Here is a 1140215-nt window from a genome sequence, read left to right as displayed (position 1 = left end):
AATTGCAGCGATTGAGCTTGAGAAAGTGCTGTTGCAAGGCTGGGACTTTAGTCTGTATCACATGGATATCATATCACAGGATGAAGCGTGAGTTTGAAACTGACCTTACTAGAGATTGCATACACCTCAGCTTCTACGTAAAGCAGTATAAGGAAGACGTAAAAGTAGGAAAGTTAAATTTTACACCAAACTACCATTAAATGATTTGATGTAAAACTGCTTAAGGGAAGTTGCCTGACGAGGGTCCATGAAGAAGAACTGGAAGAATCTTCCATATTGGAAGGATTGGAACAGCGCTTCCCACACTTCCTTTGACAAAGTGCCCTAACTCTACGTCTAATGGATTACCGAGAGAGAAAAGATCAGGAAGAAAGAACTAAATGTTTGAAACACATAACGGAGTATCTTTGGGACAGATCAGCCTCAGTACAAAACCCCCCATCTTTTACGGATGATGAGCTAAGGAACTTTACAATTGCTTCACAGAAACTAGGGAAGGTTGAGCAGCTTACTTCCTGCAAGGTCGGTCAATAATTTTTCTGTTGCAATTGCAGATCTGTACCAGACACAATGATGCCTTACCGTATCCTGTTGACGTAGTCTTACCCAGTGTCTTATTTCAACACAGGCCAAATCACGAACATCACCTAGTGAGGGCTTGTGGTTCTTTCCCCCTTCATATGCCAAATTCAGGAGTATGGTTCAGGGATGAAAAGTTTTGTTTCGGATAGCCTCTGGATTCAAAATGAAGTGTACCTCTTTTGCAGGTTTAACAGTACATACTTGCGCAGTCACCTTGAAAAAAAGCCAAACCCCAAGAAACTAATTCTTCCTCGACCTTCATTTACACACCTTACATCATCAAAAAGTTAGAGACCTCAAGAGAATGTCGACAAAGCCTTAGGAGCACAAAACCAAGGAAGCACTTAAACAGAGTAATAACTTAAATACCTAACAACAAACCTCAAGTCATTCACAGGCTATTGGTGAAAGAATCCTATCCTAGCAGGGGTATAGTTTCATCTAAATGCAAGAGTGAAGTGCTTATTCTGCTCACTTCCATAAGAAAATTATTTGCATACAATTTCTTAAGAAATTACTTTATTTTATAGTCAATTAAGTGGCCTAGTTGCAGTTTGTCTGTGGTGTCTCTGTTTTACCAGAAAAAAAATCCCACAACAGCTGATTTGTTTAAAAGCCACCCTATGACGCTGATGTCTTCTACTAGACGAAGCACCAAAGAACTTCATTGCTGTTAAAATAAACATCACTGGCAGGAACTCTGTATGGAGCCCACACTTGGTTGAATACCCCAAATCAGTTTAGTACTCATCTCAGGTCTTAAAAGGCTAGATAGAACATTTGTGACCAGCTCTTGGAAAAGATTATTGCTTATTTGAAGGTTAGCTGTTATCTGTTATCCTGAACATTGAATTACTATTAGCCACAAAAATCTTTTCAATAACTTTGGAAATAATAAGCACAGATATAGGGGTTTGCTTGGTTGGTTGGTTTGGTTTGGTTGGTTGTTTGTTTTAAATACAAGCAAAGCAGCTTAGTCTGAAGAAACGGTACAAGAGCCCAGAAGATCTATAAACTGGAAAAAAAATAAAATGAAGTCCAGATCCTTAGGGCTATCAACATCTCAGAAATCTAAGGGAATCTAAGGGTAAAGGGTCGGCAGCCATTTTAAAATTGCTGTTTATTTTTCTAATAGAAATTGCTAAAGTGGTCTGCTCAAATTTATTTTATCCCTGGTTGCACGCAACCTTCTTCAGCAACTTATTTTAAGCTTGCCTTTTTCATACCTCATTTCAGCAGAGAAAAATACTTTTATTTTATTCAAAGCTTGTGGAAATTGAGTTGGATTATTCTGGAAAGTGTGTATACTCTCAGATATGAGTACTTCACAGACTGAAGTAGGTGTTATGGACACGGACCTCAAAAACAGTAGAAATTGGGGTCTTCATCCTTAGTTTGTCAGGAAGATCTGATGCCCTTTACCCTAACCAAGGACTAACTAACACACTAACTACCAAGGACTAACCACACTAACACTAGCTAACTACATTCCTACTCATTAATATCTACGTGAAACCTGCTAGTTACATCTGAGTTTGTCCTGCTTCCCCTATCTGGGACCAGAGCTAAACAGAGGAGGCCTCAACTTTAACAAGAGCATCATCAAGGTGAGAAATGTAAACTACTTCTCTTCTTCTTCCCAAGTTCAGCTAGGTGAGGGTATGGAGGTAGGTCCTCATTTCAGACAAAGACTTCTCCAACTCCTGGCTGTAGCTGCAGTGCTGACCAGCATCCCTGGTTTAGCACAAACATGAGAATAACCACTTTGGCTTTTGACCCACAGACAGAAAAATGTGGGTTTGCTTTATCTGGGCAAAGATAGGTTCTAGTTTCCCCACTTGAGATCACGTTAACAGGTAAAATGATACTGTCTTGTGTTAGATCCTGTTGCCACCTAAGCATACACTACTCACATTAGGAAAGAGCTAAAAATGTTACAGGCTTTGCAAGTTTAACATCTATCTTCTAGAGAGGTTCACTGCCTCTAGGGAAATCTGGGGTTCACATCATATCCAGCGGTCCAAAACAAAACGTCTTGTTCTCCTGGGGCACACTGTTAGCAAAGGCACTCTTAACCAGGATGAAGATCTAGTCAAAGAACATCTCAAGAAGCAAGTGAGGAAATTCAGGTAGGCGAGGACTAGATCACGTTGTAAAATCCTTTCCATTCTAGCTGTTCGCCATGCTCATGGGACAACCCTCTGTGCAAGAAAGAGGCCCTGCAACTCTCAAATTTCACAGCCTGTGTGAAACGCCCTTCAGTCTTTCTCCAAGCAAATGGAAAAAAGACATTGTGATAATATTTCTGGTTTTATGCTTGCTCAAGAAAGTAAGCTTTATCAGAGTAATGAATATGTTGGTGTTCACAAGGAATGATTCATAACGTTGTTATGAAATTTTTTTCCTAAGGGCATTTGATGCTTAATTTTATGGCCTCTCTTTTAGTTAAAAGGACTCATTTAACAGTTTCAAACTTATGCAATGAGTGACATTTTGAAAATACCCTTTAAGAAAATTCTGTGTCAGTCTTTACCTTGTGCTTCCATCAATGTGAGTTTTAATGCCACCTTCCTCTCTCACGTCCAAATGATTTTATTCAAAGTCTCTTGAGTAAAACAGAACATGGAGAATAACTTGGAGGTAGGGGCAGGTCCAGCCACTGCTCCTGAAGTGTGTCCATGTGTGGCAGGGTGTCCGTTATCTTTTTAGGCCAGAACCTTACCCGGTGCTAATCAATATAGCTCTGCTGGTTCCCTCTTACTGGCTTATTAGAGAAAGGAGGAAGAAAGGCAGCTGGCAAGACATTCACAGTATAAAAACACAATTTACAGAAACTGGTGCTGCCATCATAATCATACAGTTGCTGAAGCAAGACCATCTCCTGCAATGCACATGTGCAATCCCTCATGTACACACCGTTCAGCACGGCCTCGTTAGGTTCGCAACTGAGTTCTTCCACCTGACTGCAGAGAATCTTTTTAACCAAATGCTTAAAAGCCCATGTCTGCAATATTTATTTCAAACTCGGTTTTCGAGCCATGATTTACATAAATCACATAGTTTATTGCCAGCTTAGAAAACTACAGCTACTGTAGTAGCACTGCCTGGTTTTGAGATTGAATTTCTGACTAAAGAACCTCAAGAGAGTACGTCAAGGTCTCAGATAGGGTTGTTCCACGTGCACTATCCAGATGCTGATGAGCTCAAGAAGCAATAACAATCTGTCTGAAGTCTTGTGGGAGTGTATAGGAAACTAGTGTTACATGCTTTTTTGGGATAAGATGGACAAGGTGAACAGCATGAGAAGAATACGGAGTCAAAACATCTGGAGTTTCCTCTGAAGAGAACTCTCGTGTTACAGGTTCTCAAAACGTGTTACAGGTGGGAAACTCATGTTACAGGTTCTCAAAACTCACTTTTGAGCATCATTTTTTTTGTTGTTTTGTTTTCACTTTATTAAAAGATAAGCTTTCTTTGGCTTCTTCACAGACATCAGTGTTTCTCTGAATTCTCGCCAATGAGGGCGATTCAATCTTTGTGAGGTACTACAAGCAAAGCAATCATTTTCCATGAGGCATCCAGAGGGGAAAAGAAATATAACAGAAAGCATAAAAAAATAATTAACCTTGTTTTTTCCCCCAGAAATTTCTACCTGTAGCTTTAAAAAGTTTCAGCTTGACCTATCATATTTATGTTGATTCAGGATTGAAGTTGCCCTGTTACCACTGCAATACAGAAAGGGAACTTCTGAGAGGAGCTGATTTTAGGTGATATATAATTTTACACTTATCTTTCACTTGCATTTTGATAATATAATGCTTATTCAGATGAAGATTCTGAACGGCAGCTAGCAGGATCACCTGCTCCAAGAGCACATGTATAAAACAGGCTGCAGAGCAGCACAGAGATAGTTTAGCTGCCATGAAAAACCTAACTGTGGGTGGAGGCTTATGGGAATTAAAAAAAAATTGAAAAAAAAAATCAAAGACAAAACCTGTTAAGTTTATTTTAAGCCCCGTGTGATTAAAAAAACTTTCACCCAGACACTCACCCCTACTGATGGCTGCCCAGCTTCATTGATCTGAGGGACTGGATTGAAATGTCTTTTACATAATGCTTATTTAGCAACCAAATGTTAAATGAATACCTGCTATGTCTTTCTATTGTGAGCTACTACCTACTATGACCGCCTCCCTACGGCTTCCAGTAGACAGTTCTGATATTTCTGACTTAGCATGTCAGCTTGCCCCCTAATCTTTTCTTCAATACGGTAGTTACTCTGGATTTAGAAAGTGTGTATCTCCTGCCACTTTTGTAAGACCCATGGTTGCAACATGGCCAGTGTGCACACACATTACACAAAACTTTCATCCCATCAGTATTTAGAGTGCTATTAATACCATTTTTATTAGGTTAGTTGTGATCAGTGTTGCTGCGCGATGGCACTAACGAAGTAAAATGAAGCAAATAAAACTTGATTTGGGACTTGTTCACCTGAATTTCTGCTTTGTCTGTGAGGAAGGCTGAAAGCACACTCATGGAGTTGCCCTCACAGAGCTTCCAGAGTGGTCTTCTGTCTAGGCTGTGGGGACTTCAGCCAACTTGTCCTCACACAAACTGGATTGTGGCTATGCTTCGGTTCTGCTGTTGTGACAGCAGTCACACAGACACACAACCCCTCTTTCCTACCCACGCTGACCATGCCGAGCCAGGATATGTCAGCTAATCTTCAAAGTTCGTGTACCCATCACTATACCCCACCTAATACCCATCTCTATACCCCACCCCACCTTTATGGTTGGAATCGATGATCTTAAACGTCTTTTTCAACAAAAATGCTTCTATGATTCTATAATATACACCATGTGAGTGAAGCAAACTGAAACGTAATGAAAGATATGTTTTTCGAATCATCTTTTAGACAAATCCTAAAATTCTGATTAATGGAGTAACAGAAAAATATTACATGAGTCCAACTCCAAACAGAAGGTAATTGTCTCACATTACAAAAAAGTTTTAAAAAATCGTTTTTCTATTGATATGTGTTCTTTTTTTTTCCTTGAGGGAGGGAATTAATTAATTTAAGTAATGTTGCTTTTGTTTTCTTAATACAAGGAATCCCCATTTTGCAGTTTTACTTTTTTTCCAACAATTTATTAGCCTTCACCCAAGGTACAGATGAAGATTAGGGACTCTTCAAAGAAGCTTAAAAATTAAGCCTACAATTAATGTTTGAAAGTAAGAAGATGATATTAACAGTTCTTGTCACCTGTCAGCCTGACTGAATTTAATTCAAACTTGGTGTTTATGATGAAGGAGAATCATAGCTATGCAATGGAAAGCTGCCAAGAGACTTTGGACAGGTTAATTTCTTAAATAACAATAATCTTACTCATTTACAACTTCCTCATGTGGTCATAATACCTGAGGAGATAGAGAAAATGCCAAGTTGTTGAGTGCAAATAAAAAAAAAAGTCAAATGTTGATTTTATAAAAAGAATCCCACTAGTGCGAGAACTGCAGTGCACAGAATTTTAAAGGTTAAAAAGTATCAAGGAAATCAGAAATTTGAAAAGGTCAAGCTAATGTGCCATGATACATTGCTACTGGCCACACTATTTCTGATACAAACCAGGATGCTGTTGGCCTTCTTGGCCACCTGGGCACACTCCTGGCTCATATTCAGCCGGCAGTCGACCAGCACCCCCAGGTCCTTTTCCTCCAGGCAGCTCTCCAGACAGTCCTCCCCAGGCCTGTAGTGTTGCGTGGGGTTGTTGTGACCCAAGTGCAGGACTTGGCACTTGGATCTTCCCCCTGTACTCGGCACTCGTGAGGCCACACCACGAGTACTGTGTTCAGTTTTGGGCCCTTCACAACAAGAAAGACATTGAGATTCTGGAGCGAGTCCAGAGAAGGGCAATGCAATGGGTGAGGGGTCTGGAGAACAAGTGTTATGAGGAGTGGCTGGGGGAACTGGGATTGTTTAACCTGGAAAACAAGAGGCTGAGGGGAGACCTGATCGCATCCTGAAAGGAAGTTGTGGCAAGGTGGGTGTTGGTCACTTTTCCCAAGTAGCAAGTGTAGGACAAGAGGAAACAGCCTCAAATTGCACCAGGGGAGATTTAGATTGGATATTAGGAACACTTTTTTCCCCAAAAGGGTTATAAACCGTTGGAAGAGGCTGGTCAGGGAAGTGGCTGAGTCACTATCCCTGGAGGTATTTAAAAGATGTGTAGACATGGCACTTAGGGACATGTTTAGTGGTGGACTTGGCAGTGCGAGGTTAATGGTTGGATTCGATGGTCTTAAAGGTCTTTTTCCAACCTAAATGATTCTGTGATTCTATGATTTAAAATTAGCCACTGTCTTTCATCGATTCAGTGTCAGCGCTGAATACTGAATAACTGTCAGTGAAACGTCATAGCGCTGCAAAGAATTAATAAAATACCTAATGTTTTCAGGTCAAATTATGCCTAAACAAAATAACGTTCTTTGCATGTCTGAAGTGCCTTACATCACAAAATGTCAAGCCAATTCTCATGGAGTGATTCATGTCAGCCAGAAATAGGGTCCTTGTCACATGAGCCTTAATCCTGATTTTTTAAACATAGACCTTACAATGTTTGTACTGTAATTTTTCAGCTTTTTAGTAGGGGACCAAAGGTGGCATCGGTTACTTCCTGATCAGCTGATCTGTAAATCTGTTAATCTCCAGGTGACAGACACATGTTAGCAGTTTTATGCTTTAACATATTTCTTATTATTTACCCAAATTATTTTGATTTTACATCCAAAACAGTATGATCTGGAACTCAGATTAATACGGCATAGAAATATGAGTTGACAACACCCCAATATTTTCTATATTTCAGAAATAAAACTGAGCTTCAAAAGCCTTAAAGAAGTCAAGGCAAAAATCAGTTCTGGGGTATGCTTTTATAAGGCTTTCTCATTTTATTGGATTTTCCCATCCCTGAATACAGTTAGGTGCATATTACAGGAATAAAGTTACCATGAGAGGACACCTAGTGGTATTTTGCAGAACATCAGAGACGTATACTAGATTTTCTGAAGGCACTCGGTTCTTTGTATATATATATAGAGATCATGCTGTTCATTAATCCCCATGGATGTCTAGGTTATGATGCGGAGTACCAGATATTCCTTGAGAATACTAGAGAAAGTGTCAGATACTTGGCAACTAGTCTAAAGGAAACACAAACCCTGTTTACTACAGAATATTGTAGCATTCTGTCTGCACCTTTGGGGATGAAGCATTATTCCATAATAAAAGGGCTTAGTGAGTGCGGCCGCTATGCACCGGCAAACAAGACCGAGACCATCTGTGAGAAAACCACACAGAGCAAAGGCAAGACAGTCTAACCTGCGGTGAGCTACTCTGTGCACTTCATAGTTCCAGATTTGGAAGAGCAACAGTGATGAAGCTGAAGGCAACTGTGCAGCAGTGCCAAATTTAGACAAGGAGGTCTTGGGCTGTGATGGCGCCATCACCCACTTCAATGCAGTGGTGTCTAGATAAGCTAGATATATGAACAACCCAGAGAATCAAATAAAGGAAGCCAACAGCAAGGTGCAACAGCACAAACAAGTAGATTATAGCCCAGTAAGCATACTGGCATCAAATCCATGAGGCCTAGCAGGCCATGCAAGATGATTTGAAAGCCCCTTCTCAGTTATTTGTAATATTTGTAATGCCATTGTAAAACAAGGGACAAACAAGAGTAAATACTAGCACAAAAGACAGTTAAAGTGAATTGCAAAAAGATAAGATATAGCAGATGTCTTGCTTGAAGCTTGCCAAGAAAAACAAGTCTGGTGGAACTACCAGGGAGTGAGTCAGTAGGAACATCGTTCAAGGGCTAACTGCTCTTGCACATTTGAAGTATTTCTGCTAGCAAAGATACAAATGAGTATTAAAAAATCCAGATCCATATGAGAAATGCAGAGTTCTACTACAATTTTGTACACAAACGAGAAAGTATTTAACACATTCATTAATCTGATTTCCTGGTTCCCGTTTCTATGTCTCATTTAGTAGCATTAATTTCTTACATGCGCAGATGTTTTGTCTTCATGCAGTTTGATAGCACAGGATCTCCTTCAAATATATTCTGTTCCCTACTGACATTTCGTCCTGAGGTAATCCTTGCCATAAACTGTCTTGGCATGAGTAGGGAGTTTCAGTGTATCAGCAAAAGGATTTAAAGTGTGACAAACACCTAGTAAACAACAAGAAGCAGGGTTAAAACCCAATTATCCAGTAAATGCTATTAATTATTAGGCTTCAAAACACCTATAAAGTTCCAGAACAAATGACTGTTGCGTGATCTGCAGTACAGGGGCTCACATATCCCTGACCATTATCCCCCTTCTGAGAAGCACAGGCTCTATGATCTTGGCAAGCTTTGAAAAAGAATTTTTTTGTTGAGCTGTAGAAGAATATCCCATACAAGATATATGAACATATATCATGTTCATGATATATGAACACTTTGGTCATATAGTGAAATTGAGACAGTGATAATGACTCAAGAGGAGAAATAACAACAGGGAAAGTGTCAGACCTCAAGATAAAACATCATAAAGTTAAAAGGCAGCTCAGCAAGAATAAGGATGATCCCGTTTAAATAGCAGAGGCCAACAGTTTCCTACTGGATTGTCAGCTGCTTGGCCAGCAGACTCAAGAACTACCTGCATGGGAGTGGTAGACACACTAGAGCTTAGCCTAGTATCACATTAATTCTAGCTATCTAATATGAATATTAGCCAATAAATAGTTGACGTGTACTTAAAAGTATAATCCTGCTTGCAGGGACTCTGAACATACAAAAAGATGCTCAAATAAAAGCAACCAGTCGTCAAAGGTTACAGCAGGGTTGTGTTACAGAGAAAACAAATTTGTTGTTCTTCCTGTGGTCAAAAATGGCGATAAACTTGATGAACAAAGGACTGAAATAGGAAAGTTTCTGTTCCGGTTTCACAGATTCTAGTTTTGTGGCTTTGATTCTCTAGCAGCCTTCTTGAGAAGATTTATGTGATTCCTTTGGTTCTGTAGATGTCTATTCCCAACATTTGCCCAATTTCATTCTTCAGTAAGAAGAAACAGAGAAAGGAACATGTTCAAGACCACCATTTTTTTGTTATCAACCGAAACAATCACCTAAATTGATGAAAAGGTGTATGTGTTTTAAGGAACACCCTGAAGAAGCATTGCTCACCATTTACTTTTCTTTAATGGGACAGTCACAATTGCTAGCTTAAATCACATTCTACCCATCCCAATGTTCAAATCCTTGGGCTGCCTGAAGAACTTGACTAAATAAAATCCTTTAATAACGAATGACTGAACCTAAGTGGTCAGATTTTCAGGCAGCTTAAATTGCTCTGATGAGCTTCCTTCATTCATGGTTTTCATTGCAGTAAAATATCCAGTCCTTGTGCTGATCACAGTAAACACAGGTGAACCAAGACAGACACAGTTTAACAAAAACGAACCTTAAATTACTAATTGTGCAGTACTGCAGGAATAATTTGTCAGAAAAAAAAATTGAGATCAAGGGGTTTTCAGCTTTCAATTTTTCAGAGTCCAATGAGCCTCTCAGCTATTTTGGCTGTTCTCTTTCAAAGTGCTCTGCTTTTGAACTGGCAAAAATGAAAATAAGATTACCAGAACAAGAGGGAGAAACCGTATCCAATCAACTGTGCAACTGAGACAAAGGTCAGAAAGCTCAAGTACCAGCAGTAATTTGGATAGTTGGACTAAGATGTTGGAGAGATGACTGCATGGTTTTGTTTTGTCTTTTTAATTATGACTCAACAGCAACACAGTGAGACAAAGTATATACATGTGTAAACATTTTAATCCTACAAAGTACATCAAGACATGACCTTCTCAGTTTAATGGGATAATAGCTACAGTTATTAAAAACCCCAGGAAATGCTGTTTGCGTGGGAAGTAGGAAAGGCAAAGGTTTAAGACATGCAGGTGCTTTGGTAAAACAAAAGTATTGTTGATTTTTACTGCAACAGCAGCCAAAGACCTCAGTGATGGGTCAAGGCTTTACTGGGTGAGGCACTGGACAAAGCAAGAGGAGAGTCTTTGCCCCATTAATCTCGTAGTCCCCTGGAAGACAGACTCTCTGCAGTAGTAAAATGGTGAAGTGGATTGCTAGCTTGGTGCATGGTGATATTCACAGAGTTTACAGCATTAAAGCCATATGAAATTTTATTGGGTGTAGGTGGCAAAGTTTTGGTAGCAGGGGGACTTCAGGGGTGGCCTCTGTGAGAAAAGACCAGGGGCTGTGCTATGACCAGACACAGCCTGTCACAGCTGGCTCCAGTGGACTGTGACCATAGATAGGATCATAGAATCACAGAACTGTCTAGGTTGGAAGGGCCCTTTCAGACCAGAGTCCAACTATCAACCTAACACTGACAAAAACACCACTAAACCATATCCCTCAGCACCACGTCTACCCGTCTTTTAAATACCTCCAGGGATGGCGGCTCCACCACTTCCCTGGGCAGCCTGTTCCAATGCTTGATAACCCTTTTTGATGAAGAAAGTTTTCCTAATATCCAATCTAAACCTCCTCTGGCACAACTTGAGGCCATTTCCTCTTGTCCTACCACTTATTACTTGGGAAAAGAGACCAACCCCCACCTCGCTACAACCTCCTTTCAGGTGGTTGTAGAGAGCGATAAGGTCTCCCCTCAGCCTCCTTTTCTCCAGGCTAAACAATCCCAGCTCCCTCAGCTGCTCCTCATAAGACTTGTGCTCCAGACCCCTCACCAGCTTCGTTGCCCTTCTCTGGACCCACTCCAGCACTTCAGTGTATTTCCTGTAGTGAGGGGCCCAAAACTGAACACAGTACTCGAGGTGGGGCCTCACCAGTGCCGAATACAAGGAGACAATCACTTCCCTGATCCTACTCACCACACTATTCCCCATACAGGCCAGGATGCTGTTGTCTTCTTGGCCACCCGGGCACATTGCTGGCTCATATTCAGCCGGCAGTTGACCACCACCCCCAGGTCCTTTTCTGCCGGCAGCTGTCCAGCTACTCCTCCCCAAGCTTGTAACGCTGCATGGGGTTGTTGTGAACACAATATGAAGGAGCCTTCATCACAGCCATGCTTATTTCTCAGCTTTTCTGCTGTTCTTTGCCTACCCCTACTCTGAGCTTAGAACTTGCTCTGCCCTGCAGCGGGGGGCATGCTTCCCCTTACCAGGCTCTAGATCAACCCAAATGGCCTATGTTTTAGACTGCCCATCCTCCAGTGGGCATTCTAGTAAGAGTCTAACTTTCTCTTGCATCAACTTGGCTTCCAACTCCAGCCACGTTCTGCCCTACGTGAGAGCATGGTCTGTACTCTGACCTCGCCTGTCCCAACTCATTAAGCATGTAACTCTTTGGGACCTCTTCCAGAAAGCATGATCAAAGCTACTCTTCAGTGTTCCCTCATTTGAGACCTTGTCAGATGTGTATGTCTGCTCTCAGTGTGCTTTAGACCCAAGCTGAACACTTCTATAAATCTCTCCATGCCTAAACCAACAGATTCTGCTGGACAACCCCACTTTGCTGCTATTGAGAGAGGGGAGACACTGTGCTAGCTTACCTTGTGTTGCGGGAGAGCACTGAAGAAAGCTGTTTGAGGAAAAGCGTCTCTCTTTTGGGTATTTTGAACAGAGAGATAGAAAGTGGTCCAGCATCACAGCACAGTGAACCTGTCCCAGCATGAGGCAGGGGATGTTTAGCACAGGGGCAAAGGTTTCTGTTTTGAGAGTGAAGTTTAACATTTGCAACTGACGCTACTGCTTCATTTAAAGTATATAAACATTGATTATTTAAGGTAATATGGTGCCTCCGTTAGATAGTTTTTTATAGCATTACGATGTATAAAAAGGTGTCAGGAGGATTTCAAGAAACATTCTCTACTGCCTTCCAAAGTTTTGAATCTAAACTTATGCTTCTTCCCAGTTTAGCACTGAACATCCAACAGCTGCCAGTGGCCGTGAGTAGGTTTCAGTTGCGAGAGCAAAATAGCCGATGTTCTAAAGGGCTGTGTCCAAAGGAGTTTTGTTCTGCCTAATGGCCAAGGGGAAGATTTTCAAAGGCCAGTATGTAAGCTGAAATTTAACAGGAATCAAGATACCACTACAGGTTTACTTTGGAGGGGGGAGAGGCTGAAGAGACCCATAGAAGCTGTTAGACCCCACTTGGGATGGCATTATCTGACATGGGCAGAGTGCCCCATCTCTATCCACTCCTTGTTCAGACCACAATTAGGTCTAGATTTCCAATATATGGCTTAGAAATCGCGTGTGTCCCCCCCGCCCTTAAAATCTGCAGTGCAAAAGGCCAAGCGCTCTCCTTCCTGAAGGTAAGGGGTCTGATGCAAAAAGGAGGGTCATTTATCATCCAGCTTTGAAAGCTGTTTAGTTGCCGAGAGCAGTTTTGGTCTGAAGGCAAAGAGGCTGAAGTACTGAACAAGAGAAAAAGATGGTTCTGAGCAGCCTCGCGTGCCAATAACAGGGTATTCTTTAAACCTTTCTTGTAACAGTGGGGCGAAGAGCAGGGGATATGAGTATTCGGACACATCCCACGTTTATTAGACCTCCAAAGTATTGAAAAAGCATTGTTTGAATGCTCCTCACCATTAAGCAGAAAGGAAGGGAAGTCCTAATGGAGGCAGGATGACAGCTTTCCACTCTAAAGGGGAAATTTACTTGGCAACAGTAGCCACTCTTTTCCTGGACGCCTCACAATCCTCATCCCTACCAGTCATCTGGCACAGGCTTTGAAACATCAAGTCATCGTTATTCACTGTATTCCTAGCGTGACATTTTCTTCAGCAGAATTTCATATGGTTTCTGCGGCATTTTGTTATTGTTTCTTTTATGAATGTTAATAAGATTTTCTTAAAGGGAACTGGGGGAAAAAAAAAAAAGAAATAAGAAATTGAACTTCTGAGGTAAACAGAATGGAATAAAACAAAAAAAAAAGGAAAAAATAAATCAATAAAGAAAAATATCTCTAGATTTTATATTAAAAATATCTAGCTTCATCTACTTAGAACTAATATATGAAAAGATTATCCTAGCATCTTGTGCATGAAATGTTCATATGGAAGAGCAGACAATTAGTATCACGTTGACAGTGTAAGAGATATGAATAACTGAAAGGTTGTTAAAATGTTTAAAATTAAATTTGCCTTTCTTCATTCATACTACTTTCAAAATTGAATTCACATGCATGAAATCATACAGCTGCTAAACACTTATCATCACTATTGCTTCAGCAAAAATGTGAGCGTTCAGAGTACACCTGTGAAATGCTTCAGGCCAAGGAGGAAAGGAAGGAAAATCTAACTTAATGCTCCTGAGACTTCTGAGGGAAGAAAAAAAGAGCACTCCTGCCATGACTTTAAATGAGAGTGAAAATGTATGCCTTCTCTATTCATGAATTCAAAGTTCAAAGCCATATGAAAAAGGAATCTAAAACCTTCTGTATATAATAAGTATATACAAAACCAACATATAGTATATAGTCAATATATACAAAAACAACATTTTACATCATACTACAGAAAAGCGAAAATGCATATACGCAACAGCGGTTTGCAAGCATACATTAGGTAATGATACCATGCAGCATTAAATATGTTTAGTAAGGATTCAGCTGGTGTCAGTTCACTGGGAGATGTACTTCTCAAGCTTTCTTCCCTTTCCAAACCAGGATTTCTTGCATTTTTCTGGTGATGTGCTGTCAGGGTTTGGGGCTGCAAAGCAATATTATCTTTGTGCTGTGATGAAAACATGCCCTTGGGGTTAGCATGCTCACATAATGAATTGCTTCTAATATACCTTGTCTGACTATTATCCGCAGCTTTGATCATTCTTGAGCACAGAAGGTGAACTTTTTATATGGTGAGTGGGGAGGCAAAGTATCTGGTTGTTAGTTTTGACTTTTCTACTTCTACTATGTTCTCTTCACTTTGTTTTATTTAAACATCATTTCCTCCCCCGGGAAAATGAATATAATAAAATATATCATCCTCCTAAGCGTGACAGAATGTTTAATCAATCTACTTTTACAAAAATCCTTGAATGGAATGTGAGAGAACAGGAAATTTTGAAATTGTTTACTTCCAGAAATATTTCTCCTCTTCAGCTGCCTATCATTTTCAAATATGTTGCTCCAGCCTTTAAGGAAGTTTTTTTTTTTAAGCTGCAGATAATTTAAAGCAGAGGAAAATTCCAAAAATACTCTCAATGTGTGAATATAGTCCTCCAAGTTTATTTTCTTAGCTGTATTTACTAAAGCCAGAGCACTTTGGAAATGATGTAAAAATACACATGAAACATTGCAGACATTTTTCTGACATACAGTTTTCCTGACAAACAAAAGCTGTGAACCTTTACAAGTGTATTAGCTAAAAGTGTACAGCTAAGTACAAGTTCACGTGGATTGAAAGATCTGTTGGATCAGGCCTAAATTTTTTTTGAAAACATAGGTTGCTATAAATAAGCAGCATTACTTCCATTTTGTAAGAATAAAATCTGTACATACACCCAAACAAGCAGATGTCCGGCATTTGCAAAAAGTGTGAAAAATCCTGTTCGCATCATTCTTTCTAAAATTCAAAGGAATTTACACAGGAGACACAGTATACATGTAGGGACATGCGTGTCCCAGCAGGACTCTAAGGAAAGATAGGTAAAAATTATGATTTCAGTGGAAATATTAACAAAAGGTAAACCTTGGGCATGTTTTTCGGAACCGAGACTTTAAAATCATGTTTAGTGGTAGCTATGGCAGCTCGGAAAAGGAGACAGGTCAACACAGAACTCAAAAAACCTGCCCCAAACTCATTATTAAATGGATTAAGACAAAAAAAAAAAAGGCTTGAAAAAGCCTCATCGGACACAAGATGCCCAAATGTCTTGGTAACAGACTCCAAAAGGAAATACCAAATACAGATAGTGTTTCGGTTCTTGCTGTGAGTTCAAGGGAACAGTTAACAGTTAATGGAGCGATTTAAATACACCACTGTCAGTGATGAGGTTTAGGCATACGTTTTGGCGACCTCCGGCTACCAAAAACCACATCACATTCTCAGAGTCAAATTTAATATCTTGGGCTGGGGCATCTTCTGCCCTTGGAGCCCCATTCTTCCAGATTCTGTAAGGAAGGCGCTTTTCTTATCTAGATTAATACTTAAACGGATTTTTTCAGTTGTTCCGCTTGTTGTTGTGAATTAGGTTGCCTGGAAGCAGAGCTTTTGTGACTCACTCATTTGTATATTCTTAGAGGAGATGGGGAGAGTGGAAGGAAGTAGCATGAATAAAATATAAAAATAAAATGCATTGCTTTGTCTGACCTGCTTGAAATGCCAGATTAACGTCTGCTTGATTTAGTTCTTTTTTTTTCCCTTGCCCATCTAACAAATAGTTTCATAGCACTGTGTTGAACACAGTTTATTTTTACCACTAAAGCCTTGGACCCCAGTAGGGGTTATTAGTACTATGGCATGAGTTCTAATAGCTCAATACCGTGAACACAAATCTTTTTAACGAGGAAAGATTTCATGCGCATCGCTCCTGAATATATTTGACTCTAAAGCACCTTCTCTAAGTTGGAATATGTTTCCTATTCGTTTCTTGAGCCACTGTGTTTAAATAAAATCTTCCTCATGGTCCATTTAGTTTTACTACCTGTACTTTAACCACTAGATCAAAAAACACAAAGACTTGGAAGTCATGATGCCTGCTTTTTGTACTCGGCTCTACCATTCACCTAGCGATCCCTGCTGTTTCAGTTTCCTCAGCATAAAGGGAGAGGGTGATAAAACTTTCAGATATTTAAAGCAATTTATACGAAGTTTGTGGTTGTTATTAAATTCCAAAAGGTTGGCTCGTATTTTATATCTCATCATACCAAATTCCAGCGCAGGTTTCAGGACATTTTACAAGTGATAAGTTTATTGCAGGCCTTCTGTGAGAAAAAAGCCAGGAGGGATCACATGAACTAGCTGTACAATGGAGAGCTCTCCAGAGATTCATTAGTAGAGCTGACTGAAATTTGGATTTCTACTTTCTGATTAAGTATTGAAATTTATCTTTTGTTCAAATTGGGAATGCAAACCAGTTTGTGGAACCAGTTTTCCTTTGGTTTTGTTTTGCAGAGGTCAAAGAATGTTATTGACGAAAATGTCTTTAGGGAATTTGCCATTTTTAAAAGCGCAGTTTGAAAGATGAAGTGTCAACCAGAACATTACATTTTAAAAAAAGTATTATTATTTAATGATTGTTCGGTAGTACCAATAACAACATTAGACCAATAGTACTGGTGATGACCTAACTTCATGTGAAATAAACCAGCAGAGGTTTATTAAGCATTATGGGCAGTTGTCTCTTAATGATGATTGAGATATCTTCTTCTGTAAATCAAATAATAGTATATTAGACCAGTTGTTACTAGTATTACTAAAGCATAATTGTGCAAGGGTCTAAACAGAAAAATAAAAAGGATTACACGTGGTACTAATTAGCTACTCTATTTAATTATCTTATGAAGAAAAGGAGTATTCCAATATTATAAAAAGACATTGAAATGATGCAATACATCATCGAGATACAAATCATGCAAAAATAAAAACCCATTCATAAACAACAAAGCTATTCCTGGACTGATGTTAGACAATTCTTTTGAAATATACATTTTCCCTCTTTATCTGCTTTGTTTAATCCTCCTCTCAAACCATTCCATTCATTCTTCCCTTCCACTCCTCGCTTAGAAAGTTTTCTCGGGTGGGGTGCATGGCGTTCTTATCCAGATTCCCACATGTAATTGTGAAATATATCTTTCTAAGCAGGAAAGTAATAACCCAAGATGTCATCCAATCCTCAGCCTGCAGCCACCTAATCTCATCTCTGAATCTCCATTCAGCCTTTCTTGATGTCTCTTACCGTACTGACTTTGTATGGAGACAAATATGTCACACTACAGAGCACTGAGGAAATAGCAAGGTCACCTTTAACTACACGTGGTTCAGGAAGACTTGATAAATGCTTAATATATGTTGTAAAACATAAGTAGTCAAGAAAACCTCTTATCTAAGTGATTACGGTGTCCCATGTCTGATCTAATTAAGGCCAAATGAAAGAGAAAACAAACAAATAAGAAAAACAAAGGAGGATAAACCTCCTCTCCCCCCTCCAATATTTATGCAAATCATTGCATAAATAAAAATTTGCATTTAGATAATCTGTAAGCAAGTTGTTCCTTTTCAGGATAGGAGAGGGATGGGGCTGGGTAGTAGCACGTATGCCTGCGTTAAATTTCTGTGAAGTGCAGATCATGATGAGAGGGAACGATTAGGATAGTAAATGATATATTTAGTCATCTTCCCCCCCCTCCCCCCCGGCAATGGGTAGCTTCAGACAGAGCAGACCTGTCTTCACATAGCCCTTCTACAGGTAAGGAAAAGAGGGAGGCTCCTGCAGAGGCTGACCCAGTGCATCAGTTCAGTCCTGAATGTCACGCTAGAGCAACTTCTCTCATTTTCCTCAACTGTAAAGCAATAATCTCATCCTGTGAACCATGGATACTTCTAAGGGTGCTGTAAAGCATACCTAAGAGCAGCAAACCTTTTCACGATATATTTGAGTTCAGTTTACAGGGCTTTGCACCTGCATTGAATAATTGTTAAAGGACTGCAACTAAACGAAATCAGCTAGCTGCTGTGAGAAAGCCTTATGTACTGTTTTTCATTTTCAAATCTGTACAAACATATAAGATTTAATCAACTGAATTAACTCTGTTTGTTAGATGAAAATTTAGATCATCCTGCAGCATTGCACTGCACGGTCTGATGCACTTACGTAGCAGTTCTAGGATGCTCTCAGTTACCAATGACTCCTTTTATACACTGGTTTCAGCTCATTACCCTGCCATGCCTTGGCAGACTGTCTCTCTCCTTTTATTTTTCCTCTTAAAAGGATTCTTTGCTGCCATCTACTTGGCACAGTCAATTACAGCAGCACAGAGTAGTAGCATCTAACCTTCACTTGAATAAGGTGCAAAGCAACGGTACAGAATGTTTTTCTCTTTTCTACTTCTTGTCTTGATCTCCTTTTAACTACAGTCAAATTCACTCAGCAGAGCACCGAGGCGACTATACTGCTGCTGTATAGTTCATCAAAAGCTGTTTTCGGTAGTGTTGGAGCAGGGTACACCTCCTTTGAAATCCGTGATAGTTTACAGTTGCTTTGTGCATTTTGGTTCGGGGAGATTAATTTTCCATTTTGGTTTGCTACTTTTTCAAAGCAAGGTACAATAAGCTGCACTGCGACCTGTTTGCTTAGATTTTATCCCAGTCAGAAGGCTCAGTGCTTAAACCTCCCAAGCAACTTTTTGGTGAGGATATACTGCTGAGCCACAGTACCTGTCCCTTTGCGCATGCAAGCATGCAACCCAGTAGTATGGTAAATCCAGGAGAACATCTGTGCATGTATGAAGAGCTATTTCTTCCTAAAGCTAAGGAGGATACATCAGAGGGGTTAATTCACCTTGTTCACCAGCACAGAGGAGTGTAGCCACAGCATGCAAAGGATTCACCAGTGAAGGACTTTCTCCATCATGTGGCCTTAAGGAGGCACCTAGGAAATGCTAATGAGGGATGAGAAGGGTGATAACAACTCCCTTGGTCTGTCTAGTTAACTCAGTCCCAGCCCAGACAGATCACTAACCTTCTAGCTCCCTCATCCGTCATCAGCACAGCTGGCTCTGCCAGTTTTTGCTGTGAGGTCCAATTAAACTGTTCATAACAAAATACATTAGTCAAGGAAACCGAGGGATCCTTCCCCTGGCTGGGTCTATGTTTGCAACACACAGGGCATGTCAGAACAGCCCTGCCTGATGTCTGTGGCTTGTTCTGCGGACACAAGAGGATGAGTGAAATGTGGTGTTTCAGAGTATGGCTACCTTGCAAACCAAACCAAACCGAACAAAAAAATCAAGCCCAAACAACAAAAAAGGAGGTGGTCACGTTAGATAGATAACTTACTAGCCAACTCATGTTAAACGACAGTGATAAGGCAACTCTTGTTTTATCTAGGGTTAGAAGCTTGAGCTGGCACAATTAATTTGATGTGTTTGATGGGCAGGGGTGGTGAGAGAAGAGGTTGTGCAGCCTCTTCCCTGTCTTGTGACACACAGCACGCATCCCACCAAATTATCACAATGGAATAGAGGGAGCTAACATAGCTTTTTCACATACACACTTTGTAGCTAACCTTTCCATAAAAGCAGTTGCCTTTCAACAGGAAGACAGGACTCAAACACGTCATGTAAGTAAGGAAATTACTTAGGGGTCTTTTGGGATTCATGCAAGTGCAGAATGTCATCAGTCCTCTAAAATGATGTTCAGAAGACTGCTATTTTTCAACAATAACATTTAGCTGAAAGAAGAGGAATAGCAAGAGAGCAGTGTCACACGTGCTGCCTGTATTGCCATTACCTATTATATGCATTACTAGGAGTGGATTTGCTGAGTGCCATGAGTAAATAGCACCAATGACAAGTAACCATTTTAGGGATGTTTTGACTATCCAGGAACTCGAGGAGTTAAGACAGTCTTTTACCAAGGGATGTAAAGTGTGCTGCCCCTTCCAACTTTTTTTTCTTTCTTAATTTATGCAAATAAGTTTAGGGACTTTCCTATTCTGAGATCAGCAGTTTCAGTTTATCTGGTCTTTTCCTTTATTAGCGGGGACATTTTGTGAGAAGAGGATGCTTGTCATTATCAAAACCTGTTGTATCACACTGGCCCGGTGATACCATACAATAGTCTCTGGAGAGTGTTCTAGAAACCAAGCTTTCAGACATCTCAGTAGACCTCTGAACACTGCCTGGTAGCCCCACATTTTAACTTTCCTGGTTTGAGCTTGGTACCTACAGCATATGAGAAGTCAGATGTGACCAGCTTCTTTACAGGATTTGTGTGTGAGGGGTATGAGAGGAGGAAAGAGAGAGTGACGAAACCTCCATGAACAATAAAGACAGAAAAGCCCTACAAAGCATCCAGAAGAGCCCTCAGTGAAACAGAAGAAGTGAACACAGTTAACAAGCATGAATTGCCCAATGACAGACAGGAGAGGGGTGTTGGACAGCATACAGACTCCATGTAACTTGTGAAGGAAAAGCTGACATACAAGAAATGGTTGTCTATAAGGGTTGTGCTCTCTCCTCCTCTCTTCTCCTGCATCAGTTCACATCATAGGTAGCTTACTTAAGCACAAGGGCTACCATCAGATCTCCTTAGACCTCCATACCTCACCGTAGTACCTCCCCTTTGTCCCTGGGTTTCCCTAGAGCCACAGGGGTTCCCTAGCTCTTCTCCAGAGCCGCCTTTGGAGCCCAGGGCTCAGGAGGGGTGTGGCATGGGCCAGCTTGACAAAAGGTCAGAAGATGGGCCAGATGAGCAATTCCAATGTTAAACACACAGCCAGCTCCAGGCCAGATCCCAGCAGTGTCTCATAGATACCCTACAGTGCCCTTGTCCTGTGGAGAACGTAGCATCCTGATGTCTCTGCATAACTCTAAGGTGTTCACTCATTGACACGGGACCACTGGAAAGCCAAGAGAGTATTTTCATATGGCCACTATCTCCGAGCTGTGGAGGGACTGGAAAAACACAAGAGGATCGTGATCCACAGCAGTTCTGGGGCAGCAGGAATAGAGGTCTGAACTTGGGATTCCTTGCAGGTGCTTTATACTGAGCTCCAGCTAGGCATGCATGTATGTGGTGTGAATCTTTAGAAGTTCACGTCCGCGACAGCTTACCTTGTTACCTGTGCCAATGTGTGAAGTCCCATGTGCTCTCTCTCATGTGACCAGCAATCGCACTATGGGAACACGTATATGGAATTATGCTACATGCATTCCAAATACCTGCAGCCTTCCAGGCCATGTGAAGTTGAAGAAGCTGCAGCAGTATGCTGCTCCAAAGAAACTGTCTTCCAGTGAGGTACTGCTAGAAATACTGCTGAGTGAATCTTGATGCTCAGGGCCTGCCTGACCTTCAAGCTAGGTGGACTAACGAAGAAAACAGCCTTGAAGAAAATCAGCTTGCGCCCCAGGTTAATATACACTTCCCCTGCACAACCTCAGTGCAACGGCTGAAATAAAACTATATTTGCAGCAGTCAGCTAATGTTTTCATCTGCAAGGCTGAAGGATGCCAGGTCTGCTCACTTGGCATGAGCATTAGGGTTCCTAGTACACAACAACTTCCATATCTGCGTAGGTATATATGGAACCTTGTTCTTAAAGGGAGACTGATAAGTTTGCCTTTTGAGCCACAATAAAAAAAAGATGTGCTTTTTTGATGGAAATTAGTTGCATCCTTTACTGTACTAGCTTCTCTGTTAAGTTTATAGATACACAGAGGACAAAATAAAATCTTATGCTACTGAATAGTATTGAAAGAAACATATTTGAGGATAAAAGTGAGGTTTTAACTCATTAGCCTCATAATTAGAAGGCTCTATTATTTATCTGCATACTTTTGGGAAGATTAGAAAAACAGTGTAAGCTGGTACAGCAGAGAAACATTTGACACTTAGGGGTTTGTGTACAGTAAAAGATGTACATTAAACAAAGACAGACATTATTTTTTACCATTTTTTTTAATGAAAAGACCAAGCCTCAGTATTAATTGAAAGAAACTGGAGAAGTAATGAAACTTTAGTGACAGACAAGTCTCTCCTTTTAGATAACACACCTCCCACGGGCTGTCCCCATATAACAAGAGATGCTCAACATGAATAACAGGCACCATACCTTTCAGTAACCACTTGTAAAACACCCTGGAAGTGAAACAAAAACAATTATGTCAGTGAAAATTTGCACATCCCTTGTGGATGCTAATGGACAAGCCCTGACACAGAGCCCAAAGCTAAAAAGCGCCAGCTGCTCTCAACATAGCTTCAGCAGGAGTCTCGTTGGAAACGTACCCAGAAACAACCTTCCTCTTGCAAGGGATAAGTAGTTCTGAAATGGAAATGCCAGGGCAAGCACAAAGGAGTCGTGCTGAAGGTTGGACACATCCCCTGCCAGACAAGCAAGGGGAAAAAAAAAGAACATGGAAGTGGGAGTAAACAAAATGCTGCGAAATGAATGGAATGGAATGGAAAGCCACTTTTCTGCTTCAGTTATCCTTGCCTTGGTAAAATCATCTCAGTGTTTCCTAGCCACTGGCAATCAGAGTCTGTTTATTCAAACAATTCTATAAATGGAAATGGAAAACTAAATCCCTTAAGACTGTAAATAACTAGGGTGCTGCATCCTGAAACATATGAAATATTAAACAACACACTACCATTTCCTGGAAAAAAAAAGATCATGGAAATTCTAATTTGAGAATGAAATTATTCCTTTTAGAATTGCTTAAAATGTAATCCTTGGGTGAGATACTATTACTTAAATGTATTTTTAAGTGGAAGAAGAGTCCTGGCCCTCATGCCTCGAGGAGGTACGAAAATAATAAATGTTAAATAATAGTCAGAATCTGCATAAACAAGTACATCTGTCATTAATTAATAGCCTGGCAATGCCATTTGGAAAAAAAAAAAAAAAAAGAGGAAAAGACTAAGACATGAAACAAAACAAGAGAGAGAACAAGATGCCACAAAAAAATGATGAAAACCATATGTTCAGCCTGAGATTTTTACAGTCTCTTCACATCACAAACAGGCATTGTATGGGGTAAGCCAACACAACAGCAGCGCTGTCAACTAAAAAAAAAAAGGCAAAAAGAGAAAAAAAAGAGAATAGGTCCCTGTATCTGTATTTATGTTGAATGTTTAAGTGCCTCTTCCTCAGAGGCCTTTTTGCTCTGAAGTTGTCTTTCATTCCAGGGGCACTGGGGTAGAAGCGTGCATCCAGCTCAGTAAAGACATGCTCTTAAGACAGTATGAGCAGAGACTCAACTCTGACTTCCAGCGTTCACCAGGAGCACCCAGTTTGCCCAAGAAACCTGATGCTCTTATGCTAGATACAAGGTTATTGTCACAAATGCACACCGGACAGCAAATCTCTCCCACAGCCTTTACAAAAAGTGATCATAATCATCCAGAAGTGAGGGCCCAGGGACTGACTCGTCTGTCTGCCTTCGCTTAGTCGGATTAAGTGGAGGTGGTCAGACCTCCCCCAGAATCACCTAAGCATGGCACATCACAGGAAAAAGGCAGGTAATTGCTTTCTACCAACACAAATTAAAAACTGCTACTGCTAACTCCTCCAAGCACCTTAACAAAAGGAATTAACTTAGGATCAAAGGCTGCTATGTCCCATGTCTCCCACCTAAAACTCCACAGAGATGTGGCATTCAGCACCACACCAGGGGTCTGTGTCTGCATCTGCAACAGCTCCAGCTCCAGCTTCAACCTCAACCTCAAGCCCAACCCCAACCCACAGAGGAGAGGCTTAGAGAGGGGCAAAAGCAGAGAATAAGCAATGCAGTAGGCAGTGCTTCATGTGATGTGGCTAACATTATTATTACTAGCTAATTACTGGCGAGGAGGCTCCTAAGGAGGCTGCGGTTTTGGTTGTTTTTTGTTTGTTTGTTTTTTAAAATCCATTAGTTTTCATGGTACTTAAAAGAAACACATTATGCTGTCTTCTACTAAGGAAATTTCTCAGCTCAGGATTAGGATCTAGCATGTACTTGTAGCTGACATCTCATAAGGATTTCTCTGTTTTAACTAGCACGATAGGTAGCTAACTGAATATTCTTTGAGACGGCCAAGCCCCTGAAGTTTGCAATTTAAACTTTGAAGTATGATACCAAGTAGCTTACAGCTTACTACGAGGGAGATCAACTCTTAACTTGAGTACTTCTGCTGGGCATTGCTAGACAACCTCTTCTTTAGGATGCAAAAGATTTCAAGCGAAGAATAACTCAGCTTTGGAGCTCAAACCTCATTTAAGTTAGGAATACCACAGGCTGTTACAGGCCCCATTTTGTGAAAAATCTGTGTTAAATTTGTGGCTTGCTTCCAGATATTTTACAGAATGATTGCAAACAGCATTGGTTTTCACTTCCTATCCAGAGCTTATATGCCAGGTAAGCGGCAGGAGAAGTGCTTTGTTAACACCTTCATACACCGTATGGAGGAAAAGAGGGGGGAGGGTACTTACCTTTAGGGCTGCATTACCTCCTGCATTCATGTTCTCCAGCTGATACAAGTTCCTCATGTGCTGTCTCATGCCTTGACATTTCCCCAGCTGTACCCATGGGTCAATGCGGCTGCTTTACTTTGTTTTTTGGGACAGACACAACATGGATCTGACAGGTCAGTTAGTGACTGGTGTGGAGCCACAGGGACCAGGGCCAGGACACACTGGCTTCCTCTGATCTTGAAAGCTAAGGAAGCTCAGGCAAAGCTAATACCCAACAGACATCATCTGGGAATCTCAGTTAACATAGGTACCAAGTAAGGAGACGAGGTTCAGCACAATCAGCCTCACTTCTGTGCCCGGTAAGATCATGGGGCAGATCCTCTTGGGAGATATGCTGAAACATACAGAAGATAGAGAGGTGATTAGAAACAGCCAACATGGCTTCACCAAGGGCAAATTGTGCATGACTAACCTAGTGGCCTTCTACAGCAGAGTGATTGCATCAGTGGACAAGGGAAGATCTATGGGTGTCATCTACCTGGACTTCTGTAAAGCCTTTGATTTAGTTCCCCACAACATTCTTACCTCTAAATTGGAGAGATATGGGTCTGATGGATGGACTGTTAAGTGGATAAAGAATAGGTCTGATGCCCACATCCACAGAGTTACAGTGAATAACTCAATGTCCTAGTCGAAACCAGTAACAAGTGGTGCCCTTCAAGGGTCTGTATTGGGACCAATACTATTTAATATCTTCATCAATAACATAGACAGTAGGATTGAATTTACTGTCATCAAGTTTGCAGATGACACCAGGCTGAGTGGTGTAGCTGATTTACTAGAGGGAAAAGATGCCATCCAGAGGAACCTGATTGGGCTTGAGGAGTTTGCCCATACAAACCTCATAAAGTTCAACAAGACCAAGTTCAAGGTCCTGCACCTGGGTCAGTGTAATCGCCAGTATCACTACAGACTGAGGGATGAATTGATTGAGAGCAGCCCTGCAGAGAAAGACTTGGGGGTACTGGTGGATGAGAAGCTCAACATGAGTTGGCAATGTGCACTTGCAGCCCAGAAAGCCAACCGTATCCTGGGCTGCACCAAAAGTGTGGCCAGCAGGTCGAGGGAGGTGACTCTGCCTCTCTACTCCACTCTGGTGAGACCCCACCTGGAGTACTGCGTCCAGCTCTGGGGTTCCCAGCACAAGAAAGGCATGGAACTTTAGAGTAGGTCCAGAGAAGGGCCACAAAAATGGTTAGAGGGCTGGAACACCTCTCCTATGAGGACAGGCTGAGAGAGTTGGGGTTTTTCATCCTGGAGAAGAATAGGGCTCCAGGGAGACCCTATTCTGGCCTTTCAGTACTTAAAGCGTGCTTACAAGAAACACACAGAGAGACTCTTTACCGAGGCCTGTACTGACAGGACAAAGGGCAATGGTTTTAAACTGAAAGAGGGTAGATTTAGATTGGACATAAGGAAAAAAAGATTTATGATGAGAGTTGTGACACTGGAACAGGTTGCCCAGAGAAGCTGTGGATGGCCCACCACTGAAAATATTCAAAGTCAGGTTGGATGGGCTGTAGGGCCTGAGAAGACTTAGGCATAGTAACCCAGGATAATTCATCTCCCCCATCCACGTCTGTAGAGTCCCAAGCGTATCTTATCTTGTTGTCAAGGTAACCCAGGATAGTTCATTTTCCCCCCATCTTCACATATCCTTGCAAGGGTGCCAATGTGATGTCCAGCTGCAGACCTTGGAATTCCGACAACAGCACCTGCATCATATCAGTGAGTTTGCTAATGAGCAAAACAAGACATCGCATATGTAAGATATGTTAATCAGTACACATTTTATTATGCATCCCTGTGATGCTTTCCCTTGAGTTTCACCCTCAAGAAGGGCTCCACTGCAATGGGTCAACATTTTTACTAGCATTGGTGTCCCGGGGCTACCACTGTGGTAATGCTATCCTTTCAATAAAGCCAAAGCTTTCACCCACTGAGTGTCATGCCTTGTCCCCGAGGGACCTGCACCTGCTTTTTGCTCGTAATGTGAGTCTTTGAGCAGCCCAGTCTAGTGAATGACAGGGGGCTTGGACTAGATGACCTTCAATGTCACTTCCAAGCCAAACCATTCTGTGATTGTATGACAAGGGGATTTTGTTGGAACTATAGTCAGAGTTTGGGAACTAAGGAAATGTGGACACAATAGTTTGGGGAAAGATGAAGAGTCTGAAGAAAGCACATTTTTCTCTATCAGGCACACACATTAATTTTCTGAATGGCTAAATTGAGAGAAGTGCTTCACTGATAGCTCCTTTAAGATGCAGCCAGATTTGTTGAGGTTACCCAAGAATATGGAAAACAGAAACTGCTTCTACTTTTTGTTCCCATGTTGTGCCAACAATGGGACACTTTATATTATTCCTTGCATGGAACAATGCCTTTTGTATGAAACAGAATTATGCTTAGTGGGAAGATAGCAATAGTTTCTCTTTATGACAGACTCTCTGTCAAACGTCATTGTAACTGCTATCTTCTAGAAAAATCAGTGCGTTTCACAAACTCATATTCTTTTCCTCATTGAACATCTCTTCCATTTTTGCAGCAGTCACCCAGGGACTGCTGCCTCTGCCAACAGGCTGTCATGGTTTGCTGATTTGTCACTGTTGCTCCATCCCTTCAAGACTTCTCTGGACGCCCTTTTGTAGACCCTTTGCCCTTGTCTGTTTTCAGACAAATCTACATCTTTTCTGCTGACCCGCAACTTCAATGTCACTGAAAAAAAGTAAAAATATCCAGGTTCCTTCATGAAGGACAGAACTAATGAAATGTGGTTTCCTATACCTCTAGTTTCAGAGTTGGGTTCGCTGGTGTTATCAGAGTGCAAAATTTGAAGCTTATTTTAGAGGGGGGGGTGTGTGTCCCATGCTGATTCTCTAAGTTCTCACAGGAATTCACAGCTGTTCTTTCAGTGCGTTCCCAAGAGGCTGTCCTCACTCTTCCCAGCCATTTATTTCCACAGATTGCAGGCTCTTACTCCTCTGTCAGATTTGGTTGACACAAACAGTATGATCACCTCATTTTCCTGATTTTTTTTATTTGTTTGTTGTTTGTTTGTTTGTTTTTTTAAATCTCCACCTTTGTCGGTGTACTTTTTCAGAGGCACATATTTTTATGAGTATAATAATAGTTACAGGGTGATTTTGTGCAGAGGGGTTTTAAATTCAGTGTATGGCAGCATTCTGTTTGGGGTGGGGAGGCAAGAGGGCAAGTCAGGGATCTAAAAAACATTGATTTGAACAAGAAATGTGTTTTTCCTGTTGAAAGTTAGGGAAAAAATTGAATTGCTCATACTATTTTTATTGCAAATAGTATTTTACTTTTAGGTTTTATTGCTTTAGAAAGCCTAACAGAACAAACATGAGATCTTTTGGGATGAACGTCTTTGTACTAAGCACTCTATACAGACACAATTGTTCCATTTTATATTTCTGTTGAATAACTGCTCCATATAAACTGAAAATTTCTGGCCAACTCCTTCCCTCCGCCTCCCCAAAAGATAGTTAAGTAAAATCCAGGGCAGGAACCTAATCACTAAGTTGTTTATGCTGAAATACATACCTAATCCTAATGTTGCTTCAGGAGTGGCTGCTTGTTAGTTATCCCTTTTTCTTTGGTTGTGGAATTTAATGTGCTGCACTCTGTAATTCTCATATGGTATTGCAAATAAATACCTTGTTGCAAATATTAAGGAGTAATTAGAAGATGAGAATGCTAGACTGGATTGCAGATGAGCGCAGTGACTACTAGCACATGGTGACTTGTCTGATCATGTGGGAGCTTTTGAAACCTTTGTTCCAGGATTAAAATTTCTTAGCCAAATTGTTGGAAAAACTTTGCAGAATTTGTACATCTTTTTTTTTTATGGAAGATATTTGCACCTCTTACTGTAGAAACAGAGTACACATAAGCAATGGCATATCAACAACACCCTCAAAATGATCCAGAATTGTTATCAAAGGAGTACTGGTCCTGGAAAAGGATAGCATATAACTAGTAGGGCCTGCTCCCTGAACTGCCTGCAGATAAATTCTGTGAAAGCTGTATCCACAGAATGACTGCATCACAAATACCCTCATTCCACAGGCCATAAAATATTTTAACACTAAGCCAAGCAATTCATTACAAAAGATCCAAATCCACCAAAATATTGTTTCATGTAGAGGGAGCAAGAGACATTTTGGGTGGTGCAATGGCCCTCAGTCCTTTTAATACCATGTAGTTTTCCTAGGTGAAGATGTCCATCCGGATGATGTCAATACTATCTCCCATAATATCCTCATGAGCAAACAGTGTTGTGCAATTTGGTATACTACCCATATAGAACTTGTTTAGTATAACTCACTTAGCATTAGTAGCTAAATTTGCTGAAGCCTCAGGCTGCAAGCTGTGAACTTTTACACAGGTACGCCAAACTTTTACCTGGCTAAGTGAAAGAAGGCCCCAGAGACAGTTTGAGCTGGAAGATACAGAAGGCCACTACAATCACCATCCGACGCAGCAGCCTTAAAGATAAGAGAAGAAACAGCTCACATAGAGACGATGAAGGGAATCAAAGAAGAACGGGAAGACCCCAGACACTAGTATTACTACTGGCCAGAAGTGTTGCGTGAGGCGTGGGGAATTTAGATTGCAAGGGTATAATTGCCCAGAGATTTCTTCTTTCGGGGTCCCTCTTTGGAGGCACCCAGTTGAAGCTGCTCCACATGTCAGATAAATAAACCACTTATTTACTCTGTGGATTGGTGACTCAACTCCTTCAAGCAGGAATCTAGGGCTGAGCCCTGTTGACAGTGGCGTAATTCCTGCAGGAGGCATAATTCCCTCAACATGGATCAAGTGAAAGGAAGAAGGAAGTTTACAATAAGTGGAAGAAGGGACTGACCCCTTGGGAGGATTACAAGAATGCTGCCAGAGCGTGCAGGGATGAAACAAGGAAAGCCAAGGCCGCCTTGGAATTAAACCTGGCTAGGTATGTCAAGCTCAACAGGAAGGGCTTCTACAAGTATATTGGAAGCAAAAGGAAGACCAGAGAAGTTGTGCGCCCACTGTTGAATGAGACAGGAGCCATGGTGAAGGAGGATGTGGAGAAGGCGGAGTTACTGAATGCCTTCTTTGCTTCGGTCTTTACTGCTCGGCCCAGCCCTCAGGAGTCCCAGGCATTGGGGGAAGTAACGGGGAAAGAAGAAGACTTCCCTTCAGTTGAGGAGGATCGAGTGAGGGATCAATTAGATCAATTAGATATTCACAAGTCCATGGGCCCTGATGGGATGCACCCAAGAGTGCTGAGGGAGCTGGGAGAAGTGATTGCTGGGCCGCTCACCATCATCTTTGAAAGGTCCTGGAGAACAGGCGAGGTGCCTGAGGACTGGAGGAAAGCCAAAGTCACTCCAGTCTTCAAAAAAGGTAAGAAGGAGGAGCCGGGGAACTACAGGCCGGTCAGCCTCACCTCCATCCCTGGAAAGATGATGGAACAACTCATTCTGGACGTCATCTCAAGGCATGTGGAGGAAAAGAAAGCTATCAGAAGTACTCAACATGGATTCACCAAGGGGAGATCATGTCTGACTAATCTGATAGCCTTCTATGATGGCATGACTGGATGGATAGATGAGGGGAGGGCAGTAGATGTGGTCTACCTTGACTTGAGCAAGGCATTTGACATGGTCTCCCACAGCATCCTTATAGGGAAGCTTAGAAAGAGTGGGCTTGATGAATGGACAGTAAGGTGGATAGATAACTGGTTGAAAGACAGAGCTCAGAGGGTAGTGATTAGGGGCACAGGGTCTAGTTGGAGGTCAGTGACGAGTGGTGTTCCCCAGGGGTCAGTACTGGGTCCAGTCCTCTTCAATATATTCATCAATGACCTGGATGAGGGGATAGAGTGGATCCTCAGCAAGTTTGCTGATGACAAAAAGCTGGGGGGAGTGGCTGACACACCACAAGGCTGTGCCGCCGTACAGAGACACCTGGACAGGCTGGAGATCTGGGCAAAGAGGAACCTTGTGAAATTCAACAAGGGCAAGTGTAGGGTGCTGCACCTGGGGAGGAATAACCCCATGCACCAGTGCAGGTTGGGGGCTGACCTGCTGGAGAGCAGCTCTGTGGAAAGAGACCTGGGAGTCCTGGTGGACAACAGGATGACCATGAGCCAGCAATGTGCCCTCGTGGCCAAGAAGGCCAATGGCATCCTGGGGTGCATCAAGAAGAGTGTGGCCAGCAGGTCGAGGGAGGTCATCCTCCCCCTCTACTCTGCCTTGGTGAGGCCGCACGTGGACCACTGTGTCCAGTTCTGGGCTCCCCGGTTCAAGAGGGACAGGGAACTGCTGGAGAGGGTGCAGCAAAGGGCTACCAAGACGATTAGGGGACTGGAACACCTCTCTTATGAAGAAAGGCTGAGGGATTTGTGTCCCTTCAGTCTGGAAAAAAGACGGCTGAGGGGGGACCTTATCAACACTTATAAATACTTAAAGGGTGGGTGTCAGGAGGATGGGGCCAGGCTCTTCTCAGTGGTGCCCAGCAACAGGACAAGAGGTAACGGGCACAAACTGGAACACAGGAAGTTCCACCTAAACATGAGGAGGAACTTCTTTACTTTGAGGGTGGCAGAGCACTGGAACAGGCTGCCCAGAGAGGTGGTGGAGTCTCCATCTCTGGAGACATTCAAAACCCACCTGGACGCGTTCCTGTGCAACTTGCTCTAGGTGACCCTGCTCTGGCAGGGGGGTTGGACTAGATGATCTCCAGAGGTCCCTTCCAACCCTATGATTCTATGATTCTATGATTCTATGAAGTGTGTTGATGGTGACATAATTCCTGGCAGATGGCATAATTTCCTCAACAAAGAGGTTAGGTCAGTAGACAGTGAAGTGGATTAAAAACTGATGAACTACTGAGCTCAAAGTGTTTTGGTCAGTGGCTCAAAGTCCACCTGGAGGCCAGTCACTAATGATGCAATATGGAGGTTTATACTGGGTCCAGTACTATTCAACATCTTAATTAATGGCCTGGATGATGGGGCAGAGTACGGCCTCAGCAAGTGTGCAGATGTTGCAAAACTGGGAGTAGTGGCTGATACACTAAATGATTGTGCAAACCTCCAGAGGGACCTTAACATGCTGGAGAAGTGGGCTGACAAGAATGTTTAACAAAAGGAATTGCAAAGTCCTGCACCTGAGGAGGTATGACCCCATACACCAGTTCAGGCTGCGGACTGACCAAGTGGAAAGCAGCTTTGCAGAAAAGGACTAGAAGGTCATGCTTGACAAGTTGAACATGAGCCAGCAATGTGCACTTGCAGCAACAGAGGGTAACGATATCCTGGGCTGCGTTAGGAGGAGTCTTGCCAGCTGGTCAAGAGAGGTGATCTGTTGCCTCTACTCGGCACTGGTGAGGGCACATGTGGAGTGCTGTACCCAGTGCTTGGCTCCATGTCACAAAAGAGACATGGACGTATTGGAGCAAGTCCAGCAGAGGGCCATGAAGATGATTAAGAGACCGGAGTATCTGTCACACAAGTAGAGGCTGAGAGAGCTGGGTGTTTAGCCTGAACAAGAGCAGGCTCTGGGGGTAGAAATACCTGGTAGGGGAATTAGAGGAGGTGGAACCAGGCTCTTCTCAGGGGTGTCCAGTGATAGGCAAGAGTCAATAGCCACAAGCGGCAATATAAAAACAAAAACATTTTTCCTGTGAGAGTGATGAGAGGCACAGATTTCCCAGAGAGGTTATGGAGTCTCCATCCTTGGGAATATACAAAACATGACTCAACATGTTCCTGGGCAACCTGGTCCAGCTGACGGTGCTTTGAGCAGGGTGTTGGACTAGATGATCTCCAGAGGTCCCTCCCAGTATCATTAGTTCTGTGATTATATGATTTAGATATACCTTGCAGGTAGGTAAAGTTTATGTAAGTGATTTTATGCACTGATAAAAATAAAGAGATATGGAGTATGCTTTGCTGGGTAAAAAACTGTATGGCTTGCAGGGTCCAGAGAGTTGTGGTGAATAGAGTTAAATCCAGTTGGTGGCCAGTCACAGGTGGTGTTCCCCAGGGCTCAGTATTGGCATTGAAAGGCATTCAAGACATTTCTGCCTTGAAAATTATGAGGTTTGGGTAAGAGTGGTCCCTACTCCATGTGCACATGGTCTGCTTGATGCAATAGGCATGCCAGATGTTCATTAGTTTACCTAGAATAATTCTGATCAGCCTCCAGGTTGTCTGGAAATGCTGGCTAAATGTCACAACTTCCCAAATTCCTGTCAGACATGATAAAACTTCAAGTGAACTAAAACATTTCCAGGACACTTGCCTGTCCCCATCTTTGATTTACATACCAAAACACAAATAGATGAGTGAAAATGGTGAGCAGAGACACCGCTATGACTTATTTTCACCTTTGCTTACCAGTGTTTGCCATTGTATCATCCCTGCTGTATTAAATGAAAGAGAAAATTGTGGGTAAGGGAAAAAAAATCTGTCTGCAGCGAAGTCCAGAAGAACATCTGCCCAAGTAATTTTTATGTGTGTCTCCTTCCTTAAATAGAGAAAACATCTGCTTGGTTGTAAATGGAAAATGAAAATGAAAAAAAAAAAAGAAAAAGAGAAAAAATTCTTTTTATTGAATTGTATCAAAAAAGTTAAAGGTGGTTAAAGAAATGCAAATAATGAACATCAGAGTCCAGATCTGGGTCTGCAGTATTTAGTCACTTAATTGCTTCATTTTGAAGTCAATGTGAATTAGCTGTCTGCTTTATATTTAGAGACCTGGACTCCAGCTCTGGTTTTCCTGCCATACCACTGCCTACCTTTCACTCTAGCAGACTGCTTAGCACCAGACCGGTGGTGAGGCTGGAAGTGCTTCACAGACGGTGTCCTGACCTAAAAGCGCAGACCCTGGGTTCTGTTTAATTAGTCACCACATGGCCTCTCCTGTACAAATACCTCTAGCCCCACTCTCCAGCCACAACCTGCTGTGCCTTGAGATGGAAATGTGACACTTAAACCAAAAGTCCAGCTAGTCCACTGACCTGTTTCTGACAGTGCCCCACAGTAAAAAAGTCTTAGACCAGAGCAAGGATGGAGATAAGCCTTACCCTGCCAAACTTTTGCAGACTAGAGCAGGAGTTATTTTAAGGACTTCCTCAGTAGAAGGTTAAAGCTGGAGCACCCCAATTAAATTACTCTTTAGGGGTCTACTTTTCATGAACTTCTCTAGTTTCATTTTTAACTGTACTTTTGGTCTTCACAATGTCCTGTGTCCATGCATTGCACAATTTATGGTCTTTGTAAAGGAGCATTTCCTTCTGTTCACTTTGGCCCTTGGGCCTGGTAATTCCCTTAGGTGTTCCCTACTTCTCGTACCATGAGAAATAGCAAATAATAATTTCTGAATTATCTCCTTTTCTGCCACCATTAGAAAAGGTATTTGTCCTCCACCTCCTTTCCCATTATCTCTTTTCCAGGCTGAAAAAATCTATTCTGTACAGTTTCTACGTCCTGTGTTTTACGTCTTTCTGTCATGACAACTGGAAGGCCATCATGTGACAGCCAGATATAACAGGCATTCCTTCTCATGGTACAATTGCAGCTTTTCCTGTAAAACTCAACCACAGAGAGTGTTCATGGGAAGGTGTACAGAATGGCTAAAGGAGGAAAGATACACAATAGTCCAAATAGGCCCGGTGGCCATGGAGGTCACATCCAGGTTTTTGACCATCTTTCCTGCCACAGGCCAAACCCTCCAAGCAGCTTGCTCTGTCCTCCCTCCATGCAGCTAGGAACTTACACCCACCTCTCCACGTTCCCCTCCTCTGCTGCAGCCCCGACATCCTGCGCTTTCCAGATGGTGATATCATGAGCATGGAGGGAGAGACATAGACAGAAACTGCAAGACAGTACTGATACGAGTTATGCATATTGTGAGGATGCTGCTGTCAAGGGCATCCAAATGTTACTTGGAGGGAGAAGTTCTTTTTGTCCCCTGACAGCTGATGCCCATGTATTTTATTCTTTTTTATTCCCCTAGTGGCTCTAACTCAGCACTTCCCTATGTATAGAAATTGCTCCTCCATGGCTTTTTCAGCAGTTACTTGGGAACATTGGTCCGCTCGCATTTCTGTTTGGGAGTCAAAGCTACTCAGTTAGATCTTAGCACTAGCTGATGGGTAATCTTAGCAGTATCCAGTAGCTGCTGTTAAAGTTTTCTTGGAAGGAAGGACAGTGTCATCCCCTGCTTTGCCTGGCTCTGCATACTTCCCCCCCAGCTGGGGACCCTACCTGTGCACCACAAACTACTCCTTAAATAAGAATATAACCAGAATTGCAAGCTTTTCCACAGGAATTTTGGCTACATCACATTTATAAGGCCTCCATGAGGTCTGGGTGAAATATATTTTCGCTATGGACCTAGACAAGTGCCATAAGAGCAGCGCTGCCCTACAGTCTAGCTGGATTTTTCAGACGAGCCATCTGTCAGTGCTGTATAAATAAAGGACACTGGATTCTAGTATTTAAGTGGACTACAGAATTTTTTGAGTGATGTCCACCCAGTATTATTATATGTACCTTCTCTCTGTGGACACAGATGCTAATATTTATGTTAGCTGGTTTAAATTTTCTACTACCATTCATCAGGAAGTGAGCACTAAGCTGAATTTGGGAGCAGTTCCAAATTCAGCCAAGGCAGTTTATTTTCCAAAGAAAACAGAGTTGACAATAGATTTAGGATTTAGAGACCTCATCTTCCAAACACACAGACAGATTCAAAAGTTGCTGCCCTAAAATATGGAGCAAGTACACTAATTGGCCTCTACACGCCATCCTAACACAGTCTCTGTGTATTTGTGTATATTAGACTGTACGTTTTCTGGTGCTTTTGAAAAAGACTTGAGGCGAGGGATTTCAGCAGTTCACAAGGTTTAATGTTGCATGGCACCATCTGATTTTTGCAGGTTTATATTGGCCAATATTTATTGAATTTTATTGAAGAACTGTATTTTGTTTACATTCTGGCTGGGATTTTGAGATCCCTTCGCCAGACACCCACAAATGCCTTAACTACTTCTAAAAGTACAGGTTGTACAAAGAGAAGCAATATGCAGCCTGTCAAAACCACCTTAAAGGGAACAGGCTGTTACTGAAGCTCAGAAAGATCCACGGAGCTCCCCAACATTGCGATTTCGATGGCACTGAGGGGCTCTGAAGTATCTGTTCAGCTGCGGTAATTTAGCACGGACTGTAGGAGAAAGATTGTTCAGCTTTCTGAAGTCTCCGGGAGCACTGGGGAAAGAGAAGGAAGGACAAGAAGGAGAAGGAAGGACAAGGCTATAGCCAGGGCGAGACACCTCCTTGCCACAACAGCAGTGCTTGCTGTACGTATACGCTCGATACCCAACTTGTGGAGAACGGCAAAGAGCCATTCCTACCTTGGAATCTCTCAAGGAGCGAAATCACCGCAAAGCAACAATGGGAAAAGAGCCTTGAAAACTTTTTCTTATTTCTTAAAACAGCTCTCCCCCGTATGCCCGCTCCCCCAACCCTCCTCCCCGTTTTTGGCAGGGAGCTAGCTGTAGCAAGTAATTAAAGAGGGACTTTCACACTGGGACAAACATGCAGGAACGAAAACATTTTACATTTTTCTTTGCCAGTACGTACATTTCTGAGTAAATATTATTACAGATACTTGCATGAGCAACAGAGCTTCTTCTCTTGGAAGCCAAATGACTTTTTCTGGTTTCATTCTGCAGTTAACAAGGTCATGTCTGATCACAGTTATACAAACGGAGTAATTATTCCCTGATAAAATTACAAGGCAAGGCTTTGTTTTACAATTATCCATGAAAGGTGGGAAGGAGGTGATATTGTATAAATCAGAAAGAGCATTTGTCAAATGTCAGTCACTGCAACGTATTGCATGGAAGGGAAAACTGGCTTCCACTTTTTTTAAGACTTGGCCTCGGCATTTTCATTTTTCAATTTAATTTTATTTTCACAGTTTTAGAAGACTTTTTAACACAGCATATATGGCAAAAATCCTTTCCAGAAATAATTTTGCCTGGACAAGGGAATCAGGACCATTCCTGGTTGGACGTACGCCAAACCCCTTCAGAATCATTAGTCTCCTCGAAGGATTTCCTTTATTTCCATAATGTTACAGCACATCCCAATCTTCCACTTTAATTTACTGCTTTTTTTGTGATGGGAAATTGTCCTTACACAACAGCACCATCAGCCCTAATTTCTTAAATATCAATCTGCATAATCAAGGTTTATGTTTATAAAAATATTGATACTTCCTCCTCTCTGTTAGGAGAGGAAAATTATGTTTTATAATTAGGCAGTGGCAACAAAGAAGATGTGTAATTATGTTATTAGCATGTGTGAATTCAGAATAGGAAGCCCTGTGCAACTTTGCTTGGGAAAAAAATGTCCTGGGCTTGCACAGTAGGTAACTGTTAACTTGCCAGCTGTTGCCAGTCTCAAAATACCAGGACTTACCATATTAGTTCACTATGGGTCAGATTCATTCCTCAGCAGCGGACACTTAAGCGTTAGCTAAGTTTCACTGAAGCCTCTGACAGTGAAACATCGGTGATCCCTAGGCCTTTCCCATGTGGTGTCCTCGTGCGTATCTCTCCCAGATATGTTTGCATAAGAGCAAAGCATGGCATAAAGGAAGACAAAATGAACTATAATTAAACAAAACAAGCACTAGAGATATTCTTATTTATGTATCTGTACATATGTATTTGTGCATGTGTTTATCCACAACAAGGCAAAATCTTACCTTCACTGATCTTCACAATGAGCTTTAGTAAAGATGCGAATTCGTTAACCCAGAGAGATTAAAATATCCTCCAAAACATTTCTTTATGTCTGAATTAAATTTTATATCCGTTAACACAGCACCTAAGATTAGAGAAACAGTTCTACTTAATTGTCATCATTTAGTGCTGCATGCCAAAATTAGGGTTTCTATCCATTTGTCTGATGGGGTCAGGTGTCCAGGGTGTAAGGGAACGCGGCAGTGCCAAGCCATGCAAGATGCCTCAAGCTTCTGCAGCTGCAACTCACAGAAGACCATTGTGGCTAATGACACCACAAGGAACATGGACAAAACCTCGGTTTATCACAATAAAAGGCTATCGTTCTGCAATAGAAGGCGGCCTTATGTTATCATATTAAATAGAAGATTAAAATCTGGGATCATGTGACCCTCGGTCGGTCAAAGCATTTAAACCTTCACTTTAAATCTTCCTTCTATTCCCGTCACCAACACACTTTGCACATGTCTAGAGTTAGACAGACATTTAAATTGTTTGCCGTGGCCTCCTAAGATAATTAATCAATCCCCACATGGATCTGATCACCACATAATAGGCACTTGGCTGGTAGTATACTGATCTAATCAAAGACTTTCTTCAGGCACCCTGCCTTGATGGCCATCTGACTGGCCCACATTGAGTCAAGGAGTCAGAAAGCCTGTTAGCTCTAGGAGGAATGCTTAGGTATCCCAAACAAAATATTCAAGAATTTTAATAATTTTGAAAAGAATTAGGATTTTGACTTTTTTATCCTAGCATGCAAAATATTTGAAAATCTGACATTTTATATGGCCTAGAAACTTCTATATAGCCATATTTCAGAGATGGCATTGATTTAAGAAGGGAAATGGTATGAATTCCCATTATTTCAGCATTTTAGAGATAGCTAGTTTACTCCAGATTCCTTTCTTGGCCTTAGAAAACGCTTTAGCAAGTGTCCATAGGCTGTCTTCTTAGTCTTTGTAAGTGCACATAAAATATTCTTATATGTAAAAATATTGCTGTTAGCAAATGTAGCAAATACTAGGCCATAGCAACTTCTGTTAAAAAAAAAAGCAATCCGTTGTAAATATGGCATAATGAACCTTACTACCAGGAAGACACATGAGAAACCGGAGGGTGTCAGCCTCTGCTGTAAAATGAGTGCATTGAAAAAAATGCATTCAGGCTGGAGAAGAGAAGGCTTTGGAGAGACATAATAGCAGCCTTCCAGTACCTAAAGGGGCCCACGGGAGAGATGGGGAGGGACTCTTTATCAGGCAGGGTAGTGACCGGGCAAGGGACAACGGTTTTAAACTGAAAGAGTGTAGATTTAGATTGGTCATAAGGAAGAAATTCTTTACTGTGAGGGTGGTGAGAGACTGGAACAGGTTGCCCAGGGAAGCTGTGGATGCCCCATCCCTGGAAGTGTTCAAGGCCAGGCTGGATGGGGCTTTGAGCAGCCTGGTCTAGTGGGAGGTGTCCCTGCCCAAGGCCGAGGGGTTGGAACCAGATGACCTTTAGGTCCCTTCCAAGCCGAACCATTCTGTGATTCTAAAAGCTACAATAGACAATAAAAAAGACATTCATCTGGTAACAGAAGTAGTGATCAATACTTTTGATCCCGTTTATGCTATTATATGGCTTTGTTCCATAAAGATCATTGGTCACTTAAATCATCATCATCATCCCCGTTCTTATTTCAAGCATCTAAGATAAAAGCAGGTCCTTCACATTAAAATTCCTGGACACAGCCTCTTACACAATAATTACACTGAGGTTCAGTCCTTTGGATGCTGCTACTTTGAATAAGCAAACTCAAGTTTGTTTAAGCTTTACCTTAACCAAGTGAGTTTCAGAACATGGTCTGGAACCTGCATAAAAGTGGGTGCTGGTTAACCAGTGCGTACATTTGCAGTATGTGGCAATATGTGTCACTTCTGTTCAAAAGGCTTCTTGTTTGTTCATTAAAACTTAACGGTTTTGTAACTTTGGAGATAAATATTCCAAAATTCCTGTCTTTTCTGACTTTAGAGAGATGCTTTTGAAGTCTTCCTCATAGTGAATTATCAATAATTAATAAATGTCTGTTTCAGTTAAAACACATTGTTGTTAATAGGATACAACCATCACAGTAGTTTGTCCATACCAATACAGGCATGAAGCCACCATCCTTAGAGAGTGGATTCGTGACCAGCTCATGCGGTTTTAAATGCGCGGTGCTCCCAAAAGGGTTAGTCCTGCCCTCTCTCCTTTCACAAATACTGAGAAAACAGTACTTATTGTGGGATATTCTTTTAGGATTCCCACAATTCTTATTGTGGGATTATTCTTCTGTACCCTCAGCTGACAAATAAGATCCACCTGAGGTGGCCAGAGGTGTAGGTCTCCAGTGCAAACCAAAGAGGCAGACAGTAACACCAGGACCTGTGACAAAAACAGCCACTGTGGACTCAGCAGAGAATGAAGCACCCAAGAGCTCCTCGTCCGATCGCTCTGCGCAGTTTGATGGGTAGTTATCCCATCTGCAAATCCAGTGACCGCGGAGTGAACTGGGTGGGTGGGTGGGTGGCAATCCCTGAACCCCAAAGAGGGGCTTTGGCTCTATCTGCAGTCCTTTGCCATGTGTGACCATGAGGTCCCCTCATGGAGGGAGCTGCCAGATGGCGTTAACCACTGCTGGTGGCACTCACCCTGTGTGCTCTCTTGTAACTTCTCAGCCTGATCTGCAAATTCACCACCAGCAATGTGGGATCGCTTCAGGCCCAGTCAGGCCATCTGGCTCTTTTAAATTCTTCATATAAGTCCTGTAAGTCATGTGTCAGCTTCAGGCCAGACTTCTGTGCAGGGGTAACTTCATGAATAGCATTCAGCCTTCCTCTGCTGGCTGGTTCACCTTGACACTCCGGGTGCACAGGGAATATGCCTTACCCTCAAACCTTTCAAATAAACAGGAGCAGTGGCTCTGAGCTTGCAGACAGCCTGTCAGACCCCCACAGGTGCAAATGGCTTCAATGTTCAGGTTGAGCTTAATTTGCTGAGTTGTCATGGGGTTGGTCAGGTTAAATTTTGTGATCCGCCCAACACAAGCAATGTGTGGTTGGCTTGCCCACTAACATTTAGTAGCTGTGTATACATGCACGCTCACACAGATACAGGTTTCTTCTATTGCTATGTTGCTGTCTACTTGGACTTCAACACATTTCTGGTGACTGTTTTATCCTGGTGAAAAACATACTTCTAAAGAACTACCACAGGAGGGCTCCCACGTTTAAGCTTTCCAGATATGAATGTCCGCGCATGTTGGCAACACGGGTGAGGGGCTTTATTTCCCCTACTCTTCCCTTTAGTATTAGTGACATCTTGCTCACACAAGTCAGGGGGCAAACAGTTGTACTTGGAGCCACTCATAGTGGCTTCTATGAGCAATTAATATGCTAGGTCACCTTGAAGGTTGCCCTCCATGTCTTTCCCATCATATCATCGTTCTCCTGACCTACAGGATTTCCAGACATTTCCAGGCTTGAAATTCTTGGGAGGTAAGTTGGATGGTGTTCTTAAAGAAGTGCACGATGGAGGCCTGTAAAATATGTTTGCCTAATTCATGTTCACTGGCCCAAACAATATCTCTGCCCCAGACAAATCAAATGCTAGTGCTTTATCACCCCTGCCTCCCCATCACATAGGACTAACCGTGCTGATCACTCCGAAGCAGCCGAATGAAGCAGAAAGGAGTTTCAGAAATGCCACAGCCCATTCTGTTCAGTATGTCCATAAGATGAGAGAGCTCAGTCCTGCCGAAGGCTCGGGCCCAGGACCCCCATGGTAGGGGTTAGCTCCACAGAGTGAGTTCACGAAACATTTTCTTGTCCAAAGATGTAAACACTAAATACCTTCTTTGGAAAAGGCCCGTTTGTTTAAAGACTAGAAGACAAAAAGCAGAAAAAAGAGATCTGGAAATGTGAACTTTTGCCTTTTTTTTTTTCTTTTTATTTTTTAATTTTTTTTAATTTTTTTTTTCTTTATGAAAACTTCTAGCACATCTTAAAACTTATAACACAAGAGCTTTTTCATTTCTTTCTCACTAAGTCAGTTTTTCTCTAGACTCAGCAAAACAAGCTCTGTTTATTAATGTGAGCTTGTCCCAAGATCTGGTTTTGCCAAGTCTTGAGCATTAGAAATCCCCTAAAAATCCTTTCCTTCTCATCCATCCTCCTAGCCTTCCTCTCCCACAACATACACAAGACGCATCCTTCAGGTTTGCTCTGAGATCAGAGTTTCCTCAGGATGTTCAGCCTCAAAGCTTGAGAAACACTGCAACGCATTAGTCACCTCCGTCACCACAGTTCCCAAATACACCAGCAAGCCAGACTTCCAGCTGATGCAATTCGTCAGCATTGCCCTGTCAAGTTTCACTGGAGACCTGATCCACGGTGTCCACCGCAGCAAACGACTACACCTCAGCCACTCGCTGGCCTCATTTTGTGGGTAACTTGAGAGGCACCATGATCAAAACAAAAGTGTGGGAAACTCATCCCTTATGTTTAGGGTCATCTGAATATTAAAATCTTGCTCAGAGTCAGCTAGAGATAAAAGGAGGGGGACATGTATGCCTGTTATGGAGATTTGTAGAAATGTAAACAAATTAGATCTTCCTATAGAATAATACTACCTGCCTCTTGCGTCCCTCATTACCTAACAATAACATAAGCATGTGCACAAAAAGTCAACCCAGGGACCACATACCTAATAATATTTTCTTTTTCATAATCATGTGTAAGAGCTCCGCATGAGATGTAATTCACACAAGAGGATTTGTTATTTTTTTTTCTCATGCCTTCTCTGGATTTCCAGATTTTGAATGACACTTGCAACAGGACAGCTTGCTCGGCAGACCTGTGGTGTCACAAAGCAGGGCAGCTCCTACTCCTCGTGGCACAGGCCAAAGGATAGGGACTGTACGTGTTGCTTACGCAGTGATGATACTCACATTCCTCTAAATAACAACACATTCGCATTCACAGTACAAGCCAAAAGATAACTACAATGCCGTGGTAAAATAATATCTAACCCCATTGTCACCTAAATCAGTACAAGTGAACAGTGAAATCAGGAGAGGTACATCAGCATAAACCTAGTATGAGTGAAAGGGGAAATTTGTCCTTCAAGTCTTCTAATCAGCTTCCTAATCGAAGCACAGCTGTGTTTTCTGCTCCTGTTTTCCTCACTGGATGTGGAGGTTAATATATTTCTAAATAATTTTCCAGAGAAGTTTTGTTTTGTTTTCCACTGTCACAGAATGGTCGAATGGATTTTCGTCAGACTTTCTCCCAGAAGCCATTGGCTGAGCTCAGTGATGGAAAATTTCAGCCTAGAAATTAGAACCTTTCAGAAACTCAGGAGCAAGGGAAAACACTGGACTTGGAGCAAAAACTGTTTTGCAGCCTTAACTACAATACTATGTCAGCTTCCATGTGGGTGCTATGATACAGACATAGCACTGATTTACACACGCAATTTTTGAAACTGAGGCAATCAGCGTTAGTTATTTTATTGACCAATAACACAAGAAAAACAGAAGATGCACACAGCTGGGATATGCTACTGGCCTGATTTGACTCACCAGACTTTCTCAGGAAATGCTTGAGCATGTTTCATTCAGTAGGTGTAGCCGGCATGCCTGGACATAGCGCACCTCTTCTGTTTGATGTGGCTTCCTAGGGCTTGCACATCCTTTGTATCACATAGGCCTGTGGGCGCTCAGGGCAAAATGAAATTGGATGATGATTAAATGGCAAGCATATGCAGTGGCACCCTTCGAAAGTCCTCTGATACTATAAGAACACACAAATCAGAGCCCCCGTGGCAAACTCATTTCTCCCAGTTGTTAGCCTCCTGCAACCACGCGATGGCACAGAGGATGAGCAAGAGCAAGTCCAAGGCAAGAAACTTCATAAACACTCTTGGAATTTATTTCTCTTCAGGGACACCATCATTCATTTTCTGTATGAGAATCAGCAGAGATCTAGCCTGTAGGGGCAGGCAGCAAAATCATTGGAAGACCTCCTAGTTGTGTGACATACCCTTTCTGGTTTGCTTTTCACAGTCTGTGAAACACTTCTGTTGATATGTAAGACAGGGCTTGCTAACATAGCCGTAGCAATTTGATTCCAGCTCACACTGAGCAGCTATGCTGGTTTGTATGAAAGAACTCTTTAGACTAATTGTGCAAGAATAAGTGCCCACAGAGTAGCAATTACTGTGTCCTCCCATGCCAACTATTGCTCCCTTAGAGCACCAGCAGCAGCTCAGGAGAAGCGAGTTTGCTGCTATGTAGTTTGCAGCAAGAAAAGTAGCGAACCTAAACAGAAGCAACCTAAAGGTCAGCTTGTGCATCTGGACTGTGCCTCCTCAGCAGCCAGAGCTCCTGTGCTAGCCTACAGCAGGGACCAGAAGATGCTATTTAGCCTTTCAGATTGGTGAAATGTTTTTGGATTCTGAGTAGGAAGTGGTTATTTTTTGTAAGCTTTGATCTGCAGTGAAGTTTTTTTTTTTCTCCGTTTTACATTAAAAAGGAAGAATAGCTAACCATTCCTTTGAGAATAGGAGATAAATTAATTCTTGCACCAAGTTTAGCAGAAATACTCAGAGAAGGGAAAATGTATGTTCCCTACTGTAGGTGCCTGTGGTTGCTCTTTTCTTATCGTTTCCATTAGAGGGTGCTCTTGTTTCAAAAATTCCCAACCGAGGGTTTCTACCATCAAAGAGTTGCCTTTAAAGCAGGTCTTCAAGTTAGGTGGTCCAGTCCAGTTACTAAATGCTAAGCAAGGTAGGAGACAGCATGATTAAACAAGATAGCATTACTTATTTTCCCTGCTGAACAAGTCAGGAGCACTGCAGACATTAAAGATCAAGAGGCAGCAGCTGTGTAGAAACTGTTCTCCTTGGAGTGTCTCATTACATAGACCCTGCACAGAGCCTCACTAACAGGCTAAAAACACTTTTCAGTTTCGTTCTTTCACTCCTTTAAAAGGGAAGAGGCAAAAGGACTGTTTACATTTGCATTTTAAAGTCCATTTATACAAAATCCTTCCACTTTGTGCAGGAGATTGGAAAGAAGCTGAATCTGATATTTATAGGATTTTACAAGTAGGTGCATTCTAAACAACTCCAATAAAGAACAAACAAGCACAGAAGGTTTTTCTACTGTCACATTGGCAACGATGACTCAGTGCAAGCTATTCTCTGCTGGAAGAGGAGATGCTTGATCTCCGCAGCTGTCCCTCCCGAGAGCTCGCATACGATAGCCTACTTCCCACAGAACCTTCCATCTAGAAGGCAGCAGGACATTACTTGGGGAGATGCTCGTGCTTGCACAAAAGGCACAACACAGCCACTTGGCATAAACTTCTTGTGGTGACTCATTTCCATTCCTCTCTTCACTTCTACTCTTCCCTTCACTGTTTCTGGAGATCATGAAAATTGCCCTCAACTGTCCTCAATAGCTGGCCTTCCTCTTCACCCCAGCACGTGGTGTCGCGAAGCCTGTAGTCCAGCTCCATCCTGAGTTTTATAAGTGCTCAGACTTGAATGATTTTGAAAGATAGCAACAATAACAACAGGTTCCTGGAAGTAGAGTGTTGGCTGAGCACTGTCAATATTTGAGAATCTTACAGCTAAACATGTCTGCATCTGCTTCAGAGAAGAGACAGTTGACCCTTCAGGCGCTGGGGAAGGCTCCCCCCGCTCACACGATCCAGCTGCAGACTAAGGAGAAACAAAACTCTCCCACCACTTCAGTTGCAGGCAATTTACAACTGACACTGCTGGCTATGATTTCTACTAGCGTTTAGCAGCAGCTGTGCCCCCAGCTGGGAGCTTTCACTTTCTATTTTTAAAATCAGTGAAATCAAGAGCATATGGGGCCTATAATTTACCATGTATTTTTAATAATAAAATCCACTCAGCAGCGTATCAGACTGTAATTCTACCCTGGAGATGATTTGCTCCCTAGGAGACCCTTTATCAGGGTTTAATATACCTGATTATATTGGGTGTGTGACATTCTCGGCAATTTGCTATCATCAAAGTGTGCAGTATATCACACAAAAGCCTATGCCCTACAGTGTTTGTTCCCCAGCTCCAAGCGCAGAAGCAAATCAGTGACAATAACTTCTCACTTCGGTGCAATATTGGAAATTGTGCATGACGGCCAGTTACCTCCAAAATACCTTCTTATTCCTGTGTTATGACAATAGTTAGTGAATACAATGTATTTGGATTCATAGCACATTTGTGCATCTAAGTGGTTTGTGCCTTTAAGTGCCTATATATTTTAAGCAAAGCTATATTTTCAGGCTGCAACTATTTCCAGCTAGGAGACAAAACTAAATAGGAGAGCAAGAAAGAGAAAGAATGAAGGAGTGAGAAGAAAACTAATGGATGGCAAAGGAATAATGCAGGTGATCTAGTTTTTGCTTGGCATAAACAAGAAGACAAGTCTTTCGGAATTACAGAGCCAATGAACATTGTTCTGTTTTCCCCTTGCCCCTTAAAACCAAGACCACTTTTCTTCATTTCATTAGGTCTAAAGCTAAATGCCCTACAGCCTAATCTGGATGTCCATCAGAACTAGGCGTACTCCTGATTTAGGCTACTCTAATCCGTGCATTGAAAGGTTTTGCGATTTTTTTTTTTTTTGAAGTCAGGAGAGTTACACTGACATGTAGCTGGTAAGAAATGCTAGAATGGCACAAATCACACAGGTCTTGAAAGAAAAACAGCAGTTTCACAAATGTGGTTTTCAAGCATCTGTACGTAAGCTGGTAAGCATTAACTATACAGCAACCCTTCTGGCGTTCCCATGTAAGCAAAGTTTTTATTTTTTGTCAAAGGACATTTTAATGTCAATTGCCTTCCATGTGTGAGCTTACAAGGCCACCCAGACCTTTCTACATTCTGTCCCACAGATGCTTAGAAGGCCTAAGTAGCTTACAACATTTTGTTTATAGATGATCTCTGACTTTCCAGGAGCACCCATTTCTCATCCATTTTACCTTATTATCACCTGGTAAAATCAGGCAACCCTTCAAGGTTTCCTTCAACAACTATCCATTATGCTTTGAAGTACCAACATAGGCTTCTCTGACATTCTCCCTGTATTTGCTGTTGGACTAAGCCATCAGCCTAACAGGTTTTCCTCTTCCTGGAGATATGTAAACTAAAACCTGGTGAGGTCTCCACCACTGGTGTACCTGATGGTCTCCTTCTTATCACCAATAAAATGAAGCTCATCTACAGTTGGTGGTGATCTACTTTAACGACCAATGAAGTTTATAGTAAGTTTCTCAGTAGTGTTTATATTGCACTACTAAACTACATTACAACTCTTGTTGTTGCTGACTGGGATGGAGAGTGGAGAAAGGGGTAGGAAAATCCTGCCTGTGGAAGTTATTACTTGTCATATCCCATTTATAATATCATATATACATTGCAGGTGACAAGAACAAACGTTCAGAATGATCATTTTAGGGACTTAAATCTAAGGATCTGCAAAATGATCTCTTTGACTTAGTGGGTTGAGAATGAATGAGACGGGCAATGAGTTCCGTGCTTAGGACTGAAATGTCCTAGCAGGACTGGCCAGGGAAGCTTGCTGAGCTGCTGTCTAGCTCATAGGTATAAAGAGAAGACAGAAAAGCCAGCATCTTTCAACAGCTCTAAATTCATGTGAAATAAAATGATGTCAAAAACAAAAGCCTGGATCCTGTTGGCAAACACCAGGAATGGAACAAAACCAATGAGAACAATGTGGACAAAGCTACTGAGATGAATGCCCCTAGACCTTGGAGCCAGAATTGTTTTCCTAGTGCAATCTTCTGCTGTGAAGCTTCTATGAATGCAATTGCTGATTGGTTTAACCCAAAGGTTAATTGGTGTGAAATAAACAAATCCTCTTAGCATCATATTTGACTTCTGCTCAGTCATCAAGTTCTGTTTGTGTCTTATTCGCTTCTCCTCTCAAACCATTTCCAACTTCATTGTCTTCGTTTTTTATTACTCAGCCAGTTATCTCTAAAACTTACCACTAATAGCTATCCCTGTTTGGGGTGACACCTATTTACAAGGGCAGTGCTCACCATCCACAGCCATCTTGTCAGCTGAACTTAATATAAAAGGCTCTGGAGAACCAAGCAAATGCTTTAGCTTTTAGATCATTAGACTGTTCTCCTCTAGCACTATCTGATGTAGATACAATTGACTCACTGAGAAGACCAAACTGGAAACTGAAAAGTAGCTTGGCTAATAATGTTCCATACTTGAACCTGCTTTGGCAGTAGGATAGATAACATTACTTAACAGGGCTTTTCCATCTCTGATTTCTAAATTCCCCATTGATTGAAGGAAATGGTGAGTCAATAGGTTAGCAGACACTTCTGTTTGTCTGTTTTGCTGGCTCCTTTATTTACTCTATATCTCTTGGTTACTCCGGGAATAAAAAAAAACCCACATGCAAGTAGGGAGACACAGAGGTCAAAGCCAAATGAGGTTAAATAAAAATTTCTTAAAACATGGCTCAGAAGGTAATGACTCTTGAGCTGCATTTCAGGTTGTGTGGGGGATCTGGCTCAAAAATTATTTCTTCTTCCTGAACTGGGCGCATGGTTCAGAGAGTTTTCACCCATGTCAAACGCCTTCCGTATCAAGACTGGCTTTCAGACCACAAAGGCAGCATCCCGCCCATAGCTGGACATGCATGAGGATTGCCTGATTTTTATTAGTTAGGACAGGAAAGCGAAGGATTAGCAGTTGGAGTAAGAGTTAGTCAAAGTCCTGGGATAGTTTGTGTACAGAGATACACACAACCTTGCCAATGTAGGAGAAGCTTTCTTGTGGTGTTTGAAGCCTGCAGCTTTCCTACACAGAGGTTACAAACTGGTTTCATTTCTCTGACTAACACAAACCTGCTAGGAGCTAAGAAGAAAATAACTTAGTCATTTTTACTTTTTGACCTGAGGTAGAAGTTCAGCTCATGTTCCTGGCATCAAACCAGTCTCAAAGCAGCCATCTCCTGTGTCACATTTATAGAGACGTTCCAAGAACAAAAAAAAAGACAAAAGAGCCCACCCATCTCATAAAACATGACTTCGAGGTGATTAAACTGTCTGGTAAAACAGAGAAAGATGAATTGAGGTTGAACATTGGGACACAGGCTTCCAAATACCAGAATTGCTGATACTAAAGAAAGAAACTGGACCAACGCACCCCTTTCTTATCTCCTTCTGTGCCAGGAGAGGCTACCACTCTGATGAAGCAGTGGAAGGGCAGAGGTATTGAAGAGACTCTGAGCAAAACTCTGAATGCAGATGTCAGCAGCAGGCAAGGCAGCACACGGCTGAAGGCACCAAGACGCTCCTGTCAAGCTGGCACATCCACATGGCACAAAGCCTTTCTGTGATACTAGATCAGGTCCAGAAGTAGAGCTCAGCAGCCTTACCTCTCCTGCTCGTTCCATGGCGCAGTGAAAATAAACCCATTGTACCACTGAGGCTGAAATGCTGAGCCATTATTTTTCTTTCATAATGTCTGTTTCCAAGCTGGCTATGTTGCTGTGCCAGGGATAATGTGGGTAACATTCACTGTGAAACACTGGCAGCAGGTGGTTTTCTAGGAGGCTTCTCTGCTCATTGGCAAAGAGAGAATACCTCCTTCACACCACCACGCATGCCCTACCAGAGGAACAAAGAACAGAGCAGTGCCTTCTCCAGACATCCAGTTGCCAGGTCAGTCCTTTAAAGGGCCTGTAAGTCCCCAGGAGCACCCGAAGGACTGCCTTGAACACCACATATATCCTAGCTTACGAGATGTATCTGTGCATGGATGCGCAGTCCTCCCACCAAGACTGTGTGCCTGCAGCCTCTACTGAGCCCCTGTCCCAGGAGGAAACTTCTCCTGGGCTGCACATTGAACAGAAGCCCTGAATAACACAGCATGACCTCACCAGGGAACACCGAAAATGTCACTGACTGGTTGTAAACTGTGAAACTGGAAAGCAGTGTCCCTCTTTCTTCACATTACCTCTTCCACCCCTGGCTTGACCATGGTATCATCTGCTCAGAAGCTGGTCAGGGGAGCTCTGCATAACAGAGGCTGAGGAGAGAGGGACATGCTCTGCATTAAGCCTGATTAGAAAGATTAGAGAGTAAGGAATATTAGGACATTTCCTACCTCCCTTTATGCAAGTAAATGAGGTCTAAATGGCTCCTGAGAGGAGACAGAAGACCTCAAGTTAAGCGCTTTCCAGAAAGTAAGCAAGGAAGCAAGCCCCCCTACCCGGTCCCCTCCCCAAGCCTGCCTGTTAATGTAAATTTTCAGGAATTATCCTTTTAAGAGATAAAGGGGAGAGAAGGAACAGAGAATATGATTGTGCCTTGCAGCCAATTTGAGAGGCGAGCTGAGCTGGGTTTGGCATAATGCCAATTTGCTGGCTCAAATTTCACCTGTAAAAGCCCTGTAGACATTAAAAAAGCATTCATTATCCACCCAGACACAAAAAACTCATTATGCTCTATTTTTCCAATCCTGCTAACTATGCATGAACTGTTCCTGCTGAAGGACAGTATTACCTGCTTCCTTCAGATTACTTGCCGATCACAGCAGCTCATGGGGTTTTGCTTTTAATGAGATGGAAGGTTCTTTGACTGAACTTCTCCCAAATGACCATGGACCTACATGTGTGGATTCCTGGTTCCTCTTTAAAGGGCTCAGCTACAAGCATGAGCCCAATGCTGCTCATCTCTCCCACTTCTTGGGACATTGACATACAACAATCAAGTAACTTGTTGCTTGTAGCCATATGAGCTTAATGAGGATGTCGTAGCCCGAGTGAGGCATTTTCCGCCATTTCTGTGTATAACAAACCTTGTGCTGACTATTAAAGGATACTAAATTTCTTCCATAATGTATTTAGGCATTTTTATACAAATTTGCTTTCTGCATGCTACAGAAAGGTCTATCTTGAATTTAATGATGAATGTAGACATCCGTATTGAAAGGCTTCACTGAACCCTATGGTTAGATTTATTTCAGTTCTACATATACTTTTATTAGCACTTCGGCTTCAAGAGGAAATGTGTTGTAGCTACCCTTAGCCATGACATCACAGCTGCTAGCACAGCAATAACCTCTAAGCACCACAGTTAGCACTTTTCCAAGTGAAGGCAACTGTTGTATCTGGTGGTCAGACGCTAAGATAAACTTTGGCAGTGAATTAGCAGGCTGCAGAGCACAGGTGCTACGCTGGGTGTGTTCCCTGCCAGTTACTTACAAGCTGAAACCAGGATCCCTGCGATCTGAAGGCTGCAAGGCCATCAGATAACCCAAAGGAATGCTTATGCAGGACCTTATCTCAGCTAACACCTGGCTTTATTTTGGTCAGATGACTAGTAAGAAATTTCCACCCAAGTTAACAGTATTGCAAAATGCCACCAGTTGTTCTGTGACTGCTATGCAAAACCCTTACACCAGAGTCACACTAATAGGAGAGGAGTAAGTGTGTGGTATGTGGCAGTGAATTTGCTCTGGGGCCAGGGTTCCCAAGGAGTTGGTGTGTTATTATTCTGTGAGCAGCCAAGTGCCTCCTGTGCTCATGCATATATGTGACAGCGGCTGCCTATTTTAATACCACAGCCAAGTGCTTTTGGGAACCCTTGCTCTAAGGCATGTTACAGCTTTTCCCTCAAGACCCAAAGGTAATTTGGGACCCTATTTTTTTTCCTAAGGAAGGTTACTTCAGCTTGCATACACTCTTCTGTGCAGCCCTGTTTTCACAATAGCAGGTACTGGCAGCAAGCACAATAGCAGGTACTGGCAGCAAGCAATTCTTAACAGAACGCTACCCAGGTTCCTGCAAAGTGAGTGCGCAACAGAAACAGAGGGGTAGGGCAGGCTTTTCTTGCCATGGCTAAAGGCATCCTGCACTGAAGGGTTTTTTCTCTATGCAGATTCCTTGGAAGAGACTAAGATGGTAGAGTCAGAGGGACACAGTCTTGGTAGATGAATCACATCTTATTTGGAAACCCAGGTCCCAGACTGGACGGTTGGCAGACCAGTTGGCTCCATCCGGTATAAGAGGGTCCTGGAGCCAGAGAGCAGTTGTGATGTGATGCTAAGTGAAGTGCCAGCCCTACAATGAGGGGCTGTGAGACAGGAGCCAGCTGAGTGAATCTTCAACCAGCAACTATGAGACTTGGCAGGTCTGGGATTGGCACTGCAAAATGGTTGCAAAACTAGCCTGAGGTGACAGCAGGGCGTATGAAGAATCTTGTATTCCTCGTACTTACAAAGACTACAGAGAAACCACCAGCCTCAGGCTTTCTTCAGCTCTATGGTCACTTGAAAACTGTAGCAAAGCTGTATTTTGAAGCAAAGACAAAAACCTAATAAAATGAATGGAGAAGATCTGATTGTTTTTCTGCAGCTTTTGGTTTATGCCTCTCCAACTAGGTGGCTGAATTCTTGTTTAAGAAATAGCATGGCAAATGTTTGCAAGTACATGCATCACGTGTGAGGATTAATACAAATGCTCTTCAATCCCATGTTTATTTCTCTGAAGGGCATGGAGGGAAACGGCAAGAAAAGTCTTGAACAGTGAGAAGTATTTGGAGCTGAATCCCCTGCAGACACTTCCAAAGGTTCTTTCCCTCCATAGCTGCTGCCTTCTCCCACACTTGCCCTTTATCTGTTTTTCCTCTTGACCCCTAGTAGGTTTTTTCACACAAGTTCCCATGCTGTACGCTTACAATGCTACAATTGAAGACTAGGAGAAGAGAATTCCTATTTTTAGTTCCAGCATATAAAATGTTATCTAGGGACAGGTCATTTTGTCCTAAGTGATCAAGCAGAAAAAGGATATGGCAACAAATAAAACCTTAGAAAAGATATTCATGTGGTTAAGGCATTAGCCTGTTAATTCTGGAGTTTTGTATTCCTTTTCTCTCCTACAGTCTCCTTAGGCCCCTCATGGGTTAATTTCTGTTCCTCACTTCTCTTCCTGTAATATGGGGATAATTCTAACCTATCTAACAGCTTGTTGCAATGATGAATTAATTACTATGTGACAGATTTCCAAACACATTAGTGCTTACTGCCATAACAAAGTCTTTTATGTAAACAAATACCCCTGGGAAAACAGGAAGCTTGTTTTAAAGGTTGCTTTTGAGGTAAATTCCTATGCCAGCACTCCCACCATGGGCGCACACCCACACCAAAGGAAAAAAATAGGACAAATGTATGGTGTCATGCTTTAAAGATCTTGAAAATCAGCCAAATCTGTAAAATGCTAAGGAGACTTAAAGCAATACTTATACATCCTGGGGCTAATTCTCAGGAATGCTGAGTACCCTCTGCTCCCCACTGACTCTGAGTTGTGGGCACTCAGCAAATTCAGATGTAAAATAATAATTTAGTGAACAAAAGGCATTTGAGTGAAGCCTTATTCCTCAGCCTGCGTATTTTAACAAATGCAAACACACTTACCATAAGAAGTTCCACCAAGCTCAACTGCTGTAGCATCTGCATGCTAGGTGCAAAACTGGGAGATCTGTAGCTTAAAATACAAAAAAACTAGTGATTATCTCTTTTCTCCTTAACTGACTGTTCCCCCAACCCATGAAAATGTCCTTGTGTGTCTCCCAAGAATGCAGACAGGAAGGAAAAAAGGGTGAGGATTTTGCCATTACTTTCTCCAGTCTCTAGGATGGCCTCAGGACTCCCCTGACCTCTCCTATACATCCCTGAGTCCCAAGACCTTCAGCACCATGTGAGCAAACTCCAAAAAGCACTGGCAGACGGGAATCCTTCTCTGTTGCACCAGTTTTTCTTCGTAAGGTGCTGGGTGAAGAGTGTTATTTTCCACCTGGTCAAAAACCACACGACAGCTTTGAGTGGAGGAAGCATTTCGTCCTTTCTCAGAAAAGCAGCTGGTTTGTTTCTACTTGAAAATGGAGCTTAATTCCTCTCTGGGCTGAGACAGCTTTTAAAACCTGATTAACAATAACACCTGGCTTTTGGGGATGTGATCGCACCAATGCTTCCCTGTCTGAAAACACTTAGCCTTTGAGGAAGTTAACATCCAGACCTGTGCTCGGTGTTTAACCGTAGTTAAATGCTTCCTTTGAGGGTGTGTGGAAGTTGGTTTTTATAGGTGCAGAAGAGGCACCAAGGTGCCATGGTGTGAACTGCTAGCCGGGGGAAGCGGTGTGGGACCGGGCCTGGCCACACAGCAGCTGGCAAGCCAGAAGTCCAGCGTGACAACACCGCCAGGTTCGATGTGTCACCACTCCCCTCGCCGGCAACATGTCCAGCCAAGCCCGGGAGGATCAAAACCTGAAAAACAAATCAAAGTAAATTCCAGCCTAAAAGGCACACAAAGCTCGTGCCCAGTACGCGAGCCCCCCATCCTTCATCCACGCATCATGGAACATTTGCTGGTAGCAGCGCGCACCGAGCGCGCAGAGCACTGGAAGGGAAATACCGGAGGGGCAGTCAACACTGCGGTCCCTGTTTGCCAACCGGGGCACGCTCCTTCGGGCTTGGCCGCGTCACCGCTCCTTGCTGGTGACCAGCTTTGCCTCAGACCCACCTCAGAGCTCTCTGTTTTTTTTGGCGGGGCCTGCGACCCTGGGCAACCCAGCCTGGTGTTTGAGCCTTGCCCGGCGCGTTACAGAACGGAGAACACATGTTTTTTTGTTTCAAAGATATTGCTTAAAATAACTCCATCTCTAGAAAGTTGAAGTTGGACACCAGCCCCCCCATCCCTTTCCTCTCGCTCTCCCCTCTTTGTACAGCTGTGGCTCCCATGAGGACCCAAAGACAGATGTGCCATGAGGATCTGGTTATCATTCCTCCATCCCACCCCCCACCAAAACAAGAAATATATATATATTTCTTTCTCCGAGCTGCTGGACAACAGCAGGCATCTGTGAGAAGAAGGGGGGAAGGAAAGCACTAGCTGAAAAACATCCCCTGAGCCCTCTCCCCCCTCCCTGTCGTCCTGTGCTCTCTTCAAACACGTTTCTAAACATACCAGTTTTGGTCTGGTTTCCTGGATGGCACATCTTCATGTCTAGCTGGGCTCCATCCATTACCTCATGAGACAGGGTAGGACCAAGGTGACAAGATTGATGAAACGTTTTGAGCGAGGGGAATGGGTGAGGAAACCTTCCAGGACAGCAGTGGAAATGGGGCAAGGGGTACTTGAATATGTTAAAGTCATCGAACAAATCTGTTTCGGGAGGTAGAAGGTAATTTATATTCTAGAGAGATAATTTGGCATTCCCTCTTTGTTTGTCCTACCAAAATGATGAACTGACTAATCTAATTTAATTTTATTTATTTTTTATTTTAAATTCAGTACCTGAATTTGCCTATGTTTCTTTTTTTTTTTTTTTTTGCGGTTTGGAGGGGGGTAAATTAAAATGCCTGCCTTACCTAGAGTTCAGAACTAACCAAGTTACTTCCACTTCTGGAGGGTCCTATATTTTATTCCAAATTGGCACAAGATCTGTTCAGTTATTCTTAGCCTTGCTGACACCTTTTTGCTTTTGTTACATTAAAGCATGGATGTGAAGAGGGAAGGGACTCTGAATTCTGGATCCTTTTCCACTGAGCTGCTAATTCACATTAAGAAAGGTTAAGTCTAATAGAGCACTGCCTTATGTTGAGGCCAAGAGGAAAAGGAATTCATCTGAAAACTCACTTTCCAGGTGTATTAACCTCTTCAAGTGCCATTAGGCTGCATATGTGTCACAGCAGCAGCTCTTTTATGGAGGAGCCCAGATAAACTGCCTTATTACTCAGCTTTCAACTCCAGTTCTCTATAGCTCAGATCATAGCTCTGCTATGGTTGCTACTGCTGCTTAATCTCACCTTAATCTCACCAATCTCAGGCTGTTGCCTGCTAGGAGTAAAGACACTCCTGTCTACAGTTTGTACAGTTTGTGTACAGTTTTTACACAGGGTGCACCATTTGTACACATCTGTTTATATATGAGGACATTCTATACAGAGTGAAGAAAGGCGGCAAAACCAACTATATGGGATCATTTAATCAAAACTTTTGGGTTTTTGTAGGCAAATGCAAAGGTACCCTCACAGTTGAAGGAGAAGACTCTTGCTTCTTGGGGAAAGCTAGAAGGGTGAGGAGCTACTGTGTTGAGGGAGTTGATCTTTGCTACTTGTATTCCAGCATGAAGTGCAGTAAAGGACCTGAGTAGCCTAGAGGTACTGGCTTCTGGGGAGTGTCTGCCTGAAACCCTGCATACGTAGTTGCCAAATATGAAGAGGAAAGAGAGAGGAAGGCTAGATGGCTGCTCAGAAGGTGCTCAGGGAGTTGGAAACAAAGATTACTGTTTGCCAGCTGATGGACAGAAACACATCTGTTTGTCTTCAGCAGGGGTAAGAGGTACAGTGAGTGGAAGAAAATTTGGTTTTGTTAAAACAGAGAAATACAGATCATGGTGTTTGGCCACATCAGAAAACCTGAAGTTCATTTGAACACTTTAAGGAAACAAAACTCTGGGCTCAGCCTCAAGGGAAAGAGCAAACAATTTACTTTTCACTCTGTCTCAGTTCAGACCAAGTTAAGAAACCCTTTCCTATGAAAGGGACAGAACACGATGATCAAAACAAAGCAAAGTCATCACTACCAGAGTCCGGGTAGTTCTACGCAGAGCTTGGTATTGATCTGACTTCTGCAAGGGGAGAGTCCTGGGCAGTCTAGTGAATGCAGATGCACAGCCAACATTGGCTTGCAGTGCCCAAATTAACTTGTTAAAATGCAAAAAGGCTGCAAAAGGAAATGAAAACAAAACAAGAGAGATATCTGTGTATATTCTGCTCTTTCAGGATGTCTACTTTTAAAGGGAATCTTTTTCATTAACCTCTAAACAGTTCATTTTCCTATCTTCTTTTTTGAAGAGGAGATACTTTAGCGGTGGATTTTTCTTCTAAACATGCAAAGTTTAATTTGTATCCCCAGTGAGACTACATGTGTGACATAGGCCAAATTTTTAATGTATCTTTCCATGCACGTGGAAACGTAACAGTTCCTGAAACATTTAATGAAAGCTGTGTATGATCTCTTCTAAAGCTTCTCGGGACAGTGTCAATCTCAAATACAGTATAAAGCTAGCACTAGCATTGACACAGTACACCAGAAAAGCTGTGCCTTTCTTCATGAGCAAGGGCAGGAGAGAAACCACACTGACCAGGTGATAGGACAGAAGACAGAGGTGGTGTTGCGGAGGTGTCACTGGAGAGCAAAGGGATGAATCCCCAGCCGGCAGCACATGGTGCTCTCAGTTGGCGCTGCCCTTATCCAGGCACTCTGACGCCCCGTGAGGCTGGCAAGCACCCTCCCTCCAGGAGGGGAACTCCCTCAACGTTGGCTGGGAGAAGAAATTCAAGTCTTTGCCCTGTGTCCTTTGAGAAAACAAGAATCTCTCAGTTTGCGTTTATGAGAAGATTTCACATTTCATTCCAGCTGGAGGAAAAGAGAGAGAAAAAACACACCCTTTTCATAGCCAGGCTGGAGGTTGTCTTCACATACAATCTGGGACTGTAGGTTATTCCACAATGGTTTGAGTGTACCCTACTTCCCACCCCTGACGAGAAAGTCTCAGTCCCAGGGGAAAGCAGAGCATCCTGCAGTGTAAAGGCCTCAGGGGCAGGCAAAGCGTGATGTCTGGCTGAGGCAGGCTTAGTGCTGCTCCATTTGGCACAGCTAATGATAAGGTTCCCCTTTGGCTTGCCAAGAGGGGCTGTTGCCTGCAGAACACCTTTGGCGTGTGGCTCAGCTGTGACAATATGTATATGCGGAAAGGCTGTTCGGGTCCTTTGTCACCGGTTATTATTTACAAGTAGGCCAAGGCATTTTTGCGCAGAATCAGAAATCCTAGAAAGAATCCCAAAGCACGAAGTTATTTAAGATCTGAACTATTTCTGGGGGAAGAGGTTGAGTTCAGGCCATTACAGACTAAGGATGCCAAGTCTGGATCCAGACACAGCTTTCTGGGAAGGATGCTCTGGTCTGGGACTGCAATATGTTCCCCGAAGGAAATAAGGGTGAGATACACAGTTCAAATTTTGCCACACCTTGCGTGTTTGTAGATGTGAAGCTCCAGGTGAGACCTCTTTGCTTAAATCAACCAGGGACTCCTCGGGTGCAGGAACAGGGCAAGAGCCAGTGGTCCAGCTGCCTTCGCAGCCCTCTCTAGCTTTGAAGGGCGGGATCTCCTTTGGCGATGAGTGGAAACCAAGATGGGAACCAAAGTAAGCACTGGCTGTGTGGGACTGGGAGAAAGCAGGAGGGTCCAATAAATGTCCTGAAGTCACAGTTCTCCCTAACTGCCCTTGATGTGCTGCTGTGAGTAAAATACCTGAAAACGGCATTTTGTGTCACTCCTCTCCCTTCCCCCGCTCTCCCCCCCGGCCTCCCCCGCCACCCCTACATCCCTCTTGGGTAAGAAGAGAGCGTCTGTTACAGCAGTCTGGTCTGCACTAGTGGGTGGGTAAGTGGTTTCATGCAACACCAGCTGTGGGCTCCAGCAGGATTATGTTTAAACTCCAATACGCTATTTTCTCTACCTTCTGTTGTTATCCTACATTCTGTCTGGGGCCTGCGGCAAGGGCGGGGAGGAGGGCAGGACAATTAGATTCAGAGCAATAATGATCGTGATAAGAAGAAGAACTGATGCTGAATGCAATTCCCATTTCTCATTACTATGCTACTGTAGCTATGGTTTGGCTCTCCTCCTGGCCTTGGCAAACGCGATCCACTTCATCTCCTGCTTCTCCTGTTGGCCGGGCTCCCATCCTCCTCTTGGCTCCTGCAGCCAAACTCCTGGCTGGCTGCAGTAATCCCACATAATATTTCACGCAAATTTATATGAAGCCCGTTACAAAGCTCAGCAAGGAGACACTGTTTCTTTTTCTTGATACAATTAATCATTTGTAGCTCTGCTCCAAAGACCAGCCTGTCTCCCATGTAACTGCTCCTTTCTGTCAAAAGGGCTTGAGAAAGCCCAGTACCCAGGGAGAGGAGGCAGAAACCCATCTCTCCCTCCCTCTCCCACACAACCCCAGGTGAAATCACGCCGACTCTTGCGAAGCTCCCCCTGCCTCCCTCCGACCTGTCTCCCCCGGTGCCTTGGTCCGAGTGGCACCGAAGCAAGGTCTCACAGGGAGCCCCCCTGTCCCGCTGCCCACCCCACCCTCCACGCAGCTCAGGCCTGGCCGCCTGGGTTGCCCCTCTGCCCGCACGGCGGCGGCTTGGGGAATGCGCTCCAGCTGCTCCTGTTTCTCACCCCGCCGCTGGGAATACTGTATGGGATCGCTCTTGCCTCCTTCAGTTCCTGTTGCTTTGTAGCATCTAGTTGATCTTTTGGTACAACTCCCTCTTCTCTCTTCCTCTCCTCTCCCCCCGCCCCATCTTTTGAAGTATTTCTAGTGTTGTGGCTGTTTTTTGGAAAAACAGAACGCTAACCCACAGTATAATGTTTCTGTGGCTAAACAGAAGGCCCAAGTTTCTGGGCTTGTCAATCCAGGACCTCACACTAGTACTGAAATTCAGAGACGCAGAAAAAGGGGATCTCTTTTCTGCTTGTAACTGTGGGTGTCCACCTCTTCACTTAGTATTTCCTTGCTTGAGTCCATCTGGCATATCACCCAATTTCTTCTCTTCCTCCTAATCTCAAGTATATCATCAAGAAGGTAATTAAGAAACATATGCTTAACAAAAACCTATATCCCCCTTTTTAGCATTAAGCACAGAAAAAGATTGAAAACTGCGATCTGTTTCAGTATCTTTTTTCTGCTACTCCTACAAAATATATGGTAGTCTGGTTCAAGAAGAGATAGTAAAGGAGAAGGTAGTTTAATTATGTGTTTAATAATTCTTAAGACAAATGCTAGAAGAACTGGTTTTATTTATTTTTTAAGCTAAGTATCCAGAAGTTCCCATTTTCCTGCCCAGAGCAAACTCAGGCCATGTGTGGTAAAAGAAGGAAACTAAGTAAGAAATTGGCCTTTTTCTTTTCTTTCCCACCCCGCAGTTTCATTATGGGAGTATGCTGTATTTTCTGAAGCGCAACCACTGATTGCTGTTAAGTGAATTACTCTTGCCCAATAGCTGCAGTTACTCTGTTCGAAGCATATTTCCCAGTTCCTAAGGAATTTGCGGAACGAATTGTATATCTATTATACTCCAGAAATCTTTTCCAGTTGTCATGGGCTTACCTGCCAGATAAGTATTTCATCTCAGCAGATAGTTATCTTTCACTAGCTCTCCAAGTTGATACATTTCAGGATCCTATTTGCCATCTGAGACTGGAACTGTAATCAAAACGTCAAGAAGTGAGGTTGCAGTCATGCCTCCAAGGTAATGGCATTTCTGGAGGTCAAACTTGCATGACAGCTTTCTCATACCATTTTTGTGATACAGTCTTTTTCTTCTAAATTGGTTCAATATCTGAATGGCTGAACAATGGCAGCAATGGTTGGTAGCATTTCCTTACAAATTGTGGCATCATGGTGGATGTAAGGTAGACAGAACAAGCTCTGGAAGAAAGCCCTGGTATGAATCTGATATTTAGTATCACCTCACCCTCTGGTAAGGAAATCTCTGAACTGTTGATTGCCAGAAGATGCGAAGGGAAAGGTTACACTTGGAAAAAACATGCACCGTTTCTTATACCTTTTTGTAAGTAGATACTACTGTCCACTGCCAGAGAGAAGACACCGGGACCGAGGGACCCTTTTGGCCAGTCTCATTTTCTTATTGTCAAAGCTACAAAATCCTTGAGAGGAGAGGCGTGTGTGTTTCATTTTTTGTTTTGTTTTGCTTCTTTGTTTGTTTGGGATTTGGGGTTTGGGTTTGTTTTGGTTTTTTTTGGTTGGTTTTCTTTTTGTTTCTGTTTGGTTTTGTTCTGTTTTGTTTTGGTTTTTTTTCAGTCAGCAGCAATATACTTTTCTGACAGTTGTATCTTTTTAGTAATTAAGCATATATTTCTCTCACATCATTTTCAAGTTTTGCAATTTTTTTTTTTTTAAAAAAGCGATCACTACTTTTCAGCTTCTATCATGTCTTTGTAGAGCACATTTGCCACCTTCAGGAATGGCCTACACTAGGTACTTCTGTTTGAACAACTGAAGTAGAGAAGTGAATTTTCAGGTCAGCTTTGATGAAAGGAGAAGGAATTAAAACTAAGTTACATACTGTGCTATATATTTTCCCCAACATGTTTTTGGAGGATAGCAATTTCTTACCACTCTTTTAGTAAAAAATACCACAATATTTTACTTTAGACTAAGACCTGACCAAAGTTAAGGTTAAACTGGTTTTGACAGGACCCTGAATCAAGCAGAAATTTGAGGGAGACTTGCTTGTATATTTTCCTTAAGGCAAGAATCCCACCAGAACAACAGAAGGAATTTCAAAACTCTCATGCTGGGATTTATGAGAACCTAAAGTAGGTATCTTTTTACAATGTAGAGAAATAAGACCTTCAGGTTAACTTGAGCAAAAATAAAGGAATTCTTCCTGAATTCTCCCTGACGGTTGTGCAAGGTGATCGTTTCCCCCAGATTTGCTCGTAGCACAACATCATTTTGATGTGCAACATCTGCTTCCTGGGATACAGCAGATCTGCACGGACATTTTGGGGTCCCTTTCTTTCCATCACCTGGGAGACCTGGCTCTGTGTCTGCTCTCTTGTCTTCTCAACAGTCCACAATTTTCTCCCCCACTCAGAGTTGATGCCTGCAGTCCCCCTGTGCCAGGATGCATCTGTGCGGATACTCTCAGGGAAGGGTCAGTCTTCCCATTTTGTCTCTTGTCCAGCAGTCAGGACAAGGAAAAGAGGCAGTTCTCCTTTCTACTGCCCAACCACTCCATCTTAAAGGTGTATTCCAAGGAAGACTGTCTTATACTCAGAAATAATAAGTTGCCAGCAGATAAAACAGAAACTTCCTGTCACAGGATAGAAAAAGTCCTCACTTTTAATTTTTTTTAAAATAGTATACCCTATATAGAACCCAGTCTAGTGTCCCCTTTTCCCTTCAGCTTCTAAACAAATCTTACTGTATCCTACTCCAAATATTCAGATCTTTGCAAGATAACTTGCCTGTTTTATATACCAGGAAGTTCTTTGAGTGAGAAAACTTCACCGGTGTCTGTGTCGTCCTGTCCAATGTCAGATGAAAAATTGCAATGACATGTTCTGGCATGCTGCTTTCCTGCGCCTAGGCTCTGGATCCTGCCTCATACTCTCTCAAGGGTGATTCACAAGATGTCTGATCTTCAGGAAAGGTTTTTAAGGATATTGTTATGATATTTGACATTTTTTCTTCTTGTGTGGTAAAGAGAAAGATTGCATTGTGCAAGAAGCTGGTGATCTCTCAGCTGGGAAGGAGCAGTAATTGTCTTTGATCGCCACGGTTGGGGCTCCTTATTCCTGGAGAGTGAATGTTGCCAGATGTGCTTGACCTGGACGATGTACAGAAAAACTGAGGAGGGGCTCCTGAATGTAAACCAGCCAGTACAGCGTGAGAGGAAGTAGTTAGCCCAGCCTCTATTTCTGAGCCAACTGCATGTGATTTCAGGGCTACCTGGAGATTTAGCTTAAGTGCTGTCTTCCGTACATCAAAGATATGAGTCCTGCCTGAATGATATAGATAGCCATTGCCTGCAATATGATATACACATCCACTTCAGACATGCCAGGAAGCCCATCTGTTTACTTAACTTTTTATGAAAGCAGTTGGGAGGAAGAGCTTCTATTTGACTGGGGAGTTATTTTATTCATTTATTTGCTCATATTCATAAATATAAGTACAAATTATGTGAAAGAAAAATCACTCTTCTTGTAACAGAGGCTATGAAAATAGTCTTTCAAAGAGCAGCGTATAGCAATAGTAGTGACAGTGACACTACTAAGAACTCACAGCAAAACATGACACACTATTTGTTTCTAAGGAATTACCTTCAGAAATTGCACTTTCTCCTTCTTTTGCCCTCTTCCTTCCCTGAGGCCATCTTTATCCCAAGACACAAGCTAAGGTTTGCCAGGCTTCCAGGATGCTCATAGACAGGATACTGGGGAAGACTGGAAGCAGGAACACACAGCGTCTCTCCAAGCAGAGGAAAGCAGAGGAAAGCACATCAGATAGCCGCATGTCACAGGCTGTATCTGATGTCAAGTCATTTAATGGTGAGGGACCATGTAGTTCAGAAGGTGGAGGGGAGGTTCAGGGAACAGACTGGCTGTAGAGCAAGCTTCTGGCAGGACTTCTCTCAGTACAAAGTACTTGCTAGGGCAGCACATCACCAGCTGCAGTGCTGTGCTACCCCCTTTTCAATATTCTGGGCTCTGTTTGTGCCTTTGAGCAGTTCGCTTAATGCTACAATGTTTTAACATCCCATCTGTCTCTGAACGCTGACAGAAAAGTCCTCTGGGAGTAAGTGCTGGCAATTAGAGATGTTACTTCTCCCAGGGATGACCCATCCCATCGTGGGGCATCGCTGCTCTGTGGCAGAGGTAAAAGAATGGGCTACAAGTTCTTGCCTTGCATCATCTTAATTAGCAATCTATTGTACTACAGAAGAAGGAAAACTTGCACTAATATTTTGGACCCTGAAATGAGTAGTGTGAGCCATGGACATATGTCTCATCCCACCACTCCCTCTACTTGGCAGCAAAGTCTGCCAGATGGCCCTGGCATGCTGAAGCCATCAGTGCATGCGAGTCTGTGCCTTGAATAACCAAGCGGTGGCAGATGGCTACTGCACTGAATACACCACGACAGTAATAAAACTTTTAAGGGAACAACACACTTTTCTTTATATCAGAACTGTTTTGAATAGCTTTTAGGGAAAAGTAAAAAAGGTTATTGCCATCGTTCCAGTAAGAAGAAAGGACGTTCATTTGTTGACATGTAACAGAATTTTGGCCAGAAAAGAGGCTGTAGCTATTTGCACAATTTTACTTGTACAGACACCCAGGTACAGATGCTTTCATGGAAACTCTGGCTACATAACACTATTAATTTTGGCTGAGTCCTGAGACTATTTTCAGCTTTCAGAAATTTACAGGAAGTACCTTTCCTTTTCATTTATGTACTGTGTTATTGTTATTTTTATGTATTAAACAAATAAACAGAGATACTTTTACTTTGCATCTACTAGATGTCATGCTAAGAAGATTTCATGCTAAGAAAGGAGATGTGGTGGAGGGGAGAAAAATCTTGGCTTAACTAGTTCAAAAACAAGGCTCATGGCAACCCAAAAGTTGAATGCTCTTTCTAGAAAACCTGATCTTAAGAGCAGTGGTCTCCTCTGAGACCTCCTGGGCTACTGCTTGTGTCGTGGCAAAATAAACAAACAAACAGAGCAAAGTAAAGATGAGAGGGTCCACTGAGATTTGGGTCTTTCACTGTCTCTTTCATGAATAATGAATGGGGGACCGCACAGACTTGGAAAGACCTGCAATGCTTGAATCTGCTGCTGACTTTCAAGCAGGCAGAGTGCAGGATTATATGGGATTCTCTGGCAGTATTAGGGAGTCAATTAGAGGGGCTTCAGGCTAAACGAGGAGTTTTTATTACTCACACACAGGGGAAAATAATTTAATGGCTGGTCTTTACTCTCACTGGTGGTATGTAAGCAGAAACTTGAATTATACAAGAGTCCTAAGAAACTCCTGGAAAGGGCATATCTCCAGGTTGGGTGTCCAGATATGCTGTCTTGAGACCCTTTTATGAGTATGAATTCAATTCTAAGCAACAGTAGGGTAATTCCTGTTCATCATGCCCGCTTGAAGTGACCATATATCCCAAGGTACTTTCCCGTTCACCTGGGTGGTCTCAGCCCCCTGAAAGGAAGAATCTTTGTACTGAGAAATGGCAAGTGAGGTAGATGGAGCACAGAAGGCCAACAGCATCTTGGCCTGTATGGGGAATAGTGTGGTGAGTAGGACCAGGGAAGCGATTGTCTCCCTGTACTCGGTACTGGTGAGGCCCCACCTCAAGTAATGTGTTCAGTTTTGGGCCCCTCACTACAGGAAAGACATTGAGGTGCTGGAGTGGGTCCAGAGAAGGGCAACAAGGCTGGTGCGGGGTCTGGAGAACAAGTCTTATGAGGAGCAGCTGAGGGAGCTGGGATTGTTTAGCCTGGAGAAAAGGAAGCTGAGGGGAGACCTTATCGCTGTCTACAACCACCGAAAGGAGGTTGTAGCCAGGTGGGGGTTGGTCTCTTTTCCCAAGTAATAAGTGGTAGGACAAGAGGAAATGGCCTCAAGTTGCACCAGGGAAGGTCTAGATTGGATATTAGGAAAACTTTCTTCATCAAAAAGGGTTATCAAGCATTGGAACAGGCTGCCCAGGGAAGTGTTGGAGTCACCATCCCTGGAGGTATTTAAAAGACGGGTAAACGTGATGCTGAGGGATATGGCTTAGTGGTGTTTTTGTCAGTGTTAGGTTGATGGTTGGACTCAGTGATCTGAAAGGTCCCTTCCAAACTAGACAGTTCTATGACTTTATGATTCTACGTTGGCCAGTATAAAAGAAGGTCTCCAAACATAAACATGCCGTTTTATACTGATCATACCTCTTTATTCTGTTCTCTCCTTGAGTTCTCTCAGCCTATTCTCAGAGTTCTGCAATTAAGGTTTTATGGCCTTACTGGAGCAAGGAAAATGGGGACTTTCTTCCAAGATCCAGATGGAGTAATGGGAAGAGCTATTTACTAGGCAAAGGACATTTAGTCCTGTCCTCTATGCCTACCACTGAGGACAAGACAAATGTTTTTGAATGCATTTTGTGTCTACGGCACTGGTTCCCCCTTTGCTGCTGCCAAATTACTTGGGTAGGGCCTCTGTTTCCCTATTTAAGTTCCTTCTTTTCTGCTTCATTGCCTCCCCTGAGAGGGTATCAGCAAAACTTTAAACATCATGCACGGACTTTGAATGTTTCTCTGTAATGAATCAAGACCTTCACACACTCTGATCATGAAGGTAAAGATACTGTCTTAGTACATGAACGATTACACAGTATTTGAGGTAGTTGTGAAGATGGAAAAATTTGTAGAAGTGCCTTGTGCTGTAGAATTCAAGTAGGTACTCTAAGGATAGCAGAAAGAGAAGATTTCTGTCTCCAGTGCTGTCATGGTCTGGTACCTTTCATGAGCAGCAAATACATTTTTCAAACCAGTATAAAGAATAAAAAGTCAAAGCTGATAAACATTTTAAAATATACTATGAAAGAAGGCCAGCTTTAGAAATATACCATGAAAACAATCCAGTTCCCTTTGAAGCAGGCAATAGTATCATAAAGAGGGAAAAGTATAAGAAAAATAGAGAAAACTAAATCAAGAAATTAATGACTAAAAGAAAACCCAACCCTCGACCTGAAAAAAAAAAGGAGGCTGCATGCTGAAAACTGTATTAAGAGGAATTAAAAACCAAACAATAACTTTGCAGTCTTCTCTACTAGCACAGAGCTTGTCCTGACCGCAGTGCTCTGTGCCTGGTGGGAATGCAGGATGAGTTAGAACAATGGAGGGCTTTGAAGATTAATGGTTGTTAAAGTCAGAAGGGACTTGTTGGACTTCCCACAGAAAAGAAATTATGGATCCTCAGCCAGTAAGAGGCCACAAAATGTCACTCAGAATCAAGCCTAAAATATAAAGACTGAGGCCTTAGATTTGTTTTTTTTCGACTAACTATAGGTTTCTCGAAGGAAACTAGATAGCTAGATATCGGAAATTTACAATAACTAGGACTGCTATTTATGAAGTGAATCATAATGACTAATCCTGAATCCATTAGGCTGGCCTTAGTCTTTTTTTCCCAATTGCAAATGGAAAGGATGTTTTTTGTTTTGTTTTGGGTTTTTTTGTGGTCAGAAATATTTGGCATTCAGAAGAAAATCAAAGTTGCAGACGGTCATAAAATTTTGAAACCAGATTTATTTTGTTGAAGACCACATCGTATTAGAGGATAGTTTTTTGAACAGATTCACCTCACTAACTGCTGAGCTCAGATGAATATCAGCTAAACCTCTTGATACCTTAGAGATAGCTAATTATTCATGCCTGCTGTGAAAGTAACAAGACATAGTAGATCTTTGCATTACTGTTTCATGTTGCCATCAGGAACTGAACATCTCTAACTGTAGAACAAGGTGATGGAATTACAAACATGCTTTCAGCTCCCAAGAGTTTGGGAGAGAAAGAGAGTTTGCTCATAATAAATCTGAGGAAAGAGAAAAATAGCCAGCTTGTTCAGCTTAATCCAAACCTATTCCCCTGAGGAAGGCCAGTAGAAGTCCTATATGAAACACTGAGGAAATTATGAGCAGTATAGGCACCATGATGTGACTCTGAGCCACAGGTCCTCCCAGTCTTGCCCCTTCTTTGTCCTGATAGAGGCGTGGGCTTTAGGGTGCTGGCAATACTGAGCTGTAGATGGAGATGGCCACAGCAGCAGGTTACCTGCTGGGTGATAACGAACAACCGTTAATTTTTGGGTGCTCTGGAGGATGAGGACCAAGCATAACTGTGGCAGGCTTTCTTCCTTGAATGAAGTGCTGACATTCACCATTAGAAAGAGGCCGAAATGCTACCATCTCTGTTGCTAATCAAAGATACAGTACACAGCAGAGTCACTTTTTGCTACAGTGTTTCTGTGACTTCCTGCTCTCTGAACTGGCTGGATTCAGAAAAAGAATGTTTTATGTTATCTGGCATACATCCATTGTCTGCTTCCAAGAGACCATCTCAGGTGTGGATGATTTTCTCTGAAAAGTGGGATGTAAGTTTTATCCCGAATCAAATGCACAAGGCTAGTGTCCATAATACACAATATTCCTGCAAATTGGAAAAGAAACCAGCTTTTATTTTTCAGAGCTTGCTGACTGCCATAACATCTTGACTTGTTCCACATGTTTCCTACACTGTACACAGACCCCTGAGTAACCTGATGCAGTGTCACAAATTTAAACAAGAAATACTACTTTAATTAAAACACTGGAGTGAATTTGCTCAGTAATTAGCAGTTGCATTTGTCAGGAAGGTGGTAGGGTCTGCTGTGTATGTTCAGAAAGGAATCACAGGCTAACATATACACTATCTTCCTTGACGGCATGAAGTAAATTGATTAAACAGTGCCACAGGTCACGCTAAGATTTATAGCTAAGGTCTCTAATGTGTTTTTTGAATGAAAGAGTAATACCCCTATGGTTTTCACTTCAAAATTTTGGCAAGTTCCCTATTAGCTCCACTCACAAACCAGCATGGTGGGCAGTACTGGGAGGGTACTTTATTCTAAGGTACTAAAATCTGTGATTAGGCAATGATTTATGGCTTTCCTTAAACTCTGAAGTGACTTTTTTTTTAATAGCAGTATTTTTGGCTGGGCTAATTGAAGTAAAAGTTGACTGATTTATGATTTAATTTACAAAACCTTTTGCCACACCTTTAATGATGAAACCTCCTTTTTTTTTTTTTTCCCCCACTGAGACATATTTTCCATTACTGCTAAGCCAGTATGGCATTAGAAAAGCAGTTGCCATCTCAAACATCACTGAAAGACTCCATTTCTTCTTGGAAGCTGTTTAAATTATACATTGAAACTCCTCTTTCCTCACCTCCCTCTCCCCAAACTGTGAAAAAAAAAATATTCCTAGAGCATTTTAAAAGCTTGCATGAAGCCTTACATTCTGTCTTGCATAGAGAATCTCAGTGAGATTAGGGCTTATTTTATTATTTTCTTTATAGAATATGTGAACTTCTTATGCTCTGGTACATACACCAAAGGAGGTTAAATCTTATGAGCAATGTCTTTAATAAATCACTTCAAGCTGCAGAACAAAACTCTTTCTTCTCCAAAGCCAGTTTAGCATGGTAGTGACTATGCTATTGTCATTTAGTGATTCTGGGAGTGAGAGGAAGGTATATGCATGACATCAGGCTGAAATCTGCCAGTTCCTTTGGCCTACAAATGAAGCTCTTGAAAGTCAGTCTTGATGTGACAAGTGTTCTACTGGAGAGTGACAGTAACTCATCCCTTACTGCCCCTTTTCCTGGAACCTGAAGTGGAGGATAACATGGAATAGCGGATGCAAAGATTGAAATCTCCTACTCCCCTCTTTGAGTTGTGTCAAGTCCATTTTTTTTGAAAATCTGCCCAAACCTTTTGGAAACCTACCCAGTTTTAACCATGCTACAAGACATTTCAGATGCCATGGAATGCTGTTCTACTGTTTTGCAAACTTTTCACAGTTTAGTTCTTACTGTTTATCATCATTTCTGCTGTAGCCTTTTACATTCACCATTCAACCAAGCAACCACAGGGATCTACATGTTTCAGCGACTCTGGCCTAAATTTGTTAGTTTTTCTTTGCAAAAAGATGTTTTGCGCTCCCGGTAAGCTTAGGATATGAAGCAGATTTCAGTGTTGGGTAGTACGTAATATCAGCAGTATCTGAATAATTGAAGAATGGAGACATTCTGGTCAAGTCAGACTCTCTAAGGTACGTGCAGAACAACTGGTAATATTTTGAACAGCACCTTAGTCTATATCTGTAAACAAAAGATGCCAATTGTAGAGAGACCCTTGGATGATCTGATTTTTGGCAGTAATTATTTTTGTGGCACTTGCTGTTTTCAGTAGTTTATGGCTATTTTGTTACAGAACAGTATTAAAGACATGAGAAGGGGAATCACAAGCAAAACGGTTTAAAAACAAAACTATAAAACATGTTTTTTGACTTGTCTAAGGAAATCTCCAAAGCTGTAATAAATGGGCCTGGGGGAGTGTTGAAAACAGAGATTTATGGCAGAGTGCCTTGCAGAGCTTGTCAGAAATCACAAAAATCAATAAATAGAGCTGTGACATACATCAGAGTCCAAGACAATGATGAGTATTTGGAGAAAGACAAGAGAACTCTGACAGATTTGACTCTGAAAGGTTCACATTAGTCAGACAAATTTTTCATAGCCAGAATGGACCGTGAGTCTGCAAATGAAATTAATTTCTTTTTTAATCGACCAGACAGGAAGCCATTCCACCTTTATTGCAAAATAAAGCTACAAGGTAACAGAAATTAAATAGGTGGAATTATAGGCTAACCCACACTGAAGAATAAAATCTACTAAAAGTAAGTAACTTCATGGAAAAAACACCATTTCTAATATTGCTTGGCAAAAAAAACCAAAAACAAACCAAAAAACAAACCAAAAAAGAATGATGACTTATTAAAAAAAAAGATATGACAAGGCTTTTTTTTTTTTTTTGTTTGTGCGTGTATGTGAATTTACTGAAGCAGGACATGGAAGATTTTCTTTGAAGAGCGTAGACAAGAAAGGACTCAGGTGTCCCACATTATGTCCTTTGTGCCTGTAAAGGCAATATAAGAAAGATACTGTTGCAGGTAAGGTCATTTTCTGGGAATCAGAGAAGTAATGGAAGAATCTACAGATCTAATACATAACCTGGTAGAAAAGAACAGAAACCTGAATTTATGTACGGGTACAAATAACCTAAGAATGCAGCCCTCTGTATGGAGCTGTGTCTTTGGAGAAAAGTCTGGCACTAAATATTTTTCTACCTATCTTCTGTGCACTTCTATGCTAGCTACAGTTCTTTGGAAAACAGAGCACTCACCTGCGTGCACATTAAGTTCCACTTTTGGGCAGCACTATTGAGGCACTGTGTCATTAAAACACAAAAGCAGTACTGCCTGTGAATGTTTCCAGAGTTGAACAGCTCACACACAATTAGTAGATTTACTAATTGCTTTTGCAGGACAAAGGTGATACTGGTATTTCAGGGAGACCTGGAGACATACACAACAATGCAAGGTACTGCAGGAACTTCACGAAGCAGTGCTGGCTGGCTACTTACTTGACTGGATATAAATATCTGGGAAGTCATATAATGTTAATTTTAATTGGAAATCACTGGTTTTATCACGTTTGGCCTGGAAAGGAGTATGTGAGGACACTGCACCTTCACAAAGCATGGGTTTGAAGTTTTTGGAAGCAGCTATGGGAGGCTCCTAGCACACAAGAACAGCTACAGCTCAGACACCGATTGAGACTCACTGAAAACCAACTGAACTGAACAACATAAATACTTATCATCTGGCTCATCAGTGTTAGTGAGATTTTAAAATCAGATTGTGTGGAAAGAGTAGTCTCAATTACTACACAATTATGTGAGAAAACAAAGTCAACAAAATCTTCAACACCTATATCCCTTAATTAACATCCTCAGAAAATGCATCAAGGATAAAGAATAGAAATGTCTTACTGTGTGCATTCAGATAATTATCTTTAACTCTCTTAATATGATAATAGCGGAACCATCTTCTCAAATTTGGTGTTATTTACAAAACCAGACTTTAGGAAGCAACATACCTTGAAGATTTTTACTTTAACCAATTTTAAGCTTCTTCACAGAGAAAGGATGGTCTCTTCTCTACACTTTTTTGTGTAAGAATACAAGAATGAGGGGATGGAAAAACATTTCTTTGTGGCATAAATTTTTAAAATTTCAGTGTCAGAGAAGAAAGTTGTAAGCATCTGAAAATATTAGAATGGATTTTGGAACTTAACTAGAGCGGATGTTGCCTTCACCTGTTGTATTTAACAAAAAAAGATTTACTTTTAAAGTATTGTATTTACCTGTTGCTTCTATTTAGAGATTATTCTGTGTCATTGTAGATGTAGGATGTTGGAGAAAAAGGAAAGTATAGAACAGCAGCATTGGAGGTGTGAGTCAAAAAAGGGACCACATAGCTCAGGATACTTTGGGGACAAGAAAATGTCTACTTTTGGGTAGAAAACCTTAAGCTTGCTCTTTGAGAATTCAGTGGCAGAATTCCCATTAACTTTGATGCCGTTATGACTTCACTTCTTTCTAGTCAACAGTTATGCTTAGGTCTCAGTTTTTCAGCACAACTTTTGCCCCAGTTTGGTTTGGTAATTTTGAAAGCCAATGTCTTGCTTATACAGCAGTCATAGTTTGCTGGTTCCAGAGGAATAAAGATACATCTTTTTCCTTTCCTTTTTTTTTTTTTTTTTAAACAAAACCCCTACTTGTTATAAGTCCTAAATAAAAGTTATATTTTCATCAGCTGTTTTCTGTGTCTTACTAAGGATATCGGAAAGACTGCATAAAGGGAGAAAAAAGGGATAATTCCAATTATAAGATTTTTTTACTGGCGATGGGGAGGGCTGATGATCAGTCAGTATTTTCATAGGGCTTTACCTCCAGTGAGTGGAACAAATCACATATTTTCCACCCAAGCAATTCAGTTTCAGCTTTTAGGGAAAACTTTATGTCAAGTAAATGAAAGTGTTCATCAGAAAGTCGTATTACTTTTTTTTAAATACAATTTTTTTGGAATAGTACTCCAAGAAACGAAAGCTTCTGAGATAATTGTTGAAAAACAATAAAATCTTCAGAGAAAACAAAAAGAATATGTTTCTTTTGTCTGCACTTTTCACAAGAGTCATCTCCAGTAAGAGGCTTTTTGGGCATTCATGCAGGTACAGTGGCGTACATCCCCAACACGTACATGTGGGCAGGTACAGGCAGATATAGCCTTGGGCAAGACACACATTCATATCAGAGGACCACAAGAATGCACAGAGCACCGGGTAGTGCTGTAGAGCAAGAATTACAGTTCCTACAGTCTCTGTGGGTAAATTCACAGCAGGGCTGTTTCACACACTGTGGTGTTTGATGACACTTTTGCTGATAAACCTTATCAGTACTGTGTTTACCTTAGAAACTTCCTCCAGGATACCTACAAGCCTGTGGTTACAGCGGATAGAGATTTCTTTCTCGTCTAGACTTTCACTGGTCCTTGGAGTGCATTGCCTCTAATTTTTTCTTTCTTCTTTTTTCCATGGGTCTTACTTGCCTTGTTGAAAAGAGTGTGCCCAGATGCTGTGAAGCAGATGTGCAGTGATGGGAGAAATCAAACAGATAGTCACACGACAGCAAAGGCATCTCTATGTACTCGCAAGCAAGTGAAGTCTATATGAAAGCTTCTTTGTAGGCAGCTCTTCTGTAAAGGCTTTTATGGTTTTCCATGAGAGGACTAATTCAACGATAGCTTTTATTCCCGTTGCTTTGATGCCTTATCTGTGTTTGATATGAGAATTTGCTCGAAATCTAGAACCTGCTTTAAGCATTTTAGCTGAATACTATTTATTAAAAGGTCCTCCTGCTGAGAAAGCTCGAAGATGCGTTCCCTGTTGATTTGTTAATACTATTAGCAGTTCTGAGGACTGTAGCCAGCAAGGCAGGCCCAAACAAGGCAATTTAGCAATCTAGCAATTTTAACATGCTGTAATTCATTCAAGGTCCATTTGTCACAGGCGATGAATGGTCTGAGGTGTACCTGGTTTTGTATTTAAACAGGGACAACTAACTTCCCAGCTCTAAGCAGATGGGACTCAGAAAAGAGGAAGGGGAATGGTCTCAGGAATAGGCAAGAGGTTAAGCGGGGAATGGTTCAATACAGAAATTTCCAGTTCAAACAGGAAGGATGCCATGGTGAGAAATGCGTTCTTGTTCCACAAACACATCCTCAGAACCAATTCCCTGTGCAATTCTTACTCTTACTTAGCAAAGCATCAGGTCATGTACATCACTGTTAGCCTTCATGGGTGGTTTTCACTGTCATATGAAATATTCTTGCAGCTGAAGAAGTGAGAGACTTTTTAGTTACAAAGATGAACACATTGGCATAATTGTATGGAGATTAACTAAAAATAAATGTAGAATAAAAGCACTCTGTGATGGTCCAAGTATGACAGAGAACACGCTTGATACAAGATCTCTCCATCCCAACCCATTATTAGAAGTCTCAGTGAGCTTTCTCATTTAATTTCTGCATCATCGTCCCCACACTCTGAAGAAAGAATTATGATTCCTATTTTCTAGCTGTGAGAAAGGAGAACATCCTCTAAAGAGATGCAGACTGAATTTTGGATAGGATCTTTCAGAAGAGCCCAGCTTCAAAAGTTAGATAGATAGGCATCTTTGAAAATGTTTCTGGGAAGCCCGTGCATATTTATGTGACTGGATATCATAAATAAACTTGGCTTGAAATGAATTGACTACCATTGTGCAGAAAATCTTTCCCAGGACAAGGCAAAGAAAATAGGGAATCTCTCAAGTTCACAGCCAGTCGTCTTCCTTCCTGACATTGTATTTGACAAAAAATCAGGACATTTAAAAACTTGTGTATATGTGTATCTATATGTCTATATCTGTCTATGTCAGTAACCTAGATTTATAAAGTCTTGTTCAGAAAATACTGAACCAAACACATCCCTGCTATACTTTATGGATCTGGCAGAGGTTGCACAAGGAATTAATCAGACCCAATATGCTTCAAAAGCACGTATTTTATTATAGTTTTAAGCTTGTTTTTTTTTTTCTCCAGATTTTAATACAGTCTGGAGATGCGTCAGCTTCTTGCATTTGTGCAATTTAAAAAACGAAAAATTTTCTAGGATTAGCGGGACACTCCCAGCTAGGGCAGAGCATGTTATTATGTGTCAAAGTCTGAAGCAGCGAGGAGCAGTAATTGCTGAGCTTTGACTGCATCCTGTCTACGCTCTGGGCGGTTGAGGGTGTGTATACGTGTATTTGTTTTATGCATGTCTGTCATAACTTGCTTTAGGGATTCAACCAACCATTTGTCTGCAGCCTGGCTTAGTAATAACTAAGACAGAGGAAGGAGGGGGACCGGGGGCCGGGGGCGGGAGGGGGAGGCATAGGTAAGACTCTACAGAAGCTTGAAAAATATAAACACTAGAAGGGAAAGAAATCACTTAGAGGGTTTACACTGTGGAGTAATATGATTATATTCAGCTGGGAAAAATTGATGAGAAATCAGGAAAGTACTCCTGTCACTAAAATGACATTTACAAACTGCTCCAGACAAAAGTATTAGCAAATGTACAGTATGAAGCCAGTTTAAATAGATTGCCTGATTTTCTTATACAGCCTTTATTACAATTATGGAGATCTATGTTGAAACAGAGAGATTCAAGGCCTCTTTCTTTCTCACAGTCAAACTACTGTCCTGCAGTTGTGCAATTGCTACCTCGTCCAGCTTTGCTTCATCATCCAGCCTTTACACATGGCGTATTTGCCTGTCAATCCATCTATGGAAAAACACTGGCTAGCATCCATCTCTTACCTCACACAAAAATGGCTCTGTGGTCTAGGTATTTTCGAACATGTGGGAGACATGGAGTAAGTGCCCTGCAGTATTGCTCTTCTGCTTGCCCCAGGCTTGCCTGAGGGTTTTGTTATCCATCTACCTGTGCCACAGCCCCTTTTCAGCTAGGCAGCTGTGCTGTTGCTGCTGCAATGGCTGCCACTGTTCCTTTTTTAGCCCTTCTGGAAGAGCAGACTAAGGGTCTCAGGGGACAAGTAGAAGGCATCTGTGTCCTATTTCGTAAACATATAGTGATGAATATCATGGTGGACAGGGTGGTCTACCCCTTTGTTTATTACTGTATGCAATATCAAAATAAACAAAGAGTTTCTAGTGGAGTTTAAAATCTGGGTGAACAAAAGAGCAGGCACAGCAGCTCAGCCAACTGGCCCGATATCTTGTCTCAACCAGCAGTCAAACTGGATGCCTAAGGAAGAGTATAATAGCACAAATACAGTGACACTTCCTTGGAATACTCTCCCAAGTCTCCAGCAATTTGTGGCACAGAGGTTCCCTGGGCCAGAGGCAGTGGGGAATGCAGGAGCTCACAGCTTCTCTTGGAGAGACTTCCAGCAGAAGTGACAGTGGTGCACCACAACTCCTCAGGCACTCTAACGGAAACGAGCACTGAGTGAAGTAAGGAAGAGAAAACAGATGTCTTTCCTCACAGCATGCAAAATAAATAAAATTTGGGGAGGTAGATGAGGGGAAAAGATGTGAGATACGGTTGAGCCTATTTGCATTCCATATTTCTACCATGAGATGTTTAAAATTTTAGCATATTCACGCATACAGCAATTGATTCTTTCTATAATTATTCTGGGTTCTATGCTATCTTTCCTGTACCTTCACACATAAGAGCAAGCATACTCACAAATTTTAAGCACATATGGATTACATTTCATTCTTCCTGCTTAAACAGTGCTTTATCTGCATCATGTTTTCCCCTCTATTTCACAATATTAAAGAACAGTAAGAAATTTTTATTGTCTTTTGCAAATAATACAATGTGCTTGTATGAAGACTATCCAAAAACAAGCGAAGGATCACTCAGGGGAATTACAAAGTAGAACCTCCTTCAACTATAAACAGTTGGCTCCATGTAGAATCATAGAATCATAGAGTCTTCATGGTTGAAAAGGACCTTTGACATCATTGAGTCCAACCAAACACACACAACCCCCATCCCCCAATCTCTGTCACTAGAGCATGCCCTGAAGTGCCAAATCTAGATGTTTCTTAAATACATCTAGGGATGGTGACCCAACCACCTCCCTGGGCAGGCTGTTCCAGTGCCTGACCACTCTTTCAGTAAAGTAATTCTTCCTAATATCTAATGTAAACCTCCCCTGACACAACTTCAGACCATTTCCTCTGGTCCTGTCATTCTTCACCTGGGAGAAGAGGCCAACCCCCACCTCTCTACAACCTCCTTTCAGGTAGTTGTAGAGGGCAATGAGGTGTCCCCTCAGCCTCCTCTTCTCCAAGCTAAACATGCCCAGCTCCCTCAGCCTCTCCTGATATGACCTGGTCTCCAGACGCCTCACCAGCCTGGTAGCTCTCCTCTGGACCCGCTCCAGCACTTCAATGTCCCTCTTGTACAGAGGGGCCCAGAACTGAACACAGCACTCGAGGTGAGGCCTCACCAGTGCCGAGTACAGAGGCACGATCACTTCCCTACTCCTGCTGGCCACGCTATTCCTGATACAAGCCAGAATGCTGCTGGCTGCCTTGGCCACCTGGGCACACTGCTGGCTCACGTTAAGGTGGCCGTCCACCAGCACCCCCAGGTGCTTTGCTGCTGGGCAGCTTTCCAGCCACTCTTCCCCAAGCCTGTAGCGTTGCTTGGGGTTGTTGTGACTGCAATGCAGGACCCGGCACTTGGCCTTATTAAACCTCAGACAATTGGCCTTGGCCCATCGATCCAGCCTGTCCAGGTCCCTCTCTAGATCCTTTCTATCCTTAAGCAGGTCGACACTCCCACCTAGTTTGGTGTCATCTGCAAACTTACTGAGCTTGCACTCAATCCCCTCATCCAGATCATCAATAAAGATATTAAACAAAACTGGACCCAAAACTGAGCCCTGAGGGACACCACTGGTGACCACAGATGTAACAAAAGCAGTCATGGAAAAGTTCAAATCTAGGTGATATTCAGGCTGCCTGAATGATCCAGGGCAAAACTCTACCTCTAACTCACTGATTATGTGAGAAAGGTGTTTCATGTCCCAAGCTGCACTTGTTGCCTGTCTATATCAAAACAGAAAAATTCAATATCTAGAGTAAAACTCTTGTAAACTAATGGGAATAACCACAAGTACCTGAGAAATGCTGCTAGCATCATTCTATCATAGGTCATGGGACTCATCTATTTGTTAAGTCAGTAGACTGCGTGCCGAGCTCAGAAGTTCAGCCAGCTGTCACTAGAAAAAGCAGAAGAGAAACCAGCAAAAGTTTTAGCTACCCCTCAATAGTTTCAATAAATTGTTAAGTCCCCCCCTTGTTTATTCTGCAGCCTTGGTCAGGCAGGTTGTTCCTAATTTTCAGATATTTGCAAACGCTTAATTTAAAACTATATAGAGACTATTTTCTGCACTTGGGTAAGCATTTGACAGCATGAGAAGTGGCAGGTGAGTATCGCTGAGGAGGAGAACTAGGTATTCTCCTATAGATATGCTTGATGGGGAGAAAATTCCCCATAAAAGCAGACTGCAGCAGCTTAAAACTTAGAATACTTGAGGTGAAGCCAACATCTGATCAGGGGGTGAGCTGTTTTCAGGGCCTGGCTGAGGTGGCTGTCAAGCATGGGGCAAAAGTTTTAGCAAGGTGAGCAGCAGAAAAGCTAACACTTCAGTCTAGAATGCAGAGTCAGATTTAATATAGAGTTTAATTCTACCCACAACTTTACTCAAAACATTTTAATATATCAATTGCTGAAGTAAGAAAAAGGAACGGACAAACTTATTATCACTTGTTTCTGTCTACATTGGCTTCTTTGGGAGGGCGCATTCAACCTCCAGTCATACTGAGTCATTTCCTAGGAACTTTACACCAAGCATAAATAGATCCAGATGGTAGGTTTAAGGAGGGCAAGGGCAATGTCTTCTTATTCCTACTGTGCCAAGAATACTTTGGCTCCTACCGCCCAATAAGTAAAATGATACCTAACAGTATCTTAGGTTTCCCAACAGGCAGTTGTAGGAACCTGGATACGCACTAACCTTTGCTGCTGTTCTATGTGGCATGGCTCACCTTGATACAACACCTTAAGATGACATTGCCTGAATGGCCAAACTCTCTGTGAGCAGCTGGTTCGTTGGTTGGATCCCAGCTTTTACTCAAGCCAAGTTAAATACGAGTCAATCATCACTGCAAGTATCTTTTCACTGTCTTTAAACTCATAGACATACATGTCATGACACAACAATGGCTATATCAGTCCCACTAAGAGTTACCCCCTAAAAGTTGTTGTTTTCTTTAAATTTTTATCAAAAAGAAAAGTTAAGAAATTAGGAAACATCAGCGAATCAGTGAGGTTTCCTTATCTGTTGTTTAAGCCAGAAGTTAAGACCTAAATCATCATTTACTATCTATTCTGCCCTCTTGTTTTAGGAGTTGGGCGTATCACTGCCATGCAATGTGTCTTCTTTCCATAAAATTACTTAGCCAGATAAAGAGGCAACATTATTAAAGTCTTCCATATAATAAGCTTATTACAGGCTGTTGTTTCTAATCTGCAGTGTATGATGATGAACTTTCCGAAGTTCAGATAATTTATTGGTGCCTCCTCCCATACCCAGATGAATAAGTAAGCAATTTTGCTATTGAAGAGTAAAGCAAAATTCACCAAACCTCCTGCATTATATACATCCTAGATTATTCAGAGCTCTTTAAATCAAAACTCAGATATCCAGAATTGGGTACCTCGTCATAAGCATTAAATGATTCTGTCTGCACTGTATCATTTCTTACATTGCACCAATTAAACTTTTAAAGACCTGCCCAAGCATGCTTTGAACTTAATTAGTAGAAAACTTGAGAGGAATTCTCTTGAGGGGCAATCATTATTTTGGCTCTTTCAAAGTCACATTCAGGAATTAGAAGGGGATATATTGTGAGCATTGTGCTTAGAATAGGAAATAACGATGTAATACCAACTGGCAACCTATTTCAGAGGCACAGCCATGGTGTGGGAATGGGGAGACAGAAGATAAGCAAGCTAATATGAATTACCTTCTACCATTCCAGCTATAGTGTCACATAACGTTGATGGCTCTCTTGGGCTTCAGTACAATGAACCAATTTGCAAAGAGTTCTGTAGAGCTGGCTGTTGATTTTCCTTTTTTATTTCTTTGGTAGGAAAAGAAGGAAGAAGATGGGGGGAGAAAGCCAAAAAATGCAGTTAATGCAAAATGGAATACTTCTTTAGGAAAATGCCTGATTTATTATAAGTTCTATCTTTATGCTGATACCACTTTTTATAGTTCAAGGGACATGAAACATTGACAGCACAACGAAGCCTTTTAAGACTGGTTCCACAGCTAGGCAAGCAATGAAGGCCAAGTACCATGCGTCCAACTGGTAAATTCTTTGCTGCTGTACATGTTAAAATACCCGATATGCCACTGGCACAGGCGAAGCAGGTTTGATAGCATCCGCAGGAAGGAGGCCACTTATTTTTTCATGCGTAATTTATCACCACAGGTATTTTTGCCTACCTATGTGTCCTCTGCTTAAACTCATGGTAGCACGTACATTTGCAGCCGGACGTGCTGTTGCTGTAGCAATCATGCTCCACCCTTCAGCTCTCTGGCAGATCCTGAAACAGGATGTCAGCATGAGGTGCCTCTCTGCAGAGCTACTGTCTATCAGAAAAAGACAGTCTTGAGACACCCTGTGGGGCACTTTTTTAGAGGAACATGGGTAATTACTTCGGATATTTAAGTATAACATTAAATATTTACTTCTCCTGAGAAAACATTTAAAGTGGCAGTACTTTATACGATTCCTGCAAATGCGAACTCAGAAGCTTGGCCAGGACATTTGTCTCTCATAAAGTAAAGTTCCACCTCTTATTTCACATATATCTACATTTTTAAAGTTTATTGCTTTTTACTAGCCACCTTAAAAAATTACACTTTTTGTATAGCAAAGAGAACAGTTCTGAAGCCCTCTTTTCATCCCAGACTTGAACCTGCTTATCACACCTCTGCAGGCTTTAAGGAGTTTTTCTTCTGATCCACACGACAAGCTTTTCATTCTCTGTGCTTTAGATGTAGGTGCATGAACCCTACAGCTATTGCTGTGCAACTGCTTTTGCCTTGCTTCACTGATTTTGCCTTGCCTTATCATGAAGGTCATGGGATGAAGTCATAAAGATCACCCTAAAGAAGATGTGACGCATCTGAAACACAACTTGTAGCTCCAAGTACATGTGTATGTGCATACACCCCTTTGCTGCAGACATAACTCACTGTTCTTTACAAGTCTAACCAATACTCACTACGTCACTACAGTATCTTCCCACACGCCCTAAGTACTTCCAGTTTGACACGTTACCTATTACAGCTTCAGTTGTGAACAACAAAAAAACCCACCTTGTATTATAGACTTTAATAACTGATGTCTGTTGTGACAGGGAGCTGACAAGGAAGAATGTCATAAAACACATCTATTATGTACCTTTCTCCACCTAGGAAGATTTTCGTCCATCTATTTTTTTGGTGACTTGGCTTGTGCGGGAAGATTTAGGGAGTGTTGAGACATGGAAAGTTAAATCTCCAATTATCCAGAGGTCATGACAGTCAGCCAAATGGTGTGCTTCCCTTTCCACCTCTACACCCACTATGCTGTCCTGCCGCTGACCCTGAAATGGAAAGACCACCCTCCTTCGAAATGAAATCAAATGCTCAGAACTTGCTCATCCTTGGGCGTCTCCCAAAGGCTCGTGCTGCCAAACATGCCTAATTCAGCAGTAGTTTCATAACCTGGTGGGCTTCTACTCTCTTGCGACCTGAGCTGAGGTCATTGCATTCATTTCCATTTACGAAGTTGTCTTGCGTTTAAATCCATGTTGTCCCAGAGGCAAATGTGTGTCTGGGTTTTTCCCACTGCGTATGCGCTGCCCTCCTCACACAGATGAGGTTTTTCTGGCAGCCTTCTGTCATGTTGTTATGCTGTGAATAATTATTTTTTTAAAACTTCTCCAGTCCAAAGTTCACTTTTTTCCCTTCTCTCATGCTCTTCTCCCCCTCCTTTTTGACTCCATCACCATTCTCAACCCCTCCGATTTATCTCTATGTTATTCTTGGCCTTTCTAGGTGCCGGTTGGGAGCTAAGTTAATTTAGGTGCTTGTCTGCTTGCCTGTCAAGTTCTATCAAGAGTAAAAAGAATGGCGAGTTAATAAATTCAAAATTATGTCTGGCATGAAGCAGACTCTTATCCCATGCTGTTTATCTGGCAGCAGGTGAAAAAAAGACCAATAAAAGAGAAGAAATACGGCCTTTCACACACATACACACACAGAGACACACACATGCACACATTTTGAAAGGAAGGTGAATGGCTGTGCGTTACTGTCAGGTGGCCAGCAAAAAATTAGCTGGTGGTCTCAGGCCAGACCTTATGGGGCAGGTGTCCATGTTACAGAAACCACAAGCACCATTCACAGGCTTCTTGGCAGCTGCAGCGCAAGGACTGACGTGCACTCTCACCCATTCAGGAGAGTCACTTGGTGAGAATTCGCGGATGGAAGTGGGCAGGAGAACAGGGCAACTTTGTTGTGCTGTTGATCAGGCACCATTTGCACCATTAATAAAAGCTGCGGCCTCCGTATACAACAGCCTGCCATCTGCTAGGAAAATGGGACCCATGGAGTTGGCCTAGTCCTTAGAAGAGTGTGTTGTGGATTCATGATATTTGGAGTGAGCACTGTTGTACTAGAAAGAAAAGCCTCAAAGAACTCTATACAAATTGAGCCTCTGGCATCCTGGGGATTTTGTTCAGTTTCCTTATGAAAGTTAAAGTTAAGCTTCATTAGTATATTTTAGATAGTTCAGAACAGTATACATTGGGACTAATTGTAGAAAAGATGCTCTAGGATGGCAATGTTTAGGAATGAGATGTGTTTGGAAATGTCTAGAAATCTGCCCAGATTCAGAAGCAAACAACACAGAATCACCTGAACGGGAGGAGGAGAAATCATCCCTCACTTTCCTTTTGGTTTGTTTTAGTGAGCTTCACATATGTAATCTCCCTTTCTCTTCACTGCGAGAAGCCTAATGTCATGCCTTCTAGGCTTCAGGGCATGGTATTTCTGAGGAAGAACTTCCTTCCTTCCTAAAACGTGTTATTAGTTTCTTTTCACTCACACCCTCTTTCCCTACATTTGCTCCTGGAAGAAAATGGAAGCTGTGTCTTTCCTCACAGCTTTGGACGAAGTTCTCAACATGATCTTGAATGAGGTTATCACTCCTACACAAGGAAAAAGGTATGACTTCAGAATACCAAAAAAGTAGTGTATTTTTTTTTGCTGTTACATTCTTTTCCCCTTCCAATGTTTTCCTATTTATCTGCAGTTATCCTAGGCAATGGACTTATAAAGTCATAGCCTTGCAACTGAGAACATCTTAGTGATATCACTGCCAATGCATCCAACTTTTAAGGACTAAAATGCTGAACTGCATCAACAATCCAAATTTCCAGTGGACTTAACTGAATGTAAGATCAGCATTTAACAGCTGAGTAGTTACTGAAAAGTTAAAGCCTTAGTATATGAGAAGACTTCAGAGGTTTGGCATCAGTAGTAGGTGGCAAAGCATACATAATTAAATCATAGATCACACCACGCCTTTCAGCAACAGTGAATAATATGTTAGATTTTGTATTTTATCTGTGTTTTTATGTGTATTTATAACTAGATAAATTAGAATCCGAGAATGGTTACAGTTGGAAGGGACCTTAAAGGTCATCTAGTTCCAATCCCCCTGCCATGGACAGGGACACCTCCCACTAGAACAGGTTGCTCAAAGCCCCATCCAGCCTGGCCTTGAACACTTCCAGGGATGGGGCCTCCACAGCTTCCCTGGGCAACCTGTTCCAGTGTCTCACCACCCTCACAGTAAAGAATTTCTTCCCAATATCTAATCTAAATCCACTCCCTTTTAGTTTAAAACTGTTACCCTTCCTCCTGTTGCTACAGTCCCTGATAAAGAGTCCCTCTTCGTCTTTCCTGTGGACCCTCTTTAGGTACTGGAAGGCTGCTGTACGGTCTTCTCGGAGCCTTCTCTTCTCCAGGCTGAACAATCCCAACTCCCTCAGCCTGTCTTCATAGGAGAGGTGCTCCAGCCTTCTGATCATCTCCGTGGCCCTCCTCTGGATATGGAGAAGGCCGAGGTTCTCAATGACTTCTTTTCCTCACTCTTCACTGGCAAGGGCTCCAGCCACACTCCCAGAGTCACAGAAGATAATGGCAGGGGTTGGACAGAACTGCCCATCGTAAGTAAAGATCAGGTTCGTGACCATCTGATGAACCTGAAAGTGAACAAGTCCATGGGACCTGATGGGATACACCCACGGGTACTGAAGGAACTGGCGGATGAGGTTGCTAAACCACTCTCTATTATATTCCAAAAGTCATGGCAGTCTGGTGAGGTCTCCACTGACTGGAAAAGGGAAACATAATCCCCATTTTCAAAAAGGGAAAGAAGGATGAACCAGGGAACTATAGGCCTGTCAGTCTCACCTCCTTGCCTGGTAAGATTATGGAGCAGATCCTCCTGGAGGCACTGCTGAGGCAGAAGAATAACAAAGAGGTGATTGGGCACAATCAACACGGTTTTACCAAGGGCAAATTGTGCCTTACAAACCTGGTGGCCTGGTTTGGCAGTGCCTTACAAACCTGGTGGCCAGTCTGGGCAGTGACTGGCTTGAGAGCAGCCCTGAAGAAAAGGACTTGGGGGTGCTGGTGGACAAGAGGCTCAACATGAGCTGTCAGTGTGCACTAGCAGCCCAGAAAGCCAATCGTACCCTGGGCTGCATCAGGAGAAGTGTGGCCAGCAGGTTGAGGGAGGTGATTCTCCCCCTCTACTCCACTTTCATGAGACCCCACCTGGAGTACTGCGTCCAATTCTGGAGCCCCTCCTACAAGAGAGATATGGACGTGCTGGAACGTGTCCAGAGAAGGGCCACGAGGATGATTAGAGGGCTGGAGCACCTCTCCTATGAGGACAGACTGAGAGAGTTGGGGTTGTTCAGTCTGGAGAAAAGAAGGCTCCGTGGAGACCTTCTAGTGGCCTACCAGTATCTTAAGGGGGCCTACAAGAAAGCTGGTGAGGGACTTTTTAGGATGTCGGGTAATGGTAGGACTAGAGGGAATGGATTAAAACTAGAGATGGGTCGATTCAGATTGGACGTTAGGAAGCAGTTCTTCACCGTGAGGGTGGTGAGACACTGGAACAGGTTGCCCAGAGAGGTGGTGGAAGCCGCATCCTTGGAAGTTCTTAAGGCCAGGCTGGATGGGGCTCTGAGCAACCTGATCTAGTGGGAGGTGTCCCTGCCCATGGCAGGGGGTTGGAACTAGATGATCTTTAAGGTCCCTTCCAACCCTGATAATTCTATGATTCTATGATTCTTATGGACATGGCCCCAGAGCTGGATGCAGTATTCCAGGTGAGTAGAGGGGTAGAATCACCTCTCTTGAACTGCTGGCCATGCTTCTTTTAATGCAGCCCAGGATGCCATTGGCTTTCTGGGCTGTAAGCGCACACCAGCTCATGTTGAACTAACACCCCCAAGCCCTTCTCCTCAGGGCCGCTCTCAAGCCATTCTCCACCCAGCCTGTATTTCTGTTTGGGATTGCCCCAACCCACCTGCAGGACATTTCACTTGGCCTTGTTGAATTTCGTGAGGTTTGCAAGGGCCCACCTCTCAAGCCTGTACAAGGGATGGCATCCCTTCCCTCCAGCATGTCAACCACACCACATAGCTTGGTGTCATCAGCAAACTTGTTGAGGGTGCACTCAATCTCACTGTCCATGTCACCTAAAAAGATGCTAAACAGTGCTAGTCCCAGTACCAACCCCTGAGGAATGCCAGTCGTCACTGGTTGCCGCTTGGACATTAAGCTGTTGACTGCAACTCTTTGAGTGCAACCATACAGCCAATTCCTTACCCACATTAGACATGTATAATTAGAAATATATATTAAAAATTGGACATGTATAATTATGTATAATTACATACTTATTTTTTACAGACGTGACTAGGAGTTTCCCATAACCACTGCTACACTCTTGAAGTCACACACTAATGGCTAAAGATATAAAAGCTCCAATACCATCTGGAAGTTTATACAGAATATCTTTGATTTAGACAGCAGAGACACCCACTGAAAACATTACAAATGTATTCAGTGTGCAGTGGACAACTGCATGCAAAGCATGAAAAAAATGTACATTTGGGGTTTATATATATTAAGCTCCTAGTTATTATTAATATTCTCATTAATATTTAAAACCAGTCCAAGTGACAGGTGGCCAATAACAGCCCCAAGGGGTAAAACACAGTCTAAAGAATTCAATGTTGTCTTTATGTTTATGCTTGTTTTAACTTCTTTTGATTTGACTTCCTTATCCTTAGTGATTTTTCTTTCCATTTCCCCAGCAATGTCCTATCTGGTGATGCTGATCCTTGCTTTTACCTGCACCATAACTTAAAAGTGAAGAAATGGAGTTCCTAAAATCCTCCCCATTCCAAGTATCGCTGTTCACTGTGACTACATATTTCACACGCTTCCATTAATAATACCTGCCTTGTGAAACAGGCAGTTGATAAGATGACAAAATTTGCTCCAAAGGCAAAAGTGATGGGACAACTACAGCGAAGACCGTCTTAGCTGAAGAATACAAACTAGCCTGGTTGTCTAAGGAAATGGGACTTCTTTGGTCATGATACCTATTTGACCATCTGCATCTTTCTAATAACCTTCGAACCCACGGGCTGAATCCATCAAGTAAACCTGACAGAGGAATAGTGATCTCAAAGACAGCAAGCTGCTATTACTTGTGAAAAATGATGTCTCAGGGGCAGAAGGAAGGAAGACACTCTGGCAGAGCCCTGAAGGAAGGGTTCAACCTTTACTTGCTGCCTTTGATGTCCGTAACAAGTGAGAAGTAGAGTCAGTCAAGCAATTGGGAAAGCCATAGTCTGAAACTCACACAGTACTGCCCATCTCCTGAGCTATCGAGGCTCCAAATGGTAAATAGGAGGTGAAAAGGGATGAAGATATCATGGGAGTGGGTGGTCTGGGCAAGGTGGAACACATTACTGTCACATTTGGGACATTTTGTATTCATAAGAAACTAGGTTTCATCAGTCCTAGTGCTCATAGCCCAACTTCTGTTTTCAAGCTGCTGGGCCCCAGTTCATCTCAGCACTATGGTGGCTGATTAGCTTTATGCAACTTAATGACAATAGTGGAAACAGTGGGACTGCTTCACTGCTTAACAGGCTTTGTGCTGAGCACTGTTGGATTCTGGCCATAAATGACCACAACAAAGAGCTGCAATGTGTCCCACAGATAAAAGACATCAGTTCAACATGTGTAACCAAGCATAGTGTCTCTTGCATTGAATTCCACTCTTATTCAACATATCATTTACAGCAACAGACCTCATCCCTGTGGAGCAATTTCTTTCCCACTTGGTCTGCTTCTGATTAGTGTAAGAGAATGACGTATAGAAATGACACTGTAATAAAGATGATGGATAGTCAGTGAAGCAGCTGCAGATTAAGAGAAAAGGAAGCTGACTACTGAAGTTTGGCTTAGAAAAATAAAACCCCCCAAAACAACATAAACAACAATACAAGGTTCTAACTGTGCATGTAGAAGCTACTTGAAATTCTCCTACTGGTGTTCTCGCTGGTATGCCACTCATAGCATGTAGAACAGTAATTTTCCAGTGGAAGCAAAGTATTCAAATGCACGTTAGGGAACTAAATGCCTTTTAGATCTGGCCTTTAGATCAAGCACTTACCCTGAAACGCCTTCATCTCCACTAAAATTCATACTTCACAGGGAATAGGAAAAAAAGATGAAACAGTTTTGAAAGAACCAAACATTCTCCTTAGATAAAGTTTTAGACTAGGGTGCTAGTAAGTCTGTGGCTTCCTTAAGCTCATACATGGATTTTACAGACCAGGCTGAGTCAGCCCAGCGTGGGATGACTGGATGACTTTATATCCTTAATCAGACTTTGAGTGAATAGTTATTTTCCTTCCGTTTGCACCTGAGGAAAAGCTTACAAGTGTTTGCACCACCTTCTAAGCAAACAAAATGAATTGGGCAACAGTAGCCTCGAATACTTCATAGTACTTCTGATTCCATGGGGATTTTGACCACTTTCACTGTGTTTTAATTGGAGATAACCTTTCAATTTAGAACATGGTTCAGAGTGCCATTTTGGAAATGGGTGAGTGGAGTAGAAGAGAGGAAGAGACTGGGGGGGGGGGGGGGCACAGAATTTTTTACTTAATGAGTCAAATAGCTCATCTGTCCAAAAATTTCCCTAAAGACATTCACTTCTCATGTCTGTGTGACCTCCTACAGAAAAGAATGGAATGTGCCATAGTTTTCCATAAAATGCTCCAAACAGAGGATTAATGTACTGCTCTATGAGGTGTTTCTCCTCTGGCTACAGTAGACTATACTACTTAAAGGCCATGGCCTATTTATTGAGTTTCTTGAATCTGATATATTTTCATAAATGGATTTGATATTATGTTGTTCTGTGACAGAACTGGCGAAGATGGTAGCTCAGTTGAGTTCTATTGCTCTTTTTAAACCTTTTCACTGTGCTAGACTAACACAAGATCAATCTCATTCTGCAGTCTCTGGAAGTATTGAAGAAGCAAGTGTGTCTGACCATGCAAAGCAAAGAACTACATGCCACATTCAAAGGGAGGACGCGTGAAAGGGATAGGAAGTGTCAAATTATTTTAAATAGATCTTTTTCAAGAAAGTCGTTTAGTACTTGATAAAGAAGCTGGATTGATGGCCCAATGATGGGCATCTGATTGACAGAGCAAGGTATCAGGCATTAATTTTTCAACCGCGTCACGAGGGATGCTGCTGGCCAATTTATCTCCTCTGTGAGCAGCGAGTCTGCCTCCAATGCTGAGACTCTAGCTAAGATATCATCTATTTATTCTTGCACTTTTTCCTTAGATTTCTTATGACTGTGCAATCTGTTGTACAAATGATATTAATGCTAAAGAAGAAGCCTGCCTTTAAGGTGATTATGCCAACATTTACTTCAGATAGTTTACTGGACAACCATCACAGATTGCTGGTTTTGAGTCATTAGTTTATCTGAACTTAATTAAGACATGGTAATTTAAGTCCCTTCAGTTCAACTAGTTGACTCCTAGTCCCACAGCTGTAATAAATTTTGACATTCTAGTGGGGTTTTGTGTAGTTTACAAATTTTCTGTAATTTCTAATTATACACTCTAAATAGTTGAGGCATTGCTTTAAGGTTGTTAGTGGTTTCTCTGTTATGACTTTTAAATCAAAACCAGTGCCAGCCAATGTGTCATGTATCTCAGCACATGTAACCAGTCCCTAAATCAAATTGATCTTCACACTCTAGCACACATGAACAGTGTTAAAACAGCCTTTGAACAGCATGTCAGCTGGGACCAACTCACTATTTCTGGAGCAACACTTCAAAGAGAGACTAACATATATGTCCTATTGAAACAGAAATATATTCATAATACACAGATTTTTCAGTTTCAGGATTCCCAAGGGAAGTTATAGAGCAGCTGAGGGTGAAAATAATCATCAACTGTTTCATCAAGAGTAAATAAAAAAATCTTTTAATTATTCCATTATTCTATACATGATTAATGAGTGAAAGTTTTGTAGCCAAAACATCACCAGCATTCATGGAACTTCACCTCATGATGCTGGCTGATGCAATTTTGCAGGCATTATTACTGATTTTGTTCAGACTCAGAAGTGGTCAAAAGTGAAAAGAGCAGCCTACACTAACTTCTAATTTAAAAATAGTTTTTGCACTACCCAGACACCAAACACACTTTTATTGTTTCTTTTTCCCCCTTATCGGATGGTTGTAAAAGGTCTCCGGGATGAGGAGCAGTTTTCTGCTGTATTTCATTCTGGGAAAGTCTGAAATAAAGGGGAAGTGTATGAAGTTGGCAGACAGAAGTGTGAAACTTTGTTTAAGTTAAAGGTCAAGGGCCTATTGACTTTACTGGACCCCAGATTTTGCCCCATGACCTAGATCATACCCCTCTGAAGTCCTTCAAGGACTTTATATCTCAGTGACCACACATCGAGTTTTCAATACGTACTTTTTGAGAAGACAAAATTACATTTTCTAGTTGTAGACAGATGCTCTCCTAACTGGAGCAGAACAAATGGGAGAGTGAAGAATGTTGAACCAAACCTGATATGCATTCTCTTTCAGGAAGTTTGGGTTATAGCCTTCCACCACTTCTTTGCTCCTTATCCCAGCCTATTTTTGAAAGTTGAGAGAAGAAGAAAGTTTGAAGATTATTCTGGAGTAGCTACAGCAGAATCTGATCCTAAACTCACAAGGAACTTTATTCCCATAAACCATCCCACTCAGTTCTGCAGAACCAGAAAGGCTGAAAGCCTTGAATAAACCGTGAAGTTGTTGAAACAAATGTTTCGGTGGCTCTTTAAGCCGTACCTCTAAATCTTTGTCAGGTCATTCATTATCACTGCTTACCCACTTACAAGAACAGGATGAAACGGATCCCAATGGCTCAGTGAAAATTACTTAAGCCTCAGTGACACGTTCTGTCCCATTTTCCTTCAGGGTATATTGAATGTATCACTGGATAAGCCATGAATACACCATGATTTTGGAAAGTAAACAGGAGTGCCTCAGATTTTCTCTGTACCATAATAACATTAAAATTTTACTCTGCCCCTCCTGTACAGATTTACTGTGGTTGAAAACAGGGTGCACTTATTTTTAAAAAATACCACACTACCTCTCTGTAAGGAAAGTCAAAGGTTGCGTTAAGGCCACCAGTTTGAAGTTTTCAAAGAGAAAGAACCTGACAGTGAGGTACTCGACCTGTACCAATACCTACCTACCACCTTATCGTTAAGGTGCCAAGTACTTGACAGCTTTGAGGTCACCAGCAGCTGCTTGAGAACCAACCTGTTTGATAGTATAGAAGGTGCTTTAATGTTTTAGGCATAATCCTATGCTTCACATTTTTTAAAACCTTGGATGATGGCTATTGGCAAAAAATGCTATGCTTTCAGGAAGGGAGGCGGAAAGGGTCATAATTTGGTCATCAACATTTGATGCATCCCAGAAAAGGACAAAAAAAGGTCTCACGCTAGGAGTGATGTGTTGTTGTTGGCTGTCCTTGTCGCCATCTGTGATTGAAATGGATTCAGCATTTTAGGAGTGAGGATAAAAAAGTAAATGGTTCAGTCCCCTAGCTGATTTCTGCTTGGTTTTAAAAATTATGTACTATTGTGATTTTCAGTCTGCAGACACTTTTGCCTGTTTGATCACTTCAAATATTTTCCAGTGAGATTTCTTTCAGTGGGAAAAAGACCATGGCAAATGTTCTATTTTACATATTTAGATTTAAATGCAAAGTAAAATAAGAAACCGCTCTGCCATTCCAGACTCCATGGTACTCTCCATCTAGAAGTAACTCGTGGGCAGCAGGGCAGACAAGAATCTAAAGCAGCAAAACATAATCCGTCCTTCCCTCATCTTCTAAAGCCTGACCTTCCCCAAAGTTCTTCACCTTTCCTGTCTCCACAGTGCTATTTAAGTAGTATGTAAAACAGAAAGCCTTGTTTTCCATTTGTGTCCAGTTTCCTTCCTAGATGTCTTTTTAGATTTAATGTGCTATTAATACATTATTGATGAAAGATGCCAAGTCAGGAGTGATGGACAGGCAGGCCAGCTCTCTAGAAAGACCAAGTCTAGTTTTTACATTTTAGGATGACTGTCTGAAAACATAGCCTGGCGATATCGCCCTTCTCTCATCCTCCTCCACGTAAATCCTTTTAGCTTTTCCGTCCCATCAGCAAATAAGGCCTGAAAAGGGGCAGACAACCTTGTCACAGCTGAACCTAACTCTCAGATTACAACCTTGCTGTACGCATCCCAAAAGATATGCACCTCTTCTTTGAAGAAGAGGATTGATCATTCCTCTGATTTCTTCAACTGAAGCCATGCATGACAGTGGCTTGAAGGAAACTGCATCTGTTCAAAACTAGCTCGAGGTCACCAATTAGTTTCACATAGACCAGACAAACAATACTTCAGACAGACCAGTTGTCATATCGTCAGTAACATTTCACAGAATCACGGAATCACGGAATTTTTCAGAGTTGGAAGGGACCTCTAGGAATCTTCTAGTCCCACTCCCCTGCTAAAGGATGCCTAGAGCACATTACTCAGGACTTCATCCAGGCGGGTCTTGAAAGTCTCCAGAGAAGGGGACTCCACAACCTCCCCGGGCAGCCTGTTCCAGTGCTCTGTCACCCTCACCGTAAAGAAGTTTTTTCTCATATTTGATCGGAACTTCCTATGTTCCAGCTTGTGCCTGTTACCACTCGTCCTGTTACTGTTACTTTGAACAATCATCTAAGCAGGACCTCAAGTAAGCAGGACCTTTTCAAGGGTGAAATGTGGAAATCTTGGTTCCCTGACTAGCCCAGTTGTAAGTATGCTACAGGATAGCTGGGATTGTGTGGACTGGTAAAGTCACAGGGGTAAGAGCTCAGTTGTGGCAAGAAATTGATTTATCTCAATTATTTGGAGTTAATGCAGAGTAGAAATGTGATTCATAAATCCTCAGGAACTAGAAGAGTATAAGAAGAGGCAAAAGCCTGTTTCGGGATGGCCACAGGTCTAAAAGATGATAGTTATAACTTTTCAGAAGGGTGTGAGTTCATTTACTCCTTGAAATATTCAATTGACTGTTGGCTCCGCAGATTCATTTATCTATGTCTGGGGAGCAGGAAGGAGTATGCAAAATGGTTAAACCCCCCTATCCTGGATTGCATTGTCTTGCACATGTTGCCTTTCCTTCTGAGGGATCCTACAGTGATCTATGGTATAAAATTTCAGGTGAAATCACTTGGTCCAGTCTCTGTGATTGACTGGAGCACAAAGCTGTTTCTGTATAGGTAAAATTTTACCATCACACATGATGGCATAAATGCTGTCAAATCTATACAATTCTTAAAGGTTTCCTCCTATTTAAATTTTTGCAGCAGAGAAGTGAGCTCAATGGGACTACATGCACTACAGAAAACTAGCTCAGAAACTTCAGAACAACCCAAGTTAGGATAAAACTTCGAGTGAGCTCTAGGTAGACAAATTACAGTTACAATGGTAATCTTTTAAACTCATAAGTCTCTCTCTCTCTCTTCCTTCTCTCCCAGAGGGAGAGCATCTGTTGTTCGTTTCAGTGGCCAGTACAGCCCAAACCATGACAGCAAGACATGTTCAAAATAGAATAAAGCAGCAGGAATCAGTGGCAACACTAGATATCTTGCTGCCTATCTGTCTGCCTCTGCAAGCATTCACTTTGCCTCCTGGACAAAGCCAGGCAAAGGATGGTCCAACAGCTCAAAGAATGTCCTTGGAAAGGAGAGTCACAGCAAAAGACAATGGGACGCAGACTGAAAATGTGTCTGTGCATCGTCACTGTGATGCTTCTGAGCAGAAGGCAATGGTGAAGCCCAAATATGTCCACAAAGCAAGAGAGAATTCTTCAGTGAAGACAGAGCTTGACGAGGATAAATGCATGAAACTCCAGCTCTTCTCAAGATGGCTATCAATTTCTGCAAGATTAGGATAACTCATCTTTAAAACTGAAATGAAAAGGTTGTAGTTGGTGTCATCTAAGATTACTGCCATTTTCAGTCTCTTCTGACTTTCCCATCTCCTTTCAGTAGCTTGCCTGTTTGAGGAATACAAAGACCTTAAAAAATCAGCTGCAAGTAATTTCTCCATATTAAAAACAAACAGAAATTCTGAAATTAATCCCAAGGCAGCAGCAGGCTATGAACTTAGATCTAGTTCAAAGCCGGATCTCTATCTGCTAATACAGCCAGTTCAGCCAAAATAAATCTTTATTTTTACCAGATGCCACATGTGGCTTAAGTAGTCTCACACATCTGCATTAGAATAATTTTCAGAAAGAAGATAAATCCTTCCCTGGACAATATAAATGTACCTTTTGTGAGCTGGTTTTAAGATGATCCTTGATTTTCCACCCTTTACACAGTCCTCTCACCTTTCAGGGATTAGTCCATTCAACAAAGGCTGGGTCATCTACTAGACAGAGTTGACTGTTGTGCCCAAATGAGTGCTAATCATGATCCAGACAGGTTACACTGCCAGCTAACGTTCACAAGTACAGTTGAGTGATGCAATGTGACAGAACTAAGACTAATCATTTTGGTGTGTTAGTCACATTTTTTTGAATTGTTTCATGTGTTGAAACTTCTAAATTGTTCTTATTTTGTCTGTAGAAAAAAGAAGACTCTGACTTCAAAAACGCCTGGGGATATGGTTGAAAGAGATGGTGGAGGAGATAGTTACCCAAGAAGTGTAGTGCCCTGGTAAATCAAAGTGAAGGAGAAATCATAGCCAAACCTTGTAGCTCTCGTGAAACTCCATATTCGTAGAACATTTACTTAAAGGCCCAGTCCTCAGCAGTCCGTTTTCTCGTTATGATCTTAAACTGAATTGAGAGCAGTTCTCTTCAAGCCATCACAACGTAATAAAGAAAAACTAGAGAAAGCCTGGAGGCATCCTTGATTTACTCAAAACCTTAAAAGATTAGTTCTCAAAATAGATCTTCTTTAAATCACCAGCTTTGTAAGAAAGAAATTTTTCTTGCAGGACAGCGGGAATAAGGTGAGAACCTGGGAAAAAGAGTATTACTTCTTATATCAGGAGAGGGAAAGCTGGAATAGGATTCAGATGTATTAAATAAGAATAAGCAAGACTTCCTGTCCATTTTGATCTGCCCTACTAGTCCAGGACCTTCCTTTCCAAGATGGCAACAGGATGTTGGTGTTTGCTGCTTCAGCCCAAATTTAAGTATGTTAGCACTTATCTGCCTTAGGAGTATGATAAAGAAGACAATGATCTCTAATTACATGTGGAAGGCAAGAAATCACCAAGAAAACTGAAGGTGAGATTAGAAAGACCCGATTGCTGTGAGGGGAGGTGTTAGTATCAGAGAGACTGCACAGAAGAAAGACAGTGTTTAAATGACAGGAGCTTTGTCACCAACTTTAATTCTGTGTATGGAGATGGGAAGATAGACTTTAGAGACAATCTGAAGAAAAAAAAGAAAACCACCAATTTTTACTGACAGCTTTAGTGGTGAATGAAAATCCCAACCCTTCTGTGAGATGTGGTGACTGGAAAAAGTAAATGTTAATGGAAAAGTTAGAAAGAAGGACTTTAGGGAAAAGAGGTGGTTGTCATCCATCCAAAATGTCTGTCGAGTACTCTGAAAATGCAAGTTTCAGAGTCCCCAGGCAAGACTTCCAAGCCTCTGGAACGGCCCAAGCCACATGAATGTTAGGGAAGTGTACAAAACCACTGCTTTCCTTTGGCCCATTCACCTAGAGTTGTTAGAGTTTCCTGCCTAGAGAAAAAGAATCTGCTACAGGGAATTCAGGAAAAATAGCTGCCTGGAACCACTATCGTTTTTTTCCTAAAACTATAATGATGCCCAGTTCACCAAAAAATAACCAAAATATTTTAATCAACAGCATTGGATTTCACACCAGCCAACACAAAAATACTGAACTTACTAAGAATGCTTCGTAAATAAAAAAAAAGATACTTCCCCACAACAACAATGAAATGGAAATGAACATTTAATTCTACCTTTCACGCTTGTAAAATGTCATCCTTCTATCAATCACTCTTCCTGCCTCTGTTTTGTACTTTGCCATGCCTAGATACGAGGCCGCATCCTCACAAATGTGTCTCAATTAAAAAATGGAAGTAAAAAGGGGTAAGGAAGAGTAGAGGGAAGACAGACTGCAAGGAAATAAAGTACCAAACCCTGCATTTTTAGTGAACATACGTATCTGCAAAAAGTTTTTCACACCAACTTAGTATTCAAGAAGACAGGGCAGGAGTCTTGGTCATGAAACCTGTTCGTAAATTACCACAAGCAAAACAGAGGATGTCTACTCAGGTTTGCTAAATCTGTTTTGTCCTGTGCAGTATTTACAGCATTCATTCTTCCCCTTATCCAGATGGAGTTCAGTGAAAACAGGGAATGAAGGTAATCATCTGCATTTTCAGATTGCTTTTTTGCATAAGCTTCAGTTTGTGATCCTTATTCCCTCGTCCTCATTGGATGGTTAGCTTACATGGATCCTCTATCCTCTATTCCCTGCCCCATCCCATCTACCCCCCTGAAGCTTTCACTTTATTTGATTTCTATAACAATTTCCTTTTCCATCTCCTCTACCGTTCTCCCACTCCTGCCTTCCTGAGGGTACATGGCTTATACTCTGGCTTGTGCTTCAGGCAGGCTAGAAACTACTTTGGAAATATCCTTCTAGCCCCTCTCCCACAAGGAGTTAAACATAATGCTAAAGGGAACACATTGATTTTAAATTTAAAATTCTGTGGCATTCTGTCTTCTTCAGCCAAAGCTTCTGAAAGAAAAAGTTTGTTCAGAGGATGAGAGGTAGCATGTGATAGTTTTTGATTTCTTACTGGAGAATGCATAAACTAGGGCTGAAACGGAAAGCTACAAAAACGTGGCAGCAAAAATGCACCTCTGCAAAAATCTTGTGTTCATTGAAGAGGAAGTGAAGAGATTGCCAGGAGGTCCCAACCGCCTATTGATACGCCGTCAAACTTTTCACCCTCGCCGTTCCACCACACCCTATTTTAAATCCCAGCTCAGATTATTTTTATTTTTTTAAAAAAGCTCATGATTTCGTTGGGCCTGCAGCTCACAGAGATTGTGTTGCCACTAAAAACACATAGCTAAACACAAGTGGGTAGAATTCAAAGGAATGAAGCAGATATATTTATTTATAATTTATTAAAAAGCTCTGAATACAGATTAATGTTCCTTACTCAATACTTTTTTTATTGTTTCACCTGCTATACAGTGGGAATTGAAAAGGCTGACCGGTCATCTAATCTGGCTGTAGCTGCTTGAAGTGTCTGAGGATCCTCTGAGGAAATATAAACTAAGAAACCACCCACAGTAATACCTCCCAGCTGCCCTCCCAAGGTCAAGGCTCCTCGTGAGAGAGCTCCAGTCTCTCTCAAGTCACAAGTAATCAGCTTTCTGTGCACCCAATGTCACTCACCCCTTCAGCGAGCGTTTGCCTGGTTTGATCAGAGAAGAAGGCACAGACATGTCCTGCCATTCATGTAATGAGCCAGAAGTCTTACTCCACACTCCCCGTAATTGTCCTTCAAAGTACTCACTGTATTTTTATACACAGGTTTATTTTTGGACGTTCTGATGAATCTTCTTGCCATTCTCTGTGCCGTGAACCTGCCCCGAGAACTGACCATCTGGAGGCCAGAAGCAGCAAGCTCAAATAGGGCATTTTCACTCATCCTAGCAGGCACATGCAGCATATAGTGCAATATTTACTGAAACTCAACCGGTGGGCCTTGTTTAGAGCTCTTTGTTATGTTCTTGCATCTTTCCTCCAGGGTCTCTTGCTTTTTCTTAGGTCTGTCCCACGTAGTCAGCTGATGATGGCTCCTCTATGGCTTCTTTCTTTTTCTAAGACTTTAGTTAATTTTATTTTTGTCTTTTCTGGGACTTTTCTTGATGCTCAAAGCCTATGTTGCAGTATTCCTAAAGCCAAAGGACCCAGAATGAGACGTACTGGTTTTGGTAGGGGATTCTTATTTTTAGTGTAATATTAAAAGGTGCTGCATGCAGCAATTGTTTTGCTTCTGTGAACTCTGGTTGTGTAGAAAAAGTCAGATTAGTATTTCACTCCACGGTGACCTCTGCATTTCCTCCACCAAAAACAACCTGCAGACTCATTGCCCATTGTGCACACATGAAGACTGTATGCTATTTTTGTCTCCTGGTTTCAAGTGCCAGCTGCCACCTAGTAGCTGACCTTGAGGTTGGCTGAGCATTCTTGGCTTTGTCTGGAGAAGAATCATTCATGTCATGATCAGGCTTCCAACAGTGAAGAGTATTTCTTAATTACAGTAAGGAAGTGTCAGCAATTAAAATCATCAAACCTCATTCCACTAAAGAAAAAGAACGGCTGGTAGAATTACATGTTGCATACCTCATGCTAGCAAAGCCAGGATTTTTTGTTAGAAGAAAGCAATCCCCTTTTCCTCTTGCACTGGGGCTGTTGAGTCTTACATTAGGCAAATGAGTTATGCAGAAAAAGATTTAAAACTGTAGCACAAAAACTAATGGAATGTCACTTTTGGGTTCAACATGTTCTGTAACAACAAATTTAATCTATGGAGTGTCCTGCCCAACTGGGAAATTATTTATTTATTTATTTTTAATACAACAGAAATAAGTCTCTTGTGAACTTTTGAACCTTTAAACTTTTTTTCAACAAAATATCTAACTTAACAGGGGAAAAATAAAGTTTCTAAATAAAGTCTTCCCCTAGGACGGCATTTTTGTCTTGCCAAATTAAACTAACCAAAACTTTTGTTTCTCTAGCAATTTAGCTTCCCAAGAAAAATACACCTGCAGCTATCAGGAGCTTTGCTTGAGCACGCGGGCCTTCTATTTCATGAACAACATTAGAGGGCACTTCTGCATTGTGGTAGGCTTAAGCCAAAGAAAGGGACAAGCCTGACCTTCCCAGCTGAATTGTGCTTGAATTCAGAGGCAACCTGAGATCTGCTCCAGCCTTACCCGGATTAATAACTTATTCTGCAGGCAGCCTCTTTGATCTCATCAAAGCTGATCCTGGAGTAAGGCATGACCTGCTGTGAGGGGAGGTGGGACCTGGTGCTTGATAAGTAGGTCAGTGGTCAGGGAGGTGAGGCTGAGACGCGGGCTCCTGACCTGCCCCGAATTCCTGTGTCCCTTCACCAAAGTGGCTCTGCCCTTGTGAGCTCCTGTCCAGGGCTGGGGGTGCTGGATCAAAGGCAGGTGTGAGACTGAAATGTGGGGTGCAACAGGCAGGTGGTACAGTTTTGACATCTTCACCGGTTTTGTTCTGAGCCTTTCTGCTTTTGATGCTTTTACAGCTTCAGTTGACAAAGGCACGTGACTAAGTTATACTCTCTGCTTTCACGGAAAAAAAAATAAAACCACCCAAAAAACCTTTCCAACCTGTGTTATTAAAGAGGAAAGCTTGAAAAGGAGATCTAAAAACTTAAAAATCAGAAGGTCATTGGGAGGGAAAGTAAAAACTCAAGCGATATTTATTTATTTATTTTAGAAATGCTGTAATTTTAAAACTAATTTCCTTATTTTGAGGGTGCTGACTAACATTTCATGAAAGTTTCAGGTTAGCCATGCTGACATAAGCAAACAAAAATCATCAATGTAATTAAATAGCTCTAGTTTATCTGAAAGGCTCTAAGCAGCCTTTTCAATATGTGCTTTTCTTCAACGACATGATCTCTTCGAAAGGGTTGCATAAAATTGTCAGCACATGCACAGAGCACTCACTTGGGCTTATTTTCATGTTTACTGTTTTTCAAGGCCAGTGAAACGCAGTTACAATTTTTCCTACGCCTCTATCCCCATTAGGAGGCAGGATTTCACAATATGTCTCAAGAGCAATCTTCAGTGTTTATTATTGTACAGACTAACTAGGCAAAGCCTGCTTGGTTTAGGCATCAAATTCCCCTCTTTGCTTTGAACCTCCCATTTCTCGCTCATAATGCCAGGGGAAGGTTGTAGGAACTGTTGAGCGTTTTCTCCCGATCTCACCTCAGGGGCGAGGAAGTGATAAAAGACAGAGCATCAGCAGGCATTATGAAAACATCAGTCCTTCCTTTCTGGAGCGAGTGATGATGACCCCTCCACAGACAACTCAAAATTTAGACCTAAAATTCAGTTTGCACAGTCCTATCCAAGAATAAGCAGCTTCTCACTGGAAGTTATTTGTTCATCATTCAAGCCAAACTTAACACTTAGCCTTCTCTCCAACACTGCAGGTACGCCTAGAAATCAGGAGCCTGCAAAGACTCCCAAGCAGGTTGTGTTTTCTTGGGTGCTGCTTCATTTGCTGTTGGGGGCTGCATCCCACCTTGCGCCACTTGTGCTGCATCCATGGCATTAACAGAGAGCACAACTTGGTGTGGCAGCTACCCGAAACAGTTACTTTTCCTGGGCAGAAGTCCAAGCTTCGTTATGGCAAGAGTGATTCAGATTTAAGATTTTTCTTGTCCTTGTCTTGAAGCCATCGTTCCACATGTAGCAAAATTTGGAAAGCACAGTGAAGGGCAGGTATGAAATCTCTTGTAGAAAGATGTCAGCTTTGAAGACCTTGCTGTCTAGCTGATGCCTGCATTCACCCATGAGACACGAGCAGCAGTCCTACAAAAGAAAGACACGAGCAGCAGTCCTACAAAAGAACGGGGACCTGTTTTGGCCAAGCTCAGAAGTTAACAACAGCCTTGTAGTTGTGTCACTAAGGTTCCTGGTACAATGCACACGCCTCTGAGGGAGTGCAAACACTTGTGCATCTGTTCATCTCCTCCCCCCGTTCAGGAACGTGTCTGCCCCTCATCTTGGCAGTCTCTTCAAGTTTCAACCATCTGATTCACGCAGCAAAAAGTCTCCCCACAGAAAACATACTGCCTGAACCACTTTGTTTTTCCTAGAGCAGTGCAAACAGTTATTGCAAGGGGAATTTTAGGAAGATTGTGCCTGGCAAGGAAAACTTACTAAATAAATACATGATGTTAATTATCCTTTGCCTATTTCAAGTGAGCGTTTCAAAGTGCTTTGCAAACCATTAATTAAGCTGCAATTTAGTACCATGAGGTAGTTAAATATTAACACTGTTTTCTGCAGGTGGGAGACTATGACACAGAGGGTGAAATGACCTGGATGAAGTCTGTCAGCAGCAGACCTGAGCCCCAAACCTACAAATTTCAGCTTCACCAGCTCCCTGCTTCATTAGACCTTTGTATCATGAAAAGACAAGGTTACCTGGTGGAGCAGGACGAAAGCATGTGAAAACGTGAACAACAGATCCAGAAACCATGTAGCGTGTCATCCACATGATAGAAGCATGGGCAGCAGGAGGAGCGATTCCCTGGACTGTGATGCTAACACGGCCTTCTGTTGTGTGTCCCCCAGACCCTAGAGCAGGTTTGATTTTTTGGTGAGTTGCTGCCTCTGAAGTTAATTACAGCCTTGATTCTGATTTGCCCAGATAGTCTGTTGCTGACACCTCTGGTGCCAGATTTCACAGACAAGTCAGGCATTTAAGCCAGCTTTGTGCTTCTGACAAATTTTTGGATCTAGTGTTTCTTTGAAAAGGCTCTACCTGATTCAAGTGCCTCACACAGCCTTTCCCCTCCTGCTTCCAGTTAACTCCTCCTACTGAATAAGTGGCAGTGGTGAAGTATCTCAGCTGAAATGCTCACTGAGTGCCAGAAGCCAAGGCACCGAGGGCTGGCACTGAGAGATGCTCCCAGGACTGCCTGTGTTGACCTGCAAGTCCCAGCTGAAGGAGATGAAGTCCAAAGCTGATGACCAACTCTTCAGAAAGAGGTGCCAAACATCGCTTCCCAAAAGCAGGAATTTGGCTGTGGGTTTTTTTCACCAACTTCTCATAAGACCTATGTTTCATTATCTGTTTTTAAGTCCTGCCTTAGACACCACATCTCCCATCGGATGCCCCACCAGTTCCTATATTCTCACACGATCATAGCCGATCACCTTCCTTTGTTTAACCACCTTAAGCCTATTCTCAATGGAAACTCTAAATTAATGAAAGAATAAAAGAACAAGAAAAGTTAAGAAAGAAGCATTCAGCTTTGAGCGATCACCTTTGGTGTGGACATTTGCAGCAAAGTCAAAGTGCAAAAGCTGGGGGGGCTACTTCCACATTCAGCTGTCCTTCTTTTCACCTGCTGGTACGCGTTATACCATTTTGGTACATACTAACTTTCACTCCTTTTAAGAGATACATAATCCTTGTGGCCCACATCTACTGGATGTGAGCTTTTCTGAAAAGTCAGCTCCTTTTTGAGGCAAGTCTATGCAGCAGCGGTGCAGAGGGCCTCTGAGCTGCCAGCCCAGCCGGCTGGCTCTGAGGCAGACCCAGCTGGTGACAGCACTTCCCAAGCAGCCTGGACATGTGCCCAATATGTACACCCAGGGGATGGCATTTTCCTTATAGACTATGCTACCTTGGCAATAACCCTCCCTTACTGCCGCAGGGCAAGTTTGTTGTCTGTGCACGGCAGCTGCCAGTCACCTAAAAAATGCCTAAGTGGTGCTAAACAGGTTTGGAAATCTGCCCTATTCTGTATGCAGGCGGGTGAAGATACGCATTTGCTTATGTGAGTTTTTACACATAGGTGTACCTCTATTTACAGGTTTCTCATTCAGGTGCATACGTAGATAGGCAATATGGCAGATGCACAGATGTAGAGAGCCACTAGATGGGGCTACAGGAGGAAGAAGATAGATGTGGGATTATAGGCAATCCATCAAGATCAAACCAAGTTGCGTGTTTAGTATCCTGGCCTGTGTGGGATCTTTATTGAAAAAGATCAACCATAATAGCAGCGTGCAGCACCTGTAATCTCACCGCGGGAAAGGAAGCAAGCATGCTTTTCAAGCCAAAATGCACAGTATTTTACCAGGAAAAAAAAAACATTGTATCCCTTCAATTGTAAACTCCGGGTGAATGTGCTTATACATTCAGAACATGAGGCAGATGGTAACAAACCACATGCTTGTGGATTATTCCACTTTTTCCACATTTGCATTCTCAAAACCACTTTTGGTGCCCGTGGTTTAACCTCTGTTTCCCTAACTCCTGTTTATGAGTTGAGTGGTCACATGTCATCATGTTGAGTGGGAAAGTGTGTACAGGGGATAAGGAGGTAGAAGTGGTTCCATATGGTGAAAGAATCGACCATGCCAAAGTATTAAAAAAATATAGAAAGAGGGAAAAGCAAGAGTAAAATCTTTTGAGGAGATGGGGAATCTAAAATGCTTGTGACCTCATATGAAGAAAACAGTTGTCTGCATGTGAAAGGGAAACATGAATTGAAATGCTGATAATATAGGTTTTGGTGTTTGGAGCATGGGTGAAGGTTAGGCAGATTTACCTTCTTCTGCTCTACGCACGATTCAGGCTGGAGGCTGACAGACTCCAGTTGGAGGATGGGAGGCCACTGAGAGACCATGAAACTGCTGTCTTCGGTTCTTCCAATTTTAAACTGTTGATCAGAATGAAAAAAAAAATACATCAAAAAACATTTTAGCTCTGTTCACAATGTATTATGAAGTTGCTGGCGCAGTACTAGGTATGTGCTTGTGGTTTCTTGAGACAATTCATCTAGCAAAGTCGGAGTCCTTGCGCTTCAGGGAAAGGCGAATGAAACACAACAGACGCCCTTTATTCAGAGTGGGTAGCAAGGGTCAAATTTATTATAATAGTAGATAATAAATGAAATACCACAAAATTATGAAAAAAAAAACAATGATGAGAAATGGTCCTTTGTATCCCAGGTTTGAATAAAAAGCAGACAATGACAAACATCCATTATTTCTGGGGGGAAATGTAGTGTTCTCTGTGCTGGCAAACCCAGCTGACAGAACCACTTTTCCCACCACAATCAGTTATCGCTCCTGGTAGTTTTATTTAGAAAGATCAACCAAAGAAAGATGAATGGGAATTCAACACCAAAGTATACTTCTATGGTGTAAGCATTCATTGGTGTTGTGTGCTGTAAAAAATTGATAAATGAAAGGATGTTTCAGTCACCAAAAGGGACTGAGCTATCGATTTTTTTTTAGTATATAACATGAAACAATTTGAGAAGTCAAGATTTTCAGATGCAGGGACCTTTCTGAAAACCAGGTGTGTCTGTCAGATTTTGACGACAGACATCCAAAATGCAATAAATTTCTGAATATTTAGGTCAAAGGTCTTTGGTTTTGAGAGTCAATTATGTAAGCCTAAGCCAGTCCCAAAATGGGGTTCCAAGACCAGCTTAAATAGCACTCATACAGTTCACTATTGGTGGTCCTGAGGATTGCAGACTTGAGTTGGGGCTGGTTTCAGAAGTGAGACCGAGAAAAGCTGCATGCGGTTCAAAACCACTTAGCTGTGCCTTCAAGGGGAAGCAGAATTTGTGATAATCCTTGCCAATACAGCAGATAATGCATAGACAGCATGGTGAAGGTCCAACTTCTCTTTGCCATCAGCTTCAGTGTGGCCAGGGTTTAAATCCAGTTGTTTTAGGGACACATCCAATACTCATTTTAGCAACTCAAAGACTCCCATTGACTTAAATGGGAGATGGATCGTACTCTCACAAGTCAGTTTACTCATAATCACAGCTCAGGAAAAGTGCTCCACTTCATTATTTCAGAAGTGGAAGTAGAATGGATTGGACTGGAGGGGGGAGAAAACAGAATGTAAGTCACGGACCAAGACTACTCCAGCTAGCACCAGGGTGGAAAAAACAAGCCTGTTTCATCCCTGTGAAAGAGAATTGGATTTCTCCTAGCAGGTCTGAAACTTTTTCTGAGGCAGGTTTAAACCTGCAAATTGTACAAAAACACTTTCCATCCGGCTAGACATCCTATTACAAACCTGTTCTATATTCTGTAAAGCTGACGGTGGGTGGCTTTCAGTTGACTTCCTCCCCACACACACACTCACTGCCCTTTGCTGCCAAGTCAGAAAGATGAAAAATCATATATACTTGCATTCACCAAGTGATCTCCAAAGCAACTTAATACTGGTTCAAGTCTTCCTTGTCTTATAAATCGGATTCTTTCTGTAGATTGTTTATCTACCACTTCTAGTGTGTCTCCAATAAATTAAAATCTGCTGAAGTGGTAAAATGTACGAAAGATATAGTGAAAGGTCTGCAGACTGTACAGTGGAGCCATTATTCTAAGAGGAAGTAGGAAAGGCAATCATAAAATTTTGAAAAATTATGCAATAACTTTGTAGTTATTGCCCATCTGTATTCATTACAATGATCTACTTCACAGGCATATAAATAGAACTGGCAAGTAAAAGATGTGCTGTTTGCCTCCAGACGTGGCACTAGGCTTCAGCAAATGGAATTCAATTAATGACTTCAGAAAAAGTGTTCTAAGTGTTCATCAACAGATGGAATCTAATGACCTCCCTCTCCCACCCCCCATTTTACATACCCCCATGCTTGCCCTTACCCCTGTCCAGGACACCTTTGGAAAAAAAGATGACAAAATTTAATTGCTTCATTTGTAGGGCAACCCTGATACACTACATGACTTCATTCTCACAAGGCAACAAGTCCCATAAATCACACCTACTGAGTGCACCCATTAGAGCTCCAGTATGACAACTTTATGCCTAATACTCTCCAAAGAAGGACCACACAAAACCAAGACTGTAAAATTGCCGTTGACTCACAGCGGCTTTTACAGCATGCACTCTGCTCAAAAAGACTTAACTTATATGGTTTTTAATCATGTTTGGGCATAGGAGACCTCTTACTGATTCAAGACAACATATGTTAAAAAAAGAAGGAAAAGCAGAATATATTTGGCAGAGGTCTTTCCCTTGAAGTTCCCACAGATAAATATGTCAGTATAATGGAAAAAAGATTGTTTAATTTTGTAAAGAAAGGGGATCCTGAGAAGTGTTTCTTCCTAAAATTAATAAAAAATGGTATTTTGGGTATTTTGTCTGTGACCGTGGGGAGGGAAAGGGGTAGGAAAGGCGGTATTTCAGGGTTAGATCCTCAACTCATGTATATCTGCACAAAGCCACAGAAGCAGCTAGAGCTACACACAGTTGTGTGGGAGTCACAATGCTGCAAAGGTCCCAGTGCTGCTGCTACTGCCTCCAAGAATATTTGCACCACCAGACCAGGGAGCAGTCTACACTGTAATGGCCCCACTCGTGCCGAATGCAAGCACAGGCACAATTTCATTGTCAAGCTGCAGCAGCGTGCTAACACCAGAGAGCAGTGAGCCCCAGTTGAGGACCTGACTGATGCTGGTCACAGAGTTAGATAGACAGCTGGCATGAAGCACTGGGTATTCAAAAATATCCCGGCTGAACGGGCCTGCGAAGCTGAGAACCTCTGGTGCGGAGGCTCCTGCTGCAGGCTCCTGCGTGAGCAAAGGGTGCAGAAAGAGCTCGCGAGTGGATCCAAAGATTTTCATGTGCTTCAGACCAGGGGTCCCATTGCTTCCCTCCAACAATGTGACACGCATCACCAAGTTTTCTGAGAATGTCTTATTTCTTCACACAATAGCTTTTTTTTTTCCCCCACCCTCCCTGCAGCTACAAATGAGACCGAGGGGGTGAATCTTACATGCTGCCTAACAGACTTCCTTGCATCTGGAAGGCAAAAACAAGGGGTTTATATAATCAGGCTAACATGCAAAGGAATTGAAATTACAATGGTATGTTAGAGTATATTCCTTAAGTATTCAAACCACAGCAAAAAAAAAAATCCCCTCCACTAAACTATAAGGGGCTGACTGGAACCCACAAAAGCCGGGAAACACGGTAAAGTCTGACTGAAAGCCTGTCCTTACTTCACCTCTGAGGAAAAGAGTAGAGCGTATAGATAATACTGGCTGCTTTTCATTGGGCCCCAAATACACAGCAGAGGTGCTAAGTCCCACAAACTAAATAGGAGGCATGCAATGATATACTCTCTCCCATTCCCTCTAATTAGACCTCTAATTCACATGTTTGCAGGGCAGCTGCTTTCTTTCTGTCCAGGACCTTCACTGCCACAGGTGCCAGTCTTGGCTCTGCTTCCCTGTTGTATAAGTTTTAAGTTAGCACCTGCCATGCTTTTCTCTCTCCTTGTCTTTGCCCCCACAAAAAGGGGCTTTGATAGCACCAACACAAGAGAAAACAACACCAAAAAAAGTGAGCATAACAGCTCTGGATGTCTGGTTTCCTATGGATTCGTGCCCTGTCCCCTGTTCCCATATTCCCCATTCCCATAATCTTTAACACATCCACAACATCTCCCCTTCTTCCCCTCTCCATGGATGCATGCGGTACGCCTTAGCAGTCGGCCAGGGCAGTAGTCCCAGCTGTTTTAGGGCATTGCTCAGCTGCTTGCTACTTTTTCAGGTGGATGAGGAACTAAGTTTTATTTCCCTTTTCCTCAGCGAATGCACTTATCTGAATCTTCTTCCTCTACCCAGATGCTGCTTTTCATCAAAATTCACAGGCACTTGTCTTCACTTCTACCCCACTGACAAATTGAACTGAAATGGACTACTGAGTTCAAAAGTTATTACGAAGGATGGATGGACAGACTGTATGTGCACAGAAACATTATTTCTTTAGAAAATCAGCCTAAAAATAACCCAATCACAGAAGCCTTTAAGACCAGTAGTAAATGAATCAAAACTATAGAGTTGACCACAGATGCACTGATAAGCCAACACTGCAGATATGGTGGGTTTCGTTTTCACCTAAGATTCACGTAACTAAAGTTACTTGCCTGTTTAAAGCTCATCTAAGTTTCTCTGAGTCCTCTGAGGTGGCTGCCAGGATGATCAGTGAAGAAGCGTTTAGATTCCTCTGGGTTTCACATCTAAAAATACATTAATGTATACACACATACACCTCATGTAGGTGCCCATGTAGGACCCTCCATCCCTATTTCTGCATAATTGCAGGTTCCAAGCTCTTCACCACCTTTCATGTGTTTTCTATAAACCATATTTTCTACTCTCTAAGTGGGAACTTACTTAGTTACTACGTTATTCCTGTCAGAAAGTAATTTTATTTCTGTTTTTCAGGTGAAGAGCTGAAGACTCTCGAAGATGAGGATCCTAGTAAAGTATCCAGTTTCTGTGGTTTTCAGGAGTATTTAACTACTTACGTACATCTGAGAAATTTGGAACACAGGATTCAAGTAAGGACTTACCAGAAGTTCATGGAAAAGAAAGGAGCTGAATGTAGTTTCAAATCCCAGACTAATTCCCTAGTTCCAACCTCTTCCATCTATCCCTTAATGACCTATAAGGTAATTAGTTGAGGGTGAAAAAAAACCCCAAAACCAACAAACCCAAATATATGGGGAAAAGAGATAAAATAAATAAATATTTCAAATTTTCTTGTACACTTTTCCAGTCCTGTGTTACATATAGTGTAGACTCAACTGTATGCTGAGGACACGTTAAGTCACCCTAGTAAATTAGAGACGTTTTGAAGAAGGCTTAATTTCTTTTTGCCTCCTCATCACCTCCCTAGCTACCACTATTTAAAAGATACTTTGCTTTAATGAGAACCAGCTTCAAAAAAACCCCAGATTAACACTATGAGAATATATTTTCTATAATGCTATTTTATGTAGGGGAAGCAGCATGCTATAAGGATGGAAGCAGCTTCAAACTCTGCTTGAAGCTGGGAAAAAAAAAGTTTCTCTGCAAACAAAGAAACATAAATTAAATTTAAAAAGCAATGTTTCACATTCTTTATGGGTTGACATGAGCCTGCAGGCTGATGGTTTGGGATACTAAAGCCATGGGTGCACCCCATGAAAGACAAACCAAAAGTTTTGACACTGAAGCATAATGGTTAGGGCTATTCAAATATTCCATCTGCTTTGCTCTGATTTTAAATGAGTACATTTGAAATACTTGGGGGTTTTTGTTGGGTTTTTTTTCCCCTCAAACCAAGAGAGGGTATTGTTTAGCTGTTAGACAACAGAACTGGGCAACCTGAGGACAGATGGAACAAATAATGAAGAAATTGGTCTAAAGCCACTTATATCACATGTGGTCTTATCTGTAATTGGTTCTGCCTCAGCAAAGATATCAGATAGTTTCCAGGTTTGGAAAATTAGTGAAAAAGAAAGGATTTCTTCACTTTAGAGAAGAAGTAAATAACAAGGGACAAGAGGAGTATACAATATCACAGATGCTCTGAAAAGGGAGAATAGTCACATTCAGGGAAGTTAAAAGGTAAGACACTTAAATATGGTGAAAGTAAACATTTGTTAGCAGAACATACAATTGGTCATTGCTACAGGATGTGCTTGAAACAAAGAATTTAGCAAGATGTAAACAAGGTTTATATATGTATATGAATAACAACCCTGTCACTATTATTTATTGATACAACGGTTAATGATATCATTTTGGGGTTGGAGAGCTGGATAAACCTGATTGGATTTCCACACAGTTAGAAAACCTAAAAGTCACAAGAGACCACTGAATCATCTCCTGTATAGTGTTGCTTATTAAGCGTCACCCAAATCCTGTCATAATAAACCCAGACACTTGAGCTGAAAAGTTTCTGTTCCCAAGAGACCAGTCTGAACATCACGAGTGGAGATCAGGAGAGACTGAATTGTCACCAGTGCCTGAGGCCCTTGCAAACACAAGGAACTGAGGAGTGAAACTGTATAAAGGTGTGGCTGAAGCTCTAAACTACAAGACTGGAGCGAGTCAGTGGGTACCTTCTCGTTGGGTGTTTGCCCTTCAAAAATGTTCAAGTAAAGTGGTCTGGGGAAAGATATGTATCAGCAATATATCCTTTACTAAAAAATCAGTGTTGATTAGGATCTTAGGAGACCTCTCAAGATAAATACATTCTCTGCAGGGATTTGATGCTGACTATTGTTTGTGTACTGTGCCCATAGCTTCTGGAAGATGAGAAACAGGACTTAATGTGAAACTTGCTTAAGACCCCACTTCTAACCCCCACCCTGCCCTGCTCTTTGAATATGTTCCCCTGTAGCCTCAACTTCTGTGTTTAACTCTGCCGTTAAGAGCTACACTCTTTAGCAACCCTTGTAGGCAAAATGGGAAGGAAAAAGGAGACAGAACACTTAGTGAGGAGGAAGCACCCCAGCTTGCTATGTATCAGTGGATAGCATAGGTCTACAATGACAACTCTTGGCTACTGAAGAACTTCCTACCAAAAAAAGAGCAATTTGAGCACTCTCTTTAAGTCAGTCTTCATTGCTTCTTCTTCTTCTGTACTGGTGCAAAAGGGGCTTAGTGAAGACTCAAAACTGAGCTCTATTCATCCTGGGTGCCTTTACCACTACGTTACAGCGTATCAGTCCAAAGACTGACTTGTATGTCTATGTTAATTTACCGTACTAAGGCAAATTTATACCTAAGAGCCATGGAAGAAGTGATGTACCTCCATGCATTGATTTGTGCCAGTTCAGCTATACCACCTGTAAAACTTCTGTCTCAACTGAATCAGGGTTGTTCTTACAATCTAGCAAGTATGCAAAACCTAGATCCAATAAAGAACAAAGTGTCTAAGCTATAGCATCTTGACTCCTAAAGGGAAACACAGGTGTTTTTGTTAGCCACCTAGGCCTCCACAAGACTGAATGAAGAGAATTAGGCATCTCCACATAAGAAGAGAAGATTGCATGCTGGTGGGGACCTACCTAGAGATTCTAGAAAAGAAATGCTGAGTACGGGCTGTGTATTGAAGTTTCTCTCTTACCAGAATTTAGGTGCACGACTTTGCAGCCTACAGTTAAAGTCCTCACCTTGAGAAATAAATATCCTAGGTTCTGCAAGCCACTTGTCTACTCCGTATTCTAAAAAAGATAAAAACAGACAAAAAATCCACAAATTTTAGTTAAAGTAATAAAAGAAAAAGAGAGAGATCAAAGAAGCTCTCCTTTTCACAGATTTACCACCAAAGTATTTCTAAGCTTTGGTCAAGTTGCAGTGCTTCTGTGTGTGTCACCAGAGGAATTCCATCCAGAAACCTTATCCAAATAAAGCATTCTCTGTGGCTGTTCTTCCTGTTTGACACCAGTTGATGAGTGCATAGAATATTTTTTTCTTTCTACATCTTCATTGCACAGGGTTTACAAATATTTAAGATGATGTCAACATGATTAAATTTACCCAGGAAGAACCGCCTTCCTAGAGGATTTTAGAGATCTCAGCCTTCGCACTTTTATATGGAATTTCACAATAAAATATTTCTCTCACTCATAGGTTTGGGGACACTTGTCATTTTCTGTCTTTTACTTTTTTTTTTTTAAGGAAACTTTGATATGGTTCAAAACTTGAGAGGCATAAAAAAGGAACAAGCCTTCACCACGTAAGAAAACTTGATTTGAAGAAAACCTCAATGCTTTAAGAAGACTTGACGTACTATATGGAAACATTTAGGGATAGCAATACCAAGACCTCATTACACATAACTCTTCAAATCCCACTCCTAACAAGAATGCCTGCAGGGGGAATAATTGTATATGAAAGACTCGAGCCCTCTGGTTTCATAAAGGAAATGTCTATACATATATACCTTAATTTGTTCTCTGTAAGTGCCTTACAGCTGCATGCACATGTAAAGGTCTCTAGTTCCCTTGAAGTCCAGTACAGCATGTAAATTCCCATTTATCCATAAAATACTGGCTGCTAGATCCCAGCACTTCACCATTTATCAGTGTCCTAGGGGAGAAGAGGGAATGCAGCCTCGCCAAGCTAGTTGAGGACAATCAATATAGTCCTCAGGCAGAGCTGTCATTCAGCAGGAAAGTGCGCTGGACAAGTTGAAGAAATGGGCTGACAGGAACCTTATGAAACTCAAGAGGGACAATTGCAAAGGCCGGCACATGAGATCGACAAACCCCATGTAACTGTACAGCCAGAGGACTGATCGGATGTGTAGAAGTTCTGCTGAAAAGACCCCAGAAGTCCTGGGGTCCTGGTGGACAGAAGGCTGGACAGGAGTCAGCATTGCACTCTGGCAGCAATGAAGGCTAACAGTGTTCTGACTGATAGCAACAGGAACATAGCCAGTTGATTGAGGGAAGTGATTATTTCCCTGTACTCAGCACATGTTTGGCCACATCCGAAATACGCCATCCAGATTTATCCCCACATGTCTCTACCCCGTCAAACAAGAAAGAGAGTTATAAACTTGAGCAGGTCTAGTTGAAGGCCAGCAAGATAGTCACAGAGTTGACACTCATCAACTAAGAGCAGAGGCTAAGGGAGCATGGCTTATTTGGCCCAGAGAAGAGAAGGCTTGGTGGGAGGAGGGGGGGACGTAATAACTTCCCACATCTACAAGGAAGTTATTCAGAAAATGGATCCAAGACTTTAGGAAGGTGATCATGAACTGAAACAACTGAGGTTTCTGTTGTGTGTAAGGAAAAAAAAATCACTGTAAGAACAACTAACCACTGGAACAGCTGCCCAGAGATATTGTGGAATATCTGTCCTTGGAGGTTTTCAAACAAAGTCTTAAGCAGGTTCACCTGAACTCAGTGTTGATTTCACTTTGAGCAGGAGGTTGGATTAGGTGACCCCCTTTCCAGTCCAGTATGAACAATTCTGTAATTGTGACTGCAATGCACAAATGGAACAGGCAAAGTCACAAGTTGTAAGCAGAAACATCTAAGTCTGTCTTCACAACTAAGATGGCCATTGTATCCAACATCTGAAAAAGAAATCATTCCAACAGTTTTCGAGCATACATTGTCCAAATTCTTGACTCAAACTTCCACTTAAATTTCCAGTTTTTTTAAACCATTTTTGTTTTTTTTTTTTTGCTTTCTGAAGTAGAGCACCTATTTCTGGAGTAGAACGTGAAATGATACTTTTGCTGGAAGAAAATCTGTAGCCAGAGAGGAACTCTCCAAAACTGTTCACTCACAGAAAGAGAGGAATGGGAAAAGTCTAGTGCAAGGCTAGGAAAAAGGGACAACAAGATTCTTTTTTCTTATTCTGTAGTTCTGTCATTTCATGTTCCATGGAAATTTAAGCATTTTGCATATAGTAGTTTCCCATCCCTCTTTCCCTCCCAGGCTTGGCATAGGTGGGAAATTCAAGTTCTTGAAAATAGCAATCACACGGACCAGCCATCCACTTATGCCCCTGACCAGAACTGGGACAACCGGTGCCATCCTTCAGAACCTGGGATAAGGCCCAGCTGTCTCTCACAGGCAGGGAAATGCTTTTAAGTACCATGGTCCCATACTAATCTAATCTATGATCTGCAAAACTGCTGAAGATTATTTTTTTGCTCTGGGTAAAAAAATAAGCCCCTTTGTATGGCATTTTTATATCCTCGATCCCTCTTCCATTTTAAAAAAATACTCTCAAGAAGAGTTTACAGTGAAGAAAACAGTGAGGGGAACTGGATTGTTAGTACTAGAGCATTTTAGCCATCTGAATGAGTTTTGTATGCATCATTGCAACCATGCTAAGATGCAACTCAAGATGATGTATCAAAAGCTGTGTCCAGGTAGGCATAGAACGGTCTGTGTTGGAAGGGACCTTGAAATATCATCTAGTCCAAACACCCGCTGTGGGGAGGGACATCTTCCACTAGATTAGATTGCCAGAGTACACACCTCAGAGAAGAAAGCATAGCTATGACAAAAAAAGGTGTTATGTTTACTATCAGCAACAGCCTAAGATGGACTGGATCTGAGTTACTGATTATTTGTATGCTTTTAGTCCAAGAATGGCAAATAAATTCTGTACAGTCCCACAAAAATAGTATTTTTATGGAACTGTTTCTTCCTCCAAGCATACAAATGAAAAATCTCACTTTGAAGACGTCACTTTGTCTGAACAAAATTTATTCTATACATTGGTCTCGAAGTTTATATAATAGTGAGTCATGATTTATTAATCTGCCTTTATTTCAAAATAGAGTTTTGGTAACATTAGTAATTGTTCTTAACCTTGAAACTACAAACAAGGTTAGGGAGTGGTTTGCAAGCAAATGAATGTATGAATGTGTTGGGAGGTGCCATGCCACTGTTGCTGATGCCAAAGGTTAACAGTATTGAGCCAGACTCCTAAATCCCAAGCCTGGCTGAAAAACAGTTAGTTCCCCAAAATTCTTTTACTGGTATTTTGGGGTTCAACATTACTGCTTTTTCTATTTGAGCCTTCTGAATTCATTTTATTAAGCTATTTTTTGGATGACGAAAATTAAATACGTACTCATTTATATAGTTATATGCAAAAAAATTCCCCGAGAACAAAACAAAATAAAAAGCAGATGATGCTGGAAGTAGTATTCTTGCCTAATTCCTCTAAAATGGGAACTACTTTGTGAATGTCCAGTGCTGTGCTGTCTTCTTCAGAAAGTGAAGCCCTCCTCATCCATCAAGGATTACATCAAAAAAGCAAAGAAGATACTAATTTGTCACAGTACATCCTCTTGAAAAGATTTTTTTTTCTACTTAAACCACTTTCTATTAAAAACTCTTGATATTTAAAATTTAAAACAGATTTCAATTTAAACTTTTTGAAAATGAAAAAATAAAATTAACATTAACAATATCCTTTATAACCTGGTAAATTCTAGGCAATTCTACGTTTTTTTATATAACATATTTTTGTTGTGTTTTGAATGCTCAGTTTATCAGCTACTTATATTTTGATGAAAACTCATGATCAGCATTTGCTGGAAAGAAATCTTGGTGAACACATCTTGTGTGTGAAACAACTTCAGTGATGGGTCTTAACAGTAAGGAAAACAAATTTTCCACTTCATTTATAATACCAGAGTTGTACACAAACAAGTCTTAGTGTATATAGGTGGCAACAAGTGATTTTCCTAATATCTTTGATCTCAAACCTCTGTTCTGAAGAAGCTAGAAGTTCTTTATAAGAAAAGAACTCTCTCCTAAATTCAGTATGTGTACACATACACGTGTATACAAACCCAGTACGATTTCTGCAAGTTGGACAGAAAACTGTCACATAATTTACACTCATTTTTATTAAGTCAGGCATGTAAACGCCCCAAGTGTATTTGAAAAATGCATTCAGACTTTAAATTCAAGACCTGAAGGCGTAGTTCCCATTGTTTGGTATGGAATATTTCAAGTCACACGAGTGTGGATAGCTATGGCCTCATAATCTGGGGTTATAAGAAGAGATTTCAAGAATAATTACTGAAAAGTGCTATATAATTAGAACAATATTCAATTCATTAGAAAATCTCATCTAAAGTGGAAGAAAATAATAGTGAATATTTGTTAAAACACTTGCACAAAATTCTTATAAATGGGAAGGAGAAAATAATAAAACCACATGATTTGCAGGCTGACTCAATGGACTGTACAGAATATGTTCTTTCTGAAGAGGATGGCATGCTTTTAACTACGTTGCCTAGAACTGTTTTCTCCGAGCACGTCTTTACAGCTAGCAATATAAATGAATTATGCGAGAGCCAAAATTTATTAGCAGATAAGAGTGAAAAAGTGTCAGCTTCAGCCATAGATACATGGTTTTCCTGTTTGAACCATTTTCTCTGTGTTTTCAACATCCCTAACGTGATGCTCAGAGCCATGTCACAGTGTGGGAAGGGATACTGTTACCCCATTGTGTAGAATAAGAGGTTTTCAGCAAGATTTACCCATTTTTCCCCTTGACATACATTATGACTTCATGACATTCAATGACCCTTCTCTGAGACTCTGACTGACCACTTTTGCAGTATACAAGGGTTGTGTTGTTCCCCTTGAAATGCTGTTGGGCAGTCTAGTAATGAGCTGTGGATAGGGCCCCTTAGCACTTCCGTCTTCTAGACAGCTTGAAAATACCCCTTATTTCTGACACACCCCACCCACATCACCTGCCTTAGCTTTGTCAGCTCTTCCATCTGGCTTTCCTTTGGTGGCCACTAGAGAGTCAGAGAGTCGCAAGATGGGACAGAGCCACAAGTCAGAAGTGCTTACTGGAAAGCTAGGAACTCCATCTGCTTGTAGAAAGTTTTGCCTTTGTCTTGACCCTAGTGCTGTGAGAATCATCCTTCGAAGTCTAAAAGGGAGTGCCTGAGGAAGGGAAGCAGTTTTGGCAGACATGGTTCAGGTATGGGGGAGTCTGTAAAACCTCATGAATGGCCCTGAGACATTTTATACCCTTTGGCTATGAAAATGAACCTTCTGCATATTAGACGGTAAAGAATCTCCACCTCCTGTTTAACACCACACTGAGATACCACCCTTCCTGTGGGATACTGGAACAACAGATGAAAACCCTGTACCTGTTTAAATTCTAGTCCATGCAGTTTGCTATAGGGATACTTTCTGATACCTCTGACTGCATTCCACCTTTCATACTAAGGGTGAGATTCTTTTCATCACGTTTTAAAAGCAAGGTGCCTAGTCAAAACACCATACCTTTTTGTCAACAGACATGTACATCCCAAAGCCCTCTTATCCCAGACGTGTATTCTAAGAACAGTCTTGAGACTTACCATTTCTCCTCAATGAGCACAGAAAGACTCTAGACAACTACTCTAGAAAAGATCCCTAACATAAAAATGGTAAAAGTTAGATCATAGGACCCACACCTTTAAAATGTAGTGTTGTTTGTGCATTATATATTACAATACAGCTCATCCCCTGGTAGAAGAGGCTGTGGTATTTTTTGCACAACCATCATTTCTTTCTAGGTGGATTTTATGTTGCCAAGAGAGCACTATCAAGATCTGCCTTCTGCCAGAGCACCTCTGACCAGAGTGTAGAGGGACCAGCTGTACAGGGCACAGCATGACAACACTCACCAAAGTTAATTATTCAATAGTGCCTGACAAGTATTGCCTCACCTCTGATGCAGCAAAGGTCCCTCCAATGGAAGGAGGAAACTAATGTGTGGAAATAGCAACCTTGCAACTGCCTCTGGAAGGTGTTTGCCAGTGCCCCTGATTTAAGGAGACGGGCTTTCTAAGCGTGTGGATTTAGTGGGCATCAGTACCCCTACAATGTTCTGCACAGTCACGCCGACTTGAGGACTGGTGCAGAGTGCAGCGAGTGCCCCACTGGGAACTCTGATGACTTTTCATCCAATAAGCCTTTCATCTTAAGGTACGAGTCAGTTCGACTCGCCTGCTGTCATAGTAACCAGCTCAGTAGCCAGGCTGATGAAGGATTAAAAAGAGCACAGGTAACTGAAAAAACATTTGCAGTATACAGCTACCAAATTTTGAAAAAATCCAAATACTTATGAGACTGGTAGTCATCTTTTCTTCTCAGTCAAATCAGCGGGAGTAAGGGCTGCAGGATCTGGCCCAACATGGGTAATAGCCTTTTTAATTTCCAGTTTCTTTTTAGAGGGATTAATAGATTGGTCTTTCTCTCCCTGTGTAAAACCATGATTCATCCATCATGTCAATAGCATCATATTCATAAATATACCACCGTGTCTGGTGTTTTCCACCGAAATTGGCAAACGTACTTAGAAAGAAGTGAAATGAAAATTTCAGGAATTTCCAATTGAGCTTAGCAAGTTGTTAAAGAAGAGTGATGACTGCTATCGATGTAAAGAGTTATGAGCTGCCTGGTTCTTCTGTTTTATGGAACAGCTTAGCCATAGAGCATGCCTACTTCACTGCCCCTGTGGCCTGGTCCTGGCTGTGGCCTTAATTTTTCTGAGGATGTTATTCATAAATGTTCTCTTAATCAAGCTCAGGCCCAGAATTTTACTGTAGAGGCCAAACTAATTGCCAGGATACATAAGATGCCAAACCCTAGAAGGTAAAGCTAAAATTTGTGTTCCTGGCTCAGAGAACCACTATGTTTCAAACCTGAAATAAAAAGTGGGTTTTTACATTTTTTAAATAGTTGATTTTTCCATTCCAACAATTAGAACTCTGTGCTTCTCAAAGAATTTACACTGTGAATAAGTACATCTCCTTCATTTTTTTAATTTGACCAAAACAAAAATCTTTCTCTCTTCTTAAAGTATTTATTTTGTTTTTTTCAAGAGAAAGAAGTAAGGATTTATTCCAAAATTATCCCTGGCTAGTGTGCATAGTTACCACGCAGAAACAGACAGCAGTTTTCTGGGTGAAATGGCATTGCCCCGGGTGCCAAGACCCACATGGAAGATATGCCAAGGACTGTGAAGATTTTTATGTCTCTCCAGCCATCATAAATAGGAATGTTATATCTTTCAACTGGGCAACTGGCACGTTCCCCATTGATTACACCCTTTTATTGAGAAAGGGAGAGATGAATGATTTCCTTTATCCTTTTCACATGTAAAAGCTTCTACAGGATTAGTAGTCTACCGGCTCTTGATCAAAACACAGGCTTCAACACAAAATGTTGTGAGATCTCATGTTAATATTATGTTCATAATATCATAAAAATCTCATACTGGAATAATCTCACACCTGATTAAGGAACTGAAATGTTATTCAATAAGCAATATAATAAAAATGCTGGGGCTTTTAAGTTCAAAGTCTGCTAGCCCTCACTTCTGTGACTGCAGGAAACATTTCACTTTGCCGTTCTCAATTACACGAAGTGAGGTGAGATGAGGTGACGTGAGATGCAGTGTGTGGACAGAAAAGCTGATGAACCCGAAAGCCTTTACACTTTTTCTCTTTGTGCCATCACTTGGTTTGATAAAAGAAGGCCACGGCTCCCAGCAAACCATGTGTCGGGTCCCTGAGTGCATCTCTCCAACCCGAAGACATTTGCTGCCTGCACGCACAGCCAGCTCTCTGAGATAGCACAGTCACGTTATCCACCGTTTCAGACAGCAGCAGAAGGGCTGCTTTGGAGAGTTGTCTGCACTTCTGTAGCTCTGCCCCTCCTTTGCTCAGGGGCCACTTTTATGGCCAGGCCCTTGCCACTCACCTGAGTTATGTTGCTGGTACACCTGTACCTAACTAACACCTTCCTAATTTTGGCCCTTACCCCAGCCCACTGATTTGACTTTCTGGTTTGATCTCAGACCTGCCTCGTCACTATGGACTTTTTGATCAGTACTGTTGGCTGGCTGTGGTTACTGTCACTGGACCTGTTTGGGTACGGTGGGGCAGCTCCCTTGCTGGTGAGGTCACCTTGTTGTGACTCTTGGCTCCTTAAAAAGCAGCCTGTCTTTGCTGCTCCATGATGCCTTGCAAGACTTCATCCTTTGATCACCATGGTTATAAAATACTGCTATGAGACTGTGTGGGATTCTGTGACCTTGAATAAATGCATATTACTGATTCACTAGGAATCCTATCATCAGGAAAAATTCACAACCCAGCAATCTATTAGGCAGATGCATTAGATGATAGTTATCTTCATCCTAAAGGAATTACTCCTACCCACCCCATTCCTCTACTTGAAATATTTCACTTGTTCTCTGGAGCCCTGAAGAAGACTCTTTTGTGCTGAGCAGATAGTTCAGGATTCTGAAGTCTGGGTCAGATGAGGCAAAGCTGGAAGAGCTTAGTCAATGAAGGAAAAATCTGTAAAAAAAAAAAACCGACACGAAAACCCAGCAGAGAACAACGAAAAACACTAGTTCTATTTCCTTTAATATCAAAGCCAAAAGGAAATTTGCCATAGGCTTGACTAAGAACTGTTGAATGCAGAAGTATGTTCTCGTCAGCAAATCTTAATTTATCCTTGCCTGTATTCCAGAGTAGACATCTAACATTTTGACAGTAGGTGCAGGATTGGATATGACTGGGTACCATGAGCCATTTGCAGCAACTGTGAGTCAGAAGCAGACCATGTCTGCGTTGGATCCAATGCAATTATACTGAAGGTTACGTTCTTCTACAAAAAAGTCCACTCAATGCAGTATTGCTTTTCACTGCCCTCTTTATCTTGAAAAGTGGTGTCCAAACCTAAAATGTAAGTTTAGTGGTGATTTTATATAGATGAATATTAAAATTGCACCTACCCTTCTCACAAAGGGTCTAGAAGTGACCACAGATTAGTTCTAGTGCCTTAAACCATTGTCACATCAGACTGGTCTCAATAGCAAAGCCAGACTCTTGTTCAGCTCTACTTCACTCTTTTTCTTTCTGCCCTAATGCTGCCACCTCAAACTCACCCTCCCACTGCTGCAGAGTCATAATGAAACTGAGGAACTAAATTAAGGAAAAGCTGCAGATTGAAAAGAATCCATTGGGGAAACAGAGAGTTGACTGAAAAGGATGAATCAAGAAAGTCCACAAGTAATTTTGCCAGGACAATTGAGAGGGCAGTCAGGGAGTGGCAATGAGCAGCTGGTGTTGAGGAACAGCTTAAATTGATTTTGTCACCGAGAAAAATGCCCCTGGAACTGTGACACAAGAGCCTAAGCATCATTGACTTCTTCAAGGCTTGCAACTTCAGGCATTGTTTTCAAGACAAAGCTACAGCTCCTTGTTTTCTTAAGGGGCTCAGAAATGTTACTCTTTTGTTGCAGAAATAAAAGTATACATTTGAGGTCAACACACAAACTGCAATAAACACTTTAAACAGTCAATTTCCCTCTTTCCATTTTTCAAGATGCCTGAGAACAGCTTACAAAGTCCTCATCTCTGCTTTAATTCAAAATATTTGTGAATATAATCAGTAGACTGATACTGCTATAGAGTGTTGCATGCAACACACACCATTTCCATGTACAGTTGCATAGCTAATTAGTGACATTAGACACTATAAACTGCATGGTTGAACATAAAATTGAAAAATCACATTGCTTTTCACTATGCAATTAAAAATTCTAGTGGACAGTTCAAAATTCAAACTACGATAAAAATAATGCATTTTTCATGAGGATTGGGCCGGCCGCTGCGCACCGGGCCGGCCGCTGTGCACCCAGCACGCAGGCAGCTGGGCGGTGTCACCCTGGCGAGAGCAGTCATATAGGACGAAGCTCTTTGAACAGTAAGTTACTGGAAGCCTCTCGACCTGACCAGGACGTCATGGTAAGAACTCGGCAGAAGGCCATGCTATCGCTGAGCTCTGCACCGAGCAGCTCCGATGTGGCCACTCAGACGGAGCTTGCATGGGAACATGGTATCCATGAGCCAGCAGTGCGCCCTTGTCACCAAGAAGGCCAATGGCATCCTGGGCTGCATAGGGAAGACTGTGGCCAGTAGGTCGAGGGAGGTCATTCTTCCCCTCTACTCTGCACTGGTGAGGCCACAACTGGAGTACTGTGTCCAGTTCTGGGCTCCCCAGTTCAAGAGGGACAGGGAACTACTGGAGCGAGTCCAGCGAAGGGCAACCAAGATGATTGTGGGACTGGAGCACCTCCCTTATGAGGAAAGGCTGAAAGAGCTGGGACTCTTTAGCCTGGAGAAGAGAAGGTTGAGGGGGGACCTGATTAATGTTTACAAGTACCTAAAGGGTGGGTTTAAGGAGGACGGAGCCAGGCTCTTTTCAATGGTTCCCAGCGACAGGACAAGGGGCAATGGGCACAAGCTAGAACATAGGAAGTTCCATTCAAATACACGGAAAAACTTCTTTACAGTGAGGGTGACAGAGCACTGGAACAGGCTGCCCAGGGAGGTTGTGGAGTCCCCTTCTCTGGAGATTTTCAAGACCCGCTTGGATGCAGCCCTGAGGGGTGTGCTTTAGGCAACCCTGCTCTAGCAGGGGAGTTGGACTAGATGATCTCTAGAGGTCCCTTCCAACTCTGAAGATTCCGTGATTCCGTGATTCCGTGACACCAGGCCTGCTGGCAACAGACGGCAAAAGCCTGTCTCAGAGGGGGAAAAGGGTTTTAGGGCAAGAGTTGGCAGGGCTCATTGACAGGGCTTTAAACTAGATTTGAAGGGGGATGGGGATAGATCCAAGCTTGCTAGCAAAAAGCCTGAAGGTGGCATGCTGGCACTAGACTTGGAAAAGATAGGGGGCATAACCAGGCTCCTTAGGAATAAGTCTGGGGGTGGCAGAATTTCGGCTCCCGCCAGTAAAAAGGAGAAAGGACCTATAGCCCAGATGAAGTGCTTATACACTAATGCATGTAGCATGGGCAACAAACAGGAGGAGCTGGAAGCCATTGTGCAGCAGGATAATTATGATGTAGTCGCCATCACAGAAACGTGGTGGGATGACTCACATAGCTATAGTGCTGCCATGGATGCCTATAGGCTCTTCAGGAAGGATAGGCAAGCAAGGAGAGGCGGGGGTGTGGCCCTGTATGTTAAGGAGTGTTATGAATGCTTTGAACTTAATGATGGTGATAAAGAGACTGAGTGTTTATGGGTAAGATTCAGGGGCAGGGCTAACAAGGCAGATATCGTAGTAGGAGTCTGTTATAGACCGCCCAATCAGGATGAGGAAGCAGATGAAATATTCTATAAACGGCTGGGAGAAGTCTCAAGATCGCGAGCTCTTGTCCTCGTGGGGGACTTCAATTTGCCGGACATCTGCTGGGAATACAATACAGCAGGGAGGGAACAGTCTAGAAGGTTCCTGGAATGTGCAGGGGATAACTTCCTGACACAGCTAGTGAGAGAGCCAACTAGGGAAGGTGCCCTGCTGGATCTGTTGTTTGTAAACAGGGAAGGTCTTGTGGGGGATGTGAAGGTTGGAGGCTGTCTTGGGAACAGTGACCATGAAATGATAGAGTTTTCGATTCTGCGAGAAGCAAGGAGAGGGGTCAGTAGAACTGCTACCTTGGACTTCCGGAGGGCGGACTTTGGGCTTTTCAGGAGCCTGGTTGACAAAGTCCCCTGGGAGGCAGTCCTCCAGGGCAAAGGAGCCCAGGAAGCCTGGATGATTTTCAAGAAGGAAGTCTTAAAGGCGCAGGAGCAGGCTGTCCCCATGTGCCAGAACACAAGCCGTCGGGGAAAAAGGCCGGCCTGGCTAAACAGGGAGCTAGTGTTACAACTTAGGGAAAAAAAGAGGATCTATGGCCTCTGGAAGGAAGGGCAGGCCACTCAAGACGACTACAAAGAGGTAGTTAAGCTATGTAGGGAAAAAATCAGGAGGGCCAAAGCCCAGCTAGAGCTAAACCTGGCTTCTGTTGTCAAGGACAACAAAAAAAGTTTCTATAAATATATTAGCAATAAGAAGAGGACTAAGGATTATCTCTGTCCTCTAGTAGATAGGGCCAGCAACATAGTGACCAAGGATGAGGAAAAGGCTGAGGTACTTAATGAAGTCTTTGCCTCAGTCTTCAGCAGTAGGGACAGTTGTTCCCTGAGCACCCAGACCCCTGAACTAGAAGACAGGGATGGGGAGCAGAATGAAGCCCCCGTAATCCAAAGGGAAATGGTGAGGGACCTGCTTCAGCACCTGGAGGTGAACAAATCTATGGGGCCGGATGGGATCCACCCAAGGGTATTGAAAGAGCTGGCGGAGGTGCTCGCCAGGCCACTTGGTATCATTTATGAGCAGTCCTGGACAACCGGGGAGGTCCCAGCTGACTGGAGGTTAGCAAATGTGACACCCATCCACAAGAAGGGCCGGAAGGAGGATCCAGGGAACTACAGGCCAGTCAGTCTGACCTCGGTGCCTGGGAAGGTCATGGAACAGATCCTCCTCAGTGCCATTACACGGCACGTGCAGGAGAACAGGGTGATCAGGCCCAGTCAGCATGGGTTTGTGAAGGGCAGGTCATGCCTATCAAACCTAATATCCTTCTATGATAAGGTGACCCACTTAGTGGATGAGGGAAAAGCTGTGGATGTTATCTACTTGGATTTTTGCAAAGCTTTTGACACTGTTTCCCACAGCATTCTCCTAGAGAAACTGGCTGCTCATGGCCTGGACAGGTATACTCTTCGCTGGGTAAAAAACTGGCTGGATGGCCATGCCCAGAGAGTGGTGGTAAATGGAGTTAAATCCAGTTGGTGTCCAGTCACAAGTGGTGTCCCCCAGGGCTCGGTGCTGGGGCTGGTTCTCTTTAATATCTTTATCAATGATCTGGATGAAGGGATCGAATGCACCCTCAGTAAGTTCGCAGATGACACTAAACTGGGCGGGCGTGTTGATCTGCTTGAGGGTAGGTTGGCTCTGCAGAGGGATCTGGACAGGCTGGACCGATGGGCTGAAGACCAATGGTATGAGGTTCAACAAGGCCAAATGCCGGGTCCTGCACTTGGGTCACAACAACCCCATGCAGCGCTACAGGATTGGGGCAGAGTGGCTCGAAAGCAGCCCAACAGAAGAGGACTTGGGAGTGTTGGTTGATAGCCGGCTGAATATGAGCCAGCAGTGTGCCCAGGTGGCCAAGAAGGCCAACAGCATCCTAGCCTGTTATCAGGAATAGTGTGGTGAGCCGGACTAGGGAAGTGATCATCCCCCTGTACTCGGCACTGGTGAGGCCCCACCTCGAGTACTGCGTTCAGTTTTGGGTCCCTCGCTACAAGAGGGACATTGAGGTGTTGGAGTGTGTCCAGAGAAGGGCTACAAAGCTGGTGAGGGGTCTGGAGGACAAATCTTATGAAGAACGACTGAGGGAGCTGGGGTTGTTTAGCCTGGAGAAGAGGAGGCTGAGGGGAGACCTTATCGCTCTCTACAACTACCTGAAAGGAGGTTGTAGAGAGATGGGGGCTGACCTCTTCTCCCTGGTGACAAGTGATAGGACGAGGGGAAACGGGTTCAAGTTACGTCAGGGGAGGTTTAGATTAGATATTAGGAAACATTTCTTCACTGAAAGGGTTATTAAACATTGGAATAGGCTGCCCAGGGAGGTGGTGGATTCACCATCCCTGGAGGTGTTTAAAAAAAGGGTAGATGGGGCACTTAGGGACATGGTTTAGAAGTGGCTCTTGTCAGGGTAGGCTAAAGGTTGGACTCGATGATCTTAAAGGTCCCTTCCAACCTCAACAATTCTATGATTCTATGATTCTATGATTCTGATAGCCAAGCTCAAACATATAAGTACATAAAAGTGTACAGTGAGGGAACTGAAACACACTTTTGAAGTTAAATGAATAGCTATATGACAGATAACTTTGTTTTATTTACTCAAGTCTGTAAACATACATGATATTATCATAATGGATATAATAATAATAATGAAAAACACTGTATTGTTATTCTGGATAAGCACCCAGAACTGTCAGTTCTTGCACAAGTTATCTGTATCACTTGAGCATGGAAAAACTGGGTGGGGAATTATATGAGATCAGGGAAGAAAAAAGGAAATCTCATGAGAATAGAGCTACGAGGGTTGCTGCTGATGATATTTTGGCAGTTTCTCAACCCAGAAGCACACAGCAAATGAAAAACAGCAATAACAAACTCCAGATACTGTTGGGAATTAACTGAACCGCCAAGAACATGGCAGTTTCTGGGACCCTACGCACAGATAGAGAGGGCTTGTGGCATGCCACCCTCCAGTCAGCTGCTCACAACGTTATACAGAGTTGGTGTTTACTGCTGAGTCATGCTGGCAGACAGACCTTATTTATTGCAAACATGATATAAGAGGATTTGGAGTGTGTTTTTGGAACAGTGGAAACTGGCAGCTGCAACAGAGGAATCCCCCAGAGAAAGCTCCAAGAACAGTTAAGCTTGAGAAGAATAGTTGGGCTCTGTCCTCACTGTGGCTATTGAAAAGCCAGAAGCCAGTGAGTGCCTCAACCTGCAGCACGTAGAGTTTGTTTAAAAAAGGGTGGTAGTTTTCTCTGCTTGCATACGCTTTCCTGACCCGTATATACTCATGTCTAACAAACAGATGAATCATTTGCAAAAGAAGAGTCTGCTTGTTTATTGTGTACTCTAACACTCTGCATCATGCCAGCACTGATTTTATTAGCTTCAGTTGCTCTCCCTCTGATGCAATCTCTTATAATGCTGGAAAGGGAACTTTGAATGCACGCACACATTTATATTGTTTTACACTTGTCCTGCATTGAGTACAAATTATTACAACAACTACGGTTCAAGGAGACTCAGAGTCCAAAGGTATCCCCTGGCAACCTAGTAAACTTGCAGTCTGGTCTTCAGATTCTGCTCTCTCGATAAGTATCCTTCTCAGAAGGAGCTGACATAAAAGGAATTTGTCCTTACATTGGGTCATATTCTTAAGTGGCACAGGTTGGCACAGCCCCAATAACCCTAATGGAGCTACCTGATTTACACCAGGCGTGCAGGAACCCGGTGGCTATTCAAGGAGTACATGAAAGAAAAACCTCCCACTAACAGCGTGAGATCATATGTTGGCATAGTCTCAGAACATAAAAGATCTAAAAGACCAAGCTGACATGTTACACCATGTTACAATGAATAATAGAACTCTCTATGTAGCACATAGCTAGTAAATGCATACAAAAAAACTCAAAAACTGGACAGGACTCCACCACCCCGCTGTGTGCTCTTCTGCCTCTGCTACCAAACTCCCAGCAGAGTCAGAGCTCTTTGTTTCAGGGATCAGCAAGACCGGGGCTGCTCTTCAAGGGAGAACAAGCCTGGCGCCAGGGATAACCCCAGCACAGGCAGTGATGGCGCCCTCACCAACCAGGGCACAGTTCCAGAGCATCTGAATAAATAAGTCAAAGCAGGGTGCTGATATCAGGGTCCATCAACAGCCTAAGGTAAGGCAAGACAAGGTGATGAGTCAGGTCTGTCCATCCATCCCCAGTCGAAAATAGCAAGATAAGGCCTGAAGCAGGAGTGCAGATGAAGCTACCTACAGCATTCACCTAGAGTCCTTCAAGAAAGTCCCATGAGTAAGCAAGTACAGACAGAATTGGATACAAAACGGGGCTAGGAGTTTAAATAGAGCTGCTGCGGCAATGGGCAGCAGGAAGGTAGGTAGAGGGCCCAGGTGAGGGTGCTCAGGGAAATTAGGGCCTTTTGTTGCCCTCGGGGCACGGAAACTTGGGTTACGATAGTAGACAAATCATAGAATGGCTTGGGTTGGAATCTTAATATGAAACTGTGACACAAACCTAAAGCAAGCCAGAAAAAATACACTTCTAAAAACTTGTCTTTCTCTAGAAAGGGCAAGATTTTCTGCTCCTTAAGTTGTTGTAAGATTGACAGTTTAGAAAAACTTGACACAAAAAAAATGGTTAATTTGAAAATTGTAGACACAGCTAAAACCACATTAGTTTTAGGCTATGCACCACATTCAATCAGCAAGTAAATGGCATGGAGCAGCAGGCAGGGACTGTATGCTTTTAGTCCGAACTTCTAATGTTTGGTACTTTTTTCCTTTTATAAAAGTAAAATCAAGTGCAACTTAATGAAATAGTTATTTGTAGAAACTTGACTACCGTTTCTATTATTTGGATCTAAAATGAAACTTTTCTTATGCCTATGAACAGGCATTACAATTTCTTTTGATGACAAAACAATGGGCTGCACCTTCATTACCATTATTTTTAGATGCACAGTAAGTTAATTTATTATTAATGCTATCTCATAACTATAAACTTTCAGAGTTGCTTGGATTTGAATGAAAAAGATTCTTCTCCTTGTCCTTCAGAGACAAAATTGTCACAACATGTATTTCAAGCAAATAGACACTGTCATACAAGCACCTGCTAGCAAGTGACGGCAGTACTTTCAAGTAAAGACATCTAAAACAAAGTGCAAGGAGAGGGAGAGGAATAATCTCTCTAGCTGTTATTGCTTTATATATTGATACAAGATTATTGAAGGCATAACTCAGAAGAGCTAAATTAAAGGATATACATTGCCTTCAAGAGTGCACTGTGTAAGAAGCAAATCTGAAGACACTTGATCAAGAATAGCAGGTTTTACTTCCATGTGTAGCTCCTGGAAAGGATTATATGAACCAGAACAGACAATTTAAGGACAGGAACAGAGAAGTGTGCAGCTGGAGCTGGAGCCTGGCCTTGACATAAAATGCCCTTGAAATATTTATTTTAGGTTGGCTGGAAGGAATGATGTTTCACCTTGCTGAAGTGGGTCATAGTTTGTCAGCAGGTGTCTACATTATCTGGAACACCATATTTTAATGAGATTTAAAGCAACACAAGACGCGTGACTCTTGACTGAACTCATGACTAGAAGACAAAAGACAAAGAGCTGCTCTTGGAAAGAGACAGGCCCCCGAAATCTCCTCTCAGAGATACGTGAACAGAATTAGCAAGGAATTTGGCAATTAAGCACTTTTTTGTTACAAATATCTACACATTCAAACAATATGAACTTTGGTGAAAATTTTCACATATTCTAGAATAGAATTTTTGTCCAAAATAACTAAGTGAAAAAAAACAGCCAATATTTAGGAGGTGCAAGACCAGATTCAGGTTCTGTTTTCAAGCAAGAATATAATGCCAGACTCCAACGCCAAAAAAGATCCCCTAAATTACAGGGATGCAGGGAATCAACTGCAGTCTACCACATCTTGGGTGAAATCATTCTCTCCAACAGACTACAAAGTCCTCCTCTCCATTGCAGTAATTTCTACATTTACTTAGGTAAATGGCTGGCATGTCAGTCTTAACCCCAAATTTTTATGGCTTATGTAGAATTGTAACACAACTTTTATGTGAGATCAAGAGGTTTGGGAGAGTAGAGTTAAAGGTATTTTTTTAGTACTTAATTTCTTTCTTTTTCTTGGCATGGGAGGGATCTAGTAATAGAAAGAAAGAGCTTGGGATTCAGGTCACATTCCTGATACTGACTTTACATAAAAGATGGAGCACCTTGTGATGTTAGCGGATTATTTTAGGTGCTCGGTCTCTGTTTATGTTTTCCTCTGTGTTCTTAAGAGTTTAGAGCATCAACTGAGATTGTGCTTTGTGCTGCATTCTGTAATTTGACCTGAGGTTATTATACTCCAGGTCATGCTCACCTCTCTGCATGAGGACCATTATTAAAACTTTTTGTCTTTTCTTGCAAAATAAGCAGTTCTGAGCCCCTCCTGGTGGGTGCCAAGATAACTTATTCCTTCTCATGGCCACAATACAATCGTCAATTGTAACATTCAGGCCCCCAAAATACCAAAACTAATTTACAGCTTTAATCTTAATGAGAGGAGGATCAGCCTCGTCTTAGAGTGCCTATCAGTCTTTTCGTGCATTTCAGCACATTCCTCAGATAGTTCTGATGACTTTGGAAAGAATATGGGAAGTCTCAGAAATGGATTAACACAGGACTTCCTTTTAAAATTTGCATTATTAGTATGCTATTGGTTTTATGGCATTATGGTAAACACTAGTTAAAGCTTTCAACTTCTGAAATCAAATCAGAATATGGGAAGAGTGTTAGAAAGATTCTATTAAGAGCTTGTGTAGAGTAGAAACTATCTGCCACTCACTATTGGCATCAAAATGAACACAGCTGACAGCTGGCTGCTGTCTGGATGAAAGTGTTGATGAGAATAAAACATATTTACAACTGTGTTCTGGGATAAATATTGCATATGGCTTGCCTTTGCCTATGCTTGCAGTGAAATTATCTTCACTATTGCTTGTGATGTAATTTTCCAACGCAGGCAAAATTGAGAAAGATAGGTAGTAAATAATGGTGAAAAAAACCTGGTACACATCCAAGAAACTACACTAAAGAAGTACTCACGCTATTTTCATTTTTACCTTTGATACTTTTGTGGGAAAGTAACACACAGTATTGTAGCCAACCTAGTCTTTTAATCCATTTCTCACATATTTCTTCCACAGAAACAAATGGAGTAAGAGTATGAAGAAGTGGTTGTAGAATTTGACCCGTATTTAGGTCTTCTCCCTTGTTCCCAAAATGCCCGGTGCTCTAACTCACAACACAGCTCTTAAAGGAATATTTTCAGTGATGACCTACAGTTACAGATTATTTACACGAAGAGGAAAACCTGAATCATTTAAAGTCTTACTGCTGACATAAACAAAGAAGTCTCATTTACAGAGGAAAATTAGCCAGCTATCGTGACAGCAAATATTCCATAATATCAGAATATCTTAAAGTACATGGCATTCTGAAATGAAAGACACTTGCATCCCAGAATAATTGATATACTTCTAAAATGGAGTAATTATTTGAAAGAAAAGACGTCTAAGCCAGAATGGCTCAGAAACGGTCACCTTGTGTAGTTATTCCAGCCGAAGTCCTATGAAGATAAGCTCTTCAGTAAATAAGAGTAGTGTCTCCACTATTCAATATAGGCAGAGATCTTTGTTTCTGACTTTCTTGGCCTGATTTGTTGTTATGTTGCAATAGTGTGGTTGTAGAAACTCAGGGTAGGGTTCCTGTGATCTAAAAGCAATAAAACAGAATAACAGAGGTACGTCAGAGAGTGTAACATCTTTGGGGCAAGAGTCTTGTCATTGTCTAATGTTGTACAGTAGTGGGGAATAGAAGCTTTTGGACTGTAATAAAACAATGTGGTAATTGAAACCTGAAGCAAGTAGTATTTGTGCAGATAAAATGATTTGTGTTGGGTGTTGTGCTGCCCACTTTTGTTCCCTTCACACGCGTATGCATATAAACACAATTTGCTGCCGGGAACATTGTCAGTAAATTTTAAGGAACTCTGTTGTCAGTAAATTTTAAGGAACTCTAAGAGAGTATTCATAAGAAGCAAACTCCTAATTCAGACAGACTGAACAAATTCAGAATGAATTCAGAATGCTTATTCAGTACAGACCTACTTGAGACCTAACAATGCCATGTGACTTAGGCATCCAATTAAAATTGGACAAGAAAGATCAAATTTCAACCTTTAACAGGGAGCAGCCGGCCATTTATAGATGTGGCTTTACAGAACAACTAAGCAATGAACGAATCAAAGAACATTCAAAGTTTCTCACGGAAGTCCCACAAACATTAAGAGAGACTAAATTAGGTCATTAGGGATTGTTCACAAAGGAATAATAAAACACTTTACAGCAAGCTGTTGATTCAGACGAATAGGACAATTAGAGGTGGAGAAAAAGGTAGATCTGTATAGACTGATACAATGAAAGCTTTGCTTCCGGCTGCCTTTTTTCTCATGATTGAATTCCTTGGTGTTTAAACAAGGAGGAACTCATAATGTATCCCTTTACTCCAAGAATCTTTTTCTAACCGTTGTCAGGAAACTTAGTGCAAAATCCTTGTGTTTAAGACTGCTACTCCGTGTCTATGTTCAGCTGATGATTTCTTGTCTGAATTAAAAGAGTGCTGGGAATGCAATGGAGGCAAACAAGCACACACTTTTGAAACGGGACTCGGATGCACCAATGAATAGTGCAAAGCATTGGAGAGACTTGATATTGTGCCCAGGGGTGCTTAGGGTCAAGGCAGACTTCAGCTGCCCTGCATTTGCTTGACTTAGTTCTCATTTGTGCTGACACACAGTAATCCATGAACCCTCCATGTTAGTTAAATTTCTTTTTGAGAAGTACACCTCACTCTAAGAAAGAGCTGAATTAAGGCGTAAAAAATGTGTATTTCAAATGGATAAATTTATGGATCTGAACTCTGAGCTGGCATGACCACAAGTCTGGGAATGAGATATTACTGCTTTTGGGAGAGAGAGAGCGTTGATTTTCTGTTGGGTATTTCTAAGCATTAATGTTCCAGGCAGGAGAGTCTTTCACAGTTATTCATCAGGTTGGTTGCTTCTTGGGAGGGCGGTTAATCCCTCCCTCACTTCCATATTCTCTCTCTTCCTCTCAGCCTCCCATAGAGCTGTCTCCAGCCAGCCAGGATGCTCTGGCTCACAGAATTCATCCACATACTTTCCTGTAAAAGTGTAGAGAAGAGCGGGCATCATGGAAATGTTGCAAGATTACAGCTCTAGAGAGGGAGAGGCGTGCTGGAGCTGTTTTGCTCATGGTGGTGGTTAGAATCCTGTTTTCTACCACCTACCAGAGTCATGCCGGGTATCCTGTTGGACAGGTTCCATTTTCTTTAATATGTGCTTCCATAACAGATTTATAAGGCCACCAGAGGCCTGTTAGCTAGAAACAAATCTCAAATCATTATGATGCTACAGCTATTTGCTCTTTATTATGGACATAAATCAAAAGCAGGCTTTCAGCAAAAAAACCATGGCTGGAATAACCACTGCTGGGTTCCTGAAGATGCCAATGCCCCAATGTCTTTAGCATTTCAGTGTATGTTTTGGCCACTGGAGGCTCAGTTTTTCAATTAAGGATCAAAAAAACAGCTTCAGGTAAATTTCCCAACCTAGACAATGAGATTCTTGTTCTTCATGAAAAATTGTATTTATTTAAGCTTTAAATTTGTGTCCTTATTTACTTTTAAAGAGCACAGTGGTGCTGGAACTGAGCTGTATCATGTTTAAAAAAAAAAAATTCTGGGACCCTGACTGAAAACGGAGCAAGAGACTAACGTGAAGGTGCTGACAGTTGTGTATCACATGACAAGTAGCCTGAGGGAGAGGGGAAGTTAAACTCAGCTGGAAGTGAGGGCTTTTTTGCTTTTCTGCTGTCTTGTTTGCTGGGCGAAGGCAACACATTCCTTGATCTACTCCAGTCGCTGTCTCTGTACAGCCTATGGGGAATGCTTTGTCTCCCATCCGTTGCCAAATAGAGAAAAAAATTGGGAGGTGGGTTTTGGTTTTTTTTGCAGCAGGTAATGGGGCAAGGGGAATAGTCACCCTAGCAGTCAGAAAAGTAAGTATTTTCAGGAAGTAAGCAGATTCATAAATCCACATTAGAACAGATCTTCAGCCTCATATGCTGCATTCAGGAATAGAAAGGATTCCCTGCAATATACGTAGTTGCCAGTGAGGCAAACCAGGTTTTAGTTACCTCTGCTGTAATGAGTGCTGGCCACCTCCCTTTATAGGAATGTTAATAGTGCACTAGGAACTGCAAGCCATTTAGCTGATTTTGACGCGTTTTCAGGATGGCTCTTCCAGTTTATGGAAAAACCTCTGGTTCCCCCCTAAGTCTTTAACAACCTGCAGCAGTTGAACTAGTCATCTCCCTTTTTTCATTTTTTGTGTAAAAGTATTTTTTCCAGTCATTTTCCAGCAAGAACTGGAAAACTGCAATGCCAAGGGAACACTGTCTCGCACAGTGGTCAAAAGTGGAAGCGGTAGGAGGTAATTAATTTACAAATATTATGACAGCCCGTGATATCAGTGGGTGCAATACAGCAGAATTAGGAAAGAATATTTTCACCTCCACTTTAAACTCAAGAAATCTGAGATGCCTTCCAGAACCAAATAAAAACATATAAAAAATTCTGTACTGGCTAATCCTAAGATTAATCAAAGTCCATTACCCCTTTCCTATGCTCAAATATTGAGCCTGCTTATAAAAAAAATACTTTGCTCAGCTTTGGTAGCAAATATGGTGAGATTCCACTCATATGGGATTTCAACCTCTGCCTCTTGAAGCAATTACTGATATCGCAAATATCTTAACACATAAAGTATAGTTCTCATTTGTAGGCACTCAGGAATTCCAGGTTCTTTACATACTTTCCACTATCCATGTGAAATATTCCAGTATCCTTATAAAATAAATAAAGAGATTGTTGCTGTGGAGAAGTCAGTGTTGAGTGACTAGAAGTAGATAGTTAGCCTATATTTAATACCTGGCACCGAAAGAAAATATCTGATTATCTGCGTCATTGATTGTACATTGTCTAACTACTATAGTTAATGAGGCAGGCAGGTTAATGTGTACCTTGCTACACTTAAAGAAACAAGAGCCTCATGAAGAGATGCTAATGAGACTGGAACATTGAAGAGGCTAAAACATGAGCAAGAAAGGTTGGAGGTTGGACTATACAGACAAGCTTCTTTTCAATTCAGATTTTTTCAAGGGGGAAGGAGCTTGCTAAAGTTTTATATTCTTTAGTACGGAATATTGAACATGCTGAAAAATACTTTTTTCAGAATACTGGAATAAAAATTGTGCCTTTCAAAACTGTCTGCTAGACAGAAGCAGAATACTCAGATCTGTACAATATGCGTATTCAATGATGAGGTAATTCCCTTCTCTACTTACAGTGTATCTCACTTTCCAAATCATCCTAGTTTTACTCAGCTTTTTCAGAACAGCAGATCATTTACTAGGAAAAAAAAAGTTTCTATGCTACAACGAAGGACGAACAATATCCATAGTGTGACTTTCAATATAACAACTGAGCAAGGGGAAAGAAATATTTTTGTTGTATTACAGTGCAATTACCTGCATTTAAAAAGCCTACAGCCATAGTCTCAATACAGCTTTGATGGATCTTCTTAACAGAAGTGATGGCAAGCATGAATTTGCAGTCAATGTGGATATGAAAGTCAGCATTAAACAGACTCTTAGTTTCTAAGAATCTTTTCTTAGTTTTACATTTTCTTGATATATTCTGCCTGAATTTTTTCCAAGTTTTCTACAGGGTTGATTCCAAATAGTTTAACCTTATTTTTGAAATTTTAAAGTTTTATTTATATCGTATGTACTGTAAAGAATTATCACATACTGACTACTTTATCCTCTCCTCTTTTGCTTGCATTTCCTAAATATAAACTGAAGTAATTTATTTAGATATAATTGTTATTTCCATCATAGTCTCTTGATTCTTGATGATTTAAATCCCACCACTTTTACAGATGCTTAATATTCTTACTTATTGCTATAAATCACTACTCTGTTTGTTGAGTGAATTAACATTCACTCTGCATTAGATGTTTACTGGTTATTTAATGAGAAGAAGCCTCAAGGAAACAGATACATTTTATTTCTGAGGGGTAAATGATTTAAGAATGAGTTCAATGCTAGGTTATTTTCTAGTCATGGTCCTGATTTAAATATGTAAGCATTCGGATTGCAAACAGCATTGTAAGATTTGCTGTTAAGCTACTTTTTTTCCTCCATCTGACTCATGTAGCTTCATATTAGATATCTTGGAAATAAGGAAGAAACGATAAGAAAAGTAAGGAAATACCTGACATTCTTAAAAAAAGGAGATAGTGGTAAATGTAACACTAGATGCAAACACTACAGCTGTTTGTGTTTGCTTTGTTCTTTCGCAATTATCACAGAAAGGTGATTGGCAAAGAAGCAAACTACAAAACAGAAAGCATATTTCATGCACTTCATTATAAAATTCACAGACCTGTTCCTCATATATGACAAGTCTCTAACACTTCTGCAACCAACCAGGATGCCTAAGAGGCTGGAGCACTGCTGTTTTTTACTTGGAATCTCACGGATTCAGTTTGTGGTTTCCATCACTTCTCGAATCCCTCCATTTGAAAGGACAGAGAAATAAACCAGGAAAGATTGAAAGACCAAGTTAGCTGAAAATTTACAGTTTAACTCTGGAGTCCAACAAATCACTAGGCAAAATTTCAGTTGCTTTACACAAACAAACAAAAAAATTACAACATAAAATAAACCTAAAGTAACAAAACACATATTAAAAAAGGTTGGAATTGGACAGCTAGGTGATGCAGTTCACAATATAATAATTTTTTTTATTGTGTTTATTGGGGGTAGTAATAGTATAAGCAGTGGTAATATTTTGATTATGTGTTATAAAAAGGGGCTAACCAGTATGAGAATGTCATCGTGTAACATACTGTACAAACAGGGAGGGACGCCATAGTATACTGCCTCGTGCTACTTACACTGGCCAAGAAAAATTATTTCTATGCTTTGCTGTCTTCTGAAAAAGTGCTGCTGACTGCAAATGGCTGATACCATGTGCTGGCTCTTCAAACTGAGGCACGGATTTCCATAGCAGTATAAACCTGAACCCAATAAATTATGTGAGTCCGCGTTCTACTTGTTTTCTAAGTATAATGTGTTGACGGAGCACTAAAATACATTTTAAGAATAGAAATGAAGTGATTGTGTTGCTCAGTTTTACACATATTAATTTTGTGTCACAGGCATGGATAAATAGGTCCTTAGAGCTCATATTTTTGACTTGTGGCTGAAGCTGATGAATATACAGTGGTGCCTGATTTTATGATGCACTAAGCTCCTGCAGCCGTGGGAGATTTTTTGGTGATTATTGTATTGCAACCCCTGGTCCCCTTCCCTGTCATTTGAAGGTATTAATACTAAAGGTCAAAGAGCCAAAAGACAAATAAAAGAATGGTAAAACCTTTTTTTAAGCTCATGTTTCATAACTCTATCTTATGACTCTGTGAGGATGGACTTCTGATTTTTCAGACATTTAGATTTGGCCACGCTGAGAATAAGAAAGAGTGTCTGTATGTTTCCATATGGAATTACATTATGTCGGGATGGGACACCACATCTGTCCACAGGCTGGAACTTATGCTGCTAAAATGCCACAGATGCCTGAAGGGACTCTGCACCCCTTGATCAATGCCTAGAGCTAGCTAATTATGAGAAAGAAAGCAAGCAAGCATGCATCTGTCTGTAATTATAACAGTGCATGCAGAAGCAAATAGGTGCATAGGGTATGAAAGGGAAATCCATTGGGCACCCGGTTTCTCTTCAAAATGTGCCTGGAGGAACAGTAGAGGTAACTGGATCATCTAACTAAATAGATGTGAATGGTAGACCTTATAATCTGGAAGGAGAGGAAGGCTTTCTGGCTATCTGTTACCCACTGATTACAGAAGACTGGAAGAAAGCCATCTACAAGAAGAGTTTAAAGGAGAATCCAGGAAATCGTAGGCACATCGTTTTTACTTCAATCCCCGCATTATGGAATGAATCTTCCTGGGGGCTCTCACAAGTCAAATGAAGCACAAGATTGGGAAAAGCCAGTGCAGATTCACCAAGGGGAAATTGTGCTTGACAAACCTTATCACCTTCTACGACAAGGTAACCCGCTTGGTTGGTGAGGGGCAAGCGATGGACATTGTCTACCTGAATTTCTCCAGGGCTTTTGACACGATTCCCCACAGCCTCCTCCTAGAGAAACTGATGCGTTACCATCTAGATAAGTGGTCTGTGCGGTGGGTGGGGAACTGGTTAACAGGCCGCACCCAGAGGGTGTTGGTAAATAGCTCCTTTTCAACCTGACAACCTGTCACAAGTGGGGTTCCCCAGGGATTAATACTGAGCCCAACACTGCTTAATGTCTTCATAAGTGATCTGGATGATGGGATCGAGTGTACTCTGACAAAGTTTGCTGATGACACCAAACTGAGTGGGGAAGTGGACACTTTGGAAAGCAGTGCCACGCTGCAGGAAGAGCTGGATAGGCTGGAAGAGTGGGCTAACAAGAACCTTATGAAGTTCAACGAGGACAAGTGCACAGTCTTACACCTGGGAAAATATAACCCAGGACTGCAGCACAGACTGGGATCTACCTGGATGGGGAGCAGCTCTGTGGAAAGGGACCTTGCTGTCCTGGTGGACAGCAAATTCAACATGAGTGAACAGTGTGCTATTGTGGCAAAGAAAGTCAACGGAGTGCTGGGTTGATGCAAACAGCATCAACAAGGGCATCACCAGCAGAAATAAAGAAGTCATTACCCCACTCCACTCAGTGCTTGTCAGGCCACACCTGGAATACTGTGTGCAGCAGTTCTGCTTTTTCCAAACATGAAGGTTTTTGCTTGGTGAGCTCTACTGCCAGCAGACTGAGGGCCAGGTGACTGGGCTTTTAAGAAATAGAGCTGTGTTTTGGACTGGACATCGGATATGAACTATGGACTCTCCTGGTTATCCTGGTAGTCTGGCAGGTCATGGTTACAGAAGCAGCTTCTTTCCAAAGAAGGCAGTTTGTCCTCTATGTTTTTCTGGTGCTGCTCCATGTATTGCTAAGAATCTTTGAGACCCAGAACACTCTGAAAGCCTTTTTGGGGAAAGAAGAGTGATAACATATCAAGGACTATTAATCCAGCTATTAAATAAATAATCAATTTTGTTTCAACCAATTCAAAGTTCGTTCATTCAGGTTTCATTGTGGACTGACTGCACACTGACCAACTGGAACAACTGGAAGCTGTTGGCCCCAAAACATGACCAAAAAATAGAAGGTTTTTTTTAAGATTTTTTTCCCTGCAAAGCTAATAGAGTATTTTTGTTATTTTGACTTTATTCCAATAGTTGTTAAAAAAAAATAATTGCTTTACAATATCTGAAATCCAGACCTTGTAGCAATCAAAGTGAAATGGCCTCAAGCTATTACAAAACTAACTGCGTTGATCTTTTTCACTCAAATCTATGCAGACAGAAAAAAGAAGAAAAATCTCAGGTAAAAAAACCCAACAAAGCAGTCTTTTAGATGGCCATGTTGACTAATTTAAGTAGCTACTCTGATAAACACAGATGCGTTTTCATTGTGTGTTTTGTATGGCTTTGAACACAGAAAGTAAGGGTCAAGCCACAGTGACACGAGCCCTGCTCCTTCCGTGTTCTGCTCAACTTAAGATTAGTGTCTATGACTTATGATACCTCTTACCCATTCACATTGTAAACAGGACATAAATTCTAGCTTTGGTAACAAAAAAATGAAATTAACTCTGAGTTTTGCATGGATTTGTGCTAAGTGCGTTATCTTTTTATTTAGCCTGACACCAGGCCAAGACAGACATGAAGATGTCTGTTTTGTGCTCCAAGCAGGGATGGGCTAGCTTGGATCAGGGATGTTCACATTTCACACCTCTGAGAAGAAAAAAATAGTTGTTTACCGAAAATGGGAGATATTTGTAATTCAGAAGAACTACCATTTGTCCCAATAGTTTAGACTCAGGCAAGCAATACTGCACCTCACCAAGTAGGCCATAATATGAACAGTAGATCAAGCACACTTTTCTAGCTTTCTCTTGTACATATAGGTTATCAGCTGTATTAATGAAATGTTTGACAATGCATAGTACATAAACAAAATAAGCCTCCATATTTCTCTGCTAATAGCCCCCTGCCTATGCCTTTTCATGAAAAATAACATCCTCTCCAGACAAAGAATGATATAGAATCATAGAATGGTTTGAATTGGAAGGGACCTTAAAGATCATCTAGTTCCAACCCCCCTGCCATGGGCAGAGACACCTCCCACTAGACCAGGCTGCTCAAAGCCCCATCCAGCACGGCCTTGAACACTTCCAGGGATGGGGCATCCACAACTTCCCTGGGCAACCTGTTCCCGTGTCTCACCACCCTCACAGTAAAGAATTTCTTCCTAATATCTAATCTAAATCTCCCCTCTTCCAGTTTAAAACCGTTACCCCGTGTTCTATTGCTCTACTGCCTGATAAAGAGTCCTTCCCCATCTTTCCTGTAGGTCCTCTTTAGGTACTGGAAGGCTGCTATAAGGTCTCCTCGGAACCTTCTCTTCTCCAGGCTGAACAACCCCAACTCTCTCAGCCTGTCTTCATAGGAGAGTTGCTCCAGCCCTCTGAGCATCTTCATGGCCCTCCACTGGACCCGTTCCAACAGGTCCACGTCCTTCTTGTGCTGAGGACTCCAGAGCTGGATGCAGTACTCCAAGTGGTGTCTCACCAGAGCAGAGTAGAGGGGCAGAATCACCTACCTTGACCTGCTGGCGATACTTCTTTTGATGCAGTGTAGGATGTGGTTGGCTTTCTGGGCTGCAAATATAGCACACGCGTCCTCTAGATCCCATCTGTGCCATGCTTTAAGTAGTTCTCTGTATTGAGTTTTCATTGCTACAGAGCAATATAGAGCATTCTGCCTCACTCCCAGCAGACATCAAGTACTACATATCACAAGCATTGCCTATCACATTTGCATGAGGTTGTTTGGGTACTCATATATAGGAATGATATCCTTGTTACAGGGGGTATAAAATTTCCAGACAAAAAGTTTCCTTATTCCAGCTAGCAACTATGCAATAATTACTTGTCTATTGAAGTGAAACAACTTCTGGGGTGGGATGGCAACAAATAAGCAAACAAAGAGATGACAGATTATCTGTATTAGCTGGTAAAATTTTTGACACAGACACTGCGACAAAGTCATCGGTGTACCAAGATTTTTAATCCCTGTATAGATTATTATTGGATATTTGCTCTCTGTACTTCAGTAAAAAAAAAAATTATTCGGACTATGTGGCCAAATGAATGGATCACTTCTCTCATTTTCTCTCTCACTCTTTAAAAGATGAAATGTTGAGACAACCCTCGTGGGATTGGCACCTATTTCTTCCAAGCAACCTTTTATTTTGAAGTGGTTGCTTAGAGAACTAAAGTCAACCCTTTAAGTGTACAGTTTGGGTTATCTTACATGATCTCCTAGGAAACCGACTCTCATTCTACAACCATCGGCACGCAGCCTCAAAATTTTACTTATACGCTTGGAAACATGTGGGTTATTCCTGGAACTATCCTTCTCAACCTCCTCTGCTCCCACTTTCGGTATAATTGCTCTTGAGAAACAGAATAATTTTTAAAGTGACCCAATCCTTCGCTGAACTTCTAGCCAATTCAGTCTGGCAGCAAGATGCGTAGTTCAAGTCAGAATTGTACAAATGTGAATACTGAATTCAGAAGTGTTTTTTTTCAGAGCTGATTTTTTAGTTGTGTATATTTAAAAAAAAATAATTTGGCTGTGAACACAATGAATAAGTTCTTTAGAGTTTTTCTAAACTAATCATATTTTTATAGAGAAAAGAGTCAGCCCTATAGACATTCAGAACTGTATCTCTAGATGTTCCTGCTCATGGAACACACTGTAATGGGTCTCTTTCCTTGGACAGAGAGCCACAGCGTGACACAAAGCAGACCTTCTTTTTGCAACCTAGAGGGACATGTTAATTTTTTATATCTTTCCCTAGTGGACCACCACCATGGTCAAGCTATGAACCAACCTGTGAAAACACCATTGACTCATATTAAACTCATGTTTAGACAGTGGAAGATGTAATTTTAATAAGCCTTACCCTGTCTGTGTTTTTATTTATTAATGTCACTTTAGTAGCCATAAGTCTATCGCTTGGAGCTGTAGAAGTTGTGGTCTGTGTAACTTCAAGTGAAACACTGCCTCCACTATCTGCATTTCTAAAACTCAATTTTTTGAAATAATAAAGTATTTCCAAGAAAATACAAAACACAGTTGGATATCATCTAAAAAAGGCCTTCCCTCTGGATTTATGGCTTATTCTGAGCATGAAATGGTGCTGGCACAGGCAGCCTGTAAGAGAAGGGCAGGATGTGAAAAATCTCCCTTTCATTACAAATGGACTTGTCTGTCTTCTAGCTGTGGAATGCCAACAATGAGAACAATCGGGGTCCCTCTGGCCAGTTTTCAGACAGGGACAGATGAATGGAAGCAGCAAAGAATTTCCTGAGTGAGGAAGAATGAATTCATAGCTGTCAGAAACAGGGTGCCTGAATATGGAAGTTGGAACTATGACCTAAACACCTGTTTTCAAGCCCAAATCTCATTAAGAATGGAAGCTGGATGGAAGAGATGCAATAAATGGAGAGAAATTCCTGTTCACTGCATGACTTTCAAAGACAAGACTAGGATGGCAAAACTGTCTAAGTAGAACTTTGGCTCAGATGAGGTCAAACAGTAAAAATCTCCTGAACTTCACTCCTGGAATATTGCCCCACTTGGACAATTCTAGGACTGTAAGAGCTGGAACAAGGCACGCTGAGTAAAACTTAGGCAGAAGCCTCAAAAATTTCACTATAATAAAGTGATATTAGCTTCATGACTCTAGCGTGCCTACGTCAAAGTAATTTTGAATTAATTTGCCTTGCTTACAGTAAAACCAATGCATTTCAGTGGAGAATTCCCTGCCCTTCCTGCAGCTGGTGTGACAAAGCAACTTTTCAAAATGGGGCACATGCTGTAAAGGCCTGGGTGGCAGAGATTACAGAGAGAGACTGCTGCCTACTGGCCCTTGGATTTGGTTAAAAGAAAGCCATCTTGTTTTACTCAGTGTAGATGAGAAAAAGTGCATCAGTTTGGTTAATACAAGTATAGGCCTGAACCTTAGCCTAGAAGTTAGACTCCATAACACTGTCATATCTCTGAATTTCCAGGCTGAAGCAGGAAGCCAAAGTGCAAAGCTCCCAGACAAAGCCCTTCTTTGGAAAGATCTTCTTGTTGAAAGCCCAGTGAGAGTGAGCAATACCATAAGTTTGCCACTCAATTAAGGTGCTCTTGAGTGATCTCTTGACATATTTTTAGAAATGTGTCCTGGCTTTTGTTGGGATGGAGTTAGTTTTCTTCCTAGCAGCCCATATGGTGCTGTGTTTTAGATTGGTGATCAAAACAGTTTTGATAACACACCAGTGTTTTAGGTGTTGCTGAACAGCCCTTGCACAGCATCAAGGGTCATCTCTCTTTCTCACTCTCCAACCCCAGTGAGGAGGTTGGGGGGTGGGCAAGAGCCTGGAAGAGGACATGGCCAGAACAGGTGACCCAAGTTGACCGAAGGGATAATCCATACTATATGACATTAAGCTCAACAACAAAACAGGGGGAAAGTTTTCCCAAAGCAGCCGCTGCTCCGAGACTGGCTGGGCATCATTCTGTTGGTGATAAGTGACTGCTTTTGCACCAGTTGTTTCCTTTTCCACTTTTTCCCCCCTTTCACTTATTAAACTGCTTTTCTCTCAACCCACAAGGTTTTTTTCTCACTTTTGCCCTTCTAATTCTCTCCCTCATCCTGCTGTGGAGGAGTGAGAGAGCGACTGGGTGGGGGCTTATGTACCAGCCAGAATCAACCCACCACAAAAGGGAAAGTTCATAAAAACTTTTTTAAATGATACTGAATGGGTTGGGTGCATAAAACCTTGTTTATCTGGCTCCTTATTGATTTAAGGCCAGGTTAGGTGGTGAGCTAAATTGCACAGACCTTACGGTAAGAAGTGCTTTAGCAGTACCTGTAGTCATTTCATCAGAGGTTCATCTGCCTGTGGGTTTTTGAGGATGACTGGGAGTGATTTACATAGATGTCATTAATGCTGTTATTGCTATGCGGCTAGATGACCTCAAGGGATGACTCATGAATGACAATATTCAGTGCAGAAATCTTCCTTTCATCATAAATTTAAAACAGTGACAATTCCGTTGCTGAGTTCAGAAAAGGTCTTTTGATTTGAATATACACCTTGCTGAACTGGACAGCCAAGTCCTTCTCTTACCGACAGAAATGACAAAGCAGGGATAACACTTGTGCAAGTCATCTCTTGTTTCAATACCTTTCACTGATGACGTGAATGGAGACATTTCAAAGCTTTCAGCCCCATTCATCAGATGGAAGCAACCTTCAGTTACTCTCGCCCAAACCAGATTTAAACCAGGCAGCCTAGAGATGGCAAGTTCCTCACCTCATGGCCAGCCTCGTAACTTGTGTGATCCCATTCTCTTTTCATGCCTTTGATATTAGAAACATCAACAACAATGTCCCGTCTTTAAATTAGAATAAAAACTTTTATTTTAACTTATTTTTATTTTTTATTTTTTTTTAGTTTTAAGAACAACAAAGAACACGTGCCAGCAGTGGATAAGACACGGGCCAAAGTCTACAGGCTTCTGGCACTACGGTTCTGTTTCTTCCAGCTGAGGAGTAATAATTTGACACCTCTGAAGCAGCAGGACCTCATACCCTGACAACTGCAGCCTTGTTCTACAGTTCTAAGCCATTCAAACACATAACAAAAATCACAGTCAGCAACATCCATAGTGGATTTTTTTCCCACCTTAGCAGTTCTTTCTGTCTTCTGATGTGGGCTTGGAGATATGCTCTGCGGTATCACTGTTAAGCTTTTCATTTATTTTTCCACGCTTACCTACACAGAATGAAACACTCCCTTTTAGACGCCAGTCCAAATTATTCAAGAATACTTTTGACAGCTGCCAAGTAATTTAGAACGATACCTTCTTAACACCTTCTCAAAACAGACCTGACAACACAGAAGAGTAAAGCTCCCATCTGCTTTTAACCATTCTGTGCATGCTGAATTTACCAAGGCTATTAATTTCCTTGAAGCACATTTTTTTTTCTTCTTAGTTGGGTGAAGGGGCTTCGTGTTACTCTGGGCTAGAATGCACATTGCCATTTAAAATTACTATAGTTTTCCTCCACTTGTCACCACAAAAATCCACACTTCGGTTGATAAGACCTTAAAAGAAAGTGAGTATTTTAAAGGATGTAATTACTTTCAAGAGGATGACCCATTAAAATTCTTGATGGGTTCTGCAAGAAGCATACCAGTTACTGAACTGGTCAAACTGAAGTCTTGCTTTCAAGGGCCTGATTGTACCACTTTTACTTTTACAGTACAGCAAATAAGAAATCACCTGATCAGTTTAATTCACCTGCCTATCTGGGTTGCCCCTCTCTTTAGGAATCAATCCAGAATAATCTACCAGAAAATAAGTCATGATGCCAGCTGACTCCTTTTGCAATACTGAGAAGCAGTCCGTGAGCAGAGCAGGAAACACCTGGCACATGTTCAGAATGATGGTTGTCACAGAGGGTGGCTCACTATCATTAAGTATTAATAAAACATGTAACTTCAAATGGAGCTCTCATGATGATCCCGTTAGAGGGCATATAGCCAGAAATGCTTTTAGATATGTGGCCACCTTTTAGTGCATGTGGCCATGAGCAGAAACCCTTGGGACATGGATATTTGATTCAGGAAACTCTCCCAAATGGGGGCCGGCGCGGGGAGGAAAGCTGCATCACTTACCTAAAACAATGTTTCCCTGTGAAATGCACGGATATATAATACCTAGGCAGCATAAACCATGTATTCATCATTATGGATAAATACATCTTTCAGCAGTAGACATTTTAGAAAGTAGATTAAAAAAGAAAGCCCTGAGCAGTGTTAAAAAAAAAATCTAAAACAAAACAAAGCAAAAAGCAGGAAGGACCTGTCATTGCTGCAGCAATTAACCCTTCTACCTTATCCTTCACTCCTAAGCTCCTGTTGACTATGAGTCCAAGAAGTAAAAAAATAAAAAATAAAAAATTATAGTAATGAGGAGCAGGGCCAGTCAGGCTTAGGTTTAATTTTTGGCATAGTCGTTACTGAGTGCTTGCTCCCTGAAAGAAGCTGATAGTTGATATGGAGGGGTTGGAAGAGTGAGGCAGTAGCTTGCTTGCTCCTCAGGCCAGGTCTCCAGAACCTCAGATCCCATTCTCAAACAGGAACACAAGTCTTCATTATTGTGAAGGGTGTTACGACCAGAAATGAACTCCAAATTGACCAGTACTCCCAGACTACTAGTAATGACCACTATAGAAAGTCCAGAGACAGATAGGAAACTTTGCTCGCTCCATTTGAACAGATGTGACAGATCTCTGGGATCTGCTGATGGCCAGTTCCCCTTCCCTGCTCTCTATGTGGTGTAGCTGTTAGAAATTATGGGTTTCCTTCTGTTTCAAGCATTCAGCATGACACCGGGACCATTTTAAGAGCTCTGCAGCATAGTTGGACTAGGCTAGTACTTGACCTTCAGGAAACAAATGAGTCAAGGTGAGGCAAGGAGTAGGGTTAGCCATTCAGCAGGTGGCACCCTTCCCCTCCTTATTCAGTCCTCAACCACCATTCCAGCATGGCACTTGTAGGCACGTGCTGTCAGCCTACAAGGCATGGTGTTGACAGATGTTTTAAAGGCACACAGAGATCATGAATATTAGCCTCCCTTTCTAATCTCACTCACAGATAAAGTTCTAATACCTATTTTGATTGCTCCTCTCACTCAGGAACCCAGAGAGCCTGTCTGAAGAGGCTCTTCGCTGTCACAGTCTCCTAGGAATGTTGCCTGCTTTTCCAGTAACTACTGAAGTGACAAAAGCCAATCCAGGCCTCTTATTCTTTCATTATGTCAAATATTTTGTGTTTCTTTCATTTTCAAGCTGCGAATATGAAATCTCGACAGTACACTCTTTGGAAAAGCAAAATTTTTGTTGTTGCTGCCTTTGGCCAATGGTAGCTCACTCTTCCTATCTACAGACACGTGCCTAGTCTATGGCTACATGCCTTTAGATGTACTTGCCTTGACTTGGCTGCATCACAGCTTGCTTTTAACTGCATAAGATGTTCTTTGCTATATGCTTCCAGATGCTGCATTCACATTGACTGCAATTGGGTAGACTCTTCATGAAAACCCACCGATTTCAGTAATATAATGCATCAATTATATTTTACATACTTTCTTATTCTTCCTATAGCAGCAATTCCTCACTACTGCTACACACATACACGCCAAAACCTGACACAAGGTGGTGGTGGAGAGAAGGGAAAGAGGAGGGTGAAAGAATTTAGAAGTGTTGTATGTCACCTGTTTTCCCTGTGGAATGCTCACAGCAGACTGGAAATTAAGACTCCAGCAATATGACTAAGGAAAGTGATCTGTGACTATTAAACGATGGTGAAAATCTTGAAAAGTTTGAACTCGAAAAAATGCATTGACTAAGGAATAGAGTGGGAATCAATGTTCTGGACATTCCCAAGAAGTGACTTCGGGATAGGATGAGAAGTATCACAGAGAACTAGGAAATGAAAACTGAATCCTTATGGCCACAACTGGAATAAGAACTCCATGATTCTAAAGGTGGAATACCTTCGATAAAGAACATGAAGGAGAAAAGGGGGGGAGAGAGGGGAAAGAACATGCCATCCCCAGCAGACGGGCAGTGTCTCAGCAGTACTCTGAGAAGCTTTCCCAAATTAGTCAGTGCCTTGGAACGGCTACATGCTGCCTAAAGCCAGTGCAAATGTGACAATTCGAAGCACATCATCTTCACAGAAATCCAGGTAAATCTGTGTGAAAAAGAAACCTTTTGTATTTATGCAACCAAAGAATGAGTTAGGGAATAGGGATACCTGAGGTCGAGGGTACATTTCCTAGGCTTCTAAAAAAAGAAAATCTGACAGGGGCTGACATCATCCTGTGCAAGGCAATGGGGAAGAAGTCCTCCTGAAGAGCATTACCCAGTGCTCCTCTAGCAAGGAACACTCAAAGCTGAAATAATTTATGGACTTTCTATCATTTTGTTTTCAATGCAGAGATGCTGTTAGAGAAGTAAGATGAAAGCAGGGGACTTTGCACTTCAACTAGGATACAATGAAGTTAATCACTTTCTTCAGGTTCAACTGATGATTAATTCACTGGCTTGGGGTAAATTCCAAGAAATCTCCATCACTTGCTTAAACCAGCTATTTCTGAGCAGAACTGCTGAGCAGGTGCTACCAGAATTGCTTCTGATATAGGTGTAAGCTAGCTATAACTAGTTAGCTTGAGAACAGCTAGTCATGTAGTCCTGGCACATCAGAACTGCTGATGAGCTATCCGCAGATTATTTAAACAAAATGGGTTGTTTCTTTTTGTGTTTTGTTTTGTTGTGTTTTTTTTTTTAACTTTGCTCAGCCTGCGCGACAATCCTTTCACTGCAGATGCCCTGGCAGAAGCTGGCATGCTGACTATTTAAAGGTAATTAAAGCGCATCTAAAATAAGTACATTATTTGAAGCGAACATTGTTTAGCTGGTCCCTTAGATGTTCATCTCTTTAAATATGATGCAAATGTACAGGAAGCCCCAAGAATAGGTAACAGGCTTGAGCAACTCACCGTAGCCAGTTGCCATGGAGAGTCAGTACTGCTTTCTGTGATAGTTTTCATTCGGGGAGTGATAGACATGTGGAACTCCTTGTCAAAGAGGGCTGTTGATGCAAAGAGTTCAAATGAACTCAAAGTTCATGGGTTCAGAAGAAGACTGGACAAGCATACAGAGAACTTTGTAACTAACTGGACAAAGTGCATCAGACTCAGCAGATATTTTAAGCTGGAAATAGTCAGAGACTGGGAGGGCATTTGGAGAAAGTATCATACAGTTTGGCATCTCTTTATGGCGACTGTTGGAGATTAGGACCTTTCTAGACTGTCTCAGATGACCTTTAGTACAATCATACTTGTTATTGAAGTACAACGGACGAACTTGAAAAGCAACTTGGATTCTCTGGAAAGGAAGATGTGACGTTACTGTATAGGTAATGCTCAGGGACATGCAATCAGGCTTGAGACGGAATGAAGTTCATGCAGGAACAGTCCTCAGATTGTGTAAGTCTGCAGGATCTCACTGGCATCAAGGAGCTTCACTAGTTTACCACAGCCCTGTGCAAAACAGATAAAAATATGCTGCTTAAAACACTTAATGTCCTCAACTGCAATAAGCAGATTTAATAGATGATTTGATTCATGGCTTTGGCATCCCCAATAAACATTTAAAATGGTTAATGGAAGTGCTTTTTACTTCTGGATAAAAACTACTAAAAGGGCTGACTCTGAAATATTTGAGAAGTTTGGTTTGTGTTAATGTTTAAAGATTGGATTCTTATCCCAAACTTTTGGCATATTTTTGGGCAGTGAATTGTATGTGAACAAGGTTTCCCGTGTGGTTTGTAGGCCTTGTGCTTGGCAGTGTTAAAATTACCACAGGAAGAGCTTTTTCTCATGGCATTTTGGCTTCCGGTCACAAGCATAGCCTGGAAGTCAAGAGGCGTGGGAAATTAAAATAAGAGGGGAAACAATTAAGCAGAATTCTGTGAAAAGGCTTTGGATTCACTGAAAATTATGGGAAGGACAATCCTTTTTGTATCCAGATCAATTCTCCCATGCCTAATAAATTACAGGATTAGGTCAACCATGTTAGACATATAAAGAGACGCTAAAATGTCTCGAGTCTTTCTGTTTGCCAGCTGAAGACTTTTCTCCCACTCTGTAGCCTCTAAATTAGGTGAGACAAATTGTTAATCTCCCAGTTAATAGAATCCTGATTATTTCTCTTGGGAAACCATGTCATAACTAATAGTTCATGGTGCCTTGATGCTTTTTTCCCTGGTATTTAGCAATATTAGTTAACTTCATTATCGTTTAATCTAGTTACTCCTCTAAACTCCTGATTTTATGCATTTAGCCTATTACATCTCTCTACAGTAGGAGAACATAACTAAAGCCCATTTACAAAATGGAATAAAATGAATATACAACATGCCATAGACCATACACAGAATCCAAGCCAGATCAGGCAATAGAAGCCAGTTTCCGAGTTTTTGGACAAGTATTTTTACTCCAAGTTTACTCACATTCTGTTGGAAATGGAGTGGTCCAGTTTGGTCCGAACAGTTGTTCAAAATCACATCTGATTTGGAAGTCAGGGTCTCAGAGATGAGGTGTACTGCTGCATCCCCAGTGTATCCTCAGAGCAGCAGCAGTTCTTTCCACTCTGCTGCCCCCTCAGGCCCTGAGCACCCTGGGTGGAGGTAGACAGACCCTGGTACTTCATCAGCCCTGTCCCGCTCTCACCATCCTCTGACAAGTTGATAGTCCCTCGAGAGTGCACCCTGCAATTCTACACGTTTTCCTGCGAGATGCTGGTTCTCTTGGTATATTCAAAGATTGCCACAGAGTAGCTTTTTCATCAGGACTCAGGTCGTTCTGTGTCTTCACTTTATCATCCCCTGTCGGGTCTGCTGTCTCTCAATCGCGGCAATCCCCTACCTCTGCCTTTTATTGAGAAGGAAAACAATCTAACGCTAGAAAGAGAGACACAGAGGTAGCTCACCATTCAAGTTTAATTGAAACTTGAAATAAAAAGTGTGAAAGCTTCAGTCACATAATCCAGGTCACTTGACAAATTTGAGTTTTCACTCTGAGGCAGGAGGCCATATCAGAAGGGATTTGTACGTTAGGTTGTCTGTTCGTCAGCACCCCTGGTCCTACCCATTTCAGTAAAATCAGTCACCTGAGGAAGCGACATATCTCTTTTCGTATGGAGGGAGTTAATTTTTAAGAAGTGGATTTTAGGTTTGCAAAACATAGGTTTGATTTAGATGCCTATTTACTGCCACAAATAGGTAATCTGAAAGGCCAGCAAAGAACAGTTGATTTCACTTTCAAACATTATCATCAATTTTATTCTGCAGAGGGAAATGCTTTATTAGTATTTGGAAAAGGAAGAGGCCAACTGAGTGAGTGATATAGTCAGTATTTTTCTCTTCTGCAAAAATATATTACATTTTATGTTAGGGAGAGGTAACTGATGTGAAATATTCAAATGCCACAAAACTGGTTCAAATATAGTGAGTCCATCTCATATATGAGTTGAAAGAGAGTGAAAACCGAAGGAGCATTTCAGTAGTGCTGACCAGATTTCGGTCTGTGTCCAAGGGTTTTTGTTCAGCATAATGAGTTAGTCAGATCCCATTCAGCCCTGTTCTTCTCCACATGAGACACAGCATCTTTCTGTTACATCCCCAAGCTGTTGAAATCAGCACAAGTTCCTGACTGTGAGCTTCATTGGCCCAGAAGAAAGGGACGTGGTAGTACAGTATTATGCAATGACTATTTTGCTTGGGAAATCTTTAGTCCTTTTGATTCAGACCCGTTAGTATTTGTCTGTCTCCTGGATTTATTGCAACTGCCATCTTTCAAGAAAGATTTTCAGGGTGATGGGATATTGCTCACAGGATACAGGTGAGATAAGTGGGTCTTCTCTGTTGGGGAGAAGGTGAGGGAGAGGGAGGGTTTGCTATATGGTTTGTTTTGTACTAGTGACCCATGGCAGCTGGAAGTATTGGTGTGCGGGGAGCATTGTTTAAATGAAATTTTAATCTTTGCCATGGCTTTGGCAGTTTGGGAGAGGCACCCTTTTAAACTAATTTGTTATAAATCAAATATCTGTATATGGAAATAGTATTTGATTAGAAACTGTCTAATTTTCTTCAGCAGACATATGGGCTCCGATTTCAGAGCATCTGTCTTAATATGTTTATCTTCACAGACATCCAGAAAGTTTTACCACAGGAAACTGATATGCAGAGATTAAATGACTTTCCCAAAGTCATATAGGAAGTCTGTGGCAGAGCAAGGAAATGAATCCACATCTCCTGAATCTTTGGCTAGTACCTGAGACACTTTTTTTTTTTTTTTTTCCCCCTGCAAAACAAATCTTATGTTAGAATTGAAATTTCTGGGTGTACTTCAAGTCTCACTGGGAGTCCAGCTCCATACATTTAGTAGGGCCACTGTGAATTTTCTCTAAAGATCTTCTGACTCAGAAAATGGAAAAATAAAGTAAATCTTTTATGTAACTGTGTCAAGAGGCAACTTAGACAGCAGCCAAGCCTTTCAAGGAAAGTGGATTTCCCTTGTGTGTTCTGGCTTATAAATCCTGTCTCTTTTATTTTAGGAATATAATTGTTGCACCTTCCAAAACAACACACAAGCAGCCAACTGCAATAGTCAGTGTCTTGTGTGCCTGTGAATGACCTTGGCCAAAGCAAGGGAAAGAGGAGCTGGTATCAAATTAATGAAAAGGAAAGGCAGAAAAACCAGAACAAATAGGTTTAATGAATACAAATAACTCACTTTTGGCACAAAAATCATCTATCGGGCATACATAAATGAGTCGTTTTATCTCTATGATCTCTCTAATCAAAGAGGAGAATTGGACCCTTCCAGACACTGATTCAGTCCTCCTGAGATAGGTTTCTAAAACAAGTGTGATGAATCATTTTCTAGCAGCTCCTGTCTCCCTTCACTGACTGCAGAGGAACTTACAGTAGATACATGACTTTGACAGGAGAGAAACCCCAAACATTATCTCTCAATGTGCCAGTTACATGGCTTTTCCTAAGACATAGATAAAGCATTTAAGGCATCTTCCTATTTCTTTTCTCTGATTCATTCCAATCACATGTTCATCTGTACATATTGCCTGAGATTTGCAAAAAAAAAAAGATCATGAAGGAGCTTCCAAAAACCTTAAAGTATGCAGGAGACATTTTCCTATACATAAATATAATTTCTTGAATCCACGTACACTTAAAATTCTCATAAAAATAAAAACTTTTGAGTCAGTTGTATTTCTTCTTCAGTCAGCTAATGAAGGAAACTGGTAAACATGAAGTAAAATCAGAATCTTCCTTGAAAAGACACTGTGTCATAGAATCTTTTCCTTCTCCAGAAATTCCTGTTTGTCACTTGTCAATACAGAGAAAGAACAACAAAACTTGAAAATAGATGAGGTGTTGCATCCTTTTGCCAGGACATCAGTGTCCAACTGCTTCTGCTGCCTAATTTAAAAGAGTTCTTTTAGGCAAATGAAAGGAAGCAGTTGCCTCTAATTTCCTTTCACTTTCCAACAGTTTCTTTTATCCTCAGGTTGGCTTTCACCCAACATCATCTTTTTCAAGATATCCATTCAGGACATTTTTCACTTCAGATTCATTTTTCAGCTGTGTGATTAAAGAAAGAATATTTCACCATTATACTGTTTAATGTCTAGCACAACAGCACCTGGATATTTCTGAGGGCTACCTTTAAATAATTTACTAAAATAAAAACACAGAAGAACCAGGCTACGAGTATACAAGCTTCATGTACCAGCACACGTGTGCACATGTAGCAAAAGAATAAGAAAGTTTACAGACATAAAGCAAATGACAAACCTAACTGATAATAGTACCTGCGATGCAAAAGCCTAACTCTTGCAACATCAGAAAACAATTTCTATCCTGTGACACCAGGACTCTCATTCCTGCATTGAAAGTCGGCGTGCTTTTGTAGGGATCTAATATTAAATTAATCTTTGAGGAAACTTCTGCAGAAATGCGCTGAGGAAGAAAGTGATTCTTCCAGTTTAAATTCTAGGAAGAACTTAAAAAATCATACTTCTTCCACAACGAGTGTGTAACTGTAGAATAATCACACTGTTCTTTGCTACTAGTTGTTTGTTTTGCAAGAAACCTATTCTCCAACAGAGCTCTTTCTGCCTACTTTTAACATTGCTTACATTTTTTTACTTCCTTTCTTAACTGGTCTGCTGGGCTCGTGCATGTTCTTGCACGTGAGCAGCACTGGGAGCCATTGGCCTATCCGCGCTGCCTCTGATGAACTCCCCGGTCAAGCTGTTGGCCCCAAAACATTCCTCAGCCTCGGGATTCCCTTCTGGCAGTGCAAAAGTTGAGCTCACATCATTGGGCAAAGACAAAACAGGAACCCTGCTTAAAATAGTAGATGATGGCATATAGATTGTCTGGATTTTATTTTTAACTAGGTCAATCTTGTGCCTGTGAAAGAGATGGCTGAGATGTCAAATTAAAGTCATAAAGTGATTCGGTCCTGCTGATGAGGATCATCTCCCTCCAGGCTATGCAAGGATAGCCCAGCCCAGAGCTCCTTCAGACTCTGACCTTCCATTCTTTCTTTAATACCTCTCCATAGGTTACTTTGATGGTAACTGCTATTTCCTTTGCAGCATACTTCAGCCCCAGCTCATCTCTTCTGTCTGCTGTTTCTGTCCTGGCTGTCTCCCAGATCCCATCTACCTCCAGATAATTCAGCATAGCACTCTCATATGACTATATGAAGGCACTTTCTACTCTATTACGGGGTCATTTGGAGAAAATAAACACAGTTATTTGGTCTACAGCATTGTGGGTCACTCAGAGATGAAACAAATGTTCTAATGCTGAATGGGGCTGGTAAATTGTCAAGCCTGGTGAAGAAAAAGCAGCTGTGTACAATACATACTATGCACCTGGTTTTTCTTCATTAGAAAAGCAACAGGCTCACGTAGTTCTCTTTTTCAATGAAAATATAGTATGTGCCATTTCTTTAGACAGCAAACATTAAACTGTGGCGATTAAAACAGACCATATTTTTTTTTACTTGCAGGAACAGATAATTTGCACCTAAGAATATTAAAATAATTGTCCAAGGAGATCTCAGAAGCATTAGTAACGTTGATTTTTAAGAAAGACTAAAACATGAAGAAATTCTAGAGGTGTGATAAGAAACAACCACTGATAATAGTTAAGAATTCAGTTGGGGGAATCAGGGCAAGTACAAGATGAGCCTGACACCGGTTTTAGGCAAAATCACAGACAGACTGCTATGCAACACTATCCAAAAGGAACGAAGAAATTGTAACATCAAGATGAAAGATATGCTGTCATAAAAGGCTAATGTTTGCTTACTGATTATGCGGACTAAGAGAGTAGAAGAGTTAGATGGGGAAGGTGCCCCAATGGATTGTTTAAACTCACCATATCTGTGGCAGACCTGAACGAGGTTTTAATGTACATTAAAATTATTCTGTAGGCAGTTATATACTGTGAAGCCAAAACGTTTCCTTTCCTCCACCTCCCCCTCCCAAGCCCTCAGGCTTTCATTTACAGTAGAAAAATGGAGCCAGTAAATCTATACTGTTCTATAAACAGGGCAGCACAATGTCTGTTAAAATTCTGGGCAATTTCTTGTAATCATATATACTTAAGTAAAATTTACATGATCATTACGGGCTGCTCTTGGGCAATGGCTCTTTGTCAGCCTATAGTGATTAGCACATCAGTGCTGCCAGGACAAAATTCTGTCAGCACCACAAGAAGCAATTTCATCAGGTTTCTTTTTACACAGACTTGCAGCTCACACTGGCCCTGCAGCTTACTAGGCTTTTTTTTTTTTTTTTTCTTTTTTCCCCCTAGCCATGCAGTCTGACTCTTCAGATGGAAATTAAAACAATTTCAAGAATGAAGAGTTCTACCCTGTTTCTAAAAATAGCCCCGATCTTCAGCAGGGGATGCGATTCCTTAGCCATGTGCAACAAAGATGACCTCTTTGTCAGGTCTAGCCTGCAGCAGGAGGTGTCTGCTCCTGGTCTACTTTTACGTTGGTTCAAAAATAAACAGCAAGTTCCTCTGGCTGGCCTCCCTTGCCAAAGGCAGGCAAGGAACATTCTGTACAAGAAAGCAGTCACAATCATTCGAGGGGCCAACTCTAATGAAGTTAATCGATGCATCGACTATGTGTGTTGAGCATTAATGCTTTATTAAGACGTTCATGGGTTGCACAGCTACATATTATATTAGTGCACAGTAAACATAGTACCGTACATTTGGGATAGCCTACAGACGTGAGTTGAAAGAGAATGCATTTATTTTTGCAAAATGGAGTCTTTGTGCTCAGATCTGAAACTTATGTAACATGCCAGGGACACCAGAATATATCACCTACTTTTCTAAAAACAGTTGAATAAACTAGAAATGTGTGTGATATTTTACAGAAAGAAAAAAATCCTAATTAAGAAAAGGTCACTCGAGTCCTATATGAATTACATCTTTTAGAAAAACAAAACAGGGAAAGGAAAAATTTAAAGTTGAAGCAACATGAAAGTCATTGCAATATGAGCATGATGGAAAATTAACCCCTCTTTTAACCATCTTTAGTATCCAGGAATTAGAAAACTACACTACAGTGCTGGCACATTGGGAGAGTGTAATTTGAGGTAAAGAACAGGGTCCCAGTGCCCCATTCCAGCCAAGCAAAAGATTTAGATGGGGTAAAACAAAAATGTATACCAAAACATGTTTTCATTGGGAGAGAGTTGTGCAGTGCTGTTAGAACAAGGACCTGGACGTATGTCTTTGACCTTGAAGCAGCACATACACCCGGGGAAACAAGTGAAGTGCAAACACTGTACACTTTGCCCTGTCCCAGCTGTATCACCGTGTTGTGATTAATGAATTCAGAGACATGGAATAACACTGCTGATAACGTCGGGGCTGGGGAGCCATCATTTGGGTTTAGGAGAGAAACATCAGAGGAGAGACGGTGCCGTGTCTCTCCGTAATGGCCTTCCCCTGGCACCAGTTATCAGCAGTTTAGCTACATACAGTACCATGGCCTCCATAACACTGGGCAAAGAGACAAAGTTGCTTGAGAGACAGACCAAGGTCTAAAGTCCCAGAAGAGTATCACACGTTAGAGCCATTGTCTCCTTGAAAGTGAGATGTAACACTGGAAATGTTTTATTCCCGTTGTTGGCTGCTGTGGTAAAAGCTCATCTCCACACACACGGAGGCACACAATGAGGCAAAGGCAGGTAGGGGAACCTAGCCAATGCCCTGATACGGCCACTATCCCAGGGGTCATCAGCCCATCAGAGGCTCATCTCCACATACTTGAAGGAGCAGAAAGGCACAACAGCAAGTGGGGGCACCCAAAAAACCTAGTCAGAGAAATGAGCCCCTCCCAGGGCTGCCACAGGGGAGCATCAGCCCCATGGTCCACCAGTGGCACCCATGAAAATGAATCACCAGGAACATCTCGCTGGGTCACCACACAGACTGAGAGTGTTACAGCCCCGGGGTATGGGACACTTGACAGGTTGTAGGGGGAGTTCGTTTTGGCATTGTACAAAGTTTACTATGGGATGTTTAGTGGAGGAAATGAAAGCTGGGAAAGGGAGAGATCAAGGTGGTTTGGGAAGGAAGAAGTGTGGAAACCAGGGACAAAAGGGGCTGATGATGTGTAAACTGTTTCTTGTCAGTACACATGTCTGGCCATGCCCCCTGCCTCATCAGCCCAGTCTGTCCTGTCTTCCAAATATACGCTACTTCTGGGTGACAGGATCTCTATTCTGTGTGCACGTGTGTGTAAGAAGGTCGAAGTGGCAACCCCTGAGAGGAGACCATGGGTCAGAGGGCCCGGGTCAGAGGGCCTGTGTATCCATGGTTCTGGCAAGCGCAGCAAGTCAGGGTGTGCATGCCAGTGTGCAATGGCTAGTGAATATCACAAGCTGGACTAGGCAGTGAGTGGGTGAAGTGGCCTGAGAGCCAGGTGTGCGTGTGTCTCTGAGTGGAGCAGGAGGAGGCATCTCGAGGAGCTAGCTATCAGGGAATCCCTTGTGTCTGTCTGTCTGTCTGTCTGTCTGTGTGCACATGCATGCCTCTGAGCAGAAGGCAACAGGGGAGGCGAAGGATCCAGGACCAGCTTCTGGGTGGACTATGAGAGAGGCTGGTCTAAGGAGAAGGTCTGTAAAGATAGGGTAGGTACACATGTGCACAGTCAAAGACTAAATGGGCAAAAATAATGTCGATCAGTTCTCAGAATACAGGGACAAAACGACATCCATTGAATACGAAAAGAAACCTTTTGCTGTTAAATAGAACACACATCCTTGGGGACCTCAGAGGCACAGTGTATTACTGAGGATAAGCAGCTACCAAAGAACCAAAAAGAAAGGGAACAAATTATTATGACTATGGAGTTTCAGTCCTCAAGGTGTAAAAGTCAACCTTTAACTACGTCAAGTCAGAAAAAATATTTTCTCTCTCAGTGTGGTACACTATAATTCCCCATGATGGACTTGACTAGCTCTCAGGACTGCTAGGTACTTCTTATGGTGAGAGGCAAGGTCTACTTTCCCTGTGTGTGTCAAGCTATCTTTTCTTCAACAGTGTTAAAATCTAATATAAATCAGTCCAGTATTTTCTGCAGTAATGATTAAGTGAAGAACTTGACCATGGACTTTAATCGAAGACTGCAAGAAGAGATGTGGAGAAGTACCCAGAAGAATGTTAGTGTAGGTGCATTATTCATTGATCTGCTGGGTCTTGCTAAGTACATTTTTCTAAAAAAAACCCCAAACCACCAGATTCTGGATGATGAACGTTACTAGGCAATCTGAACACTACCAAGTGGCTCCTAAAATGAAAGAACTGCAACCAGGTCACCTGTCCCTCTTGAGGCCAACATTGGGCCTACCATATGAAAAGCATTTAGCAATAAAGGCTAATGGCATCATCATTCAGACATCTGTACAGAGAGACGGGCAAAGCGAGTCCCTCCTCTGCACCAGTCTTCTAGTGTGACCTTAGATCTGCTGTTTAATTTCCACACACTGTGGTTTTCCCATTTGCAAAGAGGAGATGTTTCAGCCTGTCCTTAACATAAGTGGTGGCTTTTTGAGCCTAAAAATGGTATGGTGAGGTGTTAAAAGCTATGTCACTAAGAATGACCCAAGAGGGTAGGTAAAATAACAGTCTACATGGCAGGCAAATTCTTTACTAGTGAATTTTGCAGAGGAAGGTGCTTGGACAGATTGGACAGATAGAAAACTAGTTTCTTCATTGTTTATTATTATTTCATAGATTTTCTTACCACTTTTTCCATTTAGGGGTTCTATTTATCTCCATGTTTCCTGCCTTCTCCTTCCCATTTGTTCTGGCATTGAAGCCACCACTAGACAGGCATTTGAGCCAGAGAATCCCAGATCTAAACTTCTTCAAAGGCTGGAAGATGGGGGATGAAAACAGAGTTTTGGCTCCTAAAATGTAAGTTCAGCTGGGGATTCAAATTCCACCTAGTTTGGGGTTGGGTGATTGTGAGATTCCAGTTCAAGCTCATCTCTCCAGTCATAAGGTGGAATTCACCACATTAAAATTCTTTCCACAGCACGAAGGGGATGTCATCGTAAACACTGCATTATGACTTCCCTACAGGTTGCTGCAGAAGAATAAATTAACCCAGGAACAGCAGAGACCTTTAAAAAACACCATGACCTTTCAGTAACAGAAAACATGGGAAAATCTAAGTCTTAAACTCATTTGATTCTGGCTTGGCACTCTGTGCAAATCCCTGCATACAGAGAAGTTTAGGACAGGGATTTCTATGATGCCTCCTTAACTGCAGCCACAGTTTTGCATGTAAATATTCTAAGCCTGAGATCTTGGTGTATCCTAAACCAGGCACTGATGCTTCTGAAGTGTAGGGATTAATTATGAGAGTGTCATTGTGAGAAAGGCAACCACAGTAACATCCAAGCTCTGAATCTGGACATGGAAAAAATAACAAAGCAGAAACAAAAACAAAGAAAAGAAACAGAGTCCGTGTTGGAGCCTTTCTAAAAATCATATGCAAGAATCCAGATGGAGAGAGTTCTGGATGCTGTTCATGCCTAACATGATCAGCAGATAGATGAGTGGCTTGGAGACATGAGAAGTGAGCTAGAGAAAGTGCCAGACTGCTTGTTGGGATTTCAAGGAGTGTTTGTGGTAAACCACACTTCAGATCTTTTTATACTGCGGCCTGAGTGCTGTCTTAGAGACCATGAATGGAAACTTAAGGACCAAATATTTTGGGGTTGGTCATGATTTCATGATAGCGATCCCATTTTCCAACCTGTAAGCCATTTTCCGCTTAAGACTTGTGAGCACCATTGGATCAAAAAAACAAGCCAGTCTCACTTCACCAAAAGGTTCATAGCATGCAGACCACAGTATTAATAAAGGAAAGGGCTATACAGGTATTCTCCTCTCCCCAAGCTTTAGATGTTGCAATTATCTTTCATTTCTCCTCCAGCCTTAACCACTCCAGTTTTTGTGCTGGGGGAAGCTCTCTTTCTCTTTGCATCTCCCTCTTTTCCCCCCTCGTTGCTGCTCCTGACAACACCCTCAGCCTCCCATCTTTTTGTCCAAGTGGACATTTTATGTTTCAACGGTCACTTTCAGTCTGTGAGATTCAGCCCGGGCTTGTCCAAATGGTTTAGACTCCTTCCTTTTCCCTTTCGCCACTGCTGTTAAGAAGGCAGCGTGTGCCGCTTCCCTGAAAGACAAACCCTGCAAAATTCCTGCTGCGAGCATGTGTGGTCGGGCTTTTGTGGATAAAAGTGGTGGTTTCCTATTCTCAGAGTTGCTGGAGTGCAGAGTAAAAAGGACGAAAGCCCAAAATGACACGCAGTGTTTATGCTAGGCAAACTATCTCAGCCGTTTTGTTGGTGTCAGGTGCATTGACTCAGCAACAGACCTTTTTTTCTTATTTGCTCGAGCAGATAAACTGCAATTACCCTCTGAAAGATAATAATTAGGTCTCCCTTTCTTTCTCTGTTCTCTGGAACACCCAATACTGCTCCCTTCGACCATAAAAGACCTAACTTACCTGTCACTTGCTACACAGTCTGTCCCAGTTTCTTAGCACGAGAATAAGATCTGGAAAGAGTTATTTGATGTTCTGATTTGCAGCAGAACCTAAACTAACCCAGAGAGTGAGTATCCAATTGGCCTGCAGCTTATGCTTTTTAATCTGTTAAAAAGCATATATCAAATGGGAAGCACCAGGAAAGGGAAGGTTCCCAGATGTTGGAATGGTGTTCCACAGCCTTAGGGAAAAAGGGTGATTAAGACCTGAGTACGTACTGCAGATGTCAGGTTGTTTTATAGGCTTATTCAAAGCCTATTAAAGTCAAAGAGAATCTTTATCTTTGATGGGTTTTGGATGAGGCCTATGGATATTGAGGGGTCTTAAGTGACAAGTAGTCTGAGCAGGACTGATGGAAAGTCATTAGAAAGTTACTATCATGTAAAGGGATTTTCAAGCAGAATACCCACGGAGTACTTCTGCCTCTATACTCACGCCGTAGGTTAATATGTAAGCTACTCCAGAATACTGCCCGTCACTCTGTGCCTCTTACTGCTCCAGCACAAGCTACAAGCTGGATAGGGAGAAAAGCCCTTTTCCGGTTGGGTTTCCCCTTTAGCACAGCTTTATGTGCTTGTATAATATGAAACAGCCTTTTCTATTTCTGTTCAAGCTCTGGAGGCTTGGATTTCCCCCAGAATTTTTGATTAACAGCTGAGCCTAAATCAGAGCTGCCTGGGGTCTCCTTTGCCTTACTGACACATCGTAATATCCTTTCATCTGCTATTCCGAGCCAGTTCCTTGTTCTGTCAAGCTGCTCACTCCCTCTGAGAGAGAGCACGTCAATCCCTCTCTCTTTCTAAGACTTTACCGAGCTGTTTCAAAGAAGGACTTCCACCACAATGCGTAAAAACTCTTTGTTTGACTGACTAAGGACCAGACTGCAAAGGTCACTGGATTATGGACTGCAGCCCACAAGATGGATTTTGTTAAAGGTGGTCATCTTCTGTATGCTCAGGTCCACTTCAGACTTTACCTGGGTGGTTCAGGGGCCAAATCGGTAAAGCCACACTTCTCACAACATCTCATGTAAATTAAAGCACTCTGACAACACCAGCTAGGATCTGTACATTACTCCTTGCCGTTGATCCTACAGAGAAAAGCCCTCTCTATGACTTGGCTGATGAATAGATTCAGTTCCTGAAGGTGGAGGAGGCAAGGCTAAAACCAATAAAACTAATTTACAGTTTTAAATGGGCTGCCATTTAACCATCCCTGAATTAAATGAATCACAGCAGGCTTTTTTCTTCTATTTCTGGAGATTAATTTGGCTTGATAGCACTGGTAATATAAACAGCAAAAATTATAAATGCTAAATGGCAAAATGGTAAGCTTACACATGCCATGTCTGCATGAGCTACATGAGTAGGAATGCAGTCAGGCCAAAACCAAAGGTCAGCTGGAGTTAAAACTAGCAAGGAAGGTAAAAATCAGCAGTTTCTGTATGTACGTTGGTATAAGAAAGGCCAAAGACAGTGTGCTGAGTGGGTTAAGGGACCTACAGACAAGTTATAGGGAAAAAGATTAATTTTGCAGCTCATATTTCACATGTAAGACTTGTCCCTAGGCCTCCCAGATTTCTAAGACTCCTAATATAGTCTGTGGGTATGAAGCAGTACCCACAGGAAAGAGAGCTGGGAATCATTTCATCTAACTAGATGTGCATGAGACCATCAGACCAGATAGGGAGCATCCGAGGTTGCTAAAGGAGCTGGCTGATGTAATTGAGGGGCTAATTTCTGTCACCTTTGAAAGTTTATGGCAACTGGGGAAGAGTCCTCATGCCTGGAAAAAGGCAGATGTTTCACCAACCCCAAAAAGGCTAAGAAGGACCCAGGGAACTTGCATCTGGTCATCATAATCTCAGTCCTTGGGAAGGCTGTGGAGCAAATGTTCTTAGAAGCCACTTCAAAACACATAAAGGACAAGAAGGTGACTAGAGGGAACCAGCATGGCTTTTCCAAGGGAAGATGATGCCTGCCCGACTTCATGGCTTTCTATGATGAGGTGCTTGACATTGTGGACGAAGGGAGGGAGAGGGATGCTGAATGCCTTGATTTCCATAAGGCCTGTCACACAGTCTCCTGTAGTCTCCTAATCATCATCACTGGTGAGAAATCCAGATGAGCTAGATCAGTGGGGTGAAAAATTGGCTGGATTGTCAGGCTCCAAGAGTTGTGATCAGTGATGCAAAGTCCAGGTGGCTGTCAGTAACTAGAGACATCCCTAAGGGATCAGTACTGGGGGCATATTTAGTGTCTTTATTAATGATCTGGGTGATGGGATGGAGTGTACTCTCGGCAAGTTTGCAGGCAACACCAAATTGGTTGTAGCAGATCATATCCTGGTGGGCAGGACCGCAATTCAAAGGGACCGGAATAACACGAACAGGCTGAAGAAATGGGCTGAAAAAAAGCTGATGAGGTTCAGCAAGAATAACCGCAAGGTCTGACATCTTGGATAGAATATTGTTATGCAATGATGCAGACTGGTGGGTGACTGTTATGAAACAGCTCTGCAGAAAAGCATCCAGGGGTCGGTCATAGCAGACAGCAGGTTGTACATGAAGGACCACTGTGTCTTTGGGGCAAAGAAAGTCAGCAGCATCTTGGTCCAGAGAAATCCTTTCCCTCTATTTGACTCTTATAAGACCATATCTGGATTACTGTCCACTTTTGGGATCCCCAGTATAAGAAGGATATTGACATATGACCTTAAGTTTAGTGGGGGGACACAAAGTTGGCACAGGGCTGGGGGAAGTGGTGTACAAGGAGAAGCTGAGACAGCTGGGTCTGTCCAGCCTGGAGAATAAAAGGGAAGAAGCGACCTTATTTGCTGTCTGCAACTATCTGATCACAGGGTTTAAAGAAGATGGAGACACTTTTCTTGGAGGAACATGGTGATAAGACGAGGGAAATGGACACAAGTTGGAATGTGGGAAATTCCAAACAGATGTTAGAAAACACTATTTTTACCATAAAAGTGGTCAAATAGTGACATGTAATTTCCTAGTATTTCCTAGTAATTTCCTGAATTTATTTCAAGCAAAATGGAAAGAAGGCTTTGAAATCTAACTGCCAGGTTTCACCCCACATTGATTTCAGAATAAGGGTGTGTAATGCTCTAACTGGATGTTTGCACCCTGCTGATGTTTTCAGGAGATTCTCAAACCTTCCAGTAACAACACTGTTTAATCAGACCGAACAAAGACTTGAGTCCTCTATAAAAACCAGAAAAATTTGCAAGCTTCACACCCCCTTTACTGTTGCTATGGGTAAATTTAGGGTTCTTCCTCCACACCCACACCCTCTTTCAAAAAAACCCACGAGAATACCTCTCCACAGCAATTGCTGAAAAATATCTCCTGGATTTTAAAAGTTCTACTCTCAGAGAATCTCCAGGAGTGACAAATTTTCAAACAAAACCTAGGAAGAGAGATGCAATGAAGCAGGGAATGGCTTTAGAAACTGTTTCATAGCCTTACAATTGTGTTCACCACTGAAAACTTCAGATAAAAGTTGAAGCTGAAAACATGTTTATACAAAGGAGGCAGATGTTTTAGTAGGCAGTTTTTGGGCACGATTCCATAATATTCCAAATTCCATGGCCTGTCATATTTGCACTTTCTGTCTTTGTTTGGGCGATTGCATCATTTTTAACCTGGATAAAAATCTATACACTGCAGAAAAAGCCCTTAGAATCAAACTTGTTATTTAATTGTTCTCTGTAAATGAGAGTATATTTTGTCTAATTCTGAAATCTCCTAATTTCTTCTCATGCAGAGAAGATCAGAGATTAAAGCCTGTTCCCTAGGAGTGGTAGATCCACCATTGTCTTAATTTTTTTCTACCTCAGTATCTTGCATCCTAAGTATTTTCTCTCTGCTTCCAACAGTGGTTTACTCCCTTGCCCATGCAACTGCCTCAACCATTTTATCTCTTGCCACAATTTTTGGGCAACTGTCAGCCCTTTGTTTCCCTACTTTCTACAGCATAAGGGCAAGGAGTTTTCATGCACTTTCTCTGGTCCTTCAAACAAACACCTGCCCACGGTTTGGGAACCATTAGTCAAAGAGATCTGAAATTGTCTCTGGACATGAGATTGTTCTTTAGATTCCCATCTTAAAATCCAGTGATACAAACATACAAACAATGAGTTATGGACATATTTGTGAGATACAGCCAAATAAGAAACTTAAGTAAGATTTTACTATTACTCTTTACCCTTGCTGATTTCAAACTCAGCATACCAGACCTTGAACCATTCCCTAAACGACATACAAGAACAGTCCCTTTTCACTTTTCCCCATTGTGGGACAAGATGGACAGTCCTTGCTCTAAGGAAAGCTAAGACTTTCCCAAACACAAAGCTGTTAATAGGGTACCTATTGAACCTGCCACCTAGATGGAGTCAAGTGGAGACATCAGTGGATGAGACTAGAAACAGAAGAGCATTAAAGTGCCCTGCCCTCTGATTATCCTCAGCAAAGACACCAGTTCAAAAGTGTATTTTGGCCAGAATAGTTTAACAAAGTGTTTATTTAAGCCTCTGGAAATGTCACTCAAACTCATTCCTACCTCCAAGTAAGCACCAGTTAAAGCTGGGGGGACATAACAAAGAAGGAGACCCACCTTCTTCTCACTCTAACCAAGCCTGCAAGCTGTTATACCCATTGCATATTCTTCCAGAATGTCCGATTTATGCTTCAGATGATGCTGCCCACGTTTTCTGACATTTTTGCCTAAGTATACACAAGATGGTAAGTAACCCTGCAGCATGCGTAGGATGCATCTTTCCATCCTGCCTGCTAATGACTCTTGGAAGCTTCGGATGTTTCATTAATAAATCTGTAATTTACAATTATGCTGCTGCTTTTACACAAAAAAGGACAATGAGGTAACTGACTTCAAACATGATCTAGCTCAAATTAACTGGAATGTAAGCAACAGAGACATGGGACAAAACTATGGAAAGGAAAAGAGGAATACGGCATTACTGTAGTGTTACATTTTGTCTGGGTATATAAACATAAATAAGGTTTTTTTAAGAAAAAATTTGACTTCTCATTTCCTATTTAATACTTCCATTACATAACATAAATATGTCAAAACATCTCCAGATTCCTTCATGCTGAAAATCAGGTTATACTTAAACAAAGTTTGTGTGTGTCCTTCTTTGGCAGCTACCAATTAAATGTCACTGTTTTAAACACCATTTTTAGAACTGGCTTTTGTACATTGCCAGATGAGGTCACAACTGCTTCCTGTTAATTGCTAGACATTTTACTAAAACGCAGACTTCACAGCACACATGCTTTCTGTTGTTTGCTTGATTGTTTGATTTAAAAAGAGGTAAGTGTGTGCGGGAGAGGGGGAGGTGGGGGGACGTTGGTCGAGAGATTGGGAAACGTTCATCCTCTAAGCAGTTCCTCCAGCACAAGACAATTTCAGCCACTCCATCCTCCCAAGCAGACAATGGTTTCACTTCAGGTGTGGATTTTTCAGGATGTAAGGATGCTTTATCACCGATGACAGCCCTTGCCACAGCGTAGGCTTCACACAAGTTCTTCGCCCAGTAACAGACTCTATAATTTCCAACTTTATGCCCAGAGGCAAAGTACCAGAGAAAGGTTGTAGTCCTGTGCTGCAAGTATGGCCTCACAGCGTGACCCTGGGATACTGCCAGGGGACTCATATCTCCCCTTCCAACAAGACCAGAGCACCCCATTACTCTCAGGGCGGACGGCAGGAAAGATCCCAGCATTTTCCCACTGACACTTTCTGGGATCTTTTCACGTGAGGACCTTCTGTTTATTCTCCAGGGTCCCTGTGTAAACCAACACTAACTCATGATCTCCTGTAATGCAGGCAGCTCATAACTCTAACAGGCCTCGGAGTGAACAGTATGAGAGCTTTTGCCAGTTGAATCAGCTGATAGCCCCCATCAAGCCCACGTTGTAACTCTGACAGACTAGGTTAAGTGTGATATTGGCATCCGCTACACCTGCAAAGGCTGACACAGTGCTTTAAATTATCTGAGCCATCAAGATGAGATCCTAGTCAACAGCATAAAAAAATAGCATTTTTAAAAGACACAAGAAAGATTAATCCCTTAGAGCAATTTAAATCGTATTCCCTGGGAAAGGGAACATTTTCTCCCCTATCTGAAGAGGGCAGTTAACCAATCACAACTCCTGGTATAAAGCACAAAACAGCTTCTCTGAAAGCAAGGATTATCAGATCAATTCTGTACGCAAAATCATAGACTGATTTAGGTTGGAAAAATAACCTGAAATAACCTCTAGTGAAAGCTGCTTAAGCCAACAAGTGAATGGAAATAGCACAAACTAATTTGGTGACCACCTGATCCAAATCAGTCCCCAAACCCTCTGCCTCTGCAATAGCATCCCCCCCAGATGAGATTTTGGGGGATGCTATTGCAGAGGCAGAGGGTTTCCTGTCTGGTCTCTTTGCAGCTATAGCATATAATCTTGAAAAAAAATCTTTGCAGTATCATTGCTCAGCAGCATCTACCTTTGGGCAGGAAAGCTTAGATCACATTTTTCCTTCATTCCTTCCATAATGGTGGTCTTTGCAAGAACAAAGCTGAGGAGCTTTCTAAGAAATCAGAGGAATCAAGTGCTATTTATGCCATGAGGAATAGCAAAGAAGTACATTCCCTCAGAGACCCCTGCACACTTTGCAGACAATTAATCTTGTTCCCAAAACAGCTATCTGCCCCAACTCCATACACTGAAGAAGAGATCCTGAATCCAACCTCACTCCAAAGGCAGAAATAACAGAGGTCTGGTAGGACTACAACAGCCAGCTCTTCAGTGCTAAAGCCTGTTTAGCAGGCAGTGAGGTATCTTTACCGGAGGAGTCCGAGTATCAGAAGCTGCCGGCTAACTCAGGATGATACCTATCTCTGTGTTTGTCAAAGAACATCTCAGGTCTCGATGCCTCCCGCGCTGCTGGAGCTCTTCTCTTCCTCAGTTCAAACAGGCACTGTGCACCAGCACAAGGCCCAGTTCACTGCCACTTACTGAAAGGATTTGGCAGTGCACGTATTCTGAAGTTTTAGGTCAAACACACCAGCCCCATGTTCCTTCCAACTCCCCTTCGGCTTCAGGCTGCAAGGAGTTTGTGGTAGGAGTACATGGGCGGTGTGAGGACCACAGTGGATGGCTGTGTAAAGATCTAGCAAGTGATAAATCACATAGAGCCTCCTTTGCCTAAGACACATACCAGGCTTCTCCAAAACTCTACTAAAACGTGTTTACACTTCATGAATCTGGGATTTTGGGACTATCAGGGGTTGTTATGTCAAGGCTCTTCACTCACTGACTTCCACAACAACATCTCCTGAATGGATCTGGACCTCTCACTCCCTTCCTGTGACCAGTCAGCAGAAACGTTGATCCTTTCACTTTTTCACAGGCTCTTTGGTTGCGCTGGAAATATTTTTTATTGTGAATATACTTGACTTTAATTTGCCTTTCTGCTCACTTCAGTCGCTTTTATATCTGGACCTGAATTCACCTTGGAAGCATATGCAGGGACAGGGTGACTGAAGGAAACAGCCCTGCTTGTCTGAACATCTGTGAGATGTGAGCAAAAAAACAGAGCAAGTTCAAATTACCCCTCCTAAAAAAGTGACAGATGTGAGTAAGAGGTACCGCTCATGAGACACCTCTGTGGAGTAAACATTTTGGAATAATATTCCAGGCAGCAACTACAGAGGCTCTAACAACAGATTGGCCAGCCATCTATTACATTTCAAACAAAGTGACTCAAAGGAAAATGTTCCAAACAGGCACCACTGGGCATTTGACTCAGCCCAAGCAATGTTTTAACTATTGCTTTGCCACAAAGCATACACGTGACTTCTGTAAACCGTGCCCTGGTAGCCACTTTTGTATAACTGCATAGCACACACGACTGTTTTTTCCACCAACTTTCTAAAGCAAGTAGCCATCACAGAGTGCTGTTGTTTCCTCTCAGTGTGTGATGCCAGGTTCAAATTAATTATTTAGCTATTTTAAACCTTTTTTCTCCCCTTCCCTCCTCCTTAAATAACATCAGTGTTCTGGGTTAGCTGAAGGCCTAAAAGCTGGTTTTAATTTAAATATAAATAATACCCAGAGTGACTGTGTGATTGTACTAAAAATAGATTGTTTTCTGTTCTGAATGTTTCACTGATCTTAAAATTGGGGAAGGAGGGGGACAAGACAGGATTTCCAGGCCTTTTTTAGTCTGAGAGTGCCCCAGATCTGTGACATTCTCTCTCTAGAGAAGTGGGTCATTTCTGAGATACCATTAGTTTATCTGGAAATGTATTTACCACACCTTACCAACACATCTATTCAGTATGTGGTTCAGAAATCATGAGGGGAAATCACACACTGTTAAGCCTAAGCATTCTTGAGCGAGCCTCAGTTATGGCAAGTTCAGCAGCAGAAAAAGAAGCTGTGGTGAGTGCAGTTACTGAAATTTTCCAAATAAATAAAGCAAACAAGTTGCTCCAGGAAGAAACTCATACCTATATGATTTATAATAGTGGGAGTTAGTCCATGAAGGCAAGATGAACCCAGTGAACCAGCAGTCACAGGCCACCCATGGGCTGCAGTGTTGCCTGCAGTGCCTTCGCTCCTCGTAACCGGTCTGTGACAACTGGGGCGGACCTCATCTGTTCTGAGGTGTGTGTGGCTTCTAGCAACGCTCAGCAACTTCTATTGGCTTAAAGGTTGCTGATGAGCTCCAATGTGGGTTAGTATCAACGGGGAAAAACATAGGGATCCTATTTACAGCCTGCTGGCAGCAGACAGGTAAAAAAAATAAAAAAACTCTTCTCCAAAATCAATGTTTGCTTTACTGAGGGCCTCCTTAGGTGTACATTGGAAACAATTCTGTCTGTCTTCCACCACAGTTAAGTCACCCTACAGTTTGGCGTGCCAGCCAGTAGTAGTTAGCAGTCCAGAATCAACAGGTTTCTGATGTTGAGCAGTACCAGATCATATTGGCCAAAAGCAGATGGAAAATATGAAATGTGGCATGGCACCTGATGAATGGTGATAAAGAACAAAAAGTATAGTGGGGACTGGTGGGCGTCTTGGCTCCTTTTCACCCTATTTGTGACATGAGATAATAGCCAGGACCACTGATGAGAGGAGTGTTTTAAGCAGCAGGACTTCTCCCCTCCAGCATGACCCTCCTCTCGCTCCTTCTCATCACCCACTCTCAGCTCAAAGGAGGTCATGTCTCAGGCTTGATTCTCTAGTCTAGTCACTGACATCCTCTACATTCACTTCATCCTGGGCAAAGCCACTGTAAAATGAGAACTCTCCATTCATCTCCTTTGATAGGAGGAACCGTTTATCAAAACCGTGGCTGGCCATCCCATGCACAAAGCAATAAGCAGGAAGTGCAGCCTCTGAAGGCAAGCTGAAGGCAGGACCCATGTACTTTTGTTGCTTTCTGATTATCCTGTCTACACATAGTTCTCAGTGCCTTCATCTCTGCACACGAATTTTTCACTGTGAGGGGCTGCCAGATAAAGAAATGGTGTTTTACTAACTCCTGACATTCTGATTTAAGACCAAAATCGTTCCTTTTCTCTTTACCACTTTCTGTCAAGTGATGGGGTTCAAGTCTTACATATTCCGTGTCCATTTTGACCTCATTCTTATGGATTCTCCTTGCTAATGGAAAGGTATCATTAAAGTCCTTGCTATGGGGTATCTGGTTTTTCTCATCAAGTCAGTGGAGTGACACTTCCAGGATCATTAACTCTGTCATGTCAGATTTGCTGTCTGGCTTTCCAAGTGGCAGATAGATAATGTTCCTCAGACATTCTGCATTCTGTAACAAAGCATTTCAGGCAGGCACCGCAATCCCAGTGGCTAACACAACATTAAACCAGCAAAGCGCCTGAGAACCAAACAGCTCTGACACTGCTGGAGATGCTGCACAATGGCATGGTGAGGCTACCTGGTATGATTAGCTAGATGTATACATGGAATGAAACAAGTGATGGATTTCTGTAGCAGATTATGAAGCCAACAGCCCTTGGCAGTGAAGGCAAGTATGGATTTTGATTGACATGATTTCATTAAAAGAGGAAGGTAAAACACATACTTGCTACCTAAAAGTTATTTGCCAGCATTAGCTCCCCAGCCCGACTGCCTTCTCTGGGGCTAGTGGATATTCGTGCCGTCTTAGACACCGAGTGAAGTCAATGGGACTCTACTGCAGCACAAATCTGTCCTCAGGCAGAGCCCATTGCAAGATCACGCCAAAAGCGTGGTAGGGTGTTTATGCCAGTGGACTTTCAGTGCAGGAGGTCGGAACTTAGGTGCCTCAAGCAAGGAACAATCCAAGCAATGCGAGTTGCCTATTAGCAGCAGATTCCTCCTCTGTACTTGGAAAAACTCCTTCCTTACGATGTACCACCAAAGAAGTAAAAATGCACTCCTGTGGACAGGGATGCTGTATTGCTTAAATAGTTATTTCATCTTCAGCTAACTGGTGGCACTGCACCCACCGTTCCCTTGGTCTCCTGCTAGAGCTTCTGCTAACAAAAAACACACACTTCAGGGCTTGACCTTCTGCAGGCTTGCCAGTTCTGCCAGGGTTTCATTTACGCACTTGGCACATACTTCAATGAGCCATACCGGAGCAGGCAGCTAAAGTAGGCTTTTTTCTCCTCAAAAACAGAAGAAAGGGTTTATTGCAAATCATTCCAATACTATCAGAACCCCTTCTCCCACCCACCCCCAAATCTTACTAAAAAGAATGTGCATAGTTATAATAGTGATTCCACGTTGTCGTAATTACAACCTGAAAAGAGTGTGAAATGTGCTTTTCCACAAAATTTACTGTTTTTCTGTGATTCATGAAACCTCTTCTCACATGAATAATTGGTCACTTCTTGTTTATGTATCACCATGGTACATAGCTCCTAGCAGGCCACAAAAAAAAGACACAAAGCTAACATTTAATCATGACATCCATGCACTACCTACACCCCCCCCCACCTCCGAACACCATGCTTTTTACCTCCCCCTATAAAAAGAAGGCACAGAATTTTTGATAGAGTAAATGTTTCCTAAAAAAGATTCTGACAGTTTTACCTTTCTTAGCGCTCATTTGCAATTTTTTTTTTGCTTCATGCTTGTTTCATGCTTCACATTTTCCAGTGTAAAGAAAACAACCAACACGTCCCTTACAAATACACTGAGACGATGGAGAAGGAGGAATGTTCTGAGTACATGGCTGCTGGGAGTGGCAGCTTTCCTAATACTAATTTGTTTATTTCTGAGGCAAGATACAGTCAAAATGATGCTTATCAACAGTCACCTGAATTAAAAAGCACTTCAACATATTCTTGGAATATTGTTTCAACTTCCAAAGAATTTAGTGACACTTTATTTTTACAGTGCAGTAAACTGAGGCACACATTATTTTGTTTACAACGACTGCTCAGTGAGTCACTGCTCAAGCAACTCTGCAGTCGAGTTTTGATTTGCAAGACTCCTCTGTCTTCAACTGCACCTTCCTAAATGGGCGGCGCGATTAGCTCAATGTGACAACGCCTGTGATGGATGAATGTTTATCTCTGTATGCGTGTGTGTGTGTATTCCTGCCTTTAAAGCTGAGGGCCACCCTGTGAAGTATTTTGACAGCAGATGAAAAAAAACCAAATAGACAATTATATTTCTGCTCGACAGCATCATACCATGGCAATCCAAAAACACGTCAGAAAACAGAAGTCAGCAGGAACACTTAAGAACATAGGAAAAAACATGTTGGCTTCAGACCAGCCATCAATCTAGTCCAGTAGGCTGTGTGGTTCCGCAGAATCAATGCAAGAACGGAATGCAAAATAAATTAAAATGTTTGTTATTGGGAATACACGAGGACATTAATCTCCTTTTTACCACAAATACAAAGCAACATCAGGCTTTAAGACTGGGGGAAAAAAAAAAAAAAAGCTGAGTGGTTTTTACCTCATATAGACATGAGTCAAAACCAAAGCCTCAAAATCTGATCTTATTAAAAAAAATGAGGGTGAGCTGCGAGGTTTTTGTTTTCCTTTTTTTTGGCAGCAAGGTAGAGATGGGAGGGAGTGAAACTTTGGCAAGTGGTGGGGGTTAGGACATGGGAGGAGAGAATAGGACAAAGGAGAGAGAAAAACAACTCTTTGGAGTCTAATCTTCTGATTCAAATACACCTTAGCAGCACTGGTTGGAAAGCAGACTCAGAAGTGGAAAGAATTTCTGGATCCAGAACAAGACAGCAGAAATATCTTAATTTTGCTGGGCCACAATCTCCTGAGAAGGTTTGTGAGAATTTGATCCTGTCATTCCCAAACTAGAATCTTAAAACTGATTTGGACCAGAACTAAAGTTGGTTTGAAGAGGCTATTACTTCTTCCTGTGGAAAAAAAAGAAAAGAAACAAAAATGGAAAAAAATTCAGCCAAACCCAAAGTGCATGGACTCATTACAAGCTCAGGAAATCAACTCTATTTAAATCTCTTTCAGCACCACTCTCCAACTTTAATAGTGCGTGTGTGGAAGCAAATATTACTCAGAAGTTCATCCTCCCCTCCTGGTCCCCCACCTCCCTGCCCTCATCCCAACCCAGGCTCTACATCTGAATGGTCACTATTTGTTTTTTTCTTTCAGATTAGTTTTGTCAAGACTTTCTCTCACTAACCACCATTTTCATTCTTTTCAGCATTGCTCACTCCAATATCTCCGTTTGTGATCTTCATTATCGCACCCTTGCACTCTTGTGTTTAGCTCAGTCCCAGCTTTGCTGAATTCTCTGGCGCCAGCTCCCAATGCTACTCATTCCTCTCTTGTCAGCTGCCTTGCTGTTCCCTTATTTTATCTTCTCTCATTCCGTCTTCTAACCTTCAGGACGGAGTATCTCAATGCTAGTTGAATTCACACAACTTTCTGTTTGCCATTGTCTCACAGTGCCGGGACTCTCATAAGCAAATGCGTGCTTAGGAAGGAAGGACCCTCTCCGTCCTGAGAGCAGCCTCTCCTCACCACTGGCACTGCAGGCCAGCCACTTCCTCTAGACTATGCTCTTTCTCCTTCTTTCCCCTGTTCTTATGCTTCCAGCTGTTGCTGACAATGCAACAACGTTGTGAGATGAGGAAAGACCGATGAGACACTCGCATTGGTTTTCCGGCCCCGTTGACATGACTGGAGGAGGTATCCACGTAAGCAAGTTGCCACCGCGGCTCCAATGTCAGTGCACATCTGGTGGGTTGACCTTGGCTGGCTGCCAGATTTCTACCCAGACGCTCTCTCACTCCCCTCCCTCAACAGGACAGGGAGAAAAAAAAATAAGATGAAAAAGATCATGGGTCGAGGTACATACAGGGAGATCATTTTATTGTCAACAGGTGAAAGAGACTCAACTTGGGGAAAGCAGATTTAATTTATTGCCGATTAAAATTGAGTTGGATGCTGGAAAATAAAGACAAAAATTAAAACATCTTCTTCCTCTCCTATTTTTTTTCCTAAGCTCAACTTCACTCCTTCATTCCAAACTCTTCTACCCCTTCCCTGTCAAGCAGTGCAGGAGGATAAGGTCAGTCCATAACAACTCCTCTCTGCCGCTCTTTCTTCCTCACACGTTTCCCCTGCTCCAGGGTGGGTCCTATTCATGAGCTGCAGTCCTTCAAGATAAACCTGCTCCAATGTTGGCTCTCCACAGGACACACACAATTCCTTCAGGAAATATCTATCTACTCCAGTATGGGGGGTCCTCCTTGGGCTGCAGTGTGGATATCTGCTTCTGCGTGGCCCTCTCCACGGGCTGCAGGGAAATACCTGCTCCACCATAGACCCTTCATAGGCTGCAGGTGGATCTCTGCTCCAGCGCCTGGAGCTTCTCCTCCCCTCCTTCTTCTGACCTTGGTGCCTGCAGGGCTGTTTCTCACATTTCTTCTCCTCACTCCTCCCTGCCTGTGCAGCATTTTGTCCTTCCTCAAATATGTTTTCCCCAAGGTGACACCATCTTGTTGGAGGGGCTCAGCTTTGCCCTATGGTAGGTTGGTCAGAGCCGGCTGTGTCCAGGACAGGGCAGCCCCTGCACAGCTGCCTCCTCACAGAGGCTGCCCTTGCATCGCTCCTTCACCAAAACCATGACACCAACTCCCCAAAAGTACGCATTTGCTATTATTCTATTAATACAAAGTTCCAGTAGCTGGAAGTTCACCTTTTTTCTGAATCACCAGCTGTATCTTCTGCAGGTGGATTTTCTGATCTATTTCTCTGAGTGTTGCTAAAAAGGTTGAGGAGAATTTGAAGAATTGAGGAGAATTTTCAGAATTGAGAAATATTGAGGGCTTTTTGGAAGCCTAGCAGTGTGTTTCTTATCTAGGCTACAATCGACTAGACTTGCTATTTTTATTTCACATTTATTGCAAAGAGTTTTGGCCTGTGCCATTTGTTTGGTCTTGGATTGTCTTTATGTCTAGGCAGATTTTTTCTTGGATGGTCTTCATTTCTCTTTACTGATCAATATTACTTTCTTGCGGGAAATAAGTGCAGTTTTCACCAGCCCTGAGAGTGCACCCTGTACATTGATAACTCACCACCACTCTTTGCAATCACTGCATTTTGCCTTGCTTACCAGGTAACCCTCAGGCACCGAATTCACTTTGAATTAAGTGGACCTCATAAATGTGCAAAATTCACCCAGCTCTGAATTATCACACTGGTCCATGGTCTGATCTGGAAGTGGTGAAGACAGGCCTTTCCCAGGAGACACTGATAGCCTGGTTGTTCTGAGCAAGTTTATCTAGTTTTTTTTTTAATGCCCCTGTAAGATCACTAATGATGATGGGCCATTTGCTCCACCTTCTCTCTGCAATGCTGCTTCCCTTGGGAAAGGCATGGCAGCAGCGCTATTTGACATGAGAATAAAAATGACCCTACAGCATTGCCATTTATTCATTTGCAATGCCTTACATGTCAAACATCATAGGGTTGAAAAAAAGACTCTCTATGCTTAATATTATTAACTCAGTTTTATTCCAGTATTAAATCATTATTTATTTACAGTACTGAGAACTTCATACAATATTGATGGACCATTATTCTTCCGCAGATTTTCCCCTTTTTCCATGCACAGACATAAGCTGACTTTTAGTCTTGATTTGTACAATGAGAACCAGTCATTTTCTACTAGTTTTCCAGACAATTGAGGGAAGGACACTGTATTCAGTGTGCTCTAATGGGTCAAAGTCCATTGCATTGTCTTTGCTTTAATGAACTTCTGTGAGGACCCAACATGCTTTAAGAATTTCTCTCTCTGCTGAGAACCTGTGATTAGTCACTTTTGTTTATGATGTTCTTTATTTTTAACCTTAGTTTAGATACATCCACAGAGTAATCAATAGGGAAAAGAATTACTACCTTTCCTCAGTAGTACCAAGCTCTCCCTACTCGTTAGCAATCATATTTAAAGTACAATTGCTGCAAATATATGTTTTGATCATACCAGCTCTGCACATTTTACCATGTTTTATTGTGTATCAGAATGAGGTAAGACTTGGACTTTCTAATGTGAAGAAATTTTCCTATAAACAGGATCACTGACAGAATTTTGACACACAGAGCAGTTGTCGGTTTCCACATTTTTGCCTTATCTGTATCCAAGCTGCCTAGCAGCTTGTCAGTTTGGTATGTAATAAGCCAAACAATGTGGGAGTGATTAATTCAAGGTCTGCATGATTTTATTCACATTTGTGGCAGCCTGTCAAGAAGAACTAGTGAGGTATCCATACTCTATTTAAACACAGGGGCTACTGCTCCGGTAACTGCATCAGGAGCAGTCTACCGACTCAGATTGCATTGGGATTTACAATTTTTTACACAAATTTAAGTCCCTCTGCTTTCTAGTGTATCCTACAGCAGGGAAATTTGTTTAAGGAAGAAGAGAGATCCTTTTTCTCCTGAATAATCTAAATAAAAAATGTTTGCCAAGAGTTTCGAGGTTGTGTGTTGTAGGATAACCCGACAGAATGACACGATGCTTATGTTTTCTCATTAGTAAGAGAAGACTGTAAGACCACAAATGAAGACAGCATCAGCGTGAAGTAAAGCCAACCTGCAAACTAAGCCCAAACCTTCATCCTGAAGGGCAAGTGAAGTTATGACCATGTAACTGAGGTTAACAGCAAGACGGGAGAACCAGGGCAGAAGCGTGACATGCTCCTTTGGGTGAACCATTGACCTATCCCACGCATGGCTGCTCCCCTGGTGATTTTCTCATAGGTTTTACAATATTTGATGTTTTCCTTAACAGCTTACCTCCTGGGATTCTGTAAATCTTAGATCTCCTAAAGGGGAAAAAAGGCTTTTTAGCACTTACATTTCCAGGGGAAAGCTTGAATGTTAAGGAGTGGAAAACTGTAAGACACACTAAAAGACCATAATTGTTTATTATTAAAATGACTAAAAAATACTCTGTGACTTTCAAAAATATCTCAAGATCTTGGAATATTTGATGATAATGTTTGACTATTTAGGTTTTTGTAGCATTGTCAAGCATATACGTATCGGGGCACTAGTTTACTGTCCATTTAATGAGATGTAAACATAAGGGTCAAAAGTAGTCAATTCCTCAAAGAGGTCAAAAGAACTGCATGCATCACCTCTCTATCAAAGCTGAACCTAAAACTGAATGATACATGATGCCATTTCTGCAAGATACGCTGATACGTGCTAGAAAAAAGTGACTGAAGCTTGTTAGTGATGACAACAACTCATATTTAGCTCATTTGCAGGTACACACGGGTACCTTGTTAGCATCCTTTTCCGTGTTTGTAGGGGCCTGGAACAATATGGCATGGGAAAGAGTGAAAGGAGGAGAACTGGGTGATATAGGGATTGCGTTCTATCTGCCTATGCCAAAGTGAGCGAAGGCCCTTGATTTGCTTACTGTCACGGGTCAGGATAAAACTCCTCAGGACTTAGGAGATCCTCAGGACTTAAAAGATCCTCAGGACTTCCATGAGGAAAGGAATGAGACTACTTCACTATCTCCTCTGTGTGAATCGTATGTGTTATTTGTTCTTTTTAACAGGTACTTGTTTCACCTGCTTTAGAGGTAATCAAACTTGCCTTTGAAATGAAATAAATCCCCAAATTGAGGTAGGAAGAGGATGAAAACCAGTCTTCTGAGTAATTCTGTCTCATCAGCCAATTTTAGGTGCTAAGGGCACTGGACCCTTGCTTGAAGACACATGGTAAAATACATGCAATATCCTTCATTAAAAGAATACTGAAAGCCTTCCTGTACCACCAATCTCCTCCTCTTTGCAAAGAAATATCAGCAGTTTTCACTAATGAAAAAGAAAACAAAATTCAAGCTCTTTTCATACAGCCAGTTTCCTTTCAGTATAGTACCTGAAGTGTCTTTAATACAGTGCACAACAGGCAGCTATGTAAAATTCAACATTAAAAGGCCAATACAGTAGCACAGCATGTCAGGAACCACTGCCGAGTACAAGATGTATTGTCTCTGTGAAAGTGTGATAGAACATTTCCCTCCAAGACTCAGAACACATTATAATCTATGCAAGTGGGGGAGTTCTCCCTGCAAAATTTGAGTAGGCTGATGTATTTGGTGAGAGAAATTGGCAGGATGACATCTTTGGAGATGGAAGCACCATGTTCCCAGCTGGACTCCAGGCTGGAATGCTTTTCAGTGTTTCTCTCTTTTCTCAGAAAGCCCTTTTTGAGGGTGGTAAGCTGATTTTCCCTCAATGCTCCATTGTCAAGAAGGCAAGACATTAGCTAGAAACAATGAGTAAAATCCTGGCCTCGTTGATTAACAGCAGGAGTAAAATCCACTAAGAAACTTTGATTTGCAAGTCAGCAAAGAATACATCTGTTGTAGTTGATTTCTGGACTTTTCATAATAATATGTATTTTTCAGAGCACTATTAAAAACATTACTGACCAACAGGCTTTCTTAATAAAACCAAGCAAATTTGGCACCCCAGTTTTGTCTTCTTTAAAGGAAAACAGTATCCGTTTCACTGAGCTCAACAACAGAAAGTCTAGAAAGTGTGAATCAACTCTGACTATAATGTAGAAAACCTTTTTAAAAGTTGTTAATTGACATTTCTGAGCTTTGTCCTGGAGGCAGCCATAATTAAATTATTCATGACACCAGCGGTATAAAAGGCACATAAAAGACTAATCCACTTAATGGATTGATTTATTGAAGCTTAACCAACAGAAAAATATGATTAAAACATCTAATTGGTACAGACAATTGTGCTATATGATTGCTATGGGAAAACCAGAATGCACTTCTGGATGCTTATGCATTAGGATAGGTATTAGCGTTTGGCCCCAACATACAATAAACCAATCACCCATCCATTTGGATCCTTCTTAAAAACAGGGGAGGATGACCTCGTCATCCCCTCCTTCAACTCACTTGTCCTTTGAAGAATTTGTGGAAGACAAATCGTCTTGAAAACTGTGCATACACATGATGATTATGATATTTATATTACATGTTCACATAATCAAATTGAGTGCAATTTGATGTTGATCCTGCTTGTAGTTATTTGTATTCTTCTGAATAGTCTTGTCATTCATGAACTGTGTATCTGTCGGTAGAGCTTCTCCACTGCTGTCTTGAGCTTACAGAAAATTTTATTCCAATCTCTGCAAATGAAAAATTATTTTGTCTGAGACCTAAACACATTTCTTATTTCCAAGAAGATGAATAGATGACATATTATCTTTGAACACAACATCTGTATCCCTTTCCATTTTATTTGGCAGACTTTTAAAGAATTCTCCATTGTGTATATAACTTTGTTTTTAATATTAGTGTAACAATCAAGCAAGAATATGTTCATCATCCTGAGGCAGTAGTATCCCCAGCAAAGCTCTGAAAAGTTTCTGTCAAGGATGCCCAGGAATCTCTATTGACCTTTGTCAGACCAACATATTTGGGTTTCAACATGTCAGCCTTGCAATGCTTTTAAGCTTTACAAAGCATAAACTTTTATTTTATTTTACTTTGAGATTTTGGATGTTGTTTTGAAGTACAGATTGTCATGTAGTACTATTTTCTGGAAGATGAGACATTCTAGTTAAATGGTCTAGGTCCTGACCGAAACCACTGTTAAGCTTGAGTTCTGCATCCTGAAACCAATTACTCTTTAAACAGGAAATACATGAATCTTCACCTTTCTTTTTTCGTGACTCCTTTTGCTGTTTACGTCTGAGAAGCTTGCAGATTTAGATGAGTGTCTTCTACAGGATTCAGAACCTTCTGTCTGCACTTCTCATTTGAACCTGTCATCCTTCTGTCTTCTGTCACCCTTCTCTCTTTTCATTCTCTTACTATACCACAAATTTTACATTATAAAAGAATACCTTTTTGTCTCTTCTTCCGCACCAAGTCCCTCTAAATTCACAAACCACAATTCTATTATTTTTGTTTTTCTGCATCTAGAGAACTGCTGTTCTTTCAAATAACCTTGCCTTCACTACCAAAATAGCATGGAGAAAAGAAATTCCACCTAGCTTACAACTCCTCCTTTTGATTCACCATCATGCTCATAAACATTTATGAATAACACTGTTTATTTCGCCCTAGGGCAAAGAACATGTGAAAAACATGCAAAAAAACCTTAAAGACACGAGAGCTGTAAAATTGCATATGGACAGTTTTCTGAAATAACCTTGCTTTCCAGTGTCAATGTTATTGTTTCAAACAGACCAAATGCAGTTCTGTTTTATTCAGGCAACCACTGAAATCCTTGGCCATTGACGCTCCAGGACACATTTTGACTCATTCTAACACCAATCCATAATAAAGGCAAGTTGTTCTCTTTCACCCTGACAAACTTCATCCAGTAGTTACATCAAACTACTATCCAGCTGTAAACTTCATCAGGCAGTTGAATTTGCAGGGGATGACCCCATTTTCTTTGTCAAGTAAAACTAGTAGTCAAAGGGATATGTAACAAAGGGTAGCACCTTCCATTTACCATCGTGTTTCCACCACTGTCAAGCCTGATAAGAAAACAGACTGATTTATATCTTTGTGATAGCAATTTTGTTGATATAACCAAATGTGGTTTTTCTAGGCATTTCAGTAGGGAATACTACAGAGTCGCTATTAGTTCTGACGGATCAAAGGAGAAGCAACTTATTTCAAGGAGAATATGGAAATGCACTCTTTCTAGCAGTATTAGAGCAATAATGAGACACGTATCCCCTCACCAAGGTCTCAGCCAACAGCTTAACGCCCTTCTCCACTATACCATGAACCAAACAAATGCTGACATTTTCTTCAAAGAACCAATCATGAAACCCGCTCTTGCAATAACTTCTCAGTACATTTACAGAACTGTACAATGACAAAACTGTTTGCGTTATATTCATTGTAGTCACAATTGCAAAAAATGTGAGGAAGGATGAAATTTTGAGCTGAAAATAAACAACAGCAGAATTCCTGCTGACTTCCTGGGGGCTGGAAACTTCACAATCACTCTCTAAATATGTAATCTGTTGTCACAATAAAAGAGTGGGGTGTTTAAATAATGAAATTCTTAAAATTATTGCCACAAAAATAGAGACTGGCCATGTATCATCATGACCAGCTATCTTTCAGAAAAATTACGTAGCAAGATCAACGTGAAGTCGTAACTGATGCCCTAATTTGGTAGTAATACAAGAACGGGAACAGTCTACAAAGTTCACTCAGCAAAAACAGTTGTTTCTCCCTTTGCTAAAGGGCCTCCCTTCATTACACTGTAGCGTGGATCCGTCAAGACAAGCTTCTTTTTAAACTCAGAGAGGTGCAAATCCCTTTGGCTTTTGTGAGAAGAAAAAATATTTTAACTTGAAGAAAGAGAATGAACATCGTTCACTTGTCATCTGATGGTGATCTACATCTATTGATACAGACTTAATACCAAATTCCTCCCCCCTCAAAAGATAAATTTGAAGCATTTGACTGATAATTGTATTTTTAGGATATGTGCATTAATAAGCGTCTAATTTTTTTACTAGTATTCACTGTCAAACTCTTTAAAAATTACATCTGAAAAGAGTAGAAGAGTCTGAGTGTTTATTCAATAACACTTTCTTTGTGTACCGCATTATCCCTGCTGGACAATGGAAAGCATTTAAAAAATACTGGTTTTGTAAGTCTGAAATGTGAGGAATCACAGGCAATATAAACAAACATGAATCTCTGACGCATATTAAAATTGCTATAATTACACAGCATGTAAGATGTGGATAAAATACTGACACCACATCTATCACAGGAAATTATTGTTATTGTTATTAACACAGGATAATAATAATTATTATTATGATCAAAGGAATGTCATATCACTTAAAGGTGATACAAGTTTAAAATACACACCATACAATAAACAAGATCAATAAAAAAAAAAAAGTAATCATCTTTATTTTGTGTTGCTAAATACCGTGCTGTCACCAGCACCTACAGTTGACTCTCACCACTTTCAGGCCATTTCTATAGGTCTTTATAATATAGCGCTAGCAATGCTTCCCACAGAAGTGTAAACACCAAAACCTACCATGTGCCATGTGGCAAACGGCATAAAGCAAGACTGACCTTTTGCTCCATGTATGAGGGAGCCTGATGAAGGCATTTTTAGCCACTACATCACCGTGGCAAGTGAACTGCTTAGGTAATGTCTACAAGGAGGAGTCTACACATCTCAGTGCCTTCCTTTAACTAAGGAAGCATACGCTTTCAAAGGCAAATACAAACTTGAGCCAAACAGAGTGCAACTCAGACGGTTTCCCCATCACGTTCAACTGTTCAACTGTGACCCTCATTCAGCAACTGTATTATTAGCTTTACATAGGCTTAAAAATTACTGAAGAAATTTGTGCTTAAGCTATACTAGCAGGTAAGCCATTGATTCTTCAAGCCTTAGAGGAACAATATTCTTGGACAGACCACAGAAAAGAAAACATTTGTTTCATCAGTTCCTGCAAATACATTGAATTGAATTGAATTGAAGGCCCAAATTATACCCATGTAAAAAAATGTTTTCCAGACCAATGTTTCTTTGGCACATTTATAACCCATTGCTGAAAAAGGAATGTCACGTACGTCATAAAAGCTTTCTAGACAGTATTTAGAATGGCCATGTAAAAATTTTTAAAACGAACTTGTACACAGGTTAGTCACTCCTGCAACTGAGTTTACAGTACCTAGATTAGTTGAAGAAACTATGTATTTCAGGTAGCTCGGTGTAGGCTGCGATGCAGCTGGGGAAGCAGTAAGATGTATATGGCTAGTTAGACCACGCTGTGCTCTATGTTTTAACTCCTACACATCTGGCATCAAGAAAGCTAACTAGCTGCAATACAGATTGGGTGTGCCCCAGTCTAGCTCATTTTACATTTGCACTAAGTCTATTTGATAACTGCACTGACGCTATACGTGATCTGAAAGCGACGATAAATTCTATCTGTCCCCTTGATGAACAATTTTTACCAGTGGCTATTCCTGCTAGGAAACAAGATGAAATCTTATCACATGTTCCCTCTATCGAAGGGGTAGGAAAAAATCTGCAAACTCAAATATGTGGACAGTGGAAGAGCAGGATCTAGAGTTTCAGTATGAACAGGAATTAGGCTCTTTAAGGTCATGTCTACATATATCACAGAATCACAGAATGACAGTGGTTGGAAGGGACCTCTGGAGATCATGTAGACCAACCCCCCTGCCAGAGCAGGGTCACCTAGAGCAGGCTGCACAGGAACGCGTCCAGGCGGGTTTTGAATGTCTCCAGAGACGGAGACTCCACCACCTCTCTGGGCAGCCCGTTCCAGTGCTCTGCCACCCTCAGAGTAAAGAAGTTCCTCCTCATGTTTGGATGGAACTTCCTATGTTCAAATTTGTGCCCGTTACTTCTTGTCCTGTCACTGGCCACCACTGAAAAGAGCCTGGCCCCATCCTCCTGACACCCACCCTTTAAGTATTTATAAGCATTGACAAGATCCCCTCTCAGTCGTCTTTTTTCCAGACTGAAAAGACCCAAGTCCCTCAGCCTTTCTGCATAAAGAAAGATGTTCCAGTCCCCAAAACATCTTTGCTGTACCCCTAGCCCTTTGCCCCACTAGCCCTTTGCTGCACCCTCTCCAGCAGTTCCCTGTCCCTCTTGAACCAGGGAGCCCAGAACTGGACACAGTGGTCCAGGTGCGGCCTCACCAAGGCAGAGTAGAGGGGGAGGATGACCTCCCTCGACCTGCTGGCCGCACTCTTCTTGGTGCATCCCATCATGCCATTGGCCTTCTTGGCCACGACGGCACATTGCTGGCTCATGGTCATCCTGTTGTCCACCAGGACTCCCAGGTCTCTTTCCACAGAGCTGCTCTCCAGCAGGTCAGCCCCCAACCTGCACTGGTGCATGGGGTTATTCCTCCCCAGGTGCAGCACCCTACACTTGCCCTTGTTGAATTTCATAAGGTTCCTCTTTGCCCAAATCTCCAGCCTGTCCAGGTCTCTCTGCATGGCGGCACAGCCTTCTGGTGTGTCAGCCCCCCCGCCCCCAGCTTTGTGTCATCAGCAAACTTGCTGAGGATCCACTCTATCCCCTCATCCAGGTCATTGATGGATATATTGAAGAGGACTGGACCCAGTACTGACCCCTGGGGAACACCACTCGTCACTGACCTCCAACTAGACTCTGTGCCCCTAATCACGACCCTCTGAGCTCTGTCTTTCAACCAGTTATCTATCCACCTTACTGTCCATTCATCTAACCCACACTTCCTAAGCTTCCCTATGAGGATGCTGTGAGAGACCATGTTGAACACCTTGCTCAAGTCAAGGTAGACCACATCTACTGCCCTCATCTATCCATCCAGTCATGCCATCGTAGAAGGCTATCAGATTAGTCAGACGTGATTTCCCCTTGGTGAATCCGTGTCAAATAGAATTAACATTGTCATTTACTGAGCTGGCAGGACATGAGGCAACATTTAATCAGGCACCAATGTAAAGATGCACAAAAATCTCAAAACACTAATGCAATCTCAGCCTCTGGAATGACTACTGCTTTTCCTTTGTTCTGCCTGCTTATGATGGAGTGAAGGAGTTAAATGCTTCAAGGAATTCAAGTGTCATTTGTCAATGAGATTCTTAGAGCAAGGCAAAAATTAAAATATTCCCATATTTCAGCTACAGACTCCATACAAAATGTGTGTAGCAAATGATGTCTTATTTGTTAACTTAGTCTCAGAGCTAATCTAGAATTTGGTAATGGAAGCAGATACGGAGCCAACAGTAACATACAGAAATACATTACAAACGTGTAGGACTGTACGATAGCACAATATTTAGTATTAATTTAGTAAACTATGAGTTACAAATCCCACTGTTCTGATCTTCTCTGTTCCAGACCATCAGTAGAAGTGTTAAAAGAGAATGGGCCTGACTGACACCAATGAAGGACACCATTACCTAAATTGGATCTACTGTTACTCCATCTTTTAGGTAACTTTTAATACACAAAACTGATTGTTTAAAACACATCTTTACATAACAATATTTATGGTTTGTTTGTAATATAAAGGATATAATCACATATATATTAAACGTATATTATATGAGCCTTGGGGATGTTCTAGACTGCAGACTCAGTAGCTTGAACATTTTAGTTCTTGCAATTTGATTCTGAGGATTAGTTCTAGGGCTTCTTGTTCCTCCCATTACATATAATAACATAAAGAGAATGATTAATATTACATATACTCTCAGTACATAAATGGGTTTAGTCGTGGGGTGGGTACTTGTGATGACTGCTTGGGACAGTGCGAAATCACTGGGTAGTAAAGAGTAACTTGTGTCACTATTATTTTTATTGTTGTTGTTGTTGTTATTATTATAATTATTATTATTATTATTTTCCTTTTCTGCTATTGTTCTATTAAACTATCTCAGCCCACGAGTTTTTTTCCTTTCCTCTCCTTTTCTCCCTCTTTTCCCTCCCCTTCCTAGGGAAGAACGGGGGGATGAGTGAGCTGCCCACTGGGGTTAAACCATGGACACAACATCTATGTCATCTTTGGTGCAGCTGACAAGGATAAGAATTTCACTGGCTTAGGAATGATAAGTAAGTGGCTCATTTACACTATTTTTTTCTGTCTGCTATAAGAAATGGAAATTGATCAGTCAATCAAGAAATACCGAAAAGAAGACTATATTTTCATCTACTTTCATCTAGGGGGAGGCCATCATCTGGCAAAACCAGCATTATTTACTTCTTCAGTGAAATTTTGCATACAGAAGAAAAAACCCTTGGCTTTGATTCCAAAAACAAAGCACAGAAAAATATTTAAATAAAATGCTGAACTCTCTGCAATACATATTTCACAGTGCCAAAGACATATGCAACCATTTGCTGTTCCCTTATTGCTATAAAAAAGCAATTTATGAAAAATGACTGCTGATGCAAAAAACCAGCCAAATAAAAAAACCCAACCACCACTGAATAACAAGAACTACGCTAAAAAATGCCCAAAAGTCCCCCACTGAATCACAAGCTCACCATAAAAGATATTCTCGGTTTATTTACATTTCTAAGCATGAACATTGATTTTCTTTATTTCATTCAGAACTTTTTTATAACTAAGGCCCCAAATCTACAATCAATAGAGTGCGGGCACAGAAATTCCACTCCACGCTACCGTTAGCAAGACTAGAAAGACCTATGACTTGATCCAAAGCCCAATAATATCATTGGGGAGTTTTTCTGCTTCCTTCAATGAGTTTAGAGAGGGCATCCGAGGTCAGCAAGCTGCACTCTTTCTTCTGTCAGAAATTCCACTGAAGCAGTGCAGTATCAGTCTCCACATAATTACATACATCTTCTTCCTGGAACTGAGGTCAGTCACATTAATCGTATTTTCATGAGAAAACAACTTTTGGAATCAAGCTGCCTTCTAAAACAGAAACAAAATACATACTATACATTGGTTATGGCAATGTTTTGCACTACTCTAAAAAGATGCACTGTTTAGTTTTTAAACTTTTCTATTACTAGAGACAGAGTTTATGAAAATGCTTGTCAATTCTCATGTATCAGTTCTGATTCTTTTGTTATACATCAAAGTAGCAAAAAATAATAACGTCCTCAGGCTCACCTGAGGCAATGCACTTGGGCATACACTTTGGAAATAGAGACGGATTTATATCTATAGTCAATTAAGTGTTTTTCTCTGGTTTTTAAAAGATCAAAAATATTGATAAATGACATCAACACATGATGCTGCATTTAAAACAGGCATAACAGGGAAACATTTTCATCACTGCTGCAATCATCTAGAACTTCGATCATGGGCTACTAGAAAATATAACGAAAGAAAAATCATAAATAAAAACATTTTTTTCCAGGGCTTTTTTTTGCTTCCCGTATTTGTATTCTGATAACAGTAATAAAATAAATAAATAAATAAAAGAACATCATCAACAAATACTTCCACCAAGCACAGTAGCCAGTCAATCTTGAATCAATGATACAATCCCAATATTAGAATATATTCAGCATTTGTCGATTGAGATTTGCGGCTTCACAAATCACACTGTATCAGCAGCATTGAGAATGTCACTCTCTCTCTTTTCCTCTGTAGTGGTTGGCTCTTCCTTTAATAAAACACTTAATTGCTTCTGTGCACATGAGAGGAAAAGTTCCAAACTATATAGGTTTCTCTGACGGACAACTTGATCAAGCTGTTGAAAAAAAAATAAAAAAAATAGATCACTTTAAAACCCGGAAATAAATGCCAGGGCTTGTCAGCAAAAACTCAACCATATTCAACAAAAAAATTAAACAACCGAATGTGACAACAACAAAAGAATCTAAGTAACTTCCATGCGTGCAATCTATTAAAACCTTTTTAATGAAGTATTTGAGTTTCTTCAAAATAAATTGTACATAAGGCTAGAAGTAACTTTCCAACAGCTGTCAAATTCTACACAAGTAATTTGAAAAAGCTGAAGTCTAGTTGCCACCCTAGATAAATCCTCACAGCATCTTTCAAAATTGCAGCTGTTCCTTTTATAAAAGATACTGCTTCTGCTTTAAAATGAACACCACATACTATTGCATATTCAAAAATTCAAAGTGTATGGCTAATTTACGTGGCAGCATGTTTAAATAGCTCCCAGAGGAAAAGTGGTAATATTTTCTGCCGACTTTGTTTATTCCAATGTTTTATTGGAGTCCCCTACTGTCAGACAACGTGATCTATATACTTACTTGCAGTAAAGACAATGGCCCTTTTTTCCCCACCGGAAAAGATAAGAACACAATAACAAGACTTGGTAGGTTACGTCATATAAGTGATACAAAAATACAGTTTGCCAAAAGATATTTGAGTTTTCTTAATATCATAACGTTAACAAATAAAATGCACTGCAGAATTCCTTTTATTTGAATTTTGAAGTTCAAATGTCAAACAAAAAACGTCACAATTGAGAGATGTTCTCAACTGGACTATCCTTCAATCAGCCACAAATTCAACTAAATACAGACGTAACGATGACATAGGGTGAGACTGAAAGGTAGTGGTACAAGGCTAATAAGACACAGAAGTTATGCCACTCGAGAGAAAGGAAGTAACGGAATTTGGAAGAAGTCCAGCTCCGCATTTCTGTCAAACTGTTGTGCACGAGTCCATAAGCAACATCTCAAACTCTGTAACACCGGCAAAAATGCTAATGTGAGGCCACATGGGCCTAGCAGACGAGAGCAACTAGTCTAGGAGACTGCTGGCAATCATCTGACGTTTTTTCAAAAAACATATCGTACCTCCTATGTCTGGCACTCACAGCTTTAATTATAGCTTGCAACAAAAACTCTGATGCTATGGTATCTCTCTGCACGTATATGCTCATCATTCAGCAGTCCAGTTAGCTGCGCTAAAAATCACTTGAATGGACATATTGTTTTATTACAGATAAATTTTTTAAAAAATATCAATACAGACTGCAAGGCAAAGTTCGAGATACCTTCCCGCTTGACTTTGAAAATGTGCTCAGGGTGTAGCTGCAGTGCTGTGACTGAGTACGCAAACATTTTTATGACCCTGTGCTTTGCTGCTCTCTAAGTTCCTCTAATGTGCAAAACCAGGCTCTGACAGTTTGAATATTTTGACATTTTGTTTCAACAGAGTTGAATGTGTAAAGTCTAGTCACAAGGAGAATACACACGTATTTTTACTAGAAGCCACACAATTATAAAACTCTCCTTCAGTAATATGTCTGCTTGCACTTCTTTTTGCCCTGCAAATTTCAACCTGTTGGGCAAATCTTTGCGTCTTTTAGCAAAAGCAGAGATTACTACACCACACATTGCCTGATGTGAACCTAGCCCACTGAGCTACTACACATTTTAAAGCAGATCTAGTTCAAAAAAAAAGTCTGAAAAGTCTGCCCTGGGTATATTTAAGTACAGCTGCTACTAACAAGAAAATGCAAGATTTACAAACATGAAACTAAGCTCTGAAGAAGCTGTATGTAGAAAAGACAGCCTAGAAGAAATGAACAACATAAACACACTGTTGTGATCGTGCATTTCTTCTGATTTGAAAGAAGCCTCCTTCCTCATCTCTGGTCCAAAATATAAAGACCATTTTGCACGGGGAAGCTTGCAGATGTTTTTGTGCTGTGACCCGTATTTCTCTGGGGAACGGGCAGATATAGTGCAATTCACATAAAATCATCTGTTACGTCTTAAGAAAGAACACGAGAAACCTCTTTCTCTAAACATATTATGTCATCAAATTCTGCTGCTTCTGGTAGACCTATCAGTTGGAGAAGCTTAGCGTGAAACTGATTTTCAATGGTTTCTTTTTATTGCCGATTATACCATCCATACTCCTAGATAGTTCTTTATTGAGCTTTACCCAAGAGCTTTGGCTAAACTCTCCATTCTCTTCTCTTGCAGATTCTACTTTAAAGGGATCAAAGTAGCTCACCAGATGTGTGTTCTGATATACTGCTGTTAACTTTCTTTACCAAGGCAGCAATCTCAAATTGTATACTGTTAAATTTATTTCACCAAGTACTAATGTAAATGTTTAACATGTGCAGTGATTGGCTGCAATACGAAGAAAACAGAATTTTTTCAGGCTTGAGAAAGATTTTATAAGTCTCAAACGAATTAAGTACACATTTGGGGAGTCTTTGTTGAACTCAAGTGGTTAGCTGGCAGTCTCCCTTTGTCCATAAGAAAAGTTTATTGCTTGTATAAGGTTTATGTGAATTCAATAACATAAAAGTTCAGAATTCAGTTGCCCCTTTTCTCCTCAGTTTCTGTATAAGCTTTACCTTGAGCAGTACTTTTTAAAATTCTTCCATGCTACAGTAAGTGACAAAACACTCTGAAAAGACTTGGGATCTTCACGTAATGCAAAACAAGGAGCCGTGAAATTATGCTGGCTTTGAAAATGGTACACTTGAATGTATTCAGAAGGAGAACGTTCCCATTAATGGAGAAATTGACTGGGAAATAGAAACAAATCCAATTAAGCTTCGTTATATAATATATTGTTTAATGAAGTGTTAGCAACAGACACATTTTTTTGAACGGTCCTTCAACATTGCTGTGCTTCTGCTTGCATAATATACCATGAGATGTGAAAATATAGAAGTAATGCTTTTTAAATTTTGTTTTTCTAAACAGTCTTCCCTCTATATTTTTAGACCCTGTTCACTTCATGGAATGATGTCATTGTTTAAACAGACAGAAACGGACATCTGGCAAATTCAAACTGAACGTGACTCATACGCAAACGTCATCAGGATGAATATATTAGGGATGGAGCACAACCAACCCAACCCAACTGTTCTAACTCTGGAGGGTCTGAAAAATACACCATGTTGGTTCAGATCTACCCCACGGGAGGGCAATTTTCTACATCACACCATCACTGTTGTTAGTACTAATCAATGTTTCTCTTCCACCATACAAAATGTATCCAGTTCAAAGTTCCCAATTCTGTACAGTGTGTCCTATTGGCACAGCTTTAATTAGCTCAAAAACCTAATATTCCTGAACTTCATTATTTTAAGTTAGTCAACAGTATCTTTTTAACTCTGTACAAATCTTTTTTTTTTTTTTTTTTTAAGAGCCACAGGTTGATTCTCTATGTTCTCGTCTATAACCTACTGAGGAACTGGCTATATAAGATTTGCAAAAGCAGTTCCTGAACTCCATAGGGTCTACACCACTCCCAAAATTCTCACAGTCACTGAGAGACATTCATTTTCCAAAAATGAGCTGAGTCTTGCAGGACATTCTAACACATTCACTGATGCTTTTTCCCTTCTGTTTAATCCTTCAGTCCACTTTTGAGGTCTAAGTGTGATTCCACCATCCTTCTGGCCAAAGATGACAGCATGAGGCTCCCTGTGGGGTCCCGCCTCAGTCATATCCTTAGACCACCCAGAATGATGTGCCTTTGAGCCACACAAGGCATGCCCTGAAGGGAGGCATAGGCCTCAGCAGAACTCCTGTCACTGGATGCAAGAATTTGACTTGGGAAATAAAAAGAAAGGCTCACACATAACTGTGCAGAATACTGCCACCAGGTGACTACTTTCATCCCAGGCTCCTCTGTTTTACTTTAAGTTGATCCATCTTCCCCTGCATCGCTTCATAAACCCATAGCTCAAACCAAAGTTAACAATTATTCTTAGCTCTACATTTTCTTAGCTTTTATCATACAGCTCAAATTTTCTGCAAAATGGAATGGAAGTCTACATGGCCAATGTCTAAAGTAGAAAATAGTTTCTTACACAAATAACCGAGCATGCACATCCTCTATATTCTACCCTTACAATATCTACCTGCAAATAGATATATTTTCATGGCACACGTGCTTACCTTCCTCTATTGACTATTCTCCAACCCATTAAACATTTCAAAGTGCTATAAGAGAAACACAGTAAGAATTCTATGAATAACTACTACATGTCAGAATTATATTACCCATTACTAGTAACTAATAAAATATCTTATGGAAAATATAATTTTAGGTTTAGCACTGAAGATTTAAGGATGAAATTCTGATCTCCCCATAGTAAAGATATGTTTCGTTATTAATCTCACTGTGGCCTGAAGTTCACACAGAAAAGAGAAGAAAGCAAAATTAATGTTAAATACGGTTCTTCAGTTTTCCCTTTTGTATAAACTTTAAGATGTTTAAAAGTTTATTTTTCAAAACTGTTTCTCAGACAATACCGTTTTCCAATACCAAAAATATTTGTAGCTGTAGAAAATGGTAGCTTCATTTATACAAATACACATTGAACAATTTAACTGTTACTTCAAATGACAGTATGATGATTAATGATCAAAGTATTCAAATGCAGTTAAGCTCACTACTCTAGGCCTGTAGCACTAACAGAAGTAAAAGTTGCAATCCTTTTATTATGAGATTCAACAAATACAACGACCAGAGATTAAAAAAAACCAAAGATGTTGAGTAAAACGTTTTTAATTTTACTTTTACTACTGGTATTTTTTGTAGTTGTTCACACATATGTGCAGTGTAGAATAAATAAAAAATAATCATGCCATTATAATTTAATGAAGCAGAGCTATTTCCCTTAAAGATTGTAAAATAAGAAATCACCTTTTGAGCCCTGCTGATTTCTTGCGAAACTCATGCAAAGTACACCAAGAAAAAATTCTAGCAGAGTGATACATATGTTTGTATTTGTTCATAATGGGTGGGGGTTGAGAGGAAGATTTAAAATCCTGAAAAGCATCCTTGTCACTCAGTCAAAGAAAATCATGTTCATGCAAAGACAGCAAATTTCAAATACAAAATGAATGTTTTGGGGAATTGAAAACACAGAGATTGATGTGATGTAAGAGAACATGTTCTGAAGATTGAGTTTGGCAGGTCTAGATTAGTGAGGCTGATGTAAAGGTTTTCTATTTATTTAGTGTTTATAACTAGGTGCTTGTTAGCTGCTGAATAGGATTCATTGCTAAGGTAATTCTTTGAAGTTGAATATTGATTCGCCACAAGTCATTATTCACAGACATCATCATTGCATCATTAGAATTTTTTCCAAGGGACTAGTAATATGAGCAATCCAACATACTTCCTATCTCCTTTCTAAGTAATGTTCAGTAGAAAGGGGACCTTTTAATGTTGTAGGTAAAAGCAATCAAGATTTTGCTGTAATATTTGTCAAAGTTTATCTTCTTTTTTTTAAGACTTCATTTCCTTATGTATTTTCATTATCGATAAATGTACCAAAGCTTTTTCTATTCACTGTTTGCAAACTAATTTCTATTTCTTATTTTTCTATATGGTTTTGTATTATATGAATTTACTAACTAAAGCCTTTTTTTCTAAATAACCCAGTAAAAATAAATTAAAGAATGATGATAAACCTACTTCAGATTATGATTTTTTCATAAGTTCATTAAATGTCCTCATCTTTGCAGAAAACTAATATAAGCCTAAATTAACAATAAAGTCAACTTACATGAAAAGACTCTGAAATGATTTTTCATTTTATTCTATAGTTCTAACTTAGCACTTTTTGATCAACGCTTAGATGGATGTGCCCGTGGAAAATAGAATACTAGTCAGACTGCTTTCCTAAATATTTGTGTACTTAAGGACAAGGGGAAAAAAAATTCAAGTCCTTTTAAAAACAGTGGAATCAGGAATACACTTTAGTTAAGTATAAGGAAGAATTTATTATGACTCTTAATTTGTTCATAAATGTAAATGATTCACTAAAAATTCTGTCGGTGGCACTCTTTCCTCTTTGCAGGGACTCATCCCACATAGCCAATATGATGTTAAAAATATACTGGGCTGCTCATGGAGCAGTTAATCAAGATGTAAAACAACTGCTTGCTCAGAGTCGACCACTGGTGTTGCAATTGAATTCACATTTAGGTATTTCTGTTTGGCCTAATTATACGTACATCTGTAATAATACGTAATATTTTCTTTCAAACATTTTAGCAGGTCTGCCTTATAAAATACAGTTATGGTCATTCTGAACAATTGTTTGAACCTCGGTGCTAAGTGGGCAAATGCGTGCATTTTAAACCTGTAGCCACTTTTGAAACATTTTTAAAGAAAAACTATTTCTGAAAAATTATGGGTTTTCTCATATGATTAAAATCTTAGTTTTTGCAGACTCCTCCTGTCCCCATTCATGGTGCGCGATAATCCATTGAAATGGAGCACTGCAACTTTGTGTGAGGATTCTTTGCGTATACTGTACTGCATGTTGGCTAACAAACTCGGTGCTCAGCAGAGCATTACAGTGTAATTACAGACTCATAAGCATCTTCTCATATTTTGATCGGTAGATGTCCCTCTTTGAGGAAAAGTCAAAGATGAGGGGTTTGTTTTCTACAATTTTTATGACGTGCAGGGTTTTTTTCAGTTTGCCCCCCCCAAATAATTCACACTAGTGAATAAGCCTGACACGATTCTGAAAAATCTTGTATTTGCAGAGGTTCAGCTATGTGATTATATTTTCTAGTAAAACTATGGGTTTAGAAAGCTTTCCCAGTGCACTAACATGAACTTCTCCCCACAGATTCAACAGAAGGCTTTAAAAAATTCCCTAGCACATTAAATAGGCCATATAAAAAAAATATTGCCTCGAGGAACCTGCAAATCCGAGAGTTGGATGAGGAAACAATGAACTACTTCCTCTCATTTCTATAATGGATGAGAAGGAAAACAGATCCATATGGTGCATATGTGTAGCAGAGCTTATTTTAGACTTAATCCCAGAACAGGACATTTTTGTCTGTCCACCTGTGAATTTCTACTATTGATAACACTTACTAAGTATATAAAAACAAGCTTCTTCATGGCTGTAATTTACACAGTATCTGCTACACATTAGAAAGCCATCAGTGTTCAAGACTGAACCTCTAGGAAAGAGTGATGTTTAATAAATTATATTGCCATGTGAAAATGTTTCTTTCTCCTTAAATAAATAATGCTGCAACTTCTAAACCTTAAGGATTTTATGCTCTGAACTTGATCAGTGAAACCATTAAAATAATACCATATGTTGGACACATCTTTAAAACAGATTTGCCTAGTCTGCTGAAGGTGGTGGGAAAACTCCCTGTCAACCCTCCCAGAATCTCCACTGTCTCCCAGTTGGACACAGGAATGTAAGAAAATACTAACCTTCCTTCATATAAATAAGAGAAGGAAATTTGCTTTCAATCAAGGAAACTCTATTGAGTGCATAAAGGAACTAAAAATGGTTGCAGCACCTGCTCAGACTACTGCAGAAGGTGAAAAATGGGCATTATTTAAACCCGCAAAAATAATAATGGAAATATTTAAGTGTAGAAACACATGAGCAATTTCTGGGCTGACCTATATACTTAACAGATTGGGAACATAGGATTCCTCAACCAAGTTATTTATGGCAATAACTTGGTCTGTTGCCATACACTAAATATATGGAGTTACCACAACGGCTACTATAATTGTTGATTGATCTAGCAATCAGATTCAACATAGTTAAGACACACATACATATATATATGTAAACAGTATTTAAGCATCTTATATAGTGAAATGCACTTGTCCAATCTTACAAATTGACGCCCTGAAGCTGCAAACTTTTGGATGCAGATAAAACTTTGACCACAGTAGGGCCTCTCCCACTATTAAAGGCACCCGTGTATATTATGTGGACAGAAATCTCACTGATTTTTAAAGGTTTCCAAAACAAGAGCTTTTGAAAAAACTTGTTTAACTAGTAGAAAAGTGTCTTCCTCATGGCTTAATACAAGATGCATGGAAAATGCTGATTAAATTAAAGGCGGAAGTCAGAATTTTTTGATACTGATCCCTTCCTCCTCACTGTTGAGGAGTAACATTCTACTGTGCGTCTGTTGATACTTTGACTGTTCTTTCCAAGGTCACAGGATTTTATAATGCTAACATGAAAGCTACAGGGAATTGCGAAGTTGTTAAAATTCACTTCTATTTACAGGCATTGAAAGAAAGTGCAGTCTGCCATTTCTGGTTCCCCCTTGTGAGGAAATTTCTACTAAAACACACACACTATCTTCAGTGTCAATACGTCCCGCTTCTCTTTCTAAATAAAAAACTCAAACAACATATATCACCACCTTGTATCCTTCTCTTGTTTAATGATTGAAGGTAGATTACTTAAAAAATTAGGAAAGCAAAAATCAGTTCCACTACTAAAATAAACAACAAAGCAATTAAATTTGGTACCTGTACATTAAAGGAAAAATGCATATATTTGAATTAATAAAAGTAGAGCAGGGAATTATTTTGCAGGCTGCTTGTAATGATTTATAGAGTACAGGCTGAGTAACGCTGGCTTAGACTGGGCTGGTTTCAAATAAACCCAACTTCCCACGTGTTATGCCACACAGGACAATTCATATTTTCCTCTAGGCAAGGTATTTTCTACTGGTTGTGAGAATGAAAAAAAAAAAAAAAAAGCAAGACATTATTTAAGCCGGACACAAATCATAGAGATACTGATCATCCCCTATTTATTCAAAATACGTTTATGTTATCCCTGTTGATACTCAGCATCTTAACTCTCATTATACGTCTGTGAATGCTATTATGATTGTTTTACAAATGAAGCCATGTGAGTGTATCTACACTGCATGTCTCCCTGAGCAAGATCTGAGGGAGACTGCAAGATTGCAAGATCCGCAAGTGCCTAGCGCAGAACTCACCATTGTCTGGAAAATCTCTGAATGATAATTGGTTAGCGTTTGGTTTTGGTAAGCGTCTCTATAGCTTCTGATACACATTAGATTACAGTCCCCACAAGGTAAGTGCAAAGCAGAAGACTAATTACAATGTAACTAAGGGCCATATTAATTAGAGCACCACTTCTGATATGGAAGAAGGAACCAGAGATATACAACAGCACCTAAATAAAGGATTTGTAAGCGACTCGGACTGCTTTCTATCCAGGCTTGTCAGATTCTTAGGCCTCCTAGAGGGCAGAAGTCCTTGCTAGCTCTTCTTTGATCTTGAACTGTTTTAAGTATCCAAGTCAGTCACAGACACCATCACATGCTGTTTTTAATACGGCTACAAATGACTTGGCAGAGAATGCACGGGGCTTCTGTGGAGCTTCATAACTGTAAACTACCATCTCCCCAGGAAAGTCCATAAAGACTATTCAACTGTGCTTCTGGAAGAGCCCTCAGTGCAGGGATGGGTGCTGGATTTGGTAGCAAAAATCTGCTTCAGCAATCTTCCTACATATAAAAATTGTTATTGTTACCAAACCAAATAAAAACATCTTATCTGACGGGCTCATGGTGAGTCATGCTCACAGAATTGCCTTGCAGTATTAAGATGGTATCTACAGCACTGGATTAATTAAGCCTAACTGAAAAGTAAACAGCAAATAAAGGCACTGATAAGAACAATATTTTTTATTACTGTCAGAGCGTATTTTACACTGTAGGGAATAGGTATGTAAAATAAAAATAATCATTGCATTGTAAGTGTTTGCAGTGGATACAAACTGAAAAAACTACACTAATAATGGGCACGACTGGGTAACCATAGGGTAAATCTTTCCACAGTTGTATAACTGGTATTCCATTGCTATGAGTTCTCTCTAAATAACTATATCTAATATGATTCCTCACTAATAGGAGTTTCACCATGAGCACAGTTTCCTTGCCTCTAAGAAGAAATAACATGTGGTTAATAATACACATCACAGAGAATCACCGTTTTAGACTGGGAGGTGAAAAACAATGTTATATACAAAGCTGAAACTACGTATAACATAAGGAGTCAAACTGTAGTTATTCTATTTAGATATCAAGGAGACTGCAGTTATATAATAATTATCTGAAAGTTCTTGTAAAATTGTGATACTATTATGTCACTAGCTATCTCTAAAGCAAAGTGTCCTCTAACAACACACGGGAGTCTGGTACATACTGAAGTAGCATGAGAAAAATCCTACCTCAGCTTTGAGGAACACTTTTCTGTTTCCATGTTTTTCTGTCACATTTTCTGTTTTCATTTTAATGAAACTTTAATTATAAGATGTGACAGGATGAAACAGTATATACTTGAAGGCATAGGCAAAGATGGTATCACATGAAATACAGATATCTTTCTAAAATTACTATTGTAGATTAAAGATGATGGATTCACATGAAGAAATTCAACAAGGAAAACCATTCTGCAATGAATCTGTGAAAAATTCAGTGTTAAGTCAGTGGTAAGCATATATATATATGCACTTGCTTAGCTTTAATTAATCCAAGTTGATCATATTGAACTGATTAAACTTTGCATCTAGTACAAAGTAACGCGGATTACACTAACTTAAAGAAAATTTACAACTTCTGCTGTGTTACCAAAACACCTAAATAAACAAACTCAAAAATTCTGAATTAAGAAATGTCAGTGAAATACAAATCATTGGAATACAAATTTTACCACAAGCATATAGATGAATTTGAAAGAATAAGACAGAAAATGAATAAAAGTTTTATTCTATCAGGAATGACAAAATCTTCACGAAGTCTTCATCCTCAAATCATTAACTTATTTAGTCTAATAGACTATTAAATGTCTAACGTCCAAAATTCAGCTGACCTGCCTAAATTTCCCTCTAGGATGGTAAAATAAGGGTATTCGTGTTCATTCATACACACGGATCCACAGTTTTTTTCTATTTTTTTTTTTTATTATCTTCTCTTAATCAATATAAAGCTCTCAAGAAAATGCCCATAGGCAAGAGTCACGAGTTGCAGTAATGACGAGTAATCCCACACATTTAATTGAGAACTTTCTTTTTTTTTTCTCTACTTAATCTCAAAACAGATTTTGAAAAGCTGTACAGAATGCAAAATAACCGATCTCAAAACAAATGGTCTGGTTATAATTCTCAGATTTCCAGAAGCACAGTATAAAATACTGCTCAATTGTAACACTGAAGCATGTATCAGGAATGATCCAGGAGAGCCTCACTTACAGGGGACAGGAGGTGCGTAAAGATTCATTGCTTCCTCCTGTCACATACAGCTTTCCTAATGGACAACAGGAAGAAATATGGAAGTCTCTTCTGTTTCCTTATTAAATACTTGCAGAACAGAGGGACCCCGGATGACAAATGTTACATTTCCTTGGACCTCAGGTGTTGCTGAATCACCCGATGATGTGAAAAACAACACCACGATCCACTGACGGATACATCTGTGTGTCATTAGTACAGCGTACACTGCAAACGTTTATCAATGTGAACAGTCTATATCCACAGAGCAAGTTGACTGATTATGTGATTGCAGACCAAATCCAAAGTTGACACACCTCTTACAGTCATTATAATGATGCACACTGGATCCAAAACATGATACATCTAAATCACAGGAATAGTTCTGAAATAGTGTAGTAACCAGTCATCACACTGTTGAACATTATAATTCAACCTGCTATTTTTTTCCCCTTTTGGCTTTGATAGCACAATATTTTCTCAGCAATAACATCATTTGATTTCAGTTTCAACTGGCATCTCGCCTGACTAGAGGCATAATCTCAGTCTTTGTAGATTTACACAGTGAGGCACAAAAGGCTATGTGAACCAGTTTTAACTTCAGTAAAGAATTTCAAGCTCTGGCAATTTTACTCTAACGTAATTGCAAAAAACATTCAACAGGTTATGTATGTAGTTTCAACTAAATTGCTTTCATCAGCATAATGATTACACAAGGAGTTTGAAAATTATAATTTTAGTTATTTAACAATTTCCTTTGGATTTTAATGAACTTAAGTAAATGGCAGCGAACTGTATTTTTTCCCCTTTCCATTTTTCAAGGAAGAGAACTAAAATTTCCAGGAAATTAAAAATTCTCTTAAATGCATGATATTTCAGTACTGAAAAGTGGCAGAAAAATGCCGTTAAGACCCTCTGAAGAAAAACGTCCAGTAGGATCTATAGATTGAAATACTACACTCCTCCATCAGAAACTACTATTTCATTTTAATATTTGGAAAGAATAACTTCAAAGTTTATGAAGACTTAACAGTTCAGGAGAAAACATCAGGCTCACTTCTGTATCACATGCAGTGCACTGCTTCAGTATGCCTTATTCACAGAGGAGAAAAAGGAGAGCCAGGTGCACCAACTCATCTTACACTACAACTTTACATAAATCCCGTACTTAATCCTTTGGATTTATACCGCTCTTTGAGTCGGGTAAAGCAGCAGTGTGAAAATGCTCCTAAAGCCTCAATGTAAATGTTTCTTTAATCCTATTAAAGCCACAAAACAGGCCCAGCTGAAGGAGCGGGAAACTGAGCTAAGGAACTCTCAATGACCCCACCACTACTGTCTCTCTTGGCACTGACCTGTTGGTCACGAGTTCATCCTAGGCATGGCACAGATGTTCTGACATCAGTTTGATTCAGGACATCAGTCTGTGGACCCCTATAACACATACATACAGACCAGATGGTGGTGTTTTTTGTAGTAACATGAAATCTTGCATTGGTAACTTAAAGCTGAATTATTAAAATAGTTGATACAGAAATAGAAGACAGGATTATATGTTTTTAAATGCGACTTTGTTGCATTACACAGAACTTTGTGTTCCCCAAACATGACATTGAATTCAGCCAAAAATGATACAGCTTTATTGCTTTTCTTATAAAGTCAGAAGAAGGGGAAAAAGTTAAAAGAAAAATACTCAAGGTGACACCACACTTTAAAAACTGGGAAACTGGTCTGTTAAAATGTGTTGGTGGTAACATTTAGGGTTTGGACTCTCATTAATGTGGCCCCAGGGAAAATATAAACACTCTTTCTGAAATTAAACCTTGAGTTTGCCCACCGCAGTCTTGTTTTCAGCTTCGGCTGCTGGCACTTCAGCCTGCAATTGAGGCCTTGCATCAAATGCCAAGCTAAACATTCAGGAACAAGAATGGTAACGACACCCTATTTTGTTCTAAGTCATATTAAAATATAGCAAGTATTAAAAAAATCACTCATTTGAGATTATGAACTTAAAAGAAACTGATTTTCATAACCTCTCCCACTTGCACTTGTCTTCAAATAATAAACTTTCAGAAGAAAGCTACGCTGGACGCTTGAAATCAAGCACACTTGCAAAACAATAACATATATCAAAATTCTGATAATAACTGGCTAACATTGAAGGGCATAATTTTTACCTGCAGGAATTGAAAAATAAATATTCTGGTTTTGATGCATGATTTTGCAAGTGACAACACAAATAGATCAACAAATGAAAGTCATCAATCTGTAACACAAGTTTTTCAAGAAGAGTACTTCCTATTTACGGTGATAAGATATACTGATATCAGAACCCTGCTACTGAAACATTTCATACCAGCATTTTTTTAAGTTCTCTCTCATTCCCACACACTGCATTCAAGGTGAGAGTTTGCTGGACCAGCTATTAGTTTTTCCCTCTCTCTCTATTCTGAGACTCTAGCAGTAGCCTTCTGTAATCTCACAATGTAGATGGATTGAGAGCACCAGATAAAATGTTAAGATACATCTTCTGCCCCAGGTAAGGAACTGGGATCTCTTGCCCAAGAAGGGAATGGTCAGCCCTGGCTATCCCACCCCCAGTTTCTGTAATGTCACATGACGCTTAGGTACTACCCCCTATACGGGAAACTGCAGCCTGGATCTATATGGGATGTATGGAGCATATTACATAATCACTGCTCCAACACAATTCTCCCAGATGGGAATCTGGGTTGCAAATTAATCTGACTCAAAGAGTAGACTGTAACTGTGACTCAAAGCAGTGATTAAAGATAGCTTATCTGCCACTGGAGAAATAGTAAATTTGAAGAATGTGAAGTTACCGGTATAGCAAGGAGACAGAGGAAAGGGTGTGCTAGGACTTCAAACAGGTCTCCTGAGGAAATGTTCCACTACTAATGCACAGTGGTCACTTGAAGAATATGAGATTATGATATACACTAGACTTCTACACAATATACCGAGTGAATTCCAAGCTTTTTTTTGCCTTTATTTTGAAAAGTAATCATTAAAATCAGCTCCGCAACATGAATGACAATGTGTGACCAAGGAGGTGCCAATTCATGGCCTAGCTTACATCACTGTGTCGAAACCTCCCGCTTTTATTTGCGGACTTGTTAGATTTTGGTCTGAAAGCATTAGATAAGCAGACACTGTGTGCTTGTCATGCCTCTTCTGAAGCAATCAGAAAAAAAGCGGAGTACTGGATTCTTAATACTGCTCTAAGCTATGACTGAAAAGGTTAACAGCAAACACCTTTTAACCATGCAAGCACATCAGTACTCAACATGAACTACATCAGCACTCTTCTTGGGACCATAAAGTCAACTATATATTTTAAAAACCTGCAGATTATACATGTACAGTCTAGTTACTATACACTGAAGATATCATACTAGCTTCTGGTAACAGTTATTTTGTGTTCAATCTAAGACATTAGTAGGTATTTCAGAAGCCTTTCAAAGCATAACATTTTGCATTCACATGCAGGACATTTCTGAAAGGCAAGTAAAGGGTTTCTATTACTTCCACTCACGATCATGCCAGTTAGTTGGATAAATACATACTTTATTAGAAATAGTGAATAATTTTGCAAGTTTACTTAAGGAAAAAAACAAACAACAAAACAAACCTGGACAGGCACAGTTGAGAAGTTTAGGAAATATAAATAAAGAATTAATTTATAATCTAAATATGATTAGCATCCCAAGAATCTGACCTCTTATAGTTTAATTATGGATTTAAAGCTACATTAGGATTCAAGTTCCAAGAGAAGATTTTGCGGAGTTGTAATGGTTACTGCCAATAGATGCATCACAAAAGTAGGTACCATCATGCATGTATAGAAGCACAGGAAGGAAAGCAAAGGTGCAGTCAATGAGAGAAGGTGAAGGAATTGTCAGCTAAACAAAGCTGAGAGCTCTTACTTGTATAATAAATGTCTAGAAGGCAACCAATTTAATAATTTCAGAACAGACAAAATATAGATAAGCAATAGCCGAACTCTATGTCAACTCTCAGATAGAAAGCCAAAATGCTATAAAAATCGCTTTAATTGCAATGTGCCACAATTACGGTAATAAGCTTGAAGACTGATGTATGGGTAAAATGAAAATGGTTCCAGTCTTGTGACATTTCCTCAGTGTCAGAAACACCAATTACATATACAGGTTTTTCCACAGTGATAATGTCACCTTCGAAAGTAGAAAATTAAAAACCATTAACAGAAATAGCAAGAAAAAAACCACAGACTTTTATCTGTCTGATAACAGAGGCCAGTAAGCCATTGCAATTTTCTATTTAAGTGATGTTTGGAGGTGTTTTCTGGTAATAATACTGTTTTCAAATGACTTTTTACAATCACAGCCAGTTTCAGCTACTGGACAGACATCTTATTTCTCTTCTACTGTGCTGATCTTCCCCATTAGTTTGACCTAATCCTTAATATAAAAAGGGTTATAAACAAGGTCGTTATGACGACTATATGACCTATAAGTGAACTATGATATTTTTGCCAATATTGTAAAGATCTAAAGTGTTATTTTAACTGCAGCACTAAAATACGTAAAGGGAGAACTTTTAGTCTGATTTGTTTAAGAAAAACTTCATTGACCATTTTCTGGGATAGTTCTGATGGATGAAAAGCAGGACAACTATGTAGAGGTACACATATCTTCTCACATGGTCAGCCTTTAGGAGTGAATTGCAGACAGCTCCTCAGAAGTCTGAACAAACCAGAGGAATTTGTTGCCTCTCCTCAACAGGGTGGATAAGACTAATTAAAGTGAACATTCACCCTGCACTTCAAGCCTTCTTTTGCAGTCTTTACCTTGAATAATTTAATGCAAGATATTAGTTTTCATCACAAAATGTTCTCTTGAAATATTAAAGAATGATGAAGCTTGTAGACAGAGGCATCTTTCTCCACGTCTTCCAAAACTATCTCTTTCTGAAAAAGTTTTGAGATGTCTTGTCAAAAAATGTTGCCATCACTACTATCTCAAATTATTATTTTTTTAAACTGATGAATATTATTTCAAAAAACAGCTTAGCCCTTAGAATATTCCCTAACAAATTCTCGCCTGTGCCAGTATCAGTAAAATGTGCTGATAAGGAAGACCCACTCTTCCCCAGGGAATATGAACTGAGAAGGTAAGCAAATCTGAAAATCTAAATGGAGAATGAGTGGGCATTTATATTTAATGCCTCTAAAGATTATTTTGGGAGTGATTTTTATGTAAGGTATTATTTGGTTAGTATCAGTAGAAATACCAGCACTTCTTTTCAGTTTTAAGTCCTTTAATTACCTTTTTCCATTTCCAATATTTTACTTTACTAAGAAAAGTGAATTAACATTGCTTAATTCTTTGTTCTTGAATCTAAACAAAGCTAAAAATGCAAAATCAGAATTATTGAAAATATCTGTAACAATTTGTTTCATAGTAAAAAGGAACCCCAAAGATATGCAAATTTTACATAATAAAGGCACAAAAATACTCACTGCCCTGCTTTGTTGGACAAGTTCACAATTGTTAATTAAAAGCTAGATACAGTAATCCCAACCCACACAGTAAGTTACTTTTTGCAGCAGAAGTCAGAAGCATAAACCTAAACCAAGATTATGTTTGACATAACCATGACAATATCTGGCCATTCATATTAGACTTCAGAGACTTTATATGTTCTTTAGCACATCACTACCCTTAATAGGCCACGCTTTTCTGAACTGACTGATGATTCAGGATACCAACCAACAACACCTTTAAAAAAAAAAAAAAAAAAAAAAGCCTGATTTTGTTTTGTTAACTGAACATTTAATAAAGTAAAATGTTTCAGTTTCTAAAGTCAGAAACTGAAGTCTCAACTGGAAATCTTGGTCTAAACACTAAATACATGATAACTTCTCTGCATGGAATGTTTACCCTTGTCCATTTGTATGGTTTTTATTGCTCTTAGTAAGCCTGTTTTCTTTACTGCTTTTGTAAAGAAATCCTCTTCCTTCTTGTTCACTCTCCTTTCTGCACTGTTAGACAATTTTATTTATTGGGGAAATTCTGTGTGCTAAGCAGTAAAAATAAGGCTTTTAGTTCCAGACACATTATTAATAGAATCACCTGCCTATAATTACTTTACTCAGATTTTAGAAGAGTTATGCGATGCTGACAGTACACATGAAGAATCATTAATAGAAACGTAACTGATCCTTCATTTTACGTTTGGTTTTGTTGTGGTTTTTTTTTTTTGGTTGGCTGGTTTTATTTTTTTTATAGAATACTTCAGTTTTGTTTTGAAAATACTAGATACTTCTCAATACTAGACTCCTCTAGAACTCTAGGTCTTTTAAATTTTTTCTGGTCTACAAACAATAAAAACAATTATCTGTGGTGCCAGTAAACAAGTATTGAACATAAACTACTATTACACTCTCTTTTGTAAGCATATGACTCAAATAATAGCCAGCTGATGGGATTTGAGAAGGCAGATAGCTTTGAAGAATATCCAGCCACCCGTGTATTTCTGTTTTGAAAGAATACAATAAAGACGTTTTCTGTGAACACTGCAAAGAAAATTCTTCATATATTAGGAAAAAATCTACATAGACAACAAGGCTTATAGCAATCATAACACAGATCATCTTCCACAATCTATATTTGTAAAGGTGCTTTCAATATATATTTTATAGGCTTTATAGCTGAACTACAAAATCAAAAGTAAAAAAAAAAATCAGTTCTAGAAGTGCATTCATGATAAATCAAATCTGTATGAATATACGTAATTATGAAATGTAACACATGGAACTTCAAAGAAACTGAAATGGGATTCTGTACCATAACCAAACCCAAAAAATAGCGTACAAGATAGAAGAATCTATCTAAGGCCAAAACAAAGTCTAGTTGTTTTCTTCAGACAAAATAAACGTACAAAATACACTCCACAAATCTAGTACATTACTAAAAATAACCCTGATACAGAAGAATGGCCATGCAAAAAATTAGGTGTGTTAATCTGATTTACTCCTAGATGTTTCCTGCTGTCCTGGGTATAACTTGATCACTATTTTTCTTCCCTTAAAAAGCCCTGAGACGCCAATTCATCTGTGCACAGAATGAAATGCACCGTTCCCTTTCCAACGTTACATTTTGTTTCTTTCCAGAATAATTCCACTGAAACTGGGAAAGTGTATGACTTGCACTTTAAAGTACAGCCCAAGATGAGCTGACCCTCTATAAATGTGTGTTAATAGGGTAAACTCTCGTATTTTCCAAATATTCCAAGTCTTTTCCAGAAAAGAGCAAAAATATTTCCACTTCTTCTAGTTACATGGTAAATAGCTAGGCTGACTGTCCCAGCACATACCAAGACCCCATAGAGGTAACCTCCCACGCATCTCGCTGGCTGGACAAAACTGCACAGAAAGCACCTGGTCAGGGAGGCAGGAAATGGCCCTGAAATTCTAGTTTCCAAAAGTAATTGTATTATTACCAAATTAAAGGAATAATTTCTCTATACCAAGCCAGGAGACAAGCTTGCCAGCTTTCTCTTCACTTTACAGTAAGGCAGACGTAGCTTATACCAGCTTGCCAGTGTTTCTTAAATATAAATAAAATACTGTTGTTGAAATAGGTCCTTAGTTTCCATAATATGGAAAAATATGATCTATTAAATACTAAACCCAAAAAATATCTCATTTGGATATTTGCAATTCTGAAGTGTGCACTTATATTTTGGTAAATATTAGTCAGAGAAACGCAATGTTTAGTTATGCTTTCTTCTAAAGGTTATGAAGCACAGCTGCACAAATCATATGGGAACACACAGTAGTACGCTGAATTTCATTACAATGGTTACATCTTTGCTCGCAGCTTCTGGGAATACGGGAGTAAGTTTGTGACAAGTGTCTTTCAGGGAAACACGGGCTGCATAAAAACAAGTCTCTCATTCAAACGATTACTTCAGTCCTAACATGTAAGCTTTCCCCTGTAGGCCAAAATATGCCCTTTAAAGTTCATGAGAGCTGTGGACAATGTAGCAGACAAAATCTGACTGCTTAATACAATTAGTTTTTTTGTCAGAAAACAAGCAGTAAATTTTCCTGAAGGAAGATGAATGTCAATGTAAATAGGAAAAACTAAAATTTGCTTGCTGGCTGCTAGTAGTTCAGGAGCTACAAATATAAGAAATGCTTACTCTAAGTACTTATCTCATGAAGTAAGTCTTTGTCATTTTGAAAATGTCTTCAAATAGCCTATTCAGCACAAGATTTATTTGGTAGAAAACATTCTCTCTTGTGGCTTACTTTCCCCTGTGTATGCCAACTACAAGAATTCATTTTTTTCTCTGTACAGCTAATGGTCACAAAAAGTAAAAAGTACATAAATAATAGGCACAACATTACAGTACTGCATTTTTGTCTGCTATAAACATGCAAATGGTAACATATTGAATTAATGTTTTTTGAAGCACTAGATAGCAATGAATAGGCAGTAAATTACTCAACTACGAGATTTATAAACAACTTTCAATCTGTAGCACTGACAATAAAAATACTGTAATTGTACAACAGAATACTTTTGTAGACCTCCATTCCACAAAAATTCCTAACATTTGTGTGATTTTAAGAGTTAACAATGCCTAGTTTTTACCAAAAGGCAAATGACATTTGCAGATTATGTAGAAGAAGTCTGAACACTGTCCAAGTCTGAATAAATACGAAGCAGAGCAAAGAATTTCCTGACCTTTCTAACAACAAATAACTGAAAACAGATCTTAGTTTGAAGTACAGTAGCAACCAATTAACTGCTTTGATCATTAGAATTTTTATAAGACACCTGGAAATATTTTGGTTTTTACTTTTATTGACTTCAGCTTTACTCAGTTTCTGGATAGTTTACAAGGACAGCGTCAACATGAAAAATCACATTTCTGTCTGAAAGTTTCATATCTACTTGTAAATAACCCCTAAGGTGACTCAAAGTGAAATGCATTTGTAAAAACAACTCAAAACACTGTGCTACTTCTCTCAGTTTGCCTACTTTTCACTTCCTGAACATAAGTGAAGGCACAACAGGAGACTGGAAGGTGACTTGTCGGACTTTCCTCAGTTCAGCGTCGGTCAAGAGAGTGGCTAACTGCTGCACAATATACGAGCTGAATTCTTCCATTCCCAGCTCTACATCTCCACTGATGAGGCAAGTATTTTAGAAGTTGCGAGGCCTTACCTACCCTGAGGTAGCCACCGGCAGAGAAGCAAGCACACAGAGAACGGGTGGGAAGCAAGTATGATGGTGATATTCTTGAACTTTCTCATGCAAGAATGGTAGACATTAGGAGGAACTAAAACTCAGCCTGCACTCTCTGGGTGGCATTCTAGTTTACATAGGTATCTCGTCCAACAAACAGACATATACTTGCTTAATTCAATACTTCACAGCAGCCTGAAACTGGTAACATGTAAATGATCTGATGTCCTGCGTTAGGAGCCTAGAACAGATTCTTTGACCGCTCTCCAGGGGGAAGAAATCCTTTGACAGCATAAATATGCCTTGAGTCCACCTCCTGCTGTCTTGCTGTCATAATAAAACAATTTTTTTTTTCTTTTTTTCTTGTTCTTCCTAAGGAAAGCTCAATGCAGAACTGTATATTTTCCTCTGAGTAAGGCTGCCTTCTGTCCAACTTTTGCATCTCAGAAAGGAACAGTATTTTTTCAGTTGTGGCACTAAGAACATAATGAAAGTAATTTTGAAAATGGCTCCTGGGAGGTACTTTTTATCCTAAAAAAATCCTCATTATTTTCCACCAAAAAAAATGGTGTAACACATGACAGCTACATCGCCTGTGGGACCCACAGCATGGGCAGCATGAAAAGGGAATCAAAGAGGAATAACTACAGCAAGGTCTACTTGTTGCCGCCGCTGCTGACGATAGAAGAAGAGAGCAGTGAGGCTAATAACTTGGAATAATACTAAGTGCATTTATTCATCTAATCTTGCTATGGCTCTGTATCTTCCACAGAAAATACACAGAGTATAAAGAGAGTAAGATTACTGAATTCATAGGAACACCTATGTTAACCCTCCCAAACACAGGTTCATAGAGTTCATCAGAGATGTTATCTTCTTTTTCTAAGTAAATCTCATTTACATTGCCTAACAAGATGTATGTTTCATGAAAAAACGCATTCCAGGGAAATACAATATCTAAAACAGGCTGTCAAACTGATAAGCTTTTTCCATCATTATTTGTTTTCATTCCTAAAAGTGTTTACAGAAATGCATTGAAGTAACATTTGACTCTCCCGGACTGGATGATCTGCATATTACAAGTAGTTTTTACTTTCAAGTACCAGGTTTTAATTTCATAATTTCATTTAAAAAAAATTCTTAATGAAGCCCATGTACATACGAAAGCATAATGGATTTATTAAGAGCTCGGTTCTCCAAGATTCCTGAGAAAATTAAAAGCAGAAATATTTTTAATTAGACCTTGAATCACAATTTAATTTTTAGCATCCTACCACTTTCCACAAATCTTTTTTTTTTTTTTTTTCTTCTTTTCTGGTAGACAGAGAAGAGTTGATTCCCTATATGCCAAAATAAGAACTCAAATCAGAAATGTCTATATTTAGTACTGAGGCAACAAATAGTACATGAACCACAGGGAGGTCCTACAAATACGGTAGCTGCTGCTATTACACCGTCCCCTTGAGGAAATGGAAAACAACCAAGTGCCTCCTTTTGTACATCCCCCATGATGGAGCACACAGCCACTGGATTTGGCATTTCTTACAGACATTACCTTGTTTGTTTTTTTTTTTTAAGATGTAATGTAAATTATTTTTACTCTCTATTAACTTTGTTTTCATAACAAGAAAGTAAGAACAGGTTGTATGCCACATGTCGGTACATGTCAGACCAATGTCCATCTAGTGCAGCATCCATGTTTACCAGAGGCAAACAGCAAGCACCCAGAAAAGAGCGTAACAGGAGAAGCATGCACTCACACAGCTACTACCACAGGCAGAGCAAAATATGTATGCATTTAAAAAATGCTCCTGATTGGAATCTTCTTCCAAAAAATTTGTCTTTTTTTTTTTTTAAATAATCATTTCCGTGTTAAGCATCTACAACATCTGGTGGCAAGGAGTTCCATATTACGGGAAGAAGTATATCTACCTGCTTGTTTTGCAGGTGACATCTAACTGTATTTACCAGACCCCTTTATATGACGTTATAAATGCCATATTTGAAGTATTGTTAATTGCTGGATTTAATGAATTTATGGTATGTTCGAATGCAAAAATGTGTTTGCATGCAAACAGAATGAACTGTGTGATCGGAAGACTCATTTGTATTGACCAAGTTTGAAGATAGCACTTTTGAGGCTTCCAGTGAAATAAGATCATACGAACCTCTTGGAACAGACATAATGCAGCACTTAGCTTAAGAGAGAAACATTTCTGAATGTTTGCATTTTTCCTTTGTTTTTATAAAGAATACTTTTACAATATGATAGCTAAACAAAAATCATCAACATGATAAAGCAAAATTCTACCACGTCCACATAGCAAGTAAAAAAAAAAAAGTATAACTTATGTGTTTCAACTGCACAAAAGATCAGGTCAAATACAAAGTACGGAGTAAACCCAAAATATGCTCTTGTGTACTGCTTCATCCTGAAATATGCAAAAAACAAAATCATATGACGATACATTTTTTTAATAAGAAATTCCAATACAATTGAAATGAACGGAAAATATTAACTTGCATCTTTGCATGTGTCAAAGATCTATTTCAGAGAGACCCCCTCTTAGGTATTTAAACAATGTCTTTCAATTAAGATGACAAAAAGTTATAAAAGTACCAAGAAAGTAGGAAGAGTTACGAGTTATCAATACAACAATGGTGATTTTAATAGTGTATCTTTAAATGTAAAAGTAAATATCAAGCAATAATTGCTTTATTAATACTTTATAAAGAAACTGAGACATACCTAGTACTTCCGTACTTTAAGAAACAGAAGTGGTAGTAATTAATTTTCAACCTATCTTAAAAATAAATAATTCATATTCTAGTTTCAGTGATTTTTTTTTTTTTTTGTACTGCACCCCTCATGTTTGTGTTTATTCTGCTCTGCAGCAGCCACGTTGATTCAAATGATCCGACAGGTACAAAAATAAAGCAAATGAGAATTTGAACGTATTGAATGTTAAATACAACTAAATCAAGTTCCTCTTGCGACCTAGAAAAGGAGGAAATAGATCAAAACATCCAAAACAAAGATACGCTGCAAATTTGTAAGTAATACTAAGTTCCTTAATATAAGGTTGGTATGTTGAAGGCAAGGAAGAGATTAAAAATCATTCACAGTTAACTTAATGCTAAAATGTAATTTAGAGAATTTTCTACTTGAACCTTCTCTGAAAAGCAGCTTTATCCATTAAATTGGGGACTGAAATTGTTGAAGGACTAAATGATGGGGACTAAACAACTGTTGAGGACTAAAATTAACTGAAGGACAGGATCTGTTACTATTTTTGAGATTGTCTTCGGTTACCTTAAATATTTATCATTGTTGCTCTAGTTCAGTGTTTATAAAACTAGCTCTATATGGTTCTGGCAAAATATTGATAATTTAAAGATTAATCGCTTGCATTTTAAATCTTAACCACAAAGAACCAAATATCAGTCAAAGGTTAAAAAACATAGTTGTAAAAACAAAAAAAGGTGTGAAGCAGTGACCTACAGAAAGGACTACGTGGCTCCTACTGAAAGATCCTTTTTTAAACATTAAAGAATTAAAACAGATAATGATGTGTAACTAGAAATAAAAAAAAATAAAAGGGCATTTCAGACGACGTGTGGACAATAAATTTTAATTTACTTTCAATATAAAAAAGAAAAAAAAAAATCAAGCAAGATGTACTCTCACCTCAACAGAACTGAGATGAAACTAAGCATGTGACTGACGGATACTCAGTGCAACACATCTTCATGTTCCTACTTCTACTTATTTCAACCTTTATTCTCTAAGACAGTAGATCCAGTAGATCTATATACCCATTCTAATTAGTCAAATTTCTCTCACCAAGTTTTCCTACAAAATTTATTGGAAACAGATAATATTGGAGCAGAAAATTCTAGGCTAAATATAGTTTTTTTTCAGTAGTTTTCCAGTGTTTTGGAAGCAGGAAGAATATTAATTAAATCTCCTACTCCGCTTAATAAAAAAAAAGTTTTATACACTTTATACATTAAAGGTTGTTAGAATATATATCACTAAAGAAATTCAGAAAACTACAGGAAATAAAAATTTCTGCACCAAGATATTATTTCAGATCACCCTGGATCTAATCTATTCCAAATTAGTGTGAAGTCACCCTTTCAGAACCCAGTTCAATTATTTGACATTATTGGAAATAATTATTTTAAAATACAAAATGCACAGTACTGTAGACATTAAAAAGTTAACCACAGGAATGGAAAAAAATATTAAGCACAAAAAGAAAACAGCGCATAAATGTCTAGTACAAAATCTAGTATGAATAATTAACCATAAAGAGAAAAAAAAAATCAAGTAATTAAAAATTTAAAATGTCAAACAACCTCACAGTAAAAACCCCAAAATGGATAACTGAAAGAGTAAGAATTACTGTAAAATAACTAGGAAAATTCAATTCAAGTTCTAGGTTCCAGGATAAAGCCAACATTTTTGGCACACTTGTATTCCCATTAAAACCAAATGGGACTTCTACTGTTTATTTAAAGGAGTACTTGATAAAAGCTCCCTAAGCAAAAAGGATCATAAAACTCTTCATTGATGATTACAGAAAGAATTTCCAAACAATTCCATATGCAAAAATAATGAACAATTACACTAAGGCCACATTACAGAAGAGAACCAAACCTAGAAGGGCAAAAACCTCTCAACTTTGTGACCACATTTTAATTGCTCTGTATGGATGCAAAACAAACTAACAGAAAATTATTACTACAGTATTTGTTTGCCTCCTAAGGCTTTTTTACAGATATATACAATGGACAGGAACACCAACTATTGGGAAAGTAATAACGGCACTGCTAGGACTCAGTGATCCTCTACTGAAGAAAGCAGTAAGGAAGCAGAAGTTAGAAGTGGTTAACCTTGTTACCAGAAGACTAGGCTAGAAAACACGTGAGGCAAAAAAAAGGCCCACACTGCCAAGGATCATTCTAGCCCCTACAGTATCTCCATCTGAACAATAAATTCATGAACGGACTGATTCCTAATACAGCTCATGCCATGAATTGGAAAAAGATTACTCTAAGTGCTTCAAAATGACACTTCTATGACCATTTGGGAAAGGAATTACATACAACAGCACAAGATTGGTTTGATAACCCAAAAAGTCCATTCCAGTCTTATAACCTTTCTATTCTAGAAAATCTAGTTATAAGTAAAAGTACTTTCAAGAAGCCAATGTGCAAAATGAGAGAATCTGACACAGAATGAACAGAACCCCCAGAACCATCACTGCATGTTTTTCAAACAAACCCCGGACTTGTGAAATATCATATTTTAGTCAGTAATTCCTAAATTGCTGGGGCAATTTTTGTGATGTATGGCTAGGCTATGCATTCTTGCTTCAGTTCTCACTGATAAAAGACTAATGAGAGACGATGATAGAAACTTTAAATTCTCTTTTGAATCCCGAGACGCAGTAGGATACACAGTTTCAGAACATGTACTTCATAACTGTCAGAATAAAGACAATTTGAATTTGACCTTAAAAATCAAGCTTCATATTTCCTACTGTTCCTCCACTCCCCTACAAGATTTTAAGTTTACTAATCTTCATCAGCAATGTGTAGTAAAAAAAAAAAAAATTAAACCAAAAAAAATTAGTAGACTTCTACTCGCAACAGCTTTACCACGTATTTTTTCAGTGGACTCATTTGGTACTTTCTGATTTTGAGAAACAACTAAATTGGTCTTGTTTGCTTTTTAAATACACAATACTGACAGAAAAATGAAACCTGCTTGCATTTCAGTTGTCAATCTTAAAATGTAATACACCCTCCTTAGAATTAACAAATTTAACAATAATTGCAACATACCTGCATACAAAACCAAAACTGGTCCTTGCTTGGAATTCACCAAGTTTACATTTGCAGTTTGAAACTTGAACTGAAAGTAGCAATTTAAACATTAACTATATAGCAGTGAATTGAGCGTGAGACCACTTCCACATTTTCCTTGACTGATACTGACATCATTTTTATGGCAAAATTGTACATTTCATGCCATCTGAAGTAAACAGGATCAATTACAGTGCATAAAATAAAGTATGCAAACTTATTTTTGCAGGATCAGGTCTACAAGGATATTTTCCACTGGATAGTCCATTTTGACAACTGGATCAAAAGGTAATAGGTAATTTACTTTTCTTTCATATTTATTGCAGGGGAATTTTTTGCCTAACTACTGTACAGCAGACCTTTGGCTCACAATAAGTTTAATGATACTAGCATATGCAACCAACAGGACAGAAAAACAAAAAATACACAAAAGCTAATTAAGTACAAATATTAATAATATACCGAATGCCCATCTTTTTCTTTATTCTATATGCAGTTATGGTATATAAAGCCTCACAGAGATTAGTAAAGGAATGTATAGGCAGTTGGACTAGAGGCAGTTGGACTAAATGGTCATTGTAGGTCCCTTCCAACTGAAGTATTCCATTCTACTGTATAATTCATATGGAAATATTAACTTCCCAGTATGTTTTAGTGCTGCAATGCTATTGGATCCAAGCACCATTTCACCTGCCAGAAACACAAAATGTCGTTTGACTACCTAGCTAAAATTTTTTTTAAGAAATTAAAAAATAATCCCCACTAATTAGTCGTTGGCATTGAAGATCTCAACTATGTCATTTGAAAACCCGGAACAGATGAAAATTCACTGAACTCAATCTTTTTACACTTTTTGAATTATTTAAAAATTGTTTTTATTAAGTTGCTTTTCTTGCTTTCTATCTGCAAATTAATTAAAAATAATCATCTCAGCCAGGCATATAAAATGCAAATATCTTTCAGGAATTGTCTTCATAGAACAGCAGGTACTAAACTCAACTGCATAAAAAGAAAAATCTGTAGCTCCACACAGTGAATACAAAGAAAAAGCCAAAACATGACCTTTAGGAATGCTTTCATTACTTTAAAATAAGATTCAGCAGCAGGGCAGATTAATATACTGCAATACTGACTTTATTTTATTCAGGTACTACCTTCCCTGTTATTTTACATTTTATTTTCAAGCTTATATCCTATGCAGAAATTAACCGTTACTCCTGTAAATCAGCTGGCTTGGCTTCTCTCAGACCAATGGATTCTGATAATTTACCTTTACTACCTTATAACAATTCCTGTCTTCCATTCTACAGCTTCAAGGACTGATGCATCTGGTACAGGCTGCACCTTGATTTCTTCACATCTTGGATCAGTGAAAGGAGACAGAGTGTGAGCAAACGACTCGGGCGAAGGTGTTGTCCAAATATTACTTTACACAGGAAAGTAACATGCCTCTCTCGTTCTTCCATTCACTTATTTGGAATACTTTTAACATACCTACAAAATTTCAGTCAATCTCGTAATTCCATTGCACACAGGAGCAAACAACAAATGTGAAAGTTCCTTGGAACTCTGGGTCAAAGCTATGTTTATAGTCACTTGATTCAGCGCTAGCAAGCTGAAGCAGAGTGTTCAGTGAATAGGCCAAAGCCCCACACGAAGCTCACATGAACGGGAGCAGGGACGGGCCCAGCCTGTCTTTATATTCCTAGGAAAGCATCATTAACCCATTAATCGAGTCTTTAACCAAAGATATTACAAAAGCAATACAGTTCTACAGACCGGTGGTAGGGGACTGCTATGCCTCTGGCTCACAGTCCAGGGATCACAGTTTGGGAATTGTAATACTAGGCCATAGCTTACATGCCATTACACTCTACTTCTTGTCCTGATCTCCAGCAAATGCATGCTACCACATCAGCATGATGTATTAGCAAAACAAAACCATTAACCCTTAAAAAAACCCAGAGCTAATAATGTGGAACCCCTTCATGCACACTCAGTATAAGAACAAACACTAGAATTTTTAAAGAATTCATGCAAAGAGCTGGTAAGTGCTTCCCAGTCCAATCAGTAACACAGGCACAGTGAGCCTCAACGGCTGGACTATCTCATCTATTGTATCTTGGGCACTTCACGTGCCGGGGCCTGTCACAGTACTGCACATTTTCAGAGCGATCAGATGACCGAAGAACAAAATGCAGGGCCAGAGGTTATAGGATTATGAACTTCAGGCAACAAAAGACAAGACTGACAAATGAGTTCGTGAATCTTGAGCTTATATCAAAAACGGACAGACTTGGGATACTCATGGACAAGTGCTTCCTTACTCTTTACTCAACTCACTCTAAGCAAACTCAAAGATTTTGCTTCCCCCTACATCCATGTCTCATGGATATAGGTGGCACACATTACTGTGCAGTATCCATGCACTGGATACAAACCAAGAATAAAATTTATTTTTATGACAAAAGTGAAAGTAGTGGATTGACATTTAATCGTACTTCATTGCCTATCTCCCGTTCACCTGTGTGCTACAATTCACCTCTCTCCTCTCATTTCCCACCCCACTTGCAGGAAGGTTTGCATATAAGTATCAGCATTCCTGATATTTACATGTAAACGAGGATGTATCAATACTACGAAGTCAAATACATATTCAGCAATTAATAAAGATATTTTTCTGGACATAATGTTGATTTTACCTTTGCTGGAGAAAGCAAGTCTGGCTAAGAGTTGTAGCAAGTGTATTCAAATTTGACTCAGAAGAGTTCTTCAAGGTGTTATGAATGTTTATATAAGCCTCCACAGGTTTGATAGCTACAGGTGTCTTTGAACAGATATGACAACCTTATTCTATTTCAGTTTTGAAGCTTGCTCCAGCATGGTGGTTGTTATGAAATAATTACGAAAAAATAAAGAGTCAAATTCCTGACTGAAATTTCCTTCACATCTTAGCTATCCAAATTCTTAAGTTGCGATGTATGGCAACATAAAAAAAAAATATAATAATCTAGTACAAAATTTTAATTTAATACAGCACAGAGAAAACAAAACTAAGATTACAGTGCAGTGCTATGTATCTTTAAAAAATTGGGATGATATTTGGAATATGAAAAAGGCATAATTGCAATGTATTGCCCATCTTTCATTTATTGTGTGAAAATATATGTTACCATCACAGCTTCTTTTTATTTATTGTTTTAGCTTGCAGTGTCCTTTAATCAAAGGTGGAGAATTGCCAACAAATTCTCCACTAGCTTTAGCAACTTTGTTTGGCTTGAATACAGAGCAACTTGCATTTGTTCTTGTCTTATGTTTGGCATTTTAGCATGATGATATTGTTGCATTACTTTCCATTTCCTCCTCTTAATTTTATTCTTACTAACCACTCATTTTTACTATTAAAAAAACGCATTAAACTACGCTTGTTTGTGCCTAAGAAAATATGAACAAAGAGACTGTAAATCACTTTTTGTTTGACTGATACTGAATGTGTCTCATTTGTAGGTAACAATGTCAAAACGTGTAAAACTAGTTTAACTCTGAGCTATTTATCTGTGAAAGGCTTTGAAACATAATGGATCTATAAACACCCTAGGAATGGAAAAAAATTATGCTTATGACATTAAATTACTTAGATAATAACTTTATCAAAGGCAGGAAATCTGGCTTCCTCAGCTCTAAAGAATACCCATTGAGGATTTTGTTTCTTTGAAGATGATATTTTCATTGGGGTTTTTTTGAAAAACAAAACAAAACAAATTTAATTTGTTTTTTTTTTTGATTTGTGAAAACTTCACAAGGACAAGACAAACTAACAGTAGCCAGACAATGCAATAACAGTAATGACCTCCAATTGTGTGTCGGTGGAAAGAAAATGGAATAAAGTCTCCATTCCTGATGCAAATGTAAATCTGAGAGATTAAAGTCAGACGAATTGCTACTGAAGTGCCTGCAGGAAATTACTGGCAATTCAAAATGGTGCGATCTAGCCGTCAACAGTGAGGAGCCTGCATTATATAGACTAGATGGTCTGGACTAGTAGTCCTATTGACCATTTTATTTATGATACAATCTATTTTAAAACAATAGACCTATTTTCAGTTTCCCCACAGCTTATCCTTTGTAAATGACAAACTTCAGATACAAATAAGCTTAAACTTCCTTATGCATCATGTTTTCCCCAGACATCTGTTTAAATGTTTGCCAATACGACCCACACTGCTAAACGTAAAACTTCTCCACACACAGTATAATGGAAGAGAACTCATCCAACACTAATCTTAACTAATAGTAGAGAGAAATTTTTGAAGTTAAATCCTATTTCCCATAATACTATTCAGACCATAAAAGCAGGAAATAGAAGAAGCCAAACACATTCTTTCTACTTCCTTCTCAGGACAACATTACCAATTAGGTTCAAGATCAGTGATTTTGCAGAAAACTGAAATAAATTAATTTGATCTCGTCCGCTACCGCCAATATGAGAGAGGATTTCTTTAATTATTTTTTTGGTTTTATTTTTATAAAGAGCCTCAAAGGGGAGAATTGTTTTAATTTTTTTTCCTCGTACCGCAAGCAAACTAAACTGTCTTTTAAGTTACATTTTACTGTTTATATACAGCATTAAACTGCAAGTATATAGCATTAACAGAACGCCTGAAACCAAGTTTCAGAACATTCTGACACTTCATAACAAGACCAGTGCACTGCCTATAAAATCATGCTCAATAGAATACCAATACATTTTCAGGCTGTCATATAATACGGGTCGAGAGGAGAAGTTAATAACCTTTGCGTGCATGCTAACTGCACAATAAAGTTAATTTATAAGCATAAAATAGCATCTGTTATTGATAATGAAATGCTTTCCATGAACCGAACTCAGATCACAATTTGAATTTGAGAGACTCCATTTATGCCCCATCTTTAAGTTACTGTAATAAGAAATACTATAAGTTTTAACTAATGTATTCTTTTCTGCTTTTAGGCTTGTGATAAACTTAAAATTCTATAAATATACATGAAGAAGTATATCATAGTAACAAATTGTTTGAAAAAAGCGCTGACAAATCTGAAGACATATCTCCTTTCTTTCTGTTTTCTTGCGCATTTTAAGACAGGTTTCAGGACTAATAAGCTTCACCGATTTCTCACTGCGTGTCCTGAAACCCATTAACCACTGGTAACTCACCCTTTTCTGCTCTTTAATATATTCCATCAGTTCCTCTCTTGTCCTTTTCACTGCTTCTTCAATTGCCTTTTCATTTCGTTTTTGCTCCTCCATTAATGCTTCCTTGACAATTTCCTTTTAAAAAAAGGAAAACATGTAACTTGTTAAAAGTAGTTCACAAATGTAATACAGGTCATCCCTTCCTTTCTTAATAAAATTTTATCATGACGACGCTCCTTTCGCAATTATAGTTATCCTAAATGTATGCAATACCTTTACAAACATTTATAAATTCAGTACTTTAATCACTAAAGGGTCTAAAGAAGAGTGAAATAATCACCTCAAATCTGTAGTAATAAATACATAATGTTCCCTGAGAGCAGAAGGAAGAAATAGAGGTATTATATTCCAACAGAACCAGGGATGTACTAGTTGCTATAAGTAGAGTAGAGTAGTTCCAGTTGGAAGGGGCCTACAACAATCACATGGTCCAACTGCCTGAGCAGTTGGGCTCACCAAAAGTTAAAGCACGTTGTTAAGGGCATTGTCCGAATGCCTCTGAAACACTGACAGGCTTGGGGCATCGACCACCTCTCTAGGAAGCCTGTTCCAGTGTTTGACCATCCTCTCGGTAAAGAAATGCTTCCCAATGTCCAGTCTGAACCTCCCCTGAAGCAGCTTTGAACCATTCCCACATGTCCTGATACTGGATCCCAGGGAGAAGAGATCAGCACGTCTGTCTCCACTTCCCCTCCTCAGGAAGCTTGTAGAGAGCAATGAGGTCGCCTCTCAGCCTCCTTTTCTCCATATTGCATGGATGTTCAGAACTTACATGAGGACTTTTCCAACATCACAATAACCAGAGTCCTTATGACAATAAATTTGTTTCCAAACCTTGGGAAATGCCAGGGTAATTCTGTACACAGCAGTAAAAAGCAACAATGGACACTCACCCACTGCCCAAATTAGAATTGCCCGATATCAAATCTGATTCAGTACTAGAAATGCATCACAGTAGAGAAAGCTAGAAACCACTTCTCAAAACACCTCTATCACCGCCAATACAACTTATCTGTGTAAGTTATCTGCTCAGGAAACAACTTCCTGTACCAAAGTTAATGTCAGAGAATCATAGAGTGATCTGGGGTAGAAGAGACCTTAAAGATCACCTAGTTCCATCCCCCTGCCATGGGCAGAGATACCTCCCACTAGACCAGGCTGCTCAAAGCCCCATCCAGCCTGGCCTTGAACACTTCCAGGGATGGAGCACCCTTCTCTGGGCAACAGTGTCTCACTGCCCTCACAGTAAATAATCTCTTCCTAATATCTAATCTAAATCTCCCCTCCTTCAGTTTAAAACCATTACCCCTCATCCTGTCGCTCCACTCCCTGATGAAGAGTCCCTCCCCATCTTTCCTGTAGGCCCCCTTTAGGTACTGGAAGGCTGCTATAAGGTCTCCCCAGAGCCTTCTCTTCTCCAGGCTGAACAACCCCAACTCTCTCAGCCTGTCTTCATAGGAGAGGTGCTCCAGCCCTCTGATCATCTTTGTGGCCCTCCTCTGGACCCATTCCAACAGGTCCGTGTCCTTCTTATGTGGGGGACTCCAGAGCTGGATGCAGGACTTCAAGTGAAGTCTCATGACAGCAGAGTAGAGGGGCAGAATCACCTCCTTTGAGCTGTTGCACACACTTCTTTTGATGCAGCCCAGGATGTTGTTGGATTTCTGCGCTGCGAGCACACGTTGCCGACTCACGTTGAGCTTTTCATCCACCAATACCCACAAGTCCTTCTCCTCAGGGCTGCTCTCAAGCCATTCTCCGCCCAGCCTGTATTTGTGCTTGGGATTGCTGTGACCCAGGTGTAGGACCTTGCACTTGGCCTGGTTGAACTTCATGAGGTTTGCACAGGCCCACCTCTCAAGCCTGTCCAGGTCTGTCTGGATGGCATCCCTTCCCTCCAGCGTGTCGACCATGCCGCACAGCTTGGTGTCATCTGCAAACTTGCTGAGGGTGCACTCAATCTCACTGTCCATGTCACCGACAAAGATGTTAAACAGCACTGGTCCCAGTACTGACTCCTAAAACTTAAGTGCCAGCATGTCCTAAAACTTAAGTCCCAGCATCCCAAAGCCACTCGTGCAATAAGTAGTAACGTTATTTAGCCAAGTGGTTTGTTTCCAAAATTCAGGAAAATGAAGTCACAAACCTAAGATTACTGAAAACAAACCATAGAACAATGTAACATTTTCAGAAAACTACAAAACATCCAGTAAAAATAATCACACAATGTTAAATGATTTGCAGGGGTGAGAGGGAGACAGAGTGTGTCTCAGAAATCAGGTAATGGACTTTGCAATTCTTATGCTTTTGTGCTAGACATTCAGAAGTGGAAGTGGCAGATACACTAGTGATGCGCCTGCAGAATGAAGCAGGGATTTGTGACACACACATCTATTAACAATATCACCAAGCATACTTAGTGCATTCATATTTCGCATAAATGGTAAACGGTAATCAGTGGGTCCAGAGAAGGGCAACGAAGCTGGTGAGGGGTCTAGAGCACAAGTCTTATGAGGAGCAGCTGAGGGAAACTGGGATTGTTTAGTCTGGAGAAAAGGAGGCTGAGGGGAGACCTCATTGCTCTCTCCAACTACCTGAAAGGAGGTTGTAGCGAGGTGGGTGTCAGCCTCTTTTTCAAGTAACAAGTGACAAGATGAGAGGAAATGTCCTCAAGTTGCGCCAAAGGAGGTTTAGATTGGATATTAGGAAAAATTTCTTTACGTAAAAGGTTATCAAGCATTGCAACAGTCTGCCCAGGGAAGTGACTGAGTCACCATCCCTGGAGGTATTTAAAAGGTGTGTAGATGTGGCACTTAAGGACGTGGTTTAGTAGTGGACTTGTCAGTGCTAGGTTAACAGTTGGACTCTGTGATCTTAAAAGACTTTTCAAACCTAAACAATTTTATGATTCACCTACCGTGTTCTAGTTAACCAAAAGAAGTACTGATGTATCTTCCAAATAAATAAACATTTATCACTTCATAACACAAAATTAATATAGGGTACATAATGAAACCAAAATGGAAATCTCACTCTTTCAGTTACAGATTGACTTCACTTATCATCTGAAAATGACCTCAACAGTCACAGTCTGCTATGACAACGGTAATTCAAAAGACAGATCATGTAGCCATCAGAGTGGACAACCTCATACGATTGTAGACATGTACTTTAGTGCTCTTAATCCCAACATTTGTATTTACCAGACTCCTGGTAATAGTCCAGAACACTTCTTATTTTTGGCGATTAAACTTCATCAACCATACTCTAAGAGGAATCATATGGTTCTATTTGTCTGTGATTTGAATGCCTGTTTCTCAACTGAGTTTAAACATTATCCTGCTTGCTAAATTCAGGAGACATGAAACAGTACAAAAAAACACACAGTGTTCTTCCCAGGCTTATGTCTTAAAAAACAGACATTACAACCACTAACAATATTACTGAAGCGGCTGATTTAGTTTGCACTGTCCCTTACTTGCAGCTCACAATGGCCAAACATAGAATTCTGTGTAACAATGACAGACCACTCAAGACTATCAAAAGACAGCTTTGCTGTGGTATTATCAATGAACTGGGAAGAAAATTCTTCTATCCTTTCCATCCAGTTTTCAGAAGGCTTCAAAGAGCAAACATCATATGACACCCAGTCCCCTAGCCAACTCAGTCATGTATTTTTCCCCCGTCCTTCAAATTAATCAGTGATATCAGTTTTTCCTTCTGTGAAATAATCTTCACTCCTCCTTCTATATGACCTTTCACAAAGTGCTCTCCTCTAAATTCTCAAAGTCACTGGCTGTCTTCGCTCTATTTTTGTCAGTCATTACAGGAAATTATGAACTGATATGAAGATTATTTAAATTCTGATATTACCTATCACTACTATTTAACAAAGTCTTCGCTGCATGTGCATCATGTACTTTTCCTTCATCTCTTTCTTCTCTCTTTCCCATTACGCTATATCTACCTTTAGATTTTATCCTAATTTAAATTTTGGTTGCAAAGGTAAAAATAGGCCCTTATTTCATCTTTAACTAAAAAGGGTACAGCACTATTTGAAGCTCTTAGCGTTACTGTAACAGATTCAAGAAAATGGGAAAACCCAGGTTCCTGTAAGAAGCTGACGAAGAGCTCTCCACAAATTGCACTTGAGGTGCAACTCTTCCCCCCCTTCTCCCTCTTTTTTTCCTAAATATCTGATCAGAGGCTGGAGCACTACATTACAGTCACCGAGTTAGCTTCTTTTACAGGACTCTAAATACGTGTGCTTGACACCAGTTATAAGATTTGAATACTAAATAAAAAAAAATAAAATGAAGTCATTAATGTACTCAATTGGCAAATCATATTCAACCATATATTAGGAATCACAATCACGTAATCATAATATATATATCTGCTGGAAGACAGAAAGAAAAAAGTGTACTGTATATACCAGAGAACTCCAGCCAGTATTTAAAAAAAAAAAAACCAACACACAAAACACAGCCATATGATGGTTTGCAATTTTATAGGAAAATTCTTTTGTTTCCACACAAGGATCAGGTGGCAGTACTAAATTTTATCTAGGAAATGCAACCACAGACTGCAATGTTAGTGGTTTCTCAGAAAATAGTAACCCTCAAATTATAACGTCTGTGGTTATAAACTACTACAAACTACATCTGAAGTCAGACATGGTTAAAGTCTGCATGCAGTGGCATATTTGTCTTCCAGACTTTGCAAGCATATTAAAAAAAAACCTGATCTAATGGCAGGAATCTCTTTCCACGCAGTGCTACTAAGTTGTGTGCTTCCTCACACAATCAAGATTATAAAACTTTTCTTTTCCCCCATGAAAAATGCTTTTCTGTATCCTTACAGAATCACCATGGTCTCCATAAACACTGGACATACTAATATTTCTGCAAGAAGGTGGAAAAGCAAGAAGAAAGTGAAACTGAAAATATTGGTTGGATATCATCTTGAGAGAAATGTAAGCAAACACTCCCGCTGAAAGTTGAACAATATAGTAAAGACAACAGAAATTGGAGACATCCTTTGAAGAGCAAGTTCTTCTCCAGGACATTACACGATACTATATTATCAATAGCCTATTTGGGTAGGAATCATGACACTGCGAAAAAAAACCCCAACAGCTTCTTGTATGAATCCACAAGATGTTGAACATGAACAACAACGTTATGATAGTCCAAGCCTGTTGCTGAAAAAATATCTTTTTTTCTTCCAAAGATTAACACTCTCCCACGCAATCAAAATTCTACAAAGTCTAACAAAATTTTTCCTGGAATTCGAATACCAAATATGCCATTTTGCTGGGAACTTCAGAAACCCAGAATATATGAAGTATTTCAAACCCTGCCTTCCCTTTAGGATTCCGTAACCTATGTATAAGTTGAAACAAAAAAGAAATGGAGAAAGAAAGACTGACAAACTGATACTATTTTGTATTCCCTTAACTGACAACACACTCAATGCTTTGTCTATCATAGATGAGAAGTTTTGAGGATGTATTTAAGGAAATGAAATTAATATTATATGTCATGTGGAAGTCCTCCCAAGTACAAAAATATGATAAAAGAAGGGAAAGCAATGCCAATATCACGAACGTTTTATAGGTAAAAGTTGATCTAACAACAAATACTATAAATAGAGGGTAAAGGGCTGGAAAATGATCACTATGTCAGTATTCTGAAAGAAGAAACTGTAACTATTAGGACAGGGAAAAAAAAGATGCATTAATAAAAATACAGGAAAAGTGAGAGCTTAGGTGGAGATTGTACCTATGATGCCTAAATAATAGAATCATGGAATGGTTAGAGTTGGAAAGGAACTTAAAGATCATCTAGTTCCAACCCCCCTGCCCTTCCACTAGACCAGCAACCTGTAAACAATTATATTTACAATTAGATCTGAAACAAAAACACGATACAGTCCAGAGTAACAAGCAGCACGTTTGGTCCTGAAGGCACCAGAAAGTATTTGGAGAGTGGGAAAGAAGAAAAGAAAGATTAAGAGGCCTATTGAACTATATGCATTCATAAAGTGATATCAAAGATATCTATCAGTGTTTTTAGTGTAGACAGAAATAGCACTCACAATAGGCATGGTGGAAAAAGCGAGTTAGGCTTCCAAATTTGATATGAGCCAAGAGGCAACCTTGCACAGGAAGCATAAAACAACTATCTAAACCCAGGGAGGCAATAGTTCCTGATCCTGCTAAAGCAGCATATCATGGAGTATCACAGAAAACTACTGCCAAGCAGCTACGTAGTGGTATCCTGCCTCTCCACAAAATGGGGGTTCCCAAACTAGCCTGTCTCCTGCCTTGCCCAAATTACCAGATCACCTGTTATATCACACAGAAACAAGCTGCAAGTTCTGCAAGTTACAGGAGGCACAGATCACTGGAAACCAACTCTGTCTTAAAAACAGGATGATGATTTCATAATAAAATTTTAGGGAATACCGTGTACCACATCACTTAAAGTGGTAAAAGAAGAAACACATTTTTGCATCATCATCACGGGAACAACAGTTGAATGAATGTTTACAAATAAGCAGTTCAGGAGAAAGTGCATGTATGAAAGAGATGAACAGACAGGATAGAAAGAAATTACAGATCAACTGAGGGAAGTTCTGCAAGAACAACCCTGAAAAATACTGTGTACAACAAACAAAGAAGAGAAAGACACATAAGTGGATTCACAATATGAAATTAATTCACAGATTTCAAAATTAGGAAAAAGGCATGTACTTGCACTCTTCCCTAATTTTTTAAGGTAAGGAAACTGTGGTGCCAATAAACAAAATCCCATAGTTTTGACACTTAAAAAGACATGTCGGGGAATCTATCTGCAAAAGTAGCCTTATTGGACAATAAAAAGATAAGACAAATGTATAATTCCCATATATTTTCTTTTTTCCTCATACTATCATCTAAAATATTCATTATACACTTACTGATTTGACACATGAGAAAAAAAAAAGATGTGTTTTTTACAGATTAAAGGGGTAAGAAATGGCCATTCTACAGCTAATAAAACTGACTGAAAGCTAGAGTGGGAAATAACTTTTTAGATAAACTTTTTTATTTATTAGTTCTTCCAACCTTCTCAAATACAGACCAGTGAGAAAAAAATATTTAGAAAAAATATTAATTTTCAACAAAAAATTAACAGTTAAGTTAAGCAATAGTAGAAAAGAAAAAAAAGCCAGTATACAGCCAACGCCTTCATGCTTTAACTTACATATCTTTTGTTCACTTACATATGACTGGGATTCAGGCTTGCCAAAACTATCAACAGAAGCACTCGCTCAAGCAGATGAGCATGAATACCAAAAAATTTTTATTAATATAGCAGTTAAGTAGCCATTCATTTTTGGGATTAAGTACCACGTGTTCTAGACATTTTGTTTTTACCTTCTAAGCAATGGCATATACTGGTATTCATAAACTTATGGAAGAACATTAAAGATACTTTAAAGCCCATACAGTATAAAAGAATCATATTTTTTTCAACTATTTAGATGTTTGCCAGTAAAATTACATTAATACATTCCAAGATAAGAAACTACAAATTTATTGTTCTGCAAAGAACACCACAATATGAACCCTCAGGAGTGTCAACATGTTCATTTGTCTTGAATGCCTAGAGATTTACTCAACAAAGACTATTGGGAAGGTCACTTTTTTTTTTTTTTTTTTTTTTTTTTTTTTTTTTTTTTTTTACATAAGCCTTTTAGTTAACTTGTCTTACAAAAATATTTTTTCTTTGTATAGATCAGTTATGGCTTGGCTGAATGAAACACTGCAGCTTCAGTTTTCCTGAAATACTTTCCCATCAGTAAGATCATTTTGCCTTAATGCTTTTGCTCATGTCCAAGAGGAAGCAGAGTTTATGTTTGTTCTTTTAATAAATTAAAAGCTAGGTTTTTTTCTTATTATTTGCAGCCTTCAGAACATTGGAGCCTCTAACATATCTGCTGTGTGGCTAATGGCAACGATGAACTCAGGCTCTTTTTCCTTTGAGAATTCAGGTAAACTACAGTAGATTATACACAGTATTTTAAATTTAAGCCTCCAGGAAATGACAAAGGTTATTCTTTACTCTGAGTGCCTTAGAAGAGTTATTAATTTCAAGCTATGACATGGACCTAAATTTTCCAGGGTTCACCCTGCAGCTGACAGCTTTCATTTTACTTTTAATGAATTTTCTTTAAAACAGAAATTGTGGTGCATAAATTCTCTTTAGCTTCTTTTGCTACTTTTCTCCTCTTCCTACACCCCTAACGCCTCCCCACCTCCTCCCCCATGTGATTTCACCTCATTTATGTAACTGAGTATTTAGCTTTGTCAATTGATAACAACTACCATGCAGAGAGCTCTGTGCACAACAGCATTATAGCTATGGTGGCTACTGCTCTAGCTACTCTGCATTGCCCACTATTTATAAATGCAATATATCATTCCTCTATTTTATCCAAAATTGTATGGGTCTCATCATCCTATATCCTCAAAGAATTTTTGGATTTTATTTTTTTCAAAGAGTAAAAATAGGCGGAAAGAAGATGACAAAGGAGAGCACGGTCCGCTGTTTTTTCACTGAAGTTTATCGTTGTACCCCAGGAGCTTCATTGCAATTTTGAATTCTGGGGAAAAGGCTTCTGCTTCAGTCAAATTACCTGTTATCTTTCTCCTTACCTAGGAGGCAACCACTTTGTTATTTAAACAGGCATTCTAGAAAAAACATCCTAGTGGAAGAATTTCACCAAGCACTCTTAACACTGACAACTACCAGTCATATTAAGCTCTACTTGCAGGGAAGTTGCCACTGTAAAAAATGCCATACAATGTATCAAAAAGAGGAAAAAAATAAATACTGGAGACATGCCAAGCTACATCTAGCCTGCTCAATACATGAGTTCCTCGTCTATAATGACTTTTCAATGTGTTCTAAAAGGATCATGAGGTTACTGTGCAAATGAACATTGTCTTTAATCGAAAGACTACTCAAGAAGAGCTTATTCTCCCTGATTTAAAATGCAAGCTCACCCTCCCCAAAACTAGGAATCCTCTTCTCAATAAAAAAAAAAAAAAAATCTCTTTCATAAAAGCACTAAGCACCTGGATAACACATGTATAAAACCTGAAGACGCTGCCAGTCTCAACCAAAAGAAAAGGCTTTTGGACTTCTAATACCTTACAGCCCCTTGAGACAGTGCTCTAGAAAAAACCACTTCCTTGGTGATGTAATACGTCTCACTTACCCCTTCAGTGTTATAAGGCTTCAATGAATAATATCTTCAACTTAATTAAAAATTCCATGTCTCTAAGTAAAGACCCCAAGACACTGGAACAGTCAAAGCTTTCATGAAAACAAATGAAATACTCATGTTACTTTAATCCTCTAATTTATTTTAAAAAAAGGAGAAGGTGGTACGTCAAGATTGCTCCATAAAGTCGAAACATTAATTCAGTATGTCTTAGTTCGTACTTTCACTGTAAGTTCTTCTTTACTCTGCTGTTTCATATTTGGTAACAAAATATTTTATATTAATCATGAGGTATTTATTAAACTGTCCCCAAGTTCCCAGATTTTTCTCTGAAAATGTTAAATTAATAAAATAAATCTTCTATGGAAGTAGCATCTCCTTATTTGCAAGCTCAACATCTATCTGACTGAGGACAAACAATTTGTTAGGAAAAAGTTTTATCAAGCATGAATATCTAACAAGTAGAAGCAATCTGCGTAAAGCTTCCAGATTTGCATGCACTATGGCTCTCCTTCCTGGCCACTCCACAACAACAAAAGTCTAAAAAAATACCTGTGTCATTCCTGCACAGTAAACATTCATCCTTTCTCCTTTTAAACAACTTATTTAGAAGATGAAGGGAAGTCTCACCACCTGATCCAGCAGAACTGTGATCTTCAAAGCTTTACTGCTCTTATGTGAAAATTGTCTGACTGAAGAAACATTAACTAGCATACTTTAAGGTTTTTTACAATTGCTTTCTCTTATATAACCAAGTTCTACAAGGTTCTTCTAGTGCATGTGTTTAAAGTCTTGTGAAAAAAATAACATCTTTTATTTTATAAACAAAATTAGTGGACAGTAAATTCCTTCTTTAAAACAAAGAATCAAAACTCCTAAAATAATTTCTGGTCTATAAGGCAAAGGAGAAGCCAACAAAATCGTACCATTATGACATGGAAATTTATTTTTCCTCATTTTTGTCGTTGAAACATTTTACAGATACACAATGATGTTGCAGTTTTTAAAATATGTCTTTCCCATTTAGTTTATCAACTTTTGTCCTTTTGCCTAATGGCTTGTCAAGTTTTACTTTCCAATTTTTTACATTGATGTGCATCTTCTCTTTTCTTAACTTACAGCCATTTAGCAGAAATTCTTTTGAGGATGGATATTAGAAGTTTCTTCACAGAGAGGGTTTTCAAGCTTTGAAACAGGCTGCCCAGAGAAGTGGTTGCATCACCATCCCTGGAGGTATTTAAAAGATGGGTAGACGTGGTGGTGCTCAGGGATATGGTTTAGTGGTGGACTTGGCAGTTTTAGATTAATAGTTGGACTCGATGATCTTAAAGGTCCTTTTCAACCTAGATGATTCTAGGATTCTCTGAAATTATTCTCAGCTTGAATTTAGCTTTGAAGTCAGCTACTTATCTTTTTGTTGTAAAGAAGAGCTTGAATGCCTGGAGGCTTATTGGTACAGTAAAATTGAAAACTGACATCTTACCACTTGATACCTTTACATTCAAAAGAAGTAAACAACCTATATACAAAGTAAAATCATTCTATTTACACTAGAAATGTAAGCAACACAGTGAATAATAATGGCTTAACATCAAAAAACCAACTTTCTGTGTATCTGAAAGGGAAACAGGGTTTGTTTCCAAAGAATTGATTTCTAAACTTCCGTGATATGCTATTTTACTTCAAATTCTAAAGGTTTTTTGTTGTTGTTGCCTTTTTTTTTTTTGCTACTCAGGACATAAAAAAATACAGTAATATCAAATTCCAAGTATGCCACCAAGAAATTAGTGAACTTACAAAGTTCCCCAAAAATACTTCCAGCACCAGAGACTACAAAATTCAACTTTTGGGAGAGTAATTTAACTGCTATTATAACATATTTAATTTGTAATTCCTACAATTGTTAAATGCAATGTTGAGAATGACCCTCTCAACTTGTCTTAAGAGACGTACAATTATCCTTACAGAAGCACCTCTCTAAAAAGTAACTCTGGTTCATTACAGGTTTAGGTTTCCAATTTTCACAACCCTCTATTTTTTTAACAATTCAACTTTTTGTCTTAGAAAAATATCTTTCTGCTAAGAAAGACAATGGAATTCCAGCATAATAAGGAACAAATATAACACCTTTTCTCTTCCACAGGTATAAAAAAAAGTCACCTACACTGTCTACAACATAAATGCCAGCAGCTGAGCTAGTCATCTTGGACTCCTTTTGAAGTCAGTGGACAAAAACAGGCACTTAAAGGGCATGATTCATCTCGTTTCAATATATGTACCTGAAAAGGTCACAGGAATTTTGTTCTGAATGTACCAACTTCTCTCCATACACATAATCTAGATGAAGATAAACTAACAAGATAGCTGTGCATTGCAAGTATCCATTAGGCATAGTGATAAATGCTAGATGTCATAAGAAAATCTACTACAACATTAGGAAGATGTTCAAAAGAAAAAATAAAATACATAAAGCAGGTCCGCGGAAGGGTAAAATATACTCACTTGATTATGCTTTCTTTGATCTTCCATTGCTTCCCAAACAGCCTGGGCAATCTTCTCTTTATGTCTGTCACGTTCTGCTTCCCACATTTTTCTTTCTTCTGCATGGATCTTCTCCATATTTCTCCTCTCCTCCTCTACTGCTTTCAGTACAGCCTCCCGCACTACTTCTCTCTCAACCTTTGAAACAAATCAAGCACAAACAAGTGACCAAAATACCCAATATGAGTGCCTAACTCACACATATTGCTTCTTCTAATGAGATCTACGAGCTGACAAAACATGGGATATGAATATTTTCACTTCTGAACTATGAGCTTAAATTTATTTTTTGGTGCAACTAAAGCAGGTATTGCCACCGAGCAATGACTTTGTAGTTACAGAAAGAAAAAGGAAGTTAAAAGCAAGAACCATATATTGTGTTTTAAGTAGGCGGGAATTCATCACAACTAGTTTGCTTAATGCCAACACAACAAACATGCAGCAGGAGCCATGTAAGACTAGGTAGATCATGGGCCTCCCTACACTGATTGGTATTCCCATACATGAGATATTCCTGCTCTTATCTACAGATATCTAAATCCAAACCCAGTCTGAGCGCTTTCTGTGGAAAGGTAGCCAACACATACTTAAAACAACTGTGTCTTCCCTCCCAAAGCTCCTTAGCGATGCATTCTATGAGAAGTTCTGTTTAATCTTTTTTTCTCCCCAATGTCTATATTCAACCATTACATGAAATCATCAGAAGACACACACTGAATTTGAAGTAACAAGGACAGCTTTACACATGCTGAGCCACATAAATATATTTAGCAGCAAGACAATCATTGCATAATATCTATGAATAAATAATGGCAGGCTGAAATTCAAAATAAACAAACATGGCCTGACAACCTGCCCTCCGAGTTTCAATAAGCTTACCAGTCATCCCAATGCCCTTTGGTGGTGATTATGGAACTGGTCAAACTGAAGTTACAAATGGCAAAAAATACTGGCTTCCTCAAATACCTACACTTATAAATAAAGCTGTTTCTTGCAATTCATTGGGACTTGTTTTTTTTATTTAGACATTTATAAAAGATAATAAAAATATAAGTTAAAAAAGTGCCCTATTAAATTATTTTACTATATACACAGTTTCCCCTAGATATCAACCACATAACTGATGTTTCTTGTGTAACTGAACGATATTCAGAGACATGCTCAGCCAGTGTGCACATACTACATATGAAGATATACAGGAAATGATAATATAGCCTAACCAACTGTGCAAAGTAACATACATCACTAGTTTTCCCAGATCATTACACGCAACTGAAATTTTGTACTGGATTCTACATCAGTATTAGAAATGAAAGATAGCTTAACATTTACAAAATTACTGTTCTAACCCCAATGCACTAAATAACGAAACAGACTGAAGAAATCATCTTTAAAAAAGTAAATACTCACTTTTAGTCAAATATCAACTTACATAAAATAATTGAAAACCTGTTAAAATACCCAAATTTTTATATGACTTATAAAATAGTTCTGTCCTCATTGAAAATAACCATATTTAACAAAAGTCAAATAAGACACAATGCTGTCTTATTAAGATCATTAGTTGACCCTGCTACCTATCTCTTCAAATCAAGATGTACTGATGTTGTTAACTGAAAAACCACAAAACCAGATATTTAGATAACACCAACAACTGAACTGCAAAATTGTTTTTATAAACTAATTCAGAGGTTATCTTAGATATAAATAGGTTACATACACTATCTGTATCAAGGCATAGGATATAGCAGATATGTTCATGAACTAGCTTCTTTTAAACAAAGATGAGAACATAGATTGACCAATTTAGTTATGAAATAAGAACGAGCTGGTGAACTCGGCATTTGCAATGACACACACAGAATCCACATTGCATGTCTACTACTTAACAAGAGATACCTTTGCAGCAGCTGCCACAGCCTCCTTACTTCTTTGTCTTTCTTCATCCAAACATTTGTCAAGCACTTCCTGTAAATGGAAAATGAAACCGCAATACACAATCAAGGAGTGGCTAAAACAGTCAACGTGCTTTAGAAAGCTTCCTCTTCCTGTCAATGATTGTGACAGGATCATTCCCAATGAACTCCACAGTGAAGATCAGATCCCCCCTTTTTTTTCTTTTTAATAAATAAAAACAATACCTTGTGTTTTTTTGACTGCTGCATCAAAGCTTCTTCTATTTTTTCTGATAACACTTCCTTCTCTTCTTCCAAAATGTTGAGAAGTCGCTGATGCTATTGAGAGAAAACATCCATATTATTGTAAACCCTGTCCGCTAATAAAACAGACAAAAAGAACTCATCCAGGACACTTTTCGTCAGTTGTTTACAAAATGACTTAAAATGTAGATTCAGTTAAATGACATCTAAAGGACTCCTTTAATTGATTTCATGACATGAAAAAAAATTTCCAGTAATAAGAAATGTTTAGCTTCCTGACTATCTAATATTTCCCCTGATTCTGAAAAGTATTAGGAAATAAGTTAAAAAAAAAAAAGAAATCACCATATAAAAGCAACAATTATAAAATTTATAAAGATGATCTAAGTAACACCACACTTTAAACACTTCATTTAAACAGCTGCAGAATTTAAATTATATTACTTCTGAGTTATATGTATAGAGGGCAGAAGGCAAATGTATTGTTTTCAACCGTTTGTGACACTATGAACTTTGAAAGCCAGGAAACAACAACAAAAGAGAATGCTGCTTTCTTCTAATTTTCTCGTAATCCAAAACATTTTTTCAGGGAGAAAATGAACATTGAAATAAAGTGACCAATAGTCTATATGTAGATGCATAATCCACCACTGTTCTTAATCATAACCCATTTATCTGGTTTTCCCTAAACCAAGTAAAGCATTTGAAAGATGTGGGTTTTACCTGTAAGAGCTAAGCTGCTTTCCAAAACTAAAACCTGTTACTGGAAATTACTGATGTAGGGTATTTGTCATGAGATAATTGCTAGCAAATCAGTACACTTTTTAACATGTTATTTAAGAGATGATATATTGTAACCTTAAAGTATAGTATCAGTACCTAATAATATTCTACAAGATCACCAAAAGAAAAGTATAACAGTAGAGTTTTATATTAATAAAAATGTTTATAACGAATATAAAATTTTTACACAAACGTGTATGCAGGCAAATACTCCTTTCACAAGCATTTCTAAGAAACAGTCATCTGTTACACGAATTTTATTATGTTTTAAATATAAATGTCTCTAATGGCAGCTAGAAACACATTACCAAATTGCAATACTATGTTATGAAAAATATTTTTTCATTTGAAGAATATAATAGAAAACTTCTAGACTGCTTTATAAAATAAAACACCTATCTGCCTTTCCAGGATAAACATGTAAAGAGGCATTTCCTTGTGAATTTACTTAAAATAGGTCTGAATGGAGCAGACATATTCTAATGGAAAACACCTGTGGAAGGAGTGGTGAAATTCACATCATGGTTATACTTAATGATGTGTAACTAACTTTTCTTGTGGCCTCGGTATTTTCAGACATCAGCTTTAACTATCAGGGCACTTACAGAAATTATTTTTTCCCAGTAACTCAAGGGTGAAACAATAAATGGATTTTATTAGTTAAATGATCTCCATGACTCTTCACCTGACTGACTGCACAGACTACCAATCTGTTATTTCACTTTCATTTGAAAGAATGACACAATAGAAGACAAACATATGCAAATATTTTATCAGACATATGCCACAAATCAAAGCCTAGTACCGTCAATTAAGAGACTGAAACTTTATTTGCTTCAGTCAAGAATCAGCGAGGGGCTTTCTAAAGAGAGCTAGTTAGAGAAAATCACCTCTATTTTTAAAACACCTACAATAGAATGGCAGTCAACTTGTTCAGCAAGATTAGAAAGACTTGCAGGCATTTAATTCTAGTTTGACTCTGACAATCAGATTCCTAAGTTAGACATGAAGACTGTGTACGCGTACTTCAAGTTGCCTTAATGGGCCAGCTACCAGATGTATTTTACAACATTCTCCATGGGACTACAATTTTCAGCCTTTAAACTTCAGGGCAGTTTTAGAAATTTGATTTTACATATACATATATGACGGCATTCAAAGCCCATCCTGGAAGTCTTGAAACAATGCAGACACTTGCATTAATACAATATAGAATGTGGATGCATGGCCAATGGAGACAAGTAATGTCTGTTCTCGCTGCAGACAAAATACTTTCATGACTATAGCCTTCTGCATGACCCCAACCACACAACACAGCGGTTTACTTTTCAAAAATCTGCCGCTGACTTAGAATCCTGAAAAATACAGATATTGGGACCAAAACTTTTTTATCATACGGAAACCTGAAAAGTTCTGAACTTTAATACAGTTCTGAAGCAAAATATATATCTCCTTCATACAAAGAAGAGTGCACAACTAAATCCAGAGAGCAACTCTTTGTACAAAACAACACCTGGACGTATCAGTCCCATGGAGATAGAGCATACCAAACAAATGGAAATATAGACAGCAGTATAAAAGAAATTAGTTTACTACTTCTGGAAGCGGAAAGGGAAATCTTTAAAATACAACATACTGCTTTTGCTTGCCACTTTAACTACAAAAAAAGGTTGCTTAATAAGTAAACAATTACCATAAAAATGAAGGCTGCTGTGATTGCCATTTGCAGTATGATTACTTTAATTGAGCTTAGGATCTCCTGTTTCCTTGGTAGATTAGAAAATCTATATGATATTACATGTTAAGTTTTATGGAATTCACAGAAATTCAGTAAGATCTGTATTGAGAATTGTATCCGTGTATAAAAACACACTAGTTCCTATTTTTCAAGATACTAGAGATAACTATTTGTGAGCACACTTAGAATGCTTTCAAAATAAAAGCTAATGACCTCTGACATATTTCAATGCAACTTCTATTACATTACATAGCATCTCTATTTCTCATGGAAATGTAAAATTTATAATTTCAAGACTGTAAGTCTCTTGTGAATAGCTTGGCATGTCCTTTACTATTATAATGTAAATGTTTATTCATGTGGAATAATCCTCCCATAAATAGTTACCTTCATATCTGAACTTCCAAAAGTTCATATATCATCACAAATGTTGCAACAGCTGTCCATACAACCCAGTAAAGCAAATTCTCTTGTACTAGTCCTAGAGAAATAACTTGAAGAACTGTTTATTTGGCTTCAGAATTTATATTTGGCAAAACAGTTTTCTTTTTCAGAAAGAAACATACCTTAAGCTATTAAATTACCTAAATTGTATGGAAAGAAATAAGTAACTGGAAATAGACAAAGCAGAATAAGATAGTACGTGAACTGCTACTCCCTGAAACAGGTCTTGAGTCCAGAAAGGCCGTATTGCATTAGCATAGATACAGCAAAAAAGGATGAAAGCTTCCATTCCGCATGTACTTAATAAGCAATTTAATTACTTATCAAGAACTTGTATTTTTTCCAAGGTAATGTGTCCCAGAGTACTAGTAGCCCTCATATGGATCCATGGAATCTCCTTGAAAGCTGTGCTTATTAAAATGATGTAAAGAGAGCTCAGTGGTATTATTAATCTATTTTATAGAAAAGAATGCACCACCTTGTCATCTGAATTCCTTTTTACAGAAGCACAGATCTTTCAAAGGCATACTCACATATCTAGGTAATGCATAACACATGAGCAGAAAATGTGAGAAGTTATGGATAGTAAAGGTTTCAGTTCATTCCCTCTTCTGACAATGATCGAGGAAACATTAGCCATTTCTATTTTATGACAGCATTCTGACAGATTTTCAAAAAAAAAAAAAAAAAAGCAGTAATGCAAAGGAAAGGATTTATAAATGTATGAATAGATTTCCAAGCTGTTAGTTTAAACGGCAGCAAGCTATTTTAACTCCTCTGGAACTAGTCTTCAAATTAGGGCAACTAGCTTTGTGCTTCAGATTTAAAAATAATCCATATACCTTCTAAGTAGAAGTTATTACATAGAAGAATTAGGTACATTAATTTTCTAGACATATATAGGATGACTTCGGACTCTGGTACTAAACAGCCATGATGAACTTTCTATACGGTCAGTGCTTCCTCAGTTGGTCTTTTAAATGAAGTTATTAAAGGGAGTTGAAGGTTAAAACATAAAAACATATAAAAGGTGACAGTTTCACTTCAGCACTTACACATTTGAGAGCTTTCAAGTGCTCTTGTATTTTCAGCAAACAGGAAATAACAGCATGTTTTAGGTTCGTTTACTTGGTCGGTAGATTTTTGTTCAACTGTAGTAAAGGTCTCTTATAAATACAGACCATTGCTGAATCAAAGATCACATATGCCGTGATAAATGCCTACGGCTAAGCAAAATGATTTCATAAGCCCCTCCCCTTCTCAGCAGGAATAAAAGCTATAGTAAGGAGGTGAGCCGAATGAATCCTATTCAGCATTTCCAGTCTCCACAGGTAAGAATTATGAACGTGTTCCTCTCTCTGTTAGACAGTATTAAAGGAATAAAGGAAGAACGTTGAGACTTAAGGCACCATTCTGAGCTATCTACACAATGAATGTTGATTCCCAAGCATTGTAGAGACCACCTTCTCTTAGGCTTATGTGGACGTCAAAGCTGGAGGCCTCCTGGCAATATCCAGTCAAGAGGATATTGCCCACTCTTCAGCAAGTAAACCTAAAAAAGCGTTCAAGAAAGAGTGATCAGCCTCCTGTATGCAGGCTAATGAGTTCATCAGACCAAACAGTCCTATGAAAAATAATCAAGTCTATTCCGCTTTTCCCGTAAAAGTTATGATGGAGACCTCCTTTTGGAGCATTGTATTTGGAAAAAAGCACCTAAGCTGTGTAGACTATAAGACATTGTCCAAGAAGTTTTTAAATGGAAATTGAAGATTTCCTTTAATAATCAACAATCCAAGAACCAGACAACAGGTAAGAAAATTCTAAACGTGTTGGAGCTTTGAATCTGTTATTACACAATATACCTTACTAACTCTCTCGACTAAAGTGCAAAAATGGAAACTGATGAAAAGTTTTTTTTTAAGATTATCTGTAGTCATAAAACAAAACCACAACAAAAAATTTCCTGAATTGGAAATATGGTGGGTGTATCAGTGTGAGGCCAAAATAAATCTCAGTGAAAACTCCACTTCAGTGCAACAAAAATTATTTCAGCCAGTGTAAGTTTGCTAGGCGCACGTTCACATTGCACATGTTATCTATAAGGCACAGTAGACAGTAGAACACTATGGAGAGATACTCAGACAGATCTAAAAACCTTAAGATTAGGTACAACAAATAGTACAGCTCTTTAATGCTTCACTTTGCCTGAAGTGACTTCCACAGCCCAGCACCCCCACCTAACCCTCTTTCTGACAAATCTATGATTTGCTTCCTTTTATTCCTTAGACAGGGTAAGAGTGCAAAATTCTGATGTGTAAAAATTCTGAAGAGCAAATTGTAGTGGGATGTGATGGCCCAATGTGAACACAACAAAGTATCTTTCAACAAATGAAAAAACCCAAAACTTTTTAGAAAAGTGGTATCCCAAAGTGGAGAGAAATACTAGTATTTCTACCCTACTCTCTGGAAAGTAGCAAGAGAGGGTCAAATAGAGTCTTCTGAAAATCAACTTAAAACAAAAGGCATTCAAAAATAGGTTATAATGTTTTCCTCCCTGCAAGTTCTCTAGGCAATGGTTCCAAATGAAAATCGTTTGATGTAGATTCAAATATAAATACAGAGGTTCTGTGGTTTTTCTTGATTCCTGTAAAAAAGAAATCAAAAAAATCTTTCTTTTTTTCCTGGAATGTGAGTCACAGAAGAGATTGTAAACAGATTTAATCACAATAGCAACTAGTCAGTCTTTTTTGTTATTTTTATATATTAAATTTATTTCTGAGGAATCATGACATTTTTCTTTCAGGTAAGCATCTTTTGAAGGATTACATAGCATATATTAATAAGTCATAGACTGAATGAAATAATTCAGGATATGAGCTATTTTACAGCTAACACACTGTATTACAGCTATTAATAAACAATTCTAATTCAGTACAGTTGTAATTCCTTGCACGTTCCTATTAATCCTAATCCGCAAATTCAAAGAAAAACAGAAAACAGGGTGTCTTACATGAACTGAAATGCTTTTTAAAAATATATAGTTTCTTCCTGGGCCCTGTACTATTTCATTTAAAAGGAAAGTACATTAAAGTAAATTAAAAGTACAGGATTTAATCCACAACTGAGGATCCGATTCTTTTGCTATAACTAACAGGCATGCATTTTATGTTTCTGCTGATTGGTTCCTTCACAATACTGAGTAAATCATCATGTACGGATGACCGAATTCAGTACGGATAAATTAATTTTGTTAGCTGCTATTCATAACTTATGTAAAAGTAGTCAGTTAGATAATCATTCAGAAAAAAACCACCAAACATTACAGAACAACCACAGTTAATGTAAATATCATAATACTAAACGGAAAAAAAAAAAGCTTGCATTATTTGCAGTATCACTGCAACAAAATAATGATATTTCAAACTTTCACAAATATTTAATCTGAGCAAAGAATTTTCACACACACTAATGAAGTTACACTTGGAACATTCTTTTAATAGCACCATTCTGAAAAACAGTACATTAAGACATATGTATGTCTAATTCACCTTCAGTGAATGACCAATTTATCTTGTAACAAAAAACTACTGAATTTTTTATTCTTATGAAACTGCACTGTACGTAGTAGTTTAACAGAAAAAACACCAGCATAATAAGACTTTATCTCTCATCTCCAATGTAAATACATGGTTTTTGTACCTTCATTACATATGGACATAGAACAATCCCTGTCCCTTGAGATTTGGAAAAAATTACCTTCATAAAGCTTTAGCAAATGTTTCAGTACCACATTCATCAGCAGGAATAATAAAACACTGGATTGGGCTTTTTAAGAATGCACCAATTCAAATTTATTCACCCATTTTAACAAGCAACATTCTTAACCCACGAAGGTCTACTTTTATTTCTGTCTCTCATGAAGGAATCTAACAGTAGGAAGAAAACACAGGTCGTGGGAAATGTTATCTCTATGATGGAGATGACATAGCAAAGATAAACAGTTACAGCATCATCATTTTGTAATGTTATCAAAATATGCCCGTTTCTACATCCTATTCTAAATATTATCCTGAGGAAAAAGGCAACCTTATTAAAACACTAATAATAGTTTTCTGCTCCTGTAGAAAGGCTAGCTATATTTAACAGCATATTCTTTCATACTGTACCTTTTCTTCACCACCACTAAACTACGCTCAAGTCAAATGACAAGATCTGGTAGTCATAACTGGTTTCCTACACTGTCCTCACTATCTGTGGCATCTGACTGTTTGGCAGCGCAAGGTGGAAAATCTGTCTGAAGAATTCCAACATCTGTTACATATTCCCACTTCCTCAAATTATAACTTATTACTGCATGGTTGAACTGTATCTTTTTGCCAGTTTGAGGTCCAAGTGGCTAACAAAGCAGGAAAACTTTTCTAAGAGAAAGCTCAGGAATCAGCAGAACATTATTGAACCAGAAAAGTTAAAACGATGAAAATATAAAGAAAAATTATAATAGTGGTGATAAAATAACTAAGCCTAAACTTCTCCTCAGCAGTATACAGACAGTATGTAAACTGTATACTATGAGGCACATCGGAGGCTGAAAATTAAGCTTATGTGCTTTATTGTTTATAAATAAAGTAAGAAGCCAAAGTCATCTAATAATGAAAATACTTTTCTCAGAAAGCATACACAGTAGTAGAGTCTATTAAAAGACCCCGCAAACTTTGAGGTCTTAAGGATACAGAGATAAGGAACTTCAGTAAAAATATGAAGGAAAAAAAATGAAGTATTGATTATCCCTTCTGGTTCTGTGATCTGATTTATTGCCCAGTCTGTATGAGCCCTCACAGAATTGCTCCATCTATCAGGAAAAATGAAAGGAAATGAACTCCTAAAATATGAGCAATATAAAGAGCAAAATGTGCAGTAGCAGAAGACAGCAAAACGGAGGAAAAAATTTTTTTTCTGTTGAAAAGCTAACAGAAAAATAATTGAGGAGAAAAATCATAGTATATTACTTAGTTGTTCAGTATTGACGAGAGCTGACGATATGCATTCACAACATGTAATTAAGATTTTAAGGAAACTTGATATACAAGCAAAAGGCAGAAAGAAAAAAAATCACACCAAAAAACTACTTTCAAGTGGAACTTGACAAATTCAAGGAAGCAACTGCAATTTCTGAATAAGATTTTTGGTTGATACTCTGAAAGTATCCTGGCTGAATTAACAGTGCAAAGGGACTGCAAAATCATCCTCTAACTAGCTTGTGACAGTATGCAAATTGAAATGAAGTTAGAAGACTCTGGTAAGGATTTACATTTTTTCAAAAAAATAGATATGCCTTTTTGGATCTTAGCAATGTAACTTTTACTTTGTGAGGTAAATACTAAGCAATACTGGATACAAAGTCAACACATACAAAACCAAAATGCAGAGTGAGGATAAATCAAACTTTTTCAGGATTTAAGGAAAAAAAACCACCCCAACCAACAAAAAAAAGCAAGCCTTTCCAGCACAGGAATAGCTGATTCTTGGTCTTTTCACTCTAATTGTCTCTACACATGCAGAAATCATGGAAGCATTATGAGTTTATGAATAAATGGCTCAGATTGGCAATTCTAATATATACTTTTTTCCCCCTTTACATAGTCAGGAACTACCAGAGAATAAAGAATTTTTAAGAATGTCTAACTTCGCTTTTGGCAGAAGAGCGACAGACCTGAAACGCCACATCTAGATGAACTATGTTTAAGGATTAGAGGTTAGATGCAAAGTGAATTAGATGAAAATGTAATGGGAATGACTAACAGGAAGTACTTAGTTTTGGAGGCAATGAACAAACAATTATTCCCACAGCAGTAAACTGCAATATTTCTGAGAACTGAGAGGAAATGCCAAAAAAGGGGACATAGCAGCATTTCCAAACCTATCATAATTGGAATTAATGAACTAGAAAGGTTACGTCCACTGCATTCTTCATTTTTTCAGTCTGCAAATCTTCAGGATTATTCAATTAATTCAATTACCTACTACTCTCACTGCAAAAATTGGCTAATATCTCCTAAAATGCAAATATTTAAAATTCTCTTAAGAAACTGGTTTGCATATGCTCCCTTCTAGAGCAGGCATTAAATAGATTTCACAATTACTATCATTAGATGGGAAAAACACAGAATCTCTTGTTTACAAGAGGGGACAAATTAAAAAAATCAAAGTTAAGAAAATAAGCATTATTATATAAACATGCTGCAAATTATGAGTAGATGTAAAAACAAGATTTAAAATAATAGAAGACTGTACTCCCTGACTGTGAAACTAAGTTGCTGAATGAAATAAACATTTTCTCTAGCAAACAAACAATCGCTTGCTATATAAGACAAGTACTTTGTACATTTGACATTTTGGGAATTGTTGGGGAACTTACTAATACTCTTCACAGAAAGCTATGCAAAAGACATCAAAATGCATCATCCAAATACTGGAGAAGGTATCTATCACATTCCAGCAGCCCATTACTATTGTCACATCAGTTTCCTGCTTCTCCATAAGCTGTTCTTGGAAGCATCATACACGCCAAAAAAACTGAGTTCTAGCAAATGGAACTTCTATTCTGACTGACCTTTAAGCAAATTGTTTTCAAATTGAAGGTACGCCAGTACTTTTTTGAGCATGTCTCAAAAAAAGGCCACAAGATTTCATGCACCATCCAACAGATTTTGAACTACTATTTATCATACATGACAACCAAGACCATGATAAAGTGGAGTGGAAAAAGAACTAAGGACATGGGGCTAATTCTGCTTATCTTAAATGTTGTTCCATCTACAAATGCAAGATTTGTTTCATAGCTTCACATAAAATCATCATGAAAAATAATAACATGTCAAAGTGCAGATGAAGCATTTAACTGAGTTCTTTCCTTTTTGTGTGACACTTGTGTACTGTTCTCTCTCAGCAATTATACTAGCAGCTCTTTTGGCTTCTTAAAACTATGGAAAAAATTCAGCATAATATTCTCTATACAAAGGAAAACTGCATGCTACACGTCCTTATGGCACATCCTCAAGGGTTCACTGAGTAGAAGAAAAGAAGACCAGCCCAGGAAAGGAATATGCATGCAACTGAACTACAGAATTAAAGACTTCTATTCCGTGTCTTTCTTTATTCTTCTTTTACATGAATCAAAATGGAAAATATGCAGACTAACATAATTAAGGACCACAGTAAAACATATCCCCTTTAACTACATCCAAGCATGAAAACAGTACACAAAATGTCCAGTTGTATCTCTTTGATTGATAGTGTTTCCTCAGGAAGACAAAGAGAAAAAGAGGAATAATGTCAAGTCATAATTTAGAGAGGGAAATGTGTGATCTGAACCTTGCTTCACATATATTTTAATCCCCCCCATCCAAGAATGCACGTTTCACACTGTTTAGAAGACAGCGAGGAAGGAGACCATCAAGATAAGGGACGAAAAGTGCAATATAAATAAAGAGAGGGGAAATGACTTCTCATAAGCGAGAAGTGATTTGCTGCAGGTATTTAAGATTTTATTTTACCTTAATACACAGACCATTGACTGTTTTAAAAAGAATATAAAAAATCAACCTCAATATAGTCTACCTTTTTGACACCACCTGTTTTGATTGAATAGTGAGAGAAATTTCTTATACATCATAATTTCTAGGGCTTCCAGTGAGAACAGGTAATTCCTTTTTTATATTATCAGGGGCGTGATCTAGCAACCTTAATGAGAAAATCCCTTAGAATATCCTAGTCCTACATAGTAAGTACTTTTAAAAAATAGATGCTTGCTTACTTACTCCATCTTTTTACAGTGCCTTTTACGGTCCGTGCTTTTTAAAGTTGCTGAAGTCTCTATGTCTCCTCTGTGTTCAGAAGAAAAACCTACTTTGATGTTTGAACAGACTACTTCTGTTTCTAACACTGGAAAAGAGAGAAAGCTGAAAGACACTCTATTCCACGTACTGAAGTATGGAACAGCAGAATATTGCCAGTGATACCTGCCTCTGTTAGCTGCATCCAGCATCCAGCCCAGGCAACTGCTTAGTTAAGAGGTCTCAGCAATGAAACCATATTTTTCCATAAGTATGACACATACTAAATGAATTTAAATTTTACATATATATATTGCTGCTCTTTGACGCTAAAAATTGAAGTATGCATAGCCTGTAGACCTTTTCCATGACTCATTTGTCATAAAAGATTGTTAGCACTTACTAGAGAAGGTAGAACTATGATCAAAATTTGTCAGTTATCTCACTGAGAGATAAATTTTACTGTCAGATGTCTGGTTTGGTTTGGGGTTTTGTTTGAATTTGGTTTTGGTTTTTAATATTAATAATAATATTTAAGATACATATTGTTCTACACCATGAGGCATCTCACTTCTAGCACTGACCAATATCTGACCATACTGAAGAAGTTTTATTAACTTACTGTTATATGTGCCTTCATCTTCTGAGTATTAAAAATTTATATTTGAAAATTTGTTAATCATGTTTTTCAATATGTATTTTCATATAGCACATGAATAAAACCACAAGATCTCAAAGTTGTTGTTCATTATCAGAAGGCAACATCAAATATTTGTGTCTCGGAAAGAGATAAGGATGAAATTTGTGATTTTCCAACTTGTAATAAACTGATGTGTTTTCCAATGACATTTTCTCTGATATTCTCAAATGCTAGAAACATACAACTGACATGCATTGCTTTCCTAAATATTCACTATATGACGTGACTGATTTCTGTCATAGAGAAGACTTCTCATTGTCCTGTTCATTGGTGAAGGACACCATGACCCTGGTGCCCCTGAATATGCCATGAGAATGCCTGGTTTGCTTTTTGAAATGTTGATATGAGAGTGTACTTCCTTAAAAAAAGAAAACAAAGCAGCAGCCCTAGAGATTGTTCCCCAGGAAGCATCCATTACAGTGGTCACAAATTTCTTTGAGGGGACTGGTCCTTTCAACATATTCCAGGAAAGGGGGAAGGTGACCCATAAGCTCCAGACCTCAGGGACATTTGAGATTGGATATTCAAAACAAGTGACATTAATGGACTAAGAAAAGGGTAGATGTAGAAATACCTAGCATCTGCGGGCAGTAACTGAATAGTAACTGATATCACCAGCTCATCTCTCAAGCGTTTGTTTCAAAGGCAATGGATAGTAATAATGATTAATACAGAGGAACTCTTTACTAAGAGGCAATTCAGCAGAGTATCTCAGAGAGTATATTGAACTTCAAGCAAATGAAGGTAAACTAGAAAATAAGACCAGAACTTTCTTACTTTAGGAAAGGTGGGGAAGACATCTGTCAGAAGGGCCAGAATAAAAAATGTCTCAGAATTTTACTTTGGAGAAGTTTCTGCAATTTTAGCAATGTCCTAAACTGCAGACCTATGGAGTTAGATTTCAAGGAGTACAGTGAAAAGGTAGGTGACAGACCTGAAACAAGATACAGAACTGAAGACAACTTGTGTTGATGAGCTGATTGTTCCCTCCTCTGGATGATGATTATGTTACCTACAGCTAGCCGACATGCTGCAAAACCTCACATGTAATAATCAAAGATGAATTGCGGAAATTTGTCCAGCAGGAAACTGAGATACAACCATAAAACTACGCCTTTCACATCTTCCCCTACCCTGCAAGATACAGCCTTGCACACTGACCGTTATCAGCAGTATGGTACCTGTCTAGACAGACTTTTAACATGAATCTCCATCACAGGCAAAACACCTTGATAAAATACAGTTTCAGAATCAGAAACTTAAATAAACTCTAACAATAGATTAAAAACAATGAGAGAAAAACAGCCTGTCCTTCTTTTTAAAGAGACATTTTTGAGGGGCAGGGGTACCGGAATTTAGAAGGAAAATGGGATTAGGATAAAGCATGAGGAAGGAGTTATTACATGAGAATCTTGATTTTATGGAACTGGAAATAAAACAGCAGAAAATTGAGAAGGAATGGCAAATAAGGACATAAAATTATCTGGGCTGACAAAGTTTTATGTGGGCTTAAAAGTTTGAAGGCAAAATACTGCTTGTAAGGCAAGAATATCAGAACGGAACAAAAAAAAAAAAAAAAAGTAGCTGTATTTGTATTCAGAACATCCTTGCACTGTGTGATTAATAATGTGCAAAAAAATTCTTTACAGTGATATAGATACTCACAACTCTCCATGTAAAGGTGGATATGCATATACAATCCCATAACATAGAATACTAATCAACTTGTTATATAATCATGAGTAATCATTTCAGCAATCTTAACAGCACAGAACAAAACCATTTGAATAAAAACAAATGTTAAAACAAACACCAAAGCATACATTTAAGAATAGCTGTATTCAAAAAGAATAAAAACATACTACACTTTTCTCAGACCTCTTCCAACAAAGATTTATGAGCAAACAAAATTTGCCAGTATAAATCTTATTTTCTTAAACCCGCTAGTTCTACTTGATTAGGCTTCAAAATCCCAGTTTTATACTACAATTAAAGGTGGTAAACCTCAACTGAGTTGAGTGAGAAATGACTTGGAAGTTTGTAAACAAAAGGTATAACTTTTCTGGGATTCAAAGGGGGTGTTAAATGTAGATACGATGTGAACTGGGCACTGTTATGTCCTAAGTACTCTCCTGTCCTACGACCAAGAATAGGTCCCTTACATTGTTGGGTTCTCCCCAGGTAACTGAAACTCTTGAACATGTTTCCACATTTCTGTCCCCACCTTTGGGTTTGCGATGCAAGTGTAACAGATCACAGGAGCAATATTTTTGTAATATTTTCTGTAAGTACACCCTCAAAAAATCTTCCTACAATGCTTCCAGATTTTATGAGATTCACTCCTTTTTAACATTCAGAAAATGATATTAAGTCAGTAAACAATATGTTCATTTCAGAAACAAAAATATTTTCTTAAAAATTCATTTTTACTTGCTTTTTAGAGCTTTATGGTAAACATTAAATAACTGTAGTTCAGTGCAATAAACTCATTCATGATGGAACAGATTTCTCAGAAGTATGACATCTTTCCTTCATACTGTTTATACAGATGCTTATATACTTAATACATGTTTGCATTAAGTGTTAATTGATACAGTCAGAACAGTGAAATGGTCATAAAACACTGTTGGAAATGGTGGAATACTTCAAGTGGACTTTTGATGTACTTAGATCTAGTTTACCCCAAGAAAATTAAATAAACTATTATCCTTTGTATTCTTAGTAAACCATTGCTAACAGTACTTAAAAGGTAACTGCTAATACTATTAACTGCAATGTAAACAACTGCAGGATGCTATTAGCAAATTAGCTTTTTCTCTTTATAAACTTATATACTGATCATTATTATTTTGATTCAAGAGCTGTGCTTAAGTCAAACCAAGATATTTTCAATAATAAACCAGGTTTACACTGTTCAGATACTCATCAATAACTGATGTGATTCCAAATACTTGCTATGCAGTGTGCTTTTACTCGTCACATTAAATGAGCCAATAGAGGCCTATTTATGTATATATATTTCTGAGTATTATGTAATTCCTCATAGCTAGGTTTGGAGTTTTTTTATGTAAGATTTCTATGAAATAACAATGGTTTGGACAACAGATGTTTGTGTCTACCACCTAAGAAGCATCAAAAAATTTGGACCAAAAGCTTGTGCATATCCCATACAATCAAATCCTGCATTTAACTACATAAATTAAAAATAATTGCATGTTTTCTCCAAGACTACAGAAAACGGCAGCTGTTAAAGGAGTAAGTATTAAGTTGCTCTGAGACTTTTTCTCAGTACTACACTCCTCTTGAATTTGTTCTAAGCGGGTTTAAATGTTATAAAACAACTTTGATCCCAACAAATGAAGAGTCATTATTTATTTTGCATTTTTAAATACTTGTGTTTACTGTTATGCTGAGAATATGACATGAAAAATTGATTATTTTCTTTGGTGATCATATATGTTAGTATTTTTTCAAACAGAAGAGAGTTGAAACTACAAGAAAATCATGAAGATTTTTGTATCTGCACATCCATACCTGAGCGTTAAGAAGTTCTTCACATTTGTGAGAATGTTTTTCAATTGCTAGTATATACTGTTTTTCAATAGCTGCTTCTTGCTGTTGAACTGTAGATTGTAGCAGTGCCTGCAAAAAGAAAGCACAGAATATTCAAGAAAGATATAACTGGTATGTTTATTGGTAACTGCAGATCTACTAATACTTGTGTATTACCAGAATGTGGAATGCTGTTATAAATTTGGAATGCGCAACTATTAAAGTACCTTTCTGTGTAACACTACCTTGTTCTCAGTCAGGACTGAAATTTTTTCGATCTCGGATTACTTATACATAGTCTGCTTAAAAGACAGCAGCACACAGAAGATAGAGAGGGAGAGTATTTCTGTTAAATATACTCAGTTTGGTGGGACCACACAAGAAGAGAAGCATATGAAAGCTCCTGAAGAAAAAAAAAAAAAAAAAAGCCAGACATATTTCCCTGGCTGACAAAACTCCACATCCTCTCGGCACAGTGTAAGATCCCATGGGCCAAGCATGATCTTCACAACCACAAGTCAAGTAAAAGCAGATGGAAATTCTGAGTAATTTAAAACATAAAAGAACGCCCCCCCCAGGAAGTTCACACTCAAATGTGAAGCAGTGGAAGTCAAAGTACCAGGACAGTAACAAAAAGATGATAAAATTAGGAACTCTCTGTGTATGAGCACGTATGCATGCACATGTCTATATTCACATGCACTTGACTGAACTCAGCAGAATTTCCAGCATCTGAATGCAGAAAGAGAAATAAAAAATTCAGGTACGTGAGAAACCAAATTACCATTTGAGCAATTACACTCAGGGCTTCCTTAAACAATGATGGTATTTTAATGCAGGATTTACTTAACTCATGCTATGCAAGTCTTTTTCCCTAATATTATAAAATATTTATGTCACTTTCCAAATACTCATTGGCCTATTTATACACAACGTAGCAAACTATTTTTAACTAGAAATCAATATAGTGAAGTAGCTGAAATTACTATGTAAGTTAAAACAGACGTAAGTTTTATAGAAAACAGACCTTTGGCCCAAATGAAGACAAAGAAAAAAAAATACCATCTTTCAAATAATTTTTATTTTAGAGATATATTTACTTCGTGGAACTTAACATACACATATTAAATACAATTTTGAACACTTTTTTTTAAAAAAAGTATACAAAAAACCCCACCTGACAATTTTTGAACTACCTTTCCAAATATTACACTAATTAATGTCTTATGCCAAAATCAGTGTTCTTCAGTAATGCTATAGTATGGTAGTAGTTTTCAGCACAGGTTCAGAAAGATTTAAAACGTAAAAAATGGTACTTAACATATATTTTAATCAAAGGGTAAGAATACGTTTGCTGGTGTTTGCAGGGGATTTAGCAAGCTATAAGCTTACTTTCATAAAAGTCAATTTATTTCCAACTAAATTTACTTCTTTTATTGATATAAATTCAGGCAATCACAAAAACTTAACTCTCAAAGAAGTATAACTTCTGTATGTGAAACTTCATATGCTAAATCCTACTGTGTATAAACTAGAATTGCCACATATCGCCGGCCAAAATTAAGTCTGTACTTTGGGGTATGGAGTTTTTTGCCCATTGTGACCAAGAATTGTTTCACATAACTGGCACAAGAGAAAAAAAATTCAAATTCTGATCTTAGGGAAAACAGTAAACAGAATGGTCATCAAGTTGAAATGCTGTTTCTCAGATAGATTCTTGCTCATGCCAAGGGCTGAGTCACTTTATGCACTATGCAAACTTAACTTGTGACTGTTAAATTCCTATGAAATATTATAAAGAACTTTCAGTATTCAAGGAAATAATTATTATTCATTGTATGGCATGTACAGGTTGTTAAATTTTTAACTTAATTTTCTTCTTATTATTTTCTTTAGAAAATACATGAAATTCCACATTCAGAAATAAAAGCCTTCCTTTTCTATCATACACACTACTAACAAAGTTTAAGTAGTACCACAGAATTGATTCTGTATTTGACTATTCCACTAGGTGGCCAAGTAAGGAGACAGAGAAAAATTCCCCTATGTGGCACAGTACTTCAACAGTAGCTTCCATGTTGTGCCATAAAAAATTCTCCAGACAAAAATCTTTATTTTCTACGGAGAGATACAGCAGACCAGCCAGTCAAACAGGCCTTTAAAATACAGTATAATTTATTTATGTCAAGGACTAAATCTTTTCAAGTCACTTAAAAGAAGATGAGGTGTGTCACACAATACCCTAAAATATCAATTACTCCTTAATACAAGATTTTTCATTTCCAAGAGGAATCTGAAGATTCTCAGAACCTTATTGTTTTAAGATATGCTTACAATCAAAATAGAATGCTGAGCTCCAATTTGTTCTGCAGTGTAGAATGCTCTTATTCTTCTGAGAAAATTTTTATGCTCAGGACTTAACATTATTGTCAGTACTGTCAGATAAGGCACTTCTATAAAACAGAAAGTATACTCTTCTGAAGTATGAACAGAAAAGTGTCATAGATTGGCATGACTAGACAAATGTATCTTGCCCTTTAAATTAAGGCTTTCATTATTCTTAATTTATCATTGAAATCACGTCCCATATTTAATAAGTTATCAGAAACAAGATGATTTTTAAAATAAAAGGCAAACTTGACAATTTCCTTTAATTCTAATCTAACATGCAGTTGTTGCCTAGGACACTACTTTTTTCACCGTGTATATCCTACAACTGCCTGGCTCCGGCTGACTACAAAAAGTAAATATGAACATAAAGATGTCATAAAACAATGTCTTTTCAAGATTTAAAAAAAACTACACACACAAAAAAGAAAACAGAAAACATGGAGTTAAAAAATGATGTCATTTTCTTCGTCTGATCACAACCACCATTTAAGGATTCTTAATAAGATAAATACAACAGAGATGCATGATATCCATACAGTGCTTTTGCAATTTTCAAGATAATCAACTACTTTATTAAAATAAACCATACATTCAGCTATCTGACAACAGGCATCTTTCACTTATAGTTACATACTTCCTTCAGTACAATGACACTAAAAGTCTTTTGACTAATTGCTATTCTGGCAACTACTTATTGCTGCTGAAACATCACCTTCTTCCTTAATTAATTACATAACTATCCTGGCGGACTGATGTTCCATAAATGTGTGTCCACTAACCCAATATCAAGCTGTCAGTCTTGAAGCAGTCTCCTTGAAATAGGTCATTGAATCATTTCAAAGAAGGTTACAGTAGAATGTACCCTACAGCATCTGTTGCGTGAAGTCAAAGGGTAGGATTTCAATATGGGCGCTCTTGGTAATTCATTTCTCCTTCTATATATTGTGCAATGAACTTCCTTGACACAGGGTGGCTAGGATCATCCTGTACTAATAGCCAGTTTCAGAACTGTGACAGCAAGAGGAATCAGTCTTGTTGTGGATCTCTTTCTACACTTCTATCATGTTTGTTGCCTCAGTCTACATTTGTTATAGTCATAGTCATATTTTCAAGATTTCTTTACATTTATCAGCTAGTCCTTACTGCTTCTTGGCTTTTTGTTTTTTTCTCCTTCCTTCTTCAGCCCAACAGACTTCACAAGCCCTAACTATATCTGCTTTTAACCAAAAGTGAGGTCGCCTTTTAGGACTTTGCTAGAGCCAAATAAAGTCATTCTTTTCCCATTTGCAATTTCCTGGGCTTTCAAAAATCCCCTGCCTCCCAACCTCTTATGTAAATCATTGTATCAGGGAACAGTTTAAAGGACTGTGGTACCTTAGATAAACTATTACTTAAAGCAGTTTGCTTAAAATTCAAACAAAGCCATGCATGAATATAAGAAAGAACCATAGTTATCATAAGTACATCATCATTCGAACTGATGCTTTTCCACTAATCAAAGAAAGACACAATTTACAAGGCTTATGTATTAAATAATCAAAGTAAATTTAGGTACAATAAAATAAGAATAGTAACATCTTTCCTCTGACTTCTGAAAAGAAAGCAAACAATATCACCACAGCTCCAGAATCAGAAAAACATTTATATGTTGCCTTTTAACATTTCCTGTATCTCATATTACACTTTTACCATTACCAAACTGGACAAAAAAATAGATTAACTGAGTAAAACAAGAATTAATGTCTACACTGACATTGTTTTACTAGGTTTGGTTCAGTTATAATTCTTTTTCAACTTGGCATAATCGTAGCTAACCAAAGCTAAAATTCAGTCAAGTTTTAAGCCTCAAACTTTATAGCCAAAATCATCACAGAAACAATTATTTTCTCAAACAATTATCAAAACCTTTATACGTTTAAATGACCGTACAAAACATTTTTTAATTACTTTGCAGAAAGATTAAAAGTTAATTCATCTTAATTTTATAAACTGTAATTTTACCAAAACAAAATAAAACTTTAAGTAAATTAGTCCAAACTCCTGTTTGAGCTCAGATAAAGAGCTAATCTTAGCTTTAAATTTCATACATGAGAGTAATTTTGGAAGACCCCAAGTTAAAACTATATCCAAACATCATAATAAGAACTTTATCCATAATGACCTTGGGGTGTCCTTAAGGGAACACACATCTTTATTATATGCCTTAGCAATGGTCAGAGAATTAAGTAGTGCTGGAATGTAATTGACAATGCACTACATGTACGGGGGGAACACCAGGGAACTGCACCACTGCGTACAGACCAGAGACTGAAAGACTGTACTGTACCGAATCTGACAAGAAAAGTTTAAAGATCAGAAAAATACAAGGGATCACAAAATTTTATCCTGTATTCATACAGGTTGTGTTATGTATAGAGTACTAGATGCTTTCTAAAATTTGTCCTCACCCTTGGAAAGGCAAAAGTGCGATCATTAAGATTTTGCCAAAACCACAGCACAGACACTCCAGCCCACTTTTAATACAAACCTATTTGCCCAGCGCTAGTGCATATTTTCTTAATTCTACCGGCAATAGAAACCACAGCTGCTTGTCCAGAACAGGATTTATTGTATGCCCAAAAGCTAGAATTTATGAGAATCTTTCTCAAATTATATAGACAAAATATAGATTGTTACCCCCAAATTCATCCCAAATTCCCTAACCGTAACAAATTGCCAAATCTCTGCGAACTCCTTCTTTTTATAGGGCGAAAAAACTAGTCAGAAAAAAAAAAAAAAAAGGCAGGAGGAAAAAAAGCAAAGTTTATTATCCCCTCTCATCTCTTCTGAAAAAACAGTATAAAAGCAATTCCAATCCATGCAAAAACCAGACTTCTCAGATGTGAGAAGTGTTTGAAAACATTAAACTCGCATGAAACATCAGTATGAAACATGCATCATGATACACAGGCTGCTGCATTATATTCTACAAAGTTACTTAAAAGCACTGCACCAAAACCCTTAGTCAATTGAAGAAAAAAAAAATCCTCTCTGGTTTCTTTTCCCTGCTCAAGCATCATTAACTAACTACAAGCCAGTCCATCAAATACCTTCTGTACTTCAAAAATTTCTGAGTCAGTATATTCAAAACAAGTAATCTTTAAAAATAAAGTGACCTAGTGAAAAGTAAAGTTACCATTCTACCTTAAACATACAAACTATATTACATACCAGCATTAATTTCAGCAATAGTACATAAGAATTTCTGTGCTTCAGAGCATTAGACAATGATTCAGCTTATTCAACATCCTATCTCCACCACTAATTCATTTCTACCACTTCATTTAAGAGCAAAATACAAGTAACCAATTGTTGAATGATAAAACAGAGAAGAGAACAGCATCAAAAAATCTTTTCTGACCCTTGGAGAAGATACATTAACTCAATAAAACATACTGCTTGTGTTATAACTCAGTTATTATCTGGTAAACATACTATATAAATAAAACTATCTAAAAGATTTTTGAAAATGTCTTTTTCAACAGAATCCAACCTATCCGCCTCAAGACCAAGATACAGCATATTTTTATGATCGGGCTATTTTCAGGTGAGCCTCCCTTTAAGTGAAAATGAAACATTTACATTTAGGTGCTATGGAATACAGAGGTTTTTTAGTACAAGTGAGTATTAACCAAATGAAAGCAATTAAACTCCTGCTTAGGTCAGAGTCAACTTGTAGTTTACAATGAAGTAGGTTCTAAGTGAAATAAAACTAAACGTTGAGTTCAGTTTCCTGAATTGTTTCCACTCATAGTCATAGTGTGCTACCAAAGCTTTAAACAGAGGTCGTACTGTGAAATTTCACATATCAAGTCACAAAGTATTTCCTGTGGAAAATTCTTCTCACAAGTTATTCTTTACAAAAGGTCAACACATTTTGATGTGCATCAGGGTATGAGGAAGATTCATGGTTTCTCCAGCCACTGTCCTGTTTGCAGCGTGAACTGGAATTTAGTCAGGTGTTTCAAAGACATAACATAAGAGACATGTGAATCAAATACAATAATAGGGCAACATGGTTTTTGTAAAGTGGTATAACAACTTCAGTTTCATTTTCAGCTGCTTTTGGTATACCAGTAAGGATCAACAATTTACAGTTTGCATACTATGCTCAGTCTACCTAGATACGTCAGTTTTACTGGCATGTGAGTTTAAGTGATTTATTTTCCACAAAACAGTGTTCCCGCAGACTCCTCCCAGAAAGAAACTGCAAACTCACTCTTAATCAAACTTTTCAATTATTATATATAACAATCTATTTTTTGTTTTATAGTCAGAACCACATATAAAAAGTCATTCTTACTAAAAAGGGAGAGAGAGATATCTTGTAATTTTTACAATTACTTTTAAAATACTAAGATGCTTTAATCAATAATAAAATATTTTTGATAGCCAGATCTTCAGAAGATTGAGACTTGACTGTACCTTGCTTTTATTGGAATTCTGTAGAAAGATTTTTACAGTGGCATCACTGTTGTACATGAGTACTCCTATACAGTAAAAATGACAAGGAATCTCTCCTTTTCCAGCCATCATCTTTTCATCACAAAAAACAATATTGTATTATATTCAAGGCCCACTTGAATTCTAGTGCAACTTAAGTGCAGACAAGGATAGAAGTTGGAAGTGAAATGCAAGCCCTTGCAAGAACTTTTGAATTTATCCTTTTATTGGTACGTCAGACTTTCCTGAGCCAGTCTGTCATCTTGGGAACTTAATAAGCTAAGCTGGTATTCTAAAGAACTGAGAACTGGCCACATTTCAAGAGTTTTCCCTCCTCACTACGGATAAACTATGTTAAAAAAAAAAAAAGATATCATGATTCTAGGTAATGAATGAAATATTTTAAATTTTTGCAATGAAATCTTTTAAATTTTCCTTTGTTTATTTGAGAGAAACCTTTCAGTTCAGAGGTCTGTTGTTGACACAAGAAGTTTTTAAAGACAATCTGACGGCCCCCACATACCCTGTACTTTGCAAACCTGTCTGTTCTTACATTCTGGAACACTGAAAAAAACCCGACCACCTAAAACCAAAAACTTATAGACAAAAATCTCACTATAGAAAGGGCTGGAAAGGACTTTGCATCTTGAAGCTAATTTCCATAAAAGGAAACACACATCTGATTCATGCAAGCCATCTTTTAGAAGACCAATAATTGCATAAAATAATCTAAGTATATAAATACCACCAAAAATACACCTGCCTGTAACTTCATATTCTTTAAAGCTTACGTTAGAGGATATTTTATATGGTGAGAAATATAAACAAAACAGATTAAAATTCTTAACTCGTCTATTTACAGAACTATGACAATTTCAGAACAAAAGCTTGATTAAACAAGCAGAAGAAAAATCCTTATGTTGCTTGTGGTAAATATCTTAAAATGTGACACGATCCCACAAGCATCATTTCCAAGATCTACATTTACTTTTCTTTACTGTAGTTAATTACCAGGGATAAGAGTTTAAAAAAATAATGACATGAAAGACAGAAATTAAACAAAATTAGGTAAACATGAGAAGGGGAAACTTGGCCTACACAGAACACTAAGTTCATTTTTAATTTGCTTTCCCATGTTTTTTAACACAAATTTCATGACTATGTTGTAGATGGTTTATTTGTTGAAAAGAAGATAAGAATGTGAGATGCTTAACAATGGCCAAGGTTTTTGATGGTTTCTGCTACAAAGTGTCTAACGGTCTCTGTTAATGGATTTCCCAGCATGTTTGGCAAGCTAATATTCCAAAGACAACTGAAATAATTCTAAGGGCTTTGGTATATTCAGATCCTTGAAAATAAATCATTATTTGACTTCTCTATAAGCTCCATTTTCAACACTGTTGCCATATTAAAAAGGACCAGTCACAACAAGTGTAGGAATTGAGAAGGTTTGGTCTTAAACTTGAGTGTCTGGTCTACCTAGGTATTAATGAAAGATCAGCGTGGAGAAATATTGTCTGTTTACAACAAATAATTCCCTGAAATACAGGGGAGTGATTATCAGAAAATGTAACCCATTTTCACACATAAAAAGACAGAACAACAGCAAGTCTGCTGCAGTAAGTCTGCAAAGAGTAATAATTAGCTCTAAATGTAAGAAAAATGTGAGCTTTTTGTTACTAACTTGGCAACCTTACAGACAGAAGCAAAAAAGTGGCAACTCTCTTTTCCTTTGTATGCCAAAAGAAAGGCACTTTCACAAATCTACCAGTAGGAAAGACTTATCTATGCCTGGAATGCAGAGAAGGCAAGTAGTCAACCCTTTTCCATTGTTGTTCAATCCAGAGTTTCAATACCTAAATTAGAGGATTTGGGTCTTGAGGGATTTGGGGATTATTTTCTGGGGTTAATGATGAATGGTTCATATTTTTTACACAGCTATCCTTAAACAACCAATTACATTACACCAGGATACATTACATTCACCATGCCACAACTCTGCTTGGAGCGGCATTACAAAATTATAATTGTCTGGTATCAGACACAATTAGTCATAATTCCAACACCCATGACTGCAACAGAACCTAATTTGGGCCATAAACAAGCACTTGATTGCAATAATCTGCATCAGTTTGTTTTATTAACACCCAAGGAATGCAAAATAGGACAGTATTCATCATAAGAAAGATTTTTCCTTCCTACACCTTTTAAACAATTCAGTAGACTTGCTTAGGTGAATTTCCACACTCAAGGTAATTTGGGGATCAGCCAACAAGTCTGATAAATATAATAAATTCCCGAAGATATGAGCAGTTATGAAGTCCCCAAAATGTTAAATATTACTTTTGTAACTACAAAAACACATTTGACTCATTTACTTAAAGAAAAAAAAAATCTTAACCCTGTTCGATATTGAAATATTAACCATTAACTAACATTTTAAAAGAATCCATGAGATTATTTCCTCTAACAAAACTTCAGAACAGTTTATGCCTTCACTGAATTCTCTGATGATTCACTGTTATTCCCTTTTTATTTTTTTAAGTACATGGCAAAGCACTACTGAAAAAGTATTTAAGCTATAAACAAACAACGAAAAAAAGCTTGATTTTTTTTTTTTTTTTTTAAAACCTAACAAGTTGGTTGCAGTATTTTACTCAGGCTGGCTGCAGTATTTTACTCAGAGGCTGGCATATCTGATGTTATTTCTCCTCAGAGTAGTGTGATCTCATTGACCAAAATATGGCAACTAACCATGTGAGGCAACAGGAAGACCTGTATGAAGTACATTCATGCCATGGTTCCCTGGTATTAAAGAATGTCTTTATATAACTTGAATATAAATAGTCTATGAGAAATAATATGCTAAATATAAATATTGCTTAGAATCACAGTGTTCAATTAAATCCCTAATCTTTTGTGCCAAATCATAGAAACTGATAAACGTAAATCTTCTTTTCCAGAAGGCATATCAGATCTTCCCAGCTGCTGTTGACTGGTAAAATAGTTTTCAAAAATCAATACGGCACATGGGCATGTTCCTTTACCCAACTATACATGAAGAAATTATTCCTGAAAAGGGACAATATCATCCATGAAAAACTCTCCTTTAGCTCACACAAAAGCATTTATATGGTGAAAAACTGTATCTAAAAAACATACAGAACTTTCATGCTATACTATAAAATAGTTGCATTTCACAAATTGTTTATATTTTCAGAAATAAAAAGGAGGAAACATAAGTTCAGCAATTATCAATAGCTCACTGGGGTTTTTAAAATATAAGTTCAAACAGAAACAGCCAGATATTTTATACAAATCTAGCACAAAACAGAAATGAAAAATGCTGACATGCAACATGTTCAGTGGCCCATCTAAAGTGTGACAGTGTGAAGAAAATTCCCATTTGAGATCCTCCACCGCAAAGTGGTCCCAAAAAAAGTACAGGAAAAGAAACACAGTAATTCTCCAGAAGTGAAATAAGGGAGGTATGGAGAAATGGGACATCACCAGTGGCCATGCTTAGCTTTTCTCAGGAATGGAAACTTTTGAAAATTTTTCCTGGATAGGTTCCCTGTAGGTGAAATTAGTATAAGTTGTACTGATGGAGACAGACATATTTCTATAGATAGTCCAATTTCAACATTAGCTAGAACACTAAGAGTTATTAGCAAAATTATTAAAAGGCTTATTATGAGTTGCTACAAACATGTATGATGACTAAAATTACTTTCTACTTTTCTGCAGTCTATGACATGGGCTGTCTTCAAGCAAAGGGTTCTAAAAGCATCATCAGGTCCCCTACAGAATGGTGCTCTCTCAGACTTGGAGCTTAGTAGGCCTACTTAACATGTGATTAACGGAGTCACACTCCTTGAGGCAAATTAAACATGTTTGTGCTTGTCCTGGTTTGAGGTAAGACAGAACCAATTTTCTGTTCTGTAATTTTACTTTTTAGCTGGGCCTCTTCTAACTGACTAAACTCTGAAATTTACAGCATATTGTTCAGAAACTGTTCGCTCTCAGAGTGATAAGACCTGATTATACCAAGGAATGGTACGCACAGAGGCTCTTGCTTATACTTATTGCTATAACAACCAAGGTCAGCTTCAAGTTATTTGCCCCATTAGAGGGTCGGAAGTGGAAAAGCATAGAGGGGTCCCACCTGCAGGGAGGAGCAGACAGGACAGGTGACCCAACACTGACCAACAGGGTATTCCATCCCATCTGCATCACGCTCAGTATAAAAGCTGAGGGATCAAAAGGTCAAGTCTCTTTCTTCAATGGCAGACATCCGAGGAGGACCATGTCTGTTCGTCTGCCTTTGATCCCGATCTGAGCGTTCCTGACTCCAGATCCGGAATTCAGCTCCTGTCTGTCGCTGACTCCAACGTGGGACTTTCCCTATGTCTGCTGGTGACGTGACTGTCACCCTGGGACCTGGATACAGTTTTGTATATATTGTATACTTTTAAAAAATATTTTATTATTATTATTTCATTATTTGTTAATATTTTCATTAAAGTAGTTTAGTTCTTTTTCTAAACTCGTAAGTCTCCTTATCTCTTCCTCTCCTCTCTTTGGGCGGAGGAGGGGCATCTGTCACTCTGATTGCCCAATCCGGCCAAACCACAACAGTGCTTAAAAATAAAAAGGTTTCATTAACAATGGATTGGATGGTTCTACCTCCATAAGCAGCTCTACAAGAAGTCTGCAAAGACACAACATGATACAATTCCCTATACACACTTGCACCAGCACTGATCATGTGAGCATCAAGAGGTAATTGGCACAAACTTGAGCATAGGAAGTTCCATCCAAACATGAGGAGGAACTTCTTTCCTTTGAGGGTGGCAGAGCACTGGCACAGGCTGCCCAGAGAGGTGGTGGAGTCTCCAACTCTGGAGACATTCAAAACCCGCCTGGACACGTTCCTGTGCAACCTGCTCTAGGTGACCCTGCTCTGGCAGGAGGGGTTGGACTAGATGATCTGCAGAGGTCCCTTTCATGATTCTATGATTAGCATGAGGCATTTTAGCCTAGTGTTCAGTTCATGCCGCAGCATCAGCTCTGTTTACCAAAAGTGGTCCCTGAGCACTAACATTCCAGGATGGATTGCTGCAAGACAATGCTGTGACATTTCTTATTTCATCACCAAGGGAAACTCCCTAACGCGGAGTCCTTCTGTCTCTGGCATTCCTCCTTCCAGAAAGTTTAAGCCACTCTGCAGTTGGGCCTCCTTGCCCTCCATGCTAGATCATTCCTTGGTCATGAATTACTGTTGCTGAGCAGTTATAATTTGAATTTCCCCTTCACTACCTACATGGTCAGATTTGTGTTCCCAGTTCACATTTGTCCACCAAGTCATTTTTTTTCCCTCCTGTCAGATCTTTTTTACCTCTTTAAGTCTAATTAGAATTCTTAGCTTTACCTACTACTTCTCCTAACTTGATTCAGTTTTTGTCCTTTTACTAGAAAGTTTCCACAATAGTACAAAAGACACAGGTTTATCCTCCATGGTAACAGCCAGTTCTTTCATCTTACCAACTGAGAGGAACTAGGAAGAACATGAGAGAAAAGTTACAGATTCAGCCTTATTTCATCCTTAACTCCTTCTTTTACTGATAAAAACCTGCTGAATTGCTCTGTGAGGCTGCTTTCGTGCAAGTGCAGTTTGTTGAGACTGAGGAGGTCCAAGATGTGGATATGTGATAAATAATCAAACCTGAAGTTTACCACGATTGACTGAACATTTTTGTTCTGTTCTGGTTTTAAGTTTCATTACCGAAAACGGCTAACCTACTTTATTTGAACTTTCACAAAGTGCAGAGTGAGAAAATATGTCATGCAAAATGTCAGGCCAAAGAGTCCAAATTGGAAGCAACACAAGAGACAGTGTTAAAATGAAAGAGGCTGAGCAACCAAAAAAAAAAAATAGTACCAAAGATGACTGTCTGTAGTACATACTTATTATATACAGTTACAATAATATTATTTGGAAATTGTGTTGTCTTGACAACTCATTTACCTTGAATTCTTCAACGATAATACTCAAGGCTTCATGTCCAGTTTTTCTCATGTCTTCTAACTCCTGCTTATGCTTTTCCTGTACAAAAACGTGGAAAGATTATACACAACACAGGCATCCAACGTAACGTTTTTAATTAGGAAAGTAAAAGACCAATTATTTCCTCATTTTGGTATCTTTCATGAAGAAATGCACACATCTTGTCTCTTTACATATATGCTTACTTCAAGTTGGTCCTAATATTAAACTTATTTTTCTGTATTTCATAATTTTACTTTATTAGTCCCCAGATAATTCTAAATGGTTCTCAAAATGTCTTTAATATTTTCTTTGTTAGTCTAATTTTTCTGGTTTCTTGGCACCTGTAGATGGCACAACTTCCAAATCATTCTCTTAGTAAATACTATTTACTGCCTATATTCATAAAAATGTTAAAATGGACTCGTATCAGATTCAGTTTCCTCAGAAGAGCACACCCTCCTCCTACTCAGTGCATAGCTCCTTTTTAATCTTTTTTTTATTCTTAATGTTCTCAGGAAAAGTGTTCTTGCATAAGATAACCTGAATATGCTTTTCAAATAAAGCTCTACTGTTTACTATTTTTTTACTCACAGTATTATGTAAAAATAACACAGATAGGAACATTCTAATATTTTTGCCTTTACATAAAAATGCTTGCCTGTGGTTTGCTATCTGAGTCTGCAATGTGAACACCTCATTAGATTCTCACCAGCATTTCATGCTTATCAATGAGCAGCACCACTTTTTCAAATCACCAATTATAAGAAGATGAAAAACTTTCCCTCCTGCCACATTTGTTGCTTCAGGGATCTGTTCTTAAATCCACTAGTACAGCAGGTCATAGATGTTTTAATCACCTCAGCAAAATGGTGCAGAAAGCAGAAAACCATTCATCACAAACATTAGCTTGCAGTGATTACATGGCAAAACCATCCACAACTTACACTACGCATTTATTGCCTTTTGGATGGAATTCAAGTTGAAATTTATTAATACAATTCTATGTTTTTTAAGATCTGTATGTTTGAAGTAAGCAAAACCTAGTGTCTAAACAAAGCACATTCAATTTTACTATGAAAGGCTATATAACACCATGAAAAAGAAATTGATCAGTCTTGAACTCTATATTTGACTAGAGGTTGCTCCTCTGCCATTCAGTTTCTTTCTCCTGAAAGGGCCATCTTACCAAAAAGTTTGAAATTATAGCTATACAAGCTTCTTATTGTTCATCCAAATATAATGAGACATTCGTATTCTCTTGAATAGAACTGTTTGGGTTGTTTCTCTGAAGCTCTGCAAGAACAACTGATATGAAGCAGAAGAATCCAAGACGGAAATATTTTGACATGTAAATAAACTACTACATCAGATAACAATGCACAGCATTTACGTACAACAGTTCAATCACATTGTGATACACAGGTATTGCTGATACCACGAACTAGTTAAACTCAGATGTTATACAAGTAAAAAAAAAATAAATAATAAAACAAGCCAAAACAACCGCTGAGCTAGAAGTATTTTTATAATACAAAACTACAGAATCGGTATAAGGAGGAAAAATATGATCCAGTGCTTAACTCCAAAACTTCACAAATCATTAACAAATATACTCTCTGTGAAAAGTGAACATGGGGGGCGGGGGGCAGGAATGAGGGAAATGTAATTACTACAGTAGCATATCCTGGATTCACAAATATGAAAAAAAGAATTATATAGAAAGAGGAAGTTAACGGTCATTAATTATTCTAGCTGAAAAAAAAACCCCACCAAAACAACAAAACCAAAACTGATGAGAAAGCACTCCATGTTGAGAGAAGCCTTTAAATGAGAAGATTTAAACCAGTAAGATTTCCATCTAAGATCTATGAGAATTACCTTGAATGTGACAATGAGACATAGCAGATCACGTGTGTTGACCAAGGAAGTAAGGTATTTCGTTCTGGTTAAAAGTAGAGTGCCTCTCACTAGCACCACCAGGCAAGTCAAGTGACAAAGCAAAAAATGCCTCAAGTTTTTCTGAATTAGTGACTTGTTCAAAGTCACGTACTAAATGCAAACCAGTAACACAAGTTGAAGCATCAACACCAAGGTATAACTACCAACACGAAGATGCCATCCAACACACTTTAGACTACTTAATTTTCTTAAAATATTTCCTAAAGTACAGGGAAAAAGTCATCAGTACAGAACTAATAGTAAGGCATCAGTTTGCTTGGGTCAGGTCTAGCAATCAGTTTCCACAACAGGGGTAGAAGAGAGAATGAAAGGCCATTATTACAAGCACACAGACAAAAACGCCCCCTCCAAGTAAGGTCTTCATCCAATCTGATGAACACTACACTGCCTTTTTTCTGTGTCTATTTGCAAGATTTTTCAGCTAAGACAGCAGGCCTGTAAGTTTATTTCTTTTAACTTGTAAAAGGGCATTTCAATTCTTTTGAGGATGGCTGGCCTTTTCTTCTGAAAGTCTGTAAAATACAGTTTCAAAATCTTCCAGATACATCACTCAAAGGAATGTGTGCTTGCTTGGTCCTTGTAATACAACCCAATAAGGAGAAGAATCAAAGTCACTTTGAGTAACACATTTTGGAAGTGTGTACTTTGATTTACTGCCTAACAGTGAGGATATATTAAAGTTCCCGAGTTCCTTGATTTGGCTACGAACACCACAGAAACACTCCAAGTAGAGAAGCATACTCATTTGATGAACAATGGTCATGCCAGTTCTTCATAAATCTTCAATAAAATGTGTACTTTCCACAGGAAAATTAGTTTAATGAATTGACATAACTACTCTTAGAATTATTGCTCTGCTTGTAAGAAAGAAAAGGGAAGCTCTATGAAAATTTCTGAATGGTGTAGAATTGAAATTAAAATGTAATATTCAGATTTCCTACAAAAGAGCAAAGAATTTTGTGTTTTCTGGCTCTTGTAGAATTCTCCTGCATGGTTTGCATGACTTTGGAGAGGTTTTTAAAGAACGTTGTTGTTCCCTTCTTTTATTTAATAAATGCTTTTCAGAAAGGAATCAAACATGAGCTGAGAAGTTTGAAAATTAAGTAAAATCATCTCCAGAGGACTTTTACCCCCTTCCCCTTGTACTTTGTGATGGACAGAATCTCACATCAGAATGATGACAGTAATTAAACATAATCTTGGAACGCATTTTATTTTGTGATCAAAATCTTGACGATCACCCCAGAGAGCACGAGGAATTCTGTGTGGACACAGTATGAAAGTAACAGGTAACTCATTGCTCAATGGTTATCGATACTTCAATTTTTTCCATTTTGTGACTCATATAAAGAAATATATCATTGCGAACGATTTACGCATAAGAACACAGGCTTTAACGCTACAAAATGTACATGCCTTCAGAAATTCAAACAAAACTTGAATGATAAGGATGAGAAAATGAGACTGAACTTTGAAAGTTTTCTTACAATCTAAAAGCCAAGTGAACCCAGACTCTCTTTTTTTTTGATGTTAGGCCCCTATGAATCAAACCACTGTAGAGGCAAATGGATCCAAAAGCCTGGTGAGCTTCTGAGAGGTGTGGTTCCCAAGGACACCGCTGGGCAGAGAAGGCTTCCGAAGTGGCTGTGACAGGAGGAATTGCTACTGACCACCCGCCATCCATCTGCTTGTCACTGCCTGCAGATTACATTACCACTTCTTTTAGATCTTTTAGCTGAATTGCTTCCTAAATCATTTCAGTCTAAGTGAACCATTGTTAGCATAAACAATTTAAGCAGGGTTCTTTGTTAACATCCAACATTTCGACAGAAATGTTGGGCATGTGTTTGAGAGGTGTTACCCTTACACTTCCCAGTAAGCGCAGAGTACTACGTAAGATACGCAATAAGAGGATTTGTGAGATCTGATGGGGTAAGAAGGGAAAGTAAAGACCTCAAGCTTATTTTATTTCATTATATTTACTTACCCTTAAGTTGATATATTTTTCTGCTGACTTTTTAAGAGGCAGACAGTCTTGAATTGTTGGGGAAAAGCTTGTGCCACCCATAGACTCTGCACAGATTCCCTACTAACCTTCCACTCTGGCATGCCTGCACGTCACACATATTGTAACAGCAATAAGTGATCAAATATTGTGTGTCAGTACTCCTAGACCGTATCAAAAACGGCATCAAAAAAAGAGACTTGATACTGCAAATTAGGGCCATGAAACACAGCCACCTGAAAAGGAAGCAAACGGCTAAGTATCAAAGTATCTTTTGATAATAATTAGCACACATCAGTAAACACCATAATATTTTCACAATCCCATTTCTATAGCGGGCATAACTAACACCAAAAAACCCAAAGTTTTTAGAATAACGGAAGAAACTGATTTACATCATGCCTATTGAATTTATACATTTTCTCCACAGGTATTTTTTTCGCCACTGATTTTTCTGATCAGAGCAAAAGAAAATTTCATTTAATTCTCCCCCTTTTTTTATTAGGTTATCAATAATCACAACTTATAATAAAGATCAGAGCAGTAATACACAGATAAAGCAAAAGCCAGTACTGCAAAGAAGCACTATGAGATCACATATATATATGTGGGAAAAAATTATAGAAGAAATAAAATCAATTCAGGAGAAGATTCTAAATTTTTGCCCACTTTCACAAATAGCCAAACGTGATCCATAAAATAAAATCCTGTATTTTGGGGTCGACTGATATTATATGATTTTTACATTTTATATTACTTATTCATAAACTCTGTTAAAAAAAAAAATCGGGAAAAACATGTCAACAAAATAGTAAGTTAACACAAAGCACCCAGATTTTAACTGTATAAATGTTTCTGTAACACCTGTTAAGAGTCTTATATTACATGCAAGCCAGTGATATGAGTTGATGTTGACTGCCTATGTTCTGTAAGGCTGTGGTATCTTCATAATTAGCTGCAAGTCCGAGTCAACATCTTAGAAAGTGATATACTCTCTTCCCTCCTAATTTCTTTACTAATGCAAAAAGGCAAACTGTAGTTCACTGTAGGCAACTAAATTAAGAGCCAAATTTCAAATCCATCTTACGCAGTTTTGCTGTACGCAATTACATCATTAAGACTTTTCATAATGGACTCAATTCCTCCATTACATCAAGATTTTCCTCTCCACAAAAATTATCAGCTCTTTTCTTTCTTTCAAAGCATCATTTTAAAAAATAATAAATAACATTTAGTATCATGATTCTGTTAGGAAACTCATAACTTCTCATTTGAAGATACACATTTCCTCCAATTCACCCAAGTGTAGAGAAAAAAAATGATTGTACTGAATACAACCAGTAAATGACTGGTTTATCAGTGAACGAAATCACTGAAAAGTCGAGTTAAACATGATAAGAATCAGTCCATAATGGCTAATTAATATACACACTAGAGTGTGCTATTGTATATAAAATACAGATTGGTCACTATTTCTGTTCATGTGAAATAGTGTGAGCTCTCCAGAACTAAGACACAGGATTACCTCCAGGTCTATAACAAGGCAAGTATTTTCACTTTGGTCACATCATCAATATCCTAGTGAAAGATATGGCTGAGAACCTAAAGGACAAACATTTTTATAGGGAGGAAAGAAAGATTTCGGATTTCCTATATATATATATATCTATATATAGATAACCAAAAGAATATACAGTACGCACAACCCTAAGTCCAACACAGGAACCAAGGAGATGCTATGATTTATTTTATACAAGTAAATATCATTGCTACCAGGAGTATATAACAACAGAAGACTTTGAAGTGAATAATGAAGTGAGGTAGCAAACAAACTTTCATGAGCAACTTCCTAATATAGTGGCGAGGACATTTCCTGCTGAGTTCGAACTGAGCCGAGCCAGACCTGAGTGAGTGTGAATGGACCAGTCTGCCGGGAGATGCTATGCCTGATTCAATGTGAAAAACTATGTAAAGGAAATAATATGGAAGAGCCTGTACATGCCCAAAACTGAAATGTAATTATAGTTCCCATACAGCATGTAACTAAACTCTTCAAGTATTTGCAGTGTATAACATGGATCTCTGCCCTGTCACATTAAGATACTAATATTGTGTGAAAAACAACTACAATTTATATCTGCTCATTTCTTCTACAGGATGTAAATACAGACACTCTCCACTGAGGAGGACATTAAACAAGAAAAACAAGAGCTAACTCACATGCTGAACAACCTGTTAATTAATGCTAAGTGTTCTCAGTATTAATAAACATTTTGCTAGCAAAACAGTATGATATAGTAAATTGCACAGTACATTTGGCTCAGGAAGCCTTCTCTGACTGCCTTTCGTTTCTAAAAGATTATATAGATAGTTACTTCTTTGGGACAGAGCTACAACTGAGCCAGGGCATCTTATGCCACTGATACTTTCCTACTTCCCCATGTAATCTAAATGATGGGACATAGCAGCAAGAGAAAGCAAAGAAGAAAGAGCAAACAGGAGAACAATCCCAGGGAAGCCGACAAAAGAGAATATTTCTATTAAACAACGCGGTAAGCATGAAAGGAATTCTTATCTTCATTAGGACATTCTCACGTCTTTTATCTCAAGAGCATCAGTCTTCAGATTAAATTAAATTCCACAATTGTTCATAAAGAACTAAATATTAACTTGGAAAGGGTTGCTACCTGTCACCAATAGCTACTGTTACTGTAGGTATAATACTCAAAACAATTTTATATACCACATGCATTTATAAATAGATTAGTATTTATTTATTACTTTACTATAGTATATTACTATATAAATATGTATGAAAAAACTACACAAGGAGAGTTTTCCTTTTTTCTCTAGATAGGAAACTGACCTGCAGACTGCAAAGGAACAAAAAAGACTGCAGAACATTAGATTAACCAATGAATCACAGAATCATAGAATTGCCTAGGTTGGAAGGGACCTTTCAGATCATCAAGTCCGACCATCAACCTAACACTGACAAAATACTTCAATAAACCATATCTCTAGGCACTGTCTACCCATCTTTTAAATACCTCCAGGGATGACAATTTCACCACTTCCCTGGGCAGCCTGTTCCAATGCTTAATAACCTTTCCAGTGTAAAAATTTTTCCTGATATCTAATCTAAACCTCCCCTGGTGCAACTTGAGGCCATTTCCTCTTGTCCTATCACCTGTTACTTGGGAGAAGAGACTGACCCCCACCTCACTACAACCTCCTTTCAGGTAGTTGTAGAGAGCGATAAGGTCTCCCCTCAGCCCCCTTTTCTCCAGGCTAAACAACCCCAGTTCCCCCAGCTCCTCATAAGACTTGTTCTCTAGACCCCTCACCAGCTTCGTTGCCCTTCTCTGGACATGCTCCAGCACCTCAATGTCTTTCTTGTAGTGAGGGGCCCCAAACTGGACACAGTACCCAAGCTGGGGCCTCACCAGTACCAAGTACAGGGAGGGGGACGATCACTTCCCTAGTCCTACTCACCGCAGTATTTCTGATACAGGCCAGGATGCTGTTGGTCATCTTGGCCACCTGGGCACATTGCTGGCTCATATTCAGATGGCAGTTGAACACTCCCAGTGTAGGAAGTCAAGCAAAACTACCAGGAGGCCTGCATGGATGAACAAGGAGCTCCTGGCAAAACTCAAAAACAAACATCAAACATACAGAGGTTGGAACAAGGATGTGTAACCTGTGAGGAATACAGAGACATTGTCTGAGTATGCAGGGATGAGGTTAGGAAAGCCAAAGCCCAGTTGGAATTGAATTTGGCAAGGAATGTCAAAGACAACAAGAAGTGCTTGTATAAGTAGAGATGACAAATGGAAGGCTAGGGAAAATGTGGTCCTGTGCTGAAGGAGATGGTGGACCTGGTCACAGAGGGCACAGAAAAGGCTGAGGTACTGAATGCCTTTACTAGGAAGACCAGCCCTCAGGAATGCCAGAGACCAGGTCTGGAACAAGGACAACTTACCCTTAGTGGAAGAGGATCAGGTCAGGAAATACTTAAGCAAACTGGACATAATTAAGTCCATTAGGCCTGAGGGGATGCACCCGCAAGTGCTGAGGGAGCTGGCTGATGCAAGGCCCCTAGCAATACTTTTACACTGATCATGGTGACTGGGAGAAGTGCCCAAGGGCTGCAGGTAAGAAAGTGTCACTTCTATCTTCAAAAAGGGCAGGAAGAAAAAAACAAGGAACTACAGGCTGGTCAGCCTCACCTCAACACCTGGGAAGGTGATGGAGCAGTCAATCCTGGAAACTATCTCCAGGCACAGGAAGGACAAGAAAGTCACCAAGAGTGACAGCATAAGTCATGCTTGACCAACTTGATCACCTTCTATGATGAAATGACTGGCTTGCTAGACAAGGGGAGAACAATGGATATTGTCTACCCAAACTCCAGTAAGGCCTTTGATACTGTGTCCCTTAAGATCCTCACTGAGAAGCTGCTGACTTGTGGGCTGGATAAGCAGAAAGTGAGGTGGACTGAAAACTGGCTGAAGCACGAGGCCCAGAGGATGGCAATCAGTGGGCTGAAGTCTACAGCTGGAGGGCAGAAACTAGCGGTATACCCTAGGGGTAAATGCTGGGCCTGATCCTGCTTAATATCTTCATTAATGATCTGGATGATGGGGCAGAGTGTACCCTCAGCAAATTTGCAGACAACACAAAACTGTGAGAAGTGACGGATATGCCACAGGGTGAAGCTGACATCCAGAGGGACTTGGCAGGCTGGAGAAACAGCCTAGCAGAAACTTTGTGAAATTCAGTAAGGGAAATTGCAAAGTCCTGCACCTGGTAAGGAACAACTCCATGCACCAGTATATGCTAGGGGCCACCCATTTGGAAAGCAGCTTTGCAGAAAAGGACCTGAGGGGTCTCAGTGGACAAGAAGTTGAACACGAGCCAGCAACGTGCCTTTGCTGCAAAGAAGGTCAACGGTATCCTGGGCTGCACTGCCCCCAGGCTGAGGAAGCTGAGAGAGGTGATACCCCTTTACTCAGCACTGATGAGGCCACACCACGAGTACTGCCTCAAGCTCTGGGCTCCCCAGTACAAAAGACACATGGACATACTGGAGAGAGTCCAAAAAACCATCACAAGGATGATGACAGGACTAGAGTATCTTTCACGCGAGGAGAGACTTAGAGAGCTGGGATTGTTTAGCCTGGAGAAGAGAAGGCTTAGAAGCAGTCTTATCGAGGTATATAAATAACTGAAGGCAGGGTGCAAAGAGCACAGAGCCAGGTTCTCGTCAGTGGTGCAAGTGTCAGGACAAGAGGGACAAACTGAAACACAGGAGGCTCCATCTGAACATCAGGAAACACTTTTTTACTATGAAGTTGATCAAGCAGTGGCACAGGTTGCCCAGAGAGGTGGTGGAGTCTCCCTTTTTGGAGACATTCAAAAGCTATCTGGACACAGTCCTCGGCAACTGGTAGCCCAGCTTGAGCAGGGGGATTGGAGTAGATGACCTCCAGAGGTCCCTTCCAACCTCAACCATTCTGTGATCCACAATCATATTTACCAAGCCCTAATCTACTAGGTATTAATCACGAGGCTACTTATTTTTTCCCCTCAAAGCTTTTCCACAGAAAATACTTAAAAGAACTTGCTATTGTATTACAAAGCAAACAGTGAAGTGCTGCATATTTATGGACCTATCACAGGTGAACTCTTCCAAAAGACCCACTGCCTGCAGTTCACTACAGCATATATGCTGTTTTCCAATATTTATACTGGATATAACCTTTTATTCCTAGTTTCAAAAATACGAAACTTCAAAACCACCATTTACATTAACAAAACTATAATTGAACTAAAGATACCTCCAGCACCAAAAATTGGTAACATTTCCATTTAACCTTTCAGAAGTCACCAACATGTTTTGGAAACATAACTATTTGAAATAATGCATATTGAATTTTCACAGAGTTATACTATTCATAACACATAATGATGTTCATAGCACATTCCTGGAGAATAGCTTTAGTCTTTTCATGTATGTTTAAAAACCCAAGACGACTACAAAGAAACTTGACACTCAGTCCAATAGTTTCAAAAGCACTCAGGCAGAAATTCCACTTAAGCATGAATAAAAACTTCCTCAGATTTAATTCCAGAAGATATAAAGTAACAACTCATGGCAACATGGTATGTAAAGACTCTAAGATTAACATATCATTGAAATTTTTCCAAGGTAATAAAAGAACAAATTGTTTTCTTCCTTCCTTGTTTTTTCAGTATAGAAAATAAGTTGAAATATAATGCAAACAAACCTATTTACCACAAAATCAACAGCAGAAGAAGTTACATCTTTATATTTGAATCTCCTTTTCATTTTCAGCATCTTAGCTATTTCCTTTGGCCACGTGTGGATACAAAGCTTAGGAAGCAAACAATAGTGATAATATTTACCTCTTCTTCCAATCTTGACTCATTTTCTGATTTGTAAATATATTTTGGAACAGTAAAAACATTCCAAATCAGACAGGCTATCTGAAAACCAGCTGATAACACCTATTTTGCCATCAAAATGCAAGCAAAGCAGCTACAACACAAAGTGGCTGCTGTGTTTATTCAGAGCTACAAATGCTTTTTTGTTTGTTTGTTTGTTTCCTGGAGACAATGCATGAAGGGTATGATGTGCAAGTTGAACAAAAATGACAGAGCTTGCTGGAGAACCAGAGAGACAAATCATCAGCTTTCAATCAAGCTGCTATATTAGTTCCATTAGAAAGGTAACAAGAATTTAGGTCAAAAGATGAAATAAACAACAGTTTGGGAAACCGAGCATCAAATCAAAGAGTTTGGGATAATCCAAATGCCAAGAAAAATGGGTACTGAAGATGACAGCAAAGCCTGCAAAGATGAAGACAAGTACCCAAAGTTGGGTACTGAAAAGATGACAGTAAAGATCTGCAAGCCAAGCTTCTTTTGGCCTTGTTGTTCATGAGAAAAGAGGTTTATGAAATAAAAATCAAAAATGTGTCAGTTATGCCATACTGCCCAGCCCACAATACAAACTGCATCTGCAACTTACTCCACCATTTTCCCTGCATCCAGAGAACTGCTATCAAATTTTTAACTTCTAGATTAAATTGTTGATTATTTGTTTTACATACCTGACAAATTCATAAATAATCTAAGCATGCAGGAAAAACAAACAAACAAAAACCCCCCACAATCCAAAGAGACACAAGTTACATCTTTGCCAGAGACAACAAAAGACTAAATCAAGAAAGCAAGAGAACTAACTTCTTATCCTTTATTTTAAGATTCAATATGGTTTCTGAAGGAAAAGGTTTGTTGTCCAACATCAGAAAAACTCCAATTAGGAAGTATCTCACACAGTCCAGAAAAAGGTACCCAAATCACAGATACACAGATTTTATAAGACGACCTTCTCTTGTTATCGTGTATTTTAGGGAACTAGTCATGCAGTTCCACATTCTGAATGACTATATTTTGCTTACCGTAAAACCTCACACAGAACATAGCTAGGTTGCATAGTACTAGCTCCTATTCTAACAAAGCAGATATATTTAAAACCACCAAAAATGTTATATTCCATACAACAGTGATTTAAGTTTACAGTAACTGATATTCTAATTAGTGTAACATTTCAAATACTGCATTAATCAGATTTTTGGTTCAGGCTTTCCTGACCCTGCCCTTAATTGCTAATGTCTTTTTGCTGGCAATGAGGTAGGCCAGACTGCAGTAAAATATTCCAAATAATTCAGTCTGGGGAGTATCCCCTGGATTTGAGTTATGACCTTAGTGACTGGGAGTGGGCTATTTATTTTTCTCAGTTTATGACCAAAGTATTAAACCACAAAATCACACAATCATTCAGATTGGAAGGGATCTCTGGAGGTCATTTAGTTGAACCTCCTGCTGAAAGCAAGATCAACACTGAATTCAGACCAGATTGTTCAGATTCTTGTCCAGTCAGATCTTGACATCCTCCAAGGACAGAGATTTCACAACCTTGCTGGCTAAAACATCCCAATGCTTATCTTCATCAGAAAAATATCTTTTTCCTTATACCAAGTTGCAACTTCCCATGTTTCAATTTATGACAATTTCCACTCGTCCCCCTGCTATGCAGAGCCTGCCTGGCTCCATTTTTCTGACAACCTTGGACATCCGCTATTAGGTTCTCCAAGTTGAGGTCAAGATATACAATGTCCCTTGCATTCCTCTCATCCATAGTCTGGGTGTTTCATCACAGAAAGCAATCAGGTTGGTCAGGCATAATTTATCTTCTGATAAATCGATGTTGGGTATTCCCAATCACCTTCTTCATGTGCTCAAAAACAGCTGCCAAGAGCACTTGCGCCATGATTTTCCCAAAGACCAAAAGGCTGGCAAGCCTGTAGATCCATATATCATCCTTCTTGTCTTTCTTCAATAATCAGAGACTTTCCTCAGTCTCTGAGTTGATAAAGAACTCTCTCATAGTGACAGCCAGCTCTCTCATCACCTAACTAAACCAGTGTGCTCTCCTGAACTCTGTGGTCTGAAGCTGCTCATTTTTATAAATAACAACCTCACCTCTTCTTCTTCCCTGCCTTTCTAATGAGCTCCTATCCAACATCCATACTAAAGATCCAGCCACACAAAGTACCCCAACACATCACAGTTATTTCAACAATGTCATAGTTCATCCTCTGCACATGACGCTCTAGCTCCTCCTGCTTGTTTCCCAGATTGCATGTATCTATGCATGTTGCATATGCACATCTGACATGGGTCCCTGAAAATTAGTTCAAGTTTTGTGTTGCTTGATGAGTGGGAGTCTGGTTTTGGTTATTTCTTTTACCACTTCTCACCTCTGAGGCAATTAAACTCACACTTCTTAATAATAAATAGATGGTAAACTCAAACATGAGAGAAGAAAGATAGTCTTGCTTCCCTTCTTTGCAAGCAACACGTAAAATAGACAAAAACAGATGACCGTATTTTGTTCCTAAGTCTGTGTTTCGTAACTTTAGCCCGATCAGCAAAGATGATCACAACCTCTAGTTGCATGTCATCAAGGAAGTTCCAGCTGTAAAGTATTTGGAACAAAAAACCTCCAAACTCCACCACCAAAAAAAAACCCACAAAAACCCCCTCAGACTTTGGAGCCTAGGTACAGACCTAGACATCTAAGGAGCATTCCCATGTGAAAACTGTAACATGTATTTATTTATTTTTTAACTTGTGAGCTAATGGAAGGAGATACAAACCAAAGAAGAAAGGGATTTCTCTATTTTACTTACTGTGAAACACTGATGTCATAGAAATAAACGCAAAAATACTTACTCTAGGGGAGAAAAGTTACATTTCTGGGGGTGTGTGGAAAATCTAATCAATCTATTAAAAGGATGATATATTTAATCTATTCTCCTTCTCTAAGCAAAGGGGTCTCTTGAATCATCAAAAAACAACTTTTTTTTTTTTTTTAAGCTGGAACACATCAGATGTAAGCTTCTGAAAATGTCAGCAATGATTGATACCACATTGTTACTTATAGGTAACTAAAAGCTATTATAATGTTGGGGTTTAAGTGTTTTTTGGGTTTTTTTGTTTTGTGGGTTTTTTAATTGCAAATTGAGAAACACTTAGATCTGCTAGATTTTCAAGTCATCAAGATCATTAAGCTACATCATAGAGTTGATTTTTAAATAAATGTTACTGCTGTAGAAATTGACTACAAATGGATTCATATAGATAAATATTCAAAATCATAAATATATAGTGAAAACAGACATATACCAGTGCTTTTCAAAGATACTCTAAGAGGAATAAATCTCAAGATTCCGACAGTGATGTGGCTATTTATTTTACACATTCCATTTACTTCTTGATCTCAACACTTAAAAAAAGAAATTGTGAGAAAGATTCTTTGAGAAACAATACCATTTCTTTTCTAACAGAAGACAGTCTTTTTGAAAATAAAAGAGCAGAATATTAATTGAAGGATGAACATGAAGTTGGGGACAGTGCTAGAAAAAAAACATTTAAGTCAAATCTGGCCTTCAGCTGAAATTTTTCTTTACTTCAGTTGAAGCTGCATGTGGATATACAAAGAACTCCTCTCCCACTATAGAAAGCCTTCAATAAGGAAAGGACAGACAAAAACCAAAAAAATCTGCCTAGCAACTTGTCTCCTGCACAAAAAAAGGAACAGAGATAAAGTGACATGAACAGAATGAAGATGATCAGATGCTATCAGGACAGGCCGAGAGAGCTGGGGTTGTTCAGCCTGGAGAAGAGAAGGCTCCGAGGAGACCTTATAGCAGCCTTCCAGTACCTAAAGGGGGCCTACAGGAAGGATGGGGAGGGACTCTTTATCAGGGAGTGTAGTGATAGGACGAGGGGTAACGCCCTCAAACTGAAAGAAGGGAGATTTAGATTGGATATCAGGAAGAAATTCTTTACTGTGAGGGTGGTGAGACACTGGAACAGGTTGTCCAGGGAAGCTGTGGATGCCCCATCCCTGGAAGTGTTCAAGGCCAGGCTGGATGGGGCTTTGAGCAGCCTGGTCTAGTGGGAGGTGTCCTGGCCCACGGCAGGGGGGTTGGAACTAGGTGATCTTTAAGATCCCTTCCAACCCAAACCATTCAGTGATTCTGTAATTAACATGGATAAAATTTAGTTTTTGTCTTCTTAGAGTTTTCCCTTTTCCCATTGTCTCACTATGAGAACTGCACTCCCATCCATGTCTTGCACATGCATACCTTTGAGGCAGTGACTGACTCTTCCATTACTGTATCTAACGCTCATTCACTCTCTAGGTCTTTTTCACTTTGCCATTATATTGTTTCTAGAATACATTCTTCCCCCCAACTCTCTCCTTCCCTACAATGATGGTAAAAACCATGGTTCTCATCTTTGAATTATTTTTTTTTGGACAACATTAACTCTCTCCACAGTTCCCTTCTTTAATCTATTCAATATGCTGCAGATTAAAACGAAAAAAGCAAAACCAAAAACCACCAAAAAACCCCACAGAAAAAAAAAAATAGAACAGAAATCACACTTTTCTCCAAAGAAATCTAGAGTAGGACAGAATAATAACAGCAAGAACCCTCCTGTTGCTGACAAAGGGATTCCAATTTGGACACAAATATCACTTCTTCTAACTGTACAAAATAAGACAATACATACGCCGCCCCCTTAAAGAGTCCCTCAGTTCTGTTCTACAAGCCAGCTGGCAGCAGTGCAGAAACGAGCTCACGCTTTCTTTGTTGTATAAGACAAATTAAAATGTAAACAGATTTTAAAAGTCTGTAGCATTAGGAATGAATTTGACAGCTTTAGCTGCATTCTAACTTTGAAAATTCTTGGTATTTTACAATATGTCAGACCTCCCAGAAATTGGCTAATGCAGATGAGAAAAACCATGATTAAGACACGTTCTTGTTCTGATCAGCTCCCCTCTTCAGAGGGGTACAAACATTGCTTACAGTAAGGCTCTTGGCTAAAAGCCTTTTCAAAAAGTGAAAGCAAACCCTGATGGAATATAGCCTCCCTCAACTGGATACACACAGATTTATTAAGCATATGTAAAGGTACTTAAAAGACTGGAGGTCACATTCAACAACCTAAAGTAGTGCAGCAGAGATTAAAAACACAATATTAAAAAAGGAATAAAAAACTGTTTCTTCGATAAAAAAATACTACGGTGTTTCTATTGTGCAATGGAAAATTCATCAGCTATGGCAGTGATTGGTATCTGATAAGATAATTTAATTGGTGGTGACAGAACAGGAATGTGTTGAAAGTTTATGAAATATTGTCATGGGAATTGCAACATGTCTCAAAGAGCTGCTATTTTTATTTAATAAATATTCATTTCTCAAAAGAATGTGCAAGTAAAGACAGACAACCTTGATGTAAGAACGGGGGCAAGTGCCACTAGACCCTCACCCATGTGAGAACTATCTCATGAAAATATTACGTGAAATATGAGATATCTTCAGACTGCTCCTGTAGTCTTTGTTACAGGATAGCTACAATATCCTCTTTTCTCCTTGCATGCGAGATGTCCACTGTATTTTTGGCTGAATACCATAAAGCCCTGAATAATTTTCCTCAGATAACACAGTCACCATATTTTTAGTAAATAACAGCCATATACGATAGGATATCTAAGACCTGCTTAATCTAGTTTAAAACAATAACCTTGATTGCGGTCAAGTGACACATGGCTAAAAGGAATCTTTATAAGCAGCAAGTCCAAGTCTCATTCACTGAAGCAACTTCTCACCACTCCAGCTGCATGCAGCTGCTTTCTGGCTGGTCATCAGGGGATTCCGTGCAGGTAATGGAATTCCCAGGTGGCAGAGATATGATCAGACTCCATAGAAACCCAGGAATTGTTCTCCTCTAGTGACCAAAATTACATTTGCCTCTGTTTTACAAGAGGGAAGTTCCCACACGAGGCAGATCCAATGGAAGGGATTGCAATATTGAAAAGTATCTGATAAACACCAGAAGACTCAAGACAGAAGAAAGGAGAGCAAAACCTCCCTAGAAGCAGCTAATTTCATCATAATCTAGTCCAGATTTTCTTGTGTTTAAGACAGAATGTTTAGCGCAACTCACAATTAAAACCGTCAATGAAAATTGCAACTGTTACATAAAAACAAAAAGCATGAGATTAAATACTCCTCAATGGAAACAAGCATCATGTGTCTTCTTACTTAGAAAAGTAATTACAAAAATTACACTATCAGAGTACTGTAATAATATCTTCTCAGTAGTTTTAAATAGTACGTATTAAATAGCACAAAGAGCTTTTTCTGGTTTGGGGGGTTTTTGGGGTTGTGTTGGTGTTTTTTCCTTTTTACACAAAATATTTCACAAAACAGTGCCACAAAAGCAGGCAAATTGAGACACTGACGGAAATGTGGCTTAGTTAACGAAGATGGACATGGGTATTTCCTTTTCTTCTTTATCACTAACAAGAAGGCTCTTCAATCTAAAAATTACTTTTCCAGTTACAGTTTGAATACAAGGTAAGTCCAGAATATTTTTCATTACTTCTTGCTTAGGAGCTCAAACTATGTTTTTCCTTCTTAGCTTCCCTGAAGTGAACTGAAATTTATTTTTCAATGACACACTCACTTCTCTCTATACACTTATCTCAAAACTCAGAGTATACTATCAGCCCTTTGAAAGCCTAGCACAGGTACTTGGAATGTTCTCCCTGCATAAAAAGGAACTACATAAAGTGCAGAATTACTAGCTGAAATTATTCTAAATATAAAGAAAAATCTTACAATATATGAAGAAATTCAAAATTGCTCTCAGTCCTTTATCACAGTGTCTTGGATTATTTTTTAAGCATTAAAATATGAAAATGCAAGTCTGATTAAGTTAAATTTCATTATGGTATTCATTGTTGATCATCCTAAACAATTTTTTCCTTGAGGATGCTTAGATTTCTAATGTATATCCAAAATCAAAATATTGTCTGTCTAGCAAAACATTCAAGTAGTAGGTTTATTTTTAAGGACTGGCATAGGACTAGGAATGTCTGTTTTATCTCAACATCTTCAGGTTTAAGAACAGATGTTCTAGTTTTCATTAGTATCAGTTTTCTTTAAATGATAAAACTTTAGCCAAGAAAAGTAAGAAAGTGTTCTCAGTAGTTTAAGTACATGATTATTTTAAGTGTCACATGCTGTTCTGGACCTTTTAAACCTTTAATGAGGAAAAAAATTATACAAGTCTCAGCAGCAAAACTTTTTTTGAGAACAGTAACAGTGAAGTAACTAAAAGTAATAGCATCACTATGGTTATCTATAAGCAGAATCAAAAATAATCAGTGTAAGAACATACACTAGAAAACTGCTTTGACCTCATAAACACATATTTTTATTTTAAGAAAAATAAATAAAGATGGAACAGCAATCTACTCATGCTGATATATAATTAGAGCTGACTTTTACCCTCCCTTATCTCCTCCAGCTCCCAAGCATTAATTTTATCCTTTAAAGTTTCCCATAATCAGATGGTAGTTTTAAAACCTTGATGATACGAAGTAGTTGTATTTATAATCTATTGTGATCACTGCAAGAACTAATACTTTGCCACTGTAACTGCTTTCCCAGTGTCAGGAGCTATATAGAAATGACATGATACACACCTTTGCAGTAGTTTACAACACTAGTTATTTGTTGAAATTAGGACGCTAAGCATTTTGCCTTTGTATGTGGGCAATGTAAGTCTTTGACATGTAAGTCACGTGTTTTTCTTCATTATGTACTAACTTCCAGTGTATTAGTAAGTTAGATTAGAATACTGTTATAGAAATAAAGTGTTTAATATTTACAAATTACACATTTCAACTGATCAAACTGCTCCAACACGAAGTGTGTACAATATATAAATAAAATTTAATACAGATTGAAGAAGTAAGCTTAAAGGTGTTTAAATAATAGCTTAATTAGGCAATAGTTCATAGTTTATTAATGAACTATGAACCAAATAAGATGATTTAGCAATTAAAGGGCAATGAAGGGATAATTTTTTCAAAACTGTTCCCAAAATACCATCCTAATATTTCCTATGCAGTTTATTTCTCCCAAGTAGATAAACATGAAATACAAAAATGCTGTTAAAAGTATTGACTCATTTTGACTAATATTGGCTAATATTTAGCATTTTGATAGTGAGCAATGGTCAAGTACTAACAATACACTGTTTTAGATGCTTTACATTGAGCACAAACAGGACCAAGTGGATCCAGAGACGTGCAGTTGCTTTGGTACTGTTCCCCACATTTTTTAAGAAAGTGCATGCCAAGCAACAGATAACTGACCTAGAAGCAATGCCTTAACAATACAATTATGCAAGTTCTGCTCTACGTGGGTTTCTTAATTTTGAGTACGTTTTGCACATTTCCATTTTTCCCCCAATAATCCAAAAGGATACTACTTCTACAAAAGCTAGATTTGGTGAAGAACTTAACGAAACAAGCTTGCTGGTAAAGAACTCCACTTTACCAGTGTTAAACATACTTGGACATTTCACAACCATCTCTATTAAAATTTCCACATTAAACAGAAAAAATAAAAAGATGAAACATCCTGAACACACTCACTGTGAATGCACATATGGAGATGTGCAGTAGTTGTGATGGACTTGTGACACACTGAACGTAAATTAGTCAATGGATTCAAATAAATCTAGGATATGCTGGCATAAAACAGGTCAGGCCAGTTAGAATGCAGTCAGGACAGGAATTATTTTTCAAAAGAGTTTTTTACTTCCACATACTTACACACTAGAATAAGTTAGACAGTTGTCCAAACACAATTTCTTGCGTATCTTTAAAATCAGAGAGCCAAAGGAGGCACATGACTATAAAGGAATAAATGTTAGGCATGTTATATGGCTATAACTGTACAAGGCAACTGTACAGTACAATGCAAGTTAGGCATTCAAAACTGCTAAGTAATAGTACAATAGCGTAATAGAGCTATATTTAAACACAGCATATTTTAAAACAAAATTAGCATGCTTAGTCTAGTCTTATATCCGCTCTTCTAACTAACCATTCTGAAACAAGACAATAAAATAATCCATAAAAAAGAATTTAAGACCAAAACATCAAGTCAAAGGAGCACAATCTTTTCCTAACAGAAACAAAAAGTCATTTTTCCTCATACTGTGGAAAAATAATTTAGAGGAAAGACAACATCAAAACTGGGGGAAAAAAACAGGCCAAGAGATAAACAGCTCTGAAATTACTAATAAAATAGAGACTTTGAATAAAAATGAGTGTCTGAAAGAAGAGTACATAGAGTAACATTAAAAAAAATTTAAAAGGTGAAGAAATAAACGTGAGGGATTTGGCACACACTTGAAACAGAGGTGGGCAAGGGATTGTTGCCATATCCATAAATACCTTTAAAAGTTCAGCAAAACGATGCATTGCTACCTGTGAGAGTGTCTTTTCTGAAATCCCCCATTTTCAGTGTTCCATAATTTTAAACTCTACTATGACCTGTGAAATTTCCTAGAATCTCATTTATAAATTTAGTTGCAGGTACAGTAGATAACTTTCTTTTCACACCTATTTTTCATTATTAGCATTCTGTCTCCTCTATGTCTGCACCTAAAACTAACCTAAATATTTTCTTAGAAGATGGTATTTAACAGGATGTAAGTTATATATTAGTTTTGTAAAAAACCATACATTTTCTAGTACTCCAGCCACAAAAAGCACCTACCTCCAAGACCCGTTTCCAATCTCTTGCAGAACACCTTTTCCACAATCATAAATGGACCCTTCTGGAAGGAAAGGCCAGAAAGGTGACAACAGGAGGTTGCCTTAGGAGTTGGAATGCATGGAGCTCTGTTTTGGGCTAGGTGATCAGGCAAGTACTTATGGGGCAGGATTAGCAGGCAGACCAGTACAGCAGACATTGCTGCGTCTGTAGACCAGACGGTCTACAGGAAGATGATGTAGATGAGGCCTTCTTCAGACAATGGGAAGAAGCCTCCCATTCACAGGCCCTGGTCCTCACGAGGGATGTTATTGACTCCAGTATTTGCTAGAGAAACAACACAGTAGGGCACAAGCAATCGAGGAGATTCCTGAGACATACTGATAACAATTTCCTAACACAGGTGACTGAGGAACAATCTCTGAGGCACTCTGTTGGATCTGATACTTAAAAACATGGAAGGACTCTCGCGGAATGTGAAGATCAGTGGCAGCCTGCCTTGGCTGCAGTGACCATGAGATGTTGGAGTTCAGAGGAGGGGAAGGAACGGGGCAAAAAGCAGGATCACAATACTGGTCTTCAGGAGAGACGACTTTGGTCTCTTTGGGGGTCTGCTTGGAAGAATCTTATGGAATACAACCCTAGAAAGAGGGTTGGTATTCAAGGATTATCTCCTCCAAGCTCAAGAATGGTCCATCGTAACAAGTAAGAGACAAGTAAGTAATCAAGCAAAGGCAGCAGGGGGCCTGCATGGATGATCAAGAAGCTCCTCACTAAACTCTATCATAAAAAGGAAGTGTACAGGAGGTGGACGCAGGAACAGGTGACCCAGGAGGAACACAGACAGAGTTGCTTTCCAAGCATGTAGGGATGGAGTTAGGAAAACCAAAGCCCACCTGATTTTGAATCTGGCTAGGGACATGGAGGGCTACAAGGACTCCATAAGTGTATTAACAGCTGAAGGAAGATGGGAAAACGCAAACCCGCTGCTGAGTGGGGCAGGGGCCCTTGTGACAAAGGACATGAAAAATGCCTTCTTTGCCTCAGTTTTAAATGGTAAGACTGGCCTTCAGGAACCGCAGGCCCCTGAGACCCAAGGGAAAGTCTGAAGCAAGGAAGACTTAAACAAAGTGGTCTTAAACAGTCCATGGTGCCTTAGCAGGATGCAGCCACAAGCGCTGAGGGAGGCCACTCAATGATCTTTGAAAGATCATGGTGATCAGGTGAGGTTCCGAAGGACTGGAATAAAGCAAATGTCATACCTGTCCTCAAGAAGGACAGGAAAAAGGATCTGAGGAACTCCAGGCCCATCAGCCTCACCTCAGTCCCCAGAAAGATGATGGAGCGACTGATCCTTGAAACCATTTCCAGACACATTAAGTATGAGAAGATGTAGTCAGCATGGATTTACTGAGGGAAAAAACATGCTAAATCAACTTGACAGCCTTCTATGATGAGTGGCGGATGATGTTTATGTCTACTTTAGCATGGCTTTTGACACCATCTCCCACAACATCCTTATAGACAAGCTCACAAAGTTAGGGTTAGACAAGTGGACAGTGAGGTGAACTTCAAATTGGCTGAACACCTGCATCCAGAGGGTCCAGAGTGGCAGAAAGTCCACCTGGTGACAAGCTGTGTACCCCATAGGTCGATACTGGGGCCAGTACTATCTAACCTCTTCTTTAATGACCTGGATTGATGAGGCAGAATGCACCGTCAGCAAGTTTGCAGATGATACAAAACTGTGAGGAGTTGGTGATACACCTGATCAGCCAGACATTCAGTGGGTCCTTAACAGGCTGGAGTTTAACAAAAGGAAATGCTAAGTCCTGCATCTGGGCAGGAATAACCCCGTGCACTAGAACACACTGAGGGTCAAATGGCAGGAAAGCAGCTTTGCAACGAAGAACCTGTGTGCAATAGTGGGCAATTAGTCCACTAATGTACTGACTATACCACTCAGCTTGGTGTCAACTGCAAGCTTGCTGAGGGTGTACTCAATCCCACTATGTCATTAATGAAGATATTAAATAGTTTTGGTCCTAGTATGGACCCTTGCGGGGCAGCGACTTGTTACTGTTTTCCACTTGGACATTGAGCTGCTGACTGTTACTCTTTGGGTACAGCCATCCAGCCATTTCCTCCTAATAGTCCATCCTTCAAATCCATATCTCTTCAAATTAGAGGCAAGAATGTCCTGGGAAACTGTATCTCAAGAGGTTCCTTTCAACTGCAATGATTCTGTGAATGAAATGTTTTAGATGGAATTTCTCTACTTTATCACAGTTATTTTTAGAACAGTATTTTTCAAACTAAGAACTGATATATAGGGGAAGCAAAGAGCTCACTATAAAGTATCATAGCAAAAACGTAACATTGACATAACTGTCAAATATCATCAGATGTTTTCTGTGAGTCACTAACCTTTTGACTGATACTTATTAATTAAACAAAGTAGCACTAAGCTTTCATACGTGCTTGACTGCTAACGTTGCAATCAAAAGCAGCAGTCAGCCACAGCAATACTCCAGATATAATTTACTCCAGGCCAAGACTCTGAATCAACTGTAAGTCTCCAGTTTCCATTAAGAAATACAAGACATTCAAATATGACAGATTTATGAAGATTCTTATGTGAATTAATTAATCAATTCCCATTTAAAATCCCATTAAAATTGCCTACGTTACTTCTAGTGTCCATGTGTGGCAAAACTGAATAGTCATTAAATTGGTCCAACACAGCTAGTGTGCAAGCACAGAAGCAGTTACATTTAACCTTTTTCAATAGCTGAGAAACACAAATAGGAAAGACAGCAAAACAGTATGGTATTTTTGCTGTTTATGCTATCCAGATACATCAGTCATCCCTAAATCTCCAGAGCCAACTCAAGAAGAGAAAACCTTTTTCACAACCTACGGTTGAGTCCATATTTTTAACCCTCCTTCCCCAGTCTGAAGTTAAAGTGAAATTATTTGAAATCTATTTGAAACCACAGCACAAAATAGGCTACAGCTATGCTTCTTTTGCAACAAGCATTCTTATACACTATCACGTTTCAGTAAAGGAAAACAATAACTTTTCTCTTAAACTCATATAGAGATGTTGGGTGGGAAATATCTCAGAAAAGCATAAACAATTTCTTCCTTTCAATGACCAAGTTCACAGATTGATTTGTTGTAATAAACACATCAAGGTATACTTAGCTTGCAAACAGAAGTAAATCTATCAACCCCTGCTGCATCAATTTCTCTGGAATGGAGATAACCTTCGCAGTCAAAATAATACAAAATTCATTTCAAAGGTGAACTGCAGTTTGAAGGAAGAGCACGATTACTCATGCTGTACTTTATGTTCAGTATAATGGCAACACACAGATTCTCGGATGTTATCTTCCATCACTATCATTACTTTTTTTTCCCCCAAGACCTATCCCCCCAAATAGAAAAATTGTTCGCTTTATCAAAAGAGGATAAAGACATATCTGTTTGGATGGGGGTACACTATATTAACTAGAGTGTAAACACACAAGGAATACTTCCTCCAGAGAAAGTTATCTCTTCCAATACTGCATACAAATTTTATTCATCATATGACCAACCAGTATTAGGAAACATGACCATTTCACCCTGTCACTTCAACAGCAAGTGCTTCCAAGAGCTTTTTGTTGCTGTACATCCAACTGCAAGATTGCTTTTTGAAATTACTTTAGGAAATGAATGTTCATACAAGGCCAAGACTGATTATGTACATTAAAAGCACAACACAGGGGTCTTCCAGAACAGGAAGCTTTCTCTCTGGGATCATCTGTGTTCATTCCAAATACGCAAATTTTGATACCTTCCTACTGTCAACATGAACAGGCCAATTATTCAAGGAAGATGTGCATTTCAGATTTCTCTCATGTGTCCTCAGGTTTCAGCCACTGAGACTCTCGCAATACGGACAGCTGATGGATCACGTATCACAGGTCTAGCACTGGCTAGAAATGGACGGCATTCCTGTTTACCTCAAACCAGGACACAACAACAAATCAGAGGCTGAGGAAGTTAGAGAGCCCAGTTTGTTCTCTCAAATGCTGGCAAGTACTCATATTAGAGGCAATGTTATACTCCCCAGTCGTAAACGCTGGATAAGAAAGGAAGAGGTGAAGGCAGATGGAAGGCACAAAAGGGCTGAGTTTATTCATTAAGTAAGGGCAGAAACAAGTGGAGAAACAGAAGAAGGAATAAAAATAGAGAAACAGGAGGAGGCAAAAATCCAATAATGCAGGGAACTGGGAAGGAAGAGGTGCCTTAGGAAAGATGCAAACCAGAAGAGTTACCCTTAACTCACAGTCATCTGTGCCCTATGCACACCAGCCATCCTGTGTCCAGATAAGCACCACATGGCATCACTCTCATAGGGAGAAGGTCCCTTAGAAAAAGTACTAGCCCTTGGACATGATCATACTGGGAGCAGTGAGGAGGGGTGATATCTAGAATTAACTTCCCACTCCTCAATCCCCCTTTTTGAGATAGTACTTTCTATTCACTTTTAACTGCTGTCCTCCTCCGTTTCTTGCAACACCACTGAACTTTCAGCACTCAAAACCACAGTTCTCCAAAGCTGCTTAACCCTTCTCAGCAACCAACATCCCTACTTAATTCTGGAACACCTTCTGACGTCACCTCAAAACTGATTTTTGCCATCATCAAGACAAAATTAGTTACCTTGTTTCTTGTTCTTGGAATTGCAAAAGTGTAATGCCAACTCTCCACAAGAAATTCTTTTCATTATAGGAAGTTTAGCATGTAACCACTAGAGATGGTATTTACTTATTCAGACACGTATTTAATTAAAATTGAGATTACTATGACATTATTGGAATCTAAAATCAAAGATTTTAAGATACATTATGAAGCTTAATTCAATTCTGAAAACAAGAATCTCCATGAAGTGTGGTGGTGGGGCAACAGTTAAGACACATTATTTTAAATACTAAAAGAAAGAGGGGAAAAAAAAATCAAAAGGATCCATACACATAAAGTCAGGCATCATCACATTAAGCCGTATTATTTAACATTCCTTTTTCAACACCTTATGAAAACAAGCAAATTTTTACATGTATTAGGTTTAATTTTTGAGATTCATATTGTGCTCAGTACTAAATTATATCAAAATCACTGTTTGTACAATTCTGATTAATTTAAAAGCAAAATTGTATGATGAATCTAGCATTAGAGTTTTAATTCTTATATACCTTACAAACTATTTTAAAGTTTTGAAGCATCATGTCCAGAAACAAGGAGACAGACATAACGAAGTATGCATTTCTATTTTACATGAATGGATTTGATATATAGGTCCAATATATATAAAAAAAAATAAATTTAACAGACAATACTAATCAGAATAAAACTAAACTCATCTCTCAGAATTAGGAGGGAAGAAACTAGCCCAAAATCTCAACTTCATGTTTTCTTGTCTTTCCTGAATTGCATGTAAAGTCTTTTCCTCATAATGTGAAGCTTTATAATTTAATGTGACATTTACACAGGTACTCAAATGAAAAATTCACCAAACATCAACAGTTACAGAAATAAATAAATGAAACAACATCTAATACCAGCAATGACTGGACTTAGGTTACTATGCCATTTAATTCCAGCTAAGCATTACTGCATGACCTATCAGTACAAGCTTCCTTTCTTACCTTTCTAAAGCATCATTTAAACAGGGAGTCTATCTGACCCGCTTTTTTTTTTTTTTTTTTTTTACACACAAAAATATTATTAAAAATTAAATTATAGTATTAAGCTAGTCCATTTTTAAACATGACTTTTTGCAACAACAGAAGTATTGCTAAATAAAATAAGCACATTGAAGTCACTTTTTCAATAAAAATTTAAAAGACAATCCCTAAAAAGAGGCAGAACAGAAACAAAGGATTCCAAAAGAAAACATTTTTGGTGCTTTCAAAACAACTATCGATTTGTTAAGGTAGAAGAATAGATGTCAGTTGCCAAAAGAAAAAAGAATCTATTTCAAAAAGAAGGATCGCACCGCATCAACTATATTGTTCTTTAAAAAACCAGCCTGCTTAACTTCCAGAAGGGTTGATGATGGGAAAAAAATGCGTATAACCGCAACTAGAATTTTCCATCAGCAATGCAGTATTACTTCAAGTGCGACTGTGTGGTAAATCAAAGAAAAGAAATAGCAAGGGAAAAGTATGATCCAGTTCCTAGTGAATCATCAAAACCAGTTGTCTGTAGATAGACCAAACATCCGAAGTCTTATCAGCTATGCAATCTGTCCAAAGAATTCAGTTCCTATTCAAAGGCACTATTTTCTCCCCTCAAATTAAACTTTCCTTCTCCAATTCGCAAATAAGAGAACATCACCTACTAAACAGGAGTATTCATTTCGCTATTGATGGTTTTTCACTATATTACAAATTGGGGTTTGGTATCTTAAAATGCAGCATTTATTCATTTCTACAACATATTGCAATGGGGCTGCAGCAAAATTTTAGATTTATAGGATTAAAATGGCCACTAATTCTGCCTTATAGTCAAAAGCATGTATTACCTACTCGCACTAAATGTCTTGAAAATATGCAGCCCCTCACATTAGAGAAGAGCTGAGGTGTTAAAGAGCTGAGATGAATATATATGACTATGTGATTAAAAAAAAGGAAAAAAAAAAAAGACTGACACACCACCAAAAAAAAAAAAAAAGGAGAGAGATACTTTTGAACTTATTTCCTTTCTGTCTAAATAAGCAAGGAATTATAAAGCTAAAGTTGCATAAATGCTATTGTGTGCACTTATGCAATTTTATGGTTGCAACACTGCATACAAGTCAAGAAAACTAAAATTACACTTCCCACAGCAATTTTAACTCTGATACATTTTGTATGCAAAGAAGTTAGAATTACAATATGTTATTCTGCCTTTTAAATACTACAAACACCAACGCAGTAATTTGGGAATCATAACTCTAATTTTACCAGCTTGTATGAATTCAAGATCTCAAAGAGACCATTGTATTAAATATCTAAAAACTCTAGAGCACTAGTTAATACCAATTTGTTTATTCTATTTATAAACCCACTGCTGCCTCTTTACTGTCTCTGGTTGTTGTAGTAACACATAGAAACAACACTAAGAATGTGAAAATACTACAAGCTCTGTTCAATCTTGATTTTTTTTAAAGCTAATTTTATTTAGACGAAACACAGAACTTTTTACTTTTCTCTTTTACACAGGCATAGATGTGGCAACGTTCCATTGTCATTCATTGGTTAAATGCTAACACTACACCAAAGACTTTGAATTCTGCTCCCCCCAATTAGGAGCAGTGATTATCACTCCCCTTCAGTTCTTCCATTTTCAGTACTACCAAATTAAGTACAAGGTTTTTTTTCACACCTACGATGAAGAAAGTTCGAGACTAGTCCAGAACACAATTCACTTCATCAGCATGCTAACCTAACTCAGAAAACATGTTTCATATGCTTTATGTTCCTACATTGGCTTTCAAATTCATTTATTTTTTTAATATCAAAAAATCTGAAAGCGTATTTTATTGAAACAATTTTGTGACAACAAAACTGTGGTAACATAACTGTCACCCTTGAATGAGGCAGAAATCAACAGTAAAAAATGGAAAAAAAAGAATTACTGGCTTAGTCGACACAGATTAATGAAATCTCTCAGAACTAAGCACAATAACTTAACCAAAAAAGAAGAGTCTAATCTGAGTATCACCTTGTTAAAGATCTAACTGATCGGCTCTATTACCTCCAAACCAGCTTTTGAGAATTCCCTACGTCACAAACACTGGAAGTCAGTTAATTAGTAAATATAAAGGTGCATGAAATAATCCACGTTCATGTAAAAAGCAGTTAGAACCATCTCATGAGGCATTTTTTTTTTTACATATTATATTCAAATATTCACATAGAAATTTAATTTAAGAGGAATTAAGTCAATGCACACCTACAGCTCAGGATGCCAGAATCAGTTCAGTTGGAAGTCTTATCCTGAGACTTCCCAACGCTCTGCCAGAGTCACCACTACAGTCTGCTTTTAAGCTTTTCAAGTCAACAGCACTAATAACCAGCTGTTTCTACTGGAAAAAGAAATTCTAGCGAGACAGACATCTGTACTGTGTAGCTGCCAGATTTACTCAGTGTGTGGCCACAGGTGTTGACCCTAGTGTTGTAGGAGCCAATGGAGAAAGACAAAAAGAACTGGCATTAAAAGCTGTACTAACAGAAGGCATCCAATATTCAAGTTTCATGAAAGTAATTTTAACTGTCAGCTCTTAGAAGCATGACTCACTATTCTTTTCTGATTTGATTCTGGCTATATCCAGAAGACAACAAGAGCAAGTAGATGAGTTTTTCTACAAAGTAAATTAAAGGTTATGACCCTTTCATTGCTGCTCTTGAAAACTGTAGTACCTGACTCAAAGAGGTATGATATAGACAGACTGATAATTGCAAACCCCAGTAACATTTCCACTACTTAAACACTTCTGCTTGAAGAGCATCATGAAAGTACTAAAAAATAAAATCCACTAATTTTATTGTCAAGAGTATATGTGGATCATTAACTTTAGCTGGTATGATACTCCATAAATCAAGAGGTTTTCAAGCAAAACTTATTTTTATGACATAGCTAAGCAAACATTTTTTTCACTGAGTAGGATGTTACACACAAACAAGAAAAAAAAATTAGATGATTATATTACCATAAGTTCTAGGCAGCACTGCAGCCATGAATTCAAATAAATTACTACAGAAACTCTTAAGTGCACGTGGGAAACAATGCAGTAGCTACTTTAAAAAACATCCACAGCAGCAAAAGCATTAAGTGAAGCTGAATTTCCAAGAAGGAACCTTTGAAATGTTTTAAGTCTATAATATTTAGTTTGTCATGCTATAACACTGGAAGAAGACCGAGAACTTCAATGAAAAATTTGTCTTATGTGTGAGACTTCACACATGTATTTAATGAACGATGTTGATTTTTGCCATGAAAGCAATATTAATTCCATTGTCTAGCATCTAATTACACTTCATAGATTTTTATTATGCAACACTAACTATTCCATATTCAAGTGAACTAATACTTTACAAAGAATTGGCTATGGCAACTCTAGAACATGCAAAGTCATACTGTTAAAAACACATCTACTGCGCAAAGTGTTTTTCTTTTCATCTGCTCTATGAAGTGGATCATAATAAGCATGAGTGATCCAAGTTACAATAATGTACTTATGCAAGTCAGGCTTAGACCTAAAGACCTTAGAAATTCTTTACATGCAAAAGGCTTTGAAGCAGACCTGTAGATACTTAACAGAGTATTTGCTGGACATAAATACACTCTATACAAAATCCTCCTGAAAAAATCAAGTAATACAAGAAAGAAATTACCTGGAGCGTCTTGTAATGATCTTGATGTGAAATTACTTTCTCTTTTTTTTCCTTCAAGAAATCCATTTCAAGAATACTATGTTTTTCCAGTAAATATTCTAATTCCTATAAAGTTTACAAAATAAAGTACATGAAGTTACAAACATTTGCAAATTGTGAAAATACAGATTCAGTTAATCATTCCGACTAATTTCATTTCTGAAGACTATGACATTTGCTATCATAATATACACATAGATAAAGAGTTGTGCAAGGAAATTCTGACTGCAGTTCTTGAATTGAGATAATATTTTAAAGTACTTAAAATCAAAGGTGCCTGGAAGGCGTGTCCTATAAGGAGCGTCTGAGGACTCTGGGTTTGCCTAGTTTGGAGGCTGATGTGTGACCTCATTGCTCTCTACAGCTTCCTGAGGAGGGAAAGTGGAGAAGGAGGTGCTGATCTTTTCCCCCTGGGATCCAGTGACAGGATGCGTGGGAATGGTTCAAAGCTGTGACAGGGAAAGTTTAGAATGGACAACAGGAAGCATTTCTTTACCGAGAGGATGGTCAAACACTGGAACAGGCTTCCTAGAGAGGTGGTCAATGCCCCAAGCCTGTCAGTGTTTCACAGGCATTTGGACAATGCCCTTAACAACGTGCTTTAACTTTTGGTGAGCCCAACTGCTCAGGCAGCTGGACCATGTGATTGTTGTAGGCCCCTTCCAACTGGAACTATTCTATTCTAATTATTTCCATATTTTTAATAGCTTGTTCTGTCTTTCTGCATTTGAAAAGCAGCATACTAAATGTACTTTTAGCAAATGGTTTCACTACAAAGGCAGAAATCCCATTACATACAGCCCTAATGATCTCTACCTACAACTCCAAAAATGAGTAAGATTTTAAAATATTCTGTCATCTTGCAGAGACCCCCGAGAAGCCTGCCCAACATGAACCAATAGAGGGGAAGGAGAATGACACTACTGACAATAAACTTCAAAATTATTTGCTACACAAAGAGCTAAAGATTTTTATTTTTTCTTAATGCAGCTGTTGCTCCTACCAAACTCATTCCCTACTATATGTAAGCTGTTGGCACCCTTTCAGTTGCTTAAGAACAACTATTTCTGCAGCCACACAGGAAGCCAGTATAGAAACAAATGACCTGCCAGATCACTGTACAGCTATTCAAACAAAGGCACAACTGAGAGGGTCATAAGGAGGACAGAAAGAGCAATTCTGCTTAGTTCAATCCTGGTTTTGGACAAAATATAAAAACAGTTCCTGAGATTCAAAGCTTTGATTCAACTGCAGAGACAGAAACTGATTGTGCAACACTTCAATTCAGAGCCTAGCTCTCAACCTATCTCCTCTTATAGTCAGTATTCATGCTTCCCTTCCAGCCCTACTCTAGATACTTAATTCCTAGCAAAATCAATCCATTTCAGACCTCCTCATCTTTGGCTCTAGTTACTTATCCTCATTTTCATTTACAATAATACATTTCCTCCTTCCTGAGCACACCTTGATAGCTATCAAAGATCAGTATTAAGAATAGTTGAAATTAAACCTACTCTCCCATGCGTCTGTGACCTTTCACTAAATCAGATGCATAATTACAGGCGCAGCCCTGCTTGGTACTCTATCATATTCAGGTCAGAAGGAATATGAAGAATTTAGCTAGCAGAGCTCCCGGGGGGGGGGGGGGGGGGGGGAAATAATTGTTATGTGTTATGTTCATAAAGATAGTCAAACACACTTTCAACTTCAGTGACCACACACTCACCCACAAAACACAGGGGGAATCACTATACCTTCTAACCACATGGCTCAATGCTAAGAAAACTTGTCTTTTTTCTTTTCCTGAAATTTTATAAAAATTCAGCCTAAAATAGACACTAGACATGAAAAAAAAAAAGTCTTTTGGCTAAATATGGCCAATTTCTCTGGAATTTGGCTAATTTCTAGAAAAAATTCATTACAAATCTTTGCCAGCTCCAATGACATTCAAATCCTACATAAATGCCAAACATTTTCATTAAAAAACCTATTCATACCTTTTTAATTTTTAATTTTTCTTCTTCAGCAGTACAAAGCTTGATTTCTAGGTTTGCAACAGCTTGTTGAAGGTAGCTCTTTGTTTCATTTGTTCTCTGAGTCTCAGCATCAACCAAAGCAATGGCTGATGTAACTAAAGTCTTGTCTTCAATTACATTCAAAGAGGAAACTGGAATATCTGCTTGAATCTAATTCATAAGAGAAACAAAACAGTAAAGGGAATTTAACATTCCAGTCAAGTCAAATTTCATTTCCAGATGACATTACAAAACTTAAGAACTGTAAATACTAAGGTTACTTTTTTGAAACCACACTTCTCTGAAATTGGCCATGCACACACTCATTTGTAGTGTAGGATGTGCTAGCCAAAAAGGAAGCTCCAACAATGGAACAGTAGCTAGTAATTCTAGATGGATTCACATCAGTCCTTCAAATCTCCTCAACTGCTTTTCAAGAACACTTTAGGAGAAGGCTTTAAGACGGAGGATGGCACAGAAACCTCAGTTTCCAATGAGGTCAAAACACTCAGAAGAGGTGAGAAGAGACAGAAGTAAAACCAAATCATCTGTCTCAAAGCATCAGACTTACAGGGAAATAAACTCCCCTTGGATTAGCCACTGCATGTTTTCACCCAATGCAGACTGCAAACAGTAGCCACGGAAAGGGAATACAAATTTTTTGCGCTAAAATAAATATGTCATCTTGACGCTAGACCAACAGAACAAGAGTAATTGGGACATGTCTACAACATTTAGTTAATGCTATTTCAGTGAACTGTAAAAGTACAAAACTGAAATGGAGGCTTCTAGAGTAGACAACCCAAAACAGATGACAACACTGATAATATGCCCATATTTTCAGCAAAGCATAAAAATAAATTAGGTGAGGTTTAAAATATTTGGTACAATTAACAAAAGCCAAAGCTTCCCCCCCCCGCCCTTTTAAAGAAAAAAGGCAAAAACTTGTTTATATCACAGCAAAGAAACTTCAAAGGAAAAAGCTGGTAAATTAATTTCAGCTGCCACTTTTTCAACAACCATTTGGAAGCCAAGAGCACTTGAGATTTGGGAAGGGGTGGTGAAAGGAACATCTCACTGTGTTTATTAAGGGAGGTTTGATTGACCTGATTTAATCCATTCCCTTAACACCTTTTATTCGAAACAGACACTCAAATAATAGATTGACTTTTCAATCAGTAAGTATCTCTCAAAGGATTCAAAGAAAGAAACAAACAAAAATAGCTGAGATCTTGACAGTACATGGATACATAGATCCATGACAAAAACGCATCAAAAAAAAAAAAAACCCAGAAAGGAAACTGCAGTTTGTGCTCTGAATTCCTCTTCTGTAAGAAGCAAAGAGAAGCTAGATAAGCTAATTCTACTTCTCAGTACTACTCAAGATTAGAGTCTGTCACTGCCAAAAATTGTGATGTTGGAACCTGAAACACTGAAGTTTTTTTAACCTGAAACCTCGAGAGGCTCTGGAGATACAATTATAGAATCATAGAATTGTCAGGGTTGGATGGGACCTTAAAGATCATCTAGTTCCAACCTCCCTGCCATGGGCAGGGACACCTCCCACTAGATCAGGTTGCTCAGAGCCCCATCCAGCCTGGCCTTAAAAGCATACAGTTCTCCTAACAGCCTCCTCCAAAAGGTGTAAGAATACTTTATTATAGTTTTATGCCTGCCATTTTCCTTAGTTTTATCCAAAGGCACAGTCTGATCTCCATTTCAAAATGTTAACGGTCCCTCTAGTAACACTTGCTAATGTTGTATTCTTTATTTTGTACTATTTGCTGCATTAAAAAGAGAGTTTATGGAACCATGGGTCTGTCAGTAGTTGACCAGAAAAAGATGAGAAAAATTGAAATATAGCCTACAACTAGAATTTCCACACAAAATTATTCACAAGTAACAAAGTGTATTTCTTATTTTTAGTAAGACAACCTAACCAAATGACTTTTTCTTTTTAAGAAATACACTTAAGCTTTAGTATTCTGAAATATCCAATGTGCTCTTTTCAGAGAACACACAAGCCAAAGTTGCTGGCTAGTTCAAATAAGAAAGGATACAGGTTATTCACATTTCACTGTTAGCCAAAATCAAAAAGGGTAGGATCTGTTGTGGCTAAAGAAAAGCACATTTTGATCATTCTGACAGTAATAGGAATTTACTTATCAAAACATTGTCAGAGAGGCAGATGAAGAGCTTTCAACAGAGAAAATTACCCTGGCTGGCATCAGTGAAAAAAGAAAACAAACACTCCCCCCTCCCAAGAAAAAAACCCTCGACTTTTGGATTTCTAAGAAAATTTCTTCAGTATTATTTGCTTCTGGGCACATCTCTCCTTCCCTTTTTATAGACTTTCCCCGGAACATCAGGTTGGGAACAAATACAGAACAGTAACTAAGTCGTTAGTAAGACTGAACTGTTGGAGCTGTACTAGCCACAGTCTTCCTGGAAGTATGAACATACAGATACTGCTCAAAGGAAAAGCACTAAGAGTCAGTTTAATCAAAACAAGTATTTTGTACACGTTGTTTAAATATCTCTAGAGAAATGCTTTTAAACGGTCAGATTATGGAAATCTGACCTAATCATGAAATTAAACTTTCATCATGAGTAGCCCTAGGACTTGATGGGACTACTAGAAAAATAAGAAACCCAGTAAGCACTGAAAACAGGAGAGTCACAAGCTAGCCCAAAATGTTGACTGGTTCAGAGAAAGCCAAGAGTACTTTCCTATTCAAGTAAATACCACTATGCATCCTGAAACAAGGAACTTTACAATCAATAAACTTGTTCAAATAGGTGTCACCACAAACAATGGCAATAAAAATTCACCTGGGCAGGTAAATCTATTTAATTCTTGTCCTCAGCAACCTAGCATTCTCGTGCTAGTCTCTAGGCAGAAATTTTTTTCCCCCCTCCCTCGCTCATCTAATTGTTTAGTTAAAAACTAAAAGGAAGCTAAGATCAGTTCTCAGCAGCATTGCGGTCACAAGAAGAGATCAAGATCACACAACTAGGACTGTGCCATATTACCAAAAATAAAAAGTACAAAAAAATCAACTTTAGAAGTAATGGGGGAGGAAAAATAAAGTAAAATATAATAAAATAAAAAATAAAACTAAAATTAATTATAATTAAGTAAAGATTAAACATCAATTCTCTAATTCTAAAACAACTTGAGAAAACATAAAAGCATGACATATACATAGAGACAAAATATTTACAGCTTTAACAGTAACAAATTTTTTTTAGAGAACCTTCCTGCTACTGTTTCCTACTTTCCTGTCTAGCACTATCAGCATGGCTTTAACTTTTAATAACTCTTTAACACACTTATCTCTCTTGCAGACCACACCAAAGCAGTATGGTGTCTCCCAGTTACAAGATTTAAACATAATTTAGAAATTATTTTGCTTCAAAGTCTGTATCATAGAAATCCAAGGACCTTTTACTCTTAAAAGGCAATTTAATCTAAATTTGCACACAAAATATACAATTCTAAGATATTTAATACATCAAGCTCCCATACTGAAACCTAAAAATTGTGAGTTTACCTGTTCTTCAATAACAGCTGGCTTTATAACATTGTTGGCTGTTTGAATAGCTGTTGCCACGTTATCACCTGATAAACTGAATGAGTCAGAAGAAACCAGGCAGGAAGAAGGCACAGAGTGCTCCAGAAGAACATCAGGAGATATACGGACTTCAGACACTAATACAAAAAAAAAAAAAAAACAGAAAATATACACACTTTATGAAGAAGCATTCAAACGCTAATTCTGTTTCTGAAATCTATACCTAGCAAAACCTGTCACACTAGCAACAAGTATCATCATACGTCAATCGTAAGGTTATATACCTCTTACAATCTAATTGCATTGAAGCGTAATTCCATACAAAGTTCCTCTATTTTTGAGTACTATCAACTTAGGGGCGCTCAAAATCATAGGTCATACTGAATTTAGACTTATACACAGGTTTCATAAGACAATGACGATCAAAGGCAGCAGTTTTAGGTTTTTCTCTTTCCACTCGCATAATTTTTCAGCTTCAGCAAGATCTTTAATAAGTTTAAGTCAACTGTAAAACCATACTTAAAATCTCCTAAATTTTATAAATTTTAAAGGTAAAAAAATCCTCAACTGTCTCAGAAGACATATAAAACAGCTTACGAAGACACATGATAGAAGCAGTTTTACATTTTATAAGAGATCAAAAGATAACAAAGTAAATAACTCTAGCTAATAAAACTTAAGTGTAATTTATACTGGAATGAGAGATCTCCCCTAACAATTTCCAGTTATGCCATAAAAATCCTGAACAGTGGATCATCGTTATCAACTCAGCACAATAGAAACTTGAGCACCTTTAAGGAAAATTCAGACATAAACTAAATAAAAAGAAAGGAGAAGAGATAGCCTTTTTTAATTTAACAGCAAAGTGCTCCAAACTTTGATATGGTTAGCTACAGGTATGCCTTTGCAGTAGACAAAAAAGTATAGAAAAAGCAGCTCACATTATCATTACAAATCTGGTAAAACGTGAAAGATGCCACCAGCCCAGAGTAAGGTTCAGTCTCTCAATATCACTGTTTAATACTGTACAAGTATGCATACACAGCGCAAACAACTGCGTATATTGGCCTAAAGACATTCAAAAGGACACACTAGTCCTTAAACCTAGGCACTCTGTGTCCCATCTTCTTTACCTCCAAGTTCTGGGTTTCAGGTTAACATAGAGGAACATACAAACCTCATCTAACAAAAAGAAGAAACAAAATAGACCACAAGACAGAAGAATATCAGGATGCTAATTGCAGCAACAGCAGATTTGGACATGTGGGGAAAAAAAAAACCAATGAAAACTCCCCAGCCTAGTGTAAAATGGAAACTTGGATGAAAAGCCTAGAGGTTAGCACTTCAGCAAACAGAACAAGAATCAATTTAGGTAACCAGGACAAAACAAAGGACTGGGACACAACTGCATCTTTAACAGTAAACTCTCCTCCAGAATTGGAAATGGGACTTTTAAGGCTTCCTTTATGTACCATATTTGTGAAACACCCCTCCCCTTCCATATATCTGCTTACAAAGGCAGCTTCCTATAACCAATACCTACTAAGATGACAGATAATACGACCTTTTTGCTTCTAAAAAACCAGTGAAGTCTCTGTTTTATGCTATCACTTAATACCCTGAATTTCAGTTTGACATAAATTTCCAGCAGATGGAAAACCAACTAAAATTCTGAGTAGACGAGCTGTTTCTCTTACTAAACAGTCAAGTAAGAAGGAAAAACCTAGCATGACACTGATCCTTGTGGTGTTAGCGTTCAACCTTTGGTGATGTTAGCGTTCATCCTTTGGTGATCTTCACCATAGTATAATCATAGTTCACATAAATAATTCGTCACAAAAGTAAATACCAAAACTGAGTTTGGATACCAATGAGGAATGGACACTCAGAGATTAAAGCTTAAGGTATTCTTATATTTTGGGATATACAATACTAGACATAAGACTTAATTTTTCAAATAATACAGTTTTATGTGGAACCTTCTAAAATCAAATCGAGCTTTCAGTGATTCCAGTTATAGTAATGAATGCTTAGAATTTGAGAGGCACAAAAAAAACAGAAACAAAAACCCCACCTCTTAAGTTGTCAAAATAAAGCCTAGGAAATGAGGAGAAACAACTGGTGACCACCTCTGAACACTGTGGTTTAAAATTATTCAACTAAATACATGACGTTGCAGAAGACAAGAAGAGGCAGCAATTCTCCAAGGTATCACTCAAACTTCTTTTTTTACAAAAACACTTGTTAAGAGATTCATAAACTGAACATTCCTAGAATTACATGTGCTATGTCTGTAATTCAAGCCTCTTAATTCATTCCTCTTGTGTACCTACTGGTGAAATTACATTAGCATTTTAGTTCAACTCAAAATTCACTTACGAAGATGACCCCTCAATCATTCCTGCCTACCATGCCTTGGCTATCATAATGGAACAATTTCAGAACCTCTGAAACAAAAACTTGCCTCTGATAAAGCTATCTAACTGGACTCCAACAGCTAATGGATGATCAAGTCCACAGGACCAGGTTAATGCTAGTCTGAAGGTAAAACTCCGGAATTCCATCTAGTATGGATATATTAGCTTTTCAGCACCACTTTACATATCCTCTCCTCTTCAGCTGCTGCACCACCTGCTATGATACACAGCCATTCTGATAATAATGACAAAATATTCTTCCACAGTATCCTGCCCTGATGCAACCTATCTCTAACTTCTTCAGTAAGCAAGGCAGGAGTCTGACAGGCCTGATGACTTTCCAACAAAAATGTTATTGCTCATCGATCTGCTGCAGTGTTATAAAGAAAAGCAGGTATATCAAAAGTCATATGTCCGAGAAGGCTGAAATAAGATGCAGATATAAGTTATTGCCAGAACTGTACGTTAAAAAAAAAAATCTGATAGTTTCTGAACCCTTGACTTCCCAATATTCTGTCATAGGTTTGTATGTAAGAACTGACAAAACCATGCAGTTTGTTAATAGAAGCAGAGATCAGTAACAGTCTGCCATCCTGCTCATGCAAGAAAAACTCTATTACCTTTATCTTACCAATGAAGCTCAAACAATTATTAAAATCACTGGGGGATCAGAAATTCTGAAAACAAAATCAAGTGGATGAACACGAACTGTTAAATCAACATTCTCTAGGAGTTGTATACTCAACTGTATATATTGAGTATATATATACACTCAGTATACTCAGATAGATATATATAGAGATATATATATACACACACACATATATATAACTTCAGTATACTCAGTTGTATACTGAAGCTCATACTGAGCTTCAGAATGAAGACATTAGATATCAAATACACCACTGAAAAAAATAAGCAAAAGTAACATTTACTAGTTGGATGTTATTTATATCCAGCAATTAAGACATCATATGTCAGCAGGGCTCTGAGGAAAAGACCATATAATAATTTTTGGCATACTTTTGTAGAACGTTGCAAACTACTTGCAGGTTAGTTCCCCCACATGTAGGTTTCACATGTTAAAAATAAAAAACCCAAGAAACAAAAACCAAATTTCCATCCTCAACTACCCATTTCTTCAATGATACAATTCAATGACCCTTTAAGTTATACTGTATACACCACAAACTGTATCACTGAACATTTTCAGTTAAAAGTAACAGACAGAAAGTTTAAGACTATGCGTGTGCAAATTTCGGTGATCTGCTTAAATCCCAGCCTCACATATGGTTGCTCAAGCACAGCTGTAAGAGACAGGAAATTGTATTCCACGAGGCAGGAATGTCTGTCAACTCTAACATCAGAGCTAGAACACAGGGTTCTACAGCCTTCATAATGCTTAATAAGCATCTTCGGGAAAAATAAACTGAAAACTACTGTACTGACAGACATCAACCAATTTACATTTGCCAATACACAGCAAGCTAGCACACAACAGAATACGTCAAATGAATTCTAAAATACATAAGTAACAAACACCCAATAAAGTTGTCATTGAAAACCAACTTAATTTATGAGAGAACAGAATCTGTTAAAAAAAAAATAATAATCTTTCCTGCAAAACAAAAAGCGAAAACTAATAAATTTAATTCAAAATAGAAAATTATTTCCTGTACTTACACAACTTTTAGTTCAATGTAAATGGACAACTATTAGTAAGGGCTGAATTGCTTAAAGAATGAGTTTAGGGATACATTAATAGGTATCAATTGACACCCAATATACCCATAACAAATGCTGTATGCGTCTCCAATGTCATGTTAGCATTCTGCAGAAAAACAAAGTGTATTATGAAAAAAAACAACTGAAAACAACCATTTGAACACAATAGCTGCAAACAGCACCCTTCGAGCCATGCAGATGTCTGCTTACATGTCTGCACACTAGTACAGATCACCTCATCTCATATTGAATACACTTCAAAACATCTGTTATTTCTATGCCACAAATAAGACTGCACTTCCAACCCATTGTAAGATGGGGATTCTGTCTTAATTTCACAGAAAAAAGCATCTCTCACCCTCTTATGTTTTGCATTTTTTTTTTTAGATAAAAACAGGTTTTGTTTTACTTAGAACAATCCACGACAGATAGATTCATGAGGCTCCATCACAGCCAAAACAGTCCTCCTTTAGTGACTATCTGCTTAGTTTTTTCATCTGCTCCACCACACGAGCTCCTTATAATGTCCAGAGATGAACTCCTCCGAAAATGAAACACTGTCACAGCATGGAGAGACCCAGATCCTGTTCCTGCTATTCACTATAAGCAACAGACGTATTATTCATAACCTTAGAAAAGCAGAGATAAGACCAGAATCTGTTGACATGCAAGCACAGCACTAAATTTTAAGATCCTCTTTACAGGCACATAAGGATACAGAATATAAAAAACCCATAGTTTTTGGGAAAATACAGTTTCCTTATTATTTGTTTTCCTTTATTTCAATCACAAATAAAACTAATTATTCTGTAATGGATGAAAGACAGTAGCACCATAAATAAATAAAAACATTTGAAGAACATGGAGAGCTCATACTGAGACAAATCCTCGTCTTATATTTAAAACTATAATTAGTTTACATAATTTATTCAGCATAATATAATAACAGGCATAAATCTTTAGTTCCTGACCAAAGAATATAATGTGGGTTGTTTTTTTTTTCCTTATGCTGCTAAAATGATGTTTCTTTTTGTGAAAGCTATGAAATCTAGACTAAATTCCCACAACAAAATCACTTGTCAAACAGCAACACCTCCTTAATCTTCTAGTTCTACAGATATTGTACATTTGTCCGCTATCAATAAACTTTCATTTCTTAAAATCCAGACAGGCACCAGGCATTTGTATAAATTAATAAAAGTAGTTACACAATGTTTCAGCCTCTGCTTGAGATAAAGGATGCATATTTATTTTCTAACTTTAAAAACTGCTTAAGTAAAAGAGATCATCCTCCCCAAAGCAACTAAAAAACTTTATCACAGTCAAAAAAAATCTAAGAGAGGAAGAAAATAGGTCTTGAATATGTTGCAAGTTTCTTTTTGCATGTTTTCCCATCATTTACAACAGAACTTCCATACTCAAAAGAAAAAATATCCTTTGAGTGAAGAAGCTCCATTTCTTCTTCCCTTGAGATGACAAACAACCTTTAAACTGGATAAACTCTACTTCACTTTCATTCATCAAGAAAGTTTAACTTTGAGAAGGGCAGCTTCCCAAAATAATTACTCAGGAACATTCTTATGCTAGGTTTTCACTACTGCTTATTTTTTTATTGTGTACGAACATCCTCTGGATATTACTGTGTATGAACAACTAATACTGACAGTGAATACAGAAGGACAGCAATATATTATTAAGAATTTTTATAGCAATATTATCAATACCTGTAGGAAATGCTGCCCAAGCAATAGCAGGGGATGTAGTCTGCTTTTCACCATTTCCGAACTCATAACTCTCTGCTGCCTAGAAAATGAAAAAATTATTGTTACATATTTTACAAAATGCTATAAATTCCTATGAAAACAGTTGAAAATAACATACCTCAAACCCTCCAAAGTCATCGTCGTCCATCTTTCAACCGGTACTGGAATATAGCAGAAATCTTGATTTAAAAACAAAACAAAAAACACCCCACTAAAATGTTATATCCCCTTTACTCATAAAATAGCAATAAAAGCTTTGTAAAACCAAAGGTACAGTGTTCATTTTAAAGGACAGACTTGTGTAGGACAAGTCACTGTGGTCAAACCCTAAAAGCCCAGCAGCAGAAGTAATACAATGCTCTTCAATCCAGGAAAGTGGGTATATTTCATTGGCCAGTCTTATAAGAGAAATGTGCTGATTTTATGATCAACTAGGAGTCAAAAGACAAAATTAGTCATGTATTTATACTTCAGTTACATGGCAGATGAGTAGAGACTTTCCCTCGGATACAACTGCTACCTAGCTTATCTACATGCTCTTCAAAAACCTCATCACATTCTCCTTTAGAAATGAGTATTCCGTCTTTCATCCAAGTACCCATTTCCACAGGTTAACTGAAGTCTTCCATACTTGTAAGTTCTACAAAAGATTAAGGGATCTAAATAAGAACTTTTTCACAGAAAGGATGTATGGGTTGGAACTGCAAGATCTCTCTTAAGAAGCACTTTTTTATTGATCAAGACAAAGAAAATGGGTATTTTACAATGGAATTTGAGTGTCTTCAAGGGAAAAGACAAGCACTGCCCATCAATATTGTCAAACATCTTTTGAAAGCAAGAATATAGAAAAAGCATTCCAAGATAGGAAAACAGAAAGATGATACTCTAAAAGCTGTATCTATTGCTCTTAATTATAGCAGGCAAGTCTCAAGTACCTCAACAAATGGTACTGAAAACAGTAAACAACCTGGTCTGGATATATATTAAAAAAAAAAAAAAAGGCCATAAGTAGGATTCCTGACCATCAGATTCCAAAAGAAAGAACTTTCTCCATTAATAATGAAGATCATCCAATTAAATGCAATCATGATCTACCATGTACTTCACAGTTTTGTGTTTATGATTTAAAATATGAAAATATTTTTCATTGTTAAGTTGCTTTTCCAAATCAGCTCTGTGATTAAATCCAAAAAGATTTCCTGCTTTCCCCATCTCTTCTTAGCTGTTTGGCAACATCAGCACAAACTACAACTTAGAAAAAGACTGTGGTGAATTTCTGGAAATTTTTCTGCTACCACAGAGGTCCTTCGCTAGGTTTCATGGAGGGGCTGATTTAGATCTTACAAACTGATCAGCATTTTTGAGCCATAGCCCTGAATTCTGTGGCATTTTGATATATTTATAGTTAAATTGCAATTCCTTTCACAAAAATGCAGAATAAGTTACTGAGCTAATGAAAGTAACTCAAGATATATATGGCTGTTCAAGAAGGGTATTATATGTATTCAAAAAAAATAAATCATTCTGATACGTGAATGAAGAATTATCCAAAAAAACCTTTTGGGTCTTTACAGAATAGGAAAATATTTGAAGAGTTAATTGACTTCAGTTAAAATAGACTGTAGGCTGGAGAAACTTTTATTACTGTGAAAGCACACGCTCAGAAACAGAAGAATTCAAAGGGTTTGGAGGAAGTCTCTGAATTAAAGTATTAGAATGTCAGAAGGAGACACCTTCATTTTATATCCGCTGCTGAAAATTACTACCAAAAAAAGACTTCAATTCAAACACACATCTTCCAGAGTTTAACAAATCAATTTCCAAGTTCTTATTGATGAACTGAGTTTAAAACACCACTATCACAGTGCAAGCACACAGATTCAGTTACATTAAAGAAGAGTATTGTCCAATATTCCCATGTGTTATAAGAACTAAATATCTTTTTAGGGACTGCAGGATTGCAAGGGGTTTTGTTGGTTTTGCGTTGGTTGGAGTTTTGTGCTGTTTTATTTTTAAGAGAGAAAGAAGGTAGTTGGGTATTTTTCCCAACAGTGTTAACCTTAACCAGTCACACATTCACGCGTTGCATTAACATTCAGAGCTTTAATATATAACTGAAAAAAATAACACGCACACACAAATAGCAGCGATGGAAGTTGTATAGATAGAACATCACTGCTGAAGCAGACAGCAATGCACAAACAGCTCAACGTATTCATGCTACCTACTATTAAACAGACTGGTGATTTATATAAGTAGTGCAAAATGCAACATTCAAGAAGCAATCAGAGCAGTCAGTTGGAGAAAGAGAGGCTTTAGAAAGGCACATAGGTATTTTACCCATGCACAATATGTCACATAGTCCTCCAGGCTCTACGCAAAGTTACTTTAGAGGACCACAGCAGATTTTCTCCTCCAAGAGCAAGAGACATTATTCCTCTCGTCACAGATCGGGTTATGCCTCAACTGGGGAAAGTACATTCCATACTCAGCTCTGTGTTTTACAAAGACAAACTGGAACAAGTTCAGAGGAGTGCAACAGGAATTAAAGCAATTTTGGAAAGGCACACTAAAATTTAGACGCTTTTTTTTTAAAAAAAAAAAGGCAAACAAAAATAGCTATAAAGTATAAAAAATAATGTTCTAAGAAGTGATTAACTACTTTCATGTATCACCAAATGTAGCACTGACACGAGGTAATAAAGGACAGAAGCCTCTGTAGGCAAAATGTGTATTAAATACTAGCGAGGCTTTCCAGGAACGCAACATAAACCCCTACAAGAAAATGCGTAAGAACCTGTGTATACATAAAACAGAAGTAACGTTTGATAGAGAAAAAGGATGTAGAGCAGAAGAAAAAAAAAAAAGAGACCAACTTGTTATTGAATCCATCATCTCTGTTATTACATTTCATATACAGTTTTCGTAAGCCTGGTAATGATCACAAGACTATTTTGACCTAAGATTACCTTACTCCACAAATTTTAACACAGACATTTCATGGCTGTAACCACCTGATTAATCTATGAATTATTCCACACATCATTTAAACGGAATAAAGGAGAAACAGATGCCAAGCAAGTCTCAGTAGTATCAATGGTGTTTTCATGCCTAAATGTGAATCATCCAATAAGAGTTCTTTGGAGATCCCACAGGAATTCTACGCTAAGTGATTCTCAACCAGTTAGGAAGGACTGTTTGCTATTTGTCCTTGTATAATGTATGCTCATACATGTACACGCACCTCCGTTTTCAAAAACAAAGCTAAGTTTTTAGTCCATCAAAAAGAAATCATGATTTGTTTATGTGCTTTGCTGTATCCAACAAAGAAAAAAACCAAAATCAGAATGAAACTGGCAAATTTAGCATATATCACAAGTAAGCAGGAAGCAAATTAGGATAGAAAGAGTGAATTAATTCTTGAGGGATGCTGGCATAATGCACTTCAAAAACTCAAAGGCTGAGGTGCTCTTTTCAAAGAGTGCTAGTGCAAGAGCTCTTACTAGGAGAGGTCTTTCCAAAAAGATGTTTTTTCTTGCATATAAAGAAAGGGGTGCCTTCTGCAAGAACGGAACAGGGCCAAACCAATGCTTTAGGAACTGTTTGGAAAAAAATTAAATCAAGCCTATTTTTAGCTAGGAGTCCTCAAAAGTATACATGCATTTAGCTCTAAAAAAAAAATGTTTAAAATGTTAAAATAATTCGTTATAAGCTTAATCGATAACAATGCTGAAAATATGACCAAATACACAATTTCTCAATTCCACCCCTTATTCTGGTGATGGAAATGCATTTCTGGTATAAATAAACAGCAGAACTATCCTAACACTTCACACAGAACTGAAACAATTTTGGGAGCAGCATTTTTTAATCAATCATGTATTCCAAAATGGGTAATCAGACTTTTCTTTTCTCACAGACTAGGAACATTATTTGTGGCACCGGAATAGGAAAGAATACATTAAGTCCTGACAATCTGCAGAACGATTTAAAAAATAACACAAAAAACCTAAACAACCCACACAGTCTTACCATGACTAAATGTGGTCTCTTAAAATATGTCTGATACTGGAATTAAGTAACTGTAAAATTGGGCAACAAGAAGTCAACCTCAGAATTACAGATTCATAGAAATTATGGTTGGAAAAGACACAGTAGGTCATCCAGCCCAGGCCATTTCCAAAACATTACAGTTCTCAAGACAGTCATGTCCTAAAAGGCTTGAGAAGCTCTCCAGCACACTCCTGTGAAAAGAAGGAAACTTTTCACGGACCACGAGTACATAAGTCACTGCTTTTCCAGCAGTTTTTATTCCTCAAATCATACAATAATTTAGGCCAGAACTCAGACCAGCAGGTCATACAACCCAAGCTCCTGCTCAAAGCAGGGTCAACACTGCATTCGGATCAGGTTGCCCAAGACTTCCTTCTCTATGACTGATCACAATGCATGATGAATATATTCAAACACAGACACTGAGATCCTTGCAAGCTTTCCTACATAAAATGCAGTCACCAAAGCCTGACCATCAGCTTAACATAGGTCATGAGAACTTTGGGAAATGCACTTAACTGACAGACGTACCAAAATCATGGTTTTATACTCAGGAAGACCAAGAGTCATTCATAAGGAATAAGACAGAAAAACGTACACTGGGAAAAAAAGCCTCTCTTCCCCGTTCCAACAGTTAGGAGGAGGAGGAATGGTGTAATCCCACCAGAAATCCCTGCATTCTTCACATCCAAAAGGCAAAAATGGTAGAGAGACCACGCACTGAATTAAGAAGTATTCTTCATCCACTTAAAAGTCCACCTCAGGATAGTAAGAATTCAAATTAATCAAGTCCCAATCTATTACTTGATAAATCAAATATAAATTTGCCTCAGTAGCAAAAACAACTAATTTTGCCAGGTACATTCAACTGGACAATATACTGCCTGCAATTTTGTGTAAGTAGCTAACTTACTTGCAGAACTTTGTACATTTTAAAGGAACAACTTACAGGGCATATTGCTGTCTGTTTTGTCAGAGCAGTATATGTGGAGGTGGCTGAGGGTGGGGCTGCTGTATTTGTATTTCTGGCAAACACTGTCAGTGGTTAACCCCTACCTATGACAACGTATGGGTTTTACTTGCATGGTTATGCTTACTAAATGACTCATTCAGTTTGTTCAATCTAGGACAGGCTTATTAGCTGTTTCTTCACCGGACATAACGCAGACTGCATTATTTGAAGAATAAGTCTTTGGTCGAAACTGCAGGCTCCAAAAAGCCTATCCAAAATAAATATGAGATTAAAAAAACCCAAAAACAATAAAATGAAAAAGTAGTCATTTAGAAAGCATATATACTGGCAATACCTTTGTGATAAAGAGCAAAACGGATGATAAATTTCTGTATCACGAAGTTCTAATCAGCTCACGTGTACTTTTCCTCATGGCTCTTCTGCCAAAGCTCCAAGCACCTTTTAGCAAGTTTAAAACACAAACTTTCTTCTTTTTACCCAGCTGATACAGACTTTTCTCCTGATCTACACCAACTGCAGCTGCAGGACAAACATGTGGCCTCTTAACAACTTATAATTAGAAATTTTTGATTACAGAATACACATATCCCAAAGGATACATAGCCCAAGAAAAAACAGAGTATGGATGTACAACATAATCAAAACTAACTTTAGAGCATCTGTAAAATTTTCTTAAAAAAAATAATCTTACTTTTCTCACTTCACTCCTGCTTGAGATCTCAGCACTAAAAGTAATTTGTTTAATAACACTTAGACCATAAGCAGATGAATACTTCTCATTTATTATGGCCAGGAATTCAGTGGCATGAAAAACAATATAAACATTACCAAAGACCACTGTCAAAACTAAAATTGAACAATAGCTACTGGCAGAGGTTTTGGGGGTTTTTTGTTTGGTTTTTTTTTGGTTTTGTTTTTCGGGTTTTTTTTGGTTTGTTTTTTTTTTTTTTGGTTTTTTTTTTGGTTTTTTTTTTTTTTTTGCGATTGAGATTGTATTTTTTGAGATTGTATTCTAACTTCCCTTCCTAGCAGTAAAGCTAAATTCTTTTAGTTTATCTGTCAGGTATCAATTTCTAAAAATGGTAGCTGTAATCAGGTACTGAAATCCAGGTGATTTGTCCTTTTTTTCTTCAAAAAGAATGAAACAATATGATGCAGTAATTCTGAATCCTTCAAATCAATGGAGAGTTCAATCCTTTTAGTGTTTTATTTTTATAACTTCCAATTCTGTAATTTACCTCAGCAATATCTTGTTTGCAATGAAAAGCTTCTCCAGACTTTTTTCCCTCCCGTATTAAGTAGCTGACTATACAGTAAAATTGAATGGAAAAATTTCCTACAGAGATAGCATGATCCATGTGGTTAACTTTCACTTAATGGTTTGTTATTTAATGAATAGAATTCATAGTCTTGTTACAGAAAAAGAGTATTCTGTATTGGTTTTAACCAGAAAGCTCTTAACAGCTCCTAAATTCTGCATTAAATTTTCAGTATTTATCATCTGCATCTAACAAGGAAAGTATACAATTGAGCAGGGGCTAACATCACAAGACCATGAGGACATGAGACCAGAGGGAGATTTCGGACTGTCTTTCAATTTGGAAAGTTAGACTGCATTCATAATTACAATGCACATGATTTTAAAAAATCTTGGAAGTAACAAAATTAACACAAGATTTACATAAGAAACTAAGAGTTTGTGCCAAAAATATAACAAACTAGTTACACAAGAAGAAATTAGGCTAATTATTTCCTCGGAGATACTTGAAATTCTTTGACTGTTAAGCAATATGATTGAATTAATGAATTTTGGATAAGCTATAATTTTTCAATGAGATATCTATAAGACTTCTGTCTAGAACCAAAGTTAAACATTAGGAAGACGTTATAAGAAGAAATAGAAATATAAACTTTCTATCGTTTCAGACAATGAAATGGCCAAATAAACTTGGAAATCCAATTAAGTTTTCTACTTTTTTAAAAGTGGGGGGGTTTATGGTTCTCAATTTTTGGTTTGGGTTGTTTTGGGGGTTTTTTAAGTCATTTTAAACCACAACACAAGGCAAACACAGCTTCAAAATTTTAAGTAAAAGGAGAAAATCAACTACTTTGGAAAGTATCATTTAATATTATTTGAACCAATGAACTGTTGCCAAATGCATATAGCATCCACATCTCTATATTAAGAGATGCAAAATTTGATTTCATGCTACATTAGAAAAAGAAAGCCTACTTCTCTCTCTTTTTTTTTTTTTCCTTGAAGTAAAGCATCTAAATCCCTGTAGGTATGCAAACTTATGTCTGTCTGTACATACAAGTTGTTAAGCTGGTTAGATGAGGGGACTGAGAACCTGTAACATCTAAGATCCAAGGCTGAGACTGAAACAAGAGTATTTCTCTTCTTCACTCAAACAATTGCCTTTTTATCTTTCAATCAAACAGACAATACCAAGGCTGTATGCCCTACCCCTATCATGAGATAGTGAAAATCAGGTATCAGCAAGACGCCAGTGTTCTCCATCATGTTACAGTGTATACTTAGTCATATAATGGGATATGTAGAAAATCCCCACCATCATGAAGCATTACACCTATAAGCTCCACAATGAAAGGCACAACAACATCACAGTAATTACCTGTATTTGAACATACAACAGAAGCATGCCCAATCTCATATTAAAAGGAAGAGACTTCAAGGTTATGGGGAAAAAGAAAGAGACGACAACACAGAACACATCACAGCAATTTTCTCCTGGGAAGTGAGGCTGGTTCATTTCAATCCCAGTACTGCCTTAATAAACACTCATAAATAAAATATCTTTTTAATTAAAAAAAAAAAAAAAAAAAACAACAAAGCAAGCAGATGCAAAACATCACCTATTTTACAGTAGCAGTTGCTTATATTACAATTGATTCAACTGAAATCTATAGGACTTCTAAGATAAATGCAAGTCTGGCCTTTTGTAGCTAATTCTTTTCCACAGCGCAAGTAAATCAATACAATTGAATATATTCAAGGAATCACTGAACAAATTTAGTTTGGAATCATCTCAGGAGGACACCTGATGCAACCCACCTGAAATCAAGGCCACCTTAGACACTATATCAGGTTGTTTAAGGCCACATACAGTCAAGTTTAGAATTCCTGCAAGGACTCCAGTCTAACAAGGTGACAGCAGTCAAACACTACAGCAGATACGCAGAGACTTTTCTTTTCCTATTCATGTTTGTCGTCTATTAATTTATCCATTTATTCCAAAGAGTCTCCAGAAAGTTTAAACACTTAGAGATGAGAAGAGCACATTAAGGAATGTGACAATAAAAGTCAAGGATTGATTTACACAAAACAGAATATGTAAAATAAATAAACAGCTAAAACTTTTCTATCAATTCCTACGGTGAATTTAAGAATTAATAAAACAAACAAACAAAACACAAAACCAAACCACAACCACCCCCCAAAACAACCAATAACAAAATTTGTTTTACCGCTTAGTCCTTTTCTCAGGAGATACCCCCTGGACCACTTTTATTTAAAAAAAAAAAAAAAGGCATTTTTAGAATAACAAACCACACCATGTGATTAAAAACCAATAAATATAGCTTTTATAAGCATCATAAGGGTGGCAAAATTCTCAACAACTGCATAAAAATCACAAAAAAAACCCAAAACTTCTCCTTTTGATGGATAAAGCCCTTATTAAAGAAATTACAATAAAAATATTCTTTACAAATCACATTCTCATCTGAAAGGTACTGAGCTAATATGAGCAAAAAACTGAAATTCCACAAAAATAGGTATAATCTGGAAAATCAGTTCCACAAAAATTTGTGGTTTAGAACTTGTGGGTCCTCTTCTTCAGCATACACTTTTGGCTTTTTTAAACAGTGCTTAAGGCAGGAAAAAGCAACAAAGTGCAAATGCCAAGTCCATTTCACTTCCCTAGATCAGATACAGCTTCACAAGAAAGAAAGTGAGAGTTCCATTTTTACCCACAAGAACAAAAAGGGCTCTGATAGCTCCTACTGAGAAGGTAAGTACTGGTTTTCAAATTAACCTAAGACATAGGAGAGGAAAAAAACACCACAGCCTTGTGTGGAAAATGCATTCAAGGACTGGCAATTCCTCAGACATATCCTACAAGAAACTAACATCAGAAAACTTCCGAAACCATGTTCTGTGAAATCTGCTCTCTGAAAAGCTATTAAGAAATGTATTTGTAAAAGGTATGGTGTACTGAAGTAATTTAGAATGCTATTCTGTGAGTAACAAAAAACAAAAGGATACAAACTGTGAGCAAAAGAAACTACTAGTGGGGAAAAAAGGTGCAATATATAGATAGAAACTGCATGACTTTCACTCATGGTTCCTGAAATCTACATATATATAGAATCACCAAATACATGGTGTGCATTTATGTATAGGAAAGAACGAATATAAATTGGGAGAGAAGTGCTTTCTCCTAGATCAATAAAAAGGTGCGAACCCTAGGCCAACATCTAAAATACTACTCTGCTTGTGATTCAGAAATAATTGCTGAGGTTGACTTTAGAGTATTTCCTGAGGTAGAGGTCTACCACATGCATGTAGCATTTTTGTTTCTATACCAGACCACAACCCAGGGACCACATGGGGATTCCATGTGTAACCATAAGTACTCAGAGGATAGCATCATTCAGAAGAAAAAACTTTGCAAGTATCATAGTGGTTGTTTTTAGCACATATTTTCAAATAAAAGGCTGAAGAGAGAAAAGGTCTGTATACTTTGGCTTCCAAATGTCTCGGTCACTGAGATCTATCTACGGCCAGGAAGAAAAAAAACAACAAATTGCTAACAAACCAAATATGGATTTCATTCCAAAGGGCTACCTATTGACATGAGTAATTATAGTAACACATGTGCTTCTTGACTGAGGATCTTTTTTACATTTTTGCCCATGATTCCTTGCCAGCTTGTCCCAACTTTAAGAATTTTCCACTTAGAATATACCAACTTTTTCATTCTAGATATCCAAAGATAAGTTCAAAAAAAAAAAAAATCTTATCGACTCCAGCAGAAGTATCATATTACCATATTATTCACCTTATTTCTTTGTCTCCAGAATCTATAGCCATTTTCCCAAGACTTAATTCTAACAACTTCAATAACTCAAGATTTTATAAAAAGTCCTTCTGAGGTCTTTATTCTTCATCATAATTGGTTTCTTGTCACCAGAACATGACAAGACTGTTGTTTTGTTTCATCAAAAAAATAACGAATCACACAGCTAATTTTTCAATTTCTCTAATGTCCTTCTATAAACTTCCTCTATCACAAATATCTTTTTCCTTCAAAAGCCACACACTTTTACAAAATGTACATAAACTGCTGTGGTAAGTCTGACAAAGCTGATACAATTCAAGCATATTGTGTTTTCTGAAGGAAAAACCTCTCCCCTCACCAAGCCTTCTCCCCATCTGCCCTCAAAAAACTCTCAAAAAGTAGCTTGAATTAGACTGGAATGAACATTTCTGTTATGCAAATCGAGGCAATAGAATATATCTATAATTAATCAACATCAAGTCCAGATCAACAATCTCTGTAACCCTTATTCAGAATAATGATAATCAGAAGCCCTGGAAATTAGTTTGTACTCTGCAAAAAAAGGTAAGAAAAATGTGACTTGTCATCTGCTAACTAGGTCACAAAGATCACACATCAACGGCCCTGCAAATGCCTAAGCAAAAGTGACCACAGTAGGCTAAAAACTAACTCCCATATATAAAGTATTCTTACTGTACTAGCAACCATAAAATTGGACACAGTTCTCTAAAAGACAAAGCCAGGGTGTTTTCAGAGTGGCAGAGGGATCTAGGACAAGATCTATAGGACAAAAGTCAGAATAGTGAAAATTCTGACCAGATATTGTCACAGGCTGCCCACAGACACTGTGGACTCTTCCTCCCTAAAGATATTCAGAACTCAACTGAACCGGGCTCTGAGCCACCTGCTCTAACCAGACCTGCTTTAAGCAGGGGTTTAGACTAGAAAACCTCCAGATGTCACTTCCGTGTATGGTCTATGATTCAATGCTTTCAGTTTTATCCAGAATAGCATCGTTTAAAAATAAACAAGTAAAAAAAAAATCCAAAATCACAGTAGCACAGAAGTAGAGACTGTAAAAAAAGTGAATCCATCTTTGAGACTGTTCTTCAGTTGAACTGTACTACCAACCCGGGATCATTTTAGGACCGGATTTGCTAATGACAAATGAACCAACTTCAAGAAAGGTGCATCCAAGAAAGAGTACCTCTAGAAGTCTTCACTATTGTAGGAGGGACAAAAGTAGCAAAAACCCAATGAAATATTTTCATCATGAGTTCAAAGAAAACATGTCTTACATAAATCTCTGTACTCAACAGAGATGTTTCTTGAAGAAGGCTGAAGGAAACATAGCATGCTCGATAAACTTAAGAAACAGAGGGTTTAAAAGTAAAATAGAAGGCTCATAGGTATTTCAAATGCATTTCCCCTTAAAATATTAGCAAGCTTCAAGAACTTAGACTAACAATTTAAATACTTTCGCTTCTCTGTTCTTTTCTGTTAATATCCAATATTCCTAAATGCAATTGATTCTTTTTACTTTTAAATCACACTAATGTGTTTTACTAGAACTTAGAAAGAGGCATCTGTACGATGAAGGGACAAGCATTCCAAGGGTAAAAACCACCAAGTTCTGCCTCAAGGGAACTTTGTCACAGAATTCGATGTCTGAAAATAGAAGGTTTGACACAATCTTAGTAAGACTTAGAGCATCATAGCAACAATTTAATATTGCAACACATCAAGTGAAAACATAAGTCTTTGAATACATGCTGTTATGGATGTGCAGTAACTTGTACAAATAAACATCATTAATGTTAATAAAAGAGTGCTCAAGACCCTACATTTTAAGAAAGAATACACCCTTTACAGAAAAAAAAAAAAAGGCGGGTGGGTATTTTTTTGATTGGTTTTTTTTTTTTTTTAATCCAAGAAACAGGATAGGACTAGGTTTTTGGCATGATCCACTGCCTAAGAAAATTCAGTGCTGAGTGAATCACTGATTCTAAAAAACACCACTACTTCCACCAGAAAAAGAATCTTTCATGTAAAAAACAAAGCTTAACAATTCAGTAGATCACCTTGAAATGTAGTTAAAATGCAACTTTCTCCCCTAATTAAAAATAAAATAAAATAGTAAAGGTCAAAATAGAAAGGATGCTCAGTAAAACTGATAATTAAATATTATGAAAAGGATATTGTTTTCCTTTAACTTGTATATAGACAGTTTGCAAAAACCACAAAATTTCAGAGTCTACAGAATATTATTCTATCTTTATGTTAGAAAAGCTGACAGGTGACCACGGTAAACGAAAAAAAGATCTCTAGCACATGGTAACTCTATTATGAAAAGCAGGTCGTGATACCAATTATACTAAATAAAAATAAATAGCATTCCTTTATAATTACTGAACATCTCCTAATAGACAGAAAGACACGCTTTTCCAATTAATAAAACTCCTTCCCTCAGCTTCCTCCACACCCTGAAAGTACAGTAGTTCTCATAGGTACATAGTATTAATTTGAGGCAAGAAAAATATATTAACCCATTTCTCTGACATGAGATGATATTATCAAAAAGAATAAAAATTATGTCTCAGATTTTCAAGTCTTGGTGATCTTACATGCCTCAGCTGGTAGTCTTGAAAGAGAACACCTTAAATAACCATAATAATATTCTTCCCCCTCCTCACCCGCAACCACCTACTGGAAATTCAGATTCTATGTAAGTTTAATCTAAACAGTGAAATAAAACATGACTGGTCATTCTGAAAACTTTTAATCCTTTGTTTTACAAGCTCTGGATATACTGTTAGAAGCAGAAAAGACCAGGCATTATTCCCTTCCACATGGAAAGAAGAGCGCATCATCATTGCACCTTTTTCTCCCTTTACTAATACTTGAAAAGAAGATTTGATGAATTTTTGTTCACACATGAAGCAGACGAATTTGACTTTTCATACTCTCCTAAAGAGAAGGCTCCAGTCATGGAGAAACAACACAAGATGTAGTTTTAAATTCATTTTCATGACCCTCATAAAGCAACCTCAAAAGGTTTCACATTGTGCAAGTCCCAACCCTTGAACAAGTAAAGCAAAAATGCTAATTTTCTTTCCAACAGAAAACACAGCTGCCAGAATGTCTGTGCACATGATCTCTCCTTTTTTTCTTCTTAATTTTTGGTCTACTCCTAAGCATGTAACACAACACTTTCATCACATGACCTTTGGCCAAATGGATATTATCATAATTGTACGTTCTCTGTTGCAATCAAGAAAAATGTGTTTACTTCTCAAGGAAAACGCTGATTGCCACTGATGCTTTTGTAATATGATGAGGAAGCTGGGAGCAGAGATCACAGATCAGGCCAGAATGAAAATGGGATTAGGGCTCAACACCTAAATCCTTTTCAATCAGAACACAACGCTTTGATATAATTTCTTTCTCCAACTTGATTCTTTATACCAACTACACATTTCTAGAATACTCTTCTTCTCCAGTCTCAAAGCTTTTGACAAAGATGGTCAGGCACTACTGTGCCCATTTCAGAAAGACTTTTTCTAAGAGGTCCCATATCCAGCAAGTTACCGGGACATTTAAGTAATTAAAGTACCAAGTATGTGATGAGAGCATTGATATCAAGAATATTACTCATCAGTTAACAGTTAAGCAAAAATTATTTCTCATTCAAGAAGAGATAACCCCCCCGCCCCCAAACAAACAGACAACAAGATACCAGCCAGATTCTCCACCCATCCTATAATCCATTCAATTTTGTCTCCTTCCCTTGCTAGCCTACAAAGCTAGGCAGGGAGCATGCCAGGCACGCCCTATAAGCACAAACCAAATGATTTTTCTTTTCCAAGATCCGCACAACTTCTCCTCAATTCTGTTAGCAGCTAAAATATCATCATATATCAAGGCTTAGCATGCAGATCCTTCCAGAAGTAGAAAAAAAAACCATATTCTGCTATGCCACTAGGCAGACGTTGATCACCTTCAAAATGCCTCTGCCTTCTACAATACTTCTCTTTGCAGCAATGATGGCATTCATGGTAATGTGGTATTAGAGCAGTAAGGTATATCCCTCCCTGTATTACACTAGCATGCATACACACAAAACCAGATAATTCATAAAACATACATTGCCTCACCGCTGAGATGCGGAATAAATTGGATGCACAATGTTTATGAAGTATAAGCAATATATACAGACAAGCCTCCATTCATCACAGTGCGCCTAATTCAAAATGCTCCACGTCTTCCCAGACTAAGAGAAATAATTGTTCTTTCTACCATGTAATTTATTTCAAATCACAATTTTGTATATCCTCAAAGACCTTTCCTAAACTGTAAATAAATGCATGCCCTTGGAAATAAATTCATACCTAACAGATATTCATCCTAAAGTATAAATATACGATGCATATAGAATACATATACAAGAACAAAATAATAACAAACTGCCGTGAACTTATATATAATATACTTGAGAATTCATTGAATTATTTAAGTTAACAAGGACCTTATATATTCACAGAGCTTAATAGCTTTTGAAACCAGCACTGTTTAAAGAGAACTACTGAAATTTATCCAAAAATTACTATGCAAAAGCGATCCCTTCTGGCAACACTGAGAAAACAGGCAGAACATTCAGGTTCCAAAGACTAAACTACATGTAGAGTGATATCTTTTAACTACATTAATTACTGCGCAATTACATAGTCTTTAGTCAGCAAAATTCCCAATGAAGACAAGTTTTGCTTGAATAAAGTCAGCAAGTAAAAGCTTGACTATTTTAACAATAACCATTAATACTGCATATTTACACTCAATAATAATAATAAAAACAATGCATTTAACAATTAAAAGTTCCAGGTAATTGCTATAATTTTCTTTAGAGACTTGAAGAAAAAAATGTATGTAAATGGGCAACTTCAGCTAACACAGACATTTTCTAAAATATCAGACTGATAAAGAAATATTAACAGAAAAATCTGTTTTCCCTCACTCACACGTACACTAGGCTACTTCTGTAATCAAACCACTATTTTCCCAGGACAAATATTGCTGAGTGCACAACTTCTATGGAAAATTATTATCATAAACATATCACTAAATAAGAACAAAGAAAAATCCTTTTTTTAATCCAAAATGCCAAAATAATTTTAAGAAATTCAAGCCTAGTGCATTTAATGAGAGCAGCTCAGAACACAGTCTGGCTGTCTCTCACCAGGATAGTGAATGGGAGGTGCAGTCTGCCAGAAGACTATAACTAAATTCAACTCTGCAAACTCTTGGTCTTCTTTCACTCTTCCCTCACTTTTTTATTTAGCATGTGGTTCTATAATTCAAACCTAATGGAGGAATCAGGATTGGATTAATAAGCAAGAACTATACAGTAGCCTCTGCTGTAACAATGATACTGCCAGTGTTCTGTCCTTCATCAGTTTTACCAACTCCAGATGTTCCATAGTCATTTATAGTTTAACCAGGTTAAATACAGATGTGTGCATTTTTCCATGGGATCCAATGCTGACATACAATTAAATGTATTTTGACTTTTTAAAAATAAAAACTCTTATTTATTATCTAGACTTATAAACTAGACACTGTAATCAAATCATACTGTATTTTACGCTATGAGATTTGAACAATTTAACCATAATTGCCACCTGAAGACCATTTAAAATAAAAATGTGTTGGTTTTGCAACAACTTTGTTAACCTCTTTTTTTAAGAACTCAGATATGTTAGAAAGATAATCAATTTCTGAGTATGTTCTACATATACCATGTAGATCAACAGTAATAAAAAGTGACTTAACTTTTTTATAACTATTTTTTGAGCACTCTTGCTACTCAGTATTCTTTATTCAACTTTGATATCCATCCATTTTACTGAAACGTGTCTTTAATACAATTCACATCACAATAACTGGATAAATTAACTTCCAAAATCCTTCTTAACCAGAGTCTGGAATACATTAAGGCAATCCAGCAGGTCAGTATCTTTACCCTTGTAAAAACATTTTGAAACCTTCTACTGATAAATTAATTTTCTAACAGTTTCACCTTGTCCCCTTTCAAATGGATGACAAAGCTGATTTACTTCTGAAAATATGCACTGAAAATATCAAGGATTTATATTGCATACTTTGTGCTTGCTATAATTAAAAAAAAAAAACCAACAACAAAAACAACCAAAAAAAAAGCCCACAAAAAACCAAATCATAACTCCTCAGCTGTGCGCATACCACTGGGGCAACATATGTGTCTGTGTGTGTGTGTATATATATATATATATATAAAAAGAGATAGTGCGCACTTATTTTCAGAAAGTAAAACAAAAAGTATCTATGTACAAAGTCTTCAGGACATACAGTCAAATTAAATTTAATAGTTTCCAAAAACAAATATAATTTGCCTCTATTTTGAAATTTTCCAGCACATTAATTCCTGTCTCTTCTCTTAAAGAAAATGTGGTTCTTGAACCAATATTGCTCTTTCAACCCCAACAAAGGACAAGTCAGGCCTCTTCGTAAACATTAAAGGCAGTTCATGCATGCATTTATAAGGATAACTACACCAAATCTCAAGTCCCTTCAACAGCAATAGTTAGTTAGCTATATCATACACTTTTTAAGCACTCACTAAGTAGAAAAAAGTATTCATAAAAATCCTAAAACAGAAACTATTTTTTATCTTCTAATAATAAAATGAATCTGATCCTGGAGTATCAATATCTCATTTCACCATTCATCATAAAGTAATTAATATTAAATTTCTGTATGAATTGTTTTTAAATGGACTGTAACTTTTAAACAAAAGTGTTTTTAAATTCGGTTTCTGAGACCCTTTCAACAGCCATTTTACAATGTTACTAGACATGAGTGCTAATCAAGTGTGCAAGAACTTGACCAGCGGGGAAAAAAAAAAAAAAGAAAAAAAAAGTAGTAAATCACACTGGTTAAAGTTTCACATGTAATATGAGAAAAACTTGAGAACCCAGCAGCCAAACATATCACAGGCCACAAGACTTGACTGAAAAGCAGCATTTCAAACTAATTACAACTTTTCCTCAATCTATAGTTGATCAGGCCAAGACACCGATTTTCACTCCGGCAGCTTATAAACTAAAAGCAAGTTGACTGTGCCATGTATATCACATGGAAACCTCTTTGGAAGCTCTGCATTATTTCAAAAGTTGCACCCCATGGAAAGTCCTTTTAAAAGCTTAACTGGCAAGTGTATGCTAAAATATTTTGTTTTCCATCTAAAACGACACTGAATTCCAATCCTCAGAGACAGGATTTCCAGTTTATTTCTCTCTATACACACACACTAAACTCAAGAACTGTAACATAGGAAAGTGTTGTTAAAGTTTTGAAAAAAGAGTAAGCCTAGTCCAAATAAGTTGACTGTAAGTCTCTTTTCCTCAGAAATTAAAAAAAAAAAAAAAAAAAAAATCACTGGCCTGTGTTCTGCGATAAATAAAAGATATTTAACTGAAAACTTAGTATGTAATATAAAGGATACTAAACCAAATTCAAATTAATGCAATTCAAATCTTTCCCTCAAGCCCCATCTCAAGATAAACGAAATCAATTCTAGCAGTGTGTTCTGGCAAAGTATTTAATGAGAAAAAATTCAACTGTAAAGAACTACAAGACCAGGTTTTGGCAACACTACATAGAATATCGGATAGCTTTTACCTACATTCACATTATTCAAAAACCTTGAGACATGGAATGAACTTATAATTATTTAGTACCTTATTTAGTATATTTCTTTATAAGCTAACAGAACTTCAGAATCACGTACAGAAAGAACTGTAAACAACAAAATCTTCTCATGGTACTAGTTGACAGGTTTCAAACAGATGTAACTCTATAATCAATACTTTCCTGATTACTTTGTATATAAATTATTGGTGCCCCCCAATCTATAAAGATTTCAACTGTAATTAAAGCAACAAGAGATGGTTCTTTCTTATTCATTTCCTTACAATTTTTTGTGTTCAAAACTAATTTACAGACAAATAATTCTTCTGATTAGAAGCAGGATCTTGCATTGGCAGCACGGTTCAACACCACCTTATTATTTCCCAAACAATCAATTCTGTGCAAGAAATTACACTATAGCAAAATCTAAAGCAAATACACCCAAGAACAAGCACAGCATTAAGTAGTCTGCTGACTTTTTTGGCTCTGAAACATATGAAAATACACCATTCCATAGGACCTCTAATGGAAAGCAGAAGAGGAACGGCTTAAGGGTGAATTTAGAATTTGTCTTTACTTGTCAAGGGCATCTATACATACTTACATAGACAGCAAGACTATTTCAAATGTATATTGTTAGTATGGACTTCTAAATCAATGTTCAAAGCACTTCAGTTTTGGTTTAGCAGTTTGTACGTCAATCTGACTAAGTCTGCCATTACCACTGCAAACTGAGCTAAGGACTCGTCACATCCCCTAAATAAACTCTAGATGCAAAATGCCTCAGAAGTTTTTCAGAAATATTAACAGAAAAGCACAGCCTGTACTATTTTCCTTTGTATAAAAGCCTGCCTTTTTGCTAGTCTGGAAGAGAAAAGAATTGACTAGCAATAAGTAAGTACTATTCACACGTGCCCTATTTGAGTTCAAATTAGTTTGGTCCCTCAACTATCTACAACCACCTAGCATCACACACCCTTTTCCAAACCCTTGGAAGTTTTGTATTTTGAATCTTTAAATATTACCTGCAGCCTAGCTCAATTACTGTCATCTGTTACTATTATTACCTACAGTCTCACACGTTAAATCTCACAGATTACACTTACTTAGCATCCAAATTCGCTTACTTCTCTGATCTAGATGGTACTCTGAATATAAATTTCACCAACTATTATACCAAGGGATGTCTTCTAGCAAACATAATCAGAACTGTTTATCTCTTCAGCACCTAAAAAATTTTTCTATCACTCAGTAACAGTGTCTTTTAAATCCAAGCTACACTTCTTGCAGCAAGGCATGGCTTTCATGTGCCTTTCAATGGACTGTGATCAGACACAAACACCTGTAGGAAGTAGATGGTAAAGCATGATACACACATACTTCACATCTCATACTTTGCAGATACCATCACAACCAGAAGCATATTAAACCAGCCACCTTTTAGTCCCTTCCTCCCCCCTCCCCCGGCAGGGGCCAGCAGTCAGAAAAATAATATACACATATTCAGCCTGAATACACAGAACTAAAAATGGAAAAGAAGTTTGCTTCTTGGACAAACTCCTCAAAGGAGAAAAGCATAAGAAAAAAAGTCTGCAGCACTGATACTACCTGTTAACCAATGTCACCTGTCCAGGCCTAATGACACAACAATCTGCTGCCTAACTTAGCACAGACACACATCAACTAAAAACACTGACAGTTCCTTACATAAACCATCAGGAAAATTCTGTAAAGAAACATAACATGTAAACAAATGCGCTAAAAAAAAAAAAATAATAAAATTCTGAGTGGTTCATCTATGTCACCCCTCACCCCCAGTTTAGGTCACCAGCTATCTATTTCCACCATACGCAGTTTTGGTTTATTTTATTTTCCTAACAGGTCTACTATCATGCAATGTATTTAGATTCTTATGTTTCACACATTATAGCCAAAACCATAGGCAGAAGATTAGGCTAGTTTTCTTACATCTCCTTTTCCCTTAACTTTACATCCCAGTAGAAAACAAAAAACTAAACAATGCACCAGTGCAACAAAGACTGTTTTATCTTGAATTATTTCAATTGAATATAATCCCTGGGAAGGAGACAAGAAAAATGCTTAAAAATTCTAATTTTAAGGCTTGTAACAGTAACACTGTAATAGAGAATCTCTTCATAATCTTGTATATTGAGCTCAAATTGTTTATGAAGTTGCTGCAATGGGTTGTTAGTTTCTGCTTCCTCAGATGAAGGGATTTTACTTGTTTGGTTTTTAAGTGTGAAGTAATTTTCAGGGCTAGGTTAAGCAACCTGTTTTGGTCTGCATTTAAATGGAGTAGGGGATTATATTCACTTTTCTCAATTGGCTTAAGAGAGTAGACACCATTAGCTGAAACGGAAGTTTGCTGCTGCTTAGAGAGTAAAAGGCATAAAACACATTTCAGAGCGGCACCAATTGTCCTCGTAGTTTTCTCCGGTCAGAGAAGCCTATGCAATGTATTTGTTCCCTCACTTCTTAATTTAAGATGTTTGAGAACACAGGATCTTTATCTCACTAAAAAAAAAAAAAAATCATTCAAAATAACTCCCACTACCTTCCTTTTCTTTGTTAGCAGTTTCAGTTGCTTTTAGATTGCAAGTACTACATCAGGTGTGCCTGGAGTTCTTCACCAAAGATATACATAAAAAGACAGTAAAAATACAGTCTTAGTTGCAGCTGCCATATCACATCTGCCCAAGTAAATGTGTACTCAACTCTGAGACCTTGGCCATAAGGAAGTACCTACTTCAAATTACGCCCCACAACCCCCTTCCCCCCCCACCTCCAAAAAACCACAAAAAAATCCACACCAAACCAACACAGAGATAAAAAACACAGAACAGCCAGTCCTGAAATTTATCTTACAGTTATTGACCAAGCAGCAGTTTGATCTTAACACAAATTAAAATTATAGGTGTGTTATGACCTGGTCAACTCCCCAGCTCATTTTACACAAAATAATTTGTCTGCTAACAAGATGGACTGAATTTGGACCACTGGTTTTAACATGATAGATCTGGACACCCATCATTACATCCCCAAGGCTTTCTGATATGCCCTACCCTTACTCCTTAAGAATGTAATTATAAACTTATTTAGTAAAAGCTATACAAGCTGCAACACTTCTAGAAAACTTCAGATGGACACCAAGTAAAAATTAGTGGTTTGTGCTAACAGGTCAGAACACGTGTAGTCTGGTTTGTCTTTTTTTTTTTTTTTTTTTTAAATAAGGAACTGTATGTTCATTACCACTTACAGATTTTGCCTTAAAACAAAAAAATAAGCAGCTGTCAGCAATGAAAATATTTTCTAAAGTCATTACTGTTTTAGAAAACGCTTCTCCCTGAAGTCAGTCTGTAACTCCTCTAGAAGTGAGGCACAGAAAGTTTTCCCTACCACACAAAAGATTATTTTTTTAACAGAACTCTGATTGGCCACAAGCTCCTACTACATCACAGATCAAACCCTTTCCATTTTCTTACTACTATTCATGCAGTAATCACAAACCTAATGTGGAAAAGGAATGAAAACTGACTTTCAAAGACCTTAGGTAAACACACTGCCTTTCTGAAATCCAGGCATTCCAAACAAGGGCTGCTGTCCCAAACAAGGCAAAAGGTATACCTACAAGAAGATAAAGACCTATTTCAACAACAGATACAACCCAATCTGGAAACCTAATTATAAAATAGTATTATAATCTGTTCTCATCTTTGAATAAAATACACGCACAAAATTCCAATATAAAATTATCTACTCCATTTGGGTTCCAAAAGAACTTCCATTTGATAGAGAGATAATTATACTTCGTGCAGTAACATTTATCTGGTTTTAAATATCGAAAACATTTTCATCACAACCATATTATAAAAACTCAATAAGCATCAGAAACACCAAAAAAAAAAAAAAATCAACACCAGAGACTCTTAGAAAGACTTGAGTCCCTTAGCTATTTTTCAGAACAAGACCTGCAGAAGCGCAATGACATGATCCTACAAATGCTTTTTTTCACGGACTGTTAAATGCATACTGCAGTCCATATCCTGTGCCTCTCTAACATAAGTGGTCATGTAAGTTTTAATGAGTTTGTCAATTGGCAAAACAGTTTTAATTTTTTTTTTTTTTTTCATTTAGTTAAAAAAAAAATTATTCTACAAAAATAAACTGAAATCCACCAGACTCTCAGGGAACAACTACTAAATCTGTGGGACTCCATAAGCCATTTCTAAAATGGAGTCTGCTCATCTCAGAATGAATTTGGGGGAAAAAAAAAATAAATACTTAAATATATTTCGCTTCCTTTACATTTTTCCTAATGCTTTGCCATATAACGCGAATCAAACTGGGATCAGTTTATATAATCATACACCGCAGAATCACATTGCCCTGATGTTCCCATTCCCTTTAGATGCTGACCTAAAGCCAGAAGAAACCCCATTTATCCATTGAAATTTCCAAAGCTTTAAGCTTTCTCCAGCATTAGAGAAGGTATGTCTCATGTAAATATGTGCACAGAGAATTCAGCAGCCCAATTCTTCATTTGTAGGAGGCACCTACACACCATAATCTTCAAGAATATACTTCGCCCAATGAAGGCACAGGGCAATCCCTGAGAAATTTCCAGTACTGTAAAAATAGCCTTTACAGATTGTAACGGTAATTCTCTGCAGCCACGCTCAAGAGGTATTACCTGACAGAGACACCTCTGGACATTATGAAAAGCCCCAAGTAGTATCAGGGAAACACGGACCCCCATCTCAGCAAGGATTAATGATGAGATTTTCCCAGAAAACAGGTACCCATTCTGGGTACGTAACATCAGATGAAGCCTCTCTAAACCTGTTCACCTTCTTACAGATTTTTCCGACTTTCATTCAGTGTACCCAAAAGAACATCCGCCACAGCAAGTATGTCTACAGCAGTTCTTTTCTTGAAAAGTCCGTAGCTTACAGCAAATACTTGTCATCCCTTTCAGCTCACATTTATTCAGTATCCTCACCCAGGGCTGCATCTCTTCCCCAGAGTATTCATAGAATAGAATAGAATATTTCAGTTGGAAGGGACCTACAACAACCACATGGTCCAACTGCCTGACCAATTCAGGGCTGATCAAAAGTTAAAGCACGCTGTTAAGGGCATTGTCCGAATGTCTCAAACACTGATAGGCTTGGGGCATTGACCACCTCTCTAAAAAACCTGTTCCAGTCTTTGACCACCCTTTCAGTAAATAAATGCTTCCTAATCTCCAGTCTAAGCCTTCCCAGCAGTTTGGAACCATTCCCACACATCCTGTCACTGGATACCTAAGAGAAAAGATCAGCACCTCTGTCTCCACTTCCCCTTCTCAGGATCCTGTACAGAGCACTGAGGTGGCCCCTCAGCATCCCCTTCTCCAACCTAACCATGCCCAAAGTCCTTAGCCGCTCCTCATAGGACACACCTTCCAGCTCATATTATTCCTATTGAAGTAAGTATGAAATTTTCATTACATTTTCATACACGTTTATCATCACTTGAAACAGATTATTGCAAAATGTATATTTTTCTTCTTCTATTCAGATCAAGACTACAGTGTCTTGGCATGGTTGTGTTGTCACACAACAGCTCTTAAGTATGCAATACTTCATAATCAGAGTACAATTCTTCAATACATGCAAAAACTGAAACAGAACCAATAAGTATACTCAAACATTGACATTCTCTGCGGTAATGTCACTGTGAACTACTTTTATAGAAGTAACACGTCACATTAAATCCCTTTTTAAGTCCTTTGTTGAAGTAAAAGCAACAGCTCTAGTAATAGATTCAGGGCTACAGCCTTGAAATTAGTAGTTTTCCAACTGGAAGAATTTGGGTTTGGATGGTTTGTACCTTAACATGCGTTTGCACACCCTATATCCTTTGTTTCCAAATAAAATAGTTTTTAATATTGTCAGCTGTTAGTGCCAGTTTCCAGCTGGCATGTTGATGTATTCCATGAACTACAAGCAATCTGCTCTCCAGTACAGATTGCTTTGCCCTGTACAGTATCTGTTACAGCCTTATAATCCAACAGGAAGATGAAAAGCGGCAAGAGCCACAATTTGGAATCACCCCTGCTACCAGTTTAATTATAACTACTTTTTTCTAAAACAAACAATCAAAAAGCACCGTTATTGTTCCATAGTCACTTAAATTTAGTTTACATATGTGCACAAAAACCTGCCACCTTTTCCAGAAGGAACACAATAAAATAAGAGATCTTGTAAGGATATTTAAGCGTCAGAAACTGCACAAATGGACAACAGCAGATTACAAAACACACAAGCAATCAGACCATTGCAGACTGAAACAACTGCCTTGTGAACGTGAATGGACTCAAATGAACATAGGCAAGAAGGTATTGTGAATTTTAAATGTAAAGCTTGACAAAAAGCTTGTTTCCGTCATACCACAAACTTTTTTCCATTTGGTGTTGCAAGCTTTCCTGGAAGTTAGTTTTCAGTAAGCCAGGAGGAATCAAGCCAACTGCTCAGATACACACCATACTTAGATGTCTTAGCAGTTCTGTAAACATTTAGAGAATGCCAGTTATTGTCCTTAAGACTGCGATACAGTGCTTCCTCTGGACCAGAAATATGCATTATAGCAGAATCGTATTTTGGCACCTATAAATCTATGTAGCTGTCATCATCCTGAATGTCAGCCTGACACCACATAAGCAGCTAACATTGTCTAGACAACATACTCTTCACCAAGCTCTGGCAGTAGTTGTGTCACTTGGAAAGAAAACACAAAGGAGCTGGTCTAACAGTTTATGGTGTTTGAAGACATGCAGAAAACAATCAAGCAGCATGCAATTAAATGCAGAAGTACTTAAAATGCATTGAGAGCTCTAGTGAGGCACTGACCAGTATGTCTCAAAACCCTTGGGGAGGTTTACGAACATCACAGATATGAATGTGTCACCAGGTATACTCAGTTTTCAATCATATCTATCTCTAGATAGAATTAAACTGGAAGGAAACCTTGAACTTAATTATAGCAATGGTCAGAATAAAGATTATCTACTATTCATTGGAGCATCCAGGCACAACCTGTTTGAACACTGCTGTGATTTTTTTCTTTCAAATCCTATTGGCATGGAGTTCACTACTGCACTCATTAACAGAAATTGCCTACCCTGCAAACTTTGTTTGAAAATGGTCATCAGTCCGTTTCCTGTATTAGTGACTGAGAAACTGACATCCCCAAAGAAAAAACAAGTACTAGAACACTAGCACCAACAGTTACTTAGACATTCAAGCCATTGATATGGAGGCACTCGGAACAAAGTCATAAGCTTAAGAAATGTATGCAGAAGAGCAAAATCTGAAGACTTAGGAGAAAACAAAACAGCCAAAAAGCACTGAGAAAAAAACCTAAACAAGCCTACAGAAACAGGTGTTCAAGCACTGTGACAAAAACTACCCAAAGCTCCACTAAAATGCTGCAGTAAGATGGCAGAAAATGCATTCACAATGTGCAGCTGGTAGGCAAAAAGAATTGCTAAAACAGGAAAGGAAATTTGCTTATAAGATAAACTACAGTCTCCTGAGAATAACCAAGGCTGAAGAGAGAGTTCATCAAGGGAGTATCCCAGAGCAACAGGTTAAGCTCAGTTGCTGAGGTATCAAGAGTATATAGCTAACCCTATTCTATGTATAAGAAGCCTCAAAACCTAAAATGTTTAAAGACCAGATTTATAGAAAATGTTTTAGATGCCTGAAGATTCAGACAGATTTTCAGAAATAGTTCAGCATCTAACTCCATTTATAGTAAAAAATATTAGGCACACAAGCACCTCTGAAAAAATCAGGCTAGATATTTCGCCACAATTTCAGATTCCGGACAATGTTTGAAAATTTGGCCATACACAGTTTGGCCTCAGAAGCAGAGAAGTCATAGCCAAGATTTCCAAAGCCCTGGGCTAGAGAACTACTCACAAGGCTCTCCTTCCTGTTGACAGGGGTATCAATTTTCTGGTGGAGGAAAGGAAGGCTCCTGTTGTTCCTCTAAACTACTTTTAAGATACCCTTTTGTGGAAGCCCTGAAGTCACATCACAAAGAGCACCCACCACAGCACACGGATACCAACACTGGTGGGCCGCAGCTGTGGCACTGGTAGGGCCCGCACCTGGGGGCAGCACCGGAGGAGGAGTCAGGCCGATGAAGGCAGGCCTCACAGAGACAGTCACCTGCAGCAGCCCTGCTCTACCACCGCCGGCACCAGGCCAGATTCCGTGCCCCGGAACTCCGCTGAGGGGAGGCCGGTGAACGGGCTGGGAACAGCACCGGCCTCCCACCCTGTGCTACGCCCACGGGGCGCGGGTGAACAGCCTCCACAGAGGAGAGCGGGCGGCTCCTTTTACCCTTCACTCAGCCCGCCCCGGCACTTCAGCTGCCGTTCCGAGCCCGCCGCCACCGCCATCATCCCTCCCCACGTCCCCGCCACGGGAAAACCGCCCCCGCGCGCGAGCCCCGGCCAGCGCGGCCTCACCCGGATGTGGATGCCGGGCCGCTCCCTCCCTCTCCCCCCGCCAACCCCTTCCCCGGCACCCCGACAGTCACGTGGTGTCGGCCCCGCGCGCGCGCGGGGAGCCGGCGGTCGCTGATTGGCTGCCGACGGGGTGCGGGCGCCACCGCCTGAGGCGGGAGGAGGCGCGCTGCCGGTGCCGGGCCGCGGTAACGGCCGTAACCGCCGGCTCGGGGCGCCGGCGGGTGCCTGCGGGAAGTGGCTGGTCATCCTTGGACGGCTCCCTGGTCTTATCCTTACTTACCGGGCTGGTCACGGAAGCCCGACGCCACTGGAATCACCGACTGATGCCGGTCTCGGAGCAGCGCCGAGGGTGGAGCCTTTGCCTCTTGGCCTTTGGTTCTGCAGGCCGAATGAGGTCGCTCGCCCTGCCTGCGTGGTGACCTTGGGCTCGGTGCCTCAGGCTGTGTCCTCAAAACACCAGCAGCGGCATGTTTAGTTGGCACCACTTGCCAGTCTTCTGCATCATCACAGAAAATGAATCGAGAACTGACTGGACAGTGAAAATCTAACCGCTCCCAGGTCTGGATAGGAGGAGAAGATAAGCTTTTGGGCAGTCCGCTCTGCAGTTGCTGTAAGGTGCTGAGAAGACATGGTGTAAAGTGGCAAAAACTAAGGCGGAGCATCCAGGTTGTGAATGACATACTATAGTGTGATGAACTGGGGAAACTTAACTGGTTATTTTCACTACTAAACATATTCTGTGGACAAAACAGTTTCAGTATCTAATAGAATAGATACTTATTTAATGAACAGTGCATTAAAAGGCACAGAATGAAAAAGTTTTAGCATTATGGCACTGGAAAGTACACCAGTAATTTTCATATTCCATACTACATGAAGAAACAGAAAATATGATGGTTTAGGCTATATGTCCCATTACAACTGACTCCAAAGGTGGCGATAGAATATGACTTTTTTTGTAAATAACATATGTACCTTTATCAGTCCTTTTACAAGTTATGCCGTGCATTAGAGCAACAAAGATGCACAGGGCTACAAAGATGATCAAGGGAATGGAGCACCTCTCCTATGAAGAAAGGCTGAAAAACATGGGTGTCTGTTTAGCCTGACAAGAGAAGACTGAGGGGGGTCTCATCAATGCATATAAATATCTAAAGGCAGGTGTCAAGAGGATGGGGCCAGACTCTTTTTCAGTGGTGCCCAGCAACAGGACAAGGGGCAACAGGCACAAACTGGAACAGAGGAAATTTTGTCTCAGCATAAGGCAAAACTTCTTTACTTTGAAGGTGGCAGAGCATTGGAACAGGCTGCCCAGAGAGGTTTTGGAGCCTCCTCTGGAGGTATTCAAAACTCGCCTGGATGCATTCTTGTGCAACCTGCTCTAGGTGAACCTGCTTTAGCAGGGAGTTGGACTAGATGATGTCCAAAGGTCCTTTCCAACCCTACCGTTCTGTGATTGGGAAAAAAAAAAAGGCTAAAAGGCTTGTGCCTGAATCACTGTAAAAGTTGAAAGTTTGATGGACGTTTCTGAGACGTTCAACCTCAGCAGACAAAACCAGCAATTCTAAGGGCTCTTGTTTTCTGCATTAGCTAATCTTCCACTGCAGTATTACCCCAGCTGTAGACCATTATGTAGGTCAGTCAGATGGTAGAGTTTCTTCTTGGATGTACAAGGGGAAAAAATATCTTCTTAAGAGAACCTTTTGAATATTTCGTATTAATATGTTGACATTCAAAAAGTTCTACAAAGTTTTAGTCAGTAGTTATCTCACTGATTTCTATAAAACTAAAAGTGAAAATTCAGATTCTCAGGACTTCGGGAGATCCTTTCCACAATGGTGTTCAAACCTGGCTCTCAGGCCAGGACTGCCTGCCCCTGTTTTGTCAATAAAATTTTTTTACTATCAAGGTATTATTCTCTTTGTACAGATTAATGTGAATTTCTATTACTGATTACTGAAGGCAGCAATCCTTAAGTATGTTATATTTATAATGAATGTGTTCTCTGCAACATGTTCCTTTTCTTTTTTAGAGTTTGCCATAGTGTTTTTTGCAGAAGAAATAAGCATATTCTGGGCAAAAAGCCAAGAAAAAGTAGCTTTTACCAAGCTAAATTAGGTAATTACGTTTTCTCTGTGTTTTTAAAGCACAGCTGTATCTTTTGGGTTATGAGAATTAGTATATAATATACTTAATTTTATACTTTTCTTGTTATGTAACGGAAAATGTCCCTTCAAAATGCCCACTTGTTTAATTAGCTCATTTTCTCCATTTTGAAAATCAGTAAAAGTAAATGCATTGCTTATTAGAATTTAAATATTTTTTATTTTTCCTGAGTTTAATGTTTTATAGTGACCATTATCATATGCCTGTTAGTTTTTTCTGTGTCAGAACTTGGTGATGAGAAAAAAATTAAATCACTTTTGTTACGGTTTTCCACTAAAGTGATTACATTAATATTGTATCTCAATACTTTTCAATACTATTTTAATGACAGGTAATATGTGTCAATGAAAGATGACAAACAGTTACTTGGTTTTCTCTGTGATAACAAAATGACACTGCTAATGCCATTCTCTCCGTAACTGAAGAAGACTGATAAAAATTATGCTGTGGTTTTTTTAAGTAGATACACAGTAAGATTACAATATCTTTCAGATTTCCTTGAAGCCTACAATTTACATAATCACTAATATTCTAAGACTTTTTTAGCATCTGTAAAAATTGGGTATGCAACTTCTGTGTACATGTATCGTAAATTAATACTGGTCTAGAAAACAAATTAATAAACTATTAGATGTATGTTTCCTTAATTCAAAGTGTTCAAAAATTTCTTGAATCAGTATGCAAAAGTGTATTCTGTCCTTAATTCTTGTATCAGCATCACAAGAGAGGAAAGTGTCCCTAGTATATTAAAACAGTTCGAAAAAGAAATCAAATACTAAGGGTTTTCATGAACAATAATGTTTAGCTTGTCCAAAAATCAATTTCAACATCAATTCTGCACAACTTAGATTTTTGTAACACAAGCCTCTGTCTCTGGTTGTTTGGTTTTTTTTCCCAAATTAACTCAAGTGGGAAAAGTCCTTAAAATCTATAATTTTCTAAATATCTGTATTTATGGTTTTCTTGGGGTCTGATGTGGTTTTGTTTTGATAATCATCTTCCCTGCTGAGTTGCCACACTGTAGCCCTTGAAATATGCTGTTATTGGTGAATCTACTTCAACTTTTACTTCAGCTGACCTGTCTCAAGGCACTCATCAATTAATTTTGAAAATCTCCCTGGATAATGCCTCTAATATTTTAGGAGTATTTCCTATTGTAATGCATCCCAATGAAATAAAACAAAAATTTTCTTACTGTCTAACACTGCAGTTCATTGAATACCCCGATTTGGACAGACCATCGGTATAAATTTTTGGCATTCTTCCAAAGTAGTACCGGTTCTTGACAGCCACCATATTTTGGGAAACTAAAGGATGAAGAAACAAAAGGAAACAAGAAAATCCATTTGTCGCACTCTCAGACCCATTCCCTGAAGCCTGAAATGGACAATTTAATAAATGTAAATTCAGCACTTAAAGAAAAAGCAAGAGGAAAAAACACATTGCAAGCTATACACTGATTATGGTTTTTAAAAGGAATCAGGAAGTAGAAGCTGTACGGGAGGCTTATATTTTGACTTAAGATTGAATGCAGCAATTAGCAAAAAGTTGATTGTTTATGTTTGATAGCTGTATTCAGCTTTAAACTATGTTTCTCTCCAGAGTTTTATAAAATACGAAAAAAGACCTTTCATAATACTTAGATTACTTAAAAACAGAAAGTCCAGTATAATTACACCCAAAATAGTTTGAACCAATCTAAGACCAAAAACTTCTTAATTTGGGCTGAATGTTATTGTTATGTCTCCTAGAGAGCAAAGTTTATAGAGATTCCTGTCAGTTCTGGAACTTTTTTTTTTAATTGGTTCAGCCTTACATGGTAACATTAGGTGGTTATAAATAAGTGGGTAATACCACCCTTCAGTATAGCAGTTTGTGTGGTATGAAGCCAGTCATATTTGTGGGTCTTCCAAATCAAACAATGTTTGTAATGTTATTGGACTGGATGCTTTTTTAAATCTTTGTAGAGAAATAAGAAAAACTCTGTTGAACAAGCACAATTTATAAAGTAGGTAGGAATTGATTTACCACTATTAAATGCCATCAAAGACCTGACTTCCTTACTGAGGGAAATTGGTGATATAACTTACAACAAAATGAAGTATTTACTTTTCTTATTCTGAAGCAGATTGAGACAATGGGGTGTAGGACAGTGAGCTGCTTTGTATGAAAGATTACCACTGTTTTAATACTGTGCCATTCGACCATTTTCGAACACAGGCAAGTCTTATAGCATCTGAAGTCTTTATGAAGTTGTTTGGTGATCAGCAGGAAAGAATGGACCAAGTTCAGCTTGTTAGCAAGCTATTGTTTCCATGATAACACCAGACATACTCTCTCGTTCTTCTCGTCAATACTAGGAGCAAGATCCAAACAGTTAACCAGTTTGAATGGGCAGGACAAGAAAATACTGCGTCAACCCTGAAACTAGCCATCATGTGTAGAATAATTTAGTCTGTTTCATCAACTTAAATCTCTGGTTTTTCCCATATTGAGGTCACTACTCCCATCACCACCTAGTTCAGTCCTCATTGGTATTACCACAATTGGCAATAAAGCAAAAAGCATATTTGTTGCTAGACCACAATCTGCCTGCTTAGAAAAACTGTCACCCTTTTCCACCCAGTAAAACAACCCACAGTCAAAGCATACTATACTTGTTTGCCTTTTAAGGTTTTATAGGAAAAATCATGGTATAGAAATCATTGCGATTTCCTTTCAAGAAAATTTACTGAAAAGGAGACACTTAAAACTCCTGCTGTTAAACAAAAAGCTTAGAGTAACTTTCCCAACCTATTGTAATATATTTCTCCTTTTGGATGACAGTAGCAGAACCCAAAGGCAAAGTTCTAAAGTATTTTTTCCCATTTATAGACTCTGTCTATTGGCAAACTATTTAGGCAATTATAGGCAGAAATGTAAAGTTTTCTCCAGGTTCATCAAGTAGGATTTCCAATAAACTATTGTACTGTATCTGTCATGTCAAGTCATGCAATCCTGTGCGTGCAGTGAATTAGTAGTATCCACTTTACTAACCTTCTGTAATTGTTACAGTTTTTATGCATCTAAATAGACACTGTGCTAGGCAACGTGGTGTTTTCCTGAACTGGGTGTTTTTGTTTTAAATAGTTGGTCCTGCTGTTTTCTAAATCGTATGGAAGTACTTTTGAATTTGCAATCAGTGATCTATTTTTCAGCTACCTTTTTCCAGGTTTAATTGATTTGTATGTTAAGTGCATTTGTGTAAGCAGCAATGCTACACTGGAGACTTCTTTGTGAAATCAAGTTAAAAGGTTTAAGACAGATTTTTGATTCACAAGAGCAACTCTTTTAAAATCAGTTTTTGCATACATCTGCAAGAGCAATTTATAAACAGTGCTCTTACTTCAAGTGGTATTTTCCTACAGTATTTTAGTTTCCTTTATTTAATGTTAAAATAAATAAATATTTGAGTTCATAGAAATTCAAAAGAAAACAATATTGCACAAAGAAATCACCTAGTTAATCATGTAAAACTGCACAAGTGCTGGAAGTTTAGTTAAGCTGTGAGGGAAATGTCCAAGTAGTCCTTTTTAAAGCCATTACAAGCATACTTGCAGCACTTTAAATCAGTCAAACCTCGTCAACGAGAACTAGGGCTGTATTCTTCAGCTGGTAGCTTATGTACACAAATTTTGTGGGGATTTGAAAGAGTGGACAAACAAGGTCCATAAATTCTCTCAACACCAAGTTCAAGAACTCTGAACTTCACCCAAAACAAGTTTCTGAGGACAAAAGTATTGCCATTTGAAAATAATTCTATTTTTCCACTTGGCTTTCTTAGAACTTCAGTATTCAAGATTTCTATGGACCGTTCTGAAACATGATTTTATTTCTAATGTAATCAGTACCTTCTCCGCAATGTTGCCACAGTATGTAAAGCGTATGTTGTGGGTTAACCCCAGGAGGAGATAAATTCAATGGGGCAAAAGTTTTCCTAAAGCTTGTGGTCTTCTTCCTAAGCTTTTGCTGTGATTTTGTTTTTCTGTATTTATTTTTATTTTTAATAAATATATAAAAAGAAAAGGACAAGTTTTGCAGCACTACTGGATTTATCCCATCAACGTGGTTTTGTGGAGACTACCTCAAGGAATGACAGAGCAGTTAAATCATGCCACTTCACTTACTTTTAGTACCTCTACCCGGAGTGCCAATATTTGAAAGGCAGAGCTTTATCATAAGGATTTTGTTTATTTATTTATATTTTGCTAAAGTTACTGAAAAAATTTATATTAAGCTTGCTGTACTAATAGCAATGACTTGATACAGATGTTAAGTAACCTAGGAAGTCATGCAGTCAGTCCTAAACTTCCCTTAAGCAGGAACCGGCACAGTTCTCGCTAAGCTGTGGAAATCCAGGGCTGACAGTGTAAACACGTAAGCCCTAGGAGGCACCCGGGAGACTTAGATGTGCGTGCAGTTTTACCATAGGTTCAAATTCTGGCCTTAGGACTGAAGAATATGAAAAAATACAGCCTTCAGAATCATTCACATAACATGGTACAAGTATTCCTTTACAATATCAAGCACTTTGTTAAGTGATGCGCAGTAACGTGTGTGCATCTAGCCTATAATCATTGACATATTAGACTCTGGCAAGATTTGGTATCTCACTGCTCCCCTAACATAGAAACGGTTTGCAAAATTATAATCCATAGAATTGCAGAAATCTCAGGTAGGTAGTCAAACAACTAAAAAGCTAGGCGCAGAATTTTCCATATAACTTGAGTGAGCAACTGTCCCAACTGCTGAGTCAGGAGTGAGCTGGAAGGCTACAAGTGAACAAAGACAGGATTCTGTAAACAAGATCATCATCTGAGCACCAAAGAAGGACAAATACTGTTGGTTTGGAACAGCTCCTTGGAATTGTGTGTAGTGCAAAGCATGACTTTAGTACAGTAGTTGAACCAGATGCAGTACCACATTAGTCAGTCTTGGAATCCTCTCTCACCAGATTTGCTGGAACCAGGTATTGCATCAGATTGGTCAGCATGTTAGCATATCATTCCTTATGAGTAATTTAATATCCACTCTTAAAAATAGCTTGCAGTGAGGCCTAATTGTATTGCAGATGAACTCCAAAAATTATTCCGAGAAAGTTCGTTACTATCTCACATTAAAATCTTCAGACTAGCCTCTCCACAATCCTAGGGTTATTTATACTTGACTACGACTTTGCTATATTTGAGACAGATGCAGGCAAACAGCCAGAAATGTTCTGGAATAAAAATTCCTCATTTGTTTCTCTTTGTAAAAAGTGAGCATCCTTTTCTGAGTCCTGGACTTTGTCAGCAATGGTGGCTGCACCAGTTATTGTTGGACAGCTATTACACAGGGAATGGCATTCTTTCCACCGGCAGTCAGAGGGGAATGACCATTCCTTTCTTCAGCAGTAATCCAACATGTCAGACAATTGCACCAAACGGGAGCCCTGATGGAATTTCAGTCTGGTTTTATGTATCCGTGTATAGATATAGTCAAAGATCAAAGATTTGAAATTTGAAATTACAATACTAAAAGGAATACAGATTTCTCTTCCACTTCTCCTTCCTGAATGAAGACATTTTTTTGCTGTCTCTTCACGCTAAAGTTGAGGGTCAATGATCTGTCTCTGGAATTAGAAGCGATCAATCATTTTTGCTGGTTGAACACTTGCAAAAGAACTACAGTAGGGATTCATTTATATTGGAGTTCAGAATAATTTATTTTAAAATGCAGACAGCTGAAATTTAACAATGGACAATTACATTTCTCTTTCAGTCCTAGGTAAATGAATCTCTATTTTATTATTTAAAGTGGCTTTAATGCTGCTAATTGAAGTGCTTTACTGCTTTATCCAAGAACTCATGTAACCCATGTAGTCATGTTTCATTATGGAAGGAAAAAAAATTGTGGAATGAACACCTGAAATAAATAATAAGTATTTCTTATATTACTGTCTGATACAGAAAAATCATGACATGCCCATAGCAAATGTTTTGTATAAATTGCATCTTCTCATTGTGCAACCACGTGATAAGCCCTTTGGGACAGCATTGTAGTAATAATCATCAAGCAAATAGGCGATTACTATCCAAATCCTGATTATTTATCCATCTTCGGGAGCTTGTTTTTCCATTAGAAGCACTCCCAAGTAATCCGGCTGCTATGCAAAAATTTAATTAAAAACATAAAATGATAGTTTGACTAGATATTTTTATTGGAAATAGATAAAGCATCAAATGTTTGCTAATGTGAAAGTGTAGCAAAGAAACTGCCTGACAAGCACAGGAATGCAAGTAGCATTGAAGACTTTTGACATTCATAAAATACATTATCACCTTGGGGAAATTATTACAATTAAATTATTTTCTTTTAAATAAAAAAGGTCATTTCTTTTAAACAAAAAAGGGCCTGGGAAGTTGATGACCAGGTTATAAGTGCTCCCAGCTCTTACTTCTTTCAGTGGAACAACTGTTAAACACATTAAGATCTGGTATTGTCCTAGGTTTAATATTCTTATATTGGTTTGCCCCTTTTTACTCAAATCAAAGAATAGAGTCATAGAATAGTTTGGTTTGGAAAGGACCTTAAAGATCATCTAGTTCCAACCCCCCTGCCGTGGGCAAGGACACCTCCCACTAGACCAGTGGCCCAAAGCCCCATCCAGCCTGGCCTTGAACACCTCCAGGGATGGGGCATCCACAACTTCTCTGGGCAACCTGTTCCAGCACCCCACCACCCTCACTGTAAAGAATTTCTTCTTAATATCTGATCTAAATCTCCCCTCTTTCAGCTTAAAGCTGTTACTCCTCATCCTGTTGCTATGCTCCCTCATAAAGAGTCCCTCCCCATTTTTCCTATAGCCCCACTTTAGGTACTGGAAGGCTGCTATAAGGTCTCCCCAGAGCCTTCTCTCCTCCAGGCTGAACAACCCCAACCCCCTCAGCCTATCTTCACAGGAGAGGTGCTCCAGCCCTCTGACCATCTTCATGGCCCTCTTCTGGACTGGCTCCAACATGTCCATGTCCTTCTTATGTTGGAGGCCCCAGCGCTGAACACCGTACTCCAGGTGTGGTCTCACAAGAACTGAGTAGAGGGGGAGAATCACCTCCCTCAACTTGCTAACCACACTTTTTTTGATGCAGCTAGCAAGCTATTGCCATTCCAAAAAAACCTGTTGACCATTTATCAAGTATTTTAATTACAAAGACAAGATAAAATGTTTATTACACTATAAACTAAGAATACTTGCATCTTATCCTAAAAAATGCCAATATAATGTTAGAAATAAATCTCTACTTCTAATCTGCCAATGGTACTTTAAAGGTTTGGCAATTATTTTTACCAAAACAAGCAGTTAAAAAAATGTACTCTTGGCTTTCTGATGAGATGTTTCAGTTGGCGAATTTGATGGCCACTACTGTTGGTGATTTTCATTAACCAACATTTTCATTTCATTAATAAGCAAAGGAACGTTCACACTGCAAATACATTCACAGCACCAGAAAGCTATGTCCCAATATTTTGTATTATTGTACCCATTAAAATGCCAATATTGGTTGCATAAAATTACTTTAGGCAATCAAGGAACTTAGGAGAAAGTGCTGAATACTTCATATGACCTGAAATGTTACAGACTCTGAGAGTTTACTTGCAAGATGTTTGTGAAACAACTTATGCATGTATACAAAATTTGCGTTTCTCAGTTGCATGAACTAATATTCAACCTTTAAAGTAGTGGAAACATCTGTCTTTTGAAAATATGTATTAAGAAATATGTCCGTATGTTGAAAAAATCAGATGAATATTCGCAAAATTATTCAGGAAGATTTTGACCTTAATCCCTTGATCCACATTTTGGTACACTATATACATTAAAAATAACATTATTTATTAGCGTATTGTACTGGAATATCACAACAGTATATTATTTGCATGAATGAAAAAAACAAAAACATAATTCCAAAACTGAAGATTTTCTGATTTATTGTGAGTTACTATGTATGAGGGAGAGTAATTGGTTTTACATTTAAACAATTTAGACAAATACGTACATTTCTTGAACACAGAAAAATTCAGCCTGTATTGACTTTCTTTTCCAGATTGCATTATTTGTTTAGAAATGAATTTCTGCTTCGTAGAACAGTAAACTGACTTTAATATTCAATGTAAATAATGTAAAAACTTTGAAAAACTAATTTATATACTACAAGTATCTTTTTAAGATACTCATTTTGGAAAAACACAAATAACAAAAGTACTTGGAGGACTGTACTTGTTAAAGTAAATTTACATAGTCTCAATACAACATGACAGATTATTATGGCAAAGATTAAAAGGAAATTAGTTTTCAGTTTTCTAAATTTTGTGTATTTTCTGGACTTGATAGAATTCCATACTTAATCATTTCTGTTATCCTCAGTCATTCGCCTTGCTGTTTGCAGGGCTCTTTTACATAATGACCACCAAAGAAATATTTGTACAAAGTCTGGAAGAACTGGTAAACACGCTAAATTACATTTGTAACTCATTTTTAATCCATTTCATTGGCCAGACATCAGGATTTAAGATGACTGCTCCTGAATGATATTTTTCTCTTTTTGACAGATTAAGACACTGTATTGACGTATCTTCTTTTCATGGCCTTCACGCAGATAGCTAGAATAGGAAAGTTCTAAACTATGGTCTGGTGATAACTGGCGTCATCCAATGCTGATTCAAATCAATCCAGTTGTTTTAAAATCAATTAAATCCTTTCCGTATGCTTCAGTGCACATGGAAATAACCTTAAACTGGAATATTTTATTTATTTTATTAAAATGTAATAATTTAGGTGGAAGATCTTGGAAAGCGTTTTAAATTATGTGATAGACTGTATCATAGATGTATTAAAGGAAGTTGTTGTGTACATTAGGTACAAAAATTATCCCTTTGCTTCTTTCTGACAAGCTCTCTACAACTACTTGAAAGGCATTTGTAACGAGGTGGGTATTGGTCTCTTTTCCCAATTAGCAAGTGATAGGACGAGAGAAAACGGCCTAAAGTTGTGCCAGGGGAGATTTAGAACCCCTTCACAGAAAGGGTTATCAAGTATTGGAACAGGCTGCCCAAGGAAGTGGTTAAGTCGCCTTCCCTGGAGTTATTTAAAGGCATGTAGATGTGCTCTTAGGGACATGGTTTAGTGGTGGACTTGGCAGTGCTAGGTTTATGGTTGAACTCGATGATCTTACAGGTCTTTTCCAACCTAAAAGATTTTATGCTTCTATTCTATGACATGGTTTTCAAAGATGAAATAATAAACTGAGGTGAAAAGAGTTTTCTAACCACTTCTTGGACCAAAAGTAGCAGATTAGTCTTGGACTGACACCTTTTATGAACAGTTGGAACAAGCACAAAGAATCTAGTAAAATTCTATGTAATCTCTCTCTTGCTGTGTTGAGGAAATTGTTTGGCCAAGACAGTTTCCTACAATGTGGTAGGTACACACCCAAGATAGCAGCACAAAATATTTTTAAATGTTTGAGTAATAAAATGAATATGTTAAGATTTTAGGGGGATGAGTCTCATGTGTTGCCAAAACCTAATTACTGGAAGTATTTTATGAATTTAACAATATAAAATATTTTAAGCAATTATCACATTTTGTATTTATCTGTAGGGAAACCAAAATAACATGTGTAAGTAAGACGAAAATGCTTGTCGATAGGACTCAAAAAAATTAACTCTAATTCCAGTTTAACTGAAAAAGTAATGAATCCTAAACAATCCAAGTAGCGTCAAGTAATTTAGTTCTAAAACATTTTCAGTTTTGATCAATTCAAAGTCCCTGTAGTACAGATAAGGAAGGGTTTTTTGAGACATTATTTTGAGACAAATCTTGATAATGTCGTCTTCATTTAATAAGCAAAGACAGACCAACAGTTACCATAGCTGGAAAACTAGACCAGCTACACAGTAGGTAATATAGGAATCTTCTCACAAGTGTAGGTCATATACAGACATCATCTTTCGAACACATTTGTCAAAATGTCACTGAACAAACCATGGCAGCTGTCACACCATGTAGATTTCAGCCAGACCATGTTGCTACATGTCTTTTGTATTTGTATTTAATGCTTATACTTTTTAAATATTGCATTTTGTGTAATTTATTTATGTGACTAATTATTAGATGAGGTGCACAGACAAGTGGGAATCATATGTACAAAGTATGTGCTCAGCAACTTGTTTAATATCTGAAAATAGTTTCAGTGTTTTCCCATCTGAATTTCGATTCTTTACCCACAGAGAGTGTAGCAGAGCATGAGCAAAACACCCTTCAGTGGCTACCGTGGGTTTTAAATCTCTCTCAATTTTCTATCAGTTCGTCTTGGCTGTTATTCTGTACTGTGGACCATTACTGTATCATTGCATAGCCTCAGGGGAAAAAGAACACATCATTTTATGCATCTGTGGTCCAGTCAAGAGTCATTCTTGTTACTGCACAACTTTGTAGCGAGGCTTATTGTCATCAATATCATAGTCCCACTACTATCAATACATCATTCTAAATTGTCTACAAAGCTGGCCTCTGTGGTACTATGTGGGGAAAACTAACTTACAGAAACTTTAGGAATTTTGCCTCATTTATTATCAGAATAATTGAGGTTGGAGAGGACCTCAGGAGATCACCTAGTCCAACCTTCTGCTCAGGTCAGGATTAACATCCATTTCAGAGGAAGTAGCTCAGAGTTTTATCAAATCTGACCTTGAAAACCTCCAAGGACAGAGATTGTCAACATGTTCCAATGCTTATCTGTCCTCTCGTTTTCTACTGTTCTGCTGTAAAGCTCCGGAAAAGCGTTTTCTCTTTTATTCTCATCTGTCTTGAAAATTACAGTCTTGAAAGCAGAAATCCTGCTGGAGCAGATGGGCTCTTAAAAGACATGCACCAGAGAAGATAAAATTATAAAGCAGCTGAGGTAGAGCATTAGAACATAATGAACTGAGCTGCAGTCTCAGTTTTCTCCCTCTAGTGCAGTCTAAGATTAGTACATGTGACTCATTACCTAGGAGAACAGAGAGAGTCCAATCTGATATATACTATGCCAAATCACAGCCTTCTTATGTAATGCCACATCACCAAAGATTTTTTTTGCTCCTGTGAGTACTGTAGAGCATCCTTCTTACCCAAGAACATGCAGGCAAGAGTAGGGGGAAGAAGCAGGAGGGGAGCCAGGAGTATACTGCACAAAAAAACTGAGGGGAAAGCAATGGAGCATTATGCAGGGATGTCACTCATGTTCTGAAACAGCAAAGTAGATTGACCACAAAATTCAAGAAGTCTTCTTCTCACTACACAATGGCATTAATCTGAGGACAAATTTGCTTGCTGTGCATTTTCCCTGCTACATCTCAAACGCAGGTGCAACAACCACTCTTCAAATACCAGTTTCCTTCAGGTTTTGTATTTCTCTTAGATTCTTTTATTCTTCTCTCAGGATCCTTGCTCTTTTCTATTGTTTGATATTACTGTTATTTAAAGTTTTTGATCTCCATAACCAGATATTTCTGTAGGAGTGGGCTTCAGTATTGGCAGATGACCTATACATATAAAAAATGCAAGTGCATGAGGCACAGGTAATGGTGACACAGTGACATCCTCAAGACTTCTAGAATGCTGAGGTGGAAGGGCAGGCTAAGAACTTCAGGATTCTCCCAGTATCACCTATGTATTGGTTAAACAGCTATATATTGGTTAAACAGCTTCTGTATCTCATACAAAACCATGTCTAAGACTGCCCCCTATTAGTGAGATTGCTTCAAGGGAATCAGTGCTGCTTACTGTAGTACTAGTTTATGCAATACGGACTTCCAGAACACTAGTGACCATTCTGTTAACAATGGTTCTGTCAGCATTTTCAAATTATATGTTAAGTGACTGGAAAAAGGGAAGCATTGCACACATTCCAGCTCTGGGTCCCCCAGCATAAGAAAGACATGGAACTGTTCCAGAGGAGAGCCACAAAGATGATCAGATGGATGGAACACCTCTCCTATGTGGACAGGTTGAGAGAGTTTGGGTTGTTAAACCTGGAGAAGAGAAGGCTCTGGGAACACCTTGTTGCAGACTTTCAGCACTTAAAGGGGGCCTACAAGAAAGGTGGGGAGGGACTGTTTAGTAGGGCCTGTAGTGGTAGAACAAGGGGTGATGATTTTAAACTAAACAAGGGTAGATTCAGACTAGATATAAGGAAGATTTTTTTTGTTATGAGGTTGGTGAGGCACTGGAACAGATTGGTTTACATCTAAACCAGAGAGGTTTAGATACCCCATCCCTGTAAGCATTCGAGGTCAGGTTGGACGGGCTCTGAGCAACCTGATCTAGTTGAAGATGTCTCTGCTCATTGCAGGGATGTTGGACTAGATGACCTTTAAAGATCCCTTCCAACCCAAGCCATTCTATGATTCTGTGCTTCTAAGTACTGATGCTGTTGATACCTTGTGCAGAAGCCCATCAGTCATGGTACTTTAAACAGCTTTAGAGTCACCAGATTCTTATTTAGATTACTAAGATCCAGAATCTTTCTCTTGCCACTTCTCTGACTTGAATGGATTTTAGAGTTCTATCATTACAGAGATAGGTCCTTTACTAGGGACAAAAATCATTGGGGTCTTCCATACCAAGCTCTGAGAACCTATTCATGCTTTTCAGGCCTTAATGAGTCTCATGGAGTGTATTTCAAGCATACCGGTTTGCTTCTAGCACCTGGTCAAGATCATAGGATTTCCATTCCCTTAAGATTCTGGGAAGGATCCTATAAGTGTGTTGTGTCCATATTAGCATTTTAGTTTAAATCAGTAGTGGGCTTTTGAAATTAATATCTCAATTGTCCCCATTTACAGCACTTCAAGTCACATCATGAAATAGTCTTGGAACACATGAGCTGAATACCTTTTGAATGAAACTAAACTGGAAGATGCCTGCGAGGTAGTGTACCTAATGTTCCCAGCTGTTAATAATTGTGTGTTGTGTAAGACCAGATAGAGCTAGTCGTAGAATCACAGAATTATTTAAGTTGGATAAGACCCTTAAGATCATGGAGTTCAACCATAAACCTAGCACTGCCAGATCCAACACTAAACCATGTCCCTCAGTGCCACATTTACATGGCATTTAAATACCTCCAGGGACAGCGTCTCAACCACTTCCTGTTCCAATGCTTTATAACCCTTTCAGTGAAGAAACTTTTCCTAATAACCAATCTAAACCGCCCTGGCAAAACTTGAGGTTGTTTCCTCTTGTCCTATCACTTGTAACTTGGGAAAAGAGACCAACAGGTAGTTGTAAATGTGATAAGGTCTCCCCACAGCCTCCTTTTCTCCAGACTAAACAACTGCAGTTCCCACAGCCACTCCTCGTAAGACTTGTTGTCTAGACCCTTCACCAGCTTCGTTGCTCTTCCTTGGATGCTCTCCAGCACAAACACCCTGGTAGTAGTCTGGAAAAAAGAAATTATCATGGTTTTGCACTTCTTGACTCTACTCTTAAACAAGAATCTCACAGAAGCAGTTGTGCTGAAAAGGACCCGTGAGTTCTGGTGGACAACAAATTAAACATAAGCCAGCAGTAGGCTCTTGTGGGGAAAAAGGCCGGCTGTGTACCAGGCTGTATTAGCAGGCGTGTAGCTGGTAGATTGGGGCATACTTTTATACATATCTGATTTTATTAATTGGGATTAATGGAATCACTGAGAAGTTTCATATAATAGTGAACTCAGACCATGAAAAGGCTATGCTACCTGCCACTGCTGACATTCAGTAGATAGTTTTCTCTTAAACAGATTACGAGCTAAGTATTAGGCCAGCCCTAAAGTTTTCTTCATTGTGACAAAATGGCTCCACTAGTTTTTGCAGCTGTGGGTGGAAGATTTCTTTTTCCAATGCCCCTGAGCAAGTAATACAGCATAGTGGTTTTACGGCCTATAGCTGAGATGGAAACAGGACTTGAGTCTTAAGTACAACAGAATCAGATCTTGTAACACATAATCACCTCAAATATTTAGTTACTATCAAATGTCTGTGTATTGCTAAAGGAAGGGGATTTCTGCTCATTTGTTAGAGAATGAATGAATGACTCTTTTGTTAATTAGAATCAGATTGCAAAAAGTGTTTGCATTTGTATGAAGAAACTTCAAATTGAAAAGTCACTGTTCAGTCTTGCCCACAGTTGTGTGCACATACTTTCTAAAATCAGCAAGTGTTGGCTAGCATTGTAGCAGATAAATGACACAGACACATGTGTCTAAGGGCAAGATTGACCCCACAGGCTGTAAGACTTGCCACCACCTAACTTTTCACATTCCACAGACATGGTGTGGATAAAACTAATTCACACTAATAAGCATGCCTGTACATTTTAAAATTCTGATAACATTATTATCAATGTTCTTCTACATAGTTTAAACACCTATGTATAAAGCAAAATGTGAATTCCATTTCTGTGTACACTTTCCATTCACTCAGATTTACTTTGTGAGGCTTTTTATTTAATAATGGTATTCTAGCCAGAATTGTAGAAAATTCATTTTCAGGCATATGTCAGCAGAATTAACAAAGGTATGTAAGATAGGAATTTTCATCAGATAGTCGTTTAAATACCCATTTTCTATACTATGATACCTATTCTCTTGTACTTCACCCTTCTAATATGTCTATATTTTTGCATGTTTCTCAGAGATATGAAGGATCTGCAAAGGTACAACCTCTGGAGTTGTACAGAGGCTGCCCCGATAGCTTATGTTTAGACTTATCCTTGGCTCAAAAGTTAGACAATTTTCACAGTAGGAGCTTGGACTTGCCAGTTATTCCATATGTGCTGTGCCTTTCATGACAGACCCTCCAACTTTGCTTACCACTGCAAACATCTACATTGTGCCCATGTAGTCAGCCCGATTTGACCTACAAGACCTTCAGTAATGATCTGCAACTGAAGCATGTATAAGATACACACCTGCGGCAAAGGGATTTCCAAAATCAACCTTCTGTCCGGCAGGTTAGAGGCTGATGCCCTGTGGCCTCACGCTTTGAATGCATCATGGAGGCAGTGGCCTAACTTACCTGTTTCACTTGCAGTCCTGCAAGTGAAGCACAGGTGCTCAAGAATTACGTCATGTAGATTACATCCAGTCTGCTTGTCATGGAGCAGGTAAGTGTGTCCCTGCAGGTCTAGATGAGGTTCCATATGTACAAGTATAAATTCTTTGGTTTTTAATCTTGTAGTTGTATTCTCCTGTTGCATTCGGATCAGAGTCATATTCCTTCTTTGGCCTTCTTTGCATGCTGGTTAGAGACTTGTTAGAAGAAAATATTTTCTTCCTTTAACTCTTTCCAAAAGTTTTATTTTTCTCCTAGGCCCATATAGTTCCCTTCTATATTGTTATTTACTAATCCGCTTCGGGTAATAGCTACTTAATTATATAAAGACGCCCCCAGGAAGCAAAGTCTGTTTCATGCCTAACAGATTTTTAGTAGAACACTGAGATTATGTTGATATTGAGTCATGGAGGAAGAACATAGCAAGCTAATACACTTTTGGAGGACTGGAGCCAGGACAACTTAATTCAGCCATGCCCATTAGCTTCCATAACAATAGAGCTGAAGCATAAGTCAGTTCTCAATTCTTTGTTCTTGTTCCTTCTCCAGCACAGAGTTTCTCTGCCAGTGAGCAAGCTGGCATATGCTAATGTTGAGTTTGAACTTGTGTTAACATGTAGGTAATAGAGGTGTTAGAGGAACTAAATTTTAAACTTGAGATTGTGCAAACATGACAGTGCAGATGTATCCTGAGGAACCAGGATGCTACTGACAGAAAACTTCCTTTATTTAGGGGATGACTGTCATTCTGAAGTCCACTGACACATTTCAGGTCTATTGCTTTGTTATAGCAGATATTGTAAGAAGCCACGAGAGTAATTATGTGGTATTGATAGAATCTACCCAGCTTCAGGAACACAGGACCAAACCTGTTCTTAGTTTTGGGAAGGGATTCATTCTCAGGGATTCCATTTTGTTTAGGGTGGGTTGGTTTTGGCTTTTCTCCAATAAATATCGTGAGGTTTGACTGAAGTTTCTCTTCAGTCAAAATTTAGGTTTAAAAAAAAAGGGTATTCATTAAGCACATTCTTTTGAAACAAATTATAAGGCTACATCAACACTGCCGGTTATGATTCTTTGGTGAACGAAAAGACAAAATGAGAGTAGAAAACATCCATGAATCATGTGTAAGTGTAGACAGTGTCTGGTTGTGAAAGATGGTCAGTGGTAATCATGGCTCCTTGATAAGGGCTTTGAAAGGAGGGTAAATATCAAGTTGTGATAGCCCTACTGTGGACATTCCCAGATACCTGTCAAAGGCATAAGGCAGGGGTTTTTTAGTGAGAAATTGCATACGATTTCCAGAAATGGGTAATAATGTGACTCTACTGAAATGGAAGATTCTTTGAATTACTAATCTTCTGTATTGTTTGCACTACTTATCTACAATTTAATTATTTTTTTTTTAAAGATTCTAGTTGGCAGTTGAAAGAGGCCTTTGCCTTTACAGGAAAGTAAATAACCTGCCCACAATCCTTCAAAAGATGCACTTCTTCTATGTGAGACTTATAGATAGGGTAAAACATTTGTAAGACAGACAAGTGGTGGTTAATTATATTAGAACTACTGGTTTTCTATAATTAGTTTGTCTTTACAGCATGTAACCCAGATAACGTTAATTGTGATTAATTAGTGACCAGCTGATTATGCCGCCCTGATCAACTTGAACTGTCAGTGGTTTAGCAACAAATAACGTAGTGCTGTAATAATGATTGTATCTACCTACACTTCAAAATGTGTGTTTACTGTTAGATATGTTTCCCTTAGAAATTACTTTAAAGGAGTGCTATTCTCCTAACCAGCTAGACAAGCAAACATTGAGTGTGAGTGTGCCATAATAAAGATATTTTATGTTATTAGACCATTCTCTAGCTAAACTCTAGGGGTTTTGAGCTTAATTAAAATAGATAATAAAATATGCTGCGGCAACACTAGTAAAATAACTTCACTTTTTCAAAGGGAAGGGAAAGGCTATTATACTAAAGAGGTATACTGTTATTCATAATGCCTTTAATGTTCATTTGTATGCAATTACTTTCTTTGATTGCTTCTACAAGTCTTTCAGGGAGCAGTAAAAGAGAAAAACTCTAACAAAACATGGTTATGAATCACTATATTTAACTACTAGGATTTCAAGTTCATTTTAGAAGCACATGGATTTCATTGGGTTTTGCAAATGGCACATTTAGCTTTGTGTTTCTCCTGGAAAACGAAATGATCAGGCAGTTTATGAGATGTTTTAAAATAAATCTGAATTGCAGTTTCCTTTTCTGAACCTGCTTTATACTTTCAGTGGGTGTGTTAATCAAGTTACATTTCATTTTGGATGCATGAAAACAATTTTAGCAACTACTTCCTACCAAAATAAACAGCAGTAGAGATAATTTGCCACGGAATTATCTACTTAGCCCACCCTGTTGTCTGTGTAGAAGATGTGTCTGAATGGCTTCTGTAGAGCTTGAGAATGCAGCATTTGTCTGCAAATATTTTAGTTGAGGTTTTAATTGAATATAAACATGAACTGCATGAACTTTGGCACTTGAAGTACTCCTGAGAAAAAGCTATCACTAGTAATATAGGACTGTAAGTACTCATATATTGTGCGGATATTGCATCAAAGCTGTCACTTGGTAAGCATATCAGCCTTTCACTTCTGTCTTAGAAACCAACAGGATGCTATCTAAATGTGTTTAGCCAGCTGAAAGCTATCAGAGAGTTCCTCCAAACAAACATTGTTTGAATTAATATGTTATTTCCAAACAAGTTACATTGGCAAGGTATAAGGTAACATGTGGTTTAGAAAAATAAACCTAAATAAAATGAAAACAGAAGCAGCAGAAACTCTGTTTGAGTCCTGTATGAGCTCTATGTGGATTTTATCTATATGGTAAATTACTGAAAATTAGAAATAATATTCTAAGGAGAAAAGGTCAAGACACAAAGGAAAAATTTGAATATAGCAGAAGCACCCATTAAATCTTAGTTAAGCATGGAAGCGAACATTTGGTAACAAGTCAGTGAAATTGCTATACCTTATTATATAGGTATTATTCAGTTCTGATAGTACTGCTGGCATCTGTTTAAACAAATCTCCTTGTAAGACCTGATCCAAAGGCCAACAATGTCAATGGGCTAGTTGTCAATTCTGTGATTTCTAAACAGACAAAGGTGAAGATTGGAGAAGCTGGGAGTATTAGCTGATGACCAAGAATGACTGACTGAAGAGCTCATGGAAGAAAGCAAACCAAGCATTGCTGCACTCTAGTCTCCTGCATTCTCTGCAGATTCTCCAGTCCTGCCTTTTCCAGTTTTATTTGATACATGGTATTCTCTGATAAAGCGCTTGTTGATCAGAGACTACCCATGTTGGTAGCTTTGAGATATGAATAAAACAGGACTGTGATGATAACACGAAATTGCTTAGGTACAGATCAGAGATTCTTTGTTTTTCAGAAAGCTCATCATCATGGGATCTGATCGTGTTCAAGATGTATTCTGAGAACATTCTGTAAGTTAAGAAAATGTTGCATGTATTTTTCAAATGAAGTGATAAGGCTCGTGAAAAAAGAGGAGAGGATGCCGATAGGTGAGGTTTAGGCATAACTGGGGAATGAACCTACAAGTCCACATCTCCTTCAAAGCATTTATTCTATGCAAGTGCAACTAATTTAGAAAGACTTTGAGCTCTACTCTTGAGCTGCAACTTGTAGAATCAAATCAGTAAGTAATGCAAGAAGTATAGGAGATGAAAAGTATGACATGTCTCCCTTTCTTATATAAAAAAGCATTAATGTAGAAGAGGTTAATGAAATGAGAAATTTCAGTGGACTTAACTGATTTTCTGTTTACTTGTGAACACACACTGATGCTAAACATTCATTTTTAAAACCTATACAAATACTTAAATTTTGAAAGGTTCACTGAAAATCATTTAGGTTCTCTGAATGTCACTGCTCACTTCTTTTTAAGAAAATTGTATTATTTACTATTTTTCATTTGGTGGAAACTATTGGTCAATGGCTAGACATTTTTAGCATTCAATATACATGCAGTGTTCAGTTGCTGATAAACACATAAAAGCATGTTTGTCAAGAACAAGACACAGCAACGGTCTTCAGGACCTTTTTGGATTTTAATTATATTTAGTAAGACATGAAGTTTTCCTCTTCTCCATTTCTTTATGAATTACATTTTTTCATGGCCATGAAAGTAGACAATGCAAATGCATCTTCAAAATTATCTGTAAGAAACCATCTGTTTAAAAAAAAAATAAAATTAAAAAGTGTTTGGTTTTCTTAATTCACAAACCCATACAGACCAAATGGATATTTGTCCTTTTTTGAAACACCTTTGATCTTCTACACATAGCATCTCCTACCACAAATAGATGAAACTTACATACAAAGCTGTTTCCAGAAATGATTAGGATTCCTGGATGAGAAATTGTGTTCTAACATTCTTAAGCTATTAAAATCTATTGTAATCTGTTTAATTTGTTGATTAAAAATTGCTTCTTTCCTCTGTCTAGAAATCAAATCAGTGAAAGTATGTTTTATTTTGATTTGATTTGTTTTTTAAATAATATTCTTCCCTGTTTTGAAATTCCACAAACTGGTAAAGGATTAGTCAAAAAAGGTTGAGAGAGCAAGTTAAAATAAATAAAGAAGAAAGAGGTGTAAGGTTGTGTAACCCAATTTCCTTGAAGTTGTTTAAAAGCTGTTTAGGGCTATTTGAAGTTATGCAGCAGGTACGAGAGAGAATTGACCCCCCAACTTCTGATTTACACTAACATTTAGTCTAAACTAAAGTCTAGAGGTATCCCAAGTTTTGTTCAGACATTCCCTTGGTTGACCTTATCTGTATTTATCTAAAGAATATCTCGTTGTCCAAGTTATAGCCATGCCACTTCCTTTCCCTGCAACATTTTTCCCCCATGAAATCTTAGGTGCTCAAATTCACTGGATAGAAATGTAGGGTCACTAATTTTTCAGCAAAACTGGGAACAATCTTAATATAAATTACTATCAGAGGGATAAGATAACAGGTTTCCAGTGTCCCCTTCTCCTACCAGATAGTATCTTCATTAGTTTTTATACTTTCAGTCATAAAATATCTCTCTCATGTACAGGCTAGATAGCCGTGATCCAACTACTGAAGAAGCCAATTAAATACTTCAAAAGCTGAGAAAACACTATAGTTTCAGGTAATGACAAATAAAGTTGTTCTATGCCAATGCTATAATTATTTATCCAACCTTTATAGACATGATTGTATGTCCACACGAATTTTACATACCACTATTTTTCATACCATCTGTAACTTAAGAATTCTCTGGTAACTAATTGTAAACTGTTTATCAAGCATGGCATGTTTATAACATCTTCTTACATTCTAGTTCATATTTCGTATTCATTTACTTTCATCAGCTGTTAAAGAACAAATTTTGGAGACATTTAGGTCATCCAGGTAAATATTATTAAAATTTCCGGCATCTTTTCACTCTAGGTCATCTACCTCGCTTTAATACTGTTGCACATTATAGTTTCCCTTCAGTTACTGTGGAAGGGGAAGTGCACAGGAAATTCTATGGCATCTAGTACATGTATAGTGGTAACAATGTGCATCTAATATTGAAGAAATAAAATGATTAGTGCTTTCCTGCATGTGCACGACTCCCCTGAAGATCTCTGGGAATTGCATATATGTAAGGCAAATTTTGATGTTAAATGCTTATATCCCCACTTCAAGAGGTAAAAATGGCCTTGGAATGAATAACCAGAGTCATTGGAATTGTACTCAGTAACTAAAATTGTAGCTGATTTTTATTTTGTAACCAAAAATTCGGAAAGCTTCAGTTTGAACATGATATTTGACTGCTGCAAGTCTTACTCTTCAGAACACTTGTTTAAGTCATACCTTTCTTTTTTAGGCAAGTTAAAAAAAAATTGCGTATTGGAATCCACGTATTTAAGCATATTGCTGCCATCATATGGTTATATACTTATTTGACAGAATGGTACAATAAAAGCAATTCTCCATTTTAAAAGAAACATTGTTAGGTAAGGAAGTATAAAGTTGCACAGTGAAGTAGTAATGAGCGTAATAAAGTTTTTAATCCTTTTTCATGTTTAGGCTGTAACAGCTCTGCCTGTCTCCAACTCTGAAACATACTGTCTCCTGAAGCTAAATGAGTAAGATGATGTTCTGTGTGATCCATACAAGACAACATAAGGACAATGTACTTAAATGTTAGTCAGAAAAAATACCGTGGGAGAGAAGTTAGTGGGAGTTTTGCCTGGCTAAGGAGTGAATAAAAACCAGGAAAAGCTGTCAGAACGTATCCCGGGTGGTTACAAAAGTAATCATGTCAGTGTATTACAGTATGTTAAATCAAATTCAGTCTTACTCATTTTGTCTGTGATCATCTACTTTTTAAAGGAGCTTCTCATGCAACGTTCATAAATTACTATGTTGGCTGTCCTTGCCTGATTTTTAAAAATGACATAAATTGCCTTTTCAATCTTGGGCTTATATTTGTGCTGGCAGGCATCAGTCATGTTGAAGCAAATGCTCTTTCCTTTCTGCTCATTTGTCCCATAGAGATCATAAGCCTAGCCAGTAACGCACAGTAGCAATGTGGCTAGTAAGAAAAAAAAAAAAGAAAGATCGGGATAGAAAAGGAAGAATATACCCATATAAATATATTATTTAAAAACCGTACTTGGGTGGAGAATACTAGTGCTAAAATTAATGCAATTTTTGAACATTTTTGGAAATAGGAACCATCAGTATGATGAAAACTGTCAGTATTTGAAGACAAAATTGCTTTTTTCTTTTTGACTTTTGGTAGTATAAAATCTCACATGATCAGGCCTGTTCGATTTACCTCAGATCATTCAGCCTGTGTTAATTTCTACAACATATTATTTACTTTGAAATGATTCTACAGGAAGTGACAAATCTGTACTTAAACATTTTTACAAGGTTAACTTAGGGTTAAAATAGCTGATTCATAGTTTTGTAGGAAATATAGTTAAGACAGCTTACTCAGACACCATAAAATGTATTCTGACCCTATAATCATAATGGAGGAAAACAGCATAAGAAAAAGGGGTAGAAAGGATGATTCTTGTCAATGTAATGAACTTTACTAAGTTCAAAAAGTTGTGTGTCTTCCTCAGCTGTAAAACAAGGATGTATCATTTCCAGGTGAGCTTCATTGTATTGGTCCAGAATTTCAGAGCAGATGAGCAAAACAGTATATTTAATAGAGATTTTAATCCTAAGTAAAATTGCCAGACTGCACTAGACAACAAAGATAAACCTAGTTTTCATATGTATTGGAAACAGATGTTAAAGGGATGTAACAGTTTTATAAACATGAGTTTGGAATTACTACATTGCTCATAAGTGATGAAATAACAAGTGCAAGTTCTCATAACTATGCAGGGTTTTATTGATCCAAAGGAAGAAGTGAGAGAAGCAAAAAAAACCCTCTACAGTGGTGTTATCTCCCTGTAGAGGGATTTCTTTCACTTTTTTTTTTTTTTTTTTTAATCCATGGGGTTGCACTACGAAAATGGTTTTGCACCTTCCATTACCCGAGGATGCTCATGTAGTGGCACAGGCCAGAAGTCTGTTTCACAGGTATCTTTAACATATGCGTTTAATAAGACATAGAACAGCAGAAGAGGAAAACTCTAAAGTCTCTTGCTATCCCTGCCATATATTATACAAATAAAAGTGAAGTCCCAAACCTCCCTCAAAATTCCGCTCCTGTAGCAGCCAGCTGCATACTACTTCTAGCATACAATGGACATCAGTAGAAGAAGAAAATAGGTCATTCCAAAGGTGAAGCTTGCTAACAGAAGACACTGGTGGCTAGCCTTCTGTCTTTCAAGTCAAGAAGGATTTAATTAGAGTATTTGCATTGAGACAATCTTTAGTGACTTGGCACAAAGAGACAATACATTTAGTCAGGCCACAAGAACCCAGGCACTCGGGGCTCACTACCGATACCTTAAAGCCAAACCCAATTTCGTATTTTTCAGTTAGGAACCTTTCCGCAGCAAGGAATACCAGGGACATATGTGGCTGCTAACAACAGCAGCTCTTCTTTTGGTATTCTGTGTTTTGTAGGATTTTGTATTGCACCCTGTGTAGTTCACTTTGAAGTAATCCAGTCCTGAAGTAAGAAAGCAAGAATCCTAACAGCAAATTTCATGGTCAAAGGTAATATTTCAAGCACAGACAATAAAGCATTTTGGTAGCTTCTGCTACATGATCAGAGAGCAGCTGGTGTCCAACATAACTGCAGATTTGCTGTTTGCAGTAAATAAGAAAGAAAATAGTGAAACAATGAAGGATTTAGTGGTTTTACAATTCAGTTACTATGCCCAACCATGCCCTCAGTTTAATCCCAGTTGCACTGGATGAATCAACAAGATTTCATCCTTCTGCAGTTTCCCCGACTTCTGGCAAGACACTACTGCACTGATTGTTAGAAGAGTCATAAAACTGTGATAACATCCTAGAAACAATACCTGGATCCTATTACTCCCACTCACCCAACAGTCTCAAATGCACATTGAACAGCAAAGATGACAAGGCAGATCTCCAATGTAGTCCCCCATCACAGTGCCTTAAGGGGAAGGAAGTGAATTTCACAGAAGACATTCTGGGAAAAGCAAGCTAGGAGAGAAAACAGCAATTCAAAAGCAGTGTTCATGTCTGTTGTGTAATACGAAAGTCAGCAAAACTTGGAAGAGAACTCTAGCAGTATTACCATAGACATACAGTCGTAATTCATTCTCAGATGGATGGAAACAGTGCAATTTCTGTCCCATACCCATGCAAATAAAGGGACTAAGAGGGATGAAGGAGCTCTGAGAGAAGTAGATCTTTGGGAATTTTCTTTTCCACAAGCTCTGCTGTGATTTTAATGAAAAATAGAATGGAAATAATAGGTTGTTAGTTAATCAAGTCACTCAGCATCAAGTGTCCATTGTTCTTTGTTACAAACACCCAGTTATTACATATATCTCACACATGTAAAATTGACTTAAAAGGCCTAAAAGATCATGTAGGATTGTGAAATCATAAAGTACTCAAACTAAGGGACTGAGAGAATTTTGGGTCGCCTTTTGTATATCCGTTGAGATCATGAGATTAAAGACCATATTGTTTGTTGTCTTCTCCAGGGGGGAATCTCTGTTTCAGTGAGTGCACAGGGTGCACAGTCTTCAGTTAATGAACGAGCATGGAGCATCTATAATAGGGATCTTTTTCAGTATGTGATGCCCTGATTGTTGCAAACTGATGTGTCTATAATGTAAAAACAGAATTGCTCATTTCTCTCTGGTTTTTTGTTTAATATTCCCGTCTACAGTTTATGAATGCTTCACAAATATTCATGGTATTATTTTCACAAGACAATCTCAGGGAACACAGTATTATCAGGAGAAAACAGAAGCACAAAGGTGTCAAAGTCAAAAGTTTTCACTGATTGTGTCAGTCAGACCTTGCATGCCTGTGAATAGATCTTTTCAGAACGTACAGAATTATCTATCCCTTAACATGTCAAATATGGTCCTGAGCTTTAGGCGTTTCTATAAATCAGGCCTAAGGCAGACACCTCAAAAATGGAGAATATGCTTACCGATGATCTGGGAAAGACAGATTTAAGTCAGCTGTCTGTTCTTACACAGCAAGTTGAGTCTAGAAGAAAATCCTCCAAGTCGGTATCTGGTAGCTGTGAGGACATTCTTTCTCTTACACTGTGTTCCCTGCCTTATGACTCCCTTTGCCTTGGACTTCTGCTACAGCTAAAGTTTTCTTCATTATACTGAAAAAAACTGGGATCTTGTGTATAAATAACTCTTTGACTCTGTAATTAAAGAAGATATTATGACTATGTATGTGGTGGCCAAATTAAGGTTGCATAAATAATTCTAGTTTGGGCTTCCCATAAATGTTAACATTTGACTTTATGACCGTAATGCATAATTCTCATGTAATGTTTTATTTCTTCTTAGCTTTTTAAGGAATTAACTGGAAAAAAAGTACTGTATTCTGGCAGCAAGTGAAATGTCAGCAGGATTGAAATTTAGATCCACTGCACTGCTTTGCCCTACATAAGCTGACAGAGTAATTGATTGCAGAATGACTAACCATTGTCTAGGTGAACCAGCACAACCAGAAATAATGCATTTTTCAACCAAAGGAACAACATGATGCCTGGTAATTCCTGGTTCCTCTCAGGACTGCATTCTGCAGTTTCCTCTTTCCAGGCTCAGTCTCTTTGCATTCCCCTGGGACTTTTTTATCCCAGACTTAGTTTCCTTGTACGACTACTGAAATGCCCAGCTGATATTCACTAGGCAGTCGTCCATCTCTTCTTTCTCCCCTCACTCTTGCTTGTCTACATGCAGGACAGGCAATGTCTAAGCCCAGCTTTCCTGCTAAGCGCTTTAGTTGTAGCTTCAGGCAATTCCAGTTACAAGTTGTTGAGAATGACTGCTTATCAATTTCTTCTTCTATGCCCAGACCTCACCAATATCTCCCAGTCTCTCTTTACTTCCTGTCAAAGGCCACTTCAATTCTACTCCTTCCTCCAACCTCTCCCAACTTAACCCCTGTTCTTCTCCTCCCCATATATTCAAACATCCTCTTTCCTTCTCCCTGCCTTTCCTTGCTAAAGGGACAAAATATTTCAGAGTGCCTCTCCAGACAGATACCTAAACCTGACCTGTATGGCTAGTACAAATGAAAGAATCTGGACACTGGTTTTCTTTCCAGTGCATCTCTGTTTTCCCACAAGATCTGTAAATAGATAATCGTAGGTTTGGGGTGGTTTTTTCCCACCTATGCATTCTGATCATCTGCTTTCTTGTTTTACCACAGTTCAGCACTATTTTCATTTGTTTGTTTTCATATACATATACAGAACACTTACTATGCTTGAAGTGGATTATGTAAGGAATAAAAATGCATTCTCAACTAGATATAATCAATGCTTGATTTCTGCCTCATGCTGTAAGTTTCAGCAAGGCTGGTTCTATCATTCTTCTGGTCCCCACCCTGTATCACTTTACTGCAAAGAGAATAAGATTTTACATGCTGAATAATAGTGTGTTAAGTTAGAGGCAAAGGAATGTTTTGCCATTATGGGATTATGTTTATACAGAGTTGCAAGGAACTCCCACACACAAAACCTGGTGATTAATTGGGTATTGTGGGTGCTTGATGTTTTTAATTTAGGCTTTTAGAGATTAGTAAGCCCTGCCGCCCTGTGGTAAATAATCTTTCTTCATCACAAAATAGTAAGTATTCCTAGATTTTGAGACGATATACTGCTTAATTATGGATTCATTTGAGAATTAAAACAAAAGAAGTGTTAGTCACTGTAATTGGAAGCATTAGCCATTGCATTTAGACCAATTTTCAACACAATTGAACTGAATAACTAACCCTCCTTAGCAGATTTTAAAAATTTTTTTATTTTTAAGTGAACGTAATGTTATTCATCTGTTTTGAAGTGCTGTATGTTGTTAAATGACTACATTTCAGTGGGCTTGCTTAGTGAACTCAGTTTCTTTTCAATAGGAAAAGTCTATGAACAGCTGGTTCTCAGCAGCAGGAAGGCCTTTTGGAGAAAGCTGGGGGCAGAGAACGGAAAGCGATGTCAAAGGTACTCAACACTCTCCTCTCCTCCAGGGCACCAGCCAACTCATCCTAGAAATTGCGCAGCAGAGTGAGAAAGTGTACTGATTCACTGCACATCCTGGGCAGTCTTGGCCAGAGCAGGTTCTGTGGGACCCCACCCCTTTCTTTATTCGTGGTAGCATTTCATTCGCTTTTGATTGCCTTTCCACATTAAGCAGATGTTTTTGTTAAGCGCTCCAAGGTGACACACAGGTCATTTTCTGGGGTGGTTACTGTTAATTCAAAATGCAACAATGTGTATTAGTAATATCCTTCCAACACACCTTATTTTGGATTTTCCATCGTGAACTTCCTCTGCCATTGTACTGCATAATTGCCTAGGTTTGTCTTGACTAACTGAAATAACTGCTCAGTTAATTAATTGTTACTTGTTAAAAAAATAATTCCATGGCAGATCTTGCCATCATGCTGATTAAGCCCTTTTCCAGAACATTAATGAATATAGTGAAGCTTTGTTAGTCTTACAGTGTTCTGCCGCTAAACACTGCCATATTGAAAACTGACCATTTAATTCTATTCTGTTTTCTTTTAGACGTTTTTTGATCAAAACACAACTATACCTCCCACCTTACAATTTCTTAGCTTCCTTACTAGCCTCTTGTGAGGTATGCTGTCAAAAGTGCTTTAAAAATCCAAATAATTTATGTTAACAAAAGAAATATTGTTCCTCGTCCAGCTGAATTCTGTCAAATAGTCTCTGAAAACTCTCAGAATATACTAATTTAATTCAGAAAAAAAAGAATCAGGAATACCAGTAAATTGTGTTTGATTTGTTTTCAGTAGTTGGCAATAATTGTATTGAAGCTGTGTCTGGCCCTACGCCATTTGTAGTCATGTCAGAAAAATTAGTAGCGTTAATTGTTACTCTGGGATTCCAATGAATTCCAACAGTTTCTGGTACCAAGGGGAGGCAAAAAGCTCTCATTGCACACCTGGTCTGTCTGGGAACTGTGTGTTCAGAAGTTCTGGGCAGTAGTAGCAATGGAGGTGCTGGGCTGGAGGTCAGAGAGCACTTTTAGAAACTGGATGAGGTCAAAACTCTGTGTGAAGTGAGTCCCATCACATCCCACAGTGTCTGCCTTCCTGCTGCCAGAAAGCTTTAATTGATTCCATGGAAATCCTCTCACAGCTGACCTAACCTCATCGCTGCCGGTTTTGTATGTCTGGGGGACAGGAAATATTTTTGGCAAGGAGAAGACAGAGAACACGCTGAAGGTAGTAGAGAGAAAGCACAATCACAAAGGGCTGAAATTATTTTATTGGAGTTTGTAAATTAACTAGGGGGCAGGGGAAGTAACCTGATTCTGCAAAAGATAACATGCTAGATAAAGATGATCTTTATTGCGAAGAGATACAGTAATCTTTATGGAAAATGCCTCTTACTGTCTACAGGATTAAGTTCCATTCAGCCTGTCAGCTTCCAGTATTATTGACGTTGCACATCTCACCTCAAGGATCTGGCCTGGAATACCAGCATCATATCAAAGTGATCTGAAGAAACAGTCACAGTTTTTTTATCTTAAGATTTCGTTGTCACCCCTCAGTATGCACATTTGCTTAATAAACTTTCCTAGCAAATACACCAAACACAGACATTCTAAGCAAACCTCAAAAGGGAATAACTTAATGTCATGGAAATAATTACCAGCAAGTCATGTTATGCTTCCTGCCAATTCACAAGAATCCTTTTTTCCAAAATGTGAATGTTATATTGCTGCTTAATAGAGTCTAAACTTCAAAAGAAGCAGTGAAAATCTCTCTTTTGTCTTGGCAGAGATGAACAGCAGCACTGCCATACTCCCAAGCTACAATCTAGAAATGCTTTAAACTGAAGTGTATGATCCAAACACTGTTAAAAACTGTAAAGTGAAAACTGGCCAGACTGGGAACCTCATTTCATATATCTGTAATTTTGGTGATACCAGGAAACACCTGCTCTCACATTTCATAAGTTTGCAGATCATATTAAGTAAATTTCCCTGCAGATGGAAAATTATCTTTTATTTAAAGTAAATTTGGATGATACGCTAGTCAAGTTTCATCTCTCGGTTTCGTCTATCACATCACTGAATGGCTCATGGAAGCAGTTTAAAACGTGTGGGTTAAGGCCTGGCCTCATTTATGCTAAGGGGAATTGCACCATCGGTTTCTTTTGAAACAGTATTTATCAGGGGATCAGACTTTGAGTGATTCTTCTGCGATGATGTCAAGCAGGAGCAACTCCACTGAAGTTCTTAAAATAATGCCAAAGCAAAGTGAATGAAAACCACTGTAAAGCACAGCTGTTGACTCAGTGGCATTTCTTTTTTTGACTAAGGCATCTGTAGCTTTGTCAATAAGAAGCAGGATAAATTAGCATTTGTTGAAATATTTGTTTCTCTATGTTACACATTGCTGGCACAGAAACTGGAGTGCCACTAGTTCTTACAGCCAGGCAGTTTAAAACCAGCTTGGGAACATCTATGTCATGCTGCAAGCAATGTTTATGACGGATTGTCGAATGTTCTTTATCTCTTTTATTCTTGTTTTAACATAGACATATTTCATAGAACGCATGGCCCACAGATGGCACCTGAAAGTACAGTATCTGTTCCAAAAGAAATTCCAGGCTCCTCTTTTTTGCCTCATCTTCTTCCAAGAGAAAAAACACGCATACTTTTTGTGTGTTATGGCCTTATGTAGGACACCACCCACAACCTCACCCTTTTTTCCCCTTCCATGGATAATCTTTTCACAGGGTGGAGAGGGGATGGGATGGGATGGGAAAAAAAGAGTTGCTTTCATGTTTTCTAGCAATGATTTTGTCTACAACTATTTCCTTCTTGACTTCTTACTCACTGTTTATGAAATTTCCCTGTACTTTAACAATAGCATTGTTGCCACAGCTGCACTGATTATATTTCCCTAACTTCTCTCATTTTGGGGCTTGGAATCAGTGTGGTTTGTTTTCATACATGGTAACTTGGAACAGGCTATAATAACATTACAGAAAGCCTTGATAATATAATTGTAATGTGCACACACACTACTTTCTCTGCTCTTTTGTCTCCATGATCAAATACCTAATTTGTTGGGTTTTTTTTTTTAATACTCTGTGTACAACAAAAAGTGAAGAGCTGATTCCAGATAGGAATATCACAAAATGTAGATCTTTAATAAACATATTAATAAAGGGCCAGTGAGCATTTTAAGTATTTCACTGCACAGGCATGTATCTCTACCTGTTTGGGGGGTTTTTAACCTGCTGTATCCATTCTCCTCTTTAAAGTAAAACAAAAGTATCAAGAAAACAATTCAAAAAGTGTAGTTTTATTTTAGGTTATCAAAAATCTTGCGCCCTTCTCAGCTGATACTCAAAATAAACATTTGGTTCTTATTTATGCTAAAGCCTGTGTGAGAATTTTTGCAAGGCAAAGGATCCTGACAGTTCAAGGTTCATCCCCACTCTGCTGAAGTTCACCCTTTGAACTTCAGGGCAAGTCCCCCTTGGCTGGAACACTACTCCCTATTCTTGGTGTCCTTAAATAAGAAGTATGTGTGTCAGTTTAAAAAGTCCTTCATTTGCTGGATTGTCACCTGGAGACATATCGGTGTTTATAATGAACAGATAATGCAATCGGCAGTTCCCCAGCATAAAAATATGGGTTGTGGGACATTCATTTAGATATATTAGGTAATGCAACAGGACTGTCTCACATTTAGATTGCATCAGATACCTGTGCAAGTCTTAACACACTGTATACTTTCCATTGTTTCCAGGGCTGATTAGTGCTGACAAAAGATGGCTCACTGACAGTCAGGGACACAAAAATTCCCTTAACCTGCAAAACCCAGACGGGATGAAATGTGGAAGTCAGGACATCACCCTCCTGTCCTGCTTTGCTGCACAGATACTCTCGGTGAGTTTTAAGGTGTTGGGGCAGGGCATAAGTGATAGTGCACATGTTCTGGGTTGCCCTGCTGCTGCAAGCCAGCCACTGAGAGATGCACTCTGTGACAAAAATCTCGACCAAGCTGGGCAGGCCCCTTGGTGACTATAAGCAAGACAGAAGAAAACATCTTCCAGTGTTGTCCTCCAATAAAAAGTTCTCTGGTCAAAGACCTGTACACTAATGTCACATAGAAAAGTAAAAGGAATTGGACGCTAATTGTATTCCATTGTTACCACTAAATCAACCAGTCTCAAATATCTTAGAAGCAAAGCAGACTGTGGGATTTTTTTTTTTAATTATTCCATTAATTATTCCATTCCTTATGTTCTACATAATCCATCCCAATTACAATATTTTTCCTAGCATGTGGGATATTAATAAGGTAGTTATTAAATCCAGAGCTGATGAACAGCCTTGGCTGTTTGCTTGGCACCGTTTGCTTTTATAGATGTTCCTTATATGACGACTTCTAATGAACTAGAATTGCAGCATTCACGGTTTCTTTTTCTCATATCACTGCATATATTTAACTGATAAGAAGCAGGAGGCAGCATGCTCAGATTCCTAATACATTAAAGAAGAAAGTGAATTTAAAATCCAAAATGCGAGGTTTTTTGCAGCTCCCTAGTAATTACTTTTTGGCAAATTATGTTTGAAAAGAGAGCCAAAACCCCTTTAGAACCAAGCCTGGGAACCAGATTATATGTTTCAAGGTTAATCAATGCTCTCATCATCAAATGCTCTCATGCATTGTCTAGCAGATGCAAAAAAACCTTAGCACAATTAAAAAGCAGGGTTGTCTGCACAGGCCACAATAGATTTTTCTCTCAAATAAGTAGATGGTTAAAAAAATAAGTGTCTGATGTTGAAAGAAAGTGTTTGCACCAAACAAATTAGAGAGGTCATCAGTCAAGACTGTTTAATACTAGTCAAAACAGCACCCTTGCAATAAAGTGGCAAATTGAACAACAGTTTAAGTTATCTTTTGTTGTAAGCATACAAGTTATATATGCCTAAGGGAGTCTGTTGAAACTTGCATGTACTTAAATCAGTTTAAGATGATGTTTTCATTTTATTTTATGAACAGAGTTTTCTATTTCTCTTCTTTTCACAGATTAGATTGCCTCTTACCTTACTGAATACATTTGTAAGCTACCAGTTGCAGGTCTGAAAAAAAAAAGCCGCGCTGGTGACTGTGAGCTAAGGCCAAATGATAAACCTCTTGAGAAACCGGTGCAATTTTAAGGTATGCCTTATACAAGCTGCTCAGTTTTTATTGAGGTCAAAAGCTTTCTCTTAATATGGCATCAATTTTTTCAACTGTCCTTTGACTGCACTAGTATTTGTACTCCAGTAGAAAAAATCCCGAGAGCCACATGCGTGTTCAACTTGTAATTTGAGTATCAACCAATTGTCATGAGGTTTGAGCACAATTCTCCTATGAGCTCTGAGCAATTCATTTCCATATTTCTCTTGTTGATCCATGCTTCCTGGTTTCATTTAATATTAGAAGCAGAAATACTGAAACATCTCAGAGGAAATCATACAGGTTTGTTTGAAAATATTACTTTTTTTTTTTTCTCTAAAATTTCAAAGCTGCGTGCCCAAGAAATATGGGAAATGTGTACTTGCTTAAGTACTTTCATGAACCTAAACTACCAAACTCTCTGATATTGACCAAATGGAATACTGTAAGAGAATTCATCGAGTAGAGAAGTTCTTGCAGAGGTTAATATTTAGGTCAAGGGGCACGAAGATCTCATTCCTGTTTCTTCCTCTTCTGATGAACTGAAGAGAAAACCATGTGACCTCTCTAGGCTATGTTCTATAACCCTCACGTTGAGAAGTCAAGGGAACTATTGCAAAATCAGGTATGGCTCAGTGTGGATTAGAGGGCATCAGGAAGTTTCTCTTTACCACTACATTTTTAAAGGCATTCCAACGCTTTGATTCAGTGGAAGTTAGGTACCTTGGTCCCTTTTGTACTCCCCAGCGTGTGTCTCTGAATTTTGGGGTAATTACACCACTTGAAAGAAAACGCTGATATCTTAGATTTGGGGCTGTAAATATTTCTGCATGTGCTCAACTTTTTGATTCATTTATGTTACTTGATCCCAGATCTAGCAACTTAGAAGTTTATGCAAAGATATAAATATTTACTGATCAGGAGTCTTATTTTCCCAAAATCAAATAATATTTGAGGGATTGGGGGGGGGGGAAGTTATGGATTAATTTGCAGCCTTCTTAAAGTGTGGTGTGATCCTCACACACAGAAGCAATATTATTTGGTGCAGCTCTTACAAACAGGGTTCAAATTGGAGCTCAAAGGTTCTATGTAAAAAGATAACAATTCCTGCTATTCCGTGCTTCTGCTTAATGATAGGCAATTAGTTTTATTAGTTTTTATCTGTAAGAGGTCACTTGATGAGGAATAACCTGCTTGCTAGTCAGCCTAAAAGGAATACCCTCCATATTTGTCTCTTTTGACAATCGAACGTATTAAAGTAGTTACCACATGATAACAGGATTGCTGGTTTTAGAATGAAAATGTCTACTATAAGGCAAGGAAAAAACGTCTTTTTAAATCTATATTAGTGCTGAGTCAGTCTAATCTATGACACAAGATGGCTCTTATGCTCACATAAGTGACTTGGCTAAGGAAATATCTTCCCCCTCACATTACAAATGTCTATCAACAAGAAAAGAAAAGGTTACCTAAAATGTCATTCAAAGATCAAGTCAAGAGGTTCCAAGTATTTTGGTTTTTTCCACTGAAAAGGGATTCTGAGTTACTAGATCCTTATCTCTTCCTACGTTGTTTTGGCATTCTATCCAACATTAAATGTACATATTGTTTTCTTCATAAAAATACATTAATAAATGTTAAATCTCTTTTCTTTATAGCTGTAAAAATTGCACAATTTGGCTTTGCAAAACACTGAATTAGCACTTTGCATCTTTTAGTGCTTCACCTCCATACCTGAAGATATCCTTAGGAAAGACAATTGTGCAGTCTACATTCCGGCAATTACCGTATATTACATTTAATTGGAAAGAAGCAATCTACTGCTTATTTAAAGTAGACATAACACATTTTGACAGATTATTTTGAAGCACAGACACAGAGAGGTTGTAATTTTTTTTGCAAATTGTGAAGACAGAGAATGGCATTTTCATTAAAAGATAGGTTTAAATTTCCTAGGAGGACTGTGAAATGTGAAAATTGCTAAAACCTTTAGCCTTAAGAAATAGTCACAGCAATCAACATGTCTTTTGCTTCGCAAAACACAGGGAAGCAGGTGACGTTCACACAACTTAGCAAAGAGGAATTAAAAGTGGAACATCCCTCTGTGAGAGAGGAGAATTGCATTTTAGAGAAGTTGGTGCAAAGAAAAGAAAGATCTGAACTGACTTTGTTGTATGCTTTTGGGAGGATACTAAAGCTACTGCTGGCAGGCTATGGGAAGCTTGACAGTCACCTTAATCAACGTTCCTCTGTATTTCACCATTCAGGCATCCGGGCTTCGTCAGGAGAATGTTATGACTCCTTTGCTCCATCGTTACCATTTACCTTTGCCAGACTTTCCTCTATCAAACTATCTGTCTTCTATTTTACACTGAAGGAAGACAAAAGCCAGAGATGAGTCTAGTCACTAGAAATCTATCTTATTAATCTCTAGCTTGTTTGAACAGGAATCTGCTTTCCAATAATGTTACCACTGGGTCTGTTTTTTTCATGTCACTTATCTTGCCTGTAGCAAAGAATATACTAGAATTTAGACATACCACAGAGGTAGGTCTCTCAGAGCAGCTTGCAACACACTAAGGCACAAAATAATCTTGAGTGATTACTTTAGAGCACGCTTCTTTTTGGAGAAAAGCATCATTCATCTGTGCTGTCATTATCAAGCTAAGGACTGTAGAGGCTACTCATGTTTTGATAGCTATATTTTTTCCTTCTTGGTCTAAAACAATGTGATTAATAGTTCCACCTTTCTCCTGTCTTTCCTTCACTGATGATAAAAGAGCACTGGGGATTCTAGGGTGGTCAGACAGGGCAGTGATTATATTTTCATATGCCATCAATAAGCATTAGCTCTTTTTCTGGAAAAAGAAAGATGGTGAAAATTGGAGGTGTGAAGAAAACTTAAACAGTTTTGTAGAACAGAAAGTCTCCTCAGACACACCCCACATTGGATATAAAAAAAATATGGAGAGAGGGCATTACTCAGCCCAAACATTGCCAGACTGTCTGCTGCCTTGCAGAGGACTAGCTCACAATCAGTAAGTGAGGGCTTACCTTTCTTCTGAAGTCGTCAGTTGCTATTACATATGAACATGAATGTAAATTAGTAAATGGGTTTATCTATTTTTTTTCCTACCTGAAGAAATATATATTAAGAAGAATAAGTTTCTTTGAGAATTTATGGCACCTACCCCAAATAAGTCTGACAAGAACCATTGAGAGAACAGAACTCTTCCACATGCACATCCTTTCTATTTCATGTCTGGTAGAGATCTCTCCTTGTCCACATCAGGTAGATGTAAGATGCAAGAAGGTTCAAGATTGTATCTCCTTCACTGATTATTTGTCTTCTAGTCTTACTGGCTACCCCAATGAAAGGATGACTTGCAGAAAAGCCATGAGCACGGGCCTTCTCCAGGTCTTGGCTATTTTCCAGCTACATGGCTACCTCACAGAGAGCCACCATCAGTAGGCAAATTAATGTATTTGTGTATTTGGACATGGGATATACAAAGGGGTCTCACATGCTCTAGAGGACTTGCTTTGGACATACCTAAGGCTGTGATTTCAAGTGGGAAATAATGAATAGGTGATTTTTAGTTTGAGGAACAAGATTTTCTTAAGAAGCAATGCAAGCAATGCAGTGCGGTGGTTTCATTTTTTTTTTATTTTTAACTCCAGATCTAGTTCAGATATATTTATAATAGTGATGGAGTAGGATGATATCTGGGTAAGAGACTCATGTTTGTTTCCACATCTCCTGGCATGGATCAGGTTTTCAAGAGTTCCTGTTCCAGCACTGTCAACATTGGTCTCATCTTTAAGGTTTTTTTTGTCCTTGTTTTCCTTTCATTGTGATCATGGAATATACTACTTGCTTTATATTAGCTCTGTGTGAGGAAGGGTGAAATCAGAACAATAAAGTCTAAAGAGATATAGTAACAGAGACATAATGCTAGGATAGAGTGAGGAGAAAAAGTAGAGCAAATGTTGGATGCAAGAAACCTTCACAGTAGAGTGGAAAGGTCTGTGGAGTCACAGGAAAGAACTTCAAAAATAAATTAATTTGGAATTTTCGAAGACATAACAAATTATATTGTAATGATTAACCTAACAAGGCCCAAATGGGGAAAAAAACCCACAACACCAAAACCAAAAAACCCACACTCCCCTCCCCCACCAAAAGAAAGGCAAGGACCAATAACGCAGTGAGAGTAGGTTATTTGTAGCTGTCATGCCAAGTAAGTCATGCTGCATACCTTAATTTGCATTTCATATTCAAGGAATAGCGCTAGTCACTAACCCACAACAATTTCCTCCTTTTCTTGGAGGGAGTGAGTGTTGTATGGCCACTTATCACCTAAGATCTGAATACTTTCTGAACAGAATCAAAAGCAATCGTGAAATTCAGAGATTTTCTGACATTTGCTTAGAGTCCTGAGGTAACCTAAACCACTTTTTTTGGGGGTAGAAGTTTTACTTTTCCCACACAACTTCTAAATTTAAGTGAGGAGAATAACATCCCTTATAATCATCAAATCACAGAATGACCTTCAAGATCATCTAGTTCCAACCCCCCTGCCATGGGCAGGGACACCTTCCACTAGACCTCACCTCCTTTTTTGCTTGCAGATATTATTATTATTCATTAGTTATTCTATTACAGCAGCTCTCTGGTGGCCCTTTCTGTGAGATACTTCATGAACATAGAGCCCTTGTCCTAGACAGCTTCCAGTCACTGGATATTTGGACTAACCCCAAGTAACAAGGAAATAAAACCACCACTTAGAACATTGGTGAAATTCAGGGTGGAAGCATTGGTATAGAGTCATTATTAGATTTTGGCCCCCAAGCCTGCACACGTCTCCACGGTTACATTTAAATACTTTTAAATGAGATAAACTTTTATGAAATAAAATCAGGCAGAAGCTTTTTTCAAATGGAATTGGGAACCATCCAGTAGTGAAACGTCTAGCATCTCTGTATCTTGACAAGCCTTCTTTCATGATTGGTGTACAAAAAAAGAGCTTTAATGTTACTCAGAGCATCTTAAATGGGAGGGACATCAGAAAATAATAGTAGACTTGTTCATATTAGGGCAGAATATATAAACCACAGTATCTCTATGAGGAAATAGACTTCCTGTCTGCTGGTTTTTGTGTCTAATTAAGTGCAGATTTTTTGGCTACTAAAACATTTTTCCAGAGCTACCAAGAAATAAAACCTAAGCAAGTCAAGTAAAGCCATGAATGCATAAGTACTGTGGTACTCTTTCACAGTAAACCTGGAAACCTCCCTATGCAGGTAAGCCCAGCTCTTCTAACATGTCTATTTTTCAGCCATGCTATTTCTAACAAGCTCTTACTTAGCTGTCCTGGAAAGATCATCTCTAAGCCAGTGTTGTTTTCACTTTCATGTGCTCAAGAAAATGACTGTAATTCACCTTTTGATCTTGTAACTGGCTCCATTTAAAAAGAAATGTACCAAGCAGACGAACACGCAAGTGTCTCCCGAGCCACCTAGCTGCTAAAAATGACAGAAGGGATAGAAAAGAGGAAGACAGAATGAATGGAGCAGAGAGCTGGGATCCACAGTACTGAAGACTGAGGTTCTGCCCCCACTTTGTGAATTCCCAGACAGGGCTCTATGACAGCAACTAGACTCAAGTTTGTCTCTTAAATTGGCTGACATCACATGGTAGGCTGTGCTCTATGACTCCTACAAAGAGCTATGAAGCGTGAAATGTTGCCTGGTAGATCCACACAAGTTCCTGTGCACTTTTGACAGTGGGACTTCCACTGCACACCACATTCCCGCAGCACTTCTGCACATATATTTTGATCCATAAGTAAGGAGGATCACATAACTTACAGCAGAATTTTCTGCAAGTCTGCTCCTTCCCTGGAGCTTTGCCTATGGCCCTCTAGGCACATCTGACTTACAGATGAAGCTGGGGAATATATGCAGAGATTTTCAGTGAAGAGGAAACAACAGTGTTTCTTCACGGAGATGTGGGAAGCAGTGGGGTTTCCAAGAGGGCATGCTATGTACTAATGGCTTACATAAATTGTAGGAAACAATTTACACGCGTTTTAATGGTACTGTAAAACCTGGGAACTCTGCTACCAATCCTGACCACCATCTACTGGCAACTTATCTATTTCATTTGTATAGACATAGAGTACTCATGCAACACACAGAGGCTCTTTTTCTGGCTAACAAGTAACCACCTTCATTCCCTTCAAAATGTTTGAAATGCTTTTTTTATGATTTTCCTTGCCCTCACGCTGTGCAACGAGGACATCCTAAGGTAACAAAAACTCAGTGAATAGGTGTCCAGAAGCTGATTATCACCATTGGCTGATGGAATTATTTCTTATGGAAGGAAATGAAGCAGCACACTGGCTCAGAAAACATCTGAACTGACCAGTACCTTTTCCAGGAACTCACACAGAACCCTAAGCAAAAAAGCTTAAAATACTGGAAATGGCAGTAGAAAGCAAATCTTGCAAGATTCTCACTGACATTTCTGAAGAGAGTTACCAGTGAGGCTGGACTTGGTTTTGCAGAGGAATGTGTGAAGTGAAACATACAGAACCTCAGACAGGAGACAGATTTTTTTAATCCAAACGATATAATGACTATTTTGAGAGTTTATGCAAACTGGCAGGTCAGGAAGACACTTAGTGCTTATGTTAAGAAATCAAAGGATGCCATCATAGAGAGGGAAATGATAGCAAGGTCCTTTTCTTGCCGGTTAACCACCTTGCAATGTTCTGGGACATCCTTGCAGACCTTGCTACAGCAGTGGAGGGCTTTGTCCTGTTACACAGTTTTGCAAGCGTCAGTTCCTACTGTTGCTCCTTAATGAAATGTATTAAGTAGCTGCTTCTTCACTCTTCCATTTCCAAATCCAATTTCTTTAGAATATAATGTGCTTCTGAGGCAACGAGGCAACTTCTAACTTTTACAAGACTTTCACAACTGGCTAGAAAACAAGTTATTAGATGAAGGTTTGCCTTGCTTGCTCTATCGATGGACTGAGAACTTCATCCTATCTACAGCTCTCAGTTTTTACAAATAGCAAAACTGTAAATAAATACCTTATCCTGAAATTTGGAATTTATCTATTCTGCATCCAGACAACATAAATAAGAGAGTAGTCATAACAGTCAAGCTACTAATTTCATTTTCAGATAGGAGTAAGTTGAGAAGCTGGATACAAAAACATGGCATTTTGAATATGTGTGGTTAGTGCAACAGTGAAGTAAGATGAAAGGTTCATCTTATTCATCTTAATAAACACAGGGAAAGCCACAAGTAGTATTCTCATATTCTTTTATTTTTGAGCCACGGGTCTGGAGGGTATTTTTAACGCAGAGGAACTAAATCATGCTTGTCCGATGTATTTTCCATCAGCTTGAAGTTATATATCACTGTCCACATTTACATGTATTGAATCTTTCTGCAATCTTTATGGCTGATAGCCACTGGGCTTAATGGAATGTGTGAAATACCAGAGAAACTGTGTAGGTTGAATCCCTTAAAACAAAAGCTAGAAAGCAGGGTGGTCCTCTGAGTTTAGTTTTCACTTAATCTACTGAGTCATTTGGTGACCTTGGACAAGCAATCTGACCTTCTGGCACTTTGGTGAGGCCAACTGTAAAGCAGTGTAAAACCAAACATGGGAGATTAATTGCTGCAAAAAGAACTGAGGTAGGATATTACCCGCTAAGCACTCCCTCTGCTCATCAGAAAAATCCTAGATAAGGCAATACGCTAATATGTGTTTGCTTGTGTCTGTAGTGATCAAACTTGGAAGAATAGTTATTCTTTGAAGATATTTGCCAAGCCTTACTGAGCTACTTCCTCTCTCTGCAGTGTTTCTTTTGTAGACTTCTCCATTGCCAGATTGAGTTATAGGCTCAATGAAAAAAAATACATATCTGCCACCAGGCCTTTCAGTGATTCCAATTCCAATAAGCTTGGGAATCAGAAAAGCTATTTCAGAGGAAGCTAATCACTAGGTTCTGAGCCTATTCTGAAAGCAAAATTTTGAGGTTTGAAGGGTCCCTCTGGTTTCACTTTTTTTTTTGTTTTTTTTTTTTAATGTCTGTGAGGTGAGCCCAAGGCCAGACTGGGGATTGCATCAGGAAAATGGAAAGATGAAGAGAAGAGAAGAGAGAAAGAATGGCCTCAGCCCTAAAATAGCACTGTAAAGGGCGTTTTACTTGGAACTTTCTTTCAGCTGACATCAGTCAGGGTAAGAAAAAGATTTTAGTTCAAAAGTGTAAAACTAAAACAGAGCATTTAAGGCCGGATGTAACACTCAGATCTATTTGGTGTCTTGAAAAAAAATGAAGTTCCACCTGGACCAGAAGTTTAATGTTTTTTTCAACTTCAGAAACATTTGATTTGTTTTGATGTCTTTGACCTTGGGTAAGACAAAAGCAGCACACAACTCAAGACACACTCAGAAAAATAAAAGGAACTGAAGTGCAAGAGCAGCTACTGGGTTCTTTTATTCCCAGTGAGTTGGAAATTTCAGGAAAAGCTAGTTCACAAGCATGGGGTTTTAAGCCAGGCTTCTGATAATCTCTGATGTCCAAAGCCAACACCACTGGGAATTTTCTAGCAAAGCCAAAAACGCTGAAATTTTTAAGTATAATGTATAGGAAAGAGACCATCCCCTTTTTGTCCAAAAGGTACAGTTTCATCAATGGAGCTTGAAAAACAAAGTAGGTTTTTATGTGTATTTTTGCTAAGTGCGACAACATAGCAAGCCTTGAAGCCACGTAACTATGGCTATGCCCTTCAGTAGGAAATACATTTGTCTGAATCAGTGCTTGCAATGATGCATCTTACGTCTACCCTGTGCTCAGAAATTTCAGTGAAACTATTATGTTACTCAGACCAAATAATCCCCTTTTTTCCACCAAATTGTCTGTCATGGGTACAGACTGTAGTACATAAAATTGACAGTAAGGAACTTGCAGATGAAATTTTACCTAAACTTCAAAAGTGAATATCCGTCTGCCAAATGCAGACGTGGGTGGGGAAAACAATGCCAGTATCAAGTACATAATGGGACGAATATAAGTAGGATCTTGGGCCAAGTGATAAGACCACTCAGTGATGAGGAACAGGAGAATTTTTTACTTATTCATTCCAGTTGTGTGTGTTTCTCATACGCTTTTATGCAACTAGAGGTGTTTTTCAGCTCTAAATAACTCTCCCATAGACTAACTAGCATTCAGGAATGCTGAAACAAGTGTTCTCAAAACAGTATCAGACATATACCACAGTTCCTTATAAAAATTAATATTATCTCCAAGAGATCGGCTTCTTTAATTAAGATGACTTGTGTGGATGAAGTGGTCCACTGGCAAGTGAACAGACTGATGATCTGCTAATCACTTTCCTAATTCATAATTCCAACCACTATGCTACTTAAACCGTGTTTCATCTCTGTACTAGCATTAAATAGAAAAGAAGGGGTGAGGGAAAAGGAAAAACAAGTCTTTTCATGAGGCAGGTTTGTACATGCTTAGCCAGCTCTTCTGTTCTGGTTTTAAAGCAGAAGAAAAAAAACACTGAAACATAAAGCAGTGTGGATTGTATGGAAAACTTGACTCAGATCAAGTGCCTGGCCAACACCACAAAATGGACTGGAGACAAATCTGATAATTAGAAAAAGCAGTGAATAACAAAATATTTTTGACTCATGCCATATCAGGCAGACTCCGAAAATTCTCTGAGGCAACAAAACAGGATTTCATTCCCCACAGCTTACTACAGTTTTGTACTAGAGCAATGCCACTGATTTCAGAGGCACTATAGTGGTGCTATACTGGAGTCAGGGGTTAAGCCCAAGCTCACCTTATTCGTCCATGGCAGTTCATTTTCACAGCTATTTACTCAAATTGCACAAATAACCAGGTAAACCAGGAGTGACCACACAATTTTGTACAACTGACAGAAACAAGATTAGAAACACTCCTATTGTATTAATCTGATTTACAGTGCCTGGGGTTTGTTTATGTTTTCTTTTTAGACCAACTGGCCAGGGTAAACACATATGCTGACCAGTCCACAGCAAGAGTGGGATAAACATCATGAGCATCACAGAAGGGATACCATATAGGGGTAAGTATGTCTGATGCCTGGTTTTCATCTACTTCTGCTGCTGCCACTGCCAAGCTGAGCAGGTAGGGGAGGCTGGAAGGCACAGTGATAAAGGCTGGAAAAGAAAAAAGATTTGCCAGAAAGTAGTCAAATAAGAGCAAGAGAAGAATAATGCCTATGAAGGAGCCAGAGCACAAACCAAGGACAATACCAGGTAAAAGAACCCAGGAAACAGCTGTACCAAGAAGTAAAGTGCAGAGATGAGGAAAGATTCAAGAAGAAGCCAGAGCTGAAAAGAGATGAAGCAGGAAGTGGTATGAAAGTGGAAAACAAGTACCTGAACAAGAATATGAAATGAGGTAAGAGGATGCACAACCTCTTGTCACAGCTGTTGCTTAGTATATTTAACTCCATTCAGAGAAGCAAGATGACAGTAGTCATAATGAGTATAAATACCTTCACTTTTCTTACCTGGATGCTTTAAATGGCTACAGAAGATTAAGATTTCTTTAGAATGCAGTTCTGTTACACGCTTTTTACACATAGCATGATTGCTGTTTCTGCTTAAAGAGAGTCTGAGGACTTATCGGAAACATCCAGTGTGGTCTTACATGGCTCCATTTTACATGGCTCCATTTTTTCTTTGGAGGTATATGAGGTGTGTCAGTTGAGCAGAGATTCGGGGCGTGCTGTCCCTCTCCCAAGAATGTTTAATTCTTGTGGGATTTTCAACTAAATTTTCTCATTTTCCTGAATATTAATGAACAGCAAAGATGGTTCATGTAACAATTCTGGCTGGAAGTTTCTCCGGCTGTGACAGTGTATAATGAACACCCTCTCAAAGGTCTCTGTTGGCTTATGCCTTCCTGCCCCTCTCCTTCTGGTACTTCACTTGTAGAGCAATACATGAGTGATCCAGAGGATCGGAGAAGTGCACTGTGAAGGTGAATTGTAACCTCTGGCTTAGAAGGAAGCTTCCCACTTGTAACTTGCAAGGAGGAAAAACTGGGGCTGAGTGAGAAACTCCACCTTTTCTAAGCTACAGGGAGCTTTCCTTGTCTCTATAATTGCATTGGGTTTACATGGCAAGAATTTGGCAACAGGGGAGGTGCAGGAGAGGTCTCTGTGGGAAGAGACCATGGGCTACCTGCCACAGTACACAGCTGAGCACACCAGTCAAGCTGGCGGCACCTCTGTGAAAACATATTTTAAAAAGGCCAAAATTCACTCACAGCAGCGAGAGGAGTAAGGAAAATAAGTGTGAGATGCAACCCTGTGAATATCAAGGTCGGAAAAGAAGGAGGAGGAGGAGCTCTAGGCATCAAAGCAGAGATCCACTATAGCCTGTGGAAGAGACCACAGTGGAGCGGATATTACCTTGCTGCCGATGCAGAGGACCACGTCAGAGTAACTTCCACACTGCAGCCTGTGGAGGATGCCATGCTGGTGCAGGTTTATCCTGAAGGTTGACAGCCTCTGGAGAGGACTTACAGGGGAATATTGTGAGGAGGAAGGAGCAGCAGAGAGGAACTGTTATGGATTGGCCCCATAACCCCGCAGTCCCCAATCCCTTTGCAACACCCTGGGGGGTGAGGGGGAGGATGTAGAGGAGCTGGGCCTGAAGGAGTGAAGTTGAGCCTGGGATAAAAAAGGGAGGTAGAGGATGTGTTTTATTTTTTTTCTTTGTTTCTCACCATCCAACTTGATTTTTATTTGCAATAAATTAAATTCATTTTCTCCAAGTTGAGTCCGTTTTGCCTATTGACAATAACTGAGAAGTGCTTTCTCTGTATTTATCTCAACCCACAAGCTTTTTCATCTTATTTACTCCCCCGTCTGCTGAGGATGAGTGGTGAGAGAGTGGCTGGGTGGGCATCTGGCAGCCAGCCAAGGTCAACCCACCACAATAATACACATTTTTATTTTGCCACTCCCTTCTTCACCTCATTTCCTTTAACTTCCTCCCTCTCTAGGGGTACTAGTGCCCAATAAATAAAAAAAGGTACCTCATGATGTCATCCACAATGACACTGCTCTAAGCAGCTGGTTAGCTGAACCAAATACCCCAGTATGTAAAAGCTAATGGAGATTTTGAAGAAGAGGAACAACATCAAAAATAAAACATAAAGCAGAAAATGAGGAACACCAAATAAAACTTTTTTCCCTTTGTGATTCATGTGCTGCAGTTGCTGGATAAAAGGGAAAGTCTTGTTTACAAATGAGCCATAACTAAACAGTTACCTGCAAAGAGCTAAGTACTTACTAGTTGTGTATGCTTATTTGCATAGCAAATTAAGCAGATGTAGCAATGCTCTCAACTTTCAAACTTTCATGTGCTATTCTGCCACCTGCATCATACATAGAAGGAGCAATGCTAAATTTGAATAGAGTTTTGGCTCAGAATTAAAAAAAAAAAAAGAATAGAAACCTTTGTATGGAATTCAGCAGCGTGGCATTGGAGCCTTTTGAAGCTCTACCTTAGCTGCCAGCACTGAAGTCTTTCTATGACCAGTCTTCTCTTGAAAGCATCAGTAGTGCTGAGAAAGTACCCACAGGAATCACTAAATTCTCTCCTTTTAAACTCTTTGGTTGTTGGATTTCTCCATGGCACTGAAGCTGCTGTCAGAGGCCCAGTCCACTGAAGGCATCCAGAGGATGACTCTAGGATCAACCCTGTGGGAGCTTCATTTGTCCTACATATTCAGATTCTGATCCATGACTCTTTCAAGATTTCAGTTCAGAGAGTGATAGGCCTACAGACATGTTAGGTTTCTTCTACCTGCAGTACCCTAAAGTAGGTATTTCTACCAACTTAACTAATGACTGAATGGTTACATTTTAAAAAACCCAACATTTTTTAGCATCTTTTTTTTTAAAGGATATCAGAAATGTATTCTTATTCCTACTTCCAATTATTCTTTGTTGGATGACAATGCTGCTGTAACTATTTTGCTGCTGTAGGATCTCTAATAATAATTAAGGTAATGACTACAGAACACTGAACTAATTTAATTTTAATTCTCTCAACTGAATTGAGAGAATTAAAACCATTCAGACCTCCATTTATGAAGATCCTTCCCATTTCTTGCTGATACTATCATCTACTAACTTTCTTAAATTGCACAAGGACTTATGGCTGAAAAACTGATTACCAGAACAAGCCTATGGTTCCTTATTGCTAGAAAGACCTCCTCAAATGTAGTAAGCGTTTTCTGAAATCTTTACTGTCCAGAAGCTGTACGAAGGCAGGCATATTCTAAAATAACATTTTTTTCATGCCAGTCTGTGTAACTAGAGAGTTCACTTAGAAATGCTTAACAAGCTAGAAGAATTTGCATCTGCAAAAGACACACTGTTTATTAAAATACCTTTAACAACTAAAATAATTTGAAAACTGTTTAGCAAACAGTTTAGCTATTCTGTTTAAATAAAATCAATTAACTCCAAAATTAATCTGGAGTTTTGTCCTTATTTGTGCTTCTGCCCTTTTTTGAATCTTTATTAACTCTTCTATAATAGATTATCAAAATAAGTAAATTTAAATTAACATCAATAAATCTAATGATCACATGCTTGCATTCTCTATAATTTTGATGTAGAAATTTATATGTATTTACACACATATTCCTATAGAAGAATTATATATACACAGTATTAAAAAATACAGCTTTCATCTGTGAGTGAAATGCAATGTCTTACAAAAAATAGGGAAACTATGGAGCCATAATTTTAATCTCTCCAGTGTCTGAATCTTGGATTACATTGGTTTCTTGACATGTATTAGTTCTACACAGCAGACTAACAAATACTATTAGTGTCATGAAATTGTCAAAGCTGTTTGACTTTATTCTGATTTGGATCAGAAACTAAATGTGAAAATTCTACATGAAACAGAAACAGCTACAAAAACAATTACTGGAAAAAGGTAAAGTCTGAAATCTAAAAACGCTCTCTGAATGAAAGCTGTCCAGATTTGTGCAATGAACGTTACTCATGTAACATCCAAAACTTGCTGAAGTCACTGAAATGGTGGGAGTTTTTTCACTTATGTCACTAAAATTTGGATGACACCCATAACACTCTATTAGCGTCTATAAAATGCTATAAAAATAGATGATGTAAGGAAAATGGTCAATTATGGAGCTTTTTTCCCTCATTCTTTGTGTCAGAAGCAAAGAATGTATATCTATGTCAAGAAGTGTTTTATTAACATATGTGAGGGGTAGATGGAAGCAAAGGTTTTAAAAAGCAAAGACATTGTACTATTCTAGAATCAAGGATCACAATACAGAAAGTGGTTTCTTTGTGACTGGATGCACAAGTTGTACTAAATGGCATAAATAAGGTCCATTTCACTATGAAGAACAGTAGCAAAATTAGATAATTACCATTTGTGATTTGGCACTATGGCACATTTCAGGATCATATGAGCTTCTGAAAGAGGAAGCATTTTGCAAATATTACTCTACTATTCAGATTCTTGAAATATTACAGCCTTTTATATGTTAGGTGGTGTATTCCCAATGCAGGAAGAGAACTTTGAATATACAGGTGCTGGTAGGTCAAAGGTAAACCAGAAGGTAGAAAAAGATGGCTTTTGTAGACCACTGAGCCTCAGAAATCCACAGCTTTCCGCTATGCATCTAAATGCTGAAAGGCAGGCATCTAAATACCTGCAAAAGAGTTTCTCTGGATTTAAAGCCAACAAAGAGGCTAGCAGAAATACTGAAGACCTTTCCTTGTCCTCGGCTCCTGATTTCTTCCTTTGTCAGCTTTCATCCTCAATATAGCTGTCTGTCAGCCAGTGAAGTATTTCATCCAGTCTGTGAGCCCCTTGTATCAGCTACTGGCTAGATACACTACAATGTCAGCCCACATTCTAGGGTAGATAGTACTTCTTGATCCTGGTCATATGGTCACCGAAACTGAAACACAGTGTTTATAATAACCTCTACAGTAATTGCTTTAAATAAACTAAGAAAAATGAAATCAGTAATCCTGCCCGAACCTACACTTAATATAGAGTTAACACTTAAATAATATAAAGCATACACTTAAATAGAGTCAAGACTTTTCAGAAACTTTATTCTTGGGGCAGTTTTATGCCGTGAAGGTTTTCAGTGCTTTTTAGAGATCAGATTTAATAAGGTCAAGAATATTTTTGCTTTTGAAGATCTGTCTAGTATATAAAGAAGCTGCTGAATTCTGATCTGTGACACTTCTGCTATTCTAATCTTTCATCCTCACATGGCTTTGCTAGAGCATTGTAATTTTACCCAGCAGATACATTAGCTGCCATCGAAGAGTCAGATACCACCCATGGATTCTCAGATGGCTCTTCCTTACATCATAAAGCAAAACCATGCACATAGCACAAACCATGCCACTCATGTTGTTACTGCTTTTTTCCACGCTTTTTTTTTGGGGCTGATTCCTGCCATTTGGGTTATGATTCAGTGAACTGCTTTAAGTGGATGTTTTCACGTGCCCAGCTGTGGCTCGACTAATCTCTGCAGAGCTTTGTGTTGCCACGAAGACCTGTCCATCTAGATCATCTTAGTGGAGATGGGGCTGAGAAGTATGCAATCACTTTGCAAGAAAATGTATCTTTTCCCAGCAGTTTGTAAAACACATAGCAAGTTGACATCCTAGTTCTGCAGGGCTTCTTTGGAAGCTGCAAAACCCAAGGGTAATGGAAATGGAACCATATATCTGTCCAAATAGTTAAAATTATTGGGCATGATTTTATTTTATTTTTTAATACTAGATGTTTGCGGAACGTCAAAACAAAACACTTTCCTAAAAAAATTGGCAATTGTCAACTTTCAAAAAGTTGCCAGAAGGTGGAGACATGGAAAAAAACACTCTAAGCTCTGTGTCACCTGAGACAGGGAGATTTGTGAGAGTAAGATAATAGAGTCAAGATGTTCCAAGTTCACCTTTCTCACTCCTTTAGCTACCATTCTATTTCACGAATGCCCAGCATTAACAGAATATGTTAGAAATGTTTTCTAATTACATCATACAAAACCTTGACATTGTTTACATTGCATTGTTTACAGATGGTAACTTGACTGGAAAGGACAGTTATGATGATGTATAAAACCAAAGCTAGTAAAATGAGAAATGAAAAGCTGAAAGTTTTTGATATATGTTTGCACAACCTCTCTTCCTACCAGTTGTTTCCAAGTTCTGGTTAAAGCACCTATTTTTATTTCAGCTTAAGACTGGCCTTTTTTTTTTTTCTGTACAGAGATTGCCAAATGTGACAAACCATAAACTGTTTGTCAGCAATTTAGAGCGTGGTGAACACAGTGCTCCATGCTGAGTTTATGGATGAGTTATGCTGACTGCTCTATTAAAGAAGTCTGTATTTAATCATTTAATCAATTGAAAAGAGAAACACTTTCAATTTTCATGTGATCAAGCCCACAGTTATGTCAGACTGACAGCAGTATTTGGCAAGTAACTGTTCCTTCTCTTTGGAGAACTGTAAAGGAAAAATGAAGTAAGTTAAAGAGCAGGGGTTTTTTCATTGTCAGTGAACAATGGAAAAACAAGGGTGAATTCCACGTCTGAGATACAAGAAAGACCACAAGGGAGCTCTAGATAAAGATACTCTGCTTGCCTCAGCTAAGATTGGAAATGAATTCTTAAATAATAGATTAAAAATCTATTTCTGCCATAGGGCATAGCGAGATCACAGGAGATGCCATTCATAAAGGATCACCCTGCAGTTTTTATAATGACACTGTTGGGACAGGTCTCTAGTCGCAGTTTGTGACCACTTGGCACAGACACTATCAGTGGCATTTAGACCTCAAATCTTTGGGTGCTGGTTTAAGAAAACTTTCCCAACTACTACCATGCAAACAGCCTCAGTTCCTTTACTGATACAATACTGTAGCCTGCTCGATTGCGTAAGTAAGTACAGATGTTTTACTGTAAAGCAAAAAAAAGTCTGGAAAAGTCTTGGAATAAAACACCCTGGAGCTGAAAATCTTTCATAGGTTAGCAGTAATATTTTATACTGATATTTTTAAATTTTTTTTGTTTACCTATCCAGTTCTTCACACTACTCCAGAATACCCTTGCAATTGACTTTCATTTTATGTTTCCAGTTATACTTTGAGGTCAGAGTCTGATTTATTAGCTTGTCCTAAATATAAATTGAAAACGTTTGGTGGCTGGAGCCTTTCGTATTTACGCTTCACGATTATGGAATCAGCTTCTTATTTATATTTGGAAATCAGAATCCAGTTTGGTTTTTGAATCAAAACTGAAGAGGCATAGTTTGATGCTGGTTTTAATTAGGTCAGATCTGTGAAGTTTACTGGAACTTTTTCTGAATGATGATGTAGAAAAACTGTTATGAAAGATTATTACCTTCTTTTAATGATCAGTGCATTGTCAGCCCTTTGAAAACACACAGCAATCCAGAAATCTCAAGCCTTTATTTGCATAAAGCTTATTTTATGCGGGAGGAGGTAGTGAAATGAGATACAAGAACTCTAATACATAAAAATTGCATGAAATATAGCCCCTTAGTACATAGATGGAAAAGTCTCTGTAATTCTGGGTCATTCTGACACAAAATTAGCCTGTCTTTACAAATAAAACCAATATATCAAACCTTAGCAAAACCTTGCCCTAGATTCTTATCTTCTTGTTAGGTACCTCCGCCCCTACTGACTTCTCTCGCTTCAGAAGATTTCCCGGCCTCTTGTTTTTCTCCTCAACTTTCCTGTTTTTCTGTTGGTACAGAAATTGAATATCATTTCTGTTGGTACAGAATTGAATTGTATTCAAAGTCTGGCATGTGAACCTAATCTGCTCCAGTGCTGACTTGTAATTTCAGCATAAATTTTTTATCTTAGAATTTAGTACACATGTCATTAGGGTTAACTTTCTTTTTCCTGAGAATTACGCTGTCCTTACTGGTTGATGATCCTATGTGTGGGAGTTGGTGGGCTTTCAGGGGCACAGAAAAGAGAGAAAGAACAGTGGCAACTCACATGACCCCAACGCTACTTCATGCCATTGGGGAGAAACTGAGTTGTAAAATAGATGTCCAAAAGCTAATTAAAAAGGCTCAAGTAATGACAGTGAATAATTGCTCATTCTGCTGTGGAAGGGAATCCCCACCCAACTTTGCAACTGGTGCCAGGGACTTGCCTCAAGCTTTCTGCCTTCTTGTAAGAGAGGAAGCGGAGAGGCTAATGACTAATTCCAATAAGGTATTTACCTCCATTTCTGCTACCCCATTTCCAGGCATTAAAGCCAAAACAAAATTTGCTTTCAGGGTAATATACTTCTCTCTAGCTCTTTTCCAATGCAGTTTTTTTTTAGCCTGGAGAATAAATTCTTTAGCCCCTTTCAGAAAGTAGCCCCTCAAAAGAAAAGAGTGATTAGACCTGACAGAAAGCAATGTTAAATAGAAATGTAACATATAAAAGAAGAGATGATGAAAGAAACAGCTGTCACTGGGCTAGACTAACTAAGCCCTTGCAAAATGGCCCCAGGCAGGCATTACTGGGAGTATATGAGGGTATAAACTCATCTCGCTGAATTCTCTGAATTTCCCTTTCCTTCTTCCTGAGAAGGTGTAATTACCCGTTGCAATCATCATCCGACGGCAGCTAGTGGTAGCAGCGGGGAAGAGGCAGAATGGGGAAGGAGCTCCTTCAGAGGGTGCATGATGTACTTTGCTAAGATCAAGACTTCAATTTTTCACCCCAGTGCTTTTTTTTTAAAGCTGAAGAGAATAAACCTCATTGTTCCCAGGCTCTTGTTTAGGTTTGGTGTAACTCAAAGACTGAAATTTGTGTTTTCAGAGAATATTCAAAGTGTGTTCTGTAGACTGTGAAATAAAAAGTGACCCTTGAACGCTGATGTCCTCTCCTTACGTAGAAGGTAATTGCTACATACGCAACAGAAATCTAGCCAGGACTGAAAACAGGGGAGAAGAAATCTCTTACATCTTACTACAAATTTCCAAGACATCCATTCACCCACCAGAAGTATGTTTATTTTCACCCTCCTGTCTCAACAAGACCTATAGGAAAAAGCTGCATGAGACCATAGGAATGCTGAAAACGTTTACTCATGGAAGAACATTGTCGGTAACAGTTCCCAAAGAGAAAATAAAAAGAAAAGAGCCCAAGGGAAATGCTCTAGACTGAACTGTGTTTTGGTTTTGCTAAGCTCTGCATGCAGTTAGACCCTTCTGATAAGGTCAGAGAACCAAATGGTGTGCCGCGTTGTTCCAAGATGCCAAGAGCAATGACAAAAGTACATTTTCCTCCTAAGAAGCCATGACAGACGGGTGTTTATGAAAGATCTTTGGGTGCAACGTGTACGCCCTGTTTCTTAATAGCTTAGTGCTGCCAGTCGCTCAAGTACAGCAAAGAGGTCAGTGAAAGGGCAACGACGTCTTTTCAGAAAAGTCTACTGAGCTTTGTCTTCCTTGCTATCATTTTGTGACATAAGCTTTTGGGAAGGAAACAGGCAGCTTTCTCCAGCAGCTTACTTGCAGCAATGGCAACTCACTTCCTTGCAGTCATATGGCAGTGTTCCTTTTAACAACCAGTCACACGTCTGAGATATGCAAACAATGTTGAAACCATGGAAGTTAGTATGTATATATCGCTTCTATATGTGTGTGTATAACTCTGTAAATATATGTAATAATTACATACTTAAATGTATATTAAAACTACTGACACTGAAATCATGGACTGGAGTGAGCTGTGGCAAAAAGCAGAGATCCAAAAAGCAGGAGGCAGGTCTTTGATTTGGCCTCTTGAGGAAGGAGACAACACAGTACTTAATCCCTTTGCCCCTTCTTGCCCTGAGCTCACTGCAGTCAGAAGGGTGTGCAGAATCAGGCATGTTATGATTCATTCTGTATGTGTCATCTGGTAGAACTTAGCTGTAAATGCAGCAGTCCAAATTACCATAGTTTATAATATGGCCTAAAATGCTGATCTCTACTATTCTTGCTCCCTTCTTTTCCTGCTTACGGCATGTTGTAGAAGTTCTCAGGAGTCTGAGGAAGACAGATGATCATTAAGCCTATCGGAAGTAGGTATGCAACCTAAGGTAAGGTATTATCCCACTCGTGACTTCCTGACAAAGGCTCAGTTTGTTTCCCATCAAGGCCAACTAAGATATAAAACCAGATCAAAGATTTCTCAAAGGAACAAATGAATGCCCAGCCCTAATTAATCACACGAAAATTACCCTGTCTAATACTTACTTCCTTTCACTCGGTTTCTCAAGATCTTTGAAAAACAGCAGCAGTCAGTCTGCCAAAGTAGAGGATGTACCCGTAGGATAAGAAAGAAAATGATTCATGATCACCCAACAAACTGAGCTCCTAAAGCCCTCATGAATCTGATCCAAAGTCCATGGAAAGGAACAAAATCCTTTCCATGACTTGCTGGATGGGGAGCACTGAACTGGTATTCACATTCTCTTCAAGATCTGGTTCTTAGCGGAGAAACAGAAGAGCAAAATACTCGAACAGAATACTGCACCAAAGCACAGTGCAACTGTCTAGCCATCGACTCAGCCTCTCAAATTCTGCAGTTTGCCTCAAATGCTGGATTAAGCTATGCCTTTAAACTAGGAGCCTGCTCTACTGTGCCTGGCTTTCAGGTATCTGAGTTTGGCCTCATTTCTCACTAGCTGGGGTTCATTAGCCAGGATCAAAGAACTGCTCTTTTCAGCTTGAGGTTTGGTAACCACAGCCTAACCACAGGTAACATATGGAGCAGCCCACATTGTTCCCTAGCTAGCTGGTACTTCAAGCCTTCATCTGTAGCTTTTGGCTCCTCACATACTTTCAGACTTTTTCTTTTGACACCAGACTTAGGTGCTTTCTGATTCCTGCTTAATTTTTTCCATTTCCTTTTTCTGCTTTGACTCTAACCCTAAATACTGCAAATTAAAGGGTTCTTCTTCCTTTCAGGACTTACTTCTGCTGTCTTTCTTTCAGGTGACATCAGTATGCAAGGGTTTTAATATTTCAAATCCAGTTCTTCAGTGTTTGCCAGGAGCCTTGGAAAAGAACTCCATTTCAGTAGTAGAAGACTTTTCATTAACAACGGGCTGAAGCACGCTGGCACAGCAGTGGCAACAGGCTCAGGCGATGTTTTTATTGATTGACAGATACCCCTCGAGCAGAGAAACAGTGGGAGATTGCCTCAGAGTGCCTTGGGAGAATCTTTCAGCAATACTATTTGCTTTAGGGAGCAGAGATTGGCAATTTAAGCACTGATATTTCCATGGTTTTCTCTAAAGAAAAATGAAGCTGATTCCCAGTTAAAGAAGATAATCTGGGAAGTCCCAATAGTGAACATATCTATTTGTTCACAGGAGGTGTGTGAGATGGGGAGCAGAAGCACACGCTCCCTCACCATTATTTTGACAATGCACCTGAAATTTACCATGACAGACCACATCCAAAGATTAAAAGAGTCATTTATTCCCCTGGCTCATTAAATCATTGTTTTCTCTGAGGCTGCCTGTGGAGAAACTAGCCAGCTTCAGCATGGATCATTTTATCTATGGTACAGACAGCCATGTACTGGAACTTTAATAACTTATTGCAAGCTCCGAAACAGTTGTGAAGCAGTGCTTGATGTGAGAAAGTAAGCATCAAAACAGAGGTGAAAGCTCTCTGATCTTTTGATAGATGTAATAATCCATCATTTTCTAATAGGGGCCTTTAAATGTTGTTTTAGATTCCTTTCTTCCTTGAATTTCCAATCCCACTGCTGTTTTTTTAAATTGGATTGATTTCTAAATCGGATTGTCCAAATCTGATATCTTCTTTAAGTCTGCAGTACTCAGCGTCTTTGCAATGGTTTCATGAGCTTCTAGAAAACTGATTTGAATCGGTTGCCTGCCTTTATTTACCTTTATTTAAGGAAAGAAAAGTCAAGTTGTTTACAATAAGTAAGTAATGGCCAAGCGCTAGTGTAACTGGTCTGCAGCTAGTTAGATCTGTCTGCGCTTCAATGTGACATGAACTTGAGCATTGTCATTTACAAGGTACAATTCAGAGTTTATAAAAATGCTGGTTCAAAAGGGTAACAATGGAAAATCCTCCTTGCTTTATCTTGACGTGTGATCTTTTAGACATATGGCTTCAGAGAGAAGTGAGGCACACTCATTCTTGAAAAATTGATGCTTATGTTCATTCCAACAGGGGGAAATCGGGGATGACATACATCTCCAGAAGCTGTGGTAAAAGCTTTTGACTGGTAGGAGTAACTGCAACTTTGTAAACAGAAGGTGTTCTTTCCTCTCTCATAAAACCTATTATTCTTCCATTCCCTCTCAAACCGTAGTATATAGCAAACCTGGTATTTCTGATTGCACACATAAATTTGCCCTTCCCTATTAAATTTTTCTGTTGACTCTCTGCATAGATTTTTGCAGCGGTATTTATTAAGGATTCTGTATAAAACGAAAATGTATTTTTTTTGTATTCTTAGCTTTAACCTCAAATCATTCCGTAATGTTATTATGGGTTAACGTGAATAAGCAAATCCAGTCATAATTGTTTCTGCTGTTGACGATAGTGTGTAGTTTATACATCCTGAAATAAAATGGTATATATTGTTTCAAGGACTCATGCCAAAGACAAAAGTAAATTGTGTCACCCCTTTATCAACAGTGGTTCCAAGAAAGCACTTTTATGGATTTAAGTTATGTGTCTAATTACCAGAAAAGGGCCCTGAAGGCCTGTGTGTTTAATAAAACCCAACCATTCTGTTTCAAAACTAAGAGTACCATAAAAATGGAACAATATCCCATGCCTAGCATAGATTGTACTTAAAGAATTATTTCGTTTACGCTTATTTCATATTAGGAACCTACCTTGCGCAAAATAATTAAAAAAAATCACTGATATTTCTTTCAAAGTAAAAGTCCTTAAAGGTCTATTAAGTTTCACATACATTAAAGGTTTATGGGTAGGTCTTGCTCCCGAAAACCTCTGCCCATGGGTAGTACTACTCAACCACAGAAATTCACTAAGGTAAAAAGAGCAGATCCAGCAGCAAGTTAAATCATCAATTTCCACATTATAAGCACAGACATAATTCCTTGAAATTCCCACAAATGATGACACAGTGAAAAGAAGTGTGGGCAATAACAGCAAAAGTTGTTTAGAGGACTCCATTAGGTGCTGCCTTACTAGCCTGGGATGGGGATTCCTTCCCAAGTTTCCAGGCACACATGGGAATGACAAGTTCACTGCTCTGACTGATCTTTGCATGCAGCTTATTTGTCAAACTATAACAGGAGTAGCACTGCAAAGTGACTCAAAAGACAAGCCTGATCAGAGCCACCTCTCTTCTGACCTTCTCTGACTTTCCCGCAAGGATATTAATTCCTCACATAGCAGTCTTGCATTGATTACATCCTTTACAGCAACCTCCTTCCTTCCACACAAAAAACCGAAACACAATCTGGTCCATGTATCTACATTATTTTCTGAAAGATTAAAAAAACTATATAGACTGCAGGACTGGGTGAAGTGTTGGTGTAGTAACAGTCTATGAATAGCTAGAAATTTGTGAGTAAGGTCAAAGATATAGCTCCCATTTCTAGAATCTGAATGGTGCATGACTTCTAATCTCTTGACTTGTATTTGCCCTCTCCAAATGTGACGTTGTTTTCATTGGGAGAGAGGGGAGACAGGAAGATTCCAAATTTGGGAAATATGAAGATAAGGAAGAGAAGATAGGGAAATGCCCAAAGAATTGTGTGGCAGTAACCCATGTCCACTTCCATAGAGACATAGGACAGTTGAGATTGGAAAGAACCTCTGGAAGCCTGTAGACTAACCTCCTGCTCAAAGCAGGGCCTGTTTTGAAGATAGATCCAGTTGCTCAGGACCTCGTCTGACTGAGTTTTAAAAATTTAAGGAAATCAAGCAGCCTCTGTGGGTACCTTTTCCAGTAGTGTGCTTCTCTCAAGTGAATACATTTTTCTTATTTCTAACCAGAACATCCTTTGCTGAGATCCATTGCGTTTCACTGCACAAGTTTGAGAAGAGTCTAGTTTTGTTTTCTCTATAATCCTCTTTTGGGTAATTGAAGAAAAAAATGAGGTTCCTTCCTGTCCTCCACTTAACCTTTTCTTCTCCAAGGTCAAAAAATCCAGCTCTCATAGTCCCTCTCATACATCATGTGCTCCACAGACTAACTGCAATATGCCAACATTTTTCTTGCATGGGAAGCCCATAATGGGACACGGTACTGCAGAAGCAGCCTCATAGGGGCAAGGCAGAAGAGAGGAATCACTTCTGTTGGCCCACTAGCAATACTCTTGCTAATACAGCCCTGGTTGTGTTTGGCCTTCATCAACACAAGGACACACTGTTGACTCAGGTTCAACTTACTCACCACCAGGACATCTCAGACTTTTTCTGGAGAGCAGCTTCCAGTCAATTGGGTCCCAGCCTGTGCTGACGCATGGAGTTATCCTGTCCCACGTGCAAGTGTCTGCATTTGTCTTTGTTGGGCTTCATCAGGTTTCTGTCTGCCATTTTCTCCAGCCTGTTGACATGGTGCTGAGTGGCAGGCCTCCCCTCCAGCATGTTACCCACTCCTCCAGTTTGGTGCTATCTGTGGACTTTCGGTGGGCACATTCCGTCCTGTAAGCCTGATTGTTGATGAAGATGTGGAACAATATCAGTCCTAGTAATAAGCCACCACTTGATCTTCAAACCTCCCACCACTGCCCTTCAAGCGTAACAGTCCAGGCAGATTTTCACCCATGTTCTAGTCGCTGTATCCAGTCCCTTCTGCTGAGTTTACTAACAAGCCTGCTATGGGAGGCTGTATGGAAAGCCTTGCTGAATTCAGGGTTTCACCTTTTGTTGTTTCAGTGTTTTTGAGTTCCCTGTGGGAACTCAACCACAGCAATACCACCCAAAATTTGGTATGGAGGTGGGAGGAAGTGGTTAGATACCTAGTATGAGATAAACATTTGACTATTCTATTGTTTAGAAAATTTTAGACATGAAGAATAACTAACAGCAGCATTGTTACCTTTCTCTTGTATGGCAGAAATATCAATTTTGTCAATCAAGCCAAACTGTACAGCAATGAAGACAGATGCCTTCTCTGCACACACGTAGGCATGTCTTTCTTCTGAGACAGAGGTTCCTCTCCAGTCTTAGGAGGTAACAGTTAAATTCATTAATTCCCTGCATGAGTTCCCTTTCCCCCATCCAGCTGCATCTGAATTATTTGTGCCGAGTCTGATTATTCCATCCAAGTGTAAACCTTAAATTAGAATAACTGAAACTCAGGAAGGATGATTATCTCAGGCCACAAAAATAAACATTTCCAGCTTTTTTGTTTTCAAACTTACTCTAAGCTTTTTAAACACAAACACAATAGCCCTGAGAGGCCATATCTGACCTATAAACTAAAGGCTGTAGTGAATTAAGTGTATTTGCTTTGTTCTGCAGATGTTAGAAGAATTGCCCACAAAATATGACAGGTTCAGTTAATTTTATCTTAGACAAACGTAATGAGCATCTGTTTTGATTTTTCTCAGTCATTGATACGATTTCCTTTTAAACTTGATACCAGCTGGTTTATACAAGTGTGCAAAAGTTGTAAACAGCCAAAGATGAAGCTATTCCAATGCCAAGGAAAATTTATTCATTGCACTGTTGTCTTTATACTAATAATGCCAAGAACGTCAGGAGTATTTCAAAACACAGCAGGATATTTATGTATAAATATGTTCCTATTTACAGAAGTATTTTATGTGTTATGTGAATATTATATACAGCATACACATAAATATATGGATGGTGTTATCCTCACGGTAAGCTTAGAATCATAAGATAAACTGCAGAACCATGCACTAAATAATATTTATTACATGGCTTCACAATTTATTATGTGCTTCTGAACACCTCATCTGGCCTTTCCCTACTAACCTGCCTCTTCTGGGACTATTTCTACCACTCCATACTTCTCAGCACCTTCAAACAGCTGTTCTTTTCTCTCTGGGCAATGCACCACAGCTAAAAGGTTTTTTTTTCTCAGAAGATGCATCTGCAAAATTCTCATTCTTGCCTCTCAGCAAATTGAGGTGAGATAGGCAGGCGGCACCACTAACCTCTTCAAGAGGTTTCTGAGCCCAAGTGCCAGCACAGCCTCCTTCTCTCATCACTCTTCCACTCGCATACCAAGATGGAAACTCAGTGTCATCTCTACTGCTGAATACTTGTCAGCACTCCGCAGTGCATACACACAGAAGGAAATGGAGGGGTCGTTTTTCATGTAGCCACAGAGTCTGGACTCTGCTAAGATGGGGATGTGAAGCACCACAATAGGGCATGCTTAGTGCTACTGAATGTAGCACAGAAGGGTTTTAACGTGTTTCCAATCCCCTCCCTAAAAAAAAAAAACCAACCCAAACCTCCTATACTATTCAAACTGTGGGCTGAAAAATGCCTGTTCCACAATTATAAATCAACGAAATGTAAACTGACATTTTTGGAACCCACAAAAGGCACCTCCCTAAGTCCAGATTTATCCTTCCAGGAAATTTTCAATCATACTGTGAAAGATAGAAATATTAGGGTAATAAAAAAAGGATGAGTTTATGTGTGCTTGCATGCATGAAGATGCATCAGTAAATACCACTCTTCTAACAACAAATACAGTGAAAAACCCCACCACTAAATAGCTTCCCAATGACTTGTGATGCAACATCAGCTCTGGCATTAGATACTGCATTTGTTTGCCTAGCATTTCAAAAGCTCCTGGCTAGAAATCCTGACCACATGGCCATTTTCAAGTTTCTTTTTTCCATCTCTTTGGGGTAAGGAAGGCTCATTCGGCTCGCTTGAATGCACTCAGCTCTTGTGAAGAGGTACCATTATTTTGTGATTTAAATTTCAGTGGATCTTGAGTAGACCTCAGAAGTAAAATAAAAGATAAAGAGAAGACAGGGAGATAGACAGGTAGTAGGAAGATGGACAGAATAGAGAAGTTAAGGGAGATAAATTCATTTGGCAATGTTGCCTACTGAACTCATGGATTTTGTAGAAAACATGGATGGCAAAATACTCTTGCTTAACATTAGTGGAAATACACAATAAAGCCACTGGTCTTCAGGGAATGTATCTATACCTGTAAAGGTCTTATCACTCTTATTGTGATAAAGCCAAAGGGAACCCTCAGTGGATGAAAAGCCACTATGCTTGATTTCTGCTTATAAAACAATAGACATCATAAACCCGAACTGCGTTGCAAACGAAATTTTTCTGATAAGTTATCGGATGTCTTAAAAAGCCAATTGAAATTGTTTCTTTGTATTTAATTGTGCACTAAACCTCTTTTTTAAAGGTGCTGCTTGCTTCCCTTGCTGAAACAACAAGAAAATAATGGGTTAGGATTGTTTTTAAAATTGTCTAGTAATTTGCTTTCTCCTTTGATGCTAATAGGCATAATTGAGACATTATTTATTTAGTGAAATAGCTTTCAGCATACTCTCAGTTTCCTTCAGTTGAGGTAGGTTTTCTTCAACATGTTTATTGCATATGGCATGGATTTTGTTTATTTGGTGCAAGTACAGTCTCGCATACGGAGGCAATCTGCATCGGAATTGGGTCAAAGGGAAAAGATTGTGTAGTATTTATTTGTGTATTTCTTAGGTTGAATTACTTTGGCATTACTTTTTATCTGTACGGTTTTTTTCTTTATATTAAACTCAGTGTGTAACAACTGCCATCTATACCAGCCACAATTTGGTCCAGTAATTACATTTATTGCTGTGGAACAGGAAAAATATGGGTTGAAAGATCAACAGATTGACTGGCACAGATTAACTACCTGGAAAGGCTGTCGTTCTTTCTTCTGCTTTAAGCACATATGGGACAACAGAAATATACAATAGATTCCTATGTAATATACAATATATAATCCTCTCCACGTAGTACAACACAAACAGTAACAGTCACAACACTTGATTTTATGTGTCAACATAACCAATTTAAATTTCCAAGGGGAAAACTAGTAGTTGTTTGTGATTATGTCCCAGATGATAATTCCTCAGAAGTTTTATAGGAATGGTAAAAATATTTCTTTCCTCCCTACCTACAAAGCCTTTTTTTTCTTTAACTGGGGAAGTCTGGTAACTGGTCTGAAGTGATTATAGGCTGGTATACCTATTAACTGGTTGTATACTCAACAGGAGTTTGAAAACTCTGGAATGTGAAATAATGAGTCTTCATTTTAGTAAAAATGTAAATACAAGTAGCTGAACCAAGTTCTGCAATCAGATCTATGCAGGTGGTCAAGTGCTCTTGACATGCCCCCATGGGGAAAAAAAAAGTGGCTTTGCCATTCAAGTTAACAGGGCTCTCCAGACAAAGAAAACACTTGATAAAGAATGCAATCATATGATCAGATCTTCTCATAAGAAGCAAGACAATTTTTCAATGTGTTTCATGTTATATCTCACTAGTCTGTGGATAAGATATGGAACATACGAATATATCTTGATTCTACTTGGACAATTATTAAGATTAATAAACGTTACTTTGATGGAAAAGCCTAACGTGTCATTTAGGTGCATAATCCTTCACTGTTACAGAAAGTAAGCATTTTGAAACTGTTCTGACTAATCAAAATTTTCAAGTTAACAATCAGATTAGTGATTGTAGTAGTATTATAACATTTTCTGGTTTAATCACTGGCAAATGTTACCTGTAAATGCTGTAAAATCCAACAGATGTTAGAGCAGACCAATGCTACTATGGCTTTTTATGATTTATAACTGTAACAGTTCCATTCCCAGAACAGCCGACTTGTTTTAATGAAATGTAGCTTTCAGTTTCATACTGTAAAGCAATCAGCCTCTTCTATAAATTATAAATTTTTTGGAGTAGAGACTTAAATTTCCTACAGGGGGTGTACTGAAGGAAACATATCTGGAAAAGACATTCTCTTCCCATTAGTGGCACTGCTTATGTGAAGTTAATAAGACCGTAAATCTTTATACAAGTTTAGGAAGCAGATTCCACTGCTTTGTATTGAACTTCAGAGGCTGATGAGAACAGAGATATAGTATTGGTATTTCAAATAGCCATGTGGAATGAGAGAGCAATATCCATCTCTCTCCTTCTTTGTAAGGACTTTTGACTGATTGTTATCTGATGATTTACACAATTTCATCTGCAGAAGTCTTTGATATGCTGTTTCCAAAATTCACACTCAATTTCCAAACTTCATTCATATTCAGCTTCATCACATTAAAATGTTCTCTTCAGGAGCATGTTCTCTCTATCAGCAAATTTCTTTGCTCCATGTAGGTGCGTATAATCTGTTAACAAGTCTTTCCATATCATTTTTTTTGTTAAACTGAGTAATATGAGATCCTTTCTATTTACTGTTCATCATTCTCCTGGCTCCTCTCTGAACCATCTGATTTATCAACATGGTTTTTGATTTATGGACCATAGTGGCTGTGTCTGGTCTCCTCTGCTAGAATTGCCTTAGTGAATGTTTCCAACCTGCCTCTGGTGGCCTCTGTCCCTCAGCAAGCCTCAGGCATGACAACACTGCATGAAAGCTGAGTTGCCCTTGGGAGGACCTACTGCCCCGTAAATTCTTGCAATACACTGAACACTGACCTCTTGGCACCCATAACCTAGTAGTCTACTTTGTCTTCAGCTGCTAGATCTACTGCATAGCCTTTTATAAGAAGTCCCATCCAGTGCTGTCCTTCAGCGTTCACACTGCTCTTGTTACCTCAGTATACTGAATCAGGACACTGGCACTGAGAAAGCCAAAGAAGTTAGAAGCTTCACAGAAGGTCAAACAGGGGTACAAGCATCTCAAAAACTGTGCTGCCATGGCTCTTTCATATGTTAAAAGCACAACAAGGTTGTTCAAGGTGCTACCACCAAGCGGACATCCACTGTGACACAGTGGTTGTGGTTAAATATCTAGCACATGGATATAACACCACAGGCATGCTCATACGGATCAGAGGTATGGCAGCTGGGCATTGCCAGTCCATTTTGCTATAATCATTATGGAGGTCTTGGTGGTCATACGCTGTCAGGACTGCCTGTGTCTGTTCATACAGAGAGCATCCTGCCATTCAGCACACTCAGCTCTGCAGCAGCCATAAAGAATTCCTATTTGATGTATGTCAGAAGGGTTCCCAATGTATTCTAACTATTCTAATGATGCTATCTTACTTCAGAGTCAGAGTCTATCCATCTCAACTATCTATGCTTCTCAACCGCAGCAAATTGGCTCACGTTTTACATGGCATTTCCCTTCCCGCCAAATACAATATATATTTTACTAGAAAATCCAGCCCCCATATGATCCATCCTGTATCATGTTTTAAATATGTAGTTAGAGGTACCCATATGTCGGCCAATCCCCTGCTGCTTTTTGTTTGGGGGCTTACTGTCACAACCCTGACACGAGTATGTAGTACAGCTTGGTCCTCAACTTCTGTCTATTGACCTCTGAGTACACCTGTGGAATCTTCAAGGATAGCTGTTGCTTCCTACTTCATCAGCTGGACATCAGCATGGAGAGCACTGGTATGATCAGAGCAACCTGCTTACCTTCTCTCTATAATCTGCATGAGGATAGCAGCAAAACTGCCCAACTTGAGCAAATACTGGAATTCTGAGTGTTCTGGAGACCTTCTATCCCACTGGCAGAGCCCCTGGGTATGTTGTTCTCAGTAGATGTAGCTCTGCTCAAGAAAGGGTTTTGCGACAGGTCCCATATGTGCTGGTGGGTTTACCTCTGCCTTTCTGTCATGACCGTATAACTAGGCTCTGCATTATCTCTAGAGTCTTTTCTCTCCTCCTTCTCCCTCCCTCCAGCAAATTTCCCTAAACTTCCCCATACTCCCTCCTCCATTGTCATGATGTTCAAAAGAAGGTTAGTTGCACTGGTTATGCCAGAGTTTCATGACTCCTCCATCAAAATTCTTCCTGGTTTGAAAAATGCTTGCCACCTCCTGGGCTCTTTATTACTTGAATAAAACTGGAGAAAAAGATTTGCTTTCTATTGCCATCCCCAGTTTAGAGAACTTAGAGAATACACCACGTTGACAAACACAACATTTGGCTATACCTTCAGTGTAATTCTTTCAGGCATGCCTTCTTGCAAGTCCTAACCATGGGTAAGGGAAGGAAGAGCTATGGTTCTGCTTTGTGTTCAACAAAGCACAAGGTAGGTATCACCTTAAGTATATGCCAGATAATAAAACCATCCCAGAAGATGTTGCCTTCATAGAACTTGAATATTAATTAACTTTACTTCTTATTTGAAAGCAAAGTGGTAAATATGAATGTTTTTAATCTATTTTCAATTGTGCAGTTAGACCTGCATTTCTGTTTATTGGGGTTTTTTTTTTCATGAAAACTGATTACCTTAAAATCAACTTATTTCCCCTGAGAGAAAGTACATAGTGTCTAGAGGCATCTGCTGCCTGGCAGGTCCTTGATGTCAGAGGGAACAGCCACTAGCAGGAGGCACACCTACCTCAGCCAGTCCTCAAGTGAGTTTCCAAAAGAGCTGGACTCCTGAGATCCTGGTTTTCATGTGCCTCAAATTCAAACAACTAACAGGGTCCTCCTTTTGTCAGCTTAGTGTTGGAGGTGACTGCGTCAGACTTCATAGTTTATTAGTGTGGATGCCCACAGCTTAAATAGTATGGGAGAAAAAAATTTCCTGAGGCTTCTAGAATACTTTAATTCTCAGTAGAGTTAGTGTGATATAGTGGGATATAGTGAAAAGGACTGTGAAAGTGCTGTGTGAAAGTGTGACGGTGAAAAGTGCTGTGAACTCAGCAATCCACACTACTATTCCTTAATAGGGACATGTCATTGGATTTTGTAAGAAAGCCCATGATATCTCTGTAAATTTAGTTAAGATCCATTTTAAAAACTTTCCCTAAATAACACCTGTAGCCTCAGGGATTCACATGTTTATCTCACTCAGCAGTTGTTAAATTCTTTAACGAGTTGCAGTAAGTAATTCCGCAAATCAGTGGAACTTCTATTTATGGTCTGATGAAACCACCAGCAAGACAAGGTCACGTGCTCCATAAAAGTCCCTTCTATGAAAACTACTTTTGTAGTTGCTACTAGTTACTTGACAGGTAGAACAGGTTAATTTGCTCCTAGGCCAGTCTTATACTGTGTTTCATATATATGAAGTCTTGCTCTCACTTCATATTGCTGGTCACCACCCAATACGGAAGTGTCAAGGACACTTCTTATTGACACAGCCATTGCAGGCCATAGCTACGGAGCTCAGGTTCAGGAATTTCCACTCTGAAGATCTGCTTGAAGATCACGTCTGAGGATGTGAAGCATCCTGTGTTCTTATAGATGACATTTGTATTATTTTACCTTTTTGTTTTCTTATTTGAAACAAGGTGTGATGAAAGTAGCTACATTAAATTTCTTTTGCTATTGTACAATTAAATTTACAATAATGTGTATATTGTTTTATAATGCATGCAATTGTGCTCAGTTTCATACACTGATGCTGCACATTAAAGTCTAAGAAATTCTAAAAGCTGTGGCAAACCCCTTTCTGGATAACAATATAAACATTTCCGAAGAAAAACACATTTTGTAAGAGTCAATACTATTCAGTTGCCATTAAGCAACACAATAATTATTATAATAAAGAGTGTCTTACACCAAGTGATCTTGTGGTTCTTAAATGTCTCAGTCTTGCTTTAGAAGTTAGAGCCAAATTCTGCTTCCACTCAAATCAATGGGGAATTCTGCAGACTTCAATGAGAAAGAGACTAGATCCTTCAGCAGCTGCAAAAGATATTTCTTTATGTATGGTAACTCTTCAAGTACCATCCCTTTCAATTATACATGTATGCAAACTTGTAGCTTTCCTAACCTTAGCGAAGCAGAAAACACTACCTCAGAGGACTTAAGGATGTCTAGTAATTATTTTCACTGTATTTTTACTGCTGAAGCAAATTTGAACCCCTCCATGGGTCATAATGTGGTTTTGAGGCCTTTTATTGTGTGTCAATGAAAACCAGCAACATCTAACCTTTGGTTCTTATGTGCTGCACTTTGCTGATTACGTTTCTAACATGCAGTTGTTCATTGAAAGAATTAAACTTTTATAGTCCACCTGATGTAAAACAGAGAAGACTTTATGGCTGGAGAGATGGACTAAATTCAACGATCTCAGAAGCAGCTCCTCTCTGCTGCCCTCCCTAAGGAATGGTGATGAAACGCACTTCTGCTTGTCAGCATTGAGTTACACAACAGAAGCCCGATAAACCTTTCTACATTCTATGATTTTCATACGTTAATGAGAGGGTGATGATAAGGTATTACAACATGCGTGTGCAAGACTGGGCACTGTTTGTTATGACAGAAGGACTAACTAGATTTGTTGGAAACGATCTAACCTCTCCCTACAAGAAGAGCAAGCACTTAATTAGCATGATGTGCCCAAGTATCAGTCACCGCCTTGTAGATTTACAGAGCCTGATGCTTGTGCAGGTACAGCAGTAATTAAAGAGCCAGGCTTGCAAGCTGGGTAATGCAACATAGCAATACCACCTGTGTATTGGACAAAAAAGGAAATATGCAGTACAAAATTACCAGAAATACTTAGAGATACATTTTTTTCGTCATCTGGAAGTGGAGTTTGTCCGTCCATATGCTTGCCTTTGGGTTTGAGAAGAGACAAAAAATGAACTGGAATGTATCTCAGCTGGAGTAAGATGTGTGGGCGGGCTAGGGAACTTTGCTGTTTCTTATGCTTCATGGTATTCAACAGAGGGTTGGTAGCATCAGATCCAGCTGTACTACTGTCCTTGGAGCTGGCTTTTCAAAAACCGGTACTTACCAACAGGTGCTACTTTGGAGATGTATTAGACCTATGATGGTAAAGTTGCTCCGTTTTCTCACCGCGATTAGCTTTGCCAAACATCTGACTCCTTAATGCCAATCAGCATATTTATACTGTTTTCAGAGGGCTGATTAACCCTTTTATGGACATGAAACTAGATTCAAAATCAGCTTTAGTCATCAGGAAGTCTAAGCAGACATCTACTATTTAGCACACTGTAATCTTATGAGGTACCCTAAAGGCTCTTTCTTCTCTGGCAGAGGTGCTGCCATGGGTCCACAAAGTCACATCAGAAAAATTTACATCTGCTCCTTCTGCAGGTGTGTTGGTGGTGTTCACTGTGTCCAAGCAAAAAGAAATGGAAGCTCACTCGAGAATAAGAAATCTCATGAGGAGGAGGGACTAGACTTGTTGCTGAGCTAAGAAGCTTTTGTGTGAAAGAGAAAGCAGGGAGCAATGGAGGGGAGGGGCATCAAATCCAGACATTACTTCAGGCATTAATGCCCTAAGGGCTAGCTAGAGATATGTTACTATGTTTATAGAAACAGATTAAAATCGGATTTCACACATAGATATCTAGCACACCAAGGGTTATGAAAATCCTCCTTGACTGGTGAAAGCACAATAGCATAGTCGTTGGTTGCCCAGCAAACCTGAGGAAGCTTGGCTCTGATTCATGCCAAGAGACAATAAAGAAACCACACAATGAACAATTGCTTTCGTACCGAACTCAGATCTCTTTCCCTCTGAGGAAATCTTCTCAAGTGAAGAAGGACAAGATCTAAAGGGTAAGCTTGTAGTTACACAAATTCACCCTATCTTTTAGGTGCACCTCAGTAAACTATTACTCAGACTGTGAAACCATGTGTTTACCTTCTGTGCCTTTTCACGGCAAGCGTTAGATACAGTCAATCACTTCTTTAAGCCTTTGAGCAATCTTTTTTTTTTTCCAGTGCCCTAGCCTAACATGGTGGGAATGCAGACATGACATTTAGTATGCAGACAAGAGCCAGGATTGCATGTGCCTTGACCAACCGCCAGCCCAGCCTGCTTGCTCTCTGAGCTGCCCAGACCAGAAGCAGTCAGTGACCAGAATGTGGTCAGTGCTGAGCTGGAGCGAACATCGCTGTGCCAAAGCTAATAACGCTTCTCTCCCAGCTGAGCTAATGGAAGCTTCATGGTGGCTCACAGAGCAGCCCAAGCAGACTCTCGTCAGCCTGGAAAATACCACGTAGATAAACCCAGTGTAGCTTTCAAAGAAGGCAAGAAACATGTTTATAGGCAGAAGAACAGGGCATTTCCATGCTGCCTGTATCTCCAAAGAATTTAGCTCGTGTGATGCAAAACAAGTCACTCTAGCGATCTGACTTCTGTCTTGCTCCAGCAGTCACACATTTCCTATTATTGACTGCATTTAAAACACCCTAGCATGAAGATCTGGGCACTTTCGGTGAACCAATGAATCAGTAATTTTTTTGCAGTCTGGATCTCAGTTATGCAGGCTATCTACACTCTGTGGGACTCTGGTAAGACATCATACCAGAAGGACATTCTCACATTAAAAATTCAGGAAACAGAGAGGTTTTAGTATCTCTCTTTGCTCCCATGGTACAAGAGTTGAAGCCATACACGCTTATTTTTCAATCCTAGAAACTCGTTAGCCAAAACTAGCTATTTCAATGCTGTCTCCCAAAGGAATGCTTTTGGATGTTTTCCATTAAATAAAATGAAAAGGTAATATTTCTCCTTTATATTTTTCTGTCATTCCAGCTCAAAGAAACTCATAATCATGAGTCTCACTGGGGCCAAAAAGCAGGTATGACAATACCTTGAGCTGTAGGGACAATATTCATGTCCCATAGGCAAGAAAAAAGAGCATGTTACTATCAAATTACTGAGTGTTAACAAAACCATTCATACGTGGAGGCGTATTTACAGACAGTTGTATCACAAAGCTTAACTCAGCTGAAGCTTAGGGGAGCGTCAGTGAAGACAATGGAAGCCCTTATGTATGGTTAGATGCATGGGAACACTGTATTATAGCTATAAACTATCTGACTATACTTTAGCCAAAGTTTTATTATTAAGACAGCATTTTAGCTGACTTGCCCTCTTTGTTTTGTAATCTGAATAAGCACATTTATTAAACCCATTCTATACTGTCTTCAAGTACACTGAATCTTCTCTAAAGAAAATATAATAGGTCTGTGCATGGAAATTTGCGTAGCTCTGGCATGTTAAAAATTAGTCATAAATGAGTGACTCACCATAGGCCCCTTTCACTACCTGGGACAAATTCACTATAAAGCACTTTATAGAAGAGTTGTCAGGGGATCACACATCAAAATGTTAGTAAAATCATACAAAAATAATCCTGGAAGAGGCTTCATGGGGTTATATAGCCTATCCTGCTGCCCAAGACAAAACCCATGAACTTGCCTGAGTGCCTCCAATCTCATGGTCTGTAACCTCCACAAGTAAGTCTTCTTAATATTGAAAGATTTTTCCTAGTACCCAGATTAAACACTCCTCCCTCCAGCTTGGCCCATTACTTTTAGTCCTATCCGTCACAGACATAAGAAAATAAATTATTCCCTTTGTCTTGGCAGCAGCCTTTTTATATATCTAGATTAGCCACTTCTTTTTTTTTTTTTGTGTAGATTATTCATCCACAATTCATTTAGTTTTTCTTAACATGACATTTTTTCTAAACCTCCTATCATTTTTGCTGCTGTCCTGTTGCCTTTCTCTGCCTGTGCAGAGTCAAAGAGAGCAGGAGATGCAACACACTGGTTCACATAACCTCGTAGGACTTTTGCCTTTTTTGCAATTAGATTATTATTGATTTATTTTCAATCTGTAACCTATTATCTATAGTGCCTCTGTGATCCTTTCAAGAGCCAACTTTATTTCGTTCTTCAGAAAATATTCTGAAGAATTTTCTCCTTTATTTTGAAAGGTGTTGCAATAGATATACTAATTTAATTTCAGCCACATAATTTGCTCCCAACACACTAACCTTAATATAAGAGATGGAAACCACAAAACATTCTGATATTCTTGCAGGAGGCTCAGCTTGGGCAAGGTTCTGTCACAGGCCACAGTTTTTGTACCTACATGTACATATATATATATATACATATAAACATTTAATTATCTTAAAGTTTGATAAATTAAAGCCCTCCAGGGTTAGATAAGGGAACTTTATATCTTTTGGAAGAGGGAATTTCCCAGCATCCCAGTGAAACACACAACTGTTGCTTCTAGCTATGTAAGGGCCCAAAATAAAACTAATTAAAGACTAAGACCAATGTAAGTAAAATTCCTCTGAAAAAAACCAAAAATAGCCTAGCCTGAAAGAGCTCTGTTATTTTATTCTGCTCTTGAGTTTCACATGTATTTACAATAGCTAGGGTATTACACGCTCAAAATTGAAGAAAAAAAAATGTATTTCAAAGGTTTTTAAAAATTCATTTTTGTAATTTGTGCACATATTTAAAAAATCAATTACTCAGCTGAGATTATCTATACACATACTATTTCTTATTATCCCTGATCCAACCTAAGAGTTGCCTATGTGCTTGATCATAATATATATGCAAATAGTTTACATAGATACTCATACATACAATGGATTTATAGGAAACTGATATGCTAGGGGTGAAATTTTTGAAGTGCTGAAAAATGAAACTTTGAGTATTTTGAAAACATAATCCAATAAATTTCAACATGTGCAAACTCAAGTAGCCTTTCTCTGGGGACTGATTCTTCTGGAAACACTAGAACTAAATGCACATACATTTTAACCTGCCTCTGGCCAGACTAGGTATAAAATGTTTCCCCTTTCCCATGCCATCTTCAAAACCGCCATTTGCAAGCCTGCGGTTTAGTATGGTCTGTGTCACTTTTGCATGATCACTTCTTATTCATCTGGATACGAAAATAATTAACAATTACATTCTAACTTAGTACTGATCTGATCTTTTCCTCAGTGACATTTTAGGTCTTTATTTTCTACCTCTCTTTCCTACGTGGTAATATTATCAATTTATACAGTAGAACTGAGAATTTCCAGCTGCATTGCATTAATATCAGTTATTAACTTATACTAAAGAATGATGTTCTTTAAACAACAAAAGATTTCTTTAGAACAGTGAATCTCTAGCTTTGGAAGCACAGAATATATCAAGGTATCTGAGTTGTAATTTCACTTTCCAACTAGTTAGTGCCCACAGGTTTCAATGTGCTGAACTTATTTCACAATCCTGTAAGAAATATTCATGGACTGTAACTCAGGCAATTGGTTAGTCTCTTCTTCTTTTATTTTTTTTTTTCTTCTTTTTACACATGAGTTGGAAAGGATGTGAAGAGAAAGCAGAAGAGATGACAGTAAAATCAGACCTTCAGCATGAGAAGAATGTACTGAATTGCTTCTGACTTTTAGTGACAAAACAAAGATATAGAATAAAACGCAGAGCAGGATCATAGCAAATATTAATAAACTCTGATGTCTCTGCTTCCTGTGTTTGATGAGCAGGACTGAAGTTATTAAGGTCTTTCCATTCAGTACATCATTTCAGAGACCGGAAAAACTGTTAGCCTCATTCTTTTGGTTTGAGATTACTTTCAGAGAAAGGTGAAAATAGAAAAAAAAAAAAGCAAAACAAGTATTTATCTGAAGCTTGGCCAATACCAGTGATGCAAATCAGCTCTTCTGTCTTAAAACTGTTTTAGTATAATGCTGTTAAATGGGTTCCATAATGGTTTGTTCTTTTCAGTACAAAGGACATTAAGAGAAAGGGTTCATTACGGTAGATCAAGTTTAGCAAATAGTTGTTCAAACGCATCTCCAGAAATCTTTCAGATGGAAGGAAGTGCCCAACAGAAACATACTACCTTACTTTTATCTATCCTGACATACATTGTGTTTGAGGTGTAGCTTCGTTCGCTGCTAGAAAAGAGACTTGACCTCAGAAGATGATTTGAAAGGTGAGAGAAGTGGGACTCAAGAAGGTTTACTTGGACAGAGACCTGTCACACACGTTATGTCTCCAAGCTTAAATTCTTACTGAAAGATATTTGCATAGAAAGCAAGTAGGGTAGGAAACATCTAATCTGTCATGCATATCAATCAATCTTCCCTCTTCCTTCCCTCCCTTATTCTCTCCTTTGTTTCCTTTCTAGTTCCAGGTTTCAATAGGATAGAGCTTGGAACTTCTCCAGTATGATTTGAAAACAAACCACTTTGCTCAGTGACCATGAATTTCACCTGGTGACTGCAAGATCTGGGAGCAGATCCCTGCTTTGACTACTTCAGATCAAGCTCTGGAGCCTGGATCATCTATCTCTGGTAGAAGGCATGCGATCCAAGGAGTCTCATTCTTCCAATCCCTTTTTCTATTCCTCTTTCAATTTCTGAGGATTTTTTCCTGACTCAGATTTCCTCACAACTGATACAGTTTCATGGAAAGATTGACTTCAGCAGGTCAGCATTTTCCATAAGCAGTAAGTAGCATCAGATAATTTTTCTCTACCTCGGTATGTGTTTCTCTGAAATCCCATCTTGGATAAAAGATATTGTCCCTGTGACGTTTGGGAGAGAAGCTTTGTGCTTACTTCATACAGTCAAGTTGGGATATGGGAGCAGAATTTGGCCCATGCAGCTGAGTGGAAAGGAAGTTTTCAGCAAAGTACTTACTCTTCTCAAATAATATGGCTGCAGTTCAGAATTAACAGTGTCTCTGCTAACTAACTGGTTAAGCTCCAAAATTCGTTCTTTCTCATCAAACTTAAACACTGCTACAAGGAAGCATCCCTTCTTTTCTTCTGCCTGCAAATGCCATGCAGAAAGGTGAGGTAGCAATAAATGTTGAATATAAGGGTGAAAAGAAGTGGAAGTTTTTATTATTTTTTTTTTGATGGACAGGCTGACAAGAGGCAGGGGCAGTGTCAGAAGAGGAAGAAGGGCAGGAAATCTGGTAAAGACACCAAATCCTTGAGATTGTATTCATCCAATTCCGAGCAGGATTTACCTAATAGTACAGGAAATGTATTATCTAGAATCACATTTATTGCACATAACAAAGTGAAGTTGCGTCAGTTATGAAATTTCCCATACCACTATCCTGCACTCATTCAGAATAGCAATGACTTCAGCCATGTCTTAAGAAATAGCCACCGCAATATTTAAAAGCTGGCAAAAGATTTTTGAAGTCTGCTTTCACAGTGGCAAATTTAAAGGGGAACTGGATTACTTCAAAACATGCTAACTCTTCAATCTGTATTACAGCCAGTTGAGCACTGAGCAAGCTGGAGAATAAAAACAGCTTTAGTTGTGTTCTCCTAGTTATCAGTCCCTAGGAAATACCCATATACATTGTTACTCAGTTCTGTATCCCGGTTACGTAGCTTGCTAAACCTTTTACTACAGAAAAAAAAAAAAAAAAAAGATGCTCTAAGTTTCAGTTCCTACAGTTGGCACTTTGTCAACCCATCCTCATAAGACAAAAATAAAAAGATAGAGGGCATGATACAAAAATAAGTTTTCTACTGTTTATTTATACCACACTGTACAGTCTTTTGTTTTAAGGAATGAAAAGGTTAAGCAACATATTTAATGCATAAGGAAATAACTTATTTGATTGAGCTCCCTTGAAATATGATAGATGGCAATTAGGTGTATTCTAGCCTACAGGACAATATGTTTTATTCATTCTCTACCAAACAAACTCAAGAGTTGAAAAGATATGAAAGAATACATTTCGCAAAGCTAGCACAATCCTATGTGAAGCTAATCTTTTCTAGCAACCTAACAATGTTATCCAAATTGCCTAAGGTAAAAAATGAATATAAAGGGAGAATGCACATTATGTTTCACTAAACAGAATAAATGTTAATTTAATTAAATAAAAAGGCTTCATAGTGCTTTCAAAGTAACCACAAATGTAAACACATTTAATCCCTGGGAAAGCGTCCATTATAATGGATGGTACATCTCACCTAGTGAACCTGCAATGGAAACATGACCGGAGCCCTCACATGGAAGCAATACGGGCCCAAATCCTTCTTTGCAAAGTAAGACTTGTTTTGACCCCAGCTTCTGGAGTTTAAAATGACTGCACCCATGTCTCTGCCATGACCACAGCATACTGCCATTGTAATGCTCGGCAGGATCAAAGTCTCTTCTCAGTTATATAAAGCAATACCCAGGCTTTTAAAAGTTATTTTGAATTAGCCCTTATGTATCTGAAAGCCAAATATGACCGTATATCTGTAACACAGTAATGGTATTTTTTTATGTCACAGAGCCCAAATAATACCCACTGGTTCTAGAAACCTAGTAAATGTCCTTCAAATTATATTCCAGTTTAGCAAAAATGATCCAACAAAATTTGGGTTAAGTGTATGCCTGTGCAGTGAGCCAACATAATCCATTTAAGTTCCATTAAATATTCAAATGCAGTATGAAAAGAAATTATACCTTTACTCAATGTGCCCTCTATGTAGGGATTTAAATGAGAATTGCTAAGGCAAACCACTAGAGGAAACATAAACTTGACTTGGAGAATCAATCAGCCACAATTTTTTCTTTGCGCTCCCTTTCCCTTCTTTTTCCAAAATATTTTATTGTGATTAGCAAGGACTAGATTTCATTGTCTTTACTACTGCTGTCTCTAATTTCGTGGGTACTACTGATTCTCTCAACTGTAGAAAATAAGTATTCCACAAGGCGCTCTGTACACCCCTAGAGTCATAAATGTAACGCTATGCCCATCTACAACCTTGCAGAAAGCCTTCAAAGAAGAGGGTGAAAGTGTGCGTGGACTTGTCTATGCACACACATGCGAACATTTATATTTCCATCACTTCTTTAAGTTAAATCAGGGAAGTCACATGTGTCTATGGCATCTTAGGATCAAATACATCCTGGATGAAGAAAAAAATATTAATTTAAAATGTTTGAGAATTAAACCAATAAAACTGAAAACTGACAACTAAAAAGGCTCTTTAAGAATGGAAAAAACCCCAAACATTAAGAGTTAATTAGTAAAAAACATATTGAAATTTCTAGGACCTTCTGAAATGCAAACAATGAAAGGCAGTTGTATATGACCTTCAGCACTTTCCCTCACACACAGACGTGCATACATTTTACTAATGTCCCTTGACTACTATTAAAAGTAAACAGTTTTCAAAATGAATGCAGACCTTATCTGGTGGATAGAAAAATGTCATGACTAATCTCTGCATTGTATAGCTTACAATGGGCGTCTTATGCAGAAGGACATTAAAGGGTAGTGGACAGACCCCTTTGTACCCTCAATAAATCTGCTCCTGGTTATCCATCAGTGCATGGGGCTATCAAATATATGTTCTTTCTAATGCCTTTACTTTCTAATGGAATAGAATCATTTGGGTTGGAAAAGACCCTTAAGATCATGAAGTCCAACCGTTAACGAAACACTACCAAGTCCACCACTAAAGCGTGTCCCTAAGAGCCACATCTACATGTCTTTTAAATGCCTCTAGGGACGGTGACTCAACCACTTCCCTGGACAGCCTGTTCCAATGCTTGCCAATCCTTTCAGTGATGAAATTTTTTCCTAGTATCCAGTCTAAACCTCCCCTGATGCAACTTGAGTCTGTTTCCTCTCGTCATATCGCTCGTAATGTGGGAGAAGAGACCAACACCCACCTCTCTACAACCTCCTTTCACATAGTTCTAGAGAGCAATAAGGTCTCCCCTCAGCCTCCTTTTCTCCAGATTGAACACCAGAGTTCCCTCAGCCGCTCCTCATAAGTCTTGTTCTCTAGACTCTTCGCCAGCTTTGTTGCGCTTCCCCGGACCCACTCCAGCATCTCAATGTCTTTCTTGTAGTGAGGGGTCCAAAACCAGACACAGTACTCCAGGTGGGGCCTCACCAGTGCCGAATACAGGAGGATGATCACTTCCCTAGTCCTGCCCACCACACTGTTCCTGATACAAGCCAGGATGCTGTTGGCCTTCTTGGCCACCTGGGCACACTGCTGGCTCACATTCATCCGGCAGTCAACCAACACCCCCAGGTGCTTTTCCACCAGGCAGCTTTCCATCCACTCTTCCCCAAGCCTGTAGCACTGCATGGGGTTGTCGTGACCCAAGTGCAGGACCTGGCAGTTGACCTTGTTAAACTTCGTACCATTGGCCTCAGCCCATCGATCCAGCCTGTCCAGATCCCTCTGTAGAACCTTCCTACCCCCAAGCAGATCATCACTGCTACCAAACTTGGTGTCAACTGCAAACTTACTGAGGGTGCACTCAATCTCATCGTCCAGATCATTGATAAATATATTAAATGTAACTAACCCCAATACTGAGCCCTGGGGAACACCACTGGTGATAAGCCACCAACTGGATTTAACTCCATTCACTGCAACTCTGGGCTTGTCCATCCAGCCAGTTTTTTACCTGTCCAAACCACGAGCAGAGGGTCTCTCCAGGAGAATGCTGTGGGCAACGGTGTCAATGGCTTTACTAAAGTCAAGGTAAACAAGCCTTTCCCTCATCCACTAAGTGGGTCATCTTCTCATAGAAGGAGATCAGGTTAGTCAAGCAGGACCTGCTTTTCATAAACCTATGCTAACTGAGCCTGATCACCTGGTTGTCCTGTACCTGCTGTGTGATGGTGCTCAAGATGATCTGATCCATACTGTGGTGTTTTGGACTCTCTCATTGTCATAAATTGTGTCACAGACACATACTTGGGTGCTTTTTCAGCACTACAGATAAACAGCAGTGAAAGTCTTTGCTTACAAAAAATTCTCTGCTTTATCTTCTAGGCTCAAAATAGGCCACACCTTTTCACAGAAGATACTTGGCCGCTCAGTGATGTTCCATGCTTACTGAAAAGGCTGAAGCTCAGCAGTGGCAAACATTTTCTAAGAACCAAGAAAACCAAGGGGGACGCTTTTCCAGCGTCCTAAATTTTGCATTTGATTGTGCACTGAATGAAACATGACTGCTGCACCCTTCCCCTGAACTGTTTTCAGTCACCAAGGAAAAAGGAATCTTCCTGCTGCAAAAAGAAGATGCCATTTTCATAGCAGAGCTTCTGCCTAGAATTCAAATGCATGTAGGCACCTTCTTCATTTTTCCTCAGTCAACTAAGTATCGTGTGTGATTTTACCGGTGAAGGCCGGTCATTGGGAGGAGTCCTCATTTAGCCTTCCATGATGTTGAAGAAGAAATTATTTCTTTCATCACTTATTTCTACAAAGTGTTGGCTTAGAATACGACCTGCCAGAAAGTTTCAAATGAATTCTGATTAGCCCAGTACAACTAATTGCAAGCAAGGAAATATCTCTGTACTTTTGTTATATATTTATATTGTTAAATCTCACTTAAACTCTACCTTAAGTCTGTTTTTTGAGATTCACGTGATGCATGAGCCGCCTCATTCTGATTTTCAGTACAGATATTAATTCCTTTCTCAGCCCTAGCAGTTCAATTCAGTGCACTTTAAATATATTATTTATAAAACCGTTTCCTTCATATATTTATATTCATATACACATGCAAATGCACACACATTTATAACTTTAGCAAATGGCAAACATTAAAGGAAATATGCATTGATTAATTCTTATGTGTGGCAACAAAGCAGAGTTTCAAGAGCAATTAGTTTATGCAAAGATTAAGGCTTAAGAAGACAAAAGCAGAATCCAGAAGAGTTGTGGTGAACAGGAATAAATAAAATAATTCTCTCAGACTTTCATGTGGGTGGACCATGGCCAGAGGCACGCCATTTCCACCTCAAAAAAAAAAAAAAAAAAAAGTCTCTTCTAAAAGGAAATAAATACCTTAACAGAAATCAAGACTCAGCATGTATCCATTGACCTAGCCACGAAAACTTTAGCAACTTTAGCAATAACATTTTTTAACGAGACTATCACATACTGGTTTTCTTTTTCTGTTAATGAAGTATGATAAATTTTATTCAAATTATGCAACAGTTAAAAGAAGTTATGATTGACATTTCAAGAGAATTCTTCACAAATTGACCATATAAAGAAATGAGATGACAGGAAGGAGACAAGTAGGTGAGAATTGTACATCTGAGACCTAGGATTTACTATCTCCTGCTCCTACTAATTTTCTTTTGTTCAGAGTGTGGGGAACAGTGATCATACCAAAAATAAATGAAGCTAGCAACTGGCATGTACTTCTGTGTTGAAATGATCATGGCAGCATTCACTAGAGTACTATAATTCACCATTGTTTTAAGAAGGCGTAAAATAATAGTGCAGACCTGGCATAATTATGACAACTGTGTTTTTTCAGTCAAGTATTAATTCTCAGGCTTTTCATAAGGCTTTTTTTTTTTTAATTATTATTTTTAACAGTGAGTAATCTCCCACACCACACAAATCCTCCGTCTCCATCATCTCTTCAGATCAAGATTTCTATTAGGACACAGTTTATATTTAGCAATAACAATGTATATAGTCACAGGTACCCATGAATGAACATGGGCAGACAAAGTTTTCCTCTACAGTCATGCTTGCCTGGGCAGAGAACCTGAATGTAGTAGAGCTAAGTAAAATTCTTGCGCTACATGTTGCTTGAAAGTCAGGTTTTTTTCAGCATAAAGAAGATGGCATGCATAGATAGATATTTTCAAACATACCCTCATTAAAACACCAAGAGTTGGTTGGACATGGTTTCCCTCCCCTCGCTCACTATCTATTATCACAGCGTTACCATAACCTAAAACCCAGCAGACTGAGGAGTACTGCTGGAAAATTCCCCTCCCCTTTAAGGTGTAGATTTCTCTCCCTGCCAAATAAAATAAAATTAAAAAAAAAAAAAACCACAAAAAAAAGCAGCTTCAGACCTCACCCTTTACATCTGCATTGAGGATATTGGCAAATACTGCATAGTGATGCAGAGCACCAGTAGCCTGCTACTACATTCATAACAGCTGGAATTGCAGACCCTAATTTGGAGTAATAATATAATATCATAAAGGCAAATGCTTACTTGGGTTTGGTTACAGCACTTCAGCTTTCACAACATATGACCCCACCCACACAGAGACAGTTTCATCTTACAAAAATGGGGATAAGCCCTATTACCTGTATAATTGTGTCTGTAGACATCTGCATGGCTTACATTTCCCGATTACATTCTGGCCATAGTCCTTCTAGACGAAGCCCAGTCCCCTCCAAGGCTTAACTGTAACTTCAGCAACTTGCTTGTCAGCTTAGACAGTCCACCTTCTTCTGAGATCAGTGCCTTTCCTTGGTATCACTCCTTCTCTGTGGCCTCAAGCCCCTTTCAATATGTTGCTTTGCTACCCTCCCTGATGGCCCTCCAATACTAACTCATTCCACAGTAACAGCGGACAGCACAGTCCTCCAGCATGGGGACCATGTTTAATATGGCAGAGCGAGCCCTTCTGATCTCACCATCACTTTCTTAACAAGGGGCCCTTTAGCACTTGAAAAACACCCTAACATTAAAAGCAAAAAAACAAATATATTCCTTGAAATTTTAAGAGCTCGCTCAGTGGTGGTGACAGATGTCAGATTGACACGACTGAAGAAGAGAACTTTCAGTGATGCATATGCAGGTTCTGGTTAGGCACTGATAGTCCTTTTTGCCTCCTCTGCCACCCCCCAGACCTCCCCTCATGAACAACATGGTGCTGAAGCCATCACCTGGAGAGACCACCTCGAAGAACAGTGTAATCCCCATGCCAAATTAATGCTTGGGTTCCTAGCTGACACCACCAAGAGAGGTGCCAGTCTTGATGGTCTTAGCAATATAGATACCCGCCACCCACAGAGAGCCAGACTGAGAGACCATCAATTCATAAATTTATTCTATTTATTTTATGACATCACATCAATTAAACTTCTATTCCAAACCCTTATGTTGTAGCTGAAAATACCTCCAGGCAATACCTTCACATTTAAATTAAAAAAATATCTCACTTCATCTGGCTTCTTCTGTTCCTCCTTCCCCCTCATCGTAGCTCGGAAATGACATACAACAGATGAAGGAGTATGGAAACAAACTTAAAATCACCATTTTAGACGTTATCCCAGCAGGTGTGCATGTTTTACTTGGAATTTATGAGAAGTAGTAAATATTGCTAACTCAGCTCTGCCCATCTTGCCGCAAACTCTTTCTGACCAATTTATATGCAGCATCCTGTTGCCACTGGTGGCAGTGGATGTGGCTATCGGAACCCGCTACAGCAGACTGTAAAGAGCTAACACTTTCTAGTATTGCCTCCCAGTAAAGCTTTAAAATTGTCATAAAAGCTTTTATATTTTATCTGTTTGAATGTGTATTAGCAATCAGCAGAACAAATCTCTAGGTAAAGTAATGGTTTGGGCCTCTTTCTGTTCAGATGCTAATCACTCAGCCTAAATAAGCAGCCTGACACTGCTGAATTTCATTACTCATTTGCCTGTCACTAAATTAGATGAGATTAATAAATAGAAACTGAAAGACAGTCACCAAATTCATCTCTCCAGTGAAACTCATCTTCAAACAAAACTGAGAAGACACCCTAGTCATTTACCATATGTATTATGGGATCTTTTTTTTTCATTGTGTAGATGCTCAAGTATAGCGGGATTACTTTTCCTGATCTCTTTTCTTAACCCCATTTGTCCCAGACAGGCATCTCGGTCTTACACCTGATAGGAAGTACTCCAAGGCACCAGGCAGGTTTTGAAATAAATGAGAAGAGAATGAATCCAGTCACACAGCAAAAGCGAGATAAATTAATGACATCTCAATGAAACACAGTAGTCACCCTGCCCTAATAAGGCCAGAGAGGAAAAAACATTCACAAGGAGAAGCACCAAGCAGCCTGCACAGTCTCTGAAGCTGTTTTCTCTGCAAGGGTATCCTATTCCACGTGCCCCACTGGTGCCCATTCTTCAGAAGTTCTGACCTGAAGCTGTCCCCCACATCGCTATCTCCCTACTTTCCTCCACAAGATTAGACCGCTTGGTTAAGCAAAGTGAGCATGTGAGAAAAGCTGAAAGGGAAATAGAAATCAGACTGCAATTGACACTTTGCCCCAAACCTGATCCTATAGTGCCTGAGCATGGTGAAGCAGAGGAGACTGTTATTGTAGTGGGAGCTGGCACCAGCCTCTGTATGTAAGTTGCCTAATGCTTTCCATTATAAGATTATTGCAATCAATTTTTGAATAATGTTAAGACCTCTATTGTTTGTCTTTGAAATCTGGCAGAAGCAGGGATTGCCTAAGGGCCAGTGTCATGCCTTTCGCTCTACTGTTAATAAATTCAGATTTGGACAAGTAATAGAGGTGTTGAAAATCACCATATTCTTTACTGTAATTTCCAGAACCGAGAGTTATCTTGGCAAGTAGCTAAAACCCCAAGAGATCTGATGCGTCTGCCTTCATGCTGCACCTACAACATCTCCATGAATGGCTATATCTTGGGCTGGTACAGACAAAATGGGTCTGCCAGTCCACCAAGGTGACTCAGTGTAATAGGCATGGGATTACAATGGCCAGTGTGGGGACAGGGTATGGTGGCAGCTATAACAGGAAACAAGAAAGAAAGAAAAAGTCACTGGGGTGAGAGATCCAGAATTGGGAGCAGCTGACTAAAAAAAGAGATCGAAATGAAAGGAAAAGGGAGGGTTATGGGCAAAAATGTGATGAAGACAATACTTCAAAGGAAAATTTACTCAAAGAAATAGAACTCACTCTACATGTCCCTCAGATGTCCTGTTCACACAGGACACCTTTTTTTAATGAACTGAATAACCTGTTTCTGTTTGATGACGCTCAATCGGAAATTGCTTGTGTTGTTATGCCTGGAGGTCAAATTTTATCAATGGAGAACGATAAATGACTGCTGGAGTAGAGCTTTTTTTGTGTTTATTAATTAAAAGTCTGCGACTAATATGAAATTACATACACAATGATAGAAGGCCATTATTTCAGTTGTCATCTGAAGGCTTTCAAAGGTAGAGAAATGACAAATATATAATTGCCTTGTGTAAACCTATGTATTGCAGACCTTAATGACACGAAAATATTTCTATTTTCTCACAGGAACCCTGTGTCAACCTGGAAAACATGTTAGCTCCTAGTCACCCTGAGGAGGTGGCAACTTGAACCTAATGCATCAAATGAACTTGGACCTAATAATACTAAATGCTGACACAAAAAAAGAAAAAAAAGAAAAAAAAGAAAAAAAAAGAAAAAAAAAAGGAAAATGGATTAAGGAAATACAGCATGTCTTTTGTCACAGTACCCTTCATTGGTTTACATTTTTGTGCTTAAAGTTAGACCCCGTAGCAGCAAAAGAGATGATGGGAAGGGAGAGGGGAACACAAGTTTACTAGATAGCAGTGAGGCGGTCACATACACTGGTGGGAGGTGGAAGCAGTGGCAAACCCTCAAGGAATCATGAACTAGGCACAACGCCTACATTCAAGAAAATGGGAAGCAGGGTTGAAATCTGGTCTGCCCTGAACTAGTCAGAACTGCTGCTTTTAGCACAATTAGCCATGTAGCTAAGCATTCTAGCACAGCCCTGGGGACTCATATCCACCTTCAGCCTAGCCTACATGCAGTTTTCTAGCCTTCATTTTCCCAACGTCCAAACAAGCGCTGCGGTTGTGCTTAGAGTGCTCCCAGGGCCAGCACTCTGGCACACACTGCTTGTCTGCTACTGTCTTCAAAACTTGGGAGCTCCAGCACTTCAACTGTATGTTTCCAACTGCAGAGTCAGTTATGGAACTGTTATACCAGAAGTTATAGTAATTGAGTGCTACATCTGGCTTAGTTAAGACTTCTAGATATGATGATGGCCTGCAGTAGGATTTTGCAGTTGTTCAGCAGGGGTTGAACACAAAGCATTCCAACCAGGTAGAAGTAACAGTGGCCTGCTTTGGCAGGGGTGGGGGAAACTCTATTCCTATGGTTTCCATGTCATCTCTAGACCCATTTTTACAAAAATCTCAAACTCAGCATGCTGTATAAGCACATATTCAAAAAAATCTTGCGAGGCCTTCTGAACTTCATCCATCTACCTAACAAAAGGGAAGAATTCTGCAAAGAAGAGTGTGGAAACTAAGAATTCCCATTCCAGCTGAGGCTATTAGGATTACCTCTGGGATTACTGTTTACTCATTTCCCAGCAATGCTTCCATATTATTATTTCAAGGCAATTTTCCAAACTTTTTTCCCAAGGGGGCGTATTAATATAACCTTCCTGAACTATTCTTTAAGTCAGTACATGCCAAACAAAGGCTGCACAAAGATTTGACAATGTAGCTCTTTTGCTATATAAAATTGCACAGCATTTGTAAGTAGACTAGGAGAAGATAATGTTCATGTCCCACTCAAAATTCTCTTAAGGTATTGTGTTTTAATTGCACTGCAGCTTTTGCTGGGTGCTATATATATATGTAAAATAAATATATTATTTTTCTGTGTGTATTTTCTTTAAGTATTGCCGAGTACTGCCATGCAGCGTTGAAATAATTTTCTATTCCATCCCATTTTAGAAGTGGGTGAAGTTGTAGTATCTGAGACAGAGTCATCAAAGCTAATGGAAGTCATTCCTTGGAATTTAAGTCACGATTGTGTTAAGATTTGCAAGTCATATCTTAAGTCTGCACAGTATTTTGAAAGTTTCTGGAAGAAGGGTGTTCTGGAAAGAGGAAAAATCATTGTAAGGTATACCTTTTCCTACAGGATAAATTATTCTTCAAGTACAGAATATATAACGTAACTCTTATAGAATTGTGTACAAAAAAATGAAAGAAACCCAAAACCCACCAAATCCAAATCCAAAAGAAACAATTTGTTAAAATACACATTAATCATAGTTTCACAAAAGAACAAAACAGTTGTTTTTATAATTTCAAATTAATTCTTTCCATTTGGCAGGCAGAGCATAGTATGAGAACTGATCAGTTATGATATGGAAATAACACTCAAGAAAATATACTTAACTTTAGGGAAAAGGTTTGTTCATCTCTTCATTAAATGTAGAATGATTAATACTTCAGCTATTGTTTTAATACCTAAAGGGCAACAACTACTATTTTCCCATTAAACGTTAGTACTGACTCAGCGTGCGGTTATATGAGGTGTTCCTCTTTGGATGTGTCAACTGAAAAGGGAGCCTATTGCAATGGCAGTGCAACTCTGAAGTCAAAGTAAATGGAAAGAGGCACGTAGGCAGAATGTGATGATGAAGGTAAAAGTCTTTTTTTTTTTCCTGTTAGTCTACCTAGCCTTTAAATGGCATTTTTGTTTTAAGATTTTATTATTTAATCATACATTATAGTCACACCTGTTAATCTTCTCGCTCACCAGTACTACGCACTGCTAGGTGTGTGGTATACTGGCAGAAACCAGGAAAACCTCACAATGGACGCTTTCTAGGTGCAGACGTGCAGTTTACATAAGTAGAGTTTAGCATTTTGGATAGTAAACTAAAGTTCATTTTAAGTGGATTTACTGAGAGAAAGGAGGGAAGGGGAAAGAACTTTCAGCTCCCTCCAGTACACATTGGTTGGTGTGGTAAATGTTTCCCTACCACAAGATGCAGTCCCAGACATGAGGTTTCATAACCCCTTGCCAACCCTTTCTCCCTAACCAGATCAGTCCTGAGTCCTCTCCTTCTGCACACATTTTTAATCTTGAATTTTCAGTTGCTTAAAATTTTCCCAAACCAATTGACTTTGGGATGAAGCACCCTGTGCCCACTTTCTACCAGAAGTCAGTTTCTTTTTTAGTCTGAGCAAATCTCATTTATGTATATCTGCACTTTCAACTCACATGCCTCCTATATGCTCAAAGTCTTGCACTCACATAACTAAAAATCACAACCAGAGCTGTAACTTTTGCATGTGGATACATGTAGAGTTCCTGCATCTCCTACTGACATGAATAATGCTATCAAATAAAGCTACAAATTTCTTGGGACAACTCAAATAAAATGTTGTAACTGATATCCACCCTAAGGAGCCAGAAGCTAGGAATAAAAGAATACCCTAAATTAGGAGGAAAAAAAAAACCAAACCCAAACCTAAAGAGAGACAGTCCAGGACTGTAAGGCACTCGGCACCAAACCACAACTCTCTTGAGCAATATGTGAATTTATGTCAGGTTCTCAAAAGTGGAGCTTCACATGAACATAAACACTATACCTCAGTCATTTAACTCAAAGAGGGTCTCCCTAGATGGAAGAGCTTCCTGTTACTCCCCAGACTTACTGCTGTTCACAAATAGATAGGTCTACATACACATACATATATAATGTATATATCAAGTATGTACAATATGCATATGCATATCAATATGTACACATATGCATATGTATGCTATAAACATGTGAAATACATATTAAGCATATTTTTCTATTATATATAAAGCACAGCCTATCTAGACACATGTATACGTATGTCTGAATAATCACATTTTCTTTTTTTATATGTTGGTCCCATAAATTCATAGGATTAGGACTGAGCAACCTGAAGTATAGCACTTCATTCCATGCCCAGTTCTCTCTGTGAAAAGTGGGCTCCTCAAGAAAGCTGAGCTGTTCCCCAGCAAGAGACAGCTTAAAATGCTGAACATGGCTTTTTTTCTCTAGCCAGACCACAAAACCCTTTCTCAAGAAAGAATGACCTCATATCTTATTAACCCGAGCACAAAGTGAATGAGCTCACACACACACCAGCATACGCGCACACACACACATACTTGCACACATACACACATGCAACCAAACAGACAAGCAAAAGCTGAGATACAGACTTTTAGGAACAAGACTTCTAAGGAAAGGTAATTATATATGGGGTTTGGAATCTAAGTTTTTTTTCTAAAGGTAGCGCCACATGATGGTTCTTCAAGAGCTTTGAAAATTACATAAGGAATTTGCAGTCTTATTTTATACTTTCTCTTTGTTTTCCTTCTCTTATTTGAATCTAACAGACAAATAAACAAAAAAAATCCATATTTGGCATCTCTTTGGGTTGCTTAGAGGGGAAAAGCAACTTGATATTTTCTTTACAAATACTCCAATAGGACAGAATATGAAGTAACCACTCAGGACAAGAAACACCGAAGCTGCGTATGTAATTGGCCACTACTGTGGAAATTAAATACTATAAATGTGTGAGGGAAAAGCAACCTGAGTTCTGCATATTCATACATGGTGTGTTTGTACACTTCTGAGTTTCATAATTGTGATTGTCCTTTGTTGATAATGATACAGAAGTGGAAAAGTTACAGAGCATAACTATTCCGAGAAAAACAACTTGAATTAAGGAAAGGCTTGCACAGGAAGAGAAACAAAGTGGACTACAACTTCCCTCCTGGAAAAAGAGATGACAGGGGAGAAATATAATAGGGTCTACAAAATTATGAATGGCAAAGAGAAGATGAGCAGAAAATGACTATTCCCTATTTCTCATAACACAAAAAATTAGGGAGAATTCAGTTCCCTCCACATTAAAAACAAACAAAAGGAAGTACTTTTTCGCACAACATAATAATTAAACTGTGGAAGTCCGCCACAGGATGTTGTGGAGGCCAGCACTGAAACCGAGGTCAGAAAAGGTTTTAGTAAAACTTGGGAAGAATAAGTCTATTGGTGGCTATTCAAAATGATGGTACAAATGCATGCTTCAGTCACCCTTTAAATCGGTGATTACTGAGAGACGGGAGAACTTGACTGCAGATGATTCACTTTATATCGGCCTGTGTGTCTGCGACTGGCCCCTGCCAGAGGCAATCCAATGGGCTAGCTGCACCTTGATTCTTACCTAATACGGTTATTCTTAGCCTCTCAGAAACCTTTAGATATCAAGGTCTGTGTAAGTGTAGGTCCTATGAAATAATACGCATAAGCAGAGAACTATGACATTTTCCTTTAATTTTCATTGCAATGTAATATCCTCAACTTGATGAAGAGATGAAACCATCATACGTATTACCATGAATCAGCAAAAGAATTCCCAATATATGGTAGGGGTTCATTTTCCCCTTAATCTCCACGTAGTTTCACAGTGTCCTTACTTTTGATACATGTGCACGTTTCAGCATGTGAATGCTAGTTTAAAAATGACTATTTGCAGGATTAATGCTAGGCGTATGCTTAGGTTGGTTTGTATCATTGATTTCATAACTGTAACATCACCAAAGAGTCGGTTTCTTTATAAAATTAACAAATATACAGTATAGATTGATGCAGGGCATTGTGCGACCTTAACGGTCATTGAAGAGGCTAATGCTGTCTGAGGCCAGGCATGCACTAGAAGTTTTCCATGTAGCCCCTCAAAGCCTCTCAATCCTGACATAGGTTCTAGCCCTCTTTGTATTTTAGCCCCTGTTGTGCTTGGTTCTGAACCAGAAAAGCTCAGCAGCCTTTTCCTCAGCTTAAGCACTTCGGTAGTCTCTGTGAAGTCCGTTTGGCGATTTGTACTTCCTACGTGCTTTGTTTTCTCATAGGTCTAGTGCACAAATCTGGCTTTCAGCACACTTTCTGTTCCATTTCTCTGGACTACTTCAAAGTATGGATTTTGTAGCAGCTGTATCTTTATTATTCATTAGGTATCAAGATGAAGAAACCAAACTCATGTCAACATATTCAGGATGTTAGCCCAAGTCTCATGAGATGAAAAGTCAGTCAGGGCATAACTAAAAGGGCGCCATCCCAAATTCATAATTTATTCTTAACAAATCCTACTGCAGCTTTCTTAGGATTGCCATAAATTTTCAAGGACCAACATTACTTCTGGAGTGCAGACTACCTAGGCAAGGATCTGATATGAAAACCCGGAGGGATAAGCGGTAATTTTTAAATCGGTTTCCTTTCAACTTCTGCAAGCACGTTATTCTGTTTATGTTCTTTCCTTTTGCATTGTTATGTGGGATGTTAGTAAGTTTTCTGCCAGCATGTTATCCATAGTAGCTGCTCATATTTAAAGCATGTCACACTCCTGACATGTTGGGAAGTATCACAGCCCAGTATAATATTTGGCTTTCAAATTTTTGTTTTGCAACAAGAGGACCAACAGTCTAGATCGGCAAAAGCGACTTTGGTTATTAGAGTTCGGACATGAACTTGGCTCGCTAACACCAGAGAAATACAAGAGCCTCCTTTCATGCTCTTAATGAAATCATTAATTATGTCAGCAGCTCAAACGATACATCTCCAAACACTTTACATTACTTTGCAAACGGGTAGTCGCATAGAAGTCTTAGAAAAAATACTCGTCAATTCTAAATTCATAAATTCTAACCATAAAGAGATTTCTGGTTCCAGCGATTTGTACGGTCATTTTCTCTCATCCCCTTATTCTGCCATGCAGTGACTGAAGATTGTTATTGCTTGTTAAAAAAGAGTAAACTGAAAATAGATCTATATATTGCTGCCTTGTTGCAACCTGAATGAACTTCCTGAGCCTGAAAATTTGCCATCTTTCTGATTAGCAAGGAAACCATCTCAATAGATTTCTTTATTTTTAGCTAGGTATTTACTGTATATGTGACCCTTGCTATATTTCCTATCATTACTAAATAGCTTGTTTTGATTAAATAACCAACCTGTTGATAATACTATAAATAATAATTACATGATTTCTCTTTCTTGATTTAAGCATGCATGGCTTCATCTTTTAGAATAGCCTCCATTACAGAAATGAGCTTTTATATATGATAAATAAAAACAGATTTCAGCTGTTAAAATCAGAAGTAGACTTGGGGAAAACTGTTCCTAATCACAGAGCTAGAATAATGCCATCTACATTAATGCTGTACTACACTTAGGGAGACAGACAACTTGTGAAGTAAATCAAGGACCAACATTCAGATTGTTTTTGTTAATCTTTCACATAAAATATATGATCTAATGCTGTTACTGTTTGTTTCAGTAAACAGACAGTCTTTGCCTTACCCACATCACTGAAAGATGGAGTTTATCTGCTCTGTGATAGCATAAAAAGAATGAAAAAACATAGTAGCATGACAAATAAAGCAAAATAAACATGATGATATAAATAAATCAAAATTAATACATTTTCTTACGAAGTCTGTCATTATGTTTATGGCCAGGCACTGTATTCACATGCCTTGTCACAACATAATGAAACTTATAATGAAAGTTCTGCAAAAGAGACTGGAATAAAACCCCAGTATTTCTTCACACAGCAGTGTTTTCATGGAATTCTGTAAGTGGAACTTTTGGACTTAAAAGTGTGATTACTTAATTTATAAAGTGCTTCCAGCAAGACCCTGGAAATAATGACAGAAATGCAGAAAAATTTCAGATATGTCCCCCGGCCAATATTCTTAGGGACCCTTCCAGTACAGAGGATAAATTAAGCAATCAGCTATAACTGGGATTTGGGAGGATGGTTTCAGGTCAGTGAACTAGCCATCTTGGTTTGCTTCTTTGGAGCAATTTGAAAGACTCAGTATCTTCCATACAAATTACTTAAGGAGGTAAAGTAAAACTTAAGATGTTTCTAAAACAGCCATGATAGCTGAGGGGTATAATGAAACTGTACACAAAAGTAAATGAAGATAGTAAAGCCTGGGGATCGGGGTATAAACCAACTGTAAGAGGCAAACTTATTACAAGAGTGAGACATCCACAAAGGACATCCTCATAGGGAAGCTTAGGAAGTGTGGGTTAGATGAATGGACAGTGGGGTGGATAGATAACGGGTTGAAAGACAGAGATCAGAGGGTCGTGATTAGGGGCACAGGGTCTAGTTGGAGGTCAGTGACGAGTGGTGTTCCCCAGGGGTCAGTACAGGGCCCAGTCCTCTTCAATATATTCGTCAATGACCTGGATGAAGGGATAGAGTGCACCCTCAGCAAGTTTGCTGATGACACAAAGCTGGGGGGGGTGGCTGACACACCGGAAGGCTGTGCCACCATACAGAGACACCTGGACAGGCTGGAGATTTGGGCAAAGAGGAACCTTATGAAATTCAAGAAGGGCAAGTGTAGGGTGGGGCACCTGGGGAGGAATAACCCCATGCACCAGGACAGGTTGGGGGCTGACCTGCTGGAGAGCAGCTCTGTGGAAAGAGACCTGGGAGTCCTGGTGGACAACAGGATGACCATGAGCCAGCAATGTGCCCTCGTGGCCAAGAAGGCCAATGGCATCCTGGGATGCATCAAGAAGAGTGTGGCCAGCAGGTCGAGGGAGGTCATCCTCCCCCTCTACTCTGCCTTGGTGAGGCTGCACTTGGACTACTGTGTCCAGTTCTGGGCTCCCTGGTTCAAGAGGGACAGGGAACTGCTGGAGAGGGTGCAGCAAAGGGCTACCAAGACGATTAGGGGACTGGAACACCTCTCTTATGAAGAAAGGCTGAGGCATTTGGGTCTCTTCAGTCTGGAAAAAAGATGGCTGACTGGGGGACCTTATCAACACTTATAAATACTTAAAGGGTGGGTGTCAAGAGGATGGGGCCAGGCTCTTTTCAGTGGTGCCCAGCAACAGGACAAGGGGCAACAGGCACAAACTGGAACACAGGAAGTTCCACCTAAACATGAAGAGGAACTTCTTTACTTTGAGGGTGGCAGAGCACTGGAACAGGCTGCCCAGAGAGGTGGTGGAGTCTCCGTCTCTGGAGACATTCAAAACCCGCCTGGACGCGTTCCTGTGCAACCTGCTCTAGGTAACCCTGCTCTGGCAGGGGGGTTGGACTAGATGATCTCCAGAGGTCCCTTCCAACCCTATGATTCTATGATTCTATGATTCTATGACAGTGATGAACCTGAGGAATTTTCAAAAAGAGAGAAAAGACATACTTTTCATACTAAGGTAAAAGTTCAGGAACAGGAAAACCGAAAAGTGCTGTGTTGTAACACAACTGAAGTTGATTGAAGTTCCTTATAAGAATTACGTTATACAAGAAAAATTACATACCTGTGAACTTTGCACTTGGCAAAATATTCCTGTCCTACACTAAAGGGACGAAAGAAGGCAGAGAAAGTCACAGCATTACTTTAAACTTGCTGTAGTTCTTCCTGTCTTTAAAGAACCCATACTTGACAACATTCCCATTTTCTTTCTCCCCTCAAATGAGGAGACATGCCTTTTGCAACACCACCCCCCCAAATCCTTCTCGCTAATACTATTCACAGCTGTCTCTAGTTTGACTTCTAGCCTCTTTTGACTAATGCAGCTCTCAGATAAGTTTCCAACCTCTTTCAATTGGCTGAGTCCCAAATCTCCTCCTCTATCCACATCCTCATAAACTGTTCAGTTCTTCTGTTCAGAAACACCCTGTTTAAATTCCACGTTGCACTGGGCATTGTGTTTCATTATGGTTCTTTACTTGGCCATTTAGAACCTTATCCAGACGATCTTTCGTCTTTTTCCCTCTACCCTTTCTTTGGGCTTTACACTGTGCTGTCATTGAACCCTTCCTTATGATTATTATGTGTTTGCATTACCATAACAGCTAAGAGCCTGAACTATGGACCGAGACCCACACTATGAGGCCTCCCTAAACACAGCACCTTTATTCACTCTCAAACTATTTTTTGGATGATGACACATTGAATTACCTCCATCTAGTTCCGTTCTTTATTCCATCTCTCATTTGTATAGGCTTGAGCTTAAGCTAATCAAGGTTAAGATCTCAGCAGAGCTCTTCTCCAAACCCACACTCTTTTTTTACTATTTCTCCCTGTTGATAAGAGTCTTATCAAACATGCAGTCCCTTGGGTCCATGGTTATGGATTTTTACTTGAAAGAGGAGGAGGGGGTGAAGTTTGAGGCATTTTGATGCTTCCAACACTTGGCTTATACTCAAATATTTTCCTCTTTCAACATCTCTAGAATGTATCCTGAATACAAAACTTTCACCTGAGTGCTTCACCCTCTGCATCTTAACCCTCAGCCATTGCAAGCTGTTCACCTCCTGGTCCACTCAAAGAATTGCCCAAATCATCCTCTATGATAGTTGTTTCAGTCCTACAATCTATACCATTCATGGCCTTCTGCTACCTACCCCCCTCTAAAATGACAAAAAAACTCTCCACCTTTTATCCCTCTAAATCCTTTCACAACTGAACTGCACCATACCTGTATGTTCATTTCTTGCAGCATTCCCATCTTCACTAGCGCTACTAGCACTACCAGCTTTCCCTGCCTGTTCATCCACATCTACCTCGCACCCCTCTGTGCTTTGCCTCCTTGTGTCCCTTACGCCATTAAGCCACTTCCTTACACACCTTTAAATTCCACCTGAAGCTTTACTTCTGCCGTGATGTTTGGCAGTTACTCCCTTATAGGCAGTGGGGTGGACTGATACAAAGCTAACTGAAATGGATTTGGGTTTATTGTTATCCCATTTGTCCTCTCCCTATTTGCTTGGTTTGTTTCCCTGTTGCAACTTGTGCTTAGAACGGATTGTTAAGCAGAATCTATTTTTGGTACCACAGGACGGTATGGCACCAAATACAGCAGAGCCCTTACGCTCATTTGCAGTCTGTAGATACTATCTACCATGCAAAAGCTCTGTAGAACACACATGGGATCTCGGAGACCCCCATGCTTGGCAAAACTTAACAAGGCTGTCTTAGTTCAGCTTTTATGTGTTTATGGAAAAACGTGCCTAAAATTTAACAAAGGCACTGGTTTATGCATTCTTACATGCATGTTTTTTTCTTTTTTTTTTCCAGTAAATGTATTTTGAGATATAACAAGTAAACATCTTGCACAAGCCTGGGCCTGAAGCTGAGCACCTGCAACTTAAATAAGATCATCATTGTTTGACTGGGTTTAAATAATTTAGTACAAATTGGCTTTCCTATAGGTGTTGACAAGCATATCATCACTACTTACTAATGAGTACAGGATTCCAGAGGACTGCACAGATATCACACTCCTCCTCAGACTGCGCATGTGTCCCTCGAGTCAAAGTATTTCATAAACAAGCACCTGGAGACCTTGATTAAAAAACACCTGCTCTGAAGCTGTTGGGAGGACAGATTGCACAGTGTGCAGATGGCCTCCACAGCATGGGTTGCTGATATTTCTGATATCCGTAGTCACTGGAAATAAAGTTTGTTTCCCTTCCTCCCCCACACCGACCCAACCCTTTATGCTGGCTGCACAGTGGTTGGTTTCATGAAAGGAGTTTATGACCATGTCCTCAAAGAAATGGTTGAGGGAGAGTCTGCCACGGTCTGACAGTAAGTGCAACCATAGAAATGACGACTATAACAAACCCTGCCTTTGTGACAGGCCAGGCTGTTGTTATCGTTGGTTACCTTTTGGCCTGATGTTGCAAAAATAGTGATATTTGGTGAAAAGAGGATAAAGGCATCTCAGGGGCAATTAGTGATAAGCAGCCATCTGATAAGCCTTACCACCTGTTGCACAATTTTTCCCTATTCATGCCTGTGACTCCATGGATTGTTAACAAAAAACCATACAGATTTAATCAGGTCTGACATTCACCCCTGGGTCCTGCAAGCTCTTTCTCTCCATACAAATGGGATAGCTCAATTTTAACATCAGTTTTTCGGTTCTACTGGTCCTGGCACAAGGTTCTTGTAGGAGTTTTAGTGCTCTGCTTTCAAAGATGGAAAATAATAAAGCAAGGAAGGGCTCTGTCAGGTCTGGGCACATGTGAAAGATTTCTGCAATGACTAGGGTCTAAGAGGGTCTCTGAAAAGGACTGAAATAGCCACATGCCCTTCTTTGTGGGAAGCCCAGGAGCCTTTTCTATCTGTGTGTATTAATAATTTCAAAACGGATAATTGACTCATGGCTGGAAGCAAGAAGCTTGTCACATTTCCATGTTCAGCTGCTGGCTCTTCCCAAAAAGCAACATCAAGCAGACACCTTTTGGTTACTTTAGGCATGCTTGTTATACTTCAGGGGCAAGGCTTATTCGAGAGAGTCCAGTTAGGTGGACAGCAAGTCCAATACTCTAACAGGACAAAGATGGGAAAACATCTTAAAGATTTTGTTTCTAATCTGGTATTCTGCAAAGCAAATGAGAAATTTAAATATTTCCAATAAAATAGAAGCCAAGCCCTTGCTGCTATTCTGATCTACAGGTTGAAATGATGTATACAGCCTCCCTTTGTCAGGGCTGTGTATTACAATCTTGGATGTCAGTCCTGCCAGCATAGCAACCTGCAGATCCTTCCTAGAGCTGTCCTCAGCCAGCACTAAGTATAGCTTGCTTTGTTTTTACATGCGCTATGACTACAGAGGCCACCCCTGAGTCATACGGGCTGCTCTTAGAAAACCCCAATGTGTCATTCCCTCATTTGCCAGCTTAAGAACCTGTATAAGATTCAAGTCATCTGAAGGGCTTGGAAGGTAGAGTTGTTTCAATAAGGGCAGCAGAACCCAGGAACTCTGACTGTCAATGTCCAGTCCTGCTCAGAGCCAAAACTCCAACTACTTTTTGGGTTTTAGCAGAAAATTAGACCTTGCCACCTCGGCTTGCTAAAGCCAAATATTGCTTTATTGACTTTTTGCCACCTTTAGACTTCCATCTCCTACAGCCACTGAAACTGCTTCAAGCCTTTTATAGAGATAAAACAGTTAATATTCCTAAGAAACAAAGATCGGCTTTTAGACCAATTTGGAGGGCACCAGTGGTCAGACCAAACACACAGATTATTGTTTCTGGTTTTAAAATAGATGAAAACTGGAGATGAAGGAGCAATTAACTTAACCTCAGTGTAAAACAAGGTGTTAGAATGATGTAAGGAGCAGTTTAATCAACTTGGGACAAACAAATAACAACTAATATATAACTTTCATAGTTTACCCTTATTTATTCCTTCAGGTTAATTGAATTCCATATTTCATAAGCCAGTAAATTTAGAACCCTAACCTGCAAGGGTTAATTGAAGCTCCTCTAAAAACGTGCTTGCTTCAAGCTGATTATGCAGCGTATCACGGGCAACTCTACAGGCTACATTTCACTGCGCATAGCCTCTTTAAAGCAAGTCAGGTGGTCATTACACTTTGCTGATTACAGCTTGGGCTTCGCACCCTATGGGACATCAGGCTGACCACCATCCAAATAAAGTGAATGAAGAGAATCAGTTTGGCTTCAGTGAGAGCTGGACCAGATCCCATGGCTTCTGGGAAAAGTTTAAAGATGCAGTTTGTTCAGTTCAGTTCCATATCCACTGAATTAGGGATATGAAAATGGATAATTAATGTAGTATGAAAGGAGGTTACAAAAAATAATTAGATTAATGAAAAATAAAATGCATAAAACAAAGATATGTATTTAAGAAATGGTAGCAAATGAAGGCTATGCTCATGATAGAGCATGTTACGGTACCTTGCTGTCCAGATTCATAGGCATGACTTCAAGCTTCACACAAACAAGTTATTTCCACAAGTCCAGGTGTGGAAAGGCAGCCTGCCTTCTGAGCTAGGAAGTCAAGTGAGGCTAGGTATGATCCTAGGTGCAACTTTCTCCTGTGTTCCAGTTGCTAAAGAAATAGGAAAAAACAAATCAAACAAAACTATATCTAAGGAAAGCATACCTTAACCATACTAGTCCTCTGGCCCATGGGGAAGCATAGAGTCCTCTTTTTTTCAAATTAATCTGCAAACTTAAAGCTAAAGAAAGTATGCCTTAATCACACTAGCCCTGTGCACTACTGAAGAAGGAGATTCCTTCCTTTTTCCTAGGACACCACTTATTTTCACTAATTGCAATTCCCTTCCATTGTTGTGTGATGGCAGTCTGGACTTCTCCTTTTTTAATCAAAAATCCCAGGCTGCTCAGCATAACCGTCAGATGGGAATTTTTCCTTAACTAAACATTCTTTTTTCACCCATTGGAAAATATCAATTCATCACAAATGTCATTGGAAAGGGTTTTAGGTCTGGGATGAAATTGAGAGAAGCCAACAATCCAGGGATTAGGGCTCTGAATCAGAGAAGGGAAGGACTTGAACTCTGGTGTCCCACAATCCCAGATGAGTACACTAACCACTAAGCTATTCCAAGACGGGAGGTGAGTCTGTCTCCTCTCAGGAAAATGTCTATAAAGGGCTGGATTTTGTTCCAACATAGCACAAAAACAAATTGCAATCCTTCTACCCCCACCCCCCTCCTTTAAATTGAATTCTTGTTCTCCAGCCAGCCCAGCTTGGTAATGGTTTTGTGTAAGTTAAATAGACCAGACACATTTTTGTTCCTGTTGGTACTTAATAGATATTCAGTCACAAAAATACAGCAAATAAAACAGCCCAATCTATATTAAGAGATATTTAAAGATGAAGTCAAGACCAGACCTAGACAGGGGCAGCTTAACAGCTTAAGGTTGCAGAGGACTAAATGAAAATACGCGCGTCATTGAAAGCATGGTTACTATCGTCATTTCAAGCGCCATGAACGCTTGGAGTGGGTACTTTTGCTAAGTCTCCTTTCAACGGGGGTCTGCAATAGCTGCCTCTTTCTTTCGGGTTGACCATACCCCACAGTTTAGGATTCGAGTACATTTATGAGTAGAAACGGCGCGCGTCGGCCGGGTGGATCGCTGCACCTTAAAAGCAAGGGTCAGGGAGACGGTAACGCAGGACGTGTCGGCCTGCGACCTCGCTCCTCACCCAGCCGGAGCCGGAGCCGGAGCCGGAGCCGGAGCCGGTGCCGGGGCGGGCGGCGGGGGCTGCCCGGGGTGGGCGGAGCGGAGCGGAGCGGAGCGGAGCGTGGCGGGCGGCCGGTCCCGCACCACCATGGACAGCTCACTGGGGCGCACCGGCCCCGCCGCCGCCGCCGCCGCCGCCGCCGCCCGCTGGAGCCCGCCCCGCCGCCGCGGGGTGCCAGCCGCCGGCACCGCGGGGCTATAGATAGTAGGGACAGGCTTGATGAATTAATAACCGACTCCTTGCCCTCAAATTTGAAAATTATTCCCTTTCGGTGTCTACTGGATTCTAGGAACCAGACAGAAGATTTGGCAAAACCCTCCTCAGTTCCACACAACTTTTTCTTTTTTTCTTTTTTTTTTTTTTTTTTTCCTTTCTCGAGCGCATTAAATTAAATGCACGTTGTCTGAATAAACCGCGCATTGTGTCTGTGTCAATAGCTGAAGTTGGGGAGCTCCGGCTGCTTCTCGAGTGGGAGAGGCAGCTCTGCTCAGCTACTCTATCATTGTTTAATAAAGGAGATCAGCGTGCGCTGATGGGAGTGCCTTAACACGTCTGGGTCTTGCTGATGGGGAGGAAAAACACGGTTTTCTCTTTCTCCCCAGGCAATCTTTTCACCCAATTAGAAGATTACACCGCGTCAGACGTGGACTGAGTAGTTTCTCACCCCTGACAGCCGCGGGAGAGTCAGAGGGGAGGAAGGCAACCCTTACGGGAGCTGGGGACGGCAGAACGCAGCAAGGCTAGGTTGCGGGCAAGAATGAGTATATGCTAGAAAGTCTGCCTAAATCTGCAAGCAATTGCGTTTGCTACTAGCTGCATAACAGCCATGCCCTCAAGACCACCCTGGGAGCTTTGAAAAAAAAAAAAAAAAAAAAAACCCCAAACCACTGGGACTTCGCACCTCGCCTGCAGAGAGCTGTGTTCGCTGGCTTTGAACCTTCCCAGATCACAGGGGTTGTGCAAGTCTCAGGGGATTTCTGGTGCTCGCAGGACGAGTCCAGTAATCGCTGTTCTGCCGCTCCCTTCCCTTCCCCACCAGACTCTGAAGCAGTCTGCACGCCTGTTTGGGTTTTTTTTGTAATTTTTTTTTTCTTTTTTTGCTGAACACCATTTTTTCCACCCTGGGAAGACTGGGGAGGTTAAACTCCCCGTCTGAACCGAAGCCCTGGACGAGTGCAACTGAGGTTATAGAAAACCGGGAGGGGAAATGACGAAAAAGTTTTATTGTGAATAAAACAAGAGGGAGGAGGGAGAGGCAGAACTTCACAAAGGTGAAGGATGGGAAGTTTGTAGAACTGAGGATTTAGCACCGGGCGGGGGTTAGTCATTATTTCCTTCTGTCTCTCTAAGGCTACGATGTCACCTCCTCCCCAATTAGCTGAACTTGTCCCACTTGTCTGCTTTTCTTTCAAGGGAAGGTTTCTCTACTGAGCGGCTTTTGGGGGGAGCCTGGTCACCTACCCGCCCGCAGCCCCTGGCCCTATTCCCCGCTCGGGAATTACGTGCCAAACCTGGAACAGGGACTTATCTTCCTAGCCAAGCTCCCAGGTCAACTTCCTCGTAGGAAAGCTGATTTATGCCTGTTTATACGTATGGAAAAAGGAGGCAGAAGCCAAGCGCGGCATCCCTCCAAAATCTCATTGTCTTTGAGGCGAGAAGAGGGGAGAAAGGGGAGGAAGAAAACCTAAAATGATAAGGTTTGCCTTGTCACGGCAGGGAGGACTTGCCCAGAAAGGCAAACACAGAGTTTTGCCTCACCTCCCCGCGGCTGAAGCCTTTTCCAGGTCCAACAAAACGACCGGACCCTCCGTGCGCCCCGGCTGGGAAAACAACCAGCCTCCGGAAGCTCCTCGCCTTGGCGAGGAACCTTGCCGTAACCGAGGCCCCGGCAGGTGAAAGACGGACAAAACTGTGCCTTTTCCCCGCTCCTAGACACAGGACCAGCCGTGCCCGGGGGTGCCCCATGCGCGGAGCGATGCTTTGGAGCAGGTGTGGGGAAGCCGGACGGCGCGATTCCCGTCCCCACACCTGCGCCAAAGCATCGCTCCGCCGGTCCTTCCTCTCCTCCAGCCTCATCCTCTCACCCCCACCGCTCCCGAGGGCAGGGAACACCCGGACCTGTCAGGGAGAAGCGGCAAGGACCGGCGGGGTGAGATGCTGCAGGTGGCGGCGGGTCCCTCCCGGGAGCCGCTTCCCCGGGCGCTCATCCCCCGCCCCGGTGGAGAAAAGGGGGGTTTAAACCCTGCTAGAGGGGATTTTTCGCCCCGTCCCGCCACGGAGGAGGGCTCAGGCTTGCGTGAAGCTAGGTACCAGGAGGAGTTTGCTCACGGGTTAAGCATTTGTGTAGGTGGCAGGAGAAAAAGCGCTGTGCCGGTTGTTGCAGATGACAAACAGACTTTGTGGGGGGGGAGAAAGGGGGGAGTAGGGGGAGGGGGGGAAGGGCATGGTATCATGGTATGATAGTAAGTCTCCTAAACGGGTTTGGCACTGCTCAGTTCCTGCCATATTAGCAAAGCCATAGTTGGGTTGTATTTTTTTTTTCCAAGCCCACTGAGGCAGAGATGAGGCAAACTCAGCCATAGGAAGGTGGTTAGTGATGTCACAAGTTTGGTCTTTTCAATAAAAGCAATAGAGAAGGGTCTCCCTCACTATATATATTAGGAGAAGCTTCTGTTCTTCACAATAAAAAGAGCAGCAAGGGAGAGAAGCACCTGCTTTTAACACCCTTTATTTAGCACTAATCTGTTACAGGCAGAATAAAAACTCTGTAGGGCTGGATTTCTTTTGAAAAGTATTACTTTTTGATTTATTTCACTTCTTTTTTTTTCTTTTTCTTAAGGATAGGACATAGTTTTGGAAGCGATTGCTGAGAAGATCAACCACTGTTGGCCAGGGTGATCTCTGAGAGGCACAGAGGGCTGTAACTCAAGGAAAAGGTGAAGTAATAAATTGTGAAGAAACTGCACTATTCCAAGTTTATAAAGACTATTTATTTTTCCTGAGTCTGTAAGGGTTGGGGTGGTTGGTTTGGGTTTTTTTTTTATTTATTTCTGGAAGAAAGGAAATTCTAAAAATATTTGATGGACGTTTTACCTTTAACATCAGCAACAGACGTATGAGTGTGTGGGGGCTGTTTTCAGGGGATGTCACAATTATTTTTAATTAGTCGAAAGGGCAGTGTAAATCAAAGAAGCCTATTAGCTATACATTTTAATTTATAGCCTACCAGGTGTTCAGGGAATGTATTTACAGCATAAACGATTTAATGTTTTCAGCATGATTTCTATTTCAGCTCTTAGGTTTTCGATTTTATTTGCCTATGTGGTATGAAATTTGGCTAAGGAGCCGGGCTTTTAAATTGTGGCAGCAAGTGTCGTTGCACGCAAAAATAACCTGCAGGTAGAAAAATGCTTTGCTTTCCTCCTAAACTTTCTCCAGAAAGCGTTCCTTAATACGGGGAGAGGATGGGAAGGAGCAACCAGCCGGCACACCTCGGTGTTTTGTTGCGGCTTGTGAGGGTGTTGGCAAAGCTTTTGCTGTAAATCAGGCTGTCAGTGGCAGAAACCAGCGAACCCTCCGTACCTGGGGGCAGCAGCGGTGCCCGTGGGCAGGTTGCTCCGGGGAGGTTTCGACGGGGCGCGGAGCGGAGCCCCGCGAAGGGTGCGCGGCCGCGGAGGAATGCGGGGTCCCGGGATGCTACAGGGACGGTGCCGGCGTCCCCAGGTGGTTTTTGCTGCCCGCCTGGGCAGGGCCACAGCGTGCCCATCCTCTGCCGTCAAACAGGAGATTGGCTTGCAAAGCATTTCCCTTTGGAAGAGCCGCCGGGGGTGGGGGCAAGGGGCGCACCAAAACCCCCGGGCTTTCTGCCGGTACCTTCCTTCGGAATACCCGGGGACAGTTTGTTGCGCAAGCAGGCTGTATAAAGGGGCGGACTGTGTTACCTTTGGGTTTTACATAAGTGTTTTCCTGTGATGGAAAAATTTGGTCCCTCCGTCGGGGCGGGGGTGCGGGGCTGCCGGCGGGGCGCAGGGATGGGGGGGGCGCTGGCCGCGCTCCCGCCGCTCCGGGCGCCGCCGCCGCTGCCTCCGCAGCCCCGCGCCGCTGCCCGCCTCGCATGGCAGCCCAACCTGACACAGATATTTGCAACGCCCTGGCCAGATTGACGGAGGGAGAAGTGGAAGGCGAAAGAGGGAGAGGAGGAGAAAACTTTCCACTAATCTACTTTTTTGGCCAGGAGCGCCTGTGTTCATAGACTGCGAGTCCTTCCCCCAGCCCTCCCCCTTAGCCCCCCCTCCCCTTTCACTAGCGTACAATTAACATCATTAGGAATCAACCCTCCAGCTAATAGGGGAACCGCGACGAACAACGGTAGGTGTGTGAAAGGAGAGGCGGCAACGATCGCAGGCTGGGCTTTCGGGCTTGATCTAAAAAGCGTCCCCGCTGATGCGAGGATCGCCCTTTCCACGGTGGTACGGCAGGGGAGGCGCTGACCTAGGGGTAAACACAAAAAGGGAGAGCTGGAGTGGGAGAGAGAGAGGAGCAGAAGATGCGAAGAGCTTGGCCGGAGTCCTTAGGGTCTCCTGAGTGCATGTGCTGTCTGTCGGGTGTTTCCCTTTCTTCGCTTCTTTTTGATTCCGGTCCCGGGAAGCGCTGATTTCTAAGTCTCCTTTTTGCCTGTGGGTATCCCGCCCGGGCTCTCGCTCTCTCCGCACATGTTCCTAGGGCGCCATCTCTTTGCAAAAACCCTCCGTCCTCCCGCAGGTCTCCCAGAAGCTGCTTCGGAGCGTGTGAACATCGCAGGCTCCAGCCCAATCCAACCTGCGGAGCCAAGCATGACTCCCAGCCCCTGAGCCTCCCCGGGCTACCGCTCTTCTCGGACCGCTCGGGCTCTCCGATTTGGGCAGCGCTCTCTGCTTGAGTTCACTTTCCTTGTCACTGTTCTGGACCCAACTTTCCGGAAGCAGAGGACGTGAACCTGACTTTTTTTTTTTTTTTCCCAGAGGTATACTTCAAGACAGATGTATAGATGCTCTCCCACCCCCCCACCCCCGACACCCCGACGAATCTCTCTGTGTGTGTGTGTGTGTGTGTGTGTGTGTGTGTGTTTGTCCGCGCCTGTGTTTACAAAGAAGAGGGCAGCTGAGCTGACTTTTGGGAATCTTTCCTTATCTGCAAAGAGGGCTTCGCTTGCAACTGAAAGCCCTGAGACAGCCGCTTAGAGGACCAGAATTGAAGAGGGCTCGGGGAGACAAATGGACGCTCTCTCTAACCCGACTCAAATATGAGCTAGATGATTTTTGAACTAATATTGAGAGAGATCTTGCCTCCGGGCAAGAGAGACAGAGAGGGAGGGAGGGAGGGAGGGAGGGAGGGAAGGAAGGAGGGAGAGGCAGGCAGCAAGGGGGAGAGACGGAGCGAAGTTTGGAAGAAGTGAGCCGCTGCCGAGGGCTCCGAAAGTTTGTTTTTCCTTCACAACCTCGGAGCCGGTAGAGCCGAAAGCAGGGACTGCTTGGGGACGGCGCTGGCGCATGTGTCCCTCGGGACTGATCTCCCTTTCCTTGCAGGTTTTAAGACCCGGAGGATACAATGTTCACTAAACTCTTCCAGCAGTGGAGTTTCGCAGTGTTTCTGCTGAGTTATTCCGTGCCCTCTTACGGGAGATCAGTAGAGGGGATCAGCCGCAGACTGTGAGTTTCTCTTTTTTTTTTTTCTTTCCTCTTTCTGGCTTTCTTCTTCTCTGGGTGCGGGTGGGCAGGGAAGCGGCCGGCCCCCGTCCCCCCGGGCCGGCAGCGCCGGGGCGGGCGGCGGGAGCAGCCCGGGGCGGGGGGAGGTTTGCAGCCTCCAGCAGCGCAGAGGCTCCGGGTTACCTGCCCCAGGTGCTCGCTGCGGGGTGCCCAAGCCATGGGCAGAGGGCGTTTGGGGCAGGGAAAGAGCGCTTTTCAGCTGTTGGGGAAAGCTCTTTGGAGGGAGATGTTAAATCTGAGGGTCTCCCGAGGGGAAAGAGCAGCAGTGCAGCTGGCTGCTTGTCCAGCATGCGCTGCTGCCCCTGCACCTTTCTGCGCCCTGGGAAGGTCCAGGTAGAGAGCATCCCCTTTTATCAAAGTGCTGCATGTTACACTAAGTACCGTATACTTTTTTCAGCCCTGGCATGCAGCCATTATTGATAAGGGTAGGGAAAACGCACAGTAGTGAGGGCTGTCATGAAAGTGAAGTACTGAACAATTTCTTTGGATTTCTGCTGCTTCAGGAAAAAAAAAATAATCCAAAGAGAGTCCAGTATTTGACTTGTACGCAGATGCGTTTTGTTTTGGTTTTTTTTTGATAAATGATAATGTAACTTAAGAGAGTCTGTTCAGGAAATGACCTTTTTGCTCTTTCCAAAATAATCAACATGGTTTATACTAATACCGCTATGCAAAGTGCAGAAGAGAAGCCACTGGGCTGATGTAGAGGCAGCTGTCTCACACATCTAACTCACTGGCTTTCACTGGACTTGCATCAGATTTTCTAAGGAAGAAACACTTCAGTCGTACTGTGGAGGGCTGTATTGTTACTGAGTTCAAAAGGAAGTCAGGTTGGAGAAAGAGGATTGGAAAATCCAATCACAACTTATTGGGAAACATGACACAGCAAACTGAATTTCAGATGGGTTTCCTTGTAACTGATTACATACATAAGGACAAGATCTCCAAATAGCACTTCCTCTGCCATTTAAGCAACAACAAAAAAAAAATCCCCCAGGTGAAGTGACTTCAGACACACCTAAACCTTGGCACCAGGCAGACAGCTATTACAAATCTCCTACAGCAAATTGTGTAGAACATGTTATTGCTGATAATTCCTCCCAGTCCATTAATGCTTAGCTATTTTGTACTCCTGCAAATTATTGTTGAGCTATTTATTTCATTTGAGACTATTTTCTTCTTTGGGATACAGAGGAACCAAACTTCAGTTTCAGAAATAAAAAAAACTGAAAATAATTGAAGTACAGTCAAATGCTGTATTTTCTTGGCTAGGAAACTCTGAATTGGACCTAAGCCAAATCTGTTTTTAAAAAAGTTAGATTTGCTAAGAAATACTCTTTCTCTTTTTGAAGCTAGTGTTGTTCTAACACTTGTTTTTAAAGGTCAGGATTAGAGGTCTTCCCAACATCCCCATTCCATTCTGACAGGGGGAAAATAAAGTGGAAGCTAAACAGTCAAAATGCATTTCTCAGCTCCCTCTTTGCTATGGCATGTAAAACACACAGAAGAAACCAGTTAGCTGTCAGTTAGTGGCACTCACGTAGTTTTGTTTGTGGGTACAGCACAAACACAGACACCACACTCAAACATGTGTCCTGTTTTAATATCACCACAAACCATTCCTAGAGTTAATGGTTAATAACTCACTTAAGCCTAGAGATATTTTTTTTTTCAGTCAAAGGCTTAAACCAGTAACGGATGAAAATACTGAAGCACGTTATTATAGCCATGCAAAAATAATCAAAATGACATAGGCCTAGTTCTACAGACTTTACTGAGGAAAATCTCCCATGGAAAGCAATGGCAAATTAGCCCAAGAAAAGAATGCCAGGCATATTATTTGTTATAGAAATGCTTTAGCTGCTAAAGAACTTCTGAGAAACCCAGTAATGCCTCAAAATGAAATTAGATATTTTTATCAGCATGCCCAGATATTGCAGCATCATGTCCCCATATCTGTTCAAAATATTTTTTCTAACCCTGAGATAGGTTGAGCTGCTTTCACTCCCTTTGGAGACAGTGGCAAGGGCACTTGGTCTTGCAAAATCCAGACCGAGAGATGAGTTATTTTGCTGAACTTATGATCAGACCCAATGTGAATAGTTAAGGATAACAACGGTTAAATAAGAGCAACTCTGAGGCAGAAAGTTGTTGCTTAAAGAATGTTGCCTCTCAGTGACGCTAGATAGCCAGTGAAAAAAAATGAAGACTGCATGGTCCTGGAAAGAACAGCTTACCTGGAAGTACATGAAGTCAGAATAGTCATAAGTCTTGGATTTCTACTCTTTTCCCCATGATGAGACATTAAGTCCCATATGTGCATAGTGTACTTGGATACCGTAATTAGTTTGGACACCCTGGTGACATACAAACCATCAACATCCTTCTCTCAAAAGTGCCTACCACATGTAAGCTCAGCATTTACTGCACTTGGTTTGGGGTCAGACTTTTTCCTTGAATGAGAGGCACATTTTATAGAAGGATGGAAGGGACCTCTAGTGGGTCATCTTAACCCTAACAGCCTAATATTTTTTTACATACCGTACCCAATATGTGAATGCAATCATTCCAGTTTCCATTGCCTTCCTACTCTGAGTGTGTGGGTGAGATATTGTTGATATCTCCATTATGAAGCACTTCTTACATCAGCCTTCTTGGGCAAGTATTTTTCCCTGATTTACAAACACAGGAGTTGTTTGAATAACTGAGGCAGAAGGAGGCAGAAGGTCAAAGAGATATGTATCTACCACATCTTCTTTGTTTTAAGAAGATTTGTGATCTAGAGCATACAAAGGAAATTGGTAGGCAAAATGTAATCCTTAAGTCTGGCTGAGTAATAAAAGTCATGTGAAATATAACACTACGTAATGTTATACAATCATCTGGAATAGCAGAGTGTTATTTGGGGCCAGACTTGATGCTAGATATCATACAGACATTTAAAAAGAAACCCACCCTCTTTGGCACACTAACCCCTCACACGTCAATCCCTGCATTATTTTGGAAATGCACACTCACACAAGATGTAGATCTTGTAATGCTCTTTGACTGCCTTGTGTGTACTGGAACCAAATCTTTAGGTTTCGGGTCTGTAAAATGGAATAGCTTTTCAATCAAGAGGACTTTAATAACAGGCTTTAGAGATTCAAGATTTTGTCACAGTGGGTAAATTGACCAAATACACATTACAGGATTAAGGCAGCTTTAGGTTGTCTGTGATAAAAGGAATTATCCTTGGTAGTTTACAAGAGGCAGTAGGAAAGCTTTGCTCATCACATATGAGATGTACTGTTTTAAACTCAGTAAAGCACCAAGATTTTGTACGCTTTTTATAAACTAGGAGAGTGAAAGGAGAACTGCATTTCCCATGCAAATATCCTGGGAAAATAGATTACTGAAGCTAGGAGTGTAACGTGAGCCACAATGGACAGCTTGACAAGCAGCACAGAAGTATGCCACTCAGAGGAGTCCGAGGTATGCTAGCTTTTTAACATACCTGCAAATCAGACTGACCTTAGTCAGAAGGTTGTTAGAGATGGCTATCGGAGAGCTTCAAGGAGTGCACTGGTCAAAAAAGTTCTCCTGGGGGAGATCTTGAGCTTGCGTTAGTGGTCACAGCTGCACTGAAGATAATGAGACAATATGGGTTCAACACAGCAGTATCACGTTGCATTTTTGCTTAGGGACATTGAGTTGAAGGGCACAAAACACTTGTCCTAAAGTCTGAAGTCACCCAAAACTGTTTTGGGGGTGCTTAAAACATAGACAATGTTTGGTCAAATATGTGCTCAAAAACGCGAGTATAGCTAGGCCTGATTTTGAGCAAGTATCCCTGCTGTATCACTTCATGCAAAAATAACAGTCGTCTTGTAGTCTCGTTGTAGAATGTGAGAAAGCTGCTGTTTGAATTTTACACTGAGTAGTAGAGACATAATATCACTTGAACCCGTCACTTGAACCCAATACTCAAAAAGTGCAGCTCTACAAAGACAAAAAGTGAAGGGGATGCTCTTAAGCCAATGCTACTTGAAGTTGCCAGTTTCAAATAGCTCTACTGTTGATCCCACCACAAATCTAAAGTGTTTGGCTGAAGGGACTGGCAAAGATAAATTACAGAACACTCCCAATCATTCAGCATACTGTCTTTGTCCACCACATTTTGAAACCTGGTAACATAGCAGGATAATTAGGGACGGAAGGAAGGAATATTCACTCACAGTTCTGTGTCTTCTCCCATTTCACCCACATGCAGAAACAACTTCTTATCCAGCTAACTGACCAAATGATTATACGACAGGCAAGGCAGTGAATTCATTTTCTTTGGCCAGTAAGAATCCAGTCACATGTAGTACCCTGATGCAAGATGAGAGGATACATAGCCAATCTCAGCACACTGAAGTAGGGCAATTGGAAGGATAAACTGTATTATAGCATTCATGGGAACATAGCTAAAATCCCAGCTTGCGCTTTCTGTGGTTCACAGTGCAGCTGTGCGTCTATCCTACATCAAGGAAAAAGCATGTATTTTCTCACGGTTATGTGTTACCCAGGTGCCACTTGTATCTTCTTTCCTCAGATGTTTCATACCTTCTTTGCTAGAACAACATCTATCTCTAAAAGACGTATAGCTAACCATCTCCCAGTTCCTCGAAAACAGGACAGAGATTAGTGAACCAAAAGGTCAAGAACTCTGGAAAAGTACCAGAGACCTACTCAAACAAACCAGGATGCTCTTGAAGAAGATCCAGTGAAGAGGGCTAGCATAAAACTCAAAGAGCACAGCAGACAAGAAATTTGGCCCCAAAAGTTCTTGCTTAATGGAATACTAGAAAGGCATCTAAAACTATAATTAGACACAAGTGGCCACGCAGTAAAATCAACAGGAGTGGTTGAGGCTCATCTCTGCTGATGCTCAGGCTGCTGCCTCTCTTTATAGCTCGTTATGGACTCAAGTGCCTACGTTTAAGGTGCCCAAATTTGAACATTTTTCCATTATGCTCCTGCAATTGTACTCATTTAAATTTAGAAATGAAATGCACTTTTATGTATTCATTTATGTTTTTGAAGCACATTACTGAGCAGAAGAAAATTATTAGAATGATGCTGTATAAACACTGCTTCCGGCTTCAGTACAAAGTACTCGTTATTCCTTCTCTTGCTTGACTGCAGTGCTCCATTATCTGACCCTTTAGTTTTCCTATCTTTGACAACTGTCTTCCTGCTTTTACTGCCTGAAGTGTGATATATTAAGAGATGTAGTACTTTCCTAGAACAGAGCAGTGACTAATCCAACTCCAGGTCCAGTCGTGTATGATCGGTCAGCTGAGAATTATTACCCGCTTAGGTCTTTCCCTTCTCTGTAGGGAGCAGCTACTCTGAGAAGCAGGACTTGTTCCAGCAGTCTGACTTAACTGGATGTCTCCAAGCCTGAAAGCTGGTACACGGTCACTGTGGCTGCCACTGCCAGTGGAGAGAAGAACTCTGCCAAGTACTGGGCAATAACCAAATCCTAAAAGTTTTTTTCCCCTCCTCTCTTCTCTTTCTTTAGCAAACGGGCTGTATCAGAGCACCAGCTGTTGCATGACAAGGGCAAGTCAATCCAAGACTTACGAAGAAGAATATTCCTTCAAAATTTAATTGAAGGTGTCAACACTGCAGAAATCCGTGCAACTTCAGAGGTTTCACCTAACCCTAAGCCTGCTACCAACACGAAGAACTACCCTGTCCGATTTGGTAGTGAAGATGAGGGCAGATACCTAACTCAGGAGACAAACAAATCACAGACCTACAAGGAGCAGCCTCTGAAGGCATCGGGGAAGAAAAAGAAAGCAAAGCCTGGAAAACGTAAGGAACAAGAGAAGAAAAAGAGGCGAGCCCGCTCGACTTGGCTAAATTCTGGCATGTATGGAAGTGGCATGACCGAGAGCCCACTCTTGGACAACGCTGTTACTACACATAATCACACTTTAAGGTAATCCTGCTACATCCTTTTGGGGGGCATACCATATATTTGTTGAAATTGTTATCCTTTGGTGTGCTAGGCTGAGGTCTCACCCAAGCCTGGAGTAATAGCATACCTTTATGCTCATAACTGGGCAGTGGCTTTTCAAGCAGTGCACAGTCTCAAGGTGCTTTCTGGAGGTAAGTACCCTTTACACTTTGCACTGGTGACAAAGTTGTTCTTTCCCATGACAAAATGAGCTTCCTGAAGCTGAGTGAGTAACAAGTAAAGACATTTCTGCAAAAAGAAAGCACATCGTGGCCATTAAAATTTCCTTTCCTGTTTAAACCGTGGTGTCTCTCACTTCAGATCTTGGTCCCACACTTGGGCCCCAGCAGATTGAAAGCTTTGAGTTTTATTTAAGGCACTGCATCTATAAAATGGCGAAGTTTTCTTTCCTCCCTCTCAACGCCTCCCCTTTTTGGCAACTTTCCTACCCTTACTTTACAGTTTTTCATTTTACTGTTTAACCTTAGGGGAGAACACGGAAAATTTCTCTCTTAGTAATATCTGCAAACAATGCGGACCAGCCTTTCGCCATAAAATTTTCCCTGCCATTAGGACTTTTTAATTCAGCTCCATCTTTTTACCAGCTCGTGAAACAATTACGTTGGTGCTGAAAAATGTTGAGCACTGCTTTTGGAGAGAGACGAGCTTCCCTCATGTAAAAGGGTTTTCAGGGCAGTGGTGAGCTGGAGACTTCAGCCCAGGTGCCCCAGGCGACTCATCCACTTGCAGCCATCTCAGCTTGAGTGGAAATCCGCACACTTGCAGACTAAGCGAAGGAGTCCACTCCTCAGTTCTCCTTAAATGTTTGCATTTACAACAGCAAAAACTCCACCATTTTCTCTTCTCCTCCCCTTCACTTTGGAAGAATAGGAACATAAGAGAAGTGCCGCTTGCTCACAGTAAATCCCTTAGAAAAAGACACCAGCTGTGGGATTTACTAAAATCCAGCCTTGGGTTAAGCTTCACGGGCCATAGTTTGCAACGTGCTCCATCGCCTCAACTTCTGCTGGCATCGAAAGGAGTTACGGACCTTTAGGTCTAGGCATTCTGTGTCCCACACCACAAACCAGTTAGCATGGCTGTAGCAGTAAGTGGTGAAGTACGAGAGGTTGGTTTGTCTCAGCGCCTTAGGAAAGGCATGTTGCAGTCAGGAGTCACCTGATGTTTCAACAGGTGTTGAGGAACTGTGGTGGCCAATAAATAGCATGTCTTTGGCACATAGACATCTGGAATGCAGGGAAAACACATCCTACAGCATTTTGGCTGTTATTTCTTTTTCTTACTACTCTGTCTTTGGTTGTATATCCAATTGGATATGTAAAAGAATGACAGGTACAACCCTGTTGATTTTCCTAGTTTAGCCTTTCTGTTTCAAGTATGGTTGGATGGCTGAAGGCAGTCAGCCTTACAGTGGAGCCCAGACTGCTGAAGGCAATCTCCAACTTTACCTTACTGATATTATTGCCCGAGATGCAGTATTTCTCCAGGGCAAGAAACAGATTCCTAAAGAGGACCTATATTTTAGATAATTAATTGAAAATGATTAAACAAAGAGGAGCAATAAAACAGGAAAACAAAATTCCCCTTTCACAAGGATAGAGCATAATGTGCTGGTTCAGCTCTTAAGAACTGCTAGTATATGAGCTTGTAGTTATCCCAGTAGGCTGGTAAAAGATATAATTTCTAAACTTTAAATGAAAGCAAGTCCCAACTCCCTGACATGTGCTTTAGGGGGAGCCAGGTTCAATGCAGTTGTCTATGCAGTTGTTGGCACAAGGTGGGCAAGCACATTTTAGATGGAGGGATGACCACATCTGAGTGAGGTTGGATCCTCAGCTGTCCTGAGCTGAATCAGGAACTTCTGCTCTATCTGCGGGTGGGGGACAAGGAAGGTGTGTGCAGACAGGATTTCCACATGCTACACGAATAGAAGCTGCTTTTGTAGCACCCCTACGGTTAGCTGCAGCTTAGGAGAACCATCATCACTTTCTAGTGAGGGAGTGGCTATACATAAAGCAGTAGGGCAAATGTCAAGGAAGTACAAAGATAAAGTTTAAGCTTGCTTTTCCCTTCTGTGCTTCTTTTCTGCTCAACACACTGAACTAAAATCCTCATGCCAATTCCCTCTGCACAAGCTCAGTCTCAAAATGTTGGGTTTAGGTCAGAAAAAAAGACCAAAAATAATGTGCTCTCTAGATCTTTTGACTTACAACAGGATGTATCTCATAAAAGAAGGCAATCTTGCAAAATCTGGGACCAAATCACACAAAGCAGCTTGCAAGTAGTCATTAGTACAGAGCCCATTGTCAAAATGTGGCTTAGCTTAAACTCTAAAACAAAGCCTAAAATCCAAGCCAAAATGAAAATGTCAACCTCTTAAAAGTAGGCCTGCATAATGCAGACCCACATATACAGTCACACTGTATGAACTGTGTGCCATTATTATACATATTGTAATGTAGCCTGAATACACCCTAATATTACTAGCTAATTATTAGGGGGGAGCTTCATGCTAGGCTTTCCATTCCAGGCACTTAAAAAAGACTTTCTCATGGACTTTCCAGCTATATTCCCATTCCAATTCAATTAAGCTGTTATTACTTAATTTCCTAAGAAACCTTTCGAATGAGTAGACTCCCTAATTCTAAATTTAGTCTCATATTCAATGTGCACATAAAAAAAACCCTCTTAAACTCTCAAGGATTTGCTTTTTGTGTGTGTCTCACGCCCACACACGTCTGCCATGTGGAACGCTACCCACAGCTTCGGCGATCAGTCCAGCAACAGAGCGAATCACGCTCCATCCTATAGCTTCGCATTCCACCCTATAGCTGTTTCCCAGGGAACCAACGTGCGTTACAGAAATGTGCTGTTCACAGGGACAGAAGGGAAAAAAGCCCAACCATTCAGCATTTTCTGCAGCACCGCTAAGAAGTAACTTAAAATAACATCGTAGTATAAGAAATATACTGCCAGGATAGAAGCAGGCTCTGCTTCTGTTCTCATGCCTTCACAAGGAAGGCAGGAGTGCGGAACTCACACCAGGCTGCCAGCATCCCTTCGAAAACTCCCAGATCTTAGAATTGTATACATCTGACTCTTTCAGCTTTGACTGAATGCAACAGGAGTCAGAGCTTAACATGACGAGATGCTCGTTTTCTTTCAGGACCCAGCTCTTTGGCTCATGGAGGGGATTTCTAGTCTTTCAGGACAAGAAAGTTTCAGGACTCTAGTCTTTCAATTCAATCAAGCACTTAAAGAGACACGCTATCAAGGGGCAGTTCGCTTCCAGACCTGAGCAGCCTTTACTGTACGAGTACTGCATTTACTCGTATTCATGACAGCATAGAAATATTTAACTCTACAGTAAACAGACCCTTGTCTAACAGGTGGCCTCTCAGTGCGAAAGATAGACCAAATAAGCCTTGGGAGACTGTTGTAATGCCAGCAAAAAGCCCAACACCACACCCAAGCGGTTAACAGAGCAGGGGCACGATTGCCACAGTGCCCAATAAGGACTTTCTTTCTCTTACCTTCAAAAGAAATTTCTCGTTTCTCCAACTGTACTTTTTTTGGTGTGTTTATTATAGGTTGATACAATTTTTCTACCTGTAGCACTTGGGAATCTTCTTGCATAAGGCTCTAAAGAAAACTAAAGCCCCTTCCTGTTTCTCTGAGTGTACAGTAGCGTGGAATAGATGGCCTCAGTGTCATGACAAACTGCAGGTCTTCATATAGCTACCTGAGTTGCATCAAAGGAAATATAGTAGAGGTCTTGAAAAGACGTCTAAAACTGTAGCATTCTTGCCCTATTATTGCACATATTTACGAGCAATGTACACTCGTTATAGTCCATGTCACTCTTGCTATTAATTTTGTGTCCCTGTATTTGGAATGAAAATTAATTTTTATATTTTTTCTGTCCTTCTTTTCGTTGCAGGAGGCGCTGACATTTTCAGCAAGAGATTTTTGGAAGACATATTGCAGTATTCTGTAATAGTGAACATATGGGAAGTATTAAAATATTTATTACTTGTAAATATTGTAAATGCTCAGAATAAAACCTTTTCCCCCCATTGCTCTCTGAAACTGCACATTTGGTTATTGTGAATTTTCCTTTTTTTTTTTTTTTTTTTTTTTTTTGCTAAGGCTAAGACAATTATTATTGTCACATTTACCATAATTTATTTTGTTGACTGGTGTATTTATTTTGTGAAAGTATCTTGGTGCTGCTGACTTTCTATATTTTTTGTAACATAATGCACTTTAGATATACATATCAAGTACATTGATAACTGACATAAAATGTTCCTGTTTTGTGGTTGACTTCAATGAATGCCTACATACAATTGTTCAAACTGATTTTCCTTTGTGCATGTATAATAGCAGTATTTTAAAATTTGTAAAGAATGTCTAATAAAATATAATCTAATTAAATCGTGACTCATAAGGAAAAATGTGTCCTTTAGGAATTTCAAGAGCAGGAAAGCTATTTTTTTCTTTACTACATTTGAAAATCGTTTTAAATTTAATGTGTTTACCTTGGTTCAAGCTCCCACATTTTCACATTAGCTTTTACTTAAAAATCACTCAGAACGTATTTTGTTCCAGTGCTCTATTTCAAGTCAGCTAAGTTGCTGAACTACCTGGGGGTACTGTCATATAGCCCCTGCTGCAGGGAAAGCATGATTCCCAACCTTTCCAGCCCCCAGCCCTGCAAAGGCTGAAGCATTACACTCTCCGAATGAGAGGATGTGAAAAACAGCCCCAGGGGATGCATCACTTACTACACTCTTGGAAGGTGCTCTCATGTCACACCCTATAGTCTTGTTCAAAAATAGGCAGATGCTCAGTGTCCTCAACTCCCACCAACTTTTCTCAAAGATGAAAATATCTACCACATGAGTGGAGTCTCAGGTCTTTGTACTTTGGGACCACCTGATGTTAATGTTGGGGGCAGGGGGGGCTGGGCGGGGGAAGAGTGTTTACTGGTGAATATATAAAGGAAAAAAAGCATGGAGACTGCAATAGGTGACACATCACTAGGTACTGTTGGATGGCTTGAATAACTTTTCCCACCACAAAGATGCCTCACATGGCTCTGTTTCTGAAAAACATCTGCATTAATTTTACTTCTGCCTTATACCCATAGATGACTGCAGTTAAGGGGGAGACCATCTTCATTACTTCATGGTCACTGGCTGCAGAAAACAACAGAAAAAAATTATCTCCTATCCCTTTTTTTAAAGTGAACATATGAGTCCTGCTTCCTATCCCTTTTGCTACCACCCACATGTTAATCGCAGCAGCTGCTGTGGGGGCAACCTGAATAAAGGAGATTGTTTCACGGAGATATCTGTACTTTGTAAAATCCTACTGAATTTTCTCTGTCTCGCTCCTTTAACATCAGCAACATCAGAAAAATGCAAGCGTGGAAAAATAAATTACAAATCCTGGGAATTTTAAGATAGTTCTTGTAATTGTTGCTCCATTCTGTAGTTGCCAAGCTTTTCTTTTTTATTCTTCTTTCCTTTTTTTTAAGTGCCATCTTTTTCCATTGCCAAAGTACAGCCATCATATAATATAAACCAGATGTATTTATGCTCACTACCCAATCTTGCAGAAAACTACCTCCAAGAAAGGACTAAAAGCAAAAAAATTTGACAAAAACTTACCCATCCTCACCCGACCACTTCTCTGAAGTGTGAAATTTAACGCTTCATTATGTCCAGTTAATTACTACAGCCACAAAGCACATGCATATGATTTCCTTTTCAGATGAAAAATATTATACATGATGAAACGTAGCACAACTTTGGGGTTGCATTAAAGAAAAAAGGCATGGTTCCTGCACATTTTCAACTTGGCCTCCTTGCACATCCTGCCTATTTATAGTATCCAGCTAATGCTTGGATTTATACAACTGAAGTTAACTGCAATATATTCAGAAGATGATTTTGTACCTCAGGATTACCAGCATATCCCAGCTGTAACTAAAACCTAAAGCTACAGTGGGCAAGGGCAATTTATCTTTGTCAGAGAGGATGATCCTCGGCAGAGGGGGGCTGCCCAAAGAGCATGAAACAAAACCATACACCCAAATGCTAAACCTTGGCTCTGTAGAACTGACCACTTCACAAGAGGAGGCCTGATTCTGAAGTGCCTCTGGTCTCCTCCTTATCTTTACACTTTTCATTAAGGACTTGCAAATTTTTGCTACTTCCTATGTGTAAAATTTGTGATTGTAGTGAATTCAAACAGAAGTCCTGTTTTTCTTACAGGCATTTACAGAGGCCTTATAAAAGCTGTCTACAGATCCTGCGGTTCACAGACTATGGTTTGAAAGTCACTGCTGCAGACCATTGGATTTAACTCTGCAAAGCCGAATGCAAGTTTTTTTTCACCTCTCAGCTTCGCAGGAAAATAAACCCTGAAGACCCCTATTTCTGAGGCAAACTACAGCAGCTTTGCCTTCCTAACTGCACAGGTCTAAAATCTTACAGAGGCTTTGGTTTTTCAGACAGTTTAACCTTAGTGATTCAACTTGTCTCAGAGACCCTGCAGTAATCAGGACTTATCCTGATATTTTCTGGTATACATGATGTCAAATGTGAGGTATGATTATTGCAGAGGAGTAAAAAAATAGTTCTAGGGCTTCAACCTGCACATTGTATGACCTCTTGGAAGACTGTACTTTCACATTCATGTATGTCTGCCCACCTGATGTTCTACATGACATACGTGCACACCTAAACATTCCTAAAATGGACAGCATTACGGATAAGGAGGCACTCCAAGAGTTTGGAAGGGCCAGAAGAAATGTGGCTCATGCAACTTTCATTTGGCCTCTGGCGTTTCTCTGACCTCTTCATCCCAGCTTTTCTCCACACCAGTTTCCTCTAGCTGTCTACCTACCTGCCAGCAGGAAAACCAACCAGAGTAGTGTGGGGAGGTGTTCTCCTCACTGTTGCTTTACGTTGCCCTATCCCAGTGCCTTTTCCCAATCTTCTGGCTAAGCAGACACTGTGGGAATAGTCTGCCTTTGCCCTCATAGCCTCTTAGCACAGGCCTGCTCAGATGGCAGAGTCTGTGGTCCGGGTGCAACATGGGAGCTGGAGGGTGGTGGGGTGCCTTTGGCTGTTCAGTAAGGGAAGTGCTCTCAAAGTCCAGTCATGCACAGGAGTTGGACCATGCTCAGTGATGAAAGCTTTTGCTGATAAAGGAGCCTTCATTCAATGAGTGTGATTTTTCAGAGGGTTACAACATGGCCAGGTGTTCTTTAAGGTGATAAAAGAGCATTTCTAATGCGAAAGATACACTTCCAATTTTCCATGTTTTCCCCCGAGCCACAAAGGTGCTACAGCTTCTCAGAAAGAATTCCAGAATATTTTTAACATGGATAATACAATGTGTTTTCCTTGTTCTGCATTTAAAAACAGTATGACTATTTTCGCTGAAACTTTCTAAAAGACGGTTTACAAGTTTTCAGCTTGAGAGGTCAAAGATGAGCCAGAATTACAAAGAAATGAAGCCAGGGTGTCATACTAGGAGATGGTTGACTACCTCAGAAGTGTGCTGAACAGCTGCACTCAGATCCAGCTAATACATTCAGAAATGTTGTTGCTGCCCAAGACCTCCAAGGGGAACCTACATTTGGTGCCCCACTGCTGCTCTGGTTTTAAAGCGGTCACCATGTTTACTACAGAACTTAAAAGCTGTTAAGAGACACCAAATGATGACAGTTCTTCACAGCAGCTACACTGTGCTGGACCTCAAAAACAGACCTTTTTAGACCCTGAGCACTTGGCAGTGGTAACTCACCAACAGTGGAGTTCCAGTGGAGTTTGTTTCGTGGTACTTTGTAAATACAGACATTCATTTGGCTTTCAAGAAACACACAAAAAAGGCCAATGTAGTTTACGCCTATACTATGAAATGACTCTATGCTCTCAAGGAAGGCATTTCAGGCACAGGAATTATTTGGCTTAGTTTTAGGCATTCACCATCCCAACATGTGGACAGCACTATTCCCAATACAATGCACCTACAGTGTAGTAAGCATGCATGTTCACTTATGAGTAAGTGCCCTTGATCTCCTGAGCCACCACAGAGAATTTGGCTCTTGCAGTAATTCAAAAAGTAGGGAAATGCTGGATGTATTTAGTTACAGTCATTGAGAGTTTAAAACATTTTGTTATTTGGTCATAATTTACTGCAGAGAAAAGGTGCTGGAATAGTTTCTCTGGAGTTTGACGGTCTTTACTTTATTACAAAATAGATACAAGTGGAGGAAGCACAAACTACCTTTAAGCACCACACCAGGATACCTCCCATAATAGAATGGAAACCGTCACCATGAGAAGTTGGGCCAAGTGAGCAACAAACTCAATTAAAAAGTATACATTTTGTGCTCTACTGAGACCACCACCAGTTTCTTCTGAGGGCTTCAACAACAAAGCAGGGAAAGAGGCATGTGCATTCACCCCTGATTTTAACAACAGGAGCACTGGGGCTCTTTGGAGAAGTAATTTTATTTTTTTATTCCATTTATTATTCAAAATGGGGTCAGACTTGCCCACTTTTCTAAAATGTTCTGAGCTCTGCTGAAAGCTTGGTGCAGAAAGGCAAAACATTATGGTATAGCCTACCCCTCCCTTTTCGCCCTCCCCTTTTCCTCCCTTGTTCCCACTCGGTTTTTGTTGGTTGGTTTTTGGTTTTTTTTCATGCTTGGTTATGCCAGGTCTTTCACTCAGGCTGTGAATACAGTCATTAGATAATCAGTCACAGGCTTCAGTATTCACCCAGATAAAGGTGACCACGCTTAAAAATGGTTTCTCATCACCCATCCACCACAATGCCCCTCTAGACATTGACTTCAGTGGAAGTTATGCACACAACTTCCCACGCAATTCTTTGAATATATACCCCCTAGAGTCCTCTCTTTTAATCGGTTTCCTGGACTCTTCCCCTCACAACTACAATAATTTTTTCCTATAGTTGTTAACTAATTTACTGTGGAAAATATCTATGAGCTAACCCTCCCCATGCCCCTCCTGAATGAGTGAGTGATCCAACGGAATGGTTTGCATTGCATATGCCATGGACTGACCTTTTCCAACAGCTGTATCCCGTTCTCTGACAATGCAGGTGAGCAGCCTCTGCACCTTACTGGGTGCACTGCTACACTAGAATATATGCTTGGACTTTAGAGAGCATGTTTAAGACCATTCCGTGTATTGTGGACAAGTTTCCCTTAGGAAAACTTCAGAAAATTTGAAGAGATTTTTTCCCCAGAGGAACTGCAAGGTGAGCTGTGTGTACGCACTAATGAAAGTCCTTCATTAGCAACAAGATACTGGAACGGCCTTTCTTGCTACGACTGTGCATGTACAAGCATGTTAAAGGCTGGAGGGATTTGTGTGGATTAGTGCCATTAGAACTACATTTTATAAGATCTGGATCGCTCAAGTAGAAAACAAGGGCACGACAAAAGGAAAAAATATCCCACCTTGTAACCTGAGTTTTCCAATACGTACCCAAATTTTCCATTTTGTTGCTACACCAGAGGAATGAAGAAGACCTACTCTGACACATTTAAAGTTTTGACACTGTTAGTCACTTTACTTGTGTTCAGAAACTAATTCTTGGCCTCTTTGACCCTGAAAGGATGAGGAAACACACATGCATGTCAGAGTAAATCACTGAGCGCAGCTAAACGCTGGCCTAAATAAGACCAATTCTTTCCCCAAGAAGAAGAAAATGTGTCTGTATACCACTTTGTCAGTGGTTCAGTACTGCAACCAGATCAGCCCTCAGTGTGAAATGTGAACTGCCCAAAGGCTGCTCTAATCCAGGCTGGGCCTCATAGGAGTGGAGACCCATCAACACGAGAACTGGTGGTATTAGTAACCAGTTCCTCAGTCAGGCTTTCAGGCCAGCCTGCTTTTGCAATTCTGAGACAAAACAGGGAAGATTTAGTGCTTTGCTGTACCCACTTAAAATGTCTACAGTTTTCAATGCCAGCAGCCAAGAAGATTCTTTTCCTTTCTACCTTTTGCTTCGCTCCAGTTCCTGTTCCAATAATAACCAAGAGAGATTTACCAGGAAAGCACATAGGCTTAATAAATTTTCCGTAAGACAGAATGGGCTTATCATGCTTTTGGGGCTAATTAAGAGTCTTCTCATTGTATAGTGATGACATTCCGCTCACACATATGAAATCACAAGAGATGAAGGACAAGGCTCCTTGTAACTCACCAACTATACTGAGAAGTTAGCTTCAATTTACCTTGGGTTGACAGGGTTGCTTTGCAGCCTCAAGCAGTTTGAGTCTAATACACCAATACAAGTCCCACATGATTGCTCATAATCAATCAGTAATCCAGGATTGCATGGTCTCCTTGAGCACAGAGGGGTGGTTTACATACAGGACTGCTTGGTATTGCAAGAATGGATCCCAGAGAGGCCCTACATGTTTGCTGGATGTCGAATCTATCAGTCGCACACAGTAAAAGCGTGGCAATGCACGGACTCTGCAAAGTCGATGTACTCCTGGGAAGAACCCTGGCAGAGCCACCAGCAGTGACTGGAAAGATCTGAAGGCTTATCTCTCGGTACAACTGAGCAGCACAGGGCAGCATTACTGACAGCCGCTTGGGTGACAGTCGGTTCCAAATGATACGCTGTGAGGAACTGGCACCAGTATAAAAACTTGACAAAACCCTGGGTTTCTTTAAATGTGAAAGATACAGAGAGGCTGTTCTTTAAAAGGCCTCTTCTCAAGTAGCCTAGCTGTTGTGCAATGGCTACAGGAAGTTCCTTACCGGACAGAGTAGATTTGTTTATATTTGAAACACCAGATCATGAAACAAGATACAGAAAATGCTATCTGCATTAATGAAATGCAGATGACATCCACTTTTTTTTTTTTTTTTTTTTTAACATTTCACTTACTCTCACGTCAGAACTCCATAGGGCTAAGCAGATCCAGAGCTCTCAGCTTTGCTCAGTTTCAGAGGCTCAATATTGGCAGGAGAATGAAAACTTTAAATAAATATATCACAATCACTATGACTGTATTCAAGTTATTCGGATAATGATAAGATGACATGGGATAAATACTTGGAGTTAAGAGCAGCTCTAGTGACAGATGATCTGTCATTTATATTTAATCCATTTAAGAGACAGTTTTATCAGACAAAGATCAACCCACGGGGACCATTAATAGTTACACTTACAAAAAAAGCCAGCAGCCAGAGACCAACAGAGACAGACATAACAAGAGTTAGTCTCACAGTCCAAAATCACCAGTAAATTTAGAACACACTAACATGAACAATTTGCTGTGCATGTTATTATTTAAACAGCATCGCAGTAAGAACATATGCATGCATAATAAAAAACAACTACATGGATCTAATTAAAACTTTCTGAAGAAAAAAAAGACCTCAGGAAAATGTGCAGCTCATCCTAGGTGATTTTAACGTATTAAGAGGAAAGAGAGCACACTGGCAAGTCGCCTGAAGCTGGGAAAGAGCAGTCCGTGATGTGGTCTTATTTGTCAGAGCCTAGGTAGGGTTATATGGAACAATCTACGGTGGTATATACAACGTCTGTTAGGTATTGTGAAAGGAATGCTTGTCTGGGTGCACTATAAACACCCCACAGAGCTTTTGTTGATGTTAGCAGGAGCGATCCCCGGGACCAGGGCACACGCATCAGACATCGTGCTGCAGGCTGCCCTCACCCGCTCGTCATCTGCCTCGTGTACAGGCGGACTCCGCTTGTCTGAGAGCAGGCTTTTCATCCAACTGGAAAAAAAATAACAGTAGCTAGCACATAATCCAGAGGCTGATCTCACGCTGGATTCTTGAGAGTCATCCTGTACTTCATCAGTATTTTCCCTTCTGCCACTAGACAGGGCTAGCAAGAATGAGGAAGATCTCACAGCAGATGAGATTCATAGCTACCTCCAAACTAAAGCGAACACTGCAGGCACTTCCAAGCAGCAAAATTTATGCGTCATTTTTTCCTTATACCGTTTGCAACAACAGGCTATGAATTCATTCATGGTCATTTTTTTTTAACACCCAGACTTCTGCTTTTTTTTTGTTCGGCCTGGGCAGGTGTGAGGAGGGATGCTCTACGGCTATATTCAACCACCCTTAATCAGGTAAACCTTCCATTGAGTTCACTCATAGTTTTGCCTGCATAAAAAATATTCCCAAGGGCCTCTCAGAGTTCGAAAGTGTTTGACTTGTTTTCAATACAGTTCCTTTTCCAGTCTGTAATGATTTGTCTCTTCTTTGCATACAGAGGTGTCTCAGTCCTAGCCTCTGATGTGCTTCCCTTTCACTCCCATCTTCCAGGACTGTCCCATCATCCCTCTTTAAGAGTACAAATTTATATGCTGTACTTAGAAGGTGAACAGGCTTATAGCTTCAAAACTTCTGGCACAAGGTACAAAGTAATAGCAACAAAAACACTGACATATGCAGCTGTTTCTTTAAATAAGAGAAGGCCAAGCAAGGTGACCGCTGCCAGCCAAGTCTGAATGTATAAAGAGAACCACTTCCAGAAAGAGGGCTCACAAAGTTCTTGAAAGTGGGACCACCTCAGAGATGAAGTTAGTCCCTTCCCCTCCCCCAGTCTTCCCTGACCTGCTTCAAACTTGAGCAAATCAGTTTTTCCAAGCCTCTCACCCCCTCCTTCCCCTTGAGCAGTCTGATTTTTCTATGTGAACATTTTGGCAGATCTCAGAACAGTTTTACTCATTCATTTAATAGTCACAAATAATGGTTCTGTTTCACCAGCTAATTATTTTACCAGTCTCACAGATGCACACCTTTCCCGCACGTTCAACGAGGAGGAATCCAGTGCCCGAATGAACAACAACAATAACGTGGTTAAAAAACCTGATGCATTCCCATTTATTCCCTTCAACAGGTTTTGTTCTGTGGATGTTTAAAAGAAAAGGGGAAAAAAAAAAAAGGGAAAAAAATAACCAAATTTCTTTAGAAGGACACAGCATGCAGGACGTAAATGAAGAGAACCACTGGAGGTCACTGTGACAGAAAAGGAGAATGAGTCAGACGAAAGCAGGACCTCCAATGCACCAGCCACCCGTTTGAGGTGGCGGTGGTGGTGGCGGCGGCGGGGGCTGAAAGAGCAAGAGAAGAGACTGCATCTCCAGTCTGACTTTTCTGGAACTTGGAGGCACTGGCTACAGAAGCAAGGCAGGAGATGAGGCTGGTGTCCACATCAAAAGCTTGAATTCTGACCAGGTTTCCCTCCAAAGAATCTCAAAGTTTTATCTCCTGTATGTGTTTGCCGTCTTCAATCTGACTGTGAAGTGTCCTGCCCTACTCCGAGCCTCCCAGCTCTACACCGCGCTTAATAGCAGCTTTTGTAAAAAAAAAAAAAAAAAAGTTACGTTATATCTTACGTATACAATACCATTTTGCTTTCAGAAATAGTGTTTTTCCCAGCACTGGGGGAATGTTAACCAAAGACTCCGGACGCTTCGCCTCTGCCTGGGCTGGCAGCGAGGCTTTTGCGCCCCAGCCCCTGTGCACAGCACATGGGACTCGTTCCTAAAAGGAGAATCACACATCAGCTACAGCACCGTCGGCTCTCCAACCTATTTCCAAGAACTGCATAGCTTGAAATCCTTATTCGCTTTATTAATGCATGTGTAGGAGGGAGGGAAGGAAGTGCGGTGGGGGCGAGGGGGACAAGGCAAGAAACATCACGCCTTTCAAATGTAGGGGGTCATTTTCTGCTTTTTCCACCCTTCCCCCCACCAGCTGTTAAATCCCACGTTTCTCCAGCGATGCCTGCTGCCTCTGCGACAGAGGTATGCACAGCAATCATCACTTGCAATGGCTGAAATCACTTGGCTGGACCCACAGGAGAAGAGGTTTGCAAGTTCATTTGGAATAAGAATCCGAAAAGCTATGCAAGCTTTTTTTTTTTTTTGCCCTTTAGAGGCCCCCTCTTTAGCTGGCAGCTTCCTTTCTACCCCATACTCTCTTTCTCAGATCAATTTCTGATGTGCCCTTAATCCACCCTGTTACCCTCCGCAAGCTTCTGGTAACTTCATACTCAGCACAGAATACCTTATAAAAGCAAGAGAAACATGAAATATCTGCGATCAAATAAAAGAACAAAAATGAAGCTGTAAAGGCTACAACTTGCAAATGATGTTCTTTCAAGAGCAGCTTTCCTTTCTGCCTTGTTTTTTGTGTATGTTTGCATGTGTCTTTGACTAATAACTATGCATACATGCACATGCACGTACGAGTGTGTGTGGGAGTGAGAGCCAGAGAGCATATAAAGGGTATTTGGGGATTCTTTGGTTTTGGACTCTCACACACAGTTGGGGGAGGCAAGTTATAAACATATAGGTAGATCCAAGAATGAATACTTTAATATTTGCAGATCTTGATGGCTGCCAAATGCTAGCATTTCAGGGATGCATATTCACATGCAGCTGGCGACACGCGTTGGAAAATACCCAACATTTTGCCAGTTAGGTTCCAGACTAGAAATATCTCAGCAGACCCATATGTATATCTTAACACCAAGTAGAGAATGTTTCCCCTTATTCTCCGTACTCATCAACTAATAAGCAAGCAAAATCGTTTGCTGAGAATAGGACAATGGAAATAAATGCTTTACTAGAAATCCTGGCCTTTTAGAAAGAGAAAGTTATCCTTCCCAGGGCCTCCAAGTCAACCTGTTAGCTCTCTAACCCGGAGAAAGACACCAAAGCTTATTAGGCTCAATAAAAATCAGCCCACAGCCATCCCCCTTTGGGATGCCTCACCTTCATGATACTTTCTAGGTATTTGTGCTAAATGGTTCATTGCAGCTGGGCTTTTTATTTAATTTCATTTTCTTAAGGCTATCACACAGCTCCAACATTCCCCAGCTTGTTTACTGCTAGTCTCACCAGTAAGCCGGGTGCCAGTTTTATTTAATTTGTTTTTCCAGTGGCAGCAACAATCTGTGTGGAAAGCATAAACAGAGGGAAAGAATCTGGAATCAGCAAATGGTGTGCACAGCTGCACACCATAATTTCTGCTAGTGAAAGTTTTAATTCAGTTCATCAGAAGAAGAGCAGAAGAGTTGGAGGCAAAGAAGAGGTGGAGTAGTGGAAGAAATATAGCAAGAGGAAATAGTAAAATCCAAGGCAGCTGGAGAATCTTGGAGTCATTATAATTAAGGCCCAACAGGTTACAATTTCTCCAAAAAAGAAGTCAAAACCAGAAACCAGCCAACAGGTCTTCAGGAGGGATTGCTCAAAGATGTGATTCTAACATACCTTGTAAGGGAAACAGGAAAACTGCATTCTGCCTTTATTTCTCTTCCAGATGAGAACATTTCACAAAGACACAAAATGAGGGGAAAAAAAAATTAATAAGAGGAAGAAAACTACAGCAATCCAAAAAAAGGAAGTAAATAAATTTTAAAAAAACAGAAGTTAAGAAGCATTACTATTGGAGGTGAAATGTCCAAAATGACGTTTCAAACCCCTCTTTAATAGCAATATAACAAGTAAATGGTAAAGTTGGAAAGCATGGCAAAAAGGAATTGTAAATATAGAAATGACAAGAAAACATACCCATCCATCACCTGCTCCTTGAAGGCACCACACAGCAGCCATTATTGGTTGTAGAAGCAAGTTAGGTAGTGAACAGACAGAATTGCTAATATGTATACTTCGAAGTAATTAGGAGAGGTAATGGAAAAAAAGTGTATAATCAATAGTGCTATTTAAACAGAGAGGAAGGAAGGAAGGAAGGAAGAACATTGCCAATTAACAGTCAGGAAATACAATTTCAGGCCGTAATTAGAACAAAATTTCAAATGCTCAGAAAAGCATCTTCAGCATTTAAACGCGGTTAGGTGAGTCAGGAGTAAGCAGTATGGCTCCTAGCTTGTTTCTGGCTAAGTATCTTCTGATGTCAAGTCCTTCCCTTTAAAGGGAAAGCAGTTTTCGTACTTTCTGGACCATCACATTATAATCAATGCATTCATCCAGATGGATTCTGTCACTTGCCTTGCTGAAAGGTTTTTGTAAACCATGTTCATGCCTCCACAGTCACAACTGCCTTTTATGCCCTTATTCATGAGATATTATTAACTGTCCCATGTTCAGAGGCAGGGGATGATCATGACTGTTGCTGTTATTGTTAAGACTGAGTTCAACAGAGTAATTTAATCCTCTGTGGACTTGGATGATTCCTTTCCCTCTCACACCCCAGCAGATGTATTTCACAGGAGCAAGTAGGCTTTCATATGATCACCTGTCTTGTAATTTTCTTAATGTATGAGTTTGTGTGAGCTTAGGGAGGCTTCTACAATGTGTTGGGCTGCATTTGAATGCCCAGTACATCTAACCATTGTTTCTGGGTAAGATTTAGTTGTGTCACTGCTTCCAGACGAGGAGGTCAAAAATAAAGCTCTTAGACAAAGCTGGAGGTGACACAGGTGGAAAGATTTGGAGTTGCCACCAGGAGCCATGTTTTATCCTTCCTTTGCAAGAGACTGCGCTTTGGTTCGAGTAGCCAACAGCAGCTGCAGTCCTGCTCTTCTCCTGCTGGGTCCTGAATTAGCACCAGTATCTGGACAGACCTCCTCTTCCTCACAGTCCTTGCTTTCCTCTGGCTGATAAACCTACTGAGAGGTCACCACTCCTTTTTCTTCCCTGGTGAGCATTTATTAACAGTTGGCAGAAGTCAAGGAGAAGAGAAGAGAGAAGGCAATGGCCCACAGCTATAATCTCCCAGTACAGCATGTACTAGGAGGCCTTCACTTTCTGCCCTCGTTCATCCCCTTTCCAGATAACAGCTGCAACTGGCCTTGTCAGGCTCAAAGTATGGTCCAAATAATGCTCCTTGGCAAACATTTAAGTGGTTAATTGTCTGCAGATATCAGCAAATTGCTTGTTTTGGTGACAGCATTAGTACAGAAGCTCAGCATGCTTGTGCTGCACGTACTCCACAGCTACCCTGCTGCCTGTGGGGTAACTGGAGACCAGCTTAACCTCGGCTTAGGGCAGGTACTATGAGGCTGGTTCACATTCATATTTTAAAGCCTGCCTCCTCCCCTGTGTAACCTTCCTCAGATGGAACAGAAACAACCCAGATAAACCATTCAGCACACAATACTTGATGGAAAAGCCAAGGGCTGGGGTCATGGTTACATGCCCACTTTAATTAGACACTCATTTGTGCTGCGCCAGAGGAACAGTCCTGCCCACACTCAACCGTGTTCCACTGCAAGAGTTCATGCAGCCATGTGGTAGAAAGATCAGGCTGAAGAACAGTGCTAGTGACAGCACAGGAGAGGCAGAAAAAGACAGTAGTCAAGTGCGATGGAGGGGAGGAAGGCAGAAATACCCCTTTTGGCTCTATAGATTTATGGCAAATCAAGTGACCATTCAATAAGTGGGTGAGATCTCAAAATCTGTGATTATTGATATTTTTCATGAACTGACATAGTCTCAAGCTTTTTACAAAAGTTGACAGCCCTTGCAATTTTCTTTTAACCTACCATCACGCAGTTGAAGACTTCTCCCTTTTAGCAGTGGTTGGCATTCATATTAATATATTTAAAAGAAAGGATGTTAGAATATTTATGTATAAATACCTGAGTACCAGAGATGCAAAAAGAACTCTTAAAACCACAAATAAATACAATAAATATATATAAAAACAAGTCTTTTCAGGAAAACAATGCCTGTTTTTCTTTTATTATTCTGTACTTTAAAAGAGCTACAGAGGAAGCGAACACAGTGAAAACTGTATCTGAGTTTTAGCAAAGATTTCAAGGTGCTGATATTGAACTTTATTCATTTATTTGAAAATTGACTTGAACTTCTATACTGTCAGACTGGAAATTGGCTGAAAGACCATAAACAAAAGGGGAGTAAGAAAGACTGCATTTTTGTCACAGCTGTCATGTGAGTCATGGATTTTCATGTGCTTTCAAAGTATCCGTGACTTTTGATATTTAGGGATTTTGCATGTGGGCTGGTAAACGTGATGGTTAAAGAGCTGAACCAATTTCTCTGAAAACCTTGAGTTCTGCCAAGTTAAACCCTAGACTGCACGGGAGGCTAATAGAGAGCAGGAGCTCAGCAACAACACTGTGGTTACACAAAGGATCAGCCCAGCGAATTCTCACTGAGAGCTTTAATTCCTCCAGGGATAGAGGTTTCTCTTTCCCCACAACATTTGCAATTAGGTAGAATTTGCAAAGGCCAGCTTTGCCAAAACAATGACTGACTCTAAATGGCTTCTCAGAGCAAAACATAGCGTATTAATTACTTGAAAAAAAAAAAAAAAAGAAAAAAAAATTGAAAGAAACTAAAAAGAAAAGAAAGAAAAGGAAAAAAAAAATGAGTTACTTATAACAAAAAAGCCCTTCTTCACCTGCATCCCGGCATCTGTCACGTCTCTCTCATGACACTTCCATAAAATTGTAACGGTACTGAGTCAGACCAAAGATCCGTCTGGCTCACTACCCTGTCTCCAATGCTGGCCAAAAGCAGATGCCCAGGGAAAATTATAAGCAAAAGATACAGTGATACTTCCTTGGAACGGTCTTCCAACTTCCAGCAATTTGCAGTTTAGGGACTTTCTGGTTTTATATTTAACAGCCTTAGTAGATTTTTCTGCCATGAATTTGCCCACACACTTTTTGAAGCTGTGTAATTTTTTCTTGAAGTTACTGTCACTGAAGATTAATCAGAGAATTCAGTACTAAACAATGATACTAAATAAATACTCAGAAAGCACAGGCAAACTTGCCAAAGGAGTTGCCCTTGGTCCTGTGGTGAACATTCCTTTTAAAAAAAAGGAATTAAGAGAAAGAAATCTTTCTATTGCTCCATCAATTGCTTGGTCGCATAACTAGTATGAAAAAAGTGAACGAGTATCTGAGGATACACTAGAGTTAATTATATACCAGAAATTCTATATATACAAAATATACGAATGAGAAATAAAGATGGAAAAATAGTGCTTACAGTAAGAGATGCTGTTAATAGCTATTACAGCATGGAGAGAGATTTCAGACAGACAGATGATGGTTTCCTTAAAAAGCAATGATCAGTCTATTCATCCCTTTCCAACTGCACTTGTTCAAGTAGAAGATGAGTTTTGCGAAGGGACACTTAGTTTTCTTCCCTGCATTTTTAATTTTTTATTCTTATTCATCCAGGGAACCCAAGACTTAATCATAGAATCATAGAATCATAGGGTTGGAAGGGACCTCTGGAGATCATCTAGTCCAACCCCCCTGCCAGAGCAGGGTCACCTAGAGCAGGTTGCACAGGAACGCGTCCAGGCGGGTTTTGAATGTCTCCAGAGATGGAGACTCCACCACCTCTCTGGGCAGCCTGTTCCAGTGCTCTGCCACCCTCAAAGTAAAGAAGTTCCTCCTCACATTTACGTGGAACTTCCTGTGTTCCAGTTTGTGCCTGTTGCCCCTTGTCCTGTTGCTGGGCACCACTGAAAAGAGCCTGGCCCCATCCTCTTGACACCCACCCTTTAAGTATTTATAAGTGTTGATAAGGTCCCCCATTCAGCCATCTTTTTTCCAGACTGAAGAGACCCAAATCCCTCAGTCTTCCAGTCCCCTAATCGTCTTGGTAGCCCTTTGCTGCACCCTCTCCAGCAGTTCCCTGTCCCTCTTGAACCAGGGAGCCCAGAACTGGACACAGTAGTCCAAGTGCAGCCTCACCAAGGCAGAGTAGAGGGGGAGGATGACCTCCCTCGACCTGCTGGCCACACTCTTCTTGATGCATCCCAGGATGCCATTGGCCTTCTTGGCCACGAGGGCACATTGCTGGCTCATGGTCATCCTGTTGTCCACCAGGACTCCCAGGTCTCTTTCCACAGAGCTGCTCTCCAGCAGGTCAGCCCCCAACCTGCACTGGTGCATGGGGTTATTCCTCCCCAGGTGCAGCACCCTACACTTGCCCTTGTTGAATTTCATAAGGTTCCTCTTTGCCCAAATCTCCAACCTGTCCAGGTCTCTCTGCATGGCGGCACAGGCTTTCGGTGTGTCAGCCACCCCCCCCAGCTTTGTGTCATCAGCAAACTTGCTGAGGGTGCACTCTATCCCCTCATCCAGGTCATTGATGCATATATCGAAGAGGACTGGGCCCAGTACTGACCCCTGGGGAACACCACTCATCACTGGCCTACAACTAGACTCTGTGCCCCTAATCACGACCCTCTGAGCTCTGTCTTTCAACCAGTTATCTATCCACCTTACTGTCCATTCATCAAGTCCACTCTTCCTAAGCTTCCCTATGAGGATGCTGTGAGAGACCATGTTGAACAACTTGCTGAAGTCAAGGTAGACAACATACACTGCCCTCCCCTCATCTATCCATCCAGTCATGCCATCATAGAAGGCTATCAGATTAGTCAGACATGATTTCCCCTTGGTGAATCCATGTTGAGTACTTCTGATAGCTTTCTTTTCCTCCACATGCTTAGAGATGACGCTCAGAATGAGCTGTTCCATCATCTTTCCAGGGATGGAGGTGAGGCTGACCGGCCTATAGTTCCCCAGCTCCTCCTTCTTGCCCTTTTTGAAGACTGGAGTGACACTGGCTTTCCTCCAGTCCTCAGGCACCTCACCTGTTCTCCAGAACCTTTCAAAGATGATGGATTAATTGATCCAGTCAAAAGTCTTAGGACCTGTTGTTCCTCCTTTACCTTCTGCGCTATAAACAAAATAGCAGGAGCTGGTATATGTTTGATCAACTGTACACTTTTGAAAACTCCAACTCTGAAAGGCCTTACCACAATAATTCATTCATTTATCATAACACTGATAACAAAGGCCCTGTATCTTCTTTGTAAAGCTCTCCCATTTTGTCAGAAGTGGAATCCTGTGCATGTGCATCTGTACATAAAAGTGTCATGTCTGCTCTGACATGCCAAGTTCCTTGGGGTAGAGATAATGTTCTCCACCAGCAAACATAACAACTCTGATGTCAAACCAGTTAGAAACAAAGTAAGGTATTATTTTTTAAGTTTAAATTTTATTTTCATAAACACAAATAAGGAAAAAATCATGGCAATGAAAAAATCAAGCTACAGAAAAGATTCTTATGGACGTTGTAGGAAATCTGTTGTATAGGCCTTTAAAAACAGATTGATTACACTAAGCAAATTAAAATTCTGAACTGAACCTTAGTTTTTGAAAATGCCAGGGCAATTACGTGTCCTTGATTTGCATGCACAATTATAGCATTCATGCATACAAGGGAACATTTATAAGGGGAATTATTGCAATGACATACCAAAATAAGGCACTCGGTAGGGCATTGGGTATTATGAAAAAGCCAATCTCACACAGCTTCCTTATTCCCTGTATCTACTAGTCACTGCGGATACAACAAAACTCAGAAATAATCATGTGCATTGAGCCAGACCTGTGGTGTGGAAGTTGCCCATTGAAATCTTTGCAATTCAATAAATTCAAAGTCCACTAAAAGTGGGGTCTTACACCAACAGGTAGTTCTGCCAGTTCTGACTTAGTTCTCAAACGGTACTTTTCATACTAGACTTTGGAAAGGTCTACTGTCTTGCAGATGATGTTTCCTTGGGCTCCAGAACCCCACAGCATCCAGATTGCAGTGTTGTGACAGAGTTGGAAATCCGTTATGGCGTAGTTTTGCCTAGCTGCCGGCTCCTGCGGTTCAAAAATCGTTAGTCAAAATAAAGAAAAGATCTTATTTTTTAGTGCTGCTTTCTGAATCTATTTGTGTTTTGATCTGAATTACAATATATTCATTTTCTGTTCCATATACAAACTGCTGGGACCCATAAAGTGTCTTTTGTGCATATATGATAGACAAAAAAACCTGCTTCCCATTCAGTTTCTGGTTTTAAGGCTACTACCCTTTAATTTTTTGGGGGGTTGTGTGTTGGGTTTTTTTAGTTAAAGTACCTATTTTCTATATTATTCTCTATCAACTCTTATTAGGTTAAATTTACTTTTAATGTCCTTGATCACATCCCTTGAAGAGGAAAAGAAAAATTTTAAATTACTTCTGCTTCAGTCTCATAAACCATAGTGGCCCACGGGAATTCCACAGTGCCATCTACTGCAAGGGACTAGAATAACTGATAATGCAGCACATTTTTTTTCAAGTTGATCTAACCCTTGACTTGTTCCAAGGTCTCTCTTCCTTCTGCGCAGATTCCAGCACATTCTGTTTCCATGCCAGTTTCTCTGGCTCTCTTTTGTGCTGTCCTTGTGGTCATAGCATTGCACTACTTATTTCCAACCCTAATTTTCCCATTCATATTATTATTATTTTTTGTGGGTAGGTGTGGTAGAGCCATGTTGGTTTCTGAGGCACGACTATGCCTCTTTGCCAGATCACTGGCATCATCTTTACTTCAAGAAGACCTCGAGAAAATTCCCTTCAGAGTCTGCCCATGATGACTCTTCATTGGCTAGAGGGTGAGGTGAGAGATTCGAACCAAGCAAAGCACTAACATCCTTCCGGAGGGAGACAAATGTGCTGTCTCTGCAGCTTCTGCTGGCCTCGGAAGCAAGAAATCAGGAGCGAGAAATATACCACTGCTCAGCTGGAGAGCAATAGAGTAGAGCCCGCATTGACTGACAATTCGAGCTCAGCCTGGCACAGCTCGTTGCTTAGCAAGGATCAAAGCAACTAAGGTTCACAAGAGTGATGCTTTTTCCTTTGACACTGTGAGTTCTTCCATTAAGGTTAGATTTGGAAGCCTGGTGCTTAAGTGGGATATAAATGGGTTGTAGAGACCTTGGGCTGGCACTCTGTGACAGCCTGATGTTTTTCAGGCTTTGTCTTTGGATAGTCTGATTTTTCAGGCTTTGTCTTCGTTTTAGGAAAACTTTAGGGTGCAGTGAGACACAGTAAGAAATATTTATCAGCTAACATGATCACCAGCTGACAACATAAACCCATATTTGGAATAAGTGTTTCTTCAGTATGTCAATAGTTTTTTAGCTTTAATATGTGTTAGAATAAAAACAATAATAAAAAAAATGAATATTTGATATCATCAGGCTCCACTACACTCAGGCACTTATTTTATCCTGCATAGTTCTGCTGCTTGGTAGACCAAGGGAACTTAATCTTTGACCATGGAGTACGTAGCCACTGAGACACTTACCTAGCACTTGCCTGCAATCTACTTAGATCATATTAAACTGAATGCTCTTCACTGCAGCTGCCAGAAACTGTAGTCTAAAAATCCCTGTAGAATAACAAAAAGGAAACAGAATGGAACGGAATGGGGAAAATATTAGGCTGCAAATCACAATATCCCTCCAAGCCAAAGTAGACATGTTTATTCCCCAGAGCAGTTCTCACCTCAGATTTGATTGATTACTGTCACATTCTGACCAGATTTGAGAGATAATCATGAATTACGCATATTATGGAAACACAGAAAAGAGAATGAGGTATGACTATCAATTTATATGTTTCTTTAAATTATAGGCTTTTGTGTACACTGTTCACATACAAATGTTTGAACACTAGTGTATTTTCAACAATTCCAGGCAGGAAGATTTCCTTCATTACTATAAATAGATCTGTAGCCTGTTAAGCACTAGCACAGTCATTAACAAGTTATGCTTATTCTCCGATCAGAAAATAGATCTACCTAGCCATGCCAAAGAGACATTGATGTTTCCAAAATTAGGCAGGGGAGGTCAATAATCTTTTAATAGCCCTGTTAAAAATTGGCATCCTAATTAAGTTATGAATTACAGAAGGCTTTTTAAGCTGGAGCTACTTGCTCAAAGACCAAATAGATATATAAGGAGAAGTTCTTCGTCGAGTCTCAATTCCTTTCCATGTAAGTAATTCCCAGGAATCTTGAGTAAGGATTGATCCTAGCTACATAAGTGTCTTGAGAGCTGGCTAGGTGGTTAATAGGTGATCTAAGGAAAGGGTAATTGTAAATGTGGTTTTGTTTATTTCTGTGTGTCTGTTTTGTTAATCTTGGAGTAAGAAGAAATTAATTTTTTTACTTTCGCTTGGTTTTTTTTTTTTTTTGGTTTGTTCCATGGAAAGGGCAGTTGGCAAACCACTCAGCAGAATTAGAGTATTCCTCAAGAGGGGGGACAGGACCACAGCTGTAATGATCAGCATTTCCAAGGAATACTCGAGGTTACTGAGGAGGTAACGAGGTGGTTCCTTGCTAAGCAGTATGGAGGCAAGTCGGGCACAGCTGCTATTAGGAATTGCTGTGGAAGCGGGGGCCTTACCAGGGTGTCTCCAGCACCTGAGCCTTGATGGTCACCCACAGATTTCTAGCACACACAGAGGAAACTGGACAGTGTGACCCTGTTTACCACGGTCCTAAAACATTTTTTAAAAATATTAAATTACAGCTCTTCTACCCCAAAGCAAAGGATTCCCTTGGATTGCTGATGGTCCACCCCTGCAATTCACTCTAAATGACCAAAAAGGCCACTCAGCCTCTCCCCTTTGCCGAGGAGAGCAACTTTTCATTGGGATGGGGGCTATTTTCCCATACAGAAATGACCCCCTGGGCATTATAGCATATGCTTAGTTCATATTTACCTGATCTATTAGAGGCAAAAGCAGTTCTGACAAGAACAGTAATTACAAGAATGTAATGTACATTTCTACAGAAGGCACGGTGTCTGCATGCCTGGGAAGGGCCCAAGATGCTTACAGCATTTCTATTTTCCATGCTGCGGTGAATTTGGAACCTTTACACAGCTTAAGACAGAATAAATTTCACTCCAGCACAAATCTCTTGATCATTTCTCCTTCAAATGTGGGAAAACAACACTGAGAATGTGGAAAGTGTAGAGCACATCATAAATCCATGGACACAGGAACTCAGAAAGCTGCATAAGGCACATAAGGTCTGCTATAAAGGAAGCACTGTGCTTTCATATTATTTTCTGTTTAAAATCTACATGTGTGGTTTGGGACAAAGGTCTTTTAGTGTGGAAGAAAGAAGGTTCAGTGTTTTTCTTTTTTTTTTTCTTTTTTTTTTTTTTTTTCCTAAAGAGAGGTACGTCTCTGGAGAGACAGTGAAGAGATGTGCTCCAGCCTCCAGCACACACTGCTGCAGGAAAGGTGAAATTTTTGAAACCACAAAATAATAATGAGGAGAACTCAGCACCCAGGATATAGTTCATGTCTCAATAACCAACAGGTGTTTAAGCAAAGATAAAGGTTTGCACGCTGGCTGTCATCTGGTGAGTTTCATTACGGATTTCTGATCCTAAAATTGGGGTGTCTTGAGGGAGTCTTCCTCCACCACCTGATCCCATCAGAAAGCACATGTGTTCTTTCCCTCTCTCTTCTCAGGAAGGCAGAGTGATGCTGACAGGCTCACTCTGTAGCTGCTTCTCTCTCAGCAGCAGAGCTAGAAATGCCACCTGCATATTCCTACTGCTGCTTTAGAAAACAGATCCCTGACACCACAAAAGAGTTTATGTATCTGTGTCACCTGGTTTCTTAGGGCATCTGACTCTGATTCACAAAGCCTGGGAAACTTTCAGGTTTCCTTTTTGCCTCCATATGCTCACCATGCCTACTCTTTTACTTGTCACAGGTGACATGCAGAATTAAAATCCCCAAAGGACTTTAAGTACACGTAATATGGACAATCTAAAAACAAATTGTAGATGAGTCATCTATATAATGGAAGTCAAATCATCAGGATCAGCTGTCACAATAAATGCTATCGACTCTATTTTTGCTAGCATATGCTTTATATTAGGGAGAGACACAGAAGCTGAATTTTGCAATTCACATTCACTGTGCCTACCAATGGCAGTAGAGTTTAGGTGGGGCTCACCTCCCTTTGTTTTCAGTCTTTACAGAGTAGATTTCATTCTGTAGCCAAATGTGTCATTCTGAGCTCCCTTGATAAATAGTGAAGAGAAAGTGGCGCTTTTAGAAACCCATTCAGTTGGACTAGATGATCTTTGTAGGTCTCTTCCAACTGAAATATTCCATTCCATTCCATTTCCATTCTATTCTATTCTAAATCTTACTAAGCCAATATAATTTTAGTTGTCAAACTTTGGATGGGATAGATTATACTCTAGGCACCACTAATTATACTGACTTGATCCTGACTCTAAATGGAGCCCAGTGCGACCAGTTCAGATATGGTACACCTGGATCATCTCACCCTTCCATGCTTGAAGCAAGGGAGATTTAGTTCTCACAGCGTTGCTGACTGAAGACTCACACAGCTTCTACTATCTTTGTGGTAAAGTTAATTAAGAGGTAACTGGAGTTTCATGCATGACAAAGCCCAAGTTTTGCCCTCATTTACACCGATGAAACCTCAGAGATGGTTCCCAAGACAACCATGGAACAACCTCCAATGGAAAAAAGTGGTCATGCTGTGGAAATGCAGTGGGACAGCATTATGCTAATAGATTTCTAGCTCCTTTCCTGAAAACACACATCAGGATATAGTCTCACCTACCCTATGAAACTGTCAAAGGAGTATCGGTAGGAAGTTATAATCACGGTGTGGGATAAATTAGAACATCTGAGACCCCACAGACCTCCAGAAGGACAAAACAGACTGACACTCAGGTTGTTTTAGGAGGAATACGGCCTGACTTCTTTGAAAGAAATCATAAACTTCACATTATCTGTGGCATCTTAAAACATTTTTTCATAATTCAGCCTAACTTCCGTCATATGACATTTTCTGCCTTTCCTTACATAAATGTACTTTTTTCTCATTCAAGGAAGTATTTTAAAAACTACATGCCTCACAAGCAAGATTTCTAATCCAAATAAATCTGTACAGTATACGGTATACATACTTGTTTGCAAATCTTTGTTAAATTGTGTGATGGAAAGGAAAAGCAAGATAATATTTTCCTCAAGGGAGACTTTTCTGGGTGCAATGAATTTCAGAAGTTATTACTGCTTTAGGAAAAAATGATTTTTGCTTGTGGCACAAACGTGCAGAAACGTCAGAGTGCAACTAGAACTAAAACTACGTGAAAGATTAATCAAATTCTTGGAGATCACAAAGACTGTTTCACTGTTCTTTATGCAGATATTCTACAGCACTGCAAATTGCAGAGCAGTGAGGTAGCTCGTATTTGGCTACTGCTGCTCCCGTGGGCTGCCGTGGGAGAACAATCGCTCTTCTCTGCTCCATAAACGTGGGTTTTGACAAATTGGGGGACTGTAGAAAATCTAGGTTCCTTATTCAAAGAGGTTTGTCTGTGCTGTCTTTTATGCCTGACCGTTTATGATTCAGAGTTACAGCCACCCCAACAGCACCTCCCGTCATGGGAAGCAAAGCCTTCAGTAGGCTCCACAGAGAATCAATGAGAAGCCCCCATGTATGTGGGATTTTGATAGCAGTAGCAGCCGTTGTACTACCTGATCCCAGGCACCCAGTTTCCCTGGGTCCTTCTACAGGTGCTGCTGGGGGCAGTTATCACCCCCTTGAGTCAGCCTCAGGCGACTCCTATCATCCTTGTCTGTACAAGGATGCCACTAAAACAAATACTAAAACTGGACTTTCCTAAATAATTTCATTTGACTTCTCAGCAAAGAAAGGAATAAAAGTTGATGCACAGTTGTGAGAGAGGCGCCAATTTTCTGGAGCTCTGCAAGGATCTGACTGGTCACCACAGTGACGTTTCATCTCTGTAGTAGGGAGCAATGAAGGATGGCAAGATCTCACCCCAAATTGTTACCTGTTTCTGAATTCTGAAAAAAAAGCACAGTGGTGGTGCAGGATTAAATGGATTTACTCATCCTTCTTGATATTGGTCTGGACAGCACTTGTAGAAACATTAAGATTCACTGTTAAGATGATGACAATGTTCAATTACAGGTAAAAAGCTATAGCCACGGAACAGATAATGAAAGCAGTAAGAACACTTGTGATATCAATCTTTTTATAATACCTGTGCCTACGCATAGACATTCGCCTACACATGTACAGTACCTTCTGGGACAAAGTATCTTTAATTCTGCAGAAAGTCAACGCAGGAGTCTGGGTCAAACAAATGTCATGGTCTCTCACACATGCAGAATTTTCTAAACGTTAATGCAAGCTTTTATTGCATTGTGTGAAAGAGGGAAACAGACAGCGTTTTTAAAATTCTGCCTTAAAATCCAGGCAGACTCCAGCAGGCACCACAAACCTGTGTTAGCACTACAAGCTGCAGGAGACAGGAGGTTGTATTGAAAAATTTTGTTCTACCATACCATGTAATAAACAGCTCTTTAAAAAACCTCTTCTGGTTACTGGCAGTGTAGGTAGGAGAGCTAACCTCCCACCTACTGGAACTCTCTCAAATCCATGGAAAGAATATCAGTGATTTTACTTTGCAACTGGCTTTAAAAGCGTGCATATCTCACAGAAAAATCAAAGAAGTTGTCTGTCTGTGAAACAGGAGTACACATATTGTCAAACTTTTCCGAGTAGAGCTGGCTTGTTTGCCATTGACATTGTGCCCATCAAATATCTGAAGACATTTGTTCCCGTGATGAAATTTGTTATCCCTAGGATCCACAGTTAACCCCTACTGAGAATTGCTATATTTCCTATGAATTCTCAAAAGTAAATATGTTTTTTCCTAAAAGTGCTACCACGTTATCACAGACTGTCCTCTGCGGTTTTCCAAGGAATCTTTGGGATCCTGTATGGAAAAGTACGGTGTGTTACATATGGAAACATGTTTGCAGTACGTACTGGGCTTGGAAACTTCCATGGCTTGGAAACTTTGTGACACTGAAGGATTTATTCTATCATCAATAGAAATATTAGATCTTTCTGAGAATCTTTCTTCAGCCTAAACCCTGAAATAAGCATGGATATAGGCTCTTTGGATCTATAAAGAGGGTGAATTTTCAGCTCAAACAAGTGCCCAGCATTAAAAACTCCATCTTGAAAGGACAGAGTGAGTTTTAATAGGCATTTCAGTGCCAAAACATGTCAGTCAAATTATTATTGGCTCTAGCTGCACTCTCACAAGCTGTTACATTCTTTACCTGCAGCAGAGTGGCACTCAAAAAGGTGCAAAATTCTTCTTTGCTTTTGAAAACACCAATGAAAGCAAAAAAAAAAAAAAAGACCAACAAAAAAAAAAGCAAACCAACAACCCAAACCCTTCGATCTAATCCACACAACTGAAAACCTCTACAAGAAGGGTAGACCCACAAAATTCTGTAGGAACTGTCCTTTGAGAGATAGAAGTCCACAAACCCAAAATACGTAATAATTAATGTGAAATCCATAAAAAGGCCTGATTCCTGACATAAAATGAAATGGACAAGAATTCTAGCCTAATTACTCCTCTTACCACACACACGTGCGTGTGCATGTACGTGCAGTATTACACCAAGTTGCACGAGTCACAATAGTCTCAGGCTAGCTTTCATCCCAGTTCCCAGTTTTTTAAATCATGACTGCACATTGCAAATAAAATCAATATCTCACTGAAGTGTTACATGGTTCATACATTCCCAGGATGCCAATTTTCTTAAGAGAAAATTAATTACATTGAGAATAAGGGGAAAGGGGTGAGAAAGAGAGGGAAGGGGAAATCATAACTGTTATTTTTAGATCACAATGTTTTGAAATGTGATCTGCCCTTTAGTCAAAGATTTCCCAGCTGCCCTGTCTTCTTTTTTTTTTTTCACTCTTTTTTTTTTTTTTCTTTTTTTTGTGAGGGAAGGGTTGAGATGGGAGGGAAAGTCACATATACACAAAATAGCTTTGTCTAGAAACTCTGAAAGTGTGTTTGGCCTTGCAGAAAAAAGTCCTACTTGAATTTGAGGAGTGGAGGCTAGGGGGTGTTTTGTGGGGAATCACACTGCTATGTAATTACAGATCTTGTATACATATAAACAAACTCCACCTTAAGATCAGCAGAGAAAAGACTTGCTTACTTGTCTGATGGCCAAGAAAAATCAAACTAGAGCAGACTATAAATAGAATGACGAAGAAAACTGAGAAAAAAATGCCCTGATGGCTTCCTTGCAAAAGGATTAGGGTTCTACTTGCAAGTTTTGCTAGACCTGGTATAAGCCTCTTTTCTTCAGACTTCATAAGAGCTATCATGACATAAATCTCTCCTGTAGAGCTTTTAGACCATCCCTTGGGCATGCCTCCAAATGTGTGTCAAAAAGCTTAATTCCAAGACAAGGCTCAAAGTGCATTTCAGATAACATGAAAGGACAACAGCAAGAAATTCCACAAACAAAAATTTGAAACCATTCCTTGCCTGAGTCCTTTTTTTCCAGGTAAGAAAAGTACAGCCTGTTATTGTTCCCAATCTTCTACAGCTACGGACTCAACTCACTGTGCTGATCCACGCTTGTTGTGAGAGTCTCTAAGGGGTGATCTGCCACCTGAGAACTTCCAGACACAACTACATCATCTGCTCTCAGCTCTCCTGCCTCCCGACATAAGAGCTGGAGCCAGGCAGCAGGAAGCACCTGTAAGTATTTTACATCCACCAGGGACAACACCTCCCAACTTGCAGACTTCTCATCTGGCTGAATACAGTCAGGGACCTACCCCCTCCTTCTCAGGTAGCCAGAAACCTGGCCAAGGAGCTCATAAGCGGCCACAGCTCATGGGATGAAGGCATTTCCGCTCCGCCATAAAATGCATCATTTACTATCACAGCCTTTTTCTCCATCGGGAATGGCTGGCAATGGATATTTGCTCCTCTCACCCTTCCTCCTCTTCTCCCTCCCTTTTTCCACCACCCCCGCACATGCTAAGCCCCAGGAGGTTTCACAGGAAGGAAGAAGGAGGTTGTACGTTGTCTGAGAAGGGTTTATAAACTGCCCTTCTGGCACAGAACTAGAATCAGGACATTGTTTAGCTACATGTCTGAACTAGAGGAATAAGCACAACGAAGCTAGATGCCATTGGGTGGTTCACAACGAGTAAATTAGTCTACAGTACATTAACCAACACATCACCACAGCTGCAATTCTCTCTCCCTTCCTCTCGGACTTGGACTATGCCAGGTAGTATCCTCACAGCTACAGCGCAATGGCAAATGTACTTTGGATTATTCTATGTTTACTGCATAACACAACAGTCTCTGGAGACAGAGCTGGAGACAGAGCTGGAGACAAGGCTACCTACACAGTCTGGGGTCTATCCAGGAAATCAAGTCATCGAGTCAAGATAGGAGGAGACAGAACCAGAGACAAGACTACCAACGATGCAGCTCAGACCACAGACAGGATCAGAAACAGGGCTACAACACAAGCTGGGTGTCCATCCTAGAAATCCAATCAGCAACTCAGGACAGCAAGAGACAGGCACATCCGCAACATCCTTCAGGCACTTGTGGGGCAACTAGGACTGAGCCTAATGGAACTTGTGGACCACTGGGCATGGTCTGCGTGGATGGAGGCCCTTGGTAACATTGCTCAGGGCAACTAAGAGCTTTTGGTGCAGTCAAGGCCCTGACCACTGTAGCTTGGCAGCAGAGCTTGTAACATGAAGGAATTACTGTACTTTAGTAATCTAGTAGTGCTCCATCCCGTTGCTCAACTCACCTCAGCGCACAGAATCTTAAAGGGATAGTCCCTCAAGGGATTGGTAAGGTCAGTAGATCCATATATTGAATTTCCAGATAGTAGTTGTCATGCAGATAACTAGTGCTTGTCCAGCTACCTCTACCCAAGAATCCTGTAGTTCACCTAGCAATAGGGAGATACAGCGCATTTCATGGCATCTCCCACACCTTGCCCTCCTTAAGAATAAAGCTGTGAATGGAGTACAGAAATTTGCAGCAGTGTGGAAATAAAAGCAGTGTTTAAATTGTGTTCCCCAGCTCTTTATCCTGGTCTTAGAGATAAGCATTTCTAGCACTTTGACTGGCTCCTTGAAGCCAACTGGAGGAAAAACATCTCTTGCTTTTGTTTGGGTTCAGCTAGACCTCTTAGTAACACTTGGTTACATTCAAGGCAGTCAGAATGTTCTGCCTTTTTTTTTAAACTCTGTGAGATAAGACCAGCAGATGCTCCTGTGAGCCTATCTGAGGACACCGTATCTCTGCCTGAAGGAGTCTCTCTTAACCTTGTTTTCTAATGTAACATCTTTACCAACAATACTGTCTCTCTTCTCTCCTGCAGCCTAAACATAGTTTCGCAGTCTAAATCTAAAGTTCCACTTCGGTACAACCAGGCATTTAAAGTTTTAATCTTAATCTTCAAGTCTGAGAACAAAACCCCTCATCTAACTGCTGCTATTTCCAGTCAGAACCACCCTTGCTGTAGAGTGTTCCATTTTATAAACCCCAGTCCTTGGGGGCAAACAGCTAATTGTTTAAATGGTGTTTGCAAATATCCTAGAGGTGAACAATCCCCCAAACACCTGCTGCTGTAGTTAATGCCTGTGCATTTACTTCTAGCCATAACACGCATATGTATAATCTCTGTCTGTGAAGAGATGTTACGGAGAAAGTTTTAAAAAGGCAGGAATGTTCAAGCCATCTTCTCCTAGCTTTTCTTTACCAAAAAGACAAAAAGAGAATGTGTGATCTCAGACCAAATGGCAAGAGGATTTAATTCCTTTTAATATATTCATGTGTCAGAAGGCACGCATACATAATGAAGGGCTTCTATTTTGTATGGAAAAGTGGACGTGCAGTGACTGGATGATAAATCACTTCCCAGCCTTGACAATTTTCTGTGAACGAGATTTAATATAAGGCAGCCCACTGGCTGTGCTGCTTGCCTCCAACATGGGCTGTGGAATCCCTCAGAAGTAGGGCGGAGAAGCTGGGGGGGGGGCATCAAAACCAGTGCAGCAGCCCCTGTGCCACAGGAGGGCTATTGACCTGACTGTTCTGGTTTGCTGTCCTCCCCTCCAGCACCAACTTATTTGGGTGCCCCACACCCTGAGAAAGCATCCCACAAAAGGCTTGGGGCAATAAGTGAGAGCAGAAACGAGTTCTTTCACAAGCTGAGATGGCAGTTTATGCCCAGAAGCAAAAGAACTGATAAACCTCATAATACTTTAACCTCACAAGCTAACTGCAGGTATTATTCCTATTCGAGTGCTTAATCCTATCCTGACTCTCAACCTGTTTGCCTCCATGTCCCACAGCAACAAATTCCACAGGTCAATTAGATGCCACTTTAAAGTTTACTGCCTTTCAAGTGCTTTAAACACATTAATTTTACTGTGTTGATCCGGCATGAAGAGATAAATGGAAGTGTCCAGTTAATTACAACCCAGTCAGCTCCCATCCTAGTAGAAGGAGAGCTGGTCAGGTAACACAGAGCTTCTAATGGCAAGGATGTCCTTAAACTAAGGAGGTAAGTGCTGAGGTTCCAGACATCTTAGATGGATGCGAGAAATGACAAGGAACACGCGGCCTTGTTTTCTGAAGTGGCCTACCCTTGTTCCCAGATAAATTTTATAACTTAGTTTAGTGGGAGCACAGTGATATATTGGAAGAATCCTTACTTAAATTAACAGCTGAAATCCAAAAGTTTATTCCGTCTATCAAAAACAAGTTAGGATACTATCATAAGTGCACTTTTCTTTCAGAGGCAAATCAGCTCCCACAATAATCAGTATAGCTGTACATATTTGACTAAGAAGGAGCATTGCAATGGTAGTTAAAAAACTTAGAACCAGCATGTGAAGTTCCTCAGTACAACAACTCTTGCTCCTTCTTTGGTTGAGTTAGGATGTTCACCTTGCATGAGTCTGCAGAAAAACACAAACATTCATTAGTATGCTTTTTACCGTACATCTTAATGCCCGAAATACCAGTTCCATAAAATCAGAATTCTTAATATGAACATGTTAATTTAGAACAACTTTGTATCATGAAATCACCTCTAAATTTTAATAAAATTTTCTGCAAAGTTTAGTTTCAGTAATTTGACGCTCACCTGGAATATAGGGCAAAGCCTTGTTTCATTGAAAAAATACTTATTTAAATAAGTGGGACTGATCTGAGATGACAGAAAGATTAAGTTATAGATCTTCCAATAGACTCATAGCCAGCAATCATCCAAAATAAACTGTAACTATCTAAGTCTCAGTAAAACAGAACAAAGAACTTGGGTGGAGTGTTAGGCCTAGCCAGCCACTGTATAGTCAGGATCTGGGGGGAGCCTGAAAAAGATTAAAATTACTCCATTTTAAAGCTTGGTAGAACTTATATTTTCTTTGTGCAAAAAAATTAACATGGAAATCCTCTTACCATGTGTCAGAGATCAGACTGCCTGGAAGGAGGAAAACCAAGGACCACATTGATACGAGGCAGGAGAGACACACACAAGAGGCTGACCAAATAACTGCAGTGTAGATGATGGCCTACTGATTGGGGCTGTCAGCCGGGATATAAAAAACTGGATTTAAACCTCTGCTAAGTCATTCTCCGCCAACCCACACAAGTGCCCTAAGTAGACAGCCCTTAACTGTCCCAAGGTATCCTTGCACATGTGTGTGAAAACATTTTACAAGGTCTTTTAGTTTTCCTTGGCCTTGCCACTATACAAGTAAAGAACATTTCTTGAACCTCAAACACTTTCATGGGGTGAAGCACTCATCTTTCTGCTGTTGAAAGCTGTGCACTTTTAAAGCTCAACCTTCTGAAAATTATGACACGAGGAACTGGCTGTGTTAGTTCTGTAGAGGATTCTGCTATGCAAATGGGCACTGAAGTAATAAAATCATCAAAGCAATGCTAGCTATTCAACAATGAGCTGCCATTTGTTGCCAGAGAAACACTGTGTTGAATGAAATGCATTTAGAAAAACATTGCTACAAAGGGAAAATATGAGTAATCAACCTAAAGCAATGAGCCATGGAAGCTTGTTTTATGAAATGTCTTCCGGACTGTCTCAAAACATTAGACATGCTGACAGAGATACTAGAGAGGTTTTTTGTTATTTCTTATAGAGGTGGTTTCAATTTTAGATTCATCACCCCAAAACTATACCATCTTGGTCTACCTGTCATGTTAAGTTCTTAAATAGAGGAGACTGAAAGTCTGAATGTCATGAAAGAACCTGAAAGAACTTAATTCCAATCAACATAGTCATGGTAATGCCTTTTTTGGGGGTTATTTTTTTGTGTATGTGTGAATGTCCTTCTCTAGTTCTTCCATATGACTGCCTCCCCCTTCCTCAAAGACAGAGAATCAAATCCTACATCTTGAACTGTATAACACAGGCAAAGAAACTCTCATATGAGTAGAGAGGGAAAATTACATTTCAGGGACTTAAGCTGAGCTTTCCAGAATGATCTCCAATCTTGAAGTCTCTTGTTTTATTAAATCCATAGGCTTGAAATATAACATAGCGTAACTGACTTATGATGAACCAAACATTCAGTTTGCACATAAATAGCTTTCTTTATGGCATGCCATATTCTGCATGGAGGGTTGCAAAGTAATCTGCTGATAATGTGGGCTAGTACAAAAGTAGTGTTTTCTCCACCAGGAACAAGAAGAGAGCACAAAAGGAACTGTGCCTCTTTAAAGAATGGATTTATTTTTTTTTCCCCTCAGGTGCTCCAGGAGTTACACAACTTTGATTTTGCTTAGGTTGAGAAAATATACTGGGAATCACATAGAAACACACTGTATGCTTCATTAGCCTGCTGGGTGGTTTTAATAACCTGAAAATATTTGATTAGAAAAAATTTATCTCCTTACAAATAAAATTAAGGAGATACATAAGCAGGTCTGGTCATATCAGCATTCCATATATTGGCATAGAGAAGTGATTTTGGTCATCTGCACAGAATAAACAAGTGTATTGCCATATTCTCTGTCCTGTACAGGTAAGCAGTGCCTACAATATCAACACCAAGAGGCCAAGAGACATGGAAGCTTGAATCCATTGCATTTGTCTTTTTTGTTTCAAAGGTATAGCATGAATTAGGCATTTAACAAAGTACATTTTCAAGTAAAACATGGAGTCAAAGAGAAATCACAAGTGGGTATGAACTCCCACCTGGGCCTGGAGCTTTCTTGATTAGGCAGTCAACAGACCAGGAAGGTAGAATAAAACAAACAAGACCTAATCCTCTTACCCTTTGTATCTTAATTGGCTGTGAAAACAGAGACTGCAAAACACTCATCAAATAATAAAAACACTGACTCATAGCAAATCATTTTCTTTCCTTTTAATTTTAGTTTTTTTCCATCTTGTTTCAAGCCTTCTCAGCTAATTTAGGTGTCAACCTACCTTGTAGAAATGCTGTCAACTTATGACATTGTTTCCATTAGAGTGTGTACTTTTCCACTTTGGCGACTCTCCTTAATAAGAAGTGCCATTAGAATTAAAACACTTGAGGGTAGGATTATGTCTAAGTATATCCATTACTTTTTCTCAAGGAAAATAAACTGCTGTTGTCACTTGATAGGTACTTAATCTGTTACAACAGGATTTTTTTTTTCTTTCATTCTACTTTTACTGACTGATGCATATTCTCCTATGACATTTCCCTGGAGAATTTTTCCTCTGGCCATACATACTGGTCATCAGCGAAGAAAATAACCTTCCAGGCATGCAGCTGGTTCTAACACATTGCAGGCACAATATTTGAGCCCTTACCAAGCCGTCGTGCCTGTTCTGTAGTGCCATCATACCTCGAGGACCTACCTGGTCTACCTCTTCTGAAGTAACCCAGATGTTAATCCAGATAGGTCTGAGGTCAGATGAGTAGCCTATCAAAACAAAGTGAAACAAGACGATACATTCATCTGACCAAATCTTACTGCCTAGACACTCTTGGTGGAAAGCACGCAAAAAGTCAAGCAGTTCTAGATGTGATCTTTCTCCTGCATTTCGAGTGCATCTGAAAAAAAGGCTTTAGTGTTCCCTTGCTATTACTGCCCACCTAGTTGAACACCGCAGCCCAGGGAAAGGTTGGTGATAATACAGACACATTTGACAATGCCCAGAGGGGAATGATAGAATCGCGGAACAAAGGAGAACAGCAGGGCTAGATGGAGATCCACTATTCAGTTCTTTCATTGTTTTTATCTCACCCTCCAAAACCCTTCGTTAGAGTTACCTTCATGCTTAGCAATGATGTGGCAAGTTTGCTGATATCCCAACAAGCCACTGAAAGCACTTCACTTCCTTGTTCCTGAGTGGAGCCCAGCCAAAAATTCAGTTATGCCAGATGAAGAATTTTCTCCCAAGCATCTCTGAATGGATTTAGGCAACTGAGGGAGAGGGATTATTCCAGTAGCACTCAGGCACATTTCGTGCCGCATGGTCAGCCTCAGGCATGCAAGAACTATGAGTAAGCACTACACTGCCACGCAAAACGGCGAGATTTAGTCTCTTTGAAAACAGAAAACTATAACAGCGGGTTTTGTCCACCTTCAGTTTTTAACTCCCACTAGCTCGCTTGTGACATTTAGTTTTGCCAGCTCTTGCAAATTTGTATAAAGTGATCTTTGGCCCCATATGAATTAATTACACACCCCTTCTGCCCCATGGCAGTTCTTCAGTGCACAAAGAAATCTGCCCTTTTTGTCCACTACACATCTGCTGCTTCTGCATCTGCAACAGATCTTCACCTTCTGACCAAACCTGGGAATGGCAGTTTCCAGATTTCTCCAAACCTCACTCAATGCCAAGGCAGAAGTAATTTCTCGAGAGGTATTTTGTCCCATTTATTTCCTGGAATGGAAATTACTGGAGGATGGAGAGGAGGGAAGGGAGAACCAGAGTGTAAACTGACTCATTTTTTTGTATAGTGATGGAGCCAGCTCAGCTGTCCTAAAATGACGGGTAGCTTCTGTTCCACTCCCATCCCAGGAAAATAACATCAGATGCTGTCTCTCCTTTAGATTCTCTGGTAGCCTGAGCAAAATGAACAGAGGAAGGGATGGCTTAGCCTCCTGTGGAAACCCTCACTGACTGTTCTTCCCCAAAAGGCAGCCAGTCAGAAGCATCCTGTGAAAAAGCCAGCTGTCGACTGCAGCTTGGCACAGCTACCTGACTGCTAGCAGCAGGGGTCAAAGACATATGATTAAGGTGAGAGGTTCACCAGCTGGCGCTGATGCTAGAATGATCTCAGAGACCAGGGTGGCTCCACATGGAAGTAGTTGCCGATGCTATTAATAAATCCTGTGCTTTCTGTCCAACACTCCAGCTCCACTCTACTCCCCAAATATCCAACTAGACTAAAAAGCAGATTTGGGCTTCTTTGCACAGCTCCAACGACAGAAAGGAACCCTGCAGAGTATTCTTGGCCTAAGGAACTTTCTTGAATGGCCAAGGGAGGGCATCACCACCCAAGGTTCTCCCGGCCTTGGCATGACAGGCATGGCTGAGGAAGGGTCAAGTGCCTTGGGCTGAGGCAAATTAATTTAGTCTTGTGGCTGTTTCAGTTCACCCTGAGCCAACTGGGGACCTGGCCTAGCTGGGAGTATCAGCATGTGGCATAAAGCCAGCTGTGCCATCCCCTTCCGCAGGGCTCCAAAGTTGGAATTCAGATTTTATTCAGCTGGGTTGCTGTGCTCCAGCATCACTAGGCCGGACATCTTTTTAGAGATTACATTTTACGTGTATGTTTTAAATAAATAGCCTGTATTTTAGGAGCACTTAGCCATAAGTATATAAACTGCTCTGAGGTTTACCCCATTGGAATTAGAATGAACCTAATTCATAATTCAGACATCAGGCTAGAAACAGCTCAGCTTCACTCCACGGACCTATAGCTTGATGTCTGAACTGCCCACGAGACGCCCTCTAATCCCAATAGCTGTAACCTAACCTCAGAGTGGTTTCTAAACTTACTAAATAAACATACTTTTTAAAGAGGAATGCACCATATTTATTAGGGTTTTTGCTCCGTTCAGGCAGACTATCATTTTAGTGCTGTTCCTATGAGAGAGGCTGTGGAGAGACACAACTATATTCAAGAAAAATTTCAGACCATGCTTCTTTTTTTTTTGAAAAAGGAAAAATCCAAACTACTCTATTTAACTGAATACAGAAAGTATCTGAAGATACAAATTCTTAAGCTATAGAGAGTTACCTCCCATAAGCACTTACCCATGCAAAAACTTTTCCTACTAATTTCTGCTGAATTCACTATGACTGCCCACATCGAAACTTAGCAAAGAATGGGCCTAAGCTGTCTACTCTTGTGTTCATTCTTCAATCAGCATTTTTTTTGCATGCTCACACATGGTACTCAGGTTAATAAAAATGTCTTCCCAGTTAAAACGGAGTGACCACATGTGGTTTTTCATTAAAGTGTGCATTCAACCTTCACTCCGACTTTGTATCAAAATCTTGTTCATTACCAAGAATTATTTTATAAGCATCAATGCATGAAGACAGAAAAGCTGAATTTTCAAAACAGCATTTTTTCAAGAGGAAGGAATACATTAATAGCACGAAAGTCTGGCTGTCTGATCAGATCATGGATTTCAAATTTGATCTTCATTGATAATTTTTCAACTTCACTCAACACTTCGTATGCTGGAAAAGGGCTGTGCAGCAGGGACTTTTCTAAATGCCTTAATACCACAAACTGTATCTGGTCAGTCTGTCTGCTCTCCATGTGTGCCTGGCTTCACAGCAAATAAATGCCAGAAATAGCATTCCTACAGGATTTCCAGTTCAAAAGCCACAAGAATGCTCTTTCTCATGGTATGGCACCATGCAATAAAATGGTGTCATCTGGAAAATTACAGTCTTGGAAACAAATGTTTTTCCTTCTTCGCTGATTTAAATCATCTAAAAATAGATGGGTTGTCACATAACTTTTGTATTTGTCAGGGGAGCCCCTCATTTCATCTTGCGACAGTACAAGAAACATATCCCATAACAAGACAGAGTGATCTTCCTAGGGAATCCCCTCGGAATATCTTTTTTCTTGAATGGTGTAAAATCCTCTGAAATAAAACTTGAAAGCAATTCATCAAAGTCTGAAAACCCATTCAAGGTCACTCCAAGCAATGATTTCAGGGAGTATTTATATAGTACAAACTTAGGGGGAGAAGGAAGGAAATGTCATGGACTAAACTTCTCTTCAGTTCTTCTTTCTGTTTTCTTAAGTAAGACTTCTTAAAATTGACTCCATATAAAAACAGACTGTCATATTTGTTGGCTGAGAGAAACATCATCTTAATCAGTCTCCCTGATCAGCACTGCTGAGCCACTCTTGAATGATGTTTATCTCTTGACTTCAAAAAACAGGAAAACCTTGCAGGCGAGAAGTCACGGAAGAATTTAACATGAGAAAACAAAGCTTCTCAATGTTCAACCTATATAGGAAGAACCCTCTTGGTTTTTAACTAGGATAACAGCTCAGAATTATTAGGATGGATTATTTATTGTTTAAGGATGGTCACCAAACTATCAAAGCCACGGGTATTTTCTTCCCGATCCATTATTTCTGACTTCCTTCCTCAAACTTCCCATTAAAAAAAAAGCTTATTGTCACTTCTGTCACCATTTGAAGCCAGCGTAAGCACAGATGTTTTTGAAGGGATTTCAAAACATCACCTGCTCTCCCTAAAATCAACTAGTCATGAACCAGCAATAGTTCCAATCTCCGTGTACTTGCTGACTTTTGCAGAAGCTCAAAGAAAAACCATGATCCCCATTTTGAGAGTGTTTTACTCCTATCTTTTTTTAACCATTTTTGCATGATCAGTAAAAAAGCTTGACCTATAAACTACCTCATTACAAGTCTAGGTCTTTATTTCCATCTGACATGCTTTCACTATTCAGAGTTCAAGGGTTCAGGCCACACTGATGGTCTGAAGCTGCACAGACACAGAAACTCTGGCAGTCTCTTGAATACTACATTTGCAATTCTATATATAATCTATATCACATCAAGGATCAGAGATTCCTTATAAGCAAAGTAAGGAATAAATTGCAGTGTCTGAATGTGTCTTTGCAGTTTTCAGTGACTCACTTCTGAGCAATGTTGATGATGGAGAAAACAAGTTTACAGGTAGAGAATAGAATATCAGTGATCATGACTGGTATGCTAAATGTCAGGTAATGAAAGCACATTGCAACAATTAAAAAGAGTGTACACCAATTAAAGGCTGAATTGTTTTTCTTCCGGTGATGACACTGTTATTACCTCTTAATACTACCCTACCAAACTGACAGATGCAAAGCAAAACTCCAATGCACCTTACAAAACTTTTAGCCTTTTTCTCTTAGAAAAGGATGCTGTTTTCTTCATTGGCATCTAGCTTTCTGACAGCAGCTCTACACTAGTTAGTGATAATATACACTACAAATTGCCCTATAAACTCTAGAACCAAAAGACATATTAAGAATTAATTTTTCTAAGTGGGAAAACCTGCCATTCCTCAGAGCAAGTCCTTTGCTGAAAGTACTTCCTTGCCCAGCCCCAATAATTAACATCTCCTGGGCTGAAAACAAAACACCTCTCTCTATTTGGCACATATAGAAGAGAGATTTGCATGCAAGCTTTCTTCCACATACTTTTGTTCAACAGCTGTATACAAGATAAGCCAGGACAGGCACATGACATGCTCTCACATGAAATACACATGTGAGCCATAAGCCTGCTAGAAATTCCCAGAACCACAACATTTCACTTGTCATATTACTTGGCTTCATTCCTACACCGATAGAGTATCAGCTTCAGAGCCTCACTAGGAAAAAAACAGGCATCTTGCATTTTGGCTTCAGGCATTTGGTCATTCACATTAACAGCAATATTGTAGCCATGTTTTATCCATATATCATTATTTTTCTTCATCTTTACTTACGCTTTCTGAAAGTTTATCTGGCAATTATGAGCAGCGGACATATCCTTCTCTTACAGGTGACAGAAAAACAATGGCTAGTGACAGTTTCAACGCAGGAAAAAATTGCCCCAAAAACTGTATTGAAAGCAAGCTGTGATGGCCAGATTTTAAAAAGTAATTAAGCACCTGAATAAGCAGGGAGATATCTACCAGGATATTTAAATGGCTAGATTTTTAATCATCTAAAAGCTAGTTCCCTTTAAGAAATGGAAGCTATCATTAAATAATGCTTACTGGCTTACTTTTTGTGAATATTCTTTTCTAAATTCATGGTAGTTTGCTTTCTCTTTGACTGGGTTTCTTCTCTGCAGACCATCTGTAATTGTGCCCTGGGACATGTCCACTCATCTGGGAAAGACTGAGGTCAACGAAGGAATGAGGAAAAACCGCGGGCAACGAAGGAATGAGGAAAAACTGTGTTGCTAAAAGCTTGTGAAGGTCAAAGCACTTTCACCACAGCTTCCCACCCTCCCAAGGCAAAACTCAAGAGTATTCATATGCAAAAACAACACTATTTGCAAAAGCAGTAGACTCAGCTTCTTGGCCTCTCAGAGCATCATAGCTTTGGAGTAGAGGGCTAGGAATGACAAGGAGAAAAAGACATATTGAGCCATTCCCTGCTCCTTGACCTGCAGCACAGAGCAGGTCTGTGCTGCAGCTTACAAACTCAAAATCATCCAAGTCTAGTTTCATTGGCTGGTTTCATTGCCAGATCCCACCTCTTTCTTGAGCTCCTGCAAGGTCACTTCATGGCTTTCTGCCTTTCAGTCACTGTGACCCAAGGACTCACCATCCGCCTGAGGCTGAAGTAGCAGGACTGGTAACTAATCAACGGGAGGATGAAGCTCCAAGAAAACAGGCAACATCAGCGTCTCCTAGAGGGCAAAAAGGAAGAAATCGTGAGAAAGAAAAGAAGCTCCCTGCCACTCTGAGCTATTTTCATCACGGGAAGGAAATATCTGCAGTGGAGTAAACTTATCAGGTTGCATAAATTAGTATCAAAGAAGCTGTGTGTCCAGGTGGACTTTAAGTGGCTGGAGTACCTTTGTGAGGGGCCCTTCCATGAAGATCAGGAATTGGATTTAGTTGGGATTTTTCTGGTCAGAGCATGGAAATATCTCAAATGTGTATGTTACATAGTGCCAGTCACCGAATGATATTGTGCTAGATGGAATTTGTGAGCATTTCTTAGAGTAGCCACACACGCGGCAATTCTCCCAGTTGCAAGCAGTTCCCTGATAACAAATGTTAGCCTGAGAGCTTTCTGCAGGGAAAAAAGGAACATAGAGTTTGTATCAGCATCAGGAGGGAAGCTGCTGTTGTCCATATAAGTGTCTAAGCATTAAATGGTTAGACTAAGCTTGTGTCTTTATTTTTATTCCAAGTCCGCCATAATGAGCGCAAGTCTCGCAGCACTGAATTGCCACTTCATTTCCTAATACAGGTTACACTAACCGTCATGACATGCTGTGACAGCACTGAGCATGCTCAAGCAGTTACTATTACTTGGAAAAAAATACATCAAAAAGGTATTTCAATTATGGGAGGGTTGCCTCGGCTTCACAAGAATGGCTGTACTCTGAGTATACTTTGTATACTATACAAACCAAGTGCTCCTATCAGAAGTATTGCTACCTCAGAAAATGCTGGACTCTATTTATTGGAAAGCAGGCCCCAGCCTACTCAAGAAAGTCAGTAATTACCTTATCATAACTTCCTACTGGGCCGACATAATTTTGTATTCATGCGGACATTGCTGTTCGACATCAGTGCTTGCTACCAGACTTAAGATTAACTATACATTCAGCTCATGTCCACACACATCCTGTCAATGTGAAAAAACGTGTACTCTAGAAAAAAGCAGAAGGAAAGAGCATTAAGCAGCAGGAAGAATCCTTGACCAAAATAAATGTTTTGCTCATTAGGTTGTATTTTTGTCCATGTTACTGAAAAATGGAAACAGCAAAATGCAGCTTGTTACAACACTTTGAAGCTTTCTGCGTGATTAGATGTCCTTGAAGAGAGGTATGTTAGTGAAGAAATGGCTGAAATTTTCAAAGCATTTTCAGAAATGTAGACTAAGTGGTGGGGTTGTTTGTCTGAAGAATCTGAATTTATCAGAAACGTCAATCAATAGCTTATGATTTTGTAAATTTTAACTAATAATAACTGTTTCTAGGGGCAGACCGGAGTCCACTTCAGCTTTCAGTGGTGACGGCGAAGGATTTAATACCATTTAGTGAGAACACTACTAGACCCTAAGGGCCACATTCAGACAGTCTATAACCCACTTAAGTGCCTATGCTTACTCAGTGGAGAAAGCCAAGCACCTCTGACGGCTCCTGAAATATGGTTCAGAGCACTGAAGTAAGCTACGGATGGAGACGTTGAAAAACAGGCGACAGGAACCACTAGGCACAGGCACTTGTGGGATTTAGGCTGCATGATTATGGCCTTAGTGTGTAGGCGCCTTGCCATTTAGTTTGTGTGCATGTATCCGCAGGCTGCCAGTGCTCGACAGAAGTCTTTTAAGTGTCAGGGACCTCTGCTTTGGAGCTGCAGTACGAGAGTTGTAGCCCCGGTCTTTCAGGTACCTGGGTTGTCACTTGTTTCCTCATAGTTATAGAAAAGTTAGTCATTTTCATAACTTAAAAATAAGAGAAGCATGCGCTCCCACACTCAGTGCACTCTCACCAACCACTTGAATGTTTTCTGAATATTTGCAATAGGCTCTTTTTAAATTAAGAGTTCATATAATTGCTTTTAATACATACTTGGGTCCCTTCTTCTGTATATCTAATAAAGATCTTTTGGACCAAAAAATTGTGAACAAAGACAGACCAGGGAGGTTTTTAAGAGCAGAAAGCATAAAATGTAAACAAAATTTACATCACTGGAAAAAGAGACAATTCTCTTAAGGACTGCAATGGAGACATTCATTGTTGGTCTCAGAACTGAATTGGCTAACCTTCAAGGGTCAAAAGAGACTCCAAATCTGGTAAAGCGACTCCTCATCCTGCATTTCCCCAACAAAATGCCCCCCTGAATTCAGAGGAATTTTCCAAAGGAAGGAGCAGAGGAAGAGAAAGTTTGCCAGAGGTTACATAGGGAATTTGCAGCACAGCCAGGAATGGAGTTAGCTGCTTGCTAAGAAGTTACATGCAGGTTCTATCCATTAGACCACAGCAATCTCCATATTTAGTTAGACCAAGAGTAAAAGCAGAGAAATAACAACCATCTCCTCACTTTCCTAAAGGCGCCGAGATTTCCAGATTAAAAGTATGACATGTGCTCAAAACATTACTTGCCATCATTTTCAGAGATGAAACTGTGCAGCTTTCTGCCCCAGCTAAGGATTAAAAACACAGTACACTGTTGTTTCAGCTGCATTGTATTTTACTGAGCTTTACGCGTACCTTTTCGCTGTGTTAGGTGGACCTCCTGTCTTCTTCCCGCACTGCCACAGATCTGTAATGGAAACCAGAAGCCATAATCCGACAGCCTAAGGCCCGCCTTAGCCTAATGATCCCCATTGGCTTGTGCCACTAAATGTTTAGAGCCAGCCAATAGTAAATACTAGGGAGAGGGATTTAGGTGGAATTTAAGGCTGTGTGAACATGGTCTCAAGTGGTGATCTGAAAAAAAAAGCTAAAAACTGTGTCTCCTGCTGCAGTGAAGATAGCTGTGGAGGCCTGAACCCATTTTGAAACAAAACTAAGTCAGTGACAGCAATAAAAAGGGGTTAAAAAGAGCTAAGCTCTTCCAAACCTGTATGTAACTTTAAACCAAATATTAACAGAAAAAAACCCTGGCATTTAAGTTGGCGCTTAACTCTAGTTAATGAGGAGTTCAGATTTCCATTCTAACCCTCTTTTTCTGTTGCTTGTAATTTTCTCAAATAAACTCCATTTTGGGCTGAAATTTTCCATGCTTGAGATTTTTTTTGGAAAGTTTATACAAAATCAGTTAAACAGTTTATTTATGTTAGCACTGAAAACAAAAAAAGCCACACAAAAAAATTTTCCATGTATGTTCTGATGAGACATTTTCTGCTCAATGAACTCAAAATCAGCCACAGTAAGGAATTTCCAAATTTTGCTTGTGTGTATCATTGATCTCAATAACTTTAGGAAAAAAACAACAAACAAACACAAAAACCTCAAGCCAAATATGGACATTAACAAATTTAGTGTTATAAAACTTTAAAATTTCATGTTCAGGATGTAACTTAGGTACTTTCTGTCTTTCAAGATGTAGTTTAAAAACTTACGAATACTTAGAGCGGAATCATCACCACTAGCCTAACAATGCTCATTAGATATGTTCACACAGCTCTGAAAGGCAGTTTTAGAAGTGTCTATTAGCATAACATGCGTTATAACCTGCCTCTATGGCTATATCATGGACTGTATATTTTTTTTTAAACCAATTGAGTTAAACTTATCTGAAAGTGTGCCAACCAGCCTTGTGGATCTAGGCAAACTGAAATCCACTTGTAGAGGATGTGCTTTGCCTGCACCAGTCTGTGAGCTGTCTTGTAAGTCCATGAATCTAGTTTTAATTATCTTAAAGCCACTGATTTCAATGGGAAAAGATAAGGTCCAGTACCGCAAGTTCTCTGAAGTCCCACTCTCAGAAGCAACAAATCCTCCCATCTGTCAATAATTTATCCTTGAAGGCTGTATACAAAGTCAGTGTATACACAGTTCAGTGTAGTCCTTTTTAGAACAGCAAATAAGTTTTTTAGTCCAATTCATCAAAATATCTAAACACTATAGATATATACACGTATGTGTGTGTATATATATATATAAAGTACATACGTTAACTGGCTAAACACACTTCATTGAAAGTAGTTGTTTCCTTGCTTATAGTCTAGCAGAGATTTTGGTATGGTTTGAGTGGCATTACAAGTCATATAATGGACAAGCAGGGGATCAGGCCTAGTCAGCATGGGTTTAGGAAAGGCAGGTCCTGCCTGACGAACCTGATCTCCTTCTATGACAAGATGACCCGATTATTGGACGAGGGAAAGGCTGTGGATATTGTCTACCTAGACTTTTGAAAAGCATTTGACACTGTCCCCCATAGAATTCTCATGGAAAAACTGGCGGCTCATGGCCTGGATGAGCACACGATCTGCTGGATCAAGCACTGGATGGATGGACGGTCACAAAGAGTGGTGGTCAATGGAGTTAAATCCAGCTGGCAGCCGGTCACAAGTGGTGTCCCTCAGGGCTCAGTGTTGGGACCATTTCTGTTTAACATCTTTATCGATGACCTTGATAAGGACACACAGTGTATCATTAGCAAGTCTGCAGATGACACCAAGTTAAGCGGGAGTGTTGATCTGCATGAGGATAGGGAGGCTCTACAGAGAGATTTGGTAGATTGGACCGATGGGCCAATTCTAACAGTATGAGTTTCAACAAGGCCAAGTGCCGGGTCCTGCACTTGGGCCACAACAACCCCATGCATCGCTACAGGCTTGGGGAAGTGTGGCTGGAGAGCTGCCTGGCAGAAAAGCACCTGGGGGTTCTAATTGACAAGCGGCTGAACATGAGCCAGCAGCGTGCCCAGGTGGCCAAGAAAGCCCATGGCATCCTGGCTTGTATTAGAAATAGTGTGACCAGCAGAAGAAGAGAGGTGATTGTCCCCCTGTACTCAGCACTGGTGAAGCCACACCTTGGGTATTGTGTCCAGTTCTGGGCACCTCAATACAAGAGAGATATCGAGGTGCTGGAGCGAGTGCAGAGGAGGGCAACGAAGCTGGTGAAGGGCCTGCAGAATAAATCTTACGAGGAGCGATTGAAGGAGCTGGGACTGTTTAGTTTGAGGAAGAGGAGGCTGAGGGGAGACCTCATCACTCTCTACAACTACTTGAAAGGACACTGTAGAGAGGTTGGTGCTGGTCTCTTCTCACACGTAATTAGCGATAGAACAAGAGGGAACAGGTTCAAGCTGCAACAGGGTATGTTTAGGCTGGACATTAGGAAAAAATTCTTCACAGAAAGAGTGGTCAGACACTGGAATAGGCTGCCCAGGGAGGTGGTGGAGTCACCATCCCTGAATGTGTTTAAGACTCGTTTAGATGTGGTGTTAGGGGATATGGTGTAAGGGAGAACTTTGTAGAGTGGAGTTGGTGGTTGGACTCGATGATCCCAAGGGTCTTTTCCAACCTAAACGATTCTATGATTCTATGGCAAAACACAAGACAGTAGCTATGCAAAACACTACAAATATGTGTGACATTTCTTAATCTAGACAACAAACCAAAGCAAGATAAATCAATTTTACCCCACTGGCAATGTGTAATATCTATTGTTTTATTCACCACTAACAATTTTGTTATTAATGGCTGGGTACGTTCAGCATGCTTGTGAAGACTGTAGTTCATTCTCACTGATGAACTATCTATACATAGACTAAATAGCTTATTTCCACTGGGAAACCTTGCTAGTTGGTAGCAACAAGAAAATAAAAAAGAGGGGAGGGGGGCAGAAAGAAGAGGTCATTTCTTACAACCTCCAGCAGTCAGGATGAGTTCAGTTCCTTTGTAGTGCACTTTCTTACTGCGGGCATTTCATTTCTGGGAGAAAAAAGTTACAAACAGCATTCTCATGAATGAAAATTCTGTACTTCATTGTAGACTAGTCTGTATAAAGCTTCTCTCTTTCTCTCATATGATTAAAGCCTTCTTTTACCAGTGGGAATACTGAACAGAAATCTCAAACCAGACACAATTCACAAATGAAGTTACTGGGTCACAGTTACACAGATCACATCAGCGGCAATATTTCTGTTGTAAAAACTCACAACCTTGGCACTAGGTCAGCTAAATAGTTAAGCACACATGCAGCATAAGCACAGGAATTTTTGCTCAACTTTTCTGCTCATGCTGGTATTCTGTTGTTTTTAACTGGGAGTCTTATTACAATATGTCTCTGAGCAGTTTGGAAGAAGAGAAAACAACAGGGAATGGTGCTGCCTTTGGGTAACCTGCTTTCACAGTACTAGTAAGTAAATGATGTTTGGCAAGATCTGATGTGAGGGAAATGTATTAACTCAAAACACAAAAAGCTCCTGTAAAAAAATCCATATCAACATATTTTGCTGCCTTCAGAGAAAAAAAAAGAAAAAAAACAGGCAGACTGTCTGAACCACAGACTCCCCTCAGTCTCTGAAGCCCAGAGACACACACTTTGTACAAATATATGATCTTATATACAGACACAGATACTCCCCCCCCTTCCCCTACTACATTGCTGCCATACTTACTCAGAAAGGCGGTATGTAGGCTGTACATAGTAAATACAGACACTGTAACGTATCTTGGCACACACAATATTGAGTGTTGGCACAGACACATGAGGATGTGCACATTATTTCTGAAGCCAAGAAGTGAATAACACATTAAGACGAAGCAAAAAACCCACCGTATTCTCTTTACATTAATACTACTTGACACTTCCAAAGGGACCTCGAATCCAGGAAACCAAAGCTTTCTCCAAACACAACGAAGACTTCAAGTCACTCATGTTTTCTTGATAAGCACCACCAGCTCCATTGTAAAGACAGGAAAGCTGAGGAGCATGGAGTAACTGGTTTCCCTCGCAGTGCAAGCAAGCAAGCCAATGGCAGGGCTGGAAACAGAATATTGGACTACTAATTCTTCATTCAGTCTGATCCCTACAAGACCATCTTACATGACTAACTGATTGCAGATCTGAATGCAGATCTGAATGTGTAACGCACAATGGTTCCCTTCTGTGTCACAGGGCATACCCAAACAGGTGGCAAACACCACGGGCAGCAGCAGGAGTAGTGAGTAGGGGGGCATAGGAATTTGACCAAGGAATTGGCCAGCCCCAGATCCACAAAGCTTCCTTTATTCTGCAGTGCCTCCCACTCCATATCAGCCTCTACCAGGGTCTGAATTAGAAGAGGAAACATCTCTCTTAAAGGGTTGCAAGAAGCTCAAAGGAGCAGGGAGGGGGACGGGGAAGAAATGCACCCTGAACGCAGGTACCCCTTTGCTCAACTCTGCCCATCTAAACTGCACAGCTTCTTGACAGTTCACCATAACCGTACTCTGCTTTCTCCCCTCACATTGCACCAACTTCTATCCGTCCGCTTAGCTTCTTGCATGTCCAGCAACAAAATATGAACAATTTTCTTTCTCTCTTGATCAGTTTTGTTCTGTATCACAACTTACAGGTTGTAAAATACAGTAATATATCTAAACGGGTGTTTAAAATTCGTTATTGACCCACTCCAGTTGATATCAGCAACTTCCTTCTTTACTTCACTTCCTTTCATGCCGAAGAGTCTCAGGCGTGGGAGAGGTAAAACTGCCAGCTCAGCGTTTACTGCAATGGCAGAAACAGTGTGCTGGTAGCAAAGATGGTATTAGAAGAGCAGGAGTTCAGGCAAAAGAAGGTTAGTATTTTTCAAGGGGAACAATTGCCTTGCGTTTCTCTGCACAGTATTGAAAAATATTGCCATATTGAAAAGTCATAAATTTCAGTACATAGTACTTATTTACAAGAAGTCATTCTGCTTTCAGAAGAGAAAAGTTTTTTTCTCCTCCCATCCTTTTTAGGGATATATTTCTATGCACATACCAGCGAGATGGCTGTACCTCTAGTGGTGGCGGTGGTAGGCTGTTATCAAAATGTGGTGCCTGTACATGTACTGATATACAAATTACTTCATTCTGGAGACGAGGAATGGCTGACTAACTCTGAGCATGGGAATGGTCCAGCATGGAGCAGGTGCTGCTGGTGGGCCACCACGCTACAACACAATTCCTTTTGTACAGTGGTGGTTCCACAGAGATTAAGATAGGTCCTCACCCCTGATATAACATCTGGTCTACTTGAAAGGATTACATGTCTGTTTGGGTGTGAGACAAACCATAAACTGGGCACTGAGGCACCAGTTCTCTTAAGTAAAAAGAAATTTGCTGCTGAAGTCACTTTATATTGGTGGGTTTCTACAGCACTTGAAAACTAAAACTGAGTAAGCCAGATAGCATCTAAGGCCCCAAACATGATAAACAAACAGTATATGGATGCCAAAGTTTATGAGTGGTTAGTTTATTAAAGTTAACATGCTTGTTCACAAGATGTAAAGTTAAGCGTATGTCTAGGTCTCTGAAGGACCAGGACTAAGCTGCTGCATTTCGATCAAAGCCGAGGGGTCAACCTGGGCCACAGCAGAGTTATTGAAATCCAAGAACAACAAAGAAATCTCCTGGTACTTGGGGATCCTCACTGAAGTCAGTGGTCTGATGCCATCAGATGCAGATTTAGCCCAGAAGAACCCTGACACTGGGATAAGACCATAACACAAGAATGTCTATTAAGTTGATGTTGTTTTCAATTCATTCAGGGATGAAAATCCATAGTGTCACAGAGAGCCTCGATGTCCCTTGGTGGAACAGGCGGTTAATTCCACATTACAAGAGGTCTGCTTGGCAACTTGAGGTCAAAAGGGCTCCTAAAAGGATTTTGAAATTTTCTCGTAAATGCTGAATGTTTAAGTTATGATTAAGTCATGTTTACCCGTTAATTGTGCAGTAAATAAAGCTGTGGCTTTAACCTTCCAGTCATAGCATGGCAGCATGTTAATTAGGACTGAGAGACTGGCAGCCTGCCAAAGTTATGCTGTATGGGAGGTTGAGAGGTACAATTTGGTTATCAGTTATGTTGACATGTGCTGAGCGTTATGTGGTCACACTGCATACCCAACAGATCTAGTGCTAGCTCTCCCAGTTATGAAAGGGCTGCTGTTTGAAATATTTGGCTCTCAGTCAAAGTCTCTGAGTCTGAAGATCAAGAGTTGGTTGGGGTTTTTTTTTCCCTCTCATTTCTATTAGTTTTTATAGATCCACTTTCCCACTTAGAGGGGGGTTGCAGAGGGAGAAACAGACTGACTCATACAACAACAGTGCATGAGGCAAGGTTGTGGGGAGAGGGAAAAGAAAGGGTGTAAAAATTTGACTTGCAGCTCTGCATCTATTTGCTCTTTTCCCACTATTTCTAACCTCAGCCATTTAACAATACTTGGAACTTACTCCTAAGATGGGACTTGAAACTTTCCCACGGGTTGAACCTCCCTGGATTCAGAAGTCTGCACATGAGCCATTGCTAATAACCAAAACTGTCTACTTTAGAGGTCCCAAGATGTTTCTAGGGCATTATACAAAGCTACAGGATAAGGAGATAATCAGGAAGTGTGAGGAGGAGAAAGGTGAGAAACATAAAGTTGCTTTTTCATAGACACACTCTTGCAAAAATGCTTCCTAGATAGTAAAGATTCTCATATGAACTTTGTCATTTGTATCTGCATCTCAGATTTCCACCACTCATGCGAGTACCTTTTCTTTGCACCCCTATTCCTTCTCCATAGCACATTTCTTATGAACTTGTCAGGATACAAACACATAAAAATCCCATGATCTGTTACAGTAGTTAAGTCAGTTCTTCAGCCCTGATTCACCAATCCAACTCACAAACAAACTGCACAATCAAAATCCAAGGAAATCCTGAAAGAAAATGGAAGAGATGTCAGTGGCTGAGAAATTAATATCTGGTGGGGAGAAGTGGATGGATGTTGAAACAATTCAAGATCTGGTATTTGATATTTTTTTATGGTACAGTAGAATTTTTCTAAAAGAAAAAATAGTACCTGTGATATTACAGTCCTGCAAACACAGCTCTAGACTGGGACCCAGGAAATACAGATTTTGTTGTCTCCTCTGATCCATTATGTCACTTTCTGCCTGCTGTCCCACATTTTTTGTCTGTCAGTCAGCAATATTTGATACAATAACAATCAATATTTTATTATAAGCCTGATCAAGAACAGATTATCTCTTGCTATTTTATTTGCAGAATAAGCACAATGAAAACATTAGATCCTAGTATAGCAGAGAGTCATTTTTCCACAATGACATGGTCTCTGTCAAAAAACACAACTTATCTAATTTTTATTCTCTACTTACATGAAAATAATAGATTTGCTTTCTCATTCCTCCGACAACAAGCTATTGTTATATGTGCACTGTTTGCAGAGTAATGAATGGGATTCTACCCAGATGATCCACAAGAAACAAAAAATGTGGATGTAACTTGTTCCAGTACGAAAGCCATCATGTTATTTATAAGGCATTTCTACCCAAGCTGATTCTCCCAAAACCTACAAAATTCACTCAGAAATGCTTGCTATGCCATTCAAATGAGAACATCCACATTAGGTATGTGGTAATACCAGCAACCCCATAACAACACAGACATATTTCCAATTCATTCAAAGTAGAAATGAATCAAAGGGAGGTTAAACACCTTGCTTGGTCAAACAACAGGCTATTGGCATAGATTGAATTAGAATAGAAAATTCTCCAATCCTCAGATTTGTCCTTAATCCATTCCATTCTTTTGGCCCAGAAACTACAAACTGGATGCAAAGCCATTACTTTTATGTTTCTCACTTTTTAATCAGACATAATAGAGGCGTTTTGGTCTCTTTCAAGTTAAAGTTTGAAACCAAGGACAATCTCTCTTGCTATTGTTTGTCTGTCACGGATATAATTTTTGGAAGACAAATTCCATGGACCATTTTGACAGTGCAAATTACTGTAGGATCTATGCAAAGAATGAAAATCAATTTCTCATCCCTCAAGGGTGTCTCCACACATAGGCATATTAAATTAAAAGGCTTGAAGCAAAAGGTCCCTTTTACTTCATCTCGGTACAACTCTTATTACTTGAAAGAGATATTTTGAAATAACTCACGCTTACATGCAGTTATGCATGAGGGTTGCAGACACAACTTTAATTGGTCCCCAGGACCTTGCTTTGAAGTGATGACTCACAAAGAGTATTTTGTCAAGCCAACTGTGCCGTAAAAATATTAAGTGTGGCTTAAAACAGTAAAGGTTTTATTATCCTGTTCACTTCCTGTCATGAAGCATTGCATTAAATTGTACTTTTAAGGGATTAATGACCTATTTGCTTCATTCCATGCTGCATTTGTGGTTATAAAAGCTATTAAAAGCCATGTTATCAACACCAGTGTTAATGAAGATATTGGAAAATCAGTCAAGCACGAATATATTCTAATCCATAGCATTAATCCAATTGCCTTTCCCTAGGAGATTTTTTTAGTGGTCCCTGGTGACCTTGCAGCATTGTCGTCATTTTGTGGGTACAGTGAAGAAAGTTAAATGCTTGAGAAAGAGAAAACAGGGAAGCAAAACCCAAACCTGTGTTATATAAGCCTAAAGCCCTCTCAATTATCAAGGACCGTACAGAAGCGTAGAAAATGTCCACATCAACACAGACAACAAATAACACGATGTGACATTACCACAGCTGAAAACAAATTCAAAACTATGAGAAACATTCAGGATTTTTGTTTTTGTTATTTTGAACAGACATACTAGAAGACTGAAAATTAATCCAATTTATTCCGTAAGAGATAAGGCTGCAAAGCAATGATGAATTCTTAAAATTTTTGTTTATAAATACAACAAAGGAGATGATTGATTTCTTTGCTTTTTGGGAAGTAGCTTATTCACAGAACTATGTAGCTCTGGGAAGGCTGAAGCCATTCATGGGGTTGTTCTGAATTTCACAAATACTTTTGACTAAAAAAGATTAAAATGCAGGAAAGATGAAAGGTTTTGTACTGACACTAATTGAAACATTGCAAAGTTTTATTTCGAACCAACTGTTTTCACTTTCTAAAAAGGTAGAATTTGATAAAAGGAAGTTAAAAATAGAACATTTCAGGCAGTCCTAAAACTGGATCACATTTTCAGTATCACAGCAAACAAAAAACAAAAAAAACCCACCATTATTTGTATAGCTTAACACACACAAAATTTGTTTTTTAGCTATCAGAAAGGCAGCCCTAAAAAACAGCAACAGACTGCTTCATACTGGTATACTGACTGTCATCTCAGTGGATCTCACACCATATACCACCCACAGTAACAAGGACACTAGGAAATTAGTACAGTACACTTACAAACCGATACACTGATGAGACACCATTGAAAAACACTGTGTTCAACATCAGCAGAAACTGCACAGCAGAGGAAAGTCAAGGGAGAAAAGAAAAAAAAAAACAAACAAAAAAACCAACAAACCAGAAAAGTAGAAACCAAAAAAAAATCACAAATTTTCTTGTACAGTGATATAGGAGGATAGGTCACTCAGTCATTGACACCCTCCATACGTGATGACTTTTACCTCTACACCTTCAAGTGCTTTACTGGAGGAGAGAAGCTGTCACAAATGAGTTTCAAGGCTCACCAACTTTCTTAACCCCACACAGACACTCAGAGAGAGAACCTACAAGAGAACCCAGCGCAGCCAATTCCAAGTCTAGTCCCTCATCAATGGACCTATTATCTACACAATGCAGTTTTTAACATCTTATATGAAAGACCCATACATATTAAGACGCATGGCACTCAATTTATTTACCTCAGAAAGGTGAAGAGATTCAAAAATTCTCACTAGTGAATCATTTCTGCCAAAGTAAGGAAATAAATGTGAGCTTTTCTTCCTTCTAGGTTATCTTGTTATTTTTACTGACAGCACGCGCAATTACTGACAGAAGAAAATTTGAATGTGACTCTGCAAAATACTCAAAAACATTTGAAGACACGGCTCTCATGAGCTGAATTGTAAAAGGGGCCATCTCTAACATGAAGTGTATACTTAGTAGATCATTGCTTGTGCATTGTAAATTAAGTTCTCTCTTTACTTCATCATTTCATTGTAAAAGCACTGGTGTTGCAGAGAAACTCACGACAAGCTTTCCTTCACATCTGTGTTGAGAAAGCAAGCGGGGGCTACGCTCACTGTGCTCTCTCTTGTGAACGAGGGGGGCGGGAGTGCATGAGCACCCACAGGGGAAACCCTCTCCCCTTTGGGACACCAAAAGCTCAGAGAAACAGGGGTCCCTCTGTCTCCACTTTAGCTGCTATCATCCTCACACTGAACCCAACTATCCCAACGTGGGTAAAAGTTGACCTAGAAGACGCAGTGGGCAATGAAAGTCTCTGCTCCTCTGCTATGCTTTCTTCTATTCTTGACTCCTTCCTGCCGGGAGGTTTCCATAAGATCGATTATGTTTCAGCATGAGTGACACTCCTCTCTCACAAGAGAAGAACAACATGTAAGCGTAAGTACACCCCCAACAATCCTTTTATCAGACAGGCTCCATCAGACATAAGATCTAGTAGCCAAATTCATTGCAGTGAACCAGGAAAGGTTTGTGAACTCTTAACTTTCTGTAGGTTTTTGACTGATTTTACCCTACAAGTAATGGATATAGGCTACTTAAGAATGCCTGCACAGACACAAAACTTTGTTTAATATTCCATTAGCAGCAAAAAAAAAAAGAGTGAGAAGCGTTTGCAAAACTATTTCCAAGGTTAACATTTCCAAGGTGGTGTGATTTATTACCAGCTGTGCGTGGCTTAAGAATGGGTTGATACCTGAGGGCTATTAGAATCATAGGTACAACTGAACTGGTTACGTGCTTTTTGTACGTCTCTTTTATTTCTTTGATTCCTCCAGTCTTCTTTCCTTCTTTTTTATTCCTCTCTCTCTCTTTTTCTGTTTTTCTCTCTTTTTTCTTCTCTGGTTACCTTGGTAATCAATGACCATTGCTCATCTGTTTCACCCTCCTTTCTGGACAGTCGTGCCCTCTTACTGTACATTTCAGAACACAGAAGAAATCTATAGCTTACTTGGACCAAGGAGTTTGGGATAGGCAGGTTGTCGATCATGCACTCATATCCTTAGAAAGCACTGAGTGCCAAAGAGGAGCAGCCTTCAGTAGACAGCATGGTTAACAGCACATTGAACACACAGACGCCATACCCGTTTCCAAAGCTTGGATGTAGACCATCATCAAGCGATACCAAATATTATTGATGCAAATGTTGATACAGGTTGACAGTGATTTGCCAGAAGTTTTGGCTCTGTATAATTTGAGTTGACTGTACACAACTCTGAAAACTATTGGAAACAGAAATCTATATATATATTACAGGTTTAAAACAAAGCCAACAGTTTATGAGGGAATGCTCTGCATTAAGAAGCTTTCAGAGATGTTGTTAAAGAAAGGTTTTTGTCTCAGATTTCTAGGGAGAAGCTAGGGATATATTTTTTTATATGTTGTTTTCTATAAATTTTGTGTGCTATATCCCTAAAAATCCCAAGTGACCATGAACTTCTAAAGTTTTCAGTCAAGACAGAGGTGGGGAGAGAGACAAAAAATACATGCCCAGAGCCATGCACACACTTTGGGAAATGCATATAGAGCATAAGCCATAGCACACTAAAAAATCCATACCAGATCAGCTCATCTAGTGACAATGAAACTAAAGTACATCAAGATTTATTATTTGATTAAAAGCACTCAGGGAGCAAATGCTTGTATCTAATATTACATTTCTCAATGACTCTGATATATTTGATATTTATAAAAATGAAATAATTCCACATTCAGGGAGAATAGAGGTAAATATAGGCTAATATAATACTGGCTGTTGATTCTGATTGACAGCTGTGAAGCAAGGCCACATATGGTGCTTGAAGTCTAAAAGGATTTTAAAATTAGAAGTAGCGTTTCTGAGCCTAGCGCTCAAAAACCCTGACATTTGCAGTGCTGGGAGCAGGCTGTGAGAGGGATTTCTATCCTGGTTTCCCACCCAGAAGAATATATTTACTGTTCAAACATTTTGAGGCAGGCACCCATGGAAATCAACGGGAACTCTGCCATTGGTTTTAATGGGAGCAGAATCTGTCCCTATGTGTAAATATGCAGCAATATTTTTTTTCCTCTAACTGCTAAAAACCACCATCACAACTGGATGGAACCTGGTTTTAAACACTCAGACATGGGGCCTCTTTACCGCAGGAGTCTCCAACGATGTCCATCCTTAACACCACACCAGCTGCCAGCTGAAGGCTCTGAAATGCTGATTTTAATCAAAATCTTTCCTTTCAAATCTAGCTTACAGTTTACTCATAGCGCAAAAGTGCTTCTCAGCACTGGAATTTTCAGGATGCGATGCTGAGCCAAATACTGCAGGCACAGCTTGCTCATAAGACAGCAATCTTGTGGCCCACCTTGGAGGCTGTAATAGGGCTACTGTACTCAGCCTCCCACCCTTGGTGAAGCCCACTAATAACATCTGTTTTATAGCATTCACTCCTGCAACCTGCTAGTTCCTTGGCTCCACTGCTGTCATAGAGAGGATGTGCTTTACTATGCTGCAGGTCTGGTGGAAAGTTGTCAGACTTCAAGCCAAATGTAAAAGCAGCCAGTGCTGAATAAATGACTTGAAGTGCTTTCTCCAGGGACCCCTTCCAGGTCCCAGATAGGCAGATTTGGCCTGTGTTTGTAGACAGTCTTGCTCAGAGGCAAATTAAAAATCAAAATACAGACACCGTTTGAAAAACATCGAAAGCTAGACTCAAACATCCACCATGTATTAAGACATTCTTATATAAAAATAACCACAAGGTTGCAAATTCATACTTTCCTACTTGGTGAGACCAACTGCAACCAGGAATAAACCTGGAAATGTGTGGGGCAGACTGCGGCACTGTCTTCAGAGAAAGCATAAAACTGGAGGCGGAAAGCTGGAGCGAGAAAAACAAGACACTGTGAACCGGGCAATTGAATCGAGCAGTGGGTGGCACAAGGGGTAGGACCCTCGTCGGTACCAGAGCTGCCCATGGGAGCTGCCCCACTCGAGTCAATGGAGGCAAAGCAGGACACTCACCAACTGAATGCTCAAGCTTTAACTGGGCAAATCCATGCCGTGCTCGATGCCTGACTCAGAAAGGCTAAAGAGGCACACTCCTCACCTATGGCACCGGCTCTGCTGTGACTGAAGCCCCCGCCGCAGTCTAGGAATCTGCACGCTGACCCAGCCAGCAGTATGTGGGTCAGCAAGCCCTCCTGCTTCTGCTGTGCAGGGGGGAGGAACGCCAGGGGAAGGCTGGCCGGCAGACTGGCAGGATCCCGAGACTCAAGTCAGGAGCAGACGCAAGGTACGGCTTCTGTGCACAGCACGTACCGATAGGACAAAGATCTCCAGTTGTCATGTGGTTTGACGGGAGAGACCGGCACCTTTTGTTCCAATGGGGAGCCATTGACAAATGTCAGTTTTCTCAGTTCATTACTGGTTTTTTGTACATCCAGAGCACTAAGAAAGCCCGCACTCCAGCTGGCAGGCTTGGCTGCGTGAACAGCTCTGCTGACACAACTGAGGGGACAGGGCACCACAGAACGAGTACAAAAGAGTTGTAAAGTGGGAAAAGTGAAGAGGTGAAAAACTTCAAGCCAGTTTTGCTGCCAGACTTTATCTCAGAGAGCTACAACTTCAGATAAAACTGGCTAGCCATCTTTCAACTCATCAGCCCCTTCACATGCCCCTTTTTCTTCGCAGTTTCTTGTTAAGATTATCTGACCGGGTTTATAGCACGGTTCACAAGTGAGTTATTGGCACAACCAAATGGGTAGTGCACTGTGGCAGAGAGGTGGGAACATGCGGTGAGGGCTGGAAGCCAGCACTGCCACCAAAATCTTGATACTGTCAGATGACAGGCTGTGGTTGCTCGATTTTGGCAGCAGCCCTGGCCTCTGCAGACCACGCTCTGAAGCACCCAGTGATACCCCAGCATCACACCCTTTCTTGTTCTGGCAACCCGTCACTTTCCAAATCTGAACTGAGTCATGACAGCATGAGAATAGTGACAGTCAGGGATGACTTCGAAGCAACCATGCAATCCTTACTGCAGGAGCGTGTTTATAGCTATCACTTTCCACAACGCGGTAAGAGTAAGCTCAGCACGTATCTCCATGAACCTCCTTTTCCATCTTTCTGTTCTCCTTCACTGGTCATCTTGCCCTATAGCAGGACCATATGTTACAAGTCATGTCTCTTATCACAAGCCCGGTTACCATTGCTAATCCTTAGAGATACAGGAATTGATAATTCTGCCTCTTCATGTTACTTCTCTTGCTATATGTGACTCCTCTTGCTGTATGGGACCGCCAGATTCATTGTGAAACCTTACAATGATCCCATAAGTGCCACTTATGACAGTACCACTGCCTTGATGATGACTGTGGTTTGGGCATAGCTTGGTCATCAGCTTATCATTGCGAATCCATGTCACAATTGAAACAGAACACCCTGCCAGTCAGTGCTCTATCAGCATCACCATCTGATTCTTCTTACGCAACTTATTCTCTATTTGATCCCTGCCATGGTGATTACTTGCAGGTACTTCTGGCTAGTTCTCTTCCTGCACAAAAGTCCTGTGATGTCCTCACTGAATTACAGAAACACTCAAAAGCCTCTCTAATGAAGCTGCTGCTACCTTCTCAGTGTGCTGGCTTCCCCTGTATATGCTAGAGCTATGTATCCACTTGAGAATCTACTGTCAAGATGATGATTGGGATAGCTTTAATTTTGTCTGCACCATTATTCTATATTTTCATTCGTTCATAAATCTTTTTTTGTACATGTTTCTGTCCCAGTGATACAGAAGCAGAAAACCAGAGAAGACTATGCTTCCTTCAAAATAACGTCCATCCTTATATCCATATCTTAACATCATCTCTCTAAAATACTTTATACCTCAAGGTTAAAATCTCAAATAGGTTATTGCAGGATGTTATTGCAGGATGTACTGTTTATAGAGTTATCATAAATGCTCTTGTATTAACTGGATTTGGGAATAATTTGAATAATATGAATAATTTGAAATGTGTTAAAAATGCCAGTTAAAAAAAAATCCCCTAAGCAACAAGGAGATCAGAATTTGGGGCGTGTTTCCAAATTCATATTTAACCTAATCTCCGGCCAACTCGCATCCCCCTGTGAGACAATATTTGCCTGCTATAAAGGGTTTGCTTATGCATCGAAAGTTAAATTCTGCCAAACATCACAGCTTCACTACAAGGTAGTGGTGGCAGGAAATGTTGTTCGTAGCAACTTATTTTAATTATCGTCTTCATAAGCGAATTGTGGAAACATGAGTTAGGAGACAAAAGGAAGAAATAGCCTGGAATTAACCACATTCTCCAGCCGATCAGCATCGCAGATCTTTCCAGGTTAGGCAAGCCCTTTGAGGTGTTTAAGAGACCAAATTTCTACTTTAAAAAATAATACCAGTCTTGTTTTGTTTGTATTTGTTAGGCATTGATAGTGCTCTTCATAGTGTATCTGAGTGTTTTTGTCCGTGGGTAAGTTAAGAGTAAATTTCTGTAACCATTGGGGAAGGAGATGGAAAGAAATCTCTTTTTTAAAACTGAACTGAGAAAGTGAAGATAATTTGCCTGTGATGCCTCAGTTAACCACGCACTGTTACTAGACATCAAATAATTAGTTAATATGGTGATATTTTTTCTTTCTTGAAAGTCTTTCTAAATTTGAAAAAAATAAAGCAAAGCTTCTCAAGCCCTTTAATGCATAAAAGAACCTGAAAGCCCCAGAAGATGCAAAGAAAATTTCTTAACATGCTCGCCCATGGACAAATTGCTTTAAAAAGTTACACGTGAAAGTCCTTTCTTCAAGAAACTGATAGGACCTCATGTCAGCTCTGGGATACCTTTATTATTGAAAAGAGCTGCCAGTGTTTACTATTTCACATCCAATTTGTTGTTATAAACAGTTCAAAAGAAGGTGATTAACTTCATATTAAAGGGCCTCCGCCTGCCGTCCGTGAGGGAACACAGAGCGGCAGGGACACCAGAGCCTGGGACTTTGCTCTTGGCCCATTGGGAATGCTTTCAAACCCCGCAGCATCAGGCAGAAGAAGTGCTAGAGGCAAAAGCAGAACAAACTTAAAAGTTGAACAGAGTGTGACCACGCGTATGTGTGTCATTATTGTGTCTTACTGGAGTGCTGTTATTGCAAGCTTATGATGACATCATGATAAAGCCGCCGGCAAATGCATCATATTTTTGTAAGTGATCTCGAGTCTCTGGAATATTTTGACTAGAGGGGAAAGCAAAGTTGATCTCCCAACTTCCACAGCTAACAAGAACTGACCTTCTCTGAATTTCCTTTGGAGACTGTACAGTCCAGCGATAAACATGTTTCATGCAATACGTGTATCTTCAGTTGAGGAAAATCAGAGTCCTAACTTTAAGTATGAGAGGTGAAACAGAAGCATAGGACAGGGAGAATACAGTTCTCCCAGGACACAGTCAGAGCACTGCTAACACAAGTGCCAAAAGTACCAGCAACATATTGCCTTGTGAACGTGGGATCTGAGAGGCCAAGTCACACTCTGTTCAGCAAATCTGTGCCTTCTAACCCGGTTGGTGTGTTTTAGTGCAGTTTGGTTCTCTCCTTAAACAGGGAATTATTACTGTTACTGAAAAGCCTAAGAAAAGAGATTTCCATCACCATCAAGAGCTGCATAAACGTACAATTAAAATAACCCTCCACTCATTGAAGCTTTTTATTTTATACAAATAATCTTTTAGAAGAGTCAAACCCATGTATTTATTCTAGATAACAGAGGCACTGTGATTGCAAAAGCAGGTTGTGCACTTGGTATAGCACTTAGTATAGCAACACCTAGCAACAGCTTCTCCCCCAAACCATGGGGAAGTCTACATCTGTGTTGGAATAGGTTAGATAGCTATTTAAATATTTGCTAAAGGAAATGTATTATGTGATAAATGTTTATAGAATGCATGGTATGCTCCTCAAAAGCAATATATTAAAACCGTGGAATAAGCCCGTCAGATTTATCCTAGGTGTATAAGTTTTATTTTTTGAAATGGCCTTAAAACAATGCAAAGTATGACATTTTTATAACATTTGACAAAAGGGAGTTTGTGTCGAAACCATGTTTGGAATTGTAAGTTTGTGTGGTGCAGAGTACATGCACCATTAAGAAGTCATTAAATCCATCTTGCCTAGGATGTACATCTATATAAAAATTGAGAATTTATAAGTTTACAATTCAATATATTTTATAATTTCAATATAATTTCAATTTATAAATTCGAATTTATAAACTTATAATTCAAATGATAAGATTATTTTAGCTTCTCTGTATTTTTATGTGCCGGAAGTGTTAAGTTTGCAATTAGACTTTCAAAATCAGCCCAAGTGAGGGTGACTGTGGAAACGGATCTCTTTTAGGTTTAACTTCCCATAAAGTTGAAGGAAAAGCTTTGTGGAGATAACAGTGTAAGAAAGATTTTTTGGAGCAAGGGCTTGGATGAATGTGTACACAAACTCATTTATACACATACATAGAGACCAAATGCAGTGAAACCACAACTTTCCTATATACCCTCACCAGCTGGACAGCTGAAGATATCACAGATTCTGACACAAGAGGAACCCTGGTGCCACAGCTAAGCAGAACTGGTTGAAACACATGCAGAAAAGAGAGCTTTCACTCCTAACTTGACTGGGCTGCTTCCACTGAGGCAGATTAATTCCTGTCTGAGCCTGCTGAGTAACGTTTCTTCACACCAAAAAACCTGAACACTATGCAACCCATTTGACCCAGCACGGATTAAACTGTCAACTACCTGGAACAAGTCCACTGTGAAAAAATTAAAGGGTTATAGGAAAGGAAATAGATCTTTGTCTCCTCCATCCAGCCACCACTTACTGCTTTAAAAAACACTCTGTGGTGCAAATCAACATGGTTCAGCCTGAGACTTCTGCTGTGGGCCCTCTGTGCTCGCTCCTTGTTCATATAGCTCACCTGGGAACCATGGAGACCTGTGATGGCCAAGCCTGGGAAACGGCTTTCTGAGGTCACCACAAAAAGACCCTTCAACAGCCTACAAGCCTGCCAGGTCTTGGTAGCAAACTATTAGCTAAGTAATTTTCACAGCTGTTGGCAGTTCTAGGATTCCATCAGCGTCATGATGTACCACATCAAAACTGATATTTGTTCTGCAGATTTGAATCACGAATTAATAGATTACTTCTCCCAACAGAATGGCAGATTTAAAATTAATCATGCTAAAAACTGCAGTAATAAACTTTGGGTCCTACATATTCCCTAACGGCTGCTTCTGTCAGAAAATGATGGAGAGAGAGAAGTGCAAGGCTGCCCCCTCTTCCGAAAATGAACTATAACACGCACGGAATTTCCCTGCCACAGAGAATACAGGAGATAAGAGAGGAAAATGAAGGGTGAAAAAAGAAAAGACACCTCTCAGAATTTGATAAAACAAACTCTGGCTTAAAGGAAGTTAAAAAATGGGTGGATGGGTAAACAGACCCCTGCACAAAAGCAGTGTGTATCCAAGACCAAAAGTCTATTTATTACTTTGTTGTACAGATAAAGACCCTTTATTTCAAGGTGCTTCGGTTTCTCTCTCTGTCTCTTCCTTCACGTACGCACTCCCTCTCTGTTGCTTAGCTTAATGCTTAACTAAATCAACGATGAGTGGTTTTCCTGCGTCATGCTATTCTTGTTTACTGATCGCTGTTCAATACCTCTTAATGGACAGTACAAATATAATATATTTTGCCATATCTTATCTAGAATACATTGCACAAAAACTGTGGAGATTTGAACGGGAAGAACAGCACTTCCACACTGGAAGTGAGGCAAATGCCTTGCTATTTCTGTCCAGATAACACGGCTTGAGGGAAGCTCACCCAATTTAATTTGTTCCATTGAGCACATAGTGTTTTCAAAGTTGCGAAGCATTCAGAAGAGGAATATACAGAGACCTGCTTAGTAAAATTTACAGAAACAGCTCAGAGAGATTGAGTATAACTTCTAAATGCCTATTTAGAAACACTGTGAGAGAACACTTGTGTTGAACATATGAAACATTGGAGTCCATTCTGAAGAGCCTGAAATTTAATGCCCCAATGCTTCAGGCATTGTAGACCATGCTGAAAAACCTTTGGCCCTTTTTTCTAAGGCTATGTCTGTGTCTACTGGGATGCCATTGCTGTAAATACCTGTGAACACTGCAATTACCGGTGTACTCTGTACCCCAGTTCACATTTTCTTGACCTTTGCCTTCAGTTGCTTTTAAAGGACAAGTGCATTTTAATGCTGATAAAAAGACAGTTAGATTTTAATATTACTATTACAGAGGGTGGAACTCAAATCCCAAACTTACTGCCTCTGGAGAAAGTCTTGAGCTTCTGCGAAGACCTCCCACAGAAATCAGGAAAGAATTAATGGGCTGCTGAGTTCCTAATATGTCCCACCCTACGGCACCTGAAGGAAGTAGGTGTTAGACTGGCAGGGAAGAGCTTGACAGGGTGAGTATCCAGCTATAAATGGTGACTAACCGAGAGGCCTGAAGCCAAGGAAGACTGCTCTCTATTAAAGCCTCCCTTTAGTGAAGAAGGTCTGGCAGAAAATGAGTGATTTTTCTGGCTGCCAGTGACCTAGGGGGTCCTTGATTCCAGGTGGGACAGAAGTGTTTGCTTTTTTTTGACTTCTATTGACCATTGGAGGGGTAAGGAGTCCACTGAGTGCTGGACCCAGAAGGGGTGAAAGAGTTTATGTTCCTGTATGTTTATTTTGGACTTCAGGGGCCGTATAGAGAATGGAACTTTTTATGCAACGCAGCTGGCAGAAGATCACTCTGATTTGAAGGTGTTGGAGGGTAGATGGATCAATCCAAAATCCAGAGGGAAACAATGTTGGAGTTACTATAACACTATGCTGCTTGGAAAGGGGATGTTCTAGGGGCTTTATGGCCACACTGGTCAATAAAAATCACCCCCCAAAATCGCAGGCAGTCTTTACAACTACTCTTGAATAGCAGGTTCAAGACACTCTGACCAACTGCTCTAATGAAACCAGAGTGCCAGTAAAGCCCATGCCCCGTTCCCCATAGACAGGTATGATTGTACCAGATTGAAGGACAGAGAGACACTCTTGTTTCATGAGCTCTTTTGCAAATACCCAGGCAATACAGCTTTAACAATATTTGTTTAAATACTCTAGTAGCTGAAACAGATTTAGAGGAAAAGCAAGGGAATTTATACATAGGAAATACAAACATGAACACCTTGATTTAGGGGTGTTATGTATAGACAGCTTTGGGTAAATAGTTCATTTTCTGAAAAAACAGAGTTCAATTATCCCAAACAAAGCCTGAAAAAAATTTTGGCTTAAGCAAATAATAAAAAATAGTTACACAAGAGAGAAGGGACTATGTTTACTGGGGAATTTGCCAAGACATAAGAGATTTGGGGTCAAGTCTATCCTCTTCCTCAAGGATTTCAACTCACTACTTGGGACACATCCTTATCTTTCCTATAAAGGTATAGCTCTGAGGTGGTTTTCACCTGGCATGGAATATCAGCCAAAGTTCCAATCCTTGTGCAAATAAATCCCTTATGTTTTTAATATATTGACAATGTAAAACAGGAATGATGCCTGTCTGTTCCACATGAACATACTCTGCATTTTTGGGGGTACGGCATCATTATAGCATGTGAGAGAAGGATCCAAATGCCTTTATACACTTTTAATTTTTTTTGAGGGGACATTGTGGAAAGAAAGAAACAAACAAAATCTCATAGCGCCATGATCTAAAATAAAACATTTCAATCTTGGTACAAGAAAATGTAGACCAGGACACACAGCAGTGCTTTGCTGTTCAGAATCATGAAGTATCAGCAATGTTTTCTTGGTGACTCTCCAACAGCATAACTCAGAGATGTTCAACTTTCCCCAGATACTTTTAGGAAAACATCGTTCCCCTGACTACTTTTAGAGCCAGTATATTTGAAAGACTGTTGTTAACAGAGATGGACAACTTCACATTGAAATTCAACACAAAAAACACAGGTGGGGCATATCAGAGATCACATTGTATCAAGGTTCTCGAGGCCTTCAGTCTGTATCTTCTTTCATCAGCCAATTGTACAGTTAACATCTCTTCAGATTCTTTCAGAATTAACTAATTCACTGAAATATGTGCCTAATTCAAAGCTAGTTCTTTTTATTAACATCAAAAGGCTTCAGATCAGGCCCTAATGAAAAAAAAAACAAAAATGGCTCTCTACGGGCCCATTGTGCATTTGCTTTTAGGTATACAATAGGGCTTCTGTGATTCCTCTCCCTGCCTCACCTATCATTATACATACGTTAGCAGATAACATGTCATTAAAGAGTCATAAATGTCAGTCAGAAAGTCATCCAGAAAAGCTGAAGGAAGGTTTCTTGGTCTGCCAAGTAGCAGTTCTGATAAGGGATCACCTGCCCAAGCAGTGCATTCCTACCTCACCACTAACATTTTCTTCCAAATGCACAGATGCCTTCCCACAAATTATTGTGGTTGAAAGGGTTTGAGTTGCAGGGGGAGAGATGGGAAGAGGGAAAACAGACTTGTTATTTTAAAACCATTTAAAACAACTTCTGCCTGCTTCTGCATTTGAAAATTGCTTATGCCTGGAGGTTAGAGAGTGGCTGTTCTTAAGCATCTGTTTTCTGACTTTATCTCCACCCTACCACCCAAAATCATGTTTTTATGGGCTTCAGAGAAGTTATCATCAATTGATAATTTACAACTGCAAAATACACATTCTCAAATGACACAGCTCTGGTCTTCACAGTAAATCAAGGCCCTACCTGTAAAAGGGCAAAATTTCCCTTACAACCAACCAAAAAGGCAATACAATGTGATACAAGATATATATAATATCCCTAGTAGAAAAAGAAGATCGTAATAACAATACCCAGAGATGAAAATGGAGCCCTTCTAACATCACCTCCCAAAACACTGTTCAGTTACAAGTTTTTTAACCTCAGTGAATAGTGTAAATCTTGAAATTAGTCTAAGTTTCAAAGGAGACAAGTAACACCACTTTTTATATCTCAAACCTTGCATAGCTGAAGTCGCATCCTTGAAGAGCTACAGATAAGATTTCCCTACCCTTACACAGCATAAATCCCTTATATTGTGAATACTCCCTAAGCACAAGAAAGTGCTCAAAATTCTACAGAATCAGTTTTCAAAGCATGACCAATAAAAGCAAAGCAGAAAGTTTATAGGCTAAGTCATTTCAAAGGTGCAAGAACTTAAAATTAGGAAGATTCTCGGAAAGAGGATTTTAGTTTTTTCTGATTAGAGAAGGTGAATGGAGAAAAAAAGATATCTTTCCTTGGAAAACACTATCTGAGGGAAAAAGAGCACGCAGAAGACAGGGATGGATCTGCGTATCCTTGGATAAGTTGACAGGGTATCACAAAGGGGAGGAATGGGAAGATCAAAACCTACATAGCAGTTAATTTTAATTTTGAAGTGTAATATTCGCAGGAATTCCCCACAGTAGGGGTCTTTATTATTTGACTTGCACTTGTTTACAGCAATCTTGGACGAGAAAGGTTGGGTATAACTCCAAAAGAGACAGGCAGCTTCCAGCATAGAGGAGGTTGACAGTTGCATCAGAAATCTGATTTCTGCAGTGATTTGTGGATGGATAGCATCTCATAAGTCAAAGCTGAATTACGGTACAGTAGAAGCAGTGTTTTAAAGGTTTGTTCTGGGAAAGGAATTTGGGACTTGCAGTACGACACAAGCTATTATATGATAAGCTTAGCCTCATCCAAGAGTGCTACCAGTTTGGGGTACTGATAGATGATAATACGGTGATCAGGGCAAACGTGGGGCAGCTTTAGGGCAGCAGCAGCATGCTGGCAGAAAAATGGTAGAGCTGTGGCTGGGTAAAATCTTCATAGGCAAAAGACGGTGAGTTAGAGTAAACTTTTGAAGTTTCTGAAAATGATGCATAAAGGGTGTCTTATCACAAGGCACACCCTTGAAAACATCTGGAAAATATCAGAGAGTGGAAAAGCAAATAATCATAAATTTCAACTGAAAAAATGGACTGAGGGAAGGAGGATTCAGAGAGTTTGCATTCGCTGATGCATCATAATTATGGTATAAGTGCCACAGGAAATATCTGTGCTCAGGTGCTGAATATCTTTCTCTCCTATTGAAGCATATATGAGCTGAAGATGTGCAGCACACTGTACAACTGGATACTTTAAAACTGGACACTATCTAATCTGCCTTTCACTAGGAAAATACAGTAATTGCAGTGATTCCTTTTCTTTTATAAGACACAGATTGTATTTCAGAAACAATCTTCTAATTACAATAAAGAAACTGAAACTTACTTTAGAAAATACTGATATTCATAGGACATAACAAAATACATTTACTGGTAATGTCAATGCTTTTAGAAAAAAATCCACGTACCATATAAATTGTGACAGCAATTTTAAAGCTGTGAACGCGTGATCCCTATCCGTTCACAAAATCCAGACTCCTTTTCCAAACACCACTCCCCTTTCTGGGAAAAAAGACAGCGATTACACTGAAATAGGCTCGAAGTTGATTAGATAGAAAACATACTTCAAGAATGGCAGTGTTAATGTTGTAGAGAAAGAAGTTTAAACTTTCTGTGTCTTACAGCATTTGTTCTGGTTCCTAAGCCTTACTGTGGGGATGGGGAGCCACCCTTTGGTCATTATTGTAAATGCAAAATCAATATAACATACCACTGTTGCTGACGGCTTCTGCCCTCTGAGGGGGGATCTTGGTAACCACTTGTAAATTCACTGGTAATACTGACAGTTACTCCAAGGATCGTCTCTGCTTTAACGCCATTTACACTATGTATCTTACCTTTCAGGGACGAATGGGATGAGTAATCTCTGCTTATATAGGGCTTTGAGCGTGTTATGTGCTAAATGTTGTCATTACACTCTGTGCCTTCTGCTCTCTATCATGTTACTGACGCAGATCAATTGCCACAAGCCGAATGTCTGTAGTATCGTTTCTCACTAAAATGAGGATTAAATGAAATGAAACATTTGTAGCTTCGTAGGCTTCTCTTTCAAAAGCCCAACATTGAATAAATGAAAAGGTTCAACCTGAATTACAAATTACTTTACTTTTTCACCATGGGGATTGACAGACACGGAGCAGTGTGAAAAGCAGACTAACAAATAGAAATGACCAACAGACCAAAAGACCAACAGACTGCTACCATATAATTTCAGCAAAAGAGGCTGGACACTGATGTAGAAAGGCAAAATCCTCCAAGAATGGAAAACACAGATATTAAGCCCAAGAAAGGTCAGCCGACAGGGCAGAAAGGGAAACCTATGGAAACTGGCCAGGGAGTTTGAACTTAAGCCCCACACAACTCTTATTTCACATTGAGAACCACAAACCATTCCCGGAAAGGAAGAAATTATTATGCTCTCTCTCAGCCTTGATGTGAGCAACCTTCTTAAACGCTTCTCTGTTTTATGAGAAGAGACTAAAGTTTCCAGAGTTTTCCATTTACTCCTCCTTCAGGGCTCTGGAGGTTGTTGTTCTCTCTGTTGTTCTTTCTCTCATCTTGGGATCATCGTCTACCATGGTCAGCTTTTGCTGGTCAGTATCAAGTGGAATCTGTCCATGAGACAGAGAAGATGAATAGCAGATATGTAAGCACTGGATAACCCAGACACAGCAGGAAAGTAGCAGTTTCGAATTTGGATACAGACTTGAGAACACCAAGACTAAGAAACTTAAGATGAACTAAAGGCTATTAGGTACAGAGAAAAAAAGAAAAGAAAAAAAAAAAAGAAAGAAAGAAAGAAACAGACAGACTGGAAATAGACATAAGTTCAAAAGAAAGGTAATTAGCAGAGACCAAAATGAGATTACTGGCTGGCTTCTATCCTGCCACTTGCCATGAAGCAGTTTTAATAACCAAGTAAACAGTTACAACAATGAGAATGTACATATTTCTTCACATGCTCAAGATGCTTTACAAACACTACACTGCTACATCAGACAAACCATTTGTGTTCCAACACGATGAACACTCCTACTCACGTGTTACACTTGGGGATGAAGATGCAAGAAGTTGGAGTGATCTCTCCAAGCTCACACAGCAAGTTAGAAGCATTATCAGGATAACACAGGGATTTCCAGTCGATTGGACTGCAAGGCCCCTTGGTCTACGCTTGTATCGTTGTCATTCAAAAGAAGCTTGGTCGTCCTTAAGTTACGGACCTTTTCCCTCCCACCACCAAAGAAAAGAGAGCACACTGCATCACTGAACAACATTTTCACTGGCTAAAAATCAGCTATTTAATTATTCTCTGCTAGTGACTCTCAAACAGTTTTCCTTGCCCCAAAATGCAGAAGCTGTCCAACAGTGTCTTATGTGAAATATTAAAGTGATAGAAAGAAAATGAAAAGGGCATGGGACAGCCATTACAGTGTTTGGGTTTTTTCCTGAAGTATGAGGGCCACCCATATTGCATACTTTTCTGCAATGAATTTTGTCTAAAAAAATTGTATTTATTTCAGCCTGTAGTAACACAGTCCCTCTCAATTATTATAGTCTGGTGCTACCATTAAATTCAACACCAGTTTTGACTTGTGATTGTAGAATTAGTAGATGTTAGTATACGAGGAATTTGCACTACAGATTGACAAAAGGGACTGATTATTTGCAGTCTGAGCTGTCTTTCTCTTCTACGTTTGAGCAGGTTCTCCAGATTTTCCACTTGATGACTGGAAGCTGAAACCAACACGTAGATAAAACCAGTGTGGAAACGCCTCATGCGAAAAAGAGTGATCACACCTAAAAGATGATACCATAGCTTTTGAAATGACGACTGCACTAAGAAATGAATGGGTTTGAAAGGAGTTGATTAGATGTACCACACTGCAAATCTGGGTTTTCACAGGTGATTGGCTGGGCAAGAGAATGCCACAACTCAGACGTGACTCCCTTTGCCAGTATCAATCTGCATTGACTTGTGGATGACTGTAGGGTACTGAATCTGGAACTGAAAAGAAATGAAGGAAAGCAGATAAAATAATGTGACTGGGATAATTTATCACTGGACACTGACACACTGCTTCTAGTTATTCTAAAACACTTATGAAAGAAGAATCTTATGAAAGTCAGTTAATTTCCTCATTGCAGAAGAGCCTTTGTTTGGTCTGATACTGCTGTCAGAGCACAGAAGCTGATCAGCACATTGTGCTTTCAAAGGAATAATCACAGGCTTAACTCACTAAATTCATGCATACAGCTGAATGGTAGACACTAGTTTGGGCCTAAGCATTAATATACTCTGCCAGGCTGCAAATATTCCACCCAAAAGGTAAATATTGGATGTCCAAAATACTTGTATCCTAAAGGTGTTCAAGCACAAATGCCCTCATTCCAGACCAAAGAGTTTCCTGGGACTTTCTGCTTGGGTTGCTATGCATGATCAGAAGCACCAAAATTATGCATCTAAGCACTGAATGTGTGAGAAGCAAGGCACTTCAAGTCTGATGGCCCTTTTAGTCAGCACTGATTTCATGCGAATCCATGGAGAAGCAGGGAGTTAAAAAAACCTGCCGCCTCCTCCTCCTCTGTACAACAGGTGCCTATCTTTAAAAGAAGATTGAGATTCCTGAATTCCAAGTTAAAAAAAGAAGACAACTCCACATACTAGGAACCTGTTCAGGTAAATTAAATCTCTTCTCTTCTCATGTGGAGAAACAGCTGGCGCAGAATCAGCATCCCTGCAATGTGTTCAGCACATGCCTAATGTGGTTATCTCTTCCCTAAAGGCAGCAGCAGTGAAACCTTCCCACGGTGACCAAGACCTTCTCCTTTTCCTGTTGTGAGGACACACAGTGCACACCTGGGCAGGTGCCTTCAGAAGATGCTTATGAACGTGTCAGCTACAAAAAGAAAAGGGGCCAATCGTGATTATAATTCTCTCGGGCAACAGGCAGGAACTGAGAAAAGCTCCCAGAGTATCTATTCCTGAATCCCCACATAGCAGGATTTATGGTGACCATAGAGACTAACAACTTTGAGTGGCAAACTTGAGGTAATCTCCGTCAAGGTCCTGGTAACACAAGAAAGAGACAACATTTGTGTGCGCCTGCTTTGAGTGGTGTTGGCAGGAAGTCATTTACACGAATCAGCCCTTCCATACAAAGCGATGGCTGTCCTGGATGAATGATATCAAGCAGATTGCGGCTGGTGCGGAATCAGCATCGCATGTGCTCGTGCACATTTTCCTAACATGCAGCTTGTTGCCAACTGTAATTTGATCTTTAACACTCAGTACTACAGAATACAACAAGGTAACTAAAACTTAAAACCTTTCTGAAGAAGAGCAAACTTTCCCTTTTGAATTTGCAGCCTTTTTACCTCTATCTTAATGGCAGCAATAAATTCTGCCAGCTTCCATTAAAGGAGCATCCAGTATCCAAACAGCAACCGTAAGCCTCTAGGCAATTCCTCCCAGTCGCTGGCAAAGCATTTCATTAGAAGTAATTGAGGGGAATTTCTTATTTCTTGATGGTACCCCAATTGCTGGCACCTTTGAGAATCTCGTTTGCTACTGTAGAAGAGATACAAATGTGAGAGTATAAACAATTTTAAACATCATGCATTTGACAGGACATAATTTGAGTAAAAACTTTATTTTAAAAGAAATAATTCCCTTTGTGATTTTTCTTACACTTACTATTTACTTTATTGAATTATTTCCACTTTTACTATCTATACTTCTTGCTCATCTTCTAAACTGTCTATTAAGATGGAGAATAAAACTAGACTGATGACTTTTGCCTTTGGAATTCCTATATCAGTTACCAACACAATAATTTTATGCTTAAAATTGCAGACAGTACTTGGTAAAATTTTAATCCAAAACAATAAGATTTTTAAACTGAAATCTTAAAGCTGTTTCTGGAAGCATTTCTCTTAATATTGGATTTTGCAACTTCTTTAAAGAACAGAATCAGTATTTTATGCCCACGTTATGCAACCACATGACGTTCTGAAACTGGAATTATTTAGAGGGAGCAATATTTCTTCCAAGAGTGATTAATGAGCTGAAAAGAAAAACCTGACGCTGTTACACCTCTCGCACATTAGGCAAATACATAGAACAGATCAGCATGTTTTGTCCAAAGGCTGGAAAGCGTCTTAGTGACTCCCAACTGTCCGTAAATATATTATACTTCAGAAAAACACGGTGCTCCAAGCTTGTAGATAAAGTAATATCCCTACTCAATATATAGACTCCATCATTGTGGAGAGTGCAAGTCAAGTTAAGACCCGATTTTGATGTGTTCTCTTTGAGGTAGAGCCATTCTTTGGTAGCAATGTTGTAAGACTGCACAGTTAACGCGTCCTCACTTTGGCTGGATTTTTGGTTTGGTCCAAGTTCATGAATACAACCCCCTACCAGATATATAGTTTCTTCAACAGAGAGCATCTGTTGTTTGCGAACGTGGACATCACAAAGTTCAAAGTTGGTCCAGGAATCAGAAGTGGGACAGTACTGCAAAATGTTCATATTCCTATCTGAAACAGAGGAGAGATATTTACAAATAAATAAATATATTAGAAGGTACTCATGGAGGAGGATTCTTCCCCCCTACAGACTGTATCAGTCATTATTACTGGTTGCTAATGTATTACAGTGCAAAAGCATAGCAGGCCAGGGAAGAAATATTGAATATTGAGAACTGCAACTCCTTGCCCTTGACAACAAATTTTGAACATTCGGTTCCTTTGCAGAGGAAAACATTAAGCTACTTCTGGCACATTACATGATGTAAATATTCTGGGGATGCAGATTTTAGCAGAATAATCCCTACCTTTTAATTTAGGCTTTTAATTTTGTCTCCAATTGATATGTAAGAATTTTTTATGAAAAGGGAAATGGAACAATATTCTGCTCTCCAACAGTGATCACAGATGAATCAAATTATCATGAAGACAGTATGCTTCATTAATGGCTGTCAAGTAACGTTTTATCATCCAAGCTTAACTTTGATACTTCTCATTTCATTCCATAAATCAAAGTTTTATGGAATAAAATTCATAAATCTAGTTACATTTCAGCAAGTGGCACGGATGACCTAAGGGCACATGTTCAGTGCCTTATAAAGAAAGAAATACACATTGTCAAAATCATTTAAGAACCAGGAATTCCATGCTCCAGCATCAGACAGACGCAGAAAAAAACCTGAAGCCATTCTGTACTTCAGAGGATGCATATGTTTGCAATACTGTTATTCTGTGGAATTGTTACGATACTGCCCTGATTTATGGTGCAGTGGAGACCCTGGCTGTGTCCAAGGCTTCGCTAAATTAACACGGAATGCACAGGACTCGTTAGCTAGTAAATTCAGTTTCAGTCTCTGGAGACCTGAGCTTAAATCCAAACTCAAGTGACAAGCGGCAACAGGTTTGCAGACTCCAGGCTGGTCTTTTAATAAAATCTGCACCATATTACAAGTCTATCCTGCGTGACGATCTCCAGATGAGCTCCCAAGTGGAACAGCAGATGGTGACATATTGGCAAGTTATGTAAGGGCACAGGTATAAATAGCCATAAATATAACTGGATTGTCATGAATGAAGTGCATTAGCAGCATAATTAGGGAGGTGCTCCTATAGCATTTGCTTGCACTCTGATGATTTCCAGTCATTGTTCATTACTTTACATTGCCTTCTAGTACACCTAATCCACTTTAAATAAAGGAAAAAAAAAAAGAGGGAAAAGATCATGGCAATGCCCTGTGACATTGCTGATCAAAGCTCCACATACAGATGATCTTTGTCTACAACAAATGTATCATTCTCTGACTCACTGGGGGCGGGAATCCCAATTAAGTTTCTATGTCTACCTATAGCAGTAATCTTCCCTGGAAAAAAGTGCTAGGGTTCAAGAGGTGGCATATGAAATTGAATTCTTGTGATATGGCCCTCATTCTCTCAGTCCAGAGCCGGGGTCTTTTATATCCACTGAAAAAAACCTAAGCCCAATACAAACCATCAACATTATAGTGTCTGACATGAAGTTTCTATTAGGATCTAGGTTCACAAGTGAGAGCTGAGAACTGGAAGGAGGTTCTTTATTCAAGAAGTGCCATTGTAATTTACAGTGGGAAATTCCAGATCCTACCATCCTCTGCAAAGTGCAGCTTCAGAAGACAGCTCTATACAGACCAAAAAAATAGGCCACAAAATCTACTGAAATGGAGGTATATGTAGAAATACTAAAAAATAAAAAAAATTAAAATTTACATACTAATTGCTGCATGAGTTTTATTGTAGTAAATGTAGTGAAATAGCAAATGAACCTCAGCATCTCTCAGACAGGTATTAACACTCTCCGACATTTGCATAAATTGGAAGGTGAATCACCCGCGTAATTGCGGCAATTCTGGTTTCTAAGTCTGTCCTAAGCCAAGGTATCACAGAAAAACTGATTCTAGACCCTTGCTCAGGAAACGGTCTTTATTTAGTATAAGCACAGGCATTTGTTGTCCCGAATGGTCTTGGCTTTAAACATAAGCCTAAATGTGCTAGTTATCCACTGCTCACAACTTTATACTATTTTACTACCCTGTTTCCATTAAAAACAGCTTTTAGGGAAAGACCTAGGAAAAGATCTAGGAAAAGACACTGAAGGCAATCTCCTGAGGCATGGAAGAAGCAGGAGGTAACTCACTGCCTATCCTCCTTCAGTTGAAACCACAGGTAATTAGTACGGAATAAGGAGCTTGACACAGGGCAGCAATCCTGACTACACAGGCTTTGTTAATGAACTGTACGGGAAAAGGACCCGCATCAGCAACATGCTGATGTTCCTATCCATGACACCAGGAATAGGCAGCCTGAAGAAAGAACAGCGCAAGCACCAGAAAGGGAACTTGCAAACTGCAGGGGATGTAGGGGAAAAGCTTGTACTCCCATAATCTTGTAGCACTATTAACTAAATCAGAACTTTTTGTTCTTAGTGACTTCCTTCTCTTTCTCTAGATAAAAATGACAAAACCCTCACTCTGGTCTCTAGGGACAAGCCTTCCCATTACTCTGTTTCAGTCCCTTCTCCTTGTTCTTTGCTCTCTTGTCTCAAAGGATATTTCCCCTTGGGGCTGACTTTTCAGCACAGCAAGTGGTGTTCACCAGACATCTTTCAGTCCTAGTGCTGGACATCAGGGAACACAATGCACCCCAACAGGTCCTTTAGTGGGGATGCCCAGAGGACTGGGACTGCAGGGCACACCACAGCATCCCGCTCCGTATGGACACAAGCATCCCGATATACTTTTGTTTACCTCAGTGAAGCCACTCCAGGTTCTGGGTCAGAATGGACTAGACAAAACGCCTTTGAGGGTTATCATTACCACAAGAACCATGAGGGCTGGAGGTGCGTCTTTTACAAACTTTATAGTGGTTCAGAGCTAAAATCAGCTCAGACACTAGAAGGGACAGCTTGCTTTAATGTCAGTTTAGGTTTTCCCCTGGATAAAGAAAAAGAAATTGTCAGGAGAGAATGCAACTTCAAAACTTTTCCTCTCTATAGTATCCTCAGAAAACAGGGTACAGAAAGGAATTTAAGTCAAAAATGTTGGTTCTTGGTTAAGCTTTTGATTAATTATTCAATTAAGTTATTTCATACTGAAAATCTTACCTATAGCTTGAATTTGCCTGTGAAACACTGAAATGCTATAGTAAAAGGACCATGACACCTATTAATACATGAGAAATACTAATGCAGGCAGTTATTTTCTTCAGATTTTTTTCCTTCTGACAGTCTAAAACAAGTATTTAAAGAGCAAACAAAGTGTACCTGTTGAGACCTCTCTATCTACTGTATGATCAAAATCTGAAAAAAGGAGGGCTAAACTGTGTGTTGAAGTCTGTTCCTTCATAATGACAGAGCCCTGAAAAAACCTCAATATGTGATTCCTGTATGACAGAGCTAACTGTTTTGTTTAATTTATCAATTATTTTCTACTAGTGATTTATTTCTACGTGTTTTAATGAGTATTATGCAGCTTCCTACATCAGTTCAAAAGATTTCCCGAAAAAGAGAAGAAAATCATCTGGGCCTTAGAAGCAATCAGGTTAAAAAAAAAACCAACAACAGAAAAAGTAAAACCAAGCTTTCTACCTCGTGTAGTGTAACCTCCAATAACGTAGATCTTGCCCTTGCACTCGCAAGCTGAGAATTCTGCTAGAGGGTTTGGCATAGATGCTACGAAATTCCACCAGTCATTTTCTGGGTTATAGCACTCCACGTTGGCAAGGGATTGACCACCGATGGCATAGAGCTTTCCATTTACAGCTAAAAGCTTAAAATTGGACCTGCAAGAAAAGATTGCAGCATTGAAATAGATTCCATACATGTAATGAAAAATATAGGAAGAAAAGTTCATCCTATCCAGGCTCCAACATACTCATCGTCACTTACAACTTGTACCATCACTTCTTATATTACACCATCTGAACTCTCTTGTGCAAGGCCAAAATTCTGTAATTACACTCTAATTACTTAGGACAGTAACCTGTGATATTCTGGACGTTAATGATGTTGATGTTGAGACTGATGAGTATTTTAGTTTGCACTTTAATCTGTCGCAGTTTGAGTTTGAAATGTTTAGTTAGCTAACGTGTTCAGTAGATTTTTCATTTTCACTAAGCTTTTAATTAACTACCTTTAGTAGAGAAAAATGTATTACATATACACAGTCAGGGATACTATTTTAGTTAAAATTGCAGAAGTTTCAAATAAGACTTGACGAATGCCTAACAACGTGTACTCATCTTAGTCAATAACTCAAAGTCTCTTTAATAACCCTAATAAACAGAAATTTGAAGCAGCACACATTGAATCATGTGCTGCAGAAGAGGGAAGAGAGACTCTCCTGTACCTTATTCAGCATTAATTTAAACTACTGAATACACCCTCCATCCCACTGAACCACGATATGTCTGTAAATTAATGTTCCAACCATAGTTGAACAAAACACATTGCACTCCACAGGCAATGCCCTGTTCTTTTATTTCTTATTCTGTTCCATTATGCATGGCAAAGGGCAACCTTCTAACTACTGAAGCGCAAGAAGACTTTCATCAAACACTTTTAAGACAATACGGGCAAAACCAAATGGTCCATGGGTGGTTAAAGGTGCAAGTCTGTATGAAGAAACTGGAGGGGGTGAAGTCAGAGGGCTTGCGTGCTCAGCTATTCCTCCCAGCTGCGGCAGCTGGTCTAATAAAAGATGAGCTCTTCCTCTCCTCAGAAACAGTCTCCTTGCCTAGAAAGATTGTTCCTTTTGGGCTGCTGAGCCAAATCGAGATTTTACCATGCAGTATCCCAGTTAACTAAATGTGTGAAAGTCACTGGACTGCACCGGCCCAGCACAAAGCCAAACGGGGAACTGCGTTATGTCTGTAAAAGTGCGGTGGTGCTTTAGACTTGCATTGGCCTGCTGAGCAGTGAAGTGAGTTTTACTCTGCATGAATCCAAGATTCAAAACTTACCGCTAAGTAGTTTTGCAGGGTTTTGTCTGGACAAAATGAACCCTGCCTAGCAGCAGACTGCCCTGCAATTTCTTTTTATTAAATATATTTGGAAAAATAATTTGTTTCCAGATGGAATCATTTTGTTCTTGTCATCCTGATATAGCTTTGGAAACTAAAATGCTCCTTTGAAGGAATTAATTGCTTTTTATTCATTTTTTTTGCTGACATTTACGATTAGGTCACTCTGTTCATCTCCTCTCTACAGCAATTATGTTTTCCATCTTAGAGAATCCAGAATAACATGGCAATCAATAGCGGGTATGAAATGAGGATAATTACTTGCCAAACACTATGATTTTCAAAGCAATGTACCTGTTCTAAAAGTTACGGAGGAAAAAAAAAAGCCACAAATTAACAGAGGGACAAAAACACAAAATGTAAATGCATTTTCCAAGCAATCCTTTAAAATTCAAAGTATGTTAGAAAGTCTGTAACTCTGTGCCCATGATGGAGATGGAGCAGGATTTTCGGCTTATAGAATAAGTTCACATGCACACAGACAGCGTTTCCCTATTCTAAGATCTTCTAGCCACTTTTTAAACATGCTAAAAGTTTGGCCACAGAGGACATGAATTAACTAAACAAGTGTGTATTGTCAGGACATTAAAGAATTCAGGTTTCCTAATTCACACGTGCTTCTCTAGTTACCCTCTAATTGTAGCCTCTTACTATTTCATCTGAATAGAGGTAATTTATCCAGTTTTTGCTTGATGGCCTTCACATCACTGGATTGTTTCTTGCAGCATGGGGAAAACTATCTAGTGAAAGATGTAAGGCACAACTTTCAACTTCAATTATTCTAGAAGGAGGCCATGTACATGTGTGTGAGTCATTTAACCACTTCCAACACTCGTTAAAATGGATGGCATTCAGTGGAAGTATCTCAGATTTATGGAACACATTAACTATAAGGTTCATTTTACTCAAAAGTAGCTGTAAGTATCCATCAGCACGCTTTATATGAAAGTTTGGACAATAGCTCAATATGTTATGAAAAACTTCTGCCATTCACCTTTCCATGCCAGTAACAGCAGGTGTTTTTATGGAGAATGAACATTAGGAAATATTTAGTGTATTTTTACACTCTTTTAATGTGTTGGAACAGCTGGAAACAAGGAAAGCAAACATTGAGCCACCAGCCAGCTCTCCACAACTAACAACTGTTCCATGGACTACAGTTTGGAAACAACGGAGATGAACCGTCTGTCAGATTCAACTGCAGTATAACTCCACTCGCATCAATGGGTCATCTAAACTTGGGGGATCAAAAGCGCTTTCAAATTCCAGGCTTAGTGAGAACCCTTCTTGTCGGGACAAGACTGGGTATGAGCTGTCTTCTCATGTTCCTCGTTTCCTCTGAAAGGACCCCAGGAACACAAACAAGAGCGAACTGTGGGGTTTTACCATACTGCAAAATACAACATTTTTCTTTCAATAAAGACAAGTGCAAAGCACTATATGCAGGAAGGAAGAAAAATTAATGCACAAATGCATAGGATCTGGGGGTCAGAGTGTATAGGTTTCTGAATACAAAACAACGTTCAGTAACTTGCAAAAAAACCCCACGTTGTTCTGGATTGCATTAACAGCCGTAGATGTGTCTGTAGGAGACCACTATGAACGTGGCTATAAAAAGGACAGCAAGCACTCTTCTTGTTCACTGACAGGTATCATTTGTTTTGCGTACAGCAAGAAAAGCTTAGCATAGATATTAGAGAGGACTTCCTACCAGAGGGGAAGCTAAACATGGGAACAAGTTACCTGGGAGGAAGGAGGTTGGAATCTACATTGCCAGAGGGTTTCAAGAACAAGTTAGACACGTATTTGCAAGGTAAGCTTGGTCCTGCTGTAGAGCAGGAGGGTCAGACTAACTAAGCTGTGGTTCCTACCTGCCAAATGATCAACTTTAACCTTAAAATTTCTCATGAATCAGATTACTTCTTTATTCTAGAGTTAAAGCATTTACAACAGAGAATAAGAATCATGAAAGCACAGTTACGAAGGCAATTCCAAAGCATTTCACACTTCTTGTATGAACCACTTTTTTTTTTTTTTAATATATTCCTTATATGATTCTGCACAGCACACTGCATCCAGCCTTTAGCTTTGGAAGCATGTGATACATCTGTGATAAATGTGACATGAATATTTCTAAGTGAAGCATTTTTGAAAAGTCCGTTTCCCCCGACACAGAGGAATTTTGAGTGAAAAAAAAAATATTAAAAAATGGGGAAAGAAAAGGTCTCGTAAACCACCACCATTCTCCAGGAGTATCCTCTCCTATATTCCTGCAAGAGCCCAGAGAGTGGCTGCAGTTCAGGCACAGATTGCTCACAAAAACCATGTTCCACGTGCATGTGTATAATCCCAGCCAGGGGCTTACAAGGGTCTTCCAAGCCTGGAAGATTTACCTGCCATGAGTGTTCTGAAGGAAAATCGAAGTGGAATATACAGCTGTAACTGGCACATGCAGCAGAAATCCTACGAGTACATTATTTTTAAATAGCAAATTTAAACTGACAGCATCAATTTAAAGAAAAGTATGGAAAGGTATTGAAGGGCATTACTTGAACAGTCCCCAAAGCACCTTGTTACCTTCCTGTCCCCAAACACCACAAATGGTCTTGGGCAACATTTACATGAAGTTTCTTCCATGAAAAAGCCCAGGTAGTTTTCTGAAGACACTATTCCAAGTACAGCAATATCTCCAGAATCAAGATCTTGAAACTGTGATCTGTTATGGACTATTTGTGACCAGCACCAGATTTAGCCCTCAGCTGATGAGAACTTCCAGGCTCAATCACAGGCTTCCTATACGAGCCTGAGCAAATTATTTTATCTACCTAGTGTATGCGTAAATAGGGAATAATACTTTCTCAAGCTTCCGTGGGCATCACAAGAATAAGACACAGGAGTTGCCTATGGTGAATAAATTTGAAACTAGAGTAATAAGACCTCTGCATCTAGAAAGAAAGTCAACAGCTATAATCTAAACCAGAATGACTGACTGCTAAGTATTCAGTATACATCTGACGGCTTTTACCTTCCACTTCGAAGTAAGTTGGGACTATTTCATCTATGTGTGTGCATAGGTGAAATAGCAGCATCCTGTGATTCCGTATTATAATAATGGAAATAACTAAAGATAAAAATATCATAGAATTTACAAGGTATTTTGAGGGAAAAGAACTTGTTATATTAAGAGCAAATCAGCACAATTATTTCCATAACTCCTCAGCCTTCTCTTGAGGCCAACGTATGCATCCATTCACATAGGCCAGATCCAGATACTCTTATAACGTTGCCTAGAAGTCAAACCAACTTCAATGGGAACTAGAACCCTCCCTCACGGTATGTAAAAAATGCATCCATGCGATGTAATTATATCAGCTGACATAAATTCACTCGGCAGACAGTCACAGGACAGTAATTTCTAGGCAACACGCTGGGCAACTGCCCTGCTTATTTTACTACAGCATAACAAACTAAAAATACAATGCTGAGCAAAGTGCAGATCTATTTGCAGCACATCTGTGCGGCAGACAGGCATCAGCGCTCTTCCTGTTGAATGCAAACTCCCTGATCCTATGAATCTCCCTGCTCTTGGCTCCTACAGCACAGGCCATCCCTTCCTGTCTTCTGGCCACTAGATGTCAAGCCGGTCATCGAAGAGCTGGAATGTTACATCAGATAGAAAAAATAATAATTAATAACTTCAGAGTTGAGGATCCATGCGGATGTTAAAGTCAAAAGCATGTTTTGTGAAGGGGTCAGCAGAGTTTCCATGAAAAAAAAACAACCCTGCTTATCATTCAGAGAGCAACATACGCACTTGCAACCTTGGAATCTAGAGGCAAATGTAATTCTGGGTTCTTCTCGACCTGAAATAACTACGATGAAATGTAAGAATAGATACTATTCCCAAAATATCCATTCGCATACTACTTTTCTGCCACAAATGGCCAATGTGAAATCCTATGCTAAGGAATATCTTGCTGTCACCCATGATGGGCTTCAAGATTAAGTTGGTGCAGTGCAGTTGAAAATGGTACTATAAGGAGAAAATATCCATGTGTTTATTTCAGATATGATGATTATATATCCTAGAAAAAAGGGAAAGTGTGGATGGGAAAAGGCTGATCTGGAGTTTGCACAGTCAGGTCCTAAGGTGAAAAAAGAGCCTTGAAAAAATATTTTTCAAAAAGCCCTCATTCGTCATGCTGCAGAATCATTGGACATAATAATATCTCTTCTTGCTATACACATAGAATCATAGAATCTTCATGGTTGGAAAGGACCTTTGAGATCATCGAGTCCAACCAAACAACCTACAATCTCTGCCCTTCAGAGCATGCCCTGAAGTGCCACATCTAGACGTTTCTTAAATACCTCTAGGGATGGTGACTCAACCACCTCCCTGGGCAGGCTGTTCCAGTGCCTGACCACTCTTTCAGTAAAGTAATTCTTCCTAATATCTAACCTAAACCTCCCCTGCCACAACTTCAGACCATTTCCTCTGGTCTTGTCATTATTCACTTGGGAGAAAAGGCCAACCCCCACCTCTCTACAACCTCCTTTCAGGTAGTTGTAGAGGGCAATGAGGTCTCCCCTCAGCCTCCTCTTCTCCAAACTAAACATGCCCAGCTCCCTCAGCTTCTCCTCATATGGCTTGGTCTCCAGACCCCTCACCAGCCTGGTAGCTGTCCTCTGGACACGCTCCAGCACTTCAATGTCCCTCTTGTACAATGTCACACAAACCAAGGCCAAAACCTCATAACTTGATCAACATGGGACTTCCGTGTTTGAGTTAATTTCCATAGGAGACTCTGTGTGGGCTGACCCCATCATCCTTTCCTATTGAGGCCAATGTGCTCTCAATCATGCTCATATAGGCAGGACTGCTCAAGCAAGGCCAGCTAAAACATCTCAGTTCCCATATGCACCTTTGTATAGACTGTTTATAGGCTCAGGCTCTAAGAAATATGTCTGCAAGAAAAGGTGTTTGCAGTGTTTAAATGCTAAACTCTCATTGTACAGATGCTATTTTTCACAACCCCTTTCCAAGAAGCCAGGAATATCCCAGGTTTCTGATCAATTCCGATGACTGATTATGGAGGCAATCATTTCAGTGGAATTCTCACAATGACACAGGAAGTAAAAACAAAAAAAAAATTGAAATGGGGAAGAACAAATTTTATGTCAAACCCCTATTTTGAGGGGTTTTAGCTGGCAAGCTCACTGGAATAGAGATTGCAGTTTTACTACCCAGATACAAAACATTTATGCCAATGGTTGGGGTCTCTGGATGATCCTTGAATTTACTGGATGGAGAAGAGAATTTCCATTCTACAGTGAATTTTGGTGTCCTTACTTGTTTTAGTTCTGATCCAAGCAGAGAAGGCAGAAATTTAAGCACTTTTTCTTAAATGAAAACAATGAAGAAATTAACATTGAATAAATGTTTTATAAAAATAAAAAAAAATTTGTTTCAATGAAGTAAAAGGCTTTATTTTGATAACTCTGCAGCTTGATTAAGGTGGAGCAGTCGCAGTCTTGGACAGGGAGATGGACTCTCTTCTTGGGTCCCCCTCAAGGCTAGCTCTCCATTATTGTCTCAAATGTAAATTATACAAGTGTTTCTGAATACTAACTTAAACATAAATGTCAAACAAACAATTAAAAAAGACAAAGGAAAAAGCAAAAGGATCAAAATGATGAACAATTTCCAGTTTTCATTTTCCCAAATATTCTCATAAAGTGAGAAATTTCTCACAATCTTCCTGACATTTTTCTGGTGAATATTTCACTGAAATGCAGGCCTACAAAGCATTCAGATTTTTATGAAAGTACAAACCAATAAAAAAATTGCTCCAACTAAAATTTTTCAGCCACTTCTAGCTCTGACAGACTCTGTACATCCCCGCTAAGAGCAGGAAAACTCATGAGAACTTGTCAGTTACAGTACCGCGGTTAAAATATACCACAAAGAAAGAAAGAGAAGAATTTTATCTTTTTTCTTTTTTAAACTTTGTTATTTTGGGGAGAATTTCTACTACTGGCAAGACAGCTGTTTGGAGAGACTGGCTGCTTGTATACTGCAATTTAAATGAAAAGTCCACCACCATTTCACACCGAGGTGAATGGCCACACATGGTGGAGAGCTGTAGCACAGTCGTCCTCTGCAGACGCCTGGCTCATGTTCTCCCCCAGCTGAGGCCTTAACCACCAGCATTTAGGTAACAAAGTCCCATCCTCCTCACCCTTCCCTTGCCACCGCAGCTCCCTGCACCATGCAGAGGGGCCCCCTAAGGAGAAGAGAGGCTGCAGCGTTGTGCTGCAGTGGGATGAGTGCTGCCGGTAAAGACAAGGTTTGCCAGGCCTGTCCGGTGGCATGCTGCCAAGCCATCGCCAAGCACTGCGGTCCTTCCCACCACAGGATGCAAAAGACACGGGTGATTCATGGCACAGAGACAGGTCTGAATCACTTCTTGTAACGTTGAGTCCAGTCAACACCACGTGACTCAACAGGGTCTATTTTGACAATATACATGGACACACGTGTATTTCAGGGAGCAAGGATTACCTCTTCTGGTTCATTGAAGCCAGCTGACTCCATTCGTTTAGGCAAGGGTTGTAACAATGGGCAGCTGAAATCTCCTGGCTGGTGATCCTGTAGCCCCCAACGATGAACAGGTAGTTGTCCAGCATCGCCGACCCGTAGCCTCGGACGTTCACCAGATCAGGGGGCAGGTTGTTGGCCAGGGGCAGCCACCTCTGCGCTTCCTCATCGTACCTCAGCATAGACCAGGGGGCTTCCAACTGCGGGTGACAGCCCGGAGGCAGGCCCAGGGAGGAGGAACCCATGAAGTCCCCGATAGCCACGAGGGTGGCAGTGCCCCTCATCCGCCTCTCCTTCAAGTGCTGCTGGAGAGCATGGGGCAGGAGGAGATGCGGCCGGGCATCAGGCCTCCGCAGCACCTGATGGTAATGGGTGGCCATGAAGTCTAGACAGGCATCGTGCAAGTCCTGGAGACCGTAGACCTGAGCCAGGCGGTGCAGCTCGAAGCAGTTGCCCAACCTCACCTGGGAGAGGAGCAGGCGGAGCAAGGGGGTGACCTGCAGGTAGGAAGCGGCCTCCACCAGCTCCTCCAGCAAAGGGGGCTCCTCATCGCCCCCCTCCTCCTGCTCCAGCCTGGCCAGGCAGGAGGTGTTGATGAAGTCCAGCACCAGCTCCAGCCCCAGAGCGCTCAACCCCCCGCGCAGCAGCTGCTCCTCCTGGCCCTGCTCTGCCTCCCGCATGCCCGAGCGGTAGAGGGCTCGGAAATAGTCACTCTGCTCGATCAGCTTCCTCTTGCACACCGGGTAGCACTTGTCCCCCAGCCGGATCTGCACCACCTCCTCCCCCGCACCGGCCCCATCCCCTTCTTCCCCTTCCCCCTCCTCTTCCTCATGCCGCCGCCGCCCCGCCAGGGACATCGCTCACCCCCTCCCCTGGCTGCGCTTCAGCCCGGCCGTGCCGGCTGCGGCCAGGCTCCTCCTCCGCGGCCCGACGGCCGCTGCCGGGGTGGGAGGAGCGGAGGGGAGCGGAGCCGAGCGGAGCGGGAGCGTCGCCGGGCCCGGCCGGGCCCCGCCGGGGGAGGCGGGATGGGAGGGAGGAAGGGGGGGAGGCGCCGCCGCAGCCCCGCCGACTCCGTCCGTGCAAGGAGAGAAGAAGGGGAAGGAAAAAAAAAAAAAAAAAAAAAAACCAAACCACACAAAGCACGGAGAGGAACGAAAAAAAAGCCCTAAAAAGGCAATGTTGAGCGCTCAGGGATAGCCGGGCCTCTCCGCGCTGCCCGGCTGCCCGCCGGGGCCGGCAGCGGCCATCGGCACTGCCGGGCGCCCAGCCACCCGCCCGGCCCCTGGGCTGGGGAAGGGGTCGGGGGTTGGTGTGTGGGGGGGCGATTTCCCAGCCCCTGTGCGGGTCAGGGACACGGTCAGAGAGGGCGAGTGCCCGGCCCGGGGCGCAGTCACCGGCAAAACCTGCAGCCACCCCCCCCCGGCCTCCCCCTCTGGCGCTGCCAGGATTGGGCCGGGATGGCGGCTCCCGCCGGCAGCTCCTCTAACCCCTTTGCCATAAATGTACTTCTGCATCCCCGGAGAGAAGGAATATTCTCGAACCATGGAAAAAAAACAAAACAAAACAAAACAAAACAAAACAAATAAAAGAACCCAACAACCCCATGGTATGTGTACGTGTGTTCGTGCGTGGCCAGAGAGGAGGCGGGAGCGCTGCAGCCAGCCTGGTGCCACCACGGCAGCTCGGCACCGCGGCACCCACTGCCAGCGGCGACAACAAGGATCATCTTGCACATCTGGTGCAGCAGTAAGATTTAGGAAGGGTACATAATTCTGCTATGACCTTCCAGATTTCCTCCTGCACAAGTCCCTCCCTTGCCTCAGCTCTTCGTTTGGTGTATAAAGATACTATTTAACTTGTTCCGCTACTCTATCCTATCTATTTAAACTAAGTTCCTGGAATAGGACGCCTGTGTGATTCATGAGAGTCATCTACGCGCCAGGGCCCTGGCTTTGTTTGACCGTGAACAAGGAAAGAGCAAATTAACAACTGAGCACCTTGGGCACAGATAAAGCGAGGGTTTTGCTGTTTGCCTTGTTACATTCTTGAAACATGATGACAGTCCTTTTTATTAATTTAAAAAAAAAAACCCAAAACAAAACAAAACAAAAACGAAACTGCTGAAAAAGATGAGGAAGTCTGCCATCCTGTGTATTCTTATATGATGATGCTTAATATAAAGACATTAAAATATATTTTATATTTTTTACCTTTATAAAGATATTTCTTTCACCCCGTGTATTGCAGACCATAGAAAATTTTTGCCTTTAGCAGTAATGTGACTCATCTCCAGTTTTCAGACAAATCCCTATTTCCACTGCTCAGAAGGGATCATTTCCCCAACTATTAAAACCCTTTGGAGTGCTATTAGGCTTATTTATTTATTTATTTATTTTCTTTTTAAGGAAGACTGGGTTGCTTTTTAGCATGTCCTCTGTGAAATGATCCTCTCTCACTGTTTTGTTATTTTGAGCTTCTTAGCTCTAGCCCATACAGATGACATGAATGTCAATCTCAGAGTTACAGGTGTTCTTTTCTGCTGACATTTATAGAAGCATTTGTTGAGGTGGGGTAGATTTCTGTGCATTTTTATTTTCCACCTCACTTCAAAGCATTTTCATCCTCAAAAGCAAGTTGCTTTTGAAAGGCTCATTTCATGTTCTGAATTCCTTTTATATAGGATTTCAACCAGTTCCAAAGAGCCCTCTTCATCAGCCTTCAGTCCCTAGCTAGGTCACTATCACCTCTCGTTTTCTCTTTCCTACGAATGAGTTTCACTGTTTGCTTGTTTTAGGTTCATCTTTTGTTCTCCCTGATTATTTAATCAGTTTTCAAATTCCACTTTCCCGTCTCCTGTTGTTGATGAAGCACTGCACCATGTGGCTTTTCAAGTTTCTTACGCTTAGCTGAAGCTTGACTCTGAGCACTGCCTGGCTTTTTCTCTGCCTGAGGTTCAGCCTTGAAAAGATCGTCACACACAACAAGCGTCTTACCACTTCAGTAGGAGTCCAACCCATAATTCCTTCTTGTGCTTTAATTCCCATAGGCAGACATTTCAAGCAATTGTAATCATTCATACTTCAGAGATAAACAGAGAGCTCGTGTTTGTCGTGGCTATTAAGCTCCCCTGGTGGAATACAGTATGATTGCCAACACGGTGGTATGATTGCCATCTTTAGACATCTGTTTTGGAGTCTCATATGTTTGATGTATTGGTAAGTTAGCTCCTAACTGGTGAGGGATTTTTTCCATGTAGTCAGTTATGATAAGTTCTGTTCCCTCAAAGTGTTGACACCACAGCTGGGACAGATGGAATATTTCTTCTGTTACCTCTGTGCCTGCACCTGCCACTCTGCCAGGGTTTTCAAGTCCATCTTCCTCACAGTCCATGAGGTTTTTAATAAACTGCATCAATTCTGTTATGTACTAATAAGTATTTTCTTCCTGCCAGCAATTTTGAGAGCGCTGACTTCTACAGCTTTCATCAGGAGCTGTGATACGCACAAGGGGTCAGCGGTACTCTCTGTTGAATGGCCACTTTTGTAAAAAGCCTAAATCTGTTTCCTTAAACAATTATTTTTACTAGGCTGATTGTCAGCTATCTGTGCTTTATCCAGGCTTAGGACTGGGCAATTGCGTTAAGTCAGAGCATGCTGACAGGGCAGTTCCCTTGTTTTTTTACTATGCTAATCAGTCAGTCTGTATGGTGTGTTTATATAGTACTTACACAGCAAATGCACCAAGGTAAGGACTACCTTTTGTTCCATATTTGTACAGAGAATAATCTGTCTCACAGCCCACAGCTATACTGTTTTATGCTAAGATCGATAATACATATTATTATTCTGGAATAAAAGAAAAGGCCTTGCTGTTTCACTAGAAATCATCTTGCTTGATCTTAAGAGAGTAAGAAACGTATTTTCTAGAGTTAAAGAATGGAACCCTAGAGCTACAAAGTCAAAATCTGTAGTTAAGAGCCATAAAAGACTAACACTGGACACTTTTAAGATTCATCTGGACAGGGTGCTGGGCCGTCTTGTCTAGACTGTGCTTTTGCCAAGAAAGGTTGGACCAGATGATTCTTGAGGTCCCTTCCAACCTGGTATTCTATGATTTTATGATTCTGATCTTTTCTGATCTTTGAAACAAATAAGAAGGACCATCTATCACTCTTTAAGAAGATGCTTAAGCATGAAATAACACAAAACCAAGTTTGCATCATGGCAGGTATTAAATGACTGCATGATAAAAGAACGTACCCTGAAGACCAAGACATTTACAGAGAGGCAGACAAGGGTACCTGTGCTCAGCTTTTCAATACCTAGCTTTTAGAGTTTTGCTTCTAGAGCAAAATCTTCAAGCCTGCTTTAGATACTTCAGGTCTCTTTCTACAGTGTCTGAGAGACAAATTTATCTTGAGGAAAAGGATTCTCAAGTGCCAACAAATGGAGCAGGAAGGCATCGGAGAGTGTCAATAAAGTCTCTCTAGAGTTGAGATGGCTGTTTCTGCTTGGGATACACAGTCTAGACACTTTTTTCCTGTGCTTGGTGCCTGAACTATTTTCTTGTAGTTAACGCCTGAATTATTTCCAAGGCTGAAGAGAGATCACTCTTTTCTTTCAGAAAGACTTGGAAATGGAAGAAGCTCTTTTATACAGCAGCTATATTGTAATAGACTATTCAACCATGATACAGAAAACCTAAGCTTCTGACTCTTTCTCTGCCTGGCCACGCATTTCTATAGCCCTCTGGCTTTTCTAGCTCAACAAAAGCAAGGGACACAGAAAGTCAGGAGGACCTACAGCTACAAAGACAAGAAAAGCAAAGACAGAGATAACTGGACAGAAGTAGCACTCTCTCTGTTTTGCATGGAACTCGGCTCACACTTCCGAACTGGCAAGGGACGTGCATAGGGCCGGTGTGAGACTGCTCAGGTTTACTTAGAAAACCATGGCCACTTGTTTTTCCTCCGTGAACCACTCAATGGTTTTGTGTGGTAAGCTGGATGGGTCTCCACTCTGGTAAGGTCAGACGACGCAGGAAAGGTGGGTAACAGAAGTACCAGTGACTGGGAATCAGAAGGGCAAATGCTTTTCTTGGCAGGAAACCTGGTTTACATATGCATGAAATACAGCCTGAATTTCTTTGTGGGTCTAACCCAAGATCACACAAAAAATCTGCAGCAGAGCAGAACCAAACCCTTAAGCACCTGTACAGTGCCTAAAGGAAGACTGCAGTGGTTTTGTGTCTGTTTTAGGCAAAACTTCTCTTGATTCAACAGAGAGACGCTGGATAATACAGGAGAACCAGAAAGTAACGCCAACCTGATTGCTCTAAGGAAAGGACCACATAGAGGGCAAAAAACAAAGGAAAAATTGAATTCCTTTCAGCCTTATTAGTCTAAAATGTGAACTGGAACCCAATCAGGGGATATTTAAAATATACATGCTATCTAACATAAAATATAAAGTGCCACATTCTTCCCTCTGAGACGCCAGGGAATTGTATGGTACTGCCAGGGAACTGTGTATTGAGTAATAGTGGAATTACTCAAGAGAGGAATTAGTCTTTTGGAAACGATTCACCAACTGCTGCCATTGTTTAGTATTTTCCTTGTCACAGGATACAAAGTAAGCAACTGTGGAACATAGGAAATATCCTGCAGTATTTCAGCATTAAAAATATCAGTGTTCTAAAGGATCTTGGCATTTCTGAGAGGAACTGACTGGAGCATAATTTTATTTCAACTGAAATCTCTATCATTTGTGAAGGATGAGCTGCTAAATAAAGGTAATTTCTTTTTTTCAGATTCGCAGTCAAACAAAGCACTTCTTACCCAATGTTATTAAAAAAGAAAAAGCACTCCTATTTCAAATAGCACTTGTTTAGACTTTATTCCCTATTATTTTCTGTTTGGTTTTTCTGCTTTTGATGTACTATTTAATATTTATTCCTTGAAACAAATGTATATTGCTAGTGGGCATTCTCTGTGGATCATGAGAAGAGTTCGGTCACCAGACAGCAGAATGGAGGCATGAGCGTGTAAATTGTTACAATGGCGTTCATCCGTTAAGTTTTTTACACCAAAGATCCAGTAAGGAATTCTCTTGAAATTCTCTCAGGTGAAATAAGTGACAAAACCTGAATGGGGGTCAGGCTGCTGGAGTGCTCTGCCTGCTGCTTAACTTCCTTCTGCACAAATGCATTGTACATCCCCAGACAGAATTTTCATGCGTAGCTCTGTCTAGATGAGAGTATATTGGGTGCTTTTAAAACAGCACATATTTTTAAATCCTGGTACAGACAGGCAGAGCTGAATTTTAGTACATAATAACTAGGTAAGATGAATGGTAACCCACATGGAAGACTTTCACTAAGTATCCAGCTGTATAAAATTCATCACAATATTGAAACTCCATCCCTTTTGCCTAGTTTCAAGTTCTGTCGTAAATCAGCATTCATTCATTCAAGTGTTTGCTAAACATTGTGCCTTTTGTCATAAACCTTGGCTCAAGTTTATATGTATGCCAGTAGATTTATATTTGTATAAATCTAATCTGGTTGAGACTTCTGTTGCTCTTTGTTTGAACACACAGATTCCAGCCTTTGTGCAGAGGTTTTACCAGAAATAGTTTGAAGCCAAGCTCCGAGAGAATCTCAGGGCCTGGCAGCCCCTTTGAAACAAGGGTTTAAAAAATGGTTTGCACAAAGTCCCAGGAACAGAAACTGTAATATTTCACCTCCTTTAACCATGTTGCTGGGATGGGGCTGAAACCAGAATCTTGGACCTAACTGTCCCAAACCTCAGAGAAGGTCAGATTCATTAAAAACCTGATATATTGCTCCAAACCAAAATCTGACCACTAATAGCTGTTTTTGACAAAATGGTTCTCTCAAAAAATGCTGTTCTGTTGGACTTAAGACATTTTGCAAGAATGTTTTGATTTCAAGGAAATTTTAAAGGAGAAAGCGAGCACAGTATTTCAGTAATGTCAAAAGGATTTGCTTTGATATTTGTTCCAAAGTACTTACATTTCATTATTTCATGATTCATTACATTAGTACTTTGTAACTTCTAAACTATAATAGAGTTACAGTGACATATTCTGGCATTACCAAAATACTTAACTTAGGTAAAATTTTGACCTTAACACTGCTGTAATAAAGGGAAAAGACATGTACATATCTAAGAAAAACGAGATAAGGACGACTTCAACGCAGGCCTGCAATTCAATTTATTCACATGGAACGCAACACAGGCACAGAGCTCCACTGTCTTCAGCAGAGGTTATTAGAGCTGACGTTGCATGGGATTATGCTGAACATTTGATTAAATAAACTTACTGATGTTGCAAGGAGGACATAGGCAGGTTCATAACTCACATGGGAAACTGCAGGCGGCTTCTCCTTAGCTGGTAGTTGTCATCTTTGAACTCCTCTGTCAGAGATAATCTAAAACACAGATGATTTAAGCTAACATGTTTGACTTTAAGTGTAGCAGAGAAGTACTTTACACAGTTAGCACTGGTCTCTTCTCACGCCTGAGACAGGCTGGGTCTGTGCTAGCAGCAATCATTCCCTGCGTGCTCCTGCATCATCACGGCAGCATCAAGGAGTGGTGCATTGCCACATCTGGGCTTCATGGCAGTATCTCTCCCTTCTCTTCTATAATCTACTTGGGAAAAGGAAAACACAGACAGGAGGCCCAACTGTCCCCTTTTGCCTAGCCTGTATTTAGATGAGGGATGTGTCCTTCCCTCTGATCATACTGGCTTAACCACCACTGACAGAGCAGGAGAAGGGAGAACCTATCAAAGATGGGTACTAGCCTTGGCTGGGACATCGCAACTAACACCACTGTCTCCCATAGCTGTTCAAACAGCATAAATGCCTGACCTTCAGCCTGACCCAGGACATCGACTGTCCTCCCCACGCAGCACAGGGAGGGGACTTCAAGATATTCAGCAGAGAAGCACGGGACAATAACACAGTAGACACCAGATGACCCATGAACAAAGCCAATGTGCAGTGTAGCTTTAGACAGGCTGATCTGACTACAGAATCACAGCCATGGCATTTTTAGTCCTTTTCGCGACTGCTTTCCTGTACTATATAGATCTTCTTTCTGGTTTTTACATATTCTGAGTACTAGAACTTTGTACTCCGTATAAGCTAAATGTAGTTCCAAATATCAATATATATCCGTTACTTTATATGGAGAAGGTGTCTGCTTTTCTTTATATTTGGCAAAAAAAGAGTTAATGCCTGGTGATGAATCCGTTGTGCTAGGAAACTCTTGGATTGTGCCATTATCACTGACAGCCCAGGTGGAAAACTTCAGGTACTGTTTCTGTTTATAACAGGAATCATTAAAAAGATCATTCTCTTCCTTTGTGGCAGGTACGTTTATATCTTTTTTACTGAAAGGTCTGCAAAGACATCCGTGTTCTCACTGTAAACAGGCAAGTACCTTTTTTTTTTCCAGGAAGAAATCTGAGAAGACCAATGAAAAGAATTACTAAATGACATGAAGTGCTGGTCTGATACTGGTCAGAGACTCCTTACTAACAGTAAAAGTCTCTTGATCCCTCCTTGCAGAGCACATGGAACAGTCGGTCACTGGTTTGCAGGTAAGACTCGGGTACTTCCTTCTTGCAAAATGTTTTGTGATTTAAAACTTCAGCATTAAATTATATATATGCATTTCCCATAGAAAGGTCAAAGTGAAATTATGAGGAAGCTGGCAGAAGACTGAAATTTAAGAGACAGAAGTTTTCAGTTTTTAAAGGAAATTGCCTAAAGCAGCCATTTATTTATTTCAATCTCTTTATATTTCATTAAATAAAAAGTTTCCCTGCAGCTATTCCTGCTTTTATAATTTATTTAGAAACAGAGCAGGGAGAAAGAATGACAAGTAACGAAAAGGAAAAACGGCTGCTTGGTTGAAGCACACAGCAGCAGAACAGAATAAAAACATGAAGGTGCTGAGACAGACTGGCAACATGTCTATTGACAAACAGTGGCAAACAAAAAAGAGATTTAAAATACACATTGAAAACATATAGATCCGTACAAAATGTGACTTGTTACCCAAGCCCAATTTTGCAAATACATAATTAAACATTACGCACAGTGAGTATTCACTGAGTTTGGTGACTGCCTCAATGGAAGTTAAGAATTTGTTACTATATTCAAAGCAGAGTAAAACTTACTGAATGGTCTGCGTTTAAGACGTTTAAGATGCTCAGATGTGTTTGCACCCAGTCTCACACTTTATCTTATTGTCTTGACAGAGCCCGACAAAAATACAAAAAAATTGTATGGTATTTCAGGTCCATGTAACTGAAGGAGGTCACAGGACTAGTCCTTTATTATATTTTTTTCTCCTGCAAAGGAAGAAGTAAACATATTTGCTATTTACACATACATTTTGCAATGCATCAAAAGTATAAAAATAGAGGAGCCGAGACAGTGTAATCTTTATGCAACTACAAATGCATATACTATTAAAGCTACCTATTATATCTAATTTTTTGTTCATGCAAATAATCCTATTTATTTCAATGGACGAAAGACATATTCAGCTTTATCCAATATAAATACTTGTTTTGTATCCATTTAATCTTCTCATTCCATGCTTCCCCAAGTTATTCAGAATCTTCTAGATTTCTCTTCTTGGCGATATGGGAAGAGTAGGAGTAAGGAAAGCAATCAGGAATCAACATTTTTGCATGCATGTCTTACAGAACAAAACAGATCCAAAATTCATACTAAATGCTGGAGCTAATGCCAAAATACAGGCATATCTGAAAATTCTAAATGTGTCCCATACCAAGTGATGCCTGAAACAAAAATTTTAGAAAAATACACTTTCAATAGCACCTATAGCAATGGTAGATAAGCAGTTCACTGACTGCAAACTAACAGTTGTATTGAAACATGTTTAAAGTTTTAAGTAGTGGGTTTCACACAGAGATGGAAATAAAAATAAAGCACAGCAAACTACCAAAACTATATAAAACAACACAAGGATCAAGAGCTGGTTTTCAGGACAGAGGCCCACTTTTGCTCTTTCTTACAATTTTATCCTAATTACAGCCAGTATTTCCACTGAATAAATGAATGGCTTGGTCTTGCAGTTGGATCAACAGCAGTTAACCTGCTCTGAGCTCCATTACCTTCTAAGGAGCTCTGTAAGGAACAAAATTATATGCATGTCATCTCACTTCCAAACTGGGAGCCTTGTTTTGCAAAATAAACATCAGCTATAATGACTAAAGAATTAAAATGAGTTTTAGGCTTCCTCCTCTCCCCATGTCACTGATCTATACTTCATGTAGGACTGGGGAAACTCCTTGATTCTAATCTTAAGGAAAAGAATGCCATCTAAAATATTTTTATATATTCAACACACAATTTTTATTGCACACAACTGTATTTCTACCAAATTCTCTCAACCTCACTGCAGAGTCCACTACATTTAAATGTACTCATGTACTGTAATATTTTAAAGCCTTTTCTGTATTAAAGGCATACAGAAGTGGGAATCAGGGATCACACTGGGTCCTTTTAAGAAGGAAAACACTTGGGAGTTTCAGGTTTCAGACCAGGTGCTTGAAAAATTGCCTCCCTATGCACCAACTATATTTTCTTTCTTGCACTCTCACAGGCCTTCTCTGAGCTTCACCATAAGCAGAAGGACCCATACAGACTGTTCAATATCCTTAAATTTACGGAAGATTAGGGGCAGGGCTTTGATTACCTAGTCCGGAGATGAATGTACATCACAGCTTTCTCCAGTCATATTCATCTATTACTAGATCTTCGCAAATAAAATCATATTATTTTTGCAACTAAGACAGAGTAGGGAATAGGAACACATTTCCACCTCTGGCTGGTAGACAGAATTAGATAGTTCAGTTTGCAAGTAAAGAAGGAAACTATATTTTCAGACACCAGATAATTCAAAAAGTGTTACGAAACTAAACTGAGCTGTTTCTTCTGTGTTGAGTGTAATAGTGTGCCTGAACAAAGTGGCAGACCTACCTGCTCTCAAGTGACTGTACCGCATACTTTCAGGGTGGAGGCGAAACAATATGCTGAGATTACCATTATTCATCACATATTAAGGCTGTCTGCCTAGTTTGGTCTCAGAAGGACATGAAACACAAACTTGGGACCACAGAAACAAGTTCTCTGAACGACTAAAAGCAACCCGTGCCTGCTGCCTCTCAAAAGCCGTCTCCAAATATTGAGTTAGAGAACAACAATAGTAACTATTATAACCGTATGTAGCTCATAAAATGGCTGCTCCCTTCCAGCAGCTGCCCAAACAGCACCATGGGAATTGTTTGGAAAAAACATCCTCTGGCTCATGTCCCTGGCAGAATTGGTAGTATCCTCACCACTCAAGAAATTGTCTCTTAAAATGCTGGTCCAAAGTTTAGTGCATCCGTGGAGGAGAAAGCGTACTGACTAAGCACTCAGGAAGTGCTGACTTTCATCGTTACATTGACGAGATGGTTCTGCCGGTGGCAATAGCAGAAGTGCTGTTGGTCCTGGGTTTGGCTGTGGAGTCAGACTCTCTCTGCTCACCCACTACCTTTTACAAGAACTGCTGGATCCGACGCTTCCCAGGTCTTCTGGTTGACCTGCAGGAATCGCAGAAGAGGGGAGCCCAGGTGCTGAAGATTTATGCCGAAGTCTCACCTCAACAGTGCAGCAGAACCTGCTGCCTTCTGAGGAATGGTGAGTGTTTACTATCAAGATTGTGGCATACAGTAAAATTTGCATCATGACGTATGAGGAAAAACATTTTGGGTAATTTTAAAATAAACATTCCTTTATTTGCAGAAGAAATAATGCAAAAACCTGGGATATATGCATATTTTGAGGCAGGAAAGCAGAGGCACGTTGTAACTGTTCCCCCATCTTCAGTCCCATAGAAAGGAACTTGATAATCCGAATTTTTTAGAAGACTACACTAGAAACACATGAAAATCTTAGGGTCTGCTTTGAAAATTTAGATCTCTGCCATCAAGTTTGTAGGCAATTCTAACATTAAAACAATTAACTCTTCGGTATCCATCACTATCTAGTCCCACGGAGAAAAATCAGTGACACTGATTTCAACAGGACTCCTCTTCATGGACTACAGTACTAGACTAGGAGATGGTGAGGGGAAAAGGGGAGGGAACACAGAATTTAGCCTTCTCACAGATAGAAGAATATTAATTTTCTTGGAGAGAGCCCTCTCTTGTTCTGTGCTTACACCATGTTTCTGGTACAACCAAGGTATAACATTAATGTGAGCAATAAAGTTATAGTAATAAATAGCAGTTATTCAGCTGGCAACACCTTTTCCCCAGCCTTTGTAAAATCAGATTTGGAATAAAAATAAGAAAAATCATTGCTTGTCTTAAGCCCAAGACTACATGAAGTGTGTATCTGTGGTGCCTAAATTTGACCGCAAAACTCAGAGGACGTGAAAGGGTTTTGGGTATGGAGGATGAAAGTGAGCTACCAGTTACTAAAAACAGTCAAAATAAATTCTGATGAAATTTTGAATTATGAGCAAAAATATGACCTTGACAACCTGACACTGAGACAACTAACGTAGCAGCCAGCAGCATTCCTAGTAGGAGCCAACTTCTTTCTTAAACATAAAATACAGAGTCATCAGATGGCATTTCAAAGATACCCTTTAAATTAGCTTGTGGTTTCCATATAATCCCAAAGAGACAGATGTAGTCACTAACAAATACTATTGCTAATGAATATCCTAATTAAGATTTCAAGAAGTGTTGATAAGTTGATTTGCTGGATTCGCAGTAACAGCACAGTTACCGAAAGCTAATCTTACAAGACAAAAAGAAAATTTTGAAATAATTTAAAAGCAAGCAATAAAATATGTTGCTTGTATCTCCTCAAACCAATGCAAAATACATCATAGAATGCTTTTAAAGGATTCTTCGTGACCAAAGAACTATCCTCCCTTACCAACAACTAGGTTTGTTACTTATTTTTCTTAATCAATTTTATGCAATAAAATCCATCACAGATCCCAAAGAGAATATATCCACAGAAGCCAAGTTCTTCAGATGAGCTTTTTCCTACTATTTAATATTTTCATGCTAAAAACCAGAGTCTCTAATGACAACTAAACTTTGCACAAAATTGGAAGATTGGAAAGGTTTCAAAGATTTCACTCCTCCCTTCAAACAAATACATGTATTTCTAGGGATTTTATATATTCTTAAATAGGATAGTGTCTATATCAGAAACCTGCATAGTTTTCATGTATCACACTAAAAAACAAACATAAAATACACTATTAGCACAAAACATCCATTCTTCGATAAAATCCAGAACATCGTATACCTGGGTCTGAAGGCAAGGGTACACACTGCTACAACACGTGATGCAAGTGAAGAATGGTTTTCTGTTGGAAGAAAAATCATCAACATGAGCAAATATCTGAAAATTGTGATTTTTCAAACAATGACTTCAATAATACCACATTGTCAGTGTTTGCAGAGAGTTTAAGAATCCTTGAACAAAAGATATCACAGAAAAGCAAGTACTACATGGATGTTTCATTGAAATATTCGAAGGGCTTTGTCTTTTAAACTGTTAACTTATGCTAGAAGTGATGCAAAATGTTAACCGATGCCTAGAACTATTTCTATCTTCAGAATTATCTTCTTTAAAATAGTCATTGGATTTTAAATTCCTTTAGCTGTAGAAGCCAATGTTTTTTATACGTTGCCTGTAGAAATGTTTTTAGTCCTCATGCAGTATATCAAAATAGTTATGTACTGGCTAAATACGCTTCTCTAACACTGCATAATGTTTCTAATCTTTTAAAGAAAAATGTAAACCAAGTGATATATAGGGCAGGGCTTTGCATAATCCCTGTAAGGTTATGATTCTGTCTTTCACAAGTTACGATCTTCTATCGTTCTGATAATCATAACCTTCTCTGTACCAGTCTTACTTTCATAAATATCTACTCTAAACTCAAGTTCCTATGGCACAGAACTGGAAACTGGTGAAGCCTAACTAGAGGTAGATATAGGACATGGAAATTATATCAGTGAAAGAAAAAACACTAATTATCATCGTTGATTTCGCTTTCATGACAAATTGTATCTTTACCTTGCTATCATTAGAGTTTAGGATCCCAGTTTTACTTGGAAATATTACTGGTTTTGTTTCAGCTGGGCAGACAACCTTGATCTTTGTGTAGGTAGCTAAAAAAGACAAGACAATACAAATTCTGTAGCAGCACTTCTGCCATTTTTTCTTTCATAGAGCTGCTGAATTTGTATTGTTCAGACCAAGTGCATTTTCATTGCAAATTTTTATTTTATTAATCACATACATCTTTTGAAAATAATACTTCTCTTTTAGGGCAGATGAGTTCATTATGGTGGAAAAAAAACATTTTCAAGGTGTGTTTTTTCTGTGTTAAATCTATGATGCAGTGTTGAGGCTACCAGATGAAAAAATACAAATAACACAGAAAAGATAGTAAGCACAGGTTTCATGTATTTTCTTCCTTTTCTCATTTATAGATAGGTTAAGGATTTATGTCTTTTTTTAGATAGGTTAGAGATTTTTTTTATTTTTTAGTTACACATAAAATGGAAAGAGCTGCATGACTTTTTCTGTTGTTCATTGAAAAAGTATTACAAATGGTTTTCATTACTTATAAATTTTCATTACTTATAAATGTGAGAAAAATGTTTGGAATAAATACCTAAGTAAATAGAATACATTTATAAAGCTAGGTAGCTTCCTAACAATTTATGTAAAAGAAAGCTTTATTGTAAAGGTGTTACATTAATACACTGTAACTAGAATGCTTTTCCAATATTTAAAGAGAAACAAAAATGACAACTCTACAGCAGCTCTTCAGCCCTACTAATTCACATGTTCTAGACAGTTACATTAACAAATACAGATCTTATCTCAAAAAGCTTATTTCAGACACAGATTGTCCAATTTAGAGTCAGAAGGTATGCTAAAATTTTCTGAAGTGCAAAGCTTGAGAGTCAGAATCAATATCAGAAAAGTTCTCCTTAGCTGTTTTAATAATTTACAGTATTTTCTGCTATTGAATGTGCCCCCTGCCCTGCCAATACTTTTTTTAATTGCAGGTAGCCATTCAGGTTACTAGTTCAGGTATGCAGGTTACATTCAAGGCGGGTAAAATAAAATAACCCCCCCAAAACTTCATACAATTGAAACAAAACCTAGCATTAATTCTGCTCCAAACACATTGATATAAAATAACATTAACTTTTGACTTGCTATTTTGACTTGAGATTTTGATGTCCTGTGAGACTCTGAAAGAAGAATCTTAGTGTGACTCTAACCATAAGTATTGTAACATATATTTTCAATCTAAATCTTAACCCACTACTATTCGGGCATCTATATACTGTTGAAAATCGGGTTTCAGTGACCAGTTGTCCAGGCGTTTTTTCATTATTACTTCAGCCCTGATTTCCAATGTGGGAAGACAGAACTGAAACTCCAAACATAAATAAAGAATTGTCTGAACTACTCTATTCACAGAAATTCAATAGCCCAAAGGCAAACAAGAAAAACAACCAGGAACTGGCAGCAGGGCAGGATGTCACTTACTTATTGCAGTTCAGGATGTTTTTTTAATAATCTGGGTGAAATGACAGGTTGCAGTCCAGTTTTAAGTAGACAGGTATATTACACACGAGCAAACATCTCAAAGTTGTCTTCCTTGATCACTTTGCTTTTAGAAGTGGTCCACTCACCGCAGCTGAGATGTGAAGGAAGGCAACTGTTAGGAAGACTACAGTCTTACAGTCTAAAGCATATGATTTTATTTTTTTATCAGAAGCACACTTCGAATTCAGATGGCTAATCTATTCCTTCTTCTTAAAAGAAGAATACAGTTATAAGCAGTTCCACTTTACTGACTAGGTGGTTAATTAGTTTGCATGGTAATTAGAGAACCACAGATTTAAAGTAGTATGGAGCTCCCCAGTATTAATGATCTTCTGATGTTAAATAATGTAATAACATGCACAATGCAATGTTCGTTATGATGATAAGCTCAACTTTATTTTTATGTTATAGTTTCCTGCAATCTGGCAGTGTTCTACCATGGACCTATTAATGAGAATATGAATTGCCTGCACATGTCTTGCCCAGCACTGGAAAGTTGCATACTAAAGGCTAGAATCAATGTCATTCTGTACAACATCACAACAGGTAACCAAGCATTTAATTTATAAAGGCTGAAACCATAGCAACTATAGGAAATGTTAAAATTATACTAGGTCATTTACTGTGCTAAAGGGTCTTCTGAAGTAACATGCAATGCTAGAAAAGGGTATTTCCTTTTTCATTAATGCACCTACTTCTGAGAATACTTCCCCCTTTTCTTTCATTCAGTATTAGAGAAAGGACCTTGAAGATACACCTTGCTTTCAAGATTCATGGGATTCTGATACTTAATCGACACTATGCTTGAGAAAAATACCATACCAGATCTGAGAGACTGAGAGGCGAGGCTGCCCACTGCTCCCTGTCCCCAGCTCCAACCAGCAGCAAGGCTGGAAATGTATTCCCATTAGGCACATGCACAAAGAGCACACATACATACCACAAGTACACACAGATACAGAGCCAGCCATACAGGTTACACAGACATACGCGTAAAGGAGACACGAGAACACAGGCAGCACCAAGAGCTGCATCGTCCTTTCTCTGGGTGCATAAGGATGGCAATCTGCATAAGGATGGCAAAGTATATAACTACACGTATGTTCAATGCGAATCCCCCCCAGCAGCTGGGCTTAGATGCTCAGTCTTCCCGGTAGCTACGCCCGGCCCCCAGTCTCCCTTGTTGCTGTAGCCCAGACGTACAAGCCCCTGAGGGCGCAGCACCCCGCCAGCTGCTGGTACAGACTGTCACACACACATAGAGCTGGACAGGACTCCATTACTCCCCAGTAGCCTAGATCCCTTCCTTTCCTCACCTTTGGTTCCTGCCCTAAGCATTCCATAGTAAGTCCTGTGCAATCCCAAAATGCACTTCCTTCACTTCCTTTGCACCCCATAAGGTGTCCCAAAATCCTAGGCTGTGACACCCCCAGACCAGAAGGTGTTGATGGGTATTATTTGGGCTCCCTGACCTACCATTGTCTCCACGTGCTCCTTTTGTGGATGTGCAGATGAGCTTCTGTCACATAAACTAACATTGTTTATGATTTAATAGGGATTGATCCAGACCTTCTTATTTTTGAAAAACTGACATCTAAAGAACCAAATACTCATTCCTCACCAAATAAATATGAAAGGCAAAGCAGCACAAAGGCCACCGAGTGGCAAAGATGCCAGCATCATAACGCCACATCAAGTTCTCTTCTGCTCCAAGCTCCACCTTCTACCACTAGCCACAGCTTAACAGCAAACCCTTATACATCCAGTACAAACCTGATGGTCAAAAAACCTGAAACTACCAGTTATTCCACGGAAGAAACTTTTCCAATGGATGATCAGTTTCCTAAGAGGACAAGCACAGCTTCGGTAAGCACTGAATCAATCACCAGCTTGGACAAAAAGACTGTGCCTTCAACTTTGCTATCCAAGTCTGATGAGGAAGCATCCCACATGCCCACTCCTCCTCGCCTGAACAGCAGTAAACAACACTTAAATGAAACCAAAGGCTACAGTGGTAGGAATTATACTTCGGATAATGAAGCACCTGCTTGGGAAGCTGCAGCTTTGGGTGTCTGGTTGATTCCTGTTGTTCTTTGCGCTTCCCTCATCTTCCTTTGCTGTTGTACTGTCGCTTTCACAGCAGGGCGTTGCAGAAATAGGACAGGTCAGTATAAGCCCATAAGGAGAAGAAGAACAATGTCGAGACAATTCATAAAATACACTTACTGTCAAAAGTAATTTGTAAAATACTGTCACCATTCTTGTTTTGGAAAAAACAGCTTTTTAAAAAATGAACTGTATATACCAGATTATTTCTTTTACAGAATCAAAGGTAATTTTTTCACTGATGGTTTCAGAATATTTTGATTGTAATTTAATTCTTGACAGATGAAGCACAATTCCCCTGTCTCTTTGGGGAAGAGGTACACACTTACAGCTCCCACTGCATGCTTAGAGGTGTTAGAACACATTTTGGTTCATAATCTGACCCAGACTAATGCCTAAAAAACAGTAAACACTTTCCCTAACTTAAGAAAGCAGATTCACTGCAGGTGTACGTATTCTTTCCCCTGACTTAGAACTAACCTCAGAAAACTAAGTGTAAGTGCAATCAGTAAAACTGACTGAAGCTTTATAGTATCATAAAATCATTTAACTGTAATCATCCTTTGCCTCAGATCTAGTTGTTCCTATAAAAACTGTCCATTTCTCTCCAACTAAGTTCTAGATTGACCTTTTTTCCCCTTGTATCCCTAATATTGAGATAAAACAATTTGGCCAGCACTCTCTACTTCTTCAAAGAAAAAAAACCAAAACCAACCCAAGTTCCCAAAACCACTGAATTCCATTAACTCATACCCAAACAGCTGATCACAATCTTTATGTTTTACCTTCCCCCCACTTCTCACATCACTCTTCTGATGACAATCACTTCAAATGTTTTTCAAGACCCTCCAGTGGCACCTTCAGTATACAACTGCTTTTGTAAACTTACTTGCTCTGCAATGCATTAACCATTTGGTTACTGGCTAAGGGAAGCACAAACGTGGCTAACATTTGTTCATGCCTTGCAATTAGCATCAGTGTTGTCCACCTTGACTTGCTTTTTCTTGCCTACTCATATTCAGCCTTTACGTCATTAGCTTTTTAAAACAGGAATAGTCATTTAATGTATGTTGCAGAGGAATAGACAAAATGTTTTGAAAGCTCTAGGAGTTAGCTTTGTAATAAAAAATGCTTTTTTTTTTTGTTTCCTCATCCTGTATACTCTATTCATAAAAGTGCTCCTCCTGAACATAAATCAAGCGACTAGATCAACAAGGTAGCAGGTATTTCCTTGCCTTACCTTACTCAGGAAGTTTGCTTAGCAAAGCAAACATTTTCAACAGTAACCAGGATTGTTCTTCTTCTTTTAAACTTGTTGAAGCCTCAGAATTTCTCACTTTCTTCACTTGCTGTAAGAAGCTTCTATTTCCCAGACAAGTGTAAATGTTATAAAAGGAAACAATAAAAAATAAAACTGATTGTCACATGTCTATGTGGCAGAAAATTATTTTAAAACTAGTAAGATCCATGCAATGTTCAAAGACTACAGTGATGAGGTTGTAAGGCCACATGAATACATAATTACAGTTGAGCAGGTTGGTTTCAGAGAAAAAGACCTCTAAAATTATATTTTAACCCACATTAATCAGGACTGTAGTTTAGAAAACTGAAATTTAAAAAAACCCGCTTATTTATACTATTTGATTGACCTTGTATGGTAATTTATATGTAATAGAAGGAAGACTGACAGCGTAAGAACATTTTAAAGGAGTGGGGTTATTTAATCAGTTGAAATAACACAAAAGAAATTCCTTCTATTTTAGCTAGAAAAATTAAGATTAGGTATGATTTGTTTGTAAGGGTAGTGCTATGCTTATACGTAAAGAGACACAAACTCTAGATAGATACCTCACTGCATGATGTACTTCAAATTTTAACAAGCTGACTTTTATCATCAAATTGCACTTTTCTAATTCATCATGTGACTGAATCTAGCACAGTTTAACTATCACTAAAAATTTCAACCAAGAATGATGAGACCCCAAGGGCTCTTCTGAGTTAGAAGAAGTTGACATGTATTCTTTTGCAGGTTTTTAAGATCAAAAGGAAAGGAACTAGGAGTAAAGGAACCAAGATATATTGTATCAAAGGATGAATGCGGTGATATTGCAAATAAAGAACATATTTTTCATCTTACAGTAATGTTCATGGTTCTGACCCTGAAAAGGAAAAGTCTCGGGTCTGATTTACTTAATTAGGAAACAGGCACACGTATGTCAGAGGAGGAACTCAGTTTCTCAACCTGTAGATTACTGTGATGTGCTTTATATCCTTTCACCACAACTTGCCCTGGAAATGGTGACGTGCGCTGAGACCGTCAGTATGATCTTTTTTAGATTAGGAGATGCAGACCAAGTGGTTCAGGATTCTCTTTGTACAGTTCTCTAGCAATCAAATTCTGAAGGAAATGTTCATGGCTCAGTGAAACACCTTTTCGTTAAAGACACAAGCAGGCATAACTGATTCCCATCTATGAGGTCTTAACCAGAAAATCGAAAGTTTGCAAACTTCACGTTTTGATCTCTACCACTGTTAACATTCAGGTGCTTCACACATCATGACAAGCTGATCAAATACATTAAATAAACAAACTGGTCAACCACATGCTCCAAGTCAAGTGGTCATACTTTTCATCTCACTTAGTACTGATGACAAGCACACTTTGCCACAGGATTCTCCCACAAAACACTTCAGCCGGCATTGTCACACCAATTTGCAATGAAAGCGCTTTTTAAATTAATTTTTCTCCCCGTAATTTTTAAAATCATGTAACCAAGGAAAACACATTTTAAAACCAACTTGCATCTAAAATGTAAAGAGATCTCAAAAGCAGATCTAAAATCCAGCTAGTTACCTTTCTGCTTGCCTATTCGCTACCAGACGAATAAACATCCAATGTAACGCAGTAACACATAAACGTCTTATGAAATTCTCTCTTTGTTCAAATGGTCAAAACAATAAAAATGGTGCAGCATATGTTCGCTGCCAAAGGAGGGCTCAGTAAAAACTGCACTTTGAAGAACTTTGCATTTTTCTATGAATAGGAATTAAAAAGCCTGAACCTAGACTCAGACAAATACTTTGTAAGACACTAGATTGGCACTCTGTGATGCCTTTCTTCAGGCTGAATGGAGCCATTAAAATCCTGCTTGTGTTCACATTATAGTCTCAATAGCTCCCAGACAAAGAGAAGATGTTACTTGAGAAATGAAGGCATTTCAAACTTTATTTTCAAGACCTTGCAGCATTGAATTCCAAATATAATTTATCCTGAAAATATTGGAACTTACTAAAATTATTATTGCATGCAATTTTTAGGATACAGGATTCACATGCAGGCAGCTTAGTCCAATTCAGTTAGAAAAATTATGTTCTGTTTCTGTGAAAATATTAGTTATCTTCAGTTACAGAAGCATACGCATTTTGTGTTATATTTAGTTATTTCAAACTTTGGATATTTTCATTTGAATATAAATATATTTTTTCCATTTTCCAGATTTTAAAGAAAAGAGAGTGCAGAACACCTCTTTCTCCCTGCTTCACACAGAAACGTTTGCAGAACTGTTTAACAGTTTGAGGCGGTAGTAACACAATACCCTTTACCTATGAATTTATCATACTGAGAATGCATTTCCGATTCAATTCATTATTTAATCATGCATATAAAACAGAGGAAGATTCTTGAATCCATAATATATATATAAAATATATAACATATTGCTGAACTTGAAGCCACATAAGCAAGATCACTGCATGTCTAAGGCAAGATAGTTCTTGCAGTACTGGTATCTTGCAGTAACCATATGATACTGGGTAACATTCAAGACAGGAAACATCGGAAGCAAAAGTGAACGCGGGACATCCCTTCTTGTACAATGAAGATATTGCTGTTTTCAGATAAATATTATGCAATTTAATTGAAAACTGAGACAGGTTCTAACATATTGCAATACCTTTATTATACAAGACTTGCACTATTTTCATTCCCCGAAACCTTAGTATCTATTCTTACCCTGACTCTTCCTATTCATGCTGGGCTGCTACCTAAATGCTCCATGAAACATCCGCTAACAGTCTGGAGTGCTGCAAAGTCAACAGTGCTATACTTCTTCCAGCCTGTTTAACCCTTCCTTTGCTACAAATGATCCTCCATAGCAGACTGAATCAAGAAAAAAGAAGTAAAGCTAGTTGTAAGGGATGGATGCTACTAGCAGAATGGATTTTTTTAAAAAAATAAACTACCAAAAAAGTGAGAACTTGCTATTCTTACATCAGAGATGTTGTATACCTACAAATGAAAAGACTAGCAAAGAAATCCTTTCACTGGACACGCTATGCTCCAACATGCCCAAAATGCAAATCTCTGCAAGGCATCAGTTTTAATAGAAATAAGCCATAGGTAATATACTATTTATTTTAAAACAGGTGTTTTTTCACCTCCTTTTCCTCTCAGAAAAGTAACTTCTATCCAGCCTATCAGTTGTGTGATCTGCAGCAAGTCACAGTCATCCTTGGCGTCCATGGTTTCCTCATCTGCAGACTAGTGACTGTACAGTGCATTTAATAGCACCTTGATGCCCCTCTGATACTCACCCTTAACGTTATGTTGTGCAGAAATCTATAATGGAACCAGGATCCCAATACTCACAAAAAAACCCAAATGAGACAGAAGTGAAAATTTCTGTGTCCCATGCACAAACACTTCCAGGGCAGGATGGAATGACTAGAATACTTAAGATCACCTTCTGCAGAGTATTCTCCATTTGTTGGCATATAGAAAAAAAAAAAAGGCAGGAAAAGGGTTATATAAAGCACAGTAGCAGAACTATTTTATTGAAGACTAGAAGAGTCACCAGAAAATAAATACATACATTTTAAGTATGAGGGAAAGCAAGAAATGGGTAGAAGGATGGTTTGTCCAGACAGCACATCCCTTTTTAGGCAACCATCCTTTTATCGTTTACTTGTGCTTGTAGAATGCTATGCCTGAAAACAGGGCAAAAAGTGCCAACTCCAGTCAGGAGTATATATTGGTTCTCTGAGGACCATGAGATTATCTGTAGGCGTTTACCAACTCTTCACACAACAGTCAGGTCTTAGGGCTTGGTGAAGTTACAAGTAGTTGTAACATCTACTCTCCTTGCCAAAGACCAAATTATGTCTCCGTACAGGCCTTCTTGTCTAATCTGAGCAAGAGATTATGCTTAGTGTCTGATAACCCGTCTTTAAAGGGCAAAAGCGCGATAGAACAAACAACCTCAAGAAACTATTTAGCGACACCGAACGTTTCAATTCACAACTCTTGGCACACTGTTTTACTAAAGACATCTGATGCCAGTGAGTACAGTAGTTTCTAGATGCAAAAACTTAGCCAGAATACTGACAAAGCAAGTTCTTTTCCAGTTTGACCAAACGCTAGATCTCAACCTTTCTTTGGAATGTTTATATGGGAGATAAAAGAAAGGTTAGTCTCCTCAACAGCACCAGCGAAACTATGCATCACAACTATTCCAGATGGCCAAGAACTTAATTTGTGTGAGTTTTTTTCCATTGGAGACAGCTTATTTTTCCTTGCCGTAAGGAACTTACTTTTCCAGTTTGCGGGGGCAAGTGTTTGGATTTGAAATGAGACATCTGCTACTTGGAGGTTAGAACAGTGACCGCAAAGAAGCACATATAGTAGCCTTCCTGCTCAAGTTTCAAGCTATGATGGACAGGGTTGCCTGAGGTCAATGCTGTCATGAACTAGCTCCATGTTCCTCTTGGCCAGTAAACACCAGTGAAAGAATTACCTATGGAGACAGCCAATGCCTCTAGATATTATGTGTGGTTTTTTGCTCCTCCTTCTTTCTGAATTAATGCACCCGGGGGGCCTAGCCTGTTTCTTGATTTCAGTGTTATCTATCTACATTTCTATTTAAAAGTAATACGAGCGTCTCCATATAAGAGAAGAATGTACATACACACAGGTATGTATAGACAGATACACATGTTAGAGACATGCATTTACATTATAATGTATATGATACATTAGTAAGTGACCATTCCTAAGGATGCACTTATTACTGTGCTGTAGAGTTGCTTAATCTGTAAGGCTATTACTCTTTAACTCTTCACAGTTTTTAAACTTCAGTGCACGTTTCCAGTGAGATCGTCTGCAAGAGTATTATATAGGAAAATAAAGATATGCAGTTCATAAAAACACGTGCTATATTATAATCATAAGGCTGGGAAGACTCCCACTGGAGTGCTCTAGGTATTCTACACAATCACAGAGAAATACTGCCACCCTCAAACATGAACTGTTTGGAGGGAGAAGCAGAAAAACAGAAACATCCAAGATGACAAAGAGCTCAAAATATAACCCAGGCTACCTTTGATCCAGTCCACTGCATTACACAAGTCCTATACCGTAAAATATAAACCATTTTTAGTAAAAATCAGAAGTGTAACTCTGAATTTTATAATGACTTTGATTCTAGCAGCTTAATTGGGCACTTACAGGATTATAAAGCTCTGAATTTTGCTCTTACATTTCTTATCAAGGAGAGGAAGTGAAGACGACATTGAAAACCAAGGCTGGAGGTCAATCTTGCAAATTTCTAAGGCCAGCTGGCCAAGTGTTGTATAGCCATAGGGTCATTAAGCCAGGTAATACTGGAAAACTGGTACCTTTAATTAATTTCTGATAGTAAGTGTTGGATGTGGTTAGGGACCACAGTGAATTAGTCCCAACATTTTTCTCGTCCAGTAGGTATAATCTATCGTTGGTAGACACTTGCGTGTCCTTCATACAGAGTTCTGCTTAGGTCCATTTAAAGTCTATGAAGACCAAAGGAAAACTGAATTGTCCACTGTTACAGAGAGGATTTTATCAGGTAGCTCGTATGTCCTGCAAGGACAACTTTATGGAGGAAAGCAAGTTTATGGCGGTTTAGGCTTCTTAAAACATTTAAAGGCATTACTAATGATGGTCTTGTACAAGACATACCACTGCAAAACAGAAGTTAGTTACATATGCTTGCTAGTACACCAGTCCTTTTGCAAGCACTGACAAAGATAATTAAGGAAACAAATTTCTCTTGTGTACATACTAGAACCAAACCCTCTTTGGAATAAAGCCAGGCACAACTCCACCATCCATACCATTCTCTGAGTCAAACTGTAGTTACTTCCTCAGTAATTTTGGTTTCATGGCTGTTCAAAAAAGATTTAGGAATTACAAAGCTGTACTATTTCAAATGAGAATTTTAAACATTACCCCCACTGTCCCCGAATAAAGGGACAACCTGATAACCATCAAAACCTTCCCCATATTATGCTTCTGCTAAAACTTCACACTAATACAAATTGAAGAGGAAGGACCACTAAACAACCAAGCTGGTTAGTGCAAAATTGGGATTATTGGACAAGCATTTTTCAAATTTAGCTGCAGCTCTAGAAAAAAAAGCTGCCACATGAAACAATCTCTACCTAAGAATAACCCTTCCAAAACTGACAAATATTTTGGAAATGGGAATACACGCACTCTTTAGCTGAATGTAAACACAAAACAAAAAATGAGCAACCTAGCAGTGAGTGAGTTGAGCCACATAAAACACTCTGCAGAAATCAATTCCTCTTCAGTTTTCAGTGTCCTTATTCTTTTGCTGTTTCCTCTCAACAAGTTGCTGGCAGGGCCACGTGCTAGGTTCTTTTATAGGTACGCAGAATCCTAAAGTCTGATGAATAAAAACTCCCTCTGCCCCTTCCAGAAAATGAAGACTTTCTCTCTAAGCTGAAATCTTCGTAAACCAGGAAGGTACAATAAAAGCAAGAACAGAGTTATTTATGTCCTTCCTAGCTGCTATTTTTAAGTTGCTTTTGTGTTTTGTTTTTTTTTCTTAACCTTGAGAAGGCAATAAAAAAGCTGCCCGTGATTCCAGAGTTTCAAATCAATTCCTTTCAAATACCAATTACCACATATAAGATCAACATCCATATAATTTCTTTCTCTATGCTTCACAGCAGTAAGCTGGATAGTATAAATGTTTTTTTCCTTGAAGAGCCTGGGTACATTCGAGGGACACCTCTGCAGGCCTCAGGGTACCATGACTCAGTCCATTCCTAGTTAAGCTATACAGTCGCCTCACTACTAACCAGCTCTCCCTTTCAGGAACTCCCATCTCTCTTCCTTTCCCAGGTACTTTGGTATCCTGTAAATAACTGTTAGTTCACCTTCCAACTACCATCCCATTTTATTTTATTCTATCATTTTAGAGACAGGTATTTTTACAAAGGGTATTTTTTAGCCCTTATGATGACAACTGAGAGCCTCACACTGCTCAGCGTGCTTCAACACCTCTCCAAAAGTTAAGCTACTCAGGCAACATTATCTTTATTTTACAGATAGGGAATACAGATAGAGAAAAATCTCAGTGACATTTGAAAAGCATTTAGAAAGTTTAGAGCTCTTAACTTTCAGACTCTTCATTAATACAACTCAGAGCGTAAGTCATTTCATTATTTTTGACATTGCTGCTCTAAGTTATATGCCAAAAGAAGTTGTGTGAGGAGCCAGAATGGGATTAAGCAGAGAACTGAACCAGGATCTTCCAGGCTAAGAAAGCAGAGAATAGAATGTTCAGGTCACCGATATGACTCAAAATACACTTTATTCAAAGAACAAGATTCATGGACAGGAAAATTACATTTACAAGAAAATCCAGCAGTAAAGAAAAATCTGATTACTATTTAAATTAATTCATCAAGTTTCATATTTTTGGTTAAGGTCGTGAATAATTATACATCCATATCAGAGAAATATTAACATAGTAGTTTAATATTTCTGTACCTGCAGAGTCTGCTCTCATGGTAATGCTTGTATATTCAGTAGTTTCTTCACGGATTCCTTATACTGAGACATGTTATATTCTGTTTCACCTTCATTTTTAAGTGCAATTACAGAGTTTCTGTAATTCTTAACTACTTCAGATGCAAGAAGTTCTTCCTTAGTTATATTACTAACATTCTCTGAGGCTTTTATTCGAAGTAGTGTATCCAGCATATTTTTCTGAGAGCGGCTATTTTCCCAGATATACTCTTCCATGTCTTCCTCACTCTTCTCACTCTCCCACATCTCAGTTTTCTGAAAGAAGATATATATCATCTTAAAAAACTACTCGAGACTGAAACAAAGCTACAATAATTTGAAGAAACTTCTATCTCATACCAATTACCTTTAAAAATTACTTTCCTTATGGAAGATATTTCCCCTCCTCTAAAACCCATGGCTTGTAACTTAAGCCTCAAACAGAGTTTAAAAGGTACCAGTATGCCGTACATTTTCTGTGTAGAATGCATTTCTTTCCTCCCACTTACCAAGTTCTTTATGTATCTGGCAGATATAACTAGATGAGTCAAAATGGGAAGAAAAGCTTATGTACTATATATAATGAATAACAAAAAACCTTGTCAAAATAGTAATTTTAAATAAACCTAAATGCTCAAGCTTTGGAAGTAGTCACCTAGCTATTATGTCCCTAGCATATGATTTTAGTGTGCTTACATTGGCTATAGGATGCAAAGTGAGACAGCTCACACCAAGTGACCTATGATGAGAGACAGCAATCCTCCACCATTTGGGAAATGTTTTAATTATGACTCATAAGGAAAAGGACAACCAATTAATCCGTTTCATTTTCCTGCAAAACAAATTGTTCCTCAAAAGACTCTCTATCCACAAGGTGTTAGTTTTTACCTAATTGCTGTTGCAAGATTAGACAGGATCAAAACTTGAACACAGACAGAAGACATCATCCCTGTGCATGTAAATACTTGGCTTGTGCAGTTTTCTTTATAAATTTTGTATTTGAATATTTCTCCAATTCAGCACACCTTCCTCTAGCTTCACAGACTGTTTAAGGGATATTTTGAATCTTACAATCTGCTATTTTTGTGTATTTAATTTTTATTGTACTTTTGTAAATCTATATGCTTCGTAGATATATTTGTATTTTTAGATAGAATTTATATTTATTTATGTATTTATAATTATTTAGTACTTTACTGATGTAAACAATACATTGCATCCTTATATTATTTCAACTATATAAGAATCACAATTTGAAGTATTTTTGGCTGTGATACTTTTCTCACAAGTGTTGTAGAAGTCTTGTCTAAATAAAACTTGTATTTCTCTGGGAGTAAGTTCAAAAAGACATTATAGTAAAGCATTTACATCATACGGATTTTTTTTTTTTTTTTTTTCCTAAATCCCTTGCCAGAAAGAGCTCTTCAGTAAACTTTTAGCTATGCTATGCAGAATCCAAATAAACCTGGCATTTATGAGAGGGTTAGGGGTTTTCTGGGGGTTGTTATTTTTGTGGGGGGCAGGGGGTGGTAATGGTGGTGGTGTGGTGTTGGTGTTTTCTGTTCGTTTATTTTACTGTATTCTGTCCACTAGGCAACAAGGTTGCTGCAGTCAAACTATAATATTTAATAACCTTTATTTAAGTCCCAAGATTCTCCCCCCAACTCTGTATGCTTAAGTTTCTCTATCTGAATTTAAAAATACTTTGACAAATGCTGTATCCTGCACCTGGTAAATGGAATCGCTTGTCTTTTAAATCTCTGAGTCCAAATGTTTAGTCAGAAACGGTGATTAACATTGCTAAAAGGCTCATATGACTGACATTAAAACCTGGGTACAATACAAACACAGAAGTAAAAGAACCTCATTCAATTTCTAGGGAGGGTGGAAAAAAAAAAAAGGACATTCTGTAGCCCATATTGCTAAAACAGTAGCGGAACAGGTGGGTATAGTAAAGTATTCCTTGAATGTTTGAAAAATACTGCAATTCAATGTGGAGACTTACATAGTTTTAAATGAACAACACCATCCTGTTTTACAAATCCCTTGTTTATCTGCATAATGGCTATCCAAGACATTTTTTTTCCTAAACTCCAAAAGAATTTTAAAGCAAAAGCTTCTCTCACAGGTATAAAGTTTCTCAACAGTAAGGGAATATGGGTATCATTCCTGGTCACTCCCTGGACCAAACTCACATTTGAAGTTCAAACAAAAGATCTCTGTGAGACTTTTAAACACCCTTAAGTTATAGCAGAAACAATAAGAACTAATTACAGTTATTACATTTATTTCTTCAGGAAAATCCTTCTCTGCGTTTAACAGGATTTCAGAGATGCACACTAATAAACAGATTAAGATTTCCCTATCTCTTTTGAGCTATACAGAGCAATAAGATTTTACAGGAGGCCAAAAAACTGTTAAGTATTTCTTTCTTGGAATCCTTCCCAGCAGAATAGTGTGTCAAAATGGATTTTAAAATAAAATCTGACTTCTGGGGGGGAGGGAGGCAGGAAGGGAGATCTGACAGTAGGGGGAGATCTCAAAATCCATTCCTCAGTCCTACTACAAGAAGCCAGTATACGTTGCTGCAATGTTGGTGGCCATGCCTCAAAATGAAAAGTTATCCTACTGTACACAGGTCCAGACATACATCACAAACAGGAAACTGAACAGAAACCAGATTTTTGCAAACTGACTATACTGAGTGAAACTTAAATACCTTTCCAGACAGATTTATTGCAAGAGAAAAAGTGAATCTGGAATTTTATTTTCATTTGAAAAAGCACCCTGGGTAGACAAGCACCCATGAACTCCGAATACTGGAAATGATACAAGTATCATAGCCTCAGTTTAAAGTGTTATAAAGAACGCTAATGAGACAATGAATGAAACTTCAAAAATTAGGTCTTCATCACTCAAAGGTTTTGTTAGCTGATTATTTTTGTCCCCTGCAAATTTAAAATGTTAGTAAACACTGCAGTAAGAGTCTTACAAACAAGAATAAAACTGTGAAAACTGGAATATGTGTGGCATTGTGTAACATTTTTTTAGAATCCCCACTTAGTGAACGAGGTTAAAAATCAAGAATGTTTGTTTCCTCAGTGAATTCACTGGAAATGACTGCTTCATTCTATCACACCTGAAACACATCTCAGTAAGTACTAAGCAGCCTGGCTGAAGATGCACTCAGATGATAATTTCAACTGTTGCTCTTACCAAAACTTCCAAGAAGAACCAAAAAGGAAAAGAAAAAAAAAAAAAAAAAGAAAAAATCACCAGAAAGCAACTTTTCATATAAAGTCAAAGCACATAAGCCAATTACTAAAGAGGCACAAAAGAGTGAGTGTTTTGTTACACCTCCCAATGCAAATATTTAGAATTATCTTTTTATTGCTATAAGCAGAATAAGGATTTGTTTCTAAACAAATCTTTTATGTGACTGTTTAAGCCAGTATTTTGGGAGGTTTATAAGCCTTTACAATGCTTGATCTGAAGTGCTGACACAGTATAAATACTAAAATAGTACTTTGGCCAGTGAAATTGCTTTTTACATACAAGTCATTAACAAAAAGCTTCAATTTATATTGTACCCTTAAAAAAGGTATATATTCAATATATATTGTACCCAGAAAAAAAGAAAGCATTTCACCAGCATGTTTCTTTGATTTTTTTTCCAGTTTAACCTTCATAATTTTGCTGTCACAGCCAGGATTAGAATTGTCATTTGTCTGGTGTTTCTTTTAGGGAAGACATTTTAACTAAAATTTGTAAGTGGCACACAAAAGTCTTCAAGGTAACTAAAAACATGAATCATGTTAGTCAATTTTCTTGTCAATGGTTTGAACAGTCAAAAAATTTACTGCTGTTTAGCAAAGACCAAGTATTTTAGTGGGAGTTTTTTGGAGGGGAAGGAAAGTTTCCTAAATTGTGAGTCAAATTTCAAACTCTGCATAGCTTGGAATAAGTACATTTATATCATAGTACTGCACTGAAATAAAAAATACCCTGTGTGGTACAACAATCACAGATTTTCAGGTAATAAATGACAGCTATGCTAGCATGTTCCAAATTATCGCGTACCTTCAAGACAAAGAGGAGCTGCCAAAACAATTACTTACTCATCTCTTTGGATATATTACACCTTTGAACTGTACTATTTAATTAGCAACTTAAAAAGAAATATCAATATCAATTCAGAAATAGAAAAACATATTTGTATCTGATGAGATTGGACATAAAAAATTTTAATTGCTTAGTGATGCAGAATAGGTTAAAATACATTCTTCTGAATGAGCAGAACATTATTTTCTAGGACACAGCAATGGCACAGGGCAGATAAGACCACTAGAGCACAAAGGAAAGTCAAGAGAAAGACTGTGAGGACTACACATTACACTAAGGTACAGATGTAAGACAGTAAAGAACAAGCAGAGAAGAAAGAACAGAACTTTGTCTCAAAAAATAATATAGATGTAAGAGATACTCTCATAATTGATACTCACAGGCTTAATCTCTGGTTCTGTCACTAACTTAAGAGTCCTCAGCAGTCACCATCATCTAGATCACCTCTTTAAAAATGAGGACACCACCTAATTTCTGTGGGCTGATGTGGCTGCATTTATTTTCTGGAAAATCCAGGCTTCTGAAAGGGTCATTTGAAAGGTATTTACCTAACTCTGTTTTCTGAATGCCAATCAGGTAAGATTCTGACTTCATCAACAAAGATCATTGATATTGAGGGTCCTAATCTTTTATGAATTTCTGTTCATTGTGTTAATATCTATGCCCCATAAGATTTCAGTTCACTCCAACATTTAGACCGAAAAAATAAACAGCTGTAATAATTATATTTATGCATTAAAAAGGAGCCTTGCTTCTCCAGCAACTAGAAATGTAGGGCTTAAACACATAGGGCTAAAACACAAGGTATTGCAAAAAGCCTACTACAGTCTGAAATAGCACAAAACCAATTTTTAATTCAACCTTTTGCCTGAGCATTCATCCTTTGTGGTTCCAAGCACGAGGTACAAAAAAGCTTAACTTCAGAGAAAGTTTATTAGATTTAATATCTACCATGCCACTTAGCTTTATCTTTTCTGAATCACCTTAATAACGATAGGTCTTTCAGGTTGTTAAATTTTGAGCACAGGTGAGTGCACAATGAAATGTAATACATACTTCAAAACAAAGTATATATTACAACATTTAGAGACCACCCTTACTTCAGCCTCAGTTTGCGTTACTTAAACCATATATAATGACATACTGAGAAAGAACACTATTGTAGGAAGGGCACAATTACATCACACTTAGTTATTCTAAGATCTCAAAGTCAGGAGATTTTCACTAAGCAGTCTTCAGTTACACTAAATGGTGCCCGGAGCTCTAAGTCTGTATCTCCCAGGTACATGTTCTAATCACAAGTCTATGGCCATCCTTTTCAGGTCATTCACTCTTGAATTTTCTTCTGACCAGGGAGAGAGCTTCAGCAAGACTTAGGAGTGTCTCCCTCCACCTCCCATTTTAATCCTACAGCCCATGGGTCATAACATCCTGAGTGTTCAGAACATGAAGTTAAAGCATACTTTTGAGAACATGAAGTTAAACCATACTTTTGAAATCCAAGTTGCCAGACACCTCCTCAAGTTTCAAAAGTGGACTCATATCTTTTCACATATTTTAGGCTAAATTACAAGGTAAATTCCTACTATGAAAACTGCAAAATTCCACTAAGTTCTACTGGCATGACCTGAAGTGATAAAAATTACACCTACTTGCAATTACTTAAAGTGACTGTAGATGAGAAAAAGTCAATATAATTGAAGTGCTAACTGAAGTTTAGAGAAAAGCTATACAATGTATTTTAGGATTATCACCAATGGTTATGTAAAAATATTTATTCAGCTGCATGCATACACAGAATCTCCACCCCACCAGTGCCTTGCAGTTGGATGCTCTACTGAAAAATTCATATAAAAGCAATGAGAGACACTTTCCTCACATTCAAACTACACAGCTTTGGTGTTCATAGATAAATTTTAGCTAAGCCTCTAGTTTCACAGTGTCTGTCTATTCTGCAGGTTTTTTCCTTCACTCGCCTTTCTGCTTCAACTTCCCTGTACTTTCATTTCAAGTATCATTAACTTCTACAATCCAAGCACATTGCGAACAGATGCACCCAGAAGACCCTTTGGCTATTGCTGTATATATTCAGTAGTCACTTTTCATTTATCTCTAATTCTATATTCCTCCTTCCTTACTGCTCTTTTTAAGCCTCGATCTATTTTATCAGACTCCTGCAACCACACTACATGAAAAAGCAAAACAGTTTTCAAAAGTGCATACAGCATTACTTTATTGTTATTCTTAGTATATCAGACTAGACCGTATACGCAAGAAATACACTGCAGAATAGAAAATGCAAGGGCAACTTTTCACTAATCATATTTCAAGATCTCAGCTGTGTAATGCAGAATGATATCCACCGCTGTCTATCATCTTGCATTTGTGTATGTTGAAAATCACACAGAATTGGACCAAGCAAAATTGCTGTACATTTTGTAGTCCTGACTACTTTAAAATAACTGGGAGTTATTTCCTCCTCATTCTATCTTTTTCAGATTCCCCTCCTTCACAATGACTATGAAAGTTTTGCCTTCCTGGAAAATTAACTTCCTGCTCCACTTGTTTCTCCTTCCTGCTTTCAACTCATAACAGAACTTTACTTTTTAGTGATAAACGATTAATTCAAACCGAGTGTGAAGAAAGTAGTTTATGATCTTTTTAACCACGTGAGGGCAGCAAACACTCTTTAAAAACCACTTAATACCATAAAAATACATTCAGAGCTGCTGTTACATGATAGTGCTTCTTGAACGCTGTAAAGGTAGCAGAAATACAACTGACTAAGCTGCTGTTTAACAAATACCTAATTTTTCTCACCCTTTCATTGATTAATTCAATCCTGGTGCAATCCTAGGGGGTAATTTGAAAGGAATCACAGAAAAAGGCCAAAGAAGGTAAGTTCAGTTCTCGCCAAAGGTGGTGCAAGTCAGATATCTACTGAATGCATTCTGAAAGCTAATAAAACACAGATATTTTATTAATAAAACCTGAAAAATACTAGAAATGAAGCAAAAGATCTCCAAGTATTTCAAAATAATAAAATAAATTAACATCCTTAAGTTTTAAAATCTTCGTGTTTTAAAGATAACTGAATTCACGTGCCTGACATCTATCTGCATTTATCAAAACTAAGCTGCCAAATGCATCAGTCTGGGATCTCAAGGTACACTTCTTGCTTCTTATGCATCTCTAAGTAGCAGACTACAACTAAATAGAGGTCTTATTACGTTTAGGCACACCCTAATTAATACCACTCCCACCATTCAGACCCATCTCAAGAAACAGCACAGTCTTCCTGAGCAACTACTATCAATCCACCGATATGCTGCCAATATTCTGAACAGCTTCCCATTGTTGTTGTGCTTTACCATGTATCTCATTTGAACTTGTGATAACAGAGGGTGGATCAAGAATCAGAAGATGAATTCACATTTTTCCTCTCTCTTCCTTCACTTCCTCTATTCAAACAAACAAGCAAGATTTTTTTTTTTTTGCCAGAAAATAACAAGCACTATAGATTCCCTTTGTCAAAATGAAGGGTAGCATTATCCACTATGGGAATGCATTCTAGAAGAGGAAAGAAAATCATCACATTTGTTTCTTCAAAATTAAGGAGGTTTCTTTAAATACAGATCAAATATCAACTGGTAATACTACAGTGTGTTTTGGTAAATTCTAACACAATCCTGAAAATGGCCTGAGTGCCCTCAGCTTTTGGAGGATTTTGCATGGTCAAGTCCATTGATGGCATTTCTGTGTGAACATGAGAAGACAGGAAAAAGAGGACAATTTCAGATGCAATACTATTGTTAACTACCAATCAATGTACTCCAGGTTATGTAGCCCAAAAGGCTTCTCAGTAGTATCCAAGTAGTAGTATCCCACTTCTACAAGTAATCAAATAGCTTTAGCTACTCTCTCCATTCCAAAGCCACCTTCGTCAGCTTCTTCATCTTTACTCTTTATTCTGACCATCTGTCAACAATCTGGTGATTCTTTTCCTCTGTCCTTCCCCCAGCATGGAAACTCTGTTTCTTCTGCTAACACTCACAAAACTAAAACAAAACAGATACTCATTTAGTCCTTCCACACACAAAAAAAAAAAAAAATCAGGTAAAATTGCTTCTTCCTTTCAATTCCTTCGCTTTTTCTTATTTCCCCATGCTTTCAAAAAAGGGAGTTCTCTCACACATGTGATTACAAAAACCACTTCTCAGAAAGCTTTTCTACACCAGGTTCAATCCTCCAACATATCTTCAAAGCCTCTCACAATTTGGCTAGCCTGTCTTCTTGCATCATCTATTGAGTGCTAGCAGGTCAGAGAAGACAAAAGTGCTAGTTTCAGTGCACTAACCCATCAGTATGCTTCCCTTACTTTGGCTGCGGTACCTCTCAGAAACCAGTCTGCCAGATTTGATTTGGATAACTTTTTATTAATTTATTTAAATGCAAACAAGTTCTCTTCCCCACATCACAATCCAAGAAAAATAAAAAAAATCTATTCTTTAAAATATACTTGAGGCAGAGGAATACCTGTATCAGTTGCTGGTAATCTTCCCCTCTATTTTATCTGCCCAATTGTTGCATATTTCAACTGTAACTCCATTGCAACAAGGATTCTTGCAAACTAATTCCACCTGAGCCCTCTAATTGCAAGAGCAATAGAATTACCAAGCTGTGGATGCCCTGAGTTTTTATTGAAGCCAGGACTGGAAGAGCATACAAGAAAATCTGTAACATAGATACTACTGTTGACGTAGTGATAAATTCTGTCTTCTAAGCATGTATACAGAGACAGATGAGCCAGAAGTGAACTCTCTGTGCTCATTACCTTAAGAATAACTTTCTGCTGGAAATACATCTCTACACAATGGAGCTTCCTAGCGCATATCCAATAAAAACACAAAGAAGAGTCATTCTTTTAAAAAGCTTTCAGATTCCTAAGCTATTTGGATGCTCCAGTTCACAACTGTAATAAAAGAATTATGCATCACTGGCAATTAAAATATAATTACACTTCAAATTACATTTCCTGATTTATATCTGCATACAGTTTTTCATCTTATATATTCACAGGCTTGCTGGTACACTAAATTCAGTAATACAGTTATTAACATAAGTTATAGAGTTATGCCATGTTTAGAGAGATAGTAGGCAAAAACGCTGAGGGCAAAATTTATATGCAGCCGGCTTTCCCTTCACTTAGAACGAATGGAACGCTGCCCTCATCTTTGTATTGAATTTCATCACACACACACATGAAAACACAGTGTGGCACTACTCTGCTGGAAAAGTCATCAAATCTTGCAATTAGTTCTGTAAACAGGATTGATGCTACTGTCTATGTGAAAGGCCAGTCCCCATCCATCCCCCTCCAACTTCGTACAAATTGAAGTAATCCACGCGTTGTTTCCTTATGGTTTACAAAACTTATCCAAACTATCTTTCAGCGAGTTATTAAAAGGCATTACCACTGATCATGGAAAAAAAAACCAAACACAAAACAAAACATGTCACACAAAATAAAAAACCATGTCTCAGGAGACCATTAATTTTTCATGGAAATCAAAGACAATTACAAGTGATTGATGAACTCATCAAATATTAACATGGAAGCTGAAAGGTAATAAAAGGGCAAGGGACTTGTGCATATTCAATACACACTGAAGACTCACGTAGCAATATCGTATAACCCTGCCTTCCATCACTAAGTAATGCTAGAGCAAAGGACAGATGTGGTGTTTGACTGGAATTAATAAAGTGAGCAGTGTCTAGCTCTCTTGTCATTGCTTAATACTGGAAACCGATCTGTCATTAATTTAAGATTTGTAATGCAATGTAATGCTGTTGGGAAGAAAAATATCTGTGTGTACAAAGCACTTGAAATCTAAAGAAAATCTAAAGAAATGTAAGGTAAATGTCAGTATAATCTAAATTTAATTTGATGCACTCTACAACTACAAAATTTGCCCTTCAAGGCAACTTCCAGTGAAAGGGAAATACAGGTCATCATCGTTGTTATGTCTTTTTATACCATCACTGCAATGATCAAAATCAAGAGCACTGAAATTCATAAAAATGCTAAATATGGAGATTTAATTTAATACTATAGAACAACTGAAAACAGTAAGTGTGAATTTTGGTAGCTAACCAACTACAACTTATTTAAAAGAGGACATCTATGGAAGTATAGTGATGATGATGCTTTCACCATCTGTCTCAATGTGACTAATAACATTGAACAAAGTTAAGTTATTCAAAACATAACTATGGGTTTTCAACAATAATTTAATTTCAGACTGCTAGCTCATTTTCTGTAAAAAACAGCTATAAAATTGTTGAAGGCAATACTTATAACCAGTATGATTAAACACAAAAATACAGGAGACAAGGCTGAAGAATTCTCTCTAAAAGAAAGATCTGTGGTCTAAAGATACCTTGTGATATTTAGAGGACTACTTAAGAACTGTAGTAAATTATCAATAAATTGGAATAGTATCTTTCATACATTTACACTGGATATTTCACATGTATAAGAAACTGGGAAGAATTCCAAATATGCCATATCCTGAACAATTACGAAGAAGTTTACATTATACTTGCTTTGGTAGAAATATTTATCCAAAGAGTTACAATAATTTTATATATTTCTCAGGACACTAACTCTGATGTAATGAAATCCTAAAACTAACAGAAAGTGGGGAGGACGTCCCTTTCCTTAACAAAAGCAGCCTAAGTCCTCACTTCTTCCAGATTGAGGCAAGATGTGTGAGAAAGCATTTAAGAAGCAGGATACTTCCAAATTACAGCCATGGTTTACCACAGCCCAGGAAGAGCCCAAGAGAAGACAGATTCTAAGTAACAGATAAGAGTTTGGAATCAGGCAAAATGTAGATACTGTGCTGTATGTTAGTTTTCATAGCTTTATAGCCAGTAACACACCCCTCTGCTGTTTTGGAATAGACTTGCTTTCATCTTTCAACATGGTCACTGTTAAAAATGCATAGATAACAGGTGATAATCACAGTGTACACCATTTCTCTGGATGCACACAATTCATATTTGAATACTGTGCATAGGCAACCCAGCATGCCAGCATGCTGCCAAACTAAAAGTACATTTAGGAATCCCGAGAATTAAGGTGTTTTCTGCTAGGATCAGGGTCAATTTTAGGCTCATCACTGTGCAAAACAAAGTATTGGCAAAGAATCTCTTATGAAGGTCAAAAACTAGAGAACTTCTGAAAAGAGGCAAACTATGTATACAAACAGACTAGCACTTGTGAAGTTAAAAAAAATGCACTCAAAGTTGACTGAGGAATAGGATTCAAACATAAGCAACTTACCTTGGCTGCATTTGAAGAAAAGTGAGGTAGAAGAGGGAAAGAATCTAAGATGATTTACTTTAAGCTGCGCACAGTCATGGAACTTTATATAAGTTACGAGAGAGCACATTAGCACATGTGTGTTAGCATAAGTTATTCACAGTTGCTTACCCAAGATTCATGGTACAAAACTGTGAGGAGGTGTATCCCATAATCGTAGTTCTGTCTTCTCAGCGGACACCTGAAAATTCAGAAACAAAGTTAGTCTTTTTGAAATCAAACCACTGTAATATTCGTTTGAATAAGATGTTAAACTTACCATCAAAATTTCTAATGTAGGGAATCTTATGCAAATGTGCGTTTGATTTACACAATCAAGAATAACATCACAAAAGCATGAGTACTAAGAACATGGAAGAATGGGCATCTGCAAGCCAGTAGGAAAGGGTACATAAGGCAAGAATTTACAGATCTTCATGAAACATGAAAAACTTCTTTGCCCTCTGTGCCAAAGTGGAATCCAACATAATTTAGTCTGAACTCGCTTAAAACCTTATTTTTTTTCCCCAGACTTGAAGAGAGGAGGATGACTGGTAAAAACAGCCATGAAATACAGTGCAGAAAAGATGACGTAGCCAACAATTTAACATGAAAAGTTTACATCAATATAGCTGTAAGTCAAAACATGATCACCAGTAAAATTTGTTGGGATAAGACACAGTCCTGCAGAAACAGAGCATTTCTTAAAACTAGTCATCAAAACCTTCTGCTGAGAATTTAATGACATTAATCTCTTTCTCATGCTATCACCCATAACCTCTTTCTGACACCTCTTTCTCAAGCTTGCCTCTTCCTGCAGGCTCCTTCACCCCGCTTTTTGATGCAGAACGGATTGAATCATGTGAGACTACATCTAAGACACCCTAAAAGCACTCATTTGAATGACTATGGACTATGACTATTCTAGCAAATAAACTTTAAAAACAACTCAAGCTTTTGACTTGTATTTCTTTCACAGTGAAAGAGCCTTAGTTTAAAACTAATCTAAATACCAGCCTGGAAAACCCTGTATTAAGGAAATGGGTATCGCTCAGAGCTTAGGCCTTAGAATTTACTAAAAATAAAGTGAAATATCAACAGACACATTAAGAGTTTCTTCTAGAGCACAGCATGAGACAATTCACAAATGCTCTAGAGGGTAAACTCCTTTCAGCTGTCCTAACGTTTTAGCCACCAAATAAGTCTTGCTAGCAAAATGAAAACTGTTAGTAGCACAAGTGGTCCCAGTAAAGTACTCAGATTTCCAAGTCTAGTTGAAAAAGATACACACAATTTCATCCATTTTATTTATTTTACATAGAAATAAAAAAGTATTTCCTACTGAAGGACAGGAAATTTAAGAGGGGAAAATGAATTCTAATAAAAACATGCAAACAGAAAAGACTATCAATAATGTTTTTCCTACTACTGAAAGCAGCTGTGAATTAAAGCATATTGCAAATTTTTGAATACATACGTATTCTCTTTAACTTTTCAGAATTCAACATGGAAAACACGTTTCTCCCATGCAGCCTTCTGAACATAACTGTAAAAAAACTACAGTGATCCGTATCTACAACATCAAAACATTGAGAAATGTCTGGACACCTATGTCCCCACTTTTCGTGCCTGAAACTCTTGAAGTCATTGTTAAAACTAACAGAACCCATTTGGGAAACGTGACAGCTACTTCAAAATACCAACTGAGACTTCTAAATACAGAGCTTCAATATCTAGCAATATTTAACAAGTATTAGGTTTGACGTTATGCGATTTGTCCATTACAGTTTTAATAGTTAATAACAGGAGTACTTGTATGTTTATCTTAAGTAATATTTTAGCCTTAAAAATACAATAATTTACTTAGACAGTAATTGATGCTACTTGAAGACACCCAGCCATTTCTATACTGTTACCATTGATACAGGTGGTTTTTTTCCTTCTTGTAACCGTACCTGTCCGTTGTAATGGTGAGCATATCTGTATCCTTACAGTACCGCTCACCTACAAGTTTAATGAGCTTCTTCTTTGCATGGTCATCCAAATTCAGGTTGGAAAGTTTAACCTTCAAGTACAAGAGAAAACACCTTTAATTACTTGGATAAATCCAATCTCTGCACCCTGAAAATATTTTGAGATAGTTAGGCATATCTTTTAATCAAGAATTAAAAGGATAGCTATTAAGTATGCATTTGCAGAATTTCTCCTGACTGTCTCACATGTCAGAAGTCTTAACGCAGGCAAGTATAATCTGAATATTCAAACAACAAATTTCTTTTCATCCAAATACCAGAGGGGCCAGGGGAGACTATTTCTACTCAAATTTTTTTCAGAAGAAAAATGAGTTGTCAGTTTAGATTGAGGCTGTATTTCATATTCACGTGTACTTCATATGCAAAACTGAATACTATTTTTAGATTATTTTTTTTTTAAATACAGATCAGTAAGTTTAATACAGAGATATATCAAAGATATTTATGACAAGCATCCAAAAGAGGAGGAAAGACATCAGTCCAAGAGATACCAAACCAGAATTCTCAGTCATCACTGGGAGACTAATAGAACTGTGCAAAGATGCACACAGATAACAATATAATGGACCAGAACCGTCTGACCTCACATAATTGATCAAACAATAGTGTGAATGGCTTGTCTTCTGTTCCAATACCAGAAAAACCACAAACATAAGATATACAACAAATAACTAGTATTTACTTAAAAAAACAACAGTAAGAAGTTAGTCTAAGGCTAGTTTCTATACGCAATAACAAGTATGAAAAGTAAAGCAAGCTGATTTTAGCTATCTGTTTACACAACGGCTGTGAACCTTAGCAGTCTAAAGATATATGGTGTTAAAAACATAAGTTCCTATTAAGCGAGAGTTGCTGAGGAATATTAAAAACATGAAGACATAATAGTAGTCTCCAACTAATTTGTCCATCGTTTTTTTCCTCTATATTCTTTCTACTGTGTCATTGCTGTACTAAAGAACCGTTAAAAAAAACAAACCAAGAAATCCCCATCATAAGAACTAACAAAAGTTGAAGGACTAAAAGAAATTAGAAGTTCCAGTAAATACCATGAAAAAAAATGCTACCTGAAAAGAAACCTTACTACTAAAAATAGAAAACTGAAGTACTAAACCTAGATATGACAAGGGAGGAGACAACAGGGTTTCAATACTGAAACTTTTAATTTTGAAAAAAACCTTTAACATTCACTACTCCAGAGATTATATGAAAAATGTTTCCTGTTTAAGGAATTACATGCTTACTTATACTCATGCGTGTAATACTGGTGAACAGGAGCTCACCTAGCTTTGTTCCCTAGCTCACATGTCGCCAAGTCTAATTCTAACAGACCTACTAGGTGCATCCACTCTTTAAGGTAATGGTCAAGCTGCAAGAAAAGAGCTCTATTTTTAGCAGGGCCTAAACCCACCATGAACAATCACTTTTGAAGGCACTATATGTCCAAGGTCCCTACGCACACAGCAACCCCTTCTAAGGGTCTGTCAGCTTGCGTTCAGGGCTACCTTGCATACAGTGCCCTTCCATACATTGCAGTCACATAGCCCTGAATCAGTGGTGACAAGAAAAGAACCTACGAGAAGGTGGGTGTACCCCAGCTTTACTGAGAGGCTGCATCTAAGCTGAGGCACTCAGCCTCAGTCTCTGCCTCAGCCACAGCGCAGCGATGCCAGAGCCCAGCCATGGCCCACACTGACCCACATCCTTGGCTTCACCTACTGCATCGCTATGGCTTGGCTTGACAATCACCAGACCATTGATGATCTTAGTTACTGTCACCAGACCTAACCCTGATCCACTGACTTGTCTTCCCCCTTCGACCTCAACCTTGCCTTATCATTATAAACTTGTCAGGTGATTAACGACTGTTGAATGGGCAAGGTTACTGTCACCACACCTGCCCTGCTCACTTTGCTCAGGTAGTAGCTGCACCCTTTTTGGGGAGGTCACTGCCCCTGCCTGCCTTACTGCCCCTGGATCATCTGCCCTGACAGAACAGCCTACCCTCACCACTGCCTGGCAACACTCACCCAAATTGATGAGAAACACCTTTTTGCAAAACGCACTTTCTTAACATTGTCTTTCTCTAACATTCACAGAAAAGAAGAACACTCCGAACTCTAAAAGATTTCAGACACAACCCACTGGCAAGCATACAGCTGCTACTGCAGGTAAGCACTTTATGACCATGACTATCTAAAACTTAATGGGATACTCCAGGCCAGATGTCCAGCATTAGCTTGCTTTAACTAACAATGCAAACCAACTTCATTGAGTAGTACTTTTTGCTCTGTCTTAAAAGGATGGCATTATCGTAGTTGTATCATGCTGCCTTCATACAGTGTGATCAAATGAAACTTACTGTTAAAAGAGCTATGATTTTATTCCACAACTTGCTTTTCTTATAAAAACTGAAAAGCTATCTAGTCTGCTGCCTATATTACCGGATCACAAAAAAATATGTTGTTCTTATTGATCCAAAGCCACTTTGAAGTGACAAATGGCTACTTGCTTCAAAATGGGACAGCAATCGAACCACTTATAATTCTTAGCTGGAACACTGCAAACTATTTTAAGTTGAATTTTAGAAAAGTTAAAGCTCCAAAAAGAACAGCAGTCGATTTAAAAAAAAAAAGTCTCATTTTACATCCTATAGTACTATGTTGGCTGGCACAGTGTGGACAATTCCACTTGGGAAAAGACTAGGATAAATTTAATGACCAGAAATACTGGCATTAGGCTACAAGGGATGAAAAATTACTATCTCCAGTACAATACCTGGTAGAAAAAAAGGCATATTTTTTTCATTAAGATTTAAAAGGTTTAACTTTTATACAATATTTAAAAATGGAAATCTTATCATGAAGATCCACCAGAGAGTTTTATCACAGCCTGTAACATAGCACACAGCGAGGAGATTCAAGGCTTTTTGTCTGAGCAGCTGAGGTCTTCCCTCTGCCTGTGACACCATGCCCAGCACTGACTTGCAAATGTCAGTATTACTCCATCCAAGACAACTAAATATAGGAGGCAAGGGGGAGCCCAATGCGCGTGTCCTCCACGCACATTCACAACCGAGCATGAAGTCAGGGGCTTCTATTCTCACAGATACGCTCCATTTCCTTTCATTTCTAATGCATACAAATTTGTGTAAACCTGCTCTGGACCATGGATCTGGATTAGGAAACAAAAGACTAAACTTTAGTATGCAATGACTACAAGGGGGTGGCGAAGTTACTGCTAACAGTGGTGTGAACTGGCTTCTTAATAGCACTGCAGTCATATGACCTATCTTTCAATACTTGTGCATTTCTAGGGTCTATAAATTAGCAATGAGAGTCTAACCAAGACACTGAGTACAAAGGCACTTACAGCCTTTTCTATAAGTAGATTCTTCAGAAGGTACACTATTTTGTTTGTATCAGAGCTTAGTCTTCATTTATAAATACATACCCGTAACCTTACAACCTCAGTTTTAACATGCTGTGATATACTTAAAGAAATCCACTGCTTTTTATTCAGACATTCAGTAAACCATTTCCTTACAACACATCATACTTGCACACATTTTGTAACGAAAGCCAAGCATTTGGGTTTTTGAAACAAAGACTGTTTACCAAAAATACTACTTACTTTTAAAGTCACCACTCTCGCTTTGGGATTACGAATAGATGTCCCTGAAGAAACATAATCTACTGTTTCAATTTCAATAGGAAAATGCTGTTCACATTTCTCATCACTGTCCAAAGCACTTGGCCATTCAGTGCAGAAATCTGTATAATAAAGAGAAAGCACTCCAAGTAATATCTGGTGGTTTGTGTTTTGGGTTGTTTTTTGTTGTTTTGTTTTTTTTTCCAAATTTATTGCAATGTATCTTTCTATACAACCTAAGTACTATTTATAGAAACCATATTCATTTAGGTAATGGCAGGGTCTCTGCTAGCCTTGCTCCATATTTCAATGTCTTTTTTGTATTGGGTTCCCCAAAACAGGATACAGTACTCCAGATGCAGCCTCACAATTGCCAAACAGAATCACAGAATGGTCTGGGCTGGAAGGGTCCTTCAAACTTAGTCCAACCACCTTGCCATGGGCATAGCCATCTTTCATTAGGTCACACTGCTCAAAGCACCATCTAACCTCATCTTGAATACATTCAATGATGGGGTACCCACAACTTCTCTGGGCAAGCTCTTCCAGTGTTTCACCACCCTCATCATAAAAAATGTCTTCCTTACGTCCAATCTAAATATCTACCCTTTTCCAGTTTAAAATCGCTGCCCCCTGTCCTGTCACTACAGGCCTTGGTAAAAAGTCTCTCCCTGACTTTCTTATAAGCCCCCTTTACATACTGAAAGGTGACAGTAAGGTCCCCCTGGAGCCTTCTCTTCTCCAGGCTGAACAACCCCAACTTTACCAGCCTTTCCTCACAGGAGAGGCGTTCCAGCCCTCTGGTCAGTTGTGTGGTCCTCCTCTAACAGGTCCATGTCTTTCTTAAACTGGGTACCCCAGAACTGGATGCAATACTCAATAGGAGGAAAGTAATTCTTTTCCTGAATGTGGCGGCCACACTCTTAATACAACCCGGTATGCAGTTAGCTTTCCTGGCCACAAGGGCACACTGCTGACTCACATTCAACTTTCAAATACCCACCTGGCTCCACACGGCCTTTTCTGCAAAGCTTCTTTCTAGCTGTTTGCCCTTCCGACCCCATGCTTGCAGTACTGCACGGGTTATTCCACCCCAGACAAAGGACTTTGCAGTTGCCTTTGTTTAACTTCATAAGGGTCCTTGCAGTGGATTTTTTTTCCTGCCTGTTGACACCCCTCTGAATGGCAGCTCTGCTCCCCAGTATATCACTTGTTCCCCCACAATTCATTATTACCTGAAGACCTGCTGAGGTTGTGCTCTCTACCATTATCCAGGTTGTTATATAGCATGTTTTTGTGTGCTTGGAAATGGCTTCCAGAAAGTTTTGCTTCGTAATCTTCCAGGGAATGCGGTGAGGCTAACTGACATGCAGTTCCCTGCATCTTCTTTCTTACCCTTCTTAAAGATGGTCAGGCAAAAATCTCCTGCTACTCCCAGGCAGTCTTTAGCTGCTTCCACTTTCTGCATACTTCCTTTTTGCATCTGAGGACACTCAGGAGTTCCCTGCGCATCCATGCTGTCCTTCTGACACACCTGCTCAACATTCTGCACAATGGAGTGCACCACTCTTGCTCTTTTAAGAAGGCTGAACTTAAACATCCACCAGCTGTCATGGGCCACCTTGCTCCCCAGGATAGTCTCCCATGACTTCAGCCAAGCAGATTCCTCAATAAATCAAAATCACTCTCCTGAAGTCCAGACTGTAGTTCCACTGTCTGTCTTGCTCACTTCTCTCAGGATTTTAAACACCAGTTTCACGATCACTTACCAAGGATGCCCCTAACCTTCACATTCTTGACCGGTTCTTCCTTGTTTCTGAACAACAAATCCAACAGAGCATGTCTCCTAGTCAACTCATTGATCACCTGCGTCAAGAAATTGCCTTTGATACACTACTTTGTCTTCCTCACTTCTCTGAAGATCTCAAACTCCACGATCTTCTTTTCGCAGCCAAGGCTGCCAGCAACCTTGACCTCTCCAAACAGTTCTTCCATACTTGCAAGTAGCACGTGCAACACAGCACCTTCCATAGACAGTCTGTCATAGAATCACAGAATCTTCATGGTTGGAAAGGACCTTTGAGATCATCAAGTCCAACCAAACAACCTACAATCTCTGCCACTAGAGCATGCCCTGAAGTGCCAAATCTAGACGTTTCTTAAATACCTCTAGGGATGGTGACTCAACCACCTCCCTGGGCGGGCTGTTCCAGTGCCTGACCACTCTTTCAGTAAAGTAATTCTTCCTAATATCTAATCTAAACCTCCCCTGCCACAACTTCAGACCATTTCCTCTGGTCCTGTCATTCTTCACCTGGGAGAAGAGGCCAACACCCACCTCTCTACAACCTCCTTTCAGGTAGTTGTAGAGGGCAATGAGGTCTCCCCTCAGCCTCCTCTTCTCCAAGCTAAACATGCCCAGCTCCCTCAGCCTCTCATGATATGACCTGGTCTCCAGACGCCTCACCAGCCTGGTAGCTCTCCTCTGGACCTGCTCCAGCACTTCAACGTCCCTCTTGTACAGAGGGGCCCAGAACTGAACACAGCACTCGAGGTGAGGCCTCACCAGTGCCGAGTACAGAGGCACGATCGCCTCCCTACTCCTCCTGGCCACGTTGTTCCTGATACAAGCCAGAATGCTGTTGGCCACCTTGGCCACCTGGGCACACTGCTGGCTCATGTTAAGGTGGCCGTCCACCAGCACCCCCAGGTCCTTTTCTGCTGGGCAGCTTTTCTAGCCACTCTTCCCCAAGCCTGTAGTGTTGCTTGGGGTTGTTGTGACCAAAATGCAGGACCCGGCACTTGGCCTTATTAAACCTCATACAGTTGGCCTTGGCCCATCGATCCAGCCTGTGCAGGTCCCTCTCTAGAGCCTTCCTACCCTCAAGCAGATCAACACTCCCACCTAGCTTGGTGTCATCTGCAAACTTACTGAGGGTGCACTCTATCCCCTCATCCAGATCATTGATAAAGATATTAAACAAAACCGGCCCCAAAACTGAGCCCTGAGGGACACCACTGGTGACCGGCCGCCAAGAGGATTTCACCCCATTAATCACAACTCTCTGGGCACGGCCATCCAGCCAGTTTTTAACCCAGCGAAGAGTACACTTGTCTATGCCATGATTCGCCAGCTTCTCCAGGAGAGCGCTGTGGGGGACGGTGTCAAAGGCCTTACCACAGTCCAGACAGACAACGTCCATAGCCCTCCCCGCATTCAGAAGGTGGGTCACATGGTCATAGAAAGAGATCAGGTTGGTGAAGCGGGACTTCCCTTTCCTAAACCCATGCCGGCTGGCCCTGATCTGTTGGCTGCCCTGCACTTGCCGTGAGAGCTCACTCAAGATGATCCTCTCCGTGACCCTTCCTGGTACCGAGGTCAGGCTGACAGGCCTGCAGCTTCCCAGATCCCCCTTCCGACCCTTCTTGTAGATGGGCATCACATTAGCCACCCTCCAGTCATCTGGTACCTCCCCTGTTGACCAAGACTGTCGATAAATGATGGAGAGAGGCTTGGTGAGCTCTCCCGCCAGCTCCCTGAGTACTCTTGGGTGAATCCCATCCGGCCCCATAGGCTTATGTATGTCTAGGTGCAGAAGCAGATCACTGACTACTTCCTCCTGGATTATGGGTGGGTTGTTCTGCTCTCCATTCTTATCTTCCAGCTCAGGAGACTGAACACCCTGGGGATAGCTGGTCTGACTATTGAAGACGGAGGCAAAGAAGGCATTAAGTATCTCAGCCTTCTCCTCATCATTAGTTGCAACTTTCCCCCCCGCATCCAGTAAGGGATGGAGATTCTCCCTGGCTCTCTTTTTGTTGATGTATTTATAGAAACTTTTTTTGTTGTCCTTAATGTTAGTGGCCAAGTTGAGCTCCAGCTGGGCTTTTGCCGTCCTGATTTTCTCTCTGTATAAGCTAACAAGATCTCTGTACTCCTCCTGAGTTGCCTGTCCCTTCTTCCAAAGGTGGTAAACCCTCCTTTTATTCCTAAGTCCCATCAGAAGTTCCTTATTCATCCAGACTGGCCATCTTCCCCGTCCTTTAGACTTGCGACACTTGGTCTTCATTAGACACTGTTTCTCCCCAGCAGACCTTGCTCTCAGATGGTTTAATTAATTAATAGCATTTTTTTGAAAAAAATCATGCAGAAATGGCTACTGATGGAACCCTGGTTTGATCACAGATAATCTTCTGAGAACTGAGTCACATTCATCACTCATCTTTCTTAAGACACTAAACTATGAATTCTCCAGTACAAGCAGGGCCTAACGGAAAGGTAAAATTAGAGTCTTACCAGTGTGCTGAAAACCTCCTAAGGCATATCTCCCTACCACCCGTATGACTCAATGCAGCAACAAGAAAGCATACAATAATAGCCAAGGCCTGAAAAATAACCAGCTTCAGAGGTGGACTGTGTCTCACTTCCTACTTCATCACACATAGTTACATTTTGCATTACCTTAAACTCCAAGAGAGATGGTTTTTAAAAACAACAAAAAAGAAAAAACAAACCCAAAAAACAAAACCCCCCTCACCTTTAAGAGCTGCACAGTGTTTCTTGATTGCAGGAGGAGTAAGATGCAAAAAATTGGGAATCTGAAACAGACATATTAAGAGTTACCAAAATAATAGCTTTTTGTCTGTTCATAAATAAAGTGGCATTACTGAAATCTGATTACACTTTTAACATGTTACGGTAGTACCATATGCTTAATAAAATATTCAGATAAGAAGACTCTTCTCAAGTCTGATTCAGCAAAAGACTTAAGTTAGTCCCATTACAAAAGTCATAGGCAAGATAATCCTAAAAATAGTCTCCTGATTTTGTTTATTTGCTACTAACATAGGTATTTGTTACCACTTGATTTAGAAATTAAATAGAGTATTATCCTATTCAATAATAGAAAACAGTACCCAATATAAATATTCCAATCAAAGCAGTGAACTCTTAGTGAATAATAATTTTAAAAGGTACCACAAACCCACAGCATGTCTCTTACCTTCATAAGTTCTAAGTTGCCTTCTTTTGGTGGAGGTACCCCTCTCTTCACTGGGTAACCCATTCGAATTGGGAGAGGCACAGAGGCAGGTTTAAACACAGCTGCTGTGGGATAAACACTGCTCCAGTCCTGATCAACAGCCATCCTCTCAGTTCTGGGAGGTGCATGCTAATAAATTGAAAATTATAAAAGTTTAATGGGAGATACGCTGTTTTGCAAGACAAAGCTGGAGCAACACACAAAACAAGTTATTTCAGGAATAAATTTCCACAGCTAGAAATTTCAAGAAGCTTTTACATCAAAAGTTAGTGCTCATTTACAAAGGAATTTTTAAAAGATAGCCTTTCAAAGCTTGAGTAGCAGGCCTTTCCTAATCTTCAATTGCATTTGGTTTCAGAAATACTTAGAAAGAAGAACTTACCACCTTCTTGTGTTGTGATAAATCAGCATGGGGAGTAAGGGGAATCAAAGCAGTAATTAATTGCAATCTATTTCCTAAAGTGCCTAAGCATTTGGTGGGGGGCAAGAAAATGAGTTTTAAAATTCTGGAATTCTGAAAGCCTGGACAAGTTCATATTAAAAGAAATAGACATTAATAATTCTGAAATTACTTGCTATATAAATTCCAGTATAAGATGTATTACTATATTGCAGAAATAGCATACATCCTCCAATAACTAACCAAGGTTTCAGTCAAATGCTCTTAAATAAAAGCCCCAAACCAACAACTCACTGTTTCTTTCCCCAAAACCTTAATTTTTAATTTAGAAGGGTAAAAGGCAAATGGATATACGCAGTCAGCTGGTCTGGCTGCTTTGGTGTATCATTAAATCTGCTCTTAGAAGTTAAACAAAAATTTAATACATGCCAGGTTCACTATTACTATTTGCCTTTAAAAATCATAACACACAATACACTACTTTTGAAATTTGCATGTAGAATAAAGAAAAATTTCAGTGATTAAATGGTTAGATACCAGTTTTCATTCTGCTGTGCCAAGAACAATTTCACTTACGCACAACATCAGATTTTTTAATTACACCAGAAAGCAACCACTACAAATCCTGTAAAGGCATAGTGAAAACATTAAAATGCCTGGTTTTATTTTAAAAGCGACTTTAAGTTACTTTTAAGACCTGCAGTACATAGTGTGAATATCAGCTTGCTGTTAGCTTGCTATTGCTAATGTTTTTGTCTTTATGAGAATACAGACTGAAAACAGCTGGGACATTAAAGAAGCTAGATGCTGGTTTGGGAATAGTTACAGTGGATTGTTTCACCAGGTTTTGTCTGCAGAAGGGGTTCCTCTACAAACTGTTAAGACATATAGCTTAGAAAACTTTTTCAAACACCTGTGAGTTAATCAAATAGTTTCAGTACTTACAAACTGTGGTGTCCTCCCTCTTCTCCTTGTTGAAGCTGAAAGAAAAAGAAATATTTTCAATACAAACTATTAAGTGGTTTTGTGGAAAAAAAACAATGCAGCATAATCCTGTAGGCTTTTTTTCCTTTTACAAAGACAATATTAAACTAGTACTTCCCAGTCTTTATGTGGAAGAAGGGGAAGGTCAGATACTCACACTGCAGACTGCTCATTTATTTTTTGAGACTTAAGTCAAAAAAAAGCTTGGAAGCCATTTCACCTATGTCTAACCTAGAAACATGTTAACAATAATTTAGTCGTTACATGCCTAAACGCATTTTTCTAGCATCATTTAGTCCTGATGCGGGGGGGGCGGGGGGGGAAGAGATGAGCAAAAGTAGACTTTTGCCTTTGTTACTGTGCTCCTTTTCTCTTTCCCACATGGCCATTAAATCACAAATCACTCTCCACCAGCAGTACAAGACAGCTAAAGTTAACAATTCACTATTACCAAAAGAATCCCATGGCTCCATACCTTCCTTCTGACAGCACATCTTCAACACCCTGTTCTGTGCCACTCTCAAGCTCATCCAAACTCTGTATTCAAAGTTAGCACATCAAACTGTTTTCCACCTTGAGCTGGGGAAACAAACTGATGGGTTTGCTATTTTACCATGTTTATCTCGCAGTCCCAGAGAAGATACAACAGAAAGTGAAAGCTTTTACTCCCTTTTAGCATGCCTGAGACAGCATTTGGCTCAATATTTTAGTCCACTGACTTCAGTTGGAAGTGTGGTGAGGAACTCGTAGGCATGCATGAAGATACCAAATACCACTAGATTTTCAATCTAAATGGAGATCTGCACTTTCTTGTCTTTGTTTCCTCGCTCTCCTCAAACTCTAATTTAATCACTTTCACAACCCACCCCCCAAAAAAAAAAAACCCAAAAACAATGTGGCCTTTGAATTGTCAGACATAGGAAAGTGAATCTGATGACATCTGTTTTCAAGTGTCTGTTTGAGCTTGGGGGGGGGGGGTGAGTTGTTTGTTTGTTTTTTAATTGTTGCCACATTATGATGAAGTATGCATATAGCAGAAAACACTGAATGGGATTTAGGAGTGGATGTTTGGGTTCTATTTGCCTCATTCATTTGTTTTACAAACCTACCCTCCACAAAACTTGAAAAAACTTTTGAATTTCACAGTTCCTTTGTTTTCCTTATCTTTTATGGATCCAATTCTGTTCTTCCTCCTCTTGCTATGTAAAAATTTAAACCGAAGAATACGTATCAGGCTCTGCAACAGCATCCTTTCATCCCTCGATCTGCCATTTTTGTGGTACTTTCAAAAACGCATCTGTACTTTCAAAAACAAATATCTGTAATTTCAGGTCAGGACACCTTTTACTCCTGCCACGGGAGGAGTAAAATCTGCTGCAATATCAGACATCACTTGAAGTCCCTTTCAGCAACCTAGCCTGTTCCTGAACCCGTAGATGAGAAATGCCCACCCAGCCTTCGGAATAACATTGGTCCAAGCCCGACCAACAGTTTCTGTTTGCACTTGGAACTGCCTGAACAGCTCAGCTTGAGGCCAGGCACAACATAAAATGTTTAATATGAGTGCATGACATCAAATGTTTAACATGAGCGTAGAGCCCTTCGGAAATAACAAAATTTTCATTTGGAATACCTAAAACCAGGCAATGCACGTCAAGTCTGCTGTACCACGGTAAACCTGAGCTGAAAATCTCTCTAGCAAACACCAATTTGCTCGCTTCTTTACTACTCACAGTATTTACAATGCTAAAATCTGTATCCTCCACCGTAAAGACTGACTTTATTATTATTACCAAAAGCTCTGCAGCAAACAGCCACAAAACAAAACGTTTTTCAGAGCCGCTTGCAGCTGGGAAGGGAGAACATACATGTGCCTGAGCTCCTGTCCGCCCCCAAGGCCCCGCCAGCCGGGAGGCAGGGGCAGCCCGAGCCCTGAGCCCCCCTGCCCCCGGGCGGCTGCACGCCTGCCCCCGCCACCACCGCAGAGCGGGCCAGGCCTCTCTCACCTTCCCTCTGCTGGCCTTCCACCGCAGGCACGGAGGAGTAAGCCGCGGCCCCGAAGAAAGGCGCCACCACGACCCTGCCGCAGCACCGGGAGAGCACGATCCAGTAACCCGCACCGGCCAGCGCCACCCCGCCGACAGGCGCCATCTTCCCAGCCCGCCCGCGCGCGCGTAGCCTCCACCCCTCACACAGCCTCCCGGCGGGACGGCAGCCGGCTCGGGCCAAGCCAGTTGGAAAGGCGAAGGGTCGCGACTCCCCGCCCACAAGCGAGAGGGATGGTGCGGGGCCGACGGAGGGGCCCAGGGCGGGACAAAACCCCGGCGGTGATCTTACCGCCCCCGGGGAGAGGGGCGGAGGGCGAGGGAGGGGCGGAGCAGAGAGCGGCGAGCGGCGCAGGGTCGTGCCTCAGAAAGTGCCTTGCGGCTGCGCCCTGATGCCGCCATTTTAGCGTCTGTGGCTCTTGTGTGAGCTTTGGGAGCGCAGCCGGGCTCCGGGACTGGCCGGGGCCTGAGGGGTGGGGTGGGGTTGGGATTTCTGCCGGTGGCCTCTTTCCGAAGTCAGTTTCTTCCTCTCACAAGTGAAAAATACAACTTCTTGGTCCCTGCATGCTCTTCATATCCCCAAAACGGGGACAGCGACCCCTCTAAGCAAAGCTCCAAGGAGTTCTTCAGGAAAACGCAAATGGGTTCAGGCCTGTCATATGGAAACAAAATGGTCATGCTGTCATGTCTGTAAATCTGGACGAGATAGTCTTGCTTTTCTTAATTTTTTTCTGCTTCTCAGAACCTGTTAGGTGCAGGTATTAGGGATTTCATAGCAACATACTTGTATGTCTAGCCACGCTCAAGAGTTCCTGGCTTTTACAGAATCACAGAACAGTAGGCGTTGGAAGGGACCTTCAGAGATCACCCAGTCCAGCCCCCTGCTAAAGCAGGTTTACCCAGAGAAGGTTGGACAGGAACACATCCATGAAGGTTTTGAATGTCTCCAGAGAAGGAGATGCCACAACCTCTCTGGGCAGCCTGTTCCAGTGCTCTGCCACCCTCAAAGTAAAGAAGCTTTTCCTCATGTTGAGATGGAATTTCCAGTGTTCCAGTTGGTGCCTGTTGCCCCTTGACCTGTTGTTGGACACCACTGAAAAGAGTCTGGCCACATCCTCTTGACACTTGCCCTTTCATTGATGAGGTGCCCTCTCAGTCTTCTCTTCTCCAGGCTAAGCAGACCCAGGTCTCTCAGCCTTTCTTCATAAGGGAGGTGCTCCAGTCCCTTGATCATCTTCATAGACCTCCGCTGGACTCTCCCCAGTAGTTCCTTGTCTTTCTTGAACTGAGGACCCCAGAACTGGACACAGTACTCCACATATGGCCTCACTAGAAGGACTAGCATAGCCTCCCTCGACCTGCTGGCCACATTCTTTTCATGCACCCCAGGAGACCATTGGCCTTCTTGGCCACAAGAGTACATTGCTGTCTCATGGTCATCCTGTTGTCCACCAGGACTCCCAAGTCCCTCTCTGCAGAGATGCTTTCCAGCAGGTCAACCCCCAACCTGTATTGGTGTATGGGGTTATTCCTCCCCAGGTGCAGGACCCTATACTTGCCCTTGTCGAAGCTCATTAGGTTCCTCTCCGCCCAACTCTCCAGCCTTTCCAGCTCTCACTGAAAGGCAAGCACAGCCTTCTGGTGTGTCAGCCACCCCTCTCAGTTCTGTGTCATCAGCAAACTTGCTGAGGGTATGCTCTGTCCCCTCGTCCAGGTCATTGATGAATATAGTGAACAAGACCAGACCCAGTACTGACCTCTAGGGAATACTGCTAGCTATAGGCCTCCAACTGGACCCTGCACCACTGATCACAACCCTCTGAGCTCTGACATTTAGGCAGTTCTCATTCTATCTCACTGTCTACTCATCTGACTCACACTTCCTAGGCTTACCTATGAAGATGTTATGGGTGATAGTGTCAAAAGCCTTGCTGAAGTCAAGGTAGATGACATCCACTGCTCTCCCCTCATCTACCCAGACAGTCATGCTGTCATAGAAGGCTATCAAATTGGTAAAGCATGATTTCCCCTTGGTGAATCCATGTTGACCATTCCCAATAACCTTCTTTTCCTCCACATGCTTAGAGATGACACCCAGAATGAGCTGTTCCATCACCTGTACAGGGATGGAGGTGAGGCTGACAGGCCTGTAGTTTCCAGGGTCCTTCTTGCCCTTTCTGAAGACTGAAGTGATACTGGGTTTCCTCCTGTCTTTAGGCACCTCTCCCGTTCTCCATGACCTTTTAAAGTTAATGGAGAGTGGTTTCGCAATAACATCTGCCAGCTCCCTCATCACTCGTGGGTGCAACCCATCAGGGCCCATGGAATTGTGTGTGTTGAGTTTGCTTATAGGATCTCTAACCCAATCCTCCTTGATCAAGGGAGAGTCTTCCTTTCTCCAGACTTTTTCGCTTATGTCTAGGGTCTGTGATTCCTGAGGACTGGCCTCAGCAGTAAAGACTGAAGCAAAGAAGGCATTGGGTAACTTCACTTTCTCTGCATCCTCCGTCACCAGGGCACCCACCTCATTCAGCAGCGGGCCCACATTTTCCGTAGTCTTCCTTTTGCTACTGATGTACTTGAAGCCCTTCTTACTGTCCTTAACATCCCTTGCCAGGTTTAATTCCAAGTGGGCCTTAGCCTTCCTTGTTGTATCCCTGCATACTCCACCAATGTTCCTATATTCCTCCCAAGTGGTCAGTCCCTTTTTCTCATGTTCTGTAAACTTCCTTTTTCTATTTGAGTTTTCCAGAAGCTCCTCGCTCTTCCATGCAGGTCTCCTGCCTCTTTTGCTTGATTTCTTACTCATAGAAAGTTATGCACCAATCTTGAGCTTTGAGGAAGTGGTCCTTGAATATCTTGGACTCCCCTACCTTCTAGAGCCCTAACCCATGAGATTTCTCCAAGTAGGTCTTTGAAGAGGCCAAAGTCAGCTCTCCTGACGTCCAGGGTTGTAATCCTACTTTTTGCCCTGCTTCTTCCATGCAGGATCCTGAACTCCACTCCATGGTTACTGCAGCCAAGCTACCCGCAACCTTCAAATCCCCAACTAGTCCTTCTTTTTTTGTTAGTGCAAGGTCCAGCAGCACAGCTATCCTCATTGGCTCCTCCACCACCTGTGTCAAAAAGTTATCATCAATGTGCTGCAGAAACCTCCTGGACTGTGTGTGCGTGGCTGTGTTGCCTTTCCAGCAAATATCAGTGTGACTGAAGTCCCCTGTGAGAACCAGGGTTTGTGGTCATGGGGCTATTTCCAGCTGTCTGTTGAAGGCCTCATTGACTTCCTCTTCCTGCTCTGGTGGTCTGTAGTAAACCCCCACAACAGCGTCACCCATATTAGCCTGCCCCTTAATTCTTACCCATAAGCTCTCAACATGTTCTTCATCCAGCCCTAGGCAGAGCTCAAAGACATTTCAACTGCTCTCTCACATAGACAGCAACTCCACCACCTCACCCTGCTGGCCTGTCTTTCCTAAAAAGTACATAGCCATCCATGACAGCATTCCAGTCATGCAAGCTATGCCACCATGTCTCTGTAATTGCAATGAGATCATGGCCCTGGGACTGCGCACAGATCTCTAGTTCTTCTTGGTTATTCCCCATGCTGCGTGCTTTGGTGTACAGGCATTTCAGAGAGGTAATCGAGAATGCGGGTTTCCGTGGAGGGGTGCAAGAGAATCCACCGCAGCCATTCACACCCATGAGGTATCTGTCCCTCTGGTTCTCATCTTGGGAGTCACCTAAGGAACATTTGTTGCTGCTCTGATTGGCCTGGCTTATTCCCCCGTTGGATATGATGTGATGTGATGGCGTGAGCATTGTCATTTTGGACCCCACCTCCCAAGTCCTTCAGTTTAAAGCCCACCTCACCAAGTTGGCCAGGCTGCTTCCAAAGATTCCCTTGCCTCCTCTGGACAGGCGGAGGCAAGGCTTTTTTTCTATTTTTTTTTAAATTACAACATACCTGCAATGTATTTTACCCTTTCATTATTAATACACCATCTCACAATGGCTTCATCTGCTTTAACACAATTATTGGTTGGAATGCGTTCTTACGAATGATGAATAATGCTTAATTACTAGTGCTAATTACAATATAAACATTTCAGTTACAGATTTCCACAAGATTTTTGTTAATTTTACAAATTTTGAATTATGGAATATCCATCCCATTGTTAACAGTGGGTGGAAAGAGGACAAAACAAAATGTGCCGAAATTCTTAATAGCAGTATCTGATAATTGCTCCAAACTAAGATTAATTAACTGAATTCTATATCTATATCATCTATATCTATATTCTCATGTCGGAAACCTTGCAAGTCAGCTTATGCACATGAAGATGAAATGGAGAATGCTGTTAACATGTAAAGTTTGATAAATCTTTGGTTTATATTACTGCTTAATATCTTTAGTGTATTTTACAAATACTAAGCCTTACTGACTTTCTGATGTACACTATCACTACAACATTCTTACTTAGAAGCCACTCTGAATTTTATCTTATTTTTCACATTAGGGTAACATGAGACCTTTTGTTGTTGAAAGCATATAGTGCCAGTACCTGATCAAGATCCAGCTGCAGGTGTTTTGTGTTAGTGAGGAGTTCCTGTTTCATGACTTCAGCATGAGTCATTTGCACATGTTTGGTTGCAGTATCAGAAATTATTAATTTATTTTAAAATCCTCTCCAAATTTTTCATGCTTTTCCTAAAAAAGAATCTAGTTAGTCATAAGTATTCTTTAAATGTCAGCTTTCTGAAGAATGGTCCCAGTTCAACACACTGGTGCTTATGTAAGATTTTACTCAAGAAAGTGAACATCAAATGGTCTGTTTCAGAAGGGTTTTTAAAAGAAACATTTATGGGATATTCTAGTTGCTAGAATAAACAGTTTTCAAGTATTCCAGCTTCCTCCAGAATACTTAGTGTCAAGGCAGCCTCTTTTCTACAGCTACTTTTAAACAGATCAAATTGTGTCTTATCACAGATTTCTTTGTTTAGATTTCCTTGACTCAGCCAAGCTAAACACAGTCCCAGATTTCCAAGAGGTGGACAAAACTGGACTGAAGTTTCTCAGATCCAGAGTGTCTTTGCTGAACTCATCATGTTCAGCTAATTCATCACCATCTGTTATCACTTGTTTGTATTAGTGATACTGTAAAAACTGCTGATGTTACAGTAATTGAGAATTATATGAATAGTCTAGGAAGTGCGCTAGAATAAGAAGGATCTCTACAGCCACTGAGGTTTGCTCAAAATCTTCTGGCAGGACTCCTTCCTAGTATCTAATCTAAATCTCCCCTCTTTCACTTTAAAACCATTACTCCTTGTCCTATCATTACACTCCCTGATAAGGAGTCCCTCCCTGTCTTTCCTGTAGGCCCCTTTTAGGTACTGGAAGGCTGCTATAAGGTCCCCCTGGAGCCCTCTCTTCTCCAGGCTGAACACACCCAACTTTTTCAGCTGGTCTTCACAGGAGAGGTGCTCCAGCCCTCTGATCATCTTCATGGCCCTCCTCTGGACTTGCTTTAACAGGTCCTTGTTCCTTCTTATGTTGGGGGCCCCAGAGATGGATGCAGTAGTCCAGGTGGGGTCTCACAACAGTGGAGTAGAGAGGCAGAATCACCTCCCTCGGCCTGCTGGCCACGCTGGCTGCCATTGAGCTTCACATTCCACACTAACCGCTCCTTGTTGATGAGAAAAAGGTACAGCACAGCACCTCTCCTCGTTGACTCCTCTGTCACTTGGAGAAGGAAGAACAGACATGTTATTTAGAAACTCAGATGAGCAGAAACGTGTTGGAGATGTAAGATACGTAGGTGTTTACTGTATATAGTTTAATGATAGATTATGTTACTAGTATTTTCCTTCCTCTCTCCATTTTTGTGATTTCCCATCCACGACTAGCCTGACTGTAGTGAAAAAGCCAACATTTACAAGGGCTCTGTCATCCATTAATTGTGGCTAAGATATTATGGTTCCTCTTTCATTTTCCCAGTCAAATTCAATTTCACATTGATCATTCAGAAAGCAAAAATTTACTGGTGAATGATGGAATTTGCTTCTATGATTGAATCCCACCCCTGGTTAACATTCTGAGTGCACAGAGCAGTGTCACAGTAATTACCGAGTAGCTATATAACCTTCTGCCTGTACTAAATCTAAGTCAACCTGGGTTAATTTGATTGCTTGGAACACAGTGGGGAGGCGCTTGGCCAGTCTGTCTGTGATTGTGCTCTTCAGATCTGTGCAGAATAGATTATGAATACTGAAGCCTGACTTTCTGGTCATGTTGCACATGTGCACTGCATGCTACATACTCTAGAAGCAGTAAAGAATTTAGAACTACCAAAGAGAGTAATAGACACTTGTATTAAAAAAATTACAGGAGATGGAAGTAAGAAATAGGAGATTTGTCACTGAGGATATTCTCTGTTTTGGGAATGAGGTGTATAATTTCAGAAGAATTACTGCCTCAGACTCCAGATTAGTACAGAAGGAGAAGGTAACGTGGATCTGTTACATTATGAGCTTCAAGTCTAGTTTACATCTCTTTAATATCAGCTGTAGTGATCACATTACTAATTTACGCCGTAGTTTCCTTAAGAAGATTACTGGGGCCTTGATAATCAATTACAGGTTGTATAAAAGAGCCTACAGCCTGCAGAAAAAAAGCTTTATGGAAATCTTTAACTAAAATTAATAAAATGTCTTAATTGGCTTTTTAAACTCATACATGTAAATGTAAAAATGTTCAACTGTACTTATCCTTAAAGGATCACTGTCATCTTTCCAAACTCTCTCTTCAGTTAAAACGCACAGCTTCTGTGCAAAAAGTCTCTCCTGAAGCAATAGTTATATTTTGATCAGTCTGTTCAAATATACTTGTAATAAGCATCCACTTTTAATGGCATTCTGTACCGATAACAGTATCCTTCTCCTCCAATGCATCACTAATGATTTAAACTAACCCAATAAAACAATGCTAGGACACTCAATATAATTGAAGTTAGGAATCAAGTAACAGTTGAGGTTCACTGTACAAGAATTTATATTGTCTCTTATTTGAAGGCTCTCCATGACTGATAACTGATACCTCTTCATCAATTAGAACAGGTACAATATTTCAAGCACTAATTTTGTCTTCCTTTGATGCAACATAAGCATATCAACAGTTTGCCCTATGTGGTAGTGGGTTTTTTTTGTTCATACAATTTATTTAGTGTTTTTATTCTTATTTATCCGGGTATTAAAAATACTATGGGTTTCTATGAAGATATAGTATCATTATAATTAGTATTAGAATTCTGCTGACCTAGTAAAGAGCACTAAACTTAAAGACCAAGCACACTTTAAACTGCACACCAAACTGTTCTCTATTGTCCAGGTAGAATAACATGAGATCAGCAGAATTTGGCTTCAGCATTGTATGGAATGCATTATAATTATTGCTTGATTTACAATAGTGCTTAATATGGCAAACAGCATCAGGACCCTATGATGTTGGCCTCCAATAAACAAAATTTTCTTAATCAGCATATAATGACAAGTTAGAAAATGCACTTTCATGAAATAAACTTCTCCTTATTGTCAATATTTCAATTTAACAATTCCACTCTTTCCAAAAGCCTGCTGAAATGACAGTATAATTAGCAAGGTTGCATAATTTGTCCCCTTTGTTTTGTCACAGTGTGTGACTAGTGGTGTGCTCAGTGAGGTCTAGAACAATGATGCCTGAAGCCATGACATCCCAGAATTATTTCCTTTCTGCTATGGATCTCTTGAACTCTTGAATATCAGATCTCGTTTTACTGGGCCGAGCATTTTCTTTACCATACAACTGTTAACCAAAGAGATCATTGCTCTGTGCAGGTGAGAGTGGCGTATGCTTCCATAGCACGTACAGCCTACAATGGCATTGGCACAGCATCTGATATAAATTTTTGCACTTGAAACTTGACTGAATTATGGTGCAAAAGTCATGGAAATGAATACTTTTGACGGTTCCTTCCTACAGAGGAAAACATACTCCTTTATCAACTCTTTCCCCTGATTCTCCAGCTTTTGTCTCCTCCCTCCTTGTAGTGGGAGACAATATAAAGTACCAACAGGATACCAAATGGAGAGGCAGAGGCACACAATATATGGAGGGCAGGTGGCAAACTGTCTGATACGGAAGGATGATACTCTTCCCATAGTGACAGTCAATATCCCACAGAGGCACTCAACTGTATGAGGACACACTAGCCCATAACTCTTGATTTAAGGGTAAATAGAAATAAGGACGGGAGCTCACAAGTGTTAGTCCAGTTGCTGGCCCAGTTGCCCAAGCAACCTAATTTGAAGGACCATTTTGAAAACAAGAATTCCCTTCTTTTACTGGGACTAACTGAAGAAAACTTTATACGTGCACCTTGCTCGCTTGTGGGGGGCATGATCTGGAAGCTCTTCTGCACGTCAAATGCCTTGTACGTTTCTGTGGGAGTTTAACACGATTAAGGTTCCCTCTTAGTTAAGAGGTGGTGGGTGTATGTATGTAGTTTTCGGAGGGTGCTGGGGGTGGGGAGGGGAGGTGGGGGCTCGGCTGGGCGGGATCCCTTGGCTCTCTCCAGGGTGCTGAATCTCCTCCGCGCCGTCGAGCGTGCTCTGGAAGGAAATGAATCCAAGCGTGCTTTTAACATAAAAGCCATTGCGCTTTCCTCTTCTTGTCATTCCTGTTGGCCGAGGACAGCCACAGGAACTGCATTTGTGGGCAATACCATTGGGTGTATACAGTGGTCTTACTATTTCCAGACTGAAAACTGCATCCTTCAAATGAAGGCACTCTTTTCGTCAACAGATACATTGCATTGGTATCCTTCTCACCCTTCCCTTTGGGTTGCATCTTCACCACATTGCCCAGTGCTTTAGCATGAAACATTTCATAGCATGATTGTACCTGCCACTGCAACCAGCACTTCTTCCCTTTTCATTGCACGAAACAGAAGAGTTTGCCTGGATACAGTGGATGATTGGAGTAACAGAAAAGGTAAGTGAAACAGAATAAGCAAAAGATGAAATATTATGTAGTTGGTTTCAGTTTGGGATTGCTATATGTCTGTTGCCAGTGTTTTTTATTTTAAAAGAGTTAGCTATTTTTCCTGTCTTTGTGGTCAAACGTTGCTGAACAGCTTTTTAACCAGTCAAAACCAGAATAAGACAGAAATTCCCAAAAGAAAATTTCAGTCCTTATGCTTGCAATTTTGATTAAATTTCAAAAAATGAAAAGGATGAGTTTGGTGGGGACAGACAAACTGATCTGGATGTTGGTACTAGTTCTCCCTATAATGATCATGTGAATTAATTAATTAATATTTCCACCAGATGGATAGAATTTGTTTCATTAGAGTCAGTGTAACAACCATGTTTTAAAGTATAAGATCTAGCTTAGTTTATAGGAGACCAACATTTTCTTCACATGACAGCTGCTACTAATGTCAGGTATTTCTTGAAGAACTTGCATTTTATGTCCAGTAACTTTTTTTTGGGGGGGGGAGTTTGAATGGATAAAACAATCTGCATAACTGGAGGAATCAATCTTACTTTCTTACAGCAATTCAGTATGGAATTGAGAGATTTACAGAATTGTTAGATACTACTCTGGGTCAAGCAGTCAGGCTTGTAGACTATCTATATTGATAATAATGGAGCAGTGCCTACATGCATAAAAGGCGATTTAGCACTTCAGCTCATCCCCCATGTAATGAAATGCTACAGTATATTTTACTTGTCAAGCTTTTGGGAGTGAAACAGTGTCACAATCTGCTATCCAATTTCACAGTACACAAGTCTGAATAGTCTTAATTCATCTTCACCATGTCCTTGTGAAAAAGAATAATGGTATTCATGGTACACATTACATGGATTGCAAAATGCTCTACAGACAAGTGAACTATCTAAAATATTTGCAAGAAAGGTATTATCACATCTTCAATCTGCAGTCCAGCATTGAAAAGTGAGAGAGTACTGTTCTGTGAACTTGGGGCGTTAGCCTATACCCCATTCCAAGATCCCTGGTTACCCACAGTAGGCTTTGGTTTACAGTCCTCTGTAAGACTGTTGGCTCACCAGGCTGGGAAGCTCAAGCAGAAAGCAGGAACTGGCATTTTGCCCCTTATAGGCAGCCTGGCACAACCAGTTCAAGCCACACAACACGGTGAATTTGTGTGTCAGCGTGTTCATTGCTAGAAAAATGTTCTATAGTTAAACCAGAATGGTACATGGCACTCAGCAGTGTCTAACTTTTAGGCAAGCAGTACTGGAAGTGGATTCACAAATGTTTAAGAGCATTGTATGCAGAAAATATAGGTCCTGAGAATGGAATTTGAAATGAACAGAGGAGTGTGGGAATGTTTCTCAAATCTCATCTATTGTTTACCATTCAAAATATTTTCTAGCATTTGGGTTCCATATTATTCTTTTATGTTTCTTGCATGACTGATTAACACTTTTCTTCTAAAAGACAACTCCTGGAGGAGACAGTGATGGTGATACCAATGGAAAATGTCTTTGGTCTTGTGTTTAGGATGGTTTCTTGAGAAGTGTCACCTTGTCAAAAAGGGATTCAAATCTGCATCTCAAAAACAGACATTTCTCTGTGCCTCCCCATCCTGACCTTTTGGTTATAAGTTATCATGCTTGCTGGGCCTAGGGCTAAATACAGTGCTGTCAATGTTGGGTAGATATGCTCTGAGCATGTGGGCTGCATCAGGCACATCAAGATTAAATGTGAGCTATGTGAGGCCAGCCATAAATAAAAGCCACACTTTTGTATACATGCAGTTGCAGGGCATTATATTGCTTATATAATTTTACTGGTGAAAACTTCAGCAGTTAGGCATTCCTGAAATCGTGCGTTTCCACTTCACATAAGTCATAAATTAGTTAGGTGACTAATTGCCTTTTGAGAGTTTGACCCAAAGATGTGATATACTGTATTTGGGGGGTGGGGTGGGTGAAGGAATGAGTTCATGTCTTCCACAGTTCAGTGTGAAAAAATCTGAACACAAAAAAACTTTAGCACTTTTCCTTGATGAAGAAATAGGAGTCAGATGCTCTGGGTTATATTTCTGCAGTGGTTTCAGACCCGCTGCTATTATATTGCGTTTCCGTGTTTGCAGTGAATCTGGGTACTACTTTTCTCTCAACGTAAACTGATTTTAAAACCTAAAATACCCAAGATAATTATATTTTTTTTGGAAATGCTTTTTTCCTATATGTTTTGGCTAGTTATTTAGAGCTTGAATGGTTATGTTCAGGAGAGGTCATAGGTGAGAACAGACAACAATATTTGCATTTAGGAAATTACTATGTGGAAATTTAATACAGCAAAGAAAGTATTAATTGATGCAGAAGGCCTTTCAAGGAAGAAGCATGAGCAAAAACCTGGAGAATGAGTTCTATGTCTCTAATCAGGTATTAGTCCTCCTCAATGGCTCACCTACAGTACTGTCTGGAATACTGTATTCAGTTCTGTGCACAGTGTCAACTGAGAGGCACACAGCATCCAAGGATAATGTTCTGGAGGGTTTGATTTTTAGAGAAGTAAAAAGGTAAGACTGATCAGACTATAAGAAAAAGAAAGGAAGAACATTTTTTTTTTTTTTTAATGTCATGGAAATATTACTGGGAAACTAAGAAAGTAACTTTCTGGGATAATCTTCCCAAGGAATGAGAGGCCTCAGCTCCATGAACAATTATGATGAAAGTTGAAGACCATGTAATGGTCTTCATGTGTGATGCCATGTAATGCCATGTAAATGGCAACATTTCCCCCACTGCCAAAGCAAAAGATGAGATGGTTACCTCTGTTTCATTCTTGGCTGTGTGACTGTGGAAGAGAGGGAAGCAAGTCATGTTCAGAATGCTGGCCTTTTGGACAATAGTCTATTTTCTGTAACGAAAGGGAAAAAAGAGACAAATAGTAGTATTCACTTTCTCCTTCCTGATTAGAAAGTTCAACAATAAAATGAGGAATTTGATGCTGGAATGGTTATGTTTGGGATTCTCTTCCTCCCCGAATTAGTTTTAAAAAAAAAAAAAATAGAGCTGTAGTTCAGAAAGGCAACAACAATAGAGAACTCTGATTTTCCGTTACTTAATGTAACATAATGAAGTGCTGCTTTTGGTTTTGCCAAAACTTAGATGGAAAAAAATAAACAACTGAAGATGCCTGTTTAGACTTACCCAATATGAAAGCCTGCTGCAGAGCCGCCAGCTAGCTACAAGCAACACCTAATTCAGATTTTTAAAAGATGTGAAGTAAGGAAATGCCACTCTTAACCCATTGCAATTAAGCGTATGCAGATAAGAAAAGGACTGGGAGGGAAAGGAGGACGATCGTCAGCAAAATTAAGCTGTTGCTTGTGATTGCTGGTTTTGACAGCAGGAAGAAGCAGAAGTAACTTGTCTCTGAAATTGTCAAAACTGTTCCCCAGTTTTTTCTCTGCCTTTCCCCAGGGCAGCCATATAAGGCAGATAGAAGGGAGGGACCCTGCCTTACACAGGGTGGGACTTGATAAGCTGGGGGCAGAGTCAGGATACAGCTCCTCTCCCTGCACCTATCCAGGGAGGCTGCTGTGCAGAGCTGGAGGAGCAGCAGCAAAGAGAGGAGTAGAAGGGCACACGACGAGAGAAAGAAGGTACTGTTTGCCAGCTGGTTTCAGGTTTTTCTGTGCTTTATGTCTTACTGGGGAGATCCCCTGTTTTGATTAAACAGGCTAGCAAATGTGGTTTAGGTAGCTTTGTTGGCAACTGCTAGGTAGCCAGCCTTTGCTACAAGCACTTGTCGAGGTAGCCTCAGCACCCTGACGTGAAAGATATGGAGGGATTGTACTTCTTGTAGGTGTTTCTTATCTTCTTGTTGTAGATTGACTGGGATGAAGGGCTTTGTGTTTTAACTTTAATGTTTGGTCCCTCCAGCTTTTCATTGTTAAGAGAACTGATGAGGCAGCCGTCCTAAGACTAATGTAGAAATGCATCAGCCCACCTTACCGTGACCAGCGTTAAGAAACGAGGACATTGCAACAAGTCCACTACTCCATGTAAATATTTTGTGGAGTAACTTAGAGGGCTCTGTTCAGATGTACTGCAATGGAAGTTCGTTTACTACACATGAGGATCTTTAAGCAACAACAAAAAATAAGCTCCATTTAAAAAGAAGGGGTGAAGGCTGTCTCTCTAAATGACTCTATTCTGCTGAGACTAAAGTAACACAAAATGTGGGTGTGAGTCTCTTCTGACAGAGGAGCAGTCAGCTGCAACTCCTAGGCATGTGGGATTTATATTGCGATATGTTACAGTGCATTACAATATGACATTACAGACATAATTTTAACATTAACATCAGCAGTGCTTTGAAGTTGAAGCCACCTCTTATGATACTTTTAGTATTCTCGTATTTTCATTTTACCTGATTATTTTAAATAAGGAAGCTTTTCATGGTAGTGTGTAAGAAATGAGGCAGTACAAAAAATGACACTTCAGAAAGCCAGCTGCACTCAGTCTTACAAAATTATTATTATTGCTGCTAAGTATCTGTGTATTAGCAGCGATTTAGGTCTGTACCATGAAATATATATTGATCTATAAGAGCCTTATTTTCAATTCTGTTTTCTCTAGGTACTTGCTTGAGAGTAGAAAAGTTAGCAGCAAACATTAAATGCTTTAGAAAAAGTCAAGAATCAGTCCTGAAGTCTTTGATCTTTTCCCTTTTAACAATATTAACCTCCCAGTGACAGTTATCATTAATGGCATCCTCCGTTTTACACTTGAGAAAAATTGTTCCTGAGTACCATGGACTGCAAGATCAGATCCCATGAGCTGACTAAAAAAATTTATTCAAATCTTAAAACATTTCTGGAACATTGGCACTCTAGATAAAATCTCTTGAGGCGTAGGTGTGGAAGTTCAAAACCTCAACCTAGTGTGTTTCAGGCAACAGCAAGTTTATAAATTGCAGGAGATTTTCACAGTTCCATCTCTAATCCGGAAACTTCAAGAACTGCTCAGCTTAAAATAATATTATAGGATCAGCTCTCAAGATAACTGCTGCTGTACTAGTGTCGCACTATGCAAATAGTTTTAAGCTTCCTTCTTAATAAATGTAACTTTGAATCTTAATTTTCTTTATTCCTCCAGAAGTCATAGCCTTTTTCCTTTCCCAGCCTTCTGTTACTTCTGGTGTCTAGCATGTGTTGTTGGCTAATATGTTTTTCTGATTTAATTTCAGAGGCTGTGAGTGACAGCAGGTGACAGGCTGACAGCTCACACTCCTGTCGCAGAGAAGCTCCGTGATAGCACCAGAAAGTCATCCTATCAGCTGCTGGAGAACACCATGGGCAGGGCAGATATACAATACCTTCTTTATAATTTTAAATATTGATCAGGTTTACTAATACCTGTGCATTGTTACAGAATGTCCTGCAGTAGTGGAGAAACTGTTGGGCACGCGATGCATAACCTCTGTGGACAGGTTCAAGGCACCACTTCCCAGCTTAGCAGTCTGAATGGAAATAGGAAATCTGCGGCGTTGCTGGAAGTCAGGGGGAATTTAAGCAGTATGCAGTATTCTTCCGTGGCGCTGGATCCCGATACCCCAGTGAACAATGGATCCGGGATTCCCCGCAACTCTGAGGAAGGCACAAAGGCTGCAGCCTTGACAGAAAGTGACATCCACAAGGCCTGTACAACAAAGTGTTTCCATAGCCGTTATTTAACTAAAACTAGCACGCAGGGAGATGTCTACAACTTCCTGGAGAGGCCCAGTGGATGGAAGTGTTTTATCTATCATTTTACTGTGTAAGTACCTATGTTTTCACATGATCTTTGGTGTAAGAAAAATCTGAAACTGTCCACTCAATCAGCCATAAATTATAGTACTTGAGCTCTCAGGCTGAAAACCTGTTGCATGGATAATCCCATTGAAAGCAATGGAAAAGCTGGTTTCTCAAAGGATCAGCTGCTGTATCCATTAACATTTCCAGAGGACGGCTTTTTATTCTTCACTTTATATTTGTCTTCAAAGATGTACCCTGTATATTTGATATTTCTGAGGGGAATTCCTATGCGCTTATGGTTTTTTTTATTGCTGCCTTAGCTGCTTCACATTGTTCTAGCTTCAGACACTGTTGTTTTTAGCATGAGATGCGGAAGTGTTAGCTTTTATCAGACAAGTCACATTTTTATAAGTCCATTTTGCTCATGCTGAAGTGCCAGAACAATTAATTTGTTGGAATAACATTTAATCATGACGTTACTAATTTGAATTAATTTACAGTTGTGAACACATAATGAGTACAAATTTAGCAAGAAGGTTTTCATTATACAGTGCATATAGTACATGCAAGGAGGAAATTAAGACTTCCATTTACTCTTCTAAAACAGTGGTTAATATATTAATACAGCTGTTACTCTTTTCTTTTAGCTGCTTATAGTATCTGTCAAGTTCAGCAAGACTTCAGTTGCTATTTTGAATGCTTTTAACAGAATGATAATTTGTCAGCTGTAGAAAGGGTCCAATTGTGCTCTCACTGAGGCAAGAGGAAGTTTTACTGGCTATAGTGAATGCAAACTGAGCCAAAAGTCCTTGCTTTTATTGTAAAATTAGCATATGTCCTAAAGAAACACAGAGTGTTGAAATTACTCTCTTTGTCTCAGCTGAACTTTTCTATGGCTTGACTGAATTTTGGAAAATCCATTATCAGTTACTGCAGTCAGGGACTGCCCAGAGAAATATATGGTAATTATAAGAACAAATCGTAATGCTTTTAGTTGGCATAAAATAGACGGTCTTACTAATACTTGCTTCCTTTCACCTCTCAAAATCATATATGGGTTTTTTAAAAGGATTTTTTGATTAATGAAATTTTGTCAAGTGAAAGGATAGGGCCTCTTTCAAAGACTATGCTTATAGTATATAATAATTCCTAAGGCTTAAACAGTTGTAATTTGTGTAGATTTAAATATGTGAATAGTCATGATTTAAGCCTATTTGAGGTTAGGATTTATTAATCTTGCTAAAATGCATTTGTTTCATCATCTGTGTTGCTTTTATCTGAAGGCTGGCCTTTAATATGTACTTATATTCTGCAATGGGTATTAAAATAATAATAAAAAAAATATCTACACACCCCCCACTAGAAAATTGGAGAAAATATTGGTATTATTAACAGAAAACTCTTATTTTTAACAGTACTAGGATTCCTAATGTAAATGAGAGAATATGTAAATTGACCTCTTCTAAAAGTTTTTTCTTTGAAATTTCTTGAAAGGAAACTTTTTAAACATAGCTTTTAGACAGCATTTGTCTTAAGTATATATGTCCTAATAATTATCCCAATAACTACATGGTGTGTTCATTTATATAACAAGTTTATGTTTTGGAAAGAACATGCTATAGAACATTAAATATCATTAAATGTTGTTAAATTGATAAAGTGCTAATCTAAAATACAATTAATTTTAAAATGAGAACAATCTATAATTGATTTTTTTAAAAAAAGTTTCCCATGCTCTATCTGTGGTTTTGGGGTAATTTATGTAGAGTTCATCTGATGATGACTATTTTCATAACAAATCCAGTCTTCCAAGTATGTAGCTGATATTTGTGTAGCCTGGAGGAGCTGGATGTGCAGCATCCCTTCATTGTCCTTTTGTCCTTCATATGCCACAAAGACCACATAACTCATGTACAAACTTGTGGGAAGTTTCTATCCAAGAGGGACCGGATTCTGTTCTGATCTGGAGCCAGTTCTGCTAGAAAGAACCTAACAGACAAGTAGAGGGAACAGCAAGTGCTCCAGGAGATGACCTTCTCTTGCATTCTGGAATTACCAAAATAATCTCATCTCGTGTGGCATTTGTTGCGTGCCTGATACTTCAAGTTTCTTTTAAGGGAGTAAACTCAGGCTTCTTAACTTCTTAAGGAACTTCTTAATATATCTTAGAAACGTGAATTATTTTTGCCCAATTAAATCTGGAATTTGTGTTATTTTAGTGAATTTATTCCAGGCTAAAATTGTGGTTTCAAAACAAAATGCTTGAAGAGGTGAGTGGGTTTGCTTGAGAATTCTCCTTCCCAGTCCTGAAAAACCTTTTCACTTAGGTAATTTTCAGCTTCACTGGAAGTACTGTGAAATACTTAACTCCCAAGAACGGGTTAGAGGACAAGCTAGAATGAGGTGATGGCTTGAGAAACAGCTGTGACATGCAATAGCCATACATTGATCCTAACCAACTGCTTCTTGTGGCCTCAAGGTACTTGGTATCAATATATGTTAGAGTCCAGCTGTTTGCCACATGGTCCTCAGTCCAGAAAAAGAAGTGCGTGCCTGGTTTGAATTTGATTTCTAAACTCAGACATGCACTTGCTTAATTCATATCTGCATGTTAAGATATTACGGTATAATCCACATATTTTATCCTTTGAATGAAAAATACAATATGTATTGGTGATGAGTTACGTATGATAATGAAGTTACTTGGCAAATCCACACATTTAAGTCATTTAATTGTAAGTGGAGCCTTATTCATTTGATGAGTTTACATTTCTGAAACATATATAGATTTAATTACAAGTAGGATGGCTCAATTATAGTCTAGCATAGTGTATTCAATTGGATAAAATATCATGTTCGCATACACGTGAACAGAGTGGGGAGGTGTAAAGCCAGATAGTTTTCCTGATAATAAGATTATTGACCCCCATTTAGACGCCAGATAGCAATGATCATAAATCAAAATCTGAATCCAAGGTGTGTGCTCAAAATGCTACAACATAGTTGTGGTGGGGAATGCTGCACTGCCAAGTCTTTGCGGGCCGCCTTGGTCATAGGCAAAGGGTGGAGGTGGTCCAGCTTTTCTGCCACATTTGTAGAGGCACAGACCCAGAAGTAGGAAGGTGCAACTCAAGCCTATTGAAAGAAAAGGATCGCTATATGTGCCCCCATGTGGACTCACGCATGTAAGTAGTGACTGATAAGAGAACAGTATGGTTTCACTTGTGTTCAGGGAGACCAGGTAACTGCTTGCTGTTGTACATTAATTTGTTCTGAGTGTCCGTGATAGAGGCCACCTTCTGTCAGCCTAAGGCTGTGTCTGCATTACAGTGGAGCCCTGTACTGCACAGCTCCATCGGCTCAGGTCCCAGCGAGAAAACAACTGAGTTTGCACAAATTTGCATTGAGGCTAACTGGCCATATATCTCAGCAAGCAAGGTGGATCCATAGTACTTTTTCCCCTCAGATATGCCCTGTTGTTTTTTTACTCACTGCAGTCCAACCACCTTGTCCTGTCTTTTCCATTTCTCTGGAACACCCAGCAACTTCTAATTTTTGTCTTTTCAGCTGATGTTGGTTGCGTAGCTGAATTTTTTAGTTAAAGGCCTGAAACTTATAGGGAACCTGGGTGGGCAGCACTTGGACTGAGAAGTGATGAAGCAGAAAAAATGGCTACACTGAGTTTGGTGAAACAGGGACAGAGGAGAACCTGGGACCAAGAGACAGAAGGCTAGACTGTAGTGTCGTAGAAACTGAGACTGGTGCCAGTGATGCTGAAACTGGAGAAAAAGTGATAGCAGGCTAGCTCAACAACAAAGAGAAGTAGACTTAAGCAGGAAGGACAAAGAAACAAGGACTACCAGCTTTTGGAGACTAGAAGGATGGATAGGCACAAGGAGCTGGAACTGCGGGACAGCTGAAAATGGTCAAGAAGCTCAGAGAGCACCACTGGGAGGAAGAAGGGGTAGGAGATGACAGCTGGAAGCTAGGGGAAAGAGGGAGCGTGGAATTCATGACAGGAGAAGGAACCTTTCACCCATAGGCAACTGGTTTGAATCTCGTCCAAGTCAATAGTAAAGAAGTAGTAATGACTGTGGGGAGATACAAAAGGAGCTGTTGGTCTCAGTCCAGTTCTTAGTGAACGGATGTCAGTATCACCGCTGGAGTTAGCACAGCTGGAAGGCTTGCTGGCAGTCATTAGAGAAACCACAGGCTGGTTGAAAAGGGAGGCAAGTCTAAGGCAAGAGGGAGGCCCATGAGAGGGCCTCTTAGATTGTGTTCTCAGACCTGCCACTTTCTTGTCGTGTAACACTGCGAAAGTTTGAGAACTTGCAGCTGTTCCAGGTTACTTTGTGCTGGTTTGGCCATTTGTTGAATAAGTGTTGGGCCTTGTTCTCATTTAAAAGTTAGACCAATCTTTACAGTCCATAACTTCCTGTGGGATGGGGTGAGCTGATCTAACAGCCCGTTGCTAACAGAACACCTCCAGCTCTGCTCCCCTTATCCGCCTTATCCATTCAGCTTGCTCCTGCCAACTTTAGTTGTCCTTGGGTATCCTTGGATCACTGAGCCAGTTCAATTTAGCCCAGCAGGGAAAAGTGGATGGTCTTCTGTCAGGTTAGTAATACACATTCAGCATCTTGAAGTACTGTCCAGTGTTGTTCTCTTAGTGCTCCTAGTGGATCATAATCACCTGTTAATTTTCATATAAAATTGTATGGAATAATTGCAAAGTAACACTGCAAATAATCTGGCAAGTACTGCAGACCACCTGGTTTGACTGCAAAACATTTCACAAATGCAGAGTTTGCCTAGCAACAAAGTCTGCTCTCCAGGCTCCCTTATAATTTATGGGGAAACAACTCCTCCAAACGGTGACTCAGAGGGAATAAGAGCTATTGCTCTGAATCCTTCCTAGGGGATGCTGTCTGTCTCTCTGTGGACTGCATGGGAAAGATAAGGAGAATGTCCTCCTTAGAGTGTGGTTTTACAAGAGCTGTCATAATGGATTACCAGTACCTAAAGGGGAAGGTTCCCTCTCTCACCTTCCCGTTTTCTCTCCTGGCCACATGTTTCTTCTGCATAATGTGTGCTACTTCTGTCATTTGCTATAGCCCTCCTAAGCTAAGTCAACTCATTGTAATGGCAGAAATCTAGCCCAGCAAGAAAGTGAGTAGCTTTTGATACCTTAAGGAGTAAGGTGTCAAAAGCTGGAACCAGTAGTAGCCAGTTGGCCAAGACTGGAATGGGATGAGCGAGAGCTCTCCCTTTTGCCACCAGAGAACTGTGGTGATGGCTCAGTTGCGTATGAGAACATGCCCTAATTACCCACCCCCTCCTTCATACTGACTCCCACAGCTTCTTCATAGGGAGGCACACACACATACACGTTCCTGGCAACTTGTTGAAAACAACTCATCTAAGGAATTACTGTTGAGTAATTTAAAAGTGCATGATCCTTACAAAAATATGAACAATATCATTAATATCATTAGCTTATAACTTTGGGAGGAAAGTACAGAAGATGAAGAACATGTTTGGAAAATGGGGGCTGGCCAGCTAAGGGTTTTTTCCTTTAGAAAAGATTCTACGTACAGAAGTCTATGTCACCATGAGTAATACAAAAAGAAGAGTTCAGATTATTGGGACAAATTAAAAATTGCAATTTTCTCTTAATGTTCCACTGCAAACTTTGCTTTCTCATTTTTTTTCACTTCCCTCAACTTCATGTAAGAAATGCTGTAGTCGTGTTCTGTTAATGCAATTGAAGAAATTAAGAGTAACCATTCTGGCTGATACTCCATTTTTGTTTGGCATACAGCTGCTGCTGATGCAAAGAACATTAAAAGGCAAAAATATAAGGTTCTAGTGGTTGCTTTTAATGACTGTGGGGCACTTGCCTGCATATCTTTTGGTTCTTTGGCTGTAGCAGCTCTCAGTGAAACTAATATATATAGCAAGTAAGCTAGCATAGTGTTCTCCTGCTTCTGGTTTTGTCTGTAAATGGAGCCTATAGCCCATTATTTATAACTGTTTATCTCAAAGGGATCGTCAAATTCCCGTTTCTATTCCTTCCCACAATTATCTCTAGAATGCAAGCAGATATTTTGCTTTTTCCAATGATGTGATTGTAATATGACCAACATGAGCAGCAAGTAAAGTTCAGAGTAATTATAAGCATATGACTGCTTTCGAGATTCTGGTTTTGACCTTGATGTCACAGCTTAGGTCTGGACATGATGTGCTTTCATAAGGGTAAGTTAGGGCTTTTTAAAATTGTTTTTGTTGGATTCAGGGTGTTCCTTGCCAGCATAACAATTACTTATTTGGACATTTTATACAGAAATTAAACTGATGAGTTTTACAATTTAGAACTGCAGTAGTTACTTTTCATCTATATACAAGCTACTAAGTTGATGTATTGTCTATGATGATAAACTTTGGGTACCAAAAGATGAGCAGTATTAAAGGGAAGAAATTCAAGAACTATTAGTTTTATTAAAGTGGAATGTCCTTTTTACTGCTGAGGCTTGCATGTTCAACTGGATAATATGATGGAACAGCTTAAGTTGCTAATGGAGGTGCACTAATATTAAACAGAATTATCTTTAGGATTTGGTGAACTCCCAAGATTGGGCTGTTCTAAAAATACATGGGGACAGTTATTAATTTTTAGCCTCTTTTCCTAAGGAAATGAGGTTTATGCAACCACACTGTCTGAGTGCGTCTGTCTGAAAGCGCCTTACCAACAACTTTTCAGCCAATTGGCAAGTTTCAGCTAATATTGACAGAGGATGAGACATGTCAGAGATATTAAGTTTCTTCACATTTTGTTAAAATAAGCATTTGGATAGAGGAGAGATAAATTAATAACCCCAAAGATGAAAACAATTCACTTTGAGCTCAATTAGATTGTTTGGCACCAAAGAGTCTTTTCAGGAGAAAGATGTTACGAAAGTTCCTAAGGAAGAACTTTCATCTGAGCATACTTCACTTTAGGCAAAGAATAACCTAACCACAGGGCCCAGAGCCACAGGCTACGTAAGTTTTATTTTCATTTTTTTGAAATTATTGATGACTTTTTCCATCATTTATGAAAGAAATTCAATCCATCTTATTCTAGAAGCTCAACTTTGTAATAGACTGTGCAATGAATATGCATTAATGTCCCCACAGGCTAATGTTGTTTCTATAGTGAAACCATTTGTTTCTATAGTGAAAACAAATACTGTAGTGTGGTGTTGATATGCTGCTATTGATGGAATTTGGTTATGCTTTTGTGGAAAAACCCTCTGTTCTTACAGAAACCAGCAAAATGAAAAGATGTTCCTTGATGTTAACATTACAATTGCTCATTAATTTGTGGTAAGAAATTCAAGAAGAAAAATGTTTCAGATGTCTTCATAATAACCAAGCTGGCATTAACTTCTTAGTGAATGTATTTGCACAGCATCGTTATATGCATTTATTCTTTCCCTTTTTTGATACTGAACCTAAGAAACAATAACTAATGTGAGCATTACAAAAGTTGGTGTTATTTTGTAAGTGGTGGTAGTAATTTCCTGTCCCTGTGGAGAAGAGTCATAGATCACATGCCTAAACCTACTGATATTTTTGTCTCACAGTCAAGGTCGATGATAAATGTATCAGAATCATAAACACTGATGGTGAAGTCATGATGATGAACTGTTTCTGTCAATGTTTAAAGAACTGATTAGGTCCCTTCTAGAAGGTCTTAGTGATACAGAATTAAAATGTAGGCTTGATTCCTGTGTCCAGGAAAGGAGAGGACATCCAGACATTCTGGTAACAAGACATATGGAGAGAAAAGCAAAAAAGACAAGCGCAGCAGGAGAGACGTTAGTGGAATATATGGGCACGGGGGCTTAAATCCTAGGAATGGCAGGGCGCTGAAAAAAGGTTTCTGTAAGATCAGAGCTTCCGGCGATTGGAATGGATGCATGAATGTAATTTGTCAGTTCTGGACTACTGCCAGCTAAACTTGGAGAAAAGGCAAAATCCAAATCTTAGTGCTCTTTAAAGAGCAACAAATATGTTAGGCTGTTAAATGCTTTTAAAATGTGAAGTACTTATTACTAATAAGAGCTGTGGTTGTTTTAAAAATAACAAATCTTTGGGCAGTTGATTCAGAAAGTTGGTTTGAAGTGGGAGATCTTTTTGTATGATGTGTGGCTCATGCTGTGATTTGAACAGCACTGGTATTTGCTGTTGATTCAAACTAGTTTGTGATAATATACACATATGCAGGTGAAAGGTCGCAAGAAAAATATTGAATAGTAGTGTGTATTTGTAAATTACTTTTTACATTTTCTAGGTCTTGTAGAAATATTAACTCGTTACTTCTGATTGGAGCCAGCTGGACAACTTCATGTTATGTGCAATTTGGCTATCAGGCATTTCTGGGTGCAACCTAGAAAGAGCTGAAGAAAAAGCTGAAAACAGATATCCTCAGTATGCCCATGTTATAGGTGGAATTTTCCTTTGGTTGAGCACCTCAGATCCCTGAAAATATTTTATTCTGAGGCAAAACAGAAAGTCAGATATGCCCAAACTGCCTGCCAGGCAGGCTGCCTGTTAGTAGAGTCCAAAGCTAAGCAAGCTTCCATTAAAACCTGTTTGGTCTCCTTCTCCAGTTCTGTTGAAATGAACACGTTCCCAGACTACTTTCTAATTTTAATATATTGGTATTTTCAATAGAAAAATTGTTCCTTTACCAAAATTTCCAACCAACTTTAATTTATGTATGGTCACATATGTATAAGCACAAGACATTTCGACAAAACATCAAGCCTCAGGAGCCTGGAAATAGATCTATGAGAGAACTGAAGGACATCAAACCTTGCCTATAAAGGCACATGGACAACCTCCTCTTTATGAATTAGTCAGAAACTCCTTTGGACAATAAAAACATGCAAGCACCAGGAATGAGGTTTTATTCAGACTAGCAGGAATGTTTTATAGACGCACATTCAGCATAAGACAGTATATTCCCATTTAGAAGACAGTGAAGTGCTTCATGCACTCAGGAATGAGAATATTTTGCACTTTTATCGCATGAAATAATGGAAATGCTGTCCTTAATTTTCCTGCCACAAAATAACCACTTAAAATAAAAAGCAGCCCATGCCTCTGGAGCCCCTCAGAGAACTTTCTGTTGATGAAACTCATTTATTCTCCCTAACAACAGGCTGTCTTAAAGGTATTGATCTCTGTTGGACAGCTCTGTAGTCTATCATCAAGAAAAAAGCTGAAGCTCCAATGGGTGTAGTTGCACATGGATTTAGCCTCAATCCAAGCATCTCTCTTTCTTGTAATTTAACTCCAGCTGAAGCAACTGGATTTCTTCTGTCCTAGTGTGTTAGTAGAGCAGAACATTTTGGCTTCGCATGTTGCTGGAGAAAACAGTAGATAGGATAAAAAAAAATTATGTAAGAAATTTTTAAAAAATATGTTTTGGATATAATTTGAACTAGAGACTTATATAAGCCATCTGCGATGAAGGGCTTTCATATAGTGAAGTCGGTCATAGCAGCTTATTTTTGATGAAGGAGCACAGCAGAGGAAAAACATGTCTGGTTGTGTTAAAAACATCAGTGACCCATGATCAAGGCATGTAAATACTACAGATGTAGTCTTCAGGTTTCAGTAGCTTTTCTATAATTATTTTTGTTGATTTTCTTCTACTATAGTGCTTGCATTTTTCTAAAAATGTTTTCCTCTCTAAACACAAGTTTGCAGAGTCAATTAAGTTTGGCAAGACCAAAAGGCCACAAAGCTACTATTTTGTATTTGGTTGCCAAGGAGTATATCTCTGTCTACCAGTTTATAAGTTTGTCCCCTCCTCACCCATCTTTTTTTTGTTGTTCAAGAGATAACGTTCCCACAAGCATCTCGTATATCAACACTTCAAGTACGCTTATCTGCAGTAGATAAACACAAAAAACACATGCACAGATAGTCTTTGCTAGAAATGGCATTATTTGATGCAAAACTTAAAAGGAGGAATGATTAATACTTCTCCTTTGAGAGCTTTCATTAGGCTTGTCTTCCATGGAAAATGAGATTGTTATAGCACGACCTTGAAAGAGTTCACCCTCGATAAAGTACTTGACATCATTTTGCTCTCACTGTTGTAGCTAACCTACTAGTTCCAAGTGTTTGTAGGCTTCAGTAGAGCATGCTTATAGCCAGTTAGTCTATTAAACAGCATTTGTCCCTAACAACAGAAACATGTTTACAGTTGCACTATCTACTCTCCAAAATGAAGCACTGTTTGGGAAAATTGGGACACAGAGAATCAATCATTTGTAATGTTTAACCCTACTTGATCAACTGTCCAATGCACCAGTGCTGCTTATTTAAATTTGTTAACGCATGAAACAGATTTAAGAATGATAGTTTAAAACTATTGATGAAAAAGCAGTTGTATTTTGTTGTATGCACGAGGCTTAAGGAATTTAGGAGAGATCAAGAAACACTGCAATTTAGTGTACATTAGCAAGACTTCTCTTGGGAAAACATAGCACTTCCATCTTCTGTTGGTGTGAACTGTGTTAAGTGAGAATCCAAAACCAAATGAGAAATTCTCAGATAATCCTCTTTCCTCTGATAAGTAAAACCTTTTTCTTTTTTTATTTTTCCTGTTCAAAGAGAGAGCAAGGAAAAGTCTGCAAATAGGTGCTGAGGGTGAGTTATTGTCTTCAGAAATGTAAAAAATTGAAGGAAAAGCAAGCCAGGTGTTTTGAGAGGAAATACTTCTCTTCTTAGCAACTATATGGTAGAAAAAGAAGACAGTATTTGCTGAAGTAATAGCTCAGACAATGGCTTGACATCCTCAGGAACCACAGAAAGACTCAAATAGGACTACAAAATACTGAAAAGCAGCTCCTCAGTTATTTTAAGATAGGAAAGAGTAGACAGCTCTACTAGTTGGTAATTATTTATGCCTTCTTATTAGCTCCTTCCCTTTAGGAACTGAACAACAACCACCAAGTGAGGTTGTTCTCTGTTGATGTAAATAACTACTTGCAAGCAAGTAAACAATCACAAGCTGTTTTCAGTCCCTTGCAGCACAGAGAACTGCCCATTGCAGGAGAGGGTATGGATAGCAGGCAACCAGAGAAAGCCAAACTGGCAGCTGGTGGGGAAATTGCCACATGACAAGCTTTAAGTACTTTCATCCCAAGCCAACAATATTGAACTCACACCCATCCACTTATCCTTCCTCTAAGTATCCCAGAAATCTAATCAGAAATATTTAGGGAGAACCCTGGTCCTGGTAGTCACTTGATGACAAGTTAACTCTGGTAGACTTTGCTATTGCATTTTGAGGAGCAGTTTGTTTCTCAAACCAAAACATGAAATGAGACTTAAAGACAAACCAGTGGTATTAGCAGTGAGTCTTGCTAAAGGTTTGTATGTGGTACCACATATTAAACTACTGTCCTGCTCTTTATAGGGGATTTGGCGCTCACCCAAGATTTTTTTCTGCAGTATGTTTGAAAAGGTCATTGGTTAGAGCTATGTTTAGCATCCCAGAGGCTGTTAGGAGCAATCCACAGGGAGATTTCCTGATTGTCTAAGAGGCAACAGAATTGTAGCTTGATGAATTCTGCAGATCAGTTGGCATTTAATTAAGCCATTTATCTTTATAGTTAGATTTTTCAAAACTGACCTGCATTCTGGTGCATAGCTCAGTGACAGAGATAGTAACCTTAATAAAATATGAAGGCAGTATGTGCTGACTGCTGGTTTAAAGAAATCAGAGTGAGAAGTAAATGCTGATCCACTGTATTAGAGAAAAAGGTGCAAAAGGATTATTTGTTTCTGTGGGAATGGATTTACTTGGGGAGCAGGGAGGACTTGACCTTTGTTTCCGCTACTTGTCTCCAGCACTTTTGTCATAACACAGATACCACTTGCTCACCCATCTTAACCCCATGGCTTCTTTCCAACAGACTGTGATGTGCACTAAGAGTATAAACAGCTCCAACACTGTGGCAGGGGTGTCGCCAGCAATGGCTAAAACCTGTCTCTGCTGCAATAAACCATGGGTCCTGAATGGCACGTCAGTGGTCTCAGTTTCAGCTCTTTCTGCTTCCCCCTCTAGAAACCACATAGCCAGTGAGAGGGGAGAGCAGTCCCAGCTGCTTCATGCTGAGGTTGTGCCCACCCATGAACCTGTGTTGAGTGAAAGGGAAATTATATACTGTAACATCACTGCCTGGAACAGCACCATTTTGGGGTTTGTATATGGTTTTATATCTGCCTTAAAATGCTCCTGTTGCTTTTGCCATCTTCAGTCTATCTGACTCCGGCTGATAATACCAGTAACTATCCCTTATCTGTTTCAAGTTCAATGTTGAACACTTCAAATAAAGAATGGGAAGATCCACTCCATATTGGTTGTGAGGAGTAGTAATTAGGTACTTGCCATTTCCGCTCACTTCAGCAGGCTTTTCTGTCCTCGTGGAGATGACAGGCTGCAGCAGCCCACAGACTGTACAGCCTCAGGTCTAGGTCCTCTGTTTGGGATTACTTGGAAAAAAGGAAGAACAGATGTGTTGGAAATGTAAAGCGTCTCCAGTGGGGGAGGTTTCCAGCAATTTGGGGTGTTGTGATCAAAAACGAGCTCTTAGTATTGGGAAGGCCTTGGTCTGAGGCACCTCTTGCACTCAGAGGAACCTGTCCTCTGGGACTCAAAACTGTGTGGTGTAAGACTGTCACAGAGCTTGGAGGAAGCTGATAGAAAATTGTCTTGTTAAGTACATACCTGAGCAGTAGGACTGAGAGTCTTGGTTTATTCACTACTTTCAGCTGAAAGAGATAGTACTGGAAAGGCAGAGCTTTTTACTGAGATTATACACACTAGAAAGAAATATTTGTTTCTGTATTCTGGATCTTCAATATAATAACTAATGATGCATATGCTCATTGAACATTTTCTTTCATGTTATTCATATAAAGAATGAAATGTAGAAAGTCTTGAATGGTGTTTCCCAGTGACACTTGGAGTGTAAGGGACAGTAAAATATAGTTTTTGTTAACACAAAGTGGTTTGTTCCGCCTACAAAGGACTATGGAACACAACGGCAAAAATGGCACCCTTGCTGAAACTTAATTTCCATACAATTAGGGATTATTTTTGTATGGTTCTGTGGGGTAGCACAGGGAACACAGAGTGCAAGACATGTGCTGGTCAGGTGGCGGTAGGGAAGATACAGAGCAGGATGCAGCTGCAGGCAGATAGGAGCAGAAGATGTGGAAGGAGATGCTAGGTGTAAAGAGAAACTTGAGAGCAGAAACGCTGCTATTGGACTGCAGGTTTCCTGAGATTCTCCCTGAGGACTTGTTGCTCCAGGACACGACAGCATACATGCACTCACTTGAAACCAGTTAGACCAGATACTGCTACCACAGCAGACCAGAAAGCACCCCTAGCATTTTAGGCAGCTAACCTGTGCTGAAATAGTCTGCCAACAGCCGTTCCCAGGCTAACCAGTTCAAAGCTAGCTCGGGTTCACCTGTTTCAGCTCCAGTAACATCTGTCTAGACATGCCCATGTCAGTGTACCAAAAGGCTGACCAGAGAAAACAGAGTATGTTGATGCACTCAGAGTCCTGAGAGCAACCCTCTTCCTATCAAAGTGTGTCCCTGGACTTTGCAAAGGTCTGATTTTGGAGGGGGACTTGTAAAAAGACTTTGTTTTAGCTTCATGCACATTGTCCACCATTTCCCAAGAATGTTAGTCTGATCCATAGCTCTAACAGTTGATGAGGTACTGAAACTTTCCACAAAGTGGTCAAGTGTCATGGGTTTGGCCAAATTGGCCAATGGCAGGCAACAGATGTTCTTCCCCCTACCTCTCGCACACTGAGAGGAGGAGGAGAGATAGAGATTTACGAGTTTAGGAGAAACTAAGCTACTTTAATGAAAAGATATCAAAATATGTTAGTATTGGCAATAGTGAATTTAATAGTTTAGGAGAAATGACCATTTATGGTTATAACAGAAATTAAAGTGAGCTGCAGGTGTTACCTGCAAAGCAGGTTCCTGTTGTCTCCTGTTTGGCATCTAAAATGGTGTCCAGAATTCACTGTCTAAAAGTCAGGCATTTTAGTTGCAAAACTGTGGAAGGAAATGAGATGAGAAAACACACCATGAACAGAAAAGAATCTTTATCATCAGAACAAGACAACAGAACCACAAGAAAATAAATGAGCAAAACCCAATCGACCGCTTGAGGCACTCAGAGATTTTATTTTGCCATGGCCATTTTACACATTAGCTTCCCCCCTCATCATAGCCCTTTGCGAGAGTTTGTGGAGTTACTCTCCCTTCATATAGAGGAAAATATAGCACTCCAGACCTTTGACCAAGCGTATATTGCATGCATCAAATAGCACTTCCGAATGGAAATTCTTGTATATAGGAAGAACATCTTAAACAGGTTACAAAGATTAAAACTGGCATATCTCTTCTTTTCCTTTTTGCCTTTTTTCTCATCATAATGAACAAACTGAGATCTGAGCAGTCCCCAGCTGCTTTCTTCAGTCTGAGCCCCACTCTTAATTTCTTAAGAATCTTAAAGCAGGCTTGATTTCTAACATATTTGTTTGTCTCACACTCCCCAAAATATTCTCATTTTGAATGATAGTCACATGCTAGCAGTCATTCAGTACTGGCAAAACTGGGTCAGATCATGGGATTTGTGCTTTCTCTCACTAATACATCAGGAAGCAAAATGATCTTTAGCAGTCTGGGTGATCTGCTGGTAATATGTCCCCTAATTCTGCTCAAGAGGTAGATGGGCTGCAGTCACTAAGTTAGGTTTTGCGTGTGAAGGAGAGCACATTCCTGCTGTGGGCTACAACCTATTTTTGAAATGCCTGAATCCAGTGGTAGATAAAGCAGCAGGATTTTTATAAAGGCTTTCATAAGATTATTGTGTAATTTTGATAACCTTTTTATTTGTAGGAATTTTCTCTCCTGTGTGTGCATATTGATTTCTATTTTTTTTTTTATTAGAAAAGGTTGCATATACTCCTCAGATGTTTTTTTTTTTTAAAATACTAAATCCTTAGGTACCAGTACAGTTGATAGAGTCAACAGTTGAAACAGCTGTTCAGCAAGGAAAACCTTAGACTAACCTACACCATGGTAAAATCACAGCTGTGAAAAATGATTTGTATGTTCTGGTATCTAATAGTACAGATCCTACCAGGCAACCTAGGGAGAGGCTCCTCATTAATCCAAGAGATATTTTGGAACTGGGAGGACATGATCAACCCCAAGTCTTGCCTTGACTTTTGTAGCATTTTTTTGTTACTCACTTAGGAAAACTCAATTCGTAGAATCATAGAATGGTTACAGTGGGAAGGGACCTTAAAGATCACCTAGTTCCAACCCCCCTGCCATGGGCAGGGACACCTCCCACTAGACGAGGCTGCTCAAAGCCCCATCCAGCCTGGCCTTGAACACTTCCAGGGATGGGGCATCCACAGCTTCCCTGGGCAACCTGTTCCAGTGCCTCACCACCCTCACAGTAAACAATTTCTTCCTCATATCTAATGTAAGTCAATGATCTTTCAGTTTAAAACCATTACCCCTTGTCCTATCAGTAGACTCCCTGATAAAGAGTCCCTCCACATCCCCTTTACACCGTTGGGGTAATAAATAGCAGCTGCAGCCTAAAAGAGCAGGTGGGCATTCCGTAAACACAGTTTCATATCTCACTGAAAGGCTTCAGTATAAGACAGTGGATTTAAAAACAATTCTGCAAAAGTGCCCGTTTCAGTGCAATTTGAAAGCTTCACATGGAAGTGGTAACATAATGTTACAGTGCTGTGGCAGTGTGTCCCTGTGTCCTTTTCCCCACCCCCCCCCAACCCCGCTTAAGCCCTAACCACCAGTAAGGGTCGTGATGGCTGCGGGACTTTGGGGGATGGATGCCAGCATGGTAGCTGAAGGCTATTTGGTACAGGGACCCAGATCTCTTGCTGGTATGCAAATATAGGTCAATCATCTTACTTTATAAGTAGTGGAGAGCCCAGGGCCTGTTGAGCTCTCCTGCACGGCAGCGGGCTCCACACCAGGATCTCCCCTTGAGTAGGAGCACCTCTCAAGGTTACTCCTCGAGGCTGAGAGATTCCTTGCCACAACAGATCCTCAGTAAGTGACTAATAGCATGCTAAACTCTGAAGCTTCACTAAGATTATATCTTAGATTGATTGTGCACATATAATCCTTTAGACATAAACCATTGACTAAATCTGGGACTAGGATTGGATCCAAGCACACCTAGACTCCTCTCTGAGAAGGGGTTTAGAAAGCAAGGGGGTTCATTCTGAACCTTGACTCAACGAAAGGGTCTCCCTGACAGTTTTGTCTGACCCTGTCCTCTGTGCAGTAAATAGTACCTGAGTGTACCTTGCCATCGAATCTTGTTAAACCACTGTTGCATTTACCATTGAACTTTATTAACTCACTGTTTTATATCAATAAAGTATATTGCCGCTTCTCTCTTATGACTGAAGAGCATCGCTCCATCTGCGAGAAGTGCAGAAAGGAGATCAGTAAGATCAGTTAGTTGTCCCCTGCCTGGCCAGTGAAGGTTGGATGCTGGCGGTTCCCCAAGGACTGGAGACTGGGAGTGTGGGGGGCTCCCCAGCGCCAGCTGGGCAGGACCTTGCAGCCAGACCCCATCGCACCACATGAGCTAGGGATCAGGGAAAGACAGGGGGCAGCCAGGGCAGTGCCTGGATGCATTGGTCATCTCCCTGGGGACTGGGACGGACTGAGGTCAGGCCCTGACAAGGCCCTGACAATTGTCTGGGTAATTATAAGCAGTTTTAATGTCTATTAACGCTTTTATTCTCCCCATCTAAATTGCCTATCTGGAAAATAAATATGGGCTTCCCATAGGATAAAAGGGAAAAATCATTAAGATTGTTTTAGGATTTAGGACACTGGCTGATTTTATCTTTCAGCCAAGGTGGGATACGTAAGAAGAGAACTTTGTTTTTATAAAACACAGCTTTCTCTGGTGGCAAACTACTTGCAAGAATGCTGCCGTTGCAGTTTGCTGCTGAGCTGTGCAACAAACTGATACCTGCTCTCCCCTCCTACAGCACGTGTCCCTAATTCCATACAAATTATTGTATAGTGTTCTTTTCTAAACCTGTTGTCTCTGTGCTACAGCTTTGCTGTGGTTAGAGATTACTGGAATAACATCTTTACTACCAGTTCATGGCATGCTGGTTGACTAGATGAACTGCCTTTGAAATAAGCTTTCTTTGGGTGTTTTTGGTTTGGTTTGGTTTGGTTTGGTTTGGTTTTTTTTTTGTTGCTGTTCTTGCTATTGGTAATTGTAGATTTCCTTACTCACTGATTAATCTGTGGTTATCTTTGACTTTGTCCTCACTGCAACTTAGTCTGTGCCCACCTCATGTGAGCTGCCCTCATGCTTATGGTTCATTCGCTTCTGTCAATGCTTAGCATGGCTTTTTATCACTGGGACCAAGAAACCACCGATTTCCCCATCATGATGTTAGTTGCTAAAGTCTCCTGGTGCTTTCTGGCATTCAGGCTGAATATCAGGCATTCTGATGTTACCTAGCTGTTTCTGTGCCAGGCTTGTTATTCTTCCAGGTTCCAATAAACAGGCTGTAATAATTTCTCATTTTTTGGAATCAGGGTCAAGAGTCTCAAGGCCATTCATCCCTACTTTGAGCTGTCTCAGAATAGCACAGTATGGTACTCTGGTACTGCTTAGAGCTGATACTGTCCTTGCCTGCCTTGCTCTGAATGCCGGTCTCAGGTGTGTCTTCACCAATAGCTTTAACTTTCATGTGCTGCGTGGGTATCATTGTGTTGTGTCATGCAGTTGGCAGAAGTGACAAACATGGTCACTAGATGTGGGCACTTCAGTGCTTGAAGTTGTTAATAGTGTAGTGTAGAAAGAGAAAAACTTTCTGCTTGAGATTACCAGGAGGGTTCCAATCTGGATTTGGCAAAGGAGATTATTGAAACTGGAGTATATCCAGGCACTCTGAAGCAAACCCTTCCCCTCTTACAAAAAGCAAGTCTTAAATCTTTTATGACCAAAAGTGATCAGCAGTAATTCTACATTTCAAATAAATGCATTTTATATGAGGACATGATATATCCGTAGAATATCCAGCCTATCCTATGCTAGTAAAATGATGCCTTTGTTATTCACTGGGAAGGAGTGACGCTCACTGGCCAGAATACATAGTGCCATAAATTAACTGAATTTAAGGGGTCCTATGAATGGTTTTAATGTGTGTATTGGAAATGGAAAACAGGGGAGAGGGGGAGAGACAGGGAGAGAGTCTCAACAAATAAATACAGGAGGGAAGCAACAATTAGGTGGAAATTACAAAACTTGCAGGCTGTATTAGCAGCCTTTGGATAGTTATAGTTCCCTTAGTAAATAAATGGCACCGATTGTTCCTCCCTCATACATCCTTATGCACATACACGTTTGCTCTGTGTATCACCTTTTTCTCACTTTATCCCTTTTTTTTGAGGTTTACAAATCTGGTTACTTTTTCTGAGGCCTAATAGGAGATGTGGTTGAAGATGTAGTGATAATACCTGCAGGGTACATAAGAATATCCAGTTCTTCTCTTTGCATAACTTAGAATGGAAAAGAAGAAAAGGTGTAAAGTGCACTGTCATCCTCAGTAACTTGATAGACAATACTTAGAATGTGAATTACCCCTGGCTTTCTATTTATTGCTAGTGATGACAGTAAAAGAAGGCAAAGGGATTTTGAAAGGAAGTAACAGAAATGGCAGGGATCTGGAAGAAAGTAAAGGGCTGTACTCAGAGGAGGCTTTCCATATCTTTATACATGCATTTTGCCTAGAAATAAGATCTGTAACAATGGTAGGAGTGGAACAGCAGTCTCATAAGGAAGATGAGAACAAACAGACTGACTAGTTCCAAGAAGTGTTTGGTAAGTGTATGCTTGAGTGGTTTACGTGGTTATCTGTGGTTATTTCGGGGACGAGCCAAATTCCTGTGTTCCCGTGACTATTGACTGGACGATGGTCTGTGCTTTAAGAGATCCAAGTTCTATAGGCTTTTGACACTGTACTTATGGACAAGCCTGTTCACCTCTTTGTGTCTTTCTCCATTTATCCATCACTGGGATTGCTAATTGGAAGCAAAAGCTGTCAGGATGAAGAAACAGCCTGGTGGAGCACAGCATCTGATGGAGTGGGGTACTCAGTGCCAGTGAATGCTTCTGTGTGCTGAAGTACTCCTATCATATTAAATGTAATAAGAAAAGGAGAATCCTATAACCCTGTGTACCTTAATTTTATCTCTGTATTTTCGTTACATGGAAAGCAGTTCTGCTGTGTTTAGGAAAGGCTAAAGATTTGCATATCCCCATGCCTACACTCTTTTACTATTGTGAACTCCTTATCAGCTCGCTCTTTTCCATTTGACAAAGGCTGGCGTGGGTTTCAGAGTCTCTTGTTCTCAACACTTTGCTCTGGTTTTCTTTTTTGAGAGTGTCACTCTCCAGCAATAATGCCTACAGGAAGAAAGTGGGACTTTTGCCCCCTCTGCTGGCTGGTTTATCTTTGATCAGTGTAGTAGCTCATTAAAGCAACGTATCAGTTTTATTATGACTTGGACAGGTCTCTCTACCCCCTATAACGTTTTCGTATTCAGAGAGATAAACATTTGGGGCTGGAAATAAAACTGCTGAATAATATGCTCACAACATATGTATGTTGAAGTGAAAGAAGTAGAAGGATTGGGTGATGGTCATGAGACGATGGCTAAGATCTGTCCTGTGCTAAAAGCACTGATAGCCCTTACTAAGATGTGTTATCTAGATCTCTGTTCCCTTTCACTTTTTTTTTTTTTCTAAAGGCATTTCAGCCCCAGGTATTTGCCAGTAATGAAGAACTAGAAATCATTAAGATGCCCACCACAAACACATTTTTCTTTGTTAATACCATCAAAAATGGTGAAACAGCTTCCTGAATATAAGAGACTCAGGGAAATCAAATTTTGATTTTCAGTAAGCATGATAAACATGTTGCCTATTTGGCTCCTCTCCTTTACTCCTATCAGCACAGGTTTGGCTTGGTCTCTTACACGGTGCTGCTGAATCTTATGCCTTTACCAGCTGGCCCTCAGCTAAGACGTATCCAATGTGCAAGGGCTGCTTTCCTTGGGACTCTTCCTGTGGACCATTTTCCTTGCCAGAGAGAAAGGCTTCTCCCGCATCATGGGAAGTGCTGCTGGCCTTCCCGTGCAGGCCATGTGTTCCAGGCATGGCCCCATCCTGGGGACCTCTGCCAGAGTCAATCCCTGGTGTCCCTGCCTGTAGGCACTGGGGAGCTCAAACTAGGTCCCAGCCCTCCCAGCACAGCCCCATTAGTGCCGAGCAGAGGAGAGGGCTCACTTCCCTCAACCTGCTGGCCATGCTCGAATGCCTTGGGAAATACGAAACATTAAATATAAATGTGCTAACTTAGCTGCTTGATATTGTTGAACCAAAGACTCATTCATATTCTACAGTTTGCAAAAGTGTATGGTTTTGCTTCATGTAATGACTGATTCTCCAATTTTATTAAAAAGGGTCATATGCTGAATTTGGACTCTGTGTTGGTTTCAGGAAACAACTACATAAAAAAAGATGCAGATTTTATCTTTTTCTTTTTCTTTTTTTTTTTTTTTACCTAACCTTTCTGGTAAGAGACTTTTTTGCTTCACTTTCTCTTGCATCATGCTTTCCCTTTGACTTTAGATATTAAAGTTCATATTCTGCTAATTCTCAACTCCCTTTTTCTTCTGAGTTTACAAAGTGTACTGTATTAATTGTGTGGCTTTCTTAATGTGTTCTGCTGCGAGTCTAGAGAAGAGTAAGTGAAAAATCCTGGTATTTATAGAGATGAAAGAGGGAGTTTCAACACCATACAGTAGAATGCAGCACTGAAAATTCTGTGTGAATGACAGCTGACTTAGTGTATCTATACATGGAAGTGTTAGACACCATACGCAGGGAATAGTTTGGGACTAAAAAGTAGTATAGCCCAATTAACAGAGCATTGCACCAGATCAAATCATAAGATATTCCCTAAAAGCTAATAATTAGTTCAGATATTGAGCTGTGTTAACACAATTATGTTTCATTTATGCTGTATGAAAAGCCTGAACACGGATGGTTCCACTACAGTGCTGGTGTAGTTGGTATCGTCTTGAAAGTTTCTTCAGTAATCTCCAGTATGGGAAAGTCCAGTGACTTCCACCAGCATAGCTTTACCATATTATTTCAAATTTGCATTGTGCCTCTCTGACTGGAGTTCAAATAAATAAATTCTAGACTGCAATTAATATTCCTCCAGTTTCGCAGTTACAAACACTTGATAATAGCACACTTTTGTTTGCTACTATTTTAGAAATTCTGTCTTTGTATCCCATATCTCTTGTATCTTTTAATTTGAATTGCAATTACACTCATACATGAATTATAACTACATTACAAATAAGCCTTTTAGAGCCTCTCAAAGTACACAAGGAAAGAAATTTTTCAAAAACTTACTTGTGTACTTCCATATTAATCAGGTTAAGTGCATTTAAGTGCAAGAATGCACAACAGCAGATATCAAATGGAGCAGTTACCTAACCAGCTATCAGATACTGTTCACCTGCCCTCAGCTCAAAAGGAACTAGAAATGGGTGCTGACAAAAAACCCCGTATATGTTGATTAGGAACTTGGATAATCCATGTTAAAGGTCAGTCTTAATAGCATGGATCAGGATAGGTAGATACTGAATAAATGCACATTTGATTCAGAGACAGTTGTACATGTCGAGATCTAACTACTACTTAAGAAATTTGGTTATTAATGGTGGCCCAGATCTTCTCAAATCTCTACTTGTGGGTAAGAGTGACAGAGCTCTTCCAGAGCCATACGAGTGGAAGCAGGAATTTTTTTATATCCTCAAATCCCATTTTAGGCTTGAACGAAGTCAGCTGTTGTCTGTGTGGCAGCTGAGAAACAACCGTCTCTCTTTGTCTGTCTTAGCATATACATGCAGTTGACTTGCAGCATGTGAAAGACCCGACCAAGCGTGCCAGTTATGTGAATGAGAACTGTTTTCAGTGTTGATTATCCTCTGTTCAGTGTTCCTGGGGATCCTGAGGCAGTCTAAAAATCTGAAGCATTCCTACAAGAGAAAAGGGAAAGCTGAAGGGTCCTTGTGTGCCCGTAGATATCCTCATTCTCCTGTTTCCCCTGGTTCTAGTCGTGGTTTGAATGTGCTGCATAAAGAATATTGGCTCTGTCTGCCCTCCATCTGAGGCAAACGTATTCTGGGTCTTTCCGTACCCAAGTAGTTCTTTGCAAGTGCTAAACTTGAATCTATGTTGTAGGTAGCTTTGTCTCCAGTCTTCCACCATTCCCTGTCTGTTGGACAGACCTTGGACCTATGTTACAGTCATGTCCCTTGCTGTTCTTGCCTGGGCTTCTGGAATGGATGCTGGGCCTGCCTCCCTGTTGTCCCTAAATGAGGGTTTTTCACACGGTGTGCAAGAGCCAACCAATACACTGAGTTGAGATATTTGGTTTTATTTCAGTTCTGCAGAACTGGGTGCCGGGCATTTAACAAGAGCTAGTGCACCTCACGTTTCAAACTGCCCAATGTTTATAATGATGAAATACAGCCGATCGGTCAATAATGATTCATTCGCCACTCGTAACTATACATATGCACCTAAGATCATGTTTAAAACATTTAGGGAGGTTACCTGATTAGCATGCTCATTATTCACAAAGGGGTGTGTATTTTAGCATTGTAATTACTCAAGGTTAGTTTGGGATACACTCTTGGCTTGAATTTGGTCCAGAAGTTATATTTTGCTATCTTATGTCTAAGTCAGCAACTGCAAAAGAACACGTAAGACGCATCATTGTTTCATTTCACATCCTGTTCAAGGTTAGGTAGGTTCCTTGATGCCTCAACCAAGTCCCACGTGAAACTTCTTGATAAACTTTTAACTTTGTTTTACAGCCGTCATCCCTACTTCCCCTTGTACGAGAAATCACCGAAAGGCTGGTGGAGCCGATGGCTCTCACCACCGCTGCCCTCCTTAGGCATTGCACATCTGCCTCCTGGTGACTTGGGGGATGGCCTTGCCTGTGCCGTTGTCACCCTTGGTGCCTGACCTCTTTAATGGAATCGCCTCACTCTCACTGCTCCCTCTGTGTATGTACACACATACAAATACACGTACTTTTTACTCTGTGTGTGTGTATATATATATATAAAGTGCATGTGTGAGTAAATAAGTAACGTATTATGCCTATTTGTATGCTCTTTTATGTCTATATTTATACGTGTATTTATTTTCTGTATTCTATATTCCGTATTATATATTCTTGTATTGGGTTTTGGTGCCCCGGCATTGGCAGTGGGGGCTGTGGGGGGCGGCCCCTGTGAGGAGCGGGCGGGGCCGCTCCCTGCCGGACACAACCGGTTCCAGCCGGCTCCAACCGACCCGCCGCGGGGCACGGCCCAGCCCCTCCGCCACGGGTGGGGTGCCTCGGGGAAAACACATTAAGGGAAGGCCAAAAACACAGCATAGGCTGTGAGGGGAGAGGGGAAAAAAAATAAAAATAACATGAGAAACATCCCTGGGAGCATGGAGGTGAGAGGAGCAGCAGGAGGGGGAGGAGGTGCTCCAGGCAGCCGAGCAGAGGTGCCCCTAAAGCCCCTGGAGAGCCCAGGCTGGAGCAGGTTTATCCTGAAGGACTGCAGCCCGTGGAAGGGCCCATGATGGAGCATCGGAAGAAGTGTGAGTAGAAGGAAGGAGGGGCAGAGACAGTGTTACGGACTGACCGCAACCCCACATTCCCCATCCCCTCTGTGTGGCTTGGGCTGCGTGTGAGGGAGGGAGGTAGAAGAGCTGGGAATCACAGAATCATAGTATAGAATGGTTCGGGTTGGAAGGGACCTTAAAGATCATCTAGTTCCAACCCCCCTGCCATGGGCAGGGACACCTCCCACTAGACCAGGCTGCTCAAAGGGCCATCCAGCCTGGCCTTGAACAAAGGAATATAGCCTGGGAAAGGACGCTGGGGGGGGAGATGATTTAGTTTTCTTCGTTTCTCCCTATCCAAGTCTATTTTAACTGGCAATAATTTAAGTTAATTTTTCCCAAGTTATATCTGTTTTGCCCATGACAGTAATTGGCAAGCGGTTTCCCTGTCTTTATCTTGACCCACGAACCTTCTCATCTAATTTTCTCCCCTTGTCCTGATGAGGAGGGGGAGTGAGAGAGCGGCTTGAGTGGGCATCTGGCAGCCAGACAGGGTCAACCCACAACAATTCTATAGTCTATATAGTCTTTATATTATATATCTATTTCTATGTATAGAAACCTATGTATATACAAAAATGTGTGTGTGTGTATATATATATATATATGTATTTATATGAGCACTTCCTGGTCCAAATGAAATGAGCAGCCCAGTCAGAGGGTGGTCCGAGATCATGTGGGTATGACAGTTTCAAAAAAATGGCAGCCATCCAATCACAGAGAAGTATGAAAACATGTGGGGCATGACATAAAAAAACATGCATCTTCACATATATCATGGAGAGGAGCATCCCTCTCTGATGCCTTTCTCATGTAGACAGGAAGAGGCAGCTGGTCCTATCAGGCTGTCACAGGGCAGCCTGTGAACAAGTGGTGTGTGATGTTTTGTTAAAAAATGGCAACTCCTGGGGGCAGAAAAAGGTGAAGGGAACAGATGAGGCGACTGGAAGATGTACAGGGCTTTGGGGCAAGTGGGACACATGGTGGGCACTAGGGGTAAGGCTTCCACCACCATTAGTGTGGTGGCACCTGTCCCCGCTCATGCCGGGTAAGGGTTGTCCTCACGCTGCTTTTGCCCTGTGTCAAGGTCCCTCTGATCTGTCACCTCTGTGCTGTACCCTGGGGTCCCATCTGTGTGCACTATCCCAGGTGTAGTCTGGCAAAAGGGAACCATCACTACCCTTCACATGCTGGCAGGGCTACAGGGGATGCAGCCCAAGATATGGGCAGTCTTCATCCAATGTGGGTTTGAGCCTGCCCCATACCACGTGCAGGAGCTGACATTTGTTTATGTTGAGTTTTATGAGATTCCTGTTGGCTTGTTCCTTTGCCTGTCCCGACACGTCTAACCAGTGGCTCTGCCCTCAGGCTTATTGACTGAACCCCTAGTTTGGTGTCACATGTGGATTTGATGAGATGCATTTCTTCTCCCCTTCTGGAACACTGATGAATATGTTGACCAGGGCAAGTCCCTGGTTAGACTCCTAAGGAATTCTTCTTGTCACTGGTCTCTAGGTTGAACATGAATTTTTGCCCTTCCTGATAAGCTCTTCCTACTATGTTTTTCATGTGAAAGTCATCAAAAGCACACTAAGCATAGTTAGTGTGTTTATATCTGTTTTCTGAAATCTCAACATTTCAATAGTAGAGCCACCGGGGCTGTTAGTCTGTCATTTGTTTTGAAGTTCTTGAACTAGCCTTGTCAGTAGTGTTTATCTTCTTCAGAAGGGTTTCTCATTGGAAAAATGTCTCATTACATGCAGGATTGTTAAGGTTTTAATTGCTGGTTTGGGAGTTTGGGAGTTTAGGAGTTTAGATACAGCCTCTTGGCGTGGAATCACAGGAAATGACAGCTGGACTGGCTGGTACACAAGATGGAATGTTTCTGGATGTTAATGGAAGAAATTTCAGTTTTCTTATTTTTTTCTTGTTTTCTGCATGACCTTAAGAGATGGTGAAAACTGTAGTGCAAACATATCAGAAGTCTGCCTTTCTGGTCTGTCCAACAGAGTTTTTCATACCTCATTTATTTTCACCAGTTGTTTAAATGTTTAACATGTTGCCAATGGTGGAAAGACGGCTGGGACATTGTACACTTTAAAGTAATGGGTATTCTGCCAGCATTTAAGCATTTAATCAACTGAGTGTGATTCAGTTGTACATTTTGTTTTCCAATTCTCATGGCTTTTTAAAACTATTTTGCTTTTTTAAACTATTTTGGGGGACAGGAGTTAATATTGAGACTTTGAGACTTCTAAATTTTTTTGTTGGTCTGAATAGTGGTACTAGAAATACTGTGGTAGTAGCTGTTTCTTCTGCATTTATGTATGCTTTGAATTTATGGAATGCATTTAATGGAACATTTTTCAATGAAGTTATTGTTTCTCACTCCAGTCATATGTCTAATTCTACTTTAATTAATGCATTATCAATTATGATACCTTTCTACCACAGCACATAAATTGTGTAGCATGAAACATTCACTATAGCAAGCTATGGGAAATTATCACAGAATCATAGAATGGTTAGAGTGGGAAGGGACCTTAAAGATCACCTAGTTCCAACCACTCTGCCATGGGCAGGGACACCTCCCGCCAGACCAGGCTGCTCAAAGCCCCATCCAGCCTGGCCTTGAACACTTCCAGGGATGGGGCATCCACAACCTCCCTGGGCAACCTGTTCAAGTGCCTCACCACCCTCACAGTAAAGAATTTCTTCCTAATATCTAATGTAAGTCAACGATCTTTCACCTTAAAACCATTACCCCTTGTCCTATCACTACACTCCATGATAAAGAGTCCCTCCGCATCTTTCCTGTAGGTCCCCTTTAGATACTGGAAGGCTGCTATAAGGTCTCCCCAGAGCCTTCTCTTCTCCAGGCTGAACAGCCCCAACTGTCTCAGTCTGTCCTCATAGGAGAGATGCTCCAGCCCTCTGATCATCTTTGTGACCCTCCTCTGGACTTGCTGCAACAAGTCCATGTCCTTCGTATGTTGGGGGCACCAGAGCTGGACACAGTACCCCAGACGGGTCTCACCAGAGCAGAGCAGAGGGACAGAATCACCTCCCTTGACTTGCTGGCCATACTTCTTTTGATGCAGCCCAGGATGTGGTTGGCTTTCTGGGCTGCAAGCACACATTGCCACCTCATGTTGAGCTTCTCATCCACCAACACCCCCAAGTCCTTCTCCTCAGGGCTGCTCTCAATCCATTCTCCACCCAGCCTGTGTTTGTGCTTGGGATGGCCCCGACCCACATGCAGGACCTTGCACTTGGCCTGGTTGAACTTCATGAGGTTTGCACAGACCCACATCTCAAGCCTGTCAAAGTCCCTCTGGCTGGCATCCCTCCCCTCCAGTGTGTCAACTGCACCACATACCTTGGTGTTGTTAGCAAACTTGCTGGGGGCACACTCAATCCCACTGTCCATGTACTTGATAATGTGAGTTTTAGCTATTGATGTAACTGTATTCAGCCATCCTGTCGTTTTTATTCCATGTATCTTAAAAGTTATTGAATGCAAAATGATGATATTCACTTGACTAGCAAGAATGAACTGGTTAAACACAAAGTACTTGTGATGAAAAAAGTTATGTGAATGAGAGCTAAAACTAGATCTAGATTTGCAGTTCAACTTGACAAGTCACTAAACACTGTTTTCATTTTACAGATTTCTCTTGGTGCTGATCTGTTTAATATTCAGTGTACTGTCTACTATAGAGCATTATTCTGAATTTGCCACTGGAACCCTTTTCTGGATGGTAAGTGACCATTTTTGGGAAAGACTCAAGTCAGTTTGACTAAATCTAAATTGCTTTAGCTGAACAAGGGAGATAACAGTTAAAAATCCTCATGCTACCAGGACATTTAAAATATTACCTGCTTTTATTGAAGGAAGCTCATAGTTTAATGAGGATGATTATTTTCTAGATCTGTAAACTATGAGGGTATGTGGTAGATTAACAGTTTTTATATATTTACTTTTCATAAACTATGAAACTGTAGCTCTTATAGTGGATGACTAGTGTTCGTCAGTCTTACGCAGTGTGGAACAGGATATTCTATAGGCAGGAATGTATTTTTAAAAAATATCTCTTCTTAGTCATATGGTAAAAAATTGGCCAAGAACCATGGTCTTCAGAAGTATCTGAATCTTGGGGGTAAGTTATTTCTGTTGGCCTAGTTTGCCGGTATATAGAACAGGAAGGAAGAGCTCCTATCACATTTCTATGCCTCAGTGATTTGGCTTTGAAGTTGGTACTTGTTAACTGTTGTGGCTGTTAGCAATCCACTAGGGTGTCCGGTTCTTCTTGAGCATACATGAAATTTTGTACTTGGTGTTTTGCAAAAGCATAAGGACACTGTGTGGCTTATCAAATATCCTTTTCTTGCTATTGGAATCTTTAGTAATTTAAACAACAGGTGTTGTGACAGAAAAGTCTGCTCACCTGGAGGTACACAGAGGTTGCTTATTGTTTTCACGGTAGCCAGGGAACAATTCCTTTATCACTCGACTGGGTGTTTAATTTACAGATGAAATGTACCTGAACTGTGCTACTAGTCCTGAGCTATTAAGTCTCTTAAAAATGTGAAATCACATCCAGCAGCCATCTATAAACTGTTGCAACATACATACAATATTTTTAAGTGTTAATTTGAAGTAGGTGAGAAACAGAAGTACAAATAATTTCCATGAGGACTCTTGACAATGTTCCTTCTCTGTTCTGCCCTCTCCCTCTTCACCTTAAGAGGTGAAGAATGGCGATGAACCATTCTTGATAAAAATGGAGTAAATCACTTTTAAACAGAGCTCACAATATCTGTAATTTTAGCCACTCAAATCCTCTGATCTCAATGTGTGATAATCTCAGTATTCTTAGTGTAATTTCTTTTTGCTAAGTGGTGACTTCTAATGTGATGGATTTTGGTTTTCCGTCTGGTTTGAAAATAAAAATCGGTTACTTATTTGTTTTCCTGTGGCTTAGACTACATTAGTATATGCGGCTTTCATGTGCAATTGACTAAGCCATCATTAGGATCCCTCAGTTATTCTGGGATTTTGATTAATGTTAATCCTGTAACAAGTGTTGCTTGGCCTTTAAACCATGTTCAGTGTTAAGCAAAGTGCAGTATTCTGCCCGTGATATGTAGTCTTCTCATACTCACTGAAGGATAACCACCATCCAAAACAGTAATACTGGCAAGGATTCGGTGCTTAGTTGATTGTTTTCGTGTAGATGATAGGTGCACATGCAGACACATATTATTGTTGGACAAAAAATAACTAGATGAAGACAGATGTGTTGTTCACATAGTGCCCACATAGCATTGACATCTATTTTTAAGTGATGTTATCATCTAACAAATGAATCATGCATAGTCAGTGACAGTGCTGGAACAATTTCTTGGTCTTACGCTGCAGGATACCTCTCCTGAGTTTGTTTTCCTCGCTGCTGTTTCCTGAGCTTCCTTCCTAGAAATGGCCAGCACAGAGGTTAGCTGTTCTCCTGGCTACACTAAGTTCACTTGCCTAGAAAGCATTTGTCTTAAAACTATGGGGTTTAGAGTTTCTTCTGAAATAAATTCACTTCAACTACAACACTTGAAAGACTGCTTTTAGGGCAAATTAAGTCAGTTCTTTTTTGTAGACTTGCGACATTTCTGTGTCATTGAAGTAGATATGGCACATTAGTAACAGATGTAACTGCAGATGTATCCTAAGCCACTAAAGTCTTGTGTTTTAAAGACTAAATTTTGTAATGTTCTTAATACATCTGGGTGGTGTAAGATAATTTCTTGTCAAGTGTGAAACCTGTCCTCATTCAGACAAGTTATGTGAATATAACAAGGAGAGAATATCATATCAAGAAGGCCCGCCAAAGCAGTGTTTGTAGTTTGAATGGAAAAAGGGACCTGAAGAAGCAGTTGCTGGAACTTAAAGTAAAAAAAGCCCCAAACCCTTATTCCCCCCACTCCCTGTCAAGCATATGTTTTCGAGTCTCTGAAAATTTAAGTGAATTCTGGAGGAAAAAAAACCATCTTTCCCCCTGCATTTGAATGTTAAGGCTAATCTGTCATCTTTGAGACTACTGAAGCTGTTGCACAGCCACAGCTTCTGATATAGGCTAACGCTAGACCTCCCCAAATGCTGTAAATTGCTCTATTTGATGTCCTTGCTTGGGCTTAAAGAAAACTTTTGTTCTTTGCATTTATGAGGAAAAGACAACATGTAAATCTCCATTTGATCGTCATTGCGGTAAAATCAGTTTACTTCTGCGGTAGTAGGACTGGTAAAATTGCTTGTCTTGAGCTTGCAAATCCTGTCATTTGAAGAATGATTTTGTTCTCATACCACCAAACACTTTGTGTATTCACTGCCACTCTTGGAAGGGTTTTTGCCAGCTCTGTGTGAGATAATCTAATTTAATTTTTCCATGTACTTACATACATTGTATGATCTTTGGTAATTCCTGGTTGTGTTTTTTTTTTCTCCTCTGACTATTTAGCAAGCCAGCAAATGGGGGAAGTGGCGGTGGCATTGGCACAATGAATCGTGCTGATAAACACCAACAGAATGGATAGTGAAGAACATAATTCCTCCTGATTATTTTTATTTTTACTTGCAGAGAGAAGCTTAGCATTTCAAATAGTGTTTAAAATGGATTACAAGACTTCTAGGTAGAATGACAATGTACATGTTTTTTCACAATCCACAAAGCTTAAGTGTACTTGCAGTTGTTTTTTATTCAGATTGCTACAGGTAGTGTGGTATGATAAGGAATCTCTCATTTCCCCTGCTTTCCTTGGTCCTGGACCTGTACTGTGGGGAGTTTTTTCACTTGTCTATCCATCAGTATTTAGGAACTGCTGCATGAGAAAGTTCTTGTACAATGCCTGGAGAAGTTAAGGCAATACTACATTACCATCTGCCTTCTAAATTTGCACGGCCTGCCACTCTCTTCAGCTCCTGCAGATGCTGGAATTTTCCAAACAGGAAGGGCAAATAGGGTTTTCCAAAATAACTGTGGCCACTCTAGTTACAGACTGCATAATGGGAGTCAATAGCATCTCCAGTTGTCATAGCATGCAAATGCTGGATCTCGCAGAACTCTGGAACCACGTGCCTTGGTGGTTTCTTCTTCTCATACAGTCATAGAATAATTTGGGTTGGAAGGGACCTCAGGAGGTCTCTTCAACCTCCTGCTCAAAGCAGGGTCAGTGATGAGATCAGACCGGGTTACTCAGGACATTATCCTGTTGAGTCTTGAAAAGCTCCCAGGATGGAGTCTGCATAGCCTTTCAGGGCAGCCTGTTCCAATGTCAGACCATCCCACAAGGTGAAGAAGGTTTTCCTTATATCCAGTATGAACCTTGTTTCAGCTTTGGTTTGTTTTCTTTTATCCTTCTACCGTGGTCTGTTTTCTTTCATCTTCCTGACATGCACTGCTGTTAAGAACCTGGACCCATCTTCTCGATAACCTCCTTTTATGTATTGATAGGCAACTCAGAGGTCCCCCATGCATTAATTTCTCCAGGCTGAACAAGTCCAGTTCCCTCAGTCTCTCCTCATAGGACATGTGGTCCAACACCCTGACCACCTTGATGGCCCTATGGTGAACTTCCTCCAGTTAATCAAAGTCTTTCTTGTAGTGGTGGAAAAAAAGCAGGTGCAGTATTCTAGATGCAGTCTAATGAGTGATAAGTAAAGGGGGATAATTACTCCCCTTGTTCTCTTGTTGTTAGCTTTTATCACTTCCTTACATTTGGAGGAGATTGTCTTTAAAGACCTGCTAGCTATCCTGAGCTTGTTGACCCTTCAGAGCTGCCTCTCAGGGCATCCCAACTATCAGTTCCCTGAATAATTGGAAGTTTGCTCTCCTGAAGTATAGGGTCTTTACTCCCTTCAGGATCTTGAATTACATTATTTCTTGGATGCTACACCCAAGGTATTGTCTGTCTCCAACTAATTTTTCCTTGTATATCTGAACAGCAGACCCAGCTGTGTTTCATTCACAGTTGCCTGCTCAATACCTATACCTAAAAGTCCCGAAACACTCCAGAAATATCTCAGATTGCTTGCATCTCACTGTGTTGCTCTTCAAATAGGTGCTAGCTGAATTAAAGTCCTCTATAAGCACCAGGGCATGATCTAGAAACTTTCTTGAGTTGTTTAAAGAAAACTTTGCCTGCCTTCTTATCCTGGTCATTTGTTCCGTGACAAACTTCCACCATGATGTCACCTTTAGTGGCCTGTTGTCAGATCCTGATTTGGTGCACTAAGTGCTTAACACCCTGTCATGCCTCTTTTATGTCCCCTGTCTGATGTCTCTGTGCATTTCTTCCAGTATCTCATGCCCTAAATATTGGAGCAGGTACCACTTTAAGAAATCCTCCACTTTGATCATCAGAACGAATTGGCAAAACTGAGCAGCATACTGAGCCAAAAGAGCAGTGTGAGCGATGACTATGTGCAGTTCTGTAGCTGGGACTGCTGAAAAGAGGGAACTTATTCTATTGTATATTAAGAACAAGTTTCTGAAACAATCCAGCCCAGGATGGTGTTTATGAACTTGGTATACACTCTCACAAATTATCATGCCATGCCTGAGTACCAGTATGTGGGTAGTTAGGGTATATGGTATGTTCTAAGAGTAACAATTTGAGGGTAGGGGAAGGGGAAGGAATGTGGCTTTCTTGCCTTTTTGTGGACCTCGTGGTAAAGCCTGGCATGTGAGGATCAGAACTTGGGAAGTGGTTTAAAATTTCTTTTAAAAAATGGATTAATACTTTTGGCAAAAACAGGGGGGGAAACCCTGTTAAATGGCTGTCTTTTTTTTTTACCCTACTTAATTACTATGTAGACACTTTTGGCACTCATGGAGATATTATCCAGGGTTCACTTGCCTTTTTAATAGCTTCTTCCAAATACAAGTCAAGAGCAGTGATTATGGGATTTCCTACAGTCAATCTTGAGTCAACACTGTTCGCTTTCTGCCTTTGATAGAATTGACTGCTAATTATTACTTGTGTTTATTTGCAACCTTCCCAATGGTTTTCATAAGTGCTTCTTAAATACCATGTGACTGAGTGCAGAATGGGTTTGTGATTCCTGCCTGATCTCCAGCACTGTGTCCCCGTGCACTTTTCTCACAGGGACATAGCTCTTGAAGGGTGTTGCTCTTGAAGATGGTAAAACCTGACAGCTGTCTTTTTGTTCCATCTTCCTTACCTGTTGCTTGTTATTCTTTTTTTAACATCAATTTTTTTCAAAATGCATATTCTGAGAAATTAAGACAACAGGCATAGCATTATTTCTTTTTAATCGGAAACCCCACCTGCCTGAAGTAATTTCATACTTCAGTTCTTCACTGATATATTTACAACTGGTTTGGTAAAAATTAAGGGAAGAAAAAGTTAGTCTTTAAATACTAGAGTTGGTTTTAATCTACTTGTTCTTAAAATAAATATATGCACTTTTATCATTACTGTGGATTCCTGTCATGGGTCAACTCTATTTCCATTGACCATATTTCCCAGACTTTTTAACCATTTTACTTCTTTTTGGTTTCACTTGTTGAAATTTCCCCTGTGAGTTCAACAGATCAATCAAATCAGTGCTGATTGCTTATGATGTCTTTCATTAAAAAAATTTTGCTTGCTCAACTGTTCTTTTTAACTTTTAATATTTGTAACTTGCATGTAAGTCTTCCTTTTATACTCCTTGTTCTAAGCATGATCCTTTAAACTCTTATTTACCGTAGTGTTTAAAGTTATGCTTCCTCTTCAGCCACTTTCTTCTCTGGGAGATCATCAATCTTACATGGACATGTCTGCTTCTTGATGTATAAAGCTTTCTTTCACGTGTCTGTGTATATTATTAAAAAAAAATATATATTTTCACTAGTTAGTTTTGTTGGGTGGTTGTTCAAAGTGAAGAGTGTCTTGAGCTGTTCTCAAAGAGTTGCTGATGTATTAGCCCAGACTTTTTGCGCGACCATAGGCAAACCTTGAAGTTGTCTGAGTGCAACATCACAGTAGCTAAGTGACTGAGACTAAAAATAAATAAAGCGTTTAGGAGTACTTTTACTTAAATTTCCCATGGAAATTATTGTTTTTATTTAAAAAGTTTATGCCACAAAAGGAAAAAATCCATCTTTTCAGCAAACCAGACATATGCTTATGTCCATCTATTTTTCCAGACTTCCTTCATTGTCCCTTTTAGGTAACATTTTATCCTTCCACTTTGTCCCAAATTTTAATCCCCTAATATATACAGTTATGATTTTGTCTTAATGTAAGATTATTCTATTGAAAAACTTAAAAAGTTGCCAAAGCCTCTTGTATGGGCTTTTGCCTATACAGTAGGAGGCTGTAATGTTTTCTTCATGATCTAGTAGTTTGTGTGTCAGTTTTGATTTGTAAATGGCATCTAGATCTTTAAGGATATGGCACGAAAAAATAAACTATAAAGTGGGCCAGGTGTAATACCTCCTTTAAGAATTAATCTGATTGAGTGTTTTCATGGTTAGAGGTCATATATTTTTCTACCAGGAGAGGTCACCATGGTAGTTTACAAAAGACAGATTTTTATTTTTATTGTAAAAGACCCTGCAAAAAGAGAGTTTTAGCTCGTGGGAGTAATTTCACTACATGTGCTGTTCTAAAAACAAGAACAAAATATTATTTTTATCATACATGTGATGTTTTTACACACTATGAGCAACAGAATAGAATAAATCATCAATTTGTATAATGACAGTGTTGTAGGTGAAAGGGAAATTTTTCACTGCTTTAATATCTTGATGTTAATTACTTTTTAATTTCAGAATACCAAGAGTGTTCTTGATTTTGAGAAAATAGAATATTCTGCTATAAATCATATTGATTCATCTTTGTTAATTTAATTTCTACTTGTATGCCACGATGTATTTAATGTTGTGGTCATTGCAATCGGAATGAAGGAGAGAGAGGAAATATTGTTTGTCTTAATGCGCTTTCCAATTCAGAGCACATAATCCAAATGTGAAATCACTACAACATTTTCAGGGTAAGTGGTAACGGCAAAACTGTGTAGGAATCGATATACTGGATTGGACCAAAAGCTTAACTACTTCAGTGTTGTATTTCTCATAGTGGTCTGTTTTCAATGCAAAAAAAAAAGAAGTCTTTCTTACAAAACTATTATCTATTAAAATAGGTAAAAATCTTCTGAATTGTTTCTTTTGCTTTCAGCAGGGGTCACTACATTCTAGTCCTGTTCTCCTGATGAGTGGTTTCTTACTGCAGTTTTCTCGGGCTTATGGGATAAGACTTCAAAGGGCATGTGCTGTCCTAGGAGCTTTCTGCAGCAGAGACACAAACAAGGTGGATAGTCTTAGTGTTTCAGCTGGGATCACCTTCCCTGTTTCAGCAGGGCTGGATACTGGATTCCAGTGGTTTTCCTAGATGACCTCAGCTCCTGCGGTACCTCTTCCTCTGGGAGACAGACTTTACACATCCGCTTTCCTCTGACGTGTTTCTTTGCTGGAAAAAGCAACAGCATATCTTCCAAACACATTAACACCTGTATTTCATAGCGGTACAGTACTAGAGGATACACAATACCTTTAAAGACTCTCTCTTCAGGATCCTCACTTGTTGCCTCTAATGTAGGCCCTCACTGCCCTCTCACATTGCTTGGTTGCTAGCAATCCTGAGGTAGTGACTACATTTAGCATGTAGCTTTTATTAACATGCCTGTGTTTGCAAATCCTGTTGGAGGAAAGGCTGAGATGTAAGATTAGGAGCTCCCACATCAGCTGCTGCTTAAGCTTTTCGGGAGAGAGGCTCACGCTGTGGCTTTATTTAGGAGTCAGAGCTTAAGGGGAGGATCTCATGAAAGAGTTCTAGGCTGCAGGTGGGTCACATTGGTCTGTGTCTTTCCTGAAGTCACTGCTTGGTTTTGCCTTTATATAATGATTTCTTCTGCATCTTATGCTGTGAACACACCCTCCTGCTGTATACATAGGCTAGGCTTCCCAGAGTACACAAACTTCAGAGTACCAAGTGATAGTTGGCTTATGTAAGCCAGCTAAGGTGTGTGTGTTTTTAACCACTCTGTTTCTGAACTGGACCTCAGAATGGCTTTTCTTTTTTGAAAGTAGTGAGTTGATGACACCATTTTCAAAGTGTGTGTTTTTAAAAGAGGACGTGCTCTTCCTGTCTGCGGTGGAGGAGCTCTCCCGTTCCTTTATTTTTGCTTCTGCTTTTATCCCTTCTCCCATTTAAGCTATATAGTCATGTCATAAAATGCTGTGTCATCTTTAATCTGTTAGCAGAGTAGAAATAAGGTTGCGTGGTGTGTAAACTTACTTTAGTCTTCTCTATGATGTATGGTGAAGTGTATGTGTTCTAATAGGTTTCAGGGCATTTTCTCCATCTCATCAAAGCAATTAGTGTTAGAAAGAAAAATGGTGGATATTTTAACCATTTCCTGCTTTTGTGCCAATTTATAACTCTAAATCTGTGCTTTGCCACATGGCATTAGCACTTAGGGCCTTTTCCAGATCTGTTTAATAAAGTGATATGTTGATAATCTAATAGTTGAAGTTCACAGGTACTCCTGCTGGCCTCACCAGATCAGTTCTTACAGATGATAATGGATTTCTTAGAGATTATGGCATGCAGAGTAGGTCCCATAATATTTAGTGGCATTTTGTGATATTTGTGTAGTGTATATTATGCCTCTGTTACAGCAGGTGTTAATGAGGTGTCCAATCCCTCAGTGGCACTGACAGGTAAACTGCTTCAGTAGAAAAATACACTATTTCTTCTTTTAAACTATGAAAGAGTTAGACTATTAGCGTAGAATACATCTGAATTAATGACTCAAAAGCTTTTGCTTTGTTCTTTTATTCCCTGTAAACCTCTTAGAGAGAAAACAAGGAAAATCCTTGCTTCTTTCTGAACTTCTTGTTGGTCTGTAAGAAGAGGAAAAAATAGATCAGGAATATTGTATTATTACCATATAAAACATTATTAAAATAGATATAGAATATTGTTTCATACATTAAACATATTAGGAAAAATAATTGAGTCCACAAGTCTATCACCACATTCCATAAGCTTAAGTTGTCTGCTAAGTAATCTTGCTGAGTTGCCATAGTCTTTCTGGAATCAAATGTAACAAGCTTCTCCATGTGAATTATGATACAGTTATTCTTGTGGCTTTTATTACCTTGTGGGTTGCTCTAATGCAGTACAGAACATGTTGTGCTGGATGATTGCTGTGTGCTTTTCAGCTATCTAAAATAGAAATCATTGTGCAGTACGTATGGCTGAGACGAATTAACAAAGGGCTAACTCCTAATGTCTGTAGTAAAATTTTACTCACTTCTTTCTATAGCTCTGTAGAGTTTTCTGTGCAAAGTGGTTTTAGAATGTGGCCCAAGAGACTAGAGAAACATTTCTTACTTGGGAGTGAGAGGAAGGTGGAGAGGTACATGCAGGATTTTTCCAATTCCTCCCCTTGAAATTTTGAGACCCTCCCAAATCAAAAGGTTAAGAAACATGGATATGATTATTTACAGTTCTGAAGTGGATATTCACATTAGATAGATTCCACTCCAGGAGCAAAGCTAAACCCTTCACATCCTACCAGAGGTGGTGCTTTCAGGTCAGGCTTCAAGACATGCTGTTGGGGAACTGGAAGGCGCTGGGGTACTGGTGGATCTTTACAGAAATTAAGAACTTCAGACATTAGCTTCTTGAATCTTTTTGATTCACTATTTGGTTGTGTTTGCCCTAGCAATATCTTTCTGAATGAAGCAATTCTAGAAAAAAGTACTGCTCAAAAATAAATGAGACTGTAAAAATATTGCTGCCTAAATAGAAATAAAAAGTAAATCTTACCATCTGACTCGCACAACTCGCTTGAACGGTAGTTGTCTTTTTAAGAAATGTTAAGCAAATCCATTCGTATCCAAATGACAGACTTTTGAACATTAAGTGCATTTGTTTCCTCTAAGAGATGTAAGGCTGAAAAAGTTAATGATACTATAGCACACTAGCAGTGTTTGACATCTTTTCTTCCATATATTGGATATTATATTTTCACATATAAAGTCTGTCATCTTTATAAGAGCAAGCATGATGGTAGAAATAAGCATTTTCAGTATCAGTAGGTTTTCGTAGCATTTGAGTAACTATTAAGCTAAACAGGTCACTAAATTGACATTTTCAACTCTAAGGACTGGAAAACCTTGAAGCCAGGTTATCAGATTAAATTTTGGACATAAGTACACGTGTGCAAACATTTGGACTATTAAACCTTTATGCCTGCTTCTGAGGCTTCATTGTTTTGAGCTGCCATTCCTTGATTGAATCTTCGTGAGCACACACTATTCATTTAGCCATCCCACTTCCTCCTTTTACCCGAGCACCTAAATATTCCAATAAAAAAAGTGAAGAGAGCCTTGTGTGTGCTCTCCACCTAAAACACAGCTGCAGCTGAGAAAATACTCGTCTTTTTCATGTGTGCACTTTAATCACTCCAGCCGAACTCCTTCCCTTCTCCTGCTTCCCCTGTGCAGTTATCCATAACTGTACTGGAACACATTGTAAATTCCAGGCTATATATTTCATTTACACATGCTCCTGTATAAAATACTGATTTTCTGTGTTAATGTGAGCATTTTTCTATTTTGTCATCAGTGACATTCTTGGGTAAAAGTTGATGGATTTTCCACAAGAGTTTCTTATTGAATTAGATACGGATGGAAGTTATTTGCATACATATTTCTCTTTAAGCTTATTTTTTCCATATTTTTAATAAAATTAATAAAATGGAGCTATACTAAGAACAGCATAAAAATGATTATGTATTAGTTTATGATTTATTTTGTGGGGAAGAAAAAAAGACTTATGCAGTGGCTAGACTTACGAAGAAGAAAAAAAATACAGAGATGAAGTAAGTTTAAGGGCTTCCACCTGACTGGGCAAAGAATATTATAGGCGTGTGTTTTGGATTTTTTTTCCCCAGACAACAGGGACAAGCACAGAAGGATGGAATGCTGCTACTGACTTTAGCGGAGATATTAAGATAGTATGAGCCCAGTTTAACATCTGTAATTATATTATAGGTCAGTTCTTTACAGTGGACAGGCAGTTACTACATGTTAAATGCTTTTCCTAGTATTACCATGCCAAGTTGAATTGACAAGAATATCCTTTACCACTAACAAAACAGGAAAAGACTAACGTGTGAGTGTGAAGAATCTGGTCTGCACTGTTGTTTCCTTACTCTGTGCTCCACTTCCTGGAAGATAATTCGAGTTGCAGCACTGCCTAAAGACCCTCTCAATGGGTACATTTGTCAATACAGTGTGCCTCTGGCTGTGCCTCTGGAGCAGATTCAGTGCCCTAGGCAAAGGATGCTGCTCTGTGTTTTTCCACACCTGTCTTGTGATCCTTCAATGGGTCATGGCAAACGTCCTGACAGTTTATGGCAGCTGTTCTGTTCAAAGAATATGCATCTTTGCTTTCCCTTTCTTTCCTCATAGGAGTTCAGAGAAGGGTTGCTGAGAAAAATGGAAGGCTGACACTGAAAGCTGACTGCTAGATAGAGTAGCCAAGGATATGTATTAGCCCTATTTTGTTCAAGCTTGATGCGGCTCTGATTTTTTTGAGGTAATGGTTTGTTCCTACTTGTTATTTTTGGGTTTGATTTCATTAGAGGAGTTCATCCCTGGCTTTTTGTTAACGCCAAATGGCTTTCCAGGTTTATGAAATCTTCTGAGAATCCCCATTATGTATTTCTTTCTTCACCACTTGCAGAAGAAGGGGAAAAATACTACTGGGAGCCTAAATAAAAAAGTTTTGCAGAATCCGTGTGAGTGTAATACCATTTTGAAAGCAAGGGTTCTGGAAAATTTCAGAAAGCTGGAGAAAGATCTCAAACTAACACACAAATGGATTGCCAACCCAGAACATATTTGGCATACTGTTTAATTTGCAGATTATTTTTTGCAGATTTTTTCTGGTTTCTGTTTTGCCCACAACTCCTTACCATCTTTTGTTCCCATTTTGGCGAGAACAAGTGTTTTTTCTGATTTTCCAGAAAACTGCTGGATTTTTTTCTTTACCAGAAGGTAGATGTGAGGTAATAAATTTAAGGTTCTGAAAAGTGTTTATGTGTATAGCAGGAAAGGAGGCAGGTTGGGGCTTTTTTAGAGGTGAACTTGGTGAAGTGAAGCTTGATCAGCCTTGACGGCCCTGGAAATGGATGTCTTCTATCTTTCATTAGAAGTGTACACAACACCAGTGTAAGTTTCATAATCTTCCTTCTTTTATTTTTTTGGAGGGACCACCTATAGAGCTATGATGTTTGTCCAGTTTCCATGCTCTTTTGGTCTTTGGCCTGTTTGAGGTTGCCAACAAACGTGTTAATTGCTGTGGTTTTGGTAATGTGGACACCTGTCCAGGACAAAATGAACTGAGATCAGCAATAAATTTCAAATTTATTGAAGATGTAGGTTCCTCGTTCTTCCTCCTTCCTGTCAACAATTTATTTTTCTTTTCATAGACTGTGCAATCTTATTGACTTCAGCAGGATTTCCCAGATGTAACCAAGATGGCTTCTTGTTGGTAGCTGAAATAAATTCATAGGTTCTGGAATGTGCCTTGAGAATAAAATACCTTCAGGCCAGATGTAGTTTTAATTTCAGCTTTTAGAAGTACCCTCAGAGGATCATCAAGGAATAGCCTAAGTCTATGAAGTTTTTGCTTACTCAGCACTTATTGCTTGTCTCCTTTCTACACAACTACACAATTTTTTACCTAACTGACCCAGTGATTTTAATATGCAGTATCTGTAGAAATGATTCTTCCACTTCCATTAGTGTTGTCTTTTAGGACCTACATTGAATAAACTGCCACTGAGTGGCAGAAGCATGCTTTTGAGGCAGTTGGATGGCACATTTGTTTTCATTTAAATTGCTATGGATATCTTCCCTTGTCAACGGGTAAGTTACGAACACTGTCAACAAAATCGCATAAGCTATGCTTTCTAGTTGCGTTTCTTCCTCTAAGACTGTGAGCACATGAATTTCTAAGGTGGAGCTCAGTGGAACTCAGTCATTTTAGTCTGCAGATGAGGATGTAGAACTGTTTGTTTCTGAAATGCTCTTTCAGTTCAAGCTTTGGTACTAGGTTTCTGACTAATTGCAGAAAGAAGTGCTCATGACTGCAAAGCTGCAGTGCCATTCCCCCAGGAGGTCTAGTAGGTCCTTGTAGACAGTTTTCTGCTTCCTTTGGTGGAAATAAGAAATCCTTCATAAGAAACTTGAAAACAAATGCTACTGAATGATGACACCAGGAACCTGCTAAAAATGTAGACAATTTAATAAGAGAGAGAGCATTTTAAAGATCCCTGAAGTCCAAGAGTTGTTTTCCTTTGAAGATTGTTCTTGAATTGTGCTTTGACTATTACGCTTGGCTAAATGTTTGCATTTAGATTTCAGACAGAGCACAAACTTAGAAGTATTACTTGTAGAAGCTCTAGATAATACATTAATTATAAAATCCAAACTTGTGGAGCTAATTTGCTGTGTATTTTCTTGTGTTTCTGCCTTGAAAATGTGCTGTAAGCTTTCTTGGCTTTCTACTAATCCTTGGTTTCAGTCAGGCTGAAAGTGCCATGAAAACAGAGGAAGACTGTGCGTATTTTCTTCGTTCTCATTCCAGGCAAAACAAGGAGGTAGAAGTGAATACAGAAATGTTAACCTAACTTTGTTAAATGTCAAAATTGACATGAAGTTTTGCATATTATTGTTGAGGTTTTCTTATCTGTTTTTCAGCTTTGAAATGTTTTGGTCTCTTTTTAACCATTCAGAATGTCAGTTTTAAAGACATGTTGGCATTTTTATTCAGTGAAAATTGTGATTTAAGTGTGTTCACTCTTTGGGTGCTTTAGAATTCCCCAGACGCAGATTGCAAGCATGTTTAAATTAAAATACAAATATTTTCCAAAGCTGTAATTTATATAGTAGGTGTTTGGCGACTCTGAGTTATGGGATACAGTTTGGGTTGGAACAAATCCTAGAAGCTGTATTTTGGTTGTGCTAGAATATTGCAATGGCGGAAGAAAACAAGGACAGAATGAACCAAGTTCTCAACAAATCTGTCCACGTTCCGATCCTTTCCTAATCTGCTATCTTTAGAAGTATCTCAAAGTATACCGATCCCTGTTTACGTACAAATGCTTTACAATATAGTGCTATAGAGGGAAGCAATCTTAAAATATTGACCATTCATTTATTTTATATGCTGTATATATACTGCTTGCCTCAGTCGCTGAGGCGAGCAGCTCCGATGCTGGAACGATCTGATCAGCAGTGGAATGCCCTAGCATGGTGTACCGGGGGTTCCTGAACCGGAGAAACCTCAGGCGAGGAGAGAGACCTACCAGGACCCTGCAGCTTGCGTGACAGTGGCTAACAAGACCTGGGTAGGGCTAGCCCCCCTACCCCTATATAAGAGACCCCTCGGGAGTGCTAGCGACCAGGCCATGGCACAGTGGTTTGCGCAGAAGGGCGCTGTAGCTCTGGTGACTCCACGAGGGAGCAATGGTGTCCATCCAGCAGAAGGTGGTGTCCTCTCTAAATTCTGCACTTCCCAGACAGAGCTCTGATGGGAACATGCTGCTACCCAGGCATCAAGCTGCAGCATGTGCCTTACTCTTATGCCAGTATTGAATGGCAGTAGTGAGCACACCTGTGGGAGGTGTGCCCAGGTAGAGAAACTTCTCAGCTTAATGACAGAGCTCTGGGAGGAGGTGAGTAGGTTGAGGAGTATCAGGGAGTCTGAGAGAGAGATAGACCACTGGAACTGCACCCTACCCTCCCTGGGACAGGTCTGTCAGGCAGACAGGACACATGATAGGATTCCCTATCCTCTCTCCACATGGCTGAATGCGATGCCCTAAGGGTTAGGGGGGAATGGTGACAATGTCCTGCCTGGTGCAGCAGGCATGTCTCCCCGTAACTACCCCACCTTCCCAGGTGCCATTGCCTAATAGGTACGAGGCTCTGCAAGTGGAACTGAACAATGATGAGGACGATGGTTCATCTAGCTTGGAGATGTTGCCAAGGTTAAATCAGCCTATGCCCTGCATCAAAACTGCTTCCATAAAGAAAAAAATGCTGGTCATTGTTATAGGAGTTCCTCTTCTGAGGGGAAAAGAAAGCCCAATATGCAGACTGGAGCCACTTCTTAGAGAAGTCTGCTGCATTCCTGGGGCCCAACTTAAAGATGTGAAGAGAAAACTTCCTAAGCTGGTACAGCCCTCAGATTATTATCCATTATTGATTTTTTCAGATAGGCAGCAATTAAGTTGTTACAAGAAGTCCAAGTGCAATCAAGAGACACTTCAGGGCCTTGGAACGAGTGTTTAAGAGACCAGGAGCACAAGTAGTGTCCTCCTCTGTCCTTCCAGTTGCAGGGAATGATGAAGGAAGAAACAGAATGACCCAGCAGATCAATACCTGGCTCTGTGGCTGGTGTCACCGAAATAATTTTGGGGTTTCTGATCATGATCATGGCTTGGTTTACACAACACCAGGCCTGCTGGTGACAGACAGGGTACGCCTGTCTTAAAGGGGAAGATGGATCTTTGTGCAGGAGTTAGCAGGGCTCATCGAAAGAGCTTTAAACTAGATTTGAAGGGGGAAAGGGATAAAACCAGACTCACTAGAGATAAGCCTGGACATGGCATGCCAGTGTTTGGGGGACGGTGCGCTAGCAATGTGCTGAGTACACTGGAGCACATTTGAAATGTCTCTATAATAATGCACGCAGCATGAGGAATAAACAAAAGGAGCTAGAAGCTTTGGCTCAGTCCCAGAGTTACAACAGTGCATTGGCATAAGCAAAACCTGTTGGGGTGAGTCCTGTGACTGCGGTGCCATGGTGGACAGTTATAGGCTCTTCAGGAGGGATAGACAGGGCAGATGAGGAAGGGATGGCGTTGTATGTAAGGGAGGGAATGGATTGTATGGCGCTTACAGTTGGTGATGATGCAGTTGAGAGCCTCTGGGTAAGGATGAAGGGGAAAGCAAATAAAGAAGATGTTGTTGTGGGAGTCTACTATTGACCACCCAGCCACGACAATGACACCGATTAATTATTCTAAAACAAGTTAAGGGATATCTGTAGATCAACTGCCCGTGTCCTGATGGGTGATTTTAGCTTCCCAGACATCAACTTGCAATATCATACAGTGGACACAAACAGGTCCAGGAAATTTATGAAGCATGTTGAAGATAATTTCTTGGTGTGGGTACTAAGGGAGCCAACTAGGAAAGGTATCGTCCTAGATTTGTTGTTTGTAAACAGAGAGGGACTTGTGGGCGAAACGGTGATTGGTGGCTGTCTTGGTCACAGTGATTACGAAGTAGTTGAGTTTCAAATGGTTGGCGATAGGAAAAAAACTGCCAGCAAAACTTCAACCCTAAATATGGGGAGAGCGACTTCGGGCTGCTAAAGTTAGTAAGATCCCCTGGGAATCTGCTTTTGAAGGGTCTGGGGTCCATGAATGCTGGTCACTTTTTAAGAGCCGTCTCATAAGAGCACAGGAGAAAGCAATTCCAAAGTGTCAGAAGTCAAGCAAGCAGGGTAGAAGGCTGGTTTGGCTGAGCAGGGATCTTCTTCTATAACTTAGGTGGAAAAGGAAAGTGTATGGGTATTGTAAGGAAGAGCAGGTGACATGGGAGAACTACGGAGACGCTGTTTGCCACTGTAGGGAGAAAATTTCATGCGACCAAAGCTCAATCAGAGTTTAAGCTGGCCAGCACTGTGAAGGACAACAAAAAAGGCATTTTTAAATATGTTAATACCAAACAGAGAATAAGAGATAGCATTGGGCCATTGAGGTTGGTTGCTTCACAATAGCCTCTATTCCTTATTTTTAAAAATTGTAAGTTTTGGAAATAAACAAAACAAAAAGAATATTGTGGTTTTCCCTATGACATACTGATGGAATGAAGCTTAAACCATCCTTTTATACATGCAAATCACATTCAGGAACAGATTACATCTCCCTTTTACATACTGGCTGGCATATATGTATAAAAATTGAACAGATTAGGCACAATCCTTTTAATTGCATATTTCATCTCAACAAGTTTATTTGTATAAATAGGAAAAAAGTTGTATAAATAGTCATAGGAAGAAATTAGATGTGTAAACTGTAGTCTTTTAATGAAAGAAAACTGATATTTTGTCCTTTTAATTCTGACAGGAAATAGTTCTGGTTGTGTTTTTTGGTGCTGAATATGTGGTCCGATTGTGGTCTGCAGGCTGCAGAAGTAAGTATGTTGGCTTCCAGGGAAGAATACGGTTTGCCAGAAAGCCAATATCAATTATCGGTAAGATTTAAACCCTCCCCCCCCCTTTTTTTTTTTCTTAACTTTGCTATTAATCTCCATTTTAGAGTAAAGATGTCAACTACTCCAGAGCCCATATTGCAATTCTGAGCTATGATGTCTATCACTCAAACATTTGTCTATCTATCTGCCTTGTGAACCTATGCAATTATTTCGTCTTTTGGATTGCTAGAAATGAACATTTAAGATATGGCTGTGAGACACAGGAAGGCATCAGTTTAAGAAAGGCAAAATTATAAAGTGAAGAAATGTGCAAAGTATAACTTAGGAAAAATTCCCCTGCATGATACTAAAGTTGAGCCGTTTTAGATCATTTGAGGGATATTGTAGGTAGCATCTCTGGACTATGAGAGAGTTTAAGGGGAGAGATGACTAATAAAACCTGTGGAACAGTGAGGGATTAATAAAAAGTGACGTTCAGACAAAACTGTAGTAGGCCATAAAATCAGCGTTTCTGTTTTAAGCCCATGTTTTTATATAGAATCCAGTAGAGCTGCGAATTTTAGGCTACTCAAACACCAACTCGTTGAATTTTAAATAGAGCAAATTAGGAGAGGTGAAAAGGGGAGAGAACGAGCTGATGTTTCCTTGACTATCTCTGATTTTATGAAACAGGGCAAAAACTCAGGAAACAACATATTCTATTATACATCTGGATGTGGGTAGTGAATAATGTGATGAGATACTGTACTCAGTTTTGGGTTATTGAGAAAGAAGTGTTTCATTACATACAAACAAATTCTTCAGCTGCTTCTAGAGCTGATCTAGTTTCATGATCTATCCATGAAGCCTATGGGTAACTTTTTTTCCTCCTAATCATATTCTTGACTTCTCTTTCAATTAAGAATTGCTTCTTAGGCAGGTATATTAGAGTACACAGCTGCAGGAGAAAATGTGTCCGTCCCATGAAACTGTGATTTCAACTTGGTAATGGTTCTAGATACTGGTGTTGTGCATCTGCCACAGTAAACATGAATGTTTGTATACCTCTTGGAGAAGATACAGTATTTTTTGTTTAGAAAAGCTAAGAATGACTACAGTTGGTTGTGCATTCAAAGGTATCAGTCCTGTTCTTACATTTAAAATTTCCCTGAGAATACAATACATTTAAAGTAAAGATTTCTTTTTACATATTAAATGCAGATGGAACTGTGTCTACAAGCTAAACGTGGGAAATACCTTTGCCATGAATGATGAAATCATAGTGACTCATCATTTTCAAAACAAAAATCAAACGCAAACACTAGAAAAAGAAAATAAAGGATTAGAATAGAATTAATACATTAGTGCAAAAGTCTTTATTTTAAAATTAGAAAATATAATTGAAATGTCTTTGATATCAGAGAGATTTCTCATATGGGTTTTTGTCCACACAATTGGATTAATTCTTAGAAAATTCAACTTGGGCATCAATTTTGAACTTCTTTAATTTCTCCCATTCTCTTTCCTATTTTCCCCTCTCTAATTTTAAATAAAAATAATTTTGGTGCTTATTACCAGAAAGTGGTTCAGTAGTCAAGCCTAGTTATTACTTTCTTGAATAAACTTGTTTTATATCATTGCATTCTGTGCTGCATAAAATAGTATTTTAACATGCAACTTCTGTCTTCTATAACTGGGCATCTTTGCGGACAGATCATAGGTGATTACAAGTAAGTGAGAAAAGACAATTCTGTAATTAAAGAACCTGTTAGGAGACATAGATTGAATTCATTCTCAGCATACCAAGAATACGTAGAAAAATCACTTTGTCTCTCCATGCTTCTTCATTCCCTAGTTCACAGAATGAGCATGTTTAAAGAGTGTACAGTGCTCATATACTATGTCAGCAGCAGTAATAGTGATACCTTTCCTAAATATTGATTTAACACTTCCATTAGTTACTATTCCAATAGGGTTAGAGGGTTAGCAGCTAAATGCTTCTGAAAATCCCAGCCTAATTAGGCTTTCATGAAAGGCAGGTACCGAGCACAGGCAAAATGAAAATGTTCTTTCACAGCCTCTTTTATCCTTTTCTTGTTGTTGCGGAAACTGTCACAAAGAACCAAATTATGTATTAACTTTTGTTTCTCCTGGTTTTGACAGCATACAGTTTGAAAGACGTAAGGGGAACATAAGTTACTGGTGTGAAGACCTGAGTACGCATTTGTGTGCCCATCTCATATTGTCCTTAAGCAAAGCATAATATAACTTTATTTATGAGCACCTGAGCACATAATTGGTTGTGTATGCAGCTCTGATAAAGCGTCAGCACCTGCTACATAAAGCTCCAATAACCTTGAATAAAGCTAACTTATGAAGTACCTATAGAATACAAAAGTTCATCAAAAAAGAATGTGATGTAAATCAAATTCAAATATGTATATGTTCAAATATAATCTGTTTAATTGGATGTCATATTATCTCCAGACTACTAACAACACACCTCCAAGCTAACAGCTATTTCCATTCTGTTAAATACTATGGCAACTAAAAATTAAAATACAAATGCAAATATTTTTACTGTTTTAAATTTAAAAATGATTAATGCTTTTAATCAAAAAGCTGAGAATTGCATACTACAAAGTGAACTTGTGAGAATATTAGAAACAAGTCAACAATTTGCTCAAAAAAGCAGTACTGAGGTAAGCTGCATTATAGGTGTTGCTATGTGCTATGCTGAAGTTTATGCGAAGCTAAGTAATATTTCTTTGACAAGCGGATTTTTAGATGGCAGCTGTTTGGAATTTCTCAAGGGTTCAGAGCATAAGAGTAAGCCACATGGACAGTGGACTAGCAGTGGACTGGGTTTTCAAATCTGTGTACTACACGTGCAAAATTGCAGGGAGTGTGATTTATGTAGGTCTGTCATCTATATTACATAGAAGACGCTGTGACATTTTTGTCTCTGCACTTCTTGTGTGTGCATAGACACGTTTCCCAACATGTAAGTAAGTAGAAGGTTTGAGAAGGATATCCACATGTGATTGTGTCTAAATTACTGGAATTCAATTTTTAAAATCACCAGGGCTTCCTGACACTTCCTTATTTAAAAACTAACATAAATACTAATGTAATGCTGATCTAAATCCTAATGCTTGTTATGGTTGAAGAAGTTATTTAAACAAACATTGTCCCTTTATCTTGATATTTTCATGCCAACTGTCTGCTTCGGTTTGAGTCTTGTGGAGACATTTCACGCGAAATGTTTAAGCTGTTCCTGAAAAAGGCAGTTCTGGCGGAAGCACACTTTGAAGGAGACACTTGATACTTAATGAGAAAATAGCTTTTTGATTATCACTGAAAATCATCTCCAAGCTGACTGACTAACAAGCCTCTGAAAAATTGGTAGCTTATTTATGTTTAAAATGCACTGCTAGAGAATGATCCTATATTCTTCAAAGATTCCACCTGCAGTGAGCCTGCACAATACAAATTTCAGGTTTCTCTGAGCAACAGTTCTGGGGCTGGACGTGGAAAATCTGTTGATTTTGGTTTTATAGTGCTCTTCCTGAAATTGCCCAGGGCACATGGAAAGGAAAAATACCAGGCTCAAATGCCAAGGTGAATTGGCAGGGTAGGAGGAAAGGACTGGGACATACAGATTCAGTGAAATGACAGGAGGATAGATGCTGATGTAAGGGTCTAGGAGAAGAAGGTATAAAGAGACTGACAAGCAAGCAGGAAGCTGAAGGAAAAAATCAGAGCTCAAAATACATGGGATTGAAAGGTGGCAGTGTAAAAGCAGAAGAATATGCTGAAGACCTTGAGTGTAAAATAGGACTGTTTGTACCAGTAAACTGGGATTAGTATGAGAAGCCTGAAGATTGGAAACTGGCATGAAAATTAGAAACAGAGAGAAGCAGAGATAGAAGAACAGGTTTGGGGGAAAAATTGAAATACCTGTACCATCTAGAACACACTCACAAAAAAGTGGCAAGTCAGATTGGATGGGAGTACTCTTTGCTGGGTAAAAAACTGTCTGGATGGCCAGGCCCAGAGAGTCGTGCTGAATGGAGTTAAATCCACTTGGCAGCTGGTCATGAGTGGTGTTCCCCAGAGCTCAGTATTGGGGCCAGTTTTGTTTAATATCTTTGTCAATGATCTGGACAAGGGGATTGAGTGCACCCTCAGTAAGTTTGCAGATGACACCAAATTAGGTGGGAGTGTCGACCTGCTTGAGGGTAGAAGGGGTCTACAGAGGGATCTGGACAGGCTGGATCCATGGGCTGAGGCCAACAGTATGACGTTCAACAAGGCAAAGTGCCGGGTCCTGCACTTGGGTCACAACAACCCCATGCAGCATTACAAGCTTGGGGAAGGAAGAGTGGCTGGAGAGCTGCCTGGCAGAAAAGGACCTGGGGGTGGTGGTCGACTGCCAGCTGAATATGAGCCAGCAATGTGTCCAGTTGGCCAAGAAGTCCAACAGCATCCCAGTTTATATCAGGAATAGTGTGGTGAGCAGGACTAGGGAAGTCATCATCCCGCTGTACTCAGTGCTGGTGAGGCCCCACCATGAGTACTGTGTCCGGTTTGGGGCCCCTCACTACAAGAAAGACATTGAGGTGCTGGAGTGGGTCCAGAGAAGGACAGTGAAGCTGGTGGGGGGCCTGGCGAACAAGCCTTGTGATGAGTGGCTGAGGGAGCTGGGGTTGTTTAGCCTGGAGAAAAGGAAGCTGAGGGGGGACCTTATTGCTCTCCGCAACTACCTGAAAGGAGGCTGTAGAGAGGTGGGGGTTGGTGGGGGTTCTTCTCTTCCAAGAGGAAATGGCCTCAAGTTGCACCAGGGGAGGATTAGGTTGGATATTAGGAAAAAAATTTACGCTGAAATAACCTTTTCAGTTATATAGAGCTCTCACAGATTAAGCATTGGAACAGGCTACCGAGGGAAGTGGTTGAGTGACCATCCCTGGAGGTATTTTAAAGATGGGTAGATGTGGTGCTTAGTGATATGGTTTAGTGATGTTTTTTGTCAGCATTAGGTTGATGGTTGGACTAGATGATCTGAAAGGTCCCTTCCAACCTAGGCAATTCTATGATTCTATGATACTATGAAATGAAAAATCTATGTTACTGTCACTACCTGGTTGAAACTCATTTCCTAAGTGCCAGTCTTTTCTTCCTTCAGTGATAGTCATTGGATGGATATGTATATGTCTGATAGTTTAGTAAGGACCATTTGCTTGGAGCAAAGATCTGGGGCAAAGATCTGTATTATGATGCAATGGGAAAAAAACCCCCTCTAAATTCTGAGTGTTTACAAATGTGTGTTCACACAGGCACATGATAAAGGAATAGCATAAAAAAGGTCAGGTACTCAAAAGTTAGCTTATCCCCTAATGGAAGCTCTTTCTGTAGCCTTAACTTATCCCTCCCTACCTGTATTTTCTTTTTTATAAATGTACAATTATAGTAGTACAGTCTTTAAACTGATTGAGGGCTATCTCCTGTGGAGGAATCTTGCTTTTACAGCAAAACTCAAGACTGTTACTGGAAAATAATCCAAGTCAGAGAGTGAAGGATACTGTTAGTTACAGAATTGCTGCAATATTTGTTGCAGCAACTACATGGTTGTGAATGAGGCAGGAGAATTTTTAGAGGAGAGGAAAAAAAAGTTACTCTTGTTGAAGGCAACTGTTGTTGCCTCTGAAGTTGGATTCTATCCTGCATCTTGCCCAGGCATTACATGGAAACTCTGTGGCAGTCATTGAAATCAGTTTTCACAAGTGTGCCTCATTTTCTGGATGTCGAAATGAAGACTTTGAAGTCAGGTTACAGAGGTTCTGAGCTCTCACAGCTGCAAGTGAAGTCAGCAGGCACTGTTTTTTTTTTGAAGTGCTATATAATGTTAAATGCTCGGAAGAATAAGGTACTGCTTGTTTAAAACTGGCAAGGAAAATTTACCAAAACTTTTCCCCATTCTGTCTACATTGGCTACCCATTTATAATACTGTCCTGTATTTTCTGGTTAGAATTTGAAAGTGAAGCATTTAGATGCTCTGAAGAGGATTACCACAGAAATGCCTGTGAGGAAATTAGAAAAATGTTTTCTCAGAATAAAGTCAGAGTAGGGTTCAGTAATAAAAAGCAATAGACCTGTTAACTGAACTGGGATAAGAGAAAATAAGGGATGCTGTCACTGTGAACACAATCCATCATTTGCTTTGTATAATGCTGGAACTGTGTAAACTGTGTAGTTGTGGAAGAAAGGGAACTCTGGAAACAATTATTTTTTCATACCATTAAAGACTGTATCACAAAGTAAACCAACAACTCTGATTCCTTTTAAGACATTTGTTCTGACAGTTCTCTAAAGTTTGAAAGTTTGGCTTTCCAGCTATGATACAATTTTTAAACTAAGTATATGTGTGTGTATTTGCGTATGATGCTTCTCCGTATGCCTGTCATTACTGATGGAAGCAAAGCCTAACTTTCCCCCTTAAATTAAGACCCTTGGGCCAAAATGTACATAATTTCCAGGGTGTGCATGTGCCATTGCCATTTTTGGTTTTGTGGCAAGCTGCCTGATCTGTCAGGATCTTTAAAATTTCTATTATTAAATTCATCATGGATGAAACCGTAGTCATTGTTTTTTTGTTGTGAAACTATGACATTAATGTAGTGCCCACCAAATTTCACCTAACTTAATTTCTTTTTTAAAGTGCTTTCCTCAGTCTGTATTTGTTGTATGTTTCAGTGCTGAGAGCTAACATTTAATACATTCTTTCTTTACTTTTTTTTTTTTTTTAAACAGATCTAATTGTGGTAGTAGCCTCAATTATTGTTCTGAGCATAGGATCTAACGGACAGGTGTTTGCCACCTCTGCAATAAGGTATGTTCTTCTAGTGACTGTAGCTTTTCACAACCACAGAGCTATATTAGATGTATATCTAATTGCCCAATTTCTGAGTTAGATGTATATGTAATTTTCCTGCTATAGGAAAAGTTATTATATTGAAACACTGAAGAGTGGAAGACTCTGTGTTACTGTGCTTGGTCACTGGTTGGGAAACAAGAGTGCGGAAACAAGGCATATGAAGAATGGTGTGAATGCTGAATCCAAGAGGAAAAAGCTAAAGAAACATTTTGTCCCACATGAAACATCAAACAGCTCTCTGACAAAAGAGTATTACAGAACATCACTTTATTTAAGAAGTAATCCAGACAGCACTTCACTTGGTACTTTTTGAGTACAAGTAATTACTTTGTTTAAAGAGTAATTAGGCTTTGGTGGATTTGTTTGTCACAAGTAACTCATACCATACACGAACCAGAAACTTTTGATGTCTACAGTGTTTGTTCAGCTTGCATCAAGTACTGCAAGCTTGTTTTGGGAAGCCAGTAAATAGAAGAAAGGAATAATAAGCAGAGTAGGTGTACTTCCCACTCCTTCTAACTTGCAAGATGGGCTGCATGTTCTGTTACAAGCCTCTGATTTCCAATGCAGTCTAATCATTGGAAAGTGACAATGTACAGTACTGTCTAAACTGTCTAGCCGTGTAGACAAACACTGGAGAGAACTACATATATAAAGTATTTTTAAGGTAACTGTTACCATTGAACATTAATCCTTGCAGGATGATCAGGACTCACACAGGCAGCATGAATGTGATTTATCATAGGAGAAGAGGAGGGTGAATGTGAAAATTCCCAAGATTTTACCTAATTTAACTAGAAGTGTAGGAAGGACTTTAATGAAGAGGCCTGCTGTGTATTTGTGAACCCACGTGGTGTTGGGCTCAGTGCAGCCTTTGCTGGTGTTAAATTATACATTCACCGTCCTACAGCTCAGAATGCTTTCTGCCAGAGAAACTTAGCGCATGTCTCTGCAGTGTTGTTATTGCCCCATTGAAAAACCATCTGGGTCAGGCAAGTCTTAGTCCCATCAGGTTTCCTCAGAACTGTGATGTGAGTGGCTGTTTTTGAATTAAGAAGGAATTAATCTCAACCCTTGCCTTTGCATTTGTTGCCTTTAAGTTATACTGTTATGGTCCTCTTTGGATGGACCTCCCCTAAATCCCAGTAATCCCAGCAAGCAGTTAGGTTGTTTTCTTGTAGAATGAAGTTGCAAGCTCCACACCCATCAGGTATGACAGGTTGACATTTTCATCCTTGCAGCAACCAGTGAGACTGAAACCTAGTAGCGCTGCACCGTTCACAGCAGAGTCCTACAGCCTTCTGTCCTTACTGTTTCAAGTTCACCAAATTGATAAAAATGGTCTTCTTTCCAAACAATTCCTTCTATCTTTTCAGAGGAAATGGGTTGTGCATGTTCAGAGGCTATGTATGTGGATTTTCTTGTTCACCATTTTGATTTTTCAGTCTTTATTTGTAAAACTGCCAGCCTATAGCATGCATGTCAGCACTTTGCAGTAACGTAGCTGTAACCATCTTGGATACAACAGAGACAGGAAAATCAAGAACTGCCATTGGATCAAGGCATCAAGGAGTCTGTCTAATAATTGTACAGGGTAGCTACATGTAACTCTCACTTGTCCTGACATAAGGCAATGAGCTATTACATTACATAAGTCTATTGGTGCCCATGTATTTGGCAGTCTTGTAATCCTCCTTGGTCTCCTGTTTTAATTAACAGGTTTTTAAGTGGATATTTTTAAGTTTCTGGCTAATGAAAATTATTATTCCAATGGCATATCAAAGAAATAAGAAAACCTGGTGTTCATATGCCCAGTCATTGATATGTGATTTGATAGTCAGGTTAGTGTAGGCTTTCCAAAAAAACGACAAGCATTTGATCCTTTGACTGTCAACTGTAAAAGCTCAGAAAACCTGCTTTCTGAATGAAGGAAAAGTTGGGTCTTTCTGAAGACAGTATGCCTTCCCAGAGACTGAGGATGGCACCATTCTGAGTTTCCTACCTGTTGGTGTAACCCAGAAAAATGCAGCCACAGTGGAACTGAATTAAGAAGATTGAATTAAAAAACAAAAACAACAACAACAACAACCAAATTTTAAGGATAGCTAAAAAGAGCTAAAAGTGCTTCTAGTGAAAAATTTTCAGATACTTGAATTCAACATTCATCCTTTCCTGCTCTTCACTGTTTTGTTTCAGTGATAAGATAGTAAGATGAGCGTAGGAAAATGAAGTTCCTTGTTGAAAGGGTGACTAGAATGAAATATTTCCATTGAATAAAATTCTGCTGAAGAACCATATGGATAATTATTTCTCTTTAGTTGAAAATATTTGGAGTTTATGATTCAGTTATTATCCTAAACTCACATAGGAATGTATCTATTTCCAATTAGATGATTTCTGTAACTTACACAAAAAGGACTTCACTAATACCATATTCAATTCACTTTCTGCTTTGGCAAACAGAGAAAAAAAAGTTTGCTCATATTTATGTTAGCAAAGCTTGAAGCACTGGTTTTGCTTGGAAAGGAAGCATTTGAGAATCATAATCAGGTAAAATATGCAAGTATCCTCTGAGTTTGAAAGCATATGAATTAGAATTTTTTTTCTTTTAACTAATTGGTGCCCTCGCCAGTATTTCTGAATATATTTGAATATAATGAAATGTGATCTAAACATACTGTCTACTGAGATGTCTCAAGTCTAAGATGCAACCCTAGCCAGAGGCAATGACATCACTGTTTTCTAATATGGCACAATGTTAGTGAACATAGCGATCTATGTGTAGATAGAGCAGTATTGTTCTCAAACATTAGTTTTATTTAATGTCCTGTTTTTCTTACAGGGGGATCCGGTTTCTCCAAATACTTCGCATGCTTCATGTAGATCGACAGGGTGGCACCTGGCGACTATTAGGATCAGTTGTTTTCATACATCGTCAGGTACTAGATCTTTAAAGAGATCTTTAAGATCTTTTTTACTTTACTATATTCTTTTCATGGACTTCAAATCTTAGTCTGGTTTAAAAGAAAAGTTACTGTTGCAAGAGAAGAAATACTTTAAATGTCCATCATGTGTTTCTTTCTACTTTTAAAAAGGGAACACTATTCTTTACTTCTGGTCGGCAGCTAACAGGGTATCAGCATCAGTGGTTTTTTGGAAATTAACTGTTGTACTCTTTGATGTTATCCTTCAATATAATTTATCAAATGCAGTTATGTGAGCTGCCTTTCATATTGCAAATCCTGTCCACTATCTTCACGGAAGATGTGTTCCTAGCTTGGTTGATCTGTGGAAAAACAAATCCTAGTGGAAAAACCTTGATAGAACAAGTCAATTATTTAAATAATAAGGAGTTTTCTAATCCATTCTATAAATAAAAATACTAATTATGTTATGATAACATAGTTACTTATAGTTATAATAACTTATAAGTTATAGCTACTATAGTTATAATAGTTACTTTTTCAAGGGTGCCATCACAAAAGTAAACTTGGATGTAAATAGTGATATATCTGTTAAAGCTTTGAAACAGTTATTCTGTCTAAAAGTTCATTAAGCAGGAAAAGCTTAAATGTTTTAGTGCAGACTTCTAAAAATTTATAGCTGAAGGCTTCTTTTTCGGCATCATGGGATCGTTTGATGAAAAGCCGACTTAGCTTTATGAACATAATAATAACCTCTTATCATTAGCCTTTAAATCTTGCATATCATACCATACTGTGGAGGGCTAATGCTGTGCTATGAATGTTTACATCAGACTTGTAAGAGTGGTTCTTTAACCTACTCTTTATGAGTGTAGATTTGTTCTCCGGATATTGACAGATGTTCATAGATTTCCACACAGGCATTGTTTCATTTGCTATTTAGAAAAATTTTGTTCTGGGACAGAGAATGGGAGGTTTTTAATCCAAAAGATTAATTTAATATTAAAGGTTACTTTTCCTTCCTTTATTTTTCTCCCCCACTACTGAAGGAAATTTTATGTCACGATGACTGTGAAGCATTGATGCACACCGAAGTTCCGATTTGAAACGAATCTCTTAAAAGTGCTCTAGTATAAAGCCTACTTTCATCCTGTACAACAGGATGACTTTTAATGCTCCAACTCTGTGTGGTCTTCATTTATTATGGTCGCATTACATGGATATCTATGTAGGGCAGAGCTGGTATCCAAATACACTTTCTCAACGTTTGCAAACCTTACTGACAGAGGTGTTTGTTTGAGAGAATTTTTTCCTGTGGGTGTTCAGAGTTTTAGTCAAGAACCTGGAAATACTATCTCCAAAATATAACACTTAAATCTTAAATGTCACAAACGTAAATAAGTTCAGTGATTTAAAAGGAAAAAAATACCCTTGAATTTATGAATAAATGCACCTGAAGTTCTAATCCAAAGAAATGATTATGATGATACATAAAACTCTACAGATCTGTAGTACTTGTCAAAGCAGATCACCCACTAACACATTCATAAAAAAAAAATCATCAAATACACGGTTCTGTATTGACATTGGACAAGTGTAGCTGAAACCCTAGCATGGGACCAAACAGAAGGGAAAATGGAACCTTTATTCCTGTCCAGTCTTCTTAAAGAAATTTTTGTTTAAAAAATAAAAGAAAACAAAAACACCTCAGCTTCTTTCACTTTACAGGCAGACTACAAGGTCTTCATTTATTTGTTGAGTTTGGTACTCTCAGAAAAAATGGGACCCTAAACCCTTAAACAATGTGAAAAAATAAATTCACATCTTTGTGACCTGTGAAAATAACAAGGACTCAGACCTCTGCGGGTCCAGAGGAGCTTACTAAAGTTGTCACCAGTGATTTCCATGTGTTTTGGAATTTTGCATATAGCTGTATTAGCTCACTCAGGCCTGAGTTGGCTAGTATGCTCTTCTATTTTCAGCAGGTTGAGCTTATACAAGCATTTCTTGCCAAAAGCAACAAAACATGAGTCATGTGGTAATGGAAAGACATGGAAAAATCATGCAGCTTACTGAAAAACTGAGTTAGCCAATACAGCTCCATCTTATAAGCCTCTCAGTTAGTTTTACTTATTTGTCACCTTGCTTTCTGAGGTCTTCTACTGCTTAGAGGAGGGAGTTACTGATGAATTGTGGATTTGGGGTTTTCTTCAGTTTTTCCTCAGTGTTGAATTTTATATTGTGTCGTCCTTATTGTCGCTGAAAATATAAATCTGTCTAAGTTAAAAAAAATGTGTTGACTCGAGTCTCTCAATACTCAAATTTACTTTTGTGCGTATTTGTTTTTCGTTCTTGATATTTCCTTTGCGTATATGTATCTGAAAGTCCTTGCTGAAAACAGTCATTTGGATTACACAGCACTCTTTATTCTTAAGCTTTATCTATTAAAAATTCATGCAAAATGCTGTTTGCTTTGAGATTGTGTATCAGTTCATAGTGTTTGACATTGGTAGACACTACTCTCTCCGTCTTTCTTGAAGCACGTATTATTTTAAAATTTTATGCGCCCTCTCTTAAATGCAGTATGTATTAGATTGCTGCGATTGTTCTTAATAATTAAATATAGGCATGTAGTATTTTGTCTCTCTATACATATTTAGCATATTTAACATTTAGAATAAATCTAAGGCAATTACATTTGCATCTGGGCTTTACTTAACAAGAGTTCAGTCTTTAGATGAATAGGACGATCTGAGAGGTGCCAATGGTGAAATAACCTGAGTAGTTCTGTTGCTATTTCAGCCTGTTCGATGGAATCTCATAAGACTATGCATAGCACTTCTGAAAAACATTTTTCTGCCGACTTCTCAAAAAGCCATCACTTCACGCTCTCTGATTCCATCCTCTGAGACAAAATTAAAAGAAAGCAGTGATGGCCATTCCTCTATAACATGTAAAATCTATTAATATCTGAGATGTAAGCAACATACCAAGTGTAACTAAAAGATTCCTGTTGGTGTGGAAGGAAGTCACAAATCTATCAGAGATGAAAGCAGAGTGTTTTCTTTGTAAGCAGGCAACAAGAATTAGTCTCCATTTCTGTTGTAGTTTTCTGTGGATCACTGAGGTGTTAAAACAGTTTTGTCTTGCATTGAAAAAATATTGTGTAGGCAAACCAAAAAGTATTGAATAATTAGAGAAATGCAAATAGTCAACTATAAATGTAACCATAAGGAACTTTTCAGAGCAATCAAGTCATATCTACAAATACACAGTCTACCATTATCATTAGAGGAAAAGATCAGAAAAGCATGGTGACCAGCGTAGAAATCTGAACTACTGAAAACCCAAGTTTTATTTCCTCTTTCAGCCGCCTTGTTTAGCAAACAGGCCTGCAAAAAGTTAAGGCTTAGATTAAATGACTTGCCCATGGGCAAAACTGAATGCTATCAAAATTCATTATTTAGGTCGTTATAATCATTATTAAATGATTAGAGAAAAAACACCTACTTTGATTTGTGCCAAGATTGCTTAAAAACTTGCTGAAGCTAGATTTTAATTAGTGCTATAATAGAGAAAGAGTATAGTTTCCGCTGCTGAATGCAGTTACTAGCTACTAGGGCTATGTTTTCGCAGGAAGCTATTATAAGGAAATGAAAAAGAGAAGAAAAAAAAAATCTGAAGGAAGTTTGGTGATAAAACCTGAACCTTCCCTCACAAACATTTTAAGAAACATGGGTAGAGCGTTAGTGAAAATCTGTGAAAACCTGACATACTTTATAAGTAGAGGCAATCCTTTTTAGACGGGTTTTAATTTTAAATTTATCTTATGGGAAGATTTTAATTCCTGTACAGGAATTTTAATTCCTGTAAATTCCTGTAATCTGTCAGGAATTTAAGGAAGATGCCAACGAACATGTAGTACTACAATGTTTCAAAATAAAGATAGCTAAATATGTGCAAGGAAACTAAAGCAATAGTATGTGTTAACTATTGAAGTATAGTAAACTTTAAGTAATTAAAATAGGCTGTTTTCGCTCATAACTAGGTATTTGATTTTCCTGAGGGGTGGGTGAATATCTCATTTTATTATGAAGTAGTGATGTTTTTATAAGCTTTACACGTTTTTGCATCTGTGACACCACACATTTTGGCTTGTTTAAATGCACAAGCACATTTTTCCTTAGGACTCTAACTGTCCTGTGTCTAAGTTGTGTCAGTTCTGATACAACTTTCCTATCCAAAAATCTATAGAGAAACTGATACCTTCACAAGCACTGTATCATGCCCTAACAAAAGTCCCTTCTAATAAAGTGGTCTAGCCTCAAATGGTCTTTGTTTTTCAGGACTGAAGTAGAGGTTACACCTACCTAACATATTGTATCTTAAGATTTTATTTTATCTTAACATGAAACTGTTAAGGCATCAATATTTAGTCTTAAGCAATCTAAATATCAGATACATGAGTTTATTGCTTAGATATGGTCATAATCACAAGACATGGTTATTTCTTAACTGTATTTTAGCATACTGTTCATAACATGCATTTCTGAAGCTGTTTTACTATTTTTAAAATGTACTAACATTTGGTATTTTGTGTGGACAGTTAAATGGAATGATTCCCATTCGTAAGACATAAAACAGGAGAGATGTCCCACCCTACATTTAGCTGTCCAAATGATTTTGTATAAATGATGGCTTCTTGAATTCTTTACTCTGATATGAGTAGAAAACAAGTCACTGAACTACCTGTTCTAGTGGAAGCAAAATTCATACCTGAGATATAACTTATTAATTTTTCTACTGTGATGCAAAAAACCCCTCAGATATTTACAATGTTTTACAATGATATGATATATACATGATGTAAACCTTATATAATTTTTTGCTTTCTCTCTTAATAGGAACTCATAACCACGTTGTACATTGGATTCTTGGGATTAATTTTTTCATCCTATTTTGTTTATCTTGCTGAGAAAGATGCAGTTGATGAGGATGGAAAGACGGGTTTCTCCAGCTATGCTGATGCCCTTTGGTGGGGTGTGGTAAGTCTTCACCAACAAAATGCATGGGGCAAACTTAGTGGACAAGATTTTCTGTTAAAGTTGTGATCCTGTTAAAAACTCTGACATTTCTTTCTTTGCAGAATGTATATCTGTAGGGAAGCTTGACAACCTTTTAAAAAGGATCCAGGAAAAAATATAATAAATACAATTAAATTATTTTGGTATTAAACTTTATTGCAAAAGCACGATAGCAAGTCCTTGGCAAAGAACATTGAATGTTTACAGATACAAAAAGTCCACATTGAAATACATATTTAAAAAGAATATAAATGCCCTCCAAAACCTATACCACTTCTTTTAAAATCTACTTAATTATCTGCAAAAGGTGCATAACTTTAAAAGTATATCCTATTTGTGGAAATTAGGTTAATCACCCTATTTTTTGTATCTTTTCATGTAAAGCTCACTCTCAGTAATAATGAAGACCTTGCTGCAGGTTACAGGTTCCTGGTTTTTTTAAATAATTCCACGATTCACTGTAAAGGTAAATAGCTCCATCTAAAGCAGCTGTCAAAGCCTCACAGATTCAACTACTTTGGATATCAACCATCAGTCAGGGTCAGTGCAAATGTCTGGTGAAATAAAGAAAAAAATATCATTAAGAGGAACTGGGATTATGAAAGCACTGTGGTAATTATTGTGTGCATGCCCAGAATCAGTTGAAAATGGAATAGCTAGCTATGAACAGAATAAGAGACCAGAATGTTTCTACACTCCCTTCATATGGCTCTTCTCATCATGTTTCTCACTGTGACTCATGTTTTCCCTCCTTATTAGCTGTTGCACGAACCATCTCTTCTCTTGTCATCCTTTTTCCCCACCAGAGCACCTCATATATTTTATGACTTGGCTGTCTCATTATAACAAACCCAAGCAGATTCATCACATCAGTGTTAGTGACAGAGAAAAATGAGAGGACTAGAACAGATGCAGAGCCACCAACTTCCAGAGAGAGAAGGATATATTTCAAGAGTGATTTGAAACATAATAAACTGGATTTGTTCTTAGACGATAGACTGGAAAAATGCCAATATAGTTATCATGAACTAGCCTGTACAACAATCACTTGTTAAAGTCCTCAATAGATATATGATAAAATTTTCAGACCATAAAACCTCATGGTTATAGACAAGAGATTAACCTCTAGCTGGTGGAGGAAAGGAATAAATATCCCAGAAGCACAGACTGTGCTATATTTTAAAAGCAAAAGTAAAACAATTAGGGTGTAATTGACATTATGAAAGACACCCCATGTCTACTTTAAGAAAATAAACCAGTACAGAGGTTCACTTATTCTGCTATTATTTGAGTGGTTTGACTCGAATACCAGTGTTGAAGTAACTGAATGCAGTGGAAGGCAGCTACTGTTTCTGTTTTTACTAACGGCCTAGCTACTAATAGTCTGTGAAGTACATTTAATTTAAAGTGGGCCTGCTTGTGGGAACTTCAGTAGCATTAGGGGCTCCCATAAAAGTTTGCGCTAGTTCAGCTATATCTATGAGAAATATGTCATAAATTTTTCTAGCATAGTGAAGTTTCAAAGAGGTTTGTAGCACCATGTGAATTAGAATGACACCAGTGAAAGAAATGGAAAGCGTCTAGTTTATTAATAAGGAGGTCTTAATTTAATATGTTATCATTAAAGGGTGGTGATTCATGTTTGCTCTGCACAATGCCTTTGGTGTTTCATAAAGTAATTCCTAGGCCTGTAAATGCACAAGGACAGAAATGCCCAAATTCGGACCTGAATGGGAGGGAAGGTGAACCCCTTATCAAACTGAGGGGAGCAAGGTATGGTGGAAAACAAAAAATGATTTTCAGCAATCAGTTTGGGAACTAGCTATGGTTTTTAGCATCTGATTCTGTCCATGTATATTCATGCATAGGTTATTCCTACATTTAATAAAAGTTCCACGTGAAGCCAATGTACTTTTTCTACCTTTCCTTCTTATTTTATTATTTTATCTCTAGTTATCCAGAGCTTGCTTTGTAAGTTGCATCGAATGTTTAGATATGGATTATGAAATATTTTTAAATACTAGAAGCTACAGCCTTGATTTAAGTAGAGAGTAAAAAAATAAGGACAAAAAAGTCAGGATGTGTTTATACAGGCATATTTTGTTAATATTTTGAACTTAATTTGAAAGGAGTTTCCCATTATGAAGACCAACAAATAAATTTAAAATGTGCATTACTTTACGTTGTTGAGGTAGATGATTTGGAATCCATATTTCAAAGTGTATGTATATGCCTTGCAAAGTGTTCAATAGGTTTTGTGGTTGTTTTCCAAAACTTGACTTGTTTTGTGTAAAAGCAAGATAAAATCAGCTTTGTCTTTCTCTAGCTGTGTGAGGCACATGAAGAACACTGTTTAAATTGTTGTTTAAGCTTTCCAGCCCTCTAGGCCCCCTCAGCCTTAGTGAGTCACGGTGCAGGTGCAGTTCACAGCTGGGAACAGTGACAAAGGACAAAGTGAATCAGTTTCTTTTTCTTTTCAAATCTTCTGTAACATAGAAACACAGATGTGGAGTTACTAAGGAGAGAAATTTGATTTCACTTTTGCCTTTCAAAATTGAACCATAGGAAAAAAGTCTTGGTAGCAAGTATTTGAAAGTCTTATGTGTCTGACAAAAACCACAGACTGTATTGTGGGTAACATTTTGCTCTGAGCAGAAAGTGCAAGCTTGCTGAACTTGATACAAATGACCTGAAAGGTTTAAATATGAAGAAAAGGGAAAATAAAGAATGAATGAGAGTTGGAATTAAATGCTAACTATGTTCACTCACTACAATCAAATGCAAGGTTGTTTCACCTAGATTTGGCTGGCATACAGATTAAATGGCAAAGACATATCAAAAGCTTGTGAAATGTTATATGAAGCCACTTCCAGAAGTTATAGTATGTTAGAACACATGCAAAAGCATTTCCAACAGTGCTGTCAGTCTGCCAGAATTGCAATCCATGTCACAGCAGTTTTTCTGTCCTTTCTGAGTATTTTTTCTTTAGGAAAGAAGAAGGGCATGGAGCAGGCTTCTTTTCTGTTGGCTCTTCTGTGCTCATCTCTTGCTGTTGGTAATGCTTATTGGTTTTGCTGCAAGCTGGACTATTCTGTTCCATTGAACTTGAGTTAAATAGTCCCTCCAGTAAATGGGTGTTAACTGGCAGAAGTACTTGGGATCAATTGCTCAGAATTTCCAGCAATGAATTTCCATGCCAGAGGTAGCAGTTTGACTCCCTGTATATTTAACATGTTTTTTGAGGTATGCAGTTCTGACTCTTCAAACTTCAGGACTCCTGCCTATCTTAAAGCATGTGAGAAGCCCTTTTCACTTCTACTAAATTAGAGTTCTTCCTTTTTTGAAGTGCATTTTCAGAGCCTGCATTAAAGCATGTGCCTACCAGCTGGAATATGCCATAGTAAATCTATGTCAAGAAGGAGGTGTAATTTTTCAAAGCCTAGTTATTAAACATCTCTGAGCAGATAACTAATAACTTTTGGATATACAAGTAGAAAAAGATTCTGGTTGTGATTAAGAAAGCCAGAGAATTACATTGTTTATAATCCTTTCCATGTACTTCAATGCACTAATTAGATTACCCAGAAGGAACCCTCTTAAGGTAGCCAGGGAGAAACTTTCTGAGACATGTTCAGGCACCTGCAGGAATCTGCCAGCCAAATGCCTGCTGTAGAGATGGAAAATCATCTTTTCTGTGGTTACAGCTTTCATGCTGTCTTCCATAGTAACACTAAGGCAACTCAACATCACTGCAGTTTGTTTTTAAGTCCTGAGTGCTGGAGAACTCAAAAAACCAAGAAGCCTTTCATAAGAAAAAAAGAGAGGAAAAGGAAGGAAAAATCCCAGACTTTAAGGGGTCATCTGGGTGCACTGAGGGGCTGAAGTGGCGTTAAAGAAACACTGCTTTAACTTCCTCCACTCCCCCCTAATATGTACTGCATTTCAAAGTTGAATTTTGGGGGGGGGGGGGGGGTCTGGTTTAATTTTGGGGCTGGCAAACATGTCTGTTTGTACTGCTGGCAGTACACAGCACCTGAGTCACTTCATGGGCAAGCCACATTAAATCTGGACAAACACCTGGCAAGACAGAGCTCCTGCTGAGACCAGTTTGCAGTTCAAAATAACAATATTCATTACAGGATATAGATACTACAAAGTTGACTTCATCAAATGAGAAATTAATGATGAATAAACACAAGCCTAATTTTTTTTTTTAACTTGGAAAAACTCAGTTTGATAGTAGTTGGTAATTTTTTCCCTGCAAATCTTCCTTCCACCTCTTCATAGAACTGCTCAGAGAGGAGGAGGAAATGTATTCTTCCCATGCCTTTATTGCTGATAGTTTCTTCTGAGAAGCCTATTTTTGCATAATATCTAAGTATTTGGCAGCAACTTTTCCCGTAAAAGGCAGTATTGTCACATCTTCTTTTGTAGTCAGTGTAAATTTACATATTCTTTTAAGTCTGTTTTGGCTGCATTTCTGCTACCATTCAAGGCAAAGTGAAGGGAGAGGGACTGGGTTTAGGGCTGGTGCTCCCAAGCAGAAGTACATTTTTTCTATTTAAAGCTCTCCCCAGTGGTTGGTATTGGTGACAGAATTCTTCATTTCCTCATCAGAAGCTTTCCACTTCCCAGGGGTGCAAGTCATCTTTGTCATACCATTTTATGGCAGCATCAAGACTCTGAATAGGCTAAAAAGCCTTAATGGCCCAGACCAGCCACACCTGGGACCACCTGAACACCAATGGCCCAGGGCCTCTTATTTAGGCTCAGCCTGGGCAATGTTAATCCTGGTCTGTGGATGGACTTCCTGGCTTGATGTCAGATGTGCCTCCTTGCCTTATAATCTGGATTCTTGATTAGACCCGGTTACTCTTTCTGTGTCTGTTTTGCATGGGTGCTGGGGGATTGGGTCCGGACTGAGGAGGTACTACCCTGCTTGGCTGTGTTATCCCCCTTGACTCTGGGCTCCTCATCCCTTAGGAAGTACCTGGCCCTTACTGCACCTTGATGGGCAATGAGCAGATCCAGGTGCAGTAGTAAGGTGCATCCTATGTCTGAAACACAGTTTTGAGCGGCAAAGAGCTGTATTTGGGGGGGAAGAAAAAAAGCTTAGCATGGGGCTCAACTGTATTTAGGTCTTGGTTTATTGGCTTATTTACTTTGGGAGATAAAGTGTCATGGAATGGTTGTGTGTTCCTCCTCCTGCTGTGAAGATTCAGCTGAGTTGGTGTTAGTCCTGTCCCTTTCCCTTCCTGCCAGCACAGCGCATAGCTTACCCTAGGGCAGCTAGCGTCTCTGCCTGACTGCGGAGTTTGGCCAATGTCTGTGCACTGGTTGTGTGCAAGTCAGTGCTTTCAAGGCACTCTCCTTAGCCCCGTGGAACTGCATTTTTAAAAGCAAAAGCAGAAAAACTGCAAGTCTACGGTCTCAAGAACACAGGGCCAATCCTTCCAGTTTGGAAGGGTGGAAGCAGCCAGATACAAACTGTGAGAACAGTTATCCTGAGTCCAGCAGTTAAGTTTAGCATAGTCTTGTGGTTTCCTTATACACAAATGTAAACACTGTTGATCCATATGTATCTCCTGATACTTCTCTACTTTTTTTTTTCTTCCTTTTATTTTTGTATTTGGGGAAAAAGGGTACGGCATTGCAGTGATCAGGTGTTTGTTTCTGGCCTAGGTAACGGTCACGACAATTGGCTATGGAGACAAAGTTCCCCAGACATGGATTGGGAAGACAATAGCTTCCTGTTTTTCAGTATTTGCTATATCTTTCTTTGCGCTGCCAGCGGTAAGTAGAACTTGGTTTACTTTTTTAACTGTCTGTCTGACTTGGGCTCACAATTAGGTAGTTCTAAACTGGTGCCTTTGATAGCAAATAATGGGGTTGTGTGTTGTTTTGGAATGTTTGTGGACACACACATCCTCAAGTGTATGTTTGTGTATCTGTGCACCCACACATAAATGAGTGAAACTGTTACATACTTACTGCGGTCATTTCAGAGAGATGTGGCCTAGGAAGGAGATAAGAATGACTTTAACTATTCGAAGAAATTAAACTATTCGGTGAGGTAAAGAGAAAAAGAGCTGTTTATCAGCGTGTCAATGACAGAAGTCAAACTTTCTTTGTTTCTGTTATTTTATGACTATATTGGAAAAATCTGTGGTCCTGTGAGGAGAGGAACACTACCACAAAGAAGAGGTCTAGGAAACTGCATCTCTTTTCCTTCATGGTACTATAAAGCATCTTTGGGCTTTTTGGATCTTCAAATAACGGAATGGGGGGAAAAAAAAGACAGCAGCATCCAAATAATTAGAATACACAATGCATTTCTTCAGTAACTATCAGTTTTAACAGAAATGCTGAAATTATAAAGCATATCTTTGGCTTCTTTGCTCAATTTGCCTGGAAAATCAAACTAGATTCTGGCTTTAGTAGTGGAGATATTTTTGTGGCAAAGAATTAAAGACAAGTGCAAAGAACAGCTATAGATCAGTCACGTGACATTAATATTTGCTTCTCCCACCATTGTGTAGCGTTGCCTTTCGAACACGACCACCTCTGGGAATGCCTCTGACTAATGTTACCTGTGGTTCACAGCAATAAACATATGCTGGTTTTTGGAGTTACATGATACCGATATCAATGTGCTCAATTTCAGATTTCTTTGTTGGAATAAATAGATTTCTGTCACCGTGGACATTTGAAAATTCAGAACTTTTTCTAGGAAAGTCTTTTATAAATTGTCTGTTTATTTTGTATGTTAAGTAGTTGGTTTAGGCATGTGAATCCATGTTGGAGTCTGACTAGTAATTTTGCTTATATTTAGGGTATTCTGGGGTCTGGTTTTGCCTTGAAAGTACAGCAGAAGCAACGTCAGAAGCATTTCAACAGACAAATCCCAGCTGCAGCTTCTCTAATTCAGGTAAGGCCCCTAACAGTGAAATGCTTAGGAGGGTATTAGAGAGGGAGCATGGCCTAGTAGTTAAAGTCCTGAGAATCACAGTTACTGCACTTTATTATAAATCTACAATTTGTGTTGAACAGGAACAGGAACAGGCTGCCCAGGGAGGTTGTGGAGTCCCCTTCTCTGGAGATTTTCAAGACCCGCCTGGATGCAGCCCTGAGGGATGTGCTTTAGGCAACCCTGCTCTAGCAGGGGAGTTGGACTAGATGATCTCTAGAGGTCCCTTCCAACTCTGAAGATTCCGTGATTCCGTATTTAACCACTTTGTCTTTTTCGTCTACTTCAGTCACTAGAGAGAATTAGAACTAGCCTGTTCCCCCTCTTATGAGTGAGCACAGGAGGCTTTACTAAGCTGATATTCACAAGCATAATGACCTTAACTGGATGCCATGAGTCTATTTGACAAAATAGTAAAAGCTCTTCATTATAATCTTTAATTCCTAACTGCCTTTTTATATTCCCTTAGGTCCTCTGCATCTGCCAGATGCTGAGGTGATGAATGTGTACACATACATGTGTATACACGCACCTCAGTTTAGAAAAATGTCCCTGCATAGCATTCTATATGATAATACAAAGAATAATGCAATAGCATGGTGCACAAATACTGAAATGTGGCACACTGCATAAAAAGGGAAACAGCAGTATTAGATGACACTCGTTGGCATTCACTTTTATGGGGGTTGTTTGATTTTTTTTTACTTTTTTTTTTTTTTTTTACTGTGGGCAAGGTTAGACCCCAGCTCTTAGGGAGATCACTACAAAGAGCATACTTAAGATCACTGTGTGCCAAGTGTACGTTTCCTGGTGCAAATTATACTCGACACAGTTATACACAGGGAAGAGTGTATTTTATTAGGCGTGGTGTTGTGTGGTATAGCACAGCAATTGCAGTCAGAACCCTTTGCAGTATTTTTACATTGATCGAAGAATGCTGTCGGTTTGATTTGAAGCAAAATCTAACTTAGCTGTCCTGCAAGTACAACAGTGACTGCTTATTCACCGAAATTATTGGGTTTGGGTTTTATTATAGACGCTGTGGCGGTGCTATGCAGCAGAGAAATCCTGCAGTTCTACAGCAACATGGAAGATCTATGTTACACCGCCAGTGCAAAATCCAAAAAAAACACCAGCGCCATCTAGCCCTAGTCTGAGAAAACAGGTAACGGAGAGTTGGCAGAGCTCTGTTCTGTTCTAGCTTTTAATTTGATTGGGATAACTTGCAAAAATCCTTGTGAAGTGCCCAAAGAACTTGGAGAACTGAAAGCTGTTTGTAATGGGACATGTGATTGTTTTCCTCATGCCACAGTGCGATTAATTTTCCTTGAAATATTCCTGAGGGACAGTAAAACTTAAATTTGACCTGGTGGTCTGGCAGGTGCTGATTCTTCATTGTTTTATCCACTTTGAAGTCTTCTTTACCTTCTCAAAGGGCAGTGTAAGTCACTGATGACACTTAACCATTTTGCATTCATTTTGCATAGTAGTTCATACAGAAGGAATGGAGAAAGCTAGTTTAAAAATTTATGTTTGCCTTCAACATGTGGCTGACAGTATCTACGCTTGTCTTGCTCAAATACTTCTCTCCATGGTACTTTTCTTTGCGTCTGTGTGTAGAAATTTGGACAAATTCCTGAGCTGTGGCTGCAGAAGAGTGAAATAGTGTTTGTCAGGTGGGATTGCTGAAACATAGTTAGGTAGTTTCATTGGCGAGCTTGCCTAGCCTTCAGCCACCCCTTCTGGAAAGGCCCAGGTCTGCAGCAGGCCTAGCTCAAATACCCAGGGTTTCTAAAGTGATGTTAGAGGCCTGGTTTTAGGCAGTGAAGTCCCACTGATGCCTATTGCCCAGCAGAGAATTGCAGTACGATTTCCACGCAGCACATGTAGAAAGCTTTATCAGTGTGATCTGTGTACGTGTATATAGAATCATAGAATTGCCTAGGTTGGAAGGGACCTTTCAGATCATCTAGTCCAACCATCAGCCTAACACTGACAAAATGTTTTGGTGTTACAGCAGTACAACCTACTCGGTGCTGAGCAGAGGGTCTCATAGCAAAGTTACAATCTCGTCCTTAACTAGAGGCAGAAAAACTGTGAAGAAAGAAAAGGGTGAAGCTGAAATAAGGCTGGGTAGTACGTTTTGCTGAACAGCAGGCAAACCATGGTGGGAGAGCTGAAAAAAATTTCTAGCTTTTAGTGCCCTTAGTATTTTCCCTCTCTTTTCTCTAGTGAGAGGGACTTCCCTAATATATTATTAAACCTGAACTTCCCTGTGAACTGCTAACCCTAATTCAAGAACATAGTAATGGTTCTTTCATCTCTTACCAAGGGACTATCTTGTCTTGCTAAAAGAGACTAGTTCATTCTTTCTCTACCTAGCCTCTTATTTTAAAGACTTCACTGTGTATTGATCATGTCGTGCACGTTGCAGCTTTTTATTCTCCAGAGAATTCCTAGTTTCTTTTCCTGCTATGAGAGCCCATAATCTTTCCTTTAGGAGCATTTTGATGCATGGTAGTGCATCCACTGTCTACAATAAATGCCCATTTCTACTATTTTTCATGCCCTGTTTGATTAATTTTGAACACGCTTTTGTTTAATTGCTGCAGAACTGAACACAAGAATGAATTCCAAAAGACTGAATACAGACTGTAATAAATTAGAATTGGTTTACTTAGACCAAGTAGCATTGTCCCATTTGTGAATATATTGAGTCTGCAGCTGTTTGTCTTGATATGTGCAAATACTTATGCTCTTTGTTGCTGATCTCAGCTAACTGCTTAGTGGTCACATCAGAGGCCAGAGTACTCTGCAGAATTGAGTGCAGTAGCCCTAGATCTCAGCTCCTTGTCAGAAGGTTACTGGAGCATCAGGCAAGTTAACGTATGCCTCTTATCTCTGTTTTGAGATGTGAGAGTAGTAGAACCAGGTGGGACTAGAGCCAAAGGGTAGGCAGTCATGAAGACTGGAAATAAATGCTATGTTGTGAGAAGCAGTATTTATATAGCTAGGTGGTGGCATCATGCAGGAGGTAGACAGCACAGGCTGTGTAGTCAGTATGTGAGTGGCTGTTTTGTTGGTCACTTCTAGTCACAAGGGCAAATGGAGACCAGCCTTGAAACCAGTTAAATTCAAACCTTCATTTTTCATTCTTATGTACCAACTGTAGGGTGTTTAATAAACACTGCCTCTTAGGCTTCCAAAATCAGGAGAACTTCAATTTTTGAGGCAGGAGGAAGGATTTATCTTCTCCTGGTGTGCCTAATTCAGCCTTTTTGGTAAAAGGTGAAATCTTCTGTAGCTGAAAAGACTGCACAGTGCCTAGCTCATAATTCAAAGTCTATGGTTATGTTTAATTAGAACTTCAGAAAGATGTTACAGCTAAGCTGTTGTGTACTCAAGTGATTAGTATTTTGAGTGCCTTGAGTTTTGGACCCAGTTTGAGAAATTTTACTTGAGACCTGATTTTCAGAATGCGTTAGACATTTTCTCCTGAGAATGAAATCAGATTTAAGTTGATAATTCAGAATCAGCCACTTTGAAACATTAACCAAGGATGTAACACTTTCACTGAATTTCAATTGCATTCTTTAAAAAAAAAGACAAAATAAAGTACAAACTCAGATGAATTTACTGCATAGTGAAATTCATATGTGTACTTTTCTGGTTTTGATAAGTATCTTCTGATACCATCCCATTTCTGCTACCACAGGCAAGAAGATACAAAAGAAAAGGGAAACTAGGCTGTGGTAACGGTTCTGCACCTGTGATAAACCCAGGAGAGAATGCCTTGTCTATTCCTCAGATCACTCATGATCACATTGATGAACAAGAAGACAAAAAAGATGTGTCTTTCTACATTGATGAACCAGGAGGTAATTTACTTTCACTTATGTTCAGTTTGGCATTTTTTAAGTGAAAATGTTAAAGTGACTTGAACTGATGAAGGGAAAATGTCTGTGAAGAAATAATTTAAAACTAATCAGTAATGCAAGATACCTCAAACCAAGGGCAATTACATAACAAAAACAGGGAGACACAAATTAAAGGAAATCTGTAGATTCATATGGTGTGAACACTAAAAGAGCTGTCTTTGTTTACCACAGTTAACTCAATTAAGATTTTGGACATAGCATTAATTTTACTTTTTTGAACTATCTCAGAGCTGGATGGAAAACTTTCTCAGATCTACCCCACCTTTAAACTTTACCTCACATAGAGCCTGAAGGAAGGAAAATAAACAGGAAACATATCTTTACATTTTTACAGCACTGTCTTAAACATTGTGCAAATAAATTGTGATAGGAACACCTAAATATTTTTATGCCTATGTCAACCAAGAGGCTTTGGTAAGTGGGGTTTTTTCTTGCTTCATTTAAAGTATTGTGTGTTGCTGTAAGTGGCTGTTGTATTTCAACCTGGAAATTTCAACCTGGCTGAATTTCACTGCTGAGCTAAAATACTGCTTTGTTTGTAATTTTTTTTTTAATTTTGTAGTGGAAATGTGGCTATGAGATAGTAATGTTTACTATAAAGTGAGGGGTTTTTTGCAAAGCTAATTTTTCTGCCTTTGTGTTGATATCCTTTGTCTGATGGGGTTGGGGAAACTTGTGCTTGTTCTGGATCTGCTAAATCTTTAGCTCAAGGGGAGATCGTTTCCTCATAGTCTGAGGAGTTATGTTCCATACCCAGAGGCATGCAAAGCCTTGCCAAGTTAACTGAGGTATCCAAAGATGCTGGCTCTAGTCAAAGGTATGTTATCATGTGGTGCTTTGACTTAGGTTTTCATCTGTCTTTGATAAACCTGAACATCGACTCTGTATAAAATTGCTACTTTTATGTGACATTGAAGCTGACACACAATTTCAGCCTGGAGAGAGTATGGCTGCAGTCTTGATGTGATGGTTTCTTTATTAAAAAGTACTTCAAATATTTTTGCTCCCAGAGGGAATATGTAGCGTCTTCTGTGTTGAACACAATCAAAAGTAGGAGTTTCACTCAGTTGTTCTGACTTTACAGACTTGCTAGGTTGTATTGTCAATGCAACCGATGTCATCCATGCTAGAGCAGTCAGTCAGATGTGGAATAGCAGGGAGATGAGAGCTGTGGCGTGTTGAGGTACATCTGCAAGGGGTAGGAGCATCTGCCTCCCATAGGGATTTAGAAAGACCTTCAAGCCTCTGCTTCGTGCAAGAGATAGCCATGAACTGCCATTGTGGGAGGAAGAGTTTCTTGCACTGATGGAGGTTTTCATTACCCCTCATGTTCTTTCTTATGACTTATAATCTTGTGTAAATCATCTATCTGTCTATTTGAGGTCAGAATGCTTTTCAGAAATGGTGGATTTTTAATTGTTGTTTGACATTTCCAGTGCTTTTGTAGGGTTCTGTGAAAGGGGACAAAAGGTGTGACAAAGGTGTGGCTTATAAATAAAGTTGCTGCTTTAACTACATTTCTCTGAACAGAATTCTATGTTCATTCACACATGTTTATTAGAGCTCTGCAGCTTTCCTTGCTGACCATGTAATAGCAGATTTTGCTGAGTGTCTTTTGATATTGTGGTATCAGTCAGTGATGGACAGAAGCAGCAAAGCGTTGTGTAGCTTCTAACAGTCCTGAAGACAGTTAAGATGTTGAAGACTATTGTTGTCTGTATTGATGACCCTGCCAGCGCACATTTATTCACTTAAGCTATGTTCCTTGAATGTTCATAGTTAGTCTGAGCAAAGCTCTGTGCATCCGAGGAAAGAGATTGAAAAGACAAGCCTGTATCTTTTTCTGCCTGACAGCTTGGCAACAGAGGAAAATAAAATATTTTTTTCACTTTTTTTCTGAAAATGATTTCTTGTACTCCTATTATAGCTGGTCTAATTTATTCTAGTTCTGAGAGAAAGCCATGCATATTATTCCCTTGCCAATTAAGTTTTATCTATTTTTCATTTTCTTTCACGTTTTCTTTTAGACAGCGTCAGGCGTAAGTCACACTTAATTTGATTGTCTGATTTATTCCTTCTGTTGCAAATCTTCCAGGAATGTAGTTGGCTAACTCGATTGCTCAATTGACTGAACATTCTTGACACCTCTCAAAAGTTTAAACCTGATTTCTCTCAGTGAAGCTCTCCTTGCCAGAATTAATATTCTTCTATTCTTGGGAAGTGGAAGTACTAGGCTTCAGGCTTGTAAATGGTGGTATTTTTTTCCTCTCTTAAAAAGCTGAAAGTAGAAAAGACAGAGAAAATAATTTAAAAAGGCAATTGAAAAGAGCCATGCCAGCTTCTATTTCAGTATTGCTAGAGTGCAATACTTTATTCATTGGTTGTGGAGCTGGATGTTTTACAGATGATGGCAAACTTCAAGATTGAATTAGATCACTTTTCATAGGCCTGACCTAGGAGGAGCAGAGCTGTTGCTTTAATGCTGCTCTTCTAGTCGGCTGCTCCAGTCAGATGTGAGAGAGACTGTAGGGAGACCTGAAACAAATGCCTGGCAAGTGCAGAAATAGACTGAAATTAAGTTAAAATTTCCTTGATAAAGGAGAGTTTTACCTTAATTCAGGATCTGCATTGTGTGAGCACACCTTTTTTTTTTTTTTTTTTTTTTTCATGAAAGCAGGGTTTTTCTTAGGATATCCTGCTAATGTATCTATGTCCACCTAGTATCCTTAAAACTTGCATAGGAGGCATATCTTTCAAAGTTAGGCAAAAATGCTTTCCTTTTCTATATGAAGGTTTGAGAAAGGGGAAGCCTTATAAAGCCTGTAGATATGATCGACATTAATTATTGAAATAAAATGAGATTAACTGATTGAGATAAAAATGAGATAATTGCGTATGTGTAATAAAAAACAGGTATTGGATAGTGCATAGTGTAGAAGCTAAATCTTTACGTGCCATAAATAGTGGAATCTTGAAGCAAACACCTGATAATCTAAAAGAAAAACAGTTTGCACTTGGTTCTACACCATGCATGGGGTTTAGGATCTGACGAACCCCATCTTCAGTAACCGTAAGAACTTGACCATCCTTGCAGAAATGGAAAGGCCGAAAGTTTTCCACAACAATAGATTCCTTGTTTGAAGTCAAACTTCTCACAATGAGGAAGCTATTTAGAAAGACATTAAAAAGGATCAGCTAAAGCAAACATGGATTTAAGAAAAAAAGGTCTGGAAAATAACTGTGATGCTGAAGATACTCTAGTACAGCATATTCTTTTCATGGATATCTATTGCTTCTACTGAGGAACTCTTTCATACCAGGGTGTATGGTTTAATTTTTTCCTGTAGTGATTTAAAGCCCTCAGTGATTTCATTCTCACCTGAGATTACAGCCATAATTGTTCTCTGTAGTCTTGAAACTGATCTTTACCTGTAGTTCTGTCAACCATGGTGCACACGCTCCCCTGCAACAGGGTGTGTTACCAGAATGACGACATGTATGAACTCTCTGGCATTGTTAATGTTCCTGTAAGATTTAAGAAGGCACTTAAATACCAAGATGGTAGTTATTTATGATAGCAAGAGTGAGTGGCAGGTCATAAAGATGGATCTAAATAGAAGAAAAACAAATAACACTTGAGTGTAACTGAAATCTTTTACATGCACTTGAGTTTCATCTTCAAATAACAGCTATTCAGTGCAGTGAATAGCTTCCCAAAATGAACTGAATACATGTTTCATAATGTGTTTTATTAGGGAGGAAAAAATTACAAAAATGTGAGAGTTTTTGGACCCTGAGGGTCAGCCTTCTGGGACATCTCCAGCAGATGGAATATATTATTCTCTGTCAGTTATTTTAGGTTGTATACACAACTCATTATTGTAAAATTTGTCAAAGTCACAAGACTCTCACAGTGATAAATCTTTGCTGGAGTAAAAACAAAATTCCCTATTTATCACTATGCTTTTCTGTTTGCTTTTTGGAGTTTTTTACATGCTGACAATTCCACCCCACCCCCGCCTATTTAAAGCAAAACTGCACAAAAGTAACTTTTCACCAGGAGACGGGAGAGAAATGTTATTTTCTATGACCCCCAGAATACCTTTGTAAACTCTCTTATATGAAGCGTGTAACAGTGTTAATGTTGATTTACACTCTCTGTAATGCTAGTTTGGATGCTGACATTCCAGAATTCACCTATCTAGTAATGGGTTGGTTGTTCCTGGAAAATGGTTGCATTTCCATTGGGGAAAAAGGGCTGCTTTCCTTCAGTGGTGTAGATGGATTACAATCTGCAGTACATATAAAGAAGCAAACATATTAAATGAAGTGGCTTCATAGATTCCAGTGCTGACAAGCTGAGTGAAAGGTGAGGAAAAAACATGTGGCTAAAATTAACAGAATAAAGCAAACACCGAAGCTTTTGAGGGTCTGCATAACTGTCAGTAAGTCAGAAAAGCATAAATACAAAGATATACTCCAAATTAGCAAGAGAAAGTATCCAGATACCATGCTTCTGAAAAACGTCATGCTCTTTAAGTAGGTGACTTTAGCAGATGCTGGTGGTTTTGCTGTGAGAATCTATGTTCAGCATAGGGCTGTTTAACCTCTGAATTTGTCAGTCAGTTCAGGACTTGTAGGTACTAATGGTACTTGCCTGTGAGTAAGAATTGTGGAAATATATTTGTACACCTTTACTAGAAAGTTTTCAGTTTTTACCATTTCAGCCCTGGCAGTCCTGAGTGAGAACATTCAGTGAATTCTGTGGTAGAACTGGGGGTGGTGGGTGGTGTAAGGGGAGATGGAGGCTGAGAGGAAGAGAACAGCTGCCCCTGCCAAACCCACTCTTACTGCTGATTAAATCAGGCAGCTTTTGAGGTTTAAAAATTTATTTTTGTTCTGCATTTATTCAGCTCCCTGTTCTGCCTGATTTAGGGCCAGAGTTTAGATCACCAGTCCCACCGGACTTGGGCAGGGACTTCGGACCAGATGGTCCCAGAGACCACGGGAGTGCATAGTGAGAGATGGTATTTGCAGCTCTCTCAAACTTTTTCTGTTTAGTAATGTCAATAAAACTGAGTTTAGACTTTTTTTATCCAGAAAACATTTTTGCCTCATCAAGGACAGTACATTTAGATGAAACTTCATTCTGTTGAAAATGTTTCAACTAACTTCAGTTGTGATGCAAGACTGAATTTAGCTGTTCAGTAGCAAAAGAAAATTTCTCAACTATGGCAGGGAGACTTTATGATGAAGTTGGCTTAGAATAAGCACATGGTGAATGACAAGTTTGTGCTATAGAGTTAAAAAAAAACAACAATTGAGCAAGAGAAGTCCTGTCCACCATGGACAACTGGCAGTGGTGTTTCTGGTAAAGTTGACTATTAGAACTGGAAAAAAGACACTACCAGCACAGCAGTGGGGAAAAAAATAACTGTGAATTGAAAAGGAGGGCATACCCCAGGATAGGATGTTTTGTTGACAAAAGTTAATATTTCAGATTACTGTTAAAATCATAAAAATGTAGAAAATTACAGGAGCGAATAAATTATATTTGAGTCAACATGTTGCCTAATAATGAAAAAAAGGCAACTTTAAAAAGTGAGATTAAATGGACCTAATAAATTTTATAGTTTTGGTAAGCTGTTTCACAGTACTGATGTGGTCCTGATAATTTTTGCTCTCTGATCCAGAATATACATTGTGATAGTCTTGCTAAGTAAGTCTCTGGGCAACAGAAGGAAGGAAGAAAATCCAAGACCCTGTCATGAGAGTGTCAAGGGAGAATTCAGCTGTTGACCATAAAGACAGAAAATCAGTTTTTCTTTTATGTTTGAGCAACCAGCAGAATGTTCTCACAATACAGGACCTTGTGGAGTTTTCCTGACATCTGTGTCTGAAGGAATGCACTGGAAAAAACTATAATTCAGCTAGGTCTTCAGTAGCCTTGGTACAGAAGGTGGAGAGTAGAAGCAGAGGAGAGCCTGCTCTACCTTTGAGTTGTACTGAGATTTGATTAAAAATATGAAAGGCCTGTTGGAGAGTAACCATAAAATGATAGACTTAGCCAGCCTTGGGAAGAAGAGAGAAATGAAATAGTTATTGGACTTTAAGAATGGAAACTCAGAATTAATAGATAAGGTATGATGAGAAGCAAGAATAAGAAGTGTTGTGCTCAAAGTCCTCTTTATAAGAAAGAGGAAGCACACATTATAAAAGTAAAACTAGAATTTAGGGGTAGTATAACTGAAATTTTTAAATCTAATTACTATTGGTCCAGATCTAATTGTTACCCAAAAAATCAAATACAGTATTTTTTTGCATATTTAAAAAGTTACAGTAATAGTAAAAATACAATTTAAACTCTAACATATACTTCTCAATTTCTACCTATTTTCCTGGCATTTATGCTCATCCTTCCACTGCTCCTCTGGGTCCTGACATTTCATTTGCTGCAGAAATGAAAGGCAGAAGGGGAAGTGTTACAATGAGTTGTTGAAATCTGGTGTCCTTCATAGGGAGGAGTATGATGTTTGTGGTGATAGCTGCTTCTTCCTCTCCCGGGATCCACTTGGGATCGCTTATAAATGTTTCCTAAGGCACTCTTACATATTTCCTCGTTGGTGTGCAGCTCCAGGTTTCATCTGAATTTACTGTATATGTTCCCTTTTACATATGTGAAATAGTATTTCTTTGTTCTCTGTTACCCTTAAAAACAGTTTTGTCCTGCTCCAGGATTACATTTTTCTTTAACTGACCATTAGTTAATTGCTTGTAGCTGTGGGTTCTCCGATGCCAAGCTTGTGCCCCATCTCTTATCTCATGCCTGTACTCCTATACGCTGCCTCCCACATTTCCATTTCTCAAGGCCTGAGATTCTGCCCAGCCTGTATTTCTATGAACTGTGCCATTATTTCATTTTAAATACCTCATTCTACTAGAATAATTGCTTTTACTGCTGTAGATATGAAATGATGGTTGTACAACACAAATATAAAGAGAAGTAAAACAAGTTATGTATAGACACCTGGTCAATTAGAGAAACTGCTGTCACAGCTAAATCACTTAAAGTCAGGCCAAGAAAAGTTTGGACAGAGCAGGCCTGAGAAGCCTTATTTGTTAGGTCTCAATACAAAGCTTAGGTCCAGTTACCTAATGTCCCTAATACGGGACAACACAGAAGAATTCAGGAGACATAGGAACTCCTTAGTGAATTCACATGCATATCCTAAGCTGTCACTTTTCCAAAATGTAGGAAAGATAGAAACAATCTCGGTAAACTGATTTTTTTTATTTTTTTTTAATGATCTAAACTTGAGATGAAAACCTATGCAGAATGGAAGTTTAACCCCATTATTAAACATAACGTGTAAAGAAAGTAATGATGTTGGGAAATAGTTAATGCTTTTTTCTTTGCACTGAAGATTAACACTGAATTTGCTAAAAATGACATTACAAATTGTGTTACTTGTTATTATTTGGCTAATGGCTTAGTGAGCAGCAAATCAAGCCAGAACAGAAGATAAAAGATTGGGAAAGATACACTGAAATCAGATTGCTTTTGGTTATCTGGGCTTGCAGAGCAAATATCTGAGGAGTAAGGGAATGATCAGAAACCTGAGAGCCACTAAGAGGACTCATAGAGCCATGCATCTCACGAGCCTCCTATAAAAGAGCACATAATGCATACTTTGAAAGGGAGGGAAGGAGGAATTTCCATCTCTAGGAAAGTCCATTTCATAGAAGAATGCTAGAGTGGTCAAAATATTTGTAAAAACCAGACAGCAGGAAGGAAATAAGCAACAGTTAACACGAATTGTTATGTCAAGAGCAATTGCATCAGATGGTGTGAGGCATTTTTCTGTGCTGTAGCAATATGCGTCGTAGATAGAGAGAGACAGAAGCCAGTTTACATACTGGTTTTAATCGCTCTTTCCTGTCTCATCCTTATATGTGCATAAACACAGGATCTGGATTATGACCTAGAAAATTAGCTTTGGCTACTGTAAAAGGGATGAAAACTTATTGGAATATGATACTTAACAAAATAGTTACCTGGCGTTCACTGTTTAAATGAGAAATCCATTTAGAGAGGTTTCATAGAATCATGGAATGGTTTGGGTTAGAAGGGACCATCTAGTCCACCCCCTCTGCCATAGGGAGGGACACCTCCCACTAGACCAGGCTGCTCAAAGCCCCATCCAGCCTGGCCTTGAACACTTCCAGGGATGGGGCATCCACAGCCTCCCTGGGCAACCTGTTCCAGTGTCTCACCACCCTCATGGTAAAGAATTTCTTCCTAATATCTAATCTAAATCTCCCCTCTTTCAGTTTGAAACCTTACCCCTCGTCCTATCATTACACTCCCTGATAAAGAGTCCCTCCCCATCCTTCCTGTGGGCCCCCTTTAGGTACTGGAAGGCTGCTATAAGGTCTCCCCAGAGCCTTCTCTTCTCCAGGCTGAACAACCCCAACTCTCTCAGCCTGTCTTCATAAGAGAAGTGCTCCAGCCCCCTGATCATCTTTGCAGCCCTCCTCTGGACTGGCTCCAACAGGACCATGTCCTTCTTATGTTGGGGGTCCCAGAGTTGGATGCGGTACTCCAGGTGGGGTCTCATGAGAGCAAAGCAGAGGGGCAGAATCACCTCCCTCGACATACTGGCCACAGTTCTTTTGATGCAGCCCAGGATGTGGTTGGCTTTCTGGGCTGCGAGTGCACGTTGCTGGCTCATGTTGAGCTTCTCATCAACAATTCTGAGCCTGGTGCTATCAATTAGCCCATCAATGGGTCAGTTCATGGACTAGAACTGAATTTTTATTCAATATGCAGTTGCTGTCAACTCAGAAGTGTCTGAGAGCACTTCAGAAGACAGCCTGTGGGCTGTGAGCCTCCCACAGAGGCAGCAATGATCATGCAATTGGCTCCTGTCTCATGTTCTCGGGCTGATCCTGTATCTCATTAATTCAGTCATCTGTCTCCACAGTTTTGATATCAAGTACAAAAGCAGCTGTTTGACCTGGTCTCTGGTCTGTTAACCATCTGTTTATGGTACATGATGCCACAGCGTGGAAAAGATAACCTTCTCACTGTGTAGCACTGGGGGATGTGTTGCACTCAAATGAGCCCTTGTAGGCAGTGCCTTTTCCAGTAGAGCATAGCACTGCAGCACATGCCCTTCTTGAGGTCATGTGATCCAAATTATTTTGGGGAGGTGACGGCAACCTCTGAGAGAGGAAAAGAAAAAGCAATTTGGGATTTAAGGCTTCTCTTTTTATGGAGGGCTTAAACTCTAGAAGACCACAGTTTTCTAATTCTGTTCAATTATTCAAGTAACTTAAAAATTATAATGCAGATTATGCACGGGGAAATGGGAAACTAATATACCAATGGGAGTTGCCTGGGGAAACAGTCTATGAAATTTACCTTTAAAAGCACCAATAAGTATGTGCTACACAATTTGGGTTTTTCTCACCGCTACTCCTTTAGAATCTCATCTTTTTGTTAAATGTTTCGATGAGGTAGCAGCAGTCTCACTCCAGTGCAGCCCAGAATACAGAATATGGGGTCTAACATGCCAAAGTCCAAACTCCAAACAACAGTAACTTAATTTCAAAATTCAGTCTACTACTTCATGTGATGCAGTGGATGAGAAAAGGGAAAGGGGTAAAAAAACCCCAACCAGCACCTAGGCCGGTAGTAACATACAGAGCCATTGTAGTACTGTAGACTGTGAGGTTTTCCATTGCAGTTCGCTAGTGACTGTATGGAAGTGAAGGCCTTTTTGAGGTACATCGGAGCCTTCTCGCTGAAGGTGATGAGCAGGTACTTCATCTTATAAATGGGAATAAAGGCAACTTTTTGCATGTCTTTTTTTTTTTTTTTGGTGTATGTGTGTTTTGTAAAAAGCCAAGGATCATCAGCTTTTACCTCAAACTCTTTTTTCCACAAAAGAAGCAGAAGCAGCTAGAGACTGTTAAAATGAGAATGGAAGACAATGACAAAACTCCAGCATGTAGTATTGGGCTGTTAGACTGCAATGGAAACCCTGTTTTGGTGTTGAGGCTGTATGTAAAAGGCTTGTCTCCTCTTGAGGAGGGAGAGATGCATGAGTCAGTGTTCCTGGATTCTGTTCCTAGTTCTGTTACTGATTTGCTATGTGACCTCGGGCAGACAATTAACTTACTGTGCTTCAGTTGCGTCATCTGTTAAATGAATATGTCTTGTCTCTGTCACAGAGATATTGTGAGTCTTAATTGTTTATGAAGTGTTTTTAGACTGACACAGCGCTACAGAAGTGAAGAATGCTATTAGTCGGTGTAATATTAAACATAGGCCTACTCGTTTATTTATTGTTAGCATAAACAAGGAGGAGTGGTAATTGGGCATGTCAGCTTTTGCAAGAAGAGAAGCTGATTTTGCAGAAAATGTAGTGAATGCTCTGTGAGGAAAATAAGATGTGATTTAATCCAGAAGTAAAGCTACTTTTTAGCTACAAAAACTTGTTCTTTCTGATGGGAATGACATTATTGTGGGAGATCAGGGGACCCCATTAAAAAACAATCATGGCTTTTTTGATTAGGTCTACTTAAATGGAGGAGTAGGTGCCAGTAAATATACTTTTCATGTTGAATATGTGACTAAATATGGCTTGAAAAGCATGTATTTTACATATTTTTCATTATATGTCAGCTGGGAAAGCTGAAAAGATTCCAGAATTAGAAGTAAAATAAACTCTGGTTCTTTGGGGGTGTGTGTTTGTGTATATATGCAACACTGATCATTACTTTAAAAATGGAGAAGAAAAAATTTTAAGTGTTTTCTTTTTTTGGTTTTGCTCTGTGTTTAGATACCCAGGTGTTAGACACTTTCTAAACAATTTTAGTTTGCTTGATATGTCTCTTTACAGAGCATGCTGTTTGCAGTCTCATAGAAGATGCTTGGAAAATAATTTTTTATATACAGGGATGCATGGTGTTCTTCCAAGATTTTCCCAATCACAAATCCATGGGAATCTTTGCTTTTACTTCTGTGCATTGGAAATGCTTCCATGCACTGCCAGGAATAAGTGCTGTGATGGAAAATCTGGCCTGTCAATTTGCCTAAAGATATATGTGCAAGGAACTTTTTATACCTTTCTATCAGTTTAATCCTATCAGGTGTAAAAAACACTGTATGCCTAAGTAGGAGAAAAGTCTAAAAAATAAAACTTTGTTTAAACCTCTGCACATGGTAAAAATTGTCACATTCCAGTCAATGATCTTTGGTTTTTTGCAAGTAAATGTTCAAGAGCTCTTAGAGAGGAATAGCTAGGCAATCCCCGCTTTTAAAGTGGTCTTGTTTGCTATTACATTGTGAATTTTCACACTTGAATAACTTTGAATTTATACCTGCCGCACCTATCGCTGGCTATGATTTTCTTTCTGCTGTTCTCATGGTATGTGCAAGAACCTGAAATCAATGCACTTTGCTTTCTTGTTTGAGATGGAGTAGTCATTAGGGTGATGCCAGTATTGCACTGAGCTGCTGGTCTAGTGACACTTTAACATTTTGCTATTTTATTTCTACTTACTCCAGTGGAAAGGAGTATATACAATGAGAGTTGCTGTGTCTTAGGCATGTGTATAATTGAGTTATTCCAGAGAGATGATTTTTTTTTTTATTGTTGAGTTTCTTCCTGTCGATTCTGATCTGCATAAGATCTGGCAGACTGGGAGTGAAAAGAATGTTGTTCTGAAGACTGTCCACAGTCTCTGTTAATCATGAAACCCTAGGAAAATAGGTACTGTACCATGTGTCTGCCAGTTAGAGGTAGTCAGAACTCTAAGAGCGTTTTTCATGACTATTGCAAAAAAGAAAAGCAGCTGCTTGTCATTTACTTAACCTTGCTTGGGCTAAATTTAATCAGTGGAAAACATCTGGAACTGATTCCCATTCAATTTGGAGTGTCCACTAATCTGCTGTGTACATACAACTGGTGCACCTTTAGCATTAGAAGACTTGGCTAAACAATCTTTTGCAATATTATTATCTTTTGGAAAGAAAAGAGGAAGCAACAGTAATTTCCTAATGAACAAACATTTGCAATGTTCTGTATAGGTTGCATTGTTCATTGATTTTTGTGCAGCTGTTGTATGAAATCTATTGATCAGAGTTAATAAATTTCTAAGTGAGTAAGACTGCTTATTTGTATTGATTAAAATTGGGCCAAATTCTGAACTCTTTAGCATTGCTTGACTACAACTGATGAAACAATTTGACCTTGTTACTGTTTTTGACAGAATGCAGTGTTGAATTATGAGCAAACTTTGAGCATGTAAAAAGTTTCTGCCTATGGTCTATGAGTGGTTTTGCTTAAATTTGCAGTGAATATCCCAGCTGACTTGGCATTAATTTCTATGGGAATTCCTCTGGGGTGAGGTCCACAGAGACTGGGGGAGGGGGAAGAGCGATGAATTACCTTGGACATCCCTTCCTCTCTGCTTTGCCCCCTGTATTAGGGAGTTCTCTTGCTTTTTCTCTCCATGCCAATGTGGGTAAGCCTCCTATACTGCACCTTCCTGTCTTGTATTATAAAAAAATACAGATGTGATCAGTGCTACTCAATGCAGCCGAAAAGTACCTAGCTTGGAAATATAAAGCAACCCTGATGGCTTTTTAAATTATGTGTTATTTTAATAATGTGGTTGTTTCTGTATTAAGCATCTTTCAGCAGTGGCAATCCATCATCAAGGAAAAAAACTCCTGGGTTTCCTCTCTTTTATTCTTGCTATGGTCTGTAGCATGTGGTCTCACCAACAAGAGAATTGTGTGTAGTTTGCATGGACTTGAAAACTCCTCTGTAAAAGGAGAGGAATATTTTTTTCAGCTTCGAATAAGGTGAATTATGGGGAGAGCATCTGTAATACCATTCTGATAACTAATTCCAGGAATTCTGGCTTGCACACGACCTGGTCCTGAATCTGCCTCATGGGTATGTAAATTGTGACCATGTTCTGACCCTTTGGATCCATTTGTGTTCCTTTAAGTATTATATTATGCTGAGTTCTCAGAAATCGATTCCAGTTTTCAAAAAAATCTTAAGCAGCATAATGCCAGTATTTGTTGCTAGTGGCTTTTTCATTCTGTTTTTAATGGGGTGAATCAGACCATGGCAATGGGATACTCTAGACCTGGTTGTACTAACTCAATTAAGATCCATTTCAGGTCAGGTTGACCTGAATCTATCCTAGATTAGTTTGTGCTGAGTGAGCCATCACGAAGCCAGTGTGTGCCGGCAGCCCTAGATAGAAGTCTACAAGTTTCTCTTGCTGTTTATTTGAAGGGCTCAGATTGGCTGCTGTTTCTGTAACCTTGTAAAAGAGAGAGAGAGAATGTGCGCTAGTTTTTGGTGTGCACAGGGGCCCATCAGCTTAAGGTTTGCAGGGATGAATTTAGACAGCCTGCTGAGCAGAAAGTATATGCAAAAGTGCACACAAACTTGCCTTAGCATAATAAAATGCCAGTGTTAAATAGGACTTTTCCTTTTCTTACTGTAGAAATGGTATCTCTGGAAGTTCTGTGGTTGCACCATTTCTAATAAGGTAAAAATCACATTTATAAAACAGTAGGCCTGTTTATATGTCACACAAATGACAAATTTTAGCTGATAGAGGTCTACTTGGGTAAGATAGTAATATGTTTTTACGGGGAATTACTTTGCCTGGTAAACATCCTCAATTTACATTTACAGTCTCCTTAAAGGGGTAAAGATGTTCTTTGCTAGATAAATAAATGCATTAGTATATACCAAACTCCAACATGGACTGGCTGGAGTCAAAACAGTCTGAGGGGAAAATACTTCTTGAACCTCTCTTACAAATGGGGAGCAAGGCAGTTTAGGTTGCAGTCCATAAAGTCTGTGTCAGTAGCAATTTCTAAAAACAGGTTAATTTGAACAAGCTTGGCGTTTAGTATTTTACAGCATTTAATTCAGAATAAAGCTTATTTAGGAGACCTCTGATACTCTCCTCTTCTACCTCCTTCATCTCTATATCTGCCTTCCCCAGCATTGAATGGACCTTAGTTTGTTCCCACTTCATAGGATGCAATCACCCATCAACAGTCTTCTATCTCCCTCCCTTCATTTAGAGGCTGCTGCTACGGGGTCATGCAATTCTCTGCATGAGACAGAATTGTCCAAGAAATTTTTCCAATGTTTATCTTGTGGCATTCTTCTTGTGGCAGCTTCTCTGCCAACCATCTGAAAATCTATACTGCAGGGAGATAAGACTTCTTAGCTTTGTACATCCTCCCTTGTGTAGCACAGGTGTGTCCCACCTCAAATGCTGTAATGTGGCTTTTTTCCATGAGACTGTCTCCAATGGAACCGGTCATAGCCATGAAAAATGAAACAATTGTTGTAGAAAGGCACTCTTCAATTTCAGTGATCTCATCTCAGCAGTTGCTTTTGCAACTGAACAACTCCTTCAGGGTAAATAATATCACTGAATTGTCTCCATGCTGCCAGCTTTCCTTTAACCTGTTGAACTGCAGGTAACCGAGTGTGTTGTGCTGGCTGCCCATCTATAAGGACTTTGGAGTGGAACAGGACAGAGCTAAGGTTTCTGTTGTGAATCCCTTGTAATCTCAGATGACAGTGATGATTAGATGTAGGCATAAAATGTCAAGCAGATTTTTCTGTGGCATGCTAGCAAACATCATCATTATAATAACCTTTGCAAAGCTGGAAATGCTTTGAACCAAGCAGCAAGATCTTCCCTTCACTTGTGCCTTCAGCCTAATTTAAACCTGTTCTCAGATGGAAAAAGGACCATATCCAAATCTGGATAAGAGAACACTAAAGTATTTATAGCTTGAAAGCCAACTCGTAAGGCGTGGGTTTTGGGGGTGCTTCTCCAGTAGAAAAACATAGTCATGAAGAAGTAACTGCACACTAGGAAGTAAATGCACAAGAGCATCAATGAAAAGGAAGGGGGGAGGGGAAAGCAGATCAGGAACAAGGTGCTAATTTCTCCCTACAGGTCTGAAAGCACATCTCCAAAAGCTTTGTGTACAGGAGTCAGTTGCGTTTATGATGTCAGGAGGCAAATGGCAATGAAAATCTTTGGTCTTAATGCTTTAGAAATGTAATGAGTCTTCACATTATTCTCTCAAAAGAAGTAATTGGCCTCTTGGCCTATGCCTTTGTTATTTCCAGAGTCTGTAATACCTCTGTCTAAAGATTTATTGGAATAAAATTCGTTTTACTTATATCCTACCTTTCTAGGGTTTTGACATGGCGCTTCACTAGCGTTGCATTTTTTCCTATAGCAGTATTAACAGTGCCTGAGACCACTGCATGAATTTTCCATTCATTGGGCAAGTGCATGTTCAGATCTCTACTAAAATCAGTGTAAACAAATTTTGATATATTCTCAACTCCATGTGAATGAATTTACTGAAAAAGAAAAACCCATCAGCAACTCCTGGATGCCACCTCAGCCTTGGAAAGTCTTACAGCTGCAAACCACAGGAAGTTCTCTGTGAAGCTAGCACTGTATATTTGTCCTGTCTTTCTGCATCTGCTCTTTACCTCTGTTGAAGACAAGGCACTGCACAATACAGTTCTTTGTCCTGATCTCTTGTTATCGGATATTAGGAAAATCCAGCTGTTTTGTGTGTTGCAGCAGTTATTCAGAAAGTTATTCAAAAGTGCAAACCATTCCAGGACGGTATGTGTATGTTTGCATTTGAATGACCATGGAATCCTGCTGCCCCACGCCTTACACTTACCGAAAATATATATAGTGAATCATCCGTTTTGTCCACATCTAGTGGATGAAACAAAATGGTTCTTATTTCAAACCATTGCTGGGTGAACACTTGAGAAGTCTTAAATATTCTTGATGTAGGCTGCATACCTGGTGTTTGCCCAAGGCAAAGTTAGAGGCAGGATTACCTGTTCTATTCTAACACAGTCTTTGAATGCAATAGAAATTGTTTTGGAACAAAGTGCCTTTATTCGTCTTCAAAACCCAGCCTCCCTATATCAATGAGCTAGTAGCCATGCTCAGAATACAGACTTAAGTCAGGTGTGCTCTCGGCTCTATCCACTGGACACAGGCATAGTAAGTAATATCGTGCTTTCCTCAAAGGTCTTTCTTAGCACTTAGGCAACAGCAAAGGCTTGTGAAATCTACTGTGAGGAAAATCAAGCTGAAGTGATTCAGGAAGAACCCTTCAAGGTAGTGATGAGACTGTCAAGTATTTGTCATTCTCTCAAAAGGAAGCAGTACTCCTTAGTGTCTAAAATGTATTACAAAACAGTGTTTCTGGTTCAAATGTTTGTCAGGGCTCATGGAGAATTTCAGTCTTGAGCAATCTCTTGTTTCAGCTAAACATGTATTTTCCAGTTTACCTAAAAAGTCACATTAACAATTTTTTGTGAGGTTTTTACTAACTTAAAAAATTTACCAGAGGACTCTAACAAAGTCATTCTGGAGACACTTTTATTCCAGTCATCATATGATCCTAGCATATATGATAAGACGGAGGATGGATGTTGGGAATCACTGTTTTGATTCTTCAACGAGTTAAGACACCGAGTGGTATCTGAATCTCCTAAACCACAGAAAACTGAAGGGAATATTCTGCAAGGGTAGTCTGTGGCTTGCCTACCAACAAATAGCAGAACTTCTTTAGTCAGTCAGTGGCACAAAGAAAATTGCCCTAATCACATTTGCAGTTTAGGTCCTCTTGACAATGTCTCTGAAACCATTAGTGATGTTTAGAAAACAAATTGTACTTGTTTGTCCTTTTTTTTTTTTTTTTACTTAAAAGAAAAAATATTTGATTGGAAAGGCAGTAGCATGGAAGCTGTTTTTTCCTCTGATGCCTGTTAGGGCTCAATATCTGTAGCCATGTGTGTATATATAAAAATGTTGACTCTGATAAACCATGAGATTAAAGGCAGTAAGACTGATAATTGAGCCATGTCACGTTCTTGTATGGCAAAGTTGAATTTATGTCTCAGTCCTCAGCAATGTGGCAAAAATCAATAGCTTAAAGAAGCACAGATGGAACCACAGCCTTGTGAAGGGACTGATAGTGTAAGAAAATAAATATCCGTTGAGATTTGTATAGTATTTACTTTCTCTGAAGATGCTGATCCCAGTCAAGTCACTCCTCAAATTCAGCATTCATCCAGATTTCTCTTTGGGATTGGCCAAGTTGTACAGCCAGTTCATAATGTACTGACCGTTGTATTCAGCAATCTTGGCACTAGCAGCAATCTCTCAGTTCTTTGCTTTTCAGGGCTTCACTGCATATCTCTTATAGACAAACATTCTTTGCTCTGTGGAGATGCATTTTATGGGGAGAGTGGGTCAGTCAAACTGAGAAGCACAAGGTGAGCTTAAGAGTGAGCTTTTTCACCCTCTTCCACGCAGGTTCTTTGGCGGAGGGAAGGGTGAGGCACACAATAAAGCTGTATGTCTCATTACGTCTGTCAGTGGTTCTCACTGTCACTGTGATTTTTTTCAAGCAAAATCATGGCCTGATGCCAGAGGAGAATCAAGGTCATCCTAAGCCTCAAGAGCTACAGGACACATTCAAATGTGTTTCCACAATGTCATCAGTAAAGAAGGACTTTGGCCTCTGACTGAGGGCATGTGTCAACTTAAAGTTGTATCTCAGTTACAAACATTGCTGTTCCCTTGTCGTTTACAATTTTTTGGTTGCTATTAGGAGTGTAGACTACTAACTATGCTGGATCTTCTAAAGCTAATAATTTGAGTCTTAAAAAATTGATTTGAAGTCATATTTTAGTTGTAGCAGCAAAAGCTCATCAGCTTCTTTGTAATTACAATAAATTTAAGACAAACTTAAAAACATCCTAAATATTTCCCAATGGAAATTCTGAATAAGCAATATGAGAAAGTGGAAGTGTAGTATTAATAGTGAATGCTCGTACGGATTGAGCTCTGAAGTACATGACTAAAGACTTCGCGAGTTAAATTTTAAATAAAACGTGATCAGTTGGTTTGCAGCATTTCTTGGAAGGTAACTTCTGAGGGGGGCTTGTGCTTATAAAATGTTACAGTTCAAATTCTATGATCTGAAGATCCGTCATTCAAAATTTGTGTAATATTTGGTACATAAAACAATGGCTATTTTGAATTCCTTTTTCAATAGTTGTCATTTAGACTTTTCCTCAAATTACTGCCCTACCTAAAAATCTTCACATTCAACACTTAGCAAATTGAGAGCAAAAGTGTTTGAAATAGGGAGGGAACACTACCATAAAATGTTGGTTCTTTTCACCTGGAACTTAAAGGATAATAACAGCTGGAGTTTAGGTAGGAAAAGTTTTGATTTAGTGCAGTCAATAGCTACAGATTATTTTGCTGAACTTGCTTTGAGTTTCAGGACAAATATGGCAATTATTTCCTGTAGTATTAAGATTTACTTTAATTTACAGCATTTTTCCAGTCAGTACAGAATAAGCAGATTGATAACAATGTTGTATGTCTTGAATTAATGATTAACTGCTAGGCAATGGGAAATTGTTCTGTAAGGATTCAATTGTGTAATGCAAAGAACTGCAGTAGATAAGCAAATAATGGTGGCATATTTCACTGTAATTATAATAATTGGAGGTTTGTGTCCTTGTGAGTCAAAACATTGACAACAATTCGGAAGATGTTTCTAGCAATATGTGTGCTTTGACCATTAACAGTCATGAAAAATAAAAACGTTTTCAGACTGGTTTATTTTCTTTAATAGCGACACTAAAACCGAACTTCCTTTTTAAAATAAACATTTTTACTATAATGGCAGTTCTGAATCCCATAATGGAAAGTAACTCTATATATTTATATTACATGATACATTCCCTATGTGTAATTCTAAGAGTTTGTATGTGTTAAGAGCTCTCCCTGCAGAGCTCACAAGCTGCCAAATTACCTTTCACTAGCTATTAATTGTTTCATTTTAAGGTCAAGTTCTTCTTGTCCTTTAAAAAAAAAAAAAGACAAGCCATGGAGAAGGATCCCGTTCGAAGCTATTTTTGTCTTATTTTTCTTGACTGTTCTTACTGTATGTTTTGTTCTTCAGAATAACTGAACGAACAGTCAAGTACTGCTAGCCTTAAAAAGTCAAATGCATTAGTATTGGTGACTTGAATTTAGTCATGGAGAGCAGATCTCTGAACATATTCACAAGCTGTAGATGGTATCTCCACCTCTGAAAACATGTTCAAAATATCTGTGGGCACAAGGATTGTGTCAGATAAACAAAAGAAACAGAATGAGGCTTCAGTTAAGAGAAAAAGAGATATTTTTCAAAGTTGAAATGAGTCAAAATATTTTCCTGTAGAATATTGAGAAACACGGTTTTCTTGACATCATACAGATACAACTTGTCTTGTTATATGCTTTCCCAAAGGTGTCCAGTTCATGTTCCTTCTGGGCTAGTTGTGGTAGCATTTAGGCCTAACGTATGCAGGAAAAGTAGCTCACTGCTGACAACAGATGTCAGCAACTTATTCTGTGTTGTTTCAGCCACCAAGTGTTAATGGCAAACGTAAACTACTGTGGCAGAATTGGAGCTACTCTGCAGAAAGCTGTGACTGCAGATGTGCCCAGTCATTGAAATGTTTAATGCAAGGCTATTCAGTATTAAACTTGTAAACCAGCAAAGAAAGAGAAACAGGAGAGGAAGGATATATAGGGCTTTCTTGTTGATGATCAAGTTGAGTTGGCAACATCAACATGCTGAAATATTTCCCAAGACAGATTTTTGCTGGGAGATATTTGAGGAGATGAGGTACCTGCTTTCCTTACTTGAAGGAGGATAACCTCAAGGGCTGGGAAGTGCTTAGGTAAAGATAAGTAGGTAGATGGTTTGCTTTGGACAAGTGTTCTTTTTCCTATTTATGTCACTTACTGTATTTTTGCTGCTGTCACAATCCTCCTACTGCTGTCATGTGGCACAACTTGATAGCTGAACTCTATCTTCTGTGCACTTCATTCTGTGGGTTTCTCTGAATGTTCCTCTTCCCTAACCGACTAGAAAAATCTGTTTTCAAACCTTTTTTGCCAGACCTTACCCCTTATTAACATCCATATCAACCACATACGTTTGACAGAGTTTAGAAGCCTGCGGGTTTTTTTTATGTTTAGGAGAAATACCTTTCATAAGGAAAAAAAGCATTACTTTTTTCAGGAACAGAGCCCACAAGAGAAGAAATGTTAAAACAAATATGTCAATGTTCACCTCTATATCCACATATAAACCTGGGAAGGGCTAACTACCAGAGATACACAAGTAGAGACCCTGGATCTTAAAGGATGGGAGATTTCTGTGGGTGATTCAGGTTGAGAATGAGAAACCCCTCTAGGGTTCCGTGTAGGCCTTCTGTTTCTCTGACTTCCTTGTCTTTGGGGTCTTCTAATCTGTTTGGCTCAGTAAGAGAGGGGAGAAAGTCCGTAGAGGTAAATTTTGTTCTAACAAGTAGAGACTCTAAGGGCACATTATGCATACTTACGGAAAAAGGTATCTGGCTGGTGGAGTTGTATGTAAACCGAAATGCTGTTTCCTTTCTCCTGTGAAAGTCAAGGAGGCCAGAGCATCCGGGCAGTTGGACCACATACCTAACCATGTCGTAAATATCTATATTACTGTCCAGCATGCAGTATGATTAAATGGCAATAGTGGATGACTACAGCTCATTCACAACTAGATGCATTTAGCGCTATTTAAAAAAAAATAATCACATCTGATGTTGTTTTGGAACAAATTTTAGCTTGCTATTCTGGCAAGGAACTGCAAACAGCTTCCTCTAGCTTTCTGTTGTGGGTCATTCACATGAGGAAAACTGTAAAACTATCCTGAGAATAACGCAACCAGAAATATAAAAGTTAAAGTAGGTAGATTAGTAGCCTTCTTTGTCACTTATCTCCACATGCTCATGTTTTTAGTTGATCGTTATGGCTTTTATCACAGCACAATAAATAGACATTTAAAAATAATTACATTGCTCAGATTAAATTGGCCAAGGAAAATCCTTTCTTAACGCTTTTGAAAGGGACTGAACTGAGTGCAATGGAAATCATAGCTTGCTATCTGAACAGATAGTGAGTGGCACCAACACTGCATGCTTCTCTACTATGCTCCATTAATCTCCAGTTCTCTTCTGACAGGTCATATCTGTGTATGAGGAGGTACTTACAGCTCTTTGTGCAGTTGGTCCCTGACCGCTTTTCTGAATCTATCAACAAACCTGCTTGTCAGTTAATGCCAAACATTACACAGGTTCAGTGGTATGGATGTTTGCTCAGTCTACAAGTTATTTTGAACGAAATATTCAGCTAAATATTTTAAGCCAACATGTTTCATTTAAGGAAAATAAATTGATTTTGTGCTGAATGTGCTTTTTCTTAAGTAGATCTATGTTTATGATGCTGTAGAAAATTTTTGGTGGGTTTTTTGGTGAATATGTTGCATCCTTCTTGTTTGCTAGGTCTTACAAGTATGTTCAGGCAGTGGGGTAGGTGACAGCACCTTCATATGCATTCAAAAGTATGTTTCATTGTTTTCTCTCTGCATGTTTCCCAGTACTATGTGCCTTTGTGATTCTGAATTTTGTGTTGGTATTCATTTACATCTCCATGCTGTCCCATTAGACATGTAATGAGTGATTGTGGTTCCATGGGGTGTAAGTCAGTATGTAATTTGGCCTGTGGGCTTATCTAAACAAAAGAATGTACAACAAATAAAGTCAGCATTAGTGCATTTTGAGTGCTGATTATTTCAAATCAGATACACAAGAAACCTGATGTTGAAGTTTATCTAAACACTTGCAGCCGAACGTGTAACTAAGTACAGCAGCAATCCCGCATGGCACTTTTTGCATATACTCAACAATATGTTTGCAGCAAATACAAATTTATTCTTATCCTCAGTTCACTTTTTTCAGATGCTGTTTTATTTCTGTTCTGCTAGAAAACTACTGTTTAATTCATTTTGGTCTGATTCTGTGGGTCTTCTGGGAGCAAAATCAAGTTCAGGGAGAACATACAAGAATTGCAGTATCAGCCATGTCTCTAATGACAATGAATTTAGATGCCTAAAATTAGGTATATGAAGTGGCTTGGCTTTTTGAATTGTACTGGGCACTTGCAGCTCTTAGAGTTGTCTATGGGACAATCTGAGTATTTGGCATTTGCAGATGGCTTACATTTGAGTACCTAGTAAGGATTTAAAATCCCAGCTTCAGATGCTCAGGTTTTTAACGCTTATACAGAAAACGAAAATAAAAATAGCTCTTTCTTATTTAGACTAGTACTGAGTACACTCCTGACACTTTAGTTCCACAATAGTAATGAAGAAAAGCTCTCATAATAGAACTTCCATAAGGAAGTTATTCAGTCTATGCTAATGATGTGTTTCGCCTTATTCTTCCAACATGACTGCTCAGATGAGCTTGAATACCATTTGGCTGCTGAGATGAATAACAACAACAAGTTGAAGAGGTTTTTAAAGGCAGGCTGGTGGTCAGGTGTTGGACAGTTATAGGCGCCTTGGCTTTCATAGGCCGTTAAGTTTCCTTTTTTCCTGAGGAAAGTAAGTATTTGAAAGTGCCTTAGTCTAGGCCCCAAACCAGTTTGCCTCTCTATACAGCTTTAAAAATACTGCGTTTTGAGCAGTGAGGTGATAGGAGTTCCTGCCACAAGAAAGAAGACAGGAAATAATGCACAGTTCCTCCCTGTGGATAAAGGAACCATAGTCATGCCATGGATTTTCTGTCAAGGTGCAGCCTTACATATAAAATTAAACAAATCATGTGTTTACTTCATAGACATTTGTTACATTGAGTAGTGGAGCCTGGTGTTATGAGAGTGTGTTTTAACAACTTCTGATCTGAAAGTCAGTAAGCAGTCAACTGATAGTGTCAACTTTTAGGCTGGATTGATCCCACCTACCTTGCACATGGATTCAAGATACGTGCATTATAAGTATAATGGCATTGTCTGAGATTAGACTGACAGTCATTCTTCAGAGATGCCTCCTTTTCCCTTTCTCCATTGCCTGCAAAGAAACCAAAGGTTTTTGGCTCAGATGTGCCACAGAGTGGAAATGAACAAAAATTAAGAGGTTTTCCTTATTTTCCCTAGTGCTGTGTCGCCCACAGTGCATATTGTGCGCATACAGTCTTTTAAACTGATAATTGCTATGGAAATAGTTCAATCAAACAGTGAAATGTGCTGTCAATGAAGCGTGCAGGGCAGATTTTTTTTTCAAGCGCATATGGAATTTAGGAAATTAAATCTTATTGAACGTCTCATATTGGAAAATTTCGTTTAGGCACCTTTAAAAATATCTAGTCAGTTGGTCTTACTGTAAATAAGCTGATAAACTTGCTTTTTTTTCCCATTGTTAAACATAAAGTTACAGATGAAATTGGGTCTTTATTTTAATATTTCATTTGGTTTTGTTAACAAAGAAAAATTTTATTATAACTTAAAGTGCGCTACGTGGCATAATAATTTTGATGATGTGTCTGATCCAACTGAATTCAGTAAAAAATAAAAATTAGGAGTATATTTCCATTTTAACTGTGTATATTATGAAGAAGACTATTATGGATTTATTGTTTCTGTTGTCAGTTTACTGTTCATACTAAATTCTTGCTAAGCATATAAGAGTGATAAAAACATATCTCTCAGAATGCTGTCTTATTACTTTTATCTCGCAGGTTATTTCACTTAAGAGTTTTTCTATATAGGATAGCTTTACTAGCACTAATAAGCAGTCCTTGTCCTGAGAAAGAAAAAGAATAATTGAAATGGATTAAAGTGATTAAAAGACAGTGGCACTAAAGGAATAGATTGGAATTTACTTTTGGTCTCTTAAGCCTGTCTTTTATAATGTTCTGTTTTAAAAACAACCAACGAAACAAGCAAAACCCCCAGACGAACAGGAAAAATCCCCACCCTTACTTGCATCTAGTAGAGGAGGCTTTATCCTCATCAGCATTCTCTATATGTTAATCTTTTTACTGCTTTGGACATTGGTTTAGCTTACCTTTTATGTCCCATCTGGTCCTTCTTCAGCCCTGTGTTTTTGCATGCAGCTCTACAACTTTCCTGGTCGTCTTTATCCATCTGCTCTGTGAGCTCTCCCTTCTCACCAGGTACTTGGCATTGTCTTCACATAATCTATTACTTACAATTTGAGGAATAAATATTCATACAACAGGAACTGTTTTATGTTAAATTGTCTCAAATTTACCATCCATTTCTTTCCATGTGTCTATGTTTTGCCAGTTTAATTTTCCAAGTATTTCCTTTCATTCAAGGTGTTTGTATTCCTAGGAGTAGCAACTGCTGGTTCCCGTCTATATAGTGTAAGCAGCCACTGCAATTCTCTGCAGACTTTTGTGAAGTAGACTATGATGTGGGAATGGTATGAATTATCTTTAAATTTGTGTTTGGGGTTTTTTTGGTGCACGTGAAAAAGACTCCTAATAAAAACAGTAAATTGGGATTATTTGCAATAGAAGAGAGCTGCTTTTTCTTTTTTTTTTTTTTTCCCCCACATTCTTTATCTGAGAAGAGAAGAGTGCAAAATCTTCCTGATTATTTTGTCCTGGTATTGGTAGGCATTGCCTATTTGAGAATGACCATGGTAATGGGAACCATGTGCAATTATATTTTCTACTGCAGTTGTAAATTGAGCTCACTTTTTCCTCATACTACAAAGACAGAAGTTACTGTAATATAGATAAGGAATCTGAGGTTAGATAAAGCTAATCAGCATTACAAAGATATCTCTGGGGTTACATTTTGATGTGTTTATTATATATTCTCACCATTTTAGAAACTGATACTGAAGGAAAAAATAGAGGTATATGAAATTTAACTTTTCTTTTGCTGTTTCATTTAATGAGTTGATCTGTTTCATGGATTCCTAGGTCTATGGCATTCACTGGTATTTGTTGTACTGTGGTAGATACTGTTCTGTATTTTAAACTTGCTGCTTCCAACTGTTCATGCTCAGAAAATGTTATATATTTTATAACTGAATAGGTACAGCTTCTTCATGTTGTGAGTAGTAGCACGTGGAAAGGAAGGATAGCTTCTCTTCTCTTTCCCCTTCATATTTCTTTGCCTCCCCTCCTTGCTACTCTGCAACAACAAAAATTAGGCATTCATTCCCATGAAGTCAGCTTGGAAAAGGAAAGCTTATTAAAATAAATATAGAGAGGGAAGATACAGTTGTTCTGGCTTGAGATGCAGATGTTATAAACTTACCATATGTAGTAGCTGGACCTTACAACTTTGAGTTTTATTTCTGGAAAGCATCACTACCATGTGTTGAATGTATTTTAATGCTCCACACTTCCTCAAAATGAAAGTATTATCATGAATGATTATTATGAATTACTTCATTGCCCAGAAGCTTACGGCTTCCTGACATGAAAAAAAAAATAATTGTTCCTTTTTGTGTGATTTTAGGAATTTTTGATTTAGGACTGAGCATTGCTGTCTAAATGAGTTTTGTAAGTTCACTCAGGGAAAGTGACAGTTAACTTCAGAAACTGAGTTGGTTCCAGAACGGGTGTTTCAAATAAGATAACTGCTCATGACTCTACCAGTCACCTTAAAGAAAGAGGATGTTTAGAACAGAGGACATGTTACTTGCATTTAATGTTGACATTAATGTTTGGATGTGTAGACCAAAAGACATTATTAATGGGTCAATATTTTAAAGCAGGAACACGGACTTAATGGGTGATAAAAGCATAAAGATATTTAGTATTAAATTGCTTTTATTAAAGAGCTATGATGATAAAACAGGTATTCTCTTATGATGGCTTAGTACTTCACAAAACACAAACCTGAACTGAGTCAAGTGGCTCTGAGAGTAGTAGGGAATCTTACAATGTCACCACCCAAATATTACGAACCTCAGAGCTGTGATTTCTGCTATAACTTATATTTAAGAGCAGCACTTCTAGGAGCAGCTTTTCTTTCTCTTAATACTTGTGTACTCTAGAGGCAGGCTTTTGAGATAGATCTAGTCTGTAACCAAACTGGCAAAAATTGTTCTGTCCACAGATCTGACCCTGTGGGAAGTGTGGGAGGGGAGAGGGGAAGCAGGGAGGCAAATGACATGACCCAAATCCTTAGTTCTATGGTGCTAAGTGCACATCTTCAATTCACGTAGTAAAATGAACTATGGAGTATATGTTACAGAACTCCTGTTTGTATAAAGTACATAATCACATCATTGTCTTTTTCAAAATGCTTGAAGGAATGAAATGCATGTGTACTACTTGTGGGATGAGACTGTCACAGATAATCATAGTAAAGCATTCACCAAACAGAAAATTTTCATGCTTTTCATAGAATCGTAGAATGTGTTGGGCTGGAAGGGACCTTTCAAGGTCATCTAGTCCAACCCCCCTGCAGTAAGCAGGGACATCTTTAACTAGATCAGGTTGCTCAGAGCCTCATTAAGCCTGGCCTTGAAAGTCTCCAGGGATGGTGCCTCTACCACCTCTCTGGGCAACCTGTTCCAGTGTCTCACCACCCTCATTGTAAAGAACTTCTTCCTAATGTCTAATCTAAACCTGCCCTGCTCTAGTTTAAAACCATTGCCCCTGGTCCTATCACTACATGCCCTTGCAAATAGCCCCTCCCCAGCTTTCTTATAGGCCCCCTTCAGGTACTGGTATATAGGTACCCTGTATAAAGAGGGACCAGAAGCTTGCCATGCTTGTGTAGGTAGCCAAGTATGGATTGAGGGCATTATGCCCAGGATTATATTCTACATGTCTCTGCAGAAGGTCCATGGTGAGAGAAGCAGGGGTTCCAGGTGCACTCTGCAGTTACAGCAGAGCTGCTCCGCAACGCTCAGCACAGCACCTGCAAATGAGATTAATGAGAAAGTGAAGGTTTCAGAACTGGCATTCTACTGTTGTCCCTCTTTTCGCGTAACTATCCTGTTATGGAGCAAACAGCCATTGTAGTAGTCAACACTTCTGAGAAAAGGAATTAGCAAGTGAGATGTAAACAATTGGGGTTTTGTGTTTGTTGTTTTGTTGTTTTTTTTTTTTTTAAAGAACCCATGGATGCAGATTGCAAACAGCAGTGTGATGAGACAGAGATAAGTTTGATAAGGCAATATGGACCAAACCTTTAAAATGACAGAAATAAAATATAATCCTGTTTGTTTTCATGACAAATGCATTGCAGTAACATTAATATCTATTCTGTGCTATAAGGGAGGCAAAATCCCATGAATTAACTAGGTCCTTCTCTTACCATTTCAGCAGTCCATTGTGTACTAGGAATTGATAGAAATATTTTCCTTTTAATTTGATATGCCTTACATGGGCACAATGACTTAACTCTGCCTTTGGCTGACTCTCAAATTCTGCTAGGCTTCTATGAGGAAAACCTTGCTGAAGTTGAAGCCAAAACTCCCCCAGGTTAATTTTGCAGATGCGATCATATGCAATGTTACTGCTTTAGAGATTGAAGGAGCCTATTCCTAAATCTGTGTGTGCTTCTGTCCTGGTTCCGGTGGGGACAGGGTTAATTCTCCCCAGGCTCTGGCAGGGACACAGGTATCCCATGCCACGTGAGCCATGCCTGCCCTGAGCTGCCCAGGGCAGGGCAGGAAGTCTCGGCTTGGATCAGGCAGGGGCGTCCCGGGCCCGGTCGGCGAGCAGCGGTTCCATAACCGTGTTTGTATATTCCTCTGTCCGTGTTATTGTTGTTGTTTTCTTGTTCCCTCTGCTGTTCTGTTAAACTGCCTTTGACTCAACCCACGAGTTTTGCCTTTTTCTTCTGATTCTTCCCCATATTGGGAAAGCTTGAGAGAGCGGCACATAGTTCTTTGTTGCCGTCTGAGGCCAAGCCACAACAGCTTCCCAAAGCAATACTTCAAATATTGGATCTGTGTATCTCAAGCCTTAGTCCAGAAATAAAGCTACATACTTATATTACAGAAAAAAACGTCCGGTCAGAACAAGTGCAGAACTGGCAGGTCTCACAAAATAATGCTCCTCTAGAGCAACCCGAGTGTTTCAGTAATGCTGTAAGAGCACAGAAGTTCCATGTTCCCAGTGCCAGTAGGTTTTGGTTTTCTCCTGGAAACATAGTTTAATTGTGATTGAATGCAGCAGATGTGAATAAAATAGCTTTGTAATGTTATGTCCTTTAGAAGCGTTCAGTTATGCCACTTTATAATTATATTCCATAGACTTCATTTTCACTCCTTGCCGTTTATGCTATGGCTCTTCCAGTAGTAAGCTCTGATATTGTATGCTTTTTTAGGATTTAGCTGGAACGTAGTCCAGTCAAAGTGGTGCTGTAGTATTAACTTGAGATTTCAATAATTTAGTTTTCTAGGAGGCAAGCTTTCTCATTTTTGTCATGTAGGTTGTTTTTGCCTACTTACCCATCTCAAAGTGTGCAAGCAACGCTACTTATTCTTTTACTTGTTTTGTTTGAAACTTAATTTTAGTGATTTTTCCCTCCCACCCCACAAACACTTATTTTCTTTTTTTTTTCCTCCCTTGAATTTATATGCATCATCCTATGCATTTTCCAAGCCATTTCACTCTGCCAGATCATAACTGTATATGCCAAGTTTTCAAGAATGATCAGAATTAAAATATATAGGGAGCTTCCTTAGAAACTGTTGGGATCACTAGTCGTCATGAAAAAAATTGCTATTTCAGATCACAGTAATTTAAGCTAGATGTACTTCATAGCTTTTGAAAAAGAAATAAATATAGGAAAAGATGTTCAAAAGACCTCAAAGCGGAAATTTTATATGAATATTGATGCAGCTAAACTCAGAAAGGCAGGTACGTGTTTACCTCACATTTATAGAGGAAGAAGTCAGCCTTATACTTGATGGAAATGAGCATTGAAACTAGAGCTTTTTAAAACAACAGTTTTCATCAGTTACAGGGCTAGCTGCAGTTCTCTGGTTTTTGCAGTCTGTGAGTGAACTCCTCTGTTCATGGGCCATCATATGTCTTCCCAATCTGTAATGAAATTTGTAGCTTTCGTACGGTTGGAACATATGCTGAGCTGCAGTACAGCTTTGCATCCATCATGGTCACCCTGCTGACCCGACGGCATTCAAGCACCTGAGGCTTTTCCCTGCTCTGTGGGAGAATTTTTGAACACTGGTGAATACAGTGACCAAATAGAATGCCTGAAACAAAGATGCTGTATATATGATAATAGCAATAAAATTTGTAAGAAGGGTTTTAGAGAAATTAAAGTGTGTGTATCAAATAGTATTCATTGAGGAAATTCTATCATCATGACCACATTGAAATTGTGGGTATGGTGAATTTCTGCTTACAGGGAGACAGTCCTTGAGAAGACAAGCCTTTCTAGTAAGAGGTTCCTTTGTATTTGAACTATGTATGTGCTCATATATATTTTTGTATGGCATATAAGCATCAACTTCACAGATTCTGATAAAAAGAAAGCCATGTCTCATATTACAACCGTTTCCTTAATCTACTGCACAGTATCTTAAGCAAGGAAAAGGGCTTTTATGTATTGTCTCCCTAATGCATTATGATTTCTTTGAATTATTTGTGCAGTGAGAAGACGTTTAGAAGGGAATATGCAAGAAATGTCACTAGCCAACAGCTTCACTGATGACATTGACCTTATATCAGAAGAGTCACCATTGCCAGCTGTATCCGACGTGGCACAGTAAGTGGAACAACAACTTTTTAATTGATAATATAAATATCTGTTAATGGTGAGGGAGACTTATCACTGAATAAAAGTATTATTCTTTGGCTAGCTGCACTTGAAGTGATTATGAGCTTGATGTTACTTAACTATATGTGACCGTTTCTACAAAATACAAGTTTAGCTTTAAGTTTAATGGATGTAGTCAGACACCTGGAAAGAAACATTGCTCTGCGAGCAGTGGTTCGCAGTTTCAGTGTCTTTGTTGTTTTAAATTTGATGGCAGCTGACACAGTTCCTGAGCTAGATTGAGTTTTACAGGTAGGTTTATACTTTATAGAATTATGAATCAGTTTGAGCTCTAAAGCACTCCTAATATGAATAATGTATGAATTAATTGAAAACAGAAATGAATAGTCATTTATACATACAGCCTGGAAACAGAAAGGCTACATTATGCGTCATATTTTGATAAAGCCAGCACACTTGTGAGGAAAAGATGTTCCACAAAAATGAAAGTAAAATTATTAAGGAGATGTTGAAGGTGTCTGGATTGACAAGGACAGAAAATCCCCATTATCTGTGAGTTCAATGCAGTTGTTGAATGATCTCTTATGTTGCTTGTATTTGGTTTATCAAATGTCTATTTCTTTAAATAAGCATAATAGTATCTTCATGCAGGACACTTCCATATTGTGTTTTGACAGGATCATGAGTAATCTTTATGCTTTTGTCATATAATGTATAATTCCAGTGTTGGGGATGGGGATTCTGGAGTAAATTTCAAATGTGAAGCAGAGCATTAAAGCATACAGGAAGGCCTGGATGGACCAGAGCATTCAGGCGTCATATTAAGGCTTTGTCTTATGTGCAGAAACTGGTACAAACAATGCTGGTGAATAGAAATCTTGAGTTAGCAGTGATATATGGCCTAAAGGTACTGTACAGCTGGCACAAGCTCATGAAGGTCTAACTAGTCATTTGGGTGTTATGTTAATGTTGGTAAAAAACTCACATGAGTTCACAGTTGCAAAAAAAAACCATGGAGTTGTCATGGGAAAAACCCTTTAGTAAATATCAGATTGAAAAGAAGAATGAAAATTGTTGCTTGCCTTCAGATAGGGAAAAATACAGACAATGTTGTTCAGGATGAATCTGAAAGCAATGTGATTCTAATCTATAGTGTGATTGCTTTTAAGATGTTTCCTTTCACATCATATGGTTACTTTCTGTCCAGGTAACTTGTACAGATGATGTGTCTACTAAATCTGTAGTAACTATACTATGCTTTTATACAAGATATCCTGGTGCTTATATTTTCCCAACATGCTATATTTTGACCTTCTTTCAAAGCAGATAATTATAAGTTGTTCCATTAAAATTGATCTTCTTTTAAAATCCGTACTGTGCAAGCACAGGATTTTGCATTTGGAAAGAAACAGTTCTAATCTTATTTCTACTATTTAGTGCATGAAAAATGGTGGTATTGTATGTTATTCTGTATAGTGCACCTTGTAAAACTGTACCTGCATTTCAAGCTCATATTACAGTTTAAATGCATTTCTCTTATGTGTGGAAAGTAAGAAAAGGGATAGTAGAAAGCTAACCAAATATACAAATGAAAAAAATTTAAAATATGGAGAGAATTTGACATAATATGCTATATGGTTTAAAGTAATATACTATCAGTTCATTAATTCCTCTTGATGTGGATGTCAAGTGCATGTAAATAGAATGATCTTGCAACTAAATATCAATAAATTAATTATTATTGAATTCTAAGACCCATTATATATAATTTATTTATAAATTTTAGCTTCTGAATATTTGTCATGAACTTCAAACGTACAGAAAACATAAGGTCAAAAGTTATAGTGTAATATAAAATGATAAAGGTACTACATAAAACAAAGCCAAAACACCATTTCATGTAGTTTTATGCTTCTAAAGTCAAGCATGCCAGTTTTCATATTTATCACTGATAAACTCATTTTGTATGTGTGTAATTTTACTTAGTAGGATGCACTCATTTAAGAATTGTCCTGACTCTTGAGTAGCAATGTAGTATCTCATTATTCAAATTGTGAACTTCATTGGACAAGCCCAGAACATGATGCATTTATGGATCTTGCTTTTAAACTGCCATTTTTAATGCAAACAATAAGATATTAACACTGTGTTTGCCTTACATACATAGGTGTTCTACATGAATGTTAGATATACATAGCGTGATTATTTGTCTTGTCTTTTAGCAGAAATATAAGCAGGTAAGTCTTCACGTGTGCTATACTTGCTTTGGTGTGTGAGCTTTCCAAAATAGCATGGCTTTTGCTTTGCACTTAGTAGTGTATTCCCTGCACTAGTGTGCCTTGGATTTTATCATAGGGGAAATAATTATATTTTTTTTCTGTTAAAAGTTCCACTTTTATTCTGCTTGTTTACCTGGCTGGAATACACAGTTATTCTGTTTGTTTACACACATCTTGTTTCATGCTGTGAAGTTATGTACCAGTCAGATTCACCCCACCCCCTGCTTTTGGAGTGAACTATGTAATGGAAAGTGGTTTTATCTCATTTGGCAATAACATGTATTTGATAACTAGCACGGCAATTCTTCATCCTGGAGTCACAGTGCAGTCACTGAATTAGACGAATTCTTCTAAGAGTAGAATTCAGCCAAAGGTGTGTGTATATATATATGCAATGAACCGTCTCAGTTTGCAAAATAAGTGAAAACATTACTTTCATGTAACAGTTAATGATAGTATGCTATGATGATGGCAGTTTCACTTCTTTGTGAAGTCAGGCTTGACTTTGTCAAGCAGCTAAATGGCAAAGTTTTCCTTGCCTTCGACAAGCACTATGGGTTACAAAATCAATCTTACAGTATACTTTTATTCCAAAGCTGGTAACTGGTCATTTTTTAAACTTTGTAAGCTGCTATATTGATTATTGAACATGAAATGTCAGGTCTACAACTGTAATATTTTGAGGTTTTCTTTCTGTAATGTGAACGGTAGATTCTTCTGAAATCCTCTCTGCTAGACAGACGATAGGAGAGGTCTTCTCTGATAACAGTAACCTTTACTTTTGGCCATGCTCTCTTCAAAACTCCCTTCATTGTGTGGGAAGGCAAATACTGTCCTAGGAGAATAGAGTTCCAACCCTTGAGCCATGCTACCTTGGACAAACATCTGTGGCGCCGATCTGCACATGTGCATTAGTCTCACAGTCGCTAAAGTGGTTGCTCGTCAAAACCTATCAGGCTGGTTGGAAGCTGGTGATACCACCATTTAAGAATTGAGTCTTGAGTGAAGGCAAATTAGTTCAGTGGGTTGCAGCAATGCCCACGTTTCAGTGGTTAATTTCTGATGTTAGCGATCCATGCAAGCTTAAAGAAGGTATGCTGTCGTGGTAGAAGGTGTCAATAAAAACAATTTGCAAGCTTGCTATTTGGTTTTGAGCTTGAGATACCTTTCCATAGAAATATAGCTGCTTTAGATCCTTTAGGTAGTTGGGATGATGTTTGTTTCTGTTGATCTTGGCAAAATTGTGGAAAAATGCAACCTCCAGAGCTAGGGAACAAAAGCATCATATTCCATATGTAATTCTGTAGTTGTCTGAAGTTTCTTGCTGAATATCTCTGGCCCAGGCTCTCAGGGGTAAAAATCTGATGTGGTTGCTGACCTGAGTGGAGCTATGTTGTGTTTTATACTGGCTGCTTCTGAGGTGTCCAAAGTTGAATAAGAATGATGTCGTTAGCAATTAATCAAATATGACAGATGAAATAAATATGTTAATTTCAATCAGTTAATGAGTAGCTTTTAACAATAAATGCTTAGATTAACTTATTGCCTGATGTATTTACCCACCCAATTTTTAAAATTCTCTGCTAAGCAGTCAGAAGATGACTCCATCAATGCATAAAGAAACTGCAAAATGTTTCTTTCTCTGTGCTTTGAAACCTAGAAATACACTACTGATTATATTTGTCTCATTATAGCACATTTGCTTGGTCCTTAGGGTTAGTCTTCTACATATGTTGATAACTATCTAAAATTAATTATATATTAGGGAAGGTCTAAACTTTGAGAATGTTACTTCTAGACCTGGACAGTTAATTTTTATCACTTTCCTCTTTCTTGCTAACCTTAGCACTTTCTTTATATCACCTGATTTTTTGGGTTCAAGGTATAAAATCAAACAATTCGAAGATGGATCCATCATCCAACTTGATTCAACATAATGCATTGTGCCACTTCTTTCTCCATGATTTTTTGTCTTGAAGCTCCTCTTTCTTCCTAATTTCCTACTATGTGCACATAGATGTTCTGACAGAAGGACAGAGGACCTGGTATAGAATTAAGCCTGCTTGTAGAAATAATAAATGGTAAATTCCTGTATCTCTGTTACAGATTGTTTACTAATGAAAGAGGCAAGCTATTACTCCAAATGGCACTGATTAAGCAAGTGGCAGTCTGTGATTTGTGCTTTTTTTGAAGTCTTTTCTCTTATCCATTGTTGCTAGGACTGTTTTATCTGTCTGGTGCAGCCTATCATGTGTATCATAAGGTCTTTGAGGAAAAGAGCTGTTGCTATTGAGGTCTGTAAAATGAGTAAGCTTGCTAATTCTTGAACAGTGTTCATAAGCAACAAAAATGCAAATAAAACCTCTCAAAGTGTGTATGAATTTGGTAAGTGACAAAACGAAGAAAGGAGAAATACACATCAGAATGAGAGCAGGGACAAACCTTAGTGGATTTTTGATCCTTCTTCTTAGTCCAAACATTTAAGGTCAGACACTCCCAACAGTTGGTTCAAGCCATAAATTATAGTTGTGGTGTACCTGTATTAAGTGACACAGCCTTTGGGGATGGGTATGTGCCTTGATTGACAAGCAAGCATGTGAAGGTCCTTGAATATGTCCAGAGGAGGGCAACAAAGCTGGTAAAAGGTTGGAAGGCATGTCCGATGAGGAGTGGCTAAGGTCTCTGGGCTTGTCTAGTTTGGAGAAGAGGAGGCTGAGGGGTGGCCTCTCTACAGCTTCCTGAGGAGGGGAAGGGGAGAGGGAGGTGCTGATCTCTTCTCCCTGGGATCTAGTGATAGGATGTGTGGGAATGGTTCAAAGCTGTGACAGGGAAGGTTCAGACTGGACATTAGAAAGCATTTCTTTACCAAGAGGGTGGTCAAACACTGGAACAGGCTTCCTAGAGAGGTGGTCAATGCCTCAAGCCTGTCAGTGTTTAAGAGGCATTTGGACAATGCCCTAAATAATGTGCTTTAACTGCCCTGAAGTGGTCAGGCAGTTGGATGACATCGTTCTAGGTCCTTTCCAACTGAAATAGTCTATTCAATTACAAGTCCTGTAGACCTGCACTAACATACTCCTGCGCTATCAAAACCCACTCTTGAGGAAGAAGAAACAATAGCATTGTTCCCATGTTGAATTGTGCACATGGTGTTTGGTGGTTTCTGGATTCTTCTTGGCTGCACTGAAGCTTTGCAAGAGTAAAGGAGATCACTGTACGTAACTTTAAGCCTTATTTTTTTTTTGTTTTTTTAATCTCCACCTGGTCCTATTGTTATGCAGATTGTGATGACAACAAGCCTTGGCCATGAAAATATTTTCTGTCATACACGCCAGAGTTAACCTTCCAGCAGGAAAGAGAGAATTTGGCCAATAGACTGTATTGAAAGATTACACCAACCTGGCCCCAGATAGCACAGTCTCAGGAAAAATATACACAGCACCAGCTTTAGAGACAGACATCCTGTTTTTGTTTTTCAGAGCTATGTGGTTTAAAGCTGTGGTGTTTAAAGCTCTTTACACTGTAAGGAAAAGCAAAAGTTAGAAATTCTATATGTCAGCATGGTTAAGCAACTGTGTTTGAGTATGCATTTTGTAACTCACTAAGGTCACGTAAAGGTAAATGTCAGTTAGTCTCTTAGCAGAAAGCAGTGTAATGCTGCAGTTCAGCAGTCATCACGTCAGCTCTCTTGGGAGGAAACCTTTAGAAGGTGAGATCCACATACAATGACCATCGTCAGTCGTAATTGCCATCAGTTGAACAGCTGTAGTAATAACTCTTCAGCTGGAACAGGCTGCCAGGGAAGTGATAGCTACACCTGTTCCCCACGGGAAAGTGGGGTCTTAATTACTTTTCATGGGTTGAGAGTGAGACCAACAGTTGCTCTTCTTTCTGAGGCCCTGTCCACAACAGAGTCAAATCATGTTAAGGAACCGTGGGTTTAATACAATTCTGGGTAAAACAATTCTATGTAAAAGTTTAGAAAGCACTTTTGTACTTCTGCTACATTCCTATGTGTTAATCTATGTGTGAAAATGTCTCATTATTTCAGTTCAAGGTCTTAAAATGGTGTAATAGAAGCACAGAGATATGAATGTGGAAGCAACCAGATATCCACCATTCCTACCTCTAATTTTTTCTTTAAAGCTCATAGTATGGAAAACAGCTCTTAAATTGTATGAGGGAGATCTTATCTGCAAAATGATAAACAGAAAAACCCAGCATTGCTATGTGGTTATTGCACAATCAAAGGAAGTGGGAATACCTGCTAAAAAAAAAAAAAGGAAATGGCTAATTGCCATAAGCTATGTAAGAACCCCGAGGACGGGTGAAAAGATAGATCTGAGACTTAAGGTAATGGTTGCAAAACCTCAAGGCCTACAACGTAGCACTTCCTTCTAACAGGGGAAGCTAAGACTCCGAGGGTGAGGATGGCTAAATGCTGTGTTCTGTGTCATCATTGCTGAATCCTGATACAAAAGGACTATCACAAATTAATCTTCAATGAGGATCAGAACCTTCTGTGATGACTGAGGCTTAATGAGGCAAAGAAGTTATTCTTGTCTGTTTGTGCTTGCTCCAGGCTGCCTGGATGAACACAGCACCAAAGCTGCTCCCCACTTTGACAGAACTGGGGTCTACAGAAACCTTTTTGGGGAGTGGGACGGGACATTTAGCACTGCTGTTCACTGAAGTGGAAAATCCCACCATTGTTAGTGATCCATGCAACTATATTCAAAGGAAGGTGCTTCATTATTCATCTTGGCATTAACCTTTTCTCCTCAAAAACAAGTTTAGGAACAGTGTTGTGTTTTCTTTTTTTTTTAGTGGAAGTAGTTTATCATAGGATTGGAAGATACGAAATATGACTGGCTTCCTCCATTGCCCACTAACACAGAAATTTATTGCAAAGTGAATGGAACAAACTGTAAAACTTAGGCTAGGTCTTAAAGCTTACTTTTGTTGTCTTCAAATAAAATGGTGCTGTATGACCCGTTTAGAGTTATTGGTCAGCACTTGAAAAAAGGGATGTTAAATCCATCTTTCAGCTTTATCTCAGTCTTCCAGTTGTTCCCTCCATCTGTAGGTGGCAGTGAAGGTTTTATCAGGGATTTAAGAGTATTTTTGTGTCCTTCTTTGCCTCTGCTTGAAAAATCCAGCAGTGTGCAACTCTTGACACAAAGCATATTTTCAGTCTTTCTATGGGTTTGGTCTATTTGTGCAAACACCATTTATCTCTGTATTTTTATCATAAATTCCTCCTATAGCTTCTTGCTTTTAGTCTTATTAAAGAAACAGTTCACCTTGTCACCAGCAAATCTTACCACGTTGAATATCATTAGATCTAGTAATTAGGTAGTAATCTTGTGTAGGATAATTGAATCTACTGAAAGCTAATTAATAACACTTTTATTACTAAGATAGTGTCCCTAGCGTCCTTAATCATCATCTTGATCTGTTGTACCACCCGTTGTCCTTTTGCACACACTCATGGATAATTTTAAAATATTGTTGTTGTTAATTTTTGAAAGCATGATCGGGCACTTGATGTATCATGTAAATATTGCCCATAGTGTCACTGTGCTAATACAGGTATTGGAGAAAGTTGTGAAGCAATCCTGGCCATCAACCAGCCAGTGAAGGGAATGGTATTACAAGAATATTGTATCACCCAAGAGGAGTGATGACAGCAGCAAGGTTGCTTGGAGTGCAGAATATTCCTGAAGATACACAGTTTGCCTGCCATCCCTGCATCGACACTTCATCCATGTTTTTGAAACAAACATAAAATGAAGTGAGAGGGAGAGATGAGAAACTAGTAAGTGGGCAACTCGCAGTAACATGAAGGCATGGCATTTATATGGTGTCATTTCCAGCTTTCTCACTGTGCCGTTGGATCTTGACGCTTATTAATCCTCACTCTCACGTACATCTAATATAGGTAGTACTGATGCAACTAGTTCTGTCCACTGCACTCAAAAGCATTATTAATTGCTTCAAAGAGACATTTAGATGAGGGCCTGTCATTTCTGAACTGAAGAAGGTAAAACAGTGAAAATTCAACAGACAGTAGTAATTGCTAAACGCTTTTCGCTGTTATAAGGTCTCGTGTTAAGTTACACTTTTTAGTACCACCTGTTTTTGTGTTGTCACTTCTAATTTCTAGCTCTTTAAAAAGGCTGCTTCAGGATTTATTTCAGCACCCGAAGTATTCTTATTACCATGTAATATGAAAGCAAGGCTGGCATTAGTATAAATTGATGCCATTACGTAGTAACTTTTTCTAAGAATTTTACACTGCTTCTGAGGGGTTTTGGACATATTTTCTTGGTTCTAGTATGAAGAGTAACTTTTCAGAGAATTTTTGCTCTTTTATTTTTAAAAGTGAGTACGTTTGGCCAGTGGAGGGCACTGCACTATAATGCAATGGGAGACAGAAACACCCGTTTCAGTTTTCAAAATCCTATTTGTCATTTCAACAAACTTACTTATAAACTTAATTTATAAGCATCTGAATTTCCCTAATGTTAAATGTGGCAAGTTGCCACACTAAGGAAAAATGCTACATGTGCTTGAACGTCAGTTTAATGAGAAATTTAACCAACCCCCAAAGGCTCAACTTGGTGTTGTGGTTATACTTTCTTTTCTGGAAAACAGACTATTGTAACAGCCCACTGAAAGTTGTCAAAATATAACTAAGTGCATAGATCATGTAAGCCTCTATGCAACAAATGGTTCAGATTTGATGGAGAAGTCTGAAATAAAATATTATTTTGGAAACAGAAACTTCTACAAAAACATGACATTTCATATAATTAATTTTTTCTTAATAAGTTTTCTAATGATTTCACAAAATTTTAGAGTAGGGATAGAAGGCGGTGAGATGACTCGGGACCGTGTGTCTGCAAATGTTGTATGAGAAATAGTTTACAAAGAATGACTCTGTTTTCAGATCAAAGTAAAAGACTCTCATTTGTGGCTTTGTTTTACTAGAAGTTATTATTTATCTCAGTAGCAAGTTAGAGAATGGAAATAAGGCAGATCTTTCATTTGTTATTGAAAAGGGTGCAAAGAGCTAGGACTGGATTCCTAGTCTTCAGTATTGTCTCGTTTTGTCTGTATGTGTGAGGATGGAACCAGTAAAGGGAGGAATCACTTTATAAGGCTTTATTTGGGCTCTATAATTTGTTGATGCTTTCAGTCAAAGATTGATATTACAATGCACGTAATTGGTCCCATCGAGTTCCATGACACTTGGGTAACTGCATTTATATGCATCTGTGATGAAAATTTGAAAGACATAACATTAAAGTATGTTCTTTGCTGAAGATGACAGTACGACCCTTCTTATCAGATCACTTCAGTCTCATTGTTATACAAAATAATGTGCCAATCATAGTACTCGTTCTTCTGGGGGATGGGGTGGAAACTGGTAGAAAAACATGACGGTTGTAATGCAGAGAGAAGTGTGACTTTGTCCTTTACCATGCATAGGTAGAAATAAACAAGCATACATTTTCTTTTAGCCTTGGTCTTGTGGTTTTGCAATAGTTTCAACTTTAACACTTTTTATGTGAGACTAAATTTGATGTATATGAATCATGCATATACCTATTCCAGTAACAGGCACTTCGTCGCATTCATTCTGTCCATTTGTGTAAAATATATTAAGGGACAGGAAAAGCACAGTGATAGGACTTCGTGATATCTGCAACTAAAATACACAGGTCATTACTTTGGTCTACCTCCATCCACAAGCCACGTCACATCTTGTGTTTTGTACTGGCAGCATTCAACAGAAAAATTACTTTAGAAATTGCATTTACCAGTTGTCCTTCCTTTTTCTTTCTGCAGTTGCTTCCCTAGGCTGCTCCTGTAACAGAAAGTAAGGCAGCCCAACCTATCAAATCAAGATTTCCACCTCTGCCGGTGGGGAGCGTATGAGCAGTTAGGGGGAAAAAAAGGTGGAGAAAAGCTTGAAGGCATGAAGACAACATTTGTTTTCCTGGAAGTTATGGCAGTGGAGGGGAGAGCTGGGATAAAAACAATAACATTATCTCTAAGGCAGGGGGTATAAATTTTACCTTAATGATATCTGAGTGCTATACTGCTATCCTTCTGAGTGTTGCGTTGACAGCACATCCTTGCAAGCCAGGATCCTGCCTACTAGTTGAAAGAGTGACTTTTCGTCTCTGTAGCCTACTCGCTTAAGAAGTGATATTGGCTGTCTAATGTGTTGCTCTTACAGACATTATTTCTGGGGCAGTACCAAGCAGAGAAAAATGCAGAAACTGGAAGTGAAAGTTAAGGGAGCTCAGTGCTGTTCATTTCTAGGTTGTGGTGAATGGATTAGAGGAAGAAAAGAGATAGGAAAGAAAATTTTATTACAGATGAGGATAACAGTTGTGTGGTTAGGGAATGCTATTTATGGTTGATTTCTTCACTATTTCGTAATTAACAATATTATTAAAATATATTTTAAAACTTTCACAATAATATATCAGTCATAAATTAAAATAGCATAATTTGGTTATGGTGTTTCATAGTGGAGTTGGAACCCAAAAAAAAAAAATAAAAATTGGAGTTTCTAATTTATTTCTACACAGAAAGCAGGTAGACTGTCCACTTACCCTGAGATACAAGAACAAAGACTTTGTGGTTTTAAGTGTTAATTTGATGTTTATCGAGGAGTGTCGTTGCAGACTTGCCTTATTTGCTAATCCCCGTACAATCTTGTTCTGGAATTACTAGTAAAGTGCTTTTCCTTATTGAAACATAAATAATTTTTCATTTAATTCAGGTGGCTTTTATAGGCTTTTGTATACTACAACATAGTACCCAATGGAGCAAGACATATGCCTACTTTCAATGCATTAAATTACACTGGAGTCCAGATGACGTGGCTGAGTTATTGAAGCTGCTTCTGTTATGTGGGTTGGAGTTAAGACTATGGATCATTTATGACAGCTCCAAAACCACCTCTCTTATAAACATTTGAATTACGTATCTTTCAAAATGTCTTTTTTATTTTTTAAAATACATCTCAAAGAAAAATCTTACAAGGAAAAATAAGTTCTTTAGTAAAAAAATGTATGCATTTAATTTCATTATGCAATTATGAATTGCAATTGAACAATACCAATTTTGTTCCTTAGGTGAACACTATGAGACCGCTGGTTGTTCAGCTGCAGTAAAAGTACAATGCGCGTTCTCTCCTCCATATTGCGTTTTTTTCCACTAAAATAAAATTTAGATATTTTGCAATGAGCAGGCATCTTCATCTAATAAAACTATCCTATTACGTGCAACAAGAGTGTTCACAACGACGAAATTTAGTATTAATTTGAGAGATTGTCTTACATCTGCTTATGGCTGTTTTCTTGGGCAGCCCTAACCAAATTGAAGGAGTGCATTCTAGACCTGATATTTCACTAATTTCTAAATTTGTATAACATTCTTTTTTATGTAGGTAACATTTTGTGCAATGTTTTAAAGGAATAACCAAATGCTCATTGCTAAATCAAGACACAGTTTAGGTTAGATACTGGTTACCTCTATACTGTGCCTGGGAGGTAAAGGACATTGTTGCAGCCAATGTTCTGCATGGCAACTAATGTACATCTGTGTTTGACTCTCTAAATAGGGCTGATTCATAAAAGTGAACAGATAAAATTGTTGCTTTGGTCGTGCTACTGTGTTAACCCCAGTGCTTGGAAACTTTATTTTAATAAGTTACTTTAAGGAAATTTAAGTGACAGAAATTATTTAAAACCTTGTGGTTCCTCATGGATTTCTCAGCTCTGACACTTCCACAGCTGCACATGTAAAAATCTTCCTTTTTATAGGCAAAACCTGATTAACTCCAAATGGGACAATGAAAGTTACTTTTCAGGTTGGATACACTGAAATAGATGCCAGACAAATACCAGTGCCAGTTGCTTGTCTGCTTTTCTTTTTAGTGCACTGTAATTTGGAGAAGCAATTATACTCTCTCTTTTACTTCAGATTAAACCCCCTATCTCCAGGGCTGTTTTTCCCCATCACCCAACAATGCTTTTAGATGTTATCACTATGTTCTCCAAAAACTTTGCCCTAATTGCTTAGCTGTTTGTTTGTATTGCTAAGACAATTTATCTCTGGTCTCTGGGTCAAAATGAATGTATCAGACCATTACAGTACAGAAAGCTTAGTATGTGGGCACTGAAGCTTACAGTCATTGCACGCTATATTGAGTTCTGTTCCTCTCATTTCACATGGTTGTTTTGCTTCTAGCATGCTGTAATGGCATTTTTCATAAGTTACTGATACTTATCTCCTCTGGTTTACGTTAGTTAGGCTGCCTACACCCAAGGACTAGCAAGAATAGATAATCTTGATGGCCTTTTTTATTTAGTCAGCTGTCTACAATATATGTGGTGTTCGTTAGTATTAAAATATGTTTTAAAACAAAGCTCAAAGAGCTCATAAAGCTGTTCTTATGCTGATTTCTCTTACTTCAGCTGTTGCTACTGAAAGATCCCCTCCAATGGGTTCTGTGACTTGTCCCTGTAGTAATGCAAATCCAGTAATATAATGTAATTGGTATTTGTTTTCTTGGACAGAAATTTACTAGAGGTTTCCACATGTTCCTGTGCTTACTTAGCTATTTTGTTTTTTTAAAAAAATTACTTCTAAATGGAAGCGTGTGGAACTTGCAGCATTCACCAGGCATTTCAGATAAGCAAAGCATGTATTCTTCCTGTATTTAGTTCTTTTCTTACTCTTTCTAGGCTGTGGCTGCAGTAAATTTTATACGTCTTCATCTCAGAATTTCATTATTTGTGGAAGTTCACATGCTTTCTCATCTTGACAAAGAACTTAGGGTTGTTTTTTTTAATGTAGGAAAAGTTTCAGTTTGCTTTGTATGCATAATCTTTCATGTCCAACTTTGAGTCAAAGGCTTTTATTAATCTCACGTTATCCACCTGCCAAGCTCTGCTTAAATTTTAATTTAGAAAATGAGCCTGTTAGTGTTTAAGTTAAACAAGCATTGGGCAAGGAGAACTTGCTAGCCAAGGTACTGCTGTGGTACCTTGAGGGTTTTGACTGCAAGCCCTTTATTTGGCCCCTCTTGCCGGGAAGCCTAAGGTCAGATCTAAATAAAATAAGGTACAATTTATTAAGCTAGTGTCATGGTTTAGCCCCTTCCAGCAACCAAGCACTACACAGCTACTCACAGCTCATGGCAGGACGGGGGAGAAAATCAGAACAGTAAAAGTGAGGAAAAAAAACCTCGTGGGTTGAGATAAAGGCAGTTTAATAGGTAAAGCAAAAGCTGTGCATTCAAGCAAAGCAAAACAAGGAATTAATTCACTGGTTCCCATTGGCAGGTAGCTGCTCATCCATCTCCAGGGAAGCAGGGCTCCATCACATGTAACAGTTACTTGGGAAGACAAACACCATCACTCCAAACATCCTCCCCTTCTTTTTCTTCCTCTAGCTTTATATGCTGAGCATGACGCAATATGGTACGGAATATCCCTTTGGTTAGTTGAGGTCAGCTGTCCTGGCTGTGTCCCCTCCCAACATCTTGTGCACCCCTAGCCAACTCACTGGTGGGGTGGTGTGAGGAACATAAAAGACCTTGACTTCTTAGCAACAGCTAAAAACACCAGTGTGCTATCAAAGTATTTCTCATCCCAAATCCAAAACATAGCACTATACCAGCTACTAGTAAAAAGATTAACTTTCCCAACTTGGAACCATGACAGCTAGTTGTCCCTGCTGCTTCTATACAGCGCCGCTTCTGTCAGTGAGGGAGAATTGCTTTGTGACGTGAACTTTGACACTGATCCCTCCATTTTCTCCTCTTGTTTGTGGGGTGGGAGTAGTGTGGGTGCATATCTGAGGAAATCCATGGACCACCACGCTCACTCTGCTGAGAAATCTTGATTGAGCTCTGAGTTCTATTTAAATGTTCAAGCACCTGAGTTTTATCTCTCTAGCTGGTCAAGAATCTGAGTTTATGCATCCTCAGAGGCCCTTAAACTTTTCCCAGGAAGAATGTCTTGCATCTGGAAAATTGGGAGAAAAGTCATTATCTTTTGTTATCAACACATCTCTACAGCAACATCGCAGCAGGTCCCTGCTGTGCAGATGTAATCAATAAGCTAGGATGCAGGGGGTATCCCCATTCCCTTCAAATTTACTCATTTGCTACAATGAGTAGTCAGCCCTGTATGTAGTTGATTAAATATAGGTTTAGAGGCATAATCATGTAGGTAGCTATTGGATTTCTGTGAGTCTGTCTTACAGAGGTCTCTCTTTTCTACGATATTATGTTACACCTTTTTATATTTCTTTTGTTGTTTGTTTGCCCAGTTGTGAAAGCTCTTAACCAACCTGCGTGCTTGAAGCCCTGCATATTTACTTGGACTCCAAATTTAATTTTATCACTCATGCATAGTATTAAAACCTGAAAATTAAGTCAGAATTATCCTCCTGTTTACTTTACAGCAAGTCTGTGTGTGTGATGAGTAAACACACTGTGGGTGGCCTGGGGTAAAATAAAATTTAAGTGCTTGTTCGCAAGGGCAGCTTTCTTCACCTTCAATAGATAAACACCTAGCCATGGTTTAGCAGATTTTACTAGTTGGTTTATTTGACATGGGAAACAAATACCCCACAGATGAATGTAAAACTTTTTTTATTATTATTTTGGTCTTTTCGTAGGCATATTGTAAAGTTTTCTGAGTCCTCTAGTGCTCAAAACATAAATCTTATTTTTGGTGTTTGGTTTAAAGATTTTGCCACAGCCTAGATCCTAGACTCTGTAATTAAACTGGAAATAACAAAACCAAAATATATGCCATACCTTACCCATTCAGTCTTTATCTCAGATAAGGATTACACAACGAAATAATAGCAATTGATAATAAAAAAGTCCTCGTAGTATCACAAAGTAGTCCTCTTTTTGAATTGAATCCTTTGAGCACCAGTAATGAACATTTCTGAAATCTCTGATTTCAGCAGAGGAATTGTGATGCTTTAGTGCATGAGGTAATGAAGAACTGGAGCTGTGACCAAGGTTATTTAATCTTATCTTTGCCTATTCCTTGTTCAGTAAGTGCTTATCTCCTTCACAAATAGAAGAGGCATGAGCTCATTGTAGAATTTACTATTCAAGACATTACCATTCCCCTTACTACTTATTGTCTGAGATGGCTTTTCTTATTCTAGCATTGTCTGAGCAAGGTTAATGTAAGTATTAAAGTTTGACAGCAGTTATACTTCTCCCTGGGTAAGGGGTTCCTGCTTGTTCATTCGTTTCAGTATTCTTGTTTGGTAACAAAGAAATAGCATAGAAGTGTCTGACAATTCAGGTGGGTGACTTCACCTTTATTTCAGAAATATTCTTCACAGTAATAGCTACAGACTCCTTATCTACCTGTTCTAAAATGCCTCAGTTTATTGGGGGGTAGGAAAGTCAAGGAAGCAATTAAAGTTCAAGGTCTTTTGGTTTACACTGTTAGTTCTCATTTGAGATCTTTTGTTTAAACACAGCTGGCCTGTCTTGGACTAGCAACCAGCTGTGCTCTGGCAGGTGAAATCTGTAGTTGTACTGCCAAAGCCAGCAATGAAAGCCTATGGAGTCAGAGAGAAATCTGAGGAACCCCTTGACATGGGATATAAGATTGACTCATTCTCAGAGTACAACGGAGTAACTTCTCCGTGCAGGCTGTGGACCCAGATTATTAATTGGGTTGTAAACCATGATGTTTGCACATGAGCTTGTGCTGAGTGACTGTGAGTGCAGCCCATGAGCTGTCTGGTTGCTCTTACTATGTAGGCAGCCTCCGAAGGTCGTGTGCTTGTCTGTGTCTGCTACAAAGGTATGACTTCAAAGAGGACTCGCTGTGGAAAGGGATTGTGTCTACTGCACAGCAACCTGTGGAAAGACACCTTTTGTACAAACACAATCCACAAAGTCCAAATCACAAATGGGAAACAGGTTTTGGGTCTTGTAGTTTCTCCTTTGATATTATTGGAGTATATAAACTTTGTAATCCTCAGTGATAGTGAGATCTGTGACTATATATTTTTCTATCAATGAGATATCCTGATAGTCAAGTTTAATCTTCCCTGGTTTTGAATAACAAACTAACAGACCTTATCTTCATTTCCTTCAAGTGATCATGTACATATGAACACAGTGCTTGATCACTACTTGACTATCTTAATATTTATCATGTTTGTTGTAAAGTTCTGTCAGCTTGCGTTTTCTGCAAATCCCATCTTTTTTCCTCTTTCGCACATGCCATTTTGCATAATATCTATGGAGCAAAGTGAAAGGGAATTTCTGCCTTTAACAGCAAAGGACAGTAAAAATTGTTCTGGTATTTATCTTAGCTATAGGACCCTTAGCATTTTATTTTTTAACTTTAATCACCTGACTTTTCGTATGTTTCTTGGTGGCGATCACGTACAAAAATGTTTGACATATAAACCAAGGTAAAATTTTGGCTAAAGGAATTACTAGATTGAGACAACAAGAAAAGACAAAAACTGGCATAAGAAAGTGATACAAAAATAGTTTTTCTACTTTTCTATTTGTAGGCTGAAGTCAAGAAAACTTTCAAACACTGATGTATTAAGAAATTTTCGGGGGCTGAGAGTCGCAAGGCTAGATGACTGTGCGCTTACCCAGACTTGTACCTTTATTCAGTAAAATCTTTTATGATTATTAAGACAAGAAATTAACATTATCTTAAGGAAGGTTCTTGTTTATGTCTGTTCTTAGTCAGTAGCACATATTTAAAACAGTATCTCTCTGGCATGAAAAAGCTTTTATTGTCTCACTGCTACAGGGAACGGTGTTTTCCAAAAGCACAATTGTCAAAAGTATGCATGTAATGTTGTGCTGTAAGTATTTTTAGGGGGAGTGTAGTAAATGATGCTGGCGATGTGTTTTCTTTTGGGGAAAGAATGCCTTAATGCATTGGCAAAAATTCAAGTGAATAACAGTAGAAGGGTAGAAGTTTGTTGTTGATTTGCTAACAAAAGTGAGATGTGAACTTTGTGAACTAAAGGAACATGTGGCCACCGGACTGAAAATTTGAGTCTGGTTTTGTTTGCTTCCTCCCTTTCCTATACCAAGAAATGCCCTATAGGTATTCCATATCTTTACTCAGTTCTTTAAGTTCCTTAAAGAAAAAAATTAGGCTAATTAGTGAGATTCTCAGATATATTATGTATTTACCTTAGCAATGCTAAAGGAAGAATGTCAATTCTTACAATCTGTCACGGTGGTTAATGTTTCTTACCTACTTATGTCCAAACTTACTATGCTCATTTAAACAAGCCCTATCTCACGATCATGTCAAATGTTTTTAAAAGTACAACAATTGCTGTTAACACTTGTAAAGGAGTAGCGTTCTTTCTGATCTTCATTTAATATACTGCTGAGCTTGATTATTCTGTGGTTGGGAAGTTCAGCCTCAGCTTCATTTTACACATTCGTAAAAGTACAAAGTACGTACCTCAGAATTGGAATGAGATTGCTGCAAGCTCCCAGAATTCTGCAATGTACTCTGAGGTTTTCAGATGAAAAATGACACTTTAAAAAAATCACTAGGTAATACTCCTGAGAAATTGCAAACGAGCACTTTTTTACCAATCATATACAAATGGCCGTTTATCTGTGTGAGGATGAATTCCTTGCATTGCAAAGGAAGATTGATAATGCAAACTATTCTGTCCTTGGGAGCAGAAGCTTACTCTTCCTTTGGAATTTTTAATTAATAATGATAACTGTTGAAATAAAACACAGGCCAGTTCAGCTTCCAAATACTCCTAAATATTGCTTCTTTTTAGAACTGAATTAAGAAACATCATGCAAGAGAACTAAAATGGGAGTAGAGAAGGGAAGTAAAATGACATGTTAAAAAACAGCTGTTTAGTAACAGGTAACCAATCATATTTTAAAGAAAATTCTGTTGAGCCTCAATAAACAGGAGTAGAGAGTGCAATTACTGGTGAATTATGGTAGAGATAAATCAAAGGTATGACACTTTGGACAAATAACAACAAAAAGCCACAGGTGTGCTTATTTTGGGGGGGTTGTTTCTTGTGGTTTTTTGAGCTCACACAGGTTCCTTACACAACTCACATGAGAAGGATGAAACAGAAGTTTTTCTGTTTCCTTTTTATCCTTCAAAGAAAAAATGATATGTGATGCCTTCTCTAGGTCTAGTTTTGTGGAAGGTGTGGCTCAAGAAAATTATTTCCTCCAGGTAAGAGAGCTGTCTTGTTGGGGAGTCTCCAAAAGCACTTGAATAACTCAGGGCAGCAAATTGTTGGGAACTTTGATGTAAACATTAAAAAAAAAAAAAATCCCATCAAAAAGTGGAATCAATATTTAAACCACAAAAGTACCGTGAAGACTCCTTCTCAAAGTTATGAGTAGACCCCTCTGTTTCTCACCAAGCGCTTAATTTTCTTTCAATAGTTCCTTTCGAGGTCTTCTTACTGATATGTTACAGAAATGTTCTCACTTTCATGGTTGCGGTTTCACAGTCAATTTAAAGTGATCTAAGACTATGCTGCCTCCAAAAAGGTTTGTCTGGCTTATCCCTCTGTGCTCCTGCCTCTCTGCTTCCACTTTTTCCCTTTTCTCAGCACCGGATATTATACAGGTCTCTGGTTAAATACCTGCAAAAGACCCGGTTGAAGAGACTGAGTATAAGAGGGGAAAAGAAATCCTTCATTAGCTTGGGACAATTCATTACTTTGAGAATATAATGAAGACAGAATTTTTTACCATGTGGATTTTCAAGGTTTATGGAGCTACTCTTCTTAACTTCAACTTTTAAAACTCTCAGCCCTCTTCTTTTACTTTACATATAGGCACGTTAATGGTATGGTCAGCCTTCTATTTGTCTATCTGAAGTTGAGCCAGGTCACACTACACTGATTAATAGATGCTACTGAGATGACCTACAAAAGTATGTGAAATTTAAGCTGATATATTTTCCTATTTCTTATTTACAAAGTTCTGTTTAAGGACAGTAACGTGAAAATAAGTAGTTGCATTTGAAGCATGTATCCCAAAGCATCTTGTTGTATTTTCATTTAAACTTCAGCAGATGTTCAAGTACAGTGCACACTTTAAGGGAAATAACTTTATATCCACTGCGGGAGTGGGAGACAAAGAAGCAAAAAAATAATACATTCAGCTGCAGTATCCTGTATCTGATTTATCTTCATTCAAGAATGATAAGACCGTTTTATAAATTCACCAAAAAAGAGAAAAGAAAGAGAAAAATCTAGAATAAAAAAGTTCCATTTCACAGAGTTTGGCCAAAATGGAAAAGCTGTTCAAAAGTGAGAGTGAACAAATAGGCATGTGCCAGGTTTGACTAGACAAGGAGCCTAGGCTGAGGGAATAGTATATCTGCAGGAGGAGGGCCAGGGGTTAGGAAGAAGAACCATTCAACAATGCACTGAGTGACAAGGAGTAATCTGCATGTTTATTAGATTTAAAATACCCCTCTTTCCCTTCATCCTCCTTTTAAGCAGCAGTGGGAGAGAAGCTGTTTTCCAAGGCAATTTCAAGGTACTTCAGTCCTGCCTCAGAAAGTATTAACTTTCTTCTTCATTTACTGTTTTATTTTCTACACAGCTTTAGGATGGAGTTTTGCTCTGCCACAGTTTTTTTGGATCTTGAAAGGCCTGGGCAGTTCCACACTTCTTGACAACCCACTTGGACTTGCTACCTGGCCCTGTTAATACTTTCTTTGTGCCATCTGCTTCCCATTATGATAGATGCTGCAGTATAGCAAGCATTCCTTTTTAGGATGATTGTGATTTCAGGATGGAAGAAGGATCCATTACTCTTGCAGTAAACAGGCATTTTTTTAAAGGTCAGGTAGAATTAAAACCTCTTATTTTCCTCCTGTACCTCCCTACTATAGCTCAGCAATATTAAATTCTCCAGTCCCATCTATGACTCTCTCCAGGGATGAAAAACAACGTTTGGATTTTTTAATGACTTCATGTGGCATTGGCCATGACCAGTGCAACAGAGGAAAATCCTCTGTTTCCTCTGGCAACAGAAGAAAATCATGCATGTTTACTAATTGTGTCATGCACTTCCTGTATCTGCAGATATTTGTTGGCACGTAGGCATGTCACTGAGTAGTGTCAGGCTTTATTTTTTCTTCTAATTTTAATCTGCTTGCATGTATGTGCATAGACGCATTTTTAATTTTGAAAACTGAATACATTGCTAATAGTGGAGAGCTGTGTTTTCTATGTTAGGACTTTGGTAGAACTTGCTCTGTTTGTTCCAAATCCTACACTGTGGTTGGGTACCTATACCTCCTCTGCAGAACTTCTGCAATAGTTCTCAAGCTAAAATATGAGTGAATGCTGAAAAATGACAAGAAAATGGCATCACATTAAGTTTAAAGATCTTGCAGATCAGGTATGAGCATTTTGAAAGAAAACTTCCAAGTATCAGCCTTTCTAAGTTAACTAGACTTTTGGAAGTAAAAATGAGTGATTCCTGGTTAGAGTAGCTGGTTACAAATTTCACAGATTAAGTTTGTAGATCATTCTTGTAAATGATTCATAAAGAAAAAGTCAATAAGATCATATTTTGCCTAGTTATATTCAGTGATGCAACAGCAAATTCTTTCTTCACCCAAAGTAGGTATGTCTGAAAAAATGGAATGGAAACTGCATATCTTTTTTTTTTTATGTGTGTGTGTGTTGTTAAACAAGTACACTTTAAATACACTTCCCTGTAAATGCAATTGACTTGGATATGGTGATAAAATTACATATTTTGTCAATATTTTACTACTGCTGTCTCTACAAGGTAACACTTTGTTCTTCCTTTTCCTCTGCTATTCATTTTGATCTTGAAATACAAGATGGCTTGCAGCTGAACAACCACAACAACCACAACTCAGTGAAGCTGTAATCGCTGCATCCCCACTGTATTCATGTCCAATGAAACATCTGAAAAAGCTGCTACTTCATGTATTTTATCGTGTAATACGGAACAGAGCAATCGCGTTACTGGGGGATAGCAGGAAGAACAAGCTATTCCTTCTCAAGGAGAAGCACAGATTCACTTCAAGGTTAGGTTTGGAACATTTTGAAAAGCACATTGCGGCCCCAGTTAGAATAACTGTGCGAGGAGTGGCTATGAGAGGCTGGAGTTCATGAACTTAAATGCTTCCAGCTCAGTCAGTGTAAGAAGCCTGGAATGTGATGATATCATGGGCAGTTTTGCCAAGTGACTTACAGAAGTAACTTTTTGTTGTTTGATGAATATTGTTTTCAGAAATCCTTTCATACTTTGTGATATTGCCTTTAGATGTGTTCAGCACAGAGATTTCTCAAGATCTCATTTGTAGAACATGCAGAAGCTGCCACTCTGGTACTCTTTCCTAAGGTCTAAGCTGGTATGCTAGATTTGCTGTAGGCCATTGCCTATGCCTTTCAGTCTGAATTTTTTGAAAGATCTAGAAACAGAGGAAAAACAAATAAATCTGACAACTGCCAGAAGTATCCTAATTGAAGTACAATATTCAAAAGCACCTTCTTTTTTTAAATACCACCTTTCAATGATCTCTGAAGACATACCTCCTACCCATGGACCATTTTGGTGCTAGGCAATCTGTGTCTCTTGCTGGATTCCTTAGAGCTTATCTGCTTTCTTTTGGCAGGTGACTGTGTATGTCACAGTCACTAGTCTTGTTAAACTTTGAAAAAGAAAATTAGACTTTAATTTTAAATGTAGCACCATTTTTTTTCCTGGTACATCTTTCTCCTGCATTCCCCAAATATGTTTAAAAATCTACAGGTTTTTTTTAATATTTCCAGTCCCTCTGATGCTTCATTTCTCTTTTACAGCAAGCTAGCCAACAGCTGTGATTTGGATCATGTTGTGAGGTAACTTGAAACCAGAAGTCTGTGTACTGCCAGCAGTGCTTCAGTAGTATCATAAAGGTCAATGTAGCTACCTGCCCAAGTGTCCTCATCTTCCTGAGCTGAGTGTGCAGGCCCTAAAGGTGTTTATTCTGCCTACATCACTGCCTCCACCCTAGGCAAATGCAGAGGGTGCTTGGCATGAGCAGTTAGCATGGAACAGACAAAACTAGGATAAAAGGTCAGTCGCCGGATATGCTGGGGCTAAGCTCCTGGTATCATTACTCATCTTGTCTCTCTATACATCTCAATCATGACCCAATGACTCATACTAGCGTACCTAAACCATCTGAAGATATTGTTAAAGTTTTTTGTTCTTTTTAATTTAACCAACACGTTTTCTCTAAGATGTGGTAGAAGACTACAACCTTTCCTGGTGCATGCAATGTGTATTTAATTTTGAAAGTGTGTTTTTCAGCCTAAGGACTGACCTTGGTTTTTCAAGAACCTAACTTTTCAGGGCACTTGCATATAGACAAAACAGTCTGAAGCGCTCATCCAGAATCGTGCCAGGTGCTGAGAGATTTCTGCTTTGGTTGTAACTAGTGTGAGTTATTCTGAAATCTGACTTGAACCCAGTTGCTACATCTTATTTTTATGATTAGAATTATAGGAATGAAATTCATGAAATGCAATACTGACCTGAACTTTTCCTCTGCAATAGACTGAGCACAAAAGCTTCCCACTGCCCAGAAGCAGCTACACCCACCGCACTTCATAGAATAAGCCACAGACGTTGAAGTGCTTCTCGTGGGCCTGTGTTCATAGTGAGCTAATCAGGTATGGCTAACACGAATTGGAGAAAGAAGCACTGGAGATCGTAGAAGTAAATGTTGCGGCAAGATTTCCAGCCTAGCCCAGACAAAATGTCTACCACTGTATGAGACTGATTATTGGTTGCAATGATATTTTAAATTTAGTAACGATTTTTACATGGTTAGAAACATTCAAAGTAGGAAAAAGAACCCTCTTAAGCACAGCTACTGGACCTGATAGAACCTGTGTATTTCGCTGTTGCTCATCACAAGAAATGGCAGAGCGCTTTTGGGGAAAAAGGCTCCTGCTTGCAAATAAAATATGCTAGTACTAACTTGGATGTTAAGAAAGTTTTCTTTTTCATTTGCCACAGATGTTGTTAAATTTTAGCCAACTTGGAATTTTATGGACAGCAAAAAGCTTTCTTTTTTTCTTTTTCTAACATGGTACTAGTTAAATCAACCCTGGCAAAGATAAAGCAAAACATTGACACACAAGCTTGGAATGAACATATTCAGTCCCTTCTCGTGCAAAACCCAGCAGAAACCCCAAAAGAGTTATTTTTAGCTTTTGTTTTCTCCCAGGATGGATAAACGGAATCAGCTGTCACAGAGACATGATTCACCAGCATGAAAGAGAGACTGATAAAATCCAGAACAAACAAACAAAAGCAGAAAAGGGTTTCAGGGAAAAGGGAGAAATGGGTTTATTTTTAGTTCGAGTCCATAGGTTTTGCAGAGGTAGGATTCCTCTTTCTCCCACCTCTGCGCTGAAAGTTGAACAACTTTTAGACTACTAAGCAACAGGCAGGAGCAAGTTCTGTTTATGCTAGTAGAAGTCTGAAATGTACCAGAACCCTTATTATTTCTCTCTCTTAGCCCTGGCAAATATAAATTAAGGCACAGCAGGTTTTCAAAGGTATCTGTCAATGATACAAATTTTTCTAACATGACTGCAGAAAATTGTTTCCTTCTTTGCATCAGCGATCAAAATGTTACAGTTTGGGTATCTTTCCAGTAACAGAAACTTGTGTTTCTTATAAGGCAGAAGGGACATTGGGCTGGTGACCAGTAGTTACATAATTCATTTTTTTCAGTATCTTAAAGATATGCAGCTCTGATATGTTTTGAGTTTAGTACAGATGGTTGGTATTAAAACCAGAGATATTGCATGAGTCTTGAACCAGAAGCTATTAGAAAACAGTATGCAGTGTTAACTTCTCTTTAAAGTACAAATCCCTCCAGCTCCCATATTTCACCAGACGTTCAACCACCATCACTACTAGTTTCTGTTTACTGTAGTTCGGTGTGTCTGTGTGTAAGCTCAAATTGCTGCTTTGTTTTGATGTTCGAGTGTGTGCATATTTCTTTCTTATTTAATCATTTTTTTTCTGCAGATAGGATTTTTCTTGTGTTAGAGTATGATGAATTTCTGTGAACTCAAGCACTTTAAGGTGTTTGCGTGCAACTTTGCAAATATATTGGTGTCTGAAGATTTGTAAACCTTTCATGGCAAAACTGTGTTAATTCTGAATCTGCTGCCTTTGTCTGAAAGCATAGTGTTCCCAGACAAGTTTCCCATGTCAGGTTTTGCAGACGTTGTCCATTTTGCAGTTTTGTGTGGCTGTGAGACAAATGCCTTTTCCTTTTTCCTCTGTATCCCTCCCCACCCTCGCCCCCATCCCCCATTTTCCCCTGTTTTCCTCTCTTTTTCTTACTCGAAATTACCAGTATGGAATTGGTGCTGGTGCATGATAAACCTAGCCCTCTGTGGGCAGGACTCTCACAGGAAAGCCACTTTGAGTACTTCTCTGAGGGAGAGGCTACAACACTTTATGAGCTGGGGGAACAAGAGAGATTTCTGCAGACAATGCAGAGAGGTACTGAGCTTGTGTGCAGAGAAGGCAATTTGACTCTGTAGACCCACAATGGTAACAAATAATTCTAGGCATGACTTCCTTGCATTTTCTCCAGAAGGAGTAGAGTGAACTTCCCAGCAAAAAATAGCCAGTAACTGGCTACTGGTCTATTCAAAAAGCAGGGAGCCAAACAATACAAACAGTAAGTGAAGTAAATCATGGTCTGTATTTAGTGATAATAGAAACTATAGGCATTTGAAGGCTTTAGAATAAGGAGTGGTCATTTCAAAGGAGAATCTCCCTCACGAAAGACTATATTGTTAGAATTTGAACATGTTTTCCTGACAGACTTTATGTAGTGATTGTGGGCCTTGTTATGTACTGTAAAAATGTCAGTGCTGTTGTGCTTGCTAAACATTAGGCACTGGTTTAATGAGAGCTTACCTGTATGCATGTTTCAGGACTCTGTGGGTGGTAAGTGCAGCATCTGCAGATTTATGTTGCTTGATCCTTGTAATAAATGAACAGCTTGTTTTCTCTTGAGTAGGTGACACTCAAGTTAACTGTAACTTTATAAACAAAAAAAAGGGAACAAAATGTGGAGTTTCTTGTGTGAATCAGAATACTACAGGAGTGTTGTGTGTAGAATCTCTGTTTCTGGTTTCTTGGTAGGGGCAAATAAGCATAGGGAAGTTTATTTTATGCACTCATTTTACCTCTTCGAATTATCTGGTTGTGAGGGTTTTCTCTTTCAAGCTCGTGTGAATTTTGGGGGGAAAAAAAAAAAAACAAACTAGTTCAGAAACTTGGGAATTTTCACAGTGAAGCTCTGTGTTCAGTGAGTAGGTAGGGAAAAGAGACATAGCCAAGATGGTGTGTCTGTCATAGCTAGGATGCGAGCATAGTCTTCCTTATGTCATAAAACTGAGTGTACTAAATATGAGTAATTTTTTTACCCTCTGTCAATATTGGTAGGGTTTATATACCATAGAGTAGGAAAAATGGAATAAATATTTAAGAGACAGATTGGTAAAAGAAAGTTAGACAGAAGAGCTCAGTTAATGCAGTAAATTGACTGTCATTATAATTTCAAGTGTATTAGTTATTCTTGTATGTGAGTCTTCATTTCTCATAAACAGTTTTGTCTTTTCCTTATTCATGGCTTCATGTCTTAAATGTGATTTCATGGGTCTTTCTTTGCCTAGTTGGAGCTGTAGAGTGTTAACAACTGATGCTTGGCAGAGACTTGACTTCATGCTTACTGCTGTGGCTGGAGGATATTGTCTTCTTGGGAGCATTCCTATGGGAGGATGGTTTTATACTGAGGCCATTTCTTCCTCTCTCCCTCTCTGCAAGTACCTGTTAAAGATCCCTTGGATTTTTTTCAGCTTTCTCAAGCATGAACTTGGTAGTCTGGTCTAAAAAAGCTTTAAAAAAATGGGTCCTGTGTATCACCAATGGGATCATATGAACAGATTATTCAGGGCATTTCTTTTTATTTATGTAGCATTTTCTGTAAGCACATATTAGCATATTTAAGAACTCTATTAAAAACAGGCTGTGAAAAGTGTTCTGTGATACTCAGGTGCCATTCTGTGTACAGTCAGCCTATGTAATAGTCTTCAAATCAACTTCGTTAGGTAACGAAAATTTCTATTGAAGACTTGTAACAAATCCTGTTCGGGCATTTGCTGAAGATTGAGAAAAGTATGGTACAGTACAATGTGTACTCTGCAAGAAGGTTATGTCAGAAGATTTTGAGATTTTCTATGATCCACGTGTGACCAAATCTTTGGTCTGTATCAGTTATCTCTTTGTCTTACATTGATACTTACTCATTTCTGACATAGTGTGTCAGTGTCTTTCCTTAAATGAAATTCTGACACTTTCAGTTTTGCTTTTGTGAGTTGAATTCTAGAAAGTTTTCTTTCTCCCTCCCTCTTCTCCCTTCTGCAAATAAAATTATTTTTCAGAATTTAATGCTTTTTCTCTCCCATTTCTCGTAACTAGATTGTTGCAGTTTATTTAAAATTTGTTCCTGAAATGTCTTTTTACCAGTAGATGGCTGTACCCCCTGGCCAGGAGCCTGTTTTACAAAAAATAGCTGTTTCATTTATAAATATCCATATTCTGACTTAGTCAAAGCAGTAAAAAAGCACACTGAAATCTGTCTTGCAATCTCATGCTTCCACGGTATCTATGAAATCCTTTTTTAATAAGATGAGCACATTAAAGTTCTACTCACACTGCTATTGTAGCTTAAAAACATAAAAAGTCCTACTACAGATTGTTGCAGTTCTTGCAAGATAACAAATACCATATGAGTTTCCATTCTGTTCAGCTGAATAAAATGGATCAAGTTTAAGGTAGAACTTTAAGGCATATGGTAGATCACAAGTTGTTATATCACGGTACTAGTAATTAAACATTGAGATTATTCTTTTTTAAAACCATAAATGGCAGTCATTTGAAAGGCTCATGATAATATTTGTTTAAAAATCTGTGGAGGCAGTAATACTCAAAAGGTTTTATTTCTCCGGTGATACTACCAACTAAAACCCCTTGTTGGTAAAAATCTTTCTATCATGTAGATCACATCTGCTGCCACAAATCAGAGAGACTTTTCTGAAATAAGAAGAGAAGACAAAATAAACACAGGAAATTGCTGTTTTTTCAAGAAAGCTTTAAAAAGAAGCTGCATTATGTCACTTCAGAAACTGCGAGTAAAATTAGCAGACTGAGTATGTTTGTTTTGGTGACTTTTTACTTCCTTCAAGTAATTAGAACTGTTATAATATTACTCAATAAACCAACTCATTTTATGGGACATGATTCTGTACAAATTGATAAAGAGCTTCTAGCAGACAAAAAAATGGGTGGGGGAAGGGAAGATTTTTATCCTAGAGTTTACATTTTCTGTATTTTTCTTGATAACCGTAGTGAAGTGACAGTGGTAGAGAAATAGGCAAGGAACATTAAGACCCGTCTTTTTCTTTCTTGTTTCTAAAGGCCGTATAGATCAGAATGTCTGCCTTTGGAGTGAATGATATAGTAAGCCTTCTGTACCTGATAGGTTCGCCTGCACACACTTATAAAATCTGTATACTCATTCATGCAGTAGATCACTCAAATGCTCTATACAGACCATTGCATTTCATCTTCAGGAATTGTCTTCACTGGAAAGTTAACTTGTGTTTTCACCTTGGGTTCATTCTTAATGTGCCCTACTCTATGTAGGTAATAGGTAAAAACTCTCTTCACCCATCTAAATGTCAATTTGTTTTTCTACTTTCTTCTCTGTTACGGTATTGTGGATACAGATATTGCATTTAAAATTCAACAAACAATAAAAGCAATATAGGCCATGGTGTTGAGTATTATCTTTTTATAGACCTGTTGCAGCTAGCAAATACTGCCGTAAAACTGACTTGGAGCAGTAAAAAGTTCCCATGGCCAAACACAAGCCTTTTTTACTGGCTTGATTCCTAAAGGGAAGTAAAAGCTAATTTTCAATTTGAGAAATCTTTCCTCTTCTGGTTAGAGCACAAAAAAGGCTGCTCAGTTCCTGGGTTCTCTTCCTGACTTTGACTCCGATTTGTAGCTCAGCCTCAGCTTTCTGTTTGCTCAAAGGTGAGGGCAGCATGAAAGGAGTTTGTAATGAAAATAACATCAACTGTCTTTTCTGTAAAGTGTTTTGAGATCCATTGGTGAAAAAAACAACAGAGAAGTTGTGCAAATAAACTAGTTGCTGTTTTAGTTCACCTTGCCCAGGTAGAATAATAATATTGTAACCAACTACAAAGAGTGTTCAGGATGACACTGACACAAAGTTTACAAGCACTGTTCTCATGAAACTCAAATGAAGAAACTAATTTTTTATGGTTTGGTTTTTTGTTTGTTTGTTGTTTGGTTTTTTTTTCACCAGTAGATCTCAAAACACTTTACAATGAGACTGCTGGTGTTATTTCCATTTTGCAGGTGGTATCTGGTGCACAAAGAGAGGACGTGTCCTGTATAATTCACCGAGTGGAAGGACTGGAAAGGGAACGCTGTCCTTCTGGCCTTCCCAGCTCACAGAGGTTGTGATACAGGGCCATATTCACTCAACTTGCTCAGTTTCCCTTATGTTCATTCTCTCTATTTTTCTCCCTGCTCTGATGAGACAGCCATTAAGTGGTGGAAAAAAATTGTAATGGAGCTTGCTTCCTTTCTATTTTTCAAAAGTAGACCTGTATCTTTTCCTTTTGCTTGTAAATGAATCTAAAAGTGCTGGCAATAAAGGTAACTAGACTCGTATGTCATAGAATCTCAAGAGTGGTTTGGGTTGGATGGGACCTTTAAAGGTCATCTAGTCCAACTCCCCTGCAACGAGCAGAGACATCTTCAGCTAGATCAGGTTGCTCAGAGCCCTATCCAACCTGACCTTGAATGCTTCCAGGGATGGGGCATCTACAACCTTTCTGGGCAGCCTGTTCCAGTGTTTCGCTACCCTCATCATAAAAAAATTCTTCCTTATATATCTAGTCTGAATCTACCCTCTTTTAGTTTAAAACCATTACCCATGTCCTATTCCAACAGGCCCTACTAAAATGTCTGTCCCCAATCATCTACATATTATCTTGGTCCCCGTTTGTCCTATATTGTCCAAGTAACATTCTTACCAGATAGGGTCATACCAGCTCATGAAGACCAATTATTTTCTTTTCACATGGCCTTCCAGACTACTTAAGTAGTCCTGTGGGAAATTCAAAATTCATTTATAAAAACAATGGACCAGATTCCCCATTCCAGATTCCCATGGACAAATGTCCACAGCATTTGCTTTTTTTCCCTTTTGTTTTCTTTGCTGAAATCTGACAATACTCTGACAAATGTAAGAAGGACCAAACAGTTCTTCCAAATTCTTCACAGAGAATACTGCTATGGTGTTACGTTGTCATGGCCCTGTTGCAGACAGTTCAGCTGAACAGTAGCCCTGCCTGGTTTTCCTGTTGCTTACCCAGCCTCTCCGTGCCAGCAGCAGGGAGGAGGAGTGCAGCTGCGGATGCAAGGCCAACAAGAATCTGTCACAGCTGGGAAGAGGGTGTACTGGGCACCAGGGCAGAATAGGGAAGAGAAGGTGGTACCAAACCAAGTACCTTTTTGCACTACAGCAATTTCCAGATAATAAAACGTTCTGGAACCTATTCTTAGCAACAGAAAGTTTGCTGAGAAGTGGGATTAACTGGGAAAAGGCTTGCTCTGTCTTCAAGTTTTTGAAAGTCCTACATTCTCATTTTCCAAAAGTGCAAGACGGTCTATGGTACTTGGTGATATTGTAGTGCTTTTTTTAGTTGGAACTGTGAAAAATTTCATATCCCTCAGCATAAGCTTCTCCAGAAATTTACAATCAGAATTCAGGATAAGTAGCATTATCCACTCAAATTACCAGTGTTGATGAATGCACAATGCTGCCAGATTTCCAACACAAAGTGTTGTGTACATATGGTGGAAGAACAGGCACCAATAGCATCATTAATATGGCCTGGATCTACAGTCAGGCAACAGGAGGGAAGTCTTTGTACAGCCTGTAGATTGTCTCTTAAGAAGCGATCCTTGAGATGGAGCTCTGATAAATACGCACCCTGGGTGCAGTTCAACACCACAATGTCATGTTTAAACTGTGACCCAAGTAGCTCGATGCAGGTGGTTGGGCTGTGGATCTGTGTTCTATTGGTTTTGTGGAAGGGAGCCATGAGAAATCTTATTTATAATACATGAGATGCACTCAGCCTGAACGCAGGCCAGAGTGTTTCATCCATAATTATTGCAGAGGAGTTGCTTACTGTTGTGTATTCAGTGGTCCAAAAATCTGTCACAGATTCTCAACTGGTGTAAATTAATACATCTCTATTAAGTTTGGGAGTGCTGCATTAATTTACACCAGCTGGTCCAGTGTGTGAATGAGTGACGGCTTACATCCATAGCACTCTGTTAGCAGTAGCAGTGGTTGATGCTGCTTTGTACCTCAGCCTTGGCAATCAAGTCTCTTCTGCTTTTTTCTTCCCTTGCTTTGCTCAAGGGAGCAATATTGTAGACATGCATGTCATAAATGCAATTAATACGAGGATGATAAATATAGAAGAAAATCACTCTGGTAAAAAAACTAATTGAATTTGATCTGAGAATAGCCAACTTTCTTTTCATTTCTAGAGAGATAGTCTCTGGTGTAAAATTTGGAAAGGAAATTAACTTTCCTTCTAAGTTTGAGTGTATAATTGCTAGTACAACTGTAACGTCTTAATCATTTGTAAGTTTTCAGCATAATCTTTGACATGAGTACAAATAATTTTGCAAACATTGTGATTTTACATTTTTAAAGAAATGGAAAATGTTCTGGCAATACATTACGTTTGGCTACCAGAATAATTTATACTGGTTGTATAATTTTTTGAAAGGTTGAATAGTGAGACAGGGAGGCTAAGATCATAATGTTTATATAGCAAGTCAACTAAAGAAAAAAAGAAACACAAAAGAAGCAGCCATTTGAGCAAAGACCACCATGCTGAACAACAAATACCCACACTGGCTGCTCTTTGAAGTCAGACACTTAATGCCTTTTATGTCAACAGAAATCAAAGGGAAAACTGAAGAACTGAACTAGAAAGGTTAAGTTGCACATTGGTTATGGCATAGTCCAGTATACATTGTAAATGTATGAAAAATGCAGAAAAGTTTTCAAGTTTTTTTTCTTGATGCTGAGCCACTTTTGCTGAGTGGCTGCATGAGCAGAGATTCTTAGCAAAGCAGGCTACAACTTAATGCTTCCTTTTTCATTTCCGATTTCATGTCAGAGAAACTGATCCCCGGTGCTAAAGGGTCAGGAACTATTCACAGGCTAATGTATAACTCTGTGTGAGTAGGGGAGGCACAGATTTTCTTAAATCTGTTAAGTGAAAAGCAGTGGAATACCCAGAGGTAGGGATGTGCTCTCCTGAAACGAAGCCATTGCCATTCTCCTACGCTTTGGAGTCATCAGTACTTTTTGCGTTCAAAATACAGCCTGATGCAGCCATCATTCGCCCATATTCTTTGCTTAAAATGCAAGCTTTGTTTTCTTCAGGAGAGTAACGAAAGATGTTTGTGATGCTACCAGATGCCATGTAACAAATGACAGAACTCTAGATAGGAAAAGAAAATTAGGAAATGCGATAGTTGAGATTTTGAATTTGCTGTGTTGCAGCCTGTATACATGTCTTCTAGACACAATTTTGGAAGCATATAGTTCAGAGAGGAAGGGGGGAAGTACCGTAGTTAGTTTTGCCTGTAAATTAAACCAAGCTGAAGAAATTATGAAACAAGTTAAAAATGCAGAAATTTTATGATTTACAAGGGATATAAAAAGACATAACATTTACATTCTTAATGATTTTTTTTAAACAGTTACTGCCTGTCCACTCAGAGGAGTCATGTTTTCATGTGCTTCATTCCTGCATAAAACAGTGCTGGAAATAAAAAATTGGTTTGTTTCTGAAATGTATTTATATGATTAATTTCACCACCTATTTTTTTGGCAATGAAATTTTGTGCTTTAAGAATGCAGTTGTTAAAAGAAGAAACATAGCGTGCAGCCAATACAAGGTGTGTGTTAAAGTTTGCTTTAGTTTCTCCCAAGCTATCATAAACAATCACTAACAAAGAGAAATGGAGTATACTTAATAATTGAATGAAGTTTTGTAAATGTGCGTGCATATTGATGCACACATGCGTGAGTGCAAGCATTTAGGATTTGATACTGTTTAAAAACTTAACCAAGCTGTCTCTTGCTTTTGAAAAGAACCTAAACAATACATTTGTGCCAAAATTAAGGTATCAGTTTCAATATTTGTGTTGAATCAGATCCATTTGTTAAATGTCAGCTCAGCAGTTATTGACAAGAGAATCATCACAGGACCCACTTTCCTGGACACAAAGCGTCAGCCTGAAAGTATTAAATAACATCTGGCAGTGACCTGCACTTTGTAAACCATATTTTTGAAATCAGCTTAACATATTTTGTCTAAACAAACCAAGAAATTAACATGCAGAGGAAAGAAAAACATTCCAGCTGCAGATAAAAATAATTGCTGAAGTACTATCAGGAGACACCGAGTAATTGCACAAGTGTGATTGAGCAGAGGCACCAAGTATTTTGTATTTTAACTGTAAAACAGGACATCAGAAAAGAAAACAGAAGGTCTTTAATATGGTACTATCATTAAAAAAAGGTTCGGTTAAGCAAGTATATTGTACACAGAGAAGTGCTATGTTTGTTAGAATGCGTGTGGAAGGAACTGAGTATAATTAGACTTATAATAGGAGTTTTTGGCTCTGGTTCCGCTCTGTTTCAAAGCCTACACTGTTCTTGAATCCTTAATAAGTTAAGGAATGAGTACAGCAGAGGAGAGAGCAGGCAGAATCTGTTGTAGCAGCTTGCCCACACCAGTTTGCCAAAATCTAAATAGCCCTTTAAAAAAGGGCTTATTTTTTGCTGATGACATCATTCCTGCCACTGTCAACGTGTGACAAGCTTTGGCTTGCCTAAAGAAGAAGTAAAACCTTTCTAAAATTGACACTGCACAGATTTAAAATACTTACAAGGACTACTATAAATGTAAGATATTTATATGCTCTTTCCATGCTATGAGATTTCATTCAAGGATGTTTTTTTCTCAAGCATTTTGACTTTGTAAATCTTTGAACAATGCATTTTAAACATCCAGTTTGTTCTTTGTGATTTTATTATGGCTGCCTTACCTTAGATATTGGACTGTTTTGGTATCAGTGGTCACAACCTGCCTTTTTTCCATTGTAGTTAATCTTGAGATAACTGAAAATGTCTGTATAAAGACAGGAAAGCCACAGGTGTTTCTGGAGGTGATCTTAGTGCATGCTTTCCACAGCACCATACTAATCTTACCTCTTTTTTTTCTTCTCATTTCTTATTTTTTCTCATCTGAAACTTTATGGAGAAGTTGCTTTACGAGTGTATTTTTGAACATCCATATTATTTGCCATTTTAAGCGTCATCACCAGCTGTGAATTGTACAATGAATAATTAATGTTGAATGGCGACCTTGAACCTCATAAAGCTGATTAGTAAGACAATGCATCTGGGAGAACAACTTTAAGACTGTGCTTGTAAAAGAATATCAAAACAGCTTAACACAGTAGGGAAAAGCCCCCTGGAGCCCTTTTAAAACCAATTGCCTACAAACACTTCTAAAAAGAACAACTCCACAGTGGAAAAAAAGCAAGTATAAAAATCCTATGAAGTTCAGAAAATAAAACGGCCTTTATACTTAATTGTAACAGAGATATTTGCAGTTAAACACTGCATAACATTATATAGAGGGTATGGTCACCCAGAATAGAGCATATTTGTCTTCTTTCTAGTTCAGATTGTTACGGCACAGTTGTTTTCTAGTTCACTGGATTCTAAACTCATTCATAAACAGGGACAGTGCACGGCTTCACTGATACTTCAAAGCAGAAAATATTTGCCCTGGTTCCCTGTTGACAAACTGCTTATAAACCCAGGCAAAACTCTGGGTTATTATTCCATACTGGCAAAGCCTAAGTATGGTGGAAATTTCAGAAATAACTAATGTGTTTTGGTTTTTTTTCCTGAAAAAATGAATGATCAATTTTGAGAAATGGATTTTCTTTTTGTTTTGTTTTGCTTTGTTTTTGCACATTTCACTAAATGGCATTCGTTGCTGTTCCAGTGCTGTGGCTGGGAGAGAGGAGTTCAGTTTGTCTGAAAGGACTGGGTAGATATAAAAGATAAGAGAAAGGAAGCACTATCTCTTTGAAAAGCAAGAGAGAGACAGTTCAAAGTCTGAGATGCAAAGATATTAAGGAGCTTGCCTGAGATTATGAAGGGGCTGTGTGACAACAGGTCTGAATTTACCCAGACCTGAAGGATTTAAGCTTCTGAATTAGACCAGCTGGCATGGAATGGGCCCCTGTGTTACATGACAGAGGAGTGGGTGTGTGCAGCTCCTTCAGTTGACCAGGAGTACATCTGTCCATGTCTGGAAGCTGGACTGGCCTCAGGCAAAATGGTTTTAATCACAAGATCAGTCCTTCGTCTGAGTATCTGTACTGAGTGAGTGAACGGAGGGAGAATATTGGTTTTATGGTTGAATTTAATCTGTAATGGTATTTATGAAAACATGGCATGGTTCAGTTGTGACTTACAGCAGCTTTAAATCAAGCAAATCTACTCTTCATTTTGCTTTTCTAAAACATGTTATAAGCCCTGAAATATAGACTACATAACTCATACATTAACTTTGTTTTTCTTCACAGATTGTTAAATCTGTTAATATTTAAAAGGACCTACTTTTTGTTAAACGGCTTGATTTAGTTCAGGAACCAAATTACAGTTTTTATTTGATGATTTTTGAGTTAAATATTTTAAAAGATTTTAAACAAATTTAAATTTAAAAAGTCATCATATAAACAAAATATTCTGATTTTTTCCCACTTATGGTTCACAACACTCCCGGAGATTTTATTCCAATTTTGGATGATTTCAAAATAAAAGTCTTGAAAAATTTTACAGTTTAGAAAAATATCTGCTACTCAACCTTAGCCTCTAAGTAATCTGGACTGCTTTCTTAGAAAACTGGAAAAAAATCCCTACACTTTAAGTGCAACCAAAAAAGTATGCCCAGATTTGTCCTGGATTAGGCAAGTAGTTTGTCAGTGATGAGGATTCATGACATAAAATTGTTCAAAATTTGTAATATTCAATTATTCTTTCTAAAAATCACTACAAAAATAGTTAATCTGAAAGTGATGCAAAATTTAAATTGGGATCAATCTAATTAATTTTTTTTTAATCCTATAGTTTATAACAGTTTAGTGTTGAATCACTTTCCAGTAGACTTTCTTATTTTTACTAAATTTGTCTCATTATGGAGGTAAAAGCAGGTCATGCTCACTAAAACCATATGAGTTCTGCACTGCAGATCTAACAAGTTTTAAAAATCTTTGTACAATTTTAAAACATGCTGGGTAATTTTGCCAGTATAGGGAAACTTTCAGTGGTTCCTTCTAATACAGTCACTAATCATATACAGCTATACTTTCTAAAATAGCAATTTGCTGAAATTACTATGGATTATCCACAAATGGACTGAATGTTTTTCATGTGAATTTATTTTCTATAAACAAAGATAAAATAATTTTAATCCTAATTTAAATACAAAGCACAAATAATTATGAATCTGTCATCAAATCTAAACTAAATTATTGAAGGTATTTAACATTTGGTCTGGTTTTGTTTTATGCTTCCAGGGCAAAGCCATTCAAAATTTTTTTAATTCGTCTCTGGAACACGTGAAGATTCAGCTTACTTTATATTCGAACTAAATTATATTAAAGATTTTTATTTTAATTATTAATAGAAGAATCTATAGAAGGATTCACAAGGAATTTTATCCTCTTAAATAAATGATTTGTCTATCTTTGTACTGTGAAACTAGAAACGACCCTCAGATTTGTGCAAGTTGTGCTCGTACTTTTGTGCCTCACATCTCTGGACAAAATCTGAGAAGTTTTCTAGGACTTAATCCTGTTTGCTTTTTGTGACGTGACACAGGGAATGCAGGATGGTGAGGACTTGCACCTGTATGTTTGGCACATGCTAACCCCCCAAAATCTTAATATATTATATTCTGAATATAGGAGAAATAAATTGGTAATAGGTAGGATGAAATTCCTCTGTGCTGCTCCACTTTTGTTTTGAAGGCTTGAGTGAGTCTTAGAGGAGGTTGGTGGCTCTCTTACCCCACATGGGTAAGTTTCATTCTGCTTGAATGTTAGCTGCACCCCTTCTTTTATTGTGTTGGTTTTTGGTTTTGTTTTGTTTTGTGTTTTTTTTTTTCTCCCCCAAATACTGTACTGTCAGCCAAGAATAACTTGAGACTGAATGCAGGACTGCTTTTTAATGCTTTCAAAACATTATAGGAATGTATCTGATGCTTTTTCATGCTAGATTCAATTAATTTTTTTAAGGCACTTAGTAAAACCAACAACTCCCTGAAAGCAACAGCGTGCTCGGGCTGGAGCTGCACAGAACAAAGGTCCTGAACCCAAAAATGAAATGCTGGGCTACAGGAGAAGCTGCCTGGCAACTCTCTGGCTTCGGGCCTGTTGCCATATAGAAAGTTTATTGTGTAAATGTAGGCAAGTTTTGTTCCACTTGTATTGCCAAAAATCTTATAAATATCAGAGTCCTTTGGCTTTTCCTGCCCTGAGCTTTCTGTGTATTTATCAGAGCTCTTCATCTCCGTTTTCTTATTATTTGACTCCTCTTCTGACACATGGACTTTTTATGGACGACAACACCTTCTTTGCATGTATGAGAATGGGTAACAGTTTTCTCTTGTAATTTATTGGGTGAAAATGTACGTATTTTCACATATATTTTTACTATTGTTTTTTTCTTATGCATTAAGCAATATTTTATGAGCAGATTTCAGGTGAAATGAGAGAGAAAAGAGATAGCTACTAGGCTAATATCTCAGTTCTATCCTGACTCTTAGGCTGACACTGTTCCCACAAGAAGGCCATAGCACGGGCTGAGAGAAGAGTCCTGTTTGGGCACTCACTGGGTTACAGTGACATTAAAGGATATTAATGGCCTTACAGATCTCATGATTAGTATCTATTATCACGAATCGGCAGATACAGAGGATTCCCCACTTGAACTTTATGAAACTCAATACCTCTCCTTAGTAAGTTTATTAGGGGTGAATACGGGGAAGCTTTTACATTCAGTCTACGGCCCAGATAGGTCTCTTCATGATTTCAAATTTTCCCTTGTGTGGTGCAATTTGATCACTGCGCTGTGCCACCAACTGTTTGTCCAGCTGGTGAAACACATTGTCCTGAAGGCTTTCAGCCTCTCGGGTATCTGCTGGTTGGAGTTGAAGTGTAGGAGAAATGTGTTACACTTTGCAGCCTGTTTTGAGCTCTCTGCATTGCCTCATCTCATACCGGTTCCTCTTCCATGTGGCGCCAAGCTCTGTATGAAGAGCTTTGTCTGAGACTGTGAGTAGCCACACTCTAAAATGGCAAAAACCGTTTTGAAATCTGATTGTGTATTTTCCAAGGGATGTCTGTGCACGTTCTTTGCCACGTACCTTAGTGCGGCCAAACACCAAAATGTACTTGGAAAGTGGGAAAACATGAAAGCTTGCCTCCTCTCATGCAGCCTGGCAAGGTACTGCTCCATAGCTTTTCTTATTCTTCAGTCCCTCAGCTTGAACCAGAAGTCATCCTGGTTATGTATGGCTAGTGTAAACAGATAGCTGCGCTCCTGTGATAAAGTGGTAGGAAATCTGAAGGTAGAATTATTGAGCTAGGTATGTCAGACTTCGTGAAATTTTAGAACCTGTGCTGTTTGACAGCGTGATACAAGCATGGCCCCTTATAATGGTGGTTTATTGTGAATAATGTATTGAGAGCTGATATATGATCACACTGCTTCTTTTACACAGATCATTAAGCAACTATGAGATCCGCCTTGCACTGGAATAGTTTCCTATTTCAATTACCACAGCTGCATGTTTATTCTGAAATATTCAGATTCAGAAAATTAAGCTGGCAGCTTAGGTCTACCACTTGCCACCTTAGTGAAGTAGGAAATACCGTGCTTTTGGACTCTGCGTTGTGAGTTGTGTTTTATTTTTTACATAAATTGATTACCATCACAACTCATATAGGTCATTTATGGTAGCTGGTTATGTTACATTGCTGTCACTTTTTCTTTGCTGTCTTGGAAAAGTCATCAGAGTTTGGTTTGGGATGAGTCACGTGTCTGAGTCAACACTATCTATTTATATTCTTGCATTATTTCCAATTAGAAAGAAATGGAAATCAGTATTTGAAAACCATTAGATAATAGCTGTACCATTTAATGTTAGAATGAATGCAATCTTTCATACCAGATTGTTTGATTTCCTAAGAGATAAGATAAAAATAACTTTAATTTCATAGAAAGAGAAATTTCTTAAACAGAGTATTCATCATACACTTCAGTTGTTACATCACAAAAATTATATAAATCTCATAGATGAAAGATTAAAAATTAGCCTTGTATGGTGATATTCTACAAAACTGGGCAGAATTGTGGAGTAAAAAACAAAAGTAGAAAAAATTGTTTAAATTTAATGTGAATTCATTACAGGACTTTTGCAACTTAAAAACTGAAATAAAAGATGGCATGCTGCGTTTTTTTTCTGTCCCCAGAATATAATTTTCCTTATAAATTATATTATGACTTTAATATTGAAAAAAACCATGTTTATATTCATTCTGTCTACGTGAAGATTTATTGCCCTTTTTATTCTTTTACCTTTATGTATTCGGCTTTCATTTCCAGTTAACTGTACTATCCTTTTAAATATAATTGAAGTATATAATTTAGATTTATTTTATGGACAAGTGTTTTCCTGTTTATAGTTTTATAAGATAATTGCAAAGCAGTTTCTCAGGAGACTTTATCATAGATTTACAAGGAGGAGCTAGGATACAGTGGTGATGATTTGCCGAGTATTACATACTGTTGTATGCAGAGATAAAAATGCTCATCTTCGCTGAGAGCTAATGAAATGGGCTTTCAGATGAATATTGTTCTGACAAGGCAAATAGTCAATGTATTTCTTTGCTGAAAGCCCCAATCTTTCCCCTCAGCAATGCGAAGTGCAGAGGTGACAGAGAAGCATCCAGGCAATGGGAGGTACTGAAACTACAGAACAGCTTTTGTACTCCAAATAAAAATAAAAGTGGGTTCTTTTCACAGTCCAGCCTGATACATATGCTGGCAAAATAAATCAAGTGCTGGCCAGCTACAGATAGCTGGAATACTTTCCAGAGAACTCCATTTACCAGGAGTATTGTAACGATCCAGACTATCAAAAGAGAGGTTTCCTATGGAACTGCGTATGGCGCGGGAAACAAATTAACGGGTGGTTTTATTAACAAAGATTATCTGATACTATATATTATCATGTTATTGTTATTCTAAAAATTACTACCCACTAAGTGAAAAACGTCAGAACAGATTGGCAAGGAATGTCTTGTGAGTATGAATGAACTTAGCATGTGCCAGCCACGGGTAGGTGGAATGTGCCACTTAACAAATTATTCTATTTTTAGCACCGTAACCTTCTTCATATGCTTTCAATCAGGAGACGAGCCTTATGTAGGCGAGGCGGCCAAAACAAGCTGCCAGTTGTGGCCTTTCCATTAGCTTTCCATGGTTTTAGTTTGCAGACCAAACGCCGAAAAATCCTGCAGCAGCTGGCTGCGGAGTGCTGGCCCGTTTGCTGTAGCCATGGTGTGGAATTTCTCTGTGTTGAGTATATTTAGACAGCAGCACACTTACAAATGTGTTGTAAAATTGGACGCCTGCCGGGGGAGGCTTGGGCCTCCTTGGTTTACTTACTAAGCCTATGTTTCAATGGAGAAGCAAATTTGATTTTTCTCCCCCCTCCCTCTCCTCTTCTTTCTCTTTTCCCTCCTCCCCCAGCCCTCCTTTGCTAAAGAGGCATCAGTGACTGGTGAGAAGAACTGACCAACTTGACCTCCTCTCCCACTGGTGGTCATGAGAATAATACGGGAGGAGGTCAAAGGTTAGCTTTTGAATACTCTTAGGAGCTAATTTATTACAAGGAGGGAGTTTCACATTGGCTGAATTATTTTCTTGAAGAGAAGACCACACTTGAGTTTGTTTATGCCTTGTGTTCATTGGGAGTTCTCTTTAGGAGCCTTTCTATGCACCTGTGCAGAGCACAATAACAGCTCTTTTCTGCAGGGCGGAATAGCCGACAGCCGGAGAAAAAAAATGGGCTAGCCTGGAGCAGAACCTGGAGGCTATTTGATTACAGAATGTAGTCCGGAGGGTTTTTTTCATTGTAACTCCTTTCCCCCCTGGCTCTTTTGCCCTTATCCTGTTGCTGGATATTTTTTGGCTGGTGGAACACGAAGAAACTGGGATGGGGGAGGAGGGAAGGAAGGAGAGCACATTTGCACAAGCATCTTGCTAAGAAATAAAGGCATGGATCCTTCAGGAAATAAGGATCTGGCTTACTTGGAAGTCAGAGATAGTAAAAGCTGCCGTTCTCTCAGTTATTGCTTCTATTTGCTGTTGGGATGCAAGAAAATAATATATTCTGCTTGCATTTCTAGTTGCCTTAGCTGCCTAGAACACTGTGATACCTTATGAGTTTGGAAATTATTTGCCTAGATTTAAGAGTCCTGGCTACACTTAGTCTCTCTGCTGCTCAGCTACAGCCCAGCAACCTGCTCTCTCAGTCATTCCTCCTGGTTTTGTACAGTGTCTAGTGATATCTCAAACATCACTTACAGGCAGACAAGGCAGCTGTGGCTGCATATTCCTTAGAGGCTCCCATTATCCAGAAAATCTTGACCTATTGCAGGGATATTTCTTTTTACAGAACCCCGAGCATTTGTTTGCAGTTTAAAGAACCTCTGTTGTGTGGTAGGAGATGCTGTATGTTAGGCTTTCTCTGTACTGACATCTGTAACTTTGCCTGAATGCTCTGCTGATTTAAATTTGTCCAGATTGTTGGTCAAAAAGTCTGAAAGCCGAATTTATGTAAACAAAGCAAGTTTTGAATGCAGGGGGATTAGGAGGCTGAGCCTGCTCTGCACGGGAACCTGTTTTTTGGGGGGAAGTATTCCACATTTCCAAGCACCGGGACTAGGTATGCTCAAACTTTAAATGTGCTCATTATCTTGGTCTGTCCAGGCAAGGGGGCTGAAGCCGCTTTGGGGAGATAGAGAAGGGATTATGTAGTTCCTAAAGCTGTAATCAAATATAAGAAAGGCGACTTTCTGCCCACAACATTTCTCCTTCCCTCTGCAGTTTACAATTTGTCATAAACATTAAGACATTTGCCTGTTACAATTTTGCAGGGAGGTTTATAGCCATTTAGCAGATATTGCTGGTAAACATTTATACCTATTAGGTTATGTGATAAAAGGCTCATGTCCACATGAAGATGTACAACGGCGGGCAGGGGCACCCCTATAACCAGCAGAGGATGGAGCCCCCTGCGTGGGCCCTCCCAGGGTTGTCACAGGCGAGTGTCAGCCCCATGGTCCAGCATGACCCATCAAGGTGAGTCAACGGGAACATCTCTCCAGGTAACCTCACAGACTGAGGGGTCACTGCCTGGGGGTATGGGACCCATGATGGGGTTGCAGGGGAAGAGCATCATGGGATTGTACAGTATTTACTGTGGGATATTTAGTAGAGGAGATGAAGGTGGAGAAAGGGAGAGCTTAAGATGGTTTGGGAAGGAAGAAGTGTGGAAAATAGAGGGAAAAGGAGGGAAAAGGGGCTGGTCACATGTAAACAGTTGATTGTCAGTACTTGTCTAGTCATGCCCTCTGCCTGATCCACACAGTCTGTCTTGTCTTATAAAAATCCACTCTTTTTGGAGGGACTCTTTATTCTGTGTGCAAGTGCGTTTATAGAGGTCAGCAATTGGAGTCAGTCCACAAGTTGCAGGGACTGTACATCTGTGGAGTCTCCAACTGGTGTGAATGAGGAATTGCAGGTCAGTGGGTGATCTCTAGCCAATATGAAGCCAGAGCGGCCGGAGAGTAGTCTTGGAAAGCCAGAGAGGCCAGAGGGTCTGTGAAGTTGGCAACTGTAGGGACCAACCCATTTATGAGGGAGACCACAGGGCTTGAGGGTCAAGTGAGCGTATACATGTGTGCCTCTGTGAGCGAGACAACTGGAGATTAGAAGGTCCAGGGACCAATTGCTGAGTAGACTGAATGTCTAACACCATTTACTGGAGGAATCTATAGTGTGTTTGTGGGTGCCTCTGTTGGTGTGTGCAGGGGTGACCTCTGCCAGCAGCTGGAGTGAGTGGGCTGTGGGCCTCAAGGGCTTGTATGTCCAGGCCAGCTACTGGAGAATCCATATTGTATACATACGTATATGTTTTCCTGTAATGGACATTCATCCTGATCAGCTAGCAAGAGGAACAAGTTAAGGCTTTTGGTGCTGTTTGCATGAGTGCTGAGTGTTCTGTCTGTGTTGATCTGTGTGGCTGGCCATGTGTATACGCACGTATTTGTTATATATATGTGTGTGCCTGCCTACTGGGAATACACCCTTACCAGTTGAGCCCGCTGGCATGGAGCTGCAGCCGCCTTGCCTGTCTCGGGCTTCTGGATTCAACAACTGAGGAGTTTGTTTAATATCACCTGAAGGGGGAGTGAATTGCATTGCTGGTTGCCTGGTGCTGATAATACTAAAAAGTCTTATTTTAGGCAGAACATTATCACAGTCTGAGCTGTGATGATAAAACCACAGACCATAGTGATGAAACTGAAAGAAAATATGTACATTTTTCTGTAGATTGGGAGGGAAGAAAAAAAAAAAGAAGTGATTTTTCTATGCTGTTTGAACATGTGGAGTTAGTGATGAGTCCCACAGACTTCAGAAGACGAGCATCATCCTGGCAAAGGGGTGGACCCACTGGTGATCTAGTAACAGGAGAAGTTACATCTTCTAATTTCCGCCACTGCATCTGACCAGCATCCCGAGCCAACTGCTTTTCATTCTAGCTACATTGCCCTGTGAAATAGGAAGACATCTGAGAAATGATGCTGTCTGTGCTTAATGAAAGGTTGTAACTGAGCATGTGCTAACCATTGCCCTGGCGGTGCTCATTCCACATTGTAACGCTTAGGCCTGCCCTTTGTTCTCCCTCTTTTGTCCTTCAAGTTATAAGATCTGCAGGCCAGAAACTGTCGTCTCTTCCACTTGGACTGTGTCCACATCTCATACAGGAGTATAAATGATAGCATCTATCTGCCAGCTGAGGTTACCGTTCTGTGAGACCAGTTGAGACTTTGTAGGACACTACTGGAGTGTAAAAGGGAGATCAGGAACTGCATCATTGTTGCAGGCAGCAGCCTGTTACCGACACCCAAGCCTGTATTAAAAGTGTGGCTCTGCTTTATTATAGATTTTTCCCTGCTGTTTCACATGCTGTTGGTTTCACTGTGTGAAGTGCAGTCTTTTGTGTCACTACAGAACAATCAATCATCACTGGTTCTTTGGGGTTCAGAAACACACTGATAAACATAATCAATGTAAGCAAAGCTAAGCAAACTTGTTCGAAGTGCAAACTGGCATTTAGCAAACAGGTTCAACATAGTGCCCACATCACTGCTCTTGGGGAGATGGGTCTTGGTGGAGCTTAAGGTTTTAACTTCAGGATAACTTCTCTCTGTTGGATTGGATGAAGTTTGCTACATGACAAACTTGCGTCCATTTTCTTCAGCGGAAGGAATTTTTATGCCAGTTCAATTAAAAAGCCAAAATTATACCATGTTAATAGATTATGTTAATATATAAATTTTGTGGAGTGAAGCAGCACTTTCATTACTGCTTACACTAAGTGGAGCCTGGCCTGCCTCAAAGTGTTCATGTGTAGGAGGTAAAATGATATCGAAAGTTTCAGCTGCTTCCTCAAAGAGTTGTCAAACAAGCATCCTACAGTGTTCTCCAGCATTTCTTTTCTGATCAGCAAGGACATACGTACAAACGTACTCCCTGCATTTGATTTCCTTAGCGGTACAAAGCGCAGGCTTAGTAAACCCAAAAGTTTAAAATTAAATTGGTTGCAATTTATATAAGTGTTTAATATATAAAAGCTCTAGTTCTATACAGAATTAAATCTTAACTAACCAGCAAATAATTACATCATCTCATGGGCACACTTAACATTTTTCTTATTAACGTGTAACTGCAGTCTGCTTTATTCCCTCCTGCGAAGAATTTCTTTCTTTTTCTTCCCTGTCAAAATACAGACACTTCAACAACTTAGCTGAAGTAAGTGATAATGAATATCAAGTAAATATGATAATCTGTGGGGTTTTTTCTCTTATACGTTAGTGACTGCTCACATCACTTTTCTCTTTCTATTTCCTTTATATTCCACTCAAGGAAATCTTGATTTCTAGGCATGAACTTACAGCTTATGATTGATAATAACTTTTTTTAGTGCTTCAGTGTTACAATGCTTTGCTGAAACACTATGAAGTCTGGTAGACAGTAAGATTCTTCATGTCTATTCTACTTTGAAAAGTCACATTCTTCATTTTGATTTACAATCCCTTACCTATTTTTAGAATAAGCAATCTGTCTGACTGAAAATTGTGAGCAACGAAGGTCAAGATAGATTTGATGATGGCTAAAAGCTGTGTAAAAAGAGTGAACACGGTCATTTTATAGTGCATGATCTACCCTATATGACCAAAAAGCTTTAACTTGTGTAGTTCTAACTGTCATCCAGAAGCCGATAATTAAATTATTCTTCCTGGAATTTTGTTCCCTCACAAATAAGCGATGTCACACCACCTTATTCTCAAACTAAGCACTCATAATATTTGACAACATAGGAAAAAATAACTATTGTTACATTTATTTATGTTTGGTTTTTTTCTTAATTATTTTAAAGACTGCTTTTTGTAAATGTATAAAGAAAAAGCAGCAACTCAATGAGCAGGTCTTTAGTTATTTATTTACTGCTAAAGCTTTTAGAAGAGAGGACGCTACATGAGTAAACACTGTCTATATGCACACACAATCACCAACCCTGTAAAAAAATTTTTTTTTACCCACTTCTAAGGGAAAAGGATGCATTTCTGCAATAAAGAGTCAGTAAAGCAGAAGAGATTCAAAATTGTAACTTCTCTAGAGGGCTACTAGTTGCTTAGCTGATGTGTCCCTAGATCATATGCTGAAAATACCATAGTTCTAGCAGCCCCCTTTGGTCTGGCAGAGATAGCTGAAATTAAGGCTTTGAGTGGGTGAAGGCTATTTGCAAGATCTCCTGCTGAGCCTGCTAAGACATATATTGTGGGGTAATTTCTGGAGTTTTGCCAGTTGCAAACAGGGGGCCCCCAACAAGCCTATTAAGGTAGGAATGAGGTTGGAATGCCACACTTTGCTGCGCTCTGTTTTCCACTGTCCCTGCTCTGCTGACCACGAAAGTAAAAATAAATTAGGGGAATTTTTTTTTTCACTATAATGTCTGCCATCCCTTATTACATGTTGTAATTGATAAATAGTTCATCTGATTAACTGTGATTTGTTTATTTTTTTTTTTAATACTTATAAATAAGACATGTTTTCCCACGGACCTCCCTCCTTGACTCTGCAAGTAGCAGGACAAGATGACATACATCCTCTGCCTTTTGTTGATGTAGTTTAGGAGGACCAGAACTAAAATGCAGTTTTTACATACCATTTTAATGTTTTTAAGAATGCTGTCATTGGAAAGTCCTGTCAGTCTAACTCATTTATGGTTCAGTAACGTGTTGTATCTTCGTTCCCAGGCCTCAACTACCTGTTGGGAGACTGATTTTCACATGCTACTGTATGGTGGAAAGTGGGGCTTATGACAGAAACAGAGTTGTTTCCTTCAAATTGGGAAAGGCTACTGACTTCCTATAATACTTACTGACAGTAAGGGATTTTGGAGGTTGGATGTGGGTGTCCAATAAGGAGGTTTTCTGAAGAGAAATGTTCTTGGATTTATTAAAACAATAACTTTATAGGTCTGGAGCAAGCTCCTTGCAATGTGGTATAAAGCATGAGATGCAGAAGTTTGGAAAGGGATTTTTTTTTTTTTTTTTGTACAGGTTGTTCATCTTGGAATCATTTAGCATTAAAGTACTCTACTGTATGTTGCACACAGATGTGGTTTAACACACAAACTGAATAGCCTCTTGCTGTTTTCTTCAATGTTTCAGAACTAGATTTTATAGTTTTTGGCAGTCTATACCTAGAAGTTTCAAAATTGTTCTATAAGCAATATCTTGTGGTCATGAATTATCACAACCATTTTAGGCATGTAAAAACCCTACATAAATCTCCATGTAAGCACAACAATAAAAAGTGCAAATGTGTTTAGTAATGTTTCTTGGGTCACCATTGCTCTGAGTTGTGTGTAACAGTACCCTAAAAACTACAACTGGAAACCTATCTTATTACCTATTTGTTAACTCCCACCATAACATACTGCAGTAGTAAAATCACTAAGCTTTACTGTTTATTGCCCTTTTGATATGTGGCAACATAAGTGGACCACAGGCACTCTAAGATAAAACAGAGGGAGGCTTTTTTCAATATTAATAGTGCAGATGTCAGATCTTTGCCTCCTTGGAGCCAACAAACCAAATTTGATTGTTGTGGGCCTTCTGGGAAGTTGACTTCATGCAGCCTCTGGGTTCCTTATTTACTGGTAGAGAGAGCATTGCTCAACACATGGCTGGCATCACTCTCAGTCATTTTGGAAGAATATTATCTAAATGACTGATCTGGTTATTGGAAACATCCCTGCAAGTTCAGCTGTACTATGTGCTTTATGAACTTATAGAAAAACATGGTTCTTGCTTCAAAGAGCTTATAATGAGGTTCAAAATGAGGCCCACCACATCAAAAGAGAGATATAGTATAGGAGGGAAGGAAGACAGAAGGAACTGAGGTGCTTTTGTCCAGTGGGACATACCAGAATCATGCCTTTAGTTCCTAACTGGTTTAAGTAGCTCAGTGTAAGAGTTTTAATTGTGGCTGCTCCACCCAATCCCCCTTTCCATGTGTGTGCCCCAGTTCGCAACAGAACTTGATCTGAATCCAAAACTTGCTCTGCTTTCCTTAGCAGAACCGTGACCCAGATATGTTAGCAGCTGAACAGCTGCAGAGCACCAGACTCTGCTGGTGAAGGAAGGCTCTAAAGCAAGCAATCTGGAAGTGCAAGCAGCTGGATAAGATTTCTGTTGTGCACCTGATCTGCTGCTGCAATTGCATTTCATATTGCAGCTGCAAATAAGTTTTTAATGTTAATAATCATCATTGTCATCACCTCCACACGTGCATTTTTTTCACACAGTTCTCTAGTCACCTTTTAACTTTGCGTAAATGTTATATTATGAGGAGTATGGCAGGGTTTACCCGGAGGATTCTCATTTTCCACTTAGTTAAACAAAATGTAGCATTGTGTTCTTCAGTTAATGATGGTGCCAGGATCTCCTTGCAATAAATGGACTACGATCTGCAGAGTAGGTAGGCCAGATGATTGACAGGATATGCTGCAGGAAAGAGAGAATCTTTAATGTATCTTGGCTTTTAAGATTGATAAGAAATACAGAAAACAGGTTGACTCAAAGGGAAGGAGAACTTTGGATGACTGAAAAAGGTGCAGTAGGACTGTTGGTTAGAAAAATGTCTATGTGTGATTATTTTTTTTCTGAATATTATTCTATATGACTGTTGGAAACTGAGTTCCAAGTTCTTCCACCATAATCAGCAGGGCATGCAGCTGAACCTGGGTCTCACATTACATATTCAGTAAATGACATAGCAAGTAATGTATTAAAGCAGGCACGTTCTCATTTTTATCAGTGATTTCTGCCTGACTGAGAAACTTCCCATATCACAACTGCTGTGAACATAACCTTTAGAGATTTTGGGTTTCAGTTCACGATGGTTTCTCACCAAACCACTGCAAAACATATTTTTTGAAGCTCTATTCCAAAGGTGGTGGTTGTGGAGGATCGGTCAGTATATATATACTATGGATGCATCTCAGAATAGAAAGAATTGGTGCATCATCCTAAGCAGCTCAGAGTAACTATTTCTTTTCCTCAATCTCTAGACTTGGAGGCTGCACGTCCTAGAATAAATGACATAGTTAGAAATTGGTGTAAAGTAAAATTCACTGAGGCATAGATCAAAATCATCCCAGCTGTCCATTTTGTTCTGCTATTCACAGTAGGCAAACCCATTGCTCTGTGATCGCAACACCCTCATATTTCTTATTCCTTGAACTTTAGTGAAACCCTCCATGCTCGAAGTCTCACGCTATCAGTGGCCCTTTAAGGCTAGCTAAAACCTGTTTGAGAACACCTGAGCCTGTTCCTAATGGATTTACTGTGTCCTCGCTGGCCGATGATCTTTCATTCTTGTCGGTCTTTCAGTGCTTCTGAAACTGTAGTTGCTGCAATACTGTTTAGTAAGAGCAGGCCTGGAATAGAGCTTTTCAGATAGCACAAAAAAACCTCAACCTCTTGTGTAAACAGCTCACTGACTGCTGAAATAGTTTGCAAGCAATGTATATTGCAGGTACTTTTCTGCTGTTCTAGCTGTTTCTAATATAGAGAATTACTCAATGTAGATAATTGTCTTGCAAAAAATAAAACAAAATTGCCAAACCTTCCAGCTAATACTAGCTAGTAGTAGTTCTCTTGCACAGTTTGGTTTGAAACAGGACCCAGGAGGTAAAAACAGCCAGCAACTTGACTGCATGGACAGCTTCTGTTTCCGTGTTGAGGTGAAAACTCTGTCTGTCCTGTACCTCTGCCCTGCCCAGTTCTAGGCTTGGCTGTTCAGTGGGAGGGTTTGTGGGTTAAGTTCAGCCATTGCCATATCATAGTGTTACAGACCCCCACGAGGTCACTTTACAGATGTCACTCTGTCTGGAAGGGCTAAGGAGAGAAGAAAAACTCACCCTTCCATTCTCTTGTCCCCTGTGATGACTGACAACTTTCATGCCCAGGTAAAGCAAGCAGATGAATTCCCAGCTTTCCACTACTTCTCAAAAGAGAGAAAGGAAAATTATGTCTAGGAGTGGCTGGCAAGAAGGTAAAAAAAATCATTTGGAGTATGTTTAAAGTAGAAATTTAAACCAACAGACAACTCAAAAGATGCAGAGGGTGCTTAGACACCAAAGGAATATGTGCTGCATTGAACTTCTCTTTTTTAATTTGTGTCCACAGCGTTTTGTAAACTGTCTTGTATTTTATATTTAAAATCACTACATAAGTGATTGCACCTTCAAATGAAGGTGTATATCCAATCAAGTGAAAATCCTTTTTTTCTTATGTTGCATAAACTCCAGACAGGATGCAAATGGTGTTTTCTAGGATTTGTTTGCATTTGAGGAGGGGAGAGGGCGTTCTTTGTTGTTTTTACAAGAAGAAAGCTGCTCAAAGGAATATGTAAGGTAATGTGCTTTCTTGAAGTCTCAAAATGGCAATAGTAGTTGAATGGTATTTTAAGGATGAAAGCCAACACACATTATATACAAAATATTCTGTTCTTTCCTAGGTATCTAAAATTATGACAGTGTTATGCCTGGAAATGTAAATTATTCCTTTGATAAAATATTTAAAAGGAGACAAGTCTGTGCATTTGGATACATAAAGACAAAATCAGCTCTAGTATTAATACTTGGCCTAAGATTTTCTGACAGCTGCCTGCAGTACCTCAACATCCCCGTGTAATAATCGAAACTGTCTTTTTCCTTTCTTCTCTTACATTTGGGCTTCAAAACCTGGCTTGATCAAAATAGAGGTATCTTGGCTTTCTTACTTCTTTGTCTCTTATGTTTATTTAAGGCAGATTTTCAGATGTGATCAGCATCCAGCACTAAGAAATCTGTTGTTTTCTGTTCACTAGGCATAGAAGTGTTATCCAAAGTGTTATTTCCAGTTGCCCCTGCTGAGTTTCTTCTTGTTTGTCAGCTTTTTTGAAAATCTGTCTTTGAATATACTTGCATAATTCGAGACGGTATATGGAGCAATGCCTAGAGTGAAGAGGGATTCAATTCTCACTCTCATCTTCATTTTTTTAAATGTTTATAGCTTTGCAAAATGTTTTGATTTAGACTGAAACTATCCACTTCTATTGCTATGTGGAAGAAAGATTTTCCCCAAACTTAAGCCTGTTTAAATTGGTTTTTTCTCTCTGAGAAAAGTACTTTGCCATATTATGCATACATAGAAATACACATACGTAGTATATTTTAAGTTGTTAGCTTTTTACTTTTTTTTTCTAATTTATTTTGAATCTCTTTCAGCCCACAGGATTTTGGTGCTTTGGAAGGGTCATAATCCCAAGTCATACATCTTAAGAAAGTCTGTTTTGATATGACTACATTATAGGGGTTTGATGAAAACAGTTTGTGTGTGCACACCGGCCTTTCTTATACTTTTCCCCTCTTTGATCTTTGTCTTTGCAAAGATCACTCACCATTCCATTGATCCTGTGCGTATAAGTGTAAGTAAGCTGAGTTGATTTTCATTTGTGTTTGTTGAGCTGACAGATACGGTCTGCAAGGTGAGAGTGGACTGCTTTTGTGCTCTGCAGCCCATATGTATATATCCTAGTTACCAACGTTTATTTCATAGTTTTTCTAGAAGCTATAATAAGGATTTTGTTTAAATAAATATTCAATATTTGTGGCATGTGAAAGGATGAGGAAAAGGCATTACTCTAATCCAGCTTTTATGTATTACAGTTGAACTGTACCGATCATACTTTCATGGTTTCCCAAGGAGACAAAGTTTATGAGATCATCCTCTTGTGTTTCATTTTTTGTCAGTCTCCTCTTTTCTCCCTCTCCCTCTTTTTCCCTCAGTCCTCACCAACAACTTTTGAACCTGCTGGCCAAGTTCAGTCACATTTGCTAGAGGAGAAGTCTGATATACGTTACATTCCTAGAGGTATCATGAATACTGGCAGTCAGGTAGTGGAGAGAAACTTAAAGGAGTTGCCCTCCAAGGAGGAAAAGGCTTACAGTGTAAATATAACGCTTGTTAGAGGGCAGATAATCCACACAGGCGCAGCTCGAAACAAAAACATTGCTTCATGAGTTCTTCTGTTTACAGATATGTTTGGGTTGAGAGTACTAAAAGTTTTACTGAGCATCAAGATTAATCACCGAAGTGCTATTCTATGGGAAATTTATGGGAATGATTTGCAGTCAGACATCAGTTTATTTTCTTTACTTGTTTGCACGCTTCCTACGTATGTGACACCCAGCCAACTGGTGGATGCGGACACACGCACACACACCCCTTCATCAGCCATTCAGGCTGAGCTTTGAGAGATCAGCTCTCAACTGTCTTTGCTTCTTTCTGTTTCTACTTACAAACAAACAGTAAGGTGAATTAACATGAAAAATAGATACTTTTTACAAAGCTGCGTGCATAGTAGGATGTGTTGACAAGGTGAAACAGTTTCACTGTGAATGCCTTCTTGGAATATAACTATGGTACTGAATGCTCCTGCAGTCCAAACCTATCTTCTGCAGATATAATAAATTGCTAGTATGCTACGTTTTCCTCTTTTCTCTCAGATGGGAGGAAAACTTGCCTCTTCTCCTCTGTAAGTCATTGATAACACCTCAGGTGATTCTGTGATGGCAAGCACAGGTGCTGGCTGTGGGTGGACTCTGTTCCCACTTGCAAATGTCATGGCTCTGGGCATCAGTGGACACATCCAGGGTGGCTCCACTGACACCACTGCAAAGTGGAGTCACTCAGGCTGTATGCAGTAGCCGTTTGCCCACAGATTTTGAATATCCTGCAACGTGGGCTTCTAGACATCCAGAACTATTAAGGATGGTGATAGTATGCAAAGCAATGCAGAAGAAATGATAGACTTGAAATAGGGAAAAATTGGACACATTTACATGTTTTCAAAGGCCCGTATTTAGGATTATCTTCCCACGTAGGATTAAACAATAGCAACTACTGTTTGTATGTATACACACACACGTATATATGTTATATTTTTTATTTTAATGAACAAGCTACATAGAATACCCTAATTGTCACTCTTAAAGTTTTCTCTTTTCTCGTGTTGTCTGTACACCACCAAAGTGTAATAAAAATGCCTGGTTATGTGGTCATGACTCACTAGCAGCTGATCTCAGCAACTATGCAGTCTGGTTTTTATCTCAGAGTTAAAGGAGCATTTTTATGCACAGAGCTGTACTTTTTGATATTTAATATTTCAGGTCTCATTCCCACTGACAGTCTGGAGCAGACAGGGGTCATGACTTAACTTGTCCGTGAAGTAAATAGAACACTACTGATGCTATAAAGATAAGTAATATTCATTACAAAGACCACATTAAAGTCATGTACTTGAAGAGGCAAGTGTTTGGAAACTAGGGCATGCCAGATTTATTATTGTCTTTGTAATATTAATTCAGTCACTACACACATAAGCATAATGATCAGAGCTGGTTGATAATTCAGTAACAAATGGGTTTTTATGCTTTAGGATGCATTAAATATTATAGAATTCTGTAGTGACACATTTAATGAAATATAAAATGTCTTGGCGAAAAAATAAAAAAAAGACATCTGTTTTCCTCTCAAAGTGATACCTAGGCAAGACTGAAACAACACTATTTGTTTCAGTAAGCTGCTTATTTCAAATTGGTGACAATTTGGAATGCATTCTTTAATTGTCTGGCTACAGTTTCATTAATGTGTATGGCGTAGATGCACGAGAAAGCTGTTTGCATGATGAACTTCTGTAGTCCTCTCACTCGGGGTGGGATTTGGTTACCTAAATGTAAGTATCTGTTGTCATTTGAGACACTAAGGTATCCCACCTGGCTCCTGGCTGCTATTTCTGAAGGGTGCAAGTCCCTAATCTGTCTTTTCTCCTGACTGTAAGCCCTGTGCAAACATTTCATATGCCTTACTGTGTCTTAAATGGCACCAGTGCTTACACATAAACAGTTAACTGACTTTGCAAGCTGGAAAATATTTTTAAAATAGAGTTCTATGTATAATAATGCTAATATGCAGATTCTCTCACATTAATGTTAATCCAAATAAGAACGGATCACTTGTATATCATATATCAACATCTTTAAGAAGTCTAGCAGTGCAAAATTTTGTTAAATGGAACAAGATATGTGCAGCAGGAAGAGGAAAACACAGTACATAATTTTATATAGCTGGACTCTCTGCTCCCAGGGAGGCGCGCGGGCTCATACGTAGTGAAATAATGTAGGGCAACAGCCTTGTGAACAGAACAGTGTCAATACTGTTATAAACCAAAGGCCTATCCAGCTTCTGTGTCCATCTGTGGTCAGCAGCAGATGCTTAGAGAGGATCATAATCAAAACAGGGTATGTGTACAGTGCTTTGTACTTAAAAGCCCTGACTAGGATTCTGAATCATCAGGAATATGTCTAGTTACTTTGAATTCATGCGGTCACTTTTTAAATCACTATCCCATTTACTCACCCAAGACCACTATCGACTTTGCAATCAAATATATAGGCATCCCTGATTTGCTAATGAACTTCTCAGGAGGATAATGGCATATTAGTCACATTTCTGGTTTCAGGTTTTGGACCTACAACAAATTCGTAATAATTTGCCCAAAAACCTTTGTCACAGTATTTCTTGATTTACCATCAGACATGGAGCTAGCCTAATTTTCCAACACTAAAAAAAAAAAGCAATACTTTTTTTTTGGCTGAAAGGAGAAGTCTCTTTAAAAGGCTGTGAAAAGATTTTGAAGCTTTCTTTTCAATCTTTTTTTTATTTTTTTTTTTTTTACTTTATTCACCATTTAATGCCCAATCAATGGCATAAAATGCTACCTCAAAATCTCTAGGTCTTAGATATGTCAAAATACATTCCTTGGAGTGTTACTACATGAGATGTATTTATTGCAGAGTGATATCCAAACACAGATTTTCTTGAAATCTGTGAATCATAATTATCGACCTGTTGGATGTGGGATGAGTTGAGTTTGCATGTTTGTATTCTTCTCAGAAGTACCCTTCTAATTTGAAGTCAAGGAGTTACGGCATCTCTAACTTGCTTATCTAGTATTTGGGAGATGAGAGTTTTACGCAAGTTCATCACCTTCATCCTTCTGGGTAAGATTTTTGTGAGGTCTGTTGTTCCTTGATCTCTAAACTTCTTATTTTTGAAATCACGGGACTTTGGGAGTTGACTGATCAGCAGATTGTAAAGACAAGTATAGCAGGCCACAGACCTTTGGGAGGTGTTCAGCTCACAAGCATTACGTTGGATTTGATTTCAAATCTCAAGGCCTCTTTGAAGTCATTAATGCAGCAGCACTAGCATGCAGCATTGAGGTCAAGGCATGGAAAACTCTTCATTACTGGCTACAGACTTTTGTCTTCCCAGCAGGGACAAGTTGCTCTGAGCTAGATAGTTACATGACCTTATCTCTTTGGCCTTCTGGTACAGATGTCTTTGTGTGCTAGTCTGAAGCTGAGCTGCTAAGCTGGTTAGTTCAGCTAATTAGTTACCAATATTTGAAATAGGTTCAACAGCAGAGAGAATACACAGGAGGGGTGAGAGGTCATCTTCTCATTGGGTATGAGATCACGTTATTCGATAAAATTTTTATTTTGCAACCATGTCTGCCTCAGTGTCACTGAGTGAGAGAAGAAATTAATTTGCAAAACATCAATGCCTCTAAAGAGGGACAGACATAATCCATGAAGTTCTTAAATGATGTTTTATATGTACCCAGAGAGGGAAAAACTCAACACAAAACCAGAGAACATGAACCACGTAGAAGATTCTGCAAAAGAGAGTATGTAGTTTGGTGATTCTGTGCTTGGTAATTTAGCTGCTGCTGTTATATTGCCTTTCAGCAGGTGGAGTTTTGCCTACTTCAGATGTCTTCTCTTTAAAACCTTCCACTAATGTGTCTCTTTTTCCCCACCCTTGTTGACATAAAAGAAGGGAAAGGGTAAGGGAGCTCTCCATCTTTGCTCTTTTCTAATCCAGAACATCAGTATTTGCTTTTATGTTTTCCTTAATTCTTGCAATAAAATGTAAAGCCTTTGATAAAGCAGAGACTTTCTGCATTCTTCTAAGATGATTGGCATACATTTTCCTGTTATATAGTATTCTATTTTTTTAAATACTAGTGTTTGTCTCAAAGGATTTCTAATTCTCAGACCTATCCTTGGTGTGGGTGAAGGGCAATAGAAAGTATAGATATGCACATGACTTAACAACTGAGAAGAGGAAAGATTCGGGGGGGCAAGTATACAAGAAAAAGAGTGCTCCTTTTATGGTTTGTTGCCAAGACCGACATACAACTTATTTGGCTAGTTTAAATTTCGCTATTAAAAAATTATCAGCAAAAGGTCAATGTGTATTTTTTCTCATTAAATTTTAGGAAGAGTTTGCCTGAGCACGCCACAGTATTTAGTAATCAAATAGTCATTAATAATTCTTCTTTTTTGGAATTCATGGAATTTGGACCCAATAGATTTTATACAGATTTTGTTATCCATATTTAGATGACTTAAAAATAAAATATTTAAATAAATAAAACACAATTTTAATTGAAAAAAAATTGGTTAAGATCTAAGCATTTGTAGGAAAATATTTTAACTAACATTAGTTGTTGTCCACAAGTGTGAATGTTTAACTTCCCTGGAAGGAAATTCAAGTAGGCAACTGTAGAGCTGGCTCTTCCTGTTGCCTTTTCCTCTCCTTTCCTTTTTCCTCATTTCATGTTGTTGAGGAACTGGATTCTTCAAAGCTGTTTGAAATCCTGGATTGTGTAATTATAGAAGTTTGAACAAATTCAGGGATGTGGCTAGATGATTCAGCTTTTGCTTCTGTGCTATCTAGCGGAGATTTTTGCTCTGCACAAGAATTATAGGGGTGGAAGTAGAAGACATTAGGAAAGTTGAGTTTTGTGCCTGATTTGTTAGGAAATTGTTTAATTTTTGGATGTTCCTGTATCTGTGCTACTTCTCGGACTCCCCATATCTTAATTCCTGACTCCCAGTCTTCATTTAGTTAAGCAACAAATCTTAATGACTAGCTAAAAGTTAAAATGTTTTGTCAGAACCAGAGCTTGTCAGCTGTGTGTCTGTCATCTCCTGGCTATATGACTACAGTGTGTTCTACAAATGGAAGACTTTGGAGAGTGCAGCAGGAATACGTAAAAGTCATTTTCCAGTGGCTACCCAAGCTATCCACTATTTGTGGTACCTTGTTTTCTGTACTGCTTTTGTTTTATAAATCCTTCTGCATCCTTGCAGAATTCCTGCATCTGAAAGGACAACCTCAAAAAGCAACAAAAACAACAAAAAACCCCAGATAAAGTCAGAGCAGCTGAGCTGTACAAAGGTTGATAAGCCAGGTGGAGTCTGCTCACAATGTTTATGCTTATTTAGAGAGTAGGTAGTTCAAGTGACCAGTGACCATAGATTGACATATTGTTTACTTTCCTCCAGAAAGCAATATCTTGTCCTAGTATTTAACATCAGCTGTTAGCAGAAATTGGTTTCAGACACGCGAGTTTAGGATTGGCCTAACTCTGCTTCCATCTGTGTATATTCAGTCAACATTTCTAAAATCCCTCCCTAATGCAGCATACTTATTTCTGTAGCCTTAAATGAGGGCAGGGAAAGAGTTCATTTATATGGAGTACACGCACTGTTGTCTATTGTAGGTGTGAGTGAGAGACTACCCAAGGCGAGCTTTCTAAGGGAAGGGTAGTTTCTTTACTTAGACTAACTACAATTAAAACACAGGGCAAAAAATCCCCAAAACTTTCCAATACAGCAGTGTCATCTGTTTCCAGTATTTCTATTGGTCAAATCAAAAGGTGAAATCCCTGTAAATCCTTGTCTTGCTTATATGGAAGCAAATCGTGCATACTATTTTCATCCAGCAGCTTGCAATACTTAATAGGTGAGGAGTAAGGAACATAATGTTTTTCCATTGAGCTGTCCCTTGTCTTCTTTCAAGTTTTGTCTTTTGATTTAACAGGCAGCAAATCAGAAACATGTAATTTTTTTTGAGTATAGCAGTGTTTCTCTGTATTGTTAATGAAGTTAATGAAAACTATTCTGAACACATTGACTTTTTTGAGGCACACACAAAGAGCTTTAGTCTTTTTACTGGGAGGCATGTATCAGTTTGTTGAATTTGACCTCATTGACAGTAAGAAGAAACAAAAAAGTCTGAAGTGAATATAAAGCTTGGACATTATTAAATAATTTTATAGTCTAGAAGTTTAATTAGTTAAAAGCACTTTGTAAAATATTGGGGTTTTAATCTGATTTGTAAATTTATCTCTTCAGAGTTCCCTCCAGACTTGCCCCCAAATTCTCATACAGTCTTTGCCCAACCCCACCCTGCCCAATTTTCTCCAAAGGACTCAAAACCAAACTCAGAAAACCCTGTCAATGTTGGTTTTTTAGATCTTAAAAGTTTCCATTTGAAAATATTCAGTTTTGTGCAGATGGTTCACGAAATGTCCAGAGGAGACTCTAGAAAAGTAAAATTCTTTTCCACTGATTTTGTAAATGCGTATACAGTTAGAAACAGAGTTTTGATTTAGTAGGCCTTTAAGATTACGATAACATGCCTTCTACAAACTTAAGTTCCAGTACAGTATTCATATTGGGCATTTGCTGTTGCCTACAGATCTGTACCCACTAGGATACACTGTTCAGTGTGTTTACAAAAGGAAAAACATTGCTAGTTGTGAAAGACAAATGATGTCTCAAGAATTAGACAAATCACTGCATAATTTGCCTTCTGAAGGGGTAAAATTAACCTATACATTGCAAGAACAGAGAAGCAGCAGTGGTCTATTTTTGTACAAGGTCTATAGATGACCACAGCATGTCTATTAGAGAAGAGGAAAGGATGATGTTGTGATTGGAGCTGTGGCTGCATTTCTCAGCTCTGCTACAGGCTTCCTAAAATCAAGACACTTAGAACTGTGCTGAGACTGCGGTGTGTCTTACTTCTAGACCATGACCCACAGCTGCCATGGGCTTGAATCTTTTATATGGTCAACCAAGAGAAGTCGTCAAGGCCGTAAACCGCTCCTTTTCACCAACCATGTATGTGCTTTTGACTCTGGATAGCATGCTGGGTTGATTATTGCTTTCCTATATTTAAGCGCACCAGAAGAGTCTATAAATATTGGAATGAATATGTATGATATTTGAACTCATGTTATGATCTCATTGTTCGGTGTGAACAGAGTTGCTGTAGGGCTTATTTTTGTCCTTTTCAGCCACGCATATGTAGCAGGATTGGACAAGGCATGCTTTGATCTAGCTTGCATGCACATCAAACCAAAGGCTTGGTCCAGAGGACTTTTGTTTGTTTGTTTGATGGGGGGAGGCTTATTCTTTTAGATTTCTGTGTACATTTTTTTTAAACGCTGGAATCTTTATTTTTATCTAACTCATCAAACAGAGAAACATTAAACCCCAACCTATGTATAAATTGGCATGGGTGTGAATCATCAAGACATTGGGCTTTGACCTATGTGGGGAGTTATTTTGTAAACAAATTTGCAAAATAGAAAGGTAAATTCCACTGGGAAAGTTAAAAGTAAAAGAAAATAAAGTTGTTTTGCCTCAGTTTTCCTGAAACAGAATATGTGCCTGTGTGGTATTACATTATAAACCTAGTTTCAAGTGTAATGCCATAGAGACTGTTCATAGATATTGTTCTGAGCCGATTTATCCTTTAAATCACGGCTGTCTTACTGCCTGCCTTCATCTGATCCTAAAAGTATAAATGAACTCCAAGGCTTTGATCTGGAAGGTTCAAAACTCAAAGGAGATTTTCAAGGGCTTTGAAGTTGAGCTCTAGAAGGGACAATGCACTGTGCACTTATTCTCTGGGGGAGTGCTGTCATCGTACAACGAAGCCATTGCCAGTGTAAATTCATCACAGTGTTTGATGTAGCATTATTGCATTAGTATTCATTTTGGTTTACAGTTAGAATACAGGAAAAAAAAGGATCATCTTTTGCTGTTTGACTCTTGATATTTGATAATTGAGGTAAATATACATTAATTTTTTTCTGACAGAATTTTTCAGAATTAAAAAGAAGTGCCTCCTGGTATCACCTTTTCCACTGTTAAAGTTCTGAGAAACTGTTCAGAGAGATTGTTATTTCTATCAGTAGTTTTCATGAAATGACAGCAGGCAAGCAAAATTGATGTAGACGTTAAAAAAATGCCTTATGAAGGCCTTTTCCAAATTTGGGAAATGCCCTGTGCCTCTCATTTGTGATCACACAGGCAAAATTCTGTACCTGCAAAAGTTGTGATTAATGTTACAGAGGATGTGTGTTTACATGGTGTCACGGGGTGGCATTTGTAGAGTCCAATGAGCAATAGATGCCTAAAATGACAAGCAGAATTCTATGACTTTCTTCTGACATAGATTTCTGAATGAGAAATATGGGTTATAGCCCATGGAGATACAAAGGGACTCATGTGGCTGAGCACACCTCTACCATTAAATCACCAGGCACTGAAGGTATCTCTGAATCTTAAACTACTATCAGAAGCACAGAGTAGTATACAAAAACACTATGTGAATTTTCCCAGATAACTTGATAAACACATTTTTGTTATTCTGTAAAAAACTTTGGTGTTTTAGTTTTTGGTCTGTGCCTTTTAGGTTGAGCTGTATGGTACCTCATTGATAAGAACATTTGATTGAAACTATTAAATTCATATCTTTCATGACCTGGACCAGATTAAAATAGAAGCTTTTGCAGATAAAAGGCTTGTAGGTTTATCTTTTCTACTACCTACTCGAAAGAGCTGCAAACTTCTTTCTGTAATTTCATGGTCCTTTTGTTGGAAATGAGTATCATGAGATGGGGGATAATGGCATGCTGTGACTGGCTGTTTCAATAAAGACAGGATTATGATGATGAGGTTTTCTCCCGCCCTCCCCCTCCGCCCCCCCCGCCTCTGTCCTTGTCAGTTGGTATGATAAATAAACAAAAGTCAGCTGGCATGTTCATCTCGATATTTCAAATTGATACTGCCTTTTTCTCAGTCCTTGTTCATAAGTTAGCTATTCTCCAGCATCTGTAGCTGGGAAGTACTTGTTTTGTTATCGGTTCATCAAACAATTCAAAAATTTGCGTAAACTAACTCAATGATCACTATTCCTTATTATGGAACAATTTCCTGGTCTTTGCATGCAATCATTTCCTAGGCTTTTATATTCTTCCTCTCAGAATTTCTGCTTGCTCACATCATAGCCCAGTGGGTTAAATGGAATCATTTGGTTCCCATTGCATAAAGACTTGTAGCATAGCCACCATCTTCCTACCCGGTAAGTGGACTGGATCCTCGGCTTGCTCCTGTGTTATTGACCTTACTTGGAGCAATGGGTTGTCAGCCCTCATCAGAAAATATAAGTGCTTTTGGGAGTGTCTGTGGTGCTTTATCCTCTCATTTCGGGGAGACATGAAAGTCTAGGAGAAGGAGTAATATTTCACGTCTGGTATTTCATTCCTCTTTTGCAGCTTTGCTTACTTGTCACACGGCGTGAGTGAATTTAAAGCTTATTGGCAACTGCCTTAATTGCAATTCCCTATACATCTTATGTCAATAACCCAATTAGTGTATATGGTTGTGATCTACGTAAACAGATTAATGAATTAGCTACTGGTCAACAGGTGCTTAAGAATGATAATTCTTAAAAAATATGGTGGTGGTGTTTGGATGCCTAAGAAAGATGCTGACCCAGAGAGAGTGCAATCAATAATATTGCAGATTTAACCAGTCGCATGCCTCGTAGTTCTGTGGGGTGCTCTGCCTGTAAGAAAAGGTGTTTCTGCATTAGCATTTCAGTTCAGGTTAGGAGTGCAGTCTGAACTGCCCCCATTTGCTGCACTTTAGTATGTATTGTACAGCACTGTCTGAGCATGCAAATGGATTTATTTTGATGAAGTTAAACAAGAAGATGCATCCGAGCTGTGAACAGACCTTTAGTCCACAAATCTAGACTAGACTTAGCCAGAGGTAAAAACTCGACATGTATGTATCACACACGTCAGTTCCCTAGCAGAAAATCTCTTTACAGATCTAATCCTTTTTTACTGCCCTACTTGCTAATGTAAATATAGCTAAAGTGTAGCAGGGTAGAACACTTTTCCTAACATATTAATCACTGGAAGTGATTGAATTTTCAGTTTAAACCATTTGTGTCCAGAAGTTTAGCTGAACGTTTGTAATGCTGAAGGAGAGCCTACAGAAATGTTTATCTCAGCATTTCTCAGGACATTAACACACAGGACAGCGTGCCAGATGCAGGCCTTTTAGTCTAATACTAGTTTTGATAAGTAGCAAAAAATAGCTGTCTGAAAGTCCTGCTTCCTTGTGCTAGTTCAGTAACTAAGAAAAACGTAACTGTGTGAATAAACACACAGAATGTTATTATCACACGTGATTGCTATGTGATATTTAATGTATGATGCTTACCCCTATAGGTGCGTGTGTGTATTTCAAAATGAAGCTTACATGTCCTCCTACATCACACTACAAGCCCATTTTTTCCTTTCTAAGGCAGATTTTGAGTTTCTAAACATGAAAGCTTTCCTATCAATGTCAGAATTTACCAATATATCAAAGCAGATGTCCCTCATTTGACATTGTGTCTAAATGCAGATTATTCTGATGCAGGATGGATGAAAAGAGGGTTTAGGCCTCATTTTTGGGGGTACTGGCAGAACTTAGCCTTCCAGCTGCTATGCAGCTCTACAGTTTCCTCTGGCTTTTCCCAAACCAAGGAAGGACTGTAGAGAGGAGATGTAATCAGGCTGCACGTGGATGATGAGCTATGCTCTCTCTTCCCCACCGGGGCATCTCCACACGAGGGGAACAGTCCCACATCATGAGATTTGACATAGGGATGCTTAAACCAGAGTGGATAGGAGAGGGCTCATCCCTCCTTGTGCCACCCCTCTTATCAATGCTACACCCAAATCCTAGCAGCTTTATGAACCTGCAGGGGTACTGTTGCAGTTTTATTCTGCAGGATCCTAGGAGCCATGGACTGGATGCATATGCTGGCTCCAGATACTTCCATGTTGGAAAGACAGACGTGGAGGATGCAAAGCCATAACTTTACTGAATATTTAAAAAAAAAAAAGAATTATTGTCACCTCTGTTATCCTCCTACATTTTTTCTTTACCTTTGTTTCTTTTTTGCATTGTAAATTTTCCTGTATTATTCCATCTTTTAATTAATAGTATTTTTGTTACTCTGATCTGAATACTTTATAAAGATCTTGTTATCCGTCTTCTATATGCGTACTGGCCAAGAAGTAGGGATGCTTGTAATGTTAGATTTTATTCTCCCCAGGGTGTAGCAGTTGTGAGTAAAAGAAAGTAGAACTGTCTTTAAACTGTAAATAGACCACTACAGGTCATCACTGTGGTTTAAAGTAGATATACTGTAATCCTCTGCCAGATTATTCATTTGTCCTTCATGAGGAAAAGAAACAATTTCAGAAAAAAAGAAGTTTTCTTATTGTATCCAAGGAAGCTGACTGGTGATTTGGGAATTAATATAGTGAATTGGAAGGAAATTAGATAAAGTGTTAACTGTGCAGTTGTGTAATCTGTATGAAAATAGATAGAAAGTGGTGTGTTGATGGGGGTGGATTGGTGTGCAGTATTTGCCTAAAGGGTGCATCTCCGGTGTACTGTCAGTGTGTACTGGTAATCAGACTATTATATTTGTGATTATGAAAGCCTCAAATATGTATTTGAACATACAATGAAACCTTTGGGTATATTTCCTACATCTAATTGAAGTTTGTGTGGTTGTTCAGTTCAGAGGCTCGTGTGTGTGCAAGCTGTATAGGAAAAGAAGGTAAGGGTTTGTAGAAATGTTAACGTTCATGTTAAACTGGGATTTTTCTTTTGGATTGCAAATGTTCTGTGCTTGAATATTAGCTTGCCAAAGGTTGAGTCCTAAAGGCTGGAAAGACTGTTACAACATTTAGTTTAGTGTAAAAGATAACCTTTAAAGCCACTGCGCATATTTTCTGAAGTAAATTGCACTGAATTTTCTGCATAGCACTGATTAATGTGGTTTGTTTTGCAATAATGCTCAGCTGTCTTAACCGAAGATTGGGTGCAGTTGCATTGGAACATTTCTTCCTCCCTAATTCCATGAGGATCTCTCCTGGATAGTGCCTGCATGTGGAGTTAATTATACATATGTTAAGTAATGATAGTATTGACATTCTCCTTGAAACACAGAATTTTTTCCGAACTTTCCCGTCTTTTCATACTTCGAGGTTCAGATCACGTCTACAGAGTTGTACTCATGATTTTCACCAAATTTCAATGTTTGCTAATTACCACCTGATTATAGAGATTAATTCTCAATATCTTCCAAAAGAAGTTTCAGTCAGATTCCAAAACTCGTTAAGTTTCATATAACAGCGGGACAATCCGCGTGAGTAAACAGACACCTTGGAGATTCCTATCTGTGCCTGGAATTATTCTCAATAAACTACTCCTGAATAATAATTTTACTGTAAAATTAGAAATAAATTGAAGTGCAAAACAGATTCCTCTCTGATAAACTTAGCATTCCGTAATAAGTGTATCTGACGATTTGATGTTTCACTCGTCACTCAGGCAATACGCTACTGTTCCTAAATGTCAAAGCCTGAGTTAAATTTTTAATTTACTAGTTTAACTTGGAAATAGCTTTCCAACATGAGGAGTGGAAGTGTTTCTGTATGTAACTTACCAGCTTTTAAATATCAATGGAAAGTTTTTCAATAACTTACATGAACCAATCCAAAAAGACGCAAATAAAATATTGGTATTATAATAAACGATTGATTTTTCTAGTTCATTTCAATAGTATTTGTACAACAATGTGTCATATAAGATTGTTGAAGCTAATTCCTGAAGCAAAAGTAAATAAACTAAAGCCAACACAAACAAATAACTTTAGTGTATTTGACTAAAGAAGTGGTTATGCAGAACCTTTTTTACCTCTTTTTCTTTCCTTTTTTTTTTACTAGAATCTGGTCTCCATTAAACCAGAAACTCATTTTTGTTTGAGTTTTAAGGTGAGTGTTATTGAAAACTTGATTTGAAAATATGATATAGATCTCTATCGTTATTAGGTCCTAATTCAAAAATGGGATTTATGCATTTAAATGTTGTCCTTTTTTTGAGTTATGGTGAGAAAAGATGTTTTCCGGAATTGAATTTTCTCATATGGTCAAGTTATTTTCACAAGTGGCCCGCTAATGTACACGTGATTTAACATGTTCTTCTTACTAAAGGTTGCACATTTAGGCTCTTACATAGCAAAAACCTCTTCCAATTTTTGAATCAGCTACTTGAGAAGGAAGTTGTGAAACACCAGGCAACTCTGAAAGTATTCTTTCTGAGATGATCTGTTTCCTCCCTCTTGTCCCCATCTACTTCAGATTAATAGATTTTCTGAAGTAACAACAGATGGGTTGTTGCAGAAAATATTTCAGAAACCAACAAGTCAAGCTTAAAATAGCTTATTGAGAGTTAACAACGTGACCAAGTTACTTGTAAATGGTTAAATAGAAATGTCTTGTAATAACTAATTCTCTTACATTGTTTTTAATGCACTCTGTGTGGTTGAAGGGCTGAACTTACGCTATTTTATGATAAGCAAATAAAGTCACTAATATTTAGAGTAAGTAAAACGAAATTGTTATCTGTTTAAGCCGAGACAGATGAAAAAGTTTAAATATTTTTGGTTGCTTTAACTATAGGATTTTTCACTTGAGGTGCATATTAAGAGTCTCGTTTTTAGAAAGCTGTGATGTCTATGCTTTGAAAATTATAAGCTTTTTCAAAATTAGTTTGCCAAGGTTGCATACAAGTCCAGAATGACCATGCTATTGTGAATGTTGTCATTAGTACACTGAAATGTATGAAGCTTTCACAAAGAATGTGTTTCAAACCATTCAACACATTACCTATGTTTACAAGGTACCTCATGCTTTGTATTGCCGAGCTTAAAGTAGGCTCCTTTTTAGGTTGGGATTGCTGGTCTGCTGATCTGCTGGAATGCAGAATCTCAAGATAATGCACAACTTTTCTGAGAAGTTTCTGCATGGGATATTAGCCTTCTGGCTTTCAGTTTGCAGTAAAACTGTTCAGAAAGCAGGTGATGGAAAGCGGCATATTGCGTACTTTGTCCCACAAATATGTCTACTTCCCATAGATTCAAAATCAACGTAGTTCTTGAGTCAATGGCAATGTCTTATTTGTTCTTCTTCCCTTTAGTAGTTTTATCACCAGTCTAGAGTCTTTTTTAGGCGGATTCAGGTTTTTGAGGTTTTCCAGCATCATTGTTCTGAAGGCTATAGCTTGTCTTCTGCATTATTGAATCTTCCCAGCTTACCTTGTATTCTCGCAGTTGGAATGGCTCCACAGTCACACCAGTAACTGGTAAATCAAAACCTGGTTGTTTCTTCCCCTCTCCTCTCCTGAGGTTCTTATGTCACCCAAGGAACTGATTTCTGAATCCATTCTCTGTCCCCCACCCCGCCCTTTGAAAAAGTTTTGTCTCCCATTGACATCTATCATTGTTATCTAATTTGGGCTCCCTGTGGCTACAGGCCAAAATTTACTAGGCTGCTACCGAGAGAAGTGATCTTGTCCTGGCCCCATCTATTAGTTCCTATTCTTTTCCTTAAGTTGACTGAAATACTCATGCAGCCATCTGGTGAGCCCAGAACATAAAACGGATACCACTGAAAACTCCTCCCCCTCTCAAAAAATAAGCTGATCAGTTTTCTGTCTTATTTAAATAATAACTTTGTAATACTAACCAGTATGTATAAATGGTACAGAGGAAGATTCCATAGCTCTGGAATGGAATCTGAATTTGTGTCTGAAATGGACACAAAATTGACATTTTTATAGTAAAAATAGGATTTATTTTTCTCCCATTACAACAGGAATTGAAGGTACTAAGGGTATCCAAACACTAATTTTCTTTTTAGTTTGCAGTGAGCTAACACATTGATATTAGTTATTTGGCTAATAGGGAAATTTAGCCATTTGGCTTTTAGGGCCAATAAGAATGAATAAGAAACTTAAAATGTATCTTGTTTTTATGTTATTTTACTCTCACATGAATGTTACATGCACGGATCTTTTCATTGTTTGTCTGTGTGTTACAGCTAACAGAGCTATTGCTATATACACTATTGGAAAGACATGGAAAATAACATTATTTCAGTGAATCAATCGAAAAGAGCATAGATATTTTTTTTTATGACTGAATTATGCTAGTAAAGTAGAGGTGAAAAAAATATGTATATCCAGCTTCTGTTTTGGTGTGCAGCTCTCCCTTAACTCTTCTTCTACTTGTTTTTCTATTCACTATTTGTTTTAACCTAGACTTCTTAACTTCACAAGGCAGTTGTACTTTTACCTTTTTATTTAAATGAAAATAAAACATTCAAAGTATAAACTTGTAAACAAAACAATGTCACTATTTTCCACCAATACTATGAAAGTCAAGTACACATTAAATATGTGCTATCTTGAAATGCTACATATTTCACTATGATAATAGACATATCTTTTAAATGGAAATGTTAGGCTTCTGAGCTATCATGTGTAAGAATACATTTCCATGGAAGTCCTGCTTACAGTTACTTTTCAGTAGGATACTTATCATAGTTTATAATAGAGCAACAAATTCTCTATTCCCATCACTACCATGGGTTCATCTAACAATCTGCAAAAAAGTGAAAATGCGTTAACATCAACTTGAAATGGAATGTCTTGGTTTTCTTTACTATCACTTTAATTTTTATGATAGTATTTAAAAGATGTGATTTCAGGTTTCAGTTTCTCTCAGTAAAGTAGTTCATCACCTCTTTTATCTAAACTAAGTTTTGCATCTACAATTTGGTTGCCGAATAAGTATTGTAATTTTTTTTTGAGAGACGGTAATAGGAAAATGCTGCCTGCTACAAAGTTGATAAGACATTATCTACAGCAGCCTTAATAAAAGCTTAAAACATTGACTGATAAGCTGTTAAACAATTCAAGCATTGTCCTCTTTGGAGTACTTTTAGTCCATTACATTTCATGTATAGTTAATTTATCCTATTCAGTCTATATTAAAATGTCAGTTTTACACTGAATTCTGAGGTCATGGTTATGTGTGACCTTCTCAAAAAACAACAATAGAAGTGATTCAGGATGAACAAGTGTGGAAAATGCTGTTCAGTGGATTTTCAGTTCTCTGTATTTTCTGGAGGTTTTATGACTTTATGAATGTATAGAGTGCTGTCCATTTAAAAGAACTTTTATTAAGTTTGCGAGAACACAAATTTGATATGGTATTCCTGGCATTATATTGTTTGGCGATTCCTTGACATTTCTGATGAGTTTTTCAAAGGATTGAGTTGTAAAGTGGTTTTGGAAAGTGTGAAAAGTTCCTTGCACATTGTCATTCTGTTTGGATGTGAAACACTAGACATAAAAATGATACATGTGAATGATGCACATGTTTTCTTCTGGAACTTAAAAAGAGGGCACTAAAGTTTGCTATCAAACGTGTTGTGTTGTAAAGGAAAAATGCAGCTCTTCTTAGAATATTTTAAAACTAGACTACAGCAAGTGATGTGGTGTGCAGGGGAGGGGAGGAGAGCACAGGGCAAAAAGCTAAAACCAAGAGCGATTAATCATGCACTGGACTTCAGAGAATTTTTTTTTGCAAGTAAAGTGAGCTCTCCAGTAAACCAGCTGTAGAAATGAGTTTAAAGTCCGTGAAGACCAAGACCTACAAATCTGCCTCTGTCCCATAGGGTCAAAGGGCACTTCTCCCGCAGGCAGAGCTGCAGACGGTCCCATAAATGCAGGACTGTTGCCATGACACAGAAAGATTGTCATACAGAGCAGGATGGCAAATGAGTGAAACTTCCTTCAAGCCTACACAAGGGAGTTGGGAAGAAAAGCTTGAAGCGGATAAGTGTTCTCTCTGAAACCATATACATCTAAGACACGTCTTCACAGTAATTTTTCAAAGCAGTATGTCAGATTGTTTTATCTGGTCTGCTAGATGATGTGACTTGAAGAATCTAACAAATTGGACTGAGGTTCTGCTCTTGGCCTTTGGAGGCAGGCACAGAAGTTTAGTTACATGAATCCAATTTTACTTTGAAGAACAGAGAACAAATTAGTTGCCAATAGGACTAGCAGACTGATATTTGCTAATATTTAGATCTATGATTTTTTTGCATTGAATTTTCTTTAATAAGTGTACTAAGCCACATTCCAGTCGTCCAATCTAAATGAGTAGTGATACTTTCTGTAGGCAATGACTGAAATGCACCTGGTTTTCTTTATATTTTATGCAGAATGTCGTAAGCATTTGTCTCATATTATCATTTTTAGTGGTGATAATAGATTGTAGAATTTATTCTCAAATTTTTTGAATGATCACTTAGGAACTCATAAATTAAATGTTACAACAAATGCAGATATATAGGCTCTCCTCCCCCCGCTCAGTACCAGGCATATTTTAGATTAGATTCAGAAAAACTAAAAATATTTAGGCAACAGATAAACTAGCTATGCTCCCAGCAAGAACCATCAAAAGTGAAGGTGTGTGTGTGAACCAACATATGAAACTATTAGGGAAGAATGGTATATGGACAGTCGTATCAGTCTTGCCTAAATGTATTATATAGAGATAGATTAAATAATTTACTAGAGGGCCAAGACTTCCAAATAAGTCTAATGGAATATGAACATGTTTTAGCAGGTTGTCAGTTGATTGAGATTTAATTCCAATGAAACGGTTGCATGTGGAGCAAAGATCAGCCAATGTTTGAGTTAAATGCTCTTTCTACTACTGTCACATTCAAATGTGTGGAAGGCCACACAGTTGAAGGCTCTGCTGCCCAGCATGCTGCACGATTGCATTCCTGTGTCACCCATAGTGTGGTGTTCTCCCTGTCAAGAGTACGCACTTGATTTGCCAAGGAATGATATGGGAAGTGGAAAGGCTATTCCTCTTCTTTGAGTTTCAAAATAGCCTTTTGTTGTGGGATGAAACTTATTAAGAACCTTGTTATTTTAGAACCTAGGAATGGTCATAATGGATCAGACCAAAGGCCCCACTAGCCCAGTGTGCTGTCTCCAAATATGACCAGGAACTGGCCTCCAGGAAAACAAAGAAGAAGCAGGGAAAGTTAAAAATTGTCCTTTTCCCCCATACTGCTTCTGGCATCAGCAAATTTATGGCTCACTGCCTGAGCCAGAGTTTGTATCTCGGTAATAAGTAATGTTTGATGTTACTAATTATTTTCAGAAATTTGCCCTTTTAGTTCCATTACAGTTTGGGGCTCCCCAGAAACATTCATGGCAATGGCTTCCACAATCCTGTTGAAACATTGCTTGACAATTTCACTGACTGCTTCTTGATCCTGTCATGTATGTAACACTGAATAATTTTCACTGTTCTACTTTGTCAGGACTGTCTGTGATTTTATATACACCTATCATATACCCCTTATAATCTTTCTTTCCAAGTAAGGAAGTGCATTTTTTTCTAGCCTCTGTTTTTACTTTTTATACACAAAAAAATTCCATTGTCTGTTATCATCCTCATCTTGCCATTCAGTTCCTTTTCTAGTTCTCCTGCATTCTTTTCATAGAATTGCAGAACGTGTTGGGTTGGAAGGGACCTTTCAAGGTCATCTAGTCCAATTCCCTGCAGTAAGCAGGGACATCTTCAACTAGATCAGATTGCTCAGAGCCTCATCAAGCTTGGCCTTGAAAGTCTCCAGGGATGGGGCCTCCACCACCTTTCTGGGCAACTGGTTCCAGTGTCTCACCACCCTCATTGTAAAGAACTTCTTCCTAATGTCTAATCTAAACCTGCCCTGCTCTAGTTTAAAACCATTGCCCCTCGTCCTATCGCTACATGCCCTTGCAAACAGTCACTCCCCGGTTTTCTTGTAGGCCCCCTTCAGGTACTGGAAAGCTGCCATGAGGTCTCCCCGGAGTCTTCTCTTCTCCAGGCTGAACAACCCCAACTCTCTCAGCCTGTCCTCATAGGAGAGGTGCTCCAGCCTTCTGATCATCTTCATGGCTCTCCTCTGGACCCCCTCCAACAGGTCCATGTCCTTCTTGTGCTGAGGACTCCAGAGCTGGACGCAGTACTCCAGGTGGGGTCTCACGAGAGCAGAGTAGAGGAGGAGAATCGCCTCTCTTGACCTGCTGGCCACAGTTCTTTTGATGCAGCCCAGGATGCGGTTGGCCTTCTGGACTGCAAATGCACATTGTTGGCTTATGTCCAGCTTTCCATCCACCAGTACCAGAGAGCAGGGCTGCTCTCTATCACATCATCCCCCAACCTGTATCAATAATGAGGATTGTCCCGACCCAAGTGCAGGACCTTGCACTTGGCCTTGTTGTACTTCATGAGGTTTGCTTGGGCCCAACTCTCTAGCTTGTCCAGGTCCCTTTGGATGGCATCCCGTCCCTCACATGTCAACTGCACCACTCAGCTTGGTGTCATCTGCAAACTTGCTGAGGGTGCATTTGATCCCACTCTCTATATCATTGATGAAGATATTAAACAGCATCGGTCCCACTACAGATCCCTGAGGGACACCACTTGTCACCCCACTCCATGTGGATATTGAGCCATTGACCATTACCCTCTGGATGCGACCATCCAGCCCGTTTTTTATCCACCAAACAGTCCACGTGTCAAATCTATATCTTTCCAACTTAGAGAGAAGGATGTTGTGGGGGAAAAAGGCTTTGCAGAAGTCCAGATAGATGATATCTGTTGCTTTTCCCTTGTCCACTGATGCAGTCGCTCCATTGGAGAAAGCCACTAGGTTGGTCAGGCAGGACTTGCCCTTAGTAAAGCCATGCTGGCTGTCTTGAATCACTTCCCTGTCTTCCATGTGCCTTAGCATAGCTTCTAGGAGGATCTGTTCCACGATCTTCCCAGGCACAGAGGTGAGGCTGACAGGTTGGTAGTTCCCAGGGTCCTCCTTTCTACCCTTTTTAAAAATGAGTGTGATGTGTCCCTTTTTCCAGTTGCCAGGGACTTCACCTGACTGCCATGACTTTTTAAATTCATGGAGAGTGGCTTGGCAACTACATCAGCCAATTCTCTCAGGACTCTGGGAATGTATCTCAACAGGTCCCATGGACTTGTGTATGTTCAGGTTCCTGAGGTGGTCATGAACCTTGTCTTCACTTACAGTGGGAGGGACTTTGTCCCCCAGGTCCCCATCTCGCAGTCCTTCAACTCGTGAGGCATGAGGAGAGAGGCTGGCAGTGAAGACTGAGGCAAAAAAGTTGTTGAGAACCTCAGCCTTGTCGTCTGTTGTTACCAGTTTGCCATTCTTGGTCATCGGGGAGGGTCTGCTTTCTTTAACCTTCCTTTTCTGGTTGACATACCTGTAGAAGCCCTTCTTGTTATTCTTAGCATCCCTTGGCAAGTTCAGCTCCAGCTGCACCTTGGCCTTCCTGAACTCACCCTTACATAAACGGGCAGTGTCCCTATTCTCTTCGCAGGAGACCTGATCCTGTTTGAACTGCCTGTGCAGTTCCTTCTTGCCTTTTAGTTTGACCAGCAGGTCCCAACTCAGCCATGCTGGTCTCTTCCCTTTCTAGCTTGATTTCTTACACCAGGGATTGAGAGCTCTTGTGCTGTATGGGAAGCGTCCTTGAATATCTGCCAGCTCTGTTCTGCCCCCTTGTCCCTGAGGACCATTTCCCAGGGGGTCCAATTGACTAACTCCTTGAAGAGCCGGAGGTTTGCTTTCATAAAATTCAGGGTTTGTATTACACTCCTCATCTGACATGTACCCCTTAGGACTGTGAACTCCACCAGTGCGTGGTCACTGCAGCCCAGGCTGCCTCCAATCTTGACATCCCCAATGAGCTCACTTGCATTGGTGACTGTCAGGTCCAGTATCGCATCCCCTCGCGTAGGGCTGTCTATTTCCTGTCTTAGGAAGTTATCATCGAGGAACTCCAGGAACTTCCTGGATTGTCTACAGCTCGCCGTGTTAATTTTCCAGCAGATGTTGGGGTGGTTGAAATCACCAGCAGGACAAGAGCCTTCGAGCCTGATGCCTCCTGTAGCTGGAGTAAGAAGGCTTCAGCAATAGGCTGCCCTTGATCAGGCAGCCTGTAGTAGACACCAACCACAAGGTTCCCCTTGTTGCCTCAGTCTCTAATTCCAACCCATAAACTTTCGACTTCCTCTTGGATATTCTTTAGGGACATCTCTTCACACTATCCATTCCTTAACATAGAGCGCAACACCTCCGACATTATTTGACAGTATTTGACATTATTTGGAATTACGTATACATTTATTAAAGATCTTATGGAAGGACCACAAGATCCCTGTTTAAATACTGTCTCAAAATATTCTATTTCCTCCAGCACTTTTATTTCCTATATTTTTTATTTAAGAAATTTAAAGCAAGGTAGATTTTTATGTTCCCACGGCAACATTCAATGATGTTCCTTTCCTTGCATGTTGAAAGTGTAGCTTTCTGTGTGATCCACAGTCAAGGTAGGAAGGATATTTTAATTGCAAGTGAGCAATTGTTCCCATAAATTCAAAAATTCATGTCATGTTCCCATATATTCAAAAATTCCTTCATGAAAAAAGTATAGTGCCTGTTGCCATCATTATTTGTGCTTTGTAGCAGATATAATTCAAATCGGATTTTTCGGAATGAAGTGGAGAGGTGTCAGGTGGATTTAGCGAGAAGAGGATATACTGTTTAGTTTTGTATCATGCATGATACAAAGAAACAAAACCCCAAAATATCTTGATGTGGGAAGATTGAAGGGGTAGTACGTTTTCTTGGAGTGAACAGGGTTTAAAGCTTAGCGTAAGAATAGTATATGTTTCTGGAAACTGAGTGGAAGACTGCTTTATATTTTAATTTTATTTTGTAAGTGCTTCTTTTAACTTGAAATATAATATCTCAGAAGAGGAGACACCTTCTAAACTCTGACTTTCAAAGGGTAGCTGGTAGGGATGTGTGTTCTCAGTATTGAGCAGTGCTTCATTTGCAGTGTTGTTATTTGCTATGTTGAATTTTGAAATTCACTACGTTTCACGGCAGCACTTTTTGATTTTTAACATCTGTGGTTTTCTGATATAGAAGTTCTGTGTGATTTCTGCTAGGTAACCTGAAACAAGTAGTGAAATGCTAGTTTCTGACTTCACAGTAGAGAGAAAGCAATTCTAACAATCTGTCTTTGGGAAGACAGAATACTGGATCAAAAATCTTTAAAATTGCTATCTGGTAAATTCTTTGACTCTAAAGGAAGAAGTTGCACACAGCTTTGTTTCTTAGCTTACTATAAACAGCTTACTATAAAAGGCTGGTATAGACATGACAAATGTATTAAATGAAAGAGGAGTATCTCTGACAAATCAACTTACTTTCACTTCAGGAATTACCAACCAATAATTCCTTCTGTATTTTAAGAGGTGTTCTGTGTGCAGCAGTTCTCAAGTACCAAATCTATTTTAAACTGCTATCCCTGAATGCAAGCAAATGGGAAAACCTGAGTCAAGAAGAAAACTCAACAAAAAGAGGAAGTGGCTTTTGATTAATTTACTAGCAGTTCAGTGTAGGTCCTAGTGGGAAAGCAGAAAACATAAATAGATCTTTTATTTGGTCTGAGCAGGTTTGGGAATACGATGTGGACATTTATTGGAAACAAAATCACAATATAGTGGATTGTAATGTTTTAGTTATGTTTTCCAAAGTCTAACTCTTCTTGGTTGTCATGTATGTATTTCTAAAAGAGTAGTAGTCCAGGAATAAGATGTAACTGCAGTTTTGCAAGTGCTTAAGCATTAAGATTTAATTCCCATGTCACTTGATGATCTCTATTAATTGAAAACGTTACTCTATAAGAGTTATACCACCTGTTGAAATTAGTTAAATCTGAAACCTGCGGCCTCTGTCACTGTATCAGGGCTTATAATGCTGAACTTTTTTTTTTTTTTTTTTGAGGGGGGAGGGTTGTTCTGGTTTTGGTGGAAATTCTCATCTTTCTTACCAATCTTTTTGAATAAATGCACCTTGAGATTATAGGGGCTTTTTTCCCCTTTCCTTTTGTGTTTTTAAAGAAGCTGGAGCATGTGGCTGTCTGTCCTGCATAACACTTGTGTTTGAGAACCAAATAGACTAGGAGGGGATGAGTGCAGAGGACTCCTGAAGGTTTGAAGAACTAAATGTTTGCTCAAAATGTAATAACTTTGGGTGGTCTTCTCTGGATGACACATGGGAATAAGCATTTGAAACGTGACTCATTTTCAAATCAATAAAAGGGGAAAGAAGGTGGCTCCACTTTATAAGTATTCTCAAGTTTTTCATTTTCAAAAGCAGACAAGATTTTAATTTGCACCAGATTTCCCTTCATAAGAGCACCAGTCCAACACAGAGCGTGCTGAGCTAAGGTTAAGCAGCTTGAAATAGTTAATTTTACAAAACAGTGGAGTATTAATACTTTTCCCTATCCTTTTCCAGGTTCTTCTTCCTTCTCTTTCATCTACTGCATAATGAATGAGGGCTCTCAGAGATTTCCACATATATGGAATAGAATATTTTCTATCCATTTATATACAGTCTTTTTTGTATTTTGAGAGATGAGTCTTTACTTTTTTAGCTGCATTTAGATGCAGGAAAATCAAATGTAAAATTTATCTAAGCAATTTTATTTTATTATACATGAAAAATATGAGCATATATAAAAACAAGCTTATATAATGTGGAAAGTCAGTTTCCAGTGAACTAAGTACATGTTGTATACATAGCACTGGACAACAGAATGTATTGCAAATAGAGCATAACCCCTGAAGGACAGTGTCATTGCATTGTTGGTGAAAAAAGTGCTGTGTTTTCCTTGTGGAGAAAACTGATGCTTTAAAAAATAGTGCTTGGTTTCAAAAAGTGCAAAGGAAGAATTTCACGCTGTGGATAAATGAGTGAGTTTTGACTGAATTCTCCTTTGAAATGGTCGGGGAGGAAAGCAGTGGCAGTATTGAGGTCAGTAACTTCTGCCACAGAAGTCTCTTCTGGCAAATTGTCCAAGCTTTGGTGTCTAGGGGAAATAGTTGCTGCCCTAGGGCTGGTGGCCAGCTCTACCACCATAGGAGAACTGTATATTAGGTACCTGATCTCTCTTCCTAAAGCACAGGAGAAGTTTAGTTGCTGAAAATGATTCATAACATCCATTCACCTTGAATGAACATTTGACTGAGCACGGCAAGGCATAAACTTGTATCCCAAGGCCCTTTGGGCCTAACTCTGACCTAGAAGAATATATTAATTTTCAACCAGGCACAGTCTGGAATCATCTTTTCACAATCAAATGCCAAAACATGAGTTTTCAGAAGTATTTCTATTGAAAGAGAAAAAAACAGCACCCACTTTTTATATGACAGTCTACTGATTAAAACATTAATGAAGTAGGACCTGGTTAGCCAGAACTTCAACCTAATGTGAGAGAATATTAAAAAAATATTAATAATACTTAAAATCAATCATGAGAAAACAGAATAGTGAGGAGTTGAGAAGGGAGTGTTTTCTTCTTTTTGAAAATGTTCAAAGTCTGTTTGTGGGGAGAGGAAGGTATTTGAAAGATTTGCACGTAAGCGATACATATATTTTTTAGTCAAATGGGCAGTAAAGCTAACTCAGAAGCATTCATAAGTGAATCAGTATACTAGAAATTTCATGAATACCGAAGCATGTCATGTCACTCAGAGAGCACTACTCAGGGCTGTGAGCATATTGCAAAACAGTAGGAGTGAAATTAGATTGCATTCAGTTCATAGTGGTCATACCAAAAGCAACACTTGACACTTTCTGCAATTACTCATTTGTGTCACTTCTTACAAATGTTTGTGATTTGATATATAATATAATATAATATAATATAATATAATATAATATAATATAATATAATATAATATAATATAAATTTGTGGGTGCAGTAAGGATTTTCCCAAAGGAGACCTTTCTTGCTGTTATTGCAATAATTTCCTAGGGTATGTGTGCCTTTAATACATAACTTTAAATTCAATGCAACAGTGTTGTTGGAAGCTGTTTTCCAACAGACCATTCTGGATTGACTCTCCCTTCCAGCTGGTAATCATATAGTACAGGTTGTCCCCCCGGCCCCATTCTTTCTTCATTTTATTGCAAATAAGATTGCACATTCTTACAATAGTTATAGAGTTGCTATTTTCTTGGCTTCCTCTGCAAGTATTTTTTTATTGGTTAGCCTTACTCTATCCCCATATCCAGCTCAAATAAAGAAGAAACATTTGCCTGAACTGCCGGAGTAAATGATGACCTGCTGGAGGCAGAAAAAAAGGGAGTGAACGTGTGCATGACAGATCAGAGATCATCTGTGCACAAATACGTCCTCTTGAATTGTTGATTGGGACATTTACCGTGCTTAATCCTTAAAGATTATTTTGCTTTGCTTACCATTAGGTGTAGAAAATCATGGTAGGAAGCAGCAGCTAGGAGTCAGTGAGCAAAGGGCAACGTCCAGGTACACGCAATTGGCTGAAGTCAGAAATTTCATGGATTTGTCAGATATGATCTCCCACTGAACAGCTTCTACAGTAGGGAAAAAAAAAACCTCTCAGTGCTAAGTCCTTCCCCTTCTCCACCTCTGCCTTACTACATCCTATTGGTGAGGGAAAGGAGAGGTGAATGGAGTTAAGAATGCTCTTCAGATGCTCTTTCAAAATCCCTAATAAAACTTCTGCCACTTCTTCTCTAACCTCTTCCATCATCTACTGCCCCAGTAGATCACTAAAAGTTTTCATCCTTTAGTTAGGATATGGACCCATCCTTCCAACATTAGGATCTGCAGCTGCCCAGCTTTTCTCCCATCTAGCTAAACTGGATAACTAGGGCCGCTAGGGTTGCTCACCTTTGTTTACCCAATTGTTGATTCACAGCTGGTGTAAAGACACCAATGTTTCTGAAGGCTGGTATCAAGAGACAAAGGAAGAATGGATATTTTTGTTACAACATATGTCCAGTGCAGATAAAAGGTAAAGGCCACATTGTCATTGGCAATTCAGCCTTGGTCCTCTAAGGAGAAAGAGAAATCTGAAGTCTCCAAGGTGCCCTTCGCTATTCTGCTTCTCTCCCATGAAGGATGCCCGTGATGAGTACTAACATTAGAAATTCTCTAGTAGGTCAGACCATCCAGCCTAGCCTTGCATCTCCTGAGAAAGGCAAGGGCAATAGCAAGAGCAGCTGTTTAGACAGCACAGAAGTATCTTATCTCCTTTCTGTGGTCCTTTGCCTTTGTGCTGCCCCACTATTCAGAACTGGTCTATTAAAAATGTTAGAAAAGTACATACAGGTTTTTTTTAAAGTATCTTTTTTATCTATTTATGAACACATTTTCTATTTTAAGTAATCTGGTTTTGAACCTCCTCATACTTTGGAAACCTCTACAGCCTCATAATGCAGCAAGTTTCAGGAGTTCACCTTCCTCTTCTAAGGAAGACTTTTAAAATTTCTTTTAAATTGTTCTCTGCTCGTTTCTGTGATTGCCCCCAGTTTTAGCATTGCAGGAATTTAGACAGTTGAACTCTGTATTCTTTGTTATGAGTTGGGGGTAATTTAGGACCTGTCATAATTAGCAGTCTTAAATCCTTTAAGAAAAAAAAAAAAGTCAAAAATCAATCTGTATATCCATGCAACTAGTATAATGAATAATAAATGAAATGTATCCTTTTTTTGGGGGGGCGGGATAAATTCCAACATATTGCATTGGAGATATATGACTATAAAATTAAGAGTGCCTCATACTCCATATGCACAAAAAGAGAGAATTAAGATGGTGTGATAAACTTATCTGTGACGTTTCCTGAGTTTTTAGTGTTAAATTCTCTAGTAGAATTATGTTTGCAAAAGAGGGAATGGAGTAAGAGTCTGAACAAAGAGACTGACCTCCACCTTCAAAGTTCTTCTGCAATTTGGAAATTTCAAATCAAAATTAATTCCCAAAGACTGAGGCCATGGATTGCTCCTTCAGTTAAGGCTATTTTCGCACTAGATTATTAATTTCAAACATCTGTTGTTTAAGTCAAAATAGGCCAGAGAATTAAGTTCATTGGTAGTGCAGAAAATGTTGAATTGAGGTTTTTTGAGGTTTTTTGAACTGTCTGGAATCTAATTGTGATTTCAGCCAGCTCTCAACTGTAGCAATTTGATGTTAAGTGAATATGTGGTACAGTTAAGTCAGATATCAATATATGAATGTAGTCAGCATGCCAGCTGGATGAAAGAGGGATGTGTGTCTAGAGAGAAAAGTGATCGTAGTTTGGTTTGGTTTGGTTTGGTTTTTTATGTTTTGGGGGTTTTTTTCCACAGCTATATCTGTTTAAATTTTAAGGATTTTTTTTTTTTTCTGAGAAGGACAAATTGAATTTTCCTTTTAATTTTAAGCTGATTCAAATAGGCATCTAAAGTTTTACCAACTTGCATGCTAAGTTGATGCACTTGAAAAATACGTAACTCTGGATTTGAGCTTGCAAATAACAACTTAGGTGATTTTATTTTGACTTTTGCATTTAAAATGTGTGTTCAAGTTTTTTTTTTAAATTTCATTTAATTAACTTTTCTTAAAACTATACACTATGCAATGATCGTGATCATGATTTGGAGTTTAAAATAATTTTTAATACCAATGCCTTTTGGTTTTGAACTCTATTTTTCCTTGCATTTATGACATGCAAAATGCTCGTTAATACAACTGATTTTAGGGGGAGATGTTGGGAATAATTAAACTCTCTTTTTCTTTAGTCTGTTTAGGTTTTTTACATTATTTGTGTCTCTTGTCTAGCTCCTGGACAGGCATTAGCAATGTGTCATCTTCAGTTTGGCTGTGGTATGCTATGGTTTGCTGCCTTGCAAAAATATCAGATCTCAAAAAACAAAAGTGTGTCTTTGTACATATTGGTTAAAAAATATGCTATGATTTCATTTCTGCTTTCAGCAAAATGAAAGGTCTTTGTGGCCAGTTGTATTCAAGTGACAGCTCTATCATTAAAATGAAATAACCCTGGAAAGGGAGCAAAGGGGAAGATGTTTGAAAACTGAAACTTTGTGATCAAATATGAGTTAGGAACACTGTCTAGGGATTCTTCATGCTACATATGGAAATACAGATTTCTATCTTTAGAATGGAAGCTGTCTGCTAGAATTCAGGTTTTGTCATCAGAGGTGACTTTTTATTACAGCTTTTATGCTACAGTATAGTTTTTATTCCAAGCATGGCATTAGTGAATGATGGGTTTACCTTTCATACCCATACTTCTTTATTTAATTAGAAAAATGGTAATGTTTCCCAGGTAGTGAATGTTTTATTTAAGTATGGAATGCAGAAATATATTCCCACAGTTGCACTTACTTTACAATAGCACATTTGGCTTCTTTTAAAATATTGACTGATTTTTACTTTCATAAATTTTTAATTCTAAAAGGTTTTGACTCTGCTGAAAATGGGCAAAAGAATGCAGAGCACTTATGCTATGTCAGTATGTGACTACTCAAACATTTGTCATTCTACTTAAAAGTTCTTGTTTTTATTGAGAATACTTTAGAAAAGGCTTCCAGCAGATATGTATATATTCATTTGTGTGACCATACATATTAAGAGAGAGTGACCTCTTTAAAATCCTAGTGTTAGCAATGGAATAATAAATTACCCATTTATTTTACCTCCTGAAAAATAAATACATCATTTTCTTATGTATGCCCTCGGCCTCTGCTGAGTAAAAGCAGTGGGATGTGAATCCCGTCCAATTTTCTACCAACAATTATGTACTCTTTTGTTACACTTCTATCAGGTCTGAAATAAGTTTACCAGGTCTTTACATCGGTTCTTTGAAATTCAGGCCATTTTCATTTAGTGTTGTGTATGACATCAGGACTTTAATTGAGGCAATGCGGTTAGATATGTGTGTCAGTGATCACAAAGCCATTGTTCATGACTGTCAGTGCTAATTAGTTTTAGTGGAGGAAAAAACTTTCATTCAAAGCTGAACTGCAATTTTTCAAAAGTGACAGTGGACAAATAGCAATAAGCATCCAGCAAAGTGAGTTCGGACTTTGTCAAAAGGGCATTTCTCCTGGTGCCCAATGCAAATGTGCAAAGAGCAATGGTGCGTGGCTTTTGCATCAGTAAGGGCAAATAGCAGTCTGAGATTCAAACTATTTCAGAGTCATCAAGGGAAGATCACGCCTCTTCAGAAAAAGACCCAGTGGTTTGCTTTCAACAGAAGGAAAAATGCAACCTTTTCCTGATCTTAGCCACGCTTTCACGTGACATTGTGTCTTGTGAGATAGATAAGCTCGGGAAATGTGATCTGTGGGAGGGTACTGTTGTGTAGATCTGCAAAACTGCTTGGGAAATCATCCTCTAAGAGTAGGCTGCTGTGGGTAGGGCAGACTGAGAGTTAGGATTGAATTATCTTGTAAAATGTGGCAAATTATTGAGAAAAAGAAACAAGATGAAAATTATTAGGGACAAGTTCACAGCAGTGCACTTAAGCTCAAATGCAAAAATGATAAAGTCCACAAGTTAAAGATGGGGAACAGGAGCAGCTTTATAGAAAAGGGTACTTCTGTTGTTTCAGCCTACAAGCAGAGCATTAGTCAGCAACGACACGCTATTGCAAGAAAGTAAATACTGTCTTGGGATGTATAAACAGGAATGTAACTTTCAAGATGCATAAAGTAATCCCATAAAGCCTCAGTGGGAGTACTGTGTCCAGTTTTGGGCAACACATTTCGAGAGAAAAATGAACAGACTAAGAAAGACTCTAATGGTGAGGAATGAAAATGATCAGCAAGCTAGACAACATGACCTGTGAGAAACCTGCTTTTCTACCCAGAGAAGGGAAGCGTGACAATGACTATGAGATTTTTAGAATATACACAAAACTTGTATAAGGAGAAAGGAGCTGATGTACACTATATTTCCTTGACGGACAGGATTTAAAATATGTCATATAATATAGCAAGATTAATTTAGTAGATATCTCATGAGAAATTCCCTAGTCATAGGAGATGCTCTAAAACAGACTGTATTGAAGGTCTTTGAGAGGAAGCCGAGAGAGGCTATATATTGGAAATGCCATGCTTTATTTCCAGTGCCAGACTAGATTGTGTTTTACTCCAGCGACTGGGAGCCCTGTGGTAAGACACCCATCCACCCACCCACCCACCCGCAGGAGCACATCAGTGTTACCCTAACACAACAGAGGCAGACAAAGACCACCCAGCAATATCTGGGTTTCAGGTAGGGCCACTTTTAGTTTGATTCTTTCTCTTCAGTGTTCAGTTTTAAAATGCTACCAAATAATGTGTTGAACAAATCTCATCGTGATGACCATGGAAGTGGTTGAGTCACCATCCCTGGCGGTATTTAAAAGATATGTAGATGTGGTGCTTAGGGATATGGTTAACTGATGGACTTGGCAGTGCTAGGTTAACAGTTGGACTTGAATATCTTAAAGGTCTTTTCCAATCTAAACGATTCTGTGATTTTATGACCCAGAAAAAGGTAAATCATCCAGTTCTGAAGCCACCTTGGAGTTTGTCTAGTAGAAATGGTTGAAATAAAACAGTCTGAACTGGGGGGTTTTTCCTGTTCTAAGGGAAAAAAATGAGATGTGTATTTTCTACACTCTCCCATTCTGGACTCTAATCTATTCCTGAACACCTCCTCCTTTTTATGTTTAGCTGTCACCTAACTTTTTACTCCTGAGTTTGTTGATTGCGTTTTGACACTTTTTCATGGCATCCTAAGACACCTGGTAAATTCTTGACTGGTGCTCTCTGTCAAAGATTTAGCAAGTGCTAGTATCAGCTTCCCAGAAACCTGTAGCCTCACACTCCGGGTACCTGGTCCAAGAAGGATAAAAGGTATCTTATGGAGGAATGTAAATAGAATACCTATGGTGTATGGTATACTTTCAGGACTGCCTTTTCTTCTCTTTCATTGTGTGTGCTGCATTCTCTGCAATGACGGTGATGGCTATATGGGTTCCATTGTAATGGAAATGCTTCAACATTTGCCACTTGCTATTTTTCTACCACATTCTTTCTTCTGTTGTGAAGTGCTTCTTTATTAGAAGCAATCCCATTGCTACCTGTTGTCTCCTGTGTGAGATATTACTTTATCCCAATGGTAGCCAGTCTTCTTTCTATAGCTGAGAACCATGCGATGTAGTCCATGTACCTTGGAAGTGTTGAAGACCATTTCATGGATCAGATATTTGCCACCCCAGGATTTCACTGCGCCACTGTAGGCCTGGACTGGCTGGGTGTGCACCCAGGAGGTCAGTCTGAGCTTACAGTGGTGGCTCACCACGGAACACACAAGGATTGTGGGTTACGTAGGAACCAGCACAGCTCCAGTACAGGAGGTATGGTTCAACTGCTCAACACCTTATGTGGCTCAAGGGTTAGAGACTGACTGCCACTGTAGTGCGTCAAGTTGCTGTGCTATGGGTTTAGACAAGGACTTCACAGGCTAAATCAAAGGAAAATGTAGCTGTTCTGTCCTGAGGAGGCATCTACTGCCCGTTCAGACAACAGGTAATTAGGGAGAGATATCTGGTATATTTTATATTTGTATAGACAGGGTAGTTGAGATTTTGGAGGTTTCGTAGCAATTAAAATCACACAAAAGGAAACCATTTTTAAGTAACACTGAAGCAAGTTCACACTGCAGCTGAAAATACTTTGGTAGAAGCCAAGAGCAGCTTGGTTTTTCACCAGTAGGTGTGTACTGATTTAAATCTCTAGCTAACTGCTAGTCTTTTAAGTTTGTTTTGTCATCAGGCTTAATTACACCACTTGATGTAATGCATACTGCATGCCAAATTGTTGGCTATCTGCAGAATAGCTGAAAAACTTTCAACTAGTTTTCTACCTTGATGAATCTGTTTGTACAGTATTGTTTCTTCCTGAAATGTGCACAAAAATATCCACAAAGAAAATATTAATGCCAGAAGATTTCCTGCCTCTTGTGGCTAAGCAGGGGTGAACTAGAACAGTTCAAGGTTAGACAAATAAGTGTCTTGAAGTACGTGGGAATACACACTTCATTACCTACACAGTTTCCATACCTATATATATATACACACAAATATATATATATATGTATTATTTTTCCTTTGTTTTAGGAAGTAATTTTTTCTTCCTCTCTTTGAGGCCAAAACATGTAGTCTATCCGGTCTCATTTTCTTGTGGGTGAGAATGTTGTTGTCAGCTCTTTTAGCCTTCCTTTTCCCCACGCACTTCAGTAGATAGGTGTCAGATGTTTTTTCACTGGTGCCCACCCTCCCCACTGTGCTGTAAGTTAAGAACATGTGTCCTGGTAGAGAAATGTAGTTTTTAGAGAAAACTAATTTTTAATGTAGAAGTCCGTTTGTATAGTAACATGATTTCCATGCCATATGTGAATAATAAGGTTTGGGTTGGGGTTTTTTTGGTTTTTGTTTTGTTTTGTTTTTTTAAGGAAAAAAGATTGAAAAAAAAGCTAGGACTTTTTAAAAAGAAACTGATGGTTTTAGTTGACCAATATTCTTTATATTATTGATGTTCTGTGGGCCATTTTTGGTTCATTTCAGCTTAGAAGATGGAATTAGCCTAGTGAGCTTCATATTTCTTCATTGTCTTTTGCTTGCTGAAAATCATGACTTAGCAATGAAGTATTGTTTCAGCTGCCAGGACTTGAAGTAGACTTTAGAAATAAAATCTCTCAAGCTAGAATTTTGGGTACTTTTTTGGATTTTGGCCATTAGAACACTTCTGTCTGTATTTCACCTTACGATCCTTTTCTGTTTTACAGAACTAGATATGGTTTCTTTTGAGTGTTTTATATGTAATAGCTTACTTCACTTAATCAGTAACCAGCATAGTCTTCTGTGTCTTTTGTAACAATTAAGTTAGTTTTTATGTCACTACGATTATTTGACTTTCTGTGCAGACTCAATAACCTTAATTTGGCCTCCTCTGGGGAGACAGATGATAAATCTCTTTTGTCTTCTGAACATACGGTTAACTTGCTTCAAATCTCCCTTTCTGACAATCAGTCAGTCATTCTCCAGACCTCCAGATAATGAGTTACTCCAAATAACAGTATCCAGTCACAGTTGTCTAGGATGAAAGGCAAACTATTTTTTCTCATGTAAGAAAAAACAGTTAGCAGTCTTCTCGTACCTTTACACAAAGGGACCACATCCTCTCCCCTGCTCTGTGTCGCTGCATACCCGTATGTAGGTGACTGGTGAATCCTTTCATTAACTCTGATGCCACATCTAGTCATGGAGCAGAGGAGAGATGACGAGCTGGGACCGCAGTGGCAGTGGGTGCTGTTATTGAGTCCTCAGCTCAAAGAAGTTATAGCTTTCTGCAACCCAGTGCCATGCACTGGGTTTAAAGCTAAAACAGGTTGACTTGCATGTAGTTTGCAATATGAAAAAAGTGTCTTTGACACCTTGGAATCTGTCCTCTAATTCTTAGAGTTGCCAGCACAGAGTATGGCTGGCCATGTCTGCATATTTTTGTGTAACGTCTGATGAGATGTCTGTTATTCTCCTGATTTTCTGCTTGCTTCAGTTCATCTGTGGTGTTGCCTCAAGCTTCCTTGTTTGGAAAAAAAAATAACTTGTAGTAATCTGCTTACTGAGTTCTAAGATGAAAGATTTTAGTGGTGTATTTAAATTCATGTTTCTCCTCTTACATATCGTGGCTGTTTGTAACTCATACACTATTCTGGGCAAGCTGTTCGATATATTACTACTTGTTTCCCTTCTAGTTTCATAACTTCTAATAAATAGGGGAAAGATACATTTTACACAGTCTGAATTATGTCCTAAATCTCAGTATGAGGTAGCCATCACATATGAAATGTATTTTATTTAAAACTGTACTTAAAGATATCATAGATTATTAGGAATGTCTGTGGCCATTGTGAAGTATCATCGTGAGCTGTGGACAGTGGTGTTACAAAACCTCCACTTAGATTTCCATGTGTGAAAAGATCATTGTTATGTGTCATTGGTTTATAAAAGGGAACCTTGGTTCCTAAAGGAAAGTCTTATTTTTTTTAATCCAGTTAAATCGTATTGCATAACAAAAAGGTGTTGAACTTGTATGTTAGCAAGCAAAGCACTTAGCTGTTTATAACATTCTGGCCCCAAACACGTTAATAAGTGAGCCAACCTCTAGTCAAACTGTTAATAATTTGAAAAAGTAAAGAATAGGGGTTAAAAGCTTTAAAAGCAAGCAATAGGAAGTTAAGTTTGAAACCTTAGTTTCAGTCCACTGCAAAGTGCTTAAGACTGTAAGGCACATATAGTCATATGTTGTACTGGGAGAAGTATTCTTCTCTTTATACTCTTTATACATATGTACATAACTGTGCTATCGTACTTTACTGACAGAAAAAAAAATCTTTAAAAATATTACTTTTTCTCAATCAGAACCTGAAGCCAAATTCTTAAGACTGCAAAAAAGAACAATGACCTTTCCTGAAACCCACCTTCCTTTCATTTATTAGCACTTTTTGCCGTCCCCCATCTCATCCCTCCCCAAGGTGTTTCTGCTCTGACATTTAGCAAGTGTAGTCCAGCATTTCATAAGAGAATCTTTTATTGAGACAACTTTAAACTCTGAATGTGTGGACAGATCAAGAAAGCTCATAACTTAATATGATTTTTTTGAACAAGCCTCCAGATTTTCTACTGCCACGGAGTCTATGGGTTGATACTTTGTCTTTGGAAGTAAAGTTCCAAGGGCTGCAAATGTGTGATATGTAGTTACTGAATAAAACTAAATCCATTTTTATTCAGGGTAATGAAAGCTTACTCAAGCTTAGTTAATACATTTGTTAATATTGCTACATTAATTTCCTAGCACTGATATGAAATGAAGGCTTCAGTTACTTATGCCAAGAACTACGAATCTTGTAGCAAATGATCTGATCATCCAGCCATAGGAAATTTTTCACTTGCCACTTTCTGATTTACATTGTAGTGTGGTGACTTTTCTCTCTAAAGCATTTTATTGTGGTTGTTCCTTAAGGCCTTATCTCTTGTTCCAGACTTTTTTGTGTTGGGATCAGTTCTCTCTTAATCCTGAGTTTTTCCAGCACATTGGTCTGACATCCTAGAAGATTTTAAAGTTATCACTGAACCCAAGTTTGTCTTAGCATGACTAGGTCTCTCTCTGCTTTCTAGGCAGCATCCTTCCACTCCAAACAGGAACACCCTAGATTTATCTGTGCATTTTAGATATATTCTTCATTTTCTTCAATACTTCCACATCTCAGCTGATACCTCCAGTGATATCTAACTGGCCATTAATTTCTTGCTTCTTCTACTTCTTAAGGCCACCAAATGCTATACTAAGGTGTTCTGGGAAAAGCAGGATACTATTATTCTTTTTCAGCTGCAGATATTTTCCCCCATACACTTGATTAATGAGTGAGTATTTTAAAGCAGCAATTTAATGATGAACAATGTGCAATATAACCCTGAACTACAACTCACTGGAAAATTACCTGAATTCCATCTGCTCAGTCAAAAAGGCCTCATCTTCACTGTAAATGCTGGATGCAGGTATATTATGAAGATGTACTTCTGACTTCAACCTTCAGAAGTGTAGACACCTTATTTAACAGTCTAGTTTTGGATTCTTCTACAAAACAGCAAGGCATATTTGTCACGCTGAATGTGGATGTCTCATTCACACAGAGAAGCAGAAACTTAGTTCATTAAGATAATGCCCTAGAGAAGCATCAATCTGACAAAGTGGAGCTGTTTCATAGAAGGTAGCTGGAAGTCTTAGATCTCTTGGGATAAAAGTATATTGTTTGGAACATAATCAGCAATTTCTATTTTTCCCCATATCCTAGCTCTCAGGGTGGAATGTCAGTCTTGATGACAGTATGTTCAATTTGATGGTCCGGGTGTATCAGCTTGTGCAGAATTACAGACATCCCGGTTTAGACTTTCATATAGCCAACTGATGCCTTTGGTCAAGATTATCTTTGTCCTGAAACTTTTGCTGTATCTAGTAGGGAGACGGATAAACAGCAAGGAAGGGAAGAAGGAAAACATTTTCAGTGTCTGGATTATAGACTGTAATAAAAAAAAAAGCTAAACTTCCCACTGTTCAGTTTGTAGAGATTTTTTTTTAGATTGCACTGGCCAAACTTGTCTGTTGAGAGAGAAAGGAAGAGAAAATAATCATCTGCCACTTCTAATTTTGGAATAAATCCTATGTATCAAAGGTTTGAGGAATAGCTGTCCCTGAAGTCACTTTTAACTTAAAACATAGTCTAATCAAGCTTCAGAAATCTTCATAGTTAGAAAAAACAGACCAAAGGTCACTTTCAGAAGAATCATACTTGTTAAAAATGAGGCAGGTTATGTACTTTGTGATGAGTCTGCAATGTCAAGCAGTCTGTATTCCTGTGCCTTCCAAATATACTGAGTGATTGTAGTAGAAACAGGGTCCTGACAAGCATCTTGTAAAGAAAACCCTGCTTAACTTTCTAAGAAGTGTGAAATAGGTTTATTAATTTACATGTACTGCACTATACATTAGAGAGGCACCTGTATCTTGAAATTCAGTATGACCTGCAGGGAGTAGGCTAGAGCTAATCAGAGGACAGTAAAAACAGGACTTTGTAAAACTTAACTGGACATGCCCAGAAGTTGATTTAGCGCACACTGTTACATGTGAGTCCATCTAAAGGGAAGAGGAGTCGTGTAGGGGTTGTTTGGTTTGGGGTTGTTTTTTCTGTAAAGAAGCAAAAGAGGATGGCAAAAGCCTGCAGCAAGTCACAGTATTTTTCCTTACGTGAGTGCAAGAACTCCCTTCCTCAGAGCTCTGCTTTTAACTAGCCACTAGAGTTTGCTGTAGCAGTGGCACAAACCTCACAAATCTGTTATGAATAGAGTGTGCTGTGTACCATCATTGCCTTTGAATGAGAAACAGAGTTTAGGGTAGATGTGGATCAGTCAAATGGCATCACTTCATGCCAAGTTTCAATCCAGTGTGAATGTTTATGGCCTCTGAAAATTCTGTTGTAACATAAAGGCTGCCAGATTCTTAAGTTCAGCAGTGTCATTGGGCTCCTAGTATAATACAAATGTTTTCTTTCTTCGTATGATTTATGGGCCTGTCTCTGTATCTTTTATTTTTCTGGGATTTTGGGTAGTGAAGCAGAGTCTTAAGCATGCCAAACCTCTAACTGACAGCTATCTCACTGGTACTAGAAGAAGGGAGATTTGTTGGTCAGAGTAGCCAGCTGACCAAAGAAAATAGCTTGCAGTTGGCATTGACAAAGAAAAGGGCAGTAAAAATATCGTGAGTCCAAATACGCAAACCACAGACAGTTGAAGCCAAACCTGGGACACGTAAATGGTGCAACAGTTTGGACCACCACTTTTTCCAAGCAGATAAAAGAATTTATATAAGGTAGAGTAGTTAATTTAATTTTCATACTCTGTAAAAATTAGCAGATCTTGGAAAGCTAAGATTTTATTTTTTTTTCAAACTGAAGTCATTGACAAAATGAAGTGCTTATTACTAAAGAAATGTGTGCCAGGATTCCTTAAACAGTGCCATTAGTAAGGCAGGGATGATTACCCTGCTGATACAACCAAGACATAAATATATTGAAGACATTAGGTCAGTTAGGAATTTGTAATACTATAACTTAATGTGTGTGCCAGGATACTGGAAGCAGTCTGCTGTTTGTGTTCTTAACTTATAAACTGTGAAAAGCAATTTTGCTTTAACACTTGCAGTCCTGACGAAGAACTATTTTTTTTTAAACACATGCTACATATCTGAGATACTTTTCATTGCTTGTTAATACAGTGTAATTTCACACTGTGGTCAATGGACATATTATTTTTTTGTCCAGCTGGTCATTTTCAGATTTTATTCTTGAAGAAAGCACTTTCAGATCTTGTACAACTTCTCTCTCGTATTTTCATGCCAGCTTAAACCTAGCTTGACCTGGCGCCGTTTCAGGACACACATTTTTATTCTCTGAGTTCTCGCTGCTGGAGCTGTTCAAGACTGAGGTTGCCAATTTACTGTCTGTTCACTAATCAGTTTGAGCCAAGTCTGACACAGATGGTAGTTTTCTTTCCCCTCAGAAATAAAACTAAATTTGTTGAGGAATAAGAGCTGTGTCAGGTTTATAATGATGTATGATGGTGTCATCAGGGTCTTTGGAAGCTTGTAAAAAGGTATCCCCTATTCATAGATCTTCTGAACACAGAGCAGTTTGCAAAACCGTGTGTTATGCTTTTATACATAACAACACAAACGATATGAAACCACTGTGCTTTGAGTATCAGGTGTGAGCGGAGTGGAATATAGTTGGCTATATAAACAAAACTGCAGAAATGCAGCTTCCATTCTTCACGAGGTGTATAACAGAACAGAAAGTATCTATTTACATGCCAAATACTGTGATACTTGGATAGAAGGAATCATTTTGGAAAGTTATTTTACATTTAAAACTTTAAGGGAGATGCAGTGTTTCCATCAAAAATTACAGGTTTGTGCTGAATCTAATTATGTGCCTCTTTTAGTTTATGGTATATTTAAGTGACATCATAACAGCATCTTTAATTAGATGTCAGTCCTTGAATGTTATTTAGAAATAAGTTGATTGTACCATACTACTAACAAAAAAAGCTTAGTTTCAGGCTTTTAGTGGTGAATTTTTCACAGATGTTCTCGGTTACCTAGTTAGGTGAGTGGAAGGCGGCAATTTGTAGCACACCTGAGTGGAACGGAGAAATAGGACTGTGTAACGTGATCCACTATCCCTGACCAGCTTGACAGTCCTTTTCTGTTGTTTTGCGAGGACTGCTCCAGCAAAGAATGATTGCTTTCTGGTGTTTTTCAAGCTTCTGCTTCCCCTGCATCTCGTCCTCGTTTCCACTGTTTGTGTAGAGTATGGTGTAGGAAAGCACTGAGCGATTTCGAGTCCAAAATTTTGGGAGAGAATAAGAAGTGCAAGACAAACTGACTGCAGGTGTGTGGGTGTTGTCTTCAAAAGACCAACCCCGAGATCAATAAGGAAAAGTCTTGTCCCTCTAAACCATCAATTCCCAAATCAAGCTCTTAGAGTTTTCTTTTAGTGATGGTTGCCTAGAACCTATGTCAGTGACAGGTGATGGACTTTTCTGATGCCTTCTGAGAAATTTCTTTTCAAAATGTTGTTACCATGGCCATTGAGAAAACCTAAATCTCCTGTCAGTGCTGAACCTGACGCTAGTGCCAGTAGCTTTCTTGACTTTCTAGGTCCCAACTCCTACTAAGACTTCAGATTGATCTTATGGCTGGTTTAGTATACTTCACTGGCTTTAAATGTTGTTTCTCTGAGGTCTTTTTACTGATCATTACCTGGTTTTTTGCCCCAAATGCTGATACAGCATCAAGAGGTATTTCCTTTATATGGACACATGAATAGGGAGCACTGTTTTTTTTTCTTGGCCCAACTCCTTCCCCTGACTGAAAAGACCAGTCAACAAATCAGAATGTGAACACTTCGCTACAGAGAAAAATATTCATTAAACAACAGATTGTTTTAAATAACCCTAATTTAAAACATAAGGAAATAATACAGCATCCTGCATACCACTAGCAGTTACTGTACATCTAAATCACTCCTGCTTATTTACATCATATCTGTGCTTTCTGTCAAATATTTTACTTATATAATGTAAATAAAGTTTAAATATATTTTTAAACGTGTGTGTAATTGTAATTCAAAAATGTATTGTTATGTAAATACTTCATTTAGATTGTGGGATAAATCTCCATTTGTTTTGAAACTTTATACTGTAGTTTACTGTCATACTTACCAGGCTGTTTGCTGTTAAAGTAGAGTAAATCTATGCTGCTACAACATTAATGTGCATTTTAAATATTGTAGCTTTATGGAATTCTGTAGCTAAGGAGTAGCATAAACAGATAGTTGGAATTTAGGAAAGACAGGAGTAAAATAGAACTCTACTCATTCCCATCCCTCTACCTTTAAATGTTAAATCCATACTCTCCTCAAAATGGAAGAGTGGTGAGAGAGAGGCTGAAAACTAGGATGTGCTGATGGATTTACTGTGACTTTTGTTGGAAGCTGGGTGTTTATTTTTGTAAATTACATTTAAGCAATAATTACAAATAGAAAACAATTGAGTATATCTCTTTTATAGAACTTTCAGAAAAGCCTGTGAATTGCAAATGCTGCTTCCTACTTCATTCCTAAAATTGCTACTTTTGAGCCTGGAAACTTTGACTGTGTTTTATTTGTATTGCCAAGAAGTTTTGCAAAAATTGGTTTGCATTCCTCTTTGTGCAGTATTTCCTAGGCATGTGGAGGAGTAGGCCTGCAGCAGAAGTACTGTGGAAGAAATGCAGTTGTAGAGGTTTTGAGTATTTGGGAGAGGGATAAGGGGCTGGGAAAGTGTGGGAGATCCCAGTCTGGATAGCACTCATTTTATTCAGTGTGGTGTGGGAAAGTATGAAAAGGAAAAAGCGAAAAAGCAAAACCAGATATTCTGCAATGCACTTAGTGGAAATTTTCAAAATAAAGCCATTTTCTGAACCTCATAAGAGGGATATGGACAACTAATAGACTAGTATTCACTTATCAATAATTGCTGGTAATAATCCATTTATTCCTACAATAGCTGCCGTGTTTTCATATTGAGGCATTCTTCAATTTATTTCAAGAAAATCTGCCATGACTTTTTTAGGGTTTAATACTTGCTTTTTTATTGTTATATTTTATTTATACTACTTTTACTCAGAGTTTCGTTTCAGTTTTTGAATTTGTTTAGTTTTCAAAAAATAATTTTGAAAAATGCTTTTGAGGTTTAAGTATAATGCGAACATGATTCATATGTTATACTCCTGTCAGAGTCAGAAGTTCTTGAAACACATAGTAAAAGGAAAATCTACCCCAAATAGCTTACAGTTGAAGAAGAAAAGGAAAGCACATAACAATATGACCAGAGGAAGAATTGGCAAGATTCTTCTATAGCAGGTGTTTCTTTCCTACTCGATTTCTTCCTTTGTAGTGGGGTCTGCTATGCAAACTGCATCATAGATTATTTTCTTTTCATATTTATTTCTCTCTTAAATCCATGCTTTAAATAACTCTCTTCTCACCAAGCTTTATCTTCTCCATTTAAAACAATCGATGGTTGCTTTTAATCTCATGTCTAGCTGTACTACTGTATTTATGTCAAGGAAAAAGCTTTAGAAAACATACTGGTAATGCAGATCCAAAGTGACTGACATGAAACTAAGAGCATTTGGTTGCTGTAAGGAGAAGACTCATCATCTTTTGACTCTGTATCCTTCCTCTTTCCTCAGTCATATGCTAAGACAAATGTGGTGAGTTGAATTTGTGCTAAAACTACTTATGTTTTTTTTTCCTTTTCTTTTGTACAGCTAGTTTTCTTATTGAGCCAAAAATGCTGCCATGCATGCTCTTTAGCTGACTGCATGTCATCAAGCTCCATTTTCAAACCAGCAGGTAGGAGTCAGTTATAGGTATCAAGCTGAGGGTGATATTGCCCAACTCCAGCCCAAATTAGTCTTTTTCTCTCCTTGTAGTTTATATGTGTCTAGAAGGGAGGAAGTATTGGGCATGAGACAGGAGTAGGAGACATATCCTAAAGTTATTTTACTTTTAGGTATTTCAAAATGTTGAAAGGTTTGTGCTGAACACCTTCATGCATCTTTGGATTCTCATAATCCAGTTTAGGCCTTGATTGGCTTAGAATGGTTCTTTCATTAGCTTTGGTTGGGTGCTGGTTTCGTTGTCTAAAATCCTTGGACGCTCTGCTCCTTCCAAAACATTACATTTCTGTCAAGTGCACAAATGAAAAAGATGCAAGTCAATTCACCTCAGGCAGCAACAAATTATCGTGTGCAGCAAGCACAATGACTGCAATAAAACAGTAAGTGTACTGAACGGGAGAGACAAAGTGTAATACTTCTTTCAGGGGGAGACAGAATGCCACAGACTTATGGATTTTATAGATTCATTGATCTTAAATAAATGGTTTTGATTGCTGCTCACAGGAATTGTTGTCAATATGCTTTTGATATTGGGCAGTCTGCTGTGTTAGATCTGGCTAAGAGTACAAGCAGTTCAGTATTCAACTCACAGCTTATTCAAATTCCCCTGTACTGTGCTACGACTCTGGTACAGAGTTGCATGGGCCAGTTTCTCTTTGAGCATGGCCAGTTTAACCCCTCACAGAATCAAAGGAAGGTCTCTTAGAGCTCGAACTCTCAGATCTCTGTAATCTAATGTGCAAGTCTCAAAGGCCAAGTGTAGCAAACAACACATGGCAGGTGATGGACAGGACTTTCCTTGCTAGGCCCTGGTATTTGAGTATGTCAGGATCATATTTTCTATCCACAGAGCAGTAACACAGCTTCTCTCCTTTTTATAATCCCCTGGGGCAGAGTCGGCTGGTTGGTAAATCACAGCAGAGTTTGCAACGTGATTTCACAGAAAAGACCAGGGAAAAGTAACTGAGGGACTGAGCAAGTCTCACAGACGGGGCTCGAGACTTTGCAGACCTGGAGTCTTGGCTAGTGAAAAATAGTTATGCCTTCTTGTCCATTCTAACTTACCTTCTCTAGGGAGAGCAGAAGTCTGGGATCAATTAGTAGTGCAGCTGCTACTCCCACTAGAGTGAGAAACGTCTGAGTCTTTGTCACTGTAGTGCAACTTTGGTTAAGATTCCTGAGTCTGGCAAAGAGGACACTAGGGATATCCTCAAAATCTGTCTGAGACAATCTGTCAGTCCACTTTAACTTTAATGACAAATTTCTGAGGTGTGGTGTGCCAGGGAGTAATCTCTTTGTTTCACCTTCATGACTCAATTTTGCCACATTTCTAGAAGTGGGAAAAAAGAGACTGGAAAGAAGACTGTTCATTTTCAGATTAGGCAGGATAGAGAGGGAAGGAGGTGCTAAATGCTACGTGGACTTCCTCTTTTGCTAAGAAATGCCTAGAAAATGGGAAGACTAGCTCATGGTGTGCACTGCATCAAACCAGTATCCAGTGATTTTGATGGATTCCTGGCTTTCCTCTCTAATATGATACATCAGCAACATGCACGTGAATGCTGCAAATAGTTGTACTGTTATTGTGTGTGTGCATTAGTCCATACTTGTGCTTTCTAGTGAGTTCTTTAAGGCGGTGCCCATTTCCTCTTGTGTTTTCTTTTATCTGTAACATCTACACTGAACAAAACAAAAACTAAAATTCTTGGTCAAAGCAAGATAGAAAGTCCCCTTTGAGTTTAGTCATGCAACAAGCCTGCTGCATTAAGGAATGTGGAGGAGATTCTCTGAACATACCACTGTAGCGTGGAAAAAGCCCACAATAAATGCAATAACCTTTTCATTAGTTTCTACTGTGCATGAAATTCTCTTTGTTACCAATTCTTTTTCCACTGCCTAATTGCATTAACAAAGCACAGAGTGTTGAGGGGACTGGAGTACATGTCCTGGATGCAATCTACAGCATACCTAACAGTTTTCATCATTGTTTTATTTTGTGTATGAGCCCTGCCATAAAATGCAGCATAACTGGCATAAATTGAGCAGTCACGTTGTGTGCTGCCAGCAGATGACAGGGAAGGTGATTAATATCTGTGAACACTCATATAGCACTTTTCTCATTGCCCCTTTTACTCATGTGAAAAGAGGAATAAGCACAGCGTCTGTGGTGCATCGTTCATCCTACATGGATCATGTAGCTATTACCCTGAATATACAATATACTCAGTTCCTGTTTGCTGGGAATAAAGATAGCAAAAACAGCAGCCAAACTTCCCAGGGACAATTCTGCTGTCAGTGCTCCGGCTAAAACAGCAGTGGCTCAGCACTTTTTCTCCCTCATCAGCGACCTCTCTTTTTCCCATACATGCCCTGTCTTCATTTCTAATGTGAGACTTCATCTGCGTCCACATGGCACAATTTAAGTGGCAAGAATTCTCACTGTTGCTTCTGGTGGTTCAGCAAAAGGGATCCCGCGTCAGGTAGTCTCCAGCATTTATGCTGCTATTTGTCGTATCAGTTTGCCCACCATGAACGTAAACACTTCAAAGTCCTTTTATCCTGGGACAGACACTTAGAGATCACAGCTTCAAGTCAGCTTCACTGTCTTCTTCTGTATGCTATGTATTTTGTGTTCTCATCTATATACCTGCATGGTTATGTTGCAGAGACAGTAGGAATCATTTCATGTTGTTTGCCTCCTGATTGTGTTTCTTCTTGTTCTTTTCCTTTTTAAGACACAAAGCAATAGTCAAACATGCTGCATTACTTCTGCTAACTTCTTAATGTGATGTCTTGCCCCATGGAATTCAGTGGCAATCAAGTAATTGGAGTCCAGGCAGTCTTTCTATGGGATCTGATAACTGCTTGTAACTTTTATATATTCCAGCAAGAAGTTTTCATCTAAAAATATTATATCGGTCAGAAAAAAGGTCTTATTGCTATTCTTTGGTTTTAACGCACTATAAAAATAGGGCAGTCTGCATATGAGGCAAGAGCTCATTCTAGTAAACCTGCACAGGTATGGAAAATTATCTTTTGCTCTGAAACTAATACCTACAAGAATGATGATATATGAGTGACACCTATACCGAATACTTATTGAATTGTTTAAAAGGAGGCTGTATGTACAGAATAACCTTCCACTAATACACACTAACTGTTTTTGCTAATGTTATGCTTAGTGACTGATATTGCATATTGCAGAAAGAAGTTAGACTGTCTCAGCCCAGAAATGATTAGCTGTGCAAACAAAGCAGAGACCAGAGAAAGGTTTCTGACATATAAGCAATGTGACTGGTGTGACAGTTCTAAAAGTCTTATGTTTATACTTTGGTTAACTAAAATTTCCTGGTGATACAGATACTGGTTCCCAGCATCTTTTAATATATATTCAGATTAACATCTTGCAATGCCCAAAAGTATGCTAGTGGCTGAGCAGTCCAAATAAATAGCACAAAGTTGCTGCCATAAAATGCTGATTATCTAAGCCCCTGATCTTGCAGGCACCCAACCACATACATAGATTTGCTCCTGTGAATGGCTGTGATTGGAACCTCTCAGCTAGATAAAATTATACACTACTTAAATGTTTAAGAGTTCAGGAGCTAAGACTGAACATGGTATGACTTAGTGGGTAGAAGGAAAAAAAATACAAGGAACAGCAATGATATGGCTGTTATAAATCACCTTGTTAATTTTATTATTGATAAGATATGAAATTGAGATACATGGATACATGAACATTTTTCTCTCTTTATAGGTTAAGCTTTTTCTAATCATGTAGAAAAGTCTTTAGTCTGGTAGATTTTCTTTTGTCTTTTAAAAGGTTTTGATAAAACTATTAATAAACCTACTATCAAGGGATTTATTCTATTTCTTATGTTAAAATTAAACATCTTCTGTAACTTTAGGAAACTAGCAGAAAAAATTAGGGAGGAAAGAATACACACACCTGAGTAGTATATCCTGGGACACTATTAATACAATTGTCTTTTAGCCTACCTTCACAGGGCAATGAGTCCTAGGTGAGATCACTGTCTTTTGTTTATTAGGATTTTCTCCTCAAAACTTTGAACTCATGGTAAATTTCAGTCAAAACTGACAGACTATGGTCTTGCATGTTTTGTGCAGATCTGCCACTGGTAGAAAAGGGACCTTGAAGTTAAGGCCTCTACTGAACGAAAAGCAAAATAGGGCTATTCACCAGTCTTTTTGATAGGAGCCATCCAGTCAAGTCAATACAGGCATATGGTCCTCAAGAAACACAGGTAGATCCAGACCAGCCACTATGGTAGTGTCTCTTGGCTGATGGAAAGCCCCGAAAGGTAAGAATTTGTTACAATGGAAAGGAGACTGTGGGAGACAGGAGACAGGAATTGAGCCTTCATTAGAGACGCCATCCATGAAACAGATGGTTTTCATGTATTTATATGTAAGCTCTAATTAAGGAGGAGTAGGTTACCTGCTTTACAAATAGATCATAAACGGAGAGGTTATTTATTTGTTCCTCTGTTCACTTTCAATGATCTCAGGCCAGAGGCAGCACCTTATCGTGCCTCTTCAGTGAAATCAGATGCTCTACACACGCGAAAGGAAATGGAGAAATGCAGTGGTGATTGAATTCTAATAATTTGCTCTGATCCAGCAATCTTTAGTCAGGTAAAAGTTTTGTAGCCTCCTCATAGTAGTGGCAGCTGAGAGAAGGGCATAGGATTCAGTCCTTAGTTTGATCCTTTAAACATTAGCCCACGTATTTTGTCCCTTTCTCTGCTCACACTCTGCAAACGAAATGCAAGTAGAATAATGTAGCAGAGTCTATTAAATCCTGGTGATACAAGTAGCTGGAGAACATGGTAGCTGCAGCGCAAGATAGACAGGTGAATCAACATTACTCCTAGTGCAAGTGAATGGGGGAAGGGGACGGAAAGTAATTTGATACAACAGCAGCGGAGTAAGTCATTCAGGTTCAATAGATGACTTTTATCAGGGCCACATTCATAGGGATACCATATGGTGAGTTGCTGTAAAGAGTGACCCCACCCAGCTCTGCATATGGTACCCACCATTTATAATAGATGTTGCTAAATGTTTATTAAGCATTATTAAATAGCTAACATTACAGCATCCCTTCAGAGACACCAAAAGCCAGGGTAAGATTACAGAGGTGGCATTATCCAGCTTTCAGCTGCTTTTTTTTCATAAGCATTTATATAGTGTTATTTCTATAACAACATAAAAAGATTGAACTTGTGTCAGTATACATAAACAAAGATTTTTGTGCTAACTCAGGAATTCTGGCAGCAGTACAGACATGAACAGGTGACATCTGTCATTTTAAGTGCCTTTATCAGAAAAATACTTTTCTTTCTTTCTTCGCTCTTTCCTTTGTGAATGAAGATTGTTTGATTTCAGCACATCCTGGCTGACGATATAACTAGCTTACAGTGATAAAAGGGGGGATGTGAATGATAGTTTTTGTTACTTTAAAAAATAGCATAGCTCACTGAAACTTTTGGGTCCGTTTTTTTGTTGTTTTTTTTTTAATGTTCGAATGTGCAATAGTACTCAGCCTTGAAAAAATTGAGAACTGTCTGTGTTGATTAAAAATGCTGAGTGTCACAAAGTGGTCGTGGTCAGTCTGGCATCCTGCTATCAGGTTGCAGTGTTTGCTTTGTGGTGTTGTCTTGAGTAGATACAATGTGCTGACATTGCAATTTAAAACATGTCATGATGAGTCCAAAGGACTGGCTTTCCAAGAGAAGGAGAGGATCAGCCTGAGCTCTGAGCTATGCATGAATTTTAGTCTCTGGATTTTGACTCAGCTTCATCCTGCTTTCTCATTTTCTCATCCTTTCGTCATTTCTGACTCCTAAGAGAACAAGAGGAAGAGCTCTGTACTTGCAAGGAAGAAGCAAGATTTTTATCTGTTCTCCTGCTTCGTTTCTTGTGTTCCTCCCATGCTTTTCCAGGAAAACAAATGCCCTACTCAAACAGTGTTCTCACTTTCCAAGAGCTGTTTACCACCAGATTTCCAGAAAATGATGACATAAGTAGTGGTTTTTCAACATCTTTTAGTTTACAGATACTAAATATTTTCAGGTGGCTATGCAAACCTCTTCAGAAATTTCACAAATGCACACAGCATAGATGAATTTGTTTTTCTTTATGACATTTCTCAGCCTCTTATAAATAACCTACGACTCCAGGTTTCTGCAGGCAACAGCTGGAAAACCAAGGAGCCATTATAATACCTCCATGTTTTATCTTGGACAATAATGGCTACGGATTTGAGTGTTCTGCTTGATTGAACTAAATCACCGTTCTCTTAAAACAGTGGCTTCTTAGAAATAGTTGTTCAAATCATATTATAACTGATAATCATGAGTTAAATTCTGGCTATATTTAAGTAATTTCAGGTCTTCTTTGATATCTGAAAGCACATTTTTGTCATCATGTTGAGGATAGAGAGTGAAACCAGCTGGCAGAACAGTGGAAGTAACAATCTAGCAAGAGAGGCATCTTAAGAAAATCAGGACACTGCTTAATGACTACAGTATCACCATTTGTGTATCTTGTAATGTGAAAAAAGACCAGTTTTATAACTTAGTAGAGAAGAGCACCTGTGCTCTCGAAGGATGCAATTGATGTTGGGATGAACATTTTTGAATGAGATGCAGTTTTGAAAGGTAAGGTATAAGCTAATATAAGTAATCTCTTAGACTTTTAATTAAGATAAAAATCCAAATGGCTCACTCGTTGCCTACCCTTTGAAGTGCTTTTTAGCCTTAACTGTATTTTTATGATCTTTTTGGCACATGTGAAATAGTGTTTATATAAACATTTAAACAAATGATCTTTTGTTATTTTTTACTAATTAATGCAGATGGTTTGTTTTACTTAGATGAGCATGGTTTATTTTTTTGAGAGAGAGAGTACCATATTTCTTGTGTATGGGAAAGGCTGGCTTTTCTCATTTGACGAGCAAGCTCAGGGCCATGCATTTTCAACAGCAGAAAAGAGGAAAAACTGAGTACACAGAAGACTTCTCTGTTATGTGTTCCTACAGGGTATGTGTGCTTATACCCAGCTGTGACTCAAGGTCATTGTTAAAAGTGTCAGTTTGAAGAGGTGGACCTTAGTAGTCCCAGTTCATTCTCACCTTGAGCCTTATACATCATACATTTGTTGACCTTTTTCTTCCAGTTACTTGTCCAACAGCTTGCCAGAAGTCTGCTCCCACTGAAGTTTTCCGTTCACTCTCCCACATCAACTGCAGCTGCTAAGTACTTCTGCATCCTCCTGCTCAGTACCTGCTCCAGACATTTCCCCAACGCCATGCATCTGGCAGCTACTGATACTCACGCCTTCCCTTAGTCACTACAGTCAGCCTCTCCCACACCTTTTGGCCAGCTTTTTCTTGAAGAAACTAGGTTCTCAGCATCCACTTCTCATAACAACTTAAGGATTTGGGGCAGAGGCCTATTCCCTCAGATTCTCCTCAAATGACACCTTCTTCCCACCCCCCTATCTAAGTGACACTCTGCTAACCCACTCAAGTTTATCAAAGTTTTCCTTTGGGGGGCCCCAAAAAATTGTTGCAATACACGTTCATACCTTTGGTTTCAAATCCCTATCTGGTATCACCCCCTTCCATGAATCTCTTGATGGGTTTTACCCCCACATCTTCACAGGTCACTCTCAGAGGGGTTCAAAGTCAATTGAAGCCAAAGCGCTTCTTGCCACTAAGTAGCAGACTTTGTGTCTTGCTTTCAGTAAAGACTGTTCAGCTGGGGAACACAGGTGGTGCATCACACCAGCCTTCTTCATTTAGCACGTGCCTTAACAAAGATTCTTGATTCTTGAAAGACTTAAGGCAACCCTGAAATGCCCTTTGAAAAAGATTCATCAATGCTCTTGAAAACTGTTAGTAATTTTGACTTAGCTCTGTGTGAAACCTGTTTGAGACTTAGTAAACCTTCAAGGCTCTGAAATAATCCAACAAATATTAGACCCCACTTCAAGACTCTTCTACCTAGTCAGAATGTCGTTACATAAAGATTTTCTTCACATCTGTGACAGTTCTGACAACAACACATCTGCTGACACAGGTCTTCTTGACGTGGTCTTACCTTACTATTTTATTAAATGTTCTCCTGTTTCTCTTTGTGTGGGACTTTGAAGGACAAGAGATGGGAGAGATTTCTGGGAATTTGTTTATTTTTTTATATTATCAGCTGAAGTGAAAGTCAAATTTTGCTTTCCAAAAGTATGTTTGGAAACCAAGCTTTAAAACTACCAATTTTTCATAGCTACAGCTAAAAGGTTCCTTATCAGTTCTACTTCAGGGCTGTCATTTTGTAGCAGCAATCTAGGAAGTAGGTTTTGACACTTCTTACATTTTAACCAGTGTTTTCACTTGCTCAGTTTACAGTAAAAATGCTTCTTGTAACACATATAATAAAAATGCACGCTATCATTATTCATGTTACTCATGACATCCTGAGATAGGTAAGTTCTAAACTGTTCTAAAGGAGTTGTGCTGTATTTAAATAGGAGATAACTGTTAAAGACTTGCTCTGCTGTATTTTTCCTGAGTTTCTGTTGTGAAAGAGACAGAAATGCTTGATGGTCTGGTGGGATTTGAATATTTTAGCCCATGACATTAGAAGCAAAGGTGAAGGTATTAGGAACAGAGCTAGTGTTTTAGGGCAAAGGGCAACATATCAAGACATTACCTAACAAATAAAAATGAAATCTTTCACCTTATTTGTAAAAGAAAATGGTGAAGATTTACTTTTTAGAATGATTGTAACACACATGTAGTGCCGTTTTATGTCTCCAGCAAAGTATAACAGATGGACTGTGGGTTTATTGGGAAAAAAAATGTGCTGAAAGATTTTTATTATGTGAGAAAGAGAGAACAAAACCCAAGGAAACATCTGGACAATTAATCTCTCAAATCTTTGTATATAACATGAAGAAAATTACTCAAATATTTCAGAAGTCTCACTCAGAAACAAATTAACTATTGTTAGCAAAGCACAATAATTTACCGTCCTACATGTAAAAAGATCTTTGTAATTAATAATTAATCGATGCCACTTTGTTCTTCACTCACGGAAAAATAAAGAACAGGGAGAGCAGCGTGTTCCTCGTGAGGCTTCTACTTTGTCATTATGAAGTGATGAATCACTTTCACCAAAGCTGAACTGATCTGTCGTGTTTCAAGGAAGCATATGTCATTATGGGGAAAACGGTTCTTTACCTATTATTCAAGTCTGCACGGTGTCTGATTACTTAGATGGACCTAAACATCTGGTAATCATGCCACCTCTTCCTGACATGTGTACGCAATATGCAATTCTGCTTTGTGGGGTTTTGTGTGTGGAGGGTTTTGTTTTTTATTTTAAAGCTACACAATGACAGGTGAGCAAAGAAATAGGTACTTTTTGTCTGGGCTGGTGAAACATTATCTTCTCTGAGAGGGTAGATTACTGTTTAAACTAGTGTTTCTCAAAGGTGTTGTGCCATTAAGCTGTTACAAATGAAAGAGTTGAGGCCTACCATGAATGCCTGCTGGCTGCTTCTCCACGTGTTCTTCTCATGCGGTGCCTTTTCTGTGACAGCAGCGGTGGTACACTGCAGAGAACAGCCATAGATTAAACTGCTCGCTTTTGTGCTCTTAGTTGTGCTCTTAGTATGTCGATTTCCTCTCCCTCAGCTTTACATATTTTAGGAAATGGGAAAGAGTTCCTTTCCTTGGTTTACCCGCCTATACCCTTTGAATTATGGTTTTGGCTTCCCCGCCTAGCAACCCCGCTGTGGGTTTTCTAGTAGATATTCATTCAAACACTATTAAAAATGTATACTTTGGCCTTTCTTCTCTTCTCCCAGCCAAATCTGAATACAGATATTTTGCCACACAAGTTCAAAACAGTGATCTCTCTGGGCTAGTGTCCCATTTCTGTCAGTAACCGTGTGACTTCCAAAGCAGAAACACTAAGGAAAGTGGTCTGAGCGATAATCAAGCCCCAAGAACAAATCATTCTCAGTGTGCACTCCGAGTCATGACCAAAACTGGAAAATTAATATTCTTTCTGAAACTCAGGCTCATTGTTTGTGTCTAACCCGTGCTACTGTATGTCTGAATGTTCAGTTGCATATATTACTTGTCTTTAAATCTCCTTTGAAACTCATTAAACTCCTGAATTTGCTTTTATCTTTTTTTAAGTGATGAATGAAGAAAACGGTCTACTTACAGATTGAAGGAAGAATGTAGGATTATTTTTCTTTCTTTCTTTCTTTTTAGTCAATCTAACAGATAGGAAAACCTCTAAATACCCAGGCTTTTAAAATAATATGGTTCATTCTAGGCTTTTAAAAATTTTATTTCTGATATCCAGAGTTTAAACGCCTGGTATTTATATGGATCTTCCCCATCCAGTATCTCTGTTGCCAAAAAGCGTCAAAAGATATTGAAAATTGAGTACCTTGGTGGCAAAGTATTTTTAGTCAGACAATTTAAAATCTGGTTTTGGTATAACACCTATTTCATGTCAACTCCAATACTACTAGACATTGGCATTGCTGATTGAGGCTTCTTGAAATAAAATGATGACAGTTATATGTTAGCATAACATCCAGAGTCTGGTGCCAGCAAAAATGTTGAAACTTAATTAAAGGGTAGCAGTTTTCAAAATGTCTTGGAAAAAAAGTTCTGTCATCATATTTAGCAATATATTTTACTTTGGTTTTGTCTTATAAGAAGACACAAAACAAAACGCAAGATTATTGTAGAAAGATGTGCAGGGGAGCTTCCCTCTGGGAATGATTTGTTACTTTTTGAGTACTGCTGTGAATGATGATCTCAAAAGAATCAAAGAGGGTTTCTGATGTTCTCACCAGTGATTTAGAAAAAAAAGCAACAAGAAAATGCTTGAACTACTTTTATTGATTCAATGTGTGTGTTTGTTTATTTGTTTTTCTTTCATGACTCATATTTTGAAATTACATTAGTAAATATATTTAAACAGCCAGTGTCTTTTGATTGTTGGTATTTAATTTTTCAATGTCTACATACCAGATATGTCTGAAAAATTAATTAATATCAGCCAATGAAGAATAAAGACTTAAGGCTCTAGATGTTTGTACTGACATGACCTTCTGTGCCTCACAGATCTGCAAATTAACTGAGATTAGCATACGAGTTTTCATTTGAGATAAATTTGTTCAATAGTATTGTATTGAACTGTACTGAATATTATTCAACTGTACTGAATATTATTCTCTGCAATGAACTATTTAATATTTACTTCAGTTGTTGCTGTTCACGAAAATATTCTGAACTTCACCAGGAGTATATCTATCATCAGTGTTTCACCAATTCATGCCTCCCCAGGAATAATACTATAAATTAATTTTTCATATTAACATTATAAATTAACAACATAGCATGAAGATAACTACTTTCCCTTAAAGATCTTGATTTAAGGAGTGTCGGACCTCAGAGACAGAAGATTTTTTTTTTTTCCCCTTTGAATGATACTTGACTTGCTAGCTGAATCATGGTGGTGCTTGTGGTATTTTACCAGGGAACTGTGGCAAAAAGAATTTTAATGGTCTGGAAGCACCAAAACAAAATACCTTGTTTGGGAAGAAGGAAAGTGATTATGTTCTTCCAGGGTTTGTTTGTTTTTTAATTGTTTAGGGTGTGGTAATGGTGTCATTAATTAAAAGAAGCAAAAGCAAAATTGTGGACAGCTTTTTAAAAAAATAACACATTCAGAGAATGGTCAAATTCCTCTCAAAAAGTAGCAAGAAAAGTAATAGAACTTAAAAGTCCAGCCTTCCTGTTTTCTAAAGGATCAGTTCAGTGCAGTTGTTATATATGAATCTAGTATATTTGCATGCCATAGCCATGGCCAACCATAATCAACTTGGAAAACTACAATACCAAATTGCTTCACTTAGGTCATTCTTAATCCAAATAAAATTACATGTATTTGAATGCAAAATAGATTCCGCAAATTAAGAGGTAAACTCTTTTTCTGCTTATACGTGCCTAATCCACATATGCTCTCACTGATGGCCAATTCAGTGAAAACCAAGAAGCATAGGAAGATATGCAAAACCAAAATGACACAGCAAGTTGAGGGTCTCCAGGAACTGGGCATGGCAATTGCTTTCGTCAGAACCATCTCAAAACCCATTTTCTCCTTTAAAGTGTAAGGATGTTGGAGTCTCATTTGCGGCACTGGTATTACACTTTGAAAACAGATGTTTCTCCTCCCCACCTAAGTTGTTACTTACTCTGTTTCAATAAAAAGCAAATTTCATCATTTATACTACACAGAAATTCTAACTGGCAACTTCCAGCCTGCAGATCCACTGCATCTGACCTAACAGTACGGAGATGGGTACTTTCTACCTACCTCAGTCAAGAGAACATAGCTCAGCAGAAGGCGCTGCTATCTCAGCAGGAATGGGTGGTCATGGCAGCTCAACAGTGTAGTTACTGCAAAGTGATTTTCATGGCAACTCCAGCAGCTAAAACCCCATCCAGACAGAGCCTTTCAAACAATGTTTCTTGGGCAGCTACGGCTGACAGTGCTGGGACACTTGAGGGTAATCAGACAGCAAGAAGCTGTGGCCTCTCTTTTGTCCTGCTGCAGTCCCTTTGGTCACTCTCCCAAGCAAGTCCAGGAGTGAAGACTTGCAGAACCTCACACACTTCCCTGTGTCAGTCAGACATATTGCAAAGGAGTTTGGATAATTCACCCCCCTGTCCCCAACATGCATCACGTTGGCCTGAGTAGATGCCCTCAAACATGATCTTTCCAAAGACACTGAAAAGGTTGAATTGTCGTGGGAGAGTTTTTCTTTCACTTGAATGTTGTTTCGGTTTGGCTAAATATGAGAATAAAAGAAAATGGTGGGTCCTTTTCAGAGCTTTGTGTTTGTACTTTTGTAGTAACTCGGGCTTTTATCTTTGAATGCACAGTAAATGATGTACATGTCCATCTTGTATGACTGTTCCTTTTCAAGGTGTAGCTGATACAGAGAGGCAAATGCCTTGGAAAGGTCACATGTTAAGTCACCAATAGAGCCCGTTGTCACTGAGGAACAGTGGCTTCCACCCGCCCACCCCCAGCAATTTAGATGATGTCTTCCTTCTGCATTGAATTCCCCTTTATGTAATGTATTATTTTCTTGTTAGGGACTTACGTGAAACCTGGTGTTACATTCTGAGTACCATGAGCGCTGAATCAGGCACTTTATTATTCACTGGTAGTAAACTCAGTCTCAGCCTGACGGTACTTCTAAGTCAAAACTGCTTATTTCACTGTCATGTGCTTTAGTCTTCAAATTCACGTTGTATAATCTAGGTTACAGGCATCTAGATGTAACGTTATCTAACATGTCAGTATAGTTCTTTTGAGAATGTGATAGACCCTTTGTTGTTACACACATTTCGTATAATAAGGAGAGGGTGTCCAGTTCTGTATATTAAGTAATAGCAGGGCTAAAGCGGCTATCACGGAACAGAAGTTTCTCTTGATACTCAGTGAAACAATACAGTCCTGTCACAAGGACCTGATATTTGCAGCCTGTGTCACGCCTTTTGTCCAAGCCCCTGAGAATTGCGCTTGCAGACTGGGAGCAAAAACAAATGAAGAAATCTGAAGGAATTGCTATATATTCCACTTCAGTACTTCTAAGTCATTCTTCCAGTATGCCACCTACTACTTTTCTCAGTTTCACTAAGTATTTTTCATGCTTCACTAGGTATTTTTCATGTTGTCCTTATTATGATTTCTTCTTCATTCCAGTTATTAGTATGAAAAGTATTTCCTGAGCCCATTTTTGGTTCTGTTTTCAGATAAGCTTTCAAATCATAGAAGCTCTGCAGAGGCTCAACTGAGGGAAATCAATTGTCGGTATTTGATTCTTTTTTGTACTGGCAGAGTGTGTCCTCCCAGAATTCTCAGCTTGTTCTCACAATTGCCATAGGATCTGATAGCATTTTTTTAAATGTAGTTATGTGCTTATAAATGCTGTGCATTTCTTTTCAGCATATTGCCCAGAAATGCTATATTTGAAGTGAAAATGTTATATCTCTTGAGTACGTTGTGTAAAACAAAACATATTCAAGTCAGATATGATTTATTGTTTCTTTTATGTTCTATTGTTTCTGTAATTCCTTTTTGCTCTAACATTGGTGCACTGTACTCCAGTATCCATTGTAGTCAGAACTGAAGAAATATATAAAAATGCCACCTTTCTTAAAGAGCCTTTTTACATACACCTCATTTTTCAGAGACCCATTCTCTTGCATGAAGTGAACAAATTCTTTTAGTTTGAAATTCTTCCAGACACCTCTGTACTGCATGGACCTTAACTTTTTATTGGTGTGGTAAATCTGGGCAGCTGCATCAAACTAATGTTACTTGTGTGTGTTTTACAAATGTTTTCATACATACGTAGATGGAAAGTGCATGATTATTACATATCAAAACTGGCATTAAAAGGACATCAGTGGTTCAAATATAATGATTATTATGTGAAATGGAGTTTCATGTTATGTCCAACCTCATGTGTGTAACCCAGTCTTTAATTGCAGAATCACTTAATATTTTTCAATATGATGTTTGCCTCAGGTTGTATTACAACACGGATTCTCATTTCTGAAAGGCTTGGCTTTGACACCACAGTATTCCCTTGCGGAGGTTCTTTTATATATGCGTGTGTTTTAAAATGTAATTCCCAGTACCTGTGATGTCCCAATCAATACTCTTTGAAGCTCATGATAAAATTCCCATTTACTTCAATGCTGCAGTTTCAGGTTCCTAACAAGTGTTGGTAATCGGGCAGGTTTGAAAAAAACAAAAACAAAACAACAACAACAAAACCCCAAACCAAACACACACAAATAAACCCCACAAACAAACAAACAAACAAAAAAACCCCAAAAAAACCCAACACCACCCACCCCCCCAAAAACCCCCCAACAATCCACAAACCAACAGAGAGGTTGTCTACTCATAACACATTCAACCTGAACGCTTTGTGGTACTGAGTGTAGCCTGCCTGCCTGCCCGCCTGTTTGTTGGTGTCACCCAGGTGGCACACAGGGAGGTCCCCAATCTCACAAAGCAGGTGCATGCATGGAAGCATGCTTGAAGGAGGGATACGTTCCTAACTCCAGCCAGTGCAGTCCTGGCACCTTTGCATTCAAACTGATAAATGATTTATTTACACAACACAGAAATGTAATGTTTCAACTCTTGTTGAAACTCTTCCATTAAATGAAAAGAAGGATAAGAGACAGAGAATAGATGGTAACGAGCTTTTCTCCGTAGCTGAGTAGGAACATGTGGTTTGAATTGCCAGAGGGGAGGTTTCTTCCTGTTTCACACAGGTGAAGCCCAGAGTCATTTGAATCCTCTCTTGTGTTTCCAGAAAGATAAAGACTGACTACCAGTCGGTAGGTGTAAACTGTGTTTATTTCTGTAGTGGCAAATGGGAACTGTTTGTTTTGCATTGTGTTTCTTCAAGCTAATGAGTATGTTGAAGTCTGAAAGTTCATGGGACGTGACAAGGGGGAGTTGTGGCAAGAGAGACTGGTCTCTGCTTGGAGACAGAGTGTGCTGAGGAGCAAGGGGCAGATACTTGCTGTAGTGACCAATCCCCCTAATAATCAGAGGGGACTGGGTAGAGTTTGCTGCCGCTCAAAGCCACCAATTTCATTAAACCCGGGAATGGAGCAAGAATACAGTCGATGGGGGAGAATCTTTTTTCCTTCTCTCTTTCTGGCTTAGCTATTTTGTGTTTCTGTTTCACAAGTATCCAGTTTTTGTTCCAAAGGATGTTAGTCTTTTTTTTTTTTTAATTTTTTTATTTTAAAGTCTGTCAGACATTTGGTGGAGAAATTGTTGGCAGAACTGCCTCAACACTGCAGTCTCTCCCTTGTGTATGTGGTTTTATTTAGCATAGACACCCTGTACCCAAAAAAGATTCAAAGAACTTTTTTTTTCTGTCACATTACATAGTATTAATTGCTAGATAGGTCTGTGCTTTAAGGCAAGTTACTTCAGAAGCATTCACATCTATGTTGTAATGCGTCGTTGTGAAGCTTCGCAACCTTTAGGAATATGCAGATATCAGATGCCATGCCATGTTTTGGGAGTATCCACATGAGCACTCAGTAACCAAAATAACTCACAATCAGTGACATTTTTAGAACCCTTGGGCATCATTTTCTCCTTTTCTCTGCCCATGGGCGCTAACATGACGTAACTGCTTGTTTCTACGTGTACTGGTGGCAGTGGGACAATGTCAGGTGTACTCCACTCAAAGGAGCCTTTTAAATAACCCAAGTTGATTACTTTGTGCTGTGGTGTCTTGAGAGAGAAGATAATCTTCCACTCTCCCTTTTTAATGTGAAGCATCTCACTCATGCAGAAATTATCCTGTAAATGGCTTGTTTGCAAGCTCTACTGGTATAACGTGCTGTTTCCACTTAGAGGACCAGCACTTCCTCAGACAACTAAATCTGCTTTATAATTCCAGGCATAAGAGGTTTTTGGCACAATAAAGCTTAATTTTTTATTAAAATTTCCAAAAATCACAACTACTACTGCCAATTTATATCACTGGGAAACTGGGCTACTCAACGATAATATTTTCATATAAATACATTGGCTTAGGACATTTCTCCCTTGGGTTAGGCAAGCTGGGTATGAAGTCTAGTATTGAAGGTATTGAAGAAAAAGAAGTTTAAAAGGATGTTTAAGGTTAATTTGAGATGAAGCTTGAACCTCACTTTAGAGGAGGTAAAAAATTACTTAAAGGATTTTATGTGTCTCTTCTGCCTGGAAGACTAGCATTCTAACTAAATCTTGAGTGTTTGTTGTCATGGTCTGTTTGCCACCAAGCTGGCTTCCAGCCTCTTCTGAGTTATTGTGTTGGAAAGAGTCAGCTGCCGTGTAATGGTCGTCTGGGTAAAGCTCGAGGATTTTACTAGTAAGGAGATGCTAGTTGGTGCTTTAAACAGCCTGCGTGATAGGTGAGGCTGTTTTGATTCCATTGTGATTCTGTGATTTTTAAATTATTATTATTGAGAGATTTTTGGTGATGTGAATGAGGTGAATCTCCTTTTTCTCTGCTGTTTACGAGCAAAAGTTACTTGAAACCTCTATGTGGAAGTGGAGAAAGTGGAGGCACAGGGGAAAAGAAGTACAATTTCTTTTTTTCTTTACCTTAGCCTCTGTGTGCCAGATTGCTCGCATCCTTCCACTTGGTTAATTCCACTGCTACAAATTGTCACCAGGCTTTAGAGCCAGTGCTCTAGGAGCTGGGTATTTACTTAGACAGATTTAATGTAATCAATGGATGCAAGAACTAAACCTTGCAGTGACGTTTGCATTTGCTTCATATTTTGAAGGCTGTCTTATTGATTGGGATAATAGTTTAGAGGTATGTAACCATGAGTACATTGTACTGTAATATTTGTATTTTCTGTGGGGTATTACATATATACACATATATTAATGAGCTAGACTCAGTTAAGTTAGCACTTTATGAGCTGGTCAAGGTCAGATCCTCTCAAGTCCCTTCAAGCAAAGGTTAATGGTAAACTGAAACTGATTAGCTCATCGGTCATGTTTCTTCATGGCCAACGGTATTTCCAGTTTTCAGGTTAACCTGTGATACAGGGCTGCTGTATCTGAGATGTACAGAAAAAAAGACGGTATTTCCAGGAGAAGAATAGATTCTGAATGGGTGTCTGGCGAATTTCCTTGGAGCCACAGCCTGATGTGATGAATGATTGTTTAGGACCAGTCATTGTCTGAGTCTGCTAGGTAACTGAAGGAAGAAATTATGGGGGACCATGGAAATAGAACTGAGACATCCAAGGGAGCAATGTGATATCTGGTGTAATTTACATGACTCTTACCCTTACATTTAGTCAATATTGCTTTTTTTGCCTTTTTTTTTTTTGGGGGGGGGGGTGTGGTGGGGGGAGAGGGGAGCAGGGAGTGTATTGTATATGCTGAAATGACACTGAAGTGCTTAATACATTTCAGTTACTGACAGGACCTGTTGGAGAATCATTGTCTGGTGGAAAATCCAATGTCTAAAAAATCGACTCTTTCCATGTGAAAAGTCTGAAATATTGCCAGAACACAGCAGGAAACACAAATTGCAGTATATTGTTTCAGGTCAGTTTGGTGCACATCAGAATTTAGTTGAACGGATTGCAAACATTTAATTTTAAAACCACTTACGATACCTGCATTTTCCAACTAGCACATTTCCCTCTGAGGCCTGAAATTTAAGCTCCCTTTGTCTCCTGAAGTCTGAGATGACTAGAGGATTATTTCTGCCATAAGATAACAGTTTCCCCTTTAACCAGTCTTCTTTGTAGTGCATCACGGGGTTACACAACTGGAATTTATTTTGAGAGATGTAGAAAGCCTAACATAAATAGGATCTGAACTGGACCTTCTATATGGCAATGGGAAATGTATTTTTAATGTTGAGATTAATTAATCTGAGGTGGTCTGTGTCAGCTCAATAAATTGATATGAGATGCTTTTGTTTAAAAGTTATTGAAATATATAAATATTGACGGTGATAGAAATGCAAGTAAAACTGCCTTTGGCCTCCAGAAACTAACTGTGCAAACTTTTAATTCTTTCTGGTTTCCTTGGTATCTAAGATCATGCTAAAAGTGTGAGATAAAAGAAATAGATAAGCTTTACCTGACATAGGGAGACCTGACAGTCTCCTTAAGGTGTATTGATGTAGGTTTGAAATATCAAAACTTCTCAATGCAGAAAGGAAGTTTGAATAATGACAATGGATGTTAAAATTTTGGTACAGCTTGGTTAGCATAGCTGTGATGTAGGGAGTCAGCTGAGGCTTTTCCTTCAGCCAATGATGCACCACTTAAGTTATAGCCTACTATTACACTCCTCCAATGAAATTCCTATTCCTGTATGGTACACGTGCGTAGTAGTTATGTTACTGACACAAAACCCACAGTGTTTAGATGATAACGCCTGGGAGAACACACATTCTCCCATGAACCTGAATCCATGAATGTGAATCCAGACGAGGAAGTAACCTGAATTAGCTCACTAAGTCATATCAGATAAAAATTAATTACATGTGGTCAAGTCAAAGCAGCAACTTTTGTGAAGAAAAACATAGCTGGATAAGATGAAATGTTAGTTTGTAAGCACTTCTGCACTACATTTATTTCCACACAGATGGTCTCATATGGATACAGAAATCTGGAGACGCTCCTGGAAAGAAGGGCAAAACAGTGTATCTCTAATCATGTTGTGGAAATTTAACACCATCTTGTTCCTCTCATCTTTCGTCTTTTAGCGTGATTCCCTCAGTTCACTCATTTCGTATTAAAGTTCAATTGCTTTAGTAACATAATATTGGTTTCTGACTGCCAAAGAAAATGTAGGGTACAGATTTTCATTAGCTAGAGGTCTGGAATCTTTTATTTGATTAATTATTCTAAGGCAACAGAAGAGTTGTGTGAAAAAAGCTTTGCATGCTCCTTTTACCGCGCGTGCTTACCAGAGAAACTTGGGGGTGTTATTTATATATTGTGTTAAAAAATTACATTAGCACTTGCTGCCCCAGCAGACTTCTTGGGTTTTGCTAAAATTGTCCTCTGATTATCTGTTGGCCCTGTGCAGTAAAATATAATGAAGGGCTTTGGGAATGTTTCAACACATCAATTATCAGTTTTATACAAAGAGCTATCAGTGGGCAGGGTGCTTACCCATTACATTGGAAAGACTGTGGCTTTTGTTCACACGGTAATGATAGGCAATTCACGAATAGCCAACAATACAAAATCATAACATTAGCCTGGATTTGGGTAGATATATTACCACTGCCAGAAAGAATAATTTTGATGAACTGTTAAAGTCATTATTCAGTTCCATTACTCTGTCATAACATCCATTCAGCCCATGTCTAGGTTATGTTTGGTTTGTTGTTATAACTTCTGTAGTGGAAGTCAGCTGCAGTGTAACCTTTGTCAATAAAAGACCAACACAAACAGTTGGGTTTTGTATGTTATTAGCCGTGTTGTCATGGACTTTTTGTTTTCCTCTCTGGTGGCTACTGAGGTCAGACGTCAGTCTCAGGGCAAACAGAAAAGCTCTATGATGGTATAGAGATTACCTCATTAAATGACTATGCGCTATATTAATAGTGGCTTTGCCAATGTTACTTTAGGTAAACCCTTGCTTTTTCTGTCATAGTCATAACACTGAAACGCTTCCTGTTAATTATGAGCTTCCATCGACGGTGCCTATAGAATATGCAGACAAAGTAGACGTGCCACTAAGCCTATTTCCTGGCTTCTTGTTTGGTATAGGTTGTAAGTTGGTGTTACGATGATAGTGGAATGGTACAGAACTGTGCAAGAGAGAGGTGGAGTTTGAAAGCACAGAGGAAGGGAAATAGGAGCGAGTCGGCTGTTTTTCTCTTCCTGCCTCTTCCCCTCTGAAAGGGTGATGCTAACTAAAGAAACGTGGTGTTATCCTTGACCACACCCTTCCCACGGAAAACCGTGTGTCAGTGCTGGAGAAATCCCTCTTTCAGCTGCGCCATTTGCACAGACTTCACCCGTGTGTATCCTGGGATGACCTCTCAAAGGCAGTACATATGCCCTGGTGACCACAAGACTCCCTTATTGTAATTCTTTCTTAGTTGGGCTTGCAGCTCGGCTCCACCACTGCGCCGGAGAGAGCTGAGAATGCACGCCTACCTCACCGGGTTGAATAGCTGTGATCAAATTACCCCTCTGCCTTCTTTATGTTGGCTCCCTGAAAAAAAAGCTAGTGGTTTGATTTTAAAATTGGCCTTTAAGAAAAGAGTCTTTAGCACAAAGAGATGTTTTAAGATATCCAAGACCTGCTTTTTCAGAGTTTTGAGATGGCATTCATTTTAAAAGGGTTTGAGTCTTGCAGCTTTGATTGGCAGGGTAAAACTTTTGCTTTAGTGATTCTTGAGATGGAGAATTTATTCTTCTTGGACAGCTGCCTCGGCAGATCCTTTAAGAAAACAATTCTGAAAATACTTTTTTTTTTTTTAACAGAGTTATTTTCATCTGCCTCTTGTATAATTTTCTGCCCTTATACTAAAAGTTACCTATGTGGCTTTTAATATGTTGTTACACTTTTATAGTCTGTTAAACTGCATTGCATTTTAATTCGATAGGTCTCCTTACTGGGCTTGGAAAGATTGGTAGAGAAAGGCATTCCAGACATAACATGATTGAGCTTTGTAAAACTCCTGTTGTCACATTATGACTTTTGAAAGGATCACTTGCCAAAAACTTAAATATACCCCCTGCTGTAATTCCCTTGCCTTACCTGGAAGGACTTCAGAGAAGAACTTTGACTACAGCTTTAACAAAAGAATAAGAAAAAAATGAAGTTGGAAAAACAAAGGTTTATCATGTAACTTATCCTTTTGTCAGTCTGTTTAAAAATGATACTGTTGTAATATTGTTAGTTTAATGGTTCTTTATCATTACTCTGTGCTAGTAGTTACTAGAGAACAATATTTATTGAACTCTGTTTTCCTTCTGTTCTTTGACCTGGATTATTTGTTTTTTTGTTGGTCATACAAGTTGCAAGATGCAGGCATTTTAAAATAATTTCCTTCTTTAATAATAAGAGTCTTCGTTATGTAAAAATTGTGAAGCATGACATTTATTAAGAAGTGCAACAAAAGACACGATTTTAAATGTTCATCTTGCAAGTACCTCACAGAAAAAAAAGTGTATTTCTTCTATCAAGTATTATCTAAACATTAAAATTCAGTATGTTCTCAGAGTGAACACAGACTCATTCCTTTCACTCCAAAGTCCATCATTATTTGATTTTTATGTAGAACTCTTCTTGTCATTTGAAGCAGCGTGATCCATGCTGTCTTAAGGCATGAGCCAGTGAAGGGCAGTCCCTCGTTTAAAATGGGGTTATTGGTAACAGCCTTAAAACACAGTGGGCAGACGTGGGATCTAATAGATCTACTGTGTTGTGCATTGCACGGCAAGATCTCATGTGGAGTGAGTCCACATTCATGGCACATTAATGTCTCTGGTTTTGTGCACATACTCTGGTTGTGCCTGCATTCTCCCCAAGTTTTTCAGGATAGTGTTTTGTGAGAAGAGGAAAAGGAGAATTAATTTTATCACTAATTAAAAAAGGAACATGACCCCTGTATTTCTGTTTTTACCCATCTATATAGTGGTACCACAGCCCAATAACTGAATCAAGTCCATATGGCATTTCAAACTCTAAAGACTTTCTTCCTCACAGTGAACTCTTCCCAATAATTGGCCGTGATGAAAGAAGGATGAAAAAAGGACATTTTGATAAATTGCCCTCACCAAGGAGAGTTTGAAAATTCTTTTTTCCAGTTACATTGACTAATTTTTGAACTAAATTTTGCTTGCATTTCAGTTACTCATTTGATCATTAAACTCTCAACTAAAGTAGGCCTTGGAAGAGTTGATTATAGCAATACTGTTAAGAATCCAGACATAATCTCTCTTTAAAAAAAGAAGTATAAGCCTTTTGCAAAGGAGTTAAGCTTTTGTTTTAGATCCAGGACGCAAGTTGTAAGGAAGCTATGAACTCCACATAACAGAGTCAATTTGAAAGTAAAATTATCTGCTTGCCTTTCCAACTTTCTTGTTTTTTGCAAACCTCCTTTTGTTTGTAAAGATTTTTTGTAAGATATACGTGACTCAGATGGAACTATGGATCAGCCTAAAACATCACTCCATCCCATAATATTCTTTGCTTCCAAGCTAAACACCACTATTTTATTATAAATATGCAGTGGCACCAAGTAAGATTCAGTTTAGCTGCTGGAGTTTGCAGGGCTTTGTTGAAGAGCAATTGATGGTTTAAGTCACAACACTGAAAACACTATTTGCTTGCTTTTGCAACCTGACTCGTCTGTCCTTTAAAACATGACTTGACTGACTAGGTAATACAGGGGTCGCATGATGTATCCTTCAAATAATTATACTCTTCTGGTGCATTCACCATGACCATTGCCTTTTAGCATAGACAATAAATTTGTTTCGGATAACTGGGTATAAAACTGGGTATAGCATGGTCTACTGAAATTATGTCAAATAAAATGAGTCCTTTTTCAGTCTGGAAACTGAAATGGGAAGCCCCATAGTTTCATAAATCAATTCCTCCATATACCTAGAGGGGGAAAAAAAAGGACCAGTAGCTTCTGACACATGCATCTGCAGCCTATAGATTTGTCTGCATCCTGGGGGTGTGCGAGAAGAAATTTAAAGTGTATCCTTCTTTACTTTCATATACGAGAAACTTACAAGATGGGGAGAATTGGCACCTTCCATTTATTTCAGCTGTTGCTGGAAAGAAGTGTGTCAGAAGTACAAGTTTTAGACTTAACGTGGCTTTGGGCCCACTAGACATCTCTTAAAATTTCTAACCAGTGCTTTTGGCTGTGGCAGCACAGGCAGCAATCCTAGTTAAACAAGATGCTGGTATCTAAACTCATTTGAACTGCTGTTTTGTCAGAATATGCCAGTTCAAAAGCTACCATTTCATCTAGGAGGGGTGCCTCTGGCGGCCCAGCAATCCGTATGTACAAATCCTCAGCTTCCATTTTCTGGCTGTGTACAAGGCAGGATCAACTGCCCTGGTGACTGTCAGGAACTAAATGCCTCCCCAGATGCAGAAAGGATGCCACTGGCCTCTGTGAGGCTGCTGCACACCTCCATAGAGAAGCTGAGGATGGAAATGGTGCCAAGAACAAGCTGTATCCTATCCCTGTCTAGTAATGGTGGCTCTTTTGGTTTGCCAGGAGGAGGAGGAAGAAGGGGGAGGAAATGAACTGAGTGAGAATGAGGGAAATACAAGGGACTCTCAGGCTGGGACACGACAAACAGGGGGTCAAGAAGTGCGTGGTTTGGGGAGACGGAGGCCTTGAGGCACTGAGAAGTGGCGTGAGGCTGTGGGGTAGAGGGAGTCTGGGCTTGGAGGATGTGAACTGGTGGAGATTAGTGCACCTGCGGTTGGTGGACATAAAGCAGTGGTGGACAAAACTGGGTAGGAGGATCTTGGGATTCAAATATTCTGGCATAGAGGTCAACCAAGGGGGAAATCTGAGAGAAGATTTGAGTGGGGAAAAGGTTTTGTTGTTGCTGTTGGGTTTGGTTTTGTTTATTTGTTATTGTTTTGTTTTGTATTTGAGAGGGGCCTTTTATAACTGAAGAAGTTAAGTTACTGTAGAAATAACAATGAGTGTTGTCATACAGACATCTGAGACTCAGGTGTGTTTGGTAGGAAAATGAGCAACGTCATATTAGCAGCATTCTCAAACTTCCTCTCTTTCATAGAGCACCTTTTAGCTGGGAATCAGAAAGCACTGTATAAACATAAACATATATGGATAAAGGAAGCCTGACCCATGGGAATGTTTGATTTTTTCCTGAGATCACACATTGAAGCCTGGTGAAAGAATCAGGAAGAGTGCCAAAGTTTCCTAATTTGTAGTGCTTTGTTCTTGCAAACAGACAGTATCTCCTGCAGGCTGTGTGCGTGCTGATTGTATTTATTGACATTTGCATGTAAACATGAGTGGGAATAAAATAGAATTAAATCTCTGATAAATCTCTATTTATTAACTCATTGTCTGTGAGTAGTGAAACTAATGAAGCCTGGTTTCCTATGGATTTCAGTTTCGTGGTTGGACTCTCTGATGTCCAGTAAAATCCAAGTTCCAATGGAAGCTTTTCCCACAGCTGGGATATTTACAGAGCCTCTTGTGTGCCTGGATTCTCCAGTGTCTAATAAAAAGGGGGCTTGTATTGCAGTCTTTCCTGTTCACGGGGCACCACTAATGGGGGCTCTTTTTTTTTTTATCTTCTTTGCCTCTTACTTTCATTAAGTTTGTTAGAACAAAACATAATTGTCTTCTATCAAATTGATTTTAAAAGTCCATCTCGGACATACCAAGATGGAAAGCCAACAAGGATGTAAAATTACGCAGAGTGTATGATCACTCTAATTTTCTTAGGACAGAGGGCTAAAAACTGGGTTAGTCTTTCAGGCATCGTATTGTTTTCTTTCTAAGTAAAACATGCACAAGCACTGGTATTTACATGATGGTGTACAAAATGGAGATAATACTTTAATATGGTAATATAGGTTGCCATCAAAGCCATAAAAAATTATTACGCTGACTGATGATAATGGATACAAGTGCCTCGGGACTTCTAAGGAGAAGAACAAATCCAGTACCATCAGGGACTGCGAAGACAGGCAGAAATACTGGGCATGAGAGAGTTGATATTATCCAGTAGTAAAAGCCATTGAACAGTCAATTACTTCTAGAAGTTGTTTGTTTAAACATCTAACCACTGCTAGCATTTAGAGTAAGTGCTCTAGCTATCCATCTGTGAGCAAATAACAATGCTGCTGTATGTCCCTCAGCCATTAACTACGAACCCTGAGGACTGATTCCATTTTTACTCTCTTGAATCCACATATTTTTTTACAAAATAGCAGTAATAATGTGGGTTGTAAATTGCACTCGGTTTAAAAAAATTAAACTGCAATTTAGCACAGCCAATGAAAACATTTGTTTCACAAGTTTAAACTTTCCCATGGGAATGCTGGAACAGCCCTTCTGATCTCTGTGTGTGTGTATTCAAAGGAAACATCTTTACAATACAGATGCTTGGGAAAACATACTGGAACATAGACATTGCTTCTCAGGATAATCACAGAAACACAACAAACTTTCTGGTGTTTGTTTGTAGTTAAAGGTTTAAAAAAATAGAACAGCAGATTTTTTTAAAAAAATTTTTTGTCTGTGGTCTTCATGCTAAGGGTCATGCATCTCATGCATTTTTTTCTAAACATGAGTAGGCATAAACAAATCTTTGTACACCAGAAGTAAAGTAAAGAGGTGAGCTTGATGTCTGCGCTGGCAGTGGATGTGGCTGCTGCTAAGTCACTGCTGGATCTGGGCCAGTTAGATCAATGTCACCTTCCACAGATCTTATATGAGTAGCTCCAAAGGGACAATTGAGAAAACTTCTATCCACTTGGTGCGTAGGTAATATGTCAATGCCTAAGACATGACAAATCCATAAGAATTCTACTCCTACATCTGTGATGGACATGTTTTTATGTCTTTCCATTGTAAAACCTTCCCTTCTATGACGAGTGAATAATACTTGACAAAAACCAGGTATCTTTCCCTTCAGGGCTTGGTCACTGATGGATTGTGTCTCTGCAATGAATGAGCTGTGGTATCTCTGTTGAGTAGATTGTGGTCCACTTCACATACATCTAAGCACCAATCAATCTGTCCTGCATACTGGGGGAACTGGCAGGGGGACAAAGCTTTCATGTGGTATTCCTACCCAGACTGGTAGAACTAGCTGGCAGAAGTACCAATAATGATCATCTTCAGAACTTGCTGAAACTCTGGCATCGGCTCTCCTACCAAAATCAAACGGCTTTATGTCATTTTAAGAATTCATGAGAATCAGCAGGTGTTTGAAGTAAGCGTTTGTCATACAGGAAAGTGTAATAATCAGGTAAAGAATGTCCCATTCAGTATTGAGTGAGCTGCCTGGCTCAGCCCCTGTGGCAAATGACTGGATACTGTCTGTCAAAGGTGATGAAATGTCTCCAGACTGTTTTGAGCATTTCTTTGAAATATCTTGCTGGGGCTGAGTGCTTAAATCTTGCTTGTCACGACACCTAAATTAATCACCTACGTAATGTGATATGAGTGTAGTCTAAAGTATTTTTTTTTTGTGATTCAGACTTGAATTATGATTGCCATATCATGGTATCTTGGTCTTCTAACTTGTTATGGTGCTGAGATTCCTCAAGGTCCAATAGTTCAGACCTGTCTTTTACAAGGGCTCTCAGGATTGTCCTGCTAAAATTCCTTACACTTCCATTCCACGCATTTTGCGTTGCTGAATAAAGCAAGTGGACTTACTTTGATACTGTTTTCCTTCTGCACTGACCTCACAGTGGATTCTAGTGAGTTCAGTGTCATGACTCCATTTGGAAAAGGTCACGTTGAAATTGTGTTGCACATCCATCCTAATGGCAATCTCAGAACGTAACCTAATTAAACTGCTAGCCTTCTTCGTACATATTGTGTATGGGGTTTTGATATTTGATCTGTGACTATGATAGGAGGAAAATTTTAGACCATCTTAAGTGGATCATAAAGTGGTGTTTTACATAAGAGTGTGATCTTTCTCTCTCAAAATGTCAAAGCAAATTTCAGCTATGGCACAAAGCAGTAATTTAGTAGAGTACCTTAACCACAGTTAAATACTCTGGTCTTGACATATAAGTAGGCTTTGATGCTGACTTTAGGAAGTTGTTGAGTCACATCTAAGTCATGAAGTTGAATACACTGATTTCCACTGCCAAGTTCATCCCAGACAGAGTTACATAGGTATACGCACAAGGTATACTGCATATCAGGAGACTACAATCTTGCCTGCTTTGTGCGCTCTTAGGGTAAGATATGCTGTGGCTACAGTGTCTCAAAGAGGACAATTACTATAGATAAACGGTGTCTATTTTTGTTACTGCCGATTGGGTGCCTGATTTATAAGTATCTGGAAAATATCTGGTGTTCAAAACTAAATATAAATCTATATCCCTAAGAAAATTGCATCTGCTGTAGGAGTCAGCAAGATAGTTTGATTCCCCAGAAAACTTATTTGGATAGAATCAGAAAGAATACGATGTTCTTTTTTTTTTGCTTCTAGGGTAACTAAGCATTCCTGAAGATAAACCGTACTGTAACCATTCATCATAGCCACTTCTTGCTTATTCAAATTAACTATCACAGTTTATTATAATTTTGATTTTTTTTTTTTTAACATTGACAGAAACCATTGTTTATTTAAAATAAAAATGAAGCAAATCTGGCATAGACTAGCTAAAGAGACTGAAATGTCTGGCTCAAACAGCTGTCCACAGGCATGTGTCTTTTCCAAATACCAGCTGCTTCCACTAATCCTCTTGCCAGCACACCTACACTGCAACAGCCTAATCACGGCTCGTAAGAGTAGCTATCCATGTAAATTGATAAAAACATTGCTATACCACTCTTTTCCAGTAATAGTTCAGTTGAAAAGTTCCAGCTGTTGGAGACAAAAATATTCTGATTAGGACAATGTGGTGTTTTTGTAGTTCCCCTCACTTAGCAGTTAAGGGTATGTTGCCTTTAGCAATATTTGCCTTTGTTTGAGGCCTCCTGACCTGAGGGTTCTGTTTCATAGCGCACTCCCGACCTCTCATTACTACGTATACAAAACAAGACATGGATGGAATGATAGAAATACATCTGTTAAGTGAAAAAGCTAAAGGACATCTCACTGAAGACTTACGTATCCTAAAAATAAGCAAAAATTAATGGAAGGGGACTGAAGATCAGCTAAAGTGAAGCTGACAGTGGGTCTGGCAGCCCTTACTGTGAATGAAGTTTTAGTTTTATATTCGGACTAGTGCACTGGCAGTTCCTTTTCTGAGGCATGCAAAAGCCACACTGCTGCTGTATCTGTCTACACAGTTGAAGTTCATAATAAATAGTTATGTCAGTTTTCAATTACTATGGAAACTCCTATATCTTACTATTCACACCCCTTGAGCACACACACATTTAGAAAAAGAGAGATATCTATATATATCTATATATATACTCTATATATCTATATATCATATATCTATATATCATATATCTATATATGACCTCCACATACTCCTGTGTCAAAGGAAGTTATATTTAAGCAGAGTTACTTTTTTACTGAGCTAATTTTACATTGTTTTATTTAAAAAAAAGCCTTTTGAGAAACTTAATTTAAAGGGCATGAGCTTTCAGTCAAAGTAGTGTCTGTATCCAGATATCAGAGCAACCTCATGGGTTGCAGCATCTGGGTTTCGTGACTATAGTGCAAAAACTGCTGAATATCACCTTTTATAGCATACATGTGCGTTGACTGTCTTGGTAGTAACTTAAACAACATTAGATATGAAATGGCCATTTTTACTGCTGACCAGCAGTTGATCAGGACACTAAGAAATCACTGTGCGTGTAGAGCCAAACACTTCTTGGAGGTGCACAACACAAAAACAAGACACAACAGACACAACTTGCTGCCAAGGCAATTTCCAAATATGTGCAAGGAAAAAGCTCTTCGGGACAGGTGTCCAAAGAAGACGTGTAGTCTCCATCCCGAGAGATATTCGTATCTCAAGTGAGGAAGGCCTCAAGTTGAATGAGAGGTTGGACTGGGAAACCTCCAGAGGTCTCCTCTCTTCCAGCCTTTGGGGTAATTCTGGATATTGCAGCTCAGCGTGGCTGCTTGCCCACTGTTTTGGCTGTGTGGCAGGTATAGGTTGCCTAATCTAGAGAACTGGCTTTATTGCAATGCTGGAACCACACTTTCAACACAGTATTAATAGAAGTGGAACAGGCTCCTAGAAGTAACACGTTGTTTACCTCATACTTTCTTTTTGAAAACTCACTGCTTTCCAGCAGGGAAATTGGAGATTCTTATCATATTTCTAGGGGCAAGAAACCCCCAGATGCTTCACATTCCATTCCCTAGGAAATCTGCAGTCTATGAAAACTAGATGCATTAGGAGTTGTGTGGCTGGACTATCTTTGATAAAGGGAAAAAAATACAAGAAAGGTACTGAATTGTGACCCCCAGCAGGAAAAATTGCATTTGCAGTTCAACAAGCTTAAATGATTTTTCATTAAGAGCATGGTATTACTAAATGCCTTAAAACTGCATGCAATAATTGACAAAATACTGAATTGTGAAAGGCTGAGCTATTAAGCATTTAAGCTTCTTAAATGCATAATATTTCTCTATATCTCGGAAATTAACAGTAATATGAGCTAGCTCCTAATGGCCCAGGTAAAGTCATTGAAATGTATGGCCAAAAGTATTTGTATAAAGGTAGCTGTTGGAAGTATTTTGTGTCCGTGTCATATGTAGCTGGAGAAAATAAATTCTGTTTGAATTTCTATAGGAAGCAATACACAGTCTTTTGGCCTTAACATTTTAAAGTTGTATCTGAATCATTGGTAATGAATAAATAAATGGCTCTGACATTTTCATTAAAATATGTATTTAGAGGAGAATTTTAAAATCAAGTATTGATACCATTGAGTCTCTCTTATAATGCTGACCTCATTGTGACATTTGTCATGCTGCAGCTGATAAATTACACCAGGTTGGAGGTGATCATAAAAGGTTCAGCCCACAATTATAAACGCATAAATGCATAAATATGATCAAGCTCTAGATTTTTCTAAAATCTGAGACTAATTAAGCAACGGTGATCATTTTGTTAGACTCTTAAGACCAATTACCTAGGAGGAAGACAGGAATATAATAATGAACCTTTTAGATATCTAAAAGGCTCCAGGCTTTATCAAAGTACAGAAACACTTGGAAATGATCCAAGTCTCTCTGAGTGTCCCACCGTTAATTATTCATGTCCTGCGGAGATTCTGGTAACATCAAAACAAGTGACCAAACTGCTAATAACAACCATTTTGTCTCCATTCCACATAAACTAAAGTCTGGTTTAGATTCCAGAACTGCATTCGTATTTTAGAATAAAACAGGAATGGTTTCTCCAGTGGGGTTTTTTGGTTGTTTTGAGTTTTGTGTTTTTTGTTTTTTTTTTTTAAATGGAGGGCTCAATGTGTGGAACTCCTAAGGTCTTCAGCAACACAGCTGCTAAATATGAATAATTTGAGGGAATATTATGAGATCTTATAGGAAGGTTAAAATACGAATGTCTATCTACAAAACAAGTTAGATAATTATTAATGGTAACGTAATGGATATGTTGTATTGTTATGACTGAGTGCACTACCTGAGCCATTAGTAGGTAGGTCGTATTACTGTTAATTTCTGAGACATGGTGCAGGGAATGGTTGCGTATTTAGGAAGCTTTGATGTGATTGAGCTGTCTGATTGCGTGTGGTTAAGCTGCATTAGTGAAGGTTAGGTTTGTGAGAGAAAGAGTACAAGCAATAGAAAATAATTGGGTTTTTATAGACTCTGCATGTTTCTAAACCGATTCTTGTATACCTGTATATCTATTGCTGTATCTATATACATCTCTATTTTGTCTTTGATAAATCCAAAACAGCGTAATGTACCATAAAAGATAAGTTTCTGCTAGGTTAGGATGTTCCCCTTAAGTTACTTGTGGATTCTGCATTTGCATCTAGTGCTGTTTTTCTGATCTCTTGCTGGATGCAGATTCACTTGCATGACCTGTGTGCCTCAGTTGCCTGCCCAAATGTAGGAAGTGTACGTTGTTTATGAGCTCATTGTTCTAAGTATTGCAGCTGGTAATTTCTACTGTGTAACCCTGAATAACGATGCCTTCTGAAAAGCGTTTCTGAGATCCAGCTATGCCACTAAGTTATGCCACAGAAACACTTGTGATACACAACTCATTTTGTAAGGTATGAGAGCACTGAGGTATGATGGGCCCTTTACCTTGGTGAAATAACTTCTCTGTTCTTATTAGTTTGAAACTTTTACTTACTTTATACACAACCAGATTCTAATGGACTTTTTCGCTTGGCATTTTAATCTGCAACTGTTCCCTCCGACTTCAGTTGAACTGGCAGAGTACCGCCCAGATGTTTAGGGGACTGGAATACATGACATATAAGGCACTGGGGGAACTGGGTTTGTTCAACCTTAAGAAAGCTCAGAGGAAATCTTATTGCTGTCTGCAACCACCTGATGGGAGGGTGTAGAGACAAGTTCATCTCAGAGGCACAGAGTGACAGAACAGGAAGTAACAGACTCAAGATGGACAATGGGAAATGCTGGATAGATAGAGAGAAATGTTTTTTCATCATGAGGGTGATCAGACACTGGAACAGCTGGTCATAGAGAGTGTGGAATCTCCATCCTCAGAGATAAGCAAAACTTGATAAGACAAAGCCTTGAGCTATCTGGTCTAAGCAGGCCCTGCTTTGAACAGGAGGCTGGACTAGAAGACCTACGTGCTTGCCTTCCAAAAATTAATTGTTCTGTGATTTACTGGAGGATTTCTGAAGCAGTGATTGTTTATGAAACAAAGAAAATCAGCAGTTAGCTTAATATGAGCCATTCAAACTTACTGAAGTGCTGTGGAGTCAGCTGTGCATGTTTTGTAAAGTGATTGTGCAGACATTGTGAACTGGTACCATGTTTGACCGGGAGAAGTTCCTGTAACAAAAGTCACGGACGGCTCTCCTGTAGCCGTCATAAGAGCCCTATAGCTTCCTTAATGTTCCAATACCTAGAACATTAGGTAGAAGTTAATTAATGTATTTTTAGTCATAAAAAATATCTAGTAGAATATCCTACTCCTTTATCTTTATTTTGAGGGCAACAAGGAGATATTTATCATATCAAATTGCCATGTTAATGTAAAAGCATTTGGCTATGGAATATAAATTAACTCACATTTCTGTCTCATGCTGCAACATGTCCATGTAATTGTAACAGTGTTACTGCACCCACGTTGCTCCATGTTAGTTATTTTATGATTAGCCATCAGTAAAGGATGAATCTCTTAACAGCACCTGCAGATCATTCTATGCTCTTATTGCTGATTCCCGGTATTGCAGCCCTTGCAAGTAACTGTAAGGAGCAATTGCAAAGAAACTCCCATTTCCACTTGCAGTCCTCAGCCTGAGCATGTCCCACTGTGTCTGTATAGATGTCATGTAAAGGCTCTGTAAAAATACCGTCTGCTTGGTAAAAATGGAATCACTAGATCATTGAGCTGTCAAGCTATAAGAAATTTCTGCTGAGCAACTGTAAACTCAGGTCTTTCAGAGACTTATAGTTGGGTCAAATTTGGGTGATTTCTTGGGAACAGCAAAAAGCACATTGCTGACAGAAGTGTGAAGCTTTTGTCAAGCATTAGCTTTTGGCTTTAAAGCAGAGTACTGTTCAGTCTTTTGACTGACAGTGTTACTGACTGGACAGGGGGTCTTTTTTTTAAGTACTTTTGTTTGTTACATGGATATAAATGCTTGTTTTCTCCTGAAATTCTCAGAAACTATTGTATAACTTTTGCAAAAAGTTGGCAAAATTTCAAGGAAATAAAATTAGGATGTTGTAATGGTAAACACCAGGCAATCTCAATCATAAATTTTCTATCTGTATGCCAATTTTTATGCTAATCATTTTGTGCTCTTTCTCATGATGAACTGGATTATAGATAATTCTCTTTTTAATTAAAATAAATTTCTGCGAGAAATAATCTGCTTGGTTATAATTGCAAAGACATTCCTAAAATTGAACAATTGTTTACATATTATAGTTAATTCAAATACATGTTTTGAAAGGACAGCTTAAAATAGCAAAATCATAATATCCTAACTCACAAATTAGAACCGTCATAAGAAAATACCATAATCACAAGATTAGCTTGAAGATTTAAGTGAGGTCAGAGACTTGACTCACCAACTGTACTCTGACATTTTCCGGAATTAAATGAGAGAACTGTGTATGGTAGCACAGAGGCGAATAAGCTCTATAAATTAATCTGTAATTTTTATCCCATTCTTATTTTTTGTGTGTGCTCTTTTTAGCATTTCTGGTTTATGATAACAGTAGTCATTATCTCTTACTATGAGTGCTGGTTTTGCATTTATTACAAACCTGGTTGTTGTTAGTAGATAACTTTTCCAGAACAGAATGCTGGAGATTAAGAGTTTCCATTCTCACTCAGCTGTAAAACACTTTCTGTTGCTTTTCTTTGCTCTTTTCTTATGCATCTGATGATAAATTAAAAGAAAGGAAATCATTGCACCAAAAAGCGTATGAAGAAAGGAAGAAGAGTTTCCTTATCTAACATCACTACTGTGCCATTGGCTGTGGCTTATCAGGTATCATAAGTTAAGTAAAGCTAGGCCTGGTCATTATTTGGCTGAGAAATTATGAGGGAAATACTAATTGCTTCAGGAAGTAGCACAGATTTTTCAGTTGAAACATCCTTCTTCTGAGTTGCGCTAGTTCCATTACTGTGGTTGAGTGTTAGAAGTGCACTGGAAGTATTCAGATGAGCTTTGAAATACAAATCCAGTAAAAAAATCAGCAGGAATGTTTTATATATTTGTGTTAAGCATGGTAAAAATGTGGCATTGGTTCCTGGCACTAAAAAATTTAGACATCTTTGCAAATGTGTTAAGTGTCTTTGTAGTCCAGCTGGCTTCTCTTTCATCCAAAAAAGAAGTGTCACAGTCCAAAATGCAACACAACACACCTACAGTTTGGCATTGATTTTTCTAAATCAAAGGTTGAAGCAGATATTTGATATCCGTTATTCATTCTTACTGTATCTTTCAGAAGAAAAGTGAAAGTTCTTAAATTGACTGCATTTTAATGCCATCAGTCATGACATTTACAAGGTTTATGAATAGATTTGTACAAACCTTGGTATAATTTCTTAGTGATGGATGAAATCAACATTTAATATGAGTCTCAGATGAAGACTTCATATAGGCATAGATATTTGCTGAAAGGAAGTTCTCCCTCATAACATAAACAACTAGCCACAGGAAAATGAGAACTTAGGCTTGTAAGTTACAAAAAATACTCTTTCATGCTAGGAATGGTGTCTTTAGTAAGCATCCTCATTTAATTTAATGACCTAATATGAATGGTGGATTTCAAATATCTGGTGGTATTGGAAACAGAAGTATTTTGCCTAATAATTAGCACATGTGTTTCTAATGGAAGCACATACTCTTGCAGTCTCACTGCTATGAAACTTTTGATCCATAGAATCAGGCTCTTCAGCTATTTCTACTCACTATTTCTACTCTGCTTATTTAAAGATATATTTTATCCCACACATAACTCAAATTGAAATCATGGGCTTCACTAAAAGGGAGAGAGAGGAGTGAGCACTACTTTTCCCTTTGGAAAGAAAGTCTCTGAAGGGTAATTAGTGGGGATATGCAAAGGAAAACTTTAAACTCTGCTCCCCTGTGCTTTCTACCAAACCAGTCCTTCCAGTTGGCAATAATTAAGGTCCTTGTGGACAGATGCAGGGCAGACAAAAAGGACTGAGTGAGTGAGTCACGAGGATCACACTTCTGTCTTCCCTGTAGTGGTGAACACGCAGGCAGAGTCCCGTTCTTATCCTCAATATAAACAGCCCTAAGCTCAGCATGGCACAGGGGTCTGCCTCCTTGAATTTCTCTTTATTTAGGCAAGAATAAGGATTTGCTCCTAGTATTGCCTGAGTGTTCAGAGGTCGCCTAAGCCTTGGCACTTCAGAATTTTACACAATCATTACTCTACAAAAATCACAGCGTGATCTGACCACTCATCCTTGTAAATAGTGGTAGAAGGTAGGACAGTTTCGATGTGCGGTAAATGGGATTGCACGAACAGTGTTGATCTCAGCCTGTGAGCCCTACCATGTTGCCAGGACTGTGCAGTCCTGTTCAGCCTTACATTGGTCAAAGAGTTTTTGGATCAGAGCTGATTGGCACCCTAGCAGCTAGGAGGCTGGGCAGAATTAACTAGTATCCATGGGCATTCCCTTTCTGTGGCATGCACTTCACTGACACATATGTAATTTGATCTTCAGCCTTTTTTTAGTATTTCACGAAGGCAATTTTATGGTCTCAAGAACTGAAGTTTCAATAAGAAACCAGACATGCAATAAAGTAATGAGATCTGGAAACAGAAATAATACTGTATGTCAAAAAAGAATTTAATACTATTTGGTTTGTTACATCCGTGCTACTGAAGGTATTCTCTGCTCTGTACTGGGCAACCTTTTAAAAATGTTGTCCAAACCCACAAATAAGATATCAGGTCAAATAACCCAGAAATTGTGTTACTATTTTCATTTAACTTCCTCCTTTGATAACTACCCATCACTTCTCTGTTCAGAGTTCATGGATAAAAATTTTCATCCACGCAGAGCCTCCATCGAGTGCAGCTGCTACGAGAAGAAGCAACCATGCAGTCGCATGTGGCTCACACATCAACATGTCTCAGGAAACCTTTTGGTGCTCTCAGGCTCATGCTTCAGTTCCTGGGGTGCGATGGGTTGGGGTTCGTATACAAGAAGGGCCGTGTGGTTCCAGATTTGTTCTGTGTATTCACAGCCCTTTGTCTGAAATCTGTGAGTGCTGCTTGGATTTGAAAACTCTCAGTGTGCACATGAATTATACTTCAGAATGTGCAGAGTATCAAACATTTGAAGCCAGGAAGATTGAACTTTTTTTTTTCCCCTTTTAGAACAGGCACTTAAATACACTTTTTTTCATGAAGGTTTGGCAGGCACAATGTGTATAATGTAGGCCTCTGGTGAAATCAAAGTCAGCTGATCAAACTGCATCTTTAAAAATGCAGTAAAGTAATTTTTTGGAAAGGCAAGATTTTTAATTCGATTTAACACACATATAGCAAATTAAGTTAGAGCGCCCCAGGGCAAATAATTTGTTAATTCGTAGATACCTTGTGTTTATGACAACAGAAAACTGGCATTCAGTCCTCTACCTTCAGAGCTTTTCTAGCACTTTTCTGTCACAGCCAGAACTCTCTTAAACTGTAACCTCCAACCTCTCGCAGAGCAGCAGAAGCTCGGCCAGGTAGCATACTGGCTGCTTGCACAAGTGAGAAGAGTTGCTTTTAGCCTCCGAGCACCCTTTTTTTCTGTATATGAGGAATCATATACCATCTCCATCTTCAAAACAAGGCAATATCCCAAAAAATTCCTGTGTTCCAGAAATTAGCTATGTTTTCAGCTGACTACTTTATTTGTGGCTTTGTGACAGCCTGGTAACAGTGATTGTTGAAGTATTTTGCATGGAAAAGGTAAAGTAAATACAACAGACACTATCAAAGGGGAAAGCCTTGATTTTTGCATGTCAGCTAAGAAGTGAGGATGATGAAGGCAGTGTTACTTCAATTTGGGAAGGAGGGGGGAGTGGGTTTGGGGTTTCTTCCCCCCTCCCCCCCCCCCCCCCTTCCATTTTCCTGGATTCACTGCAGGTTTTCAGTGTCAGACTAATAACTTCTCTGACCTCAGGTTGTCTCTCTCCAATTTAGGCTTATTACAGATAACTATCAAGCCTTTTCTCCACATATATAAATCCATAATTAACTCTGGTTACAGCACAGACTGTTAGAAGACTTCTGCCTTATAGGCCCATCAAAGAATTTGAAATCCCTTAGAAGACATTGCCCATTTAGTCCTTAACTTCTTATCAGTGGCATTTCCTGTTAGCCTAAATACATCCCCAATTAAATCACATGCCTCAGCCTTGAGCCTGTTTTACTTGGGTAGTTTGTTTCTGCTGCTCAGTGAGCTCGCTTTCTCCCCCCTTTTTGTTCGTTCTTTTTAAAGAAGGATTTTCATACCCGAGAAAGCTTTCAGACATGCCAGACATAAATCCTGGCTGCTGTGGGGTGATGCAGATCCGAGTGAAACTGCCTTGATTCCACAGAGAAGGGGTTGGAGGGATCCAGAGGAGGGACTCTGCCCTTTCCGTCCTGTCTTTTGAGCTTGTTCCAAAAAGACTTAACAAACAAAAAAAATAGTGGGTAAAAGGGTGTCTCAGGTGCAAAGGGTGGTAGGTCTGTGAAGTGCATGTTCCTGTGGAGATAAACCTTAAAGAAAGCAGAAGGATGAGTGTAGTGATAACTTCTGGGCAGCCCCAGCAATGGTGACTCCCCAGTTCTTGATTAGAAAGAAAATAATCTCTCCTCCCCATTACACATGATTAGTTTCCTGAAGGTCTGTTAAGATGACAGCATCATTCTCTAAGTAGAAATTATTTTGTTTCTTTGTTTTTTGTTCATCTAATTATTGAAAACATCAGTGGAAACTTGGAAATCTCTTGCTTTTTGTGCTTTCCCACTTGATCCAGTTGTGACAATTCGGAATTGGATCAGTATCATTTATACAGTTATTTTATGGGTAACAGATTGCAGTGCCTCAAGTCGAGGACTGTTACTCAATGGCAGGATTAGGCAGAAACAGGAGTTTGTAAATTTTAGGACTCAGCTGTCAACCGGGAATTAAGAAAAAAAGTAGGGGAAAGCATGATTTCCCTATTTTTATGTGGGTGCAGGGTGTTTTGTTTGTTTTGTTTTTAAATAAATTTGCTCAGTGTCCAAAAGATTCAAAAGAAACATGGGAAATGTCCTGGCAGACCATGCACTGTGCATACATCTCGTTATATTTCCTATTTACATATAGCATCACTTGGCATTCAGAATATTTTAGGTAAAATGTTATGCCTTTCTGCTTTCTTTAGACTGCTGAAATATACATCACTCAACTCTAATAGGTGATGATAGTATTTTATTAAAAATAGCATAGTTTTCAAAGTGTATTTATCTTAGTTTGAGAAAAAACAGCAGCACTCCAAAAAAGGTACATTTAAAAAGACACTGATACTTTTGTCTCAGAGGATGCTTGAGTTGTCTGTGGCGGTGGATAGACATCCCAACCATAGACCTCTACATGTAGTATTCTTTCTGGGATATCTGTCCTCTCTGCTCTGCTCTGAGGACAGGAAGAATACTTGTATTTACAAGAATCCTCTTGACTGCCTGCTCATGAGAGCAGAACACAGGGGTATAGATGACGTGATGTCTATTTTTCAGGTCTACAGTACCCGCCTTGACGTTGTCCTTTTAAATTTTTTTGAAATCTTAACAGACACAATTCAAATGAACCTTTTGTTAGGTTTTCTTAGGACAGGGTTGTCCATCTGGCTCTTTCCATATGACCACTATTAAAACGCTGGGGTCAAGACACCCTGTTGTTCTTATCTTTCTTCTCCTGCGTTTGAGTGAATGATCTCTTTTATGCCAGTATTGTTTGTGAAGGTCTATAATTCTCAGGAGCCTTTTTCTTTATCCTTCTTTTCCTGAATTAAGGACACTCCATATGTTTTATCATCAGGAATAGATGCCATTCACATAACCATATCTTCCCATGAAACGAAAGGGAAATTTCCAACGATACAGAAGTTATTTACAACTGCTTACATACCTATTTGAAAAGAACTTTTCTTACTCCGTATTTTATTACGATTTTTATCATGGAACTGTAGTGAATTAGAATTCCTCGATGCTGGCCCACACCATTGGGAGTATGGCTGACCTGTAATAACTTGGTCTGTGATCTGTTGCCGTCTATGTGTTTTTCCCCACTAGATTTGTAAATACAGTGATAATAATGAGCTTTATTGCAATTAATGAAACATACCTCTGCAATTTATATCATTATAAAGGAATGACTTTTAATTTCGGGTACACATATGGAATTTCTCTTGCTGTTGTAATTTTCTTACTCATCTCTTATTCTTACTCATGGAATTTTCTTATTACTGTAAACTTCTTAGATTATAAATCTGAAAATAGAAGCTCTACTTTTTTGATCCTAGAATATATTATCTGAGCTATTTAAAGTTTCCCACAGTCATTCATTTTCTTCAGTGCCTTTCTTTGCATCTTTTGCACAAATATGGCCCCTCATTTGGGCCTTGAAATATTAAATCATACATGGATAGGAGAAAGAAATGGGATTTTTTTTCCTGGATTTCAGTTTAAGACAGCTGGCAGGTCTGCCTCTTCTCCTCTTCAAACACAGTATTTACTGTCCTAGAATTTCATCCTCAAGGGATGTTTTTATTTAGGGGAGAACCCAATATTACCCTCCGTGAGGACACATAAAGCCCAGAGCAATTTATTATGCTAACTGTTTTTCTTACTGAATTTCAAATCGCAACATTGTTGGCGTTTTTCATTGGGGAGAGGGAATGCTAGAGATTTAGTTACAGGGTTTTGTTTGGGTTTTGCCCCTTAGGAAAATTCTAGGCTGAAACAGTCATTGCTTTCATATAGCAAGGTGTTGCTTAAAAAAATCCTCTTATGTCAGTGTGTCTAAGATGAATTGGTAAATTTTCATAAGAACCTCCATTACTGCGATATGTTTCCTATTTGACTAGCGTAGTATGTGTAGATGGACAACTCGACACTTAAAGGAGGCGGACTCTTTAATGTTGAAAGCATTACCATTCACAGTTTGGAAAAAAACAGAGTAAGCCTAACTTCTTGCAAGCTTTGCCTTTCAAGAGCAAACAAATACTCTTCATAAACACTCTATTTGCACTGCAGGGTGGCCGAGACAGCAATAGTCGCAGGGATCAGAGCCTCATGCAGCTTAGACTAGTGGCATGCAATTTATGCAGTCTGCTCTGCTGGCTCACTTCGCTCCCTTTATCTCCCATCTTTATTCTGCCTACAAAGATGTACAGTAGGTGGAATCTGTCAGGCATGAAGCCAGCAGGCAATGTGAAAGTGGAGAGACTGCTGGCGTCGGATTGATTAAGCCTGTGCACGTGTCTGTGGAAAGGAGACATCAGCTTTAGTCACTCTGCCCGAATTTCTTTCTGTTCCTTTCTCTTGTAGATAAATGTCTTGTGAAATGTCTTGTGCAGATCACAGTGGGAGCACTCCACTAAAGCAGAAAAGTAATCAAGGATAAAAACGTATTATCTTGCCCCTATTGTTTTGTTATCAACAGAGGTGTATAAAATGTGTACATCTTAAAATAAGAATTTCTAAGACATTTGCTGAACTTTTCTTTATGTGATATTCATAGGGAATAGTAAATGTTACGTATGTCCTTAAGAACTACTCAATAGCAAATTTTTGGAAACATAAGTCTCAGCATTTCTCAGTTTGTGACTTTGATCTTTGTTTTGTTTACTAGAGAGTATAAAGCAGGAAAGTATTTTGGTTATAAGTTCTTCCGAGAGCAACTGGATCCTTTTTTAAATACATGTATATTTATTTTTATTGGTTTACAAATGCAGAGCGATTCCCAAGTCTGCAAAGCCCTGAGGTTGCAGTGAAAACACAGTGTATATTCATTGTGCAAACTGACAAGGAACTGCCAGATGCTGAATTTGCTACACGTTTTATTGTTTAAAACATTTGGCCGTCTTAATTTGAATAGAAATATGAGGGGGAAAGAAGATGAAGGCAAAAAAAAGCCTGAAAGAAGAAAAGGAATGTAAATAAAAAAGCGAAGGAAAAATTCACAGTTGATCTGTGATTGAAATTATTACCTATAACGTCTTTCAGAGTTGTCTTCAGTAGTTACAGTGCAAATAAGGGGTTTTTTTTAAGTGCTGGCCTATGCTACATAACATAAATTGTTTCCTTTCTATGTAGTAAAAATAACATACAAACACAGCAGTTGTTCATTATTTCTAATCCCTTGGCTGAACAGGTATCTGAATCCCCTACATTTGTTATTTGAAGAAAGGGAATGAAATATATTAAACCAAAAAAAAATAAAATTCTAAATTGGACCTTTCAGCCCTATGCTTTGTCTAAGGTGTTTTTTACTGTACTTAGGCATGCAGTATATAATGCGTTCCATGTATCTCCAAGGCTCTCTATCTTTGTCTGCTGAGCTTGTATATTATCTCTTTTTTGCTTCTAAGGTCCTGACAAAAGTTCTTTGGAGACTTGAAAGAACATATAAGTATTCCCAAATAGTTATACTATAGTATGTTTGGGTCTTTGTTAAGTAGAGGTTGCCACAAGTTAAAGGAGACCGGAGACAAAATACAGGCTCTGGATACAGCAGTAATAATGGAGTGTTTTACCCAAAGAGGAAGTGTGGGATAAGAACTGAAACAGACAGGCATGCAGGATTTTAATTTTAACTTGCAGATCCTATTAAGTCACAACTATTTGGCTGAATGCCAAAGGTTGCAAATTAAAAGGATTGAACTGGACTGAAACTGCTTTGATAACATCTAGGATTAACTGTTGCAACTCTTGTTTATTGGTCTTCTGGAAGACAGCATAGGTAAACTCATTTATTCAAAACTCTGCTGTTGACTCACAAAGTAGAATGTTTGCCCAAGAGATGAAAACAAAGCGCGAGCACTTGTGGTTCTTAAAGTTCCCGTGATGTATTTGCAGAAGCTGAAGGTGTTAATCCTGGTGGCCTGGCCAAACTGCTGCTTGAATGATTGCATTGTAGATTTTCCTTCACCTCTGCTGCAATTGCTTTTGGCTCTGAAATTAATTTCTAGCCTTAATAATTGTGTAATGTTCCTGAGTTTTGTAAAATACTGCATTGCTTTGCTCATTGTTCTCCATGTATTCAAGGCTCAGATACTCCAGCTTGGACCTGTAGATACGGCATACTAACCGTTCTTCCATACTTTCCTATACCAGTGGAGCTAAAGCTGGACTCTTTCACGGGGCTTGCCTTCCGTTCTTTGAACTGATCTTCATGTGCAAATTCTAAATCACGTATACATCCTAGTGCTGCAAATATCAGAAACTGTATTTCAGTTATGTGTAGGTAGACCCTCCAGTCACAGAGAATCTCTCCTGTTCCTCACTGTGTGGGACTTGATGCTGAAGAAGTATTTTCCTCTCTCATAGGTTGGGAATTAACAGTCCCACTTAGCTAGGCAAGTCAGTGTCCTTTCCTTAAAATCTAGTCATTCAACTTGATTACATTTTTCCAACTCTGTTTCCAGAGTTGAAAACTCACTTCCAGAGCAGTGAGTTACATCAGTACATAACTGGAATAACAGAGAACAAATAGTTTTGCCCATATGAAAGGAGCAGTTGTATTTATTAATCAGAAGGAACATCTTCAGCAAGTAGATGTGGTTCCTTGATACTACAGGTACAAGGTCAGATGCTTTTATGAAATTGTTTGTGAACTTTTTTCCTCCTCTGCCTATCTCTATGCCTAAAAAAGGTATTTTCTTCGTGAAATGTGTTTCCATACATTAGCAAACACAATATTTTGGACAAACATAAAAATATTTAATCCTGCAATGATTGCTGCTTGCGGTTAAACTCCTCCTTTCCCTTTTTTTGAAAATGCTCAATTCCACTTACATTTTATTTGTTTGACTTCTTTGACCTGCACTGTCTACATTTGACATCTTACTGTGCTGGAATTTAAATAACCTGTGCTGTCCTATGAAATTAAATCAAGACTTGCATTGGCAGGCACTCTCAGTGAAGTAAACCTTTTCCCTGATCGTCTTCCATTGCTCTGCTACATGGCCTAGAAGACAGCCTGAAATAATGAGAGCTAATCATGGGCTGCAGGAGGAATCTGCCCAATTGTTTGTTGTCCCTTGGGCTAATTAAGCTCTGATTTTAGGGCACGATATTATTCTGTTTCAGCTTGGCATTTATAAGCCTCCATTTATTTTGAGATATGGTGCAACAGAAGATGCTATAGGTTAAACATGACTGTTTTCACTAGGTAAAACAATCTCTTTTTTTTCTTCTTTTTTTTTTAGTGCTGACCTAGTGGAAAGCATTTTTTACGTTTTTCTTTTATGGTTTTTTTACACTTTAATGTCTTAACTACAAAGGGTAAGACTTGATTAACCAAGACACCACACAGTTTTAATTAGGGAGTTGGGCTGCTCTGGTTAATGAAAGTAGTTTACAGATATAACACCATCCACCACATTAATAATTTCAGGTTGGAATGATTAGTAAGAGGACTATATCAGTGGAAGCAACTGGAAAGTGTTTACATTGCAATGTTAAGTACTTTGGGGATTATACACATGTGTGCACAGTTACTCAGGGATATGGAAAGACTATTTTTTTCTCTGTGTCATTGTTAGAACCATTTGCACTCCATGCCAGCTATTTTTAGTTTGTCTGTTAGGCATAGTCCAAGGAGAGGAAGTTTTAATAAGTCACCATTGCCTTCTTGCGGATAGGTATTTAGGAAACAAGATTACTATTGATTGCAAGTGCATAATCGAAAATGAAATAAAGCATCATAATTCTGGTAAAGCTTTTTGACAGCAATGTATTCTAGTTATTCCTGCTATCTTCCTTTTTCCTTCAGAGAGTATGAATTAGGATTCAAGGCAATGATTTATTCAATGTAATAATTGTGCTTTCATAAAAATCACGTGGAATCTTCATTTCAAAGTTCATGACAAAGATGGTCCTGGTTCAGCTGGATTCAGGAAATTGGTTAAAAAGGGTGAGTGAATGGCAACTCAGAAAGTCAGCACTGACTCAGTGGCTTCAAAAGTAAGCTTAAATTAGAAATATGAAAATATTGGAAAATAATGCCGTTTATAAAGAAACACTGATATTTTTTATTACAATGTTTAGTTTTTAGAGAGGCAGGAAGACTGAATTATTTATTTTATTATTGTGTCCTTGTTTTCTACATTTATGCATGCTCCTTTATTGAGAAGTTATTCCTCCTTTGCTTTGATTCAAAAGGTTGGTAACTGTCAAGTGGCAAGGGACTCCACAGAGGTCGTAGAATAGAATCATAGAAGCATAGAATGGTTTGGCTTGGAAAGGACCTTACAGATCATCTACTCCAACCCCCTTGCCCTGGGAAGGGACACCTCCCACTAGACCAGGCTGCTCAAAGCCCTGTCCAACCTGGCCTTGAACACTTCCAGGGATGGGGCATCCACAACTTCCCTGGGCGACCTGTTCCAGTGCCTCACCACCCTCAGTGCAAATAATTTCTTCCTAATATCTAATCTAAATCTCCCCTCTTTCCATTTAAAACTGTTACCCCTCATCCTTATCACTACACTCCCTGATAAAGAGTCCCTCCCCATCTTTCCTGTGGGCCCCCTTTAGGTACTGGAAGGCTGCTATAAGGTCTCCCCAGAGCCTTCTCTTCTCCAGGCTGAACAACCCCAACACTTTCAGTCTGTCTTCATAGGAGAAGTGCTCCAGTCCCCTGATCATCTTTGCGGCCCTCCTCTGGACTCGTTCAAGGAAGTCCATGTCTTTATTACATTGGGGGCCCCAGAGTGGCCATGCATTACTTACAAGATAACTGTCTCATAATTTTAACAAGGCTTGGTCCTGGATACACAGGCTTTGGAGTGTTTCCAGGAGACATGGAGAGGTGGAGAGGTGCTGTGGAAACTGGGGGTTGAATGGTATGGAATGTTTTCTTTTGGTCAGGCAGCCCCCATTCACTAGGTTACTGGATGAAACAACCTGCTTAGATGCTTGTGTTGCATAGCTTCTGAATGGAGTCCTTGACTTTGTAGGGACTTTGATGGAAAAGTCAAATTCAGCTGTCTCATCAGACTCCTATTTAGTTACTTCAGATCAGCACTTCATTCAGATATCACGAATCGTTGTGGCTAGAAAAAACCTCAGCAGATAATCTAGTCCAGCACGCATTCAAAGCAGAGTCAGCTAGGGAGGCTGGTTAAGGCCTTCTCAACCTGTGCCACTGTTCAACAAGCCTCATGGTAAAAAAGCTTTTCCTTGTGTTGAAATGGACTATCCTGTATTTCAGTTTGTGCCCATTGCCCATTCTCTTCACCGGAAACCACTGGGAAGGGTATGGTTCCATTTTCTTTATCCCTCCCATCAGGCACATATACAGATTGATAAGATCTTCCCGAGCCTTTCGTTCTCAAGGCAGATTCCTCTTCAGATTTTCCCATGTTGTTTTACTAGTGTTGCGATGCAGTTACAGTGTGGGCATTTTAGTACAAAACGTGTGTTCTGTACCTGGTTTTCACTGCCCATGGGGTTCTAAAACCATCCGAAATAAAATGTAGAGTACAGTTACCCTCTAGATACTGATGGATTAATTTCACCAATACTTCTGAAATGTCTGTTAGATGTGCATTTACCAGATACTCTATCAAACTTCTCTGTTCTTGCTGGCCTTTGATAAATTATTTCTGGTCATCTGCCTCCCTCCCCGTGAACACACATGTGCTGAACATGCTTTGTCCTTTGGTTTATTTGTTCCTTCAGTGAGTCTGCACAGACATCTACACTGAAGGATAATTTCTCTTTTCATCTCACATTTGTAGCAATATTTCTTCCATCACAAGTTACTTCAGGTGTTCGTCAGACTCTTAAGAAACTGCATGTTTTTATAATTCTAGCTTTTTGTGCGTGCTTTATATGCAAGAGCTTATGTGTAGCATTCTAATCATATGTGTTCCTTAGGCCTTCTAGGTATAACATATTTAGTCCTTCTTCCTGCCTGTTGGTTTTGGCTTTTACAATTAGCTCTATCACTTTATTTAAATAAAAATAAAAAAATCAAATATTTAAAATGAATTCATTGTTTTCAGCAGTTTCTTTAGCATGTGTTGTTTGAGGAAAATAAAAATATTTCTCATTTGGATAGGTTCTCAAAAAATAGTTCCTGCAAAATATAATTGGTTTTCAGTATTTTAACCAGTTCATAACCTGACTTGTCACAGGGCAGATCTATAAGTAGACTAATGGCATCGTCAGTCATTTTTGCCTGCGTAGGCGTTCCTTGGTGGGAAAGTTTAAAAAGAAAACACATCTCGCTGATCAGGGAGTCACAGCTCCTCCTATGATGAGTTTTTTCAGAGAAATGTGAATTTGCTGTTGTACTTAATGCTGTTCTGAGTTTTATACGTTCTTGACAGTATACATATTGCTGGATCTTTAGAAAATGGCATTACTGTGGTCAGGAGGTTATATCACACATAGACAGCTTACTTCTACATTTGACCTTGTTCTATCCCTGGTCTGGGTAAAATTTTTGTAACCTTTTTTTCACCTACAAAATTGAAATAATAACACTTACCAATTTTGTAAAGTTCCTTAATGTCTGCAGATAAATATGATTATTGTTAGCTAGAACTGGAACTGAAAGCTGTGTACTTTTTACAGGAAAACAAATGATAGTGGTTTTATCTTGGCAGATCAGAATAGGTCTGTAACTGAAACATAAATAAAAAGAAAATGAACTTGAAAGATGTTGGCCGCAATGTAGAGTCAAGAATCAGTACGCTGAACCCCATATGAAGTGCAGTAACTTTATTTGCAATTTTTACGTATTCATGAACAGCGCTATATGTAATCACCATGAGTTGTATATCACCTTACTGTTAATGGGACTGATGGCGCCCAGGCCAGACTGGGTTATGTTGATGGAGGCGCTCTCTGCTCACGCCAGTCCACCCTGCAGTAACCCCAAATGTGTTTTCAGCCATACAGGCTTGCCTTCTGTTCTCTGTCACTGAACTTTCATGAAGTTCTCACTGCAGTTAATACACACACACACACATGCTCCCCTTTGGCAACAGCCAGACCATAGGTGATATAAATCACTGAGAACACAAGAACTGACTGAAATTCCACAACTAAAGGGATGACGTGGGAAGCCAAAATGCAAATTACTTGTTTGCTTTATTGCTTGCATTGCTATGACGCTCCAGCCTTATTCTGGCAATTCCTCTGTGCTGGCTGTCACTTAGGGCAACCAAGCTTGAGGTGTCACTGTCAGATGGCCCAGTCTGCCATCTTTGCAGGGGGAGTTCTGTCGCATGGAGTATCTCCAAAAGTAAACACAAGTTCTATGGAAGGTAAATACTCTGATCTTTCTGGAGGAGGACACTAGATACCATACATGTAATATGATTACATTACCATATTCCTTTATGTTTTTAACTTGCCCTTGGGTTGTTCTCCAGCACATATGCATCTAAGAGAAAGAGAAACTCATTGGTTTAAAATAGAGCTGTCAATACTGGAGTGGTTCATTAGATGGCCTGCTAGAAATTCAAATATGAAGAAACACAAAGGATGCAAAATAAGATCATAAAATCAAGAGCAGCATTGAATGAGCTAATATTTACAGAAACTTTGTGTCACAGGCTAGTGAACTATACTTAATCACTGTATCACAAACTGAAACTGAGGAATGATATTCTGACATTGTAGTCTGGTAAAACAGCATGCGCTGACTAACGGGAACCCTGATTCAGAAATTTATGGGATTCCTAGGCCAGCCAAGTGCTCGTTTTCTAGAAGAGGAGGAATTTTCATTTTGGGACGTGGATTGCTTCAACTCCCAGCATGAGCAGGATGTGCTTGTTATTTGTCTGTCTTCTGAAAACATTCCTCCCTCTGTCCTGATTCAAAGGTAACAAAGACTGACACTGAAATTATAATTCAGAGATGATTCCAGTCCCTGTCTTCATTTTTGGATCTTATCCTCAGGGCCAAGCTACTGTAACAGACAGCCTTAGGGTCACTCTAAAGGGGAGATCAAGGACTGAGGTCAACCATATGGAGATAAAATTATCCTATCACCACCTGCCTTAGTTGTGGTTCCTTCCAGTCTGAGCAGAGATTTTATGGGGGGAACTCCAGTCTCCAAAGCTATCAACACAGCACTTTTTACCCACAGGAAATCCCTGCTCTTTCTGATGCGCGCAGTTTTATCCATGTCTGTGTCATCATATGTTCCTGAAACTTCTGTATGCCTTCTCTTAGCATCGTGTAGAGTAGGTAGTGATGGCATTTTCTAAGGCTTATTTGAAGCCTGTGAAATCCATGCCCTTTAGGCAGGGGTTTGGTTAGCTCAGAGGTGGGCTTTTGTTTTCTATAATTAAGATTCAAGACTTGAAACAATTGCTTTAAGTTTTATCATGCTCATTAGGAGGCCCTGTGTTGCAAAGATGTTATCAGGTTGTATGACATCTGTAATTACTCTGTAATATCAGCCTCTACAGCCCTGCTGAAGTATTTTGATTTTATGTTTTCTCTCCTTCCCTCAGTCAGCTTCCTGGCTGTTCCACATTGTGCCACAAACAGCCTGTTGTTATAAACACTGCAGAAACAGCACTGCACACAGACAGCCTATTGACAACTGAGAGGCGACCCAGAAGATAATTACTAACATTGCTTGGACAAAAAAAAAAAGCATAGCCAGACAAGGAAGGATATGTTTTTATGAAAGCAGACAGCCTTAATTCCAAAATTAATTGTGTCTCCAGCCACTGATAATTAAAGGGGGGAGGGAGGGATGAAGCAGTGCATTTCCCTTTTTTCTATAATTTACCTTATGGGAAAAATGTGCTCACATGTAACAAGACAGGTTTGGAGGATGGATCATCTGGCTTCGTTTTGGAGATGTAAGCAACAGTGAAGGAATGGTTTAGAACCAAATGGCTGCAAGGAGATTTATATCTGCTGAGCTTTAAATGGCTTCAGGTGACAACGAAGCATCTTCCTGCATTCATTCCGAATAACGTTAAATGTGGCCATATCTTTAGAATAGCACAGCTAAGTGCATGAAACCAGCTCCCTGCTGCATCAGCAGACAGGGCAAACCGTAACTTGTTAAGTCTGTCAGCACCTAACCTCCAGACTGCGAAACAACTTATGGAGACAAAGAGACCATGCTATTTAAAGTGCAAAGGAGGCTGCCAAAAGGTTTCTAGTTTTGCTGAACCAAGTCAAAAGAAGGTGGTACTCAGGTGTAGAGCTGGTAGCCCGAGGGTACATAGTTTTGAGTTTGCTCTTTGGCGCATTGGGAAAATAACATCCTTTAGGACAAGGAACAAAGCCAGAAAGATTCTGTAGTCAGTTTTGGAGAGCAGAATTATACACCCGCTCCGTCCCTTGCTTCGCTGTTGCGTCCATTCTGTCTTCACACAAAAAGGGGACTAATAGATGCTGCTGTGGACAATACTTAGTGCTACAGGGGGAGTTAATATGATTCCTGCAAGTTTCAAAATACCCCGAAGAGCTCTTGCTATTCCTCAGTTCAGAGACACAGCATAAGTTCCAGCTGCATTTTGAACCACTCACACTCATAAAATAGAGCTGGCAAAAGATTCAATCTGCACATGTATAGTAGCTTTATTTTAAAACAGAAAATGATGACCAATCATGACTTTTTGCTACATTTAAAATGTAGTGGAGAGCATTAAGAGATTGCAATGTGCTAATTGTCATTTCTGATAAATATAGATCTAAAAATTATTATTGGACAGTTAGTTGAGAAAAAGTCTGGAAGTGTTGGGGGGGGGGAAGGAAAGGAGACTGTCATTCCATATCTTTTTGTTCCTGATTGGCTCTCTTTTCAGCTGGACTTTCCTGTAGTTGCAAAACATAAAATTCAGTTGTCCATTCTGCACAGGTTCTCTTATCACATTCACTGCCAGATCGGCACTATGTGATGTGACTAACTTCTGTCACATGTTGTTTGTTAGCTTGGCATGTTAGCCCTGGCAATATTCTTGTCCATAGCTCTATAAATTGAATTTAGTACAATAACACTAGTGCTTAAAGTCTGAAATTAAAAGCAGCTCAGTATCAGGAAGGTGTATTCATTGCAGTACCACACATGTAAAAATAATCTGGAGGGCTAGTGCTCAAAACAGTCATGAGAAGTTACATATGAATTAATTCTCTCACTCTCGCAACTATTTAGTTTGATACCACGAAATTGGAGGAAACATGGTCCCAATTCATACGGTCAAGTGGTTTAACTTGGCTGATATAGCAATTTAGTATAAGCAATCCTCATCTAGATTTAGAGATGTGCATGTTCATAGACATGTAAGGGAATTGCCACTTTAACAGAACAAGGAACCTTTACAGTGGCACAATTATGCTTATGTGGAGGCTTATAAGCATATGAGTATTTCAGTAAAAATATTGGATCCTTAGTCACATTAGTTACATTGTGAAAAGTAGTAAGAATGAATCTCTCATGATATTCATCCCCAACAGAAATAAAGGCCAGAATTACACAAGTGGGTTTTGCATTTTGGAGAAAAAAAATACAATCAGAGTTAGGAATCAATCAGAAGCAGTAAAAGGAAAGTGATATTTTGTAACCATACCCTTTCTATTTCCTGTTTTTAATGCCTTAATTTTGGTATGAATTTCTATATTGAATTATTTTAAAGAGTAGCTTAATGTCTGCCATAATGCAATAGAACAGTATTTTTCTTCGAAGGACTACTTGAAATTGAACTGCTTCCTTTCCACAAAAAAACTCGCTGTAAAGTTTCGATGGTTTTAAACACGAAAAAGGGAAACCAGTAATCGTGATTACAGAATTTGAATCAGGTATGTTGAATATTTCATTTGGAAGGAGTGCAATCCTTATGATGCATGAACGCAAAGCCAAAAAACTTGTCTCAGATCACGAAATCTGCTTTTCTGTTGTTGCAAGTAACATTGTTGAACAATCCAGTTTGTAGTGTTACCTCTCTAAACTCTGTGAAGTAGGAACTGTATGTTTTTCAGCATGCGTGGTGTTCTCTCTTTTCTGGAGGCTGTAATATAGAAGCATATCAAAACTGCAACAGTTTTCCTCAGATCTTTTTCTTTAAATGCTAGATGACTGAAATGTCTCTTGGTTGGCTAATAAGGAGTTATGATTCCTGTGGGGAAAGAAGGTCAAAGCATTACATTTTACTAAATGGATAAGCATTTGTTACACTTAGGAAGGTCAGGCCAGTATTCAATGTCATTACTGCAGAAACACAGTGTATTTAATTTAAACAGGGAATCAGATTTCTTCCTGGGTGGACTCATCTACATCCAGTGCCACAGTGAAAAGGACTAACATTTTTAAAAATGACTAATGATGTTTTGTACCTAAGCTGACATCTTAAAGAAACTTGATGTCTGGAAGCTGTGGGTCATCTGTCATTAGAAAAAATATCCTACTTCACGTTTCCAAGAGATGGAAAGAACAAACATGTGTCACTGTTTTTTGGGAGAAGTGCTGTTTCAGCTGTGCATAGGTACTCACGTGTTCACTTCTAAACAAACTCTACCGCGTAACCAGTGAAAAAATGAATATAGTAGATACATGCCCTTCAATAGGGATCATATTAGATTGTTTATCCTGTGGGTTACTGGACATCAAGGTGTCATTGCCCTAGGCATAATGGAAAACCAAAGAGTGTAAGTCTGATAAATGACACAAGAGAGTAAATATTAACTCTGTTTCACTGCAAAGGAATTGAGTCATGTGTATATTACTGTTTTCTCAGTACGTTAATTGTCTATCAAATTTATGCCGACCTAGACACTGATAGAATTAAGGTGTTCGAAGCCTCCCAGAACTGAGCCTTTTCCTGTTGAGTTTCTGTTGACATTGCAGTATTTGAACAAGATAAAATAAGGTCGCCTCTGATGCAGAACTCTCAGCTCCGCTGTAGAGCATGGAGGACATGCGTTACCATGTTGTCATGGCAAATTGCACACGTGGGATTATGCGCTTTTACCATGGCTGTGTCATGATTTTCATTCCTTTTTCTCAGTAGTGGGATACAGAATTTACACATACTTTGGATCGCTGTCTTAAATTACTTGTAACAGCAGTGGAAAGTTAATGTTTTACATCTTTTGAAAGAAGATAGCAGCTATTTAGTACCAAATACCTTTCTAATATCCATGTTTAAAGTATACTCTGCCTTTATTCTAAGCTGTGTTCAATGTTCTTTTCAAAAGCCTTTCCTGCTTTACTTGCTAAAACTAAAGACACTTTTCTGAATCAGCATTTTAATCTCATGTCACCACGCAGTAGATTTTAGTTTGTAATGAATTTGCTTTGACTGTAGAGACAGGTGTTTTAAGTTTGTAGAACTGAAACACTAGTTTTTTGAGCAAATATTTTGAACAAGTACTGCGACTTGTATCTATCAGAACTAATCCTTGGGGACTGGTGGCCCAGAGGAGTATGAATGTTATATTATCTCAGCAGAACTAATTGAAAGATTTGCAGTTATTCTTCGGTCGCTTGCACCGTATTTCGTTACTGTTTTATCATTAAAAAAGTAGTGTTTACTACCGAGCTTCACTGAGCTCAACAGTAGTTAATGGATTACTTACTCCAAGATGTACTGAAAAATCTTATCACACACTTTAAGAATAGCAGAATCTTGTCTTATGGAGGACTGGCCAAATCCTGCAAGCATTACTTACATGCTGTACGCTAGTAAAATAATGCAATCTGCTTCTATGTCTGAGGTTTGACTGAGGGCAACTGAAGACACTACTCTTCTAAAATAGGAAATCTACTTATAAGACCTCCAAAGAATTTGTTTCAAAGATATATGTCTTAATGGATTAGATTTACAGTCTCCAGAGGAAGGTTAAGAGTGCAAAGCTGTGCATTAGTTTTCATTTCAGATCCAAATCTAATCTGGCACAGTAGTTTTCATTCCCAGTGGTTTTGCAGACACTGAAGAGTATGGGGTTTTGCTTGCTTGGTAGTTTGTTTTAGTGGAGAGGCAGAGCTCTGCATACGGAATTCAAGTTTACTGATAATAGGCTTGTTTTCCTTTACAGATTCTTTAGAATTAGTTCAGGGACAGTAAAGTGCTTGCGTATCACTGGCTGAAAATTACTGATTTAAAAGGTTCCCCAGGTTAGGCTGCTTTGCACTGTGGTGCATGATTGTTTTGTAATTTTAGTATGACCTGGGCAATATTTGATATTCTTCTAAGGGAATGCACGGGTAGAAATTGGGAATACCAGGAATAAACAGGTTAGATTGTAGCTTCATTTTTTGTTGTCTTTTCAAATATATTTCAGGTAAAATGACTGTAGGGAAAAAAAAAAAATCCTGAAAAATGTGACAACAACTCAACAAGCCTAAATGTAGAAGGCACAAAAATGAGTTCTAAATTAGTTAATTTTAAAACCCCTAACAGTGTCTATCTTGCTAGGATCCTAGGAAGGTTTCTTTGTAAGGCTTTGGATTGCTGATGATGTGTGTATTAGTAGGAGGAACAAAGTTTCATGGGCTGGTAACCCGAACTATCTTGTAGATAAACTAGCTGTCCAAAGTATCGTAATACAATGCAAGTTAAAGAATCAGTGCATTAAAACATAGTTCCAGGTATAATAATATAAAAGGCAATGAATGAAAAAACTGTGACTGAATAGTTTTCAAGTGCAGTTGCCTAGCATACATACATCAGCTCATTTCTGATGAAGTCCTCTACGTAAAGGTTGGAAATAACCTTACCCCTCCTCAAAGCGCATTTCACAGCATTCTGACATGATGTTGTAGGTGGTGGAACATGTCTGTGCCATTGATAATTGCTATTGCTAACAACTGGTTTGAAACTCCAGATTTCTGAATTTCAGATGTGTGACCTCTCAGTCTGCTTTTGAGCGTAAACCACTGACAGCACAAATGGGCCTAAAGTGAATAATTGTTGAGGGTTATTTTTAAACATAATTTTGATGGATTTGGTTGCCTGCTCGTTAAACACTTTTACTCACTGGTCAAAATGGGTCAATATAAAATGATGATAGTATGACATGTGGACGTTTCTCAGAACATCGAGCATAGAGTAATAATAGTTTTCTACATGTTGAAATAGGTTGGAAATCTAAAGCCTAAAAATCTAATCTCATAATACGACTTCTAAATTGACATTTTAACTATACCCTTTAATGAAATATGACACAGTGGGGCTGTTTTTTAGTTTGGATTCTAAATATGATTTGAAGTTGATGCACAGACAGGTAAGTCAATAATCGCAGCTCTTCTGCCTCTTATAATTTACTTACAGACCTCTTATTGTATCTGAGAAGCACAGCCAAAAGTTCAGCCAATATTGCCATTCCAAGACATTCTAAAACTGCAAGTCAGAAACCTCAAAAATCACAAAATATTACACTATTATGATTAATTTGAAATTCTTCCACATTTCGTTCCAACTTTTGAATCTCAGACACCATGCCCACAAGTTTTTCTAGAGCTCTGGGAACCATACGTTTCCCCTAATGAAAGCATTAATTCTTACATAATCCCTTGCTGCCAGCGGCGTGGGGTTCTGAGAAGAAAGTCATAAAGTATCATCAGACTCTCCAAGAAGTCAGAAGAGTAAACGTTCATTAGTCACTTCAGAAGTCTAATCGCTCACCTATAAACAAGCATGTTCAGAATGAGTGCCCAAATTTGCTTTTTATCTGCCATATTATATATACTTCTGTCTGTCATGGGTAGCATGCAGACTACTTTTAAAATTCGGTGTATTCACCTCCCAGGAATTCTCTGAGGCATAATTACTGTTTGAAAAAGGGTTTCATATCTCAATATAAGATTTTCTGAGCAGAAAATACGATTCTGGCCATCAGTGCTGTGGTCCAAAATAATTTGTCCTGTCTTTTGAATTAGTGCTTGTTGCCAGATAGCATGAATATACTTTTATGACTTTATTTTTATTATTCGTTGCTGGGTAACCTATTGTTTTGGAGCCTAGCAAGAATCCAGTCAAATCTGGATGCTAATCAAATCTGCTGCTAATGACTATTTTGTTAGATTATTGACCCCCCTCTGTTTCGTCTCTGCCTGTGTTAATGACTAATTTTCAAGAGATTGCTTTTTAATTAATTCTGCCACATGATGATTACCATCGTCAAATATTTAATATCTGCTTTCAAATTGTAAGAACACCTAAATTTGCAGATTTTTGTTATTGCTTCCATAAGTTCAGTGAGTTCCTGACTTAAAGATAATTCCCTTCTTTCTGTGGAGACCATGGAAATGTAATCACTTTCTGCAGGTGCTGCCTAAAATAGGTCCATGCATAAAATGTATTCTGTTCTTTGGAGGATTTTTTAATATGTTTTCCTGTTCCTTTAGGTAGAAGGGGACATTAAGTAGGCGTCCATTGCAGTTGGCCCTCTGTTCTGCAAGCAGAATATGTATCAATAGTTAAATGATGAGAACACGTTATGAACTCGTGGCATAAAGATTTTAAAGATCGATATTTTCCATTAGCCATTTCTTCCTGCTGCAAATAGACTCATGGCTGGTCTACTAGGAAGAATATAAGGCAGATTTTAATTTTCTGCATATTTTTAATTCAGTGTTTAACAGAAAGTCAGGCCATTTTAGGCACCTAGTTTTCCAGTTTCTTCAGTAATAATGGCGTTGCCAGAAGGAAAATGGTCATTCTGTTCCTCACAGCAGAGCTGTAGGGTTTTGAGAGCAAGGTGATCATGCCACTGTGGCTTATTTTCTGGGTTAAAATTACTTAGAGCTGTGCATTACGCAGCCTCTACAGATTTCCAGAGGAATTCTTTAAACTAATTGGCAGTATAGTTTGGCCATCTGAGTTTCTGGAGAGAAAAGATTTCATTTTTTAAACTGCTTTAGGTGTTTTAAATTCAGAAGGAAAATGGCCATGATGAACACCTTTGTTATGAAAAAGGCTGTAATACTGGTTTAATTAAGATGCATTTCAGATTCCCAAAGAATAATCCAGGTTCTTAGCTTCTTTTTCCTGACATGAGCTGCCATTTCATCCGTGTGCTTTAGAATGAGCACTCTGCTGGGAAAAATCCCACTTTCTCTGCACATGCCTTTTGCTCCAAAGTCTCAGCTCAGATGTGCTGATAGTTTTGTTTCTGCATTTGCCAACAGAAGTAAATAACTGCATGAAAAGCATAGAATATTAAGGAAGTAAAAAGTAAGAAAGCTGTACAGCTTTTTTGTTTTGCCGTTTTGTGTTTTTTTTAAAGAGAGGAGCAAAAAGGAACAAAATAATAACGTCTGTAACAGGAAATCCCATCCTAAGCTTTAGTGAAAAACAACTTCTTCCTCCCCTCAACCACTTTGCAAGGGAGGTTTCAGTCCCTTGCCATGTCAATGGCAGACATCGTTGGAGAAAGCACAGTCAGCACTTTAGCATAAACCCCCTGAAACAAACCATCAAGTCACAGAGCATGCTGTCCCAAAGACTTGGAGGGCTGAGGTCACAGAGGTCATGGTCCTAATAAGGGAGCGTTTTAATTGGTTTCTGCTTTTTCTCCCCTGACATCCCTCCTTTCCCTCCCTCCTCCCCTCCACCAACCTTCACACCTTTGATCCCTCAACTGCTGTGATTCTGAAACTGTATGGAGAAAACTGCAATTATACAAATATCACCGTTACTGTGATACATTACAGATAGAGGGAGCATAGCGCCTCCACTACTAAGTAATCCTGTAAATTGCTTAAAATAACAATGAAGAGCACTATACACTTTTCTCATCCATTGTCAGACTGAAATAAATAGGTCTTTCTTTAACATGCCTAATCCTGCTAAACAGTACAAAATCCTATTACTCAATGAATTATAAATCCTGCTTCAGCACCTCATTTGTCCTGGAGTGTTTCATTGTGAAAACCAGAAATTCAATACCTTGTTTTAGTCACACAATCCCTAGCACGACTGATTTTCCTCCCCCCTTCCCCCATCCTCTCCTCCCATGTCGATTGTGCTCAATAAGGTTTATGTTACGGCCACTACAAATCCTGGTGAGGAAAGTAAAGACAGCATCAGCCTATTTAAAAAACAGCCAGCATGTTTCTGTACCTACATTCTCACTGTTCACTTTTGGAAGGTAATGCAACACAGATTTAAGACCTTGTTAAGTTAATGTTGTGGTGAACATCTGTCAAATCACATTTCTTCCTCAGGCGCACCTATAATAGTAGTATATCTGTATTGTTTTCCCCTTACTTGGGTTATGAACCATAAGTCTCAGGAGATGCTTGCATTTTTCACCATTGAAGTCCTACATTCACCAAATTTCTGGGACCTTTGAAATGTATCAGATCTGCATAAAGCAGGTCAAGTTACTTAGGGTCTTGTCTTTGGTAATGCGGTAGCGCAGCCTGTAGAAACCATAGCTCCCAGTGGGCAATGACTCTCTCCAGTCCCTGCTGTGATCTGCGGATTTGTTACTATTCCTGCAGCAGAAATGAGGTAGCGCCATTTCAGACAGTGTTGTGCAAATCAACAGTCAGCGTCAAGCTCACGAGACCACCATTAGAAGATCATTATAGTGCTGAAGGAGAATCGGGGCACAGAGGAAGAGTTTTGTAACAAATATAACCTTGTGAAAACTGTCTGAGTAAAGAGCAGGGTTAAGTTTTATTTGTTTTCTTTGGTTTGCAAACTGTGGGTCAGGCAGTACCTGACAGTACAGGAGGAAAGGAGGAGGAAACGTGAGAAACCATGTTTCTTTGCCTCACACTGCAAGGATTTGATACAGCCTAGGGTCAAGCTCCCTGAAACTGTCTCAGAAAGGTGATTCAATGTGCCTGGAGTTGCTGGGCGTGATGTGGTAAGGGACAGCTTACACAACATCAGCAGACAGGTCACTGGGGCTAGAAATCATCCATTCCTCCTGGAGGTATCTTAGCTGGCTTTGCTAGAGTTTCTTCTGGGCTCTCCTGCTGTAGCTTAGATCCTTGTTAGCCTGTCCTGGTTGGGCCTTTGGTTGTAAAATGAAAATCTAAACCTGTGAATTCGAAGGATTGTGTTTCAGAGTATATGCCATAAATATCTCATAGCTGTCTGAGATCTGTTTTATTTTCTTTCCGTCTCTCTTGCCATCTTGCCATCTCTAAATGCTATTATAGATGTGGTAAGTATATTTAATTTAACTAGGCCTTTTTCATGGAATTCATTTACAACGCATGACCACATTTGTGTCATGCCTATCTCTGTATTTAATTTTTTTAGGGCTTTATGCAATAAAGAATTCAATTTCTTCTAATGAGTGTATTTTCCACTACCTATAATACGTTAAAAAAATAGTCTTTCTGTGTCAGTTCTGTTTTCCTTATAAAACCCAATGCAAGCTGCTCAGGGATATATTTTGCTCCATAAAAATAACCTCTTTGTCATGTATGGTAGTCGAAAACGAAACATGGAGGTTAGAAGCGATCAAGCTACAGTCAGAAAGTCTCAGAAATTTTGCATAGGAAAATAGTCTTTTCCTATCATGTTTTAGTTTCATGGTGTCGCCCTTCCCCACTGATGGACAGGGTTCAAACTGTCGCAACACTATATATTAATAAGTTCCCTTCTTCTTCATATGGCTGAGCATACATCTTTATATAGTTGCCTGTCGAGACTGGCTGTCCTATGAACGTTCCTCTTCTGAGACTTCCTTGGGACAGACTGGAGGCTTCCCAGGTGCCACTGGAACATTATGGAGCTGATCACACTAGGAAAGATGGCTTGAGGTGTGGAGCAGATGGGGAAAACAAATGCCTGTTTTCCCCAAGCAATCACTGCAGAGCAGGATTTGAGGGTGGAATAAATTAGTGTTCAGGATTGACTGGCAGAGGCCATTTTTTTCAGTCATGATTTATGTGGGACCCTGAGGTTTGAATGCAGATCACCTACGAACTCAAACGGAATCTAAGCCCAAGCTAGAATTACTGTCTAAGTACTGGAAAGATCACCTGTAGCTATGTCTGATTAAATATTTCAGGTGACATGTCTTTTTTGTTGGACTTAAATTGTTCCTGAAATCACGTTTAACGTATTTCTTTTGGCCAAACTAAAACCAAGTAAGATTATTTCTCTAAGGTTTGTATTAATTAATTTTATTAGTACTAACACGAACATTTTGACCTAAATTGTTAACAGGTTCCTATTTAGAAATCTGTGTAAATTTTAATTCAAAAAGTAATTTCACAGAGACATGAAACATTTTTCTTTTTTTGCTCAGCCCAGCAATATTCATACATGTCTAAAATGACTTTCCATCCAATGCATCATGTTGTAGACTCTAGAGTTATCCTAGAAATCCTTGAAATTTATGAATAAACATTTTTGTCTCTAATGATTTGTAGCCGTTATCTGAACTATGAGATGATGCTTCCAGCAAGTCATCAAATAGACCAGTTGGCAAATGTGTCATAGCAATCTCAACCTACAGTCTTGACATAAATCTGGGAAATCTGAGTTAGTCTGAATTTGAGTTATTCTGAAATAACTCAAAACAAGTTACAACTTCCTAAATGTACACAGTCAAAGATTTAAAAACAAAACAAAACAAAACAAAAAAAACCACCACCAACAAAAAAACAACCAAAAAAGTGTTAGGGTGTGCAAAAACTACATTGTTTCAGAATCAAGAAAAGAGGATGGTACAGCTGTAAGAAGTTAATACAAAATAAATATTCTACATGCTGATACTGATCAGAGGAGAAAAAAATCCAGATTGAGAGAGCTAAGATTTCAGATTGTAAGGAATGTATTTACAAAAGACAGGGGGGAAAAAAAAAAAAAGCCATGTCTGCGTCCTGAACTATGGATTAACAAGAGTTATCTCATTACTAAAAGTAGATTTATACATTTAAAGTGTGACACCTTGTACATGAATACAATTGAAGACAGCATTACTATTGATGCGTCTTTTTATATAAAAGTTCTACAGGCAAAACTTACAAATGCTTATCTCAAACACTTCATGGTTTGGGTCCTGAAAATTTGCCGGCCTTTTCACTCACGAGTAATGTTAGATACGTGAACCAATCCCCTTGAGCTCAGTAAGACTCAGCACATATCAGCTTTTGCTGGGTTACAGCCCACGCGAGCAATGATATGAAAAGATGGGGGAGAGCAAAAATGCTGAATGCGGGAAATTGGTAGCAAATGCTACAAGGAAGCAGAGCTGAGCTGTGCAGGGCTGCACCTCCAATTACACACAAAGAAATTTACGTTTTTCTTTTGTCTATCAGGATCTCTGATTGCTTCTGACTAATCCTTTCCTATGCGCTCTTTCCTTCTATTTCAGGCCATGTTGTGTTCCCACAAGTAGAAAAGTGTCATTTCATGTGCTTTTGCTGCAGTGAACCAGAGCAAAGCCTTTGTTTTCATAACATGTTAAACTGTATTCTTTAAATTCTTCATTGATTCTATTAAGCTTTAAAAACAGCCCTTTCCCTCTCCCTCCCTCTCTCCCTCCCTACCCCCACCAAAAAAAAAAAAGAGAAAAGGAAGAAAAATCCCCCCCCCCCCGCCCCGGTCCCCCTAGGCAGTGGTCTGGAATGATTGGCAGGCTCTACTCAGAAGAGACCCCCGGATCCTAACAGCAAGGGTTGCTGCAGGTCAGGATGGAGGCTTATTTACAGAGCTCCGGAGGGGCCCGGGACTGCAAAGATAGCAGGAGGTACAGCAGGGCACTGGAGTGGCCTTCGCACAAAGCTGCATGATGGCCGGGGAGAGAGAAATAGCAGGGAGCTCGGTGCAGGTCAGAAAGGAGGTCTCGGCAGAACCTTTTGGGAGCCCCAGGACCTGAATAGAAAAGGGCGTCACAGGTCAGGACTGAGGTGTTTTGGCAGAGTTACACAGAGGCCCGAGACTGCAATAACAGGAGGTGAAACAGGTCACTGGCATTGGCAGGGATGCGTGGGAGAAAGCTGTGCAGAAGAGCCTGCCTTGCTTTAGCTGAAATGCTATTACTCCTACTCTTAACGAGCACTCTATTTATGCCTAAATACAGGAATTATTTCTTTCGAAAGCCTGCTCCTCTACAGTCTAAAAATGGCATTTTACGTATGGGAGAGAGGAGTCATCACAAACTACAACAGTGATGAGATTTTGTGTTGTTACATGATTACTAATTTAAAAACAAAGCAAAACTGAGTTTTCAAAGGATCTTGGGAGGTTTGGGTTTACCACACTCCCAAGCTAAAGAGACTCCACAAAGTCTGCAGATGACAGGAGAAGAAGTCACTGTGCAGATTCCCTTGGGGCTCAGAGCACTAGCTAATGAACAGACTGAGGTCTTGGGTATCAGGCTGTAATCTGCTAACTCTTACAATAATGCATTTGCACTATTTAGGAGGTTATCCACGTGTACTTAAATGAGGTCATTGTACTTTCCAGTAATATATGTTAAAGAGAGCATAAAATTTACCTCTTCTTCTAGGAAGATTTTCTTCCAGCTATACCAGGAGTTTGAGAAAATTTGTCTGAGCTGCTTATCAAAATAAAATGAGAAATTTGCTTCAGGGGAGAATGTAATTAAGAAGAAATAGAGTTAAGAATTGTATGGCTAGGTCTAGAGCTGGTTAAATCGTTTCCCCCCTCTTCTCTTACCTCCTTTTCCCCCCTTCCCCTGAGAAAAACATTCAAGTCTTATTGTAAGCTCCTAGATTGTATTGATTCCATCTTTGTTCAGTAGCCAACATTTACCTCCAGGAACATTTCATTTCATGTGGATAATACGGAATAAAAAGGAAAAAGAACTGCAGCTTCACAGTTGTTGTGTAAGTCTACTGAAAACTACCTATTTCACTACGTATTAGGTATTTACTTATCCATTAATGGGTTAAAAGCATGTTGTTGTATCCTGTCATACTTAAAATACTGAAATCAAGTTTCACGAGCAATAGGCACATTAAATATTTTGTGAACAATCTGCTATAAAAATAATAGCATAACTGTAAAGTTGTAATGGCATCGTTGGAGCAGTGAGAGGATACACTTGAGATTACTACTCTGTTGGAATAGGTACTGTAAAATATCCTCTGCCCATCTGTGGGAAAATCTAAATGTAGTATTTTATCTCAAGTTGCTAAGTTGGTGTCCTTAGCACAAGGAATAAGTTATTTCCCCAAATTTAGATTTAGGAAAAAAAAAAAAGCTACAGAGAAAAGACTAGATGAATCTGATCTTTTGTCCTGTTTCAGGGATGTATCTGAGTTTTCATTCCATGAATTTTCTGGTCTGCATTGTGCATAGGGTGGAATTGTTTCCCTCCCTTCCTCTCCTACTCACTGACATCAACAATAAACCCTTGCACTGCAAATGTCAGTGTGTGCATGTAAATGCATTACTAGAGACCACAAATTCCTCCAGCCCACTGGCTGAAGTGCATCGCTGGACCCATTTTGTGACTGCGGGCTCCAGGTCCTGTTATAATATTCAATATAACGATATACAAGATCCCACAGAAATATTTCATTGAGGTGGCAACTGAAGAAATGGGGTAGTCTGGTAGATAGGTGTTCCTTGACGCACTTCAAATGATCCTTTCCATCTAGAAATGTGAGTTGCTCCAGGAGTAGGCTTTTTCTTAGGCATAGCCATATGTCAAAAGTATACAGCTTGTTTTAGAAGTACTCCCATTGCAGTTGTGTAATATGGTGATGTATTCTTTGTAATTTACTTTGTTCCTTGCTTGTCAAAATGCTTTCAGTCCCCTTGTCTCTCATGGTTTGAACCATGTGATAAATGCTTGAAGTTCTTGCTTCTGCTTTCCTGCACACCAGAGTATATTCCTTCACCTTCAAGGGAAAAACATCTAAATAACATCTCTTCTGGCTTTTCTTGCCTTTCCCATCCTTGCTTATTTTCTTTAGGAAAAAAAAAAACAAACCAAACCTCTTTTTGCATGATCCTTAGTGTCTTTTCGGTCTTTTCATCTGCTTCTTTCCAGGCTGGGTACCTCCTTTCTCTTCCTTCATGCTCCCATCCTCCTCTCTTCATTTAACATCCATCCAGATCCCTTTGCTTCTCAGAATCCCTCTGGTAATAACTCACAGCAATAAAAATGCCATCTCCCTCTTGCCCATTACTGGATCTACTCTGAAGAGGCATGAGCCATACGGATTTGTCCTGGAGGGTATTTGGAATTTGAGAGCCCTGTCTTTACATGGGGCTCTTTCTCTTTTGCCCATGCACAATCCTGTACTCGCAATAGAAATGCTTAGGCGCAGCTTGACTAATCTCTCTTAAAAAAGCATGGTTTAAGGCTGTATACAGCAGGTGAGATTGGACCCAAACAATTGGTACAGAATCTTTCACAGGGTGCAACTGTTGGTGAACTGTGGTGTTGGAAACTTCTCCCCCACCCAGAAGACTGAGTGCCTGGGTTGACACGTAGGACGGCAAAACTGACCATGTGACAGAAGTAAGAGTGAAAATGGGAAGTCATTTGACTGTTCACCTTTCTTTCAAAGACAGACCTCTGCTCAGAAGACAGTAAGAGTAAAAAGAGGGACAATATGTGACGGAAATAAGTTTTAGTGAAACAGAAACATCGGCATAGTTCTAATGCGTTCACATTTTCACTAGGATGTGCAATTAAATACAAGGATTCTGGTTTTGAATGTGTGTTGTTAATGAGGGACTGGTTTAAATAAGCTAAATATGCATTTATAATCATCGGGTTCACTACAAATGCTGTAAAATGCCTGCTTATAAACACAGCTGAAACATTAAGTGTTTCTCTGCATTTGAACACACAAAATGGCGTACTGGCTTACAAATATATTTTCTTTCAATTGTTTGTGTCTGCCATCACAGCGCAGTTTATTGTGTTCACTGTTCAGAAGAAAACAGGGCTGAGAAAACTAACCTGTTTTCTTCACGCAATTTTTCACCAACAGTTTTAACTACAGCTAAAGCTATGGGGTCATCCTTTAATTCCCTGATTGCCTAGGCAAGGAATACAATTAAACACAGTTTTAGCACCAGGTAATAATCATTCCATCTGTTTTCAGCATAATGCTCAACTGCATACTTAAATAAATTGCTTTGCTGAGTAACAAAGAGGTTATTCTTGTTCTTAAGTGCTTTGCTGAACTACAGACCATATCCTTGGGCTATAGGTAGTCCCTGCAGCACAGATATCAACAGATTCTGGACTTTTTTTAGCAGATCTAAGATGAAAACAGTAGAATGCAAACATACATATAAGAGGAAATAGTATATAGCGTAGATAACTCATGCAAACTAAAACGAAGACATGGCAAATGTGTGTCACTGCATGGTCAGTTATGAACATTTTTTCTGGGGTTCCACTGTGTTACTGCCCAGTTGTCAGGTTGGTGTAGAACCAGAACTCCAACAGATCGACATTTTCAATAAGTAATAATAAAAAGTGGATATGCAGTAAAATAAGGCCACATATCATACATGGCTTTTGTAAAAAAATAAAAGGATTTTGTAAATCTTTTGTAATCTTTTCAACATTTAACAAGCATGTTTTGTAACAGAACTAGTTATACCCATTAGAATTATGCTTCTCAGTACAGTATTAATTATAAAAGCTATTCCACAGTTAAGACATTGATATAAAAAAAAAAGTATGTTCTAAAAAAGAGGAAAATATATTTGAATATACCGGATCCTTTTAATTTACTTCATTTGTTTGTTTGTTTTAACTCAGAAGGCTTTTATTCTTATGAGTAGGGGATTTATAGTTATGAAGCCTAGGCCTCTATCCATCAAACATCATCAGTCTAGGTTTGCAAGAGGTGCCGTTGAAAGCAATAATGTTATTCATGTGCCTGAAGCTGGGAGTGAGCAGGTCTGGATCTGAGTAATTGACTCCACATGATATATTTGTCTCTAGGAGCCCTCTCTTTCCCTCTCTTCCTTTGTAGGTACATTTTTACACTATGTAAAAGTTCAGTGAAGTAGTTCAAACATGGGATGGGAAAGAAAAATCTCTGCAAACACGAATCAAAATTGAATCGCTACTAAGAGGTATGCAAATGATTAATATTGGCAAAATATTAAGCCTCAGTGCTATATTTCAGTAGCGAGAGCTTGTTATGACCAGCTCTGCAGAGCATAAACCTCGTGCCAGTTTCACAGCAGGTGAAATGGCTCTTCTCTCTTTTGTCCACCAATGGTGTATGTGGTGTATGTATACACCATGTGTACATCACCACCACTCATGTACTGTGGCAGATACCTATCTGTGCAGGCTGCTCCGATACCGTGCTTAATTTCAACTCTGACGTGTACATTGCCAGCAAGTTCCGGCGGAAGGGGACTCCTGGGCAAACTGACTTACTGAATTACCAAACATCTCTACTACCTTCGGTTTTAAGATTTCTTAATAATAAAGTCTGAAGCAGGTACTTAAATTTGACTGTTAGAAGTTTGATATATTTAAAAAATCTGAAGTCTCAGTTTTCCTCTTTGTTGTCATTCAAGAATTGACAACCCAAATTAGCCAGTTCTTCTTTTCTTTATTTTCATTGTACGTCCATTTCTATTCCCAAGTATAATGTAGCACAGCCAGCTGCTTATTTCCATTCCTTTGCAGAGGGATGTTTATTTACATACATACACTGAATTTAAAAATTGCAAACTAAATTTCATGATGTAGATGATGACATCCTTCCAGCTCATGACATTTCTTACAGCTCGCGCGTTTGGCCGCAATTCAGTAAAACATGGTAATAAGGACTGATGATCACTAAGAACAAAAAAGTCTTAATTTCTACCTGGGAAAAAAACCTCTTCTCTCTCCTCATTAAGGTCAGGTGGAAACTATCCAACCATTGCAACATGTCACTCACTGCCTCTCTGATATGATATAAACCCTCAGAAAGACAGTGTCTGTTTCTTTTTCATTCCAAATGTCAGAAATCTGGAATGTGAACAAAAAGGTAGTTAATATTGGCTGATATAACTGTGAGAGCAGGTGGGCCTACTCAGAATATTAGCAGTCTTTAACATTTTATCTAACAATGAACAAATTTTGTCCTAAATATCACATTAATTCTAAGATTCCATATGGAAATATTTGACAGTTGTTACTTGAGGAGAGAGAGAATTTCAGTCATCTATAAATTGTGCTTTATTCTTTCCCCTTTTCCTCCCCCTTCCCACCCCAGCCCAAGTACATTGGCTCAAGAGATCCTCCAGTATCTGCTCCTTTTCCTTGATCTTCTCCAATGCCAAAGAAATCCTGATTATCATTGTGCTCCCAAGTGTGTTATTTCTTTTTATTCCACACCCTGCACAAACAGCATATGACTGTCCGTTGTAGAATACTTCATTCTATATGAAATGGAAGTGAGTTTCAGCATCTCCCTTGGTTTAGGAGCATCTTAAAATATAGTCTGTGCCTTTTGAATTTTTGGTATTGGGCTCTGGGAAGAACAACAGTGGGCAGGCTGTTCTTGTAATTAATTGTTTGCTTTCTCTGGCTGCTCTGGGAATCTGTTCTTTGTCCCACATATCTGATAATGTCATGACTCTAAGGTTCTTTATAGCCATAGTAGCTAATGTACCTTAATGCATTTATATTTTAGAGTCTTCAGATGGGTTCCAAGCTGTGGCCTTATTAACAGAAACCAGAGCAGGGTGGAAGCAGCCTTCCTGATAACTACACATTCAAGGTCTCTCATTCTGACTCTTCTCCCTTGCTTTTTTTCTGACCTCTCCCATTCCACTCACAACCCAGCCATAGTGTAATCATCCTTATTAGAGTAACAAACATCTTGCATTCTGTAATCTATTGTTTCTAATCTCACAATTTGCTTATCCAGAATGTCACACTTACAAACACAGAGATAGTCCAGTGCCTTCTGTTCCCAAAGCACAGGCATCCACCATGTGAGTGAATGAGGAATCCTCTTACGCTCTAGAAGGTTTAGGGTTCATGATTAAGGTAACAATAACTTGCAGGTGTGAGGTGCTGGCTCTATATGTGGAGCAAGGGAGTGTTAAACTTAAAATTTAATACACAAACAGCAACATTAGATGAAGTCACTATTATTTTTGCCCTTTTGAAATGCTTGGTTTAAAATCAAACAGAAATAGGTTCATTGTAGTAGAATCACAGCTAACAAAAAGTACCACACCGACTGGCTGAAAAGCTAGACATCAGAGGGACCTGGGAGAATTTAGCCCTTCTATCACCATCTCTCGCCAGCACAATTCACACCAACAGGACTGCCAAAGCCCTAAGAACATACTGGGTCAGGAGTCCGTCCAGCCTAGTCACCTACCAGGGATGTGGATACTTTGAGAAAAATACGAGAAGGGGCCCACGGTGATACTTCCTCAGCTTCCCAGCACTTGTAGCTTGGAAATACCTCAGATCTCAAGCAAATATTCATTCTATAGGTGCAGTGAGTCAGATGCATCCAAATACACATGTTGTGTAGTTAGTCTAGGCATGTTCAATTAAGTCTTTTGAGACCTAGAGGTATCAGGTTTCTTGTATGTGTGCTGGTGTTCCTTGAAATGCTTACAAGTTAAATACTGCAGGTCTGCTGGATATGAAGCTCCGTATGCCTGGCACATGCACCAGTATTTCTTTCTAGAGGTCTAGTACAGATAACAAACAAGACACACAGAAAAAGAGAAGACCTCTCCACTTGAAGAAAGAACAGAGGTACTAACGAACAGTTGTGTTCACTCCTGTCAAAGCAAGACTGTAAAAAGTTCACTCCTATCAAAATGACTCTTGGCACTGTTCAGTCTAGAGATGTCACTTTAGATACCTGGTCATCAGCTATTACGAGAGGCATGCCATAAACTAGGGCTGTCTAGAGCCACAGCGATGTGTGGCATCTGAAGACAAAGAGATAAACAACTGTGACCACAGTCATCTTACCACGTTCTGTACAATCTAAGAGAACAGATTGTTATTAACCAATAATTTGTAGAATCATCCATGCTCGCTGAAGTCCTAATTGTTGGCTTCTTCCAGTTTAAGCAGATGAGAAGGGCAGTAAGAAAGGGAAAGACACATTGCAAACATGCCAAGTTATCAAGGTGAGGGTGTAGGAACAGTGATTTTCATTGAAGACTTACAGTGCAGTTTCACAGAACTAACTAATAAGAAATGTCAAAATAAAACTAATGGGCTATAAAAGGTAGTCAGGGGAAAAAGTAAGACAACGAAGAAGAGAATCCTTCAGGGCAGGTGAAAGTGAACAGATGATGGGGTGGAAAAGGAGGGGGTTCTAAGCAAGTGGTCATTTGTCAGCAAACGCAGAGAACATAAAACTAGAGAATATCATGGGATCATCAGAATGGCAGATGGATGTCCTTATCACTCATAAATATTGCAGCTTTTAAAAGGGTGGGAAAAACCTAACTGAATAACCATTCCTCTTTTTTAATAAAGCGTCTGACTTTCACATTCAGAGGTTTCATAATACCCTCTGGCAAATAAGTGCTAATGGGTTCAGTTTTCACGTCTGCACTTCAGAGTGAAAAAAGGGTCAGAAATGAGTTGCATTTTTCCTCGTTCTCATTTAAAAGAAATGGTATTTTGACTTGTAAGAAGCCAAGCGCAGTTCACGTGCTTAGTTTCCTCTGTGCTGCACATAAAAACAGGAAAAGCCAGTCTTTTGGCTGTGCTTCTTTTTATTGTTGGTTGTTTGACATGTTTTTCTATTACAATTCACAGCAGGGAGCGTTTATCTCCGTTATGAAAATCAGTTGGCCCATTGTTAGGAAAGAAAGCTGCACTTCCCCAATAGGAAGTCAAGTGTCTCTGCAGTGTTGTAGAAAGGCATTCGGCAGTTGAAGTCAACATATGTTGGTGCTAGGAGACTTTGTGCACGCAGCACTAGTGCCCCTGTCTTTGATTAGAACAAGAAAGTTTCCCCTTGCACATATCGGGAAACGGTGGCATGCACAACGGGCAACGGCAAATCCAGGAGTAGTCCCAATTCCCGCCCATTAGAGATGGGGGGAGGTTTTAGTAACAGCACCTTTTGTGCAAAAGCAGCTCGCAGAAGCTGTTAGGTTTCTTTCTTTCTTTTGCTGATGTTGGTCATTTTGAAGGAGGTGCTCAGCCACTCTCTGAGAAGTGTCTGCTCTGTTCACACAAAAATGCAAATATTATGCCTTAGGTTTTTTCCTACTTCCTCTTTTCTTCCAAAACAGTAAGAAATATAATATTGCTTTCTGTTTAATTCATATTCTTTTTTTTTACAGTCCTAACACTGAGAGCTCACTTTGCCATTTTTTTTCCCAAACACAAATTCATTCAACATTCATGTCTGATAGGGCCCGATTATTTGTGTGGGCATTTCTTAGAATTTACCTTCTTGTTCAGCAAACGTGGTAAATATGGTATTTAGCTCAAGGGTGTTAAGTGTGGCAATTCAAAATTAAGCCGTGGGCTAGTTTGCTTCTACCGGTCAGTCTTCTGGCCAGTGCTTGGGTGACATTAGATCTTTGAGAAGACCTATTAGTTACATTTAGTCCAGTTGAATAAATGTGACTTCATCTATTTAGATCAAACAATAAAACATATGTTAAACATCAACCAAATCATTCATCAAGCATAGAAAGCTCAGTCTGTGTGGTATTTCAAAATGGACTTTAGTCAGAACTCAGTAGCTACTCTTTCCAGCAAAATTCAGATCTGAAGTCAAATTTTGTGTTTGCATAATGCTATAGCCAAAATCTGAATCAAGAACAGGGAAAGTCAGATCTTCATCTTGATGTATATTGTATGACTTGGTCATATATCCGGTAATGTTTAAAATGCATAATTTAATTACTCTACTTTCTTTTTAAGTCATTATACATAGTGTATTGGATAGTTTGTTTATTTATTGGATTAATCAAATTATTGTGTAATCCTGTATTTATTATTATTAATATTTCTCTTGGATGAGTATTTGTTATTATACATGGGTTACAAGCTAATAACAATAGCTTTAAGGCTACAAAGCAAAACAAAGATAAAACATAACTGAATTCTCACCTTTTAGACCGCTAGTACAATGTACGTTTTGTGCACTTGCCTTTTGGGCTCAGTTTGACCTTTGTAAACTACATAAAAGTAGGAGACCAGACTTAAGAGTTCTTATTCTAGCATCTGCCTTGTGGGCTGTAATCTTTTTAATACGGTCTGTTTTTCACTGGTTCTTCAATGGATATGAAACAATTGTTTCAGTGCAGGTATTTAATGTGCTGTCAATTGACTTTGAAATTTGCATTGTTCCTTATTGCTTTTGTTCTTTTATTAAGTCTTTAAAAATTCAATGTACTAGAATAAATCTGTGGGAAAAATATTTATACCAAGAGATCTTACAAAGATAAAAAGGTCACTGAATAGAGCTCTTTAGTTCTGCTTGTGTAAATACAGGCAAAACAGCAGTACAAGAAAAATAATTGGTTCTGATGAAAAAATACAAAGCAAACAAGTTCCAAAAAGAAGAGTATTTTTGAGTTTGTTTCCCTAAGGTTTTAGAATTCCATGTAGCAAGGAACATAGACTTCCTCATCGAACTGTATTAAAAGTCCAAAGTATTTCAGGCTTGAAATTCCTCTGTGTTCTTGTTATTTTTATCTGAAATTAAGCAGAACTTTGTCCGTGGGTAAATCATCTAATAGTATGAAAAGCTACAGATATCCAGCATTTCAAATATCCACTCACATACACTCCATTGTACAAAAATAATAAAAAAAATTATTGGTAACTTTTGACATGATGTACAGCATTTTTCTAAATTTTATGCCCTATTAATTGTGCAGTTTCTGCACAGTTTGTTGTTTATAAAAGTTACATTGAGATAGAAGTGACTAATGTTAGGGACTGAAGTACTCCTATTGATAACTCTCTGAATTAGAATAGAAAAGCACCTAGAAATCTTCGGAATATTTAGACGATGAAGGCATATTTGGGGACTGTATCAATACAAATCGTATCGTAAGTCTATGATTTAGCGTTTTTGGTCAAGGGGTATAATCAAGCCAAGGGTTCAGTGCTTTCCAGGAGAAGAAACTCATTCCCTGGCAATGGGTAAACTCCAAAAACATTTTGAAAGGGAGATCAAAGTGATTTTGCTGCCTTGCTAAGTTTGCATCCATTAGCAGAGGTTACTTCTAAAGAGCAAATGCTTGCCTTTGAAATGGAGTAGACTGTCCCAGGTATAAGGTGTCTCCAAAAACGTTCCCCATAGAAAAATACCAAAGATATCATTCTTTACCTCTCATTTCAAGTGATATTAGTTTGTATCATCCTAAAATGTATTTTAGGAAGAAAGTATAAATAATTCCAGCAAGGCCGTTTAATCTGTTTGCTTACTATGTGCTACCTCCTTCTGAGACTGCTTTTTTCCTTGACATGAAAAAATAAATGAATGGTTCTCCAGGCATCAGTAGATTCTTCCTTCTTCTTAGAAGCATCCCTGGGAGGAAACTAAAAATACTGCTGGAGCCAACAATAAAATTCTTATGGACTTCAGCAGATGAGAAGTTCATACAGGACTGACATGAGAACCCTTTTTAAAAAGAAATGCAGGATAATGGTGAAAAGTCATCACACATATTTCACTAGAGCTTAAAAAATAAAGAGGATCCTCTTGAAGATAAGTGTTAATAAAAAGCAAGTTATTGGTGTCATTATGAGGGACAGCTGAGTGAAATTGCCCTAACAGGCACAATCACTGATAACTGTTTTCTGCTTCTCAAATCTGTTAAACATCTTCCCATTTTGAAAATAATAATAAAGAAATCTGCTATATTACATATAACAAGAATCAGCCGCAACAGGCTAACTACAGGTCCCTTTAACAGACCCAGAGTTGATCTTCAGCCTTCAGTTTGTCTAATTGTTCACCCACATACACCTTTATTGTTGGTTTTGCCTGCTGTATTAACCGTGCATTAAAATTGACAGTCGTAATAGACTCTTTAATAAAAGATCCAGTAAAGCTTCTCACAAGTAAATCTAATCCGCCCCATATTTGTCTAATTTGGTTACATCTTCCTTGTTATTATGATTATTTTTTGTAATGCAATAGCATCTAGAGATCTCATGCTAGATCAGGGGCTCGCTGTGCTAGACAGTGTATAAATAGAAAGTGAGAGACAGTCCCTATCCCTAAAGCACTCCTAGTCTAAATAGACCCAGTAGGAAAGGAAGCAGAAGCATGGAGCACTGAAGTGATTTCGCCTGAGGTCACACAACAAACAGTTCATTAGTAGGTTTTGGGAAAAAAGCTGGTCTTTTTGCTGCCCTTCCAAGATCTCTTACATACACCTCTCATATGGTGATTGAAATTTTCTTAAACCTTTACAGTTGTAATGTTGCTCTTGGATTTGTGTGTAGTGTGCTGGTGATTTGCCTACCATAAAGCTGATCCCTGCTCTTATATATTAGTGTTAACAAACTGTAAAAGGGACATGAGTTTTGTCATAAAAATCCAGCTTCATCAAAATGGAAGCCTTTCCTTTGTAAATTACTGTTTCTCATAGATAATGTTTTGCCACTACCTGGTGCCCGACGCACAATTTCCAGATAGTGCTGCTGACTGAGCTCTAAAGTCACTGCACACAGATGGGGCCAGTGGTACTGTTTTGGTCAGGTATAAGGGCTTATTGCTTTAGGATGTGCTGAACTGTGATAGACCTGAATGTATCTAACTTGTAGTGCTAATTGATGTCACATATTATCTGATTTTGCACCATCTTTAATATCCCTTAGCATCCCTAATAAGATTATGTTGTTCATTCTTTTGTTGGTTCTCTAAAAGAATTCTAGTTGGGAATTAAGGAGAGTAATTTTTATTTATTTTTTTTTACTGGGATCATGTAGTGTGTTGCTATGATATTGCACAGACTGTAGATGATTTTGCCTGATGATTTTCAGCTCCTTTATGTGATATTGGAATACAGCTTGGCAACACGCTGGGCCTCTGGTATTATTATTATCTGATAACTGGAGATTCTGTACCAAAAATTTTCAAAACTTGAGAAACCTGACCTAACTTTGACATTAGCTCTGTACTAACAAGGGATTGAATTGTATTTCCAACCTGGATGAGTGTATGATTCTGTTTTTAGTGGTGACTAAGCCACTTCATTCTCACACTTTTTTTATAGCTTTGGCAGAACATCATCTAATTCTGAGGGAGTTTAATGTTACCCGTTCTTTCAACACAGCATCTACAAGCAGCTTAACCCATGTTTTTACTTTGCCCTTTTTGTCTATAAAAAATGCCTGAGAGATAGCTGCAAACCCAAGGCAAGTCCTTCAGCTTCACTTGCTGGGTAGACCCACAACTTTTTTTCTTTGGCAATTTAGAGAAAGCACTGACACTGCTCACATTTCTAAGTTCTGGTAGGCTTACCGATGATGTTGCTCACCTTGTCTTGAAGGACTTGAAAACATGTTGCATAAGAGGTGCCATACCTATGTAGCAGATTTATTAGCCTGACACGGAGGGAGAAGAGGTAGAGGCTGTCTACCAATTGCAGTCTTCCCCATTTGCTCACTTATGAGGTGTTGCTGGCGTGGCAGCTTCCCATGTAAGCAGGAAGCTTTCTGATTAAAAACTTCAGAAGAACATTTTCTTTAGAAACACTTCTGTCACTGCCATGTATTCTGTTCTCTTTTTTCCCCTCTCTCGTTCTTTATTCTCAAGAAAGTTCACATGAAAAGGAGACCTTTTTTTATCTGAAAAGTTCATCTTACCCTGGTTCCCCACCTGAAGCCCTTAATTGTGTCCACAATAGCCATTTGTGAAGTCTCACACAGAGGATTATGGCTTCAGGTGAGCAACAAGCAGTGGGAGCAGATGGAATCCCAGGAAACAAAGATACCATTCTCATGCAAATCTGTCTCCAAAAAGAACGAAAAGAAAATATATTCAACAGAAACACTCCTTTAGTGAAACCTTATGATCGAGAAGTCAAAGGCACAAAAGTCAGAAGTTTCAGCAGTAGGGTTTCCACAGCAACTCTAAACTTGCCTGTCTTGTTGCATTTTTCATGATGCTTTAAGCCTTTGTGTCTATCCCTTATCCTGATTTGCTACTGTGGATCTGACCTTTAACGTCTGAGAAAGTTAAAAGTTTATATTCTAAATTTCTGACACAAATCCATCTGTGTTCAGCACCACGACTTAACTTTGCAAACTATGAGCACGTGTATGTAAAAAAAAAAACAACCAACCCTGGAGTTAAGTTTCTCTGGGAACTCTGAGTTGAGCTAACTGAATTCTACAGGTCTAAAAACCATGTACAATTATATTGCATGAATAGAAAGCTTTTGTACTAAGTTTCTTCTCCAATGCTTTTGGCTTTTTATGTAATGAGAAAGTACATAATCTGTAGTTCATTGCAACTTCTTTTGTTGTTTGTTTAGTTTACATTCAGCTTCTTGGACAAAAGTAAGGTGTTTGAGGGCAGAGGAAACCTGAAGTAGCCCAGATCGCTGGGAAAGTTGCACAGACATTTATCTAAATTGCTAGCCTAACTGTCAATTTGGTACAAAGTTTACTCTTACACTGCATTTCCCATGCGCACATTAGTTCAGATGTTTCAAAAACAAAGTTTTCCATTTTCTTGGCGCTGACTCTGTAATGTACTACCATGTGCGAAGAAAGGCACACCCTTAGTTGCTTCAGGTTTTCCTGCAGAGTTGAAGCTGGTTAGTGGTTGAACCGTGTGGCTAGTCCATCTTTAAGTGTTTCAGTCTCCCACTTTCCTTAGTTCAACCCAAGCAGTTAATTTTCCCACCACCTTTCTTCAGCTGTGAGAATGGTCAGTCTATTTGTTTTAGGATTATTTTAATGGCTGTTCAGGGACACAGATTTTAAATTAATAAAATAACTGAAGCTTCCCTACTGTGATGCTATTTTACCGCACTGTATTTTCTTTACATAAAAAAAACATAAAAATTGCAATCACCTGAAATTTATTGCAAAAGGCAAGCTAAATGAGGTAAAGGAGACTGTATTAATGAATGCATTGCAGCACGTGAACTTTCACCATTCTCTGCTGAGTATAGTGCAGTAAGTAATACCTGAATATATTTTCACTCATTCTGAAAATTTAAGGAATCCTATTACAATACATATGCATAGAGGCTTAAATTAAGTTTGTGAAGGTACCTAGCATCTGGCATTTCCTAATCTTTCTTGATTGATGCTACCACCCTAATATTATTTTTTAAAATTTTATCAATAATTTTTATTTCTGGAATATGTTTGATGTTCATAGAATCATAGAATGTGTTGTGTTGGAAGGGACCTTTAAAGGTCACATTGTTCAATAAACAAAAAAATACCTTAACAGTAACGACACAGTGGCATCTTATCCTTGATTTAAGACTTTAGTCATAAAACTGTTACGTGGGCCAACACCAGGAGAGGTGCAGACACATACTATATAACAAACTTTTCTACCAGCTGTTTTCACTCCCCTTCCCCAGCTTCTGTCCCTGGATTTTCTCCAAATAGTTTTGCATCTTCCCCATTGCTGGTTCCTTATCCCAGTCTACCCTCTGTACCTCAAACTTGGTCTAGTTTACTTTATCAGATGGCTCTAGCCGCTCCTTCCTGACCCTACATCTCTCTCTCTTTATGCCTTCACAGTCTCCCGACAGAGACGCTTCCCCACCCTATATTTCCCAGGGGCATAAATATAACAAAACAAATGAACAAACAAAAAGATCCCCTAACATCTACTGGAGGTGTGTGTGCAGGAAATAGGTAAGCTTCACATAGCCCAAATCAGAAGTGGCTAAACATTTTTTGCTGAATACATCATGGTCTTTTCTGTTTCCTGGCTTACCAGACTCCATTCTATTGGAAAACAGGGAACTTTATGTAGAGATCTGTTATTTAGAGATCTGTCTCAAAATCAGGCAATGTAAGTGTGATTGCTGGTGTTCTTGATTCCTTTGCTTTAAGGAACTACTGAGATGATCCTTAGTTTGCTGTGTTTACAGGTGACACGCATGAACTACAAGAAAATAGTGTTAAATCTGAAAACAAGAACAAAAAGAGGACACTCCCCCCCCGCAAAAAAAAAAAAAAAAGTGTTGTAAAATTGACATGAGCCCAATACTCATTGAGTTCTTGCTTGCTGTTGGTATGTGAATGAGAGGAAGAAAAACTATTTCCATCCGCTGGGCAACATGCTAACGCTGTGAGGGGAAAAAGTATTTGGATGCATCTAAAAGATTCATGGGGATTAGTAAATTGCTGGTGTAAATGCCTAAACTTGAGTCTATGCCCACAGACCATCAATTTCTCTGTGCCGTTCCCCTGGCACCTGTTATCTGAAACATCCACTCACCGCTGGGCGGCAAGTTACCGTCTGCACCACTGACACCTTTGAAGGGGGATTAGCAACCAAATGCGAGGGATTTCTGCAGAGCAGACCTGCAGAGAAGACTTAGGGGACAAGCTTTGGCAACTGGCGTTTGGAGGTGGTGGAGGCTGGCCAACGTGCACAGGGTAGGGAGCAGGAGCTGCAGACGTAGGGTGAGGGCCGTGCTCTCGTGGGAGCTGGGACCCGGCCAAGCGGAACAAAATGCTGCGAGTTAGGTGTGAGGTTTGCTAAGGAGGTGTCTGCAGGTATGCGGAGCATGTGCTAGAACTAAGTGTGAGCTGGTAGGGATTCAAGCTCACCTGACCGTAGGTCTTTTGGTGGGGAATAAGAGAAGGGGGGGAAAACAGCTTTTCTGGAAGACACACGGGCTCTCGCCCTGTGCGCTGCCTAGGAAAACTGTTGATACTGTGCATATGATTTGGGGGCTGTTTAGAAGCTTCCTGAGGCAAAATTACTGACATTAAAGGGACTTTTGTGCGAGCAGAAGTGGTGGTGCAGAACAGGGCTCTTACTCAGCTACCCAGGAGGCTTCCACGGTGGGTGGTAAGCCATTGGGAGTCGCCAGATGGCTGCCGAGCTTGTGATTAAGGTGTTGGGACACCCGAAGGAGTATGTTCGAAAATATATCTCGGACCACACATCATTCTGAATACGGCATTAATTTTCTGTTTTGTGAGGAGTCAGATTTATTAACAATTTGTATACTTGAAGCTTTGTGTGCTGGGCAACACGCCCTGCGCTCATTATTGTTAATGGCAATAGGAAATACGCACATAGCCCCCCGTGTACTGCCTAGGCAATTTGCCTTTAACAGTATAAGTTTCTAGAAAACAAAATTAAATCATATATGTAGAAAAGAAAATGCTTACATCTTGACTTTATTTCACCTTAAACCTCAGTGTTTAAAAAAATATTAAACTACTTGGTATTAATCAAATCAAGCTGGTTAAATTTGCCTTTTAGATATCTGAAATGGAACCCTGTTTTATAGCTTGAAATATTGTTTTTTAGGAAGATAAAGTTGTGAGAACCTTTGACTGATCTGTAGTAAAATATTTTACTGCAATTTCATTTGCCTGAACAAATATTTTTAGAACATTAACAGAAATGTATGGCATACATTTCAAAGCTTATCGTATAATTTCATGTACAAATATTTATATACATGGTCCCAGGGAAGTTAAAAATGTAATGTTTTTATAGAAAATATACAATACAAAGTATACTTTCCATACAGTATATAGTATCTAAAATGGGAGAAGAGAGAAGTTTCTTTCAGTATCCCCTAGAAAACAGCTTTCATTTAAAATGCGGCTGAAAAATGTTAGCAAACAGAAATTTTATTTTGTAGTGCTGATAAACCAAGAAACCCAGATACAGGACTTCAGAGATGCTGTTGACGGAAATTAGAAACATCGCAGTGATTGCAACTGTAGGAACTCTGTGTGTGACAGGAGTAGCCTTTGCCTTTGCTCGCTAAATCTTCCATCCCACACATAATCCATTCAAACCTATAGCTTTTCACAGCGAACAGTCATTGGCTGATTCTCACTGGGTATTTGAGGGGAGGTTTGCAATGCAAGTTAACCCCCGCTCTGAATCCTTGGGTCAAGCCTTCACCCGGCTCCTGCTCATGTTGTTAAAACCTAACCCGGAGTTTAAGTACCCCTGCCCCTCAACCAGAAACTTGCCAGCAGCCCTGAGCTCAGCACAAGGAGATGAGTCCTACCTTACATTTTGTACATATGTAACGTAAATATACACTTAGATGAGTGAGCTTACAGACTGCCAGGTCGAGTACCCTCATTCTCAAATCAGTACAGGCTGTTTTCACTGCCTTCTTTCCCTGCCAGATGCAGGTACAAGACAACACTTTGTTCTCAAACCTGCCAAGCTTCACCTGTACTTTCACAAGCTGTCGAGCGCCTGTTGTGGCACGCAGAGTTACCCAGTTGAAGTTGCTGAGGCTGAGCCAACATAACAGCTCACCGCTGCTGACGGGGGCAGGTCCTGCTCCAGCTGCACACCTCTCTCCTCTGCTGATCATCGTGCGATATTGTTCTGAGCCAATTCAGATAGCTCTTTCAGCCCAAGAGCAGTCTGACAAAACCTGTGAACTGTTTCTACCAGGTCAGTGCAGTCAATTGGCTTAATGAGCCTGAAGAGGGGAGGGGCGACTGTCGGGTGAGAATCAGGCGATGGTAGGAAGGGGAAACAAAATGAGATAGTGCTGCTCCTTTCTATAGTAGCAGAATGTCAGTTTGATTTAGCTAAATCATTTAAACTTGCCTTCAAAGCAATTGTTTTTTCACCAGTGTTTAACTTTAGTCTTATTGTTTCTGCTTCAGATTTGAGGAAGTTCTTCTGTGTCCCAAACATCATCTGTTTTCTTCAGCTGTAATATGAATTAATCTTAACCAAAATTAATCCATCAGCTCCCTCTGCATCCTTTGCATTGATATTAACACCCATATGAGCCCAAAGTGATAAATCTAGGAGCTTGAACTAGAGCTGTGACAAGTGCCTTTCTTAAAGGAAAAAAAAAAGAAGTTTTGGTAGAGCTTTAGCATAACTCTAGTACATAACTGAGAACGAACAGGACCATGGCTATATGCAAAAACAGTAAGAACAATGTGTTAACAAAGCCAAGCATACAAATTTGCTGGCCTTCCATCTTAAAAGCCAATTAGGATGTACTAGTAGAATGTGTCACGGAGCAGCAAGGTCTGGCTGTTCCCTACAGGAGGGCAAACTGGGATCCACAGGTGATTCCAGTGTGAGCAGTGCCCTTACCAGCAGGGTGCAAACAGTGGGCAGAGCTGGGAGATAGCAATGGGTCCACTGACAGCCATAGTCAAGGCAAGAGCCAGGTCCAAATCCCAAACGAAACAGAGTCAGAGACAGGACTGGGAATAACAAGGCTACTATGGGGGTCCAAGGTCCATCCAGGAGACAGGACCAGAGACAAATGCACCTACAGCATAGCTCTGGCAGGGTCTGGTCTGAAATGGGGCTACTGGCCCCATGGGAAGGAGTGAGGGAAGGCCCAGGTGAGGCTGGTCAGGGCCACTAAGGCCTCTTAGTGTCCTCAAGGCCCTGAAACAGTGATGGCCTTCATAAAGTGATGCTGATTAGGGCTAATCAGTCAGTTAGGAGGATTTTTCTATGTGCTAGCATTCTTTTTATTTAGTTACCCATTCTGGAAATGCACATTTGGACACAAAAAACCTTTGTCACCAAACTTGGCAGGTGGACCCTGAGCACTGGGACAGTGTGTATGTGTCTTGAACCGATCTACATCTGAGCTACTGCAAGCCACCTCTTCCTCCTTCCCCTCTCTGTCCCCTACCACCTGCTGCTGTCACCTGCCCTACAAAGGTGATTTTGCTCAGGGAACTAATCCAACAGAATTTATTTTTTTTCCTCCCCTCCAGGATTAGTTTTCAGGCAAACGGATGGCCTGACCTGACTCAGTGTGCAGCTGTGAGGTCCCGGGTGCAAGCTAGCAGTGAGATCTGCTGCCCATGCACACCAGGAGTAAGACTGCCTCCTCTCAGGAACAGCATGGTCAAAGCTTGACCTAAGCCGATTGTGAAACACCCATCTGAATTTTGGCTTGTATTTTTAATATCCATTAAAATCTGCTCAAAGGTCCCTTGAAGTTGCAAGAGAAAGGTTACTCTAATGCTTTCTGTGACATTCAGTGGTCTTTGGGTATGCTCCTGTGTTGTGCTATTTACTAAGCAGCTATGGTTCCTTTTTTGCAAATTGGTTCCCACTGTGTGACCAGGTCAAATGCTGTCATCCATTGCAGTAAGAGCTGTTGCAGTTTTAATTCTGACGCTGATATTTCTTTAACCTTGGTGTGTGTTTAGTGATCATTAATCTAAACAACTGTTGGATTTTTATACAGGAGTTACTGTAAATGTAAAAGCATTCAGCGAAGTTAGTACTCTTGCTAGGAATTTGAAAGCCATGGAAGAAGGTAGCCAAGGACTGTCCAGGACAAACATTTCCTGGTACTGAGTAGATACCAGGAGATATTCATATTCACATGAAATCTACAGCCTTAGAGGTGGGGGGAAACCTACTTCTAATTTTTCACAGAACTGCTCGAGGGTAACACTAGGTTATTCCTAATGATTTCAAGATTTTAGATTGTGATTACTGTTGAGTTTCTTTTAAATCAGAACTGAACAGGCTAATCTGAATATACCTCTTGCTAATGAGTTCAGGACTGTGACGCTGGGCAGAAGAAATAACCCTAAACGCTTTGAGGACCATTAACTTTAATGTTTGCCTGGTGACGAAAGAATAGTCCAGGCCGTGTGTCTGGGCTTTACAGTGTATTTTTTTTTTTAGTAGTGTGATGACTTTCATTGGGAAACATTGAAAGGTTCAAAATTAGTAAGTGCTGCTATAATACACACTTAAATCTTACATGGAAAAACATCTCAGTTTACTTGCCGTCTCAGTTTTTCAATAGCAAATGTCAGAGGACAGAGCAGAGATTGCATTAAATGAGCAGCTGCTGGTTTTTTTAATCCATTTATGCTTCTTACATAGTCTGTCAGAGTAGTTGCTGGTTTGTTTATTTTCCCCCCACATAAGATATCAAGGCAATAGGTTTTGCTTCATAAATACAGGATTGTCCCAAATAATGTTCATGATGCAGTCTGATTTTGTTCCTGAAGTAAGATACCTACACCTTTTTACATTTATTTTATTTTTTCAATACCCTGTAGAAATTTGGCTTCTCATAGCTTTATCTGGTTTTTCTGTATCTCATTTAAAAATCCTGCATTTGAGCATGCTCTTCTTTGAAAGGGTTAATTTCACCTCTGCTAATATTATATGACTCTTTTCGTTATTAATGCAGTCAACTCATAAACAGTTTAGAGGGTACTGGCCTTGGAAGTACTTTCCAGGAGACCAATATATCAAATCAATTCTGAAGTCCCTTGACCTCAGGATAGAATTACAGGTTTATAATTTACTCAACACTTACATGACCCAGAGAACAAAGGATTGCCAAGTCAGTCAAAACTAAATTACTCTTGACCTTAAATTAGTCATTTTCATGCTATTAAAACTGTAGCTAAATCACTGTTGAGATTATTTTGAGCTTATAAATCGGGTTTGTATTTTTCCATATTTATGCTCACAACCTAGAACTATACATATACTTTAATGCGTATTTAATTATTTTCTGAAAGTTACCAAACCGTTCAGCGTAATTCATGGAAGTGTATTAGGTGTTTTTATTTATACACATATATGTGTGTCTTCAAAATGTCCAGTTTTCTTGTGAATGAAATGGATATATGTAATATAGATCAGCAAGGTATAACTGATAAGGTGGAGTGGTGAAAATCCTGTAGGATGATGCCAGCTGCCTATTACTGCTTGAGAGATTCTGCAGCCCTTACTCGGGTCCAGGATCAGCTCTATCTGCGTTCGGCAGGTGAGGCATGACAGAGCAGTACGTGTTGCTGACAACATACATTGTTGATGATATTTGTCCCACTTTGCAGATGTGCAAAAATAGTGAGGGTAAACAACTGAAGAACATTCCCTCAACACCACTTTTAACTGCATAATTAGGGTACCATTTTGCAAGCCTTAATTTTGAACATAACTCATGTACAGGATTACTTAGATGTGGGTTTGCAGAATCAAACCCTTCATTAATTCTGATCAGATCTTAGCCTATGCAGGTATTTCTCATCAGTCATTTGGAAAGTTAGCTAGTTCCTCCTTCTCTAGGCACTTGCATTAAAAAGCTATTTTTGAAGGTGTAGGAGAGGTGTGTAGGTGCGTAAACACATGCAGGGTTTAATGCTATGGCTGCCAGGAACAGAAAACTGCAGTTCCACAATATCACCTGATACATTTGAGAAACAATATGTAGAGATACTGTATTTTTTGAAACTTGCTGTGCATTTTCAGTACCTTGGTAACGCAGAAAGAGTTTTCAGCAGTCTCCGGAGTCTGTAATAACTGCATCCTCAGACTGCCTCATATAGAAACTCAAGTTGATGGGAGTTGCTTTGGGCAGAAATAATGACTTCACCGCAGCTTTCGGAAGGCTTTCATTTCGGAAAACTTCCATCGTGTCAGGCAGACGTGAATTCCTTCAGAGTCTCTAAGCCAGAAGGAAGCATCTCCACAGTGTTCATAAGCTCAATGTTTGAAAGCATTTTGGTTTTTTAGGCCGCGTTAGGTCTTGACGAAACACACTGGAGTTCCACTCTGGTCAACCAGGAATACAGTCTTCAACAGGATGCTGCAGTCTTGATTTAAAGACTGTCACAGGCAATTTATCACATAATTTAAATTACTCTAATGGTTGATTTGCATTTGCTTGGTAGAAATTGGTTTTGGTGATACTCGTTGAGTTCATAAATCCACCAGAGCTCAGCTGAAAGTTGATTATTTTTTTTCCGTCGAAGCTTTTGATCCAAATATTTGAAAAAAAAAAATAGTCTCTTTGGTTTGAATGAAAATGGTCATTTTTTTCAATTTTTTTTCACAAAACTAAAAATATGTTTCCTGTTGGATTAAATTCTATATTTGACTAAAAAAGAAACCTTTTTCTCCTGCAGACATGCAAAAATAGCAGAGGATTAGGATTATGAAGCTCCTAGAAAAGGTGTCCTTCTGTCATTTAACATCATCATGGATACAGATTGTGAGAGGCATTAAGTTCAGTTCTTCCCTCAGTTTGAAGGGATCTGAGCATGTTGTTCCCTAGAAGCATGCTCTGACACCTGATCACAGAATATTCTGAGTTCAGAGGCCAAGGCCCAGCATCCCTTTCATGTTCTTCCACTCCGAAAGGAAACACCCACAGAGACAGGGGATTTAAATAGCCTTCTCCCATCAGCCAGTAGATGCCTTAACCATGAGGCTGGAGAGCTGCTTACAATTCTTTGGCTTGGTGAACATTTAGTTATTCCATGCAAAGTGGGACAAGCCTAGCTGAGAGGAGAACGGCAGAGCCTCAGGTGCCAAGGCTCTCTTCCTCTTAAGTGAGGAAAAAGTAGGAGAAAGTGGAAAGTGTTAGAAATAAGAGATTTAAAGGAGGATATTAAACAAATCCTAGGTGGAAGGGTATTTTATGTGCTGGTTTATTAGATAAAAATAATCTTTTGATGACACCAAGCTGTGTGGTGCAGTCAACACGCTGAAGGGAAAGGGTGCCAGCCAAAGGGACCTGGACAGACTTGAGACAGGGGCCTGTGCAAACCTCATGAAGTTCAACAAGACTAAGTGCAAGGTCTTGTACATGGGGTGAGGCAATCCCAAGCACAAATACAGGCTGGGTGGAGAATGGATTGAGAGCAGCCCTGAGGAGAAGGACTTGGGGATGTTGGTGGATGAGAAGCTCAATATGAACCGACAATGTGCGCTGGCAGCCCAGAAAGCCAACCACATCCTGGGCTGCATCAAAAGGAGTGTGGCCAGCAGGTTGAGAGAGGTGATTCTCCCCCTCCAGTCCACTCTTCTGAGACCCCGCCTGGACTACTGCGTCTGGCTCTGGGGCCCCAAACATAAGAAGGACATGAACCTGTTGAAGCAGGTCCAGAGGAGGGCTGCAAAGATGATCAGAGGGCTGGAGCACCTCTTCTACGAAGACGGGCTGCGAGAGTTGGGGTTGTTCAGCCTGGAGAAGAGAAGGCTCCGGGGAGACCTTATAGCAGCCTTCCAGTACCTAAAGGGGGCCTACAGGAAGGATGGGGAGGGACTCTTTATCAGGGAGTGTAATGATAGGACGAGGGGTAACAGTTATATAGAGTAGATATTAGGAAGAAATTCTTTACTGTGCGGGTGGTGAGACACTGGAACAGGTTGCCCAGAGAAGCTGTGGATGCCCCATCCGTGGAAGTGTTCAAGGCCAGGCTGGATGGGGCTTTGAGCAACCTGGCCTGGTGGGAGGTGTCCCTGCCCATGGCAGGGGTTTGGAATTAGAAGATCTCTAAGGTCCCTTGCAACCCAAACCATTCTATGATTCTATGATCTTTCACAGTTCTGTAAATATTTTCCCTTCTATATCCCAGTTCCCTACATTCTGAATTTGCAAACAATTGTGTGCTCACCCATTTATAACATTAATGATGCACTGAAAATATGCAATTCAATGTCCTGAGCAGAATATTGCTCATTCTGTCATGAACGGTTTTTAGAGCGAGAACGCATAGGAGGTAATAACAGATGTAGCATAGACATATCCAAAAGTACAAATATGTACGGATGCCAGTTTTGAAGAGCTGTTTTCTTATTTTACATTAATCTTTGAGAATACTAAAAATGACTCCTTTATTCTGTCCTTAGCTCTTTACACAGTCTGTACAGGTTAAGAGGCCTGAGAGTGTATGGTGTTGACGTGCACATGGCCAGTTTGGGTAGCCAGGAATGGAGTGGACTGTATCGTGCTGTGGATCAAACTGAACATTTCCCCTGATGTGCTGGGGAGAAAAGCGCTCTCTCTGTTTGTAACAGAAAAAAGAGCTGCTTTAAAGCCTCTGTGCTTGAAACTGTTCATCTCTTTGACCAAAAATTGCCACATAAAAAAGAAGAAAAAAACCACCCTGATATTTATGAACTATTTGCCTGGATCTGTTGCCTTGAAGAAAGGTATTTTGCTTCAGATAAGTGATAGTATCAGGTTAAGTTGATTATCACTTGTGACACTATATAATTCAGGGAAATTATCAGCTATCGCTCAGACTCAACTGGTTCACTAGGTTATTAGACACATGTGATTATTCTACTGAGAGCTAACTTAAAGGTGTTTTTGGGTAGTATAAAATGGCTTTATTTCCCTTATAGTTCTCAAAGCACGAGGGTTGAAAATTTGAGAAAGAGAAAGATTGAAGTGATGATAATATGAATTTTAAGATGGAGAGAGGAGCTTAAAACTTGAAACTAGTGGGCCTTCATGGTTGAGAAGTCTGGTGATAGGAGAGATGAACTGTTGTCTTGCTAAATGTGAACAAAGTAGATTGTGTGCAAAAAAATGTTCCTGTCTGATTCCTGGTTTGTCAGCCTCTGCTTCATGTCATGTGAACTTAAGTATCTTTGATTCATGGAGTGTTGTGTAAACGTTTGTTGATTTCTATCTGTTCTGGTTTACACTTCTGCCCTGAGGTTTGCTTTGAGTTTCAGGTTTGGGCAAACTGAAATTGTCAAAGTAAATTCACTTCAAATTGCAGCGTTTCAAGTGGTTTTGCTTCGAATCCATGCCAAACCTCAGATTTTGCATAATTTCTTTTTGCATAATTTCCAAGCAAAAAGATAAATTGTCTCAGGCTCCTCTGGAATGGGGTTGAAGTTTATAGGTTTATGAACTTTTAGAAAACTAAGCCTGTAATGCATCACCAAACCAGTTCAATATTGTGAGGACTTGTTGGAGTATGAGAGGATGCTGGGAAACGTCTGTATAACAGAAGGATATTGGAAGAGAAAAAACATTTCCTTATTTCAGCTTCAAGTGGACAGATGGTCATGACCTATTCCACATTTTTGGCACTGAAATTTTGGGCTTGAGTACATGAATACTTGAGCTGCTGCCTCCTCTCTGCACTAAGTTCCTTCAGATCCAGAATAAAGCCAATTGTTCAAGGACAAGGTAAAGCTAATTTGAGGCAACATCTATGTGTCTGTTCCTTGGATAAAAATATAAATTCTACTTCAGTGGGAGTCTTGATAGCATTGTTCCCAGTTTTTATTTCATTCTTACACAGAACTTCTGCGAGGAGTTTTCAGGTTGTGTCAGAGAACAATCAGTGAAAATGCATCAAATGAAATGAAGATCCCTTTGGGTTTTGGTGGGTTTTTTTTTTGGTTGAACATATTCCTGTATCTAGATCTTAAAAACAGCCTTCAGCATTGCTGACATAATTAATTACTTGTATTAAGTATTCTAATTACAGCAATTCAGGTGGTTAGCCACCTAAATGAGTGAATAATTATTTAGAAACACTTTTGTTTGCAATACTGGCATCCTCAAGGGCCAATTAAAAAAAAACCTAAACAACCCCCCCCTCAAAAAACCCAAAACCTGAAAGCTTGAGACTGTGAAGCACTGATAGGAATAGCTATTATCTGTTAATTAGATTGCCTCATGTACTCTGAGATCTTCATTTGCTAATAACTTACAGTGAGCACAGAGATGATGATTTTTCAAGTTGAAAAAAAATCTCAAAATGGAGCTTTTCCATGAGAAAACTTGAGGGGAGGTGGGTGGTGGTGGTGTGTATTAATTTAATTTTAGAGCAGAAGGAGTTAAAACAAAGTTCATTGAATGCAGGCACCGTTCAGAACACCATGATTAGTGGAAAAGTGTCAAAGTTAAGTCTTTACCAATATTTTAACTGGATCTGCCCAGAATAGTCTGCTGTTTCATAGGATTCACAGCTTGGATGTACAGTTCTTTAATAGTATCCTGTAAACTAGTTTGCGTCTTCTCTAAGGCATGTGGTCTTCATTCTCCACCAGATGATGCCATGTAGAGTATGTCTTCAAGTGTGAGTTACTGGGAGGAGAAAGGGCATAAACCAGATAAAATGCATTAATTTTATAAGTGGATGAAATATTTCCTTTTTTGGAAACATAAATGTGTATTAAAATGGGACAAAATGACACATATTATCATTTCAGGCTCAAACGCTTTCAGAATCTTTTGTTTCATAATGACTTTTAAAATATTTTTCCTGTGAGTTAGGATGGAAACAAAGACAGGAAAATCAGAATTCCCCAGAGCATGAAGACACAGATTTCCTCGCATACTTTGAAACCAGAATTTTTCCTGTTCTTTAATAGTAAGTCAGGAGCAATTGGTATATGAACACTTTCCTTCTGTCATCCACTGGCTGAGCTAAAGGTTTGCCAGAAAAAAAAAACAAATAATGCAAAGAGATAACATCTTTTCCTGAAGGTAAAGAAAAAATGCACAATCTTTGAACAGAAAGTAGTTTCTCAATGAGCAAGTGAAATCTCTTGAAATAAGCAGCTCAGCAAAACTTCTGGTTTCAGTGATAGCACAGGTGATGCTTGCAACTTTTTGCAAGATCTTTTTTCTGTAGTAAACTGTTGATAAGAACTGCATATTTTCAGTATTAGGCAAGTGAGGCCTGTAAGATTCTTATGCATGTTCTTACATGAAATACAGGGTGGAAAAATAATAAGTGTCTGTGGCCACACTAAGTTCCCTGTGAGGTTCTGTGAGTATGATCGCTATAGTCTGCAAAATAGTTTATGGACACTAAATTTTTTTAAGAAAGGAAGATCATGATTTTTGTCTGGTTTTGAAATGACAGTTCCTCCAATGGCAAAGTGATAGTCTTTCTTGGCACATGGGTTTGTAGATGCTGGTCTTGGAGCTCCAAAGTGGACTGTGACTTGGTGATGGGAGATCACAAGGCCATTCTGAGAAGAAATGTCTTTTTGACAAGACCTTCGAAAGGCAAATTTGAAGGTGATCAGGTAGTAAGTCAATTTTAGAGCTAGCTTTCGAGAATTTTTTCTGATGGTATAAGCTGGTTGCTGTGTACCAAAAACTCAGTACAAGACTTTAGGGGAGGGCAAAGTGATTTTATATTAAAATGGCTAGTTTCAGTGATTCACACTGTCATAATCACATACTCACAAATACCAAGATGTGTGTACCGAGCAGTCTCTCCACCATGCCTGTATCCCAGCTGCACGGATGCAGGTGGGCTGCTCGTGATTTTTTAAATTGTGCAGGAGGCCAAGTAATGCTCTATTGGGTCATCATCGTGTTTGCTGGGATCTCCTCAGGAGGGCAACCAGGGACCAATGAACCTTTTTTGCCTTTGGGAGCTGACAGCGATCACGGTCTTTTACCTTTCCATGCTCTCCCACCTCTGTGAATCATTAGGATTTATTCTCTGTCCTCTGTCTCCTTACCAGGGTCTCTTAAGACTCCAGCCCTGTTCTGTGTTTTCCCACCGTCACCTCTTAGGGGCCGGAGTCCTTTCTCAGTCTAGGTAGAGGCAGTTCTTGACTGTATGCTGTCCTTTGTGTTCCTGAATTGGATATTCTAAAAAGCTGCATATAAATGTGCCGTGATGTTGACGGTCTCAGTCCCACAAGCGCCTGCCATCCTCATTGGGCTTTTTCTGCTGTTTTTCTGTTTCTGATGCTTTCACACGCAGACCTTCCCATTCATTCTCCACTCTTGCCAGTCTAAGCATTTCCATTATGCATCTCTAGAATTACCGATAGCATGACTTAAACCACAGGCAGAAAAATAATGATAAAAATGTTTTAGGGTTTCAATTCCTCCTTGCAGTTCCCTACACCTCTCCCTGCCGGGCCAGAGGCAATGCATCTGGCACCGCTGAAGGTCCCTGGGGGAAAGACAGGGCTGGAAAAGGCTAAAATTGCTGCTACTGCAGTTGGAGAGAGGAGCCTAGAAGCTGAATACTGACAAATTTAAATAAAAAATAAGGCACTTCTTAACAGTATATAAAGGTCTTTATATCAAGGCCAGATGCCTTTCTGGAAAGTTACTTTAGTCTTACACAAGGTTTTTGGCTCAGGGCAAGGGCAGCTGTGTGAAATGCAATCCCCTGCACTGTTGAGCAGGTCACGTTCATGATCTAATGGTCCTGTTTGGCTTCAGATGCTGTGGATGTCTTGCATTGCCGAGTATCTGGTGAACGGGGAGGTAATTCCCAAACAGATTGCTCAGGTGCTCAGGAGAGGAGGAGCAGAGATTGTGAAGGTGGAGAGTGAAGAATGCTTTGGAAAACAGCCTCTGCTTAGGGGGCAGTGTCATGGCAGTTTACCCCAAGCCTGCAGATTAGTCTCCCTTTTTCCTTATCATCGTTAAAGGAAAAACATATTGTTACTACTTTTTTTTCTGATAAGTCATTCTATACGTAAAATACGTCTTCATTTGGGACGCTAATTGCCTTAAAATCTTCAGTGAAGTAAGCCTCATGACACCTCCACAACTTAGACAGGTTTTACACTTACTTTATAGACATATAAACTACAGTATAGCCAGGTAAAAGATCACCCAGAGGGACAGAGGCCAGTTAAATCAATCAATTCAAGAACCCAGGAGTTGTGTTTCCATAGCCCCTGCTGTAACTACTAAATCACAAGAGCTACTAAAGAAAGATCCTGCCAAAAGCCTCTGGTTTTTGTTTTTTAAAACCACAAGACGCATTTTGCTCAATTCCACAGGGTCACTCCTTAGTACTTGGTGCAGATTAATTAATTACTTATTTTTTAAAAGAAATGTAAAGCCTTGGGCAGCCCAAAAGCCATTGAAGTTTTAATTCTCAGAACTATTCCCTGACTTGACTGTTATCCAGTTCCTATTCAGGCAAGATAGGAATTAAGATTAATGAACCCAAACAAACTGGTATTTCAGAGAATCAGTCTTTGCCAGGCATTATATTCTCATGACAGAAAATCATTGAGGCATAAATACAGCGCGCAGTCATTGGTGTATATTAACAACACCACGTTGTTCCCATAAATGCTGAATACAGTGAAGAGGAAAATGAAGTCTTAAAGTTCATTAATTTGGGTTGTGGCATTTTTTAAAGTGAGCAAACCAGAGCCCATCCAATAAGGCTGTACCGTTCTGGTTTCCCCTGCACTGCTGCGAAGGCTATTCAGATTCCAGAAAGGCATCTCTTCTGCTGGGAGGTTGTTTGGCTTGGTGATGGCTGTCTCTCCGCTGCCTGTTACTAGCTAGGCATTCAGTTCTGTTGGCATTTTTCAAAAGGCAGATTGATGAAGACCAAGTCTGAAGGAGAGAGAAGCGAAAAAATACCTTTATCTGCTAGGATCAGCGACTGTTGTAATATGTGGGGTAAAGAAATGCCATTGTCTGTCGGCGTTCATCTGCCTCCCAAGAAGGTGATTGTGGCTAGAGCCTGTTTTCTAAGCAAATGAGAATTGGCATGGAGACAAGACCGTTTCACCTAACCTGGGACCAGAAGTAGTCATGGTACAGTGCTAATACAGGAAGTTATTGTGGCAATTTCTAGAAGCTGTTTGCTCAGGGGAAAAAAAAAAAAAAAAGAGAATCTTTCTGTGTTTGTATTTCCACACTGAAAAGACATCCCTATGACATCATCTTGTTTGTTCTGACACTGCAGTAAGAATGGAAGAAATAAAATGGCAGAAAAGAGACCAGGCACTTTTATTTTGCTGCCAACAAAACAGAGGAAAGATGTAACCAAAATATCTAATGGTTACTTTAGTTCTCAGAGACAGTTCAGCAGATGAATTGTTGTTCAAGGGCAGTTGGGCTCCCAGACACAAGAGCATTCTGTGGTAAGCTTAATTACTCATTTTAATTATGCATTTCAATTAGCAAGGGACTAACACAGAGCTTTTCTCCCACTTCCTCAATAAACCCACTTTGTAATATTACAGAACAAACTTGTAACTGAAAACTCCAACTGTCTAGGGCTGACAAAAACAACTCAAAGTTCAAGGGGGTTTCTTCTTCATTAAATCGCATTCAGTGAACAGGTTACATCTACCTCTGATTATTTTCAGGAGCTTTCTACTTTTTTTTTCTTCTGTTTGTGGACAACATCAAGAAAACGCCCTGCCCTGCTTCTTCTCCCAGTGGCGTTTGCTCTGCCAATATATTGTCTTGACAGTTGCTCCCTATAAATGGTGTCTTAGTTCTTCCTCTTCTAACAGTGTTTCTCCTCAGAGTTGTTCTTCTTTCTCTGCCCCAATCCCTAGGAGCGCTGCCGTAGGAAATCTGCTTTCTTTCTCGTTCACTTCAGGGAAGGCCAGGTTAGAGGCAAGTAGAAGCTGAGGCAATTGCAGTGTGGAATGAATTCGGAGAGGCAGTGGTGTATATGGTGATGTGTGGGTGGAGACAGCAAACCCCACAAAATCTTCAGCAAAATAACCAGATACCAAAATGCAGCCCCCCATGAACATGTCACTTCTGGTTTCTTTTCCATTTTGCCTGGGACTGTACCTGCTGAGGAGGGATTTGCAGAATCTGCATCATTCCTTCATAAATTGAGGCTGTCAGCAGAGCTTGATGAAGCCAAATAGGCCTCCAGGCTGCTCTGTTTTGAGAGAAGCCAATCCTAATTTATTTATAGTTTTGAGCCAAATGTGGGCTTGAAAAGAAAAGGTTCAGATAAGGATATGGTTAGAATAGAGATGAGGTAGGTTTATGGTACGATTGTGATTAGGAATAAAGGGAAAAATAAAGTTGTGCCAGCATTTTCTGAAATGTTCTCTGGGGTTTCAGCACAAACGGCATCTTATAAAATTTCCATCATGTAAGTGGTGGAAATTCTACAGAAGTATCTGTTCTTCACAAGGCTTTGATGAAATGTTACAAGACTGGAAATCTCTTCTGTTATATTTATGTTGTACTTCTCTGCTGCTCCTGGCTTAGAGTGAGCTCTGGAATCAGAATCATCGCCTGACATTTCCAGGTGTTTGCATGTCAGATTCAAGCTGCAACCTTCTCTTAACTTGAGTGGTTTAAAAGGCTCAAAGCATTCTATCTGGCTTTGCTTAGCTGAACGCAATACTAAATTTATTTTCATTTATTGGTAGGAAGATTTTTATTTTTTTTTCATTTGGATAGTGTAACTTCCCTCAGTATTTAAAAGACATTATATAAGCTTCTTTTCTTTATGGCTCTTGTGATGACAACCATCTCTCTCCACCATCTCTCTTTGGACTAACTGCTGCGCTTGTCTGTAATAAACTCTCTCATTTTATGTTCTTTATGAGTTCTGTTTTCCCACCCTTCTTCTCCCCCAACAACTTATTGGTGCATGCTGTCCATATGATGGGATGATGGCACCGTTTAGCTACATTTGAATATAGGGGATATTTATCTCTGCTAAACGTTGCCCTTCGGTAACAGTGGGAATCTGCAGTTTAATGAAAAATCTCTGAAAGTGTGCTACATGCATGTGGACACAAAAAGTACCCTGTGATGCCAACATTTCGTGTTTTGTATTGATTCTGGTAATGTTTCAGTGCAAATAAAGCTTGCTTTATATTTTACCTACTAAAATATCAGCCCACTTGAGGTAATTGTAGATGAGAAAAATTAAAGTTATGACTGAGAATCAAAGTTCTTTCCCAGAAACAGAGCCGGACAGTGAATACTCTTAGTCAGATGTGATGGGAAAACAAAAAGGCAGATGGAGGGCTGAGCTTCTCAAATAACTTCTTTACATTTCGGTTGCCATCACTGACCTAGTCAGTGTTTGTGCTGGCTTAGAAACTAACGTCAAGTGAACAACTCCAGAATAGATGATGCCGTATGTTACTCTGGGCAGGAGTTACAACATTATCCAATGACCAGTATTAAAATAGAGTTAGTGTGACTTTATATGTGTTTTCCTGCTAAGCAATCAAAACGTAACAAATTAATGAAGCTCAGCAGTAATCCAAGTACAGTAAGCATGTATCCTCAAACCAGTTTTGCAAATTGGGACAGAGCGCTATAATTGACCTTGCTGAAGTGGCCTTTATTTTCCACAGTTCATGATCAAAGTAGTTACGTTACACTGAATAACTCTTCTAATTCATGACACCTGAATAAACGGCAGGAAAACCAGCCTGGAATGCATGTTCCACTATCTGCAGCCATCCTGCGGCACCGCCTGAATAAAGTCCTTCCCCTTGTCTCTACACTGAAGTGAACTCTAATGATTAAAAACTGCTTCTGGACTGAAAGGTGCATCACACGGATAACAGGCTTGTTTGGAGACTTGAGCTGTGCCTCAGCATAGCCTGGAATAGTTGTAACTTTGCCTGGGTTTAGGGTCCATTTCCATATCTGTTTTTCACTTAAAACATTCCCTGGCTGTTCCAAAGCACATTAAGCTGAAAGTGATCGGACTCCATACAAAAGAAAAAGAAAAATAGTAGGTCTGAACTGGCCAACACAAGCTTTTAACAAACAGAGTGGTATATAAAAATAAAAGAAAAAGATCCCTGTGGATAGTTTCCAGAGTTGCTTTGGATTTGATCATCTGTCTTTCCTCCTCTGGTTCAATTATTTTCAACTGCAAATGTTTGGCTTCTTTGGCTTAGGCTACCGCCTTTCTGCAGTTAAAAAAAAAAAAAAAAAAAAAAAAAAGAAAAGAAAAAAGTGGGAAAAAAAAGCCTTAAATGTATCCAAGTGTTTTAAGTTAAAAGCAGTGACTTTTCACAGCGCTCGCTCAGCCACGAGCAGAGGACCAAAGCTGGGGCTGCAGTGCTTCCTTGGCACACAGCCGTCCCGCCAGGCTCTGCAGCCACACAGGCGTACTCAAAACCTGCGGAGGGGAAGGTGGAGGCAGCCAGCAAAGAGGGGCCCCTTTCCCCCTCATCCACTGGAATAATTGCTGGAGAGTTACCCAGCATCGGGTCAGGGTGGGGACTGCTTGTTAACATATACATTCCATCCCCTCCACCCTCTCGTCCTGTCCTACCACAGGGATGTGACAGCTCAGGAGTCCGTAAGCCAAACCAGGAAAGACTCATTGTAATTAAGGATAGGTTTGACTGCTTTTAAAATTGAACATCTTGCTGAGCAATCAGTTAGCGGAGAGGTAAGGAACACATACTGTTTTGCAAATGGGTCCAAGGCTTGGGACCTACTTGAAGACATAGTTATAGATGATGTCAGTATCATTTATGTATCCAAGTATATGTTATTTCAGGAGACGTTTCATGGTATCCATTATAGTTACACATGTTACAAGCTTCCATTATTTTTTTTTTTATGTGCTTATAACTTTCCAAACCCCTGATCACTTCCGTTCAAATGTCATTTTGTTCTCCTTTACAGTCTTTTGGGGGAAGGTTTTAATAAAACCTTCTTACCTGTTGTTTCGGTTAGAAGATGGAAACGTACGCCGTTGTGTGTCGATAAAACTCTAATCGTATTCTTTTGAGCAAAACATCCACAACAAACAACCTAGCCAGTAGTAACACCCCACCTCAGCATAGACCCCATCCTTACGAGGTCTAGCCTTTATGCTTGGTTTTATGGGTAAAGCTTTTAAACAACTTAAATGATTTTTTTAACATCCTGGAGAAGATCTCCTGGTGTCTGTGTGTGCCACTGCCCTCTGCTGCACAGAGGCAAGAGAGCTTGGCTGCTTTCACTGGGGCAGAGGTGTGGTCACAGACCCAACCGTATTGCTACTTAGAGCAAGTGCTCAGGTCCTACTGGCTTCATTTGGGAGTCAGAGCTATGAAAGTAGTTAAATCTTTATCTCCGTGGGAGTTAGGCACCATAACACCTGTGAAGATCTGTCTGTTTCTGTCTTCTGTCAGCAGAAAATGCCCTGTGGAAGGCGCATGCAAGTATGGTGTCCACCACAGCCCCCCTGGGTTTTTGTTTCATGAGTTGCGTATCTCAAAATATCTAGGAGATTCACTGCAAGCAGTGTTGTGTTTCTATTGAGCATTACTAAAGCGTGACCTAAAGCATCTCTGGCCTTTTGTTCTCTCCTGTTGTATGCTTCTGGCATGCAACAGACTGACACCATCAAGGCTGAAAAGGTTTTGCCTAATCCAAGTTTTTGGGCTAAAATATAAGGCTTACCAGGATAAATGTATTGGGTTATATACAGGGATAAATGAAACCTGGCCAGTAATAGGTGTGATTATCCACTTGACATCAGTGCTAGGAAAATAAAAAAATCAGCTAAAAATCTCTGAAAAGGTTTAGAATCACAGTCGGCCACACTGCCACAGTCCCCCGTCAGGAGGATAGCTCTGTTTACTTCTCAGAGCAGGGAGTTTAACTCATCTGCCAGTTCATCTCTGTCGTCTAAAGCCACTACGCTCCTTGTGGATTTATTGAGGCAATTAAGATAACACGTCCACATATCTCAGTCTATGGATTTGCACCTTTTCACACTCTGTTTTTTTTTCTGTTAAAGCCAGGATTCATGTGTTTCTGTCCCTCAGTTTAATAATAGTGACAATTAAATCTGAATGGTAACTTACTCCTTTTTAAAAATTTGCTCCAATTGAGATTGGTGTGGATTTTGCCAGTTGCAACAGGCCTATATCAAGCGCTTTTGAATTATAGTTAGGTGACTCTCTTTGCTATATTTCACAAATAAATAACTTTTCTCTCTCAAAATGAGGCCTGCTCAACTGTGCATCGTGTTTCAAGAGTCAGCCTCATGGTTTTGGACACTTAAACTTGATAACACGTTGGAAAAAGTCTTGTAGCCCTAATTTCTGGTGAAGGAGGGGAATTAGGAGGAAATTGCTGCCTTGATTTGTTTCCATCTCTGACTTCTTTAAGTTTGTCTATTTGAGACTGTTTAAACAATGCATGAACCATATCATATGGATTACCCCACCAAAAAAAAAAAAACCCAAACCCTCTTAAGTATATATATGAAGTCTCACATCATTTAGAGCTAGAGGATAATTTCAAGCTTTATCTTAACTGGCACATGAAGAATGTAAGCTAAACACTAAATCTTAAATTGTGATACTTCTCTAGTTCCAAAAAAAAATTTTTATATATATATATAAATATATATTTATATAGCTTGTACGGGCTGACAGACAAAGATTTCTCTATCAAGTATATGCCATTTACAAGCAGAATCTTGTCTCCATTCTAGTCACCAGCCACAGGAGCTCAGCTGGTGCCCTGAGTGTCAAGCTGAGAGCTTTTCTTTCACCATAATAAAGGTCCTGTAGGCTAAACTACTGGTAGGCCATCAGTGACACTTTTGAAATCCCTTTGATGGGCTTACACAAATGCAAAGATTCGTACTTAGCAATGCTGTTGATGGTATACAGCAATGATGGTTCTTGAATTGCGCTCACCCTGCTTTGTCTTCTGTGTGTTCGCATGTGTGCATGTATATATGTGGGTATGTGCACAAATATACATAGATATATGAAGTGTGAGGATTTAAGTAGTATAGACACCTGAATTTCACACATATTTTTGCATGTATTTAATATTAAACTGGGACTTGAAAGAGAGCAAGAAAAAAGCTAATGAAAGTTTATTTTAAAACCCCTGTTCCTGTGGCTGTGGTATCTCACCCAATCAGAAGCACTAATTCTATCAAAGAGATATTATAAAAATGAAAAATAATGGTAGTTCTTAAATACAGTGCCTGTTTGATTAGCTTTTATTTACTTCCCTTTGAAATAATACATGGCAATCTCTCCATTTTTTTAAAGACTTTATCTGTAAACCGTGGCATCCAAGTAGGTGGCCTAGCCAATGCTTCCTTTTCCCCCGTCAGATACATTGGGAAGAGGTGGCATATTATGTTTTTAGGAGATTTGAGAAACTTGCTGGCAAGCTTTCCTAGGGTTATCTTCACATGTCAAAGATGTTGTCTGTATAGAACATAGACTTCCTAACAATGCAGGTTCCTTGGAAGGCAAATTTTCTTTTATTTCACTCATTTTGAATGAATAAAATGGGGAAGGAGTCGGTTCTTAAATAAAATACTTGTTCTTTCTTACAATTACCGTATTCCTGCTTCCTCTCTACCCCTCCAAAATTCACTGTAAATAAGAGGGTGTGGTAATTAATTGCCAGCCAAATGGAACAATTAATGTTCTGCAAATACGGTACCTTTTGGGTGAAGTGATATTGTTAAGTTACAATATGTCCAGTTCTGGTTTTGAATATCAATACAGACAGCCACATGCACACACACATGTGTGCCAAGAGGGTATGTTGTGTTAATTTTATTTTTTTTTAGATGTGACACTTCAATTTTTCTTGCCTTCCTAGAGAATTCAAAGTACTTTTTAAAGGACTTAATTTCTGTGCAATAGAGCTCATGGGCAAACACTCAATAAAAGCAAAATAAGGAATGCAGTCGTGGTTCTAAAAACATTTCACATTCTTCAAACTGATGCCAGTTGTATGCATTGACAGTAATCCTGTCTAATCCCCTCCACACGTATTATCTTTGTACACCTGCTTTCATTGTCTCACTTATCAGTTTTTTATACTTAGAACCACAATCTACAAAAGGGTAAAGCAACACAACAAAATACACATGCACACACAGTGTGTTATGCTACAATTTTGTACTGTAGCCATAAAATATATTTGTAGATTTTGGTGCTTGGAGTTAACATCTTCCATTAAGATATTTTTCCTGCTTTCCCCCCCACACCCCCCCACACACTGTGCATGTCTGTGTTTGTCTTTCTTGGCAGATTAACAGAAGCACATCGAACAGCTGTAAAAGTCATCAGGAGAATGCAGTATTTTGTAGCCAGAAGAAAATTTCAGGTAAGCAGCACCATTAAACATAAGTACAATTTGTAGGCTTAAGTACATGACATTGAAAGTGCTCTGAGAGTGAACTTGCCTTTGTGCATGCGGTTGTAATAAGTCAAAAGTACTGTTTAGATTTTCAGCCTCATACTTACCCTATGTGGATATTTTCATAGCACGAGCAAAACTATCAACTCTCCATGGGTATAGTATGATACAAAAACCTTCTGAATTTTTGGAGTCATCGCAGTTATTTTTCACTTGTCTTTTTTACTGCATTTTTTTTTATTGTGATTCTGTTTGTTTTACTCTAATGACTAATATGTGGACTACTTACCCATCTACTAGGAGAGCTGAACAAAAGACTCTGTTGAAGCGTCTGCTAAAACACTATTATGGTCTATACCGATCATCTGACCACTGGTTAGAGAATGTTCAACTAAATGTGTGCTATGCGTGGCTGACAGATCAATAGACCTTACTGATAAGCAATATGATGTGAAAAGTTGCTTTCACATTTGTGGCCCACGTTTCCAAATTTGTTTCACAGAATGTGACATCATAGAGAGGCCTTATTTTACAAAATTGTGGAGCATATGCCCTCTGGAAATTTGCTGTCTTTATGAAGTCTTAAGTTAAATTTCTCAATCAGGTTACAAAGCGCTCAAAGTAAATGAGCTGCATTGGAAAAACTGTCTTATTTTGCCTGTTTACTAAATCCCATTATGATAAAACTTGTTTGGAATGTGGTTCTGGTATCATCATTCTCATCACCCATGTGCTGGTGATACCATGGAAATGAATAATTAACTTCTGGACTGATTTTCAAAGCCCCTGTTATTTCCGTCTGAAGGTTCATGCTTTTTTCTCCAAGAGGGTCCACTGCAAGTTAATCAACTTTTATAATCCTTTTGAAGAGGTTTTAAAAAGATAAAGCAAAGACCTAAATTTCAAGCAAGTTTGATTAGAGATGAGCACTTAATTGCAAGGGATAGAAATCTGAGATAAGCTCACAGCACTGAGAAGGTTCTGAATTACGGCAGACAGAAGAGCACATATATTTCCCAAGCTCATGCAGAAACGTATCTTCAGATGACCTTACCTTATGAAAGAAGACTAGGACAAGTCAGTTTGTTTAACTCATCAAACAACAGGAGAGCAGGATTATATTGCGAATACACCAGAGAGAAAAACACTATGGGAAATTTAAAAAATAAATTAAAAAAAAAAGATTAAAAATGCCATTCCTGGAAAATAAAATCAGTTTATAAATGAGTTAGGATAAACATTAGGATATTTCAAACCACAAGACACCTAATGTTCTGGAGCTGTCAGCCAGTAGCAGTCACGTCAAACCTTAAAAACTGAACTTGATCAGTATATGGAGAGGATTCTGTGAGTTGGTATTAGTGAAAAGGAAAAAAGTATCTTCCATTTTTTTCTTTCTCGGGGCTGTAAATGTAGCTTATAGGACTCCCCATGCCAATTAGATTTTGGAAGTTCAAAGCCGGGTAGTATCATTTTGAGTTTTGCATTAGGAACTCTAAGCATGCTGGAATGAGCATGCTGAGCTGAAATGGCTAGGATTTGGGATTACAGATGGAATGGACCGAAATGAAGGTTAAAGAAATTCTTCAAGTTCTACATTTACCAATCCTCCCTGGAAGCCCATTACCTCCCTCCTTAAGTTGTATTGTACTAGCATTTCCTAATAAAAACATGACAAAGACTGTGCCAAAGTTTGGCAGGACATAAGATGCTCCGAGCTAAAGCTTTATGGGAGGAGAGAAAAATGGTGAAAGTTGGAAGGATATTTTTACTATGCTTTAGAGAGGACTCGGAGCTGATGATTTGGTAAAAGGAATAACAGACAGAGGACTTCTTTTGAGGGAGAAAAGAAATTTCATTAGGAATGAGTAGAATTAATTATGCACATAGTAGCCCATGGGGGAGAGGGGAGGGAGGTGGGGAAAAATCCCCAGCACATCTAGGCTCTGCGCCATGCATCATGTTTAAATAGAGAGTGTCCAAACGAAAGGACAGAGGATTTAGCCAAAATGCTCTCAAAGCACCCCCGCTAGTCAATCTAAAGAGTGATACTGGCACTGTTTCTCTGGGTGAAGACAATAGGCTGCTTTTCTGGCCAGAAATAGTGATGTGTCAGCGTCTGCAAAAAGTGAAGCTGGGGAAGGGAAAAAAAAAAAAGGCAATAAACTGAAAGCTGAAACCTCCCTCCCCCGCAAAGTATCTCTTCTCACAAATGTGCACACAAACGTACATGCACACTACCAAAGCCATGAGCTCTTCTGAAAGTAATAATGCAGGGAAGTGCTGATGGCTGCGCGCAAGGAAGGCATTTTATCACGAAGAGCTTTTGCTTCTTCATTCATTTCCCAGGATTTGTTTCCATTCCAGTTCCATGCTTTCATGTGAAATTTCTAGGATCCTGTGGCTGCCTTCCAAGCATGACTCCAGCACATACTGTAGGTGTTCAATGCGTGTGTGCAGTGGTGCATGCTAATGGCTCTGGCTGAAGCTGTGGCAGAGTGGAAACAGACAACAAGATGACTAATGAGCTGTTTTCAGTAATTTCCAATTACTAGATTTGCAGTTTACCTTTCTTTTTTTCTTCTTTTCTTGAGTCGGAGCCAAAAAGGAGACATCTTGCCCCACATTTCCCGTACGGGTTGGTATGGCTCTGAAAATGCTGATATTTTCAAAAGGACGTCATTTGCATTTATTCCACCACACACACTCATTACTTTTACTTGATAAAATTTTACCGTGGTGCACTTTTTATGATCACATCACTTTATGCAAATTCTCTAGACTTGTTTCAAAATTCTGGCTTAGTAGTTACAGCAAGAAACCAGAGCTTGGCAGAAGCACCTGGATTCTCATTAGAATGGCAATAAAGCTGGGCAGATGGCATTTTTTTTAGCTCTCTCACTTTTCTTGTCTGTCTTTTTTATTTACTTGAATTGCACCATTTTTTCTGACCTCATAGGTATCATTAAAGACAAGACATAAAGCACAAACGAAGTCTATGTGCAGCAGTCCTCAGACTTATGCAAAGCATCTGTCCTCCCAGTTCCTTAAGCAACAGTATTTCTGTCACCAGAGATCTTTAGTCTTTAGAGGCATTTTATTCTGGGTCCAAGTGTTATGAATCGGGCCTATCTGTGTCGTTCAGTCCTCCGACATAATGATTAACATATGGTTTTGGAATGAGCCGAGAGATACCGCACATGATAGTCTTAGAAAAATTACATATCTTGGTTTTGTGTTTTTTAAATACGCTGTGAAGGTCTAATATTTTGCTCAGTGTGAAGTAACATGAAGACATGACTCTAACTGACAGTAACGGGAATCATTTGGCTCCATCTCCACAATAAATATGCGCTCTTACAGTGCCTACATATTTTTTATTCATTGCAATAACCATTGCAAAATGGCAAGCAAATGACCTCTGGAAGATAAAAAATAGAATGAAGGCCTGTGTGAAATAAAATTCAAGTTTAAACTGTACTTACCTTTCAATCTCATGTGTGACTTCTTTCACAGCAAGCTCGGAAACCGTATGACGTACGCGATGTGATTGAACAGTACTCACAAGGACACCTCAATATGATGGTTCGGATAAAAGAACTTCAAAGAAGGTAGGCCCTGTCTACCTCATGAAATATTTGATTTCCCTGGTGCCAGCTGGCCTTAGGAGAGATGTGTGCTTAATGAACAGTAATTGTCCAAAATTGCAAGCACAACAGGGAGCACAATATCCACAGGATTTAACTTGGAGTCATTTTTAACCCTTTTTATGACAGAGTTTACGATTATCCTTTATCCTCCTCCTCTTCTCCTCCAAGTGAAATTAAAAGAAATTATGGTGCATGCTGTGAAGTTTATAGTATGAAGTGAGCTTTTCTGCCCTTTTCTTAGAAAAGGAAAACTTTTCAAATAACGATCTGCCTTTCTATCCCCTCTCTGTGGTTCTCCACAGTTGAGAGAAAGCTGGTTCACTTGTGATCATCCCCTCTCTATCTGGAACTTTTCCCTTCCCACATTCCCGCTTGCACATGCTTTCTCTGAGTTTTTAGATTGCAACTGAAATATTTTGCCACAATACTATTCTCTTCTGTTTCAGCACAAAGTGCTTTTCTCTACAAAGTAACGCTGTGGACTGGGACACCAGACTGAACTCCTCTGTCCCATAAATGAAATGAGAGAAAAAAATCCTATTGAATGGAATCTACTGTGTCAACATATATAGATATTAAATCCGCCTGCATGAGATTCGAGGAATAGTTGCAAATATTATTAAGAAGCTATTCTGTTTGTACGCTCTTTCTTATTAGATTACATATGACACAGGAAAACTATATTTTAGTTACAACATAAAAGTCTAAGAAATAAAATATTAGTATTCACGAAAATAACAATAATAATATGGTTTGATTTTGGAAAACAAACTCTAAAGAACTAAACTGCTGACTGTATGTGCAGAAAATCATGCTAGTCTCATGTTTTACTTGGTTTTAGGTTTAAAGCTACCGTAAATTCTCATGTAAATTATGCTCCTATATTTTTCCTAGCAACAGAGTTTAAGTTGCGTAGTTAATTGCACTGCTGGTAATTCTCTGTTTGCTTTTCAGGTTGGATCATTCTTTGGGAAAGCCAGGTCTTTTCCTCCCAGGTATAGTGACTGTATTTTGTGTAAAATGATTGGCTTCATAACTTTGTGAAAATACCTATGGCTACAGTAATATGGATTTATAATCCAGCCAATTATGCATGAATATGTATTTCTGTTAGTAAGCCCTGGAACGACGCTTTAAAAATACCTTGCACTCAGGGGGTAGTGGGGTAAATGGAAATCAAGAATGAACGATAAAAAGTGTATCAGTGCACGATGAGTTGGAAACATATTGTCAGAATTTTTTCCACAAAAATGTTCTTTCTAAATCTTTTGTGCTGGGGGTTAGAATTTATGTTGCTGCAGTTAAAAAGATTTCTTCTTTTCTGAACAATCTATGGATTTCAGTTTCGGAAAGCTCAAAGGAAGATGAAGGGTATCATTCAGGAAGAACTGGGGTAGCCCTCAAAGCTAGAGTAGTAAGAGTGGTATGAAATTCAGTCATAAAAAATGCAAGATCAGGCAGAGGAAAACCAATAAAAAAAAATCTCCTACATGCTAATAGTGGTGAACAGTCTGGCATGTCTGGGAAAAAGAAAGGCTTGGTATGCTAATTAATTGTAGGCAAACACCAACTCAATATAAGAAAATGCTGTGATATATCCATGAAAAAGCTAGTCTGATCTTTGGATCAGGAGAGAGATTTTCAAAATGTACAGGAAAGCGTACGTGTCTTTGCACACGACTCAGGTATGGCCTTATGTGGCATATTGTGCAAAGATTTGATTCCACATCTTTAGGAAAGACTGAGTGCAACAAAATACGGAAGAAATACTAGGGTGACTAGGGAAAAGGAGAGCCTATTCTATTAGTGGGAAATAGAAGTTTGCTCTTTGCTGTTTTTAACCTAGCAGAACAAAGGGCTGGAAAGGGTTGTCTGTTTAATTCTGCAAGGGGAGTAATTACCTGTGAGGCAAAAGAACTACGTAAGGAAAAAGACAGTGCAAAGCCAAAGAACGAATGATTGTGAACTGGCCATAAATACATTTAAGCTGAAAATGTGTAGCCAGGAGGGAAGTCCCTGGCCATGCACAGGGTGAGATTCTGGGAAAACCTTGTGGTGGGAATCATGGATATCAGAAACCTGAATGTTTGTCTGGGTATCACGGAATTTCAGAGTTGGAAGGGACCTCTGGAGATCATCTAGTCCAACTCCCCTTAAGTGTTTATTTTTTATCGCAAGAGATGATTGATCTCAAATTTCCAGAGGCCCTTTCTTCTTTGCTATCCCTAAAAGCTCAAAAGTGACTTAGGAACTGAAGTCACATATCTCCAAGTGACTTTGAGCAGTAATGGGCATAACTGTAACTGAGGGTGTCAAAGTTATTTCAGAGCTTTTAAAAAATGTCATATTATCAGTGGTCAAAATGGTTTATATTATCAGAATGAGGAGTCCCTCTCAGAACACACTTTTAACATCTGATTGCTGCAGAAGACTCAGTACTACAATCCTCTTTCCCTGTAGCTGAGCTGATTCTGGACCACAGGAAAATAATCTGTCAGTTTAAATACATCTATAAATATTTATGCCTGGGAATTCATTCCACAATGTGCAAGCTAAACCAATGGAAAAACTGCTTACCTCCAAGAATGTATTATTTTATTTCAAATGTAACCTTACCGAATTAGAACTGTAATTTGTGCTCAAAAAGAGCTAGGGCTAGAGGCACTTTTTCTGAAACAGCTTCTTGTTTTAGAGGTGAGGAATAATTAGAAGCATTGGCTGCGAATAAGCTGATTGTGAGATAATGTTCTGAGCAGTTTGGGAAGCTGAAGGTGTTCAGGAGGTTTAGTTTCACCAAATCTTGGGTTACAAGGGTCGTAGCAACCATTGGGAGGATCTTAGGTGGGTCTGTGGATATGAACAAGTGTTCGGACTGTTCGAGTGTTGAAAAGAGACTAAAGTACTGAGGAAGAGCCATGAGGTTGTGTGCTTGATTGATTCAGTCCTGGGCAACTCCTTTCTAGTTTACACTAGAACACTGGACAACAGAAGCAACGTGAATGATCTACCTGTAGGCCTGAAGTTACACAGCAGCTTGCTATGCCAGCCACATCTTGGAGAGATAGTCGGCCAAAACAGCCACGGGTGGTTAAGGGCAGGGAAAAAAAAAAAAGTTCAAGTCAAAATCTGCCACGTGTTTTTTATCATTCATTATCATTTTTTTTTTTATCAAAAATTCTTGCTTTGACTTAATATGTGGGGAAAAAAACCACTGGCTTCTAGAGGTAAGATAAGTTGTGTTAGGCTCACCTTCAGAACTCATGATGGATAGTCTCACTGTGGAGAGCATCATAGCACTTCACAGATATTTGGGAAAGGCATAGTCTGTGCTCTGGAGAAGATTATGGCATCCATGTCCATGCAACTAGCTTCCCTTATTGGTCTTTTCTTGCAACATTACTGCTAAATAACTGCTTTGAGACAGCTCTCTCAGATGCAAAAGCATGGTGGCCCTGCTAAGAATGATGTCTGCCTCCACAGCATGCCAACTCTACAAAGTCTCACCTTTTGCAAAGACATATAACTCTGCCCTCAAATGGACTGAATAAATAGATTGGGAAAAGTCAAATCGTTGTTAGGGATGCAAAATCTGGTAAGCTCAGTTATGGATTTGCAAGACCAAAACCAAAAGTTATTTGATCTAGTACTTATTTTATCTAAACCCTCCACAAATCCAAAAATAAGATAAGTGGGTCCAGATAAATGGTCTGCAGAACTAAAACCAGGGTTAGTTTATGATTCGTCCCAGTATTATCCAACCTGCCAATAATCAAGTGATGAACAGTGATGAGTGGTTATAGTATTGGTCTGCTTTGGGTGGAAACAGACTCTTGCACTCTCCTTCTCCTCTGGAAAATAGACTTCTTCCTGAGTTTTCCTCAGAATGGATGGCTTATTCTACACCTAAAATGTATTTTCAATATTATATCTTTTTCCCGTTCAAAGGCATTGCTAAAAACCTCATTTGTAAACAATATGGGTGTTTCCTCCAGATTGTGTTATTTTTGTATTGATGGCATGGAAAATGGCAGAGAAATGGCAATGCAAAGAAAACTAAACCACTAAGGAGAAAAATATGAAGAGAATTTTCCTTTCCAGCTCCCTTTTTTCCCCTGTTTCATTATACTCTCATTCAAAGAATCTTAAGGTCTGATTCCAAGCCCATTGAAATGAATGGGAGTCTTTCCAGTGACCTCAGTGGGTTTTGGATCAGGCTGTTACTGAAACCCTGTTGTCAACTTTGATAATACTATATGAAGTAATTGCAGTGTGTCTATAGTATTATTACCTTTCAAAAGTGAATGATGTCATAAAAGATCCAGAATCTGAATTCACTGGAAGCAATTATTGTTATTTTTCAAGTTAGTTTCTCAAAGATAAAAGGCATCAAAAGCTGTGTTAAAACAAGATAAGGATACCAGAAAAGAATAAAAGCCGCGCTGGGTCAGACCAGTCCTGACTCCGACGGAGCCAAAAGCAAGGTGCTTTGGGAAATGTATAAAAAAAGCGCACGCATAAGCCTCTAACCTTCCTGTAGGCTTTCAGCCATTTGCAGATCAGAGACTTCCTGACGTGGTTTCTATGTATTTAGCAGTTCTAAATGGTTTGTCCTCAACAAGCTTGCCTAGTTTCCCCTGTAAAGTTTTAACATCTGCGATATTTCGTGACAAGAATTTTTGTGATTTAAGTTTCACATACTCATATTGTGAAGAATCCTCCCTTTCTGCTTGCTTTGGTCTTGGCATCTACTAGCTTTCTTTGAAACTCCTAGTTTCAGGAGTGGATTTAAAAACATTAAGATCATTAATAAATTTTCCAAAGACATGAATCCCATTTTTGTGACTATATCCAGAAGACTGTGTCTTAGTTTCATTGAAAGCCCATCTCAGTGTTCCAGATAACGCAATTTTGTAAGATGAAACAAAGATTTCTGTAATAGTAAACTAACCCCTTAACAATTGAAAGTGTTGATATAGAGGCGAAGCACATGTTAATAAAATTTATTGAATTAACAAAGCAGACACTTATGTAATGATACAAATAAGAAGAGTGTAATACTTGACCTTGACTACACATGATGGAGTTAATTGCTTTTGAATGCAATTTTTGAGACTTACTATAGCTTTTCAGGGGCAAAGGTGAAGAATAATGCCAAGGTAAAACAAAAGATCCAGTGTTTGGGTTCAGAAAAGTATGCAAAAGGCTGATGTTTATCTGCAGTTCATCTGAACCTCTTTGGTCTGCATAACACAGGTGGGAATCCTGGGAGAAAAAGGCTTTCTTGTAGAATTTTGGCAGTTCCATTGTTTGCTTTTTTTCCCATTAAATGCCACCTAAGCTTTCTGATGCTATTGCCTTCCCAGGTCTTAAGAAGAAATTGGATCACAGTATCTTTTAAAGCATAATAAATACACTTAGTTTAATTTTTATCTTTTTAAGTCAATTAACATTTGAAATGAGAGATACCCATATTTCTGCAGGAACTGATTTATTTCACCCTTCCTGGAGACAAAATCCATGGGAACGTGGTCAAAAATAAAAATACTTAGGACATTTTATGTAACTGTCAGGTGTTCACAATCTTGTCTCTAAAAGTTAATTTCATTTCTGGGGTTGATCTGCCTCAATGCAAAGAGAAATATCACATGTATCCTACTTTGAGGGCTTAGAACCTGTAGCTAATTTACTTTTCATCCAGGTCCTCCGGTGTTGAATTCCATTCTTAGTAAAAATCTAACAAAGAAGCTTGCATTTAATTTTGAATTTTGTATATTAATTGTTTTATAACTAGTATAATGATTGTGTGTCTAAATCCTGCCATCAACACCTTCTGGAGGAAGGGCAGAAATGTGATGTAATTCATAACAGATATAGTGTATATGGCCCCTCTCTAATAAATTGATTAAATTGTTCCTCATGAGCCACTTGAGGAAATTGTGCCATCTCAGAGGCTGGATAAATGAAACAGGTAGGCAGACAGACCTTTTCTTTAGGGCTTTTTTATTTGTTGAAAGGTGATTGCATGTCTTTAACCTGTCAAGTTACTCACTGCAGCTAGATATTTGCAACTTGAAAAAGCTAGAAAATTCTACTTTCAGTGTATACTGTTCAACGTCCAGCATGGAACAGTTAGCTTTATCACAAAGTTGGGGAAGCAGTTGGGGATGGCCTTTCTTGTTTTCTCAACTGGTGTGGGGAATATAAAAAAAAATTAAGTTCTTTTTTACAAGAGGCATGTCCCGTTGTTCACTAGAAAAAGAGACACGCCACCTTTGTGAAAATACTAGGAAATAAATACAGGATCATGTTGTTTTGAAAGTAGTATAGTATGTATACTCAGGAAGGCAAAGACTTGTAGGGAAGAGATTTACATATTGATAAAGTGACCTCAAGTATAATGCTTATTGTTTATATACTAGTATTTTATCTGATTCAAGTCTAAGTATATAAAATGATGGGTTTGTATCATACCAACCACGTGATACAAGCTTATTTCAATTTTTTTTTTCTTCTGAGCTAAAATTTGTCCATATGTATTTTCATCCAGTTATAAATAATTGTGCCTCCTTTCATGATGATCATACGCATTTCCTTTGTGTCTGTTCCTTTCACATACATATACACAGTTACTGGATTGCTTAGCTGGTCTATCTGTTTTCTTGCAGACCGACATAAAGAACAGACAAAACTCAATCCTAAAAGAAAGTTTTCATTACAAGGCAAAGAATATAAAAATTAAGGCATTTCAGATTTATAGGTAGCCATGCAATCTTTTCAACTATGTAAAAGCAAATAATCTAATGTAGGAAGTCTAAAATCGTATATCTTGAAAAGACTCGAGAGAGAAAGCATAAACATGAGATAGAAATCAAATGTACTAGGGTAATGTTATCTGAACTTCTGCCCACCCTTCTTACCGCAATGCTCTGCTCATTGTATACACACCCCATTTACCTTTAAAGATGGTCTTTATTGGAGCAAAATGCTTGTAAATTAGAGCTGAATGCTGATTTAAATGGAGGCTAATAAGAAATGAGAAAGACCACAGCCTTTTGTGACTTACACAGCCTGCATGCCAATAAAGGAGTGGACATGACACAGCTATACGGATGTATATCATTCTTTTCACTTCATCTGATAGGAGTGCCACATGCCACAAAATAGCTTCTTACTGCTTATCTGCTTCCTATTTTGTTGTTTTCTGTTCCACACCACATTGGAGAATAACTAAAATAGGAAACAACATTAACGTGGTTTGGTTGTTTTGGGGTGTCTTGGTGATTATATGAAGGATGTAATTAGAGCTGGTGAGGAAATTATTATTTTTTAAAAACAAAAAAAAACCCTTATCAGGATATTTCTTCAGGTTTGGGGTTTTTTTTTTGGTTTGAGACCTAAACAAAAACACTACCTACCTACTGCTGTTCAAATCATGTCCCGATTTAGAAATCCTCAAAGGCATGTTTTTTCTGGTGTATACTTTGAAAAATTAGTGTCTGCAGATTTACTAACTAGAAAGTAGACTGCAAAGTGAATTATTTCATTTTAGGCAGAGATTAATACATAGAAAAACTTGAGCTTCAGCCTCTTATATTTTAAGAGGTTTCTGTGGTTGTGAACTAATGAATGATAAACAGCACGCATGTATGCACCAAGCTGTGTCATTTATTTTCTGTCCCAACACAGCGTCCTTGAACAATCTTTGAATTTTCTCTCCGAACTGTATTTACTCCTCCAGGTTCTCTGATAAAACATTTCTCCTTTCTAATGCCTGCGTGGAGCTGTCAAGGGTCCCTGATGTTTTGAATACACTGAGTGGTCCATAGAGGAAAAAGAAAGCAAAAAGTGTACTCTTGCCAGCATTGCTTTTCACTTAAGTCTTCCTCTAAGGTTATGGTGCATACAGTACAAGTTACCTTTGGATGAACTGTGGTGCAAAAGCATCACTAAACATATCAACATTAGCAAACATAGACACTGCTGATGGTAATGGTAAAGCGAGTACCATTCACTGAGAAATACAAGAACGTGAGTTCCCTGCAGAATGAGCACACATACAGGCGGTTACAGTGGACACCGATGCGCTATAAATTCACCTCTCAGTTTGCCTTCCAGTAAGCCCTTCACCTTGTGCTCATGCCCTGAGCAAAATGGACTTAAATAGCTTCAAAAAACAAAGCTACACCACTCATAAAAGTGGAATAATTTATGGAACAAACAAGGAGTATTTATTCCAGCCTGTAAAAATAGTTTAATAGAGAAAAATGTGTCCAGCTTCCATTGGCATAGGCTTCTAAGTTACCTTAATATTGGGGATTGTCTGTTTTTTCTTGTGGATATTTTCTCCCAGCTCAGAATATATATTTTTGTGCTTCATTTCCTGTGAAATAACACCCCCAAACCATGGGATTCCTTTGCAATTGGCCATGTAAACACAAAGAATAGAGCCCACTTTACACAGTTTTCAATCTTGGCTCCCAACCCCACTATTTGCAGCGTGCGAGTGAAACTAATTGCAGAACGGGGCTTAAATAACCAGATCTCATGAAGGCTAGGAGGGAAAATACGGATGGAGATGCAAGGGCTATTCCCAAGGTCACTCATTTGCAGAGAGGAGATAGGTCTCTGCCACCTTGAAACCCCAGACAGTGCTGCCTCCTACGTCTACAACCTCAGTTGAAAACTATTCTGATTTCATTATGTATAGAAAGTGTACGTTGCTCATGTCAATGATATTCCAAATGGGGGGTATGCCTAGGGAGCATTGCCTGTTCCATCTAACTACATGCAGTTAATGGAGATAATTAAACAAGGAATCAAGTTACCTCAAACACTATCTATAGTGCTTCACGTCCACAGACTACCTCCACCAAGGTCCGGGTTGCCTTTTAGGCTAACTTAATCTTGTCAGTTAGACAAACTAACTCCCTTCTCTCCAGCTACCCTTTTCCACTTCTGTATACTATGAAGAAATTCTTTCTTATTACGTTCATGTTATTTATACTGCCATAACATTTTACCATCTTCTTTTTTGTTTTAAATGATGTAGGTATAATTCTTAGTCTGAGTTTATTCTCCACCTAATGAATGTCCCATTTTTATTCTTTTTTTATTTAGAAAAAGGGGTAGACAAAGGATACTATACTGTAGGAGCCAGACTGATCCGGCTAGAGGATAAGGTAAGTGCATGAAAGCTTTTTTTTTTTCCTGAGTAATGATATCTGATCTACAGACATGCAAGATAATATCTTGGCATGATTTACTTTAGAATTACAGGGCACTATAATAAAGAATAATATCCTAATTTTTGTAAGGGAGTTGATGAAGTATCTTGTGCATGTTGTTCAGCATTAACCATTTACCTGCCATACAGATTATGTTTTGATTTTAAAAGGGACTACTTTCATGTTGAAGCCAATTCACACATCTTGTAGATAAGTACTGTGAACTGACAAGGTGTTTTTCGTAACAGAATTATTGAGTTAAACAGAAAAGCTAGTATCAGGAACCTTTGTAAAGAGCAACAGTTGATATCTCAGTCTAATCTTGAGGTTCTTTAATGCTTATTCCTTTTTTTCCCCTGTGCAGTTATCTTTGCATCAATTCTGCCCCTCCCCCACTGTGTTCTCTCCAAGAATATGTTCATCTTTGTTATTAATTAGTTTTACTTAGAAGTATGCCTGAAGGCCACAGCTCACGGAGGCTCTATTGTCTTAGACCTATTCCAAACATCCTCAAGAGCTTTTCCCACTCAAGGGATAACAAAAGTATAAGTCTGCTTAAAACTAAGAATCTATTTCTCTAATAGTTTTCTGGTCAGCTCTCTTACCTACCCCTAAAATCCGGTGTCCCTTGAACAGTGCTTTCTGTGGACAGTAGCAGCACAGTAGCTTTGGTATGTGGTATGATGTAACAGCAGAGACAAAAGTCCATTTGAATTTAACATATCCATTGCCTATTTGTATCCTTGTCTTACTCAAATTTCTCATGCAAATTTTCCTTTCACTTTTTTCTGGGGAAGTGAGGCGAGAAGGAAAGAGGAAGGAAACCTTTCATTATGCTTAAGAAGAATTGTGCATCTTGCCAAAAAGCAGAAATTGAAATTAAACAAATACAATTCCTCCCTTTATTGCCTAATATCTAACGATCATTGCTAGGAGAACATTGGAAATATGTGATGCTGTGATGTCAAAGGATAGATTTTCTTTGACTTTTAGCTTTCTTGGACGGCATCAGAGAATTAGCTTCACAGATAAAGACAAATTATCTGAGTTAACTTTTAAAGTGGATTGGTCCCTTGTGGTTCTTTCACTCTCATTCAAAGTGAAAACGGCTTTCGTTGATTATTTAATTCACTTCAAAAGAGATACGTTGCTCTCTAGCCTCTTTATATTCTGTAAATTCACACCACTAGTTCATTCAGATTTCTTGAATGTGCATATATAGAGAAACCCACAATACAGATTTGAAAATTTAGCAATAAAAGTATCTGGGATAGCAGTTAGATTACTTTGTGTGAGAAATATTGCTAGTATTGTAAATACTTCCGGAAGCAGTTGTTCATGGTCTCCTGACTGCTCCATATTTATGAAGAAGAGAGGTCAGAAAGTTATTAATGTGTCTGGCATTGGTCCAGCTTTTAGCACAATATGCTGTGGATTTGATAACTTTTTATTTCAAACCCGTAACTAAAGTACTGCAGAGATAGCTTGGTCTAAGAAGAGGAACGTTACAGGAGGTGCCAGTGTGCACAGCAAATGCTGCAGTGAATGACCTTTACAGCTTAAACCTGTTGGAAAACCAAACTCTAGCTGATTCAGAAAGGTTATAATTTTCATCAGTACTGCCTCGAAGTAAATGCTTAGAGAGGATGAAGCAACGTGGTTTGGCTTTCCCATGTTAAATGTCTATTGTAAGCATGTGGTAACCAGTCTGTAGCAGGGATTTACAACAGTGTTCTCAGAACAACAGTTAAAGTTTAAAAAGTTTTTAAAAAGTTAAAAAAGCCCAGTGGTATAGCCATCTTAACATAATTTAAGCATGATCTAAATATAGTTGTCACAAGCTCAAACGATTAGTATGGGCAAGACCTAGCTGCTCTTTTGTTTGAAGAATTAAACTGTAGTGCTGTAACTGACCACATATTGTATGGGAACTGGTGATTTCTCTCTCTCTACTTATTGTTCTGGAGAAAACAAATAGAAGGGAATAAAAATATGTCAAGATATTTTCATAAGATGACTCTATAAAAGATATTCAATTATTTCAGCTTCCTTTTTGTTCTCAGACCAAACTACAAATGTAAAATAAAATACCAGAGTCTAATGGAACCCAGGGCATTTGTTCTGTCAGTACAAATTAGCCTTCTTTTAGGTGTACAGGGCTTCATTCTTATATTCCTGCCAAGAAAGTAGACACGATACACAAAAAGGGCAAACATTTGTTGTGTTGGTTTGTTTGGGGTTTTGGTGGTGTGGGTTTGGTTGGTTTTGGGTTTTTTTTTATATTTGCATCTTTTTGGCACATTAGACTAAAATACATATGTTTACATAGTGAAAACAAAGTTAAGCTTCCCAGATATCTCTATTTTAATAGGACAATAGAAATGACCGCATCCTGCTGTCAAACCGCTTCCCCTAAACTATTTTCCCATGTCTCATGGGCTCTCCTGCTTTAATAGTTCACTGTGTAGTAGCTGCTCTGCGCCCAAATGTGAAACAATATTGGAGTCAGGAAGGACAAGCTGGGTTTTCACCTCTGAGGAGAATAAATGAAGCAAGGGCATGTCTGACATCAGGCTCCAGCTGGTGGTGAAAAATGATCTCCCCCTTGGAACTAGAAAACCTTTGGGATCAGCCTCTTCCCCCTGGAGAAATTATTTTAACATTCAGTCACCCAGTATAGTCATGGCAGCCTCCCAACCGAGTGACACATCTGATAAAATGACACATTTTTGGACAAGGGCCAGTTGGTTGTAGATAAAAACGCAGTGTGGATTTGAATGTTTCATCCACTTAAAAATCTTTATCGATAAGCTATTAGTGCACTCCTAGCCCAGACTGATCTTTCCCACCAGCATTTTCCGGTTCGTTTGTTTTAGTTGTTTCTCTGAAAGGGAATCGGAATGTAATTCACCCATTCAGAGCTGTTCTACATAATTACTCTTTTTATAAATTTTGAGAGAGAGAGGGAGAGAGAAGTGTATATTTCTGATGGTTAAGATGAACTTCATTCCCTTTAGAAGTTTACTACTATTTGAGTTAAAATGTGAGATTTGCTGTCCTGGAGGGCATAGGCACAGATTTCTGAAGTGGTTGCTTAGTGATAGATAAAAGCTTTGAGGCAAAAGTGTTTCAAAGATTCAGAGATAACAGCCTTCCATTCAAGTGGCATGAGCAGCGTTGTCTGCAGCCACTCTTTTGTGACCATCCAGGCTCCATATGTAAGCTTAGCCTAACAAGGAGGAGGTAAGAACAAGTTTGTGTCGGTTGAAGCACCATGTGAGTCCAGCATAAAGCAGAGTTGAAATACACTTGTATAACTTTGCTTTTAAGCATTGCAAAGCTGACTGGAAAGGGATAAAATGCGTGGTGGCAGTTTCCAGACAATATGTAAAGCCCTTTTTGGCAACTGTGCTGTGTAAGGCTTTAGTCCTTTCATTAACATGGCATGTTTCATAGTGTAAGTTTACCTGTAACACTTTTCAACCTGTTTTTCCCTGAGCAGGGTTTAAAAACCTTATTTTGTTGTGGTCAGCGTAATAACCTATTGTGGTTCTTTTCATAAAAACACTGAGATGTTTAGAGAAAGAATGGGGCTTCTTTCCCAACACGTGATGTGTGCCATTTGGCTGACCCTTTCTTGAGTTCGATGGCAGGGTTTAATTTTAAATTGCGGTATGTTGCCATTGACAGATTCTTTTGAAATGTATTAAGAGGGAGATTGGTTCCAAGATGATGTTCTAGAGCTGGCGCTAGTTTCTTTTCAAAATTGTTAACTAATGCTTCTTCATGATGAAATGAGTATTCTTTCTTTTTCTTTTCTTTTCAAAATTAGAAACAAAAATCGTGGTGTGCTGTGTCAAACTGCACGGCAACCTATAAATAAAAACAGGAGAGAAAAGAATCTACAAATGAAAAGTTAGAAGGGACAGCTGTATTGTCTTTGAAAAAGAAATCTATTAGGTATTTTTATAATTATATGGCAGTCTTCTTTATGTGGTATTTACAGTTATGATTTACATCCATATTACCATAACTATTTCCATACTTATAGACAACATGTGATAATGCTGGGAGCCAAAAGCAGCCATTTGGTAGCATTTAAAAAATGCAGAAATACTAAGAGAAAACAGGGCAGTAAGGCAGAACCCTTCTGAGCTTTATCCATCTGAGTAATGCGAGCCAGAACAAAAATGTCGTCCAATATAAACAAATGTAGAGGTTGGATTGTGGTGGTAAACTCTCTCTTTACCAATTTAAACACTTGCTTTAAAGTTGGGAGCTAAAAAGATGGGCTCGGAGAAGAGTGGTATTTCCCTACCGTCTTATTCCTCCTCAATAACAATGGAGAGATGGATGTTAGTGAATCTGACTCCTGCTGTGATTACATCAGGAGTCATTAAATAGTAAATTATTTGTCATGACAGTGCCTGCAAGCACCACCATAGTGAAGGCACTGTCAGAATTTCCATTATAAACCCCTAATTTGTGGGTGAGGTGATGAGCATAACTGAACTGCATTAAAAAGAGGGGAAAAAGCTGAAAATTGGTGCACAATGAGTCAGTTGCAAAATGAGCATGCTACATTTTTGAGGTTTCAAGAATATGCCTGAAATAAACCCAACAAATGCATTTTTTAATGAAAACATATTTTGGAACTAAGGTGTTTGTGGGTTGTTTGCCCCCAGTTCCTTAAAGGTTGAGTCATTCCATAATGTAAAACTTTTCAGAAGGCTTTTTGCAAATGGGCGTTATGTGGATTTTCATAGCTACTAAAACAGTTCTTAAAAGTAGCTATCAGAGATGCACTGCCATTCCTTCTTGTAAATAGAAAATCATTTCATCCTGACCCTCTGTGCTTCGCTAGTATGCGTGAACGCTGCTGATTTTTGGAGTATATCTTCTTAAGACAAATGTGTGTTAAGTCAATAATTAACATAGCTAATGTGACTTGCAGATGGTAGTATATCTTGTGAAGAAGGTGTACTGCCTGTTGGGCATGTTCTTGGAGCATGCCACATTCAGTTCAAGGTGATCGACAGGAGGTGGACAGGGAGAGACGCTTTGAATGTGTATTTGGAATGGGATGCCAGTAAATTCAGTCAAAACCTGGTTTGCCTGGTTTCATTTACTCCATAGAAGTCCAGCACAAATCCATTGATTCTGCACCATACCTAGGAGGTCATTAGATTTTTATTTTTAAGCTATTGCCTAACTAAAAAAAAAGAAAATAAAGAAGCCTGATGCTTCAAGCCAAATTGTGCTTTCCTTTATGCCAGTGGAGTAACTCAGGATTTATGCAGGTGCAAAATGCCGCAAATTTCTTACATGGCTTTAAACAAGATTCCAGCTCATGTCATCACATCCTGCTCAATAGGAGCGAATTGACAGAGATGAGGTGACAGCAGAAACGGGGACTCAAATATTTCAGATTGAATCAGAGTGAAATCTTGTTTTTCATCTGTTATGTCTAAGTGAATCTTTGTGTTATGCTGGGGATTTAAGGTACTGTAGAACTGAAGTTCTGCATGCATTCTTGTACTGAAACATCAAGACAAGTTTTTAATCTGAAAGCCAAGCAATGCTGATTTAACAGCTTAGATCTCAGCTGCACGGTTTTTCTACTTTGCTAGCTGACTTCTCAATGCAGAGAGGAGCTATTGCAGCCTGTCAGGGGTGGTTTTATGCTTCTCAGATAAACCTTGTTTAATAAGGTTGAGTGGGAAAGACTGGTTTTGAGCTGCCGACTTGTGATGGTAATGTCTGAAGGTCCAGACAAAAATAAGACCTAACTCTGATAGGCCTATCAAGCAAAAGGAAAGAAGAGATAGATCATGTATTCTGAAGCATATCTGAAAGAATCCTGCCTGAATTCCTCCCTTATGGTTCTTGGTATGGAGCCTTATCCTATGTGGTACTTGGTAGCACCCTTCTATTAAGGTTGTACACCACTTTACATTATAAAACTATCTTCAGTTGCTTACATCTTTGCCAAATTGGGCTGAAATTTTCCAAGGCAGATGTCTGCCTCAGGCTGAGATTTTTTGGAAAATTTGTATGTCAGTGTGGGTCATCCTTTCTATATCACAGTAACCTGACCCACTGTGAAGATTCTCCCAAAAGTAAACATAAAAATGTTGATGGAAAACACTTGAGCTTCTTCTAAATTTGAGCAAGAAAATTGGACAGAAATGGAATATTATCTGCCAGTCTTGAGACCCAGAGGCCTGATCCAAAAAACAGTGAACTCAGCAGGAGGCTTTCACATGGATCAGGCCCTGATTTTTAGTGGGTGAGGGAGCAAAGGGTTTTGCATAGTGAACATTTGCCAGGATGCAATTCACCACCATAAATCAAACATTAAATAATTCCAAAGCCCAATAAATGAGCGTGCAGATGGCAGCGTCTGCTCCCCAGTGACTGCACTGACTGTTGATTAGGATCCAGCTCGAATAGTTTGATCTCATTTATAGCCGTCTCAAGGATTGCTGTGATTACGCAATTGGTACAATCGAGTTGCTTTTCTGGTCTCTTGGCTGAAGCCATTCTGGTGGAACCAAAACCACACAGGACATGCTGCCCATGACACCTTGGAGCATGCTGGGGCGGGGGGAGTCAGGGATTCACAGCCAGATGCTGCGTGGCAGCCTGAAATCAGTTTGCAGCTACCTTGCATTTAACAAGAACCAAGGGGAGTCGCTTGCAGAAGATGTACTACTCTACAGGATCACTCCGTGAGGAGAGCACACGGATTAACTGTGAATACCAAGGAAGATAGAAACAGTAAAGTGATTTATGGCAGTGGGTAAATAACGGAGTCTTTGGGGAAGGGAATCTCTCATGGGCTGTTACGATGATGGAAGTCTAATCCATCTTGATGCGCTCAGGCTGTTAAACCTGCAGGGAAAAGGTCCTGGAAATAGCAGCGTTGACCACAAAGGCTGTGGCCAAGCAAGCTTGTCTGTCTCTTCCTGTTCTCCACCAAAACCTTCTAAGCATCACAACAGATTTGAACCGAAATTGAGAAAGGGGTCATGAGCTTAGAGATGTTGATTTCCTGTAAGTTTTAGAGAAAATAAGTGTCTGGTTAAAGGACAGACACTCTGTTAATCCCCCTGCTCCCAGAAGAAAAGAGTGCAGTGTGAGTGTGGCTCTTCTCAGGTGCCAGAGAGTCCAGCCACAAATGTATAGGAAGCAAAACACTGTTGGTTCTGTTGCTTATGAAGCAATGAAGCAATTTATTTACGGTTGCTGGGTGAAAAAATGTATTTTTACCTTAAGAGCGTTTTGGAGATCTTGACTTTTTTTTTTTTTCCTAAAATGTCAAATCCTCCTACAAAGAGCTTTGACCTGAACTTTCAAAGGATAACAGAAATCAGATTGGCTACAAGTATTTTGCTTTGACCTTTTATAATTTTTAATTTATTCTAAATTAACATAAAGTTCTAAATGATTGGTCAGCCTGGTCCCCAAAATGAAATGCCTTTGTTTAGAAATGTGAAAATGAAGTATTTCAACACTTCTGTTCAAATAAAAAAAAAAATTAAAATTATAAATTCATTAAACGTGTCTTTTCTTATGAACAGCTTTTTAAAAATTGTTATTTTCTGATGGTAATAGATTTAATTTGAACAGGTTTTATGACCTCCAGTTGTTGCTGATGTTAAACAATTCAATTTAGAAAGCTATTTTCAAAAATAGATTTTGTAGCTGTTCTTAGCTGGTTATGGCTGTATGCCGCAAGTGCTGCACTCCCTACAGACAAGTGGAGAATTTTCCTTTGGAATTTTTCTCCATCTGAAAATGACAATTTGTTTCCATTGGAACATTTTTTGAAAAGGTGTCACGTTCTATGGAACTGTATTTTAAATCATATACTGTAAGAAAGTATTTCCCATTTTCCACTTCAGAGTGACTTTCTGAAAATCAGAATTGAAATACTCTGATTTCTCTGAGCACTTAAGTTGAACCTATTTATTTCTAATTAATTTGTTAAAATTGTTATTATTTCATTCTGTTTCTGAATGAAAGACATTCCAGCATCATGAAGAATTCACAGAGAACACAGAGAAATTTTTCCTAAAGGAAAAAGAGTAATTTTCCTCTAGTACGCCTTACTTTAGGATTACTGTGGTTATTTCACCTACCACATTTTTCAGATCAGTAATTTAAAGGGCAGTTTTAATATTATTTGATTATCTGAATTAGAGGTCAGTGTAATACTGACCTCTAATTCCTCTTGATCAGGGGAAGTACAATGGAAAAACCCAGATTTATATGATTCAAATGGTTGCCGGACTAGCAGCTGGATTTATGTTTGGTGCAAGAACTGTGATGCTGAGTCAGAGCAAACATCTGTTTAGTTCTGGAGCTATTCTGTTGCTGCTGATGGCCAGTGTCGGATGCTGGGGGATGGACTAGAAGAATCAATTGACCGTAAATTGCTATAGCCAGTCTCTGGGTGGTTGCAATGGATTATGTATAATAAGCAGTATGAAGAATACTCCTGTACAAGGCAAGGTACAGTATGGCACTGCTCTGTAAAACAAAACAACAACAACAAAAAAAAAAAGAAAAAAAACAACGAAAACACCCACCAAGATGCAGTGGAGTACTGTAGCGACCTGCCCTGCCATGTTGACTGTATCTAGGGAAGAAAATTTTCGCTCAACAGTAAATTCATTTAAAGGACTTCATATAATGGCTTATGAGGGAAAGGAGAGAGACATAAAATGCCAAAAAAATTAGAACTTCTTTTCTCCCTGTATTTACCACCAGGTTGTTATTTGCAACACATAGCTCTAAATTTTAGTTAGCAGGAAAATAGTGAGCGGATCAGTAATACCTACTGACTTCTACAATGCAATTACTTTTCCTACTAGTAAATAATGTTGCTAAATTTTGTTCATATTTTTCCTTGTTTAGAAATTTGATTGTGATTTCAGTGCTGTGCTCTGGGCTGTTTTAGTGAAGCACATGTTCGTCATTGTGTCCGTTACACGCCGCTGTCCTTCGAGACCAGGAGAAGGGGACTGGGTTCTGAGTCTGAGGAGGGGAGGTGGTGCAGAGTACCTCAGATCTCTTCTGATCGTGCAGGTACAGTGCTTAGTTTATTACAAGCTTGATCCTCGAGTGCATTTTTATGCAATGTCAGAATACAATTTAATAATACTACATCACTAAGCAGCTTGTCTAGGGATTTATTCATGGTCCTGTAATTGAAGAACTGTGCTTTTTTCATTATCAGCAAGTGTTTTTCTGCAGGTTAAAATGACTGTGTGGGACAGTGATGACTCTGAATAGACTTAAAGAAAGGAAGCACGGTCTGTTGGCTCACGCACTGAGCTCTGGCTTCAGAAACCCAGGATGCTCGGCCAGAAAACCTCAGAGCAAATGCAAACGAGATGTAGTCTCCCCCTCTATAAAGCAATACTTTGCTACTTCAGTTACTGTAAGGTACTCTGATACTGTCACACACAGAGATGTACAAATACCTTACCAAGAATTATATCACTCAGCATCCAGAGGTATTCCTCACAGTCTTAAATACTGCTTTCTTAAGCGCCCAATGCCCTTCTGTGGACCGAGCAATCCTAAACATCTCCCCTTTAATCTTTCTCTGAACTTAAAATGCCTCTCTCTGCCCACGAAGTAAACTATCTGCTGTCACATCAGGCCATAGCCAGTGTTCTCAATTCTATGGTTGTGGTGGCATAAAATATCTTGGGATCACAGGATAATTCAGCTTGGAGGGGACCTCAGGAGGTTGTTTAGTCACTGCAGCACCCAGCAATCTCTACTGTGGGTCTGGCACACTTCTAATGTCATGTCGCATGTAGATGAAGAAGTAATGACTAAAAATGTGCTGGCATGCTTAGCCCATGTTTAAGGGGCATCATTAAGTACTGAATTGGCAGGTCTGTGTTTGTTTCTGAGACCTGCATCCCACAATTAAAGTGCCCATATGGAACATGGCAGCATCTTGGGCCTCTGTGTTATCAAAACCTGACAGCTAAAAGTACTGAAAATTCTGCCATATTTTCTCTTCTGAAAAATGCTAACAAAAATAGGAGGCTATAACTGACATTAAAAGGACTGTTTTTTTCAAGAGGTGACGTGTACAGCAATGAATGTAAAGTTTAACAGGTACGGAAAGTGGCCAAAAGAGTGTCACTTAAAATGTGAGCTAGTACAAGGCCATGCTGTCTGCTGCCAGCTCAGGTTAAATGTCTGATCAGATCTCCAGCTGGATTCAGGATCTGGCTCATACAGCTTCCCGGCCTCTTCAGGAGCAGAAAGTTCAGGCCATCAGCTCTGTGATAGTGTTGGAATCTCTTACTACTTTGCGTGTTTCTTAAGGCTTTGGTATCTGGAGACATGCAATTATGTGAGAAGTCTTAAAATTGCTCATTTCTAGCCCTCACTGTGGAAATACACATGAAGAGCAGGAATCCTGAAGACTCAAAACTCAAAAGAGAAATAGGATGAACATAAAATATACAGTGTGGATTTAAAATGTCAGGTGTCTTAAGACGGTCTAGTTGTACTGATTGTAAATAGCTCTAGCAGACACTGATATAAATATTGCTACACACTGTCCAGGGGAGGCAGAAAAGCCAGCTGAAAAGCCAAGTAAATGCTCAGAACTAGAGCACCTTGCCCCCTCTGCCACGGTAAGTACATTGCCAGCTGCAGTGCAGTTAGGAAGGAAGTCCAGGTACCTCCCAAGCAGCAGGCACTGCCATGAGGACATACCCTAGGAGGCAGCAGAAGCCCATGTTCTTTCGCAGCAACTCAAAACACATCAACCGTCCTTAAATTTCCTACTCTGCCTTCCCATGAGCTGCCTATAAATGTTAGGTTTCTTGCTGCCTTTCAAGGTGCTTAGTGGCTGCAGCCTTTACATGCTTTGCACAACTTGTTGCTGTATGTATCTGACGAGTTTCTAAAGCCACAAGCAGCCAGTCTTCTTGCCTGTGAAAGGCTAAACCTGTAACCTATAACAAGATTGAGTGGGTGCCATGCAAAGAGCCTTAACGTCTTTGTGCAGTGTTCAGTTTGCCTCAGTATTTGCAAGCAGAAGAAATAGCTGGTTTCTCTGCTCTTGTTTCAAAAATCTGTAGTACCGTAGAAGGAGGATGGTACTTGATGAGAACCCAGAAGCTGAAGCACAGCAGCCTTTTCCCAGCACCACCACGCGTACCTGAAATTAGACCTGGGCAAGCCACTAGAAACCATTTTTTGAAGGGCAGAAGGACTCTAGCCAAAGAGCATGCTCACCATGAAACCAGATTTATAAGTATGATTACCATATAAATGGGATATCCATCTTCAGAAATGAATGGCTAGGTAGGCAAGACACTAATGCCCTGAGGATACGCATTTCTGGGCCCCCCTTAGCTCTGACCTGTCCATTCACCCTCATCATTAAATTAGTATAGTGGGGAACTGCCCCAGGGTAGCAGCCTGTGTGCAGCGTGGGGGAAGGCAGCCGTGAGGCTGGAGAGATGAGGTCCAGGCAGGAGCATGAGGTTGGGGGAATGGTAGTTGGACAGGGAAGGATGGAGGTGAAACATGGAGTCACTGTTGCTGGGTTTAGAAACTGCAAACAAATCAGATTTTCTTAGAGAATTTTGGAGCCTGACCTCCAAATCATGCTTCAGGCCAGATTTCATTTGAGCCTGATCCTGCAGGCTTGCATGACTCTACCTAAGCATTTTTTTTGTGTAGTTATTGTGTATATTAACTGGGTGTGCAGTTATACAGATATATATACACATAATGTTTTTTTCTTATTTATATTTTGTATTTTTGCATCTATATCTTCTTTTTTTTTTCTGGCTATCTTTTACATTTTATGCGCTTCAGCCTCCATTTTTTCGACTCTAAAAATTGTTTTCAGCCCTTTATGAATATGGAACGTTTTTATTACTTTTGACTGGAGCTTTTGCTGGGTACTCTCATCTCTCCTTCTGCAGCACATTCTGAACTCACTATCCAGTGGAAAACAAAACAAAACAAAACAAAACAAAACAAAGCAGTGTTTCTGATGTTGCGAGCAACGTTGACTTCCAGCCCCAGCTACGGAGTAACTGTTACTGTAGGGATCACTGCAAGTGGGTCAGATCCTAGAGTCCCATTGAGGGTCTACCCTGAGTTGGGAGTGGAAAAATAGACTTCTGATCCTGTGGTAAAATACATCTGCTTGGGGGGTAAGGTACTGCATGGTGACAGGAACTGCTATAAAGCTAACACTACCTTAATGCGTAGGGAATACACTACTCCATACGCTGCTGTGTAATTTCCTTCTTTGGCTTGGAAGGCAAAAATAAACTGCTTGTATTTGGAAGGTAATTTTCAGTCCCCAAAATATCTTTGCTGCGTTTACTTAGTTGTGCTAGATGGTTGGGCAGGCTGACCGTGGCTCAGGCTGATGGGAGTAACGGTTATGTCATTCAGCAGAAAACTCCCTTGTGTGAGCAAAATTTTGTTTCATTTTATATTTTTTTTTTCCTCCTCTCTCCTCCTCCTCCAAGGCTATACATTACGGAGGCAAGTCACAAAATAGAAGTAACCTGTAGCCAGCAAAGTTCAGATTTTAAAATAAAAAAAAAAAAACCCTATGAATACTTATTAGAATTTCTTATTAATGAGATCATTTATGTCAGGACAGGAAATGTACAAAATAGCACCGGATAGAAAAATCTAGACACTGTAAAACACGCCAACAAATTTGGCGCACGCATTACTCCCTTAATATGCCCCCAATGTAATCTATAGATCCCACAAGTGACCACATTCTGTTTATGTATGTAAAAACCCCTATATATGTAACACTCATAAGAGTAGCAATTTTACAAGTGGGAAAAGATTATTGTGGTCTTTTTATGTAGCATATAAGTTTACTTAGAATGAGTCCTCGTAGAAGAATGCAGAACCATGAAAAACTCTTAAAATGTCATGATTATATTAATTTCATATTTAAAGGAGTACTTCACTTTAAGTTATGGCTCCAAAATTACACTGCTCATTCATGATTTTTTTTTAATGTATAATTGGCTGCCTCCAAAAATGTCACAGTAGGAGGAAAAAAAAGTTCATTTTCCTTGGCGTGTGTACTGTTGCTATTCCTGTGTTCATTTGGCTTGGCTCGGGTAATGAAATGCTGCAGTCTGAAATAACTTTTTATATGTTGACATGTGCATTTAACTAGAATAAGCAGGCGGAGTGGACCAAGTTGGATTCCGCAATGAACAAAATATATCTTGTATTGCACCTTTTAATATATCAGCCTACATTTATGATTCTTTTTCATTTCTTCGTTGTAGCAGCGTATATGCACCTCCGAGCTGCACACAGCCCCAGCAGAAAGACTTTAAAGGTGCTAGGCAGCAAGTTAAGATTAGTGGGGGGAGGAGGGGGAGGGTAAGAAGAAAGGAAGGAAACCGAGGGACACGATTTTATCTCTTGAAGATAAAGTTGAGAGGGGATTACTATTGGTCTGTTGAAATTTATTTAGCCCAAAAATCCCTGTTGTTTTCCAGAGCAAATAGATCTTTGCTTTGTTGACTGTCCTTTGGTCTGGGCTAGGGAGAGACCTCTCAAGTCTCACATGTGTTGACTCTTAAAACCTCGTCTCATGTTCCCCCCTAACCTCCCTGAGTCTTGTCCATTCATGGGACTGTGTTGAGGCTTCTGATGAGCTCCAGGTACCAGATTTGACCTGCCAGTCTGATCTCTAAATCACTGGCCACGGACATCTGTATTTGACGTCAAGCAGCAGGAGGAGGGCCATAATCCTCTACTGCAGGTGTGGGTATGCTGCTGCATGGGGCCATACCGAGCAGCACTTTTCTCCCTGCCCTGTGTCATATCTGCTCCCCATTTCATCCCCAGCACATACCTTGGCACGCGGGTCTCACCTGCCAGGAGGCACCTGCAGGTGGCCAGAACTCACCAGCAGCGGCTCTGAAATACGGATTATGCTGATGTTCAAAAGCACAGGGCTGGCGTCTTCCCACGGCCAGCTTCCATGAGTGCTGGGTGTGGGCAGGTGGCAGTTTCATTGCAAAGCCTTCCACTCTGGGGATGTAAGTACATGGCGCAGAAAAGTTTACCAGTTCATTGCACATCTCCTCAGCTGGGGCTTCCCTGCAAGCCCAGCTCAGAGGGTTGTCCCAGAGTCTAATTTGTGGTTATGTGGATTTAGCACAAGTTATGTGGATTTAGCACAAGTGCTTAAAGGCAAGGAGTCAAATAAGAAGGATCCCGATGAAATTTTGTAGGCAGTCCCACGATTCTAAATGTCCGGTTTGCTGCCTTAGCCGCTGTGGTCTCACACTTCGCTTTGCTTTCTGCATTTTCTCTGGTCATTACCTCTGGGGAGAAAAAAATTTCTTCTGTACCCACCACCTTACACTCACATGGCACTGACAAACAACCACAGAAGCAGATGGCTGTGCAGTGTGACAAGTGTGACTGGGAAATGCGTGTTAAAGATCAGCAGTGGGTCGTTCTGTGCTTTGCAAACTGGGCAAAAGACACCTTATTCGGTTATAAACAGGAAACCTGGGCCAAGTTTGTAGAGGTTCGTGCCCATGGCCACTCCCTAGAGGAGCTAAGGCTTGATGTACTTGTCGAGATGAAAATCGTGACACACCCCATGATCTGCACATTGTTGGGACCTGCTCCTAACCACATCTCAGCAGGGCTTTCTAGTTTTTGTATGTTAGAATTTTTCTGCACAGAGAACTAGGGGTCAGTTAAAAAAAAAAAAAAAAGGGGTCAAAAATGAAGCATAGAGGAAACTTAAAAATCAAAGTCTACTGCACTGAACTCTACTGCACCGGTCTAAAAGCCTATGGTGGAAGTACCAAAAGGGCTGGGGTATGTGGGCTTTTTGTATCGTGTCAGTCTTATGCCTCTGCAGCATTATCACAACGGGGTTGGAATAAAGCAAACACGATCTAAGAGGGAAAGAACAGAATTCAGCATCCACTTTCCAGATGCTTTCATTCGCATCTCTCATCCAGCTTTTTTTAGTTATAATCTTTTAGCTATATATTATTGAGTACTGTACACATACCAAATTTGGTATCTTAAAAAGAAAGTTTTTACGCGTCATGCAAGTGCTATTCAAATTATTTTCTTTTGTTTCTTTTCTCCGTATTCAACCGTCTTGCTCTCATAAAGAATTATAGGTAGGATTCTACTGAAAATTTCAGTAAAACTCTCAACCTGTATGGCTTACGTGCATGAGATACCTACAGTGGAAGCTCGGAATGAGCACATAATCATTCACAAAAATTGCTAGGCTAGTACTGTGGAATAGCCTTTATACAAAGTAATGCAGATCTTATGCGGAGATACTGCAAGGAAGAATAGTGCAGTATAGGAAGTGAACTAATAAATTATACGTAAATCAAATGAAGCATAAATGGAGTGACCTTATATTTGTAGTTTCAGTGAGTTGATATTTGGAAATATATGTTCTACATGACATCCGTTGATTTTACGAATGATGGTTTCTGTGTTTAAATCCTAAGGAGATATTTGTATTTGGGCCACAGTTACTCCTTTTAACTTTTTATGGAGTGGGAATAAAGATGAAAATATAAGCTGTTTTCCGGTATTTTTTGTTTCTCGTTTTTTTGCAAAGTTGTTATCTGTCCTGTGGTGGAGGACAAATATCTCATCACCAATATGAGCCATCTTTTAAAACAGCTTTACAGTTTACAGCAAAATACATTTTGGCTTCTACGTCATTTGGAGGAACTGTTCAAGTGCAGTATTTAATAGCATTTAAATAATCTGAACTTTACACGTTTGCCTGCACACATGCATTTTGCTTCTAAACCCTCCCCACCCTCCACCCCCAAACCATTAATGAAGTTTGTTGTTCTTAAAATAGCAGTTCTGTTTGGAATACCTAATTGCTGGGTTTCTGTTGTCGTTCCTGCCTCGGTACATTGGTCAAAAAAAAAGAAACGTAGAGAGCAGCCCATGCCTCCCTCTATTCAATAGGTATCTGTGTTCCCCCTCTGGTAGTCTCGCAGCCTTCACCGTCCTGTGGCTGAGGAGCTCAGCTCCCTGTCCCAGCCACGCTGCGTTTAGACCTCTGCATTACGAGCAGCAGAGACTCAACTGATGGGGACTGTAAAATGACTGCATTTCTTCTTGAGCTGAATGATTTATTTATTTATTTATTGCTTCTATATTTATTTACTGCCAGTGTCAAAGAAAAGACTGTACTTATGGCCTTTTCATCTTCTCCCAAGTGTTGCCTGCACACTTCACTGGCCCTGCACAGAAATATTTCCCCCCTCTAAGTGCACTTGCTGATTGGAACTACATCCTCACAGGCAAACTGCAATGCTACTGGTACAGTGTCATAATATTTCATAGGTCATTTATAAATATTATTGCCAGGGCAAATAAATTTCTCCAGAGTACTTAGTCTACCTTTAATAAATAGTTTATTTAAGCTTGTAAGAATGGTGACATTTCACTTTGAATATCTTTGGCCTCTTACAGACTGTTAGTGCAGAGAGGAAAAAAAGGGAAAAATAAACTGGAAAAAGTATGCAGCAGATCTTTTGATATTTTTTTCCCTGCATTTCAGCCTGCTTAAATAGGCCCTCTTGTCAGACTGCATCTCTCTGTGTGAAGCTGGTTACAGTGTTTGTTTAATGTGTCTTATTTAACATCTCATTTAGAATATCATTCCCTCTTTTTTTGTCTTCCTTAACTGCGTACAGCTGAAATTGTGTTTGAGCAGTTGCCTCTGATATCAATGGTGGTAATTAAATCCCCTTTTGCCTTTTGGGGTAAGAACTACGGATGTGGTAGTGGTGTTTTGTTTCTTCATATTTTTATGTTTTGGGGTTGGTTTAAATTTATCATTATTATTTTTCTTGCTTTTCAGTTGAAAAGTTGGTATTTAGTTGGATTTCTTTAATAGTGATATGGAGACAGAGACCAGAAGGAGTAGAGGATTTTCTAGCGTCCTTGTAACCGTGTTAAACTTTTGTGACAAATGCTAAAGAATAGAGGCACTGTACATATCTTTCAGGAAAAAACGCAACCCGCGAACAATGACTGATGGGGGGTCATGGCTGCCAGCACTGCATTTTGGACAACAGGCAGGGCTCTCTTGGTTAAGTTTTTGCGGTGGGGGTTGTTGGGGTTTTTTTTTGACAGCTCAGCAAAGGTGTTAACTCTCAGCTCTATTCATGCAACTACAGAATTCATGGCAACAGAATAAATGCCAAAATATTCTTTCATGTGCTTCCCATAAGATGTGTTATTTTGTGAAGGCTCAGGAGGAGGTATAAAGCAGATGATTTTATTTAAGCATGTATGGGAACATTATATTTCTATCGCAATCATACAATATGGAAAAAAAAATATATCAGTGAAAATCTACAGTGATTTTGGGAAAAAATCCCATTTAAAAATTACAGTCTCTGCAGCTCTAAAGATGGCAAATGACTCCATACCAGTCTCTGCCAGATGACAAGCCATGACCAGGCACTCTCCAGAAACTCTGGGAACGAGCAGGATAAAACCTCAGCAAACTCCAAACAGATACAGGAGGGGAACATTTTAAACGAAGGGAGTCAGATGCAACTTGGTTAAAGACCAAGTTGCAAAGATCCTGGAAAATGTTGTACATACCTCAACCAAATCCTACATAAGACTAGAGGGAAAGGAAGCAAGCCTCCCATGTGCTCTTTAGAGGACAAATGACAGGACTTCCAAGAGCAAAGCAGGAAATTCTCTGCGCTTACTTACAAGTTTATGACAACACAGGTATACTCTCCTGCAGAATTTGACTTGCACAAGATTTCGTCATTTAAAGAGATTGGGAGGAAAGGATAGCTCTTCTGACTTGGATTTCTTTGTTGTGATGCTTGTGCTAAAAGATGGACTTCCCCTCCATTCATGGTTTTTATCTCAGAATACCATGAGCTTGTCTTTTTAGTTTCCTGTGTATGAGATTTTTCATATTTTTTTTGTCTCTTGGAAAATATCAGTTGATTCTCTGAGCGGTGGTTTCATTCATTTCCTTCCAGAGGCATTTGTTCTGAGGTTCCCAGTTCATTTAGGCTGTGGTATCTGCCCATGACTGCTCTAGAACGTTAAACTTGATCCCCAAAGAGCAATGAGGATGAGGTCAAAAGGGAAAACAGGTTATTTCACTGGTCTGTCTGAATTAAAAGACAATAAAAGAAGGGAACTAAATTCATTTTCAACCAAATTTATATAGATGGGTAAGAAAAATATGGTCTTCAGGTCCATATGGTCTTCAGTAGTCAGTAGGGCTGTGTCAATATAATCTGTCTGAATCACTTTAGGAGAACTTGTACTCACATTGATAGCAAACTTACTAGACAGAGGGCTATACCTTTTGATCTTCCATCTCTGGGATGGCATACAGAAGAGAAACAAAATGTTTCCAAAGCGTCAGCATTGAAATAGCTTCAGTGGTAAAGCTTTAGGGTGGATTTGCTGTGCAAAGACATGGGGTAGCCTGCGTCGCTGGGCTCCAAGGACAGATCTCAGGGTAACTGAGTGTCCAACCTGAGAAGCCTCTGTGCTGATTCCTGGTGATCCCGCTAACATTTTCCTCTGAAAATTTAAGTCTTTGTTCCTCATTCTTAAATGACCCCAAAGCTTCTGGAGGTGCCACAGGTCAGTCAGCGCTTCTCCTGCAACTGTATTCTTCATTCTCCAAGGAGGGAGGAGCCAGGGAGCATAAATGACTACTGAAAACAGCAGAATTACCTTCCAACAATATCTTCCATGTTTTCCAGGGGTTTTATTAAAACATCACCTTAGTCCCTTTCCTGACCATGCTTATGTAGGATGGAGAGCCTTGCAGGAAGGCAGGATGCCTTCCAGCTGTTGATTTTCATCTTCTATATGGTCTTCAGGGCATGCAGCAAGTAGCATCAGGCTTTATCTGTGTTTAATATCAAAGGATTATCTTAGTTTGGACTCCTTCCTTTATGGGCTGCATAAAGGCACATTTTGCAAGACTCTAATTTCACTCATAAACCCCTTTGCTAGTAGCAAGCTGCATTCTGCTCAGTAAAGCTGTCAAAATTGCCAGTTTCAGCTTTGATCATAGTAACAAATCTGTTTGACCCCAAAATTTCAGAAGCGGCCCTTAGACATAGGAGAAAAATTGTTGCCCTTTCCAAAGGCATACTCTAAAGCTTGGGGAAAATTATGCTCGTGTGTGAACATTTTAACTATTACTGACCTTTGCCAAAAGAAGTAGTTTGAAATTTAACTGATTAGTGAGTATGACAGCCCCTGGAAAACAACTTTTGTTTTTGCAAAGGGTGTAGGGAGATCAGGTATATCTCCAAAATGACCGTTTAGCATTTTTGCATGCAAGGAGCTAACTCTTTAGATTTCATCGGTGTAACTGAAAAAAGTTAGATTTCGGGATAAGTAGAAGTTATATCTTGTGTGTATGATAGAAGTTATCGGTCTGCAAAATTACAGATATTTAAAATTGCTGAATACCATTTCCAGATATTTAAATGTAGTTCAGGGAAATGACCAATATAGAGCAGTTTACATCTGTGTGAGCCCCAGTGGGAGCTGGAGCCTGGCTGTCACTGGGTGAGGCCAGAGCCGAGAAGCCTGGCGGGTCTGTGGAGGCTCCTGCCCACAGCTGATGGAGCTGAGCTCCTGCGAGCAGCCGTTCAAGGTTTCACAGCAAACTGTCAGAAGTCTCAGTTAAACCAATTGATTGAGCAGGAGAGTTTCCTTGGAAATGCTGTTCAGCCTATCCAGAAGTGTGTCTCCCTTTGAGGTACCTCTCTATTAACTGCAGAAAAAGCTCAGATGACTGGTTTAAATTAGACACCCAGCTTTCACATAGCTGACATCAAATGGGATGCATCCTAACCACCTTGTCTGTAACCAAGCTCCAAACGGTGTTGGATGCCTTATTTTTTCATGCGTCCTGGCATGATGTCATCTTCTGGCGGAGACAAGTCCTGGGAAATATATGGCTGCATGCTTCCCCTCCAGGTGCGAGTCTGGTAGCACGCATGGTGCGCAGTGTTGTGTAACGCAACTCTTCCACCTTCTTGGGTTTCAAATTCTGTGGCTGCTGCAGCCAGTGGAGCTGTACCAGTGCTGAAAAGTATTAGCAGTTTTTCCTACAGAGGAAAAGAAATAGGACCGAGGCAGTACAGGGTCACGGGCAGGAACTGCAAAGAAAGTACACTCATCTCTCCTTAGCAGTTTTCAGGAAAAAAAAACAGAAATGATATGTTAAGATCTGATGAGAACTGGGTGGATGTAAAGTTCCCAAACTTTTTTTTTTTTTTTTTGCTAATTGTCTGTACACGTGGCCAGTCTAAGTGAAAAATACTCTGCTTCACCTAGAGAAGAGTAACATTTTTCATGATAGCAAACCAGCACCCTATAAATACCTGTAATCCTAGGATTTTAACCTCATGGACAGCATGGCAAAAGCAGTTTAGAAATCTTATGCTTGGTGCTTCGTCAGAACAGTACTTTCTTTCTCTCTCTCTGAGTTTTTAATAGACGTCTCAAGTTGAGATGACTGTCAGCACTTTCTTCTAGTAAGACACAATATATATTCTCTGTGTGTATCTATAAATATATACAGACGTAGAGTATATAATTTCTGTAGTAAGTCAAGTTCCATTTCTAGTTTATTTTCTGATTTACTTGGTGTGTATATTGCTGTAGATGTTGCTTTATTTTTATTTGCATATGTCCAGTTGTGAGAAATTTTGTGACAGGATCTCACACATGAGTACTTTTTCAGTTCCTCTGCCTCTGTAGCTGAAGAGTTCATTTCTGTAACTTGAATCTCTAGCTTGGTTAGGTCACAGCAGCAGGACCGAATATTGTGTTTTTGAGAAGCAGACTTTTGAGCCTGGAAGCATAATGAAATGATCTTTTAAAAAAATCAGTCATACCCTATTGAGATAATTATTTGTATGCCTTTATAGATCGAAGGGTTTATGCAATGAAAAGAAATAAGAAATAAAGTTAAAGGCAGTTTAAGGATATTCTTTATTTCCCCGGATAAACATACTCACATCTGTGGAAGTCAGTGTCCCATAGATTATCAAGTGGAAGAGTTTTGCAGGATTAGGTACTCTATGGGTAGCTGGAACACATTATTTAGCATTTTCTCAAAATCAGAAACAATGCCTCATGCCTCTCCATGCCTGAGAGCATCAGCCTAACCACTACATGAGGGATTTAGAAAGAAATTTCTGGTATAGCTAGGTCATCCCTTATAACTGTCCACTAACAATGACATCGCCTCTCTGTGAGACATCTTTTTATCTGACCCAGATGCTAGACCCTGTTTTCCTTTGGAAAAAATGCCCCACAAGACAAACAGCAACCCTTTAAATGCCATGAGACTAAAATTTCCCTTAAGTTCGCGATAAGCCTGTCAAACGCAAGGTACCCCAGCTTTACACTCTGTAACTGAAAGCTGCCTCTGAACAACAGAACAATGAATGTAAACACATGGCAAAGGGTGAAGGAGCTCCAGTTGAGTTAGTATGGAGCTCAGCAGCTAAAGGAACTCCCTAAAGTAGAACCAGACCAGCATAATCAAAACAGCCCTTTGTGTTTTTTGTAATCCAGAAAACTGTCTGAAACTGGGGAAAAAAAAAAAAAAAGAAGATTCGGTTTAAAAAGGTATTGTTGGCCTAGACTTTTTGTACATTAGAGGACAATGCCCGAATCAAAAAGGCAACTAACTTTAAGCCATTTTAACGTAATCGTTAACCAGGTTGCAGATATGTTTAGTCAATGATTCCTCATGCTTCTCTAAAGAATCAGATGACATATTCACGTGCGGCTTATGGGGATCTGGGGGATATAATGTCTGTAAATATCCTGTTCAGAAAATCTGTAGCTATCCAGAGTTCATAGTGAATATCAAAGATTTTTATGTATAAAACTGCACTCCAGACATTGCTGAGATCCTCTCTGCTCATGGATTTCTCCTCCTCCAGAAAAAGGAATGGAAGGATGGATGAACAGGTACAGAAACCTGCAGTTGCACTCACCCACCCTGAACTCTTCTGTATATTATCTTTATCACACAGTTCAATCTCTAGTACTCTGCAGAGTGCTTCAGCCCGAGAGAGTTTCCCACAGAAATGCAGCTTCCCCTCTGCAACTCCTCTCCGACGCACACTCTGACACAGTTAAGGCAAATCCTCTGTAAGCTAATTCAATGACCAAAAAAAAGTTTTGTTAACACAGAGTTAAAATTGCCCAGTGGTTTCTCATGCCTTTCCAAAGTGCCTTGCTCAGCAAAACTCAAACCTCTGAAAAAACAGAAAACGAGGAGTCCTGGCATATACCAACAGAACCTTAACTGTGACCCCCTGGAAAGTCACAGTCCCTGGGAATTACTGGCATGCTCACCAGATGAGTTTGCTGCAGTAGATTTTGCTGAGCCTGACGCTCCAGAACTGCATGTGCTATCAGCAGGCGAGCTTCAATCTGCATTTGTTTTTGTTTTGCTTCGGGTTTTTGACAGTAAATTTCCTGTATTTTAAACGAGGTCAGAGGAGTATTTTGATAGAGTCTAGAAAAAGATGTTTTAGTCATCCCTCGCCTTTCATTGCAGTCAGCTCTCTGCCTGAGGCAGGAGCATTGTATCTCTTATCTCGGCGTTTCTGGGCTTTCAGACGGTTCTTCTTTTCCCTGTCATCTCTCTTAGATCTTAGCACACTTAAAAGGGAAGAATACACCACTGGCAGGCTTCTTGCACTGCTGACTTTGCCAACCACTTGGTCTTCCTCCAGTTTCTCTCCCGCCACCTCTGTTTGCACTCCATCTTTCCAACCCCAACAATCCCTCTGTAGGGCTACTTTCCTCTGTACTTTTACACCACTCCGTACCCTGCCTCCTCTCAATTCCTCCACCCCAACAGTCTTCCAGTGAGCATTCACATATGTACTTTACTTCTTCCAAATGTATTACGTCTCCTCAGCAAAACCCCAGCTTCCCGAGCAGGAGTTGGTCGTAGCTATGTGCGTGAGGTTCATCACTTATGTCTTTTATTGAGCTTTCTGGGGCTGGATACAGCTCACCTTCCATGGACAGGGTATCTACACTTGAACCATGCGGGATCTGTCACAAAAGGCTGGCTGGAAATCTTACCCCAATGTTGTGTTTATACACGGAATCACGGAATCACGGAATCACGGAATCTTCAGAGTTGGAAGGGACCTCTAGAGATCATCTAGTCCAACTCCCCTGCTAGAGCAGGATTGCCTAAAGCACATCCCTCAGGGCTGCATCCAGGCGGGTCTTGAAAATCTCCAGAGAAGGGGACTCCACCATCTCCCTGGGCAGCCTGTTCCAGTGCTCTGTCACCCTCACTGTAAAGAAGTTGCAATCTGATTTAGACCGAGAGTGTTCACACACTAAGTGTCTCCCATAACAGCTGTATCATTACTTTTCCAACAGCTGGAATCGATGAGGTCAGGTAAGGAACAGTCAAGCCATGATTTGAACCCCAGGAACATTCAGAATAATCGCAACATGAATCAAACCCTCCACTTTGAAGACAGGACAAAAGAGAAACTGGTTTGGAGAGGAGACTGGATTTTGGGAGTGCCCTGCTCAGATTATTTTGACCTTGTCCATGATACCAGCAAATCACAGTGTAAGCTAAATAAGCCTCGAGGTTTTTTAGGCACTTAAAAATCATCCCAATTTCAGCCTAAATTTTAGGGCTTTCCCACTTTAATTGTAGCAAAACCAGAGTTCTACTACAATCATCATTTCTTCTGCAGTCTGCCTGTGTTAAAACATGAAGCAAGAAAGTGATACTGTTATTGTTATCTTTTCTGCAAAAATTTTCAATTGTTATATACTGTGGTGAAGGAGGGCTTTAAATAACCTCAGTAGATATCTCAGTGGGAACAGAGGTGCAAAATGCTTTGCAAAATCAGGCCTTGTGTTTGAGAATACTCAATTTCTCAGAAGACCAAAGCAATTTCATGAATGAAAAAGTAAAAACTTTAAGAAATCTCCATTTGATCTCAACTTCTTACATGTGGAGTTATACAAGGAGCAGTATTCTCGGGCATAGTTGTGATGTTTCTTAAAGTAAGCATACAGCATCAGCTCTTTAGTTCCAAGATGGAGCATTGCCAGATCCTTGAGTTTTAATGCTGATGTTGGTAAATAATGTACAGTTTTTGGCTAACCGTACAGGTACAAATTTGTGGGTTAGACCAAAAAAAGCAAGCACAACACACTGACAGAAATTGATTCAAAGGTAGGTTCTCTAATAGTTGTGCTCTTGTTCCAGCCTTTCAGTCACACAGAAGTGAAAGCTCTGTGCTCTTTTGGTTTGAAGCAGAGATTTATGGTTGATGATAGTATTTCCCATGCTTATGTGTTTGTGCTTCAGTAACTGCTAGATGAGGAGGAAGGATGAAATAATTTTAGGGGTAGTATGTTGCTGTACCAGAAGATATACATTCAGATATCTCAGCATGGGCCTTTCCTTATTTCCTTATGAAGGAGAATATGTGACAAAAGCTACACACCACTAGTCGTTCAGGAAGCTGGCAGCAGGAGATGATGAATTCCTCCACTGCTTCTGTCCCTCGCCTTTTCTTCTATAGGCAAGTCATTCAACATCCCCATCTGAAAAATGACAACAATGGTCTAGGGTTAACAGGGAGCTCAACTCATTCAGAGCATGAGTTCTGCAGAGGTGAGCAGACAATCCAATAGGGCAGACAAAATATTTTTCCATCAAGAGCACTTAGATTTGATTGTGAAAATGTACTCAGATTCCCAAAATTTTACTACTGTATGTGGTTGACAACAGTGCTGCCTTGGCCAGGCTGAATGTGTCCCTCAAGTGACTAAAATCACTTGGGATTCATGGAGGAAGAGGCTTCCCCATCCCTCAAGCCCCTGTGGTCTGTGCCAGCAGAGTCCTTGGAGAATACCTCCCACACAGCAACAACTCTGATCTCAATATGAACCAACAACCAGGGCCATTTTCTTTCAAGGCATGACTGGGGGAGGCAACACTCACGTTTTGCAGATAACTTCAGGGCTTAGAGCTCTCAGGGAGAAGGTGCGAGACCCCTGAGCTCTGATCTAGGGAGAGGAAACCTGAACCTGATTGATACCCTAATAATTGAGCCAGTGTGGAGGGACGCAGGACTGATGGACTCCAAAGAGTGGCAAGATGAGCAGGACTCTGACTCTCTGGCTCACTGATCATCACACCCGGACAGAAAGATGGAAGGCCTGACCCATAGGCCCAGCTCTATGTGTCATTTCTTCTTTTCAAGCTAATGAAAGTGCATTTAAAAAGCATATTTCCAACAGATATATTGTGAGATTTTGTATCAATAAAGTACTAACTAGTAAAATACTGGAGAGTCTCCAACTGAGCATTATCTAGTATTCATTCTAAGGTTTTCTTTCAGAAATCTAAAATCCATTGCAATTATTTTCATGTTTTAGTCCCCTTCAGTTCTTGTCTTTCCATGCTACATTTAGTATCATCTTGGGTCACAAAAGTCTGTGTCTGTTCATACAAAATGCAAAGGAAATTTGAATGAAGTTCAGGCAGACAAACACGTCACATAGAGCTGATCAGTCTTGGCTAAAAAGGGTAATGGTTTGTTTCTAAACAGGTTTCTTCAGATTTTCTGGTTTGGGGTGAAAATTCATATAAAATGACTGCTTGAGGTTTTGTAGTTTACAGCCACAGCATGCAGTAGTTGAAACCAGTGTTATTTCCAAAGTATTTTCAGCATTCAGGGAAAATCTGAGTGACAGACCATGACACCAGGCATCCCATAAAGGCGCTGATCTTGGCTTTTACAGTAATTCTGCTGTTTATTCAAAATGTATGATTGCCCATTGCACAGTAAGTATAATGTTATTATGTTCCCATCCTTGTTTCATAATCTGCATTGTAGTTGCCTGAGGAGCTATATTTAAAATAAGCTTTGTTTACTTTCTTAGCTGAAGCCTCCTATAAACAGTATATTTTTCTTTTAAATTTACGCACAAGGAGAATATTAAAAAGCAAACTACTGTGCCAAATGTTCAAAGGCCTTTTCTCCCCCCTGCTTACTACTTTTATGACCGTGGAAACATTGCTTTTGTTTCAGTAGAAAAGCTAAAGTGAGCCTTAATGAACTGAAAACTAAAGAACACATCAGATTTTAGATATGGGGTAACTAAGTGTAGCTATAGCTGTCCTGGAGATACAGCAACGAAATACAAGTATACTTTGGAGATACTCAGTAACTAAATTAGAAGATTAGGATCACAGAATCCCTTGTTGTGGTGGAATGCCCACTAAGTCAAAATGAAAAGGAAACTCTTGTCAAAATTACAGAATTTATCTAAAAAAAAAAAAAAAAAAAAGAAAAAACCAACAACTTCAAAGTGAAAGGAAAATGAGAACAACTTATGCCAAAGCTTTGAAACATATAGGATGTTTTATTAAATGTACTTACTAATATATGTTCCAAAGTAGCAAAATTTTTCAAAAGCATACATTAACCTGCACTTTATAGTAATTTTCCTAGTCTCGCAGATGGTTGGGGATTGCCAGTCTGGTGAGGAAAAAAGGCCACTCATTCTCCTGGGAATCACCGTCTGGGACTGAAAGCAGAGGGTAGTAGGATGCAAAGAAAGGTGTACTTTAAAGAGTGCACAAGTAATGTTCCTTTAAACCACTGACACCAGAAGGGAGGTGTGGAACCTGGGTTCTCTGCACCGCTTGTAAATAACTAGAAGCTAGATTTCAGAGGGTATTGCAGGCGTGTGATCAGTTGCCTCAAGAGAGGAACAGTTTTTCCCTCACCAACAAAACTGAAGGAGCAAGGTGAGGTGCATTTCAGGTCCACACCCAGAAGAGCCAGTGCAGTGACTGGGCTAGGCTTCCACAATTAATACAGAACAGGTGTTGATTTCATACATGCTCTAAGCACCTAATAAGTACAGATTATAGTGATTTTGCAGATGGTACGCTCTATTGGAGCCAGGCAGGGAATTAGCCAACCTAAGATAGAATTTATCAAATGTAAATTAAAGTCTGAGCTAGCTCCCTGTATTGTCAGTGTAGAAAAAAAATCCATTTTTGAGGTATAACTCATCCTAAAACACATCTGACACAGGTCAGATGAGTCTTAGAACCATAGAATCATTTAGGTTGGAAAAGACCCTTGGGATCATCGAGTCCAACCACCAGCTCCACTCTACAAAGTTCTCCTTTACACCATATCCCCTAACACCACATCTAAATGATTCTTAAACACATTCAGGGATGGTGACTCCGCCACCTCCCTGGGCAGCCTATTCCAGTGTCTGACCACTCTTTCTGTGAAGAATTTTTTCCTAACGTCCAGTCTAAACCTACCCTGCTGCAGCTTGAACCTGTTCCCTCTTGTTCTATCGCTAATTACCTGTGAGAAGAGACCAGCGCCAACCTCTCTACAGTGTCCTTTCAAGTAGTTGTAGAGAGTGATGAGGTCTCCCCTCAGCCTCCTCTTCCTCAAACTAAACAGTCCCAGCTCCTTCAATCGCTCCTCGTAAGATTTATTCTGCAGGCCCTTCACCAGCTTCGTTGCCCTCCTCTGCACTCGCTCCAGCACCTCGATATCTCTCTTCCATTGAGGTGCCCAGAACTGGACACAATACCCAAGGTGTGGCTTCACCAGTGCTGAGTACAGGGGGACAATCACCTCCCTTCTTCTGTTGGTCACACTATTTCTAATACAAGCCAGGATGCCATGGGCTTTCTTGGCCACCTGGGCACGCTGCTGGCTCATGTTCAGCCGCTTGTCAATTAGAACCCCCAGGTGCTTTTCTGCCAGGCAGCTCTCCAGCCACACTTCCCCAAGCCTGTAGCGATGCATGGGGTTGTTGTGGCCCAAGTGCAGGACCCGGCACTTGGCCTTGTTGAAACTCATACTGTTAGAATTGGCCCATCAGTCCAAGCCATCCAAGTCTCTCTGTAGAGCCTCCCTATCCTCATGTAGATCAACACTCCAGCTTAGCTTTGTGTCATCTGCAAACTTGCTGATGATACACTGTGTGTCCTTATCAAGGTCATCGATAAAGATGTTAAACAGAAATGGTCCCAACACTGAGCCCTGAGGAACACCACTTGTGACCAGCTGCCAGCTGGATTTAACTCCATTGACCACCACTCTTTGTGACCGTCCATCCATCCAGTGCTTGATCCAGCAGATCGTGTGCTCATCCAGGCCATGAGCCGCCAGTTTTTCCATGAGAATTCTATGGGGGACAGTGTCAAATGCTTCTTGAAAGTCTAGGTAGACAATGTCCACAGCCTTTCCCTCGTCCAATAATCGGGTCATCTTGTCATAGAAGGAGATCAGGTTCGTCAGGCAGGACCTGCCTTTCCTAAACCCATGCTGACTAGGCCTGATCCCCTGCTTGTCCATTATATGAGTTGTAATGGCACTCAAGATGATCTGCTCCATGACCTTCCCTGCTACCAAGGTCAGACTGACAGGCCTATAGTTTCCTGGATCCTCCTTTCTGCCTTTTTTGTAGATGGGCACTACATTTGCTACCCTCCAGTCCACTGGGACCTCCCCAGTTAGCTATGACTTCAGGTAGATAATGGAAAGTGGCTTGGGGAGCACATCTGCCAACTCTTTCAGCACTCTTGGATGTAACCCATCCGGTCCCATAGACTTGTGCGCATCCAAGCGACGTAGCAGGTCACCGATCACTTCCTCCTTAATTGTGATGACCTCGTTCAGCTTCCCCTCCCTGTCTCCTAGCTCATGAGGCTGGGTGCCCAGGGAACAGCTAGTTCCACTGCTAAAGACTGAGGCAAAGTAGGCATTGAGCACCTCAGCCTTTTCCTCATCCTTTGTGACTATGTTTCCCTCTGCATCCAATAAGGGAAGGGAGGGAGATTTTCCCTAATCCTCCTTTTGTTGTGCATGAATTTATAGAAACATTTTTTGTTATCCGCTTTCTCTGGAAGAGAATGTTTCTCTCCATTGACTGGTAAGGGAGCCTAGATGTCTAGCTTAAGTGTAAAGGAGATGACATCAGTCCCATTCCTCATGCCTAGTGTTGAAAGAGATACACTTTCTATTTCTTATTAGCAGAAGGTGATGTCTTCCCAGTGACAGCTGAGACCGGGAGGGGAAGGGTGCCTGGGAGATGGCAGTCTTTAGCCAGATGGAAATGATTCAGAATACGGTCACAGCCTGTCCTGGGCAAGTTATTGCTGAGATGAATTAAAGAACTTTGCAGTCTAACTAATCTTTCTGCCTTGGTTGCTCAGGACATTAAATTTAGTATTTTTCTGTTCCTAGATACATTTGATGCATGCAAATCTCACTGTGAGCTGTAGGCAGTCCTCACAGGCTAGAATTTTGCTCTTGAGATGTGGTCCTCACTTGATAGTCCAATGATCTTCTCGGTTTGCTTTAGGCTCCACACCAAGCTGCGCAATAATAACTTAGTTATTTTTATTGCTGGTAAAAGATTGCTGGGCACCTTCATATGAAACTGCAAAACAGGATACAAAAAGCAAAGAGAATTATTTTAAGCTGACTTTAAAAAGAACCAAGTACTATTTTTAGTGTGTTTACTACTTGTCAAAGGGATTTTCTGTTGTCTGAAACCCAGACCACTGAGGTTTACCACTGCTTGTATAACATTTTTTCAATAACGCTGTTCCTTTTTAAATAATTGGTATGGCTTCATATGGCTTTAGAAGCCCTCCTCTGTCTGTGCAGCCTGGAAGGGAGGGTTTACCCCACGGTGGGGATGAGAGGGGGCGCAGTTTCTGGGTCTGGCTTTGAGCTCAGCGAGGCTGGTGGAGCTCCTGTTGACTTCATCCGTCGCGCTGGTGACAGAGTTAGGACTGTTTTGATTTCACTGAAGCTTACTTAGTTTCCTGGTAAGGATACATTTCTAAATATAGCTCCTTACATTAGATGCAGGAATGTTTACCCATGCAAAGTCAGGCAAGGTAAACACTTTTTTTTGGGGGGGGGGGTGTCAGTATCTTTTTAATGGAAATGAGCCTTGAAGTATATTTGGCATCATCTTGGCATGCTGGAGCTAAATACACGGTCTGTCTTCCTTTTTTGGTATCAGTTATTTCTAATTTTATTTTCACTTGGAAAGGGGTGATTTAGTGATCCTTCGTTATAGATGTGTCAGAGTGGACGTTGCAAGCTCTGTGAGTTTTGCCTTCACCTTTTAAATAACTCGGCCCTGAATGAATCTGTTGACAGAAGCCGAGCAATTTAAAAATACATTTGAAAGTATGCAATGGGATTATGACAGGGGGCTGTGCCAGAAAAAATACAAGCTCTTACTATGCTGTTACAGTTGCTTGAGAACACATTAAATGCGTAGTTTGCACTCTCTCTTGCTCTCTTTCTCTGTCTTTCAAAGAAGAATGCATTGTGAAGTACATGTATTTAGGACTGTGCGATTATGTTAATTCAGCTTTGATTCTACTGACGGATTTTTTTTTTAATTCCTCCTGTTTATTTGTGATGAGCTCTGACTTGAAATTTGATGTAAAGTTGCCATTTTATTAACATAAATGTGATTTAAAAGCTATTTAGGAGAGTGGTTTAGTTGAGTTATTTAAACAGGAGGATAAATTTCTGACCAGGCTGTTATTTTCTTGTAGGTTACAATCATCTCATCAGCTGGTACTACTGTGCCTTTGAAAAGCAGTAAAGACTGCTCCTTGCCAGTCATACTGAAAAGGTTGTACCTTATCACTCTTTGTGGTATTTTCTACTTACTTTCATGTAGGGAAACAATCTATTTTTTGGTACAAAGACGGAGGAAGAACGAAAACCTTTAAAAGATATTGTTGGATTTTAAAAATCCGTGTGCCTTCAGCAATGTTTCTACACAGGACGCACTGCTGAAAACAGTTCAACATTACCCAAAGGAAGAATACAGTCATTTGGGGATACTGTGCCTCACTTACATCTTCTGTCTGCACTGAGATATGGGTTTCAGCAGCTGAGTCCCCGAGAAACGTGAATTAACAATACTGCTTTTTTGCTTATTACAGTTTAATGACTGGTTTTGTGCTGTAGAATCAGGGTGATTCAGTAAATTTCAGCACAAAGGACTCCTGGACCAATATTTAGTCTTTTTTTCAGGGCTTGAGTTTCTCCACTGTTACAGGTAGGCAGAGATTTTATTAAATCGGCCCAAATTATGAGATTAAAGAAGAGCAATGCTGGTGGGAAAGGGGGGACCCAAAGCACCACTCACCAAAGCAACAAGTTGTGCTTGGCAAAGAGCAAGGTAAAAATATTGCAAAGAAGATGGAGTTCTTCCTCCCCGGAAAGCAGCAAGTGCCTCCCTGCCATGGTGGGCTGGAGCTGCCGGTAGGGTTTCCCCAGCGAGGCCGTCAGCACCGTGAGCAGCAGAGCAGCAGCTGCTGGTGCCTCGAAGAGGGAAGAAAGGCAACTCCCTGCCTGCAGCTGACTCAAAACGCTTTTGCTGTTCCTCCCCAGCAGCAAACACACAGCCTTGGGCTTCCTCTCCGAGTCCCACCTCGCAGGTGTCCTGCCCCACCACAAGGAGCCTCAGTCCCAGGGATGGGTGTGCCAGGAAACACCATCAAGAGATAGCCAGGGCTGTGGTGTGAACACGTACCCACACCCTTTATTTTAGCTCTAAGCACCCTCCCGAGAGATGGTGAGGTACGGGATTACTATGATCCGTGTTTTCTAGCAACCGTCTCACAGGCAAACAGGGGTCAGCACTGGAGCAGTGATTTGGACCTGCACTCTCTTTGACACCGGTGCCCCGATCCGCACCCCATCCCGTGGCCTTGCACTGGCTTATTTCTCTTCCTTTGAACGATGCATAATAATTCCTTTGAATTAGTATCATAAGGGAAAATTAATGTCTTGTGGTAAAAGCAGGTGGATTATGACTGGGGAGAGGTCTAGAAAGAGAGAAGGATACCATGAGCAGCTCTGATAATATCTCCATACACCAGTGCCATATCTATAAAGTGAGGGTCCCTTCCTTTAACTGCTGCAGGCATGGCACTGGTGAAATTCTTAGTGCTGGCGAAGCACGTGTGCTTTGCAGTGATGATAACCCTATAGCACAAATTCGATGTAATTTGGTGTGACAGTTGCTTTTGCTCTTTTTTTTTTTTGGTTTTGTTATTTTCATAATAAATGTTTCCATTCAAACTGGTTTTCAGTTCCTGAAGCAGTGACCGTCACTGATATTCAGCTCCTGGGAAAGCAAATTGAAATGTAACGAGGGAGGAATAAAATCAGTTGGGATACAATTTTGCGGTTCAAGATTTCCAGACAGACTAAGAGATTAAAAATTCTTGTATATATGATCAGTGTATATCCCTAGCTAATAATGTATACCTCCAGGTGAGTTAAATGGAATCAAGATGTTCTTTCAGGAGCAGACTTCAGCCTTAAATAATATAGCAGTGTCCGTGGTTGACAGGCACAATATATGAAAGTTGACTCTTGCAGCAAGTTTTGATCTGCTTTTACTGTCCATAACGTCAATATCTCCCTTATACAGAGGTCAGAACCAACTTAGTATTTACTCTAGCATATTGCTTCATTGTATAGCGGTAGTAGGTCAGAGCCCCGGTTATGCAGCGAAGCACCCTACTAACATATGGCAAAATGCAAAAAGAAGTAGGTTCTTGTTGTGCCGTCCTTACTCTTGCTGAAGGTCCCCGTGCTCTATGAGGAGTCCCACAGGGGGACCCTCTGTTCCCACAAAGAGCTGAGGAGCTGAGCAGCACCAGAAGCAGCCGGATGAGGGGGTGGGCAATGAGTATCTGAGACTTTGTCTGGTGCTCTAGAAAGTCATGTTAATGGGAGATCCTGGAAAGAAATCTGGTGTTTTGCGTCATGCTGCTCATGCATGGTGAGTCATGGGTCTGGGAAGTCACAGACAGATGAACCTTGCCAAGTGTGGGTGGAGATGGGGGGAGCTCTGGATGAGCTTGGGCTCCCTGGGAAACACAGGCCGGCTCCGGTTTACATGTGGGGTAGGACCAGTGCTCCCTGCATCCATAAACCACAGATTCTCCTGGGCTCATTTGTGTGACATCCCAAATGGTCAGCGGCACAGACGTGACTCCAGTTTGATGCGTATCCAGTCTCACAAATAAATGCTCTACACCAGCAGTGCTAACGGCGAGAGAGGAGAGGGCTAACACTGCTTGAACTCCTGCTGCTGTCTCCACTTTCCTGCTAATCCTGGGCACAGTGAGGGAGTTCTCATGGAACTCGGCAAGAGTTGGTGGCAAAGTGCACGGCATCGTCCTATGAGCACTCTGGAAGGAAGTGTAATATTGGAAATAAAAATAGAACAATTGATTTGTGAGCTGAGCTCTACATTGACACAAAAAGGGTCATTGAAAGGGCTTTATAAAAAGCAAAGGAGGATATTTGAGAAAGTGCCCAAGTTGCAGAAATCCTAAACAATGGGGGTTTTACTGTAAAATACTTAAGCGAGCCTCTCGAATCATACATAGCGCCGTGACAATGCATGTCATCTGTTGACATACAGAGAAAAATTGAAACACATTCAGACGGAGCTATTTTAGGCTATTTGTTATAAGCCCTCTGCTTGGCTCAGGCCCTGTGTCTGAGTCGCTGTAGACTGCCTTCTTCCCCAGTCAAGTAGCCGTGGGTTTGGCAATGACCTCCCTCCCACAGGGAGATAAGGCAGTTTGTACCATGTCAATGACCAGAGGCAGCCACAAAACATTAGGCAGGCTCCTGACTGTCGAGAAGTTGAAACTGCTTGAAAACAGCAGGGTCAGTCTGCTCTCAAACACACTGATATTATCTCATTAGTGGTGGCATTTACTGCACAGCACAAGGAGCAGAAAAGGGAGTTGTTAAAAAAAAAAAAAAAAGAAAAAAGCAAACAAATAGTTACAGTATATGGAATCCTTTAGGCAGAGGGAATGTTACTCACATGCGAGGTTTGTCTTTGTTAAAGAAAGTAGTATAGTAGTATGCATTGTATACAAGCAGCAGATTATCACTTCCTTATCTTCCTTCCAAATAACATTCTCCTTCCAGCTGGCAGGGAATGATGACATTTTACCTGAAGCTCAGTCCTGGTTTGCAAAACTTTATTTTTTCTTTTTTTCTTCTTCTTTTTTTTTTTTTTTTTTTTTTTGTCTTTGGGCAAGCCAAGAAATACAGTGTTGCTTATAAGGTTCAGGTTAGGGAATGAGGGCAATACTTTAGAGCTCCTCTCCCCTCTCTCCATATTCACCTTCTCCTTACTCCCATCGGACGGTTTTGCTGTCTGCTCCTCTACTGCCAATTGAAACGTCATAAATTTAGCATTGACTTTACTGTGGCATTACAGTATAAAGACTCCAGAGGAGACCGGCCAGGCGGATAAAAATACTAGACAATTAACTCTTGAGATGCAGGAATCGCCTTTTTGTTCTTTATCTGTACAGCACCCATCCCAAGGGGTGCAGGACTGCTGCCCCCCCAGCCACTGCCACGCACGTGAGTAATAACCAGGTGATCCCCAGGTGCCCGCAGGAGCGGCGAGAGATGCGAGAAGTGCACGGGAAGCTGTTTTCTTCAGCAGCACACTGATATGTCCGGCAGATAGATTTCCACCAGCCTGTAAACACGGTCACAAACATATGAATGTCTGAGATGCTTTCACGACAGGACCTCGAAATAGAGCTACTTAACACCATCCCTGCTAAGTACTTCAGGATGGACTTTGACTTGGAGCAACTGGCAGCGGCCACGTGCACACCCGGCCCTGCGAGCTGTTGGCACGCCTGGTTCTCACAGGCTTTGGGGGACACTTGTCACACGAAGGCTTTGCAGGGCCTGATTTTTTCATTCCCACCAAAAGTGTGTATTGGCATAACTTCCACAGAGACGAATTCTTCTTTTAGCCATAGATAAGTACTCTCTGCCATCACAGTACTCTCAGTTGTGGCCGGCGGATCAGTAACTCGCACAAAAAATCTGCTGGGAAAGTCATCAAAGCTACCCTTCTGTAATAAATAAGCCTGTGTGATATCAGAGGCAGAGGCAGAGGAGCCTTCGAGAGAGGAGAGAGCAGCTTATAGGAAATCAGGGACCAGGAGTGTATAGAGGAAGAGGAAGCTGGGGAAGGGGCACTAAACTTCCCTTTGTAGACGTGCCTTGCAGCCATGTAGTGGGGGATTTTCTTTTAACAAATAAGTGATAGACACGAAGATAAGTTTTTTAAAAAACAGAAGAAACTCCTCGGGTTTCCAGAACACAAAATTGTGGTTTCCTAAGATGTGTTATTTGGCAGATAGCTTGAAATCTGTGCATTCGCTCTGAAGGATTTTCTGTCTGAGCTGTGCCCGTGAATGCTGCTTTCTTGGGCAGACTAAATTATACAATTTAGTTTCTTGCTTGTGTACAGGTGCAGTTCTGGCTCACATAAATTCATATATACAAGTGCTAAAATTTCAGTGTCCAAAAAATGTGAGGGGAAACCCCCCCTGCTCTTAAATTCTTGACTGTTTTGCTGAGGTTGTTTTCAGAAAACAAACCCAGAGAGGAGTATGCAGAGAACTAAAAAGAATGTGTTGAATGTGCAAATGCACCCAGATGATACAAAAATATTCTGGGACTTGCTCACCCATATGGGAATCTATAAAAAGATACTGAGTTAATGTTAAGAGTGGAATTTGATGCAACTAAATTGTCCAGACAGGGTTTTTTTCCTGAATTGCCAATTTAATCTGTTTTCTAGATGCACTTTACATAAAATGCGTAACAGTAACTTTAGAGGTTGTTATGTTAAAAAAAACCTTTCAAATAGTAGGGCCCATACTATATTTGTTGTCATATATAGGCACATTGCTTTAGGATTTAGTTTCAAAGAAACCAAAAAGTGCTTCTAATTTAATAGAAACGGTACAGGCTAAGTTGTGAGCAAAGAAATTTATATTGAGAAAAGCACGGGACAGGAACTATACAAAATAACACAGTTACACTTCAGTACCAACAGAAAAGGTTTAGCAGTATTTTTTGACTAAGGAGTGCACTTGGTCATAGCCTGGTAGGGCAAAAGGGATCTTTCAAATTTTTGTCCTGAAAACCAGGAGATACATATGAGGAAAAAATAATGCAAGTTACAGCCTGTAATGTATTTTTAAAAGTATTGTCCACTTTATCTCAGAGGTGCTACTAGTGATATACAAATTGTTTACGTTTTGCTTGTTTTCTTCTGTTTCTTACAATGGACTATAGTTCAATAGATGTATATAGTATAGTTTAGGTCTTTTTCTTTTGCACAAGGTCGCAAATACAAGTGTACAGAAATTTCAGTATGAACTTACTGGGGAAATAACTTCTTAAATGATTTCAGACCTGATATCCTTACGAAGCATATTGTTGTTCTGGCCTCTGTGCAAATTCATCTTTCTTTCCTTCTTTCTCTATTTATTTATCTATCTATTTATTTTCTTTGCCTGGGACACCCTTACACTCGGCAGCTATTCTTGGATCCATAAACGAAATGAGTGAGGCTTTTTCTAAAATCGCTACTCCAGAAATTCCCTGGAATATAATCAGCTGCGTATCAGATCTTGGTAACTAGAGACCCGTGCAGTTATTTTGCAAGAAGGCTGCGCGTTTGTTGTTCTCATGTATTCCTGTGCATACCTGGTGGTATGCCACCTGGACAAAACGTGAAGACTTGCATGTGAAGGCATACTAAAGTGTATGAGGAACGTGGTTTTCTCCTGTTCTTGAGTAGTCATTTCTTGTTTTTATCAGTCGGTTTTATTTCTTAGCATATACCATATTTAGCTCACTGCTAAATTCGTTCACTCTATCCCAGTTTTCCTTTATGATTTCTTTGAGAATGAAAGGGCGGTCTGACACAGATATCAGTATAGCTCGCTATACTGACCCTGTGTATTAAACTGCCTCCAAACAGACCTGTAAAGTCAGTTAAAATGCTTTGTTTACAGGTGAACCTAAGAGCAAATTTGATTGATCTTTCTTCACAATACTGTAAAGGGATGCTTAGAGCGGTGAAAGAGTCTCAGCCTGTCTGGCAAATATCCTGCAATTTTAATTGTACTCAGACAGGAAAAAATACAAGGCATTTTTGCTGGAGCTGAGTGAACAATCCAAAGTGGACAATATATTTAACACATTAAGGTTAGGGGTCTGGGCTGCATCTATGCCTCAAGAGTTCTACTCAGGACAGCTCCAAGAACAGAGACAAAAGCGGGATTAAGCAACCCTCACCAGTCTTTCCCTCAGCGCTTTCCGCAATCCTTGGCACAGCCCTTTTCCTCACCGAACATCGGTGTGGGTGTGCTTTTTGCACAAGTAACCTGATGGAGGTACACAGAGACAGGCATGTAGCATTCAGGCTACCTGGGAATTCTCCCCAAAGCTTCCAGAAACTGAATCTTGCAGCCTGTAGCATTGCAATGAACTTCTCTGATCTTTTCCCGCTCAGGTAGTTTATCTGAGTAAACAGTGATTTCTTTATATATACCTCCAGTCTTCTGATTTATCCTACAGTTAGCTTTTATACCTGTTCACTGTGTGGCTTGATCTCAAATAGCCCTTTTTTAAATTGGCATTTATTAGCTGAATCATCTGGCACGGTTTCCATTTTTCAGTTGGATGAGAGTAAAAGCACTCACAGAACAGATTCTCAAATGCAGTTCAAAGTTGGTTTTCTGTCATTCATGGTGCTAGTGCAACACTGCCCGGAAATGAAGGAAGAAGAAGCACAAGTATTTTTTGTACCAATATTGTTACGTTTACGTTATTTTGTCTCGCTGACACAAATCCAGCAGTTGAAAGGCGCAAGGGAAAAGACAAGCCTAAAAGAGAAGCAGGAGTCAGTTGGTCCTTGGGAAGAGCAAGGCATAGCTTGTTGTTATGTTGCTGTTGTTTGACTTCCACTGTTATTAATCCACTCCAAGAGCAAAATTAAAACCAGAAAAAGGATATGTCAGTGCCCAAGCTCATGTCCTTGAAAATACCATGTACAGTATGGGGTTTCTTTCCCATTCACCCACACTTTAAGAAGACAGAGGAATGATAAAGACTGAAATTATTCAAAAGCAACTATTTGATTCTTCTACTTTTTATTTTGACCTTTTTATGTTGGAACTCCTTGACAGGAAAAAACATGTTCTAAAAATCAGACATCGTGTAGATATCTCAGAAAGAGAAGGCACCAGAACTGCCATTCATTTTTAAAATTAAACTCTTGAGCATCTCTGAAAGAGCAGTTACTTCAGAAACAGAGTTTAACATGATATTGGAAATCAGTCTTCTTCCTACTATGTATCCTGATATCCTGACTACTCGCTAGTGAAATACTGTTGTTAAATAATAAAACAATTCAGTTTGTCTGATCACATTTCCCACTATATCCATAATATCCAGAGTACTTCTTCTTTTGCATTTAGAGAACAGGTTTTTTACTTGAAGCTTATTATTCTGTTTTATTATAAATCACAAGGAATCAGGGAAGAGTCTGGTTATCTGAAATACATATGTGTAAATAAGCGATGAAGGGGAAATTAATTGCTATATATTACAGAGGAAGTGAGGGAAGGTAATGCTCTGCTGCACCACGCATCATTTAAACTTTGCTGAGAGGTGTATATACACAGAATATAAATAACAAAAAAATCTACCCTGACATCAGGCATAAGCTGGATATAACATACGGTGTTGCGTGCCATTAATAATACTAACGTTTCAAGTTAGAAAAGGTACAAAACAAAATTACCAAAGCAGCCTGTGATAGGGAGGTGGGAAATGAATTATCAAGAAAGATTAGCTCGAATTAGGCAGCACTGATAATAGGAGAGTCTCAAGAGATATGCTGAAGACAATACTGAAACAAAGAGAATGAATCACATTAATCTTTTTAAGATAGTCACTAATTTGAAGAGTCTGGGATCTAGGATACAAGGGGGTGACTCAGAAATGCTAAGTATTTCCGGCACATTTATTTAGTGTTGTTGAAATATTGAACAAATAGCCGAAGTCAAGACCAACAAGTCAGGGGTTTAAAAGAAGCTGGTTTGTTTTCTTTTTGTGAAGGATTTTTGAGATTACAACATTAGCTACATATTTGGAGTTACAATGATAAGTTCTAGGGTGATTTGTATTTATTGGGGTTAGAAGGGCAGGCCTCAGTGGACCATATGGTATTTTTACAGGGCTGTTTCCATAACAAAAATGGCACAAAACTGTATTAACTTTTCACGGATTGATAGAGAAACAAACTATCTGAACAGACATGTTTGTTTACAGAAGGGTTTAAAAATGACTTGGGGTGGAGCAAATCCTTGCATGTTTTCTAATCAAATATGTATCTATAGTTTTGAAGTTTTAATTTGAGTTTGTATTTCCATTCTCATAAGAAGTAGCTGAGAAAAGAGGCAGTGAGACTAAAAAGTACAATTAATGATAAGGAGCAAGAAGGAAGGAGAATAAGGAAAGAACAGGAAACAACCCAGCGAGAACCTCTGGGGAAAAAAGAAAAGAAAGGAAAAAAAAAAAAAGAGAGAAAAATTATAATGTCCAGGGTAGGATTTTCTGCAGGATAGGATGGGAGCAAATTCACAGCTTCCTTCACCTTGCCAGACTTGGTCATGTCTTTAGTTAAAGTTTCTTTTCCAGCTGAACCCTCTTACTTCTTCCTGGGTACTGTAATTTGAATGTAATATTTCCAGCTTAATTCTCTGGAGCTGGCATAAGGATATACATTTGCTTCTAAAAATTAAACAAAATTTAAAAAAGTAGATACTGTGATAAAATCAGATTGAGTGACTTAATGCAAGTGAACAGCAATTTAATTTTGATTCATTGGAAGCATTACATTTCTGTTATTACAGCACAATATTTTGGGTCTTTAAACCACTGAAGGTGGGAGGGTACAGCAGGGGAAAAGACCATTTTTATCTTCTTCTGCACTTTCCCCTATTAATCATGGTAACAAACAGGATACTGGGTTACCTGGAGCACGTGTTTGGCCCAGAATGGCCGGTTTTGTGACATATGGTTTTATGAAGTGATGAATTCTAGAATGAAAGTTCCAGAGTGTTTATTTGTAATAACTGGTTTTATTTTAACATGCTTTTTCAGTTACAGTAATTATCCAATTCAGAAAATTGAACAAATGAAAACGAAAAATGCAGAAAGTTGATTTTACATGAAAGAGGGCTAAGCTGAATTTCATATTGTGAGTTAACATTAAGTCCTGCCTGTATTCCAGACTTAATTGTTGACAACCAGAGATTTGTTAACTAATATGAGCTGAATTCTTAACTCAGACAAAGCAAACTGTGGGTTTTGGTTAGCTCATCAAAGTGAACATGAGGGGATGGACAACTTATATGTATTTTATTGGTTTTTAAACACATCTCTTGATATGTGAGTGTGTCCAAGCCAAGGAAGGCATAAAGTAGTAATTGACACCACCTATGGCATATTGACATCATTAATCTTAAAATTTCGGGACCTGTATTCTAAGACATACGTCAGAAAAAAGGAAACAAATGAAAATGAAAATATCTTGCAGGTATTTATCTGTGTCTGCACAGTACCTTAGAAATGGCCTTCTAGATAAAACCTGCACTGTCTCCAGGGGCCCCAAACGTCCTAGCCCAGCCCTAACCATCTCCAGTGGGATGCCCATGATGTGGTGGCAACCATTTTCCACCAAATAAGGATAACCTGAATTCAGTATGCCCCCACACCTTATCCATCCTTGTGACAAGTCCCAGAAGGGCCTCTGTGGTCACCCAGTGCTATGGCCCTTTGGTGGCCCCAGTAGCTCATTCCCTTCCTGTCTTCAGAATGCCATCAAACCCATCCCATGGCTCACCTCCTCAAGTGAAATTGGACTCAAACATGGATGTGGTCTGCCCTTGAAAAAGAATGTGGACATCAGTCTCCACAGGCAGTGTAATGGGAGGCTCTGCACCTTGACTGGGAGTAGATTAGTTTTTTGGTCTGCCCGTTATGAGTATAGTTTAAGACAGGTGCCTCTGCATTATCCCAAGGGATCCCAAACCGCTTAAAACCCATCCTCTGTTGTGCCAGCTGTCCTTGGTTGTGTTAACCAAGTTTGCTGTCTGGAGTTTTTGGTTGCAGTTATTAGAGGCAAAGGCCTAGGTAAGCGATTCTGTGGAATGGCTGTACTGCAGGCCGTGGGCAGGATAGTAAAGGCCGAAGGCCCTGTGACTAGTCATGCCCCAGAAATATGTTGCTGAGAGAGGAAAGAAGTCATAAAAATGCAAGGTCATGCTCTGAGCCTTTCCCAGTTATTACCAATAAAGTGTAATATCAAGTAGCAACCAATGAGAATGCTCTATTTGTGACTCAGGAGTTGAGATCATCATAGTCATCACATAGTCATCACTGCCCACCAAAGACCAGCCTTATGCAAGGCTTACACAAGCTGCTACCTGGACCTTTTTGATCAGACTTTGCAACATGCTTCAAAGTGCTTTGGGTTAGGATTTACAGACCAGGTTTCTCAAAGGGTTTTTTTGGCACCAACTTTCCGACAAAATAAATGAGCCCCCATTGATATTTCTAAATAGGCACATAAAAAGTGTCCCCCTGTTGTAAACCTTCATGCCTGTTCTGAAGTGCCTATGAAAACAGAATGGATGAAATTCAGACCAGACCCTGGGGCAGTAGGTCATTTACTGCAGGTCAGCTTTGGACCCTAGATGTACAGCAAAATGCAGAGCGCCTGTCTTCACTAACCCAAGCAGTCACCTTTACCTCCAGGTCAGTCTGACCAGGTGGACCAGGTGCACATTAGTTTCCAAAGGGCCTAAGCACCTAAACAACGTTGACAATCTCAGACTCAATCTGTGTGAGCCCAAGAAGAAGCACTTTGCTTTAAGGAAAAGCAGTCATCCGATTAAGGCACTGAACTGATGCTGAGTAGAAATGAGTTCAGTTTTCAGATGAGAAAGAGCACTCCTAACAAGTTGTTTATTCTCTCTGCACGTAAAGTCTACATTATTAATTTTGGGAATAAATCAGAGACATCCTTGGTCTCTGAGTTTTAAATCGACTGTAAGCTCTTTGAGTCATGGTCTAGCCCTTACTAGGGCTTACGTTGATGTAATCCACTGAGATCGAGCACAATTTCTAGGCTGTAGAAATCGCTCCAAAACACCTTCATAGGACAGAGAAGGAAACTGAACCCTTACACACTGTCACACCCTGGGCACATCCGTCTCCTGCCGCAGCACTCTGTGTGCTGCTTTGCCTTAGCTCTCCGCACAGTAAAGGGTCACCCAGGTAAGCACTGGGTGGCATTAACACTTTCACCATCCCTGTCCAGTCAGCAAAGTGATTCTTAAAATCTGACCCGCTCGGTAGTTGTTCTGGTTGACAGAAGGTCTGGGAAGGTTTGAACTCTTCCTGTGGGCAAAGCCCACTTCATTGGGGGATCTCAGCTCTGGTCCTGGAGGGGAACCAGGGCTGCCCTCAGGCAGTGCAGTTTCTGGTGTAGGGTAGTCTGCTTTTGGGTGGGAGCCATGCCTTTTTGAGCGGAGACCTCTCCAGGCTTGCCTTTTCAGCACAAGGCACCTCGCTGACATGGCAAGCAGGTGGCTGTTTCTTCCTGTGCTGGTGTGACTGAAACCAGGCAGGCGGCAGGCTGGGTGACCACAGGGCAGAGCAAATTCTCGTGCCTGAGAATAACCAGAAGGCAAACTGCAGAGCAGGGGTGGGGGGGAGCTGCGGGAAGAGCAGGCTTTCTGGGCAGCAGCAATTCATCCAGAACCCCTTCATAGATGCGAAACAGTCCCGCGCCTTCTCCACCTCCTAATAATTCGATGTCTGTGTTTGTTGGCAGCTAGGAGACTTTTTTTTTTTAACTTTGCAAGAAAAGGAAGGTAGGATTTTAATAGAATCCTATTGCAAAGCATGTATTTCTTCTTTTTTCTTTCCTGCTCTCTGCCACCCCCTGCCCCCCGCCAACAAATCCCTGAGGTCAACATTGTAATAAACAGCAGGAAAGGCCCAATTTTCTGCACCTGTGGCCTTGTTTGTCTATATATTTCTATAGGTGAATGGGCACAGGGGACGCAGAAAGGAAGTGAATTCAATGGATTGGCTTAAAAAACTCAGCATGCTAATCAGCAGGCACTCAGGTGAAATAGCTTTAAAACCCTGTTAAAATAGACCCAGAGTGAAACAGAGTGTGTAGCTACAGTGCATGCAGCTTGGGGTTTTTTGAATGTAAGAACGTGGCATTGTTAAAAATCAGCCTCCAGTCAAGTAGCTTGTTATTCGGGACACAAACCCCTGCACCTGAAATCTCTTACCCAGGGCAGAAGAATGATTTTGGTTTTAATCTCTTTTTTCATCCCACGAAAGTTTAGTGCTGACAAAAAAAAAGGTGCTAAACTAGCAGACGCAGAAAATGAGGTGCTTTTGGTTGCTTTTTGTTTTGTTTTGTTTTGTTTTTGAAATAGGACTGGCTCCGGGCACCGTGAGCTTGCTTCCCCACCTGCTCTCCTCCCTGGGCAGGCTGCATGGGAAGAGTCCAGCGCCTGGCCTCGGTGGTGAGACAGCCAGCAAGTGTTCTGTGTTAGTCCCAGTGGTGCTACCAGTGTTGGTGATACCCACAGGGTAGGAAATGTTGAGAGGACGGACGTGCTGCCTGCTGCGCAGGCTGCTGTCTTGCAGCGCAGCAGCACAGCGTGCCCAGTCTCTGCCCCGACCAGCTCCTGCCGTAGTCCAAAGCCATAGTAAGCAGTAGGAGGTATGTTTTGGTGCTGACTCCAGAGTCACATGAGCCAAACCAGGAAGGCAAAAAATTTTCAAGTAGACTACATAAAAATCCACCAGCAGGAAATAAATGTTGGTTGCTAACAGCCTAGACTGGACCCCAGCTGGCGTCAGGAGAATACGAAGGAGGTGCGGGCACAGAATTCTGCAAGGGCTGTTTGCTCCCCGCCTGGCAGAGGCAGGGAGAAGGCAGGTGGGCATTTCCTTTTCACGCTACCTCTGCCTTTACCACAAAGTCATTGCAATTTGGAAACCTGGATTAGCCCAGCGGAGCATCTGCACCGGTAACCCCCAGTTAAGCCGAGTCATCTATCTCTCTGAGGGCAGATGGAAAGGAATAAAAATATTTTCTAATGCAATGTTGCTCCAAATTCTCTAACTGTGTAATACACTTTTTTTCTTTTTTTCCAAACAAGATACTGGTTTATGTGTAAAAGCTTCACATGCCAAGAGCTGTACAAATTCTCTCACATTTGGACTGATTTATTTTCAGAGCCTTTTTTAAATGTCTAAGGGGAGTGATTTTTAAAGCCCAAGTACTGCAAGAATTGATCTTCTTGTAGTATTTCATTTTCTGGATGGTGGATGTACAGCAAAAAGACCAGATCTCAGGTTGTTATGGCACCCTGAAGGTTTTGAAAAAGATGGTTAAAAAAGGTAAACACAAATGCAAAAGCCAAACCGTTTGCCTTTATTTGGGTTTACCGCTGGGTTATTTCTGGCTCTGTTGTTTATTGAAGTCCCTACTGAAAAGCTGTAGTATCCGCCCATCTGAATACGGGCTCGCTTGCACTCTTGCGCTGCTGCAGAGGAGCAAATTCAGACCCTGAAGCACTTGTGGTGTTTATTTGTAGTATGAAAAATTAAGCCTGAAATAGAAAAGGGCCTCACTGAATTTTTTTCCTGATGCTACTCTCCTGAGGTCAAGTGGAGCTCCAGCAAGGATGTACGCTGTCTGTTTCCTTGTTTTCCCAGGGGAATGGGGGTGCGGGGAGGGAACCTTTGTTATTGGACAACTCCTTTCAGAGAATACTAGGGCTTTAGACAAGATAGCATTGGTAGAGGGAAAAGAATTTAAAATGGAGAAACCAAAAGCAACTCATTAAAAAATGATCAGGTCAAAGCTCAATATAAAGTATTGACAAGAGTCCCAAATAAGTGTTTAGATTAGATTCAAGGAGATGAGAACAAGTATGAGTTAGTTACATTAATAGTTTGTTTGCTTTTTGACCAAAATGCATTTTAATGCACAACCTGAGGTCTCTTCATAATTAACCTCAATAGTTTGGCTGAACACATGTGTTCACAGTCATATATGTGTACTTAATCTCAAATACAAATACTCAACCACGGATATGTTTGTTCAACCCTTTGTTGACTCTGGTGATCAATTTTGAAGCCTAAATACTGCTTAACAGCACTGTAAATAACTCAGAGGCAGCTGTTTATTTACTCATTATATTTGTCAAGTATTTTTATAAAAACAGAGGCATAGGATTAACTTTGTATTGCTTCCTTGATACTGGAAAGAGATACCACTCACCTGAGTTTGTGTTTAGCAGGAACTATCCTGTCTGCTCTACCTGGTTATTCAAACATTCTTCTCAGATTGAGAAGCACCTGTGTCCTGACTAAGGCTCTTTCCCAGACTTAACATGTAGCCTTGGACAAATTGCTTCATCTAAAGATGAAGCAATGGTCGGTTGGTCAACACCTCAGTTTGCCCATCTGTGGATCGAGGATGACTCTTTCTTAGGAGCCAGACATAGGTACTAGCTTTAAACTTGCGAAACACATGACTACATGCATACTAATAGTTTTGGTGTGTGTGATCAGACCGAGTAGGTTGGAGTCATTCAACTAATCAGCAAAAATAAGATGAAAAACAACCAACCACCTAACAGAGCTCTCTAGTTATAGGTCATCCTTTCTGTTTAAGTAGGAGGAGCCTGATAAAGTAGTCCTCGATTAATTTTCAAGTGGACCAAAAAGAAGCCTATTATAACATTTTTCTCCATACCATCTGACTGCTTGCTCTCGCTCACCAAAGCAGACAGATCCTCACCCTGTGGTTATCCCAGATTTCTCTCTAGCACAGTCAGCTCTAACAGCACAGAACACCTGTATTATCTCCAGTACTTCAGCAGCAGCCAACAATAACAGTAAGCAGCTGGATGTCAGAAAAGCCCAAATCTATCATGCTTTGACACACTGCATTGCCTTTGCAGCAATAAAATTACTGGTGGGTCAGCAGAAACAGCATCCAGAGCTGGTCAGATGTTCTGTGAAAGACACTTGAGATGACTTTTGAATTGCAACATTTTATTGTTGTTATTTATGACTTTGGTTGTTAATTAATAATTCTACTGGTAAATTCCGTTTACAGCACATGGCGTGACTGTTGTGTCACTGTGTTCCTAGAACATTCTTAACAAGCCTCTCACTGCGTTTTGCAGGCATTAACTATTTAAGTCTATGCAGTAGTTAAGGGAAACTGCAGGGACCACTTCACTCAATGCTGATAAGTAGCTGCCAGTGAAGTGACTCTACATAGATGTTTGGCAGTGCATAGCAGCACTAATCAATATCTGAAGACAGGACATTGCTGTATTTCTTCTTTCTCCCACCTGCTGAAAAGAGAAAGTGCTGTTCTTTAGCCTGGTGTTACTATACACATTCATTGATATAGGGGAAAGGGGATTATTTCTTTTTATCATCATGCTTTAGAAAGAGTTGTCTTTATCCTACACAAAAAAAAAAAAAAGAAGAAAAGAAAAAGATTAACAGTTAACCTCAGCTTTTTAAGTGGGGATTTTTAAAGCTGTCTCCAGTTCCTATAGCAACCAGTTTCAAATTTGTAGTTCAAGGCTATTGGTCCAACACTATATAAGTTAGTCTGGAAGAAAATCACGGCATGAACTTGCTCCCACTAAAATCATTTTGCATTTCTTCATTCGTGTAAATAGAATCAGAACAGATCTAAAATTCGGGTCTAGCTTCAAAGTCTTCCTGGGCTTAAAGACACCCTCATGCCAAGGTTTCATATCTCAAATTAATAGCTGTATACCAGTATTGTTTGATGGTAGTCTGTTGTTTGTTTTGGGGGGTTCTGGGGGTTGGGTTTGCGGGTTTTTTGCAACGCTATTTTCGGTGCCTGAAAAAATTAGGGAGGAAGGGGAGCTGTTTAGTATGATGAATACCATATTGATGCTGCAGTATCTTTAGAGAGCTGAAAAGAGCCCAGGTCCAGAAATTAGAGTGCTAAAAATAATTACTTCAGTAGGTGGCACTATTCCCTCTGTGTCACTCCTGAGTCAATACCCTTACATGGTGCTCTGGGGCTAAAGAGATGTAAAGAAGAACCCTGTCTGTTGGGATTATTGAAGACCACTCGTTACCCCTCCCAGCAGTGGTAGCTGTTGTTTTTTATAGTCTGATCAGAAGACAAAAACACAGCCTACCTTCCCTCTCTCTTTAAATGGATGAGGTGTTTTCGCTCGGTAGGTTGGGTTTATTTGAGAGGGGAGTCCTGAGATTCTGCCCTCAAAGTATCCTGTATTTATGTGGTGCTACTTTAATAGCTGGTCTGTTCCAGCCCAGAAAGGCTGCAAAATGATAGGTCAGGTATCTCCCTAATACACAGACCGAGTCATTCCTCATCTCTAGCTTGCAAAAGGCATTGTTTAACTTAGTGCGGTGGTAATTACAATGATTTAAAAGCAAGTTCAGGAAAGGCTCATTCTTACTGTGAAACAAATAATATTCTGTTAGAAATATATGGTCTGGTAGTCACAAAGCTCTACAACAGAGCATAAATACCTGCCATCCATTCCCAAAATACATTCATATGCAATTTCAGTTTAGTCAGTTCTCACAGCTGTTAGACAATATAATATAATATAGTAATTATTTATGTGTGGCTTCACTTTACACTGTAATGTAACATTGGATTAGTTTTTTCAGGCTAGCTGCAGAAGTCTTTTTTTTAATTTATTTTTCTTAAATAATGTATTTATTTTGCTTGGCTAAGCTTCTCTCTCGCTTTGGTGATAACAAGCAAGCCCAACTGTACGGCAAGATTTGTAGAGAATTCCTGTATTCTCTGAGCATATTTAAAAGGAGAATCCTTCAAGTCAGTTGTCTATATAATATGGCTGCAGTTCAAAAGCACCTTTGTGGCATCCAGTGGTAATCGTGCCAGCCACAAATAGCACTTGGACCAGGTATGTTGCATTACCTATAATGCAATTAAAGAGGAAGGATATTGTTTAGGAAGCGGCTAGACAGTTTCTCGGTCAGGGAATTCCCAGCTAAAGAGATCCAGCCTGGTTTTAAACTTATGCAGATCAGATCCTGGGCTTGAACTTAGTTCCATAGGCTTTAGCTGAAATGTCTTTTGCTTTTCATTCCCTGTCATTCATCTGGAATGCAAGTTTAATGCTAATTTCGTATGTTGGGGCAGCATCAGAAGGCAGTAGTTAGAAGTCAACAGCATCAAAGCAAATTTTCTGTAAATCCCATCTCCCTTTGCCAAGCACTGTTCGGGCCATCTTCTGTCCTTAATATTCTGCCCGTGAACATTCCTGGGTATTCACCACATAAGGCTAAGAATAGTTCAACCATTTAAGGGCCTGAGCTTACACGCAGAGCCTGTGTGAGTAAAGGATTGCTGGGCTGGATCACTGTTAAAACATTCTAGCAGTTTATCAATAACAAGGTAATAAAACAACACCATCTGATTTCAGCTTTCTTACCTTAGCAAAATATTGGTTCTTTGTCAAGCTGAGGCTTGGTTCCTGTGCACAAGGAAACAGAGGTTTGTGTAATTACCAGCTCTCTGTTAGGCTTGGTGATGATACTTAAGCATAAGTCAAATATTTGTGTATTTTCTTAATCTATCTTATCCAGGCTCAGACGATGAATGAACATACAGTACAATATGATATAACCAAAAAAATTCAATAAAATGAGAAATGAATTCAGCAAAAACCCACAAATCTCTAAAGGGAATTTAGAAATACATTTGTCGGTCCAAGCCTCTAGTAACATATTTATGTATCCTTTAAGATACTAAATCAATCCTCGGTGTTTTTCTGCCTGATGTCTGGATTCATGACAGGAAGCACTTGAAGAATTGATGTCTGCCTGCACTATCACCAGGGCTGTGTCTTTTCATTTGCCACCATGTAGCTTCAGTCTCATTTTCCAGTAGATGACAGACCATTTGCAATATCCTGGTGGTGACACTGAAACTCTTTTCTTCCTTTCTCCTTTGCTACTCCAGTATCGTGAAGACTAACCTCTCACTCAAAAGCATGAGATGTAAAAATTAACACACTCAGAGAAGGCTGGATGAGAGGAAAGACTGCTTTCTACAGAGTCTTCTGGTGCTGAAGTGTGCAGAGTTCATGTTGGAAGCATTCCTCAGCACTCATAAGACCTTTCTCTTGTGTTTATTTTGAGGAAAACAGATTCTTGTATTGACATCATGGTTCAGGAGCAGAGATGTTGAAAACTGTGAATATTTGTAACATTGCAGCCTGATTATCTATGCTTTCCTAGATAAGTACCATTTTCATAACTAAGCATTGACATAAGTATCTAAAAGGACCACATAACAGTGGTTTTCAGCTTGTGATCTGTGGCTCCATAGATGACTTATAAGATGGCCTCAAAAGCTAGTGGTAAATACTAAGTATGTAGTCGGGAGGCTTAAATTCTTTACACAGAAATCCACACCCCTATAAAAAAAAAAAAAAGCAATGGTCCGTATATTGGCAAAGTCTGAAAACCTTTGTCCAAAGAAAGACGTGGAAATAGAAGAGAAGAGAGGCACGTTCAAGCAGATTACAAGAGACTCAGTGGTGAAGAGACTGTGGGTACGTCTCTTGGCAGACTGACATACAACTCAAGTGGCTTTAAATGAGCAAGCCCAAATACTGGATGCTTTCTAAGGAACAGCCACATGAGATTTGCGTGGGCTTCTTGGTGCTGCTAAAAAAGACAGTGCCTTGGACAGGACTTTGCTGTTGCTATAAACTGCTTCTGGTACAAATGGAAATTAATTTTGGGCTTGCCGTGTAGAGTTCCCTCCAGTGGGAAGATGGAATAAACTGTCAATCTGTACAGAGTCCAGATGAGGTAAAAGTAAGGAAAGGAAGGGCACACTAGGGTGAAAGGACTTTTCAAGAGTTCCAGCACAGGTAAGAAGCAGAGTGGGAAGCAGGGAGGGAGGCGAAATAAAATCATGCATTAAAATGTATTAGTGGCCATCATCTGAGCGGTTCAAGTTCTACTTTGATCTACAACTCAAGCCTATTTGTTACATCAAATGGCTCAAGAAAAGGAGACAAGATGTTTTCCTCAGCATTACATACTAAAGTTCACTTCAGAAAAAAAGCCTTAAAATAAACTTGTTGAAGTATTTTAATGGCATGTTATTAGTACATTATTCCTACTACGTCATGAAAGAATAAAAAATAAGAAAAATCAAAACCCATCTGGTAAAAAATTACTTCCTGAAAAAAGAAAAAAAAGTAATATCTTACTATTTCCTTTGAATTCAGCACATTTCTGAGTTTTTATTTGGGTGAGGATAGAGCTTTTCATATGGCAAGTGGTCCAGATAAATTTTTCCAGCAGAGTGTGTTGCTTGTTGTACAGTATTTCCACAGTGTGTAGAGGAAAGCAGGCACTCTCTATGTATTTATCCTCAACAGAGTTCAAGCTGGGTTAGCAAGGGGCACCTGCTGCAAGCGATTCAGGCTGTAGGTAGCAGTAGTGACTCTCCTGCCTTCTCTCCTCACTGAAAACAAGGCAAATTAGGCAACTAAGTTCTTCAAGTTATGCCGAATTAATCAGGGTTGGGACGCTCTCATAGTCCTTAAACTACCACCCTCAACATGTGCGTGTGTGGGAGGCTCACAGTGATATGAAATAGTCATGCAATACTCCCATGGACCTACGTATGGTCCAGCAAGCAGTGCTAGGGTAGCCAGCTCCCTCACTTCTTCACAGCAGCGTTCCCAGGGAAGTCCTGTAGAGCAGGGTTTAACCTGGGAGGAGCATAGCAAGACTGCGGGGGTCCATACATCAGGGAAGAGGACAGGTTTCCCTGGCCAGCAGCCCTGGTCTTGCATTGAGCGTGTAAATACTGTGATGAGCTAAGTAAAAGCCCATGGCTGTGCGTTGCTCTAGTCTTAAGCAGTCAGATAACGTCAGAAAAAAAAAAGCCAATATAGACACCACAAATCCTCTGAATGCTTCCCTTTCTCTGCCAGATGCTGGTAGGATCACAGAGATGGTGTTTGGTCTGACAAAACCAGATGCAGCTCAGTCAGATACCCACTTATATCTGGTGGGACAGTGTCCTCACAGGAACTGCAGTCCACAGAGATGCCCCCTGACAGGAGTCCTAGCAGGATGGGTTTGTGCCATGAGGCTCTGTCAGGAGCAGAATGAGTCACCTCATGCTGGACGGCCTCCAAAGTCGCTCTGAAAGCAGTGACCCAAAACGCTCTTAGAGGACTCTGGTGGCTCCCTATCCTGAGGGCAGCCATACCAACAGTATTGAAAGATCAAACGCAAAGAAAAACTGATCTGCCCCTTTTCTATGTTCTTCTGTGCATCAAAGCTCACCATTTCTGCTGAAGCCGAGTAGGTGAGTGGAGTGACACTCAGGAATTTCACCAGAAATTATGTGCTGTCACAGCAGCCACCTTGCCTGTATGTGTATGTATATTTTTAAAAAAAAGTGAAAAAAGGACATTTGAGATGAGCTCACAGAATCATTGGTCTCCAGTACTGTTTTTCCTGAGAAGAGGTTGTCGTATCACAGCTTCCTTACGGGTTAAAGGAAGAGCTCCCTAAGAGCAGACAGGTTCTGGCCAGGTTTCTGGCCATCCAGAGTTTCAATGTAGAGGAAACACTGTATGTTTCTCTCTTTACCGTGATGGGAATGAAATGTAAAGAGGGGTTGCATGAGGTCTGATGGAAGTCTCTTAAGGGGGCTAGGAGCTCACCATAATGGGACAGCAGACCTGAAGGCCAAGGGCTTATGCTGCTCAGCTGGTCCATCACTAGGAAGGAGCTGGCCATGCTCCTGCATGTGAGACACGTGGAGTCAGGCTGTGCAGCTGGAAGACCAGGCTGGGGAGTACCAGGAAATGTGTAGTGACTGCTTGGTGCTTGCCCGCGCTCTGGTATGGGGGGCTTTGTGGCTGTCTCCCCATTTTCATCCTCATTTCAAATTGCCTGGTGTGCAAGAGTGTTTCTTCCAGTCTCACCATAAACCTTTCACAGTCCCTCTCCTTCACCCACCCCTTTTCACCCCATGGCATCCCATGCTGGAGGGAGACACGGGTGAGGTGGGTTTGTGGCAGGACAGGGCAGCATTTGCGAGAGATGACACTTTTCTGCGATAGACGCTGCATGGGGGGTGCCCCAACGGGGGACTGTTTACAACGTGATACCTCAGCAGCTGCTTCAGTCGCAGCCATGAGCCGTCAGTGCGTATGGTTTTATGGCACTTTCATCACCATCTGTCACTCCTTTAATGGCATGGGGTGCGCGTCTTGCCACCTTCCCCCTGCCACCCCCGTGCCCCCCCTGCCGCATGCACACACATGCACGTTGAGGAGCTCAGCCATATGGCCCTGGGTAAGCCACACTGCACATCCTCATCTTCTGGGTCCATCTTGAGGGACTGCAGGGGACAGCAGCTAGATAGGGTGGCCCAGGTAGCCCAGGGTTACAGCATAAGAGTGGAAAACATAATATTATCGTACTAACCTGGGAACCGCGCTCTGTCCCCAGTTCCATCTTTGTGGATGTCTGCCATCCTAATGCAGGCTGTTGGGCAGTGGTGGATGTTTGGCCTTGTCTTCTGCAAGGAAAACTATCCTAAAGGTTACTCTTTGTTTATACTTTATGCTAAACTGAAAAAGAGTAAAACACACACACACATTTTTAAATAAAAGTATTTGTTTATGTATACATAGACACACCCCAAGGCTTAATATCATGCCCTTGCCAAGGAACATAGGTTATTTCAGCTTGACACATTTTAATTGCAAAATCCAGGGTGTTCTTTTCATTCGTTCAAAACAAGAGAAAACTCCGAGTGAGCTGTAGCAATCGCAATCCCCGTGGCTGTCTTCCATCACGAATCTGTGTCCGTGGCGCGAGCACACGTGGTTTGAAATCAAAGCCTTCTCGAGCCTCAGAGAAGCACCCCCAAGAAAGTAACGAGATCTGGTTTGCCATGCCTTAACTTTCGACTCGTGGAGTTTTTTAATGCCCGTAAGCTTAACGCTGTGCATTATACTGTTATCTGCGTTACCTGGGAGGGGGGCACGGGGGGCTGTGCGCAGGGAGAGTTTGTGGCTGAGAGTAAACTTCACTGTAGCAATTTTTTATTTTTTTTTTTTCCCTCTTACGTGTCCCTCTGATTGGTCATTTGATTATAGTGAATCCCAAAAGGCTCATGGATTAAAAACAAAGGCTGGTTTGTAAGTGAACTTGCTGTTGATGGATTAGGGCAGTGTGCCGGCTGTAACCAGATCCACAATACAAGTTCATTCATTTGGAGAGCAGCTCTCGACTCGCATTACACTCTCTCTGACTCGGCTCTTTACCATCCAGCCAGTGAAACTTTACACCTCCACGATTTTATCACAGCCTCAGTTCACCAACAATGTGTGTCATGCCGTGAAAAATATAACTATAAATCAAAGTCCTACATATGGTGGAGTGGTAACCTTTCCAAAGACCCTGTTTTGGAGGCCGTCGCTAAACAGATTTGTTTGTGTGTGAGTGTGTGTGTGTGTGTGTGTGTGTGATGCATAAACACATATGACAATCAAAGGCTACCACAACAGAGCGCTCTTATTTTCTAAGCTGACATTTCACAGTAGGAGCCAAAAAAGTTCATTTTGGAGCACAGTGCAATGTTTGTGATATTAATATCAATAGACGCCTTTTAGATTTTCACTATAAAGCCAAACACATTCGAGGGTGATACGTTTTTACATCATTAGTTGGGAGGCAAAGCAAAGCATGCCCGCATTTCTGAAGGGAACTTTCACCCTTGATTTTTTTTATCTCTCTCACTCTCTTTGGCTCACGTGCCACTCTGAGCATTCCCAATCCTTGGAGAGTGCGATCTTTAAGAGCTGTCATTACACTTCTCAAGTTTGACAGAAGATAAGAAAGAGAACAACTGGTTTTAATCATGACAGATTCCAAGTCCTGGAAATCTTTCCAGAAGTTACTCCCAAGAGCTGACGTTTTCCGAAGCCCCTTCTCCTTTCCGCGCATGTGTGCTTATTCACACAATCCAGAGATCCTCACCTCCAGATCTTTTTGCTTGCCAAATACTGTCCCTCGTAGACAGGAAGACTAAACCACGATGTACCTTTGCAAATTAGGCATGATCAACTATTTCTACGAGGGAAGAGAGCCAGGACTAGGAATGCAATCGCCCAGCAATGGGAAGCCCCAAAGAAAAGTTGTCAAGCCAAGACCATGCTGTGCAAATGGCAGTTCTGCCTGAGGAAGGAAGCACCCGCCAAGGCCCATTTCTGGTCAGTGGTCCTGATGACTTGTGGAAGTCTCATCCGCTTCTCTTGCCTAGAATTAGGTAGTGTCAGAAATCTGACAAACGTTTTTCCTGGTTGTACTGCTAGGAGCTAATATATAATAATATATATAATATCCTTTGCATATTTCAAAGGGAAAACCAAGGGACAGAAAGATTAGTTGATTTAGTCATCTGGAAATCTGTGGCAGAATGAGTTGTGAAACCAGCTTTATACAAACCTGACTTTTTACTGCTGCAAGAGGTTGACTCTGCCATGAGGCTAAAGTACACTGTGATACTAGCTCTTCCCCCGAGGAGGTCATTTACACTAGCTGTGGGTTTAGCTATGCAAGAAAAAGTAGAGGAATTCAGGGAAGCTCTTAAGTTCTCTATGACTGCTACTTCTAGGCTTTCCCCAGCACTGCCCCAGTTTCCTCTTCTGTTATGCGTCGATTCTGTCTTGGAAAAAACAAGATAGACCATGCACTACCTGCACAACTATCATACAGCCTTAGCTGTCACTAAGGCTTTTTTTATTTTAATTTTCTGAAACTTTACAGGACTTCCTCATTCCTTTTTAAGTTTCTAACAGACTTGGAAACGAGACACAAACAAGGTCTGAAGAACAGCTTACGAAATATTTTTAATGAACAACAAGCTCTTCTATGTTCTGCTGCCTTTTCTTTAGAAAAAATGTAGGTATTTTTGTATTAAATGTTGTTGAAGTTTGTCAAAATTCTGGGGAAGAACCTTTTTCTGGTTTTGTCATCCCCAAATTTGACAATTGGAACGCTGACTGTTGGAAAATGGATTTGCTTTTTTAATGAAAAAAACTTTTTTTTTTTCTTCAGTTTTTCACAGAAAAATAATTTCTTGCCCTGCCGCAAGCTCCACTGAAAATTTTTTAAACAGATAGATAAATTTATGCTGATACAGCACTACGAACCAGAGTTTCTTGTGCTGCCTTATGGCTGGATTTGGCTGGTATTGAAGGTTCACTTGTGTTTTCTCCATAAGAGAAAAAGAGACCTACTGGAGTAAAGACATCGGGAGTGAAATATGTTCCTTTTATCTGCCTTGATATTACAACTGTGGAACATTTTTATGGAGGAGAGAGAGGAATCTCCCTTCCCTGTGTTTTGAGCTTAGTCTTAGGTTACTCAAATTAAACAACATTTTATTACTTGGCTTAGAATTTTTTATTAGTAACTTCAAGCATTCACAATGGAGACAGTTTTAACATTACAGCAATCTGCAATATTTGGGCTTGTCTCCACTAAGAAATTAACTATAACCATGGGTCATATACTAAGAAAAACAGGGGGGAAAGAAAAAGCGTAGTGCACGTTTGGAGTATTTGAAAATAAATGGACAAACCTTCAAGCGTCAATGCCTTTTAGTTGTCAGATTAAGCCTGTGGAAAAACAGTGGTCTAGAGGAGCCTATCTGAAATGAATTATTAAGTAGTCACAGCCTCGCTGGAGTTTCTGTTGGACCCACATCTGCAGGACAGAATGAGAGCCACCTTCACTACTGGTATTCCTGTTGTCATTTCCAGCAGCGGGGTTCAACAACTGAGTGACCGCAGACAAAACCAAGAGCCACTGAAACCAGTGGCAGACTTTCCTGAGGCTTTGGTGCCCACTGGTTGTTGTCATTTCCAGAGATGGTACGGATTAGCCTGTGGACGAATGCTACCTATATCTCTTCACTCCCTGTTCTGTGGATGAATAGAGGCGAGGTGTCAATCAAATGTCTCTCACCAGAGCCACATTCATTGCTGGGACAGAGGGACACACTGTTGACAAGCACTACCTGACTTGGTCACTGCCTTTTGATAGCTGTGCTATCACGCTGATGCCTACTAGTACGCTTTATAGTTCAAGACATAGGAGCAGCGCTTGCTCAGACCAATCCAAGGACAGGACTGAGAAGACAGAGATAATTTTAGGTTTAAAATAGCTGTATTTTCTGTAATGCAAGTCCTGTATTTGAAAGGGCTTAGAGTTGTTGATAGATGAGCTGGTGTGGGTAAGTGCACAGCTGCCAGCTGCTTCAGATAAAACACTACATGAAATTGTGCCATTTATATAACTCTTGTTTACAGACTTGGAGCACAAGGATGATCGTGGTTTTATATGAAATCCCACAGTCAACATATTGGGCATGCCTGTGTTTATGAGAATTCTGCTGACGTGAGGAAACTGAGCAATTTTAAATCACCATACCTGGCATTGAGCTCTTTGGAATTAAGTATCAGAAATGTTTATGCAATATCTATTTCATATGCCCTTCAAAAAACTTGCGGTTCCCAGGAGAACTGATTTAGGTTTGTCACTGTTTTCAACCCTGCCTATGGAACGCACCACAGCTTGGTCCTTATAGTACTTGAAGATGATCTCATTCTGTTTATCTTTCTCTTGTTTGTTAATTTTTGAGCATTAATTAGCTCCAGACATCATTTTTCTGTTCCTTCCATGAGTTCTATCACAGATTTGTAATTAAAGTTATTGTTATTTATTTATTGCCTAGATCCAGATAATTACGGGTTGAGTCTAACACCCGTTGTAATGCATTTTAAACATGTGGCTTTGGCTAGAACAGTTTGAGAGGCCTTTTTTTCTGTGTTTATATTTGTGTTAGCTCTGCTCTTTGCAGAAACGAGGCTGTCAGACCTTGCAAAAAAAAAAACCCACCCAACTTCTGTCAAGTGGGTACATCTACTCTTTATTTCTTCCATTTACAGCTCCATGAAATCAGACTTGAGTTTGGAGACCCTTTCATTGCTCAAACAATTTGAGATTACATTTGATATCTCCACCTTACGAAACTTTTGCCCTGATTTCACTGGGGCCAGGATTTCATCAGGATCCTGCTCCTCGGCCCACTTCCTGTGAGTGTAACAGGTAGGTAGGGAACATAGAAAGCCACTAGCCCATCTTCAAAATTGATCATCCATCTTTTTAGATCCTGTTTAGACTCCAACAAAGGTAGCTGAGCTGCCCTTTCCTTCCAGATGAAGGAAAATAAAGAAGTGCTGAGCCAAGGTCTCTCTCCAAATAAGACATTGCTTAGAAACCTAAAGAAAATCTGAAGTAATTCTACTCGCTATTCCATCTAGAAATCCTGAAGTCTTATGTACTTTATCCAGTTCATGGCTCCCTACAACCACTTGTTTGTTACTGTGTTGTATGTCATGCAGCGTTAGGAGCAGTCCTTAAGTAGCTTCTGTATATCAGAAGGTAATCGTCTGCGCCTCTGGAGCCTCCTTTTGCTCTGGCTGCAAATTTCTGAAGCCCAGTGGTGTGCAGCTGAGTAACAATGGAGATTTCAGACTTAGTCACAGAGGAGAGAGCGGCATGAGCTGAAAGTACCTCTTTGAGTCCCTGCCGCCTCTATATTTCTGTACTATACTTTTCCTTGTCTTGACTACCGAGGTATGATATTTAACAGAAACTTTGAACTTGTTCTTACCCATACTCCCCCTTCTAGAAGAGGAGTGCGACGCAGCTGATTCTGCTGGTGAGATGCCACATTTAAATATATCTAATGTATATATATAAAAATACATCCAATTGTGTAGTTATATACATATATGTGTTACTAGTACCTTCCAGAACAAGCAATTAACTACAACTCAACCTTAAGTCTTTTTTCAAACACCTAGCTCTTGATATTACACATTCTAAACAAACTTTCACATTTAAAAAAATCCAGATCTTGGAAAATGAACAGTTAAGAGGTTCGGTAAGTTTCTCTATTGCCAGGCGAGCCTGTGTTACTTGCCATCATTTTTCTTCAAGCTGCTGCTCCCGTGCAATGCCCTAATATTGTTTATAAATGTACACGCGCACAAGTACCTACAACGACGAAATGAAGAGCCATAATATTTTTCATTCTGTTATTAAAAAATTAAAAAATCACCAACCGACCCCAAGAAAAAGCATCTGTGGGATACGGTTACCACAGAAACAAAGGTTTGTAGTACCATTTAAGATGCCCTAGGACACTTCAGTGGGCCTCTTTTCCAGAAGGACACAGGTCTTCAATACAACCTCTGTCATGTCTACCAGAGTAAGAGACCTTAGATAGCAAGGGAGTGTAGAGTGTCTCTGGGCAGATATTTTTAAGCACCTTCATCACAGTATTTATCTAGGCAAAGAAAAGTGATTTTGTTTCTAGCAGGTGAAAATTTTACATGTTCTTTTGATGGAACTTCATAATTGCTATACACAAAGAAACCTTGCAAAATAGCCCAGTAGAGAATGAGAGATCTGTGAGATCAAGCTTTCATCATCCTATTAACAGTTTTCTAAGAGCTCTGGAATCAAAATGTTCCCAGTCTGTATCCATTCCTACTCCACCCCACTCAGCACATGCATAAATATTTTTTGAAAGTCCCAGGCTTCCCAACCTTCCCCTGCAGAAACAGAGGTGATGACTGTAAACAGATAAGCTTCTCAAACTCAAGGGGAAAATAGAAATCTGTTAGTTTTTAACAGGCTTATTCTTACATACAAAGATACTTGCAAGATTCATTTCATTACTAGGAAACAGCATGAAGAAAATTACTAGAAGTTTTCACTTTTTAAAATATTCTAGAGTAAATAAGGAAGTATTTAAGGTAAGTAGGAAAGCGTACAGAATGCAGATATCAAGAAAGTATTGAAAGCAGAAAACTATCAACTGTTAGATTGCGTACCCAGTTTATCCAAGGATAGCTAAAGCAATGATGTGAAAGCAATAAATGATCTTTTCCCAGCTAACAAATCAGTCTGTAATGGGTGAGGCCAAGTTCTTATCTGCACAAGAAAACAGAATTGTGCCAGCAGCTGGGTTGATGAACCAATGCCAAATATCAGCTAACTAAAAGTATCTTGACTTGTCAAATGTAATCAATGCAGGCTCTTTCTGGTGCTGGTTAGCCCTTTGCTTCAAGGAGATGTGGTCATGGTGAGCTGACCCCTCATGGGTAAGTCTTGCTGCCATTGTAGTTTGCTTAAGTGCAGAAATGCTGTTGAAGAGGTTTCGTCTCCTCCTAGACAAGGTCCACGCTGCACATCTTGCTCTGGGTTGCGCACATGAGGAAGGCCATGCTGGAGCTGCTCACAAACACCACTTGGTTTCACTGCTGTAAGACGTCTCCCTCAGCATGGCCTGTTGTCCCACACCACATCCGTTCCCACATTTCAATCTATCTCAGGTTAGCAAAAGCTATAGTAACCAGCAAGGGGTCTGCAGGGTGGCCCATGTAAGGAAGACCTTTGGCAATTTCACTAACACTGCTATTTGGAGGAACCATAATGTCTATAATGACATTGTTTGTTTGACTGCTATTCTACTCCTGAAGGACGGAAAGCAGCCACCGAATTTGATCTTTATAATCAAGTGTGGGCAAGATTTTACAGGTATTCCCTTTAGGGATGAAATCATATTGGCAAATGACTATCTGTGGCTGTATTTGTATTATTTGTGTAAGAACAAAAAAAAATCAGTCATTGGATTAATACCTCTCACACCTTCCACGACCCCGAGGTCTGTTGCAATGCCTCTGTAATTGCACAATTCTAATTACTTAGGTGCTGGTGATATCCATATGATTGAAAGTGTGTTTTTTCAGGACTCTGAGCACAGAATAGTCCTGCGGCAAGGGCATTAACTTAATTAAGGATTGGGTTTTGGACTCAGCTTTCAATTCTGCCACAGAACTTCCGCATGACATTGAGCAAGTCACCTAGCCAGGTTCTTGTCTGTAAAATGCAGATAATGAAAACCTCCTTTTACTCTACTGGAAGTATAAATGCTTTCGCTGTTGAGAACCCTTTCAAAATCTTCTGATGAAAGCCAGGTACTATTACTAGGATGCTCATGCTGATGTCTCTTTTATTTGTTTGCTAGTCTGTCATCTAAGGTTACTGAAACCTTTCCAGACTTCTGGCTAGTTTCAAACTAATATGTTAGAAAAAGAAAAGAAAAAAAAAGTAAAAAAAAGTGCATAGACAAAGCATTACCCCTGCATACAAGCCACAGAACCCTTTTATTTCTTTTAAGTGTGGAATTCCCAATATTTCAAGTCAGGATTTCTGAAACAACCGGCCTCCTTGGATCATCTGTTTGTGTGCAGCTCCGCTCCTTCCCTTCCCCCCACCAACTGGGAGAAAACCCAACAGAAATCCTTAAGCTTAAATATTTCTTTAGCTTTTTCTAACACTTTGTGACCCCGCGTGAACCCTGTCTTGACCCCAGCCCATGTGGGGTCACGACCCGCGGTTGGAAAGCACTGGCCTAAATCTAAGACGTTAGTCGGGCTGCTTCTCAGAGGTGGCTTGACAGCTGTCCGCTTCTGTGGGTGTGGTGCACTCTTGGAGAGGATGCTCTGACCTGCCAATCACAAGATGCTGTGTTTCGTCCACATCAGGGAGTTTGCCCCATGGAGTTTAAGGAGAAACAAAGAGCACGCAGCACAAAAATGAGGCTTCTGTTTAAGCTCTTGGCCTGCTCTGACTCCTGGGACCTCAAGCTGTTTTCTGACGTATTTCATTTTTATCCTGAAATGGCTCAGATTCTAAGATGAGATAATTTTTTAACATGACAGTCATTTTGCATTGATTAGGCGTAACACTCCAGAAAAAAGAGAAGTAGATGTCAGAAAAAGACCCAAATGAAAAGAGAGCATAACATTGGAAAGACGGCTGTGTGTGTTTTGGATGTCCTCTGAGAAAAATATCTGCAGAGCTGGCAGTAGCAGTGACAGGTTGAGTCAGGAAGAGCAGAATGCAACAAAGGCAGTTGGCAACTGGGAAAATGAGGAATGGATGGTGGCAGGAAAGGAAAGCACTGGAGAGTACATAAAAGAAGCACCAAATGGAGCAGAAGCCTTGAAAAAACATATTATCATTGCCATCCAAGGGGAAAGGAGACATAGGAAAGAAATAACTGGGAACATGAGGCTCAAGAGAGAGGGAGGCAGAGACAGTTATTTATTTTTGCTGAAGAGCATGTGAGATGATGTTGATGCAGAGCTGACATAGCTTCCTTTCTTGGCCATGCGCTGCGCTATTGAGTCTCAAGCCTCTACGTACCAAGCTGGGAGTGACGTGCCTGTCAAGCACAGGTATGCCAGGTTATATTTTTCATTTTCAAGTTAGAGTTTATTGTTGCGGGTAGGAGCTCAGCTAGAACCTGGCAGTGGGTGGTGTCTCCCAAATAGAAAATATATTCTCTGCTACCTGTGAAGCCATTTCTTACCCCTGTGATAGGCAAGAAATCCTCAGGTCTATTGGCATCAAAATCAAAGAAATGAGGACTACTTCTCACAGATACATCTCTTGGAGTATCACTGCTCATAGCTCCTCAGCTGCCTTGTCCTCACTACTCGCAGTTCAAAATCTTCACTCTTTGGCCCCACTGCTTCCAAGGACAGACCTGTGCCATCAGTTGCCCTGAAGCACATTAGGTTGTTAGCACTGGTTCTTTACTTGGCTTTTCAGGCACATTTCCTTTACGGAGCGTCGTTTGTGGTATCGCTTCCTGGAAATGGGCATTTGCAGCGGAGGACAGTTTGTCTTAGACCCCCAGGCTGATCTGGACTCCCAAGTATTCCCAGGAGCTTAAACACATCTTGTTCCAGAAGCGCAGGTGTATGGCTGCTCTGGCTAATATCCCTCCTCAGGGACACCTGGCTGGCCATAACTGACGATGAGCAGACACGCTGTGCCCAGGACTCTGAAATATTATTGTTCTCTCTCTGTGGCATAAAAATAACAAACTATAGTGGATGCTTACTTCATTTTTCTCACCACTCGACAGCATTATTTGGATAAATATTGTCCACGATCTTTATTCTGCAGCGCTCTCTTGACTTCTGAAGTACGGATATGTTCTGGCTAAGCTTAACTTTGGCAGGTGCCTCACGTAATCCAAGCCTCTCTGCCCTGCTCACAGAACCCCTCTGTGCTTCTTGCTCCCTTTCTTCCCTCGCCCATAGCTTCCTGTCTGGTTATTTTGTGTCTAGGAATTTTCCATTCCCTAAACATCTGCCTGCTGAAGAGACATTTGGAGAAAGAGTTATCTTAAACTTTAGTCAACTTCCTCAGCAAACCTATTGTTTAGTCAGAGTTCAACTGTTAACTCTTAGTACCTTCCATTGTCCTTGGTTTGGTGTGTACATGCTAGGGCTGCTGTCAGCAGAAATGGCTACAGCAAGATGGGTTCTCTGCTACACGCCTTTTCGTAGCTTGCTTTCTTTTATTAGTTCAAGTGTCTTAGTGCCTTAAACAAGTTTCTCCAACGAACCACTTCAATTACTTTTTAAGATTTTGTATAAAAGGACATGTTTTCTGGGATATGGTTGGTCCCAGCATCAGGCACAGGGTGTAATTTCTGAGAGAAAAAAAGCTGGTTTTAGGCATGGTTTATCTTGAAAAATAATGTGATGTGTGATTGTTATTTTCTTGGAAAATCAGTAGTGCCCAGTTTCTGGGTAACCCAGAGTTTCTGGGTAAAAGAGGCACGTTTTGCTTGTCACATATTCTTCGTTCTGATATCACCTGGCTGGGAAACTAATATAGATCTAGTTTAATATAATACATAGAGAAAAACAAGATGCCTTTGGTTAGCAAACTTTATTGTAGCAAGATAAAGGTCAAGACCTTTGCAAGAGCCATGAGGGTTAAAGGGAGTGTTCAAATGGCCTCTGCCTGTTCCATAGAATTAAGCATCACCATTTGATCCCATTAATGTCACAGATTGAGTTTCACATCTCCGTTGCACACAGGACACAAATCCGAAAGTGGTCCTAACAGACACAAGATTCATACAGTCTTCACATGGTAGAAGCACTAGAAAAAAAGTTTCTGAAATACCTCTCTGGAAGTTTTCCTAGGCATTGCCAATTTTACCTTTGCTGGCATGATAGGGAGTCCATTTTAGCCATTTCTCCAGGGAACTTTAACAACCACTAGGATGTAAATACCTTTGGTTTTAAAAATATCTTTTTAAAATCTTGGTCTTTGCATATTTCCACTGTTTTCTTTGAGACGATGTGCCATTTTCATTATTTTCCCACTCTTGTAAATCCATGCATAAAGATGTGTGTAACGTAAAGAAAACTGGAAAAAAAAATAGAGGAAATATAATTTGAAAGAAAAATAAAGCCCAGCCAGCTTTCAGGATTACCAGGATTTGTGTATGCGTTAACAGGTTGCAATATTCGATCATGAGGAAATGAAAAAATTAAATCCATATATGTTTGAATATTATGAGTGTGTCAAAATAGAGGGAATTCAGTGAGAAATCTAATACCCTTTGTTAGGTGAGTGTATTTGGAAAAATCATGTTTTATAGTTGAACGTGGATTAGACAAGCCATAACTAATTTGTCATATTTTGACTGGATGCCAATATTTTTGTTGCATGTATGACACTTTAATCAACTTCATCTTTGAACTGAAGGCCTATTGGAGAAAGAATTTCCGTCTGACCTGTCACTGGTTTTTAACAGTGAGCAAAAAAGGAAGAATGAAATGGTCTAGAAGCAAATTGCTAAGTTAGACAAAGTGTGGTGAAACATAATGAGATAATCAAATTGGATGTTGAGAAGGAAATAAAAACATTTCTCATGTAACTGATTGGGTTCCCTCTGATATACTGTGACTTTCATACACTGTGGGGTAAGTAAACTGCTTAATCAACTTCCCCTTATTGCTGTGAAACACATGATATGAATGGTCTGCTCATGATTCATTAAGTCCTCTGAAAAAGTAAGGGTTGATTCAAATGCTTCAGCTCTGCCTTGTTAACCTCGTTAGTACTCAGCGAATGGCAATGAGCTGAAAAAGAGCAGAGCTCATTTTGCAAGCACCCTGATTTACAGATCCCCCATGCAAGGACACTATCTTTAGAACATTTATTACAGATGTCGGAATCCAAAGTCTTTAATCACTGCGTTGTTAATTAATACCCTATTTGTTACTGTCACTGGTTGAATACTGGATGTGCAAAATTCCACATGTGAAAGTACTTAATGTAATCAGGTAATACATTAGTGAGGTGCTGCTCAGTTGTCAGTCTGGTGGAATGTCAGGGGGTGCCAAGAAAAGCATTGCAAGTAGAAGAAAAAAAAAAAAGAGAAAGGAAGGCAGGAGGGAGAAGGGTGAGATTGTGGGTAAGATTTTCTTTGGGCCTGGCCAATAAGGGGCTACCTCTCCAGCTAGAAGTGCTCAGGCTCACCCCTTGAAATTGCAGTGCCCTGCCTTCTCTCACTGCTGGGGTGTGATTTCACTCTGAAGCAATGACGTGTACTTACAATATGATGCTGACTGCACAAAGAGCTTCTGCAGAATAAATAAGAGACAAGGCAAAAGCATGGATGAAAGAGAAACGTCTTCCAAGGAGATGACAGACTATGTCTGGGTTAAGGAGCAATTGCCAGTTTCTACTGTTGTTGTTTTAGAGAAGGATATATTGAAAGGGAAATGTTGCTGTGCAATATTAAGGAAAGGATTTTGAGTACTTTAGGGGTAGGTAGGTTTCCTCTCAAAGAAAAAACTTCATAGCTAAGAAGGGGTAGGTTTGCCTGTAAGCATCCCCTGCCCTTTCAAAATGATGCAAGATGTCTGTGTGCTCCGTGTTCTTTCTCGTGCCGCCCCACGCATCCCTCTTCCTCTTGAAAAAGGTGTGCTGTGCCAACAGAGAGTGGGTGCGAGTTAGGAACTGAGACCTCTGCCAGAGACCAAGGAAAGAGGGATGTCGCTTCTCAAAGTTATAGAATCAGAGAATCATAAAATTTTCTAGGTTGGAAGGGAGTTTTAAGATTATCGAGTCCAACTATCAACCTAACGCTGCCAAAACCACCACTAAACCGTGCCCCTAAATTGTTTCAAGCAGGAACCTAAGCTGAGTGTTCTAATTCATTGCCTGAAGAAAGCCATTTCTTTCCCTTGAGAGTACACAGGGAGAAGTGGGACAGTTAGCGTAAGTGCATGAATTAGTGCAGAGGAGAGGAAGAGTGAGTGCTATGTCATCTCAGCGATAATCTTTCATTTTGGTGTTCCTGACTTCTGGATGTATTATTTCAAAAAGCGAGTAAAGGTAAAAAATTATTATTTGTAATGAAAAGCTAAGCTTGTATTGCAATATTCTTAACAGGACGGTGGCTTCGGGTCTCTGGTAACACGATAATGGCCCCAGTTCACCACATTATTCATCCTTGAAAGGGATGCCATTTTTTCATATGACTTCTGTCATGTACTAGTGGTAAGCCAGTGAATCTTTTAAAGGGAACTGGTCTGTGCAATGGAAAGTCTTCTGCCTCACTTCTAGAATCAAGCAATCACATTGTCTGAATAGCATATTTACCCAAGGCCTGAAAAGCTTATTTCTACTGACAAGTTCTTACTACAAAAAAGTAGGTGAAAAGGAAATTTTTCTCTGTGTATGCATTTGAATGTTTAAATGTAATTCCATAGCATCGAAGCGGATAACTGCCTCTTCTGTATTTCATTGTTAATGACTGACTGAGAAAAGGGACCAGACAATCTAAACTGACTTGATAGAGGAATTAAATATTGTTGAAAATATTTGACTGAATTTTCTGAACTGTGATCTTCAGATGCAGGGTAAAAAACCGTGTAAGGTAAGTTCATATGGGATGTAAACAAGTGTTGTGGTGGTCCATTTAGTAATACTAAAGCTGGTTTTTGCGCTCTGGTTTTGTGGGGCTTGGGGGCTCAAGTTTTGCTTCTGTTGGTTTTCAAAGCTGTATAGTGGTCAAAAAATTAAACTTGATAGCTGTTACAATATGGTCAGTAGTTTTCAGGCGGTAAGAATGGCTGTGCACAAAATATGCCTGAATAATATAACAGTTGCTTTGCATTAAGCCGATTAGACATAAACTGCATCTATGACTGCTTTAGCCTCAGCTTGTGTTTTATCTATGCACCTTAATGGTATTTATTTCTTTCATTTTGTTGCCTTTTCATTTTTTAAAATCTGATCAACAAAAAAACGTGACAAGGTGTGGTCTAGACATTGATGGGCACAATGCTATGCCTTTTACTGAAAACAAGTTAAAGAAAGGTGATAAAGTGAGAAAGGGGTCATATGAACAGCCCTTGGCAAAAAAAGATCAGAATGGGAACCCTCGTATGAAGGAAAAGAGAAAAAAATGGGCAGAGGTCTGGGAATGAGAGGAGCAAGAAATAAACCAGTTTCCTGACAGGGGGAGAAGGTGGAAGCTTCTGGTTAAGGCAGATGGGAGAAATAATGACTGGATGTCTTTCCTTTTCTTTTCAGTTACCATCCCCATCTGTTACTGATAATTTCTCTGTTTTTGAAGGAGAGCTGGTACAGTAAGTGAGCCAGCCCACCAACATAGCCAGCAAAGGAAAAAGAAGAGAACAGGTTAGAAGAAAGGGAAATGCAGGGTTTTTTATATCTGATGGTAAACACTTTCATCCTTCCCTGCTGCTTGAATAATGCATCCTAATTTGACATGACTGTACTGGTCACCAAGTTCACGCTAGGGTTATATAATCACAATCTGATCATTTTTCTTAAGTGCTGCTCAGCACAGAATCCTTTTATGTGGATAAAGGAAAGCAGCTATTCTTTTTCTTGTGATTTTTGGCTTGGGTTGATAGAAGTGTCAGCCAAGAATAAAAATACCTTTATAATCTTTACCCTTTTTCCCTGCAACACTTGTGAGTTGTACTATTATTTCTTCATTGTCCTTCTATCAGCTGAAACAGAACTTGGTGTTTATGCCTCTGTTGGTTTAATAGTGTATGGCTTTTGTTCAAGTTTATTGTAGCATTCTCCAGAAAATGAGTGTGGTCTTCAGATTGTGCCTGGCCATGACTTTGTGTTTTTTATTGGACTCCTCGCTACTCAGAGGCACTAAGCTGGCACTCAGCCCCATCTCACTGCTCCACCTCTGTGTCACGTGTCTTCTATCACTGACGAGGTCTAGATTTTCTGGGAAAAATGAGAATGTCTGCAGACTGTGCGCAACATGCTTGAACTTCAGTGACAGCTTTTACGATAAAATTAGGAGCTCTGCCTGCCAGTTACCCTCCTACTCTTCTTTTTCCAGCTCCCAAGTTGTCGCTGTGGAAGAGGCTGTAGGAATCCTTAGAGCTGTGTGTGTTGAGGGAATGGGTTATGTCATTGAGGGATTTTATTCCCGTGTAGAGTAATCCTTTTTCAATATTGTGTTAGATTTTTTTGTTTGTTTTTACATAATGTGGCCACCTCTGTGGTAAGAAGAGACTCGGTTACTCAGAAAGTCCTTGCCAGTCCTTTTTTTTGCTATAAGTGCATCCCCTTGTCAGGTACCTTTAAATGAAATAAGGTAGCCACTGTGTTTCCTTATCTCAGGGTTTAAGTGTACCTGGCTCTGCATTTGATGGGTAATTTTAAAGGTAAATGATGTTGCAGCAGATAGCCTTGGTGGTGTCAGCGTTGTCTTCGTGAATGGAATTGCATTGGTAGGAGAGCTGAGCTCTTCTGGATTGCGTGCAGTTTAGGCACTCACTGTTCCATACTTCTAAAAAAGCCAACAAACACTTTTCATATCGTAACTTAATTGACTGTAGTCAACTTGTACAGACAGTGCTTCATACAGTTTGGCTGGCTGTAGCGTAGCCTGCACTTAAGCTAGAACAGTTGGGATGAAACATTCCTGGGAGGCTTCCGTGCCCACTGATCACAGAGCGAATCTGGAAAGATAACTTACACGTATCCTCCAGATGACTGAGGTTACGCGAGATGGGTCCCATGTGTACTGTTTTCAGCTGCGGTGAAACATTGGTTGTGCTTTGGGTGCTACTCATATGACTGAATGGCCACAGAAATCTTGTCTGTCTCTCTTCCTTGAAAGTGTACTGCCTGTCTGCATGTGTCCACCCAAAGAGCAGAACCAGGTGTATGTGAATTTTACGCACAGGATTAGTAGTTTTCATGGGAGCTACTGTTATCTGACTGTTGCTTTAGCAAAAGAAATAGGTGTATAGTTTAAGTACTCATACAACTGTAGAGCTGTTGATACAAAAATGCAGTATCAGCTTTACTTCTTGGGTTTTACACATACGTTGTATTTAAATGCTTGCTGCGGACACACCTGTTGTCTGTCATTGTGTCCTTGCTTGGTGGGGGGTTTTTGGATTTTACATTTGTAAGCAGTAGCAATGCGCCGACTAAACTCTCCTTTTCTGACAGGAGTGTTACTACCTGTACATCATTTCCTTTCCCGTAAAGCAGAGAAAATGAGTGCGCTGCATGGAGGGCCTCTCGTGCTTCTGCCTGGGATCGGGCACGTCTGAGAAGGGCTGGTTTGTGTCTGTGCGGTGGGCAGGTGGTTTGCTCACGCACCGCAAACCCAACACAGGCAGGTTATACTGGACTCTGTGCAACGTGCAATTTTGTACAATTCAGCTGTAGAGTGCGTGCACAATGAATCCATCACTTCCAGAAAATATTGGCTTTACTTTGTGGGAGGAGGGGGAAAAAGGGTAAATCCTGGGAAACTGGGACCTGTAATAACACTAGTTGAATCTTTCAAGCGTGTCTTTTGCAGATAAATTCACAAATGTTTGTGGAGCAGTTCGATGTTATGTCAATTCATTATTTAAGAAAAAAAAAAACACTCATGAGGAAGTGAATAATTTTCTATTTAGTGCTGGCTTTGGATGATATGCAGTAAATAAAGGCACTGAGTAATTTGTATAATAGGAATGGTAAATAGATTCCCCTGCACTGAGCCCCATTGAACTTTTGCACTAAATAAGGCAGGGTTCCTGTGGAAAAAAAAGAGTATATGATCATGTAATTAAAGACTCTCTCATAATTAATACCCACAAGGAAACTGAATTAAGGCTGTGGTCAACATTAACTCTGGCACTTCCAAAACCTTTGAATGTCTGATTTTGTGTCCATAAGCTTTTCAGGATTTGTTTGAGTTTCTCAGTGTAATAGATGTTTAAAACTAATGATCCAGTGATCTTAGCCTGGCAGGGTAGAAAAAGTGGCTTGGATTAATGTACTCTGTTGCTTTTGAAAGATTTAGAATATATATGGAAATTTCAGGGAGATTTACTACATATTTATAAATGGATATACTGTAAGATGACCAAAATTTTTTAGCCTTCAACAAGAGTTAAACCAGAGAGTAGCCTAAAGCCTCAAGTAAGAGTCTGGTTAACTCTTTTACAATATTTTAGTTCCTAGCATCTAAACCAGCCGACCCTTTATGATGCCTGTTTTCTTTAATGTGTGGTCTGGGACAAGACTGGAAGAGAAAGTCACGCTGTCTCTGAAGCTGAGAATGGCTACTTAGCATCCAAATATGTAATTAGGGAGCTTTTCATGCCTTTTTAATAAGTTGTAGTCATTAGTAAATTGCCAGTCTCATACTCAAATGATTCAGAGTCTTTAAACTTGACTGGACTGGCCCAATTCCATGCAGAGCAGATGCTTTTTTGTCTCATTTCATTCTTTCCCTTTTGTTAGGGGCTTCAACTGCAAGGAGAAAAAAAAACGCTAGTCGCAAATAAAAGGCAGGACAGCGAAAACATAGCTCCTCTTCTATGCCAAAACCAGACACAGAGATCTCCCTCCTCTGCCATTCTCCAACTGGAGAGCAAGTGCTCTCTTACTGCATCATCTCCCCCCCGCAGCTGCTCTAGGGAAAACTGAGATAAATCATAGGTCCTGCATAAATACCTTTAGAATTGTATTTAAGGTTTGCTTACATGGACCCTGAGGAAAAAGAATGCAAATTAACAAGAAGTATGAAAGTGGATTAAAATGCTTTAAAGCTAAACTGCATGGTCCCATACAGATGCTGTTACTAAAAATTACAATGACTTTAATTTCATCAGAATTAATTGACCTCTAGAGTAAATTCAGGCAAACAAAATAAAAACATGTTGGCTCTGAGTTAGAATGCTTATAAATCAGCAATCACATTTAAATCAATTTCTTAATTAAAAAAAAACCTATTTGGTTAATTACAAAGTTATTACAAATGGACTTTTAAATTAGGTTGCTCATATGGCATGAGGCTGGCATTTTAAGTTTTAAACTGGATTGTTTACATGGCATAATTTATTGAAGCAGAAAGTCACCAGGTAGATGCCCACAAACCTCTACAATTCTGAAGATGTCCCCCAGTGTTTTAAAATACTCTGGGTAGAACCTTTTGAGTCCATTGAGTTAGTTTTGTTTTGACTTTGACTTATGGTCTACAGTAAGGGTGAGGAGTCACAGAGTTTTTCCCTTATTGATTTCTGAACCGTATATGCTCAAAATACAACAAGCTATGTGTCTCCCTTCTCCATAGAGTAAGCCTACCATCTCCATTCAGGTACATTTTTTGTTTCTCATGGGATCCTCACCGGCAGATGAAATGTTGCACCAGCACAAAATCCTGTGAAGTCTTAAGGTAGTTACAAGAAGTTTGGTGGTTTCGTTTTTTTCTGTAGTCACATATGTGTTTGCACTGAGAAAGTCGGCAGTACTTTAAATTAATGGGCTTCCAAGACCTTTTGTCATCCTCTCAGGATGTTCTAGATGGATGCACGGAAGTAATAATCTTGCAGTATCATTTTTTAATTTAATTCTGCAGATCTTTTCCCTGTCTCATCCCGAAAGTATAGCTAAGTCAGGGACTATTGTACTTGTGAGATGAGGGGAAAATAATTCGCTGTCATTCTGAAGACAATTTTAAGAACTGTCTTCAAAAAAGTATGCTGTGAAACCACAGAGGTCTATGCAAAATGGAAGGGAAACTTTTCACTTCTAATATTTTCCAGGGTTTTGAGACAATTATTTTAATATGTATATGAAAAAAAGAAAGATATTCTTGAGATGATCCAGAAACCAAACGCTATTGGTGCAGCAGCACACAACATCGCCTTTAGGACCTGAAGTGTGCATACCTTAAAGCAGATGCCTTAAGAACAACCAGCCTGTGGAAAGCAGACGTTGTCTTTTAGTGACACTTTCACTGTGGCTGATACATCCTGTAGAGTTCATTCAGGTTTTTTTCTGGCGTACATCAAATTCACATTCTGTTCAGCAGACCACAGGATGCATTTCAAGATCTAAGCTGGGCTGTGTTCCCAGCATTGTGTGCCCCACCTTATCACTTGCAGTGCGTTTTCAGGGCCTGTTACTTCTACTTTAGAAGCGTCCTTCTACACGCCCTCGGTATTTGCAGCGTGAAAGGAGGCTACACAGAGACATGAGAGGATGCAGAAGAGTTAGTAAAACTCTCTGGGTTTTGGATGCGCAGGTACGGAAAGAAAAGCAAAGTAACTTCCAACCCATTGAAAACTAGTCATAATATATGTAGGCCAAAGAAATATGCACAAAATGCCAAAGCCATGAAGAAACAGTTAAATGGGACAATAATTTGGATAATAGCGCATATGGGCATTTTTTAGTGTCAAAGAGATGAATTATCACTATATGCTTGTCCAGTGAGCCCAGCTATCACATCCAAGGGATGGGTAAGTTCTCATAGGTTAGCTAGGGCTGCCAAAGATGTGGGTAAACTGGAGGCTGCCACACATGCATAACTGAGGAAATACACTTTTCTGATACTTGGAACTTCTGGCCAAAACATAGCTTTCCTTTTAGATCCCACAGCATCTTCTCCTTTTTCTTTAACAAAACCTTTTTTTTAAGGGAATTAACCTTATAACCCTGGGTTTATTCAAATAAGCTCTAGCGACCCTGCCTGTTAGAGGGAGATGTGCATGTTCAAGTGAATATGTATTGTGATAGCTCCTTATTCTGGGGATAATTTTACCCAAAACCTGAGATGGATATCCCAGCACTGGATGTTACTTGGTTGTCCTTCCTGGCTTTTCTTGAGTCACAAAATTCCGTATTACTTGCAACAATCTACGAAAAAAAAAAAAAACCAACAACCAAACATTTAAACCCTTAAGATCCTTCCAGATATGCAGATATGTTATTTTATGTGATTACCCACATAGTTTTTCACGTGCTGTCTCTATTTTGGGTCTGCCTGGAACCACTCTCCACAACCCCTGCAGTCCCATCTGTGTTGCTGTGGGGAGCCTTCACTCCACACACTCCAAATCAGGCAACCTTTTGTGGTCCTGATGCAACTCTAGACCAGACAGCTGACATAAATCCCAACTGTCTAGCACAGACCCACATGCCTGACTTCAGCCACAGCCTCTCCCAGTCGGGCAGATTAACTGGTGTAGATTACTCATTGTTTTTAATGTTCATCCCTATCTAAACCACTCAGACGTGCAGCTTTCCAGAAAGGGAAGGAAAAAAAGAATTTAAAATTTCCTTTCATATTACTGGAGTCTAAAAGTTGTACAGTACCACTGTTTCTACCCTTCCCACTTAGCTTATCAACAGTCATATTTTTATCTTGCTATGTGCAAGGTGTATGGCATATTGTAAATTCAGAAATGACTTAGAGGAAGGCCCAAGCACTCTTCCTTGTTCTATATACAGTCCAATTTCTTTCGTCTTAAATGTGGTGGTGAATGCAGGTGGGTCTGTAGTGGTTTGACCCCCACCACACGTTTGACCCCCATTGAGTATGTCAGAGAAGTTTACTGAAGGTACTGTTCCCAGTGAGCTGGCACAGTTGCCTCATGGGTAGCTGGGCCATGCTTTTTTCCTTTTTTTTTATTTTGTTTTTCACTCTTAATTTCAAGTCACCTTATAAAACAACATTGTGGTCCCCCTCACTGATTTCTAGGCCTCAATAGAGAGATGCACAGGCTTCTCCGATGGATATGAGGCCTCCGTGGAAGGAAACAGATATGAAGCTATGATGATTTTCGTGTCTGATGAGTTGTGCACAGTGAGCAGGAGGGCAAGGAGGAGCAGCAATCCAAGGAACAGCAAGGACATTGAAACAAATGACTCAGGGTGGCAGGTGAGGAGACAGTTGCTTCAGTATTTAAGTCAAACAGGAGGAAAAAGTTGTGATAGCGAAGGTTTGGAAGCAGCAGTCTACACGAGAGACCAGAAGGTGTGGATAAAGCCACCGAATGAACATGGCAATGGAGACAGAAATGTCGGTTCATGGAGTATGTGATTCCAGTGCTCTGCAAAGCAATTTAAAGGACATGACCATCGTTTAAATAGCTGCACTCTTGAAACTAAGCAGGAGAAGGGAGCTGATGTCAGGAAGCAGCAGGAGCGGGGAGAGCTGCAGCACGGCAGTCAAGCCCCAGCACAGCTCAGGCAAAGACCCTGGGTGAGGGACAGAGGGTAAGCGCGGCTGGTGAGCGAAGGGGACCAGGTGCTTTCTCCTGACAGGCTAGTCCAAGGCTGCACGGCCGTACCATACCATGCCCGCCTTGTGCCCAGGTGGCCCATGGTGGCCCACGGTACTTGGTAGGGGTTGCGTTCAGGGCCCCCACTCTTGAAAGCAAGGAAGCTCAATGAAGTGCCTGCATCCTAAAATCAGTGTCATGAGAAGATGCTAATTTTTTGCTGTATGTTTCATATGCTGATAAGGGGCAGCTCAAAAGGCCTCATATTTAGAAAGAAAACGGTCTACACAAATGATATTGAATCCTTCCTACTTGAACCAGAGCAGATAAATTGAGTGCTTATACATAGGTTCCTTGACCCATTTTTAAGCACAGTTTCAACTTTTACTGGTATAAAGAGGCACACCTGGAACTTTCACTAAGAATGTATACTGATGTCTACTGAGGTCACAGCTTTACTAACACTCTATTGATCCATACCAGCTGGATTTTAGTTTCTGTTGCTCAAAAATAGGTACTGCTAGAAAATGCACAGGAAGAATCATTGTGAGGTGTTAAAATGAAGGCGGTCTGTGTAGCATCTGCGGTCCCACTCTGCTATCTCTGGGGCCAAGCCCCTCGGAAGAACAAGATCTCTTTCTAATTCCTTTGTTTGCTGATGACTCACAAACCTGTTGAAAAAAACACTTTGCCTGTCACCAGTGCTGTAATCCAAGTGGAGATCAGCAGCCTAAGCAGACCTATTTCTCAATAACCACTTCCTCTCTGGTCCCAGTGATCACTGATAAATATCAAATGGTGGGTGTAGAACATCCTGTCCCAATCGCTACTGGAGCTTTTATGGTGACTTTGTATTTTCAGATCCCAGGAAAATGTGGGCACCACATGACAGAACTGCTAGTAGAAACATGAGACGGTTGGAGAGCCAACCTAGAAAGCATAGTTCAAGGATGTTACATAAAGCACTAGTCTAGAAGTCCTGTATCCTTGTCTGATCTAGTTGTCTCATTTTGCCAGCACTGTGCTATTATTACACATTTTGTGATAGCTTCTTGTAAACTGCTTATGAATCCTATCCACACACACCTGCTTAGCTATTCCTGCCAGGTCCCAGTACATTATTGACCAAAGCAAAATTGATCTCTTCCTGTGGAGACATGTTTTTCTCTTAGCTCTGAGTTTCTGCAACAAGGGCCAGAATCAGTGTTCCAGCTACAGCCAAGTGAAATGCATTGAAGCTGGGGACACAAACTGCTATTTCCTAAAATCTGGCAGCTTCCAATCAACACAGAGAGTTTTGTCTTCTAGTTACCTTTATGGCTCTTGTTTTTCCTTTGAAAATTTGGGGAAATCTGGAGTTTTTCAGGAGGAAGGTTTTGATGGGCTCAGGACCACGCAGTGGAATCAGATCACGGCATACTTCTCAGGCTGTCTTGACTCATCTCTGTCTTTCTCTGTGTTCCAGTAACAGCAGTGGCAAATGGGTTTAGTTCTTACAGGTCTGTGATTATCAGAAAACCAACGCATGTGTACTGGTCGCAAAGTTAGTGCAATGGTGACTCTTAGTTACTGAAAAGGCAAGGTAAATTTTAGAGGCTGGTTTTCTGTCTCCTGAGCAGAAGGACCCTGCTTTGTCCTGCAAAGAAGTTAGGGAGGAAAGGCTAACAATTTCAGTCCTTTCAAAAATCAGACTTTTTGTTGCATTTCTTAGAAGCTGTGGGGCTAACTTTGGGATCCTTCTGCTTTTTAGGTGTTTTTTTCCCCTCACACATTACTGACCAATGAAGTCTTTTGGTGGATCTTGACTAGGTGCCTTGTACTTCTTTTGAAATGGGAAATGATTAAGACATAAAGTTCATCCCTAACTTGCAGAATATTCCGTCCTGCCCTGTGACGCCTCTTCTCAATGAGGCTTCTTACCCTAGAAGAGAGAAATTGCGAGGTCCTTCAACCCATCCGTGTCAAAGTCTGAATGCCTTTCCTTCAGTCTCCTCTGGATGTCATCTTGGCGACTACAAAATGAATGGAGAGGCCTTCACAGAAATGTGTTTGTTTTTATAACCCACCTAAACCTGCCAAAAGATTGAGCAAAGCTATTTTTCTGCCATGCGTTTGTCTGGCATATATTTGTCTGGCATACATTTGTCCATGAAATTAATATCCAGGCATATGAAAATAGAGTTGTTACTATGTGTAACAGTTTGTGCAATTCAAGATAAAATATGGTTTTGTTGGCTTGTTTCTCTTGAGATGATTTCAAATACAATGGACAACTGAGAGAGGAAAATCCAGTGATTGCACCCATGGGCTGGATAGCAGAGTTCTGCCACTTTGGCAGTTTACAGTAATTCAGTAGTGTTTATGACGATAAGAAAGCAATTTGGTGAAAGTGAAGTAAAACAGCTAATACAGAGCAAGATAAAACTGCAGTTAATTCAACCATCAGGAAACTGACCACTGAAAAATGGTCCTGATATGTCATTTTGAGTCAGTCCAGGTTGTGATTTTACTCAATCCACTCCTTGTTTAAGTTTCAGTGCTAAAAAGACCATTTGTCAGACTGTCACTCAAACCAACTTTATGCAACAGATACAAAGCAACCATAGTGCATTGCTCTGGTGTAGCAAGACACGGAGGCCCTTGCCAGTAAAGTTTTTCTTATACTGTTTGTATTTCATCAACCTTTCCAAAAGATAAAGATGTGATGTTGGTGGGAAACAAAATCCAGTAGTCCGATGGTGTTTATCAACTGCTTAGAGCCAGAATTGTATGAGAAGTCAAACTGAAAGTGAGTAAAGACAATAAACAGAATGATAGATGTACTGGCACCTATTTGCATGTTATTTCAAGTCGTTGACAGGCTGGGATATAGTCTGTGCATACACAAATGTGCTTTTGCCCTCACGTTTTTGCCAGGCATTCTCTCTGCAAGCAGCAGTGTAACTCCGGTGCCTACATTCAACAAAAAAAGCAGCTCACAAAAAAATACTATGTGCCAGAATACTGCTGACAAGCCTTAAAACTTTTCATAATACATCAGCAGCAAATCAAGAATATTAATCTAAAAATTGCTGGTAGATTCAGACATCAAACACGTGCTTCCATTTTAGATGAGAAGTTGAATAGGAGACCTACAACAAATAGTCTTCTAAAAACAACGCGTCTTCAAGACTAAATTGTGACTTTTTTCTATTTTACAAGTATCCACACTACCACCACCAAGACGATTACATAAACATTCACTGCTGTGAATAAGTGTTTCCAAACATGATTCCTAGCTGGCTTTTAAAAAGCGATCATTTTGGAAAGTAAGGCGTTATATGCAGAAGTCCGCTGGTAACAAAACAGAATCTCCTCTCCTTTTCCACCAGCCAAACACTGGAACCAACAGAGAAATAACTCTCTGTTACTGGAACTGGATATCCGACGTTCTGAGAAGAGAGAAAAAATGTGTTATGATGTCAGGTAATTTCTCAGTAGAGAGGAGGAGGACAGCTAGAATCTGGGCTGTAAGACTGTCAAGCTTTTGGAATTTAAGTCAAGTAACTATGTGGCTAATCCAGCTAATATTGATATTAGTGCAAAGGCTCCCTTAAGCAGTCTATAAATTAAGAGTTGAATTTTTCTATTACTTCATAACCACACTCAGATCATGAGGTTTCTGCCATGTGGTATCCCCCGTTGTCCAGTAGGAGACGCTCGCTCTGGTGATAGTTGGAGAAGGTTGCTTTTTCACATTTTTAAGAACATATGCCTTCTTATACATACTCCTACGAAGCTACTCAGCAATGGGCTTTCTATTTAAACTTCCTCTTTGATTTTCAGATTCTGTAGTCAGCATCTGCTGACTATATCAAGGGCTGGGGAGGGGTTATCGTTGTTTTCTTAAAGGCACAGAATGTAACACAATTGAACAAGCCATCTCAAAGATACTGTCAGATGCATACTACCTGAAATGTGAAATCAGCCCAGTGGATTTCTAGTAAGGGGACCAATTTATGATGAGCTGAGCGAGAACTATTGAAGTAATACAAAACCACAAGCCAAGATTCCTTCTAAAATCCCAGCTCTTTTATCAGCTGTGCAGTGGAAAGCCATCATGTGTTACAGTGGTGTCCTGGAACGACACAGGACTAGTTTGTCTTCTAATGCTTCGGAAAACTGCACGTTTAGAAGATTCTAGTGTCTGAATTTGTGAAAATATTTACTTTATAGACAGCTATAGTATGTGGGTTTCAAAGTCTCAGTGTTTTTGAGCTCGCCAGGTGCAGGGATGAGGAGGAGCTAGACCCGGGCACTTGACCCAGGCTGGCCAACAGGATCATTCCATACCGTGAACATCACACTCAATATAAATTAGAAAGTTTGCTGCGAAGTGCTTGCTCTGCCTTGATGGTGGTGGTCCAGAGAACTTCTTGCCCTGGTGCCGGACCCCTGAGCCCTTCCCTTTCTCCCAAAGCCGTAGCACTCACAGTGTCTGACATTTGCTGTCTGCTGCTGGGAGTGCACAGCTTCCTGCTGATAGAATTGGCTGAGTATAATCCTTGTATATTTTATATTGGTATCGGGATCAATACTGGTTCCTTAGTGTTATTAAGTATTCAGCCTTATCCTACTAAATCTATTGATATTTTAACCCTTGCATTTCCTCGGTTTTCCCCGATTCCCCTTCTCAGGTGGGGAGGGATCATCGGGTGATAAAGTAATTGTCTAAACGACAATAAATTGTTATGGGTTTCTCAAATCATAATAGGTGGGATTCATTTTGCTTAGCTTTTGATGTATAAATAGCCAAGTGAAATTTGTCAACAGGGCTTTCTCTGTAGCATCGTAACACAGATGGTAGGCTAGGCAAAATGAACTGCTCTTTGGAAGTGCTATGAGAGCTATGGAAGTGCCATGAGCTCCTTGCTATGAGAGAGAAGCTTTACTAACACGAGGGAGGTGGCTTCAGCATTTACTTCAGGTTACAAACATCTCTTCACATGATGTTTTCAGAGCTGAATCCTACCTCTTGAGGTGTAGCTGTGCTGCTGTTACAAGTAATAGCAGCAGGAGATGGTCTGTAAAATTTAGGGCAAGTCCACACGTAACGCTTTTAATGATAGATTAATATTCTTCAGAGGCATGAGATTATTTTTAACAGCATTTACCCTGGCAAAAGTCCTAATGTAAACAAAAAATGCCTGGCATAAAAAGTGGGGTTTTGTCATTGCTTTTTTTTTGTTTTACTCAAGAAACGAGCGTAGGTTGTTTGGGCACCCCTCCCAAGCAAATGTCAGTGAAGGAGAAAGCGGCGCCTTCATTGATGTGATGGGAAACCCAGCAGTATGCGAATCATGTCCTGGAGGAAAAAAACCCTCTGGGCTGCAGGGTAGGGAAATGGCCGTACCCAGCACTGCAGTAGGCTCTCTTTTGCATAGGATTTCGTTGGTCTTATACCTTCTTGACGCAGTTCAGGCCGGGGTCTCTTCCCTGCTCCTTGAAATTGCAACCAAGATGCATCTGGGCAGAGGTTTCTACATCAGAGCAGGCTGCTATATCTGGCGTATGGGTCACAGAGGAGAGCAGCGGTCACTGCGTTCCGCATACTGGTGAGACACCCAGCAAGAGAGGGGTGCCAACACTCATTAAACAAGCGTCATGCTTACTGCGGGGGTTTTGAGAGGCCTGCTGAGAGAGCAGTCTCCACCTGATATATCCTAAATGGTATAAAAATGTCATCACGCTCGCTCACAAACACAAAGAAACACACAAAATCATTTTAGCCTACAGGCAGGAGTTTTAAATATGGAAGTGGACAAGCTGCACCAGGCCACCTTCTGGAGACAAGGCCTTCCTTTTGGTCTCAATATCTCCATCTCCCTTCTGTGCATGACAGTACTTTACTTCACAGAGGCGCTGCAATGCCTAGTTCATTATTATTTACCAAAAGTTTGCAAGATTAAATGTAATGTGTAAAAGATACATATTGTGACCTGACACACGTGTGGCTTGGTTATGCAAGATCTGTGTTCTATCTGTGTTCTACTGTAAATAACAAAACCCCTTTGATATTAGAAATTGCTCGTTACAAATTATGATTTTGGTTTTTTTATAAAACAGTTCTAGAGTAATGCGGAAAATGTAACCTCTCCACGTTCTCTGGTTCTTCTTAGTCCTGACACATCAAAGCAGCAGCCACAGGGAGACATCTGTCACTAGTTAATGTCATGGTTATGGAGGTAGAACCTCCTCTTCTGTTTGGGCCAATGTGGTCAGCCCTTTGATGGATGTGCTCAGCCTTCATCCAGTTTGATCACCCCGTGCAGCCCCTTGTTCAGATCTGCGTGTGAACAAGAATGTCCTGACCTGAGATCCTTTTTAATACAGCAGGGATCCGTGATATAAACCATCAAAGGAAACCTTTGATCTTTTGACTATCTCTTAGTCATCTGCTGCACAATGCAAATAATAATGAAAACAAAGCTAAGGAGCAGAGCAGCTACATTAAAGAATCAGACTTGTTGCCGGCAACGAAGCTAATCACTGAGGTTTTATCCTGTCGTCAGATGCAAAAAGAAAGAGGGGGGAGGGAAGAGAAAAAAGAGGACAAAAAAACAGCTGTGCTCAGCAGTGAAACCCCCTTATTAAACTGAAATATTCCAGGAACACTGGTTATTTTATGTCAGAGGAGTTTATGAGAGACACAAACATGCGGCCACTCTTTACAGTAGAATTTAACAAATAATATTTATTCCAGTGTATTTACTGTTTCCTTCTACGTCTAATTTGCACGGAAATATGCATGAACATCACAATGTGAGAATCACTCAGTTTCCAATTAAGTTAGTAGTAGTGGAGTCTTCACTGCCTTTTCTCTACGTTTTTTTTTTCCTCCCCCTCCTTCGCCCCCTCATAAAAGGCCCTTGGGATGGAAAGCGTCTTGATTCAGAAAGTGAATATATCACTGCAGGAAAACAGTATCTGAAAAATGTGAATCTCTTTGCTGTATTCTCATTTGATTTTGTAGCGTTTTCTGAGACCTGTAAAATCTCAAACAAATGTGACAGTTGGAGCCTGAAGAAGTGTGTGTATACCTACGCACGTGTGCCTGCACATGCACAAGTCTTTCTGTCTGCATGTGCTTTTGTGAACATACTGAAGGATTCTTTCAAGCTCCCATGCCAAGCGTGTCTGTTTATATACATTCTTTCTCTTATATTCCTCTTGCACGTAATTCTTCAGCTTAGAAGAAATTTTGATGTGACAGAAAGCCTTGAAGTTTTAAATAATGTGTTTAGTAAGTGAACAGAAACAGCCTAGGAACACCAATAATTTTCCCCTTCTGTGTGTGCTGTCACTATTTCTGAGCTCTGCTCAAACTGTCAAACTCTCTCAGAGGTTGAAAATGTTGTAAAACTTATAGAGTCCATTTGCAGTACCAAAATGAGTCGCTGTTGAGCCAAGGTAACCAAGCTGGCACAGTGGGCCAAAGAGATAACTTACAGCTGTTGGGCCAAATAATCCCCATCCCCTTTGTGTTGGTCTAAGTGAAACCTTAACTCAACTACTTGAACCTGTGTAAGAACAAATAGGTAAAGAGGCCAAATTAATTCAGAATATTGACTTAAGTGGACAGATATTATGACAGTGTTGTCAAATTCAGAATCTTAATTTCAGTTATTCTGAACTCTAAAGGTTCAGGAAGAATCTACACCTTTGTTAAATACTGAAGTTAGGTGAAGTATGAGGTATTCTGGGGAAGAATACTTTGAAATTAAATTGAAGCTGGAAAGCTCCAAGGATAAACCGTGATATGGGACTACAAGCATGCTAAGGTTGATGCAAAGAAAATTTGAAACAGGGTGAAAAGTAGAGTGGTGCAGACAAGTTCGCATCAGGGGAAAGGAAATAACTTTTGGGGTAGGAAAAATTGCTGCAGGTCCTAACAAAAAGTAAATAATGCTAACTTTTCTTGAATGGAACAACCTCCAAGAAGAGTGACAGCAAATGGTGCAACGTATTTGGAGAGGAGGAGAGGAACGTTAGACAGGCACCCTTGAACCAACAGGTAAACAAGTTGGTCAAAAAGCCTGCCTGGATTTTTCAAAAGTTTATCTGTAGCCACCATACGCCCACCAACTGTCTCCACCTTAACAAACTAAGCTTCTTCCATAAAAAAACTACTCCATAGGAAAATGTGTTATCAGCACTGGTCTAAACTGATGAACGTTACCTAGTTTCTTTAGAGAAACTCTCATGCTTACACATGTGAGGCCAGTGAGGTCAGTTTGCTCAGCCCAGGTAGCTTGAGTTGCACATCAGGCAGCAGTTCTCTCTCAAAATGGCTTCCAAAAAGGACTGCTAGGCTCTGAGCAAATTGGAGCATCCTTCAGCCAGAGGGGTGGAGGATCCCTGGAGAATGGGAGCTATGGAGAAGAAGGAAGATGTAGGAGAGAGAAGTTGTTAAAAATATCCAGGGCTCTATCACGCTCAGGCAATAGTGCATTAGAGAGGAAGGCAGAGTTGTTACAAAAAGCAGCTCTAAACCTTTGATTTGTAAGACCTTTTGTGACACTCTAAAGAAGACGAAGTGAGGGACGCTGCCTACTATTTTCTGCTCTGTTTTACACAGGAGATTCAGCACAGCGAATATAATGGGCACTGCGGCCCCGAAGAACTGCTATTTGCTGCAATGTAATTCACTGTTGCTGTGCATTAGCATCAGAAAAAACTAGCCCTTCTACCTGCTAATTATTCCCAGACGAGCCCAGACAAGCCTTGCGTCAGGGTTAGCAACTATCATGAAAAGAAGAGCCTGCTAGATGCCATTTCTAAAAGGTGTCTCCTTTAAATTATTGGTTTCCTTTCTTAGAGGGTACGAGGGAGACTGTTCAGTGCACAGAGAATAACTCTTGGATTTGCTAGATTTGCCAGTGCAACCGTGTCAGAAGGGACACGGGCAAGTTTCCTTTTACAGCTGGACGAACCTGAGCAGACACTGAAAGTGTAGGTGCTTTGAATTTTGCCGGTGGCCCATCTCACAAAAGCCAGAGCAGTACAGAGGGGTTGGGGTTGACAACACCATCATTTTTCTTAACTGTAGCTGAATCGGGAGGCCTTCAAAAGACTTATTGTTGTGCCAGCGTTGAACCCTCAGACTGTATCCGGAGGACTTGAGATTGGTTTTATTTTCCTATGTGCACGCCTTCCTGATTTTGTTCTCCTGTCTTTTTTTAGCACTGTAGTTTTTAAGTACTTATTGGTAAGGGAGTGGAAATTTTACTTAAATATGTCATTTGTAGTATTTGAAAGGGAAAAATAAAGACATTTTAAAAGACCTCCTTGAATAACAAAGGGATTTTCCCTTTTTTATTTTATTAACATCCGTGGGCTTTTTGTTGTCTCTTGTTCCTTTCTTTTTTGGACTTGGACTAAGAGATTTTTTGTGTATTTACTCTTACTAGCTTTTGTGCCACTTTGCTTTAATTTCTCTGTGTATTTTTAGCAAATCACCATTTGTACAATTAATGGAAAATCCCATTTTTACAGAGCTTTTTAAAGTTATTGTTTCAGTTGTGTTGCGACACAAAGATAGCCCCTGTCCCGGGGAGCTTCTAGTGTGAGACTTAAACAAAATACACCCCTTAACTAAACAGACTCTGAATCTTTCACAAAAATAAAACATTGGTTGTCAGAAATAATACATAGAACTCTTTAATATGAAAAATTGCAAATCTTTAACTGACCACATATCCTGCAGGAGTAATTATGTCATTTCAGAAGAAAATAAAACAGCCATGTTTTGTCAAATACAAGACATTTCACACACTATCAATTTTACAGATATAAATACCTAGGGGCATGCACAAACTCTATGATCACCAATGGCAAATTGCCAAGTGAGGACAGATTCATTAAACATTGGAAGTATCAGGCACCCGCCCAAACCCATAAATTAAAATTTTAAGCCTTGAACATGATGCCACTGCACACAAGTTAAATATGTTTGGAGACATTTTTATGCAGCCTAATTAGAACTGAATGGAAATCCCAGTTAATGTATGATGTAGCTCTTCCTAGCGTAGTTTTCTTGGCTAAAATCAGTCTTTAAAGAGTCGTATTCCTTTCTGCAACTTCTTGCAGCTAAAAGAAGCCGGTGGTAAATTGGGTCCAGAAGACGTTAGGAAACTGCTGCAACTGGATGGTTAAAACAACCCCGGTCTGTTAAGGTTAGCAGGACTGCCGGTAAACCTTGGTCATCTGCAGGCAGGCAGAGTGAGTTCTCAATGAATATTCTCAATAGCAGTGACTAATCTTCTTTGCAACTACCTCCTGTCACCAGATGAAATTGTCAGCAGGCTTCTGCAGCTACTGTTTGAGCAGCCAGTCTCTATTTACAGTTTTAAAAAGCTACGTGAATCTCGGCAACCAGATACAATTAAACTTGGAGTTTAAACAGCATGGCAAGCCCAAGCCTCATTTTCTCATCTTGCTTACTAGGTTACACCCACCCACAGCAGCTACCAGGGAAGACCTTTGTGCGCTGGACACCGCAAAGAGAATAGCTTGAAACATGAGCTGCTTAATTTGCCATCTAAGGAAAGATTGTGCAGTTTGGTCTATAATCTTAGTTACGTTAAGGAGTTAAAAGATGAAAAGCAATAATGGACTGTTGTTGCGCTCTTGCAGTGGGAGAGGTGTTCATTCCCTTCAACTGGCGTTATCCAGGAGGTACTTGGTATTTCATCCAGCTCCAGATTTCTTACTCATCCTCAGCTACCACTTTGCTGGGTGCCATTTCGTAAGGAGCTTGCAAAAGGTTGCCTTCAGATGTGGTCTTTTTCTCCTTTTAATTGGGGAATTGGTGTAACTGACAAAGATTCCATAGTGTCAAATTGCTTCTTAGGTTTAAAATTACAGAAATATACACATTTTTCTTTCTGTTTTGTTTTGTTTTGTTTTTTTAAATAAAATTCTCTCTGAATGTTAGGCTCTGGCCAGAATATCTCAGTGCCCTGAACTTGAAAAAAAATCTGACCTCCATAATTGTGCAATATTATGGGGGATATTCTCCATAATACTCCTTTCTGTACCACTGTGTCTCTTCACGTGCAAACAGTGCTTTTCACAACCAGGCTTCCACTTGTTCATAGGCAGCAGGTAACTATGCAGTTATGCAAACCGAAGCATAAGCAGTGATAGGAATAAAGTTAGACCAAGCAGACCTGCCATGATTCATTTATGGTTGGCACCTTCTACATGGTGGCGAGCTTATTCTCGTCTCCCCTAAATCACAGCTGTTCCCAGAGTAGGGTCCCTGGTCCAGACAGGAGATGGTGGAGGAGATAGATGCGTTGCCAGTATAAGTGGGATGTGGGACAACAGCATGACCAAGACTCACAATCTTGAGCTTTTTTGCCAGCGCTGGTGCTCATGCTGGTGTTAAACCTAAGTGCCCCCCCCTCCCCCCCCGTTATTTTCCCTCCTCTCCCGATAACCCTGAACTTTAACTGAGCAAGTGCTAGGTAGTAATAATATTTTAGAAGTTACAAGTGGTCTGTGCAATCCAGCAATGAGTGAAGTGCTCTTTTGGTCAAGGGAGTCACAGGAGAGTACGACAGTTATAAAGTAATGAATTTGCAGCGATTATGTTTCTCGTCTTGGTTCCCTCTTCAGGGGTAACGATGAAAGGCGATGGAGGTAGGAGACACAGGATGAATAATTGATTGTAAACCGTATTCAGAAGTAGGAAACAGCAACGAAAAATCTCCACTGACTGTTGCAAAGATCCTGCAGGGAATGCTGATTGTGGATCATTTCTGTGAAGGACTGGATATTAGTGCCTTTCATGGTAAATTAAGGTTGGGTTACTTGGCATTAGCTCTGTTTGAAGTTCAAACAAAAGATAAAGGTCCCTTTAAAAATAACACAAGGAATTATTTTTCTTTTCATGTTTTGTTTTGTTTTATCAAATTACTAATGCTCATGTACTCCCCATTCGCCCTGCGGCTATGATTCATATGCGTGTATATGCATAAATGAGAGATACAGGCTCTCAGAATTTACCACAAAAATTAAAACAGGAAGGCAGATGGCAGTCTTTTATTCCATCTGTATTTCACTTAATCAGCTACTCTTATCAGAACTGCTGCTTTGGAAATCAGTGGTTCTTATTTGTTCTTTGCGAACGCGAGACACACAAGCTGCTCTTTTGTGAATGTTCTGCTGGCTGACACATATGCAATACCTAGCTATACGTAAGAGAAGTGAAAGAAAGTGAAATTACCTAAAAGCATTTAGCATATATTAGCTAGGTTTAACAGAAATACTTTGCCTAAAGATAGACAAGTCTGGGGCCCTAATTTTCCTCTATTTGAGCTATTGTAAAGGAAAGTGTTAGTGGAGTCACCCTGCTGTAGGGAGCGAAGAACCAAATCTCCTTTGCATGAATTAGTAAAGTCTCAAATTAAATGAAGCTGGGGGAAAAGAGAGAGAGAGCGCGCGGCACTTATGTATCCATTCTTACCAGTCTGGTAGCTTGCTACTAAAAGAAAAGAAAAGAAAAGAAAGAAAAGAGGAAAAAAAAAAAGACGAAAAAAGAATGGCTGGCAGGCTGGACACTGTCACAGTGGATTTGTGGAGTCAATTTACCTATTTTTCAGGCATGTATTTTAATAAGATTTAATGAGCTGCTGAAAAGAGGAGTGCTGCTTTTTCTTGACTGACGGCAGTAAGATGAAAACAAGTGGCTTTTTAGAATGATGTTAACTGGCACTTTAAAAGTTACTAGAGGTCCTACGAATCCGTGTTGGCAGCACCTGGAAGAAGCAGGTGGGAATTCCACTGGGATAAACGGCAAGCCAGGGGCAGAACAAAATAATAAAGCCTTATTTGCAGGATCTGGATGCGGCATCAGTCCTTCTGGCAAAATCATTTTTCAAAATGAGTAAAAGTCTTGTCTGCAGTGAAAGGCAAAAAAATATTTTGAAGAAAATCTGTGACCAGTAAAACGTTTAGTTCAAACGCAAACGGTTCTTTTAGAATAATATCTTTTTAATGTTTGTAACAAAATTTAAAATCACAAGTCGGGTAGGTGAAGGAACATGTAAGCCAAACATAAGAAACATCCTTGTTCCACAACTGGAGCTCAGTGGCCCTGGGTGTTGGATAATAAGTTTTTCAGGATCATATCAGTTCTCTGCATGTAGAGATTAAGAGAAAGCAAGCACGTGCATAAGCAACGTGTCCAAATTCAGCCCTGAAATACTTGCATACTTGCCCCCTCCAATAACAGTGGGAAGTGCACACCGATGTCCGCTGAGGGCTGAATTTTGGCATCTTGCTTGCAATCCAAAACCAGCCTAAAGGTAGAAACTGCTTTGATTTCATATGTTCCTTCTGGGAGTTGTTTTGCAGTGTGCTGAAACACAAAGGCTCTGCTTTTCTGGTTTGGCTGAGCTCTTTAAAGGGCAGCATCCAAAGCGAGTGATAGCAGCAGTGGTGGTTTTCAGTCCCCTGCGTGTGAGGCCTGATGCCAGCTTCGGCACTGCATGCCTGGAGGACAAGTAGCCGATACGCAAGCCTTTTACTCTGTCCCGCAGGTTGCTCTCATCAACATGGCAAAGGAAATGTGGCCTGGAGATGTCTACAGAGGGGTGGCTGGAAACCTAGGTGAAAAACTGTATTCAGTGGAAAATTATTTAGGGAGCTCCAAAGAGGTCCTATACCACGCAATGTTTACATTAGTGATCTTGATGACGGAGGAGAACACACTTCTCGAATTTGCGAATGACAGTTTGGGAGGGACTGCGAGTGTGCTGAAGGACAGAATTAGAATTCAAATTGATCATGACAAAATATAGAAACGAGCTGAAAAAACAGGATGCATTTCAACAGCAGGCGCCACAAACTACGCTTAGCAGTAATCAACTGCAGGCATGAGGAACGGGAAGGAATTAGCAAGACAGCAACTCTGCAGAGAAAATCTTGCAAGTGGTATACTGGATCCAGGCTGAACACAGTGCCAGCAATATCCTGGTTTTCAAGACAGGCAAATGCCAGCCTGGGATGTGTAACCAGGAGTAGAGATTGATTGACATGTGAAATAGGTATTCCACTCTAGTTTTTCTTGCACTTGCAAATCCTTAGATCAGGGTTTGAGTGTTGTCCTGGGTATTCTAGTTTGGGATATTGGAGAAAGCAGAGGAGAGCAGAGGGTATGATCACAGGTTTTGGAGAAATGGCCTACAAAAAATGTGACTCATCTCTGATAATTTAGTCTGAAAAGGAGAAGACTAAAGAAGGAGCATGATACCGCAAGTACATAAAAGACAGCTAAAAGGAGGAAAAGGGTGCTCTGTTCCCCATTTGCATGATAGATAAGATAAACTGGGGCAAGCAATATGCAGCTAGAATACTCTTCACTTTCTAACGACAGAGAAAATGAAGACCTGGACTAGATTACCTGAAGGGTTGTATTCTTTAAGGCTTGATAAACATGTACCAGGAAGAACAGGGATGTGGCTGACCTGCCTTGGGCAAGGGATGAGCTGGGTGACCCTGCAGCTGGCCAGTCCTGACATGGGGTTAGACTCTGTGATTCCCACTGCCAGCAGCCTGGAGGTGCTTTCAGAGAGCACAGCCCCACTCCAGCACTTGCCCAGCCCTACATGGGCTGATAGAGATTTCCTTGGCGGGCAAATGTGTGTCATCAGGCAGGTTGTGGCTTCTCGGAGCTGCCAGGAAATGGATGGGAGTCAGCCTAAAATGCCAGTAACTAACAAAGAGACTGGAAAGCAGAATTCAGATCACTGTAGGTTGAGGTGCCAGATCCAGATGCTGGGCAAAGCTTTAATCTGTCTCTTTCGGTCTGCCTTATCTTCATCTTCTTTCAGTTTGCTCTCTCTGCCTCTTTTATCCCTTAGGAGAAATTACTTTTGAATGTTTTTGTGAACAAATAAAGATCAGCGGCTTGTGGTTTTCATAACGCATTTCTTTGTGGTATGTCTTTGTCTGCACATCACAAATTCAGTAGATAAGAGAACGGAATAAATATTTCATGTAAAAAAAAGTACCACAGAAAAGAGCTAATTAGCTGGATTGATATAAGTTGTTCTGTGACCCATGAAAACATGTTAGTCATAATGCTCTTCTTGATAAACTCCATGCAAACTCATTCAGACATGCTGTCAAGCTAGGAAAGGGAAACTTGAAAAGCAAGGAGAGCCACTCAAGAGAAGTCAGAAGGAAGATTTTTGTCTTAAAGCTATCCCACAATGTCTGACTCGGTTCTCCCGAAAGCTGCTGATGGCACCACAGCCGAAGTGGGTAAATAGCCTCCCCGAGTTATGAAACTGGAGTGGTGTGATTTGTTCTGCAGAGGGTGGAGTAAGAATGAGGGCAAGGCTTGAGGTGTGGTTTTTAAATGGTGCACTTAAGGTCACGGGCCGACTGGCTCCAGTCAGATTATTGCCCTTATGTCTGCAGACAAGCCTCTTAATGGTATACCCCGCCTTTAGAAACTGCATAGAGGAAAAACAGTCCATCTCCAGGATGGCGTATAAGACTTAGCTACCCCCGTCACCAGAGAGGACTCAGCATTTTGGTCTTGGAATATAATTCTTTACTGAGGTCACAGAAACGAGAATTTTTCCATAATTGAAAGGTGAAGAGTGGAAATGTGTTTTTAGAAGAAAGAAAGAAGAGGGGGGTGTAAAGGTTCCCTTAAGAACCTCTGTGTGAGTGTGCCTGCCTATTTGTATATTCCCCTTCGTTTAGCAACCAGCAAAGTCAGGCTACACACAACATTTCCGTACTGGAAATCTCCTTTTAAGGCCAGGCAGTCTGCCCTCCCGTAGCTCCTTCTTTCCTCCTCCTGTGAAGTCAGGCTTCGAGGCAGAGCAGGGAGCAGCGAGAAACTACACTCCCTTGCAAGGCTTCTGGTGGGTTGCCTCTCTGTGGTGTCCCCTGCAGGGTACAAACCTGCTCCCATCTTGAGCCTCTCCTGGGGAAATGAAATGCCTTAAAGAAGCCACAGTGTCCTAAATTTGAAAGTAAGCAAAATAAGCCACCGTCTTCTCCCTTTATTACCTCAAACAGAGACTGTATCTTGGCAATGAGATCCCTGTAATGGGAGCCCTGTCCGTGCTCCTGTCCATCTTTTCAAAAGCATCTCTCTGGCTCCGGCAGAGTTGGGCTGTGTTTCTCCTCTGCAGTTTGACAGATCTTGTAAGTGTAGTGGCCCGATTGCAACCACAAGACTCCTTCAACCTCCTTGACTACTGCATGATATCCCCCACACCTCATTTCTATGAAAAACAGTATTTTACTGTGCATTTTAAAGTAATTTGAGTAGGTTGGTGATGTCTTGAGATTGTAATGGATTAGAGGTCTTGCTTCTGTTGTCAGAGTGATGGAGTAACATCACGTGCCAATAACAAACATATTTTCTGAATGTCATTTGCTTTAAAACGTTTGTTTGAACAGGCATATACTCAAGTACACATGCAAAAATCTCTTTTAAACTTTTGGTCTAGAGCTTGCCCTGTTTATTTCAGTAAAAAGGTGACAATTGTTGAGGAAAAGGTTTTGAGATGATACAGAGAGCTGGAATGAAATCCTCAAACTTTTTTCTGTGATATCTACTGGAGTTTTGTCTTCCTTAAGGTTAGGTTTTCCAGTCTGTTTTACATCCAGTGTCTCTATAAAGCATATAGTGCTAAAAACAAAGTTGGTCTTATCAGGAGAAATAAAACTGGCTGCTTCTAGTGGAAAGAAAAAGTCCCTTAAAAAAAATTAGAATACAGTTTTAACGTTCTTTTCAGCGTAGAGAGGAGTTTCTCTCCTGCTTAGGCAGTCAAGTTCAACAGCAAGCCATGCCAGATTTACACGTCTGGCTTCTGCTTCGTGCGCGTTGATGCACAAAGCCATGCCTTGCACCTGCACCGCAGCGTGTTCCCCTCCCCATGGCCTGACACAGCGGGTGTAAGCACTTTGCTTTGCTGGCCGGCTTTGCGTACCTCCCTGGTGGATGCTGTCATCCCCAGGCACACCCGGTGCTATAGTCATCCTTGCCGTCTGACTCACCCAGAAGTGCCTCGCTCACTCTTCGGCTTGGGGTCCTGCCTTGCAGGGACCTAGAGACCTGCTGGGGCCTGCCCGAGCAGCAGAGGACTGGGAAAGAAAGGCTCTCCCAACTCAGCTGAGCTGCAGAGAACGGGAGGTGAAGCGGGCCAGGGGGATAGGGTGCAGCAGGGGGGAAGATGAGACCAGCGCTGTGCTCCCCAGTTACACCACAGCGTACCTCCCTGGGAGAGCCTGCTCCCCACCAGCAGGGCACAGGGCGCCTCTGGGTCCTAGCCTAAAGATGCTCTTCTCGGATGCTACCAAAATGACCTCAAATTTAGGATTCAGAGTTGCTAAGGACACAGAGTTGACGTTTGTAACAAATTTCAGAATGATTCCGGGCTGAGATTTTTCAGTGCTTTGTACTTCTCTGGGCAGTGAACTCATTTTTTCAGCGAAGACACGCCTCAGGCTCCTTGGCAAATTTTGGCTGTAAGAGCAAGTGCAGTAACCTGCAGATGGCTGTAAACTATGTCTTGGCCGTGTCACATGTTTTATTTCCATTTGAATTTCCTCTGTCCCAGTATTCCTATAATTTTACCCTGTCTTTTGAGCACATGGAAAAAAAAACAAAAAAAACAAACCTAAAACTAAAACACAGTGTTCCTCCAAGGAAAGCAGTGATTAGACTGTGACTGATTTGAGGGGAAGTAGATTCCAGAGAGTAGGGTTTTATTTTCAATTTAATTTGATATTCACATTCACCAGCACACAAAGTTTCCCCCAAAACATACCTTCAGAGGAAACACTAGTCAGCATTTCCCTAATTCAGGGAAGAGCTTAGCTTAATGTACATAACAGTTTTCCACTCACCGCTGGTTCTGGATAGCATCATGTTTGAGAAGGCACCCCATACCATTTGCTTGTCCTTTAAAGAGTGTTACTCAAATGAAAGTGAAGTCCAAAGAACACTTAATTAATAACAATAATTGACTAATGAATACAAATGAATAACGAATGATGCAATAAATGGATTTAATTACAGTCACAGTTAAATACAATGTCAGCACCTTTCTGTGGAACATGACCAACCCACAAGAGTTTTGAAATCACAAACTCCAGGCCAAGATTTTCACACTGCTTATTTCAGCTGCGTTTTTTGGGGGGACCCAAGCTCAAGATGCAGTCATGCAGGACACTTTTTTTCTGAACAAGGGTGCTCTGGGCTTTCTAAGTCAGGTGCCGGTATGGTACCCTGAATTTTACATTCCAGGATGACGGGTCACCAGTTCACCTTTGGGAATCCCAGGCATATGATGAAGCAGGTGCCCAGCCTACTGGACTGTGAGTGTGTCGGATTTTTTTTAAACAGACATAGACATGTTGAGAGTTCACTTTATGTTTGTAAGACACATCCATGCCATTTTAAGCAGCTGCAAAGTTACAAAGAATGAGTGGCTGTGTTTGGTAGGTTAAAAACTCTGCCTGTGGTTAATTCATGCCTCAGAGCTCAAAGCTCTAAAAGAGCTGGGTGGATCATTGTGGTTTTTCAAAATTAAGGTGTTTCATTCCCCATGTTTTCTCCTTCTTTGTGTGTCATCATTTTCAAAGCTTTTATGGCTGGCTTAAATTTAGAGCCCTTGTGGCTTTGTTGGGGCACCACCTTTACCCTATGTGGTCACAATTTTCTGCTTCCTGCCTTGAAAAGATGGTGCCAAGATGGGTGGGAAGCTTCTCAGTGAGGTAACCAAGGATGGGCAGAGTGGCATCACATGTCATCCGTTTTCCAATTTCAAAGCAAGGAGATAGGCAAGAAGTATGCTTAGGTAGCTAACTTCATTCAGAAAGAATGGGCCAGAGTTAAGTGAAGACAGATGCATTTCATGGTCCCAGTGCTAATTTCATGTGTGTGGGGGAGTATTCAGGGATGCATGGGTGTGTAAGGCTAGCAAGATAGATAGATAGATGTATATATAACATAGCAGTTATTTCCTTGGAACTTTAATTGCACTGTCTGACATGTAATCATATTTACGGGCCACCAACATTTTCCAACCCGGGTATCCAAACTTAGCTTTCTAATTTTATATCAAGGTTGCTAAATGAAGGAGGCCTGAGCTTTTTAAAAATCAGTAGGAACCGCTGCCTGGTCAGCCGTTAAGAAAGCGGGGAATTTCGACAAGCAAACGACTACGCGTATTTAATTTAGAAATCTGGATTTTAAATTGTGTGCTTTTTCTGCTGTGAAGAATAATATCTCGCTTGCCTGTAGACAATCCGATAGTGCACATAATACATTTTTATGTCGTTCTAGCCCTGAAAACATATTTTCTAGCAAAGGGTTAGGGAGAGAACTGTTCTGTGAAGCAGCAAATCACTTTTTGAGCATAATGATCACACTTTTTTTTTTCACGGTACGGAACAGTTTCTGCTAAAACTGCAAAATACTCCGTTTTCAATAGTCGTGTGCACCCTAAAAGGTTGTATTGCACAGAGTGAAGGTCTGAAAGGTAAGAAGATTTGTTTCTTTGATTTTCTTTGGGGTGTCGTCTCTTCCTGTATTTCCAGTATTAGAAATGCCAGGGATCTCCAGCATGATCAGCATGCATTTATTATGGAGGCCTCTCACAGCCTCCGTAAGACCAGGACAGGCACTGCAAAGCCCTTTTACAGATAAGAGCGAATTTAGAGTTCACCTCTAAATAGATCTCTCCTTAAATATCCATTTGGTTTTGGAGTTTACAAGATTTTTAAAACAAGCAAATAAAAAACGTTATTAAACATGATCTGTCTTCTAAAATGGTCCCTTATGTTGCTTTAAGTCCAGTGGGTTCTCAGTTGTCATGCAGGTCAGGAGAGTGACATCTCCGTTGTAAAGGAATGGATATGACATGTTTGTACAGTGCTCTGAAGGTTGAAAACATGAAAAGTGATTTGTATTGTTGCTGCTTTTGTAGGGTGAAGCTCTGTCTGCATTAGTCATGCAAAGCTAGGGAAGGAAGGAGGTTTTTACACATAAGGTTTTGTCCACAGTACAGATTAATTAAGTGAAAAACAGAAGGAAGATACATTGTATTGTCTTTCTGGAATTCAATTCAGGGAAGTACATTATTAATAAAAATCTACCGTGAATATGAAGCAGATGTACTAATCTGATACAACCATAACCTGGAAAGAGAGGTTGCACTGAAGTGATTAATTGGTAAATGAGGTAAGAAGTAGAATAAAATATATAGCAGATAAGAGGCAAGCCCAGTGGCTCAAGCTTTACGATCTGTACTGCTACCCAAATGTAAAATCCTGGTCTCGTGATTGATAAGATCATATTACATCCAGATGGAGATCAGTGATAAGTGGTGTCCCTCAGGGGCCTGTATTGGGACCAGTATTGTTTAATATCTTCATCAATGACATATGCAGTGGGATCAAGTACACCCTTAGCAAGTTTGCCGACGACACCAAGCTGTGTTTTGTAGTTGACATGCTGGAGGATGCCATCCAAAGGGACCTGGACAAGCTCAAGAAGTGGGCCCCTGTGAACCTCATGAGATTCAACAAGGCCAGGTGCAGGGTCCTGCATCTGGGTTGGGGCAACCCCCAATATCAATATAGGCTGGGGGATGAAGTGATTGAGAACAGCCCTGCCGAGAAGGAGTTGGGGGTACTGGTGGATGAAAAGCTGGACATGAGCCAGCAATGTGCACTCGCAGCCCAGAAAGCCAACCGTATCCTGGGCTGTATCAAAAGAAACATGGCCAGCAGGTTAAGGGAGGTGATTCGGTCCCTCTGCTCCACTCTCATGAGACCCCACCTGGAGTACTGCATCCGACTCCGGAGCCCTCAGCACAGGGAAGACATGGACCTGGGGGAGCAGGTCCAGATGAGGGCCACAAAGGCGATCAGGGGGATGAAACACCTCTCGTATGAGGACAGGCTGAGAGAGTTGGGGTTCTTCAGCCTGGAGAAGAGAAGGCTCTGAGGAAACCTTATTGTGGCCTTTCAGTACTTAAAGGGGACCTACAGAAAAGATGGGGACTAACTTTTTAACAGGGCATGTTGCAATAAGACAAGGGCTAGTGGTTTTAAACTAAAAGAGTGTAGATTTAAACTAGATATAAGGAAGAAATTTTTTACACTGAGGGTGTGAATCACTGGAACGGGTTGCCCAGAGAGATGATAGATGCCCCATCCCTGGAAACATTCAAGGTCAGATTGGACAGGGCTCTGAGCAACCTGATCCAGCTGAAGATGTTCCTGCTCATTGGAAGGGGGTTGGACTAGATGACCCTTGAGGGTCCCTTCCAACCCAAATCATTCTATGATTCCATGATTCTCTGATTCTATGATTCTCTTCTCTGGATCTCGCTATTGGCATGTTCTTGTGTTTGGTAGCAAGTCCCATTTTATCAGCCATTGCCAAGGTTGTCTTGAAATTCAGAGGTAAAAAAAATAACCTGTAAACCTTTTTAGCATTGACTTTTGGGTTGAGAAGAAGCTAATTTGTAATAAAAACTGCTTCTGGATAAAGCTTATTTCTTTTGAAAGCTCCAGAGATATCAGCCCATATAATAAAATACTATGAACACCTATTATTGAAATGGCACATGAAGCTCAAAATATGTACAAAGAAATAAAAAATTCTATCACCAGGCTTTTAAAAGTGATCAAAGTATTTGGGGCGCATTTTTTTTTAGTGGTTCTACTCAAGACTTCCTCTATATGGACCCAATTTTCAGCACCTGCCAGTCATCCTATCCCCACCCCCTGATAATGGCCAAACACAATATAGACCTTTTTTAAATCAAAAACACAGAAGTCTAAGTTACTTTGGAAACTGTGGCCTTAATTTCCAGCTTTTTATGGGCTGCAGTATTTGTTTCTGCGCTTTGCCTGTCTGCTTAAACTGCAAGACCTTTGAAGAAAATAGCGTGTTCTCCTTTGTGCTTTATACAATACCTTACACAATGTTAGTTAATAAACAAGCATGCAAACAAAAGTATAAATTCCATTTAAGACATGCAGACTATTTGAGGCACTAAATATCTTTTTAATGGGGCAGTGGTTACGGAAGAGTCTGTTTTACAATGCATGTGGGTCAACTGCAAAATAAGAAAACAAAGGCCATATTTGCGATCATTTTGTGGCTCTGATCCATGCTCCTTTCATTAAAGCTCCTTCCCTCCCCAGCCATCTCTTGCATAAGAAAGAGACAGGGCAACCTGGAGGATTACGGAGGAAGAAAATCTGAAGGGGGGTTGGGAGACAGTGGAAAGAATAAACAGACTCGAATGTCAGGTTCTGCCAAGAAAGCACCTGGAACAAATGTATTTTTCTATTATTGTATGCTAAGTGGGTTCGCCCGAAGAATTGCTTGGAATTTAATAGTGGCATTTCCTGAGGAACAGGTTTGAAATTAGCTTAATCACAACCAAGTGATACTTTGCTAATTTTGAAAAGGCAGATAATTATTGGACATTTCCGTGGGCATTTGAAGGGATGGGGTTTTGGAGAGACTTGGGATTGGGGCTTTTTTTTTCAGTTTAGAAAAGAACGAGCAAAAGCTTGTGAACCAGATGTTTCTTCTCAGATTACAGCAACCCGCTCGGTCTACATGTACAAAATGGGAATAGGCCTGTTGCAGTACCAGGTGTTATATCTAACATATAGCATTACTGTTACCATTGTTTATACAGTAGTCCTCTAGCTGAGTCTCAGGCATGCCGTAGGCTTACAGGACCATGGTTAATATCTAGAGGAGTGACTCTAAGAGGGCTCTGAAACAAAGTTCTCTCTGTGTTAGAGAAAACCCCGCTTTAAGCTACATCAGCAGGTGGGCATTTAGGCTATGGTATCACGACGTAGTCCAGCACCTGAAACTTTTGCCAGCTTGGATCACAGTTGCTATGTAGAAGTCTCCATTAGGTACTACAATAAATGGCTTAAGGTAAAGAAATTGCATGGGTCAGCGAATGTGGGGTAACTTTGTGACTCAACATACATATTTCAGAGCAGTCTAACGTTTAAAAGTCACATTCTGAAAGTAGGAAAAACACAAACAAAGGAGTAAAAAAACTAACAGAGCACCTACAAGCAAGCCAGACTGGTTTTATTTATTCTTTACACGCCCATCATTACACTTACAAAATGCCTCTGAAGAGAAAGACATTCTGGATGCTCACGTAGTAATGTTCATATACAGAACTGCACTTCCAAGTGTTTAAAACCCACAAATTGGACACTGCATTTCTATATGATCTCTGCTTATCTTTTAAGCCATGGCCAAACTTTCGAAAGTTACCCATCTCCTGCTTGTGGTCATCATTTGCAAAAAGCTCAGCATTTACTCAAGTGCTTATACTGGAGTTGCACTGTCTTGGAAAAAATCAGTCATTAACATGGGTGCTTAATGGTGGTCTTGAAAGTACAGCAGCTGCTGCTTCAGAAAGTCTGTGTCCAGTGCTGTGACAATAGGTAGCTTTTAATTCAGAAGCAGAGTTTTCTCAGGCCAAACATTTTTATGGACACTTGTTTTATCTTGTCAGTGCTTGTTCGTATGGTACGCTATTTATGAAGCGTAAGATAACATCAACCCTATAAACATGTATTTCATTTGTGGGAGTGGTTTATTTTCCATGAATACATTCGCATACGCAATCTGGCTAAAGAAAGCAAGTTCTACACAACTAATCAGTGTTAAAGCAGCAGCTTTATTCCATAACTGGAGAAGAAAACAGATGAGTCATTATCAGCTTTGAGGGGGAAAAAGACATCCAACTTTTTTCTGCAATATAACTAACATCCATCTGTTCTTTTTTTTTTTCTTAGACTGTATTGTCCAGACTTTTAAATCTCCATGTTCTCCAATTTTGAGGAGCATAAGCCATTCTTTTAAGAGGGGCAAGAATTGTCCAGACTTCACTAGTACAGACCACGCTTTATTAATACAGATTGCAACTGACCAGAAGAAACAGAGAAAATAGAAATAGTAGAGTTCTTGCTGCCTCAGAATAAAAGACAGATGCTTAAATATGGAATTAGGAGTCTACCTGTAGGAACCTACCTTTAGGGGGCAAAAATCTGCAGGCGTTTATCTCCTTGAAGAAGTTAGAAGTCATTGTCAGTGACTGTTTTACTCAAACAGGTTGTTATTAAAAGTTTTGCATTAACGTGTTGATGTTAGTCGTTGTCTGAAGTTCATATTCATCCATACAGCATAACTTTTTCTAGGAAGGAAAAGGATTTTATCTCTGAATAGCTAGGAGAGAGAGAGACAGTTTTTACTCTTTTCTTTGTGATAAGTTAGCTTAATAACACTCCAAAGGAACATAAGAATGGCAGCTTTAGGTCAGACCAAAGGTCCAACTAGGCCAATACCCTGTCTCCAACAGGGCCCAAGAGCAGCTGCCTGGAGAAACGTGTCAGTGCATGACAAATGTGTAGTGCTGTTCCCCACAGTATTTTCTCAGACTCCAGCAATCTGTCCCAGGGAACTTCCCAAGAAAGACATGCTGTCTTCATATTAATTGCAAAGCTCTCACTGGACCTCTCTTCCGTGTATTTGTCCAGCCACCTTTTGAACCTCTGGTAAACTTTGGGATCAAGAGTGACTTGTGGCAAAGAGTCCCACAGTCTAACTGCATTCCACCTGGAGTGCTCTTTCCATGCTGCAAACCAATTACTTCATTTCATGCCCCCTTGCTCTTGCATGATGTGAGGCAGTGGACAACCCTTCTAAAAGACAGCAGATTGGAGGGGTACTGATCACAGACCTGCCAGTTCTTGCCCAACTCTTCAACCACCATCACATCTCATAGATGAAGGAGTCTCCCAAACCTGATCTGTGTTTGCAAAGATAGCAATGACTCCTGCTCAGTTTTTGAGGTGCTCTTCACAAGGAGGTAGATTTGGAATCTGAATTCTGCCAGAATTGTCCCTGACTTGACAGTTTGGGCAATTTTGAATGGCATCCTAGCACCAGAGCACTTGTGGCCTCCATTCAGGTAAGGAATGCCCCGAAGATAGGGACCATGAACAGGGAAGTAGGATTGGTATTCTTCATTAATACACTGAGCTGTAACCCAATATGCTCTGCATATGCTGTAGGGGGCATGAACGCCCAGTTCCCACCTATACTGTTAATCAAAGGACTTGTAATGCTTAAGTTCCTACGTGGATCTGGGCATTGTCCTTTTTTACACTTTTTCCTAATGCAGCTGTAGATGTCCTGGGCAGAAATCCTTGCCATTCTTGTGTGGACAGGATTTTACTGAGCTGTTCTCTTTTGTGGTGCTACAGTATTCACCCTCACTGAGACATATGATGTAGTTGTGCACACGTTATTGTATGCCATATGAAGACAGGCGTCCTGTGAATGCTGCTTTTAAGGGCTACTGATGCTTTTATTAACCCAGACAACCCAGTAGAGCACCAAATTTTCATAAGAAATGAGCATCCAGGAGTTCCCATGCAGGCTGTTGTAATAATGAAGATTTTTCATAAAGTCTCACTTAAAACAGCTGTATGAAGCGGACAGAGTGTCAGAGGTTGTCTCCACTCAGCTCTTTCCAGTGCTCCCTCTCCATCTGAAGAGAAAACCTTGGAGGTACAGGACATGTCTAGAAACGCAACTGTTTTCAGTTCCTTGGTAGAAGTTCAGCTCTTTTCCAGCTTGCCCATGGTTTTAACTGCTGAGCAGATTTGGAAAAATGGCAGCGAAGCTGTTTTTTTATTATTTTGAACACTTGAAGTTCTTACTAAAATAATGGAAGCTAAATATCCCTAAAAACCCATTTAAATTCTTAAAAGGAAATCTAGTAACATGTCTTTAAGTATTACATGTTCTACAAGAACTGCATCCTCAAATCTTATAAGGGTAATCTCTCCCGCAAAAGTTTTTTCCTCTCTTATTGTGGTTCACCACATAGTTGCGTGAACACAAGAAAGGGTGTGAGACCAAGTGGGACTCAGTTCACTGTGATGTGGAAACTGCATCGTTAATGAGCCTGTGTGTTTGTCCCACTTTGAATTCCTCTCTTTTCAGCATGGGTGAATGGAACAGCGCGAGGTTTTCCGGAAAAAGTTGCCCCTGCCCTCTACAGCAATACTAACACTTTCCTGTTTTGAGTGGAAATAGTTATCGTGGGATTACAGCAATCTTTTTCATAGCTGCCTCACACTGTGGCTCCCCATCATGCTGTATCGACCAGAATTTTCACACTTTCCTGAGCTATTTCCAACTGGAGAGTTCCCAACTTTTTCCAGAAAGTGTTATCATTAGTTCATAAGTGCATGACCTACTACACTTCTTTTATTCTAATAGTTTGTTCAGTTCTTCATGTATGACAGTTTGATCCTTTGCTGTCCTGGCAATATCCCAAACTCTCATCAGAAAGTTTGATGAATGCGTTCCTGTGCATTCCTATCATTGTGCCAAGACCATTCATGAAAATAGTTGAAGAGATCAGTCCAAAAGCTAATCCTTTCACTAGCGCACAGGAATGTTTTTGCTTCCACCTCCGATGTGGTAATCCCTATTGAGCATTTGTGACAAAGACACATCTTTCTCTTGACACCAGCCCTGACGCAACCTCCTCGCATAACTCTTGGAGTTGGCTGCAGCTTTCAGTGCTTGCAGGCCTGGCTGACAACTTCTGCTCTGATTGTCACAGCATGCTATTTCCATGGCCCCACCAGAGAGAAACCCAAATGAGTGCAGGCCCCTCAGGACAGATAAGCAGTCAGAATGACCTTGCAGCTAGGCCAGATAACTTTTCTGCTGTAGATTTATGTTTGCTGGTCATGCGGTAAAGATGCAGAGTTCTCAGGTGAGAAACCATCTTAGCAAGGTCTTTGTTCGTCAGAGAACAGCTGTTCATGGGCCTTGAAAAACCCCACAGAACAAGTGTCAGCATCTGTGGACGCCTCTCTTAGTGTGCTTGTCTAGCTCCTCTGGTCTTCCTCCTCCTCCCTGCTCTCGCCTGAAATAACTTGTCTTTCAGGTGACTTCTTTTACCCGTACTCTAGGAGTACACTGTTGAAAGTTAATGTCAAATGGATGGTGCTGCCATTGTATTTGAAAAGTTTTTTCTATTGGGTCTGTCCCACTCCAAGTAAAACAGGGAGATTCAACTACCTCCAGACTTCTCTTCTCTCAGCCCAAGACAAGACTTTAATCCATTCCTGTATCCAATGCACCAGACCGAAAGGCAGAAACACAGCAAGCATGCAAATGTAGAAAATACTTCCATTTGTTTATGCTGTCTGAATCTGTGCTCTGTTTCCCCTCCTGCCTTTAGCACTGCAGCTGATGCCATTGTACTTAATGAAAAATCTGGAAAAGTTTTTGTTCTATCGTATACCTACTTTATTTTAAGCACAGAAGTTTTATGCTTATGTTCCCTTTTCTGTTTTCTATTTATATGGGCGAGAAGCCTTTGCAATTTGTTTTAGGGCAGTTGAATTTTCTGAAAGAAGTGGACTGGGAAGTTTTCACAATAGCCCTACAATTTTCCAGTTGTAAGATGCAGTTTTTCTTTGACAGGTCTTTTCTGAAGACAGATCCTTTTCTCTATATTAGGAGGATCTCTTATTATTTCTCCTACCCTGTTTTGAGATAGGGTTAGCTGTGAAATCCTTTTCCAAACACCAGTCTGACACGAGTTACAGATAACTTTGTGTACCTTAATTCAAAGGTAGTCTAGGTTTCCTCCGAGTTCAAATCCTAGAACTAATCAGACCAGTCTGTGTCACTGACAGTTTCCCTAAGCTCACTGAAGTTTTTCCTTCATTATTTATATCTTTATTTTGTTTTTTACTTTCCTGAGTTTAAGGTAGATTGAATCATGAGAATTCAAGCTAAGGTTACTTCTCTGAGTAGTTTGGCTAAGGTTTCCTCAAGTACTCACCAAAACCGAACCTAAGATAACATCTCCTTGTGATGTTCCACAAGAGTAGCAGTGAAAAAATACATCAGGCACCCCTGCCAGGAACCTCTGGTCTCTGACATTATTGGTAGAACTTGTTCTCCGATGTATTTCTGGAAAATTACAGTATCTCAACATAGTACAATTCTCAGAAATGTTTTTGTCTCTACTAGCATTACATAGATCTTTATTCATGCCAAAATGTGGCTCCAGTCTGTAGCCAAAATTTTTTCCCATTTGAAATGATGGTGACTAGATAGTCACAGTTTTGGTTTTGTTTATCCATGTTATCTGTCTATTAATGTACAGAGTTACCCGTGGCTTTTGTCATTACATGTGTTTTTGTGGAACACCAGGTACTTCCAGCAACTGTGTTTTGATCATAACCCCTGTTCCAATCATAGTTTGACCAGGTTTGGGTTATTCCTGCAATGATATGCTTGGTGTCCTGCACCAGACGTTCTGGTTTCTTCATTTCAAGATATTTCCCGTCCTTTCTGTACAAAATTTCATTTCTACTTCCCATTGACTGTACCTATCACTAACTATCATCTGCCTGGCTGCTGTTCTCATCCTTACGCTCTGTCCATCTATTCTCCCTTCTTCTTTCAGCTACTGTAATACCCTTTATGTTGTGTGCTCTGTGGACTAGGACCAGGCATGGAGACAACATGTATCTCCTCCAGCCCTTGCTCCTTGATTTATAATATAAAACTTTTCCTTTCCGTTGTAACAGACGGTCAATTCCTCCTTCCTCTCCCCCTTTCCTGTCCAGTCTCTTAAGAAACCCATCTTGAAAAAGAGATATTTTTTTTATTGTCCCTCATAATCCCAAGAGTAGGCCATCCAGACACGAGCCCATCTTTGCTGGGGTCACAAAGGGAAGTAGGTAGCAGTGTGCTTGAGTGAGCATAACTTGCTATTTAAAACAAACTTCTTTGCAAGGAGTTACATTGAATTAACATATGATCTTTTTGCTTGTTTGTAAACGAGCTGTTTAGATCATTTTACAAATCCATCATGGCTGCTGATGCTGTATAAAGGATTAAGCAGTTTATGTTTGTTTTTCAGAAAAGTCCTTCACACAATTAGACTGATCTTCAGTAATTTGAGGTATGGACAGCTGAACAAGCTGCCACATGTGCACAACAATTACTGTACTGCTGCAAGTTCACACCTGAATTTACCTTACAGTAACAAGCTTATCCATCTTAATTTAGTGTAATATTGGACACATTTCAATGCACATCCCAGAAGGATATCAAACAGTCTTGGACTCTTGGGAGCTATAGGAATACAGCTAGATAAATATTAATGATAATTTTTAAATAGAATTAGGTAGTAAGTTGGCTAACTTCCATTGGTGTCTCATTGAAATGTGCCCTGAATACTTTAGTATAGGGTTTTAACAGATTGTATCATGGCTAAAATGGTAACAAGCTCATTTGGAGACCTGAGAAAGTTTTGGTGTCAAGTGTCTTTGGCTTGTCCTACCTTGGAGACATAAGATCTATGATTCTTACTTGAAACTGCAGGTCTTCTGGCAACTATTGTTGGTGAAACCTATTACATTTTAACAAAACTCCTGTATTAGACGTAGGAATTACAGTGGCCTTTGGGAAATTTTGGAGATCACATTGCCCAGGATTCAGAACCAGCTCTGCCTAGTAATTTGTAGTGATACCAGGAAGTAAATTTTCCAGGTTTTAGTTCTTCCTTAAAAACAAACCAAAAAACCCCAACAACTGCTTAGCAGCAGTGCAGCCTGAAGAAAGCTTGAACTACCAGATTGAATATTCATCAAACAGAAATCAGTATTCCTGCAATGGCCAGATTATATAAAGTCCTTCAGCAGCAAGCCTCAGTTCTGACGACAGAGGTGTCTTGCATTATAATAGCAAAGTACATAACAGTAGCACAACTGGCTTGACTAGTCACAGTCTATTTATTTTTAAGACAGTGAATGCAGAGTATTCATAATATTTTTCATGAGTAATGCTACAGGTCATTCACAAGGAACTTAATTGTGCTGCGTGGCCGTTGCACAAGCTCCTTACATTTTGAGTTATGGGCCTGTCACAATGTTTACTAACCATTGGTTTGACTTTATCAGTTCTACATAGGAAGGGAGAAGTGAGAAGGGAGGTGACGTTTCTGAAACCATGCATCTGTTTTGTGGGTAGTTTTTATTGCCGCTTTACCTAGCCCAGAGAGCTCAACATAGCTGGAAAGACAGCATAACTGGCCCCCTCAGGGTGGCCCAGAGCCAGCAGAGAGGTCCTTTGTCACCCCCATCCACTCACAATTTTCTAATCTGGGAAAAGGCGGGGTGGACAGAAGGGAGAAGCGACCAGGGGCTGCTGCCTTTCAGCTCCAGCGGCAACCAGCTGGAGCCAAACATGGCCATGCAAGGCCCAAAGCAGGGCCAAAGCTGTGCTGCAAGGCTGCCTGGCATCAGGAAGAGCCGCTCGTAAGAAATAACCCAGGTGGGCAGCCACTTGGCCATGCGAATGCCGGGCTGGAGCTGTGTATGCTGAGTGACTTGAGGCTTGACAGCATCAGAGCTTTCAGTATGTGAAAAGCTTTTTTCTCTGGCTGTTTCTGCTCCAAAACTTGCAAATCCATGTGAATTTTCACCACTACTGCAGAGCTTCATAGGTTTGGGCACAGATTTAGATTGCATCTGCTTTCCCTTCCCATCCTGCAGTCTTCCCTGCTCCTGATCCTCATATGTAGTTTAAAACTGTTCCTGGTAAAACTGCTTTCTTTGGACCTGATCTTGCAAACTTTTGCTGGTGGACAGTGTTCTACTGAGTTAAAAATTTAGTCCGGTGGGCTGCAGAGTTGGGGGTTGGATCCTGGACTTGGCTGTGCACAATCAGCTTTAGAGGTGCCCCACAAGGCTGGAGCAGCCCGCCTACAGGCTGCTAATTATAGGACCTTAAAGGCCTGACAGCTCTCAGTTTACTGAAAGCGGGCTAGAGGGGCTTTGTTCTTCCTCCTCCCCAGTTAGTTTCTCCCTCCTGCTTCCCACGTGCTTCACATTTTTCCCCCACAGCACTGTGGCTTTTCTCCAGCGCCTCCATCCTACATGCCAGATGCAACAAGCCAGAAGGAAGCATCAGTGCTGGTGGGAGCCACATGTACCTCTCCCCGGCTGCAGCCCCCACCCCAGGGTGCCCCATATCCCCCTCCTCCTCTGCCTGCTGCTTAGATAGAGGTTGCGCACAGCTCTGGCCCTGTCTCCATTTCTTCTGGAGGGATCCATCAGCTGTTCTACAAACAGGAATACTTGGGAGGGAAGAGCTTTCTTGCTGTGGGTAAGGGTGGACAATACCTGGCCCTGCACTACTTCATGTGAGCGAGAGAAAAGTAGGAGCGGTGAGCTGTACAGTTTCGGGAGCCACCTGACATAAGCTGTGCTTTCAACAGACTGCTCCAAAGTCAAAAGAGTAGTTTAAGTGAAAAAAAAGTCAATGCAACGGAACATGAGCTTTTTATATTTTGTAGTCCTAAGTAACTCTGTGTAAAAGCTACAGGACTTTTAGGAAACCATGACTTTTTCTTTTCTTTTCTTTTTCCCTTCCCTTCCCTTCCCTTCCCTTCCCTTCCCTTTTTCTTTTCTTTTTCTTTTCTTTTCTTTTTCTTTTTCTTTAATCTTGCTTGAGTATTGCAGCCAATAGCTTTCAATTAACTTCTTTCACTGCTCCCATCAGTTGCTGGCACCTAAACAGAAGGATATTTAATTTTGCTGAAATGTGAATGGCAATTTGGTAGGAATAAAAAGTCAAAGTGAAGGAAAGGCTTTTCAGCCTCTGGCGCATCAGCAACACTTTATTGACTCAAGGGGTCCCTGCATTCATCTGTCAAAATGATACAATGACTATTACGGTATTTCTTAGACAAACAAGCATTGAGGGGAATTTGCAGGGCTTTGGAACATGCGGTGAGCAGGTAGGCTGACATGCCCACTGGATATATGCAGCTTCTTAAAAGCCTTGTTGTGCACCAGAGGGTTTGAGAGTTTTTTTAAATGAAAGGAATGCCGTGAGATTGTCTTCTACAGATGATATTAAAGGACTTGATCATCAGTTCACTGCAGTCAGTAGAGAGATCCTTCCTGATTTCAGCACGCCCTGAATCAGCCCTGCTCCCAGTATCAAAAGCCCGTTTTAAATGATGTCATCCCTTGCAAGAAAAATGTTAGTGGATTATATGGGGTGAGCTCAATTCAGCCTATGACTACCTTCAAATATACAGCATCTCTCGTACTGTGTCTCGAAACAAAAATCTCCACATGTACGGGCATGCTTTTTGGACCTGATCTAACCCTATGAAAATAATAGTTTGAAAAATCTTCATGAGCTCTCATTAAGAGAGATTCTCATGTTAAGGGAATGTATACTTGCAACAGCCAAGAAAAGGCAGAGCAGGGGGGGAAGTCAGAGAATGGAGCAGAATGCAGAAAAATAAGAGGATGCTTATGAAAATTGAACAGAAACGAAGTATTACTCGGTTTCAAATATCTCCCTTTTTTATTTATAGTGAAGTTTTAAAATAAAATACTAGTGCAGTGTTCAAGTAGAAAAATGCCTTACATGGCATGAAATTATTTTATTTTCAAGAATATATAGATATCATTACATTAAACATTATTTTCCTGTGTTTTTCGCAATTGTTAGGAAAGGCAACAGAGTAACTGATACTCTCATCAACTGAAACCAAGTGTGGAAGGGTCATGGGTAATGATAAGGTGCTTGGATTAACTTTGCAACTACACTACTAACTAAAAGATTGCCCTTTAAAAACCTACAGTTTCTGAAGGAGAAATATCTTGCCTTTGTGCTGAAAAGTCTTTTAATAATCTTATCTTCACCCAAGAGAAATATGATTAAATAGTGAAATATAAATCCCTATCGTTGAGAGCTCTTTTTTTTGCAAGATTGCAAAAGTTGATGGCATTCCTGCATATACACTTCGGAAAGAACCCATTTTAAGTTAACCCGTTAACCTAACTTGCATTATATCACTCTTAAAGTTTTCTTTCATGTAGTAGAAAAATTATTAAAAATAATAGGAGTGGTCAAAGTCATTCTTTTTATTATCGCCTTGATTTCTGTGGAATTTTACCAAGAATTGAGTTGTAAAACCCCAAAACTTGATTAGGAGAGATTATAATTAAATTAATAATAATAGTATAATGATATATATAGAAAACCTCTGTTGCTGTTACAAAGAAAGCCTCTTCGTACTTCTTTAATGTAAAGAGACTTTGAGATTGGGTGTAAATGAAGCTGTAGCGTAAATGAGAATCAAAATTACAGTTTAGAATACCTTCCATCCACTTGAGCGTTCCGAGTAACTTTGAATTGCCTGGAAACATTGGCTCAGATGTACAAAGAACAGGAAGAATCATCAGAATAAGAAGAATAACAGAGAGAATATTAAGCCAGGCGCTTTAGAAGAACTGAAGTTTTATTTTTAGCTTTTTAGCTGTAAAGTTTTATTTCACAAGCCACTTCCTTTGAAACAGCTTGGCATACCTTTTGCAAGTGATGACTGCATGCACAGCCCCCCAACCTTTTGAGAGCAATGAGAGAGGTAGGTAGCCAGGATCTATTTTTAGTAGCCATGCCCTCAGAGACAAGAATGTGTTGGGTTTTTTTAACCTTTGGCAGATTCAAAACCTCTTGTTTTATCCCAAAACACGGGAAGGCAGATTGAATTTGCAACACTTATTTTGCATCTTCTCTAAGGTAATAGAGAATCTATGTAAAAATGTGAAGTAAATGTTTTGAAAATTCTTCAGAAATATTGACAGGACACAGTATAAATAGGCCTGTGATCTGTGTTGCACCTTTCTGAAATCCCAAGGGTTTTTTTTGTTGTTGAAACAGTTCTTGTTTTCCCCCAGGAAACCATTAACCCCTTCACTTTTGGGAAGTCTCTTCAACATCTTCCCCTTCCATTGCTCCCAGTGCTTCACGTCACAGTGGCCACAGTCTCAGTGTGGAGGGCTGGGTGTCACAGTCTACTTCAGAAGTACTAAAACCAGTGCTGGATGGTTCCCCTCACTCCAGACTGCTGCAGACTTTTTCCCGAGCGTAGCAATTCAGCAATCTTTCTGGTGTCTAAAAGTACTGACATGGAGGAATCGGCGAGATACCGAAATGTAGATGTGGTACATGGTAGTACCAGGCACTTCTGCTGGCCTGGGAGAAATACTGGCTTTTCTCCAGGAGCTGGAGAATTTGCACTTAGCCTCCAGGAAAAGACCTGCTTGCATGTTTAATACCAAGAAGCGTTTCCATGTGTAACAGTCAGATGTAATGCACTAGAGCTCCTAGCATCTCAGTGTTTTCTTCATTTTGAACACCCACCGCTTTGATTGCAAGGAGACCTAACCTTAACTGTAGTCATGGTGAAAAGCTGCACCTCACACTCCATTCCCAGTTGGTGCTTGCAGTGACAGCTTACAGTGTGATGTGCAGGTCACTTTGGGCTACCCATGTACGTGGCCATCAAGTTTTGTGACTATTTACAAGTGTAAATCTCAGCTGCTGCAGCACCACTACTAATTTTTCAGCCAAGCTTCCAGAGACTTCAGTGCTCTTTGGAATTCTCCGCAATTTGGCTGTAAATTAATTTTTCTGTCCAAATAACTAGCCAGGCAGGGCATTGTTCAGGTCTTGAACTTGGTCCCTGGTGGAACTCCCTAGGCTGTGAGAAGCAGTGCTGCACATTGCTCCTCTTGAGCTTCTTCTGAATTTCAGAACACTTCCAGATGGATGGAGGGTTGCCACAGTGCAGCAAGGAGAGATTGCGTGTGGGAGGGGGACTCTGGAGTCCTCCCCGACAGCCCAAAAGACACGGCTGGCTTTAGCCTTGACTATTCCAGCTTTTCAAGAAGGGCAGCCTTACATGAGGCTTAATTATGGGGGTCTGTTTTGTTTGATTTATGATTTGTTCTGTGTCAAATCAAATAGACCTGTCCTCCAAAGCTGGGCTAGCAGCTCTGTAAAACTTTCTAATGGTCTGGCATGGCAAGTGTTAAGAAGAGTCTGTGATTTACTGCGTGTGTTGCTGCCCTCTCTGCCTGCTGTGATAAACTCAAGGACTGTGCAGTTCAAGCGTGAAGGCTTAGGAAAAGTTGGGTGACCTGTGTTGAATGTGTAGATGCAGTGGGCAAATCCCAGTCAGACTCCAGATGTTCCCTGTTGTACTTGGACACATCCAGAATCCCAGGCTTCGCATTTGGGTCTTCTTGGGCATCCTCAGGATCCACCCTGAGTGTATGAGCACCAAGCTTTCTAAAATGTAACGAGTCTAATTGGGTAGCATTTATAGAACAGTGGGCCTTAGCAGGGTTCTTGCTGAATTTTTCTGGGAGCCAGCTAAATCACATTTAATTCATGAGTTCTAGCTTCTCTATAAAGTAATTTTCCTGTTCTTTATTTCTTTAATGTAATCAAATGAGCTAGATCATCAATTGTTAGAAATCATTTCAGCTCCACTCACTTTAGTAGAGCTTGACTGGCTTACCCCAGCTGAAAACCTGGCTTGCTGGTCTCTGACTTGTACATACTTTGCTGAATTTCCTCTTTCCTTTCCACTTCTACACTTTTTCCTTCTAGGCACTTTTTCCAGCACTTTGCGTCCTTCTCTCTTTTAGTTTTTTAAAACAACCTTCGGCGTTTTCTTGTTATCCCTTCCAGTCTCTCCCCACAGCTCTCTTAATTGTTTCCCTCCCTCCCGTTGCTTGTGGAGGGACCCCAAAGTCTCTGTGATGCATCGAAAAATATTGAGAGAGAGTTTGGTGCGAAAGGGGCTGTATGAATCACATTGTATGTGCAGGTGACATCATTACACAGGAAAGCTCAGCTTTATACTTATACCCAGAATCTTGTAAAATCTTCAGTTTATGCCAGCATTTTCTGGTGTTCTCGTTTCTTTTCTTCTTTTTTTTTCTCTCTTTTTTAATATTAAGGGCTTTTTTTCACTTGTAGTTATTCAGTATACAAGAGTTAGTTGATGATGGTGTCCACAGGAGTGTGCAGCCAAAGAGAAATGTGTTAGATAGTCAATGACAGGAGATAGTTCTGTTCCTTATATCCATGATATTCAGAAAATGGCCAGAAGGGGCAACTTGGAAATAGCAGATAAAAAATCGTTCAGGGCTAGTGGACATACTGATCAGTGGGACTTGCCTCCCCAGTACGTGACTGTTCAGACAGCTGTATGAACCAGCCACCCAACATTATACTCTTCACTCCTTTGAATATGCTTCCCCAATACACCCCATACTTTCACTTCTCGAGGTCCTCCTTGATTCAGATTCATTAGTGTGACATGGATAAACTGAAGGAAGCACAAGGCAAATGCAAAGGTAAGACAGGCAGACTCTCTCATGCTCTCTGCAAAGGCAAAGCCTTAATCTGAATCTGAAAAAATACCGAAGTATGTGTGCAATTTTACGTGCTTGAGAAATCCCATTACAATCAGTAAAATTAGTTGCACAAGTGAAGTCACACCATGCTGTTTGGCAGCAACAGACAGTGCTGCTGGGGGACCTGGCCTTTTAATATGAAAACGGAAGAATAAAATCAGAAGGAAGGTGATTGCTGAGAATTTTGATCTGTTAAAAAACCCTAATATTTCACCCAATAATTCCGGGGGAGACACTGTATGTTTTCTTCCTAAAACTTTTACGTGGTTAAAAGAAACAAGATGCTGAACTCCAACAAATATTGCTTTAAACTTTGTATTTGCTTGCAATGCTTGTGTCTTGTCCCATTCTTAGTTTGTTAAAAACTATGGAGCTTGGACTGGCTTTTCTCCAGGGATGCTTTTCCCCTGATGGAATAACACCAACAAAACAAAACTTTTATTTCCTCTCCCTCCCCCATGACAGTAAGTTAATTCTGTGCATGATCCTTGTTAGTCAGTTGTTTCCTAGTCAGGAAAGTCAGGACTCAAGAGAGCTGCCCTAGTGTCATGGCTTGTTCCGAGGATTGGTTTTCCCCATGATTTAGCTTCTCATCTTGAAATGACATTACACTCATCACTTCTCAGCACCACATGCCCAATGTCTCTGGGTGCCCTTATAAACCTTTATAAAAACCAATTAGGCCATGCAAGGCAGCCTTTTTCCATTATTTTTTTTTCCTTTGGACATCCTCAGAAGTTTGAAGGGAGAAGGAAGGAGGAGCTGCTCTTCCTTCTTGTCATATCCAGGACTCTGCTGATTACCATATCTGGACTAAAGATATGATTTTTCCCCCAACCAGGTTGGCAGAAGTTTCTGGCTGCTGTTTTGCTCTCACTTTTAATTTTCTTGCTTTGTTGTTTTTGATCTGGGGACTCTCCCCTCTTTCTATATGACAGAGTTGAATTTGTCTGCTGGTATCAGTTGAACTTCTCTCAGCTCTCTTCTTCTTTGAGACTGCAGAGGTCTTGAGCAGCAGTGACTTTTCATCTCTTCTGTTTTCCATCTGTGGCGCGTAGTTTAATCCACTGTGTACTTAAGTGCTGTAGTCTCACTTTCGTCTTTAAGCTTAATATACTGGTGTCCGGGTCAAACTTAATGGGCTGTGCTACACAGGAGGTCAAAGTAGATGATCTAGTTGTCCCTCCTGGCCTACAACTTTATGAAGCCTGCCTAACTGATATTATATAATAAATCAAGAGAAACAAATGAAATGAGAGACCACAGTCTCTCCTACACACACACCTGCTGACCATAAAAACCAAGGAGAGAGGGGCTGAGTGATGAAGGGATACGGCAGCTTTTACATATGGGTTGCCAGTTCAAATCCAGCCGTGGATGACTGAAAGTTTTTACTGACTGGAGGATTTGTAGCAGCCTTTGTGAAATGAGTTTGGTGGCCTCCGTCCATTTCCCAGTAAGTGTAAAAAACTCAACGCCCTTTTAATGGGTCCCATAAACTGGCATTTTAGAGGTTTTATTCCTATCAGTGTAGGGGTACATTGGCTGAATAGTGATTTTCCTTGTACCGTTGACTGGTTTGTGGAACAAACAAGGGGTCTGGCTTTCAGAAGTGCCAGCTTCCCAGACGCCAGAAATGCCACACTGCCATGCAGAGAACATAACAAACACACTCAGACACTCCAAAGCACCTTGTCATGTTAAGTTCAAGTCCTAAATTTCTTTTGTTTTGAATATATAAAACTTCCACCGTGAAAAACAGCTTTACAGACATTTTCTCATGAAAAAATTTTAAAAAAAGAAACAAAGCCAGGAAAATTATTTTCATGTTCATACTGACTTAAAAATTTAGAAGTCCCACAGTCAATTTCCCACCAGGAAAAAAGCATAGCAGTGCTCATATTTCTGCCCTGGAGCAGTCAACTAGTCCATGCAACTTATTTAAAAGTCTGAAGTAACAGTATAAAAACAGACAGTCCCACAGTGTCTAGTCGACATTCATGGGACACATGTAGTTACCAAGACAATTCCTCCATCCCATGCCTTGTCTCTGGCGTTTTCCTGGGGCCTAAAAGCCCTGACTTTTCACCCAGCAAGACATCACAGGGTCCTTGGGAATGCTGGCAGGCCTCCAGCCTATTCCCTGGATATTTCCAAGCATCCCTAAGTACAAAGGCTGACGGGATAAACTGTTCTGGAAGTGATGATCTGTTTTGACTGCCCTCTTTCCTAAGGACTCTTTGGAAGAACTGGGAGCACCGAGCATATCTCTAGAAGCAATCAGACGTACGCGCGCTTATCGTCGGTACAGCTGGTAACATGGGTGAAGGAGTTTCTGAAGAGGCCTTCACCTACAGTTAAAAGAAGCTCCTAGGCCAAAGTGCGTAGCCAGTCAGGATGGACACACATCTAGTGAACAGGCCATTTTTAAGAGTACAAATATTCTGGAATTAAATTTTCAGCAGGCAGCTTCTGCTATCCTTATTTCTTAATTCAAGAGCTCATCTTCCAGCGTTCTGCCTGAGCTGAAATCTCCACGGGGGATTTCTGGATGGTGGTGTTTTCTCAGAGCAGCTTCAAATAAATGTCAGTAAAGTAATCATCCCCTATCCATGATAACAGATTATAACAATTTAGTGTTCCAAATTTGGAAAAGGCCACGTCTTAATTTGCTAAAGATTGTGTAACCTTGGATAGGAAGAATGATCTGAACAGATCTATATGGTTCATGAACAAAAGCAGCTCCATGAAATATTTGCCCATAAGTTTCTGCATAACATTCACTTGCTGTGGCTAACAATAAGCATGTGTTATTTTACATATTCGGAGTACAGTGTGGAAATTAATTCACAAAGAAGCAACTCAGTGATTCCCTAGGTATTTTCTGTATTTATTCAGTAATAGAATAAGCCATTACATGAATTAATTGTTCTTGTGAATCACTCTCTGTGAATCACAGACATAGCACAAGAACGGAATTACAACAACACTGCAAACTATGGCCACGTGCGTCCCCAGCAGACATTTAGTTCTTCGGGCCTATAGTCCGATTGGTGCTCTGAGTGGACTCATCCATACATTGCACAGCTCTAAGAAATGCCCTCTGCCATGAGAAGACTTTTGGGGGCACTGGAATAAAAGCAGATAGCAGGGTTCTGGTGGAACCTCTCTTTCCCCCAGCCCCGATGGCTCCATCTTTGAACTTGCGTCATTTCCCCGGCGGTGGCAGGCGGCACGTGCGTGGCTTGCACAATGGCTAGTTCAGCCCTGGCACGCTGCAGCTGTGCATATTTCGTCCACAGGTGTTCAGTTTTATGTCGGCTCGCCAGCCAGCTGCAGCCAAATCTGTCTATTGTCTCGGAGCGGGGCTGGCAGGGGTGAGGAGAGAAGCGTTTTCGCTGGCAGTTGTTGCCCCGAGAAGGGGAGAGAGTAATTCTGCCGTTAATCCTTCCCAACCGGCTTGCCCCGCGCAGGATCCCAACCCCTGGCCGTGCAGCCGCGCCTGAGCAAGCGAGGCTCCGCGACCCGCAGGGCTTCTGCACGCGTCTGGGGTGGTAAGTGGTGACTTGATGGGCACAGGTGCCGTTGTGGTGCCGAGCCTTTCCCCACGGAACACCTGCTGCAGGACCCCCACAGCTCAGCGATACATATGCAAACATGAATCTCATTGACCAAGAGTTGAACTCTAGTAAAAATCACTTTATGGCCGCCTTTGTGACCATTGCGATGAATCCAAATTTCATCTGGCCTTTTTTTTTTTTTTTTTTTTTTTTTTGCTCAGGCGAATAGGTCCCGAACAGCAAAACAAACTCTTTTCTCTCCTCCTGAAACCTGTCTCTGAGCTCACGCAGTGCTAAAAACCGCTCTAAGGAAAATCACAAAGTGGGTGACTGCCCGTCTTCCCTGTTGGTTTAACAGACCTGTATTTGAGAAGAGCACATTGTGGTAATAGGCACTGAAGACGTACCTTGGAAAGAGCTCATAAAGTCTGAACGTAAACTTAAGACAGGGAAAAAATAATCTTAAAATTGTTATTTCTATTACACCTGAATTTCCACTTTCATCTGTAATACTTACCCCAAGCCTCATTTAAGCTAGGGAACATATCTTAGATTTTTTTTTTCTTTTCTTTTTTTTTTAAGAGAACAAATCAGAAGAAAAAACATTTTGCAAACTGGTTTCTCAAAACAACTTGACTGATTTGCAAACCCTAGTCACCTATTACTTCACCTCTCTAATTAAAACCAAATGAACTTTGCCAGCCTTTCTTCCTGTAAGAATTAAAGTGTTAATGGAATTAGGAGAAATGTTAAATACAATTACCAGTAAGATGGCTTTGTTGTTATACATGTCTTTCCCCATCAAAACATGTTTTGTAAAGACACCAAAGTTCCCACAGTTTTTTGATGGGTGTTTTGCTTCCACGCAATCCTACTTATCTGTGAGTTATATTTCTTTCTTGCAGTACAGAGTCTGCTGTGGAGAGCACGCTGTTCTTGCTGCATCCATGAATAAACAGGCAGGCACACACTTGTAAAGCCACTATGACAAGTTAATGCACAAACAACCCTCAGGCTTACACCTCCCATTTCCAAAACGAGCAGTACTTGCTTATTTTTATTGTTCACGTGCGGATGATTCCTTAGCATTCAGAGCCCTTTATTGCTACTTACACTTTTGTCTCAATTCTATTTGGATTTAAAAATTGCACTTTGTAAGAGAGTGCGGTCCGCTCCGCTGCTGGAGTAGAGATGCTTCATTTGTTACATTCATTTTATGAGAGGAGAGTTTGTGAGCATTTTCAGTGAGAACTGACTGCTTGTGAAAAGTTAACAGCCTGAAAACAAACTGAATTCGCCTCCATACTCACAGAACTGGTCAATCAGATGCAGTGTCAGAGAAGATGACAAGTGCCTGTACGAGTGTCTCACTCAGGAGGGTTTCTTATGGATGACAATTTGACAGGGACTGTTCACAAAGACATTTATTTTATGAACCCATTCTCTTCTCAAGCACCCTAGCACTCCTGTGTCTACATGGGATACACCTCCCAATGATCCATTCTTAAATGCTTCGTAGCTTAAAAATTCATATCTTAAGGTTTTTTACAGCAGCTTGGGAGCTTAGTGCTTCATGTGGGCAGTGCCAATTACCTTGCTGCTTGTAAAGCACGGTGAAGAGAAAAAAATCAGTGAAGGCAGAGAAACTGTGGAGGGAATCGCACTTCCATAAGCTCCTCTGCTGAAATATCCCCCCGTGCTGTGCTGGAGGCCCATATGGCTATGGGCACCATTTAGTAGCCCTCAGGCTGGGCTTGCAGCCGGAGCGGAGGAGGGAATTCACTGCGTGCCCATCCCTGCCTCTGCAGAGCCAGGGCACTGTAGGGCTGGGCAATGATGAGGCGGGAACAGGTGGAGAATTTTTCAGCGAAAGACGCATTCCTTCACAAAACACTGACTTACCACAGACACCGTCTTTTCCTGGAATTTATCACTGACAGTGACTTTAATGGGGAAGATTTCGCCAAGTCCAGGGAAGGATTTCTGCTCTAGAGAGCAAGATCTGCCCCGGCAGAGATGAGATGGACATCTCTGTGTTACTCCTTGCCCCGGCACGAGCCTTGTGACAGGGGAGGGAGGAAGGGAAGACGCGTCTTTTCACAGGAGAAACTGTAATGGCAGGTTGTCACTGGTGATTGTGGGGGCTACAAGCATTGCCCTGCTGGATCTCAGGCCAAGGGCCTTTTGGCAGCCATAGGCAGCGGGTGGAGGGAAGGCTCTTGCTCAGGCCAGCAGAGCAGCTGGGTGCAGAGACTGGCAGCGATGCATAGCACCGCTGTGTTGTTCCTCTGGGACAGGGCCTCTCCAGGTATCACCTCTGGTTCCCATTTGTCTCAGAGATGGGCAGAAACTGGTGCAGCACCTCCCCAAGGTGTGGGAGACGCGCATTCAAGTTCTTTCTTTAAGAAAGATGTGATTTCATTTACAAGGATGGGAACTTTTAGCATCTTGGTTATTATCGTTGAGCAAAAAATTATTAAGAGGTTTTAACAATAAAGATAATTCGTAAGTGAGTGTAATTGATTCAACAAGAGAGTTTTGCATGAAGAGAGTATGCATTTGGCCAGCTCTGGAAAGTCCATCTGTTCAGAGCTCAGCCGTATTAATTTGTTCACATCCTTTAATTTATAATTCCAAGGAAGTGCAAAGGAGGCTCAATGCCAATGCAGAAGTCAGGCTATCACTTTGGATTAATTTAATCTGTACATAAGGTAGTGTTTGTGTATAGTAATATATACATGTATAATGCTTCAAACTGCACAGGGAGTCAGTGAAGGGCGTACAGTTATGTCTAAGGTGTAATCTTGAGACGTGATTGCCGCATCTGAGCTAACTTTAAGCTAAATTTGAAACCTTGTCTGAGAGCCTCCTACCTTTGCAGTTAGTGCTCCCTGAACTTGCAGCAGGGAGTGGGTCAGCTTTAGGAGAGCTTGGATGTGTCCATACCTGTGGTTGTACCTCTGATTGCAGTGGGAACACACCAACAGAGCCATTCCTGCTCCAAGGAGCTCGAAGCCTGTTATGAAGGCATGGAATATTACCAAGGCCCAAACCACAACGTCGGAAAAGAGAGAAAATTCATTTCAGCGTCTTGTGACAGTCTCTTCTCTGTACTGCTGCTGAGTGTGATCCTGGACAAATGTATCTTCTGACACTTTCCTCACCTTCGCCATCTGTACAGTAACAGTGAAAGCGCCTTCCCTCAGAGCAACCACAATCTTTACTTTTAGAGTACAAAAAGACAATCCCAGAACCATCTGGATATAAGTAATTGTTCTGATGGGTTAATTACTTGTGCCACAGGGTGACCCAGGAATATGGTATCTCAGGGAGAAGGAGGACAATTTGGCTGGAATGAAGATTGCCGGTGCTCTCCCAAGCAGTTCCCAACCCAGGGAGACTTACAGAAACCTCGCTCTGGTGTTTTGGCCTCTCCTTAGCTCTGGTTTGGATTCATTTGCCCAAAACATTTCTGAATTACGTAATAACTTCCGCAGCTCAATGTTTTTTCTGTGCTATCTTCTTAATTAGTATGCTGGCTTGCCAGTTTGCCGTATAGCAACTAATTGTAGTGAGCTGATCAGAGACCGCTTAGAATTGCCTCTTGTTGATCCGGGTGCTGGATCTGGAGTCCAGCAGCTCCCCTGGGTGACCTGTTTGCGTGGTTTTGCACCCTGAATATAGCGTAACACAACACAGTGAAGAAGCGCAAGGGAAGCTATGTCATCCTACATCATCCCAGGGTTTTCACTAACTGTAGTTATCAGGAAATTATGTCAGTGTGCGTATTAGAAGCCTAGCCTATTTTGGCACCTTCTCAAAAACAACCCAAACCAAAAATGCCATAATAGCTTTAAGAATTTGGCCTTGGGAAGAGGCCAACATGAAGTCAGTTGGCAGAGTCAGAAACTGTACCCAGGCCTCAGGAGTCCCAGGGTGATGGCTTTGCCATGAGACTGCTCTTCCACACAAGGTCTGTTGGCACCGTACAGCTTCTGCGTTCAACAGATAGTAAATCCAACCACAAATAGAGTTTTGGAGAAATTAAAACTGTTCATGAATCCACTTAAATTTAGGAATCTGTCCCAGAAAAAGTAATGAGGGAAGGGTTTTGAAAATATCAAGAAAAGCAATTCAACACTTTCAAAAATGGAAATGTGTTGCTTATGGAAAGCTGAAATGTTGTTTTTCATCAATCCTGCAATGAAACTTTCTTTTACTCCAAGACGACCTTTGAAAAAAATCAAGCCCCATTTCACTGAAAACAAGGGAAGGAGGACTTTAAAGGGATAAACATCCCAAAGCAAAATGACACATTTCAAGTAAACCCAAAAGAAAATTTTTAAGTTCCTCCATTTCATTATGAAATTCAGAAAACCTCTATACCTCACAGATTGCATTCCCCACCTCGGGTCACTCCCTGTAATATATCCATGGATTTCTCCGGGCTATTTTTCAAGACCCTTCGCCCCTCCTTTGCACCGCTTCCCGCACAGATCCAGTCCTTCTCTCACCACCCTATCAGCCCTCCTGTGCTGGCATTCGGTTTGTTCGGCTACGTATTTAAAAGCAGAGCAAGCTGCCAGTTTGCTGCAGCTCCGGGCTGGAGCTCTTTGAAGAGCCCCACAGACAGAGGTTGGCTGAACCAACTCCCCAGGGATGCTGCGAGTCAGCAGACTCAGCCGTTAAGCTGCTGGGAGGTTCAAGTGAGGCTGCCCATGGGGGAAAAAAAGAAGAAGAAAGAAAGAAAGAAAGAAAGTCAGATCAGAACTGAAGCTGGGTAAAGTCAGACTGGAAACACTTCAGACAATTCCTGGAAAGTAAACAAAGGAGAAAAAAAAAAAAATAAAAGAAGGAAAGAGAAAAAAGATATAGGGAGAGTCTCTGTGTTGGAAGCTACACACGGGGCACTCGGCCATGGTCCTGATGGATGTGTGCAGATCCTTCTGTAGGCTGATTACCTGGCATAAAAAATGCTGAATTTTTCAGGTGTTTCCCACTGAGAAGCAGAACCTGGGGGCCAGCAATGCTGAACTGTTGGATAAAGTACGTGCTTCTGAGGGCTGGGGAGTCAGGGTGCAAAGGTGCTGCAAAGTTTTAGCTGTACCAAGCAGGCCTGCGATCTTTGAGAGAAGCTCACTCCACAGGCATGGAAAACGACTGCTGTCTGCTCAGTGAGGACATGAAACAGCAGAGGAGCAGCCCAGGAAGCCCAACTAATGCGGTGGTTATGCCCCCGTGCAGCTTTTTTGCAGAGCCCCTCCACACTGGTGAATTGAAGAGATACTGCTACGTGCAGATGCTACACATCTGCTACGTGTGCTCATGGCTCTAAAGGGTTCTTGGACCAGGTTATTGCTCATAATGCTGCTATTATAATTTTAAATGTCACCAAACACTGGCTTGGAAGCAAAAAGCATCCCTTAAGAACCATTCATAAAAAAGTCCATGTGTATGGATCATGAAAGTAATATTTCAGCTGCAAGCTGAACTTTCCCAGATAAACTAGGTCTCTAAAAATAACACTGCTTTCTACAGTATCCTATTATAAAAATTAAGACCACAGTTCCACAGGAACTGCTCTTCAGCCTTATCTCTGCTTAGCTGCCTCCATCAGGATAGGAGTTTAGTGTTTATAAACAGCAATATTCAGTAGCAATCATTATATTCTTTCTGGATCATTGCTTGTCTGCGCAAATGTGGCCTATTCAGAGAAATTAAAAAAAAAAAAAAAAAAAAAAGACCAACCAAAAAAACCCACGTTTTTTGCTTTTGATTCCGGAGCTTCTCTGTGGCAGGAGCAAGTCCAGCCTTAGCTCCTGTGAAACCTTCATATATACCACTTACGTATCTGCCTGTGTTGGGGGCAGTCTACAAAAAGAGAGGAAGGTAACCTGCATGTAGGAAAGTCAGTTCCCCATGGCTGTGGCACGGAAGGTACTCCAGAAGTCCCAGGGAGAACTGTCAACGACAGGATGGAGGGTCAGAGGGGAAACAGCACAGGGAATGAAACATCAGGACGGTGTGTATCCTGGTGCCCTGTGTCACAAAGCTGATAAATAGCTCTGTCTTGTCGTAAACTGATCTTTCAAAGCTGTTTGGCTTCCTTCCCAGATAATGTGAGGAGTTTCAGGAAAAAGCAGAGCCAGCCCTGAAACCAACAGCAAGGTGCTTAGCTAATAGTGAAACTGGTTGAGTTGTTACAGCTATTTGATGTCATGGAGACAGAATCATAGAATCACAGAATGGTTTGGGTCAGAAGGGGCCTTTAAAGATCATATAGTCCAAGCCCCCTGCCATGGTCAGGGACATTGTTCACTGGATCAGGTTGCTCAAAGCCCTGTCCAACCTGATCTTGAACACTTCCAATGATGGGGCATCCACAACCTCTCTGGAATCTGTTCCAGTGTCTTACCACCCTTAAAAAGAGTCTTCCTTACGTCCAATCTAAGCCTACCCTCTTTCAGTTTAAAACCTTTGTCCCTTGTCCTGTCACTACAGGCCCTGGTAAAAAGTCTTTCTCCGTCTTTCCTATAAGCCCCCTTTATATATTGAAAGGCTGCAATGAGGTCTCCCCAGAGACTTCTTTTCTCCAGGCTGAACAACCATCTGACCATTTTTGTGGCTTTTCTCTGGAAACACTTTAACTGGTCCATGTCTGCCTTGTGCTGAGAGCTGGAAGCAGTCCTCCAGGTAGGGTCTCACAGGAGCGGAGTAGAGGAAGAGAATCACCTCCTTCAACCTGTTGGCCATGCTTCTTTTGATGCAGCCCAGGATTTCTGGGCTGCAAGTGCACATTGCTGGTTCATATCCAATTTTACAGCCACCAGTATGCCCAAGTCCTTCTCCACAAGGCTGCTCTCAATCAATTTATCCCCCAGTCTGTACCGATATTGGGGATTGCCCCAACCCAGGTGCAGGACATTGCACTAGGCATTCATATTTTGTTGTCAGCAGCTGGCCTTTGTACTTGGCCTGATATCTGGTCATCAGCAGTGGAGAAGGTAGGATGTCCAGCATGTCTCTGCTTCCCTTATCTATGGAGAGAGAGAGGTCCTCCTCTGCAGCAGCAACCGTCACCTGTCGTTCAACACCAACCTAAAATGTTCCTACGTGTTGTCAGCTTGTGCGTGGCCCTGGGGAGCATGTTTCATGACATTTCATTCAGTCGTGGTATATTTGGAGCATACTGAGTTGTAAGGATCAATGTTTCAGTAAAATAATACCCAGAATGCAGCGTGTAAAATATGTGATGCAGCACTGTAATACAGGATCACAGAATCACAGAATGGCTGAGGTTGGCCAGGACCTCTGGAGGTCATCTGGTCCATCTCCCTGCTTAGGCAGGGCCACCTGGAGACAGTTGCCCGGGACCATGTCCAGATGGTTTTTGAATATTTCCAGGAAAGGAGACCCCACCACCTCTCTGGTGGTAAAAAAAATTGCTTCCTGATGCTCAGATGGATTGTCCTGTGTTTCAGGTTGTACCCATTGCCTCTGGTCCTATCATTGGACACCTCTGAAAAGAGACTGGCTCCATCCTCCTTACACCCCTCCTTCAGATACTCATATACATCAATACGATCCCCCTGGGCCTTCCCTTCTCTAGGCTAAACAGTCCTAGCTCTCTCAGCCTTTCCTCACAGGAGAGATGCTCCAGTGCTTTCATCGTTTTAGTGGCCCTGTGCTGGACTGTCTCTAGCATGTTCATGTCTTTCTTGTACTGGGGAGCCCAGAGCTGGATGCAGTACTCATGGTGTGGCCTCATCAGGGCTGAATAAAGGGAAAGCATCACTTCCCTCAACCTGCTGGCAACACTCCTCCTAATGCAGCCCAGGATACCATTGGCCCTCTTAGGCACACTGTTGTCTCACATTCATCTTGTTGTCCACCAGGACCCCCCGGTCTTCTTCCGCAAAGCTGCTTTCCAGCTGTGCAGCCCCCAGCATATACTGGTGCATGGGGTTTTTCCTCCCCAGGTGCAGGACTTGGCGCTTCCCCTTGTTGAACTGAACAAGGTTCCTGCCAGTTCATTTCTCCAGCTTGTCGAGGTTCCTCTGGATGGCAGCACAACACTCTAGCGTATCAGCCATTCCTCCCAGTTTGGTGTCATCTGCAAACTCACTCAGGGTCAGTTGAGATGGCTCCCTTAAAGCAACTACTTTCCCACTCAGCGATGTAAGGGCCAGGGCACAGCATCAGAGGCTTAGTCCTGGGTAGGTTCATGCATAGCTTGTTGACTCACAAATGTTGGTGGGTTAAACTCAGAGGGTCTTCAGCTGCTTAAACCACAGCAGTTGAGGTGTGGATCAGCCATTCCTACCACAGGCAGTGACAGACTCAAAGAGAAGAAAAGGGACGGGTACTACCTTCTTCATCTATCTACCTGTTAGATATGAGTCAAAACTCTCATGCAACTGACCTTTTTCTTATGTCCCCCCATGGATAGATGGATAGGTGTCATTCAGTCCATGTGAAACTCTGTACACTAGCTCTCCGTCCCAATCAGTGTCTTCTGTCCCAAACTGATGGTTAGCCTTTATGACAGTTCAGTCACTGGCTAGAACTAGTATATGGTTTGTATAGGTGTGTATACATATGTATATATTAGTCAGGGATAATGGCCCTGTGGCATTACAGCTGGCATGCCTGGCACCTGCTGGGACCCCAGGCTCAGGAGTCCCAGGAGACAATGTGCTCTCTTCTTCCAACTGCATTACCTCCTTCCTGATGGTACACAACCTGTCGCCTCTCCTGCTATATGTCCCTGTGTAGCTGTCACATCACCTGTCTCACAATGTTGCCTCTCTTGCACAGGATTTGAGAGCCTGAGCAGTCGTTTGGTTCACTTTTCCCTGGGCATTTGGAGTACCGATAGCTGAGGCAGAGGTACAAAACGCAGCGGTTGCAGAAACTCGGCTATGCTGCACTCTTTGCCAAGCTGTCAGACTTACAGCCCTTGCCGTTGTAGATATTGGCAGCGGTCCCTATGCCAGTGCTTGCCAGAGGCTTGTGAATGGTTGTCAAAGAATGAGGATGCCCCTCAATATGATCTGGGAAGTCAAGTCAAATAAAACTTGCGCATTTCGCTGCCACAGCTGCACTCCCTCCTTTCTCTTCCAGCAGGTTTGCAACTGCAGCCCAAACGCAGTATCATCCTTCTTTCCTCTCTCCTTTGGCAGACATTTCCATTTGGTACCCTTGAGGGGGACAGAAAGCATGGAGCAACCTTTTTCTTAGGATTGCAGTTTTTGAGTGCGAAGCAGAGAATGTCCCCATGAAGAATTATCTTGGAGCTCAGTTACTTTGGGGAATCTGCTTCCAAATACCCTCTGATTCAAATAGTATAAAGAATGCGTACAGGTTTTGGAAACAAGGTTTTAGGGTTTGTTTTTTTTATGATGCTATTAACTTCCAGCTTTTAGTGTCATCAACTACAGAATGGAAAAGATACTAACTTTCATTGCTATAAATTAAAACCTAGAAAAACCTTATGTTTATTGAAAAAGTAAGGATGCCTGCCAAAAGGGCTTTCTCGCTTGAGAATACTGAAGATCTTAGAGTACATCTGTATGTTATCCTCACTGGGTCTGACAAGGGAAAATAATCATGGAACATAAATGCCTTTGCTTTGTCATATCATGGCAAGCTCTGAGAGATCTTTGGACCATTTACGTGTTTAAGAATAGAGGCTGGCAACTTAAAGATCAGTATGTCTTCCGGCCTGAAGACAAGCTAGGTTTTCTACGACTGCAGCATGAAGATCCTTCTTGGCTTTAGTCGGAAGGGCTGTAAAATAGGACATCCTACTTTGAGACTGCTAGAAACACAAGCAAAGCAGGGTAGCCTAAGGTGAGAATACTTTATGCTTGAAAACCAGTTTGGCATTTGTCTGAACACTGCTGTTCCAGAAACAAATAAATTCCAGATTGTACAGGGAATGTTTTCCATGCTTTCCTAATTCAGGAACAAGCATTTCTGCCTATGAGAGGGAGAGGGAGAGTTACTTCCATACACCAGCATTCCCTGCTGGCTAAAGAGAAAACAGCAAGTGCGATGGCCAGCCAAAGGAGTTTCCAAGAAACAGACAGCTGTAAATCCTGTCTGCAAGGCAGGTATCAAGGATGACCGAATACAAAAACAATCTCACTGCAATATAAGGGAAGTTAAAAAATTATCCTCTTGGTGTCATGATTTATTTATCCACCCCAGATTCAAGATGTGCTTGAGGCCCAGCAGCAGATTTGGAAGCAGAACTTAAGTGTCCAAAGCTCACAAGTGGTTTGAGCTGGGATTTGTACCATTTGCCAAACTCACATCTAGATTTTGGCTTTGCTCCTTCCTCATCAGTCTTCCAAAATTTTCAAATACAGAATATGAATTTGAGCACATTCCTTTCTACAGTTTCTGGTTTCCCTTCTGTATCAGGGTTAAAATTCGTGTAGCTCCATCAACTTTTCGCTAATATTGTCGGTATCAGAGAATGGACTCCTGGTTTTGGACTCGTGTTCTTGCTTTTAAGCAAGATGCTTAAAAACCCTGAAATGTGTACAAGTCGGAATATATATTCATTCACTGTGATAGACATAGGTTAGTATTTAGCATTTAAAGAAGACAAGCATATATACTAAACAGAAACTTTCAGGTTTACTATACGACCTCAAGGAGCCCAAGCTGGGCATCTGCCCATTCCCATTCATTTCGTCTCTTGAACATCTTACCTAAGTAAGACTTGAAGGATGCATTTTGTCCAGCGCAGTGTGCCCATATGCTTTTAACACGTGGCCTTCAGATTGAAAAGGGGTGAGTGTCCTATCCTAATTTTGAAATTATACTGTCTAATGTCTTCTGAAAACATACATCACCTCTAACATTTTATCTGTTCACTGAGCCTTTGGCAGGATTTTTGCACCTTCATTCTACTCTGACTGGGCGTTCTGTGAAATGCATTAAAGCTCAAAGCCTTCTGAAGAGTCTTTCTTCCATTTAATAATATTTTTTTTTAATAGCCAAGTGAAGGAGCATTTAAACATTTGGATAAATTATAAAATTATAGGCTAGGAAAAGGATTCTGGGTATTGTATTTCAGTTACCCTAGCAGCTGTTCAGTATTACTGAATTTTTACATCCCCAAAGAAGTCTTGTTAGGGTTGAAGACAAAGAAGTATTTCTGAGTAGTTTCCTTTTTTTTTATTTTACTGTGTATAGTGTCCTCCAGGTGCACATGTCTGAAGGTCCCTTTTTTGGAAACAGTATGCAGCAAACCCAAGAAATTATGCCAGTCCATATGTATGTCTCACAGGTGGTTTCCAAATACTGTCGTGGTGGTTGGGAAGCCACAAAGGTTGAGACTGTTTTCGGTTTGTTCAATGTTGTATATTCATTTTTGTACCTCTTAGGTAAATTTGCTCCGAAGAAATTGTTCCTTTACTGCTTTAGCTGTATGATCATTATTTCATATTCAGGTCCATGTGCTGACATCAACAGACACCAGTTCTCTTTATTTGGCAGCTATTACATGTGCACACAGAAGTACACATATAGGCTCATGTGCTACCTAGCGTTATGCTCAAATCTATGCATGTGTGTTTGTGTGTGTGTGTATATTATGTATACATAAAATTTTAAAATATCATTCAGACTGAGAAGAATAAAAGTGGATTTCGTGGTTGATCAGGTTTGGTTTAACTCATGTTTCAGCTGCGTTATCCACTGCATTTTCATGAAAGTGATCTCCTCTAACCCTGGATTTTCCTCTCCCTAAAAATAAATACTTAGAAGGCACTTTAGGGCACTAATGTTCTAGTTCAGAGTGTTTCACATGACTTAAGTATAGGTTTGCTTCGAAAACTCACCGAGTCTGTGTTTGGATAACAAAAGTTTCACTAGATCTCTTAAGGACTTGATCTAATAATTTTACTTTCTGCAAAGGATTCTTATTCTATGCAGTCACCAGAAAGTTTTTTGGGTTTTTTTTTTCAGTACAGTGCTGGTAGGATCTGAGAACCTGGTAGCTAGGCTTTGTGAAAAACAGACTTTTTTTCAGTGCAGCACAAGTGCAGAGTAAGGAGAAAAAGACTTAACAAGAGGAGGAGGATGACATTTTGAGAGTCAAAGATATCTTTTGTTGAAAGAAAACTTTTGTGAGTTTGTACCTGAAGCCTGATTCTTTTCTCTCTGGTAGTACAGTCAGATGAGGAGCTCCACAGGCTTAAATAAGCTCTGCTGAAATCCACTAAATTTCACCAATATGAAGATGTTGTCAGTCAGAGGAGATTCAGGGTCACTCTTTCGGTTGGTCCCTTGAGTGTTTCTCACATGAAACTTTCTGACAGTAGTAAAATAAGAGTCCTCCTCCTTCTGGGTAGCTGGACCATCATGTGAAGAGACAATCACTAGCCCTTTCATTTGAGAAATGTAGCCATAGGATTATGGACCATAAATTACCCAACGTTCAGAAATCTGAGGGTCTTCTCCTCCAGCCTTGCTTAAACAATTCCCTTCAATTATCCTCTCTTTCTATATAGGTAATAATTGAATTTTCCTGGTGTTTGTGCTTATGTAATAACAAAACAAAAAGCCACTAAGATGGCAGGCACGCATCTCCTTCCAGCTACAACTCTTCCAAGCCAAGGAGATTACCGCCTCTGGCTACTTTTCATTGCTCCTATCACCATAAATCTTGGCCCATTCCCATATGCAGCTATGTTGCTCTGATGAGCCCTTTCCCGCTAGCTGCAGATTGAGAAAGAGATAGTTGTGCTGGGGCAGTGCTGAGGAGTTAGGGGAACGCAGAATTTAATGCCCTGCATCCACAGGAAGACTCAGGGTATTTCTGAGCATAGCTGAGGCTTTTACTTTTTTCCTCCATGAAGTAGCTTCTAGCTTCTTTGGGCTGCTACAGAACAATTGTGCAGTGGATGCCAATGTGTATATTCATTTTCAGATATGCATATTCATTTTTACTGGCATGCTAGCAAGAACCAAAATTTCTAGTATAAATGCTTTCATGTGATCACCACATGTTCCATTTTTCTTTCATAATGTCACCAGTTGATGGACTAAGCAAGCTGGCACAAGAGATCTAAGCTAGTGTCATGACTGAGGACAGGGCAAGTGGAAAGGCCGGGAGACTAAAGGTCCCTGCTCCTGGAAAAGGCCTCAACCAAGGCTCTGCCATTGGTCATAAATTGGATTCTGCATGTTGTGTGCATGTGTAAGAAGAGATGGCCTCTGTCCCGCACAGTTTATAGTTTGGCAGTCATCTTCAGTAGTTTCTACCAATCAGCCTATTTAACACCATAGAAGAGAAAACCTATTGTGTAGTTGTCAAGGGTCTCCTCCCTCAAGAAATACTATTATTTTATTTTTTTTAATGTCATTTAGTGCACTCCAAAACCAAATATTTATTCTTTGAATGCATCCTCATAAGCCTGGAATAAACCTCCCCGAGTGATTAATGGCAGTCCATGTGGGTGTGGATTTGCTGTGGGCATGCACACGCACACCCACAGGCTCGCACACCCACACAGTCGCACAAGCCTGGTAATTGTTTGCATGTTTTGTAGTAGAATTTTTGGCATTTGGACTTTCTGTTGATTTTTTAAACTGCAGATACATTTGGGTCAGATTAGCAGAAGCAGCCAAGGAGCCGTATCACTCTGTAAGCCCTAAGACAACTGTTCTTACAGTTACTAGGAGGAGAAGTGAAATAGACTTCTGTTTAGTGAACATCCAAAGTAAAATCATCTTACCAGCAAGCCTACAGTTAATCTAGCAGGAACAGCTCAGGCCAAGAGACAGATGGATGACTAGAGCTGGGTCTGAGAAGTTGCAGAGTACTGGGGAGTGAATCCAGGGAGTACTGACTGCTTGTTAGTCCCTCATTTTCTTGGGCGTTAAATTCACTTGCAAACACATAAGTATGCTCTATTCACATTGCAAAATGAGTCATTTGCAAAATGACTAAAATTTCCAATCATTTTGCAAAGTGATTGTTTCAGCCACTCGTTTAGTAAAATTGCCATATCATTAATTTCTCAAAATTTGTCATTATTTTCCTACACAGAACCATATTTCCACAGAACCATAGAGTCACTTACTTCCACACGTGAAATTATTTTGTCAGTCATTTCACAAAATAGACGCATATCTCACATTATAACTGCAAAATATATTTGAGGACTTTTGAGGCTACTAGGAGGAGTAATACATAATTATTATTGACACATCGACAGTGCATTTCAGAGTATTCTACTTGGTGGAAAATAAACCTCATCTCTGAATTCTTGTCCGTAAGCACAAGCACAAGCAATACTTCTTTTTAATTTTAGGTGCGCAGCAGCTTCCTGAACTGGTCTGCTGTGTATGGCATCCCATCAAAATGCTTTGCAGTGCCGTAGAGCTTGGGTATCTGGGGACACCGGAAAGGGAAGTTCAGACCTGCATGAACAGGACAGATGATCCCCATGTCCCCGACTTGTTGTCATAGACCCAAATGTGTTGTCCGGAGAAGAGAAGACTGTTTCTCAGGATCTCTGCGATATGGTCTCTCACAGATAATTTTACGGCTCCTAGCTGTACTGCGCTGTCATGTCAAGCGTCGCAAGAAGACTCCAGCACTAACACTAGCCATTTCATAAATGTTCTAAATCTTCTAGATGTAATGTGGTTGTGGCTAGGATAACTTCAGGTATTTTAGCATTTCAGGTAATACTGGGGACTCTTCTGGTGCCTCAGATTGCCCATGATGCTAGTCAGTCACAAAGGCCTGAAACTTTTAGTCACCGATTTCATAATAGGATTATACCTTTATTTACGTGTACATACATATAAGTACACACAGGGTTTTCACAGCCACCCAGATTACAAGTCTGAGCAGAAATCTGCCCTGACCAACTATTGAGCAACTCTCCCTTGTAGTCAATTAACAAAATGGGCAAGTGAAGTCATTTAATATCCGAGATATTTAATTCAACTGGTAACATTTTCATCTAAACTACACTGCGGTGTTTGTGCTTCTTTTGAATTCTTCAGGGTGTTGGAGGGAAGGGGAGGAGGAGGAATTATTTTATACCTACTGCGCAACCATAATTATTAGCAGTTTTGCTTCTGCTGTTCAGCATAAGTTTTCAGCATGATGTTGTGAGTTGTGGTGGTTTCTCCTTATGTGGGTTTTGTCTGTAAAAGGGAAGGTTGTCTAAAGCTGTGCATATGCGTCGGCCTGAAAAAGGGAAAATCCTGACCTTTAAAAGGCAAACATGAATTGCAGATTGCCTCGTAATAGGAGAGATATCCAAATTACCTTTGAAAATGCAAATTTGGGTCAAAGTTGTATGCAGCCATGATGGGCAGCCTCTTGTCTTTCACCTATCGAAGGGAGGACTCCGCAGCCACTCAGTAGTGGTTTGGTTTTGCCTTCTTTCTCTCCACACCACAAACCCCGGCCAGCACTGGCCTGTTCATAGGCAGATGACCTCTCCACACTGCTTCACACACCCAATGTTAGTTATTTAGACCCAGTGTGGAAATATTTACGCTGGATTACAGGCTCTATATAGCCCTACCTGAGCACCATCAGACAGACATTTGTCCAAACAGGACAACCCAAAGAACAACTGCACTGAACACCTGAGGGTGGTGAGATTTCCTTACGCACTTGATTTGACTTCTACAGGCATGTGGACCCTTTCCATCGGCTTCAGTAGGATTTTAATCAAGCCTGAGATAGGTGAATAAATGTTATCATCTGTGAAAACACATGCGTTCACACCCGGGTCGTGTAAATATTTCCATATAAAAATGTGCTTCAGGCATGAAACCTCTGTCAGTTGCAGTTATTTCAGTAGGCGGACCCAGACCTTGCCACATAAACGAGTGCAGGACTCTTGGGATGCTCAACAAGTAATTGCTTGCTTGTGTCCGTGCTTTCAGTTGCTATTTTTCACAGTATTTAATGAGCTGCTTTGAAATATTAAAATAAATAAATAAATCGTGCATTTAATTTTCTTTCAGTTTGGAAGTGAAGCAAGTTTTTTTCAACACTAAATAGGCATTAAAACAGAACTGTCCCTAAATATACATGTGTTCCAAAAAAAAAAAAAAAAAAAGAGAGAAAACAAAAAAAAACCCTGAAGGAAATAAATTTTTCTGCAGTTGTCAGCAGATACATTAGGCTTTCTGTGGCAGCAGAAGGACCAGCTATCCCCACCAGCTGAAATTCCATCGTCTTATCCTTTTCCTTCTTTTGACAAGATCTGTTCCCATTGAAACAATTGGAAAATTTTCATTTTACTTTCCTGAGCTCTGTATCTGTCAGCATTGTCCCCCTGTGACTCTGAGGACTTTTTGAAGTCTGTCAAAGAGATATACTGCAGGTCGAAATGAGAAAGATGCCATATGTTATTTGGGTAGAGTAGCTTATTGTCTTACAATAGTTAAGAAGAGTTATGATGGGGTTTTCCCCTGATGTTATTTAAAGAAGAAACAGCATTTGTTAGAGACAAGCCTTTGCCAAAATATACTCTCTAAACCATAAAGAAGTCACATGGTTTTATCTTATTCCCATTGAACATATTTTTTCAAAGCCAAGACAAGCGCGTCCTGACAATGGGGTACATAGCTCAGAGTAATTGTCCTAGCGCTCTTTGTGTCTTGGTGCTCCTAAATAAGCATTGACAGATGTTACAAGTAGTTGTCAGTAAGATAAGAAAACAGGGATGGTTCAACAAGTGAGAATAAGTCTTCTGTATTTTAACTACATAAAAGAATCAGAGGCAAACAACATACACAGTTTCTCTTACATATTTTCTGAGTGGAATCACTGAAGGATTGCCACAGTTACATAGTTAAAGGTTTATCTTCTGACGCAATGGATAATATATGTGAAGAGTCCAGAAACCGGGCTTACAAATTAAAGAGGATTATTGTGTTGGCGGTGATAAATCCTCAGTAGCTTCACTTTGGGACAGCAGTTCTGTATATATGGACCAAAGCAATGCCCTGGGGGCTGTAGAGACATGAGGCTCCTCTGAATGTCCATGGCAGGTGGAGAAAGAGATCCCTGGAGTTCATGAATACTTGCTCATATAATTGACTTGCACCATTGGCTCTTTTACGTTTTTGATTTCATTTCACACAGACTTGAGCTGCAACAGGCAAATCCCTTCCATACTACAGACATCTTCTCTGTCCATATGTCTCTTCGACTGTTTATCTGTTCCTGCTCTGCATTACGTAAAGGATAGATTGATTGAATATACTCTTAATATGATAAACATGTAAGATCAAAGTATTAGAGGTTTGTTCTCTCTTCTAAGGAGTGGCAACGAAAGCCAGTAATTTTGGATTATTGAGCATTTTATGGGTGGCAGTCTTCTATTGCTACAAAATTATTGAAGGTACCCAGAACTATAATGACTGTGTAGAGCTTAACCTAACAGGGTAATAAAATAGTAGACTGAGTTCAGAGTCAGTAAATACAAAAAACACATAAAAAAAGGAGAAAGAGCCCTAAGAATTTCTGTACTGGGAAGTCCCTGCATGAGCAGCTAGGACTCATGAAGGAGACCCTGGAGTCCTTTCTACAGTACTCTAAAAAAGCTATCTGAGGCCAGCAGTGAAAAAAGCGCTTGGGAATTACTGGGAAATATCATCTGGGAGATAAATGGAAAGTGAAGGGAAGATATATTGCATTATACTGCATTATAAATCCCAGGTGACCCCACACAGTGCATCTTGCATGCAGTTCTAGAAAGACTATGATAGAACTAGAAAGTACAGCTGGGGAGCAGGAATGTCCAAAAGCATGAGAGGTTTCTGTACAACTTGAGATTGAGTAGACTAGGACTTTTCAGCCTGGAAAAGAGGCACTGGAGAAGGTCCGTCAGATCAAACATAATGTATGGAAGAAGAAGGAGCAATGGCCATTACCTACTTCCAGTTGTACAAGAAGTAAACTACAGCAAATGAAAACAGCAGCTGTCAACTTAATCAAAGGAAATACCGTGTTTGTGACTAACGTATTGAACTCACCATTGCAAGATACTATAGATATGCATAAACAGGTTCCAAATTATGATGTAGACAGTTAACAAAAGCAAAGTGTATTGAGTGCTCTGACAACGCGATTACAACTTTTGGCCACAGTTTGCTGGGAAAATAAAATAGTGAAAGCAAATGATTTTTCATTGTCTCTTCCTGGGTGCTGTCAGATACAGGATATACGCATAGTTAGACCCGGAATATTCTTATACATCGCAGAGAATGTGCTGTTGTATTTTCTTTCTCAGATTAATCTCCTTCACTAAGGTCTCTGGCAACTCTCGTGGGCTTTTTTATCAACAATTGTAGGCTTTGTTTTAGGCTTTTGTTGTGGATGCTTGTTGAGTGGGCTGTGTTAGTTTCTGCACCAGACTTATATTTTTCTCTCTTCCTCCTTAAGCATATCTTGACCCTCATTAATTAACAATAGTTTACTCACACATAGTACGTGACTGATAAAGTAGCTCGAGGCGACTCTAGACTTAGCATTTTCATGTCTTTCTTTTTGTTTTAAATTTTTTACCATGTACATCTTACACAAGATGTCAGCTCTCCTAACTTCAAATATATTCTGCATTCTGTTCTATCCATCTGGCATCCAGTTCTCCAAATTAGCATGGTAATAGTACATTTTCCCCTGGGATCACAAGTAAAACATGGGCCTTCATAGATGTTTTGTTGCACGGAAATATTCACAGCTCAGTTTCTGATGAAGCCCAACAAAACATGGGGTGCAGGGTGGGAGGGGTTCAGCCTGTGTGTTTCACTAAATATGACTCATTTTCAAGACGCATATTCCCTTATCTTTTGTGGGTATTGTGTTGGGCGTATAACATAGGAATTAAATGAAATTTCCTATCATTCCTTTCTGCATCAGAGGCTTCAGAGTAGAGAGCGTTCAGCAGCAACAGTGCTTCAGGTTTTCCAGTGTAACACTTCTCATTCCTACCTCTAAGAGAATAAATTGCCTTATTTTAAAATAAAAAAAAAAATTGTTTTGGGGAGGATCTACCAAATTCCCTGACCTCCTTCACAGGTGGGTCTTGGTAAGAATTGTGCTGGCACAGTTCAGGGGGTAGGAACAAGCAGAGTGCAGGCTTGACACGTCTTGCATTACTTCTGCCACCAAATCATGTCTCCTGAGATTACCATTTCACTGTATGCTTCTAATAGGGTTATCAAATCAAAGTTACCAAAATATACGTATAAGCTGTCTGTCAGAAATATTCTGCATCTACTTCTAGCACATATAACAAGAAAATCGATTTAGTTATATTGTTCAGACTTGAAGCATCTGGTAGTGACCTGTGCTGGAGAAGATGACGTGAAGTTTAAAGATCTACTTTGAGAAGGATAATTCTTGTGACTGGAACATGGGTCAGGCATTAAGGGAGCTGGAGCTGTGACATGGGCCTCCCATCTGAACTGGAGAAAAACTCTAACTAACTCTTCATTTTTTATTTCCTATTGATAAGAAGGGTGTTCGTGTTTCCTTTTACGCTTCACTGATCTTGGCTCTGTAAAATGTTTAGGACAAGTGAGTGTTTCCGGAGCAGTCAGCACAGTGTTTATGGATCACTGGTTGCTACTATAAGGAAAACACTAATACCATGACTTGCTATGTCACTTGTTAGAAGACAGCATTACACGTACTGACTAGAAACTAATAGGATGTGGCTGAAAACTTAGAAAATATTTTCATTCCTTCTCTATTCCAAAAACTCCAATATGAAGCCTTACATTCAGATAGAAATTTAAATATCTAGTTAGTGCAAAGTGAGATGTCTGGGGGGAAACAGGAATAGATTAACCCTCCAGGTAGGACGCCTCATGAGGAAAATGGGGTTAACCCAGCGAAGGACGAAAGGTGCAAATGCATAGCAGGCACGGACTGGCACACAAACCAGTTCAGAAAAAAATTGACTGAGAGGATGAAGCAGTGTCCTGGGATCCAGTTGCAATATCTGGGGGTGTTTCTTTGACTCCAGATCTCACACTAAGAAAGCGTGTGGCCTATTTCTGGGCAATCCCCCAACCACTCCGAGTGCCAGACGAGCATATCAACAAACAGCTGCTTTCACCGCTTCCTTTTTTTCATTTCTTTGAGCCCTCCTGTAACTAGTTGTGGATACACGGGCAGCATGCGTATTCAGGTCTTCATAGAGACAAATTAGTCTATGAAAATGATCCTGTTCATTCAAGATGGGCTTTTCTTTATGCATCATTGGGTGGTTTTATTGCTTTCCCTTAAGGTAGCCAAAATAGTGAAAGGGACTTAACTGTACAGTTACAGGTTATGTCCTGTAGCTACTCCATAGTGTCCTGATACCACATCTTTCTGGAGCAAAGGTGGCAAATTGTACTGATGTGAGGTTAAAAAAAAAAGCAATCAAGAGGAATTAAAGGGGATTTGAGGAATTTGAGTGTGGTACAGTACTTGTCCATACAATTATTTGGGTTTCACCAATGCAAGCTTCCCCTTCTCTCTCTCAACCTTGAGTTGAAACATACTATATTTCTTATTCACAGTCTGGTAATCTGCACTGATATATGAGTTTGAAACCATCCCAGCATTAAGGCCATATTAATGTATCTTGTTACAAATACAAAGTGAGTTGAAGACATTGAGGCAATTTTGAATTGATGGGGCTGAGGCAATATGACAGTTGCCCTAAAATGTCAACATAAGGACTTAATTCCTTACGTTAAGGGAGAAAAGAAACTTATGGAATAAATGTTATCAACTTCTGTATTGTTTTCACTTTTGTCTTCTGTGAGGCACTTTTTAAATTGGCCTTCCTTGTCATACGCTGCATGATGTTTGGTCTGAAGGTCCAATGGCAAGGGTATGGCTGTAGTGCTGCTGTCCCCTATGTGTGTACCAGCAGGCAAGTGTCTGTGAGCCCAGCGCTGGGGGAAACCCATGAGCCAAACCAACGGCAAACAGTGGCCTCACGGACATTTGTTTGGGAGCCCTTCTCTGATTGCCCAACAATCAGTTATCCTTGCAGTCGAAAGCAACAAGGATAAGTACTTGTGGCAGTGAATTAGCTACTGAACGACCAAAATCAGTTCCTGGGTGCTGAGGACATGGACTCTATCACCCCACAGGGGACAAGTCAAACAGCAAAATGCTTAGGCTCTGCGTTTAGAAAGTCCACGTTTGGACCACGAAACACCTCAGGACCTCCTCATCAAATTTAGTGAAAAAAGTACTAAAGTTTCTGGTTTTATTATTACACTGAATTTCAGAACAAAAGCTCTAGGGAAGTGTCACAAAAGGAAAGTCTTAGCACCATGGAAGGGTGTGCCTTGGGTTTCGCTATCTTCATTTGACATTGCAAAGAGTTGCAGGAAGAATGAGAATATGTGGGAACACAGTCCCTGCAAATTTCTTCATTGATTACACCTATCTCCAGAGCTAGTCCTTCGATAACTAAAGGTGTTTTAATCATTTGGCTGCTGTTGAGTTTCAAGGTGTCGCTAAAACCCTTATACAATGAAGTCAAAACAGCAGAAGGAAAATTATTGTATTCTTCCAGTAAAGGAGCTAGAGAGTTACTTGAATTCAGAAAGAAATACACTGTAATTCTGAATATAAATTACATATTTTGAGAACGCTTCCTAGCTTAGATTAGTCCTTTCTTAAGACAGAAGGGAGAGTTTGGTTTCCTTGGGTTCCTTCTTTGGAAAGGGTTTCTGCCAAGTCAGATTTGCAAAGGCACACAACAGGGCTGTTGCATCTTTTTTTATACATCATGCTAAGTTCATATCAGGCAAATGTACAAATCTACTGCTTGGCATTGTACCCTGTACTTTGAGTGAGCCACGTGCCATGGGTGTGTTCAAGTGAAAAATACTGTGTTGATTTTGGACACTTTATGCTTATATAGATGCATTTTGGCCTGTGTGGGCCGGAAGGGAAAGCAATGACCTGAATAGCCAAGCATGAATCTCAGTTAAAACATTTACACAGCTGAGACCAGGAATCTCTCCTGTGCATAGAAAAAACAGTTGAAGCTGTGAAATGCTTTCCAATGTATCGCTGCCTGAAAGAGCAGTGTGAGGGAAGGCTAGTCTGGAGATTACATTTGGGAGGCACAGGGAGGTGTTTCCATTCCCATCACTGGCTGGTGCACAGCTCCGGGTTTTCTTCCTCCCTTTCATTGAAGTTGCTGTCCTTCAAAGCAGAGCAAAAATAATAATAAAATACTCTGAATAAGACACTAAGTTTTAAATTTCATGTAATGAGGGAATTGCTTCTGTCATTAACAACTTGTCCTGCCTTTTTTGCCGTAACAGCTTGTGTGTGTACATGTTTATGTTTATGCATACTTGTATTTACATACGTGTATGCACAGATATACACATACTATGATGACAAGTATTAGGTCAGGGCACTTCAGACTGTGCCCTGGAAATGAGTCCAAAGGAGGAAAAAGCCTCTCGGCAGACAGCTCCTGTGTATCACACAGCACTTGGGAAGCCCAACACATTTTGAAAAAGGGAGGTGGCAACCCAAATGTTCACATTGCAACCTGTGTCTCACATACTCTCTGCAGTATCCTTAGAGAGGCTGTGGGAGCCAACTCTTTACTGTCAACAGCAGTCAAAAACTTCGGGTCTTCTATTTTGCGGAAGGCCAGCACCCTTTGCATGGAAGATAAAGGAAGCCCTGTTGCTCGTTCTTTGAGGGGATGTGACAGCTGACGGAAATAACCCTGCACAGAAAGAACCTGGGGCAGGACGAGTAGAATGTCTTCCTAAAACTAAAGCACCGAGGGGTTGCAGGGCACCGCTTTAGCAGTTGCCTGAGACTGTTTGAGGGTGGCCAGTAGAACAGCCCTGCCTTGCTCCCAGACGTGGGTCCCCACCACATCCTTTGTGCTGGCATCATTAAATCATGCAGCAGCACCACCACCACCTGGGGCACCTCATTGATTGATCTGGTCAGTTCTGCATCACCTCTGTGTTTCATAGGGTTGCTTTTCAGTCAGAGTAGGCCAAAGTAAGGAGTATGTGCCTGGAAGTGGTGGAGGAGAGCAGGTCCACTCCTGTCACAGCAGCAAGGTGGTTTTAGATTGACTCAAGCCCCACGTGAAACCGCAGTCATGGGTACAAAGAACCCAAGCAGAGGCTTAGCCAAGAACACTACAGTTAAACCTTCCCACAAATTTATGACCAGCAGCAGTGCATTTTTAGTGCTAAAACACTTGCTCTTATCTCCTGGATCTGACTTTTTCTCTTTTATGCTGAAGTAAAGACTGTGCAAAGTAGTTGAAAATACAGCCATTTCTCTCTTGCAAGATTGTATCCTACCAACATACTAAACACTGAGACAGCACCAATTCAAAGTGCCAACTACGAAGCCACTAATGCAACTTCCTGAAATAAATCTTAACGCTGTCTGGAGATCTCCCATCCAAGTATTAATGAGGCCCAGCCTTTCTTAGCTTGTGAGCTTCCACAGCACGGCTGTTGCAAGCCAACCAAAATGTTATCTTAAACATACTTTGAACCAGGGCAACTTACTGCCCTCCTGTCCATGCACTGTAGTTCAGTGTGTTGCATTACTTCAAATGTCACCAGTTTCTGCTCCAAGTATAACGAGGTGCTCTTCTTCAGGTCTTCGTTTACTAACAGAAATTTACAGTGCAATGTACATACACAATAAAAAAAAAAAAAAAAAAAAAAGACGGACAGACATGATTGCTGCACAGGCTTCTACCTGCACAGCAAATTGGAGAGACAAGGAAAAAAAGAAAATGCCTCTCAGACAATAGTCTTGTTGCTTCATAAACTACTGAAAGTCTTTGAGATACACTGTGTTGAGGGATTTGATCTGAAGAGCCAGCACAGAAAACTGTGACAAAATTATGTTAAAATGCATTGTGTGATTCTCTAATTCAGACAGAAGCATTTTGCAAATTCGGTTCAAATGTGTAAAGTTAATCTCATGTAGCTCTTCTTAAAATAGTGTACGTAAGAGTTTAGTTACTCCCGTGCTTTCAAAATTAAAAGTAATATTGTGTTATTTTTCTAGAAAATTTGCATAAGATACTGGCATTATGGCGAAAGTCAGTACCGTATATCTCAAACAGCTGTCTTGAAGGATTGTGTATGTAGCAGTGAGGGGTGGGGAAACGGTATGTCTAAGTCATGAGGCATTGTATAATTTTATTTGGATTTTCTAACAGCTAGCATGTGTTACTGACAACATGAATTAAGTGTTCACTGATGCAAAGGAAGGCAGTAAGAAACACACAGCTTTAGTAGAACATCATATTTTTTTGTTATTTTGAATAACACTCATAACAGGAAAAATCAAAGAAATTTTACAAAGGAAAACTGACCTTCAGTCTTTCCTAGAAACATACACCAGAAAAAAAACACCTAGAAATGACCTCTCTGTACCAACTTATTAGTCAAGATACATTCAATTATGAGTTCTAAATGTGGATCAGGCCTTGTAGTCTATCTAATAAACCCTGTCGTCTACACAATAGGTGCGTATAGCTGTACCCAGCAAGACATTTAGCACTACTATAGTGTGACATTAGTATAGTTGCAAAGTATGCGAAATATGCTCAGGATACAGCGACACAGAAAGCGACTAAAGAATATTGGAAGGCAAACGCGTGAAATATCTGCAGTATCTCTGATACTGCTCAGATTCTTCCCACCTGCAGTGGACATCATGTCAGTGCCGGACTCGGGGTTGATATGGCCGTTACCATCCCGTTTGGCACGTTTCCGCCTACCTGGGGAGCTCCTATTAAGGAAGAAATAATCGTGGCAGATGAGTCGGCTCTGCTGCTATTGTGGCTGGTGGCATCAAAGGAACCGATGAGCTCCAGGAAGTTCGCACGCTGCATATGACACAACACAACGCAAAGGCTCTTCGACTTAATATAATAAACCACTAAAAATATACTAGTGTTGTAACAACTCCAGAAAACAGCTAGCGTACACAAATCTAAAAATATTGGTCCTATTCTCTCGCCACAGGATACCAATAACGTCAGTGGGAGCCCACTTAAAGATAGTGGGAAGTCTATGGGAGTTACTCACATCCTGCATGAGTCCATGTCTCCTTGAAATCCGTAGCCATTCCTTTAGGACAGTTACTTGTTGTTATTTACCAGGCTATGACGTTCAACGTTCATGTTTATGCTTCCCCATTCTCATTTAACTCTTGCTTTTCCTTAAGACAAATCATCTGAGAGTGATTTAAGCTTTAGTTAAAGTTAACTTAGAAGTTTGGGACCCCATGGAAATAAAAGTCCTAGGACTGATGACCTTTCTAATTTCTCCCCAATACTGTTTTATCTCAAGGCACTGCTGCTATTTAACGTGTGCCCAAGGCTGTTTTTCACTGCATTTTCTTCGCTTGGGGATGTTTTCTGTTTTTTGTTTGAGAGGTGTCGAGGGGTTGGTCCTGAAACAGCTAACCTCTAGAGTTTGATTTTGAGCTGGCATCTTTTGTCTTCTCTCTTTTGACAAACCCTCAGTGCTAAATATAGCTGTATATAGAATATTGCCTTACTTGCTTGTGTGTGTTTATTGCCTCTTAAATTTCCCATGCTCAGACACACAATATCTTTTTTCCTCTGCCTTCCTTTCTGCAATCCCAGATGGCAAAACTAGCCTCTGCTCTCAAAGCTGGAAATATACTAGTTTGCTTTCTAGGTAGGAAGCAGTACACCAGAAGCTGGAAAATTAAATCACAAAGCACATGTCCCCCATTTGACATGCCAAAATATTATAGCAACTATAAAAGAACCATTATAGCAATATGTACAAGGTACCATGTCATAGTACCATTGTTCCTGTTCAGAAATAAATACACTGTCTTTGCGTCACTTTAAGGGAGCACTTATATACAGAGGTTATTCTGTTGACTTCAGCAGAGTCAGTTCTGGCTATCACCAAGACACAACAGGCCACAGTTAGGACTTAACAGAACAGCAAGAAGCCATTCAGTTAATGGTACATCATTTCATTAAGGAAAAGAGTCCCCTTATAAATCATTTGCATGGGCTTAGTGTCCCACTGTTTTATGTTTCTTTGGCGCTCTCCATTTCAAGGCAATCTGAGTTGCCACGCAGTTGCATAACCTTAAATTTCAGGGATATTATTCTTTTCCATTAACATTGGCTCAGTTTCTGTCCTGCAATATTTTTCACACAACTGTTGCCGGAGTCAGTAAGGTTACATTGCTGCACAGAATGAGACAGGATCTCATTTATCACATTGTCAGAATACCAGCAATAGCCTTAAAATGATAGTGCTTTTATTATACCTCGTCAGTATGTCTACTGACTTAATCTGGATATTATAAATATCATGCCAGTAGAATTTGCTTTGGATGGTTAGCATATTGCCAGGACTTTCAGTTTCAGATAAGGTTTAGTAGGTAATAAGCGTCCTGGTCAGTGTTTTCCATTCATCTGAAATGATAAACAGTGAGTAAAAAATTGTATAATGCTGAAAAAATTGTATTAAGGGTAACAACGAATGAAACGTTGTTTCCAGCGCTCTTCTTTCTTTGTTTTAGTGAAAAACCAAAACAACGGTTGCAAAAAAGCACTTGAGAACTAGTCTCCCCATGTGGATGTGACTCAGGTAGCTGACTTACATTGAAACAAATGCCACAAATACCAGGTCTGCTACTCACCAACTCGCAATATGGCTGTGTCCTTCGTCATAGCAGCTGTATGCTCAATTATAACATGTAATTAAAACTGGTCACAACAGAGAAAGTATTATATGGCCTCGTAGCCCCTGAGGACAGGTAAACTCATTGAGACGTGGCTAGCATTAGGAGGTAGGAAGGTAAGGACGGTGGGACAGATTAATATGTCAGCGGGGCAAGAAAAGGATACCAGCCACAGCAGACTATGTCAGCTTTGGCTTATTCGCTGTGTATCCTGTGTTCTTCTGCCACTCTTGGATGGATAGTGCTGGGTTTCTATGCTTTACTTCTGCAGAGCTCCTCCAAAGCTTATCAAACCTTTCAGCAAAATTCAGATAGCATCCCTCCTCTGTCCTTCGACCGCTGATGTAACACCGGATTCCTTTTTCTTTTGTTCTAATTTATTTCTGTGAAGAATTATTGGATTTCCAGAAACAGGCATCTTCATCAGTTTTATCATAAGCACAGCAGAATGTGTATAAATATAGAAGCCTGTTTATTTCAAGATATTTTTTCCACAGTGCATCCGGTCAATGGTTTAGATTAGAATTCAGAGAGTGGAATGAAAGCAGGGCTGGGGAAGGAGCAGTCTTCCCATTATTTGAATTGTCTGCCTTCTTTATGTAAATTTATAGCTACACTCCAAACAGTGACAACATCGTGAGTATTCAGCAGTCATTAGATGCTTTTTAAACAGCTCATTTGAAAATTATTACCTCCTGATTTTTTTGAGAATTTATGTCTTATAGGTCTTTCCACAATCACCCAAAGATTGAATTTGGGATTTTCAAATATATGTGCTATGATTTTCCTTAGGTAATTTTTATCTCCAGCTCACATGGACACTTACTTTCTTGAAGAAACCAGTAACACGTTTGGGTTCAAAGGGCCTTAATTGTACCTGTTTATCCTTGGGAACATAATTTGGGTTTACCTAGAAAGGGAAGTATTTACCACAGGTGAAGTATATCGAGATGGTCTATTTCTTGTCTTTCCGGTGTTCTGAGCTAAGTTACACAGACTTCACAACTCCAGATGAAATGGAAAAAGTCAGTAAAAGGAAAGGAAAAGTCACCACAGATTTAGAATATGTCCTAACTCTTCCTTTAGCAGCTACCCTTAGGCACAGATTCAGAGGAACAGGAGCGGAGGCCTTTAACGCCACCTGAAACATTGTGTTTATTCCAGGATCACACATACAGATTTGAGGAGGACACAGCTTTCACCCCAACTCTGCTCTACACGGGATCCCCAGGGAGACACATCCTTGTGTTGTAGGCTTGTTTGGACAGGACTCCCTTTTATATTGTTTTGGACCTTGACCAAGGAGGTATAGGGTCTCTAAGCAATCTTTTTCCCCAAAATTTTTTCTAACCTGACAAACTGACAAGTGCTTCCTCCAAACGTCTAAGTGTTCTAGTCAGGTAATTGTAAGAACTAAGCCTCCGGGCTCAACCATCTTAGCCATCAGATCACCCTCAGGATCCCCAGATTCACCAATAGCTAAAAAAAACCTTTCCGAAAGCATGACTACAATACACAGGTCTGATCCCCATCCATTTCAGGAGACTGGAGAACTAGAGAAGGCCCAGCAAAGGACACCAAGGATGAGCAAAAGTGTGCGTGGTTCCAGCACATAAGCGGCATAGACTAGAAGCCCTCCACCCCGAACAGACATGATTGAGGGGAGATATGGGAGAAGTCTCTGAATTCATAAATGGGAAGAGAGAGAGAGCAGTTAACCACCAGTCACTAAGTTTTAAAACAAAAGCAACAGGGCACAAAAAATTACGTTAGCAGGTTGCAGGGAAAATGTTTTGTTGGGCATCATATCCTAACTTTGCAGAGCTTATTGCCATGGGAGTGAGGAGAGTGATTTTCAAATAGGTTCAAAGAGACACTGGACAAATTCACACCAGAAAGCTATATTAGGACATGACTGTCCATATTGAACATCCAGCTCAGGAAGTCCCTGAAGAGCTGATTACCCAAAATGGGAGGCCAAACAAGGAAATGAATAATGTTGCACATCCTCAGTTCTGTATTCTCCCATAAACATCTGCTGCTGGCCACTGCTGGAAACAGAAGATGTGATAGGTGGCCATTTGATCTTCTGTACGGCAGTCCACCTCCTCCTCCATTTCTTGTGGCATATTCTCCATCTTTAAAAGGATCATCTTTACAACTTTGTAAAAGGCCTGTGATGCATTATTCTTTTCTTAAAAGCAACATAAAGGCTGTACAGATCTGGGTAAATTAAGACACACTTCTTAGTTGCACTCTGCTGCTCTTTCCTCATTGTTGGCCAGCGTTCCTTGTATGTTACACCAGTGCCTTCCCAAGATTTCAGGTCACTTCAGATTTACATGGCTCACATTGTCTGCCTTTGAGTCTTGCAATGAGATTCTTGCAGCTTTAGTGTGGTCATCCCCTAAAGGTGTATGTCCCTTTCCCCTTCCATCCTCCCTGAGATGGGGGGAGGTGCAGGTCCTTCTGCCTCTGCAGGTCCTTCTGAGGTTTACATGCTAACTTGAAAACCTAGCTCCTTCTCCTCCTTCCTGGGAGGTGTCTGCTTCCTTGAGCTGTTGTTCTCTGGACAGAAGTTTCAGAAAAACGGCTCTAACCAGGGAGTGATTGCTCCTTCATTCTTCCTGAGCATGGTACAACCCAAACACAGGCAGCTGTTAATGCCGAGCCTATTCCCAGGCAGAGGCTCTAGTGCCATTTACTCCTCCCTTAACCTCTAAAGTGTCAGCTTACCGCCTAGTAAAAGGTTATTATAACACTTAAGATAAAAGCAGTTCTGAAAAAACAAACAAGAATATATATCTGTTCCCCATACAAAATTTAAAATATAATCATCGTCATTATACAAACCTAAAGCTTGCCCCTACTTGCAGCAGCAGTACGTTGTATTTGGGCATAAACAGTTGCTATGGGGCCTGATCCAACTCCCACATAAGTCAGTGGGAGTCTTTAAATTCACTTCAATGGGAGCGAAGGCTCAGCACTTGGTTATTTTGTGAACATTGACGTTATATGCTACAAAAACGACGCTTCAGTTTTCGATATAAAACCAAGCAATGTCAGTGACAGACTGATCCTTGAACAGGGGCCCTCAGTGCTACTGTGTTGAAAATAATAAGTACAATTCATTTCAAATCTGTTTGTTATTCCTAGTGTAAAAATAGATCAGTCCAGCCAATGGGATTAACCATTCTATTATTTCTTGGCTGGTTTCTTTATTGTTGTTGTTGTTTTTAAATAGTTTTCCTGTTCTGTTGTTACAGATGAATTCTGGTAAATATTTACTCTTACACTTGCCGTAAACGTATTCCTTTCCCGGCGGGGCACTGCACAGCTCCAGATGTGCAGCACTGAAACGTTTCAAAAACAAAGGGGGCCCCAAGTGCAGCCACACAACAGAGAGGGGGCAAAAGGCTTGTTGCATCTTTAAGAAGTTGCTGTGTGTGGCTTTGCTGAATGCAGCCGTCGCGGATCTTAGGGGTGTTTGACTTGGCCGCAGCTGAAAAGAGTCAGGATGAAGAATTACAGACAGGAAAATGGTAAAATCTTGCCTCTCGAAAAGTCTTCAGTTTGAGTGCGTTTCTCCTTACACCTACTAAGGTGGGACTCTCTGAGCTCTAACTGCTGCGGTTCATACCCAGGCCTGTCACTGTCCTTTGGAGGGGTGGTGGGGGTGTGCTGTGAGTATCGTCCGCGTGGGCAGCTCTCCCAGCCCTGGTTCCTGACATCAGGACAACCCGCTGAGTTGAGCAGGAGGGACCCAGGGCACAGGGCAGGAGCTGTGGGCATCTTGGAGCAGCCAGGGCAGGGAATTGGCATTGCCCCCCGGGGTGCCGACCCCAGCCTTTCCCGCAGCAGCCCTGGTCAGGTGCAGCCAGTGTGCGCACATCGAGTCCCTGCATGAAGTGACTTGGGTCATTAGCCTTGCCACCAGATCTGATGCCCCAGACTTCTTCACCCTCCCTCCTCTCCTCATCTTTGCCGTTCATTTGAGGGCCTGCCTTCTTTCCTGGCTAGGGACATTCCTGCTTATTACAGCTCTGCTCCCTTCAGCAGTCCCACTCCTGGCACTGACGGAGGGATCACTCGTCTTGCAGAGCTTGCTGGCTGTAAGAGCAGCAACCGAAGGAGCAAGAGCTATGTTACCCAGGTAGGTCGTCCTGCACTGTAGCTAGACATGTGCTGGTGACACAGCATGTGAACAAGTGCAGTGACACTGGGGTACCCACAACTCATTTTCATCAGCTCGCCTGGCTTCTCCTATCTGGACAAGGTGCTTGGTCTTCTTGAAAGGAAAGGGACCAGTGTCCCACCAGAGAAACCTGCGCTGCGTTACGTGCATCCAACCATGAGAGAATTCGGGCTGAAATTGTGTTTAACTGACTGAAGACGATAAATTGTTCCTTTTGCCTTTTTGTGACAGATGAGTGACACATTGACCATTTGCAGCCAGAAGAGACGTGCGGGGCCTTTTGGGTGCCTTGAACATAACTACCAGTAGAATCTGAGTAGCAGCAGATCAGGGCTAGCATCTGCTTATCGGAGATCAGGTCCGAGACGTAGCCAGCTGCCCCCTCCAGACCTGGCTGAGAAGGAATGGCCTCACTCCACTGGCCCGAACAGGAAGGGCTTAATCCCTCGTGAGTATCCTCTGCAAAACACAGAGACCTAAGGAGGCAACCCAGAAAGACACAGAAAGAAGCATTTGTTCTTGACACGACTGAGCGTATTAACGAGAAAAAAAATATTTCCCTGCCTTCATTGTAAATACACATTACTTGGCTGCAGAAACCTAATTTTTTCCCTAAACAGGGGAGCAAGGCCAGTGCCTTCTCTCTGTTTTCTGGTGCCTTGAAAAAGAGCAAAAGCCAGCTGGAGTCACCCCTACTCTAGGCAAATATTATACAACTGTTTGTTACATGAACAAAGTGGCTGACAGATGACCTTCTAAACATACCTAAGTTACTGTTTCCTAGCGCACATGAAAATTAAAGCAGGAAACAGACTTCCAGAACATGAAAGCAAGATTTGTTTGCTTATCTCTTTGTATTCTAATGTGATTTGAGGCAAACAAAAGACAACTATGGGCTTTGTTCTCCTAATTATTCTGTACAGCCAATATAGAGCAGGATTGCACTGCATAATTAAACATAACTCTTATTGGCTTGCAAATTATTAACGTAATTCCAAAAATTGCACATAATTCAGGAAATATTTTTCCTAATGGCCTGTCCTGACTGAGGACAGCTTTGTTCAGGCCTATGTCACATAATGGGATAAGAAGAGATACACCGATAATATTCACCTGGTATTCAGATGCTGCCTGTCAGTTCCGCACGTATTTTCTACATATCTCTTAGCTGGGGGTTTTGGAACTGATCTGACTATATAAATACTTGAATTTTATGATACGCAGTGAAATTAGGGTTCAGTACAAAGCACGTGGGAGTCCTCCTACAAGTCTGTATTTGTCCCATGCCGTGTACTTACTCTCTCTAACACATTTAGAGAAGCTAGCAATGAAATATTGTGATATTCACTGAATAACTGTGGGGTTTAGCAGGAGAACAGTTTCTTCCTTGTCAGGCTAGGCTGTTTTAAGACATTTTGTTTCAGGTATTGAGAGTTAGAGTCTTTCAAGTATCCGTTATGGGGCAACTAGAGCTTAATTTCAGCTAAGATGGAGGAAGATGGGTGATAAGTGGGGAAAAACTGAAAAAACCTGGATGAATATTTGATTTTAAAAATGTGAGAAAATTCATATTAATCTGAGAAGATCTGCAAAGGAAAGATTAAATTTTGCCAGCCTCATTCCTAGAAATAATCCCCTGTAAAGGTACCAAACTAATCACATGAGCCAAATTTTACTCGCAGACTCTTTCCTCAGATGTGTTCCCACCCTTCCAGTATTCTTCGTTTTAAATATTATTTCCATTAAAAAGGCTAAAACACATTTGGCTTTTCTGGTTACACATACGTGATGGCGCGATGCATTTTGATAATGTTTTTCAATAATCATGACAGACAGTCTCACCCTCGAGGCTGTACCTCCCTTTGATTTCAGGTGAGATTTTTGCCTAATGATCAGGCCCTGGGGTGTTTGGCTCAACAGTTGCAATGTAATCAGCTAAGAAAAATTTGAATTGATAAAAAGCAGGAATAATGGAACAGACTGCTTGCATAGCAAATACATTTCAGGGTGTACGCGTAAGAAGAGTCGCTCCCTCAAAAGAGCAAAATAGAAAGGCAGTAATGTTGTGGATGCTACTCTGCCATCCAGTCACAATAAAAGACTCAAGGAGGGATTCAGACAATGCTGTAAAATGAGTATTGAGATCCCACACATTTTAAGTCCAGCAACCGTTGTAAGTGGCTGAGAGAAAGTTGATGAAAGAAAGTAAATTCCCAACATTTTACAGAACTGAATCCTCAAAGAGTTTGTGTCTGTGCAGCAAGTCCCACAAATCTAGCACAGAGCTTTGAAATGGGCTCCCTGTGCCTGGACACCTGCGGCCCAACATCTGCTGCCACCTGAAGGCGCCCCAGTGATGTCAGGTAGATGCCACATGGGCTTAAGGATAGGCCAGTACGGAGATCACTGTAGCAGGGGTTCAGAGATAAAATGGAGCATTTATGATACTCAGGGCTGTAGACCAGATGATCCAAAACTGGCTCATGGAACTATATGAAACCACTACAATATGTAGTATTTCCAGCTGAAGTTTTGATGAGAAACCATTCTTTCATACCATGGCATGAAAGAATTTTGTAAGATGCCGTTAACTCATCCAAGTAGCTGAAGTCCCCTGCTTTGGGCAAAACATCCTCTGATTGAATGTCTAGACTTAACTAGTGGGGACCAGTGAACCTCATTACAATACATACACTGCATCTCTTAAGTCTGGGCAAGGTTTCTCAACAAAGTCACTTTGGATGGCTTCTAAATTCAAGTCAAAGACCTAGAGGAGAAGTCTTCCCAGGGAATAGCAACAAGTAATCTCAATGAAGCCAGATGGCATAACATATAGCTTCCCTTCTGTTATAGCAATCTTACGCAGTATCAGAGACTGGTTCTCACTTTTGTAATAAAATGTTTTCCGTCCAAATGCCGGACAAAAAGCAGCCAGTTTTAAGGTGGCTTTTAGCCACCAGAGCTCCTGGTGTTTCTTTAGAGCATTTTCATTTTCTGAACAGCATAAATGATGTCACTTATCGATTGCCAAACCTATTTCATAATTTCAATAACCTCCAGGGGACTGATTAAATCTGAAATACTTTGGCCTATTTTAAAGGAAGTCTAATCGTGTTTTTAAGTCAGCCTTGGAACACATGATTCTTTATTAACCTAATAAGCCTCCATTATCCTATTCCCAAGGTTCTATTCAAGCCCTGTATTTAGTGTAAAGTACCGTGCACTGGTTAATTAGAGCATATTATCTTGGATGAAAATGCTGAATCTTATTCTGCAGAGTCAGTGCTTGGAGAATTTGTTAATACGCTGCGTGTACCCAGATTGGTTCTTATCTGAGCCTTGGCATGTGTTAGCAGTGCAATTACCTACTTGCAATTGCTGCCTGCTGCTTGGCAAAAGGGAATGCTGAACAGAGGGTTATTTCACTAAAGATAGAAAGTGACTCATTTTGATTACTCAGTCATGTCCTCTCCTACTTATGCATGCACAATGGGAAAGTCTGATGGTACCAGAGAAAAGAGAAGCAGCATGTGTTCGAGTCACTTCTCTTATTCACCATTTAGTTGTAGCAAAACTAAAAAGCCAATAATTATAATATAACAAGAGGGAGTAATAAGACATTTCACCTTTGCACATTTAGAAGGCGAATCTGAATTTAAAGGGAAATGACAAGTTAAATATGGCAAGAAGGAAAGGATGTAGATAACTCAATTTCATTTTTGTTTACCACAGTTTCCAGCCAGCTTGGCTTTCTGGTCTTTGTCTTTCTGCTGGTATCACAAAAAGTGTTTTTGTCCAAACAGCATTCTCCTTTAAATTAGTGTAATACATTTTACATTTAAAGTCTGTTTATAAAATACATTCTCTTCGTAATCTAGTCTAGGGAGATTGAATAGACAGTGTATGTTGGTTAACATTTTTAAAGTCTTCTACACACTTGGTAGCCCCAGTCCCATATTTAAGTAACCCAGGCCTATGGAAGTCTACTGAGACTCATAGACTTTCAAAATTATCCCTTACAGACATATTCCAAATAAATATCAAATAAAAAAGATTTTTCAGGAAAGTTCTCACCAACTGTGTCCCTTTTTCCTACTGAAAAATGTATTATTAAATTCAAAATTTTGCAGCATTAAAAACCATATCGCTAAAAAGTCTGAAGTAAGCTGTTTGCCTCTACAGTAATCTATTGTGATTGATGGTCCATTCATTAAAACATTGTTATGCATTTTCAGTGTTAATTAATTTAGTAATGGTCCCTTAATCTAATGCAAGCTTCCTTCAAAAATCGGGAAACTATTTCCATTAAATGTTTCATTTCATCCCCATAAGGTTTAGAGTAATGGTGTCGTTCAAAATGCATGCATATTTGTGGTTACATCTGACAAGCTTCTGACAACGGCACATTAATGTAGCAGCAACATTTAAAATGAACATTGAGACAACACGTATCGTGTCCGCCTATCACACAGCATACACGGTAGACATTTGCATGTGGAAAAGAGAATAATAAATCTCAATGCCCTTCATGATTTTGAAATAAAAATAGTCTATTCCAGCTCTCCTGGCATCAGTAGTAGTAGTGCATCAAGTAAAACAATAACAGTTTCAAAACCATAAAGTAAAAACCTTCAAATTATTTTCTAGAACTTTCTGAAATGAAATACTTTCTTAAAAAAAAATGTCAACCCTGAGTTACGGGGAAAGGCCCCTCACTAATGATACACACTTCTTGACCTTTCACCAATGTGCTGTGGCTATGCCAAAGTCTTCTATAGCAAAGTTCCTGCCTCCCACTGCTGAGACCGCTTTCCTCCCTGTCTGACTCCCTCACTCCCGACTCCTGAGTCATTTCGTCAGTCTTCTGTCCCTGCTCCTTGAAAAAAAATATGATCTCTCTCTTTGCCCTTGTCTCCTATAAGACTTCCCGCTCTGAACGGTATTCAAGATAAGGAATGAGACTGACAGGGCTGACATTGGAGCACCTCTCCTATGAGGACAGGCTGAGAGAGTTGGGATTGTTCAGCCTGGAGAAGAGAAGGCTCCGGGGAGACCTTATAGCAGCCTTCCAGTACCTAAAAGGGGCCTACGGGAAAGATGGGGAGGGACTCTTTATCAGGGGGTGTAGTGATAGGACAAGGGGTAATGGTTTTAAACTGAGAGAGGGGAGATCTAGATTGGAGATAGGAGGAAATTCTTTACTGTGAGGGTGGCGAGGCACTGGAACAGGTTGCCCAGGGAAGCTGTGGATGCCCCGTCCCTGGAGGTGTTCAAGGCCAGGCTGGATGGGGCTTTGAGCAGCCTGGTCTAGTGGGAGGTGTCCCTGCCCATGGCAGGGGGGTTGGAACTAGATGATCTTTAAGGTCCCTTCCAACCTAAACCATTCCATGATTATATGATATGGAGCAGCTTCCAAACCAGGGAGCGTGAATGAGGCTTGGAGCGGGGACTAAGGGCTGAAGTCAGCTCCACTGCAAGTACTTAGGGTGACAATCAGGCTGCAATGAGGAAGGCTGAGGACCCATGCCTGTAATGTGTAAGCCTATAAGATAAAGCAGACCTTTGCTAACAGGCTTTACTTGGGCCACAGTGCATCAGAGCATGCTCACAAAAGCAGCACAGCCCGCCTAGCGAAGGGGACCATGACTCCCAACTAGGCAGTGCTGAGGGGCAGGAGGCAATAATCCTCCCGGCAGCTTAGCTGCCACCACCAGAGTGCGTGGGCTGAAAAGCTTTGGGCGGAAAGAAGAACTTAAGACACTTTCCAGTAAAATAATAATCAGAAAAGCTTGACATTTTCTTATTTCAATTGAAAATAATATTCTTTTAGGGAACAAAAATTGTTGACCAACAAATTGCCCACATTGTTACATTTTTCATTAAACAAGACCTCTGATTGCTGTTTCAATGAGACTTTAAATTTACATAGCTTTAAATTCACATAGCTTTAAATTCCCTTTTAGTACTCTGTCTAAAAGCTAATTCTCAGTGGAAAAGTGTAACGGTTCTCTGCCACTGAGAACATTAAAACATGACTTAAATAAAAAAGGATGCACAGAATTCTGCCCAAATGCATACATTTGAACCTTTCAGAATGAAAATAACTTCAGTAATTCTATTCTTTTTTTCCACAAAATGATTTCCCCATTTTTCAGCCATCTCTAATTATAACAATAACTTGCAGGTGTTTCCTGTTAAGTTGGTAATAACTATGTCCTGGGATAATAAAACTCTTGGGTTTGGCCCATTTATCATATTTAAATTATAACTTAAAGGTGTATCCTGTTTACAAGGTAATAATTATATATGGAACTAAACAAACTCCTCTGGAGCCAGTCCAGTCTATTGTGTTATGTCGGACTGCAGCATGGGCTTGAAGAAACCTTAGATGGATAATGCCATAGGTAGTAAAAGTTGACTCTCCCCTCTTCACAAAAATGAAAAAAAAAAAAAAAAAGAAAAAGTTGGTGTTTTGCCTGTATTAGGGAATGAACTTTGCAAAAAACTAAGCAGCCTCGGAAATGAGTGGTCGAATGATCTTAAGACCTTAGCTGATGGCCAGACAACTCAGTCAAAACACACCCATCTGAATTATTTAGGGTGGACATCAGCACAAGATGAAAGCGCGCAGGCTCAAACCCCCAGTTTTGTCTTCCATGTCATTCCGGCGGGTCTCGTGCCCTTCTTTGAACGTGAACATGAACGTGCCTGGCTGTGAGGCAGCAACGCAATAGCCCTGTTTGAAGGGCACTGAACTCAGCTTCCCATATTTCTCCCTGCTTTGTGTGGTATCTGGGATTTTAAAATACACCCTTTTTTGTCAGGAGTGAAAACCTAGAAGTTTTTTTTTTTTAAAAAAAGGGGGGGAAGGAGGCCAGCTATTGAACTTGCAAGTCCTCTAAGCTAGACAACTGCATTATAATGAGATTTGGGTTTTTCATGCAAAGCTCTCCACCTTGCCCCAATCCCTTACCCTGATGCAGGCCCAAATTTCCAGCCCCTTCCTCCGCGTCGGCTCCCTTCAGCCGGCCCAGGCTTTCCATCTTAGTTGCTTAACAGCCTGCAGAACCTCGTGCAGTGGGACAACAGTCATTCCTTTGTCGAGGTCAGGACTTAGGGGGCTGGGGAAGGAATTTGGCTTGTCCTCTGTACATAGGAAAGTGACAGCTTCGGTGTGAAGCACAGAAAGAGATAGGAGCATTCAAAAAAGCCACTAGAAAAATAAACTCCAAAAGCGACCAGTGCATTAGCTTGCATTGTAGCTTTGCTTCAGTGTTTTACTGTTATTCCTTAAGAGCAAAATAAGCCCCAAACATTTTTTTTTTTTTCTTGCTACATACTGCACAGTATGAGTAATTCAAGAAGAGAATAAAGGCCGGCATTGTATAGCACACTTTCTCATGCGCACACAAACCTCCTTCCAGCTTACTGAAGGAATCAAAGGGTGGAGGGAGTGTCTCCAGTGTTTCATGTAAATGACATCTTTTTTTCTCCGGTTTTAATGCCACCATAAACTCAGTGTGATGAAGCATTGATGAATAATGAGCCCATGACACATCGTACTTTTAGAACAGCTCATATATTTGGCGTACACCAGGCCCCGTTTGTGTCAATTTTTTTTTTCCCCCACCCGGGCACGGATTTGTAAACACTTTTACCATAACTGAGAAATGCAAGTTTTATTTTCACTCCTGGGGGAAAGCCCCGTTGAGCGTCCGCGCAGCTCGCACTGGTTGCCCTCTCTCTTTAGGATGCGACAAGGGTGGCGAGGTCAGCTCTCACCATCCGACCAGGCAATGTGCCCTTGCAGAAGTCACTGCCCGGCCGGCGGCGCTGATACATGGCCCTCACCTCACCTCGCCAAGCACGTCACTCTCGTCTTCCCTGCAGGAGAGTCGTGATGGCACTGAGTAGAGGAACCAAGACGCCCTTTGTGAAAAAGTGCAGCCTCAAATGGCTTGGAGAAAGTTGGGGTTTTAACTTACATTTTTTTTTGAGAAGACTGCTCTTTTTAGGTATAAAACAACTGAACTTGTAACTTCTGGATTTAAAACCACCTAGGAAAGAAGCAGTAGATAAGCCATAAGTCACCAAGTATGATCCGGCTGTTAGGGGGGGACAGGGTGGTAAACTGTCACACGGGAAATTAAAAGCCCTAGCTGTGGATCTCCTGCAGCAGAGGTGTTCCCATCCACTTCTGCCAGTCCTACCCCTGCGGCAAGGTCTGTCATTTTTGGTGATCTCAGCTCTCCCTGACAAAAGGGAAGATCAGAGGCATCTCCTGGCACAGACGTACTGGAGACCTCAGTCTTAACTTCTGGTTTGGCCTCCTAATGATTTGTGTTCAGCTGGCAATGTACATTTCACCAGGCAAGGACACCCCAAACAGGGAGGCAGAAGAAAACTTGACAGTGCTAAAGGCATAGTATGGGCAAGATGTTTCCCCAGGAAAGGAGAAGGCTGGACACAGTCAGCAGTTTTCAAGGTTGGCAAAAAAGCCCATCACGTAGATGAAAAGGACGGTTTTCTTATTCTTCAGTGTAAGAGTACCAGCAGCATAAAGTTTCGTCTTATAAAAATAATCTGTGCTGTCTAGCCCAGTGTACAGTTTTCTTTCATTTCTCATTTGCTTTTATCATTTTGCCTATGTTGAGATAGAGGACAATATTTTTTTTAAACCTAATTTTTTCCAATAAACGCTTAAAAGTTTTCAAACATGAAAAAGAACTTCTCCCTACTCTCCAGAAAGGTCCTTAATTTCTATAATTGAAGCTTTCAAAGCAATATTAGAAAACAGGGCATAAGAAAACTACTCGAATCTTCTTTGCGTTGAAAAAACATGTAAACACACCAGTTTAAAATCGTATCCCCATGGTGGCAAAGAAACCTATAACGCCTTCCACAAGGCTGTTTAAGCTGAAAGAGGTGATATCCAGGCTTTCAAGAAGATCATAAGGAAACCTGGATATTGCTGGCAAACCTTGGGCATTCCCTTCATTTCCAAAGTTATCAGCGACCTGCATTTAGGACCCTGCGTGCTATGACACTAGCACAAACGAATGCCATTCCTCAATTACATTGCGCTTATTTCCCTGGGTGACAATCTCTCTCCATGGGCGGGATGAGCCCCGGCTATGCAGCGCACGTTTCACAGCGCTTGTGCCGGGAGCCCATCCCTTGTGCCCCGCTCGGGGTTTTTTGGGTCACGTACAATTCAGAAACCAGGATGAATCAACTTACTTCATCTCCTAAAAAAAGCCATTACCAGCAATTTTCTCAGTTTCATAACAAAGCTCCAGAAGGTAAATGAGCCAGTTGCTGACGTCAGAACTGTCTCTTTTTTCCCCTTTTTCTTCAGGCAGGGTACACTGAGGATTTGAAATAAGGAACTAAACAAGTTTCTTGAAACTGGCTTTCCCTGGCGAAAATTTAGCAGTGCTACAGAAATGACAATGACTGAAATCAGTTCCCCTGGGAAGTAATTTCTTCTTGAAGTAACAGTTCCTATGACTTTCATCAGTCTTTTCTGACCAATAATTTATATTTAAAATCTTATTTAAAGCTGAGGTTATGTCTGAGGCTAATTATTTGCTTCTAGAAACAAATAAAGCTGAAAGCATGCTGATAATCTGCTTCTAATCTCTCTGTACCAACCTCCTTTGGCCCCATACAAATCTTCTGGTCAAAGATAAATTTGGCAGCTCTGTTTTCATTATTGGCTCAAACTCAGCTGATCTGAATGCTCTTTTTAAAACAAAAACAAAAACAACCTCTCCTTTACAAAAGACATGGTCACTATTCACTCCAGGCCATAACTGGTTAGGCTGAAAAAGGGTTAAATCCCAGTTCTGCACGATCGCATTGAGTGCTCCCATTTTATTTGCCTCCTTGATTTTATGTCAGACACATGCCCGTGCTGAAACTACAATACAGTCAGTGTCTGGATCTCTGACAAAGATTAGGCTTTCATCTGTGTTATTTGTGTTCTTCCTCAGAGTTTTTTAATGACTTTTAGCAGAGAAAAATAACAGTCGTGGCTTGGGAGTGCTTCAGAATTACCCAGCACTTGCCATCATGCAGCCTTTCGGGGGATATTTTGGGATCCGGGTTCTGGCTGTTGCTCCAGGGGGATCTATGTCTTTTCAAACAGGTTTCCAGTGACTGGCACGGGAGGTATAATAATCTATAATAATAATGAGCAAAATCCTACATTCATCCCAGATACTGAGGCTCAATACTTTCAGAGGAGCAGCAACTGAGCGGAAGAAACATCCATTTGATCACAGGAGCCAGGGCACGTAAGATTTCAGCTCGGCGTGGTGACAGGACAGTGACACCCTTCCATGTCACCTGCAGAGCTCTGCTAGAGGAGTTCTCTTTAATTACTGTGGACCTTAAGCTTTGTCTGGATCTGAATCCAGACTAGAGTGGTTGCTTCTCCATCTTCTCTCTTAAAACTTTTTTTGCAAGGAGCTCCTTCAAGGATATTTACCATCTTCAAGTGCTAGAGAGCCTGCAGTGAGATTCATATCTCCTCTCATGCTCCACCCCTGTGCAGCACTACTTGTCCTAAACAACTTAAATAAGGGGAACCTTGAACTTCTTTTTCACTTGTCATATGTTAGCACTAGACATTGAAACAACAGTTTTTCCATCTCTGAGTACCCTTTTCTTTAGTCTTCAGCCATTATTCTCTGCTGGATGGCATTTTACGTGGTGTTTTTTCCTATAATAGTGTCTGTTATTAAAAGTCACCAGTTGCCAATGGCTACCCACCATTACACGCAGCATCACACACAACCTACTTTTCCTCGTATTAGCAGTTTGGCAAGGAAACACATCAGATGGTTGATAGAAAATTATTTTATAGGGGTGGCGGGAGTAGCCTCAGAACTTACCGTTAGGTCTTTGGTTTACAATGTAAACTTAAAATATTCCCAGAAGATTAGAGAATTCACACACACGGTGAACTTTCCGTTGTTTGCGTAAAGATTTGAAGATGAATAAGTAACTGTCTGATCCAAAGTCCACTAAAGCCAGTAAAGACTGTAAAGAATCAAAGAAAATAAAGAGAGAAAGAGTACTGACAGCCAAGATATTATTATCCCTTTTTTTCATAAAACAGTTCAATCAACTCTTTCATTTATGCTCCACAGCATACAAACAAACATACCATGACACATTTTTGTGTCCTTGCAAAAACACTTTAACAGAATAACATCACATCATCAGTATCAATCAGCCCATTAATTTAAACTGAGTTATGTAAGGACTTCGTTTTGTGCTCAAAACCTTAGTAATCTGAGACTGCAAAACAGAACCCTATTACTAAACCACAGCTGCAGAGGGAGAGACTGGGTTTATGATGGGAAAGTAAGAATTAGCAACTTGCAACTGTCCAACGTATTATGAACTTACTCGGATTTAACATCCTTACACTGCCTCTGCACAAGCCGTGAGGCACTCTGACGGCAATTATATGTGCAACTCAGACAAGATTATCAGGCAGCCACCAGCACATGAGAGCGAGTGTTATTTAACCAACAGGAGGTACAGTAGCCCCCACTCCTGCTTCCCCCATGTCTGATTCCAGTTTTTCTGTCCAGAAATCTTGCCCAGCTGAAAAAAACAATTCTGGCCATTTGTCTGTGATAAGACTGTTAGTCTTATATCCAAGACAGAGCTACTGCTACGGCCCATACCGGGATATCTCCAAGCCCCAGAGAAGTCTAGCCATGCATTTGCAAATCACTGGTGCAGCACACGCACAGGGTAAAGTCACTGCGTGTCACACGTGCTTACGCCTGTCTAGGAAATCCCAGAGAAAGAGGTGGGAGCCCTGCCCTCAACCCTGTCCAAAACGGCTTGATTTTAGCTCTCCTCCAAAGCCTAACAAATAGATGGCCTTTCTCTGATGCCCTGGAGGGCAAATGCAAGCTAATAAAAACTTGAGTCCACGCAGATAACATATAATTGTAACTGAGTTTTAGGTAATGGTCTTCCAGACTATCTCATTATTCTCTTTGAACAGGCTTTGAATTACACTTTTTCAATTTTAGATAAAAGTGGACCGGTAGTTTTGCAGCATTAGCAAACTGAGTTAGATTGAATAGTTGGAATTAATGTGTGCTTTGATTTCATAATTTCACTTTAACCTTGAAACCAGCAGTCAGGCAGAAAAATCATTTTCTTCCTTCCTCGTGTTTTCTTTCTCCAGCCATATTTCTCCATTCTGCGCCCTCAGACACTTGCTTCTGGTTTGTTCCCAAATGAATAGTTATACCAGGCTTTGACCATACTGCATTTCCTTGACCTCTAATTCACGGGTGCTCTCTAGAACATCAGCCCCCACATCGCAGTGTTTTCAATATTTGAGTGTGAGTATTCATAATCAGGATGAAGTCAAAATACCTCTGTTGGTGTTGATATAATCAAACAGTTGTTCTGCCTGTACTTTTTTTGATCTTATTCTGAATCCATTTTAATGGCCGTTACTGAAAGTGCTCTGTCGTGGAGTCTGAATGAATCATAACAATCTCCATTTACCTGCTGAAAGCAAGAACACTTGCTTGCCAGCTTGCTTTTGCTCCAGTGGCTTACATGAAGCAGAAGCAATCTCTGAGGAGCTCAAACACAGGTTCTCCCTTACCCTCAAGCAGATATGGCACCCCAAGCAAACCTAAATCAGCCATTCTCAATCATGCTGGACTAACGGGTCTTTAGCAGTCCAGCAGTGAACTTAGCCTCACATAAAACTAAAGAGTCTGCAAGTCCTAGGGTAATATGGCTATCCAAGAGAGCTATAGATCATGCACCCAGCCTCACCAAGCCATTTAAAAAACACTGATCTACAATAGTGGGATTCCTGAATTTCCACTGTAGAGGACACAGATCTTCTTCTGGTGGAGGGGGAGGACCACACATCACAGGTCCTTTCTGGACCTAGTGTGCAGGCATAATACAGACAACTTAAATGAGCATGCGGCCTGATGCCAACATTACTGTAAATGTAATCTGTGCAATATATACATGGGTGATAAGTGAAACTGTCTGGGTTGTACAAGTATGGTGTATAGACGTGTCTTTTCATTCATTTATGACATTTATGACATTCACACATGCTAGTCTACCTCTCAGTCCTCTCTCTGCTTTGGTGCAAAGAAGACACACGAATGATAACAGGGGTAGAAGTTGCCACAAGAGCAACATATGGTCCTGACGCTATTTTTTGCAAGGGCCCCACCATCCCTTTGCTTCCTTGACAATTTCACGCATTCTTCAGAAGATGTGGGAGGAAACACAGTTCATCAGGTCAGTCTGGTGTCAGGTGAATTGTCACACGGGTGAACTGTCATACAGGAAAGCCCTTTCTGTGGCTGAATTCCGTGGCCAAGAGTGTTCTGCCAGAGAGCCACACACCAGCGAGAGGCACTGCACTACCTCAGGCTGGTACCCGCCTCCAGGATGCTCTCCCAGGCTGTGCTCGTGCCAAGCCCTGGAAAGCAGCTGCAGGGACTTGCGGGGATCGTGCCTAATCTGCAGCTACGTCTGCAGGGACTGCGCAAGCATAGTCTTGAGGCTGGGCTGGTGAACCAACACATCACTGTTCTGTGCTACTGATCTGATAGCAGGGCTGCCTCTGGTGCACTCCAACTGATGGTCTTGCAGAGAAAGACTCGGCACCCGTAAAAGCACGCTCCAAGCTGTCCTTGCCTGCCAGAGGAAGAGTGCCCGTCCTTTCGTGCTTGACCCACTGGCCTTCCTCTAGCCTAGCTGCCTCTGCTGAAAGGTAGAAAGCTGCTGTTGGACAGGCAAGGCAAATCCAGGGCTCACACAGCCCTGACCTGTCCTTCAGTAAGGGCAGGAGGGATGTGTAGCCAGCCCTTGTTTAGATTATAAGCAGAAAGAGTACGAATGGTAAGAGGCATGTCTAAAGGAATTCAAAGCCTACCCAAAGGCTCAGGTGTAGGAAAGGTGAAACCAGCACGGCTTTGTTCTTCTCACCAGCACCATTTTTCCTCCCCACAGTTTATGATTATTTACTAACTTCCATCACCTGGTGGAGAATATGGGGCCATAGTCAGTGACCCCTGAAAGGGCTGAAATGTTGGGGCTGTTTATCAGATTTCAGCTTGGCTTCCTTTCACTCCTCTTCCCCCCCCCTCCCCCCCCCAATATTTATTTGAAAAAGTGTTTTGGCAGGATTTACAATCCACAAAGCCCTACAGACTTGGAGAGAAAAAAAAATCTCAGGTGCTACTTAAGAAATTCCTCATTTCTAAACCTCAGTGGATTAAAGTTTCTGCCCTAATGATCTGTGTGAGTGCTTTTGTGTAAAACTTTGAATAACTTTATTGATTACATTCTGTATAGTACAAGTCTCTGGACCCTTATTCTTATTCTTCTTTTCTAAAAAAGCTTCTGTAAAGACATACAGTACCAGAATGGATTAGTGCATTAGCCCTTGCCTTTGCAGACTTACTTGCAATCCAGACAGGATTTGGATGAAGAGAGTCTTACCCAGGCAGGATCTTGCTTCTCAATGGAAAATGTTTCCATACTGAAAAATGGAAAACATAACATTTAGCACAATTCAGCCTATACGATAGCCTTTTCTGCACTAAGGCACAGGGGTGGTTACAGAAACAGCACCACCAGCCATCACTGGATGCTTCGACAGAGCTGTCTCAGAGCTAGGATAGTTTTCATAAAGAGCTTTCTCAGAAGAAGAGAAAAGAAAGCACTTTACCAAAGCTGTATGGGAGACTCCAGCTGGCAGAACAAAAGTTACAGGTGAAAAACAAAGTTTCTTGGCAGAATGCTTGGGTCTGACTGAAACAGCAGCATACACAATTTTCCCTTTTCTCTGACAGTGTCACCACAACTATTTTCTTGCTGATGGCTCCCAACACAAGGCTCTTTCACATAAGCAAATAGATGAGAATGGGAATTCAAGTTTTAGTTTAAAATAACCTACAGGACCTTCACTCTGTTTTCAAAAGGGAAACAGGATTTCTGTCTAAAACCAGACTCTCCACCCTGCCTTTCTACCCTCCCTTGTCCTTTCCACCTGTTTAGATGTTTTCACAGTGGGATAACACATTCGTTCCCTCCAGACCAGGGCTCAGCTGTTAGGAATGGAAAATAAAACCAAAGTTTGCAGAGTATTTTTAGCCCAGAGAAAATAAAGCGGTTGCAAATACCGTACACCCACCAGCTCCTATGGCTTGTAGCAATCCGTGCCCAGAAAGAAAGGAAACCACAAGACCAGGCTGAACCCATTGATTTGATATTGATGCCAAGTATTCTGCAGTGACTCACCCAACAATCCCACCCTTCTTTTTCTGTCCGTTTAAAGGTGCCCTCCCCTGAAGTCACATCATCTGGTCTTTCCCATCTTTGTGGCACTGGTGCTTTCACTACCATATATGCACTTAGCTGGCCTCAGACCATTACCCTCATCCCTTTGTAGGAGATAATCTGTTGATGACTCGCTAATCAGCAGGTTGCAGATGGGTCTCCTGTTTCCCTCTGATCTCACAAATCTCGAGGGACCGGCCTTCTGAGAAGAGACAGCGCGTAAGGGGATACAACACTAAACAGATGACACATATTTTAGATCCACCTAATGGCTGCTCCTGCTTTCCAGACTCCCTAAATGCCATTTGTTTTTAACAAATGGCCACACAAGCTGTGGAGATGATATTTTAAAAATGTCTTTTAAAGGGCTGACTTGCCTCCAATGGCATTTGCAGCATGTGTGTGCCCCTGACAGTAGTCTTCTGTGCTGTCAAGCTGCTTCCACTGCAGGTAAAAATTAAGTATTCTGAAAAAGGAATTATAAACAGACTACAAAATGGGTTTAGGGAAAGCCCGTCCTGAATGGGAGAGGTGGTTTAAGAGCCAAAAAGAGGAGGATCTAGATCTCACTAGCATCTCTGGCTAGGTCTGTGCATCCTCGGACTGTGGGCTGTAAGTAGAGTTTATGCTTAAGTTGTAGCAAAGCAGTGATTTCTTCATTGCTGCATTGACTGTGCAGCGTTTTGTATGCGAGAGAAACACAGGATGACAGCAAAACTGTCATAAAAAAACATCTGAAAGGAAGTTATAAATCCTGGAATGCAAATTCTTCCACTTTTCAGTTTCTGTCACAGGAAAGTCTGAAGATTTTGTACAACTGACTAGGATACCCCCCACTGCACATCTTAGGCCCCCTGTAAAGCAGCAAAAGGCATCCCAGCTCAGCTTTGCCACTGTACACTGCGGTCATATTTTTAATATGAAACAAAACAGCACAGGAACCGTTCTCCTGCACTTATGCCAAAGGGCTCAGCACAGCTCCCACCCAGCCTATTTCACCTTCCGAAACAATGCGGTGTTTCCATACCCACGTATTGTCTGGGAGGGCAACACTTGGCCCAGTCAGAGCCAGCACCGTGGTAGAAATTTAACAGTACGGATGATCAGGTGCCGGGGCTTAGCCCTGTGTTGTGAGCACAGGTGCAGCCCCCAAGCCTGAGGTTGTGCCGAGTGTGTTGGACCCATTGTGCGCACCAAAACACTGGAGCAGTGCATGCGTACTAGGTCTCACGAGGACCATACTCGTTATGAAGGCATCACAAACAGCTCAGCCATATACTTCTGTCCAAAAAATCCTGGAAAGAAATATGGCAACTCCTTTGGGAGCCATTGAACTCTCCTCCTCCATCTCCATTTACTGAGTCATCATCAGCACGCTGTTATGGGTTCACTTAGCTGTAGGAGTATTCCCAACAGACCTCCTTAAAAAGCACTTTCTATTTAAGACTGAAAAGCAGCTGCTGATAATACTGCCTTAAGCTGGCCATTTTGCTTCTGGCTTCTATAGGTTCCACATTTTTCCTATCCAGCCAGCACAATAAGCATTTTAGCTTCCATTGTCTGGGATTTCCAAAAATGCTCAGCACTGACCTAGCTGATCTCACTGTAACCAACACTAAGTGTGGTTTGTTTTCCTCTTCTTTTTCTTCTTGAAAAGATGGAGCATCCGCAAAGATCATCTGCTAAATTAAGGCCAGCACACAGTTATTCCAGTAGCTGACACACAGCTACATGAATGCTGACTATTTACAGTAAATGTAATCCGAGTTTATCTTCTACAAAATCTTTAGCACGTTATTTCTGGAAGTTCAAGTTATAACTGCTATGATTTGCGAGTAATTCAAGGAAGCAGTTCTACTAATCCATCCAGTTGGGGGGAGGGGTGGGTGGGGACAGGGAAAATATATTCCTCAAGCTTTCAGTCCTTCTGCAGGGAAGTGAGTAATATATGCCTGGAATTATCTATTAGCAAGTGTTTTAACCCTCCCCACGTCTGGCGATATTGCTGCTAATATATAACATAAATTCCTTGGGAATTAGGATTTATTTTTTCTTCTAGTAAGTCTCAGAGGAGGCATCCCCACCAAACTGACCAGATTTACCCAGCTTGGACCAGGGTGTCAGTAAAGGGCCATCTAGATAACTCTGTTTCAGGACTGCTCGCCTCTCCTTAGAAATTACCAGAGGAAAAAAGATCACAGCACAAAAGGAAAAAGTTGACAACGTGAGACAGGTTTTTAAATGTTTATCAAAAAATATTTTTCAATTTTAAGCAATGGCGGTCTCAGACACTGGCTTGCAGCCTTAACTAATTCTGTGAACTCAGGGGCCAGCATCCACTGAAGACTATGCTACAGCAAATTCAAGCACGCGAGCCTAAACCAAGAAGTTTTGGGTTTCTCTTTTTAAGCTCCAGGGAGCACAATAAGAAATCCACAGACCTCAAGTGAGTCTACCAATCACAGCAAAAAATATCTACTATGAAGTAACATTGGCAAAAATCTACCTACAGGTTATGAGAGAGGAAAGCACAAGTTTCTTCAAGAGTGACTTTTTTCCCAGATGGTCTTTCTGAGCAGTCTCAAAAAACCTTTGGTACAGTTTCCTGTTATTTGCAGGACGGAAGAGAGAAAAAAATGGGCATTTTAGTGAAGGCACACATAGCCAAAGCCCTCTATTCAGAGTCTACTTCCACTGAAATTAGCGATAAGCTCATAGTGACTCTAACAGGACCAGACCTCAGCAGACACCGAGTGCTTCTGAAGAGTCCAGTCTTCATGCCAGGAAAACTGGAGAAGCAGTAAATTTTGTAACTTATGACAGGAGCACTCTAGATGCTGACTGGAGCTCAGATGTTAGCATTTTTGTTACACAACGTGAGGAGGATAGACTTCATAGATGAGCATGAACGATCTCCATACATCTATTCAGCAAGATGTGCACTTAAATACTTACTTACAGCTGCTAAAAATCTCATTTTCCAAGAGCTCTCAAAAGAAGTTTAAGGGCTACTCAGCCGTGACTTGGATGTCAAAAGTGGTATTTGGAGGAATCTCAGTTGTTCTCTGACGGAGAGCAGATTTTTATTGACTTACCCTAGATAGACGGTTGAATCAGATGACTGAAAATGGATTTCTGCTTTCTTGGAAGCCGGGCATTTGCCTTGGCTTGCATTAACGGCTTCTGGGTACCTGGTCCCACATGTAAGCAGGTAAATAATTGACAGATGGTTTTCTTTATGCAGCTAAGTAATAACTTTCAACATTATGTCAGGAGAGATTAGGAAGCAGGGGAAAAATGCATTGAACGAAGTTTGGGATTAAGCTGCCACACTGTTGTTACCCGGCATCCCCGCCACGCCAACTGCAGCAGGCGGATTCCATGGGCGCCTAAAGGTGCTCGTTATAGAGGGTGTTTACAGGTGTGCCATTATCGACTACTGATATAAAATACTACTGCGGAAAATCGCGTTTAATAAGCTCCAGCTGCCTGCTAAATTAAAACAAAGTTCCCACAGCAAATAGTCAATTTAAAAAACAAGCAGTAGTGGGAGTGAAACAAAGGAGCCGAGCCTGAGAAGAGCCTTGACTGAAGCAAGCTGCAGCGTGGAAAGTATATCAAATGGATTTTTTCCTACTTTTGCTTTTATGCAGACGCTTGCTCCTGCCAGCACAAGTAGCTGCTGAGACCACAGCCTATCTTCTTTCGCCTTTGTATTCCTACGTGTGCCCCTAGACCTTGTTTCTGCAGGATCGTAGGCTGTATTGCCGGGCTGGTGTATAAAAGTCAGTAGTTTGCAGAGGTGTAATAATGTGCTTTATTTCAAAACAGAACTTAAAACAGAAATACGAACACAAACAGCAAGGCCTGGCAGCCTAGATCCCCTCCCACTCCGAAGAGCTGGTTGTCCTGCTTCCCCTCCCAATTTTCTGTTGGCTCAGTGCCTCCCCAGCTGGCAAAAACTGGGGCAATTAACCCTTTCTTCCTAAGGCCAAATGCTAACAAGACTTAGCTGGCTTTCCTCAAGGGAACAAAAGAGTGTCGATCACCTGTGTTCGACTGTGGGCTGTGCGCTGCCCCATCACCCTGGGGTGGGCACCAGCGCCTTTCTCCTCTGCTTGCACAGCACCTGCCCCAGCAGCCCCGCTCTGTCCCAGCGCTCCTTCTCCCTACCCCTACAGCAATGCACAATAAATACAGCCTACATGACCTGATCAGCTCTTAACTTTTGCCTCGAGGAAGGGAAATCTGGATTGAGAACCTACAGGCTGATTTTCTCATTCACTTCAGGAAGACCCAAAGGGACTACTACCAGTTGCAGAAGAGGGCAGAGGGACTTATAAATACTTAAAGGGTGGGTGTCAGGACGATGGGGTCAGGCTCTTTTCAGTGGTGCCCAGCAACAGGACAAGAGGTAACGGGCACAAACTTGAGCATAGGAAGTTCCGCCTAAACATGAGGAGGAACTTCTTTACTTTGAGGGTGGCAGAGCACTGGAACAGGCTGCCCAGAGAGGTGGTGGAGTCTCCGTCTCTGGAGACATTCAAAACCCGCCTGGACGCGTTCCTGTGCAACCTGCTGTAGGTGACCCTGCGCTGGCAGGGGGGTTGGACTAGATGATCTCCAGAGGTCCCTTCCAACCCCTACCATTCTGTGACCCACACTGGCTTTAAGTGAACTGGTTTGGGTACCAGAAGCAGCACAGCTCTGTACCGGATCATTCACTGTTGTTGTTTCCTGCCTAAAGGTAACAGAACCTGCCTTCTTTCTCATTTTCTTCTCAGGAGGCTGGGTGCATCTTGGGCTACCATAAGCCCAGACTTCATTTGTTTTATGACAGCATTCCTGTAAGTGCTGCCCATAGATAGTGAGCTTTCTCAAAATGCTTTGACAGGGCAGGACAGGATTTTTGGCCATGCACCTTCGTTTCCATTATTTTCCATGATTGCGTAAAATATTTTAGACTAGAGGTGTGTTTATTTTAGAGGGCCAGTGCTGTTCAGAAGGGACTCTGGGGACCCTCCCACATCTGAGACAGAGGCTTTTTGTTATTCCCATAGACTCCATCAGAGTAACAGACTTGCATCTTCCGTCAAAGCTGACTGAAGATGTTTTATTACGGCTGTGCACCAGCAAATCACAAAAATGAAAACTGAATGCAATTTCCATTCTATCGCCTATGTACACAGCATTTTAATTGCTCATAACTCTCTCAGGCAAATTTTATTGGACCAAAAGTGTCCATTCTGTTCATTTTGGGGTATCAGGAAAATGGGTGTAGCTTATTTTTATGCTTGAAAAAGCAAACAAGCAAAGGTGCCTTAGATGCCAACACAAACACTGCGTGTTTATTGTAATGGTTGGACATATTAGCAATATATTTTGAATATACTAATGAAATGTAAAAAGCAGATTAATTATGCGGAAAAATGGTTGAGTAGCTTTGAAGTTGTGATGATAACCGTTTTCATACGCAGTAAAAATTTCCATTATGTTTCTTGGCTCTGTCCAAATTCAGGGGGCTGGATGTTGCACACTTGGTAGAACTTGCTAATCAGTTTTTCTGTTTCATCTGAAGTACTTTTCACTTCGGGGGCAATTGTGACGCAAAATAGAAACAAAGAGCAGCGCATTCTAAAGACATTTAAGGTAGTCAGGAGCCGTGTACTCTTGGAAGCAAGACTATCCTGAGACATGAGCAGAGCTGTCCTTTTTGTTTCCATGTTTGTCTTCACTGAGCTTAATAATACTTTCTAAAAATCTCTTAGGACTTCTTAAACCTATTAAGTCTGTCACCTCTCAAGGTGACCCTCTTATCATCAAATCCAGCCTGATGGGAACTTTAGGTATTTGCTGAGTCTGTGTAATGTGTTCCAGCTAATCATCTTTCAGAAGATTTCACTAAAAATTTCTTATGCCATTCAGTAGCTTTACACCTTTTCCCCTGTTGTTCCCCTGGCAGCAGGAATGCAGCTGGGACTGCCAGCAGTGGTGAGGTTCTGCTGTTGGGATTAAAAAGACCCTTTACAGACTGCATAGAGTCAAGGGGGCCATGGACTACATCTTTCAACTGTGGTTTGTGGTTTGGTTTTTTTGCTGTTTACTTTCACAGTTTGCAGGTCGATAGAGATGAGGGTTTCCAGAAAGTTGTCCTAAACTGAATTCTTCCAAGTTATTTCTTAGTCCTGAGTCCTGCCTTATATTTTTGTTTAGTAGTTGGGCATTCCCTTCCAGCCAAAACGGTAAAGAAGAGGTAAACCTTCAAGCACCTTTCCCTTGTTAATGGGTAGGAAAGAAAGTGTGCGACTCCTCAGCAGGAGCAGCATGTGATCTCTCAAATCCTCCAGTCCCCGTGAGGGTACAGTTGAAGAGGCTGACAGAGGCAGAAGTGATACTACCCAAACTTGTGGGTCCATAGGCCTCATGCTCCCTTGCTGGGTTTGATAGCAGAATGGCTTAAAAGCCCCCACATGCCACCTCCCCAGACAGCCTGGCCAAAGGGCAGGTCAGACTGAGATAGTTCATTCCCTTCTCCTTGATCTTTCCCTTTTCCTTGATCTTCAAGGCTTCACAGGAAGCCTTTGAAGCAGCGCATATAAGGGCAAGAGCTGCTGCCTTAGGTTTAGATCCTCACAAATTACATCCATCTTTTACCCAGCTCAAGATGTTCTGTTGAACAATAAATGCAGATACCAAAGACTCATTAAGGCCCTTTTCGCCAAGCACCAAGTTGGAGTATATCCAGGTTTTCAAAGGCTGGACATCATTTAGCCAATCTGCATCCTCAAGAGCATCTCAGAGGCAGACATTTAGCCTGTTAGCCTCAATATTCCTTGAAGATTTCAGACATATGGCTCCTGACCATTTTTTAAATGTGCTTCAGATTCAATCTGCAGGAAAAAAAAATCCAAATTATTCCTTTCTCCAGGAAAATATGTTACCATACTAGTTGCCCTCCCAGAGCCGTTTCATATTTCTTTGAACTTTTTTGTTAAAAGTAGGAGAAATAGAATGCAAGGGAACACGGCTACATTTGATTTCCATTCATTTGAAAGGGTATATTTCAAAAGTTGCATAGCATTTTCTAACATAATTAATAGAATGAATTATTTTTTTTTTTGCATTCATTTTAAGAATTTATTACAAGCGCCAGGTGATAATTTGAACATGGATGAGGCCATCAGCATCAGAAAAGAAATTCAGAAGTCTAGGTGGCATATTTTGAAGGACAATTTTGATTTATAATCTGTGATTTATAAAATGTGATTTATAAATCTGCGACTATTCTTTTACTGTGTACTTTGTTTTGTTCTCGTATCTTCATCTCGTTCGGTTTGAATTTAATACATGTCATAAAGCGATTTGTTTATTTGCAAAATTTGCTAAAAATCTCTAAGTTAAGTGGAAACAGCATTATGGTACTTTTGGAGAATTACAACATTAGATCTTCAGAGCTCGTGTAATAGATGTACTAAATGAACTTAAAAGAGGACTTGCGAAGATATTTCCCGATGGCTCATTTTTTATGAGAGCTGCTCATATTAGGGGTCTTACAATATTTGTTTTATTATCTCCAGTTTCTTGTAACCACTTTCAGCTGGGATTCCATTTAAGACTTTGATCATTCTTGGAGCTTGTATGGTGGAATGAAAAGGAAATATGGCCCCTAAGAAAGAAAATGCTTCAGTAAAAGAAAATTCGTTCTATAGGTGGAGGTGTTTGGATGGACCATAGAAAGTCAGATCTTTCAGTTAAGTTTGGATTTGGACAAAACATTACTGCCTGAAAACCATTCCCACCTGATGAGAGACCTATGAGCAACGCATCAATCCAGCTACTAAAAGACAAATAGCTTCAAGACTTTAAAGTATTTCCACTGTTAATGCCTGTGTTGGTTTCAGAAAGTAACTCTCCCACCGATGCAGTACTGGCTTCAATAATTTTGAACATCAGTGTGGTTTAAGAGAGTGGTGGCCATTTTCTGTTTTGCAATGGGGACTGCAGGAGATAAGACAGTCAACACCAGTTGACAAATATAAGACAGCTGGTAAATACTGGGAGGAACATTACTCAGAGAACAGCTCCACAGGTTCAATTGGGCCAGACACGGGGACTTTTACTGTGTTACTGCATCTGCCGTGCTGCTCACCAAGGCTCCCATCCTACAAGCACACTGGCCTCAGAGGACATGACATTATTTAGGGCGTTGTGTCATGGTCTAAGGCAGGACAGCCTCCTTCCATTTTGTCACAGTTTTAGCACAGCACAAGGTGCCGATGAATCCCCACCTTCAGGTGCACGGGGGTTTCTGAGTCTTCACAAGATGCTTCAGACCCCAGTACTAGCAATCTGGCAGCTCTCGCCAGCCCAAAGTCACTTCCAAATCGTATGCTTGGGCACGGCATTAAATATTTGGCTCTCAGTTAGCAATAGCATGAGCAGAGGTCTCTCTGCGCCGAGTTTCAGTTTGCAATTTCCCTGGAGCCCTTGAAACTGTCCTTGCACCAGCCCACTAGCCAAGCGGTGAGACTGAATTTTATCCTGTGCCTGACCTCGTGACTGCCCACACATTTTTCAGTCAACCAATGTTCATTGGACATTGCGGGGTGTCGTGGTTTAGGAGTTTGGAAGAGACTCTGTGAAAAATTTTATAGCACAGAGGATTACTGCAGCAGATCTCACCTGTCCCTTCATCTGACCTGCACTAACTGGGGTAAGGTAGGAAGGGGGAGGCAGATACTGAGAGACCACCGCGTGTCCCTCTGCTTGCCCACAAGGGAAGCATCTCCTCGCAGGCCAGCCCCAGCCTCGTCCACCACCTGAATCCAGCCCCTTCATAGCCGTTACGCGCACACTAAATAAAATAGCAACTTGTGGCATGAAACTTGTCTCCCTAAATGATTTTGTTTGGATGTCTTAACACAGCGCTGGCCAGAGTGCAGCTGCTGCCAAGCCCTCGCCCTCCCCTCCCACCATTCAGCCTCCGACAAAACTAATGTTAGTCCTGTTGTAAGTAGGATATCCTAATGCAACACACACACATACACAGGATCCCTTTAGATTCTGGTTTATATCTTCAATGAGAACCTTGGCAGCTGTAAAAATACATTTTGGTCTGGTCACTAAGCTAAAGATTTTTTTTCCTCTAATTTCATACACAGTTATTAAAAGAGCCAGGACTTTTGGCAGTGACATTGCACAGTTCTGTCAGCTAATCCCTCCCCCCATACACAAGTTAAAAAATGATTAATTAAAATCCATCCCGCCTTGTATGATTAATATATTTAAACAATTTGAAAATGGACATGCTTTTCATTGTTGTCTGCTTTACAATGTGATGCTTCATCAGAATGAAAGCAAGTGGAATGTTAGCAGGGCTAGGATGTTAATTACTTACATCTGAGCCCCCCAAGCTCAGTAACCAGCTACAAGCACAACCATCTGGAAGTGACAATCAGATTTTTACAAGGCATTACACTGAATTTATCCAGTATTAGTGGCTGGATATATCAACGTGTCTACATCAGCTCTTTAATTTCAGTTGCACACAGTGCTCTTCATTTACTGCCTTGCACTCCTGGGTGACTGTTGCTGGGCACTGTTGGACAGCTGGTACCATTTGATCCTGGGGTTGATTTCATCATTAGCACTGGGAGTCCCATCCCGTGATTGCCATCTCACTAATGAGCACATAAACCACTTCTTAGGGATGGGTTAGGGAAGGGTAGCAAACACTTCCAACTCTGCTTGCTTGCAGTTTTTAAGGGGATGCAAAAATACAAAGTGTTTTCTGGCATCTGAGGACCTATCTGGTTTGCTGCTGCCAATGCTAGTGCTGTTCTTTCCAAGAGCGATAGTATGAACCTTTGTCTGAAAGACAGGACTGGAGCAGAGGTTTTGGAGAAGCCGTGTGCTTTAGGTGTGTGAGACCATGGTTGGAGTGAGCAATTAGACGCTCGCAGTTGGGGAGATGAGGGTGTGCATTTAGAGCTCTGGTTTGCAGGGGTTGTGCAGAAGGGAAGCTACACGGGCTACCTGGAATCTGGGATATGAAAAGTAGGAGGCTGAATCTGCAAAAAAGTGGGTTGCTGCTGCCATCACTGCTGGTGGTGTGGACACTGTGTGACTCCTGCATTTGTTGAAGTATTCAGAGAATGATAGAATCATAGATTCATAGAATCATTTAGGTTGGAAAAGACCTTTGAGATCGAGTCCAACTGTAAACCTAGCACAGCCAAATCCGCCATTAACCCATGTTCCCAAGTGCCACATCTACACATCTTTTAAATACCTCCAGGGATGGCAATTCTACCACTTCCCTGGGCAGCCTCTTCCAATGTTTGATAACCCTTTCAGTGAACTGTGACTGTTCTCAGGTGATTCCATAGTTTCTAACACATCAATAACCCTTGAGTCTTTGCTGCTGCATGGATGTCCATCCCTGCCTCCACTGAGGTGGCAGACCAAAAGGCCTTGCTTAGCGCACCATCCCTCAAACATCAGTGTGCCACACTCAGGCTTATCTCTAGCAATCCTGGTTTTATCCTTTTCCCCCTTCAAATCCAGTTTGAAGCTCTTTCAATGAGCCCTGCTGACTCCTGTGCAAAGGTCCTTTTCCCATTTTGAGACAGCTGTACTCTGTCATCAGCAGGCCTGGTGTTCTGTAGACCGACCTCTGATCAAAATCCCCAAAATTCTGCCAATGACACCAGGCTCAAAGCCAGATACTGATCTGCTGGTTCTTCCTGTTTCTTCCCTCATCATTCCCTGCAACTGGAAAGATAGAGGAGAACACTACTTGTGCTTATGATCTCTTAACCACTCATCCCAAGACCCTGAAGTCTCTCTTGATTGCCCTTGGACTTCTTGTAACAACTTCATCACTGCCTACCTGAAAAATCAATAATGGATAATAATCTGAGGGCTGCACCAGGTTAGGAAGTTTTCTCTACACGTCTTTAACCTGCCCCCAGGGAGGCCACAGACTTCTCTAAGAAGTAGGTCTGGTCTGCGTATTGGGCCTTCTGTTCTCCTCAGAAGACGGTCTTCTATGACAACGACAGGTCTTTTTTTCTTTATGGAAGCAGTTTTGACACACAGTGTAGGCCAACTTAACCTCCATGACACCACCAAGCGAGATGAACCATCGTCCTCATCATTGTTCAGTTCCATTTGCAGAGCTTCATACCTATTATGCAAGGGCAACTGGGAAGGGGGGGTAGTCACGGAGGAGACACATCTGCTGCGCCGGGCAGGAACTTGTCGCCATTCCCCCCTGTCCCTTAGGGCACCGCGTTCAGCCAGGTGGAGAGAGAGTAGGGAATCCTCTGAACCACGTGTCCTGTCTGCCTGTTGTACCTGTCACAGGGAAGGTACGGTACCGTTCCAGCAATCTCTCTCTCTCTCAGACTCCTTCCTTGATGCAGAGCACTCAGGCCATACTAGCCCTGGTCAGTGTAGCACCAGCAGCCTGACCTTGTAATTGACAAAGGTATTTCTGTGGGTTTAAATGGGCTTTTTTTTGGCATGTGTAGAACTATAAAAGGCTTTAGGCACCCAAAATAAGACTTTAGCACCTCCCAAGCAAAACTTAGACCCAGCATACGCAGCTTTGTAGACAGAAGTACACAAATGTACTTGCATCTGTGCTTCGGGGTGTGCCCAGCAGTGCCTCCGTCTTGACAGGACTGTGCTGCCTGCCTCGCAGTTAAGCCCTATCACGACCACAGATGTGGCATTTTTCGACATATTTCACACAAACGACTCAATTCATTCAGCGATCTCTGAGCAAGCCCATTGAATGATGCTCTGTATGAAATGTGTGGTCAGTGTGGCTTTCCTTCAGAGCCCAGAGGGTGACAGCGGTGGCATGACTCCTGCTTTAACAATGACTATATTCCTCTGGGTACAGGGAATCTGTGGGGGGTCAGGCATATATTTCCCCCCTCCAAGTGTCATACTCGCTGGGCTATCCTGAGAGGGTAAGGTCATTCCTGGCCTTTCTGCTCAGCCTACTCCACGTGACTTCTAGCAATGAAAGATGCATTTAGCTGAAGTCAGCGGAGGCACAGTTTCTTTCCCAGCTGTGACACCAGTCACCACCAGACATGCAAGTTTCCATCCCTTGGGCAAAGAAGAAAACTGACCCCTTCTCAGTGGGTGCCTTAACCACTGGGTGCTTGCACAATCAGGACCTCCTGTGCAGCTGTTTCTGATTAATGAGGTGGCCCTAATGAGGTTCTTCAGAAAAAAAGGGATTGCCACCTGATTTCAGGAGAGTTCCAGGTTCTTAAATAAAGAAAGAAAAAACAAAAACAAACAAACAAAAGAAAACCCCACTGGTGCTTAACTTTTTAATCTGGTTGATATCAGGTGTACAACACAGCTATATTAAGCTGCATAACTCAAAGTTTCCCTTTCCTGACTTCTTGTGGTTTGAACTACAAGATAGCAGAGGGATAGCTGGGGTTTTAAGGAAGCTTTCATTTTTAACTCTATGTATTTGAGAAAGAACACTAATATGTAAATATAGCATCAAGGATATGAGCACTCAGAAGTCATGCATTGTTTCCATGCAATTAGATCTGCTGTGTCATGGCAGAAACCTAGTCTTCCTCCTCTTGCCTCCCTGATTGGTATTAGTTGTCAACTTTAATTTAATGGCACTCTTAAAAACCTACAGTACAGACAAGTATAAGAACTCATATGTACCAGCAGAAGAAACTGAACAGCTGAATCAATCCTAATCAAGGGCTACAAATATTGTGACAACTTTCATTAATTTGCATTCATTACTTTTGAGTAATCTGACGAATAGGCACCGAAGTGAACAAGGTTGCTTGTTACGCCAGCGTGTGAATGCATGGGAATGTTGGGACATCGGCTGCAGAAAGGATGTCTGTTCTGCAGCTTGGGACAGCTAGTCTACTAGACAGCTGGAGGCGGTAGGTCAACATTCAGTTCTTTTTGTTGTCTCTTCCACCAGTATTTTTTTCCTTTTAATATCCAGCCGTTTGGTACCACAAAAAAGAAAGTACTATTCAGAACAGTATCTTTGCAAACAACAGATAAAACAAATGCCAAGCCAAGATGCTTTAGCGATGCCGACATTTTTAGATCAGAAAGAGAGGACTAGGCCAGAGGCAAGAAAGTCTGTCTCGACTTTCCACCGCATGACGTTCAGAGAAGTAAATGAATCTGGGCATTTTAATGTCATCAGGTTTTTAGGTTTTGAGCATTTGCTGCAGGATATGCTCTCAGGGAATGAAGAAAACTGGAAAATAGACCCACAAGATGAAACTATCTCTAGACTCACACAAATAAGTGTTCTAGTAAATCAAAATGTCCTTTTTTTAAGAAATGGACTTGTAGGGAACACAGAAATTGTGGTCATTATTGCAAGCAACATGTAATCATTCAAAAGGAGGAGGCGGGGTTTTGATGAAATTCATTTGTTCTCAGCTGGCTTACCTGAAATCAAATTGATCCCAAGTAAACTGTACAGACTCTGAAGAATGATGCCAGATTGCTTATTCTGACAAGGACTTTGGCGTTACAATGATTTCTTAATATTCAGAATTTGTAAATGAACAGACATTGCCCTCCAAAAATTTCAAATGCTTGCTTATCTTGGACTAGATACAAAAATTGTATCTACAGTGTTTCCCAGTAGTGTGTGTGTGCACAAGTGCACTAGAAAGGTCTTCTTATTTCGTGGCTGTCAGGTAAACTTTCTTTTAATTGATGATGAAGCTTGAAGTTATGAATATGGGTAAATTTATCAGTCAGTCGTGTTCCAAGTGAAGTCTGAGGGACACCTGCTTTTCAGTTCCCTGGAACTAGATCGGACTCTCAGGTGTTTGTACTCCATACCTCACCTATGGACCTCCTCACGTGGGCACCGAAAGACCCTTGCCACCAGCAGCAGAGAACTTAATCTTGGTTTAGCAGGTTTAATCTTGGCCCTGTGGGATAGCACAGTACAAGAAATGAGATCAGTCACGTGCTAGAACAGATTTTGTGCTTTGCTTTGTGGTCTGCCTACAGGTACCTGGCCTTCTGACCATTGCTCATAGTTTGGCCTGACCTGAGAAGACAGGTAGCTGTGGTAGTGACCTCTTTTGCATGGGCCGGAGGAGGGCACATCCACTTTGATTTTTGTAATTACTTACTTTATTTGGTATTAAAGCCAAACTATACAGCACATGCCTATGGAGCATACCAGGGAGCAAGCATACAGCATTCATTTGCATGAGACAGTGGGGCCCCTGCTGAAAATACAAAGAAGCTGCATCAAAATAAAAATAAAAGGTTTGCCTAGCAATCCTCTGAACACCAAGATTCTGTTGCAGAGCAGCCAGGCAGGTAAGGCATAGGGTTCAGGGGATCTGGTTAGAGGGCTCGCATCTCTTGTATGCCTTGAGGGATTGCAGGGGAGAGGGTGCAGAGAGGTGAGGTTGGTAATGAAACTCTAAGCCTTTAGATTAGCCTCCACATGGGATTTATTTTTATTTTTGATAAATGCTGTTATCAATTCCCATCTGTCATGACGGAATATGCTAATGACACGAGACCTGCAGGTTTTGGAGATGTCACCTGGGAGCGCCGAACTTCACAGCCAGTTCGCGTGCTCAAAATGGGCCTAGGACTTGTGGTAAGCAATGACAGCGACAGTGGCGTTTGTTGGTGGCTTTATCATTAGGTGATTTCACTGGCTTAAATCCTTAGGCTGCAGGCAAAGGTAGCAAGGCAGCACTTTTAATGTGTAGCATCTTTGCTCTAGTGAGGTTCTAGACTCTCCTACAGGAAACGTGCTTAATTAGGTACTTCATCCAAATGAGCAGAAAGCACAATAAGGAAAGCACAGGAATAAAGAAAAGCAGCAGCCACACTCCATTGACCTGTAGTGGCTACGACAGAACCTGCAGTAGTTCACATCACTGTTAAAAGGGTGGGTTTTGTGGCACAGGGAAAGCTACGCTCCGCGTTTTAGATCAACATAAACCTGTAACTTTTCCTGCCACCTTTCTGGAGAGGCACAGCCAACTGCTCACACCATTTGCATCCAGACCAACATTGTATGCCAAATGCCAGTCAATGGTAAAGCCAAGTGATACTGTTGAACAACTACAAGGAGGCCATTGTCCCCTTGGTGACTTCCCCTTCAGCAACTGAGCAGGCTCTTAAATGTCTAGGAGTCGTTAGCAAAGAAAACCCAGGCGGGAGGGCTTTGCAGCAGGTGGTGCCACCTGTGGTTGCCTAATCCTATCCCAAGCGGACAGCCACCACACAGTTGTAGAGGCGGTCAGGCACTGCATGATGGTGAGTCAGAGCCACGAATGAAGGGAGTTGGAGCCCTGGCTCAAACAGGGTAAAACAGATGCGAAGACCCCGTCCTGTTAGTTCTTTTCTTTTTCGGAAATACAGTTGAGATACCTGCTGGCAGGCTGGTTAGCCAGCAAGTAGTAGTAGCAAGTTTGTTTGTATGGATGTGATATACACAGTTGTGCGTGTTCCCCACTGAGTCACCTGCAGCAAGGATTCCATGCCAGCTTCCATAGACTTTCTTTACATAGACTGGGCTTGGAAGGAGGCTCCCTTTGAGAAAGTTCACCCCGCAAACAATCTAGCAAAGAAAGGGTGGCACCGGACACAAGTACTTTCAAGAGGAAGCACTTTTTAGCAATGTTATCTGTGTGTGTATCCAGTTCAAACTAATTCTCTAACAGTTTCCTGCATTTGTGACCTGACCACTGAAAAATATGTAGTAGGGCCCAATGGACAAATGGCTTGGGCAGCACTACACTCTTTTGGTGAATCATATGATTAGGAATCGATGGAAAAATTGTTCTTATTTAGCAGCTGGTAAGAGCCGGTGGGAGTCTGGATGTCAGCATCTCAAATAATGAGGCTCGAAAATGGCACTACAGATTCTCCTGGTAGTGGTAGGTGCATTTATTCATTAAGGCCAGAATAAGGAAAGGTGTAGTTTTAAATATCTGTCAATAACTTCATCTAGGCATTTGAAGAGCACAGTGAACGAGTCCCTCTGGGAGGAATTGAACACTAGAGTCCCCATTCTGGATATTAGCATTTGTCCCTCTCGTTCAACAGTATCCAGTGCAGGGAGGTCTGTGTACAACTTCTGAAGGCTCAACAAAAGATAACTGAGAAAAGCAAGCTATTCTCATGACTTCACTGTGCAGGAGTCTCCACTTCCACTGGGAAAAATTTAGATAAGCTTGAAAACCACTACTCTCATCCAGGAGAAAACAGAAGACTTTAGATGGGTGAGAAAGGGCTTTTCCATCCTGCCAAGTTTTTTCAAGCTTCCACAAATTTCCCTCATTCATGTTGAGTTGAAACTGAGACCTTTTGAAATGTTGCATGTCAAAAAAGAAAGCCAGAGCCCAGAATAATCAACAGGTCTGAAATTAAGGCTGTCAGCTGGGACGTGTGAGGCCCAATTCAGCTCCCCATGTTCCCACCCCACTTGGGAGTCAAGGTTCCCCAGTAGTTCTTGGCTGGCAACCTAGAAGGGAGCTTGGTTTTTCAAAGCAATGAATACTCCCTCAGAGCTGGCCTCTAGGTTCCCAGCTCCCCTGTAATCTGCCAAAAAACTTGGGATTTCAGGGCATCTGGCTCTGCCAATGGAGCCCCAAGGAGATGGTAGCCTTTGCACCCAATTGTCATTAAGAAATGTGGTTATAAATGAAGTCGGCTCTTAGACCTGAATCCATCTCCGATTCCTGGAGTAGAAAAGGGCATACTGTATCAAAGGGAAAAGTTATCAAAATGTTCTGATCACTTGGAAACAATTTCTGTCTTTAAGACATAGGAGGTTTGAAAGGACTGGTTATTCAGTGGCTTTATTGCTTGCCTTTCACTTCATGGTAGAACATATTGATGGGGTCCAAGTAAGTACAGGGGAATTAGTAGAGCCTAAATCTATGTGACAGTAAGAAAAGAAAAAAAAGCATGCAGCTCATTTGTTTAATGGGATTTCAGCGAGCAAAGTGAACATCTAAATCAGATGTGTACATTTTACTCTGTAGGAGGACATGCACCTGCAAGAAGCATTCTCAGGGATGCAGATGACATGGACTATGGTATATTGTTTCATGATGGTTTGGCATATCTTCACATTCAAGGCCACCGCCTATGCCTTTTAATTTTGTTGTGAATGAAAGCACAGGCATTCACCAGGGCCACGTAGGCTCAGAAGGAGGATAGAGGAAATCCTTTGATATTCTAATAATAAATAAAATAGATTTTGCCGAATAATGATGACTTATGAATAGAAATGATAAAAGTTAGCTTCTCTGGAGGCCTGTGGCGGTAGTAAAACCGGTATCACAAAAGTATAAAAATTAAAAACAGCCAACTTGCTCCTCCAAGACGTTACAAGGTTGAAAGGGGCCATTAACACGGACTGCAACAACAGACCTTGCTGCCAAGCATTGTCATAGTGAAACCAGCAAATACACTAATCAAGGCGAGTATTTGCTTAACAAATGGTCATGCAAAGTGGATTGCTTTATTTGGGATTTTGTTCCTTACTAATTCTCCCCCCGCCACTGCCCTGCCTGCCCTCTGAGCACCGCAAGCCAGTTCTGGCTGAATGTGAGCAGAAGTGATTCTGTTGGCTTGAGTAGGTTGTCTTGCCATTAGCCCTCACTTGCGTTTGGGAGGCCAGGTCAGGCTGTGCACTGGTGTAAGCCGTGGCAATGCTGCAGGATGGGAAACCTCTGGACAGCTCTGGCATTGCCGTTTTCCATTTTCCTCCCTCTGACTTGACGAAGCATCGAAGCGGAAGGCTCAGCTACTACAGAGCCTTCTGATTTTAAGACATCGACTTTTTGACGATCAGCAGTCCACCCTTCCCAGACTGTGACCAGCATCCCCTGGCATAGGTTGGCTAGTCTCTGCTGCTTCTCCTTGGCCAGGCAGAAGTCCTGGGGAGCTGGGCTCCCATTAGCAAGTTCAAGGGAAGTGCATCCCACTTGAGTCTTCCCTTATTCCACGTCCTGTCAGCGAGTCCGGGCTTCATTTAGTCCTAATCCATCCCAGCCGCACACATGGCTAGGAGGGCTTTTAGATTTCAACGTCTGGGTTTCAACGTTGCCACATGACTTTCCCATTAAGGAGTCGCGGAGAAAGTCCAGCTCGTGTGCTGGGAGGGCTCAGCCCCTTGCTGGCCGCTCCCCAGCAGAGCAGGGCATGCCGTGGCTTGCCTTCTTTGGAAAACCCAGCCATCCCCAGGCACAACGGGGTGAAATAAGGACAGTTTGCTTTATCTTTAAATTTCCTTGTTTTCTTGGGCACCAGCCAGACCCTTTGTTTTTTGAATATAGTTGTTTGTGGTTTAATTTCCTTTGGGTTTTTTTTTTTTTTTTTAGTATTATTATACCAGCAAAAACCCAGCTTCTCACTAGAGTTGTATAAGAGGGACAAGACAGAGTGCAAATGCTTGATGGTTTTCCCATAGGTTCCTGCAAGGTTGTGCAGTAGATCTCACACAGCAACTGGGAAATTACTGTGTGCCACCACTACAGGATAACCTGCCCTTACTGGCAGTGATGGTCTAACTTGTGCAAGCAAGAGCCAGAGGAAACTGGCTGCCACGGGGTCTTCATCTCCCTTGTTCTGCCAGAGTCTGTTGAGGGCCCAGAGCAGGGTCTGAGCTGCAGCCCTCAGACATGTCCAGGTGTGTTAATGCTCGCTTCTGATATTCTGTTAGCTCATTGATGGTGAGGTATTTCCTTGGAAAAGACCTTGCAAACAGACCATTGGGCGTAAATCATGGGAACATGGGAACTCAGGCTGCGTTTTCCTAGGCAGCAGCAGAGAAAGCCTTGGCCACCTCATCCCACCCTTGTGCCATCTTCTGCACTGTCCAGCACAGCTGTTCATGGGACTGTGTGATGAACCAGCTCAGGGAAACTGATCCTGATGAAAAATAACCATTTTTGTTTTCCAAATTTTCTGTCACTTGCATCAGTTTCCTCAAACAGTTGCCTGTGTAGCCACGCAGACAGCTACATGGGCTTACAGTGTGGCAAGCGGAAATAAGCGCCCACAGGTGCAGGACTAGGGGCAAAGAGCTGCTGAAGCTGGTTTATGAAGTTTGCATGCTGAATGTTAGCTTCAGCCTTGGAAAGGATCTGGTTTTAAATTGCAACCAGTGGCACACCTAATTAGTAGTCTAAGTCATTATCAATTACACAAGAAAATAATCATGACATAACCCTTTGCACATGCAAATGTATCAAAAATGCACATCAGTAGCATAACTGTACAAGTGAGTTGTGTCCCTTTGAGCACAGCTCGTTTTGAAAAAGTTTCAAGTGTGAGATGCAAAAGTCAACTCTGATTATCTCAAGGGAAACCAAAGATAAAGACATAAAAAAATTCTCTGACAAACAAACCTCATTATAGCATTCCTCTCAGTCATTCCTTTAGTGTTTTACAAACTGATGGCCCTGCACTGCAGGCCTGGAGAAGGCAAAACTCCCATGGATCTCAAAGACAAGTGTTATAGAAGTTCAGTTTACAAGAACAGTGCCAGAACAATGGGAAAATCACTTTTCCCACCACTGAAAGGCAGCCACCTCTAGCATGGGATCCGCCAGATTTCTAACAGCTCACAACCTGGGCCAGAGAAGACATTCCCATTCCACAGCTGAGATTAACTGTGCAAGTAAGACGTTATTATACAAAGAAGGGACACCATGCCCTCTGCATCAGTGCAGATGTGAAATAGAGAAGGAGCTCAATCCTTCAGCTGCAGGAGCGAAAGTTCCTCCAGTGACACTGGGTTGCCAACCATCACAATTGTATTGCCAACAGACTTAATTGCAAGTCTGAAGGTACTTGGGGGACTGGGGTGGGGATTGGGGGTGGGGGTTGGGGCACAAGCTCCTGGGGGGAAGCGGTTGTGCAAGAATCTCAGCTTTCTTTCGAAGTCAGAAGGCCTTTCCGTGTCCATATGGTGGCAGAGAAAAGTCTAAAAGCTCTACAGCTCAAGTGCTCCAAAACCAGGTGGGGCTTTTTTTTTGTTATGCTCCTGAAAGGCAAGCAAAAAAATAAACGTAAAACCCCTCTAGGTTTGTGATACCATAATGAAAAACTGTTAAGCTTTGGGCTGCAAGATGACTAGTGCAGTTTCAGTGACAGCAAACTGGTTATTCATGCCCAATACAGACTTTTCATTGTCTCCCCTGCAATGGGTGATGGTAAGCACCATCTTCATACAATCCCCCTCCTGTATAATGCAAATGCCCGTCACCCTGGCGTTTGGGCTTGAAAAAGTTTGCAGGTTTGTTCTCCGTGCCCAACCAAGGCATTGACACTGTGAAACCCCTTTCCCATAGCCCCGCTCCTTCTAGGAAGGAAGCCAAGTTCGATTTAGAGGTGTCAAGATTTGAATCCTGGGGGGAAACTTGAGAGCAGAGAAGGGGGCCAGCCTTTGTGGATGGACAGCATCCGGACAAAAAAAATTGCCAGGTATTGCCGAGAAAGAAAAAGCCTCAGTTTGGCAAGCCTCTCTCTCCGGATCTCTGTGCCTCTTGTTAAATAAAGCTGCATTTCTGCACCCAGGGCAGCAAGTTACCTTGGCGTTTGTTTCCGATTAGTATCAAACGGTTCCTGTGTCGGAGATGGGTCCGTATCTCTGAGCTCTGAGGGTCCCACGGTTCTCCGGGAGACATTGTTCCCATTGCCACCCTTCTGCTGATGAGGACTGGCCCTCCAAACCCAGGCTGCCTACAGCTTACCGGGCCAGTGGGGCTGCCAGGCAGTGACACAACACCCCCCCCGCCCCGGCTCACCCAGGGCTGATCTCTGCTCGCTCAGTCTTTGCCATCCCCTTCCCTCAAGGTGGGAGCAGGGAATTTCCAGTTCCAGTGAAATAACACCAAGTCCCCCTGCTAACAAAGAACGCCCATCCTCCTGTTCTCCTTTCTTTGCTCCTCTGCTTCTCCCCTCCTCTTCCACCTCATCTTTCCTCCTCAACTATCAGATGATGATGCTCTTTTTATTGGAAAGCAGCAAAGGAATAAAAACGCCTGTGAGTTACAGCAGGCAGCGTATTATGCATCATCTATCCCAAAGAGATAAAAGCTCCACCGGACTCATCCAGGGACCAGGCATTTTCTCAATCCACCCATGTGCATATATGTGGTGATGTGCATTTCTTGATAACTGCCTGCGAATAGGCAGATGCCTTTTAGGAGCCTAACCCTCCGTGCCATTATCATAATCAGATAGCACAGAAGACCTGATGAATCTGCATGTTCCTCACTGGAGCAATTTGAACTGCCTGTGAACCCACGAGATACTGAGAGTGCTTTTCACTGGAAAAACACATGCTTTCGAAGTCTCCCAGCCCAGATACCTAGAAAATCCCCTGGCCACTGGGAGAGTTGCTCAGAGCACTGCAAAGTCATCCCCTTGCAGGAAATATTCTTTTTTTTTCTTGCCGGAGGAGGGGAAAGGGGAAGTGTGTGCTGCGGTCAGGATTAACCCTGCCCGCTCTGCCCCACGCTCTGCTGGATGGGGGGTTGGCAGGTCCCTTGGGCTGTGCATGCACGGTGCCTCCCAGAGCCCCTTTTGTCACCTTCCCCTCCTGCGCCCCACAGCCCTCTCCCTGTTGCTGCCGTATGCCAGCAGAACGGATAATCCCAGTCTCAGAAACACTCCATTTTCAGGGAACGGGACGGCGTATTCCCAAGCGATGCTGCATCCCTGCCTCTCCCTCCCATCGCAGGGCACGGCTGCCCGCCTGTTGCCAGTGATTTGCTTTTAACCGAACCTGCCAGGTTCCACAGGGACGCTGCCCTGAGGTAGATGCAAGACGCACACCGCTTCCCTGCCTTGCGGTTTGGAAGAGGAAAGGCGTATTCAGGAAAGCCCAGATGCTGCACGCCAAGATGGACGGAGGCTGCTTGCAGTTATTGGGTTTCTGTTCTTAGGGTCTCTTAAGCGCAAATATAAAGTAGGGGATCGCTCTGGGGCAAAAAGCACACGGCAATATACCACATGTGGCTTTGCAGTGTGGTTAGCACAGGAGACTTCACCTCCACAGTCGATGGTGTCTTTTTCTGCGGTCGGGCTCACTGATGGGGCAAATAGCTGGAACTGAGCCTCTTCTCCCAGTGTTTGCTTCCCCGCACCTCCCAGGTTTCTTTGTTTTAAACCAAAGGCTCAGATGAGTCAAAGTTAATATTTGCCCAGCACTTCCACCATGTGAAGTGCTCCTATAAAGCACCTAAGTATGATAATTAAAAGGCGGCTTGCTCTTGCGTTGTTTGAACACCATATAACTTCTCACTAGGAAGATGGGAGAAGAAAGGTGACAGCTGGGGATATCTCTTGACTTCCTAGGGATTTCTCCAAACTCTTTTCTAAACTCTTTTTCACAAGCTGTATGTTTGTTTTTTCCCTTCACGTTCTGTCTACCTTTTTTTCTTCTCCACTACCCCTTAAATATACCACTAAACACTGGATCAGTTGCAAAGTGATCAGCAAAGGTGGAAACTGGATGACTGACTTGTTAATTGTCTCCGCGGGGTTTAGCTGTACCCTGTGGAAAGCCATTGCTTCTGCTTAGAAAGCTGGCGAGCGGAGACCCGATTGCAGGTTTTCAGAGACATTCAATTTCCTCCAGGAGGAAATAGCCAGTAGGAAACCAGGAGAGATGAGTCCTCGCTTGAATTTAATTATCGAGGAAACCATATTCCATCACTGGCATTCGGAAGGCTGTTTGGTTTTTTTTTTTTCCTCATCTCCGCAATACTGACTAAGCCGTGCTTTGTGGGCAGCCTCCCCGCATTGGATTTGTTTTCTTTTGGCAGTCCCGATCCTGCTGGCTGACTAGGGAGCCTGGGCCCCTTTATTTGTACTAAAATGGCAGAGGGGGGGAAAGGGAGGGGAGGGAATTTGCATCAATGGTAAATCACGATAAACCCTCCCTGATACTGCTTGCTATTCTTGCCTTACGCGCATTGTCCTGCAAAATCTTGTAAGAAAGGGGCGGGAGGGACCGAACCCCAAGAAGCCACCGGGCTCTAGAAAGCCCTGAGCAGACCGGGCTTCGCAAAGCCACCATCCCTGAGCCTTGCCTGTTCCTGCAGGTAGCTGCCCGCGATTTTAGCTGAGTGTAGGAGATGGCCAGGCAGCTCGGAGGAGCTGGCAGAGCTGTAAGCGCTAAACATATCCCCCCCAGCATTTTTCTTACGGGGCTTGGTCATTTCAGCCTTAACTCTGAACCCATCCACCGGAGCTCAGTGGCCGGCAGAATCAGGTCTATCGTTAAAAAAGCAATGTGTTTTGCGAGGGTTTCATGGTCAGCGTATACAGAGAAAAAGAAAAAAAAAAGGGAAATCCTGCAGTGGGGTAAAATGCAAAGAGAAGCTATTACCATAACATGTAGTAACGGGTTTTTGGGGGGGGTTGATTTTGTTTTGTACGTGGAAGAAGTAGACTGAGCAAGCTGTTTACCACATGAAACAAAGCCGGACCGGGATATTTTCAGGCCACTAAACTTGGATTTCAGACAGCCAACTTGGATTGACATACTGGATGAGCTACAGCCGATTGGCATGGAGAAGTGAGCAAAATATGCATCTGTCCTGGTGCCAACTTAGGCTAGGCTGCCGTTTTGTTTGGTGTCTAGAGAGCTGGTTTTCGTAATTAAACCAGCCTTCAAACCCTTTTTAAATAAAGCTGAAGAAAAGAGGAACTGAAAGGGATTCCTCTCGAGCGTATGCACACTGCTCTAGCAACTCTTGCGCCGTTTTCTGTGCAGTCCCTCAAAATGTTTCCTTTTTTTTTTCTTTTTTTTTTTTTTTCTTTTTTTAATACTTCCCTAGTAATACACACAGACGCACACCCCGGCGTGCACCGACGTGCAACACCACCGCGGGTCGGGTCCCGCTGGGCTGAGCCAGGGAGAGGCATCCGTCCGCTCTTCCCGGGGGAGTTTCGTCCCCGAAATCACAGGTCTCCCCCCAAATTGTTGAGCAGTGGGTCGCTGTACCTGCACACAAAGCCACCGCCGGCGCTGCAGCCAAACCAGCTGAAAGGACTACAAAATGCTCTGTTCTGTCCCAGGAAAGGGCTGGAGGGAGGGGCTGGCTTGTTTGGGGCTTTTTTCCCCTTTGTTTTGGGTTTTTTCTCCCCCCGGCATCAGAGCCTGCAGTGACTTTGATTATATTCGCCTGATAGAGTATGAATTGAATCCTAAACATTATTCGTGTTACAGAGAACGCAGGTTGGGTGGTGGTCGGGGGGGGAGGAGTGGATTAAGCCACATTCAAAATTTTGTTGGGCAAATGAAAATGTTATTTTAAATCGTGAAGAAAACTGTGAAAACCGTAGCCAGTTGAATTGTTAAATGAGAAAACGATATATATACATATATAGGTGCCATAAGTGTTAAAAGCACGAGCGGAAAGGCAGGGCGAGTAACTTGAGCCTACACCCACGGAGGTGGGTGGGATGTTGGGCAGTCCCCCCGGCAGGCACCCCGAGGTGTCCCCGCAGCCCTCTCCTACCTTGTAAGAGGTGGCAAACGGCCAAGAGTTTTTGCCTCTTTAAAAAGTGCACACATCTAGTGTAATTGCACACTTTGTCATGCCGTGTTGTTGGTTTAAGTCACAGATGCTTGGGATTCAGGCTTTTATTTGCCGTTGCTGCTGAGCTGTTTAAAAAAAAAAAAAAAAAAAAAGGCAATTATGAATAGGACAGCAGAGCGGGGAGGGATCAATTTTCTGTTGATTTTCTTGCTTTTTAATAAAGACTTGAAACTGGCTTTTTCATTTCTTAGAAAAGCTTTTGGTTAAAAAACCCACACTTTCAGTAAAAGACTTTAAAAAAAAAATCAAAGGCTGGAAATTTAGGGCGTTAACTGCACTTTGTTTTTAAAAGGAAAGTAGAAAATTCTGAATACCTTTTACATAACTAAAACCAAATCAGTAAGCAGTATAGTTCAGTCAAAACCATTTACAGAAAAATTTTTCAACCCTTCTATTATTTTAGTATTGTGTATCCAGACCTGGGTAATTCACCGTTTCAAACAACTAGCATACATGAAAAAAAAAAAAGATGTGCAGCAAAATAAAATCTCATTAAATCCCTTGCAAAGACATTATTTGCATAGGAAACGTTTTTGTGAAAATCACCAGCTGAATTTCTCCATTGTGTTGATTTCCCAGGAATTCGGTCACGAGGAATGCAGGTTGACTCACTGGGGATGAAATACAGTTAAAATCAGTTTTGAGGGTCAGCAATCCGCAAAACTACGTGCTCTGCTCTGGAAGCTGGGGTTTGCTTCATGCCATTTACAGAACTCTCTGCCCTGCCTGACAGCGGTGACCACCGTGAACTGGCTTTCACACCAAGCAGTCTAACTTCCCAGCAAATCACCCGCCTGTACCTTACGCTCCTAAGGGCGGACATTCGGAAAGGGCTTGCCCCCTTGCTTCCATAAATTTCGCACCGCCGCTTTCTCAGTCCACTGTAATTTTCCTGCTGGCGTGTTTCCACCTGGGGATGTTTTTTTCACCCCCTGCTCACACAGATCTCCTGCCAAACTCCGGCTCCTATCTCAACAGCCTGGGCTTCCTACCACCGCCGCAAAATGGCAGCGCTCTTTGTGACAGACAACAGAAACATTTGCGTTTAAGAGGTCGACGGGGCAGCTATGGCAGAGGAGCTTTGCAGAAATAATAATGCGTCAAATTTTTGTCAACGCTTCAAGTAAGCGTTGCCCGCTGTCAGAGCTGGGCTTTTCTGAAGTCTCCTCTCTTCTGAAGTGAGGTGGGCTGCAGCCTGGCTAAGGACATCATTTCTATAGGAGCATGAGCTTTAAGCGACAGGTTGTGAGTGTTGGGACCGCTAGGATTTTGTCTGGCACATATTTAGGCTGGGTGCCGGGTGGTGGCTCGGAAGCTCAGCGTGCACAAAGCAGTTGGTGGGGACAGATGCTTCCCGGTGGCCGGGCCGGCTGTGCTGGGAGCAGCCTTCCTGTGGGCTCAACCCATGCAGCCATGCTGGGGCTTGCTCACGCCCAGCTACAGCAGCGGAGAAGTCCAAACAGCCCTCTAGGGTCAGCACTTCCAGCTCAGGAGGGAGGAGGACCAGGACTAAGGTGGGTGGGGAAGAGACAGGAGGGCAATAGGCACCCTGCAGTGGCAGTGAGATTGCTGCAGAGTTAGCCCAGGTGTTATGGCTACTCCAGCAGCTCTGCAAAGTCACGTGCGAGCATCAGCCTCCGGATGGTGTTTCATTAACATCTGCGTAGTGCCGAGACAGCATTTGTTTCGTGCTGCTGGGAACTGAGGTGCTCCCCTGATGGCTTGTGGGAGGGTCAGAGGGAAGTGGGGGGAGCGTGAGAGGCAGCAGGAAGGACCTGCAGCCTTTCTCACTGGGGGATTATCAGCATTCAAATGACCGCTTTGGTCACCTCAGAGAAGCAGACACACTGCTAGCCTGTGTGAAGGGCAAATATGGACCATAAATCGTCTCAGCTTGGATGGCAAGACTGTGCGTGAAGAGGGAAGTGCCCTTACAGCATCATCTGAGTTAAGTTAAAGCCTAAGCTGACATCAAGGAAGATTTGTCAAAATACCTGCACGTGTCCTCCCAGAGACAGCGTGTTTCTCACAGGCAGGAGCACTCTTCGGCAGAGAGCCCTCTTGAGCCCTCCTGCGCAGCCCTGGCTGTGACTGATGGTTTCCCAGCCACAGCTTGACCTCATGACTGTCTAGGAGATCTGAAGCATTTGCAGCTGACCTTCCAAATTCAGAACCAGAAGACTCCTTCCTGCTTTTGGCTTCTTTTCTTTGAATCCCTGCTCAGTCTGAAACCCCAGCTCCCAGCCCAGCATGCAGGGTGGCTGCAAGCGAGCCCAGGGGGCGTTTGCATTTGTCCCTCGGTGCTGGTGACTCAGAGCAGAGCTGCTCCCCTGCAGCTGTCCCTCGGCCACCGCCGCTCAATCGGCCCTTTGTCCTTGGTCTGGGGACAGCAGAGCGAGCGGGGCAGGAGATGGGAACGGAGAGAAGCAAAGAGAGGGAGAAAACTCACGTATCCAGCTATCGGTGCCCCAGGAAAGCTGGCTTCCTTAGCTCCGCTGTTATGGGCATAAGCATGGTTTCGCCATTGTTTTCCTCATCAACTTGGTTGCAGCTGAACCAGCAAAAGCACTGCACTTTTGGCAAATCATGCATTTCTACTCACGGTGTTTACTAGAGTAGCTAGGAATTTAGATTCGTGCAGTGGCACAGTTAATGTGGAGGCTTCCGTCATACAGATACCTGGAGCCTCTCACAGCTAAGCTAGCAATTGTCTCTGCCTCTGAATTTCTTGTTGCTTCAGAGGAAGATATTTTCCCACCCAAAAAAGTGTGAAAATAAACCACCGTGATGTGTTCATGGCGAGCACAGTAGAGATTAATGGACTCATGTACTTTTAAGAATTAGATATTAGTTTTTTTCACGGGAGACATATTTACGCTCACTTTTTGTGTGCATCGTGGGACGTGCAAATAGAAGCTTCTGTGTGCACAATAGCTGCCTGCATTGGGCACGCCACTAAACAGTTTGCTCACAGAAAGACCAGTTTATGCATAAAATAGCCCAGAGATAACACATTTCACATAGTAAGGACCATTTATGTTCCCTCAGCAGTCCTTTGGCTGGCATACTTGAAAATACCGGGCATCTCAGAATCAATAACACCTCTTGGCACTAAAAAGTCCCCAACTCAACCAGAACTCTTTTCTTTGATGATCAGTTGGACAACTATAAACTTGTGGGAAATGTTTTGATGTCTTGCCAGGAACAGATAGTTTTTCTTTACTGGCTGATCTCTTTGATATTGTATTGGGATCTCAAGAACTTTTTTCTCTGGAAGGCTTTGAGAAAAATAGGTCTTGTTCTTGGACTCTCACAATATGTCCTGCAGGGATTAAAATAAAACTTGTTTATAATCTATTGCTTCCTGCATTGAAGGGGCTTGCACAGTCTGCCAGAAAACACTGTACTTTGTTGCTGTTGCCACTGTGTTTTTTTGCACAGCAATTTCACCTAAGGCCAGGCAGCAGAATCAATAGCCACAGTTAATGGCAAGTTATTAAGAGAGTTATCTCGGGATTAACTCGTTCCTGTATACAGGAACTGGTTCTCATTAGCAACATTTAAGACGTGCTGGCTGTTGACCAAAAAGAGTATTTTGCTGCTCTGATTTTCATGAAGTTCTCACTTTTCCTATATGTGCAAACCCCAAAAACTAGAACTGCTCAGTTTTAGAAAGCTGAAGTAAATCAGCTGATGGTAGCAGACAGCAAACTTGTTTGCAGGCTCAATGGTCCATTATCTGAAAGGATAACAAGAGCAGTCCAAGCCCATTAGATGAATCAGCAATATGAAATCAACTTTGCTAGAACCGGCAACAAAGAAGCAATTCACAACAGATCAGTGTGGCCTGTGGATGTGCCCAAAGGCTTTGAACTTAAATAAATAACAGCAGCTGTAAAATAATTTTTTTTTTTAATTAAAAATCCCCCATTTTTCCAAACGCAGCAGTATGTTCACCTTCGTTTTTCCCTTTTCTGTGAATGAGCGGTCCTGGAATCAATTTTGGATGATGTGAACCATAACCCTTAAAATCCTTAAATGACTGCTCACATCTGTATGACTTTCCTTCACTTGAAAGGGCTAGAAATGCAAATGAATTAATTTGCAGGATGAGCTTGATGCAGAAAAATGTTGTTTACTTCATTATGTTTTGAACAGTCCATGGTTACCCCCTGCTTTGAAAAAAAGGCAAAAGCCATATGACACCAGAAAAAATTTCAAGACCTTTTAGCAACTACTGAAATTAACCTGATGAACCCAACTCTTGCCACAGGCAAGGTAAACAAATTGACCCTATGACTTACACATAGCTTTGCTTTGCATGTAAGTGGAGGATCACTGGCGTCAGGAGTTTCGACAAGAAAACTGAAGCTCTGTTTGCTCGCACAACAGTTCTCTTCAAAAGTGAAGGACAAAATAAAATGGCATAAGTAATCAGTACAGTGAGGGCATTTCCATTTTAATCCACAGATCTGCCTAAGTCATTTGGACTTTGTCTTTACAGCAGAATTTGTCTGGGTGTGGCATTCTTGAGTTTAAGCCTCCAAAGTCTCAAGTGGTGCTTCAACAGGGCTGCATTAGGTGGTGGGCTTTTCTGTGAGGGCACATCCCACAGACTGGAGCTTTGTACTGAGGTATTTTCCAAGGTATTGTGGGATACTTGCCTTTTTCCCTTGATCTGTCTGCAGAAGAGTAATAAAACAGAAAGCTCTGGTTTGACATGTCCTTCCTTCCAGCAGGTACCCAGTTGTTCAAGCTCTTTACCTTCATACGTCCCTTTGGACACGAGCACTGGGTATGTGATGATTTGGCTGGAGGCCACTTCAGCCCTACCTTGTCACCTTAAGAAGACAATGGTGGGCCTTGCCTAGCAGCTCACACAGGCTGAGACATGTCAAAGACGCTTGACAAAGGTTTTAGCAGCTGTGGACACTCCAGTGCTGACTCGTTCTGGGCCAGAACAGCAAGCACGAAACAATAGGACTGTATCAGCCTGTACCCTTGAGTTGATCAGCTGTGGCTCCAGAAGTATGGGAAGCATGCCTTAACCCTTCAGTCCCAGGACACCCCACTGGGAGAAGATGTCAGTTCAGGACGGGCTGCCATTGCCCATGAGAATTCGGCCATCCCAGAGAGTCTGTGCTTGGTGTCTAAGTCGTCTGGTGTTGGCAAGCAGTCCGCTCTGCTGTAGTCATGAGGACCTGTGAGGCAGCTAATGCTATGGTTTATTGGCAGGGTGTGTTGCTGAATTAACAGTAGAAACAGAAAGAATGTTCCTGAAGTGTACTGAGGCAGCTGACGGCACTAGTGCGTCCAACATTTGTCTTCCACCAACTCACAAAGTACGTGAGAAACAAAAGGACAATATCGGTTCATGCCTAGCCCTAGCCACAGTAGAGATCCACAATCCTTCATAACGCAAGGTTTTCTGGTAAATAGTGGGATTTCAGGGTATTCTGGCATTTATTGACTCATGCAAGAGGAGATTTATCTCTCCCCTAAGATGTAACTGTCTGCACCCACTGCTGGACTATAACTGTCCTAATTCCTGAAGCCACACCTAGAACTAGAACTTGGGTGTAACTGTGCCCTAAAGAGAGGTGTGAATTGTACCCATGTAAACATGGGTAGATGCGGACCACATAAATTGCAATATGGATATAGACCGTACACTCAGCCAGCTGAAAAGACCACATTCCCCCCTACTGCCTCTTTTGGCATCCATCCTGCCTTTGGTGTATGGAGGTTATTGCCATGTGCTATTGATAGCATCTGCAGCGGCAAGGGAGGGGGAACTTCCAGCAGCAATGAGCTGAATATTTTGCTGGTTTGCAGGCACCTGGCAAGTGCACTGTCTGCAGCAGGCACCCGTTCAAGGGGAGAGGGGAAGTCAAGGGGGATTTGTTCTTTCCACTGCTTTCTCTGAGCAGCACAATTCACCTTTGACTACAGTCATCAGGTTTTGTGTAAAGCTTTGGTATCATCTTCCCATCCTTTCCTTCCTCCCAAGCACCCAACCCCCAGTGAGCAGGTGCTTCATTCAGAACCAATACCAGTATGTCCAGCCCAGATCCCACCATGTGGAGAAGAAACTGGGTAGAAAACACCCACGGGATTACCCTGGGCGTCAACAGGACCTTTCCTCAGGGCTGTAATGGTGAGAAAGCAAAGGCGGGTTGTTCTCCATGCTCACTCCCATGCCTGCGGGCATGGGCAGGCACAGAGTCCGGCCAGAGCTGGCCATGGACTTGCATCCCAAGCTCCTATCCATAGCTGGGTGAACAATGCAGGCCAGACCTTCGCGTGTCTCAAACCACGACCTTGTATAGCTATTTTTCCACACACGAACATTCTCATTTTTCTCCTGCTTGTGTTTTTGTTGTGCTCTTCACATTGGTTTTCCATTATTAATGTCCTTTAGTTACACTGGTAATAGCTAGGTTCCTTCACTGCAGACGTATTTTTCTCCTCTCCCCAGAGGGTTTGTGGGCACGGTGAGGCGGGGAGCGGAGGAGGGAGAAGTACAGCCTTCATAAATCAGGAGCCTGAATGAGCTTTTCCCAAGGTGAAGGCGATGCCTCAGTTGCTGTTTCATGTGAAATTGATATTTTAGGCTGTGATTTGTAGGGGTTTGTTTCACAGGCTGGAGCTACCCTCAGGAATGAATCTTCCCATTGTATATAAAGCCAATCTAACTGCTGAGAAAAGAGGGCTTTTTAAAAAATGCATTTCATCATATAATGTTTACATTTGCTTTACATTGTTATAGACTTACTGACCATTTGGAAGCTGAGACTTTTTAATAGTTCTGCTTTTCTTCTTTCTTTGAAAGCCAAAGGGATCCCGTCAGATTTGGGAGGCCCAGGAACTGACCTATTGTCTCTGTTTGCCAAGTCCGTGTAATTCCTTGCACAGCATATTTTCATAAATGAACGCCTCAGTAAGGTTGTTTTAAAAGGAAAAAAATAAAAAAAAGGGGAGAAAAAAAAAGAAAAGTGGCAGGAGCCCAACACCCGGCGATACCAAACGCCTGCAGCTCAGCAGAGGGGTGAGAAGCCCCTTGGTGAGAAACCACTGCACAGCTATAAGGCGATGAGTAACCCCCACCACAGCCACACTTTGGCAGTCAGAAGCCATGAGTCAGCCTCCCCCCGCTTCCAAATTGTAAGGGGGACATTGGTTTAGGAGTCCTTAGGCTTTAAAAATAATCATATATGAGGGGGTTTCTTTTTTGCCCACCTTTCTGGTGTCTGGACCCTTGACTATCCGTTCTGCTCATGTTTTCCCATTTCTCTCACCAGCCCTGTGGTCCGGCACAAAGTTACGTCATTTTTTAACGGCAAGCTGAGGTTCTCATCCGATCACTTCACTCCAGGAGCTGGGGCTTAACAAACAATAAATATCACAAGCCTGGCAATGAGCTCTGAGAGCTTGCGCTGGTGATTGCTGCAATAACAAACTTGGATGTTTACGCAGTGTAGAAAATAGACACAGTGAGAAAACAGGCTTCAGTTTCAAGATATAAATCTTCCCCATTGTGAGAAATAGCTTCAGAGAGATGTTTGTTTTAATTAATAGTTGCAGAATGGTGAATAATTGGGATAAAATAACTGGCCCAAACCTTCACCTAAATCCTAGAAGAAAAAAAACCAAAACAAAACAAAACCAAACAAAACAAAAAAAAGGCAAAAAACCCCCAGACATTACAAACTTCTTTTAAGATATGAAATTTCCAGCTAGTTTGTGGCTAAACATTTTCAAGTAAGAACTTAATAGCTAGACTCCCGAACGCAATTTTAAATCTGGCCGTTCATTTAAGTTCCTATATATAGATTTAGGAAATCTAACTTAAGGCTTCATTTCTAAAAAATATACCTTGGCCTCTTCCATAAATATATTTTTATATTCATATATATATAGTGAGAGAGATATATGCATCTCTCAAATTCCTGGCTTCGGGCCTTGACTTGGCAGTGAAAAGACCATGTGAGGAGGTTTTATGAAAAATAAATCTTTGCATTCCTCTAGCACCTTTCACCTGAGTATCTCAAAGCAGTTTACATTGAGGAAGAATTATGCCATACAGGGAAATATTTTTAGCCCTGCTCAACCCCAGAGGAAACTGCAGCATGGAGCGGTCCAGCGACTTGTCCCAGGTCGTCGTGGTGCATGCGACGGGTTTTCTGACCTGACCCAAGCTAGGGAGTGCTGTCTGTCTCCTCTGTCCCCTCTGTCCCCTCTGACCCCCTGCCGCTCTCCCCATCACCTGCCTCCCACTCCCACCCTCGCTGTCGAAATCTGTCGGGGCTGCTCTGGGGGCTGCCGATCCCGCTGCTGCCTCCACCCAGCACCTCTTATTTCTCCATTCTTTTCTCGCATCCCATCTCCCTCCGCATTTTGGAAAATGCGGCCCTGACCCCAAAGAGTTTATGGGGTAAATAGACATGATTTTTGTGGGGGGGTGAGAGAGACCCTAGGAAAAAGCAGTCGTCTTGCCAACACCCCCTAATCACTTTGCTTACGTATTTTATGTCTTTCCCTCATTCTTTATCTATTTTGTTTATTTAGATTATAAACTCTGCAGGCCGGGATCCTGCCTCCTTCTTCTGCCTTTACAACACCTACCACAGCGCGGCCCTGAAGCCGGTTGGAGCCCCGTGCTGCTACCACAGTACAAACAATAATAAATAAAACCAGGACTGTGAAGAGATTATAATTAGAGCTGTGCAAAACTCAGCAGTTTTGGTTTGCATCGGTTCCTCCCTGCTGAGTCTACATTGTGTTTTGGATTTGTATGCAAAAAAAAAACCCAAAGCAAAACTCCCAAAGTGCCAAGTGTGGCTGGGTCTGGGCTCAAAGTCGTGCACAGACCAGGGTGTTTTTAACGGTTCCTCCTTGAAATTATAAATCTGCCATGGCTCAATCCAGGTTTACTGAAAGGTTCTTGAACCTTTGCAGATTTTGGGGGCTAGCCAAGTTTTCAGTTTCATTACAAAAGTCTCTCTCAGCTCTGCTTAACATACTAATTGCCACACCACGCTGCCCTGTGGCTAACAAGAGGATTTAATCTTCCCCGACTGCCCGTGCGGATCCACTTATGAGTGCCACGGCCGGCTCTAAAATCGTATTTCAGATTGCCGCATTCGCCAGTGCCCAACTGCTGTGGGTAAACAGAACCGCGTCCAAAATCCTGTACCAAGGCGTTCGCTTTGCCCAGGGCGTAGCACCGCCACCGCCTTCAGCTCCGTAATCCCTCGCCATGCTTGCCCCAGTCCCTGGGAGAGGCCATCGGGAGGGAAACAATGAGCAGGGGGCTGGGGGGTGGCACGTTGTTTTGGCTGGCGGCAGCGATGTGCTAGCCTTCCCTGTTGCCCCCACCTCTGGTAAGGGCTGGGGAGAGAGGTGAAGGGCACCAGCCCCAAAATAGTGATGATGCTTATGTGGCCAAACGGCCCAAAGGTGGTAAGTGGGGCAACACCATGCACCGGGGCAGAAATCAGAGAGGCAGGGAGAGCAACAGCCTCCCCAGACTGGGGGAAGCCCTGCCCCCAGGGGATGTACATGAGGCTCCGTCTGGGGATAGCAGGGTACGGGAGAGCTTTTTAAATAGCTGGCTGGCAATAAATGCATGGTACGAAAGTATTTTGAGTCAAGCCACTGCCACTCCCTGCCCGTGATAAAGAGCAGCAGGCAGGTAGCACAACACACATCAGCTGCTCTGGCCAGGAGGGAGGAGGTGAGGACATCTCCCCCCATCACCAGGAGAGGAGGGCAGCGCCGAAACAAACCTCCCTGTTACAGGGCTCAGCACAGTGCCAGCTATGGCCTAGTGCCCCTAGCAGGGCATCCAATATCTCGGGAGAATAAAGACCTCCTGGCAGGAGCCGGTAGACCTTGCAGGTCTCCTAAACCTAAGCTGTGCAAGCAAGGCTGGCTCCGGGGCTTCCCGCCTTGTCCATCTGCGCAAGACCATGTTGCGCTTTTGGCGTATGCTGAGCCACAAGTGTTTGAACTAGGGCTAGGAGGTGCTTTTACATCAAAACTCTTCTCCCCGGCACAAATTTGCAGGATCTGCTGTAGTACAGAAAATCATATTGATTTCGATGAACTTTTTAGGAGCAATAGGTATAAACAAGGGAAGACTCGAATGGAGGTATTTCAGTGTTTTTAAAAAATTTTAAAATGAAAAGTTGTGGGGGCATGTATTTCACAAGTGATTTTGTCCTCTGAAAAGTATTAGAAAATAATGAAGGAAAAAAATACAGATTTCATGGCAAAAAAATTATAATAAAACTTTTATCCAGGTTTGGCATGGTCTGAGGATCTGGAGGATCTTTTTATAATTTTGAATCATTCTGCAGGATAGAAAATCCACTTCCTCATTAACAGTAATTAAAACATTACCTCAAATTCCTAGAAAAAAGCAGTTGTTGTGCCTTACCATGGAAATTTCAGCTGACTATACCAGAGTTAAGGGAAAGCAGGATGAAGAACCCCAGCTTTTTTGACGTGGTGCGCAGTCCCTCAGCTGTAGCACGGCATATGACCCCGGTTCATTTAGGGCTTGCACTTCTTCCCTCTGTTCCTGTGTAACCTGCAAGCGGTAAAAGAGCTGTTTAAGCACGGCGGAGGCATCCACGGCCCTGGGATCCAGGCAGGAGGCAGATCTCCTACGTGAGTAGCCTTTGCTGTGCTGCACAGCTCTCCTGGGCTTGCTCCTGAGTCCAGCCAAGGCTGGACCGTGGACCTGTACGGCACAGGGAGGGCAGGAGGGTGCAGCTGGGGCGGGCAGGGCCGTGCCTTGCAGCAGCAGCAGCAGGGCTTAAGCAGGCTCTTTCATCCTGGTTTCAGGGCTGGGCACGCAGGGAAAGGAGCCAAGCACCAAGTGGTCAGGCAGCCAAAACCAGAGCCTCAATGCCATGGGTTCGTGGTGATGTGATGGTCATTTTCGGTTTACACCACGCTCGTGCAGAAACGCAAGCGCCCAGTCACGGCAGGGTTTTTAACATGCATTAAAACTTGAAAGTGAAAGCCTTCTAAAGTCTTAATTAGCAAAAAGATAGATATTTTATTTTCCTTCTCACTGATAACTAGGTCCATATGGCGTTAAACAAGCTTGCTCTGAAGGGATAAGAAACACTGCAGAACAACAAATAACCCAGGCGTTTTTAAATATGGCTTAGACTTATTATAGATTATATTGAGTTAGTAGATCAAAGTCATAGTTCATGGTGAGTAAAAGTAATAAAAGAGCAAGTAGATGTGAAGCTAAGCAATTATATCTGTGGGGTTCTCAGTAGTCCCGACAGGTACCTGTTTTATTAATGAATTTTAGATTATTGACCTGAAAAAAATCTGTTTTACCCCACAGCAGGAAGTTGCGTAAAGACCTCCGTGGCTTCCCAGTTCTACCTCTAGAATGTCAAAAAAGCTGGTAACCCAAAATCTTAACTAAACTTCAGCACCAGTTTAAATTATTTTACTAAATGCTGGGACAGTGAAATCTCACCAGGCCATTCTCATATTCCTACACCTCAACGTTCATGTTAATACATGTCCCTTTTTATTGCTGTGCTGCTTCTCTGCAATGATATATGAAAAAGAAGAGACATGCAAGAGAAAAATGATTGTTTCTGCGAGCAAGATCTATAATATTGTTCTCCCTGGCGGTATTGCCTGCAGTATAAGGCTAAAGAGCTGTAAGGGCGATAGTAGGTATAACCGACTTTTTTTTTTCCTTAATTAACAGTGCAGTGCCTTGCAACAGAAAAACTGAAGCAGGTTTCTGCTGACTTAGCATATGCCTCATGAGGAAGAAATCTATCTGGCAATTATGGCTTTGCGTCTCCCGCCCTGTCTCGTGTTGTTTGTATAAGACACCGGTACTTCTGCCACAGGCTTCTTCGTACAGCTGTCCTGTCAATGCCAGCTTTCATAGGTAATCCATCTAGCTCAGCAGAGTTCAAATAAGACACCTCCCTTTCTTTACTTTAATTAATGCTTTATTTCAGCCTCCCCCGGGGATGTAGCCATGCTGATTTTTCAAAATCCTCTGTTATTTTTCAAGCACAAAAGAAACGGAAAATGTCCACCATTGAGGTTCTGGATTTGGAAAATCTGCTTAAATCAGTCCCCTGTTCTCAGTCAGTGTTTTAAATGCCCACGGATATCTCTTTAGCTACAGAACATATTATGCAATTAATTCTCTAGCTCGGGAAGGAGAAAAAAGGTGAATTCAGTCAAATTCATTCTCCCTGCGATCTCTTCTCATGCTCTGCATTCACAGGTACTGTAGCTATAGCCAGTTCACGCACTGATTTATGCTGTCACACCCCACGTATTTCTCAGACCCTTCCAGGTGCTGAGCAATCTCAGCTCAAGTCACGAACTGTTTCTTGCTGCGTAGTTGCTTTTCCTGCACAGTTTGTGCCTGTGGCTTTTGCTGATCTGGGGTGGAATGCTATGGCTTGATATGACTGAACAGACAGACAGACACCCTCAACATCAGGTCACGGCGGCTGCAAAATGGGACCAGACAGTCCAGAGTCTACCCACTCGCCATGACTTTTTCAAGAATTCATTAAAAATATATGTGTGGCATTGCTGCTAATCGGGCCTGGTGATACACAAGCAAGCTAGTAAAATCCATCAAACGACAGATAAGCCAGACAGGCTAAAACCAAAGGGTTCAGCAAAGCATATTTGAATCAGCAAGAATCAAGAACTGCTACGCCCTCAGTCAGCACTGCCTGATAATGTTTTCCTTGCTTTGGGTTTCTGTGTTTTAACAAGCAAGCAGTGGTGGTTTGTAATCCTCGTGGTGAAAATGCATAACACCACGTCGTGCTTCTGTATCTTCTTCCTCAAATTGTGTTGCGTGCATTAAGGAAGGCTGGCGGCATCCTTCAAAGGGTGTGAGAGTTTCAATGAATTTGTTACCTAAAGGTTACCCTAGAGACTTGTCCCGTGCAGAGCAGAGAAGAAATAAGGCCAGAAGTTTTCATTCACCCGTTTCAACAGCACATAGTTGTTGTTGCACAACTGTGCAAAGGTACAGTTTTCACTTTCCAGGACTCTTATGAGTTAGCTCCTATCAAGCTTAGTTCATCTCTTTCACTGAAATGGGGCCCATGAAAATGAGTGTCCAGGCCCCTGGAACAACAGAAGGCATGTTGGAGTCTTGATTTCCCGACATCAGCACAAATCTGCGCACAGACCAGACCTTAGTTTTGCTATGGGGTTTGGCTAAAGAGGGCATGACGATTGTTTTGCAGAGCTGAGAATAGAAGCCCGACGATAGCCTCCCAGTGACACCCTCTGATCCCTAGACAATCATCCTTTTGCTTCCTGATTATTATTTTTTTCCTGGCATGACCACCATGCCAGCCTTGCTCTGCTGTGTCCATTTCAATCCTCAAAGAGTCAACGGTAGGAAAGATGTAGGAGCACCACCATCTGATCTCCTCCTGTCCTCTTCCAACAGGGACGGATCTTCTTTTTTCCATTAACAACTTCCTTCCTACAGCCAACATTTCAGTCCACGTTTTAGGTTACTCTTCTAATTTCTAATGTCTTCTGGTTTGTACCAAGACTCAAACCTACCCAATTTCATGTGATTTCATGTCAGAAAGATAAGAAATGGCAGATTATTTGATCCATGTGATTAACAAATATTGATGAGGCTCATCCAGAAAGTGACTTGTCCTCAATGTAAGAAGGCTGTGCTGGGGAGTAGACTGGAGCCTGGGTTTATGAAGTCCCGGTCTGGTCCTACAAGAACTGCCTGGAACTTTTCTAGTACCTACATGTCTTGCTATCTAGATCGCCATCACCATAATGCCTGTGCTCCTCCCAATAATGACACTCCCTCTCTCCCGCTCGCTTTGCCTTTCTTGCCAACCTATAAGAACAGATGGACTGATAACTTGAAGTAAAGCTTTTTGTGTGTGGGTGTCGATGGAGGGCAGTTGTGTATCAATACTTGTGATACGGCATATAAATGTTACCTGGTCATACATAGTCATCAGCTGCGCTAACTAGATGTTAGCTTAGCTAGATATTGGGTCAGTAGACCTATATTAAGGGAATTCACCCACTGATTTCAGTACCAGTAACTGAAGAAACAAGCCAGCTGCCGCACACTCAAAGTGTCCTCCCCGTTACAGGAACTGGTCAAGCCTATCTAGCTATAATGCTGGTGGGCTTAGATTTTGTTCTCACGGAGGAGATTTAATAGAGCTCGAAAAAGTAAAAGCAAAGGCAAAACAACCAGAGCATAGAGGACTTGATACCATCTCTTCAAAGGTTTAGGTGAGGCGCAAATACTGAGTTCATCAGACCCATCTAAAATGCTGAGCTTATCTCATCCATCTAGTGAAAGGCTAAGGTCACTTCTTTCTCAGCGCTCCTTTGGCACCATTTAAATACTCGGAGCTGCATTTTCTTTTTCTTGTTTCTCTCTGTCCGGTATTGTTTAGAGATTTAAAAATTAAATTAATCAGCATCTTGGAGCGTAAGTTCCACGGCTGCTTTATTGTGAAATTAAGGCGTGACTCACAGTCGCTGCATATCCACCTTTGAGGCTGGACCGGCTTTGTTATTTTTGTGTGTTGTTTCTTTCCACTGCGCGGGCTTTGCAGCAGGACTTGTAGCCACACAATATAATGAGCTGAGAAATGGCAGTGCGTCATCCAGGGTGTGGCTGAAGAGGGATGTCGCAAAGAGAGATGGCAAGATTACAGGGAGGATCTGAGCAGGATCTGGGGGAGGGTGAAGAATGAAAAGTCCTGCAACAACAAAAATAACCACCCGTGTATGCAAATCAAGAGAAAGAGAGTTCTGCAAAGTCTGATTTACCTACCAGGGGAAAATCGGGGGAAAAAACCCAAGCGTTTTAAAGCGCTGGCTGCAAAGAGACACACAGGTGCATGTGCATGCCGCGAAAATGAGACGAGCTCCCTCAGCAGTCACAGCATGCCCAACAGCCAAGTGCTGCTCCTCAACAGCAGCCGTGGAAAGTTACCGTTGTGTCCACTCAAAGGGTGGCACCACTTGAATTTCTTCAGCTAGAAACAAGCACTTCTGGGAGCAGCAGAAATTGCGCTGCCTGGTTTCCTGTGGCTCTGTATTTTGTGGTTGATTATCCGAGGCTAATAAGGGGCAAGGGCTGAATAAAGCTTTTCCTGTGGTCAGGGCATCCTGTGTGGATTCTCCGGGGTCTAATAATACAGTTCACCTTCCTCTTCTGCCCTTCCTTCAACGAGGCACTAATTTGGATGTCTGTCTTCTGCCCAAGTGCCAGACTTTCAGAAATCTGTCCAAATTTTTTGTCTGTAAGGGCTCTGTCTCTCTGGCAAATGTATCCGAAGCTGGACAGCTTACTCCAAAGCTGCTGTGGCAACGTATACACAGATACATCATCAGCTAAACCTCATTTACTTAGGAAGCCAGGATTCATTAAAAAAGAAAAAAAATAAAAAAAAAATCACACCTTCCCCAAAGCAGTAACACTGCTACCATAATTTGTGTGCTGACCAGGCCTGCTTTAGAAACCCAGGGCTGAACTCTTGAGAGTTGCTTAGCGATTAAGCAAATGGCATCTTACAGCAGAAGGAGCAACCACAGGCACAGGTCTTATTGCAGAGGTTCATCAGTGCAACTGTGGCATAGGAAATATAAAAATATAATGCTCACCAAACGGGTACTGACAGGAAATACCCCAGGAACAAAGTGCAGAGGGATAGACCTTTATGTTTTCATTTAAACAGGAAAGGTAGATGGAAACCAAAACAAATGAAGCTATACTTAAAATAAAGATTACTATGTTCTAGGCCACCAAAGGTTATAACACCTGACCTAAGAATGGGTGGGGATGTTTGGGCTAAAGGAAGGGAGTCCTGGAAAATCGTGGACTTATCTAGATAAGTTTCATGGAAAGAAAATAAACAACCGATATCTGCTAAGGGGTACGTGGAATAAGTCAAACAAGACAGCCTGGTGATTTATGTATTTTTCGGTGTTCATGGATAATTGGGTCTGCCAGAACAGGCAGCCATGGAAGTGCACTTTGTGTAGCTTCCACTCGTGTACCTGTTCACCTGACCTTTGAGGTTAGTGGCAAAAGCTCCCGTTGACTGGAGCTGGTCTTTCTGCACTATTTGCACCCTCAGCAGAACAAGGCGAGGAGCTGCACGGCTCAGTGTTGGGGCAGGGAGTCCTGGTAGTCGGCTGCGAGACTTTGACATACCACAGTGAGATGTTTCCCTGTGTACGTGCCACCTGGCAACCTTGCTTTGGGATACAGCATCGTTTTTAGGAATCAGGCCAATTCCAAATCTGTTACAACTCATCCCCAAAACAGTCAGTTAATGGGAGCCTGTTCATCAAAGCCCTCTCGTTGTTGTTGTTGTTGTTGTTTTAGGAGGAGAGACAAGCTGCTAGTTCTCTGCTAATATGAATGCTAAAGTCATTTTATGATAGATGCCAGTTATTGTTCCTCAGAGGCTTAAAAAATGGTGGTGTAGATATATTTCTGTGCATATGCGTGTATGGGTACTTTTAGGAGACTCCAAAAGCTAATCCGAAAGGTGCAGTCTTGCAAACAGTTGACCATTCTGGCTCCAGTCCAGCAAAGCACTTAAATATTTGGTGAACTCAGCAAGACTCTTCCACATGCTTCAAGCTAACACAACCATAAGCAGTTTGTTGGACCAGGCTCGCAGAGGCTGCACTAGAGCTGCACCTTGCACAAGAGAAATCTCCCCACGCTACTCGTGGTCTTTTTGTCTGGCCATGAAAAAAAGAAAAAGAAAAAAAAGCCTCAGTGGCTTCGGCATTTCAGCTCAGTGAAATTTCTTTATCGGGGGACAAGCGAGGTGAGAGGGAGGCAGTTTTGCATGCAGTGCTGTAGAGAAAAGATTTCCCTTCCCCGAATCAGCAGTCTCTGGACAGCGATAAATCCACTCCAGGGACATGCTAAAAAATAAAGTGATTCCTAAAATAAACAATTCAGACTTTGAACCTTACGATAAGCAATTAGTATGTTTGAATAATTGGGTGTAACTGTAGGCAGAGAGAAGCTACAAGACCAGATGTGCATATAAAGCTAAACATAGGCTTTTCAGGATCTAATCAAATCAGTCCACCATCTGGTATGAAAAGAAAAATCGTGTGACAGACCTGGTCAGCATGAGAAAATGGCACGAATTTCTGGATAACGAGCTTAAGCTAAATCAATATGTTCCGTGAGTCAGAAATGGAAGCATCCATAAAATGGATTGCACTGGTTCAACTAAATCAGATCTGTTTTTACTAAATTAATACCATTTTCTCCTATGAACTAGACCTTAGGTGACCTATCACAGCTCACAAGCTGGGAATATTCGGAAAAAAGTACATGCAGCTCATAGCAGACATGTACATAGCTCACGGCAGACAAAGGATCACATACACTCTGCTCTCCATACAAAGTAAATCCTACCCGTCGGATGACTCTTTTCCAAGCAGTTGGTGTTAGAGCCCCCAGACCAAGCATTTCTAAGTCAGAGCTGCAGCGACCGGATCCTGCTTCATGTTGGCTACCTTGGGAGCCAGGAGCTGCGGCAAAGGCTGGAAACAGAGGAAATGGTAGGGTCTTGGGGGGCATATCTAGGTGGTGGAAAGCCTGTGAGCCCAGAGGTGGGCCACTGCTAGAGAAGGGGTGTGGGCTATAGTGGGCTGAGCTGAGGGCCATGGTGGTTTGGAAACCCTGGTCTGGGATGTTGCGCTTGCATGCAGTGGGGCAGCTGGCCATGGCAGCTCTGGCCCCAGATGTGGTTCACTTTGCAGTGGCAGCTGGAAAATATCATATAATACCTTGCAGACACCCTTGGAATGCCATCGCTTTGGTTGTTCATGCTTAAGTTTGCAGCTTGTTGGAGGAGAAGGGCTGCGTGTTGGGGAGAGGAAGCCTATATGTCTTGTGGGGCTTCCAGAAACAAAGCACCCACGGTACAGCGGCTGTGATAGCAGGGGATGGGGCTCAACAAGGCGGTGGCTTTTCCAGTCCTCCACCCCTGCCATGATACCTTGGGCTGTCCTGTGGGCACAGCTTCATAGTTTTGCCCACTTGAGTGAGGCAAACAGGAAGCTAAAGTGAATCCAACTTAACCAAAACCAGAACTTGCTGTTGCTCCATGACATTTTGATTGGTAACACAAATTGGGCTGTCTTCTCTCCCTCCCCCATTTCGTGCCGCATCCCCGGCACCAGCAGCCGAGACGTGTTGCAGACAACTGCACGAAGGCTGTACAGCTCAGCCATTTTGATCAGTTCGTGTAGGATTGCTGCAGGCAGGGGGAGAGCAGAGCCTTCGGGAGGTGACAGCAACTTTATTTGATTTATGGGGCTTAGCTTTTGATACAAAGCTCCACCTACTTAGCATCGTATGAGCGTGTTTGTGGGTTTACAGATTTACTTCAGTGCTCCAGCAGACCATCTTCCCCTTCTGCTACTCCTCTGGAAATAGTTCAAGTCAGTCTGTTGTGCACATAATTGATATCGGCTTTCCCAGCCTCCAGAAATCATATTAAAAAGATAGGCACAACCTGGAGGGAGGGTTTTTTCTGGCTTGATGTGAGAGGGTTTGGGGGAGACCATGTGGCTACTCCAACTGAGTTTTCCACACATGCATTTTGTTTATGGTGTGTGTGTGCAAAACATGTCAGAAAAAAAGCTCTCAGGGGAGTTAGGAATCTGTCCGGCGTGTGGCAAATCCCCAGCACGATCCAGCCTTCCTTCTCCATGCTGCCGCCATTCCTAGCGTCCCCTTCTCCACAAGGCATTTCTGCAGCAGAAGCCCACCAGGGTAGAATGGGGTATTTAGATAAAGGGTCAAGACACCAGCTTGCAAAAACAGAGCCTCAAAAGCAACCTCAAATCGCACGTAGGTATTGAAAGCCAACCTGGTTGGTACTCAAGGTGAAGGGCAGGGACACCCCGCGTCGCACAGGTTGACTGACCCAGTTCTCCCTTCAGGGCTTGCTGTGACTCACTGGAGCTGGTTGGGAGGCATTTCCTTTGTCTGCCAGTCCTGCATGTCACCATGCAGTCCAGCCCCTTTTCACAGGGGGGATGTTAAAATGGATATACATTTCAACACTCCTTCAGCACACCTCATAGCCCCAATAACAAGAGTGTAATATTTTAAACTGCTTTTGCAAGTCTCCTTTCTACGGAGCAGTTGAAAGCATATAAAAGCATTTTAACAATTTTATAGGTCGTCTCCGGAGAGCTTTTGTGATGTGGGAGAACAGGAGTTTTGTTGCCATTTGCCTGTGGACAGCTGCCAAACTCACCTGTCTCCACCGAGCCTGCGAGGGGCATATCACATCTCTCTGGAAACTCTGCGGCCAGCCCCGGATGGCTTCTCACTTTACTCAGACGAAAAACACGTTGCACGATTTAACCCTTTGCCCGGGCGCTTGCCTGGGTGTGTTACTCAAAACCAGCAACTCATCCCGTTTGGGCTTAAGGAAAGCAATAGCTGCTAGGTGGTTTTGGAGAAACCCAAACCCAGGACTTTCTTGTGAAAAGCCTTCACCCCTGTGAAAAGTCATCCTACTGATTTCAGTCAAGCCTTGAAGTGTCCACAGCTCTCCTTTTGTCACTCCTTAATCACAGTTAACCAGCCTCCAAATTTGACCCCTTTTTAATAGGCTCCGATTCGACAGGGTACTTAAGAATTTGTCTTTCTGACTAAAGTTTTACCAGCCTAGTTGCGTGTTCAAAGTAAGGCATATTTTAAAGCATCTGAAGCCAGAAAGCGGTGGCTTGATCCTGTGTATAAAATACAAAGCTAAGGATTAGAAGAGATCTGCCACTGACCACATCTTCTTACGGGTCACTTAATTTTGCAGGATCCTGCTTCTAATTTCAAAAATGACCATTAAAACCCTCCCATGTATGTGGTTGACATGGGAGAACTGAGCAGCTTTGTTAATGTTCAGGAAATATTTGCAGATCCTTGTGTGGAAGGTGTGACAGAAGCGCAGTGTAATCTGCTCCCTTACAGATGAATTTCTCCTTTTCCCTCCCTACAAATGAATATTTACCTTCCCCACCCTCCTCGTCTCCTGGAAAGAAAAGTGCATAAAATTATCCCCCATCACATTCTTTCACTGAGTTGGCAAAATACAGAGAAATACAGCAAGTTTAAATGATACGGAATATGCAGGCATAGCTTATCTAAGATCAAATGTGCAGATCAAAATCAACAAAGGCTCACAAAAGAAAGCCCCAAAAGATCTTTCATCTGCCTGATCCCATTTCCCTGCCTACACCGCTTTTTAGCCTACTGTAATGTATTAGTTCTGCTTTAGTTTCTGCTCTGCGCAACATTTCTGCTTAAGAAAGATTCTGTTGAGTCATTACCAGCATCAGCGAAACAGGCTTTTCAAGAATGGAGGAGAAAATAAAGGCTGTGGTTTTTTTAAATTAATTCCATGCTGCTTAACCCTTAAACCACTAGTGTCTTCCAGACTTCCAACCAATTCAATGCTGAGCGGAATATCTAGCTGTTGCGCCCAAGATGGGAGCACCATCAGTGCTTCTCTTGGTGACCACACTAGAGAGAGAGACCTGCCACGGCAGCATCGACCACCCTGTCCTAGCAGCTCATGAGCTACGGGAATAGGCAGAGATGCTACTGGTGGCGTGGGGTCAGGCTGACCGGGAGGTGGCTGCACCTCTGCCGACCACAGCCTCTGCCGGGGTCCCTTCCCCTCAACCAAAGAGCATCAATATCTACCCGTGTTGCTGTTCGACAGCGACTCACGCCAAGGCCAGGCTTGGCACCAACCGCTCCGCAGCCGGGGCGGAATTGCAGTGAGAAACCCCCATCCTCCCATGCCCACACACCTTGGCCTGCCCGCCCTGGCCACGGCTCAGGCAGTGCCAGACATGCGCCGGAAAGCACCCAGGCGAAAATCGTACTGAAGGGCCGTACTATCTAACCCATACCCTAAATACTCCCTCCTTGCTGCTTGAAAACACTGCTTCAGATAACTCGCACCCACACCAAAGAAGAGGCAGGGAGAGGGACTTTTCTACTAGGAGGCAGTAGTCATGAAAATAGAAATGAGGGAGAGACGAGCACGTCTCTCCCTTTATGAGGTGGGAGAGATCCTCCGCTCCTCCTTCCCCCAGCAGGTTATATAGGAGAGAAGAGTGGTTGCCAAAATGATATAACTTGAATAAGCTCCTGGTACCTTGAGGTTCGAGGGGCCCCCAGAGGAGCAGACACTTGGAGTGAGAAAAGGCAGAGGAGGGGAAAGCGGATAAGGTGATTTCCTTTGCCTTGGTTTTTAAAGCAATCTCAGCCTGCTAAACTTTCAGGCCATGCTGCCAATGGCTATTTCCAAGGTTATCTTTGCACAGAGAAAGGCTGGAATCCTTCTCTCTCTTTTATTCTCTCTGTCTCCCTTTTTAACGAAAGCTCAGTTTAGATCTGATATCACTTTAAAAGGTTTGCTATCGAAGTTTATTAGACCCACTGGGACAGATCACAGTTTTCAGAGGATCAGAGTTTCACAGCAGATAACATCCAATGTTCTTCAAAATGCTCATTTTTCTTGGGCTCATCTGTTACACAAAGCTGCACTGTATTCAAGCATCCCTAGAAGCAATCCCAGTTGCTTACAGGATGCTGGCCAGCGTTTTGCCTTTAGAGCAAACTAGAGCGGTCAACAGTCCCCAGCCTGTCCCGCTGGCTGATACTACGTGAAGGCAAGCCCTACCAGCACAGTGGGATAATGCCTGCCTGGGGCTCCTAGATAAAGGCCAGGATTTCAAAAAGCAGAAGAAAGTATGAAAGCAGCCTCCCTTTAAAAATCCAGATTTGCCTTTCCCTGCTTAAAAATAATAGCAGAGACTCCTCTGCCTAGGGACTATGCCTGAGAAATTTCAGCTGGAAAGCAAAGACATGAGAGGAGGGATTAGCATGTCAATCTTCCTATAGAACGGTTGTTCTTTTTTTTTTAATGAAGTCATTGGTATTATTATGTGGTTTTTAGTAGGCTATCCTCCTAACAATGCATGGGAATAAACACCGTATCTGGTAGGATCTCTGACTGTAACATGTATCACAGAGGCATCTATTTACAGTGCGAAGGGAGGGGAGCTGTTTCGTTTCCCAAGACAGTAATGGAAAGCATGATGTCCTACCACTAAGGGTGGTGAGGTACTGGGAGAGGTAGTGGGAAAAAACACTCACTGTAAACCGAAGAGTGAAAGAGAGTTTCAGGGCAGATATTTGCAGGATGCATCATCACCAAGAGAAGTTGGCAACCCTGGGAAAAGGCTGAGAGACAAAATGGCTGGCTCAAGCGGTCAAGTGCTCGGGCCACCAATGTCCTCCTCTCCTGCTGCCACTTCACATGGTTTTTCACCCTTCCCTGTGACTTCATCATGTCGTTCAACCTTTCTAGAGCAACAGACTAGATAAAACTTGGAGGAACTGGTGGTTCTCAGATGCCGGTGCTCCCTGCCAGGCTTTATCCTCCCAGGGCTTTTGGCCAGTGAGTGCCTCTTCACCAGAAGCATGTGCAACCATTTGACAGCTCGTCTGCTTTCTGATTCCTTAACAGGTCATGCAGATGGACCAGAAGCTAGATGACATCCTGAACACGCTCCAGGCTCAGTTTGGGGATCAGCCACAGGCAGAGATGTCAGGGCCAGCCGCCCCACCTGTCAGACAGCTACAGAAAACCTCGGATTCCCCCCCAGCCAACCAGAAAATTTGAAAGCCAGAGGACAGCCACACGCCGCCCTCTCATTCTTTTACGCCCGGTTATTTTTAAGTCTTGGTGTCTCAGGATTCGGCTGTGTCGTGGGTGAAGTGACATATTCTGCTGTAGTAGATTAAATTTAAAAAAAAAAGAGAAGAAGCAGCAAGAAGCCGGTCATGACCCTTAGGAGAGCACATAAGTTTTGCACCTGTTTCATTAGCCATCGTTAGCTATCCTCTGCCAGCCTGTGGCGGTCCCGTGCAGCTTGCCCCATTTCGGCTGCCTGCACAGGCACAGGGCGTGCTGGGGAGGTAAGCATCCGAGCGAGGGTAAGGATGACCCGTTCGTGGGCGCGGAAGGGGGAAAAGACTGCTTTTTTGGCATTTAATCACTAAGTTTAATGCTCACAGCATGCCCAAAAGGGGGAAAAGAGCCAGCATTTGAACATGAAACAAATGGAAATCAGTGAACAGGAAAATTAAACAGCATGTTTTGACTTCTACCAAGCAGTGAGGATCACAAGAAGGGCAGATTTATATGCTAGTGCGAATGACAAAGTAAAGACAACAGGCTACTGATTAAAAATATGGAAGTGCACACAGGCTGCTTGACATATGAAAGACTGAAGCAAAGGCTTCAGCTAATTAAAGCGAAGGGTTGCAAATGAGATGAGATGCATGTTGGAACAGACAGGCAAGAGAGATAGTATCTGCGTAGGCTTACTGCACAAGAACACTGTAATAGCTATCAGCTACACTGATGACTGTTATGCAAAATGTTCTCAAGTTTTTACCTTCATTCAGCAGTGGTTGTTGACTCCAGTTGCCTTAATTTTAACATAAGAAACCTGTATGGTAATTGGCTGCGAAACATCCGTAAAGCTCCGTTCAAGTCACTGAGTAACAGGGTGCTGCAGGAGGGCTGCAGCTGCGATTGAGAACCGCAGCGTTTCTTAAAGAAAACAAAAATGCACACACTGTTGATGAAAGTTAATCGCCGTTTAAACAAACTGACTGCTGTATATAATTTTAAATGCTAGGTTTGGTTTTTTTTTTTGCCTTGTAATCTGATTGTAAACCGAGTGCATGTCCTGGCTGCTATACTGTCACTGTGAAATGGATCTTACCTGGCACTCCACAAAAGGGACGATACAACACTGTTGCTAAATATGTAAATAATAAAGCAAGCTAAAAAGGGTGCAGTCTTATTTAGTCAAGTCTTTTTAATATATTTGCATAACCAACCATTTGAATGAGCTGAAGTCTGCAGTGCAGAGACCTGATTCCTGGGAAATCCTAAATATATTCTATTCCCACTCATATCCATGGAAGCAAAGCCTGCGCTGCATTTAAAAGCAACCTGAAAGACTGGTCCCTTAATAAGCATTTATTTGGACCAATGACTGGTCCATTTCAATGTAATCAAATTAGCTTCTAACTATTACCTGTCCCTTTAAAACTTTTTCCCAGGTTTGTGTCTGGGAATTCAAGCTTGGAAAGAGCACAATGAGACTGATTCCAATCTTTAGATTGCAGGCGCGTCTTAGACGGAATATTAATGATGTGTGAGAGGCAATAAAAAAAAAAAAAGCAATGTGGTTTTAATTAAATCAGCTGACAAGCCGCCGTTCCATCTTGTCTGATTACTACAGAGTTACTGAACATGACCAAATACAGCATGTAACATGGGAAAATGGTAAATAATCACTGTCAGAGCACTGAGTTGCTCCTGGCTTTCAGTCAGGGTCGTGAGCTTCTGCAACGGTCCTTCGTATAACCTCATTGACCGGCCACTCAGCATTAAATGGGCAACTGGACACCAACGGTAGGTACTGTTTTATCAGCCACAGGTAAAAAAATCTCCCTGGAGATCCCTTTGTCCCAGAGGTTCAGCAGAGGAGCAGTGCAGCTTTCAGCAGAAGGGCTCAGGGACTTCTATGGCCAATCCAAGGTGAAATTTCCTTCTGGTACACTGCAGGTATTTGTGTGAGGGGCATATGTGGTCACTGTTTTGTGGACTGAGGAATGCAGCGGTATTTTACTTACTAATGAGTCTCAATAGAAGTGTTAAGGCACTATATATACAGTAACACCTACTACTCTGAAGTGCCCGGAAAACACACTAAACGCCCTTCCCCGGAAAATTCAGTTAAACATAATATAAGTGGTGTCAGCTACAGAGAGTGTCAGAAGGGATGAGTGAGTGGGAGGAAAGGATAAAGAGGCCCAAGTGGTCACTTCAGAAAAAAACAATGTGTGCAAGCGGGTGTGCATGTGTGGGCGTATGTGTCCTTTTTTTTGTTTTAACCACAGGCCAAAATTTCTCCAGCAAGTCTTCAGTGAGGCCACAGCCTGAGAGCCTTTAATGGTCTTAAAATCTGGCCAGCCACCCGCTTTATGGCTGGCCGCTGAGAACACTGCAGTGTGGCATAACGTGTTCAGACAGCACTATCAACACGGGACTGCGACCATCACTGTTGCCACAATATAAGGTTGTAGCGTGGCCTGAACAAATTGCAGTGAGGAAGGAAGAAAACTGGTGGGAGACACGCATTTTCACACCATATGATGAGATTACTGGTAAAAACATAAAAACAACATAGCTTAGCCTTACAAATCTCCACACCCACAACTAAAACAAGAGTTGCCATCTAGCAAAATCTTTCTGATTGCCCTGGGCTAAAAGTATCCAGGAGTAGCAATGATGCGACCATCATCAATACTACCTGACCTTCTTCTGAGCAGAGATGGTTTTACACAGTTGAACAGACTGCATATTAATACATTTGCATGTCATGAGCATTTTGAGTGCCCCTTTACCAAAATGTGCTCTTAGCAAACATTCATCAGAAAGCTACGATTTCCCAAGGCAAGAACTGACTTACGGTCAATGTGGTTTTGTCAGGCCTTACCTGCCACTAAGCAGGCCTAACAGCATCAGATCAGGGTCATCGTGTATGTAGCAACAATGAAACGGAAAGAGCAGGGAAGAAGCATAGGGATGAGCTTCAGGAAACCCCAAAACCCTGAGGAGTCCTCTTGCAGTCACAAGTCCTATGAAGTCATGAGATGATCTAGTCCATCAAGGAACAGTATCAGAAGACCATCAGGTGCACTATGGCAGTTTTTGCTAACTGCAATATGGATTTGTTGGGTGAAACAGCACCAAAAATACCTTCAGGAAGAGTTCTTCTAAGGGAAACTTGTCATAATTCTTGCATGTGATTGGAAAGAAATTAAATTTTTCATAAAGTTTATACGGTCCTGCAGTTTACTTCCTTGATCCAACTGCCTGACTTGCCTGATCTTACTGGCTGGAGTCCTCTAGGGAATAAACATGCAGCATAGCTGCAGAGGAAAGTTTGACCCCTACGCGTGCCATTATTTAAGTAGTTATGTGAAATTCTGGTTGGAAGATTATTAGTAGAGGTCTTGTCCAAAACTCTAACTTCTCTAAGGTTCCTGAAAAGGAAGAGAGCAAAGGTGGATTTACATTAAGGATTCTGCCTGTGCATTATCTTTCTGAAAATTGTATTGTAGAACCATAGAATGGTTTGGGTTGGAAAGGACTTTTAAGGATCATCTATTCCAACATCTCTGCCGTGGGCACAGACCTCTTTCACTAGATCGGGTTGCTCAAAGCCCTGTCCAACCTGAGCTTGAACACTTCCAATGATGGGGCATCCACAACCTCCTTATATACAATGTAAACCTACCTTCTTTCAGTTAAAAACCATTGTCCCTTGTCCTGCCACTACAGGCCCTGGTAAAAAGTCTGTCCCCATCTTTCTTATAAGCCCCCTTTATAAGTTGAAAGGCCACAATAAGGTTCTCCCTGGAGCCCTCTCATCTCCAGGCTGAATACCGCCAACTCTTTCAGACTTTCTTCATAGGAGAGGTGTTCCAGCTCTCTGATCATGTTTGTGACGCTCCTCTGGATGTGCTCTAGTCCACATCTTTCTTGTACTTGGGGCCCCAGGGCTGGACACAGTATTCCAGTTGGGGCCTCATGAGAGCAGAGTAGAGGCGGAGAATCACCTCCCTGAACCTGCTGGCCACACTTCTTTTTATGCTACCTAGGATAAATTGACTTTCTGGGCTGCTAGCACATATTGCTGACTCATGTCCAATTTTACATCCACCAGTATGCCCAAATCCTTCTCCACAGGGCTGCTCTCAATCAATTCATCACCCAGTCTGTACTGATGTTGGGGATTGCCTCAACCCAGGTGCAGGAACTTGCACTTGGCCTTGTTGAACTTTATGAGGTTCACACAGGCCCAGTCCACAAGCCTGTCAAGGTGCCACTGGATGGCATCCCTTCCCTCAAGTGTATCAGCTGCATCACTCAGTCTGGTGTCAATCGCAAACTTGCTAAGGGTGCACTCAATCTATGTCATTAATGAAGATGTAAAATAGTATTGGTCCCAGTACAGATCCTTGAGGGACATCACTCATCACTAGTTTCCATTTCGACATTGAGCTGTTAACCATAACTCTTTGGATGCAACCATCCTGCCAATTCCTTATCCATCTAATATTCCATCCATATCACTCCAATTTAAAGGTAAGAATGTTATGGGGGAGCCTATCAAAGGCCTTACAGAAGTCCAGGTAGAGGACTCTTCTCCAACTGATGCAGTCACTCCATTGTAGAAGACCACTAGATTAGTAAGGCAGAATTTGCCCTTGGTGAAGCCATGTTGGCTGTCTCTAATCACCTCCTTGTCTTCCACGTGCTTCAACATAACTTCCAGGAGGATCTGCTCCATGATCTTACTGGGCACTAAGGAGAGGCTGACTGGACAGCAGTTCCCAGGGTCCTCCTTATTACCCTTTCTAAAAGTGGGTGTGATATCAAGTGTTCCCTCTCAGTGGTGGCTCTAATGGGAGGCAAAATTACAGAAAGTATTCTCAGGGAATTCCATTAGTGTGTTTTCATCTCCATTTCTACCAACATTAGTGCACTGATGTTCATCCTATTAATTTCTCCATGATGGGAGTCCAGCACACACATCACACACCCAGCTGCTGACCAAAGAGTACATTCTGCAAGCTCATTCCTACAGCAACTCTTCTCACATCAGTAAAATAGTAATAATACCATGAATTAACATGGTCCAGTGAAGTTATCTGCACTGTGCAGCCAGGTCTGCAATGGTCCCACATTGTCTTTTGATTCAGAAGAGAGGTAAAGACCAGGCAGCCAAGGTCTCCCAAGGCCATGGTATCAGCAGGGGTGGCTGTCAGGAATGCAGTTTACCAATGCATCAAAAGGCAAGAGTACAGGAGATCAAGTAAAGATTAGCTATTTATTTTCAAAAAGATCACATGTTTTTCTACCTGATCCAATTTCACTGTGAAGATACACGGTGTCCTCCCTTACTAGAGACATCGACACCAACCAAAACAAGATTTTCCACATTCCTTTTAATAATGCATGGCATCCTGAAGCCTGCTGTCTGCCTCTGATGATGCAAGATGCTCAGAAGTCATTACAACAAAGCCTGAGGGGATTATTTTCTCATTTCCATAATTACACAGTCAGTAATATTATCATGAACCAATCTTATCTCAAAATGTATACCCAGATCTTTAATGATGATATTTCTGAAGTGATATGTGGGATTAAAGTCCTGTGTACGATAAGGCTGCAGCAGTGAGGGAGATAAAAAGTTCAGCTTTCATCAGCTGGGGGCTTTCATTCCTGAGAAAAGGTAACTGTGCCCCCAAAACAGCTGATACGGGTCACAGAACAGAAATCTGCTGCCTCATCTGGAACATTTTCTCCATCTCTGAGAGTAAAAAGTGAGAAAAGACTCTCCAGGCACAGCTGTCCCTTTCAGAAGTGGGTCCATTTAGTGGCCCTGGAGGTTTTTCATCCACCTGCCTTGCCCTGGCATCACCAGAGGAGCCTGTGCTGGAAGTTCTTCTCACCTCTACAGGGCCATGAATAAGCTCCCAACTCACTAGCTATGGGGAACGAGTGGGATTCTTTTGGTGCTTCTTCTCTCAGTGCCTCAAGTGGTTTTCGCTTCTTGCTGATGTTTCAAACCTAAGCCCTGAACGGTCTGCACTCATAAACATATTTAGGATGTGCTGTATCTCGCAGAGCCCTAAACAGCAGGGCTCATTCAGCACTCTTCCAACCAGTCTGAACAACATGTCCAAAAAGAAAAGCATGTTTTAAGGACATAGGGCATGGTGTGAAGAACCTCAATCATCAAAATTGCAGTATTTAGTATTCTGAAGGAGTACCTGCTAAAATCATTGTAATGGCCCAGGAAAAGCATGGTGAAGGGCCTGGGTGGAGATGTCTCTCAGGCATCAGTCCTAGCTCAAACAGAGCCTAGCCAACAAAGCTAAACAAGATGGTACCGTTCCTCCTCCGTGGTAGGAAAAGGTTTGAGTTCGTCTCAGCCTGCCTGAAGAGCAACCTCTTTTCTTAGTTAAAGCAACTTCTTTTCTTAGTCAAGGGACAGTCAAAGGTGGCTGGATATATTAAACACTGAAAGAAGGAAAAAAGTCTAACTAACTTTTAAATCTCCTGTTAACGGTCATTATCCTTTTTCCCACTGCACACCACGTGCTTTTCTAACCTTCAGAGAACCCTGAGCTCTGGATTATATTCATGTTATTGGTGCTGGGGATGTGCACGTGCTCTCTCCTGCTCTCTCCCCGTCATACAGTAAACAGTGTCTGACAGGCACGAAAGAGTAAAACAGCAAAGAGCGTCTTCCGACAATGAGCTGTTTTGCCAAAATACTTATTACGTTGGGCTTAGCCCTTATTATGGTTTACCGTGGCTCTCAAATGACTCTGTAAAAGTACAATGTCTCTGCTTAGATTCCTGGCTGAGCACCCATTTGTCTCAGGGTTTGGATTTGGTGCGTGTGGGTTTGTGAACAGAATTTTAACTCATCTTCGGATGTTATTTGATCTCCCCCTGGGGTGGGCGGAGCCGCGTGGAAGGGACCGACTCGATGCGAGCGCTAAAGGGAAGGGGATTTTTGAATTCTGTGGTTAACGTAACTGCAGTAGCTCGTCTGTCCAATCAGACTGGCAAAGCTTGTTCCTTGTTTAACCAAAGAATCATAATTTTCAAGAACAATGCCTGCCAAGCATTTGCCTGAGACTTACCTCAGCCATGGAGGCGAAAGAAAATTCACATTTTAAAAATACCTGTCGAGCACTTCATATGCATGGCTAAAATGCAGCTTTTCTTCTTTACTGCCATGTACCTTGGGTTGTCGTGTCTGTTGTTAGGAGAGCCTAAACACATCCAAATAGCCTATTAACATTTTACTCCTACTGTACCTAAGGACCAAGCTACAGAGAAGCAAAGTCCTTGGTGTTTCAAATGAAGCAGCCTCTGGCTGACTCACAGGTTATAGACCGCCCTCACCAAAAAGGTTTAAGAGGCTGTTTGCTTTGCCAACAGGCAAAAGAAATGCTCAATAAAGCATGCCCTGAGAGATGGAAAAGCTTACAGGAGGGTGAGCACAGCACTGGATGTCCACTTGCTGCCAAGGCGTTTAGAGTCACTGAGCAGCAGAAGGGACAGGAGTGGGCTCTTGCCACATCTCCTGGCCTCTGCTTTGTCCAGTGAGCGGTGATTTTCTTAAGGCTAGCCCAGCTCGTTGTTCAGCCATCTCTGACACCACGGGTGATGTGACAGCATGCAAAGGCAGTGTGTCGGTTCCTCTCTGCCAACAGCTTGCCCTTTGTCATTGTCCTACAGTGTAACTTGTTGTTCAGCCTGCAGGAAAGGGGGCTGAGGGGAGACCTTATCGCTCTCTACAGCTACCTGAAAGGAGGCTGTAGAGAGGTGGGGGTTGGTCTCTTCTCCCAAGTAACAGCCAATAGGACAAGAGGAAACAGCCTCAAGTTGCACCAGGGGAGGTTTATACTGGATATTAGGAAAAATTTCTTCACTGAAAGGGTTTGTCAATATTGGAACAGGCTGCCCAGGGAAGTGGTTGAGTCGCCATCCCTGGAGGTATTTAAAAGACGGGTAGACGTGGTGCTGAGGGACATCATTTAGTGTTAGCTTGGCAGTGCTAAGCTAAGGGTTGGACTTGATGATCTTAAAGGACTCTTCCAACCATAATGATTCTTTGATTCCATGATTCTACTCCGCTCCTAAAGTTCGGTGACACAGGAGACTTTGCAAGCAGCTTCTAAGTTTCAATCCAAATGACCCCAGCTCTCCTTACCATTTCTAATGCAGAGATAGACCCATCCCAGTAGGGCCCCTTCAAGTAGCTTAGTGTTTGTGGTGGAGGAGCTGGGGTTTATATCATCAAGGTGTGGGGGAAAGGGAAGCATCCATGAGTTATTACTGGAGCATAAGAGCAATTGCCTGATGCGGTGTCCTCATTCTTTTTGTTTCCTTTGCTGAGAATCTCCCCTTTCTGAAACACTAAACAGCTCATTTCTTCCAAGCTAAACAAAGGATTCCGCCAACTACTGATTTTTTCTACTTTCTACTTCTAATGGTTGGTACAGTAAGTACAAGTTTCCCTTTGTTTGATAGCAGGTCAGGAGGCCAAGAAGAGCTAGAGACAGCTCCTGTGACACATCAATACTGTGCCAAATTCTTCAGTTTGGCAGTTTGGAATCCATGAGTGTCATCACTCTTGGATTCCACCAAGCCAATTGGCCAACTCCCAGGAAGCTACTGCTTTGGTCAGAGACTAGCAAAGTGCAGTAAAACACCAACAAAGTCTCCATCCTCTGAGCCGTGTATGTCCCGTTTACAGTCCTGATGCTTTCTCTCATCTTTGTTATCATGTTATTCCCCACAAAACAGTCTAGTTAAGCCAGGCTTCCAGATCCATGCATAAGGAAATCAACAGCAGTAAATATCAGCACAATCCAAGCTCTCGTCCAAAAGGCTGCAGCTGACAGCCTACAGTCATTCCTCTCCACGGAATTTACAAGGAAGACCATTAGGGACAAGAATGGCCATTGACCTTTGCTGCAGAGACGCAGACCACTGAGAGGTTACGTACTTGATGGGTCTGTGGTCAAAGCAGGCTAAATTCAATGCGAGTATGAATCTAATGGAGTCAATGGACTTCAATCAGAGATTAATTTGGCTTGATCTCTCTCACCATGTGTCTGAACAAACGGTAGGTTAAAAGAAGACTTAGTTTCACTGATGTCAGTGAAGCTCTGAATAAGAGTCAAAAATTTTCCAGTGGCTTGCAAAACCCATATATTACAATGGCAGATAGCATTTTTTATTCCATGGGAAATGCCTGTGTTTGAAATCAAATCGAGACAGACATGATGGAGGTGCCCAATGACTGTGATCAATTTTGTGAATGGCATTGCTTTGAGAGGATGCCCAGATACCTGGGCTTCCCTTTGACTTATGTACATGAATGAACACAAAGCAAAAAAAAATTGAAATTGTACCAGAACCTTCACATTCTGCCTGACTTGGGATCAAAGTCTGAGAAGGGTGCTGCCTGTTCAGTCCTGAATTAAAATGGTAAATTATTGAAAATATGTCAGTAATTATCAGGTGGAAAAAAGCTCCCAAATTATCAGGGCCTTACCCATGTACCCATTTCATAAAAATAACATCATTTTCACTGTCAACATTTTGCACGAAACTGAAAATTAAGGTGACAGTGGAATTGTTGAATAAGCATAAAACTAGCTCATCCCTTCAAGCATAAATAGCTGAAGGAGTGGTTTGTGGCAAGGAATCACCTATGACAATCATGCTCTTTCATGTCCTGGGACGGAGCTGCTCTGTGTATTCCCCCCTCCACCCAACCCGCTCTCCAATTTGGGTGAAGTCATGTGTTTGGCCTTCAATAGGCAGTCCTTATCTACCTGGAGACCGGTTTGGAGAAGCGCTGCCTGGAGCCATGGATCACTGGAAATGAAAACAGCAGGCTGAGGTTGCAGAGCTTCTTCTGGCTTCTCCTAAAGTAACCCGTAGCAGGGAGTGAGGGGGTATTGAGGGCTGGCTGCTCTGTGTGAGGAGGCGAGATGCCCGGGGTGATAACAAGGCCAGCAGAGGCCATGGTCTCACCAACAAGGACCTGGTCCCACAGGACTCAAGCAAGACCAGCAGAGCAGGTTCAACCAAGAGTCCCAATCACCTGCCAAGTCCATGGTGGTGAAGAAGGAGGGAGGCCAAGGTGGGAAGTCAAGGCATGGGTTCAGGCTCCGGGTCAATGGGGTACATGGCACAGGCATGGCTACAATGCAGCTGCAGCGTAGCTCAGCTGGGCACCAACAGGGAGAGCCTCTCAGCTTAAAAGCAGCTCCCAGGCAAAAGGGAGGACGTGGGGGAATCCTCCAGGCAGCGAGATGGCCTTGAGCACAGCCGACCAAACCCTGGAAAGCAGGGAAATGAACTCTCTGTCCTTCCCACCACCTCCATCCTGCACACATGGCCACCTCATGGCATGGCGCCGGGTGGCAGGGAGGAGGAGAGTGGGGACGAGGGCACTGGGGCAGAGGATCCCTGTTCCATCCCAGGCAAGCAGCATCACCCCCTCCCGCAGCGGGTTGTGCCCAGCTCTCGGGGACTTAGCAGTGCTGCTGAAGCAGGATTATGGATTCCCCTGCAGGAAACAAAAGCTTAAAACAAAAGATTTATAAAAGTACCTGGAGACTTGGAAAAATGCATACAAAAGAGTAGGGGGAATCGGACGAATAAAAAGCACCCCCAGGTGTCAGCAAGGTAAACAGTGGAAAGGTTGGACGCAGAGCACTCAAATGGCTTTGCTTTCATAAAGTGCTGCTTTTTTTTTCCCCCCTTTTTTTTTTTTTAGACTTTTGGTTCTGTTTTTCTTCTTTATCTCTCCCCAGCAGCCGCTGACAGATGACCTTTAAAGCCCCGGAGAGCCGCACCAGCAGGTGATTTACTAACAGCTGTGCCAGTCAACAAAACGGAGAGGGGCAGAGGTCGCCGCCGGCCGGGGCTGCCCAGCGAATTCAAGGGTGGGATTTAATTAAAGAAAGATGCATTACACTTTTTATTGATTTGTGTGCGTGCACGCAAGAGCCTTTTCTTTTTTCTTTTTTTTTCTTTTTTTCTTATTTTTTTAAATTTTTTTGTTCCTGCTCCCTGCACCTGGACATTTCATCCTGGATGTGTCAGCCTGGCCGGCCGTGCCCTGCCTTACAACCCCCCCCGGCTTGCCCCCCCAGGACGCCGCTCGCTGAAATCCCATCTCACACTTGCAGAGGGGCCTGGGAACAGGTGGGGAGGAGGCAAGTGGAGGGGAACCCAGCAGCTGACGGCGTCCCTGCTTGCCCCTCAATATTCATGGGGTACTGGATGGGTATTTTGGGAGATGCTGGGGTTTTTTCCCCCTCTCCCCCTGCAGTAAACCTTTGGCCTTCTTCTATCTTCCTGATGATCCACTAGGAGAGAGGGGAGAAAGGCATTAAAAGGATAAGTTACAGTCTTTTCATTTTGTATAGGATCGAGGGCTCCTCCTCTAAAGACAGTGGGCATTTTTGGAGCAGTGAAATGCACAGTAAAATGTAAATTCAATGACTCTGTATTCACAAGCCAGTGTAATTCATTACTTCACTCATATGCATCTGATCCTAATTTTTGCTAACTCAGACTTTTATTATTTCTATTATTCTGCTGTTATTTTTGTCTGATTTTTTAAAATATAATATTCACTTATAAGCAAATTTCCATTCAAGCTAGAACTAGAAATGAGCGAGTCTTTAAAGACCTTGAGCTTCAAAATGTGGAAATTCGAGTCAGAGCAAGCTCAGTACTGTCTGACTTAAGTCACAACGCTTTTGCTAAGAGCTGAATCGCATTGGGAAAGAGCACCTGAATACCATGGGACCATTTTTTTAAGGGCTTGGGACCAGGAATGAGACCACCTTTCTCAAAGAGCCCAGCGCAGGAGATGCTGACCTGTGCTGGGACACAAATAGCACAAGAGGGATGGCCACAGACTAAATGCTTTTGAAAATCGGGCCCCTCAGTGACCTCAAATACATTTGACAATCCTGTTTGGGGCCCCTCCAGATCTCATCCAAAGTTAGGAGAGAGCCTGCATTCTTAATCTGATTATACTTAAGTATGCGTTGTATCCATTACGTTGACTGATTCCATTAGCCTGAAATGGCTGGCTAATAAATTTGCGGGACACTGTAAGAGCTCCAATCCAAGAAGCCTTTTGTATGAGGACGAGAAATATGCAACATTAAAAGAAATACTACAGGAATTTTTTAGGCAGCATCAGTAAAATTCCTTTTCTATTTGATTTTCCCAGCTTGTAAGTTTAACAAGTGCAGCCACCATCTTGCCTCACTCTCACACAGCATTGTCCTTCGCTTCACACAAAGTAACTCCTGGGTCTAACTGGACCCTTCTGCCTGGCGAAGGCCACGGCTTTGAGAAAAGTTTCAAGTTTGCTGTCAAATCTTTCAGCAATGGAGAATTCACTGCAGATCCATTTGTTGTTCTAGTCCTAAAATTAAGCTTTCTCAAAATAAATATGATTTTGTGTCCTTATCCTAGCGCAAATTTGTCAAGGGGCATTTCTCAATCCCAGCATCTTAAAGAGAGGGGTCAAATAAATTAAGAAAAAATCACCTTGCTTCTTTTCAAAAGTCACTGCCCATACAGACGTTTCTACTAAATCACTTTTCTGTCTTCCCTTGAGCAAAACACATGGATCATCTGCCGACTCTCAACATAAGGCAGATTTCCTAGGCTTCAGATCACTTGGTGAGCTTTTTTCTGAACTCTTTCCAATTTTCCAAACTCTTTTCTCTGCCTTGCTGGTCCCTCTCCAAAACGTGGTGGTTGTCATTGGCTTGGAAATTCCTGTGGCAGGTTGGGTTTCTACGGACCTAGGTGCTCCAGGCATCGATGCCAAATTTCACTTAAAAGCATTCTCTACAGCTAACCAGCCGGGGCCTAGGTATCCAGTTGCGATGCCATCAAGTCTTGGTGGGTTTCAGGTGGCTTCCACAAAAGGCAAGAAGAGACAGCCGCATGCACCAAAGAGAAAGGAGGTTTCAGGGTAGTCAAGGTTATGTGGGTTTCCGTTTCCCTTTCATTCTGTTTTCTACCTGTTTATTTTTATATCCATACATTGATGTCAGCCGTTGCCCATAGGTCAGGATTCTGCAGACCTAACTTGAGGCAAACTCTCTCCAAAAATGGATGTTCTTGGCATAGCAGACTGGCCTGGAATGTCTAGATCTAAACTAATTACACACCCGTCACAGACTTCCCGTCATCCCGCCAAAACTGAGATGCCTGTGTTTGGCTGAGCCTTTCAACACAACCAAGGCATCTGTATGTCCAGTTCCCTTTAAAATGCATGGGAAATAAATATCCAACATCGCTATGTGGCTTTGAAAATCCCCCTGCAATCTCTAACCCTTACTCCCCATCTGTAAAACAGGAATAACAGCAATTCCTACCCCATATCTGCTTTATCAGCCTTGTCTATGCAGACCACAAGTTCTATGAGACATGAACTGGCTGCTACTAAATATAGGTACAATGTCTAGCACAGTTTTTATTAGAGCCCCTAGGCACTAGAGCTCCATAAATAACCATGTTGACTTTTTCCAGATTAAGAACACATCAATGGGAGCTTTGCTTGAGCAAGAACTGCAGGATCTGGCACTAGTGCTTTTAAACCCTAATAGGAATGAGAGTGTCTGAAGCCTCTTCCAGCCTCATTCACTGGTATCAATGCTTTTAATACCAAGTCAGCTGTTGGGACACAAAGGGTATGTTTCTCTTGGTGCTGTTTCTTGGAACTGAAGAGCCCTCCTGAAGTTTTCATTTTCTTTACTGAAAAGCCCTGCTATGGTAAATCATCAACTCACCAAATTTATAGGAGGCACAGCACTTGGTATGTCACGTCTCTGAGCCCAGCCTAATGATTCACTTACTTATGCTTTTGTTCCTTTGCTTTGTAGTTCTCTTGATTTCAGCAACTGTCTATCATTTTCATGTGGCTTGCTAGCTAGAATGCCCCCTACTATTCCAATAATCATTGCCCTGCTAGAGTGTTTATTACTGACTGAACGGCTGCACAGACTGGTAAAATGACCTGAGCTGTATGAATTTTCCCTCAAATCTCTGGGGCCTCACAATTCTTGAAAGAATGTAAAGGAAGAAAAAAAAAAAAAGAAAAAGAAAAAAAGAAGCTTAGTTATGGGGAAGGTCAAAGTCAAGTTTTTCTGCAATAGCAGATTTCTTTGCTGGCTTTGGTGTCTCTGTTACCGAACATTCACCACATCACCTTCAGTATTCAAAGAACAGCTGTGAACTCGCCATGCGATGAGAACTGAGCCAGGTAACATTCGACAGCCTCTTGTGCATCTATGCATCAAGAGACTGTTGCTTAAATTGCATGTGCTCATCCATCTACAAAACGCGCACCCTGGATAGGGTCTCAGCATGCTTGTGACTGCCTGGTTGTTTGGGTTGTATTTGAATTGAGGTTTGTGGTAGGTGCACTGTAAAAAAACCCAACAAACAAACCACACACACACACATAGAAAAACCAGTGACCAATACAAGATAATACACAGATGTGTAAATAACTGTGGGAAGATTTCCAAAACACAGACTCTGTCTAACTTTTATCAGTGGTTTGTTTTCCCTCTGGCTAAGATTCTCAAAAGTGGGTGCCTAAAGTTAGTCTCTCCTCAGTAAAAGCTTCAAAAGCATCTTAATAACACAGGAATCTAAGTGCCTAGTAGAACACTTCTTAAAGGCTCTGGAAAATCTCAACCTTCCATCCACATCTTTAGCGATATGATTTTTAAATGCTCGGAGCTCACAGTAGCTGCTATTGCAGCCGAGGCGAGGATTCTTCCGAGGAGCCCAAGGAAGCAGGGCATCTATCACACTTTGTCTGCTGGTCTGACACTTGCCAAAAAAATCACACCTAATATGGATTTCCACGTTCAACACGAGTCTAACCTTAAGCTTCAATTTTTGAAAATCCCAGAGTCGGTTTCTATGCCATGGATGCCACACCGTGTGGCATTTGTATTTACAAACCAGACCACAAATACTGTCGTTTTGGGGAAGACTTCACAGCACTGTTATTCCCATATCCACAGCCTATCATTGCTGTCAGATGTGCTAGCTCTAGGCAGTAGCGGGTACAAAGGGCACCAAATAAACAAGCACAAATTCTTCTCTCATGCAAATTTTATTACAGCTTTATGAGGGGACTGTAAAAGATTTCTGTGTTTAGCTGCTTCTTATGGAAAGAGGATTTTTTCCATAGTACTAAAACAAAAACAAAAACAAATTTCACCCTGGGAAGAAGGGCAGAAGGACTCCTGGCACAGCTTTGTCGGAGTAAGCTGTTCCATGCTGCTTATTCTGCAAAAGCTCCCCATGGAAAACATAGAGCAAAAGGCATTTTTTCTTTCTACAATTTCATTTACTGAACAAGCTAGCCCGTGGAGCAGAAATCAATTAGCAAAGGAACATCAAGGCCTGGATATTACCTGTAACTCTAGGTATGCGGTGTGTCTAGTGCAGGAGGCTGGATCTCCAGCTTCTGATTGCGCCTGGGGGAGAATGTTGTCTCCCAAAGGCAACGCATCCCTTTGCAGAAACAAAGGATGAAGCAACCTTGGCGATTGCCTAGCTGCCTCTCCCATGAGGACAGAAGGAGGCAGCTACTAGATGCTAGAGACAGCTGAAGTAAACCCAGGCCAAGGACTGGAAGGGACCAACACAGCTACAGAAACCCTGGTGGATGCCAAGGGAGAAGTGTCTTCGGAAGCACTCTCCAACCATGCTCCCAAATCACTGCGGGTGATGGGAACAGAAGCTTTGCTGCTGACACAGAAATCAAGCAGTAAAAAAATCGAAGGTAAAAATTAAATCAATGCAAGAACTCTTCATTTCAGCTGGACCTAAGCAAGCATTTTTCTCATTGAATTTAGCCTTGCTCTCATTTCCATAAGGGTCACGTAGAGGTTATGGCTTCCTAATCTTATGTATCGATCTCATGTCTGAGCCGTTTTCAGGATGGATTGTATGTCCCTGCACTGCTTGTCAGCCATTTGTTATGTTATCAAAATTCATGCAATACCACTCAGCTTCACTATATACATGGTCACACAGTATATAATTTTTGGTCCCTAAATGAGGTTTCTGATGAAAAAAGATATATATTCACAAGGTGACATTTCTTCATGTAGGTAGTCTCTATTATTAACTTAACATTTTCTGTTGCTATTAATATTATTGCCAGTAAGCTATTCACTGTGGAGCATGTACAATGAAAAAGAGGCACTTGAAGGTCAGAAAGAATCAATATTAATGAAAAGTAAACATACAAGTCAGGGAGGAATCACAAACCCAGCTTGAAGCTAATTTGGTTTTTTATTCCAGCAAATATGCATGGTCGCTTTTGCATTGTATTCACAAAGTTCTTGTTTGGAAGTGTTGTTAGGAACTTTTGAACTCGCCTTCAGTTTCTAAGCCACTGTATTGTCAGCCAAACATCTCGTGTTCACCAGGGCCCCAATGCTGTCCTAATTGAAGAAAATGGCAAATTTTCTTTTGCTGTCAGTAGGGGAGCTCCTAACGTCCAGTTTCCTAAGGACCCTAGAAAAGACACCAACAACGTTACCTGCAGCCTCCACAGGGTCATAAGCCCGTTTTCCGAGCTATCGTTCTGCTTGGATGCAAAGCATATCTTCCACGTACTGACGAGCTTCATGCTAAATATGGAACAGCAATCAACATCTGTGGAGAGTTCGTATTTGGCATGTTTACACGAGTATTTATTCCTCCTTTGTCTTCAAGCAGCAACTACTACATAATGTATTTGGTATGATTAATTGTGGGAATGTTGCTCATCCCAGCATAGCATGACATCTCCAATTACATGACATCTTTCTCTCATTTGTAAGGGAAGAACTGATTTTTGTATCTTGACATGTTTATCATTGTGAGGTTGAGCTAGTTATCTTATACGGGCCTGCTCCCTGGTTCTCAGGGTTGACAGATTATGGTGTCACATTAAAATCACATATGCCTTGTTATTGCAGCTGCATCTTGAAAGGAAAGCAAATAGAGAAATCTCCACCACACAAGAGCTGTAAGATGTTTTGTTCAATGAGCCCGTGGTTTGCAAGGTTGTTTTAGGCTATTATAATTTGTACAGTTATTTGGTATTTGATTTTCCCAACATTTTTTAAAATCCCAGTAATGGAAGATTTAACACACATTTCCATACTCCTGCAGGAGCTTCAACTGATCAGAATCTTTCCTTCTGGGTGGGATTTGCCTCACCTAATTTGAGCCATCTATTTAAAAGTTGGGCATCTGCTCTAAATTAAGCACTCAGTCTTAGCCACCAGTGACAGGCAGATGCTTTCTGAGAGATGACTTATCCCACCTGGTTTCGACTGGAAGTTTAGAACAGGGAGTCCAGCACCCTTGCACATGGATGCAGAGCAAAGTACAAAGAGGAGCTGTTGTTCCCAGGCAAGGCCATTATTACAACCCCATCGGGACTGCTTGACACAGTAATGATCATTCCAGGCAAGGGGTACATTACAGAGGAGATATCAAGAAGCAGGCAAAAAATCAGATATGACGAAAGTCTAAGGATTCGATATTTTTGCCCGATTTGTAGTGAAAAATGCATCTTTGTAGCTCTTCTTCAAAACTTGCAATATTTTGGTCATTCGGATTTTTCAAATGCATTAATGCAAAGATGTATCCAAAAAAGCTCTCAAAAGACCTGTGAGATCCAGGCTAAAACTCTCATCCTGGCGGACTCCACAGAACTTTATACAAAGTTCAAGACATCATGCAGCATGAGAAAACTATTTTGAAGCATATCTCTAGACTTCATGGTTTTGGGTAGCCAACTTAGCTACTGAAGCATATGTGGTGCAGTTTAGCCGGGGCTTACATGTCAGAAGGACCTAGAAGACCAGCTGGACAGTCACGAAAAGAGGGAAATAAGCCTCAGTCGTTGGATGAGCGAAGTGTTCTTTTCACTTCCTCACAGTAGCACTCCAGACAGTACAGCTATTTAAAGCAAGGTGCTGCTCGCCTGCCCTGGAGTTTGCAAACTAACTGGGAGTATGCATATGCAAAGGTCCACGTGCATTTTAGTTCATGCATTAATGAAAATCTGCCCAGCAGCTTGCATGGGAACCTAAAACTGTATTTGTTTCTGAAGTATAAAACTTATTGTTACAGAGAAAACAGGAATCTGCGATTTGGGAAAACACAGAAGTCCAACAAGATGGTCTGAGATAATTTTCACCAACACACAAGAGGGCTTCTGGCGTCCTGAGAGTGTTTCTGTTTGTTGATGTTTTATTGTCTCTGAGCAGGAGAAGTGACCCTTTGCACGTACTCCTTCAGATTTACCATACTTTGAAAAACTGTTATGTTCAGAAGGCGCTTACAGTCCAAGAAACAAACATGTGAAGGTTTCTTCTAGATGCACTAGAACAGAAAAACAGCTACACATAGAAATCGAGGAGGCCGGCGTCCTTACTTGCAAGCAAGCACATGGGCTTTTCCCTTGCCCTACTCATTCCACAGTTGCTTTTATTGGTGAAGGCAGAGCTGCAGAGGCCAAAATCAAGTGAACGTTCAGTTCAGTAATCGCTGAATTCCTCAGCCTAGAAACTATATTCTGTACAGGCAGGGCAATGGGCTGAATGAAACCGCTTTCCAGCTCTGCAAAGCATAATCTTCTGGAAACACTACCTTGTGTTTTTCATTATAGTTACTGGTATGATAATTACTTGGTTATTAATACTTAATGCTTAGCTCTTGCAAACGGTTTCGGCTCCAGCGCTGCTGCGGGAATGAGAGGGAAGAATTGGTTCTCCTTCCTTTCAGAAAATGGACCTATATAAATTCTATCCCAGTCCATCATTCTTTGGTGATCTATCCATGGGGTTGCTGGAACGCCAAGCCTCTAATTTGTCATTAACCTGCACTTGCCACTGGTGAGTGTGCAGTTTCTTAAGTTGGTGATTTGTGTGTAGACGCAAAAATGCAAGCCACACACACACAGGAATAATGCTCAAGGCAGCAGCAGCAGCAATACAGATAAGTTGTCTCTTCCTAACTTACAATTAAGGGCTATCATTAACAGACCCGGACAACTTCCTAAAAGGACCAATTAGTGCTTTAATTGGTTCTCTCCTCATCATATTTTTGTTTACCCATGCCCATAGGATCTCCAGCTGTGTTAAGCAGTTTTCCAATTAATAATGCATTTGAACGTAATACTCCACTTTTTCTGACTCAGCCATTTTTCCTCCTTGTTTATGTAGCTGACTTACAGCACGTCATTTCCACATATTTCTCAGCAGCTGGAACCTGCTGAATGCCGCCACTGTCCCTGGGCAAGAGCTGCCTGGTACCCACCAGGTCCTCTGTGGGAGCCATTGTAGCCCTCTCTCCGCAGATGGAGAGGGACTGCCTTTGTAAACGTTCACCGCCACATTTGTGGGTTCTCTTGAAGTTTCATGGCCAGGTCCTTCCAGTCCTCCCCTTTCCTGAAGGTTTGGGTTTGTTTTTTTCACCGTAATGACTCAGATGTTCATTTTCCTGTTCCTGCTTCTTCTTTCAGTCTGTGAGCAAGTCTCTTCCACCTGCTGTGCAGTAAGAGGAAGGCAAGGGACTCTTCATTTTCTCTCATGTAAGCTGGAGGGCACAGGGAATGATTGAGAGCCTTAGAGAAAGAAAGGAGAGCAAATAGTCTGTACCCCTAGACTTCTTCCTTCTAGCCCTCAGAAGAGTCCCTTAGGAGACTTCATCTCTCTGGCCTTGCTGGATTGCCTTCTCACTCAGTGTGCCCTGCGCATCTCCTGTTCTCAGCTGGGGGTGGGAGAAGAAAACAAAAATACCATGAGAGAGGCTAGTCTCATGGCCGAAACCGGAAAGTATGCATCCCAAATTAGAGGCTCAGACTGCTCAGATACGCTCCTGAACCAACTACCAACCCTGCTGTCAAACCAGTCCTTCCCCAGTTATTTGGAGGACGCCACTGGTGATCATTCACCAACTGTTTCATGTGTCCTGGGGAGAGGAAGGTTGCCCCCAACCTGAAATAAGGAGTGCCATAAAATAAAATAATGCATGGCAACATGAACCACAAAAAAAGAAGAGACAAAAACGCAACGAGTACAGTGGCTCCAGCACACCTGTTTCAACTTCCACTGGAGCAGAACAGCAAAGAGACGAGTTTTGCAAATCCCTGCACAAAAGCTGCTCTGTCCAGTTCCATCACCTGGATCAAAATAACATGTGAGGGAGCCTTGCTAGCAAGCACCAGGCGGATGGGCAGGTCTCAGCTTAGAGCCCACTGCCAGCCCCAAGAAAGCACAGTTAAAAGACACCCTGTTTTCTTCTCTCCACAGCAGCCCGTGGCATGCCTAAGAAAAGAAGATGCTTTAACACAGCAGCAACAGTAGCACTAAAAAGAACGCTTGTGTGTTAAATCATCAGGAAAAAGACAATGATTATCCTTTTCTTCTTTGTGTTCTTCTTGTTTTCCTGCCAAATACCAGAGAGAACAAAATAGCAGGTTTTTTTTTGCTGTGCAAGGCAAACTTGTAAAGTCAGAGGGAAAACAACTCTTGAGCAAATAACTCAAAGCAAATAGCTGGAGGAAGTGAGGGTGGGGAGGTAGGCAGCGGGAAGACCAACTGATGCATTTTCAGCCTTTGCTGTATTAAGCCTCGAAGTAGGAAGGTAGATGATCTCTCCATAATCAAGACATGTCCTGCTTTCTCTGGTGAACAACAAAATGCTTAAAGCTACATCCCAAGCCTAGAACTGCCACTAACAATCCACGGTGCAGCTCCAGACACTTGGGGAGCTCTCACAAAAACATCCCCGGGATTGGATCTGACCGGGGAGGAAAGCTTGTGCTTAGAGCTAGCTCTAGCTAACCTAAAACAGAGTGATGGGTCAGCTCAAAATACCGGCTTTACACAAATGTCTACAATGCAAGATTTTATTATAAACTTTCAAGACAGAGAAACATGTGCGTCCACATAGCCAGAAGAGTCTACAGGTTTCGGGGAGACTATGGTTCTCCCTAAAGCTACCTCCAGAGCCCGGGGATGCTCCTGAAGACCCGTCTCCAGTGAGTGGTCAAAATGACATGAAGGGATCTTATCAGACCACTCTGGATTGGCAGGAAGGTGTCAGCCTGGCACCCCAGAGACAGGACCTGGTCTGATTCAGTGTGACCATGGACACTTACAGTCTGGTGGCCCAACTCAGCAGTGTGCTGGGAGGATGGTAAGAAAAATACCACCTTACAATATTCACCAAGGGCCAGACTAGGACACACATCCCCGGAGGTGTTCAAGGCCAGGCTGGATGGGGCTTTGAGCAGCCTGGTCTAGTGGGAGGTGTCCCTGCCCATGGCAGGGGGGTTGGAACTAGGTGATCTTTAAAGTCCCTTGTAACCTGAACCATTCTATGATTCTATGCCTGTTTTGAGTAAAAAGCTCCCCACTGGACTGGCATCACCAGGATTACCTGATGCCACTGATTTCTGAATAGTAAAGCTGAGGGCTTCTCTGCAGGCCTGAAACTATGGTTATTCCAAAATAAGCAAGTGGTCTAAAAAAAGTGTGGGCCACTGACCCTTTCGGCATCAGTGCTTCATCCACTCTGGGCCAGGACACTGACAGCTCCGGGCAGTTCTCTGGACCTCAAAGCCACGCTGGGAGCGGAGGCGTGCTTTGTTTTCAATCCCTACATGCATTCCCCTGCAAGAACAACTCCTTGAGGCCTGGCCAAGTCAGCATCTCTTGTTCTTGGACTCTCCCACCATATTGGACTCTTTATCGGGGTATTGCTTTCTCTCCTTAGTTGCTCTTAATTTGAAAAATGAGCTCCAATCCCCACCTATTGGCACACAAAGGAACCTTCCTCTCTCTCCTTAACCCTGCTGTGACCACAACAGCTGCTACAACGCAGAAGTACCGATGCTCACGTACCACATAACTCCGTTTGCTCCCCGTTCCTTGAAAAAAAAAGGTGTCTTCCCATGCAGCAAGCTGAAAATCCTGCCTGTTTAAAATGCGAAACAGCAGCAAACTGAAAGAGACCTGGAGAGGCCACTGCCTGCTGTAATAGGATTAAGGGCTATATCTCAGGCAATGCTTCTGGAATCAGCTGTTTCTTATCTGGGCTTCTTTGTAGAAGCTACGATCTCTTTGTACCAGACTCTGTTACTGGGCTACCTAACAAATGCTATTTTTGGCTGACTCTACAAATGCCGTATATAAAACCTGAGTTTCTAGAAGGGAAGCTACTTTGTGACTGAATAGCCAAAAGGCAGGTGCTTTAACTGGTGAAATAAATGCAACTCTCCTTCCCCAGCCTTTGCTAAGGAGGCTGTCTTAAAGAGCAGATTGCACTTTCTCCCAGCTCCTCTATACCACGCACCGAAGATTACTTTTTTTTACCACAATTAAGTCTCTGAACTATTTTGAAATCCCACACAAAGACAGTCCGGTACAACAGGCATTGTGCACACATGCTTCCACATGCCTCTTGTTTACTACCAGGCACACCAGCATAACCCATGCTATGTAAACTTGTTCCCCGGTGGTCTCCCAGACACATCTCCTGTTTCCCATAATCAGAAAATGATGGGTCTTATGGAAAATAAGCAAGTGGTCTAAAAAAAGTGGCATAAAAATGACTTCTTGGTGCCCTCCTCTCTTGTTCTCACAGAACAGCCATTTCTCCTCCACCTAATAAAACACCCAGACAGCTAATTAGCTCCGTCTCATCCCTACAGTCAACACATTTTGCCCTACAGAGGCTGCTGGTTTCCAGGAGGAGCAGGGGAGAGGAGGACTACAGGAGACATCCCCGTCTCCCCCACTCCCCAGAGCTGAGCGTGCTCCCGTTTTACATAGCCGTCGGTTCCTGGAGCCCAGGCCCAGTGCAGAGCAGGAGGAGAGATAAGGATAAGAAAGTGCCAAGATTTCCCGTCCCCCTTTTCTCTTCCTGCACTCCATGCTTAACCTCGTTTTATGAAATGAGCTGGACGACTTTCATAGGCAAAAGCTGCCTGAACAATGATTTCTATTCCACTCACTCCCAGCCCTTTTCCTCCACAAGTAAGAGCCGATAACCATCTCTTGCAATTCAATAGGCTTCATATCGTCTCCAGGAAATAATTGAACCCTTTGTGGCTTTCAGAGCAACATTTTGGTATTTTCCCTGGCATCAAAATACTGCTGGTTTCTGTTTAAATGGAAGAGATGTCCAGTCCGCATTAGCTGGGGGAAAAGAGAAAGCCAAGAAGAAGACAAGTCAGCTGCCTGCGAATAAACAGGGTGAGCAGGGCAAAAACAAGCGTTCCCAAGGGGAAGAACCAGTTCTTTCACTGTGTATTATCTGGCCTCCCTCTTTGCCTCACCCTAAAAAATAGAAAAACTGGGAGTCTGAGCCCAAATCCCTTATTTCAATGGGACCAATCCCCCACTTCACTCCCTACCAAAATAACCTGACATCTTTCTGTTCTGTTCTCCTCTGTCTGCTACAGAGCATCACTGCCATCATAGTCCTGCAAAATAAGTCATATAGGTGATATAGAAATCCCAGATGACATGCACTTTGTAAGAGAAAGCTAGAGGAAGGAACTGGCCAGGCTTACCAAAGCCCGTGCCCAAAGTAAAATTAGCTATTTATATATCATCGTGCATTTGTCTGGTGCTCTCCAGTGACAGTTAGTTGGGTACAGGAGATCCCTGGATACTGCCAGCCTGAAGTTGGAGTTCCACCCAGTAAAACTTTTCAAGCAGACACAGCCTCCTTACTTTAGGTGAAATACCTGCATCTCAACAGTCAACCCACAGGAGCTAAAGGGATAGCCCCCGAGATGGCCGCGTACCACTACAACCTTTGCAAAACCTCCAAAACCTTTTCTATGGTGATTTTCGAACACATTCCTGCAGGGCTTTCACACACCACATCCTTTGCCTGCCCACCATTGATTTCGTGCCCTGTCTCCTCACTTTAGTGCCCACAGACTTCTGCTGGAAGCATTAATGAGAGCAATGTGCAAACAAATGTGGAAAATAATCTCTAATGCTGCAGGCTCAGAGGCCAGCGGAAACCAGAGGATGTTTTCTGGCAAAACAGCAGCAATAAGAGCTGTTCTCTAAATAAATAATGTCTCAGAGCGTACAAGCTTAGCACTAGCAAAGAGACCTTGGGCTGAAGGCTCTAACTAGTGTTTCTTAGCCCCCTCCAGCGAAGCACTGACATGTAAGTCCCTACCATTAAGCCATACACCAAGGTAGGCATGGTGGCCAAAGTTCACTCAACAGGCAAAATTTCAGGAATCTTCACCTTTCCTGTTACTTTTATAAAGATGCTTCATCTGGCTATAAAGTAATGTGGTATTTAATACCACATCATCCTAATTTTACACAGGAGGAAACAGCACCTCGGAAAGGTTAGAGCTAGGAGACTCCTCACTGGGCACTCAGGAAAACAGAAGTATAGCAAAGCTCAGAGCTTGACACGACTCTCAACATGAGCAAAACCATGTAAGCGCCTGACTGCCAGACCATCTCCCTGGATTACAGCTCCTGGGGGGCAGACTGTAGGAATGCCCTCCCGCTGACAACCTCCCTCACACACCAGCTGCCTCTGCCCTACCAGGAAGGACCAACAGTGGCTACCAGTGTCCCGCCCCATGGGGCCAGCTCCTGCCCGCCCGCACAGGGGCATCTCACCCCGTAGGCTTCTCCCTTTGCTCCAGCCACTCGGCTCTGCACAGCAGACGATCGAGAGCTCATTATGAAGCACAGAGGCCGCTCAGTGGCTACCACACCTTGCGCAGAACTGTTATGACAGTTGTCTAGGGAGTTGTTACCGCTGTATACTACATGCGCTGGGGCTGGTGAGGCGGAGGAAGCCAAGGCCAGTGGCCCATTTGTTGCCTGGCCTGATAGACATCCTATTGATAGCTCCATCTCACACTGGCAAAGCCCTTTGTACCACTGTGGGACAGCTGCTCTGATGCCAAGAATTCCTCGCAGGCTGGCCAGCCCTCGTGGTGCTACCAGGGAAGCTCTAGTTTCAGCAAAGAATTTGATGGTTGTCTGGCAAGTGTATAAATCATAAAAGTAGCTTTGTTCTGCAACACTTCAAACCTTTCGGGCCCTCTCGTATGGCTGCTGTTTGCTGGCACTTGCTGTTCAATTTATATAAGCTAAGCTGTGCCAGCTCGTACCTTTCCAGCAGGCTGTTATACCACACGGAGATGCTGCCCTGCTACTCTGAGCTGCATTTTGCTGACAGCAGGGCCTTTTTGGAAAAGGTGTGGCCGCTCTTTTTTTTTTCTTGAGATTTCATTTCACAGGAAACCAGTCCAGGCTTTTAAAACCGATTAACTTAAATAAAATTAGGAGGCTGCATCCAGGCGAGCCCTATGCTTAGGAAAGGAAACCCGGAGAGCAAAGCTCTCAGTTTTCCCGAAACAACTGCAGCCCAGCCGGCAGCAGAGCGACTCGCCTTACTGTGGGAGATGGGGAGGATGCAAGGCCACCAGGGACTGGGGCTGCAGGAATTTTCCGACCTGCAGGTTAAAAAATGGGCCTGAACAAAGAGGAATTCAGACCCTTCGCGCTGGATTCCCACGGATCTGTAGGCAAAGTGCTACTGTCCAAAAAAGTTCCTGCAAAAGTGCACTGTACGGATTGCCGGAAAAGCCCCCGCTTTGCCTGTCCGTGGCGTTTATTACCCAGACAGACCCTCACGGAGAGGGCATGGGCAGCAGCCACGGCAGCCGAGCATGTCCGTACCTCCCCAGGGCAGCATCGGCAGCTGCTGCCTGCAGAGGAGAAGGCAGCAAGCGAAATCCCCTTTGTAGACACCGCCTGGGGCAAAGGCAGCAGTTGGAGTCTCCGGGTGCCTCCAGCAGAGAGGAAATGGAGGCAGAAGCTGCCATGCTGAGCCATGGTCCCACCCTACCCCCTACCCCACCGCCGGCCAGGTGGCAAAGCGGCATTACGTGGGCAGGGAATGGGTGTATCCCAAGAGGGGTGGGCCAGGCTTTCATCTGGTGCGAATCTGCCTAGCGCCTTTGATGTTGGTGGGTCTGACTGGTAGGTTGGAGCAGGAGCCCTGTGATAATAAGGTGAAGCCAGTGGAACCTGCTCAGAGGCTCGGCTCATTTGAAAATCAGGCTTTTTATGGGGCTGCTGAGCATGGAGAGCACCTGCGCAATGATGCGACGTGGGGCTGTGCAGGCACCCAAGCCGGAGGCAGCTGATAAATGAGTAAGGAAGAACTGGAAAGAAAAAGAAAATCTTCAGTTTTCAGCAAAATCTCCAAATCTCTTCCAAATGCAAAGCACTGAGTTCTGTGAGTGGTCAGAAACCTGTAATTAAAGGCAGTGTTTAAGCCTTTTACTCAAGCTAGACAAGGTGTTTCCAAACTGCGCTCAAAAAAAAATGAGGTAAATGTGTAGGATGTCAGGATGAGGACTGCGTAAAAGAAAAGGCTGTTAACATCAGTCCGAGCTCAACACGGGTTGCCCTCCTCACCTCCTTGGTAGCTGCACCACTGCACTGTCCCATCCCCGCAGGTTGCCAGAGCTGCTTGTCGGGCTGCGTTTTCCTCTTCTGCCATTCCCCAGCGGTGCAGGCTGTGGCACGGTTTCTCACCGCCATGCCAAATGATACGGTGAGCTGGGGCAATCAATCACTATAACTGGGGGGGGAGGGGTCAGCATCAGGGCTCTGATGGACACATCAAGAACTCTGAGCACCCACGTGCTCGGCTCTCGGACAGCTGGGAAGGACCCTGTGGGCAGCAGGACACACGTTGGAGATGGCCATGTTTACAAATTCTCTTTACAAGTGATGTTGAAAGGCCCTGTGGACCACAAGATTCCTGGGGAAGGATGATTTTATGAAGTCCTACCCTACATCCTAAGGGCCAAGGGAATCTGTGGGTTGGAGTGAAATGAAAAAGGAGTATCATTTGGGATCCCAGATGGAAAACTATGGGTGGGGAAGAAATGTGTTTCAAAGCTCAAGCTATGTATATATAAATATATAGATGTGTCTCTATGTATGTATGTATATACATACGCCTCTCTTGTAATCACTGAGATATACAAACACGCGGTGCACACACATACACGCACATGCCCATGTGTCCATCCATGGTGAGTGGACCCTTTGGTGAGCGCAGCCCAGTGACATGTTACGGCTTGCTGCCCCTGACTCCCCTGGAAGGTCAAGACTCATCCTCTTGGGGAAAGAGGCTGCCCAAACCAATTAAAAGACTGCAAACGTGAGGATGAAACGAAAGCAGGGACTGCAAAAGGCCAAAGAGTTCTTTTTACACCTAGTTTCCACTCCTGTTGATCCTCGAGCCTCCAGGCTTGGTGCAAAGCTGGGAGACGGCAGTCCCGGAGCACGGTCGCTCCTCTCACATTCGGCCTGTCCATCCTGCTCAGCTGACGGCCGTGTGGGCATCCCTGCCTGTGTCCTCTGTGACACGGGTGGCACGAGCCGTAGCCTATTCTGTTCTTCAGCAGGAGGTACCAATTTTGAAGTTTTTGCTGGCCAGACCATTTCACCTCTCACCCTCCACCCAGAGTCTTCCATACCAGGCAGACGATTAAACGCATTACTGTGTGCCAGCATGCACTGGTACGGAATGTTTCCCAATTGCAAATATCAACATGGACAGGCTGTTTTACACTTACCAAGGAAAACACACCAAATGGACTCTTGGTTTTCCTCGCATTTACCAAGATGTGAATGAGCGCTAATGTCACTGAATCCAGCCAAGTTACAGCCCGGAGTAAATGAGATGCAAAGGGGCTCAGAATCTCAAACGGGGAAGTTAAGGGCACAGAAAAGCTCTAAAACTTAGGAAAGAGCTAATGGAGGAGGCAGGAGAGGGGAGGAAAAATAACAAAGCACCTACCTGCAGGCCATAAGACATGTTTCCCACAGGAAATTAAAACTCGTAAGTCATTGAATATATGGCACTATGCGTGCCCACCTAAGCCCATGCCAGGAAGAAGAAATAAAAGACTGGGGGAAGGGGAGGGAGTAGCAGCTGTAGCAGGAATGGTACTCAATAACCAATGGTTTGGACTCAAGTTTCAAAGCCTCAGGACATTAGTTGATGTGGAAGGGGATGGGAAAACAGCATTGCAGCGAGGCTTTGGCAGCTGGAGCTTGTGCCAGCACTGCGGACCCATGCAAACCCTCTGGACGGGCAATGTCCTAGCTCAGTGTCTCTCATGCACTTGGCCATCCTGGGCCACATCTTGCACACGGAGCAATAGGACACCACTACCACCCCACGAATCCCAGGGGAAAGAAAGGGCCGCTGGTTTGCAGACACTCCTGGCTGTGGCTACGGGACCCTCCCGCAAAGAGAGAGGGGAGGTGGTGGCAGCTGCAGTCAGCAGAAGGAAAGGTTCATGGGTGAAGAGAAGAAAGGAGAGGAGCCAAAGCCATGCAGAAGGCTCACTGTGCACGAGCAAGGGGCTTGCAGGAGGTCAGGGAAAGGTCAGGGAGGGCTGTGAGGAGGACGGACATATTGCCCTGCAGGAGAGGTCATTTTCTGCCGTCAGTCAATGGGCTATGGTAGACGAAACGCGCTCACATGCTTCATAAGCTACAAAGGCCAAAGCAGATTTCTCCTGGGGAAGCCTCTGCTTTTTCTAGCAACATTTCCCACTAGGGTTTTTAGTTGTTTTCTCCATTTTGTTTGTTTGATTTTTTTTTTAAACGTCTCCTTTCTGAGAGCCTCCCATTTCCAAACAATGCTGCGTTACCACCAGCTCACAGACTGAGGTCTTCAGTGCCAACCTCTGCCCGTGGCCGACAAAAGGCAGAAACGCCTTTGCCCAGTGGCTGCTACTTCAGTGCACCACTGGGGAAAACCCTGCCTTGCAAGGAGCAGCCCCGTTAGGATGAGCGGCCACTCTGTGGGATGAGTACATCAGGTCTGCACCTCCTTCATCCATCCTTTTGGAGGCAGACCCTGGAAGCAGCCCTGGACCGGCTGCAGGGGGATGGATGTCCGCTCTGGATGGCCCAGCCATGCCTGATTGCCCTTTATGGGGACCATCTTTTCTCTGTTCCCTTTGAAATCCTACAGTCTGCAGAGGATATTTCTAGGCTTTCTCATCGATGGTCATCTTTTCATCTCAGCTGCAATGCCTGCCACTGAAGCTCTCACAGCGGAGGCCACACTGCTGTGGTGAAGGAACGGAGAGATATCTAACTACATAGCTGTTGTAAAGAAGGTCATTTAATTAGTCTCCTTCTTCACTTTCTAATTTCTCCATATATTTTTCCTCTGCAGTTTGGGTGTTTTTTCCCCTCATAGACCTCCTCATCCCCACAACACACCAGTTCCCTTGGGCTTGATCTGGAGGAAAGCAAATTACATGCAACTTTGCATTATCTCTGGCAGTGTTCATACCTGCACAGCACCTCTCCAGATTAGGGGTGAAATCTCTGTCCTAATCACAGCAACTGCTGAAACTCAAAAGGGGGCAGGGGGAGCAGTATTTCTGCTGGTCCTGAAACAGCCAACTTCATCAGACTTCTCAGAAAGGGTCCTAGAAAGGGTCCTTTTCTTTTTTTCCTTTAAACTTAAAAAAGGGAAGTTGGTGCTGGCGTTTATTCCTCTGCCAGAGCAGAGGTAGACACAAGTGCATGCTCTGATTCTGGCCTGACCCCACTGCTGTCTTCTGCACCAGAAAGGACATCCCTAAAGATGCTCTGCTTCCCTGTGTCTGTCCAACCCTGGTTTAGGTAGCACAGCAAGGCTTTGCTCTCAGGCCCAGCCAGAACCCAAACTGTGCTAAATACTGCTGTTACTGACGGTAGCTTTCATGATGTGGTAACCTGAATCTACGGAAAACAACCTGTGGAAGAACCAAGCTATTTTGCACAAGCTTGGAAGGCTTGCCATCAGGTGGAAGTGACCTCTGATCGCTGCCCGGCAGAATCGCCTTGGCCCCAGGACCTTCCAAGCAATCCAAGCAAAAGACTCTCCCATGTGGAGACCTCAAACCATCCCAGGTCTCTGCACAATTTTCTGTACAGGGCAGTGCCTGGAGGCACTGCTCAGGGAATGTAGGCACTTTTAATGAAAAGGGAGTCCTTGCATGTAACAGCTACAGGAGAAATCTATCCAGAAGAAGATTTTTACATATTTTTTTCTGAATATTCAGGATCAGTATTTTTCTGGCTCACCTGCAAGGGGGGATATGTCTTGTTCACAGCAACAAGGAGCAGTTACATGCAACGCTCATGTTGAGTGCAAGTTATCTGACATGGCACTGGCCTTGAGCTCCTCTATCAGCATGACTCACTCGTGCACACCTGAGAACTAAGTAAAAAATAAAAAAGGTTGTTTTGCTTGTGCTTTGGAAAATGCTTGAATAAAAAAAGAATATTTTTTTTTTTAATTAAGAAAAAAAGAGACCACAACAAGTCACCACATCCCACGGACTCCTAGGCAACATTCTGCGGGGCTTCAAGAAGAAATAAGGTCTTTGTTCTTAAGCTGGTGAGCTGGACTCAGCAAGGCGGGCCAGATCCACGAGGCAGGCCAGCACACTCCAGCAAACTGCAAAACTTAGCAGCAAGTTTGCTGACTGATGGGATTCACAGCACTGGGTTATGGACTTAATCACCTCCACGCTGCTCACAGGGATGGAGAAAGAGAGGAGAAAGTGAGAGGAGAAGAAAGCTAGTGTCAACAGTAATCTGGTATGCCGGGCACTCATCTAGAAGTGAGACAACTGACATCCAGTTCCCAATCTGAAGACTAGCTAAGGCTGACGCACAAGTGATTTGATTTCTGGGGCCGAAAAACCCCAGGCTTGAGTGCCCAAAAGCGTAGGTGTCACCACATTCACCTGGCGGAGACGGGCCAAAGTCCCCTGAGGCAGAAGTAGGATTCAACACTGGATTTCTGACAGCCTCCATGAGCATCCTCACAGCGAGGCTATGGGATAAAACTCAGGAGGGTGCTTCATGTTGGCAAAAACAAGGTCTGAGATGTCCTGAAAGCCAAGTCACAGCAAGCAAGACAGGAGAAAGCTGATTTAGTAGAAATGGGTAGGAATACTCACAGGCCTGTGCTGTCAGTATTGCACATATCTAGCTGTAGGACATATTTGGGATGTTACCAGTACAAACCTACTGTGGGTCTCCAAGCAAAACCTGAGTATTTGGGTCCTTCTGCATTCACTACGTCCTCCTAGCGAACACCCAGCTAAATAGACAGAAGAACAGTAAAACCAAGGGTGGTATACCACATGCATTTATTTTTAAACATGGAAAAAGATGTACCTCTCCTCTTAAAGCAGTATTTAAAGAAGCATCCTCTGACTTCGTCATCACAACTATGTATTTTAGGTAGGAGTTGCCACAGTGGGAAAGATTCAAGCTCCAGCCTGTTCAATATCCAGAGGCTTCATTATGTGCACATTATGAGTATTTGTCTAGTCTTGGCTCTGATGTGTTAACCTTCACAGCTTTCTGCATGGAGAACACCTTAACATTTGTGATTTTCCCAGGGTGGAGGTAATTTTCTGTATTCTGTGGGATTTACCTTCAGCATGGCTCAGAGTCTTGAGGTTTTTTACGTTGCTATATCCCAGCTTAGCTTTAGCCAGAACCTGTCTGAGTACACGCTGTATTTTATTATGTATTTTTGTTGCTAACTAATTAGGAGTGCAGCTGTAAATAAGAGATAGAAGGCTCGCTCTCTGCCAGATTAGCAGTAAGCCAAATAGCACTTTGTTAGCAGCCTGAAGCTTGTGTCTAAAAGGCTGAAAAGAAGATGCAATAAACCTCTGCCCTCTTCTTCAATAGGAGAGCGAGACCTAAAGAGGTGGCCGGTCTCTCCATTCAGCTTGGACATTTTGACCTGAGCAGCCCTTTGTTCTCGGGAAAACAGAAACTGGCCCATGGGAATCAAAATGCCCGGGGCTGTCAGGGGCACGGGCATGAGCAGGCCGGGCTAGGAACCTGTGATGGGTTCAGAAAGCTGGAGCTGGAGGAGAGACGGCTGCATCCAGGCTGGAGCAGGCTGGGGGGGCAGAGGGACTGTTCAGCAAGAGAAGGAATCCAAGTGGTCCATCTCCAGTGAAAAAGCAGCAGTGACAGGGAGCAGAGCTTGCAGGCAGCAACTTTGAACAGGCAACCTCAGGGCCAGCTATAATTTTTAATAACCAATTTTTATTGAACCAGGCCACCAGGCCCGCTAATAAATAAGTAAATAACTAACAGCTGCGCTGAAGTTGCACATGAGGTTTTGTGCTAAGGACGGAGGATGGTGACAGGATCTGCCAGGACCAGCTTCAGCTCGTGCAACGGACTTCACAAGTAGGGAGGCGATCGTCAGGGGAACAAGCACTCTTTGGCCAGGCAAAAAAGCCTACTCCCACTGAAGTCAATGACCACTTCTTTTCACTTCATCCTCTTTTCCCTTTACCCCTTCACCTATAAATCCAGCGAAAGGCCAAGCATTGGATAAGGCCCTGTTCAAATCACGCTTGGATGGGATGGGGGTTTGCACTGCACCCTGTACAGGGCGAGACTAAAATCTTTGTGTGAAGAAGCGCTGCAGGATCAAGCTCTCAGACCCCGGCTGGCACATCCCATTTCTGCGTTTCAGGAGCAGAAGCCTTAAGCCTTGCGGGGGTATCTTGCTGAACATGGGGTTTCTAACAGCCAGAGCAAAATGCTCAGGGGCCAGATTTTGAAATAATTAGGAAATACTAGTGAGGGGAAGGATGGGATATTTACTTTTTCTTTTTTTTTTTCCCCGACAGTTATTTCTTTGTTAACAACACAAATAGTCAGCACTAGGGACATGTTTTAAAGACTATTCCTTCCCCTCAGTGATGCCACGACATGCTCCACCGGCTGCATCAGAGCGCTGCACTCTTCTGAAAAGGGGCCCTATGTGAGAAAACTATTAATATGTTCCAAATGAGTAATTATTCTTGCAAATAGGCACCTGTAGCAAAATGAGACATGCAAAGCACCTGCATTAAATTAGAGTGGAATAAACCAGGAGACAAGTCTGAAGGGCTTTGAATAGCTCAGCAGAGAGTGCTTAGAGCCTCTTTGGCAGGTGCTGTCTCCGGAGAGTGGGTGGGAGGGCTCTTAGTCCTAGAACACTACAAGCAGCCCAAACATCAGGAAAGACAACACCGCCTCACACTTTCACACCTCTTACACCCAGGTAAACGCTAGACCAAAGCAGCACACTTACCTTGATGTAAACGCTAGACCAAAGCAGCACACTTACCTTGATTTGCCAAAATCAGGTTGTGACTACAAACGGCCTTTGCTCATTCTTGCTCCATCGCTGGCAGGTGAAATAAGGCTTTGGGCACCACAATAAAGCAAGCTGTGAGCCACAAGAAGCAGAGGACAGCTAGCATGGATCCAGACCTGCCTCATGGCTCAGCCAGATCACGTCTCACACCTGGGGCAACAAGCAGGCCACCAGCCATGGTGGCGTTCAGGATGGCTCTGCAAAAGCTCTGGTGGCCCTGAAATAGGGTAACAACTTCTCTCATTCACACAAAGATCTTCCCGCCCCAACTCTTTTAGCACAAGCAGCCACCTAAAGCAACTCCTACTGCAATTGGCACAAATTATCACACACAAGAACTGAAAGTCCTATGGCTTGGAAATCTTACATGTATGTCTGCATGTTGATGGCTTGAATATCCTGACAGAATAACATGAAGTCTCTACTGCTGCTACTCAGGCTGTATTTGCACTGAAAGGTACTAGTTCAGAAGTGACTTGTCCTCTGGAAACCTACAGACAAATACTGACTTGTACTGGAAAGGGGAAGGAAAGCCAGAAATGGAGACTTCCATGGAAATCGACCTTTCTTCTGCCCTTTAAACATTCCTGCCCACAATGAGGTGTCTACCACCTTACAAAGACTATCCAGCCTGGCATAGCTGGATCCAACAGAAAGAGTTATTTCTGTAGCATGGACAGCCACTCCTCCCAGACACCCATTCTGGATGGATCCGCTCTCCAACCTGCAAGCTAATTTTTTATGTATATATATGGTTTTTTAATCAGCATTTTCAACTCTGCTTAGGAGAAGGGGGAAAGCAAGAATGGAGATCTTCTTCCCCCTTGCCTTTGCCCTGTAGCAGAACCACCCTGTAGTGTCAGCACTCTCATTACAATATCTCACTATCAGGCAACTGGAAGCTGAGAGGACAAACAGCCAGCTGTTGACAGGCAAAATGTGAGCCTCTGGTGAACCCTATCATCCTCACCTTCAAGCCAGAATCAGCATCTGACTCTGACTTCTCCAAACCATAGCTGTGCTTGGGGGAAGGGGAGCTTCAGTGGCAGCACAGGGGTGAGGGAGGAAATTGCAGGCCTGCACTGATTGCAGACAACAGCCTTACAGGCTAGCTCACGTAGGGGTTTGGTGGCTAAACACACAGTGACATGTCTTTGTGATAGCTTTCCACGGTCTGGAAGTGCGTTGCCCTCTTCAGTGCAATTTGCAAGGGGGCATCCTTGCCTGGAAATTTCTATTGTGGTGTTGGGATTTCATCTGCAGCAACAGCAGCTGTGCGAATTTTATGAGCAAAGGCTTTCAGTCTTTAATAGTTTCCACTGAGAGGAGAAAAAAAAAAAAAAAGAGGCAAAAGAAAACAACAATGCTGTGAAGTGGTTTGCTGCATTCATGTTCTGCAGACCATATGCACACACACTGGCAGGCAGCACGGCAGGCGGGACTTTACTCGTGACGTGAGTTGTGGTCAGCAGAGGAAGCTAAAAAAGGAACTCGGGGTTTCTATTAATCGAATGGGGGGGGTATGAGCTTACAGGAATCTAGGATGTATTGCTGCAGATTTACACACAGCACAGGAGATGTGTGCCTCGGAGATATGTAGCAGATCACCAAGAACAAGCGGTCCTGGAAACTGAAAGCAGCTTCCAAGAAATGTTGAAGGTCCGAGCTGCTATTGCTCAGCGTTTCCTAGGCAAACACGGAAGAAACACACTTGCTTTCTTGCCCCTCTGCTTCGGGTGTCAGACAGTTTCCCCACAAGGGAACACAGGTAAAATCACCCAGTTGTGAGCTGACAGCACAGAGCAATGGGGCCATGTCTCCATAGGCAGCAGGGAACCTGCACCCCAACTCCTTGGCTGAGGGGTTTCCTGATGGCCCTGACTCACCTGACCTTGAAGGCCTCAAGAACTGAAAGAAAACAGACCAAACGTGGTGGCTCATCCCCTGATTTAAGGAATACCTTTGACCTCCCACCAGAAGAATTAGACTTTTCTTTAGGTACTATGAAGACAGTCCATGGGGTTTTCCTGTTTGTAAATATTTCATCATAAGAACTTCCTCTTATCCTTCTTGTTGGAGTTAATAGTTATCTCAGTAATAGCTGGGAGAAAATAGCACAACTTCTCTTGAGGATCACTGTGTCTGGAGATTGATTTATCTGTTTGGAACAGCCATCATTCTTTACAGCCACAATTCTCCTCTTTGGAAATCCCCCTGAATTTTCCTGAATTTGTGGGGGAAAAAAAAACCCAGTAGTGCTGTTTCCAAGAACTAGTGCCACTTTCTGGTAGCATCCTCATGCCCTCTGAGTAACACAGCACTTCCTCCTCCATAAGAAAAAGTCAGTCGCTCATTCTCACAGCAATTCTGTGGTCCAGCCCAAAAGCTAATTTCTTTCTCAGTGATGGCAATGCGCCTGGAGGAGTTTTTCTTCCCTTTTTTCTAACTTATTGAGAGATCATTTAATGGTATTGTTCACCTTAACAAGGAGTCCGGCTCCTAGAAGGAATACTATCAGGCAAAGCTAATCCTGAAGCTGATCAAAATGGTATCAAATTTGGGATCAATATCAACTACCCTCATTTACCATTTGTACTGTGATATGAGTCACGTTCACATGAGTTAGGTTACAGATCTCACCACATCTCAGGCTGGCCACTGCAAAAACACCACAAGAAAATGACTTTTCTTCCTCTCTGATGAGCTTATAATATTCATCTCTAAGGGAACTCAAAATGACCGTGAAGGGCCAAAGATGGTCAACTAGGCAAAATTCTCATATCAGTTGGGTTTGGGACTGCTTAAGGGCTAGGAATGAGACAAAACAACAGAGAAACCAAAGAAGCTGCTGTCATGACTTCAGCCTCAGGTTGGCCAGGGGACCAGCTCATTTCACATCGCATCCACTAGAACCTCAGGACCTTGAGCACTGCCACCTCAAACCCCAGACGCAGCCCCTTAGCTCGTAGGCTCTCAGCTGGGCCAGGGTGGAAGATAACCAGTCCTAATGAATAAACCCTTATTCCTCCATCCCTACCCTTTCAGGCTGCACAGATCCAAGATTCCAGTTCTGCTTTTTTCTCTAATTATACGTGAAACCAAAGCCCAGGAAACCAGAGTTATTTCAGGAGAACTTACCAACAGCTTCCCCACGGACCCTACAAAATTAGAGTAGACCACTACCTCTTTCTGTGAGTGGCTGTTAAGGGAAATGATTAGCTCACGTAATTGTCATGTACAAAGAATTAAAACCCCATTCCCTACAGATGGAGAGGGCAGAACTTTACTCATGATGCTGTACATGCAGAATAGTGACCTACCTAATGCCGACTGCTTTACTGTGTAGCCTTTCCATTGCTGCAAATGATTATCTCATGGCACATGTCACAAGAGTACAGGTGTTTTTTCCCAATGTCCTGGCTGAACTCCAATAATTACATTCCCTCTACCTAAATTCCCCCTGCAGATTCAGCCAAGCACAATCATTAGGTCTCCTTTGCCAAAGCGTTCTCCTGTGCAGCGTAAAGCAGTTGCCGTACTTCGCACCAGAAGCAGCTGCATTTAAGTGCAAGGAAACCAACTTGTGTTACAGGAGCGAGAGAGTCTGTAAAGAGGGACCAGACCCTTCAAAGTAAGAGGTGATTTTGAAATCCAAGACTTCGAGATTTGTACCCCTTCCACCACGCTCCATCCCCACCCAACGTACCAACATGGCTCAATGAGTGTTGAACCAAGGCAGGTGGAGCTGCCAGCTGGGTCAGGGCCAGGAAGCATGAGGGACAGGGCCAGGATGGAGAACTAGCAAGGTCTGGGCCCTTCACTGATGGGGACAGAGATTTTGGGGTCTGAGCCGGTGTGGGTGGGAGGAGGAGTCATGCACAGAGCCCAGCCTGGGAGCTTGGGTACCAGGAGAGACGGCAGCAGCTGTACGGAGACGAATTTGCTGAAAGTGATTTTTTTAACAGCCAGGTCAGGAAACCGCTATGATTTTAACAGCCAATTCTACAAAACGGGCCTGAAGTGCCTTTAGCACAAGCCCCAGCCCTAACAGCACCCGAGCTGTCCCTGAAGCCTCCCCTGACCCTGCTCTGCATTTAAAATGAATTCCAAGGAGCATTATAATCTAGACAAAGCGGAACAGAATTAGATTTAGGAGAGAGCAACTAAGGTGACTGCCCAGGGCCCGAAACTGGAGGGGAGCCCCACTAATCCACATTAGACAGCAGCAAAAGTCAGCCTCTCCGAGGGGGGCAGGCGAGAAGTGACCAAGCCCTGCCTTTGCCCTGTGCCCCCAGAGTTTAACGCCGGCTGTGCAGCGAGAGAAGCGGGGCTAGGTCAACATAAGCGGGAGAGGCGAGGAACAAAGACCCCACACAGGATAACAGTGAGGTGACTTAAACATTTACAGGCTCACTGCAAGCAGGGGGTGAGGAGAAAGTCAAGTTTTGTGCAAGAAGGCAGTAAATTTCCTGTTCAAATCTGTACATCATGTTTCCCAGAAGTAAAGCTGCTAATTTCAAAGCCATCCGGACTGGTGTACAGGGCAGTGTCTCGGCAATTACAATCTGGTGCTGCGCGGCTGATTTCTACACTTGCAGGTGCCGCAGACAGCGTCAGCCTAACTTAAGTGTGAATGACTCTGATTGAACAAAACCAGTTTTCAAAACCTCATAGTGTCATAGCACACCCCTGTGCTCCCAGGCACATCCCGCCAGCCCTTTCTGGAGAAAAAAAAGCCATTTGGAGCAAAAGAAAAGCCACCAGAGAGGGGGAGAGGAGCATGGCAAGTACCTAGCTGCCTAAGGTCCGTGATGTGCTCCACCAAATGGCATCTCTCTAGAGACAAAGAAGCAGCCCTGTCGCAAAACAAGCGCTGGGATCGCAGCGAGAGAAGAGAGCATCGAGAGCCGTGAGCAAAAGTGAAGACATCCTGGTTTCAGTTCTAGCCACAAGAACTGGGTGAACCTGAACCTGACCCAAATTACATGAGGATATTTGCATCACAATGAAAACACACTGCTGCTGCTGCAACGGGGTGGGAGGGGGTGTTGGTGTCCTGCCTCTCCCGCCCCCCCCCCCCCACCCCCCCACCCTCCCCACGGTTTTCTGGAAAAAAGATTTCTATAGCGCAAGGTTTTTGCTCAGCCCACTGCTTCCTCATTTGTCCCCGGCTACTTCTCCATCCAGGGCCGTAGGGGCTCAGCCCGAGCCCACAGGTCCAGCATCCCAGCCCCGAGAAGAAAGGAAGGACTCCAGCGCCTTACTTCCACCCTCGCTGCAAGCGCATGGGGTGGGGAAACTAAGGAGGAAACTGCTTCTCTTCCCAGTTAGCCAGCAATGTAAACCGGCCAGCCCCAGCCGGCGAGGGAGAGTGTGAACTGCCCACAGGGAAAGGACATCATCCCTTGTGCACCCAGGCTGTCTCCAAGCCAGAGGCACGGCTGCGATGGGATCACTGACTAACCCCAAACGGCTTCCCGGGAAGTTCGGCACCTTGTTCAGAGCAGCTTGTAAATGCACCAGCCGCCCCCCCGGCTTCCTCTCTCCCTCCAGACAATCTTCTGGTCCTGCTAATTTGTTACT

At 40.2% G+C, this 1140215-nt stretch overlaps 6 protein-coding genes across 22 annotated transcripts; 3 read left to right on the top strand and 3 right to left on the bottom strand.

The window, feature by feature from the left end:
- Positions 1-178010: 178010 nt before the first annotated feature.
- On the bottom strand, positions 178011-326381 carry CCDC91 (coiled-coil domain containing 91). 6 transcript variants are annotated; one of them, XM_054214313.1, is made up of 13 exons: positions 326357-326381; positions 300104-300146; positions 299947-300025; positions 294060-294217; positions 290488-290676; positions 288452-288556; positions 258792-258869; positions 245873-245980; positions 230824-230916; positions 230582-230650; positions 228644-228820; positions 216827-216940; positions 178011-185191 (listed from the first exon to the last, which is right to left on the bottom strand). In XM_054214313.1, exons 2-13 carry the CDS (start codon positions 300131-300133, stop codon positions 185039-185041), a joined length of 1353 nt encoding a protein of 450 aa, XP_054070288.1. In that variant the 5' UTR covers positions 300134-300146; positions 326357-326381; the 3' UTR covers positions 178011-185038. The 6 variants fall into 6 exon arrangements, with proteins under 6 accessions (XP_054070288.1, XP_054070279.1, XP_054070298.1 ...); XM_054214304.1 differs by lacking the exon at positions 326357-326381 and adding an exon at positions 325803-326292; XM_054214323.1 differs by lacking the exon at positions 326357-326381 and adding an exon at positions 325994-326292.
- Positions 326382-429704: 103323 nt separating this feature from the next.
- On the top strand, positions 429705-440102 carry PTHLH (parathyroid hormone like hormone). Of its 2 annotated transcripts, XM_054181369.1 has the most exons (4): positions 429705-429766; positions 429845-429967; positions 435573-435995; positions 439975-440102. In XM_054181369.1, the coding sequence occupies exons 2-4, from the start codon at positions 429867-429869 to the stop codon at positions 439982-439984; spliced, it is 534 nt and encodes a 177-aa protein (XP_054037344.1). In that variant the 5' UTR covers positions 429705-429766; positions 429845-429866; the 3' UTR covers positions 439985-440102. The 2 variants fall into 2 exon arrangements, with proteins under 2 accessions (XP_054037344.1, XP_054037353.1); XM_054181378.1 differs by lacking the exons at positions 429705-429766; positions 439975-440102 and having other exon boundaries at positions 429829-429967; positions 435573-435999.
- A 68007-nt stretch (positions 440103-508109) lies between these two features.
- Positions 508110-522759, bottom strand: KLHL42 (kelch like family member 42). Its single transcript, XM_054188435.1, has 3 exons — positions 521867-522759; positions 513869-514062; positions 508110-510261 (listed from the first exon to the last, which is right to left on the bottom strand). Exons 1-3 carry the CDS (start codon positions 522757-522759, stop codon positions 509810-509812), a joined length of 1539 nt encoding a protein of 512 aa, XP_054044410.1. The 3' UTR covers positions 508110-509809.
- A 10662-nt stretch (positions 522760-533421) lies between these two features.
- Positions 533422-539851, top strand: MANSC4 (MANSC domain containing 4). Its single transcript, XM_054195923.1, has 3 exons — positions 533422-533650; positions 538025-538159; positions 539169-539851. The coding sequence occupies exons 1-3, from the start codon at positions 533422-533424 to the stop codon at positions 539849-539851; spliced, it is 1047 nt and encodes a 348-aa protein (XP_054051898.1).
- MRPS35 (mitochondrial ribosomal protein S35) lies at positions 535282-574467 on the bottom strand. Of its 7 annotated transcripts, none has more exons than XM_054198731.1 (12): positions 574172-574467; positions 572127-572161; positions 570743-570910; positions 570278-570338; positions 565722-565861; positions 562014-562123; positions 560191-560260; positions 544313-548846; positions 539658-541081; positions 537554-537704; positions 536060-536154; positions 535282-535343 (listed from the first exon to the last, which is right to left on the bottom strand). In XM_054198731.1, the coding sequence occupies exons 1-8, from the start codon at positions 574314-574316 to the stop codon at positions 548568-548570; spliced, it is 1008 nt and encodes a 335-aa protein (XP_054054706.1). In that variant the 5' UTR covers positions 574317-574467; the 3' UTR covers positions 535282-535343; positions 536060-536154; positions 537554-537704; positions 539658-541081; positions 544313-548567. The 7 variants fall into 7 exon arrangements, with proteins under 7 accessions (XP_054054706.1, XP_054054722.1, XP_054054731.1 ...); XM_054198747.1 differs by lacking the exon at positions 536060-536154 and having other exon boundaries at positions 539658-539744; positions 540960-541081; XM_054198756.1 differs by lacking the exon at positions 536060-536154 and having other exon boundaries at positions 539658-539738; positions 540960-541081.
- A 12285-nt stretch (positions 574468-586752) lies between these two features.
- Positions 586753-1102882, top strand: LOC128908446 (potassium voltage-gated channel subfamily KQT member 1-like). 5 transcript variants are annotated; one of them, XM_054198695.1, is made up of 18 exons: positions 586753-586890; positions 588480-589048; positions 616587-616677; positions 634191-634317; positions 641069-641147; positions 644035-644131; positions 649021-649161; positions 654883-654993; positions 656033-656128; positions 657204-657332; positions 659883-660045; positions 689724-689838; positions 880870-880945; positions 884495-884589; positions 885583-885623; positions 893746-893807; positions 924568-924647; positions 1101132-1102882. In XM_054198695.1, exons 2-18 carry the CDS (start codon positions 588666-588668, stop codon positions 1101154-1101156), a joined length of 1911 nt encoding a protein of 636 aa, XP_054054670.1. In that variant the 5' UTR covers positions 586753-586890; positions 588480-588665; the 3' UTR covers positions 1101157-1102882. The 5 variants fall into 5 exon arrangements, with proteins under 5 accessions (XP_054054670.1, XP_054054652.1, XP_054054674.1 ...); XM_054198677.1 differs by lacking the exon at positions 924568-924647; XM_054198699.1 differs by lacking the exons at positions 924568-924647; positions 1101132-1102882 and adding an exon at positions 1090259-1090300.
- The last annotated feature ends 37333 nt before the right edge of the window (positions 1102883-1140215 follow it).

Source organism: Rissa tridactyla, chromosome 1, assembly GCF_028500815.1.
Source record: "Rissa tridactyla isolate bRisTri1 chromosome 1, bRisTri1.patW.cur.20221130, whole genome shotgun sequence".
Lineage (NCBI taxonomy): Eukaryota > Metazoa > Chordata > Aves > Charadriiformes > Laridae > Rissa > Rissa tridactyla.
Note: the sequence above shows the minus strand (reverse complement) of the source record. Positions and strands in the feature narration are given on the sequence as shown.

What these genes read in the sequence shown, in the direction of transcription:
- CCDC91 (XM_054214313.1), bottom strand. Translation starts at nt 300,133, where the DNA reads ATGGACGACGATGACTTTGGAGGGTTTGAG. An exon ending in AGCAGTCAAAAAAACACAAG is followed by an intron (nt 230,651 to 230,823) that starts GTATTGTTTTTA and finishes TTCCATTTACAG; the next exon opens with GAAGTGCTTGACAAATGTTT. An exon ending in CTGTGGCAGCTGCTGCAAAG is followed by an intron (nt 228,821 to 230,581) that starts GTATCTCTTGTT and finishes TTTGTTTCAAAG; the next exon opens with GTTGAGAGAGAAGTAGTGCG.
- PTHLH (XM_054181369.1), top strand. Translation starts at nt 429,867, where the DNA reads ATGTTCACTAAACTCTTCCAGCAGTGGAGTTTCGCAGTGTTTCTGCTG. An exon ending in GAGGGGATCAGCCGCAGACT is followed by an intron (nt 429,968 to 435,572) that starts GTGAGTTTCTCT and finishes CTCTTTCTTTAG; the next exon opens with CAAACGGGCTGTATCAGAGC.
- KLHL42 (XM_054188435.1), bottom strand. Translation starts at nt 522,759, where the DNA reads ATGTCCCTGGCGGGGCGGCGGCGGCATGAGGAAGAGGAGGGGGAAGGG. An exon ending in GCTTCAATGAACCAGAAGAG is followed by an intron (nt 514,063 to 521,866) that starts GTAATCCTTGCT and finishes CTTTTCTTGCAG; the next exon opens with GTCCAATTTTAAGCTTTTAG. An exon ending in TGGAGGTTACACTACACGAG is followed by an intron (nt 510,262 to 513,868) that starts GTAGAAAGCTTG and finishes CCTCTGTTTCAG; the next exon opens with ATAGGAATATGAACATTTTG.
- MANSC4 (XM_054195923.1), top strand. Translation starts at nt 533,422, where the DNA reads ATGGTTCTGCCGGTGGCAATAGCAGAAGTGCTGTTGGTCCTGGGTTTG. An exon ending in CTGCTGCCTTCTGAGGAATG is followed by an intron (nt 533,651 to 538,024) that starts GTGAGTGTTTAC and finishes TTTATGTTATAG; the next exon opens with TTTCCTGCAATCTGGCAGTG. An exon ending in TCTGTACAACATCACAACAG is followed by an intron (nt 538,160 to 539,168) that starts GTAACCAAGCAT and finishes ATGATTTAATAG; the next exon opens with GGATTGATCCAGACCTTCTT.
- MRPS35 (XM_054198725.1), bottom strand. Translation starts at nt 574,316, where the DNA reads ATGGCGCCTGTCGGCGGGGTGGCGCTGGCCGGTGCGGGTTACTGGATC. An exon ending in GGAAGGCCAGCAGAGGGAAG is followed by an intron (nt 572,162 to 574,171) that starts GTGAGAGAGGCC and finishes TTTTTCTTTCAG; the next exon opens with CTTCAACAAGGAGAAGAGGG. An exon ending in CTCACCATTACAACGGACAG is followed by an intron (nt 560,261 to 562,013) that starts GTACGGTTACAA and finishes CTGAATTTTCAG; the next exon opens with GTGTCCGCTGAGAAGACAGA.
- LOC128908446 (XM_054198669.1), top strand. Translation starts at nt 588,666, where the DNA reads ATGTCCTGCAGTAGTGGAGAAACTGTTGGGCACGCGATGCATAACCTC. An exon ending in CTACATTGATGAACCAGGAG is followed by an intron (nt 660,046 to 689,723) that starts GTAATTTACTTT and finishes TTATTTGTGCAG; the next exon opens with TGAGAAGACGTTTAGAAGGG. An exon ending in GCTGTATCCGACGTGGCACA is followed by an intron (nt 689,839 to 880,869) that starts GTAAGTGGAACA and finishes CTTTCTTGGCAG; the next exon opens with ATTAACAGAAGCACATCGAA.